Source organism: Halichoerus grypus, chromosome 6 (genome assembly GCF_964656455.1).
Source record: "Halichoerus grypus chromosome 6, mHalGry1.hap1.1, whole genome shotgun sequence".
Taxonomy (NCBI): domain Eukaryota; kingdom Metazoa; phylum Chordata; class Mammalia; order Carnivora; family Phocidae; genus Halichoerus; species Halichoerus grypus.
Window position 1 is genome coordinate 110615860 of NC_135717.1, and position 916437 is coordinate 111532296.

Genomic DNA, 916437 nt, shown 5'->3' on the forward strand with positions numbered 1-916437 from the left:
GTACTGATCATAAATCAATAAGATATAAAAAGGTAATGGGGAAACTTAATTACATAGAACTATCTGGAAATTAAGAATTATCTTTCTAAAGAAACTTTAAATCACAAGCTAAAAACTAAAATTTCAAAGCTATATACTGTAAAAAGAGATAACATTATACCAAAATATAGGGTAGAGCTAAAGCGGGAATACATTCAAATTTAAAGAAGTTACACAGTGTAAAATTAGAAAAAGACCAGCAAAATTAACCAAAAGAAAATACATAAGCAAAGTTAATAACAAAAGTTGGAAAAGCAGAAATAGAAAATAAAATATTTAAGAAAGTATAGATATACCCAAATTGCATTATTTGAAAAGGCCAACAAGAAAACAATTCCTAGCAAGATTGATTAAGGGAAAAATACAGAAAGAAAAATGACACAAGTTTAGAAGTGAGAAGATATCATGCAGTTGGTAATATAAGAATTATAAAAGAATGCCATCTACAAATTATGATAAGCATTTTCAAGACCCAGAGGAAACTGATTTCTTTGCAAAATGTAAAAATTAACCCAAGGAGTAGGATGCTTATCTAAACTGATTACAAGAGAAGGGATTTACAACACGTGGTAGATTCCTCACAGTACATACATCCACACCCTAGTCATTGTGCATTTTTTTACCTCTTGACTTTAGGCTTGGCAGTGAGATTTTCTTTAACCATGAATATGTGGGTGAAGGGAAAACGTGGCACCCTGAGCCTAGCCCTTCAGAGGCTTCAGGTGTTTCTGCTCTCTCTCTTTGCCTCTGACACAGCCCCACAAAGGATATGGCCTCGCTAGCCATGTCTCTAGGGAGGATGTGAGGGACACATGAGACAGAGGTGCCAGCCAAGCCCAGCAGAAACCAGTGATCCCCAGCACATGTGTAGATGAATAAGCAATATCTCTTACCCTGAGATAAGCAGAGCTGCCTCAGATGATGTGCAGAACTCTGAGAGCAAAACACCGTTGTTTAAATTTCTAAGTGTAGGGTTGGTGTGCTAGGCAAGCATTACTGAGTAAAAGGGAACACATACCAATGCTATTAAATTTCTTCCATCATAAAGGGCACAAATACAAGGTTTCACAGCTGATTTTCCCTAATCTTACATACAGATAATTTCAGGATAAATTGGATCTTTCCTAGACCATAGCAGAAGAATGTAAAGCTTCTTAGTTCATTTTATCAAACCAGACACCTTAATACCAAAAACTGCTATAACAACAAAGAAAGAGGGAAAAAGAAAGAGGCAGAGAGAGAGAAAGACAGAGAGACAGAGAAGAGGGGGAGGGAGGGAAGGACAGAGAGAGACAGAAAAAAGGGGGAGAGAGAAAAAACTATAGGTCAATCTCATTTTTTAATTCACAGCACAATTTATAAATACAATATTAGTTTAAAAAATCTGATTAGTAACTGAAAAAATTAACATATTATGACCAAGAGTGGTTAAGGAATGTAACATTAGTTCAATTTTTTCTCTCTCCTCCTTCTGACATAACAATTCTATCTTTATTAAGCTGACTGATGTTGTCCCACAGCTTTTGAATGCTCTGTTCTCATTTCAATCTTTTCTGTCTTTGTGTTTCAGTTTGGGCAATATCTTTTAACCTGTCTTCAAGTTCACTAATGCTTTCCTTAGCTTGTTGAGTGTACAAATGGGCCCAACAAAGCATTCTCCCTTTCTGTTACCATCCGTGTTACTCCTAGCATTTCCATTTGATTTTATTTTGATAAGTGTACCATGTATACTTGAGAAACCATGTGATTATGTTTTATACGTGTGCTAATTAGATCTTCTGTACTTTCTAGATCCAACTGAGAAAGGTGAATTAAAGTCTCCCCTAAGATTGCAAGTTTGTGTTATTCATATTTGGAAACTATGCTATTGGATTCATACAGATTTATGATGGTGATATCTTCCTGCTGGAAGCTATCATTATGAAATGTTCCTCTTAATCTCTAATAATGCTTTGTGCCTTAAAGTCTACATTTTCTCTGTAAGTATAGACACACCTGCTTTCTTTTGGTTATTATTTGTATGATACTGTTTCTTCCCATCATTTTCTTCTTGAGCTTTTTTGTGTACTTATATTTAAGAGGTCCCCTGTAAGTTGCCTGTAATTATCTTTTGGTTCTTTACTCAGTCTGACAGTCTTATTGTTTCTTTTCTTTTCTTTTCTTTTTTAAGTAATCTCTACACCCGTCGTGGGGCTTGAACTCATGATCCCGAGATCAAGTGTCTCATGCTCTACCAACTGAGCCAACCAGTCACCCCATGGCAATCTTATTCTTTTACTCAAACTATTTAGTCGCTTTGCTGGTGGACACATAGATCTTCGGGAAAGGTCTTGTTGCCCTGCTGCGGGGAGCATTATCAGCAGATAGCCTCCTGCTGTTAGCTCCTTCAGTGTCAGCCTCAGCTGCAGAGAAGCACTTCACCCAAGTCCTTCTGCTCTTTCTAGTGTCACATGCATCTGGGGATTGAGCAAGCTCTAAAGGCCCTGGCCGCCCCCTGCCAGTTGGCAGAGAATTTGTTGGGCCTGAATTTCAGTCATCCTCTCCCCGTGCCCTATTCACCTACCTCTGAGTCTCCCCTGTTCCTAAGCCATGCCCTGTGATGGAAACTTGACAGATCCCTGTCGCCTCAACCCTGTCTGTTGGAGATCCAGCTCTGTTCTTCAGAGTTTCTAACCCCTGTGCAAAGGAGCTCAAATCTGTCAAATTTCTTGAAAGGGGGCCTGTGGAATCCTTTGAGATGGGTCTGTGTTTCCTAAGTACTACAATACAGTTATTCTGCCTATAAAGCCTGCAGGCCTAACTCCTGGCTTCCTGCACATAGCAGAATTCTGCACATCTGTGGTGGCGGTGGGGGGGAACAGTGAATTTGAGTCATCACACCAGACCCCTAAACCAGTACAAGCTTTGCTGATTATCTATTCCCCGAGCAGAGATTCTTTCTGCTTAGGTAAGCCCAAAGTTGGCCTATGCCCACACTCAGAATCAGCAAAATCTCCAAGCAGGAAAAAAAGAAAACAATGAGGATCATCAGCTCACCTCAGGAAGCTTCTGTCTCTTTGGAATTTCAGTTGTTCTAATAATCTGTACTTACACAGCTGTTTGATGACTTTAAAAATAGGATTTTTAAAAATTATCCCGCTTCTCTAGTTGTTACAGCAGGAGTATCGGTTTGCTGTTACCTCCTACATCTTACTCAAAGTGGAAGTCCCAGTTACTGATAAATCTTAATATTATTATTTTCCTTCGTGATCCATTCCACTGCCAAGTCCCATTGATGCTGTTTCCCCAAGGTGGCTTGAATCTTGTCCTGTCTTTTCTTTCTGTGGCCACCACTTTAGTTTGGTCATTCCCAGATGATTACCAATGACACCAGTTTCTCCTGCATGCCTCCCTAGATTCTTCTGTAGACTAAGCATTGTTAAACACAGATCTAACGATTTTGACTTCCAGCTAGAATTTTGCCCCAAGATCTCTCTTTTTTTATGATTCCTATTGTCCATGCTTCACTCAAACCAGACTAGTTAGGGTTCCATTACCATGCTCTACAAACTGCACTCTTTGCCCTTTGTCCGTGTTACTCTCTCTACTCGACAAGTTACATTTAATCATTTTCCCTCTGAACATCTGCTTATAGAAATCCTCCCCATGATTCAAGCCACTGTTTAAATGTTGCCTCACCCATGAAATCTTTTATTTATGCGCCAACAAGTTCTCCTGATTTTGCCTTCCTTTAAATCTTCCTTTAATCTAGTTTTAACTTGTCTTCTGGTGCTTACTAAATCTATCTTACCTTATATTTGTGTACCTCCACTACTAAAATGTAAAATTTCAAGGTCAGGGATGTATTTGTACTATGTTGTATAAAATACACATTAATTAAACACATTTTGCACAACGAAGAATAACTAGCATTTGTAAAGGAAAAAGTCACATGGGTGATCAAAAATAAGCTGGTGTCTAATTGTATAATATATACATTGTATATTGTATAGAATAATCAGCATTTGTATAGAATTCTATAAAATTGTATAATTTTAATAAATTTAATTTATATATGGATAATTTATAAAAATTGTATAATTGTATAGAATTGTATAACATTGTATAGAATAATCAGCATTTGTAAACGAACAAGAGAGTCACATGGGTAATCAAAAATAAGCTCATGTCTAATTGTATAGAGAGATTTTCTGATGTGGGAGCCCATTCTCCCCCTTTTTCACTTTTTTTTTTTTACCGTATCTCTGTGATATTGGGTGTGGGACATATTCAGATTATCTGCAGTGGGTGCTTGGACCAAGGTAAACCTGCTTGACTTTTCTCTTTAGCTTGATCACCTTCAAGCCATTGTTAGAGAGAAGCATGCCTTGGAACAAGTACAAAATATTGCTCTAAGCAGCATAATATGTTTGTCTTAATTTAAAAGTCAAAGTTTAAAGATTCAGTATTTGTCCGCAAAGTGCTTTCAGCACCTCAGAGGAGTAACATAATCCAAATACAAAGCACCATTATGTTGTTATCTTCAGCTTCCCAGTTTATGAGGTCATGCCTATTACTCATGAAGTTGGATACTTCACATTTCTACAAATCCTTCCCAGAAATAGTCCCACCCTATATAAAACTGTTCAAAGTGAAGATCCTTAGTTTTAAAGTAAAAATAAATAAATGATGAAACTGGGTAAAATGATCTGTTAAACTCCACTAGGAACAAAGGAACATTGATGAGAAACTGTACAAATGAAGCAGAGAGACATTTACTTGTGCATCAGCTAAACTCCTTTGTCTATCGCCGCAGAGCATCAACTGTCATGTTCTCTAAAACCGTGAGTTATGAGTTGCCAACAAGCACTTATCATTGCCCGTCATCAGCCTATGTGGACTTGGACTTGGGGGAAATAAGCACAAGGGTCTCAAGTTTGAAATGATTAATAACATAGTCGAGAGAGATTACAAAAGGAGAGTTCTTTCCTATCGTTGCATATTCTGGTATAAGCTATTTTGGTTGTGTCTACATAAGAAAAAATAAAACTACGTAATTCAGTAACTTGGCTTAAAAATAGACAAATTAATAGATAATAGAAGCTGTGCAGCCTATATTTGATAATGTAAATCATGTAAATAAAACAAGATATATGTTCCGCAATTTGTATAATTCTAAACCAAGTACCTTTATCTCCAAATTTCAGGATTAAATTGAAAAGCAGCTGAGGGTGAGCAGAAGGGTCAAGAGTGTGGACTCTGAAACAGGACTGCCTAGATTCAAATTCCCAGATCAACAATTAGCTAAGCAGCCTTCAGCAAGTTAATTAGAATCAAGGTTCCTGTATACTGCTTGCCTTGATTGGGGTGTTGGTTACTGGGTGTTTACATTTATTAAAACCCATTTAACTGAACACTTAAGATCTGTAGATTTTATCTTATATAAATTTTATCTCAATAAAAAAAGAAAAAAGTTAAAATTCAGCATTCCTGTAGGAAGGGAAAAATCACAGCAGTTATTACATATGTTTGTTGTATAGATTAAATAAGATAATGCATATAAAATGCCCCAAAAATCATAACTAGTATCATTTGAATAAGTGATCAAAATTTTACAAGGTAAATATTCCTTTTTTTCCCCTTTAAACTAATGAGGAAACAGAGTCTCAGAAATGTGCCCTACCTTGTCAAAGATTTGAAGTTGAGCTTTAAATCCTGATCTGTTAAATGCCAAAGTTTTCTCCATTCTAAAAGAAAATTAATATGGACTTTTTAAAGGAGGTTCAGCTGGAATGAATAAACAGTTTAGTGAAGATCCTGTTCTTTCCTTGTAGCTTAACCCTGGGAAAAGAGCTCGAATGATTCAAATGTTTTAGTTATAAATATTCTGTTCACAGAAAATTCGAATTTGAAAGTTTGCAATTGAAAACCTTAGAATAGGGTACAATAGGGAGGGAGAGTAACATTATGGAAGATGGAAACTTCCATCTTGCTTTCTGTTAGCTGCTAAAGGAATATTTTGTTGTTTCAAATATGTTTAGACTGGTAATTTTCAGACTGACAGACTAATGGATGATACTACAAAACAGATAAAGACACTTTATGGCTGTCTTCCTTCAGCATGTGGTGAAATATACATAAACATGGAATTGGCTACAAACATGTTGCTTATATGGTTTGAATAAAAAGAAAACCACCATGCACTATTTGGTTTGCCTATGTGAACCTACTTCCAAATGATACTTTGCAGGTTATGAAATATTCACCTAAATTATTCCTGTATAAAATATTTCTGTAAAAAATGTTCCCACATTTCTGTTAAATCACAGTTGAATTTAGTTCCACTTTTTAGCTCATCACCTTTTGCCATATGAATGTGATCTTGAGAATTAAATAACATTTTAAATATATCATCAGCTTTGATTCTATATAAGTATTATAAACTCGTTCATATCTTACAATTCATTCCGATTTTTGAAATTCTGACATTTTAAAGAAATATGTAAACGGTTTGGCTATTCTTTTGGAACCTCATTTAAAATACTTAAGTATCAACATCTTCATATAAAAAAATCAATGTGTTTCTTCTATTCACTCATTAAAATAGGCTAGCAATCACATGCAGAAAGAAAAGAACCTGCACTAAGTGTGGTTGGTGTACAAAGGCATCCTTAAAGAACTTTCAATTTAGCAAAGGGAAATAGAATTTATGCTGAAGTCGCTATAATAGAAATCAGTATTTAAGGACATCATGTAAGCCACCCAGCAGCCCCTCAAATCTGCATTTTAACAAGATCCCTGGAAGATTAAAGCAAGAAAGATATTTCTGAAAATGGGAGCAGTGGGAGCAAAGCAAGAAAGATATTTCTGAAAATGCAATTTATTCTATACAGAAAAAGTACAAATTTGAAAATCTTATATTTAATAAAGTAAGGATATAGACCTGACAAAGGGTAATTCAGTGAGAGGAACTAAAATAAGAAGAGACAAAAGAACACAAGAGCAGAGACTCAAGAGTAGGAAAATAAACAGGAAGATTAATAGCAATTAGTCTACACAGTTCAGGTAGTAGAGAAATGGGAGATAAGTATTAGGATGCTTGCAACCAGATTGTGAAGGTCTGAGAATGCTACAGTACATAGGCTGGACTTTTGTTCCCCAGCCTGTGAAATCCTGGCATTATCTTTGTTCTATGTAGTGGTTCTTAAAGTGTGGTCTAGGGAACACTGGGGGCCTCCATGAGACTTTCAGAGAATCAACACTTCAAAATTATTGTAATTACAATACTAAGACTTTAGTAGTCATTGTCACTCCCATTGTCTCACAAGTTTACTGTGGAGTTTTCCACAATGTGTGACATCACAAAAGATTGAATGCAGAAGCAGATATAAAAATCTAGGTGTCTTTTCTTAAGCCAGACGTTAAGGAGATTTATAAAAACATAAACACATACCATACTTCTCAATAACCACATTTTTGGAGATTATAGTTATTTTTCATAAGAACATTATTTATATTAACATGTAATGGTTTATTATAGTTGACAATAAATATATTTTAAGTTGTCACTTTTACTCTTAATTATATATCTATATATATAATATACAGATATAAACCTCAGTAGATATAAACCCACCTAAACCAATGCTGTTTGGAGTCTTCACTAATTTTTAAGAGTTTAAAGAGATCAACCCAAAATGTATGAGAACTATTACTCTAATAGTAATTTGGCTTTGATGTAGACTCAATCGTGACCCCTAGTGGATACATCCAGCAATTGTGGGATAAACGGAATCTGATTCAATCACCAAAATAAAAGGACATCATTCGGAATTCCACAGTCAATTTTTCCTGAGACTTCACTCAAACTCTTCCACAGGGGTGCCAAATCCAGTTTCAACTAGATTGGTTAGGGCAAGGATCCCCCAAGATATCCCTGGACTGGACCTTCAGGATCACCTGTGAAGCTGGTTTCAGAGGAGGAATCTTGGGTCTGCCCCAGGCCTCCCAACCATCTCTTGTGGTAGATCCCCTCTGTGTTCTATCAAGAGTTCCATATTGTTCTTATGAACACTGCTGCTTAAGATTCTCATTTTCATATTTTGTGGTGTACTTAAGTTTACAAAGCGGCATCACAAAATGGTCATTAAAACTCATGTGATATCAGACATTTCCACTCAGAATCTCAGTTGCCATAGACTTAGGTGTTTTGCCACTAGTAGGTAACTTATCAGGCAAAAATTGAGAACCTTGAAATTTACAGGGCTTGTTCAGGGAAAAACGAAGTACCTGTGCTGAGACCTGAATTCATCAAACACCACTCTGCCCTCATGGAGCAGGGAAGTGTGGATTAAACCTGACCGTGTAAGATTTGCATGTGAAAGGGAATCGCCAGAGACTGCAAAACCTAAAATATTTACTATTGACCATTGACAGAAGAAGTTTACTGACTCCTGTTCTAGATCAGTGCTTTTTAAACTTCGACAAATTAATCTTCCAGGGATCTTGTTAAAATGCAGATTTGAGGGGCTGCTGGGTGGCTCAGTAGATTAAGCACCAGACTAACTCTTGGCTTCGGCTCAGGTCTTGATCTCAGGGTTGTGAGATGGAGCCCCAGCTGGTCAGGCTCTGAGCTCAGTTCAGCGGGGAGTTGGCTTGAAGATTCTCTCCTTCTGCCCCTCCCCCCACTCACATGTGCACATGTCTCGTCCCCACCCCCCCCCCCAAAAATAAATCTTTAAAAAAATACAGATTCAGATTCAGTGGACCTGGGGTCAAGATTCTTATTTCTAATTAGCTCCTAGGAGATGCTGCTGGCTTACTGGCCACCACAGAAAGGGTTTGAAATGCAGAACCTCAGGCCCCACTGCAGTCCCACTAAATTGGAAGCTGCATTTCACCAGGATCCACAGATGATTTTCATGCTCATCAATGATTACACCAGAAGTACTGGGGTAGATTTAAAAGAAAGAGAATGGCTTTTGACTTCAGACAAAGCTGAATTGGAATCTCAGTCTTACTTACTAGGTGTGGGAATATCAGCATGCAATTCAAGTGCTCCGAATCCCCTTTTCTTCATCTTTTAAAGTGGGGACAAAAATACTTTCTCCATATACTTTATAACTGTTAGGAAAATCAATGAGACCACAGAAACAATTTATAAATAATAGCTAACATGTATTGAGGGTTTACTCCATGTAAACCATAATGGTGAATAATTTACAAACAAATAGAGGTTCTGAGAGGCGAAACAACTTGTTCAAATTCACATAACAAGCTGGAGAAGGGCAGAACTGGTATTCAGTCCCAGCTAGTAGGTGCCTGCTCCTACACGCCTTATAATCGTAACTGTGCCACCTTGAGGGGCTTCCAGCCCTATTCAAATATCTGCATCAATGATGACTTTTCTTCCTTTTTTGCAAACATATTCCAAGACACATCTCCCTGCATAAGTGAAAGAAATATATAATCTGGGCCTCTAGGCAAAATGCTGCAAACTATAGTACACACATTGACCTTCCCCAAAAGTCAAAAAGCAGTGGAGTAAATCAAAAGTTGTCCTAACCCACGTTCAAACAGCTTTGTTTAATTAAGTTCAAGCTTTCAGAAAACCAGGAATGGTCAACTCTTGTGATGACTAAATCATATATTGAAGGAGATAGCAGTGTGCAAGTACCTCAATTATGTAGTTTCCTTGTCTTTAAAATCACCTTAGAGTATTATTCTCAGGACAGTTTTGGCACCAAAGCCTCCATCTGCTTATAATTTCCCTAGTGTTTTCATGGCTTTTTCAGTCCTTGCTGCTTTGCTCAGCAGGAAGTCAAATTGCATGAATCATTTTCACCAGGCAGTCCCCATCTCTGCAACTCACTTTCATTTTTCCTTCCTGCCCTTCCTAGAGGGTCACAGCCCTGGGAAGCTTTCTTTGAAAGAACTCTTTATAAAAGATGCAACAGCATCCTCTACTGACAGTGGCTCAAAGTGTCAACAAGGGGCACTAACTCACTTTAGTATTTGGGTGTAGCTTGTATCACTCCTTCTTTAGTGCGTTTATTAGATTTTATTTTCTTATTTTATGGGGGTTTTGACTGAAAATGAAATATTGGTATTTAATCTTTCAAACCACTTTACTGAGGTATGACTAACATATGAAAGCTGTATGTATTCAATGTATACAACTTGATTAGTTTGGAGATAAGTATACATCCAAGAGAACATCACCACAGTCCATACCATAAACATATCCATCACATCCAAAAGTTTCCTTCTGTCCTATTTATTATTATCATTGTTATTATTGATAGGAATACTTAATATCTGCCCTCCTAGCAAATTTTTAAGTGCACAATACAATATTGTTAACATGGGCTCAATGCTGTACAGTAGATCTCTTAAGATTTATTCATTTTGCATACCTAAAACTTTGTACCCTTTGACTATTGCCTCCCACTTCCCCCTCCCCCAGCTTTTGGTAATTGCCAGTTTACTTTCTGCTTCTAAGACTATTTTAGATTCCTCATATAAGTGGCATCATGTAGTATTTGTCTTGTGTCTGGCTTATATCACTTAAAATAATGCCCTCCAGGTTTATCCATATTGTTGCAAATGGCAGGATTTCCTTCTTTTTCAAGACTGAATAATATTCCATTGTATTATATACCACATTTTCTTTTTCCATTTATCTGTCAATGTACATTGAGGTTGCTTCTATATCTTAACTACTATGAATAATGTTGCAATGAACCATATGGCTTCACTGGTGAATTCTACTAAACATTTAAAGGATTAATGCCGATCCTTCTTACATTCTTCCAAAAAATAAGAGGAAACACTTCTTTTTTTTTTTTTAAAGATTTTATTTATTTATTTGAGAGAGAGAATGAGATAGAGAGAGAGAGCATGAGAGGGGGGAGGGTCAGAGGGAGAAGCAGACTCCCTGCTGAGCAGGGAGCCTGATGCGGAACTCGATCCCGGGACTCCAGGATCATGACCTGAGCTGAAGGCAGTTGCTTAACCAACTGAGCCACCCAGGTGCCCAAGAGGAAACACTTCTAAGCTCATTTTATGAAGCCAGTATCACCCTGATATTAAACCCAGAAAAAGACACCACAAAAAAACTACAGGTTAATATCCTTGATGAATATGGATGCAAAATTCCTTAAGAAAATATTAGCTAATCAAATTTAACAGCCCATTAAAAAAAACGCCATGATCAAGTGGGATTTATTCCTGGGATGCAAGAATAGTTCAATGTGCACAAATCAGTCTGGTACACCACATTAACAGAAAGGATAAAAATCACTTGATCATTTCAATAGATGCAGAAAAAGCATCTGGCAAAATTCAACACCCTTTCATGATACAAACTCTTAACATATTAGGTATAGAAGGAACTTCTATCCACACAATAAAATCCACATATGACAAACCCACAAATAACATCATACTCAAAGGTAAACACTGAAAACTTTTCTTCTAAGATCTGGAACAAGGCAAGGATGCCCACTTTCATCACTTCTATTCAGCATAGTACTAGAGGTCTTAGCAATTGTCAAGAAAATAAAAGATATCCAAATTGGAAAGGAAGAAATAAAATTAACTGTTTGAAGATGACATTTTATATATAGAAAACCCTAAAGACCCCACCAAGAAACTACTAGAACTAATAAATGAATTCAGGAAAGTTGCAGGATACAAAAATCAACATAGAAAAGTTGGTTGTATTGCTATACACTAAGAACAAACTATCTGAAGAGTGCTTTTGAACAGTGAAATATAATTGTTTTCAGCATACCAATGATTTTGAAAAGCATACAATTCTTCTCTCCAGATGGCATAGTCTTGCTCCAGAACCTCAGGGCCTTGCACTGTGATTCTTCCACTAAGTCTTGTTACAAAATTCACATATTTTCCCCCACCACTGATACCTCCGACACTATAGAGTCTGTTGGATCACATGGCCCAAGTGGCAGGGTTACTTTCCCAGCTCTCTCTGCTCTGGGATCCATTCAGAGATCTCAGAGTGTCACATAACCTAGTGTAAGGGCCAAAGTAAACTCACATAGCACCTACAGCATAATAAGTGTGTAAGCACTATTTCTTGAATGAGGGAATAGTTGAATAAATGACATGTTTTCAGTCTACTTCTGAAATTTAATTATAGTTTAGACATTTCCCAGACTTTCTTATTAAGGTGCTTAGAATAGAATCTCAATAAAATAGAGCTCTGCCATTGTCAGATATATGTTTAACTCAATAAAGAGAAACCATAACCGTCTTGATAACAGTAGTAACAGTATAACTAACATTGTAGCACTTCAAGAGGAACATTTATATTGTGTTTACATTTGATACTCATCCTCAAATGTAGCTGTAGAAAAGCTATCCTTGGAACAGACAAGATTGGCAGCAGATATGTCCCACTAAAAATCTTCAATTGGATATCAGGTTTTTATTTTTAAATAAGACTCGTGTATTTTTAACTTTAAAAATCTTTCAGAGACTCGGGCCTTTTATCTTGCCTAATTGTGAAACTCTTATCTCTATCCTCAAATTTTATTTAAGAAAAAATCTAAAAGACTCAAGAACACCATGATGCCCAAGAAAATAAATTTAACTATTTTGGTGGATTATGATTTGACATAAGCTTAGAATTAGAAAAAGAGCTCTCTCTCTCTCTCTCTCTCTCTCTACACTATTCAGAGAACTATCTCTAGCAACAGATTGATACTAAGTAGGCTGGCGTAGTAGTCATTTTGTGTTTTGTTCCTCCTTGCTTCAGAAACTGATGATTTATTCAAGACAAAAGAAAGTGTATCTGGTTGAAGCCAGGAAAAATGGCCAAAATCACTCCCATAGTTGGTGTATTGAAGATTCACTGACATGACAGCAATGCACGGGTCTCCTCAGCTTGCTCTACTGATATAGGATACTCCCACAAGAGCTCCCACTGCTGCCTCTGGGCCTTGATGGTAGCCATCACCAATATCACCACTTGTTACTGATCTGGATTCTGCACTGCATCTACTTCCTGGAGTCACTAACTTCTCACTAAAATCAGAGATGGTGCTTCTGATTGATAGAGTAAGAGTCATATGACTGAGTCTTAGCTGCAAGAAAGGTCAGGAAAGCAAATATCTGATATTTTCAGTCTCTACACAGGGAAACATGGTCCACCTGGTAAAGTGGGGCATTCATGGAACATAGAAAAGTTAGTTTAGAGGCTGTGCACCAAAATAAATGATGACTGTCCTCCAGAGTCTGTCTCCGGCAAGATTTTAAGGTAAACTATCCCTGTTCTAGATTCTGTGCAACTTTCCTTTTCAGTTTCTTCCTCTCATATCTCACCCAAAACCCCAAGTCTAGGATTTGCCCTCCTTATACTCCAAAGACACAATGATTCACATTTTTTTTATGGCCAGTCCTAACTAAAACAAAAGGGAAGCAGAAGAAAACACACATGCAAAAAATCTCTCTACTACTTACGTTATTAGAAGGTTCTGAAAATCTATGTACCAAATTACATACTGTGTGATGGCAGGGACCGGGTCTATTTGCGCAATCATTCTTAGCATAGTGTCTGGGCCAGAGTTGGTTTCTATAAATATATGCATAATGGCTTAGGGAAATTTTTCTCTCCCTAATTAGACCACAAGCTAGGCTCTGGAAAATTCAGTTCCTCCTGGCTAGCTACATCTTATTTAGAGAGAACAGAGAAGTATCCCATTATGTGGCAAATGTGATAAGTTGGTAGTGGTTACCCATGGAACTATACCAAGGAGAATTTTGAGGATACAGCTGACTGATTAGTAGAAATGTCTTGAATGATTAATGCTTACTGGGTGTACCAAATGGAAGAGTGTTGGCACATTTCCTGGTATCTGCCATCTCTGGCATAGATATAGAGAGATTATTATTATTTTATATTTTATTAGTGCAAAGCAAAATAGGGTTTCTTCAAAAGACCCCTTTTATAAAATGATGTAAAGACAGAACCAAAGGAAAAATGAATACTAACTTATGGGATAGATAAGTGTCTCCCTCTAAAGGTAGTCTTTATGCTAGTGTAAAAGAAGTTGACTATCTTCTGGCTTGGCTGGCACTTTAACAGACATCATACTGAGATCATCTTTTTCTGTCATCCAGGTTTGATGAAGCTGCTGAGAAATCACTCAGCATTACCTTCTAAGATGGTATTATAATAGGTCACACTGTTGCATTCATTATGTGGTATGTTGAAAAGGAATAGAAATCAGGCAAGGGAAAAGAGCAGATGAATAGGGGAAAGCGTAGAGTCAGAAGGGACAGAAATGGCAAGTGCTAAGTGAGACCAATATTGAGAAATCTAATCTACAAATTGGACTGTGGCAATTATTTCCAAAGTGAGGGGTGGTACCTAATTTAGAACAGATCAGGAATATAAGTAGTGGTGTTGAGTAGATGAAAGCATCAGGTTTAGGTCAGATTGCCCGTGGAGATCTAACTGGAAACAACATATGAAAAAGCAAAAAGCCTTTCCACTATCCTGAGGCTTGAGGTTACCAAAGAAGCACACCCACCACCTCCCTACACATGTTTGTATATGAGCTGCTGCTGATCACAGAGGTACAGAGAGAGAGGCAGCCAGCCATTGTTGCCCACACCCTTACATACACACCCATTGTTTCAAGCCCTTCATCCTCAGGCAAAGCAATTTCCAGGAGATTTAAAAAACCAGTTCCTTTCTCCTTTTGGGAACTAGATATTAAAGAGAAGGACAGTAAAAAAACAAAACAAAACAAAAAACACAACAACAACAACAACAACAAACAACTGCTTTTGAATTTACAAAGCTAACCTGCATGTTCAGGGAAAGGCACAGACTCAGAAAAGACCTGGGAGGACTTTAAATTTATACCCAGGCTGATTCTTGGCACAGAAACAGCCTATGTCAATCAAGATCAAAACAGAAAAAAATAAATAACAAACCCTGGGTAAAGAGGAGAATCTGATTACCAGAATTATCACATAATTTGAATGCCCAGTTTTCAACAAAAAAATCATAAGACATACAAAAAGACATACAAAAAACATAGGATGGTATGGACCATTCAAAGGAAAAAAATAAACCCATGAAACTGCCCCTGAAAAGACCAGATGATAGATCTACTAGATAAAGACTTTAGAATAGTTGTCTTAAAAATGTTCAAAGAGGGGTACCTGGGTGGCTCAGTGGGTTAAACATCTGCCTTTGGCATCAGGTTATGATCCTGGAGTCCTGGGATCGAGGCCCATGTCCCTGCTTAGCAGGGAGCCTGCTTCTCCCTCACCCTCTGCCACCTCGCCCTGCTTGTGCTCTCTCTTTCTCTGTCAAATAAATAAATAAAATCTTCAGAAAAAAAATGCTCAAAGAACTAAAAGATGACATAAAGTCAAGAAAACAATGTATAAACAAAGTGGAAATGTCATTGAAGAGAAAAACCTGAAAAGAAAAAAAGAAATTCTAGAACTTAAAAATATAATTTATGAAATACAAAATTCACTGGAGGGATTCAATGGCAGATTTGACTAGGCAGAAGAATCTATGAACTTGAAGATAGGACAATTAAAATTATTAAGTCTGAAAAACAAAGAAAAAAAGAATGAAAAAATATTAATAGAGCCTAAGGGACCTGTGGGATGCCATCAAGTGGACCAACATATAGATTGTGGAATCCTAGAAGGAGAAGAGAAAGTGGCAGAGAAATAAGGGCCAGAAAAATTCCCAAATTTGATGAAAGACATTAACAAAAACATCCAAGAAGCTCAATAAACTCCCAGATGAATTAAAAGAGATCCACACTGACACACATTATAATCAAACTTCTCAAAGCCAAAATCAAAGAGAAATATCAAAAGTAGAAGAGAGAAGCAATTCATAGTGTACAATAATCCTCAGTAAGATTATGAGCAGATTTTTCATCAGAAGCTTTGGAAGTCAGAGGCAATGGGCTGATGTATGCAAAGTGCTAAAAGGAAAAACAAAAACAAAAACAAAAAATTGTCAGCCAAGAATCTTACATCTGGGCAAAACTATCCTTCTAAAGTGAGGGAGATTAAGACATTCCCAGATAAATGAAAGCTGAGGGAGTCTGTTACCATTAGAACTGACCTGCAAAAAAATAAATAAATAAAATTTTTAAAAAATGCTAAAAGGACTCCTGAAAGTTGAAATAAAGAACACTAGCTAGTAATTCAAAGCCATAAGAAGAGATAAAGATTTCAGTAAAGGTAAATAAATGATATATTATAAAAGCTAGTATTATTGTAACAATGGTTTGTAACTCCACTTATTTTCTACATGATTCAAGAGCCTACTATATTATAAAAACTAATTATCAGGTTATGTTTCAAGATACACAATGTATAGATATAATTTTCTGACATCAGTATCTGAAAGTAGTGGGAAGGAGCTGTAAAAGAATAGGTTTTTGTATGTTATTTGAAGTTAAGCTGATATAAGTTCAAATTGATTGTTATAACTTTAGGATGTTAAATGTAATCCTCACAGTAACTTCAAAGAAAATAGTTATAAAATATTGCAAAAGAAAATGAGTAGAAAATTAAAATGCCCACTATAAAAAAAAAAAATCAACTGAATACAAAAGAAAACAGTAATACCGGAAATGAGGGACAAAAAAAGCTATGAGGTATATAGAAAAAATAGCAAATAGAAGAAGTCCTTATCAGTAATTACTCTAAATGTAAGTGGATTAAATTCTCCAGTCAAAAGACTGAGGTTGGAAGAATAGATAAAAAAAAACATGTTGTCCTGTTTTCATGTTGACTGCTATCTACAGGAGACTCACTTTAGCTCCAAAGACACCAATAGGTTGAAAGTGAAATGATGGAAAAAGATATTTCATGAAAACAGTAATCAAAAAAGAACAGGAGAGACTATACTGATATCAGACAAAATGAATTTTAAATCAAAAAAGTGTATGAGACAAAGAATGACATTATACATTAATAAGAGCTTCAACAGCAAGATATAATATTTAGAAACATTTATGCACCTAATAATTGACCATTGATATACATAAAGCATATATTGGCAAAACTGAAAGGAGAAATAAACATTTCTACAATAATAGCTGGAGATTTTAATACTCCACTCTCAATAATGGATAGAAAAACCAGACAAAAGATATTTGAGGACTTAACACAATAAACCAATTAGATATAACAGACATATATGGAACATGCTACATAACTACAGAATATACATTCTTCTCAAGTGCACATGGGACATTTTCCAGCAAGGACAATGTGTTAGGCCACAAACTAAGTCTTAATAGGTTTTAGAAGACAGATACCATACAGAGTATCTTCTCTGACTACAACGAGATGGAGTTAGAAATCAATGACAGAAATAAAACTGAAAACACACAAATTTGTGGAAATTAAACAATATACTCTTAAACAACCAATGGAACAAAGAAGAAATCACAAGAGAAATCAGAAAATAATTTGAGATACATGAAAATGAAAATAAAACATGCCAAAATTTACGGCATGTAGCAAAAGTAGTGCTAAGAGGGAAATTTACAGCTAAAATACTTACATTAAAAAAGAAGATCAACAATCTAACCTTACAACTTAAAAAACTAGAAAAAGTACAAACTAAAATCAAAGCTAACGGGAGGAATGAAATAAAGATCAAAGCAGCAGTACATGAAATAGGTAAGAGAAAAACGGAAAAATCAATAAAGCCAAAAGGTGGTTCTTCAAAAATATCAATGAAATTGAAAACCTTTAGCTAGATTAAGGGGAAAAAAAGAGAAAAGACTCAAATTACTAAAATCAGAAATGAAAATGGAGACATTGCTACCAATTCTATAGAAATAAAAAGGATTATAAGAGAAAAATATGAACAACTGTGTGCCAACAACTTGGATAACCTAGATGAAGTGAACAAATTCTTAGAAACACAAAACCTTATCAAGACGGAGTCACAAAGATATAGAAAACCTGATTAGACTTCAGAGAAAGACAAGCATCATATGATCTCACTGATATGAGGAATTTAAGAAACAAGACAGAAGAGCATAGGGGAAGGGAGGAAAAAATGAAACAAGATGAAACCAGAGAGGGAGACAAACCATAAGAGACTCTTAATCTCAGGAAACAAACTGAGGGTTGCTGGAGTGGTGGGGGGTGGGAGGGAAGGGGTGGCTGAGTGATGGACATTGGGGAGGGTATGTGCTATGGTGAGCGCTGTGAATTGTGTTAGACTGATGAATCAAAGACCTGTACCTCTGAAACAAATAATACATTATATGTTAAAAAAAAAAAAAAGTAGGCAGGGAAAAATGAAGGGGGGGACATCGGAGGGGGAGACGAACCATGAGAGACTATGGACTCTGAGAAACTGAGAGTTGTGGGGGTGGGGTGGGGTGATGGGTTAGCCTGGTGATGGGTATTAAAGAGGGCACGTATTGCATGGAGCACTGGGTGTCATATGCAAACAACGAATCATGGAACACTACATCAAAAACTAATGATGTAATGTATGGTGACTACCATAATAAAATCAAATTAATTAATTAATTAATTAAAAAGAAAACCTGATTAGACTTATAACTAGTAAATAGATTGAATCAGTAATCAAACACAACTCAACAAGGAAAAGTCCTGGACCTGAAGACTTCTTTTTTGGATTCCACCAAACATTTAGAGAAGAACTAACACCAATCCTTCTTAAACTTTCCCCAAAAAATTGAGGAGGAGAGAGCACTTCCTGACTCCTAATTCCTCCTTTGAAGCCAACACTGCTCTGATACTAAAGCCAAACAATAATGCTATAAGAAAACTGCAGACCAATAACCTTATGAACACTGACGCAGTCTATGCAGTGGGAGAAAATATTTGCAAATCATGTATTTGATAAGGGACTAATATCCAGAATATATAGAGAATTCCTACAATTCAACAACAACAAAAAGCAAACAACCTAATTGAAATATGGGCAAAGTATTTGAATAGACATTTCTCCAAAGAAGATATAAAAATGACCAATAATCACATAAAAATACTCAAAATTACTAATCATTAGGGAAATGCAAATCAAAACCACAATGAGAAACCACCTTATATTCATTACGATGGCTACTATCAAAAATAAATAAATGTTGGTGAAGAGAAATTGGATCCCTTTTGCACTGTTGGTGGGATTATGAAATGGTGCAACCACTATGGAAAAGAGTATGGTGGTTCCTCAAAAAATTAAACACAGAACCACCATATGATCCATCAATTCCATTTCTGGGTATACACTCAAAAGAAATGAAAGCTGGGTCTCAAAGAAATATTCGTACACCCATGTCCATAGCAGCATTACTCACAACAGCTAAAACATGGAAGTAACCTAAGTGCCCATTGAGAGATGAATGGATAAGCACAATGTGGTATATTCATGAAATGAAATATAATTAGCCTTAAAAAAGGGAAGGATATTCTGACATATGCTACAACATGGATGAAACTTGATTAGGGCATTATTACTTAACAGATAGTGTTTCGGTTTTACCAGATGGAGAGTTCTGAAGATGGATGGTAACAATGGTTGCACAAATATGAATATACTGAATACCACTAAACTGTGTATTTTTTAAAAAATGGTTAAGGTGGTAAATATTATGTGTATTTTACCAAACAAAAATCTAAAGGAAAAAAAAAACCCAACTTAAGTGCATGACCTAGTACCAATATTTTACAGATTAATATTTTCAGCAACAAAATGAGAAAGATACTATTAATATCTCAAATTTATAGCTGCTACCATGAAATTTGGAAAGACTGAGTGATTTTTTTCCAATGTCACAGAGCATACATAATCAGAGCTGGAGTTTAGACGCCCCCCCACCCAGAGCCTGCCTTCTAGTCACTACAGTACTTTCAGAGCTATCTTCTCTATTTAAAATGAGGCGGTGAAGCTAATTTAGTACTTTCTACTATTCAAAACACTTTCACAAACAGCTCATTTGACCTCATAATCTTTATGTTAGGAAGATAAGCAAGGCAATTTTTTTTCTATCCATTTTACATTTCACAATATTTAGGTTCGGATCTTGGGCTTTGTTATGAGACACCACCATTAGAAACGAGCAGAGCATGTCAAAAACTCAGGTCTTAACCATGAAACACTGGGTATTAAACTGCGAGAGGAGCTTATCTTTGCTTTGTTTGCTAATTTGAACACTTGCTGTATAGTAAAAGTGGGAGAATAGAGAGGTGATTACCCTCACACAGAACTGTGTTTTTTACTCATATTAAATACTAAATAGCTTTATCTATATAACAAAGAGTAACTGCCAATGAATATATCAGACACAAATTATATGTATAAACTTTTAGAGCTGAAAAGCACCTTAGCAGTTATTTATTTTAAACCCCTTATTTTACAGCTGACCAAACACACTTAAAGTTTAATGTTACACTATTTATTAATACTAGAGTATGGTCTAGAAAGCTGGGGTATCCCCCAACCCTTGATCCCATTTCAAGTTTCCTCTGTTTATATCATAAAGATTTGCCCCCCAAAAATTATTGCATTCAAAAACAATTTATTTATTTGCTCTTAGAAGCCATGGAAGATTTTATGTTGTTAAGAATGTTGTCAGATTGAAGGAGTAAAAAGAATACATGTGCATTTATAGGACAAGGATATAGATATAGATATGATATGGATAGAGGTATCATTGTTAAATTGTGTTAAGAATAACTCAAAGACATTGGGGAGGGTATGTGCTATGGTGAGTGCTGTGAATTGTGTAAGCCTGTTGAATCACAGACCTGTACCTCTGAAACAAATAATACATTATATGTTAAAAAAAAAAAAAAAGAAGATAGCAGGAAGGGAAAAATGAAGGGGGAGAGATCGGAGAGGGAGACGAACCATGAGAGACTATGGACTCTGAGAAACAAACTGAGGGTTCTAGAGGGGAGGGAGTGGGGGGATGGGTTAGCCTGGGGATGGGTATTAAAGAGGGCACGTTCTGCATGGAGCACTGGGTGTTATACGCAAACAATGAATCATGGAACACTACATCAAAAACTAATGATGTAATGTATGGTGATTAACATAACATAATAAAATTTTTTAAAAAAAGAATAACTCAAAGACAGTTTGCCCAGTGCATAGCAAGCAGTTGCTCCTCAATCTTTTCAGAAAACTGCAGAGGAAAATCCATTTGACATTTTTCTTTATTCCACTGAGAAATAGTTAAAAGTGGCCAGCAGATGCCACTGTTGTCAGTTGTAAATAATTTTTTACATTTCATTCCAATTTTAGTATACGTGCTGCCGAAGCGAGCACAATTTTTTACATTTCAAATAAAGGAGATGAGTCATTACAGAAAAAAAGAAATAGGTTAAGTAACAAAAATGATCATGTTATCTTAAAAAAACAAGTGACAAAAGTAATGCATAATTGGATCTTTTTGTTTACCTTTAGTTAGACACTTGGCAACTAAAAGACATGAACTAAATTATTATAAAAAATTAAGGAAAACAGTCTTCTTTGTTTGAAAAAAATGCTCATGCTTAAAAATTAGAAGTTGATGGGATGACCAATGTTGACTGATAGCTGTATCTGATAGCAAAGATAGACTGTATCCTGATGAGTGACAACAAAGAAACGTAAAATTAAAAAAAAAAAAAGAACTTCTGTTGTTATTTTGCATGGTAAAACAGTTTTGTATTTATCAAACCTATACTCAATTGAAAATGAGTTGTTACTGCAAATTTATTATTATGTTACTATCTTCTATTTCCATCAATGTTTGTAGGTATTAAATCTTTTTAAAATAATTTAAAACATATAAATTAAGGCAGACCTACATAGCTCATTCCTTGAGGAAAAAGTATTCTTGGTGGCTCTTGCTTACTTCTAGGATGATCTCACAAATTTCACAGTAGCACCTGATTAAACTCTCTAGGAATACCTGTATTTTCCTGAACATATTCTTGGGATGCCTCTTCATCATTTTTTAAAATATCAATCCCACCAAAATCTGTTAATTATAGTTCATATAGATTTTCTCATATATTTTCATATGGAATTGAATTCTTGAGTATTTTAATTTATTCACAATGAAATATCAAATCTATGCTGTAGAGTCAACACTCTAATAGTTGCTATGAGGGATTCAAAATAGAACAAACATAGGTTCTGTCCTTAAGCAAATAATAAGGTGGAGTGAAAGAAAGGCTTTGTGTTTGAACAGAGCTGCACTTTGCTAAAGTTTCTGTCATCACACGAAATGATCTGTAAGACGGTGATGTTGCATACCATTGTTATAAAGACTGAATTAGATAAGGATGTAAAGTGCCTCTCAATATCTGGCACAAAATAGTAGATAAATAAGTGCTAATTTTTGCTCAAATATCAGTGACCACATGAGTGGTCAAAACCCTAATCATATACAGAGTAGCAAAAAATAAGGGAGATAAGGGATAGAATATATGCAAAATTAAAATTAAAATATTCCAGGGAAACCTGGGTAGTACAGTCAGTTAAGCGTCCAACTCTTAGTTTCAGTTCAGGTTGTGATCTCAGGACCATGAGGCCAAGCCCTAAATTGGGCTCTGTGTTCAGCAGGGAGTCTGCTTAAGACTCCCTCTCCCTCTGCCCTTCCCCCGCCACTGTCTCACTCTCTCTCTCTCTTCTTCTCTCTCTCAAAATAAATAAATAAATAAATATTAACAAAATAAAATAAAATATTCCAGACAGAACAGTCCAGGAACTTTTATGGACGAGGTCACATTGAGCTCATACTTGAGAGAAAATCAAGCATTTAAAGTGCAGAATAATGTGAGATAATTTAATTTAAGATAAAGAGTAGAATATGAGAGAACAACCAATGAAGGATGGCACTCAACCCAATCATCATTCCTACTAGCAGATCCAAAATAGTGTATTTTAAAGTCTGTTTAGAAATTAAGTGGTGAAATTTCTGAATTTCATAACTATATTATGGTTATTTTAGAAATTACCTGTTTTCTTAACAAATACCTACTAAAGTATTATGTAATAAAAAGTCATGAGGTACTCACTCTACTCTCAACTTATTAAGAATAAATAATATGTGTATATGTATGTCAGTGTATATATATTAAAAGAGGAAGAATTATGGAGCAAATGTGGCAAAATGTTAAAAATTAGTGAATCCAGCTAAAGGACATATGGGAACTATTTGTGCTATTCTGGGAAGTATTTGTAAGTTTTAAATTATGTCAACATTTATAGATGAAGTTTAAAACTATGAAGGTGAATTAAAGACATTCAGGTAAATGAAAGCTAAATTTGTGCCAGCAGACTCAAACTGAAAGAAATTATGGACAAAGTTCTTCAAGCTGGAGAGAAATTATAATAGAAAGAAACTCACATCTATAGGAAAGAATAAAGATCAGGAAATAATAAATATGTGGATATATATAAAGAATAATTTTATGATATCTTATTTATTTTAAAAGACACTTGGCTAAGACAAAATTTTTATATAAAATGTATTTTGGATTTATAACATTCGAAGTAGACTGTGATATGTTAAGGATATATGTTGGAATCCCTAAAGCAAACACTAAAAAAAAGCAAAAGGGGGATACATAAAAAGAAAATATAAAGTTGAGTACAAAAATAATCAATTAATTCAAAAGAAGGCAGAAAAGGAGGAATAATAGAAGAATGTATGAGACAAATGGAATACAAATAACAAAATGGTAGACTTAAGTCCAACTATATTAATAGTTGTATTAAATGTAAATGGCCTTATATTCTTCAAGAAAAAAAACAAATTTCAAACTGGATTTAAAAATTTAAAAAGCATAGAACAATTATAAGCCATTTACAAAAGACATTTTAAATATATAAAGATATATATTGGTTAAAATTGAAGGATGGCAAGAGATGAATCATGCAAATGCTAATTAAAAGAAAGCTGATGTAGTTACTTCACTACCAATGTAAACTCTAAGGGAAGGAGTATTACTAGAGATATATAGGAACATTTCATAAGGAGAAGAGTGTCAAGGTATACGCAAACAATGAATCATGGAACACTACATAAAAAAATTAATTAATTAATTAAAAAAAAGAAGAGTGTCATTTCATCAAAAAGAAGTAACACTCATAAGCATATAGACACCTAATAACAGAGCTTCTAAATTCATGACAAAATTTGGCAGAACTAAAGGGAGAAATAGACAAATCCACAGTTATAGTTGAAGAATTTAACATTAATATAATAGAACATCAATATTAGCATTATATTAATAGAATAATTTATCAGTACTATAGTTAGAAAAGTAATCAATATTACAGTTAGAAAAAAACTCAATACTATAATTGACACTACAATTTTAAAAATTGTATCTCTCGATAATTGATACTGCAATTAGAAAAATAATAAAAATATAGAAAAGATTTGAATAATAGAATAAACTAACGACATTATTTGCTTACATAAATCTACACAAAATTACTGCAGAATATGCAGTATTTTCAAGTGCACATGGAACATGCACCGAGCTAGATCATACACTAGACCACTAAACAAATCACAGCATTTCATGGATCTCTCCCTCTCCCTTGCCAAATGCTATTCAGAAGTTAAAAGGGAAAAAAACCAACAACAACTCAGAATATGTAATTGGGGACAGCTGGGTGGCTCAGTTGGTTAAGCATCTGCCTTTGGCTCAGGTCATGGTCCCAGGGTCCTGGGATTGAGTCCAGCATCGGGCTCCCTGCTCAGCGCGGAGTCTGCTTCTCCCTCTCCCACTCCCCCTGCTTGTGTTCCCTTTCTCGCTGTGTCTCTCTCTGTCAAATAAATAAATAAAATCTTTAAAAAAAAAAAGAATATGTAATTGTGCTTGGCAATTAGGAGTTCATTATGATTTTAGTGAAAGCAGTATCAATAAAATATTGAGGGTTGGAAGTCATGTTATAATGGACCAATGCTTGAATGAAAGGTGAAGATGAAGAGACCATGAGAATAGCAGTTTCTCTCAGAAGTTTCTCTCAGAAAATAAGAGGAAGAACAGTGAGTAGTGATGGGTGAGGGGGGAGACATATTTTTGTTTTAAAATAGAAGAGGACCTAGCGTATCATGCTAAGTGACATAATTCAGACAGAGAAAGACAAATACTATATGATTTCACTTATATGTGGAATCTAAGAAACAGAACAAACAAACAGAAACAGACTCATAAATACAGAGAACAAACTGGTGGTCCACAGAAGGGAGGGAGATGGGGGGAATGAGTGAAATATACTTCATAACTCCTAGTTATAAAATAAACAAGTCACAGGGTGAAAAGTGTAGTTTAGGAAATACAGTCAATAATATTGTAATAAGATTATATGGTGACAGGTGGTGACTACATTTATCATGGCTAGCACTGTGTAATGTTTGGAATTGTGGGATCCCTATGGTATGCACCTAAAACTAATAAACATTGTAAGTCAACTGTACTTCAATAAAATTTTTAAAAAATAGTAAAAAATAAAATAAAATGGAGAGAATTGAACATGTTGTGTTTTGGATGAAGGAGCCAGTGGGGAGAGAAAGGAAAGGGAGGGAGAGAGAATAATCTCTGGGGAAAGGTTCTGGAGAATTCAGAGTGAGAAGAAATCAAGAGCAGAGGTTGGGGGACTGGACTTCAACATGAGCAGAGAAATCCTGCTCCTTAAAGAGTGGGAAAAGTAGATAAAATACATGTAGAGAATGCTTCATCTTAAATGATAAACAAATATAGAAAATTACTATGTACTGCATATTAATATTTGCAATTAATTTAAGGTAGAATCAAAAGTATGCTTTTTAATAAGAGATTCTCAAATGTTTTAAATCACATTCACATAAAATGCTTTACTCCCTCATGTTTGTTTCTTTTCTTTTCTTTTTTTTTTTAATGAAGTGAGGAGTGGGATGGGGAGTATAAGAAAGGGGGTATGGGAAAGATGGGGGAGAAGAGAGGCAAAGAGAATAAAAAATGATCAAGCAATTCTCAGAAAAAGAAACCTAATAGCAAAATATATATATAAGAATCCTCATCCAATCTAGTAATCAGATAAATATAAATATTCAAATAATGCAATACTATGCTATACCCCAGCAGATCAGATTTTTAAAAAATTCATGTACCATTGAGGATGTGGATACTCTAAAAATTTTTACACCTTACCAGCAGTGATTTAAATTGATTTAACTGCTTTGGATAGTACTTTGACAATTTCTAGGGAAGTTGAAGATGGATGGGTAAAACATATTATTGTTTACAAGAATATGCTCCCTCCCCTTAGGAGAGAATTCTAAGTCCTCACCCAGTTCCCCGTGCCTGGCAATCCTTCCCTGTAGGAAGAATATATTTCCCTGACCCAATGACTAGGATTTGGTTATATGATTTCATTTGGCCAATTGAATATGAGTATATATTCAATGACATGAGTATCCCTTGTATAAACAGAAGCTTTTAAAAGCATTGCAAGTTTTTGTCAGCCTCCTGCCCATATTCCCTCTGCCATGAGAAGGGTGTATAGCAGACATGAGCCATTTCCATTCCAACTGCAACAATTTGAATAAAAAGTTATTTGAGGGTGCCTGGGTAGCTCAGTCGTTAAGCGTCTGCCTTCCGCTCAGGTCATGATCCCAGGGTCTTGGGATCGAGCCCTGCATTGGGCTCCCTGCTCAGCGGGAAGCCTGCTTCTCCCTCTCCCACTCCCCCTGCTTGTGTTCCCTCTCTCTCTGTGCTTCTCTCTGTCAAATAAATAAAATCTTAAAAAAAAAAAAAGTTATTTGAATTTCTGGAGTGGTTTTAGGGTTATAGATTTTTTGGTAAAGGATTCTTTTTTTTTTTTAACATGTAAGGAAAATGAAAACAAAATGCTAATGTATCACACAAATATGTTTATTATTTAAATGTTTATAAGCTATAAGATTTTATGAATGAAAACTTTTCTAGAAAATGTTACACATTTTGTATTAATGGTTGTAACTGGTTTAAGGCACATAGTGCAAAATACTTCATTTCTGATACAGAGATCCCTAAATGTTTATTTAACCACATTGGCACAAAATTGCTTTAGTACCTTATATGGTACAATATATGTTTGGGGAAAAAATGTTTGGGGAAAAATAAATAATAATAAATCGGAAAAATACTTTGTGGATAAAACTAGTATACTACTATTTACTGGCAAAAATCTATTAGTAGATTCATTTTTTGGTTTACAAAGCAAGTTGCCTTAGAAAAATATTGTCTATGATTCTTTTAAAAATCATATTGTTATATAATACACAAATTATTCACCTGAAAAAAAATCTCTTACAACCTGAGAATTTGCCCACGAATAGTTAATTTTTATACTATCTTTTAGGTTTTGGCTTTGAGAAACCTCAGATATAAAATAACTTGAACATCTCTAATAAAAATTTTGCTTATGTAAACATAATTTTGTCTACCAAAATAAGAGTTTCAAAATTTCAATAATTCTAATTTCTTTACTTGATTAATAAAATACAGTACATAACTTTGAGAAAATAGATTTTTTAAGAGTTAATATATACATATATGAGTTATAGAGACAGAATATAAACATTATAAAAACAATGTATTGCTCTTATAAGTACAATCAAATTAGAGGTAGGTGTTTTAAGGAAAATTCTATTACATCATATCTTCTTCTGTTTTATATCCACAAATTTTCATATTTAGTATTTAACCCAAGCATATATTTTTAATATAAAAGTGTACTGCATTTTTAGGATGATTTTTTTTTATTTGAAGCACCATAACCCACAATTTAAAATTTAAGGAAATATAAAACAAGGTATCTAAGCTGTATCAGTAGAAAGTATAACGGCTATGTACTTTTTTGATGTGACTATGGATTTGCTATTTATCTGACAGATTCAATAATGTTTATAGGTATTTTAAATAAATTCATTTTCCTAATTTTTACTTGCTCCATTTTAACAAGTAGAATAAACATTCATTGTACAGTACAATATTGAGTAGAGATTTATATGTGTGTTTATAGGCATAATATAACTGTGATCCAGTCCAAGCTGTTTGTTAACAGCAACATTATCTTGGTATAATTCATTCAAATATCTCTGTACATTATACCATAAATTATTCTGTCCTTTTAAAAAGTTCCTAATTAGAGTCACATATCTGTTAAGTTTATTTTGAAGGCTTTGGAAATATTAAGCAGTGATTTGATTCCCTGATGAGCACCCTGAAAGAAAAAAAAAAAGCACAGACATTTTGGACATGGAAATCTCAGGAAGGGAAGAGTAAGGAAACGAGCACCGGTTATTTGCAGATATTCCAGAGAATATCTCCTCATACTTCCCACTTCTGAATGTTCATACTACTTGAATTGGGAGACCAGTAGTCATGTGAGGAACACACTTTCCACAGAACCCTCCACATCTGCCGTAGACTTTGATTCCATCCTGAAAATAGGAAGAGGCAGAAATATAGGAGAATCGGGCACAAGCTGGTATCACCGTACATAGGCAGAAAAAGCAAATGCTTTGAATCATGCGGCTGAAATCATTAGCCAAAGTTTCCTATATTACATTTGAGGTCAAAGATCATACCATTTCAGGATTAGTTGAAATTGGTGGTCATGGGAATCAGATAATCTGAGATTCAGATTAGCTACTTGATGATTATAAACCATATTATAATTTAGACAATTCATCTCAATCCACATATTTTTCATCAAGGTGTCTATTTGCTTCAGTGAGGTTCTTAAAACCTCTCCCAATCTGCTGTCCAATATTTACAAGATGTTATATAAGATTCTCACAGGCTAAATAAGAAATATACAAACTTATAATATAATTACTGCTTTCAGTCCAGTTTTCTCCCCCCATTTTATCACAAATTCTATACTTCAAGCTGTGTTTCTAAGGCTTCCATGAGATGTTTGAGGTTAATGGGAGAGAATATGACTTGTATACAGTTAAGGTCAAGTATTAAAGAGGGCACGTACTGAATGGAGCACTGGGTGTTATACGCAAACAATGAATCATGGAACACTACATCAAAAACTAATGATGTAATGTATGGTGATTAACATAACATAATTAAAAATTTTTTTAAATAAAAAAAAGAAAAGAACTAAGAAGGGAGATTTTTGTTTGTTTGTTTGTTTGAGAAAATCAGAGCCGTTCATTGAGGAATAGGTTGACAGAGGCTGGTGAGAGGGGTGGGACAGATGTTCTCTCTAGACTCCTTTCCATCCTTGGTCCAAAAGTCAAAGGACTGAGGACAATTTGATAGGATGAGGCAAAAACAGTTTGAGCTCCTGTATGAGTTTCTGGAGAAAGTGAGGTTTTTTTTGTTTTGGGGGTTTGTTTTGTTTTTGATCTAAAGAGGGAGGGCAGAGAAGGAAACTGAGTTCCTAGAACATTTTGGGATAAAGACTGTTCTGAGATCAGGGGCTTTTGAAGTGGCCTTTTCTTTCAGAAATTTTTCTTAGCTCTCAAGAATCTAAGTAAACAGAGAAGAAAGGAATGGCAGTAAAAATTCCCATTTATGTACATTCCTATTCCCAGATTGTTTAAGTAAAAACCTAATCTTGATTAAATGTCCTGGCAAATGAAAAGAAGTTTGCATTTCCATATGTAAATGTGGGTTCCACCAGTCTCCGCTTCATACCAGGCCACAGGTTTCAGGAAATATTTTCATGTGCAATATTTTTTGATCAAGCTAGAGATTCTCAGTAGATTAAATAATTACTTAATCTTTAGAATGGAACTTAAATAGAAGCAAAAGGAATGATTATACTGAATATTCATATCTACTGGTGACCACTTTGTAATTAACCAAAAGATATCTAAAAGCTGGATAAGTAAGGTCAAAGTATTTCATTGAGCTCTTTTACACTGAGACCTGCTCAGAATATACTTTAATTAATTTATTCCCATTCTTCTACCAAAAGGGATTAGACCTAAATATGCCAAATAAAAATTTAAAAATAGCTGTTTGTCCTAAAAGCTGACTTCTTACCCAAATGACAGAAATAATACAAAATTTAAATTCTTCGTTAATTAAAACTCAGTTTTGTAGTCTTCAGAAATAGAATGTTTTAGTCTATGAATATTAGAAAATTGAATTTCATTACAAATAATATTGATACAAGTGTAAAAAAAGTCACTTTTATCCAAAGAAAGAAAAACCATAAAACAGAATGGGCAGGGGCCGTTGATGGTGCTGATTGACTAGCAACATAGGTGAGAACACTTAGAAAATAGCTCCTGATTTATGCTAGATAGAGTCAAGCTATCTGAGGCACGATCACTGTCAGTAACAGGAGCCATCTTGTGAAGTGTATGTGCCAGGACACTATTCCAGCAAAATTAGATGTGTCCTACCTGTAAAAGCCAAGTACGATGTTATCCGCATAAAGGCAGAGGAAAATATGCACACAACCATAAAAATAGTCCTAATTCTTACAGAAACTATAAAGACTACATGCTAAATGAAAAATGGCCACCCCATCCCTAAATCCAAACAGTGAGGTAAATAAACCAAACACCTACTCCTCACTTTGAAATATTAAAACCAACAAATCTTTAATAATTAAAATATAGCTAACAGTACTACCTCTTTTTGAAGTACATGAATTTCAAGTCATTAGCCCCAAACTTGAGCTAGATAGAATCTATATGCCCTGGCATTTGATATTTCAGGTTCAGATATCGGTAGCCTATACATGAATTTATATGCATATAAGACCACCTATGTATATTATAAAAATTACCCCAGGTTCATTATTTCATAGATTAATATTATGCCCCATCATATGTAATATGCCTCATCTATGCAATAAGTCATTAGTCATTAACTTTATAACTCTAAAGTTAAGGTAAAGGACCTTTAATTCTAGTTCACAGCACAGAAGTATTTCAAACAAGCATTTTGGTCCAGCAGGACTTACTTGTGACCTGTGTATGATGACAGAGGCATAACTCCCCTGAGCAAGCCACTTTGCTGTGCTGGATATCTTCATTCCAGTTCCTGCCAAGTTAATGCTGAACTGTCCCTAGATTGTAAACAAAACAAAATAGATGAAATTCATAAAATATTTAAAAATACTCGAAAGAAACACCTGAATTTGAATTATATAAGAAAGGCCTCAAATTGCTTTTCAAGGGTCTTCCTTTAAAAAAATGAAAAAATATTTTTTTTGAGAGAGGGAAAGAGAGTGGGCACAGAGGAGGGGCAGAGGGAGAGGGTGAGAGAATCTTAAGCAGGCTCCACACCCAGTGCAGAGAGAGAGGAAGGGCTCAATCTCCTGACCCTGAGATCATGACCTGTGCCAAAATCAAGAGTCGGATGCTTAGGTGACTGAGCCACTCAGGTGCCCAAAATGAAAGAATACGGATACAACTTCACTCTAAAGGAAATGGACCAGCTAACATTTTTTTTAAAAAATTGATTACAAATAAAAAAAAATTTGATTACAAATAACATCTTCTCAATACGAGGTATCTGAATCAATACTGTATAATGTGATTTGTGCACAAGTAACTCTGTCCAACCCTAGGACTCTAAGACTTGACAGCTAGAGTTAGTGTTCTTGGAGCAATAGGCAAATCTTAAGAAGGGATGTTCGTAGGGACTAATACCAGACTTAACATTTCTCCAATTTCTATTTTTGACCCTTTCTTGCTAACTTCCCTGATAATAATTCCCCTGTTTAATGTATTTTCTAGAATCTCCTGTCAATGTGCCCTTCTCGGTTGCCATAAAAATATTACTTCTTAACCCCCCACACAAAACTACGGAATGTATTATCATTGTCCCAGCTATTACGTTCTTTTTAAAGTACCCAGAAGTGTATATGGGATGTGCGATGCCACATGATTTACACACAGTGTGTGAGCCCCCTAGTGGCTTTATGATCTAATTCTTTTCAAGACACAAGAACCTTTTTCATGTCAAAATACTTCAGACTATCTCTGTTAAAAATTAAACCTTAAATGTCTGTTAATTGAGAAAATGTGTTACTAAAATGGGTAAAATTCTGGCACATTTATATGATCTTGCAGTACAGAATTACACATTGAAAAATAGAATTAATTAATGCTAATTAAGCCTATTGCCAATGTTCAAATATACATAGATTCAGAGTGATAATCTTGGATCACATCACTATATCCCACAGCCTAAGCCTCATGAATCTTGAGCAAGACTGTGATAAAATATTAGGGGTTACATTACATTATATGAATGAAAATATTATCTTGTCATGAAAGCAAAAGTAAAATAGATTTCAAATATATATATTGTAAATTATTACTATTGCTAAAAGAATTATATATCAATTTAGTTTATTGCTAAGAAATCTAAGTTATTTCTTAATTAAAATAAAAATAAATTCAATACATTTATAATACAATTTTAATAAATGGAGAATTTTCCCTATAAGAGAAATAATGTTTAGACAAATTCCAAACAAAAATTTATTACATACATCATTTAATTATAAATTTAGAACATGACCTAGATATTTCATTGCTGTATTCTCAGAGTCCAGAATAGGGCTTGGGTACTTAGTGTTTTTGAATGAATTAAGTGCATTATAAATATTAAATTTTAGTATTACACATAAATACACAATTACACATCTAAACCTTTCATATGCCATGATAATGAATGACATTAACACTAGACACATTGGTATTTTATACTGGTAAATACTTAAAAAAGAACTAATTCTAACTACTCTAATACTTGAGAGTCAACCTGATACAAGTTTTGCATTGAATATCTTCATCCTACATTAACTCATAAGTAGGTTTCTCACCAAATAAAGTTCCCTTAAAATAGAAATATATTCTGTGATGTAGGTTTCCTATAACCAGGCACTTATTGAATGCCCCACTGGGGTCATAGAATGTTTTCACAACCTAACATTCTACACTTTCACTAATCCTTTACTGGCACCCCCCTTCCCCCCCGCCACCGCCCCGCCAAGGTTGCTAGGAAGCATTCAAATGTACATACACTGGAAGTGAAAGGAAAAAATCCCGACTGACTATTGAGAGACTTAGGTGGTGTTAACACAATTGGTTGGACTAGAAATATCTATTGCTCCGTTTCTCCAGACTAATTTTCATGAGCTTTACTTATGTCCTTAGTCTTCATTAAAAAGCAACATAATATAATCTCAAAGAAATGGTAAAACAATTCATCTGAAATTTGAGATAGTATTGATAGACATAAAAATACATTTCACTTACTCGTTCAAGATTACCTGAGTGACAGACATGGTGTCGAGTACTGTGGCAGTACAAAGACATATCTCACTCTAAATCTTTTAAGTGAAGAACAGATTGGTAGTTGCCAGGGAGGTTCAGGGTGAATAGGTCCTCACCCATGGTCAAAAGATACAAAGTTCCAGTTACAAGATAAATTCTGGGAATGTAATATGCAGCCTGGTGATTATAGTTAACAATACTGCACTGTATATTTGAAAGTTGCTAAGAAAGTAGATCTTAAAAGTTCTCATCCCAAGAAAAAGATTTTGTAACTAAGTGAGGGGATGGAAGTTAATTAAACTTCCTATGGTGATCATTTTGAAATATATACATAATTAAATCATTATCTTGTACACTTTACACTAATGCAATGTTATATGACAATTGTATTTCACTAAAACTGGGGAAAAATAAGTAAAGTAGCATATGTATATAAATAAATGTAATGAACTGTAGAGAATTACAGGACATATTTACTTATTTCCATATAACATAAAAAAGGTACTGGTATGTTCCTATGGAACTTCAGAAGTAATAAATGATTGAATAAATTAATTATTTCAGTTCCATATTTCATTTAAGATTAAAATGCAAACCTCCTTAAACCTAATCTTTAACTTAAAATTAGTTCAACGTAGCTACTAAAAATTTGTTTTTTAAAAAGTAGTATGAGGTTTACCACCTCTTCTACTCTCAACATTTTTTTAGATTAGGCAACCATAAGGAGTAAAATTCTAATAGCAAAATCATGAGTGAAAGGTGATCCAAAGATCCAATAATTCAACAAATTGGAATATCTGTCCTTGAGTTATTAACTGCATCAAAGAAAAAAGTACTTATGGGTATAAGAGAAGAACCATAGAGGTAGATACAAGTTTTAATGTTCTACTTCTCTTATTGACTGGTTGGTTCATGGGTGCTCTACACCATCATACTTTTATAATTTTAAAATGTGTTGTACGTATTTTATTATGAAAGGGATCTATAATCTAATGCAATTATAATAAAAATTCCACTGGGGGGATGCCTGAGTGGCTCAGTCGTTAAGCGTCTGCCTTCAGCTCAGGTCGTGATTGAGCCCTGCGTCGGGCTCCCTGCTCAGTGGGAAGCCTGCTTCTCCCTCTCCCATTCCCTCTGCTTGTGTTCCCTCTCTCACTGTCTCTCTCTCTGATAAATAAATAAAATCTTTGAAAAAAAATTTCATTGGGAATTTTTGTAGCTCTAGAGAACTGATTCTAAAATTTATATGAAAAGACAAAGAAATTAAAATAGTTAAAACAATTTTTAAAAAGAATAAACTTGAAGGACCCATACTACCTTATTTTAATGCTTATCAAAAAGCTACCATAACCAAGACACTGCTGTGAGAGGTAGGTAGATCAATGGAACAGAACAGTCCAGAAATAGACCCACATAAATATGTCCACTTGGTTTTTGACAAAGGTGGAAAGGCAATTAAGTGAAGAAAATACTGTCTTTTCAACAAATGGTTTTCGGACAATTGGATGTCTACATGTAAAAACCATCAGACTTCACACAAAATTAATTCAAAATCAATCATAGGTCTAAGTGTAAAACTATAAAACTATACAAATTTTTGAAGGAAACAGGAGAAAATCTTTGTAACTTGGAGTTAGTCAAAGAGTTCTTCAATATGAAACTACTTGCACAACCCATATAGGAAAAAAATAATAAATTTGATTTCATTAAAATTTAAGATTTTTGCTGTGTGAAAGACACTTAAAAGAAAGACCAGGAAAAAATATTTGCAAATGTCATATGTAACAAAAGACTTGTATCCAGAATATGTAAAGAACTCTCAAAATTAAACAGTAGGGAATGAACAATCCAATTTTTAAAATGAGCAAAAGACTCTAACACACATTTTACCAAAGTAGATATGCAGATGACCAATAAGCACATGAAAGATATTTAACATCTTTAACCATTAGTGAAATGCAAATTAAAACCACAATGAAAGTCCACAGAATATCGGGGGGGCAGAGGGACAGAAAACTTGACAATACTAAGTGCTGACAGGGAAGCAAAGCAACTACAATTTAAATCTTCACTAGTGGGAATACAAAATAATAAAGCTACTCTGTAAAACAGTTTGGTAGTTTCTTATAAGTTAAACATACACATACCATATGACCCTACAATCCCACTCATAGGGTACTTATCCCAGAGAAATGAAAATGTATGTTCACACAAATACCTGTACACAAATGTGCATATCAGCTCTATTCATAATCTCCCCAAACTGTAATCAACCCATATTCTTCCAGTGAATGAATGGACAAACAATAGGACAACTGTACAACATCTGTGTGATAGAATTATTTTCTCAGCAATAAAAAAGGAACAAATTACTGACACCTGCAACAACACAGATGAATCTCAAAGGCACTATGTTGAGTGAAGAAAGCCAATCTTAAAAGGTCATACACTGTATGATTCCATTTATATGACATTTGTATGACATTCCAGAAAAGGCAAAACTATAGCAAGAGAGAAGAGATCAGTGTTTACCAGGAGTTAGGTCCAAGGGAGAAATTGACTCCATGAAGGGAGTGCGAGGGAACTGTCCTATATGCTAATTATGATGATGGTAAAACAAATCTGTATATATGTTAAAACTGTATACTAAAAAGGATAATTTTTCTGTATGTTACAAAAATTTTTTTAAATGTGAATGGGTGTAACATTTTATTTAAAGAATAAATTTTTCAATTCACTTGCAAATGAAACCCAACAACATGTTATATGTAAGAGACACACTTAAAGTGATTCATAAAGGCTGAAATTAAAAGGATAAGCAGAAAATGTACAAGGAAAATGAACACGAACAAAGAAGAGGGGCAGCAATCCTAAGGGACAAAGTAGAATTCAAGCCTCAAATCAGGAAAACATGACAAGTAAGTATTAGAAACCATAATCTACAATGAAGAAATAACACGTAAATATTATGAATTGAATAACACAGCAAATTTTATGAAGCAAAACTACAGGAGATGAAAGTATACATAGATAGATAGAAACCCCCAATAGGAAATTTTAATATACCACTTTTAGTAACAAGACAGATCAAGCAGGCAAAGATAAGGAGAGAGATAATCTAAACAATGTAATAAAAAAGGTAGACCTTGCAGATATATATCAAATTCTATTTTCTTATAGTAAAAAAATACATGTTCAAAATATTTAACTGGCTCTGAATATTCAAAATAGATGCTGGCCATGATCTACTGACATTGGCTGAATGTGGTTATTTCTCTTGCTCTTATGTGATCAGTATTAATTACAAAACAGCTGAAGAAATACACATTAGGTTTTATTGTCAAAGTTTTGTGGCTCTTTGAAAAGTACCAAACATTTTACTTTACTTCACTTTTGATATATGTATTCTAAAGTCACATCACACTCCTTAACTTCATCTTATATTGCAATGTGGCAAAGTTTATTTTCCCTAAAGAGTGCCATATGTAACCATTCTCTTTTTAGCATTCATGTCCCAGAGTGCCCTGTCATATGCAAACACAGGGGATGTGGTTTTGATGAATCCCAAACAAAATAAGTTCTTTCTGTGACATCAAACATCTGGAGAGTATTCATGCAAATGTTGTATAACTTAACACAGAATCTGGTTTATATATTTGACAGAACATCTCTAAGAATACTAGATTTTTTTTAAAGATTTTATTTGTCAGAGAGAGGGAGAGAAATAGCACAAGCAGGGGGAGCAGCAGAGGCAGAGGGAGAAGCAGGCTCCCTGCTGAGCAGAGAGCCCAATGCGGGACTGGATCTCAGGACCCTGGGATCATGACCTGAGCCGAAGGCAGATGCTTCACTGACTGAGCCACCCAGACTTCCCAGAATATGAGACATTTTGTATTTTTGGTAACAGAAACCTCAGTCAGTTGAATAGAGAATGAATATAGATGGGCAAAATTCCTACTGACAGCACATACCTATCTATGCCCAATAACATCTAACGTGGGATATAAAACTTTGCATTCTAGAAATACTGGAGAGCTATGTGAGGGAGGCATCTCACTTTGATGAGTAGAGAGGAATATTTTATTACTGTACTGGTTCTGCCTCTGTCTTTCTCAAGGATCTTGGGTAGGTTATTAACATGGAATGCCTGTTTCTCCTAAGTATAAAGTGGGATTACCCAGTTTACATCTTTCTCAAGATATTACAGGGAGGAAAAAGGGGTTACATTGAAATTTAAGAAAAGGAGTTAGAAATTAATGGAAATAGCTATCTTACCATTTGAAAACCTGATTGTGCTAACATCTCTTATTCAGATTCCATGCTCATCAAGAAATATTCTATTTATAATAATTAACTTTTCTGTTATTTCCCATTAGGAAAGTTAAACGAGATAAGAGTTCTGATTCCACTTGACAGGTATATGATTTACTTGAATATCAGCTCTCTTGTGAATTTTGTTGATGTCTCAGTGACCAGACCTTACTCAATTCAACATGTAATAAAAAGGACTGGATTCCCAGAAATGGTAAACTTTCCAAAGTAATGGCATCTTTGAGCCCTTGTATCAGACTTTCCACAACTCTATGTGGCATTCTCAATTTACTTCTCCTAAAATCACATTTTTTTTAAAGATTTTATTTATTTATTTGTCAGAGAGAGACACAGCAAGAGAGGGAATACAAGCAGGGGGAGTGGGAGAGGGAGAAGCAGGCTTCCCATCGAGCAGGGAGCCCGATGCGGGGCTCGATCCCAGGACCTGGAATCATGACCTGAGCTGAAGGCAGACGCTTAACGACTGAGCCACCCAGGCGCCCCCTTAATCACATCTTTGATGAGAAGGCACAGCTTACAAGAAGGATGGGTTGCTGGACAAAGTTGATCAGTCTTGACATGGGTTGATCATTGGAGAATGAATAATCTGTACTTAATCTCTATTAAATCTCTACTTAAATGGAAATGTTATTAAAAATATCCAAACATGAGTAAAAATTTTGCTGAGAGGCACCTGGGTGGCTCAGTCAGTTAAACATCGGACTCCTGATTTCGGCTCAAGTCATGATCTTGGGTTGTAAGATCAAGCCCCAGCTTTGGCTCTCAACTTAGCAGGGAGTCTGCTTCTCTCCCCATCTCCCTCTCCCTCTTCTTGTGCACTCTCTCTCTCTAAAATAAATAAATAAGTCTTTTAAAAATTTGCTGAAAATGCTAAAAAGTTTAGATTACACATCCTTGACTTTAGAAGAGGTGTCTGAAAAGACACAGTATAAGACTTCAGAGTTCATCAAGGTAAGGACAGTCTTGGGAAGAGAACTGAATAGAAGATGTGGGTCAGAGAGTCATATTATGGGAAGTAGACCTATCATCTGGCAGACCAATATGAACGAAGTGGGAAAGGGGAAGAATGGACATGGATAGAGCTAACCAGCTTCAAAGAGCAAATAAGAACATGAGCCTCCCTTGCCAAGTTATTTACCTTTAAAAATATAGCCAAGAGAGGAAACATTCCTGGAATGGCAACTTGAGGAGCCCTGTGGCCTCACTCTCCAGTGAAACAACCATAACTGGTGAAAATTATAAAATATAACAACCATTTAAGGTCTCTGAAAACTATCCTAAGGTTCTACAACAAATGGAAAACACTAATTCACAAAAATTTATATCTAGGTAAAAACAGTGTCTGTGACATTTGAACCATGACCTGCCCCTCCTCCTACCTCAGCAAGATGACAGTTTTACTCTTGATGGGAACACAAGACTCTATTTCCCCAGCTCCCTCTTAGGGTTAGGTTTTCTCCCTGGGAGGGACAAACCACCAGCAATTCTCATCTCACCCAGTTCACAGAAGCTTTATTACAGGCAAGAGTGGATGAGGCTCTGCCACTCAGTCCCTACTCATAGAACAGAAGATCTACCCCAGGCATGGTAGGTTAAGAGCACAAGACTCAAATCAACCCTGTTCAAAATCACTGGTAGGGCAGAGGTTCTATGCTGAGAAGGGCAAGCCAAGAAGACCTGGGGCTACTGCTATGACTCAGCATTCTGCTTAAAAAGTGGGATTGTTACTCTGAGAAGTTGGTCCTATCCCTAGATCCACAGAATTGGTGCAATGTTTCTTCCTTAGGAGAGAGTCAAGATGTAAGGACAAAAAGTTCCATAGCTTTTTCTAAGGGATATGAGCTTATCTGAGAGAGGACATGGGAGAATTTCAAGCCTAAAGATGCTATTGAAAACAAGATTTTAATGGTGTGCAGCTAAGAGGAAAGGGGTGATAGTTCAATGAGAGCAACAAGCAAAATGGTAGATCAAATTGGATTTTAACAGAGAGAACCAAAGAAAGAGACAGCTAAGAAGGGCTCCTTTTGAGGTCTTACCTGACCTCAAAGACTGCCCTGTAATACTACCCTGGCCAAAGGGCTTAAATTTAGTTGAATCAGACCATGGAGTAATTTACTCCTCTAGGATGTTATTGAAAGAATAGAGCAATCATCTAGCAATTAGGGGAGACTAAGAGCTGAGTATGGTATCAGTAGATTCAGACCAGCTTAAAAACTTAATGGGGAGTTGGGAAAGAGACAGAGATCCCAGCTAAAAACACTATCATTCCAGGAGGATCAGAGTGACTGTGTACATGTCCAAGGCTGTGCCTTCCAAGGAGTGACATCAAAGACTGCACAGGGAAAATAGATGTCACTGAAATAGTCCCGCCAAGGAACTAAGCAAATAAATAAGCAAGCAAGCAACAAGTCCTAGAGGGGAGGGGGAGATTTAGTGTCCACAGTTACTAAAATATATGATCTAAAATGCCCAGTTTTCAACAAAAAATTGAGATATGCAAAGAAGCTGGAAAGGATGACTCATATTCAGGGGGAAAAGGCATTAGAAACTGCCTTCGAGAGGTTTCAGATGTCTGGCTGAGCAGATAAAGACTTCAAAGCAGCTATTATAAATATGTTCAAAGAGCTAAAGAAAACCATGTTTTAAAGAAAGGTATGATAATAACGTCTCATCAAATAGAGAATATCAATACAGAGATAGCAGTTACATTTAGAAAAAGAGGAAAAGGAAAATTCTGGAGTTGAAATGTACAATGACCAAAAAGAAAAACTTCACTAGAGGGGCTCAAACAGTAGATTGGAGCAGGCAGAAGAAAGAATTGAACAGATATCAATAGTGAAGATACAATCTGAAGAACAGAAAAAGAATTAAGAAAAATGAACAGAGACTCAAAGAAACAAGGGTACACCATTAAATGCACCAACATATGCATAATGGGAGTACCAGAAGGAAAGGAGAAAGGAGCAGAGAATATGTTTGAATAAATAATGCCTGAAAAATTTCCAAATTTGGTGAAATTCATTAATCTATACATTCAAGAAACTCAATAGATTCCAAGTTTGGCAGATACACAGAGATCCACATACAAATAGGTGATACTAAAGATGATGTAAGTCAAAGACAAAGAGAATCTGAAAGCATCAAGAGATAAATGACCACATATATAAGAACCCCAAAAGATAAATAGCTGACTTCCATGTTTTTATCTAGAAGCCAGAAGACAGTGCGGTGACATACTTAAAGTGCTGGAAAATAAAAACTATAAGTTGAGAATTTTATAACAAGCAAATCAATCTTTCAAGAATGAAGGCCAGGTGCCTGGGTGGCTCAGCTGTTAAGCGTCTGCCTTCAGCTCAGGTCATGATCCCAGGGTCCTGGGATTGAGCCCCAAATCAGGCTCCCTGCTTGGCGGGAAGCCTGCTTCTCCCTCTCCCACTCCCCTTGCTTGTGTTCCCTCTCTCACTGTCTCTCTCTCTCTGTCAAATAAATAAGTAAAATCTTAAAAAAAAAAAAAAGAATGAAGGCCAAATAAAGACATTTACAGATAAACCAAACAGAGAAGATTTGTTTATTAGTAGACCTGTTTTACAAGATATGCTAAAGGAAGTTCTTCAAGTTGAAATCAAGTAATACCACACATTAATACAAAACAACCAAAGAGTACTGATAAAGGTAATTCTGCAGGTAATTATAAAAGATGCTGTAATTGCACATTTCTTTTCCTTTCTACCCTTAACTTATTTTAAAACAATTATATAAGCCAATAAGTATACGATTATATTAGTGATCTATAATATAGAAATGTAATATATTTGATGATAATGACAAAAATGAGGCAGGTGGAAACAAAGCTGTTTGGGAATAAGGAAATGACACCAGCTAATAACTCAAATCCACAGGACGAAAAGAAGAAACCTAGAAATGCTAACTATAACAGTTCAAATAAAAATCTCTATAAATACGTAATTTCTCTCATTACTTCTCCCATATTCTCTAAGAAACATAAAATTATATAAAGTTATTATAAAAATGTATTGTGGGTTTGTTACATATGTAGATTGTATAACAAACATAACACCACAAAAGGAAGAGGAAATAGAGCACATAAAGGAGTAATGTTTCTATATTTCACTGGAATTAGGTAGTATAAATCTGAAGTCGATTCTGATAAGTTAAGATGTATTTTGTAAACTCTTAAGCAGCAATTAAGAAAGCAATTAAAAATATAGTGGAAAAGTTATTAAGGAAATTAAAATGCTATATTCAAAAACATTCAATTGATAAAAAAGAAAGCAGTAAAGAAGAAATGGAGGAAAAAAACAACAGGAGACATATAGAAAACAAAGTAAAATGGCAAATATAAATCAAGACATAATATCAATATCATTAAAGAATTCAAAGGCAGAGATCCAATAAAGTGCCTCTATAGAAGATACTCTTAAGATCCAAAGATGTAAATAGGCTAAAAGTAAATGGGATAAAATTATATATCATGTACTATCTGTGAGCTGAGTGGCCATTCTAATGTCAGATAAATTAGACTTTTAAAACAAACAAAAAATGCTACTTCAGGTAAAGAAGAACATTTTTTAAAATTTCTTTTAAAGATCTTTTTTAAGAAGAATACTTTATAATGATAAAAGTGTTGATATATCAGGAAATTATGAAAATTATAATCATATACAAAAAAATCCCAAAGTAAATGAATAAAATACAAAGTAAATGAAACAATAAGATTAAAGTGAGAAATAGACAATTGAATAATAATTGCAATGTTTCAGTGAATAGAACAGCTAGGCAGAAGATCAACAAGGAAATGGAAAAGTTGAACAATACTTCAAACCAACTAGACCTGACAAACATCTATAGAATATTTCACCAACAGAATACACATTCTTTCCAAGCACATATTGAACATTTTCCAGAATAGCCATATGCTATGCCATAAAACAAGACTCAGTGCATTTAAGAGCATGTATAAAGAATACAAAGTGTATTTTCCAATCACAATGGGAAGAACTCAATAACAGAAGGAAATTTGGGAAACTCACAAATATGTGGGAATCAAACACTATACTCTTAAAGAACCAATAAGTCAAAGAAGACCTCACAGGTGATCATGGAAAATACTTTACGATAAATGGAAATGAACACATGTACATTGTACACGTACAATGTACCAAAACTCAGAGGATGCAGCAAAATAAATACATAAGAGAAAATCTAAATCGGGAAATGCTTAAATTAAAAGAGAAAAAAAAAAGATATAGCAATAACCTAACCTTCCACCTTAAGATACTGGAAAAGAGCAAATTAAATCTAAAGCAAGAAGAAATAAAGAAATGATAAAGAATGGTCTGAAAATTGATTAAATAAATTAAAAAATAGAGAAAATAAACAAAATCAAGTATTGGTCTCTTTGTTCCTACATATAACCTAACAAAGTTAAAGCAGGAAGAATAGAATATTTGAACAGACCAATTAGCAGAAATAAAATTGAATCAATAATCAAAAACTCTCCCAAAACAAAAGTCCAGGACCAGATGGCTTCACAGGTGAATTCTACCAAATATTTAAAGAGTTAAATTCTACCGAATACTTAAAGAGTTAATACCAATTCTCCTCAAACTGTTCCAAAAAATACAAGAGGAAGGAGAACTTCTAAGTTCATTCTATGAGGCTAGTATCACCCTGATACCAAAAACCAGATAGACACCACAAAATAAAAGAGAACTAAAGGCCAATATCTCTGATGAACACAGATGCAAAAATCCTCAAGAAAATACTAGCAAACTGGATCCAACAATACATTAAAAATATTATTCACCACAATCAAGTGGGATTTGTTCCTGGGATGCAGTGGTAGTTCAATATTCATAAAACAATCAATGTGATACATCACATCAACAAGAGAAAGGATAAAAACCATATGATTATTTCAATAGATGCAGAAAAAGAATTTGACAAAGTACAACATCCACTCCTGATAAAAAAAAAAAAAACCTCTACAAAGTAAGTCTAGAGGGAACATACTTCAACATAATAAAGACCTTATGTGAAAAATCCACAACCAACATTATATTTAACAGTGAAAAACAGAATTTTTCCCCTAAGACCAGGAATAAAACAAGGATGTCCACTCTTCCCACTTTTATTCAACATAATACTGGAAGTCCTAGCCACAACAGTCAGACAACAAAAAGAAATAAAAGGCATCCAAATTGGTAAGGAAGAAGCAAAACTCTATTTGCAGATGACACGAGACTATAGAAAAGCCTAAATACTCTTCCAAAAAAATACTAGAACTGATAAATGAGTTCAGTAAAGCCATAGGATACAAAATCAATGTACAGAAACCTGTTGCATTCCCATATACTAATAATGAAACAGCAAAAAGTGAAATTAAGAAAACAATCCCAATTATAAGTATACAAAAAAACAATAAAATATCTAGGAATGAACTTAAACAAAGAGGTAAAAGACCTATACTCTGAAAATTATAAAACATTGATGAAAGAAATTGAAGACAATACAAAAAATGGAAAGACATTCCATGCTCAAGGGTTGGGAAAAGAAACATTGTTAAAATGTTTATACTACCCAAAGCAATCTACAGATCTAATGCAATCCCTATCAAAATACCAACAGTATTTTTCACAGAACTAGAACAAACAATCCTAAAATTTGTATGGAACCACAACAGATTTCAAATGGCCAATGTGATCTTGAAAAAGAGGAACAAAATTGGAGGTATCACAATTCCAGACTTCAAATTATATTACAAAGCTGTAGCAGTCAAAACAGTATGGTACTGACACAAAAATTCATAGATCATTGGAATAAAACAGAAAACCCAGAAATAAACCCAAGAATATACGTTCAATTAATCTTTGACAGAGGAGGAATGAATATTCAATGGGAAAAAGATGGTCTCTTCAACAAATGGTGTTGGGGAAATAGGACAGCTACATGCAAAAGAGTGAAGCTGGGCCACTTTCTTGTACCATACACAAAAATAAACTAAAAATGGATTAATTACCTAAATGTGAGGCCTGAAACCATAAAAATCCTTGAAGAGAGCCTAGGTAGTAGTTTCTCTGACACTGGCCATAGCAACATTTTTCTAGATATGTCTTCTAAGGCAAGAGAAAATAAAAGCAAAAATAAACTATTGGGACTACATCAAAAAAAAAAGCTTCTGCTAGCATAGGAAACAATCAAGAAAACTAAAAGGCACCTACTGAATTGGAGAAGTAATTGCAAATGACATATCCAATAAAGGTTTAGTATCCAAAGTATATAAAGAACTTGTATAGGGCACCTAGGCGGTTCAGTCAGTTAAGTGTCTGCCTTAGGCTCAGGTCATGATCCCTGGGTCCTGGGATCAAGTCCTGCATTGAGCTCCCTGCTCAGCAGGAAGTCTGCTTCTCTCTCCCCTTCTGGTCCTCCCCCCTGCTCATTCTCTCTCTCTCTTTCAAATAAATAAATTCTTAAAAAAAAAAAAAAAAGAACTTATATAACACAACACCAAAAAACCCCAAATAATCCAACTACAAAATGGGCAGAAGACATGCACAAATATTTCTCCAAAGAAGACATATAGATAGCCAACAGATACATGAAAAGATGCTCATCATCACTCATCATCAGGGAAATGCAAATCAAAACCACAATGACATATCACCTCATACCTGTCAGAATGGCAAAGATCAACAACACAAGAAACAACAGGCGTTGGTGAGGATGTGGAGAAAAAGGAACCCTCGTACACTTTTGGTGAAAAGGCAAACTGGTGCAACCACTGTGGAAAACAATATGAAGGTTCCTCAAAAAATTAAAAATAGAACTACCATATTATCCAGTGATCACCCTAGTGGGTATTTATCCCTAAAATACCAAAACACTAATTCAAAGGGATACATGCACCCCTATGTTTATTGCAGAATTATTTACAATAGCCAAATTATGGAAGCAGCCCAAGTGTTCATCAACAGATGAATGGATAAAGAGGAGATCATGTCAGCTATATACAGAAGAATGAAACTCCACCGTTCTCTAACACCATACACAAAGATAAACTCAAAATGACAAAAGACCTCAATGTGAGACAGGAATCCATCCAAATCCTAGAGGAGAACATAGGCAGTAACATCTTTGACATCGGCCACAGCAACTTCTTTCAAGATACATCTCCAAAGGCTAGTGAAACAAAAGCAAAAATGAACTTTTGGGACTTCATCAAGATAAAAAGCTTCTGCACAGGAAAGGAAATAGTCAACAAAACAAAGAGGCAACCCACAGAATGGGAGAAGATACTTGCAAATGACACTACAGATAAAGGGCTAGTATTCAAGATCTATAAAGAACTTCTCAAACTCAACACCCAAAAACCAAATAATCAAGTCAAAAAATGGGCAGAAGACATGAACAGACACTTCTCCAAAGAAGACATACAAATGGCTAACAGACACATGAAAATATGTTCATCATCATTAGCCATCAGGGAAATTCAAATCAAAACCACATTGAGATACCACCTTACACCAGTTAGAATGGCAAAAATGGACAAGGCAAGAAACAAATGTTGGAGATGTTGTGGAGAAAGGGGAACCCTCTTACACTGTTGGTGGGAATGCAAGTTGGTACAGCCACTTTGGAAAACAGTGTGGAGGTGCCTCAAAAAATTAAAAATAGAGCTACCCTCTGACCCAGCAATTGCACTACTGGGTATTTACCCCAAAGACACAGATGTAGTGAAAAGAAGGGCCATATGCACCCCAATGTTCATAGCAGCAATGTCCACATTAGCCAAACTGTGGAAAGAGCCGAGATGCCCTTCAACAGACAAATGGATAAAGAAGATGTGGTCCATATATACAATGGAATATTACTCAGCCATCAGAAAGGATCAATACCCAACTTTTACATCAACATGGATGGAACTGGAGGAGATTATGCTAAGTGAAATAAGTCAAGCAGAGAAAGTCAATTATCATATGGTTTCACTTCTTTGTGGAACATAAGGAATAGTATGGAGGACATTAGGAGAAGGAAGGGGAAAATGAAGGGGGCGGAAATCGGAAGGAGAGATGAACCATGAGAGACTATGGACTCTGAGAAACAAACTGAGGGTTCTAGAGGGGAGGGGGGTGGGGGGATGGGTTAGCCCAGTGATGGGTATTAAGGAGGGCACGTACTACATGGAGCACTGGGGGTTGTATGCAAACAATGAATCATGGATCACTGCATCAAAAACTGGTGATGTATTGTATGGTGACTAACAAAACATAATAAAATTAAATTAAAAAAAAAAAGAGGAGGTCGTGTATATAAATATATACACAATGGAATATTACCCAGCCATAAAAAAGAATGAAATCTTGTCATTTGCAATAACAGGGATAGATCCAGAGAGTATAATGCTGAGTGAAATAAGTCAGAAAGACAAATTCATATGATTTCACTCATATGTGAATTTAAGAAACAAAGGAAAAAAGAGACAAACAGAAAAAAAGGTTTTTGACTATAGAGAACAAACTGATGGTTACCAGAGGGGAGGTGGGTGGGGAGAATGGGTGAAATAGGTGATGGGGATTAAGAAAACATTTATCATGATGAGCATTGAGTTTGTATAGAATTGTTGAATCACTATATTGTACACCTGAAATATAACACTGTATGTTAACTATACTGGAATTAAAATTTAATAAAAAGAAAAAAAAAGAATTAATTATTCACAAACTCTTCCAAAAAAGTAGAAGAGGAGGGAATACTTCCCAATTCACTTTAGAAGACCAATATTTCCCTGATATCAAAACTGGATAAGGACCTCACAAGAAAATGACTAGGTCAGTATCTCTTATGAAAATAGTTGAGAAATTCCCAACAAATCAAATCAAATCTAGCAACATATAAAAAGAATGATATTACATGGCCAAATGGGATTTCTCCTAGGAAGGCAAGGTTTTAACATACTATAGTCAACCAGTATGCTATATTGGTATATCTGGTACAGTAATGGACAAGAGCCACAGGATCACCTCAGTACATGTGGAAGCATTTCAAAAACCAATACCCTTTCATGATAAAACCACTTAAATTAGGAATAGAAGGGCACTTCCTCAACTTGACTGGAGGCATCTACAACACATTCATAGCTAACACACTTAATGATGGACTGAATGCCTTTCCCCTAAAATCAGGAATAAGACAAGTATATCTACTCTCATCACTTTTATTTAGTGATGCTCTAGAAGTTTTAGACAGGGTAATGAGGCAAGATAAAAAATAAACAGCATCCATATTGCCAAGGAAGAAGTAAAACTATGTTTATTTGTAGATGACATCACTGTGTATATAGAAAATCCCAAAGAATCCAATTAAAAACTATTATAACTAATAAATGAGTTAAGCAGGGTTGCAGGATACAAGACCAATTTATTAAAAACTACAGGTAAAAATTAGTGAATTATTTGGGTCCCACATCTGGGGGGTCTTTTTACTGGACAACTCTCCCTTGTCAGAAACCTTCTTTATCTTGAGCTGGAATCTTCTGCTCTATTAATGCCTCCTGGAATAACACACTGACCTCATTCCTCTTTCATGGATATCTTTAAATATTTAAAGATAGTTACCATAACCTCCCATTATTTTCCTAGCTACCTTGATTTTCCTTATGTGACATGATTTAAATGTTCCTCTTTTTTTTTTCTCCTTTCCTCTTTTTTTTTTTCTTTCCTGGTTGTTGCCTCCTACTCCTAGATAGATTAAAAACTTACCTTTTTCAAACAGAAATTTAAAATCTTTTGGTGTCAATATTGTGTTTGGGTACTTTATGATTTTATGGGGTGGTTTAGAAATTACTCCATAATCTACATGAGTCATACTGAACTCATGATGGTTGAATAAAACACTTAGGTCTTTTTCATATGACATCACCAGGTTCTATTTGCATTTCTGGACCTAAAATTCATAAATTTATTCCAGATAATTTTTTTCTTATTCGTTTGAACCCATAGTTCTAATGTGTTTGGTCTCCTTTAAGTGTCTTTGTATAGTATAGAAACGTCCTCTCTTTTCAACATAAGTATACTTTCTCTGTCATATGATGAAACTAATGAATGGGAAATCCCAAGAAGAGAGGGCTCTGGCAAACCATTAGCTACTTCTCTTGAAAATATCAATATTATAATTATTACTTCTTGCACATGATTTTTTCAATTAGTGATGTATCTGCCTAACCATGCTACATTAATCTAGCTTACATTTCTCCATCTTATCATAACACTGTTGTTCACATAGACTTTATAAAATCTCTTGTTAAAGATGAGATAGTAAATTTCTTCTAGAAAGCATACTCTATACTAGAAATCACAGAGATGGCATAAAGGGTGTGTGAAGAGAACTCTGGAAATAAAAAATAAAACAAAAATAAAGTCATGGAAATACACTATTTCACAAATAAGAGTTACTCTGGGATTGGTACGGACCCAGACAGCTAATATAACCAATTTTAGCAGCAGTGTATGGAGAGGCCACATGGTTGTGATCCATTCCTTTACTTTGTTATGTATATCCATTCATTTCCATAGACTGGGTGGAAAGATTAAAAATGAAAATGCATGACAGAAGGAGACATAGGCTCTGAACAATTTGAAATCCTTGTAATTGCACCTTTCAAACAAACCTAAAATTGGCAGGGAGATGTTTTTCCTCCAAAATTTATCTATAACCTTTGAAATAAAATTCATATAGGAAATTTGCATTTTTCTATTTACTTATGTTTCTTGCAATATTCTGGTCAAGAAAATTCAGAGAAACAGTATCCGTTTTTTTTCATGGTGAGGGAAAAATAAACAAATATGAAATACCTGTGGGCATCTGGCAGCACTATAGCAATCTCCAGCTGTGGCAAATGGCACTGCTTTTCCAAATACTGTCTGGGCAAAAAGAAGATCTGTGGCTAAAAAAAATAATTGAAACTTTTTAGCACTGAAGCATTGCATATTTTCCAATCTTCATTGCAAAACATACAGTCTTCATATTATACTCTTAAATATATTTATATAATTAATTCAAAATTTTAAGCAAATACGCTATGCAATTATAGTACATGTGTCAGGTTTTCAATAAATAATGTTTAATACAAAAATGTTTATCTCAAAAACCGCCCTAAAAATGGCAGGCACATGTGTAAATTAATCCAGAAGTTTAAAAAAACTAAATACCTTGTTATATTTTACATTATACTGAATATCTAAAATAAAGTGGGTTCAGGAGCAAATTATAGAAGAAAAAAACATTAAAGGTTAATACATCATGACAAAGCCACACATAGGTGCTTATAGACCATATATATATATGATGTATATATATCAATTCATTTAGGCAACTCAAAAACAAAAACATCCAGCTAAAATATTTGTTATTTTGATTTCTAATATTACTGCATTATATTATTATTTTCTTTTGAATCTTACTTTTGCTAACGTCGTTAGCAAAATTTCCCGATTGGCAATAATGCTGGAGATTCTATATGAAGTATCAAAAATAGAGTCATAGGATTAAAGACAGGTTGGAAGGAACCCTAAAAGTCCATTGGTCCAATCAGTTATTCATGCTTGAATCAAATAATAGTCTAACCAACAGTCTTCCAGTCAGTGGCTCTCACCTCCACTAAGGTTGTTTCAAATCACTTCACTTTTCAACAAGACTGAACGATCACTGCATGCCCCCCTGATGACACCAGTTCTCTACAGGCAATCCCCAAAAGTAGCATTCCTACAGATACCGTATCACCAAGGGCAGTTTCCAAGGCTAGGAGGCTTTCAGTTATGTGCCAGAGTCAGCTTGTACCAAATCATGAGAACCAGCTGGGTGTGTCTCTTCCCAACATCATGTACAATGAGCTCGTGTTGGTAGCTTAAAGTTGGCATAGTGGGAATATATATAACCATGGACATTGGCAAATGCTATAAATCAGACTTTGTTAAATGCTGGTTGTTAAACTATTTATCCACACATCACTGCTTATGCTGGCACTTACGGGTTAGGCTGAGGCACAGCACACACAACTTTCAAATCAAGCATCCTTTGCTACTGTCTCCCCCGTCATTACCTGGATAACTCACAGTTAGCTCTAACTCAACACGCCCAAACTAAATACATTATCTTTTTCTCCAGACTTATTTCCTCTGCTATATTTCTCATTTCACTGAACTATGTCACCATCCACCCTGTTATTTTGGAAATCTTTCTAAATATTCTTTGTTGTTAATCCCCATATTCCTTGTCTAAAAATGCTACAGAGTGTACCTCTTTAATATTTCTCAAAGGCTCCCTATTCTGAACCATGCCCCTATTTTAAGCCCGTATCATTTTCATCTGGATTGTTATATTAGCTTCTTAACTATCTTCATGGATACAATTTGTTCTCCTTCCAATTCTGGTTCCTCTTCTGCTGAAACTTTTCCCCAGTGGCTCTCATAACTTATAAAATTCAATTGTGTAGTTAGTACACATTGTTCTTTATGATCTGCTCTCTGGGAACTTCTCTAACAAGCTGCAACCCCCCAATATCCATTTAATTTATGTTTACAGAAAAATGGACTTTTTTAATGGAACCAAGATGATTCACCTTTCCAGGCTTTTGTTCATGCTGTTCCCTCCTCCTGAAACTCCTTTTCTCCACTTCAGTTAACTCAAATTTGTCTTCAAGATTTCCTCAAGATAGCTTCTTGAGGAAAGTTAAAGACTTTTTACTCAACAAATATTTATTTAAAACCTATTGTGAGGGAGGGCAGAGCAAGATGGCAGAGGAGTAGGAGACCTGGATTTCGTCTGGTCTCAGGAATTCAGCTGGATAGGGATCAAACCATTCTGAACACCTACAAACTCAACAGGAGATCGAAGAAAAGAATAGCAACAACTCTCTGAACAGAAAAGCGACCACTTTCTGGAAGGTAGGACGTGCGGACAAGTGAATCCAGGTGATATTCGGGAGGATAGATGGCAGGGGAGGGGGCCTCCGTCCTCTGCTTCTGGCAAGTGATAGAGCCGCGGAGCACAAAATTGGAACTTTTAGAAGTCGGCTCCGCTGAGGGATGTCACTCCAGTGGCTAAGTGGGGGGGGGGGGGGGGGGGCGGGGGGAACCCTTGCTGGGACAGTGTGGTCTCAGGATCATTGGGGTCACAGAAAGACCGGGCGTGCCTGAGTGCAGCAGAGCTCCCAGGTATTGGAGTGGGGAAGCCAGCTGCAGAGATGGAGCTGAGGCACGGGCTCTCAGCTCGGGGTTGCCATAAACCGTGATCTGTGGCACAGTCGGGCCACTGCTCCTCCAGCAGGGACCCAACAAGCGGCAGATCCGGGGAGACCCCCATTCCTCCCCCAGGAGGAGCAGCGCAGGAGCTCACTGCAGGGATCTGCTGGGTTTGGAGACTCCAAATGGGGTCGTGTGCCAGAGATATAAATGCTCGGTGACAGGCCGGGTGAGCACAGACTGCAGCCGGAGACCGGGGAGACGGGAGTGACTGCTTTTCTCTGGGGGCGCACTGAGGAGTGAGGGCCCGAGTTCTTGGCTCCTCCAGGGATGGAGATTGGGAGGCTGCCATCTTCACTCTCGGCCTCCAAAGCTGTACGGAAAGCTTGCAGGGAACAAAAGCTCCCAAGAGCAAACCCGAGCAGATTACTTAGCCCGGACTGGGCAAGGGTGGGGCAATTCCGCCTCCGGCAAAGACATTTGGGAACCATGGCAACAGGCCCCTCCCCCAGAAGATCAGCAAGAACAGCCAGCCAAGACCAAGTTTACCGATCAATGAGAATGGCAGAACTCCAGCGCTAGGGGAATACTGCACATAGAATCAATGGCTTTTTTTTTTACCATGATTCTTTAGTCTTTCAAAGTTAATTTTTTTTAACCATCTTTTTTTTTTTTTGAATTTTTCTTTTTCCCTTTTTCAACCAACATCTTATCAATCCCTTTTTTAAAAAACATTTTTATTTTTCATTTTTAGAGTCATATTCTATCCCTTCATAGTAGTTACCCTTATTTCTGGCATATATATATAAGTTGTTCTCTCTTTAAAATTTTGAGACACAGTTTCTTCTAACAGATCAAAATATACCCTAAATCTCTAGTTTTATGTCTTTGTTCTAGTCTCCTGCCTGATCACATTCTCTCCCTTTTCTTTTCTTTTTTTTTTAAATCCTCTTCTTTCTTTTTTCAAACAACTTCTTATCAATTCCTTTTATAAAATTTTTTATAATTTTCATCTTTACAGTCATATTCCATCCCTCCATCATATCAACCCTTATTTTTGTACATATATAAGTTTTTCTTTCTTTAAAATTTTGGGAGGCACTTTCTTCTAACAGACCAAAATACGCCCAAAATCTAGTGTGTGGCACTGATCTATGCACCAGCCTGATCACATTTGATCATATTCTGGTTTTTTTTGTTTTGTTCTGTTTTTGTTTGTTTTTATCTTTATCTTTTTTTTTTCTTTTTCTTTTCTTTTTCTTTTTTCTTTTCTCTTTCTTTCCCCCTGGTTTCAGGTCTTTTCTGATTTGTTTAGAGTATATTTTCTGGGGACGTTGTTACCCTGTTAGCATTTTGTTCTCTCATTCATCTATTCTCCTCTGGACAAAATGACAAGATGGAAAAAATCACCTCAACAAAAAGAACAAGAGGTAGTACCGACTGCCAGGGATCTACTCAATACGGACATTTAGTACGATGTCGGACCTAGAGTTCAGATCATGATTTTAAAGATACTAGCTGGGCTTGAAAAAAGCATGGAAGTTATTAGAGGAACCCTTTCTGGAGAAATAAAAGAACTAAAATCTAACCAAGTCAAAATCAAAAAGGCTATTAATGAGGTGCAATAAAAAATGGGGGCGCTAACTGCTAGGATAAATGAGGCAGAAGAGAGAATCAGTGATATAGAAGATCAAATGATGGAAAATAAAGAAGCTGAGAAAAAGAGAGAGAAACAACTACTGGATCATGAGGGCAGAATTCGAGAGATAAGTGATACCATAAGACGAAACAACATTAGAATAATTGGGATCCCAGAAGAAGAAGGAGAGAGAGGGGCAGAAGGTATAATGGAGCAAATTATAGCAGAGAACTTCCTTAATTTGGGGAAGGAAACAGGCATCAAAATCCAGGAGGCACAGAGAAACTCTCTCAAAATCAATAAAAATAGGTCAACACCCTGACATGTAATAGTAAAACTTACGAGTCCCAAAGACAACGAGAAAATCCTGAAAGCAGCTCAGGAGAAGATAACTGTAACCTACAATGGTAGAAACACTAGATTGGCAACAGACCTATCCACAGAGACCTGGCAGGCCAGAAAGGACTGGCATGATACATTCAGAGCACTAAACGTGAAAAATATGAAGCCAAGAATACTATATCCAGCTAGGCTGTCATTGAGAATAGAAGGAGAGATCAAAAGCTTCCACAACAAACAAAAACTAAACCAGCCCTACAAGAAATATTGAAAAGGGTCCTCTAAGCAAAGAGAGAGCCTAAAAGCAACACAGACCAGAAAGGAACACAGACAATATACAGTAACAGTCACCTTACAGGCAATACAATGGCACTAAATTCATATCTTTCAATAGTTACCCTGAATGTAAATGGGCTAAATGCCCCAATCAAAAGACACAGGCTATCAGATTAGATAAAAAAAACAAGACCCATCGATATGCTGTCTGCAGGAGACTCATTTTAGACCCAAAGACACCCCCAGATTGAAAGTGAGGGGGTGGAAAACCATTTACCATGCTAATGGACACCAAAAGAAAGCTGGGGTGCCAATCCTTATATCAGACAAATTAGATTTTAAACCAAAGACTGTAATGAGAGATGAGGAAGGACACTATATCCTACTTAAAGGGTCTATCCAACAAGAAGATCTAACAATTGTAAATATCTATGCCCCTAACATGGGAGCAGCCAATTATATAAGCCAATTAATAACAAAAGCAAAGAAACACATTGACAACACTACAATAATAGTGGGGGACTTTAACACCCCCCTCACTGAAATGGACAGATCATCTAAGCAAAAGATCAACAAGGAAATAAAGACTTTACATGACACACTGGACCAAATGGACTTCACAGACATATTCAGAACATTTCATCCCAAAGCAACGGAATACACATTCTTCTCTAGTGCCCATGGAACATTCTCCAGAATAGATCTCAGCCTAGGTCACAAATCAGGTCTCAACCGGTACCAAAAGACTGGGATTATTCCCTGCCTATTTTCAGACCACAGTGCTTTGAAACTAGAACTCAATCACAAGAGGAGAGTCGGAAAGAACTCAAATACATGGAGGCTAAAGAGCATCCTACTAAAGAATGAATGGGTCAACCAGGAAATTAAAGAAGAATTAAAAAAATTTATGGAAACCAATGAAAATGAAAACACAACTGTTCAAAATCTTTGGCATGCAGCAAAGGCAGTCTTAAGAGGAAAGTATATAGCAATACAAGCCTTTCTCAAGAAACAAGAAAGGTCTCAAATACACAACCTAATCCTACACCTAAAGGAGCTGGAGAAAAAACAGCAAATAAAGCCTAAACGCAGCAGGAGAAGAGAAATAATAAAGATCAGAGCAGAAATCAATGAAATAGAAACCAAAAGAACAGTAGAACAGATCAATGAAACTAGGAGCTGGTTCTTTGAAAGAATTAACAAGATTGATAAACCCCTGGCCAGACTTATCAAAAAGAAAAGAGAAATGACCCAAATCAACAAAATCATGAATGAAAGAGGAGAGATCACAACCAACACCAAAGAAATACAAACAATTATAAGAACATATTATGAGCAACTCTATGCCAGCAAATTAGATAACCTGGAAGAAATGGATGCATTCCTAGAGATGTATCAACTACCAAAACTGAACCAGGAAGAAATAGAAAACCTGAACAGACCTAAAACCACTAAGAAAACTGAAGCAGTAATCAAACATCTCCCAACAAACAAGAGCCCAGGGCCAGATGGCTTCCCAGGGGAATTCTACCAAACATTTAAAGAAGAATTAATACCTATTCTTCTGAAACTGTTCCAAAAAATAGAAATGGAAAGAAACTTCCAAACTCGTTTTATGAGGCCACCATTACCTTGATCCCAAAACCAGACAAAGACCCCATCAAAAAGGAGAATTACAGACCAATATCCTTGATGAACATGGATGCAAAAATTCTCACCAAAATACTAGCCAATAGGATCCCACAGTACATTAAAAGGATTATTCACCATAACCAAGTGGGATTTATCCCTGGGCTTGCAAGGTTGGTTCAACATCCACAAATCAATCAACGTGATACAATACATTAACAAAAGAAAGAACAAGAATCATATGATCCTCTCAATAGATGCAGAAAAAGCATTTGACAAGCTACAGCATCCTTTCTTGATCAAAACTCTTCAGAGTATAGGGATAGAGGGTACATACCTCAATATCATAAAAGCCATCTATGAAAAACCTACAGCGAATATCATTCTCAATGGGGAAAAACTGAGAACTTTCCCCCTAAGGTCAGGAATGCGGCAGGGATGTCCACTATCACCACTGCTATTCAACATAGTATTAGAAGTCCTAGCCACGGCAATCAGACAACAAAAAGAAATCAAAGGCATCCAAATCGGCAAAGAAGAAGTCAAACTCTCACTCTTTGCAGATGATATGATACTTTATGTGGAAAACCCGAAAGACTCCACCACAAAACTGCTAGAACTCATACAGGAATTCAGTAAAGTGGCAGGATATAAATCAATGCACAGAAATCAGTGGCATTCCTATACACCAACAACAAGACAGAAGAAAGAGAAATTAAGGAGTCGATCCCATTTACAATTGCACCCAAAATCGTAAGATACCTAGGAATAAATCTAACCAAAGAGGCAAAGGATCTGTACTCAGAAAACTATAAAATACTCATGAAAGAAATTGAGGAAGACACAAAGAAATGGAAAAACGTTCCATGCTCATGGATTGGAAGAACAAATATTGTGAAGATGTCAATGCTACCTAGAGCAATCTACACATTCAATGCAATCCCCATCAAAATACCATCCACTTTTTTCACAGAAATGGAACAAATAATCCTAAAATTTGTATGGAACCAGAAAAGACCCCGAATAGCCAGAGGAATGTTGAAAAAGAAAAGCAAAGCTGGTGGCATCACAATTCCGGACTTCCAGCTCTATTACAAAGCTGTCATCATCAAGACAGTATGGTACTGGCACAAAAACAGACACATAGAACAATGGAACAGAATAGAGAGCCCAGAAATGGACCCTCAACTCTATGGTCAACTAATCTTTGACAAAGCAGGAAAGAATGTCCAATGGAAAAAAGACAGTCTCTTCAACAGATGGTGTTGGGAAAATTGGACAGCCACATGCAGAAGAATGAAACTGGACCATTTCCTTACACCACACACAAAAATAGACTCAAAATGGTTGAAAGACCTAAATGTGAGACAGGAGTCCATCAAAATCCTAAAGGAGAACACAGGCAGCAACCTCTTCGACCACAGCTGCAGCAACTTCTTCCTAGAAACATTGCCAAAGGCAAGGGAAGCAAGGGCAAAAATGAACTATTGGGACTTCATCAAGATAAAAAGCTTTTGCAAAGCAAAGGCAACAGTCAACAAAGCCAAAAGACAACCAACAGAATGGGAGAAAATATTTGCAAATGACATATCAGATAAAGGGCTAGTATCCAAAATCTATAAAGAACTTATCAAACTCAACACCCAAAGAACAAATGATCCAATCAAGAAATGGGCAGAAGACATGAACGACATTTTTCCAAAGAAGACATCCAAATGGCCAACAGACACATGAAAAAGTGCTCAGCATCGCTCGGCATCAGGGAAATCCAAATCAAAACCTCAATGAGATACCACCTCACACCAGTCAGAATGGCTAAAATTAACAAGTCAGGAAATGACAGATGTTGGCGGGGATACGGAGAAAGGGGAACCCTCCTACACTGTTGGTGGGAATGCAAGCTGGTGCAACCACTCTGGAAAACAGTATGGAGGTTCCTCAAAAAGTTGAAAATAGAGCTACCATATGATCCAGCAATTGCACTACTGGGTATTTACCCCAAAGATACAAATGTAGGGATCCGAAGGGGTACGTGCACCCTGATGTTTATAGCAGCAATGTCCACAATAGCCAAACTGTGGAAAGAGCCAAGATGTCCATCGACAGATGAATGGATAAAGAAGATGTGGTATATATATACAATGGAATATTATGCAGCCATCAAAAGGAATGAGATCTTGCCATTTGCAACGACGTGGATGGAACTGGAGGGTGTTATGCTGAGCAAAATAAGTCAATCAGAGAAAGACATGTATCATATGACCTCACTGATATGAGGAATTCTTAATCTCAGGAAACATACTGAGGGTTGCTGGAGTGGGGGGTGGGGTGGGAGGGATGGGGTGGCTGGGTGATAGACATTGGGGAGGGTATGTGCTATGGTGAGCACTGTGAATTGTGCAAGACTGTTGAATCACAGATCTGTACCTCTGAAACAAATAATGCAATATATGTTAAGAAAAAAAAAAGATAGCAGGAGGGGAAGAGTGAAGGGGGGGAAAATTGGAGGGGGAGATGAACCATGAGAGATGATGGACTCTGAAAAACAAACAGAGGGTTCTAGGGGAGGAGGGTGGGAGGATGGGTTAGCCTGGTGATGGGTATTAAAGAGGGCACGTTCTGCATGGAGCACTGGGTGTTATGCATGAACAATGAATCATGGAACACTACATCAAAAACTAATGATGTAATGTATGGTGATTAACATAACAATAAAAAATTTAAAAAAATAAAACCTATTGTGAATTGGATATTATTTTAAGTACTCTAAGAACGTATCAGTGGAGGAAAGAGACTGATGGAACCTGAGTCCTACCAGAGTGAGACAGGTAATAAAGTAAATATTACATTATATTAGGGGTGATAATTGCTATAGAAAAAAATAAATCAGTTAAAAGAAGGAGAGAAAGGGATTTTAGGAATGGAGAGTGGTCCAGGATGGCCTGATTGAGAAGGTGAAATTAAGCAGAAACCCAAAAGAAATGAAGGAGTAAACCATACAGGTAACTGTAGCACAATTGTTCCAGGCAAATAGAACAAAGTGCAAAGGCCTTAAGGTGAGAGCATGCTTGATGTGTTCAAGGAACAGCAAAGGGACAAGTATGTCTGGAGCAGAGTGTGCAAGGAGGGAGCAGAGAAGTGATGGAGGTGGGGAGGTCATGTTGAGCTTTGTTGACCGTTGAAAGGATTTTTTATTTTACTTTGAGTTAGATGGTAAATGTTCAGAGAGTTTTGATCAGAGTTCAGGTTGTTAAAAAGATGAAATATGGAAATGTATAAAATATGATGTGGCTTATGTTTTACAGGATTACTCTGGCTTCTCTGTTGAGAATGTAGGTCAGGAGGTAGGAGAGTGGTACAATACTGAAATAGGAATACTACAATTTTAGTTGGCTTAATAATCCAGGGGGAAATGGTGTGGACTCAGATGAAGGTGGTAGCAATGAGGTAGTGAGAAAGTGATATTTGATATGTGTCTTAGCTCAGGCTGCCGTAACAAACCACTGTGAACTGTGGCTTAATCAACATAAATATATTTCTCTAAGATCTGGAGGCTGGAAGGGGGAGATCAGTGGACCAGTATGGTCACATTCTGGTGAGGGCCCTTTTCCTGGCTTGCAGATGGTCATCCTTCTTGCTGTCTCCTCATATGGCAGAGAGCGCTCTGGTGTCTTTTCCCCTTTTGATAAGGGCATTAATCCCATCAGGAAGGCCCCACCTTCATGACCTTATCTAAACCTAATTATCTCCCCATAACCAAATATCATCACATTGGGGATTAGGGCTTTATCATATGAATGTTGGGAGACATGATTCAGTCCATAGTAGCATGTATGTTAGAGATTCACCTGACAGAATTTGATGATGGATTGCATGTAGGTGTGAGAGAAAGGGAGGAGCTAAGCTGTTGCTAGATTTTTAGCTGGAGTATCTAGGAGATTATATGTGCCATTTCCTGAAATGATAAAAATTTGAGATAGAAAGAGTGGATGTGAGAAGAAATACTGAAAGTACAGTTTTGGATACATTGAGTTTGATATGCCTATTAGACATTCATGTGGATTTGCTGAGTCAAGAGCTGAATATTGGAGTTTAGAGTAACAGTCCAAATTGAAGATATACATTTGGGACCATCCCTTGGAATCTATAAATAGAATGAGATTCCCAAAGGGATCTGTGTCCTAAAGCTCTTCAACATTCAGTGTTGTGGAAGATGAAGAATAACCAGTCAAGCTGAGAAACTGTGAAAAAGACAGGAGAAAGTGGCCAGGACAGGAATCAAGTAAGATGAAAACCAAGAACTTGTCACTGGATTTCGAGAAATGGAGGTAGAATTGGTCATTTAAGAGGGAAGGGAAAGTTTGCTGAGCAAATGTTCTCGAAACTTCCCCAATGCAGGAACAGTGGGTGTTCAGTTTGCAGAGCAAATGTTCTCGAATAGGTACAAAGTGATGAGACTAAAGAACAAGAGAGGGTTGCCTTAGGTGGGAGTGGGAATAGTTCACCCACAGTAAGCAGGAGAGAAGGAAAAGTCTGTAGGTGAAGATTTGGGTAGCTTATAGATGGGATGGTGGTAGGTTGTGGAAAAGCTCTTCTGGTAGTTTTATTTTCTTAGTGAGACAAGAAGCAAGATCATCAGCAACGAGTAGATAAAGTGGAAGTGTTGGAAATTTTAGAAATTTGAAGCTAGAGGAGAAGGTGTTAGTTAGGCATTTAGGGGTGTGGGGGTGGAAATGAACTAGGGAAGGGCAACAGGATTACCCAAGCAGCATGTAGCTTAGTAGTCATGCATTTAAGGGGAGATCAGTCAGAAGGGCAGTATATAAGGGGCTACACTCATGTTTCATGTTGCAAGTGCAGTACAGGGGAAATGTTTAATCAAGACTGGGTTTTTGCCACCCAAACTGGAGGAAAGAAAAGAGAGACCAGAGAGTTGAAAATGTATACATTGTATTCTCAGGGCCCAGCCTAATGCCTGGCAAATAGCAGAGTTGTTTGATAAAATAACAAAATATAACCGCTTAATAAACAGCAAATAAGTTACCAAGTTCCCCTTATGTACTTAGCAATGCTACAACATACATTATTAAATAACAACCAGCATTTATTGAGCATTTACTATATGCAAGGCACTTACTAGGTATGTTACAAGTATTATCTTTTAATCCTCAACCGAAAGGAAAAAAAGAAGAAAGAAAAAACACCTGAGAGGCAGCTTCTCACTTTACAGATTGGGGAATTTAGGCTTAAAGAGATGGTTCCGAGGTCATGTAACTGGTAAATGGATGCAAAGAATTTACTCCCAGACGGTCTAACTCCAGAGTCGTAAACATAACAGTATAATGCTTCCCCGATGCAGTAACAGTGGGTGTTCAGTAAATGGTAGCTATTATTACTAACAATAACAGTTCATCATCATGTGACTGTGATATAGAGATTATGTACTCATGCATTCCCTGTCTCAATAAATTTTTTGTTTCTTTCTATAGTTTATGGACCATGCTAGGTACTGGTGATTCAATTGCAATATAGAGTTTCTGCTTCTGAAATGAACTTCATTGCCTTTTCTTGTAGGTATGCAAGTTCCAGGATGAAAGGCTGCATCATGTTCAGTGTATATTAGCTTCCATAAATATGTTTTGATTTTATTATACTCTGAATTACTTCCTGGAAAGGCACCAGGTACAGAAGCAGGGATCTATGGGTGGGACTTTAACTCTCAATGCCAATTACTAACTGTATGAATTGGGACAAGTCACTTAATTTTATAAGGACATCTTAATTTCATCACTGGCAACAATGTGATGCAATTCTGCCTTAACTAACACAGAGCTATAAAAAAGATCAAATGAGGGCGCCTGGGTGGCTCAGTTGTTAAGCAACTGCCTTCGGCTCAGGTCATGGTCCCAGGGTCCTGGGATCATGTCCCATATCGGGCTCTCTACTCCTCGGGAAGCCTGCTTCTCCCTCTCCCACTCCCCCTTGCTTGTGTTCCCTCTCTCGCTGTGTCTCTCTCTGTCAAATAAATAAATAAAATCTTAAAAAAAAAAAAAAGAAAACAAAAAGATCAAATGAGACAATTTATGGGAAAATACTTGACAAATTGTGAACTGAAACTAATGTTAATTATTACTTTAAACCCTGCCAAAGGCTTAACAACTATATTGAGGATATTAACTTCCTTGTCCTTAATGTAATTGGGGATTTTAAGGTAGAGGCTTATATCTTAGAAGGGCAGCATCTTCTCACTGTCATTACCACTACATTTTTATTAAGGGTCCCCATTATTGCAAAGGAATTATGTACCCAATAAGTTCTTTTTAAAAAATTAAGTAATTATTGTACAATGCTAGGCCCTTCTCTCTACCCTGGTTACCACATATGCCAACTTATTGTTAGAATTTCATTAGCAAATAGAAACTTTTTATTTTAGAGATTCAGCACTTACTTTTAATTTGCATGGAATTGAGATCAATTCTTATTTTGCTGAAAACAGTGTGCCCAGCAGCCAGGTAGTCATTTTTACACGCACAGTCTTGCCTCCTACTTCCATTAAAAGGACATTCATATGGATTTTGTAGTCTGAAACAACATTAGAATATTTTTAGTATTAGATGTAGTAATTCCCCCATCACGTAGATAAATGGTAAACTCTGGAAGTGAGAAGATACACTCTTCAGTATGATAGTGTCAGTAAGTCAAATGAGAAAGAAGTAAAAATCACTCAAGATTAACATATAATTCTCAATGGGAAGTTCAAGAATGGTTTATGGAAAATAATTCAGCTATAATTCTCCTAGATTTTATTACTAGTATTAACTTCATTTCTATTAAAATACACCTAGCTCTTAAACTCTTCTCTGTTGTTTCACAGCTCACCCTCAGTATTCTTCTTAGTCAGTCTCTCTGTGAGCACATGTTAATACTCAAGTCCTTTGTATTCAACAGGCATGGGCAACATCTGGCTTAGGTCCTAATATGTCCACATGCTCCTAAATTACTAGTCCCACTTGTGAGATACCCAAGTGTCACTCTGAAAGCTGGAACTTCTAATTCTCTTGATGGACCATAAAAATCCACAGATAAGCCAAAAATCACATACCTAACACCATACACTTCAGAAAAGTTGTCTTCTTCACCTTTGACCAATGATATGTATTCCTTGGGGTTTTCCAAGTGCATGTCTGCACAATAGATCTAAAGGGAAAATGTGAACATTTAGAAAAGCTTTTTCCAGTCAACAGCCAATGTTAAAATCACATGCAAACTGTTTTCAAAATACCTTTATTATTCTTCCATTAATGTTAAGGTAATAGTCACCATCCTTGGTAATGTTGTTTTTCACTTGGATTTCTTTGCAGCTGGTAAATGTTTTACCTTCAAGGACAAGTGAATACAACTTATGGACAATGAACAAATTACAAGCAGAGCATGAATTTAGCTCAGCCACACAAATATTAATCTACTCTGAAAAAACAAACATCTTGTTTTGTGGAGCATATGACTGCTACAAATATTTACCTTCAAATTTTAATGAAAACTTCCTAGGAACACTTAGGTACTAGGTAGATTTTTAAAGTCTATTACTTACAGTCATTGACGTAACATTTCTTTTGAGCATCTGGTTTTAAACGCTTTAAACATAAATTACTGGACCAACCACTTTCAGCCATGCATTCTACTCTTCTCTCCATTGTCCCAGCTCCACAAGTCACTGAGCACTGTGAAAAGGGTACAGTTTGGCGGTGAAGTATATAATGGTTAAAAGGACGCTGGGATCATGACCTGAGCCAAAGGCAGAAGCTTAACTGAGTCACCCAGGCATCCCCTGATATGCATTAATTAATGATGATTATTAAGACTACAGAGTTTTTCTCATTGTTATATGCTAAGATTGCAATGCAATATTCATTGCTTTCTATCAAATTGGAAATGGAATATAGTGCCAACGACTTTCATTACTCATACGTTAGATCTATTTACTTCTTTACTTAACCAATAAATATTTCTTAAGTATCTACTCAAAATGCAAGCCACTGTGAAAGACTCTCAGAGGAACAGAAGTAAGTTATGAGCTATGGTCCCTGCTTATAAGCAGATTATAGGAAGCATAGAAAAAGAAATATTTATACAAGTAACTGATAGTGGTTTTTATAGACAGAAGGGGTAGGAGACAACTCTGAGATCTAGTTAGACATGCAGATTACCAGGCATTCTACACCTAGAAAATCTCATTCAAAAGGCTTTCAATTCATAATTATATACAGACCTTGCTCCATTTCCCTACTTTCCAAGTGGCCACATGCAAACAGCTCCTAAAATTGCATTTGTAAACCTGAGGGGAAGGCAGCACAGGACATTCTTGATAGTCTATAGGCCAAAGTTGATGAAGCTTATATTTCTCAGTAGGCCAGATTGCAATGCAATATGTAATCCTTTGTCGGTAACTAAATCCACAGTTACCTGCACACTGAAAAATACACAATTATAAGGGGAGAAAAAGATGCCCTTAAACTTAACTAGAGCCTACTATTTGCCTTTACACTAGGCTATATCATCCCCACAATAATCTTATTCTTTAGCGCAATTTATAGATGAGTAAACAAATATTCAGAGACATTAGGTAACATTTCCAGAGTTGAGCCAATAAATGGAAAGGATGCAGATTCATGCTAGACTGTCTATTTGTAGTGCCTATGTTTTTTGGTTTTGTTTTCCATTACACTGCTAAGAATAGTTTAATTGGATGAAGCTTTATCTCCTGGTAGACACAACTTCAGAGAAATGGAACATATTACGAGTTCTTACCTGAAATAAAGAATAGTTATTAGCCTTAACTTACTAGTAACTATATATAAGTTAGCATACATTTATCTTAAACCATATAATGTGATGTATAATACCATTTGACTAAAATAGGTAAGTGATGTAGACATCAATTAAAGATCAAAAAATGGGCAAACAGATTTTGGCTTCCAGCAATAATGGAGTGACAAGAAATAAGTTGTCTTCTAACCTGAAGCAATAAAAACATCTGGAAAAAATATATCAAACAATGGCTTTTCAGACACTGGACACTAGGCAATAAAATGATACCTGGGAGATGGAAATAAAACAAGTGATCCTATAACTGCTCCAGTCTGCTACCTTGAGAGAGCTTCCAGGTCTTGGAACAAGAAAAGGAAACACAAGCAGACAGCAGAGTTCTGACCAGTGCATACACACATGTGAGGACACCAAGTGAGGCTAAAGAATGAACCAATCAAAAGACAGAAATTACTGTATCTGGTACTCACATGGGACCAAATAGAATGCCAACTGCCTCCAGCCAGACTGGAAAACTTTATATACATGGGATAATAGGTAGACTACTCAAAGGGGTCTTGCCACAGTAGAGGGGAATAATTAACCTTAGACCAAATAATGCACTGGCCCGACCTAACAAGTCTTAAGAGCAAGGCAAGAAAGGATCAAACTGTTCCAGAAAGAATAACTTCATTCCAGAGTGAAGCTCATGATATATGCATAGGAATAAAAATATCCGATAGCCAAAAAGATAAAATTCATGTCTAACATGCAATCAAAAAATTAGCTGGCAAAAAAAAAAAAAAATTAGCTGGCATGCTAAGAAGCAGGAAAATATAACCCATAAAGAGGAGAAAAATCCATCTCTCAAAACAGACCAAGAAGGTGAGTGAAAAGAACTAAGTAAGGACCTCTGAAAATTCTTTCCTCCATAAAAGCAATGAAGAAACTGGCAAAATTTGTTGAATTAACTTTCCCAGAACATTGAAAATTAACTAAAGGCTTGCAGCAATCCAGGAGGTATTTATTTAAGAAACAAGGCTGTCCGGCGCATGGGTGGCTCAGTTGTTAAGTGTCTGCCTTCCGCTCAGGGCATGATCCCAGGGTCCTGGGATCGAGTCCCACATGAGGCTTCCTGCTCAGTGAGAAGCCTGCTTCTCCCTCTCCCACTCCCCCTGCTTGTGTTCCTTCTCTCGCTTGTGTCTCTCTCTGTCAAGTAAATAAATAAAATCTTAAAAAAACAAAACAAAACAAAACAAGGCTGTCTCCGAATGAAGAGGGAGATTTGTGGTCTTTTGACTCACGCTATACGCATGCTTCCCTCTCTAGCTCCATAGTAGCCCTCAAAATCAATAGTCCTTTTTTTTTTTATTATGTTATGTTAATCACCATACATTTACATCATTAATTTTTGATGTAGTGTTCCATGATTCATTGTTTGCGTATAACACCCAGTGCTCCATGCAGAACGTGCCCTCTTTAATACCCATCACCAGGCTAACCCATTCTCGCACCCCCCTCCCCTCTAGAACCCTCAGTTTGTTTTTCAGAGTCCATTGTCTCTCATGGTTCAATAGTCCTGCAAACATGGCAAAAACCAGCAGCCTGGCAGCCACAAGAGAGGCGGAACTGGGTTGAACATCCTTCAAAGTCTCTTTCCCATAGAATTGTCATAATTTGAACTGTTTGATGGTTTTCTAGAAAATCCTGCTTGTGAGACTATCTTTATTTGACTTGACTCAGAGCTTGCCCAGTGCTAAAAGCGTTTTCCCTAAGGGCATTTGTTGAACCCAATTAAAGGCCACTGTTTAATTTTGCAGCTTTCAGAGCAGGGACAACAGATGGAGCAAAAAATAAGCTAGTTGAAAAGGCTTAAAAGGAAAATCTGGGAAATGAAATGTCTGTAACAGCTTTGAAAAGCTCCAGTATATTCATAGGAATCTAGAAACATGTGAACATGCATAAGGTTGTGCGCCTGTCCAGGACTCCACACATGCCCAGGAAGCACCTGGGAAGGGCCTACACTCTCATCTCTGACTGACATCCAAGCTATGCACAAAAGCAGGACATTAAGCTTAAGGAAGAGTTGTCAACTCCCTGGCTGAGTGTTAAACATGCCTACACATACAGAGCTTCTTAGCAGAGGCTAGAGATTGGTTCTAGGTATGTAAGGAAATCACTATCCAGTTATTAGCTCACAATTAAATTAATCAAGCAAAAACTTCAGTGACTACATGTGACAAAGGATACAGTCTTTGCAGTGAGTTAAAAAAAAAATCACTAACCAAGCAAACAGCAACAACAATACACTCTAGGATGGAGAGAGAAAGAACAGAACTATAACAAAGAGATTGAATTAATAACCAAAAAACTTTACACAGAGGAAAGCCCAGGACCAGAATCTTTGCTGGTAAATTCCATCAAATGTTTGAAGGAGAATTAGCATTAATCTTTCCAAAACTCTTGCAAAAGAAGGAAGAGTAAGGGATACTTCCTAATTCATCATACAAGACCATTATAGCCCTCATACGAAAACCAGGTAAAGATACCACAAGGAAACTACAGACCCATATCTCTTATGAATGTAGATACAAAAATCCTCGACAAAACACTAGCAAGCAATTCCAGAAACAAATAAAAAGGATTATGCACCATGACCAAGTGAGATTTATTCCAAGAGTGTGTAAAATAGGTAGGATTGCAAAATGGTGCAGCGACTGTGGGAAACAGTTTCGAATTTCCTCAAAAAATTAAAGAGTTATCATAATACTCAGAAATTTTACTTCTATGTATTTACCCAAGAAAACTGAAAACATTCATAAAAAAACTCGTACGCAAATGTTCTTAGCAACATTATTCAGAATAGTCAAAAAGTGAATCAACCCAAATATCCATCAACCGATGAACAAACAAAATGTAGCATATCCCTAAAATGGAATATTATTCATCCTTAAAAAGGAATGAATGATGGCTATATACTACATCGTGGATGAACCTTAAAAAATACCATGCTAAGTGAAAGAAGCCATATACAAAAGACCACATATTGTATAATTCAATTTATAGGAAATGCCAAGAGCAGGAATATCCATAGATGCAGAATATAGGTAGGTGGTTGTCTGGGGCTCAGGGGAAGAAGGAAATGAGGAGTTACTACTAATATATATGGCGTTTCTTCTTGGGGTGATAAAATGTTCTAGCATTAGATCATGGTGATGGTTGCACAAACTTGAGAGTATACTAAAATTCTCTCAATTGTAAATGTACATACATAGATGTCAGAATTAGCAGAGAAAGACATTAAAAAGTTATTACTAATTGTAGCATATTCAAAAAGTAGAGACATGAAAGAACTAAAAAAGCTAAAATCAAACTTCTAAAGATAAATATTACACTGTCTGAGATTAAGAAAAATAGAGAGGATGGGAATTAATGGCAAATCAGACATCACAGATTAGTGCCCTGGAAGCTATCCATATACTGGAATATTATTTAATAATCAAAACGAATAAGCTATTGATACATGCTACAACCTGACTGAATCTCAAAATACATAAAATCATCAAAATAATTAGACAGGGGCGCCTGGGTGGCTCAGTTGGTTAAGCATCTGTCTTTGGCCCAGGTCATGATCCAAGAGGCCTGGGATCGAGTCCTGCATCAGGCTCCCTGCTCAGCAGGGAGTCTGCTTATCCCTCCACCCCTCACCCCACTCATGCTCTCTCTCTCTCAAATAAATAAAATCTTAAAAAAAAAAAATCAGACCAAAAATAGTACATACTGTGTGATTCCGTTTATGCAAAACTCTAGAAAATGCAAAATAATATAATGAGGGATCCCTAACATAAAAAAACAGATTAGATTCCCTATAGTTGGGAGGGAGAGGGGAAGGAAGTATAAAGTAGCACTAGGAAACTTTTGGGGGTGATGGAGATGCTCTTTATTTTGAATACAGTAATGGTTTTATGGGTGTGTACACCCATCAAAACTTAGCAAGTTATACACTTTGAATATGTGTGGTTTATTGTTTGTAAATTATGTGTCAAAAAAGCTGTTTTTAAAAAGCAGGCCAATTTGCCAAACTGTTCCTGGTAGTTGATTTCACAGTTGGTCCCAACTAACACTTCAGAACTGAACTAGAACAGAACTGAACTACAGTTTAACATACATGTTGCTATTACTCTCTCTGCACCATCCAACTGTCAGTGGTTCCATTCCCTAGACTGATATGCATACCATTATCTGCCCCTGTATTCAAATTTATTTTTTTAAGATTTTACTTATTTATTTGAGAGAGAGAGCACATGCGAGCAGTGGGGAGGGGCAGAGGGAGAAGCAGACTCACGGCTGAGCAGGGAACTCCATGTGGGGCTGATCCCAGGACCCCGGGATCATGAACTGAACTGAAGGCAGATGCTTAACTGACTGAGCCACCCAGACGTCCCCCTGCCAACCCCCAGATGCAAATTTAGACCCAGTTTCAACTGCAGCAAATTTGAGACTCAGTTTTTTTTTTTTTTTCCAGGAGCAAAATGTCTTAACTTTCTTTCTTTGCCTTACCTGTGATGAGTCTCCTGTTACCACAATATACCTGCAGGAAGGGTTCCTGCACTTTTTGATTGAAGGAGGTCTGGTTGAAGGATCACAGAAACTCTCGTTCACGTGAACATTTCGTGCATCGGTGCACTTCACTTGCCGATGTGTCTCTGTTTTGGTACATGATGTCGAACACTAGAAGTGCAATGACAAAATGAATAACACGTTCTTTCAGGCAGTGTCTTTGAAAGTTTGCCTGTCAGTACTCACGTTCAGCCACTCTCCTGCTACCCACTGGTACTGTTTGCAGTCCTGACGCCAACACTGCTGCTGAAAATAAGGCCGGGTGGATCGATCACACACTTCCTCAGCCACCCGACCAACGCCTCTGAGTCTACAGTACACATCCCTTTGCTGAACTCCCACGCCGCAGGTCACAGAGCACTACAGAGAAGCCCAAAGGGTTTGAACAATTAGCTAACAAATATCAAATTACGTAAAGATGGCAAAATAGTACCATGGCCTATTTTCTTGTTTCTTTTAAACATAACCTAACATTACATCAGGTACTAGATAGAAAATATTATGCAATTAGAATTTTTCTAAGACTGTCTAGTGTGAAGCCTCCTTACAAATGTGCAAATAATTTTTTTTTATTTTGCAATACCTACTTAAGCCTTATGGAAACTATGACAAGTTATATGACAAGTTGATCCCACAATAACTAAGAACTTGGTTCACCTTGTAGACTTGAATTCCTCATACAAACTGTTGTAGCATTTTACTCTAAATGCACTTGAAAATTTAGAATTACAAGCAGTATAAGCAGTGGGTATAAGCAATGGGTATAAGCAGTAATCGCTGACTTGAAAGAGAATTTATATATATATATTTTTAACCTATGAAGAAAAGTATTATCTACATAGCATACACTTACTTTCATTTTATGCTTAGGCAGTTGAATTTTGCCCCCACTGAGTGTTTTCACAAGAAAGAGCTCCATTGTATGGAGACAAAAATAACTTAGTATGTATTTTATGCAGGGCACAATATTAAGTAGACTAAAATGTCTGGAGGTAGTTTAGCTTATCTGAACCTCTTGTGAAAATGTTTAGTCTATAAAATAAGGCTCCTGCAAACATTTTCCAGGGATAATTTCAGAAATATAAGCTACATTTCGAAAACTTCCTGGCTCTAAACCTGAAAAAAAATTTTCCTGGAAAAACATAATTCACAAAACACAGCTTAGCAAGAAGTTCTAGCAGACAAATATAATTTTCTAAAATTCAAAAATCCCCATAGTTTATTGGTCATAGCACATGTTTAGAAAAATCTACTGTGACCATGGGTAACTACTATTGTGGATCTCTTCCATAAAAGGAAAAAAAGATGGTCTACAGCTTGGAAGAAAACAAGTAACTTTCTGTTTTTCAGTTTTTTTAAAAGAGTACAAAAAAGTAAACTGATGCAATTTTAGATTTGAACAGAAAAGAGAATATATGGCTTAAATGAAGTATTTCTTAACCCAATGTCATCAATAACCCTAACTGCCAGATCCAACAAAAATGTTTCAAATCTTTTCTTAATCTCAGTGGGTAGCAGGAGAGTGGCTGAATGGACACATTCAGCAGCATTGACCACTTTATGTGGAGCCATTCTGGCTTCTGTGATTGAAATCTCCTCAGGTTCCGGGTACTCTACTCTTCTTAGATTGCTCCTTCTCAGAGTCCTTAACTGACTTTTTTCTCAGTTAAGCCTTAAATGTTAGCATATCCTGGGATTCTGTTTATAACCTGCTTTTCTTTATACCCTGTGAGTACTCTGAGCAGTTTCTTCTATGCACCAGTTTTCTAAATCTGTTTTCTCCAGCCTTGATCCTAATTCTGACTTTGACATTTACATTTGCATGTGTTTATAAGACTGTTCTATGTATTTACAGAAATTTCATGTGTTTTCTCCATAGATATGTCTAAGGTATCTCAAATTCAATATTTCCAAAGCAGAATCTTTGCCCGGCCAGGTCCCCCTACAGTGGTGGATGCTGTGAAGATAGGATTGCTCACTCTTTAGTCGAGTGACTTACTAGCATGAATTCTCAAGGTACACCTCTAACTCTAAAACATGCACCCTTATTTAACAGCTTCATAGAACTACATACTTATAAGCATGTTCTATATTTTTAAAAAATCCAGATATCTAATGTGAAGGCAATGTGAGACTATAATTACAACACAAATGATTGAATACACTAACTCACCAACACTGCATAATTTAATTCAGACGGGAAAAATCAGCCAAATATCCTATTTACATGTAATATACTAGAACACTGCACAGACTGACACTTGAAAGACTGGACAGTGGAATTGGAGAAGGTGAATTCTAGCCAACCCACAGGTACTATAGACATTTTAGCTACTGGAGAGCAGGCTTAAAGAAATGTTAGAATGTGCATTGTCAAAATAGGTTCATCAAACTGCTATTTCATAAATCATTTAAAATGCAAATATGCAATGTTCTCTCTGGGTGCATTATTTCTTATTTCTTATTAAGATTTAGGTCTTGGGCGCCTGGGTGGCTCAGTTGGTTAAGCGACTGCCTTCGGCTCAGGTCACGATCCTGGAGTCCCAGGATCGAGTCCCACATCGGGCTCCCTGCTCGGCAGGGAGTCTGCTTCTCCCTCTGACCCTCTCATGCTCTCTCTATCTCATTCTCTCTCTCAAATAAATAAATAAAATCTTTAAAAAAAAAAAAGATTTAGGTCTTGATTTCCTCATAGTTATTTGTAACTGTGCCTTATTTCAAGTGAGTCAATAGTGAGGCAGTAATATTAGCAATAGTAGATAGAGCATTTGGAGTTAGGAGAGACTCTAGGAATATGTGACTTCAATTTCTCTTCAGTTTTGAAATTCTTTTTACAGCAATAGTAAACGAAGGGCCATCAAACCTACCCATACTTTCCTACCCTCAATCCGGGTACATTCACTACATCCTGAAAGCAGTCATTCCATTTTTGGTTGACTCTAAGGTTAGTGAATACTCAGCTATTTTGTGGTGAAATATTCTTCTTTAAACATTTACCATGGTCCAGAATCTGCCCTCCTTCCCAACACAGAACAAATCCATATTCACTTTCATGGGAGAAAGTATGAAGGTATAAGGCTTAAAAGAGTGAGAGCTATTTTCTGACCAATAGGAGTTGACCAATAAAATTGCAGAAATGCTGGTCCAGCATTCTGACATTATAAAGCGGCTGAATCAAACCCAAAACCAGTGATCTAGTTTTGTTAGGTAAAGAGGAAATGTCTTTGAGTTTAAGCCAATAATCATCAGGGCTTTTCCAACTTGCAATAGAACACAATGGACCTGACAAAATACTTGTAACCTTTTGATTGTACTTCTCTGGGGATTTGGTAAATTTGTCATTGCTTTTCTTAAAGCGTGGGTCCTCTGGGATAGGCACTGCTCCAAAAATGTGAGCAGGATCTGTGCCAAAGATTTGAATGCTATCCATCAATAATGTAGCCTAATATGTTGCTAGTAATTTCAGCAACTACATCATATTTAATATATGATCAGCTAAACTCTGTTATGCTCCATAAGCTGCAAAATCCATATATATCTTATACTTATGCAACATACGTTTTAAAAATATAAACAGCTTGCAATGAATTCAGTAAAACATAGAATTTACATTTCTATTGAATGCATTACTATGTGTGATGCAATGGCAATCTACAATTGTTGACTTTAGGTGCCCTCGTAAGAGTGACAGTATGTTGCTCAGGAAATATAAGGATGAGCTGATGTATAATGATAATAATGAAATGATTATGACAGCAACTATAGTAAGGAAAGCTCAAATAGACCTGTGTTCAAGTGCTTCCCCGCCACACACACACACACACACACACACACACACACACACACACACACTTTTGGTCTGTGACCTGTACAAGCTACGTAGCCTCTTTAAGCTGTTGTTTTCTCCTCTCCAAGCAATGTCAGGAAGTGACTGTCCCTTGTTCCTCCCTTCCTATTCCCATTTCTTCACTTTTCTTGCTGAGATAAAGTTATTTCTGCCTTGAAAATTTCTAGATACATGCCTTAAACCAGAGAGTGAGTCATCTCAGCCCACTCAAAGAAAGGCCATCTTAAGTATCAGGAAAGAGAAGAAAGGGAGAGAGAGAACAGGCAGCACAGAAAGGTAAGAACAGAGTGGCTGCACCAGCCAGAAGAGAGTGAGAAGCATAGTTTGCTCAGCCCCAGAGCCAAAAAGGACATCTTCCCCATCCTGGGGCTCCAGCCTATCTTCGATGGTAGGAACATCGCTTGGGAAGAGAGAAGAGGTTCTGGGTTCTTGCCCAGTGGCTATGGGGACTCAATTAAGATTTACTATCTTTTTAGGTTATAAGAGATATATGTGCATACATCAGAAATTTCTGAAAATAAATACAGGTTTATGTCTTTTGGAAATATAGAAAATATGGAATTATAGAAATACAAAATCACTTAAAATGTTAACATTTAGAATATAGTTTCAAAAATTTTCTTTTTTCAGGGGCTTTGGGAGAAGGGGGCACTAGCTAATAGATTGGTGAGATTTTGGAACTTCTATCACCTTTGGTTCCAGCTCTGATCTTAAACTAGTAGAAAGAAAATGATGGGTCTCAGAGAAGGGGAACCAGGCAAGTGGTTGGTATCAGGTGACTCTAGATTCAGCAGGGTTGAGTGAGATTCTTTAGGTCATCTTTCTAAGTTGTCCAGCAGATTTGTCATGATCAAGGGGAGGCAAGAATTTTGGACTTTTTTTTTTTTCCCCTGAGTATGAAAACTACATTTGGATGATAGAACTAAGTAGATGGAGCATGAGACAATGAGGACTCTAGCACCATGCTAGCCTTAAAAACTTGAATATACAAACAAAGCTAGTATTCCCAAATAGGTAAAATTAAGTTTAAAAACAAAACAAAACAAAAAAACCTTTCTGGTTTCAGAAAGTGGAGGGGGTTATTTTTTTCTTTTAAATGATTCTAGTATTTACTTTACCTCTGAAGGTGTACATCTGGAAGCAGAGGACAAATGGCCCTCTATACCAATGTTTGTTTCTGTTTAGCACCAGTCACTAAACTGCATTACTAAATCCTTTCATTGAAAAACGGTATCAAATACCAAATGAAGAGTGTTACTTCAAAACTCATTTGAGCACCTCTGTAGTCACAATTTGCTAAATGAGTCTTCCCTTTTGAGGTAGAATGTAAAATAGTAATAAAATGAAATTGTTTTATAGTGAGTGATTCTACTAAAGCAATGCTACAATTTATACAGTCGGAACAAAGTAGCAACCAGTGATTATCTCGTAACTACCTCTGAAATTACACTTCTGTTGAATATATTATTATATGTAGTGCAGGGACAGCCTGCAATTGTTAACTTCATGTGGGTACTTTTTATAGAATAAATCAAAAGCCAATGACTTCACAAATGGTCATTTGTTTCTGGCAGAGATTTGAGGACTGTGTGGGTGTATGAAGCTAATTTCTATGACAGGGAAAACCAATTCAAAGAGAAGAAAGCAGACTCTGTACAAAAGCATCTGTGTGTTTTTTTTATAGTCTTTGAATATTCATATCTGTATCTTAGAAACCCCTTAAACATGTTCATGTAAGTGAGTCTTATATAATTTCATACTTGGTGGTAAGCCAAGGCCAATTTGTTAGCACCGATGATTGATTCGCTGTTGTGGGGCTGGAGGTCAAGGGTCAGAAAGCGTCTCGTGAATACCGACCACAGCAGCTGGAGCAGCCGCAGAGCCGCAAGGGAATTCTGGGGGAGTCAACAGGCATGCTGGTGGCCAAGAAGCAAAAAGCCTCTCCCACTTCTACACCCATTCCCCACCGCCCCCCGCCCTGTAGTTCCTGGCTGATGTCAGAATTAGGAAGCCCCTGCCACATGCTGGGTTCAGTGACTTTACAGTGTTTCACCCTTTGGGAGAAAGCCACTTTGCCATAATTCTGGCACATCCTGGTCCAGATAAAATAAGGCAAACCCCGACCTTAAGCAAAAAACCGCAATACGACAAATACATAAATTAAGAGTTGGAAAGTGTTTTTTGCAACTAAATCACAATATTCAAGATAAGAAGTATTCGACTAGATACTAAGTTAAGTGCTTAATGAACAAGTTATCCTTTGTCCCTGAGATTCAGTGGCCTGAGACAATGCTGAAGAAGTAGGCATGGGTTAGGTTGTAGACTGACCATGTAAAGACAATGGCCAATCACAGAAGACAGGAAGAAATACAAGGATATTTGAGTTATTCTAGAGCTCACACTATATGCAAGTAAATAATGGCAAAAATACATATAGGGAGGCCATTGCACACTTGGGAACAGGTGATGAAATAGACTGGAGTGTTCGCAAGGAGATTCAAGAGTTACTTTGAAGGAGAATTGGAAGAACCTGTTGAGTGACTGACTGCAAGGTCAAGGGAGAAAGAATGATCTAGTGTTCCTTTCTTAAACAGCTTAGTAGGTAGTAGTGGCATTTATAAAATAAAATAGGTTAATGGGAAATCTTTTAAATCATAGCCTTTGCTAAAGCATGAAAAATAATTTTATTACTTTACCAAAATTCAATGAAGAAACAAATGCTTAAGATATATGGGTTTTTTTTGTGTGTGGGATAAGAAATAAACATGTTTGCTCCCAGTTCTCAGTCAAGTATTAAGCATTATTCTCAGCCTGTGAGCACTTGACAGAAGCTATCTCTTCTACAAAGAAACCTGAGATGCTCAATTTGGGAGCTTTTTATTCAGTAAAAATGACGCGCTGACACAGCACCCCGCCAAAGCTAGTGCCCTGCACCGAGGCTCTAACCTCACAGAGTAAACTGTGATGACTTAGGAACCCAGAGGAACCCCACTTCTTCTAGCTCCTCTCTGAACCCCTATCTTTAATGGACATCATTCCAATACCACACAGGAGCAAGGAAGCTGCATCAGCAGAAGAGAGGTTTTTCTTCCCTTCTCAGGACTATGACCTTTAAGAAATGGCGAAGCCCCCTGAGGTCCTGCTGAGAGCAGCCAGACAGCTATGCTGAAAGCCTATCCCCATTAAGATCAGGCCCCCAGAAATTATTCTAGTGAAAATTTCCAACTTCATTCATGGCTTTTACCTCTTCGCTACTTCCCAAGCTGGTCTTTGTTTGACAACCACGATCAAATGCATGCCACCCCCAATTTAGATTTTGGGCTTACTTCCCTGAGTATGCCAGGGCAGCTATCAATCACCCTTCCTTTATTAACCGAGTTCTCAGTCTGGATCTCATGTATATATCGGCTTCATTTTGGCTAAGTCTTTCCAAGTGTGTCCACTCTAGCCTTAGGCTAGCCCAGGCTCCCTAGTTCTGACATGTCCCTAACTCTTAAACAACTCCAATCATCATCCTGTTTAGAACATACCAGTCCTTTCTCCAAAATGTAAGCTTAGCTCAAATCCAAGACTTTGGTGTGGAAACAAGGCAGTCACTAAATATATCATCATCTATACTTTCCTTTTTTTTTTTCTTTTTTCTCTCTCTCTCTTTTTTTTTTTTGTTGTTGCTGTAGTGTTCAGCGATTTATTAGTTGCATAGAACACCCAGTGCTCATCCTAACACGTGCCATCCTTAATACCCATCACCTGGTCACCCCATCCCCTCACCCCCTCCCTCCTGTAATCCTCAGTTTGTTTCCTGGAGTAGACTACCTGGAATAATAATGTGATTATCAATAGCCCCCCACCCCTGGTATTCAGTAACAGAATTTCTTGTAAAGTTTACAGTCACAAAAAAATCAACTGACTAATTTGTTATTTAACTATAGACTTAGCAAAAGTGTTAACACTGTACATTAATTCAGAGCATAGTGCAAATAAATGTATAACAGAATAAAACACATTTTAGTGGAGTAAAAACTTCAAGGTTATCAAAATAGACTTGAGATTTTCTTTTTAAATGCAAAAATACATTTATAATTATAAAATACATCGCATACCTCCTTCCATCTATTGGCTTTCCATGAAGGGCATCTGACAGATCTACAGGCTTTGTGAGTTCGAGGTTTCTGTAGATGACTGCAATATTTGTCTTCTAATTTCCCTTGGAATTGGTCAATGCAAAGCACCTCACGGTACTTTAAACCTTTACCACAAGAAGCTGAGCACTAGAAAATAAACATGAATACATTTAATTTTATCTTGACTAATTTATCTTCAAAATGTATAAAATGAAGAACCAAAACATCATTGCTTTGATGTTTTCATTAAGATATACTTTGATATTTTTAATTAGAAAGAATTTATAATCTGTCCATCTGCCCTGGACCATCAATGGATATTGATACCATAAGGTATTCATTAATTCCATAAAAAGTACTGATTGTCTACAGTATACCAAGCATTCTTCTGGTATGTAAATGTTCTAGATCTTTTAAGGGTAAAGACTATCTGAAGCTAACTCCTGTTATCACACATGATGATTTAATTTTAATTTTGTATGGTCACCACCTATTCTATTTTTAACCCCATGTTTCCCACACTGCAAAGTATACTTTGGATGTTAAAAAAAAAATGCAATGATTTCTCAATGCAGGGATGGAGAAAGGAGAAAAGTCATTTTTTTAAGTGCTGAAATTCAGTTCAACTTTGTTTTTTGCATCAATCTCAGAAAATATCTCTCTGTACCATTAACCTTCCAATATATTCAGTTAAAAAAATAACTAAAATCTCTGTAAAGATGTAAGTGAAATAATAATTTGACTTCATTTTTCAGCCAGTTGCCATTTAAAGAATGAGGCCAGGACAATGTAGTGGGAAGAGCTTGGGCTCTGGTATTGAATACCAGGTTTGCCTCTTACTACTTGCACGACTCCAGACACATTTCATCACCTGTCCAAGACTCCATTTCCTCATTTATAAAATGGAGATAATAACCACCAGTATTACAGCTTATTATGCAGATGAGATTAAGAATATGAAAGGTCTAATCCAATCCTGTTACACGTGGTGCATCCTCAGTAAATATTAGCTTCCTCTTCTACTATTGTCCTTTATATAGTCTCAGAATGTTGGCAATTTTCAGCATGATATATGTACCAGGGAAAAGTTAAGCAAAGACATGGATTCCAGACAACTCCTCTCATACTTCTGAGACAGCTGTTCACATATGGTTTCATTTAGAAACATATACTGAGTTCAAAGAGCATTAGATAATATATTATACATTTTATCTATCAGTTCAAAGACTGTTAGACTATCTAATACAGATATTAGATGCTTAAAATATTTTAGATAAAAAAATAGTGAGGGTATAATTTATCTTTTTATGTTATCTGCAATACTATATCTCATTTGTGTAGGCAATTAATTTAATACAGTGCCTTGATTATTAAGACTTATTACCATATCCAAAATGTTCTCTTTAACACAGCCTTACATGTCACTTAGAATATATTTAATTCTGTGGAAATCTCTAAGGGATCTTCATAACCTGTATTAAGCATGCATTCTTCCTATTGACTTTCTCTTTTGGATCTACTTATATGCTCTACTCTTCCTGACTTGGGTTCTTCTCAGTTTTTTCTTGTTTTGTCTTCACTGTCTATTTTTCAAAGAGTATGGTATGATTTACACCAAAAACATCACATATTATTGAGTATCAAGCATATATCATCAAGAAGTATATGTACATGTTCACACATGGAAAAAATGTTTTTCTCCTTAGGTATATATTATTTTTTCTAATCTTTGGGATCTTTAGAACAGAAGAACATTCATTACTCTTCCTGTTAGCCTCTTTTAAAAAGTAAGCATTACTGTGAATATTTAAGATCAACACAGTTGTTCTATGGAAGATGTAAAAATATTTAGTATCTTATTCATTCTGTGAATATTATTGAGTTTCTACCATATACCAAGAGTTGCAGACACAGATTCATTAAACATCTCTTGCTTTTGCCCTTGATTTATTCTTAAAGTGCTTAGAATCTAAATGACACATATCATCGATTAAATGAATAATACCAAAATAGATCTTAGATAATATTAAACCCAATAAAGACCAGGAAAAAACACATTAAAATAATACAATAAAAATTATGGATTTAAGGAATTCTGAAAAGTAGCCATTCCTTTCTGGGATGTTTGATAAGTACTCAAGGAGAAGGTGGTATTTAAACTCAGTTTTGAAGAAGTAGGCTTGCTGATGGAAAAGATGGATGGTCATATATTTGTTTAATATCCTTAGCTGGACATTGCCCACATGTCTGGTTTTGTAAAATTCTCAGAGTTCTAACAGTGCCAAGAATCCAAGAATCACACAGTAAGTATGCAGTACATTATTGATATTTCTGATAAGAATGATCAATTCATTTACAAAACTATGTAATATAAGAGGGAATACTGAAGATTCTCCTTTAGAATTGAGCAATATATTTCCTCGATCAGCAATATCTAAGAATGGAATGTAAACTCACACATTGTAGTACACTATCAAAGATTATTCTTCACAAGACTGAATAGTGTCTCCTACTCTCACTCAAGATCATCTTTCTCTTCTTCATTATTCTAATCTTTAACCAAGACTATTATTAAACATAATTTTAAACATTTTTTTGCTCAAAAACTGACAATGGCTATTATCTTTAATAGTAAATCAAAACTTATATTTTTCTTTGTTTTCTTGATCCACTAAATTTCAGTCAACATACCTTTCTGACCTTATAGTCTGTTACTTTTCAACATGTAGAGTTGCTCTACTTAGGCATATTATATTCACTCAACAAGAGTGCCCAATTCATGTTACTTCCTTTTACCTCAACTAATCACTTCCCCTGGTGCTTTCTAAATGTGACTTATCCTTAAAGCTCTAAGTCAGTCCCATGTCTAGGGTAAATACATATCAATCTTTCACTTCTCTGAATTCTGAGTCTCACTCTGTTTTTTAGCACTTGATCATTTTCTACTTTTGTCACATACTTTATCTACCCAGACTTCTGGAGGTCAAGGACCTTTTACAGATTACCCACATCACCCACAAAATGGCAGGTACAATACATATTGGCTGATTAATTGATGTTGATCCTTGTGTAAGCAATTCTTATTTGTTTTTGTTAAACTCTAAAGTAATTTATTAAAACATTTTAAATTCCTTGAAATATATTTATTCGTTTATAAACACAAAGTTTCCCTAGGAAAGATAGACAAAACGTACAAAATCAAAGAGTTGCAAAATAAATTATGCTTGGTCACAATTTTAAAGTAGAGCTTTATTTCCTCAAGTTTTGAAGAGGAGTAAATACATAATTTTATCATGTCTGATGAATTCCATGTGAGTATTTAAGTGAAAGAGAACATGTTATACAAAGAATAATGTTTTAGTTGGAATGAGGTAGTCATAAAGTAAATAACTAGAGAAATGCTACCCTCTTTCTCTCAAACCAGAATACATTCTGAGTTGTAAAGATACCACAAAAGAGCTCACTTGATGGGATATTCAAACATGACAATTCTTTTCTCTGGCACCCCAGCAATTTTTTTTTCTCTATTTAATATTCCTGATACCATCCTACTCCCTTGAGATTTTATTAACACTGTATATTTTCCAGCATTCTTGTCAAAAGAGCTCTTAAAAATCACCCCTATTGTCCTTAGTTGACATAGTCTTAAATTCTGAGATATATTTTCATGAGTACCATGGAATGGTAGCTATAGGATACAATCTACTTCAGCAGTAGCAACATTATGGGGCGCCTGGGTGGCTTAGTTGTTAAGTGTCTGCCTTGGGCTCAGGTCATGATCCCAGGGTCCTGGGATTGAGCCTGAATTGGGCTCCTTTCTCAGTGGGAAGCCTGCTTCTCCCTCTCACACTCCCCCTGCTTGTGTTCCCTCTCTCGCTCTCTCTCTGTCAAATAAATAAATAAAATTAAAAAAAAAAGAAAGGAAAATGTTAAAAAAAAAAAAAGTAGCAACATTAAATACAAGTAACCTGAACTATTCCTGTAAATTAGGTAAAGACAGATGTGTCTGTAAGGAAAAGAAAACATTTGAAACAAATGTAGAATTTGCAAGCCCTAAAAATGCAATAGAATCTCCAGAATTGTGCAGGTTGGATGGCACTTTCAATTCCAAGATGGAATTTTGGAATTAAACATTCTAATATGATTAACTCTGGAACAAGTCTATTTTTGTTTTTAAAGTTGTACATAATTCCAGAATAAGATTACTTTTGATATTTGAGGTGTGGATTATAATTTTGTTTGTTAAGAATATTACAGAAGAGTGAATTGACAGTTTGTGAAAGATGTTGATTCTAAACACTTAAATTGTTAAACAAAATAGAACAATGAAGTTTATTTAGCTCCCATTCTAGGAAATGGAAAACATCACCATCGGGTGCATGAGAAGGTACTCAACATCACTCATCATCAGGGAAATGCAAATCAAAACCACAATGAGATATCACCTTACACCTCTTAGTATTACCATCATCAAAAAAATGAGATAATTAATGCTGGTGATGATGGGGAGAAAGGGAACCCTGTGTACTGCTGGTGAGATTGTAAACTGTTACAACCACTATGGAAAATAGTACAAAGGATCGTCAAAAAATTAAAAATAGAACTACCCTATGATCCAGTCATTTCTTCTGAGAATTTATCCAAAGGAAATGAAAACATAAACTTGAAAAGATATCTGTACCCCTACATTCATAGCAGCATTACTAACAAAAGCCAAAACATGGAAACAACCTAGGTCCATCACTGGATAAATGGATAAAGAAGCTGTGGTGTACATATATACCATGGAATATTATTCTGCCATAAAACTGGAGAAAATCCTGCTATTTGCAACAACATAGATGGACCCTCGGGGACATTATGCTAAGTGAAATAAGTCAGAGAATGATAAATACCATATGACTACACTTATATGTGGAGTCTTGAAAAAAAAAAATGACTCAGAGATCAGATTTGTGGTTACCAGAGGTAGGGGGAGGTGAGAGGTGACTAGGAGAAAGGCGATCAAAGGTATACACTTCATAAGTACTAGGGATGTAATGTATAGCATGATGATTACAGTTAACACTGCCATAATATATATAGGAAATTGTTGAGAGTAACATCTAAGAGATCACAAGGAATTTTTCTTTGCTTTTTTTTATCGTATCTATATGAGATGATAGATGCTAATCAAACTTATATCAATGATCATTTCATAATGTAAGTCAAACCGTTATGCTGTACACCTTAAATTACACAGTTATGTATGTCAATTATATCCAATAAAACTGGAAAAACTTAGATGAAGTGAGTTTTTTCTTTATTTCTAGATATAACATCATCTGTTAGTTATCTGCTGAAAATGTAAGAACTCACAACCGTATGGCTGGGTGTCACATCTATCCAATTGCTCATTGTATGGCAGGTATTTGCTAATTTCCTCAGACAAACAAGAAAAACCTACTACCAGGTGACAAAATTGTTCATACAATCTTTTTGTTTTAGATGAGCTAAACACACAGAAATGCAATCATTATACATTACAAATCTAAATCCAAATATGCTTTATTACAAACCAGAAATCATTTCCATCAAGTGCAACTGAAGAAGCATCAAATTATAATATATAAAATGGAGTGGTTTTGATTTAAACACAATTACAGCTAAAATATAATCAGGTATTGAAGTGTCTCTTGAAATAATTTGAGAGAATTAGTTGTGTTTTCCTTAGCCTTAAGTGGCAATTCCAAAACAATCAATGAATTTCTCAATATAGGGACATGTATTATTTATCTTTATTTTGATCTTTTCCAAAACTGAACTATGTTATGCTTCTGTAGTAAAGTTAAATATTTTAATGGAAAATTTTGACCATAGCTATTTTGCAAGAAAATTTTTTTTATGTTTTGGTGATTATATGTTAAATGTCTTTATAACACTATTACAAAACAAGATTTATCTATGAAATGATATAATAAGGAAATGATAGTTTCAGATCAAGACAGGCCATAAATTAGATATTTTGTGGAATAAAACACTTGTGTGTATGCATTCATGCATGTATGTTTTATCTATTTTTTTTTTTTACCTTTAAGAAGCCTGTAACATTCTCTAAATAAAATAAAGAGGCTGCATCTGAACCCCAGGAACAGCATGGTTTTTGAAATCTTCAGCAAGCTAGTAACACCTACATATCTACGAGAAGAGCCCAATTACAGTAAAATCTTAGGTATGAATTTTATACAATTACTCAGTAATTAGGGGCGTTCCCCACATTGGTTGAACACTATTTTAAATTGAGCTCTCCTCAGTTATTAAAGAAGTAAAACATTAACATAGTTAGAATAAATAGCCAGAATATACTAGAATAGGGTATTCCTGTGTTTAAACAAAAAAATGACAAAATATGGATATTAAGAGTAGGATGTCAACTCTGCAAAATAGTACTGCTACTGTTCCTTTAATTCAATGCATATGTGCACTAAAAAGTAAGATACTAAATCTATCAACAGAGACCCTATTCATAGTATTTCCTGAAAGATTATACTTAGAGTTTTAAAGTTAAATGGAGTTTGAAAATTCTTTTTAACCTGTTACAGACATTCTTGACCATGCAGCTTTAATAAACCAAGATAGCATTTGGTCCTAAAAATAATCACTACTGAAATAGTTCATATTCTATTGCATTGCCTCTAATTTAAAATTTGCACTTCAGATGTCTAACATTTTTTAAAGTCAGATTCATTTGCAAAAATGTTTTGAGTCCCAACTTAAAGGACATAGAAATATATTATTAACAAACATATCCAGAAAACTTTCTTTACATTCACATCATTGTGCTAATTATAACATTTTAATTTCTATTTCATGTTCTAAAATGTTATTTCTAAATATATATGTATATTGTACATATGTATATATTTAATGTACACAATGAATTTACAGTTCTAAACTAATATGATTATCTCATGTGTAATTAATTTGGCTAATTCAATTGGAAGTACTATTTAAAGATAATTTATTATAAGATAATTGTTCATATTTTCTAAATTATGGCTTTGGAAAATTTCTGTGATTATTTTCACTTTCAAATTTAAAACCTGAAATTGCAATAATTAATGCTAGTAAGCTACAGAAATTTTCACTTATCATATATTATTTTCTACACATAAAATATTAGAAAATCAGAATGAAAAATCACCTCAGTGAAAGATAACTAAAATACTCAATTATTGGATTAGTTTTCTTCAGTAATAAGATTTGATGAACAATCACTACAAACATGGCCAAAGTTTATTTTGCTGTATGAAATAGTAATTCTAATTCAAAATGTAAACACTATCTGTAGCAAAAGAAATAGGAAGAACTATCATTAGTTTAAGTCTTGTAATTTATTCTTTTAGCTTTCTAATAGTATAGCTTGTATGTACTAAGAAAGGGTAATGAACACTTCAGACTCTTCTATAAAATCTGTTTAGCAAGTGGAACTCATCTAAAGAGTTCCTAAACAGAGTTTTTATTGACTCATTGAGTAACATAAATCTTTGCAATCATATGGTAACAAAAAAAAATGTTATTGTCAATATGAGAATAATATAAATCTTGACTAATTTCAATAATTCTATTGGGGCCATTATTGTAAGTTTACTTTTTCTTAATGTCTTTATACAAATCACAACAACTGGGACATTATTTTGTAAGACCATATGGCACACTCTGTGATGAAAACCCCACTCTTATCCCCTGGGAGCCTACATCCAGAATCATGAGAATCTGCCTCCCTGGGTGGAACAAAGTAGAAAACTATTCAGTGTGGGTAGACCATAAAAAGATAAAGATCAGAAAAGTAACTAAAACATACCTTTAAAAAGATATTGACTTTTAAGGCATTACTATGGTAATATTTACAAAATGCTTAAAATCAAGCGCCAGCAGACTAGCAGGATTTACCATTTCAAGTTTCTACAAATGTTTTTGTGCTAGCTGTGGGAGTTAACAGAAATAAAGCCAAGAAGTTTGCTTTCAAGTAGGGTTATAAAGGTGAAAAGGAATATGCACAGAGAATTCTCAGATGAGAAGTAAAAAATGAGATCTATGAATGCTTTGATATGACAAAGTCAGAGTTGAAATTAAAAGAACAATATCCATTGAACATATTTATGTCTATTTATCATATGTAATAATAGTTGAGATGCAAGAATATTTTAGGGATTAATTTCAATGAATTTAAGCTAATTTCAAAATTATCTTAGATTAAAAATGAATTCTTTATATCAAGATTCAGGTGGGGTTTCATGGCTTTTACTATTGGAAGCAGAGGACAGAATAAAAGGGCATGGGATTTGGAATTGGACATGTACATTTGAATCTCCATTGTCAGTAGTTGAGCAACCTTGGGCTAGATGCTTAACCTTGCTGAGCTTCAGTTATCTCATCAGAGCGTGGCAATAATAATACCTACCTCAGGATAGTTGTGAGATTAAAGGATAACATATGAATAACCTAAAACAGTGCTTGACACAATTCTCTAAATGAATATTAATCTTCCATTCCCTTTTCTTTTCCTTCCTTTCCTAATCCTGAGGAGATATAAAGTGGCGAAAATACAATCAATGACATGGATTTCTCTATGAAACACTTGAACGGAACACAGGGATTGTTCAAGGCTCATACATTCAGATTTCATTCAATGGTAATCACCCCAATGGAATTCCAGTAAGAGTCTATCCTGCTTTCCCTGAAAAGAACTCTGCTTACCTAGATACTGAAAAACACATCAGATACACGTTAAATTATAGTCACAGTGGGCATAAGGAAGAGAAACTGGAAGGGAATGCAAATAGACATCTGGTTAAAGAAATTAACCAGTTTCAGGTAAAATTGGTGGAGTGACCATATGTATTCATCTCCCCTTCATCAGTTTTTTTCATCCCACAAAGTCAGAGTGAACCAAATAGATTTCAGTAACTATGGAAGATCTAAAGAGGATAAAAGGAATGAAGAAGACCAATATGAAGGAAGACAAACTTGTACCTGCAGAGACAAGAGGCTCAGCAATGGACGCAAGGAGCGGTGCTGCAACTCTTCCACTCCTCATTAGCCAGATCAGGGGCTTCTTCTCTGCAGAAACTAAATGTGTGCGTGGGGGAGCTTTTGCATTGGGAATGCTGAAGGAAAAATAGTGGAATTCCACACACCGAACTCTTGACCCTTACTAAGTCTCTCTGCCCATATTATTCTTGCTTGCAGACAGGGTATTAGAGGGTCCTTCTCTGAGAAACTGGGTCTCCAAAAGAACAGACCTTCAAGTATTGACTTATAGGGAAAATCAGTTACTAAACTCTACGCAAATGCAGAGTTTCCAATCAATTCTCTAGTGCCTTATTTTTAAATAATAATGAGCTGCAGAAAATCATCAACTTTTGAAGAAAATCTTTGGTAGGAAAAGCAGAAAACCATTCCCACCATCACCTTATGAAGATTAAAGAGATAATCAAGAATCACCCCTCCAAAAACTATAATTAATGTAAGAGAGCAAATATTGTATGATGAAATAAGAATAGGTTACTATGACCCCAAAATAATCAGAATGCAAGAAAAACCTCCTGGTAATTAAAAATATAACTAAAATAACTCAGGAGATGGTTAGATATTGACAGTTTCCCACTGAGTAAAACCAAATGACAAAGATAGGAGAATATAATGAGAATTAAAGGATCAATCCAAGAATCCTAATATCCAACTAGAATGAGTTCAATAAAGAAAAACATTGCATAGAAATTATATAAAAAAAAATTTCTGAACACAAGTCTCCTTAATGAAAGGGCCTAAAAAATGACTAGCAAACTGAATTTTAAACAAAGTTGCCTCATCATGAAATATTAGAATGACAGGGATGAAGATACCAAAAGCTTCAGCAGCATAGAGAGAGAGATAATGGTACATAGATCAGAATTCAGAATCACCAGATTTCTCAATAAATAGGTCAGAATGCTGGAAGATAATGTCTAAAAAATTCTAAGGGAAATTTTTTTATTTCACTCATGTAGAATTTAAGAAACAAAACAAAGAGAAAAGATAAAGAGAAAAAGGCAAAGAAAAAAAAACCCACACCAGACTTTTAAATATACAGACCAAAATGGTGGTCGCCAGAGGGGAAGTGAGTGGGAGATGGGTGAAAGAGACAAAGGGGGTTAAGAGGTATGAACTTCCAATTACAAAATAAATAAGTCACAGAGGAGTATAGCACACTAATTAGATGTATGCACCCCTATGTTTATTGCATTATTTACAATTGCCAAGACATGGAAGTAACCCAAGTGTATATCCATAGATGAATGGATAAAGATGTTGTGTTTATATACAATGGAATCTTACTTAGCTATAAAAATGAATGAGATCTTGCATTTGCAGCAACATGGATGTAACGCTAAGTGCAATAAGTCAGACAGAAAGACAAATACCATATGATTTCACTCATATGTGGAATTTACGAACAAAGAAAAAGCAGACAAAAAAACACTCAAATACAGAGACTTGGTGGTTGCCAGAGGGGCAGTGGGTGGGGAGATGAGTGAAATAGATAAAAAGAATTAAGAGTACACTTATTGTTATGAGCACTGAGTAATGTATGGAATTATTGAATTATATTGCACATCGGAAACTAATATAACACTGTATGCTAATTATACTTCAATAAAAATTATTGAAAAAAATTGAGGGAAATTATTCTCAAACTAGAATTCTATAACCATTCAAATTATTAATCAAATACAAGGATTGATTAAAGACCTTTTCAGGTTTGCAAGATGGAAAAATGTTACCTCCTGTTTTTCTTTTTTTAGGAAGATGTGTAAAAGTGTTTGAGAGAGGAAATTTTAAAAAGAAATATCTGATGCAAGAAAATGTCATCAAAATTGAAGATGAGTAAAATGACTTTCACTTTTTGAGAGAACGGGACAACAAGGTTAAGTTCATCCAGGCCAGATCAGAGAAGGAAGATTTTATCTTGGAGGGGGGTGTCTGTCTGCAAGGCATCTAGGAAAGAAGAAATATCTGGGTATTTAAGAAAAAATGTTCATGGAGATTTTACATACCTGTTCAGGCACTTGAAAGAAACACTAGTGGTTGGACATTTAAAAAACTAAGCAATTTTTTAAACAAAGGTATTATTAACTCCAGGAAAATTAAAGAGTTGTATAAGAAAGGAACAGAGCTCAACAGTATAGACGCTGGCATAAGGAGCACTATTAACTGAAATTTATTTGGAAGACAGGATTAGTGGCCTATATAAGAGAATTAAAATCTCAACCTCTATTAAATGAAACCAATAGGTAATGTTTTTTGACGCAACAAGAAACAGCAGAAAAAGCCTATTAATTTGAAATATGGAAGCAAATACCAGAAAACAGAAGGATTTAAAGATTATTTCTGGGGTAGGAAAGACTGCAACAGGAGATAGCTTTTTCTTTATCAACATTTTAGTACCATCTCTTAACTATGTACATGTGTCACATCAATAAGACTATTCAAAAATTATAAGCAATGATATTTGTTTCATTAATGAAGATTAAGGTCAAACTGGAGAGTTGTCTCTAGAGGTATGTTCTAGAGCCCTAGGCCCACCCTGTCATGGAGGATGTTATTAGCTATTTTATGAAGACAGAGTATGCTTCCTGATTTACTTGTGACATGAAGTTGAGAGAACTTATTTAAAAGTCACATATGAGATTTTAAATAAAAACTTGAAACTAACAGAAAAAAGTCAGGCATGAGAATTAAAAAGTAAATGAATTGAGGCTAGAATGAAAAGAAATAGAATAGAAATCAAACTTCTACACCCTGGCTTAAAAATATTATCTACTGCTAAGGATAAATAAAATGATTAATGACAGTATCACATATAGGTTTATACTGATGTAAGATCAGTATAAGAAAAACTGGGTGACTACTAAAAACAAATTTGATACAATATTGTATATATTGGGTGCACCATTCACACCAAGGATTGCAATATTCTTTATAGCTATACCATTTTGCTAATAAATGAGATGCTAAATGTCACATTTTAAGAGTAACAACAAAGGATTTGGGGATGGTTAAAGAGTTAAAATAGATATATTTAACCAGAAACACAGAAGAACAGCTGTCTTCAAATATTTGTCCTGTGGAGGAGGAATTTAATACATTCTTCAGTGTGCAGAATGAGAATTACAGGTGAATCTTTCATACATAACGGTTTCAGCTCAAAATGAAGAACAATCATATAGTTTTCCTGAAAAGAAGTAGGCTATATTGTGTTGTGGTATGGTCTCCAATTTTAGAAAGATTCACTAGACATGGAAACTGTGTATACTTCAGTTGAGAAAATTGAATTTATGCTTTGTGTAGAATATGAAAATTGAAATTCTCTCCCAATTTTAAAGATGGGATACCAAAAAAAAAAAAGAAAGAAAGAAAGAAAGAAAGAAAGAAACACCACAGTGTTTTTCAAGTATTTTAAGAATCACAATTTAACTCTTTAGATATGTATTTAATGGGCTGACTTAAAAAAATTCTATTGTTTGCTCAAATGAGAAAATGTAATTTTTTTTTTTAAAGAGCAAGCAAGCTTGGGGGTGGGGAGAAGGGCAGAGGGAGAGAGAGAGAGAGAGAATCTTAAGCAGGTTCCATGCTCAGCATGGAGCCTGATGTGGGGCTCAATCTCACAACACTGAGGTCATGACCTGAGTCGAAATCAAGAGTCAGATGCTCAACTGAGCCACCCATGCACACCGAGAAACTGCAAATTTCTGCATACCTGGATTATGGGGGCATCTTTGGTAGAAGGAGAATAGGTCATTCCTTAGTTCTTAAGAATTATCGAATAAATCTCACAGTTTTAAACCTCTTTTCTTATGACATCAGTTACCTGAATGAAATCCTGAAGTTATTACCAGATTTTAAAAACTTAGTTTCTGAGAAAATAGGCTTCCAGAAAGAATCTGCTTTTTATTATCTTAACCACAAGCTAAAATTTTTCCAACTAATTTCTCTTTTTAAAGATTTTTATTTATTTATTGAGAGAGATAGTGATAGAGAGAGAGCATGAGACGGGGGAGAGTCAGAGGGAGAAGCTGACTCCCCGCTGAGCAGGGAGCCTGATGCGGCCTGGGACTCCAGGATCATGACCTGAACCGAAGGCAGTCGCTTAAACAACTGAGCCACCCAGGCACCCAACTAATTTTTCTTTTAAAAAGTTCTGTAGAGTTTTCCTAAGCATTAAAAAATATATAAAAAAACATTTCCATATGTATAAGTGATATTTACTCATAAGTTTTCTCTATGTTTTGACTTACAAACTATAAAATATTCTCATAGCTCGAATGACAAATTTGAAGACAATATTGAATTTCATAAAATGCAAAAAAATATCCAAAGCTCTCAATATAAACCATAATCTTAAGTGACTTACTCTACAATATCTAAATAAAGGGAATATCTTAACATAACAAAATTGGATATTAGGATTATTTTCATATATAAATTGTGTGGCAGCAAAAGCAGCTAGACTTTCTACCAAAATATACTCACACACTAAAGATGTTGAAGAATTATGAGAATTCTAAACTTAAGAACAGAAACCACATCTATGTTTACTGAACAAGTATATGCCATGTAGAAAAAAAAAAACATGAGAAAATATATACAAAGATCTTTTAAATATGCAATCTGTTTTATATGAATGAGTTAGAGTTGAATTTTGTTGTACAAAAATAACACAGAAAGGAAAGCTTCATGTAATAGAGCTCTTTCTTCAAAATTTTTGTTGTTGTTCTGATACTATGGGGTGTCCTGTGGATCAACATAGATAAGGGCATCCTCCTGGTTTCATCTAAAATTGAGATCTTGCCAATTTCAGCAAAGAAATGCTGGCATGGAGACAGTAGCCCATATGAGCTACTGTTTTTAGCCTGGTCCCTAATACTGAAGAAATGCTCAGGAGTGAGGAAGGAGCCATGCCTGATTAACTTCCATACTACTAGATGTGAAAGTCCTCCAAAAGCCCAGGAATCACACTAAAGAACTTTCCCTTAGATGGAAGAATGGGGACTCTTTCTGGTGGCAGAATAGGGAGTCATTTTTTATTAATGTGGCAGTACAAATTGACTTTTATTCTTTCATTCTCCTAAAAATATAGCACATTACCATTTAGAGAGCATAATTCGCATTTTAATTCTTACACTATATTTAATGGTATCCCAAACAGAATATTAAACATAGAAAATGCTTTCTGGTTCTACCTATCAAATATTATATTTGGGTTTATGATAGATAAAATCTATAATGGAAAAAAGTTCCATAAATATATGTTTATACCTTGAAAAATATTACAAGCTAGTAACAGAAATGATTCTGCTGTGGGCAAGCCTTCTTCTGACGATTTTTTTTTTAAAAGATTTTATTTATTTATTTGACAGAGAGAGAGACAGAGAGAGGGAACACAAGCAGGGGGAGTGGGACAGGGAGAAGCAGGCTTTCTGCCAAGCAGGGAGCCCGATGCGGGACTTGATCCCAAGACCCTGGGATCATGACCTGAGCTAAAGACAGAGGCTTAACGACTGAGCCACCCAGGCTCCCCATTCTTCTGACAATTTTAATGACTGCACCAAAGTTATGTTCCACAGAAATCTAACTGCTTGATACAATAATTCAATTATTTATATTTTGGAACTAATTTATAGTATTTGCTACTAAATAAGATCCCATTAAAACGAACATTTGTCTCAAAAATAAATTATGACAATCATCTCTACTTCTTGTGATGAGTACTGGGTGTTATAAGTGATGAATCACTAAATTCTACACCTGAAACTAATATTACATTGTATATTAACTGGAATTTAAATAAAAATTTGGAAAGGAAAAATAAAAACATTTATAGCTAAAAAAAAGGCATTTATATATGGCCAACTTTTTTAGCCTTCGTAAAATTCTTACATGTGACTCAAAGATTTTTATCTGATAAAATGTTTTTAATTTATAATTCTCAAAGGCCTTTTTGTTTCATATTTAGTTTACATAATTACTAATTATTATTATGCATTTATATTTCAAATCTTCATATTAAGAGCCAATTAAAATCAATTATTTGTCCTAAAATAATCATTTCAACTTGCTTCAATATTAGTTTTTTCTTTGCTTTTACTTATACTTGGTTCTTTCATATTCAGTCATTAAAATCTTTTCCAGATAGTAAGCAATAGCAATCCATCTGTCAGTGTATTGAACAGCAAGTTGTAAGATATATAAAATGTATGCTTTAAAAACAATAAAACAGGGCGCCTGGGTGGCTCAGTAGGTTAAGCATCTGCCTTCAGCTCATGTCACGATCCCAGTGTCCTGGGATCAAGTCCCACATTGGGCTCCCCGCTCAGCGGGAAGTCTGTTTCTCTCTCCCTCTACCCCTCCCCCCTGCTGGTGTTCTCTCTCTCATGCCTTCTCTAATAAAATCTTTAAAAAAAAAATAAAATAAAAACAATAAAACAAAAATGAAACAAAATATCTACCTTCCAAGTCAAGACAGAGATATTATGTCCAAAACCTTCCATGTCCTTCACAATAGCACACTTCCCTCCTTTTTCAGGGACTACTGCAACCCCTAATTTTTATTAATTATATCCTTCCTTTTCTACATAGTTTTAAAATTATGTTGTATCTGTAAGGTTTCAAACTGGAAAGGAAAACCACTATGAATATTATGAAATATGAGTTGTATTATATGAATTAGTCCTTACACAACTATGGGAGGAGATGAGGAAGAAGTCAAAAAAGGATCAGAAAAAATAACTAACCATGGTATTATTAACAGGTCAGAGCTGGCAGGATGCTAGGCATGTCCAGCTCCTAGAGCGGAAGTACAAAGAGGCTTGGTGGAATATTCAAGGGAAGTTATCGGCTCTTGGGCTATTGCCTCACATGTAATATGCATGTAAGTTTCCTCCATATCTTCTGTAGTCTGATAACTCACTTCTTTTTAGTGCTGAATAAAAGTCCATTGCCTGGATGTACCACAATTTATCCATTCATCACTAAAGGACATTTTTGATGCTTCCAATTTTTGGCAATTGTAAATAAAGCTGCTATAAACAACAAAAATGTATTTTTTAGTCTCTACTAGCTGCGATATGTAATACCTAATACCTCTTATCTCCTGATCCATTCCTATTGTTCTCCCCCATACCAAGTGCTTTGTAAATATCACTAACACACAGTAACTGCTATGTAAATATCTACTGAATAAGTTTAATAGAAACTCAGGGAGATTAAAAATTTAAAAGTCTGATAATATCAAGTGTTGACAAGGATGTGAAACAATTGGAATTCTCATTCAACCACCCTCAGAAAACAGATATTTACTAAACCCAAACCTATGCATACACTAAGATTCAACTCCTGTCTACATATCCAAAAGATCTGCATACATATGCTCGCCAAAAAACAAACGTGAGACATGCTCTTAACAGCATTATTTGTAAGTCTCAAAGTTAAAACAATCCTAAATGCTTATCAACTGGAGAATAATCATATAAATCATATTTGCTTATTTATAAGTCATACAATTGTATATTCCTACTAGATTGCAATGACAAACTATAATTACATGAATTTCACAGATGTAATATTTTGACTCTCAAATTATCTAAGTTCTATGTATATAAAGTTCAAAGGCAGGCAAACGTATCTATGATATTTGATGGCTGAATAGGAGGGGTTACTCTTGTGGGGGGATCGTGACTACAATGCGGTACATGGGGGAATTTCTAGGGTGCTAATCTTGGTTTGGGTGCTGACTACACAAGCGTGTTCACTTTGGAAAATTCACTGAACTGTAACTTTGATTTGAAATTTTGTTGGATATAATATTTCCATAAAAGTTTACTTAAAAAAAGTCTCCAGTCCAAATTGATTTCTCTTATACTAGAGTATAACTTTCTTCAGTAGATCTTGTTTCAGATTGTTCAGTGTGTTATCAGCCTAATATGCTATTTGGGTTTTCAGCTCCTTGAAGAAAGAGAATTCTTGGATAAGTGATAATAAGCAAAACACATCGAGCCTCTATGTAATAGGCCGTAATGCTAACCACCTTACCTACTGTTCCATTTAACCCTAAAAAATGTTCTCTTTAGGTAGTCATTGTTTTTATTCCAAGAAAACAAAATCTTAGAAATATTAATTTGCCAAAGTTCCCTCCATGAACTCAAACCTAGGCATGCCACAATGCTTACTCCTAACCACAAGATCTAGGATAAACTTAATATGTATATTGCAGCAGGCTTAAGAATAATGATCTCTCTCCAAATTCTTCTGGTAAATTAAAGTTTACATTTCTCTTGGTAAAATCAAGATTACATTCCCTTATGTAAGACTAATGTAAAACCAGTTTATGCACCATCAAACTGCAGTTTGTAATGCTAGTACTCCAGATTAACTTTCTCATTGTCCAAACTTAACTGATCTCAGACGCTTCCATCATAACTTTTCTCAACTTTATTCTCTTGACAATAAAGCTCTTGATAGGATGTTCTCTTGTATATCTTTTCCTTCCATCTCCAAATGCCATCTCACCTCTTGACCAAAAATAGTCCCATCAATACCCCTCCTGGCTGCTTCTACCCTACAATTTAAGTGTTATAACTATAAATATGTGAATAACTGAATGGTCCCTAAATCATCGCCCTTAACTTTAAGAAGAGCCCCCTCTTGGACTCCCCATCTCCAGTCTGTCATTTTCAATGTGCTTATATCTTATGAGAATTGCCTAATAATCTTCCTAAAACTCAGCTTTAACACCCACTCCAAAAATTTAATGGTTTATATTCAGAATTTTTAAATTTTTAAAAATCTCTTAAGCATGATCCTTATTAATCCTCCTTGATATGACCCCAACTCACAACTTTTTCTTCAAGTTATTTAAATTTCAGTTAACATACAGTGAAATGTTAATTTCAGGTGTAGAATTTAGTGATTCAACACTTACAACACGCAGTGCTCATCAACACCCCTCCTTAATCCCCATCACCTATTTAACCCATCCCCCACCCACCTCCCCTTTGGTAACCATCAGTTTTCCCATAGTTAAGAGTCTGTTTCTTGGTTTTCCTCTTTCTATCCTGCACCGCCCATGTACATTTGTTTTCTTAAATTCCACACGTGGGGAAATCATATGGTATTTGTCTTTCTCTGACTGCCCAAGTCATATTTCTAAACTTATGCTCACCCCATGTATCTCACAAACCAAAACGTATTAATCAAGATGAACCACTTTTTTGGTCTCTGGTTTTGCTAGGGAATGGTCTTCCACCCCAACTCAAGTTCTATCCACCATGGCCAATGCATTCTCCTCCATAAATCCTTTCAAGTTCCTGCAACTGAAGGCATACTTTCTCTGACTTCCCATGACATGTTTCTGCCTTGTTATTTGTGTGTATATTTAATTTCCCCTGAACTGTGAGTACTTTGAGGAGAATATGTCATTCTTATCTTTAGTTTTCTACAAATCCTAGCCCAGTGCCTGATATGGATAGGCTCTTAATGATCTTGAGTGGATCGATGGATTTTTTTTTTTTTTTTTTTTGGCAGTTCAGTGACTACCATTGCCTTCATAGTTACTTCCAAAGTCTGAGTTTCTCTGGGTCACAACTGCAAAATATCAGAAGTCCAGGAAAATAAAAGTCATTCAGAATGGTCTTAGAGGATCACTTCAGAACTCAGTTAACTGGTAATGAATTTATGTGGTTTACCAAAAACTTTGCAATATTTCAGCTAATTCTCACAAATACATGTATATCATGATTATGAGACTTAATGCAAAGGTCATATTACAATGATGTGATAAAGTACCTTATCCTTAAACATATCCTGCTGGATTTAGGATTGAGACAAATTGGTGCAGGAATTTAAGAACAATCTTTTCTCAACTTTATTCTCTTGACAACCAGGAAGCAGATGGTATCTATGAAAATAAATTAGGTAATTCCAATCTTAACTGTAGTTTGAGGTTTTAGAGAGGATACTAAACTTTTATGCCTCATAGAAGCCTATGAGGTTCTAAATCACAGTTTTTCAAAAGTCTCTCTCAGAGGTGGCAAGGTGATTCAATGTAGTACCAACAGAATTTCTTAAAAGAATTTTATATTGGGGCGCCTGGGTGGCTCAGTTGGTTAAGTGACTGCCTTCGGCTCAGGTCATGATCCTGGAGTGCCTGGATCGAGTCCCACATCGGGCTCCCTGCTCGGCAGGGAGTCTGCTTCTCCCTCTGACCCTCCCCACTCTCATGTGCTCTCTCTCATTCTCTCTCTCTCAAATAAATAAATAAAATCTTTAAAAAAAAAAAAAAGAATTTTATATTTATGTTTATCTAAAATAAGCTTTACCATATGGGTTTTTATGCTAACCTGACACATACTTTAGGTATCCTGACCGAGATCATTACTCTGCCATTCCACTTTGTGTACCAACTGCAATCAATTAATATATGTCCACTTAGGAAGATAAATGGATTAAATGTATAGACTCAATACTCTAATGAGTGACACAACAAACTTTTTTTGTTTTAGGCTCAGAGTTTTGCTGGTTATGTTCAAATTATCAAATGGGCTCATAAAGATGAATTGCTAATTTTTCCATTACAAAAAGAGGCTTGTTCCAAATTTTTTTCTATAATGAGTGTAATACCTAATACTTTAAAAAATAGACCCATTACGTCTCCTTTAAAGGAGACACTTAAGAGTAGATGAGACAGCAATGGTTTTTGGAAAGTTTTTTTGTTTTTTTTTTTTTTGCATCAACATGGATGGAACTGGAGGAGATTATGCTAAGTGAAATAAGTCAAACAAAGAAAGACAATTATCATATAGTTTCACTTATTTGTGGACATAAGGAATAGCATGGAGGACATTAGGAGAAAGAAGGGAAAAATGAAGGGGGTCAGAATCAGAGGGGGAGATGAAACATGAGAGACTATGGACTCCGGGAAATAAACTGGAAACTACTTCTTAGAACATTTTTAAACACTTGGAAGTATTTCTAGTATTATGTGATTTTGTTACCATAAACAATGTATCAACTATCAAAACTTTCACATGTGTATTTTTAAAGCTTTGAAACAAAATTGTTTAAATGGCTTCCAAATCTTTCAAAGTTTCATTGAGTTTTAACACTATTTGTTAAAATATAAATATATAAAGTTACACAACACCAAAAAAAATAATCTGATTAAAAATGGCAGAGGACCTGAATAGACATTTTTCCAAAGATGACCAACAGGCATATGAAAAGATGTTCGCTATCACTAATCATCAGGGAAATGCAAATCAAAACCACAATAAGATTTCACCTTATACTTATCAAAATGACTAGCATCAAAAAGACAAGAAGTGTTGGTAAGGATATGGAGAAAAAGGAACTCTCATGCACTGCTGGTGGGAACGTAAACTGATGCAGCCACTGTGGAAAACAGCATAGAGGGTCCTCAAGAAATTAAAGAGAGAACTACCATATGATCTGGTTATTCAACTACTGATATTTATAACCCCCAAAATGAAAACACTAATTTGAAAGGCCATATGCACCCCATCTTTGTTGCAGAATTATTTACAATAACCAATATATAAAAGCAACTTAAGTGTCCATTGATAGATTAATGGAGAAAGAGGTGGTATATATACACATGGAATATTAATCATAAAAAGGATGAGATCTTGCCATTTGTGACAACATAGCATGATACCCTCTGGGTCCAAGTGAAATAAGTCAAAGACAAATATGATTTCACTGATATGTGGAATCTTAAAAGGAAAACTAACAGAAACAGACCTATAAATACACAGGATAAACTGGTGGTTGCCTGTGGAGGGAGGGGCAAAATGGGTGAAGGGAAGTGGGTATAGGCTTCCAGTTATGGAATTAATAAGTCGTGGGGGATGAAAGGGATAGCACAGTGATATATAGTCAATGGTATAATAGCATTGTATGGTGACTGATGGTAGCTACACTTGTGGGGAGCACAGCATAGTGTCTAGAGCTGTAGAATCACTATGCTGTACACCTGAAATTAATGTTAACATTGTGTCAACTATACAGCAACAAAGAAAAATTACAAACCTGAAAATATATCTCATTCTAGTAATTTTCAGTAACTGAGTGACATCATGGAGAATGGAAATTTGTCACACAAGTTTCGATGATTTTTTTTGCATAATTGGTAATTGGATTTAAAAATCAGTTACTAATCTACAACAGTAACACCCAGTGATTAACTTTTCTGTATGGAGGTATGTATTTTCATGTGGTAATTTTTTCAGCTATGGAAGCTACTGAAATGACAAATTGGGATAAATGAGATTTTTAAACTGCTAGGACAGTGTTGAACCAAGATTTTCAAAGCTAATGAAACACCATCCTTCTTTAAAAATTTTAATTCCAGTATAGTTAACTGTTCTATTAGTTTCAGGTGTACACTATAGTGATTCGTCACTTCCACACCTCACCCAGCATTCATCACAGCAAGTGCACTCCTTCGTCCCCATTATCCTACCACTTTTTAAAAATGGGATTGCTATCACAGTTCAGTAAGAAATTATTCATTAAAAAATATTCTAATTCATGTTTGTATGTTTCATAAATCATTTATATATTAGCTTGTAATGTCTAAATATAAAAAGGGGACATGTTCAAAACATGTTACTGAGAAATATTATCTATGATCAAAAGATTAGAAATCAACTATCTAGAAAATGTCAAAGAGACTTCACAAGATTAATGCCAAAGTCTTTGTTGTTCCTGTGATTATATAGGAACTAAAATGGTTTTCTCAAACTACTGAAAGGTGACAGAAAAATTATGGTATCTAAATGAATATTAACAATGCCTATATATCCTACATAAATAGGATCATCGTCGAGAACAGAGATATTGTAGAATACTGAGAATATGTGGTTATAAAACATCTAAAAATCTATTTCCAGAGATTCTTAAACATTCTCAAGCATTATGTCTGGGAAAAGAGAATTACCATAGAAACATGTCCATTTTAATATAGATGCATAAAGAAAAACATGGCATATTGCCATTTCACATTGAGTTTATTTTAGATTTAACATTCTAATTTCATTCAATATAACACACTCACAAGTCTCTTCTGATCTCATCAGTATATTATCTACTTAAATTTTTCCTAGGTTTTACATTTCAATCCTGCAAGTCCCATTTGTATCTCCAAAATTACTTTCATACCATCATATATCTTGGTCCATGTTCTTTTTGGTGAGACATGAAATCCACCTACATAAAGGAGGAAGATGCTGCAATTATGCAAAAAACTATTCTAGCACAGGGACTTAGGACACCACTCCTCTCTTGCCAGGTTATAATGGAATAGATTCTACTGGTTTAGGCTTTCTAGAAAGATCAACCGGCAGAATTATTGTGTTGTCAAGTACCATCCTCATTATCCAATTCTTGGATAATTACAACCTATTAAGGTCCCAGTATTATGAGTCCTCAATATTATAAATCATATGGTTACTGAAATCAGAGAGGACTCCCGTTTTGCATTCCGACCATCTATTTAGTACATTCATCACTTAACTGCAAACTTCTTGTACACAGGGATTGTGCCTGATTTATCCACTGCACAATGCCTAACATGTAGGGGATGCTCATCTTTGGGAGAGTCAATGAATGTACTATAGAAAGATAGAGTAACAAATAAATGGAAACATTAGTTCACTACTTACTAATAAGGTATGTGAAACTATGATAAATTAGGAATAAAATAGATTTCCAGCTTTTTACTATGGTTATGTATAACTTTTCCAAATTTAAGAAAACAACTTATTACTATAAATAGTTTTACTGAGTTCTACACTCCACAAAGAATTGACAGTTTCTTGAAACCATTTCCCCACACATTACCATCCTCCCTGGCTACTCCTGGCCTTATGAGCAACAGAGGCAGTAACAAGTTTCTTCCCGAATGCATTTCATCCTCAGTGAGAGCTACAGTGGAAGGAGCCTCCCAACCCAAGTTCAGACCTTCAATGTTTTTTTGTTACACAAAACTGTGAAGGTGACAAACTGCAGATTTACTGGGTGTATGCTGCTACCACATGCTCATTGCTAAAAGTGCTTCTGTTTGTTGCATTCCATCGTATCATATTAGAGATTTAGTATAGTGCCTATGTATATACATTTTAAAAAGAAACACTTTGGGGAAAGCACTAGAATCTAGAAGATTCAAGTATTAAGCTTTCATTTTTTTAAATGAATTTTCTCATTTTTGGAGGAAAAAAACAATCCTTAATGGAAAAAAATATGCTCTTTAATTCTCTGGGATCATCATTAACCCCAGAACACAATGGAATACACATTTTCATACCAAACATGATTGCATTCTAGGTAGAGAATAAAAGCATTTAGGAAAATGAATCAGCTAAATGAGACTTAATGGGAAAATAAAGAAATTATTATAAATTTACTTAAAGAGCATTTGCTAGAACTGTTTGATTACATATGTAATGTTCCTTAGTATATATGAGAGAGAAGAGAAAAATAAAACTTTTACTCACCTTTTAGTATATGTGCTGCCAAAGCAAGCACTCTACTCACCTTTTAAAGACTATCTTGGTCATGAGCTTTTACCTTACCAATAAATAAGTTTACATCATAGATTTTTATTGTTTATAAAATATAAATTTTTCTAGTATTTAAAATTGGTATCTAAACAATAGATCTTATGTTTTTAAACACGAATGTTAGTTTCTAATGGATTTAAAATATAACAATAGCTTAAATACTCAAATTATGAAAACATACACTATTCAGCAATTAAATGTTTAATAAGAAATTAATAGTTTGTTAATTTAAGAAAAACAGCACCAAGAGAAAAGAGGGATTCATTACAATACAGGATCTGTTCAGGGACTTAAAACATTTTAGGTATTGATCGAAGTAGTAAAAATACAACATGCATATGAATTATGCAAAGCACAAAGCCACAACACATGTCATTAATAAACAAGGGTTAAAATACAGTCATTTCACATTGACTAATCACAAAAATACAGTCATTAAATTAACAGACATAGGTTAAGGTTTATTTCCTTAATCATGCTTATAAATTATTACAATACAAGATTTTCCACAAGATGGAGAAAATTTAAATGCATATTTACAACTTTCTTCCTAGTTACATTTTAATGATTTAACACTTTATAATTCTGCTTTAAAATGAAATGTTTGAGATATCATGTTGTTCATATATGTATATGTATACATACACACACTGTAATTTTCTAACCTAGTGAGTAGGATCTGCTGAAATTAAAGTTACCCTTGAAAGAATATTAATCTGATATGTTAATAAGAGGTATTCTGAAGTTTGGCTAATATGTAGCAACACAAAGAGGTAAAAGGTTATATCTAGTTTTAACAACAACAACAAAAAACTTCAGATCCCTTAAACCCTTTTAATATAAAAGGCTAATTTAAGGAATAAAATTCTTCATATAATAAAAGAAATCCAGGCACTTTAATATATATGTACTTTATACCTATAAAATGTGAATAAATAAGTTTGCAAAAACTCTGATATAAACATTGTGATTTTTAAAATTTCACCTTCAATTTATGAAAAAAAAAAGACATTACAGTTTCTCACTAGTGCAAAGACTGAATTATTCAATGAGCTCCTTTCGGAACAGGAACGTAGTAAACAATGAAGACTTGTGTACTTCTGTGTTACTATTTTGTAACTGTGGTCATTTTCTTGGTTATTGGTTTTTGTGAGATTGAAAAAGTTATCTATACACAGAACTTTACTGAACATTCAGGTTCTTTTCACTTACAATATCATTTACATATAGAGAGCATGACACGAATATATTCAAATATAGTACTAGATACCTTCCAACACCATATATAAACATTGTGTGACACTGTACACCTCAAAGTTACACAATGTTACACACCAAGTATATCTCAAAACTGGAAAAAAAAAATTGTCTAAATACCCTAGTGAATATGTGGAGAAGGTTGATAAACCTTGTAAGATGTTTTAAAATATCAAAAACATCTAAAAATGACCCCAAATGAATATGTGTAATTCTAATAGTCTATAACTTTAGGTACATTTTATGCTAAATTTAAAAAGCATCATGTTTATTAAATAAGGGGTCAGCAAACTTTTCCCAAAAAGGGCGAAATAGTAAATATTTCAGACTTTAAGGGCCAGTCTCTATTGCAATAACTGTAGTATCAAAAGCAGCCATAGATAATACCTAAAATAAAAATGTGTTCCCATGAAACTTATTTACAAAAATAAGCAATAGGCCAGATTTGGTCCATGGGCCATAGTCTGCTGACCCCTGAAATAGAAAATATGATTGAAATAATTTTAGGTATTTTGATACCTAGCACAAATGTTTAATGCTTTGTGAATTAATGAATTGATGAATGAGTAAGAAAATAAAACTTTTGTGCTCAGAAACAAATGCCATTACAATTTAATCCTCTAATTAAGTGGTCAGGAGCTTGCTTTCCTAATTGGGACAAAACTCCAAGAAAGCAACCCATAGTCTTATTAAGAACTAGGCTTGCAAACTACAGCCAAAAAAATGAAAGACAATGTAACAGATCTAGTAAAGAAAAAGTGAATTTTCAGTGTAAGATGGCTAATAAAAAAGGGTATCTTTTTATAGTTGAGTTCCTACTCAAATCTCTCCAACTAGGCTATAAAACTCCACAGGAGTAAGAAATAGGTCTTTTTTTTTTTTTTTTTTTTTTAAATTTCTGTAGCTCAGTGCCTAGGATATAGATGGTCAATATTTTATTAATAAGTGAATGCTTTCTATGGCAAAATATGTTTTTTGTTAGTTCCAACAAAGTGATGTAGCAATTTAGGATCCTCCTATAAAGTTACAATTTCCTTTTGTTTTTTATCAGTCACACTGACTATAGAGATGCATTTCAGCCTGAACTAGAACTTGACTTACTCATCAAACAGCAGGAGTCTGAAACTTAGGTTTACATCACAATGTAAAGCTTTGACTTGGGAAAAGCAAACCAAGTGCAGGCATCAGGTTTGGTTATAAAGCCAGAGTTATAATTATTTTCCAAATAAAGAACTGTATAACTTTATAAATTATAAATAGACATCTGTTTTTCACCTGGAAAAAGTGTACTTGGTTGTTTAGGGTTTAAAATATCAAAAGTGACCAACATGCTAATGTCAACATATTTATATATTAATTATTCTTCAAAGCCTGGATATTTGAAATATACTAAATTAATCAGTCATGAACAATACTTAATGAATTTTGTCTGTGGCTCCAAAAAAATAAATTAAAACATCCCCAAAACAGAGTAACTCCACACAGTGAAGAAATATTCATATAAATTACTATACAAATATTTTTCCATGATGTATGTAACAAACTGTAAACAATTCACTTTAAATTTCTCTTTTAATATTTTCACACTTCCAAACAAGATACTAAGTTTAACAATGATAAAAAAAAAAAAGTTTTAAAGAATGTTATTTGCTTTTGGATCAGTTACTAGACATTGACAGACAAAAGCCATACAGTTATACACTTAAACAAGACACAGCCTTAATTTGCCATTGTAACAAGCACAATGTTAACATTATATACAAACGCATATAGTCAAACATTTACAATTAGAGGACAAGCCAAAGATGTACTGGACAAAATATATCCATTAGAATAGTGTTATGGTTCAATATTACTTATAAAAAATAAATACATATAAAACTATTATTTATAGTACAGTACTTGAAATTGAATGGATTCTTCTTCCAAACTACCAAATTTAATACCACGAGCCAAGATGGCCAGTAATCTGCTTAAAGTAAAAAAATCGGAAGATATAGTGTGTACCACAATTTACAAACAAGCGATTAAAGGGGGCACAGTAAAACAAAACAAAACAGGCAAAAATAATACTACTATCGTACCGATTTCCATGGTCCCCGATGCCATGTCACCTCATCAGGGCAAGCATGCACATGACATTGTACCACACTAGGTGGCTTGTTTAAGATTTCACAGTTTTGCTCTTGTGACATTTGGCCATTGGGAAATTGACATATTACGAATCTTGACTTTATTCCTCCTCCACATGTTTGTGTACACTAAAAATAAGAAAATTCAAAACTATGTGGTTTTAAAGACAGTATTATATTGCTTTATTCAATGTCTAATACATAAGTATTAATGCTAGAATTTTCTTCCTGGGTAAAAAAGTTTTAGTTCTATTATTAAAAAAAAAAAAAAAAAAACTACACAAAATTTTGAGAATTAGTACCATGTTTCAGTAAGATACCAAGGATCTGTAAGATAGACAAGTCAAATAAAATGGATTTACTTAAGTAATAAGTATTAACTCCCTAATTTATGATAACCTATCAATAGATTCCTGGGTATTCACGAAAGCTAGTAAGATAGACCTAAACTGATAAACAGGGAAAAATGTTCAGTATGTGTTACATGAAAGCGGTGGGTGGCAAAGCAGCCTATGTAATATGAATCTATTTGTGGAATCCACACAAGACCAAAATCTGGAAGGAAATGTATCAAATGTTAAAAGTTCTTATCTCTTCATAATTTTTCCTATCATTTCAATTTTTACAATGAGCTTGCCTAACCTCAGGAGTAAAAATGTCATTTCCATTTTGGAAACTGTAAAAGAACATTTTTTAAATGGACTTGGTATTTAATAGCACCTGGTCCAGAAGTGTATCTTTACACAAGGATTTCCAAATGCTCTATGAGAAAATATATACTAAAAATCATTAAACAAAAATATTTGACTAAATTAGTTGATTTTATTCATCCAAAGCCAGTATAACTCTTTCTTGTTCTTTCTCATGCATAATATAGGTGGAATTAGTATTCATGAGAACTACTTTAAAAATTATCTTCATATCCCCAGTGTCTAGAAGAATGCCAGGACATGAAGTGCTCGATAATTGACAACTATCTGCTTAGAAAATTCACCACATGAATGGCTCAGTAATAGGATATCAGCATGGCTATATATTAATCTAATTTTCTATCTTTATATCAACCAAATTTTCTAAGAAAACAATAATATACTAATTTTAGAGAGGCATTAGGGGTTCACAGATATATTGGCTAGCATATTAGATTCTGTTAAAAAATCTGGAGTACTTCCTATCACACAGGAGTGATTTATACCAAGACGGTCTATTAAAAGAACAAGATTTTCCTAAAAATAAACCTTTCTGTGTAGTATCATGAAGTAAGATTATTCCACAGTAACAGTGTGAAGTACTTAACTTTCAGTCTTCAGAGATTCATCATCTCCACAAGCTTAGAAAACATTGGGACTTACTTCTCCCCAGCTTCCGTAGCTCCACCGCGGACAAGGACCTGAGTCACAGTGCTTGGCCTCTGGGGGCCTGGAGGCTGCATCGCAGTAACTGGCACTCTGTCCGTTCTCATCCTGGCAGACCACAACCCTGTGCTGAACACCTCTAGCACAGCTCCTGGAGCACTGACGAGGATAAAACAGACTGTGGATGCCACATCATGCAATCACATAGTGTGTGGGGGGGGAATCAGTGTTTGGACTCAGATGCAAACTCCCCCTGCTAAAATTCCCCTCCCTGGAATAATCTGAGTTGAAAAATCTGCCAAAAACAGGAGTGTATTAGAATTTGTCAATGAAAGGTGAAATAGTAAAGTTTGCAAGAGCCAATTCAGCCCTGTCCTAAGTGTTAAGTAGAAAGGAAGCAAAAAAAAGATGAAGTCATTTAACTTTGATACTGTTTTTCTTTGTCTCAACTTTTACGTAAAATAAGAGCTACAATTGTACCTTTTGTAGTTTCGTGGTTTTACACCCGCCTACTGCACTATTACAGTAATTTCTAGGTTTGTTTCTTTTTTTAATAAACATTTGCAGTCTTAACCTCTTAAAAAATTCTTTTTTTATTATAATGGACTCTAATCAGATTGTTTTTAAGTGCATTCCTCTGTAATCACAATATCACATTAGTGTAGAGTTCAATAAGAACTCTGGGGACTTGTCATCTGCATCAAAAATCGCTTAATCCTTTTAAGATTTAAACTGTTGATCTTCAGATAAATTTAGCATTAAAAGTATTTGATGTCATTACATACATATCTGTTAAAAGGCTATAATATAACAAAATTACAGAATTAATATAACTCAATAAAGATGACTTACTGATCCCCATGGTCCTGTCCTCCATTGGTTTCCTCTGATAGACGGATGGACCCCCTGATTTTGATGATCTTCTGGTTTGTGAGTTAATGGAAAATTCCTGCCTGGAAAATGGCTCGGCTGCTCAGAGGAACTTGGAAAGTGACTGTACATGGGTGGGCAGGCTGCCAGGTTACATTCTTGTTCTATCAAAGGGCGAACTGCAGGGTCACAGTAATTCTCATTAATTGGCTGATGGTAGTTGATGCATAAAACTTGTCGCGTTGTTTTCCCATGGCCACAGGAAGCTGAACACTGATCACAAATTTAGCCAACATTTATAATGTAATAAGTTACATTATTATACTAAATATCAATTATATTTAAACTTTTTAATTTTATTTATTTTTTTTCTCATAAAAATACTTACAGGTGACCAATTCCCAGTTTGCCACTCCCCACAAGGGTTAAAACAGACAGATACTTCAGCAGGTCGGGGTAAATGGGCACAATAGGATTCATCTGCTATTCTATCGTAAGCATCACGACAACTTACATAGCGCGCTTGATTACCTCGTCCACAAGACACAGAGCACTTAAAAAAAAAAAAAAAAGGATTAAACCAAAGTGTTACACAGTACCTCTCTCAGGTAGCTTTTGCTCAAATTTCTAAAACATGAAGTTTCTTGAAAAAAGATTTTAAATGATATCACTTGGTTTCACTTTTGAGTCAAATAAAGACAGGGCAATGAATACCCCACTCAGTTCGGATCCTACATTTGCAATGAGAATAAGATAGGACTCAACTTCTTGGAATACTGATTATTATTTGCTATAAAGATTCAGGAAACATTTTATGAGACAATCTTATTTTAAATAACTTTAAACATCTAACAGGGTCGATATGATCCCATAATTAAAATATTCAGAGAATACCTGAAGCTTACTAATATAGCTTCTATATAAGATTAAAACAAAGCATATACTCCAAATAAAGGCTGATAAAAAGCCTAATTTCATGCCTGCTTTGCATAACTACCCGTGAGATAAATATTATCATCCCCATGTTGCAGATGAGAAAACAAACCTAGAAAACTTCAATTTCTTGCCCACAGACACACAGCTCTGGGTAAGAGCAGGAGAGAGCAGCATTTAGCCACTAAATTATCTATTTCTGAACCCTACACCACTTCTACTCCATTAAGTTACCTGAGAATGAATGCATAACATTAATTGGCTAAACTGAAGCAACCATTATTGATGTGTAAAAGCCTCCGTAATACAAAAACTGTACTTTTTTTTTTAAAGATATTTATTTATTTGGGAGAGAGAACACTAGTGGGGGGGATGTGTGGGCAGAGGGAGAGGAAGAGGGCCAAGCAGACTCCCCGTTGAGTTGGGGAGCCCGATGCGGGCTCCATCCCGGGATCCCGAGACCATGACCTCAGCCGAAGTCAGACACCTAACCAACTGAGCCACCCAGGCGCCCCCAGACACTGTACTTCTTAAAGGAATTCACTTACTGGGGTCCAAGAACCATGTCGCCATTGGGCTATCTTTCCTATGGGAACAGCTGACAATGAAGTGGCCCCAATTTTAGGGATAACTGGGCAAGGTATGACTATACAGTCCTGTTCAAAAGAAAAATGCATCTCAAAACATCAATGAATTCACTCTGATTTCTATTAAAATCTTCATTCTTCCACATGCCTAATTCAAGAATAGCTGCAGAATTACAAATTAATAATGTAAAAGTTTAAATTTTTCAGAAGTACAAAGTACTGTCAAGGGCTACAAGCGGATAGTACAAATCTGAATCCTAAGGTTTGGATCATTCTATCCGCTGGTTGAAAAGAAAAAGAGCAATAGTCCTTCAAAAATACCACTAAGCTGAAATATCCTGAGGTACACACAGAACACTACCCTCAGAAAGTACAACATGCCATATTCACAATAGATACTATCCTTCTGCAGTGTGAAGGATGAAAACATCTACGTTAAATGAGTGATTCAATGGCAGATAAAGACTAAAAAAGTTAATAAAGCTATAAAGCTGGAAACACTTTAAAAAAGATAAATTCTCTAACACACATGTGCACAAACATGTTTGCAAGGGATATTAGTAGGACAAATACATATGAAATAAGTTTAACACATTCATCCTCCTGTAACAAAACTTTTTGTTTATAATCCATGAAGAGGTGTCCTTTACCTGCCTGTCACTTGGGCGGCTGGCTCCATGGCAGACTCCGTCATCTAACACTGCACTGAGCAGCTCATTGACACATTTAACAGCACGTATCTGATACCCACGTCCACATGTGGCCGTGCACTGGAACAATACAAGCACGTATCCAACACTGTTACTCAAAAATTGTATAAGCCTAATTTTCTTAATACAGTTAACATACTTTCAGATCTTTTCATTAGTCCTTTACATCGGATCCCATACAAAATTAGCAAATGTAATCAATATACATTTATTCCAAGGTAGACAGATAATAGTAACGTTAAAATGGACAGGTGTTATTGTAGCTTTAAAAAGTTATGTAAAAATGTCAATAGAGCCTTGATATTTTGGGGGCAGAGTTAATGTAATTTAGGGGGACTAAATACTTTTTCAAAATCTACCTGGTGTATGTATGTCTTTTAACATGCTAAATAAATTTCAAAGAGATGAAGAAGGAAGAGCATAAAGTTAAATGGAAGATGAGACAAGGTTTCCCATCCACAGTGGCAACCTCCATGGGTTAACAGGCTGTCCATCTTCATCCAGCCTGACCACTGCTCATCCTGCAAATTCCTAGCTGCCTGTTTGGCAAAACTTCTAAAACAATGCCTACTCTAAATGCAGTAAAGCTCATTTAGACACAGAGCATGAAAATATTTATAGTTTAAACAAAGCTGAAGAATATATTTGCAGCATTTTGGTTAACAAGTGAGTTCAAAAGCAAAGCTGAACTATTTACCACAGCAAAATTAGCAGCACTGATAAAATTGTATAGATGAGAGGTTACATTTCAAAGATATTTTTCCAAAAAACCAACCCAAATTTAGCTGCCTCCATTAAGAGAGTGAACACACCGCAATTCTGGTGCTATTCTATAAAGATGAATTAAATCAGGAAAACCATTCTCATACTCACAGAACCCCACGGTCCTACTTGCCAGGAAGCACATGTATGAAGCTCACACGGTCTCAGAGATTCAGGTTTGGTACTTGGATTACAGAGACCATCACTCAAGTGATCTTCATTCAGCTGACACCACACTTGCCGCTGTTTTGTTCCTTTTCCACATGTAACAAGACACTGAAAGAACACAAATGATCATTATTTTTAATATTAGTCAATATAAATGCCTAAAAAAATGACACAATGATCAAGTCACACATTAAAATGCACATGAAAGACCATTCCTAATGACATTTTCCCTTCAGTCCTCCAGAGATATTCACCAGGTAAGATCAGCCACCCCAAATTTGCTGCTCAAATCCCAGTGCAGCATCCATTTGTCCTAGAAACAAAGGTACAAAACTAACCTTAAGTATATATCTCAGGCTACTGTGGACACTGGGACTTTATGAAAATGGTTAGTGATTAAACAGCAATCAATGTTATTGTTAGCCAGACAGTATAATTTAAGAACAAACCATTAATTTGTTATTGCCTTGATAATAGTTATTTACAAAGCAAGAACAAATTACTTTTGACTTCTTTAAAGCCTTAAATTGCAAAGCTTTCCTACAAAATATTGTAACAGTTCTTAGCCTCATCTGTTCAATGTTACCTCACTCCACTCACTAGTAGCCCAACTGGGACAGGAAAATTCATTGCAATTCTCGGTTGTCACTCGGGGAATATCTTGGCATTCTCTGTTAGCAAGATGGTGGCCAAAGTTATTTATACAGTAAGATTCTCGAGACCTTTCCCCTCCTCCACAACTCCTGGAACACTGATTAAAAGGACAAAAACAAAAACCAGTGGTGACAAATGAAAAAAATAACATTTTAACAGAAATATAGAGTAACAAATATTTAACAAAAGGGGGGGTGCAACTTTTCTTAAGCAATACTGGTTATTTGTACCTGGGACCATTCTGAATAATGCCACCTTGTTAAGACACAGTCACCATGGCAGGGTTCTCGTGTGGGAGGTTTAAGTTGGTCACCACAGTAGTGGTGATCTACTGGAACAGTTTGTCCTTTATGAATGGAATACTTCATGCAGTGGACATCCAAGGACCTATATCCTTGACCACAATGGGATGAACATTCACTTTTGCTGATGATGTGCCACCTAGAAAAAAGGATGTTATTACACTTAGGGATGCCAATTAATGCGATTTAAAAATATGGATTCAGAGAAATTCATGCATATGATTCAATTTTGAAAAGACTGACAAGCCACCTGAAAATACTTGATATATCATTAGATGAAAAATTCTGACATAAGCCCAAACTTTCATTTTTATAGATGAGAAAATGATGCTCAGAGATATGTGTTCACATAATATAAATGCTTGACTTATGTTAGAAATCATTCCCCCCACCGACAAAATAAAATTTAACTTGCTCTCCAAATATATAAAAATGCAGGTGGTCTGGTTAAAGCTGGAGATACGGAGGCAGCACTATACCTCGTGACTGCACTCTGGCATCTGGTGGTGCCTTTGGAGGTAGGTCCAAGGAACCCCAAGCTTTCCCAAAAGCCTTTGAAAACAACTGCGTAGATCAAGATTACCTAATTACTTAGTGGCAGATTCGGGACTGAATATATCTGACTCACAATCAGGTAGTATCTCTCTATGCAACCACACTAAAGTATTTCATTATCAGGAAATATCTGGGAATCTGTATCGATAAGACCAAGCCTTTAAAAGTTGGCAAAACTAGGTTTTTATAGAGCCTGTCACATTTTCTCATTCTTGTAACCCATTTTTTTCTGCAAGTAAAAATCTGCTAATTTTAGCCAAATTATCCCAATTATAGTCTAGCAATCTATCAAACAATATGAGTGCAACAGTATAACAGAGCATAGAATTCACAGAGTTTGTTTCAATTCCCAGTAGCATCTGGAGGATTTCATTGTGCTTCACTCCACGGCAATAATTGGATGAGATTTATTCAAGCAGCTCTTCCACTATGCCTTCAAACAACATAAATATATAAAAATGATCTTCCTTGCTGAATGAGAGGTTCTGGCCATCCCTGGATGCTAATGGTCACTCACTAGATGGGGTTGTTCTTAGCTTTGCTCTAAGACCCCCCACACGACCCCTACCAAAAGAGAGGAAATTTAGAAGTGGATACTTCCCTGCCCCATAATCTAGGATCATGTTTCTTAATGTTTAATGGACAAGATATTGATAAGATCAAGAAACCAATCTACTGATTCTTTAATCCTTAAACTTTTAAAAGTTTATTGGTTCATAAGTTCAAAGGGAATTATACAATCATTCCACAAAATTTGTTTCAGATCTTTAAACCATGGATTTTAAGATTAGAGTTTACCCATATATTTTACAAATTTCTTTCCATTTCTTACACAAAATTTTGAGGCCTATATACTGGTATTCATCAAATACTATGAACAAACATTCAAATCAGTTGCCAAGTCTCATAATAAATTAGTGAGCCTGAAATTTTATACCAGCAGGGACACAGGATAGACATTAATTACATAGCCATCTGAGCAGGCTCTGTACTAGATGCTTTATATCTTATCTCACTTATTAATTTTAACCTGGTTACATTATACATACACTGGTTACATTACACATTTTTCTTTTACCTTAGTTCACAGTCTGTATTGCACTTTTCAGTCACAAACAATGGAAGTGGTAAGTGGTCACATCTTTGATCAGACACTACCACGTGATCACTCTTCCGAATGCAGGTAATTCTTCTTCTGTGAAGACCTTGGCCAAAGTCAAATGAAAATTAAACGGAAAGTTCTTTTAAGTAGATGTTCTAGAATTATTTAATTCTGCTAATAGCCTAAAGGATTCAGCTAAGAAAGCAAAACAATTCCAACACAGGATACAGGATAGACTAGCATATTAATTTAGTCAGGAATGACTTTCTGGAGTAAACAAGCTGAATCCTGAAAGATTGAGGAGTTTACTTAGTAAAGAGATACAAGGAGGGTGGGCCAGATATGGAATAGAAAGAGATTCATTAGAGCTGGCTGGACTGGGTAGTGCAGAGCTGTGGTCAGGGTTGGCACTGATGCTCTGTAGTACATTATGGGTTCCCTATTATTTGCTTCCCTTTTCCTCATTAGAGAATTGCATGTCTCCACTTGCTACAATGTTACTATAACTTCCCGTGAGAGGAATATACTTCCCTGTTCATTGACTTTGGGCTTACACCAACCAACGGCAAAAGGATGTGACTCTTTCCACTTCTAAGCAGAAGCTTTAAAAGCTACTATATACTTCTGCCCAGCTCACTTTCCCTTTCCCCTGTCTCTAAAACAGCCTTTCCAGATGGGGTTGATCTTTCAGCCTGGAATCATGAACGGAAAAGACACAGATATTAAAAAGATCATTGGTTATTAGGTTCGAGGGGGCATGGAGGGAGGGATTTTTAGGGCAGTGAAAGTATTCTGCATGATACTGTAATAGTAGATATGTGCAATTAAATATTTGTCAAAACCCGTAGGATGTATAACACAAAGAGTGAACCCTAATGTAAACTATGGACTGTAGTTAATAATGCATCAAGTGTAACAAATGTGCCTCACTAATTCAAGATGTTAAAAGGGGAACGGGAGGGGGGAGGTAAAAAAGAGAATGTGTGTGTTTTCTGTACCTTCTCAATTTTTCTATAAGCCCAAAACTGCTCTAAAAAATAGTCTTAATTTTTTTAAATGACATGGATGCAGATACCAAACTGAGAAGAGTCATAGCCAATTAGCAGCTAAAACATAGTAGGACAAAGAATAAACGTTGGTCTTTCAAAGCCATTGAGATTTGCTGGTTGGTTGTATGCAGCATAAGCACAGCAAAAGCAAAAGTGATTATAAAGGGCCAGAGTAGACAGAGCTTTCCACTTTCTGCAATGAGGAGACAGGAAAAAATTTAAGCAGTCAGTGACATGATCAAGTTTCTGTTTCATCAAAGTTCCACGATATACTTTCAGTTAGCCAAACATGAACATGCATGTTTATCTTTGCTCCTTCCTAAATACCATCTGAAAAAACCATAAGGAATTTTGAAAAGGAATAAACCTAAAAGAGCAAAAAGAATAAAAAAGGAAACACAGTGAGTAAGAAAAGGAGATTTTGAATATGAAAAGTAGATGGAAATCACAGAGCCAAGAAAGCTGAAACAAGCCTGTGTAGGAAACAAGTGAATAATAAACCATTCATGCCAAGGAATCCAAGAAAATCCCAGGGTTGAAAACACCAGGTTCTGCTGAAGAGGTGAATGTGTGAAGGGTAGGCCTGAAAAAAAATGGATAATAGATTGAAAAGCATTTATGAAGAATAGACTCCTACCCTTCTAGTCAAGAGCAGCACTATCTAATAAAAATAGAATGTGAGCCACGTAGGTAATTTCACATTTACTAGTAGTCATGTTAATAAACATAGGTGAAATATTTAATGTTAATGTGTTTAACCTCAAGTATCTAAAATATCATTTTAACATATCAATATAAAAATTGGTATTTTTTTCATACTGAGCTCTCAAAATCCATGTGCATTTCACTTAGACCACATGTCAGTGGGCTAGCTCCATCTGCTAGTGGCTACCATACTTGACAGCAAAGCTCTAGAGAAGCTGAACTTGAAGGCACAGACAGCTCAGGGAAGCTGGGGAAGCACTGTTCCAAAAATAGGGGAATTAAGAAAATGTCTCCATACTGAATGATGAGAACCAGGCCTACTGGACTCTCTTTCCATTTCCCTCTGGCTCCAAGCTTTGACGGTTCCCAAGTCTCCCTGCTGACCGTTAGAAGATGAAAAGATTCCTCTCTTGAGAGGCTCCTTAACCCCCAAAAGATCAACTGACAATGACATCTGGGGCTTTTCCTCCAATGACACATGAAAGGGCTACCGAGTGATCCAATTCCTCTATAATGAGGTCCTACTTGACTTATCTGACCAACCCAGAACTTTCAATCAGCATTTTAGGCTTAAATATGAACAAATAGCCAAGGATCAACAGACATTTCGGGAAATCCACTAAGACACACAAGACCAAAATAAACAAAAATAAAATAAAACTAAAATGAAACAGATTATGTCAGAAGAAAATTTAAAGACTATGAATAATACTGCCAGAGACTACACATCTATGAAACAAAAGCAAGATGTTAGGGGTAAAAACATTAATGTAAATTCAGAAAAGAAATTAGAAAATAGTGATCAGTCTAGGAGGTTGAATGTCTAAAATATACAAATTTCAGAAACATGTAAGAGAAAATTCAATGTGAGGAAACTACCAAAGAAATCATACAGTAAAATTTCTCAAGTCAAAGAATCTGTCTCCAAATGTGAATGGCATCCTAATGACCTAGGAAAATAGATGAAAGACACACCAACATCAAGGCAAATTGCCCTAAAATTTCACACTAGAATTAAAGAGAGGAGCCACAAACTTCCACAAAGGAAAGTGTCATGTGGAAACACAGGAAACCAGAAAACAAGACTTTCAACCCTCTGAAGTATAATAATCTAACTTAGAATTTATTACAAACTACTGATCAAATGTGAGAGTAGAATAATGCCATTTTCAGATATGAAAGATCTCAAGAAACTACTTCTCTTTCTCAGGAATATCCTGAGGGATCTATTCCACCAGTGGGGGAAGTAAAAAGAGGAATTCATGGGATGTAGAAAACAGGGAATCCAACACAGAAGAAAATCCCCAGAACAATAATGAAGGGGAAAGTTCAAGATAACAGCCATGTAAAAGGACTAAAAGCAACAAAACCAAATTAGAGCAAGAGAAAAGAGGGCCATATTAACAGTAGACTGATTAAAAAGTAAAGGAAAATTGAAACCAATAGACAATGCACTTGAAAATATGATAAAATTTATAGCTCTCACAAAGTTGGGGAACTCATGGGGTGCCTGGGTGGCTCAGCCAGTTAAGCATCTGCCTTCAGCTCAGGTCATGATCTCAGGGTCCTGGGATTGAGCCCCACGTGGCTCTCAACTCCTGTTTCTCCCTCTCCCTCCCTGTGTTTGCTCTCTGTTGCTATCTCTTTCTCTCAAATAAATAAAATCTTAACAAAGTTTGGGAACTCATTATATTCAGTACACAGAATAACAAAACTGAGGGAATTTCATTTTTTAATTTTTAATTTTTTTAGAGAGAGAGTGCATGTGCTCGCACACACGGTGGGAGAGGGGCAGAGGGAAAGAGAATCTTAAGCAGGCTCCATGCCAAGAGGGGAGCCTGATGCAGGGCTTGATCTCATGACCCTGAGATTATGGCCTGCACTGAAATCAAGATTGGGATGCTTAACCAACTGAGCCACCCAGGTGTCCCTGAGGGAATTTCCTTCTAGAGACACTAAAAAGTTACACACAAAGAGGGAATATAATCATAGTATACTATGTGGCAACTGAACTAATAGTTTTTTTCCCCTCCAGCCCAGAATTGTTTAAGAGATCTCTTTCTGGTTCAGACTCCCAAACCGTTTCATCATGTCATGTCCAACCTTCTATTTGGAGCTTGCTATTCTTTACTTTGGGTGTTCCCCATATTTTTTGCATGTTCCTTCATTCACCTGATGTTTGGATTTGTTCCTAGCTCCCCATATCCACTGCCACAGACCAGTGTACCCACTTAGTGCTGGAACGCTGCTCCCTGCTCCCCAAATCTCCATTCCCTTTGTAAGGTAGATCTAGGATCCTTCTGTCAAATGAATTTCTCCTCCATTACCAAAGCTTTGTTCCTCCTTCCAGTGTTTATGCCAGTCAGTCTTGACCACCTATGGCAGCCTCCCTCCAGAGACACTGTCCCAGTGAAAACATCTGTTCCCATGCAATCATTCTGAGCACCACTATCCCAACATCACAGGACCAAGCCTGTGTTTTTTTTCTGAATGGGGCACCACAATTTCTTTGGCACCTTGAGGTCAGTTTGTTAGTCTGTCCCTCACATTCCCATAATCCATGGTCACTGCCTCTGGCTACCCACCTTATTTCAGCTCATTTCCATATGGTTCTAAGCACCCTCTCCTCTGGACCACCGCTCCCCTAATTCCCAAAACTTTTCTCCAGTCCCCATGAGAACTACTTTCCACTGCACCAAACCTCCCTGTACCTTCAGACTGAATCTCCTAACAAATGGCTCCATCTTCTCTGTGGTTCTCCGTGCATACCTGTAGCATTGCATTTGCTACCTTATGCCAAGAAAATCTACTCATGCTGGTTTTATCCACTAGAATTTAAAACTTGAATGCAGAATTGGGGTCTTAATTCAAAACTAAGTAGTCTCTCAAACTTACTGACTTGAAAAGTATTACACAATTAAGTATCCATAATTACAGATTTCCCAAAGACTCCAGTCTCTTCATTTTCTTGCTCCACGGTAAATGTCCCTGCTTTTCCATTTCCCGCTATGCTCCTTTCAGTTATTGATGCCAACAGTACAAGTGTATTTTCTCGTGGTCATGGAAGGAAAGTAAGAGAATGAAAAGATGTCAGATACCCCAACACTGAAAAGAGGAGATATGTTACTGGGAAAATATATGGAAAGGAGCGGGTGAGAGCACTTATTTCCCTGGAAAACAGTATATATTAGTACCCCCTCATCTGTGGTTTTGCTTTCTGTGGTCTCAGTTATCTGCATCAACCACGGTCCAGAAAATGACCCACTTTCTAATGTACCACCTGAAGGTCAACAGAACCTAATGCTGTCAAAAGCCTACTGAATTCAGCTCACTTCATCTCATCACGTGGGCATTGTATCACCTCACATCATCACAAGTACAATACATTCTGAGAGAGACCACATTCACAGAACTTTTACTAAGTACCGGTGACCCTTTAACAACATGAGTTTGAACTGTGCAGGTCCACTCACACATGGTTTTTTCAATAAATACACTTCAGTGCCATAGATGTATTTTGTCTTCTGATTTTCTTAGTATTTTTCCCTAGCTTGCTTTATTGTAAAACTGTAGTATCTAATACATATAGGAAATATGTGTTAACTGCTTGTTATTGGTAAGGTTTCCAGTCAACATTAGGCTACCAGTAGTTAAGTTCTTGGGAGGTCTAAAGTTTATGTGAACTTTTTTTTTAAAGATTTATTTGAGAGAGTGAGCGAGTGAGAGCGCATGAGCAGGGAGAGGAGCAGAGGGAGAGGGAGAAGCGGGCTCCCCGCTGAGCAAGGAGATGGACGGATGTGGGGCTCAATCTGGGACATGACCTGAGCGGGAAGCAGCTACTTAAACCACTGAGCCACTCAGGCGTCCCTATATGTGAAATTTGTAACTGCACGTGGGGGTTGATACTCCTAACCCCTGTATTGTTCAAGAGTCAACTGTATATTGTTACAATCGTTTGATTTTATTATCAGTTATTGTTAATCTCTTACTGTGCCTAACTTATAAATTTTATCATAATACATATGTGTAGGAAAAAACATAGTACATATGAGGTTCGATACTATCCACAGTTTCAGGCACCCACTGAGGGTCTTGGAATGTATCCCCCCCAATAACTGGGGGAGAGGGGTGGATTACAAGTTAGAGAAACTTCTTTCAACTGCAAGAAAGAATGAGAAAAAAAAGCAGTAATTGAGAATGTTGGAAAGGGGAGAGACTAATGAGGCTGTTAAGTATCAGAAAAAATGAATGGGGAAAAAAGTAGAAGAAAAAGGGTAGGAAAACTTTGTATGTTGGTGTGGTGATATGTGTGTGTGTGTGTGTGTAGACAGTTGGGGGACTCCATAGGCAGACTGCCTCCAAAGTACTCCAAGTTATACCAGCATGCACAGGCAAACTTCTCTTTTACTTAATACCAGTGTACCTTGACACATCTTGGTACAATCTTGCCATGGTCCATATGGATCCCATGTGAATAGGTCACTCCTCTCTTCCACAGGAATATTGAAGGAATATCGTACATCAGGGTTGTATAAATTACCCACACACAAAACCTCAATAGAAATACACAGGAACATATAATTAATTCATAAAAAGATATTCTTGAAAGACATCATTTTTATGTTTAATAAATGCAAAGTCCTTAACCATCAGTTTACTAATAGGATTAAAACTAAGTCTTATTAATGACTTCTGAGAATTTACCTGCAAAACAACTTCTTCTTCCAGCCGATCAGTACTATTAATTCTTTCAATTGAGCTGTTTGAACCACTGTATTCAAAAATAGCTCCTTGTATGTTGATTTCTTTTTTTGACATACTTACAACAAAATTCCCATTCAAAAGAAAATTCCCTTTAGTGTCAGATAATGCTGTAAAAGAACAGGACTCATGAAATAATAAAACAGTACAATCAACAATACAAAAAGTATTTTAACTTTTAAAATGCAAATCCGTTTCTGAAATTAATGTAAATGTAAATTATTCTTGAGGAAATAAATTGTATTTTACTATAATGTGTTATCTAATCCATACGAAGGGAAGCTACAGCATATCAGCTAAAGATATTAAATTTACCCTATACTTTTCTGAGAATGTCATCTTTCAAGAGGCCTGCAGCTTCAGGAGGGACATGTAGGAAGAGGAAAAACAGAACTCAGGGACGCTGGAGAAACATCAGCTAAACCAGTCCTGGTCATTGATGGTGAGGAAAAGAACACCACCCAGACTGCTGCAATAGTCCATTTATGCTTCTCTTGGAAAAAACGTACAAAGCTATAAAATTCTAGGGCCAATATCCTAAGGAGCCACGCAATGACCATACTATTCTCTATATAACTGTCTGGATCTTTTTCATGGAGGGGCACTCTATCACTATTGACATACACCGAACAACGGCTTTCCAGAATTTCCCAGACAGAAGGAAAGGTTTGGAAAGCATTCTTTTCATCTTTGGCCCTAGGTGAAATTCTTTAAGGCTAAAAGCTAATTTCTAAAAATAAACATAATGAAGCCTATACCCTAGAAGTAGCTAAAGGACAATATACTGTGGCATATTCATTAACATTTAAAAATCTGTAATCAATTCTTTTTCTGTCTTGCTTTAACATAAGCATTTTAAGTTTTTATTTCAATTCTCATTAGTTAACATAGAGTGTAATGTTGATTTCAGAATTCAACGACTCATCATTTACATACAACACCCAGTGCTCAACACAACAAGTGCCCTTCTTAATGCCCATCACCCAGTTACCCTATTGCTCCATCCCCCGCCCCTCCCAGCAACCCTCAGTTTGTTCTCTGTAGTTAAGTCTCTTATGGTTTGCTTCCCTTTTCCCCCCCTTCCCTATGTTTATCTGTTTTGTTTTTTTAATTCCACATGAGTGAAATCGTATAAGTGTTTTTTAAAGTCTATAGTTAAGTACTTTTGATACACAGTAAAAACACTTCAATTCTTTAAAGAACATTTAACCACAAAGAAGTCTATAATTAATTTTAGATAAAAAGAATTTTATTCTAAATATACATGCAACTTTAACTGAATATAACCTTCGGTTATTTAAAACACTTTCATGGGGAAAAAGCAAATTTTTCAGAATTTTGTTCACTGTTTTTAAAATAAGATATATTATATAACTCAAGAGGAGAACATGTATAGGAAGTCAGATGACTTAAGCTCAGTATGAACTGAAATGCATGTTTGTTAAAGGGGCTCTTCTTGCCTTCTAAGAATTTACATCAACCGCAGACCTCCATGAAATTGCACACAAATCACATATTGCTTGTTTACTAGAAATGTTTACCAAGGTAATTGTCATCTTCTGGTTTTCCAGAATAGCTGTGCTGAAGAATATCAATGTTTGTTGCTCCTGTGGGAATCTTGACAACAACATTATAACCTGCAATATAATTTTATACATGTTAACTTTCATAAGCTGATGGCCCAGAGGCTATTATGGCTGAATGACTGCAAACATTGAATAGCACAGACTTAATTTCATTTTATCTTTCAAAAATGATACAGTGTTTTTACTCTTTTTGAATCAACGCATTACACAATTACTAAGGATTGAGGAAAAAATGGTTGTCTAGAAATATACAGTTTGGGATCCTTAAGTATACTTATTTTTTCTTCTAAAATTCTAAATATAGAATGAGAATGGAGTTAATATTACAGTTCCTGAGATATTTAAGAATACATTCATTTTTAAATTTAACACTAATACTTTTAGATTTTATACTTCGCAGTGGGGAAAAAATAGAGGATTTCAAATGTTATTCACCAATCCAAAAGATATCAAAATAGTTAGTCATTGTGCTATGTTTACACAGAGATTCAGTGAACAGCAAAATAACAAAAGTTAATAACATTTTTTAAGCTTTTCATTTCTAGTGTAAGCAGGAATTCCTATAGCTACCCCCAAATTTTACATTATTTTCAAAAGTCTACTAACAAATTGTCATGAGAAAAGTAAAGCGTTTATGTGAAGGAAATGAAAATAGTATTTCTATTTTATGAGACCAAATTCAACAACACTGGCAGTGCTTGAAAGATGAGGAAATACTACATATTAAACAAAAAAGAATGTTTCCCCTACACTACACTCATTACATAGTTTTCCAAATACTATGATTTTAAACAGCAATTTTGCTCTAGTGATTATTCTAAGTTGTTCCTTTTCCTTAGTTTTTCCTTCTATTTAATACATGAGTAAAAGGAGTTGTATGAGTTTTTCTTGTACACTAACTTTGATAAATATGTAATGAAATTAAGAGAAGTTTTAAAAAAGGTTAAATTTTCAGCCCTGATGTGAGATTACTTTGTATGTTTTTAGAGTGCTTTATACCCCTTTAAGGCATCACATTTTAAATATAAAGTGATAAATGGTCTGCTAATTGTGATTACACTACATGCATATTGGTTGTAAGTCATCAGTCTACAAGAATTTTATGATTTTTTCACCATAAGATATTCCTACTACCTTCTATTTATGTCTTGCAGATACGGTTTTTGAAGAAAGCAATCCTTAGACATTACAAATGTGAAAGACAAAGGCTACCACCAGGGGGCAGAAATGTGCCAATGCTACTCTACAAACGAGGTTAGTATCTTTTTCCATTTGCAAACTGATTAATTCATAATACAATTTTGGCAAGGTTATATATTTGATCCTAACTTGGCACATGTGGTTTTAAATAGAAAAAAATGTTCTTCAGTGGATAGAGCCCAAGCTTCAATAAATGTGCCACTGTTTTTAACAAGGGATCAAATGTGCCATTGGTTTTAACAAGGGATCCCATGAAATAATGAATCCTAACTACAAAAATGTCATAGCTAGCAACTAAGATTCATAAGCGTCAGAGTATAAATGTAGTATACTTTTGATACAGATAAAAATATAAATTTTGTGTTTTAAATTATACTGCTTTAATTGAAGCAATTCATACTAACTTAACTGTGTTCAAACACATGTGAACATAATTTAAGGCTGACGAAACTGTAAAAAATACATTTTTCATTTTGCAAGGAAAGTTCTAAAGGACTACATTTGTTACCATACAAAGCAAAAGGTTTTCCTAGAAAAGTCTCAGAAGAGAAAATATCCGATACCTTCTCGTATCATTTTTAAAGGAAAATGAATTCATGGCCAAATATCAGTTATATATATAATCCAGATACTTCCTGAAAAACCAAATAATTCCAAATCAACACTGAAATGGTTTCATCCTTCACCTTCAATCATTTTTAATATATCAATAAGAAACACAACAGCTAAGACAGGTTATAGAAAAAAGTGGTACAAATGATGAAAAGTAATTGAAAGCAAGTTTCCTGAAAAAATTATAAGTATATACATTTCAGATTACAGGAACAGCAATAAAGACTCTATTAATTGGGGAACTATGCAAACATCATTGTCAAATAGCACCGGATTTACTCTAATAAATGCACCTACTGTATTTTCAAGAATCAGATTTGCCTTTAGCAGATGAATTCATTGATTCAAGGATACATCTGGTATAATTTTTTATATTTAGGGATATAAAATATATTTCATTTTTAAATACTAAGGGTACAGAGAGGGCAAAACAATAAACCATTATTATGCCTTCATTATATACTCCATTATTATATCAAATATAAGGGAAAATTAAAAACAAATACACAGCTTACCATAATGAGCACTGTTGAAGACACCTGCCATTGTCCTGCATGAAGAGTTATCCCCACCACATACTCCACATTTGTCTCTCTTGGCCTTGGAGTTTAACACGTGATCACAGCCAGCTTGCTTCAAAATAACAATGATTATAATCAGTATTATAAAAGTGACTAATTATAAGTACGATGCTTTTACAAACTTTTCACAAATATTCTTTCAATTAATGGGAGATTCGGTACAACAGGATTTTTCAGAATATCTACTGGTTTTGTTGTACATCAGTATTTTCACACACCTTTTCATCACATGGTTGAAAAAACTGTTTGCAAAGGGTTATCCACATACCCCCCTGCATTAAAACCACATGGGATGGCATTTTAAAAGGCAGATTCCCAGATTTTCTGAATTAAAAATTCTTGGAGGTAAAAAAATAGGAATCTGCATTGCAACAAACATGGACAATAATTCCTATGTCCACTGTCCGTTTAAGCCATTCTTTAAAAAAACGTAATTCAAAGAGACAAAAAGTATGATTAGGTAAGTAACACATTTAAAAAAAAACTTCAAAAAGAAGTCTTTAATGATTTTTTAATTCATGATCTTAGAACTCTGGGAATAAACTGAGTCTATTTGAAAATTTATTTCTCCAAAATTAATAACCAGCCTAGTAAGCTGTGTTTATGTCAAGAATGAATAACTGGATAAAGGTTGAAAGTGAATGGTTTGGTTCAGGGGTTTAAAAGAACAAGTGCAGTTCTCCATGCGGATACACTGCAAAAACTCTTAGTTCTTTAAAATAACTCCTCTAAAGTTTCATGATCAGAAGAGAAAATTTCATAAGTCTCATTCTTTTATACACAAGGCGAATATTTCCAAAATGAATTTCAATGAGATGTTTTCTGAAAGTAATGTGCACCTATAAACTCAGATCATCATTGTTTTTCATTGTGTAGGACCTTGTGCTGTTAATTTAGATAAAACTTAAGTTTTCAGGCCACTGAGTACCCTTTTTCTAGTCTCTTGTTTCCTTTTCTTTGAACATCTCATTAGACCTTTGAGTGCAAAGCATTTTATCACCAGGTAACTGATAATAGATGTTTGGCTAAGAGAAAATTGGTGTCTTAACCCACGGAATGAGTTCATAATATTACATTTGTATTCTTTAGACGGAATTCATTATCCTAGTTCTCAAACTCACCATTTTTAAGAACACCTTCTGCAATGTGTGTGCTTTAATTCTGGGTCTCATCTACTTCTCACCTAGAATCCGAAGTGGCTGACCTATCTCCGATTCTCTCCTAACCCAGCATATTCTGAAGATTCTAACACGCAGATCAAATCACATCTCTCACTCAACTCCAAATCCTTCTGGGGACCTCCAGGACTTCAGAAAAAAGGTGCATTTAACAGCTAACCCCTATGTCCCACCAGTCCTTTACTTCCTCACCTTTCTAAAACCTATTCATCCTCAATAACTAGCTCAAGCCTCACACCCTCCATGAGCATTCTCTGAACCATTTACACACTTCCCCACAAAACACTCCTTCCTCATTATCACTATGCCACCTTGCTGATGACTCCATAGCCCTACATTTGAGTTGTTCACGTGTCCATCTCCCCTACAAATCTGTGACCACCTTGGAGTTTATAGCTCTGTTGCAGTCTTTCATCCAGGTGACTAAAACAGTATCCAACATTTAGTAGGTAACTCAGCGAATGTCTGTTGAATATACCCAGGAAGTCAAAGACAAGGATGAAAAGAGGGAGGAAGGAGGGGTGCCTGGGTGGCGCAGTTAAGTGCCTGACTCTTGGTTTCAGCTCAGGTCATGATCTCAGGGTCATGAGATGGAGCCCCACATCAGGTTCCACATGGCATCTGCTTAGGTTTCTCTCTCCCTCTCCCTCTACCTGCCCTCCTCTCAAATAAATAGATGGTAAAAAAAAGGAAAAGAAAAGAGTGGGGGGAATATCATCACAAATCAATGGGGAGAGGTCACCAGGGAGGTCGCATTTGAAGTAGCCAAAGGACTTTACAACCCTGTGTCCCAATATTTTCTATCTTTTTAAGAATGATTAAATGATTAATGTTTCAAGAGTCACTCAGGATGACAGAAAGCTGCCTAGTAACAAGGTCTCCTGACCTTACTCCAAAAGAATGGGTGATAGCACTAAAGGGTGCTGCACTGGAATTCACAGGAATGTATTCTGAGGTAACAGAAGTAATATTTGGCGAGAGAAAAAGAATACTGTGACAGTCACGTTAAACCTGAGTTTACTTACCCGACAGAGGCCTTGAACACAGATGTCATTGGTTTCGGTTCCGCAAGGAGTACCATCAGCAACCCTGTCCTTCAACTGGTAGAAGTTAGTGGTTCCAGCAACCCGACAATAGAGTTTACAGCGATCTTTTATGGCAACTGTAAGAAAAAGTTAAAATTGGGGCATACCATAAGACAGCTGTATGTTCCTAGGTCTCAAGAAATTTTTCCATCAAAAAATATTCTAACTACTTACTCCCACTGTATTTTGGAAGCCACCTCACATTAGGGGAAAGACCATTGATGTTGAAATGTTTACCATCAAAATCAGAGCACTGCTTCTCTCGAAAGTCTTGCTTGCCTTTTGGACATGAATCGGTATTACATGATCGAAATTTCATCCTGCGGCCCACACAGTACTTTCCTCCGTTTCTTGGCCTAGTCAAATTCATTACATTTTAAAGCACATCAGTACAATATTCTTTCTGCCATTTACTTCTAAAACTGTTCCATTCTGTCCCAGGATCTGGAAAACCACCTCTGTCCCACTGACACTTTTTAACAGAAGTACGTTACATGGTTCTTAAGCAATTCAATGGCTAATGAATTGTAAAAATACTCATCTTCGGGTGGACGCTGTGGTCTGGAGGGCAGCAATGATAACTTATTCATGACTTGGTTAAGTCACAGGGAACTAATCATGGGAATTTGTTTTAAAACGTCAAAATAAAAAAAAATAAAATAAAATAAAACGTCAAAATAGGGTTTGCTCATTTTGGGGGGGTTAAAAAAAAAAAGACATAGTGAACCATAGATGATAAAGATGATACCATGTTAAAGAAATATATAGGCATCTTTGTTGTGTATATACTACTTATCACTCACTTCAAAGAGTTTAATGGTATTAATCTATATCCATCCATCTCTTTATTTCAACTTACGCTGGAAAATAAAAACTCTTTGTCAGCATTTTTTAAATATAAAGAGTTCTAGCATAATTTAGATATTCTGAAATTCAAATGAACTAAGTTATTTCAGAGTGTGTCCTATCTCTGAATTGAAAATTCTTTATTGCTTACCAATGTATATATCATAACAAAAGGGGAGTGGGGGGACATTTAAAAATCTTTATGGAATCTATACATGCTTTGAAATATTTTGATGAGGAGGAAAATATGCTTCGTACTTATTCAAGCTAAACACACTGATGCATCTATAACATGAGAAGCAGAGAAAGAAAATAGGACATGTCAAATTACATAAAACAGTAAAAAAAAAATGGGTAATGAAAATACATGTTTTATGCAGAAGAGCCAAGACATGTTTAAAGGAGCCAGGAATTTCAATGGAAACACAGTAAATGTAAAAATACCATTACAGTACTGTCATTTTTACAACTATTTCTCAAAGTTACACAATCAGAAAAAAAAAACGATCCTATCTTAATTCATATTCTAAAGATCAAGCTGGTTAATATTTTTTTCAAGATTTGAATCTACCAAGGTAAGGTAAGATGGCTTAATGTATTCCAGAAGTTTTCTAAATCTCAGAAACTTACAGACTGACCTCCAGTTTAGAAGTGAATGAAACTGGTGTTTACCTTCTGGTGCCTTGAGATAATCTTAATTTACAGTGACATAAAAAAGACATACTCGGGGCGATTACAGAGCCTGGTTGTGCTTTTGATGCCACCTCCACATGTTCTTGAACAAGAGCTGTATGGTCCCCACGGTCCCCATTCACCATCTACAGGACGTGCTTCCATTTCTTTGTTTACACACAGCCCATGGTGGCAATGCTTTAAAAACAAAAACACAGAAAATGATTCGTACGTACCCAATTAGAATATCGGTAATTATAACGGCATAAATATCAACAAAGAAAATGTATACAACTGAAAGCACAATATTAATCCAGAAATGTGATTCCATTTGACAGTCATAAATATTTTCTGAATATCTGCTAAGTAACTGTAAAAAGATCTGTGGAATGAAGAAAGAACAGGAAATTTCCCTTGCCTTTGAGATTTTGAGTCTCATTGGTGGAGGGAAGACCTGCTGTATGGGTAAAGTGTAGTAAAATGAAAATTTAAGTGAATGATATAGATCCGTGATTCTGGTTTTCTATGCAAAGATGTGTATCACTCTCCCACTCTTTTAGCTAACTTTCTGCTTCATCTCATCCAAAGTCTCAGTGATCACTTTCTTAGTTCCATTAAGAAAACAGAAATGTACAGAAGAATCTGCTCACAATCTCCTAGTACTCCTGTTACCCACCTAACGGCACCTGTGCTCAGTACTCAGCCTTCCCACCTGTTAGTGCACATGAAAAATCAAGGATCCTATGGCAAGTCAATCCCTCTACCTGTGTACTTAATCCCAACCCCTCACTGCTCAAAACAGCACTGCAACAATTCTCCCATCTCTCCTACATCATCACTGTTCCAGTCACCGCTAGCTCAAAGCTAACAAAAAAGGAGTCCATGCACTGTTGCCAGTCACTGTGAGTACAGAAATCGAAAGTTAGCATTTAGAAATGTTTATAGGATTTTGACAGTAATTTCATTGTTTGTCAAAGTTAATTTAAACGTTGGCTTATATTTGTTTTCATTGTGGCAAAATACACAAACATAAAATTTACCATCTTAACCATTTTTAAGTGTACAGTTCAGTGGCATTAAAACACATTCACATTGTTGTGCAACCATCACCACCATCAATCCACACAACTCTTCATCTTCCCAAACTGAAACTCTATACCTTTGAAACAATTAACTCCCCATTCTCTCCCTCCCCCTGCCCCCAGCCCCTGGGAACCACCATTCTACTGTCTGTATTTGGCTACTCTATATATCTCATATAATTAAAATCGTGCATCATTTGTCTTTTTGTGACTGGCTTATTTCACTTAGCATACTGTCCTCACAGTTCATCCATGCTGTAGCACGTGTCAGAATTCCCTTCCTTTTAAGGCTGAATAATATTCCACTGTATGTGTAGATCACATTTCATTTATCCATTCATCCACGGATGGCCCCTTGGGTTACTTCCACCTCCTGGCTATTGTGAATAATGCTGATATGAACAGGAGTGTGCAGAGATCTCTTCAAGACTCTGTTGTCAGTTCTTTGGGATACACACCCAGAAGTGGTGCTGCTGGATCAGATAATTCTAGTTTTAATTTGAAGATCTGCCACATTGTTTTCCATAGAAAAATTTGGCTTACATTTCAAATGTCTTTTTTCCTTTTGTTTTCCTAGTCATTTTTATCATTTTGTAAAAGTATCAGTTTAAATTATCAGAAATTTTTAAAAAGACTGGTCCTTTACTAGAGATAATTTGAGAAGTACTCCACTAGATCATTCTCAATATACAAACATACTTATTTCCCCTCTTTATTTTTTAAGCATTTATTTTAGAGAGAGAGAGAGAGAGAGAGAGAGAGAGAGTGAGTGTGTGTGTGTGTGTGTGTGTGTGTGTGTGTGCGTGCGCGCGCACAAACAGGGTGAGGGGCAGAGGGAGAGAAATCCTCATGCAGACTCCCCAGTAAGTGCAGAGCGTGATGCGGGCTCTATCCCTGAGATCATGACCTGACTCGAAATCAAGAGTCGTAGGCTCAACCAACTGAGCCACCCAAGTGCCCTATTTTCCCTCTTTAAACACAATACTCTTAGATCTCACTTTTCTCACTAGCTACTGTCCTGTTTCTCCTTGAACGAGCTGTCTGTGCTCACTGTCTAATGCTCAATGCCTGTGCTCTTACGGTCCCGCCCTCCATGTATCTGCTCATGTGTACATCACCAGTGGCCAGTTCTGTCTGTCTGCCTTGATTTAGCAGTATCATTCTTCCTCATCGCCCTTGGTTTCTAGGGCTCGACTTAATGCTGGAGTGTCCTGGGCTCAGATCTTGGTCCTTTATTCTTCCCTATCAACAATCACTCCCAGCCCAGATCCCTTTCCTGAGCTCTAGACTCACGTATACAGCTGCTTATGCATCTTCACTTTAATGTCTAATAAAAATTTCAGACATCATACCCAAAACTGAACTGCTGACCCCTCAAAATTCTGAGTTGATCTGAGTTGATTAGCTAAAAACAGTCATCTTACCTCTAACGGTTCACATTTAATATGTTAGTTAGTGATCTAATTCATTCAAAAACAAACAAACAAACAAAACTGACTTTCAATCATCACCCCAGTGACCCCAACTCTGGTGTAATCCATCATCTTCTCTCATCTCCATCACTGCCATGCCTCTCTAAGTAGATCTCCTGTTTCCAACCCTTGCCCCCTATAGTTTAGTTTCAACAGTGATCAGAATGGTCCTTTTCAACTTATATTTCAAAAACTGACTCACGTTAGGTGACTCCTCTGCTCAAATCCTTCAATTACTTCACTTTGAATAAATGCAAAGTTCTCACAATGGCTCGCAATGCCCTACGTAATAGTCCTCCAGTTACTTCCTATACTCTCTTCACCCCAGCCACAATGTCTTTCCTTGCTCTTCCTTGAACATTCCACCAATACTCCAGGATTTAGGAGCTTACCTGGTCCCTTTGCCTGGAGCTCACTTCCCCCATAATATCCTCCATAGCTAACTCCCTCACTTTCTTTGAGACAGCTCATTGGCAACTTCCCGTAAGATCTTTGACCACTACATTTTAAATTGTAATCGGCCCTATCCTACCACAAAACTTCCAGTCCTTTTCTTGTTCTATTTTTTCTTGTTCATGGCACTTATCAACTTTATGGTAGCATTATATTATTTGTAATACTGTAGTCTCCCCCTAGAATGTAAGCTCCATGAGGTCAGGGATCTTTTTTCTTTTGTTCACTGGTGTATCTTAATCACCTAGAATAGTGCCTGACATATAGTGGGCTCTTGATAAATCTTTGTCGAAAAAATGAATCCTATAACCAAGCTTATTAGCAGAAAAAATACTTTGTGCCCTCCATTAGAACAAATCATTCAAAATGAGAAAGCCATATTAGAAAATCTCAGAATAGAATGTACTATGTGCATGTAAATTTGGGGGGCATCTGCAGAAACATTTTAAATAATCCTTGAGCACTATTTCTGATAAATCCAAGAATGAAAAAAATAGAATATGACATTGTTCACCATGTACTAAATTAAGTCATTGTCAGGTGAGTTCCACCATATTTTCATGCAAATGGATTTACAACCACTTTTAAGTATTTAAAAGAGAGTGTTAAGGCAAAATATAGGACATTTATTTAAAATTTCTCTTGAATAAAAGGCCCCTCGAATATTGAAAATGGCTAATGCATAGAAGCTCACTATTTTCAATTAATAAAAAATAAGGAGTTTATATCTATCATGATCCAGATGTTTTTACCCCAAATGCCATTTCTGCTTTTAAACTACACAGGCTTTAAAGTAGGTCCCAGTATCTGAGCACATTTACCTTGAATTCCAACAAATCCAAGCCCTTCAAACCACCTCATTGGGGAATTATTCAAATGGCTAGTGAGCAAATGAAAAGATGCTCAAGACTGACAATAATCAGGAATACAAACTAAAACCACAATGATATTCCATTTTGCACCGAAAATGGCTATTATTCTGTTAAAAGATTAACTATATCAAAAATTGGCAAGAAATACTGAGCAACTGGAACTTTCATACATTGCCTGCGAGAGTTTAAAATGATACACATATTAAAGATCAAACTTTAAAATTCAGTTCTAGCTCCAAACTATGAACTGAAGAAGTCCACTAGAATTTTGGCCCTAAAATAATTTGGGTGCTCAACCATTTCAGAGTACTTCAGCTTCTGCAAAAATTGCTGAAGTCCCAGATACAACTTAAATATTCAATTCATTTGTGATGCAAGCTATATTCATGGAAAACACATGCCTTTTGATGGAAGGCATCAGAGACAAGGGTAGTAAGTACAAAACACTTCAAAAAGCAACAGCTGGTAAAGCACAAGGTCAGCTAGTGAACCCATCTCAAGTTTCTACTTGTGGAGTTAACAAAAGAGGCAGTACTCGCTAACCCATCACCAAGCAAGTTCTCCGTTTTTTCTGAGGTAGCTCAGAAAAGGCGTGGAACAGACTAAAACTTATTCAGTGCAGACAACACTGGCTACGAAGGCCAAAGGAAGTTGCCTTCATCCTGAAGCACCAAGTACAACCTGACTTCATCCTTACATATTTATCACGCCGATCCCTATCACTCAGCATCATGTTTGCAAATTTAGATTAGTTCACGCTGATGTTAGAATGGTAAAAATGTTGGTAAAAATGTTTTGGCAATTTTAAGGGATATATTTTAAGACATTTACAACCAATAAATATCTGAAGAAGCCACTTAAAACTTTCAATTATACTTAACTGAATTTTATGGGAAAAAATGTATACAATGGTAACATCCTTGAATTTGGGGAAATTGCTGAAATATTAGGACCTTTATGTCTATACTCACTCTTAACAAGTCTATAATATACTTAGATAACTATCCATGTAGTTACCTATATAACTGTAACTTTAACATTCATCTGCTAGATCTTGAAAAAAAAAAAAAGGGTGAAATTAAAAATTCAGGGCGCCTGGGTGGCTCAGTTGGTTAAGCAACTGCCTTCGGCTCGGGTCATGATCCTGGAGTCCCGGGATCGAGTCCCACATCGGGCTCCCTGCTCAGCAGGGGGTCTGCTTCTCCCTCTGCCCTCTTCCCTCTCGTGCTCTCTGTCTCTCATTCTCTCTCTCTCAAATAAATAAATAAAATCTTAAAAAAAAAAAAAGAAATTAAAAATTCAATTCACTTGACTGTGTACTACATCGAACCAACATGGCAACATTGATTCACTAGCACAGCAAGAGTTGACGAACAATGAAGAGCGTCGAAATGCAGAGCAATCACATCCTTGGATAATCTCTTGATACAAGACTCATCCTTCGAGAAAACCTACCATCTCAGGACCACAGTTTGTCCCATCTGCCAGGGGCATGTGCTGAGTGCGACAGCCCTTGTGCACTCCTTCTGCGCTCGTGCACCAGAGACGTCTGCATTGCTTCTGCAGGGAAACAAAAAGCAGGCAAGAGTAAAAGAACATGACAACCACCGGATCGATTTAGTGCAAGGCATTCGTTTATACATTGAAATTACAGGTTTCATGGTTTCATGGTCAGAGCTAGAAATAATCAGCAAAAGAATCTTTAAGTTCTAGTCATCGATTTACCTCTACACACACAAAATGGCAATGTTTACTTTCTAAGACCTTTTAGATTTTCATCATACATTGAACAATGGGAGAGAGAAATTAGGGTGGAAATATTCACAATTATGGGAGACATTTTTCTCTTGGCAAGACATTCTTCTAAAGAACTTTTTGTTGTTAAAATGTTATTCATAATGAGTTTCCAAAAGCCTCTTTTGATAAGATGATAGAATGTATGAATAATGTGCATAGAAATACTGTATAATGTACTGGTTTCCTACTTTGTGAATATAATGCATACTTTCAACTTTTGAACAAAGGGTTCTCAAGTTTTCACAAGAAACAAAATCCACAGAGGTTCACGGGAGCTATACCCAAGATAATTCTCTTCTTTTTCTGAATTTAAATCCAAAGTTTATTTAGTGTGTAAGTCAGGTAAAAAAGAAATGTATCTTTAAAAAAAAAATTTTTAAGTTAAATCTTCCCTCCTCCATAGTGGATATTTAAAAGCTTAGTAACATTTTTTATTATAAGTTTAAGATTTTAAAAACAATACTACTATGCGGAATATGCTTTGCCTATCTCTGCACTTACTGTTTTGTTACTATCATTCATTCATTCATTCATTCATTCAACGAGCATTTAGTTTGTGACACCTAGTTTGTGGCAGATCCTGAACACTGGGGATACATATTTCAATGAGTGAATGAGGCTGCATTCCTGGTCCAATGATCGTCATGACCTAGGAGTATATCTGACCTATGAAAAATCCTTTAAGTTGTAAAATAAGAGTTTAGTGATAACTAAACAACAGGCCCTAAATTCCGTTTCTATGGATTCAAATCTATGTAAATTAAAATGTAGTCTATTAAGTTCCCTGAGCCTTTAATATAACTCATTATCAAGACACTTAAATTTTCTCCCCCACCCCAAAAAATAGTATTTGAATATAAATATTTGAATGCTTCTAATTTTCAATAACCTCTCAGTGTCTATTTTTTAAATGGGAATACTTCACATAGGATTTTGTGAGGGTTAATGAAGATAATTTTTAAGTACTTAACACAGTACATGGCATATAATAAGTACTCAATTTTAGTTTCCTTTTTAACCCCTTTCTGGCAAACAGCAAATTTCTCAGACTTACAAACTTCTAAGATACATTTAGTTCACCTTCTGTTCAAGAGAATAAATGTACATTTTTGAAATATATTCTAACTATAACTTTGTAGTTTTCAAAAAAAAAAAAAAAAAAAAAAAGGACAGAATTTTTCTTACCAAGTAGGGACATACTTGTGATCCAGGACCAAACATAAGTTCACATTGCTTGTTTACATCATACATTAATCCAGGAAGTTGTGAAGACAGATCATACATTCTCCCATTTGGTTTGTCAAGAAGGCATTCCCCATGACCAGTACTGTACCAATGACCAAAAATATTGTGACTATATATGGATGTATAAGATTCTTTGTCACATTTACTGTGTTCTACACTTTCAAAAAGAGTATCAGTATTTTTTCATAATTTAAAAACCAATTCATATCAAAGTCAGGAAGAAAACCTCACAATTCACAAAGGACTTTTAAGGTGTTTGTTCTCATTTGAGCCCCACAACTGCTTTGAAGATACAATTTTTAAAAAGAACAAGGACAAATTCATCAGAATTTATGAAACCTATTCATATAACCACTCTACACTTTTGATCTATTTTGTTGCCCAATAGTAATGCCTTATATTTAATGCCCAAATTGTCAAGATGTTAAAAGTTTTCAAATCATTTGAGAAAGTACATTAATAGTTCTAAACAACAAAACAAAGGAATTTCAGTAAGTGTCATGTTGTCTCCACTTTAAAAAGGTAGAGTTTGCGTTTTGGTTCTACCACTTCCCAGGATGCACGGCTCTGGACAAATTAACTTCCCTGAGCCTGAGTTTTTCTCATCTGTATTAACAGTGACACTATTCACCTTAACAGTTTCTATTAGAGTATATGTATAAAGGACTTAGAAAAGTGGTAAATAGCAGGGGAAATGTGTGTTTATTACTCCTCCTTTGTAATGCAGCATCTAGTGTCTAGGAAACTGAAAATGCTCAACCATTCCAATTGGGTTAAAAACAATTTGTTCCAAAAAGGTAGAAACAATTTGTTTCATTGCCATAATTTAAAAATTTAGAAATTTTTACTGTCTACAAAGACATTAAATTTTGTCTAAAAATGAACATATAAATTAAAAAATATATATATATTTTAAAATTCCCATTGTAGAGAATCCCATTAACCCCTTTCAAAAATAAGCACATCCACTGGTACTGTTAATCAATAACTCAATTAGCCGTTGAACAAAGCTATATGGAAGCACGTATAGATCAGCAACCATGTATTATGCTTTTGCTTATTCTTTTAAAGATTTTTATTTATTTGACAGAGAGAGAGCGAGAGCAGGAACACAAGCAGGGGGAGTGGGAGAGGGAGAAGGAGAAGCAGGCCTCTCGCCGAGCAGGGAGCCAGATGTGGGACTCAATCCCAGGACCCTGGGATCATGACCCGAGCTGAAGGCAGACGCTTAACGACTGAGCCACCCAGGTGCCCCCGTGTATTATACTTTTAAATTAACTCCCCATACAAGGATAAATAATCACTGATAATTTGGAGATGTATTTATGAACATATATTCCAAAGCATGGTTACATTCATTCCCACAGTTCTCATAAGTAGAGGTAAACAGAAACTGCATAGATCAGGGATTATAATATGTAGAAGAAATGAATATCATATTCATACCAAAAAAAATTCCCTGGAAAGAGCTTGGCCTTGCCTTTTGGCAACTTTCAGTAACTAGGATAGAAATACCATTTGAATAAAAGTGGGAAGTAAAGAAACCTGGTGGGAAATGGAGAGACGAGGCAAGAAAAATCTGGATCTGTTTCCTTTCTTCAGACCTAGGAAAATCCTCCAAAAGAATCTGTAAACATATAGACTCCACATCTCTCTGGCCGTACAGAGCTATTTGGAATGTGCATAGTTTGACTTCAGCTATCGTCTGTCCTTCAAAGACACCTCAAACATGAGCTACTCAAACTCCTCTCAAAATACTACCCAGTAGCTTCTGAAAAAATGCAAACATACACAAGGAAGCTGTGAATCTCAGTAGGGCTCCCCTCGAAAAGGGGTGATCCTAATAGAGCACCTAAACTGTTAAAAAAAAAAAAAAAGATAGCTAGGTCTGACCTGTCCCCCTCCTAAAATATTTTAGGAGTGAAATATGTATATACAGCTCTTTCCTTTTTTAAAAAACACATTTGTACAAAGTACACTTAAATTTAATCAGAAAAACTAAACAGAAATTGAACCACTTTAAAAGAACATATAAATTTCAAGTTCTATAGTCTAATAAAGGTTTCATTATTTAAATAAAGTAATATAATTTCAGACTTACTCTAGGAATTCAGTGATATATTTCTGACTACATTTTGACCATGTCCAAGGACTTGTGTGGTAATTTAAAGTTGGAGCCATTACATGATATTGATGTTTAATTCCAGTTTCCTTACATTTAAAACTATCATCATGTGGAACATTAAATCTAAAAATAAAAACAAACACTTAAAAAAAGAATATGAAAATATGAATACAACATTAATAACAGATCTCTTACCCTTATAAGGTAAAATACAGATAAATCCAATCACATCAAAATTTATACTCTTGATCTCTCCCATAAAGCATTATAAAACCAAGGTTATCTTCATGTTCAGAAGCACATGATCTGAGAAACAGCAGATTATAACTTTGATTGGTAGCACAGTCTGCTGATTTGGTATGTGAGTCCAAACAATCAAAATATGTGGACTCTGGCTCACCTCACCACGATATGGGTACAGCATTCACATAAACACTTGCAGGTTTCAGCATGCATATCCTAAGAGATGTGTGTAGGTAGATTACATAAAAGTGATACCACACTAGTTTGCAGATCACTATTACTACAGTATCAAAACTTCTTTAATCCCTAATTCCTTATCATTCTATAGTATCCATCTGTTTTATATGAAACAGCCTCAGTACTGTTTCTGGTCTATACTCAGTAAGTGATTATTGATTGAACTGGAATAACAAAAACGTTCCTAAATCAAATCTTCCTAAGAGCAGGATATTAAATAATCAGCTGGCCAGCAACAGAGCCTATGCATTCTTTTGAGGACCTAAGTATGAACTTACATTTAGAAGGAACACTGAAACCACCTAGCTCAGCTCTTTGCCTGCTGAGATTTGTACTTAAAAATCAGTCCTTTAATTAAACTACTTACCCATATTCTAAAGACACCTAAAGAGTTTTTCAGGAAGAAAATAAATGGCTAAGATGGTAGTCTCTGCAAGAACAGTTTTCCATTAGTTAGTAGCCTTGGAAACCAGCTAGTAGTGCTTCCCAGATGTTGCTGCTAGACAGCGACAGCCCCCAGGTAAGCTCCTGAGCCTAACCCACTTCAACAATTTGCGTGTGCACCTTGCTGACAATCATGAAACATAATCGTGCTAAAAGGGAACTGAAGACGCACTAGTTTAATAAAAATGATTTCCACTTGAAATGATTCCTGTTGAATACTCTAATGATGTAAGGCATGACCAGGAAAAGAAAATGTAGTCAAACTAAGAGAGGCAACTCTAGCCTCGATTCCTTATTAGCATATAAACAAGAAATCCCAGGAGTGCTGGGGGCACACATATGGAATCCCTTTCAGAGGATGAGTTTGTAGGGGTTTCTGACTTTCCATGGGAGCTCCGAGGCTATCACAGGGAATCATGGCCTCCATTCTTAGAGCATAGAACCCCAGTAGAATTTTTAATAATGCAGGAACAGATAGAACCCCTCATTTTTACAAAAACAAAAACAAAAACAAAAACAAAACCAAAGAACAACAACAACTATGAAGCTGGAGAAATAACTTTTAAAAAATCTTTTAATGATTAAGAAATTCCCACATGCCACATTCTCTGCTGGGGCTCTGAGCTATAAGAGCAACGAGTTGGTATTACAAATATTATCGGGAGTTCCCCAGAACCAGAAGCCCCTGCAGGCCCTCCCATAAGATGGAAGAGGACAGTACCTGGTCATGTATGGGATAACAAGGGATAGAGGCCAGAAGTGCTTGTCATGTAATCCAATACAGTAAATGAAATAAAAGAATTCCCAAGTTCTAGTTCTTTGCTTAGTCTGTTGATCTGTGCAGCCTGTCTGACCTAACATAGATCACAAAAGAGCCAGAGTTAGCATTTCAGGGATGAAAATTACACTAACAATATTTTTAAAGACATAAAGCTGCTAATTACTCAATTGAAGATGGAATTTTAGGCATTCTGTGCAACGATTAATAGAAAGCACATTACTGAGGTAGCAGAAGGTACTTACACATGCCCAAGCTCATGGGCTATGGTAAAGGCAGCACTGAGTCCATTTTCTTCACTAATAGAGCAGCTCCGTAAAGGATCACACAGGGTACCTAATTCTGCTAAACCTGAAAAATTTCATGTTTGTATTTCAAAATTGGAAACATCAAATCATAAAGAACTAATTATTTTTTTATTACATTCGTTAGCTACCATATAGTACATCATTAGTTTTGATGTAGTGTTCAACGGTTCATTAGTTGCGTATAACACCCAATGCTCATCACAACACTTACCCACCTTAATACCCATCACCCGGCTACCCCATCCCCCCACACCCCTCCCTTCTGAAACCCCTTTTGTTTCCCAGAGCCCATAGTCTCTCATGGTTTGTCTCCCTCTCTGATTTCTTCCCATTCAGTTTTCCCTCCCTTTCCCTATGGTCTTCTGTGCTATTCCTTATGTTCCCCATATGAGTGAAACCATATGATAATTGTCTTTCTCTGCTTGACTTATTTCACTTAGCATAATCCCCTCCAGTTCCATCCATGTCGATGCAAATGGTGGGCATTCATCCTTTCTGATGGCTGAGTAATATTCCATTGTATATAGGTACCACATCTATAAAGAACTAAATGTTAAAGCATTTACTATTGCCATTACTACTACTTAGAAAGGGATGCAGAGTTGGCTGTTAACATCACAAATATTTTATAAGGTGAAGGAAAAAAGAACAGAATGATTTATCTGCAGTTGAAATCTTTTTACCAATTCCTGGATTCTTTTACTGGAGAAAATAACCCAAAATATGGGGTGAATAATTGTTTAAAAAAAGGAAGAGGAAAAAAGTATTTGTTACAGGAAGGATGAAATTTTAGGCAACATTAGTGTGGATACTAGAAAAGGCAATGAATGTTTAAATTGGTAACAGAATATAGAAAATAGCACAGAACACTATAGATTAATGAATTTGCTTTAATATTTAAAGTTTTGAGGCAGTATACAATTATGTACTTATAATTAAATGAGTGATTATATGTTAAGTGCATAGAATAGCACCTGGCATCTGATATATGTTAAATAAAATGATTCACTTATTTAAGGCATCCAATAATTTTGAAAATATTTTAGAAAATGTATCCTCTTAAGATCTATTCACTCTTTAATATAAAGAATATCATGCAATGCCAATATGCTGCTGAAAGATACAGTATGAACGGACTGGACAGCAAAGACAAAAATTACAGCTGGTAGAGTCTTTAAAATAATCTAGAATAAGAAATTGAAAATAAATGTTCCTTACAACAATCCATAGTCCATCAACTCAGTTGGCATTTATTTACCTTAATAGCATAGTTTCTGCTACTATTTTTCTTCAGTATTTTCTTGTAAATTATCTGCTCTCCTAGGACAATTCCTTTCATTAAAAAGAATTTTTCATATATAGCCAGTTGCTTACTGGAAAGTTTTTGCATTTAGAAATTTCTTAATATAGAGTAGACCTGTATCAACTATTGTGCTTTAGCTCTATACTCCTCTGTATTCTTTCATTCATAAAACTTAAAAGCATGGACATTTTCCTAGCATTAAGGTAAATTTCCTAACAATGAGAATGTTTTTGTTGTGCTTTAAAAAACTTTGAACTGAGGATCTAAAAATGCTGGAAAAGTTCAGACTAACAAGTTCAATCACCAATACTTTTTTAATTTTAATAAACAAAACAAAAAGTATTTGCTCTCTTTCTGAACGCACAGCCAAAGGGATGGCTTGGGCAAAGGTCCCCCCCAAAAGCATTTTCTTAGAATCAAGGCCAAAAATGAGCAAGGAAAAAAATATTATTTAACAGTGTGCTATCCCAAGAATGAGAGAATTATTGTTTTCCTAAAGTATGACTTTCTACTTGTATGTGCACTTAGTCAATTTTAGTCAATTTTATATTTCTCCTTTAGTAGAAGTTAAAACTAAACACATTTTTATTGAATACCTTGCTATTTCTGTGTCACCTTTAGTATTTTCAATCTGTTAAAAATGGCTCAATTTCCATCTATTCATTTTCAGGACTATGTAGATATTTCAAACAAAATATTGACTCTATTATCACCCAAGTTTTGTTTCATGCTTTAAGGGACTATATTCCAAGCTAAATGTTTTAATCACATAACAGATCTATGGAAGTATGTATTGTATATGATTAAAGACCCAACTCAAATATGCCCATAAACAGACAAGAACAACAACAAATCAAAGTGAATATATAACATGGCACCAGGTAGCTAATTGATGGTTTGTGCCTAAATTCATTCAAGCTGATATTGGGTTCTATAAAAGTGGTCAGTCAGAGACAGAATAAAGTAGGATGGGCCCAAATCTGATACAGGTTCCCTGTGTTTGGAAGTTCAAGAAACTGCACAATCACCCAATCTAGCCATTTTAAAGAATGAAAATCATTTTCAACATACTTTGCAAAAAGGGCTCAGAGACTGGGACAATGATATCTACAGAAGATAACATATAGCAAGATACCTAGTAATTTTTCCACCTATTTTAGAAGAGAAAATAAAATACTAATACTTGTGTTAATATGAGTTGTGCAGTCTTAGGCAAATTATTTATTCTTATCTATGAAACTGAAAGTTGTTCTTACTTCATAGGTTTGCTGTGAAGATTAAATGAGTTAAATCACATAAAACCTTACAATAGTGTAAGATACACAGTAAGCACTCCAGATAGGTCAGCTATTATTATCATTACCCTAATGAATGATTTCAGGGGTGCCTGAGTGCTTCAGTGAGTTAAGCGTCCAACTTCAAAAAGTTAAATTATTCATAAGCATTACATATTATTAACAGACATGTCAATATTATTAAGGATCAAATCTCAAAAGACATACAAATTGTCAACAAATATATGAAAAAATGCTCAATATCACTAATCATCAAGGAAATGCAAATCAAAACCACACTCCACACCGGTTAGAATAACTGTCATCAAAAAGACCAGAGATATGGGGCATCTAGGTGGCTCAGTTGGTTAAGAGCCCAACTTTGATTTTGGCTCAGCTCATGATCTCAGGGTTGTGAAATCAAGCCTCATATTGGGCTCCGCTCTGGGCATGGAGCTTGCCTAAGATTTTCTCTCTCCCTCTGTCCCTCCCCCTCTCTCTCTCCCTTAAAAAAAAATGCTTTCAGGGAAGGAAGAACAAAGCTGGAGGTTTCATAATCCCAGATTTCAAACTATATTACAAAACTACGGTAATCAAAAGAGTATGGCACTGGCACGTACACACACACACACACACACACACACACACACACACACACACACAGATCAACAGAATAGGATAGAGCCCAGAAATAAACCCACACTCTTATGGGCAATCTATGAGGAGGCAAGAATATGAAATGGAGAAAAGATAGTCTCTTCAGTTTTCCAAAGAAGACATCCAAATGGCCAACAGACACATGAAAAAGTGTTCAATATCGCTCGGCAACAGGGAAATCCAAATCAAAACCTCAATGAGATACCACCTCACACCAGTCAGAATGGCTAAAATTAACAAGTCAGGAAATGACAGATGTTGGCGGGGATGCGGAGAAAGGGGAACCCTCCTACACTGTTGGTGGGAATGCAAGCTGGTGCAGCCACTCTGGAAAACAGTATGGAGGTTCCTCAAAAAGTTGAAAATAGAGCTACCATATGATCCAGCAATTGCACTACTGGGTATTTACCCCAAAGATACAAAAGTAGGGACCCGAAAGGCTATGTGCACCCCAATGTTTATAGCAGCAATGTCCACAATAGCCAAACTGTGGAAAGAGCCAAGATGTCCATCAACAGATGAATGGATAAAGAAGATGTGGTATATATATACAATGGAATATTATGCAGCCATCAAAAGGAATGAGATCTTGCCATTTGCAACGACGTGGATGGAACTGGAGGGTATTATGCTGAGCGAAATAAGTCAAACAGAGAAAGACATGTATCATATGACCTCACTGATATGAGGAATTCTTAATCTCAGGAAACAAACTGAGGGTTGTTGGAGTGGGGGGTGGGGTGGGAGGGATGGGGTGACTGGGTGATGGACACTGGGGAGGGTATGTGCTCTGGTAAGCACTGTGAATTGTGCAAGACTGTTGAATCTCAGATCTGTACCTCTGAAACAAATAATGCAATATATGTTAAGAAAGAAAAAAAGAAGAAGAAGAATGTAGCAGGAGGGGAAGAACGAAGGGGGGGATATCGGAGGGGGAGAAGAACCATGAGAGACGATGGACTCTGAAAAACAAACTGAGGTTCTAGAGGGGAGGGGGGTGGGAGGATGGGTTAGCCTGGTGATGGGTATTGAGGAGGGCACGTTCTGCATGGAGCACTGGGTGTTATGCACAAACAATGAATCATGGAACACTATATCTAAAACTAATGATGTAATGTATGGGGATTAACATAACAATAAAAAAAATTAAAAAAAAAAAAAAGATAGTCTCTTCAGTAATGGTGCTAAGAAAACTGGAAAGCTAGGGTGCCTGGGTGGCTCAGATGGTTAAGCGTCTGCCTTCGGCTCAGGGATCGAGTCCCACATTGGGCTCCCTGCTCCTTGGTAGCCTGCTTCTCACTCTCTCTCTGTCTCTCATGAATAAATAAATAAAATCTTAAAAAAAAAAAAACTGGAAAGCTACATGCAAAAGAATGAAACTGACCACGTCCTTACATCATACACAAAAATAAGTTCAAAATGGATTAAGGACCTAAATGTGAGATTTGAAACCATAAAACTCCTAAATGAAAACACAGGCAATAATCTCTTAGATATCAGCCTTAGCAACATGTTTATGGACATGTCTCCTGAGGCATGGGAAACAAAAGCAAAAGTAACTATTGGGATTACACCAAAATAAAAAGCTTTTGCACAGCAAAGGACTCCATTAGCAAAATGAAAAGGCAACCTACTGAATAAGAATATTTGCAAATGATATATCCAACAGGAATTAACATCAAAAATATATAAAGAACTCAAAAAACAATCCAATTAAAAAATGGGCAGAGGACCTGAATAGACATTTTTCCAAAGAAGACGTACAGATGGCCAACAGACACATGAAAACATGCTCAACATCACTAATCGTCAGAGAAATGCAAATCAAAACCATAATGAAGTATCACCTCACACCTCAGTCAAAATGGCTGGTATCAAAAATACAAGAAATAATAGGAGTTAGCAAGAATGTGAAGAAAAGGGAACATTCATGCACTGTTAGTGGAAAGGTAAACTGGTACAACCACTGTGGAAAACAATATGGAGGGTGCTCCAAAAATTAATAGAAATACCGCATGACCTAGTGATTTCCATTACTGGGTATTTACCCAAAGAAAACAAAAACACTAATCCAAAAAGATATACATACCCTTATGTTTACTGCAGCATTATTTACAAAATAGCCAAGATATGGAAGCAACTCGTATCTGTTGAAAGGTGAGTGGATAAAGAAGCTGTGGTGTATATATACAATGGAATATTACTCGGCCATAAAAAATAAAATCTTGCCATTTGCAACAATATGGATAAACCTAGAGTGTATTATGCTAAGTAAAATAAGTCAGAGAAAGAGAAATATGATAGGATTTCACTAATATGTGGAATCTGAAAAACAAAATACTCTTCAGTACAGAGAACAAACTGGAAGTTGCCAGAAGGGAGGTAGATGAGGGGATGGGTGAAACAGATGAAGGGGGATCGAGAGGTACAAACTCTCAGTTATAAAATAAGTCACAGAGATGGTAAGTACACAGCATAGGGAATACAGTCAATCATATTGTAATAACATCTTAAGGTGACAGTGACTACACTTATTGTGATGAGCATTGAGTAATGTATAGAATTGTCAAATCAGTATGTTATACACCTGAAACTAATGTAACATTGTCAGTTATATTTCAGTAAAAAATAAAAATGTTATGAAAATTTAAGCTAATAAATTTTACTAATAACAGTGAAATATCTAGTAAGTAGTGCTTTTTAAATACATTCAAGAAGATAAAAAATATAGTCTGATTACCACTGGAGAAATTAGTTAAAAATTTTTCCCCAAAAACCCCATAAAACAAAACAAAACCCATGAAACAGATGGTTCACTAGGTGGGATCACCTAAACTTCAAGATATAGATCATTAAAATATTCTATAAAATCTTCCAGAGAATAAAAAAAATAGTATACCCTGACCAGTTCTAAAAGGTGAATAAAACCTGGTATCAAAATTAGACAAATATGATAAAAGGTCACTTCATTCCTGAAAATACATCCATGGAATGGAATCTAACAGTTAAAAAAAAATTCCTCATCGAGATTGGTATAACATTAGAAAATCTATAAAAGGAATTTGTTATTTTAAGTAAATACTCGTATCAATGTCTGCAAAAATAAAACCATTTAAGAAAAGAAAGCACATGCCTGGGCAAGGGGGAACTGAAGGAGTAGGAGGAACCTGAGCTCATTTCCTCCCACAGACACATCAAGCCTGCAGCTACATACAGAGGAACTCCCTAAGAACAAACTGAAGACTATTGGAACAGCAATTCCAAAGCTAAAGATATTAAGAAAAAGCCACATTGAGAAGAGTAGAAGGGGCACTGATAACAGGCTTACTGGGAACCAAATTCCTAGGAAGGCAACCCACAAGCAGGAGGAATATCACAGGTACAGGGTTCCTTCCGGAGGAGTTAGGGTTGGTTTCAAGCACCACATCAGGCACTCCCTCCCACCTGGAAGATAGGCACCAGGAAGATGAGCCTCCTTGTCTGGCTGTGAAAATCAGCAGGACTCCAGGAGAGCTAGAGGGTAATAGAAAATGGAGACTCTGCTCTGAAAGGACCCACACACAATCTCACTCACTCTAAGACCCAACACAGAGGCAGCAGTTTGAAAAGCACCTGGGCCATACATGAAGGAGATTTTGTTTACTAACTTTAGGGCATGTGCCAAAGGGGCAGGAATCTGTAGGAACTTTCTCCAGGAACACAAGCTTTGGGGGGCAATATTTCCTAGCTGTCCTTCAGCCTAGTGTAGGATGCTAGCCCTGTCCAACAGCACAACTACAACAGTTGGAACCAATCACACTGGGTTCTAACCATACTGACCAGCACACAACAGCAACCAGTCCTATCAGTCAGCCATATCAGGGGCCAGCCCACCCACTAGTGTGCCCATGGCATGGAGAGCCAGGCATTATAACCATCAGACTACAGGCCAGCCTCACCCACTGGTGCACCCACAGCAGTTGTAGACTAAACAGTAGAGTGCATGCACTTCACACAAAGGACACCACCAGGGCACCTAGTTCTAGTGACCAGAGGGACTATACTTCTGGGACACACAGGATGCCTTCTACAAAAGGACAATACCTTTAACACCAGCAGATGCAGCTGACCTACCTAATACACAAACACAGAAAGTCAGACAAAATGAAGAGACAGAAATATTTTCTAAGCAAGAGAACAAGACAAAACCTCAGAAAAAGAACCAAATGAAATGGAGATAAGCAACCTACCAGATAAAGAGTTCAAAGTAATGGTCACCAGACTTCAGAGTAGATGAACTCAGAACTTCAACAGATAAAAAAATATACCAAGGCACCTGTCAAAACTGAAGAATAACTGAAATGAAAAATACAGTAAAGGGAATCAACATATTAGAGGATGAAGAATTAATCAGAAATCTGGAAGACACAGTAGTGAAAATCATCCAAGCTGAACAGCAAAAGAAAACAGAACTTAAAAACTGAGGATAGGTTAAGGGGCCTCTAAGACAACATCAAGTGTACTAACATATGCATTTTGGGGTCCTAGAAAGAGAAAAGGCAGAAAACTTATTTGAAGAAATAGCAGAAAACTTCCCTAACCTGAGGAAGGAAACACATCCAGGTCCATGAAGCATATAGGCTCAAACAAGATGAGCCCAAAGAAGTCTACACCCAAACACATAATAATTAAAATGTGTAAAGTTAAAGAATCTTAAGAACAGCAAAAGACAAACTACTTAACATACAAGGGGACATCCATTAAATTAACAGCTGACTTTTCAGCAAAAACTTTGCAGTCCAGAAAGGAATAGCATGATATAGTCAAAGTGCTGAAAGGGAAAAAAAAAACTTACAACAAAGAACACCCTATACCAAACAAGGTTATCATTTAGAATTGAAGGAGAAAGAAAGTTTCCCAGAACAAAAAAGTTCATCACCACTAAACTGGCCTTACAAAGTAGTAGAGCAATCACTTATAAAGCTGCTCTGAGGATTAAAAGACAAAAGTAGTAAAATCAACTTTATCTTTAGTTAAGGGATACACAAAATGAAAGATTAAAAAAATGACATCAAATACATAAACATGGAGTATGTGGGAGTAAAATGTAGTGAGTTTAGAATGTCCTTGAATTTAAGAAACAAACTTAAAATACTGCTATATATGTAGGGTGTTATATACAAAACTCATAGTAACCACAAACCAAAAACCTATAATAGATATACATACAAAAAAGAGAAAGGAATCCAAGTATAACATTGAAAGTCATCAAATCACAAGTGAAGAGAGCAAGAAAGGAACAGAGAACTACAAAACAACTAAAAAAAGTTAACAAAATGGCAATAAGTACATACCTATCGATAATTACCTTAAATGTAAATAGATTAAGTGCTCCAAAGGCATCAGGTGACTGACTGGATAACAAATAAAACCTATCTATTTGCTGCCTACAAAAGACACTTCAGACCTAAAGACACACAGACTGAAAGTGAAGAGATGTAAAAACATACTCCATGCAATTGGAAGTGGGGGGAAAAAAAGCTAGGGTAGCAATACTTATGAGACAAAATAGACTTTAAAACAAAGCCTAACTAATGGGAAGCCATCAGAGAGGGAGAAAAACCATGGGAGACTCTTAAGTATAGGAAACAAACTGAGGGTTACTGGAGGGGAGTTGGGTGGGGAATGGGGTAATTGGGTGATGGGCATTAAGGAGAGGGCACGTGATGTGATGAGCACTGGATGTGTATACGCAGCTGATAAATTATTGAGCACTACATCTGAAACTAATGATGAATTATAAGTTGGCTAATTGAATTTATTTTATTTTTTTTAAAGATTTTATTTATTTATTTGACAGAGAGAGACACAGTGAGAGAGGGAACACAAGCAGGGGGAGTGGGAGAGAGAGAAGCAGGCTTCCCGCTGAGCAGGGAGCCCAATGCGGGGCTCGATACCAGGACCCTGGGATCATGACCTGAGCCAAAGGCAGACGCCCAGGCGACTGAGCCACCCAGGCACCCCTGGAAAAAAATTTTTAATTCAAAAAAAAAAAAAAAAAGTAAGAAAATGACAAACACCACAGTGGAAAAATAGGTCATATTTCTTTCATTCCTCAGAGTAAAGGAAATATAAATGGCCAGTAGATATGAAAAGATGTTCAAACTCAATAATCATAGAACTGAAAATTACTACTATAATGAAATATATTACATTTAGATTGGCAAAAATGATAAATCTGAAGGTACATTGTGTTGAGGACATAATCAAAAGGAATGTTTATACATTATTGATAAAGATGTAAATTGGTACAACCACTTTAAGATATACCAAAGTTGAACATCAGCAAATTTAATAACAATTTCAATTGTAGGAATATACCCTAGATTTTAAAGTGAAGTTCATTATGAAAACCTGGAATTGGTCCAAATATCCACTAATAGTGTGTAAATATGTAAACTGAGGATGAATTATACAGGAGTGAAAATCCATGAACTACAACTACAATGCTCAAAAAGAAGCAAAACCAGTTTCTTTTATGAACATATAGATATATAGGATTATTTTTCAATATGGATGAAAGGAACTGGAACATATAAAATTCATGGTATTGGCTACCTCTTGGGATAGAATAAGGACTTAGCAAAGGCCATATGAATGTATTAAGTTTTGGCTCTTAAATCTGGTGGTGGATTTATGGCTATTCATTTTATTATTTTTTATTATTTTGCTTTAAATTTGCGTATATTTTATATGTATATAGTAATTGGCACAATATCAGTTCTTATTCTTTAAAATGTATTGAGGCAGAAGCTAATAATGACAATCATTAATCAAGACAATCAAAATGATTATGATGTAAAAGGAAAATAAACATTTTAAACAATTCAGTAAATTATATATTTATTAAAGATTTTTTTATTTGAGAGAGAGAGAGAACACACAAGCTGGGGGGAGGGGCAGAGAAAGTTTTGAGAGACTCCATGCTGACCGCGGAGCTGGTTGCAAGGCTCTATCTCACGACCCTGAGATCACAACCTGAGCCGAAACCAAGAGTCAGATGCTTAACCAACTTGTGCCACCCAGGCATCTCTATAAGTTATATTTAATTTGCAAAGTAACTTACCCAATGTGTCACATTTCTCTCTAGCTCCACAAATGTCTTCCCTTAAAACAAAAAAGTTTGAAGCATTTCAGAAAATATTTTTACAAGTCAAAACAAAAATAAAGAAGCTTGAACTATGATGTGACTATTACCACAAACTCACTTCCAAATCCAGATCTTATTAAGCTCTCAATAATTTGAACCTAGGATAATACACCATTTGTATATACCAATAAGCAATGCGTGCTATATAAAAGTGACTGCTGAAAAGAGCTGAAGCTTTAACCACGTTCAATGATAAACTTTCTAAGTGTATTTTTCACTTCTGCCTTTATTTATGCTCTATGTGTAATATAGTTTATGCTTTTCTAGATGTTCCAACATCATTATGAGCTTCAGCTATTATTCTTCACCACAGATAATGTTCTCAGATATTACCAAATTGCTTACTTTTTTCTTCTGCATTACTTAGTCTCTACGCATTCAATTTGACAGTTCTCTTGTCATTTCTTATGGTCTCCCTCTTCTAGCCTCCTTTGTCTACCTCCCATTTTATAATTCATTATCTCCAATCTTTGTTGCTTGGCCTCTAATTACAATCCAGGGAAGAACCATGGACTGATGATATAATATGGTGTATAAAATTAAGTCAATTTTGCTTTAGTTCTAAAATTTTACAGCTATTTTATATGGACTAAGTGTTTCATTTCAGAGTTCTAGAAAGCAGAGATTTTGGAGTCTGTCCCTTAAGTGGAAGAATTATTTCCTTTTGTCAACCAACCAATCCTAAAATCTAAATATCCTGGTAGCCATCAGTGTTGCTGAAGCAAAGGCATGAATTAACAATATATAGTGGTGCTTGTAAAATGGACAATCATTTTATAATAGCAGAAGTTGTTTTCCTTAAGCAGGTTGAGAAACACCCTCATAAATGTAGTCTAGTAATTAAGACATGTATTGAACATCAAAACACAGATTTTTTTTTTAAAGTACAAGAAGTCCAAAAAGTAGACAACCAATTAAATTCAAAAGCTCTTCTTTCCAAGCAATTAAAATATCAAGTGGGGAATGAACATAACCTATATTCAGTTCCACAACTATGTTTATTTGCAATTATTTTTCATAATTCTGTCCCTAAATAAGGAAATTATTTTGTTTTGGTCAATCCATTACTCAACAACCTAACATTGCTAATTTCCTAAGGAATCAACTAGCATTCTGGTCTGCAAGAATAATGTTTTCATACAATAGTATCTTTTGCAATACAAGTTCTCATAGAACACTTCTGTGTATTATTGATAAAGAATTAAGGTAACAAGAAGTATCAGTGATCATGCAGGAGAGAAAGAGTAAACAACTGCAGTTGGAAGGGTTATTTCTAAAACTGTACCTAGTGATAAGAACAGCAGTGTCATGGTGAGAAGGGTGAGCATCATCAAGAACATTCTGAGTTTGTTGCCATAGACAGAAGTTACGCAATGTGGTAGCTGCATTGTAACTGATGACTGGTCCTTCCTACGCAAAAAAATGAGCAATTCAATATTACATTAAAACATCCCTCGCCCCTTTTCTCTCCAAGCTTGTCAGCATCCTTGCAATTTATTAAATAGCATTTTCAGAGGCAAGTGAAGTGGCATTTCTCCCTCGTATTTATTCAGGAATATTTTAGCAATACTTAAGACATGGTCAAAAGGGAATCTAGTGAGAACTTTTCAATGTAACCATCCAATACTGAGGATCAAAAAACTTCTAAAAAACTGTATTTTAAATCCTTCAATGACAGGATTATAAAAGGAATACCTCATTGTTTTTAAGCCTTAAGTTTTTAAGTTGTTTTTATTACTTCCTTTCTTTTTGTTTCCATCACAATATAAAAAGTTAATCTCACTCCTTTTCAAATCAAGTTTTTAAATGTAAATTTTAGGAATATCTCATTTCCAATAACAATTTTGTGATCTATGTATATTGTTACTAGAAGCCTACTACAATTAAGATTACTAACTTCAGGCCTGTTTCTTACCTGTTCATTATGAATTACAACTAATTTTACAATTACTATGTTGATAAGATTTCCAATACTTGAGTCCTTGTAGATTGCTGCAACCTGCAAGGAAAAAAATGTAGGATTATCTGCATTGTAGAATGTTAAGCAGCACCGGAGTTTACTTCTAGTTCTTAATAGAATTGTACTTAATTAATATTGTGCTGTGCTATAATGAGAATATGTTCTATCTTCTTAGTGTTAAAGTCTTATTACATATGCTCTTCTAAGACAGTCCTTTAGATGTTGTAAATGTAAATTTTGATGTAATAACTGCTAATAAAATTATACTGAAAGTGTTTTATTTAAAAAGTGTAGGACTAGATGCCTAAATGAATTATTTCTTCTCAAACATAAATTGAAACCAGTCCTAGAACATCAATTCTCTGATTCAGCCGCATGCTGGAATCTCCTATGGGCCTTTTCACAAATCCAGACGCGCAGGCCACATCCCTTACAAATTAGATCAGAATCTCTAGGGTTGAGATGCAGGCATCAGTATCTTTTAAATTTCCCCGGTATTTTTTAATGATTCCAACGTGAACCTGAGCTTGAGAACCAGTATCCTTTAAACCTACTACTGAGATCAGCAGCATACCCTAGAGCTGATTAGAAACGCAGAATTGCAGGCCCCACCCTGGACCAGTGAATCAATCTGCATTTTAACAAAGTTCTCAAGAAACCTGAACACTGAGAGCTTGGAAAATAGATGCTTCAGCAGGAATTTCACTTCATTCTGTGTCACAATCCATAATTTACACAACCATTATTCTCCATAAAAATATATAAGTTTTACCTATTTTTCGGTAGTTTTACCTAATATTTTCCACAATGGCTACATATTTCCAATTCTGAGTATGCTTATAATTTTTAATGGTTAGCACTACTGGAATCCATGGAAACAGATTCATCCAAAAATCACATAAGGAACCCTAGAAGAGGTCACAGGTCACAACCTGGTCTTTAATTCTCCAAGACTGAAAAAAGCAATTCTATGAGGCCCTCTCCATGGGCTCAGTTTGTGATTCCTCGTTAAGGTGCTAATTCACTAGATTCATCTCCTCTACTTGTAGCCATCATAAAGGTTCCTCTGCAGTAGTGGTTTCTTCCACATCCAATGCCTCAGGGTCTTGCACTCCTTCAGAGATATAATCCCCTCAGGACCCGGGCCACCCATGCAATGAAAATTTTTTCCAAAGATAGGCAGTAGTCTCTTTGACAATGACCTCAGTAACATCTTTCTTGGTAAGTCCCCTCAGGCAAGGGGAAAAAAGCAAAACTAAACTACGAGGAATACACCAAAATAAAAAGCTTTTGCACAACCAAGGATACCATCATCAAAATTAAAAGGCAACCTACTAAATAAGACGTTTGCAAATGATATATTCAATGGGGATCAGTATCAAAAATATATAAAGAACTTAAAAACAATATGATTAAAATAAGGCAGAGGACCTGAATAGACATCTTTCCAAAGATGACATACACATTGCCAACAGACACATGAAAATTTGCTCAACATCACTGACCAGGGAAATGCAAACCAAAACCATAAGATATCAAAAAGACAAGAAATAAGTGTTGGTGAGGATGTGGAGAAAAAGGAACCTCTGTGCACCATGGATGGGAATGTAAAGTGGCTGCAATCACTGTGGAAAACAGTATAAAGGTTCCTCAAACAATAAAAATAGGAATACCATATGATCCAGTAATTCCACTACTGGGTATTTACCCAAAGAAAACCCTAATTCAAAAAGATATATGCACCCTTATGTTTATTACAACAGCATTATTTACACTAGCCAAGATATGGAAGTAATCTAAGTGTCCACTGATAGATGAATGGTTAAGACACGGTATATACGTAACAGAATATTACTCAGCCATAAGAACAATATCTTGCCATTTGTGACAACATGGAGGAACCTAGACTATAATGCTAAGTGAAATAAGTCAGACCAAAAAAGACAAATACCATATGACTTCACTTATACATGTAATCTAAAAGGCAAAACAAAGCATTAATAGACTCGTAAATACAGAGCACAAACTGGTGGTTGCCAGAGGGGAGGGGGTGGGGAATGGGCAAAATGGGTGAAAGAGAGTGGGAGATACAAGTTCCCAGTTATGGAATAAGTCATGGGGATGAAGGGTACTGCATAGGGAATACAGTGAACGGTGTTGTAAGAGCATTGTATGGTGACAAATGGTAGCTAAGCTTGTAGTGAGCATAGCATAACATGTAGAGTTGTCAAATCACTCGAATCACTGTTGTACACTTTGTCAACTATACGTCAGCTTAAAGTTTCTGAAACCTGAATCACCATCTCCCGGACCACTACCCAAACCAAGATAGCAATTGCTTGAGGAGTTACTACTTGTCTCATCTTTTTATAAATGTTCAGCATCTACACCCTGCTTTGTTGGCTAGCAACCCAGAGAGCTAAGGAAGACATGGACCCTGACCTTCTGAAGCTTAGAATTTGCTGGAAGTACTAGCAGCCAAGGCGGTTTCAATATAACTGAATAATATACATGGTTGCTGCTGTTTTGCTACGTGGAGTACAACCACAACCAGAGCCCAAAGCATCTCTGGAAATGCGGACACTGTAGGGTCAGCATGGACTTCAATACACATTCCAGCACCTTTTCTGTTGCTTTAGCTGCACGGCCACAAATGTTTACAACAGTCTACCAACGGTGGTGCCTTCAGCTCTGGCAGTAGCCCTTTTTGGCAAAAGTGGGCATCTTGTGGGGTTGAGAGTACGTTAAAACAGGGACAATCAAATGGTTGGCAATTTCAACAGGTCTGTTAACACTGCAGTATTGCTCACTTGAAAATGGGAGCTGTGGAAATTTGTAGCTGAACTGATATTTTCCATGTAACTTAAAAAAAAATACTTATCTCCCAGGGAAAATAAAGTATACCCATACTTGTAACTACAGAGTTATCCTCTGATTCAGTGAGTTTAAAAGTGGATGTTTTTCTAAGTCAAATTACAAAGTAAATAATACACCTCAAAGGTATGCACAAAGGCTCTCCCCCCGCCTTGAAAATGAACAGTTGTGAGCTTTGCACAGTGGCAGTATCGTAGCCAATGAAGTTTATCTGAGGCGCGATTATTGCTGATTGAAAAATGAACAGTTGTGAAGACTTCTATGTCACAGGAAACCATGCATTCCCAGTTACACCACAGAGAAAAAAGCTTAAGTACTATGAAGTATCTACATAGCTAATTTCTCTACTCATTGCCCCAAAGATGTTGACTATCAATGACAATCCGGATATTTTAGTATCAGCTACGAAATATATAGTCTTAAAAATATTGAGTTTCAGAAGGAACCAGATACTGCACCTATAACGTTTCTATAAGATGTGGCATATATATCTACAACGGAATATAACTCAGCCACACAAAAGAATGAAATCTTGCCATTTACAATGACATGGATGGAGCTAGAGTATTAGGCTAAGTGAAATAAATCAATCAGATACAAATACCGTATGATTTCACTCAAATGTGAAATTTAAGAAACAAAGTGGGGGGTAGGGGGAGAGGCAAACCAAGAAACAAACTCTTAACTATAGAGAATAAACTGATGGTTACCAGAGGGGAGGTGAGTGGGGGGGATTAACGAGCACACTTGCTATAATGAGCACCGGGTGTTGTATGGAAGTGTTGAATCACTATATTGTACACCTGAAACTAATATTACACTGTATGTTAACTGGAATTTAAATGAAAACTTAAAAATAATAAAACCTTATTCTTTTAGAGGCAAAAATTACAAAAACAGAGGGTTCAGCTTAATTCTTCACACACACCTCTCCCCCAAAAACTCAGATTGATATTTTGCTTTTATACTAAAATGGTATCATGAAGTAATTAAAGGTATCCTATTTAATTGTATGCATTTCCTACTGTATGTGCTGACCATCATCTATGTGCTCATATTCAATATATATACCTTCTACTATATTTGGATATTTAAAGGTTTATGGTATAACTATTCAATTAAATGGAATCGTGAAGCAGGCAGATGACAAGGCCCATTTCATTACTCAGAGGCTTTTCTAATTGGCATGTACAATGTGCTTCTCTCATCCCCAAACTACCACCCCATATTAGATTTCCATGATGGTAGGGTACCATGTTTGCTACTTCTTCATGAATACATTTATAAGTTTATTGGCTTTAGCTCTAACCATTGTATCTACCTTAGGGAATTTCAGCATTCCACTCTAAGCCCTTCTAATTAGCTCTTGGTACAAAAATTTCTTTCAGAACCCTAATGTGTTTCATGACATTGCCCTGCTCTGGTCACTTGACCATGGCCTCAGAGAACTGTTATGTAGTCAAGAGACCCTGGTTTTAGTTCTAGCTCTATTACTAGTTACAAGGAAGTTTCTCAACTCTAGAAATGGGTCTATCTACTTTTTGTCTCAATACCTGCAACCATGTTGAGGCACGGAGCACCCTTGGTCACAATGCCCTAGCGTATTTAATTAGTATTTACCAGGTGCTGTTGGGGGAGGAGTGTAGAGGGCATTTGCTCTAAAGAACAAAATCATTCCACAGTTAGAGAAATGTTGAGTAAAAAAGTTAAGTAGCTATCTTCAGGGTCTTGAATAGGCTAACACATATACACATAATCTAGTGAGAGGTGTTATTTCACACAAATGCTTGAACATTATCTTCCCCTTCTTGCTATGGAGAGTGCTGCATTTTAGAATTTTTATTGATCTAATTAAAATGTATTGAATCTTTTATTCTTTAAGTGTTTGTTCTTCTGGCATATCAGGTTTATGTTTCTTTACAGGTCTCACAAAACAGTAATTCACAGACATATATCAAAAAAAGGTAGAGAAGAAATGATATACATTCTATTGTTTAAATATTAAGAAAATTCTAGGCAAAATACACTTCATGCAAATCATGAAGTTACTGTCATCATTAACTGACCAACTATTTTGAAATAATTTGTATATAGAGCTTCAGCAAATGTACATATATGATATGCTTAGAGGCTATCTTCATTTTTATCATTTTTGCCATTTTTGAGATAACGGACATATTAGTTTTAGATATACAATGATTTGATATATGTAGATATTGTGAAATGATCACATTAAGTTAACATCCATCACCACAGTTATAATTTTTTCTTGTGATGAGAACTTTTCAGATCTACTCTAAACAATTTTCAAACATAAAATAATCACCATGTCAACTATTCACCATGCTGTGTGTTACACCCCTAGGACTTATAACATCAGTGAAAGCAATGATATTACGTCAGTGTAATGCAAGTGAGGGTTTTAGTTGATAAATGCCCCTATTTTAATAAACAGGGCTAATTCCTGATGATCACATGGTGCTCCTTAAATTTACCCTATTAAATCTGTAAGAAGGTGAATATTATAAAGTCAAACCTTTGTGAACCCAATGGAGTATAGAAGACTCTGACCTAGTAAATATTTTCAAGGTTTATTAAATATGTCACTGAATATCAAAGTAAGTCTGTTGAAGAAAGTAACTCCTCTAGATGACAATTACTTTGGTAGTTTAATTATACGTAAATGCCATTTTAGTCAAATACTGTCACCCAAATTCTTTAAAGATAAAAGCTCTGGTATAGAAAATAGTTGAACATCTCTGATCATTTAACACAAACTCATTTCATTAGATACGTTATACACAATTCTGTTCTTTCCGGTTTTAATGTTGAAATCACTTTTTTTTTAAGATTTTGTTTATTTATTTGAGAGAGAGAGCATGAGCAGGGGAAGGGGGAGGGGGAAGGGCAGAGGGAGCAGACTCCACGCTGAGCAGGGAGCCTGATGCAGGGCTCGATCCCAGGACCCTGGGATCATGACCTGAGCTGAAGGCAAACAATTGACTGAGCCACCTAGGTGCCCCTTGAAATCACTTTGAATAAGAGATCACTACACTATTTGTACAGCACTCTAGTGAATTAAATCACACATTTCTCTATCACTGTACGTAGACATTTTGTTAAATTGTTGAAAGTAAAGAAAAAGTTTAAGACACTACAAAGGTTTACTTTGTGCAAGATGGTTAAATGGTAGATAATCCTCTCTCTAAATGATGTATATAATCCATTTGCTCAGTGTTGAAGCATTCAGCTATTTCCCCTATCTGGAGCCAACACACAAAAACTTTTTTGTGACTTTGAACTCTTAAGTGGTTCACAATTATACTTCAAGTCTAAATCACATTTTCTTGTCTTTTTCCTAAATCACTATCACCAAGAACATTACCAATATCCTGTGTGTGTTTGAATAAATGCAGTTAATACCTTCTTAAAAATGAGGACAGAATGTGCAAAATCTCAACGGCTCCTTCCTCAGTTGGAAACATCCGTGGACACTTACTTGGAGACAGCATTCCTCTTACCTCTTCAGAGCAATTTTGGGAAATAGAATTCAGTTGTGGAGATAAAACAAGTTGAACTAAATTTGACCAGCTCTATAAGGTGTGCCCAACTGTCCCAATTTGCCTAGGACTACAGGGTTTCCAGGGACATGAGTCTTAACATCACAACTAAGAAAGTCCCAGGCAAAAAAAGGAGAGCCTGTCATTCTTGCTCAGTTTCCTTTCGCGTGGCTTATATCTGCAGGTTTATATCTGCAAATATGGTTGTGATCACGGCTTTTCACTAATATATATATATGCAGAAAGTCTGCTGACTTTCCTGTATCCTTATCTGAACATTCTTTAACTTTTTATTTAAAATTCCAGTTAGTTAATATACAGTGTACTATGCTCACCACAAGTGCTCTCCTTAATCCCCATCACCGGTTTCACTCATCCCCCCAACCCACCTCCCCTCTAGTAATCATCAGTTTTTTCTCTATAGTTAAGAGTGTTTCTTGGTCTGCCTCTTTATCCCCATCCTCGTTTTTGTTTCTTAAATTACACACATTCTTTTAATGAAAAAGGTAATTTATAAATCACCTGAAATTTGACCTCTGAAGAGGAAAGAAAATATATACAAAACCCAAACCACCTCAAAAGAGAGACTCTAAATTTTTCCTCCTATCCATCTACATTTGGAATGCTTCCCTCTTTCCTAACCCCACTGTGGTCCATCTCCTTGTGAATGAGAGCTCAACACAACCAGCTGACTAGATCTATAAACTAATCTTCAATTGAAATTGGCTGTCCTAGTGGGACTAAGAACCTAGAAAGGGATACATGCATACATTGGGCTACTGTTTCAAGCAGTCTGAGAAGCCGATTTACTTTCTATGAAGTCAAAAGATCTGTTTTGCCCTTGATGAACTGTGGCTTTAAAACTCCCACGGACAACTTCAGTAATCTCCAGGTTATGTCACAGTATCTTCCAAACAGTGATTATATTGATTTTTATGTGAAATACAGGTAACAAAAACTCTTCTGAGGATGCCATTATCACTAAAACTGCGTGTAGCTATTCCAAAATTTTTTCAATAAACATTCCTCTTGTTCTCCTTTCCTCCTCCTACTCCATATTTCCATAGCACAGGTATCAAAGTTGCCCATCATTAAGCAGTCTTCACAATCTGATGCATTTACAAAATTTAGTATTTTCCTTCAGTATCCATACCCTCTTACCCACAATTTTCTTAATGAATATCTCCTTTAACCATTTAAAATTACAAAGTTTATCCTATGCTGTTCCATATAATTGATTCAATACCCTATATTATCAACAAACATCCTCTGTGTCCGTGCTCTTATTAGAATCCCCTCATAATGAGCATGCCACACCCACATGTAGATAATTATACATCTAGATAATTACACATCTAATGACTTCAGATTCAGAGGTAAAAGCATGTTATCAGGACAAATTTCTTTGTATAGCTCTGTTTTGATTTTAAATTTCAAGGCCACAAGTGTCCATTTTGTACAATTTCAGAAATCATTTTGAATCATCTATTTTTTGGGTCTATTACGATGTCATGCATTCTGAAAAAAAAGTATTACTTTAATCACTATTCATTCTATCTTTCATTAACTATTGGATGCCCACTTTGTACCAGATACTGTGCTTAGGCAACAGGGGCCATGTATTCTTAAGCACATATAATCATAAGAATTTAAGGTGAAAAGTTATATATAAGGAAAATAACAGGGTCTTAGTTTCTTCAAGTCAAAACGTACTTAACTGGGCATTTCTAGCTAAGAAAAATTTACAATGGCCAATAGATGTATCCTGGCCAAGTCTGTTCAATCAAGTGGGCCTGAATTCCCTACATGTGAATAGAGGTACGTCTAGCCATTAGGTAAGTTCCAATACCCTAAATCTGTATAAATAAGTGACTAATTCATTAACTAAACCAGGAGACTTCTGAGCAAAAGGGGGGTGGCTTTTAGTAATTACTTCAAAACAGGCCTAAATCCAGAAATGTCCCAGACAACAGATTTAAGTAGGTGTATGTATAGAATATTGTATAGGTCCTTCACTAGGACTATAATTCTGTTCCATGGATACGCCACCACCCCTGCTCAACAGAGATGTTAATATCAGATCAAGAGCTCTCACAGCTACTGTGATCTTATGTTCCAAATTTGCTAAAGCAGCTCTCAGTAATAACCTATCCTTTTATCCCCATAAATACATTTACAATTTAAAATATCATTTCTCCCAATGAAAATGAAAACAATGGTCCAAAATCTTTGGGATGCAGCAAAAGTGGTTCTAATAAGGAAGTCTATAGCAATACAGGCCTACTGTAAGAAGAAAAATGTCAAATGAACAACCTAAGCTTACACGTAAAGGAGCTAGAAAAAGAAACAAAACCCAAAACCAGCAGAAGGAAGGAAATAAAGATTAGAGCACAAATATAGAAATTAAAAAAAAAATAGATCAATAAAACCAGGAGCTAGTTCTTTGAAAAAACAAAATGGATAAGCCTCTAGTCAGACTCATCACAAAAGAGGATCCAAATAAAGTCACAAATGTCACAAATGAAACACCAACACCACAGAAATACAGTTTTAAGAGATTATAAAAAGTTATATGCCAACAAATTGGACAACCTTAAAGAAATGAATTCCTAAAAAACATATAACCTATCAAAACTGAAGCAGGAAGAAATAGAAACTGAATAGACTGATTACCAGGAATGAAATTGAATCAGTAATCAAAAAACTCCCAACAAACAGAAGTCCAGGACCAGATGGCTTCACGGGTGAATTACAAATATTTAAAGAGTTAATATCTATTCTCCTCAAACTATCCCAAAAAATAGAAGCAGAAGGAAAATTTCCAAATTCATTCTATGAGGCCAGTATCATCCTGATATCAATACCAGATAGAGATACCACACAAAAATAGAACCACAGGCCTGTATCTCTGATGAACATAGATGCAAAAATCCTCAACAAAATACTAGCAATCTGAATCCAACAATACATTAAAAAAAAAAAAAATCATTCACCATGATTAAGCAGGATTTTTTCCTGTGATGCAAGGATGGTTCAATATTCGCAAATCAATCAATGTGATACATCACATCAGTAAGGATAAAAACCATATGATCATTTGAATAGATGCAGAAAAAAAGCATTTGACAAAGGAAAACATCCATTCATGATAAAAACACTTAACAAAGTAGGTTTAGAGAAAACATACCTCAACATAATAAAGGCCTTATATGAAAAACCCACAGCTGGGGTATCTGGGTGGCTCAGTTGGTCAAGCATCTGACTTCAGCTCAGGTCATGATTTCAGGGTCCTGGGATCGAGCCTCATCTTGGGCTCCCCATTCAGTGGGGAGTCTGCTTGTCTCTCTCCCTCTGCCCCTCCCCCGTTTGTGTGCTCGCTCAAATAAATAAATAAAATCTTAAAAAAAAGAAAGAGGAAAGGAAAACCCACAGCCAAAATCATACTCAATGGGGAAAAACAGAGGTTTTCCTCTAAAATCAGGAACATGACAAGGGTGTCTACTCTTACTACTTTTATTCAACATAGTACTGGAAATTCTAGCCACAGAATTAGACAACAAAATAATAGGCATCCAAATTGTTAAGAAGTAAAACATTCACTATTTGCAGATGGGGTGATACTATATATAGAAAACCCTAAAGACTCCAAAATACTACTAGAACTGATAAATGAATTCAGTAAAGTCACAGGATACAAAAATCAATGTACAGAAATTTGTTCCATTTTTATACACCAATAATGAAGCAGCAGAAAAAGCAAGAAAATAATCCCATTTACAGGTGTTCTAAAAAAACAAGTATCTAGGAAGCTTAACCAAAGAGGTGAGAGGTCTATACTCTAAAAACTATAAAACACTGTTGAAAAAAGTTCAAGAAGATCCAAAGAAATGGCAAGGCATTCCATGCTCATGGACTGGAAGAACAAATATTGTTAAAATTCCTATACTATCCAAAGTAATCTACACATTTAATGCAATCCCTATCAAAATACCAATGGCATTTTTCACAGAGCTAGAACAAAAAGTCCTAAAATTTGTATGGAACCACAAAAGACCCTGAATAACCAAAGCATCTTAAAAAGAAAACCAAAGCTGAAGACATCACAATTCCAGATTTCAGGTTATATTACAAAGCTGTAGTAATTAAAATAATACAGTACTGGCATAAAAATAAACATGTAGATCAACAGAACAGAAAACCCAGAAATACATCCACAACCATATGGTCAATTAATCTTCAGCAAAGCAGGAAAGAATATCCAATGGGAAAAAAATCTCTTCAACAAATGGTGCTGGTTAAACTGGACAACTACATGCAAAAGAATGAAACCAGATCACTTTCTCACAACGTGCACAAAAATAAACTCAAAATGGATTAAAGACCTAAATGTGAGACCTGAAACCATAAAAATCCTAGAAGAGAACACAGGCAGCATTTCTCTGGCATCAGCCATAGTAACAGTTTTTTTAGAGATGTCTTCTAAAGCAAGGGAAATAAAACTATTGGGACTACATCAAAATACAAAGCTTCTAAAAAAAAATTACAAAGCTTCTGCATAGCAAAGGAAACAATCAACAAAACTAAAAAGCAACCTATGGAATGGGAGAAGATATTTGCAAATGGCATATCCAATAAAGAGTAGTATCCAAAATATATAAAGATCTGATACAACTCAATACCTTAAAAACAAATAATCCAATTAAAAAATGGGCAGAGGACATGAACAGACATTTCTCCAAAGACATCCAGATAGCCAACACATGAAAAAATGCTCAACATTACTCATCATCAGGGAAATGCAAATCAAAACTACAATGAGAGACCACCTCACACCGGTCAGAATGGCTAAAATCAAAAGCACAAAAAATAACAAGTGTTGGTGAGGATGTGGAGAAAAAGGAACCCTCTTTCACCATTCCTGGGAAGACAAACTGGTATAGCCACTATAGAAAACAGTGTGGAGGTTCCTTGAAAAGTTAATAGAAATACCCTACAATCCAGTAATCACACTACTGGGTATTTACCCAAAAATACAAAAACACTAATTCAAAGAGATACACACACCCCTATGTTTAAGGCAGCATTATTTACAACAGCCAAATTATGGAAATAGCCCAAGTGTCCACTGATACATGAATGGATAAAGAAGAGGTGGTGTGTGTATACACACACACACACACACACACACACACACACACACACACAATGGAATATTACTCAGCCATAAGAAATGAAACCTTGCCATTTGCAACAACATGGATGGAGCTAGAGAGTATAATGCTAAGCAAATTAAGTCAGAGAAAGACAAATATCATATGATCTCACTCACATGTGGAATTTAACAAACGAGCAAAGGAAAAAAAAAAAAAAAGAAAGAAACCAAGAAATAGACTCTTAACAATAGAGAACTGATAGTTACCAGAGAGGGAGGTGGATGAAATAGGTGATGCGGATTAAAGAGTACATTTATCACAATGAGCACTAAGTAATGTATAGAATGGTTGAATCACTATACTTATTCACCTGAAGCTGATATAACACTATGTTAACTATGCTGGAATTAAAAACTTAAAAAACAAAATATCATTTGCTCTAATTTCTGATTTGGCAAGTGTAGCAACAGCAAAATAGTATCCCCTTCCTTCTGTTCAGAAATAAGAGGGTTTAAAAATCAGATTCAAGGGGCAAAAGATCAGTGCTACCCTTCACTAAGGGGTAGAAAGTATTCACATGATAAAGAATAATTCAAGTATTTTTAATAAGTGTTTTCAGAGATTTTCAAGTGTTAAAAAGTTGCTCAAGTAACTCAGTTAACTGTGAAGAAAACATTAAACATCTTAGAAAGCTTAAAGGATGAGTTTACTTACAATTGACATTAGAGTTAGTACATAGTGCTGCAGATTCTGTCCATGATGATGAACCATTTTAGCATCAGCTGTAACCATGACTTCCACGTATCTTGGATAGGATAAGAAACGTTTTTTCCTGGAATGTAATTGACTTCTTTCATCTTCCAAGGATTTATTTTTTGAAGGATACCCTAAAACCATTTCCTTCTTTACATTAAGATCTTCGTTCATGTTGCTGTGGTTGTGAAGGGGTAAAGTGGTTTGCTTTATTTGACTTTCTGGGGGGAAAAAAAGAATATAATGCAGAGCCATTAAGTCAGATGGGACTAAAAATATTGCACAAAATAGATAGCCAAAAATTTAATACATACACATCTGCTTCCAATGTGAAATACAAGGATAAAAAGAAGTTAAACAGTGTTATTATACAGCAGTATCATGAGGATTACTATTACTAGTAATAAAATATTCAATTTCATAGATTGCCCTAAGAAAAATCAAAATCCAAGTCTTTTTTTTTTAAACAGCATGACTGTTCAAGAGGCTGCATATGGGTTGCTCTCCAAGTCCTGCATTTCATACTGATTCATATATTCATGGTATTTTTTATTAAATTCTTAAATAGTAACATACCAAACTAATAGGTATTAAAATATGACCTCTCTCACTACTACCATGTAGTATTGTTTTGGTAATGCTACCTAAAGCAGTAAGACAATAAAATGAAATATACAGTATGAATATTAGGAAGAAAGTTTTCATTGTTTTTCTTTTGCATATAAATGGCTTTTATAACTAAAGTCCCAAGAGACTCAATTTATGACTTTTCAGATTAACAACCTCAACACAGGAAAAACTGAATAATGAAATATTATCCAGCTATTAAAAAATGAATTAGGTCTGTGGGTCTGATACGGATGTCCATGTGTTTTTTTTTTTAAGTAAAAATTTAAGTGTCAGTAATATGTATAGTATGATCTTATTTTTGTAGCACTTCCAAAGAATACACAAGTTTTTAGCCATAAAAATTTATATAATGAGCCAAAAAGGTATATAAGTATACACCTCAAACTTTTAACATTGCAGTATTGGAGGGGGACTATAAGGTGGGTAGAACTATTTAATTCTTTAACATCTCTGTGTCCATTAAGCCATTACAATAAATTTGTTTTATTATTGTAATTTTTTAGTTACCCATGTTTTTAAAAACAGCATCTATAACTTTTATGGGCTAAACATTTAATCTCATTATGTTTTGATATTCATAATTAAGCAGTGTAACAAATGATAAAATGACCTTTCCGAATACCCAACCGGGCATTATTCAAAGCTCATTTGTCAATTACGTCATCTTTATGAAATACTTGTCTTTATTTATGTTCCAAGTCAAATGCTAAAATGATGTGCCATCTTTTATTAATAGCAAGTGTGTTATGACCCAAAAATAATTTAGAGCAAACCATACCCATCAAATCAAGAACATCATACAATGGATAATCTGCCCACTAGAACATAAAATATTTAATTACAGGGGGACGCCTGGGTGGCTCAGTCGTTAAGCGTCTGCCTTCGGCTCAGGTCATGATCCCAGGATCCTGGGATCGAGCCCCACATCGGGCTCCCTGCTCTGCGGGAAGCCTGCTTCTCTCTCTCCCACTCCCCCTGCTTGTGTTCCCTCTCTCGCTGTGTCTCTCTCTGTCAAATAAATAAATAAATTCTTTAAAAAAAAAAAATTTAATTACATCTTTAAATATAACACTTTTAATAGTGTATCATAGAATGCAAGGAGATTGTTGAAAATAATCCCTAATATAAACAACTAAAAAATTTTCTGTTAAACAATGTAATTAGAAACCCACAATTCTACATAAATGCCCTACTGGCACTTCATATTCAAATTATACATTATTTAATTTTTTTTTTTTTTAAAGATTTTATCCATTCATTTGAGACACAGAGATACAGAGAGAGAGAGAGAGAACATGAGCAGGGAGAGAGGCAGAGGGAGAGGGAGAAGCAGGCTCCTCGCCGAGCCAGGAGCCCGATGTGGGGCTCGATCCCAGGACCCTGGAACCATGACCTGAGCCGAAGGCAGACGCTTAACCATCTGAGCCACCCAGGCGCCCTAATTTTCTTTTCTTATTCCCAGATTTGCTCTATTATTATGAGTAGTAACTTCCTAATATGCTTAACTCACGCTAAACCATGCACTACCATTGAGTTCTTCCTGTCCTTTTACCCTTTGTATCTGGTCACCTTGTTTTGCCATTTCGCTTTTAAATTTTTTCCTTGTTGTGCTCGCTTCGGCAGCACATATACTAAATTTTTTCCTTGTTTTGTTCCTATTGTCAACAGTATCCAGGTCTCTAAACTCTTTTAGGTCCTTCTCACCTTAGAATATTAGAATAATTAATGCAAAATTAAACAAAGTCTCCAAAATGGCTTCACCAACTTCAATCCCTGTCCCACCCCCCTTCATTCACATCCAAAAAATTCACTTTCAGGAGCATCCCTTTTATCTCAAGAAATTACCACTGATCCACACTGACCATAAGTCCAAGTCCTTCCCCACAGCCCACCACTAAACAAGGTTGTCATACCAGCACTACCAGCAAGTTATAAACTCTTTAAACACTAAGAACACTGTTGGGCAATGGTTATGCCTTTTGTAAGTGCTCAACAAATGTTCATGGAGAGAAAAAAAATTAGGAAAAAGGACGGATAGAAAATTGGGAGAGAAAGGGAAGAAAGGAACACACTGAGGGACAAAAGGTTTGTAAGACCAGAAATTCAGGGTATGAATACTTCTAATTGTGATGTACAATAGCAGCAATTCAAAGATGGAGAGATTGCTTTTGATTTTCCTGATAGCAAGTAAAATACTCTGGTCTCTACATAGGTTAGAACTGATGCTTAATGCTCTGTATTTGACCGCATGAACAAATTTTATACTTCTCCAATAGCATGTAACTATTTTGAAAACGAGCATAAAATCAAATGAAGCTTATTCTGGATCGTCAGCATTTAAACCACTTGTTAAATGGCCAACAGGGCTCCCGGTTCAAAGAACTGTGTGTGCCCTAAAATAGTGATCATATCAGATATTATGAAATCTAACTTATTTCCTCAAGATTTAAACTTTTCTGGATTATATGTCCTATTATGCCATGCTATGGAGTTGTATTATTAATACTACTATGAACAATAATAAACCTAATAAGCACTTAAGGAGTAATTTACCATGTACCAGATACTGGTATACTTCATATAAGTTATCTCCTTTATTATTAATTCCGTAAGGTAGGTACTATTAGTATCCACATTTTATATGTGAAGAAAGTGGGGAACAGGAAAGTTAAAGTCAACTATCCAGGTAACAGGTAATAAAATAACTCTGGAATATTTTTTAAAATATTAGTATTCAATACAAAGACTTATGAAAATCTATAGTCTCCATGATTTGTCAATTTTAGAAATCACCACCACCCTTATAGAATTATAGCACATAGCTTATAAAGTATTTTATAAAGCTTTATTTCAAAGAGGTTCCCCAGTTAATTAGAACCCCACCTACTAGCAATAAATGTACAGAATATGGACTTGCCCGTGACCAGCCAAAACTTGAAACATAAAAGAATCATTACATCACTAGTCCTCATTGCATCCCTGAATCAGTTTCTATTATAGTGCACATTTTAAAACAGACATGTGACACAGGTTACACGCAATTTCAGTAGCCACCAAATAAATGGCATAACAAAGAAATGAATTCAGATTTCCTCAATATTACATGAGAATTCCAGATCACATGACTCTTCTAAAGGTCATATGTGGTAATACGTGTAGAATGTTAAGAATTTAGTAACCAGGGTCATAACGGAAAATGCTGTCTCCTACAGAACTAAAAGAGGAACTAGCTAGTCATATTCATAAATATATGGGGTCTAGTCCTTCTTGAATTACAGAATCAGAGCTGAGCCAAGATTTGAATATAAAGTCATTCAGCTCTACTGTGCATAGACTTGGGACAGATCCAGTACTGTCCTTTCACTCTAGAGGCCCTGAAAGAAAAAAAGAACACTGGAAACCCCCAAATTATTCCCGTTAATCCTACACCCAGCAAGAAATCCTAGTTCCATCTGCTATGTGGGCTGACATGACAAAGAGCACACAAGTCAAGCATTAGAGTAAATACCCTTTCTTCACCTACATTCTCAAGAAGCCACCCCATCAGTTCACTCCAAAGATGCAGAAGACAGGTTTCCCTAACAAGCTGAATCAAGAATCCTTACACAGATCAGGAGTTGAAAACAGGTACACATTCATTCATAAATTCAAAATCTTTAGGATTATCTTTCTTGGAAAGGAACATGCACTGGCGGTCTCTTTCGAGCTTTTGGCATCCCAACCTTTACACTCGAAGGGTATAGAAAAACTGTGTAATCTTTTGTATTTTATGAAGTGCTTTTTCCACAACTTCAAATCCTGTCCCTTATCAGAAATTCTAAGCAAAGTGAGACTAAGATAAATTAGACAACTGACACAAGTGTAAGAATTTAAAGGGACAACTATACACATGCCAATTATGATATTCCAAACTCCTAATCTATGGCTTCTTGAAGGGGTTTGAAAATCTCAGGAGTTAAATTTATCTGAAAATAGTATCTGAAAATGCAAATAAATGTAACATTTCATTCTTTAAAGAAAAATCACTTATTCAGAATTCATGTTGAACACTGATCTCTAGTGTGTTTTTTTTGCAAGTGTGGCTGAAGTTAGAATATAGCATAACACTAATAAAACTGACAATAGTACAGAATTCTACCTTATTAATCTTATCTTTCTACCTTCAGATGAGCCTTCATGGCAATCCAATTCTAACCCATATCCACTTACCATGATTTTTTTTTTTTTTTTTAAGGGAGAGAGAGGGTGCGCAGGTTGGGGCAGGAAGGGGTAGAGGAAGAAGGGGAGAGAGAATCCCAAGCAGGCTCCACACTCAACATGGAGCTCAATGCGGGGCTCAACTTCACGACCATGAGATCATGACCTGAACTGAAATCCAAGAGTCAGACCCTTAACGGACTGAGCTGCCCAGCCAATCCACCACTTCTCATGATTTAACACATAACCTTTTAACTGTTGTCCAAACTTTAGAGGAGTTGCTCCAGAACTACAAGATTTCCCACATTATTGGACAGTCTGCCTCGTGCTATGGAATCATTCCAAAAATGCACTGAGGTCATTTTAAGTATTAACTATTCTAATACCTCCCAAAATGCAGTTAGATTAAAGTGGGCATTTGTAATTTATTAAAACCTCTCTTTGCTCTATCACCATTCAAGTATTGGTGTAATACTATTTTTCCACACTAGTACTAACTTGTTAAAAATATCAGTATGAGTATTTCCTATTAGTTTGTCTTGAATGTTTTTTGGGATAATAAAGTTATAACTCCCAAAAATCAAAAAGGTAATCTAACCTTCTACCTTAACTCATTCTTGTCAAATGCTAGTCTGGCCATTATAATTTATTCCTCCTAGATCTGTCATTCCTGAAATAACTTTTGACTGAAAGTAGAATTCTCATGTGAAATATTCTTCTAATCTTTGATATTTGCTTAAGATTTTTTAAGAAGAAAACACTAATGGTATTTTTCAAAGTAATTTTAACATTAAAAAACTTAGGTCTAATGAAAGCCAGTCACTGACTATAAAATGTTAAAAATTAAAACTCTGAAATCATAATAGTACTTAATATCTATATTATGGAATTAACTTATTCATATTGCTTTTGTCAGCTTTTATTAAGTCCACTAATTTTGGTTTGAGATACATGGGAAAAAAAAACTTAAGTCATTGATAAACTGAATTCTTATTTTCAAATAGGTATTTTATGGTACATCTCAGAATTTAATCAATCACTGCATTTTAAAAAGAATGTTTTTGTCAATCTTGACATCAGGATGTTAACCTAACATCTAGGTACATTTATGTATATGCAAAGAAAGTTGTAGACTGCAGACTAACAGGTCACAATGAGGGAGTTTTATCCCTTCAGTTTTCTGGCTCTCTTCCAAGAAAGAAAAGCCCAAGAAAGCAGCCTTCTTGGGGGTAGGTCCAAAGGTCTGGATATTCTCCACATGAAACAGTGTATCTGTCGCCTGACCTGGCAATGGGCCCAACTCTTACTCCAGCAGTAATGATCTTCACAAACAGTAGAACACAGGCAGGTACCAGCCAAGAGCATGGACCATGCTTGTGCAGTTTCCCCTGGATTTGTACTCATTGTGAGAGCAGCCCAATCTCCCGTCTCCAGGTCTTTAAATAGGGCAGCAATACTAAATCAGATTCTAATTGCAAATAATTAAAGTCTTACTTCCTTTTCATGAGGAATTATCACATGGGTAAGCAGTAGAGAGCCAAAGATTAAAATGTACTTCACTAAGCATTTGCAATTAAACTGTGTTTGGTAGACCAAAGGAAAACTGTAAAATGAGCTATATGGTTGATTAGTAATCTAAAACTATAGATAGAAAAATTTACAGTTCTTGCTCTCCACAAGTCTACTGAGTTATTTTCGCTTGTTTAGTCAGTAGATCTATAATATTAAGTGAGCAAAACAAAAATGAGGACATCCTTATACGGCTCACATACCCATCATTTTAATCATTCCCTTCAATAGGCCATCTTCTTGCTTTCAACACAAGGGAAAAATTGCAAACCAAATTGACACATGAACACACATACAAAAATTCTAAAGAAATTACCAAACCCAGTCTGGTAAAAACAAAGTGGACTTGCCATTTGAAAATCAATTATCTGGGGGCACCTGGGTGGCTGAGTCAGTTAAGTGTCTGACTCTTGGTTTCAGCTCAGGTCATGATCTCAGGGTCATGGGATTGAGCGTGTGTGGGACTCCACGCTCAGCATGGAGTCTGAGTTTCTCTCCCTCTCCATCTGCCTCTGCCCCTCCCCCTGCTCACGCACAATCTAAAAAATAAAAATCTTTAAAAAAAAATCAATTATCTGAACAAAAGGAGAAAAATACATGATCATCGTGGTATATGTAGAGGAAAATAGTTTTGATAAAATTCAACATCCATTCATAATAAAAATTCTTAAGCTAGAAATGTAGGGGAACTTCCACAGACATTGCACAGATTAGAAAATGTTGAAAGCTTTCCTTCTAAAGTTGGCGATGAGGCAAGGATTTTCATTGTTGCCATGTCTAGTCAACTTCATTCTAGAAATCCTAGCCAGTGCAATAAAAGAAAAGAAATAAAAGGTAGGGAGATTGGAAAGAAATAGCTGTCTACATGATTGTTCATGTACAAATCCAAAAGCATCAACAGATAAGCTATCAGAATATATGATCAAGGTTGAATATTAAAAACAAAAATTGCCTGCATTTTTATGTAGAAAAAAATGAAATTTTAAAAATCATACCACTTAAAAAAATCTCACCCAATACTCAGTAACAAAAAGATACACAACACCTCTATAAAGATGTATAAACTATTATGTGGGAAATAGAGGATATACCATATTGATGGGTTACAAGACACACTATAAAGATATCACTTCACCAAACTGATCTCTTGATCAATAAAATCTAAAATTTTTTTCCTTTTGCAGAAACCAACAACCTGATTCTAAAATTTATATGTAAATGCAAAGGGTAAATAACCAAGACAATCTTGACCAAGTCAAGGGCTTCTACCACATTTCAGAACTTAGAGTTTGTTTGTTTTAAATATAGTACGGTAGTAGCACATTGAATAGACCAACAGAAGTCCAAAATGAATCTACATATAGGGACACATTTCTGAATAAAAGTGATACATTTTTAAAGTTCCTATGAAGTATCTGTTAACTTTAACAAAATGAAGTTTTATTTACTATTGCTTTTCATAGTTTTTTTTTAAGTGCACTATTTTGGGATTTTTGACAAAAATAATTTAAAATTGACAGATTGAGCTCTTATTTTCAGATAGGTTATTTATTGCTATATCCCAAAGTTTAAACATAGGACTTTTTTAAAGAAGGTTTTCACAACAGGATTAGTTCCCAACAAAAGCAGTCTAAAAATAATTCATCTAAGTCTCTTCACAATACTTAAGTTTAATTCATGCCAAGAATATTGAACCCATTTCAATTAGCACATTTGAGGTCACCAATCATCCTACTTTGCAAAATTCAATAATAGGTTTCAAATCTTCATATTCTTTGAATTCCTACCATTTAGCCAATTAATCTGTCCTACCTTTTTTGAGAAGTCTTCACATGGCTTTGGGGCACACATTCCTGTCTTCTTACTATCTTCCTGGCCTCTTCTCTTAAATTTTCCTAGTTTAATCCTCGCCTCCCCCAGTGCTAAACATTGGCATGCCCCACAGTTCAGTTCTTAGACTTTCTCTTCTGTATTCTAGTCTATTCCCTATGCGAATTCATACAGCCTTAGAATATAGGAGGATACTCTAATTCCTCTTATTTCAAGTCCAGACCCCCTTACCAAACTTCCAACTTATCTATTGCCTACTCGACTTACCTCCCTCTGGACATCTAACTAGCAGCTCAAACCCAAAATATAAAACAAAAACAAAAAAACAAAAAAACTCCTGATATTCCTTCTAAACCTGTAGTTCCCACAGCCTTCCCCATTCTCAGCAAAACTCTATCCTTCCATTTGCTCAGGCAAAAATTAAAAAACTACTTAGAATAATCTGACCACTCTTAAGTCTCAACACTCACCTTCACCCCCAGTTGTCAGCTTGACCATCAAAACATATACTGCATGTGGCTACTTCTAACTTTATGGCTACATCTAAATCCAAGACCTCATCTTTGCTCGGCATGATTACCGCAGTATCCTCCTAACCCTCCTTGCTCTTCCCTTGTTCTGCTGGTCTTTTCTCCATTTAACAATTTGTGTGATCCCTTTAAAATGTAGGCTGATCAATGTCCTTCTTCTGTTCAAAATCCTTCCAATATCAGAGCCAAAATCCTTACTGTGATTTACAATGTCCTATGTGTTGGGGTGGATTCACCATGAACCAAAAGCAGCTTAAACTTCTGGCCTCTCACTTACAAAATCCCTTTCCAAGGCCTTGAAAAGAATCCTAGAGATTTTACATTCATAATTTTTCTTAAAGCGCCCCCCATCTGTTTAGTCTTCAGGCCCCACAACCTGGATCCACCCATTAACTACTCAATCTAGCCTCCCACTACCTCTGTGACTTCATCTCCTACACCCTCCCTCCCTCCCTCCCCATACTTGTACAGGCTGGTTATGGGACATGTTAAACAGGCCCCAGCACCTTTGTAGCTTCAGTGAAAGAGGTACTCAATAAATATTTTACAAATGAAGGAACAAATGAATAAACAAATCCATGTTGGGGCAAGGTTGAGGCCTCAGCCTCCAGAGTTATTAATGCAGAACAAGAAGAATCTCCCCTTAGCAGCCTTTTTTTCACTTACACACGTGGAACAGGAAAACCTGAACATGTCTGACCACTGCGCTCCTCCTGCTTTCCTTCTCCCTCTCCCAGCCCACCAGGAGGTGGGAGAAAAAGGGCAGACTATTGACCCTACACCATCGATCTTCTTCCCAGCTGAATGCTATGAACTGAGGCTTCCAGGACTAGTAGAGGATATACTAAGGAGAATTCAGAAATTTCTATTTGCTGTTGCAAGATCAGATTTTGAAAATCATAACCTGAATATTACCCTTGGCCTTCCAATTGAGGAATGTGTGTCCCAAAAAGCCAAGTGGATAATCCCAATTTGCTAAAATATATACAGAATTACTGGATACAGCAGTAGAAAAGTGAGTTAACCTAAAACCCGAGAAACAGTTTCACACTAAGAATGTTACTGGTCCTGTATGTTAGTTACTAATAGCTCAGTCCTGTATCCATTCCACCTCTCAGCACAAGTAAAGTTTAGCTATTAATCTATTGATGTCAAGAATATCCTTCATTCTGTACTTCCATGTTTTGGGCATCTCCTTTTGTAGTGCTCAAAGTACCTCAGTTTTCCCAATACTAATCACAATTCTTCACCTGTTGGTGCACATTCTCGTTTTCTCTACCCAGCATCTATTCGTCTAACAGTCCCCAGTTTCAATTTGGATACCTGCACCCCCACTCAGCCTATGATTCCAGTTGCATCGTCTTGACCCCACAAGCAGGGTCGGTTGGGCTGATTACAGCTCTGCTACCAATAACAGCAAATGATCCAGGCCAAGTCAGGTCAGGGGAGAAAACAAAACAAAACAAAAAAACAATCAGACCCTATACCAGGACCTTAGTTTGAACTACTGGGGTAAAGAACTCCCAATACTCACTGGATTAGTGTTGGTTAAAGCCCAAATCCCTTAACAAAGCTTACAGATACCTTCATTGGCTTGCCCCTCCTTACGTCTCCAGCATCACATCATCTTGCCATCTCCTGGTATCCCACAATTTACTACTTTTAGTTCCCTAAGTGGTTCAAGCACCGTCTCCTCTCCAGGCATTTGCAATGCTGTTGCTTCCATCTAGAATACTTTTTGCCCTCCCTTTCTTCTGACCAATTCCTGCTCAGCTTTTGGGCCTCAGGTAAGGAGTAATTCTTTCAAGTTAGCCTTCTCTGACTTCCCCATCTGATCTACATCTTCGTATGAGGCCCCAAATCATCTTCTGAATGAACCTTGTCTTACATACCTGACTGAGCAGAAAGGTTACTTTGATACTAACCAGTCCTCATCTGTTTGTGCAGCAGTTATTATATACATAATGCAGTATTAGTTGCTGCGAAGAATGTAAAAAAAAAAAAAAATGGAATAAAATTCCACCTTTTACCTTCAGGAACAAACAAAATCTTCAAATAGGTGGGACAGCAGAGGTATATAACAAATTTAAGAACAATGCAAGACAGTGTTAATTACATGCAGAACAATATAGCCCCTAAATTGTGAGCTAGTCCATAGCTCGGGATTCCAGAGACCACATTCTTAATCTTACAAAATTGTAAGCAGGTACATTAGCCACAAAAAAATAATTAAGATGCTAATTATAAAACAATTTAATAGCAATTTTCAACAAAGCAAGAGTCTAAGAATGTACAATTAGTGAAAGACCTAAAAATGAATGACTAATCATATTTTTAATCATATTTTTATTTGCATAAATGAAGAACATCTTAAGTATTTAAATCAACTCCTATTTAGAGTAAAGCAGGGTTTTTTTTTTTCTCCTTTATATTCTATTTTATTTCTTTTTTTTTTTAATTTTTTTATTGTTATGTTAATCCCCATACATTACAGCATTAGTTTTAGATATAGTGTTCCATGATTCATTGTTTGTGCATAACACCCAGTGCTCCATGCAGAACGTGCCCTCCTCAATACCCATCACCAGGCTAACCCATCCTCCCAACCCCCTCCCCTCTAGAACCCTCAGTTTGTTTTTCAGAGTCCATCGTCTCTCATGGTTCTTCTCCCCCTCCGATTTCCCCCCCTTCATTCTTTCCCCTCCTGCTACATTCTTCTTCTTCTTTTTTTCTTTCTTAACATATATTGCATTATTTGTTTCAGAGGTACAGATCTGAGATTCAACAGTCTTGCACAATTCACAGCGTAAAGCAGGGTTTTTTTGTTTTTTGTTTTTTTTATAAATTTGAGATGGTATGGAAGGAAAAAATTAAGGAAAATTGCATAAAGACTAACTGACGAAATATGAAACAAGCCAAAGGACATACAAGGTGGTAGATCATTGAAGAATAAGCACTGCTAGGAGGGTAAATGGAAATGTATCCAATCCCAGCAGTGGAGGCTTACATTGCTGTCAAGTGAAAACTCACAGGAACTTTACCAAGTTGCAAAGGGACTAGAAACCTTACCTAGGAATTTCAAAAACAGGAAGTGCACCAACTTAAAGCAAAGATGGAAAAATTCTTAATGGAGGTAGAACAGAATAAATGCAGAGTATATTTCAAAGGGTTCATCGTCTCAGTCCCTCCTCAGCAGATTTGATAATTACATGAACCAGAATAAGGTTTACATGAACCAGAATAGTCTCATAGTCTCATAGTCTCAGTCCCTCCTCAGCAGATTCGATAATTACATGAACCAGAATAAGGTTTACATGAACCAGAATAAGGAGTAAAAAAACTAAAAACTAAAAACTAAAACTAGCAGCAAATGAGAAGCTCTTATTTTACAAACCATGGAAGGAAATAAAATTGTAACTGATTTAAAGTACTAGGACACAATTATATTCAAGACACTGGCAGATCTTACTCTCCAATTAAGGGTTATGATTAGGATAGCTTCTCTTATACCTTAAGATTCAGAATCCTCTCCTATTCATTTCCAAGCTAGCACAGAGAAATCACCAAGGGGAAAAAAACCTTGCTTTCAAAACTGACAATGAATTTCTACCCAATTTTTCCAGTTTAATGATATAGTATAAATAATCCTTGTATAAAGAAAAGATTTAGAAAAACTTTCTTAAGAGCGGACAGGTAGTTCTTCCTAGAAAGAACTGTTGTTACTGCACCTAAAATGTAAGGGATTGAAGTTACTTTCTGACTCTGGTTCCTAGCATATTGATTCCCTTCCTCATTTACCCATTTCACATAATTCACCTGATGTGGGAATTAACCACGTCATTAGAAATACTAGATAATATAAGATTTCAGGCAAAATAGAATTTCAAAGCTCTGGGACACTGTCACAGATTTAACACAAAATAAGCATCACATATGGCAGATCAGTTCTTCTCTTTGGAATACACTCCTACATGTAAATTTCGTTATAAGGCAAAGCAGGCGACTGGCAAAGTCCACTAGTAAGAGCCCTGTGTGTGTGGAACAACAGTCACACCACTACTAGGCTTTCCCCCTCAGAGAGCACATCTGTAAGAACGATCGTAGCTCAGAGTTACTTTGAGGATCAGTAAGAGGACCAAGAAGAGCACTTTTCTAATCCACATTAGGCAGCCGTACTGCAGGGGATTCACAATCTCAAAACCTTAATGTGTCAAATTTCACAATTTAGGATTTTTCTTTGGGGACAAAACTTAACTTGAGAACCTTACTAGTAAGACTGAAGAATAACTACTTAAGAAAATATTCTGGGGGCGCCTGGGTGGCTCAGTCGTTAAGCGTCTGCCTTCGGCTCGGGTCGTGATCCCAGGGTCCTGGGATCGAGCCCCACATCGGGCTCCCTGCACCGCGGGGAGGCCTGCTTCTCCCTCTCCCACTCCCCTGCTTGTGTTCCCTCTCTCGCTGTCTCTCTCTGTCAAATAAATAAATAAAATCTTTAAAAAAAAAAAAAAAAAAAAAAGAAAATATTCTGAAGTGTACAAAAGTTAACAAAGCAAAAGGGAGATCTGAATGCCTGAGGCAGATAATTTGTTATCCAAATACACTTCTCTAGATAATAGCACTTTTTCAAAAAGTAACACTTACTAAGTTTCCATTATAGCAGGTGTTTGGATTTAGATAAATTTGGACCTCCCCACCACCAAAAAAAAAAAAAAAAAAGGCTTCTTTGGTGGGGATGGGTACAGATGGAGAAGGAGGTGGAGGAGAGTGGTGGCTTCAAGATTTAGATGTCCTGGATCCAAGTGCCACTGAGACACCCAACAAAACATGAGCAGCAGACAACTGTAGGCCTGAGATTTAATCTTAACAAGGTGGAGTTAACATTTAAAGGGTGTATCCTTTAATTAGGGAAGTAGAAAAAAAAAATCATGCAGACTATTAAAAATGGTCTAAAACAGTGGCCACAAAAAGCACTTATTAAAGAGGGCACGTATTGAATGGAGCATTGGGTGTTATACGCAAACAATGAATCATGGAACACTACATCAAAAACTAATGATGTAATGTATGGTGACTAACATAACATAATAAAATTAAATTTAAAAAAAATACTTAACTTAGAAGATGGGAGAGCAGTAACCAGCAGGGACAGAAATGGGAAGAATGCTAAGAAAGAAGCCAAGGTGGAAGCAAATTAGGTCACAGAAGCCAAAGGTACAGGACAATTACATTAAGAGTTGATCAATAGGGGCGCCTGGATGGCTGAGTCAGTTGAGCGTCCGACTCCTGATTTCGGCACAGGTCATGATCTCAGGGTTGTGAGACTGAGTCCCGCATCAGGCTCCATGATCAGCGGGAAATCTGCTTTGAGAGTCTCTCCCTCCCCCCACTCGGGTACTCTCTCAAATAAATCTTAATAAAAAAAAAAAAAAAAAAGTCAATCAATAGTGAGAAATATTCCCTAAAAATGGTGAGATTATTACTTTTGGCAAGTAGGTCGTAAGTGATCTTCGAGAGTAGTTTTAGTAAAGGGTGGGCAGAAGAGTGAGTTCTCTGTAGTTATTTATGTATTTAAAAGCTTGAGCTGACTCTTAAAAACACCATTAACAAATTTATTAGCTCAAAATATTGGCCATGGTCAGAGACCTTGGAAAGTTAAGATTTTGTAAACAGGTGGCTAACCAGCCAAATGCAGCTCTTGTGTTTTTTCCCCACCCCCCACACAAGATCTAGATTTTCAAATTATAAAATACAAAAGATCTGGTAATACTGGTCTCACATTCCCTGTGCACCTTTTGCCGGAAACATGCCCCTATGTCCTGGTGGATACCTCAGTGTCCTGATGACACCTCGCTTTACTCTTGTCCTATAACTACCTGGTCCCTATAGCTGTGAGATACTGAAGTTGGAAACCTGGAAACCTGACCTTCACTGAAACATTAGCCATTTACTACCTACTCTAGGTTAGGACCCAGAAAGGTAAGGTCTCAAAGCCAGAAGAACTCTTTCCCGGACTCCCAGCTTCCTACATCAACTATGGCCCCTGCTGACACTAAAGACATCCATATTCCCCCAAACTGATACAGATTATTTCCCATTTAAAGATTTAATCGGCATGTAAATGAAATTTACAAGAATTCTCACATGTTCACAGGAATATTATCCATACGGATTACACACAGAACAAGCTTTACCATCTCAAAGCTGAGGAAAAAAGCTTTAAGGAAATTATCTTCAATTTACCCTTTTATGTGCACTGTACTTGACATTCGAATCCTTTGTCGACAATATAGCTGTTTTGATTCAGTCCCTTGGCCTTCAGTCTCTTCTCGTTCAAATCCAAAATCATCTTTAAAAAGTAAAGCTGCCAATTGAGTGATACCTTAAAAGATCATAGGATGTCTCGGCTTTAAAACTGTCTCCTTGATGCTTATGGGATAGCCTACAAAATCCTACAGTCCTTCCAGATGTGCATCTGTGGGCCCTCGGAGCCCGATGTCCCCTACTTCCCATGCTCTTCTCCACACACGTCAGGACTCCGAGCATACCGATACTATTCCCCTCTACTCTATAGACCCGTTCTAACGTTTACAGATTAAATAATTTCTGATTTGACCTTTAACCACGGGACCAGACCGTGCAATGCTTATGTCTACCAGCACACTCATCTTCACAGGCACACTAAAATCATTAAAAATCCTCCAACTACAAACCCCAATATTGGTTTTACTTTCTGCCAAACGGAGGCCCTCCCCACCGAACAACTTCCCACCACTGGAGTAAAAAAACCTTTTGCCTAATGCTTTGCCCACACTCCTTTCTGCCTCCTGACCAACCCACATGCTTCCTCACGTGGCTTGTCATGGGGCATGTCCCCTTCGCTTGCAAATTTTAAGTAAATGCTTTCAAAGGCAGTTATCTCCATGTCTGTCACTTTACCATACTTGATCAAAACAAATCCTGGGTACTTTTTAATGCAAGTCCCCCTCTACGACCACCCTTTTTATTTTGCTTAGAAAATGCTTAGAAAGCCTTCACGATGGAGATTAAGTGGTTTAAATATCACCTCCTTGGTAAAAACCCAGAGCAGTTGTTCTCAGCCCCTTGAGCTGCATACAATATTGCTCCTAACACAGGGCTGCCTTGGTTGTTTTGTGATTTCTGTTGTGTTCTTTTATGCCCACTGGGCTTTGAGAACCTGAATGAAGAGAATCACTCAAGTCTTACCCAGTACAATCCTTTGCACATATTAGGGACTCAAAGACTAAGAAAGAATAAATTTAGAAAAAACTAGGAAAAGCACAGAAACTTTAAAGCTGGCCAACATCATCTAAAACCCATTGAAGGACATTTCATTTTCACTCATGTCAAGTCCTGTTTAATAGAACAAATGTTTTAAGCTCCTAACTCCATGACACGGAGATGAGAGGGACAGAGTGGCAGTGGAAGAAAGGGAGCAGGGCTTACTGGGTCTGAGAAACACAGTTTCTCTGTGTTTCTCTCTGCTCTGCCTTGGAGGACATGCAATAGAACTACACTTAAAATCCATAAGATTTTTCATTCCTGTCAACCTTTTCAGAGCTCCCGCATTCTGAGGTCTTAGTTTTGTTAGGGTAGATGGTGGTAGTGTTGTGGGGGGTGCAGCAGTTGTTTGCTCACCTTACGGGTTTTCTGTGTGTTTTGCCATTTCTACTCAATTTTACTTAGACTATGTCTGAGGTCTACCTGGGAGCCTGGTATCCACAATAACTAGGTTTGGCTACCAAATATAATTTGTATGGCCTCAAGGCACACGGTGAAATCTGATGCTGAAAACAACCTAATTCACCAAGGCTGAAACTGCTATGAATTGCAACATTTTAGGGTCATAATGAATTAAGACGATCAACAGACGTATGGAAAAAATGACTTTTCCTTTTCCACTTAACCTTTTTGGTTCATATGCTAAATCTTTAAGCCAACCTATTTGAAGAGGTTCTCATGAATGTTCAGCTATAGAATATAAGATCCTGCAAGTATTTCTGAATAGTGTGTGAATTGGGGAAGAAAAAGCCTTTGACAACATTTTACTAATTACATTCACAACTCTCCATTTTCACGAACAAAATGATGATTAGCAGCTAATTATTTAGGCCATTAATTGATTGCTTTGTGATTAAAGATATGTATGTTAATTATACTTTAAAATGGAGGTACTTTAAGAATTGAAAAGAATGGATACTGCCTTCAGTGTTTTAGTAATTAAATGTTGTGGAAAAGTACATTGTGGTTAAAAAACAATTCCATAGCTTTCTATTTTTTTGTGTTTTTTATAATAAATCTTTAGTATAAAAAATGTTTTAAACAAGACTCTGGCTTTTCTTGTTACCATTCTCTTTCTGATAATGAACACTAAGTGTGAATGCAAAACCCTGCATATCATTATGTGAAACATTTATGCATTCAGAGTGTCTACTTGGTGGTTTTCTTAAGAAGCTAAACAATTCATTAAACAAGCTGCTCCTGAATGGTAGATCAGAACAAGCATAAGCTGCCTTCTGTAGAATTCTATTGTGAAGCTGTACCCATTTGTGTTTTCTTTGAAGCCATAAAAATGAAACCCTTATGCTCATATTAAAAGCATAAGAAAGGCATCTATTATGTCAATAGATTTAAAACACGGCCTTAGACACAGTGAGAACCACTCCAAAATGGCACTCTTATAATAGCAAAGGTTAAGAAGTGCATTCCCAGAGAAAACCTTCAAAGGCCTACATATCATTATATCCCAAAACAGACGGCATTGCAGTGTTTGGAACTATAGTTTATGGACACCTACAATCTCAAATAAATCCTTTCTAATCCCACTCCTTTGTCTAGATTTTGTACTTTGATGATAACTGCAGGTGCCTTTCTCCATTCTTCAGAGAATGACAAGGATATGAAGATTCATGTACATATATGGACACAACTCTTACTAGGACTTCAATGCACAAATATTTTACTACCAACAGATTTATACTTTATAGATACCTAGGATTCCTACCTTCTAATCCATTATAAATCTTTAGTCTGAATTTTGTAGGAAAAAAATCAAAAATATACATCATGCTGGTGGAAGTATAAAGTCAAAAACCATTTTACATAACAATGTGGAATTCTCTATCTATGTGTATACTTGGGAGAACCTCAAACACAGCAGATGGGGACAAGAAAATTCACAGCAGCATTGTTTATAATAATGACAAACTGCAAGTAGCCCAAAAGTTGGTCAATAGGAAAATGGATAGATGAACTGTAATGTACTCAATACTGCATAGCAATGAAGAATGAACTTCCGCACACACCAACATAAACCTCAAAAACCATGCTGAGCAAGAGTGAGACAACTATAAAAGGGTTTCTTTTACATATAAAGTTGAAAGGGTACAAAACTGAGCAATGGGTTATTGTTACTTAGCTTGCTCAATTATCTAAACTTTTGCTAAGAAAAAGCATACTAGTGTGACTAACTGATTGAAGTAAGAAGTTTATGATTATTTGCTACAAATCCCATACTGAATACTTTTTTGGATTTGGATTTAGTTTACAAAATTGCCCACAGCCACTAATTTCTAATGGGTCCTCATGGGCCAAGAAAATTTGTTTAAAATATCATACTTCCATATTTAAGGAAGATATGTCAATTATAACCTAGAGAAATACTTAAATAGTATAATTTTACCAAAAAAGTTTTACTTCATAGTTTACCTGAAACTTCACAAGGCTTGTGAGATTGCAGAAAATAGTTGCTCTTTAATTCCTGTCTGTATATAAGATGTGGCTTGTTATGATCATCTTCATGTTCGCTCCCATCTGCCTTCATTATAGGTTCTAAGAAATATTCACCATCATGCGCTTTAAATGTTCCCATCTGAAAACAAAGAAAATAATTAACTTGGTCACTAAGGGAAAGCATGCAGTGCCACAGGTTAAAGTGAGCACACACAGAAGCAGGACCTCCAGAAGTCTGTTCACTAAGTGTCATCCACTGACTAGAACATTTCCTTTCCGTGGTTCCCTTCATGCTCTTATGTACGGAGTCATGAAGACTGGGCAGTGTTCTAATAGGCAGAGTTGAGATGACCAGCATTCCAGGTATAAACAATGGCATAGGTCACAAGATCAAACATTCTAATAATAAGAAAGCCTGTTTGGCTTGGTCTATAAAGGCAGTGAGTGAGAGACAAGACTTAAGGTTGTCTGGGGTCCGATAAGAGCTCTTAAAGGTGATGCTAGCAATTTAGGATTTGTAAGCAATGCGGAGTTTTCACGAAGACCTACCTTCTGAATTCCAGAATCCACTATCTAACTTGCCTTTCAACATCTCCACTTACATAAATAGTAGCATTCTCAACCTGAACATGTCCAAAGCCAAACTCTTGATTTTCAGCCCAAACCTGCCCTTTCTCCAATGGTCCCTATGTCACTAAATGGCAACAGTATTATTCCAATGGTTCAGGCCAGAAGTTCTTAGAGAAATCAAGGATAGGCTCTTGTGCCCATACTAACATCCCACATTCAATTCATCTGCAAATCCTGATGGTTCAACCTTTAAGGCATAACTGAAATCCAACCACTTCTGAAAATTTTTACTACCACATCCATGATCTAACCTCACATTCTGTTTCCTCTATAAACCAACAACCCCTAGTCTAGTCTCTATGGAGGAATCACAGTAATTTCTCAAGTCTAGATCATGTGACTCAAACAAACATGACTAAGTCATTCAGTAAAATCCAAAGTCCTTACCATAGTCTACAATGTCCTGATGTGCCCACCCTTCCCCCAATGTCCCTCCAAACACACAGGTGACCAACAATTGTGACTTCTCCCACTTCCACCTTAGCTCATTCTAGAGCTCCTGGTGCCTCTGATATTCCTCACATATGACAAGAAAATGCTTACCTCAGGACCTTTGCACTTAAACTTCTGCCTCAAGCACTCCCCCCCACTGGTTTCTGCTCGACATTCATCACCCCACCTCCTAGATCTATCCTTTTTACCCAGTTTCATTATTCTTCAAAGCAATTATCACTACCTCATTTTTGTCTGATACTACTCACTAAAATCAGGTTCCATAAGAGTAGAGCTTTTGCCTATACATATTGTGTGTTATAGATGGTGGCCAAAAAAAAAAAAAAAAAAAACTAGCAGTTCTAAGATAAAGGCTGGAACCTTGAATAGAGGTAAAAGAACTGGATTTATAGTGATAGCAATGGTATGACAGTTGGAAGAGAAAGATTACAAGATGCCAATGCCTGAGGAAAGCAAAAAAATAGACAGTGAGGGAGAATTTATGATAGAGATAATTTTCTGGTAAAATAGGATTCATCAAAATGACTCCAGAAATGTTAAAACTGCAAACAGACCCAATTCAAAGACCACTGACCATGTCTATTTACATAAAGTATGGTATAGCCATACAGTGGAATATTCTGTGGTTACAAAGAATAAACATTCCATGTAGTGTACAAAAAGACCTCCAATTATTTCTTGGATACTCTTCTAGCGGCCTATGCTCTAGCATATCTAATTCTACCAGTTCCTGTTTTCCAACTATAACTACAAATCACTTATTTTCAATATATAACAAAATTCCACCTCCCTGTAGCTTCCCAGAAAAAATAATTTCAAGTATGCTTATAAGTAACAAAGACACTATTTTTGACACCTGAGTAAATGAACCCATGGAAAAATTGCTTTCAGCCTTTTTAAAAAAGCATGCTGAAGAAGGGAAATGTGATTGTATCTTGGTAAAAGATACCAATAGACATGAGGTGGCTTATTACATATCTAAATGCATCTACAAAACTACTTTGAATACAAAACTACTTTTCCCAAGCTATACTGAAGATCTACCTTGGAAATTTTTATACTCTTTTTGGATTAAGATCTAATTTCTATATTTCTATCCTAATGTTCCAATAAGGCTGCACAGGGGTCAAACTTGAATTCCCACATGGACTGAGAACAGCTCTATCCAGAGTCTATCAGAACCTCCTTTTACGTTGTGCTAGAATATGGCCTTTATAAGTCAAAGGCTTTTCTTCAACAAGAACCTTATGTTTTAGAATACTTCAAGAATAATCGGTCTTCAAAGTGACTGCTCTGTGTTTATCCATGAAGAACTTATGTTACTTCTACCATCTTTTCTATAATCCACCCTGTTGCAGAGGACTTTCTGTTCAAGTAAAAGTATTAGAGCTTTGCCTAAAGGCTCTTAAGGATGCATTTTTTTTTCAACTTGGAAAGGAACCTGGTAAGAAATTGGAGGACTTAAAACAGGTGGTTCATAGAATTATATTTAGATCATGCCATATTTTTAGCAACCTGCCTATCTGCAGAGGGCCACTGCAATTTGATTCGTGAGAAATGCCAATCAAATTCCAGACACTTTCTTTTAAGGACTATTAAAAGCAGCAAAACTAGTTTTCACTTGGGCAAGGGTTTCCCAGTTATTGGAGCAATGATCTATTTGCCAAGCTGTACTGAAAGGCAGTAAGTGATTATATATACAACTGGTTCCAATTTATTTTCATGGGTCAAAATTTTTATGTTTAGAGTATTTTTATATATGTAATTGTTTTTCCAAAATGTTACTTCATATTGTGGCATTTATACATACTTTTTTCCAAATACATGGCAAACACATGTACTATAGCCACAACCAATAATGTACTCAGATTTCATTAAAGAGTAAAAACAAGTAGAATATATAAATCGTTTGGACGCTTTTCCCAAATTGTTTACAGTTATCACATTAGTATTGGCAACTACAGAACATTCAAAAATAATGTCTGATTGAGTATGGCAATTAGAGCCTCCACTGAGAATTTTAGTAACAAATTGCTCTCAATTAATAAAATTAGATTTTAATTTCAGGGTTGGATCACCAGTAATTAAGTTTTTCAGTCTTCATGGTGGTAGTTATTCATAAGTCATATAATGAGAATCAGTTTAATGCTATTTATAATAGGAGCCTGAATAGGAGTCCTGTGTTTGCACTTACAGAAACTTGGGCAAGTCACTTCATATCGGACTCTCAATTCCATGACTTATAGAGCAAAATAGAAATAAATCTACCTAATTTCCCGAGAAAGGCAAGGTGTTAAAACGTCAATGATTTTGAAATGGAATGAAAAATTCTCCACTAAAAACACAGATGTTACTGCCACCCTTTTTCCCCTAGGCAGACTGTAACTGTTATGTAATGAAAGATCGTGAAGATGAACTCAGATTCATTTTTACTTTGGGATCCTCCATTCGATGCGTAAGGTTTTTTCTCCCAAACAGTTCATTATAACACCACTGATGAAACCTAGGAAATAGCGTATTATACATAAGCACGCATTGAATGAATCAACAATATGAAGAAAATCTAGTTGGTTCCACAACGCTGAAGTAGAAAATTCTAAGGTTTTCAAGAAGAGGAGGCTTTCTTTCCTCTAGCAGCATTCCTTATTCCCCTTTCCATGGGAGAACTCCAGATCTCCAGTATAGAAGTGAGAAGGGGCAATAAAGAAAAAATGCACTACCTATACTTCCCCCAAAAAGAGAACACTCTCACCAATCCTTGCTCGTAAGTGTCAAGAAAAGGACTCTGAACTCATCCACCTAAGCCTTAGGTAGCCAAGGGAGTGTGATGCAAGTAGTGTCCCAGCAACATCAATAACAAGGAATAAATTCTGTAATAGTTCTCTTTCTTGTAGGCACAGAGGTGTTTTTGAAGTTATAGGAACTCACTAAAAGTGGAAAGAATGGTCAACATTCTTGGGGATCTAGGGAGTGGTTCTCAGGACAGTCTCTCCTGACTTCTTACTGAAATATCTGGATACATAAAACCTAAAATTATAACAATTAAGAACTTGTAAGAAATCATTCAGAACTGTTTTGTAGGTGTATAATGGAAATATCTTTTTTTTTTTTAAGATTTTGTTTATTTATTTCACAGAGAGAGACACAGCGAGAGAGGGAATATAAGTAGGGGGAGTGGGAGAGGGAGAAGCAGGCTTCCCACTGAGCAGGGAGCCCGATGTGGGGCTCGATCCCAGGACCCTGGGATCATGACCTGAGCGGAAGGCAGACGCTTAACGACTGAGCCACCCAGGCGCCCCAATGAAAATATCTTCATGATCGATTGTTGAAATATTATGTCAAGTTTACTTGAAAATATGTAAAATCTAGAAGGACACATATCATACACCTGCCAGACCATGTCATATTTATAGCCTGTTTTTTTCTAGTTTCTTATGATTTACAATTAACATATGTACTTTTCAATTATTTAGGCAAATATTCTTCATTTTCTTATCTCCCACTGTATTTTCCCCTGAAGTTTACCATATACTGTGGTTTTGTTCTACTTTAGTACAGCTGGACTTCTACCGAGCTTATTGGTGAGGTGAGAATACGATACTTTGCTTTTCAGTAGGAGATATGCTTAACATTCAGATTTAACATAAATGCCTTTTAGACTTTGGCAACTGTCACAGAAAACTAACTTGAAGCAATTACCAAAACTTGATCTGCCATCAAAAGTCAACTAAGTTTTTGAGGTATTAAGTTGTCAAAGAAACCATGGGCCTAGACTAAAGAAGCCTTGACTGCTTTAGTTGTAACATAATCCATAGACCCTCAATTACCTCAGCATTCCTGAAAACTGTCCCCACTCCCACCGCCTGACAGCATCCTCCCGGAAGCTTAGATGTGGCCATGGAGACCCTCGCAGAGAGCAGAACCAGAGGCCTTGGTGACTGGACTTCCCAGAAAGAGGAATCAAGGAAGGGAATCAAAGGACTCTCTTGCCATAGTAGATCTCCACAGCCCCTCTGCAGAAGAAGTCCAAGATTGCTATAAATCAGTTACTAATAGGTGCCTCTTCTTTCCACAGGAAGTTTAAGATTAGGGTTGCAGTCATGCTGTATATAGGGCTGGGGATAAAGACAGTGCCTCTGTGAGGTTGTCTCCTTGTAGACAAGATGACTGTGATGTGTAGGAAGAGAACAAATGGACATTTGATGAATAAAAGGACAGCCTGTGGTAAAGACTGGTGGTGATCAACAGTATCTCTTCTCTCTTGCTCCTGGTCCTATTACTTGCCCCTCATTTTCTAGCCCTTTGCATCTGAGTAGAGCCAGGCATCAGTAGAATGTAAACAGAAGTAGTGTGTCACTTTTGGACTAAGGTAGACAAGAGCCCATATGGCTTCATGCTATTACTGTGCTAATAAAGCACTCATGTAGCTCATGAATATTTGAATGTTCTTATAATGACATTATCATACCACCGGTATCTAACAGTGGTTAGTATATAATAAATGCTTTCTAAGTATTTGTTGAAAAAAGAATCTTTCTTCCCCTGAATAGTAGTATGAATTGAATAGCTTAAGTATATTTTATAGAAAACAGGAAGTATGAGCAAAACAATAAAGACTCAGGTAACAAGGTACGATATAACCCCATATGAATGATACCACTTAGATACCTAAGACTTAACCTATGCACAATTTTTTAATGTATGTCCAAGTATTTCAACTAAAATTCCTAAAATAATTTTCTTGCATTGCATGACTGATGTAAAGAACTAGCCTAATTACCTAGCACATTAAAAGCTGCTTTAGCTCATTCATCCATCTATGTTATCGAGCATTTTTATGTTCTGTATTGGGTGTTACAATCATCTCTGCAGTTAAAATCTAAAGTAGAAGTGTGAACAACCACAATTCAATATATGGTGTATAAGGAGTCGTCCAGTAGTGGAACAAAGGCAGTTCTGGTCAGCTCTGTCTAGAGAAGATCAGGGAAAAGGAAAGGCTTAAAATTGATCTGAAGGATTAAGAGTTTAAGAGAAAGGATATTCTAGACAAAGTAAATATAAACTCAAAGTATCGTGAATAATATATAAACCTATTCTGGAACCAAACACATGTTTCTAGAACTAGCTCTTACTTGCCACCTGTTCTGTCATTATCTTTCTTGGTTAATGGTCACAGGATCATGCTACCATTTAAGTAAGCCAAAAATCATTTTGATCTCCTTTTAGGGTCCAAAATTCTAATGTGTCTTCTGCAAGGCTGTTCAACTCCAGCACTGACATTTAGAGTTATTTGTGTAGGAGACTGTTCTATGCAGTGGGGGAAGTTTAGCAACATCCCTGTCCTCTAGCCAGTAGATGCTAGGAGCATCCACTATACACACCCCCAATTTTAACTGCCCAAATGGTCTCCAAAGCATCACCAAGAATCCCAAGGGACAAAACTGCCCCCAGTTGAGAACCTCTGGTCTACAGTAGCATACCTTCCATAGGCACCCACTCTTCCCCTTCGCTGATACAACCATTTTATTTCAAGGGGCTCCTCTTCCCTACCCATGGTACACTAAAAGAGTGGTGCTTTCAGTGACTCTCTGCCTCCCCCATACCCCTCACAGTACTGCATTAGGGGAGGCCCCTCCTACCACATGAAACCAACCCACCATCCCAGCTCCAGCCTCACTCTTTCACAGTGAGTCCAAGCCTTAATGTGAGGTCTGCCTTACCCTCCCCTCCCAATCCACCCGCTTTTCCAGCTGCACAGGGCCATAAGCAAACCTTGACTTTCCATATCCACATGGAGTCATCCCTGAAAGTCCAGTTGAGAGTCCTATTTCCAGCACAGGTCTCAATGCCCTTACTCCTTCCTCAAAGTTCACACAGCACTTTCCATATTCCTCTCAACAGCATCAAACAGACTCCAAATGTTTGTGTGCCTGGTGTCAGTATATGGTGGCCCTGAGAACGCTAAGCATAATTGGCCAGGAGTCCCAGCTATTGGGGTTTAAAACCCATCATTGTTTGCAGCCCAGCCATCTCTCTCTCAAGTGCTACTCCCATTTAGTAATGGAGTGTGACAATACTAAAGGTATACTCATCCTTAGGCAGGAGATTCTTCTCCCAGCCCAATCTGGCTTGGGGCAAGCTCTGCTGAACCTCGCTTAGACTCCCCAGCAGGCCTGGATGCCTCTACCCAGCATTCTCGTCCTCCCTGTTTCAAATTTCACCACTCTGTTTTCTCTGACATGGGCACTTCTCCTAAATAAAATGCTTGCACACACAATCCCATCTTGTCATTTGCTTCTTGGAGACCTAGACGAAGACTAGAATTTTAAGAGGCATAAGAAATTCTCCCTTGTATTGGAGTACTTGATGGAGTATGTGAATAACTAAGAGGTCCTTGTGAATTTTTTCCACAAAAAATTATGAATACAGAATGGCATATGTAATGATCTGGGGCTGTGTTAGTTGTGGGCAAATAGGAAGTTCAGAAAATTTTCCCAGAATAGACCAAAACCAGTAAAGACACAGATAGGAAATAACCGTATGGAAACTGAACCAGAAATCACTAAAGCAACTGAATAATCAGAGCATTAGTGCCTGATATGCTGCAGAATGGTTAGGAGAAACTTCAAAAAAGTACACAGCACCACTGCAAGTTACTGCAGAAGAGAGAACACTGTAGAAGCCAGACGCAATGTCTGGTTTTATGACATCTGGAAACGGTTTCTTTCAACCAAAAAGACTGCATTGCCTCAAATCCCACCAAAAAATAGTGAAGTTAACAGTCTAGGCAGTCGTGTTAGTCCCTGAGGGCCTTTGGAAGAAGGGAACCCAATGGGTAATATGAGAAGAGGCTTAGTAGGCACAGAGGTTGTTGGGAAAAGCCTCTGTATAATTTATACGTGCCATCCTGACAATATACACCCAAAATTCAGCTCATTAAAATACTGACCTCTACTTTGGCAATAGTGCTAACATTATGAGAAGATTGAGAATAGGACCATGAAAACAAGCTTAAAGTTGAATATAGAGGTATTAAGACCTGATAACTATACGTTCTGTGACAGTTTATCAATGGACTAAAAAAGTCTGATGAGCCATTATGACTTGCGGGTAACTTTGGGATTCAGTTCCATTTTCATATCTACTGTAGATTTTACAAATGAAAAAATCTGTTCAGACATGTTTGAATTATGTTATACTTACGAGAAATTAAACAGAAAAGCAGAAGTTATACACACATGAAACAAGACTTCTGGCAGACCCTTCTGGTTCTTGGCCCAAAACACTTAAAAGTACTAGTCAGGGTTCAGTGATTTAGTGAAATATGTAAATACCAAGACTTCTAAGAATGGGAAAAAAAAAATAACTATATAGAAATTAAAGTCTGCATGTTGAGGGTTAAAGCAACACTAGCATTCCACTAAATGGAATTCATGTGTCAATTTTTTTTTAAATGATTGCACATAGATATTTTGAAAGCATTTTGGTTTTCATTCCCTTCCTCTAAAATACATTCCTCAGGAACCACCAGAGAGAGGGTAGATGCTACCTGAAGTGGGAAGATGGGAGGGGAACTGATCAACTAAACAAGATTCGAAAGGGGAACTTCATGGATTCCCGGAAGAAAAGGGGGACGGGAGACATAAGAAACACGACAAGATGTACAATGTGCCAACTTCTCCACCAAGGATTAAGATCCTAGAGACAGAAGACATGTTAGTTTAAGGGAACTGCCAAAAGAAATGCTTCAGCATGCTAAGTGGGATTCAGGGAAGGGACCCTCTGAAAGGGATACCCCCCCACATACACCCCCACAAAGTTAGAGGTGTGGCAGAATTTGGTAAAGGGAAGAACTAAGTCCCCCTTGACTTTCAAATGCCAGGGAGGGTTTCAGACCCGTAGAGGGTTCTGGAAGGTTACCAACGCATCACTAAGCCACCTTGTGTGGTGACGGTACAGCAGCAGAAGCAAAGTGACTGATAAGGGCTGCACAAGTGCAGCTGCCAGACAGATCAGGTAAGTGCTGCAGCCAGACCTCGCAGGGAGAGGCAGCACCAGTGAGAGCCCAGGAGGGACGTCCAGGAGCCTCAACTGAGCGAAGGAGGCCACGAGTTCTCAGGCCTAGAATTCAGCTAGAGGAATTGAAGGATCATCTCTCTACCTTCCTCCCAAACAATGACCTCAGGACAAACACTATGGCCTGCTATGGGGTCAGTTTTCATCAGTAGTCAATGTATGCTTGAATCTAGCAATGTAGGGGACAATACACAACAGAAAAAAAAAAAAGGAAATCACATGCTCATTTCAATATATTCAGGAAAATACAACATTCATTTATAATTAAAAGCAAACTTAGAGCAAAAAAAGGAACTAGAAAAGAACTCTAAATTTTAAGTCTGGCTCTAACAATCCTTCAGTAAACTTCAATCTTAATGTTTAATGGACTGACAGAGGTCAAAGCTAGATCACAGTCACATACACAAAGTCAAATATCAGTCCGGAAGCAAGAAGGAGCAGGGCCAGAAGATTAACAGTAGTAACTTCATAGGCATTGTATCAAGCTTGATCTGCAAACAATCCAGCTGGTCCAGGTTGTCAGTACAACAACTTTATCCAAATCTAAAGACTAAGAAGAATTGCATATAATGACAAATGGACTATAGGACCTACCAGAGGTTCAGCTATTTGAGGACACCATTATTCTAAAGGAAGTTAATGATTGATTCGGTAGAAAGAAGGACACAGTCATAAATACATGGCTAGTATCTATTATGTATCTATAGCTAATTCTATCTCTACCATGACTGATGTCCTCAATGCAGCCTTACAAAGAAATTAAAACACATAGGTATAAAATAAAGTTTTTAAAATGTTAAGTGTGATAAGGGCAATAAATCTTTCAAAAGCAAAGTGTATACATGAGTCAGATTAATAATGTATAACTTAGACAACTATATCCAAACTGGCACAGTAATGGGTGAGGATGAACTCCAGTCAAGACCTAAAAACATTTCCAACTGTTTCTTGATTTCAAAAAGGGGATACTGAGTAGTAATTTGAACTACACCAGCATTATGAATCAACATGAGCAGAAACATGACTAATAATGCTTCCCATCTGGAATGTTTTTCCATGCCGTGAAATACTAAATCAAGAAAATATTAACCATGACAAATTGTGGTAGTAAATCTAGAATTTTCCAGACGAGCTAACCATTCTGAAAGGTTCTAGAAAAGAATATTTTTCTTTCCTTTGATATATAGGTGGCTGTGTAAATAGTGTTTCTGCCATTCTGGTGTTGCAAGCTTTCTACATTTAACATGGCAGAAAAGAAGGAAATTGTTCAAGGCATTCCATGTAACTGTAGCTCAAAGTAGCATGAAAAAAGAGCAAGGAGACCTTCCAAATTTACTTAGTAATGACCAAAACTCACACCAAGGCATCCTACATCAATTAACCTGAGAGGAAGCATTGCATTTGAATGCTAGAATCCAGTAACCAAATTCCTAGTTGTTTCTTCTTGAACAGGTCTTTAATCAGGAGTTAATGAAGTATCTATTTTAACGAAACTATTAAAACCTGGGGTTTCATAAACTTAGATGGGAAAGTGTTAGACCTATTTTCACTAACTTCTGATACTTAACATTTCCTTTAATTATTATTGTAGGTAAAACCACAGACATTGTAACTTTGTTATCAATAAGATACCTTTGTATCAGAGTTGATGTAGCTATCTGGAGAGTTTATACTCATTATCACTACCACAGTAAATAGACCCCTCCCCAATAGATCACTTAATGCATTAATGAAGAGTATTGTGAAACCATAAGTTGTAGTATTTGTAGCATTTTGATTACTGTTAGTACTAAAAAGGAAGCCAATTAACATTTTACGCATTTAAAATACGTTGAGAAAATGTCCTAAGTTTCCCCAGACTGAAGAAGTTTATGGCTAAGGAGAGAAAAAAAGGTTAGAACCTCTGCCTTCAAGGGAGAGGAACAAAACACAAAGAACCCACTATTTTATTTCATTTCCTCTCTCCACAATAAAGTTTTTTTCTTCCCCTACACAAAATCTCCATTTTTTACTCCTGTCACTCTAATGATCATTTCTTACTTGCTAGCACCAGGGCTTTGTAGATGCTGTCATATGTTGTGCATTTTGAACACGGGCAGATTCAGCCTCTATGGCCATCCCCATACGATCAAGAAAACCAACTTTTCCTTTTGAGATTTTCATTTTATATATATTCATTTCCTTCTAAATTCAAGGAGATTTAATTCATGGGAGTGCTTAAGTGGTCAGGAGTTTGTGTGTCAGTGAAGTCAACTGCCCTCCTGAATGAAAAGACATTTCACGTGTGGCACAGGCTCCAAAGGGCCACTCCCTGACTCACTCCCTCAAGATCTGACATTTTCAGGAGTCTCCCCAGCTTTGCACAGAGGGGTCAATTTTGCAGCAGGTAGAGACTACGGATCCTCCAACCCCCCACCCCCACCCCCATTGCAAGAAAGAGTGGCCTCCGGCCTGGGTTCATCTAGGTGCTAATCCCTCTGATAACCTCCTCTGACCTCTGGGGTCACCAACCACCAACTTGGAAAAACCCAACTGACCAACTCCATTAACACAGCCCTTAACTGGATCCCAAGAAAAACGCCGGAGGGGCCCGAGGGCACTTACCAGTCCTCCACAGAGGCTGAAGACCGCTGTGTGATCCTCGCGAGCATTGACCTGGCCTCGATAGAAGCAGTGGCGGAGATCTGGAGGCACCACGCTGCGCTCCTCCGCCCCGCGCGCCGCGGCTCCCAGGTGCACCTCGGTGTAGCCGGCGGCCAGGAAGGCCGCGTCCGCGCTCAGGTTCAGCTGGAAGAGGTGCCCGTAGGCGCTGATTCGGTAGTGGGTCCTGAATGGCGTGGGCTCCAGCGCCTCCGAGCTGCGCTTCCTCCGGCTGAAGTGGTGGCTCTGAGGGAACACTTCGCCAAACTCATTGACCCGCGCGGGGGTCACCACTTCGTAGGAGACCAGCGTCCTTACCAGGGCTTCTACAACCACAGAAATATGGCCACTGAGCCCCCCCGTCCACACGCGTTTCCAACTCCACGACCCCAAACTTCAACCAAACGCCCCAGGTCCCAATACACCCGGGGGCACGACAAATGCACACAAGCTGGCGAGAGCGCGCGCACGCACACACACACACACACACACACACACACGTGCTCTGCTTTCCCACAGCCCCGACTTGCTCCAACCTTCCCAAGCAAAGCCCCTGACACTCTTGGCCCCGAACAACCCATCCCTCTTTGCTTCCCAGCCGCCAACTGGTGCCGTCCTGGCGCACGCGCCTCTCTGCCCCCACGCGCCCCCACCGCGTGGTCCCAGGAGCGAGACCGGTCCCAGCGCGCGCGATTCCTCGAAACCCGGCGCAGCCGCAACCTCTCGGGATGCTTGGGGCTGGCTGATCCCGGAGTCCCGCGAGCCCCTGCAGGACCAGGATCCTCACAACGGGGCTGAGTCACCCACCCCGCACCGTCCGCCTGTCCCACTCGGGGCCCTCGCCCCCACCTCGCTGCTGGAGGCATCCCGCAGTGACCTTACCTTGCCTGGGGTGGAAGTGAATTTCCCAAGACCTGGTGATGAAGAGCGAGAGCTGGTAGAGCAGCCCCGTCAGCCACTTGGCCACCCGCATGGTTCCACCCGGGGGATCCCAACCCCGGAGGCCAACCCGAGCCGCCGGCCGCCCAGCCCGGCTTCCCCGCGCTCCGCAGCCTCTCCTCCCTCTCGCCCGCCGTGCTCTGCGCCGACCGCCGCGGCGCCTCAGCAGCCTCCGGAGCAGCAGTCCCGGCCCCGGGCCGGACCGTCTCGCCACACCGCCAGCCTCCGCTCCCTGAGCCGCTGCTTCATCGCACTGCAGCCCCACAGCTCCCGGCTCGCTCTCGGCAGCCTCGCTCCGCTTCCTGCGCCCGCACTGCCCTCAAACGCCTTCTCCCTAAGTCCAGATCAACGCGAGGAAGCAACTCAACCTAGCAGGAACGGTGCCAATATAGCCACCCCAGGCCGGGGGACCGCGGGGGAGAGCCCGCCTCTAGGGGCCGGGCCCGGCCAATCAGCAGGAGGCGCGGTCCGGGCTCGCCCTCCCGCGTGCAGCCCGCCCCCAACTCCCAGCCGCACGCGGAGTGCGGTCCCCAGCGGGCTCCAGCTCTGGGAGAGCAACGTGGTGTGCCTAGTCCGAGGGCTAGCTGGACATCATCCAGCAGTGTGAGGTCGAGGTCCAGATAGGTGATAGGTGTGTGAGGTTTTTTTAGTTCTTACAATGAAATGAAAAGCATCGGTTGGAAAGTTTCTGTTATTTATGTTTCACGGTAATTTTAGACTTCTTGAGCAAGATAAAATAAGCTACAGCGGGAAGTTTCTGTAGGCAAGAGGTAACTCCAATGAAGCTTAATGACCAGGTCTCAATGAAGGGCCCCTGTGTGTTTTAGGAGTTGTTGGGAGTTTAAGAGCATCATAGGTGCAGAGGGGAATGTGAGGTTGCAGTCCGCAAGCACTTCTGGGGGTGAATTTCTGGCAGTTGTCTAAAGAAATTTGAGATGAAAAGGATCTCAGTCTCCACAGTTCCAGCACTTGTGATTTTTTTCCCTTTTAATATTCATCTTCGTACTTAATTTTGTATAAAGAGCCCCCCCCCAAAATTATAGAAACGTCAAGCCCCACAAAACTTGTATCTGCCCCTGCCATTGTATCTGCGTGTCATTTTACGAGACTTCCTGCTGGTAGTTTCACAGTATTAATATGTCCACTCTTTATGATATCCAAACGACCGCACGTTTCCACAATTATCTTCATCATTCTCAACAATTATTGTAGCGCTGGATCCCGTTGTGTCACCTGGTGTCTGTTAAATTAAATAAACCTCAGTAGCAGCAGAAAGCAGTGTCATTTCAGAACGACGTTCTCATTTCTCAAATCCACCTGTTTGATTTGCAGGTTCCATATTGCTTCTCTCTGTCGCCTGTGTGGGGAAAAAAAAGAGGAGGAAGGGGTCCGATGGTCTTGAAATCCAACCAAGGAGGAGAAAGAATGTGAAAAAAAAAGTAAAGGAATATATGGGTAAATCTTCACAAACACAAAGGAATATACTCTCAATTTAGTTCCTGGCTGCCCTTTCTCCCCTGAACTCTCAACAATAAATATTCTGTTCACTTTGAGTTGACCTCTCATGGCATGCCTCCAGCTTTATTATGGTATGCTTGGTCCATCTGTTGTTCACCACCGATGTGAACAAATCTCGTTTGAGGAAGGAGAGTTTAATTTTACTTTTACCAAGGAAATTACCCAGCTCAGTGATGGTCATTCTTCCACAATCAGTTCTCTTTTTTTGTACCCCTTCCTCACAAGTGTCATTTCATCCATCACAGAATTACAGACATCTAATTTTTCTTCCCCTAAGTTAACCATACTGTTACTCTAAACAAAACAAAAACAGACTTTACCCACACCTGTCTATTTAGTGGTTACCTTCAGTACATTGTAATTTAGAGTCATTTTAATTACATTGCAGCTCTAAATGTATCTTTACATCAGGAGCCATGCCTTTTCCCTCATACAAATAACAGAAAATAGAACTGCTATCTACTTAATGAAGGCAAAATAAATACTTCATTTCTGTTACTGAATATTTGTCACTCAAAGTAGTTTTTGCAATGGAATATTTGATTTTCAGCCTGTTCTAGTTTTTTGGAAATTCTGTTTTAAAAATAGGAGTGTTTTAGGGGTGCCTGGGTGGCTCAGTCATTGAGCGTCTGCCTTCAGCTCAGGTCATGATCCCAGGGTCCTGGGATCGAGCCCCGCATCGGTCTCCCTGCTCAGTGGGAGGCCTGCTTCTTCCCCTCCCACTCCCCCTGCTTGTGTTCCCTCTCTCGCTGTGTCTCTCTCTGTCAAATAAATAAATAAAATCTTTATTAAAAAAATAGGACTGCTTTACCTTTATTAAAGAAATGGGAAGCTGTATGAGATGCAAATTCTATGGTATAATCTTTATGATGTTCAGTCAAGAGCATTATTTCCCTCATTTTATAGAAGATAAATGTTACATTTTCATACAGTATCCAAGTAACTAAGCTGGGTTTCCACAAACCCCTTCTGGCTTCAATGTCTTTTCATTATATTAGGCTTAACTGTTATGATATTCATATCGTCTGTCTCTCTTCCTTTCTCCCAATGAAAATGCCCTGAGTAAACTAATCTATGCCATTTGAATCAAGCAATTTCCTCACATTGATAATTATAGCTACCACTTACGGAATTTCTTTGACATATAGGTACTATACAAGGGACTTTAGAAAGATTGCCTCATTTCATTTACACATTCCCCCACAGAACTCAGAAATTAAGTAATTTACCCAGATCATATATCAAGTTAGACTCAAATCTCTTTGGTTTCAAATTCCATACTTTTTATAAGAAAATTATACTCTTCATACCAGCTCAAATCTGATGTAGTGCAGCTGTAACCAGCAACAACTCAGAAAATGAAAGCCATAGTTATATTAAATGTAATTTTGTTTGATTTGTAATTGTGACAATCATCATTATAAATACAAGTTATGCTGTGAGGTTGGCACAGTGTAGAGAAAATATTTTCAATCTTGCAAAGCAGGAATATGCTCACTATATGCAAGATAGATCTTGTTTTTTAACTAATTCTACCACAACCAGCTGTGTAAAGTTCAACAATTTACCTAAACTCTGTAAACCAATTGTAAAATGGAGGTAATAATAGTAATCTCATGCAATTGTTAAGGTGATTAAAAGAGATAATACAGGTAACACACTTGGCATAATATTGGACAAAATGTATTCAACTCATGTTCATGCTGATTATGATTTTTATTACATTATAGTATGGGACTGATGTTCATACCAAAAGGAACAGCTATTTGAATAGAAACTGCTTTTCTAATATTAGTAGGTTGGAAGTAGGGTAATCAATCTTCACTGGGTACCTGAGACTGGGGAGTTTCTTGAGATGCAAGTCTTTCAGTGCTAAAACTTGGGAAGTCCTGGGCAAACTGGGACGAATTGGTCACACAAGTTTAGGGTTTTTCAACTGAGGCAGTACTGAGTTTTGGGGCTCAGTGAGTCTTTGTTATGGGGGGAGGGGAGCTGCCCTATTCGATAGAGAATGTTTAGCGGCATCCCTAGCCTCTACTCACTCAATGCCAATAGTCTCCCACCCCTGTTGTGACAACCCCAAATATTTCCAGACATTGTCAGATGTCCCCTGGGAGCAAAATTGGCCCCACTTGAGAACCACTGACCTAATGGGGGATAGAACTGGGGAAATGATAAATGCACAGAAGTGGGTTTGGCAGGAAATCCCAGAGATGCTGCTCCATTCTTAATTACAAATGGCCAATTGCTAAGTAGAAACGTTATATATTGTAGCAAGTATGGGAAGTTATCCATCATTATAATTAAAACAGTACAAGCTATGGTCATTATGTCAATTTTTAAAGCCTTGTTATTTCCAGGTATGCAAAAAAGAATCAAGCTCCTCTGCCCAAGCAATTATTACACTCTGTTCTAATTTTTTATTTACTTGTCTGCATTCTACACCAGATTGTAAGGGTCATGTGAGGAGAGATTACAAACAGGCTGTTTGAGGCAGTATCCCCAGCACTAAATGTGTCCTCTTGGAATAGAAAAAAAGTAATTATTCATTGTATAAATAAATACCAGTATTAAAATTTATATAACCTAAAAGAATAGACAAATTACCAGCCAATCTTACCATCTGCTTTTAATTAGGTATTTATACCATTTAAATTTAATATAATAATTAACATATTTATATTCAAGTCTATCATCTTGCTATTTGTTTTCTAATTGTCCTATTCTTTTTTTTTTTCTGCCTTCTTTTGGATTAACTAAATGTGTTCTATCATCTCACTTAATCTGCGTTAGCTATAACTCTTTCATTATTTAGGTGGTTACCCTAGGATTTATAACATTCATCTTTAACTTATCTCTGACTACCTTCTAGGATGCAAATTCAATTCCATCCCTCCCAACTTTGGTGCTGTTGTTGTCATCATACATTCAACTTTTGCATATGTTACAAATCCCACTTTGCATTGATGTTATTGTTATTTAAATAGCTATTTCCATCTGGTATCATTTTTGTTCTGCCTGAAAGGCTTTCTTAAACATTTCTTGTAGTGCAGGTTCTACTGGAGATGAGTTCTTTCTTTCTTTCTTTTTTCTTTTTTTGACCATGCTTCTTTCCTTTTTAATTTTGTCTTGTATTTTTCTAATTTAAATTCAATTAATTAACATATAGTATATTATTAGTTTCAGAGGTAGAGTTCAGTCTTATATAACACCAAGTGCTCATGATATCACATGCCCTCCTTAATGTCCATCACCCAGTTACCCCATCCCCCCACCTCCCTATTTCAAGTTTATTTTTGAAAACTATTTTTTTTCCAGGTATAGAATTCTGGGTTGAAAGGATTATTTTCCTTTTATAATTTGAAAGCTGTTGATCTACTGTCTTTTGCATTTTTTATAACAAGAAATCAGTCCTCATCTTCTGTACATAAGGTATCTTTTTGTTGTAGCTGTTTTTAACATTTTCTATCACTAGTTTTGTTCAATTTATTTATGGTATACCTTAATGTGATTTTTTTTAATGTTTCTTATGCTTGGAGTCCATTGAGTTTTGGGAGACTATGAGTTTATTATTCTCATCAAATTTGTAAAATTTGGGGTCATTGTTTTTTCTTTTTTTCAGATTTTATTTAAATATGTTAGGTAACATACAGTGCATTATTTTTTGTAACAAATATGTATGTTTTTTATTTTTCAAATATAAGTTTTTGTTCCCTCTCTTCTTCAAGCCTCCAGTTATCCATACATGAGACAGCACACAGTTGTCCCACAACTCTCTGAAGCTCTGTTATTGCTTTAAATTCTCCTTTCTTTGTCTCAAATGGGTAATTTTTATTGCTGTCTTCAAATTCACTGTTCTTTTCAACTACAATGTCTAATTTGTAATTAATTGTATTCACTGTATCTTTCATGTCACACACTGTCATTTTTATTTCTAAAACTTTAGTTTCGGCCTTTTTTTGTATCTTACATGCCTCTACTGAACTTTTTGAACATATGGAATGCAGTTATAATCATTCTTTTGATGTCTATTCTAAAATATAGGTCAGTTCTTGGTCAGTTTTGATTAATTGATTTCCCCCCTCAGTATTGGTCATACTTTCCTGCTTCTTTAAAGCCTGATAATTTTAGATTGGATGAATTTTACCTTTGTGGGTGCTGGATAGATTTGTGTTCCTATAAATCTTCTTGAGTTTTGTGCTGAGATGCAGTTAGGTTTCCTGGAAATAGATCTTTTCCTGGTCTTTCTTTTAAAATTTATTGAGCAAGACAGTCGTTAAGCGTCTGCCTTCGGCTCAGGTCATGATCTCAGGGTCCTGGGATCGAGCCCTGCATCGGGCTCCCTGCTCCGCGGGAAGCTTGCTCCTCCCTCTCCCTCTGCTTGTGTTCCCTCTCTCGCTGTGTCTCTCTCTCTCTGTCAAATAAATAAAAAAATCTTAAAAAAAAAATTTATTGAGCAAGAATGAAGCAATAGTCAGCCGAAGCATAATTATTCCCCACTACCAAAGCAAGGCCATTCCATGTACCTTACCCAATGCTCATTATTGGAGAGATTTTCCAGTCTGGTTAGTGGGAATGCGCACTACCCCCATCCCTGTAAGAGCCAGGGGCAGGGTTACTTCTAATTCTGTTGGGTGATTCTTTCCCTATTCTTCTGGAATTTTTTCACATGTATGTGCACTAATTTCAAGACTGTACTATTTGATATTGTTTGAGTATAGTGAGAAAATCAACTTAAAAGGTGAATATTGCTGCACACATCAGGATGGTTCACCATCTCCTCCTGGAAATTTCTTTTAAGAAAACAGAATGATAACTCCCAGATCATATGCCAATTACAATAACCAAGTAAGGTAGAAGCCACATGAAGGAAGTAAAGAAAATATTCAGAAAGGAGCAAGACAGCTCAGCAGGGACACATATCAAGTAACACAGGAAAAGAAAAAAAACTAACCCTCTGATGGTGAGTGGTCACCCTGTTTTGTAAAAGCTGCAGTCCTTGTGTGGAACATCGAAGATTGTGTACATGAGCAGGTCCATTAGCAGAAGTCCTCCTGGACCATGTTTGGTCCAGAGAAGCAGAGGAAGTAGGCTATGCAAATAATAGCAAAGAGGAGCCAGACCTACAGAAAGCACCCTGTCTCTGTGACAGCAGAGAAAGAGAGTAGCTAGAAGGCTATTCTGTACATCTCAGCCCAACAAATAGCTGGTCCAGGAAAATAAAGTTAATTCAAGGATGAGGTGTGGTTTTTGTTTTGTTTTGTTTTTCTGAAAAGGATTACACACAACCAATGCAGTGTATTATAAGAAAGAAATTGGGAAAGAGCACCAAAATTTATTTACAGGTGAAGAAAACACACCAGAAAAATCTTGCTATGGAGTGTATAAAAAGTGTGACCATTGTGTTATGGATTATTTAAAAAATGAAGAGATTACTTTTGAAGTCAGACCTAAATCAGAAGTATAGGAACCCAGGGAAGATATAGGAAGACAACAGGAAGAAATAAAATATGATTTAGCAGAATTCAAAAAAGAAGTAGAGAAGGAAAAGCATCTTAACCAAATTGAAAACAGCGTTAGAGAGAATAGAAAGTGTGTGTGTAGGGGGAGAAAATATGGGGGAAAAAATGGGAAAAGTGACATTGAAATGGAAATGGAAATAAAGAGAGGAAAGAGGGAAAGAAGGAAGGAAGGATGGAGGAAGGACAGAAGGAAGCAAGGAAGGAAGGAAGGAAAGGACGGAGGGGGAATTTGGGAGAAAAAAAGTAGAAAAGATATGCATTAGGGATCCACATACACATATTTGGAGTAGCCTCTGAAGAAAAAAAAAAATCAAACAAATAAACAAAACATGTTTTAAAGTTATAATTCAAAAGTGCCTTTGTTGAAATAAAAGACCTGAATCTGTGTATTGGAAAGACACAATGGGTACAAAGAATTGACCAAGAATGGTCAACATCAAGACACAGTAAAGCTATCAATAGTAAAGCTATTGTGCTTTAAAATGAAGTTTTCGTTTTGGTTTGGTTTTTGTTTTTTTCCTAGTGAGGCAAAATAAATGTTATTTATGGGCATAAAATAAATAGGTTATATTCATGTTTCTCCACTGCAACATTCAACAACAGAAGATAAAGGAAGGAAATTCTTGATAGATATACTCAAGGAAAGAAAATGTGAGACAAGGAGTGTATCCAGCTAAGCTGTCCTTTAAATACATACTACAGACAAACAGTTTTGAATATGCAAGAACTCAGAGAATATTTTTCTGGTGGCCAAAATGCAGCCAACCAAAGAATGGGTGAATTATGGCAAAATGATGGAAAATGATCTTTGAATAATTTTAACTTAGAACTAAGACTGATATAAATGTTGAATAACATAATGGAATGCAAATATTTAGAGTAAAATGAAAAAGAAAGATAAAAATAAATGGCAGTTATAAATATATAACTATATATCTTAGTAACCGCCTCATGTAGCACAAACTGAGTATTATAAGAAGACAGGAAAGAACAGTTTAGTAGTAAGAGTTTTTAATTCACATCTATCAGTTCACAACAGAGTAAAAGGGCAAGAATGTAAGTGTGAATATGGAAGACCTATATAATATAATTAATAAAATAGTTCTGTCTTAAAAATATACTTTTTGTATAAGTGTGTAACATTCATAAATTCCAAAAAATAAAAGTAGTTCAGACAACATTCTCTGATCACAGTTTAATAAAACTAAAGAATAACAAAAGCAGAAAAATCAAAGTTTGTTACAGAGGAAGTTTTAAAAGTCTTGGGTCAAGTAGAAAACGCAAACATATGTTGAAAAATTGGTTTAGAAAATCAGCAATAATAAAAAGCTATATATCTGAACATATGGGATAGAGATACAACAAATTTTAGATCACTTTAAAAAAGGAATGAAAAACTAATTCCGCAAATAATTCAAATATTGGTAAAAGATGAAAAGAAAGCAGAATAAAGGAATTGATGAAGATACTGGCAGAAATGAAAGAGTTAGAAAAAACCTATAGGCCTTCAAGTTATACTAAAAATAATGTGTTTTACTGACTTTGGTGGGAAAATTTGTCACAGGAGAAGAAAGATTCAAAGTCCACTTGAGAAGTTAGCCTGTAATATGTGAAGCTGAAAATAAAAATGGTACTCATGCTATCCTAGGGACAAACTTTTGTGATTTGTTTTGTTTTTTTGTCATGGGTGATGAGTGAATTTCCAATAAAAAGAACTAGACTTCTTATTCTCAGTTTACATAACTGAGAGGAATAAAAACATGAATAGTAAGTTTTATAATAGTACCATAAAGTAATGAAATTAATAAATAATGACAAAAGCTGTGTGTGAAAAGATGCACCACAGTAACAGTGATTTTATTCTTGGATGGTAGATCACAGCCAATGTCTATTTTCCATGTTTTTCTACAATGAGCACATATGCCTTAAGTAATAATAATTAAAATGTGATTTCCTACCTTACAACATACCTAAAAATCAATTCCAGATAGATTGCAAATCTAAATGTGAAAGATAAAGCAATTGAACTTTTAAAGAAAACAGGATAGCATATTTATGACCTTGGAGTAGGAAAACTTTCTTTAGAAGAATACATGTCAACCAAAAATGATAAACTGGATTGTAGTAAGATTAGGAACGTCTGTTCATCAAAAGATATTAATATTATTTATTATTTATTAGAAGAATAAAAAATGTAGACGAAATTATTTGCAAGTCATATGTATGACAAAGGACTAGTTTCTAAATATATACAGGTAGGAATCAGCTTGGAATTATGGTAAAGTTAAGAACTTTTTAAGACACAATTAGGAGAGTAGAAAGTGTGAGGAAAATTATTTGTCATACATTTATCTGGAAAAAAATTTGTATCCAGAACACATTAGAAAAACCTCCATCAAATCAGAAAAAGACAGATGACCAAACAGAAAAATAGTCAAAAGACTTAAAAATATATTTGATAAAGGAAAATATCAAAATAGCCAACATAGGAAAATGCGCTCAACATGATTAGTCAAGAAGGAAATGCAAATAAAAAACACAATGAGATGCTACCACACACTGGCAAAATGAATAAATTTAAAGATAGAAAAAAAATGAAAAGAAAACATCAAATGGTGACAAGGACTTGGTGTAAGTGGAGCTCTCAGACACTGCTGGTGGGGGTACCAATCGCTACAATCACTTTGGAAACTGCTGCATACATAAATACTGTATAACTCCTGAGCATATCCCCACAAGAAATGCATCCATAAATATGGAGAAAGAGATGTACAAGAATGTTCACAGAAGCACTATTTCTGCAATAGTCAAAATCTAGAAATTACCCAAAAGCCAATCAATAGAACAATAGAGCAATGAATTGTGCTATATGTACACGATGGAATTCTAACAAGAATGAGAATATACAATCTTACAACGACATGCAACAACACAAATGAATCTCATAAAAATATTGTTTATAGAAAGATCCAGATCCCCTACCGCACCCCGCAAAAGAATACAGACTGCATGATTCAATCTCTATGCAATATACAAGAGCAGGCAAAACTATTCAATGCCATTAGAAGTCAACATAGTGCCTAACCCTAGGGGCAGAGAGAATAGAGATTGGAATAAAGATGAATGGACTTCTAAGATGCCAGTAAAATTCTCTTTTTTGATCTGGGTTCTAGTTGCACAGGTAGATTTGGTTTGTGAAAGTTCATATATCTGACTCTTATGATGTATATTTTCATATCATAATGCTATGTATCATTTTTCTGGTATATGTGTATGTACAGTACTATATTAAACATTTTTAATTGAAATATTTTACTATAGAGAAAACCTATGTAGAAAAACTTTTTTTAAATGATTTTATTTATTTGTCAGAGAGAGAGGGAGAGAGAGCACAAGCAGGGGGAGCAGCAGGGCAGAGGGAGAAGCTGACTCCCCCCTGAGCAAGGAGCCCAATGGGGGGCTCCATCCCAGGACCCCGAGATCGTGACCTGAGCCAAAAGCAGACGCTTAGCTGACTGAGATACCCAGGCATCCCCCTATGTAGAAAAACTTTAAAAGAATTTCAGGTGATTAAATATTTTTTTTTATTTTTTTAAAGATTTTATTTATTTATTTGACAGAGAGAGAGAGAGAGAGCACAAGCAGGGGGAGCGGCAGGCAGAGGGAGAAGCAGGCTCCCTGCTGAGCAAGGAGCTCGTCACAAGACTCGATCCCAGGACCCCAGGATCATGACCCGAGTCGAAGGCAGAGGCCTAACTTACTGAGCCACACAGGCACCCCTCAGGTAATTAAATATTTAATTCCCCCCAGACCCACATTAATCCAATAACCAGAGCCTATAACTAGAATCTAATGAGCCAAAAATATCAGGAAAATTTTGACAACAATAAATACCTTCCATGGCTATTTTCTGTCACTTAACCACATATTGAATTTTTCTTTTAAAAATAAAAAAGGAAAGGGGCGCCTGGGTGACTCAGTCAGATAAGTGACTGACTCCTGATTTCGGCTCAGGTCATGATCTCAGGGTGGCGAGGTCAAGCCCCATGTTGGGCTCCATGCTTGTGGGGGGCTGTCAGCTTGAGATTCTCTCCCTCTCTCTCTGCCCCGCCCCCCACTGGCATTCAGCACTCTCTCAAATAAATAAGTAAATCTTCAAAAAATGATAAAAATGAAAATTAAAAAGGAAAGAAAGAGGTATATATTTTCCTCCAAAGAACATATTTGTATTTAATTAAAACACATTGCTAACTATATGATATTTCACTCATAAGTTAGAAAAAGAAGGAAGGAAAGAAGGAAGGAAGGAAGGAAGGAAGGAAGGAAGGAAGGAAGGAAGGAAGGAAGGAAGGAAAAGGAAAGGAAAGGAAAATTTAATAAATTTTTCTCGATTTTAAGGGATTCATGAATAATTCATTGGTTTTCTTTTAAACTATGTAGTGCTAAGTTTTCTCAGGAGAATGTAGAATTCTTATGAATTTAATCATCATTTTACATCTTATTTATAATTTCTTTACCTTTTATATTATAGTGCATGTTAAGGTCCATAACCTGTTGGTTGTTACAAATATTTTAGGATTTCTTAGGGCGCCTGGGTGGCTCAGTCGTTAAGTGTCAGCCTTCGGCTCAGGTCATGATCCCAGGGCCCTGGGATTGAGCCCCATATCGGGCTCCCTGCTCCGCAGGAAGCCTGCTTCTCCCTCTCCCATTCCCCCTGCTGCTTGTGTTCCCTCTCTAGCTGTGTCTCTTTCTCTGTCAAATAAACAAATAAAATCTTAAAAAATATATATTATAGGATTTCTTGATAAAAGTATTTTTTTGACAGTGGATTCTCACTGAATACATCAATTGACTTTCTATTCAGATGTTAGTATTTCATGAAAATGAAATACAATTGAAGAGTCAACTACTTTAAAAGGAAATAATTTTTTCTAAACACTGACAATTTTATCTGCTTAAGAGGTCTTTATATTGGAATAAACTGATGTGTCTTGATTCTGAAATTCAGTCTTTTGGCCAAATACTCTTGAAAACAAGTTCTTGATAGTTTATGGTCTAAAATCAATTTTAACAAGATGTTTCCTTCTAGACAAGTATTTAATAAGAAATATATTTTGCTTTTCATTTTGTTAATGAGACAACATTCTAGAAATCTACTAGGGGATAAAAGGTCAAAAGAATTATTACCACTATTTTTTTTTTTAATTCTATGCTAAGGCAAAGATATACTATATTTAGGAAAATCAAAAGTAACTTTCTTTTAAGAAGGTGTTAAGTTGAAATAGACAGTGTGGCATTTAACCAGTAGAATTTTTTGCCAGGAAATAACAAATGGTAGATCAGAAAACACAGGAGCCAGTCTTGAAGCTGACCCCCATGACATGATTGACTGCCAAATAAAATGGAATACCACCAATATGAGGTGAAAATAAGGCAAGGAGCCTTTAGCAATCCAGTGGAAGGAAGGATGGCATCACTCCAAGGGCTAAAGAAGAAAGGAGTGCTCTCTCCAAGGTCCAGCTCGAATTACAAAACTCTGGAAGCAAGGGGAGGAGCTAATAATACAGCAATGTTCTAGCTGGGGAGGTGCCTGGAAACCCATCAGACTAACATGATGATGATTGAGTGGTTTAAATATAAGACTAGTGGTGTCTGCAAAGAGTCAAGTAAATGTCTGCACTCAGGAGAATATGACACCAAGCAAAAATTCATGCAGACTTTGTCATATATATTACCACATTTTTAAAAATATAGAATCATTTATTTTCTAAAACTACAGACTGCTTAGAGTGATGCTCAAGGACATTGTCACATCAAAGAACAAATATGTCAAATATCTTAGTCTTGAGGTCTCAATGTGTTTTCTTACCTATGAACTGCAAAGACTGAAGTGGAAAACTTTGTAACCATTTACAAGTCTAAAGTTTTATTTGTCTGTAATTTTATAATTTGAGATAAAGTATAAAATACCCAAGATACACCAGAGAACAGGAAGAAGTGGTGGGGCTGAAGAAAGTCAATATGAATATTGGCTCTTTGTTATGGCAGGAAGATGGCAAAAACGGATGTTGCACTTTGGGATATAATATAGGAACTTGAAGACAATTCTTCATCCCTTAATGAAACAGATAGGATGGGAGTCAAAAGCTGAAATAAATATTCTGGCATCCAAAGGAGGTCAGTGAAGCTCAGATGAATTACATGAGGTCAACCAGGTTCCATAAACAGGGTTGAGAGAAAAGTATGCATTGCACGGTTTATTTTGAGATGTTCTATAGAAACAAAATTTATGCACACTGACTTCTTCAGTTCTATCCTTTTACACAAATATAGAAATAATTCCTTAAGTATTAAGGTGATAAAAACTGAAATGAACTCTTAACAGAAACACAATGTCTTCGTGACTTCATACATGCACACAAGCAAACTGAGAACAAAATATATTTCATGCCAAGGTGTGGACTTTTTACAGAAAACTAAAGTAAGAAAAACACCTTATGAAACAAGTATAATTCTATACAGTTTTCCAATTGTTCGCTTTTCCTAATTTTATTTAAAAGTGCCAGAATAATGGTTGGAAAAGTGTACATTTCAGAGCCCAATTATGAGCCATGTAAGTAATCAAATGAATTTCTCTTCATTTTATTTTATTACCTATTTTATTACCTATTTACCTATTTTATTACCACATATTTTTTAACCCATTGCCCAATTTGCATACTTACTTCCAACTGAGTAGTGAATATATTCAAAACTTAAAATACCTCAAGGCCTCCACTGAGGATCTTAAAATTTTTTGCCAATGACTGTAAGAGAAATTCTAAAAGAAAATTTCAATCTGTCTTCAGAAAAAGCAATGGTCCCTGTCACATAGCATAGTAAAAACAAAATGTAGTTTTGTTGAATTAATATTACACATTTTCTTGAAACTATGAGCATAATCTATTATCTATATATCTATCACATAATCTGCTTGACCAAAACTATTCAAAAGATAAAATGATTTTCAGCCTGAAATAGCTAATTAAGCAAACTCTCAGGAATTAAGGAATGCCTAACACAATCTTTCTTCACTCACATGGTTTTAGAGAAATACACATAAGTGCTATCATAAGTTTCTCTTCTCTATGAGATGATGCTGAGAATACACAAAGGTTGTGGTATCCAAATTAGAAACATTGCTGAAATGCAAATAATATATTATCATCTCTTAACATCATCCTTTCTCCATTGTGCTAGAAGGAAACAAAAATTCTAATAAGCACACTAAGCTGTGCCATATGGACTTGGAACTTTGAAATATCTGGATACTCATTTCCTTGAATAAATATAAAATAAGAAATAGTAGGCTAATTATCTTTTTTCTTTTTTTTAAAGACAGAGAGAGAGAGAGAGAGCATGAATGAGAGTCTGGGAGGGGCATTAGGAGAGGGAGAGAGAATCTTAAGCAGGCTCCATGCCTAGTGCCAAGCCTGATGCAGGGCTCAATCTCACGACCCTGAGATCATGACCTGAGCTAAAATCAAGAGTTGGACACAACTGACCGAGCCACCCAGGTGCCCCTAATTATCTATTTTTGATAATGGTTTTCTAGGATCTGTATCAGAATTTATAGCATTGAAATATTTATTAATAATTCTTATTAGCTCCTTGTCTCATTTAATGTAAGCTACAATGAAGGTAGGAGGAGCAGGGTGGGGAGCCTGAGCTATGTGTGAAATCACCATGGAAACCACATCTATGGCCAATCAGTGAGAACTGGTAGGCATGATTCTGCAATTATTATTACAAAGCCCCACATGTGAACTTATTTAAATCCTCCATCTCTCATTGTGTATCTATTTTGACTTAATACAATACTGAGACTTCTTCCAGAGTCATCCCTAAGTTCCATGTAACCACAGATCTCTACCAGCCACTTTTCTTAAAACTTGGCCCCAGAATCATCTCTTGATGCATATTAGGGACACTTATTCTCTCTTTCTTTCTCTCTCCCCCTCCCCCCACAGCCTGCTCCCATGTCCCTTTTTCAAATATAGGAACAAGAATAGAGATATGTCCACTTCTGGGGGATTTGTTTATTACAACTGGGATTGGAAACAAGCTTTAGGGTAGTTCGTTTTAAGACAGTGTCTTAAAGAATCGGGACAGAATATTGAAATATGAGCCAAAGTATTTCCAGAAGAATAGGAGTAGTCAACTAAGAGGGGGGGTCAAATAAAATGAGGAGTGATAAATATCTATTTGCTTTCACGAAAAGGAAATCATTGATGACCTTGCTGGAGCCATTGGTATGAAACTGGAGTAGATGAAAGTGGAACAGAGGCTGAGGAGGTGCAGACAGTGAGTTCAGATGCTCTTTCAAGTCACTTCATTATGAAGAGAGAGTGATCTCTGAGAGATATATGGTTGAAAAAGGGCTTGTGTCTTCTAAACTTTTTTAAAGAGTGTCATGAGTCTATTTAAAACCCAGTGGGATGAAGCCAGTAGAAAGCAAGTAGTTAGGATTGAAAGGAGAAAGGGGAGCAAGGATGGGACCCTGGGAAGTGGTGGATGGTTTGATCTAGGGAAGGAAGAGATAACCAGCTGGTAAAAGGGTAGGTTATGATTTGATAAATATATCAGTGTGCAGGCAGGAAATTGAGGGAATTCCACTCTTAGACTCCAAGTTTCCCTGTGATGTATGTCACTAAGTTACCTTCTAAAAAGGAAAGGCAGGACAGGGGGTAAGAGGTTTTGGATAAGTTGAGAAGGTTTGAAAGGTCTTTTGGTCCTGCTAAGGCCACAGAGGGAGATAGGGAGGGAAATGTTAAATGATGGCCTGGAAGCACGGAGAAGCCACCTAAGGTTGGAGAAGTTTGCAGTGGTACTAGACTGCTGTTTAGGCCATTTTCTTCAACAGAACCCCACCTCCCCATAGAAAAGATATTGAGAAAAATAAAATGGTACTTCTAAGGATTCTCGAGATTGTGCCACTTAATGGAAATTACATAGCTTTTGCCAGGCTTTAAGATCAATTTAAATACACGAATACTGAAACTTCCAAGGGGACCTAAGATTTCTCATATTTCTAGTTAATATCACATATGCCTCCTGAAGGCAGTGATCATGTCTTTTAACATTATGTTCCAAGGACCTAACAGGGCCAAGCATGTAGCAAATGTAATACATTTTGATATATATGTATTGAAATCAGTGCTAAACACATGGATTTCTTCATCCACTGTGAAAATAAAGCATGGTCCACTTATCTTCAGGACCAAAAGAAATCAGTATAAAGTGTAAGTATAAAGGAAATGGAAGGTAGACAACTTACTGGCAAATGGCATGTGGAAAGACATACACGTACTTCCAATTTGTTACTTTCTCACAGGAATATGTACTTAAAATTTGAGACCCAAATACAGCTACCAAAAGGAGATCATTGTAGTTAATTAATGTATCAGGTAAGCAGTAGAAGGAGTTAGTAGCCAAATAACAGAGGGCTGAACTCAAGAAAGGTAGTGAGCACAACTACAAATTTCACAGTATTCAGTGATGTCCATGGACTTCATCATAAAACAAGACATGAGAGTCGTTATTTATCATGAACAATAACATTCTGGGATGCTTATTATGTGCCATGTTCTGGGATCAGCACTTAGATGAATTTTCTAATCCTCACAACAACCTTAGAGGCAAGTACTACTAGCATCCTCTGCTTGCACCTAAGGGAAGGATTCTTGGAGCGGTGGAATACCTTGCTGGTGATTACAGATCGCTAACTGGCAGAGCTAATATAGATCCAGCTCTCTCTGTCACCAGGATCCACACTCTTTTCCACGCTGTCTGCCCATCTAGGGCAACACCTTCATTTGTCAAATATGGAAACCAAGGCCCAGGGAATAAAGTGAGAATTCATATCCATTAATTGTCAAACCATAAATTGAACTCGGATGTCTTCATCCCCAGCCCAACAATCTCTTATCTATTCTTGAAAACCATAAGCCCTGATACATAAATTGCTAGTAATTGAAACTTAACTCCAATCCACTGACTTCATGAATGAAATTCACCCTTAGTAAAGCGACTGGATCCATTTTCCATCTCAGTGCTTCTGACCAAACTGAAATGAATCTATTTTAATTCATTGATCACATAGAGGATATATTTTCAACTCAGATACTTGAGAAAAATTTTGTCTTAATACCCCTCACTACTCCCCCCACCCTGTAGCGTGAGAGGAGCAAGAAGCAAAGGCCACTATAAGAAGCCTTTGAAAGAAAAATAGATAAAAAAAAAAGAAAGAAAGAAAAAGAAGCCTTTGGGAGAATACTCAAAAGAGAAAAAATGATAGTAGCCAAATATTCGAGAGTAAATATGAGAATTAGAGAGCCAAATATGAGAAAGCATTAACCTAAGCCCTTCAAATTTATTGATTCATTTAACACTCACAGAATTGTACTACAGAAAATGGGTACAATTAGCATCTGCATTTCCAGTTGGGGAATGTGAAGGATAGAGAGTTCCTCTCATAGTTAAGAAGTGGTAGACTCTGTATTTGGATCTTGACTCTCTAGCTCCACAGCCCACACTCCTACTGAGAACCTTTTCTTTATTCACATTTACAAATATAAAACAATGTTGAATAGGACTTCTCCAGGTTTTTGGAACTTCAGCTGAGGCCCCAGATCTGAGGTCAATGGATAAAAAGTGCCATGTCTACGATCTCAAGGATACATCATCACAGGACTTACTGTTAGGTTTTCCAACTGTTCCAGAAGCCGTCCCCTTGAACAATCTATAGAAGATAAGGCTAGATTTATTAGAGAGGCATTCCTTCCTAGGGCAATTTGGAGGATGATTCCCTAGTGATAGAAGGCAAAGAGAAATCTTTAGATAGACTGGTGGGGTGGCATATTCATGGGGAACGTCAACTGGCATCTCATCCCCAACCAGATGCTTCCTTAGCTGCATAAATTCCTTAGCTCATCCTAGGCGAGTACAAGAGTGAGGTATGAGAGTCCCTGAGGGAATCTAATGAATTCCTGGGGACTGGAGTGCCGAATCTATGAATCTGACTCCGGCCTGGAGCAGTCTGGGGGTGGTGCATGGCTGTAGTTGCCTTTGTCTGCTAAGTGAGGAGAGAAAACAGGGCAGTCGTGGAAGTGGCCGGCTTGCATTTCCAGAATTTTGCAGAACCTGGATGCACGAGTCCTGGTGGACCAAGCAAATGTCATTGAAGTAAGTCAGATTTCAGCCTAAAAGAGTTGTCTACCTAACCCCTGCCTAAGAAAGTTGTCTGATGGAGGAAGAAGACCCAGCAGAAAAAGACTGTTTGGGGGAACGCCTGGGTGGCTCAGCCGGTTCAGTGTCCAAGTCTTGATTTTGGCTCAGGTCATGATCTCAGGGTCATGAGATGGAGCCCTGTGTCAGGCTCAGCACTGGGAACGGAGCCTGCTTAAGATTCTCTCTCTTCCTCTCCCTCTGCCCCTCCCCCCCACCACTCTCTCTCCCTCTCTAAAATAAAAGAAAAAGAAAAAGACTGCTTGGGGTCCACCTGCAGTTCAGAAGTGAGGTGAGAGGCCAAACAATGAAGTGTGCGGGATCAGTGTGTGCGCAGGCACAGAGGAAGTGAAATCAAGGCAGCTGGGTCCATGATGTCCAGCCCGAGCAGTGGCCTTGGATGAATCACAGAGGCATAATTAGGAACTATAGAAACAACCTTTTGTGGCTGCCGGAGAACACTTTAAAAGTCACAAGAAGCATATGTAAGTCACTTCACCAGGGACAGGGGTTTGGATTTTACTTTTGGCTACTTATCGCTCCTATATCTCAGCTCGGGAGAAACTGCATGTCAAGGGTTAGGGACACTTAATAAATGCCTGTTGAATAAATAATAAACACACTGTCATCTGCAGAGTGTCTCATTACCAGTTCTTGCAAAACAGCATTTCCATATTTGACAAATGAAGGCAATTCTCACCATCTTCCTAATTATTTTTTCAATTTTTTTCAAATAATAGACATCTATATCTTCCTCAGCTAAACATGCCTCTTTCCCCTTCTTCTAGTAAATGCAACATCTTCTTTTGTGAAGCTGGTCCTCCCCTGCTTAAACTTTTTGACATCAGCGAGGCTGCCAGTCCCGGGCACATGAACCAGGCTCACCATTCAAAGGGTCCCATTGTTTTAGCAACAGGGATTGTGTAAAGGATTGGCACAAAACTCAAACCTGGTTAATCAGCATTATTCCACAGAAGTGTTACATACAGAAGCAGAAGAGAGAAAGCCAGTCTTTGGAGTTATGAAGCTATCATGTTTACAACATGAGCTGCTGCTACCGGCCATGTTCACTGTCACGTGGAGAAAACCAGTTTGAAGGAGAGAATGAAAGCCAGCAAAGACAAGCTTAGGGTTATGTGTGCCTGTGTGTGCGTGTGTGTGTGCGTGCGTGTGTGTGTGTGTGTGTGTGTGTGTGTATGAGAGAGAGAGAGTAATAGAGAGAAGCAGAGGAAAAAGCAAGTTTTATAAGGAAGGTAGTAATTACATTTTTCAGTTTAAATTTTCTTTATTAACATTTTCACGCTGTTTAAACAAAAATTATTTTCATAAATCAAAAGAAAACACAAACATACATAATAGAATACATATTGGGAAGACACATGTGAATGTTTATCATTTAGCTGATCCAGCCTTACCAGGAGCTAGGAGCTGCATTGTTTTCTGTAACACTCCAGAGTCCCCCATAAATATTTAAAGCATGCCAAGCTTGTTATCTACAAAGGAGATTCTGGGCAAGAAGTGAGCTCTAAAGCTCCCCTAGAACGTTAGAATGGGGTAAGAGAGTCATTATAAAATCATAAAGCTTTGTAAAATTCAGGCTGACTTCTCCTTATTTTAGAAGTTGTTTTTTATTTTTCTCATATATCTTTCTCTGTACATCCTGTTTCTGACTAGATGGTCTTGTTTAGTATTTCTAAAGGAGATCACCACACTGATTCTTAAACTCAAAGAACTTAAGGCAGAGGGGGGAAAAACTGTGGTTGAAAACTAAGCAAAGTCTAAAATGTTAAAGAAAAGCAAATCAAAATTGTCATGAAACACCAACAGATTTGAAAGTTGAATTATTCAAGGCGGCAAATTTTCTGGATTCCAGCTCTATGCTGCAAGAATTGGAAACAGATAACAGAGGCATTGTTATATATTTTTCACTTCCAGCCTTCTGCTGCCACCACAAAGCACCCCAGTCTCTGTCCCCGTTGCCAGTCGGCAAGAATCTTGCATGGAAAATAACAAGCAGAGTCGTTGGTTTTATTTTTCAGCGACAGACACACCTTTAGGTTTCTAAAAAGAAGATACTCCATCTAAAGTTGCACCTAATCCATTTGTGTAATAATGTACCAGGTAAGACTTGCTTTTATCATTTTTTTTCCACAGTTAGGCACAATTGCAAATATAAAGACTGGATATAATAAGGCAGATAGTTTTGGAAAATGCATAAAACTCCCATCATTTCTCTCCAACTTATAATCTTTAAATTGACATTGCTCACAGTTATGCTAAGATCACATAAATGATAGATTCTCTCCAACTTCAACTTCATTACAAAGTTGGATACCCCCTAACTCCATACATTTTTTAAATAATTGAGACATCAACAAAAAAATTGAATTAAATCCTCTTTTTCAGAGACACTCTTCCTTTGTCTTGTTTTTGTTTTTAATTTTCTACCCCTCACTTTAACAGTACTTATGCATAGGATTTCCTTCTTACGTGAAGGCAGTCCTAGTCTCTGTGTGATGTGAAGAGTTCTGAGGAGGAGCCCTGCCCACATACTTATTTTTATTCTCTTCAGACTAGTTTGTATGAAATCCCACATCTCTAGAAAGCCACATTCATGCTGCAGGGAAATTCCTGAAAGAGAGAGGAGGAGAATAGCTGGAGCTGGCCAGTCACTGCCTAGGAAAGGAAATATCATGGCAACACCCAGCAAAGGAATAACTAAAAGGATGTAGCGTCAAAGGAGAGGGGAGTTTTTCTTCAGACTCAAGTGATATAACATGAGAAAGCACTACTACAGAGCCCGGCATACCAAGGTTTTGTACATTTCCTTTCTTCCTCTCTTCTTTGCCAGTTCTCCATGTAACAGAGAACAAGACTGACGTGGGATGCCACTAAGACCCCCAAAGACACATAAATGTCCACATTTCCAACAACAGATTGGAGTTCAGCCAACTTGGTAGGTGCCAAGCGTGCAGCAGACTTGTTCTAGACAATGCATGTCTAATAAAATAAGTTTGGAAGGACTAAAAGTTCCCACTATATCTCTCAGCTAAAATTACATACAGATGCTGTTCAGTGCCTGTATTAACTTGTAACTGGGAACAAATTATAAGGTTTTAAGACCACAGAAAGGTTTTTGAAGTTGAAAATAACCACCATTACAGACAAAATAACCTGTCACTTCTTTTAGAGTTCAGGAAAATAAAATGTTGGTAAGAAAATAAAACATTCTGGCTTCGTGCCAGAACATAACATTACACTCTCTCGTATACTTCTAAAGTGCTTATCTGAAGTGTCAGCAAATGGCTGTTTGTTTAAATCCATCTCCCTTAAAATATTTAAGGTCTTTTCAATTGACAATACAGAGTGTCTGTTATATATAAGATTATATGTTAACTTCGTTCTAAAAGTATAGCATCTAAACTTTTATTTCATCTGAATCTAACTCACATTAATTGTAAAACTCACCCACATATCAAGGAAAAAAAATATCTGATATATTTAATGAAAAAGGTGACAACTATCTACATTTTAATTTTGCAATGTGATTGTCTTTTTCCTGGTTTTCATTATTTGAAACAAACAACACACCAAATTTAGAATCTATGTATGATAAGTTAAAATTTCTGTCTACAGAGAGTATATCCTCTAATAAAATTTTAAGAAATATATAAGTTCAGGAAAAAAGGCCTAACTATCATTTTATTCCGCAGTTTTGAAAATAATCATTTAGGGGCGCCTGGGTGGCTCAGTCGTTAAGCATCTGCCTTCCACTGGGGTCATGATCCCAGGGTCCTGGGATCGAGCCCCGCATCGGGCTCCCTGCTCAGCGGGAAGCCTGCTTCTCCCTCTCCCACTCCCCCTGCTTGTGTTCCCTCTCTCTCTCTGTCTCTCTCTGTCAAATAAAAAAAAAAAAAAAAAGAAAGAAAGTAATCATTTAATCACAAACAATAAGTAACTGAAAGGAAATTTAAAGGAGGTTGCTTTCACCCACACTCTGATTCATCAGAAAATATGTGGTATTAGCTCTCAAAGGGGAAAAAAACTAGTTCTCTTGAGATTTCTCATCTGCCGCTGTATTCTATAGAGGTCTAAAAATCATTGAAATGAATTGCCCCAAGGTTCAACCCAAATTTTGTCTTTGAAGGGCACAGTGAGGGTAAATGTTTGAGCCTAATTATTATGCCACTTCAAATACACTCTTTCAGCTGGATGGGTGGAACAGAGCCATCCACGCATAGGTTCAACATCGCAAACCTCTACCCTTCTGACCCTTCCTTAGTTCCTCTTCCTGCATGACACACTTTTCTGGCTTTTATTTGCCTTCTTGCATCTTTCCGACTCTCAGAGGAAAAAAAAAAGCAAACACTAATGTGAAAGAAACTGAACCATGGTACTGAGTGTGTGGGCGTGTGGGTTCGCAAAGAGAATCTAGCATACACAGACTCTAAGCTCTCTGTATTGTTTGCCTCAAATAATGACTATAAGGAAAATGATTCTTAACTGTCAGCAGCAATATAAGGCCTCCTAGGATATGCGAAAATGCCAGAAAGTTCCAAGTGTGAGAGAACCTTCTGAAGCATAGCACTGATACATCACCCCATTTAGCATGAGGATTATCATTTAATTTTGCGTTAGCAGGTCTAATGTTTTTGGCTATTTGGGGATTGTATTAATTGGTCTAAAGGTCAGAAGATCTAGGCTCTATCCTTAGAACTCTGTGACCTTGAGCAATTCATGTAAATGACCTGTTCCAAATCCCTTGTTCCCCCATTTGTAAAATAAGGAAGTTGGGCCAAATCAGTTTCTAACTTATCGGTCAAAAACCCCTTCAGTGCCATGAAGTTGCTACAAAGGGTCTGATAAATCAAATGTATAACAGAATAAATACTACTATCACACAAACACATGTAATACTAATGTCTTCAAATGTGTGCAGGTACTATCGCTGTTAGTAAAACGTAAGTTCAGGGGCGCCTGGGTGGCTCAGTCGTTAAGCGTCTGCCTTCGGCTCAGGTCGTGATCCCGGGGTCCTGGGATCCAGCCCCGCATCGGGCTCCCTGCTCCGTGGGAAGCCTGCTTCTTCCTCTCCCACTCCCCCTGCTTGTGTTCCCTCTCTCACTGTGTCTCTCTGTCAAATAAATAAATAAAATCTTTAAAAAAAAAATGTAAGTTCATTTAAAGGGCTTATTAAATTCAGAAAAGCATTTTGTTACTTTGCATTTTTATTAATTGTCCAACAGTAAAATCACAACTGCTATTATGGGAGCAGTCCCCCTAAAAGGTTTGGTGAAATCTGAGATTACCGCCACCTCTAAATTTCTAAAACTCCTTGGAAAACAAATTCCATACAAAATTCTAGAAGGGCTATAGAAATTTTAAAATAGAGCTAATGGGCATCTCTCTGTCCCGTGGCCTGTTTTCTGCCTCATAGCCAAGGGTGACCATTACTGCGTATAGGAATATGGATTCTAATCAGAATGCCTTCAGACTCCAACTTAAGCTAGGCACACCAAAGACCTTGAAACATGTCTCTTTCTCTTTCTCAGAATTACCCATGGAGATAGTCTAGCCTGTAACAACCTCAATGTTCTTCTTTGAATGCAAAACTTCGGCTATGAAATTCCATGCTAGAAAATAATTTTGAGATGCCACATGAGAAATTTCTAATAATTCTTTTAGAATAAAAAAAGTAGTATTAGGGAAATAAAATACTTCTACAAAGTTAGTCCCAAAAAGACAGGAAAAGCTATTTTCTATATCTATTTTGATGCTTTAGACATGATAGATTTTCTCTTCTTTTCTCTTTTTTATCCTTTCATTAGTCTTAATTTTAAAATATATGTGTCCCAAACTGCCAAGTGGGCTAAAGTCTTTATCAGGAATAGCAACTGATTAATTATTAAGATAATTGGTAATTCTTTCTTTGGTCTATTTATCCACTGTCTTTATCTCTATTGTCTACATATCCCCACCACCCCTTCAGTGGACTTTTCTCAGGCTTCCATACCTCCCAAATCTCAGAGCGCTGGATCACTCTCAGCAGTGTTCAGAATGCTAATGCTTACCTTCTCTCTACATTCTGATTTCTTCCAGATAGAGTTCATGTTATCCTAGTCAAACCACCCCTTTCCCATCCCTGCTTGATTCCAGTCTACTTCCTACTCAAATCCATTCTGTTCTGCCATCAGAATTATTTCTCTAGAATAGATTTACTTACATTAACAACAGCACCCAAGTTTTTAAAAAATCTTCAATTACCAGCCTACAAAGTTTTACAAGCTGGATGTGAACCTAACTTTTTAGCCTCATCTCCAGCCAGCTGAATCTTACTATTATTTGAATGCACCATGATGATTTTGTGGTGCTACTTATTATGTCTAGAATATTCTGTCTCCAAAGCCTCCTCACCTCTGTATCCTCTCCTGTCAAGGTTTTATTCATTCTTCAAGATCCAGATTAAACACCCCTCCTATATTTAGCTTTCTCTTACTCCTTTTCCCATAGTGGAATTGATTGAATCCTCTGTGAGATATTAAATAAACATGGGTGTGTGGTATCATACCAGATACTGAGAGTACAAACATTTATAATGAGACAAGTTCTTACCCTCAGTAGGCAGACTAGTAAAGAATACAATATGTAAAGAAATAAATGCGACTTTTGTCAGTTCTAAGAAGAAATCTGTACCCAGTGCAGTTGAGCACAAACAAGAGAGTGGTCAGTTCTATCAGAGAGAGGAGGGGAAACAGATCAATAAAGGCATCATAGAGGAGATAATATTTGAGCTGAATCTTGAAAGAACACTAGATCCACAACAGGGGATAAACAACGATCAAGAGAGGTGGGAGAGTCTATTCACTCGTTCAGTTACACATTCGACCAACATTTATTGAACCATATGTCAGGCACCGCACTAGGTACTGAAAACATAAAAATAAAATAACTCTTTATCTTATAAAAGACAAACTAGTAAATAAGCAATTATATTACAAAGGATTTGGTAGACAGCCTCTAAAATAGCCCCCTGTGATAAGGAGAATGACTCCAACTTCATTTGATATTTGACTTCTGACAGCTTTCATGCCCTGACTTCCTCCTTTCCCTTTTGCTCCATATCAGGGCAAGAATATAAGAAGCCTTGGCTTTATCATTAGTGCTCATGGAAAAGTTCAAACTGTCCTAAATCCATTCCTGTGGGAATCCTCACTAAGGTCCCACTCTCCACCACAAGAAAAACCAAAGCCACTGTCCTCTTTTCTCTTCTCTCAAGACATTCCAGACTGGCTTTTGTCCCTACTTTCTTCAGAAAGACCTATTATGTGAGCAATAAATATTTATAAACCATCTTGGTGCATGTGTGGTATCATCTGTCTTAACATGTGAATCAATTCTGAGGAGGGGTTTATTGCCCTCCACAGGGAAACCACAAAACACTCCCAAGGATCCCAGCCTCCTGGTGTTTATGTTCTTGTGTAATCCCGTCCATTTGAATGTGGGCTGAACATAACAAATAGATTATGCCAAAAGTGATGTATCATATCACTTTTAAGTAATAGGAGTAAAGTAGTCCTGTGCATTTAGATTGCAAAGACTCTGGTTTCTCCCTTGCTCATGCTGTATTGCTGTCTTCCTCACTCTGATGGAAACCAGCTACCATGTTGTGAGGTACCCTATGAAGTCCACATATCAAGCAACTGAGGGATGCCTATGGTCAACAGTCAAGGAGGAACGGAGGCCCTCAGGATATCAGCCTGTATGAAACTGAACCTGCCAACCGCAATGTTGGTGAGGTCTGAAGTGGACCTTCTCACAGTTGAACCTTCAGATGAGACCACTGCTTTGACCAGCACCTTGATTGTAACCATGTAAAAGACCCTGAGATAAAGAACCCAGTTAAGCTATGCCTGAATTTCTGATGATTTAATAAATGTTTATCATTTTAAGGCACTGGGTTTCAGGGTAATTTGTTAAATATCAATAAATAACTCATATAATGGAGTATGGCAGTGATAAAAATATGTAAAGATAGCATGATACTTCGGGGTGGTGGTGAGGCATCGGTGGCTAACCCAATCTGAATGCCTCGGTGAAGCATGGAGACTTGAGAAGTTTGATGAATTCATGAAATGCAGGTGCTTAAAATAACTCAATGTGGCTGAACTAGAAAGTTGGAGGAGGGTTTGTCTCTGGTTGGGCCTGGAAAGATGCACTAAAGCAGGATATGAGAATGCCTTGTAAGGCCATGTTAAAGGGCAAAAAGAAGTCATTAAAGAATTCTAAACAGCACAACAACATGATCATATTTATGTAACATGAGCCTGTGCTGTTTGCACCCTCAGATTCAGCCTGTCTGGGCAGGTTTTAAGGGCTAGTGGCCCAGGTCCTCAGTAATTGGCTTGCATGAGTCGTCAAGAAATATCCTGGGAAATAAGTCAATCTGCAAGAAGCAAGAGTTCCTAGGACTCTTAGAGTCAGTGAGAGAAGAGAAGTAGTTCTAAATGTAGCAGTGCAGGATCCGCCACTCTGATTAGCCTTCACTCCAGCCTCTATGGATTGATGCCTGAGCCCCAAGAAGAAAGAACTGCAGTCATAAGCAGGAAATCTAAAAGGACTATTTCACAAGGTTCCCATGGGACTCAGATCCTAAGACAATACCATCAAATCAACAGCAGTGTAGTCAGTAGATTTGGCAGGAAGAAAGGTACTGGCTGCTTTGCAAGGACATTGGCATCTTAAATATTGGACACCAGCATTGGCATCAGTGCCCTGGTAAGGACTCCAGATCTTTCAGAAGGCATCATTTTTTTTTAGGAGCTAGAACAAGAGAGAAGAAAAATAGTGGACAACAACAACAACAACAGAACAACCCTAAAAACAAAACAAAACAAAACAAAGAAACTACTTAGAGCACACATGAAGCATCACTGGCCCCCAGCTTCCCATATCTGGAGAAGAATTTGAGGAAACTAGAGTTTCTTTGATTGCGGTGGGAGGGGGAGTAAAAAAAAAAAAAAAGAGGAATACTACTTTTTATTAAACTTTATTCTTTAGGATAGTTTAGATTTACAGAAAAATTGAGCAGATAGTATAGAGTTAACAGATGCCCACTCCCTGCAGTTTCCAAGATAAGTTATATCTTACATTAATGTGGTACATCTGTTTACAATTAATGAAACAATACTGATACATGATTATTAACTAACAGCTATAGTTTATTCAGATATCCTTAGTATTTATCTAGTGTCCTTTTTCTGCTCTAGGATTCCATTCAGGAGACCACATGACATTTAGTTGTCATGTGTCCTTAGGCTCCTCTTGGCTGTGACATTTCTTCAGACTTCCCTTATTTCCAATGACCTTGACAGTTTTAAGGAGGACTGGCCAAGTATATTGTAGGATTCCCCTCTATTGGAATTCTCTGGGGTTTTTCTTTTCTTTTTTTACTTGTTTTTTAAATTTTTTTCTTGTTTTTTAAAAATATTTTTTAAATTTAAATTCAATTAATTAACATATAATGTATTATTGGTTTCAGAGGTAGAGGTCAGTGATTCATCAGTCTTATATAGTACCCAGTGCTCATTACATCATATACCCTCCTTTTTTTTTTTTTTAAAGATTTTATTTATTTATTTGACAGAGAGAGAAAGCGAGAGCAGGAACACAAACAGGGGGAGTGGGAGAGGGAGAAGCAGGCTTTCTGCGGAGCAGGGAGCCCGATGCGGGGCTCGATCCCAGGACCCTGGGATCATGACCTGAGCCAAAGGCAGACGCTTAACGACTGAGCCACCCAGGCGCCCCATCATATGCCCTCCTTAATGTCCATCATCCAATGGCTTCATCCCCCCCCACCTTCCTCCCCTCCAGCAACCCTCAGTTTGTTCCCTATAGTTAAGAGTCTCTTATACTTTATCTCTCTCTCTGGTTTCCTCTTGATTTATTTTTTCCTCTCTTCCCCTATGATCCACTGTTTTGTTTCTTAAATTCCACATATCAGTGAGATCATATGATAATTGTCTTTCTCTGATTAACTTATCTCATTTAGCATAATACCCTCAGGTTCCATCCATGTTATTGCAAATGGCAAGATTTCATTTTTTTGATGGCTGAGTAGTATTCCATATATATATATATATCACATCTTCTTTATCCATTCATCTGTCGATGGACATCTGTGTTCTTTCCATAGTTTGGCTATTGTGGACATTGCTGCTATAAACATTGGGGTGCATGTGCCCCTTCAGATCACTACATTTGTATCTTTGGGGTAAATACCCAGTAGTGCAATTGCTGGGTCATAGGGTAGCTCTATTTTCAACTTTTTTGAGGAACCTTCCTACTGCTTTCCAGAGTGGCTGCACCAGCTTCCATTCCCACCAACAGTGTAGGCAGATTCTCTCTGGGGTTTTTCTTATGATGAGATTACATTGTAAGTTTGGGGGAGGAGAAATACTATTTTGATATTGAAGTTATGCCCATTTTTATCTCCTCACTGCTTTGGCCTGGGAAATGTACAATGTATTACATTTGTATTTTGGAAAGATCATTACAGTAAAGGAAATAGGGACTGGGGCCAATAAACCAAGCAGCATGACCAACTTGAAGACGACTGCGATGATTCAGATAAGATATAATAAAGATCTGAGCTAAGGCAACTGTGGTCTGAAGACTGGACGGGAAAGATACAAGATATGTTAAGAACTTAGAAATAACAGAACTCTAAAACCAGTTGTATATGGGTGGGAAGAATCTGCAAAAGCGACTAAGAAGAAATGTGGAAGAATAACCAGAAAGAGCAGGTTGCCAAAGCCAAAGGGGGGGCGGGGGAATCTCAGGAATGCTGTAGTCCAATAAATGAGGGCCAACATGATCTTTGGACTTGGAAATTAATAGGGCTCTTAGTCAGAACCAGCAGCATGATTAGAAGGTCTGGAAAGTGAATTGAATAAAAGGAAATAAAAAATACTGAATGTCAATATTTCTGATTCTAATTATAAAGAAAAGAATCATCAGGGTAGAAGTCAGGAGATATTGAGAATTAGGATGTTTAATGATATATAGGACGTGAGCATATTTTTGTAGGCCATATGATGTGGAAAAAACCAGTAAAAAAAAAAAAGATTAAAAATATGGAAAAATGAAAAACTATTCTGAGAGCAGATGAAAAGATGAGATCACTAATAATAATAAGCTACACACAGTCAGTATTTACCTCTCCGTTCCGGGCACTGGGGTCGGGCTTTGATGCATTATTTGCATTAACCTTAACAACACTCCTAGGTGGTTGAGTGTTGCGATTGTCCTCATCGATGGCTGAAGAAACTAAAGCATACAGCAGTGTGAGTCAAGATCTGAACCCAGGCAGATCACCTCCACTTGCTTAATCACTGCTGTATATTGCTTCTCCAAAGTGTGGGTGGTAGCCTGAAACAGCAGAAGAGGTACCTGTAATATGGAGGGAAAGCTACAAGCGTGGGTGGCTCAGGGTGGTTGCATAATAAATATTTGTAGGATGAATGGAAGAGTAACAGCGTGCAGATGTAGATATGTAGCTATAGGGGCAGGAAGTTGATGGAGGGCACACTTTACAGTACTGCTTACATCACCATCTATGAATGTGTAACACTTCGTGCATGAATGGTAGAACACTTGTTTCATTCCATTACAATTCTGCATTTCACCTCTGTCTCCTCACTTACCTAAATCTCACTTCCTCAGCAAGGAGAGAGGTTGGGGCTGACCTGTTCCTTGGATTCCTTAGGCCAGAACTGCGAAAGGCTTCAGAAGGTGTCGGGGGCAAGGAAGGAGCAAATCTCAATGAAAAGTTGAAATCCAAAAAGCTGAAAATCAAAGTTCCCCAAATAGATGGAAACCGCAGAAGCAGTTTTGGAATCCAAGAGAGTAGAGGCAAGGATTTGAAATCCTGGGAGTCAAGAACCAGAGAGAGTCCTGGGAAAATGAGCTCAACATGTGTCATGTTCTAAGTTTGACATTCAGTTGCCGGTCACAGTGATGGATGGCCAAACTGGCAAGTGTAAAGGGTTATGAGGAGTCAATACCTCCAGGGAGTGAACATCTTAGGGGCAAGGGATTTGTCTTTTTTACCTACAATTAAGTTCTTAGTATCTGACACAGTGCCTCTCTATACTAGATAGAGATAGAGATTAAAAATACTGAATAGGCGAGAACCCTCATCATCTGTGGGATTGAACTAAAATCTTTAGAGTGATTAGTGACTATCTAAATTATAACATCTGAATTTGAACTTGAAAATTATGCTATAATGTCATTTGAATATGCAGTATGTCCCTAGTTTATCATTGGACATGACTCACACATATACTATATAGTCCTATTTAAGATGATAAATGATTACCCTTCAAAGGGAACAATAATAGAAACACAATTCATAAATTGATTAATCATTCTTTATAATTACAGACAGTCATAGCCTCCCCAAACATTTTTACTGGATACATGTGCAACCCAGCTGCCTCTCTCTAGTCTTCAGGTTTCCCCAAGTTTATCAGTTAAATTTGATCAGGGAAATAGAAACACTATTAATAATTGTAATGAGTAAATTATCACAGGGATTAGGCCTTATAAAAGTTTGGGAGTTAATGAAAAAGTTTATAGAAGACCATTGTTTCTGCCTCTGGTGGTGGGCCCAAAGTCACTTATAGGTCAAGGTTCTGGTGAACTGAACACGAAGAGGGGATGTCTGAGGACAAACTGGTACCTGAAAGCCATGAATACAAACTAGCCCCCACATCTGCCTCTCAGCATCTCCAAATTTGAGATGCAGATGACCTGAAGAAGGGAGTCATCCCTTTCTTCACTGGGCTGCTAACCTGCCTGGCCCAGGACTCTAAAGAAGCTGAAGGAAGACATGGGAGAACTGGAGATCCCAACAAACTGGGCCAGCAGATCAGCTGCAATGCATACAAGCTTCAAAGGTGCCTGGCACTCTTCAACCTTCGGATCATAGTTGCTGCTGCTTTATTTATGTCTCCTGAATCGCACATAAATTTGTCCTTTGTCAGTTGTAACCTAGAACAGTACATAAAGGGGAATTCTGGGAAATGTAGTTTTCGATTAGCTGAGCAGATGCAATATAAACAACCATACTAAGTAACACTTATATGCTATGCAAATTTGTGTTGGCCCCTCACTCGGGAACTCCCCTGCTGCAAAGCTGTGCAGAATGTTTCCAGGTTGTTGGCAAAGTACTCACATCATCTTGTTTCCACTTGAGGGTAGGCATGGCTAAGTCTCTGCTAAAACTGTGGATACCTGGGAGCAGTGGAAGTAGGGCACAGCACTAGAAGTGGCCAGACCAACACACCTCTTTTTACTTCCATGCACCAGTAGGAAACGCCAGATGTCAATGTCACCTTCAGTTCCTACAACAGCCACCCACAGTACTAGAGAAAGGAGGAAGATTTCAAATTCTTAACTCCATGTAGCTCCACATCCAGCTTCCATATCTGCCTATACTTGCTCTTCCCTCAAAGCCACCAAGGGAAAATGACAGGGGGAACACACATTCCTTCAGGGAGAAAACATCCCCCTGCACCTGTCAAGTGTGGTTTGGGCCCCACGGTCCAGACAACAAAATAAATAACAATGGTCAACCTAACACATTTCCTAAACCAGCTAAATGAGTCTTAAATAACATCATTTGTGAGATGCCAAAATGAAGTCGAGTTAAAGTGTTGTGCAATGTGTAGCCCGGTTATTTTGTTAGCTTTTCCTAGAGTAAGATGAAGCAATCAGGTCTGACTTTTTTCTGCTGCTATCTAGTCTCATGACTGTCTAACACCAATGTTTAGACAAAAAGAAAATATTCTCTCTCACTCTCTCTCTCTCTCTCTCTCACACACACACACACACACACACACACACACACACGGACCTCCCAAGAATAATCAATGCTTTTAGACATTTGGCAGCTTGAAATCAGACTTGGTTGGGAGAAGAGAGAGTCTGTGTCTTCAGTGTTGAATGATCCTGCTAAAAATTACCAAATATATATTATAAAATAGAAGCTCTAACATCTCATCTGAAGCAGTTGCTTTCAAATTCATGGCTGTTTCATAGTTTTCTCCAAAAACAATAGGTCAGTATTTGTGAAACTTAAACTCCACTTCTGGTGATTCTCACAACCTCCACCACCAAATCAAAGTTTCTTCCACCAGTGAATTGACCATCCCATCTCTAGATAGAGAAAACTGTGAGTAACTTTTAAGGAAACCTTCTTTAATTGAAAAAGTTAAAAAGTTCAACCACACATTTCATTGAGTATACAATGCACCTCCCCACAGAGGTTTATTAGCATCTTTGAACTTCAGTTTGTGAAACTGGGGTAATACCTTTCTTAAAAGGTTATTTCAAAAACTGAATGACATTTAATATAATATTCCCACGACACACACTTAGCATATATTAAGTATTCAGTAAACAGAAGCTATATTATATATTATTCATAATAATCAATTCACACATATGTGTACATGTATGTGTACAAACATATATGTGTGTGCATGAATACATAAGCTTATATATTATCTGTTACTTATATCAGGAGAAAATAATTACTCTTTCCATATTGAGTACATATGTAAAAGAAAAAAAATTCATCTATATAGAAATGGGAAACGGAGTGAAAGAGGCAGAGAGGTATTGAGTGAGGAAATGAAGTAAAACAGACACTCTCATTAAATTAACCGTTGCAAAATCTCATCCATATTTCATTTTGAATCTACCGACAGATATGCTTGAAAAGTCTATATGACGTCAAGTAAGCTGAAATCAACTGCCCTTGACCTTTATTTTTACTATAAAAACAATACTAAAGCTTTTAAGGATAGTGAGTTCTAACAATTTTCCAGGGTTTCTTGTAAGAACAGATGCTTATGTACTGTCTAATTTTTCACCTTATTTTAAGCTGCTAAATCATAACATGTGTTTATTATGCTTAAATGAACAAAGTTGAAACGATGTTAATTTTTTCCTGGCATTTCATATGCTTCAAATGTTTTTTATTGTTTTCCTAAATAAGGTTATTTCAGTCATATGGGGGTGAATCTCTGTATTTACCATGTTTTTCTAATTTAGCAAATTAATACAAATAATAAATCATTTGGCTCATATTGCTAATGAATTCCCTAATGTGCCCATTACTCACTGAATAATTCCTGAGATCCTACTGTGTGCCAAGTATTGTTCTAGACCCTGGCAAAAGAGAAACAAGTCTCTAGGGGTCCCTGCGTGGCTCGGTCGGTTAAGCATCCACCTTCGGCTCAGGTCATAATCTCAGGGTTCTCAGATGGAGGCCCGCATTGGGCTCCCCGCTCAGCAGGGAATCTGCTTCTCTCTCTGCCCCTTCCCACTGCTTGTTCTCTCTCTCTCTCTCTCTCAAATAAATAAATAAAATCATAAAAAAAAAAGGGAGAGAAAAACAAGTCTCAGTTTCTGATTCTAATAGATTTATTAAATCTACTGCTGGGGTAGATATATATTTTTTTCAATCACTATACAATGTGATCAGAAGTAAATACAAAATAGTGTATGGTAAGAAAGGAAGTAATAAATATTCTGTGGGGAACAGAAAGAAAGAAATTAGAAAATAATGGTATTGTGGAGTTGATATTTTCATTGGGTATTAAAAGAATGGCTCAGACAGAAATAGTCAAAGAGGATTTTAAGCAGAGAAAATACGCTGAGCAGTGTCAGGGAGACCTGAAAGACCATGAGACATGCTGGTATAAGACAAATGATGCCCCAGGGTGGAAACATTAGCAACAGAAGCAAACAAACACACCAGGTAAATTTGGAAAGGCATTTGGAAGAAACTGGAGTTTGTCCTGTCAGAACAGAACCCTTTAAGGATTTATTTTCAAAATACTGACTTGGCTCAAATATTCAAAAAGTGAAAATCAAATGAAATAGTATAGAATGGATGTTTTCCTGTGTATATCTCTTCTTGAATTTTAGCTTGGGCAACACAATATTATATTAGGTTTCCAAACAATTTGGAGCCTATTAAAAAGATATGCTAATGAACTACGTATTGAAGGTACAAAGTAAAGAAATTTTAGCTGATAGAAGTCTGGGAGTAAGCTCAGAATAGAATACAGCTTCCGGATGAAGGTTCTCTCTCTCTCTGTCATTATACTGTGGAAAGATTTATACCTAAAGGATTCAGGAGTCTTCTCCTTCCAGCTTACCCATCGTAAGTAATTATAAGCTATCTATAAAACAATAAAACATCAATCTTTTTAATGATTCAGTCCTATAGAAATATAAATAAATATTTTAAAATGTATAAGAGCAATATATTTCTTTGGCATGAGGGGGAGCATCTGCATAGAAAAGATGGAAGAAACAAGTACTCACACAATTTCAAAGAGGCCAGGGACTGATTCATTAGAACACGGCAGAAGAAAATTTGTATGTGGAGGTTTATGTTGTGATGCAACATCTTTGAATAAATAACAAATAATCTCAAATAATATTTAAAACAGCCCCAGAAGCTAACATTCTCAAAAAAGAAGCACGAGCATTGATAGAAGGAATACAAGTCTCAAGTAGATTGATTTTCAGAATGTCACCAAGTCAGGGAGGAAAAGGAGCAGAAGAGATCATGAATTTTTGAAATTCCAATGTCAGAATTTCTAAGAGTTAAAATAATAAAATTTTATTAATTTCAGTTTTATAGAAAAAATAAAATCTATTTCAACTTGTAACTATTTACGTCCATTGGCTCCTACTGACTGACATAAATACGTTGCATGTAGTTATTAGGCTGTACATTCAAACTTGTATTTTTATTCACTATTTCTCCATGTACTTATATTCATGCACAGTCATTACTAATGACTGTAATGTATTCTCATTACAATCGCTGGTCAGACCAGTGAGGTGAGAAGGAATTTCTACCATCTCCAAACCAAAAATCACTACCATTCATAATCTAATTGAATAATATCTGAAAGTACACTAGACCAGGAATTAGGAGACCGTGTTTTAGTCCCAGCTGTACTGTTAATATCCCAAGTAGCTTGTTTTACTATTTTACCTCCTTCAGAATTCGCTTCCCCAATTGTAAAATGAAATGGTTGTAAGGAAGATCTAGATATCTAGATATCGTTCACTCTTTGATTCATTTATTTACTTGTTTATGTATCTATCCAACTGATCTTTACTATTATTTATATTTATTTTTATGATATTTATATTTATTTATCCTATCTGTATCAGGTGCTAGAGATACAGCCCCTTGGGATATAGCAGTGGACAAGACCATCAGAAGTCCCGACTCTTCTAGAATTCACATATTCATGATAGGAGACAAACAATGAACCAAAAAGTAAGTGAGATAATTTCAGATAGTTATAAATGCTGGGAATATGATTAAGAATATCTGATGAGAAACAGGGATTTGGTTTTTGCACATGTGTACAAATGGATGCAAAATGCAGAATGTGCTTGGACCCATCATGCTTCATATTTGAGGGATGTTTCTTGCAGTTAAATTACCCACTGGTACAAACAGCAAAAATAAGATGCTTATAGACATTTTACATATCATTCTTTGTAGATTAGCTGCCCAATTTAGGCAAAATCCTTTTTAAAATATAATTATTATCTGGAACATATAAACAGAATATTAACATAAAAGTAAAAAGATATTAAAGTGAAAAGGAAATGAGAAAGGGGTCATTTAGTTGTCCCCTCTTGGGACACCATGACAGATCAGAAGGAGGGTAATATCTGTCATGTCCAGAAGAGCAACACAAAGGTAGAATCAAGAAGACTGTGAATCCCACTTTTCCTTATATGATCTCCCCTGGAGTGTGAACATCTATGTTTCAATTGTTTTCTTTCATTAAATGACAAAAGCTTGGATACACATCTCATAGCTGAGGAAGGCTCCACCTCACACCTGGTCTTGTATAGATGCTGGAGACCTCTGAATCAAAGTGATGAGGAAGAGAAGAAATAGCCAACATGAACTATAAACAATAAACTGCTTCCTCCCAAGACCATGAATTAAGACTTCATACTTTAACTAAACATGAAACCCTTTCTCTTTCATTTCTTTTATTCTGAAATTGGCCTGGAAAGATAACACCCTCATCTACATCTCTTGGACCATCGCTAAGGTGGGGTTGGAAGGAGCCTCTGGAAATTAGCCTTTTGTTTTCAGGCTAAGAGAAAATCTCACTGTGCCTCTAACTTTTCACAAGCAAACTAAGAGATCTCATTGGTTGACTCCCTTGAATTTACACTGTCGAGTTAGAAAAAACCAACCAAGGAGGCTTTCATGATTCAGGATGCAGGCCTTTTGGCAGGTCCCGGCCACCCTGGTTAGGGATAAATGTAAACGAGGCTAAGATCAGAAACTTCTTAATTCCTGAAATTGCAGAATCCACTGCTAAAGCAATAGCTGCCCATAAAAATCCTTAGACTCTGGCCAAAGTTCTCGATAATAGAATAGCCTTTGATTATCTTTTAGCAGAGAAGGGGGAGTCTGTTGTGTTCCGTCTGCTGTATCTGGATTAACACCCCTGGAGAAGCTGAAACTCAGTTATGCAAAATCACTAAGCAAGCTACGTGGCTTGAAAGGGTGACTCCTTCAGTGGGGTCTTTCTTTCATAGGTTTGGGTCTTGGGGACTATGGCTCCAAAGAGCATTAAAAACATTGGGAATTATCCTGCTTATAGTTATAATAATATCCCTGGTGTGTTGTATCCTCTCAAAAGGGGGGAATTGTTAAAAAGAAAACCACAGGCCCAAAATGGCATTGCTTAGCCCAAGCCACCAAACCAACACCCAACCTAATTGCAGTTTCAGCCTCCCCCAGAAATTAAATCTTAACTGGTCAGCCAGAAATGTTCTGATCAGCACCAGTCAGATAATCTGTCATATGGGCGCCCTCCATCCCTCAAAGGAATAGGAGGTAATCCACCTGATAAAACCCTCTGCCCTTCCACCTAAGGGAAGGTGACCTTGCTGGAACAATCCTATCTTTTCTTTTGCTAATAACTTTCTTACCCCACCCTGTTTCCTCTAAAAATCTTCCATTTTATACAACTCTGCTGAGCTCCCTTCTACTTGCTAGATGGGATGCTGCCCTATTCATGAATCACTTAAAAAGGCAATTAGATTGTAAAAGAAGAAAAAGAAGGAGGAGAAAGAGAAGGGGGAGGAGGGGGAGGAGGAGAAGAAGATGATGACTAGGAATCCCAGTTTTCCTTATATGATTTCTTCTGGATTATGGACATCTATATTTTCATTTTTTCATTAAATGTAAAACCATTTCTCCCTTTGTATTTCATATAAAGGACGTAAAGACAAATTTATAATTTCCTCAAATTTGAGACACTATGCGCTGCAATGTGCATATAGAGTTTACAGAAGGTGTATTTATCACTAAAACAATCTGCATATGCAAGAACAGTCAAGCAGAGCGTCGTTAGAATTAATTTTGAAAGCATGCATAATGTCACCATAGAGTGATTGCCAATTTTTAAAGTAAACATCCAGTCTCTGTTTCAAATCATAAAGTCAAGATATCCCTAAAGTCATTTTTATCTCCGTTGATTTGCTGAACAAGTCCTATATCTTCCAAACACCTCATCTATAAAGTAGTTCAAAAAACAGTACACCAAGTGGAGTGGAATTTAAAATAATAGACAAATAGCTCAAATTATGGGTGATGGAGGATATCTACTTCATTTGTTCACAAAGGAGATTTGGAAAATAATGTTAAATGTGGAGTCAATGAGGATCTTCCCTTTACAAAGACAACATATCAAGTATAAAAAGCTTTTTTTTTAATAGGCCAAATTGAATCTCCTTTAAAACACGGCTTGGCCCCAGAAAGCTACTCACACCAGCTCATAGCAGAACAGCTGCTGCCTCATCAGGGAGCTCTGGACAGTGTAGTAAAATGAATGGAATCAGTTGGCCTTAGCCAGACTATAACAATGTAACTGCAGAAAAAAATCCACCCAACTTAAAAAAGTAACAAATACTCTGAGAAAGTACTTCAAGTTCAGAACTAAAGATACTACCAGTATTTATTTAGATCTACAATTTCTCTTTCACAATTCAGAATTAAAGTATACATACTTAAACCATTTTAGATAAGACTGGCTTATTTGTGCAGAAAAATTTTTATTTCAAGACAATATCAATTTTTCAATCTTTCAAAGTAGTAAACATTTTTCAATGTTTCAAAGTAGTCAACAATGACCCACTTGACAATGAAGAAACAACTAAGTAATTTTTAAAACAATTATTTGATAATTATAAATCCTCTGAAAAGAAAATTTCTTTTAAGATAAAAGTTTCTGGTCATACTAGGTATCCTGAGATATAAAAGGAAAAACTTATTCCAACTTTAAAAAAATATGAGTCAGAAGTGTCACCCTGGCGATGTCATAAGGAGTACAGAGCATTGTCCTGTTTGCCACTGTCCATATGGTCCCATGACAAGTTTGGTGCAACTGTGTCCTAACCCCCAAGCTTTAAAACAGGACATTTGTGAGCAAGTCGCTTCTCTTTTCTTTCAGTCTTTTGCTCTTTGCTTGAGGTACCCAGGTGCAGCTGTCATGCCATGAACAGGAGGAAAAGGCCTGGATAACTTTCAAACTGGCTGTGCTATTACCAAAGATGGTGAAGGGCTGTCCAGGCACAGAAATTTTATGAATCGACTATGATTTGCTTACCCTATGGATCCAGAATTAACTTGTACCTTAGTTTTTAGGTTAAATATGAGGCATGGATTTATTGAGCGGACACTATTCACTTTTGCTTCCAATTTGAAAGAGTGCATTTTGCTCTAGTTGTCCTAAGATCTGCCAGATTTATGTGAATGGTTATAATTCTGTGTATGGCAATGATCCTCAATCTGTGGGAGTAAGAGGCTACAGGGTATTCTTCCCAATTTGGAAGTAAAATAAGTTAATAAGATGTCTTTCTAATCTTAAAATAACATCCTGTTTTGTTGGCGTGCTTCCAGGACAATAGCAGAGACCTGCCTTCTACCACTGCACTAAATCTACAGAGCAAACACACATTTAAAGTATTTCTACAATATGAGAAAAATAAAATTTATTTTAACTCTCAGGGTATAACCACATATTAGCTGATGGTTGACACAGTACACCTTTACTTCCTCCTATCTCTTTTAAACTACTTTCACTATCATTTCCCCACTTCTCCATTATCTTCTTCTGAATTATTCTAAACAAACTGCCCACAAGGATTTAATACTAGCTCGGTTTATCTCAGTCATTAACACTTCCTAAAACAGCATTGTTGCTTTTCACTCATTAAGTATCCTCATTACTTTTAACTTTGATTGTTGCTGTTGGTCAATAAATACAAGCTGTAACATCTTACAAATGTTTTATGTCCTTATATTTTTGTTAAGTTTTTGAAAACACAGAAACACCAGTGGAGAATGAAAGAATGAGTAAGCCCACGTGCTTGAGTAAAGAATGTCAGCTTGCCTGATCGCTGCTTTGACACCTGCTACAGAAATGTTGTGAAGGCTAATGGGCTAGCAGCCCACACACGTCACCAGTCTGGGGAGGGAGACAGACCAGGTTCACCCTGTCTTGCCGTTACAACTTTGATTCTGTTGTTTGTGATGCTGCTGCTGTGTATACTTACAGAAATGGAGCCATTTGGTGCCAATTTAAGAGCATATTAGTTTTAAAAGAATCAAAGTATGGGGGAGCAAGGAGTGTATGTACAATATATAATCACAATATTTTGTGATTCAACAAGGGAAACACGTAAAATAAATCACTATAGAAATAAAATGCTCATTTTTCTCTGAATATCCCATTAATGTAAGTATTCTGGATTTCGGCCTTCAGTCCTCATTAATTCTCAACCTCACACTCTCCATGGGGGGTAGCTTCTCTTTTCATGATTCCAATTGTATCAATAGATGTATGATCTCCAAATCTATATTTTCAACCTGGTCTTCTCACTTGAGCTTCAGACCCATATATGTGCTAAATCTCTCACATCTGTCCTACTTAACATCTCCAAATCTGAATGAATCCTTCTCCCCATATGCTTTTCCTTCAGTGTACTCTGTCTAGTGAATGTCATCACCATCCACCCAGTTATCAAGAGCAAAACTGGAGATCCTGGCTTCCTCCTCCTCCTTCACCATTCCTGATATCATCAATTCTGGTCCTCTAATTCTTTTCCTATCGATCTCGAGACTGACTATCTCACTAGTTATCTTCTTGAATACATACACTATGGGAGCCCTAGATCCCAGGATAGTACTAGGTAGAGGCTCATAGTACACTTTCAGAAGTATTTCTTCCCTGCTTGATCGCCCGATTCATCAATGTACTTAATAGCTCTAACATGGGTTTTTAACATTTCATATGTCATTTCTTTAGCAAACTTTCTCTCACACCCATGAGTCCATATTTTTGATAAGATACTTGTTGTGTCACAGAATGACAGAATGACTAATCTACAGTAAATACTTCTGCTCTATTTACTATAAGCCAGAGATGTATTTTATCAGACTGATCCTTTGGCCATGGATTTCAGCTTCTTCTGGTTTCTCTGGCTGAGCAAAAATTACTACAGAGTGCAAGAAATAAAGGGTGATGGACAGAAGAGGGTGTTTGGGCATGTGTACTTTATTTTTCCAGCTTCCTAAAGTCAGATTTATCTACTACATTCAGTGGAGTTTCAGATCTGCCAGTTGGCACACAATCTAGAGAAAACAGAAAAAAGCAGTTAATGCCAACAAACTTGGTTCTTTTTTTTTATTTTTTAAGATTTTATTTACTTATTTGACAAAGAGAGAGAGCACAAGCAGGGGAAGCAACAGAAGGAGAGGGAGAAGCAGACTCCCTGTTAAGCAGGGAGCCCAACGCGGGGTGGGATCATGACCTAAGCTGAAGGCAGCCGCTTAACTGACTGAGCCATGCGGGTGCCCCAACAAACTTGGTTCTATATCTACTAAGTTTACGTTGTTAGAGTGGGCTCTTCGTGTGTTATCTACTTCTTCAACACTCAAAATGTAAGTAGTGTGCCCTTCATGTTAGCACTGATGTAATTCTAGAGTTGTTAATCCTATATTTTTAATCAAACTTCCATTGTTCACAATAGATACGTCCAAAACTAGTCCCAGATATTGAGCCTATCTCCAGTCATAGCCAATGACCTTTTTCTCTGACCATCTTTGACCTTTAACTTTGGTGGTGATGGAGGAGCATCAGGGGAGAATTATGTGGGTGGAAGTAGATCAACCTCACATTCTTCATATTTAGTCCCAAAAGAAAGTGATATTTACACATACTTCAAATAAATAAACTGGCTCCTAGGCCTGTTAAGAGATAAGGATAACCTGATTAAATGTCAAATTTATTGTTAATCAAAGAATGGTCTATGAACCAGCTGTACTGACATAACTGGAAGCTTGTTAGAAATGCAGAATCTAGGGCTCCAACACAGACATGATGCATTGCAATTTGTATTTTAACAAGATCCCTTAGTGATTCTATGCATTTTGAAGTTCAGGAAGCACTACATTAAATTATATTGAGCAAAAAAAATTTATCAAACTGAAGGAAGATTGATCAATCATGACATATTTTAAAGATGAAAGTCTCAGGAGAAAATGAGCAGAATCTATCTCTGTATAGTTTAGGGGAAAGGAAGTCAGTCTTAAAGTATTTGCATTAACAAAGACATCCTTCCTGGACTCGATCCTATGTAAGTACTTCTCTAAAAGGAATCTATGCCTGTCATTCAACTTGTCCTAAAGAGGTGGAATAATGAGGAATCATAAACCCATCTATGCCCAAAAGACACTTATGGACCAGATAAACATACCCTCTAGCAATCATTAAGGCTCATAAATTCTCTGCTCACTCTATATGATTATTCTTATTTTAGAAAAACTCTTATTTCAGTCCTTTTATCCTTATGGATTCAGGAGAGTCACATTTGATAAACTAATGAAACTCCATCCCAATTCTGAGCTCCATTATTAGTTTGGATAAATCTTACATGACTCTATCTGCCCATAGAACTTGTCATCTTGGCTATATAATAGGTTAGGAAAAACTCAAGCCTATAACATTTTATAGTATTCAGACTTTCAGTGGCTTGGTTTCTCACTCTTTTGTTCGTCCTTCCTATGAAGTGTCTGTCCTTCTTTCTTCCTTCCTTTTTCATCTTTCCTATCACTTCCTTCCTTCCTTCCTTTATTCCTTCCTTCCTCCCTCCCTTCCTTCCTTTCTTCCTTCCTTCCTTCCTTCCTTCCTTCCTTCCTTCCTCCCTCCCTCCCTCCCTTCCTTCCTCCCTTCCTTCCTCCTAATTATTTCTAAACCATAAATACAGTATCCCATAAATATCTCTTTGTTGGAACCATTGTGCAATCTACATACTTAGGAAGTATAATATAAGAAATTCCCTTGCGCATTCTTCAAAATTGGCAACTAGTATTCTCAGAAAGAGTGAATGCAATTTCCCTTGTATCTGATGAGATGAGTTGGGATTAAGGAATGCCAAAGGGTTAGTATCAAGGGGTGGAATATCCATGGGCCAAAATCATTGTAGGAGTTTCAAATAGGGCAAATCTTTGTGTTGGACCCAGTGTCCATTCATAAGTAACAGTAGACCTTCTCTTTTGATGATCTAATGGTGGAAATTCCCTGCATCCTGGCCAGCAGTGAAGAAATGTTGCTTCAAGCAAGATTACTGATGCTTTTCAATTATACCACATAAGACTGCCTATGTAAAGAACTAGCTCAAATAACAAAAAAAAAGAGAGAGAGAGAGAGAGAGGTCATGTGTCTTGAGAGCAAGGAGTGTATGAAAGAAAGAGCATTAAACTACAAGTTGGGGACTGAGAGAACTAGTCCTGGTTTCTGCCACTATGTAGTAATAATAGATGAGTTACCTCATGTCTTGGACCCTCATTCCTTCAACTATGAAATGAGAATATTGGATTAGATGATCTTTAATATCCCTTCCAACTCGAACATCCTTTGTTCTATAATTCATCATGAAAATGACTTCAAAGAAAATAAATAAAAGTGGGGTTTAAATGAAATAAATGAACAGAAAAAGGAGGAACATAAAGGAGAATGAGGTGAGGAGTGGGATGAAATGGTTTCGAACTGCCTGATTTGAATAAATATGGCTACTTCTTTATGAACAAATGAGATCGATTTAAGGGACAAATTTCTGCCAGGCTTGTAGTCTATGAGTATTCTAAGTGAGGCAGTATTTTCCCACTGGCAGTTAAGAAGCTCTTCTAGTAACTAAGCTGAATTTCAGCAGTGAGCTTGGGACTCCACAGAATATAAAGTGTATACTTTCAGGAGGCGATGTGGACACCTAGGAGACCTCGCTAGAGAGGCAAGAGTTCTCTGTTCTGTTTCACAGAAGCTGCTTGGCAGCAAATCCACAAGCATACTACTTGTCTTTTCTCATACTTGCTACATGAATGAGGGGAGCCAAGAAAATAGAAAGTATCAGCAAGAGCTCTGTTAATAACTCCGAACTAGATGCTTATAGTTTGATAGAAAATTAAGTTTTTAATTTTATAATCACATTCTTTGAGTCTCAAAAGAATGAGAATTGAATGGGAAGGATGTCCCTCCTCCCTTTTTTCTCTTTCAGTGTAATTATTTTAGAAAAATTATTTCACAATGCTGATTTTAAAACTTTCTCATTTAGCTGCTCTTTCATTTCTGCAGAGCCTGAGCAACTCCCAAAGTTCAAAGATCACAGTTCTTTACAAGGCAGCTCAGTATAACATGATTGTGTTCACACAGAGCAATGAACTACAGTATTTCATGCTCTTTCAGAGTGGTAACTGTTGGCAGGGAAAACTCTTGATAATCCTTTCCACAGCTGCAAAAAAGCCTCTGTGTATCATATCACTAGATCTAATGGCAACCAAAATGCACAGTACCTTAACAAATCAACAAATCTACTCAAAAATTCAAGATGACCAAAGCTTCACATGCTAACATTAAATGATCTTATTTACAGAAAGTGCATATTAAAGTTGTTCGCAACCTTGCATGAAATATGCACTAAATTTAACCAATTTCATCTGACAGTAGTTTATTTGGCTAGGATGCACAGTACTATGTATTGCCAGGAAGATTGCTGTTTAATAAGCGGAAAAAAATGGAGCTCATAAATGTTTGTGGAGGACTGGAATGTTCTACACTACGACTAAATTTCAGTAATGTATTATTTAAAAATTATAACAACACTTTGGAATCTGAAGTGTCTGATGTACTATGTACCATAAAACTGTATACAAATACCCTCTGTTTTGAGACAAATCCAGTAGCTTCAGTCTGTCCACTGCCATCCAGAGGAGTTAAAAAACAACAAACAGGGAAAATTTCTCCAGAGTCAGCATTAAAAGGAAATTATTCTGCCACAGGGTTTCTTCAGGATTAGATGTATTTCCAAATGCAAGCCATCAGCCAAAAAATAACAACAAAAATTGTAGGGGAAAATTTCAAGTGACTCAGAGATCCTCAACTGGAATTCAAACTCAGTAAATATGCTGAGGGTGGGGGTAGGGTTTCAGGTAACAGCGTAACCAGGTTTTCTTGGTGTACGGCAGGAAATAGAGCATCTCTAAGCATGTCCCATTACTTAAATGCAGGAAAGTACTGACTGGAACAGCTGAGTTTTTTCAAAGCTTTTATCCTTCAGTTAGTCTGGATAAAGTAACTTGTTCTAAAGTTAATTGTAGGCTTCTTTTAAATACAGTGTGAGGGGTCTCCAATTTATGATTCTCTTTTTCGTTTATTGCAAAGATAAAAGTGGTGTGTGTGCCTGTGTGTGTGTGTGTGTGTGTTTCAGTTGAAGGCTTTTATAGGTTCATGTTCTGAGAATACACTCTTGGTCATCTTAGCAGAGATCTATTTTTGTTTTATTGATATGTTTCTGGGTAATTCTTCATTAAATGCTTAAAACTACATTATCTTAGTATGTGTTTTAAGCATTTTCACTCTTTGAAGCAACCTTCAACAGACCTTAAACAGAAAAGATGGGTAATCTGCCCAACATTTTTATAGTCTAATAAAAAATGTTTTTATAAAAAAGCACTAAGAGCCTATTACTGTCACTGCAAGGCCAGTGGAAGATAGGGATGCAAATCATATGGTTCTTTTTCATTCATTGCAAAGATAAAAGTGTGTGTGTGTGTGGTGGGACTCTGGGATCATGACCTGAGCCAAAGGCAGACGCTTAACTAACTGAGCCACCCAGGTGCCCCCCCTCCTTTTTTAAAAGATTTTATTTATTTATTTATTTATTTGAGAGAGAGAGTGAGCGAGAGAGAGAATGATCCATTCTTGTGATGAGCATTTAGGTTGTTTCCAGTTTGGGGCATTTACAGATAAAGTTGCTATGAACAGTCATGGAAAAGTTTTTATATGGATGTATACTTCCTTTTTTATTGAGTGTAGTCTTAGGAATTAAAAGATCAGGTCATATGGCATGTTTATGTTCATTTAAGGAAAGTGCCAAAGTGTTCCAGTGGTTGTATCATTTTACATCCCCCGCAGCAGTAGAGAATTTCAGTTGATCTGTATCTTCACCAACACTTAATATGGCCAGCTTTTAAAATATTAGACATTCTAATATGTGGGTTGTGGTATCTCATTGTGGTTTTAATTTGCATTTCTGTAATGACTAATAACTTTGAGCATTCTTTCAATTAGGCTGTTTCTCTCATTATTTACTTGTGAAAGTTCTTTGTATATCCTGATTACAATTCCTGTCTGATATGTGTTGCAATAATTTCTAGTATTTCTAATTTAGTTTGTAGTGTCCCTTTTGATTTTCTTAATTGTGTGTTTTGAAGAGCAAAGTTTTGAATTTTGATTAAATCCAATTTATCAATGTTTTTCTTTTATGACTCATGTTCTTGTGCTCTAATTAAGAAAGATTTGCCTGGGGGCGCCTCGGGGCGCCTGGGTGGCTCAGTTAGTTAAGCGTCTGCCCTTGGCTCAGGTGATGATCCCAGGGTCCTGGGATGGAGCCCCACATCGGGCTCCCTGATCAGCAGGGAGTCTGCTTCTCCCTCTCCCTCTGCTGATCCCCCTACTTGTGCTCTCTCTCTCAGTCTGTCAAATAAATAAAATCTTAAAAAAAAAAAAAAAAAGATTTGCCTCATCCACATTTTCTCCTATGTTTTCTTCTAGAAATTTTATCATTTTAGATTTTGTATTTAGATTGTATGTGCTATGGTGAGCACTGTGAATTGTGTAAGACTGTTGAATCACAGACCTGTACCTCTGAAACAAATAATACATTATACGTTAAAAAAAAAAAAAAAAAGACAGTAGGAAGGGAGAAATGAAGGGGGGGAATTGGTGGGGGAGATGAACCATGAGAGATTATGGACTCTGAGAAACAAACTGAGGGTTCTAGAGGGGAGGGGGGTGGGGGGATGGGTTAGCCTGGTGATGGGTATTAAAGAGGGCACGTACTACATGGAGCACTGGGTATTAGACGCAAACAATGAATCATGGAACACTACATCAAAAACTAATGATGTAATGTATGGTGATTAACATAACATAATAAAATTTAAAAAAAAGATTTTGTATTTAGATTGTTTTTGAGCTAATGTTTATGTATGATGTATAGCAAGGTTGATTATTTTTTCCCATTCAGACAATCCAGCACCATTAGTTGAAAAGACTTTCCCATCGAATTGCCTTCCACCTTTGCCATAAATCCACTGTTGTGTGCGTATAGCTGTGTTTCTAAACACCTTGTTTAGTTCTACTGATCTGTCCATTTTATCACCAATAGCAAACTATAACTTAATAGTAAGTCTTAAAATTTAGTAGGGTAAATCTTCCAACTTTGTTGTTTTATTTATTATTATTGCTTTGTTTATACTAGATCCTTTGCATTTCCATGGAAGCTTTAAGAAAAGTTTGTCAATTTCTACTAAATAGAATTTTGATGGGGATTGCATTGATTCTACTGATCAATTTGGGGATCTTAAGGATATTGGCCATATTAAGAATGTTGAGTCTTCATTATATCTCTCCATTTGTGCAGCATTTCTTCAATTCTCCTCAGAAATGTTTGTAGTTTTCAATGTAGATATCTTGGATATTTTCTCTTACATTTATTCCCAGATATTTTATGGGGTTTTTGGGGTTGTGGGTGGGTGCTACTCAGAACAGATTTTTAGATTTTTAAAATTTTGATTTTCAATTTTTGCTGCAAGTATATAAGAATACAATTAACTTTTGTATATGAACCTCGTATTCTGTGACATTTGCTAAAAAATGTGTTACTTCTAGTAAACATTTTGTATATTTTATACATAAATAATCAAAGCATCTGTAAATAGGGACAGTTTTACATTTTCTTTTCTGCTTTTTATGCCTTTCTTTTTTTTTTTCTGCCTTTTTTCAATGGCTAGCTCCTTAGTTCAATGTTGAATAGAGTGATAAAGGCAAGCAATATTGGTTTGCCCACAGTGCCAGGAAAAACAACTCAATTTTTCACCATTAAATACAACATTAGCTGTAGGGTTTTTTTGTTGATATCCTTTATTCATTTGAGAAAGCTCCCTACCATTCCTAGTTTGTAAGACTATCATGAATGTATGTTGAATATTGTCAAAGGCCTCTTTTGCATGTATTAAAAGGATTTTCCCCCTTTTTTCCATTAATATGGTGAATTTTATTGATTTATTTTTTAATGCCAGTCAATCTTGCATTCATGGGAAAAGTTCTACTTGATCATGATGTCTTATCCTTTTTATGTATTGTTGGATTTAATTTACTAACATTTTGTTAAGGATTTTTGTGTGTCTATTCTTGAAAGACAGTGTTTCCACAGTTTTATCTTTTCCGGAATGTCATGTAGCTAGAATCATACAGTATGTAATCTTTTCAGATTGGGTTCTTTAACTTAGTAATATGCATTTATGTTTACTCCATGTTTTTCATGGCTTGATAAGTCATTTCTTTTTAGCATTAAATAAAATTCCATTGTTTTGATGTAGCACAGTTTATCCATTCACCTATTGAAGAACATCTCAATTGCTTCCAAGTTTTGGCAATTATGAGTAAAACTGTTACAAACATCTACATGCATATTTTGTGTGCATAAGTTTCAACTCCCTTAAGTAAATACCAAAAAGCACAATTGCTGGATTGTATGGTAAGAATGTTCAGTATTATAAGAAACTGCCAAACTATCTTCCAAACTAGGGTCGTTTTGCATTCCCAACAGAAGTGAGTGTTCCGGTTGTTCCACATTCTTGTCAGCATTTGGTGGTGTCAGTGTGTTGGATGTTGACCATTCTAATAGATGTATAGCGGTATCTCATTCTTGTTTTAATTTGCAATTCCCAAATGACATATGATGCTGAAGATCCTTTCATATGCTTACTTGCCATCTATATATCTTCTTTGGTAATATCTATTCAGGTCTCTTGCCCATTTTTAAATTCGGTTATTTTCTCATTGTTGAGTTTTAAGAGTTCTTTGTATATTTTGGATAACAGTCCTTTACCAAGTGTATCTTTTGTAAATATATTCTCTTAGTCTGTGGCCTGTCCTATAATTCTCCTGATCTTGCCTTTTGAAGAGCTGAATTTTTTAATTTTAATGAAGTCCAAATTATCAGTTATTTCTTTCACGAATCATGTCTTTGGTGTTGTATCTAAAAAGACATCACCATAACTAAGGTCATCTATATTTTTCTCCTATGTTATGTTCTACAAGATTTATAGCTTTGTATTTTATATTTAGATTTATGATCTGAGTTAGTTTTTATGGAGGGTACAAGGTCTGTGTCTAGATTCATTTTTTCCATGTGGATACCCAGTTGTTCCAGCATCATTTGTTGAAAAGACTATCTTTGCTCCATTTCACTGCCTTTTCTCCTCTGCTGAATATCAATTGACTATATTGATGTGGATCTATGTCTATGCTATCTATTCTATTCCATTTAACTATTTGTTTATCCTTTCACCATTACTATGCTGTCTTGATTATTATAGCTTTACAGTAAGTGTTGAAGTTGGACAGTATCAGTCTTCCAGCTTTGTTCTTCACCTTCGATACTGAATTGGATATTTTGATTTTTTTTGCCTTTCCATATAAATTTTAGAATGAATCTGTATATATCCACAAAATAACTTGCTGGTATTTTGATGGGGTATATGTTGAATGTCAAGATCAAATTGGTAAGAACTGACATCTTGACAATGTTTGGTCTTCCTATCCATGAACATGGAATATCTCTCCACTTATTTAATTGTCTGATATCTTTCATCACAGTTTTGTAGTTTTTCTTATATAGATCTTATACATATTTTGTTGGATTTATATTTAAATATTTCATTTGGGGGGATGTTAATGTAAATGTAATGTGTTTTTAATCTCAAATTCCATTTGTTAATTGCTGGTATATAGGAAAGTAATTGACTTTGTACATCAACCTTGTATCTTACAATTTTGTTATAATTACTCACTAGTTCCAAAAGTTTTTTTTTTTAAAGATTTTATTTATTTATTTGACAGAGAGATAGAGAGAGAGCACAAATAGGCAGAGCAGTAGGCAAAGGGAGAGGGAGAAGCAGGCTCTCCACTGAGCAGGGAGCCAGATGCGGGGCTCAATCCCAGGACGTTGGGATCATGACTTGAGCCAAAGGCAGACGCTTAACCAACTGAGCCAGCCACCCAGGCACCCCAGTTCCAAAAGTTTTTTGTCTGTTTGTTTATCAATTCTTTTGGATTCTCTATATAGATGATCATGTCATCTGCAAACAAAGACAATTGTATTTATTCCTTCCCAATGTGAATAGTTTTTATTTCTTTTTTGTATCTTATTGTATTAGTTAGGACTTCCAGTATGATATAGAAACATGATATGGCATTAGAGGAAATTCTTGCTTTGTTCCTGATCTTAGCAGGAAAATTTTGAGTTTCTCACTATTAAGTACGGTGTTAGCTATAGGTTTTGTTTTGGGTTTGTTCTTTTTTTTTTTTTTTTTTTTGAGAGAGAGAGAGACAGTGCAAATGGAGGGGGGTAGGGGCAGAGGGAGAGAGAGAGAGAGAGAATCTTAAGCAGACTCTGAGCTCAGTGTGAAGCCTGACATGGGGCTCAATCCCACAACCCTCAGATCACCACCTAAGCCTAAATCAAGAGTTGATGCTTAACTGACTGAGCCACTCAGGCACCCCAGCTGTAGGGGTTTTTTTTTATAGATATTCTTTTTCAAGTAGAGGAAGTTCCCCTCTATTTCTATTTTGCTAACAATGTATCATGATCCATTGTTGGATTTTGCTAAATCTTTTTCTACATCTATTTATATAACCATGTGATTTTTACCTTATTAATCTGTTAATATGACAGATTCAATTAATGTATTTTCAAACGTTGAATCAGACTTTCAAACCTGGGATAAATCCCACTTGCTTGTAGTATATAATCTTTTTACATATTATTGGATTCAATTTGCTAATATGTTGTTGAGGATTTTTGCGCCTACATTTGTGAGAGATATTGGTCTGTAGTTTTCTTCTCTTGTAATGTCCTTGTCTGTTTTGGTATTAGGGTAAATCTGGCCTCATAGAATGAGTTAGGAAGTACTCCTTCTACTTCCATCCTCTGAAAGAGATTATAGAGACCTAGCATAATTTCTTCCTTAAATGTTTGATAGAATTCACCGGTGAACCTATCTGGGCCTGTGCTTTCTCTTTTGGAAGGCTATTAATTATTGATTTGATTTATTTAACGGATATAGGCCCTATTCAGTTTGTCTATTTCTTCTTGTGTGAATTTTGGCAGATTGTGTCTTTCAAAAAATTGGGTCTGTTTCAAGTAGGTTATTGAATCTGTGGGCATAGAGCTATTCTTACCCTTTTAATGTCCATGAGCACTGTAGTGATGTCCCTTCTTTGACTTCTGATATTAGTAATTTGTCCCTTCTCTTTTTTTTCTTAGTCTAGCAAGAGGTTTATCAATCTTATCAATCTTTTTTAAAGAACCAGCTTTTGGTTTCATTGATTTTTTTCTATTGATTTCCTGTCTTCAGTTTCACTGATTTCTTCTCTAATTCTTATTATTTCTTCTCTTCTGCTTACTCTGGATTTACTTTGCTCTTCTTTTTCTAGTTTTCTAAGGTAGAAAATTAGATTATTGATTTTAGATCTTTCTTTTTTTCTAGCATATGCATTTGATGCTATAAATTTCCTCTGAGCACTGCTTTCATTGTACCCCACAAATTTGACAGGTTGTGTTTTCATTTTCATTTAGTTCAACATATTTTTTTGATTTCTCTTGAGATTTCTTCTTTGGCCCATGTGTTATTTAGAAGTGTGGTACTCAGGCGCCTGGGTGGCTCAGCTGGTTAAGTGACTGCCTTCGGCTCAGGTCATGATCCTGGAGTCCTGGGATCGAGTCCCACATTGGGCTCCCTGCTCAGCAGGGAGTCTGCTTCTCCCTCTCCCGCTCCCCCCTCTTGTGCTCTCTCTCTCTCTCACTCTCTCTCTCAAATAAATAAAATCTTTAAAAAAAAAAAAAAAAGAAGTGTGGTGCTTAATTTCCAAGTATTTGGGGATTTTCCTATCTTTCTGTTTTTGATTTCTTTATTAACTTCATTGAGGTCTAAGAGCAGAAACTGCATGATTTTTATTCTTTTAAATTTGTTAAGTGTTTTTAATGGCCCAGAATATGGTCTGTCTTGGTGAATATTTCATGTGAGCCTGTAAAGAATGTATATTCTGCTGTTGTTGGATTAAGTAGTCTATAGATGTTGGTAATATTCAGTTGATTGACTGTATTGTTGAGTTCAACTATGTCCTTACTGATTTTCTGCCTGGTGGGCATGTCCATGTCTGATAGAGAGGTGTTAAAGTCTCCAACTATAAGAAAGAAAAATACTGTATGATTTCTCTCATATGTGAAATTTAGGAAACAAAACAGATGAATATGTGGGAAGGGGAAAAAAAAGAGAGAGAGAGGGAAGCAAACCATGTAAAAGACTCTTAAGAATAGAGAACAAGCTGAGGATTGATGGAGGGAGATGGCTGTCGGATGAGCTAAATGGCTGGTGGGTATTAAAGAGGGCACTTGTTATGATTAGCACTGGGTGTTATATGTAAGTGATGAACCACTAAATTCTGCTGCAACCAATATTGCACTGTATATGAACTAACTAGAATTTATTTATTTATTTATTAAAGATTTTATTTATTTATTTGAGAGAGAGTATACAAGTGAAGGGGGCAGAGGGACAGGGACACACAGACTCCCTGTTGAGCAACGAGCTGATGCAGGGCTCAGTCCCAGGACCCTGTTATCATGACCTGAGTTGAAGGGAGATGCTTAACCGACTGAGCCACCCAGATGCTCCATTAACTAACTAGAATTTAAGTAAAAATTTGGAAAGAAAAAAATTCAATTCAGTGGATTGTTGCCTCACATTTTAAAAATTAAGTGTATTAGGGACTAGACTGGAATATATCAGATCGAATCACATGTAATAAAAGTAACTTATTTTATAACATTTTTACTTGATTTTAATCTAACAAATATTTATTGAACATCTACTATGTATCAAAGATTGTTTTACATTATGGGAAATATAGTAGTGAACATAACATACAAACATGCATACCATTTTTAAACGGTGGATTGGAGAAGAAAAATATTTTTAATTTAGTAGTATATATTGTACTAAAATATGCAATTTAGTACTATATCATATATTAGACAAATAAGAGGGGAAAAAGTCTGTCATTCCTGTTTAGTCTTGTGTGGATGGATTCTGTGGGGACTCTTGGGAAAGTGTGACCTCCTCTAATTTACCAGTGCACTGCCATCCATGTGATGATAGCTGTACCATACCAGAAATCTAAGAAACAGAAATCTAAGTTTTCTAGGCAGTGATCAGTGGCAACATGAATGAGAGGCCAAATTAGAGCTAAGAGCAAACAAAAAAGTGACTATAGTATGGTTTTTTCCAGAGCTTATATAAATAAACCTCCCCCCAAAATGTACAGGTGGTTTTATACTGATTGTTTGTAAAGATGAAGATGAAGAGAGTTTACATCACATCATAGAATGGAAAGCTAGAATCACTGTTGTTAAAAATTCTTCCACCACTCCACAATGGAGAATTGTCTGCTGACCACACTTATCTTTAAGCTGCAGGGCCCTGACATGGTGCCTCTCTCTTTCCACGATCCCATATTCTCTTTTCTGGTAACCCCATCATCACATTCCTATTTATTTCTTATACAGGACAGTGTTGATTTTCCTGTCTTCAACTTCTTATTTTCAACTTCTTACCCCAGAGATGATAGTACATAAACATTAAGACCCATTCCATCTATCACTCTACTTCCCTTAGCTAGAAAGGGTTTTTTCCTTCACATTTAGGGTCAGGTCAAATTTGGGGTCTTGATAAGCTATTGGGAGTCCTATTTTGACCCCTGAACTTGGGAAAGGAGTAGAACAAGGCCTTATTTTCCTCATGTCCAAGTGTCCCCCAGGAGTGGAGGCAGGAGAGATGAGGGTGTTTTTCTCACTTCAAATGCCTCTGGCAACTTATTGGATAGGCAATATCTAAGTGGAACAGAGAATTAAATATAATCATATATGCTTTTTTCCTATTCTAAATTTTGTTGCAAATATGCTTATTATGAGTAGAAATTTTACTCACCTATTTCTGATACAGCACTAATATTGAGATGGAAATATACAGCAGTTTCCCATTCCATGCACATAGCAGAGATCCTTAACTGAATTGCTCCCTGTAACCCACTTCCTCCACTCTCAAAATTTTTCTCAACCCAGCCCTAAGGCAGCTACTGCCAATCAATCCATACTGAAACAGGAGATGAATTCTATTTGTGCTCTCTATTATTGGTCACAGCAAAAACTTTCCCAGAAAGTTGTGTTTTTGCCAGTTTTTACAAATAAATTTGCATTCCTATATAGATAATTGTTGACTGAAAAAGCAATGTCCAGTCCAATTCTTTCAAGTCACTTCAGGCATCATTTTCAGCCATAGAAATAATTAACTAAACATATGTAGTTAGAGAAAACATACATTTAGACAAACACAAAGATTCTTTTTAAAGCACAAATATTTCTTTCTAATCTACTTCTTTAAAAAAAAAAAGGTACAGATCTGGAAGCAATTTAGTAAATTTACTGCATGTAAATTATAATTAACTTTAGACAGAAATCATTTGTTTTCTCGAAATGAGGTAGATAAACTCAAGGGTAAGGAGATCAGGTTCAAATCTTAATCCCTGAGTTAAGTGAGGCAGAAGGAGACCCAATATGCAATGTCAACTATATATGCTAGGCTGCTTGGATTGTTGTCACTGTCCACATGCTACAGTACTATTCTGCAGCATTAAATCTTACACATTTATGGCTTTGACTACACAGAGATTTTATGAATGTGATTATTTTAATTCAATCTGTTCAGCATATTTTTATGAGAGGAATTAGAATTTATATAGAATTTATTATAAAATGTAATATCAAATTCAATTAAAGTTTGTTAATATGAGTATTAGTGAAATTCCTTAATTAAAAATAACACTGATCATGGAGTAAAATGGATGAACTGAAGCAGGAATTAAAATTCTGCTTTAAAAACAAAACAAAACAGTGCTTTAGAAAGTCCACTCTATTTAGACTCCTTTCTGGGAGGATCTTCTGCTCACAGCTTTTGCTGAGTAAACAGTAGACCTTATGCTTCCCCTCTCTACCCCATAGATGGCTAGACAGGGGTCGACAATTAATTCTAAGGTAACACATAATTAAGTCCACCAGAAGTCTAGATCATGACTTGGTATAAAGACTCTACACAAAGAGAGGATAGCCAAGCCAATCCTGTTTATCTTGGAAAGCTAAAAATAATAGATATGGCAGGGGTGCCTGGGTGGCTCAGTCGTTAAGCGCCTGCCTTTGGCTCAGGTCATGATCCCAGGGTCCTGGGATCAAGCCCCTGTCGGGCTTCCTGCTCAGCGGGAAGCCTGTTTCTCCTTCTCCCACTCCCCCTGCTTGTGTTCCCTCTCTCACTGTCTCTCTCTCTCTCTGTCAAATAAATAAACAAATAAAAATAAAAATAATAGATATGGCAGAAAATGCCAGTTGGTGGTGAGCTGTGCAGCTGGAAAGTCAGGTGGACCCAAGGGTTAGAACAGCCATTTGGGACCATGAGTAAGATAAGTAACCAGAGGTAAATGTTGGGAGAGAGAGAAAACACACAAAAGCATAGAGAAAAGCAGGTAACTGAGCAGCATCTAAAATTTAAAGAGTAATTGCATCTCTCTGCCTATCAAGGAGTCTGAGATCATTGACTTTTCTGGGGATATCTCTCAAGGATGAGGTTTTGAAAATTATGTCTGTGCAAAAACAGACCTGTGTTGGGCAGTAGATCAGGTTCAAGGTATTTGTCACCACTGGGGACTACAATGGCCATGTCAGTCTGGGTGCTCAACATCCCGTGCTCCAAGGAGATAGCTGCAGCCATCCATGGAGACATCATTCTGGCTACGCTTTTCATTGTCCCCTCTTCTATCATATTTTTATAATTATCCATCTCATAAATACAGAACTTGGCCAGGAGGAGGTCAAAAAGTAAAGTTCTTTTTCCTATTCGGGGCCCCAATTTCCTCACGTCCCCTTAAGACATTGCCTTATCAGGGGTGCCTGGGTGGCTCAGTCGTTAAGCGTCTGCCTTCAGCTCAGGTCATGATCCCAGGGTCCTGGGATCGAGCCCCGCATCGGGCTCCCTGCTCTGTGGGAAGCCTGCTTCTCCCTCTCCCTGCCGCTCCCCCTGCTTGTGTTCCCTCTCTCGCTGTGTCTCTCTCTGTCAAAAAATAAATAAAATCTTAAAAAAAAAAAAGACATTGCCTTATCAGATACCCATCTCCACACTCACTCTTTTCACTCAGCCCAAATACATCATTAAATCATTCCCATCTTAACCCTTACAGCAATGCATCTTCCTAGTTAAGACTTTTTTCCTTCCCTTCTCAGCTAAAGCATTTTGAAAGCCTATAGATGTGTCTATATATCACATCTTTCATATAAGTGAATGAATATGTAAGCTGATGTCTGCCAAATCTTAACCTCTAGTCCATATCTCTCTCTCATCTACTTAACATATATTTCTTACTCTCTACTAAACAGCTCCATTTGGAGGTCCCACAAGCATCTCAACTCTACATGTTCAAAACTGTTATCACTTATCTTTATCTCCAAATCTTTGTTCTCATATCCCCTATCTTATTTAATACCAACCTATCTACCCAGTAACTCAGTTTGGAAATCTAGGAGTCATCCTAAACAACCACCTAATTCCACATGTTGCCTGCTAAATCTTGTCAACTCCACCATATTAATTAAACTCCACCAACTCTTTCCATACCTTGTTTTCTACCTTCTACAATCTTCATTAATGCCCTCTGGCCTCTGATCTGACTAGTACAATGTTTTCTAACCTGGATCTCTCTGGTTCCTGCTTTATTCCTTTCCAAGCCATCCTTGAAACAACCTTCAGGGTGATCCTTGTTTGTCAGCCTTTTTTTTTTTTAAAGATTTTATTTATTTATTTATTTGAGAGAAAGAGAGAGAGACAGAGAAACAGCATGAGAGGGGAGAGGGTCAGAGGGAGAAGCAGGCTCCCCGCTGAGCCAGGAGCCCGATGTGGGACTCGATCCCAGGACTCCGGGATCATGACCTGAGCCGAAGGCAGTTGCTTAACCAACTGAGCCACCCAGGTGCCCGTTTGTCAGCTTTTTACTAAAAATGATTCAGTGGTTCTCATTTGCATGACCTTCTGGATAGGCTCCCTTCCTAAATCTCAAGATTTTCATCTTTTATTTCCAACATGCAGTTTATGCTAAACAGCTTAACATTACTCAAAATAACGCTTACTATTCCCTGTGCTAGAATTTGCTTCCCAATTTTATGTTCTATACATCAACCAAGACTTAACCTGAAAGTTTTCTCACTGAAGCTTTTCCTCATTCTTTTTACCTCCCTCTCATTTCTTGTCTTAGTTAACACTTTATAAATTACAATTAGGACTATAACCTGAACACATTGTGTTATAATCAGTTACTATTTATCTGTCTTATGCAAGAGACTGTCAGAACCTTAAAAATATATCTTTACTTAGTTTGATGCCTGGTATATATGTGGACTTCAATAAATAAGTGTGAAATTAATTGATCTTTCAATTTGTACTATTCTTATCCAAGGTTGACATTGATATTGTGTTATGGATTGAATTATGTCCCCCTAAAATTCATACATTGAAGTTCTAATCCCCAGTAGTTCTGAATGTGACCTCTTTGGAGACTTTGTCTTTACAAAGGCAATCAAGTTAAAAAGAAGTCATTGGGGTGGGCCCTAATCCAAAAAACTGGTGTCCTCATAAAAAGAGGAAATTTGGCCATAGAGACACAAATAGAGGGAAGATGATTTACAGAGATTAGGGAGAAGACGGCCATCTACAAGCCAAGGAGAGGGGCCTGGAACAGCTCCTTCCCTCACAGCTCTCTTAAACAACCAACCCTGCCAACACATAGATTTTGGACTTCTAGCCTCCAGAACTGTGACACAATAAATTTCTGTTGTTGAAGCCACTTAGTTTGTGGTACTTGGTTTTGGCTGCCCTAGAAAATTAATACACATTGCAGTTCAGCAATTAATTTTTATACAAGTTTGTTTGCATGTTTTTAAGTTGCCATTTTCATTAAATCTTTACTTAAATCTCTTACCTGAATCTGGGCAACTTTCAATGGGCCTGGTGTTGCAATATTTTATATTAAATATCTTTCTCTATCTTTCCAATTCAGTGAAATATCTGTGTACTCTTGTTATACTTGTCCTATAAAACTTCCAGTGGATCTTGGAAATACTTCATTAAATTTAAATTCATAACTATGTCACCTGAGGCTTACTTTGCATATTCTCTGGCTCTACTACTCTTTTCACCATATATTACTTTCCTCTTAGGTATTTCCTCTCCACTTAAGTTAATCAATCAATATACCCTATATAACTTCTTCTTTCTGGATTTACAAACTTTATAATTCATTCATTTTTCAGACACTGAAAACCTATAGGATTCAACAAATTCATCCCAAGTGCTGAGGGCAGTAAAAGTATAGAACGTCAAATATAGTCCTTGACCACAAGAAGCATGAAATCTAGCATAAAAGACAAAATAAGTATAGTAGATCTTGAAATTAGGACACATATGTCCAAAGATGTTTGTAATCCTCAAATACCAGCATATAATCTCATCAGTGATCTCATAGCTAAAATGGCTAATATAATAATACAAGCATTACAGGGTTGTTTTGACAATTAAATGAAATAAGGTATCTCAGAAAGCAGCATTGTTGCACAAAGGTGTGTGGGTTCTGCATTTTTGGCTAGAGTGTCTTACCCGTCTATGACTCACATCCACACACTATCCTTGAAGCACTCACCATTAAAAATGGTATCTTAGCAAATATTATGTGTCATGGAGTTTTAAGTCTCCTTGAAAATCCTCAGATACCAAGAGTTTACCCTATTCAAATGGATACCATTTAAGTAGGAAGGAGGGGTTCAGAGGAAGAAGGCACATTTACTTGAGTTAGAAGATACTGATTAAACAAATTAAATAGCTATTTTTACAGGAATTTCAGAACTTTTAATATGTGAATATGAATTGTGAATATTTAAGAAAGCTTATAGTATTATAGGGATTTTCTCAATTTATATGATCACAAAGACCTTTTTTCACTGATTGATGGATGGGAACACTATTGCTCATTTAATTAAGCTTGGGAATTCTGGTTAGCAAAATAAATTCTAAACTACTGAGCACAAAAACCTTCACATATTCCCTTTTACCTCCTTTTTTTTTTAAAGTAGGCTACATGCCTAGCATGGAGCCCAACGCAGGGCTTGAACTCACAACCCTGATATCAAGACCTGAGCTGAGATCAAGAATCAAATGCTTAACCAACTGAGCCACCCAGGTGCCCCTTAATTATCATCACCCTAGCTTATAACCTGCCCTGCATTTCCACAACTTCACATTTCTTGTCCATGACGTTCAACTTGCTTGGTATACCCTTTCCTCTTCTCCCCACCTCCTCAACCATTCCCAGCTCACAACAAACTGTATCTCATCACTTCATCACTCAATACACTGGAAAACACATACTTCTTTTTTCTCTGAAGACTTCCTCTAATGTCCAGATTTATTTCTTATTTCATCCTGTATACCTAATTGAACTTTGAACCTATCTACATTCTAGTACATTTCATGGGTAGAAAACTATTGTGACTTTACTGAATTCCCTTATCAGCTCTAGGGTTTTTTAAAATATTTTATTATTATTTATTTATTTGAGAGAGAGAGAACACAAGCAGAGGGGAGGAGCAGAGGGAGAAGGAGAAGCAGGCTCCCTGTTGAGCAGGGAACCCAATGCAGGGCTTGATCCCGAGACTCTAAGATCATGACCTGAGCCCAAAACAGACACTTACCAGGAGCCCCTTGGTGGAGTCTTTAGGGTTTTCTGTAGATAGTATCATGTCATCTGCAAATAGTCAAAGTTTTACTTCTTCCTTACCAACTTGGATGCCTTTTATTTCTTTTTGTTGTCTGATTGCTGTCACTATGTTGAATAAAAGGGGTGTATTTATTGATGGTGACAAGGAGAATGCTGCTTTCTTTTTTGGACCTGATGAATTTGATGGAAAGAGAAAATAATTAAATTTGAAGACTTTCTCACTCAAGGAGAAAAAAGCTCAATTAGTGAAGTTTCTTTGATGAGGTGAGAAGAGAGGCAATGGAAAGAACATGTGCAAAGATACCCAGTAAAATTCTAGCAGGTTTGTATGAGGGACAATGGCAGATTTACCTAGAAGAAGTTGAAAATAATTCATTATTCTGTATCAGAACAAAAGATTCATAGGTTAATATTTTGTGCCTATAAAAGTATGGTGCAGAATATCAGAGAAAGTATTCACTGGTTAATAATATTTGTTTATAGGGGCACCTGGGTGGCTCAGTCAGTTAAGCATTTGACTTCAGCTCAAGTCATGATCTCAGGGTCCTGGGATGGAGCCCCACATCAGGCTCTGCACTCTCTCTCTGCTTCTGCCCCTCCCTCTGTTTCTGCTCTCTCTCAAATAAATAAAAAAATTTTTAAAAAGTAGTAATAAGGGACACCTGGGTGGCTCAGTTGGTTAAGCGACTGCCTTCGGCTCAGGTCATGATCCTGGAGTCCCGGGATCGAGTCCCGCATCGGGCTCCCTGCTCGGCAGGGAGTCTGCTTCTCCCTCTGACCCTCCTCCCTCTCATGCTCTCTGTCTCTCATTCTCTCTCTCTCAAATAAATAAATAAAATCTTTAAAAAAAAAAAAAAGTAGTAATAATATTTGTTTATAAGTTACTTAAATTTTTATAATGTTTTAAAGCTGAAGTACTTGGATCCCTTAAAATATCTGATCTTACCAAAAAATCAGCTATAAAAAGCATTGATCATTAAAAAGAGAAATATCATATGATCTAATAATTCCACTACTGGATATTTGCCCAAAGAAAACAAAAACACTTATTCAAAAAGATATATATGCACCCCTATGTTTATGGCAACATTATTTATAATAGCCAAGATACAGAAGCAACCCAAGTGTTCATCCATAGATGAATGGATAAGGAAGATGTGGTACACACACACACACACACACACACACACACAGGAATATTACACAGCTATGGTAAAGGATGAGATGTGGGCCATTTGTGATAACATGAACTGACCTGGAGAGTATTATGCTAAGGGAAGTAAGTCAGACTGAGAAAGACAAATACCATATGATTTCACTCACATGTGGAATCTAAAAAACAAGACAAATGAATGCACAAATAAAAAGTAGAATTAAAAAAAGTAGACTCAGACCTACTAATACAGAGAACAAACTGATGGTTGCCAAAGGGCAGAGAAGTCAGAGGTTGGGCAAAGTGGATGAAGGGGAGTGGGAGATACAGGCTTTAAGTTATGGAATGAATAAGTCATGGGAATAGACTCACAGCATAAGTAATATAGTCAATGATATTGTAATAGGACTGTATGGTGACAGATGGCAGCTACACTTGTGGTGAGCACAACATAATGTATAGAGAAGTTGAATCACTATGTTGTACACCTGAAATTAATGTAATATTGTCTTGCAACTCTACTCAAATAAAAATTTTTTTAAAGGGCATTTATCATAAATTTAGGAGGGACATTGAAAAATTAGGAAATATTCCTGGTAAATGTGACTAGAGTTGAGAAGATCCAGGAATCCATATAATATGAAAAGTGGTTTTGAAGTATATATGTTTAATATAGAAAAGAAAAGTCTTAAGAGGGGCATTTTATATATATATATATATATATATAATAATTTTTCTGGGAGAAAAATTAGAATTCTGCAGACTCCCAGAAGGTAGAACAAGAATTGATCTGTGGTAGCCTCACTCCTGTGGGCAAATCGCGGCTTGATATAAAGAAAACCTTTTCACAAGTAGCACTGAATAACAAGTTGGCTGCCTTGTAAAGTAGCTGGCTCCCTGAAGAGAGAATTTCTAACAGAAGTGCCAAAATATGAGTACATTATTATTTATGATTCCTGCACTGGAAGATATTTGGATTAGATGACTGCTAAGGTCCTTTCTTTTTTTTTTTTTAAAGATTTTATTTATTTATTTGAGAGAGAGAGAATGAGATAGAGCATGAGAGGGGGGAGGGTCAGAGAGAGAAGCAGACTCCCCGCTGAGCAGGGAGCCCAATGCGGGACTGGATCCCGGGACTCCAGGATCATGATCTGAGCCGAAAGCAGTCGCTTAACCAACTGAGCCACCCAGGCGCCCTGCTAAGATCCTTTCAAACTCAAGTTCTAGGCTCAATAGTAGTGCATATTCAGAAATCTGTTTCACATTTTAAACAAAATTAAATTAAGTCAAGGACTTTAAGGAGTAAAGTCCATATTTTATAAGCTCCATTTTATTTTAGTGAAATGTTTAAGAGGGTTGAAATATCAATACATTTTTTTAAAAAGATACCTGGTTTGTAAAACAAGTGTGTTTTTCTTTTTACCATTCCTGGTTCCTAAAAGGAAAAAAATATCATCAACTGAGGTTTGGTAAGTAGATTTGGAGGGAATTAACTTATGATTCATTTAAATGAATTTGGAGGAGGTTGACTAATGTTTTCATACTTTCGGTCTAGACTAGAAGCTTAAAAAGCACACCTGTGACTCCCCAAGCCTCTGAGAAATCATGTCTGGTAAGACAGTTTTGTATGAAGACTAAAAAAAACAACAACAACTCATCACTCACAATACCCACAACTATGAATCTGGAGACCGGCGATGCTGAAAGCCATCACTGTGTTGGCAACCCAAGTGCTATTTACATATGAGGCCAGCAGATCTCCCAAAGAACTTCAGCCTGTGTGCTGGTGCAGAATGTATATTCCAGAGTAGCTCAGGGAGGGGTCATTGTGGGAAGAAATAAAAAACAAAACAAAACAAAAAACAAAAAATCAAAACTGTGAACCATCTGTTAGTTTCCACTCCATAAAATCTCACCACCCTTCCTCATAAATCAATTCCAGGGCCTGATTCTCTTCTCCCCAGCCACTCCTCAGCATTTCAGGTCCTGTCACTCTCCCCTTTTAACATTTGAGAAGGACAGATATTCCAGCAATAATACTGAGTGCATTCATTGTGTTTTAAGCTAAAATGCATAAAGTTCTCTTAATTTATCTCATTGGGTACATCCTGATTTATTCGTTTCCTGGAAAACTGTTCATTACAAGCTTGCCACAATATAGAAATGAATGAAATAATCCCTTCAGTAATTAAAAATGTCAGTAGTAATCTTTCAACTTTGATTTTTAGCAGTTTAATGGTTTCTCTTAATATCAAAGAAATTGCATTGGTTCTCCTCAGTATATAACACAAAAGCTGAGCACTCTGGTTAAAACAGCAGCAAGGGGTCTGAGCTCCATCTCCTCCACCTTCCCAGAGCCCTGAATTTGAATGGCCCATTAGTTCCAGAGGCAGCTCTGTGACTTAATAGATGAGAAAGACATGCAAATAATTAAATCAGCACACGGCAGAAATTGGGAATATAGACAAAGGAAAGATGAAAACCTATTAGGAGTGTTTGGAGGGACACTGTAGAAGAATTGGCATTTGTACTGTATATGGAAAAGCAAGCGGAGTTTCGACTGAAAATATGAAAAGAAAAAGGTGGGAAGAATGTAAGTGAAGGAAGAATTGGATTTTAGAAGCAGAAGTGTGTTTTAAGAACAAGTCACAAAAGGCAGATTGTTGGTTTTGGTGTCCTGACAGGTCTTTCTCTCTCCCTCACTCTAGAATGATCCTTTGGCTGGGAACATTGTAGTACTGCACAGAGTAGGCTCATGGGCCTTACCTCCACGCTAAATAAGCTTGCTATTGAGAGAGTAAGATGAGACAAGTATATTAAATGCAGGCAATGTTAATACAAATATACAAGGATGTATTACTGAATTGCAAGGGTCATTCAGAGGTAATTATTTTAGGCTCACCAGTTTGCTTTGCTCATTCTTCTTTTCCCATTTCTACTCTCATAGTGGCTGAAATTTCCCCAAAATTGATGAATCCAAGAGAATAAAAGATATAACTAGATCAGGTCACAAATGTCCTCTCAAGTTATAACACTGGCCTATACGTATAAATGCAGTCAGCATGTATTCTCTCTCTCTCATCCTTTCTCCTTCCCCCTTCCTTTTTGTTCTCTCTCCCTCATACATGCACAATAAAAATGACATACATTTTTAACAATAACTTTAAAACAATAATAATTTTAAAAACTACTTAATCCTTAGGCTAGTCTGACATTTTTATCCAGAGGTATTTTGTCTCTAAGAGAATATTCTTATAGAATGTGTGCATAGTCTACTGATTAACATAAAAATATGTCATGTATGTATCATTGTACACATATGATGTGGCTATAAAGAGTTGATAATATAAAATGATTAATGTCAAATATAGGTCAACATAACTATTAAACCTGGAAAGAATATCAGAGATTGCCCTGAGAAAAGTAAAGTCCAATAGGTTCGTTATTTCAGTGGCCTTTCTAAGGCTCATCAGAACTCTCATTGCCTGTCCACAAGAGCCAAACTATGGAAAGAGCCAAGATGTCCATCAACAGATGAATGGATAAAGAAGATGTGGTGTATATATATATATATATATATATATACAATGGAATATTATGCAGCCATCAAAAAAACATGAAATCTTGCCATTTGCAATGACGTGGATAGAACTAGAGGGTATTATACTAAGCGAAATAAGTCAATCAGAGAAATACAAGTATCATATGATCTCACTGATAGGACGAATTTGAGAAACAAGACAGAGGATCATAGGGGAAGGGAGGAAAAAATGAAACAAGATGAAACCAGAGAGGGAGACAAACCATAAGAGACTCTTAATCTCAGGAAACAAACTGAGGGTTGCTGGAGTGGTGGGGGGTGGGAGGGATGGTGTGGCTGGGTGATGGACATTGGGGAGGGTATGCGCTATGGTGAGTGCTGTGAACTGTGTAAGACTGATGAATCACAGACCTGTACCCTTGAAACAAAAATATATGTTAAAAAAAAAAAAGAAGACAGTAGGAAGGGAAAAATGAAGGGGGGAGATCAGAGGGGGAGACAAACCATGAGAGACTATGGACTCTGAGAAACAAACTGAGGGTTCTAGAGGGGAAGGGGTGGGGGGAATGGGTTAGCCCAGTGATGGGTATTGCATGGAGCACTGGGTGTTATACGCAAACAATGAATCTTGGAACACTGCATCACAAACTAATGATGTATGGTAACTAACATAACATAATAAAATAAAATTTAAAAAGAAAAGAACTCTCATTGCCTCCAGGGTTCAGATTCAGAGCAATGGTTAGGTCAAGTCTAGGGACTTCATTCTACTGGACACTGACTACCATCATACTTCCTCATTCTTCACAAAAAAAAATGAATTCTCACCTCCCTTGAAGAAGTTCACCTGTGGTGATCCTCAAAGTCCATGAGGGACTTGGAAGGTTTTGGGACTAATTTTTTTTTTTTAAAGATTTTATTTATTTATTCATGGGAGACAGAGAGAGAGAGGCAGAGGGAGAAGCAGGCTCCAGGGAGCCTGACTCAGGACTCGATTCCAGGACCCCGGGATCATGACCTGAGCTGAACGCAGACGCTTAACTGACTGAGCCACCCAGGCCCCCTCAGGACTAGTATTAACCCAGGCCCCAGACAGACCACTTCCACTCAGAACTATACCAGTCCAAGTACTCATTCTCCTGGTAGACTAGACCCCAGGCACTCACAAAAATTTGTTACATGCTGCTTCTTAATGCTGAATGTTTGGAAGGAAGGTGAGAGCTGAACTATGCAGAAGTGTGTGGACATGCTGATCTAGATGATTCATCTAATTCTAACTGAATTAGAAAAGTCCTGGAAGGTTGGCAAAGCACAGGGAATAATCAGGCAAACAATCCGTACAAACAGAATTCCAAACAATTTTGTATTTCACACATGTAAGGACATTCATGTTCTCTCAAACATGTTAAGTGTTATTAATGTATTAAAATTATTTGGATAATATCATAACGGAAATAATAAATAAATCAACTGATCTAATTAATAGCAGTTAACCAGACTGTTATGTGATGACAAGAAGACATAAGATAATCTGTTTATAGAAAATTTCATGAACTTCAGAAAAGCCTTATTTAGTAATGTCTGTACCACTGTAGAAAAGAAGAGATCAGATGAAAATCTTCATTCAGCAAATCTCAGTAGTCAAAATACTTGTGGATTTCTTAAGTTTTCTGACTCTGGGGGTTTTAACAAACTCTGCGATACGTTCTGACATTTTGTACATTGGTAATAATATATATTCCTGGGAGAGAGATTTAAAGTGCACTCGAGCAAAACAAAGAGAGCCTTTCTAATCAAACAAACCACACTATAAACACACTCTTGAAATTAAGCTAAGTGAATTTTATAGAATTGTTGGATTACACTAGCCTCTAATTATACCAGAACCAATAGTTCTGCAATGATTATATTATGGGTTTGTCAACATTTCCTTTTAACTCCTTACATTTAGTCATTAATAATTTGATCAGGAAATTTTACTTTCAACTAAGGCTTGATATGAAATGGCCATAATTTATTATGAAAGCAATAACAACCACCTCAACTAAAACACAGAAAGCCAAATAGACTTTTCTAGGGATTCAGCTTTTACATCTTTTTCAACGGTATTCATTTCAGATTTGTATTGGATAATTGTAGGTTGGTAGCACCTGATACATGTTGTGCTCATGTGTTATTCCTATAAAATTAAGTTGAAAATAACTTTAGAAATAAGATTTTTCTAAGTTGCCTTTAACGGTTTGTATATAGAAATGGTAAGTTAGCCACAGAGTGAAAATGTATTACATACACAGTGATTATAAAGAAAAACAGATGATCAGCTTCTTATTTCAAAGTCACAACTGATGCACTGTTTATTTGATGAAGAAATTAACTTTGAAGCTTTTGTTGAAACAACAACACAATCATTTGAAGAAGTCAATGCGATATTTGAAACAGATTACTCTAATTTTTAAAGCAGAACCAATTTTAGACTGTAAATGACAGAATTCTTTCAAACTGTTCTGGCTTTCTAGGAAATAGATTTTTTAACTGCCTGTGAATATATGAATAAATAGATTTTTTAATTGCCTGTGAATATATGAATAAATTACATATTCTCCCAGGGAACAATTAGAGTGAAGTATTAACTACATGTTTTAAACTGGCTTTAATAAGGATTAGATTAAATATTGAATAATAAAAGAATGGAACTATGTCCAAAGGCAAGGGAAATTATTTTCAGCTTCTCTCCTTTAATGCCACCATGACAGAGAACATCCTACAGTACACTATTACATACCGCCTTACAGAAATATTAACTCTTACAATCATATTTATACTGTCCTACAGTAACATTAAGATAGTGACTTAAATATCTCGATCTTATAAATTTTGTGGTTAAATTTTAAACATGGCTGCCCTACAGTCTGAAACTATATAGTTAATTCAGACAATTGAGTGAACTTCCATAAATCATTCACTGAATGTCCCTGGTATATGGAAATGAGATACAGAGTTTGTGCTCTCTTCCCAAAGTTTGTCCAGTGTTTCTTGATCATGTAGTTCAATTACTTTGCAATTTGGGGGATTAATTAAAGATGGTAAAGAGAAAGTCCCAGGAAGATATTGTAAAATATCCCATGCTAAAAAGATTATGTGGTTTAGGCTTGACAAATGTGAAGTGACATCTGCTGGGCTCTTTTGTAGAAACAGATGAAGGAACTGGCTTATCAAGAAAAGAAAGAATCCTTACCAGGAACCAGTGAGAGGAACATCGTCTACAAAGAAGCAGGGCTAAGCAAAGGATTCACACATATTGCTCTCAGGAGATGAAAGGGAGTGGTTTTTAATTCATTTTATGTAGACCATAGATAAGAAATCTTCTAGATCAAAGCCTAGCTACATAATGGAAACTAGTTGAATACAACTAGGTCTAAAAACATCTGTCAAGGATTTAACGTGCAAAAATGAAATACTGTGGTTGTACTAGATGATCTTTAGAGATTCTTTCAGCTTTATTGTATAATACTATATTATGAAACAAGAACTAAAAGGACCCTTGATGTGTCCCTTGATGCTGGTACTTTATGATGGTGGACAAAAGTGTGACTTACCTAAACATGAGAAACTGGGAAATGGCAAATGGTTGGAATACAAATTCTTTAAATTACATGAGAATTTCCAATGCTATATTATTTTCAGGTAATATTTCCTAAGCTTTAATGTTTAAATATCTTATTGAATAAATATTGACTATTTTAATATTAATTGAGTCATTGAGTATATTAAAGTTCGTTAACTAAATTTCGACTACTAGGCTCCTATCTTTGTAATATGTTCCTTACTGCATTGCAATTGCCTTTTCACACATGTAGCAAGGAATCCTATCAGTGGCATTACCCACAAGACAATAAGCTGGTAACTTTGTTTTGTGAAGACTCATTTGAGTGGTCTCCCATAGTGATGAAAGTGTTGGGTCCATGGGCCCCATTATTCTAGTCAAAAGATAAATAATCTTAAAGAGATAGATCTTCCTTATTCTGTGGAGAATCACTTACAATATCTCCCTTAGGTATATAAATGTTCACCTAGCAGTGTCATGGTCCCATCTGAAGCATATAATTAAAAGCCTTTGGTTTTGAGGGATTTTTTTAAAAGCTGTCCTACTCAAGTGTGGAACAGTTAGTTACCTGCAAAGAAGCGCCCCAGGATAGCTGAACAACTAAAGGACCCTGGAACTCTACTAGGGAGGAACTGGAGACTTGGTGAGGGATAATTTAGACCTTTGGACTTGCTGCTTAAAAGGGCTTAAATGCTGCAATGTGGGGAGCTTGGAGAATAGCATTTATGGCACATGAAGGGCAGAGTAAGTGTTATGAGCTCAGAAGCGTCTAGACGCTAGACGAGTATATTACTTGAGTAATGGGCACTTGAGGGCTTCTCACATAACAGGGGCAGCTGATTATTTTTGCCATGAGGAAGTGCTTCCACCTAGAATTGCCAGGCTTTCTGATTTTTTTTTCAGGGACACCCAGAAATTTTAATGTGAAAACTCTGTTTTTAAATGAAGTCAATGAGGGCACCTGGGTGGCTCAGACAGCTGGGCATCTGCCTTCAGCTCAGGTCATGATCCCAGGCTCCTGGGATCAAGCCCCACATCAGGCTCCCTGCTCTGCGGGGAGTCTGCTTCTCCCTCTGCCCCTCACACCACTCGTGCTCTCTCTCCCGCTCTCTGTCTCTCTCTCAAATAAATAAATAAAATCTTTAAAAAAAATAAAATAAATGAAGCCAATGAATTTAAGATTTTTTAAAAGATTATTTATTTATTTATTGGACAGAGAGAGAGAGCACAAGCAGGTGGAATACCAGGTAGAGGGAGAAGCAGGCTCCCCGCTGAGCAGGAGCCTGATGTGGGGCTCGATCCCACGACCCTGGGATCATGACCTGAGCCGAAGGCAGATGCTTAACCAACTGAGCCACCCAGGCACCCCTGAATTTAAGATTTTTTAAAACACTATGAAGGCCATAAAAAGCAAATCTACAGGAGTGGATTCAGCTCAGAGTGTTTTGTATGCAATCTCTAGTGTAAAGCACATTTTGGTTACACATGGACTGTCTCCACAACTAGATTGTGGGCTCCTGGAGAGAAGGACCTTGTCTTCAATATCCAAAAAGAAAAAAAAAATGCCCAGTACCATAGCAGGAGCTTAACATGGAGTTTAAATCCACACAGAAGTATTTTCATACATAATATGTTGACACCACTAAACAGTTCACTTGTAGGGAAATTGCAAAAGAGTTTTTTGGCAGAAAGAACCCTCTGCTTTCCTGATTTTCGGAGCCCACGGGGGCCTATGTTGTGTTTGCTTATTTGGAGTCTTAGACCTAGGTTCAAGTCTGTTCCCCCAGCCAAAGTTTCTTTCTCACCCCATCTCTGTCCTTACCTTATCTTCATTCACACTCTCCGGTTTGGGGAGGTGATGGGTTGTGGACTAGAGAGACAACAGAGTCTCAATGGTGGGGGTGGAGTGGAGGAGAATGTCACCTGCATTGGGTGAGCCCTTCCTTAGCTTCTGTTGGATTAGAAATTGAAATAAAAATTCTTTTTCCATAGCTATTCCAGCAAACCTATATAGTGTATGCTTATAAGTCTGATATGAGTTGTTAATGATCACCTCGTCTAGGGTCAGGCAGAGAAAGGAGGGAAAATGCCTAGAGATCTTGCCTGGCTCCAAAGGAGGTAAAGCCTAAACAAACCATTATTAGAAATCTTTCGTCTTCTGGCTCCCTGGAAATGGACTCCACCTTTTAATATATAAATCTATTGATCAAATTTTCTAACATATTTTCATATTAAATAAGTAAGAATATCTGTAAAGTCTGCTGCTCATTAAAAGTTTTGGCTGCACTGAGAGTTTCCTGTTACAATAGGCTACATTAAAATAAAAAGAAGAAATCCATTAACTTGAGGTACCATGATATTTCTTATCATCTCGGAAGTCTGTCCTTGGTGTTTTGGGTTCTTTTTTTTACCTATCACACTATGCACTCTCCCTAAGTAATATTCCTTACTGCTGTGGCTTCAGTTACTACCTATATGCTCATGCCAAATATTTGAACCTCTGTCCCATAGATCAAACCAACTACTAGATCACTCTTGAGCCACACGTATTCACATGGCTCACTTTTGTTCATTCGTCAGAATGCAGTTTAGTAGCACTTTCTCTGATGAACCTTCCCTGACCTTCTAAGACTAGTTTTGATATCTTCCCTATGTAATTCTGTTTTATCCTTTATTCATTCCTATTGCAGAACTTCCCCCATTCATGTGTTCAATCAATCAATAATTATTAAATGCTAGGTTCTTAGAAATATAAAGGTAAGCAAATACAGACATGTGCTGTGCAAAGAAGTGCTCTGGTGTAGAAGAAAAATAAATAAGCACTACAAAAAGGAAAAATTACAGTAAGAATAACCACTACAAAAGAGAAGCACATTGTGCTATGAGAGAATAAAATATGGGTATCTGAACTAGTCAGGGAAGTCAGGGATTAGAATTTGATAAGTACAAGTTAACTGGACAAAAAGGAAAGAAATGGTATTATTACTAGGTGGACCAATGTGTTGTGTTCTTAGTAAGTGCCATTTTACCTGCTAGCTTCTCCCATTACACTGGAAACTACTTGGGAGTAGGGACAGTACCTCATTCAAAATTATATTGCCAATGTTTATAGAAGTGCCTGGCATATAGTAGATACTCAATAAATATTTGTTAATTCTAGGTCAACACCAATATCCAAGTGGGTGCTGGATGATGAGTGAGTCCCCCAACAGAATTCTACAATAGTACTCGAGGCTAGAATTTATGGAAGTGTATCCACAAGTGACCTTTTGAGCTCCACCCCAGGTCTACTGAAACAGAATTTCTGTGGGTAAAGTATGAAGACATGCATTTGTAGAAGCAGTGTTAAGTACTCTGTTTTTTGATACTCATTAGCCTAAGCCAAGAAAATGGCCATACCAGGCATCTAATTTAAACCAGGACCTTCTTCAATAGCTGAGAATCCAGACAAAAGGCTGAATTTCCTTGCAAAGGTTGGGCAGGGTGTCAACAGAGTCCCAACTGTGTGGGCTGCAGATTCACAAAAGAGTTCACTATCAAATAATGAAATGAGAAGCCATGACCCCATTCATTAATAATGCATTTATTGAGGACATGCAATATAATACCCAGGCTCTATGCTGAATGATTTGTATGAACTATGTGCTCTTAAACTTCACAGCAACCCTATAACATAGCATTTTATTATTCCCAAACAACGAATAAGGAAATGGGCACAGAAATATTCACTAACTTGCCCAAGATCACACAGTAAGGCAGAGTGTTATATAAAGTCAGGCAATCTGCTGCAATCCAGTAGCTGCAAACATAGAGAACCTTCCAACTATAAATTCAGCTTTGCTTGGGAAAGCAGGAACCAACAAAATAGGAGACCACCCTGAATCAGTAGAATCTCCTGGTTATACTTGCATTACCGGAGCGGAACCCACGCTAGCTCAGCTTGCAGAATCGAGGAGGGTGGAACACTGTCTAAAGTGCCTGGTTTCTTGAACCCTTACATGACAGCCCATAGCAGTCCTCTTTTTCGAGATGTGACTCTCTAACGGCCTTACACTGACTGTCAATGATCTCCATGTGGCAGGCGTCCAAATGCTGGCCCCTCCAGGCTCCTTACTATTGAACAGTTCCCTGAAGCAGGAAATCAGCTCCATTTGTCCTCTTCCTTCACTCCCCATCCCCCCACCAAAGGAAGCCTGTCTGTAGCCTCTTGCAGCTGAGGCCCTTGATCCAGGAGAGAGATCAACACAGGCCAAGCCCAGATCTTTTCTGTGAGCAATTTGTATACGCTTGCCAGATCAACAACTGAGAGTAAGGGTTTCATGCCCCTGGAAGCCCTAGGTCTCTTCAATTGTCCCTTTCCCTGCTCGGGTATTCCAGAGGCAAATCAGCAAAACTGCTGATAAGCCAATTTACAACTGGGGGGAAAAGGTTCCAGTCTCCTGTTCTTGCTACAATCTTAACCTTTTGTAGTGATTATCTCACAACACTCCTTGATACTGAGGATTGGAAATAGCCCCTTTCTCTCAACCTCCCTTCATGGACACCACTTTCCCCAAAAGACTAATGATTCCTGTTCTTTCTTTGGCCTATTTTTTATGATCTCCTAGAAGAGGAGGTTAAAGTGGTTATTAGTGATAGGGTCAGCTTTCTAATTTAGTAAGACCTGCAGGAAAGTGGCTAACCCCAACTTCTGGAGGCTCTCTGAATATAGGATATAGGGATTTTAGGATTCTTTCTTCTTAGCTTTTGACCTTAGTAAAAAATCAAGAGAAACAGGAAAAATCTCACTTGACATCCCATTAGAAGGGTTTATCTTGTGAAAAGTGCCTCTCCATCTTATTATATTCCATTCTTTATCATTGCATGGAGTCTAGAATTTTATGGTGATAAAGCAAACTGTATAAATTGATATTTTATATTCCCATCTTTATTTTCCCTTTATTTCCTAAATGCCAACCCAACTATGATGATAGCTATGTATTATTGGAGAAAAGTTGTACCAAATCTGTTATTGCCAGCAAAGAGCTCTAATTCACACCTGCCATGAGTTTTAAATAATAGGCCACTTGCTTGGATTATTTTCACTCTCAATGAACATCAAGGGGGGAAATAGCTCTAATGAAATCAAGTTCAAATAAATAAGAACAAAGCAACTGAGAGTATGGCCTGACACAGCATTCTATAGGTAGACTGCGTTGGCTTAAAAAAATTGCCTCCCCCGAACTCACTTCTCCTTCAAAGTCAGTCCTTATCCAGTGATTAATCTATGTGGGGTACAAAGTCTTTGCTTGAACTCAGGACCACCCTAGATCCAAACCCTCCCAAGGGTTGGCTGAGGTCTTCCTTTGGACCACATCACAGCTCAACTTTTTTCTCTGTTCAAATCCTGCTTTTGTCACATCCCTTCTTCAGTGCTGATCCCAATAATACTTTCTAATAAGTATACTACATATTCATCTCTTTTGAGTTCCTGGCAAATCCAACCTGAGATACGGGTAGAGGTCAGAATTATAAAATTTTGTAAGTTTCATAGGTTCTTTTGTTTAAATTCTTGAGAAAATATTATCTAAGGAAATATTTTAGAATACAAATTAAGATGACAATTTTAGACATTAGTTTTAGGGTCTGAAAAGTATTTGGCTTAGATTTAAATAATCTCAAAAGGAATTATGGGAAATGGAACAATTAGATTATTTTTAATGATAAGTGTTCTATATGATTTATATAATCTGTTGGGTTTTTTTTTTAATATTATATGTATGATTTTTAAAAAGAAGACATTGTATGGATGTATTCCATAAAATAAATTAGCGGATTATTTATTGATGGAAAGACCGGAAGAACATCTAATGCTGGCTCAGAAATAAGAGCAGACCTGGTAAACAGTTGCAGCTTTATGTGGAGGCCAAAACAAAAAACCATTGAAATCACTATCTTTCTCGTCATTTGATCAAACACAGTTAGGAAAAAAGGCAAATACTTTGGAAAGACTTCTTTTTCTAGCAACATTTTTTTTTTTAAGATTTTATTTATTTATTTGACAGAGAGAGAGACAGCGAGAGAGGGAAAACAAGCAGGGGGAGTGGGAGAGGGAGAAACAGTCTTCCCGCCAAGCAGGGAGCCCGATGCGGGGTTCGATGCAGGCTCGATGTGGGGCTAGATGTGGGGCTTGATCCCAGGACCCTGGGATTATGACCTGAGCCGAAGGCAGACGCTTAACGACTGAGCCACCCAGGCGCCCCTTGTAGCAACATTTTGCAGAAGATACGTAGGAAGTAAAATATGCTGTATTTAAACACGTTTCTACTTATCCATCATAAGCTTTTATTAACTCTGGCCAAGTAGATGGAATAAAGCTATTTCAATGGCGCAATGAAAACAAATATTTCTAAGTAAAGGTATTGGTATAACAACTTATATAGGTTGAATTTTCAGAAGATACATTATAAATTTGCCATTATATCGTAGAGCAATAATTTTGTCCAATATCCCAAGAGAAGGGAAAAATTTACCTAGCCTATTTGTTTACTTTCAATCTTCTGTAATTTTACATATAGACATAATTGCATAAACTTATAATTGTACATAATTCGTGGATTTATGTTTAATTGGAATTATAAGAAAAGCTGATAATTAAACAACTTAAATATAATTTCCTGAAATAGTTTAGGTTTATTCTTACATCCTGGCAGTTTGAATGACCTTTGGTCAGATGGCATTTCTTCAGGCACTGCCTAGAAATACTTTCTTTGCAAGGAATTGAATCTACCTATTAATTGCGTCATTTAAATTTATTTCTCAATTTTTGGAAACAGTTTTCCAAATGTTTTTAAATGATTGTCACCTTCGTGGCTCCTAGAAATAATTTCTTATAAAATGTGAAATTCTGACTGCAATCCACATTTTAAAATGCAAAAAAAACCCTAAAATTATGACTTCATTATCAATTTAATATTAATTTTAATGCCCAATTGTGCATTCATTCTTCTAATTAAAATAATTTGATTAAAATATGTTATAAAAAATATCATCTTACACTTTGGTTTAGAGCAGTAAAGCCATGGTTTTATTAAAATATGATGAGCAGATTGAACTCTACTTGCACTGTTTACACATTTGTAATATTTATAAATTTTTTTTATTAACATATAATGTATTATTTGTTTCAAGGGTACAGGTCTGTGATTCATCAGTCTTACACAACACCCAGCACTCACCACAACACTTACCCTCCCCAATGTCCATCACCCAGCCACCCCATCGCTCCCACCCCCCTCCACTCCAGCAACCCTCAGTTTGTTTCCTGAGATTAAAAGTCTCTTATGGTTTGTCTCCCTCTCTTGTTTCATCTTGTTTCATTTTTTCCTCTCTTCCCCTATGATCCTCTGCCTTGTTTCTCAAATTCAATATTTATAAATGTTTAATTTCATTTTTTTAAGATTTTATTTATTCATGAGAGAGAGAGAGAAGGAGCACAATCAGGGGGAGGGGTGGAGGGAAAGGGAGAAGCAGGCTCCCAGCAAGGAGGGAGCCCAGACACAGGGCTTGATCCCAGGACCCATCTCCATCCCAGGACGCTGGGATCACGACCTGAGCTGAAGGCAGACGCTTAACTGACTGAGCCACCCAGGCAGGCAACCCAGTAAATGTTTAATTTCAAATGAGACTGAAGGATTGGTTCTTTAGCTTAAAGGTTAGAGAATACCAAAACAGTAACAAAAAAGAACTCCAACTGGAGTTTATTATAACATCTGATATGTTACAATAAAAGAGAAGAAAACTAGTGTGTCATGGAAAAAATATGGGTTTCACTAAACAGCTCTGTGAATGTAGGCAATTGGCCTAAGTTCTAAACCTCAGATCCTTTAAATAGGGGTAGTAACTCACAATGTGATGGTGAGATTAATCGAGGTAATGTAAGTAAAACATTCAGCACGTATAAAATCCCTGGTACATAGTTAAGATTTAAAAAAAATTAACTATCATCAATATCTGCATTCAAGACACCTGAATTCCTGTTTCTCTTGTGAGCTATAAGTCCTCGGGAAGTCTTCAAACTCTCTGACTTGCGTTTTCTTCATGAGTAATACGGGGCATTTACAATACCTGAGCCTTCTGTTCAGGTTTGGTTTGAAGATTAAATGAGATAGAATACGTGAAAGTGCAGTGTTAATCACAATGATCCTAAGTGTTCACATGTGGAAACTGAAAGCTCACAGCTGGAAGCAAACTGTCCAAGGCGCGTTGCTAACAGGTGGTAGGGCCAGGATTTGAAACCACACCTTCAGTTCCTGAACCCAAGATTCAGTTCATTTTATCACACAGCTGTGCCTCATAAAGTTTTTAAGAACTTACTTAGCAGAGGCCAGGGTTAGTCCCAGAGCCCGGGATAGGATTAAGCCAAAAAAAGAAGTGAAGGATCCTCAGCTGCTAGGGTGAAAGGGCACCGGAGTGTAGGGTTAGGACAGATAATATGCCAACCATTCCTTTTCTAATAATAGTCCTCCCAGTCTACTGAATTCAAGGCTGTGAAATCAATCTTTGGCTTTCCCTTCATCACCCACACTTGTGTTTCCAAATCCCACCATTGCTTTCTTTAAAATAATTCCATTATCCTCACTGCTTCCCATTCCCATTGCCACCGCGCCTACATACCCTTGCTTGTGCTCTCTATCTGGATCCAGGAAACAGCTTGGGGCTGGTATCTCCTCCCGCGGCCAAGTCATCCTCAGCACTTCGTGAGCTGAATCTTACAGAAACATCACTTCTAAAGTTCAAGAGAGCTGGGATTATCCAGTGGTGGGCACGAGCTGGCTCGCACCAGCTAGCAAGAGCAGACCGTGAGCCTGTGTCTTCTCAACTCTGAATCCCCTGATGTCATGATGATAACTTGAAATTGGCTCTGGCAGGTGTATTTATATTACAGATTTATATTATGAATCAGGACTTATTTTTCCCCCAGAGAGCCAGTTGTCCAGGATTTAGCAGCATTGATGATATCTGACATAGTCACTCTGTAGGCACTATGGATGGTGTCTGGCATATAGTAGTGCCCAGTATATATCTCCTAAGAAATTAAAGTCACTCTCCTCCTCAAAAACCTATACTTGTTGTTCACCACAATTCATAGTCTAACTCTGCTGCCTAACTTTCTAGACCTCCCTAATTTGGTCCTTCCCTAGGAAATCAAAATTGTTTTCACTCTGCCGTTCTCTAAGACCCTTTCCACTTGAGCTGGTAAAGCCACCACCAGCACTAGAAGGATCTATGATAGTCTGTGCCTCAGCTCAGGCTCTTCCTCCCACCTAGAAAGCCTCTCTCTCTCCTACTACTAGTTCTTTATGGCCCAGATCAAATTTCACATCTTCCCTCAGACTTCCCATCATTCTAAAATCTTCTGATCTCCATATAGTTAGTCCATTCATTTGGCATTTAATTCCTTGGTATTCTTTCATTCCTGTTAGTTTTGTTTCTGAAGCTATATCACAAACCTCTTAAAAGCAATGTCTATTTTTTTAAAAATTGTATTCCCCCCAAATCAGGTAATTTGCAGTAGAACTCAAAAAGCTCATCTAGCCCAGTGGTTTCCAAATATTTTTCTGTGGTCTAGTATTGTTTTGATCCAAAACATTTTTCTCAGAGAAATTCTGGACTGCTTCTTTTGAAACAGCTGCTGCACGCCCCTCTCCCCCACTGCCAAGTTCACAGTTCTCAGTGTGAGAACCCTTGAGCTTCCTTCATGAAGCCCTCATTGACCAGTCACCCCAACTGTAGCCAAAACCATGGGGCAATCATTGCTCAGACTTTCTCAGTTTTCCCAGAACCTTTCAAATAAAATATATGTTTTCTATTTTGCTCGACATTCCTATGTGAAATAGTATTTTTTTTACATTAATCTGTGAAAAAATAACACAATATAGGAAAAAGCTGTGTGGGGCGCCTGGGTGGCTCAGTCATTAAGTGTCTGCCTTAGGCTCAGGTCATGATCCCTGGGTCCTGGGATCGAGCCCTGCATCGGGCTCCCTGCTTCTCCCTCTCCTACTCCTCCTGCTTGTGTTCCTGCTCTTGTTACCTCTCTCTGTCAAATAAATAAATAACATCTTAAAAAAAAAAAAAAAGGAAAAAGGTGTGAGTAGAAAGCTATGGATGAATAAGATCTACTTTGTGGTATATAATAAAATATAGATTCCGAAACTGACAGTTGTTCTTTAAATATTTATATATAGGAATCCTGTAAGGTTTTATGTTATAAATGTGTACATCTTAATAATATTTCCATTCTCTGTGTGTACATGCATGTGTATAAATGTTTTTTCATGGTAAGAACATTCTTCTTTTACAATTAAGTCCTTCCTCCCTTTTTTGCTGTTAAAATGATCGTTTTTTATGAAATCATGAGGGTAGTAGAATATAGTTGTTAATGGCTTAACTTGTAAATTTAAAAGTTGATAATTTAATAATTTTTCTCCTATACTCACCCTCACCAAAACCTTAAATATGTGTATGTGTATATATATACGTATATACACACATATATATTTGCATATGTATATGTGTATATGTATGTGCAGTGAAGGTTAACTCAGGCCCGGTTTGTCCAAACCCTATACATTCCTCCTTTGGCCCCTGGGAAATAACCTGTAAGCCCTGGGAATATCCTGCCTAACCAAGTGTTCTTGTATACTTGGGCCTTGGGTCATGCCAGATACTTTCTGATAAAAATGTGATTTATGGTAAATGCCTATTTTCATTCACCTAGGACCCTCAGCCATGCCGTATGTATTTGACTTCCGGAACGGACTGGAGACTGAGTACCTAGGGTCAGTCACAGGAACACTCCATGACTATTTGACTGACTCCCAGTACCAACCCTAGACGTCAAGGATCCCGTGTACTTCCTGGTTGGCACACGTGTTGTCACGTGTGATTGCTGGGAGCATTAAGCACTGCCTGCCGTGTGTGTAACCCCAATGGGAGAGCACAGTGGAAAGCTTGAATCTTGTCTCTCCCAGTCTCCACCCTCTGCACCTTTTTCTGCTGCTGATTTTAATCTGAGTCCTGTGAGTACTTCTAGCAAATCAATCCCCAATAAAACATATATGTGTATGTATGTATGTGTATACACACATTTCACTGGTTGTGAAATTCAAAACCTTGATAAACAATGATCTCAATTCATCCTCCTTCATCCCCACCTTCACACCCTCTTTACTCTACCCTACTTCACCCACCTCATCTTCTACTTCCTTGTCTCCATTTATAAATGAGAAAACATAGGACCAGGGAGATTAAGTCATTGTCAATATAATATATTTAACTTTATGTCATATAATTATTATATTTATAATAATTTTAAATATAGTTAACATTTGTTATAGCCATTCTAAGAGTTAGGCACTAGTCTAAACACTTTTCTTACTTTAACTCATTTAGTCTCCACAAAAATCCAAGGAGGTAGGAACCAAAATTTCCATTTATAAGTGAGAACTCTCTGAAGTGTTGGATGTTGGATTTGCCAGAGGTCACCAGGAGGTGAAGAGTAGGGTCAGGATTTGAGTTGGTTATTCTGCACCTAGACCTCAGTCCTTAACCAGTATGTTACAGTGTCTCAGTGAATGAGTGAATTACTCACTGCAATTAGCTCTATCACATGTTCTGTTCACTTCCTTGGGGATACTAGCATATATTGGCTTCATCAAGGCAGTCAGGCAGTCATTCATAATTAATGACCCAGACCAAAGAATGTTGGCTTGTACAGCAGGGCCAATGCATTTGGCCACATGGGCTGTGCGATCTGCCACGTGTGCTATGTGAGTGGCACCTCCTGGAAATGTTCAATATAGTGGCCTTATACTGAACCTAATTGCTGGGTAATTAGGCAATCTGAGAAGTTAAAGGCCTAATTCAGGGCAATACAAGGTTTGTGACAGGGACTATTCATCTGCAAATAAGACTCCATTTAGAGTATAACTGTTAAATGCTTATAGTGTGTTTGGCTAAGAAACTCAGAGGATGCAAAGAACAGATAATGTTTCTGCCCTTAATACCATCTAATAAGGAAAATGCACCAGTGAGTTACACACTAATTGTAAAGCAAAGAACTCACTATAAACACAGATTCCCCAGGCCATCATTTTTTACTTACAATAATGCAATAAACTCATCATCATTTACTGGGATGCCACACAACAAAGCAGTTAATAACGCAGGTTGGAAAGTTTGAATCCGAGCTCCATTCTAGAGGCTTTGTGACCTTGGCCATGTTTCTCACCTCTCAGTATCCTCATATGTACAATGTGAATAATAACAGTATCTATCTTCTATGGGTGTTAGAAGGCTCAAAAGGAGTTAACATTTGGAAATGTTTGGCACAAGTTCTGATACGTGGCAAGTGCAAGATAAGGGTCTATTAAGTAAGTATTGTGGTGCTTAGAGATTGTTTTTTATTCTGAATGGTATGTCTTTTTTTTTTTTAAGATTTTATTTATTTATTTGACAGAGAGAGCACAAGCAGGGGGAGTGGCAGGCAGAGGGAGAGGGAGAAGCAGGCCCCCCCCCAGAGCAGGGGGAGCCTGATGTGGGACTTGATCCTAGGACCCCAGGATCATGACCTGAGCCGAAGGAAGACGCTTAACAAACTGAGCCACCCAGGTGCCCTGGTATGTCTTTCTTAACATATTTCATACATTAGGAGACTTTAGACAGTTTGTTGTTTGAGCTCATTTGTGGATAGGATGAAGGAATAATAGAGAAGGGGAAGTAATCTTTCCTTATGTCATTTCTGTTCCTCACCATCAGTAAAATGAAAATTTCCTCAGGATGGGGAGTGTCTGCTTCCAAGGAAACTAAACACACTGGACATGCCTCAGTTCACAGAAGCAGCCACATGCAAACATTTCATAGACTCTTAACCAACAGGTGAGGAAATTAAAGCCAAATTTAAGGGTTAGTGGGAAAAGTCCTCAATTACAATTCAAATTCAAATTGCCTCAACTGAATTAATGATTTAAGACAAAAAAATGGAAATTTCAAGGACTCACAAAATTCAGTTTCAATTTACTTCATAATTATCTTCTGCATTCCAACCAGATGGACAGAAGTAATCAAAATTCTAATATGCAGTGACATTTAGATACCCTGCTTAGACAGGTACAAATATTTTTAGAAATTTGCCTAGAGGCTGGTAGGAAAAAAACATTGGAACAAAAGAAAGACTTCTATATTCGTGGCATTGCCCTTAACACCAATTATTTAACAGAGGAAAATAAGAACCAAGATACAAAAAAAAAAAAAAAAAAGAACCAAGATACACAAAAATTACCTATTCACCTCTGAATTATTTAAAGGAGCAACTGACCTTTAAATTATTGAGGTAGTTATATGCATGTTATTCCATAATTATTTACTTTGAAAATAATACAGTAGCTATTTTAGCTTTTTTTTTATCTTTTACCCCATTGACTTACCCTTTTCCTGTAATAGGAACCCAGATCTTAATGATTCATTGACAAAGCAAATTTAATCATAATCTCCTCTCACCTTCAATATAAATCAAAGGTTAAATATGTATATTTTACTTCTGTCATGACCCTCTACCTGTTTTGAAATGATCTTTCTGAAACGTGATCCAAATAGGAACCTGATCTCACCTGAAAGCAATAGAAAATTCTGTGATAAATTGTCCAAGTAATTTTTCAGAAACTGAGCAAAATAGATAGCTTTATTTTTTACAGTATCTATTAAAAAACATAAGTCAAGAAAAAGTGGTTCCATGAGAGTACTCAAAGTATAAAATGAGTAAAATGTCTCATCCTTTTGCTTCTTACACACTTCGGGTAAAAAAAAAAGGAATGATAGAAATCTCTCGATTAACCCTAAAGAAAGAAGGAAAGGAGAGAAAAAGGGAAAATAAAACACAGGAAAATTTTTTAAAGATTTAAGCTAAATATAACAATAATTACCTTACTGTAGAAGAACTAAATACTTCAACTAAAACTCAAAGATTATAGAATAGATCAAATAACAACTATATGTTTACAAGACACACATTAAAACATAAAGGCCCAAAATGTTTTTTTTTAATTAGACAGAAATATACCAGGCAAACATTAATGATAAAAATACAATATACTTATCTATCTATACTTCTAAGGCTGTATCAGACAGAATAAACTTTAAGGCAGAAGCATTACTAAAGATAAAGAGAGACATCTCATTATGTATCAGTGTCAGTTCACCAGAAAGATGTAAAATTCAAATCTGTATGCACATAGTAATAGAGTCTCAAATGTATAAAGTGAAATTTGAAAAAAACTAAAATTTGATAAACATTCAAATATGTAATTAGGATGGAAGATTTTGGAGCACCTGGTGGCTCAGTTGGTTAAGGGTGGAGGATTTTAACACACTTCTCTCAGCAATTGACAGAACAAGAACACACACACACACACACACACACACACACAGTGAGGACATAGACAATTTGAATAACACAATTATCAACACTGACCTAACTGACACATGTAAAACACTGAACCCTAAGCTTCAGAATACACATTGTTTTTAAGTGTACATAAAATATTTACCAAAATTGACAATATGCTAAGTAACAAAGCCAATCTCAACAAATTTTAAAATACTGAGTTCATAGAAGTTCTATACTACAGTAGGATTAAGCCAAAAATCATTACCAAAAATATCGTCTTTAAAAACCTCAAATATTTTGAACTCAGGAAAACACTTTTATTGTATGGTGACTAACATAACATAATAAAATAAAATAAAATAAAATAAAATAAAATAAATAAATAAAGGAAAACACTTTTTAAATAGCTCATGGGTTAAAAAAATATATAAATTTAAAAATATTTTAAGCTAACTAATAATGAAAATATGGTATTTCAAAACTTGTGGGATGCATGTAGAACTGTGTTTAAAGAAAAATTTATGTCTTTAAATGTTTATTATATCAAAAAAAGACTGAAAATAGATTATCTAAGTATAAATCTTAAGAAATTAGAATAAACAATAACAAATTAAATCCAAAGAAAACTGAAGAATGGAAATACTAAAGAATAAAAAGCAATGAAATATAAATAAACCTATAATAGAAAAAAAAATCAACAAAGGCAAAAGTTTGTTCTTTGAAAAGACTAATAAAATTTATAAATCTCTGAAAAGACTGACCAAGAAAAAAGTAAAAAATATACAAGTTACCAATATCAGGAATGATTTATACTTCCTACTAATAGTTGAAGATAATAAAAATTACTGAAAAATTTATTCCAATTAATTTGAAACGTTAAGGGAAATTGACACATTTTTAGAAAAACACAACTTATCAACACAGAAAAAAAAGAAACTTTGAATAGTCCTATGTTTGTTAAATACATATTTCTATATCTATTAAATGAATTGAATAATAATAATCCTCCCACAAAGAAAAATCTAGTCACTGGTGGCTATTGGTGAATTTTAGCAAACATTTAAGAATCAATATTATTCTTACCCAAACTCATCCTCAGAATAGGAAATAGGAAATACATCCCAATTATATGAAATTTGATAAGGAAAAACAATAATGGAAGTAGGTTTTTTATTTTTTTTATTATTTTTTTATTTTTAATATTTTATTTATTTATTTGACAGAGAGAGAGAGAGATAGCGAGAGCAGGAACACAAGCAGGGGGAGTGGGAGAGGGAGGAGCAGGCTTCCTGCAGAGGAGAGAGCCCGATGCGGGGCTCGATCCCAGGACGCTGGGATCATGCCCTGAGCCGAAGGCAGATGCTTAACGACTGAGCCACCCAGGCGCCCTGGAAGTAGGGTTTTTAAATGGTTTGATTGCATCATCAATAAACTTCAGACACAAATACATCTTTGTAACTCCTATTCTTTTTATCTTGTCCTGATTTTGAACTTTAAACAGAGTTCAAAGAAGAAGCTGCTTCTTTAACTTCATTTGTACTAACAAGATAAAGGAATTCAGGTATTCAATTAGTATTTATTGATCAACTCAGTTCTCCCTTCTTTTTACCTTCTCTCCTGACAATGGGCTTTTCCCCATTACATACAAACATGATCAATTGCCTCTTTTCCTCAAAACTTCCTCCTTAACCATGTAATTTCCTCTTACCCTACTGTCTTCCTTTACCATCCAGACTTGAAAAAATTAACCCTGATGTGTCTAATTTTTCACTTCCCCTTTTGTCTATCAGCCTCAACAATATGATTTTCAACCATACCATTCCACTCAAACTACTTTTAGAAAGGTCATCAGTGAACTCCAAATTGCCAAGTGCAATGTAATCTTTCCAGCCTTTATTTTACCAGACCTTTCTGCTGCATTATTAACACTGTTAACATGTACTGTTTCTCAAAACTACTCTCTTGACAACCTTGACAATAATCTCTTCTGGCTTTCTAATCATTATGTTTCTGCCTCTTTGGATCCTTCCTCCTCTGATCATTTCACATCTTTCCTTCATGGACCCAAGGGGTGTCCAGACTGTTTGAAGTACAGTTTCAACATCATTTCAGAAAAATTTAAAGGAATGCAAATTTACTGCTTATGTATATGAGGTAGAACTGCTTGAATATATTCCTAAATAGATACTATTCAACTTTTTAACACAGGCAATATTTTTATTTAGCAAAATAATTTGCATATCCATAATTGCTGTGCTAAACCTTTGAAGAAACATTTTACTTTATAAGTTGGTTGAATATCATCTTCTATTTTACTGCAAATTTGCTTATTGCCAAAAATTTAAAGTCTAAATATAAAATTTAATATATGCTAGTATGTTATCAGAAATTCTGATTTAATTAATTTGTTTTAATCTGAGTTAATTAAAATTGCTTCCAACTCCACCTTCCAATGCAACATTTTGAATGATTTGAAATGCATAATGAGTTGTATTACTATCCTGAAAATGAATAACAGTATTCAAAAGAGGAAATATCTACAAGTTAAATTTCTGTCTTGCTCATCTTTTGAAAATTTAGGATCACCTTTTGCTTTCAAGATAAATCAGAATTTTCAGAGTTTAGAAGATAAGTGTCAAGTTAATAAGATATATATTATTCTCCCTCAAACCCTTCTGAGTTAAACCAGCTAATCACCAGGGCTTCAATCTCATACACAACACAGAACGTGGGATAGGTTCCTTCTGGAAGCACTCCACAATTAGCCCTTTCAACAAGTGAAATAAGAATGTGATTATCATCCCTACCTAATAGGCCAGGGCCTTTCCCTGGTAGTCACTTTCCCCTAAATTAAACTACACATGAATATGCAAGTCAGTAATTATAGAGAAAGTACAGAATATTAACCACAAGAGTTCTGACTGAGATGTTAGAAAATTATGACTTTTCTAAGTACCAGGAAAGTATTTAAATTAGCGTGCCTTTTGAGAAAAAAAAAGTTGAGGAACAGTTTTTGCATTTGTCAAACACTTGTGTCTTGGATCAGGAGAGCAGGTGCTCTTCACCTCACTGTAAACTGCTACTATATTTTAAAGTCCAAATATGTCCTCAGATTAGGAAGCAAATGTTATATGAAAATAACCATCTGTAAACTTAATATATAGATTCTGGTCAATTCTCTGAAAGCAGTATTTATAATCAAGCTGGGTAATTTTATAAAATGGTAAAATATATGTTAAATTCATACAAACAAATCATTTCAGCTATTTGTCCGCAGATTACAATCTTACATGGGCAGTCATTGGCTCATCTCATAATTTATAGCCTACTGATTAATAATCTAGTCCATCACAAAATTAGAGAAAACCTGCCATGAAAATTTAGGATATTTATTTTAAATTTCCAAAACTTTCTAAAAATATTTTCTTTTATTTTATTTAAAGATTTTATTTATTTATTTATTTGAGAGAGAGAGAGAGAAAGCACGAGTCAGGAGAGCAACAGAGAGAAAGGGAGAAGCAGACTCCCCACTGAGCAGGGAGCCCGATGTGGGGCTCAATCCCAGGACCCTGGGATCATGACCTGAGCCGAAGGCAGACGCTTAACCGACTGAGCCACCCAGGCATCCCTCTAAAAATATTTATTTTTAAAAATATTTTAAAGACATTGTCTGATAACAGACTATATTCTTTATTCTCTAGTTTATCTCTAGTGCTTATGTAATCCTCTCATCAAATAAATATGAGTCATTAAGCAATGAAATTTTCTAAGTGGGAAAAAATAACTTGGTGAATGAGGAAGAACTTGTGTGGAAAGGTTATTCCACTTGGAAAGGGATAACTCGGGCTTTTAAGTAAATGTTCATGTTTAAAGGATATGAAGTTATTAAATTGAAATAGACTCTGTAACTCCATTGTATTTAAATTCATTCACCAAACATGTGGCCATTCTTATAAGTTCTCTCTTCCTATATAAAATGCCCAGCTGCCCTTTGGGTCCCTCTGAAGGGATCTGTGAAAGGCAAATATGTGCCCTGGCATGTAACCTGATCCTAAGAAGGAGCTCACTAATTTCTATTTAGATAACTCTTCAGAGAATGAAACATGTAAAAATGCTGGTGCCTTCTTGAAAGGGCCTGCATACTCATAGTTCCAAGACAGAATAAAGGAGGCCGTAATAGTGCCTACAATGTCTGATTGAGGTACATCTGAGCATTTACAAGAGGTGTTTGGACTGTCTGTTTCCCATTAATGATAGAACAAAGCACGAGTGGCTGCTACTGCCTCGGCCTCCCCACCCACCTCAGTTCACCCCTGTCAATCTTAACCGCAACAGATTGTTCTCTTAACTGACGTGAACAGAAGTGCCCCGCCATGAAACCCTATCTTTTGACAATGACTTTCTTAGCAGAACCAGGGTAAGATGAATGAGACAGGAAAGAAAACTGAATCAGAGTATCATCTTACTAAGCCTCGTCTTGCCTAACTTTCATCCCAGGTTTCTTCTCTGGTCCTCAGTGCAGAAGAGAATGGGCTAAATTTGTCCAGGGTTCCTTTTCATACCCTTTCAACTCCCACAGCCTTCTCCTTCCCCATCTTCCCAGTCACAGCTCCAGACCCTCTTCTAGGGAAATCTCTGTTTCCTATTAAAATGGACTTTCTCAGTTCTTAACCGCCAAAAACTCCAGTTCTTCTAAAATGGCTACACTGAAGTAAAAACTGTAATAAATTAACCCATTCTAATGGAGATAGATAGAAAAGCCTGAAACCACCCTTCACCCCATCCCTAAAATGAATACACTCTGGCAATATTTTAGAATAGTAAAAGATATTTTCTGGCCAAATAAAAAAGGAAAAAAAATGGGGGGGTAGGTGAAACCTGTCTTCTCCTCCCTTTTTCTCCTCTTATAATACAACTTATATCTTATCTGTTAATTCCTAAGGTAGGCATACTGTCATTGAAAAAGTCAAGGACCAGAGTTTGAGACCCTCTCTGCAACTTGGTAGGTGTGTTTCCTAGAACAAGTTATTAAACTCTAAGCCTTAGGCCCATCGATTGTAAAATTTATAAAAATATCTAACTCAAAGAATTGTTGTATGGATCAGAATTTGCTTTTATATAAACTTGAAAAGCATAAAAATGAAAAGTTTGCTTTTGCTATGTCATAGTCCTGTCACAAATCCCACCAATTCCATTGTGTGACTTTACGTTACCAGTCATGATGATATTTTTTTCTAGTTTTAATCAATACACAAATCAGATTCTTCACAATTTACTACCACTTTAGCTCATTACAATTGATAACATTTTTCTAATGAACTATATGTGGTACATTCTTTGTGATAAATAACCAGGCAAGAATAACTAAAAGTAAGACCTTGGTGTGTGGCCAACCTGTCATCACTGAAGTTGGACTTGGCTTGTGTGAAGAGGAGATGGTTGAATTACCAGACAGTCCGGGAGCAGAAATATATTGTCCATGTGCCAGGGAGGCAGCAAAGAAATTAAAGCTCAGTGGTATAACTAAGCATAGCTGTGGGAAACAAGGAAGATGTAGAACAGATCCACCAATTTCCAGGAAAGCTATTACAAAAGAGGAGATTAACATTAAAGAAAGGGTTAGAGAGTCATGAGTGAGAAGGAAATCACAAACTGTGATCAAATCTCTAAGTAGTGAAAATAGTGTTATGGTTAAGATCATGGTTAAGATCTTGACCTGTAGCTGTTAGGAAAAGACAGATGGTCACAAGTTGACCTATACTGCATCACTTACCAACAAAGTATAATTATACATTTTATTCTAAACCTTCCAAGAATCTTTTTCTCCCTGAATATTAATCTGAATTTATTTGACAATAAGGAAGTACGATGACTGGCTAGCTCAAGGTCATGCAGTCCTAGGAAAACCTAAGAAACAGATTTCTTACAACCATTTTTGATGTTTCTAAAAGAGATGAAGATAACTTTTTCTCTTTCAAACATCTCTCTTCTTTGGAACACATTCTTCACATTAATTTGAACATCTGTAATCATGCTATATGTTGGCTTTTATCTTTAAAAAAATCTATTATCAGAAAAATATTGTTCCATTTAAATGTCAAAATAAATGAAAATTTATTTTTGAAATAGGATCTCCTGTACTATTCCTTATTTCCATGATAAAATCACTTATCTTGAAGGGTCATGAACTCTTTTTATAAGAAAATAGTTCTTGAGGATTCATGTCATCATCTGTGACCCATTATCTTTCTGAAAACATGCTATAAATGGAATAGTACACTGACAACATTGCTTTGGCTATAAGGGATCATTTAAACTATTTTAAAAGGACATAAGGTATAGTGTTAGATTAATGAAAAATGTATGTGTGAATGAGCTTCTTATAGCCTTTTTAAATAAAAATTAACTCATTGTTTAAACAAAATAAATTTTATTTTTATGATATTTTCTCCCCAACAACTTCAATGTTAAAAATTATTGGTTTGATTTTCTTTTTATTTCAGACTTCAGGTAGATCTGTCTTTTAACTGAGACCCAAGGATCTCGTCTGCGTTTACTTTCGCTCTTTGAGCTGTGAATACTGTCATACTTACCATGGGAAATGGTCATGTTCTTTAACTGCAGAAGTTTAGATTAATGGTTCAAGATCCACTAACAAACTAATGATTTACCAGAAATAGTAATTTTCTCCCATAAGTAAAAAATGCATCTCTTCAGATCTTGAAAATACATAATAAATTTGCAGATGTTTCAGGGAGAATAGAGCTGACCCAGGGGATGAAAATGTAGAACATCTGTGAGATATGGATGTGATGAATACGATGACACAGTTTTTTTTAAAAAATGGATTAAGAACCAAGAAAATCAGTCATGATTCCAAATAGAGTAAATATGTATCATTTAAGAATTTCCAGGATATTAGAACAGTGGAAATGTGGCCAAATAAAAAGAATGTTAGGACGTAGTAAACTTCTTGTCCTACAGATCTAAAAATATATCTAAGGCCAAAGAGAAAAGAAAAAGCACAAACTGCAATTATACTATACATTGTTAAAGTCTAGCCTATTTGAGATATGACCTTTCCTTTGTGATGCTGATATAGAAAATTGTCAATAAAATGTGGCAGAGTAGATCAGATGTAGAAATTCCTAAAGACATTTTAATAGTAGTTATTTCACAATGATGATATTATATGTTACGTGTGTCTTTTTATTTTCCCAAGTTTTTTTTCTAAAGTTCCTATGTGATTTTTCATAATATATATACCTTTTTAAGTGTAATAGTAGAGTTGTCTGGGGGCAAAAGGTTGGTAGTATATGACTTATTTTTTACTAATCAGTGCCTTCTCTAAACTTGTTTGATAGCTAAATTTGAGAGCTAATATAACATTTTTTCTGTGACTATTAGATATAGCATAGAAAATGACTGTATAAGCTGGCCAATTTAAACATTTATTAATACAGTTTATTCAGTAAATGTTTATTGAGCATTTACTATGTGCCAAGTATTATTCTATGTGCTGGGATGCAAAAGCGAACAAATCAATAGAGATTCTATAATGGTGGCAGGAAAGAGCTTCTGAAGAAATGAGCAGGTCAAGGATAGACGAGTACTATGGAGAAAAGTAAACAGAATGACAATATAAAAAATATTTCGCAGTAAAGAATAAAGACACAATGAACAAATGTATGCATATAAACTACCCTCCTACATGAAGCAGATGAAACAAATGGGGAAAGTATGCAAGAGGTAATAATGTTTGAAAATTTGCTAACAAAATGGAAAAAATACTTCGCCTCACATAATACACACAAATAGTCTCTAACAGAGTCCAGATATATTAATAATCTGAAATAATATATAGATCAGTTGTGGGGAAAGATCTTCTTTCATGTACTTTTTCAATAGCAACCCTGTACCAGGGTATGGTTTATAATAGCAAAAAATTAGAAATAACTTAAATATCCATAGATAGGGAGATGGATAAAAAGTGGTACACATTTAAGATGAATGCTGTAATAAAAAATATATGTCTTCAACTGCATCAATACATTTTATCTCAAAAAACATTTTGAGTAAAAAGGAGCCAAGCGGGGCGCCTGGGTGGCTCAGTCAGTTAAGCATCTGCCTTTGGCTCAGGTCATGATCCCAGGGTCCTGGGATCGAGCCCTGCATCGGGCTCCCTGCTTGGCGGGGAGCCTGCTTCTCCCTCTCCCTCTGCCTGCCTCTCTGCCTACTTGTGCTCTCTCTCTCTTTCTGTCAAATAAATAAAATCTTAAAATAAATAAATAAATAAAAAATAAAAATAAAAAGGAGCCAACTGCAAAATGACCAGAATAGCTTGTTAACATTTTGTGGTTTTTACACACACACACACACACACACACACACAAAACAAATGAACAAATGCCATACATTTTCTATAGATATATATATCTAGACAGAGGTAAAAGTTTCTTGCAAGTACTAGAAGAATAACAAACTAAACATGGTGGTGACCTTTGGGGAATGTAAGGTGGGCTAGAATTGGGAACAGAGGTCAAATGGGATTTTAACTTTATCTGTAACATCCTACATTCCAGTTTAAACAGACTATATATTCACATGTGTGGTAGGCCCAAAATGTCCCCCAAAGATATCAGAACCCATAAACGCCACCCTATAAGACAAAGACTTTGCAGATGTGATTAAGGATTTTGAGATGAGAAGATTATCCTGGATTATCTGGATGAGTACCAAAAGTAATCACAAGTTTGCTTACGAGAGAGGTTGAGGGAGATATGATACAGACATACAGAGGAAGCAATGTGAAGATGGAGCAGAGAGATTTGGAGAAGCTCCCCGTGAAGACTGGAGTGATGAGCCACAAGCCAAGGAAGGCTAGCAGCCACCAGAAACTGGAAGTCAGGGGCACCTGGGTGGCTCAGTGGTGAAGCATCTGCCTTTTGCTCAGGTCATGATCCCAGGGTCCTGGGATCGAGCCCCAGGTCGGGCTCCCTGCTCGGCGGGAAGCCTGCTTCTCCCTCTCCCACTCCCCCTGCTTGTGTTCCCTCTCTCACTGTGTCTCTCTCTGTCAAATAAATAAATAAAATCTTAAACAAAAAGAAAAAAAAAAAGAAACTGGAAGTCAAGAAATGGATCCTTCCTAAGAGTGTCCCTGGCAGGGTCATGGCCAGATGAAATAGATTTCTGACTTAGACCCTCTTGAATCATGAGAAGATAGATTTCTGTTGTTTTAAGTCACCCAGTTTGTGGCAATTGGTTACAGGAGCCATAGGAAACTAATACTATCTGCTACATATATAACCTTTTTCAAGAGGATACACATAGGGAGAAGATTGTTAACAACTATTAGTTCTGCGTCATGGGTTGTGGGCAATTATTAATTTCTTCCTTTCCTGAATTTTTCAAATTTAAAAGAAAGGAAGAGGACCACAATAAATATCAGGACAAGGAGAATGAAAAGGAGAGACATCCTAAGAAATTGAGAATTGGAGCATTCATGCAGTTTTACTTTTAGAGCTAAAATTTCTCAATTAGGATATTAACTACAGCATATTAGTTTAAAGATTATATACTTCTCTACACTAATGTAAATGGCCATTCCCTTTAATTTGGTTCATACACAATTTCAAAGCCTTTGGTATACCTTGAAGAAAATCTGGGTTCTCCGGAATACTCTTGGATCTCTTGGTTGTTTCTAACACCTTAGAATTAACATTCCACCATTAACTCAGCTTGGCCTAGGGGCTTCCATATCACAGCAAGTCCTTAGCCTCTAATATAGAACCTAGGGCTTGGGTTAGGTGAATAACCACAAAGAAATGACCAGCGACTGTCCATATTTCGTCCATATTAGTAGTCTTGAACCTGGCTTATGCTTATCTGTGAGTAGACGCTGCCTACACCAGCAGCTGCCGCCACCCCTTGGTTTGCAGCTGCATCGCTCTACTATTCATTGATGTTTTGAAAGTAATCAATTTCATAATGATTCAAAAATGTCCCAAGACTACCTGCTAAAGAGGCAAGCTTTGCTTTCCCACATCTCTGTTCATAATAGCCATTTACCCCCTAACCAGAAAAGCCGTAATTCTCATCTCCTCCTGCACCCTGCTATGGTATATTGCCTCAGGAAATACCCTAGCATAAATAATCACCTAAGGACACATAAACTAATTAGGGGAAGTAGCCCTATATCCATCTCACTAAGAAATATATTACCAGTAAAGTTTATTTTTCTATTTACCACTCATTTATCATTTGCATATTCATAATAATCATGATGGGAATTTAATTCAGAAATGTTTTATAATTAAAGCTGTATGATCACAGGACATAAAGAGCTGAATCCCAATTTATATACATATTTTTATGGCAAATAGGTGTGAGAGGAGGCTTGTCTTAGTTTAGGTCGGTAAGCAAGGAGTCTGGAGTAAAAGCTCTGATTTTAATGAGGAATGCAAACCCAGGTCATCCGAACTAGGGAAAAGGACAGAAAGGCAGGGAAGGGAGGAGACAAATATAAAGGAGGGACAAATTTGTTATGCCCAGTACCAAGGAGACACAAGACTTGGAAAGGAAGTTATTTGATCCAACAAACTTGGTCATATCAAAGCAAAGGTTTATGTGTACTGGTAAGTATATGTGTTAAGTCTTCCCAACGCCAAGAGGCTTTAGACCTGAGACTTTTTAGTCATTCACCCTGACTTTTTGTTACTTAAAAATACAAATCTCTGCCTTGTCTTTCTTATCTTATGCGTTTTGCTATTCTAAAAAGCAACTGTAGTTTTAGTTTTACTCTTGCAAAACAATTCAGCCTCTTGACTTTAGATTTTGATACCATAACCAAACTCCTCTGCCTTTAAAAGAACAAACAAACCAAATTTTTAGCCTTTTAGATGTTTAAGGATTTTGGAATACCAACTGTTTCATTAATCCTAAATTCTCCATTCAAGTATCCATACATCTTGAATTATGAAGGGCATTTTCAACAGGAAGACAAATAATTATATTACCTTTAGTCTGGGCATCTGATCAAGGAGTTTCCTGTCCCATTTGGGCAGGAATTTCTATTTAGATTACCAGTCAGATAGATGACCTGTTATCTTTTTAATCAAGCTAACAACTCTTCAATCACGGTTACAATGAAATCAAAAGAAATACAGAAACATATATTTTATAGGTGGGAAAGATGCAGGTCACAGCATAGTAGAGTGAACCGCTCTTAGCAAAAACATTCTCTTTGTTTCTTTAACAAAATAACAAAGTAAATTAAAAACCACACTAAAATTCATTTCAAATGTAACTTTCAGACCTACAGCGGTGTGGTGCCAGTCTATAATTTAATGCACAACCTATATTAGATATAAAGATCCTTAAATACTCTCATATGTTATTAAATGATACCCCCCTACCTTTCTTTGGCTGCACTGATTCTTTTTTTTTTTTCCGGAGGCACTACATCTAGGAAATCTTATACTCAATATCAGATTAAATAAGTCACATCTCTCTGGCAGTCCTAGTTAGAATACAAGTACCCTTTTAGTCGCTGCATGGCTAGACCAAGACAATAACTGTAAGAAAGTTCTTCCCTTCTTGAAGATTGTCCCCAGCCCCACAGAAGCTGAACTGGGAATTTGATAGAGGAGCCTGCAGGTAGATGGGGTGGTAGAATGAGGCTAGTTCGGGTGCTTCTCTAAAGGCTTCAACACTCTCGTGTCAAGAGATAAGCCAAGAGTCTGTTTCCCTATCTCTTAGCCCTTAACTAATTCTTCGTGCCAAGGATCCTGTGTCCTGGTTTTTGTTGAAAGGTTGTTTAAAAATCCAGAGATGAAGTGTTTTCTTTTCTAGATGAAATGCTTTAAATTGTTATTTAAATAAACATTGTTATTATACACGTAAAATAGTCATTCAGGTAATTCTTAGCTTTGAAAAAGAACTTAATTATCAAGGACAAAAAGCTCCTTCTTTTTTGTTGAAAAGCTGAACAATTTTCTACTGTGCTTCCTTTTAAGTGGAGGCCTCTCAATAATGTCCAACCCTCAGTAATAAAACTCTGGGGTGGACCCATCAACTCTGGGTACATCATTATTTTTCAGGATGATTGGTGATTAACAAATGCATTATATCATCAACTTGCATTTAGTAAGTGCTCAAATGAACATAATGTTATGCTGCATGCTGTATGAGGCAAGTTAAATAGACACAATCCCTACCCTCTAGGACGGAATTATTCATATTTATCAGATAGCAGCATGATGTAATCCATGGAGCATTGAATGAGAGCACATTTATTCATGAGAGTATCACTAGCTGGTACATATCCTTTAGGTATCCCCTAGAAAAGCAAAATCAAGAACTGGAGGAATTTTTACTCTTATCTTTTGCCTATGTATTCAGATAATGACTCTAAATCTCTGCTTCGTGTCACTAAGGAATAATCTAGCCACCATAAAATAAATTTTAGGGAAATTTCTATTTCATCCAGTTAATTATTAAGCTGGTTATTGCAGAAATTCCCAAAGAGTAACAAACTTATAATTACCTAAAAATAATTTTAGGTGGTACAGGAAAGAACATTTTAATAGTAATGTATTTATAGGAATGTATATTAGAAGTGATTTATATATCACTCCCTAAATTTTTATAAAAATTTTTGATATAAAATTTCCTTTTGGATATATTTATTTAATTTTATATTTTTAAAAAATATATTAAATAGCATGCAGATATGGAAACAGTCATTAAGGTAGAAAGGAAGAAAATGAACTTTGGGAAACATTAAGTTAGAATATGAGCTTAGCATGCAAATACAAAGATACATTTATATTTTTATAAATACAAAATACCAAAATAGTCTGGTTGGGTTTTCACATAAAGTTCTTGTTTTAAGTTGTGACGTCCGGGTTTTTCTGTAGAATCGTGACAATTAAAATCCTATGTAAGAGACTATAAACACACCAACAAAACCTATCAAAACTATTCATCAGTTAATTCAAAGCTTACAAACTAATAAAACAGAAACTATTCCAGTTACAGTAAATAAAATATAAAATACTTAGGAATAAATTTAGTAAAAGAAGTGGAAGACTTGTGTACTAAAAACTAAAACTAGAAAACATCATTGAGACAAATTAAAGACCTAAAACATAGAAAGATGCTTTTGTTCATGGATTTGAAGACTTAATATTGTTAAGATGTTAGTACTCCCCAAATTGATCTACAGATTCAATGCAATTCTTACGAAAATCCCAGCTGATTCTATTGAATAAGCGGATGAGGTGATTCTAAAATTCATATGGAAATGTAAGAGACCCAGGATAGTCAAAACAATCTTGGAAAAGAAGAACCAACTTGGAGAACTCACACTTTCTGATTTTAAAACATATACAAATCTATAATAATCAAGACAGTGTGGTACTGACATGAGGATACATATATAGATCACTGGAAAAAAACTGAAAGTACAGAAATAAACACTTACATTGACAGATTTTTGGCAAAGATGCCAAGAAAACTCAATGGGGAAAGAACAGTCATTTCAAAAAATCATGCTAGGACAATTGGATATTCATATGCAAAAGAATTAAACTTGGACCCCTACCTCATACCATATTAAAAAATTAACTAAAAAATCATGAAAGAACCAAATGTAAGCACTAAAACCATAAAACTCTTAAAACAAAACACCATCATAAATCTTAATGACCTTGGATTAGGCACTGGTTTCCTAGATATGACACCAAAAGCCCAAGCAATAGAAGGAAAAGTAGAAAAAAAAAAAAGAAAAAGTAAGAAAAAATAAGATGGACTTCAACAAAGTTATAAACTTTTGTGCTCTAAGAACACTATCAAGAAAGTGAAATGACAACCCATGCAATGGAAGGAAATATTTAGAAATCATATATTTGATGAGGGACTTGTATTTAATATAAAGAAACTTCACAACTCAATAATAAAAAGACAAATCATCCAATAAAAAATGGGCAAATGACTTGAATAGACATTTTACCAAAGAAGATATATAAATGGTTAACAAGCACATGTGAAGATGATCAACATCATCAGTCATGAGAGAAATACAAATCAAAACTACAATGAGATGGCACTGCATACCTGCTAGAATGGCTATCAAAAAAAAAAAATTGGCTATAACGAGTGGTTGTCAAAGATGTAGAGAAATTGAACCTTCATATATTGCTGATGGGACTATAAAAAGGTGCAGCCGCTTTAGAAAATAATTTGGCAGTTCCTCAAAAAGTTAAATATAGAGTTACCATATAACCCAGCAATTCCACTCCTAGGTATACACCCAAGAAAACTGAAAGCATATGTTCACACAAAAACTTGTAGATGAATATTTACAGCAGTATTATTCACAATAACCAAAAAGAGGAAAATGCCCAAGTGTCCATCAACTAAGGAACAGATAAACAAAATATGGTATATCAATACAATGGAATATTATCCATCCATAAAAAGAAATAAAGTACTGAAACATGTCACAACATGGAAACATGCTGAAATGTTAAAAACATTATGCTAAATCAAAGAAGCCAGGCAGAAAGGTCAATATATCAAATATTCAGAAAAGGCAAATCCATAGAGACAGAAAGTAGGTTAATTATTGCCAGGGGCTGGAGTGAGGGAGAAATTGGGAATGATGGCAAATGGATATAGGGTTTCTTTTGGGGATGACAATGACAATATTCTGGAATTTGACAGTGGCAATGATTGTATAAATTTGTGAATATACTTAAACCCCCTGAATTGTATATTTCAAAAGGGTGAACTTTATCTCAATTTAAAAAGTATATTCTACTACATATTTTTTTAAAAGATTTATTTATTTATTTGAGAGAGAGAGAGTGTGTGCACACATGAGCGGTAGGAAGGGCAGAGGAAGAGGGAGAGAGAGAGAGGGAGAGAATCTCAAGCAGACTTCCCACTGAGCAGGGAGCCTGATGTGGGGTTCGATCTCCACAACCCTGAGATCATGACCTAAGCTGAAATCAAGAGTCAGTTGCTTAACCGACTGAACCACCCAGGCACCGCACTACTATATACTTTTTGAAAAGTGCCTGGAGTACACATAAAGGAGATTTATTTACTAATCCCAGAATCTGTGCTGGAAGGGCAGGGATCTTTAGAAGACACCATTTCTCTCGCCACCGCCCTAGCCTAAATAGCCCAACACCTGCAGGAAACAGCACAAACACCCTCCAACTACCATGCTAACACTGGGTGCCACCTTCTCCCCTACATTCTCCTACAAATCCAACCCACCCATTCGACAGGAGTCCCTCCGAGCAGCTCCTGCTGTGTCTCAACCTACAAGCAGCCCCTGAAAAGGACTGGCTCCACTCCAAAGTGACTCCTGCCCTGGGGAGAGGGGAAGATAACCACACACACAAGTACACTCTCAGTCCCAGCAGCTGAACCTTATATGTGGCAGTGTGAGAGAGACCCTGCCAATCAGTGTGACTGTAGCCCTGGCAGGCATCTGACCTGACTACTGGCTCTGCCCACTAACAAAAGCCTCTCAGGGGACAAGACGGAGAAAGCACCCTGCAGGTTGGTACCACTGCAGCCCCAGCAAATGGGCTGAAGGTTGGCATCTGGTCTGACTGCTGACCTTGCCCAACTACAAGCCCATCACAGCCCCAGACTACTGACTGGAGCAGCACCTGGTGTATAGTAAGTGTCCAGTAAATGCTATTATTATTTCCTGACCCCGCCCAATGATTTTATATGCCACTGTATTGATCTACTAAATCATAATAAATACTTGGGCTTATTTCCCATTGCCTGTGTACACCAGTATAATACATACTTAATTGCATAATACACATTAATACAATACATGTTAGTTGCTGAAGTCTTATATTAACATAAAAAATAAGATAAATTCTCTGGTCATTATTCTTCTTTTGAAAATTTTCCTGACTAGGGGCACCTGGGTGGCTCAGTCATTAAGCGTCTGCCTTCAGCTCAGGTCATGATCCGGGGGTCCTGGGATCGAGCCCTGCATTGGGCTCCATGATCAGCGGGAAGCCTGCTTCTCCCTCTCCCACTCCCCCTGCTGTGTTCCCTCTTTCGCTATCTCTCTCTGTCAAATAAATAAATAAAATCTTTAAAAAAAAAAAAAGAAAAGAAAATTTTCCTATTTTTGCATGATTTTTTTTCCTAAATGTACTTTAAAATCCCTTTTTTATCTTCAAATTCCAAAGCACAATGCTCTGAAAATAAGGCTTAGAATTGTACTTAACTATAGATGAGTATGGACAGAAATGACATCCTGACAACACTAAGTCTTCCTATCCATGCATCTGCTATTTCCTTTTATTTATTTTACACTTTTATCCTCCCACATAAATAAATATAACCACAATAGTAAAATTTGGTAATTTTACTCATACAGGCCATGGAAGAGATAAAACCTTATATGTGTATGCACATGTATGTTTGTGCATATATATGTATATATTGACATGTATGTATTCACATGTATGTATTCACATGTATTCACATATATACAGAAAAACAATGAATTTATAAAATAAATTCTATAGGAAATTCTAAAAACACATATTTCAATAATATAGGAATAAACCTATCACTTCCAAAAATGACTCCATTAAAGGGGGAAAAGATTTATTTAAGATATAATTATGAGGGGCGCCTGGGTGGCTCAGTCGTTAAGTGTCTGCCTTTGGCTTAGGTCATGATCCCAGGGTACTGGGATGGAGCCCCGCATCGGGCTCCTTGCTCAGTGGGGAGTCTGCTTCTCCCCTGCCTGCCGCTCCCCCTGCTTGTGCTTGCTCCCTCCCTCTCTCTCTGTGTCAAATAAATAAATAAAATCTTAAAAAAAAAAAAAAATGAAAGAGGAAAGAATAGTTTGGGAAGAAGGCTAATTTTATTGCACAGAATGCTAATGGCCAACAGATAATACTTGCGCACTACAAAACACATACCGACATTATAAACTCCTGGTTATGGAGGAAGAGACCAAGAAAGGCTTCTTTGTATCATCATCCCGCCTTGTGCTAAAACACAGCTGCTTCCAGAAGCAAAGAAAGGAAAGGAGTGGGCAGTAGATGACTTAGATGGTCCCCAATGTTTTATTTTGGTTACATTTTCATAGCAGGACTGACGAGGAAATGCTAAGATTAATGAGGAAGCATAACTACTTATTAAATGACATCTGCTTGAAAGTCACCTTAGAGAATTCAATCTTTTCCAGTATAAAAGCACTAAAAAAGCCTCTAAGCTTCCCTTCATAAAGTATAAATTGAGCAGAGTGTTTCCGGGTGGGGGGGAAGAGAGCATAGCACATTTCTCGTATCTTGAAAATGCAGGTGTAAAAAGGGTAGAAAATTGTAGAAAACAAGTGATACAAATAATGAAGCAAAAGATCACCAAACTTGAAACATTCTTGAATTGATTCTCTTTAAACTTACATAGAACATAAGTTTCTGAACATTTCTTCTTCATTTTAAATTTACTTATGCACAACGTGTACATACCAAAGAAATCCAATATCTAATATTGTTACATTCAGTAATTATTGCAAAGATTTATTCTGCCACATGTCTATGCATTTCTATTCTCTTTGATGCTAGCACAACTAGCCCCAACTGTCTGTTATATGACGCTCATCAGGATTTCTGGTTCATCTAGTTTGTTTCAATCAAGTGCCATGTTCTCATCTGTATTTTAGCAACATTCAAGCCAAGAATGTAGAAATAGTGAAATTCCACTTTATTAAGGAGCTTTATTTTAATTTCAGATAATTTTGAGCAATTCATGTGCTTTACACTTGACCTGGTTTGGTTAATAGAAAATTAGAAGTTATGACTGTTATACTCTTACTATTTATTTATTGTTTCTTGCCTTATTCCAAGTGTATTTCAGTTGTAAAGCTGACGAGATGCATAGTAGGTTATAATATGTAAACACATTGGGATTTTTATATTAAAAATTTACAATGACTGTATTCTCCAATGACTAATGAAAGCAATTAAATATTTCAATCTTTGTTTTCAGAGCTTCCTTAACCTAAAATAAATCACATATGGTGGTAGAGAATCCTTACTGCTCTCCAACAGTCCTCCCCTTCTTCCATAATTAAGGACCTTCTGATATTTTAGTCAGACTCATGGGTGTGCAGAAAATGAACTACATTTCCTAGCCTCCCTTGTAGCTTGAAGTGGCATATGACTGAACTCTAGCTAATAATATGTAAACAAAACCTTTCTTTAAAAATAGCTGTTTCCACCACCCCACCCCCCCAAAATAGCTGGCTCACACCATTTAGTCCTTTCTAGGTCCATTTTTCCCTTCCTGACTTTTAGAATGTGGATGGAGCAGCCAATTTGTACCATGAGTAGACCCTGGGAATAGAAATCTATGTGTTACAGAACAAGATAGAAGGAATATGGTTCCTGAGGGCTTTGTGGAACAAATCTCCCCTGCAGCATTGCACTGTCCATTTTGGAATTTTACTTGAGATGTAAATAAATTGTTCTCTTATTGGAACCATTGTTGTTTTGGGTTTCTGTTACCAGCAACTGAATATTACCACGTCTAATACACGATACTGCACCAGCTAACTTCCCTGGACTTTAGTGTTAAATACTAAGATACTTCTCTAGCACATATGTCCTATTAAAAAGTCACAGTATAGAAAAACATTTTTGGGGCGCCTGGGTGGCTCAGTTGTTAAGCAACTGCCTTCGGCTCAGGTCATGGTCCCAGGGTCCTGGGATCGAGTCCCATATCGGGCTCTCTGCTCCGCGGGAAGCCTGCTTCTCCCTCTCCCACTCCCCCTTGCTTGTGTTGCCTCTCTCACTGTGTCTCTCTCTGTCAAATAAATAAATAAAATCTTTAAAAAAAAATAAAAAAAAATAAAAATAAATAAAAAAAAAAAGAAAAACATTTTTGTACACCATTTACAAGCTTTATAATGGCAATGAATTGCTATTTATGTCTGATATAAAATAACGCATACCTGAATTTACTACAGCTAGCTACAGAAAAAGCGGTAAACATACTTAATGGGAAAATTCCTTGGACCTCTTCTGGGAAGATAAACTCTTCACATGACATTCTAATCAAGTATAAGTTTTTAAAATCTCTTTGTTATCAATTGGCCAATAATTTATCTCCATCATAACTTTTCAGGAAAGGAACCAGACAGGAGCCTGGTGTGAAACTTCAGATACCCTTGGCTGAATGATACCTTGAGAAAATAAAGAAAAATAGGGCAATTTTTCATATATGGATCCAAACTCTGGATATGTTAGACTTCCTCGAGCTAATTTATGACCATGATAGAGTTTTATCAGTATGAATAAATGAAATAATTAGGTCCCAAATATGTCATGAAAAATAAATAGTATGGTTAGTTGAACCATTCATTCATTTATTCAATGAACATTTATTAAACTTCTTCTTTGTATTATTTCCCATGTTGATTTCTTAATACACATAAATAACTCTCTGCCAGAACATTGCATTTTTAAATGTAAAGAGAAGCACTTGCTTCATCATTATAGTGGAAATTATTATAACTTGCACTTTCTAATTGATAACTAAAAATAAATCAGCTTTACCAAGAGCTGTTAAGCCTAAGGTAATAGTATAGTGAGACTATTTACACCATTCTGATTCATTTATTGAATGAAAATTTTAATAGTTGCAATACCATTTCATAATTGTAGATAATTTAATGTATTAATTCATTTAGCAAGTATGTTGACATGTGGGCACATACTTATGATTGATTACTCAGTGTTATATTTTATTAAATTACAAATGTTGTGCAATTGAGTAAGACAATATTGCTTCCCTCACACATGATGTGCAAGTTGTAGAATGACTGACCAGGGTATTTCACCAGAACTTAGATTGAAACAAAAAAGGAGGGCGGCTGCAGGGACAGAATGAAGAATTCAACTATAAGAGAGTAAATGTTAAGGCTGTGACTAAAGAAGATCTAACTAGGCAAAGATCCAATTTAAGAAAATTAACAAAGGCAGGCTGGAGTTGGCAAGTACGTTGGACCCTGATTAAAAGTCGGGTAGATCAGGCATCTAGGAGGACTTGAAACTTTGCTAGAAGATTGAGACCAAAGATAAAAGATTCTGAGCAACGCAGTAGCAGAAACTCCAGCCAAAGAGCTTAGCAGCAAGGGCTCAGGTTCCCACTAGAAGGCTTAGTTAGAGCAATAGGCATAAGTAATCAACAGTAAAAATGAGGTTTATTATTGCGTTGAGGAATCTGTGAGCCTAGAGCTCCCTAGATGTTCAGCTCAGGGCGAGAATTTGTCTCATAGCAAGAGTCTGGTGTGAAACTTCAGAAACACTTGGCTGAATGATACCTTGAAAGAATAAAGAATAATAAGGTACTTCTTGATATAGGGATCCAAACTCCCGATATGTTAGACTTCCTTGAACTAATTTATGAGCATGATAGTGTTCTATCAATACAAGACCATAAAAGTTGTCAAATTGGAATCCCTTAAAATCAAGAGGTGGGACAATCTAGTGGAGACCCTGATACGACATTCTTACTTCGGTAGAATTAAGTATTACTGACTAGTCTTGCATCTTCTCAAGGAAAATGCAGAATTTTCATTATTATTGGGAACCTGAAATAAGACATTTGGTTTCAAATGTGAGAATATGGAGGTGTGCCCTTTAGATCCTAGGTCTGATAGCCAAACCCTTAGAGGGAAAGCCCAAGAGGTTGAGTCACCTTGAATCAAAACAGCCACTGTGAATGTTGCTATGAGAAAAAATTGGGATACAGAAATAGGCAGTGTCTTGAGCTTCCTACATCAACACAGAGAGAGAGAGAGGCTCAGGTCTTTTATGGACACCAACCCACATATTTATGCCACAATCTGTTTATTTATCTTGATATATGATTGTAGTCTACCTGAGTTTTCATAGAAATTTCTATCTTACCCAAATGTTACCTTCTGAAATTCCATCATCTTTAAAACAAAACAGAACCCTAGTTTTTTATTTAGATTGATAAAGAGAGGTAGAGGTAGGGTTGTTTTTCAATATAGTTAAATAAGTGAACTTTCATTAATGATATGTGTGTGATTATCAACAGATAAATTTCAACTCGTTCTGTGATCGTGAGCACGGAAGAATAGTAAAATTTGAACAAACAATAGATAAAGAGATAATACTATGAGAAAATCAAAGAACGAGATTTCTAAAAGAAAAAAAAGAAAGAAGAAATCTAAAGTAAAGGGGTAAAATTACAAATGGGCTTTCAGACAAGCTGTAAGTACTCCAGGCAATGAAGGATGATTGAAGACTTGAATTAAAAACAGATTCAACCAACAAGAAACATATTTTGTAAGGAAGGACAGATGTAATGACTTGAGGGGAAGAAAGGAAGTAAGCAATGGAGCAGGGAACATGAGAGAGTGACTCAGCTATGCAGTCACAGAAAGGTGATCAAGAGAAGATGAGGTTGGAAAGTACAAAATGAGCGGAGACTGACTTTGCAAGTCAAGCAGGAAATTTCAAATTAATTTCAGGGTTCACTTAGACATTTTGAAATGGTAGCTGATAGGTAATTAACCCTCTCCTCTTAAAATTCTTGAGGTGGAAAGAGGGAAAGTTTGCAGGGAAAGGAACAGGGAGAAACTCAAAGAAATTAACAGCTGTCTACACATAAGAAAGCCCCAGTAGGAAAAGATTTCAAGCAGGAGACAACTCATCAATCACTTAACTTAGTAGTACCGTCAGTATGCAAAGTACTGTGCTTGGAAGAATGGCCTTAGTTCCACCTCTTGCAATATCATCTCATGCAAGCTCTTGGCTTCTTTGAGCAAAAGGATCTTTATCTATAAATTGAGGTTAATAACATATATTTAACAGAATATTAGCAGGATTAAATCTAATAAATTGTGGTAAATTGCTATGCAAATGATATTCATCACTGTTGAAAAAATAGGAGCAGACATTTATTTTGGAGTATTTTTAATCAGAAGAGGAAACTACTTAGAGCAGTAGTCTTATGTCCCAAGGAAGATAGTGAGGGAGCAGGGAGTCACCCAAGGCAATCCAGCTAGAGAGTCCATGATTCTAAAATACTTGGCTATATTGCCTTAGTCCCTGATTTCAGGGAATTTGCAATCTAGTTTAGGGGAATACATGTGGAATGTTGAATAATAAGACAACAAAAAGACATTATCATAAAGGAACCCGTGACCCCATATTAGATGAGTTTTAGAGACAGGGAGGTTTGTGCTGGAATGTTCTTAGAACACCTCCTAGAAGAGAAAAGACTTGAGTTAAGCTTATGAGGATTATTTGAATTGGATAATCAGAATGAGGAATATGAATAGAAGAAAACAGCAAAATAATGAGGCTAAAAATTTAAAGCACAGATATTCAGAGTACTGTGTCCATTTATATTAAAGAAATAACAAAAAAATAATAGAAATTTTAAATGCTGCTTACATTTCATTGAAATGAAAGAAATTGGCTGCAAATGATAATGCTGTTCCAACACAGAGGCTATAACTCTGAAAACAATTATTATTTGAGGGATGGCTAAAATAAATAACTATGTGATATACTTACCAGAGACCAAAAATCAATGAAAGAAAATAGAAGTCAAAATAAACACAATAACAATTTTGTTAAAGGAAGTATTTTCTATTGAGACAAAATAATACTATCAGGAAATAACCTACTTTAAAAATATTACTCCCTGACTTTTACGCTTATTTCAGATTTAAGGTTTAATAAAATTATATTGTTTCAAAAATATAATTGTTTTCATTGGTCTTGAAAGAAGTTAGGAAAAGAAAATTTTAATCTGAAGAATATTTAATGCTATTTGAAAAACTGTTAGACCTTATCACAACCTGGTCTCATGAAGTATAAAAACTGCATTGTATCATCTGTACTTATTTTGTGGCAACTTTGAAAGCACTGAATGGAAACTCAAAGTGGAAACACAAATATAAATATGTAAGAGAAGAGGAATCTGTGCTTAAATTAAAATTAAGCTGACAAAAGGTGCTTTTAGGGAACGCAGATCTGGAACACATTCTTGCTCTCCTCATCTCTCTGTATTCCTCTTCTTTGGTCTTTTGGCTCCTGCCAGAAGTGTCCAAACGTGAATGCTATGTCTGTTGTGCTAGAAGTGTGAGAATATTGTTCAGGTGGTCCTTGGGCAACTTTTGGATAAGACCCTACCACATTATTACCAAAACATTTCTTCCATTAAAGCATTTCTTATGAAAATGCAAATAGTATCTGGCAGGAATAATGCATTCCACTATTAAAACCATGATTAACATTTCATTATCAGCTTAGCTAACTATTTTCCTAGTAGGATTTATCTCACTGGAGGATTCATTTGAGGGAATGGGAAGTTAGGGAAGACTTTGGCATGGTTTATATATTATTTAGGATTCTTTAGCAACAAGCAACAGAAACCAAACCTACCTGGCATAAGTCAAAAGAAAATATAAAGACATGAGCAGCTTACATGCCCTAAAGGAGAGCTGAAGAACAAGGTTGGAAAAAGTGGAACCAGACAATCCCAGAAGGTCTTCCCAACCCCATGTGTCCACAAGTGCTCAGATATAAACAATTGTCAGTATTTCACTCAAGAATCAATTCCAACAAAAGCAATTGATTTGCCATATTTAAGTAGCTTACCTTACTCTTGACAACACTGGAGAAAGTCAGAGGAAGCATTTGGCAGGAAGAATTTCTTTGGTTTCTCTAGGAGAAAACCAAACACTTGGATTTCCATCATGTCAGTACTGCACAACGCAAAAGAGTTAATTTGAAAAGAACAAATCAGAGAACCATTAGGAAAGGGATTAGAATCTGGGCAGCCAAAAAAATCAAATAACAAATGGCTACACTACAGTCTTTCTGAACATTTCCCAAGTGAAGCAGCTCTGGACACCAAAAGGCGGTGTCCCAGGAAGAAATAACAGCTTTAAATGCATTTATTCAACATATAAAACCTAAGTTATTAAAACAACTCATCAGTTACTGTTTGAGCAATAGCAAAAATGACTGAATATAGAACATATTAACCAGACACCGAAACCCAATAAGAATGTTATGTCAAATAAAAATAACAGCATTAAAAAGAAATTTAATGGATAGACTAAAAAATACAACTGGATAAGAGCACAGGTCCTGGAGTGACCCTGAATGAGCTACTCAGTCTCAAATAATTCATGTAACTATGTGTACGACAAATACTGTTTTCATCCCACAGACAAGCCAGAATTCTTGACAGTGGCATATGTAACATTTACAAGTTACTGCATAAACTTGAGGTACACATGAGGTCACTCCTCTTTTATTTTTCTAATTAATTGCTTAATCCCATACTGTCTTTTTAGTAGGAAGTTCAGGATCTCCCTTTGGGCTCCTCCCTTCCCCTTTCCAAAATCCCTCCCTACCCAATGGAAAAGAGGTTCACTCTGTCTTCTACACTGAAGCAGAGAGAAAACTGGTTCTGCCATTGCTTCTTTCGGGGACAGAGTATTCCTGCTGAAAGCTAGTTCAAGAGACTGTCAGACTGAGCGTGTCCACTGGTGATATACATCCCTGTTCAGGCAGCCTCAGGGCATGAAGAGAGGATGAGCTCACTCATCCAGGGATAAACCCCACAGAGATTGCTCCACACTTGGTTCCCAAGATTACACAGGGCTGTTTCCATTCTTTACCACATTAAAGACTAAAGACCCAGAATTACGCTCCATTTTTCCTCAAGATCTGGGAGTGTTTAGCTTTTAAATCCTACAAACTCAAAAGCACAGATTACATCCTTTTCCCCCTGACAAGAAGCCTTCTCAAAAATTGTCCTAAGGAATGAAACCCTCAGTGTCTCCTAAGCGTGACCACCCCTTTTCCTCACACACACTTCTGGAGGAGTCTACTTTTAGTGTCTCTCCAACATGATTCATTGGGCTATGGGAAATTCCCCAGCTGGTTGTTAGATAATCACTTTTGACTTCTCTATTCTTTGAAATCAAGTTAAAGCACAATTTGCTTTTTCCAACTACAATGCCAAGGAATCCTCTTCTGGGAGTACAACATGCTAAGTTATATGTATGAATTCTCTATTCACTTCTCAATGTGTACAGAAGAAAGTCCATGGCCTGTAAGGCCCCACATGATCTGGCTCACACTGTTCTGAAGCTTATCTCATACCATGCAATCCATTTCCCCAGTGACACTAGCTTTCACTTTCTTCCTTGAATATGCCACACTCAGTCCTGCTCATTGCCTTGGACTTGGCACTCTCTTTGAAGGCTTTCCAGGACTCTTCAAATGCTTGGTCTAACTTTACTTCTCAGTTTCAGTGTTAGCACCTCAGAGTCTTCCCCTGAATTCCTTCACTATAGTCTAATTGAATCACTCAATTTATTTCTTCTGTAATATTTGCCCTTCTTATGATTTATCTTTTTTATTGTTTATTGTTTGCCACCTTCCACTAGAAGTGTCCTTCTTCTTCTTGTTCATTGCTGTTTGCAACTCCTTAAGTTCCTGAAACTAGTAGGTAATCAATAAGTATTTCTTAAATAAAATGAACTAATCTATACAAAGCATAGCTTTTTTTTTAGATCTGTCTCTTTATTTGTAAAGATGGAGATAACATCTGTGCTGTAAGGATCAAATAAGAGCTTATGAAAGCCCTCTGATATGGTACTATTACAAATGTATAATTATAGCTGTACATAATATATTAGATATAGAGAATTGATAAATCTTTAAGCAGTTACCTGCTAGGCTGTGAGGTCCTCCAGGGCAGGAACTATATCTATTCCTCTTATCACCATGTAGTCCATGCTTAGCACAGTGTTGTCTGCCGTGTAAATGAATATTTGTTGAATGGATGGATGAAGCAATAAATGAGCATAGCAACTCTTTTCCTCCAGAAAGACTTCCAACTACAAAGAATAAATTTAGTTGTAGACCTTAGTAAAGAATTACATCAATATTATTGTGTTCTATTCTTCACTTACTCATTCAGAAGAATTACTGAGTGTCTACTACGTGCCAGACGCTATGCCAGAGGCTGAGGATACAATGATAAAAACAAGCAAACCAACCAACCAACAAATAATGTCCTTGCCCTCATGGATCTCAAAGTATGGTGAGAGAGGTATTAGTCAAATAATCAGAGAAATAAATTTATATAGTTACAACTAAGATAAATACAAAGGAATGCATTTGAATTACTTATAAAATTAATATGCATAACTATTTAAACCAGATGTTATGAAGTTTCTCAGACAGAACATAGATTTTGGTTATTAAAGAAATAACTTTTTGAAGAGAGAGCTGGATCCAAGAATATACTAAATAAATTCATATTTTTGGCTCATCCACACAGGCTTATTAAATTAAATTAACTACAGAATGATTCCCATGTTCAATAATTTGTTTTCAGGGGAAATTTCCTCTAACTCTCTTCATCCTTCATGTTTCACCCATTTCTTTTCACCTCACCACCCCCTGCCTCTGGCAACCACCAATTTGTTTTCTGTATCTATAAGAGTGATTTTTTTTTTATTCCACATATAAAAGAGATCAAGTAGTTTCTTTCTCTGTCTGACTTAATTCCGCTTAGCATAATGCCCTCAAGGTCCATCTATGTTGTTGCAAGTGGCAAGATTTCATTATATTTTATTGCTGAATATTCTATTGTATGTATATAGCACCGTGTCTTTATCTACTCATCTATTGGTGGACACTTAGATTGTTTCCACTTCTTGGTTATTGTAAATAATGTTGCAATAAACACCAGGGTGCGTATATCTTTTCAAATTAGTGTCTTCATTTTCCTCAGAAAAATACCCAGAAATTGGATTGTGAGATCATATGGTAGAGTGTCTGCACCAATGTACATTCCCACAAAGAATGTACAAGGGTTCCCTTTTCTCCATATCTTAGGCAACATTTGTTATTTCTCGTCTTTTTTATAATAGCCATTCTAACACATGAAAAGTGGTATTTCATTGTGGTTTTGATTTGCATTTCCCTGAATGAATGATGTTGAGTATCTTTGCATGTACCTCTTGGTAATCTGTATGTCTTCTTTGGAAAAAGTGTCTATTCAAATCTTCTGCTCACTTCTAAAATCAGATTTTTTTTTTTTGCTATTGAGTTTATGAGTTCTTTATATATTTTAGATATTAGCCTCTTATCAGATACATTATTTGCAAATATTTTCTCCCATTTAGTAGGTTGCCTTTTCATTTTGTTGATGGTTTTTATTGCTGTTCAGAAGCTTCTATGTATGACGTAGTTCCACTTATTTATTTTTGCTTTTTGGTGTCAGATTCAAAATATCATCACCAAGACAGTTGTCAAGGAGCTTACCACCTGTCTTCTTTTGGTTTTATGGAGGTTTTTAATCCACTTTGAGTTAACTTTTGTGTATAGTGTAAGATAGTGGTTGAATTTCATTCTTTTTCATGTGGCAGTCAAGCTTTCCCAACATCATTTGATGTTGGGACTTTCTTTTCTCCATTGTATATTCTTGGCTCTTTTGTCATAAACTGAGTATGTATGCATGGGTTTATTTCTGGGCTCTCTATTCTGTTCCATCAATCTGTATGTCTGTTTTTATGTCAATACCATACTGTCTTAATTACTATAGCTTTGTAATATAGTTTGAAATCAGGAAGTATGATGCTTCCAGCTTTCTTCTCTCTCAAGATCTCTTTGGCTGTTCAGTTTTTTGTGGTTCCATTCAAATTTTAGGATTATTTGTTCAATTTCTTTGAAAAATGACATTAGAATTTTGATAGTGACTGCATGGAATCTGTAGATTGGTTTGGTTTGTATGGACGTAACAACGTTGATTCTTCCAATCCATGAGCATGATACATCTTTCCATTTATCTGTGTCTTCTTCCATTTCTTTCACTAACATTTTGTAGTCTCAATATACAGGTCTTTCCCATCCTTAGTTAAATTTATTCCTAGGTATTTCATTCTTTTTTTTTAAAGATTTTTATTTATTAGAGAGATGGAGAGAAAGAAAGAGCATGAGAAGGGGGAGGGGCAGAGGGAGACGCAGACTCCTCGCTGAGCAGGGAGCCCGATGTAGGGCTCTATCCTGGGACTCTTGGGATCATGACCTGAGCTGAAGGCAGACACCTAACCGACTGGAGCCACCCAGGCGCCCCAGTATTCATTCTTTTTGATGCAACTGTAAATGAGATTGTTTATTCTCTTTGTGATAGTTTATTAGTGTATAGAAACACATATTTTTGCATATTAATTTTGTATCCTGTAATTTTACTGAGTTCATTTATTAGTTCTAATGGTTTTTTGACAGACTCTGTAGAGTTTTCTATGTATAATATCATGTCATCTGCAAATAGTGAAAGTTTTACTTCTTCCTCACCAATTTGGATGGCTTTTCTTTCTTTCTGTTGTCTTCATAGCTAGGACTTCCAGTACTATGTTGAATCAAAGTGGTGAGAGTAGACATTGTTGTCTTATTCCTGATCTTAGAGAAGTTTTCAGCTTTTCACCATTGAGTATGGTTAGCTGTGGGTTTGTAATATATGACCTTTATTACTTTGAGGCACATTATCTCTATACCCACTTTTCTGAGAGTGGTATATGTGTTAGGTACCATTAATTAATGTGGTATATCACATTAACTGACTTGTGGCGGTTTAACTATCCTTACATCCCTGGAATACATCCCACTTGGTCATGGTATATAATCTTTTTCATGTACTGTTGAATTTGGTTTGCTAATATTTTGTTGATGATTTTTACATCTATGTTCATCACGTATACTGGCCTATAATGTTTTTTCCTTGTGGCAATCCTTGCCTGGTTTTGGTATTAAGAATACAAAATTTCCTTTCTTCAATGTGTTTTGGCTTCAGTTCCACCCAATCTGATCATGACTTCTGCTTTCTGTTTACATTTGCCTTTGTTGACAATTCTATATTCAACCATTAAATATATGTGTTTTAGGTGAGCCTGCTGCATCCAGCATAAAGGCATAAATGTGATTTACTTTGTGAAAAAAAAAACTTTTCTGGGATTATGTCAATACAATTATGATATGACATATATTTAGTCTCATATCTATCACAGATTTTTTTAAATTGACAGTTTGTGTCAAAAGCCAAGATGGAGTTAGACATGGAAGAGATTTACTAAGCATAATGCCTGTGAAAGAAAAAGGTGAGAGGGAACAGAAGGTCAAAAAAAACCTTCAGACCGTGAAACAAGTCTGAAACTTGAGAAAGAGGGGAAAGCAAGGACAGTTGGGTAGGAAGAGCCTCAGACTATAATGCAGCTCTGAAAACATTGTGGCTAGTCCTAAGGGGGGGCTCTAGACAAAACTGCCCATTAAGAGAGTATCTCACTGGACAGGCTCTAATACTCATGCCATGCTAAGTCACTGGCTGGAGTTGCAGAAGAGAACATGTCCTTAGTCCCAAAGCTGTAGCACATCCTAAAGGTGAGGCTATAGGTTAACTGCATACCTCAAGGCAGGGTCACTCTTGAATGAGTATCTGAATGAAAGAGCTCCATGGCTGCCACAAAGATTCTATATTTTATTCAAGTGTAATCCATATGCAATGAAATGTATAGATCTTAAGTGTACACAGTCTAACAAGTTTTGACAAATTTACAAATCCATTTACCCCATCCCAAACAAGATACAGAATATTTCCTTCACATAGAAAATTTCCCTCAAGCCCTTGGATCCAACTCCCCTTACTTCTGACCCCTGCTACCCACTTTCCCCACACACACACTGAGGCAACCGCTGTCCTGATGTTTATTACTATAGTTTATTTTGCCTGCTTTGAACTTCATATAAATGGAATCACAGCACATTCTCTTTTGTTTCTGGCTTCTCTCACGCAATACAATGTTTTTGATATGTACACATGTTGTTGCATGTATCTTAAAATTTTTATTCCATTGTAAGAATATACCACCATTTCTTTATCCATTTTTCTTTTATAGACATTTGGGTTGTTTCCAATTGTTGGCTATTATAAACAAAGTCACTGTGAATGTTTGTGTGTAACATTTTGTAATTTTTTGTTGACATATTTTCATCAATCTTTGATATATACTTAGAAGTGGGATTGCTGAGTCATACAGTAGGGTATGTTTAAATTTATGAGAAACTGTCAGTTTTCCAAAGTATTTGTACTATTTTTCACACAAACAGCTGGCTGTGTTTTGATTGGCATTTAACTTAATCTACATACTAATTTGAGGTGAGCTGATATCTTAACAATATTGTCTTCCAGCCAATGAACATCATGTCTCTCTCCATCTTCTTATGTTTTCTTTTTTTTTTCTTTCAGAAATGTTTCATTGTTAATGGCATAGAAGACATGTAAGGCTTTGTTAAATATGTTTGTAAATATTTCATGTTTTTATGGTATTGTAAATAGTATTGTTTAAGAATTTTCATTGCTATTGCATAGAAACAAATTTAATTTTTATACATTGACCATGTAGTCTGCGAACCAGATAAAACCACCAGTAAGTTCTAGCTGTTTGTTTTGGTCTCTTGGTAGATCACTTTGTATTTTCTACTTACACTATCAGATTGTCTTCCAAAGGTAAAAAATAATTTTTTTCCTTTCCAAACTTGATGCATTTAATTTCTTTTCTTTGCTTTATTGCTGGACCTGGTGAGGACCTCTAGTACATAAAAAAAGTGGTGAGTGCAGATATCATTTCCTTTTTTCTGATCCTCGGAGCAACTGTTTAATATTTCACCATTTTCTCTTCAGTATGGATCACACTTTCTTGCTTCATTGAATGTCTTATTTTAAAAATTCCATTTCCAACATTAAGTATAAAGGACCAGTGTTGTTTTATTTATTTCCCAAACAGTGTAAGTTCTTTCCTTTTTTGGCTATTGGGAAAAAAAAAAAAAAAGACTGTTTATTTGGATTCTTCCTAGGTTTTGGGTTGATCTGAAGCTGGCCTACAGCTTTAGTTAGGTTGAGTTTATCCACCCTCCACTATGGAAGCTCATATGGCTCTCTGCTTAGCTAGGAAGAATTCATTCATCCTAGTACTCAGTCCGTCAAGCCTTCCAGGCATCCAAGACTCTTTTGTAATTCCACAGAAAAGTATAATTTTTATTTTGTCTCAGATTTTCTTGTACCACAAACATGAAGGTCTTTTGTTATCTTTTTACATCTTAACCATTAACATTGTGTTTTATTATTTTCCTTACATGCAGCCATGTGTGCATGTAGGTGCTTAAATCTTCATATATTTGGAAGATTTCAATTTTATTCTTCCTATCTTTCCTGTCCCTTATTGTATTTTTCTCACCATCTACTTTTTTTTTTGGTGCTTGTTTCAATTTCATCTTTATTTCTCTGACAGTATTGCTTTTGTCTTCTGCATCTTTCTTGAAATCTGCTATCTCAGATTTCCTCTCCTCTTTTTGTCTACTGTTTTCTTTCTCCTTCCATTTCTTTTTTTGTAGACTTCCTTCATAGAAATGATTGCTTCTCCAAAGAAAAGTGTGTGTCACAACTTTTTTTCTTTTTTTTTTAAGTAGGCTCCATGCCCAGCATAGAGCCCAATGCAGGGCTTGAACTCATGACCCTGAGATCAAGACCTAGGCTGAAATCAGGGGTTGGACGCTTAATAAACTCAGCCATCCAGGCGTCCCATAATTTTTATCTTCTATATGGCCACCTTTTGGTGATCTGTTGCTAAATTTTGTGCCTCTCTTCCATGTTTATCTTACAGTATCTTTGTATTGAGGTTGTGCCCAGTTTCTTTATTACTCACTATTGAAAGAGCTGAATTTTCTTGGACCAGTTATTTGATGGAGATTCTCCCTTCTGCTTTCTATAAATACATCATTGTTTGCAATGCTTTGTTTAGCCCCAAACCAGGTTCGGCATTTTTTGCTACCACTTTGCTTACTCAATTTCTCAGACCCTTCCAAACAAGAGATATAGCTTTTTCTCTTTAGGGCAGGACCTTTATCCTCAGAGAGAGATTTTTTTCTTTAATGCGTGTGCTTTTGAGATCTGCTATTATTGGACCCATCTGCTACTTTTTCACTTCTTGCCGTGCAACTTTTGTCCAGATCTCAGCTGCCCTTGGTAGCGTTAACATACTTTAAGTTTGCTTATTATAGTCTTTGCAGGATTTTTTTTTTAAATGTTAATTTCCCTATTGCTTTTATATGATTTCCAGGACAAGGAGGAAAAAGCCCACTTGCACAACTGCATTCATATTATAAGTGACCTGAAGGTATTTTGGCAGAGACCTAAGTTTAGCTCCTATCTTATAAAGACTTATTGTTCTGTCTACTCTTTTGGATGACATTAAACCCAACTGTAAAACCAGTAACTAATGACTTAAAATGTTAAGTTCTCTAATTTGTCTAATTAAATACATGTAGAACATTTCCCAGTAGCTCCTATAAAGAGAAATTTTATTCAACTGCAATTACTAGAGCAGTTCAGCTAATGATAATACTTTGATTTCTCATCTAGAAAGTGAATGCATGATAAAACAAGCATTCTAACACTCCAGAAACAGAAAATTGTAGGATAGCCCCCAGCTTTTCTTAGAGCATCAGGACATGAAGAAGAATACCTAGTAGAGTTGGATAAGCTGTGAGGGGATTGTAAGTACAAAGATGTATTTCACTGTGAAATTAGAGTAGGCACTGAAGTTGAAGGCTGGCTCCTTCTGAGTTTTCTTTTGGGAACACTAAGCAATCATCAGTACAAAGGTCACAGAAGTATCTTATGAAACCAACGACTTATGACTTTTTGTGGCTATGGAACTGATCAAGTCAGTTGTCAAATACAGACTGAGAGCACAGGGGCATGAACCAAAAGGAGAGAAAAGGAAAGGTAAAGGAAAAGGAAATAAATAAGACTATTCATATTTATAGATATTAATATTTTCTAATATTTTTTCTTTTTTTAATGTAGCCTTAAAATACAGGATGATTAAAGATAATGAGGAATTTTCTCTTCGTCCTCTTCCCCAACTCCATCTGGCTCTATATAATGTAGTGTTCCCCCAACTTTTCCCCTCATATGTAGAAAATGATCTGTATCACACTGAAGTAGATTTGAGAGAATTTAGGAGTATGAGTTAGTGAAAAAAAAACTACCTTTCTTTATATAAATATAAATATGATCAGAAAATGAAAGAAATACAACTACTGGAGAAGATACTAACTATTGAGTTAATATACAGTTTCAAAATAAAGTATTTTCAAAATTTTAATGAGAAATTTGAGCTTGTTTCTCTGACTATAGTGTTTCAGTAATGGATTTTGTGTGTGAAACGGCTATACACACTTCCTGGTCAAAATTTATGATTAAAAAAATAGTGTTTGTGACAGTGTCTAAAAAATAGTACATTTTGAATTTTTTTACAATTATTCAAAGTTTACAACACTTGAAATTATCTTGAAGCTCTTCCTTTCTTTAAAAAATCAATGTTAAATCTTTTTCATGATAATGTAAATGAGTCTTGTATTTTCATCAAATTTCTCTTATCAAGTATATCAAACTAATCATGAAGCTCTAATTTGTAGGACACACACTAGAGCAACATCCTGTACTTAGTTTGGATGTTACAGCTGTTTTTATTATTTTAGTGACTATTATAGATACTATACCACACAATTCTAATTTACAGAAGACTAAAGTTGATCAATATATTTACCCTTTTTTACAGATAACACAACCATCTTAGATCATTAACTCCTTTTAGTTCCCTCCCAGGCTCTGTTTTATTATTCTTTTGTAACCCAGAAGATATTAGAGACATTATCAATTTACAAAGTCAATCATTTGTTTACATTTTAACCACATATTTACCACTTTTCTTGTTCATCATTCATTCCTCCATTTTAGGCTTTTGATTTTGGATCCTTTACCCTCTCTCTGAAGTGTTTTTTGTTGGTTTTTTGGTTTATTTGGGGGGGGGGTTGGAATCTCTTCTAGTGAGTCAGTACTCAGTTGCAAACTTTCTCATTATTTTAATATATTTCATCATTGCTCTGGAAAGTCAGCAATCACTTTATTCACTCCTTGAGAATAATCTTTCCCTGGCTGCTTTTAAGATTCTTTTTATTATTGATGGTTTTCTCTTTACTTAGACTGCTTGGGATTCACTGGACTTCTTAAACCCATATTTTGGTATCCTACTAGTTTCAGAAAATTCTCAGCCATTACCTATTCAAATGTTGCCTCTACCTTATTCTTTCTCCTTTCTTTCAGATTCCAATTAAATGTATTTTAAAGTTTCTCTCTGTCCTCCATATCTCTGTATTTTTTTAAATCTCATTTTTGCTCCATTCTGGGTTTCTTCTGAACTACTTTTTAGTTTACCAGTTTGCTTTTCAATTTTGTGTAATGTTACTGAACTCATACAATGAGTTTTAAGTTTTGATTATTATAGTTTTCACTTCTAGAAAGTCTGTTGGTTCTTTTTCAAATATGCTAAATTGTGTTTTGCTTCTAGTTCCCTGCACATTTTCAAGCTTGTCTCTTACTTCTTCAAAAAGGATAAATATGAGATCCATGTCTAGAATTCTGAAGTCCTGCATGTCTATTTATACTGTCTTTTGTTTCTGTAACAAAATAGCATAAAAACATGAAATATTTACAAACATATTTAACAAAGGCTTACATGTCTTCTATGCCCTCATTCATGATGCCTTGCTTTCTTCTGTGATGTTCACTGTCTTTGAACATTTACTCAAAACCTGGGATAAGGTGACTTCAAAAGAACACTTGTTTTGGCTTCTATGACATGACTGGAGTCACCGTCATTTAATTTCAAACCAAGTTCATGGCTTAAGGGTCTCTGGATTCTGTAAGAAAAAAGATCTGGTTTCCAGCTCTGGCTCCATGTTTTACCTTTCTCAAGTTTCTTAATTGCACGCAATCTCCATGTCTTCATCCATAAAACAAAAATAATAACAATACTTATTCTATAGGTATGTACTAATAAGTTGTAAAATGCTTAGCACATAGTACTCATGACAATTTACATTATCATGAAAAAGATTTAACATCATTATGTCACTTAAAGTGAGTCTTCCCCCAATTTGCCCTAATGTCATAAAGAATTAGAAATATACAGGTCAATTCAGAGATAGGCAGGAATTAAATATCTACTAGTTAAGCAGAGAACTGAGACATTTTACATTAGGAATCAGCAGAGCAAAGTAGTTAACATCATGGGCCTTGAAACTAAGGAGCTAGGTTAAACTCTCTTTGCAACTTAGAGTTAAGCTACTTAACCTCTTTAAGCCCTAGAAACTTCATTTGTAAAATGAGAATAGTTATACTGCTTGAGAGCTTGTTCTGAGCAATGAAATTCTACAGTGCATTTAGTACTTAAATAAAAGGTAGACATTTTCTAGGTAGTAATGACAAAGATGAAACTATTCAAATTATTTTGGCAATTCTGTAAAAGTGGAAAAGCAATCTAATGAGACCCAATTCTCCTAAACTTTCTGTGAGGGTAAAGAACTATTTCAGAACTTTCCTGAGATTATATGTAATATATATATTCACCAAATAAATTTACTAAGGTATGTTTGTGGTATTCATTCAGCATTTTTAACCTATTACACTGATGGGTCCCTGAGGTATAAAGATTAATGCCTTTGAACAGTTACTAGTAGATGAGCCAGATATTTAGTCAAATAAGTATAATGCAATGTGACTAAGGAGATAGTACAGACATAGACAAGTGTTATAAGAACACAGATTTCACAGACAAGATATTTAACCTAAGCAGAAAAGACATTCTGCCAACAGGAATGGGAGGTTGAGATGTATAACACAGGAACACTTAATATATTTGGGAAAAAGCAGACGGAGCTAAAACAAAAAGTACGTTTTATGGAGTAAGTGGAAGATGACACTTGAAAGATAATCTGAAGTCATACTGTGCAGATATATATGTGCTATGTTTAGGGATTTGGACTTTTATTCCTTAGACCCTGGGAAGCCACTGAAATGCTTAATGGCCAAAACACAATGACAGGATCAGATTTCTACTTTTACAAGGTTAAATGACATTAGTACACAGGATGGACTGGTTAGAATGAAGAATAGAGGCAGTCAGTTAGAAAGTTATCACAATAATCAAAACTAGAGAGAATATGTACATAAAAAACACAATCATCAAATGCTTCACTATGATATTAAAATTTTCTCTTTCAATGCCTTGGGAGAATGCTCTTTGTATTCAGAATAACTGCTTCTCAAATTTTCTAAAATCATTTCTAAATAGAAAAAGTGCTTTGTTATTACTCACATACCATAAAAATTTATTAGATTTACCTTAAGATTAATTTATTGAAAAAATGAACCTAAATTAGTTTCCTTTTGAAAATCAGATGTGAAAAAATCCATCGTACTATAACCTATTTTTTTAATAGAAATAGTCTTCATCTTCTCTTTTTAGAAAAGAACACTAGTCCTTTATGACTAGGGGTGGGGGGGAACAATAATGAGTAAGATTAAAACCCTATTGTAGTGAAAAGTTCAGAACCCTGACCTAACTAGTCTAAGAGAATGCCAGTAGGGCTTATCAGAAAAGGGTGACTTGGAATAAAAGCATAAAGAATTGAATCCCTAACCCTCTCCACTCCCCACCCCAATCCTGCTGCTCGAACACCCTCAGTTAAGGAGTGACCAGTTCTTTGATCTCTTCCCTTTAAAAACAACTAAATTGCACTTGTTTTGACTCCATAATTAAATTTCTTCCTTGTAACAGGGATTTCATTTCTACATTGGTAACTGAGTTGGGTATCTATTAAGAAAACTGATCATGAAAAAGACAATTTCACATATCTTATATTTTATAATATTTTCCAAGATACCTAAATTTAAATAATTTCATGGATGTCCTGACTTCTTTCCATTAGTAAAATTTCTCTTTAGTAAGACAGGGTCTATGTACACAAGCAGAGTAAATTAGCTCCTGTCTCACAGCAGCTGAGAAAACGAATTGCCTAAGAAGATTAGAGTCATTTTCTTTACTTAAAGATATTCCTGACAACCCACACTGAAATTACACAAGATTAACTCCATTAACACCATTTTCCATTCTTTAAAGTAGTAGCTTTCCAGAAAGCAGCATTTAGACTGAATAGTTCAAAGCATATTTTAAGAGGAGATCTCAAAATGCTCAGAAATGCTAATGTAAGTATCACTGAAGGATTCAGGATGAGGTGCTGAGAGGTCAAGTAACATATTACCGGCCATACAGTGAGCCATACGCAAAATGGAAAGATGCTGCTTGTTCTTCTCTGAGCCATTTAGCCTGCATATCCTCTTTGCAGATAACAAACATTTCAAATCAAATGTTATCTAAAAGGATATAACACTGTTAATCCCTCAAAGGCAGTGATATTATCTGATTCACTTTTTTCTTTCCCCATAGTATCTTCTAGAGTGCCTTTAATTGAGGGGTACTGAAATATTTGTTGATTATTATGTCAGACATCTGGCATTGCTTGGTGGCCTATCAAAAATAGGTAAAGCAGAAGGGCTCAAGAAAAATAGACTAAAACAATACCATAAGACTTTAAGCTATCTCTAAGAAAGAACCTCAAATCTGAAAGCAAAATCCATAGCACAGGCACTAAAACTTTAAACTATCTGTATTAACTGCCATTAGTGCCATTAAAGCATATAATACATAAATTTCCTTCTGACGATATACTGGCATGAGCCACCAGAATATTCTGAAAATAATGCCATCATAATCCACCAATTCCCTTACCTTACCTTCTCTGAGCCTTAAGTATTCTCCAGGGTGTTTTTTATTTTATTTTATTTTATTTATTTATTTATTAAGATTTTATTTATTTATTTGAGAGAGAGACAGAGAGAGTGAGAGAGAGAGAGAACACGAGGGGGGTGAGGGGCAGAGAGAGAGAAGCAGACTCTCCGAGGAGCAGGGAGTCCAATGTGAGGCTCAATTTTGCAATCAGGGATCATGACCTGAGCCGAAGGCGGATGCTTAACCAACTGAGCCACGCAGATGCTCCTTCTTCAACGTTTTTAAGTGAAAAATTAATGCACAAATATATTCTTACTTAAAAAGCCAAACACTTCAGAGGTAAAGTGAGAAAAAAAAAATGAGAAGTCCTATTTTCCTCACTTCCATATCTTCCTCCAACCTTTTTTTCTATCCTTACATTAATGCAAGAAAAGTTCACTGTTAACCTGGGGCTTCATTTTCTTTTTGGTCTCCTAAAGGTAGTTCCCAGGTGGAAAATATTGAAAACACTGACCCAGATAGTTCTTAAAGATCTTAATTTGAATGAATTGCTCAACTTCCAGATTTAGAAATAGTTATTTCCACTTACAAAAGAAATAAATAAATCTAAAAGTGTCCTGAATTATAATTACGCTAAGACAGAGTCAGATCAGATCTCAAGGGGAAGTCATTAACCAGTCCATTGTAAAACTTTCATCATATAGCATAGTAGCTGACACTGAGAATTTAGGTGCTGGACACTGTTGTTAGTGTTTCATGAGATTTTCTAAAAAAGGAGCAACTCTCTCACCCTTCTTTTTCAATATTAATATTGTGCCAGGTACCATCTAAAATAACCTCCTGTGATTTGCAATACTTTTGCCCAACAATGTGATACAAGTCCCAAAGTATTCTGGAAAATATTCCAAAATGATTTGGGAATTTCCTGAAGGATCTCCTTTACTTTTATTTTGGTCTCAGAATCTCAAAAGGGAACCTTGTTTCTCTCAAGACATGCTCCAATATGCCTATTAATCAGTGGCAAGTAATACTGAGTAAGTGGAAATGAAAGTCATTAACAAAAAAACTTGTTTTCAGAAGGCAAATATTAGGTAGATGAAAACAGTACTGATCTATGAAGCATAATCAAGTTCAGCCACATACTATCTTAATTGACCTTGGATAGGTCAGTAAACCACCCAGATATTTTCCCATCTGCAAAATCAGGGAAAATATTACCTACCTATAGGTTGGGTATATGGATTAAAATGAGAGAAGCAGAAGTGCTGGCACAACAAATAATAAATGTTACTTGAATTGAAACTCGCATATGACTTTCAGTTTAGCCTAAGTCACAAACATCGAAGTGTTTTTAGCTTAATAAAAAGACCTCAATTTGTTTTACCTTAGTAATCCTGAGGCTCAGTTTCAAAAACAACCTTGAAAATTAAAACTAATCCAAAGATTATCCTTCTGAAGGCCTGGAATGCCCAGGAAAACTGCAAAAACCTAGGTGACTGGTCATCATTTGGTCCAAAGTATATTCAAGACCTTACACTGAAAAAAGATTAACATGTCAAATATTATTGGCATATAAAATAATTTTCCACATCAACAGTATCTGAATACATCTTATGGTGACTTGAAACAAGGTTAGTGATTCTTTCCTTACATATGGCCGAAGTATTAAATAAATAAATACGGTATCTAAAATAATAGTGCCATCTACAGGCAAAGAAAATATCAATGACAGCACATTTTAACGCTTTCATATTTTCTAATTGCTACTCAACATTTAAGAGACATCTAGAATTGAATAATTTACATAATTCACTTTCTGATTATATTTGCAGGATATAATTTATTATATGAAATGGCACTTTTTCTAAATTTTTTACTTAATATAGCATTTTATTTTCAATAAATATTAAGATGATAAAGGTAATTTTAAAAATACAATGGTACTACAAAGTCCAATTTTTGTGTTCTGAGATTTATTTATTATTAAAATATATAATGACAAAAAAGAAAGTTATTTTCATGTTTTTTCTCTTCCTTCCAAACTTGCATCTGCGGATACTTATTTAACAATAACTAAGTAGCAGGTACTTTTCTAAGCAGCTGTACATCTGTGAACTTGGTAAATCCTCACAATAATCCTATGAGGTAGGTACATTACCATTCTTATTTCATAGATGTTGAAACCAAAGCACACAAAGCTTAAATAACTTGTCTAAGGCCACATGCTATGTGGCACAGCCAAGGTTCAAACTTGGGAAGTTTTTCCACAGTAACTATGCTTTTAATTACTATGCTAAAGCGCCTCTCTTTGTAAAAGCTGCATTCAGTGTGTATACTGCATTTGTAATATCTATGTTCTGGTTTGAAGGGCAACATTTTCTCACATACCTAAACTTTTATCATCATTTTTAATAACTACATATTTTGCCATCAAGTTGATATATCTCACTTTACTTACTTTAGTTGTCTAATGCTGGACTTTCAAACAATTATAATTTCTTTCATTTTATATAAAAATGTTACAATGAGCAAAATTTGCATTGCATATAATTCTTTTCCTTCTTTTGAATTTTATTTCCTTATGCTACTATACCCAAAGTAGTTTCACTGACTTGAGTATATAAAAGTGCCACATTACTGACATGTAATTCTCCATACCACTTTTTAAATTTCATCATCATGTTATACTACCAGCAATGAAAGAATGTTAGATCTTCCTGATCAATATATACCATCCCTCCCAAATTTAACTGATATAAAGTGGTTAAGGATGATTTATGATGTGGGACAGTTAAACAAATATTTCAATTTTCAAATGGGCAAAATGTTTTCTTCCTCCAGCAACATAAAAGGTGGAGACAATCCTATTACTTGTTGCTTATGAGGTTGGTGCTGTCTTAATTCTTTAAGCCTCAAAAACAATCAATAACATACCCAAAGTCACTAGTAAGTGTCAGAGCTGGAGTCTTAGCCCAGGTCTGTCTGACTCTAAAATCTATGTTTTAGATAATAGGAAAAAATATCACAAAAAGTCAAGAGGCTCAATGTATGTTGAGATAAAGAAGCTGTATGAAAAATTTTCTTTCAATCTTCACTGAAGATAATTTATCTCATTAAGGGGTAAGCAACCCTGGGGTAGCTATCATAAATATAGGGATTATATTTCCCTAATGTATTATTCTGATCAGTAATTGCAAAAACAGAAAAGAATGACAATAATTAACAAAATGCTTCATTTCTGTTTCTCTCCAACCATCTTACAATCTAGTCTCATCTACATTCTAAGCAAGGAGCTAGAGGATGTAAACATTACTCCAAACATGTTTTTTTCTTACATGTTATCTTGCAGTATTATTTGTTTTGAATAGTCAAGAAAGATTATAAATTTTATAACACAGAATAAAGATCACTGAAACATTAGATAATAGAAAGAACATAGGCTTTGGGGTCTTAAATTCAGATGCTGCGCTTACTTAGCTCTATGTCCTCTAGAACATCAGCATCAAACTCCTACTTTACCAGGATGTTTAGTAATTACAGGAGATAACAATTATAAGGCTCCTAGTACATGGCAGGTGCTCAAGAAATTTTAGCTCCCTTCCTTTTAAAGAGTGACATACATATATATGATTATATCAAGGGTAGTGGTTCTAAAAATCATGCTTCATTATCTCCCTCAGACAGACTGTCGCATAACACGAAGCATCAAGATCGAAAGAGATCAAAAGAGATAAAGTTGCTTCATCAATGTGGGAACCTTCAGTTTTGACATCAATTTCATGTTCTTCCATTAGTTGGTATGAGACATTACGGGGATGTTTCAATATCTGTCTATAGCATCCTGGAACATTGAGTTTCAGAGTTGGTACTTTAAACCTACATGTCTGTAGTCCATCTCTGCTAAGTATTTCCCGGTACCACTGCCCAACTTTGTTCTTTGGGTGCTGAATATTGTATCCAAGCACTGGAAGAACCACCTGTGCAGAAGAAGGGGGACAAAATTACATGAAACAGCCTTCAGAAAAATATATGATCATTATATCACTAAGATTTGGTATATAAGAAAATCACTGAGATATGATCATTATGTCTCAAGATATAAACATTACAATCAGCCTAAAACATGCTATTGAACGCTACACTACTTTGATTATTTTAAATGCTGCCAGGCAAAGAAAAGAACTAACTACAATCAAGAAGGACTCACAATAACCAAGGTAACAAACTCAAGTCAGATATTATTAGACAAACTATTGTTAATGTAGAGGAGAGGAAACAAGAGGTTTGGGTACATTTAATTAGCCAACAAAGACTTAATCTCAATGTAGTCATACAATCTTAAAAGCATATTGTTTCTACAACAGAACAACCCCTATTGCTCAATGATATAACTGGTATTTTGGTTGATAACTTCACATTCTTCTTACTTATATAAAAACATGAGCATGAACCAGTAGCAGCAAATACAGTGTTTTGCTCAGCTGCTTATGAGAAGACACTACAGTTTGTAGGGCTTTCCTCCTTTGCTGATGATTTCTAGTCATTTTTCTTAAACACTACCAAAAGGTAGTCAGAAAAAGGAACAAGGTAAAAAATTCAAATACATACAACATGAATGGATTTCAAATTCATTATGCTAACTGAAAGAAGCCAGACATAAAAGACCACAAACTATATGATTCCATTTATTTGACATTCTTTCAAAGGCAAAACGGGGCAGAAAATGGATGAGCTCCTCAGGAGCTGGGGCTGGGGGTGGGGGTTGAATAAAAAGGGGCACAGGGAGATTTTAGGGAGAGATGAAAATGTTCTTTATCTTGATTTTTGTGGTGGTCACAAGACTATGTTTATCAAAATTCTTAGAACTGCAAACTAAGAAGAGAGATATTTATTGCATATAAATTATACCTGAATTAAAAAGTGAAAAAAAAAAAAGTGGTTAAGAGAAAAAGGTGGGGAAGAGAACTGATCAACATTTTGTCTTTTGGACACAGTATCTACATTTAGATCTAAGTGATGCCAATTTTTAAACAAATTTACCTGATGTATAGCATATGTGTTAGCTGATTCCTCTTCTTCAGTTACTAGATGAACCTACATTTTAAAAACATGACGAAAATATGGATGATTCATTTCCTCAATTTTCCCTGTTATGTATAATTTGACTCCTGTGCTGAATATACATATACCCAAACAAGATTATTTTCACAATTTGCTTCTAGACTACATAAAAATTTGAACGATACTTCCTGCTTTAACCACTGATAACTGAAATTGAAACACAAAGAGAATGGTGGTAGCTTAATACCCCGAGGCAATACTTTCACCTCATCACAGCAGCTTTTCCTAACTTACAAAGTTCTTATGCTGAATCAAAAATCTGCCTCTGGGAAACCACCCCCCCACCCACCCCACCTGTCGCCAACAAGTATCATAATACTCTCTGAGAAGTGGTGTTTCTCAAAACGTGTTTCATAGAACAGTAACAGGAGACAGGGGGAAAAAGAGATGTATGTTAAGTGTGAGAAATGTTGCTACAGGACACTATAGAATAAATAAGTCTAATTTCTCCAGCACATGAAAGTTCAGGTATGAAGGCAGCTGTTACCATTAAACAAAGATGAACAGCATCCCCACCTTCCTAAGCCTTTCACCATATAATGCAGTGTCCAGATCCCCTCCAACTCTGCTGGCTTTGCCCTCAAGGATGCACAGTCTAATCAATAATTATTGCCCCTCCTTTTTTGTTTTTCATTTTGGGTTTGTATGTTTGTTTATTGGTAAGTACGCCTTTTAGTTGCTGGACTCAGAAATGGATATAAAACTCTAGATGTGATCTGACCAAAAGCCATGGGATGAGGATCTCTCCTGCATCATCATTTCTAGCTTTCTTTCACAAACTCTTAAGCCTACTTACAATGATGCAATTTAAATAATTTATGAAAATACTGAAAAACATGGTCAAGTACATTAGACCATGTTTTGTGGTTAGAGAGCTTCCTCCAGGCTGATATCAATTGATTTTTTTAATTAACAAACATGCTTTTGGCATATGGCTATTCCTCAACTATGAATTCACCTAACCTTTTAATTGTCTGCCACATTTCTCTATCTTGTTCACCAAGAAATTGTAAGAAAATCTACCCCAAGCGACTTCAAATAAAGGTATATCTGTTAGTCTAGTAATCCTATCAAGAATCGATTAGTTTCCTACAATTTTTAACTGTAGATGCACAACATTACATGCCCCATATACCATTTAATAGAAACTTTACTGTCTTTTTCATTTTCATATCTTAACATCTTGGGCCTGTAAGTCCTGCCTTTTCTATTCTTAGTGCTTACTAGTAAAGTATAAATGATTGGTCTTAAAATATATAAAGACTTTTTTTTCCTAATAGAAGAAAACTTAGCAGGATATGAAGGAGAAAATGTTCTCCTTTCTCCTACAGCTCCAAACGAAAAACAGATACAGTTCTGATCACAAAACTGTTATTGCAAATGTTACTTTGAACAAAGAAGTCTTATAAGACATGTATTTCAGAGATTATTACCATGTCTTGTCAAAGTAACCTTTAACTTCTGAAAATCTGAATTAGGAATGGCTAACTTACTAAATAATGTACAGCCCAGGTAATATTTAAATGAACATATTTTCTGGAATGTGTGAAAAAAAAACCATGATTTTTCACTATTTATCAAAAGGGAATCACCGACATCTCTTCCATTCATGAAGAAAAATAAGACGTATAATGCTAAAAAAAAAAAAAAAAAAAGACCTATAATGCTGCTAGATTTCTTTTTACAGTTTCAGATTTTGTCTCAGTTAAATAACTGTTCTTAGTGATTTATGCTCCTCGTGATCACTTTCTTATCTAAATATTCATAAGGCACCCATTCAATGAAACAGCAAAGCAGAAACCTGTTGCTCTGACTTGCTCGGCCTTTAATCTCTTTTCTGATAGGCGCACCCTCATTTTCAGGGAGCTCCCTGAAACCTCCCGGTTCTCAAACATAATTTGGGTGAGATGGTTCCAGGAAGGATCCTTTGGAACATAGGCTTAGCCAATCACATACTCCAGTCCACAATAATTGCTTTGGGCCCGGACACGGGCCCAAAAGCCAGGCCACTCCTAGCCAGAGAGACTTAATTCCATGGCCTTTATTCCATTGGGAAGAAAAGTTCTCTTCTCTACAAGTTGTAAGAAATAATGCTCATAACCATCTTGCCACCGAAAGAACAAGCCAGACTGAGAATGGCTCTAACAGAGGAAAACATAGTCGAAAGATGAAGAAAATAAGAGACAGACTATTTAGGAGACTGGATATAGCTGTGCCCAAATCAGTCAGAGTCTCGGTTATCAGAGCCAATGAATTCCTGTCCGCTTTTCCTTCAGTTGGTTTGAGGTAGATCTCCATTACTTAAAACCAAAACCAACCAAACAAACAAACAAAAATCTTAATTTATACATCCAGACTTCTGCTATTAATTTAGATAAAGCTCCCTTTACGCAGAGTTCAGAATTTGTTTCTTCATTTTTGAAAAACTGGAGTTTTCTCTCTCTAGATGCTGACACCTTTTCTGTATTCCATGATTTCTCTGGTAGAGATCAATTCGGGCTAGGGCCTTTTAATTCTGCTACCTGTGTCACTTAATCTGGGTCTTGATTTTCATTTCTATAAAATGGGAGTTAAAAAAGAGGGTCTCTAAAATCCTTTTCTCATCTAAAGTTCAATGATGTTATGATATTATATATGAAAGCACTACTCAAATCCCTCCACTTTTATAATATCTTTGTAAGACTAACTTGAGATAATGTTCTTTTTGCATTGTTATAATTTGTTCTTTTTGCATTATATTATAATTTGTTCTTTTTGCATTATATTACAAAATAAATTTCTTTACTTGACTTATGGTATTCAGTTTCATTATTTAAACTGTTCAAACCCACAAAGATAAAAATACTAGTTGGATAGAGAAGAAATGGAAGAATCAACTTTTATAATATAAATTGTTAAGAGGAAAAAAGCAAGCTGTGAAATCGCAATCATAAAATCACATTTATATAAAAGAAATACACACAACATTACACACCTCATATACAATTACTATAAAAATTGTATTCTTTTTCATATTTTAAGTTCTGAGCCTGTAAGCCCTTCCTTTTCTTTTCTCAGTGTTCGCTAATAGAATAAAAATACACTCTCCTATGGATATTTTTGTGAAAGCATAGAAAAAGGTCTAGAAGGATACAGGCCAAAAGACAGAGGTTGATTTCCTGGACACAGGGGAGGGAAAGACAGTAAGAGTGGTGACAAGATGACAGCTTCATATGTAAACTTTTGATTTTTCACTTTTAATGATACTACTTTGTGCATTACTTCTGTAATTCTTTAAAACATATTATTTAAAGGAAAGTTTACTGTCTTTGTACCTTTCCCTTAATGCCACTGACTATTTTTATTTTACCATTTATAGACTTGTGTTAAGCCTTAGCTAGCAGCATAGAAGCAGAAGATAAGCAAATACAAATAAAAAAATAAAACGTATGTTTAGTTCTAAATTGTTTCTCAAATAAAGGCTTCTGAAAATTAATGTTCCCAGTGTGGTTACTACTCTTTGACAACGCTGATGAAATGATACTTACTTTACTATTTGTGAAATGTTCATCATCAACATCTTCATCCAAACAGACCAGATCACCCTCTACTACTCTTGATCCATAGGTTGCAAGTCTGTAAGATACTGCCTCATTCCAAATTTTGCTGCTATATGCATGAACGTAGAATATGCGCATTGAATGGGGAAAAGAAAACCATGCCTGGATACACCCCTCCTCCGTCATGCCAAAGCGGTGCAACGACTCCAGCAGAGCTCTCTCGCGAACTTTGAATTCAGGCATCAGTGAAAGTGTGCCTTTAGCATCCTCTGAAGTAAAGAGGAAATCAGTGAGTCAACCACTTTATTTATAGGCCAGTCATAAAGACCTTCATTATGCCTTCTAAATGAGAGGCAATGAACTGTGCTCTTATGAACTTGAATATGAAGATGATGCTTAGCACCAACTATAAACTTAGCTACACCTGAAGGGTTTGTTTGTTTAGTAAAGATCATTAATCATATGGTCCATTCTCCATTCACTTTCCCTGCTTTATTTATTTTTATTTTTTTTTAAGATTTTGTTTACTTATTTGACAGACAGAGAAAGAGAGCACAAGCAGGGGGAGCAGTAGAAGGAAAGGGAGAAGCAGGCTCCCCGCTGAGCAAGGAGCCCGATGCAGGACTCGATCCCAGGACCCTGGGATCATGACCTGAGCCAAAGGCAGACGCTTAACCAGCTGAGCCACCCAGGCACCCCTCACTTTCCCTGCTTAAAAAAAAATAGCAAAAAGCACATTAGTAATACCTACTTCAGAATGGAGATAAACTAATTTGCAATTATTCAGAGGATTTCTTAAAAAAAAAAAAAAACACAATATAAACCTCTGAGCCTACATATTTTTGAAGAGCTATTACAAACATTTACACAGACTCTTCTGAGTAAGAAAGGGTTGGATCCATCAAGCGCTAACAGGTCTTGCTAATGGGATGCTTTTTAAAATTAAATTAATGAACTCTACTGCAAAGATGCTTATTCAGGTAGGAATCCTCATTTTAATAAATGTACCAGGTGTTTCTTATGCATACTCAAGTTTAGGAATCATTGCCATAAGGAAATTATATTCTCGGAACTCTAGATACAAACACATAAGTCATTTTGAGAGTCAAACCCATGTGGATTGACTCTAGAACCCACACTCATAACCACTTTTCTTTGGTGCTTCCCAGGACGCATTCTGCATATAAACCATGATATTGAGCTAAAGTGTCAAAACCGACTGGGCTGAATGGGCAACTAAACCAAAAATAATGCACGAAGTATTGGATACAGCAAATAAACTTTTATGTAATTTGTTTTTAAGTCTCCCCTAGTTGTAGTGTATACTTCCAGTGGTACCAGTGTAGAATTTGAAATTCTTATCTACTCTGAGGATTTAGACCAAGAAAAACTAAGAAGCTATTTCTCCCCTCACTCCTACCCCCAAGAAGAGTTAAAACAGACAAGTCCTGGATATCTGGCCAAAACTGAGTGTCTTAGACAGGTAATAAAATTATTAAATGTATAATATATTATACATTTATGTAGCAATAAATGCCCTCCTGCTGACATAACATCTGTATTATGTATTTGTATGACTATGTATAGGGTAAAGAAATTTTTAAATACCAGTTTGAAGAAAATATTTCTTTGCTCTATTTACAGGATCATCCAAATCTTCTGGTGTAAGAAATAATTTTACAGCCTCCACCTTTAAAAATCAAGCAAGCAAACATATGTTAAATGAAAATGACAAATTACTTACTTTTTTATATACAATGGAATATTATGCAGCCATCAAAAGGAATGAAATCTTGCCATTTGCAATGACGTGGATGGAACTGGAGGGTGTTATGCTGAGCGAAATAAGTCAATCAGAGAAAGACATGTATCATATGACCTCACTGATATGAGGAATTCTTAATCTCAGGAAACAAACTGAGGGTTGCTGGAGTGGTGGGGGGTGGGAAGGATGGGGTGGCTGGGTGATAGACATTGGGGAGGGTATGTGCTATGGTGAGCACTGTGAATTGTGTAAGACTGTTGAATCTCAGACCTTTACCTCTGAAACAAATAATATATTATATGTTAAAAAAAAAAAAAAAGAAGAAGAAGAAGATAGCAGGAAGGGAAGAATGAAGGGGGGGAAATTGGAGGGGGAGACAAACCATGAGAGACTATGGACTCTGAGAAACAAACTGAGGGTTCTAGAGGGGTGGGGGGGTGGGGGGATGGGTTAGCCTGGTGATGGGTATTAAAGAGGGCATGTTCTGCATGGAGCACTGGGTGTTATACGCAAACAGTGAATCATGGAACACTACATCAAAAACTAATGATGTAATATATGGTGATTAACATAACATAATAATAAAAAAAAAAGATGTCCAAAAAAAAAAGAAGCAACCAGTAATAACCAGTTATATTCTACTGTATTTAGTGTCAAGGTATTTTTTCTATAAATCCACACCCATGTATACATTATTAAAATACTCTTTTTTGTTTATATTGTTTGGGGTCTGCTTGTGTTATTAATATGATCTGAACACTTTCCAATAAGATCAACCATTCTTCTACAACATTGTTTTTAATGGCTGCTGTACATCCCAATACAGAGACACCCATCAATTATTGAAACCATTACCTACTGATAGTTATCAAAATTTTGCTATTAGATACAATGCTGAAGTGAGTATCTTGATGTATAAAATCTTTGTGTACATGCATAAATATTTCCTAAAAATAAATTCCTGGAATAAAATTGGAAAAAAAAAAAAGATACAAATTCTCTGGCATCATGAAAGAATAGGCACTTAACAAATGATATCTGACACTGCAATTTTATCTTCAAGCTTTCAAAAATTAAACAGTGTTATATTTGGAAATAGATGTGTACAAAACAACCTCATACATAGGTTTAAAATACTATGGACTGGAAAAAGTGCCCATCATTTCCATAGTTCTACTTCTGTCATTCTTTACCTCTATCATCCAGCTTAGAATCCAAGTGTGAAGTAATGACATAAAACTCAGACTTGACCAACATATATAACAAAAGCAAGCATAGGGGAATCATGAACCACTAATTTCATTCTTGTTCTCAAGTCTTGGAATTGTCAAGATCAAATTGCCAAAATCTTTTTTTTTTTTTTAATTGCCAATTGGGGCACCTAGGTGGCTCAGTCAGTTAAGCATCTGCCTTCAGCTCAGGTCATGATCTCAGGGTTATGGGATGGAGCCCCGCATTGGGCTCTCTGCTCAGTGGGGAGTCCGTTTCTCTCTCTGTGCTCTCCCTCTCTTTCTCTCTCTGTCTCAAATAAATAAATAAAATCTTAAAAAAAAAAACAGTCATGGTTGTTGGAATTTTTATTTGGCACCTGGGTGGCTCAGTCGGTTAAGTGTCTGCCTTCGGCTTAGGTCATAATCTTGGGGTCCTGGGATCAAGCCCCACATCAGGCTCTCTGCTCAGCAGGGAGTCTGCTTCTCTCTCTCCCTCTGCCCCTCTGCCCTGCTCATGCTCTCTCTCTCTCTCAAATAAAAAAAAAAGTTGCCAACTTTAATATTTTCTTTTAAAAACTAAATAGATTAAAAGATATTCCTTTTTTTAATGGTATCTATGAGGTCCTGTATTTTTATTATTATTATTATTATTATTATTATTATTATACTGTCTCCAGCACTGTGATTTCTAAGTATATGTTTTAGAGTAGGAAAGGATCTTAAGATAGATCATTCAACCTAAAATCACACTCAATCTTATTTTTATAGTATTCATTCATTCATTCAAACAAATATATGTTCAGAAGCTAATTCATTCAAATAAATATTACTAAGTATCTGCTATGTGCTAGGCACTGTGCACAGTACTAGGGATAGAGTGTTGAGCAAGAGAGACATGATGTTTGTTTACTGGTAAAGATCAAATAAGCAATAACAATAAAATATAATAAAACCTAAGATGGGAAGTCCAAGAGGCTTTGAGGTAACAAGATAAGAAGAATTCAATTTTTCTTGGGAGTGGGATGAGAATTTAAATTGAGATGTAGAGAATATAAAAGTTGGGGAAGGGATGTTTCAAAGGAAAGAAAATATGGCTTTCTAGCTGTGGGTCCAGCCTCTAAGTTGACCCCCAATGATCTCCACTGGCTGGTACTCATGCCTACTGCAGTCCTCCCCGACACTAATCAGGGTGAGTCTGTGCACCCAGTAAGTAGAATAGAGCAGAAGTAAAGATGTCACTTCCCAGATTACATTATAAAAGACACTGAGATTTATGATACGGTCTCTCTCTCACTCTTCTGTGCTCCTGGACTCTTCTCTCTTGGGGAAGTCACGCCATGAGTAGCCCTATGGTGAGAAACTAAAGCTTCCTGCCAACAACCATGGAGTGTGCTTGCAAGCAGGTCCTCTGTGCCCATTCAAGTCTCCAAAGACTGCAGTCCTGGATGATAGTGTGACTGCACACCATGTGAGACCCTGATGCACTAACATCCAGCAAGGCTGTTCCCAGATGCCTGACCCTCGGGAACAGTGAGACAAGAAAATCTTGTTGTTCTAGGCCACTCAGTTTTGGAGTAGTCTGTTACACAGCAACAATTGATAATTAATGCTCTAGCAAACTTTAAAAAAAATGAGAACCATGGAATATGAAGTTTAAAAGAGGGGAGAGCTTTTGTTTAAATGCTATGAGAAACAGGAATTTTATATAATTTGATGTCCTATTTCTGGAATTATAGGGTGTTAAGTTTCTTCTAAATCCTCTATTCAGTTCATTAAGAATTTGGTGAGTGCTGGCCAATTCTCTGTTAGGTCTCAAACAAGTATTAAACGCAGGGACATCGCATACAGTTTGCTTTACTATAATATGATACTAAAAATATAGTATCTGCTCAATAAGTGTTCAATAATGTAGTATATGGTATATGTATGTGTGTGTGTATATATATATATGCATTTATATGCTCGGTTAAGAAAGCAAAGGGCTGGCTTATGTAGTAAGTACAACTGACAAAACAAATCAGATCATAGTTTTTTTAAATCCATACCATTTCACTCTTCAGCAAAGCCAATCCAATCTGGTCGGTGTGAACTTTCCTTCCCATCCCAAATCTCTGCGGTCCGTAGTAATTTACAAACCCTTTATTCTATGAATACAAGAAAATCAATTAATTAGAAGTATATTGTGAGGCACCTGGGTGGCTCAGTTGGTTAAGTGTCTGCCTTTGGCTCAGGTCATGATCCCAGGGTCCTGGGATCGAGTCCCGCATCTGGCTCCCTGCTCAGCAGGGAGTCTGCTTCTCCCTCTCCCACTCCCCCTGCTTGTGCTCTCTCTCATGCTTTCTATCTCAAATAAATAAATAAAATCTTTCTTAAAAAAGTATATTGTTATGGACTGCATGCCTGTGTTCCCACCAAAATTCATATGTTGAAATCTTAACCTCCAATGTGATGGTATTTGGAGGTGAGGACATTGGGAGGTAATTAGGTTATGAGGGTAGAGCTCTCAAGGATGGAATTAGTTTCCTTATAAGAAAAGATCATGGAGGGGCGCCTGGGTTGCTCAGTCGGTTGAGCAGCTGCCTTCAGCTCAGGTCATAATCCCAGGGTCCTGGGATCGAGTGCCGCGTCGGGCTCCCTGCTCAGCGGGGAGCCTGCTTCTCCCTCTCCCTCTGCCTGCCTCTCTGCCTACTTGTGCTCTCTATCTCTCTGGCAAATAAATAAATAAATCTAAAGAAAAGAAAAGAAAAGAAAAGATCATGGAGCTAGCTCACTCTCTTTCCACCATGTGAGAATACAACAAGAAGATAAGGCTGGCACCCTGATCTCAGGCTTCCAGCCTCCAGCACTCTAAGAAATAAATTTCTGTTATTTAGAAGTCACCGAGCCTATGGTTTTTTGTCATAGGCCCACAGTGACTACAATAAATAAATCTAATTACTGTGTCAGAATATGTAATCAAGTCTTTCTCTTTGTATTTATTTTAAGAAAAGAATACTGTAATCTGCAATACACACATAAGGGCCAAATGGTCTGGGAAATTCTATACAGTTAAAGAACAGAAAGGAGAAAAACAAACAATTAAAAGAAAATAAGACCAACGAAAAAGCTTTAAGATTATGTCAGCTTTCCATTCACATTACTCAAGAGTATGGTGAGAGGCAGGACTTGCAGTGCTAAACCAGTGCTGGGATGAACTGTTTACCTAGGACTGGATCTGATCTTTGCCCTGAAGCTCTTTCTGACTTTGAGATGCTTCCGCTGTCTGGAGATGCTGAGAGTAAGAAATAAATTTACTTCAAACCCAGCAAGTCTTGGTTCCTTTATGTATAACAATTCATTTTTTAGTTACCTTAGTTTCTGAGGGCCTGGGCCAAGACAATGACATGGCACCATTTCCCCAGGAATAGAAAATTGTAAATTACTCTGCAACCTTAAAGACATCGGTCAGTGGATAAACATGCTCTCACAAAGAAAACACCAGGTCCAGATGGTTTCTTGAAAGATAAGAGTCTTTCATGCTCACTTTATGAGTATTTCTCATAACAATTATTATTTCAAATTTGGAAAAATAATATCAAATAATATCCTAGAATAACCAGAAGAACTTTAAGTACCCCTTCAAATTACTTAGGGTTGGATATAACAGAAGGTTTCTAGAAGTCAAAGTTAGAACCCTCTAAAATAAAACTTCAAAGACTTCTTATTTTCAGAATTAAAGGAAAGTTGGCTAAAGTTAGAATCATTCCTAATGGGGATTTTATAATGGGCAGTTGTACATTCATAAATTCCGAATGAAAGATAGGCAATAAATGCTATGAGAGTTCAGAGAAACTCTCTCCCTTTTTTAAAGGATATCATTTTCATAACAATTTTTTGAGGGGGGAAAAAAGAATTTTAGATAGGTCTAGGAAAAAAGGGGAAAAACCACCATATAAAAAATATACAATCAGGGGCGCCTGGGTGGCTCAGTCGTTAAGCATCTGCCTTCGGCTCAGGTCGTGATCCCAGGGTCCTGGGATCGAGCCCCACATTGGGCTGCCTGCTCAGCGGGGGGCCTGCTTCTCCCTCTCTCACTCCCCCTGCTTGTGTTCCCTCTCTTGCTGTGTCTCTCTCTGTCAAATAAATAAAATCTTAAAAAAAAAAAAAAAGAATATACAATCAAAGAGTGTCTATACACAGACAAATGTGAATTTAGAAAATCTTTAGTTGGAAGTCATTTTCCTGACTATAAGGCATAATAGTGATTAAAAACCAGTTTTGCTTGTTTATTTTCCTTTGGAGAGGAATAAAATTGTGTAAAAAGGTCTTTGTGGTCAGAATCTTAGATCACTGTTTCTCAGTGTTAGCTGTAGAGTAAAATCACTTAGGGAGTTTTTAAAAAAATACTAATAACAAAAGCTGCATTCCCAAATGTTCTTATTTAATTGGTTCGGGGTAGGGATTGACTACTGAGATTGCCTAGAAGCATCCCAGGTTGAGGATTACTGGTCTAGATCAGGGGTTGTCAAACTACTAATGGCCTACAAGTCAAATGTGGCCAATGCTTATTTTTGTAAATAAAGTTTTACTGGAACACAATCATGCTCATTCATTTATGTATGGTCTATGGCTGCTTCCACACAAGGGCAGTAGAGTGGCTTCAACAGAAACCATATGCCTACAAAGCCAAAAATATTTATTATCTGGCTCTTTACAGAAAAAGCTTGCTAACCCACAGTCTAGATGATCAGACTGAAGGCTATGGCATATTTAGATGCCTGGAAAATGTCACTTATATATTTATGTTAAATAGTATTTATTGTAAGACAGAATAAAATGTGTATGATTTACCATTTGTATACATTGAAAAAAATTCACAATTAGATTGAAAAGAAAAAAAAGATTGTGTATAATTCTGAAAAGTAATGTAACTATTTACCAAAGATTTCCTGAAAAAATTACTGAACAAAATTTCCAAAATTAATCCCTTTGCCTAAAATACTATTCTATATGGCATGTGCTAAAAAAACAAACATACAAACAACAACAAAAAACACCTCTCTTCTGATGCAGATAGCCCCCCCCCCCCCGGGTAACTCTATATATTTTTAAAATTACATTAAAGTTTTTTTTTTTAATACAAAAAAATGTACTAAGAAAATTAAAAATAAAACAAATTGTCCTAATTATCATTTTTTTAAATAATGACATATGCACATAAAAAGAAAAGGTACAAAAGAAAAAGAAGTTTCCCTTCTTGCCTCAGCGTAAAGAGAAGGCCTATAAAGATTTTCCTGTAACACTATTTTAAAATTAAGTTTTCTTACCTTAACATTTTCTATTGCCTCCAAAATTCTCTCTCTCAGGTTTGAAGAATCATTTATTTGGTTTCTTAAATTTCTGATGGTAATATCAAAGTGATTTCCCTTGAGCTGACCGAGTCTAAGGGAATCATCTACAGATCGAATATTAAACACATTCATTCTTTTCTTTTCGATTTCTTTTTCAATATTTTTCAACCTATAAATGATAAATCATATAGACTCATTAAATCTTACATTTAAAAATTAATATAAGGTTTAAATGACAGTTGCCAGACAACCACTTATATGAGAACACTAAAAATTTTTTTGGAATTCAAAAGGTAATGCTATTTCAACAAATGTGCACTAAAAAACCCATTACTATAGGATTATATTAACAGTCATTTTATGACCTGAAATAATTCAATCATTTAAAATCTGCCACTTCTCAAAGTTTGTCTTAAAACTACCTACATTTTCAGTGTAAATTTAAGACATAACACTATTTAGAAGATAATCATATTATTAAGGCAGGATGTGCTGCTCAATAAGCTTTTAATCAATTAATTACTATTGATAGGGAGGTTAATATGCTCCTAGTGTTCTAAGTTTTTAATCTCACATTTATTTATTTGATGCAATAAGAAAGTAAAGTTCTTTCTTATAAAGTAATGTTTTATTACCTCTCTGGAGTCACTTTTCTAACAACCATTGCTTGATAGGTGATGGCTTTCTTGTCTTTTAGGCCTGCATAACTAAAATCTGAAGGAATCACACCAAGTTTGATAGCTAAAAAACCAAGTGCTTCAAACATCTCCAGATTTTCTTTTCGTAGGGTAAAGGCTGAAACAAACAAACAAAAATCCCAGATTACACACACACACACACACACACACACACACACACACACACACACACACACAGCTATGATACATCAACTACATTCTTAGTAGACTAATAGATTAATATAATGAATCAAATTTTTAATGTAAGTATTTTTTAACAAGATATAAAATCAGTGTCTTAGATTTCAGCAGTCATTTGAAAAATGCTAATTGGCTCAGGAAAGGCTTATAGAAAAAACATCTAAATCTCTTACTTTGGCATTTATATCTGACCCCAGTCTCCCTTTTCAGTCTCCGCACGTATATCCTGTATGACACAGAGAATGCCTCAGAATCCGTGGATGGACTAGAGCCTTCCACAGCTTTGTAGTTTCTCACATTTGAATCCTCTGTTTAAAATGTGTTCCTTCCATTTTACTTGCCACACTTGTATTTATTCTTCATGATCCAACAGTAGCAGCAGTTCTCCCTTAAGTTCTTCCCAGGTTCCCAAGACTGAATGCTCCTAAAGCAGGGATCATGTTTGTTTTCTCAACTGTTATACCCACAGTCTAACACACACTAACTATTCAAATAATTGTTGAATGAATACATAAACTCCACAAGGTGCTGATTACACAAAATTGCATGTCTCCACAAGTTGTCATTATCAATATCATGACACTTGCCACTATGCATTATAATTTCTCTCTTTACGTTTGCCCACCCCATAAACTGGGAGTTCCAAGCCAGCAAACCAATAGATAAAACGGCACTTGGTTTGTGGTAGATGCTTAAAATGTCTACTAGATGACAGGGTGGGAGTGAGATTGGGAAGGTAGGCAGAAGGAACAAGCCCAGTACCAACTACCACCAAAGAAGTTCCCCAATATGCTGGCCTATAAACCAGCCAGCACTGATAATAACAAAATACCGCAACCCACAGTTCACAATGTTTACATATAAGATACATCAAACTACTGCCCTTTTCCCTCTAATCATGAAAAGGAAATTCAGGGTTTTTTGCAGAATAATTTATATTTTGTTCAACTGCTATAATTGTCATCCGCAGCTACAAGGGTCTCCCCAAATAGTGAATACTCTAAGAAAAATGAATGTTAAACATAAACGTTGATTCAGGAAGTAGAAGGATGTGAAATGTATATATGTATCTATCTATCCATCTATGAATATATAAAATAGCTAAACAAGTGCTTATAATAACCACATTTTAGAATATCATACAGTTGTTTAAAAGAATGGGGAAGATCTATATATTTATATCTTCATATGAATAACCTCTAGAAACATGATAACAGCAGGTTTCAAAAATATACACAGTGCATATAATTTATGTGAAAAGTGTTAAAATCTATAATGCAATGTTGTATATTTTCAATGTTTGAATTTTTACAAGAAAAATATTTTTTACTTGGTATGTTTAAGAATTGTTAAAGTATAAACAAACAGCTATAATTTCTGAAGAACATTCAAGCACTATCCATTACTTTCTAGATTTATTTTTACCACTAAGGCTGTTATTTTTGTACTATCATACAGCTCCCCAGATTTCTCGAAATTTTCTATTGCAGCAGTGATAAATTAAATGTACTATGACCTCTGTTATTCTTAAAGAACTGATAAAAGAGGTACAAGAAAGAAGAGAATCATACAAGCTAATTCTGTGTGCTAAATCACAATTTGTTCTTTACACTTTCAGGGTATCTTAACCAAATAGATTCTAATATAAAACTCTGATTCTAGGACAGCTGTTTATATCACTTGTTTCAAATAAAATGAAATTAAAAGCCCATATTTAAAATGTAGAGAAATTACAACCTCAAAATATCAGCTTTTGTCATGATAGGATTTAATTACAAAGTTTAAATAAAATGATTTCAGAAGATGTGCTAGGCTAAGGATATAATGGTCAATAAAACAAAAATGATCCCTGCCTTGGAAGCATTCAGTCTTAGGAGGCTGAAAAGAATCAGAGGAAATGTTGCTGTTCTGGGGGTTTAAAGAATGAAAAGAAGTATGGCAAACAGCCAAAGCAATAAGATCAAAATATCAAATATTTCAATATTTGTAGGATTTGTGGGACTCTATTATTTTATGGGGCCTATAATGTTCTCCCTTTTCCAACTATATACCTGTGTGAAGCTGAGTTTTGTTCTTTTGATTCGATCAAAACAAGAAATTCCAAAAGATTGAATGCAAGAACAGATATGAGAATCAAGCTGACTTTTATTAAGTCAGATATTAGAAAGATTTGCAGAACTATAAAACAATGCCTGTTGTTACTAATTTTTAGTTGAAAAATATGGTTATTTTTCATTAAAAATTGTTTTCATGTTAATAGTAATAGGTTACTTTAAACAAATTCATGTTTTTGGATTTTCTGGGGTTTTTTTAATTGAAGTATAGCTGACACACAATATTACCTTAGTTTCACATATACAACATGGTGGTTCAACAATTTCTCTGTTTTAATAGGTTAGATATCAATAGGTAATAACCACACAAATAAAAGTTGTTTGGGGTCTACAATAACTTATAAGAGCTATACTCTTCAGGTGTCCTACAACCAAAACTTTTGAGAGTCAATTAAGAATAACGTGAAAAAATATAGGTAGTCCCTCAAATATATCAAATCTGTGGAACTAGACAGAAGTCGCTAAGATATCTTAAGAGTAAAAGAAATGCAAAATTTGGTCAACTGTTGCAGTGGGCTGGCTAGGTGTTACAAACTTTTCAAAGTAGACCAGGAAACTGTTCTACACAGAAGAAGGCCAAGAAACCAATCCATAAAAGTTTTAAAGTTCATGTGTTTGATAAGTGGAGTTTGATATGTCAAATCTGTCCCCGACAATCTGGGCATGTCACTCACTAGTTGTTAAGCAAGCTCAGCCATGTAGGAAGGAACCTCCAGATTGTCTGAAATTATATCATTTGTTGCTGGTTAGCCTTAGTGCATAAGCATTTTTTTTTTCATTTGTGATGATTTAGAACTTAAATACGAGTATTTAGGAGAATCAAATCCATGATTTCACTATTTTTGTTAATGAATCTGTATCTTATATACTCGGAATGTTTAAGAGAATGAGACGTACCTAATTCTAATTATAAATGTCTAACTGATTTATATTTGTCTTTTTACATTGAAATCTCACTAAGTTAGTAAATAATATGGGAACACACAGGAAAACTTAAAGGCCACCAAATTTATACTTTTAATTTATAAGATTTATAACATTTTCTTGATTACTTGGAAAAAGTGAAGTACTTAAAAAGAAAATCAACTATGCTAAATTTTAAAATTCAATTTCCACTTCTAGCCATGTTGGAATAATTGGTACTAGATATGATCTTCCATGATAAACAGATAGAAAGCTAGACAAAACATAGGAAATACCTGTTTTCAGACACTGGAGAAACAGGCAGCACAGAACTGTGATTCAAAAAGAAAAGGAAAACAAAAGAAGTGAGCCTAAAATACTGTGTTTTTTTTGCCTAGAGATAGATACTTCTAGAGGAATCCAGGTAGAACAAAGCAGTTATGCTGAATTAAAAGGGTTAGAGGTTAGAGTTCAGGAAGGCTGAGTAGGCTGGAACTCACAAGGCAGAGTTCTAGATAAGAGGAAGCTGTGTATGCACAGAGAGTTCCAGAAATCTACATAGGTGATCTCTTGAGGTATTTGCTTATTAGTGATCTGCACATGCCTAAGATTAATTACTATATACTACTTATATAATATTGCATAACAAGTCACCCCAAACCTTAGTGGCTTACAATGTTCACTTATCTCTCATAGTGCCTGTGGGTCAGGAATTCAAGAGTACCGTGGTTTGGTGGTTTGAGCTCAGGCTCTCCCTTGAGGTTGCAGTTAGATGTGGCTGGGGCTATAGTTATTAAAAAGCCTGACAGGAGCTGGAGGATCTATTTCCAAGGGGACTCCCTCCCATGGCTGACAAATTGGTGCTGGTTACTGGCTAGAGGCCTCAATTCTCCAGTGTGATGCCTGGATACGCTCACAGTGAGCAATCCAAGAAACAGGCAAAAAGTAGAACACTTTTTATGATCTAGCCTTAGAACTCATACACCATCACTTCTGCCATATTCTACTGGCCACAAAAGGCATTTGTGTGAACACCAGGAGAAGAGCACCGAGAATCTTCTTGGGGTTGAGAACAAGTATCCATCTTCTGGCTCTAAGACTATTAGTCCCACTACATACACCCCAAATTCAAAATACACTCATTCCTTCCTGAGGCCCCCAAAACTCACACCATAAAAACAGCTCAAATTCTAACATTTTTCATCTAAATCAGGTCTAGATATAGACAAGGCTGCTTGAGTACATATCAAATTAGAATCCTCAAATACAATTTCTCTTAATATGAAGGCTAAGAAGGACTGCAACATGAAGAGACAAATCTGCTTTTCACACACCTTACAATGTTCAAACACACATAGGACAAGTGCTATACACTCTTTATTTAAACTGGGAGAAAACTGGAGGAGAGATCTAATTAAATATCAAGGGCATGCAGGAGAAACCACAGAAGAATCATACTATAATAGTAGAACTATATGACACCTCTAGAGTAAAGCCTACTCTGGCCCTCCCTTAATAAAATTCAAAATGAAGCCTCAAATAGATCTACAAATTACTTCCTTCCTGTTAAAACAAAGTTCAACACTCTTTAAATGGAGACAATATAATCCAAACTCTCAACAAGGTAACATTCACAAAGTTTGACCCCCCCCCAAAATATTACTAAACACGCAAAGAAGCAGGAAAATATGACCAATAACCCAAATAAAAGTCATTCACTAGAAACACATCCGGGAATGAGTGATAGAATTAGCAGACAAACATTTCTTAAATATCTATTAAAAACAGGCTCAAAGATTATAGGAAAAAATGAATATAAGTTGAAGACCTAAGAAAGAACTAAATGAAACTTCTAGAGCTGGAAAATGGAATTCTTAAAATAAAAATTTCATTGGATGCTTAAATCTTTCATATAATTTCTCCTGCAAAAAAGTATTCTAGGAAAATGGTTATGGTGCTGTCTCAAAAAATTAAATATATGTTACCATATGACCCAGCAATTTCACTTCTGGGTATATACCCACAGAACTGAAAACAGGGAGTTGAACAGGTATTTTTACAGCCACGTTCATGGCAGCATTATTCACAACAGCCAAAAGTTAGAAACAACCCATGTCCATTGGTAGATGAGTGAATAAAAAAAAGAGGTATATATACATACAATATTATTCAGCCTTTAAAGGAAGGAAATTCTAAGACATGTACAACATAGATGAATCTTAAAGATTTTCAGTTAAGTGATAGGTGCCAATCACAAATTGGCAAATATTTTATGATTCCACTTACATGAGATACCTAGAGAAGTCAAATTTATAGAGACAGAAAGCAGGATGGTGGTTGCCATGGCTGGGGGGAGAGGGGAAAGGCGAGAGTTATTATTTAATGGGTATACAGTTTCAGTTTGGGAAGATAAAAAAATTCTGGAGATGGATGATGGTAATAGATGTACAACAATGTGAACATACTTAATGCCACTGAGCTTTACATTTAAGAGTGGTCAAAATGGTAAATTCTGTTATGTATATTTTATAACAATAAAAAGAAAAAGTTTTTTTAAGTGTTCTTTTTATTTTTTTTATTTTTTATTTTATTTTATTTTCTATGTGACCACTTAAGGGTTTTTATTTGCATTTAACATTTAAAACACTGAAACAGTACAAACTGAGAGGTATAATAGTTTTGTTTACACTAGGATATTCATTTTTATTTTTTTACTACCAAGATAATGTATAACAAATTTAATTTAAAAAATTTTCATTGTCTGCATGTCTGTTCTCATCATCATTATTACACGTTTTGTTTCATATCTCTTGCTGTATTAAAATAATCTTGACACCTTGGGGCAATGGCTACTTTTTAGATAGGCCTATTTTTTTTTTTTTTTAAAGATTTTATTTATTTATTTGACAGAGAGAGAGACAGCGAGAGCAGGAACACAAACAGGGGGAGTGGGAGAGGGAGAAGCAGGCTTCCTGCCGAGCAGGGAGCCCGATGTGGGGCTTGATCCCAGGACCCCGGGATCATGACCTGAGCCGAAGGCAGACACTTAACGACTGAGCCACCCAGGCGCCCTAGATAGGCCTATTTATTAAGAATTTTTTTTTATATGAGTTATTTTTGTTCTTACAAAAGGTTGGCCTGTGCAAAATCTGGGCTAGGCATACTTTACCTTGGACTTTTTCTTTGTTCTTGGACTTGTAGATATCCCAATATCTCCATACGATTCTCTGGTGAACCATCAATTCCTCCCCTTAATAAATCCCTCCAATTACTCATAGCTTTTGTAAAACTAATTTAAACTAATACATAAAAAGTTTCCACAATTTTTAGTTCATTAATTCAAATTAATACTGTTAGAATTTCAAGTAGTATAAAACCTGTAACTGCTTAAATAACTTACCAGCAATTCTCCCTTCCACATTTAAAGCTACTTTTGTTTTTCCTTCACAATAGATTTATCTGTTACCATTTACTGCAGGCCTCATGTGTCAAGAGCTGTACTAGCAGCTCTCTCATATAAGGCAAGTCACATACCAGACAGAAATTTTCAGGAGAGAAGACACCAACATTTGAATAACTATTATATATTAAAATTTTCATTAATTATTTCCTTTAATCATTAGAATATCATTGTGAATTCGGCTTTACTATTACCCCATTTTTTAAAGTACAACCAAAAGTTACAAATTGCTAAGTAATTTGCCCGTGGTATTATTTTTTTCCAGCTTTACATTTGTGGAAACTAAGTCTTTTATTTTTTTAAAGATTTTATTTATTTATTTGACAGAGAGACAAAGAGCACACGTAGGCAGAGCAGCAGGCAGAGGGGGACGGAGAAGCAGGCTCCCTGCTGAGCAGGGATCCCAGGATCCCAGGATCCCAGGATCACAACCTGAGCCCAAGGCAGCTGTTCAACCGATTGAGCCACCGAGGCGCCCCAGAAACTAAGTCTTAAAGAGATTTAAAAGTTCATAAATCTTTATATGAACTGAAGTCATAATATAAACGAAACCCACATAGATTCAAGGTCTAATCTCTTCATTTATACTACAGAGTCCCTACACAGTACAATCCTGTTTCTATGCCACATGCAATCTGTGCAAATTTGGGCTGCTGCTTTCATCCTAAAAGCTTTCCTATATAAGGCCAATATTTCTGATGAACATAGGTGCCAAAATCCTCAACAATATCCTAGCAAACCAAATCCAAAAACATTCATTAAAAAAAAATCATTCACCACAATCAAGTGGGATTTATTCGTGAGTTGCAAGCGTGGTTCAATATTCACAAACCAATCAAAGTAATACATCACATCAATAAGAAAATGGAGGGCGCCTGGGTGGCTCAGTTGGTTAAGCGACTGCCTTCGGCTCAGGTCATGATCCTGGAGTCCCTGGATCGAGTCCCGCATCGGGCTCCCTGCTCAGCAAGGAGCCTGTTTCTCCCTCTGACCCTCCCCCCTCTCATGTGCTCTCTCTCTCTCTCATTCTCTCTGTCTCAAATAAATAAATAAAATCTTAAAAAAAAAAAAAAAAAAGAAAATGGATATGAACCATATGATCATTTCAAGAGACACAGAAAAAGCATTTGACAAAGTACAACATCCATTCATGATAAAAATCCTCAACAAAGTCAGTTTAGAGGGAACATACTTCAACATAAAAAAGGCCATATATGAAAAATCCACAGCTAACATCATTCTTAATGGGAAAGAACTGACAGCCTTTCCCCTAAGGTCAGGAATGAGACAAGGATGTCCACTCTCACCACTTTTACTCAACATAGTACTGGAAGTCCTAGCAACAGCAATCAAATAACAAAAAGAAAAAAAAGGCATCCAAACTGGTAAGGAAGAAGTAAAACTTTCATTCTTTGCAGATGACATGATAATATATATAGAAAACCTGAAAGACTCCACCAAAAACTTGCTAGAACTCATAAACAGATTCATTAAAGTCACAGGATACAAAATCAATGCACAGAAATCTGCGGCATCCCTATGCACCAATAATGAAGCAGTAGAAAGAGAAATTAAGAAAACAATCCCATTTACAATTGCACTAAAAATAAAAAGATACCTATGAATAAACCTAACCAAAGAGGTGAAAGACCTGTATTCTGAAAACTATAAAACACTGATGAAAGAAATTGAAGATGACATGAAATGGAAAGACAATCTGTGCTCATGGATTATAAGAACAAACATTGTTAAAATGTCTATTCTACCCAAAGCAATCTGTACATTTAATGAAATCCCTATCAAAATATCAACAGCATTTTTCACAGAACTAATCCTAAAATTTGTATGGAACCACAAAAGACCCTGAATAGCCAAAGCAATCTTAAAAAAAAAAAAAAAAAAAAAAACTGGAGGCATCACAATTCCAGACTTCAAGTTATATTACAAAGCTGTAGGAATCAAAACAGTGTGGAACTGACACAAAAATAGAAACATAGGTCAATGGAATGGAATAGAAAACCCAGAAATGAACCCACAATTATATGGTCAATTAATTTTCAAAAAAGCAGGAAAGAATACCCAATGGGGAAAAGACAGTCTCTTCAACAAGTAGTGTTGGGAAAACTGGAGAGCTACATGCAAAAGAATGAAACTGGACCACTTTCTTACACCATATACAAAAATAAACTCAAAATGGATGGAAAACCTAAATGTGAGACCTGAAACCATAAAAATCCTAGGAAAGAGCATAGGCGATAATTTCTCTGACATCAACTGTAGCAACTTTTTTTCTAGATAGGTCCCCTGAGGTAAGGGAAACAAAAGCAAAAATAAACTACTGGCACCACATTAGAATAAAAAGCTTCTGCACAGCAAAGAAAACAATCAACAAAACTAAAAGGCAACCCATGGAATGCGAGAAGATATTTGCAAATGCCGTATCAGATAAAGGTTTAGTATCCAAAATATATAAAGAACTGATATAACTCAACACCCAGAAAACAAATAATCCAATTTATCAATGTGCAGAAGACACACAAACAGACATTTCTCCAAAGAAGACAAACAGATGTGTGCCTGGGTTGCTCAGTCAGTTAAGCATCCAACTCTTGATCTCAGCTCCCAGTCTTGGTCTCAGGGTCATGAGTTCAAGCTCTGTGGAGTCTATCAAACAAAAAGAAAAGAAAAGAAGACGAAGACGACGATGATGATGACAACAGCCAGCTGGCCAACAGACACATGAAAAGATGAAAAATGTTCACCATCACTTATCATCAGGGAAATGCAAATCAAAACTACAATGAGATATCACCTCATACCTGTCAGATTAGCTAAAGTCAACAACACAAGAAACAACAGGTGTTGGCAAGGATGTGGAGAAAAAGCAACCCTCTTGCACTGTTGGAGTAGCCACTATGGAAAACAGTATGGAGTTTCCTCAAAGAGTTAAGAATAAAACTACCCTATGATCCAGCAATCTCACTACTGGGTATTTACCCAAAGAATAGGAAAATAATTCAAAGGGATACATGAACCCCCACATTTATAGCTGCATTATTTACAATAGCCAAGATATGGAAGCAACACAAGTGTCCATTGATGGACTGATGAATGGATAAAGAAGAGGTTGCATAGACATACGATGGAATATTACTCAGCCATAAAAAAGAATGAAATCTTGCCATTTACAGTGACATGGATGGTGTTAGAGTAATGCTAAGTGAAATAAGCCAGTCAGAGAAAGTCACATACCATATGATTTCACTCATATGTATAATTTAAGAAATAAATGAGCAAAGGGGGGGGGAAGAGAGAGACAAATGAAGAAACACTCTTAACTATAGAGAACAAACTGCTGGTTACCAGAGGGGAGGTTGGTGGGGGATGGGTGAAATAGATGATGGGGATTAAGGAGAGCACTTGTCATGATGAGCAGTGGGTGATTAAAATAAAAACTTAAAAATAAATAAAATAATGTGTTTAACCAGGAAAAAAAAACAAACTTTGCTGTATCTATAAAACAAGACCATCGGAAATACTTCCCGTCCTTCATGTAGGATATAGGCCAATTAAACCTGGTCAGCCAAACTTGTAGAATAAGATTTCATAAGTTCCATCCAGGCCTAGGAATTGAATATATCTGCTAAAACAGTGATTTTCAAAATGTGGTCCCCAGACCGAGTAGAAAAAGCATCACCTGGGAATTTCTGAAAGCCCTGCCCCAAACCTTCTAAATCAGAAACTCTGAGAATAGGGCTCAGAAATCTGTTTAACAAGCCCTTTTGGTGACTTTTAATGCATGTTAAAGTTTGAGAACCTCCTCTCTAAAAGAGTAACTGAACAAAGAGGGAGCTCCTTGTAAGGAGGCTCTTTACCTCGGGTACTGAAGTTCAATTGTTTAGAAAACAAGGTGTTCTCTTCACTTTCCCAAGCAAAGCAGACATATTATACTTGTCTGAGTACTTAATTTTAATTAAAATAACTTCAAAAATATGAAATCTAGATTTATCTCCAATAAAACTTATTAAACACAAAATAACTCCTTCAACTTTATACATTTGTGACTATGTTAACTATAAGCCCTGTGTTAACCATACTTTGATTAATAAGGTTAATTCGTAAAATTAGTGTAATTTGAAAGGCCTTAGCTTCCACTAAAAACTAGACCCAAATATTTTTTCCAACATCCCTCTGGTTAAGTCTACTTAATTCATTTGAAATTATTCATCTTTCACACAATTTTAACTAACTTTATCAACGAAAATGGTAACGATGTATTACATTACCTGTGTATATAACTTTTTGATCCCGGCATTCAAAAAGAGACCTTTTCCTGTGTTTGTGTGTTTTTTCCCGAAATCTTACTGTTATCGCTACATTTGGATTACCAGCATTGTAACTGAGTTCAGGGAAAGATTTGGTTTCCACAAGGTTTCCAAACTTTTTGTTGACAAAATGGTGGACAGCTTTTCTGTGGTCTTTGTTTGTGTCAGGTTTAAAGGTAAATTTTGAATTTTCTTTCTTTGCATCCAAATATTTAAAAAAGTCAAATGCTTCTTCTTCAGATACCAAGTGACAGAGTTCCTTATACTCAAGATTTGGTTTTACAACAATCTCACTGTTTTTACCAACGGTTATTAAAAAGGGGAATTTCTGCCTAACAGCACTATGCAAAATAGCCCTCTTGTTTTTGTCAAGGATTCTGCCTAATGAGAATTCAGGAGATGATCCAATTAGCTCAGTTTTAGAATTCCACTTCTCTTTTATATCACAGGCAAAGTGATTCAGTAATTCGTTAGTTTTTTCATCTAACAAGTTGCTTAAAACATCAACTTTTTCTTCACCTTTGGAAGTTCCATCATTGATAGCATCTTCCTTTTCTGAAGCAGACTGATGATTTTGGTCATCATCAGAGCACCCAGTGACACTATTGACTTCTTGGTTGCTTCCCTCTTTAAAGGATAAATTCTGAAAATCAAGTTTTGTTTTTTTGGCAAAATTATTTGGCTCAGGTAGTACTTTACTAATCCGTTCATTGGTGGCCTTATTAACTAACTGTCCCTGTTCATCAATCTCTATAACAACAAAGTCACTTGGTGAGCTTTTTATAGTGCCATGAAATCCAACATGATCAGTAATGAAACACAAAGAACTAAACCTGACTCTAAAATCTGTATCCTCTTCCATTCTTAAATAACAATGCCTACAAAAGAAAGAAAGAGGCAGTTACCAGAAAGAAAAGTTATGGGTAACAAAAAAGAAATGTATTTGCAGGACTTATTTTTCTTTCTCCCTTTCAATCCTGAGTTCCCTTAAGAGACGTTAGCAATTTATATCTATATATCATGTGTATTTTGACCCTTCTATACCAAGATGAATTAACAGGCAATCTTTTCTGGTGTAACTGATGATTTGCAACTTCACTCTTCACCCACTCCAAGCTTCCATCCATTATCCAGGATTAAAATGGATCAGTTTCAAGTTTACTTTAAAAATACCACTTGTAGGCCCACAAAGAAAAGACCAGAACATAGGACTTAATGATTTGTCTAAATCCCATCCCTGAAAATTTCCAGCTAATTCCGGAGAATTTGTGGCTAGATTTTTATATATTAGGGGTTGGAGATGAGAGAAGGGACCAGAAGACAGGAAGAAATAGTCCAAATTGATAGATAAATGAAGTTCTAAAAACCAACCTGCAATTTATTAATTAATTAATTTAATTAATTAATTTAACTTAAATTAATCCTGAACCTTAAACCTTCTTGAAAACCCAGTTATAAACTTTTACAGATACAAACTTTTGATGTTGACCCACAGGAAAATTCCAACCATGCTACTGGCATCAGAGAGAAAAAAACTTTTCAGATCTTCTTGAAGCAGTAGATAAGAGAATAATCCTCTGAAGAAGCCTTTATTCATTCTTCACACAGCCTATGGCTACCATACCAAACAGAGCTACATGAAAGACAAAATGCCCAGGGACCACATACTACTCACATATAACCACACTCTCTAGGTAATTCATCATCATCTGAACCTTCATCCCATTTCTATAATGTATTCTACTAATCTGAACCAATCTAGTAAACTTCCCCCGGATCATGCCACATAGAAATCACAGCAAAGTCTCTATAACCTAATTTCCTAGACTACATAAGGATATGTTTATTTCCTCCATTCCTTAATTTCCTGCACAGTCTCCTCAGTTTCTTGTCATAACTGAAACCTGGTTATTTCCCTTCGCTGCTGCTTCTCTAGTCCTCTCAAGTGAAGGCTATTTTTCCTTTCACACCCACCTAACTTAGGACCTGGAGGATGTAAATATGTTCTATTTGCCACTGCTCCAAACCATTTCTCCCTCCTCTACCTGCCCCAAATCCCAACTCCTTTGAAGTTCATGCAATCAGGCTTTACCATCTGCTGGCATCCTCTCTTTGGTCCCCAGAAGACTCCTCTTCATTCACTGATGATTTTAACATCTCCCTCAATGTCTTCCTACCCAACATGACTTCCATGTCCATCTATATGCATCATCTACTTAAGACCACAGTCCCTCGATTCCTTGATCTCAACCTCAACCCATTTCCACGCCATCTTGGCCATAACCTTGACTTTCTTATCACCAAAAATTACATCAACTTTAAGCATCTGGCTCTCTGATTACTCTTGCTGTCCTTCCATCATTTAGTACTCCCATCTTAGAAATTCTTATACATTGTGAAGGCCTCTAATCTGCTTCTACTTAACTAGTCCACTATTGTCCATTCTCCACATGGCCAGAATGATGATTTGAAAGGTAAATTAAATCATATCACAATCCTCTTTAAAACTTCTAATCACATTGATAATGAAATCCAAATTACTTACCCTGGCTTCCAAAGACTTCTAAGATTCTGGACTCTATCTATTCTCTAAATTTATCTTGTACCCTTTCCCCATTACCCACTACACTCCAACTACACTGGCCTTCTTCAATTCCTTTGTGTTAACCCTTCCTGATTAAATTAGTCATTCCTCAATCACATTCTCATAGAGGTCGTCCCTGACTAATAATGTAAAGGAACCAGCAAGACACTCTCTTCCCCCAAACCCTACTCAACTTTCTGCACAGTATTTCTATCTAATAATTTTATTATTTACGGTATATCTCTCCCAACTAGAATCTTAGCTCTATGGGAGCAAGTGCCTTGTCTGCCCAATTCACTGATTATCTCACATTTAAAACAGTGTCAAGCACAGAGTAAGCATGCAATCAATACTGACTGAATAAATGAATAAATGAAACAACTACTACAAAATAAGAGCTGTAAGAGTAAAAAGGAAGAAAAAAGGGATCACTTTTGCCTATGATAATCAGAGAAAGCGTAATACAAGAAGTGGCCATTTAAGTCCTCAAAACGATTCAAGACATAGAATAAGGTAGAGACATATCGTAAGTACATACAAAAAAAATATACAATGTGTTAGGGTAAATTGAACAGCCCAGATACAAGAGCAGTAGGAGAAAAAGTTTTGTAGTACAGTTCTGGAAAATACAGCTCGGATTAGAGCCAAACTGCCAGAGAGTGAATACCCTACCAAGAACTTAGAATCCGTTGAGTGGTCCACATATAGCTACTGGAGGTGTTTGAGTAGAAAAATGACACAATCCAAAAAAATGTTTTAGTAAGATGAATGATGGCACCGAGCAGATGAATGTGATGAAGAATTCCAAAAGTTGGAAAGCAATGTGATCAAGAGCAGTTTTAGGATTGTCCTTGTAAAGAATAATAATGTACTCTTTCCCCAGTAGAAGGAAAAAAATATGAAGACATTCTACTACTGGGTTAGCTAGAACACCTTGGGAAGAACGTCATGTTCAGGGAATTACAACGAGCATCTTAGTAAAAGAGTGGAACTGAGCTGGACGGAGCCAAGGAGCCCACGTGGAGTTAAACACAAATAGGCAGTATTCCTACACAGCAGGTTTCTTGACAAGGGTACGGGGCGGAGAGGAGTGGGTAGTTTGGCTGACCCAAGGTTGGGGAATTGGTGGTTGAGGGCAGATCTGGGGAGATGTTAGAAATGCAGCAGGTAGCGTTTTTCCCTCATGCTCTTCCTTCAAACGCCAACGCTCAGCTGCAGTCACTCCTATTTGCTTTCTGTCACCAATTCTCAGAACTAAAGTCTCTGGCGGGGTTGCCTTCTGGTGCATCAGAAGTACCCCTAGCACAGCCAGTGGCTCCACCTGCTTCTTCTCCCTCCACTACCCCCGCCTGTCCCAACGCCGATAGTAGCCCATGTCCCCTTCCTCTTGCGGGCAAAAAGCCGGGGTCCCAAAGCTAATCTCATCATTGCCCCCCACAGAAGCCCCGCATCTTGCAAGAAGTTCGACCCGGTCTACCTCATGTCCAGGTTAAGGAATTCCTGGGCACAATGCTGTGCGCATGTCCGGAAGTCCTAAAATACTTAGCCTCCGACAGCGGCGTACTTAAAGGGGCAGGCTCTCGCTTAAAGAAGAATCTTAGGCGAGACCTGGGATTTCTCACGCTGCAGAGCCGCCTGGAAGCTCAAAGAGGAGGGGCGGGGCGGGGCCTAATAGGTTGGGCCCACCCCGCTCTGGTGCTCTTCCGAACCTGGGTTCCTCCGCAGCCGGCTCAGCTGGGCGGTGCCCGGGCAGTCCTGGCGCCCGGCTACTGGGCAGGTAAGGAATTCCCGCGGTGCGCGTCTTCTTCCCAGGTCGTCCAAGGTCTGCGCTCCGGTCTCCATCCCTGTGCCCCAGGGTTGTTGAAGGACGATTTCGGAAGGAAAATCGCCTTCTATCTTCAAAGTGAGAAAAGTTACAGAGGAAGTAGGTTGTGTGGGCATAGCTTGCTGCAGCGTAAAGACTTGGGTGGGTTCCCGAGGATCAAAAAGTTAATAGGACCTGAGGAGGAAGCTGGGGCTTGGAGAGGCGTCACCAAGTCCTTCTGTGGCTCAGTCCGACCTCGCGTCAGGTTTCTCAACTCCCAGGCGATGTGTTGCGGGACCCGGTTTACGAAATGAATCTCTTTTCCTGAGAACCAGGAAGTAAGGCCAGCTCTGGGCAGAGATGCTCGTCGCGTGGAAGGCATTCTGGGCCTCCGCAAGATTCTAATTAGCTTGTCACTCTGGCTTCCAAGCTTCCAGGAAATTAGAAAGTGGAGAGGGGTGGAAGGATCAGGTAAGTACCTTATCAGATGGGAAAAGTATACCTGTATACTTTTATACAGTATAAAGTATAAAGTAAAAAGGTAAAAAGTATACCTTTTTATACTTTATACTTCCATCATTCATCTTGCCTGGAGCAAGAGAGAAAACAGAGGGATAAAAAGCAGACCCTGAGAAAGCGAGAAAGCATTTTAGCTATTTGGAATGGGAACCAGGAGCTCTATTACTGCCTGAAAAATCTATCTGCCCAAGGAGCCCTAAGAGTAGAGAATATTAAAGTCTGCATTTTCCCTGTCTAGGGGTAATCCTTGAAGACATCTGTCAGAAAGTTCGTATTTCTTTTATGCTGTCGTGTTGAACATTCATTTGAAGTTTGCTTTCTACCTCTCCAGTCCAAGCGCCTGATCTTGCGGGCCAAACCTGCTCCATCCGCAGTCTTCTCCATCTAAGTAAATGTCGAGAAACGTTCAGGCCAAAAACCTTGGTGCAATCTCCTCACCCTTCATATCAGCACATGGGATTCTGTTTGCTCTACTTCGGAAAATATCCAGCATCCTAAAACTGCACCTTCCCTGCTACCACTCTGGTCCAAGCCACCAGCACCTCCCCTCTGGATTGTTGGTGTACTCCGCCAATTGGTCTCTCCTGTTTCTCTGCTCTTACTCTGATATCCTTTACTCTCAGCAGCAGCCCCAGTGTCCTTTTAAGACATGAATATAGAGCATATCTCTCCCATTCTCAAAGCCTCCACTGTCTTCTCACTCAGAGGATAAACAAAATCAATACAAAAGCTATAAAGCTTTAGGAGACCTGGTGCCTTACTGCTCTCCTAATCTGCTACTTTCCTGCTCCTTCCTCTCCAGACTTACTATCTCCCTGCTGTTCTCAGTGAGCCCACTTCAGACCTTTATATTTTCAGTATTCCTTTTACCCCAAAACTTCTCCCACAGATATCCCAGTGTCTGACTTCCCCAATTCTTGAGACCTTTAATCACATGGCACTTTCTTATTGAGGCCTACTCTGACTACCCTGTTTTAAAGTGAAACTCCTTCTCTGTTGATTTTTGTCCACTCCACTTGGCACCATCTAGCCTAGTATAGAGTTTATTTGCTTATTGCCTGTCTTCCCCTATTAGAATATAAGGTCTATGAGTTCAGTTATGTTTTTCTTATTTTCCTAATGCTCTATCTCCAGGAACTTGGATCAATATCCAGCACAAAGTATACACTTAGTAAATATTTGCTTTATTTCAGTATTCAATATTTTAGAATATTGAAAAACAATGTTTTTTATGTTTTTTAATACATCCAAATATTATATATATTTTTAATATAGCCAAAGCATTTTAAATTACTTCCCATTGAATTAAATCCATGCTTGAGAATTATGTTATGTTTAATATATGGCATACCAGCACATATCCCAGTTTGAGAAGGGCAACCCTATATAATTTAATAGGTCCAGAGGGTATCACCAGCTTTTGCTCCTAATGCAGGTGTTGAGTTGTCCAAAAATAAAGACTAATGGATATCTAGCATATTTTGCTTAAGAAAGCATGGGAGTGAATAATGTATTTTAGGGAGTATTAATGTATTTATTATTATTATTTATAATAATAAATATATTAAATATACTATGCTTAATAAAATAAGACTGCCACTACCTGAAAAGCTTAGCTATATTCTCAGACCTCTTATTTCTACTCTGTCAGTAGCCCCTTACCACTTTTCTGAAAACTGAGCTTAAATACAACTCTGCACATTTCTTTTCTTTAAAAAAAAAAAGTTATATAAAAATAACTTCTGCCATAAAATAATTATTGCAACATTTTTAAAAATCACCTAATTATTGATAGGCCCTTTGCATTTGTTGGTTTAAAATCTTACAGCAAGTCTTAGGTATTACCATCTCTGTTTTTCAGATGAAGAAACCAAGGTCCGTAGAAATTCAATTATTAAGTCTGGTCACAAGTGGTTTGTGGAAGAGGTACATTAGAACCCAGGCCCATGCAACCTCAAAGTCCATCTTCTTCCTCCCCTCTATCCTCTCTTTCACTGATAAGAGTGCTGATGAAGCACCGTCTTAAAACTTCATTAATTCATTTGACAAAAAATTTTTATTTCCTATTTGGGGCACAATACTTTGTTTGAGAACATCCATATAAGTGAGAAGTATTCCATAAGGAAACATTCATTTTAGTATATTTCTCAATTGTCATCTTACCTCGTGTTCTTGTCCGAGTTGTCTTGTTTGAAAATATGAATGGTTACCATGAGAATTAATGGCATGAGAAAAGTTATGAAGATATGTATTTATTTACTTGTAAGCAATATATCTTTTTCTACTTCTCTTAATCCTAAGCACAGTGAATTCTTGAACACTTTGAAAGAAGTGATAGTTTTTTTTTTTTTTTTTTACAGATTGGTTGAGGAAATGTTTATTAAATTTGTTTAAAAATATTGAAAAATAACATTAAATTAAAAGTGTTCAATAACAGAGCATCTTTCTATTCCTTATTATACCATTTTTATTAATTAAAAAACCTTTCCAAGTTATTTCTTCATAAAGCAGTGAAGTATTAGTAGACAATGAAGATGACTGGTTATCTTAGAAGTACAAAATTTTTTTTTTAATTTTTTTTATTGTTATGTTAATCCCCATACATTACATCATTAGTTTTAGATATAGTGTTCCATGATTCATTGTTTGTGCATAACACCCAGTGCTCCATGCAGAACGTGCCCTCCTCAATACCCATCACCAGGCTAACCCATCCTCCCACCCCCCTCCCCTCTAGAACCCTCAGTTTGTTTTTCAGAGTCCATCGTCTCTCATGGTTCTTCGAAAGAAGTGATACTTTTTAATTTTTTCTGTACAATAATTTATTTTTATTATTGAAAATGCAGAAAAGCAAGTGAAAACAAAACCAACATAAAAATCACCATCAAGAGGTATTCACAGTTAATGTTTTAGTATATGTTCTTCCAAATGTGTGTGTGGTGTGATATGAACGTATGTTTAAAGTAAAATTTTAAATTCTGAGATTTATTACTTATAGGCATACATAGAGAGAGGAGTTGTCAGAAGGCTTTCCTAGTTTTGGTATCCCTATGCCATCACCTCTCCTAGAAATCTGGTTATAGGAGAGCTACAGAATTTATCCCTGGTCCTAAGATAGACTTTTTATTCTCAATTTCTTGTATTTTAGCTCTAGCCTTTAGGATTACCAAGCAGTCCTACTTTTACTAGTTTTGTCAATCACATTGTACTTCTTACAATGGAGGGAAATCTAAGTAAATAAAGGAAAATAATGTGAATGGAGCAATTGCAAAATCTACAGGCAGATATAATTTCTTAATTAAAAAAAAAAAATCAGTCTTTCTCACACTCAACAGAAATATTTTGAGTAGCTGCTAAAGCCCAGTTTGGTTGGGTCTCTGCTTAGGAGAGCACACCATCTAGAAGAGAAGGCAGACACACAAACAATAAAATATGATAATTGTTATACTAGAAGAATGGTGACAGGTTGGAGCAAAAGGTATGACTATCAGGGAGAGCCAATAGTGCATTTTGCACTGAGCTTGAAGAAATCATAGGCATTTGCCCTGACCCTCAAAGTGATTGGGCAATTCTTTTACCTAGCCCTAGATGACCTCACCTCCTGCTTCACCAAGAAAATAACATTGTGTGGGAATTCTCCCTCTCCCTTCAAATATGTCTGTATCCAAACCCCTTTCTAGATTTGGAAGAAAAAGTTTCCTTCTTTTCAAGGCTGACGTCTTTACCTATGCTCTGTTCACTATCCCTTTTGTATCTTCAGCCAAGCTTAACTCTTAAATCTTAAGCCAGCAGTTTTCACGGTGTGGTTGGGGTTCCCAAGTCTCTTTCAAGAGGTTCATAGAGTCCAAATCACTTATGGGTAAAAGATTCAGTCAGAGTACAGTGGATTTTAATGAAACAAAGTTCACTGATACGGTTTCAGATTCCACATTGCACCTGTTAGGAAATTATCTTTTATCAAGTTTCACTATCGTGTCAAAGAGAAATGTCTACTACTTTGTGAAAAGGCTATTAAAATTCTGTTTCCAACTCTATGTATTTTCTTCATATATGTCAACCAAATCAATATATTGCAGCAGAGTAAATGCAAAAGCAGATATGAGAATCCAGCTGTCTTCTATTAAGTTGAATATTAAAGTGATTAACAAAACTGTAAAATAATGTCACTCTTCTTTTTATTTTGGAAAATGTAGTTATTTTTATCAAAATATATTATGTATGCTAACATGTAGTACATTTGTTATTTTTGATCAGTTAATAAATAAGTAATTTTTAAATTTTTCAGTGTCAATTTCTAATAAGGTAATTGTTGGTAGATACAACTAACATAAACAAACTTTTTTGGATTCCACAGAAATTTTTAACAGTGTAAAGGGTATTGAGACCAAATTTGAGAACTGATGCCTTCTCCCTCTCTCCCTCTCTCCCTCTCTCTCTGTTTCTCTCTCCTTCCCTTCAAAGCCAGATTTCTTGGAAAATACATTTTTACCATTCATTCACTGCTGCATTAAAACTCTTCTTAAGTCACCCAGTTTCCAAATCTAACACACCCATGAGTATTTATTGGACCTCTCTGGGTCTTTTATACCAACCTATCCCCTGCTCTAGAAATCTCTGATATGCTATTGTCCTAGTTTTCTCCTTACCTCCATGGCTTATCAATACTTTTTAAAGGTTCTTCTTTCCCTTCATTTCTTCACAATCTATATGTTCCTAATAGGCAACCTCATATTTACTTGTTGCTTCAACCAACGATTCACTTATGAATATGTAAGAATGCTCACATAGTAAGTATTCTTTACCTAAACCTTTCTCCCATGCTTCAGACCATATATCCAGCTACTTAGTGCCAACTCCCCTACATGGTGCCAGAGGTAGATATTTACCATTTAACATGACCACGAACACTTCATTTCCTCTATCATCTAACTGCCTAAGCCAAAAAGCCAAGAATCAACTTCTTGGTTTTCCTCACTCTCCTTTCCCTTTAATATCTGATTTTTCATTAAATGATTTTTATTTGACCTCTAAATCCTTGAATCTTTATTTTTCTCTATTCCTCGACTTTTTTCAGGCTTTCATTTCTGCTCACATAGATTATTGGAAAGTTTTCAAATGGATCTCCTTGTCTCAATATACATCCCTTCAATTTTTTTATCCAGAGGAATCCACTTAAGCAAATAAGATGACATAACACCTTTCTTTAAAATCCTGAAATTGGGGCACCTGGGTGGCTCAGTCAGTTAAGCATCCGATTCTTGATTTCAGCTCAGGTCATAATCTCAGGATCATGAGATTGAGCCCCACGTTAGGCTTCAAGCTCAGCGTGGAGTCTGCTTGAGGTTCTTTCCCTCTGCCCCTCTCCTTGCTCAAGTACATTCTCTCTCTCAAATTAATAAATAAAATCTTTAAAGTCCTGAAATGGCTTCCCTACAACTTTTAGTATAAAGCTTAAAGTCCTTGTCTTAGCATATGAGGCGCGTGATGATTAGGCCCTGTCTACCTCTCCAGCCTCATCTCTTACTACTTAAGAACATGTCTCCTATGCTCCAGCCATAGCAAACTCCTTGCCTGAGCCTCATCCATGTTCTCCCTGCTATTCCTACTGCCTGGAATTTCCTTTTAGGTTGATCTTCATTCCTTTTCACTCATCCTTCTAATCTCCCTCCCCACCCAGATCTGTCTTGATGTATTTCCTTCAGGCTGCCTTGGCTCCATGCTTCTCTGGGCCTCCACACCCTACACACACCTCTTGGAACATTTATCACTCACTGTAATTGTTTGTATCCCTTGCTGGACTGAGGAGGTTGAAAACAAAGATTTTTTTCTCCTTTCTGTAGCTCCCATCACTTAGTACAAAGCCTGACATACATGTTTTTTGAATATATGAATAAATGAAAAGAAATGTCTTGTTTTTATAGAAAAGAGAGTGACTTGAACAATGCATTGAGTTATACAAGCAGGGACATATGGAATGAATTTTGGAGTCAGATATGAGTTCAAGTCCAACTCTCTCATGTACTACCTTTGTGAAGTAAAGATGTTAAAATTGCCTTCATCACTTTAAGGACTAAGTGGAATATATGACTCACCAAGCATGGTACTCGACAACAAATTCATTCATTCCTAACTCTTACCAGCAATATATACAACTTGCTAGTCAGTAGTTATCTATTAGCAAATGAATTGGACTCATGGAGCTTACAGTCTAATGGGGGGAGGCAGATAGTAAACAAGAAAATAAATACATGATTACAATTACATTGTGCAGTGATGAAAGATAATTAGGTTGAGGGCAGATAAACCTACTTAGATGTGGTGGTCAAAGAAGGCCAAAGAGAAGAGAATACAGATATGGAGGCCTACGATATAGGGAGATGTTTTGTTTTTTACTCTTTTATAGCTTCTGAATTTTGTACCACATGAATATATTCTTTACTCCAAAAATTAATTATATTACATTTTAAAGATAAAAATATAGAGTGAAGAAGGAGAATAATTGACATAAGAATATCTGAATCTCTTTGTCTTGATTAATTAGAAGGAAAGGTTGCCACTTGCTGAAAATGAGAGGCATGGAGTTTAAATAAAACCACACGGAGAGAGGTCGAGGCATGAAATAGTCACTGAGGACAATGAGTGAAGACAAGTAACAGGACTCACAGCAGTGTTGAAGGCCCCATGGAAAGGGGATCCCCATAAATTTTTGTTCATACCAGTCTTCTCAGCTAATTCTCTATAGCTATATTCAGCAGTGCTGGTGTACAAGTAAAATTGAAATGTATCCCTGGCTGTCGCTCTCCAGGGTGGAGTGGCAAAAGAAAGAGGGGACTGAGGAAATAAAGGTTTTCTCTAGAGTGTAGTTAAAGTGGTGAACCACAGAGTTTGGCTTAGTAGGGAATGAATTACGATCAGACAGGTCTGTTGGACTCAAATAACATGAAGCACGTTATAGGAAAAGTTGGTTATTTACCATATCTTTTAATGCCACTCAAACTTTTTTTTTTTTACTTCTACCAAAGAGTGTTTGCCAATGTTTAGTAGTACATAAATACTGATTGAGAAAAATATTTTAAATTGAAAAACAAATCTTTTATGAATAGAATTGATTCCTGAATATTTTCTGAATTTTCAGGAATTTTTCTGAAAAAGTGAATTTTTCGCTTCTTTGTGTAAATTACACTTAAGAAATGTCAGAAAAATAATTCAATTTGTTGTTGATAATTATAGGTGGAGAAAGAAAGTAAGACCAAAGGACAATTAGGCAAATAAACCACAATTTTAATTTCTTCTTAGGATATCAATGAGTTGACTTTGGAGTGTTCCTTTATTATGGTGTAATCAGTTAACAACATTTCATATATTGTAGCAAAATGTGATTTATAAGCTTACAGATGTCATCGCTAAAACTACCATGAAATTTTAGTGAGAATTTTCCATATTTTAGGAATAGAAGATGAACAAACCCATAACATCTTCAACATATGTGCGCTGCCTCAGTGTTGGACTAATTAGGAAGCTGTCAGATTTTATTGATCCTCAAGAAGGATGGAAGAAGTTAGCAGTAGCTATTAAAAAACCATCTGGTGATGATAGATACAATCAATTTCACATAAGGTAATGTATAAAAATCTTTTTCTCTTTAAATTCTTACATCACAATTAGAATGATAAATAGATATAAATACCATCTAATGTTGCAATTCAGAAAATAAAACTCCAAGGGAAATAATGGTAATAAGTAACCTCTTTTTTTCTGTTTTTGCAGTTTTTGCTTCATTCTCCATTATGTCAGCTAGGCTAGTGTTGTGATTTTGCAAACAAGTTTTTGGATTAGAATCAAGATTCCCACTTTTACTCTAGTTTTCTGTTTAGCAAACTGAGAAAGTTCCCTCTGACTCACACTTGTCACATCCAGATTGAACATAAGGGTATTATAAGAATCTCTAGTAAAATTCTAAGTGTGTGAATCTCTACTTCACCTTAACAGTGTACTTTGAGAATTCTTCAAAATGACATTTTAAAGTTGCCTGTAAATGTACACATATATGAACTGAATTCTTAGTTCTTAGCCAGGATTTTACAACACTATCTTCAGATAATCTCATTCTTTGTCTCTATTTATCTCTGCTTGATTTACTATAAAATGTGAGTACAATTTTATTTTTGTCAGTGATTTCAGCCCAAAATCTGTTTTGGAAGCAAGAGGAAAAGACATTAATTTGTGATTTTTAGCATTAACCTGATAAAGATCCCAAAGCCTTAACTCCCATATTAGTCCTTCCAGGAAATGTTTCCTCATATGAAGGATAAACATCTTAAATTACTTGAGAGAAGCTAAAGTTTAGGAATGCCTGGGTGGCTCAGTCTGTTAGGCATCTGCCTTCAGCTTGGGTCATGATCCGAGTCCTGCACTGGGCTCCTCGCTTAGCAGGGAGCCTGCTTCTCCCTCTGCCTGCCGCTCCCCCTGCTTGTTCTCTCTCTCTCTCTGACAAATAAATAAATAAAATCTTTTAAAAAAATAAAAGAAGCAGCTTAAGTTTAAACCTTGAAAAACGGCCTTTAAAAATAGTTTATTGGTGTTACTATTAAAAACTTTAGGAGGATAGTTGAGGCAGTGGTGAGGAGAAAAAGCTCTTCTCTACAGAATAATGGCAGCAAATAATTATTGAAAGATTTATAAAAAGTTACCAATTTACAATCACCAATGAGTAATTGATGCATGTAAGACTCATCAATGTTGCTAAAACCACAAGATAAAAAGTTGTCGATGAACAAGATATGCACAAGATTTCGAAGTATTATCCACAGGTTACTTATGAATTATGAAGGGTAAAGGTACTTTTATAAAGAAAAAATCTGAAGTACACCTCCATAACCAAGTAATCAAACTTGGGGTCACCGATAATGGCACAGACTGCATTATGTGGCTCTGGATGTGATACAATGGGAAGAACACGTTGTCACCCAGGTAGTGTTCTTAACAAACATTTTTAACCTGAATTTAATCATGAGAAGGTAGCCAGACAAATCTAGACTGTGAGACATTCTACAGAGTGTTTGGCTTATACTCTAAAATGTGTGCACACACGCACGCACATACACACAGGGAGAGGTAGAGGGAGAGGGCAAGAACACAAGCATGGCGAAGTGTTATCCACTGGCCAGTTGGTGTATCTAGGTGAAGGGGAAACAGTTGTTCATGGTATTATTCTTACAACTTTCCTGTAAGTTTGAAATTTTTCAACATAAAAAATTTGGGGGCAAACCAGAAAAAATTGTTAAGTTTTTAAATGTTATTTTTCAAACTAATTTTCAAAGAAATGAAAAACTGATCTGTTTTTCCTTTAATGTAATTGAAATATAATTAAGATCAAAGGAATAATTCCCCAGGTTTATATATGGTATTCTGTTTCATTAAGCAGAATGATTTATTAAAAATCATATGGCTAGCAGAGTTACTAAGTCAGGTAGGGAAGTAATATAGCTTAGTAGGTTGAGAGCACACCCTTATGTCAAGTGAGATCTGAATTTGGATCTCAATTTAAATACAGTGTTTTGGCTGTGTGGCTATGGGCTGGTTACTTTACCTCTCCACACCTGGTTTTCTCATTAATAAATCAGTATTATATTCATAGTATCTTTGAAAATTAAATGAATTCATGTGGGTGCATCCTGTGGCCCCCAAGCAGATACTCAGTAAGTATTCAGTTTATGTTAACTGACAGTATCATCGCCTTCAGCATCTTTTTCCCTTCTGCCTATCTTCCCGGTTCTCAGTAATTCTTGCTGGTTCTCCTGCTGCCCCTTTCCTTTAATACATAGGAGGTGCTGTGGGCGAGGCAGGGGCATGGGGGAATAATTCCTATTTTCATGTGAAGTCTATTACATTACTAATTTTGGTTTTTTTGTCACTTGCTTTTAAGGAGATTTGAAGCATTACTTCAAACTGGAAAAAGTCCCACTTGTGAATTACTGTTTGACTGGGGCACCACAAATTGCACAGTTGGTGATCTTGTGGATCTTTTGATTCAAAATGAGTTTTTTGCCCCAGCAAGTCTTTTGCTACCAGGTAAACAGAGTGTGATTAGGGCATCAGCGATTAGGGTGGATAGGCAAGTGGCAGAAATAGGAACATGTCTCCTTACTCTTACTTTTTTCTCCTGGTAGATGAGCCTTACATTTGAGACTGCTTTTCATTCTTTCCACCCTCCCCGACTCATACAAGCACCCCAGACATAAGGCATTGCGGACTTGCTGCTAAGGACGTGGAGGCTTCGTGATCGGGTCTGAGCCCACCATTCAAGTCAGGTAGTTTTGTGCCAATAGGAAGTTTAGAAGGACGGAAGTTAGTTTTGGCGGGTTTGGGGTTTTTTTTTGAACTCTTGCTTTTTTTTCACCTTCAACTCCCACCCCGATGGGATCTGTGATCGTGATTTCCTTACATTGTATTCTGTTGGGTCACTGTTAGATGCCTTCCTCATAACCTTATTTTTTCCCTTTGATGCCACTTACACCAGCAGTTCTCACTATTCTGTGTGCAGATTTCCTGGCTCTATTCCAGACCTTGTTATCAGAATTCTTGACTTGGGTTAAGGCCGATGTTTTTAAACAAACACTTCAGTGCTTCCGATGTAGTGGCTCATAGACTTTTTGAAAACACCGCCTTACCCTCTCTACTCATCTTACTTAAAAATTCTTACTAGGTAGCTTCTTGTGTGTGCTGTGAGAAAAGGAGGTTAAACCTGTGGAAACGGGGATGATATCAAATGAACTGAGTTCCTAGTTTAACTTTTTCATAAACACTTTTTCTTATGGAAGGACAACTTATATCTTACTTCATTTGGCAGATGCTGTTCCCAAAACAGTTAATATGCTACCTTCTAAAGAAGCTGTAACGGTTCAGCAGAAACAGATGCCTCTATATGGTAAAGACAGGACATTTGTGTTACCTGTGCAGAATCTTGAACAAAACTATATGCCACCTGACTCCTCAAGTCCAGAAAATACAAGTTTAGAAGATAGCGATACACGTAAGTAATATTTGCAGTGCTTTCTGCTAGTGGATTTGTCATTAAGACCATCGCCGCTTTGAAATAAATCTCCCCTTTTTCTTGTGAACACTGGCCATAGCTCTTTTTTTTTTTTTAAAGATGTTATTTATTTGAGAGAGAGAGCGTGCACACGCACAAGCTGGGGAGGGACAGAAAGAGAGTGAGAAGTAGGCTCCCCGCTGAGCAGGGAGCCCAATGTGGGACTCAGTCCCAGGACCCTGGGATCATGACTTGAGCCGAAGGCAGACACTTAACCAACTGAGCCACCCAGGCACTCTGGCCATAGCTCTTCTGTGGGTTTTCTTTTTTCTCTCCTGACTTATTAAGCACCATCTCCATTGTATTAGTCAGTGTGTTATCAGTGAGTACAAGCAATAGGATGTACAAACAACCACAGAAGTATGACATAATGTGTAACTATTTACATAACTTGAAAAGGTCATTTTTTAAAGAAAATAAGTGACTAGAGTTTTGGGTGGAGGATCACCAGGCAGAATTCTCAAGATGAAGCTTAAATTTTCATTTTAAAAGATAGCTGTACTCTCTCCTATCATGCCTAATCCAAAGTTGTAAACATTTGTGTATATATGAAATAATCAAGTTGAGAAAATATTAAGGTTATTAAAGCCAATATATTTTTTATCAAAGTACTTTTTTCCTTATTTTATTGACATTATAGGTTTTCACAGTTTTTCATTTTATGAATTGAAGAATGTCACCAATAACTTTGATGAAAGACCCATTTCTCTCGGTGGCAACAAGATGGGAGAGGGAGGATTTGGAGTTGTATATAAAGGCTATGTGAACAACAAAACTGTAGCAGTGAAGAAACTTGCAGCGGTAAGTTATATGTTTAGGAGTAAAAAGAATTAAAGGAAAAGTTGCTTCCTCGTGTGCTGTATCATAAGTTTTAAATTAATCTTTAGGAAATACATTATTTCAGTGTATGTTTTCTTTAAACATCATTCTAAGCTGGTAGCTTTTAACACTTAAAAATTTGTTGAAAGCTATGGATCCTATCCCTACAAAAATGTAGTTATGGACATACACATATGAGTATACATATAATTTCAGAAGATTCACAAAATGAAGTTGAAAAGCCCTGTTCTACATACTGCTTCATGCATAATCAAGATGAAAATGGGAAGATACTAAGAAAATTTTGTAAAAATAACTTTCTTATGTTACTTTTCTCATTTAAAAAATATATAATAAGAAAAAAGATTGAAAAAAATTCTTGTCTAAGTCCTTCATTCCCATTCTTCTAGAGTGTTCACCATGTACTCAATTTGTTATAACTGTTATTATATTCTAGAAACATCCATGTATTACATATTTATATGATAAAGATAGTCGCCTGTTGTCATATATGTTACAAATACTTTTGTAGATTTTGTTTGTCTTTTTCCCTTCAAATTTGCTTATGTTTTTTGTTACAGCAAATTTTTTCTTCAGAATGCTTATGCAGTAAATTCTCATATTATTTCATTTTGTTCCTACAATAACTCAGTGAGGTTCATATGGTTATATGGTTTATAAGGTTTTTTTCCCTTCCACTAACTAGCCAGGGGACTTTAAACAAATCATTAAAATTTCTAGTTCTCAGTTATTCTATAAAATGGAGAGAATAATACCTTTACTGTTTCAAAGAAAGCAAGATCAGCCAGGCCATCTTTTGCACCTCCTTCTAGCTTTAGGATCTTTGAGGTTATTGTATTGTATTATATTATATATTATTTTATTTTTTCAGATGGTTGACATTAGTACTGAAGAACTGAAACAGCAGTTTGATCAAGAAATAAAAGTTATGGCAAAGTAAGTTAATTTGGCAATGTGGTAGAGCAGAAAAGAGCAGCTCCAGGAGTAGAGGACCTGGTTTCTCACTCAGAGTGTGCCATGAACTAGTGATATTTCCAAACATGTAGAATTAAACTAAAGGGTTTAGATGAGAGGAATTGAAAGAATTTTGACTCTCCAAGTCTGTGACTACAAATACTCACATGCCTGGAGCTTAAACAGCACTCTAAGAAGTGCTATATCATAGCAAAGTTCCAAAGGATTTCAGCTATCTTCCGTTATCATGTTTACTGCTCCCATATTCATGAGAGATAAGTTATAGAGATACAAAAAAAATTACAGAATAATAGGCCCTTAGATATGTTAACAACCCTAAATCAGGAAAAAAGTTATATGCCAGAATCCTTAGAAGACATTGACCCGGTACGCTTGACAATTGCTGGGCGTTGTCAAGAAGGATAAGCGAAACAAATCAGGATCTATTCTGATAATTGTAGTGCAGTGTATTTTATGTGTCTAGTCTCATTTAACCCTCATAACGGTTCTTATAACCTCCCCTACCTTTTTTTTTTTTTTCAAAGAGATTTAGAAACATTATGTAACTTGCCTGAGGCCACATAGCTGGTAAAAATCAGATTTCCTTTTCATATCCAGACCTATCTGATTCCAGAGCTTAAGCTTTTTTCGTTTTCCTTTTTTAAAATTTATTTATTTTTTAGTACCGAAATGTAATTGACATACAATGTGATATTAGTTTCAGGTATACAACGTGCCGATTCGACAATTCTATGCATTACTCAGTGCTCACCACAACATCTGTCACCTTAGAACATTATTGATATGAATCCTAATGAGATGTACCAATTTACCTCAATTACACCCATTGCTATAAATTACCAATTGTAATTGCTTAACCCCAAGAAAGAAATAATAGACTGGAATTAATTCAGTCATAGTAAAAATAATGCACGCTGATAAAAAAACAAAAACCAAAACAAAACAAAAACCTCTTTCTTTCGGGATTTTGTTCCCCCCCACCCTTATACCCACTCTGCAATCCTAAAAGTAACTTGTTCAAAGCAGATATTCTAGGAAATACAGGAATATATATTTAAAATAATAAAAACCATCTCTTAAATATATCACTCAGAGAGAGCCATAGCTAATATTTCGATGTACTTGCTTCATGATGTGTGTGTAGCATTTTTCCCATGTCATTAAAAATAATTTTAAAACATTTTGTTATTGTATATTAGTTTTAATTTTAAAGTATTGTATATCAATTATTTAGCATACATGATGATTCTATTTTATTTAACCAGTACCCTACTAGGTTTGTTTCTAATTTTCAACATTACAAATTAAAGTTCCTTTAAATCTCATTGTATATAAATCTTTAAATGCAACTCTGCTTATTTTATCAGGTAGAATCCTAGAAGAATCACTGGTTCAGATTGCATGAACTTCTTAAAAACTTTCCAAGTACATGTCCAAATGGCTTTATAAATAAATTATGGTAATTTACACTCCTATCAGCAATGTATTATAATTTTAAATTTCACTACCTCACCACCATTGACTATTATTTCTGTTTCTTAATAAGTACCAATTTCTGGACCTTACTAGCAGAATGACCCTGGCCAAGTTTCTTAACTGTCTGTTAGTTTTCTCATCTATAAAATGGGATAATCATAGTGTTCACTTCATTAAGTTATTGTGAAGATTAAATAAAACAAAGCAGGTAAATCATTTACCGCAGTGCCTTCTACATCGTACAAACTCAGCAAATGTTACCTACTTGTTTTTAAAATGTGCCAGTTTGATGGACAATAGAGTACTTATTGTTTTAATTTGCACTTCTTAAAATATTTATGAGGATAGACTGTTTTCAAATTAAAGTCTGATTTGAAATCATGAAATCCCAGAATTTTAGATGATTTTGAATCAACAAGGTGAGTAAGCACTTGGGTGGAATACATATCATGTTCTAAGTATATTTCTAGGCCCTCATGTATTTGCTCATTCAATTCTCACAGCATCCATGTTACGTAGTAGGGGTTATTATCCACATTGGGTGAATTTGCTGAGGCTCAGTTGAGGTTGTTAACTTGTTAAGTGTTAATTTGGCCTATAGGTTGAATATCCAGGGGCTGGCAGAGCTGAATTTTAAACTTAGGACTTTGCCCAGTTTTCTTTCTACTGTACCATAGATACCTAAGGTTTTGTTATAGTTCAGCTCTCTTTAATTTTATTCCTTTCAAGTAGATAAAGAAATTCAAATTAGGTTATAAATAATAAGATATCATTAAAGATCAACTATGTGTAAATTAGGTGTGGTTAGAGATCAGATGTCTATAAATCAGGGCTTTGGATGTGTTAGAAAATTCTTGAAAGGGTTGGCATACAAGTTTCAACAGACTTCTTGAAATCTTGCCTGTAAAACTATCATTGAAAATTGTGCTACACAAAGGTACTTATCAGCCCAAACTGATAACCAAACTATCACAAGTTCCAAAGTTCTAAGTTATTAAGCTTTTACTATAAAATAGAAACAGGAGGCGCCTAGCTCAGTTAGAAGAGCATTTGATTCTTGACCTCAGGGTTGTGAGTTCAAGCCCCACACTGGGTGTAGAGATTACTTAAATAAATAAAATAGAAAAAGGATTTGCTTCTAATGTTGATCAATATTGACTGAAAGAACTGTTTGCAGAAAATTGTAAATGGTTACAATAAACATAAATAAATATGTTATAAACATATGTATCATAATGATAGACAGCATATCATTATTTTCTTGCTCTTTTTTTCTGTTAAAGCTCTAAATTGAATAACCTCCAACCTATAGCTGAATATATGTGTGTGTCATAATAATTTTGAGTGGAAAATTATTTGTCGTAGGTGTCAACATGAGAACTTAGTAGAACTGCTTGGTTTCTCAAGTGATGGAGATGACCTCTGCTTAGTATATGTTTATATGCCCAATGGCTCATTGCTAGACAGGCTGTCTTGCTTGGTAAGATATTTGTTCATCAGATTGTTCGGCTTTCTATTTATGTGTTGGAATACTAATATTCACTTTGTGACAAGATTATTTAAACCATATTAATCTTACTATTTTTCCTGCTCTTTGAAAATTATACAGTTGATAGGTATACAACTGGGATTGCTATTCTATTAGGTGATAATCTTAAATACAAAATTACCAGTCAAGACCAGTCTTTGAAGGTGCTCTTATATATTTTTGTTGTCAAATAAGAAATGCTGACTCTGACTTGATCTTATTTAGAGATTATTTTTGAACAATTTTTAAAAATTGCAATCCTAAATTCTTGGTGATATAATATCATTTTCAGTAGTTGCTTAGAAAAATGTTCTGTTATATATTTTCTATAAATTTTTTTATCCTCTTTTTTTTTAATGGGTTGGTTTCTTACTTCATAAGGATGATACTCCACCACTTCCTTGGCACATGAGATGCAAGATTGCTCAAGGTGCAGCTAATGGCATCAGTTTTTTACATGAAAACCATCATATTCATAGAGACATTAAAAGGTAAATGCTACTCTTAAAAAAGTTTTGGGAAAACCATCTTTAGAGAATGACTTGCTCTCACTCTTTCTATTCAATATTCATATGCATGTTTTAACTTACAGCACTGCATGAAAGCTCTTCTCATTAAGACATCTAATAATCTCCTTTATTCCAAACCCACTGACCTATTTTTAGTACTCATCCTACATGATCTTTTTTTGAATAGCATGGCATTTTGTTTTTCTTGACTACTTTTGCCTTGTCAAAATTATTTTCTTGGGGCGCCTGGGTGGCTCAGTCACTAAGCGTCTGCCTTCGGCTCGGGTCATGATCCCAGGGTCCTGGGTTCAAGCCCCACATCAGGCTCCCTGCTCAGCGGGAAGACTGCTTCTCCCTCTCCCATTCCCCCTGCTTGTGTTCCCTCTCTCGCTGTGTCTCTCTCTGTCAAATAAATAAATAAAATCTTAAAAAAAAAAAATTGTTTTCTGGATCACCACTATTTTCTGAATCACTCTCATCCTCCATGGGTGCATTTCAATTCTCTTTCTTCTTGCATAAATAACAAGTATTAATTGAGCACCTACTATATGCTAGGCACAGTAGAAAATAGCAAAACTAGCACTTGTAGTGTTTGACATCAATCAAATGATCACTAATAATAGAACTTTAGTAAGTAGTATATAGTATTTAATGTACAGTATTAGTATAAATAAGAGTTCTCTGAGGAAGTAATATTTTAGCAGAGATCCAAAGAATGAGTAGGAAATAAGTGGGCACAATTAGAGGGTAGCTAAAGAAGGTAGGGAGAAGAACATTCTAGAAAGAAGGGACTACATTTGTAAGACCAGTGTTGAGAGGGAACATGAGAGCATGATGAATTACAGGAAGTGAAATGAATACAGTATAACTGAAATGTAGAAATTGAAGGAATGATTGATATAAGATAGAATTATAGAAGTCAGCCTGGAGCTAACCCCTGTAGGATCTAGTAGACTAAGGTAAGGACTTTAGTTTTATCATAAATGTAATCAGATACCATTGAAAAATTATAAGTAGAGATGTGGCATCATGTTTAAGTTTGGAGAAGATCACTTTGACTTGAGTGTAGAGAACAGTTTCTAAGAAGGGATAGTTAGGAGGCTATCACAGAAGTCTTGGTGGTAGCAGTTCATATCAAAAGAAGTGAGCAGATTTGAGAGATTAAGATGGCAGGACTGGGTGTCTCAGTCGGTTAAGCACCTGCCTTCGGCTCAAGTCATGATCCCAGGGTCCTGAGATAGAGCCCCAAATTGGGCTCCCTGCTCCGCTGGGAGCCTGCTTCTCCCTCTCCCTCTGCCCCTCGCCCACTCATGTTCTCTCTCGCTCTCACTCTTTCTCTCAAATAAATTTTTAAAAATCTTGAAAAAAAATAAGATGGGAGGACTTGCTGATATCTTGGCTGTAGAGGGGTCAGGGAGAGGGACATGTCAGGAATGACTCCTGGATTTCTAGCTTCCTGAATTGCATTCTGGGATGATTGTGGCATGATTTACTTATATAGAAAGCACTGGAAGAGGACAAGGTTGAGGGATGAAGATGTGAATTCTCTTTTGTACATGTTGTGTTTAAGATTCTTTTAAGATATAGAAGTGGAGGGGCGCCTGGGTGGCTCAGTCGTTAAGCGTCTGCCTTCGGCTCAGGTCATGATCCCGGGGTCCTGGGATCGAGCCCCACATCGGGCTCCCTGCTCGGCGAGAAGCCTGCTTCTCCCTCTCCCGCTCCCCCTGTTTGTGTTCCTGCTCTCGCTTTCTCTCTCTGTGTCAAATAAATAAATAAAATCTTAAAAAAAAAAAAAGATATAGAAGTGGAGATGTTAAACAGGCAGTGTGATATACAGATATGGAGCTGAAAAAAGTCTGAGCTGAAGATATAAACTTGTGTATTACTTACATATAGATGATAATTTAAGACCTATTATATGATTGTATTCTCTTAAGGAGAGATAGAAATTAGGAAAAGATCCCAAGATTTAGTCCTGAGGAACTTTAAGACTTAATGGCCAAATAGAAGAGAATGATCTCAAAAAGGAATCTAAGAAAGTAGGCACAGAAAGGTCAGATGAGAACCTAGAGAGTATGATATCTGTGAAAACAAGGAAAGAGAGTATTTCCCAAGAGGAACTAGTCACAAATGCCAGTTGCTTTTTAGAGGTCAGGATGAGGACTGAAAATCACCATTTGATTAGTGCCCTGAAGATCATTGGTATCTTTACAAAGCCCTACTTCCCCGTAGTAATTGGGCACAATTCAGGATGTAGTTGAAGAGAGATTGGGAGCTAGAGAACTGAAATGTGAGTGTAGACAAGTCTTTTATGACATTTAGATAGTGAAGGGTGATTGCTGGAAATGATGTGTCATTCAGGAAACTTTTTTTAAGATGGCAGAGACTAAAGCATGTTTTTATGCCTAGGGGAAAAGGGAGATGATAAAATAGAGAAGTGAGATAATTAATGGAGTAGGGTTCCTGAGAACATAGGAAGGAGTCCAAGTAAGAGATCAGCCTATAGATGAGAGGAGGCACAATCTCTCATCCCTTATGTATTGGTGTATTTCCCCCTATTCTCACCTCCTGTTTCTTCTCTTCCCACAACGTGTTCTTGCTGACATTATATTGACTTCACCTGCTATCTGTGTGTGGGTGACACTCAAATCTGTATCATCAGCCTCTGATCCTATATTTTCAGTATCTCCAGACCAAAAACACCTTGCCTGGCTGTCCCACAGCAGCCTCTAAGTTAACAAGTCAGAAATCAAATTCATTTTCTCTTCCAAACCAAAGTCTTCTTCCTGTATTCCCTTTCTGATCAAATGAAGTCACTATTTATCCTGTCTCCCAAGCTAAAGACTTTCTCATTCCTCATTATCATACTCATTACAAAGTTCACTGAATGTGCCTCAGATTCTCAGCTCCTTTTTTTTTCCTCCACTGTTCTTTCTTTATCCAGACTCTCACCATCTCTCATTTGCTTTATTACAAGCTTTCCTGGTCAGCCTTTAACTAGTCTGTTCTAGTTCTCATCTATTCACTACTACACTGCCAGGTTATGTTCTTAAAAATCAAGGCTAGGGGTGCCTGGGCGGCTCAGTGGGTTAAGCATCTGCCTTTGGCTCAGGTCATGATCCCAGAGTCCTGGGATTGAGCCCCATGTCAGGCTCCTTGCTCAGTGGGGAGTCTTCTTCTCCCTCTTCCTCTGCCCCTTCCCCTGCTTGTACGCTCTCTCTCAAAGAAGTAAGTAAAAATCTTTTAAAAAATCAAGTCTAATAGCACCAATTCCTTACTATGAAAACTTTTGCTGGCGTCCTGCTCTCACAGAAACAAATTCATATTCTCTCCATGTTTCATTGGCACCAGTTTCTTGAAATTGATCATATGTTTTTATGTTTTCATCACTATGTACATGTTGCTCCATTTGCCTGAAATGCCTTTTTTCCCCCTCATTTATCCCTCACCTTCTAACAATCCTTCAAGACTAAGCACACTGTTCACCCTCTCCTTAGAATTTCTTCCAGCCATGTGGTTGTTCTCTCAGGATTTTGTATCTGCTATCACCATTATGGAGTATTTATTGGATTTTTAAAAATTATTTATGTACCTTTGTCACAGACAAGATTTGAAAATCCCCCCTCCATGCAGGACTGAGCTTAAATACTATTATACATAATGATTCTTGATAAAATTTTTTATTGAATGCAACTATGCGTGTATGAGTGAATGCATGTAATGAATGAATAAAGACCTTTTAACCATGTTCTTTCCTCTTTGAAAGATTTCAGATAGTAAAAAAAAAAAAATAACACGTGAAACTAACATAACTGCATGTGAACTATACTGGAATTAAAATAAAAAAAACTTAGAAAGAAGAATAAAGAAATGAATAATTAAAATACTTTGGTTGGAAATTTGTTTTTAAATGAGTTGAGAAATATTAGGAAAGGAATAAGAATGGTGCTTTAGGAGACTGAGGGAAATTTCCCCTATGATAAATTACTTATGAAATAATGAAAGTATCTCTCACTAATGTGGACAGTTTTATTTCATTTTTATTCTCTTAAAATTTTTCCTAAAATCTCCTAAAAAAATCTGAAATCTAGATTTATTTATACAAATTTCAGGCTTTTCTGATGTGTATTATAAAATGGTATACTCTGTAAATACGTACATATGTTCTGTATGTATGTAAATATTAACTGTTTGACTTGCTTGAAAAGAAAAATATTTTTTTCTTTTCAGTGCAAATATCTTACTAGATGAAGACTTTACAGCCAAAATATCTGACTTTGGGCTTGCACGGGCTTCTGAGAAGTTGGCCCAGACAGTCATGACTAGCAGAATTGTGGGAACAACAGCTTATATGGCACCTGAGGCTTTACGAGGAGAAATAACACCCAAATCTGACATCTACAGCTTTGGTGTGGTAAGTTTCACATATATAATTAGTAAAAATAATCATTCTGGCTATAACTGTGAAATTTAAGTAGAATATTCTGAAATACCTGTCTTGCTTAGCTCTATTATGTAAATGTGCATATTGTTTACTTTAACCCTTAGTTAAATGATAAAGTTATAAAAGCTTCTCCAAGTTTGTAGAACTTTTTAAAATGGATTTCTGAAGTTCCTGCAAGAAATGACTTTTTTACCACACTATCCTCATGAATTAGTATGAAGGTTACATTAAATTAGTGCATAAAACAAAGATGCCTGGGTAGCTCAGTCAGTTAAGCGTCTGTCTTTGGCTCAGGTCAAGATCCCAGAGTCCTGGGATTGAGTTCCGCATTGGGCTCCCTGCTCAGCGGGGAGCCTGCTTCTCCCTCTGTTCTCCCCCTGCTTGTGTGCACGCTCTCTCTCTCTCTGACAAATAAATAAAATCTTAAAAAAAAAAAAATTAGTGCATAAAACAAATCATGTCATACAGCACACATTTAATGTCATATTTTTTAAAAGACATACACATTGGGGCACTTGGGTGGCTCAGTTGTTAGGCATCTGCCTTTGGCTCAGGTCATGATCCCAGGGTCCTGGGATCGAGCCCTGCATCGGGCTCCCTGCTTGGCGGGAAGCCTGCTTCTCCCTGTCCCACTCCCCCTGCTTATGTTCCTGCTCTCGCTGTGTCTGTCTCTGTCAAATAAATAAATATTAAAAAAAAAAAAAGACATACACTTTGGCATTTTCTGATCTACTGGTCTGTTCAGAATAACTTTTACGATGGAGTGAGTGGGAGTGGTTGGAGAAATCAGGTTCTTCTTCATCTTATTTTTGCATATATGTTTCCTGTATGGAAATTTAACTTCACAGCACTGTTAAGTTAAGGCACAGAGTTGTAGGATATGCCTAAAGTTTAGAAAATAATATTCTAAAAGCCAGAGAAAATTATTCTTGTGAAGAATGCCCTGCAAGACAGGAGAAGGACTATCCAGAACACATATTGAGTGGAACTGATTGTTTTAGTAAGTTGCTAATAGAAAAGTACTACTTGTGGGGATTGGTGGAACCCAAGATTTCTGTGAAGGAGTGGTGGTGAGAAATGACCACAACTCATGTCTTTTCTGCTTTTTTTTTTTTTAAAGATTTTATTTATTCATTTTAGAGAGAGAGAGCACACAAGCGGGGGGAGTGGCAGAGGGAAAGAGAGAGAATCTCAAGCAGACTCCCTGCTGAGTGAGGAGCCCGTCGCAGGGCTCTATCCCAGGACCCCGAGATCATGACCTGAGCTGAAACCAAGAGTCGGATGCCCCTGTCCTTTCTGCTTTAATGCCTAAAAGGCATAATGCAATATGTGGAAATGATTAATCAGATTTCATAATCAAGATCCATATTTTTTCCATGTGTTGTCTTGTGTGTTAGATGAAGTAATGGACTTCTTTTTTTTGTCTTCATAGGTTTTATTAGAAATAATAACTGGACTTCCAGCTGTAGATGAACACCGTGAGCCTCAGTTATTGGTAATTGAAAGATCTATTATTTTTTCCAGTCCTTTTCTCTTTGCATTTATAATCTAAATTTATATGGGTAAATTTGGCATCTAGCAATGTCTTTTTCTATTGGCAATCTTTTCATTGGCAGTTACAAAGTGGCATATGGAAAGAGCATCACATATTTCTAATCTCAGCTCTGCCACAAATTATTTGTGAAGCTTGGAAAAGTCACTTATATATTCTATGTTCTGGATAAAACCAGAATAGAATTATATGACTTTTTAGGTCTTCTACAGTTTATTTTTATTTTCTTACTTTCAGGGTAATTACTAACAGCTTTTTCAGCTCAGAGAGGAAAAACAATATGGCTTCCATTCAGATTTGTATCAGAATGGAATTGCTAGTAAAATTTTCTATCCATTTCCCTTATGTAGTATTTTATTTATAAAATTATGATAGAAAACATTTCCTGTGTATTTTATTAGGCATTCAATGGCAATTATATAAATAGACTAACTGAGTACTAAAACCACAAGAAAATTATGCCTTGCCCTTTTTTTCCTGTATAGTAAATTTTAGGAACTTGGAGGGTCTTTCTGTAAAAATAAAGATTTACAGAAATCTTTTGTAATCTAAAGATTTCAGAAATACCTACTATCATGAATAAGTTTTTCTTAAAACTAGTTAAATAACTATGCTGACTTTATTCTAATCTATGTGTTCTAATGAGGCAAACCAGTGAGACAAATTCAGATAATATATGTATAATAGATTATTCCCGTAGAATGGAGATGAGAAAGTCAAAGGGTATGATATATTTGCTCAAGGATTGGTGCCATTTTTCGCCTTAAGAAAAACAATAAGGGGCACCTGGGTGGCTCAGTCGTTAAGCATCTGCCTTCGGCTCAGGTCATGATCCCAGTGTCCTGGGATCGAGTCCCATGTCAGGCTCTCTGCTCAGCAGGGAGCCTGCTTTTCCCTCTGCCTCTTCCTGCCGCTCCCCCTGCTTGTGCTCTGTTGCTCTCTCTCTTTCTGACAAATAAATAAAATAAAATCTTTAAAAAAAAAAACATTTGTTTTAAAGCTAGATATTAAAGAAGAAATTGAAGATGAAGAGAAGACGATTGAAGACTATGTTGATACGAAGATGAATGACACTGATCCCACTTCCATTGAAACTATGTACTCTGTTGCTAGTGAATGCTTGCATGAAAAGAAAAATAAGAGACCGGACATTAAGAAGGTACTAACTAATTTTTTATATTTATTTAAAAAGTGAAGAAGGTGGGGTTCATCTTTTTTTTCTAAGTTTACATTTCAAAACAACTGCTTAATACAGTTTTTTTGTGTTTTTCTTTTTCTGTCTTTTTGAAAGGTTCAACAGCTGCTGCAAGACATGACAGCTTCTTAAAATTTTACTGGAATAGACTCTTGATTTTTTTTGTATACACCTATCTAAACCATTTTTTAAACTAAATTTTTTTTGTAAACATTCTTTTTTACCTTTAACAAGGCAGCATGGAGCAGTGCAGTGGCTGTATTAAAGCTTGTATAGAACTACCAACAAATATAGAACAAACAAAAGTAGAGCCACGATATCGACCCTAAGCCCTAGCTTGTTAGAACCCTCAGTTGTTGAGTAATCCCTTAGACCTTTCCTTGGAACCTCACCAAACACGGTTTGAAAACTATAGAATTAGCAACAAAGAGGACTGGACCATAGGGTGAAAAGACCCTCGGCCAAAGCCCAGTTCTACTACTAATTTGCTGTAGAGCTTTGGGCAAGCCCTATACAGCTTTAAGCCTTGGTTTTTTTCCACTGGTAACATTGGGCTAATATCTATTGTGCTTCTCTGACAGGTAGTCATGAAAATCAGATGAGGCAGCATAGGTACATGCACTTTGTAATATGTAAAGTGATATAAAATTTAAAATTTATATACAATCCAATTACAGTCATTTGTTTATAGGATCATGTTCGCAGTATGCTATTTTAAGCAATCATTCACCACTAACCAAATATGCCCTGATGTTACTTCCATGATGATATGGTCAATATTAGATTATGTTACATGGCAAAATTGAAGGAATTTTGCAGATGTTGTTAAAGTCCCTAATCTGCTGACTTTGAGTATCAACTGAGAGACTGTGCTAGGTGGGCCTGCCCTAATAAGATGAGTTCTTACAAGAAGCCTGAGAGATGATCCCGTGGGCCTTGAAGAAGTAAGCTACCATGTTGTAAGAAGGCCACATTGGCTAAGACTTAAGGGTGGCCTTCTAGGTTGAGAGCCACCTTCCAGCTGTTAGCCATCAATAAAAAAACTGGGACCTGGGTTGTATAACCACAAGAAACAGAATTCTTCTAGAAAGAACAACTGTTTTTCTTCCCATATTTCTGACCCACTGCTTTGCTCGCTAGCCAATGAAAAATTTTTTATTTTAAATTTCTCTCAATATGTTCTATGGGAACCAAGCAGGTAATAGGAACATTTAATAAATGATTTGCCTTACTTTTCTAACATATAATTAAGAGAAATTTAAGACATTCTGAAGCATTTATTGCTCTATCCACTTTCTGGTTCTGTAACCATATAAAATGGCCATAGATCTCAGCTATCTGTAGTCCTTTTTATTCACTTTCAGAACACAAGCATACCTGAGATATGTACAGTTCAGTTCCAGACCACCACAATAAAATGAGTATCACAATAAAGTGAGTCAAATAAATTTTTTGGTTTGCCAATGCATATAAAAGTTATGTTTACACTATACTATAGTCTATTAACTGTGCAATAACATATGTCTAAAAAATAATGTACATACCTTAATTTAAAGATACTTTGTTACTAGAAAATGCTGACTATGGTCTGAGCTCGCAGGGAGCTTTTTGCTGGTGAAGGGTCTCGCCTCCACGTTGATGGCTGCTGAGTGATCAGGGAAGGTGGTGGTTGCTGAAGGCTGGGGTGGCTGTGGCAATTTCTTAAGTGAAGTTTTTCCCATCAATTGACTCTTCCTTTCACAATTTCTCTGTAGCGTGCAATGCTGCTTCATAGCATTTTACCTACAGTAGAACTTTTTTTCAAAATTGGAATCAATCCTCTCATACCCTGCCACTGCTTTATCAATTATGCAGTATTCTAAATGTTTTGTTGTCATTTCAGCAATCTTCACAGCATCTTCACCAGGAGTAGATTCCATTCTCAAGAAACCACTTTCTCCACTCTTCCCAACTCCTCATTTGTTGAAGTTTTATCATGAGATTGCAGAAATTTAGTCACAACTTAAGACTCTACTTCTACTTCTAGTTCTCTTGCTCTTTCCACCACTGAAGTCTTTCCTTCCACTTCCTCCACTGAAGTCTTAAACCCCCCAAAGTCATCTGTGAGGGTTGGAATCAACTTTCTTCATATCAGAAATAAGACTGTTTCCCTTTCTTATCAGTCATGTGTTCACTAGAGTAGAACTTTTAATTTACATTCACAACCTAGCTAATTATTTGGTGCAAGAGTCCTAGCTTTTGGTTTATATCGGCTTTTGACATGCCTTCCTCACTAAACTTAATCATTTCTAGCCTTTGATTTAAAGTGAGAGAGGTGTGACTCTTCCTTTCACCTGAATAGAGGCCATTGTAGGGTTGTTAATGTGCCTAACTTCAATATTGTTGGGTCTCAGAGATTAGGGAGGTGTGAGAAGGAGAGAGATGGGGGGAACAGTAGGTCAGGAGAGCTGTCAGAGCACACACATTTATCGGTAAGTTCCTGTCTTATATGGGCACTGTTCTTGGTGCCCCAAAACAATGACAGTCATTTAACATCAAAGGCCACTGACCATGGATCACCATAACAAATATACTAATAATTAAAAGTTTGAAATATTGCAAGAATTACCAAAATGTGGCACAGAGACACAAAGTGATCAAATGCTGTTGGAAAAATGGTGCTGATAGACCTGCTCAACCCAGGGATGCCATAAATCTTCAATTTACAAAAGCTACAGTATCTGCAAAGTGAAATCCAATGATTTATGCCTGTATGTATGTATTTTATTTTTTTCCAGCTTTATTGTGGTATAATTGACAATTAAAATTATATTTACTTCAGGTGTTCAGTGTGTTTTGCTGTATGTATACATTGTGAAATGATTTGATAATCAAGCTAATTAACACAACCATCACCTCACATAGTTACCTTTTTTGATTTTTTGGTGTGGTGAGCACATTTAAGATTACTGTCTTAACAAATTTCAGTATACAATACAGTATTATTAACTATAGTCATCAACTTGTACATTAGATCCCCAGAACTTAGTCATTTTATAACTAAAAGTTTTTATTCTTTGACTAACCTCTCCCCATACTCCTTTGAAGTTTGTATGATTCCACTGTAAGAATGGACACAGATAGGAATGGCTTTTTAATCATTCAAATTCTTTTTTTTAATCATTCAAATTCTAATGTCAAAAGTGGTCAATATAGAGACCATAGCAATGAATCTCCAAAATTAATGCTACGATTTCATTCCTCTGATGAAATTAGGATAAAAATCATCTCATGAAATACTCTGTCCTAAAACAATAATTAAAATTAATTCAACAAATATTCATTGATTGTTTGCAATGGTCCAAACACTTATAAAAGCAATGAACATATAATAATGAGCATTACAAAATCCTTGTTTTCTAAGAGCTTGCTTGCAGGATAAAGTCTCTGTTCAAAGGAGATGAGACACTGAGATGATAATATACAAGTAAATAAAACAAGATCAGGTAGTGAGAAGTATAAAGGAAATACTAAAACTATGTATTGTAATAGATTCCCTTGGCTAAAAAGCTTTAACAACACCCAAGCTCAAACAAACAAAACCTACTAGTGTATGGTCTCAGAAATGATAGGCATGTATTGTAACTTAGAAAAAAGAAAATAAAAAATCTAAACTGAATCAAGTTTTGTGTGTTTATGTTAGCAGAGGCCCTTAGGTGAGAAATGATCCAAGAATAAGACTTTGTCACAAAATTTCTACTATTCTGGGGCAAGGAGTATTGTCTTTCAGATTATATCAGGTGTTTTCCTCTATTAGACTATTTATGCATCAGGGTAGTTTGTTGAAGATAGTTATTAAGTTTATCTAACTATCTGTTTGCTTGTATTAACTCCATACTTACCTAGCAGCCTTTCCTTTTCATTTTGATTTCTTGCCTGGATTTGCCTTTTGGAAAATAATGCACAATGACAAAGACTATTACAATCTACATATCAGTTTCTGTTGCAGAATGTCTTTTTATGATTAGTAAAATCACGTTCTAGTTTATACCTAAGTCTTTTGAAAGTTTAGGCGGCATGAATTAAATCATGATTGATCATCTCTGGCTGACCTGCAATTCTAAAATTTAAACCTTAGACTTTGAGTGACCCTTTCTCCTACTACAGCCATTCTAATAGCCAGATGGTGTCTCAACCTCTTTTTAGAATTATAAAGTAGCAACAATCCAGCAGTTACACTATTAGGTACACAAAGAGTACAAAAATACTAATTCAAAGGAATACATGCTCCCCAATGTTTATAGCAGCATTACTTACAATAACCAAATTATGGAAACAGCCCAAATGTCCATCGACTGATGAATATATAAAGAAGAGGTGATATATGTACATATATACATAATGGAATATTACTTAGCCATCAAAAAGAATGAAATCTTGCCATGTACAATGATGTAGATGGAACTAGAGTATATTCACTAAGCAAAATAAATCAGAGAAAAACAAATACCATATGATTTCACTCGTGTGGAAGTTAAGAAACAAACATGGGGGGAAAAGGAGAGAGGCAAACCAAGAAACAGACTTAACTGTAGAGTGTGTTGGTTACAAGAGGGGAAGTGGGTGGGGGGATGGGTTAAATAGGTGATGGGGATTAAGGAGTGCACTTGTGATGAGCACCAAGTGTTGAATGTAAGTGATGAATCACTCTTGTACACCTGAAACTAATATTACACTGTGTTAACTAACTGGAATTTAAAGTTTGTTTTTTTTTTTTTAATTTATTTGACAGAGACACAGCGAGAGAAGGAACACAAGCAGGGAGAGTGGGAGAGGGAGAAGCAGGCTACCCGCGAAGCGGGGAGCCCGATGCGGGGCTCGATCCCAGGACCCTGGGACCATGACCTGAGCCGAAGGCAGACGCTTAACGACTGAGCCACCCAGGCGCCCCTAACTAACTGGAATTTAAATAAAAACTTTGAAAATGTAGCTAACATTATGGTAGTAACTATATTGCAACATACAAGTATATTAAATCACCACGTTGTACATCTTAAAATTACACAATGTTAAATGTCAATTACACCTCAATAAAGCTGAAAAAGAAAGAACTTAAAGGTTAAGCAAGGGACTGCATACGTAGTTCCTCTGCCCTTTTGTAAAATGTCTAAATAATGACAGAACTTTTATTGTAAAGTGAGGTATATCCCCATCACATATTTTAGAAAAAGACTAACACTATTCTTCATAGTGACAACACAATTTGACTATTATTAGTGAGTGGCCTTAAAAATATGTTGAAATGTTGACCAATAGCTTAAAACAAAAAGAAGTCAGTATTACTTCCATTAATGTCATTCTTTGGTCAAATATTTTTAAATGAATTCATAAGTTGGTAGAGGAAACATGCAATAGCTTACTCTGTTAACCATACTAGGAAAACCTGCTGTACCAAGATTTTATTTATTTATTTATTTATTTGGCCAAGAAAGGTCAATAGTAACATCTGCTGTTAAATATTCAGGGCTAGAAAATGACAAAAGGCTCCAAAAATTTGCCTCTCCATAAAAACAATGAAAAAGATGGCAAAAATTGTCAGAATTGACTTTTTTTCAGAACTAGAAAACAGCAACCCAAGGAAAATTTACTCAAGAAAAAGGGCTGAATCTCAATAGGAATGACAAGTTTTGTGGCATTTTAACTTGTCCTATTATTATCTCTTATGTCCCAGCCCAGTGGCAGCCTTGAAAAAAAAGCAGCCCACATTCTTGGTACCAGAGGGAGCAGAACAGAGCTGGAGCTCTTTCAAAGCCTCATTCTGAAGAATTGTAATTGTTTGACCTCTCTGGTGGTTCCTTGGAAGATGCCATTCTAAGCCTTATCTTTATTTCACCTGACTAAAGTTCACCTAGTGCTAAAAGCCTCTCTGTGGAGTCATTTGTCAAAAACATTTATTGGCAAATGTTTTAATCACAGCTGCCTGAGGTGATGAATAACAGGATAAACAATTGGGGCGCCTGGGTGGCTCAGTTGGTTAAGCGTCTTCCTTCGGCTTAGGTCATGATCCCAGGGTCCTGGGATCCAGCCCTGCATGGGGCTCCCTGCTCAGCGGAGAGCCTGCTTCTCCCTCTCCCTCTGCCTGCTGCTCTGCATATTTGTGCTCTCTATCTCTCTGTCAAATAAATAAATAAAATCTTAAATAAGTTCAAAGAGTTAAAGGAAATCATGTCTAAAGAACCAAAGTATAAGAATGTCTTACCAAATAGAGAATATCAATAAAAAAAAATTAAAAGTATAAGAAAGAGCGAAATAAAAATCCCAATGTTGAAAAGAACAATAACTAAAATAAAAATTCACTACAAGTGTTCACTAGCATATTTGAGCAGCCCCCCCCTCAAAAAAATCAATAAACATGAAGATAATTCAATTGAGGGACAGAAAGAAAAGAGAATAAAGAAAAATGAGCAGATCTTTAGAGACCTATGGGACATCGTAAAGTTTACCAAGATACATTGTAATGGGAGTCCTAAAAGGAGAGGTGAGAAAATGCTAGAAAGAATATTTGAAGAAATAGTGAACAAAAATTTTCCAAATTTGATGAAAAATATTAATCCAGACATCCAAGAAATTAACAACTGCAAGTAGAATAAACTCAAAGAGATCCACACCTTGACACATCATAATCAAGGTCAGGGAATCTTGAAAGCATCAAAAAAGAAGTGACTCAGCAGGCATAAAGGATCCTCAATAAGATTAATAGATATATATTTATTATGGGTTAGGAAACCAGCTAATAAATCTTGTTAGAAAGGAATATAAAATAAAATTAAGGACTTTTTATTCATGGATTTGATGTTACCAGTTTTGGTTACTTGGGTTTTTTTTTTTTTAATTGTTAGTTTTTTATTTCATTTTTTCTTTTTACCTTTGGATTCCCTTTACCCATTTTTTCTACCTGTCCCATTTCGGGAAACCACAGATCTGTTCTCTGTATCTCTGAGCTTGTTGAGGTATTTTTGTTTGTTTCTTTTTTTAGAATACACATATGAGAGATTATATAGTATTTGACTTTCTTTATCTGACTTATTTCACTTGGCACAATGCCCTCAAGGTCCATCTATGTTGTTGCAAATAGCAGGATTTCATTATTTTTATGGCTGAATAATATTCCATTGTCTATATATACCACAGCTTATTTATCTATTCATCCACTGATGGTTGCTTAAGTTGTTTCCATATTTTGGCTATTATAAATAATGCCACAGTGATCATGGAGATGCATTTTTGGTTTTTTGTTGTTCATTTTTTATTAGTATTTTTGTTTTCTTCAGATAAATACCCAGAAGTGGAATTGCTGGATTATATGGTAGTTCTATTTTTAATTTTTTGAGGTATCTCTGTACTGTTCTCCCTAGTTTCACCAATACTTATCTATCTTCTCTTTTTGATTCTTGCCATTCTTACCAGTTGAAGTGACATTTCATTGTGATTTTGATTTGCATTTCTCTGATGATTAATGATGCTCAGCATTTTTCATGTACCTGTTGGCAATCTATATGTCATTTTTGGACAAATTTCTATTCATATCTTCTACCCATTTTTAAAAATTTTAATTCCAGTGTAGTTAACATAGAGTGTTACATTAGTTCCAGGTATATAATATAGTGGTTCAAAACTTCTATATATAACTCAGTGCTTATCAAGATAAGTGTCCTTTTAATCCCCTTCACCAGGTGCTCCCACCCCCCACCCCCCCCACCTCCCTTCTGGTAACCATATGTTTGTTCTCTGTACAGAATCTATTTCTTGGTTTTCTGTATTCCCCCTTTGTTCATTGTTTTGTTTTTTAAATTTCACATATGAACGAAATCATATGGTATTTGTCTAACTGACATTTGGCTTAACGTTCTACTTTCTAGATCCATGTTGTTGCAGATGGCAAGATTTCATTACTTTTTATGGCTGAATAATATTCCTGTGTGTGTGTGTGTGTGACACTATCTTTATCCATTCATGTCTATTCATATCTTCTGCCCATTTTTTAATTGGGTTTTTTTTTTTTTTGGTTTTTTGTTTTTTTTGCTATTGAGTTGTGTGAGTTCTTTATACATTTTGGATATTAACCCCTTATCAGAAACATGATTTGCAACTATTTTCTCCCAATTAGTAGGTTGCCTTTTCATTTTGTTGATGATTTCCTTTGCTGTACAAAAGCTTTTTAGTATGATGTAGTTCTAATAGTTTGTTTTTGCTTTTGTTGCTTTTTTTTAATGTCAGATTCAAAATATCATCACCAATACCTATGTCAAGGAACTTACCACCTATGTTTTCTTCTAGTAGTTTTATAGTTTCAGGTCTTACTTTGAAGTCTTTATTTTGAGTTAATTTTTGTATGTGGTGTAAAGTAGTAGTTCAGTTTTATTCTTTCGCATGTGACTGTCCAGTTTTCTCAACACCACTTTTTGAAGAGACCTTTCTTTCTCCCATTGTACATTCTTGGCTCCTATGTCATAAATTAATTGACCATACATGCATGGATTTGTTTCTGAGCTCTCTATTCTGTTCTAGTGATCTGTATGCCAATACCATACTGTTTTGATGACTATAGCTTTGTAATGTAGTTTGAAATCAGGGAGAATGATGCCTCCAGCTTTGTTCTTTTCTCAAGATTGCTTTGGCTATGTGGGTTTTTGTGGTTCCATACAAGTTTTAGGATTATTTGTTCTATTTCTTTGAAAAATGCCATCATAATTTTAATAGTGATTGCATTAAATCTGTAGATTGCTTTGGGTAGTTTGGACATTATAACAATATTGATTCTTCCAGTCCATGAGCATGATATATCTTTCCACTTATTTGTGTCTTCAATTTCTTTCATTATCATCTTGTAGTTTTCAATATATAGGTTTCCCCATCCTTGGTTGAATTTATTTCTGGGTATTTTATTCTTTTTGACACAATTGTAAATGGGATTGTTTTCTTTACTCTCTTTCTGAGAGTTCATATCAGTGTATAGAAACACAAGAGATTTTTATGTATTGATTTTGTATTTTCCTGCAATTTACTTATTTTACTTATTGGTTCTCACAGTTTTTTGCTGGAGTCTTTAGGGTTTTATATATATAATAGGTCATCTGCAAATAGTGACAGTTTTACTTCTGTTTTTCCAATTTGGATGCCTTTTATTTCTTTTTCCTGTATAATTGCTCTAGCTAGAATTTCCAATACTGTGTTGAATAAAAGTGGCGAAAGTGGCCATCTTTCTCATTTCTCTGATCTTAGAAGAAAGGCTTTCAGCTTTCCACCATGGAGTTGATGCTAGCTGTGGGCCTCTCACATAGGGCCTTTATACCCACTTTGATGAGAGTTTTTATCATAAGTGGATGTTGGGAGTTTCCATCATGAGCAGATGTTGAACTTTGTCATATGCTTTTTCTGCATCTATCAAGATTACCATATGATTTTTATCCTTACTTTTGTTAATATGGTGTGTCACATTCTCTGGTTTGCAGATGTTGAAGCATCTTTGCATGCCTGGAATAAATCCTACTTGATCAGTGTATGATCATTTTGATGCATTATTGAATTCAGTTTGCTAATATTTGTGGATGATTTTTGTATCTTGTTCATCAGGGTTATTGACCTGTAATGTACTCTTCCTGTGGCATCCTTGTCTGGTTTGGTATCAGGGTAATGCTGACATAAAATGAGTTTGGAAGAGTTCCTTCCCTCTATTTTTGGAAGAGTATGAGAAGGATTGGTATTAATTCTTTTTTCAATGTTTGGTAGAATTCATTAGTGAAACCATCTGGTCCTGGACTTCTGTTTGTTGGAAGGTTTTCGATTACTGATTCAATCTCCTTATTAGTAATTTATCTGTTCAAATTTTCTATGTCATCATGATTGGTCTTGGTAGGTTGTATGTTTCCAGAAATGTATCCATTTCTTTTATATTGTCCAATTTGTATGTGTATAAATTTCATAGTAGTCTCATGATTCTTTGTATTTCTGTGGTATCAGTTGTAACATCTCCTCTCATATCTGATATTATTTATTTGCGTTCTCTCTCCTTTTTCTCCTGGTGTGTCAAGCTAAAGGATTGCCAATTTTATTTATCTTTTCAGAGAACAAGCTCTTAGTTTCATTGGTCTTTTAATCTTTATTTCATTTATTTTTGCTCTTATCTTTGTTATTTCCTTTCTTCTACTAACTTTGGGCATCCATTGTTCTTCTTTTTCTAGTTCCTTAAGGTATAAAGTTAAGTTGTTTATTTGAGACTTTTCTTATTTCTTGAGATAGGCATTTATCACTATGAACTTCTCTCTTAGAACTGCTTTTGCTGCATCTCACAAATTTTTGTGTTATATTTCCATTTTCATTTGTCTCAAGGTATTTTTTATCTTTTTATTTCTTCTTTGACCCATTCATTTTTCAGTGGCATGTTGCTTAATTTCTACATATTTGTGAATTTTTCAGTTTTCTTCATGTCATTAATTTCTAGTTTCATACTGTTGTGGTTGGAAAAGATACTTTATATTATTTCAATCCTCTTAAATTTGTTAAAACTTATTTTATGGCCTAACATATGACCTATCCCAGAATGGTTCTACATGCACTTGATAAGGATGTGTATTATGATGCTTTGGGATAGGATGTTCTATATCTGTTAAGTTCATCTGATGTAATGTGTCATGTAAGGCTGATGTTTTCTTACTGATTTTCTCTCTGGATAATCTATCCATTGATGTAAGTGGGGTATTAAAATTCCTTACTATTATTACGTTGCTGTCTATTTCTCCCTTTAGGTCTTTAGGTGCTTCTATATTGGATGCATAAATATTTACAATGTTATATCCTCTTGTTAGATTGTTGCTTTTATCATTAGCTAGCATCCATCTTTATCTCTTATTACAGTCTTTGTTTTCAAGTGTATTTTATCTGATATAAGTAGATCTACCCCAGCTTTCTTTTGGCTTCCATTGGCATGCAATAACTTTTTCCATCCCTTCACTTTCATTCTGTATGTATCCTTACATCTAAAGTGAGTTTCTTGTAAGCAGTATATAGATGGGTCTTGTTTTTTTGGTTTTGTTCTGTTTTGTTTTTATCTATTCAACCACTCTGTCTCTTATGATTGGAGAATTTAGTTCATTTACTTTTAAATTAATTACTGATAAGTGTGTACTTATTGCCACTTTATTAATTGCTTATTGTCTGCTTTTGTAGTTCCTCTCTGTTCCTTTCTTCTTCCATTGCTCTCTTGTTTTTCTTTTGTGGTTTGATGACTTTCTTTAAGGTTTTTTTTATTTTCCTTTCTCTTTATCTTTTGTGTATTTACTATAGGTTTTTGCTTTGTGGTTACAGTGAGGCTTCCATATAACAACTTATAACAGTCTATTTTAAATTGATAAAAACTTAAGTTGGATCCTATTCTAAAGCTCAGCATTTTGTGGTCTCCCTATCCTCCAATGTTTTCTGGGTTGTTGTTGTTGTTGTTTTCTGTTTTTGATGTTACATTTTACATATTTTTATCTTGTGTATCTCTTAAATAATTATTGCAATCATAGTTATTTTTACTACTTTTATGTTTTAAACTTCATACTAGGTTTATAAGTGGTGATTAATCCACTACCTTTATTATATATATACACCTTTCCAGTGAGATTTATTTTTTCATATGTTTTCTTGTTACTAATTAGTGCCCTTTCTTTCAGCTTAAAGTTCCTTTAACATTTCTTGTAATTCCAGTTTAGTGGTAATGAACTCCTTTAGCTTTTGCTCATCTGAAAAACTCTATCTCTCCTTCAGTTCTGAATGATAACTTTGCCAGGTAGAGTATTCTTGGTTGGAAGTTTGTGGTTTTTCTCTTCCAGCGTTTTGAATATACCGTGCTACTCTCTTCTGGCCTGCAAAGTTTCTGCTGGAAAACCTGCCTAAAATCTTAGAGGTGTTCCCTTGTATGCAACAAGTTGTTTTTCTCTTGTTGCTTTTAATAACTTTTGATATTTTAATTATAATGTGTCTTGGTGTCAGTCTCTTTGGGTTCCTCTTATTTAGAACTTTCTGGGCTTCCTGGATCTGGATGTTTGTTTCCTTTCCCAGGTTAGGGAAGTTTTCAGCCATTATTTCTTCAAACAAGATTTCTGCCCCTTTCTCTTTCTTCTCTTTCTAGGACCCCTAAAATGCAAATTATAGTATGCTTGATGTCCTATAAGCCCCTTTTTTTTTATTCTTTTTTCTTTTTGCTGCTCTGATTGGGTGAGTTCCACTGCCTTCTTTTTGAGTTGACTGATCTTTTCTTCTGCTTCATCTATTCTACTATTGAACCCTTCTAGTGTATTTTTCAGTTTAGTAATTGTATTATTCTGCTCTGTGATTTCTGTTTTGTACTTTCTTATATTTTCCATCTCTTTGTTGAAATTCTCACTGTGTTCATCCATTCCTCTCCCCAGTTTGATGAGCATCTTTATGACCATTACTTTGAACTCTTTATGAGGCAAATTACTTATCTCTATTTCTTTAAGGTTTTGTTTTGTTTTATTTTTTTCAGATTTTATATTGTTCTTTTTTTTGGAACATATTCATCTGTTTCTTCATTTTGCTTAACTCTCTGTTGATTTCTTACAGTAGATGAAACAACCATCTCTCCCAGTCATGAAGGAGTGTCCTTGTATAGAAGCCAAACCTTGTCATTCAAACCTGACCAACTCTTTGTCATCACTCAAAATTTTGTGCTCATCCAAGCAACCTACTATATTTTTAAAAGCTCCCAGTAGTTGATGATATGCCTGCCAGCACTTGTCAGTTTCCCTAAGAGGAACATCTCAACATGTAGATTCAGGCTATTTGGAGGCCAGGCCCTCAGGCAGCAGCTTTTTTTTTTTTTTTTTTTAAAGATTTTTTATTTATTTATTTATTTGAGAGAGAGAGAATGAGAGACACAGAGCATGAGAGGGAGGAGGGTCAGAGGGAGAAGCAGACTCCCTGCTGAGCAGGGAGCCCGATGCGGGACTCGATCCCGGGACTCCAGGATCATGACCTGAGCCGAAGGCAGTCGCTTAACCAACTGAGCCACCCAGGCGCCCCTGGGCAGCAGCTTTTAAAAGTATGCAAATATATATAGTGTTGTGGGACTACAGGTGTAAGTTCCACTGGTTAGGCAATCTGGCAGTATCCCCTGGGCAGCAGTCACAAAAATTGGGGCTCCAGATGAGGGAATAAGTTCTTTTCTGGGAGATACTAGTGAGCTGGAGCAAGGCAAAAGGAGAGTACCAAGATTGTGTCTACAGCCTATGTTCCTTAAGAGCAGCTTCATGGTCTACTAGGTGTGTGATAAACCTAAATCCTGATCATTAGGTTAAAGTTCCAGGACAACCAGAGGCCTCCTTCACAGAAAGACTGGGGAGTGTGCCTCAGTCTGCTTTCTGTGCAATGCTCTGGGAATGGCAACCTGCTAAGAACTATCTCTCCAATTGCCACAGTTCCATGGGACCCAGGAATGCAAGACCCCATGGCCAATCAGAGCTAGGCAATTAAGAGGCATCCCCTGGGTGCCAACTGCAAAAACGAAGGTACCAAACATGAAAACCAGATTCAAGATGGCAACATAGGACCCTCCCACGGACACACTGAGTCTATAGCTACATATGGAACAATTTCCTCTTTAAAAAACCTAAAGGGGGGGTGCCTGGGTGGCTCAGTCATTAAGCGTCTGCCTTCGGCTCAGGTCATGATTCCAGGTCCTGGGATCGAGCCCCACATTGGGCTCCCTGCTTGGCGAGAAGCCTGCTTCTCCCTCTCCCTCTCCCACTCCCCCTGCTTGTATTCCCTCTCTCGCTGTGTCTCTCTCTGTCAAATAAATAAATAAAATCTTTAAAAAAAAAAAAAAAAAGGGATGCCTGGGTGGCTCAGTTGGTTAAGCGTCTGCCTTTGGCTCAGGTCATGATCCCAGGGTCCTAGGATCGAGTCCCACATCGGGCTCCCTGCCACGCGGGGAGCCTGCTTCTCCCTCTGCCTCTGCCCCTCTCTCTCTCTGTCTCTCATGAATAAATAAATAAGATCTTAAAAAAAAAAAACAAACCTAAGGGCTGTCTGAATGACAACTGCACATCAGGCAAATGTGAAGAAAGCCACATCAAAACAGGTGGGAGAGGTGGGGACACATCTCACCAAAAACCCCACCCCCAGCACAGAGACCCACAACTGGGAGAAAGCTCAAAACCCAGAGCTTCTCCCCAGGGAGCAAAGGGTGTGAACCCCCATCATGCACCCCAACTTTTAGGGCTTGCATCTTAGAGATGAGCCCCCAAAACATCTAGCTCTGGGAAAAAGGGGGGGGGGCTTGTCCCTAGACTCATAGATTGTAGCAATCAGGAAGATAGCTCTTATAGTTCTGTGCACCTGGACTCACCTACCCCAGGTCTCAGCTCAGAGGCAACCAATTGTACCCACCCAGACTTAAAGTGAAGGAAGCTCACCTACTTATATTAAAGCTCTGGCCTGAGGAGCAAGTATCTAATTTAATACATCTTGGAGCCAGCTGGAACATTCTTCAGGGACAGAGACTGGTGGGCACCATCTTCATGCTCTCCCTTTTCTGTGCTCCAGAGCACCAGTAGCCCCAAAAGGGAGCTTTTACATGTGTGGTGCCCTGATCTTTGTGGCTGTTGCCCAGGATACATCTGTGGAACTGACTGGCTCTGGAGGCAGGGGAGCTTGTGTTCCTGGTCCCATGGTATTGTAATAATTGCTGTCATCCAGAAAAGAGCTCAAGTCCTATCTGCTGCCCTAATCTTTGTGGCTGCTACCAGGGGACACTAAAGAGTAACTCAAATCCATAGGAAGAAATAAAAAAGTTCCAGTAAAGGCAATAGGTAAATATAAAAGACATTATAAATATATATTTTGTTTGTGGCTCTTTTTCTCCTCTCTTATTTAGAAGATAAGTAAATAAAGCAATAATTATAAATCTGTGTTGGTGGGCATCTCATGTGTTTAAAGATGTAATTTGTATGACAATAATGGCACAAAGAAGTGGACAGGGCATAGACTTATACAGAAACTATTGAAATTAAGTTGATATTACTCCAAACTAGATTTTTATAAGATGTCAATTGTAATTCGTAGAGCATCAGTAAGAAAATAATTTTTAAAATATGGTAAAAGAAATGATAAGGAAATTAAAATAGAACATGAAAATATATCTATTGGCAGTAATAGGTGAAATGAGTATCAAAAATAACATAACATATAGAAAAATAAATAGCAAAATAACAGATGTAATTCCTACCTCCTCAGTAACTACATTAAATGTGAATGGATTAAACACTCCAACTAAATGGAAACATTGGAAAATGGACAAAAATACATGATCCAAGTGTATTCTGTCTAAAAAAGACTCACTTTATATTTAAAGATGGGAATAGGTTGAAAGTAAATGGATTGAAAAAGATATACCATGCAAATAGTAACCAAAAGAGAGTTGGAGTAGCTCTACCAATACTAGACAATATAGATTTTGAGGCTAAAGTTCTTACTATAAACAAAGAACCTTTTTGTAATGCTAAAAGAGTCAACCTATCAAGAAAATACAACAATTACAAACAGATACTCACCTAACAACAGAATCTTAAAATACATGAAGCAAAACAGACACAACTGAGAAAGAAAATAGACAATTCAACAAGAATTGCTGCAGATTTTAATGCCACACTTAATGGATAGAACAACTAGGTGGAAGATGACAAGGAAATAGAATACTTGAATAGCACTATAAATCAAATAGACCTCACAGAATCTATAGAACACTCCACCCAACAAAAGCAGAACACACATTCTTCTAAGCTGCACATGAATAATTCTCTAGGATAGACCATATGTTAGTCCATAAAAGAAGGGTATTAGTTTCCTGTGGCTGGTGTAACAAATTGACACAACCTTGATGACTTAAAACAATAGAAATTAATTCCCTCAAAATTTTAGAGGTTAGAAGTCCAAAATCAATACTGTTGACCAAACTCAAGGTGTGGACATGGCTGCAAACCCTCCAAAAGCTCTAGAGGAGAATCCATTTCTTGCTCCAGCATTGATTGGTTGCCAGCATTTTTAGCTGGTGGCCACATCACTTCAATCTCTGTCTCCATCTTAACATTAGCTTCTGTTCTTAATTTTGTAGTCAAATTTTTTCTGCCTCTCCTTATAAGGATACATGTTATTATATTTAGGGCCCACCTAGATAATCCAGGATAGTTTCCTGGTCTCAAAATCCCTAGCTTAGTCACATTTGCAAAGACCCATGTACCAAATAAAGTAACATTTACCAGTTCCAGTAAATAGGACAAGTCTCAATAAATTTCAAGGGATTGAAATCATACAAAACTTGTACTCCAGCCACAGAAGAATTAAATTAGAAATTAATAACAGAAGGAAATTTGGGAAATTCACAAATATGTATAAATTAAATAACACATTCCTAAAAATATGATGCACCAATAAGAAATCACAAGGCAAATTATAAAATGCTTTGAGATGAATGAAAAACACACAACAGGGGCACCTGGCTGGCTCAGTTGGTTGGGCATCCAACTCTTGATTTCAGCTCAGGTCATGATATCAGGGTTGTGAGATCAAGCCCTGTGTTGGGCTCCACTCTGGGCATGGAGCCTGCTTAAGATTCTCTCTGCCCACTCCCCACAGCGCTCTCTCTGTCTCTGTCTAAAAAACATGCACACACAACAAAACTTATGGGATGCAGCAAAAGCAGTGCCCAATGTAAACACAAAAATCCATATAAAAAGGATTACACACCAAAGCCAAGTAGCATTTATCCTGGGAATGAAAGGTTGGTTCAACATACAAAAATCAGTAACTGTACTACATCATTTAAATAGAATAAGACAAAAACCACATGATTGATCGTATCAATAGATGCAGAGAAAGCATTTCACAACATTCAATATTCTTTCATGATAAATTCACTCAGAAATAAAGAATAGAAGGTAACATCCTCAATCTGATAAAGCACATCCATAAAAAAACAAACAAAAACAGAACATCATATTTAATGGTGAAAGACTGAAAGCTTTTTCTCTAAGATCAGGAACACAACAAGGATGTCCTCTCTTCCCTTTCTGTCCAATGTTGTACTGGAGATTTTAGCTGGGCTATCACCAAAACAAAAGAAGAAGCAGGAGAAGGAAGAGGAGGAGGGCAGAAAGGGGAAGAGAGAAGAAAGGAGGGAGTAACAGACAGGAAGGGGAGGAAGGGAAAGGAAGAGAAGGAAGGAAAGGAATCCAGGCTGGAAAAAAAGTAAAACTATCTATTTGCTGATGACATGTCTCATTAATGGAAAACTCGAAAGGATCCACATGCACAGAGGGGAAAAAAAAACCTATTAGAGTTAATAAATAAATTTAGCACAGTTGCAGTATACAAGATCAACACATGAAAATGAGTTGTATTTCTATACATTAGCAATGAGCAATCCGAAAAGGAAACTAAGACAATTTCACTTACAACATCAAAAAGAATAAAATACTTAGGAATAAATTAGTCAAAGAATTACAAGATTGTACACTAAACTCCACAAATCATTGTTGAAAGAAATTAAAGACAAATATATGGAAAGACCATCTATGTTTATGGATTGTAAGCCTTAGGGTTAAGATGGCAATATTTTCTAAATGATCTACAGATTCAGTAAAATCCTTAGCAAAATCTCAGCTGGCTTCTTTGCGGCAATGGACAAGTTGATCCTAAAATTCACTTGGAAATGTAAGGGAACCAGAAAGCCAATATAATCTTTAAAAAAGATCGAAGTTGGAGGACTCACACTTCCTGAATTCAAAACTTACTACAAAACTACAGTGATCAAGACATTTAGCCAGTAATCAGGACAATGTGGTACTGGCATAAAGATAATAATTGAGAAATTAACTCTCACATATATGGTCAATTGACTTGCCAAGACCATTCAAAGGGAGAAAGAATAGTCATTTTAATGGATAGTGCTGGGACACCTGAACACCTACAAGCAAAAGAGTGAAGATGGACCCCTACCTCACATTATATACTAAAATAAACTCAAAATGGATGGAATACCTAAAGATAAGAGCAAAATTATGAAACTCTTAAAAGAACACAGAGTTTCTTCTTGAATGAGGCAACAGTTTCTTAGATATGACACCCAAAGCACAAGCAACCAAAAAATATATATATATAAATTAGACTTAATGAAAATTAAAAACTTTTATGTCTCAAAGACCATTATTAAGAAAATGAAAAGACAATCCATAGAATGGTGTATTTGAAAATCATATATGTGATAAGAATCTGCTATCCAGAATGTAGAAAGCACTCCTACCACTCAATAAGAAAATAAATTGAAAAATGAGTAAAGGATCTGGATAGAAATTTCTTCAATATGTACAAGTGGTCAATAAGCATATGAAAAGATGCTCAATACATATACAGGCCTATTTATAGCTCCTTCCAGAAATGGCAAGTCCCCCCAGAGAAATAGCAGTCCCCAGATGCTGGATTCATCTTTTTAGAGTTCTATCTTTTCCTAGATCTTGGTCTGTATTTCTTGACTACCTTGTGAGTGTTCTGATGCCTTCGAGCAGATTTTTTCCCCTAGTTTTCCTCAGGAGGAGGTTTGATCTGAATTACCTGCTCTGCTCTTGGTGAAAGCAGAGTCACCTGGTTTCATTTTCAATTTGGATAGAATTCCATCCCTTCTTTCTCGAAACTTTTTTCTTGGCTTCCTGGTTTTCCTCCTGCCTCTGTTCCTCAGTTTCTTTTGAATACTTCTCTGCCCCCCTCATACCCTGTTAATATTGATGATCCTGTCCTAGATAACTCTTTCTTCTTACTGGACATACTTATCTTGTCCAATTATGGAGTTTCAAATATCATCCACATGCAGACGACTAGATTTTTCTGGTTCTCATTAGCCACCCAGTCTGAAATATGCTTTTCTCCCAACCAAACTGCACTTCTTGGAATTTCTTAAACATGACATGGCTATCTGTGTATTTATGCATACTACCCATTTTCTTCTGCTTGAAATGCTCTGACCTGCTTTGTCCACCTGGCAAACACATATCAGTTCTTTAAGATTCAGTGCAAGTACCCACTCCACAGTCTTCTCTGATTCCCCAGATAGAAAAAGGTAGCCTCTCCTCTGGGTTCTCATAGTACCCCATTAACAATTAAAAATAATGTTAATTTATAAACTTGTAATTTTTAAAAAGTTGTATAGTACACTGGTTTTATTAAATGATTATGAACACTGCTCAAAGTGCTTATAACAAGCCTGTGAATTTGGTAATATCATTATCCATATTTTACCGATGAGGAACTTGAAGTGAAGTAACTTGCCCAAGGTTATGCAGCTAAGAAATTGCAGAGCTTGGATTTTTACCTCAGGCGTCTGACATCAGCCTATAACCTTTACCACTATACTCTATGTCATCATCTAATCATCATCTTCTCTATTATTGTCGAGAGCTGACTGCTGTGCCAAGCATTGTGTTATGAGCATGATCTCATTTAATAACTCTATAAGGTAGACTCTATCTTTTCCTTATTGAGGAAATTGAGGCCCCCAAAGGTTAAGTAACTTCTTCCTAATGTTCATTGTATTAAGTTGCAATTGTCCACTCTTCCCTACATATATGCCCTTCGCAATATTTCTCATCAGGAGGTACAGTCTATTTCCCAAGCTCTTAGATCTAGGATGGCCTTGTTACTTGCTTTACTCAGTAGAATGCACCAAAAGTGGTGTTGTAGCTCCTAGCCTGGGTCTCAAGAGTCCTTGGGTACTACTCTCTCTCACAACACTGCCACTGCCATGAGAAAAGCCTGGGCTAACGTGCTGCTGCTGAGAGACCATGCAGAGCAGAGAGACAAGTCATCTCAGGTAACATCATCCTAGACCAGCCAACCCGTCAGCTATGACTATATGAGAGGTCAACCAACTGTAGACTTGCGGAACATGACTGCTGTTGTTTTAAACCACTAAATACTGGGGGTAGTTTATGGTATGGTAGAGTACATAACCAATTCCGTCATTTAGCCAGTAAGTGGCAGCATCACACACACATACACACAAATGACCCATGCTGTTTCATCCAGCTTGGTAATTGGAAACTAAGAAATACAATTTAACCTGCATAGCTTGCCTCTTCCCGGTACGCATCCAGGAATTCCCACAGCCTGGCCGAATCCTAGCAAATGCTGATGGTGGTAGAGCTGCACTGGCAGTTGAATGGAGGCTGGTCTTGGCCTTTCCAGAGCAGTCTGCTGAATAAAGATCCCCGCCGGAAGACACTTGCTGCTCTGGAATGAGTTGATACTCGTCTTTTGTGGTAGAAACCACGGTCCAGAGGACAAGAGGCTCTGTCTGCACTAGTGATGTTTGCTCTGGCCAGGATGTTTGCTCTGGCCAGGATGCTCTGGCCAGGATGCAGTGTGTAGCCTCTGTGCTACACCGACCACTGCTGGGATGTGCTCTTTTCCCCACTGTTCAAGGAAAGGTAAAATCTCTCATTCTTTTATTCATTCTATAAATAAAGTATCCACTGTCCTAGACACTGCTGTAGGTGCTGAGGATGCCGCAGTGAATAAAACCAAGTCCCTGCCCCTTGAGCTTGTATTTTAGTGGAAGAGACTAACAATATGCATAGATCGATAATTCCTGAGTGCTTTGAGGAAAAGTAAGACAGGATTAAGGTGAGGACAGGGCGTACAATCAGATTTGGATGTCAGGGAAGACTTCTCTAAGGAGACGACGCTTGAGTAGAGACCTGAGTTAAGTGAAGGAGGAACCACATGTAGATACTGGATTAGTGATCCAGTGTGGGGAACAGTGCATTCAGTCCTCCTGAGGCAGCAGCATTCTTGGTCTATCGAGGTACAGCAAGCAGCTAATGAACTGGAGCCAACTGACCGAGGTGGAAGAGAGCCATGAACCAAGTCACGCAGAAGCTGATGGGCAACAAACAGTAAGAACTAGATTTTATTCTGTATGAGATGTTACCTCTATTGATAACTACTATATACCAGTACACAGTACTAAAGAAGTTTGTTGACTGAATGGGAGAAAAAAAATTTATATCATAAGGCAAACTGTACCCAGTCATGGCAACACATGACTCATTTATGAAACTATGTAATTCCTGGGTCCACCTATTTTATCAAAACCTCTGTATATAAAGCCCCAGAACCCGTACTTTTTAAAAAAGAACCTCTCATCCTTATAATGTATGGCTGTGTATGCAAAGGATATATATCAAACTACAATATGTGTCTCAGGCACATTATAGTTCTGAGTAGAAATACCTTAAAGAGTTTTTTTTTAACTCTTAAGTTTCTAAAATCAGCCCCTTTAAAGACAACTCTCCATCTTTTGTAATTTGGCCTTAGAAAAAGATCAGTCTGGTTGTGAACTGTGCATGGGAATGCATTCAGTATTTGTTGGATGGGTGGCAAGTATCTGAAGAGTTTAGCGTCAAGTATGTTGGTCATTCTATTATACAGGGGAGCTTTTATCACAGGACTGTATAACTCATGGCATTTTCATTATTGCTGCGGCAGTAGGAAAGTTCTAATCTAAATTAAGCACAATTTGCCTAGGTTACAAAATATTTAAAATCCTTGATTTAGATGGGTGAATTAAATGCATAGATCAATGGGATTTCTAGCCTATTACCAGACATTGCATTATGCAGAATTATCCAAACGTTTTTAAAAAAACCTTATGCTAGAAAACAATTTAGTACACAATTTAAAGAGAAAAAGATTTATTGCAATATAAAATGCACTTATAAAATGTCCACAGAAGGCATGTAATTCTTCACTGCTATATAAATTTACCTGGAATACTTTGATCACCTTCTATTGTTATGATGATATCACCTAAAACGTACTGTAAACAATGAGTTATACTCTATAACAAATGCATCACTGATTTTTCAGCAATCTTGGTTTAATAATAATTAGTTTAAGACTATATAATCACATCTATATTCTGGAATGTCCATTTACTTTCATGTAGTGTAGCAGAATTTAGACTATAATTGCACATGAATGGTACAGAAAAACATTCACCACCAAATTATTTTATACCTTCATGACAGGTTTTACATTCTTTCTGATTGAAAATACAGCTTGAGCTATGGTCTGCAACACAGCTCTAGGATTCTCAATGCAGTAATTTGTGTATACGTGTGTCTATGTGGGCACCCATGGAACAACTTAAAGTGTATCTTTAGTAAACAAGTGCAACATTACTGCCAATTACTTTGCATATTTAAATATTATAGTCTGATTATTTGTAAACAAACAAAACCCCACACACATACTCTTACCTCTAGAAAAAAAATCCTGTCAACCCATAATTATTCTAATATGCTTTACTTGAACACACATTGAATTTTTGAAAGGTGCATATAGTACCTTAGATAATAAGGTATAAAAATGTGTTTCATATTTTATACTATGAAATGTGCATTTCTAATGTTATATGCAGCATAAAGTTTAGATCAAGAAATTCTAAATCCTGGATCCCCACAGTTCATTTAGAAAACTCCTCAAAGTTATGGCTCTTGCAGCAGGTTTATCAGATTTAACATGACAAAGTGTTCTATCTCCTTCCCTATTTCAAGTATCCAAAAAAAAAAAAAAGGCTCAAAATTTCTGTAGGTTGTAACTGAAAATGCAAAGCTTTAAATAGTTAAATGTGCTTTGAAATAAGATATGAATTGAAACAAGTTTCTTAAGTATTTAATTTGTATTAGGCTGGTAAGTACTAGGACTTTCAGTTTTATTAAATGAGTATTTCCTCAAAAATAAAGAACACAATTTGCCTATTAATATATGGTTCTGGGATTCTGGAGAAAAATCAATCTTGATGTTTAAGATTTTTTCAACACTGTTGACTTTAGTTTTGTTTTCTTTTTAATGATGTTAATTTAATATTCAATCTGAACATAGATATTTAGCCTCAAACTACTTAGAATGAAATGAGTTACTTCTGAAAAGGAAACTTTAAAGCACTAGAAAGAGAATTTACTAAAGCTGTTTAATATGTCTTTCAACGTCATCAGAAATCCTGCAGTATAGAAAATATCTGGTACCTTTAAGGTTTCAGAATGAACTGATCTTCTGAAATTTTAATGCCATTTAAAAAACCAAAAAAGTCAACTAGAAAAGACTGCTGCAATAAAGCACTGTTTCTAAAAGTTGCAGACATGATCCCATCATCTGAGAGCTAAGCACTGCTTCTCAGAGTCAGCAACTTTTCACCTTTACCTAGGCACACTAAGTTCTCAGCTGAGAAAATAATCTAACCTGGTCCTTAACATATTCATTGAGTAGTATGAATATTTTAAGGTCTTTCTCCCTTCAAGAAAAAAACTTGATGTCTCATTAAAGAGTAGTAAGGAGTGTATCTTACTTTGAGACATTAGACTTTCTGGAATTGGCCCAACTGTATAAAATTTTAAGAAGTGTGTGAAAGTATGGAATCATTATTACTCTGTGAAAACAGTGTGACAAAATTAAACATCACTATGTCGAACCCTTTTCTAGCATTAACTTAAAAATAGAGATCATGAGTCTTCTATAACCTTAATTTTAAAAACACACAGAAGTGAAAAGTGCTGTTTTTCAAAAAGTACAATTTTTTTCCCTACTATGTATCAACATGGAATGATTTCAGTTCTCCTGTACTAAAAGCTGGACTTTTAAAAAAACTAGTATTGTAATGCTTAATATATGATTTTAATCAGCAGTGGCTTCACTTTCAGCTGGACCCCTAATAAGTCTTCGAATTCCTCTTTTTCCTGCAGGACCTTTTGGTTTTGCAAAACTTTGCTTATGTGCATGCTGCTTTGGGTGTACTTCTTCATAAAGGAAGTCTGCTGTCAACTCATCCCCGTTGTCTATCTCAATCTGTAAGAGATGGAATTAAGTGTGATCCTGTATGAAAAAGACAACATTCAAAACCTAATACAAGCAAGGAGCCAGTTTTCAGGTGTGAATGCTCACAAATAAATACATAATACCCATTCCAGCAGGAGAGTATCAAGGACCATATGTAAATAGTTTCATTTTCACCGTTTTTTTTTTTGGAGCGGGGCGGTGGTGCATTGCCTGAATACATAATCAGCAATAATCATTTTCTATTTGGTTCCCTCTTTCTTCTCCTATTTAACTAATGCATAAGAAGCCACCACTATATTCTCAAGTTGTTCTGCTTTGGTACAATATACATATTCAAGAAACATTACTCACTGGCCCCTCTGTTACCTGAGTCACTTGAAATCACTCTAGAACAGGGCCAACTTTAGCCCGAATTAAGAGTGTGTTTTACATTTTTAAAGGGTTATAAACATAAAATAATAAAACAAACAAGAATATGTAACAAAGACCATATGTGGCCTGGTGAAGCCTAGAATATTTACTATCAGCTCTTCTAATAAAAAAGTCAGCCAGTCCCTGCTATACCTTACAAACTTAAAAAGCTTGAAGGGTTCAGCACCTAGAACACTGGTAGTTTTAGGGACCTGTGTTTTAATGAGTTGAAGGGCTCAAGAATAAACCACATCTTTCCCCGTGCCTCATTTGCATGTAAGAAAATAAATTTAATAAAATTGGTAGCTTAGCTCCCCAAATTCAAATGTTTATGCCCATTCCCTCCTTTCTCAACAACTAGATTCTCAACCATCCCATGATTCAGTTATAAATGGAGACTGTAGTTCCTTATTAATAGCAAGTGTTGAGACAATCACAAGTATGTAGCTCTAGCAGCACTGTCCAACAGAACTTTCTGCAATATGGAAATGTTTTCTAAATTCCGCACTGTCGAATACAGACAGTAGCCACTAGCCACGAGTACCTAATGAACACCTGAAATGTGTCTAGTATGATTAAGAAACTGAATTTTAAATTTTACTTAATTTTAATTTATAGTGAAATTTAAATAGCCATATGTAGTTTATGGCTACATATTAAAGAGTACAGATCTATAAGGAGACTGGAGTAATGATAGATCATCCTCAAGCACTTAGAGTAGAGGAGACCCTAAGGATTTATGTGAGAACAAGAAAAAAATACCTTCATTAATAAATCATAATACATCACAAACTACCTGGAAAAGACAATAAAGATCTAACAAAAACTGAAATTTTAAAATAAATAGATAGGTAATTTTACCTTTCTAATGACATCCATTTGTAGTTGTCTTTCTACAATTTCTAGCAGAGGGCTCTTGCAGCTAGAATACAGCATCCGTTCTCTTATACTGCATGTGTATCCAGGCATTGAATAAATAAAAACTGTAAGTTAAAATAATAAATACAATTAGCAATACATCAATTAAAGCAAATACTAAGCCTCACAGAACTATAACTAAGTCCTCTGGGCAAGAAGTAAGAATACAGTGCTAAAAAAAATCAATAAGCCAAATGAAAATAACATGTTAAAACAATATATTATCTACCTATGGACTCCAAATAGTCTCCTTCATGGGAATGTTTATACAAGAAGAAATGGTAACGTGCTGAATCCTTGGGAATCCTCTTTGGCAAATCTTTTAGTTCTGTATTTGTTGTGTTGGCCAAAATTATAATTTCATTTTTTATATCTATTTCCTGTCAATAAGAAATACTCATTAAAATAGATACACAGCAATTTAAAATTTATAGTAAAAAAACACTAGGAGACAAGGGGAAACTTACACAGGTTTGACTTTTCACAATCAACATATATTGTCTCGTAATTTTAAGAAAATGAATAAAAAAATCAGGAAACAAAACAATTTTAAATCCATTAAAAATAAACCTTGTACGCGCCATGAGCCACCAAAAACAGCAGCCAGTTCATAATTATCATATGTCTCTTACCAATTGCACATAGTTGAGCTGTCTGTTACTTAACTGTTCCAAAGCCTGAAAAGCTTCTCGAGAAATAGGAAATGCTACTCCTTGTAGTGTTTGATGCTTAGTGTCCACACCCACGTCAGTTTGTACCTAAGTATGACAGATTTAATTTACTGATGAAGTTTTAGCATTTAGCAGTGTCATACGGCAAAGATAAGAAAACCCAATCTCTATCAAGTGTCATTCCACCCTTGCCCATTTTAATATAAGTAAAATTAACATTTAAAATACTACGAACTTAAAAAGCAAGTAATTTTTCACATTTGTTCATGTTCTGCTAGCATTCTGTCGACATGCAGAGTGCATGACACATCTTTATGAAATGTTGGGAGTGAACATTTGAGTGAGTATGCAGTGTTAGTGGGGCTTTGGGGGGGAGGTTGTTTATATGTTTGGTTTGGCACATTTGCAATGAACTTCGTAAGTTCTTTCAAGTGTCCTCAGTTTACACCTTTAATTATAAAATTTTACTTGATAAAATTTATGAACAGTGTGATATATATACAATATGTATCAAACTTTACTTTGTTCTGTTAGACATAAAATGCAACACAAACACCATGCATTGAATTGAAAGGAGTACGAACAGTATACAAAGACACAACACAGCTCAACAAATTATACTACTGCAGAAGTTCCAGACTTTGAGCTTTCATTACTAAGAACATGGGTGTGCAAATACTAGAAGAGTACTTTAAGAAAGCTTTCAATGTACATGTTTTAAGACTTTTATACTCAAATGATAGCTAGTATAGGGTCTCATTTGCAGTGTTGCAACAGAAAGTCAAATAGAAATTTTACTTTTAAAAAAACGAATGGAGATTCTACAGCATAAATGATACTGGATAATGAAAACATCATAGAACATATGCAAATGCATACCCCAATACGATCCTCTGGGTTCTGATTGCAAGGAATAAAACAAACTATCAAACTTGTAAAAAAAAAAAAAAATCACATAAAAATCTTTACTCAAATAACTTGAGTTAAAATAATATAAAGATAGATCCTTGCTCTCAGGTTAATATTAAATAATATTAAATCACTTTCCAGACTGACTCCTATTAGTTGGTTACTCAGACTAGTGAATAGTGGTTTCTGCTACTTGTTCTTTCCTATAAAATCCCAGTAGAAATATAGTAACTATTCTAACTTGTAATTAGAACAGCTGCAGTAAACACATCAGAAATATGATAAACTATAATATGGACGAAATTTATTGACTCTAATATAACTGAGCTAAACAAGTACTCAAAACACCATCTCCCATATATACATATGCATCCAAGTAGTATTCAGAGAAGTTAATTTATAGAGCTTCTAGAAATACTAAATATCTTATAGCATTTACATTTTACTCTCTTTAGTCACCAAACAAAATAATGTAATAAAACAATAGAATGTAACAAAACAAACCTGCTTCAGCAACCTCATTAGATAGAATTCTTTGCCCAAAATGGGTAACACACATTTTTCCCATTTATCTAGTATTCAAAGTACAAAGTTAAAAAAAGTTGTACTTCCAACAGGAAGATTTACTATTCCGTCACATACATTACAAATATAGGAGGAAGTTATTTATGAAATTAATACAAATTTTAATATTTACTGTTAACTTTTTTCCTGAAAATACAATGAGCACAGTCTTGTCTCTAAACTATACAGAATAAATGCAAGCTACCTAACTTACTTATTCTCTAGTTACCTCTACATCTATTAATTAAAAATATTTTTTCAAACTCTTAAAATTTTGCAAGAGTATCAAAACTGTAATTTACCTCATTAATTTTAATCTGCCGTAATTCTTCCTCAGCTGCAGTCAATGGGGCAGGAGAAGATTGTGACACCAAGTATTTTTTATAACCATGTAATGATACATCTTCCTGTAAACACAGAAATGGATTGTTACTAGTTATTCCCTAGAAAACCTCCATGAAGTCACTTTAGGAAAAACAAAATTATTAATTTAACATAAAACATTTTGATTGAAAAATAGTATCAAGAATTTTACTATTTCTTATTTTTCAAAAATCCTCTTTCAAAAAAATTTAAGGGGGAGTACTTACTCTTCATTTCCTTAAGCTTCCCTAAAGTTTTCTAATTACTAAATGGGTATGAGTGTGGTGGTGGTGATGTCAGTCACATGATGAACTTGGTCATGTTCAAGTCTACAGGACGATTATAATTAACTTACTGGGGAAGTCTGCCCCCTAACTATTCAATAATCAACACATTCAGATTCTGAATTCTCTATTATATTGATTTATACAATTTCTCTATAGTTTTTCATAGAAAATGATTGTAGCTCTTATTTAAAAGAATAAAATATTCCAAAGAGGTCTACTTTTTCATCAAAATTTTGTGATTTGAAAGAATGAGAATAGAAAGAACTGAGAAAACAGGACACCTCACAATTAATGGTGAACAAGCAAAATATTCCCATCCAGTCTTGTGGTCTATCCACTAGATAATATTACTGTTCAAAAAATATTTCATTTTTCTTAATTTGTGTATATATGTATAAATATATCTCCTTACCATATAATTTTTATTACAAAGTAAATTCTTAATCATAATTTAACTAATTAAATGTATTAATCAACTATCCCAATTAATTATCAATTTACCTGCCTCAATGTTCCTGGTTTAAATAATATGCATAGTTACTGCTTCTACATGGATATAAATGCCCAAAATATCTAAAAATTAACATCTCTTTCAAGTAGTCTCTCATTTTTCTGAGCCTGTTTCCCTATCCTTAAAGTGAAAAGGCTGAACTAAATGAGGGGTTAAACTAGATGATCTCTAAGGTATCGTGTAGTTTCTAAAGACTAACAAAGGATATTCCAACATATTTTAAAAGGGTAAGTACATGTTTTAGTTAACTTATCATATGAAATATAGTAATATTTTCTCTTATTCTTATGTTTACAGATTCGTTAGTCTGATTTCATATCAATTATCCATTACCTAGGAGTCCTTATATTGGTTTAATTCCAACACGTGGAATCCACATATATATAAATATAAGTTTTGTACCTTTACTGTTCCAAATACTTCATCCTTAATGTGGCCACCTCCAAATTCCTTTTTCAGAGTTGCTCTTGTTGCCGCATACAACATTTTTTGACGAACCTAGTAAGTTGTGTAAGTTTACTTAGCAGTTTATAGATGAAAACTATCATTACAAAAGAAAGTATTTTCTGAATGTATTAAAATCTTCAAGCACATTAAACATAAACTGTGATAAAGCTGAAGTCCAGGGGCTGTAATATGCTAAAGTATATGTGTACAAGTAGCCATCATAACATTTCATCTATTAAGGTAGATTTCAATTTATAATACATCATATTTTACAAAAATTGGGAAACTAAATTTTAAAAACTTACTCACTTTTCAAAGTATACAAGGAGTTCAAGAATTTAAAAAAAAAACTACTTAAAATACTACTTTAAGGGCAACGCTGCAGCCTCGGGTCAAAATGGCGAGTAGGCCTGCAGTTGCACCATCAAGCCGGTGGCTGGAGGGTATTCGAAAATGGTACTACAATGCTGCAGGGTTCAATAAACTGGGGTTAATGAGAGATGATACAATATATAACAATGATGATGTGAAAGAGGCCATAAGAAGGCTTTCTGAGAACCTTTATAACGACAGGATGTATGAGGAGGATAAATTCTACCTTGAACCATATCTGAAAGAAGTTATTCGGGAAAGAAGAGAGAGAAGAATGGGCAAAGAAATAATGATGGAGTTGAAATCTGTGGTTGCAGCTGCCCTCAAATATTTTTAAGAAGTTGAATAAACCTGAAATGTACAATTTAGAACTATCTGAGCTGCAAATGTATTACTTTAAATAAATGTCTATGGTGATTAAAAAAAAATACTACTTTAAGATATGAGGAAGAAAACATCACTTGAAATAAAGTAACCTGGATACTGACATTTTACTCAAAACAAATCAAGATCAGATGTTACTAATTAAGCTGTTTAAGAACCAAATGTTTATGGCATACCTATGGCATATACCATTCTATGAGGAATACAAAGATGAAAACAACTACAATAAAAACTATTATTAAAGAATCTAATAGCAACTGTTGAAAACTACTAAAGGTAACTGCCAACCAATAGAAATAGTTTTATAATACTGCATCATCAAATCCAGTAATCTGAATCATTCTGCTAACTTTCCTAAAAGAAATACTTGTGTGTATGCCTATCATTTGAATGGTAGCTATTAAGAATATTTACTATAACATTCAATTAGGTCTCAGAATTATTCCAAGTATTATTTTCAGAGCATAGTCATTTATATATAATTGACAAAGATATTTAAATTTAAAATCAGTAATAATTCTGTTGATTTCAAGGGCAAGACTTCTGAATCTAAGTATATTACTCCCGACTCTACATTACCAATATGAGGATTTTCTTCATGATCACTCCCTTCAATGGGAAATAACTATTGCTTCTTAACTTTCTCTTGGCCTAGGACTATTTCAGAAAAAAAAAAATTTCTAGCATTTAATGTTAAACAAGTTACAAAAAAATTACTTACATGAGAATGATCTGGAGACCAGGCAATGAATATCCATTCATATCCCTGGGCATTCTGAGAATCTAACCTGAATAATATATAGCATGGTTGTTTGTCCTCCAGCAGGGGTAAAACAAAGGAATCATAATCCTTATCCCAGGAATCTGAAGGCTGACTACATGATCCAATCACAAGTTTTTCTATGAAGAACAATTTTTAAAAGACACATGAATTATTTTAAATACCAAATGGTAATGAAGAAAAGAATAAACTAATAAATACAGTCATCTCCTATTACTATTATTCATATCAAGAAGTTACACCTGGGTGGCTCAGTCAGTTAAGCATCTGCCTTGGGTTCAAGTCATGATCCCAGGGTCCTGGGCATGGCATCAGGCTCCCTGCTCAGAGGGGAGTCTGCTTCTCCCTCTGCCCCTCCCCCACACTTGTGTTTTCTCTCAAATAAACAAAATCTTAAAAAAAAAAAACAGATGAAGATTTTATGACTAGCATGGTTAAAATGTTATATTTAATAAACACAAGAAAAGGGCGCCAGGGTGGCTCAGTCGTTAAGCGTCTGCCTTCGGCTCAGGTCATGATCCCAGGGTCCTGGGATCGAGCCCCGCATCGGGCTCCCTGCTTCGCGGGGTGTCTGCTTCTCCCCCTCCTTCCTGCTCGAGCTCTCTCTCACTATCTCTGTCTCTCTCAAATAAATAAAGAAAAGTTTAGTGCTTACTTGGCCATAATGCTACAAATAAAAAACTTTTGTCCAGAAGCATAAATTGGTGCAGCCATTTGGCAGAATCAAGTAAAACTGTGAATGTTCTCTGCATAGAAAATCTCTTACATTAAAAAAAAAAAAAAAACCTAGAAGACAAATTAAAAAAAAAAAAAAGAAAATCTCTTAAACATATGTTCACTACACTATATAAGAACAGTGGAAGCTGCAAGTACCCTAAGTGTTCATCAGTAAGAGAATGATCACATACTATGTGGCATAGTTATATGATGAATTCATATTTAAAAATAGTGAGCTCTTTGTCAACACTAATTACAAAAATAATGTTTACAGAAAAAAGATGCAGAGTAAGATATCAGTTTACATAAACTTAAAAACTCAAAACAGCACTATAAGCTATCTAGGGATACATATAAAAACTGCAGAAATATAAAAACTCCTAATATAGTTGCTTCAGGAAGAGGAGGTCAGGAAGTGAAACTGTTTAAAGGGGATGCCCTTATATCACAAAAATATTAAGTTTAAAAAAAGCTGGAGCAAATATGATAAAATATTAGCAGTCATTAAGGGGAGATCACAGTATTTGTTATTTTTTTTATTCCTTTTCATTTCCTTAAAAATTTTCCTCAAAACAAAAAGATCAGAAAATGATGATTTAGGAAAGAGTGTCATTTTCCTTCCGTAGTGATCCTAGTTAGACAAACTTTTCCATTTTAGTCACTTAGTCAGTTAGGAAGTGATGGCCTTTAAAATTTAGCTCAATATTCCTAAAATATGCTGCTTTACAGTATATGTTTATTCCTATCAAGTGTGGCAATATATATTTACAACAACTGCATATTTTTCAAACTACTCTGGTATTCTTAATATATAAGTAGAAAATGGAAAGCAAATTAAGTTTACTTCCAGTTTATAAAAGAACAAGTTATTTTTCCAAAGCAAAGTATTTCCAGGTATTTAAGAAATTAGACCAATGGAATATTTTAAGACATTCATTTGCAAGAATATTAATTGTCCAAATTCAAATATAGCCACATTAAAAGATTCTCCCACCCAGTCAATTTCCCTGCTACAGAATTATTTTGAAAGGATCAATTTACAATTTATTACATTCTTAGAACTTTGTCCCAAAACAAGAAAGGGGGAATCATTTCTTCAGCACAAATTACAATCAAGTGGAGAAAATGGGAGTTTGAAATCCTTTGTTTCTACTTCAAAACTAACTTTACTGAGTAACAATTCTCAAGTAATTTTTGGGGGGTGTTGGGAGAGACACCTGTTTACTGATTTCCATTCCAGAGATAGAAGCACTAACATTAGAAATGGGTTATGGTACAAAAACTGAGACAAAAAGTAAGAGGAAGATGTCACACCAAAAAAATATCTTTCTGTTTCCCTGATAGTCAACTACAGAATTCAGAGGGTAGGCAGCAGCCAATGGGACATGACCAAATGTACAGGATCCACCTTACCTAAAGGCAAGCTTTGAACTTGCTTCACATTAATTAACAGTTCCAATCACTGACCATGACTTAGAAATTTAAAAATATAACACTCAATAATCTAAGGACAAACAATATTTAAAAATGTATAACTAACCATTTTCAATAGATATTTTTAGAAGTCTGTATTTTCCATTTCTTGCTCTGGCAAAGATATCTTTAACATCTTCACTTGCTGTGGAAAAAGACAGACAAGTAAACCCATTTTTTATACTTATGTGTTAATACTTTCAAATGCTATTTAAATAAGGAGAAATGAATTGTAATAGAAGAAAAAATCTTGAGTATGTAGCATCCCCTTACTATCAGTAATTTAAACTATAAAACTTAAAGGTATAACATAGCGGACACTGTACAGAGCTAAGAAATATTAATATAGCTTAAAAGTATATTACTACTAATTCTAATCTGTTTTAACTAGATAATTCCAAAACAGAAATAACACTGGGAGTGAAAATATTAAAATTATTCAAATCCAATAATGAATAAATTACGATTTTAAAAAACACCTCTTGCTTGGTTGAAAATTGTTGAAAACCTTTCATTCTCTTCTAGTCCAATTTCAAAATTATAATATTCAATTCATTTCTATATTTTCACATTAAAAATAACAGTAAATATCAGATATCCTATCCCGATTAAACAAAAAGTCAATAAAATGCATTCAAGCTTGTACTTCCGGTAATATTTTTCTAACTGGTCTTTCTCAAAAAGCTAGAGTTAAGTTCACTAAGCAAATATATATTTAATAACCCTTCTGTTCCCATTAAAGCTTCAATTTCATTCTGATTTCATCCTTGGGTTGTATACTGAAAGCAAAGAACCACTATTTAAGGAGTGATTGCTATAAGGCTCAAACATGAAAATCAATAATTACATATTTAAGTGTCTAACTCGGACAAACAAAACTGCTTTTAGGTTTGAGAGTATTTTGCTTGTGTTTGTGTGCGCAGGGAGAGGTGTGGGGTGGTCAAAGACTCATACGAACAAAACACAAGTAAATGTTCATCTGGGAAAGATTCGTTGTCTATTAACAGGAAGAGCGTGGGTTTATATTAGCACTCGTTAAGTAATCGCGAGTAACCCCGGGATATATTATTTGATTCTGATGAGGTGAGCGCTTCCAGACTGCCCATTTTCAAACCAAGAAATAATGGAGGTCAGATATAATTGCACACTGAACTGCCTTCACGGTATGATCGAATACAGCCACGAAGACCAGAATTTTCAGTTCCCTGGGGAAGTACCTAAGAAAAAATCAAAACACCCCATACTCAGGATTTCTCAGAACGTAAATTCATGTTTCCATTTTGGAAAAAAGTGCTGAAGAGTTTGGGAAGCACCTTTACTGGGAATGAAAAAGATCCCAGTATCTTTCGTTTTATAATCAAAATCCTGTAACAATCTCCTTCGCACTGTGAAAGGAAAATTCGCCCGTCTCTCTACAGGAAGAGGAGCCCCGGTCGCCTCCACTGTTTCAGGTCTCCCCTACCGGATAAAAAGGGGGAAAGTTGGGCTATCGTCAGGGGCGGTGGAAGGCACGCCCCCTTCACCCAGGCCTCCTCGGAAACGAATTTCCCCCGCTTCTGCGAATTTCGGGTCAGTCTGTAACGTGTCGGCGGCCGGGCCGGGCTGGGAGGGACGCAGGCCGGGAGCGCCCGGGACCAGAACGCTCGGAGAGGCGCAGAGGCCCGGCGTGCCCCGCGAGACCGGCTCCCTTCCTCCGGGCCCGACTCCAGCCCTGCCAGTCCCGTAGCCCGCCCGGCTCGGCCGGAGCCTCCCGGGAGCCCCTTTCCCGCGCGCCGCTTCGGGCGCCGTTACCTTGGATGCCGGTCTGATGGGACATGGCGGCGGCCGCGGGCTCCCGGCTCCGGCGCTAAGTGCTGAGAGCGGCCCCGGCCGGCGCCTCCAGGAAGTGGCGGCTCCTCCGCCTGCCGCGGCGCGTCATCGGCCTGCGACCCGCGGCCGCCCCGCCCAGCTAGGCCGACAGCGTCCTCGCGCGCCCCTGTCGCCTCCGCCCCCTCACCCGGTTCCCCCCACCCTCCACGCGCTCTTAGGAGCGCGGCAAGTCCGCTCTCCCCCGGCGCTCTCCTCCAGCTCTCGCCGGGGGTCACTGCCCTGGCACTGGCCGCCGCTGCTCCGGCCCCACCACCGTGAAACCCCGCAGAGCCAGCTGGATGGCTTTGCCCTTTGGTGTCTGCCCCCCAGCGACCCTGCCGACACCGCCATTCGCAGGTTCAGCAAAAAGATGCTCAAAAATGTAAATGACCATTTTACTGAACATGTATTTTCAATTTTAAAAAGATGTGCACAGTGTTTTTCTTAGTTCACTCTTCCGGTAATCTATACAATGTGAAGGGTCACTCCCTGCCCTGTTTTTTTAAAATGAGGATTAAAGTATAGGTGGTCTCCCATCAAAATCTCCCACACTTTTTTTAAATTGAATTAATCTCACACTGTTAACTTTTCTTTTTTCAGTTGGGTACATTTAGAGACCAAGTTTTCCTTTCTCTTCATTCCAAAAGGAGACAGCCTTTAAAAGTGAGATTAGCTGACTTGAATACTCCTTTGTGGTCAATTTTATCATTGCAAACTATGATTGCCGCTCTGCTTTAGATTGCTCGTTAATTCTTGAATTAAGTAATTATTCAGGATTCATTTGGATAAATGTAAAATAACAGCAGATATTATTAAAAATTCTTTTCCATTTTCTGCTGTTAAGAACATGTATTTTCCTTCTCAAAGGTAATTTTAATACTTTTTGCTTTTCTATCACTCCTAGATTATAGTTCCCTAGGTAGAAAACTGGGTCTTTTGTTTTTAGGGCCTTGAACTGACAAATATACAAAATGACAATCTTCTTATCAACAAATACTTTCTTCAGCCAATAATATAAATGCAAATTAACAAAATCACTCTTCAAATACAATGTATTTTTAACTGGTCATTAACTATCAGGCTTGCAATTATGTTTCTCTGCCAGGATCACAGCAAAGAAGGTTGCTATGTTTTGTTCCTTGTTATCTAAACTTTTTTTCTCAAACAGATCCTCATATTATGGAATAAGCTAAATTTAGTCTGAGTTTTGTAACTTGTTTGGATTTAAGAAATGTAGGGAGAGTTTCATTCTAACCAAGTTCTTCCTGACACAACAGTTCTTTCTGATTTTCCAGTTTTGATTGCTTTGTTGAGCAGAGAGGAAATTGCAGAGTTCATCTTCAATTTTTTGACTGATTCACATCTTGGTGACTAGGGAAAATTGCCTAAGAAGTTGGCATTGCTCAAAAGTACTGATAAGAAAAAAATAATTGTCCCATGTTCATGCTTAGAAAAGACCATGGTATGATCAGCTCTAAAGAATACGAAAGTCCAGTTAAGTTGGATAGGACCACCCTGGAATGCACCAGAAAGTGCTTATTTTCTGTCAGTACAGTAGTTTGACTACTGCAAGGGCCTCGGTGCATTGTTTTCAAAGCTACAAAGACCTTGGGTGCATTGTTTTCAAAACAGCAGAGTTCCTCTGAGCAAAACAGAGAATCTGAGAAGGGAAAACATTTGCGAAGCTATAAAAAGCATGGCCAAAATGATCATTTTTACTGCCCCATCAGTGTTTCCACATATAGTTAAATAATTTCCTATATTTGATTATTTTTGTGTATGTGCAAAGAAAATGGATTTTTAATGCTTTCATAAGATGTTCTATGAAAATATTTCTGGGCCATATTGACTCTACACTTAAATGTCACTAATTTATTATGTATGATGTTTATTTCAGATTGAGTTAAAGTTTGGCATTGTACTAACTTTGGAGAAATAGTATATTGAATATATACAGTGCTACTACTGCATATATTTTACCTACCTAGGCAAACAGATTGTAGTAGAAATCTTGTTCCTTTGGTTAATCTCTCTTGCTTACATCTTTAATTTGATCGCAGTCATGACTTCTTGCCTTAACTTTTTTAAAAATTGTGATCAAATACATATAACATAAACTTATCATCTTAACCATTTTTAAATGTGCAGTTCAGTAGTGTTAAATACATTCACCTTGTGCAACCAATCACCAGGACTCTTTATTTTACAAAATTGACTCTGTGTCCATTAAAAAACTCCCTCTTCCAGCACAGTCCCCAGGCACTGACAAGCAACATTCTGCTTTTGTCTTTATGATTTTGACTACTCTTACTACCACATGTAAGTAGAATCATACAGTATTTTTCTTTTTGTGACTGGCTTATTTCACTTAGCGTAATGTTCTCAAGATCTGTCCACGTTGTAGCATGTGCAATTTCCTTTTTAAGGATGGATAATATTTCATTGTATGTATATACATACCATATTTTGTTTATCCATTCATCTATCAGTGGGCATCTGCGTTGCTTCTACTTTCTGGCTATAATGACTAATATTGCTATGAATGTGGGTGTACAAAAATCTATTTGAGTCCCTGGTTTCACTTCTTTGGGGCATATACAGAAGTCGAATTGCTAGATTATGTGGTAATCCTGTTTTAGTATTTTTGAGGAAATTCCATACCATTTCCCCTAATGGTTGCACCACTTTACTTTCCCACCAATACTGCACGAGGGTTCCAGTTTCTCCACATCCTTGGCAACAATTGTTATTTTCTGTTTTTGCTTGTTTTCATGGAGGTCTTCTTAATGGATATGAGGTGGTATCTCATTGTGGGTTTGATTTACATTTCCATGATTAGTGATATTGAGCATCTTTTCATATATTTGTTGGCCATTTGTGTATCTTCTTTGGAGAAATGTCTAGTCAAGTCCTTTGCTCATTTTAAAATTAGGTTGTTTGTTGTGGAGTTGTAGGAGTACTTTATATATTCTAGATATTGACCCCTTATCAGATATATGATCTGAAAACATTTTCTCCCATTCTGTAGGTTTCTCTTTTTTTATAAGATTTTATTTATTTATTCATGAGAGACAGAGAGAGAGAGAGGCAGAGGGAGAAGCAGGCTCCCTGTGGAGCAGGGAGCCCAACAATGTGGGACTCAATCCCAAGACCCTGAGATCACGACCTGAACTGAAGGCAGGCGCTTAACAGACTGAGCCATCCGGGTGCCCCCCATTCTGTAGGTTTCTCCTTCTCTGTTGACTGTGTCCTTTGATGCACAGAAGTATTAAATTTTGATGTAGTCTATTACATCTTTTTAAAAATTTTTGTTGTTTCTCCCTTTAACTTTAGAATATCTTTGCTAATCTTCTAGCTTTTCTTCCCTAAGCTTTTACTGTCATATATCATCTGCACTTTCTATATACACTTTCTCACCTCTCACTCCTTAAATCCATGGTTTCAGTGACAGTGCCTGGGGGATACTGTAAATTTTTTAGGGAAACACAATAGTGTTTGATGTCTTTCTGACAACACACAAAATATTAGCTTGAGATAGTTCAGTTTTAACATTAGATAGCTCTACATTCCCTTCCATAATGTCGTATCTTTGAAAAGCTGGATTTTCAGTAGTTGCTGTGATAAAAGGCAACTAGGGGTTGAAAATCACTGAGGAACAGGAAATGACAGTGGCTGGTGTCAATCTAATTCCAAAGTTTAGGAAGTTGTGTAATGTGTATTAGGTGCATGCATCCCATTAGCAACTGTGATTATTTAAAACTAAAATCAGGGGCACCTGGGTGGCTCAGTTAGTTAAGTGTCTGCCTTTGGCTCAGGTGATGATCCTGAGGTCCTGGAATCGAGCCCCATGTAGGGCTCCCCACTCAGTGGGGAGTCTGCTTCTCCCTCTCCCTCTGCCCTTCCCCCTCACTCTCTCTCTTTCTCTCTCCCTCAAATAAATAAATAAAATCTTTAAGAAAAGAAACTAAAATCAAGTATTTTTTTCTTTTAATTTTTATGTATTATTTTCTCAAATAGCTACTAAGTTGCTAGTATGTAAATACTGAATAAGTTGTTTGGAATTAACTACTTAATAAACTGTTCAGTGTTTCTTTTGACCTAGGAACACTAGAAAAAAATTAGTGAGATACAAAAGGCCCCATAAACTAGGAAAGTTTGGGAACTTCTGCCTTACAACCTTTGCATGTGGCTTTACTCATATCACTTTATTGAAACTATTTTCTTGAATGTGACCAGTGTTGTCCTTCTTAATAGCAAAATCAATTATATTTATTCTCAGATGTTTTATTAGCTTCCTGTGGTTGTTGTAACAAATTAGCACAAACTGGATAGCTTCAAACAACAGAAATGTATTCCTTCATCGTTCTGGAACCCAGAATCCAAAACCGCGGTATCGGCATAGCTGCCAGCCCTCTGGAGGCTTTAGAGAAGTATCTTTCCTTATCTCTTCCAGCTTCTGGTAGCCGTCGGAACGCCTTGACTTGTGGCCGTGTCATTCCAATCTCTGCCTCTTATGGACTCACCAAGTCTCCGTAACTGCCCAAGCTAATTCCTTAAAATCAGTCTCTCTCTCTCTCTCTCTTTCTCCACACACATTCCATTGGTTCTGTTTCTCTGGAGAATCCTGATTAACGCCCTTTAACTGCTTCTCTGTGTTCTTTACCTCACTTCATTAACATATGTAAAAAATGAAGTCCTTTTTTCTTTAGCAAACTAGCCTTCCTCTAGAAGTCAGTGTCTCTCTATATGATATCACCACTTAAAAACAGGCCCTTCTCATCTGCCACACAACTGCCTCCAGACCTGGGAGGACTTGCTTATATTAACCACATTTCTAGTGTCAGATGTAAAAGTAATATAGATGATGATTAAAATGCTTGATTTTAGAACCATGAGGCTCAACTCTTCTATATTCAATCTATACTCAGTAAATAACTCTTCCCAATTACTTAGCAGAATTCAATGAAGCATTAAAAAGAGTAGGCAGCTAATGTTCCATAAAACAAATTATTTCATGTACCCAGTTCTCTCACTTATGCCTATTTCAAATCTCCCTATTCAATTCCTTCTTTCTTTCTTTTTTTTTCTTTCTTTCTTTTCTTTCTTTCTTTCTTTCTTTCTTTCTTTCTTTCTTTCTCTTTCTCTTTCTTTCTTTCTTTCTTTCTTTCTTTCTTTCTTTCTTTCTTTCTTTCCTTCCTTCCTTCCTTCCTTCCTTCCTTCCTTCCTTCCTTCCTTCCTTCTCTTTCTTTCTTTCTTTCTTTCTTTCTTTCTTTCTTTCTTTCTTCTTTCTTTTCTTTCTTTCTTTCTTTCTAAATCTTATAGATTCAACTGGTTTTGCTTCTGAAAGCAAACCCCTCCTTTAGGTTTCCTTCTTTGTGTCTTGTTGCTCTACTCTTCTTACCTTACCTTGTATTATTTTCTCTTTCGGCCCCACATTGAGAAATCCATACTCAATTGTCAAGTTCATTTCTTGAAATCTTTTTCTAACTGGCCAGTCCCCTGCATGCTGACTCTTAAAGCCTCCCCAGCACCTACAGAAATATGGTCCAAGTGATGTGGAGAACAAAGACAAAAGAAAAAAAAAAAACTTCCTTACAACTTATAGCCCATTGACAAGTACTTAAGAGAGGCAGAGTGACCTTCCTCAAGGAGCTTTAGCTACCTCGATGTTAATACTTTGCTAGAGGCAAAGGGCAACCTTAGCTTGACATTAGCTGGAGCCCCACGATCCTGTAAGAAATCCCTTTGGAAAATTCCTGTATCTCTACCCCTCCAAAATATATGTTAGCAATCATCCTCCAGGCATATGGCCCACCAATATACATCTGAAGGATATCATTACTAAGGTTTTACTAGACAGTAGTAAATGACCTTTTCCCAACAACAGCTAGCTCCTCAAGGTTCTGGAAATCTACCTCCCAACTTGAAAGTATATAATCAGCCACTTCTTATAACCCCGGTGTACCTTTTTCTCCCTACAGGTCCTATGCCTGTGCTTTAATAAAGCCACCCTTTTTGTACTGAAGACATCTTAAGAATTCTTTCTTGACTGTGTTTGTTCCTGAACCCCAACATTTCACATCATAAACTCCTCAACTTGGCACCCAAGACTCTCTGCAATGTCTTTTCCAATTGTGCCCCATGCTTCAATCAAACTGACACAATCACTCCTAAAAATGACAGTAATATTGTCTTTATCATATTGTTTTCCTAATGTGGAAGACAAATCCTCACTCTCCTAGCTATATCCCCAGGTCTTTTTCTGCTATCTCTGCTTTTCAATATTGAGGCCATCCTTTGGAGCCATAGCAACTTCCATGAAGTCTTTCCTCACTGTCAATTATATATGAAATCTTGTTTCTTCAAATGCCTTTAGCATTTTGTGTGTCTATGTTAGCACCCCTCTTACTCTTTCCTGTGGTCACAGATGTACATAAACTTACCCCAGTCTTCATATCAGACTGTGTAGTCCTTGATATCAGGGCCTTTTTCTTGCTTCTTTTTGCATCTCATATGCATGTAGTAGTCATTCATTCATTTGTTCATTCCATATATTAAGTGTTCTGGAATTGGGGGTATAATCATGATCACAGTGCTCCAAAAATATTTCTGGAATTTAAAAAGGCTTGATGAATTTTGTTTTGCACATGGGAATTGATGTTGCAAAGTCACTCATCCTCTGTGAAACTAGGAAATGAGAGTGCTGAATGGTTTTTCAAGAATGCTTTTTTAAGGTATCAAGTTGTATGATTCTTTGGTCATTAAAATGGTTATATATTCACTCAGTAAAGCTACTGTTTGGGAATATTTCTGATTTGTTTATGCAATTAAACTGAGTTTCTTTTGAAAAATCTGCATTGTAAGATTTTTCTTAAAAAAACTTTATGGTAATTATGTTTTTAGAAGTGACTGCTCAAACAGTTATTAAAATTACATCCTCTAACCCTTACCTCTTTCTTTAAGAATAAGCTGATTTAACAGTGACATCTTACTGTTGGCCCTACCAACTTAGGTATTATTATTTCCTATTATTTATATGTGTGAATCCGTTGCTGAATGAAATATTACCAGGTTTTATTTTTTAACTCTCAGAGATTTGGAAATTGAGGCATAGAGAGGGGAAGTCGGCAAGTTTCAAGGCTAGGACAAGTGTTTGTAAGAGACAGAAACCATTTGAAGACAATGTATGCAAATAACAGGATTTATTATAAGGGTACAGGAGAAACTCACAAATCCCAAGGGCCTGACTTCATCTGTGCTTCCTTCTTTCTCTCTCCCTCTCCAAATGGGATCTTTCTACTTGTACAGTGTCATGGCAGAATGTGCCCACCCTACACTTCCCAAATTGACAGTCACGATTCTAGCCATGTGCAGAGATTCAATAATTGTAAGTCCAAGTTCCAAATTCCTAGGAGAGCATGTGATTTACCCGGCTGGCTCATGTGTCAAATCATCCTTGATGGAACTGGCTGGCTTACCCAGTACACACACTGCCCCATCAATGAAAGGCAATTACCACTGGAGGGGAGATGGATCTTAGGGTTGGAAAACAGGCTTAGAATTCCTACTTTTTTACAATTTGGTGGAACTGGTTCTTAGAACCCAAGTTGTAAGTCACTAACTCTAACATATAAAAAGGGCAGTTAAATAACATAAATGAATGAAGCTGACAGATGGGGATGGTGGCACCCAGAAAGAGCACAGGCTCCATCTAAAGGGAGCTGCTACTACTCAACTCTAGCTTATAGATGCTCCTTGGGATTTTGGGCTCAGGGTAAACCTTCTGATTTTCAAATGAACTCAGAATTGGGATTTTATGAAAATCTCTATATAAATTGATGAAAGTGAACCATTTCATTTTACTTTGTGAGAGCTATACTATTTGCTTTAGGCTTTCCTAAAGAAGAAACCCTATTATAGGAGAAAAAAACCACTTAGAAGCTATATGACCATGAACTAAATTTTTTAACCTTTCTGGGCCTTGATATTTTTCTCTCTCTCTTTTTAAAGATTTTATTTATTTATTTGTCAGAGAGAGAGAGCACAAGCAGGGGGAGCTGTAGGCAGAGGGAGAAGCAGGCTCCCTGTCAAGCAAGGAGCACGACAGGGGCTCGATCTCAGGACCCTGGGATCATGACCTGAGCCAAGGCAGACGCTTAACTGATGAGCCACCCAGGCATCCCTGGGCCTTAATTTTCTCTTATGCCAATACCAGTGTCTCATTTTTGTCATGGAAATCAGGTGAGATATGATTTTATAAAGCTTTTAACATGTATTAGGTGTTCAGTGTATGTTAGGCTTCATATCTGCTAGTTAGAATTAAGTCCAAAATAATACAGTGTGTTCAAAATAGTATGTCATTAAAAACAGAGCAAAGAAAGTTAGACTGACTTTCCAAACATCAATAGCAATGATCTAAGGTTGATTTCCTTTTTTTTTTTTAAGATTTTATTTATTTATTTGACAGAGAGACACACAACAAGAGAGCGAACACAAGCAGGGGGAGTGGGAGAGGGAGAAGCAGACTTCCCGCTGAGCAGAGAACCCGATGTGGGGCTCGATCCCAAGACCCTGGGATCATGACCTGAGCCAAAGGCAGACGCTTAACGACTGAGCTACCCAGGCTCCCCTAAGGTTGGTTTCTTGTATAGGTTATAAAACCGCAGTGTCACTGTTAATGGCTATGTCTTATTTAACATTTTCTTCGAGTTGTAAAGCATCAAATAAGGAAAATAACTCTTGGTCATAAAAAAATAAATATCAAGCATTAAGCAATTTTTATATGAATGTAATTACAATCCCCAGCAATCTGTAATAAATACCTGGCAAGGTTGCTAAGATCTTTAAAACAATACAATGTATCACAGAAGATTCTTTCATTTCAGGCTCTGTGGTGTTTGAATGAGTCACTGAAGAAAGAGAACAAAGAGTTTGGGTTAAAGATCAGTTCAAGCAAATAATATCTCTTTATTACTCTCTCCTGAGTGAAATCTGGGCTGAAGTCATCTTAATAAGTGATGTGCATTTTTGCCCTTGCTTCAGCTTTTGCACAGCAAAGAAACAGTCAACAAAACCAAAAGACAACCAACAGAATGGGAGAAGATATTTGCAAATGACATATCAGATAAAGGGCTAGTATCCAAAATCTATAAAGAACTTATTAAACTCAACACCCAAAGAACAAATGATCCAACCAAGAAATGGGCAGAAGACATGAACAGACACTTTTCCAAAGAAGACATCCAAATGGCCAACAGACACATGAAAAAGTGCTCAACATCGCTCGGCATCAGGGAAATCCAAATCAAAACCTCAGTGAGATACCACCTCACACCAGTCAGAATGGCTAAAATTAACAAGTCAGGAAACAACAGATGTTGGCAGGGATGTGGAGAAAGGGGAACTCTCCCACACTGCTGGTGGGAATGCAAGCTGGTGCAGCCACTCTGGAAAACAGTATGGAGGTTCCTCAAAAAGTTGAAAATAGAGCTACCATACGACCCAGCAATTGTACTTCTGGTATTTACCCCAAAGATACAAATGTAGGGATCCAAAGGAGTACATGTACCCCAATGTTTATAGCAGCAATGTCCACAATTGCCAAACTATGGATAGAGCCAAGATGTCCATCGACAGATGAATGGATAAAGAAGATGTGGTATATATATACAATGGAATATTATGCAGCCATCAAAAGGAATGAAATCTTGCCATTTGCAATGACATGGATGGAACTGGAGGGTATTATGCTGAGCGAAATAAGTCATCAGAGAAAGACATGTACCATATGACCTCATCATATGACCTCACTGATACGAGGAATTTTTAATCTCAGGAAACAAACTGAGGGTTGCTGGAATGTTGGGGGGTGGGTGGGATGGGGTGGCTGGGTGATAGACATTGGGGAGGGTATGTGCTATGGTGAGCACTGTGAATTGTGTAAGACTGTTGAATCACAGACCTATACCTCTGAAACAAATAATATATGTTAAAAAAAGAAGATAGTAGGAAGGGAAAAATGAAGGGGGGGAATCGGAGGGGGAGATGAACCATGAGAGACTATGGACACTGAGAAACAAACTGAGGGTTTTAGAGGGGAGGGGGGTGGGGGGATGGTTTAGCCTGGTGATGGGTATTAAAGAGGGCACGTACTGCATGGAGCACTGGGTGTTAGACACAAACAATGAATCATGGAACACTACATCAAAAACTAATGATGTAATGTATGGTGATTAACATAACAATAAAAAATAAGTGATGTGCACTTTCTAATGAAAGAAAGAGGGAACACTGTGGTTCAAAAGAGCTGTTGATAATGATAAAGATGCATATCGGAATAAAAGTGCAGGAAAGCACAAAGCAACCGGCTTTTTAATGTACTATTTATAATGGGATTTTCACCCTGGTTTGAAGAAGGGCCTTAGCAACAGAATCTTGAACCTCATTGTCATGATCTCTAAGGTCTTCATGTGGGTAGGATGGTTAAATGGCTAATGAGGATATTTGCAAGCCACTTTGAAAATAGAGTATTCTCTCTCTTTCCTTGTTTCTCTGTCTTTTCTAGTGATGCTAATTAACACTTACTTTCTCCTCTGACGTTTAAATAGCATGTACAGAAAAGCCTCCCTAATACTGAGTCTATGATGGGGTGCAACCTTCTTTGTCTTTTAAGTATCTTTGTAGTCACAAGAGAGACAACTCTAGCGTTTCTATATTAGAGGAATTTAGGACTAGAATCTGCATCTGATTGGAAAGCAGTGTGAAGGGGACTATGAAGCTGAGCTTACAGAGCAGGGGGTTTTGTGCTTGTGTGCATGTGTGTATGTGTGTGTGTGTGATAAATTTGAGAAATCATTCATATCAAATAATTTGGAGGGTGCAGCTGGAGCTAAGCAAGATTATGGAAGAGTTAAAATCCCTTCATCCTCATCCTAAACTACCCTTTGGAGATGCCTGTAAACCTTAGTCACATGGTTGAAATCCAAAATAGATTAACCTTTTGCTAAGTACTAACAAAGGCTTCAGATGACAGCTTCAGGGACGCTTGGGTGGCTCAGTCGGTTAAGCATCTGCCTTCGGCTCAGGTCATGATTCCAGGGTCCTGGGATCGAGTCCCACATTGGGCTCCCTGCTCGGCGGGCAGCCTGCTTCTCCCTTTCCCTCTGCCTGCTGCTCCCCCCTGCTAGTGTTCTCTATCTCTCTGTGTGTCAAAAAAAAAAAAAGATGACAGCTTCAATGTATGTTTTTTAGGGGTAGGCTAGATTAGTGTGGTGACCTTTATTTAGGGATTGCCAATAAAGGAGTTAACTCATATATTTTAGATGTTAAAGATGGGAAAAGTAGTACAATAAATCCCAGAAAAGGGATTGTTCAAAAGTCATTAAAATAATTATATTGGATCATATATATTTATAATATTTTAATAAAGCTTCTGGTGAGATGGACAGACACCATACAATATTCTTATTTCTTAACCAGAAAACAGACTTTATTTGCTGTGACAAGTTGCCCAGATAAAAGTTTGCATTTCTACCTCCCTTTCAGCTAGATGTGGCCATGTGATTAAGTTCTAGCCAATGAGCTGGAAAAGCTGTTGGGTGAGTCTTCTGAAAGGCTCCTTAAACCAGGCTAGAGAATGGCTGAGGACCCTCCTGTTTCCTGATAGGATGAAGATACGATGGCTGGAGTTCCAGCTGCTGTCCTGGACTTCACACAGCCTTGATAATAAAAGTCACCGGATAGTGGAAAAGAGAGATGAAAGGAACCTTCGTCCATGTTGACTGTGACATGACATACCTACCTCCAGACTTTCTTTGCATTCAAGAAAAATAACTTCCATCCTATTTAAGCCACTATTATTTCCAGTCTCTGCTACTAACAGCCAAATATATTTCATAAGAGAGACATTTCACTCACCAAAACCATTATGTATAAATACTTCATATTACACAGCTCTTTAGTTTATAGAGAGAGAGCTTGGATAGCAGGCTTGTAAACTGAGAGATGTTGTGTCCTCCAAATTCATTTGTTTCTTGAATTTTGGATAGCAATTATGGAGAATTTGGACACAGGTAGGTTTAAAGGTGAAATGGCAGCTAGTTGATATTGTACATTCCCTGTGTGTAACAAGATAGACAGTGGCAAGTTCACATTTTAATACCAATAATGTGCACCCTGGATTTATTACTGTAAGTGGAAAGTGAAGATACACCAATGAAAGAAATGGCAAATTCTTGCTTTTGTGCTACTCAATTATTAGGTTGGCAAAGGTTTCACGAGTTACTCAGATCCTTCCATGTACTTTTCATTCCTACCTCCCAGTCTATCACTCACCCTTGCCCTTGGCACTTCTGATCAATCTTATTAAACCAGTTGACTTTGATCCTATGACTACACTGGGGTCTCTCATTAAGAAAAAGTTGAGTCTGTCACTACGGATCCCAGATCCAATTCCATTTGGCTTCACTATAGAATTCCTCTGCTTGGACCTGACTCACAGACTCAGAGGGTCCATCCCAGTTGCCCTGATAGTAATACCCTTACCAGCCTTCCGATGATGGCAGGGACTGTTTCATTCAGGTTTTCTGAACTGGTTTCCCTTCTTAACATTCATATCCTGATCCTTTTCTCTCTCTCTCTTTTTTTTTTCTTTTCTCTGAAATAGCATCACAGCTTATGTCTTCACACTCTAGCCCTGCGGTGTGGCCAGCTCATGTGGGTCTCATCGTCCCATTTCCCTTGTCAGGGTTAATTTCACTTCTGATCAAAGAAGCTCATTCCAAGGCCCTTACTCGTTGGCTGTTGTTTCTTCCTGAACCATTATTTCACGGAAGGATAGCACAAGCCCAGTTAAATCACAGCTCACTTTCCCTGGCTGTAGACTTGGTAAACTCCCGTCGACTTTAACTTTGATTCTGTTTGTTTTTAAAGATTGTCTTTCCTCCCTCCCTCTCTCTTTCCCTTCCTTTCTTTCTTCCTCCCTTCCCTTCCTTCCTCCCACCACCATGGTCAGTGCCCTGATATTTTCCTTGTAACTATGGCTCATTAACAGTAAAGTGGAGCAGAGGGGAGAGATCCCCAGTGGATTCTCAGGTATATTCTTTTTGTTGCAGCACATCTCAGATGTTTATAATGGAGCTGGAGTGAGTGTTGGAAAGGATATAGATCTTTCTGTTCTACAGCTCAAGTCTGGGGTCAAAATACATTTGAGGTAATGGGTAATGAGAAAAATACAGCTCAAAGTAAGGCAAATTACACTTTTAAGAATTTAAAGTCTGCCTGTGTGTATGGGAGGCTGTATTTCCCAGAGGGAAAAGCTCCAGGTTTTAATCTCCCTCTCATGACTGCCTCCCTGTGTGATGCTGAATGCAAGACCGTAAAAGGGGAAAGAAAAATGGTAGCAGGGGGGTCATCTCGGAGTAACCCTATTAGCCCACTACTTCCTTATCTCCACTGGGTTGTCTCTTTCTATTCTCCTCACTGCCGTCCTTCTAACATTAGAGTCGTTCTGTGATTTTTCTCTGGTGTCTCCGGATGGTGTGTCGCTCCAGCCTGCTGGTGTTTGGACCCTTGGCTCTGGGCGGCACCTTTTCTGCCTCCTACCACAGCTCACTTGTCTTGAGCATGGACTCATCAAATATTTATCGAGTCCCTCAGCTCCCGGGCTTGGTGTGAATGGCAGACCAAGGCCGTTTGGCTGCATTATCACCTTGCGCTTTGGGCTCAAAACAGTTCTGGGTTTGAATCTTGCCCTGTCACTTGCTGGATATCATCCTGGAAACATTTACTTCACCCTCCTGGAAATCTCAGTTTCCTCATCTGTGAAATGGGGACAATAATAATGCAGGAGTTTGGGGGTTTTAACGATAATGATATACAGTGGCTAGCTCCTAGAAGATGTTAAATTAGTAGTGACTATCATATTATTGGTCACCCTTTCCATAGATCATTTGTGGTCACCTTTAATGCTTCAGCTTTGTGAATTGCCAGTGCCTTACTGAGGAATCATTTTAAGTCTAACGACTGGGGGTGTGGGACGTTTAGGGAGTCAGGGAAGTCCTTGTCGTTTCTGACACTAGAATACCCAAGTATTGGCTGTCTGAGAAAGACAAGCAGAGCGAGTTGCTGAAGACACGAGAGAGGTGTTCTGAGGATACACAGAGGTACGTTTTCAAATCAGGCAGCCTGGTTATAAAACGCCAGGGAATAGCAACAGCAGACCATGAAGCAAAAAGTAGGTCACTTGTTTGGAGTCAAGGTGTCAGGTAGCATACTAGGTGAAGAGCCCAGAGCCATAACAGTAACAGGCTGTGAAAATGGCAGCAGCAGCCGTAAAGCAAAGGGCTGCCTTCCCGCACACGCCGGCCGGCTAGCACTGCTGGTCGGGCACCTATCTGTCTGCCACCCTGGCACACAGGCAGAACGACACCGTCAGCCTTCGGCGGCAGCATCTTGAACATAGAAGACAATGATAAATCAAGAGACGAGTAACCGGTTATGTCCAAGGGCAGGAGGGCCACTCAAGAGAAAGTGGGAATACAGCTGTCCATTGATTTTGTCTGTCACCGGAATGTGTGCTGTGCTTTTCAAATGTTTATAGCTCTGGATTTTAATGTGTCAAATTTCAGCAAGCCTACATGAAACATCTGCTTGTTTGCAGAGTCTTGTGCATGGAAGAGACATTCTGCTATTATAGGATGTTTGGGTGTCATAAGAATTTTTTGAAATACTGATTTTGTGTGCAAGTCATAAAGGATTGTGAGCTCAAAGGCTGGGGCTCCCACTTCACATGCATTTGAGCAGTTGTCTGGGCTGGTCAGCTTGGGAGGAAGGAGAGGTAGACAGAACGCTGTCGGCCTGGGAGGGACAGGAGCCCATAGTGTTGGCTCTGCTCCATTATGCTCCATGTCACCCCCTCCTCTCCACTCCACACTTCCTTCCCCTTATTGATACTCACCTCCTGCCCACTATCCTTACCAGCCTAAAACTCGGGAGAGATGGTTGAGATAAAAAAGCAGCAGAGAGCAGGGGTTTTGATAAACCCTGGATTTGGAAATAGGTGCAAAGAAAGAAAAGACTTAGCCATCAGATGCCAGTGTTTCACTTCAGTATCTGATTTAAGCAGAATCTACCAAATTTCTTAGGCCTCTGAAATTAACTGCACTATGATTATCACCTTTTAAAAAATAACTTCTCCATCATGGACTAAATATTCTTTAAAGTGCTATATTAATATTATCAAAGTTACTGAAAATAAACTACCTGAGACCCAAACTATGATGTGATGCTAGCATTATTTCCTCCAACATCTGATACAGATTAAGTTTTATGCAAAATGGTATAATTAAATTTTATATAAATTAAATTAAATATATATATAATATATATTTATATACATAATATATATATTAATATATATATAATATATATATACATATAAATTAAAATTTTATGCAAAATGGTATAATTAAAATTTCCATGATGAGCTTAGAACAAATCAAAGTTATTTGGAAAGCAGGAGCTATGAAAGAACACAGAAATATCCTAGCTGCCCTAGCGCTTTCAGCCGTCAAGGAACATACTGGATTCTGCAGCATTTGAGTAGATAAACGGCCTTTCAAAAGCCCACATTCAAATGAAGATAAATACTGGTTCTAATGTGCTCCTTTTTAATAAGAATAAATGATGGGTTTGAAGAAAAATTCATATGGTTTTCAACTGTAAGGAAAAATAATTTGGTCAGAAAATGTGCCTTTTCATCTACTCTTAGAAAAGTAATCTTCCCGGATCTCCATCAAAGGTATTGACCTCATCTGAAAAGATAACAAATGGGTTAGGGAATATATTCCTGTTAGTAAGAGTTATGTGTTTAAGATGTAATGACTGAATACAAAAACTCCCCTTGGGAGAAGAATGAGGGTATCAGGAAATACTCCCCTTGTATGACTGCGAAGAATGCGTACATTTATTTATTTCCATTTGGTGTCTTGACTTGACAAAAGAAAAATTTGAATTTATGGCTTTAAATGGCTGGAATACTGGAATGAGCTTAGGATTTTTATAAATTTAGACAACATCTAAGAAGTGCTTCTACTACTACTGAAAGCAGGGAAAACTATTTAAATATTTTAGAGTCTACTGACAAGGAACTACATCATTTTTTTGACTTTTTTTTAAAAAAGCACCTTTTATTTTTCAGACTATAAATTATGTTAACATGTGAGCACAATTATCATAGAGTATTTCCAAAGGGACACTCTTCTTTGAAGGGACACAATTGTTCACATTGGTTGATTCCACTCGGTGGCAATGCAGAATAAATAAAAATATACTTTTTTCCCCCCTAAGCTCAGGCTCAGACTGTGAATTATTTTTTTTATTCTCCACTAGCATAAAATTTACTTATATCAGCTACATTAATGCAAGCATAAGAACTTTATTCTTCAGAGAGATTAGTTTCATGAACTAAATTTGGAGCCACATAGTTTATCTCATGAGTGATGGTGCTATTTTGAAAAACAGGGATGCAAGGAAACTTTTGTCCACTTTTGACTTATCTTACTTGAAAATGTGTATTTAGTGATAGAATAGGTAGATGCTTGCACTTAGTTAGTAGCCTGAAAATATAGGGATGAAGGTTTCTCTTTTCAAGGATGCTCTCAGATGAGTTTATAGAATCTTAAGTGCACCTTCACAGCGTTACTGGGGAAAAAAAATAGGACGTGGTGTTTTTCTCCCTACATACACTCTAAAACTTGAAGATAAAGCTCTACAAATAGATTCTCACTTCTATCCATGTATGTATGATTGGTCCTAAGTGTTTGAGTGAATCAAATTTCCTGTGGGGGACAGAAAGTACGTAAAAGTAAGTGCTGACATATTTTTTCATTTTATTTACTGGAAAATAAAATGAACTTTTACATGAATGTTTGTTTTCTAATTTACAAGTGATCTGCACTTCTACCCCCTCACCCACCTGCTCTAGCCTTCTCTTATTTTTTAATTTTGTGCCTCCTCCCTAAATCTTAACATTTTGATATCGCTCTTATGGTCTCAGTTCAGATTTTGATATCTTTTTTAATGGAGTGAGAAATAGAGATTAGAAAAGGTTTGTATGTCTATAACGTTTTAAAGGAGCTGCATACCTTCATAACACCTCTTCACCTATTATTTATTTCCATCACTTTCTTTTTCCTTCCTTGTCATTTGTGCTCTCAACTGGAAATAACTCTCAGCATCATATCACTCTAGCGAAGCTGACGAGGTTTCCATAATTCTCTGTGCTGTGCTACATAAATTGAGAACACAGGGTTAACTTCAGAAGCCAAAGACCTGGAATTGTAGAGAGAGAAGCAACATGAGGTCACAGCGTACTGATTGAGTCACTAACTGCATGGGGGGAGGAGAGCTTGTTGAACCCGTTGTTTGATTGTTCACCTGATAATTCACTTTCTATGGAATGATGTAGACATAGTCTGTGCCAAGCTTTTACTTGCTTTCTTGTTCCTTAGTTTTGCTAAAGGAAAAAAATGAGTAGGGGGACTTTGCCTGTCTCTGAGTCTATTTATTGCAGGTTTTTCTGATTTTCAATTCTAAAGCTTGATCGGTGGTAGGCTCCACCGTAAGATGAACTTCCCTATCTTGTTTCTCAGAATAGTATTGCATTTCCCCTTATGATATTTTAGAAGGGGTGTCTGACCCAACAGCATTGATTTTCTCAATTCCCATAGTCATGAATGGGTGGTTAAATTGAAATATGCATCATTACAGCACGTATGCATCATTACAGCACGTAACTCTGTAGGCTGATGCTGAATTCAAGAAAGAGTTGTAATGCCATCCTAATAATTTTGTGGTCCTTTTCTCTATGGAAATGATCTAAGCTTACATATCCCAGATAAAGGCAGTTGAGTAAATACGGTAAAACAAAATTAGAAGAAGAAAAAAAAGACAGAAAAAGAAAACCTATGATTATCCACTGTGTAATTTTCAGATGTTCTAGCTCTATAGTTCTTACCAGCATGTAATTAAAGGTGTATTTTCCAAATGGAATCAAGGTATTGCTGTAGGAAAATATGAAGCAAGCATTCTTTATTCTGCAGACATGCAATTTCATACATCTCGCCCACTGTATTGTCCTCGTCATCATAAGGGAGCAGGAAGAAGAGCCCTGCTCACTCCAAAATATAAGACAAATTTGTCTCGAACACACAGAGACAAATAAATGAGTTAAATCTTCACCAAACTTGTCTCTCTATAAAAAGTATAAAGACACAAAATGAATAAAATTTGCATTCATTACCACTTGATATAAATTATTTAGAACCATAAAATTTTAGAGATTAAATAGACTTAATTTTGTGTATGTCCAATACTGTTATTTTTCACATGAAGAAATTTTGTGCCTTAAGTAAAATGACACAGAGGTACATGCAGTGAAACTTAGGTACCCAAAGAGAAGTCATGAAATCTTGAATATCAGTTTTATACCCACAAATGCCTGGAGTTCCTAAAGTTTACAAAAATGCATTGGGACCCTGAAGGTACAGAGATTAATGAACTCCTCAAAGATGATACAGATGGGCAGTGGCAGAGCTGACTAAAACCTACCTTTCCTGATCCCCATTTTCATTCTTTTTTTATACTTCAAAAGAGATTATTTTCAAAGCTCCTGAATTATTAAATCATTGTGTTTCTTTAGTGGGGAAGTGGAGGGATTTGGACCCCTTCTAGAAAGATACATTTTTACGGTATTTTATTTTATTCTGCACATTTCTAGAGTGTCAGCCATGAGGGCAGAGAGCACCACACTGGGTGAGCTAGGTGTGGGTGTGGCCATATGGATGTGGGCCTATGACCTTGATTATCTTTTTCATGGGAACGACGATAAAGAAGTCCAAGATGATGGACCTCAATGCATTTTTATAAACTTTGGGAGATCCAGCCATTTCTGGGCATGAAATTGATATTCAAGATTTCAGACTTCTCTATGGGCACCCAAAATTCAGTCCCTGTGCTTATGTGTATTTACTAAGGCACAAATGTGAGTTGGCTTCTATGAAACACCAGTTTCAAGAAAATAATTGGCTCTTGTGTGAGCCCAGATAATCACCCAGCATCTGTATCAAAATAAGATTTTTCTTTTCTTTCTTTCTTTCTTTCTTTCTTTCTTTTTCTTTTTTTAAGATTTGCTTTTAAGTAATCTCTGCACCCAATGTGGGGCTCAAACTCACAACCCTGAGATCAAGAGTCACATGCTCTACTGACTGAGCCAGCCAGGCACCCCAAGATTTTTCTTTTCTTGCTGTTAAATCTTGAAAAGAAATTCTCAGGAAATAATAAAAACTTCTGTTTTGTAGATTCAAATAAATTCATAATTAATGCTTTTTCAGTAATGATGTATTATAACATGGATCAGTTATGTGACAAAATTAATGTTAATAATTTTATAAGTGGCTATAGCTTAGTATTTATGACATTCTAAGAAGCCCCTTAACTTTTTCTATTATGTTTCACAAATATTGTAGGAAAAAATTATATGCTATCATGATAGTTTGGAATTAAAGAAATCTTTTTTTTTTTTTTAAGATTTTATTTATTTATTTGACAGAGAGAGAGAGAGAGCATGCTCACACAAGCAGGGGGAGCAGCAGAGGGAGAGGGAAAAGCAGACTCCCCTCTGAGCAGGGACCCCGACAAGGGGCTCAATCCCAGGACCCTGGGATCATTGACATGAGCTGAAGGCAGCCACTTAACAGACTGAGCCACCCAGGGGCCCCTACAGAAATCTTTTTTAAGTTCTCTGGATGTATCTCACTTAAAGGTAGTTATACTTATTTTGGAACAAGGTGTTCATACACAAAGAAACCTGTGGGTTCATAGAGTAGAACACAAATCAATATAAAGCAATACACAAGTAAAATGCCATTAAAACAAACACTATTTGTGATGGGAAAAGTTATTTTCATAGTAATCATGTTTATTACCTGTTACTCTTGTGAATCCGTCCATGTGTTTAAGCAAAACTAGTGGTTCAGTACTCTGTTCTCATAGGATACTTATTCCTTAGTTTCTATACAGTAGTATAATGATGGTATGTTTTTACCTGTCTTTTTCTCTACAGGATGAGCAGGGATGATGTTCTCTTAGCTGTTCCTATGGTAGATGGCAAGTGATTGTTGAAAGGATGAATTAGATATTGCTTCAAGTAAGTGCCAATTTGTTGAAATTCGAAAATATTTTTCTCAGAGAATTCTACTTAATAACAGTAATTCTAACAATATTAGACCTATTGTACAAACTGAATCCACATAATATGTTTAAAAGATCCTGAGTAAAAGTCATGGACCCAGAGGGTGTGATGATATTTTTCTATTAAAATTGTGGTGAAGTATAGGAATTTTATTGTAAAAATGTGAGGCCTTGGGACACCTGTGTGGCTCAGTCGGTTAAGCCTCTGCCTTTGGCTCAGGTCATGATCCTGGGGTCCTGGGATCGAGGCCACAAAGGGCTCCCTGCTTAGTGCGGAGTCTGCTTCTCCTCTCCCTTTGCCCCTCCTCCCACTTCTGCTCTCTCTCCCTCTCTCTGTCTCTCAAATAAATAAAATCTTTGAAAAAAAAAAAAAAGTGAGGCCTTTCGCTAGAACAGTTATCCACTAGAATGAAACTTAAAGTTCTATTAAGAAGGAAATAAATGTGTCAGGATATATCAGGTGTGATACTTCTACTATTACATTTCATCCTCACTGTGGTCCAGAAGGTATGTATCATCAGCCAAATATTTCAGGCGAGGTTACCTGCCTCAGAGTTCATAGCAAATCAGGATTTGTACCCAGGCATGTCTAACTCCAAAATATCTACCTTCTTTCCAGGACACTACACATCTACTCAAGGTAAAAGATAAGATGATCAAGAAAAGGATAGCCACATTCTTTTAGGTAAGGCTTAAAACCATATCAAAAAATTATGTGAGTTGGGGCGCCTGGGTGGCTCAGTCGTTAAGCATCTGCCTTCAGCTCAGGGCATGATCTCAGGGTCCTGGGATCAAGCCCCGCATCAGGCTCCCTGCTCGGCGGGAAGCCTGCTTCTCCCTCTCCCACTCCCCTGCTTGTGTTCCCTCTATCGCTGTGTCTTTCTCTGTCAAATAAATAAATAAAATCTTAAAAAAAAAAATTATGTGTGTTAAAAAAAAATGTTTGTATGCTGATAGTGAATTAATTGGAGTACCTTCCAAATCAGTTCAAGTGCTAATTCCAGTTGTTTTCCTATTACTGCCGATAAGAAACATTCTGCGCCAGCTTTGCAGTTTTAAGTGACAAATTACTTACATTCATATATACATTCTCAGAGCACTAAAACACTGTGAAATAGATGCAAATGTCTGGCATTGATTTTTCAAAAATAGTGATCAACCCATTAGCTAAGGTTTGTGGATGTAAGGGAAACGGAACAGACATGAGGAAGTTCGTTATTACAGGGAGGGGCACACTACTCAAATTCTTCTCCTCAAATAAGTCCATCGAATTCACATTTAGAATCCTGCCTTCCACAGACCTAGGGAAGCATTCTGGTCAAACAAGCCTGTGCTGCTCCCTCCCAAAAAGGGTGATTTCACTGAGGTGAGGAGCTTGCTGGAGCTCGTTCTGGGGAACCCTGGTGTCCAGCTGAGATGTGGTTGGAGAAGGACCTAGCCCTGTAGGTAGAATGCAGCAGTATCTGTGTTAGCACCAGAGGGCACCTTGGCAGGGGTGTGTGCTGCTGCAGGGGGGAGTGCTGCTCCCGGCAGCTGCACTGGTTCTCTCCATGTGCCCTGAGACATGGGCAACCATGGCTCCAAGAAATGGGCTCTGGAACCACAGGATAAATCCAGCAGACAAACTGGGGCCTGTCTCACATGGTTTCCCCGAACTATGTGCCATGCTGAGGGGGACTTTCGGATTACAAAGAAAACCACAGACCCATGATGGAGTTACTTATGCCAGGCTGAGCTACCACACTGGGGCTTAATATTTAACCTACTTGCTGTTTTCAACCTCCTTCAGAAATGTGGTCTTCGCTGGTCCGTCAGGAATTTTCTGGTCAGCACCAATGGGGTAATCTGTCACATGGGCCCTCTCCTTCCTCCTCCCCCAAAGGAAGAGGAGGTAATCCACCAAGGAAGACCCCCCTGGCCTTCCCACTAAGGGGAGGTGACCTTGCCTGGAACAATCCTTTTCTTTTGTTAATAACTTCCTTGCCCCACTTTCCTTCCTTTAAAAACCTTCCATTTTGTATAATTCCTCAGAACTCCCTTCTACTTGCTGGATGGGATGCTACCTAATTCATGAATTGCTTAATAAAGCCAATTGGATCTTCAGATTTACTCAGTTGGATTTTTGTTCTTCAACAGGATCTGTGACAAGAGAGGCTGGTGTGGAGACTGGGACGCAGGGAGGGTGTGAGGGCAGCTGAGACAATAAAGCCCCCTGGTAGTGTGCATCAGAGGCCTCAAATGCTTTCAGAGGCCCTGCCCCGGTGGGTAACCTAGAAATCTGCAAAGGGCCTGGTTGGAGCAGCCATTTTGCAATTCAAGAATGTAGGCCCAGCAAGGCCCGTTCTTCAAATTTTCATGAGAAGCTAGACATTAAAATTGTTTTAAATTTACAACTGGTTTTTAAATATTTACAACTAAATTAAAATTTTAAAGTCGTGAGAAAGTCAAAGAAAATAATCCACAGGCCAAACTGCCCCTCCCTCCCCCCCACCCCCCCATTTGCAAGCTTTGGTGTAGGGCAGCTCTTTGGGACTCTGGAGGGAAAGGGCTACCTCATTCCCCCTAAGAGATGCCAATTTCATTGGCCTGGGTTGGGCCGCAAGTGTCAGATTATCTTAATGTGAAGTCTAGGTTGAACCCTACTGAGTAAGTGGTATGAAGTGACTGGATACCAGGTACCACTGGGCCATATCATCAAGGCTTCCCTGGCTGCCTTTTCTCCTTACACAACGTTATCTGTAGAGTCCACAACATCAAAAATTCCCTCTACCTGCATTTCTCCAACTTAAATGTGCATAAGAATCACTCAGGAGCCTATTAAAATGGAGGTTACTAAACCCTACTGCGGGAGATTTTGATTCAGTAAGTGGATTCTGAAATTTGCTCTTAACGCCCACCTTAGTTTACTGTAACACAGATGGTCTGGAGACCACACTTTGGAAACACTGACTCATCATGGATGCTGTGACTGACACATCTGTTATTCCAGCTCTAGCTTCTCGCCTAAGTTCTAGATCTGTAGTTATGACTACCTACTGTAGGGAAATGTCTACCATCTTTCCCTGGATAGCTCAGACCTACCATTGTCTGAATCCAAAGTGTTGTTGTCCTTCAAAGCCTGCAAAGACTTACATTTTTTATTTCACTGAAACTCATCATCATCCACTTAATTGCCCAAGCCAGAAATCGGCGTTTGCACCTATGGTGGGTGGGGACTAGCTTGGAGTATGTAGCAGGTACCAGCATGCCTTACCAAGTAGCTGCTTTCCTAGCCAGGTCTTGCCATGTCTGTCTAGTTATTTTACCCTGGCTTTCTAAGTGGAATCCAGTTCTTCTGGGACAAACCAATAATAACAACGGCCTTATTTATTGAGTTTGACTGTGTCAGGCACTCTTCTAAGTGTTTCACATGCCTTAATTCAATTTTTGTGAAGCCCTTGAATTCCCTGTTGTGTTTTGGCAGCTCAGTATCCCCTGAAGCTAGATCTCGCCCCCATATTTCCATTTGCCACTGGGGCCTCTGCTTCAGAATTGATAACTTCATCTTCCAGCCGTGAAACCACCCCTCTCACTGCAGACCCCAGCATCTAGGATCCCTGCTGTTGTTTTCTGCTCATGATTCCAGGGATACTGATGGTTGCCCGACTTAGAATCGCATTCAACATGTCTCCTTAGCTATGGTAAGTCAGGTTGCTGCCTACACTCAAACAGTAGAGTGCTTCCGTCAGAAGGGCATTTGGCGATTATCTAGTCCAATTTCCTTACTTTATAGACTTGGAAACTGAGGCCTAGAACTGTAAAGTGATTGGTTAAAGGTAAGGAAGGAGTGAGAGTTAGAACTGAGGATCAAGCCTGAGTTTTCTGTTTTCAGGTCTAATGCTGGAATGCAAGCCCCATCCTAGTAGAGTGACATGACCCTGGGATTTTGGTCTGTGTATTTCCTGTATGTGCCTGGGGTGCAGTAACTGTGAATGGCTTCACGACGGATGCGTCAGGCTGTGGCTGGTTGGCAACGCAATGACTGGAATACCCTTTGACATAAAGAACTGTGGTTATATTATAGGATGGTAATGTTGAATGCAATACGTGTCCTATTTAGCACCTCTAGCAAAAATACAGGAGAGGCAATAGATACAAGGTTGTGACAGCTAGAGCTAACTTAATTATTCTGCCCAAATGTCCCATGAAAGAAGCTCACCTTGGCCACCCTTTCTAAAATTTTGACCCATTTCTTTTTTTGATGCTGTAATTCTACTTACTTTTCTTAATCAAACATCTCACCGTCTGAAATCCTATCATTATGCATTTTTGTGTTTACCATCTGTATTCTCACTTAGAATAATCTATGTGGGAGCAGAGGCTTTGTGGCTTTCACCACAGTAAGGCCAGCACTTGAAAGTGTCTGACCCAGAAGAGCTTCCTGAAAATGATGGTTTTGCATTTTGGAATGGAAGCTTCAATAACAGGCAATACCCTGGCATTTAGAGGCTTGATGTACCTCCACAAAGGAAAGCAAAATAAGTACCCTGTGTTGTGCAAGGCTGGAGTCTGGATGTGAGAGATTTGGGTAATACCATTTGAAGGGATATTTACCAAAAATAATCTTTGTCATTAAGTAAACGACTTCTCCAGTGTATTTTGATCCTATGTGGAAGGAATAACCAACTGCCGTAAGTAAAATTATAACATTTAGACAGGGGATACTTGCTTATTTACAAATATAAATAGAGTAGCTTGAACAGTGTCCCCCCTCCCCGCCCAAATTCATGTCCACCCAGAACTTCAGAATTTGATTTCATTTGGAAATAGGGTCTTTGTAGATATAACTAGTTAAGGACCTTGAGATGAAATCATCCTGGATATGGGGTGGGTCCTAACTCCGATGACTGGTGTCTTTATAAGAGAAGGGTGATGGAAATGTGGACACTCAGAGACATGGAAGAGAAGATGATGTGAAGGTGGAGGTAGAGATTGGAGTGAGGCATCTTTAAGCTGAGGAACAGCAGGAGCCACCAGAAGCTGAAAGAGGCAAGGAAGGCTTCTCTCCCAGAGCCCTCAGAACATAGCCCTGCTGGCCCAGAGATTTCAGACTTCTGACGCCCAGAACTGTGAGAAAAAACATTTCTGTTGTTGTAAGCTACTGTTTGTGGCAATTTGTTCTGGTAGCCTAAGAAACGAATACAGTGAGTACAGGAGATATTTGCTTCCTTGTGGGTAGGAGGATGGTCCATTAGTCCACAATATTATGAAGTTAAGGATTGTAACACCTAACAGCTATGAGTGCTAATTTGGAGCAGATGATCCTGTCTGTGAAACTAAATGACATCTTAAAACTCAGAGGAGTGGGCCAGGCAGGCCTCCAAGCTGAGCAGCTATGGTGGAGGAGGGGACCCAGACACTGAAAGAAAGCAGTCCAAGCCCCTTCCTTATTTCTTCCTATGAACCAGGGAGGTGGAAGTTCGGGAGACTTGCTCCCTCTAATCCATGAGGGAGGCCGGGAGAGCAGCCTTTCCAGTCTGCTGGAGTGGAGGGTGAGGCTTACTGCTTCTCATTTCATGGCTACATGAAAATACTACCGTTCTCTTCAAATACAACAGGAAATAATTTTCATTTCTTATAATTTAAAATTCCTGGTGTCAAGTATTTCTCTGACCTTCCCTTTACTCCTGCTTAGCCTGTCTACCTGCCCCCACCCCCTTTACTGCTAAAAGGGCTGGAACTTAGAAGTCCCTTCCCAACAACCTGGCTTTCCCTACTTCCCCAAATGACATATTTCACTGTCCCCTACCCCCTGATCCTATGAAGGGACCTTAGCAGTCCTTCTCCTCCTCCTCCCCCCTCCAGCTCCTTCTCTTCAGCCCCTCTCCCTGCTTTCTCTGCTACCCTCTTCCCTGTCTTTCTCTCCTGCTTCAACATTTAGTTGTTGCAAACCTTCCAGGTAATGAGCACTGTTCTGGGCTGTCCCATTTGCCTGGAATTTCTTTCTCTCTTTGCCACTTGTCTAAATTCTCCTTATCCTTCATTGTTTGCCTCAAGCTTCTTCTTCCATCTGGTATTCTCCAGCAACTCCTAAGGACAGTTTTATTTCTCCTTTACAAATTTCTATAGCCCTTATGGTCAGTAAAATGCATTTGGCCCCAGTCATATGTCCCTTGTATTACTATTTATGGTGATTAGAAGCCATTTCTTGTCTGCTCATTTAGATCATGAGTTTCCTGAGGAAGCAGACACACTGTATTTATCTTTGAAACCTCAGCACCTTGCAGTGCTTTGATGGTCTAGTTGCTTTGGATATGTTTATTGATTGGGTGGCGTATTTGGTACTTTTAAATGAAATCAGGAGCTCTGGAAGGCCAATATATTTTTGTGTTCCCTCGAATCAAGCCCCCTCCCCTTGGGCTGGGTCTATCAAACCAGTCTAAGTGGGTCTGTTGGAAACAGCTTGGAGGAGGAAAAAGACCATTTGTTTTAGGAGAAACCAAGCAGGCAGAAAGGAAAAGGTCAGCTCAAAACTGTCCAAAGGCAGATTTGCCATTTAAAACCAACAGTCACATTCCTGTGGATGAAATCATCACTAGTCTCAAGCAATCACTACCCCCTGGGAGTGAGGCACTGGCCAGTCTTTAGGGTCTCGGTGTGTGTAAGAGAGGGTTGGGGGGCAGAGGAGAAAACAAGAAGGAACTGAAGGGAGTGGGCAGTGAAACAGTTGCCCCTCTCTATCATCATAAGAGGAAGAGCTCTTTGAAGGAACTATTGCATTTATGTGGATTCTTCAGGACTGTATATGAATCAGGGGTGATCTTGGCCACCAAGCAGGTGACGGCTCAACTTCTGCTACGACTCTCATCCTCTCTTTGCTTGACTCCTTTGCTTTAGAAACTGTACAGAAAAAGCTCTTTGTCCAGCCACTTACAGGGTAAAGAGAAGGCCAGGTGAATTGATCCTTTGGTGAAAGAAATTGTGGGACATGTAGAATATTAGAAGGCAGAGATGAGATGAAGAGCAATGATAGTAAAAAGAACCTTTATGGAGAACTTAACATGGACAGACCAAATGTTAAAAGGGTAACACACATTATTTAATCCCTCTAACACCCTGTGAGGCGTGTGTCGCTAATTTACAGAGACATTCGGTAATTTGCTTACTGTCACATTGCCACAAGGTGTGTGGCTGAACCAGGATTCTGGGGCTCAGGATCTAATATTCCAAGCAGCAGACATGCGATGAGCATCTCTTCCCAAGAAAAATTCAGGACATATGGACTGAAATATATTAGTCCACATTGGGTACAATGGAACCGGACATTTGCAGTTAGGACTGTTGAGGCAAATGCTGAGAGTAAGTCACTGGCCTTCAAATACCAGAAGGTAATTATGTTCAAATTTCTATTCATGCATCCTCGGCAATAAGGAAATTATGCTGTTTATATTTGGAGTGTGCAATTAGCATCATCCCGATTGACCTATTGGAAGTTAAAAATAGTTTTGCTTAGAGTCCACCAAATCACTGATGAAAGTTTTCCTGATAGACTTGGTAGAGATGACTGATACTTCTGGCTATCGCTTCCTTTTGCCATTTAGAGAAGGATACAGTTTGGTCATAATCATCATTTTCACCTATTTTTGAAATGTATATTGAACTTGTCTTTTTCTTTTTAAAAAACACAGAGTATAACTGTATTACTAACCTACTGGGATATGTGAGGTGAACATACATCAGCTCATGTGGTTACTTCTGATTTCTGCACTTTGGGGTCAGATTTTACAAAGGAATTCTATTTAAACAAGACCCATTTTTAAGCCTGTCCGCAGGGTTGACTTTGTACGTGGAGGTGGAGTAGGGCAGATGATTGGATAGTGTGATTTGAGAGTTTCCTATCATTGTCCTGACACTGTCTGAAGCTGTGGCAAATTTGCTGATCTCCTCTATGGAACATAAATGGAAAAAAAAGATTGTTTGGATTACAGTATGGATAGGTTGAGTGGGAGATCTGAAGCTCTGCCATCTCGGTTTCTTCCTGAGGCTTCTATCCATACCGTTTCTAACACTGCTGGTCAACACTAGAGAAATGGCTAATTTCTGTGAGTAAGCAATCACCATCTGTGTACCAGACCAATAGATTTTGGCCCTGAGAAAAGTTTTCTTAGAACATCAATGGGAAGGAAGAATGATCTTTATGGACCACCTATTATGTACTTGACACTGTATAGGTATCTTACACACGTTAGGACATTTAAATCTCCCAACAGGCCTGTGTGGTTGTGACTGTGATGGGAAGAGATTGCAGAATGGGAAGCACAATAGCCTAATCCTGAGTCGATCTGTCCTTGAACAGACCAAATGACCTGTGTTGGGCCCCTACGTCCATATCTAGATCTAATATCTCACCACTTCAATGGTGAAGAAAGGGAGATCTAGGGATTCTTATTGAAATGTTATAGGAGTTGTAGTTAGGGTTGTGATGGAACAGAATTCACACCAATAATCCCTATTCTGGGTCTTCTAACTGTAAAACCCACCTCCCTTTGCTGGTACATGGGGAGGAAATATAAGATAGAGCTAAAAGTGGATTAGCAAGTCTCACTGCCAACCTCCTGGTCCTTACTCCACCACTCCGGCTGGTCATGAGGTCTTGCATGAACTACTCAGTCTTCATGTGTCTCTTTCCTCAAAGGTAAACACGCAAGTGATACTCATAACAGTTATCTCATAGATCTATTGCAGAGATTCAACATTTGGATACATGGAGTGGACCGGTAGAGGACAAGCCTTCAAAAAGGTGAGCTTTTATCACTACATGTTATTGTGACAAAGATTAAGTGCAGAGGCCATTCCCTTGCCTGGTCTGTAAATAGGGCTGGACTGGAGATCCTGGCTGGCTCACAAAACAAAAGGCACAAGCTTCTCGGTCAGTGGTAAAAAGGGAGCATGGATAGTTGAAGAAAATCTTGGTCATTTCAGTATTTCGCCCTGAAGTGGTCCTGGAGAGTTATATTCTTTAAACCTTGAGATCTCTCAACTAAGAGCAAAGAGTAAGCATTGGTTGAGCTTATTCTTGAAATTATTATTAAAGAAAGCGAGATCATATGTTAAGAAGACAGGGATCCAAAGGTAAGGTAAACACCATGTAACTGAGGGCAGACATTTCAGTTCTGATGAACTTAAGTTCATTCTAGTAGACACCACATAAGTCAACTGATTGTGGAGGGAGTGCTCTCTCTCAACTAGACAGAAGAGAAGCTGCTTATGGATTTGTACCCCACTATCCTCTGAAATACACTATGTTTTACAGACTTTCAATGATGGAAAAGGGCCTTCTGTTTTGTTTTCTTCTGGGTTTTTTTTTGGGGGGGGAGGGATGCTGTTTAACAAGCCATACACATCAGTATTATGCTGCATAATTTGTGAAACTTTAATATTTTCCAGTTTCAACAGACTGAAGACTCCTTGCTTTAAATGAGGATACAAGGAAAATATAGCACATGGAATGCATGTTAGAAAAGCTACACAGTTTAATAATCCTTTGGAAAATAATCCCGATGATAATTATAAAAACACAGTAGACTCTAATAGCCTGTGGAATTAATCTACTATTTATTGAGCCATTTTTATGATTCACTACATTAGGGGTTGAGGATGCACTGGTGAGTAAGATTTTGTCTCTGCCTTCAAAGAGTTCATAGCTTGGTGGGGGAGAAAAAGACATTGCAAAAAGGTACAGCCAGTGTAAGGAGTGTCATTGTAAAATGTGCAAAGGGCTAGTATAGGAAACAGCTCTGTCTGGGAAAGCCTGTGAAAGCTTCACTAAGGAGAATCTTACCACGTTAAGAGTTCCGTAAGATGATCACAAACTATGACTGTACTGTAGATACATGTGGTCATTCTTAGAAGCTAGAACAGATGTCAAAGCTATTGAGAAGCCTGGCAGTGGACTCCCAGTTACGCATGTGTAGATTAGCTACATAGCGGCCTTGGGAGTGGCCCTCTCTGCCCCATCTCAAAATCTGCTGACACCTCAGCTCTTCCTCTCGCTACTCAGTGCATTCCTGAATCATGCTGCCACCCAGGAGAGAGGCTATTTTTCTCCTCATAAGTTTGCTACTGTAGGCATATAGGAAGGATCCCATTTTCCATCTGACGATACCAACTAGGGATCACTCCCATTTAGCACAGAGTATCAGTATGCTGGACAGCAGACTTTAATACATTATAAGCAGCTGGTAAACTAAGGTAGCAGTTGTTCTTAGGGGTGGAAGAAAACAAAGGCCACACACCTACATGACAGAAAAGAGGTTACATCAGGAAGACAGGAATTGGTCAAATGTGGTCAAAGGTCTTCCTCCACCATGATGCAAATAAACCATTTGAGAGCTACAGAATGATAGGCTCCTGAGAGCTTCTAGCTTCGAAAATGCTAAAGATTGCACACAGTGTGTGTGCTTCTGGTATATGTATGCATAAACGTGTGTATGTATGAGTGTATGTGTGGGCTCATATATGCGGGTATGGATATGTATGCATGTGTACATATATTTGTCCATTTCTAAGAGTGTATGAATGTGTGCGTGCTTACAGATATGTGTGCAAATGTGACTATATTTGCGTGGGTATGTGTGAGGCAGACCGGGCAGGCTGGAAAGTAAGTGTAAGACTTCTGTCCTCGCCGGCGGTCCCTTCCCACCCCACCTCCACACCACCGACTGATAAAAGCAGAAAGGATGCTCTATGACCTGAGACTGCATTAGAAAGTTTGCGGTTCTTTTGAGGCTATTCTACCGGGGAACCTCATTGGTCTCCTGCAGGATGGTGGATTTTACAAGAAGTCTGCGGATTCCCCCAGGACGGAGGGACTGCTGCTGACAGGCTAGCCTGTAGCCGGACCGCGCCCTCCCCCCTCCGGCCTCCACCCCACCTCCCCCGCCCCCACCTCCGCCGCTTCCCAAGTGGTCCCCAGCCTGCAGCCGCCGGCTCTGCAGAGGCGGGCCCGGCCGGGGCTGGCTCGGCGCGGCGCGGCGCGGCGCGCGCGGCCCGCGGGCTGGAGTCGGCCCGCCGCGCAGGAGGGCGGGGAGGGAGCGGGAGGGCGGGGGCGGCGGGAGGCCATGCCTCCAGCTGCGGAGGCTGCCGAACAGCTGGAGCCATCGCGGTCACCTGCGCGGCGCCGTCGCCCTTGCGCTCCGGCTGCCGGGTCCGCGGCCGGCGGACTTTGCGGAGGGCGCCCGGCGTAGGCGGCGGCGAGTGTGGGCCGAGCCGGTATTTATAGCTCGGTGACAGCAGCGGCGGCAGCGACGTCGCCGGCCCGTCTCGCCGCGCTTCCCAGCGAGGCCGCCGGCGCGGCGGAGGGCTGTGCTCGCCCGGGTCTCCGGTGTTGAAGACACCCCACGCCCGCGCGGCCCCAACCGGTGAGTACGCGGGCCCGGGCGCTGGGCGCGCCTCCCCCGCCGCCTGGAGCCCTGCGAGCCCGGCTGCCTCCTCGTCCCTGCCCGCGAGTGCGGCCGCGGCCCCCGGCCCCCAGTTCCCCCCGCGCCTCGCCTCGGTTCCCGAGGGTGGCATGCAGCGAGCGAGGCAGGGTAAAGTGTCAGGGAGGGGGACCGTTCTGCGAAAGGCCGTTGAGACTCCTAGGTGGAAGGCTCGCGGTGAGGAACCCTCCAACTCCGGGGCTCCGAGGGTGGTGAGGGACGTCGCCAGGACAGACCTTGAACTTTCCTCGCTTGACTGATTCCTGGGATGGGAACGCTGTAAGAAGCCCCACGTATTGTTTGTTAATTAAATTAACAGGTTGCCGTTCAGGGGTGCTCTCCTTAAAAACAAAAAAACCCAAAAAGAAAACTTAAGTGTTTACTAACTTTATCGTGACTAAACAAAGCTATTTGTCGATTCCTGTTTTTGAAAATGCCATAGGCCCACAAGTGTGTTAGACCCATGTGATAACATTGGGCTGCCATTATTCATTCTACCCTCTGTGGAACAATGAACTGTGTGTGTGTGTGTGTGTGTGTGTGTGTGTGTGTAAGATGGTAGTAAACATCACATGCTTATTTTAGTATTTATGTGTCTAATGAACCAAAAGAAAGTATGTTGAATAAATGCATTTACCCCTAGTTATAAATGATATATTGTTTGAAATCCATAGAAGGACTTCTAGGAAGAAAAAAGTTCTTCCAATTTATTGAATATAAAGAGTAGTAGAAGCTCTGTAAAAACTATTTTTGTTGTATTGAATTTTTTGCCATGCCATACTTTCTAACACCCCTTGCCCCCTCAATGTGAGTAGTTTTAAAGTAATTATGGATTTTGAAATTTTGGCTCAGGTATTTATCCCTACCCCCATTCCACCTCCATTGGATCCTTGTGCTCAGAAACCAATACTTGTCTGTTTTATTTAATTTGCCCCTTTAAACTGCCAACCACTTAAAAAAATAATTTCAGATATGAATGAATTTTATTTTATTCATTCACTGTTACTTTCTTTGGTGTGTGTTGAGATTCTTTATCATAAACAGATATCACTGAAAATGAGGTCTAAACATTTGTAAAGAATTCATTGGTGAATATTTTTCAACTTTATAACATGAAAGGACTCGTAAATACTTTGCCATTTTAATGAAAAGTTAACTAATGTCTTTGTTAGGAGAGAACCCCAGACCTAACTTTGCTTCAGCTTCTCTGTTTTAAAAACTTGCATGGTTTAGTATTTTGTTATCCCAAAGACTGCAGGTTAAGAACGAGGGAAGAAAAAAAAAAAAAAAAAAAAAGAACGAGGGAAGAAAATCACTTAAAGGTTGAAACAATGTGAAGAGAAAGTCTGGGAAGTGATTTATGGATGCAATCCTCTAATTTAGCAAGGGTACCACAAATACTATCCTGGTATCTATGCAAAGCCACTTATGGTGGTTTCATTGATTGACTTAAAAGGTTGCTTTTTATTTAAAAGGCTGTGTGGTCTCTTGTATTGGACTAAAAGCAAAAAGTTCCTACTTTATTTCTGTTATTATTGTTATTTGTATTTTTAAAACCTGTATTAACCATTCACATTATGTAAAATGCTCTATGTCACCTCCTCATGCCTGCCTTTTCACCTAACATTTCAAAATAATATACCAAGACTAATCCTTACCTCAGGGCTGGTCCAGGCAAATATGTATTTCGTTTCTCCATCTTTCTGCCATTTCTCCTTTTACAGACTTGAATATCCCATTATCCAGAGTCTGTTCTCCCTGGAATGGAATCTTCAGTGTTTTTTTTTTCTTATCCAGAGCTGGTCTGTTATCCAACCATGATCCATACTTTTTTTTTTTTACATTTATTAATTCATCAGCAAATATTTGTTGAGTGCCTACCAGGTGCAAGTCATCACCTAGTACTTAACTGCTTCCTCATGCTCCTTCTTCCTTCCCATTGGAACTTTATTCTGTATTTTATACTTCTCAGTGTAGGGAACATAGTAGTTATTAAGAGTATTGACTTTGGGGTCATACAGAGATACTTCTGCTGTTTCTGCCAGTTGGCAGCTGTATGACTTTGGGCAGATTATAACCTTTCTGAGTCTCTATTTCTTCATTGGTAAGTCCAAAGGGTTGGTATAAGGACTAATTGAGGTACTGAATGAAAAGCGCTTGCCTGACCCATAAAAAGCACTAAAAAAATGTTAATTTTTATTCTGTTGTCCATGTCTACTTCAATGGTGTTCATCTCAGGAAATGGCAGGTCCATTCTGGCTTTTGCCAGGCCATGTCCACATCCACTCCATCACGTAACTCTTGTCAGCTCTTCCTTTATTTATGTATTTAAAAGATTTTATTTATTTATTTGTCAGAGAGAGAGTGCACAAGCAGGGGGAGAGGCACAGGGAGAGGGAGAAGCAGGCTCCCTGCTCAAAGACATGGGGCTCCATCCCAGGACCCTGGGATCATGACCTGAGCCAAAGGCAGACGCTTAACCAACTGAGCCACCCAGGCACCCCTCAGCTCTTCCTTTTAAATCTTTCTAGAAGTTCATACATTTCCAACCATTAGACAGAGTGGCCCCTCTGACCTGTAAGCCACAAGGGCCACTCTCCGGCTTCCAATCTCACACAGGGTGAAAGCCCACATGCACACGATGGCCTTAATGCCAGATCCTGACAGGCCACATCACAATGGGATGCTCCCTTGCAGACCTGATGAGGTCTGCACCCACCCCTATCCAGTCATAATAGTTTCTTTGCTGTTCCTTAAATTCACTAATCATGCACTCAGCACAGGTCTTTGCAAGGTTTTGTTCTCTGTATCTGGATCACTGTTTCCCAGATACCTGCTTGCCTCCCTCCCTTCTTTCAGGTCTCTTTTCAAATGTCCCCTTATAGTGGGGCCTCTTCCAACTTACCTCCCTCCTGACATTCCCTATTAACTTTCTCCATCAACTTATACTTTTCTAAAATATTATCGATCCTGGTTTTTTTTCTGCTTAATGTCTCTTTCCCTCAATGAGATGGTAAGATGCAAACAACAAGGGTGTTGTCTGTTAGTAACCCTCATGCATAAGCCGGTGCCTGGCACAAATAAGCAATTGGTAAATATTGAACAAATGAATGATGAATGTTATCATGGAATTAACAAATCTGGACTTCATCACTTTCTAAATATGAATTTGGATAGGTAGCTTAAGCTTTCTGAGCCTTATTTTCAATATTTGTAAAATAAGGACAACATTCATCCTTTACCTTGTACAGTTGTATTAAAAATCCTTTAACTCTGAGAATAACATATAAAATCTTCCAGTCAATGTAATGTATAGTTGATATTACTTTCATGCTCATTTTTAATGGGAATGACCAATGACCATGACTCACTTGTATTTTAAATGGCCTTCGCGGTAGGAAGTACCTGGAAGTGAGCAGGCACTTTACAATGAAATCTCCTCCAGTCTTCACTACAGTGCTCTGAGGGAGGTACTTTTATTGGGATTTTACCGGTGAAGAAATGGAATCTCAGAGAGGTTAGGGCTTTGTCCAAGATCACAGAGCTGGTAGGTCACAGTCAGGTAGAACTGGACCATATTCCTCCCACTACACTAGGCTGCCTTCTGAAAAACAGATGTTCCTGATTCCTTTGAATCATTCTAATATCGTTCTAATGGTGTGATTTTGCCCACTAAAAACACTAAGAGGTAAAATGTGATATAAATATAGGCGGCTATCTTTATTTATCTTTTAAGGAAATAATATTAAACAGTTTAAAACTGTGTCTGCCCTTTTGACCTTCAATTTTAAAAGCAGGTATCCCAAGTGCCTGGGTGGCTCAGTTGGTTAAGTGTCTGCATTTGGCTCAGGTCATGATCTCTGGGTCCTGGGATCAAGCCCCACATCAGGCTTCCTGCTCAGTAGGGAGTCTGCTTCTCTCTTTCTCTCTCTCCCTCTGCCCCTCCCCACTGCTGATTCCCTTTCTCTCTCTCAAATAAAATCTTTTAAAAAAATTAAAAGCGATTATCCTTGAGATTAAATGAAATGATTGTAAGAAGTGTTCTGTGAACTGCAAAGAACTTTACATATAGTGTATAATACTATAGTAGAACTAGGTAATTGACGAAAATAGACTTTAACTTTGTCTTGTGCAAATACAGCCCCAAACTGCCCAAGTACAGCTGTATGTGTCACTAAGTGCATCCCACAAAAAGTGAAGTACAGGAAGAATTTTAAAAATTCTTTTTCAAGAAATTGGATTCAAGATGCTTGAAATAAAGTCCATACACTTGGCATAGTCATCTTTAAAAAACACTTTAAATAAGAGCTAAGAGAGATTACAGGTGAATTTTCAGACATAAATACTAAGGAGCTTCAAAAAATTTAGAGAGATTATTTTTTTATCTTAGGATAGTGCTCCACAATGGAAATGATCTGTTGTGGTAACTGGTTAGGTCTTCCTAGATGTTGAGACCTCCATTAGCAGAACTGTGCATTCAGCATGCTCTGCTTGGCTGGTGATAGTGTCTTTTGCATAGCGTATTAGTTCATCAAGGACTTTTCCATATGCATCCATAAATTTTTAAAAATGTAGGTGATATACTCCATCTTGATCATATTTGCCATTATGTGAGAACTGTTGCCTGAGCCAGGGTCCCTGCTGAGAAAAATGGAATTCACCCTCCTGAAAGCCTTCAGTGTTTTCCTTTATTTGTAAAGGCCCTCATAAGTAATGAAGGCAGGGAGGGTCCTCTGCTTCAGTCAAATTTTTACAACATTTATTAGGGCATCTATGTTGCCGGAGTCTAGGACCTGATTATCTTTTACTTAAACTGTTGAAGTTGCCTATAAACTTAGTTTCCCCACGTTCATTATGCCTCATACCAATTTTTCATTTTCTAAGCTGACAGAGAAATCTTTCCCAAACTCTGTTCCAATCGGTTGTATCACTCTTCAGTTCTGAAACTTTTCATTCTCTATTCTCTATTCAGTAAAATACAGAACAACACTTTTGCATGATCTTTCTTGAATTGGCCCCAAATTATTGTGACCTCTCTCAAGATACCTCAAAGGCTCTGTGTGCCAGCCACCCAGAACTACAGATGCACCTCTCTACCAGAAGGTCTCTCCTTTGTCTTTGCTCAGTGTCCTCCTGACTGGAGTATCCTTACCTCTTTCTCCTTCTTCCTTTGCATTCCTGTCCATTCTGAGCCTTTTGTATCAGCTGACATGCAAGACTTGTAGTAAAATGTGTGGGATCCCTAATATCTACTATAAATATTAGTCCTTCTAGAGTTAGAAACCATGACTGATGACCTGTGGATTTGTGTAAAATTCCAGCCTGTCATTACCACCTTCTTCAATCATTGCTATAATGTGGAAAAGCAGAGGCTTCCAAGATATTGGTAGCAACATCTACATAATGATGTCATTACTTACAAGAGCGAAGTGGATGGGTGGATTAATCTAGGTCTCAGATGCAGTGCTGTTTGAGGGCATAGTTGGAAAATCACAGAGTGAGCATCAGTAATGCATTGCATAAGAACAATCAGATCAACTCAACTACTTACGCTGATGCTCAGAGAAGAAGAACAAAACTCAAGCAATCCTGTCATCAGTCACATGACCAGTTCTTTCTGATCATGCTTGCAAGGTCCACTGGAATAGTATTAGTAGCCTCGTTCATCCTCAAGCACTGTGAATCTTTTATATCAGACAGCTTTATTCTCAGGAACTTTCTAACCGACATGTAACGGGCCAGATTTTGGAATTTGTCTATGTATGGGAAGGTGTGGTGTAGAGTGTTAAAGCTTCATGGCTTGGATTTGAATCCTGGCCCTGGCATAAACAACTTTTGTTATTCGGTACAAGTTACCAAGCCCCAGGTCTCAGTTTCAAAATTGGTAAAATAAGAGTATTTTCTTCATTGGACCGCTATGCAATTTAATACAATTTGAAAAGCTCCTGAGCATAGTGTCTGGTATGTGGTAAATACTCAGTAGATGTTAGCTCTAGCGATAATGGTGATAACGCAGAAGGTATGCCGAAATGAGATGTCGGGTGGGAGCACATTGCGGCTGCTGGCGGAGTCAGTGTGGTCGTTTTGGGGTCCCAGTGCTTTTCTCCTTTCCTCTGTTAGTGGAAGCTAATGGCAGGTTGCTCTGCCTTCTCATCTCGCCTGAACAACAAGGAGGCTTTTCTTTCTAAGTGTAGCACTCACCGCATCCAGTAGATGTTCATTGATTGCCCACTTTGAGCCTGGCCCTGTGCTGTGGCCCGGAAGTGAACAGCCCTTCCCTGAGCACCTTATGACGTAGTGAAGGAGACATACACATAAGCCCATAATTTTACTGTCATACACTAAGCGCAAAGAGAAATCACATTTATTTAAGATAAAAACTCAGCTATGGTGGCAGAATTGAATTTAAAAAAATTAAAAGGAAAAAAAAATTAAAAGGGTTTGCAGATTATATCCACTGTGCATAGTCCATTTGAACAAGCTCAATCCTGGATTATTAACATGAGAGTCACTGAATGATCATATTGCTTCATGTGAACTACAGAGGTGAAAACAGTTTTGGTGCTCTGGATACATGGTACCAAAGGCCGAGATGACTAGGCAGGCTTTGGGTGACTTTGTGGGTGAGATCAGGAAATGGGGATATGTAGAAGTTTTATTCAAGTTATTATGTGGGCTTGAAATTTGGGACCCCCTGGAAGATAACCCTGCAGCTTTGGCATACGAAACAAGAATAAATATCAGCCACGTGTGGCATAAAATAGAAAGACCAATAATTCAGCGAGTATCTAAGTCACTGAATCTGTTAGGAGAAATAAAGAATAAGCTATAAACCCGATGGGAAAGGTTTTATTGGAAGAAACATTTCTAGCTTTGTGATATATTAGAGAGATCAAGGGCTAGGAATGAATTTGGATTCAAATGCTGGTTCTTCCACTTACCGGATACGTGAATTAAATAAGCAGCAACTTTGTTTACTTCCATGTAACATGGGGGTGATGGTAGCATTCATAGATTCCTGTGGGAATTCAGATCTATACAAGGGCAGGATTGTTGCTCAACACTGTAGTTGTCTCTCTTGAAAAATATGAATACCGAAGACGAACAGCTGTCTCCAAAATTTTTTGAATGTTCTAAATCAGTTTGACGTGTGGACATTACATAGCCCACAAAACAAGATTCTAAAGTTAAAAATAACAATAGTAAAATAAGTATATGCTAACCCTCCACAAAGCGTTTATTAAAAAAACAATCAAGGCCTTATATATTCAATGTTCTAAATCCTGCCGCCTTGCTTGAGTGTGGGTGGGGGGAAGGGAGGCGGTGGGGCAGTCAAGCCAGAATTGCCCACTTGTAAGAGAAGCAACATAGAAACCTGTTAACTTTTTCTTTTTCTTTTCTTTTTTTTTAGGGAGAGAGAGAGAGAATGCACTTGGGGAAGGGGGCAGAGGGAGAGAGAATCTTAAGCAGACTCTGGGCTGACCGCACATCTCAACCGGAGCTGGGGGGGGGGGGGCGGTGGGAGAGCTGGGAGGGGGCTCGATCTCACCACTCTGAGATCTTGACCTGAGCCGAAATCAAGAGTCAGGCACTTAACCACCCAGGCACCCTGAAATCTGTTAACTTCTTAAATGATACTCCTATCCTATTCTGATAGGCATCTAGAAATGATTCCTTGCTTCGACTCATTGCCCTTGAGGTGATTTCTATGTATTCTGTTGTGGCAGTGGTCTTTAGACATTTCTAAAAATGTTGCATGAAACCAAATTGACAACCCATTCTGGCATCCTTGTATACTGAATATCATGAAAATGCATGATGCTCATTTTTGTTCTTCACCACTTTGCTGTCTTTGGTTTGAGAACGAACTACTGCTGTATTAGGTGATGAACCTCACATTAGAAAAAAAAAAAATCTTTCTAAAGTCACCATTCCTGAGCTATCTGAGCTACAGCCCCTGGGGACAGATATTTCAGAGTATTCACAAAGATCACAAGGGACTTGAAATTGCTTAGAAGGTTTATGAATCCAAGGCACAGCGACTCTTCATTTTGCTGAGTTACACTGCCCGTCCTTTTGTGTGTTTACATTGCTTTTCTAAAATAGTGACAGCAAGTCTTCATTAACTTAGATTGTGGGTTTAATTGATATTCATCACCCTAGACTATTGGACAAGGACTTGGGAGCCTTGGAGCCCATTCTCAGGTCTTCCATTGACTTAGAGTTACTTCAGGCTTGTGGCTTGATCTTTGTGCTTTTAGCCATGTGTAAAATGAGAATATTTATCAATGGGAAATTTATCAGTTTTTCAAAGTGCTTGGGATTAGTGAAGGGTTCTTTCACTTACATATTTCTTCCCTGGGTTATAGAAGTATACACTGTAGAGTTACTATAATCATCTCTAGAGAAGAATATGTCTGCAGAAAGCAGTCAAAGGATGACATCCCTGGGGCTGGGCCCTGGGTCTGCCTTCTAAGGCGAGGAAATTCCTGGAGTTGACTGGGCTGACTGACTTCAGAAGCTCAGATCAGAGCTCTCCTGGTGGCCGACTTTGGGCAAGTTACATAATCTGCGTGAGCCTCAGTTCCCTCCCTGTGAAATAAAATGATGGGAATGATAATGATAGTATTTCAGAGGGTTGTTATGGTGAAAATGCGATAATGATTCACGTAGACATCCAACACAGAACCTGCATGTCACATGCTGTAGGCTATGTAAGGGTCCTTTTTTCCCCTCCCAGTTCTAAACAAATTGAGAAAGAAGAAAAAAGAATTGGCAGATTTCAATGCAATTACCACCCTTATTGTTATTTTTTAAATCTCAGCTTTTATTCAGCTTTGTGGCTGCAAACAAAGAAATATAGCTTCGTCTGAGTACCAAATGGGTTCACCAAAACTGAGTGTCAGAATTGGATAGACTTAATAACAACCAGTCACAGGCTTGGTGGACTTCACGCAGGCTTGTGTTCTTGGTAGGAAGGCTGGCTTCCAAAGAGGAAAGAGGAGCTGAGCAAGACTTTGGAGGTGGGTCTGGACATCAGCATTTTAAAAAAGCTCTGTACTCTGAATGCACATCCGGGTTAGGACCCACAGCTGGAGGCATATTATGTATTTTGCAATGCCTCTGTGCCTTTCCAAATGCCAAGACTGAGCATTCTTCCCTTCTTCACTGGGGAAAAAAAATTCCTACTAATCCTTCAACCCTGAACTTGAGTATGTCCTTCTCTGTGAAATCTTCCTCTTTTCCTCACTTCACACAAGCAGAATTGTCCAATTGCTCCTGCATGTAAGCAACTACTGTACCATAGACTTAGCTATTTCCTAAAACTTAGTCTATGTTGAGGCTACTTGACGATTGGACTATGAACATTTTTATAAAAGTCCATTCACAATGTACAGAAGATGGTCTGAGAGTATACCCACCAAATTATTAGGGGATCCTAACTGTGAGGAGAAGGATATGGGCAGAGGAGGATGTTTATATTTTGTTAATATGTGCTCAGTTTACTCCTACATTGCTTTCATTTTTAAGTGACTCTCTATTATGATTGTAACCTAAAAATAGTTATTTAAAAGAGGAAAAGTATTGTGTTGCTTTTTTGCTCTGCATTTCCTCCGGAGGTGACCTCTACAGGTCATCTCAGTCATCACCCCGATTTTGGACAGTGTTTGCATTTCCCTTCTGCCCCTGCTCTTTTGTTCTCCTTCTACCCCACATCTCCATGTGGTCAGAGGTATGACTGGATGGCGTTGAAAGACAATATTTACTTTCCTCGATCTCAGACTTGTCTTGGTGCCATAAGTAGGTGCAGGTAGCATCTTTTCTAAATACCTCTTTCTTGAGCTGTTATAAATCTGAACAGGTAAAGGTGGAGGAAGACTATTTGGTTTTCTGCTCTCACCCTATGTATCTTTTCTTCTACAGGTCAACAACGGAATTGAAGTTTTGAAGGATGGGTAAAGACTTTCGTTATTATTTCCAGCATCCCTGGTCTCGCATGATTGTGGCTTACTTGGTGATCTTCTTTAACTTCTTAATATTTGCGGAGGACCCAGTTTCTCATAGCCAAACAGAAGCCAATGTTATTGTTGTTGGAAACTGTTTTTCATTTGTAACAAATAAATACCCTAGAGGAATTGGCTGGAGGATTCTGAAGGTGCTTCTATGGCTACTGGCCATTCTCATAGGACTAATAGCTGGCAAATTTCTGTTCCATCAACGTTTGTTTGGTAAGTACCCATGAAATGTAATGTTGATAATTATTGAACTCTGTTCTTTAAGATAGAGCTCTGTTATTTCTAAATGCCAATTTAGGATGCATTTTAGTTTGCCCTCTAGCCTTAATTTGCATCGCACTGTTGGAGCTAGGTTCTTCCGCTAGCCTCTGTTCAATGGTGTACTTTTCTATGGCCTAAGGAAAATTATGAGGTAAAATTAGTACTAAACTTATTTTCAAAAAGTGGCTTTAGACCTAAAATTAATGTGTGTGTAATCTTATTTAGAGAAGACATGAAAATAGCTCTTTTCCCTATATTATCATAAAGAGTTTGCCTTCATGTCACACCATATTTTCATTAAAGTAACTTAACCACGGTTCATATATTTACATATGTTGTTCATTCTGGGAATTAGAGTGGTAACTCTAACTTTTTACCCTCTTTTTTTTTGAACATTGGCTTTAGGATGTTTATTTTGAGCCTATTCAACCACAGAACGATTAGTGCAGAATCCGTTGGTAGTATGCAATAGAGAAAGACACTATTAGTTTAAGCTAAAAAAGGTAATTTACTAGGATACTGGGATATTTCATAGAGACCAAGGATAGAATTCATTCTGATAATTGGGATAAATGGAACCTGGGACTTGAATTCTATCAGGATCTTCTTTGTCCCAGTTTCTCTAACGTATCTGTTTTATTCTCTGTTCACACTGAAGATCAGTTTACATCTGCTCAGAGAGACTGGCTTGACTCTCTTGGTCCCAAAGTTTAGACTCTCGGAAAAGAGACTGATGTTGACCCAGGTTGAGTGTGTTTTCCACCTTTTGCCTAATTGATTTTGTCAGGACATTGGTGATATTTACCCAACAAATATTCATTGATCACTTATTATATGCCAGGAACTATTCTAGAGAGTGAATCAAAAACCAGGGTCTAGGGATGCCTGGGTGATTCAGTTGGTTAAGTGTCTGCCTTCGGCTCAGGTCATGATCCCGGGGTCCTAGGATCCAGTCCGCATCAGGCTCCTAGCTCAGTGGGGAGCCTGCTTCTCCCTCTGCCTGCCGCTCCCCGTGCTTGTGCTCTCTTTCTCTCTCTCTGACAGATAAATAAATCTTTAAAAAAAAGTCCTTTAGGCCACTGCGACCAAGATGGCCGGGAGACTCGCCACCCTCCTCAAGGATGCCTGGGCCAAGGAGCCGGTGCTGGTCGCGTCCTTCACCATAGGGGGCCTCACTCTAATTCTGCCCACCCTCAGCCCCTTCACCAAATATGCCACCATGATCAACCAGGCCACGCCCTACAACTATCCAGTGCCCCTCCAAGATGATGGGAACATGCCTGACGTGTCCAGCCACCCCCAGGACCCCCAGGGCCCAAGCTTGGAGTGGCTGAAGAACTTGTGAGCACCCCCGGTGACATGGAGGAGGCCCCTCCCCTGAGCCAATAAAATGTGAAAAGCAACCCCCCCCAAAAAAAGTCCTTTAGGGGCGCCTGGGTGGCTCAGTCAGTTAAGTGTCTGCCTTCGGCTCAGGTCATGATCCCAGGGTCCTGGGATTGAGTCCTGCGTCGGGCTCCCCACTCAGCGGGGAGTCTGCTTCTCCCTCTGCCTCTGCCTGCCACTCTGCCTACTTGTTCTCTCTATTTCTCTGTCAAATAAATAAATAAAATCTTTAAAAAAAAAAAAGTCCTTTAAAAAAAAAAGCAGGGTCTACGCCCTCATAACAACTTACATCCTGCAGGAGGGAGAAAGACACTAAACAAATTAATGTATAATATGCAAAGAGATGGTAAATGCTGGGGGGGAGGCGGGAAAGAAAGTTTTAAATGCTGCTGGGCCAATTAGAAAGAGAACTTAGTAATAAAACATTGAATTTAGTAATTATAAGATCATAGGTGACACAGTGTGGGTATTTTCAATCTAGAAGCTTGGTTAGAAACAGATAGCAATGGCTTAAGGAAAAAACAAATTAAAAACATAGATATACACACATAGTATTACTTATATATTCTTCTCAATATCAAACTATGGTCATCTGTTTCTATTACATAAATTTATAAAATGTACATATTTTATATTTTTTATATATATACATAGTTTCAAGAAGTTTGGTGAGGAAATGAAAGGAGATGGGAAGTAGCTAAAAATGTAAGAAGGACCAAGGAAAGATTTTGTTGTTGATGGTGGTGGTGCTGGTGTTGAGGAGTGAGATTAATTTATCTGCTTGACATTTGGGGGAAAGAGCTAGACTGAAATGAAGATAAATACATGGAGAGATCTCTGAAGGCTTCTCTGCTTTATTTATTTTATTTTATTTTTTTAAAAGATTTTATTTATTTGAGAGAGAGAGAGAAAGCAGAGAGAGAGCGTGCACACGAGTGGTGGGAAGGGGGCAGAGGGAGAGGGAGAAGCAGACTCCCTGCTGAGCAGGGAGCCTGACACGACAAGGGGCTCCATCCTAGGACCCTAAGATCATGACCTGAGGAGCCAAAGGCAGATGCTTAACCGACTGAGCCACCCAGGTGCCCCCTCTCTGCTTTATTTATGACTTAGGATTCAGATAGAAATGATGGCCTTAGCGAGGACAGGTGGAGACACCCCGGTTCCTCAGAAATTGTCATGAAAGAGTTAAAGGTTTGTATTCTAATAGGTACCTTGGGGTGGAGGAGTAGAGAGGTAAATGGTGATCTGATGATCTGTATTTCACTATGAAGAAAGAAGAGCCAAAGATAAAGGTGGAAGGATTGGAGGATGCAAGGGGTTTAAGAAAGTGGCTAAGGTTTGGAAGAGCAACCCTCTGGAGTGTAGATGCTAGCTGACTAGGGACAAACAGAAGGGTTACTGACAATCACGGAGGGCTGTTGGGGTTAGCCACTGTAAATTGAATGATATCAGTCTGAACTGCTGAGCAGTTTTCTTTATGAGAGCTCAGTCACCTGGAACAGAATTCGAGAGAGATTCATCTGCGTGGGGACTGCCCAGGCTTGCTGTATTGGAAACAAAGGATGGAAAATAAATGGAGGGTTCTAATAAAAAAGTTATTCTTTTGATTAAAATGGGGCCTGGCTGGGCATGGAAAGGAGGTAAGGAAGATTGATGGTCTGGGAGGAGCGGGCATGGACTGGAAGATCGGGTGAAACTGCACAGGTGAAATGGAATTAAGAAAAGGGAAAGGATTTATGGATGTGGTGAGATGCCATGTTGTAATGAAGGACAGCCATTCTTCAGTGGTGATTCCCAACTACAATGTGGCCTTTATTAGTGCCCAAGTAAAGTGCAGAGACAGGTCTTGACAGAGGGTATCTAGGAACTGGGTGTTAGTCGGGCCATCCACCAGACACTGAACAAGCATGGTGTTGTGCATGACGTTCATAAAGATGGGAGAGGTTAAGGGTGGGGGCTGAGTGGGAGAGGGTCAGTTTCCAAAAATGGTTCAGGAGTGCTGTTAGACAAAATGCTAGGTGTCTATTATAAGCAATGACTGGTTGTGTTTGTGATCCATTCAGGAAATTTGCTCAGTGTAGAAAGGTAAGGCAAACTTTAGACAAAATATCCAGTTTGGAGAAAAGTTATCCCTTATATTGAGATTGAGAATCATATGGTCAAAGTCATGGTATTATTAATAATAAGGGCAGATCATTTGGTTTCTACACTTAATGTTAAGTTATTTTATTATAAAATCTTATGTTTTATACTAAAATCACATTTCATTGATGGCTTACTTTTTAATTCTCCTGTTGGTATAAATAATTCAGCCCTGAAAAAATCACTCTGGATTTCAAGTAGTATGTTGAGTACAAATTATTTTGAGATAGTGCCAAAGTATGTCTTATTTATTTATTTATTTATTTTTACTTACTATAGGAAAGATTCTATAACATAGTTAGCTTTATCACTTCTATTTGGCAATTTTCTTTTTTTTCTTACTAAAAATCTATGAAATTATATGGGGTATTAGAGAAGGAATGATAACCTTTTGCAAATCTTGGTGATAAGTGGAAAGATAACTGGATTCTGGATTGAATTTTCTAATGAACTCCAAACTTGTCGTCTTCTCTCTCTCTTTATCTCCCTTCATGGCCATTGTGTCTTCCTTCATTCACAAAATGGTAATCATTTAGTTCTGTCCTTCTTCAGTTAATTCTGGATTTTTGCTACTGGAATAATTTTTCTACATGGCTAGATGGCTCCTATTACCTACAAAATAAAATCTATACTCCTTTGATTGATATCCAAAGCTCTTGATGATCTACTCCTGCCTGACTTCAAACCTGGTCTCTTGACATGCCACACTTTTAGAATTATTTGCAGGTCCTCACACCTGCTGGGTTCTCTCATGCCTCTGTGTCTTTGCATATGCACCCCTCCTCGTGCATCATGCTCAAGCCCCTTCTTGTTAACTTGGTTGATTTCTCTTTTTTCCTTTACCTCCAAGTTCAAGCATTACCTCCCCTTTGACACTCTTCCTGACTCCCTCCTGTCAGATGTTGTCTTCCCTCCAGCTCCCACTGTGTCTACTTGCAACAAAGAATGTACAGCCAGGTGCTTGGGAACTGACAGCCATACAGCATTATGGAAAAGAATCCAAAATTTAGTGCCAGCACAAACATTGTTCTTATTGGCCTGGAATGTGATAAATGTTTCCATCCTTGTTCCTAAATAACCAGCATTAATACATAATTAAATTTTTTAAGGGGCCATATTTAAACCTTTAACAGTTTGCAGGTGCAAGCTTGTCGTGGGTGGTGGTGATGGTGGTGGTGGTGTGTATGTGGGGAGGGGGCGGATTGTTAATTGCAAGCACAGAAATTCTTGTTACAGAAATTGAAATGGTTTACAAAATAATCAGAATCATTTTGTGGGATCAGTTAAACAGCTTCCTTTTTGTTAATTCTCCAATGAAATGCCAAGTAAAAATATTGAACAGAATGCCACTATTCCTTCATTGCCCCTTTCATTTCATTAACTTGTGAGTCTTCCCTCACTTATTTTATTATGGAAAATCTCTTCCCTAGTAGACTCCGGAAGGACAGTACCTTATTGCCCAATTAAAGCATGAATGAGGAAGAGTGATCAATCTATGAGCACATAATTTAATCTACTTTGTTGGTTAATTTTATTTTTATGAGGCATAAATATTACAATTTTGTGGCTTTTGAATTAACTGCATGAAACCGCCTCATGATTTATGATTTGTAAAGGGAATTGTCCCAAACAAAAATGGTGACTCTTGCAAATTGGAAATTGCATGTTATCAGGAACACAAATGATTAAATACATTTTTAAAAAGATTTATTTGAGAGAGAGAGAGAATGAGAGAAAGAGAGCGTGGGAGGGGAGTGGGTCAGAGGGAGAAGCAGACTCCCCACTGAGCAGGGAGCCCAATGCTGCAGGACTCGATCCTGGGACTCCAGGATCTTGATCTGAGCCGAAGACAGTCGCTTAACCAATTGAGCCACTGAGGTGCCCTGATTAAATGCATTATAAATTACCCCATCTCACCTTTGCTGTATGATTGGAATAACATGAGAGAGTTGGTTTTCCTACATTAGCACTAAACTTTTATGGTTTCAGACTGATCACAAATCCCAAATTTCTCAAATGTAGAGAATAATTTAGGAACACATGGGAAATCACAATTGATACATTTCATAAAAATTTCTGTAGGTGTAACACTGAATCTTGTTGAGGTGAATATTACATTTGGATTTTTGAAAATCTAATTCCATTTGAATACTTTCCCAATGCCTCTCGCTTCCAATTGTGTGGATGATTTCATTGTTTAAAAAAATAAGTATAATGCATCCTAGGGTTTTGGAGAATTATACATTATACACTGGAGAAACCCATGAATAGAAAAATCGAAAGATTTCTAATGACAAGACTTATATTTCTGATGATAAGACTTATATAAAGAAATAAGCTTGCTCAAGAAATCATTTTTATTCCAAAATGGAATTGAAATGATTTACAAAAACATATATGCTTAATGCAATAGGAATAGAGAATGAGCACCTGGCTGTACATTCTTTGTTGCAAGTAGACACAGTGGGAGCTGGAGGGAAAACAACATCTGACAGGAGGGAGTCAGGAAGAGTGTCAAAGGGGAGGTAATGCTTGAACCAGAAAAGAGAGAGAGTTAAATATGTTTTGATTTCATGAGGTGTTACCTGGTTGGTTTCGAGCTTCCTTGGAGCCTGGGCAAAAAGGGAAATGTGATCTATTATAAGCCTTTGGATACTAGAAACGATGGAAATTTCATGTTTCACAAGGGAATCTTTCTTTGCACTAAATTTTGGAATTTCCTTGCCCTAAATTCTGGTAAAGAATTTCTTTTTTCTTTGGTTTGTATGGGAGACACTGAGTGGCAAAGGCAGAAATAGATTTCACATTCTTGTATCTTAAAGTAAACTTTCATAAAAGTTTAGAGTGTAACTTTTAAGCAGAAAAGCAATTCTCTGATTTTTTTTTTTTTTTTATTCCCTGAAAGTAATTCTGTGAAGTGCAGAGTGATCAGGGTCTAAGAAGTGCCTTCTGATTGGATAACTTTATCCAAGCATGAATCTTAGGCCATTAAGATTGTGACAAATGTATTTCTTAAACAAACTGCTCTTGCTATTTGTCTTCCCTATTTTCTTCTTGTTTCCTAACTTGTGCAGAGAGCCTCTATTAGTTGCAATTTTCTTAACACGGATGGAGGGCAGGGGGCAGGCTGACTTAGGATGAGTTGTCAAGTATAGGATATGAAAATGATTCAGAACCTGTTGGTATTGCACAGTTCCTTTTTTTAAAACAGACATATTTGTGTATATAGTTATTTGTATAATTGTTTCACTAATGTCTGGTTTCCTAGCTATACCAGAAGCCTCACGAGGGCAGGCTTACGTTGTGTTGCTTATTGTTTAATCCTTGGTGCTGAAACAATGCCTGGAACACAGCAATATTTGCTAAATTTGAATGAATAAATTAATGCTCCTTTGTCTTTTACATGTTGTATTTGCCAATTTTGCCTTCTTATCGTAAGCTATAAAAGGGTATTCATTTGTTCATTCATAAAATATGAGACATGGTCTCCTCTCTCAAGGAGTTTAAAATCTGGTTAAAGAGACAGGATACATATGCATGAAAAATTAATTACTCTGATAATACAAGGAAGTGCATATCAAGTATCAAATGAATAGTCCAGACTGTGAGAGTTATGGGAATTCAAGAAAGCGATCATGATGGGCCGGGAAGGTGCAAGAAAGCTTTGCTGCCAGTGTGGGATCTAAGCTGAGGCTGAAGCGTGAGGGGGATGAAAATAGTCAGATATGATGCAAAGAATTCATTACAAATTTCAGGTCATGGGGTAGATGGTGTGAGCCAAAGAGATGAAAACAACTTAGCTTTTTTTGGAGTCGGGAAAAACGGGGAGGAAGTCATGCTCATTTTGAAGGGAGTGAAAAGTCTGCATTAGGAAGGAGAAGGAGATGTAGCAGAAGGGTGGGTTAATTCTAACTGCTTTCTTTGGTCTTGAAGTGCCAGTCTCACACTTTGCACTTTATCTCTTCCAGTGGGGGATGATGACAAGATTCTCATGAAGCAGAATGAAGCAGGATCTAGTGGGAATTGGAGAGGGGCAGGGTAGGGGAGTAGAAAGGGAAGGAGGAAGGTATTTTTGGAGCCTCTTGCAGCCATTCAGGCCACTCTGGCCTGGGGGTGGGACAGTGGGCCACAGGATGGGCACATGTGGAACCTTGTGAAGCTTCAACAATTGATGGGATTGAGGTGGTGAGACTAGCGTGAAGTTACGGGTAACTAGGAGATTGGGTGAGTGACTAAGGGAGTAGTTATTTTATTTAAAAAAAAAAAGAGGAATTCATTAGGACAATGCAGTTTGAGAAGATGATGCATTTAGGAAATGGTGGGTTGAGGTAATGAAAACACTGGCAGTGGACCATTTACCTTGAATAGTGCTCAGAACAGCACAGGACAGGTTAGCTGAACTGAATCCAGGCACACCATTTCTTATCCAAACCTTGAGACCAGCCATGTTTCAGAATTCAATGCTTGTGCCTGTGTTTGGTAGCTGGCCCTAGGGGGCTGAGGAAATACTTCATTATCAAACACATTGGCATAACTGTAGCTGGATATATACGTATTCAAATGAAGTGGTGTAAATAAATAAAGACTATAAACAGCCTCAAACCAGTTCAGGTTAGGTTTTGCTGCTAAGTGAATTCAGGTTTGGTCAGGTCTTGCAAAGGGATCAGTTACAAAGATGAGAGTCTTTGGATTTCAGCATTACAGAAACTGGATAATGGACCTACACTTGATTATAAGCCACATTTCATATACATGTTTGGTGCCCCCAAGATATTCAGCTGCAGAGAAATCATGATGTTTTCAGAAGCCTGTGATTAACAAAAGAAAAAGAAAAAGAATGGTTTGACTGATAACTAGACATCTATAAAAGAAGAATGAATGTTGAAAGGGGATTTTCCTTGTGTTGATATTATGAGAAATATTAACGAGTTTGCTATTTTCTGTATACCTAGGTCTGTTTTAGTTGTAAATAGGAAGTTCTGAATAAAACATTCTCAATACATCCAGAAATTTGAGAAGACAAATTCTATGATTTTTTTCTTTTGTTTTATTTTAACAAAAAGGCCGTTTTCCATAAAATACCAAGTAACTCAACAATGTTCTGCCATTTAATGAATTGAATAAAGCTAAATGCTTGTTTGTTTCTTGTTGTCTTAGCTTTAAGTCTAGTCCGAAATTCTTTGTGTTTGAGCTACGCATATGATTTTATCATTTCAAAATAGAAAAGATTCAGACGTCCCGGAAAGTGTGGGCAAGATAGTCATGGTGATATAGGAGTATCAGAACATGAAGAAACAGATTTAATCATACATTTAGGAAGGAAAAGCATTACTTTAATGGTATGAATGCCATTACATGGTATTCCATTAATGGTATGATACAACCTCTTTTGTGTTAATTTGGGATCTGAATAGCTGAATGGTATAAATGACCCTCAAATTTATCCTGATAGTTGATAGTACATTAAGAAAATGTGTATTTAGGGCGCCTGGGTGGCTCAGTTGGTTAGGCGACTGCCTTCAGCTCAGGTCATGATCCTGGAGTCCCGGGATCGAGTCCCACATCGGGCTCCCTGCTCAGCAGGGAGTCTGCTTCTCCCTCTGACCCTCCTCCCTCTCATGTTCTCTGTCTCTCATTCTCTCTCTCACAAATAAATAAAATCTTAAAAAAAAAAAATTAAAAAAAAAAGAAAATGTGTATTTATTATACACATTATATTGTCAACAGTTGATTATTTTAAGTATTGTACTCTCAAATAAGGACTTCCTCTTAGAGGAATTACTTGAACAAATGCCTTTTATGTAGCTAAATGCTACTTAGAATATCTGTAATTTTAAGCTTTGTCTTCTCAAAAGACTGTATTTGGTACTCATGAGGGTCGTTATTCAAATGTTTATTACCATCTTCATTCTCAACTAATGAATACCGAGTGCCAGAACATTCCTTTCTCTTCCACTTGAGTTGTCAACACACAATTCCTTTCTGAAAAGTAAAATAATTTTAGTCAGAAATAACTGCAGAATTCAAGGGAGAGAAACATGTTATTCCAATGCTTGAGAAAAATAATGAGAGAGAGCAAAAAGCAAAGCTTTTGAAATGAGAGGTTCAGAAAGGTAAGCTGGGAAATGGTTGATATTTAGCATTAAAATAATCCCCAAGGAACACCCTCTTCACAGGAAGATTTGAGGTCTAAGAGTTGGTGAACTCGGTAGCCCTTTACAAAAAAACTTGTGCCGCGTTGCCGCTCTCTCTTCCGGAGCAGGAAAGGAAGCTGGGGCTGGAAATGCCAGGCACGCGGCCATTTCCTCCCGCACCTCCTTATTAGGTGCCTTCATTAGTTTGCTGTGCAGGAAGTTGTGCTTCCATGAGCTCGAAAGGGCAATCAGCGGCAGCTTTCCGTGTGATAGGATCGTCTGGCTGCTCCAGTTCCCGTAGGACAGAGGATGCAAACACTGCAAAAGTATACCTCAAGGACTTCACAAAACTAACTCAGGTTAGAGAATTGTAATTAAGCCATTATTAACCAGGTAGCTTTCTGGATACTTTTTACTGTGCTTGATATAAATGGATCATCAGAGACGAAGGCACCCTTTCCTCACCAGGTCCAGTCATTGCCTCCATTTCCTCTTCTCCTTTCCCACCTATTGGAGGTAAAGTAGAAATTTCTTATGAAAGTGACTATCCGGGACGCCTGGGTGGCTCAGTCGGTTAAGCGTCTGCCTTTAGCTCAGGTCATGATCCCAGGGTCCTGAGATCGAGCCCCGCATCGGGCTCTCTGCTCGGCGGGGAGCCTGCTTCTCCTTCTACCTGCTCTGTCTGCCGCTCCCCCTGCTTGTGCACGCTCTCTCTCTCTGACAAATAAATAAAATCTTAAAAAAAAAAAAAACTTAAAAAAAAAAGAAAGTGACTATCCAGTGGAATTGTAGCAGGCAGATTCCAGCATGTGGTGCCGAGAGAAACCACTTCACTGATGAATGAAATACAAGTAGCCAGCGTGGAACTTGACAGCTGGTTAAACAATATATAGTCGCAATGGAAGTGAAGAGTGCTTGATCCCTTGATTCATTTAAAATCACATTGATAGAGATGGCTTATTGTTCAAATAAAGGGTCAACAGGCCTAAGTGGGAGAGGAGTGTGATTTGAGAGGACACTGACAAATGAAAGTTTTCCCTGGTTTGGATTTCTTTTCTCCTTTATTAATTCCTAAAACTAGATTATTTCTTGAAGATAGTTTCACTGGGTTAAAGTATTACACTACTTGGTAGGTAGGATGAACTAACAAGGATATTAATAATTGCCTTCCTTGGGAGATCTAGGTCCGAAGGGTACATGTTGGGAGGTGGGAGAACGTAGGAGAATGTTCTGATGTGGTTAACTGTGCAGGATCACCGTTGCTGTGCTGGATTCCGGATAGAAGGAGGGAAAGCCAGGCCATTAGAAGACCTAGGGGTCCACGGAGGGGGGGTGGCGTCAGGCTGGAATAAGGACACGTAGCCGCTCCAAAGACAAACTAGCAGTTTCCAGGGGTGGCCTTCAAGCTGTGTATTGGATTTTGAGGCTCGGTGGTGGTCAGAGCAATTCTGTTGTTTTGATATATGTTTCTATCATGGCTGTGGCCCTGACTTATTGTTGACGGTTAAACAGAAATGTGCAGGATTGATTTGGCCGGCTCCAAGGTCATAGCAATAGCCAGCAGTAAAACTGGAACATAAACTGAAGCCTCCTGATTCCCAGACAGGTGCCTTTTCAGGCCTCCCAGATGGCGAGCCCCCAGCAGTCGAGCCTGGTCCGCCTCGGGACCGGGTTGTGCTAGACCACTCCCTACAGCTTCGCTCCACTTTGTGATGGGGATTTTTTTCTGGCACCACCTCCCGCCTGCCCGGCCTTCTCTTTCGGGTAAAGAAAGTCATTTTGTGGACCCTGCAAGCAGTTGTCCAGTTCCAGGACAAAGCCTGTCATTGCCGCTGACCCACAAGACGTCAGCCCAGTGCTTCCTGCTCTCGCAGCCATCGGCGAGGTCACATTCTGTGTTGGGCTTTACTTCTTCCCCCTGATTCAAGAGGAATGTGCTTACACATCAAGGTTTCCCTGGACTAGTCCACGCTCGTTAAGATACTTTGCATATCCTTGAGGACATGCCCATTGAAATGGATAGACCGGCTGAGAGTTGACAAGTAAATACACACAGAAACCTGATGGAGCAAGTCTCAGGAGCCCAGGGAAGTTTGTATTTGCATGGTAAAGTTTTAAACTTCGCATTTCCTGCTGCCTCAGCATTCCTACAAACAGCCTGGGAGCGCCCCGCCCAGGTGACCAGGTGCACCAGCGTGATAAGGCTGGCCTCTGCCGCACGAGTCCCCCGTCTTGCCCTCCTCCCCTGTGACCTAGTGACGTTCAGACACACCGGTGACATCCTCTCGCACCTTTTGTTTGTGTACTCCTGACCCCCAATAAAGACACTTGCCCACTGTTCTTACTCTCTTGGCTCCCCACCTGCTTGGTTGAGCCTGCTCCCTTGGCCCTCCACATCTCCTACCCACCCCCCACCCCCAGCATGGCCCCCTAGTGGCCTGCAGTGGCTCTCTCTCTAGGACTAGTGAGGATAAGAAATGCCGTTCTCCTGCCCCTCTCCTGTGTACCCTCTGTGGCCACACCTGACTGACCATCTCATGAAACAGCGCAGAGCAGTGTTTCTTGCTGCTTCGTGACTAGCCCCTCTCTCTTTTATGTTCTTCCCGGTGTTTTCCTGTTTGAACTGTGCCATCACTGACAAATACAGAGTACCCATCATTTGCAAGGGACAGTGTTAGGTGCCCTGAGACTCTTGGCTTTCAGGAGCTTGTGGTGAGCTAAGGAGATTAGACACAGACATACGAAAATACAGCTGTAATAGGACTCTGATGTCAGCATATGGTAATTGCCATGTAAGCAGGATGGGCAGTCTATTCTGAAGGAGGCAAGAAGTCATTCCCAACAGAAATGGTCAAATAAAACCTTCTAGTAGGAGTTCATGGGAACTCTCACAGTGAGTGGGTTTGGTGAGAGCGTCCTTGTTACGTTTTCAGCCTGTCTCTGAGTACCTCTAATAGTGGTGAACTCACCATCTCCTAAGAAGTCTGGGTCTGACCACTGTTTCTGCAAGAGTTCTTGGGTCTGAACCTGAGCCGTGACTTGCAGCTCCAGGAGAATTCCATTGGAGGGAGGAGGGCATTCCAAGCTGGAGAAATGTCAAGCACACAGTTGTAGGGAAGGAAAGGGTGGCTGGTTTTGCGGTAGAGTGGGAGTGGGGTAGCTTTCCTGCATCGGCACATTTGGGTCTTCTGGAGGCTGGAAAGGGAAGCTTCAAGGAAAATTGTGGAGGGTCTTGCATTTCAGGTTCAGGAGCTTAAAATTCATTCTGACGACAAGAGGGGGCCATGGACCATGTCCTTGTTTTTTTAAATTTAGATTCTGAAAGTGGTACATGCTTGTTGTGAACAAAACAAAACAACAACTAAACAAACCACGCCCAAATTATATGAATGAAGTCAGAGAACATAAAAGTTTTGGATCATAAGAGTGACAAGATCAAAAAAAATATCATAGGATGATGGATGCAGGATGACTGGCTTTGAGGTGGGGAGGGTGCCTCAGCCACTCGGGTACACCTGACCTCAAGGGATCGGGGCTAGATTTAGAAGTGGCGATGAGGATGGAGTGGAGGGGAGGGAGGAAGCAGGGGTGTGAAGGGAGACCTGATAGTGCAAGCACACTCTTCTCTTTTTAAAATTAACATCTTCATTTTAAGAACTCTGTTCCCTGAGTCCATTCCCATCATTTACTAAACATAAGGCATAGAAACTTGAATTACCAGTAAATCATCTTACCTTCTTTTCCAAGTTTTCTGAAAGTAATGAATGTATTATTCTGGTTATTTGTAACACTAAGAGACTTTAAGAAAAAGCAGATTTATGTTCACAATTCTATATCTCAAGTTGCGAAGATATTGATGCCACTGAATTTCCTTTCTGAAGCTTCGTGTTTGCCTGAACTTGTTCACTGTTTTGGATCATGCTCATTGATTTGTCTCAATTCACTTACGAAGTAGAGGGGCCTCAGCAATATAGGACTTGATTTTGGTCACTCAGTGAATACATATTGAACATTTTCTAGGCTCTGTGGCTCCAGCATTGAAGAAAACAAAGTCCCTGCCCTGACCGAGCTTACACTCTAGTGGGAATAGATGGACAATAAGGAAATAAGTGATTACATATTATGTCAGAGGGCAGTAAAGGCTGTGACAATGAATGAAGCCGGAGGACTCTGGGGAGGCATCTGGGAAGTTGTGGGAATTTCCTCTGATAAGATGGACGTTTGAGCAAAGACCTGAAGGAGATGAAGGAGCAGACAGACAGCAGCTTTCTGGGGGGATGATGACCCAGGAAAAGGGAGAGGCGAGTATAAAATCCCCAAGACAATAGTAAATTTACGGTGTTTGATGAACAGCAAAGAGGCCCATGGCTGCAGCAGAGCAAACAGAAAAGAGTAGAAGTGGGGATGGGACAGGGTTAGCAAGATTATAGGCATTTTGTTGTAAAAAGTCCTTTTCCCTTAAGTAAAGGGAAGCAGCGATAAATTCTTCTGTGTAACTTTAAGAATTTAGTTTCTAGTGCAGACATACTGCATTTCAGGTGTTTTAGTGAAACCCTTGAGCCCTGCTTCCTAGTTCACTCTGAGATAATGCACAGTTGGTGGCTTTCTTTCTGGCAGCTCTTTTGCTTTTCAGAACTCCCATTATGGCTCCTTTATGGGGGTGCTCACCACAACCTCCCTCCCTCCAGTGGGCTCTGGAAGTGAAGAAAGCTGCTTTTTATGGTGGGTGAGTTATTCGATCATTTTAAAGAGTCTCCCAGCCGTGCCTGTCCCCCATCCCTGACAGCAGCGCTAATTCTGTGATGGTATTTTTAGCAGTGGGGGCGGGGAGCTGGCCCTGGCGGCAGCAGTTGTGGAGGCGGGCCCAATTGTTTGTTGCTCAAGTTCTGACTCTCAAATCACCCCCAGAGGGTAAGGAAAGCATCTTTCTCTAGGGATAAGTGAACGATCTGTCCATTGGAGGGCAGGGGGGTAGAGAGGGGGCTTATGGCCCTTCCTGTGTTTTTTCCTCATTACTCCTGCCATGAGTCTGTTAATTTAGCCACATGAAAAATGACCCTATCCATTTATTTCTAGGTTGTTTTCCTGCTTCTATTTAGAGCCTAAACAGATTACTGGATTCTATCCCCTCCACTGAATTTTGTGAACACAAGCGTTTACCAATCCAAGCATTTAAATCAGGACAGAGAATTTACTTAACAGCTGAATTCTTGATGATAGATCCAATTGAATATGAAAGAAGAATATTTTTACTCTTCCTCAGAAAACTCTCAGCAGGGGGTGGAAGAAGAGCTTGAGATACAATACCCAAGCAAGTCTGGATATTCCACCCTTAGATATACAAGACAGGTTGATAAAATGGATGTTATGCATCCGTTTAAGAGGTATTTCTGGAGCACCTGTTCTGTGGGAGGCCCAGTTCTAAGCCTCGGGGATGCAACAGTGAATAATAATAACAGCAGCAATAACAAAACACTCAAGGTTCTTGCTCTCATAGGTTGTACATTATGGTGGGGGAAATATAGACAATGTGGTCATTCACTCAATCCATCAAATATTTGTCTCACACATCTCTGGAACATAGTGGGATGGTACTTCCCGGTCTTGTGATTAGTTCTGGCTAGTTAGGTGTGAGCAGGGTTGATGTGTGGCATTTCTGAGTTGGAGTATTTAATTTGCACATGTAAGATCCTCTGGCTTTTTGTTCTCTTTTCCTCAGCCATCAGCAGTATTCTCTGTCGTTACTGCTTCACCCAGAGTGAAGGTGATGCAGAGTAGGTTCCTTACCGGCCCTTAATGAATATGTAGTTTGAGAAAGAAAGTAGACCTTTGTCGTTTAAAGCCATTGAGATTTTGGAGTTGTTTGTCATTGTGGCATAACCTAGCCTAGACTGAGAAAGAAATGAAAAAAACAAAACCCCACTCTTTAAAAGACATAATTTCAGGGGCACCTGGATGGCTCAGTTGGTTAAGCATCTGCCTTCGGCTCAGGTCATGATCCCAGGGTCCTGGGATGGAGTCCCACGTGGGGCTCCTTGCTCAGCGGGAAGCCTGCTTCTCCCTCTGCCTCTGCTCCCCCTGCTTGTGCTCTCTCTCTCTCTCTCACTCACTTTTTCTCTCTCCTTCTCTCTCTCTCTGACAAATAAATAAATAAAATCTAAAAAACAAAACAAAACAAAACTCTTCAGACTTCAAGCCCAGCATTCTTTAAAAAAAAAAAAATGAAAGGCATAATTTCAGATAATGATATATTCTATAAAGAAACTGAGACGGGGACCTGTGACAGAATAGGATTGTGACAGAAAATGCCGGGTGCTAGTGTGGAGGCTCCTCTAAACTGGGTAACCAGATTAGCTCCCTTTGAGGAGCTTATATTGGAACAAAGACCTGAACGATGAGAAGGAACTAGTCACGTGAAAATCTGGAAGATGTGCACTATAAACTGAAGGAATAGGAAATGAAAAACCCATGAGTGGTGCAAACATTCGGTACACTTGAGAAACATCAAGGGTGTTTGTGGAGCTTCTAAACAGGGAGGACGAAGAAAGAGGATGAAATAGGAGTTACTGATGTAGGGCTTGGTAGGTCCTGGTAAAGAAATTTTATTTTAAGAATAAGACACCCTAGCATTTTGAGCAGAGAAATTATATATGATTTAGGTTTTTATAGTGACTATTTGGGTCGCTCTGAAAAAGAAATGGCTGTATGGGGAAAAGAGTGAAAGCAGGGAGACTTAACTCCTGACTGGCAGTTGGGAGAGTCCTTGGGAGAGGGTGTGGAGATTTGATTCAAGATGGCATCAGTGGAGATGGAGAGAAATGGATGGAATCAGTATGCATTGTGAAGGTTGATCCCACAGAATTGGATGATGATTTGGATATGTGTGATAAACAGAAGATTTAAGGACGTGTGTGTGTGCCTGAGTGCAACTGGGTGGATTATGTTGCTAGTAATAAAGCACAGAGATTGGGGGAAGAAAAGATTTGGGGACAAAAAAATCAGGTTTTTATTTTGGACACATGGAGGTTGAAATGCCTGTCTGTATACCCATGCTTATTCAATATAAGTTAGGTATGTATGGGGTTCCAGTCCTAGAAATATGAAGTAACTTGTATCAAACTAATCTTTTTGTAGATAAAAATTATAACCTCTTAGCCCCCTCCCCCCAAATGAGACAACCGTTTGAAGGCATTGGAGAATGACCTAAAGAAAAAAGAAACAGGTGGGGGGTGGGAGGTAATTCAGCCCTGATAAAAGGGAGCCATTCTGGTGACAGCTTTAACCCTGAAGCCAGTCCTCAGCCCATGAAGCATGAGAGCAGCCATAACTCCAGTAAAAAGCCACAGTTCTCTTGATTTGTGGACTCAGAATATGGAGTGGGGCTGGTAGAGCAGCTGGAATGTAATGAGGGAAGTCCTGGAAAGGACAGGGTCCCCACAGAGTGGGGAGATCAAAATTAAGCCAAGTATAAACTTGGTTTAAGTCCTTGACTAACTCTCAGCTGCGCACTCTTGGCGGAAACTTCAAGAAGCCCAGAAGAAGCACTAGATGGGAAGTTGTAAAAGCTGAACAGAAATTTCAGTGGCTTTCTATTGAAATCCCAGACTGGCTACCCTTTAGAAATAAAGATTATATCCTAGGGCTGTGTAATTTGCTTCAGGCCTAAGGACAAAACCAACATAGACCCATCCTAACCAAGTGTAAATTCAAGCCTACACAAGTTCAGGGCGATTAGCAAATAATTTCAGTGCTTGGTAGAACAACGACAACAAAATAACACTTTTCGAGGAAGGTAACAGAATACAGTCTCTACGGTGTATCATCCATAATGGCCAGTATAAAAACTACATATGCAAAAAGCCCACAGCAACAACAACAAAAAAAGCAAACAAAAACTCAGGACAATGTGACCCATAATCCAGAAAAATGTAGTTAATAGAAATGAACACCTAGATGATCCAGAAGTCAATTAGCAAACAAGGAATATTTATTTTAGAGAGAGAGAGAGAGAGACAGCGTGAGCACCCGTGCGAGCAGGAGTAGGGGCAGAGGGAGAGGGAGAGAATCCTCAAGCAGACTCCCCGCTGAGCACGGAGCCCAATGTGGGACTCTATCCCAGGACCCTGTGAGATCATCACCTGAGCCAAAATTAAGAGTCAGATGCTTAACCAGCTGAGCCACCCAGGCACCCTAACAACAGACAAGGACTATAAAGCAATGTTGGTATATTGCTAATGGGCAAATAAGGTAATACAAAGCAAACCAAAAGTAGTTTCGTAGTCAAACTACTGAAAAATCAAAATAAAGAGATGATCTTGAAAGCAGCTAGAGACTAAAAGTCACATTTCAGACAGGTGGAATGATGATTTGGATGATGGCCAACAACTTACACAAACAATGGGGGTCAAAAAGTATCTTTAAAGTACTGAAATAAAAATTTCAATCCAGAATTCTATATCCAGAAAACATGTTTTCAAAATGAAGGCAAACTGAAGAAATTTTTCAGACAAATAAACAACACATTTATCTCCAGTAGATCTGTACCAAAGGAAATGCTAAAAAAAAGTTTCTTCATCTGGAGAGCAGTGAAACCATGGAGACATTGAAATCTATAGGAATGAATGAAGAGCACTAGGTCATAAATGTGGGGATACATTAAAAGACTACTTCTTCTTTCTTTTAATTTCTTTAAAAGACAACTGAATGTTTAAAGGAAAAATTATAGTATTATATTGTGGGGCTGTATAACATAATGATATATATGACAATAATAACACAAAGGATGGAGATATGTGGAATTTTACTGTTGCAAGATCTATGTTATACTAAATGGCACAATACTAACCTTAAACTGTGATTAGTTAAGGAGACATGTTGCAATCTTTGGGACAATCACTGAAAAATAATACAAAGAAGATAGATGAGAAATCTAAATAGGAAGTAAGTTAGAATACTAAAAAATATTCTGTTATGCCAAAAGAAGGCAGGAAAGCAGGAACAGAGTAATAGTATACAGATGGGACAAGGGTAAAGCAAACAGCGGAGTGGTGGATCTAAACCCAAATATACCTATAATTAAATTGTACGCAAGAAGCCTAAACATTCCAATTAGAAGGCAGAGATTGTCAAACTGAATTAAAAGAGCTTGATCCAACATACACAGTTCATAAGCGATGTACTTTAAAGACATAGAACAATTGAAATGAACCAGATGGAAAATGAATAGATCTTATAAGCAGTTAGTATAACAAAACTGATGTGAATATGTTAATCTCAGACAAAATAACCAAGGTGGACATTTCAAAATGATGAAAGGTGTCAATTCATCTGGAAGACCTAACAACTGTAAATACATTTGTACCTAACTATAGGGGTTCAAAGCATCAGAAGCTAAAACTGACAAAATTAAAGAGAGGAAAAAACAAAGCCACAATCATCGTTGTGTAATTCATTGTTCATCTCTTAATAATTAATAGAACTAAATTAGAAAGAAAAATTAATAAGGATATATAGATGATTTTGAAATTATCAACCACCTTGATTTGACATTAATAGGATATTAAACCAAAAAACATCAGAATATACATTCTTTTCAAGTGGAACAGCGCATTCACTAAGATAGACCAAGGTTTATCCTTCTCTAAGCAAAAGGAAGAATCAAGAATTCCTTTATACCTGGACCATACTTGGAACATAAAAAAGTGAATTTCAAAAGATAAAGTCATACCGAGTATGTTCTTTTACCATAAGGGATTAAATTAGAAATAAAAAACAAATACACAATACACACACACACAAACGAAATGCATAGTATTTGGAAATTTAAAAACACACTTTTAAATACCTATTGGTCAAAGAAGAATTTACAAGAAAAATTAGAAAATATTTCTAGCTGAATGATGATGAAGACATAACATGTCAAAATATATGGGATGTAGCAAAAGCAGTGCTTAGAGGTAGATTTATATTTTAAAAGCTTATGTTAGAAAAGAAGAAATCATTTAAATCATTGCTTTAAGTTCCCATCTTCAAGAGTTAGAAAAAATAAGGCAAATTGAACCAAAAGTAAGTAGAAAGAAGGAAATAATAAAGAGCAGGAAGAAAAAAGAAAAAAATAGAGAAAATTAACAATTCCAAAGACTGATTTTTTAAAAAGATCGGTAAGACTACAAATTGCGACTAAGATTGATCAAGAAGCAAAGAGAGAAAACACAAATCAAGAATGTTAAGAATTCAAGTGGGAATATTGCTACAGCTCCTAAACAGGTAAAAAGTCTAGGGAATGTCCATTTATTTATGCCAGTAAATCCCCAAAATCCCAAAAAGAAATAGACAAATTTCCTGATAGACCATGTGTTGAGTGAAACTGACACAAGAAGAAATCATCTGAATATCTATCTATCTATATAAATAGAAGTTGAAGTTATTACCTAAAACTTTTCTACAAAAAAATTTCCTGGCTTAACTAGGTTCCATTTCTTGCACGGTTGAGGACTTGTAGTTGTTCTCTTCAAAGCAACAAGAGGGAAGCAAGGACTGATTGATTGATTGATTTAACACTTGTGTAAGTAGTTGTACTTATTATATGCCTGGCAGTGGCCCAGGCACTTTACAGATAACTTATTTGTCCAACATGTGTGGTGTTAAGGACATGGAAAGATGAAGGAAAATTTCAGGAATGACCATTTCCTACAGTATAGGCAATACATTCATCAGAACTGCATGCTTCTGGCTGTTTTCTGCCCACTGGTGACAAACATTTGTGGTCAACCCAGAGCAAATGTGTACTGTGACGGCACAAACCATCAGTGTTTGATTCTCATTTTCTCTTTGCATGCAGAATAGAGAACGATTGTTAAAAACCTGAAATAGGAAGCCCAACTGGACTTTCTCTTCCCTGTTCTTGCCTCATTTTCTGCCTTTCTGCCTCCTTCTGTCAGTTCTCTTGCATCTCTCCATGTTAAATCTTACCGGTTCTTCAAATTTTACTTCAGGTGTTATCCCTGATAACATGCCTTTGTATAAACTCTCATCACCTTGCATATCGAAGGGGTTTAGTAAACATTTCTTGAGTGGATGCCATGAATAGATGAATGAATCAAGGCAGGTGTCTGTTGTGTTAGTTGAAATGAAGAAGCAGCTTCCTTGTTCAGCTTCCTCCTCACTGGTATGATGGTTTTGTGCCTGGAAATTCACTCTGAATAAAATGTCTAGTTTGGCCATCTGCACAATGGTGGCTCGTGTTTAATACGATGATGTTAGCTATTACAGAGCAATTTGGGGACATTTGAGAGTAGATTGACTTGATTTGATTTGATAATTGAGGTATGCCAACATGAAGTTAATGTTTCATTAAAGATTAATTGGAGATACTTTTTCCAAGCATGTATGAGGGATTTTTTTGTGTGTGTTCAGAGTACAGTACTAGGCCCTGTTGGGTCTTTGACAATTCATTCAGGTATTGTTCTGATAGAAAAAAAACCCCAAACCTGTCAGTTGAGAGCTTTCTGGGTCTTATCTTAATTCCTTCATTCCTTAGTCAACATACTTATTAATTATGAAATATGTAATTGTACTTAATCTTAAATGATAATTGCTTAAAGTTACCAATGTGAATGAGTGTGGCAGTCCCTGCTATTTCAGGGGGTGAGTTGTGACTAAGGCATTTCAAAGCTCCCTATCTTCAGAACCACCAGCTACCTATCTCAGCCACAGGCTCATCATTTTCCATTTTTGGCTTATATCCTGTGGTAATCAAGGATTGGCTTGGAAGCAGTATTGGCATAGACCCTCATTGTAAGCACAAATACTATTCTAAAAATAAATGAAAAAAGTGTCTCTGCCGCTGATGGTAGAAAACCTATGACTAAGACACTGTGTCTCTTTGGCCTGTGTGGAACTCAGTGACACAGCAGATATTAAGAAGTACAGAAATTATTTTTCAAACATACTTTCCTTTAGGCGTCTAATTTGCTAACTTTAGTTGAGAATTCCAAATACTCTTAATCACAGAGCTTTTGTGTGTGTGTTTTAATATTACCAGAGAATTAGCTTACTCAAGAATGCAAAATCATAAATCATTACATGACATACCATATTGGAAGAGTTTGAGCATGATTCGTTGACAATACCCCAGTTGTAAAGGTAATTTTGAGTCTTCCCATATTCTAGATATGACATTTAAGATAGTAATGTGCTGGGCGCCTGGGTGGCTCAGTTGGTTAAGATAGTAATGTGCTTCCCCACTATGCTATCAAGTAGTATGTCTTGCTCCATGATGCAAAGAAATTGTGTCATGAAATAAAATTTAGTAAGTCTTTGAATTCTCAGTATCCCTAAATGCATAATGCATTTCTATAATATCCACAGATTGTAGCCTACTTTTCTTCTCTTGATTCATTTTTGGCAAAGAGAAGAAAAGAAATGATGATACAAATGAGATGTTTTACTACATTGGAAAATATCTTGAAATAGAAGGTTATAAAGTCAGAGTCTAAAATATAGAGGCCATAGTCAATGAGGATGTAGGAAGACCGGTATCAAAGATGTCATGGGAAAGAAACTTTGAGAAGTGGATACTCCCTAGAGATGAATGTCTTAAGAAAGAAAGATGTTGCAAATAGTGAAAGAGTCATTAAATGTGGTGATAGTTACAAGAGAGACAACAGTTTGTAATCAAAACTGGCTTCCATTTTATCCTTTCTATGGAAGGATAATCCTTTATAGATTTGATTTCTCAAAATGTTATCCCACAGTTTAAAACTGAAAGAAAATCTTATTTTTCTTTTTAATAAGATTAATACAGTATAAGCTGGCACATTTAACAAGTGCTATGCAGCATAGGGATTATTTAAAAAATTAATTATTTGAGAATCTACTTAAAACCATTTAGCATATGAGAATATGTTTACATTTTACAATGTATCTGAAATTCTTTTAACTCTAATGTATGATATAAAGGCATCAAGCTCATCCAACATATTTGCATGTTCATGGCTCTAATGGAGCTCTTAATTCATAATCATTTTTGATATTAAAATGTAATTAAATACTGAATCTGCTATTGTTTTTGCTTGCTATGGGTATTAGGTAAGCTCTGAGGCTTATGCTGAGGCAGCAAAACATTTTTGTTAATTTTATGTCATTAAAAAAGAAAAAAAATCTTGCTCCCTTTTAAAATTTTTTAAAGTTTTTTTCTTTCTTTACTGTTTTTACGTATTTTTAGTGTATCCTTTTTTTCCAGTTAGTTTTTATTTCTTTCCTTTTATTATCATCTCCTGAGTTTCATTCTGAGAGCTTATTTCTTGCCTTTTACAACATTGATACTTAAGTTTTTGCTATTTCATTTTTGTTTCTTGCGTTCTTTTCATTCCACCCTAAAGTTATCTGCATATAGATGTTTTCACTCTGATTTCTTTGTATGTGTCCAACCATCTTTTACTCATTTATCATTACAGACAGTGAGTTATAACTGGTTTTGCTATTGCTTGCTTTTAATCTGAGCTGAAGAACCCATCTGTCTTTTCACTCACTATCCTCTGGTCTTCTCTTTGGACTTCCTTATTTCTTGTCTTTGACTCTTATTTTCCTATCCTAGTTTTTCCCACTTTGGTAATTGTTAGTATTTTTCTCTTTTGACTAGTAGAACTGAACTTTCTTACTTCATGACATTGGAGGAGGGAATGAAAATGGTGAGGACAGGGGAACATTCTGCTTTTCCATCATAATAAATAGGAAGGAATTATGGAACTTTAATTTGTCTCTTTTTTCATGGGTGAGAGGTCAAAAAGATTTAAAAACCATATTGAATCCTGGGAGATCGTCTCATCTAGTCTGTTTTCCTCAATATTTTACTCTCTTTTTTGTTTTTAATCTGTACAGGTTCTTGGATTCTGCATTCATAGTGTTCTTTTTAATTTGACTTGTTCTTCAGTTCTTTTGTTAGCACTTGGCATGCGGTAAATGCTCTGTTCACATCAGTTGAGTTGATTCAGATTACTATTTAATGTACTAGCTTCTTCACCATCTAAATATACACCCAACTCTTGTTTCTGGAAAAGTAATGGTGGTATCAAGTTGGACCCCGTGGGATAGAGTGAATCCAGGCTGACCAAAATCCCTCTTGGGATCCAGGTAGGAATTACATTTTCTCACTAGTAAATAACATTTGAAATTTGATAAATTTTTTCTAGTTTCTCAAGTAATAGGAGAGCCCCAAGGGAACTGAATTGGTTAATACAAACTGTTATTCTTTTCAGTAAATAACAAGTTAGCTTCAACCATTTAGTAGATATAAGTTGCCCCATATTATTTTATAAATGATGTCTTTTTAAAAAATGAAATACAAATAGTTTCTTTCTTAAAGAAATTAAAGGAAAAAAATGAGCTTTTTCTTCTTCTTCTTCTTTTTTTTTTTTTTTTGCTAAAACCCAGGACAAGGGATTGGAAAGAATGGTGGGGATGTGTGTATGTGCATGCCTGTGTGTGTGTGTGTGTGTGTGTGTGCGTGCGCGCGCGCGCGCGCATGCATGTCTGGTGTGTGGGTGTGTGTATGTGGTATGTGAGTGTGTAAAAGGAGTCAGAGTCTGGCAGGGCAAGAGGATCAGTGAAAGGGGGGGTGCCTGAGCTATGCTGGGAACTGGCTGCATTCTCCAGACCCAGAAGCTGTGTGTCTCTTACTATTCTGGGTGCTCAGAACTCTGGACCAAATTTGCAAGTTCTTCTGGGAACTTGGAGATCCATGTCTGAGCTTTTGAGATATATTACCGTTTTATGTTTTCAGTAGTTCAAGCAATTCAACTTGGCTTGTATGTTTCTCATTTCCATTCTAAAAGTCATGCAGGATCATGTCCAGTAAAGTTTCTTTCATAAATTCATTTCTCAATCTCTTGATTATTTTCTTTGCCCTTTTTCCTGTCTGTGACTTTGGCTGGATTGATCATCTAGCTGCTTAAAATTCAAAGAATCTAATTTGGGACAGAGCCTAGAACAAAAACATGTTGGGCTTGCTTTATTTATTGTTGAAATGAAGAATGACAAATTATCACCCTGTTACTGGGTTTGGCTAACAATGAGCAAGGGAAAAAAACCTGAGGACTTTTTGCCTTGCCTTTATGTTCTGCTCTTTTCTCTTTCGCATTATCTATTACTTATTTTTTTTCAGAATGGTCTGGGTCCACAAGCCCCATCTACTGCATAACTGAAAAGCCCTGGATTTAGTGCCATATGGAATAATTTGAACAGCTGAAGCTTTTAGTCTGTTCAGACTTGAATATCTTGTGAGAGTAGTTTTGATTGACTTATTCCCTTTGAGTAAAGTACTCATTATGTCAGATTTCCTCTCCCTCTCCAAGATGTCACAGGGAGGGGGTACAGTAGAAGAGTGTGCCTTTTATGATCTGCAAGGTATCCAGTGGCTCATCCTGTCTCTGTGGCTTTGTCTTTTTCATTCTGGTTATTTGTCTTGTTGGCATTTATGGTAAAGATTAGCAGCTGGTATCACTTGTGACTTGGTTTCTCTTATTTTGTTAGGCATGGTGGTATTTCCTGGCTGATCTGGCTCTTGGGGTCTCTGACAGGGTCATCTGTTGTTGCCTCCTACCCGAGGTGTCCCACCTCTTCTCTCCTATGGCCGGCTTCTGCCAGGCCTTAAGCTCTCAACTCGGTTTCCTTTGGCATTCATTGTCCTGCCATCTCTAGGATCGTTCAGGAATTTAGGCTGATCTTCAGGATGTGCTTTTCAAGGACTGCCAGATGAACAAGGGGATGGAGGAGGCATACTTGTTTCTTACCACCTCTGCCTGGAAGTAGCATATATTCTTCTTATATTCTGTGGGTGAGAATATTGGAAACTTAATTAAGATCTGAATCTGAATCTTTTACATTTATTTTACTCAGTAACCTTAGGCAATTTATAGAACTTTTGCAATATACTGGACATGATACTATCTCGGAGGCTTGTTAGGAAGATTAAGTTATATAATTTCAAATGTTTTTTTAGCCACTGACCTGCCCTCTTCACCTCTTAAAGCCCCTCTTACTTTTCCTGTGTCCCCTGTTCTCCTGTCCACGTAGACACCTAGAACAATTTTTATTAAGGTACTGTTTTTTTTAAACAATATGCTTGGCATAGTGCCTGATATATGGATATACAATAAATACATATATTTATTTTGTTTGCCAAATAAACATTGGACAAACAAAAATAAAAGTGAAGAAAATTATAATTAATCTTATTATAGAGAAATAACTATTATTAGCATTTTCGCATATTCTTTCTCTCATTATCCTCCTCTTTGAAATTATTTTACAAAATTATTTAACAAACCCAATCAGGTATTTTCTTTCTTTCTTATTTGGCAGTAGTTTATAAGCATCTTTCCTTGTCAATAAATATATATTTTCATAATTTTAATGCTTAGAAATGCTCAATTTTAGTGTATGCTTAGTGTTCTGCTGTGTTGAAAATAATTTAATCATTTTCTTGAATTTTTGGATGATTCTTACTTATTTTCCTCTTTTATAATAAGTTTCAAATAATATCAATGTACATACATTAAAAAAAAGTTTGCTCCATCATTTTGTTAGGAAAAATTGCTAGAATTGGGATTTCTGAGTCAAAGGATATGCAAATTTTTGACTGGCTATTTATTGCCAATTTGTTTATGAACTTTGATTTTCAACTTGAAGAAATACTCATTTCTTTAAAAGCAGCCATAATCTTTGACCCATTAATTGGGAGAAGCTATCCTATAGAAATGAAAGCGGTTTTATATAAACATATATGTAAATATTTATGGGACTTTACTTGGGGTTCCAAATCCAATTCCAGTGTGTGTGGGGAAGGTTTCCTCACACCAGTAAACAATTCTCTGGACACCAGGTGGGTGTCCTACCATTCAGCTCCATTCTGACATGTCTAGCCAAATGTAGAGTTAGATTCCACACATTAAGGGTTCAGTCCTACGAGACTGCCCTCCACCCACATATACTTGAGATGCCAGCCTCAAACCCAAGTCATTACCTGTGATTCTAACCAACTGGCAATAAATCAGAGGTTCCCACGTTACCCCCCTTGGGTTCAATTAATTTGCTGGAGCAGCTCACAGAACTCACAGAAACATTTTACTTACTAGATTACTGGTTATAAAAGGATGCAACTCAGGAATAGCCAGAAGGAAGAGATTCATAGCAAGGCATGGGGAGAGGGTGTTCCCCAATGTGGAAGCTCTTTGACCCAGTCCTTTTGGATTCTTATAGAGGCTTCATTACATAGAGACGATTGATTAAATCATTGGTGGAGGGTGATTGAACTCCACCCAGAGGTGGGGGAGGGAGGCCAGTGAAGTGGGACTGAAAGTTCCAGTCCTGTAATCACTTGGTTGGCTCCTCCTCAACCAGATCCTGTTCTTAGGTGGGATCCAAAAGTTACCTTATTAACATAACAAAAAACACCTTTATTGATCTCAACACTTAGGAAATTCCAAAGGTTGTAGGGGCTCCGTGCCATTAACAGGGACAAAGACCAAGTGTATATGTCTTATTTAAATTACAGTATCATAGGCTTGTAGCCCCAAATAGCTGAAGTCAATGTGAATAATCAAAAATAATAAAAAGTTTGGATAAATGTGGATCATCCATACTACATAATATTTGTCACCATTAAAAATATATCTTTTGACTGTGGTGATGTTCATGATGCTATGTTGAAAGTACAAATTGCAGAGTAATGTGCACGGTATGATTCTGTTCCTGGAAAACGAAAAAGCAAAAAAACACACACACGTATATATAATCACACTTTATGTTTTGTGTGTATTTTTTTTGTTTGAATATATAAATAGTTGTGAAAGGATATATTCATGTTTTTGAAACTGTATCTTAGACATTGAATGTGAACAGATCTTTGTATTGTTTCACATGCTACAATGGAAAAGTTTTACTTCTGAATTAAAAAGTTAATAATAAAACTAAAGAAAAAAAACCCCACAGCACTTACAAACTGCTCTAACTTTTCTGCAAACTGTTTTCTTAAACTAGAAGGCTTCCTGTAGTCCCCAGAGGAATTTCAGGGCTTTGAAGAGTGTGCCCCCAAGTCAGGATGACTTTTATAGTTAACTTAATTGGTATATTATTTTACACAAGGTAACAGCTAAGCTATTGGGATTTCCTCAGTTATTGATGTTCTTCTCAGAGGTAATCATTCTCAGAAAGGCTGCTGAAAATATAGTCAACTCACATCCTGGCCTGGTTCGTGTCAAACAACTGATTTTTTAGAAGAAGGAATAGAGGTTGAAATAGTAAAAGTGTATCAATTTAGGAAATTGTTTTCAGAAATAATCTATGATTTTCAATACATTAAAGGAAGGAACAAACTTTGTTGGTAGCTAAAAATATAGAATCAACTAGGGTGGAAATAATAGGGTATAGCTAAATGTGTGCTCTTGGTAACTCACTAGATTTATGGAGATTTTGATCAAAATTTTTGGCTTCTTAATGGAGAGCAGTGAATATTAAAAGAGAAAAAAAAACTTCGTATGTCTTAGACATTTCAAAGCCTGGTAGCACTGGACAAAAATCATTTTTAAAATGAGAAATTTTAGTAATTTAGAAAACTAAAGTAACTACTTTATTTAGAAAAGTAAAATCTGTTACTGCTCATGGATAAGATGTTGATGGTTGAAAGCCCCTGAACAGAGATGATGACACAGTAACTTAAATATAGTAGGTGATCAGTTTATAAATGTGAACCAGTGATATTTTGAAAATATTGAAAAGACTTCCTGGGAACTGTGCTTATACTTGATTAGCCAATAAAATATATTTGAGTTAAATTATATGTGCTAATCATAAAACCAACTTGTAAATAAGTTTGTCAAACATTACCAGATCAGGGATCTGAACACTATAATGTTAATATTATTTTAAAATGGGTATATTTTAGATGCAGGTATAGTTTTATCCAAAGCATCTACTGAAATTATTCTATTTCTGTAAGAGTCTCAGAATTGAAACTTTAGTATAGTATCAGCATGTCAGGAATAAGTGTTAATGCTCATATGTGGAATATAAGAAACTAAAAAGATGAACACAGGGGAAGGGAAGGGAAAATAAAATAAGATGAAAATAGAGAGGGAAGCAAACCATAAGAGACTCAACTATAGGGAACAAACTGAGGGTTCCTGGAGGGGAGGTGGGTGAGGGGATGGGGTAACTGGGTGATGGGCATTAAGGAGGGCACTTGATGTAATGAGCACTGGGTGTTATATAAGACCGATGAATCACTAAATTCTACTCCTTAAACTAATAATACAATCTATGTGAACTCAATTGAATTTAAATAAAAAATTAAAAAAATAAACACTCCATATTTGGCATCATGTAAAAAAAAGAATAAGTATTAATGAATAAGGCGGACTTTATTTTGTATATTCTAAAACTTTACAGGCAAATTTTTTTTAACATTTTATTTAATGTCAACGATATTGAATGTTGAAATATAAATGAAAAATTTCCACGGTGGTTATTGGTGACCACCCTATATTTCAGTATATAATTCCCTTGCTTCCCATTGGTGAGGTCAGTGGGAGTGCCATATCACTCTGAAGCAGACTTTTCCAAGCTGTCCTAGTGCAGGTCCCGAAGTGTAAATAAATGTGGTTTCGTTATAGAGCGCGGTGAGCACATCAGTGCGTATTAGCTGAGAAAGGTGCCTCCTTCTCATTTGGGGTCTGATATGGGCTGTGGCTTCTCTACAGAGTTTGAATTCTAAGTCTTCATGTTGTACTCACTTGCTTTGAGAGCCCTGACTCCTATCTGCAGCTTTCATCAAGTGTGTATTTTATGAGTCTGCACAGTTTAAGGCATTCATTTATTCGAGTTTATGTAACTCAGCAAACTGAATTTGTTTTTGCTGCCTTTGGGGTAATCTATCCCCAGGCCTTTCTGTGTTATCTTGAATAATTGAGAGCCTGCACACAGAACCACATCGCTACAGAAGCTGCTGCTAAGCTTCCAAGAGGCTGCCTTCACTTGAGCAAGATGGAACGTGATTCCAGCTGGCCAGGAAAAAAAAAATACATGAAGGCTGTAATAGACCCTTAGGAAGGAAATCTGTTTCCACCAAGACAGAAGAATGATTCATATGTAGGAAATATAAATGAAAGCTTCCTTCGAGTCATTGAGGGTGTCTGTAATATTTTTCTAGTAGAATTTTCCCCCCTTATTTCATCAGCTTTGACTAGGAGACTTTCTGAGTCTTAGTCTTCTCATTTATAACATAACCTGACTTGAATTCTGCAATTTTTTGAGGATCGAACAGTTAGGGGCATGTGAAGTTTCCTATAAATCATAAGTGTATATGATACTCTAAGACATTGTTTTCTTTCTTCATGTTTTTTTTTTTTTTTTACTTTTTTATTACTTTTTATAACTTGAACTACATACTATTACTGAAACAGAACAACATCTAACCAACCATGTTACATGGTTAGAGGACTTTTTTTGAATTTAATTTCTCACTAACTTGAATTTTTATCCCTCTTATTTTTCCTGTGCAGAAAAAAAAAATCAACCTCTCAGTTATTCATGTCCAGTTTCAGTTGTCTTGCAGAATTAGGTAGGTGAGGCTTTGCAGAAGCGTGGGAAACACTAGGAATTACAGATAAATGCTAGCTCTTTCTGGGTGTGCAATTCCTAAAGAAAAAGTGATGTTGCCCAGTTTCAGTTAGTGGTGCCAGGTAGTGGAACTGGGTGCAGGGTTCCCCGCAGCCTGGTCCACAGACCCAGGGACAATGCTTTTCTCCAGCCATTTTCCACCAAGCCGGAGTGGTGTGACCTCTGGCCGCCGCAGTTTCTCAAAGGGATTGCATTTCATGGCTCTCATAAACACATCTTGTAAAAGAAATAAGGGCGTCTTTTAAACTTGTGCTCCTGCTTGACAAGAAAAATAAAACCCAGCCTCCTTTCAGGATCTTCTGGGTAAGTGAGAAGTCAAGCCTTTTCATTTTTGTGAAGAATGCTTTTGTATCAATTTCCCATTTTTCATGTAGAAATTCAATATATTATGAAGAGAGTCAGGAGTGATAAATAGGCCATTTATAATTTTGCTATCTGTGATTCTGAAAGTTCTGACTCTCAGAACTGGTTAAATAGAGAATTCCAAGACCCATGATGATGAGATACTGATTAAATCCATTTTTTAAATGCTTTTTGAGAAAATCATATGGGAGACATGTACCATCCATCTCATGTACGTGACAGTTGCAACTTTTGGTCTAATGATACTTTCCTATATATTTCATGCTGGGCTGTGTCAGTAACAGGTATTATTTAATATGGCTAGGATTTATTTTATTTTATATCAGTAGGTAATTCTTCAGTTCGAAGATTATTGAGATGAAGATAATTTAAACCAATTTTTTTCATCTGACTTATAGCAAAAAACATTTGTGCATTTCTTTGTGTCATTGTTAAGCAGAAGAAAAAAAAATCTACTCTCATTTTTGTTTGTAAATGTTATGTGACCTAAGACATGTAGGCTGAATGTTTAGTTTTTTTAATCAGAAATTAAGTTTGGTGCTAGGTGAAATAGGCTAGCCATGTGTGGCTCTTAAACACTTGAAGTGAAGCTAGTGTGATTGAGATGTGTTAGAAGTGGAAAGTGCACACCAGAATGAATACAAAGAAAAAATGTAAAATATTTTACTAATTTAATATTTTGCTAATAATATATATAGTGACTACATCTGGAGATATTTTAGATATATTGATTAAGATATTAAAATCCATTTCACTTTTTCTTTAACTTTTTTAAAATTATTTTTTATTTTTTTTAAAGATTTTATTTATTTATTTGACAGAGAGAGACACAGCAAGAGAGGGAACACAAGCAGGGGGAGTGGGAGAGAGAGAAGCAGGCTTCCTGCTGAGCAGGGAGCCAGATGCGGGGCTCGAAGCAGGGCTCGATACGGGGCTCCATCCCAGCACCCTGGGATCATGACCTGAGCTGAAAGCAGACGCTTAGAGACTGAGCCACCCGGGTGCCCCTTTCTTTTGCTTTTTAATGTGACTGCTGGAATGTTTGAAATTGCATATCCTTATGTTTCTATTGATCAGGTTACCTTAACCCTGATTTTGAGAGCAGTTTAAAGACGTTTCCACTTTACGGAAGCATTAATTTTCATTGTCTCACAAATTTTATTAGAATTACTTCAAGAGCTTTCTCATTTCTTAGAAGTTTCATTTGTAAAAAGTTGATCTTAAATTCACTTTGGGTCAGTGAGCATAAACACTGTGTAGTTTAGCTGTATAGAGCAAGGAAGCTCTTCTTCCTAGGGATAGAGCACCGTCTTGTGGAATGTGCTGAATATAGCAGTTTATTCAAAATCAATGATCAGTTGGAGATTTTAAGATCTTGGAACAGGCAAATTATTTGTTTCAGATATTTGGAGAAGAAAACAAAGACTCACGATAAAGATGTTCACTTCTCTGCAGCATCTGCTCTCATAACCAGAGCTCGTATCAGTTCTGGAACCTATTTTTTTCTTAGTTAGGCGTTGCTGAGGTTGAAACAGTGTAATAAGACCATTTTGATTTGGTGTGCTTTTTTAAAAATACAAAGGTCTCATTCAAGTTTTTGGACTATTTTCCTTTGTCCTCAAATTTCTAACTGAGGTTTTTGTATTTCATTATAAAAAGAAGCAGAGTTCTATATTTTTGCCCCTTTTCTATGTAAAACTTGAGTGTGTTTAAATTATTGAATCCATACAAATAAGCTTCATTAGATAAATGAGGGAAAAAATAGGTCAACAGTCATATTACATTTTCTCAAGAATTGATTTTAGTTATTCTGGAGACATGTATTTAACAAGGGAAACATTGTTGAAATGGCCTGGTTCACATATTTCTTGTTTTTTTTTTATGTGTCTTCTTGAGGTGTTATATGTACATATAAAGATTAAGTATACAATTCGTATCTCTTTACCACCATATTTCATTTCAAAGCCTGCCAAAAATAACTCCCAAATCACTGAGATCTTAATACTGAGGACAGAATAGACTTCTCATGATTTGGAATTTTATTAATCAAGTCCAGCAAAAACGATTAAGATATGAGCCAACATCTAGCCAATCAGCTAAACAAAATTCTCCAAAGCAATTACTGCCTTTTTCAGGCTGACTTAAGAAAGAGTAGCTATGAGAATGGTTATAAGGGAATGGATTATTTGGATTTCCATTTCATGTGGAGACCCTGGCAGCCCATTTCTAAAATTGTGTGGCTTTATACATATCACCTTCCTTGGAATCTAACAATAATATGAAAGAGAATTCTGATTATGAAAATGTAACACAGATCCCAGGACAAAACAAACAAAACCAAGGAGCTAGTCAACCAAATCTGTCCTAAGGAAGGAAACATGGTAGGATTGGCCTATTCCATTAGTAAAGGAGCTAGAATGTACCCATATTGACAGCAAAGAGCCAAAATAATTGTTTCATTCTTACAAAACATGATTAGTCTATTGCTTATTAGTTAAAAGGCTTTCATGAGTTTCTGTGGGGAGTTTCAGGTAACTATTTAATATTCCATTGTATTACTGCTAATTATTTATTAGATAAACAGATTCTGAATAGGATTAAAAAATCCATTCAAACCCACTTTCCCAAAAAGTCAATTTTTTTTTTTTTTTTGAAATTTACAATCTTAGTTTTAGTGATAACTATTGTTCAGTTCTCTCTAGCATTTCCAGAAATCCATGCTAGTTTCACGGCCTCTAGTAAAGGCTTCTGTTGATGAGAGGATGAGCGATCTTGGCCCAGTGTCCTCCCTGAGAGACAACCATTCTATGGTAGGGAAGTATCCATTCAAGTGGAATCTTCCAAACAGCTGTCTCAGCCATCTCCCATATTCTTGCTCTACTCCTACTGTTTTAATTTTCCTGTCCCATCCCATTTGTAAAAGCAAGGCAGTGAGCCAAAAAACACCTCACGGAGTGGCAGCAAACACAGTCACTTGAGAGCAGGGTGGCCACATGGCCTGTTTTGGTGGGAACAATTCAGCTTTGTGTGTAATGGTCCTAGTCAAGCCTGGCTCTGTAAGCACATTGTCTGAGATCAAGGTGCCCCACACCCGGGTAGGCTTGTTGTCAACACATGAGCTTCAAAAAGAATAGGATGCGACTTCCCTCCCTACTGTTCGTTTGCTCTTAATAGAGATTTAAGGGCCTCACCTATTTTCAATGAGGGGTTGAACGGCTGCTTCTGTGGTCACTCTCTCCCAAAGCAGGAATCGGCACTACTCCTTGGGACAAAGCTAGAATCCATTACTCAAGAGGAGTATTTGTTCTGTGTTATTTCATGTCTTATAAATAGCCATTCCTCAGGGAGGGTGATGATTAATGCAGGCTAAGCACAAAGAATATACTTTTCTTCCTGCTATTGCCTGCAGTGCACACAAACCTGATTAAAACAAATGATGGCAGGTTGTGATAATGGCATCATGAAAGATTAAACAGTAGGAAGGCAGACTTTGGTGGCAAATATGGGGGCTTTTATAGGAAACTAAACCAAATATGATCTTTAAGAAGGTGCAACCAGAGTCTTGGGGTTTGATCTGCTTTGTGGCCATGCCTTTCGGCCAGTGCATGTGTGGGATCCCGGAACAGGGGCCCCTTCTGTAGGAGAGACATGCACTCCGACGCCAGCAGCTCTGATGGGCTGCTTCTCACCACCAGGCCTGGAGGGCAGGAAGGGGCAGCAGAAGTTACACTCACTGGGGGTCAGAGTGAGGGCGGTGGTAACTCCAATACCCGGGAAAAGACCAATCTACTCAAAGACAACAGTGATGAGAAGACCGCTTCCATGGACTAAATATGGAAGCAAAGGGGGTGTGGAATTACAGATTAGTTTGTACTCCTGGAGGTGAGATCATGTGTTTCTTTTGCAGCAGAGGTCATGTCAGGTGTTATGGGTTCCTTCTCTCTGCTCTGCCCTGCAGGCTAGGGTCCCTAAGATGGTTCTGTGTGTCTTTGGATAGCTGGGATGCCAGAGTTAGCCTCTATTTGGAGCCAGCCTGTGGAAAAAGGGTAAAGCAAAAGTGATCCTATAGTATAATATGAGAGCCTAGATCTAGCAGAAACACTAAGTTCCAATATTGGTTCTGCCACTTAATAGATGTGTAGCTTTGAACGGTTTACTTACTTTCTCAGCATCACCAGTTTCATATGTGCAAAAGAGACATGATACCTATCTCATAGTTTTGTTTTGAGGATTCAATAAAATATAAAACTCTTCGTACCTGGCATGTTGTAAATGCTCCGTAAGTGCTAAGTTTCTATTATGTATGAGATTCTATATGGTACGCATAATACTTTCTCATACCTTACTGATCAGATATGTCATCCATTAGCCATACAGCCATTTTATAATTGCATGGTATTAATTATTAGGAGTTTGCATCATCAATGCAAATTTATGGCTGCTATGGGAAGGCAAGTCTAAACTCATGTCCCATTGAGAATGAATGGAGAGAAAGGAAGTGATGTTTGTTGAGCTCTTACCATGTACTTTTTTGCATATCGCCTTAGTTTATTATCACAAGAACTTAATAAGATAGGTACTGTTATCTTTTCTTTAATAATGAAGAAACTGAGGATTAAAGAATTTAAGTTGCCCAAGCTCATGTAATAATTAATTGTGGAACTGGAATAGTTTTGTTTGAAAGCGGATTTATGCTTTCTCTCATTTCATTTTTTTAATAAAAAAATTGAGGGGGATATCCTATAATAATTACTTAGCTGAAATTGTGAAAATAGCAATACATAGATTCATTTACATTTCAATATCAGAACAACGGGTAAATCTTTCACCTCCCAAGCAACCATTGGTCTATGGCTGCTTTGGGAAGGGAGCATGACCTTGGGTGAGGCAGCTCTCTTCAGAAAAGGGCCATTCTTGAAGGGACTGAAAGCTGTCAGCTGACGACCTTCGCAGCAGCTTGGGAAGTAAGTCCACCTGCCTTGAAGGGGAAGATCCGGGATATGTAGCCCAGCATCTGTGACACCTTCTGTGATGCTCAGAAAAAGGAGGAACATAACATTTAATGTAGGACTATAGACTGATTTTTAGTGTTCTATTTTCAAATCAGTTATAAAATAAACTGAAGCTTAATTTTTGGTGTTTTCCTTTCAAATACTAACAGTTCTCTTTGCAGCTTCTACACAAAGTTGACTATTTCCACACTTTGGTCTGGACTCTAAGACTACTATTGACAACCTGTCAATAAATCTCACCCTACGTGGTGAAAAATACCTTTTCTCTCACAGCGCAAGTGAAGATCTGTTTGTATGTCCTGCCATTGTAGATGGGTTTAAGATAAAAGTGTGTCTTGTTTTTTGTTTTTATCAGATTTTAGGCTTAGAGATAAGGAATTTATCTAATGGTTATTTTCTTATGAATACTATTAAAGAAGGCATTGAATCAGTTCAGTTCAACTAAGTATCATGTTATATATATTCTAAAGGTATTTTAAAATTTTGACTTTTTTTTTTTAATATAAAGGGGAAATCTGGGTGGGAAGACAGTGCTTTATTTTTGCTACTCTTTTATCGATTCCTTTATGCTTTCCCCAGAGAGATGATCATGGACATTACCTATTCTTTTCAAGGACCATCCTCTTCTACATCTAGTACCCTTGTACTGTACTGAAAGGTATGAAATAATCAATCATATTTGGTGTCTCTCTATTCTATCTTCCATACTTCAAAGATTTGTCTGTTTTTCATATGATCTTTCTTCTTTCCTTACCATTTGTTGAGTGTTTACCATGTATTAGGTACTCTTCTCTGTGCTTGGATGCTTCACTAGCATATTCCAAGCACAGAGAAGAGTACCTAATACATGGTAAACACTCAACAAATGGTAAGGAAAGAAGAAAGATCATATGAAAAACAGACAAATCTTTGAAGTATGGAAGATAGAAGCTAGTGAATGAAACACACAAATGTCCCTGCTCTCATTCAGTTTACAGAATAACTTGCATTTATATTCTTTATCTTATTTCTCTTCTTAAGCCTATCTCCTAGTGTTTCCTTTGGAAAATACCTCTTGAATCTTGAAACTTTCCACCTGATTTTTCAAGTATACTCATAACCACTTATTCTAATATAATTTTCTTATAACCAGACTATCCATACTGTCTTATTGTTTTCCACCATTATTTAAGAGTAGGTTACATTTAGGGGTGCCTGGGTGGCTCAGTCATTAAGCATCTGCCTTCGGCTCAGGTCATGATCCCAGGGTCCTGGGATCGAGCCCCACATCAGGCTCCCTGCTCAGCGGGAAGCCTGCTTCTCCCTCTCCCACTCCCCCTGCTTGTGTTCCCTCTCTTGCTGTCTCTCTCTCTGTCAAATAAATAAATAAAATCCTAAAAAAAAAAAAAAAAGTAGGCTACATTTAGTGTTTCATCTTCCTTAGTTCTCCTTCATTCTTTAACCTTTTGTAATCTAGTGTCTTACCTTAAAAGTTTGTAAAAGTTTCCCTTGGGACAATATACTCACATAATTATCTCTTTTTGCTTCAACTGCTGCCATCCTATGTCTCTCTTGGACATTGCAATAGCCTCTTTCCTAATTGGTCTCTTTGCCAATAATTACCTCAGCCTTTAAATCCATCTCATAAGCTATTGGTAAAATATTCCTTGTGTTGGGAGGTCCCCAAGACCAACCCCAGTTTTGATGATTCACCAGGAGGACTCACAGGCTTGTATGTTAGTACTCAATGGATGTGATTATGTTGAAAGGATACAAAGGAAAATCAATAAAGGGAAAAGATACATGGAGCAGAATCTTGGGGAAACCAGGCACAGCCTTCCAGAGTTTTTTCCCAGTGCTAAGGCACAAAAGGACACAATTCCTCCAGCAAGGAGTTGCAACAGCATGTCTGACATGTTGCCGACCAAGGAGGCACATTAGAGACTCAGTGCTCACAGTTTTTATTGGGAGCTGGTCACATAAGCATTCTCTGCCTGATATGCAGCCAAATTCCAGACTCCCAAAGGGAAAGCAGGTGTTCAACGTAAGCCATACTATTTATACAAAAACTTTAGATACAGTGAGATAGCCTTATTAGTTATAGAATGGTGGGAACCTTTTCAAAATCTAAATTCCCACATGCCAGCCAAGGGCCAGCTTTGCAAACAGGGCTTTTGAAGGATAGATGTTCAGGCCTGCTATGATAACTCTTTTTGTGTGTGTGTGCACTTCTCCTAAAGTGTAGCTCTGATACTCATTCATTCATAAAATATTCATTGAATATCTACAATGCTTTGGGCACTGTTAGGTACTAGAGATACAGTGGTGAATAAAATAAATAAAATCTCTGTCTTGTGTCGCTTTTGTACTAGAAAGGGAGATAATTAAAAAAAAATGTGAAATACAATGTTAGATGTTGATCAAGGCCATGAAAGAAAATAAAACAGTTTAATGAGATGAAGAGCAATGGGATGGGGAAACACTTTATTAGATGGGAAGGCCTGTCTAAAGAGATGAGATTTTAGTAGAGACCAAAAAAAGCATCCGGGCAAAGGGAGTAGCAAGTGAAAGGCATAGAGGTGAAATGAACTTGGTATGTTCCAGAAACAGGAAGAAGGTGAATATAGATGGGGTGGAATGTGGAAGGTAGAGAGTAGAAGAGCAGTTTGGAGAAACAGGCAGAAACCAGATTACATGGGCACTCTTCAGAGGCTGTGGTAAGGAGTTTGAATTTCATTCTGAATATGATAGCAATTTCTAAAGCATTTTGAGTAGGGAGTGACATAACCCAGTTTATATTTGAAGATGACCGTATTAGTTGCTGTGTCAAAAACGAGGGCAGAAGGGTAACAGGGCAAGAATGGAAGGACAGAGACAAATCCAATGCTATCCTAGAAGTCTTAACATATGGAGGCCTGGGCTTGGGTGGGAGCTAGGGAGAGATGAGAAGATATTATGACACTTTACTGCTTAAAAGTCTAATCACCCAGTTAGCTGCAGGATGTAGTTCTGATACCTTACTCTGACCTTGAACACATTTTTGATCTTGAACACATCTTATTCCCACTAAAAATTTCTCAAAAATTTCTCTTATATATTTCATATTTAAATCAACCTAACTCTTTGGCTATTACTTAAATATGATAGATTTTCTCACCTCCATAACTTGTTTTATGCTCATGTCTCTATGAAAAATGATAATCTCCTTTAGCTATTTTTTTGCATCCAAATGTTATTTGTTTTTCAAAACTCCCTTTCCATGAATTCTTCCCTATTTTTTACTTTGGAATTAATTTCTCTTTTGTGGCTCCATATATTTCACTTCTCTATTGCTACATAAAAATCTAACCCAAACTTTGTGGCTTCAAATACCAATTTACTTTGCTCATGATTTTGTGGGTCAGAAATTCTGGAAGGGCTCAGCCACATTGTTCACCGGACATGCCATCAACTAGAGTAGCTGAGACTGGAGGGTCCATTTCCAAGATGACTTCTTCACTCAAAATTTTGGCACCTCAGTGCTTCTTGGCCTTTTCCATCTCCACATGGTACCTTGTCCTTCAGGGCTTTGGTTTCTCACAGAATGACAGCCTCTAATATGAAGGCTGAGGCCTCCAAGAGAACAAGATGGAGGCTGCCAGTCCTCTTAGAGGTTGGGTCTGGAACTGGCATACTGTCGCTTTCATTGTACTCTGTTGGTTACTGAATTCAAAGGCCAGCCCAGATTCAAGGAAATGAGGGAAGAGGCTTTATTCCTTGCCAAGAGAACGACAGGGGCACACAAGGAGAAAAGGAATTAATGGAAGCCATCTTGGAAACAGCTATCACACCAAGTACTTTACTCAAATTTCTATTTTCATAGTGTTCCTTGATATTACATGTATCTGTATAGATGCCTCATATCCCTTATTAGATGATAAGTTCTTTGAGGGAGGGAATGGTGGCTGGTTCATCTTTGTACCCCTAGTTTCTAATTGGTTCTCTTATATATCACAGATTTTCAATGCCCAGTTCTTGAGTAGAATTTAAATGGCAATATTTGTAGGAAATATATGCCAAGATGAAAAAAATCACTCAGTGCAACAAATCATTATTGACTATCTACTAAATTCAATAGATTGATTAATTGTAAGGATTTGAACATTTCTTACATTTGAATCGTTTCACAGTTTACAGAGAAATTAAAGTCATTAAACATTCACTGGGCAAAGTTCCTGGATGCGTGCTGTGGAGGATACAAAAATTAATAACACCATCTTTTTTTTTTTTTTTAAAGATTTTATTTATTTATTTGACAGAGACAGAGATAGCGAGAGCAGGAACACAAGCAGCGGGAGTGGGAGAGGGAGAAGCAGGCTTCCCACCGAGCAGGGAGCCCGATGTGGGACTCGATCCCAGGACCCCGGGATCATGACCTGAGCCGAAGGCAGACGCTTAACAACTGAGCCACCCAGGCACCCCAATAACACCATCTTTAACATACATTTTAAAATTTGGTTCTCACAGCAGCTGTCCGAGATGCTTAGAGAGAATTTGCCAGCTTCATATTACAGATGAGGAGTAGTTGAGGGAACTTTTGACAGATCTGCACCTATAATTTAGTCTCTTTATTTCCCAGGCAGTAATACTGCCTACACCATGTTGAGGTCCAGTGCTTAGTTTATGACCAGTGCCTTCTGTAATATGGCCATAAACTTACCCTTCCATTTATACCTCTTACTACTCTTCAAGTACTAGATACACTTGTCTTATGAACAGACCCCAAACTTTCTCATAATTTTGCTGATATTTCCCCTTATTCATACTTATTAATATTTAATGTTAAAATATTAATATTGATTGAGGTGCTGCTTTGTGGCTGATACCATACTAGGCCCTAGTGAGACAGGTGAGTGGAGAATATTTCTTACCCTCAGAGGCTCTCAGCCTAGCAGCAGAGGCAGTGTCTTCTAAGTGGGGTCTTATCTCTGTCACTCTTTTTTCCCCATTTCTGTTTGAAATCCTACTCATTTTCAGAGGTCAGCAAAAATGTCCCCTCCTCTACAAATGCATTTTTATTCCCTCTAGTCATCTTATCACTTTTATATGGTAGTTGTCATATTGTTCATAGTTAGTAATTATATGTTTGTCCTCAACTTCTTTGGTCTCCTATGCTGCTGACATTTAGGAAAAAACTAAATTTAGGTTCAGTTTATAGTGCCTAGTATGGTGTAGGTGCCTCCATGTTTTGAAATGCTGATTAAATTATAACAGACACTTTTAGGTTGCTTGAAACAAACTCTTTTTTTTTTTTGCAGTCCATTCCTCTTACACACCCTTTCGGAATTCTGTCTCAGTCTGTTGCCTCTGCTCAAGGCCTTGGCGGCCATGATCATACCCTGTCCTGACTCCTACTGCAGTTGATTAGACTTGGACTATGCGCATGACGCATGGCTTGTCAACTCATTAGCTGAACTGCAGCTGATCAGCTTGTCAGATTCTCGAATGAGTTTGTATTAAGATAGGGACGTTTCAGTTTGTGGTGGGTTTTTTGTTTTGTCCTGTAATTTGTTTTTGAGTCAGGCAACCATATTGTTCTGTGTACAAGGAGATGAAGCTACTCAGGGGAAAAATTCAAAATGAGATTCATCACATAGACTCTGAGAGGGTGGCTTTGGTCCAAGTTGCTTCCCAGTTCAACGTCCTGTAAGACTGAACCTCACCTTCGTTTTTTTCTTCATGAGATTGCCTTTCAGATTATTACATAAATCCTCCTTCCCTTTTGTAACTTAAAGTACTTTGACCAAAGCATTGCCAGATTCAATCTTTTCTCAGTCCACATCTTCCTCAATCTCTCACTGCATTTTTAAATGACTGCCCAGAACTGCACTGTAGAAATGTTTGCTTTCCTTAGCTTTTAAGGCACAAATTATTCCATTTCCCCTCTTACTTGACAGCTCCTTGTGTGCTTGCCTTTCTTTTCAGCCTGCTAAATACGGGCATTTCCTGAGGTTTTGCTCTTAGCCTCTTACCTTTGTCCACACTTCCTCTCTTGTTGTTCTTGTCTATTCTCAATGTATCAGCTGTCATCTCTATGAAGGCAACTGTTAAATATATACTTCACACAGACACATACTTCATAGCTTTGAATTTTCTCCTAAATTCTACTGTTTGCTTAATTGGTATCTGAAGCTTAACAAGTGAAAACAGAATCTTTATCTTTCCCTCCAGATGAGTTAATATTTGAAGTACTTCCTCACTCTTCACCTTATGAATCTGAGTTCTCATGACTTTTTAATATTCTTTTAATGGTGTTATTTTTCTCTTAGTACTACAGCTGTAATTTTTAAAATACCCTTCTGGGTATTTTAACATCAAGCTGGACTTTCAGGATATATTATGATTAATAATAGATTCTACCTTAGTAATAATTGATAATAATAGACCCTACTTGAACCCCACATTTCTAGACCTGGCCTAGATCTGGCTGTGGGATGGGAAGCTATTTTCATCTCATCTGTAATCCACTTTAGACACCTTGGAGGGAGGAAAATAGTGACTCCAGAGTCCTAGGAGTGAGTTGATCTTGTTGGCCTAATGCAGTGTCCCCCTTAAACGGTTTTCTGTGGGCGAGAGCGCCATGTGATGTTGGTGTTGGATGACTTACTTCACAATGTCCAGCACAGTGGTTAGTTGTATTCTAAGAGACTGCTCCTCTTACATGATATTTTTCTTGAAATTCAACTCCTGAACTGATTTGTTAGCATTTGCAATAGAACCAGAGAGTCTGACGAGATCTACAGAAGTAGGATTGGCTTTAAGACGAAAGTGGCCTTAAAAGTAGTTGGAAAAGTAACCTATCTTACTGATTTCAGAACATCCAGATTCTTACTCCAGCCAAAGAAGAGAGCAATCAGCTGCCGCTTGGCATGGGGTACTATCGGCCAGTGGGTGTTTGTCAAATATATGTGATATGCAGATAACAAGCATTGTGGCTACGTAAAAAAGATCTTGAGAACAAAGCCCCTGCCCTCACACAAGAGTTTTTTAGACTGTTGAGAATTCCATACAAGTTCTAATTCAACCACATAGAGCAGCTGATTATTATACTGTTTTATTTAGACTCCTGTTGCTTCAGGTCTGGTCCTGAATATGTTTCATTAGGAAATCTAAAATACTTCCCTTGGCTCGAACTGAAGGCATCCAATAGCAATGAGCCTTGTAAGGCATGAAGTAAAAGTTCGGTTATCTAGAGCATGGTTTACTGAATATCTTTACTGATGGGTTCTCAGTCTAGACCACAGTGGAAATTTATGATCCTAATTTATGAAAACTGTCTTCTGGACTATCAAAGAAATAAACTTATTTTCAGTAGATGTTAGGGGATTTTATTGTGTGCAGTGTAAAACACTGGTAGTCCACATATGCATTCTAAAGTAGCAATGCTAAGCAGCCTTATTTCTTTTTTTTTTTTTTTTTTATTATTTTTTTTTTGAAGATTTTATTTATTTATTTGAGAGAGAGAGAATGAGAGACAGAGAGCATGAGAGGGAGGAGGGTCAGAAGGAGAAGCAGACTCCCTGCTGAGCAGGGAGCCCGATGCGGGACTCGATCCCAGGACTCCAGGATCATGACCTGAGCCGAAGGCAGTCGCTTAACCAACTGAGCCACCCAGGCGCCCTAAGCAGCCTTATTTCTTGATCATTCTGAATCAACAGGAACTTACCAACATCATGAATTCAGCATGTTGGAATCATATGGGAAATAGTGTTTTGTATTTCTTAATAAGTTAATTCAATTAACAGTAGATGTTTGAAATTCATTTTAGATGTATTTGCCCCACATTTAATTCTTTTTGAAGTGAAAATGTATAAAAAAAACTTTCAGCAACTGTAAAAAGAACTACTATTTATTGACCACTTGCTAAATGCCCAGCCCAGTGCAAGGTACTTTACATAATTCTCTTTAATTGTCCTGTCTTGAATTAGCATAATTCTTAGTCCTAAGGAGTGTTTTAGAAAGAAAATAAACTTCAGAGGCAGTCGCAGCTGGATTTGCCATTACGTAGGTATGTCACCTTATACAAACTGCTTTCATAAGGATTCATATATATTCATTTTATCCTTATAGGTATATTAATATAAAGCTGGTCAAAATTGGTAAGCATTCAGGGCGCCTGGGTGGCTCAGTCGTTAAGTGTCTGCCTTTGGCTCAGGTCATGATCCCAGGGTCCTGGGATCGAGCCCCGCATCGAGCCCCGCATCGGGCTCCCTGCTCGGTGGAGAGCCTGCTTCTCCCCTCTCCCACTCCCCCTGCTTGTGTTCCTTCTCTCTCTGTGTCTCTCTTTGTCAAATAAATAAAATCTTTAAAAAAAAATTGGTAAGCATTCATTAAGTGTTTATACTAATCCTTTCTTGTTGAACTGTTTGGGTAGAGTTGAAGATGAGTTTGTATTATGCAATTTGGAGCCCACCTACAGTTTTCTCAATCTATTCTCAAAGTGTCTGATTCTTCTAACTGCAATAAAAATCTTCTGGTGGAGATGACCGCAGCATACTGCATTTGAATAGGGTAATTAGATACAGTGTTTTTGGGTTTTGGTGTATTTGTTTGTTTACTTGCTTGTTTTTTCCTTAAGATTCAGTTTAGAGACCTGCTGGGGCAGTGTTCTGAGGAGAGGAGCAGGCACCATGCAGAGGTAGATTAAGAGATTGTAGCATTAAGCACATCTCTTTTGAGAAATCATTGCTGTTGATTAATTAAGACATTAAAAGAGTAATCAGCCAGATCCCTTATTATACTTGAAGGTACCCTCATGCTTTAAAATTATTTTACATCCTAATTCTTTTTTTTAAGGTTATTTTAAAAGCAATTGATGCTTAGTATAGAACATTTAGAAAGCATAGAACCAAATGAAAAACATAGAGCTAGAGATGGAGATAGAGATAGTGGTAGAGAGAAAGATACGAAAAGGAAAATTAGAATTGTCTGCCATTCCACCACTCTTGACTAATCAGAATACAATTTTGTTTCTGTATTCTTCCCATTTTGTTAAGTATTATAAGATAACACAATTTGTTATATGGTTTCCCATCATATAGATATCCTATAATTTATTGAATCCAATCTGAGGTTGGAACTAGACATGCCCTTGAGTAGAAGAGGTTGAGGATGGGATGGGCTGTGGGGCCAGGGCCAACTACAGATATTGGGAGGGAAAACCATTCAGGAAGGTACTCTGTGGTATACAGAGAACAAATGTAATGGTTTCATCAGGACAGAGACCCAGGCACAGAGGAAAGTGAGAAGGGACCCAGTTAGCCACATCTAGAGGATCAACTGAAACTTGATTTCAGGAACAAGGCAGAAGCCTGGTTGTTAAAACTTTGCCAAAGAGTCAGTTATCAGAGTTGGACTAATAACAAGGTTGGCTTGCTATCTGGGTGCTCCAGAAGTTCCCTTCTCATGACAACGCAATTGGTCTGAAGCCCGCGATAAGACTGGATATCCAGGATATCCAGTGGCTTCCACTGTGGAGAAAGAAGGCATGGGGGTATGAGGGTATTGGAATCAGAGAGATCACAGTAGTGTCACCCAAAGGTGAATATCAATGTTTCAGAAGTTAGAGGGATATATGGTGACGCAGAGGAGCCAGGTCTAGATTTAGTGCTATTTAACACTTCCATTAAATCGATAAATTAGAGAACAAACCTTAATTACTCAAATGACATTAAATAAAAATAGTAGCTTGCACTTTGGGAAATAAGGTTTTGACATTATCGTGAAAAACTGGATAAATGATGAAAAGCCAGCAGTAGCTTAGCAAAGACAAATGCACAGAAGTACTTTTAAATAGAAAAACAAATGCTACAAATAAATTATTTCTACTAAATTGCAGACCAAAGGATTGAAAATCTTTATTCTCTGGTTGACCTTTTCTGGAAAACTGATGAGGCATTGATGGAATTTTAAAACTGTGACATCAGTAACTTTATTCTTGCCAGTTTTCAAGTCTCCTGAAATTTACTTGATTTTGTGGACTCCAGTTACATTTAGAACAAGAATAAAATATTTATCAGACCTCTCTTGGTGCTACTTAGCAGGTCCTTTTCAGAATAAGTATTGTATTTTTTTGGCTACAAGTCAAGGAAAGTGGATACCATGAAATTATGAAAAACAAAATTTGGTTTCTCTAGTGTTGGATGGGAAAAGGTCACCCAAGCATTACTAATTACTGCTTTTGCTGATGTTTTAATAAGAACTTTTCTAAGAAATTGAGTTTTGAGGACATGAGGTCAATTGAGTACAAGAGAGAATTATTGACTATAGAATAGAGAAAAATACAAATTAGCTGAGAAGACATCAGAATGAGTCATCCCACTTTTCTGAAATGGGAATAACAGTGCAGCAGAAAATTTTATTAGAATGATTTTCATGTGTTAATAATCTGTATTCAATCTCATTTAAAATTGTTATCTTATTTGGAAACTATAATCCATTGAAGTTGGCTAGTTCTTTTTTTAGATAAAGACAAGATGAAGAGGTTGTGATAAGGGAACATTTATAGCCTGAAATGTGGGCTTTTTGGGACCCTGGACATTAGAGAAAGATGTAAAAATGTCTGATATAACTACACTTAAAAAAAAGTTTCTGCCAGTGGCTCTTTTTCTTGGAGATTACTCAATGCGAGCAACGCTATTTATCTGGCAGGTCACCTCAGCCTGGGCCATTTATATGCCTAGCCATGGTTATCTAGTTATCTGACCGCCTGGAACAGGAATCCTGTCCTTTCTAATCTTCCTTACCACCAAGGGTGTTTAATGCTGCCTCAATGACTCCTTTATGTACTCAAATACCATCATTCTGATGTCTTAACTTTTTCTTCCACAAAATGAAACAAAGCCCAATTCTTTAACTTTGGTCACTATCATATTTAATGATTGTGCATTCAGAGTATTGTGTTCTATCTAAATGAATAAGCGGTCATTTTGCCAGATGGTATAATTTAAGAAAAAAAGCACTTTAGTTTTGCTAAGATCAGTTTGCCTTAGAAACTTGGCATCTTCAGAGATTAAAAAGAATGTTTTTTTAATCTTTTCAAAGTCATAAGGTATACCAGATTCTTTAAGAAGTTCACCTAAAGAAATTTTATTTCTTGGGGAGCCTGGGTGGCTCAGTCATTAGGTGTCTGCCTTCGGCTCAGGTCATGATCCCAGGGTCCTGGGATCGAGCCCCACATCGGGCTCCCTGCTCAGCGGGAAGCCTGCTTCTCCCTCTCCCACTCCCCCTGCTGTGTTCCCTCTCTCGTTGTGTCTCTCTCTGTCAAATAAATAAATAAAATCTTTAAAAAAGAAAAGAAATTTTATTTAACTTTTTACTTATAAAATCCTTCCTGATATTAGTGATTTAAATTATATCTTCATCTTTCAAATGGGAATTTCTTCATACTTGCAACCATGTTGAATGTGAACAGTTGTTTCTTAAAAGATTTGGAAACTGTTCCTTTCCTTTGTGAATGGAATGAGCATTGAAATTAGGGAAAAATTCATGACAAGACAGTAAGGTATTAGTTTTTCCTAATCCGAACAGCAGAGCCAACTGGGTTTGACAATAGTGTTCTGTTGACATGGATCTGATTTTGGATTGTTACTGAGTCTCTAAGAACCTGAAGAAAAATCTTTATCCAGTCCAAAGAACTGTTTGCATTTCAGTTCAGTCTGCATATGTTCAACTACGCTCATCTTCAGACCTGAAGATCACATGAAGGCATTAGATGGCCTCTAGCATAAATGTTAAAATCTAGGAAGGGAAAAATGAAGGGGGGGAATCGAAGGGGGAGACGAACCATGAGAGACTATGGACTCTGAGAAACAAACTGAGGGTTCTAGAGGGGAGGGGGGTGGGGGGATAGGTTAGCCTGGTGATGCATATTAAAGAGGGCACGTACTGCATGGAGCACTGGGTGTTATATGCAAACGATGAATCATGGAACACTACATCAAAAAAAAAAAAAACTAATGATGTAATGTATGATGATTAACATAACATAATAAAATTTAAAAAAACAAAAAACAAGCAAAATCTATTTTGATATCACCAATTCTAGAGTCCTCACCATCCCTTTTATAGGTGACTCTCCTGTGGTCTCTGCCAGCTCTTTTGTATCAACTGACCATTTATCACCCCAGGTGAGTGCCTTGGCTTCCATCTCAAGGACCCTCTACCTATCTGAAAGAGGAAGAAAAAACAGTTCTACAACTAATATTCTCTGTACCCAACAAAAATTACTTCTTCATATCATTATACTGAGCGGACTAGTCCCTTACTGTTCCAGTGTCTTCATTCCAAAATAACATTCGCTCCAAAATTTGCGTATTAAAAGGTCTTTTTGAGTGTGTTTTGTCCTTGAGATTTCTGGTCTCCTAAGTTTTGCAGAGAAAGCTTTGAAATGTCATCTTGGGTTGAAAGGCATCAGGTGATTTTCTTAGTGCTCAAGCTAGAATACTTGAAGATTCCTCGTTCATTCTTTTATCCCCAGTATTCAGCCATTTGAGTTTTTGAAGCACATGATGGAAGGTTGGTGGGCCATCTTGAGGGGGAATGGAGAGCAGAAGATACCTCCTTTCTCTTCCTGGGAAACCCCATGGATCAAGACTTTCTTCCACTGTAGTTTCCCCATTACATTACATTAACTGTTAATTTGCATATGCTTTATAAACCACATGTAATTTTAAATTCTGTTTTATTTGTGTGTGTGTAAAGGATAATGTCAGAAAATTGTATCTCTGGGCTCTTCAATTTGTACCATACATGTGTTAGAAATAACCTGAAGTGTTCAGATTAGAGAATGAAGACTGATCTGCTCATTTAACTTAGGAACAGGACAATATTGACCTGGGGCAAGAACTTCTTTTTCCATGAACTCCTGATCTAGCTCTGGCAAATACTTATACTTTATAGAGAAGGAAGTAAACTCAGTGCCCAGCCTATTGACAACATTATTTTTCATGGCCTCCTCTTATGATCTTGTGCTCCCAAATTCCCAAAACTTTTGTTTTGCTTTTGCTTAGATCAGTGAATCAACGTATATTTCTTAGTATTGTCAAATACCCAATATCATTACTGTCTACTTTATGTTTTGGTTACGATGAGTCTGTTCATTTTTACCAAATATTTTTACCAGCATGCTAAACATGACATTCTGTTTTGCTATTAATAGTTTTCTCCCTGTACATTATTTTCTCTATGACATACTTTTTATTTCTATTTTATTTTTTCTATTTTATTTCTATTAATGGTATTCATAATTAAGTAATACATGTTAGATGAATTGAATTGTTAAAAAATGATGTTAGAATGGAAACTCCATGAGGGCAGGGATTTTTGTCTATTCTCAGCACTTAACAAGTGTACTGGGTACATGGTAGGCACTCAATAAATATTTGTTTAATGAATGAGGAAAATAAACTGTGATTTTTTTTTTCCCACCTAGGTTAATATTATCCTTAAGGTACTGTTTTTTTTTTTTAGATTTTTTTTATTTATTCATTTGAGACACAGAGATAGAGAGAGAGAGAGAGAACATGAGCAGGGGGAGAAGCAGAGGGAGGGGGAGAAGCAGGCTCCCCGCTGAGCAGGGAGCCCGATGCGGGACTCGATCCCAGGACCCTGGGATCATGACCTGAGCCGAAGGCAGACGCTTAACCATCTGAGCCACCCAGGTGCCCCCGTACTGGTGTTTTTATTGTGCTTTTCCATGTGATTTTCAATTAATGAATAGCTTTTAATCTATTTTAGGTCCTCCAAGAAAATTAGTCTCATTATTTTATATATATGTTTATTTCAACCAAAATAAACTTCACAGTTTAAGCATCTATCTATCGTATTTTTCTACTATGTTTTTGGATGACATTAAAATTGAGGGCTCTCCTCCAAGGAAAACTTGTCATCATTGAGATTGTTCACAGAAAGTGTCCTAGGCTTTGAAACATTCCAAAGGAAAAGCTCAAAAAATGTTTTGAGCAACTAGAAATGTTTTGAAAAATGAAATACTTTATATAAGCTCCAACTCAATGGTTCTTAACCTCAATGGTTCTTAACTCAACAGTCCTTCTGAGAATTTGATATCTGTCAAACAACTGACCCTGCCAAATGCAAATAGCAACATATAACCCATCACATTCACTTTAAGAGATTTATAAGTCCCTGAAAGCTCATTCGTGAACTGTCTGTGGTTCTTGGGCTCCAGTTTGGAAACCTGACTTTAAAGGATACCCACTACATTTTCAATCCTCGATCGAGCTCAGGGTCCAGATCTGATTTATCCTCTGCCACAAGAAAGTGCTTTATATTTAATAAATATTGATCAAGTGAAATGATGTGTAGTAATAAAAAAGTCATATTGTTTAATGGTCCTATTTTGAACTTCTTACTGTCCACAAATTCACATAGGTTAATAAAATTTGTGTTAGGTATCTATCCTGTCACATTGTGATGTGAAGAACCTAACTGTGCCCAAATGGAAGGAAGCTAACAGAGTATTTTGATAGAAGGTTGGGGCTATCTGAATGACATTTCCTGGGGAGCTGGACACAAGGGGAAAGGAGCTGCAGCAAGTAGAGGTAAATCTGATCCTGTGCAATGTCACTCTGTTTAAACCTGATATGTGGTTCTCTGGGTTTATGAGTCATTCCAATTATTGCCACTGTGTGACATGTTGCCATTATAGCTCTCACTATATTCTTTCTAGAAAATCAATACAAATTGGATTTATGCAAGGCACAGAATCACACAATACACTTTGATAAAAGAATAAAGGAAAATGTTGGCATCTCCTTTTAATTAAGCACTTCGTTCACTTCCATCATGATACAAGAAAAATAATTATTTGCTTAGAGAAATACAATTGAGAGCAGTAATATTACAAGTGACTGAATATTAAATATATCTTGTCAAGTAGGACAAAAGGTATCATGGGCTTTTCCATTTATATTAATGCAATTCAGGAGACTTAATTCTCCTGTATGCTTTTGGATGTTAGATATAAATAATCCGAGATGTGAAAGGCAGAATGCTTTATCCTTTCCTTATTTTCTCTGGTGTAGTCTAGCATAGACAAAGGATCACCGGAGAAGGCTTTGGCCAAATTCAGTCAATTAAGTGCAAACCCTGATCTACAGCCTGATGTGTAACCAGTGTGTGAGGGGGTGGGGGACGTGGAAGGGGGTTGGGGAGAGGATGAGTTTGGAGGACTTGCTGCTAGGAATATTTTATCCATGGAGAACAAATTGAGTTAGTAAACTTGCTCTTCTTCTGCTTTGGTTTTGCTCCTCTCCATCATACTTTCTCTCCCTCTCAGACCTGCAGGTCTCTGAAGAATCGTAGTGCCATTGACCACTCCTCATTCTCCCTCTGGGTTGTAATCACATTTTATTATTCCTTATCTGTGCTCCAAGTCTAATGAGGTGATTGGATGAACTAATTCCTTCATTTCACACATAATTGTAGAGCTCCTAGTGTGTGCCAAGCACTGTGCTAGGAATTCAGTGGAGAACAAAACAGACACAGTTCTGTCCAGTAGGGTTTATTGAGTATATAGTGTCTTTATATCAAGGAGGAGGTGAGGGTAAGGAAAGATTTTTCTTTGAGATGGGAGATGACCACACTTCACTGTTGCTACTGCCGACATTGCCTCTTTCTTTCCCCCGACTCTATGCTAACTAAACACTCCTGTTTGATCCAGAAAAGACTGCTATGGCCATTATGGTAAAAAATGGTGGGAAGAGGGTGAGGACTGGGTAAGAAAGAAGGGGAGGATAAATTCATAACCACTGCTAACTCATTTCCTCTCCCCAGGTGTATTTTGGGCAACCTGATAATGCCCGTCTCTATGGCCATCAGAAGAGGGGGAGCTTGGAGGGAGGAAAGTGCAAGGGAGAGCAGGGAGGAATTCGCTGTTCCAACCTTTTGCTCTTCACTGCCAAATGTTTTCAGTGACTTCATGCCAACACATGAAGCTAACAACTATGCCCGTATGTTTATGATACGCATCTTTGTTTTCTTAAAAAAATATTGCTTAATTATTAAGCTAAGACAAGAATGCTGTGTAGAGTTTAGAAAATATGGTAAGGTTCAAAAAAGAAAAAATTCTCTTGTAAGCCCGCCATCTTGAGACCACCACTGTTAATATTTTGATGTTTTCATATAAACATATATTTATAAAACATGAACTTATACTCTCTGTTCAATATTTACTATGATTCTGCACCCTCCAGGTCATTAAGTATCGTTTATAGATACATCTTAATGGCTGCATGATTTTATCATTTTATTGTACCAGGATATTTGGTTGAACATTTAGGATGTTCATAGGACGCTGCCTTTATTTTGCTGTCTACATCTCTCTAATATGAACATCTTAGTCTGTAAATCTTTCTACAGTGTCAGAAAGACAAATACAGTCAACTATCATTGAGTTACTACTGCCAGAATATGCAACTGCTGGGTTTAGATGGTGCTTGAGCTCTCTCTAACTCCTGGGGCTAAAAAAAGTAAACAATTATCTCTTGCAACTTTTCTACTGCATTACTGGACTCATCTATTCCCTAGCATTGAAGGGGCTAGCCCATGAGCCAGGTAAATTTACTGACAGAGCCTCTGGCTCTTTCTGATTTCTTGCTGGCCTGAAGTAGATCTAAGCTGCTTCTCCGACGTTACAATCTCAATGTTAGAGCCTGCCCCCCACTGCTGCTCCTTCCTCGGGTCCATCCTTCTCTCCTGTGACAATTAGATCCATATCAAGGTCTCAGCTTCCTAGAGCATGTTCAGATTATCTGAAATCCTTTAGTTAAGAACTTCTGTGCCCAGTTGTAGATGTGATGAGTTGCATGCAGAGATCAAATCTGATTTATTGATAGGGAGATAAAATAATAATAACTCACCTTGAGTGCATATCATGTGTCAGGCACTTGAGTAAGTGATTTATATAAATCACAATGTAATCCTAGCAATAATCCTATGACGTGGTAATGTTATTACCCTCATTTGGCAGATAGAGAACCCAGGCAGGGAAGGGCTACATAGCTGGCTCTATGTCACCCCAATGGGCAGTGGTTAAACCAGGATACAGCCTTAGTGGTCTGTCTCCTGAACCCTCACCCTTACTCATGATGCGTATCATAAACATACGGGCATAGTTGTTAGCTTAATTTCTTTTTCTTTTTAAGTTCCTGGGCTAACATAAAACCAGAAAGGTTTATAATTCTTACCTGAATTTTCAAACCAATTTTTAAATTTATTTCTAATGTTAGGTTTCTTTTGATTTTTATCAGGCAAAAAGCAAAGATGAGGATTTATAAACCTATAGAATCTTGGAGCTGGAGTAATCTCAGTGATGCCCTTGTCCTATCATTTAGCTGTATAGACTTAGGTTGTAATTTTAGACCTTGCCTGGTTGAGGTTGATTTAGATTTCAGTTCTGATCTCTATTCCAGTTGCCTGGTCTGTGGCAATGAGTCATCCACACCCAGTTTGTGAGATTGATATCTTCGTGTGCTTCTCTGGTGAATAGGGGGATCCTTCAGTTTCTATTTCTGCCCCTCCGGAATACTCTTATCATCAAGGACAGAACCTGTGATAGAACATAACTGTGAGACACACATTATTTGACAAAAATATTGCCTACATGCTGCCGTAGGACTCTTAGCACAGTGCTGTGATTATGGCTGTTATGAGAGACATCATTCTGCCTGAACATTTCTTTCTTTCTTTCTTTCTTTCTTTCTTTCTTTCTTTCTTTCTTTCTTTCTTTCTTTCTTTCTTTCTTTCTTTCTTTTTTAGTAATTAGCGACAGTGCTCTTTTTTGTGTATGCCTGCTCCGTCTGGTCTAGTCCGATTAAAGTTGATGGTGATTTTTGTGTCATCAGCCATCATATTTTTTGTTCCCTTTGTAGAACATCTCTTGCAGGGATGTTGAATACTTTTTTTTTTTACTTCTTTTTTAACTTGTCACCAAATTGTTACAGAGGTTAACAGCAAAGTTTTTCAGTGCCAACCTCACCTGAAAATTAATCACTGCCTAAACAAAAGGTTATTTTACCATGTTAATCTTTTTGGGCAGCTTTGTGTAACTTAGTTCATTAGTTAATTGGAAGCTACTTCTGATTTTATTTTTCAAGATAAATGCTTTATGGGCTCTAGACCTTTTCTTTGACATTTTTTCCTTTCTTTCCTTCTTTTTTTTTTTAAAGATCTTATGTATTTATTTGTTTGCTTGTTGAGCAGGGGGAGGGGCAGAGGAAGAGGGAGAGAGAATCTCAAGCATGGAGCCCATCTTGGGGCTTGATCCCACCACCCCGAGACCATGACCTGCGCCGAAACTAAGAATACAACACTCAACTGACTGAGCCACACAGGCGCCCCGTCTCTAGCCCTCTTTATTCTTTTCTTCTCTTGCTTTATGCTCTCTTTTGTTGACTTTACTAACTCTCAAGATTTCACTGATCAGCTCTGGGCTGGTGCAGGTGAGTTTATATCTCCAGGTTCATTATATCACTCATAATATTTCCATGTCTTCTAGGACCTCTCCTTTCCGATATTTCACTGAAACTCTAGATTCATTCTCAGAGTCCTTCCTCCATAGCATCCCTCCACCCCAGCAGTCAATCTCTGCCTCTTCCTCTTTTCTGTTGCTGCCATTACTATTGACCAGTTTCCTGAACATGAAACTGAAGCTATTCTCGACCTCTCCCTCCCTTATACTCAACAGGCTATCAGTTACCAAATTTTATAGATTTTTTTTTTTTTTTAAGATTTTATTTATTTATATGACAGAGAGAGAGACACAGCGAGAGAGGGAACACAAGCAGGGGGAGTAGGAGAGGGAGAAGCAGGCTTCCTGCGGAGCAGGGAGCCCGATGCGGGGCTCGATCCCAGGACCTGGAATCATGACCTGAGCCGAAGACAGACGCTTAATGACTGAGCCACCCAGGCGCCCCCAAATTTTATAGATTTTATCCTTTAAATGTCTTTGTGCCCCTTCCCCCCCTTTTTTTCATCATGTCAGTTTAAACCTAGACCATTTAAACCATTGTGCTATTTGAGCAGCATTTAAAGGTTCATTCTTTACAATGTAGATAACTTTGTGTAAGTTTCTTTTCTTTTGTTTTAAGATTTATTTATTTTAGAGAGAGAGACAGTGTGTGCGAGTGCATGAGTGGAGGGAGGGGCAGAGAGAAAGAGTCTTCAAGCAGACTCCCTCACTGAACATGGAGCTCCACACGGGACTGGATCCCACAACCCATGAGATCATGATCAAGAGTCAGACGCTCAACTGACTGAGCCACCCAGGTGCTCCCGTGTAAGTTTATTTTCTAAAGCATGATTCAGAGAGTGCCTCTTCTCTCTGCTAGGAAACCCAATTATTCACTGTGTTCAAAATTAAGTATAATACTTAGCCAGATATTTGAAATCTTCTATAGTCTGATTCCCTACTTTTCTGCTTTTTGTTCCTATACTCTGCTACCCATATCTTACACTTCAGTTACACTATTGATTTTTGTTAATTCTTGATCTATATTGTGTTTTCCACATCTACACTATTACTCATGTTGTCCTTCGTAACTGGAGTCTTTGGCTCCATTTATAATAAAACTGCCCATATTTTCATCTTTTAATAATAACTTTTTTGATTCTCTTAGAATGCTGTAATCTTTCCTTATTTGAACCCTATAGCATTTCCTGTTTTTTCTGTAGCATTTTTCTTATTGAGCTCTGTATTATTTACATTTGTTGGCTGGTCCATCTGTCTGTCTGTCTGTCTATCTATCTACCCATCCTTATCTACCTACCTCTAGCCTAGAAGCTTCAAAAATGTAGACACATGATTTCCTTTCTGATCGTTTTCCACCAGCACATACATGTACTCAGACAGAGAAGGTAATCAATAAAAATTTTAAATGAATGTGCTTTGCTCATTTTCCAGTGCTTGTTTTCCTTTACATATTGTTTCTTATATTAAAAAAATACCGTTTGGTGGAAAGAAAAAAAGATTTGGAATCTGACAGAGCTAAATTTATTTATTTATTATTATTTTTAAAGATTTTATTTATTTATTTGACAGAGAGATTCACAGTGAGAGAGGGAACACAAGCAGGGAGACTGGGAGAGGGAGAAGCAGGCTTCCCGCGGAGCAGGGAGCCTGATGCGGGGCTCGATCCCAGGACCCCAGGATCATGACCTGAGCCGAAGAGAGACGCTTAATGACTGAGCCACCCAGGCGCCCCTGACAGAGCTAAATTTAGATCCTTGATATCTGACTTAGTAGTTATGTGACTTTGGACAAACTATGTAACTCTCTGAGCTTCTACTTTCTCATCTACAAAATGAGGACAATCATACCTAGTGCTTACTGTGACATGTGAATGAGATTTTATGTGAAGGACTTTGGCAAAGATGAGGAGTCAGGAAAAGTTTTATTTTTTTTTTCCTTAGTTCTTTTTTCCATTCATTCTTCCTTTCTTCCCGCTGTTCTCATGTATTAAATTTCCTCTACGACTCGGGCGTTAATCATATTTTGTTTGAATGTTATTTACTTTTTGCTTCTGTGTATCTCATTTCCCCAACTAAATATCAAATTCTTTGAGAGGAGCAGTTCTTATGTTCACAACAGCAGTTAAAGTTAGGCTGTACCTAGAGAGTCACTTAACAAATACTCATTGAATGAATGAGTCCCACCTTTGTGCTTGGTTGCCGTTCTTTCCATTCACTGGCTTCCATATTGGCTGCATCTCCACCTCTACCTCTGTTTGGCTGCTTTCCTCTTGTTGTTACCAGTCCCCCAGATGCCTACTCTCATGCTCACCGTCACCTTTCTTCCTCAACTCTACTGTAGATAGTTCTAAATCTTTCTTTCTCCAGATTTCCAACACTAGAGCACCTCTTGTCAGCAGGACCAGAAAAAAGTGCAATAGAGTCTTTCTGTTGGATTTAACCAGTAAGCCAAATATGTCTCATAAACTTTGGTTTCTTTCAGCACATTTGCCTAGTCTCTCCTTTTCTTTGGTATTAGAGAGTAGTGTGCATGCAATGGATGCTCTTGATAAGAAGGGACATAAAGTTAGAGATTGGAACAGTAACTTAATTGTCTGTAAAAGTTAAATATGAATTCCAATGATTTCTAATTCTTTCTTGGAACTTAAGGATATTAGTATGTCCCTGATGCCTAATGCCTTCCTGATAGTGATAGAAAATAGTCCTACTGGATGTGAAATTAACATGCAGGCAAATCTAGTCCTTATTTGTGCTTTTGGTTTAATTATACTAAACGACATAAATGTGTGGTTTTGTAAGGCAAAGGCGTTACAACAGAGTGATAAATGTGGTGAATTTATGTTAGCTTGACATTCTCTTATTATTGTGTTCTACTTGGTCTAGAAATCACCTTTGTATTGATGTTTTCTTGGTCAGGCCATGCTAGTTTGTTAACTTTACCTTTGCCTCATTTCTTTGAATCTTTTTATTGTAACTTCAAACAATCTATGTAATTTGCGTGAGTATAAAAGTTGGGACACATGAAAGTGTCTGGATGGTCGTATTTTGTCTTTTTGTGGAATGTTCGGTTATTCTCATCACTGAGTCTTGGGAGGACCTATAAGAAGCACCTCTCTTCTCTGCACAAGCTCTACATAAATAAAGAAATGAGACAGAAATGATGTTTATGGAGACCAAAATATTATCTCTATTCTGAAAGACTATGTACTGGAGAATGTGGCTTGTATCTGCAGGCAAGGGAACTCCTTAGTACTAAAATCCACAATTAAGTGGCCTTCCTTAGACTCAGGCAAGACTGCTCTGACATATATACCTCCCCTGGAGGAGAAGAACAGAATTTGGGGTGCTCTCCAGGGGAGACTCGATCTCTAGTGAAAAAGTGCTAAACTACACATACCAATTTTCTTCTTCCATAATGATCAATCAAATAAGTCACTTTTCCCCTGCAAGTGGAGACAGGTTACGAATGACATAACTGATGGAGCATTCCCTACCTTCTGAAAGGAAACAACCTGGACTAGGGAATAGACATTTCCCCCAACAGTGTTAATCCTCTTGTGATAATCTGATGATTAGAAATATTGTATGATCAGTTATAATGGATTTATCCCAACATATTTAATACAAGGAATAGTTGAGATTTCAGTTAATGCTTTGTATTTAACAGCTATCTAAAAATTTTTTTTTCATGTATTTGTTGTGCAAGCTAGGGTGGCACCTGATCACACATTGGCAATCTTATAAATATGACACTGATCCCCAATGTGCCCCTGCAGTAGGTATCACTGTTTTTTCTTATGTGTTAATGATAAACCATAGTAGCATCTAGCCTGTTACAGTAATATTCTTCACCACCAACACTTCGTAAGTTATGACTTCCCTCCAGGCACTGGCAAATAACTATTTCTAAAACTGTACAAGAGACTAATTCAAATGGGATTATAATTGGAATGATTTTCCTACTAATCTCTCTGAAGTTGCTGGTTTGCCTACTTGATTAAATAAAAACATAATTTTTCTGTCATAATTTCAAGTTAGTATACTGTAAAAATAGTCAATTTCATTTTGCATAGTCATGTAACTGCATTGAGGACAGCCAGTTCTTTAAAAGTATTGAGGAATATACCAATATTCTAACCATAGATTTTTTGCGCTTTCATCACAGAAAAGTAAATGTCAGTAATATTCAACAGTGGTTAAGTCAGAGAGATACAGTTGTGATGTTTAGGATGGGAAAACAATTTACACTGTGTAAATATTAAATATTAAATTATAGCAATCGAGGGGCACCTGGGTGGCTCAGTTGGTTAAGTGTCTGTTGATTTCGGCTCAGGTCATGATCTCAGGGTTGTGAGATGGAGCCTCACCTCAGGCTCTGCGCTGGGCTAGGAGCTTGCTTAAGACTGTCTCTCTCCCTTTGCCCCTCCCCCACCTTTCTCTCTCTCTTTCTTCCTCTCAAATAAATAAATAAATGCCATTGAAGTTTAGGATAATGGCTATGTTATGTTATTCTTTAATGAAACACTTATAATACAGCCTATAAGACCATAACACTATATAAGTGTATTGCATTTATTTAATTTTTTTTTTTTTAAAGATTTTATTTATTTATTTGAGAGAGGGAGAGAGAGCGAGAGAGCGCACGCATGAGCAGGGGGAGGGGCAGAGGGAGAGGTAGAAGCAGACTCCTGCTGAGGGCTCCTGCTTAGGGCTCGATCCTAGGACCCCAGGATCACAACCTGAGCCGAAGGCAGATGCTTAACTGACTGAGTCACCCAGGCACCCTATAAGTGCTTTTAAATAACAACTAAATAAAATAGTGGAATTGGTAAGAGCAGGAATTCAAGCAAAAATGGTACTGTGGATTCTAATGGGTTGTATATTTTTATCTCTTTTCTGTAACTGCAGTTTGTTGGCTATCCGGAGTGTGGTGTGGTTCCTTATTTCTTTTGCTTGTTTATTCTTTCTATATCTGAGATAAGTTACAAATTTTAGTGGATTAAAACTCAGAAGCAATATTGTCTGCATGCTTACAGATGAAAGAACTCAAACATCTAAATTATGATGCACTGTTATTCATTTAGTTTGCATAGACACCAATCATCTAAAATAACTCCTGTATCTATTGTTTTATCAGTAATATGGGCGTCAAAACTCTGACTAAAATGATATAAAATATGGTGAAAAATATGACGCATTATGTGAATTATAGTAGAGATCAAAAGAAAATATCATTAGTAACATTTACTACACAAAGGTTGCCCTTTGAAATTATTCAACTATTTCAAGGCTTTCATGCTATGAAAGGTAATTTTCACAAAGGTTCTTTTGCTCTGTCATCATAATGTCAAATATTTATTAAAGTAAAGTAAGTATTTATACTGTGAATATTTTACTTTTATCTCTATTTTGTGGTCTCTGATCTTTTCTCATAAAATCATATATCATGTTAGATTTTGTTATTTCCATGACTCAAATTTTGAAGTGGCTCCTATTGGCTTTCAGAATAATTATAGAGCCTAGAGTTATTTATTGCTATTTAACAAATTATCCCAAAATTCAGAGGCTTAAAACAAGAATAAGTATTTGTGATCTCACAGTTGTTCTGGGTGAGAAATTTAGAAGCAGCTTAGGTAGTTCTGATTTGGGATCTCTCATGAGGTTAATGTCAATATATCAGGTAGGGCTACAGTCATGTGAAGACTTGATTAGAAGGTTCTCTTTCAAGATGGCTCTCTCAAATGGGATGGCAAGTTGGTGTTAGCTGTTCGCTGGAGCCCTCGATTCCTCACCATGTAGATTTTTCCATAGGGCAACTTAATTGCCCCGACATGACAGCTGATTTCCCCCAGAATGAGCAATTCAAGAGAGAGACCAAAGTGGAAACTGCAATGCCTTTCACAACCTGGCCCTTGGAAGTCACTCATTGTCACTTCAACCATATTTTATTGGTCATATAGACCAGTTGTAATTCATTGTGGGAGGATACTACACGTGGGATGACTAACAAAAGGTGAGACTCAGTGGGGACCATCTTGGAGATTGGCTACCATATTTTGTAAATGCTTGTTTTGGTTAAAAGTATTGAATTGAGTTAGAGGGCCACATTTATCTGCATAACCCAATGTCAGTGTTTCTTGGCATACCTATAATTTCTAGCCCTCTTTAAAATCTCAAACACTTGTTTCTTGTGGTCCCCAGAGGAATATCATACAGACTGATGAAGTAATCTGTTATATTCTATTGTAGCACCCTCTTTTTAAGTCCACTGCCACCGTTGGTGGGGGAGGGTGCTATTTAAGGCTGGTGTCTCAACACTGCTACAGCTTCAGGATTTCATCTACTCAAGGTTGAGATCCATGCCAATGGTAAGGTTTCCCAGTGCTTCCAAATTTGTAAGTTCTTAATCTGCTAAAAAAAAATAATGAATTCTATGAAATCATTCTTATTTCAGATTTGTTCTTATTTTCTTTTTCTTTTTTTTTTTTTTAAGATTTTATTTATTTATTTGACAGAGAGAGACAGAGAAAGAGGGAACACAAGCAAGGGGAGTAGGAGAGGGAGAAGCAGGCTTCCCGCTGAGCAGGGAGCCCGATGCGGGGCTCGATCCCAGGATCCTGAGATCATGACCTGAGCCGAAGGCAGACGCTTAACGACTGAGCCACCCAGGCGCCCCTGTTCTTATTTTCACCTAAAAGTGGAAAAAAGTCTTTTTTACACCTCTGAATGATGTATTTTATTCCTAAATACCCTAAGGGTATGTCCCTATGTCTCGTAAGGCTTAAGACCTGGATCCATGGGCTGAACTTCACCATAATATGTATCATCATGTACTTTAGATACAATACTGTTTTGCCTATTTTATTTTATACCCAGCCAGAATACCTCAAGAAAATAAATTATTGAAAATATTGGAAACTTTTTCTTTCAGTTCTTCAGACCTGTCTGAATCCCAGCTTTAGGCTCAAACCAGCCACCTGCCACGTATGCATAACACAGCACAGGTTAAACACATGTATCCCCAGTATTTTTATCAGCTATGTAAATAATAGGTGTTGAAAAGATAATGAAGTTAGAAAATTGTCAATCTATAGACTCATTAAATGTATGTTTATAAAGATATAGTATATCTAGAACTTGGTTTCATATATGTTAGATTTATTCAATGAAGCATGTCAAGGAACCTTTGTTACTTCAGTGGAGTAATTCAGTTCAAAATTGGCAGTGTGAATTTCTTTCTAAAACTCAGTAGAACCACCCAGGAAGCTTTAGTCTTTAAACACTTACTGGCATATCTCTCTCATTTATGGATAATTGTTTTTTTTCCAACATTTTACGTAAAGTGCTATATAACTTGATTCAATTCTCTTTTTCCCCACTTCCAATTAGATTGTTTCTTCTAAACTCTTCTTGTATAGAAATTCAGAAACTGCAGTGCTTAAGTTGTTCTGAGAAATATTTTCATAAGCTATGAAATTCAGGGTGAGAAAAAAATGAATCACATCTGAATTTCAGGTTCAAATTAACATAATTCTAGTACTTTTTAGTGTCTTCCTTTTTCTTCATTAGTCTAGTCAAAGATTTGTCTGCTTTATAAAAACAATTTTTCTACTTTGTTTATGGTCTGTATTTTATTTTTTGCCTTCAATTCATTTTTTTGCTCTTATCATCTTTGTTTTGCATTCTGTGAGTTTACTCTCTTTGTTCTTTTTCTTCTTAAGTTTGATATTTCCTTATATTCAGACTTTCTTTTGTAGTAGCAATGGAAGTAGCAAGCAATTTTTTTTTTTTTAGGTGGGGGAGGCTGATTGAATTTTGTTCATTTGTTTGTTCTTTCCTCTTTCTATCCCTCTTATACATCTCTATTTAATGTATAAGTCATGCATTCAATGGCCACTCTTTTAGTGGCTACGCTTGCAATTTCATTATGCATATTTAAAAATCTAGCAAGTCTCCAGCTAATCAGTGTCTTAATCACCTCCCAAATGATGAAAGTTCTTTAGAACATTTTAATTAGATCAACCTCTTCTTATATGGACTTGTTGTTCAGTATTCTAGTTCTTTTTTTTAACCCACAAAGTAGACATTGGCATTTTTATTATTTTATACAAATGATATTTGTTTAGATTTGATAATGCTGATCAGTTTCTTTTCTCACCATTCCTTTTTGTCTCAGGTATTTCTACAGAGGTAATTTCCGGAGTCAGTTTCATTTTCCTTGAAGTGCAACCTTTAGAAGATTTTTAAATAAAGATATATAGGGAATATACTCTCAATTTTTATGCTTTAAATTTTTTAAAAATCTTTCTGACAGTTGTCTTTTAAGTGGAATATTTAGTCCATTTTCACTTATTAATTATCAATATATTTGTGTTTAAATCTAGCAGTTTGTTATGTGATAGCTTTTGGTTTGCCTTATCTTTCCTAAGTTATTTTCTCCTCCTTTTTGCTTTCCTTTGGATAAATTAAATATTTTTTATATTTTATTTTTTCTCATTCTATTACTTTGTTAGTTATACTATTTTTATTCTTTCAGTGATTATCCTGGAAGGTAAAACACACATAATTGACTTACTAGAGTTTATCTTTAATTAATATTGACAACACTTTACAAGAACTTTACAGCTTTTAGGGTGCGTGGGTGGCTCAGATGGTTGAGCGTCTGCCTTCGGCTTGGGTCATGATCCCGGGGTCCTGGGATCGAGTCCTGCATCAGGCTCCTTGCTCAGCGGGGAGCCTGCTTCTCCCTCTGCCTCTCTTCTCTCTCTCTGTCTCTTATGAATGAATAAATAAAATCTTAAAAAAAAAAAAACTTTACAGCTTTTAACTCTATTTACCTCTTTCTATCTTTTGACCTACTTTTGTCATAAACTTAAATTCCACATGTGTTTTAAATCCTAAAAGATAGTCTTATTGTTATTTTAATATTAAGTAACTTTATGGGGGTATAATTGACATACTGCACATATTTAACTGTATAGTTTTATAAACTTTGACATATGTATCCATCCGTTGCCACAATCAAGATAAAAGTTTCTTTATGAGCTTTGGTAATCCCTTTCTCCCATCCCTTCACACCTTTAGGCAATTACTGTTCTATTTAATTTGCATTTTCTAGAAATTCATATAAATGGGATCACATAGTATGTACATATGTAACTGCTAGTAAATCTACGGTTATTAATTTCAGTTATTATTTTCAGACCTAGATATTCCAGTTGATTTTCAAGAATAGTTTCCAGTTCTTTGGTAAAATTCATAGTCTTCTCATCTATTTTCTGGACCATATTGATTATAGTTATTTTGACTTCCATGTCTTAGAACTCCAGTATGTACATCATCAATGAGTCTGTTTATATTGTCTTTTTTTTCTCTTGAATTTCACTGATTTTTCTTGTCTTGTTTCCTTAGCTTATTAGTCATTGCTTTAAATTCCTGGTCTGATAATTCTAATATCATTGCCATGTCAGGTTCCAGTGCTTACTTTGTCTCTTCAAATGGTGTTTTTTGTTTTCCTTTTAATATGCTTTGTGTTTTTTGATAACTGAACATGATGTACCAGGTAAAAGGAATGCTTTAGCAATGTGGTGGTGAGGTATGGGGGGAGAAGGAGTGTTCTATAGTCCTATGATTAGGTCTCAGTCTTTTAGTGAGACTCTACTTCTGGACTGTGAACTTCAAAAGTACTTACTCACCTCTCTGCCACTTTAATTGGAAGAGGATGGCTAGAGTAGGCTGACCTTTCATCCAGGTCAGAAGGCTCTGACAGATAACCTCAGCAGGTTGGGTTTGGTTTCTCCAGTGTTTACTATGGGATCCTGGTTGAGCTTTTAGAGGTAAAAATTACAAAAGCATGAGGCCTCTGCTATGGCTGTGTCTTCCTAGAGTTTTTAGCTTCTACACTGAGCCTCTAGCAATTTGTTTATTACAGTTCAAGTTTTCCTACCCCAGCACTGATTCTCAAGGCAGTTTTCATTTGTGAGTTTCTGCTCTGGTAAGCTCCTTCTATTTGCTGTCTGTCTATCCAATCTTGAGGGGCAGTAGTTTGCCCTGTGTCTTCACTTCTCTTACAGGTCCTAGGAGACTTGTTCATTTTAAAATCTGTTCAGCTTGGTACTTGTTGTTAGGATGAAGTAGTGATTTCCAAGCATCTTATATATGGAAGTGGAAACCTGTTATGAATTTTTAATATCTTTCTTTAGTAAGTTTAAAAATGGAATCTGAAGAGAAAATAGCCAGTTTGCGAGTACAAGAGACCAGTCTGCAAGAGTCAGAGAACTTATGGGAAACTATGAATGAAAACCAAGTTCATAGGAAGGAAGAGTCAAAGAGACCTGGATACATGAATGCAGATAATAGAAATACAAAAATTTTCACCTCTGGCCTGGTTTTGCTTTCCTAGCATTTATGGTTGTGGGAGGACCAGACCCACTTGTCCCCTCTACTCCATATATGATCAGGAGCTAGTGTTCAAGCCTTGTGGACAATCACCTTGTGATTGATTACAATTGCTTCAAACCATGGATCAGCCTACAGGGGATTAGTCTTGCCAATTCAATGTTTCCTTTTTAGATGGATTAATAGAATGCCTGAAATCAAATGAAAACTTACTTTATTTTAAGATTTTATTTTTATTTGACAGAGAGAGAGCGAGAAAGCACAAGTAGGGGGAGTAGCAGAGGGAGAGGGAGAAGCAGGCTCCCCGCAGAGCAGGAAGCCCGATGCGGGGTTCAGTCCCAAGACCTTGAGATCATAACCTGAGCCAAAGGCAGTCGCTTAACCAACTGAGCCACCCAGGCACCCCAAAAACTTATTTTAAAAGTATATTATTGTTTTTCAAAACTGATATCAATATAATAATGAAGACATAAAAATTTATTAATAGTGGTAATTACATTAATTTTTTAAAAATAGGGAGCTATATTTTCTATCCTGTTGCCCATTTTGAAATACAAAATTGTGATAACTACAACCTCTAACATTTCTGAACATATTTTATAAATTTTTACTTTTTTGATGGGTTTGGATCTTAAAAATGCTATTTAGGTTGATTTCACCCGTACAAGTCTAGAAGATATAGAACAAATTGATTTCATTAAAATTACAGGATATTATAATACTCAATATGTATATATATCATATATATCATATATGTATAATTTATATGTTTAAATTAAGTGTGCTGCTAAATCTTAGGCTACAAGCTAAGATGTAATGTTAATTTAGTAATTCTTTTTATTCAGTGGCTATTTTTTCCTTAACAGGAAAAGCAGTAGATAATAATAAATGAATACTTTGATTTCCTTTTGGGATCATACTTTTTCACATTGAGCAAATATAAGCAATTTAGGTCAGTTAATCCTAAGAATAGTCTAATGAAAAAGCCATATTATTACAGTAAAATATTTCAACTCTCTCAATAAAATGGAAGGTTTATTACTGTTTTTTCTGTGGAGAATTATTTATGTCAACATGTGTTTATTTAGTGGATATATACTTTACTTAAAGTTTGTAATATGTACACTTTTGAAGTTGACATTACACTCTAGGTCTGAAAACACCATCATTTATGCTGGGTATCTAACCAAAGTCTTCTTCTTATTATTATTATTTTAGAATCTCTTTTGAATTACACATTGTAATACGTATTTGTAGTATTTTATGGGATTATATTTCAATTCTCAATATTTGGTTTTCTGTCAAATTCAGTGACTAACAAACATTTTGTGTGTAAGCTCCTACTCCTAATGTGAAGAAAAACCATCTATTCAATGTTTTTTAAATTCTCTTTGTACACTGAAATAGCAAGACTTGATCTGAATATTAATAGAATGGCGCTCTTAGGGTACAAAATTTTATGATCTTGTACTTTATGTAATGCTACATTTGTCTTAACTAGAACATCCTTTCTCCCTAATGATATTCTGCTGTGTTTTCTTAGATAATTTTCTTTGTTAATGTCCCATCCATGGACTGTTTCATTTTAGTTATTTTTATTCTGTTGCCATTTTTCAATTAGTAAATCTTAAAAAAAATCATATCATGTCATGTTCCTATAAACTAGAAATTAACACAAATCACCTGTGAATACTTTGTATACTTATTTTAGTCTGATTGGAAGTGAAGTTCAATTAATATTGAAATGCTCTGATCCAATTTTATTCTCTTATTCTAGACATAAGAAATAGGATTTACATTATTGTCAAATGTTCCCATATAAAGTGTTAAATATTAAGTTGGCCTTTAAGGAATTTTATCAGTGTGTTACTTTAGCTTCATTTTATACATGAGAGGGGCATACAATGACAGATAAAACATAAGGAGGAACATTTCCTCTTTTTCTCTCAGTAGGTAAGGATTTCTCTTTTTAATTTGAAGTATTTTGAGTTAGCAGACTACAGTAATCTCTCACTGACTAAACAAATCCTACAACCCTAGAGTTGTACGGGATCTTAAAAATCATGTAATCCAACCCTTTAAACTATACCTGGCTAGTGGCCATTCCTTCTTATCTGCACTGAAGGGAACTTATTATTTCCTGAAAGAGTACGTCCTATAAACTCTTTCTGACTATGACTCTAATATATGAAATATTTAACAATGAAGATAACTACCTGGAAGAGATCATCTCTGACCTGCATGTTAAGGCCCACAGGAAATGCAGGAGGAGAGTGAGCAGGTGACTCAGTCTGAAGCTTGGGAGGAAAAGTTTATGCTGGAGATATTGGATATTAAACCCATAACAGTGGATGAGATCATGTAGTGATACGAGAAAGGTGAAAACTGAGGACAGACCATGGGGAACATCATCATTTATGGGACAAGTAGAGGAGATGCCCAAAAAGGTGACTGAGAATAATCAGGAAAGTAGAAAAAGAATGAGGAGTATTTGGTGTTTGAGAAGCCAGGGAAGTTACTGTCAAAAAGGACAAGCGTGAACAACTACTCTGTCAGATGCAAAAGAGATGTCCTGTAAATTAAAGGGCAGTATATTTCTACAGGATTTGGCATTGTGGGAGTCTTTAACATTTGCCAGAACGATTTCAGTAGAATGTTTGCATTGCAAGTAAGATCTCAGGGAGTGGGCATGATGCATATCACTTTTTCTCAAAATCTGGACAAGGGAAGAAGAATGGATGACAGTTCAAGGACATGGGGTCAAGAAAGCATTGCTTTTAGGATGGACTTAAGAGTCTTTAGAGGCAGAGGGAAGAGAACCAGGAAAGAGAGAGAGAAATTTGAAATACAAAGGAGAGAAAAGAAGGCTGATGGGCCAAGGACCCAAGAGAGGGGAGGGTATGGTTTTAAGAAGGTACATGTGGGTCCTTTGGTGGGATGAGCACTGCATTCTCTGAGAAACAAGGGAAGGAAGTGGGGATAGATAAGCGGATGCATGTGAGTGGGCAGGAAGTTGAAGGAAATCATGTTTGGTGGCAGCGATATTTCCTTGTGGTTGGGCCAAGGTCATAGTCTGAGAGTGAAAGAGGCTTAGTAGGAGCTTTGAGGTAAAATGTGAAATGGATGCTGAGGAGAATGGGAAAGAGATTGACGAGTACAAGGAAAACTATTAATATGCAGGACTGCAGTAGCTGCTGAAATTGGGGATCATGATTATGTAGTGGCTTATTAATCTACTCGTGTAACTTTTTTTCACAGCAGTTTACCGAAATCAGAGAAAGCAAACTGTAGTGTTGAATCAGAGTTGGGGTTTTGCAGGGCAAACATAAGGCAGGTATGGGGTGCACAGTAAATAAGGGTGTTGAGGAAAAGAATTTTGATAAGGAAACAAGTTTCATGCTATATAGAGCTCAGGAGGTGGCTAATAGATGGGGAGAAAACATGGAGGAGGTGAAGGTCAAAGAACCTGGTGGGTTCCATACGGCAAAGAGGGTGGGTGTAATTGCCAGATCTGCAAAGATGCGGGATTTTAGCCATACGGTGGAATATCTTTTTTGTTCATTTGTACACTGCTGCTCTATATTGTATTGCGTCCCTTCATTGTTGGCAGTTGGACAACTATGTATCTAAGACATGCTATGTGCCAGGGCCATGGTGATACCAGTGGGGAGAAGACAGCAATGGTCCTCACTGTGTTGCAGTTTATGGATGGATGTGGCACACACAAGTAGACAATAAATTATACAAAGTCTTGGGCCTTAGGTGTTCTGAGGTGGAGCTGTGTGAGCTGTGTGAGCTTGCCAACAAGATATATTTCCCCCCATATTTTACTTATAGAATTTTTGTTTTGGAAAATGTGTGCCCTTTCTTGTGAGCAGGTCTTAATTCTCCTTCTAGAATCTGTCCATCAGAATTTAATGCAGTTATTTTACCATATATTCTGCTGAGTACTTGGGATATAAAGACTAAGAAATAGATTCCATGTGGGTCATTTTAAGCCCCCCTACCCTTTTTTTTTCCTTCTCTGGGCCTTTGATCCATTGGTCATCTTCTGTCTGGTAAGGTAATGTTAGCTTCAGTAATAAAAATCTCCAAAATATATAATGAGTGCATCTCAATTGAATTTCTCACTCATATAAAGCCAAAACTTGGCAGGTACCTTTGATCTAAGCAGTGATTCAAGGACCAGGGATCTTCCATCCCATGGTTCTGCTGTTTTCAACAATGTTTGCCATACTTGATTTACATTTGTGGATCAATGTAGTACTAGGTAATTAACTTAATCTGGCTCTAGGAGTGTAACATGTGACATAGGCTTAGCTAATCATTGCTACTGGTGATTGGTTCAGTACCCAAACAAGCTCAATGAGAGTGAGTCACCTAACTTTCTTTAGAAATAGTGGGGCAGAAGCATTATGTTTTCCTCCCTGGACAAAAATGAAGGCACATTACTCAGGATTTCTACAGTCATCTTGGGACTACAAAGGGTATGTATGAACATGTTGGAGGAGCTGGCTACGGTGGAAAACTATTAATGTACAGGACTGCAGTAGCTGCTGAAATTGGGGATCATGATTATGTAGTGGCTTATTAATCTACTCGTGTAACTTTTTTTCACAGCAGTTTACTGAAATCAGAGAAAGCAAACTGTAGTGTTGAATCAGAGTTGGGGTTTTACAGGGCAAGCATAAGGCAGGTATAGGATGCACAGGAAATAAGGGTGTTGGGGAAAAGAAGTTTGATAAGGAAACAAGTTTCATGAAACAAGTTTCATTTCTTCACCTTGAAGAAATCAAGCTGGGAAATGGAGATAAATCAAGCCTTGTTTGAGTGCTGGATCAAGCCTTGCTTGAAGTCATTTCATTTCTTTAGTTAAACTAAATCTATACTATTTTCTGAACATATATGTTAAGGAGAAAATTATGTTTTTTTTTAGGGAATAAACATGTTTGTTAGAAAATATGAGAAGCCAATAAATAAAAGACTCCTTATAATTTAAGCTGGTTTTTAGTTTTTTCTTTTCTTTTCCCTTCCCCTCCTCCCTCCGCACCCCACCCTTCCCCTCCCCTCCCCTCCGCTCCTTCCTTCCTTTTTTCCTTCCTTCCTTCCTTGCTTCCTTCCTTCCTTCCTTCCTTCCTTCCTTTTCTGTTACTGGCAACAGAGAACATTCTTACTGCTATGTGGAATGCCTGCTATTCCAACTTTGACTACAACCAGCTTTTGACCTCAACAAATTAAAAAATTTTAATTTGCTGTAGATTACATGTTTGTCTTACATATATATCCATTATGTACATGGAAATATACATTGTGTATATGGCTGGCTACATCATATATAGGAGAGTTTGGAGCAGGAGGCTTAATGGATAGTGGTATGTATTCAGTTTGAAGTCCTCTTGAGGAAAGTGCCACCTTCATTTGTCCTTTTATATTTCCTGGTCAGGGTCTTATGTGTAATGCCACAGTTTTTCCTCTATATTATATAAATCTTGCTCTGATTCCTGCTCACCAAGGCGAGCAGAGAGTACAATACTGGTAATTTTTCACCTTATCTTTTTTATCACTAAAATTTAAAATAGTCCTAAGGCTACAGGGGTCCTGGAAACAAATCCCTCAATCTGTATTTACCTGTTCCCTGATTCTTCTAATGCTGCTTGGGTGATGGTCTTCGGCCCCCTCTTTGGCGCTATGGTACTGTTTAAGACGATGTTGGTTTGCAACCTTGGGAATTTCTCAGGTAAAATCTGACACTGGCCCCCACCCATAGAGGGCAAGGAGAGACCGAAGAAAGAGTCAGGCACCTCCCGGTTGGGAGGTGGTGGTTTTAATAAGCAAGAGAACATATATGAGGCTTGCCTTCGGTGGCCATAAGACAAGTAGATCTTTGCACTTGCCCACTACAATCTTAAAATTCGTATAGAGGTCTCAACGGAGTTCAGTCACTTATACCATCTGGACAGTTGCAACAACTCATTGCTCTCTCAATACTGCATTGTTAAAAACAGCTCCCATGGTGGGAGTGGTGGGTAGAACGAGCATTCCAATAACAGGGGAAGGGGTCAGGAGCCTCCGATTGCCTAGGTCTGGCTTGAGGGCCACCTGATCATCATGTCCTCTCGATGATATCCTCCAACAGTTGTCTGGGTCCTGCCCAGGTTGTGTTCCTAATGGAGGTTGGTGGCTGCCCTACTGGCCTTATGCCCTAGGGGCTAACTCAGTCTCCTTACCTGACTTTCAGTGCCATGACCCTTGATATTGGCTTTCGCCACCATCCATTAAATCAAATCCAAATGATGTTCTGCCACCTTGGAGGCCTAAATCTTCGTATCCTCCATGAACCTAGAAGCCCTTGCTCTATCGAATCCCTTGCTTTAACAAATTCCCAGGAGTAGGGCTACCCCCGTCTCTTGCGTGGAAGTACAGACTCTTCTTCTTTGCCTCTGAGATTGCTTAGTTTATTTCTTTGTTCAAGGCTTCCTTGTGAGAACCGCACTTGAACAAAAGGTACCCAGAACACAGGATAAAAGTCTGGTTGTGAGGTAGAAAGGAAATATTCCTTTTTATTTTGCCGATGAGAACACAGCAGCAAAAATCCCCCCAAGAAACCAAGCAGTTTCTCCATACTTCTCCCTATTACACTTGCCTCTTTTTATTTTCCACTACATATGCGGGGTCATCATATATTTTTAAATATGCTTTTAGATCATTAATCTTGCTAGAATTTTATAACATCTTACTGGCCTTAAACCCACTGTATTTCCAGGAAAGATTCTGAGGTTTTAGGGTATTTCAGTTGACTTTAACCAGCATTTGTAACAGCCAGTCCTTGTGTCTTCCAACACCTCTATAGGCTTGTGTACCATCTTAATGCTTCTGCTTGTTCTAAGATTCATTTTCCAATTACCTTGACCTTATCAAAGGTGATGGTCCATACAGTCCAAGACAAATTTTATTAATATAAATATACACTCATATTCATAAATATATCTATGGTTAAAATAAAAGTCACTTATGACCTTGTCGGGAATGTACCCACCTTCTCAGTGATGCCCTTTTACTCTTGTTGACCTATAGGACTGTCTTCACTCAGTTTTTTACTGAAACTCCTCTAAAGGAAAGTGTGATAAAATTTTGAATTCTGTGATCTACAGAGAAGGTGGCATATAATTTATTACCCAAACCAGTACACTTAAGAAATGAAGGGGGCATTCTGAATAATTATGTCAGGACAACAGTTATAAGCCACTGTTGTCCCAGGCAGACCAAATATATGGTCATATTATAGGGCAGAGACAACACATTTTCGTGTGAACATCCTCAGGTAACACTGAGGTTCCTGATCTGATTAGCTTGATGAGAAGTCGCTTACGCCAGCAGCCAACTGATGGCAATCTATGCATATGTGTTTCTAGCAATAGGATGGACACCCAGTGAGTTAACCTTGAAGTAACTTATGGGGAATTTTTTAATGTGATTTGACTGAACATTGGAGCCACACCAGTGGTGTCCTTCATATATTGCAACACTTTTATTATGCGTCACAAGTGAATTTCAGGCCATGTTAACCTGCCATTTTGTTCTAATGACTCTAATGACTGAAATTAGTGCCAGACAATGAGCTTGGCAATGACAGCATAAATGGTACTGTCACATTTCCCTTTTTACTAACTTTGTGTTATTTCAGCCAGTGCACAGTTAATCTACTATGTTTTATTTGCAAAGCACTCTTCAATCGCCAGCATTATGATTTGACTTTTAAAGTGCATCCATTAGTAATTTTTTTGACATATGCATATGTTAAGAAGGAAATTCACATTTAAATTTTCAAGGAACTCTAATTGCTGGTCTTTGCTGTTCTTCAGTCTACACTGCTGAACTAAATAATCTTAGTTTGAAGCTGAAAGGACTTGAAGCTAAGGGAACCTTGAACAAAGAGAGCCCATGAGCCTGAGATAAGATCACATTTTCATTAATCACCCAAATAATGATGGACTTCAAACACCTTTCTACCTTGCTCTCAGCTGTATCTCTAGTACCTAGAACCATGGCTGACATGTCATCAGAACACATTCAATATTTTGCTCAACAAATGAATAATATTCTTTACAGTTTGCTTTATGATATTTATGGCATGAGTGTTTTACTTTCAAGCATTCTGTGCTTAATATCTATTTATCATATTCCTGACAACGTATTGTGTGGAGACTTGCAGATCTCTGGTTTTCCATAACTATTGATTCAGTTAATCAGCAAGTTCTGTGAAGTTGTAATTTGCTCTGCTAGTATTGTTTGCTTCAGTAGAGAGTTTTCCATGTTCTTCTTCCCTTGACTTTCAGATTTGCCCTTTGCGTCTCTTGCACAGGCCAAGAAACCAGATGATGTAACCAAATCTTCTTTTTTTTGCTCTATTTAAAGTTTTGGCTAGCGTAATGTTTCTGGTTTCCAAATGAAACCTAAAGTGCTATTTTAATAAAAGTGAGGTACAAGAAAATCTTAGTAATTAAATCTTAAAAGATTTTTTCCTATCCTCAGTAACCTACATGAGAGCTACTGTCTATCCCTAGAGAGACAATTTCCAGATGGAAATATGTATATCTTTTTCATAGCCTTGACATATCACGAATAAAAAGGGAATATTTTCTCTGGTGAGAAATTCTATTATAGGATTTAAGGCCTACTTTATTTTAATTGTAGTTTATATGTATGTATCATCTCCCTTATCATTATTTAGATAACTTTCTCAGGAATGGAAATAAGCCTAGTAGACAAAGTTGATCTTAGGAGAAGCCAGGGTGACCTACGTTCATTTGTTTCTTACTCCCATGGTTTGTCATCTCTCTCAATTTTCAGGATAGTAATGCTCTCATTTCTCTTCTCTACTGAAATGTTTCTGTATTAATTCTGATATTAGTAATGTTTTTTTAGTATTCATCTATACATGTTTTCCCTCCTTGAAATATTTGCATTTTAAATTCTTTCTTATCTTACCATTTATCTATGTAAATGGAATTTTAGGCATCAGGGTGGAAATATCCTTTTGCTGGGAGCCACACCAAGCTCCGTAACACATGTACATCCTGCCCCCTCCCACCCCCCCCATCTGACCCCTTCAACCCACACACACTTATGCACAGGCCTGTATGCAAGTGTGGATGTTTTAGCTGAGAGTGAGGGTATGTCGTCTGGATCTTATGGCAGACACCATATTTTTCCTTTTAAGTTTTCATATACCTTCAACAATTGGATCTGCCTCAGTTTTGTTGTCTGGTCAGTACTGGGGGTGGGCTTATGGAAGCAAAAGGGAATTATGTGGAACTTACACAATGTCTCTACCATTTGCCCGAAGTAGCTTCAGTATACAGGAAACCAAAGACACATTAGTGAAATAGAAAAGAGGTGTCAGCGCTCTAATTCCTCTTGTTTTCAGGGCAGCATCATGAACGATCTCTGAACTATCCTCGAGTCTCATGTTAGTATTATTTGCTCCAGGATGATACGGGGACTGTCTTGAACTTCATCTGTGATCATTTATTGACCAAAGACAGAAAGGACATTAGTAGAGTGGTTTGACCCATAAGGCAATTCTATGGCAAAGATCTCAGAAAATAGTGAGATAAGAGATTCAGTAAAAGAAAGCAAAGCTGTGTGAATTGTGAGTCATGATGGACACTGATTTCTCATAATATCTTATATTGCAGGTCAGTTGCTCCGGTTAAAAATGTTTCGAGAGGATCATGGGTCATGGATGACAATGTTCTTCAGCACAATTCTGTTTCTCTTCATATTTTCTCACATATACAACACGATTCTTCTAATGGATGGGAACATGGGGTAGGTTATCTTTCCCCTTTCTACTGTGGTGAGTGTTATGTTTGAAACTCTTAAAAATTCAAAGGGAATTTTTTAGTTCATAGTAGCCTAACTCTTCACAAATATTCTACTGTAAATAAAGATAATCTGTGCATTTTTCGTACTTAAAGCATTTAGACTCTTTTCTCCAAGGAGCTTATAGCGTTCTGCGATACTTGTGTTCTTTCTACTTGAGGACTTCTCTGCGGGGTAGTTTGAGGGCAGGTAATAATTGCAGTAAAACCACAGAGAGTATGAGAATCCGGAAATCTTACTGACTTGTTTATCTCACAGTTAGTAAAGCTGGGATAAGATGAAGGTCTCCAGATTTGCAGTTTCATTGCTCTGCAATGCCTGGTTAAATAAAAGTATCTGATACTGGTGGCATTTTTTTTTTTTTAACTCTCTTGATAGTTCCAACAGAGAGACCTTTGTTATAAATGGGCCATTTTAAAAGTGGGCCACCCTGTATTAAATGCAGGGTTGTGATCTATACTTATCAAATCACTGATCAAATCACTGTGGCATAAAGAGGTGCTAACTAGGAGATTGTAGGGGTTTTTTTGTTATTATTATTATTTTTTTTTTTGGTAACTTTCTTCAATTCTTGATTTGCTCTTGGTAAGTTTTAAGAACAGAATACAAGGAGAATGGCTTAGCTTATAGCACTAAGAATTAGATTCCTGACAAGAATAAACCACTTTAGATATTGTTGTATACTGACATAGTTCCTAAGGAATGCTTCCATCTATTCTGCCCAGTAGATTGGAAAGCTAGGTGATATCGTTTTCTTCTAAATGTAGGCTAGGCAAGATTGTCGACCAGTTCTGGAAAGCAATTGTTTTGATGTTATGTATAGATTCTAGCCAGCACTGTTCACTGCTAAGAGGGATAGCTCAATTAAAATTTTATTGTTTTTCCCTCACCATTAAAGAAAATGAATAGTAAAGGGATAAATTCAGGCATGTGATATTTAGATCAAATGTTCAGGCTTTAAGAAGTTACTGACAAGCTTGGGGTGCCTGGGTGGCTCAGTCATTAAGCATCTGCCTTCGGCTCAGGTCATGATCTCAGGGTCCTGGGATCGAGCCCCACGTCGGGTTCCCTGCTCAGCGGAGAGCCTGCTTCTCTCTCTCCCTCTGCCTGCCACTCTGCCTACTTGTACTCTCTATCTCTCTGTCAAATAAATAAAAAAATCTTAAAAAAAAAAAAAAGAAGTTACTGACAAGCTTTGTTTGTGATTATTTCTTGGGTTTCAAATAATGCCCTTTCCTGGGTCTCTTTTTAAATGGTGGCGTTCCAGACTCTAACTCGGGCCCGTCAGGAGAAGCCTCAGCCTTAGCGCATGCCTGTATTAATGCAATGGCTAACGGTCCTCTTGGAATTACCCAACACAACCAGAAGTCTGTCAGAGAGGTGTTGTGCACACAGCACTGGGGCCAGAAGAGGAAGGGAGCCATAAAAAACTTACATTTTTTTAAGCACTTGCTGAAGATAATATGTCAAAATAGTATATATAGCTTCTGTTTGGAAGTTGATTTCCTCTCTAATTCTTTTTTTATTCTTTTTATTTTATGGAGCTACTGAGGTCTTTGCTAACCGGAAGTTATTTATTCTGAGGAAAGAAGCAGATTTAAAAGTAATAAACTAAATGCAATAATAGGTCATCCCTGGCACACTGTAGAGCACTCAATAGCTAATAATAAAACCAATCTTACAGAGGGTTAACAGTTCTTAAGCACTCAGTACCAGTACTCAGTTAAACCTCACAATGACCCTGTGCAATAGGTGTTTTTATTATCTCCATTTTACAGATCAGGAAACTGAGGACCAGGGATGTCCTGTCACTTGTCTAAAGTTACATTATAATTCAGTCTCTACTTTAGACGTTAAACAAGGAGTTGAGCGATTAAGTAGTGAATTCTGGTAATACCTCCTGCTGTCAGGCTGGTACAGAGTTGATTGCTGATTGATTCTGATGCTCAATCACTGTAAGTCTATTAGTCTTTCTTTGTATTTTTATCTTTCAAGCTGTGTTTGAAAATTGAAAGAAGTAGGCGGTATATGCAGGAAATAAGAATTTATGGGTGTCTGTCTTAACTAAAATTGAAAGTGATTCTTTTTTATTTTCAGACTAAATACAGTATTCCATATTCTGACTAACTCTTGAACTCTTCACCAATATGCCTCATCCTTGTTCAGAAGGACATTTTCATGGGGTCACTTTTTAATTTTTTTTTTTTAATCCAAAGCAAGGGACAAGTGGTTTAGTTTTGCTAATAAAAAATTAAATTACTATTTATAAAAGACATATTACCAACTTTAATTACACATGCCATTTGAACTAGTGAGTACTTTAAGGTTGGAATGTAAATTGGAGGAAAATCAGGTGGTAGGGAAAATGAATACAACTGTGCTTTTGGGGTTCTCTAGGAGACACCATGTTATCTGAAGCATTGCCTCATCCTTTGTAAGGCAGGGAATGATGGAGCCAGAGGCTGTGGAAAGAATAGGCATGTGGATATCATGATTGACTAGTTTCGTGACTGTGGATTGCTGGTGGTAGAGGGGAATCCTGGATTATTTACAATGAATTTGATTGGCATTGAGGATTCCAATGTGTCCTGGTTTGTGGCTCTTTTAGGATTTCAAAGAGAATTCCCTAGAATGATTTGCTTTTTTCCCCAATTTTAGGATTGGTTGTAAATTTAGGTTCAGCTAGAGTCCTTTGATCCCTCCTTATAGAGAACAAAAACCCTAGGTTTGTCTGAATGAACCTTAAGAGTTTTAGCCAGAACTGACTTGATAAGAGTCAAGTTGGCTGCTCCTGGTGTTCTCACTGGAGTGAGAAACATGAAACCATTTTCTTCCACAGTGATGGGACTTGCCTTGGTTAAAAATGATTCTAAATGACTCCCTCCACCCCCAGGTTTTTCTTTTTCTTTCTTTTTTTTTTTTCTCCCTGTTCAACTAGGTATCTTAAGGCCAATCTATTTAGAAATCTGTTTGGCAGAAATAAAGAGAGATGTGCTTCAGAGTCCATGGTGAGGTCTTTACTGACCCGAAACTGAGCAAGTCTAGGGCTGGGAAGAGTTTTTACCCTTTGTGACATCATCTTTCCGAAGAACTTCTTAGTCATGGAATTTTCACAGCATTCAGAGTGTAAAGCTCTAGTTTAGGAAGAGTTTGCCTGGCCTTCTCAAATATCTAAATTCCCCAAAGAATAATATGTATAATGTGTAAGGAATGAAATGGTAGGAAAGCAAAGCGTGCAGTCTCGTTATATTCGTAAAACGATTCTGAAAATAGCCACTTGATGGCAGCAGAGGGCATGTTTTCAGTGCGGATTGCCTGGACCTGTCAAAGGCAGGTTTTCTCTGAAGAGAATCTTGCTCCTTTTGAATTTCTGAAACTTGGGTTGAAATATTTGCCTTCCTAATTGTTAATGGACTTTTTGAATAAATCCACCTAGTGATCTTTATAATAAGCACTTATGATGTGCTTGGCCCCTTTTTATGTTCTTAAACAAGTTTAAATAATAGTATATATAAACACATATATGCACACATATATATCTATATGCTTATAGACTTATTCTGATATTACAAGGATAAATATTGTATTTAGCATGGAGGAGATCAGACACTTGACAAACATAAAATTTCTTCTGTGAACTGGAATAAGTTTCCAAAGAGTACATCTTACTTAGGGCAGAATATGAAGAAGCTGATGTTTTCTAGGGTTAATGATAAAGAACGTTTTATTTTTTCTAATATACAGCCTTTTCCAGAGAAGTGTTACAAATATTAATTAATACATCGATATGTGTTAGGTGTTGCAGAGACAAAAATTGAGAAATGAGACAAAGTGATTCAGGCAATTTTGAAAATAAGTATTAATATTCATATTCAGAACCTGGGAAAAAATGATGGTACAAATTAGGTGATGGGTGTAATGAAAATGGAATAGATTGTCTCTCTCTTCTGTTTTGTTTTAGTAAGTAAGAACTTATGTGGAGCACTCATTAAATGTCTGGGTGTGATGAACACACTCTGAGTATGCTATAAGGGTGATTGGCTTAGGGGAGGTGACAGGAGGGAATATTTAAAATAGACACTTTCCAGGGATGCCTGGGTGGCTCAGTCCATTAAGTATGTGCCTTCAGCTCACGTCATGATCCCAGGGTCCTGAGATCAAGTTCCGCATCAGGCTCCCTGCTCAGCGGGGAGTCTGCTTCTCCCTCTGCCTGCCGCTCTCCCTGCTTGTGCTCTCTCTCTCTGACAAATGAGTAAAATCTTTAAAAATAATAATAAAATAAAATAGACACTTTCTATGGGGCACCTGGATGGCTCCGTCAGTTAAGAGTCTGCCTTCCGCTCAGGTCATGATCCCAGGGTCCTGGGATCAACCCCTCCTTGGACTCCCTGCTTAGCTGAGAGTCTGCTTCTCTCTCTCTCTCTCCCCCCCCATCCCTCCCCCTGCTTGTGCTTTCTCCTTCTCTCTCTCAAATAAATAAAATCTTAAAAAAATAAAATATTCCCTACAATCTAAAATGCATGGCTTTTATGTACAGAGAGGGCAGCAATAGCAAGCAAGGACGAATAGGAAATATCAACAAGCAAGAGACTGGCATAGACTTGTCCATAGGCTGGAAGAAATTGTCCAGGCTCTAATGGTTCCTCAGGTGTGTGTGCACAGCTGCCCTAGATCTTACCCCCCATACTCTTACCTCATTTTGTAATGAATGACTGTTAATCTGGTCCATCCGTGCGTCCACGTGTTGTATCAGAAAAGACTCTGATTTATAGTTTCAGTTTCTGTTGCCAGAGGTATAGGTTCCAGCCCATTATTTCTCCCAAAGCTGAGTTACACTTTAATTGAAAAATTCAGGGTGGAATTTCACTCCAGGCAGTACTTTTTTCTTTCCTAAGTTCATTATTTTTAAAACCTGCACTAATGCTTTCAGATTCCTTACTCAAACTTTTTTTTTTTCTCTTTTTAGTCACTACTGATCTAGAAGTAGCAGCCCTGGTTCATCGTGTGTTTTTTTTGTTTTTTTGTTTTTTTCCCGTTAAGAGACATGGTTTTCACTTGCTACTGCTCTTCAAGTACAAAGTTGACCTGCTACCGTTGTTTACACTGGTAGCTACATGCTGAGGAAGGAATGTTTCTGTGTGTGTTTCTTTGATTTTAAAGGCGATTTAGAGGTGGGAAATGGCAAGAAAAAAAATCCAAATAGTCTTTAGTAATGTTAAACTATACAGTTTTTGTATGACCGAAACTAACCAAATTACAGGAAGCCTGCAAGTACTTGAGTCAATAGCTGAAAAGCTTGATTGGCTGCTAATACAAGGCTGAATGCAATTCTGCTGGAGTGGTGCTTTAAATAATTTGTTGGCTTCATTCTTAATTAGGCTAAACATTGACTTGCTTGTACGATTAATTCACAATAATAATACAATTAATTACTAAGGCTGGGAGTAAGGGGCCAGGCTGGTTGCTGAGAATGGGCTGGTGAGAAGAAAAGCTGGAAATGAATGGCTGAGTCTGGTCAAGGGCGCCGACTCAGTGGGGTGCTGGAGGGGGGGAGGCAGGTTTGGTGAGAGAGGGGGAGGGAGAGAAAGGGAAGGAGAATAGGAGGGGGAGGGTCAGGGCAGAGGAGACGGAGACTTATTCAGCCTGAAGCCCTATAGCTGTAGGGCCTAGTTGCTGCTTTTATTTTTTTATTTTTTAAAATTATTTTAATTCAATTAATTGACATATAATGTATTATTAGTTTCAGAGGTAGAGGTCTGTGATTCATCAGTCTTATATAATACCCAGTGCTCCTTACAACACATACCCTCCCCAGTGCCATCACCCAGTTACCCCATCCCTCTACCCCCATCCCCTCCAGCAACCCTTAGTTTATTTCCTATGATTAAGAGTCTCTTATGGTTTGTTTCCCTCTCTGGTTTCATCGTGTTTTAGTTTGCTGCTTTTAATACTATTGGTTTCACATTACTTGGTTTTGATAGTATAAACGTAAAATAGCACAGCCTACTCAAGTTATCACAAGTTTACTGTTAGTGTAGTCTGAATTGATGAAGTTTTAAAACATTAATGAAAAACGCAATCAATGTTGCATTATTATATGTCCAGAATTGACATTGTTTTGACACATTTAAGATGAGTGTGTTCCGTGAGCACTGTTTTTAGTTATTTATTCCAACTCCCTCATTACATAGCTTGATGTAGGAAGACGATGTTAGGGTTCGAAGCCGATGGCCAAGAAAGAATTTTTGAGACGTCTTTGGTGCAAAAAGGTGATTTTATTAAACCACGGGGACGGGACCCGTGGGCAGGAAGAGCTGCACTGGGGTCATGAGGAGTGGCCTGTTATATGCTTTCAACTTGTGAGGGGGTTAGGGATAGCGTAAGTCTCTAAGGAATTTTGGAAGCAAGGTTTCCAGGACCTTGAGCGGGCTAGCTATTGTTGGGAAAAGGTCATTTATTACTGTCTAATAAAACTTTAGTCATGAGACCCTGCAGATGTATATCGGTGGGCCATCTGCTTGGGGGATGATTGCCAACACGTATCTTGGGGGGTTTAGAGATAAAGGAAGTTTCCAAAGGAATTTTTATACGTTAAAGTAGATTTACAGGATTCTGGGGAGCGGGGGAGGTCAGGCTAGGATTGCCTTTTGCCCTTAGCAAAGTATTAACATCGAAGCAGTTGAGTCCCTAGAGGAATGCCACTCTGCCTATTTCAAGGACTTGTCGGTGGGCTCTAGGTAGTAAGGAAATTTAATAATTCTTCTCCTGCCTTTGTTTCCCACATCATAGCTTATCAGCTTGTTACAGGAGGAACCAATTCTGATCCAGGAATCAGAATACCTGGATTTTAGCCCCATCTTAGCCACTCACTGGCAAAAATAACTTGGAGAAGTTAGACTGTTTCTCATTTTTAAGATATGAGTTGTTGTTATAAGGTTGTTAGTAGATTTACTATTATCAGCCTCATCATCATTATTATTACTCTTAGGGAAATGCATGCTTCTAAGGTAGAGACACAAACTAACCTTAATCTTGGTTGCCATCGGCTTTGTTTTGTATGAAAGGCGAAATGATGTAATAGAAATAGCATGGACTTTCATCCTGACACTCTTTTGCGATGTGACCCTAGGTGAACTTCACTTTCTGAACCTCACTTCCACTGATGTAAAATGGGGATGTTAGTACTACTTTAGGGTTGCTGTGGCAATCACAGAAAAACAATGTGTGCTTAGCAGTTGGCATGGTGCCACCATATAATGAGCCCCCAGTAAGTGTTAGTTGCTTTTATAATAATAGAATATATATTTTAGTTTCTCAAGGACTTTAGCTCTCAATAAATATTAATTGTTGTAATAATAACAATAAGTACTTTGGTCAATATAATGAAATGAAATAATTTATGTTAATGATTATGATTCAACTATGATGATAATTATCAATTTTATGCAAAATGCCCCAATAAATGCCTAGCACCAGTAGGCCTTCAATAAATGTTAATTTCTTATGCCATAATATATCATAATCTTAAATATACTTGAATTACAGAGTCAAATTAATATATGGAATACACAGCACCCAGTTCAAAGTCTATGAATGCATCTTTATGAATATACATAAACTGTTCCTGATTTTATTTTTCATCAACGAAAAGCAAATATAGAGAGCAAATATATTTCATTAGGATTCAGAGGAGGAAATCAAACATAATATTAAGTTACCAAATGATTATCTGCTAAGTTTGACTTTTTTTGAAAAGAGGGAACATTTGGTGGAATTAGGGATAATATCATGGGAATTAATGATGTGGTGGTCATGCCTGTGTCCTTGTGTGTGAGTATCCATTACTAGAGACTATGTAATAATGAACATTTTAAATTTCTATCTCGATTCCTTTCTCCCAGTGGTGAATGTGTAGGAAATAATTACTTTCCAGGCATGAAAATGTGTATTGATAGCCTGAGGCTTAAGGTTTATCATAAGTTATATAGTTTAATGTAATAAATTAATAAGAGAGACCCAGCGTGAGCAGAGAAAGCAACCTTTCTGTGATAAGTCATCCTCTTTGCAACCCATATTAAGCCCATCGTTATTCTTGAGGGATTGTTGAAAACCAGTAAATAGACTTCTGTGAATGAAATCCTTCATCATTCAAATGGTTCCCTGTCAAGCGAGCATCACTTGCAGCACAGTTGTGAACCTTACTCCAGCTGCTCAGTCAGGAATGTCCACAACTTCTTCTACTCTTGCGTTAAAGGCAGGAGGATAATGCCTTTTTGGGGGGTAGAGATAAGGGACTTGCTTGTGTTTTCGTCAAGGAGAGAATCACATTGGAAGGTTAACTTTCTTTCTTTTTTTTTTTTTAAGATTATTTATTTATTTATTTGAGAGAGAGTGAGAGCGAGAGAGATCACAGAGGGAAAGGGAGAAGCAGGCTCCCTGCTGAGCAGGGAGCATGATGTGGGGCTTGATCCCAGGACCCTGAGATCCCAGGGCCCTTTTTCCCAGCCTCCTAAATCTTGTGTACAATGTGAGGGAATTTATGGACTCCATGTTAAAAGCTACTGAAGTTGGTATCTCAGAATTAGAATACAAAACAGGAGGCTCCAATGGTAAGATCTTTTTTTTTCTTTTTTTTTTTCAAGATTTTATTTATTTATTTGAGAGAGAGAGAATGAGAGACAGCGAGCACGAGACGGAAGAGGGTCAGAGGGAGAAGCAGACCCCCAGCCGAGCAGGGAGCCCAATGTGGGACTCGATCCCGGGACTCCAGGATCATGACCCGAGCCGAAGGCAGTTGCTTAAGCACTGAGCCACCCAGGCGCCCCTCCAACAGTAAGATCTTAAAACTAAGATACGTCAGTCAGGATAGGTTAGAGTCTGCTTTGTAACAAATCCAAAAATTTCAATGGCTTAAGACAACAAAAGTTATTTTTTGGTCACACTACATTTCATTGTGAGTCAGCTGGAGGGCTTTGCTTCATCCTCCTCCTTCTGAGACCATGATTGAAATAGTAGCTACGTTATAATGTTGCTAGTTGCTCCCTAGGTCTCAGGGAAGTAATTCAACATTCTGCCTGGAAGTGATGTAACTTCTGCTCACAACTTTGATGAGAACTACTTATTTGGCCCCAACCAAGCACAAGAGGGCTGGGAACAGCAGTCATCCCATGTACCTGGAATAACACCACTGACTACCACATGTGACCACTCCTACCTCAACTAGGAAGTGTCTTTCTTCCTACGAATGGGATATATAAAATGATTTTTACAAAATCACTGTAACTATGATCTGACAGAAAAGGAATGCATGAATCTCACATGAAAATCTAATTCATATTCAGTTGTATATTGTGATGATATCAGATGGCCAATCAGGTCATTAAATGTGCAATAATTGATCAGAGGAGAAATCTATTTGCTAGTAGGAAGGAACGGTTTCAAGGTATCATTGGGTCAATTGGTAGCTAGCATGCACTGGTTCAGTTCTTGTGTACCTCTAGTATACATTTGGATTTGGTGAATACATCCATGCTGATTGGTGTTTCTCATGCCATGTCTGTTTGCAACACTTTGAATGTCATCCCTGATTATTGGAAATAAATGAGTTGAGTTAGTGAATTTAGGAGAAAAGACATAGGACAGTGGGGCCTTATGAAGATAGGGGTAAATGTATAATAAGCCAGAGGAATTATGAAATGTTTTGCCTTCTTCTGTCTACAGAATTAAGGTAAGTCAAGAACACATTTGGAATTTGATCAATTAGAATAGAGGATCCAACTGAGGCTGAACTTATGCACGCCTCCTGGTTGCCCTGGCAACAGGCCCCCTTTCCATGTTAGTAATATTATAGTGTGAGTGAAGAAATAATTGGAGGTAGGGAAATATGTGTTCAAGTCAACTCGTACTTCTGGGAAAGTTAGGGAGGAGTTTGCTGAAGGCAAAGGATGAGGTCATGAGAGGGGAAGAATTTGAATTAAAAAAAATATAATAATAATTAAATTAAGCCTGAGCCTGAAAGCTTCTGGGCATAGCACTGCACCTAGTAGCAATGTTTCTTCCCTGACATTGGTTGAAGGCAGAGTAGATAGTAAATCACATGGTTGCATATCTACGTTATCTCTTCCATTGTAGTCCAGGAAAAGCACTGTACTGGGAGATTGTGACCTGTATAATTGGCTTGGGATTGGAGCCATCTGCTATGCGGATTGCTCTGCCGGCTCTTACAGCTAGCCGGGAAGTTCTCATTTGCCCAGAAGGGTCAAGAGGGAGTCAAAACAGGCTTGCCCATATTTTTCCTGTGAATTTAGCTTATTTGTTTTTAATGTCCTTAGGTGTATTTTATCCTTGCCAAATATATCTTTCAAATTCTGCTCAATAGTCTGAGCCTTTTCTGCTTTTATTAAATACATGTCACATTTGCACCAATGCTTAGAGAATGGAGAGATTGGGAAGAGTTAGCAATGAGCGCTTCCTCATTCAGTGCTGCTTTGTCCTTCTCTGAACCCTTTCCACTAGCAAAAGAACGTGCTCTCTTGATTCCACTCCCTTTAGCTTCCAGAACAAATCCCAAAAAAGCCAGAGTAGAAATAAAGAAGAAAACCACAAAGTATTACCTAAAAGTAATTCATTATCCAAACCAGGACCCTTTTGAAAATGAAAAGGAGTGCTATTAATAATAGGAGACAAGGCATAAACTGTGATGTCCTGTGCTATTTGAAACATGTAGTTGACCCACCTAAAATAAGTAGGAGAGAATAGAGAGACTGTGAGGGAAAGAGGATCATCTGGGAATCTGGAAGAAAGATTTGGCCTTGATGCACACAGACTATTCCTGGACAGTTGTAACTAACTTGTAGCCAGGTTCAGTGTCTGATAGGACCATGAGATTGTTTTAAGATAAAGGATCTCATTGTCCTTTTTCCAGGAATAACTTGTATCAGGTTAGAATGTAGTAAGAATGAGTTCCTAGGCAAAAAAATAAAGTTTTAGAAATCCATATTCAGGAAAGGGCTTCATGATTGACCAAAGAGTGGTTAAGGACTGACTGACCAAGTGAATCCCATTTTCTGCTCCCATGACTATTTTAAGAAAATAAGTTCCATTGTGCTTAAGGCAAACCTATCAAGCTCCATTGTTTTCCACTCAGATCCCAATTGGAATAAAGAGGAATCCCTGTTATAGGAGAAAATGACTATAACTGTGTGTAGTGGGCAGCCTCTGATGTGGTCCCGATGTTCCCTGCTTCTGGGTTTCAGGCCCTTGTGCTCCTTTCTCCTTGAGTGTGGGTTGAACCAAGTGGTTAGCTGTTAGTGAATAAAATATAGTAAAGTGATGGGATATTATTTCTTTTCTTCCTTCCTTTGTTTTTTTCTTTTTTTTTTTTTGAGAGAGAGCGAGAGCGAGAGTGAGAGAGAGCATGTGCAAGTGGGGGGGGGAGGGGAAGACGGAGAGCGAGAATCTTAAGCAGGCTCCATGCCCAGTGCAGAGCCCAATGCGGGGCTCTATCTCATGACCCTGAGATCATGACCTGAACTGAAATCAACAGCCGACACTCAACTGACTGAGCCACCCAGGCGCCTCAATGGATTATTATTTCTAAGATTAGGCTTCTGTCTTGCTTCCCTTTTTCCTCTGTCTCTGTCTCTGTCTCTCTCTGTCTGTATCTCTCTCTCTCAGAGTCCTTACTCTGGGGAAGCAAAATTACCACACTGAGAGTAGTCTTATGGAGAGCTCCATGTGGCAAGGAACTGTGTCCAGACAATAGCCCGCAAGGACCTGAGACCTGCCAGCAGTCATGTGAGTGAGTTTGCAAGCCAGTCCTCCCCAAATCAAGCCTTGAGAAGACCATAGCTTCTGCCCATATGGTGACTGTAGCCTGTGACCTGGTCTCTGAGCCAGAGGACACAGTTAAACTGTGTTCAGATTCCTGACCTACAGAAACTGTGAGATATAAATGTTTGCTGTTATAAACTGCTACATTTGGGGACAATTTATTCCTCAGCAGTAAATAATTAATGCACTGTATTTAAATAGTGGGTTCTATGTGATGAAAAGCTCAGAAAGAAAAATACACACACACACACATCCAGAATGGCCACAAAACAAATTCCCTTTGTATGCTGTGTAGTAGGAGTTTTTCCTATGCTCTTCTCCATTCTCTGCACGAATTTTATTTTCTGCTCCATGTTTTTTCTGGAAATCTTCCATGTTGATGGTGGGGAAAATTTAAAGCTGTCCCCTAGAATATTAGCACGTAATCAACAGAGAACTCAGTCTCAGGCTGAGAGACCATATATTGCATTATACAATGGATATTTGGGGGAAGCACTCCTGGTCTTTCTTATGAAAACCAGAAGGAAAATTTTCCTGGGAGTTTTCATAAAGAGGACCCTCTAAAATGTAGAGAAGAACATCCTTAAAGACGTTCCTAACAAATCCTAACAGTAAATGTAAAAATGAATTTTAATGAGCCATTTCTTTTCAAGTCTGTCAATATGGTTTTTACTTCTAGTCCTAATGACTAATCTAATTGTAGGTAGGACACCCAAGTAAAACTTACTAGTTTTCAAGGAGAATGTCTTGTATGTTTGACCTTTTCAACAACAGCAAGCATCACACCAAAGGCATTTGTCAAATTTCTTCTGCAGATTGTTGGTTGTCTTTTAAGGATGGTTTAAAGTTCTACCTTGTGACCAAGGAAAACGTAGTTGGCAGGTAATGTCTTAATTTTTTTCTAGGTATAGAATTCTATGATTTTTTTCCTTAAATCTTTTTTTTTTTTTTTTTTTTAGTATTTGTTACAGGAAAGGTAAATATTTAGCTTGAAAAACCTGCTGAAGGAAGATTATGTTCAGGCGACTTCTCATACTATTCTGACTATAGGGGTAGCTAAAACGCTGCCAGATTTTTCAGTTTCTTTCTTTAGCACGGTACAGATTCTTAGAGTCATCAGATTATAGGTGCCATATACCACTTCAATTTAGGAATAATGGCGTAATGCTCTTTTAGTTAGGCATGAGAAAGTACCTGTATTTAAAATTATTTCCAGACTTGGCAGTTTTTACTGCAGCCTGCACATGGGCAAATAATTCTTACTAAAATCACTTAACACTTCCTCATGAGCTGTGTGTGATACACTGATTTATGTGTATATCTTTTTAGTAGGAAATGAGTTTAAATTTTACTTCAGGAAGTAAGAATTACATTGAAAGCAGAAATATAAAAAGATAGGATAAAATCCTTTCAGCTTGTAATGTCACAACATCCCTAATCACAGAAAGCACAGCAGAGCCATAGGAATGTCCTTTTAGTTTGTAGAATGAAACAAAAAATTCCCTTTAATGTTTCAAAAGAAGGTAGAGCAAGCAAAATATTCCTTGTGATAGACATCTGTTAGAGTGCAGTGCAGATTTATTATTATCTCTTGAAAAATTAATTTCAAACTGCACCCCCGCCCTCATATCAAATCCTTGGAGGTGTCTGGTGTTCACCTTGTACTTTTTCCATTCTGTCATCTAGCAACGTGGCGATTATCTCTCTCTCACTCACTAAGAGGCTTTAGCACCTGTCTCTGTCTTGCTCTTTGCCACGAGTCTTGACATGATCCTGTGCGGGTCCCAAATCCACTTGGTCACCTCTGATCTCCTTGTCAAACAACCAGTGGATACCTCTCAGTCTTTATGAGTGACTTGACCTCTCCCTCCAGCACTTGACACTTACTACCATTCCTGCCTTCTTGAAATGCTCCTGTGTTCTTGGTTTCTAATTCCATACACTCCTCACCTCTCTTTATTCTCTTCTCTCACCGTCCTGCTCTTCAGTGTTCTTTGGGCTCTCATCACTCAGGTTTCTTTTTTTTTTTTTTAATTTTCTTTTCTTTTTTTTTTTTTTTTAAGATTTTTTTATTTATTCATTTATTTGAGAGAGTGAGAGAGAGAGAGGGCACATGAGAGGGGGGAAGGTCAGAGGGAGAAGCAGACTCCCTGCCGAGCAGGGAGCCCGATGCGGGACTCGATCCCGGGACTCCAGGATCATGACCTGAGCCGAAGGCAGTCGCTTAACCAACTGAGCCACCCAGGCGCCCATCACTCAGGTTTCTAATCGAATTTTCTTATTCTATGCAGGACCTTGTATGAGACCCACCTTCCTCTGTTCCCTACCAGTGAATGGCACCGTTACCAACCGGCAGCTAAGGCCAGACACTTTGATATTGTTCATTCTTTCCTGCCCTCCCTTATCTCATACACACAGCAAATCACAAAGGCTCTTTGATTCTACCTGCTAAGGATTTCTCAAATCCATCTACTTAGACCTATCCTTACTGCTCCTCTCCTGTTGTTTCTTCCCTGGATTTCTACAGCAGCTGCCCCTTCTCATTCATTCTCCGTACGGTGGTTTTTCCTCTAACACACAGATAGCCCTGCTTACAAGTCTGCGCTGGATTTTCATGGTCTTCATGATAAAGTCCAGGTTCTTCTTATAAGGCTCTACATAATGTGGCCCCAGCTTACCTCATTATTCTGCTCTTTTGTTCCTTTTGCCAAAAAACTAAGTTCCATCCAAAGTGACCTTCTTTTACTTCTATGAACAGAACCTTTACTTTCTCACCCCTGGGTCTTCAAATAAATTCCTCTACCCAACACACACCCCCTCATCCCATTGGTTGGTTATCCCCTGGCTAACTCAATCTATTCAGGTCTCTGCTTAGCTACCACTTCCTCTGGGGAAAATTTCCTCATACTTAAAGGTCAGGAAAAATGCTCCTTCTATACATACTTGTAATATCATGCATCATCCACATCATAACATTCACCCCATTGCGTTGGAATTGCCTTTTTACCTGTATATATATACAATATATATATACCTGTATAATATATATACCTGTATAATATATATATACCTGTATAATATATTTTATAATGTATTAATATAATATATTTTAAGATTTTATTTGAGAGAGGGAGAGCATGAGAGAGCCCAAGCGGTGGAGAGGGAGAAGCAGGATGAGCGTGGAGCGCGGAGCCCGGCGTGGGGGCCCGATCCCAGGCCCCGGGGATCATGACCTGAGCCAAAGTCAGACACTTAATCCACTGAGCCACCCAGGCGCCGCTAATGGTGACATTTTAAACGATACTACAGGGAACCGACAGAATTAACATAATTTTTTTTTTTTAAAGATTTTATTTATTTATTTGAGAGAATGAGATAGAGAGAGCATGAGACGGGGGAGGGTCAGAGGGAGAAGCAGACTCCCTGCTGAGCAAGGAGCCCGATGTGGGACTCGATCCCGGGACTCCAGGATCATGACCTGAGCCGAAGGCAGTCTCTTAACCAACTGAGCCACCCAGGCGCCCAGAATTAACATAATTTTAATTGCCTAAATTGCGACCAGAGAATGAGTAACAACGACACACGGGGAGACCTCGCGATGCTTCAGTAGTGCGGTGCCACCGCGCGACATTACCGCTCAAAAAGTAACAGTCCTGCCACACCTTCGGTAGATGTGTATTTTGAGTTATTTTTCCAGGAGTGATGTATCTATAGAGCTGCCGTGTTTACTGCCCATGTTTTATTTATTTGTTCTTTAGCTTGGGTCTGCCTTTCAGAACTTTTCAGCTCACTCATCATCCCTTGTCAGCATTTCTCCGCAGCAGGGAGTTTACGGAGAGGACGAAACTCTAAAGCGGCTTTACAACCGAAGTTGTTACTCTGAAGTGGTGGATGCATGCTCTTTTGACAACATGAAGGTATTTTTCATTTCCCATCAGTGCCTTAATATCTACAGTCCGAAGGTGCCAGGTGCAGCCTTGGCTGGGCGGAATAAGGTTTCCATTTTGGTTCCTGTGTGGGCTTGAGCTCCCTTGATGGGTGAGCGTTCAGCAGCCGCAGCCGAGGCGCAAACCCGGTGTGCATCAGCAGCCCCTGCCGGCTCTCCGCACTCCAGCCCTGCGAAGGATGTCTGACGGCGGCTGGAGGGTGATGCAACCCTTCCAGTCACGATGTGTTGTTGTTGTTGTTGTTAATTTGTTTTTCTCCATAGACGTGCTGCTTAGCACATTAAAAAGTGGTTACTACTTCGGAGTGTATTTACGACTCTGGAGTGAAACGAGACTGGCTGCCCTTTGCAGGGCACGTACGTTAGAGCAGTGACCTGCGCTTCCTGCTGCGGGGCTCGGCGTTCAGAGCTGCTCAGGCAACCCTGGGTCCTTGGTTCGAGATTAGTTTCCAAGATGGTATCGGTCTTACTGAGATACGTCTTTAGGTGCCCACTCTTTTAAAGGAACCCGCAGGTGAACTTCCTTCACTATTCCTAAATCAAGTTTATGACCCATTTTTATATGCCCAATTTTAGTGACTTTCTTATATTTTATGTAGTGAAGTTTGCTTGAGTGGTGAGACGTCCGAGAGGCTACACAGACAGTTTTGCGTATTTTTTTGGTCAGTTTAGGTATATTAAAAAATTTCTTATGGATTTTACCAGAACTGTACATGACCTAGTCTTTTCCATAGAACCATCCTAGTTGTCAGGCAAAAGAAAGAAGGCCTGGATTAAACTGAATGAAGTGACTTTTACTGTATCCTTCAATCATTTGACTTTAAGCCACAATTGGAAGAGAAGAGTTTCCTTCCTTTGTCATGCGCTGGAGAGATTTGTCTGTGTTGTTCTGTCGGGTTTTTCACAGAGCTGTGACATCTCACTGTCTTTTGATCTCAGCATCTAGAGAAGCCCTGATCGTGCATCGTTAATTGAGCCCCAATATTAGAAACTTTAAGTAAACTTAAGCATTTTAAAATTTGGTTTTATTTAGAAGACTTTGCATTCTATAGGAGAATATCGATATTACTGTTTACTTGAGAGAATAGGTAGCCGGGAATTATTCTTTGGAAAGTAAGTTTTGTGGGGGACTTGCTCTACTTCTGAGTTCTTGATTCTTTATCAGATTTTTAAAAGAGTGCTTAATGATTAAATGCACGTTAGTCTGATATCTGATGATGGAAGAATGCTCCTTTCTGTTCTGTTTGAAGAACAGAATTTCCGTTCTTATTTTTCATTGTCTTCATAATTTACTAATCAAGATGAGCAAAGTTTATGATCTATCCCTTTATCTTACCTTACCTTGTTCTACAAGTACATTTTTGTTGTCTTTCTTCCAGTGATCATGTATTTAATATAACCTCCTCAACTTTGCTACAACATGGAAATAGATTTTTTATTAAAACCATAAAGTTGATAATTACATCTTCATCTTCATATCCTTACCCCCAGCTTGATTGAGTTATAATTGACAAAAATTGTATATATTTAAGGTGTACAATGTGATGATTTGATAAATGTAAACATTGTGAAATGATTACCACAATCAGGCTAGTTAGCATATCCATTATCTCACATAGCTACCTTTTGTGCATGTGCGCGCCCCCCGTGTCTGGTGAGAACATTTAAAATCTATTCAGCAAATTTTAAGTATACAATACTACTTATTGTTAACTATAATCACGTGGCTGTAGGTTAGATCGCTGGACCTTATTCCTCTTGCATAACTGAAACTCTGTACTTTTTGATCAATATCTCACCATTTCTCCCTCCCCTAGCCCCTGACTACCACCGATCTACTCTCTGCTTCTATGAGTTCAACTTTTTCGATTCCTCATATAAGTAAGATCATGCAGTATTTGTCTTACTGTGCCTGACTTATTTCACTTACCATTATGTCCTCAAAATTAATCAGTGTTGTCACATATGACAAGACTTTCTTCTTTTTAAAGGCTGAGTGATACTCTGTTATGTACATATCTATATCTATCTGTTTCTTTATCTACTCACCACATTTTCTTTATCCATTCATCCATTGATAGACACTTAGTTTGTTTCCATATATCTTGGCTACTGTGAATAATGTTGCAGTGAACATGAGAGTACAGATGTCTCTTTGAGATGATGATTTCCTTCCCTTTGGGTATATACCTGGACAGACACAGGATTACTGGATCATATGGTAGTTCTATTTTTAATCTTTTGAGGAACCTCCATACTGTTTTCCATGATGGCTGTACCAATTTACATTCCCACTGAGAGTGTACAAGGGTTCCCTTTTTTCCACATCCTTGCCAGTACTTGTTATCTCCTGTCTTTTTGATGACAGCTATTCTAACAGGTGTGGAGTGATTTCACATTGTGGTTTTGAGTTACATTTCCCTGATGATTAGTGATGTTGAACATTTTTTCGTATATTTGTTGACCATTTGTATGTCTTCTTTTGAGATTTGTATCCTTAATAATATTGACGTGTCTTTTAATAATATGTAATGCTAAAGAATAATTTAACTTTTTGAGGGTTAGTCTTACGAAAATGTAGGTGGCAGTCTAGGTCAAGGATGTATTAAGAACCAGGACAATGCATATAACCCATCAAAATCAAAATGTCATTTAGCCTTTGCCCTCAAATACTGGACAGCAAATGAATTTGTTGCTGCCTCACAAATGCCCTGCCTTGAGCTACCGCTTGTCTGCTTTGTAACTCATCTTTCCTGTGACCTAGTTCTTAGACTGGTTTTTGTCTTTAAGTTGTCACTATAAAATCTCTAACTAGGCTATGTCCATGGTTGCATTGTTCCTTTTATTCCTCTCAAAATTCTGTCTTTATTTTTTACTGTATCAAAGGATATGGTCAGGAAGACAAATTGTATTTGCCAGGGGAAAAATAAAATTAGTTCTGTGTGTCCTTGACTGTACAAATTTGTAGTTGTTTTGGGGTCAAACTCTGCTTTAGGTCCTGCCCCTGCCACTTTTCTAAACTCTCTTGTCTGAGGCTGTAAGAATTATAGATAATACTTATCAAGACCATATTATTTGCCTAGTACTGTGTTACATGATTTATATATATCATTTTATTTATTTCTCATGAAAATCTTAGGAGGAGAGACCACTGACAGTGGTTAAGTTGTTTGCTGATGGTCCTGTAGCTGATAGATTAGGCAGTCAGAATTTAGATGCAGGCTTTATGACTCCAGAAAACCTGCACTTTTAGCTACGTTGAGTTTTTCCAGGTATAAAGTGAAAATGGTGATATCTACTTTATAGAATGAGTTTGGTACCTAAGTAATATAGTGTGTGAAAAATGCATTTTTTAAATCAACCTTTAGGGGCACATGGGTGGCTCAGTTGGTTAAGTGTCCAACTCTTGATTTCAGCTCAGATCTGATCTCAGGGTTGTGAGTTCAAGCCTGGTGTTGGGCTCCACTTAAAAAAAAAAAAAAAAATCAACGTTTATACACCAGATGTTAGCAGACTCTCAGGGTACATTGCATTCTCCATTAAAAAAGGAAGTTTTTTGCCAGAAACCCAATGCCTTTGGGATAGTGATTCATTATTTTATACTGAAGAAAAGCAGAGAGTGTTATGGTTTTAAGATACCATGAAGAAGCACATGTTAAAAAGGCCAATAGCCAGATGACCCTCAGCAGTCTCTAATGGTGTGGCACTGGGTTCTAGATCTGCCCCTGGCTTATCAGCCTGTCAGTAATTTAGATGACGGTAAAGAAACTGAGGAAATTACCTAAAGGAATCAGCATTAAGAAGCAGCTCCATGGGCACCTGGGTGACTCAGTTGGTTAATCGTCTGACTTCAGCTTCAGGTCATGATCCTAGGGTCCTGGGGTTGAGTCCCACATTGGGCTCCTTGCTCAGCGGGAAGCCTGCTTCTCCCTCTGCCCCTCCCCCTGCTCATGCTCTCTCTCTCAAATAAATAAAATAAAAAAAAAAGAAGCAGCAGCTCCATATGCTAGAGTGGTGGAATGAAAATAACAAGAGTAAAGTTAGAGATAATTCTAAATCGTACTCTTAGATTTTACCAGAAAAATATAGGTTGTATTCTTACCAGAAGTTTGTTTAGTAAGGCTCTTAAAGTTTTAGCTGACTGAAGGCTAAATGGGAATCTCTAATGTGTCCTGAGTGTTAAGAGAGCTAATGCCATTATAGGAAGTGTTTTCTAAAATAAGGAAGGGAACAGTACTACTTCGTAATTTCAGACAAGGTCTAACACATTTCGATCACGTCCCAGTCCACATGCTAAAAGCTTCACTGGCCGTCTGCTTGCATTTGGCGGCCAGACCATACTAATAAAGGGTTTTCTGACTCTTTTATGGGAGGAACTGTTAAATCTGGGTTTTAGGCTGGGGAATGTTATCACTGTCTTCAAATACTTGAAGAGCTGTCATGTACTATTGGGAGTAGCCTTAATCTGTGTAGTGCCAGAGGACAGAAAAGAGAAAAGATGAATGGATCACAGTTTTAGAGAATCAGTTTGGGCTTAACACAAGCAAGAGCTGTTTAACTACTGAAACCATCTGAAATTAAAGTAACTGTTTTGTCAGTATAGCATGAGTCCGTTCCCTGCCAGTAGACATGTTCAAGGAGCTACTAGGGAAAACACTTGTTAGGGAAAATATAGGAGAGACTTCTGCTTTGGGTGACTGCTTTATTAGAAGTCATCTAATGTCTCTTCCAAGCCCAAAATTCTTTAATATTACAAAAAAAGAGAGACATAAAATGTTTGTAATAAAGCAAAATACTGCCTCATAAAATGAAATCGAAATGAAGAGAAAAATGGGTTCTACTACAGAAATTACCTTTTCAGGAGATATTAACTTTTTTTATTGTACAAGCAAATAAAATATACTTTTCATCTATAAATAGGAAGGTGAATTTATTATTTTAGGAGAAGGCAAACCATGTCAGGAAAACTGGATGTTTGGGTCAGCCTAAGCGGTTTCCCTTAGGAAAACAGTAGTGGAAGTGAGATTATCAGAGGGGCCCAGGGTCAGTGTGAATGTGAATGAAGGCGACTAGGCGCACGGTTGAATGTTCAGTCACATCAGGTTCTAATGTCTCCATCTCCACAGAAAGGAGGTGTCAGCTAGGCAAACTCATCTTACGCATTGACTCGACAGGTGTTCTCTTTACCAGGTCCAGGAAAAGATGGGTCCAATCAAGAACCCACACTCTTGTTTTCTGGCCTTTTGCCCTCTAATTAAACACATTGAAAAGCACCTTGGATCAAGTTATAGTTAAATCCAGTAGTCTTGTAGTTAGTTATTTTAAGACGCTTTTATTTTTCGCGTAGACCCTATATGTGTATGTTATTACCCAAGTTTCTCATGAAGTACCTTATAACCCATATTTTAAAAATCACCTCTTTGGATCATGTTTATATAAATTAAGGTATCCAGGAAGATCAGTGATAGTCTCTTTAAATCAAAAGTGAACTTATTATGACTTAATTTTTCTATGTTACCGTAATTATTTTATCTACTTCCCTACATATGCTTGACAAGTTTTTGAGATGGCATCTTAATATTTTCCCTTTGCTCACACTGGGGATAGGTCTCCACTTCCTTTTAAAAATCGTTTGCCTCTTTTCTTCAAGAAAAATCACACCCCCCAGTTGCTCAGTCACAATCTGTTTCGGGAGTAACCTGAGAATAAAATATTCTTTCTTTTACTTCTTTGGTAATACTGTCAGAAAAGAAAGAGTATTTATGTATTATACATATATAATATATTGCTTAAGAGCTCAGTCATCAAGGACTTGAGCTACATGAATTTCCTGGAAAAAGTCCTTTGACCCCCATTTCCCCTGGTTAAGGATTTCCCTAATCTGTGTCTTCACAAACAGATTAACAAATTGTATTAATGTTTTAATACAAAGTTGAAGATAACCATGCAGTTGAAAGCGCTACATAGTAAATCACCCCAAAATTTAGTGGCTTAAAGCCAACCTATTTAGTGGCTCAAAAAGGGTGTAGAACAGCTCTTTCATTTGCTCACGGATCTGTGGGTCAGCAATTGAGGCTGGCTTGGCTGGGTGTTCTTTAGCCCGTTTTATGGGGCCGTAGTCTGACATGCCTGACGATGGCCTTGCTCACATGTATGTCTGTTGGTTCCTGCTGTCAGCTGGACCGCAAGTGCCCAGTAGGCTCGTACAGATTTGTTGACATGGTGGCAGCGTTCCAAAAGTCACAAGAGGGAGTTCCCAGCAGGAGGAAGGCAAGCCCAATGCACAAGCAGTTTTTAAGCCGCTGCATGTGTCACATTTGTTTATATCCCATCGGGCAAAGCGTGTCACATGGTGGTGAGGAGCATGACCTGACCGGGCCCTAGATGCAGGCACCTATGATAAATTAAGAGTCATTACTATGGCCATCTGTCATATATGTGTCTATGTTTACTTTAAATTTTGGATATACTTAATTTTGTTTTTGGTCGATGTAATATGAGCATAGACTCTAAATAAAGGAAAAAGAGTGGTGTGGACAGAAAGGAATTACATATATGGAGATCTGGGTGCCAAGAACTTCACAAATGTCATCCCATTTAACTTTGTGAACTTGGAGTGAAAAGACTGAGATGCAGGGAGGGTAAACAACTTGTCCAAGGTCACAGTTAGCAGGTCACACTGCAGGCTAATAACGATCTTAAAAGCATAAAAAAAAAAGTGGAGTAGATAATATCAGTCATGGTACATACACATTAAGGATAGGCACTGTGTTTATTTTTATGTGTTGTTTCACAATGCATAAATAAGATTCTTGCAATGGATGTTTTTTTAAAAAAAAAAGCCTGCAAGTCACTCCATTACCCATATGACCTCCCACAAGCTTGTGAAATCGGAATGCTCATAACCAGAGGATATTGAAAACATACCACTATTTTCCTGCTTCTGATTTATCTGAAAGGTGTACCTTTACTACTGTATTACATTGACATAGTGTTTTAATCAGGTGCTGAGCACCTGACCTTTTCCACCGCAGTTAATCTCACCTACTAACATTTCTTTGGGACTTAAAGAAAATCATGACCTTAGGAAAGATTTGATATTCTGGGGTGGAAGAGATTAGAACATAAATTTCCCTTATTGATAGACCCTTTTAGAAACTAATAAAGAGCAAAAGAGGCACCAGAACAGTTTGGATGCAATGCCATGGGTTTGAATGGAAGCATTTGTTACTCAGATTTTGTGTTTTGTTTTGTTTTTTTAAACTCTTTGTTACTCAGATTTTGTGTCTGAAAGAGGTAAGGGGAAAGCATTTTGGTCACAATCTGTTACTATTTCTTTGTTATTCTCATTTTTCGTCAGTCATGCAAAATGGAATGTTCGTTTAAAAATCAGCCCACATACTGAAATGTCTTCTTTTATTTGCAAAGTGGAACCTTTCCATGAAATGGTGGAGGAGACAGACTTTTAAGGAAGTATCAACAAAGTTGGAGCATTTCCAATCGAAGTTTCTTTGAATTGAAATAAATTCCTACCTGACGACTTTATGTGAAGCTTCTCCCTTTGAGATTATTTTTTTTCATACTTACCCAACATGAATAAAGACTGCAAATGAATAAACTGGGAATCATTTGATAGAAAACAATAGGAAGAAAACGTCCATAAATTCCTACAAATCTCGGCATGCAAAGAATTCACACAGTAGGGGCGCCTGGGTGGCTCAGTCGTTAAGCGTCTGCCTTCGGCTCAGGTCATGATCCTAGGGTCCTGGGATCGAGCCCCACATCGGGCTCCCGGCTCAGCGGGAAGCCTGCTTCTCCCTCTCCCTCTCCCCCTGCTTGTTTTCCCACTCTCACTGTGTCTCTCTCTGTCAAATAAATAAATAAAATCTTAAAAAAAAAAAAAAGAATTCACACAGTAACTTGAAATTCTCAAGAGTGCTTTATAGATTGATTAGAGAATTTTTAAAGCAGTCATCTTCTGTGCTCACCAAGTAAAGTGTGAGCTGAAAAGTTATTTTAAAGTCATTTTACTGCAAGGAAAACAGCAGGATTCTGCCAGAACCCAGATGCTGGTAAAATTGCAATGAAACACTGAAAATTATGAGGTCAAAGCTTTTTATTTATATGAAAATAATTTTTGGATGAAGAAAAGGTGATATGATTTTTCTAAAATATGGCATATTCCAAAGAAACACCAAAAGGCAAATTGGCCAAGTTATTTGTCATGATATATTTTGATAATTGCCCCAAACTTAAGAAATGGTAATGAAGACTGTAACTTTTTAGATGTTAATCATGACAGTTTGTTATTTTAAAAGTGCTCATGGGGGCACTGGGGTGGCAGTGGGTTAAGTGTCCGACTCTTGGTTTTGGCTCAGGTAAAGATCTCGGGGTTCTGTCTGGCTCCCGGCTCAGCGGGGAGTCTGCTTAGGCTTCTTTCTCTCTCTCCCGTTGCCCCTCCCCCCTCAAATAAACAAATAAATCTTTTTTGACAAAAATATTTCATTTATTTATTTTGACACAGAGAGAGAGACAGCGAGGGAGAGACAGCGAGAGTGGGAACACAAGCAGGGGGAGTGGGAGAGGGAGAAGCAGGCTTCCTGCTAAGCAGGGAGCCTGATGTGGGGCTCAATCCCAGGACGCTGGGATCATGACCCGAGCTGAAGGCAGACGCCCAACGACTGAGCCACCCAGGCGCCCCATAAACAAATAAATCTTAAAAAAATAAAAGTGCTTGTGAAATGTTAATTGTGGTGTGATTATTTTTTACTGATTTTATTTTCAAATATTGTTTTGTATATTGAGTATTATTTTGGAAGGAAAGCTGTAGCAACAGCAATCAGTCTGTAATTAGTGCCAGATACATTGATAAAAAAATCAAGATGTTAGTAAACAAATGATAGAAACTGAAAATGAAGGTAATTAAAAGAAGGTAACTTCCAAAACAAATCAAGATGAACTGAGTCTGAAATCCAAACGAGCTTCCTACTTTGGCTCACTGGGGCCACACTGACTGCTGACGTAAGAGGCCCATGCTGGAAGATACACCCCATCAGTGAGAGATCCGGAGTGGACACCTCAAACTCAAAATTCTGTACTTTATCAGTTCAGTAGCATTTTGTCAACGAAACATTATAATTCCATTATACCTGAATTCCAAGTCACTGTCCCACTTGTTTTAAGTTGTCATTTTGGGGTCACACATTTTATTGGAAAAGAATAGAAGCCATTGAATAAATATTTATTTTAATGGGATCTGAGATGTAATACACCAAGAAAAATGACATTTGATTAAAATGGAGAGAATGACTATAAAATTATTCTTTTTTTCACTTGTTTTAACAACTTCATATATAACATACATATTATATATTAATTGTATATATTGTTTAAATGTTATTTTGTTTAATGTTCATTGCTAATGTTAAAATGTTAGATGTTAAAAGCAACTTTGGTTCATTATAGAAATTTTTGAAATACAAAAACTTACAAAGAAGAAATAAAAATAATCTATAATAGTTAGATGTAATCATGATTAACTTTTTGGTATAAATATGCTGAGGATTATTTTCTCTTTATTTGCCTTTTTTTGAATGATGGTGGAGCTGAATAAATAACTAGAGGTAACTATTATTTTCCTTTGGCACTTTGAAGATATTATTCTGTTGTCCTATTGAATCTATTGCTACTGATGTCTTCATAATTTTATAATTTTTATTCTTTTCTAGACAATGATGTTTTCCCCTTCATTACTGTTTTTAAGATCTCTTTGTGTTTGAAGATCCACCTTTCACTACAGCATGCCTAAATGTGGATTTCTTTTCATTTATCTTGCTTAGAATTTTTGGGGATTCCCAAATTCTAAAATTAACATCTTTTGTGAATTTTGGAAAATTCTTAATCATTATTTTTTTAGAAATTGCCTTTTCCTTAGGTCCATAATATAATTTTTGGAATTTCAGTAAGATAAAAATTTTACCAATTCATCTCATTCTCTTTCCCTCTTAACTTCTCATTCTACATCTTTGTATTTTTCTGTGTCATATTACATATTATCCACAGATGTTTCCCAGGTAACTAATTCTCTCTCAAAACTCTGAACTGAACTCCTGCTATTTAACGTATTAATTCGATTTTAACTTTCAGATTATATTCATCGTTTCCTTAAGTTTTGCTTTATTTCTTTTTATTGTCAAATCAGCCTTTTTCCTCCTTCTATACTGTTTGTGGGCTTAATTATGTTCCCCCTAAATTCATGTGTTTAAGTCTTAACCCCCAGTAGCTCAGAATGTGACTGTATGTGGGGACTGGGCTTTTATTTTTATTATTTATTTATTTATTTTAAGATTTTATTTATTTTTGCGAGAGAGAGAGAGCGAGCGAGCGCACGCACACCTGTGTGAGCAGGGGGGCAGAGGGGCACAGGGAGAAGCAGACTCCCCTCTGAGCAGGGAGCCCGATGCGGGACTCAATCCCAGGACCCCGAGATCATGACCTGAGCCGAAGGCAGACGCTCAACTGAGTGAGCCACCCAGGTGCCCAGGACTGGGCTTTTAAAGAGGTAATTAAGGTAAAATGAGGTCATATGGCTTGGTCCTAATCCAGTATGACTGGGGTCTTTATAAGAAGAGATTAGGACACCAGATGCAACCACAGGAATTGACTATGTGGATACACCACAAGAAGATGGCCACCTGTCCTCAAGGAGAGAGGTCTTAGAAGAAACCAAACCTTGGACTTCAAGCCTCCAGAACTGCTAAAAAAATAAATGTGGTTTAAGCCACCCATTCTGTGGTATTTGTTATGGCAGTCCTAGAAAATGAATACACATACTAGGATATTTTGGTTTTGGTGTGGTTTCTATTTATTTTTAAATCTTGTTTATTATTTTGAACATATTTTGATCTGCCCTCTAGTTCTTTGTTTCCATTGTCTTGTGTGGCCCATACATTTTATTGTGAACTGATCTCTCAGTGAGGCTTTTAGTTAGTGTCTCTCTTCCCCCTTAAAGCGTTCCTGTTTTTATCTTTAGGGTTCTGAATAGAATATTTAAAAAGGATTTTTAATAACTGACTATATTTGAGTGGTCTTTTTCTAGGAGACTCAGTGGCTAAATTTTCTCTCTCTCTTTTTTTTAATCTTTATTGTGGTAAGAACATTGACATGAAATCTAATCTCATATTGTTTTTAAGCATACAGTACATTATTGTTGGCTGCAGATACCATGTTGCACAGCAGATTTCTAGAGCTTATTCATCTTGCTTAACTGAAACTTGTTGCTCATTGATTATCCACTCCCCATAGCCCCTGGCAACCACTGTTCCACTCTTTGATTCTATGAATTTGGCTATTTTAAATACCTCATAGAGTGGAATTATCAATATTTGTCTTTCTGTGCCTGACTTATTTTACTTACCATATTCCTTAAGGTTCATCTGTATTGTTACATATTGCAGAATTTCCTTCTTTTTAAAGGTTGAATGGAGTTTCATTGCATGCATATACCACACTTCTTTATCTCTTCATCCACTGATGAACATTTAGGATGTTTCCACATCGTGGTGATTGTGAACAGTACTGCAGTGCACATCAAAGGCTAATATCTCTTCAAGATGCTGATTTCTTTCTTTCTTTTTTTTTTTTAAGATTTTATTTATTTGACAGAGAGTGACACAGCAAGAGAGGGAACACAAGCAGGGGGAGTGGGGAGAGGGAGAAGCAGGCTTCCCGCAGAGCAGGGAGCCCGATGCGGGGCTCGATCCCAGGACCTGAGCCGAAGGCAGACGCTTAACGACTGAGCCACCCAGGCGCCCCCAAGATGCTGATCTCAATCCTTTTGGATAAATACCCAGAAGTGGGATTGCTGGATCATATGGTAGTTTTATTTTTAATATTTTTGAGGAACCTCTGTACTTTTGCATAGTGGCTGCACCATTTTGCATTACCACCAACAATGTGCAAGGGTTCCGATTTCTCCACATCTTTGTCCACAACTGGTTTGTTTGTTTTTTTGCCATCCCGACACCTGACAGATGATCTCTCATTGTGGATTTGATTTTCATTTCCTTGATAATTAGTGATGTTGAGCATTTCTTCATATATCTGTTGGCCATTATATGTCTTTTTTGGAGAAATGTCTGTTCAAGTCCTTCACCCATTTTTAAAAACTGAGTTATTAGTTGCTTTACTATTGAGTTGTAAGAGTTCCTCATATTTTTTTGGAGATTAACTCTTTATCAGATATATGGTTTGCAAATATTTTCTCCCACTCCATAGTCTGCCTTTTCACTCTGCTGATTGTTTCCTGTGCTGTGCAGAAGCTTTTTAATTTGATGTAGTCCCATTTGTTTATTTTTGTTTCTGTTTCCTGTATTCTGCTGTCATGTTCATGAAATCATTGCCAAGACCAATGTAATGATTTTTTTCCTATGTTTTCATCCAGGAGTTTTACAGTTTCAGGTATAATGTTTAATCCATCTGATTTGATTTTTGTGTGTGGTATAAGTGTCCAATTTCATTCTTTTGCATGTGGATGTCTAGTTTCCCCAGCGCCATTTCTTGAAGACACTATCCTTTCCTCATTGTGTAATCATAGCACCCTTGTCAAAGATCATTTGACTATATATGCATGGATTTATTTTGGGGCTCTCTATTCTGTTACATTGGTCTATGTGTCTGTCTTTACACCAGTATCATACTTTTTTTTATATTATTTTATTTTTTTAAATATTTATTTGGGAGAGAGAGAGCATGAGCGAGGACTGTTTTAATTACTATAGCTTTGTAATAGATTTTGAAATCAGGAAGTTTGATGCCTCTACCTTTACTTTTTTCCCTTAAGATGGATTTGGCTCTTTATGGTCTTTTGTGGTTTCTTATGAATTTTAGAATTTTTTTTCTATTTTTCTAAAAAAATGCCATTGGCATTTTGATAGGGGTTACATTAAATCTGTAGATTATTTTGGGTACTGTGGACATTTTAATAGTGTTAAGTCTTCCAATCCATGAACAGGGGATATCTTTCCATTTGTTTGTATCTTGTTTAATTTCTTTCATCAGTATTTTGTGGTTTTCACTATATAAGTCTTTCACTACCTTAGTTAAGTTTATTTCTTAAGTATTTTATTCTTCTTGATGCTATCGTAAATGAGATTCTTTTCCTAATTTCCTTTTCAGATAGTCCATTGTTACTGTATAACAATGCAACTGATTTTTATATGTTGATTTTGTATCCTGCTGCTTTACTGAATTCATTTATTCTGACAATATTTTTAATCTACATACAAGATTATGTTATATAGAAATGGGAACAATTTTACTTCTTTTACAATTTAGATGCCTATTATTTATTTTTCTTACATAATTGTTCTGTCTAGGACTTCCAGTACTAGGTGAAATAGAAGTGGTGAGAGTGGGCATTTTTGCTTTTTTCCTAATGTTAAAGGAAAAGCTTTTGAGTATGATGGTATTTGTGGGCTTTTTGTATATGACTCTTGTTATATTTAGGTAATTTCCTCTATTCCTAGTTTGTTCAGAGTTTTTATCATGAAAGGGTGTTGAGTTTTGTCAAATGCTCTTTATTTTGCATCTGTTGAGATAATCGTGTGATTTTTTTATCCCTTATTGTGTTAATGTGGTGTATCACATTCTTGGCTGGCAGGTTTTTTTGTTTGTTTCCTTTAGCACTTTTTTTTAAAAAATTTTATTATATTATGTTAGTCACCATACTCCTTTAGCACTTTGAATATGAATATATTAGCCCACTACCTTCTGTTCTGCAGGGTTTCTATTGAAAAATTCACTGATAGTGTTATTGTGGTTCCCTTGTATGTGACAAGTCACTTTCCTTTTGCTTCTTTCAAAATTCTCTCTTTGTGTTTGACTTTTGAAAATTTGATTATTATATGTCTTGGTGTGAATTTATTTGGGTTTATCTTTTTTTGGGTTTCATTGAGCTTCCTGGATCTATATGACTCTTTTCTTCTCTAGACTTGAGATGTTTTCAGTCATTATTGCTTTGAATAAATTCTCTTGTCCTTTTTCTTTCCTCACTTTCTGGGACTCCGTAATGTGTAAAACAGTCTACTTGTTGATATCCTATATGTCCCTTAAACTTTCTTCATTCTTTTTTCATTTCTTTTTCTCCTTTGAATTATTTCTAATGACATGTCTTTGAGTTTGCTAATTCTTTCTTCTATTTCTTCTAGTTTGTTGTTGAATTTTTCTGCTGAATTTTACGGTTCAGTGATTGTGTTCTCAGCTCCATGATTTCTGCTTGATACTTAAAAAAATTCTATCTCTTTGTTGAGATTGTCACTTTGTTAATTTTTTTATTTTATCTTGACCTATCTTGAGTGATTATTACAATTATTTTGAATTCTCTGTCAGGTAAATCATATAACTCCTTTTTCTTTAAAGTCAGTTTCTGGAGATGTATCTTGTTCCTTTGTAACATCTTTGCCTGTTCCTCATTCTTCTTGATGTCTTTGTTGGGTTTCTGTACACTAGACAAAGTAGGTACCCCTCCCAGTCTTCATAGAGCAGACTTGTACAGAAGAAGATCCCCACCAATCAGCCTGGCCGGAGATTCTGGGGGCCTGTGTCCTTGACCTGTCAGAACTGTGAAAACTGATAAGACAGATGCTAATTCTTTAGGCATCCCTGGAGAAGTTGGGGTACTGGACACATAGACCAACTCTTTCTTTCTCCAAGAGAGATCAAAGAGCTGGGATTTTTCATCCACTAATTGTGTTGAGCAAAGGGAGGATTTATGGTTTCTGTCAGCCCAAAGTGTCACCTTCGTTCTCCCCGAGAGGCTACTAGACTGTGTCAGACCTAGTCAGAGCTACAAGATTGGCAAGACAGATGATAATTCTTTGTGTGGTTCTAGAGAAGTTGGGTCACTGGGCATACAGATCAACTCTTTTCCTCGCCAGGGGGAAACTGAGCTGGGATTTTTCACCCACCTATTCTATGCTAAGCAGCAGGGAGGATCTATGGTGTCTACCAGCCCAAGTCAACATCTCCGTTTTCCCCTGGGTGGCTAGTTTGTGCTGGACTGGTCAGAGCTCCAATTCAAGACAGAAACCATTTCTCTGGGGAACCCCTGCTGGACATGTGAACCAATTCCTACCCTCCTGAGTGAAACTTGGGGTTAGAGAGTCTCTTCCTGATCATATGGACAGGGACTCTGGCAAGAGGGTGTTCCAATTCTCCCTACTGGCTTCAGTGAGTCTGGTTTCTCATTCTCCCATGGTGCCGAAGCCTTTCAGTTCATTTCTGGATTTCTCACAAAGGGAATTTTTTCCGTGAATTATTGCTGAATTGGTGTGTTTGTGGGGGGAAGGAGGGTTCAGGGCTTCCTACTGTGCCATTTACTGGTGTTACTCTCCTATTTTCTAGTTGTTTTGTGTCTTGGGAGACTTGTATGCCATAGATGAGTTTAAAAAATAATAATCCAATGGATAAAAATTGAATCTCATTTTAATTTGTATTATTTTGTGTACCAATGAATTAGAACTTTTTATATGCATATCAACAATATGCAGTTCTTCTGTTGTAAAGTTAGGGTGAGGGTTCATATTCATCTCCTGGAAAAAAAAAATGAGTGCATTTATCAGCCTACATTCTGTTCTGATGATTCAGTGTTATCTATTTCTGAGCTCTGTTATATCTGCAAGTTATAAGTCTTTCTTGGCCTCCTCTGGAAAGTTGAAAATTAATATTCATTTCTATATTTGGCAGGAAAACACGTAAGTGTTTGAAGATGGAGTGGAATCTTGTTTTCAACTCTATTTAATACCTACAGTTAATCATAGAAAACCACCAAGTTTAGTTTGTCAGGATAGTGTTACCATATACTCATTTTGTAACAAGTAAAATAGTATACTCCTTTTTTGTTGAAACTCCTTTAGAATCTTAGACTAAGCCTTAGGAAAGAAACTGGTGGTATGGAAATCACAGACACTTGAATACATTGTGATATTTGAGAAGTTTCAGTTAAATATCTTCTTATAAAAGAGTAAAATAAAATACTTGTGACAGGAGGTCTTCCCAGAAAGGGCACATGAGATTTATCTGTAGATTTAAAAAAATATATGAGATGCTTGGCAGCATCTGCAAAAGAGGGGTTTAGACATGTATATTTGTGTTATTTAACCCTTGTTTTAGAACTCCTCACAACATGTAGAAGATTGTGATTTACAAAGTTTAGCATATATAAAATGCATATATATAATACACAATTTTCAAATTTTAATGACTAAAATTTGGCAATGTCATAATTATTACATTAACATTGTAGTGTTTCATTTGTTGTGGTGGTTTTTCTTTAGGAAACCAGTTATTAAATTGCTTCAAATTCGAATGAAGGCATTTAGACTTGAGAAATATGATCTATTATATACTGCATTAGAAAGTTCTAGAAATGATTGCACCAAATATTTAACAATGGTTACCCATGGGAATTGCATGAGGGTTAGGTTAATTGGGAGTTGCTCTAAATGATAACTGGTATTTTTCAAAGCTATTACAAGTATGTGTTTTAGTGTTTGCTAAATATAACACATAAATGAAAAGCCACTGCTTTGTAATTACAAGCAACCTTTTTTTTTTTCAAATGAAATTTCTAAGCTGGAGATGGGAAATAGATGTCACCTTAGGACCCAACTCCATTTGATAGGTAATGACTACTTGGGGGCAGTATTTTAAATAGGATTCAAAGACCCTCTCCGTGCTCAGTGGGGAATATAATTTTTCAAAAAGTGATGTTTACAATAGGCAAGGTGTACAGGAGGGGTAGCACCAGGGGTGTTTATTGGCCCTTCTGCAGGTGCTAATAAGATAGCACATGCTACATCCACTCTGTTATTATTCGGTCCTCATAAAATGTTTAGAAAATAGATACAGATGGGCACAACCTTATTCCTTCCAGCTCTCTTTTCATGTTTCTGGGACAGGTTTTTAGAACTTGTTACTCTTGGGCATATATTTCTATTATTCATTGTTTTTTAGGCACTGCTCTTGTGCAGACCTTACTGGAATGGGAATCAGGCCAACCAGCAGTTTTGCACTTATGGCTTCCCGATAACTCACTTGTATTTGAAATTTAGTTTTGTTTTCACAGATGTGAGACCTAGAATCTCTCTACTGCTACATTTTCTTTAACTGCAGTATCAGTTTACATTCTACAGGTTATTTTACCCAGGGCTGGTTTCTCCTTTTTTAACAACCGGAGTAACTTAACATTTGGGTATCAGAGATTACAGCTCTGATTTATAAGATTCCAATCACATAGGTGACCTCTTTTAATTTGAAAATATTTATTTTTCTGGACAATTCTCCTCTCTGTTAGGGGATTCTGTACTTAGCTTCTTAAGCCTTCTTAAGCCTTAAGCAAAGCTCTTTTTAGTGAATTCCAGCTCCATAGAACCTGTCCCTCTATTCCCCAAATTCTTATTCATATTTATTATTATTTCAGTTTCTGCCTAAGATTTCAAACAACAACATGGAATATTTTACCCTCCTTTAGAGGCCTAGATCTTAAAATCTCTCTTATTTTCAGGATCAGTGGCCTTTTCTGATTCCTAAAGTAGTAGATTTTTTAATTTCCGTGTTATTTCTACATACTTTAAATGCAGTGCATTTGAATCAGACAATGACTATATTATATACTTGTTCTCAGATAGCATTTCAGGCTATATCTCCAAAATGGGAAACATGCCTTTTGGTAAGATTTAAACTAGTACGTAAATCAGAGCCAACGTTTCCTAATGTGGATGCTGATCTGCCTTAGGAAATACTTATTATAAGAAAATTGATTAAAAAAATTCTTAAAGGCAGTTCTTGGAGTGGAAGGTGTTACAGCAGTGGATCGTCATCCCTCAGTCTAGACCACTGGCGTTCCTGGCAGCTCTTAGCCTGCTGCCTGCTTTAAGCCCACATGAGAAATGTGGACGAACATAGGTATTGAGGGTCAAGTGAATCTGACATCTTTTTTCTTGCAGTTTCAGAAATTAGACTTTAAACCATTTTATTATCCAAAAATGACTTCAAGGTAACTCCACATTTCCTTTTAAAATGCTGTCATGAGATATTTCATTATCCTCTGGAGTTTTAGAAGATGAATTTTAGCCCTACTGGCTTTTAATCTAAAAGGCGAGAACATTTAGAAAATGATCCTGTATTTAAACGTTTTTATACCTCACACTCTAAAAGTTTTTGTATAGTTTATGATATCACAGTCCATTCCTCTGAAATGTACACATTAACAGGATTTTCATGCATCTTTAATTCATTAAAATTTAGTATTTAATGTGCTGGATCTTTGATCCAAGGATCTCAAAACATCTTGCCTGTCTCTATTAGCTCATTATTTTTTCAGTATATCCCTGTGAGGTAGTTGTTAAGTATTATTCCATATTTTACAAATGAGGTACAAATGGAACTGAGAGAGGCTTAAGGGACTTGCTTCAAGTCCCAGAGCAAGTTAATGGCAGAAAAGCAATAAAGGCATAGTTCCCTGGCTCCAGAGATTTTCAACCTTTTCTCAGAATATATCCCTAATTCTGCTCTAAAATGCTACATTGTCCATGAAAATTAGCATATTATTACATGCTCAGTGCTTTCAGAAATTAAAATGGACCTAAGAGGAATTTAATGAAATATCTCTTTCTGTTACACTTCGATTAGGTTTCTGGGGAAATACATGTGATCAAAGTGTCCTTACTGCTCATAGGTAGGTATTTCTTTTTGTCCAGTCATATAAGGAATGTTGAAAGAGGGGATCAGAAATAGTAGCCAAAGGAGAATATGGTGATTGTAAGTGTGGTTGAGATTAATGGTGATTTCCTTTCTGATGGAGAATTTTGCAAGCTCGGAGATTTTTCCATTAATTAGCAGGTTGTTCATCCTTCAAAGTCACTGAATCATAAAGTCATCAGTTGTTAGTGTTATTAGGGACCTTAGGATTTTCTGGGAGTGTCCACAAAATGTACGACTTTGCTCCAAAGTATGCTTGCCAAGTCATCACATGGTCTGTGCTTGAGCGCTTTGGGAGATGGAAAGTTATCTGTAAGAATCTTTATTCCCCTGGTGAATAATTATAATAAATCCACAAGTATTTATTAATCCCTGTATTTATACTTAATATACATTTCAAGAAATATAAGATAATGAAAGAAATATAAGATAATGTCTCTGACCTTGAGAACCTTGGCCAAGTTAATTTCTATGCCTCAGTTTCCTCATCTATATAATGAGGAATTGACTTGTTTTGAGGATTACATGAGTCAAATAAAAGCATTTAGGAGAGAGCCCACTATATAGTAAGTGCTCAGTGAACGTCAGTTCTTATTATCTATGGACAAGATGAGAGAGAGAGAGAGAGAGGAAGGGAGAGGGAGAGGGAGAGAGTACTTGCCATTCTGCCTTCTTATTTTGTTCTTCATCCCATTGCCTTAGATCAGCCCATCATCATTTCTCATTTGAATTACTGCTGTAGCCTCCAATATGGTCTCCTTGTTTCTAGTCTTAGCCTTTGCAATCCGTTTTTCCACATTGAAACAAAAGAGAACTTAATAAAATGCAAGTCTGAGCATGTTAATCACCATCTTAAAATTTATTGCTCTTCATTTACTTCAGTATGAACCAGTTTGTATGACTGACACCACCCTTGGTGATCTATCCCCTGACTGCTTCTTCAGGCTTATTTATAGTATGCCCGTCCTTTGACTTATATTGCAAATTCTGAAATGTAGACAAATGTGCTGGCTCCCCATGGTCTCTCAGGCCTGCAGATCTCTAGGTCTGGCCTGAGCTCCATTCCACTTTCCATCATCTGACCCTGTTCCACTTCCTTTCCTCAGCCTTTCTTCTACTCATCTGTCATGGTTCAGTTTATATACCTCCTCCAAGAAGTCACTTTTGATCCCTAAGGTGCTCTCAATGACTTTAATTCCTACCTTCCTACCTACCTACCACATTCAATTACAATAACACTTTTGACTCCCTCCACCTCTAAACGCGAGAGCCTTGAGATCAGGGACTGTATCTTATTCATTGGTCTTTCCCTAGAGTCTAATTCTTAACACATGATAGGTAATAAATATGTGTTGAAAGAATAACAACAGACAACAACGTGGAATAACTGTTCAATAATTGCTTCAGACAAAGAGTACAATAAAAGAGAAAGCAGAGAAAGAATCAGAGATGGTGGCATTTGAGCTAGACAGAGTCTTTTTCTTGATCTTCCTGAAATAAAAGTATTCAAATAAAACTCTAGGGCATCAGTCAGTCCAACTGTAGCCTTTGTGCCAGAATGTAATCCCAACTTAGCCACTTCCTCGCTGTAAGATATTATACATCTGTAAAATGGATTATTATAATAGCATCTGTCACTGTACTATATACCTCAGCTAATTGAACTAATCTTCAACTCTTTCAAGGGATAGATGAAGCAGATGTAAACTGTTTTTATCAACCCGATGACTGGGAACACATATATTCTTTTTTTTTTTTTTTAAGATTTTATTTATTTGAGAGAAAGAGAGAGAATGAGAGACAGAGAGCACGAGAGGGAAGAGGGTCAGAGGGAGAAGCAGACCCCCTGCTGAGCAGGGAGCCCGATGTGGGACTCAATCCCGGGACTCCAGGATCATGACCTGAGCTAAAGGCAGTTGCTTAACCAACTGAGCCACTCAGGTGCCCGGGAACACGTATATTCTTGGCATATACCCTAGACCCTTGTGTTTAGGGTTCAGGATTGAGTGGAAAGCCCTTGAGAAGATGGAAGGGTGAAAGGTGTGAGGAGAAAATGGAAGGGAAATGAAAACTTTATCACTATATTATCTGTCTTAGGGAGCAGATATAGAATTCTGTTGAGTGTCCAACTCTTGGTTTCAGCTCAGGTCGTCTTCTCAGGGTTGTGATCTCAGGGTTGTGAGATCAGATCCTGTTACAGGCTTTGTGCTCAGTGTGGAGTCTGCTTGGGATTCTTTCTCCCTCTGCCCCTCCTGCTTGTGCGTGAATGCTCTCTCTCTCTCTCAAATAAATAAATAAGTCTTTAAAAAATAAATAAAATGCCTGTAGTTAAGATGTTTTTTTCTTTTAAAACTCTAGTTTGATCACGAGAATGTTGGTTTTATTGTGAGAATGTTTTTATGACAATGAAGATGTCAATGTGGAATATTTAGATATTCTTAATCCTGCTATACTTGGGACCAACCTGGGTCTACTGGGTGGCCTGTGAATATCTTCTGGATGGAGTTAAGATCTTGAAATTTAAAAATGCAAAATTTAGTAAATGTGTGTTCTTTCTTTTAGGAGAGAGACCATTGCAGTCTCAAAAGGTCCCATGGCTTAACAACGGTCAAGAACCATTGGTATTTTTGTACTTTCTTCAAAGAGAGTTAGTTAATGAGCTGCAACTCTGAGAAATAGAAGTATGTTTATTAATGACAGACTCCTAAAAATATTTAGTTACAGTAGAATGTCATGATTCAACAAGACTTGATATATCTTTATTTTCTTATATTTGTATTCCTCATTACAACAAAGGAAAGCTTACTGGGTCAGTTTCAACTTAGCATTTAATGATGTGCAAAAAACTATTCCTATAGAATAGCTTTTGTATAATCATTAATCTTTGTTATTTTGGAGAACCAGAGATTGGAAAGCAAAATAAACAAACCTACAAATAAACAACAACAAAACAAGGGTAAAGTTCAGGATTTGGGTCATTAACAATGGCTACATAATTCACACATTTTGTATTTTTCTTTATTTTTCCTCTAGTAGTGCATTTTATTTATTTATTTTTTTAAAAGATTATTTATTTATTTATTTGACAGAGACAAACCGAGAGAGGGAACACAAGCAGGGGCAGTGGGAGAGGGAGGAGCAGGCTTCCCACTGAGCAGGAGCCCGATGCGGGGCTCGATCCCAGGATCCTGGGATCATGACCTGAGCTGAAGGCAGACGCTTAACGACTGAGCCACCCAGACGCCCCTAGTAGTGCATTTTAAAGCTGCTTTTCCTTTTCAGTGAATTGAAAGGCTTCTAATTATTCCTTCTTCATAGTGAATATATATGCTCGAGGGAAATCACATTGTTTTTATTTGTCTGACACATTATGATTGATAGAAAATGGCCTGTGTTGGGATGGGGAGAGGAGTTGGGATAGGGTTTGATGCATGCCTACTGTGTGCTAGGCTCATCACGGATATACCACACATTATCTCATTTAACCCATATAGCAGTCCTGTTGTATGTTAGAAGCATACAAGTCACTTTACTACAGGTGAAAAAAGTAAGGCTTCAGAAATTAAGGAATCTGCTGAAGGTCACACAACTTGCAAAATTGGCCTTTAAACTCAACTTTGAAGTCTGTGAGGTTTTTTCCCCCTGATTAGATACCTTTTGTAAAAACTGGTACCTTTTAAAGGCTTTTTTAGATGCCTTAGTATTTACACAGGAACTGACATTACTGTTACCAGATGAATTGGAACTATTTACCCATGCACTCTGAACTGCTAATAACCTTCAAGGAAGAAAACATCACTGGTAGGTAGATAGTGGTCTTCTCAGTAGCTAGTACTAGCTAGTGATCTGGACTTTGTGTGATCTGCAGAATACTGAATGATCTGTTAACAACTCGAACATCACTGACACAATAATGGTAATATAACAAGTAGCCAGATAATAAAATTAACAGCCTATGTGATTTTAACGGGTCATCTCTGAAAACTTTCTCTTGTAGCTCTGTCTTTAAATAAGCCCGTATGTTCTCTAGACAACTTTCACAGATCCTATTTAAGTCACAAGAAAGCTTATAAAATTTTTGTCTGAGTCTCTAGGGTTGTTATTAGGGTTATAAACTGAGCTAGGCATGAGCCTGAATTCTAGGTATCTAGGATTTAATCTGAAACAAATATGAGTGATATTAAAACAACAACAGTGAAGTGCCTGGCTGGCTCAGTCAGTAAAGTATGTGACCCTTGATTTCAGGGATGTGGGTTCAAGCCCCACATTGGGCGTAGAGATTACTTAAATAAACTTTAAAAAACTTCAACAATGACAGAGATCTTTTATTGTTTTCCCTCTGATTATCAAAGTAATACAAGCCTATTTTAGAAACAAATTTAGTACAATAAAACATTTTTAAGAAAATGAGAATTATCTATGGTTCTGTTACCCATGATAAATGCTATAAATATTTTAATGCATTTTCTTACAATGATTTTAGTCTATAGTATACTCTCTAAAGTTGAGATTGTACTCTACATACAATTTTTATCCATTTTCACTTAAATTTTTATAAACGTTATTTTAAATGGTTTAAAAAAATGTCAATTTAGTGGATATCTGTGGGATTTTCTGCCCTGCATCATCCTTTCCACTGTCCTATCCTCCACTGTCTACATGGTTACTATAGGAGCAGTCATGTTCTTATTTAACCATATCCCATGCTTGCAGCAGAAGTGAGCAGTTGGCCAAACTTAGCTAATTGAACTGCTTCCCCAGAAACATTTTGAACTTGGGACCTCTCTGGTAGCTGAAGCCCTGGGAGCTTTCTTTGGCCCTATTTGTTGATCTTAGTGAGAACAAATGAAATTGAAAGTGCTGAGAGCAGATATAAGAGTCAGAAAAAAGCCCCCTGCCAGTGTCTGTAATTCCAATTGTTCTTGAAACTCAGCTTCGTCTCTAGCTCCTCATGACTCATTTGTTTCACCTTTCTTTGGATGCCTTGAGTCAGTAAATTCTCTTTCTGTTGAAGCTCATTTGAGTTGGGTTTCTGTTGCTTTCTGCAAAATAATCTGCCTTGTACATTAATCTTGGGAGATTATAGATGAGAGAACTGGGGCCCAGAGAGATTAAATAAGCTGGAAAATGGTAGAACTGTGATGGAACCCAGAAATATTTGACTCCGAAGCCTGCACACTCACCATTAGAATTCACATTCCCAGAGCAGAAGTTTTCTGGGACTTCTCTCTTCATGTGCTTCTCTCCAACAAAAATGGCAGCAAGAACAGGAGAAATGTGCAGAGCCACCTGATTCTTTTAGTTTTAATTTAGTTTAACTTTTTTCTTTCTTTGCTATAGGGACAGAGAACTGAATGTGAAACAGTAAAGAGATCCTCTTTCTGCCTTTGAGTTTCTGTGTTTCTGCTTGAATAGTCCCACTTCTTATTCTCCGTGTATACCCTGCCCATACAACCCAGACTAGTTCTCCTTTGATTGGGACTAGTTATCAACTCCTTTGTTAAAGATGCCTGGATTCTTGCTTCTTTCTTTGCATTCTCCATTGCTCTCATTGCCCTCAGGTTTTCCAGAGAATGCTTACTCGGAAACTGTGCTGTCTCATTATGATCGTCATCATTACCATCATCACTGACAATATTGATGAGTGACTGTCATGGACCTGGCATGAGTTAGGCATTTGATACTTACTATCTCATTTAATTTTTACTAGAAGGCTTTGTAGGTACTTCTGCTACTACTTGTCCTATTGATGTCACTATTTTCCCCATTTTCCATAGGAAGAAACTGAGCCTTAGAGAGATTACTTTTCTAAGGTCACATACCTAATATATGGTGGAGCCCAGATTGGCATCCAGTTCTACTCCCATGGTCCACGCTCATACCCACTCTAAAGTTACTGCTTACAATGGATTCTGTGATAGCCCTGGGGTAAGAGAGGAAGACCAGGAGGCTTTACTCTTATTAGTGCCAGGCTGACTGGCCAGAAGGTTCAGCATTCAGGTCTGTGTTTAAAGGGTTGTGAATTCCAGTAGATAAGATACAATCTACGGCAAAAATCCAGCTCATCTGGTGCAACATACAGATCATTTTGCTGGTAGGATGGTCTAGCATATGACTTATATTATCGCTTGGGAATTACAGAGACAAGGTCACCCAGACATTAGCAGAGGGAAAAGCAAGGACTGCAAAGGTTGTCGTGGCTCCATCCAAGAGGATAGCTGTCAGTTACAGATCCTTAGAGTCAGCCAAGGAAATAAAGAGATAAATAAAAATGATTTATTATAAGGAATTGGCTCATGTGATTATGAGGCTGAGGAGTTCCATGATCTGCCATCTGTGAGCTAAAGACCTAAGAAAGCCAATGGCATAAATTTCAGTCCTAGTCCAAAGGCCTGAGAACAAGGAGAACCGATGGTATAAGTCCCAGGCCAAGGGCAGGAGAAGACTGATGTCCTGTTCCAGTCAGTTTGGAGACTAGTTCCCCCTTTCTCTGCCTTTTTGTTCTAGTCAGGCCCTCAACTATTTGAATGATGTCCACTCTCACTGGGCAGGACCATCTGCTTTACTCAGTCCATGAATCCAAATGCTAATCTTGTCTGGAAACAACCTCACAGACATATCCAGAAATGATGTTGAATGTAAGCATCCTATGATCCAGTCAAGTTGACACATAAAATTAACCATCACATAGGCCAAGCACCAGGCATTACAAAGACGAATTTCAGAGTGTATCAGCTAATGAGCAAGACCAAAAATTTGGAGATTAGTTCATTTCTTCTTAACCTCTTGCTTGCTGAATGACTTCTAGCAAATTCTTTTACCTTGCTAAGCCTGCATTCTCTTATCTGCAAAACAAGGACAACATCTATCGTACAAATGTTTATTAGAGCTGAAATCAACTAATAATTTATATCTAATGGGATATTATTTTGAAACATTAAGATAAAAATTCTTTGGCTTGAAGAAGGAAGGAGAGTAGGGGGGAATATATCAATCAGGTTCTCTACAGAAACAGAATCGGTAGGGAGCGGAATATTGGTATCAATATCAATATCTCTATCCGTGATCTATCAATCAAGAATTGGCTCATGTGATTGTGGGGGTGGTGAGTTTGAAATCTGTAAAGTAGGCTGGCGGACTGAAAGCTCATGGGCAAGGGACTGATTTGTTGTCATGAAATAGAATTTATTCTTCCTGGGGAAAACCTCAGTTTTGCTTTACTTTTAATGGCTTTCAGTGGGTTACATGAGGCCCCCACACATTATTGAGACTAATTTCCTTTACGTAAAGTCAACCGGTTGTAGATGTTAATGGAATCTACAAAATCCCTTCAGAGCAGTACCTAGGTGAGTGTTCGAATAACTAAGCACCACAGCACAGCCAAGTTGATGTGTAAAACTAACCATCACTGAAGGTAAGATGTGAGACACCTGCTGAAGAGAACCTCTGCTGACATCTTGATTTCACGCTAGAATTGTGGGACAATCCATTTCTGTTGTTGAAGCCACCCAGTTTGTGGTACTTTGTTGTGGCGGCCCTAGGAAAACAATCCAGTCTGTTTATTATTTAAGGTGTGTGTTTTGTTCCACTCTAATGACAAGCTCCAGGAAAGCAGGGGTTCCCTGTTTTGTTCCCAGGCACCTTAGAATAGCTCTTGGCATGTGGTAGGCGCTCAGTATTTGCTTAGAGCATGAATGAATGAATAGTTACGCACCAGTGGCATCCTTGCTCCCTGTATCAGGTGGGTATTATGATCTTCTTGCCAAAGATGAGGAAACTGATACCTAAGATCAGGCTGCTCAGAATCATTGCAGAATTTGAACCCAGGTTTTCTGAATTCTGCCTCTGATTAAGATCAGTGTCTGATCTATAACAGTGGCTCTCTAACATTAGTGGGTGTCAGAATCACCTGGAAGACATGATTTCACTCGTGGAATTTAAGAAATGAAACAGATGAACATGGGGGAGAAAAAGAGGCAAACCAGAACTATAGAGAACAAACCAAGGGTTGCTGGAGGGGAGGTGGGTGGGGGAGGGGATGGGTTAAATGGATCATGGCCATTAAGGAGTGTACTTGTGATGAGCACTGGGTATTGTATGTAAGCGATGTATCACAAAATTCTACTACTGAAACTAATACTATGTTAACTAACTGGAATTTAAATAAAAACTTAAAAAAGAAAAAAAAGAAGCAATCACCTACTCTTTAAAAAAAAAAAATGACCTGGAGGACTTGTGAAGACCCAGATACTCTGATCCAAAAGGTCTGGAGTGCAGCCTGAGAATGCCTAACGAATTTCCAGGTGATGCTTCTGCTGCTGTTTCTGGAATAGCACTTTGAAAACCACTGTGCTCTGTATAATACAGCCACCTGCCTAAGCTTATATTACTCGGTAAGTCTAAGTAGTTCTCTGCATGATCAAACGCTGTGTGACACCACCCAATTCCTTGGGTTGTGTATCTTTCAAAACCTCATGGTTAATCACCTAGTATAGCAAGAAAAATGGACACTTGTATTTCCATTTCTTGCTTACTATTTTTTTTCCTTTAATGTTGTGCTTTTATGTTGGTCCTCTTTTTTCTTTCCTTATTTTCTTTGTTCTCCCTCCTCTGAACTTTCTTTATAAACTCTATTTGTTGTATTGCGGTTTTTCCCCCATGTTCTGTGATATACTGTGAAAAGTATGTGAAAATAACATAATTTAATTAAGCTTAAGGTAAATTACCTTGCATCTAGCCTGAGAGCAGCACAAAGCCTGCCATAATTCCTATTATTAACTTCACTTTGGAGGTTTTGTTTGTTGAGGGGCATCTGAAAAACCTTAGAAACTCAGTCCAGCAAAAAAATTGGGTGACTGCTGTAATAATGTATAAATCAGAGATTTGAGATCTCAGACACAGATGATGAAGTTACCATGGAAGGAATTTTTTTTCCCTCTGGTTGTTATTACGAGTATTACTGGCCATGAAATCTGTCCAGGATAATGCATCATCTAGCACAGGGGAGGCTGGACTTCAAAAAAAGGTAGAAAATTCAAATCAGAAAAAGCTGCCTTAAATCACTCATTGTTGTATCCATACTGATGTCCTTAATGAAGAAAGAACAAAAACCAAAGAAAGACTTGATTGATTCCTCAAAGAACATACTTTTTCGTCATGATCAAGTGGACAGTGATTAAATTTTGATTTTAAGTTTTCTTAGTATTTCTCAAATATAAAATTCTTGGACTGTATGGTTCCAACACTTTCAAATACACACATTCATCTCATAATACGGAAAAGCTTTTGCTCAGAGGAATTTTTTGGTCTGTGTTGAAATGACAATTAAAACCGCTAGAGGGCACTGTGGATAAACATTTGCACCAAAGATCTCTATAGGCGCTCTAACTTGCTTGAATTTAGTTGTACAGGAAGTCTCCAATTACACCTATATAGTGATCCAAAATTTTGTTTTCAAATTACTTCTTTGGAATTCAAAATGCATTTTTCTCAGAGAAATAAAATGAATAGCGGTATGTTCCTAAGTTAACCCTGTTATTTGCTATGTAGAAGTAAACAACGACAAAAACAAAAAACCCTAGTAAAATTGTGCAACTCATTTAGATATAATGGGGTTTAAAAATCTGAATGTAGAGGCTATTTTGGGGGGCTGGAGGGGAACAGCTTTAATTCACAGAAGCCTACTAGCTTGAAAATACTGCAAAGTTACAATCTCCATTTCAGAAACAATGGTAAAAGGAAAACACTCAGTGATGAACTGTTAATCTTCCAGTCATCCCCACTAACTAGATTGATAGCTTTAGCCCCTCCCTCCCAGCTCCCTTGTGTTGTGAATGGGGTAGAGTTGACTGGGTTCTGCCTCCCCCTAGAGCCCGCCTGGCTGCTTTGCTTTCTGATGACCACTCCCTCTGGCCACTTCTGCTTCCCCACCTGCTTGCTGCTCAGCAGCATTCCTTGCTTCTTTCCTTTATCTTTTTTTTTTCTTCTTTCCTTTATCTTAAAAGGCAGCCAGCTGTCCAGCCAGCTGTGTCATGGGAAGGCATTTCCTCCTGGTCCCAAGCTAGCAAGGGTAATTTCTTCTCGCATCAATCTCCCCAGATCTAGTTTTGGGAATTCACTAAGCTCACTTCCCAGTTGGGAACAGGACCACCCCTGTGGCTGCTGCAGGGTCTCCCTGCTTTCCCTCTGTCCCCCTGCCCTAGGAATGGTTTGCCTTTTCTGCTTTCCTTCTCAACTTTCTTCCTCCTAACTTAATGACTGTTTTGGGAATATCCAATTTTTTTTTTTTCCCTCTGGGGCTTTCAACTACATTAGTCTACATTTCAATCAGTGGGCACTTTAAACAGGAAACAAAACATGATTTGACAGTGAATTTCTCATCCTGATGTCTCACCACCCTGCTCCTTTTCTCTTTAGCCAGAGTTGAAATCAGTTTTCTTTCTTCTCCTCAGAGCTAATGGGGAGGCAGGTGGAGGTGGATGGTGACCAAAATGTCTGAAGGTGTGTGCATGAGAGGACTGTTGACCAGAGGGGCTCTTTCTCTCTGGATGATGAAAAGTAGTGGGTGAACACCCTGAATACCACAGATCACCCTTGTAATTTAGGTGTATACATATCACCTCAGAGTGCTTGTCAAAAATGCAGATTCCTAGACATGTGGAGTGAGACCCAGGGAAGAGCATTTTATTTATTTATTTTATTTTATTTATTTATTTATTTATTTATCAGAGAGAGAGAATGAAAACATGAGCAGGGGGAGGGGCAGGGGGAGAAGCAGGCTCCCCGCTGAGAAGGAACCCAATGCAGGACTCATCCCAGGACCCTGGAACCATGACCTCAGCCGAAGGCAGACACTCAACCCACTGAGCCACCCAGGTGCCCCCCCAAGGGAAGAGCATTTTAAATGAGCATCCAGTGTATAGAGATATGGAATTACTATGCTGTACACCTGAAATTAATGTAACATTGTGTGTCAACTATACTTAAATTTCAAACAAACAAACAAATAAGCATGTTTGATGATTCTCATGAGGCCACACATTGGCAAATGACCCAACAGGTCCTCCATCCTCAATCCTCCTTCTGGGCGAATATGTTGTGATTTTAGAGTGTATCTTTTGTTTATGGGTTATTGTTTAAGGCAGCAAATGTGTCACTATCACCAAGGAGACAGGAAAGGTATTTAGTTGGTTTGTTTGGTGAGGTTATAAAAAAATAATGTTTAGTAAAGATGGACATTGATTTGATCTGCCTGTTTAGAAGTACATGCATAGTATTTCCACCCACACTTTTCACAAAAGAGGAAAGCATTATTCATGAAACCTTCTGTGTGTTTTTTTTTTTTTTTAGGTGATAAATAATTGAAAGTAAAGGTTGGCATCAATATGCTATGTCAAGCTTTTCTTCTTCTTTCTTTCTTTTTTTTTTAAGGGTAATGAGGAGACAGATGGCATTTTTTTTCGATTGATGCCAAAAAAAAGCTCCCAAATCTCACAGTTGTGGAAGCAAATCTTATATAATTTCCAAAAGCAGAGCTTGGATCCTACTGCCCGTCCTCTCTAGCCCTTTAGGACAGTCACTCACAGGGAGAGTAGGTGTGCATATTCTGATTGTCTTTGGATTGGTTAAATAGAGGGCTTTTTGGTTAAAATCAGAGCTTTCTAAGTATGCAGAAAATAAACGTGTGAGAAATGAAAACCACCTGTGCCCAGCTGATTAGCTGTGGATACATTTCAAATATGCGGGGGTTTAAATGGATAATAGGGACTACACTAACCCCCACCCTGTTACACACTTCAAAATATTTTATCATTTTAGGGTTTCTAGCCTTTTATGACAGCAAAAGGAACATTATTACTTAAACAGAATGACATTAATTTTGGAAAGATCAAACAAGTTCTTCAATATGTGTTTTGGCTAGACAAATGATGGCAAAAAAAATCTCTGATGCATCATTTTTGAGTAGATTATTGAAATGATAGAGCTTTGATTTTTTCAATGTTCTTTTTAACATCTGACAAGTGGAAGTGCTTCAGTCTACATAAGTCATATACTAATTAGTAATTAACCACCGTTATTTAATTAGACTATCTAGTTGGTGGATCATGCATTAATCACTCCCAATTTGGTGTGTGCCGGCTGCTTGTAGTGACTGGGCCACTCTGCTGGGGTTCATTTCATGCTGTGTGATGCAGCTGTGCCCAGACAAAATCTTTTTCTGCCTTTGTCTTCAGTTTAGAGAAGAAACATTAAAATGTGTGGAATTTGACTAGTCAACTAGACTTCCAAAATGGTTTCAAAAGGCAAAAATGAATCTTTGCCAAGTGAATAAAGAACTCTTTTATTCAAGAGATTCATTATATTTTCTTCTTTCCTAGGCTTTGGATTTTCTCTTAGATCATTTGAAAATGATACATATGCCTTTAAGGAAAAGTCAAAGTTGTATCTGAGACCTACTGAATTTGCAGAAACTATGAGCATGTATGCAATAAAAGCTCAAACTCTCAACACTTTCCTAAAGCTTTTGGTGAATAGGGTATGTAAGATGAAATATATTTGAAAGCATTTTAACCAGAAATGACCACAAGTAATTTAGAGATAGTTATTTTATAAAAAGTTAACATGTCTTAGATTATGAAACTAACCCTTTGTGGTTTTTATTCTATCAATTGTTACATAAATGGGGAATTCTGCTATTAAGAATTCGTCAAACTGCATAATGTGTCTTGAACAGCAACTCCTTAGGATCTTTTTCAAAATTTAATTGCAGTGTAATTGACATATAATATCCTATTAGTTTCAGGTGTGCATTATAGTGATTTGATAATTTAAATTTTTTTATTAACATATAATGTATTATTTGTTTCAGGGGTACAGGTCTGTGATTCATCAGTCTTACACAATTCATAGCGCTCACCATAGTACCTACCCTCCCCAATGTCCATTACCCAGCCACCCCATCCCTCCCACCCCTCTCCACTCCAGCAACCCTCAGTTTGTTTCCTGAGATTAAGAGTCTCTTATGGTTTGTCTCCCTCTCTGGTTTCATCTTGTTTCATTTTTCTCTCCCTTCCCCTATGATCCTCTGTCTTATTTCTCAAATTCCTCATATCAGTGAGATCAAATGATACTTGTCTTTCTCTGATTGACTTATTTTGCTTAGCATAATACCCTTTAGTTCCATCCTTGTCATTGCAAATGGCAAGATTTCGTGTGTGTTTTTTTTTTTTTGATGGCTGCATAATATTCCATTGTATATATATATACCACATCTTCTTTATCCATTCATCTGTTGATGGACATCTAGACTCTTTCCATAGTTTGGCTATTATGGACATTGCTGCTATAAACATTGGGGTGCAGGTGCCCCTTCGGATCACTACATTTGTATCTTTGGGGTAAATACCCAGTAGTGCAATTGCTGGGTCGTATGGTAGATCTATTTTCAACTTTTTGAGGAACCTCCATACTGTTTTCCAGAGTGGCTGCACCAGTTTGCATTCCCACCAACAGTGTAGGAGGGTTCCCCTTTCTCCACGTCCCCGCCAACATCTGTCGTTTCCTGACTTGTTAATTTTAGCCATTCTGACTGGTGTGAGTGGTATCTCCTTGAGGTTTTGATTTGTATTTCCCTGGTGCCAAATGATGTTGAGCACTTTTTCATGTGTGTGTTGGCCATTTGGATGTCTTCTTTGGAGAAATGTCTGTTCATGTCTTCTGCCCATTTCTTGATTGGATTATTTGTTCTTTGGGTGTTGAGTTTGATAAGGTCTTTATAGATTTTGGATACTAGCCCTTTATCTGATATGTCATTTGCATATATCTTTTCCCATTCTGTTGGTTGTCTTTTGGTTTTGTTGACTGTTTGCTTTGCTTTGCAAAAGCTTTTTATCTTGATGAAGTCCTAGTAGTTCATTTTTGCCCTTGCTTCCCTTGTCTTTGGTGATGTTTCTAGGAAGAAGTTGCTGCAGCTGAGATCAAAGAGGTTGCTGCCTGTGTTCTCCTCAAGGATTTTGATGGATTCCTGTCTCACATTCAGGTTTTTCATCCATTTTGAGTCTGTTTTTGTGTGTGGTGTAAGGAAATGATCCAGTTTCATTCTTCTGCATGTGACTGTCCAATTTTTCCAACACCATTTGTTGAAGAGACTGTCTTTTTTCCATTGGACATTCTTTACTGCTTTGTCGAAGATTAGTTGACCATAGAGTTGAGGGTCCATTTCTGGGCTCTCTATTCTGTTCCATTGATCTATGTGTCTGTTTTTCTGCCAGTACCACACTGTCCTGATGATTACAGCTTTGTAATAGAGCTTGAAGTCTGGAATTGTGATGTCACTAGCTTTGCTTTTCTTTTTCAACATTCCTCTGTCTATTCAGGGTCTTTTCTGGTTCCATACAAATTTTAGGATTATTTGTTCCATTTCTTTGAAAAAAGTTGATGGTATTTTGATAGGGATTGCATTGAATGTGTAGATTGCTCCAGGTAGGGTAGACATTTTCACAGTATTTTTCTTCCAATCCATGAGCATGGAACATTTTTCCATTTCTTTGTGTCTTCCTCAATTTCTTTCATGAGTGTTCTATAGTTTTCTGAGTACAGATCCTTTGCCTCTTTGGTTAGATTTATTCCTAGGTATCGTATGGTTTTGGGTGCAATTGTAAATGGGATCGACTCCTTAATTTCTCTTTCTTCTGTCTTGTTTTTGAGTGTATAGAAATGCAGCTGATTTCTGTGCATTGATTTTATATCCTGCCACTTTAATGAATTCCTGTATGAGTTCTAGCAGTTTTGGGGTGGAGTCTTTTGGGTTGTGTGATTTGATATTTTTGTGTATTATGAAATGATCATCGCAATAAGTTTAGTTCCCATCTGCTACCATAGAATGTTAGTACAATATTATTGGCTATATTCCCTACAATGTACATTAAATCCTCATGACTTACTTGTTTCATAACTGGAAGTTTGTATTTCTTAAGCCCCTTCACCTATTCTGCCTGCCCCCCAAATCCTCCTGCTCTAGTAACCAACAGTTTGTTTTCTATCCAGAAGGTACTCTTGATAATTAAGTCTCCATTCTTAAAGTTGCCTTTAACTGTAAGTAGACTTCATCTAAGTCAGTGGTTCTTAGCTCTGGGCAGAGCTCAGGGAAGAAGATGATTTATATAATCCAAATTGTCTATGGACTTTTTTTGCTTGTTTAATTGTGTTTCTGTATGAAAGACTATTGTTTGTGGTAGGGCTTTATGATGAAGGGCGGCCATATTTTGAACACAAAATTGGAGGCAAGCTCATTTGGTGTGACCAGATTCATCTTTTCCTCAGAAAGTGAAACAGGCAAAAACCTGAGGCAAAGATCATCTCAGGCAAATCTGGAGGGCAATCACACTTTCCTGAATGCCTGGACAAAAGCAGTTCCCTCTGTGGGAAGTCGTTCTATTTCCCAAGTCCATTCTGTTTCCCTCTGAAAGAGAGGTAGCTTAGAAACAGGCTTCTGAGAGGGGATTGGCTCATTCAAATTTGTACAGTAAATAAATGCTGGAATTAGGACCAGGACTCAGATCTTCTGCTACCTGGTCCCAGGTTCTCTTCACCATACATTTCTCCTCCTCCTCTTCATCTTCCTCTTTTTATTTTTTTTTCTTCTGGATAAAGGTGTTTAGACAAAGAAGTTGAAATTTAATGTGGCCATTATTTCAAATTTTATATAATGTTTTATTTCATAAACATACTTTTTGATTAATTTTCATTTCTTTAAAATGGCAGGTTAATCATTCAGCACAAATTTGATTATAAACTAGTCATAGTTTAAACATAGTTTATGCCTAGATTATGCATACATGTGTGGAAAGTCTTTCCTTTACATTTCTAACTATCAAAAGATGGAATTATCTCTCTGGAATGATTGGAAGTGTTTTAATAAAGGCTCTATGAACATGAATAATGAATCTCCCCAAAACTGTTTTGACCCTTCTCATTCCATGTATGATAATCCCCAACTTCAGAAGAAAAAAAGCTGCTTTGAACAGAATAAGTGTCCTGATTGTTGACACATTGTGATAGAATCTGATTGGGGATAATTCTTCCCTTACCACTCTGTAGCAGTAATGGCATTTCCTTAGAAATTTCCAGTTATTAAATATGCATATTAAAAATAAATTAAGAATTAAGAACAGACTGGGATTAAAGAATTCTAGATCTTTGGTCAAATCCAATGATCAGCTCTATGATATCTCTGATAAGAGAAACAGCTTAAATCTTTCATTGAAAATAGTAAGGTTCTGTGTTAGTGGTATCCAGATATCATGATCACTGAGCCACTATTCACTCAGTTTTTCATGTCTGTTATATCACATCAATCCCAATCTGACAAGAATCAACATTCTCAAAGAACATGTGGTATTATACTTTCTACTGTCTACCTTCTGTATGTTCTTCTCCTGGTCAAAAACCAATGTGAAGGATTTATAAAGTGGTAGGACAGTATAGTAGAACTCAGGAACTCATTCTGAACTCAAGACTCCAGATATCTAATCTGTCATTGGCTGCCATCTAGCACTGTGACTTTGGGACATCATTTTGCCCATCTGTAAAATCAATGGAACTGGCCTAGCATTGCCATTATGCTTTTCGACCCTAAAGTTTTGTGTAAATATTTAAGCAAATATGCTGAAAACTCTGGACTTACACCAAGGCTATGGATGTTTATTTAAACCCAGGACTAGGGAGTTTTCATTTAAATTCCAGCCATTTTACAAACATTTTTATGTTCTCAATAATCAGGGTATTTTATGGATATGTTAAGGACTTGACAGTTGGCCAAAATTATGTAGCAGCCAAAACTCGGCCCACAGTCTCTGCTCCATTTGGGAGAATGCTGAAAACAGAATGGAGGCTACAATAGATAGAAATGACAAAATCCAAAATTGTTCTTCCGTTTACCCACCAGTTTGTTAAACAAAGAATGTCCGCTCTGATTTCTATTGCCCGCTGAGTTTGGTAATAGAAGTCATAAACTGCAAAAGCCAGCCATTTATTTCTTTCTCCTCTGCTACTGGTAGTCAGAAATCAGGGTAGAACTTATCAGCTTGTTTGTTAAAAACACAAACAGGAGAAAAACTCATGTATTTATTATTCTTTTCCACTGCACGAGTTAACTGATGTTGTCTTTAGATTGGAGATTTGTACATTGTTATGTAAATGGAACAAACAGCTGCGTATTAGCTTACATGGCTCCCATGATGTTCACTTCTTCCTAGCAGGCTGGGTAGTTAGCTGGCACCAAACTGAAATTCTCACGCATCCAGTTTCTCTAAGTATAGTTCATATAAGCCTATTTTTAGCCATTTAGTGCCTGCCTACTTTACATATCCATGAAACTACTAACCATAGATAAGACAGACTCTGGGTATGAAATTCCCCCAAGCTCTCCTGCCCTTGGAGCCCTCTGGCCCGGAGACTCTGCACCTTGCTGCTGAGCAACGTTGCCGAGACCCATAAGCCCCCTTTCCAGTTTCTCCTTCTGCCTTGGGAGGTATCTCCATATTCCCCTTCTGAGTGGCGGTGTGTGCCACAGGCTCAGGAAGGTCTACTGTTTGGGAGGAATTTCCCCCCTTATGTAATTCTCAGTGCCATCCAGTGAAGCTTGTTGTGTGTTACTGCCTCGTAGCCCTGCTTCTTCCTTGATCAACCCCCAGGCGTAGAACTTACACATATGCCTGATACATACCTGTGAGTGTATGTTTTTAAAATAATAAACCTAATAGGTTTGCTTTAGACTGGACATGAAAATAAATCTATAAATGATGTGTTCGTAATTATTGTTCCTTCATGATGTGAAATAGTAATTTGGTTGCTTTTTTTTTTTTTTTTTATGTGAACAACAAAGGCAGCATGATATGGTGAAATAGCAAAGGAGTTAAAGTCAGAGGCCTTGAGTTTGGGCCTTGGCTATTTATTACCATGTGACCTTGTACAAGTCACTTAGCCACCCTGAAGTTCACTTTCAGAGCTACAAAATAATGATACTACTACTTACAATTCTTTTTATTGACCTCACTACAATGTGGAGGTGACAGGACATAAAACAAGTTGGTAAATTCTTTTTTTTTTTTTTTAAAGATTTTATTTATTTATTTTAGAGAGAGAGATTGATAGAGTGCAGTGGGGAGGGGCAGTAGGAGAAGGAGAGAGAAACTCAGGTAGACTCTGCACTGAGCACGAAGCCCAACACAGGGCTCGATCTCACAACCATGAGATCACCACCTGAGCTGAAAGTAAGAATTGGATGCTCAGCCAACTCTGCCAGCCAGCTGCCCCAAATAAATTGGTGAATTCTAAAGCACAGTATTCAAGCCCTGCTCTTACTACTTAGGTAACCAAAGGGAACCTCTCTGAACCTCATTTTCTTTAGCATCAAAAGAGGATAACAGTACTACTTGTTTCATAGGGTTGCTCTGAGGATCAAAATAATTCTCCTTCAAATGTTTCTAGTGCACATAGACACACATATTATATATGTGCTTCAGTGAAAAAATGAAGTACAAGAATCAGATAAGTCATATACAGGCGTCATGAGGCATGTGAGCATATTACAGAAGCAAGGTGTTTAGAAGTGGGTGATATTCATTTCTAAAAATCCATTAGAACTGTGGGCAATAATTCTGCATTTATGTGAAAAACAACTCTGAAATGTGAATAGTGTGAAATATTGGAAAGGAATAGTGGAGAATAAAAAATGCTCTCAAATGATCAAAATAATTCTCATATGTTCCATTCTCATGGTTCATACCTATATATATATTTTTGCATATATTATACTCAAACCACAAAGATATTACTCAAGTATGGAGATCGGTTAAAAAAAAAATGAGACTCCTTGTTTTAATTTAATTTCCAGACAATGAATTACATCAATGAGGTCTGGCATCTAATAAAAAACTGCAAATAGAGGAAGCAGATTAATTAGCAGCCTACAGTTCAGTGGCTCCAGCGTGATGCTGAATGCTTTTTCTCATGTCGGACTGACGAACTCAATCCCCTTAATAGAAAAAAAGCAACAACTGTGCTTGAAGAACAATAAGGTGACTTAGTCTTCCTGAAACTGTTCACAGGAGGACAGGAAGCCCTTTTCAGAAGACCAGCATGGTAATGTGGGATCTGCATACACAAAATGAACTGTTGACTTTGGCTCTTTGTGAGCCAGTACATAATATTGCTAAGTACAGCTATAAGGAGATGTATGGGATTGGTCTGGTGCACTTCATTAAGAGGGTTACAGCAAAGACAGTGCAGCTGAAATGAACAAGTCAATTGGTACATCTACTTTACACTCTGTGCTGAGCAACAGAAATGTCTTTGATAGAAAATGCAGTCGAATAAAAATAAGGTGACCTGGACAATATAGGGGATAAAAATATATATTTTTAAAGATTTTATTTATTTGTTTGACAGAGAGAGACACAGCGAGAGCGGGAACACAAGCAGGGGGAGTGGGAGAGGGAGAAGCAGGCTTCCCGCTGAGCAGGGAGCCCGATGTGGGGCTTGATCCTGGGATTCCGGGATCATGACCTGAGCTGAAGGCAGACGCTTAACGACTGAGCCACCCAGGCGCCCCAGGGGATAAAAATATTATCGCTGGATAGGCAGATGTGAAAGGGAGCACTCTTCAACCTTACAGTGTTTATTCTGGTGATGGATGGTATAGAGAGCACGGATTGGCTGCATGTACTGATGAGAAGAAATTACTAGGGAACAAGAACAAGGAGATTATTTAATGTCTCCTTCTATGACACAGATAGCTATGCTATAAGTCTTTTGGAGAAGAAAGAAAGATACAGCTGAATACATGAAAAGTAGGAAGGAAAAGAGGGATGGAGGAAGGAAAGAAGGAAAGGAAGGAGGAAAATAAATAACAAATGAGAACAAGTTAAAGGATTATGATGTATGAGAGATAAATTTATTGTCTTTATCCATTCCTAAATATAGACAGGATCTCTTAGATTAGGGACTAGATTGCCAATTACAGCCAAAAGGTGATCAAGTGGCTCCACCACTTAGGTAATAGGGCTCACTACACAGTACCTAAATGAGTGAATGACCTCAAGCAAATAACTTGACTTTGCTAGGCTTTAGTTTCCTTTTGTATAAAATAGAGATTATAATGCTTGAATGGTTGTCGTAAGGAGTAGATGCAGCAATACCTGTGAAATACTGACATACAGTAAAGACTCAGTTTTTACCATTCTGCTCCTCCTCCTCATCAAACAATGAAGCAGAAGGCAAGGTGAACAGGTACAGTCCAGGAGTGTTGGGCTGCTGTAAGCAAGGGGTATGCAACTCTTTGAATTCATGCAATACTGACTTTCATTTAAGAAGGAATTAGCTAAAATCTAGATTTGCTTAACTTTTCATACACATTTATACTAGTCAGGCTTCTCCTTCTGCTAGTACAGAAATAGGCAGGGTTTAAACTTTAACTCGTGGATATTTAGGAAAATATATGGGTAAATGAAAGATTTGGAGAAATGAGTAAATGTTAAGATTGAATTCATCCCATTTAAAGGTAGAAAACAAGAATGCAGAGAGAAATTCCTCTTTTTCCTTTGCTCCATTGATTGGTGTTGAAAGGACTTTTCATGAGTTTAGGAACATGTAGTAATAAAATGCTGGGACAATTTGTGAATTCAGATGTTGTATTTTAGGAGAAAATGTTGCTGGCAGCCTGTTGGAACATCTCATTTTTTATTTCACTAAGCTTGTATTAAAGAGTCTTCTTTCCTTGAGAAAAGGAGGATTTCTAGAGAAGATTTCTGAAGTTTCAATGTGATAACAGATGGTATTTCAAATCTTCCATCAGTTACATATGTGATAGAAGTCCAAATTTAGATTCATTACACAGCTACAATTCTTGACAAAGAGTTTATGGAATTTAGGTCCAGTCAAAGGAATATCCATTCCCTCCTGGAACCATGTATATATATCCCTTGGAGGAAATTTCAGATGGCCCAGGTCACTTTTCCTTCCCTTTCAAGGATGACTCCGAGAGTGGTTACTTTAGTTATACACACAAATCAGTGTGGAACCCATAAGCTTTTTACTATGCATTAATATGCATAGTAAAGCATATTGACTAATTTAAGGTGACCCTACTGTTCTATGGCTTATCACTTCTTGGTCTTGTGATTATTCTCTTTCACTCAAATGAGAGTGGCTTTCTCTTCACTGTGGCTGTTTTCTAGATGTCTACAGTGATATTATTTTGTTTGAATCATGTCTCTATGTCCAAAATAATGCCATAGGCTGTTCTGATTTTTTACCCCTGCTGCTTTGATACCTACTGCTATATTCTGCCTTCTCCCCACCCCCTGCCATCTCGTCTTTCCTTGTAAATGTAGACTGTGATTAAAACCTGGGCACCCACTTCATGACTTAGCACACGCTGTCCCATATGCCTTTGTTGCTTTCCGTGAGGTCCCCACATGTCTCTGCTGATGTGTCACCTTCTCAGAGAGACATCCCCTGATGTGGTTACATCCGAAAACATTCCACCTGCTACTATTATTTCTTATTTAAACGCTGTGGGGTTTTTTTTTGTTGCATTTATCACAATTTATACTTATTTATTATATATTTTACTTGTTTTCCTATCTGTTTCTCATCTGTACTCAGGAGGGGAGACACCATGTCTGCCTGGAACATCTTTGTATCCCTAGATCCTTGATTGGCAAATGCAAGGACATTTTTTTGTTTATAAACGCAAGACAGTTATAAAGATCAAAACATTTAACATTGATGTGATACTAACGGTTAATCTACAGTCCACATTCAAATTTTTACAACAGCTCCATCCATTACTGTCTATCATAGCAAGGGTTTTACCATTCCAACATGCAGTGAAGGATCACACATTGCATTTAGTTGTCACATTGCTGTAGTCTTCCTTTAACATCAGACCTATTCCTTAGCCTTTTGTAACCTTGACATTTTTAAAGAGGATAGGTCAGTAATAAAATAGAGGATCCTTCAATTTGGATTTATCTGATGTTTCCTCATGATTGGATTCAGACAGGACGTTTTTGTCAGGAATACTTTCTGAGAGATGTTTCCTGCTCACTGCATCACATGGAGAGGCACATTATGTCAAATTGTCACATTTTAGTTAAATCTCTTCTTTCTTTTGAGAACATTTAAGTTCTACTTTCTTAGCAAATTTCAATTATATGGTATGTGTTTTCAATAATGGTCACCATATATTTTTACATTAAATCCTCAGACCGTATTCATCTCCTAGCTGAAAGTTTGTACCCTTTTACCAGCCCACCCTCAGCCCCTGGGGCAACCACTTCTCTCTTTTCTGTTTCTGTGAGTTTGAGATGTTTTTGTTTGTTTGTTTTTTTAAGATTCCATATATGTAATGATACCACGCAGTATTTGTTTTCCTCTCTCTGGCCTATCACACTTTAATCAAATTTCTTTACAGTGACTGAATGGATAGTAGAGGGTTATGTTCTAGGACTTTAACCTATTGTTTGATCATGATGACGTCTGCCTTACAGGTGGCATTAATGAAACTGTTTACATATAGAGGTGACTTATGCGTGAATCCAGACCTCCAGAGCCCTTCTGTTAGGTTTAGAATTAGATGTTATACATGCTTAGGTTTTCTGTATACATTTGAAAAGTAAACTTGTTATTTACTATCAATAAGCAGTTTGACAAGATATAGATTGTTGTTTTTTTAAAGATACTATAATATTTCTATCATTCAGTATCTGGAACACAAGCATGAGGTGAATGAATAAGTGAATGAATGAATGAATGAATCAATCAATCCGTGTTCAAGTTTAGTGTTAGACTCTATAGCATGCCAGTTCTGAAAACCGATCCTTTGATTATCTCCATGATATGTTCTTAATAGGACCATAATATATCATAGTGGTAAAGCCATCTCCCTCAGCTAACAGATGAAATAACTGAGATCCAGGATTGTGGAGTTGTTTGCCAAACCTCACACACAGTGTGATTGGGATCCACATTTTTTTTTTTAAATAATGGTCTTAGATTTTTGGGTTACTCTCTTAAGTTTTTCAACAGAAAGAATTTTCTAAGTGTAGAGCATATTTTGACATTAACTTCTGGGTTTCTTGTTTCTCCTTCAAGGATGACTGAGTAGAATCTAATAAAAATGCTTTTAATGTAATTCTCCTTGATTGGCGATGTGTCATGGACGAGACGGGGCTCTGCCAAATGATGTTACTCATCTCACCTCCAGCTTAAAGATGTTGGTGATTTTTCAGGAAGGAATCAAAGACCATTAATAGAGTTTGATGTTTTCTTCAGTTCAGTTGGAGGTAGGGTGTGCTCTGTTTTTTGTGATTCTTGCCCACCTTGTCAGCAACAAAGATCAGGTGTCATTATTATATTATCTGTTCATTTCCTGATGCTGTTAATTTCTTAGAGTACTGTGTGCATTTCTGAGAACCCCAACAAAAGAAAGATGAAAAAGGTGTGGAAATAGAGCATTCTTTCTTTCTTCGGAAATAGGTTATACTTCAGAGAGACAGATTTTACATCTGAAAAATCCTGCTACAAACATCTAGAAATGCTGGATAAAATACAATAGACCTCCTTCACATTAGTAGCTGAGACCATAAGAAAGTAAAGGAAATTCATAGAGGCCAAACAATGAGGAGGGAGTATTGAAAACAGAGTAGTAAGGGGCTCTGTCCTTGGTTTTAGTGGCCTGACAGGTAAATCAGTAACATTTAGCCTTGCATGTTTTAGCATTGGTATTAGACATAAGTAACAGACATATTCTGTATGAAGGTAATGATATATTATGTCCTTTTTAAAAGTAAGGATGCACACCAAACAACTCTCTGGGCATTTGGAAAATTCTGCATGGTCTCAGTTTTCTCACCTGTAAAAACAAAGGAGTTGAGTAGATGAATGCTCATATATTTTGTGATTACGACTTCTTTCATTTTTTTAATTTAGTATTTATTGAATGTTTATGCCCAGTGCATGGGCGTTTGAAGATGAATAAGATACTGTTCCTGCACTCAAGAAACATACGGTCTTGTGAGGGAAACAAGCAAATAATTCAGGCAGTGTTATATTTAACTAGAAATATACATAGAATGGACTGATTAAAGAACCTTGGAGCAGGAAGAGCAGTTCAGAGACTACTAACTGGAGGCTAGAATTAGCATCAAGTACTGATTCTTCCCATTTGTTGCCGTTACCTTCATCTAGCATGCTAAATTAAAATATACGCTTTCCTTAAAGTCCATAATCTTTATCATTATACTCAGCCTGGCTTGGATTTTAGGTGGGTTTTTACTTGCTGATACGCTACAGTGTTGAGGCTTTGCGATTAGCTAAATAGGCTATGTATGCTTGATAACAAATTCTGAGGTGACGCCAGGGTGAGAGTAGGACCACACATTCCCTCTGTGTCATTGTCATTTGATAACAGAGTAAAACAACCGGAATCACACCAGAAGGGGAAGGAGGGCAGCTAGGGGATCTATTTCTTTATGTGTTTTACCAAATGAAAGATATAGCAGGTGTTTATGACACCATAGGAGGACGTGTCCCATTCTCTCACACTGTTTTCTAGCTCTTTGCTCTCTGTAGTTTAGCTCTGTGCTGTTCTACATGGGTTTTTGGGTGCTAATAATGCAGTAGAAAGTTTCTAGATCACAGGGATCATTACAGTTCCCAAGGGTGATTATCTCACTGCAGCAAAAATACCCTCACCCAAATTGTTATATACATTACCCTTTTTAAAATCTCTCTCTATATATTATGAAATCTGTCATGTAGAAAGAAGTATATAAAATATTTGTTAAGTTCAAAGGATGGTTATGAAAGGAACAACCCTCTATCCACCAGTCACCTTAAGCAAAGGGACCTTAGCAATATCTTGAGGCCCTCCCTGGCCATCTCTCTGATTTCCTCCTTCAGCCTCCCTCCAGTTGAAACTCCTATAATGAATTTTGTGTTTATAATCTTTGTTTTTCTTCATATTTTATCACATACCCATGCATCTTAATGAATACATTATTTAGTTTTGCATTTCTGGGACTTAATATAAATAGAACCATACTCACATAATGTATATTTCCGAGACTTGCTTTTTTTTGTTCAACTTTATTTTTCTGAGATGTATCAATGTTGTTTGTGACTAAGGTTTATTCACTTTCACGGCTGTGTTATATTGAAGGAAAATACCACAAATAATCTGTCCTTTCTGTTCTTAGTGGAAATTTTGGTTATTTGCAGTTTTTTGCCATTTCAAACATCGTTGCTAAGACTATTCTTGTACATGTCTCTTTGTCTACATATGTGCAGATAGCAAATATCACTAGGAGTTCAATTGTAGGTTTATAGGTTATATGCATCTTCACTTTGTTAGCTAATGTCAAATTATTCTCCTATAACTGCAGATCAGTTGTTATTTATTCACATTCTTTCCAAAATTTTTAAAATTGTTGCCAGTCTGGTAGGTGTAAGTAATATGGTATCTCATTGTAGTTTTGATTTTAATTTCCTTGATTATAGATCAGGTTGAATATCTTTTCATATACTTATTGATTTTTCATATTCCTCTTCTGTGGAAGGCATATTTATGTCTTTTCTCCCCCCTTGAGTTCTTTTTAGTTTTTATTTATTTTTATTTTTATTTTTTTAAAGATTTTATTTATTTATTTGACAGGGAGAGATAGCGAGAGAAGGAACACAAGCAGGGGGAGAGGGAGGGGGAGAAGCAGGCTTCCTGCCGAACAGGGAGCCCGATGTGGGGCTCGATCCCAGGACCCTGGGATCATGACCTGAGCCGAAGGCAGTCGCTTCACGACTGAGCCACCCAGGCGCCCCGAGTTCTTTTTATTTTCTTATTAAATTTTTATGAGTTCTTCAAATGCTTTGGATATTAATCTTTTTTTCTAAGTATATGTGTCATGAATGATTTTTCTAAATTTGTGTCTTCTTAGACCTTTCATTATGAAACATTTCAGACATATAAAGTAGAGAGAATAGCACCTTGATCCCCAGGTACCCGTTGCCTGGCTTACAACAGCATCACTCTCATGAATATATGGTTCCTCTGTTTCTGCTGCACCTCTACTCATCTGCACCACTGCACCAAGCCCCAAGCAAATCCCAGACACCATAGAATTTCACTGTGGCCTGTTTTTCACTTTGTTGGAGGTTTTTTAAATGAACACAAATTCTTAATTTTAACATAATTGAATTTTATCAACTTTTTCCCCCCATGGAGTGTGTGTTTATGTTTCTTGTTTAAGAAATCCTTCTATAGGGGCGCCTGGGTGGCTCAGATGGTTAAGCGTCTGCCTTCAGCTCAGGTCATGATCCCAGGGTCCTGGGTTCGAGTCCCACATCGGGCTCCCTGCTCAGCGGGGAGACTGCGTCTCCCTTTCCCTCTGCCTGCTGCTACCCCTGCTTGTGCTCTCTCTCTCCTGTCAAATAAATAAAAAAATCTTAAAAATAAAAAAAAAAAAAAAGAAATCCTTCTATAGGGACATGTGGATGGCTCAGTCAGTTAAGCGTCTGCCTTCGGCTCAGGTCATGATCCCAGGGTCCTGGAACTGAGTCCCACATCGGGCTCCTTGCTCAGCAGGGAGCCTGCTTTTCCCTCTGCCTGCCGCTCTCCCTGCTTGTGCTCTCTCTCTCTCTGACAAATAAATAAATAAAATCTTTAAAAAAAAAAAAAAAAGAAATCCTTCTGTAAACCGAGATCATGAAGATACTGTCCTTTTTCTTCTAAATCCTTTAAAGCTTTGTTTTTCACATTGAAATTCTTATTCCATTTGAAATTAGTTTTCATGCATGATGTGATTTATAGATCCAATTTTGTCTGTTTTTGTTGCTGTTGTTTTTCAGTAGGGATAACCTTTGTCTAGGTACTAGTAAGACTAGGCTCCATCTTTAGGGGGCCAATCTTTAATACTATCTTTGGCATATATCAATTTTCCAAATTTGTGAGAATTTTTTCTGGACTCTGTTCTATCCCTGTGCTAATGCCATATTATCTGAATTACTATAACTTTATAATAAATTAATATTAATAAGGTAGGAGCTCTCAACTTTGCTTTTCTTCAGGAGTCTTGACAATTCTTGGACCTTTGCTCTTTCTTGTAAATTTTAGAATTAGATTATCAAGTTCTATCAAAAATGTTTGAGATTTTGATTGGCACTATAACCCATGTATAGATAAACTTGTGGTTAAATTATGTCTTTCAAATTTTGAGGTTGTAACACATGAATGTGTTATACTTTTCCAATCATTTTGTTTTTTCCTCTCTTTAATCTGGTCTTTAATCAAGTTTCTTCTTCTCAGTGAGGTCTTTCCTGTCCACCCTACTTAAAATTACAACCCAACATTCTCCTGGAACACTTTTATTTTCATCCCATATTACATATTGTTTCTCCTTGATATAATGTAAGTGACAGCATATTTTTATCTCTTTGGTTACTTCCTGGAATAGTGCCTGGCACATAGTAGGTTCTTAGTAAATTAATTTTTTATAATTGTTTTCATAAAGATCTTTTACATCCTTTGATAGATTTATTCCCTGGCTCAGTGATATGCTGGTAAATGTTTAACAATAGGCTCTCTGGGGAAGAGGAGTAGGGGAATGATTTATAGAATTTCTTAATTTCCATGATATAAATTCTGCTATGGCCAACTCTAAGCTACAGTGTGAATGCAGAGTTGGAAGGGATGTGGAATGGCACACCATTATATGGTATTCCCACCAAACAGAAATAATAGATGTAAATAAACTCAAGAACATAAATAATTATAAGACGTAATAACATAATTAGGTATTTGTTAGTTCATATAATTTAATTTTTAATGATGGTTATATTTAACAATTGGCTTGCACAATTCCTGAAAATTTAACAATGAACTCTTGCAAGCTGTACTAGCTGGCTCTAGCATACCACTGTCTAAGGTTCTTTATATTTTCTGTGATTGTTCTCAGCATCTTTTCTTGCTTTTTAAAATTAAGTTTTCCAACAATTTCTTGCTGGTTATAGGAATGCAATTAAATTTTATGTAATATCCTTATATCTGGCGAACTGGCTAAAATCTGTTCACAATTTGAATAATTTATATGTACACTCTTCCAGGTTTCTTTGTAGACAAATCCTATCATCTGTAAATAATGACAGTTTTATTTCCTCATTTCCAATCCTTCTATATCTTATATCTTAGTGTTGTGTTATTGCATTGATATGAACCTCCAATATGATATTGAATTTTAGTGGTAATGGAAGGCATTCTTGCCTTACTTCTGATTTTCAATGAATGCTTTAAGATTTTTTTATATATTCTTTGTTGGACAAAAGTGTTCTTTTATTCATAGTTAGATAAGAATTAGTTTCTTTTTTCATGAGGAGGTGTTAAATTTTATGATATGATTATTCTGTATCTACTGAGATGATCATAATATGATATAACAAAAAATGTTCAACTTGTCAGGAAATATTTTGTGACATACCTAATAACATAGTATCAAAATACAGAAAGCAATGATTAACAGAAGAAAAAGGAGAAATGGAAAAATAAGTACACAGAAAAAATAAATGTATGTGAACAAAATAATTAGCTATTTGATCTACTGGAAGAATACAGAGTGCTCTGTTTAATATTGTAAGAACAATACTTTTGGGCACTGGTAGGTGGGGAGGGGCAGAGGGAGAGAAAATCTTAAGCAGGCTCCACACCCAGCATGGAGCCCGACTCTGGGCTCAGTCTCGACACTGAGATCATGCCTCTAAGATCATGACCTGAGCTGAAATCAAGAGTTGGAAGCCTAGCCAACTGAACCATCCAAGCACCTCAGAATACATAGTATCCTTGAGCCACATGGAACATTTACAAAAATTGGCCATTTAATAGGTCAGCTCTAAAGCAAGTCTCAGAAAATTTCACAGAGTCTATATTATGCAGCAATGTTCTCTGACCATAAATACTACCCCTGAGTAATGTCTTCATATTTTCATTTCATTTCACTAATTCTCCTTTCAGGTATGTATAATTTGTCCTTTATCCTAGTCATTTTTTTTTCACATTTAATAACTATAGTTTTCAGTTCCTAAAATTTTATTAGGTTTTTTTTTGGGGGGGTGGGATGGAATCTGCCAGGATTTAATTATTTATTTAATAATCTCTTAAAACCTTTTTAAAAATTTTCTTCAAATATTATTAAGCATAGTTATTTAAATCAGATTATATGCTAAATACAATGTTGGCAGTCTTTGATTTTGTTGTTCTGTTATTTCTGTATTTTGGTTGTGTATTTCTTCATGTCATTGTAATATATACATTTGAACTTAGAGTTCATGGAACTTTATTTGCACAATTCTTTGGCATTTGCATTTAAAATTCTTTACTGTAGAGAGAATATGACTTTGCTTCATCTGTAACTGTAGCCTCGAGCAAGCTTGAATTACTTGATATTAATATCTTAGCTTGGGTTTTTTTGACCACACAAACAATGTGAATTCAGTCCCTAAAACCTTCACTTCCATCTGTATTCAAGATAAATAGGTGTATTTTCTCTCATTTCCTTCTGCAGGATGTGTTTTATTTTCCAATTCACTATTTTGTAGAGGGCACTGCATTTTCAAAATTCTTGCTTTATTCAGGAGTCTATAGTTTTACTAGCTGATTTTCGTAGTCCACAGGCTTTGTCTCTAGTCCCTTACATGACTGTAGACTATAAAACCCAACATGGTAGGTCTCAGGGAAAAATCCTAAATTGATCTAGGTATACCATTCATTTTGTATATTACTGGATATCGTTGGCTGATGTTTTGTTTAGGATTTTTGCATTTATGTCTGCAGGTGACACTGACCTCTAGTATTTTTTTTGCATCAATTTCTTGTCGGAATTTAGTATCAAGGTTATGCTGACCTAAAGTACATTGAGAAAAGTTCCTCTTTATCTGTTCTCTGGAAGTGTTTATATAAAGTTAGCTTTATTTTTTTCCTTTGAATGTTTGGTAGTATTTCTCAATGAAACTATATGGGCTTGAACTGCTGTTGGGAAATTTTTTTAAATTACAGATTTAATTTCTTTAGTAGTTATAAGACTATTGAATTTTTTCCTTGTGTTAGTTTTGTTGTATTATTCTCAAAATGTATTAATTTTATTATAATTTCAAATTCATTATCATAAATGTTATAATACTCTTCTATAGTTTTAATATGTGCAGATTTTAGGATGATGTCCCTTTTCATTCCTAGCATTATTACTTTTGCTCTCCCTCTTTTATTCTTGATTGTTTTTTCCAAGGGATTGTCAATTCTATGGCCATTCCAAAGACCTAACTTTTGGTACTCTTAATTTTTCCTTGTTTTCTATTTCTTTGATTTCTACTGTTCATTACTTCTCTCTTGCCACTTTCTTTGCATTTATTTCACTGTTTTATAATTTTTTGAGATGGATATTTAACTCATTAATTTTCAGCTTTTTTCTTTTCTATTATTACATTAAAGATTATATATATTATACATTTCTATAACAGCTTTAGCTGAATCTGACAAATTTTGGTATGTATATCACTTGCAAATCTTTTTTTTTTTTAGCTATTATGGATCAACACTGTTTTTATTGCACAAAATCCAGGGCAAAAATAGAGGCCATAGCTAAATAAACTGTAAATATTTCAGAGCATGTCCAACTCGTAGCAAAGTGGTGTGCTCATTGGCTGAGAAAAGTTTTAGCATGGTAGAGTGACACCGATTGGCCAACAGTGTGAAGTGTATTTGTCATACTAGCTGTCAATGGCTGTGAACATATTAACATTTAGAGCAGAGGAAACATAAACACACACCATTCAGGGTATTTCTTTCAGGAAAAAGAAAACTTTCAGAAACAGATAGCATTATAACAAATCAGTACTTAATAAGAGTGGTGTTTAATGCTGTAATGTAATTTATATTCTGTACAGCTCTTAGCACATTTTGGATATTTGCATGGCCAGTATTAGAAAATATGAATTAGACAATGGGCAATTGCATCTTAGTTTTTTTTATTAAGTTTTTCATTTTAATTCCAGTATAGTTAACATACAGTATTGTATTAGTTTCAGGTGTATAATATGGTGATTCTACAATTCTTTTTTTTTTTCCAACAAGAACATTTTTTACTTGAAGCATACTTCAGAATACATGGTTCTAAAAGATATATATATAAAAATTCCATCTGAGAAAAATAGAATACACATTTTCCTCAAGTAAACACGAGGAATTCCCCTGGTTAAATCACATAAAAAGAGACATAACAAATATTGCAAATTTAAGAAGACTGAAATCAGACCCAGTATATTTTCCAACCGCAATGGTACAAAACTAAAGATCAACAATAAAACAAAGCTGAAAAATCTACAATGTAAATATTAAATATTTAATATGTAAACATGAAACAACACACTGCTGCATAAGCAGTGGACCAAATAAGAAACCAAACAACAAATCAAAATATGTCTCAAAACAAAAGAAAAAGGCAGCATAATATTCCAAAACCTTTGAGATGCAGAAAAAGCAGATGTTAGAGTGAAATTTATGCTATAAGTGTTTGTATTAAGAAAAAAAGTTCGAATAAGCAACTTAACATTACACCACAAGAAACTAGAAAAAGGGACGCCTGGGTGGCTCAGTTGGTTAAGCATCTGCCTTCGGCCTGGGTCATGATCCCAGGGTCCTGGGACCGAGTCCCACATTGGGCTCCTTGCTCAGCAGGGAGCCTGCTTCTCTCTCTCTCTCCCTCTGCTTGTGCTCTCTCTGTCAAATAAATAAAATCTTTAAAAAAAAAAAAAGAAACTAGAAAAAGAAGAAACAGCTGAAATTTAGTAGAGGTAGGAAATAACAAAGAAAAATCAGAAATAAATAAAATAGAGAATAAACAATAGCATAACATTAAAAGTAATGACCAGTTTTCCAAAAAAATAAACAGAATTGGCAATGCTTTAACTATATTAACTAAGAAAAAAAAGAGAGAAGACCCAAAACCAAAATGAGAAATGGAAGAGAAAACAATACAACAGTTAACCACAGAAGTACATAGTATGATAAGGATTACTATAAGCAATTATATTCTAACAAATCAGATAACTTAGGGGGGAAAAAACCCAGATAATTCCTAAAAACACACAAGTTACCAAGATTGAATCAAGAATCTTGCATCCAAAAAATAGGAAATCTTCTTAGACTAGTAATAGGAACAAAAGTTGAAATAGGAATCAAAAATGTCCCAGCACAGAAAAGCCCAATTCATTGGCAAATTCTACCAAACATTTTTAAAAATAATTAGTGATGATTTTTATCAAAATCTTACAAATAATGGAATAGAGGAAACACGTTCAAAATCGTTCTATGAGACCAGTATTACCCTGATACCAAAACAGAATAAAAATGCAATAGCAAAAAAGTCTAGTTTGTCCAATATAAATATTGCTACTCCAACTTTCTTTTGACATCCATTTGTGTGATAAGTGTTTCTCTGCCCCCTCACTTTCAATCTGCGGGTGTCTTCAGGTCTAAAGGGTATCTCTGGTAGGCAGCATATAGAAGGGTCTTGTTTTTTTATCCACTCTGACACCTATTTCCTTATTTATGTCCTTACAGGTGGTAAGTTACGTGTGAGTACCAGTAGACAAATTTATGTGTATTCACGGATAAGATAATGACAATTTTTCATGAATTAAATATGAATATTTTGATGAATATTTTTATATTTTAAATTATTCATCAAAACATTGTGTTCAAAAATTGAATGAAATATAACAAAATATTATTTAGACAGTGGAAAACATAAACTGAAACAAAATTTATTTTAAAGAATTCAAACCATTAAAAAAACGTAGTATCAAATGTTTGATCATTAGTGCCCTTCAAATAAAAGGCTGAGTTAATGGCTTTTCAACTGTGGAAAGAAAGGCCAGAAGAATTAACTTTAGATTTTGCCACCTTGCAAACAACAACTTTCCCAGAGCAAATAATGATTGATGCTCAGTGAGTAATAGAGTTTTATTTTATTTGACAAATTTTATAGAAAAGTTAACTATATAGTCAATACTTGATCAACCAGAGGGATGGAGGGACTGATAAGGTAAAAATCAATCAGTAATTCACAGTTCTATCGCAGAATGAAAGGGAGTGAGGTGTGGGATTAGAGGGGAAAGTGGTGGGGTTACTGGAAAGCTAGGAGCCCAGCAGAGGGACAAAGCTTCTGGGTAGTGGGGATTCCAGACCACAGTCTTTGTTTGCTAGGTGGAACTTTCCGAATGGCAGAGTATCCAGAGCAGGTCAGAACTTTTAGTGTGATTAGCAGCTTTTAGGCACTGAGAGGTTGAAATGTACGCACATCTCTCTCCTGGTCATCTCTCTGAGCTCTTTGTATGTGTTTGTGTCTCTCTGAATCTGATTCTGTCTCTCCTTTTAAAGTCTTTTAAAAATCAAATATTGATGAAACAAGTATATTGGAGGCATTGTGCTTGTTAGGTAGATCTCAAGGAACTTTCAATGTGGTAAGAACCATTCAGAGATCTATTGCTAATATAGTTCTAAAGAGTGATTTTTTAAGCCATTTTTATCTGTCACCGTTTGTTTCACAAAGAATGTCTTATATTCCCTTGAGTTAAGAATTTACATCAGTAAAGACCGAAGATTTAATCTTACTGACAGCCCTGAGGACATTCAAGGGCAATATCACCCATGTCCTAGGAAGTTTAGGACTGAGAGTGATGGCATGTATTAAGGATATTCAGATTGCAACTTCTTCTAAATGAAAATTTATTATTTCATTATTCCTGAGGCTTCATTTATTACGATCCTTGGGATTTGAGATAATTGAAGACAACAATAATAATCCTTTTATGTGTTGTATACTGTGGAGTCATTCATTTTGAAGGATTCCCATGTGTGTCTCAGACTGCATATAAAGTTCAGGGTGGGGAGTTCAGGAATGGCGAAGGAAATGTACATAGACACACAGATGCCCTTGATGTTCTGAGGAGACCTTGCAGTCTCAAAATAAGATAAATCTTGTGGAATGTCAGCGGTATTGCAGACCCTCTCCCCAACTCACAGTAGCTACCGTAATTTGGTGCTGAAGGGAGGATAATGATAATAATGATGATGATGACAATAATAATAGATAACATCCACATCTGTTCTAATGAACAACAGTAACAAAGTCTATGCTATGTATATATGCAAGAATCCTTTCATTTCTCAAGAATAAATGAATCATAAAATATGCTTAAAGCCTGGAGGTATATAATTAAAAATTTTTGTAAAACTAGGATCTGGCAGAACTGATGTTGTAAGAGTGAAATTGTACATTGTGTATTCTTTCACTAAATATTTCCCTTCCTGTCAAGTGGTAAATCAGGTCATCATTTAGGGTACCTATTTAGATTTGCTGTGATCAAGCTGTTTGACAATGGAAATCATAACATCGACAAAGGAGTTGAGGTGCATAAAATGGTAACCTGAATGGGGGTAATGGTGAGACAGGTGGGAACAGTGTGGCGGCATCAGTCCCCAAATGGCCATGTTCCACATGCACCCTACTTATTATTCAAGGTTACTGGAGAAGCCAATGAACCTGACCATATAGTAGCAACTTTAAAAGGAATCATATGGGGCACCTGGGTGGCTCAGTCGGTTAAGCGACTGCCTTCGGCTCAGGTCATGATCCCAGAGTCCTGGGATCGAGTCCCACATCGGGCTCCCTGCTCCGGGGGGAGCCTGCTTCTCCCTCTCCCACTCCCCCTGTTTGTGTTCCCTCTCTCGCTGTGTCTCTCTCTGTCAAATAAATAAATAAAAAATTTTAAAAAAAATCTTAAAAAAAAAAAGGAATCATATGTACTTAATCAACATTATACATTTTGGCAATATGTATTTATTTATTTGTCTATTATTATTTTTAGAGAGAGAGTGAGCATGGGGGAGGAAGGGGCAGAGAGAGAGAGAGAGAGAGAATCTTAGAGCAGGCTCCACGCCCAGTGAAGAGCCTGACGTGGGGTTTGATCTCACAACCCTGAGATCATGACCTGAGCCGAAATCAAGAGTTGGATGCCCAACCAACAGAGCCACCCATGCACCCCATGTCAATATGTTTTTAAAAATCTACATTCAGTTGGCAAGTCAACATGGTGCATTCATTAAGGGCACCATCTCTGCTGTCCAAAAGATCTGGATTCAGATTGCCAGCTATACTCCTAATAGATGTGCAATGTTGTAAGTTACTTCACTTACCTGAGTTTCACTTTTCTTATCAAATACAAAGGTGATAATGATAGTATCTAGAATTCATAGTTATCATGTAGATTAAATGTGTGTGGCACATAATAAAAATAAATATTAACAATGCTGGTAAAGGTCTGGGAAGATACTTACTAATGATTAGTTTTCTTTGAAATACCGTAGGTATTTTTTGCAACAGTTCTATGGGACTGGTTCACCCCTTCCCACCCTTTTTGGTAAAAGAGAGACCATGGCTCATGACATTTCTGGCATCTTTTAGGTGAAAAATAAATTCATTTGATTACTTCTAGTCCTCCCTGAAGCAGCCTCAGTCCAGTGCAGGGCGACAGTCAACCTCCCAATGTGCTGAAAGGCCCCTTTCCTCCTGACTCAGGCTGCTTCAGGCAAGCCTTAGTAAAGAGCCATGGATGGGCTCGTGTTTCTCCACCTAGCACTCTGACTTCTTTTCCTAATTTTCTAGGCTGTCTCTGGCTCCTCCAGGGAGGTAGGAGCAGGAAAAGTCCTAATTGACTATAACTGCCATGATCAGCCCCATGGGGTCTCTTCAGGCAGCTGTGGGTGCTTGTGTGAGTTCTTTGGAGTCCCTCATGCAGCATTGCTGGGAATGTCTCCCCTGTAGCTCCCTTGATGTGGGCAAATGAAATCTCTTCTGGCTGGTTACTGTTCCACCATCATTCCTCCGGATGCTTCTCATGTCCCCACCCTGTCCCAAGCGTGCTCTTGGCCAGAGACTAAGACAGTTCCTGTTTGTCTCTCAAACGTGGCGCATGTCTGACCCAGGGGAAGAAGTCACATACCCTTTAGCTCAATACTTTCTGCTACTGTGGCCTGTCCCCAGTGCAGGGGCCTCTCTTGGCAAGGCTGTCAGATCAGGTAGGCTGACTGTCTCTGCCTCTTTAAATTTCTCAGATGTAGGACACATCCCTGCCCTAGTAAATCACCTTAGGAGACAATATGAATCTCTCGGATACCACTTTCCCTGTTCCCAAGAACATCATTCTCTGACCCTGTGGAACACCAAGAGTTCTTATAATTTTCAGCCTCTTCTCTCAGTCTCTCCACCCTTATAGATGCAGGTGTCCAGGTCAGGGTTGCAACAGAGGTTTTTTAGGAGGTCTCTGGAGCGGTCTCTGATACCACGTGGGTTTTTTATAATTCAGTTCTGACACTAACTGTCCGAGTTAGCACAGGCTCCACAGGCTAAGGGTCTCTGTTCCCATGACCGTTCTCATTTCAGATGCCAGCTGCAAGCCCTGGCTTCCGGTGCTGCCGTCACTTCTGTCCCACCTGGCTACAAATTCAGGAGTTTTTATAGTCCTTCAGGTTTGAAAATTCAGGAGAATGACAGAAAACTCAGGAAAGTGCTACAATTACAATGACTGTTTTATTAGGATGCAAATAAACAGTCAAACAGATTGCTAGGGTGGCAGAGTCTGGACGAGTCCTGAGCCCAGAGCTGCCATGCCCTCCCCAGGCACGCCACTTACCAGTGCATCAATACGTTCCCCAACCAGGAAGATCTCCAAGCCTCCTTGTGGAGAGTTACTATCTAAGGTTTTTGTTTTTCCATAGGCATGCTTGAGCAGCTCATTGCCCACATTATTGAAAGTCATCTCTAGTCCCCTTCCCCTCCCTGGAAGTTGTGGATTGTGGGGCTGAAAATTCTAACCCTCTAATCACATGGTTGGTTTCTCTGGCAACCAGCCTTCCCATCATGAAGCCATCCAGCTGCACTGCCCAGCCCCCCTCCCGTCCCCAGGACCCAGGAGTACCTTTGCTAGTATAAACTGATATGGTCCAAAGGGACATGTATGAAAAACAGGGACTTGGGAAATCCAAGGGCTCTTGAAGCTCTGTATCAGGAACCCAGGACAAAACCAAAGATATATATTTTTTTATTATACCACCACCTTGGACCTTAGGAGTGTTTGGTACCTATTGTGTAGGGACCCCAGCCAAAAGTGAGACAGGAAGACTCTCATTTCACATCCTGTTACACGGATGTTATTTATTTCAAAGTCAATGTTACTTTATTTATTTATTTTTTAAAGATATTATTTATTTATTAGAGAGATTGAGAGAGCACAAATGGGGAGTGGCGGGCAGAGGGAGAAGCAGGCTCCCCGCTGAGCAAGGATCATGACCTTAGCCGTAGGCAGCCCCTTAATCGCTTAATCGCTTAATCAGTGGAGCCACCCAGGCGTCCCTCAGTGTTAGTTTAGATAGGACAAATACGGCCTTTAAATTTGGGTGGGATATCTTCTTCTTCTTTTTTTTTTTCTTAACATATATTGCATTATTTGCTTCAGAGGTACAGATCTGTGATTCAACAGTCTTGCACAATTCACAGCACTCACCATAGCACATACCCTCTCCAGTGTCTATCACCCAGCCACCCCATCCCTCCCACCCCCCACCACTCCAGCAACCCTCAGTTTATTTCCTGAGATTAAGAATTCCTCACATCAGTGAGGTCATATGATACATGTCTTTCTCTGATTGACTTATTTTGCTCAGCATAACACCCTCCAGTTCTATCCACGTCATTGCAAATGGCAAGATCTCATTCCTTTTGATGGCTGCATGATATTCCATTGTATATATATATACCACATCTTCTTTATCCATTCATCTGTCGATGGACATCTTGGCTCTTTCCACAGTTTGGCTATTGTGGACATTGCTGCTATAAACATCGGGGTGCACGTACCCCTTTGGATCCCTACATTTGTATCTTTGGGGTAAATACCCAGTAGTGCAATTGCTGGATCGTATGGTAGCTCTATTTTCAACTTTTTGAGGAACCTCCATACTGTTTTCCAGAGTGGTTGCAGCAGCTTGCATTCCCACCAACAGTGTAGGAGGGTTCCCCTTTCTCCGCATCCCCGCCAACATCTGTCGTTTCAAAAAAAAAAAAAAAAAAAAGAAAAGAAAAAAAAAATTGGGGTGGGATAACTTTAAATGTTCTTGGAATTTTTTTCACCAAGTTAGGTAATTAGAAGTGAAAGGAAATGATGCAGATCAAAGAACTTGTGGAAAAATTACATCCCTGATAACTAGTGACATATTTTTAATATTTGCTGTAAACAACATGAAAGTCTTGCTTTTGGTTAATTGATTTGAATGGAGGTCCCCTGGATACCAAAGCCTTGATAGTAATGACATATATTGAGAAAGAGATATTCCTACTTTGAAAGGTTTGTATTTAGAAAGAATATGTGCCTATAAATTTTAATCGAGGATTGGAAAGGAATAATTTATCTGGTAATTTGTAAATTTTCAAAGATGTCTGAGGGAATTAAAATGCTTTGAATTTGAAGAACATCTTGGGGTCATATTGAGACTTCTGGGAAGTCTGTTCTTTTCTATAATCTGAAAATCGATTTTCTTGCAAATCTCCCTGAATATACGAACAATCAGTTCTGAAGTTCAACTGAACTGTGTCAAAGGGTTGGTTATGATAACTGCAAAAGCTGCATGGAGAGGTTATCTTAAAAACCATATGGCATATTTCAAAAAAGTTGTCTAAAAATAAAATTTGAAAACTTTGAAATTCTTTACAAAGTATGTTTTAAATATCAGAAGTACCTTGTTGTCACTTGGAGCATAATTTTCCCTTAGCTTTTAGGATTACAAGTTAGGTTGTGCAATGATTGATACTTTCTTTATAAACAGCAGTAAAGGTTGTTGTTGTAGACTATACCTCTTGCCCCCAAAATGTCCATGCCCCCAAATACCAGCATAGTATGCAGCCTAGCCACAGCCATAAGCTAACTGTAAGATCTTTATCAGAGAGCTCTTTGCTTATATTAGGTGGACAATTAGATGATTTAAATTCAAACTGTTAACATAGGAAACAACCTGGAACAAAGAAAGTATAAATCTGCCATATAAACTCTATTGAAAAAAGTTATTAGGGAGCTTTTTTATCCTGTAAAAGTTAAGTAGAGATAGGAAAATTTGCATTAGACAAAACTTGCAATAAATAAAAATTTTGTATATCTCTACTCATTATTTACATTGATAACATTTTCATGAAAATAAATACACACTTTGGTGAAGAATAAATATTTAGCTGTTGGGAACAGCAATCCAGTCTCAGTGATGCTGTTATCCTTTATGATTACCTTCTACCACATGCCTAAAGTCATTTTGATTGTAACAAAAATCATATAAATTCACTGTAGAAAATTAAAAAGTATATATATGGGCAGTCAAAAATCAACCTTAGGGGAAAAAATTGTGAATAAATCATGGACTCTGGAACCAGAAGGCTTGAGTTCAAATCCTGGGATGTTCACCTACTAGCTGTGTGACGTCAGGTGGGTTTGCTTCCCTCCCTGTGCCTTGATTTTCCTCATTTTGTAAAGTGATAATAATAATGCCTTTATTATAGGGTTAGTATGAAGATTAAATTAGTTAGTATTTTCAAAGTGCTTAGAATAGTGTCTGAAACATATTGTGTGCTCTATAAATGTATTTTATTTTTTAAAGATTTTATTTATTTATTTCGGGGGGGAGAGTGAGCAGGAGGAGGGGCAGAGAGAGAGAGAGGGGGAGAGAGAAAATCTCAAGCAGACTCCTCTCTCAGCATGGAGCCTGATGCAGGGCTTGATCCCGTGACCCTGAGATCAGAACCTGAGCTGAAATCAAGAGTCGATGCTTAACTGACTGAGCCACTCAGGTACCCCTTTATTTTATTTTATTTTTAAAATATATTTTAAATAAGATATAAACATATCCTCTCTTTTTAAAAGATTTTATTTATTTGAGAGAGAGGGAGAGAGAGCACATGAGCAGGGTGGAGGGGCGAGGGAGAGGGAGAAGCAGACTCCCCGCTTAGCAGGGAGCCCCATGCGGGACTCAATCCCAGGCCCCTAGGATCATGACCTGAGCTGAAGGCGGATGCTTAACTGACTGAGCCACCCAGGCGCCCTAAGCACATCCTCTGTAAGTAAAAAGTTTGTCCTACTGTACATTGTTCCTATTTTTTCATATATGTTATAATCATTTTTTATGTCCATAATATACAATTTTTTTCAAAAGCTTAGGACCATTTATTGTTTTTAATCCAAAAATTGTATAAATTATTACACTTTTAGCTTGTTTCTAGCTTTTTATTTTTTAAAAGAAAGTCATAATATGATTCATATATATAAACTCGCAGAAGTCATGATTTTAGGATAAGTTGTGAGAAGTGGAATTATAAGATCCATACATGAATACACATTTGTAAACATTTATTTTTATAATATAAGAAATTGCTTTTTCTACCATCCTACTAATTTTCTTCCCAGGATCAGGGAACGAGGATATTGCCACCTTTTTTCAAACCTCTGTTCTCAAACCACTTATTTATACTATGTTGGGAAATGTGGTCCTAACAGAAACTTTCTCATCTTTCGAGTTAACATTTTAGCTTATGTTTTAATCTCTTTTCTAGGGATTAAGTGTTTTGAGGGCTTCATTACACTTCCTGAACAGAGTTGGAAAGAATTTTGTAATGTTAATAACAGCTAACAGGGGTTAGGATACAGCCTTGAAATGTGTGTGGCAACTTCAGCACATAGCAGGAACTTGAGCTTGACTGTCTCTTTTGTATTTTAACATAAATTATACTTAAAGAACAACTGTGGAAAAGTGGGTGACACACTAGCAAAAATGAATAATATGTTGTCCATTCAACCTGATAACAACAACTAACACTATGTGTCAGGCACTGTGCTAAGTGATATGTTGTATTTATTTTTTAATGCATGTGTGTGTGTGTGTGTGTGTGTATCTCACGTATGTATTTTATTATGGGACAAGCTATATTATTATCCCAGTTTTACAGACAAAGAAACTGAGGCACAGAGAGGTTTTATAACTTGCTCAGGTTTCCAAATTCCAAGTGGTGGACCCTCGGTTTAAACCCAGGCAGTCTGGCTTCAGACTCTGTGCTCAGCACACTGCCTTTTCAAATTCCTTAATCCAGGAATCAAAGAGAAGGAAGCCACATATTTTGGGTGGGGGGAGAATTTCCTTCAGAAAGTGGAGCTATAAATGGAACCTGTGGCATTGTTTTAAGGATTCTGAAAGAGCTGGCACATTTAGGTCAGGCTTAATGAGCCGAGTGTGAAGTAAGGACGGTTTGGGTTCCACTTAAGGCTGGCACAAGCCGTTCTGCAGAGCAGATGTGAGCAGGCACCTACATGCAGAGTGCAGAAATGGATGCAAAAGCTCCGATCAAAGCCAGTCTCATGCCTATGGGCTATTGCTGACTCTGTGGAAGAAAGCCAAACAGCTCGACCCTACTTTTGCCTAGGACTTTCTGAAGGACATTATTTTAAATAATGGCCGTCTTCCATTTATGTAGCTTAAAGGGTTGTATGTTGCGACTCTTCAATCTAAGATGGTGGCTGTGTTTCGTGAATCCCTGCCCCCATTAGAAAGGCGAGTTGTGTATCTAAATTACCAAGTTGGTTGGGGCGCCTGGGTGGCTTGGTCTGTTAAGCGTCTGTCTTTGGCTTAGGTCATGATCCCAGGGTCTTGGGATCGAGTCCCGCATCGGGCTCCTTGCTCAGTGGGGAGTCGGCTTCTCCCTCTGCCCCCGCCGCCCCCGCCACTCGTTCTCTCTCTCTTGCAAAAATAAATAAAATTAAAAAAAAATAAAAATGAATAAATTACCAAGTTGCTTAAGAGCGTTTTCTGAATGAATCATTTGTTCAACAAAAATGTCCTGTTCTTAAGGAATTTCTAGTGGGAGGCAAATAATACACAAACACACAAGACAGACTGGGAATAAGTGCTGTGAGGAGATAATGGGGATGTGATCAAATAACTTTTGTGAACCTCCCCAAAACTGCAAGTATACACCACTTATGTCCCTTAAAGAGAGTAAAAGGATCCCCCCCAAGTTATCATATCCTGGTATATAAAGTCACCGATGTTCTGAGAGAAGATTTGCCATAAAAAGTTAAGCTATGACTAAGTGTTTTGGATAAAAATATAGAAGGTATAGGGCCAGCTAATAGATTAAAAAACTAAGGATTTGTCCAAAAAAATCAACATAAATTATATTGCAGCATATTTTTACTGCAATATAAATTATTGAAGACAGCCTAAAGAGCACAGTTCAAAGTGTGTAGAGATCTAGATTCTGGCCTTAATTCTGCCACTGATGAACCGGGTGGCTGTGGGCGAACCCGTGTACTTCTCTGTTCCTTGATTTACTTATCTAGAAGCAGAAATACAAAGTATATGTCAGGATAAAATCAGATAACAAAGCTTGAATGCAACTGATTTGTTTTGCATTAAATGGTGTCTGTATTTTAAGCAGTGGTGCCTGAATCTGGTCTATCTCCTGCCCATATAAGCTTCGATTCACAATATCAGAATTTCACCAGTTTTTCCAATTTTATTTAACTGAGGTTATTCTATATAAAAATCAATCATTGCTGAAACATTTCTTTTATTCCAATTGGGTTGATAAGAAGCCATTTGAGAGCAGCTGTGTTTCATTATTTATTTTTATTCAATATTTAATTTGGAGAGAACCAACACTATAGAGATGTAGGAAATAGAGATGCTCTTTTCTGAAACAATCATCATACTTGTTATTGACATCAGATACTGGGCAATTTAACTTGCTCAAAATAATACATTTGCCAGGAATCTCAGCACCCTCCATTCAAAAATGAAAGCTCACTTATACAATAAGAGATAGTCAAGTCATTATGACAAAATCTGAAACCTATATTTTCTCTCTGAACATGATCTTCTGTAATCACGATAGAAAGCTATTTCACCAGGTACTACCCAGGAAGGCGTTGGTAGGTGATATTACCTGGATCAGTTTTTCTTTGCCGTGAATGCCAATGAAATCATTTTCTCGGGTTTCTGTATTTTTCTGCAGTATCAATTTAAAGATGAACTGAACACTGCTTCTTATTTTTAGGATACTTCTTCCTTAACATAGTCTCAAGCAGTTAACAAATTCATATACTGAAGAAGTAAAAGTTGTCATGGTGATTTAAAAAAAAACCACATAGATACATTCATTCTGAATAGTGTTTCTTTTTTGGCAGGCAAGTGGTTTCTGTAATGTACATATAATTATTGCAGTAAACCAAGCAGTGGATTTGAAGCAAGTGTAATCTGAGCTCTGTAAGCTCATGTGGATTCTGCTGTTAAACCCTGTCTTCCGCTCTTTTGTTCACTGTACTGTCAACATATTTTGTACGTTCTCCCCTGTAAACTTTGCAGATCAGACAAACCAACTGTATGAATCAAAGGAGGAAAGAATACATCTTAGTGTACTCAAAGTAGCTATAATTTAGAACGAAATTAGAATAACAGAGACATTTATAAGAAAATGGATTTATGGCACCCACCTTCTTGTCACTTTATCGAAATCTCTTTAAGAGAAAATGTGTAAATGAATAACTGTGAAATAATTATGTATGTGTATTTATTTATTTAGCAAATTCCCCACTGTTATAAGGAGAGAAGCTCAGTTTTTGAGACGATTTTGCCAACAGTTGTGCTGGCAAATGTATTGCTGTGGTTTAAGAACGTGTGATAACCTCACTGTTTCTTTTTGGGGAGGTCCTTACTTTAAAAAAAAGTGTAGATGGGTTATGGCATCCATTTTGTAAGTAATTTACAAAAGTTTGCACTATTTTACCTCTTGTCACATTGAAGAAATAAGGCATAATTTTCATTTTGTCAGCAAATCACTCGATGACAGGCAAGTGCCTGCATAGTGTATATAGCAACATTCTCTAATGGATTGTGGGTCCCACATGAGAACTTGCAGTGTGCTCATTAAAATTACAGCAACAGAAAAAGCAGAATAAATTGCCACCAAGTATTTGACTATGGCATTTATATGTATTTCTTCTTGACATGCCTATGGGCATGTCACTGTAAATTGTCCATGAGGATCGTAGTGACAGCTTTATGGACTAAAATTAGAGACCTAGCCTCTCACTTGGCTAAATGGTGACAGCCTAAATAAGAAGAACATCGTGAAAATAGCTTATGTGTAGCTGCATAATTCTGTTATGACACATTTTACACATAGACTATCCCAAGTACCTTGGGAACTTGAAACAAAAAATGGGAAAGTGAGTGTCATCAGAAGATTTCCAAATATGATAAATGTGAAGGCTCCTGGCCCTGGGATGATTACACATGCAACACAGCATCTCCCTCTTAGGAATAATGTGAGGATTAGTGAAAACTCCTAGCCCAGACACTAGGGTACGCGAGAGGCTTCATAGATACTGAATTTTTCCTTCTCTTCTAGGATTGCCCCTCTTTTTCCTTTGGCAAACCATGTAAGGAAACCCATGTGAAGTACAAAGGGGTGATATCAACAGTAAGTGCTGCAAACATTCAGAAGGAAAGTTTGCAGCAACTGAAGAACTCAGGGAGAGCTGGAACTTGACCAAGTTTTTGAAGAAACTTGGAACTTAGATGAAGTTGGGGAAAGGCAGAGTATTCTAGGCAAGAGGGCCTGCAAGAAGAGCAAAGACTGAGCCGCAGGAGTTTACTAAGTGTTTCTGAGCTACGACGGAGGAACAGCTGAGGTTGGAGGCCGATCATAGAGGGCTTCAACATGATGTGCCCAGAAGATTGTGGACTTCATTTTCCAGGCACTGGGGAAGTTGTTGAATAATTCTGCTTGCTAAAATAATGGCAACATTGATAGAGAAAAGTTTGTCAGAAGAGGATCAGTTTCCAGAGATAAGATGATGATTTATTTTTAGACATAATGGAGATTTTAAGACAAGAGGGAGGCACAGAAGCATGGGAGAAAGTTAGGGCTGTATGTGTCAAAGCTATAGAGTTGTGAGTTTTCTGAGAGAGAGACAGAGCAACATACACAGACACAGAGAGAGAGAGGGAGAGAGAGCAAGACAGAAGAGGAGGAGGGTGACACTGAAGCAGAGAAAGTGCAAGTTTTTAACTAACTTTGACATATGCTCACATTTAGCAGATTGGAAGAGGCAAAACCCATAAAAGATAAAGGAATGGCCACTGAGGAAAAAGGAGAGAATAGCAGAGAAGATTGTCACATGTGCTGGGGGAGGAGGAACTCTTACTCATCTATGAGTTTCCGTCACTGTACGGTGGGTTTAACTTACTTTATTTTCATAACAACCAAATGAAATACTATCACCAATTTCTAGCACAGAGAAGGAGGCTTTGGTTATTAAATTGGGTTGTGCAATTTTCAAGTGGCGCAGTTGGATTTGAAGCAAGGATTATCTGACTTCAAGCTCTGCTTGTCCCCAAGACAAGAGTTCAAAGAGGAAGGTTTAAAATGGCTCCAAGAACACACACACACAGAAAATTAGGCAAACCCATTGGCTTTGGTAATGAAATCTTTGGTGAAGTTCAAGAAAGTCATTTCAGTTAAGAATTGAAAAAATTCATTGCAGGGGATTAAGGAAGAGTTTGTGGTTAGAAATCAGAGGCAGAGGAGATGTATTTGGGCAATCCAACAGAGAAATATGATGGTAGACCTTTGGTGTCTGGGGGCAGAGGAGGTTTTGGGCAATGGTATGGAGGGCATTTTAGAACTTTTCTGAGAAAGTGGTTAAGAGGAAGCTACTGGAGCTTGGCTAGGCTATGTTTTATATTGAAGCAAAAACATTTACTTTGCAAGATAAATGAGGGAGAAGGAGGAAAGGCTGATCTCAGCACTTTCCAGTGGGAGGATTTCCAGGTAAGATATAGTGGCTGAGGTCGAGGAGAGAGACTGAGGAAAAGATGTGTTTAATGCAGATTCTTCTGAGTGAAAACCTATGCTTTGTGTGACATAACACATCCTGTTATCCTCACGCATTTCAGCAAAATTACAGAATCCAAGATGTACTTGGTATGGTTAGTTTTTTTCTTCTTGCAAGGTTTATATCAATGTTGGTGAGGTACTGAAACAGTCACCTCATAAGGAGAAGAGCCCATATTCATGAGCATTTCATTTGTGATGCTTGTTTTATATTGCTTTAAGATTAGAATACTTGAGTTAATAAATTTATGGGGTAGAGAAGGGAAGCAGTAGAGAGCTAGAGAGAGTGAGAGAGATTGAAGGTACAGTGTGAGATTAGATGGACTTGAAAAATAGGTTTTTAGGTCGTGAATAAGAGGTTGTCCCTTTTTTCTCAGAGGACAGGGAGGAAAAGGGAGAAGCTTGGGAAACATAGAGCAATATGTTAAAGTGAAGTGGTGATTGTGCCTAGGAGAATGTGGGGAGAGACACTCAAGATGAGAAGTTCTGCCAAGATGACCCCCATCATATCCTCTGTGTCAGTGGGGAAGAGTGCCATTTGCTGGGATGAGGAAGTTGGGTTGAATGTACGCCTTGAGGAAGGAAAATGTTTTGGCCGATCCAAATAACAAATGATTAAAATAATTGCCAAGCAGCAGAGAAAGATAGTTTTGAATGCCATTGCATTACTTTTACAAACTTTACTATCAGTGTTGCCCTTTGGAGTAGAAGTGAATAAAGTCTAGGGATATATTTAGGTAGGAAGGACTACATGCTATGCCTCAAATTATATCAGGAGTGTTGTTGCCACCTTTGTGTAAAAGAAGTGGTTAGATATATGCAGTTTTCTTTAAAAAGAAAGACCCACTGGGATGCCTGGGTGGCACAGTCGGTTGAGCAACCAACTCTTGGTTTCAGCTCGGGTTATGATCTCGGGGTCCTGAGATCAAACCCCGTGTTGGGCTCCATGCTCAGTGTGGAGCCTGCTTGAGGTTCTCTCTCCTCCCTCTGCTCTTCCCATTCATGCTCTCTCTCTCTGAAATAAATAATCTTAAAAAAAAAAAAAAAAGGAAGGCCCACTAACTAAATTTATATGTCTTAGGACATCTAGTTAAAGTATCTGTATAGGTGTCCATATCATCTCACGACATCTCTGTGTTTTTGCCTCACAGATTCTACCTTTGGTGGAATTATCCAAATGTGAGTAATCCCCATTAATGAGTTCAGTGTTTTGCACATGATGGGCTGTATTTGATGTGTTTCATGGCATTTCTTTACCTTTCGTCCCTTGTAAGAGGAACTTCCATGTTTCAGGTTCTCCCACTGCAGGAATAGGTCTGGGAGCCATGGTTTTAACCAGTTGGTCCTAGTCTGCCCTAAACCACAGCTGATTGGATAGAGGAGTCCCCTGACACAGGACAGCTAAGCTGTACTGAGTGACTTAGGATCCACGGCCTGGCAAGAGAAGATGAGCTAAGCCAGTAGGATTCTCCCTTTGGGGAATCTTATTTGATAAATGTGAAGACAAGAAACTGCAAGTGGTTACTCAAATGGAAAGGATGTCTTGAAGTCTACTTGTGGCCATAATGGTGGGATAGTTATGATTCCAGGTCTAGTTTTTTTTTTTTTTTTTAAAGATTTTATTTATTTATTTGACAGAGAGAGACATAGCGAGAGAGGGAAGACAAACAGGGGGAGTGGGAGAGGGAGAAGCAGGCTTCCCGCGGAGCAGGAAGCCCGACGTGGGGCTCGATCCCAGGATCCTGGGACCACGACCTGAGCCGAAGGCAGACGCTTAATGACTGAGCCATGCAGGCACCCCTCCAGGTCCAGTTTCTAAAAGGACCTGAAGATATAATCCTAAAAATAGAATCTTAACAGTTTGTTCTTTTTTTTTTTTTTAAGATTTTATTTATTTATTTGACACAGAGAGAGCTGGAGAGGGAACACAAGCAGGAAGAGTTGGGGAGGGAGAAGCAGGCTTCCCACGAGCAGGGAGCCTGATGTGGGGCTCAGTCCCAGGACCCTGGGATCATGACCTGAGCTGAAGGCAGACGCTTAACGACTGAGCCACCCAGGCACCCCTTAACAGTTTGTTCTTAAAGCACATTGACTCTGGACAGTGCTATGGGAGCCTCACGAGGTCTCCCGGGAACAGTTTTAACAGTTAGCTGGAACTGAAACAGTACCATCCATCACTCCTCCTGCAGAAAGTGCTCAGAAAACTCATAAAGAGACAGTAAGACTGAAAACCCTGTCTTCAAGAATCTTTTGTCCTCTTCTTTACTAAAACACAAGCAGTGTCTATTAGTATTTCGTCAATACAGAATTCTTTGCGTTACGAAGCAAGAAGAAACTTTTAGGAGTATGAAAGAATGCTGCAGAACAATTAAATCCCTCATTGACAGTTTGTATTCTCTGCATAACCTTGAATATTTTATTAGCAATGCCAGTTTACTTTTCAAAGTGCAATCTTACTGCTAAAAGTAACCTCCAGTGTATTTGCCAGTTGAAAAAGTTTCTTTGTGGTTAAGTAGGACACAGATTTGTCAATCCTGGTATTGTTTCTTTACATTGTTCTTACTCCCATTTTATCCTTGGAAGATGTAATAAAACCAATTAAAATTATATGCGATTTTCTGACGTTATAAAAGATGTATGACTCCAAGGGAGAAGAGTGGCTAAAGGTGGTTGCTAGGGACAACCAATGAAGAGGCTATAAATTAATGGGTTTGCTCCTTTTATATATGTCATTAATCAGGTGGAAGGAGGTAAATTTAAAATATTTCTTAGAAGAAAAATTCTCGTTGTAGGGAGATTCTAAACATATTTGTATGCCAAGATGAACTTACGGGTCTCTTGCGGGGGATCTTCTTGAAGGGATTACTGAGAAGCAATTCTAGAAAGAGACCTATGTCTTGCTGGATCAGAAAAGAAAATCACAGAGCATGATATGGTTCTCTAAAATGAGAGATGATGACAAACTCCTGGAGTTGAGCCAAAATTAAGTAGGTCATGCAGGAGAAGTTTTCTCCTGAAAGCCATCAGAATAGTGTGAATCCGTTGACATTGTTTCTGTTTTATTTTCAAAATGTTTAAAGAGTGGCTGCTTAAATATAGATGCTTATTTTAAGTTAAACCTTAGCTCTTTGCATAATAGATATGTTTTTAACTGGAAAAGGGTTTGGGAGCCTCATGCTAATTTAATATTTCAATATGGTTTAGGGCTTGCAATTTAGACTAAAAACCAATTCATGATTCTGCAACTTACTGATGATAAAGTTACTTAGATTGCAGGCATATTTTGTCAAGTGGGTCTTGGAAGAAATGTGCATGTTCTGTCAGTCTGCTAGTGAGGATTTCTCCCCCATGTTTTGTAGTCTCATTTGTATAATGACTCAGGTGATAAGTTCCTTTATGATTGCTTTTTTTTTTTAAACAGAGTTTTTCTCCTGAATAATATGATTACCAATGTGATATGATAAGCTACTATTTCTCTCGTTGGTTTTAAGCAGTAAGAAGCTTATGCTTAATTTAGTGCTCACTTACAATAGCCCTTTTCATTTACTTTTAGTAAGATGACCTGAAAAAGTAAAGATGAAATTAATATATCAGAGTAAACTATAAACTCCATGAAGAGACTTTGCCTATAGTCACCACTCTCCTCAGTGTCAAGGACAATTCCTGGAACATATTTAGAGTTCAATGAATATTTCTTGAAAAATTGGATAAATAGACCATTGAGAAATGTATATGTGATTATAGGATTATATTTTTAATTTGGAAAAAATAAAACCCCACCAGTCACAGATTTTATTTGATAAAAATCTATGTAAAGCGGTCAGGGTAAAGGGCTTTATAAAAAGTGCTGAACGAAAGTGCCCTGATAGGCAAGAAGGGGCGATTTCATGTGATAAGCAACAGAAATGAGATATTGAAGATACCTCACTTGTGTGCAGATCAACAAAGGCACTTGAAACCCAGCCAAGTGGGGCAGGGGTTTACATTAATGTCACCCTTAGAATGTGGTTCCTGTTTCCATGTTAATGATGTTAGGAACATCCCATGCAAATGAAGTAAACATTAGATAAGCTTTGAGATCCGATTAGGATCATGGGGGAGGGTCAGGTGAGGAGTCTGGCAGAGGTTCAGGGGATAACTAAATGAGATCGTGGGGACTGGCCTTAGCTTTATTTTTTTAATTTTTTTCTCATTCTTTAAAATTTAAATTCAATTAGCCAACATATAGTGCATACCTAGTTTCAGATGTAGTGTTCAATAATTATCAGTTCAAGAATTTATCAGTAAGCCTTAGCTTTAGCAGCGCAAATGTACCAAGCATTCTCTGGACCTGTTTGTAGAGTTGCTGAATTTCCTGCTGACTTGGTGAGCCAGGGGAAACAAGCTAAATGATTTGAGTTACCCGTGTCACCTGTTCTATTTTGAAGCCATTGCTTAATTGGAGGAAACCCCAGGCCTTGAAGAATATAGACTTTATTTACTTGGTAGGGACTTTTGTAAATGGCATAGGTGTCTAGCTGTGGTGGCAGCCAGTTGTTACAGTTAATTATTTTTCTGGACTCTTACCAAGGAGTCTGAGCCCACCCAAAGAGCTTAGGATAAAGTAGAAAGAGGAATAACCATTAAAGTGTTTACTCTTCATGACTTTTAATTATATTTATTAATGTAACAGTTTACTATGCATGTGGCTTATTTAAAAAGTCCCTCAAATCCCTTTTGAAAGTTGTCATGGCATTAATAATTTTTTTTAAATGTTGATCTTTTTACAGTTCAGAAAAGTATAAAGGCTCAAGTGTTAAGTCAGCTTTTTGAGTGAAACCTATAGTTTGCAGGAAATATAGGGGATCCATAATAATTTTAAGATTTTTAAAAAAATTTTATTTGAGAGGGAGAGCACACACTCGAGCATGAGTTGGGAGAGGGAGAAGGCGGAGAGAGAGAGTCTCAAGCAGTCTCCCCACTGAGCTCAGAACCTACACTGGCTCCATCCCATGACCCTGAGATCTGGACCTGAGCCGAAACCAAGAGTTAGTCCTAGTTTTAAAAGTTACAGGTAAGGGGGCGCCTCGGTGGCTCAGTCGTTAAGTGTCTGCCTTCGGCTCAGGTCATGATCTCGGGGTCCTGGGATCGAGCCCCGCATCGGGCTCCCTGCTCAGCAGGGAGCCTGCTTCTCCCTCTCCTACTCCCTGTGCTTGTGTTCCCTCTCTCGCTGTGTTTCTCTCTGGCAAATAAATAAATAAAATCTTTAAAAAAAAAAAAGTTACAGGTAAGTAAAGCAGTGTTGGGGAGGTGGAATTTTTGTAATTCGATATGTGTTAGAAGAAAGGTCTCACCAAAAGTTAACATTTCAGCAAAGACCTGGCAGAAGAAAAGCAGATATCTAGAAGGAGGACCCTTCCAAGCTGAGGAAAGAGTAAAGGAAAAAAAAGCTTGAGACAGGAATGTATGTGGTGTGTTAAGTCAAGACCAAAGAGTGGGCCAGATCAGGGGAAGATGGCAGGAAATGAGGTCAGGGAGTTCACAAGGGGCAGATTGTGTTGGGCTTTTTTGGTCCCCAGAAGACAGCCTTTACCCTGAGTGAGGTAGATGTCATTGCGAGTGTTTTAAAGTGAAGGAGTGACATGATCTGACTTAAGTTGTAAAAAGGATTATTCCTGCTTCTGTCATGATTTCAGTTAGGAATACAAGGGTGACAGATGAACTGACTAATAGTAGTTTACACGAATAGGAATTGTTTTTTCTTATGTCTCTTTTTGATGGAGGCCGTTTCTGGAATTGGGTCAATGTTATTACGATGTTACCGTCATAGACCTAAGCTCTTTCTGTCTCTCTTTCCCACCATCCTCCCCATGTTGGCTTTTCTCCGTGTGCTCTTTGCCTCATGGTTATAGGGTGGCTGGTGCTGTAGCTCCAGGTGTCACGTCTTCATTCAAGGCAGAAAGAAAGAAAGGCAACACTTCACCATATCTACTTGGAAAGCTTTACCACCAGGTAACAGGCCATTTGTGCTTGTAAGAGAAAAGGAGGAGTTAAAATATTTGCTTTCTTAGTTCTCACTGGAAAGTTAGGAAAAGGAGTTGGGGATGGGTGCTGGGTCTGTCAAACTAAATATTCCGGAGTTATGATTCCCTGTATCTGTGCTGCTTTATCAGTTTACTAGGCTCTCATGTACATTTGCTCATTTGGGCCCTCTAGTGGTCCTCTGGGAGAAAGCAAGGAAGGGATAGCTCCGTTTTCGAGGTAAGAGCGTCAAAGCCCGGAGAAGTGACTTCCTCATAGGTATTTTAATGGCAGGGCAGAGACTAGAACACCTGGCACAGACTCTCATTCATTCATTATTTCCTGGCACCTAACTTGAAAATCAGGAACAGTCTGGATTCTCTCCCCAGCAGATACATTACCATTTGCATCCAGTCTCCTTTAGCAATTGAGAGGCTACTGGAAGGCCTCTGCTTTCTCTAAGGGCTTGGAGACTGTGCTTATGTTGTGATTTTTTTTTTTTTCCTGGTTCTCCTGAGTTCTGAACTGCTGGAGGCAATGCAGGAAGCCCGAGTAAAGAAAACATTCTTCTCAGGAGGGAAAGAGAGAGTCATCCTACTGGCCTTCGACCTAGTGGGGAGAGTTGTTGAAAATCCATGGATAGAATGTTGCTTGCAGAAACATTTAAAATGCACCCGAAGAGCTCTCTGTGTAAAGAAAGTATATTTTCATTAGTTTTGTGAATTGCATAATTATTTTATAAAGATGAGAGTTGCCCTTTGCTTTTGACTAAATCTGTGGTTTTCTACCTAAGATTTGCTTAAAGCTGGGTTTCCAAGTAGCTCTGAGAAGCAGAACAGCTGTGCTCCATGCCAGACAGGCATTTTTCCCCTCCTGTCTCCGAGTGGATGCAGCTGGGAGAGGTTTGTGTTGCTCTTCAGATCCATCTTCTGTCCAGGTGTGCATTCACCCTTCCCTTTCACAAGACTGATGTTGTTTTATCTGGGAGACCTTGGGACCAAAATAATTAATGACCCAAGGCTCTGACTGGGCTATGAAAGAACACAGCGAGGCCCTAAGTTGAGGCAAAAAAGAATAACAATGTAAAAAATTATGAGGAATGGGAACTTTAATTTACTTAGGATGCTGGGAACATAAACTACATTTAATCCTTTCAACAATGTGTGTGAGATGTTATTACGGTTTTATTACTGTTTCTGTATTTCAGATACATAAACGGAAATTTAGAGATAATTAAATTACTTAACGTTGTAACTACAAAGCAACAAAGTCCAGGATTTGGATCCAAGCACATTCTAGTTATCCAGGTACTGACAGCTTTCTGTCGTGTCCTGCACACGCTAGTAAAACTAGGGAAAAATCGGGAAAGGTGATGAAATGCTAGGGGCTCTCACGAACTGAATTCAAAAATATATCAGATGTGTCCTACACATGGGATTTCTTTTGGTCTGGTGCAAGGTCAGTGTGGTTCGTTCTCAAATGTCTGTGTGCTTAAAAAAATCATTTAAGGATTTTCTTTTAAAATGTAGGTTCCTGGCCTCCAACCTAGAGGTCCCGATTACATAGGGTTGAGGCAGAGTCTGGGAATCCGCATTTTAGTAAGTATCTAGATAACTTTGATGCAGATTTTCTGGAAGTGACATTTCGGGAAATATTGCTCAAAATTGAAATTCAATAGCCAGTACTGCACCAGGCATTCAGGAAGCTTCTGGCTTCACGTCCAGGGGTTGGTAGAAAACGGATTGATGCACTGTTCATGAATGAAGATGAACAGGTGTTCTCCAATGGAGACTTTTGCCATTTATTCCAATTTGGCATTTAGAACTTAGAGATGACATAGAATATGACCAGCCCCCTTTCTAGGTGAGAATACAGAAATTAAAAAAAAAAAAAAAATACAAAGAGGGAGTTGTACAGCATGCTTTATTTACTTTTTTCCCTTACTTTGATTCTGTAATTTTTTATTTCCCTCACACAGCCAGACACTCTAGAAGAGATTCTCAGAGGATGCTAAAAATATTGCTCTTGTCACTACAGACTTCCCATCCCCATTGCTTGCTTGCTTGCTGAATTCTTAGTAGAGAGGATGTCTTTTGTCTTTTGCCTCTTGTCTCTTTCTGACAAGAATTAGGTTCTGAGCGACTTTTGTGATCAGGTCTTGCCTCTCAGGCCAAACCCACCAAATCCACATCGAGGCTAAGTATTCCGGTCTCTTGGTTGTCATGCTGTTGGGCTCAGGCTGAGCAGGAATTTGTTTTAACTAGGGAGCTCAACCTGGCAATGAAAAGAACAAAACAAAGGACCCAAGGCTAAAATCCTGAATATAAGTTTGTTCCTTTGTTCAACTAATGTTTGAGTGGCTGTTGTTTGTAGGATATGGGCCAGGTGCTGAGATGATAAATAATTTGTGATTAAAATAATTGATTTAGAAAATCACATTGCTTTGGTTTTCTGTTGAAAACCTTTAAAATGTGCTTGCCTATTCTATATTATAAGCTTATTCAAACATAGGAATAAATAAATCTTTTTGAGCATTTACTATGCCTAGTGCCCGGAGAACTATAATTTTCAGGCTTGGTAAAGAAAGTGACAGCATCCGGGAGCATGGTCAGACTTCAGTCAGACTGACCATGGGCCACATCTTGCTCCTGCTTCCTGTCAGCTGGGCAAATAAACTCAGGCAAGTTACTTCCCTCCTCTGAGCCTCATCTATTCATTCATTCATTCGTTTGTTTATTTATTTATTTATTAAGATTTTATTTATTTATTTGACAGGGACACAGCGATAGAGGGAACACAAACAGGGGGAGTGGGAGAGGGAGAAGCAGGCTTCTCGTGGAGCAGGGAGCCCGATGCGGGGCTGGATCCCAGGACCCTGGGACCATGATCTGAGCCGAAGGCAGACGCTTAACGACTGAGCCACCCAGGCGCCCCTAAGCCTCATTTTTTAAAAAAAAATCTGTAAAGTACAATTTAAAGGATCTTTTTAAAGCTTAAATAACTAAAGAATTTCAAGCATTTGGCACACGTATTTAATAAATTTCAATTAATATTATTACTGAGGTTTCTCAACTACCCTCAAGGAGCCTGTAGTACAGCTGGGGACCCAGGTCCATCCTTATTTAAAAGCACACTGAAAGGGAGCATGGTGACTGCCAGGTCAGTCAGAGCAGCAGAAGCGCCGTTGGACAGCAAAGCCGGGAGAGGGGTCGGAAGGAATCCCTCGGAAGAGCCGCAGCTGAAGATACGGTATAGACACAGTATGAAGTCGCCCTCTGGCTATGTTTGCAAACTGATCTTCAGTGTTCCGTACTCTATGTTGAAATCATAAGTGGCAGAAGAAAAAGGACAGTTATTTCTGTAAGGAAAAGTTAAAGGATGTGTGATTCTTTAATCTAGGAACATGATTCTTTTTTTTTCTTTTAAGATTTTATTTATTTGACAGAGAGAGACAGTACAAGCAGGGGGAGCGGCAGGGAGAGGGAGAAGCAGGCTCCTGTTGAGCAGGGAGCCCGACGACGTGAGGCTCCATCCCAGCACCCTGGGATCGTGACCTGAGCTGAAGGCAGATGCTTAATCAACTGAGCCACCCAGGCATCCCTAGGAACATGGTTCTTAATGTTTCTAGTCCTTGAGCCATTTCAGAAAGGTAGAATAAGTGAATAAATAAATAAAGATATATAGAAACACATACACACAAGATAATGAAACTAATGAGAGGGGTTTTATGTTTTTAATTTTTATTGTCCTTACATGCCTAACAGAGGGGTTACAGGAAGTTAAGTGCTGAGTATACATGAATGATTGAATTATATGTGAATGAATGTCATTTCCCTGTTTTCTAACTGGTTTTGCAAAGTCACACACAAAAGCAATTTTTGTAAAAAACAACTTACCTGAATGGGAGGTAACTTTTGAAGTTTTTACTAGTTGCGTTATAGTCAGGGTGGTTATAAAATCTATCATTCAGAATCGGGCACTTTTGAGAATAAAAGGGGATTCTTTATTAATAAGCTGAGACAACAGATGTTTACCTGCATTGTCCTGGGTAAATAGGGACATATATGGGGCAGCCTGATTATAGTTTTTATTTATCAAATACCTATCACTAGTCATTTCTTCATTAATATCAAAAATAAATTCATAGCTCCTATAAAAAATAAGCTTACAAAGGCTCAGTCATGCAAATACTACAATAAAAGTTAAGTGTTTAAAATAAAGGGAAGAAATGAAAATAAATATTTATTGAATGCTTATTTGCTAGGCATAATCTCTTAATTGGATATAAAGCTCAGAGAGATATGTAAATTAATCATTTTCCTTGCTTGTAAGTAATAGATATAAATGAGGCTTTAATTCTAGATCTGTCTGACTTGGGACTTTATTAGAACATATATTGACAGTTCTGGTCTAAAGCAGAAAGATATTTCATAACCATGTTTAAGTAAAAATTGTTATTCTTAGAAAAATTCATAGTGCCTCAGAAACAGCAGGAGAATTTCAGAGGAAGAGGCAAGATTGGACCTTTCCAAGGTCGGAGTCTCTCTTCCTGGAATCCTTAAGAATATGGGAACATTCCTTACTTTGAGGTAATTTAGAAAAAAAAATTGGAAGGGATAATAACTGTTATTCATGTGTACTAATGCATTATTTTTCGTAGTCTGTTTCTTCTTCACTCCAAAGATCTATTCAATTTTCTCAGAAATTGAGTGTCTTCAACCTACTCTTGTCTTGTGCTTTTCCACAGTGTTAAATGCTGACTTCTTAAACTGGTTCAGTGGTAACCTGTCTATCTGTAAGACACTAGACCAGCGTTACTTTGTGATTGCCATCTTGAACCTGAGCTATGCTCTTCTCTTAGGTTTGGCCAAGACCAGGTACATCTAAAGGACATTGGAGATATTGCATGGGGAATAGAAGAGCTGGTGACCTTGAATGTAGGAGCATAGTGCTGGCTGGAGTCAGACCTTTGTTTTCAAATCATGATTCAGGTATGCAATAGCTGTGTGGCCTCAGCTACTTCACTTCTCTGTGCAGGTCTGGCTTCCTGGACATGTGACCTGTTCAGTTACACAAGGATCCTGCCCTTGGTTTAATACTCTGCGGTGACTATCTTGAAATTTGTAATATTTTTTGAACAAGGAGCCCCACATTTTCATTTTGTACTAGGTCTAGAAAATTACATAACTGGTCTTGTTCTAAGCCTTCTTCATTTGGAAAACAGGGATAGTAACATTTTTTTCATCTTTGGGCACACAGGATTCTCCTAGGAAAGGATATGCCAATGGGAAGGTACAGTCAGGCAGTGAGCTTAATCCCGACTGGCTCACTCATTAAAAAGGAAGGTTGAATTTGGCTGTCCCATGGTGCCCACCTCTCACGTTGTTGTTGGCTCAGCTAGCTGTGGACATGTGCCATGGCGTGGGAAGAGGGAAAATCAAAATGCTCTTTTAAATGAGAATATCTAGGAGACATTAGAAGGATAAGGCAACCTTGTATGGAACCATGGTCATGCACTGTGGCATGAAGATTAGGGAGAGGGTTCCTCTACTTCAGCAAAGCTGAGCTTTGCTACCATTGTTGGTTCTGACATTAGCACCATACCTTGGTAGATTCACATTCGTCAAGTGCAGGTGGTAGTGCCAAGTGGTGGTCAAGTTCCCTTCTCGGTTGTGAGGGACCCAGAGAATCAAGCAGCAGATACAACCACCACCACTACCGTCATGAAAATGAACTCACATCATTGTGGGCGGAAAAGGAGGCAAATGACGAATGCCAGCTGGTTCCTCAGGCACTGTATTAAAAACTCATGTGCGAATTTTCCTGCAGTCTCTGAAAAATAGTTGGAATGGAATTTGTAAGGGGCTGGATGTCCTTTAAAAGCTAGTGAAGGAATAATATCAGAGAAAGGTGGGTTGTTGATAAAATAAGACCTGTCTTATATTCTGAGTTAGTGTAGTTTGTCACATATAGGTTACCTCAACGTATTAGCTTCTTTTACTTCTGTTAATCAGGAGAAGAAATGGATTTCAATAATATATAAAGCAACATAACATTCAAACAAATCATACATCAAAGGCACGGAAAAAACAACACTTAATAAAAATGTTACTAATTCATCCTTTCTTTATAAAAACTGATAATGGATTCTTACTGCGATGTTGACAAAGTTTTTTATTTCTTGCTTACACCTCTCAATTCATGAAGTTGAAGGCTCTTTGGTATGCAACTGAGGTATCCTGTTCATGATCCTACATTTATACTGTAGATTTAAATATGGATAGCCAATCAGCACATACCTTCAATTAGCCAGTGCTGTTATATATTTGAGTAATCAGTGTCCACAGAAAATATGTTAATTTTTGATTATTCATGGATAGAAGTAGTTGTCCCTTTGGTAGTTGCACTTTGGTGTCATAGATAAAGCCCTCTGAGAGCAGGGATGGATAAAGAACTGATGGTAGATTTACTGTAGCAAGTAGCAAAATAGCCCAGTGGGAGAGACAACAACAATGAAAACAAAATCAAACCTACCACCCATTTCGGGGAGCCGTGGAGGTAAGGATAGGACTTAAACCATTCATTTGACAGTTTGGGCAATGTATTAAAAAAAAAAAGAAAGAAACTCGGAAGATTTCTTAGTCTGTCGTGCCTGCCACAGAGAAGAAATATGCCATTTAACAAATACTTTGCCCAGGTGTTTTTGCTCCTACCAGCTGGCAACTACAGAATGTAGTACTGTCTTATCATCACCAGGAGACATTGCAACACGTTCCTGGGGAGTTAACAAATAGAAAATATCCAGGCCTGCTCAGCAGGAATGAAGCTTTAATATTCTTAACCTGCTGAAGGCAGTGGAAAGTTTTCATTAGAACAGTTGCTCAAATGAGTCACATTTATATTGCCTTGCTACCCTATGTTTCTTTTTTTTTTTTTTAAGATTTTATTTATTTATTTGACAGAGAGACACAGCGAGAGAGGGAACACAAGAAGGGGGAGTGGGAGAGGGAGAAGCAGGCTTCCCTTGGAGCAGGGAGCCCGGTGCGGGGCCTGATCCCAGGACCCTGGGATCATGACCTGAGCCGAAGGCAGATGCCGAATGGCTGAGCCACCCAGGCGCCCCTACCCTATGTTTCTTTCCTGGATCCTGCGCTGAAGCTGACATTTCCACAGGTGCAACTTGCTGCAAACAGGTCAAGAACTCTGCTCTGAAGTTTTGCAGAATTTAGAGAGCTCTATTTTCATTTAATGTTTGAGCCATCTTAGTTTATAGTCTATGTGAGAATATTTACCAAAAAGTCCGTGGGTTTTTTGCTTACTTTTGAACGATCTGAGCTAAATTTATTTCTTAGAAACATAAACAATGCCTTGAATTATACATTTTCTGGTCCTTTAAGTGACCAAACAGATATAATGGCATACTTCAGCCCTGAGCGTGGTTAATTCATTGAATTTTTATGTTGATCTGAAAAGAATGACTCCTGGAAGATTTCATTTTGAAATACTATCTGCTAAATTGCTAAATTATGTTTTAAGCTTTTCCTTTTAAATGAAGGGTTACTTTCTAAGAACAACTTAGAAGCATTATGATAATTTCTCTTGCAGTTGTGACCTTGAGAAAGATGCAGAATGTTCCTGCTTCGTGATTTTGGCAGAATCCTTTAAACTAAACAAATGATTTCAACAGCGTAATTTTATTATTCCATTTGCTGACAGTTCCAGGTTCCTGGTACATACCTTCTATTTTCTTATTCATAGAAAATCTTTTCAAAGACATAGCTTTAGAAATTCTCTGATACTGAAATATGTTGTTGTACTTATATTACACAAACTCAAAGAAACTTGAGGGAGAAAAACTCACTATTTCCTTGACATTTCCTAGAACCAGGTGACTCAAAAGAAATGTAAAACCAGGAGACAGAATTCAGAAAGGAAAATTACAGGAATTAAATAATCGTTAACTTCTGTGTTGATAAAAACTCAGAAAAAGGAAATGTAATGATCCAAAATATTTAATTTTAATAAATGGAACACCATTTATTTAAAAGACATTTTCATATTATTGGCACTTTATTTTCAACGAATGTTTTGCAGGAACATGCCTTTGGAGCAGAGAGTATGCCAACTATCCATAAATATTTAAGATCTCAAAGAATTATTTGATTTCTTGTAGTAGTTAGTAAAACCATATCAAATAATTTAAATTGGAGCTAGCTGAGAATAGATGTCATGCAACACACATGAAATAACTCTTTAACATTCTAGGCAAAGTGACTCTCCTCAGCTGGTTATTCCATTTCAACACTGCTTATGACACACAGCTTGTTCACCCATGATGGATCGTTTGCAGCAGAGGATGTACTCTGTGGGCAACTCAGGGCATATGCACGATTGCATGAACCACAGGGAAGGCACTTTGGACTCAACTTGCAATATATTTGCTTTTACTTGTTTAAATTCCAGTGTTTAAAGATATATCAAGATATTTTGGATAAGGCAGATCCGATGAACTCAACATAAGAATTTATGAGAGCAAGGGGAAACATACTACAAAAGTCTTCATCCTCAGAGAGGTTCTTTTTAAAATGAATTCAAATTAAATGTAATAAATGAGTTTTTCTCTAAGTATATTGAGGTTTGATAATTCTGTCCAAAACACCATCTTAGAACCTTTAAAACCGTATGAGAAACACAGTTTTTTTTTAATGTCATGCATAAAAATGATACTTTTTAGAAAGAGACCTTTCTAAAAGAGAACATATTCTAAGCCAGGCTCGGTAAACTGTGGCTCATGGGCCAAATCCTGTTTATTTGGTATGGCCCATGAACTACAAATGATTTTCACTTTTTTTTTTTTAAGGTTAACATTTATTGACTACTTATCCAGACCAGGTGCTACATGTCTTAACTCATTTCATCTTCACTGTACTCTAATGAGGTTGGGACTATTACACTCCCCATTTATTAGCGAGGAAACTGAAACAGAGAGATCCAGAGTCACTCAACTAATAAGTTGCAGAGCCAGGATATGCACAGTTTGGCTCCATAATCCATGCTTTCAACCAGCATACTCTCTATTACCTCTGAAACATAAATTCCCCAATGGGCCGTTTATGTCCTTCTACTACTTGCTTTATTCTCATTCCCTAACAGCGCTCTCCAGCTATCTTCGGCTTCAAACAAATGAAACTCTTTTCCATTCTTCTAATCTTTGCAGGCTGTGGGTTGTCCTTAAGGTTTGTCCCTCTGACCAGACAGCTCTTCTTTCATCTCTACCTTTCCAAAACCTGTCCATGCTTCAAGAACCAGTCTTTACTAGTAATAACCAACTAGAAGATATGATGCTAATTATAATAACACCCAAACTTCTAGCTACCAGTTAAACAAAGGAGACTTTACAGAATCATAGGAGAAAAGTTGAGCGAATAGACAAATACATTTAAATATGTTTTTAAATGGTTGGGAAAACACAAAAGAAAAATATTTTGTGACATGTGAAGATTATATGAAATGGAGATTTCATTGTGCATAAATAGTTATTGGAACATAGCCATGCTCCTTCATTTATGTATCATCTGTTATGTGTGGGTGTGTTTAGGCTGCAATGACAGGGTAGCATTGTTGCAACAGAGACCATCCCGCCTGCAAAGCTTCAAGTATTTGCTATCTGGCCCTTTGCAGAAAATGTTTGCCAATTTCTGTTCCAAATTACTTAATTTCTGATTTTGATCTATGATTGCATAGATCTATGATTGCATAGTAAGTTTTTGTAGGTAAACTAGACTTTATGGCCATAATTATTTATGCACTAACATTATGAACACATAACCATAACAGGTATGGTATTATTTTGCGTTTGCATTTGCATGGCATGTAGTAGGTTCCCAATAAATATTTTTTGAAGAAATAGATGAATAAATGGACACTTGAAGCTGAAAAATATCAGTATTAAAAGAATAATCCATTTTAGTCATGTACTTTTTCTTCTGATTTAGTTTAAACTAGTTTTGAAGACTTATTTAGTTTAGTAATATTTGTCATGTCCCTGAAGTAATTCATTGCCATAAATTTGAAAACAATATATTTGTGGAATCACAAATTTGTGTCTGATTTAACTCAGCTAAATGTAATCCTAATTAGATGTGTGGTGTTCTAGTATTTCATGTTCCCAATTCATTTTTTATGGTTCCTCTGTGCCATGCAGTATTAAAAATATATGCAAATCTCTATGATTATTCACACAGAGAGACAGAAGCTTCTGTGATCGGTAATCATCCATTTACACATAAAGAAATTGATTTGTAGAGAATCAATAATTAGATGGCCTTGGAATATAAATCTGAGATTTCTGCTGTAGAATGGCTTTCTTCTGATTGACTCTTCTTTAAGTTCTGAGTCTAAGACTTCCATGATTATTGATTATAATTATTTTTAAAGTTAATGACTGCCTTGGGACTTCTTTTGAGACTGGAATAAGTCCAAAATGCAAAACTTCTGACTGAGTTAGTAAACAAATAAATCTCTAATCTCATCAAGCAGGTTCTTTCCTGGAAGCTGTGTAGATTAGAAACACAGTGTCTCACAATTCCGTTAATAAAATCACATCAGCATAATTTAATAAGTCACATATACAACATTAAGGTTTCAGAGCCAGGGCTAGCATTACTGTGAGAGGGGGTCAGTTATAGAAGTCTTAATGTGAGAAACTTAGAAACTGTTTGGAGTGAATAGGGATAGCAGAAAAACTTTTCTAGATAAAGATTATTAAAATATCATTTAACTTCTTTTTATGAAATTTTAAACTGTATATTTGAGATACAAGATCATTTGAACAAAAATGACCATAACTACTTGTGCATATGTAAAATAAATAGGACAGTTTTCTTAGATTAGACATTGGGACCATATTAATCTTTCTTTATACCGTTGGAGATAAAATCAAAATTGTAATCATGCTGTTTACAAGCATGGGTTCTGTGGTAATGTAGAAAATTTGAGTAAGAGAGAAGGATTTAACAATTAAAACTTTTTAGGGGTATCTTAGTCCAAATTCAACATTGTTTCACTAGGAATATGTGCAACTTAAACTGACACTACTGATCACTGTATGTGATCTTGTGTGTGAAGGATCTGCCTTGTGTGCGAAGGAAGTATTTTCTATAGGTTCTATAGTTACTGTTTCCTATAGGTTATCCTGTTCCAACTCAAATCTGTCTATGGAGATATAGATATAGATACAGATATTATACAACATTTCTCTTATACACAAAATAGTAAATATCATGTCACCTTTCCTTCCAGTGGCTTTTCACAGCACATATAAATATTTGATCAATACAGTGAAATTAGGGAAAATGAGTTACATAAAAAAAGGTACTTCTAGGAAGTAAAGGAGAAAAACTGGAAATAATTAAATTATGAAGCAATAATTATGTAGCATGTTTTACATGCAAATCTTTAAAGACATTTAAATATAGAAATTTACAATTACAAAATTATGCAGGCAACATGCAGTTGTGTTATATAGTACAACAATATAGTGAGTGTTACCTCCCAAATTAAGAATGAGAACACTATTAATATCATCTTGGATCCTTTCAGAGATAGCAATTATTTTGAATTCTGTTTTCATTATCCCCATGCCTTTATTTTAAAATAGTTTTATGTATCATAACCCCTCCCCCATATTTCTTAATATTGCTTATCTTTGAAATTTTGTAATTTGTTTTATTCATTTCTGATACTCCGTCTGGCTGTACTTCATTTATTTTTCCCTGTGGTAAATATCCCATTGTGTGAACATACCACAAGTTATTTATCCATTATCCTATCATTAGACACTTGGGCAATTTCCAGTTTTTCCCCCTATTTTATACTGTGCTGCTATGAATATTAGTGTAAATATCTCTGATACACATTTGCAAATGTTTTTTAGGGCATATAATGAAGAGTAGAATTGCAAGATCATAGTTTATCCGAATGTTCAACTTTACCATATAATGATATATGGTTTTTAAAAAATGTTTGGACTAATATACACCATAACTAGCAACATTCCATTTGATCCATATCCTTACTAGCATTTGGTGTTGTCAGAGTTCTTCATCTGTGCCAGTCTGTTGGGGCAAATGCATTTCACTGTAGTCTTAATTTTCATTTCCCTGATTACTAATGAGGGTGAACGTCTTTTTTCAATTGAAGTATAGTTGACATACAATGTTACATTAGTTTCAGATGTAAAACATAGTGATTCAACAACTCTACATGTTATGCTGTGCTCCCCACAAGTGTAGCTGCATCTGTCACCATACAGCCCTATTAACTCACCATTGACTGTGTACTCTGTGCTTTCATCTCCATGACTTATTCATTCCATAAGTGGAAGTCTGTAGCTCCCACTTTTCTTCACCCATTTTGCCCATTCCCCACCCCCTGCACTCTGGCAATCCCTAGTATTCATGGGTCTGTTTCTGCTATTTTTGTTTGTTCATTTGTTTCATTTTTAGATGCCACATATTCATGAAATTATGATATTTGCCTTTCTCAGACTTATTTCACTTAGCATAATACCTTCTAGGTCCATCCATGTTGTCTCAAATGGCAAGATCTCATTTTTTTTTTTTTTAGATTGTATTTATTTGAGAGAGAGAAAGAGAGAGAGGGAGAGAGAACGTACACAAGCCTGGGGAGGGGCAGAGAAGCAGACCCCCACTGAACAGGGAGCCTGACGCAGGACTCGATCCCAGGACTCTGGTATCATGACCTGAGCTGAAGGCAGATGCTCAACCGACTGAGCCACCAACGTGCCCCACAAGATCTCATTCTTTTTTATGGTTGAGTAATATTCCATTACATATTTTATATATATACACACACACACACACACACACACATATACCATGTATTCTTTGTCCATTCATCTATCGATAGACACTTAGGTTGCTTTCATATCTTGGCTATTGTAAATAATGCTACAGTAAACACAGGGGTACATATTTCTTTTTAAATTAGTGTATTATTAAAAAAAGTTTTTATTTAAATTCCAGTTAGTTAATACACAGTGTGATATTAGTTTCAGGTGTTCAATATAGTGATTCAACACTTCCATACATTACCCTATGCTCATCACAAGTGTACTCCTTAATCCTCGTTACCTATTTAACCCATCCCCCACCCACCTCCCTGCTGGTAACCATCAATTTGTTCTCTATAGTTAAGAGTCTGTTTCTTGGTTTGCCTCTTTCTCTTTTTTTTTCCCTTTTCTCATTTGTTTTGTTTCTTAAATTCCACATATAAGTGAAATCATATGGTATTTGTCTCTCTCTGACTGACTTACTTCACTTAGTATAATACTCTCTAGTTCCATCCATGTTGTTGCAAATGGCCAGATTTCATTCTTTTTTATGGCTGAGTAATATTCCATTATATGTATTCATTAATATATAAATATATGTTGTATATTAGTATATATCATATATATATTTATGTGGTGAAAGGGAAACCCTCTTGCACTGTTGGTAGGAATGCAAACTAAATTAGTGTTTTTGTTCTCCAGTAGTGGAATTACTGGGTCATATAGTACTTCTATTTTTAATTTTTTGAGGAACCTCCATACTGTTTTCCACAGTGGTTGCACCAGCTTACATTCCTGCCAACAGTTCCTTTTTCTTTGCATCCTCACCAACACTTGTTATTTTTTGTCTTTTTGCTACTAACCATTCTGACAATTATAAGGGGGCATCTGACTGTGTTTTGATTTGCATTTCCCTGATGATTGCTGATGTTGGGCATTTTTTCATGTGTCTGTTGGCCATCTGTATGTCTTCTTTGGAAAAATGTCTCTCAGGTGCTCTGCCCATTTTTCAGTCAGATTATTAAAATTTTTTGTGTTCAGTTGAACACAAAAGGGTGAGGATGAACATCTTTTTATATTTTTATTACTATTGTATATTTCTTCTTTTTAAAAAAATTTTATTATGTTATGTTAATCAGCATACATTACATCATTAGTTTTTGATGTAGTGTTCCATGATTCATTGTTTGCGTATAACAGCCAGTGCTTGTATATTTCTTCTTTTGTAAAACACCTTTCATCTTGTTATCTTTGATCCATTTTCCCCCTCCCTTTGGGTTGTCTTTTTTGTATTTATTTGTATTAAAATTCATTTTATGAAATTACCCTTAAATATAAGAAAAAACACCAGCAAAATATTTTGGAACCCACTACGGTTTCAAAAAATTATGTGGATTCTGTAAAGCAGTGATAATTTTTATTAAAATAGTCCCAACAAGAGAATGTCCATTTCTGGTTAAATATTGAGTTCAAAGGTAGATGACAGACTAAACCATATATAGATATGGTAGCTAGAAATATGTTTGTTTTTTATTTTTTTATTTTTTATTTTTATTTTTTATTTATTTATTTTTTAAAGATTTTATTTATTTATTTGACAGAGAGAGACACAGCAAGAGAGGGAACACAAGCAGGGCGAGTGGGAGAGGGAGAAGCAGACTCTCTGCCGAGCAGGGAGCCCGATGCGGGGCTCGATCCCAGGACTCCGGGATCATGACCTGAGCCAAAGGCAGACGCTTAACGACTGAGCCACCCAGGCGCCCCTATGTTTGTTTTTTAAACCTAGAAGTAAGACTGGTCTTTTATCCTGAAGCCTTTCAGTTCTAATATATCTATTATTGGAATAAGTTGAGTGCTAAACTTGTCCTGACACTCTCATTTTATATTAATTAATTATCATATATATTGTACTTTGACAAGTTTTCCAATATTTATGGAATTTAAAAGTTTGGCATGATAACTACTTAAACCATTGCTACCATACCTGCAGGTTTTTTTTTTTTTTTAAAGCCCTTGTCAGTAGTATATAATTAGGCCATTGTCAGTGGTAACATAATATCAATATAAAAGCTACTTAAACATCATTATTCTAATTATTGTAATTACTTAAAATACAACTTTAAAATCCAATTATGCCCTAAAGTGATATTTCAGCTGTAAGAAGAGAGTGTATTATTTGAAACATGAGCTTTCCCTGTTAGGTGTCTTTCATTCTTTCATCCATGCAGAAAAGGTCACTATCTGGGTATATTCACTTCACCTTTCCTACCTGGTGAGGCAGCCTGATTCTCAAGACCTGTCCTTTTCCATGCTCCTCACAGGATTTCAGGCCCCCATGCTAAGCCTAATTTAGGCAGCGACTTCATATGTTTACAGGGGCAGAACAATGACCATGTTGGATTCTGTGCTGAATATATTCTTGTGCTGCTGCTTCCTTTATAAGAGAGGACTTAAATCAGACATTTAAACCAACACTCCCTAGGCAGAGTGAAAGTTCTTCCTAAGTCCAATAAGGAAACTTCATATGGGAGAACTTCTCTGCTTCTCTGTACCACCTAGTCTTAGCAGAATTTCTGAAACTTACCTTCAGCTAGGACGCTCTGAGGATTAAATGATACCAATCTGACATCTAGTAGGTGGTCATTAAACATTACCAATGAAGAAAATGATTTTGATTCTATTTTGTTATAGATCTTTACAAATTTGGCATATATCATGTTTTGCTATTAATTCATAGGCTGCCTAACTAAACTAAATGTAAGGGAAGCTCTCATTTTATAGTTTTTTTGGTGCCTATTGTTGTACTTGTTTTATTTCCCATAATTAGCTGAAAACTAATTTGATAGGGACTTTGTCTCATTTATCTACATAGTACCTAGGAAAGTGCTTAACATATAATAAGTGCTCAATAAATATTGTTTTGGTTGAATTAGTAAGTGATCTAGGGCATATTTATGTTGAAATCACAGATTTAAGAAATATAGTTGGCCAGTAAAACATAATATGTATTCATTTGGACTTATATATGAAACCCATGAAGCCATTATCATTTCAAGGTGACTCGTGGTTCTGGGGGCTCTGTTATAACCACTTTATCTGGTTCACTGGCACCAAGTTATCAGTGGAGAGCTTTGTTGTGAGTACACATTCAAAAGTAGATCACCTTCAGCTCTCCCCTACAGGGTTCAGAAGTCATTCTCAACAATGCAGAGAATAGATTGAGAAAAATATATTTAGGGGAAAGCGGAATGGTACTTTCTTACCTGTGAATGATAGTTGCTAATAGTAAATCTTAGCCTTTGTATATTACCTCATTAAATCTGTACTACTTTGAGATTATATAATTCCCTTCTTCCTGAAAGAAAGAAGTGATCTTTATTCCCATGTCTAGCCATTCCTGAATATAAAAATTATAAAATATGTAAAAATACTGTCCTATTTGTCCCATTCTTATGGCTAGCTTGTCCAGAGAGGAGAAAGAGAAGAAATAAAGTAGAGCTCCTTTTAAAATTGTAAATTCTTCTGGAGAGACAGTGAAAGGGGGGTTGGGGGAGAAAGAAATATCAAAATTTCACAAAAGGCATTACAGCATGTCCTAATTCTTAGCCTTTTTCTTGATTCAATCTTTGTCAGGACTAATTTTACTAAAAGTGATTTTATTCTAGTCTTTTCTATGGATCCTAAAATGATCTCTCAACTTATTCTGTAGTATGGAGTTTTAAGTTGCATAAATTTTTTGCCTTTACTAAGGTTTTCTACTATAAGTCATATAAGAACAATTTATTACCAGCTATCAGTTTTAACAAAGCGTGACCTGGAAAACTAACAATGGAAAATGGAGCTATTCTCTGCCATAGCTTCTATTTCAGTAGGATATTAAATGTTGAAAATGCTTTGGCTCGGGAGTCCTGGGTATTGCTTCCAGCTTTTGATTCCTGCCTACCTGCTACGTTGGTCCTGTTTTCCATTCCAGAGCTAGGTTTATTTTCCAGGATGGCTTTATACTCAGATTCCATTTAGATCCAGACCTGCTTGACTTTCTCTGCTTCTGGCTCAAATCCCAAACAAAAATCTGTCTGGATAGATCAGAGATTCAGATGGTTAAGGGCACTTATAAGCGGTGGTCCTGTATATTTGAGATTTTGGTGAGTTCTCGCAATATCAAACAAAACAGTGAAGCCCAGTTCAAAAAAATAGTTTTTGCTTTTGTTGCTATAATGCATGAACATAGTATATGAGGCCAAACAATACTTATGGGTTATTATTACAACAACCAGGGTCAGCTCCTAAGTCTTGTCTCCCAAGGCCAACAAACTTTTATTTCATTTTTATTAAATTAATATTCATTATTATTATGGCTTTATAAATAATACTGATTTCTGACATAAATGTATTCCTATCCTAATTCTTTTTACTTTTTGTCTGTGCTACACAGAACATTTAAGTTCCAAATTATGTCTAATTGTATTACTAATTTTACCCCAAAAAGCTCAGTGAGAATCTTAATCAACATATCATATTTCTCTATAAAATACTCTTATGTTCACTAATTGTTTCAAGATATTTTGAGCAAGAAATGTGTTGGACTTTTCTTGTGTGTGCCGTAGAGCAGTATGCTCAACAAAAGTACCCAATAACCACCTTAGTTGATAGAACAGAAGTTGCAATGTTTTTCTTTTCCATTTGTATTATTTTTAAACTCACAAGTGTATAACATTAAAAGATAAGCTCCCAAGTGTGTACCATTTAAAGATATTGCTCTCTGCTTCTATAATCTACACATATACTTACCAAAGGAGCAAATGATGTGTGCTTTATTTGCTTATAATAAGTGCATTTAAGGAGATCTACACTTACATGATAAAATAGTAGTTCTCAAATGTTTTGCTATAAGGACCACTTTACACTCTTAACAATTATCGAGGACCCCAAAGATTTACTTTGGAAAATTCAGGAAAACATGGATGAGCACAAGCACACCATTCCACCAGCTGATACAGTGATGACATCATCATACATCACTTAGCCTCTGAAAAAACTCCTCTGTACACTTGAGTTAAGCAGAGTGAAAAGTCAAACAACAGGTGATTTTTGTTATAAAAATAATTTTGTTGTTGCAGAACTAAAAAGGTCTCAGTACCTCCAGGGCACCCAGACAACACTTCAGTAACTGTTGTATAAAACATGAAGTGGCAATAAAGAGAAATATGTGTAGAGTAGCTCGAAGTTTGCAATATGGTTTCACATATGTTTTCTATTTGATGGCCCTGATAACTCTGTGAGTTTATGATTATGTCATTTTACAGGTAGGAAAAAATTATGTTCAGGGAAATTAAGTGATTGGCTCAAGGGAACTCCACTAGTAAAATTAAACTCAAACCTTCTGATGGCAGAGCCTGTGATTTTTCTATTATAACCTATTCCTCCAAACCTGCCCAATCTAAAAGTTCTCCATGAAACCAGGTTAGTCAAGCAAAGTCTAGTTTCATCTCAGCCTCCAGAGCGCACGATTGGTTTGAATGAGAACGGAGGTCTCCATGTACCTTTTGCGTGGTGCTGTGGAGTCCGTTTGGGTCCTGAAAGGTGCATGTGGTACCAGGGGAACCTTCAGCTTTGGAGGTCACTCTTAGTTGGATCCTCGGTGGTTGGGATCACACCTATCATTAACCCTCTAATTCTGCCTTGGAATGTGGCTGTACTCTTTAGCGAAGCACGGTAGACCCACATGGTTTGCAGCTGGGTGGACCACTCAGGGTACTGAATACCTGGGCAGACTTGCCACACCTCTGCTAGGCAGAACTGGAGCCCCCAGCACTAGACTAAAATGGCCAACAGCCAGGAGCACAAATATCAAATATCATTTGCCTGGGAGCTGGCCCTAGTGTATTTATCTCTTTGGAGGACTGTACTTTCTGTACTGTCTTTAAGCTTTAACCTTTGGGCAAATCAAAATGACAGCCCTGTATACCCTGGAAATCAAAAAGGACAGGGTCAAAGACCATTCTTTATGTCTGCTGCTACTCAGGGCTTTGATTCTTCAAGTATTAAACATGAAGAAAATGTGGATCACAGGTGTAAGGGACACAAGTATGTGCTGTGTTAAGAAACTATAAATAACAATGTTAAATTTTCTTTGAAATGAATGAAAAGGGAGGATGAATGTATACAGATGTATAAAAAGCTCTTTGACTATTTTCTTTGCTCTGCAGTAAACTGATCTAAGTTAGATGCAGTAGAATGCTGGGCATAAAATGGTAATTTTACGAAATAAATAAAAAATGGTAATATTTGGAAACTGTATCTTTCATTGTTTTAATTATCTACTAAAAACGAAGCAAAGCAAACAAAATAATAGTCATCACAACAGAGCTCTCTTCTGCTGTGAAGAGAAAGTCTTCATTTCTTCACTTAGCGTTTAGGTGCTTTTTCATTCTCTGTCCAAATCAAAACTACCATTTCCATGGGGTATGGAAAACCGTCGCGCCCCTCCCCCCCCCACCTTATGCCAGGTTGGCCCCAACAGATTCCCACCTCTGCACTTCTGCTCATATGGTTCCCTCAGCTTAGACCACTCTTCCCTCATTTCCTTCCTTTGCTGACTTCTACTCATTCTTTGAACCTTTCTTTAGCAGTTCGGGGCATGGCAGTCTCTCCTTTAGTTTTCTAGAGTGGGGGTTAGTGAAACTTTTCGGAAAAGATAGTAAATATTTTAGGCTTGGTGGCCCAGCAGGTCTCCATTGCAGCTGCTAAGTTCTGCCATTGTAACACGGAAACAGTCCTGGACAAGACCTAAACAAATGAGTGTGGCTGTGTTTTAACAAAGTTTCCTACAAATAGTTTGTAATTATTTATAAAGGAGCTGTGGTTTGCCAACTCTTATTCTAGAGCATCTGTTGTGATTAGCAGTCACTTGTCATGTACTCTCTTCTTTTCTTACTGTTTCATGTGTGTATCTAATACTTACCCAACTAGCTCCATGAAGATAACCTTATCATTCTTGGTATTCCATGTATCTATCCTGGTACTTTAAACAGTATCTATTCAGACATTCTGATATTTGTAATTGACTTAAATGTTTTTTAAGGACCAGAAAAACACTGACCCCTTTTTACTTCCATTCTGTTGCTGTTTTGTTTCTATATAATTCTTGATGTTGTGTTTTTGTGTTGGCTCTTCGCTAAGTGCAGGCATCAGACCATGCTGAGATGCAGCGTATTACCTCTCCATGTTAAGATATATTAAAGATCAGGATAAATGCTTTAATGTATATCCTAAGAAAAGGTTTTATGAGTTATTTGTTGATAGAATGGTTATGATGAGACGTTTCGCTTAGCCTGCCAATGTAGAACTCATTTCTTAGGAGAACAAAGTACTGTAGGTTGGCCTCCTGATAGAAAGCTTGCTGAGTTTTACCATTTAATAAAATAGAGTACACAGTGTAATTTGTACAATGTCAAACTTCAGAGAACAATTTATAACAATAATGTTTCTATTTACAGCATGCCACTAAGGAAGGGACAATAAAATGTCAGGTTTGACAATGTCCACTGGTTGATATTAAGGTCAGAAGGGGAAACATTTCTGTTTCCAGCATTGCAGTCAGTAGGCACGATAGAGGGCAGAATACAATCAACTTTGCATTCTTTTCAAAATTCAAGGCTTTGGAAAGGACAGCAGTCTAGATGTTATATTTACTCGAGAGAAGCTGGAGTAGAAAAACAGAAACAACTGAAAATTCCATGTTGCCAGTTGTTGTCGTTGTTGTTGTTTTTTCCTCTTTCTCTTTCTGTTAGCCTGGAAAAAATTCTGATAAATATAGTCCAGTCACCAGATTTTATTCATGCTGTGTTGTAACCATCTATTTGGATATGTTAGCTGTTCTTACAAACACTACACCCACATTTTCTGGTGACATAGATGGGGTCTGAGAAGATTAATTATAAGCCATGAGATTTGTAGAACCGACAAGGGAGAGTAGAGCAGTCCCAGGTGACACAGGGAGATACTCCGCTCAGATGCCTCCTCTTGGAATATGAATTAGTATGATTCACAGGTAGCAAAGAGTGGTTATGCTATCACAGTGAAGAATCTGATATGTGTCAGCTGCTTCTCTTTATAATAAAATAATGCAGAGCTAAGTATAGAAATAAGTCATTCTCGCACCAGTGCGTGGGATTAAATGCTCAACTTTGTGTAGGCATTTATTACATTCTAGATCCTTCCCATGTTGATAAAGTCATAGGGTTTCTGAAAGTATATTTCTCACTCTCACCTTCTGTCAGGATGTTGCTGTCTCAAAGCAAACTGGTGAGCAGCTAAGCTCTGCACCATGGACCAGGTACTAAGCAGGGCGTGAAACCTAGATCTAGGGGTTTTCCTGGAACTCGTGATGTGTGATGAGAGCAACTCGCCTAGGAGGTGGAGGGTGATGTGCTTTAATGCTGGCTTATGCCGATACCATTACTTTATTACTTTATCGTTATCTAGGAAACACCCAGGAGCATTGAACTAGCATCACTCTCGCCCCACACATAGGAGTGTGATGCTGCCAATGGAATAGGAGTGGGGTTTGGGGCAGAAAATTTCCCTTGAAGCAGTGACATTTTAATGGCAATCTGAAGGACAATGAGAAATTAGACTGAGATGGTGGTCAGAAGAGAGGGCAAGTGTTTTGGGGAGAGGGAGACCATCTATGAGATTTCCAGATGAGTGTAACTAAGTTCTGGATCTGCAAGAACACTGGTAGGACTTGCAGCTGGATTAGGCTAAATAGTGTTTTTTTTTTTTTTTCCTAAAGAAAAATAACACAACAGAATTTCTCACATTATTCAAGTTAAATTACATATCCCCAGCTCTCTACAGTATAAAGCCAAAGACTCTTGTCTTTCTCACTTCGACATTTCTAATTATTATCACTTTTATCTATCCCATTTTTATTTTATTTATTTATTTATTTATTTATTTATTTTTTTAAAGATTTTATTTATTTATTTGACATAGAAAGAGACAGCGAGAGAGGGAACACAAGCAGGGGGAGTGGGAGAGGGAGAAGCAGGCTTCCCGCTGAGCAGGGAGCCCGATGCGGGGCTCGATCCCAGGACCCTGGGATCATGACCTGAGCCGAAGGCAGTCGCTTAACCAACTGAGCCACCCAGGCGCCCTATCTATCCCATTTTTAAAATTAATACCATAATTGTATAGCATTTTTAAGTTCATAAAATGTTTTTATTTTTTTTACATATGTTCTCTCATTCAATTCTCACAATTAATATGAGTAAGAATCACAGAAGCCAGGATGCTTCTCAAGGGGGATGGAGGGTGTCAGCATAAATCTCACAGTTTTGTTTTAGGTTCATTCTAATGTTTGCAGTGAAAATCAGGCGTTAACAGGAATCATTTTTGATTTCCAAACCAACCATAGGAAGTTCCTTTTTTTTTCTGGGAAGTTATAAATCAACATGTCACTGGGAATCGTCTTTTATCATTGAGTATGATCTTTTCAGAAATGCCATTTCTTTGGTGATTGATTATACCTGTTGGTTATTTGTATATCTTCTTTGGAGAAAAGTATATTCAAGTCCTTTGTCCATTTTCCCTGAGTTTTACTGAGATATAATAGATATGTAACATTGTGTAAGTTTAAGGCATACAACATATTGTTTTGATACACTTATATATTGAAAAATGATTACCACTATAGCATTAGAGTTGGCCCATTTTTTATCAGGTTATTTTGCTATTGAATTGTAGGAGTTCCTTTTATATTTTGAATGGTAGCCCCTTCTGAGCTATGCAATTTGTGAATATTTTTTCCCATTCTGCCGGTTGCCTTTTTAGTTTATTGACTGCTCACTTTTCAGAAACTTCTTAGTTTGATGTAGTTTCCATTTTCTATTTTTGCTTTTGTTGCTAGTGCTTTTAAATGTCACATTCAGGAAATCATTGCCAAAACCAATGTTACGAAGATTTTCCCCCTATGTTTTCTTCTAAGAACTTAACAGTTTCAGGTCTTACATTTGAGTTAACCCATTTTGGAGCATAGGGTGTTATACGCAAACAATGAATCATGGAACCCTACATCAAAAACTAATGATGTAATGTATGGTGATTAACATAACATAATAAAAAAAAAAGAGTTAGCCCATTTTGAGTTGATGTTTATGTATAGTGTTAAGAGTCCAGTTTTTTCCTCTCTTTCTTCCTCCCTCCTCCCTCCCTCCTTCAAACTTACTTTCTCTTTCTTTTCTTTCTTTCTTTCTTTCTTCTTTCTTTCTTCCTCTTTCTCTTTCTTTTCATGCAGATATCCAGTTTTCCTAACAGCATTTGTTGAAGAGACTACTACCCTTTGCCTCTTGTGTATTCTTGGTACCCTTGTTGAAGATCAGTTGACTGTATATATGGATTTATTTCTGGGTTCTCTGTTCTGTTCCATTTGTCCATATATCTGCATATGCCAGCGCCATACTATAAAATCACAGTGAGATATCACCTCATACCAGTTAGGATGGCCATTATCAAAAAACAAAAAATCTTAAGTGTTGATCAGTATGTGAAAAAATTGGAACCCTTGTGCACTATTGATGGGAATGTAAAATGGTGCAGCCACTGTGGAAAACAGTATGGAGGTTTCTCAAAAGATTAAAACTAGAACTACCACATGATCCAGCAATCACACTTCTGGATATATGTCTTAAAAAATTGAAATCAGGATCACAAAGAGATTACATGTACTCTCATAGTCATTGCAGTATTAGCCACAATAGCCAAGATGTGGAAGTAAAGTAAATGTCCATAGATGGATGAAATTGATAAAGAAAGTGTGGTATATACATACAATGGCATATTATTCAGCCTTAAAAAACAGGAAATCCTATCATATGCACAACATGGATGGACCTTGAGGGCATTATGCTAAGTGAAATAAGCTAGCCACAGAAGGATAAATACTGCATGGTTCCAATTATATGAGGCAAATAATAAAACCCATAGAAGCAGAAAATAAAATGGTGATTGCCAGAGACTGGGGGAGGGGAAAATGGGAGTTGGTGTGCAGTAGGTACAAAGTTTCAGTTATGCAGGAAGAAAAGATATTAGAGATCTGCTGTGTAACATGTGCTTCCAGTTAATGATAATGTATTGCACACTGAAAAATTCGGTAAGTGAGCAGAGCTTCTGTTAGGTTATATAATATGCTATATAATAACAAAGAAGAAATGTCACTTACTCATTACTTTATCTTGAGACAGAACCATCCAAGGGACAAAAAGGTGGAACACATGTGAGAAAATTGATTCTTCTTGAAAGAAGGCATAGAGACTGGATGACCACTTAAGATTCCTCCAGTTATGGGTTTCTGTGATATAATAATAGCTCTGTTTGAAGAAATAGTAACTGGTTTGCATACCACTGTGCATGATTTAGGAATGCTGTTGTTAGTATAAGGATGATTTGGTAATGTTAATTTACTAACAGTATATTAAAATACGAATGGTGGTATTTAAAAAGCTTGTGGCTAAAAAATCAAGGAGAAAGAAAAGCAAAGCATAAAAGGATCTACTTTAGCTGTGTCACTTATGATATATTGTGGTCCTTGTTTGATACATGACTATAATAAAGCATTGCCATTCAATTAGAGTAAGTTAACTTTAAAATTAATATTGTGCCTATGCTTGATTCCATTTAAAGAGCTGGAGAAAGGAAAGAGGATTTTGAACCATTCACTATGCATTAGCTTCAATGACAGAATATAAATCATAGTAAGTCATGGGCCTCTGTCCAGTTCTGATCTCTGTGTGGTATAGGTCAATGTCAAACTTTAAAACTGTGTGCCTCAGTTAGAATGGCATGCATTTTGTAATTAGATAGAAGTGACTAGAATGGATTGGAGGTTATAATCTGGACCTTTGGGAATGTTTTGACAGTTTACCCAGGAGCCTGCATTTATTAATAGTAATTGTTCCTAAATTTTTATTTTGGCTGGCTTGCTAAGTATATAGAAAGCCCTAGAAGGAGTGATGAAGGAAATGCATTAGTGAAAAGTATTAAAAAATTGTCTTTGACATTTCTAGCACAAGGAGCAAGTCCAGATGGTTGACAAAAGAGCATAAATCCATTGATAAGAACATCCATTTTAATTTTTTCTTTCATGTTCGATATTTAAGTCTTTCCTGTTATGAAGATACATCAAGAATTCTGTTACTACTAAGAAAACCTATTTTGTGGGCATCCATGTCGATCTTCCTCAAAATTCACTCATTATCAATTAATGAACAGAACAAATGAGGGAAATAACATGCACCTGTTTGTAAGTGCCTGGGTCGAGGGGGGATACTCCAGTAAAGAGAGAAGGAAGAAAAGGAATTAAAATTTCAGAAGTTTCTACTGTGTGCCAGGAACTCTGTTAGACGTTTTTACCTAATTTATAAGCAAGTAATAAATGTTTGTTTGAAAGTATGTGACATTGTTTCATAGTTACATACCCCTGCAGTTTTAGATCAGCCTTGTGATCTTACAGGCCAGTTAATTAATTGGTTACAGTATTGCCATGCTGATCAACTTTTTTTTGTGGAGGCTGGGGTCAAGGCAAAAAATACATTGTTCTGGCATTAAGGGATTCAGTACATTACTACAGCTTATTCTTTCTGCTTCTGCAATGTGATAAGCAGTATAAAGAAAAGAGTGTTTGTCTGTGTTATATACAAACATGTCCCCTATACAACAAATTTTGCACAAACATATACCAGCATTTTAATGAGAATCTGATCCTGAAGCATTAGCATTTTTATTTGCCTTATTTGGTTTAATATTCTTACATTTTTTGGCTTTTTGTGTGTGAAATCTTCAAAACAGACAATTCCTTTGCAATAACATTGAGAAAAATAAATTCATTCAGTGTCGAGGATTGGGAAGTCATCTTGCATGAAGTTCACGTTGAAGATGGTTTTGAATGAGGGGGTAGGTGATTTGTAGATAGAAATGTGTTGGGGCTATGTGGAAATACATTGGAAAGTGAAAGGAGAAAAATAGATTATTTCTTCTAAGTAGCATGGAATGGAGGTTGCACAGTGAGTATGTTATTACAGGAGTGGAAAGGAGAAATGGAAGTGGGCCTTTAGATTCAAAAGAAAGTTGAGGAGAAAAAGCCTTGGAGATGAAGAAAGAGAGAAGAAAAGGTTCAATTCACAGTTGTCACTTACTTTCACTTACTTTTTAGGGATTAATTTCCATGACTCAAAGATGGCTTCTAGATCCTCACCAGTGGCTAAATTGGAATTATATCAACTAGAAATAAAATAATCTGGACTAGGTCAAAATAATTGTTGCTGGTGGTTGGGGATAGTTCAAATGTGCATCCATAATGAATTTTGAAATAAGGAGTAGAAGAGGTCCCTCCATAGCAGAGATGAGTAAAGTCAGCTTTAGTATAAAATGGCCCCTGGGCCAGCAGGTTCTATAATGACCTGATTGAATATTCATGCATTTGAAAACAGAATATGCATTGGTCAGCCTTGCAAACATACAAGAAGATCAGTTGAGCTCATTCAGCCAACAGATATATATTGAATATCTACCAGGTACCAAACATGGGATATAGTAATGAACAAGATAGACAATGTCCCTGACCCCCTCAGAGGATTTACAATCACAGAGGTAAATGTTGGCATGATGTGACTGAACAATGCCTAGGAGAGAGAATATCAGTGAAACCATTTTTCATTGCCCAGAGCATCTCTCCTTTGAAGATAGAGGCAGCAAGCATTTTTGTCTGTTAATATTAAAGAATTGAATCAACTAGCTAATATCTCTTTTTCTAAGTCCGTGCTAACCGTACAAGTTTCTGATCATAATTTGTATTCCCAGATGTGTCTGCCTATTGGGGAATAATACTCTAGTCAAGCAAGTATGAGGACTTTGGTCCCTGTGATGTTTATATTTCTCTTTTTAAATATGGCCACTAGCATTCTGTGTTTTAAATCAGTCTACTATGAGTCCACCATTGAGGGATGGATTCCTTCTCAGAATGCTGTCAAAATCAGGTTTTTGAGTCTTGAAGGGTGGAGGCCAGATCCTATACTATTATCACTCTCTGAGTCTCTTGCGAAGCAGCTAGCTCAGCTTGTTGATGACACCCAGTGTTTCTGGTTAGCTATTCTTGTTCTGTCTTAAAATTTCTGGAAGGAATGGATCTTATTCAGTTCCTTCAAAGAATATTGAGCATGGATCTGAGAGATATTGCTTTTAAGGCAGTGGTGGAATAGACAAGCTGTTCTTCTCTTGGTTCCTCATGACCATTCCCTGTGTCATTCCTTGATCTCATCCTATCCCAGACACCTTCTGCCTCAGGCATGGCTGGCAAAGGGCCAGCCCATCATCTTCTGGATGGCTTTCTACTGTTGAGGGGAGGGAACGGTCTTATGATGTGTTAATTTGCTTTTGACATCTGGTTCTAGTCCATCTGTTCAGAAGTCTGCTCTTAATAGTTGGTTACTGGCAAGGCTGTTGTTCTCAGGCCTTAAAACATTAACAAGAAGTCAACCTAAAGTGACTTCACTTTTCTAAAGAGACCTTAAGGAGAGCAGTAGCTACTGAGTCTCTAACAAAATCAGTCTTCTCTTGGTATCAGCATTTTTCTTTTCTTATTTTTAAAAATGCTTCAGCACAAACTACTTAAATAGGTTTCTGACTAATGATTAGTAATCTATTTTTACCATTGTCCTATGCAGATCCCAGTGAAATTTTGCTTCTCATGCCCCAAATGGAATTATAGTTCACAGTGGATTTGAAGAGATTAGTATTAGTGCTATAGGCTTTTTTCATCCAGATTAGAAATGGCAAAGTCATAGAGTGAACATTTTTCCTTAGGATGCTGTAAGTACTTGGGTACATGGTTGCTTAATTGTTTTGCCATCACTTAGGTTTGTAAAAAACAAACAAAAAAACAATGACAAAACAGGATGCCTAAAACTTGAAAACAGTGTTTTTGTTTTGTTTTCAAATTAACAGAACAACCCTGTTTCCAGATAAAATATGGTGAACCTGATAAAATTAGAGATACTCTACCTAAAGGCTGGATGGGCAGGAGAGTTGGGGAGGATCCTAGCTTAGAACTTCATAAAACGCAGTTTTGAAACCTTGAGGTTAGGATTCCAATGTCAAATGTTATTGCTGAAGAGGAGAATGAGGAAGAAACAATGACTATTTTGCCATATGTATGTGGAAGAACACTTTATGCCTGTGGAAAAAGTCAACCAAGACAAACTGGAAATTAGTAAAAGGCTAAACTGGGCCTAGAAGGCCCAGGAAATTGGGAGCCACACGGCAGTGGGGACATTAAGAACAATGACCTAATACCGTGTTGATGGGAGCACTAGTCACAGATTGCAGAACATCAAAATCAGCCTGAAAAAGCTTTTATGAGGTGTTTAAAATTGTGTTAAAATTTGAACTATTCTTCTTGGGTGAAGGAATCAGGCGTATCAGGACTCCGAATATGGTGACAAAGTTTAATTCAATTCATTGATTGTCTACAGTGAGCCAAACACAGTGCCAGATACTTTTTCTAATATGTGGTGTTCTGAAAATAGTGCTGAAGCTCAAAAAGAAAACCATGGGTTATTTCATGCCCCATAAACATGCCTGATAGGAATCACTAGCATTCCATTACCCACTAATATGGGAGACAACGATATATAGTGACCGATACTGTTAGAATTGAGATTTATTCTTCCTATGGGTAGTGCTGATTAGTTTCCTTTCCATGGGTTGTACTCATCGAGAGTTTGAAATATATATACATATCTATGCATGCAGAGACCAACAAATTCCATTTAAATATTCTAATTGTCTCTTAGATACTGCACGTATTAATGTTTAGAGACTTCACATCATGGGAATATTTAATGCCAGATTCACTCTCTTTTCAGCTAAGGCTCACTCATTGCCAAGAGCCCATGTGTTTTCACCCATAAAAGTGTAATGCTTGATGATACTTTGCTCACATTCTGCTTATTCTCTTCAGTGTATAACATCATCCAAAGCAAAACTCCTCTGCCTCTTCAGTTTCCTTCAAATTTATCTCATTCTTCACCATCACCATAAAACTTCTAGATGGAGGAGTTTTTGTCTCTGAATATTTACTTCTCACTGCACTGCAGTTTGTCTTCTGCTGCCACTGCTTAGGAACAGTGGCTCCGTTAGGGTCATCCGTGGTGAGCGACCAAGCACTGATTCTGGGGCCTCCTTGCAGCCCTGTGTTGCTGCCTGTGCACTCTTGAGGGCTGGGTGCTGTTTGCTGTGGGGGCCACTCTGCCCATCCACCCTTCTAGCTTCTTTCCATCTCTTTCACAGGCTCCCATTCCTCTGTTCCTTAATGGACCCAGAATGTAGACCCAAATCTTCCATTTCCATAGCTTTGGCCTTAGTTTTGAACTCATCACCTCTTATCTGGTCCATTCGAAGGAACTCCCAATATTCTCACATATTCTTGAGCATAAACCTCTCCCACCCACCACAGATCACACTACATACTATGGCCAGAGCAGTCACCCATGAAAACAAGCCTGATCCTGCTCTTGATTGCTTAAAACCTCCATTGCCCAATAGATAAAATTTAAAAATTCTGTCACGGCGCATGAGCACCCTCGGAGTCTGGCTTTCCATTTCCCATGTCCCTTCTGTGTCCTCCCCGCGCCAAGCAGGACCGGCTGCCTCTCAACAGTTGCTGCTGTCCCCTCCACGTGTTCTTTCCCTCCCGTTTAGCGGTCCCCAACAGGTTTAATCTCTTTCCGTCCTCCGCCCACCATGCTACAACAAGGGTAGCTGCAATGTCTGTATTAAGGGGAGCCTGTGATGTTCGAAGCAAATAAGGCCAGTGTCACTGCTGAACTCCCTACAAGCATAAGATGATCTATATACGTGCATCGTGGTTCTTGTTATTGGATCACTCTGAGGCGGGCTCGGGGGGATTTGCAGAGGATGCTCAGGAAACCAATAAAGATAATTAAAAGTTTAGAAAATTAGAACCATGAAAAACAGGTAAAGGAATGATTATTCAGCCAAGAGAAGAAAAAGCCTGAGGGGAGATATAAGAAAGAGAAATGATTTCCTAGAGGATAGACTCAGACCATCCTCCATCAATATTGAGAAGAAAACACAGCAAAGCATGTAGGATTTATATTTGCCATAAGGAACATTTCCCAGATAAGGGACTGGCTATCTAGAATAGTTTATTCATGAAACTCTCAAAATTTATCTATAGATCTAAAAAGATATATTTTCTTCTGTCTAGCCAATTTAGGTATGAAGCGGCCTGAATGCAGAGAAGTGAATTAGGTGATTTCTTGCCATCCTATTTTTCTCAGTGTGTCAGTCTATCTTTCAATGGCTCTTTTTGTCTGAATGTCGTTCTCTGGCTTTCTGTCTCTTTGTCTCTCTATCCCTGTTTCTCTCTCTGTTTTTCTTTCTCCTTGCTCTCTCTTCTTTCTCCCACCATCCTCCTGCACTTCTGCCCCATCCTCCTAGCCCCAATATGCCATGTAAATGAAAGCTTTGCAGAAACAGTCCAAATTACTGCCATTCAACTTTTCTTTTCTCAAGTTCATTGTATCTTTTGGTTGGCATTACAACTATTTGGGATTAGAGGAAGGTGTCTATTTCTATAAGGAGTTGAGGACAGAAAGGTTTTTGTGATCACTTCCTTTAATATTATTTTCTGAGATCATCTTCCTCCTGCAGTATACTTTCCTCAGCATAGCGCCATATCTTTTTCCTTTTGAGGAGAATTTTTCCTATAACTTGTGGACAACATGTTTTCCTAGAGAAATATGAAGTTCCTTCATTACCGGACATGAGAAGTACAAGCGAAGGGACGTTCATCAGTAGCACGGCTCTGAGGAGCGAGGAGTGCTGCAGAGTGCCCTGCTCACCTTCGAGGGATACCTTTGCAGTTTCCATTTCTGACCATTGGGTTTAGTACATTATAGTTGTTTGTATAGTATCTTTCTATTTACCTGTGCACTTCCCCACTTTCTTCTGTTGCTGGTGGCAGCCATGTTTGTCTTTCATTACCATTGCTTCAGATTTCTCCTTTACGTTTTTTTTGTTCTTTTCATTCCTTTTTAATTTTCAGCCTTTTGGGCAGATTTCCTCTTCTCTTTTGCGGAGATTGGGTCTTCATGCATGCAGCCTACTCTAGCATCCTATCACTTGGCAGGCAGATGGATTCCAGCACCTGCAACTGGAATCAACACAGCAATGAGGTGATGGATGTTAGAGTTTTTATTATTTGTAAGAAAGTAATTCGGTTGAATCAATACCACCATATTTTTCCCCTCCTGAGCAGGTATAGTCTCATCCTTAACTTTTTTTTTTTTAAGATTTTATTTATTGGAGAGAGAGAGAGAGAGAGAGAGCATATAAGCAGGGAGAGGAGCAGAGGGAGAGGGAGAAGCAGGCTGCCTGCTGAGCGTGGAGCCCGATGCAGGATTTGATCCCAGGACCCCGAGATCATGACCTGAGCCAAAGGCAGATGCTCAACCGACTGAGCCACCCAGGCACCCTCATCCTTAACTTTTTATCTGGTGTTTACTAGATTTTCCCCTGAAGCATTTTAGAAGATAACAGGTAATTCAATTTTGTTTCTTATTTTTTTTCACTAACTCGCGTGTCATAGTTGAAGAGAACAATCTAGGGTCCATTAACATGAGTTCATTGTGACCCACCAAACCCCAGAACTTAAACTTTGCTCTATAAATTCTAGTGAGAAGTGTGAAATTGGCATTTCTTTTGGGGGCCGCAGGAGAGAAAATCAAGGTAAGAGAAAGGAGCAGTGGTCACTATAAGGAAGATATAGAGTCGTCAACTTATAAATGACCACTCTTTGCTACCATTCCAACAGGTGCTACTAAATGGAAGCCTTGGAAAGCTTATTTGGAACCGAGTATAAGTAATGTTTCTGTAAAGTAGAATCATTACTTAGTATATTACCTGTGACAGCAAAATAGTCACTTAAGGAGCGCCTGGGTGACTCAGTTGGTTGAACAGCCTACTCTTGATTTTGGCTCAGGTCATGACCTTAGGGTCGTGAGGTTGGGCTCCACATCGGGCTCTGCCCTCAGTGTGGAGTCTGCTTGAGATTCTCTCCCTCTGCTCCTCTCCCTGCTCTCGCGCTCTCTAAATACATACATACATACATACATACATACATACATACATAAATAAAGTCACTTAAATCATAGCTTTGGGTTCCCTCCCTCTCTCATTTTCTTCCTTTATTATTATTTTCTTCAGTTATTTTGAACACAATCAATTCAATCACAGTTATATTGTTTAAATGTTTTTAATTAAGTGGCACGTAGGGGTTTTTTTGTTGTTGTTCTGTCACAAGTATTTATTAAGCCCATGCCATTTGCGAGGCACTACTTAATTACCTGATCTGTTAATTCATTTAAGCCCCACAAAGACGCTGTGATTTGGTATTATTATCTCCATTTTAAATACATGAAAGCAGACAAGGTTTTCAAAGAAGTTTCCAAGAATGCTTGCCTGAGGTCAAACAGGCCTATAAGTGACAGAGCCTAAGATTTTTTTCAAAAATTGAACTCCAGTTTTCTTTCTGTTATACGTTAGCTGTGCCAGTTGTTCTGCTTTGAATGACAATGATGTATTATCATTACTTTGAATAACGATTATATCTCTGGGAAAATACATTTGAAGCATGGAAAATTTCTTCTATAGGTTATATAATCCAAATAATGGACAACAAACTAATAATCGAAAAATGAATATATGCTGAGCATTTTGCATGTGGAATAAAAGCTGAGTTCTAATTGTCGTGTACATTGAATATTTATTGCCTCGGCTTTTGAGATTGCTTAGTCTCTTCCATAGAAATGTAGTCTTTCCTTCATCAAACAGTTTATACAGTACTTGTTATTCTTAAATCTCTTTTCTCTTTTTGTGCTATTTTACTACTAACGTTGAATTCATAATCTAAGGGATCTTCCTTCAGATGGCAATCAGGATGAATGATTGCTTGGCTGTCTGTCAGTGAAGTTAATGATGGTATAATAAAACAGCAACAATAGCAGCAATAGACATTTGTTGAGTATTTATTAGGGGTCAGGAAAGAAAAGTTGAGTAAACTTTCCCCTATCCCCCAGGGCTGGCTGGGAAACTGCTGGGCAAGGATTTGAACCTGGGTTTGCATGACTCGGTGCTCAGCTACAAAAAATTAATAAAATAAATTCAAGAAATACAAGAGGTTAGAAATTGTTATAATTCAGAAAATACGAGAAATTAAAAAACTCTTTGGACATCTGCCAATTTGTAGTCCCTTTAAGAAAAATTAATATTAAAATTAAAGTTAACTTTTATAAAAACGGTCTTCTTTCCTTTGCAGACAGATGACTAGCTGTGAAACATTTCCCCCCCATGTTTTGGAGAAGTAGTATACAATCACTGTAGGATGGGGCTTCCAAAATTTGTTCAAGCCCTACCCTGGACCAATCTAATAACATGGCAAAAGAACCATTAAGGGTCTGACCTCGCTTCTAGGATCAAATAGTCCCTTTTGATATTTGTTTATTTGGATTTACGGCTTTGGTTTTTTGTTTATTTTTCATTCTGACACTTTATAGTAAAATAAATAAAATCTTCTCAACAGTTTAGAATAGACTAACCCTTCTTTAACAGGTATGTTGAACTATGATCAACGTACCCACCGAATAGAATTGAAAAGGGATAGTTAACTTATTCCATAAATCACTTGTGCCAGAGGAAACATACTATTTACTCAAGTCAAGTTTCCATCTTAAAGGAAAATGCCAACTTTCACTTCTGTGTATCTTTCTTGTACCTATGCATAACGGCAGGCAGGAATGAGGTCATTGCTGGTGCTGCAAGTAAGTGGCCATGGAAATTATACTGCTTTGTAGCAAAATATAAACTAAAATTAAGTGGCTCACCTCTGCATTGAGGACTGTATTTTAGCATAGTAATGGGTGAATGGTCAAACTCAGGGGTGCTGAACCCAGACCTCAAGAGAACTTTCTCTGTACAGCCCGGTGTGGTTGCACACAGGCCTAAATCAGGCCTTGCGACCTGCTTGACCAAAGAAACCATTCCCACGTCCACTTCGGGTTTGCAAAGTAGCCTCTGGAAAGTAACTTATTCTCTCTTTGTTTGCCTCATCTGGTCAGTGAGGCTAATTGTACATAGCACTAACCCCCGTTACAGCAGGCTTCTAAGAGTAACAAGTTGATATTCACTGAGCATCATGGATTTTGAAAAGTCACTGCCTGAGTTTAATAGAAGTGTAAGGGGTAGAGGTGGGGAACACATTATTCTTCTGTATACTTAGGTAATCAACACTACTACTTCCTATAAAAATGCTACTACTCCCAGATTTCCTACATATGGACTCTGTATTCTAGACGTGCCAGTTTAGTTTTTATAAGAAAGAATCTGAATCTAGCCATGGATAAAACATGTATCTAGTCTTCAATTCACTGTAGAATTTTCTTTTTAAAACTTTATTCTGAATGAATTTTCAGAACAAGACCATAAATCACATATTTTCTTGCCTTAAAGAGCTGTATACATAAGCTATTTCAGGGTTGGCAAATATCTAGCATACGCATTACCCACTCCTTGTTCTGCACACATAGCAAACATTGCCGCTTCATTAAAATCCTCTACTCTCTCAAGTAAAGACAGAACCTCAGACTTCTCCATAACACAGTGTCCCAAGAAGCTGTGACCAATCAGTCAGAGGTGGGGGTGAATTAAAGCCTCTGTCATCCCTGAGCAACTCGGACTTTCTAATTTATAGGTAAAGAATCCAAAGTCCAGATATTGTGTATGTATATATATATGCACACACATTTTTTTTTAACTGAAGTCATACAACTTGTTATTTTGGGTGTCGTATGAACTAAAACCCAGATGGACACGTTCCCATTCCAGTTTTATTCTGTGACACCAGGCTGTTCCTATAATTTTCAAGTCTGGCTGCATTCATCTTATTCTTTATATTCTTCATATTTCTCATTGATTGTCTCGTTCATTTTGTCATTGATTAAGTAATATTTATTAAGCTACTACTGTGCCTGAGTTACTGTCTCTGCAGCCAAGCAACTTAGAGTTAAATAGAAAAAACAAGTCATATATAGAAATAACCATGCACTCTAGTATTTGCCTCTATTCAACCACTAAATGTTCTGGCTGAGGTCAAGAGTGATCTAAATGTCAAATTTTACAGATATATTTCAGTTCTTAATTTTTCACTTCACTTCACCATTTCATACTATCAATCATATCCTTTCTTGAATTTCGTATTATATTCCATTTTCTTGAATTTCTTGTTGTATTTCATTATAAAACTCTCCTGATTCTTTTTTTTCCTATCTCTGGAGCTGCTCTCTTTTTAAACAGTGTGGTGTGATTTTTTTCCCCCTTTTTCCAGTTCCTTTGTGGTCAGTGTTCTTGGGATTCTGACCTCAGTTCCCTTTTTTCCCTCTTTGTGGAATTTTACCCACTTTTATAACTGCAAACTTCACCTCGAGCCCAATTCATCCGAACCCTGGAACAGACTGGTATATTCACCTACTTGCTGGACATGTCTCTGCTGTGCCACAGGCACATAAATCTTAACTTTTCTAAAACTGAACGTATTTTCTTCAATTCTGCTCCTCTTCATGTTTTTCCTAGTTCAGTGAATGGCGTCACGACCCGCTCAGTTGCTGAAGCAGAAGTATATGAGTTTCTCTTAACTCCCCATCCTTTTTCTTCCTGCCCTCATCTTACGAGTGAGAAAATTCTGTCAGTCCTTATCTTTTCATAACTTTGACTGTGTCTCCACCTCCTCCCCTCTGCAGCTGGTTCCTTAGTCAGGGCCTTGTCTTTCACCTGACTCATCACGTAGCATCCTAACTGGTCTAATTTCATCTCCTGTGGCCCTATCAATCAGGTCTCCATGTGGCTGTCAGCTTCGTTTTAATAAAACGCAAACTGCACGTCTGACACACAAGCCTGGGATCACTGAAAGCTCCCCTTGACACTCAGGATTACACATGAACCCTTTCCCCCTCCAGGATCTGCTTCCCGCCTGCACTTCCAGCTTTGTCCCTCGTCAGTCTGATCCTGTCCAAAAAATTAATCCCTTGGTTTGGGCTTCAGTTTCAGAGGATTTTGAGCTCCTTGAATGCATCGTGGTCTCTCTTGCTTCATTATTTTTGCATATATTGTTTCTTCTACCTGAAATTCCCACTACTCCTCTTGGCCTTTGCTAAAATAACTCATCCATTAAATTTCAATTCTGATGCCATTTCCACAATGAAGCCTTCCTTGCTCCATAGTATACTTTTAAAATGAAGTTGTCACATTTTCTGTATGGCATTGCAATTGTCTTCTTTTATCATTAGCTCTCTATCTCCATGCCTTTCACTACTCATAGCACACATTGATTGAATCAATTGTACCGTGATTGGCCCTGTCCCCAGAGTCTACCCATTCTGCCCTAGAGCTTCTGGATATACCCTTGTTACAGTTCCTCTGCTAGAGTTTGTAAGTGCTTTGGCAAGTGGTGAATAAAATGCAGTACTTTGATCCTGAAATCATCAGGAATTTTGAGATGAAACTAGGATATGCCTTGTTTTTGCCTAGTGAAGGAGAAAGAAGAGAATTATAGAATGACCTCATACTTATTTTAGAGAATCATTTTAATATCATCTATGCTAGGCATGTAAATTGTCTGTGTTTTTATCTTTGTGGTCAGCCATTACTGTTCACTTTACCATGATATATGTCAGAATGATAGTATTTGACTCTTCAAGTTAAGAGCTCTTATCAGCAAAACTCCTTACTGTATCTTTGTGTTCTAGATTTATTGGAATGTACCAATTATCAGTTCTCTTATTTGCAAATCATTTTAAAGTTCATTTTTATAAACCATGATCTATCTAGTTATCTGTCATCCCTGTAATCTTCTGCCACATTTTATCCTTACACACATCTTAATTGCTTTATTTAGAAAATATGTATAGAAAATATATAGGGAGGAAATTGTAGCACTTTTTCCTGAGTGATGGAATGGTCAGATGACATTGTTCCTACAATTTTTTTTAAAATTTCATTTTAATGCTTTTCATATTTTATTTTATTTTTTAAATTTTATTTTATTTAAATTCAATTAATTAACGTATAGTGTATTATTAGTTTCAGAGGTAGAGTTCAGTGATTCATCAGTTACATATAACACCCAGTGCTCATTATATCACGTGCCCTCCTTAATGCCCATCACCCAGTTACCCCACCCCTCCCATTCTACCTCTCCTCCAGCAACCCTCAATTTGTTTCCTGTAGTTAAGAGTGTCTTATGGTTTGTCTCCCTCTCTGATTTTGTCTTATTTTATTTTTCCCTCCCTTCCCCTATGATGCTCTGTTTTGTTTCTTAAATTCCACATATAAGTGAAATCATATGATAATTGTCTTTCTCTGATTGACTTATTTCGCTTAATGCTTTTCATATTTTAACCTTTATGGTTTAAAAACTTTTTAAAGGGGGGAAAAAGCAGTGAAATAAAGGGAACACACGATCATAGAAAACAAAAGAATTTTATATTCAGGCCAGTCCCTTTCTCATTGACTAATGACCCAAATTTCTATTTAAGAGAATGCCGTTCATTTATTTAACCAGCAGAAGTTTATGAAGTTCCCAGTTTCACTAGGAGGGAAAGTACTGAGATTGATGAGACAGAAAACCCAACTCAGCTTTAGGAGGGTGGGGAAGTGGAAAAGAAAGAGGACGTGATATTGGAGCTTTATTTCAAAAGAAAAGCAAGCACTGACTGCTGAAGAAGCTAAAGGAAAGTATTCAGGCATTGGAAGCAGGATTGGACATAACCGCACAGATATGAGAAGCTGGGGGTGCTCGGGATGGCTGGCGATTGCTACGTGTGTGACATGGAGAAGAGAAGGAAGATCATATGCCACCTTGTTTGTTGATCCATAAACTTTAGGAGGAATTGGTAAAAGGAAATAAAATGTTATTTTTCTTAGTTAGCTCTTCAAATCTATGTAATATCTGATTTTGTTGTAATTAGTACACGTGGCAGTTTTTCCTTGGTCTCTATTTCCCAGGTATCAGGATTGTTTAGTTTCTCTGAACTTGTCACAGTTTATTTGTATAACACCCATTGGGCAAATCTTGTTATATTTTTGTGTTGTTGTAAGTAGTTTTATTTCCATGTGTGGTTTTATTTTTTTATTATTTTTTAAATATTTTATTTATTTATTTGGCATAGAGAGCACAAGCAGGGGAAGTAGCAGACAGGGAGAGGGAGAAGCAGGCTCCCCGCTGAGCGGGGAGCCCAGTGCGGGACTCGATCCCAAGACCTTGGGATCATGACCTGAGCCAAAGGCAGACGCCCAACCGGCTGAGCCACCCAGGCGTCCCCTCCATCTGTGATTTTAAAACACAGTCCTGTCTTTTTGATTCTTTTGATTTGAGTCTTCCTGTCTCATTTGATTCTTCCTGTCTCGGGCACCATTTGGGAATATGATGCAGCTGTTCACGAAGAGACTTTCCTAAATAACCTAAAGTAATAGTAAACTGCTCATTATTACTTATAATTCATGTTCCACGGTGCAATATTTGGGGAGCACTGACTCCGCAGTGCACAAGAGCAGTTTGGGGAGGGTGACGTTGACTTATTATGCTCTACTTTGAATGCAGCGTTTGCCAGGCACATCACCTTCTGAGTACAGCTCATTTCAACCAGAAGGCCTCTAAATAAATTCTGGTTTTGTTAATCAACAAAGGTATAATTATGTCATCATATGCTGTAGGCTTTTAAATCAATGATTCTGAAGCAGATTGTTCTTTGAAATTTCCATCACCTTTTCATGAGCTTGCATAGGGAATTTGGGTAGTTAAAAGTTGAGCACCCTGGGCAGACTTTTGATGCCTCCTGATGGCAGGATGTTTATGGTTTTCTGAATGAGATTGACTATTAATCTGGTGAGCACCCAATCTAGTGAATAAATGAGGGCCCTCTGTTGAAGTCTGGAGGCTGTAAATGTTTCTTTTTCACGAGCCCCAGCTTTGACCGGTCATCTATTCAAATGTACTTATTTGTGTCATTTTGATGTGTGTAATTAATTCTCAGAGTGCTTATGATTCTTTGAGTACATTCTGCTTCCCATAGCATATTCTGCTTTTCAGAGGTCCTTTGTAGTGACCTCTGAGACCCTTTGTGTCTCATTGTGGCAACTCTTGCCCCTAATTGCCTTCCAGACACCAGGGGCGGTGTGCGTCAGCTTTCGCTGCCACAGTGATTCCTAAGTTTGGCTGTGTGTTAGCATCACCAGGGGGTTTAAAAGAATACTACTGATGCCTATGCCCCACACCAGCTTAAGTAAGTCAGAATCTGTTGGGAATGAGACCATGCAATGGTGTGTCCTAAAAGTTCCCCTGGTGAATCTACTATATAAACAAAATTGAGAATGAGCAGATTGTGGATCAGGCCTGAGGATAGGCAGGGTGTGCTCACCTTTGGGTAATGGGGAACGGGGCTGAGGAGTCTGGGAAGCCGTGTCTTGGGGAAGGAGGGAATGGAAATCCTGATAGACGCTTCTAAGGGAGTAGCAGTCTAGACAGAGAGAGTTGGGCATCAAGTCAACAGAATGGGGACTGGAGGGCTTGAAGAGAGGAAACTCAGAGCAGGGGCTAGGACATGAGGCTGGGAACGGCTGCTGCATCATTCCCTGTGCCCTTGAAGGTGTGTGCCTGGAGCAGATAGAGCTGCACTGTGAGGAGATTAGGACGGGGGAAAGAAGGGACAACTCAGTTAAATAAACAACAAAAACTTCAAATCAGTAGAAATTTAGTTTTCCTGTTTGCTATCTTCTGTTCTCATGTTGAATGCTGCTGATTTGCATGTGGATTGTTGGACAAACCAAGGCCACTGAAAACCTTACTAAAGCAATGCTAAGTAAAAGGTTCTGTCTACCTGGTTTTCCTTGCACTGTGCATTCAGACCTTGACTATAACAATCAGGTATGTTTTAGTAGGCTCAGACACTGTTGTGTATCCAGAGGCATCCCTTAGGCCTGCTCTTGTGTCCATTTTCAAAACTACCAGCACTCCCCTGCTCCAGCTCCAGGACCTGGATGAAAAGCTAACTATGCATGTAACCCGGGGGTCTGCTTTTCAGCTCAGGAGCTGCTGCCCGCTTCCCTTGTGCCTGCCTCTGGACATTGTCTGATTTTGTACCCTGGTCCCCATGTTTCTATTTAATCACCTCCCTGGATTTGGTGATTGGATTTTTTTCAATTGGCTGAGCAGCTCTAAATAGGCCTCAGTTATTGGCTGAGCCTCAGATTTAGGATCCCAGTTCACACTCTGATTGCTTAGGCCCGCCTCCTGGCTTCTGGTTGTTGGAACGTGTACAGGCAACCATCGCTAAGAAGTCCAGGGCTGTGTCCCTATCCCCTTCTCCTGCCCTGTAAACCACCTGCTCACAAGTAATGAGTCCCTTCAATTAAGGATCCTATCAAAGTGTCTAAAAGTATATTTTTGAGTTTGAGTGAACCTAAACTTTGTAATGAATATATGCATTTCTATCTATAAACTGAGCATTAATATGCACAATACTCAGTTTGGTTTGCTATCCAGTTCTTCCTCACACATCTGTTTAAGAGGGTTGTGTCCCTCCAGAATGTGGAATTTCTCTCCTTCTCAGATTCAGCAAGTATTCACTGAACACCTGCATCATCAAGTGCTACCTTAAATCCCTCCACTTGTGTTTATGTAATTTCTTGAGGCTATCAGGATTTCAGAAATGGTTTCTGATCTTCAAGGTTCTGGCTGCTGGTGATTTCATATGTTATCAGACATTCTACAGTGTTTCCCACAAGCTGATTACTGCTTAGGACAGTGTGCTAGTTCCAGTATATGCAAGGGATGGTCTCTTCAAGGGAGAGTCTACTTTTAATGAAAAAAAATAGGTCATTTGATAAAAATACCCAGTCGAACCATGACCTCTTCATTTAAGAGGAGTTAAAAGTGAATACCTTTGGGTTTCAAAGGAGTGCTTCTTTGGTTGGATGTGGATGTAAGTAATTTACCTGTTAACACTTGGCTGTTTAAAATAATGGCAGGACGTTGATGTTTGACAGCAAAAATAATTCTAGTGTAAGTAAGAACTTCAGAAAGGAGCCAGAAGATAAAGAGAGCTTATAGACCCTTGTGTTGAATCAATAAAACAGATCTCATTACAGAGATTAAGGTATAGGTATGGATTCATGGAAATGGAATTAAAATTTCAGAAGTCCTGTGAATTCCCACAGTTTGCATTATAGAATATTAAGGTATGGCTAAATCAGTGTTGACTTCTGAATTAGAATATTGATGAGAAGCGTCATCTCCATTTGATGAGGAACTATTTTGCATGTTGTGTGTGTGTGAACGTGTGCGTGTGAGTGTGTGTGAGCATGTGTGTGAGTGTGTGTGTGTATGTGAGTATTTGGGAAAGTGGAGCAATGTTACAGGAATTCTGTGTAAATTCTAAAATTAGAACCATAGGGATTTTTAAATGTTGTATTAGATTCTGATGAGAGTTGCATGTTTTGATGTAAAAGCAAGTCTATCTCTAAATGTCAATCAGGAGTTTGGCTTCTGTGATGGTTTGTTTTACATGTCAACCCACCTGGCTATAGGTGTTTAATCAAACACCAATCTAGATGTTGCTGTGAAGGTCTTTTGAGATGTGGTTAACATCTAAAATCAGTTGACTTTAAGTAAAGGAGCTTGCTGTTGTTCATGTGGGTGAACCCCATCTTGAAAGACTTGAAGAGCAGAAACAGGTTTACTGCAGAAAGAAAAAAAAATTCTTCCTAAGGACTGCAACGTCAGCTCCTTCCCGGGGAATTCCGGCCTGCTAGCCTGCCCTGCAGACTGCAGACTTGCAGCCCCCGCAATTGCATCAACCAATTTCTTGAAAGAAATCTCTTTATTTATGTGTATATGTATACGTGTGTGTGTGTGTATCTATCTATCTATCTATCTATCTATCTATCTATCTATCTATCATCTCCTACTGGTTCTGTTTCTCTGGAGAACCCTGACTGATACAGCTTCCTAAATGGAAAGCATTTTGAAGACGTCATATGGATAATATCCAGGAAGATGCTGGGATAGGAGAGTGGGGTCTGTCGTTCTGATGCTCCCATTTGCCTGATGTTTTACAAAGCCGACCTCGCTGAGGCTGTGCAGAGCCTTCCCAGAGGCAGCTCTGCTCTCGCCGGACCTCCCTTGCTGTCTCTGCCCTTGCTGCTCCCTTCCACTCACGTGCTGCCTTCCACCCTCTTTGCCTTTGTGCATCTGTTGCCTTCTACTTCAAACACGTGTTCTCGCCTCTGTCCCTCCTCTATGAAGCCTGCTGTTCTTCTTGCCCCCCTCTTCACACCAGAAAACCTGGGGGCCTCTCATCTCTGCCTGTCCTCTCCCTTAGAGCATTTTCCACATCGGGCTCTGTTGATTGGTTTGTGTGTCTTTTTTCATTTGCTAAATGGTAATCACCGCGTCTTACTCATCTTTGTATTCCCGGCACCTAGCACAGTTCCTGGCATAGAGGAGGTGTTCAATCAATATTGTTGAAAGACTGAATAAATAGCTCCCCCTCTCCTGCAAGTTAAGGTGCAGATGACTGGGAGGTGTCTTAAGTGGCTATTCTTTCAGGGATAGGTATGTTCCTTGGACCTGAGGCTCTTAAAGAGAAATCCCAGACAAACAGACCTTTAATTCCCACCCAGGGCCTTTGCTCTCAGTATTTGGTGGTGGTGGTGGGGGAATGATATATACGCCAAGCAGATTTAAGCTGATTCTGCAGAAACCTCTGGCATCATATGTTGGCGGCACGAATGCTTCACAAACTCAGAGTTTCGACTTTGGGCTGATTTATTTTAACCTTTCTAATTAATAGCTTGAGACTCTCCCTGTATTCATTAGCAAGGAGTCCAATCTCCCTTTTGAAGTTTTATCCACCCAGTTGGTCTTAAACTTGGTGCCTTACCTAGGACCATGTGGGGTCACTGGGATCCGTTAAAAGTACCGGCCATAAGGAAAGCTCCGCTACCTGGTTCTTCTACCTTACTGTGTCTTGCTGCCACACGGTGTCGCTGTTGAAGCTTGTACCTGCGTAGTTGCCTGTCCGTCCAGCACGGTGCCCTCCCTGGCCGACACCAGGCATAGGCCGTGAGGGTGTCCCTTTCTCCCGGATGGCTGGGTTCAGAAGAGCTCCCATCAGTCATACGGAAACCAGCTCTCCTACCCGTGCTGCTGAATGGGTAGGCCCAAGTTGGCCGCTTGGCCACCCACTTTCCTCACGGTTCTGTTTGGAGGGGCCTCGTCATTTTTCCTTACCACTGGGTCTGACATCAGCTCTTGCTGACAAGCCCCTGCACTCCCCCGCCCTGGGGACCAGCTCTGCATGTCAGGAGGCTTGGAGAGCTTTGCTGGAGTCACAGAAGTTTATTACACTTTTCCCACTCCCCTTCCCCAGGAATGTTCTTATCTTAACCCAGGGAGCTACTGGGAAATTACCCAAGTGATTCTCAGGCAACCGAGGGACCAACTGCTGTGAGGTGACTTTCTGCTTCACTCCTTGAAATAAATGAAGCAGATATAATTTTTATGGGTCTTTCAAATGGCACTTGATTTAGTCTCTACCCTATCAGGCATTATGTATATAAGAATGGTAATCCTTCTATTTGGTAAGGCTGTATCTTCACTTTTCCATTAAGAGATACCAAGAAGCATGATTAGGTAAGAAGCAGAAAGATGTTTAAAGATGTTAAAGATTCAACACCTTATGGAAGCAACTCAAGCCATCTAAATTCCAAATGCGAATTGTCCACAGGCTTTAAAACTGGGCTAAATTACATTGTAGGCACTCTATGCCCTTCACTACATCATTAATTTTCAGTTTCCTCTTTTATTATTCCTTTACATTGTCCCTGTTCGAACCAGGCTGTTTCTATAATTGCACTACTCTAACACACATGGGATTGATCACACTTCGGGCTTCTTCTGTTGTTCCTCTGCTCACCTTTGCGGCAACCTCTGATTCACATTATGGATGCTGTGTTGATTTTTTGCTATCCCAGTGTTTCTCCTAAAAAATGACAGCAATGGTGGGGCACCTGGGTGGCTCAGTTGACTAAGCGTCTGACTCTTGATTTCGGCTCAAGTCATGGTCTCAGGGTCGTGAGATCGAGCCCCACGTCAGGCTCCCCGCTGGACACGGAGTCTGCTTAAGATTCTCTCTTTTCTTCTCCCTCTCTAAATAAATAAATAAATAAATAAATAAATAAATAAATAAGTTACATTTTTTAAAAAATGAAGTAATAGCTACCATTTCTTTTTTTTTTTAAGATTTTATTTTTTTGAGAGATAGAGAAATAGTGAGAGAGAGCATGGGGGGGAAGGAGCAACGGGGGAGGAGAAGCAGACTTCCCGCTGAGCAGGGAGCCCTAGCCCTGAGCAGGCTCAGTTTCAGGACCCTGGGATCATGACCTGAGCCAAAGGCAGATGCTTAACCAACTGAGCCACCCAGGCGTCCCAATAGCAACCATTTCTTAAGCCTCTTCTATAATAATGATTGTTTTTGTCATTTAAAAATTATGGAAATAACATACCTACACAAAAGTACATAGAACACATATGTACAGCTTAATCATTGCATAGCAAATTGTTATAAAATATTTTTAAGTGAACACCCATGTGATCCATGTTATCACCATTCACGTTAAGCACAAGCACATTGCCAGCATCCCAGACGCCCTGTGGCTGTCTTTCCTGGTAATAAACCCCTCTATCCTGCCCTCTCTCCAAAGTAAGCACTATCTCACTTTTATGCTCTTCACTCTTGCTTATAATACTTCCCCAATTACTACAGTTTAGCTTTGCTGTTTCTGAGCTTCATATACTTGTAATTATACAGTAAGCTCTCTTTTTTGTCTGGCCTCATTTATGTCATGGTTTCTGAGACCCATCCAGGCTTTGTATCAGAGTGGTTTGTTTTCATTGTTGAATAGTCTCTGTTGTATGACAAATCCATGATATATTTATCTTTTCTTCTGTTGATAGATATTCAGGCTGTTTCCAGTTTGAGGCTATTATAAATAACGTGCTATAAACATCTCTGCACATCTCTCTTGGTGCCCATGTATACATCTGGGCCTAGAATTTTCTTGTGGGAAGGTTTCTAATTATAAATTCAATTTTGTGAATACTTATAAATCCATTTTTAGTGCTTTTTATTCCTACGTACCTTTTGATAATTCATAAAAGTTTTTCTAGAAATTTGTTTTTATCTAAATTTATTAAAATGCACTCTATCTGTTTAATCTCTGCAGGATCTGTAGCAATGTCCCTTTTTCATTTCTGACATTGGCTGTTGGTGCCTTCTTTCTTGGTATTTTGATCAGTCTTGCTAGAGAGTAATCAATTTTAGGTCTTTTCACAGGATCAACTTTGTCTATCCACTGTATTGTTTCTGTTTTCTTACTACTTGTTTAATTAAATTCTATTTAAATTTTGAACGATTTTTGTCTTTTGGGCTTCTTTTGTTTTTTTCCTCTAATTTCTTGAGGAAGATTCTGAATTCATTAGTTTATTTAGCATTTCTTCTTTTCTAATATGTTAAAATTAAAAGTTTAAGCATTGTTTTAGTCTCACAATATTTTCATTACTATCCAGTTCAAAATATTTTCCCTTTCCCACCAAGATTTCTGTTTTAACTCACATGTGATTTGGGCACGTGTCTCTTGGTTTCCAAAGATCTGGGGATTGTCCAGTTATCTTTTTATTATTGATTTGTAATGTAGTTACATTATGGTCAAAGACTATCCTCTGTAAGATTCAGTCATTTAAAAGTTTTTGAAACTTGCTTCGTGGCATTGTTTACGGTCTATATTTCTAAATGTTCCTATTGCATTAAAAGAATGTATATTCTGTAGTTGTGGTGTTAGTCATTTATGTATATCCATTAGATAGAGTTGGCTAATTCTCTCATTCAAATCCTTTATGTCCTTACTGATTTTTTTGTCTGCTGGTTTCATTGGTTATTGAGAGAAATATGTTGATATCTTCTATTACCTGTGTGAACTTATCTACTTTCTTACCCTTTGTCAATTTATTTTAAGTTTCTATATTGTAAGGGCACATTGTATCTTCCTGATGAGCTGAACCTTTTGTCATTAGTAAGATTCCCTCTTAATCTATAATAGTATGTTTTGCCTTTAAAATTTGATATAGTCATAGTTATACCAGCTATATATTTTACATACATAATAGCTATATATTTTTTTGTCATTGTTTGCATGCTATCTTTTTCAGCTTAATTTTTTTTTTACTCTCTTCCTTTCAACCTTTAAGTACCCTTAGTTTTAGATGTGTTTTTTTAATGACAGCATATATTTGAATTTTGACTTTGGAGGTGTGAAAAATATCTTTATTCTGTCCTCACACTTTTCCTCTGCTTTCTGCATTGTCTGTTTCTCTGGGTGCCTCATTTTTGTTTAGTTTTGAGCTTTTTTTTCTTGTTAGAGATTTTTCTCAAATATATGGTAATGTCCAATCTCTGCTCATTTTTAAGAGGGGACAATGAGAAGATGAGTAGAAAGCCTCTGTGCACAGACAAGCTTATGACAGGAAGTTCTTGAGGAAGGGGGCTGTGGTTGATGAGCATTTAGCTGTTTCACTGGGAGACCTCAATTGTTAATAAGCTTTTTGGGGAGGGCAAGGCTGGTCTTTGAGATGTTTTCAACCCAGACAAACAGCATTGTGGGTAATGGGACTCACAGATATATAATATTATATAACTTATAATATTATATACAATATTATAGATATTATATATCATATACAGTATTATATATATTATTATATATAGTACAATATACATATATTAATTATAATATTATATACAAACTTGTATTTCTATAGTTCCTATTTGAACTAAAATGTCTAACTCTTTGCCTGAACTTCTCCAGATAGCATATGTCCATCTTCATTAGGTGGGGTGAAAGTCATTTCCCAGTTTTATTGGCTGAGGGAGTGTGCCTGGTAGTCTAACTACTCATCATGCAGGATTTCCAACTTCTGTTTTCAGTTCTGTCCTTCCCCTCTATCCCCTTCTGAAGTTCTGAGCCTTCTGTTCTTGAGTATTGTTGAGGTTCAGAGGCAGAATTTAGCTCCCTCCTTAATGTACATCCCAGAAAGATTTAATCATACAGAAAAAGCTAAAACCATGTTCATTGCCATCCCTTAATTTTCTTTCCAAAATTTTATTAAAATTTCTCATTTTCTGTCATCTCTTTTTCTACTCTGCAGATTTGATTCTTTTATTCCTAGACTGTACCTTCTGGAGAGGGGAAACCTATCTTCACACATGTAACCCTGCCTCTGAACTACTGTGACATGGGGCACCAAAAGAAGCTCCTGAGAAATAAGGTCTAAGTTAGGTGTCCCTGCTGAAGCAGGGACATTTAGTTCAAGGACAATGGTCAGGTGTTGGAAGGAAGTATTATGAATAAAGCACAACATATTTTATTCCTAGCCCCATCTGAATCCAGAGGTATGAGGCTATTGTACATGAGCAAGTAAAAGTTAAAAGAGGCATTTCTCCATCATCTCTGTGGGTAATTGGGGTTGTAAGGAATCAGCAGCACTGTGGATATTGGCGTCTGGTGAAAGTGACATAGGTCGCCATAATAGAACCTGCAACAATATCTTCCTTGTCATTGGCACAGACATCAGTATCTTTGGGCCTTGGTACACACTGACGTCATGAGTAGCAGTAACAGAGACTTTGGTGGGCATCACTAGAAGAGAGGATATATTTGGAGCCATCTTTGGCAGTATTAACTGGAAAATAGCACCATGGTAGCTGAAAGTACTTGTTTCAACAGCACAACTTCCTGAAAACTCATTGAATTATTTGGGAGGAACTTGATGGGCCTGAAATGCTCACAAGGTGGGTGGAAATTTGGCTTTATTTCCTTTTTTTTTTTTCCATACCATAGGCTGGTGTGATATAGCTTGTAAAGCACGCATTGCAAAGCAGAGCATGAAATCCTTTATTGTTAAATCAAATGAAGCTATATAATTAGGAAAATTGCAGAGCCAATTTATGGAGCAATAAGAATCATGTCATTTCTAATTTGAAGGGCATTTGATAATACTTAGGCATTGTTAGGATAAAGAAATGCCCCGTGGGCTTGGCTCTTACACAAAGGGTCTAAGTGCAGAGCTGGCTGTGGGTGAAAGGTGTGTGCTCTTTAGCATCCCAAGAGAATTGGACACCTGGAAAGTTTTTGAGTCCTAAATCTGCTACCCCAAGTCACTCATATCATTCATTGGCAAACTCAATTCCAGGGCTCCCCTCCCAAGCTACTGTGAAACTCTCTCCAGCTCTTTATTTTACACTAAGTGATGTCGGCTTCATCTGATCTTTTTGTTACCTTCTGCTGACACTTTGTAGCAGCCCAATAAAAATCTTTGATATGTCAAAAGTGCAACCTCCACTCTCTCTAAGCTACACTTTATCTATCTTTATTTTGTCTTTTGTCAACACTTTTTATTTCAAAATCAGGTTCCTTTTAGACCAGCAAGCTAAGAGATGTAACCTTTTTATCTAGCTTTTTATCTATTAAACCCACAGCTACTCCACCATTTATTGTCACTTGTTTGACACTCTCCTAGTGTGCCCCACATCTCATGAAATGGAGACACATTCTAACAGATTGGTTTTATCTAGAGCTTGTATGCCCATTTTTTAACTGGTGCTGTTCGGAACTTCAGCACACTTACGAATTTTGTTCATGTGAATAATACACTGAGATTTAAAAGTCTCCCTGTTGTCTTAGGCAGTGGGGTAAAGAGTGGGCGCAATGCATTTATTCTTGTTCTTAGGAGTCCCCATTTGAAAATGAACATCAGTTTATCAGCCACACTGGTGACTCTTCTTTTAGCCAATTTAATGGCATCCCTTTCTCAAAGGATTTACAAGATTCTCGTATTGTTAAAATTGAACTAAATATTCAAAAGCACATTTTTAGACTAACATTTTTTTCTTGGCAAATGGTTACAACTCTTTTCATTGCACTGAGTGGAAGCTCAGTCCAGTGAGCTTAGGAACAAAGATGGGAGGCAGTAATTATTAGAAATTAACAGGAGGTGTCTCATGGAATCCCAAGTACAGGAAGCTGGTCTGTGGAAAATGGTGGAATTAGACCCACCTATGTTCTGTTATCTTTCTTCTTTCCTCCTTTGAGTGAGTCAGTGTACCTCTGTCTTCTGCTCAATAACCCCCTTCTCTGTTGCTGCAGACTTGAGTTCCCCAGTGCACAGGACAAAATGTGGACACTTTCCTTTTTTTTTTTTTCATCCAACCTTGTGGATAAAGATTTCCTTCTTTTTCTCTTTGAATCTTGGTTCTTAATTACCAGAAAAGGAAAAAAAAAAAAAAAATAGGCCAGTGGCAGAGTTGGATATTGTTGTATACATGTGTCCTTAAGCTTACCCTTAGAACCCTGATTGGGGAAGGGTGGTTGTAGGACAGAGGAAATTATTAGACAAGAAATACTGGATGGTAACGTAGGAAGTGACCACTTAGCTCTGAGGTGCTGTTTCCTTTCCCTCGGAAAACTGAGTTTATAAGTTTCAGGCTTATAAACCACGGTCTAGCATATAGTGAGACATCAGTAATTATTTGTTTAGTGAAAAGAAATAAGGTAGGTGCTTATCTAATATAAATTCACATGCTGCAAGAAGGGTTTTTGGTTGAGAATATAGCCCCCTTCCCCCTTCCTATAACTAGAGCCTAAAATGTCTTCAACAAGAATAGAGAATAAGTGACTGGGAAATAGTGTTGGGTAGCCAGCCATGGGGAAGAGAATGAGAGGTGATTGAATTCACAGCCAAAAGAAGGAGGAGGAGTAGAAAGAGAAGGAGAAGGGGAGGGAGAGGGGAAGGAGAAGAGAAGGAAAAGAATAATTATCATACTATCACAAAGCAATTATGCTTTGAATTTGAAAATTTTGTAAGGAGTAGAAAGTCTCATTTTTCATGTTTCTTTATTTTATTAGACACAGTGGAAAAATTATAGTTTCTGCCCAAAGTTAATTATTGTATTTATGTCCCAGCGTTTTTGTTCCATTATTTCTTATCTATTTTGACCTTTTAACAGCCCTGAACACTTACCTTCATTGAAAAACATCCATTAAAAGTGAACTTGCTTTTTGTTCTTCTTTGAGCAGCATCAGAATCTTAGCAGAATTTATAAGTTATTTTATGCCTCCCTAATTAATTTGGAAGGAAGCATCATTATGTAAGATAAATTAATTAATGCCATTCTGGCTCAGCTCGCAATTCACTTTACAATTCAGATATATTTTATCTGAATAGTTATAAACACATTGAATGTTATTTAACATTAAAATGTGATCAAGTTAGATATGAAATTAATTTTAAGTAATATGTGGCTCTCTGGATTCCTGTGGGGATTTATTGGAGCTCTCTTAGCAAAAAGTTCAGGATTTTACATTTTTATTGTTTCTATTGTTTTTCCAGTGACTTTAGAAAAGATACGTTGTCTTGGCTGTGTTTAATTCATTAGAAGTAGAAGATAGGTCCATTTTGGGCATCCAATTCGATTGCATATTCCTGGAGTATTTGTGAAGGTGAGGAAAAAAAAGTGAAGTAAGATAGAAACTTGGGGTATAACACAAAAATTCTGTAACTTTAAAATTAGTTTTGAGGCTGTATTATTTTATAGCCTGGTAAACTTCTAAATTTTGCCTTCAAAGAACAAACAACAAATGTAGGTTGGCAGTATCCATTTGAAAGGCAGTGAAATAAATTTGCTTTCTTTTTTCACATGAATAAAAGAAATGTATTTTACTGTATACCTCTTGTATTGTTGGTGCCAGCAAATTGGTGCACAAAGCTACATATTGATATCTGGTCTCATTTAAAAGGATTCTTTTATTTTTTTACTTACTATTTTTTTGCCATCTTTCTGTTAATTTTTTATTGAGGTATAATTGATATATAACATTATATTAGTTTCAGGTGTACAACATAATGATTTGATATTTGTATATACTGCAAAATGATGACCACAATAACCTTAGTTAACATCTATTGCCATACATAGTTATAATTGTTTTTCTTGTGTTGAGAATTTTTAAGATCTACAGTCTTGGGGTGTCTGGGTGGCTCAGTTGGTTAAGCATCTGCCTTTGGGTCAGGTCACGATCCCTGGCTCCTGTGTTGGGGTTGGGGTCCCTGCTCAGTGGAGAGTCTGCTTCTCCCTCTCCCTCTACTAACTCTCCCTCTATCCCCACTCCCCCTGCCACTTGTGCTCTCTTGCCCTCTCAAAGAAATAAATACAATCTTTTTTAAAAAAAGATCTACACTCTTAGCAACTTTCAAATATCCAATACAGTATTATTAAGTATAGTTACTATACTGTACATTACAACCCCATAACTTATTTATTTTTTATTATTATTTTTAATTTTAATTCTGGTATAAATAACATAGAGTGTTATATTAGTTTCAGGGGTACAATATAGTGATTCAGGAATTATATACATTACTCAGTGCTCATCATGGTAAGTGTACTCTTTAATCCCCATCACCTATTTCACCCTTCCCCTCCACCCACCTCCCCTCTGGTAACTATCAGTCTGTTCTCTGTATTTAAGAGTCTTTTATCTGGTTTGTCTCTTTTTTCTTTGCTCATTTGTTTTGTTTTTAAATTCCACATATGAGTGAAATCATACGATGTTTGTCTTTCTCTGATTTATTTATTTTCTATTTATTATACTCTCTAGATCCATCAATGTCGCAAATAGCAAGATTTCATTCTTTGTCATGGCTGAGTAATATTCCACATCTTCTTTGTCCATTCATCTATGGATGGACACTTGGGCTGCTTCCTCAATTTGGCCATTGTAAATAATGTTGCATTAAATATAGGAGTTCATATATTTTTTTGAACTAGTGTTTTCATGTTCTATGGGTAAATGCCCAGTAGTGGAATTACTGGATCATATATATGGTAGTTCTATTTTTAATTTAAAAAGATTCTTTTAAATAATAAGATTCTGTAGATACCATGCAGAGATTTTACAATATTTTACTTTTTTTCATTATTAGTCAACTAAATTACATTCAAATTAATTTACAACATGTAATTGCAGAAAGTCAAGGATGTATTCTTCATTTTGATTTGCTTAAATCCTTGCCTCTAGCTTTTTATTCTAGAAGAGATAATAAAAATGATACAATGATATTCTGTTCTTTGTTAGAACATAATAATTACATGGCCTACTCGTCTTTGATGTTTATTTTTAATTTATCTTATATTGCAGATTCTTTTTTTATCTTTTATCCTTTTGTCCTCTTCCTAGTTTCCCCCTGATGTCAGATAATCTAAGTAATTTTAAATTAATCAATTGACTACTTAATTCATTTAAATATTTATTACATCCGTAAGTCATACTATAAGCTGGGAAAAAAATTTACCTGCTTGGCCAAATGAAACATGTTCTTTATCCTTGATCAGCTAAGTCTTGTGGGAGAGAGGGGCAATGTGAGAAAATCATTAAAATACTTGAGGAAGATGATTTAATACTGAAGTATATTCAAAGAGTTATGGTAATACCAGGGAAGGGATGACTTTCAGGGGTAATGGCAGGAAATTTCTCAGTGGCTAGGTTGAGTTAGTGATCTCAGGCCAGAGGAAAGTGGATGGCATTCCAAACAAAGAACATTGCACACAAAGATACTAAGGTAAAAAAAAAAAAAAAAAAGGATACTAAGGCACATTATAGAATAGTGGGGTGTTTGGTGAGATTGATTTCGTGGTGAGGTGGAGGGTCTAATGAAAGGAGGTTGTGACATGAAAAGAGAGGTGTCTGAATGAAAGCATGGCTTGGCAGGGAGTGGACAGTCTTCTTATCCGTGCTCTACTCTGTGACAGTGGGAGCCCCTGTATTATTTTAGAAAGTGGGAGTCAGTAGGCTAGAGGTCTGCCGTGTTTTACATGCCTATTATGAAATTGTGTGAGAAACTTTACATTCTTATTTCAAAAATGTAATAATGTTAATCCTCAGGAAACCTGTGTGAGAAATAGATGTTTTTATCCCCACTCTACAGATAAGGGAATAAGTTGATCATTTTTCCCAGGTCATAAAGTGGGAGGTAGTTTGCAAACCCATGACTTTCTGGTTCTAGGACTCCTGCTCTTTGTTATAATGTATTCCTTCCCCAGGGGTCACTACAGTGGCAATGCAGAGTCTGAAATAAGAGGAAGATAGTCACAGAGAAATAGGAGGCCATTGCTTTAATTTAGGTTAGAGGAGTTTATGAACAGGATTAAGACATTGGTAGTAGTGATGACAGAAAAACAGCACAGATTTGAGAGCCTTTCAGAAGTAATCTTAGTGATTAATCAAATGTTGGGAGTAAACGAGGGGGAGGAATTGCTGATATACTAAGGTGTCTATATCTAGTACAGATGAGTTTCACTGAATGGGCTGAAGCAAAGCAAGGGATGAAAGGAATGGGTTAGGTATGGTGAATGTATTCACAGACAGGGTGAGTTTGTTCAATGAAAACTCCATCTGCAGTCTTTTTATATATGTCTTCCTTATAAAAATTAGAAGGTATATATGGCTGAAGTTGAGAAATTTGAGGTGGCATTTTATCTGTAAGCATTTTAGGTCCAGATGCAATTTTAATTATTCCAGGCTACTTCTAATAATTGTCTGCAGGATTTTGACATTCCAATGCATCTTGTTTCATAGGTTCATACCGTAGCTCTTGCCTGGGAGGTTCATACACGTGTATTGAGTTCCATCAAAGCCTTTCAATAGGGGCGCCTGGGTGGCTCAGTTGTCAAGCATCTGCCTTTGGCTTAGGTCATGATCCCAGGGTCCTGGGATTGAGCCACACATCGGGCTCCTGCTCAGCGGGAAGCCTGCTTCTCCCTCTCCCACTCCCCCTGCTTGTGTTCCCTCTCTCACTGTCTCTCTCTCTCTCTCTCTGTCAAATAAATAAATAAATAAATAAAATCTTTTAAAAATAAGCCTTTCAATAAGCAAAAAGTAAGAATTTTGAGCAAAAATACTAAAATGTGGTTATTTGGTTTTTTTTTTTTTAAGATTTTATTTATTTATTGACAGAGAGACACAGGAAAAGAGGGAACACAAGCAGGGAGAGTGGGAGAGGGAGAAGCAGGCTTCCCGCGGAGCAGGGAGCCCGATGCGGGGCTCGATCCCAGGACCCTGGGATCATGATCTGAGCCGAAGGCGGACGCTTAATGACTGAGCCACCCAGGCACCCCTAAAATGTGGTTATTTGGATAATAGTTCACTAAGTGACTAGATTGAAGGCTGTTAATCATTTCCTCACAAACACAAGAAGAGTGAGAGAGAGTTAATATAATAAATCTAGGTTTAATTCTTGGTGCTTTGTAGTGACAGATTTTTTTTCCTCAATGTCACAAGAATGCTTAGAATTTTTGCTTTAGTTTCATTGTGTTTAATGCAAGACTGTACTCATGTTACGTCAACTCCTTATCCATGATTTACTTGTGTATGAAGCCCCCAATCTTGTTTATGTTGCCCAAACATGGCTGGGAGAGACAGCTGTGACATTATGAATCCAGCTGGGCACAGATGGATCTTCAGTGAAGCATGAATCCATATTGGTTTGGTGATCTATGTTTACTGCCTCCTGTTAAACTTTCAGAGACTCAACTCCTAAATCACCTGGCACTGACTCCATCCATGTACATATAAGTAATAGACTGAAGTGAACTGGAACTTTTGTTGCTAGTGAGCAAGACTGTTACCTGTAAGGGCAATATACTAGATTATGGTTTTATTGACTATTTAGCCCACGTTAGAATCTGATTAGTTTATGCCCATTTAGCACATGGTTTTCACTAGGTGCGATAGTCTTGATAGCTTCTCAGGCTGCTTTGATAATTATGAACATTTCCACAATCCTGTATATTGAAGTTTCCACACATCTGTTATGGATTTGACAGTTAAACTTGAGATCTCAAAAAATAAAAACTGAAGTTACAGCCTGTAAAGAAATTCATTTAGAATTTTTAAAGAAAATATCAGTGATTGATATTTACCTGGAAGGCTGATAGAACTGCAAGATTTTCTAGATCTACACACAGTGGGAATAACAAGCTAAAGTATAAAACAAACAAAAGATGTATGAATAGTTGAAATAATTAGCTAAAACTCCAAACAAAACTAAAACGTTAATGGTGCCTCCTAGCAAATAACACTTAATTCTCAATCACTCCCCGAAACATTGGGTATGAAGCTTCACAACTTCACTTTTGTAGAGAGCAATGTGATATTCAAACTGATAAATGTATGCACACTCTGTCCTTTATAACCAGAACAGGAAATGTTGTTACTGTTAATGGGTATGCAAATCAATGAACTAGTATTTCCAAATTTTTGTGACAGGTTGCATATTTGTAATTCTGTATGTTTGTCTAAAGCAGCAAAAATTAGAATACTTACTACCTTTTATATATCACCCTTCACTTTTATATATACTAGTTATTTCATAAATTGTGCTATCTCATCTTCATTGTTACCATAGCATTCAGTACTCACCACATGCCCACAGTTCAGATCTTACTTTACTACGGTTTTTATGGTTTAATATACGTAGATCTACCCATACCATATAGAAAAAAATATGAATAACTTGGTTTGCTTCCTTAATTCACACAGTAAGCGAATGTTTATTGATAACATACTATATGCAGGCGGTGCTCTAAGTGCTGGGGAATCAACAGTGAAAAGAATGGCCACAGTAACTCTCTGTCCTCTTGGAGCTTATTATCTAGTTTTAGACATTGTTTTTTCTCTTGATTTTCGATGGTATAGCCCTGTTTCTTCACATCCTAGTAGTTTTTAAATGAATGATGGTTGTTATGTATAAAAGTGTGTAGGGGACCTAGATGATATTTTATTCATCCCGAAAATGTTCACTCTTTCCTCTGTTAGATGGGAGGAATAGAAGTTCATCACCTTAATCCAGTCATGGAATGGAGTAGGTAAGGACTGATTCAGTTTCAGTAAGGACCCATCCATCTCTGGTATTCTCTAGCCTCCCATTGCTCTGTGTATTCTCTTGGGCCATTCCTTCTGGCAGGTTCTGAAATACAATAGTCTCCTCAATGTGGTGAAATTGCCAAACCTCTGCTGTGCTTTTCAGAGACTTTCTGCTTAGTCTCTTAGCCTACCCCCTGAACATAATTCATAATTTGGTAAATGTCTTGAAAGTAAACCCAGCTGTGTATCATGCTTCCTTCTGGGCCCCTCCAAGATGAGGATCTTGGTTCCTTAAGTTCCTAATGTTCGTCTCTCCAGCTCACTGAGACTCCTCCCTGCCCAGGCAAAGCCTAGATTCTCATCCTTTTGCCTTGCGTGCAGAATCAGCAAATGTCCCCAGAGAAAATATAGCTAACGTTTCCACAATTCCCTCCAATCTGATAAATTGGTTTTTCTAGTTCTCATTGCTTAATCAGCTCTCAGGTTGTTTTAAGCAGATTTTATGTTTTATATATATTTTTTAGTTGTTCTTGGCTGGATCATTAATCTCTTGCAAGCTTATCCATCTCATCCCTATTTTTAGATACTGAAATTAGAGAATGATGTCTTCTCTTAGACATACCTATGTTATCACAAGGAAGGTACCCTGAAATTTCCACCCTAGCTCAATGTATTCTAGAACTAATTGGCAAAGTAGGCATGTAGGGATGTGTCATTGAACACATCCTTCAAAATAAGTGTTATTGAAAGAGCTGGACAGTTATGAGAGCTGATACTCTAAAGTACGCTGGGTTCACTGCCCAAGAACTGTTCACCAGTAGTGATACTGAAGGGACTAAGACTGAGCTGTCCAAGTTAACTTGTGGACTTTCACATGGAGGCTGCTTAGATTGGTGAACTCAGTGGGAGTCCAAGACTTGAGGGTGACTCTGACGAGCTGCAGCTTCTGCATACTGCTCTTGACTTCTGTTATGAATTATCCTCAAAGGAAATAAGTCTGGATCTTCATTGTCTGCTAAAATACTGGGGAATAGAGTAGATAGTCTTTGTGGTTTTTTTATATCTCACTAACCCTTGTAGGAAGAAGATATAGCATAGTGGTTAAGTGTCTGGATTTGGGAGTCAATCAAATTTAGATTCAAACCTTGTCCATTTCCTAGATGCTTGACCTTGAGAAAGTTGTAAAAACTCTCCAAAGCTTCAGTTCCATATCTGTGAAACAGGAATAATAACACATTTCATTGTGCTGGCATGGAAGCTATTGGAGACACTGTATTTAAAGTGCTTATAATGGTCTCTGGAATATCGTAAGCCAGCAGCTTAGTTATTTTGGTTATTATGGAAACCTATGGAATAGAGACTCAGAATTTTGAGGTGAGATCTTAAGATTTTTATAAAGATTTTCTAAGGTAGGTGAATGAAGGATGTGGAAAAAAAGTGCTTTTAAGAATTCATATGTTTATTTTTCTTAAGTAAAACTATTTAAATATTTGTTTATTTTATGGATAACAAAACTATAAGAAAGAACTCCAGAAAAAAAAAACAACTGAATTGGAGATGATTTACCTCTCAATGACTTAAAAAAATTATTTCTTTGTAGTTTCACTAAATAACAAACGTATCATTTTCTACTGTGTTTTGTTTTAAAGTTAATCTAAGGAGAATCAAGGTTAACTAATATTCTAAATTGTTCAGGTGTTATCATGTTTAAGAAAAGGAACAAAATTTAAAGTAAAAAAAAAAATCTGAGTAAAAAAAAAAGCTTGAGAGGGAGAGAGAGAAAGAGAGAGAGAGAGAGAGAAATTTGATTCCTAATTACCATTCATTAGTTGTGTGGTATTGATTGGGCAAGTTAAATGATCTCCCTGTGTCCCAGTTTTCCTGGAAAAATTGTACAATGGGAAAATAATTCTTAGATTTTCTTGAATATCAAATGAGGAAAAAAATAAAAATTACATGTAATAAGCATAGTCTTGTTACTTGTATTTAATGATCAGTTGTGCCTCTGAATCTCTCTTTGGACCATGAAGAACATGAATTGGTGTTATAGGAAGCAGAAGAATTTGTGACACAAAAAGAGATGAAATTAAATCTGGTTATTGTTATTTAAGTAATAATTTAAACCACATGTATTTGAATCAAATTTTATGTTTCTTTATTCTGTGGAAATTTTCTGAAATGGACATTTTTTGACCATTATTCAGGTATGATATTGTATCCAAAGCCTAGACCCAGTACCTCTTCAATAGTTCTGAGTTAACAGAACTGAAGGAAAAGCGAGCTTTTCTCTTCCCTTGCAAGTTACTCTAATTCAGGAATTGTTTCCACACTCTGCATACCTGAGTGAGCATGAAATGATGCCTTTACTGAGTATTTCTGTTTGATTTTTCAAAAACTGTTGTCAGTCTTACAGCTTGAAAATGAAATGCACATGGTAATTGGTAGAGCCACAGTCAGTCTTCAAATCTAATTGGAACTGACCCAGACACCCTCAGAAGTCTTCCTAGCCTTTCAGATCTGTAAGCATATGTGATGAGACAAAGGCAGGAGAGCTTGTTGAAAGGGAGGGAAGACCCTTTGCGTGTTGCTGAACCAGAACGCTTTGATATGGCTCTCTCAGTATGGACAATGTCTTGTGTGTTTGTTTCCACAGAGCATATATCATTACAGACTATATGGGCATCCGAAATGAAAGTTTCATGAAATTAGCTGCGGTAGGGACCTGGATGGGGGACTTTGTCACAGCCTGGATGGTAAGAAATTTTAACTTCACCCATTTCAAACATTAGATGGAGGAAAACTTTCATAATGTTGGATAGACACTACTTTTGAAGGGTTTAGAGCAAGAGAGTTACTTCTCTCTTGAGTGGAACAAATTCATGAATACAGATAAATTTAGAGATTGTATGCAATATCTGTTTACCTTAGGGGAAAAATTAATGCAACTATAATATGAATGATGGCTGTCCACCAGGAAATATTTATTTATAACATATATACCTATCTATCTGTATATGTATGAGTATACAAACATACATTCATAACATTAATAGAAACTTCCTTGTGAAGTTCTAAATAATTTTGTGAAGATTATTGTTTTTGACATGTGCAGTTTTCAGGTAAGGAATGTTGTCTGGCCTGTCTCAGAAGACCACATGAAATATTTTTAACAACTGTTTTTTATTTAAAAATTTTTTTACACAACACATCTTATAATATTTTATTAATATTAATTTAATTTAATTTAATTTTTTATTTCAGTATAGTTGACACCCAATTTACGTTAGTTTCAGGTGTACAACATAATGAATCAACATCTCTGTACGTTATGCTATGCTCACCACAAGTGTAGTTAGGGCTCTTAAAATAGTTTTCTACATTTATTTTCCTCATTGAACCTATAAAATTAATGTTGCATTATTAGTATTTATTATTATTATAAGCCTGCAACAAACAGACAAACCATATTTCATGCTGAGTTCATCTGTCAAGAGAGTAACTTCTTTTTTCATTTTTTGTTTTCATTAAAATTTTTTTGGGGGGCGCCTGGGTGGGCTCAGTCAGTTAAGCATCTGCCTTCAGCTCAGGTCATGATCCCAGGGTCCTGGGATTGAGTCCCACATCGGACTCCCTGCTCGGCGGGGAGCCTGCTTCTCCCTCTCCTACTCCCCCTGCTTGTGCTCTCTCTCTCTGTGTTAAATAAATAAAATCTTTAATTTTTTTTTTATTCAGGTATAGTTAACATACAGTGTTATATTAGTTTCAGGCATACAATATAGTGATTCCACAATTTCATACATTTCTCAGTGCTCATCAGGATAAATGTACTCTTAATCTCTTTTGTCTGTTTCACCCATCCCCCACCCACCTCCCCTCTGGCAACCACCGTTTTGTTCTCTGTATTTAAGAGTCTGTTTTTTTGTTTGTCTCTTTTGTTTGCTTTTGTTTGTTTATTTGTTTTGTTTCAAGTTTTTATTTAAATTCTAGTTAGTTAACATATAGTGTAATATTAGTTTCAGGAGTAGAATTTAGTGGTTCATCACTTACATATAATACCCAGTGCTCATCACAAGTGCCATCCTTAATACTCATCACCCATTTAGCCCATCCCCCCACCTATGTCCCCTCCATCAACCTTCAGTTTGTTCTCTGTATTTAAGAGTCTGGGTTTTTGTTTGTCTCTTTTTGTTTGTTTTGTTTGTTAAATTACACATATGAGTGAAATCATATGACATTTGTCTTTTTCTGTCTCACTTATTTTGCTTAGCATATACCCTCTAGGTCCATCCATGTTTTTGCAAATGACAAGATTTCATTCTTTTTTATGGCTGAGTAATATCCCATTATATATATATACCACATCTTCTTTACCCCCCAAAAAACCAAAACAGTAATTCAAAAAGACTTTTGCTCCTCTTTGTTTATTGCAAGATTATTTACAATAGCCAAGATATGGGAGCAACCCAATTGTCCATTGTTAGATGAGTACCTCTGTTTTAACCATTGGATTAATTAAGTACAGTATGTAGCTGGAAAGCTCTAGGTCCTATAAGTTTATAAGAGAATCTCAAAGTACAAAGAGCATAACTCTCATAAAAATGAAACCTGTTAATCTTTGTTGATACCTCTCATAAGTGCAGTTAATCGTAATTGGCTTTATTCATCCATTCACTTGTAAACAAGAAGACATACCAAAGGAAAGGATGCCCTACCTAAACAAGACTAGGCAGGGACGTGCCCCTACAAACGTGTTCCAAATACTGCAGGTAGATTGTCACAACAGTTACTGCCCTTTCTATGGAGAGCTTTGTGTCTTACCTAGAACAAGTATTTTCGGGGGACAGGAAACAGTTATATCTTAACTGGTACTACTGTGATCATCCTGCAAGAGTATTAAGTAACTACCAAAGGGTTTGTGTAGCCCATTTTTAGCCTCGTCCTACCCCTGTTCAATTTTAGAATGTTAATAGAACAAAGTACCAAATGCATCCCATTTCATTAACTTTAAAATCTAGATTTGAAAAGTGATTTTATTTGTAATCACTAGATATGACAATTAGAATAAGCCAAACATCAGGCTGCATGGCTGACTCAGTTGGTTATGCATGCGACTTTTGATCTCAGGGTTGTGAGTTCAAGCCCCATGCTGGGTACAGAGCTTACTTAAAAAATAAGAAAATTCTAAAAAAATAATAAAATAAAATAAGCCAGACATTAAGACCAGGCTGCCTCATGTCAAAAATTTCTATTTCCATTGGGAAAAACTATTTAGAAGGAGAACCAAACAGAAAATAATTTCTCTTCTAAAACTATTTCCCTTTTAGGAGGAAAAGTAGAAGGAAAACTTTAAACATGTAATTTCCATGAAATATGAGGTGATACCTTTTGAAAAATTTCTGCATTAACTATGGATTGTGATTTTTTTTTTTTTACTCCATTTTATGGTGAATCTGCTTAATAAAATGGAAAAAGGAATTCAGAAATTTGGATTCTCTGACCTTGCTGTGTCTGGCATGATCTTCCACGAATAATATGCAATCCTCTGAGCCTCGGTTTGCACATTTCTTTAAAGGGGCTAATAGTTGCTATTCGTGTTATAGGTTTTCTATGAAGATGAAGTGTGTGGTCCTGTGATGGGACTTCAAATGCTGCAGTGCGAGGGAGACATAAGTGCTTTATTGCAGCTGTTTATGTTCTTCCCAGCTTATCCCAGGCTTGTGGTCTGGGGTGCCTGAAGTTTCCTTCTGGTTGGCAGTGCTAGAATACACTCTAAGGCAGTGTGGTCCATTACTTCCTGAATCACATGCGACACTGCCCCTGATCAAAGTCAGGGGAGAAGCACCAGAGCACATCAGCAGAACAGCAAGCCCGAGGACCTTACTCTGCAGTTTTCAGGCTCAAGTCCACCATTTGATACAGAAATCATTTTCTTTCCCATGATGACATCATTATTTTTTGTGGCCCAATTCTAAGCCCTCCCCAGAGTTTCCCTCAAGACAGTGTTTCCGAGACCATATGTGACTCTGCCCCTATTTACTGGTTCTATTTTTTTAATTAAGATTTTTTTTCTTTTGAATCATAACGTGGGGTCCAATTTCTAGGGCAGCCCTGAGAGGCGAATGCATGGGGCAGCTTTGACCGAAGACCTTTACCTTTTCTAGCTAGGTTTCTACTGTGCACTCATCTGCCCTACTCCTGTGGTTTAGCAGAATACACATAATGCCACGGTGCAGCTGTGGTCTTTCTGTCTCTCTGAGGTCTGGCTGACCTTCATAGTTTCTCCTGAATTTGCTACTGTAAGGCCTTCTATTTTTACTAGCTAACCTGATAACTTTTTACCTTTGTCAATGCTGCTGATTACTACTCTGATCAATACTTCCAATACCACCGAGGTAGGACTGGATTGAGAATCAAGAAAACTGTGTTTTAGGTTTAACCCAGCAGTGTGATCTTAAGTCACTTCGCCTTCTGGGGCCTCACATGTTTTCCTTTGTGTAAACGGAGAGAGAATCCAAAGTCCTTTTTTGCTTATGTTACATGAAATGTTGACCTTTCCCTGTTAGACACAGAGACAGAAATGGCAAAAGAAACAGAGTGCCCTCCTGATTTAAAAGTACAGTCACACAGGGAGGCTTCCCAGAGCACATCATTTCTTTTCCCATTTTTATTCACTGACTAGGTGGTAACTTTCCATATAAATATTTATATGTCTACATATGTGTGCAATGATAACATTTTAAAAAATAATAGTTTTCCTCATGAGAGGAGTCTAAGGAGCTTTGACCTTCATTTGTCTATAGAATTCTCATCATGAAGTGAATATCAATGATGAAGGTGACTGTCATGGAAAAGTAAGTGACTATTTACATTTCCAATAAAAGTGTGCCTTTTAATGTATTTCTGAAATGGAGAATTTTTCTTTTATGGAAATAATTCAAAACTTCCCCATGGTTTTAAAAGGCACACTGGGACTGATGCAATCCCCAGGCATGGCTGATTTCAACCGATCGGACAACTGTCTTTGCTCCTCACACTACAGAGCATCAAGCTCTACTAGGTTCAATTTCCGAGGCAATCCTGACTATTCTTAGCTCTGTGGGATGCTTCACGCAGAGGACAAAAAAATATATTAAGTCAGGGTTAAAGTTACTATTTTTTTGTCAAATAGATTTTTAAAAAATTTAATATAAAAGAAATACCTAAAGTGATGGGTGTTGTCATTCAGCACTGAGCTGGCTGTTCATGTTGATAGGAGCAGAGAAGAGCTCTGTCATGAAATTTGCCCACACTCTGCCATTGAGCGAGGAGCGGAGGGGTGTTGGCCCATCCTATAGCACATGTCTCTAGTTTCACTGACCTTCCTTCAGAAGACAAAGATCACAGGCTCTCCTTGGGTCTAAGGTGGCAGGGGATGCTGAGGACAAAGATGGCATTTGCTTCTGCCCCTCATTTAATACCAGAAGGAAAAATCACTTCCTGTCTCTCTATACCTAACCATCTGTTTTCCCCAGCCCCTACTTCGTCCTGCTCTAGTGGCTTTTCTAGCAGTAAATGGTAATCTGGCTTATGATAGTGATAGGGACATCAGAGTCCAGGTTTGAAGTTCGTGGTTGCGGGAAGGGGAGAGAAGGATGCACATGAAGTGAAGTCAAGGCCTGACCTAAAGAAGATAATGACATGGTAAAGACTGAAGGCATAAAGCATTTTTCATCATAACACCATATATGGTGTGTATCAAATCCTAATACTCATAGGACCTTGGTTGGCCTTGATATATTTTTCCCGGGATTGTCTGTGGACTTTTGTGTATATATGTGCTGCTACTAGCAAACCATATGGATTGTGATTAAAGAGATGTCATACATACAAAAAAACAATTTCGTTGTTTGCCATTTGGCTTTACCTTTATTTCATGTTTTTATAGTGACCATTTGTTGTTTTTTTTTTAACTGTGTGTGATTTTAAGAGACTTTATTTTTTCTTCTTGAAATTCAGAGTTCCGTTAGAGCTAGACAAACATAGTCAATATGTTCACGTGGAAATGCCTTTAGATTGATAAAAAATATAGCCTCAGTAGTTTTAAAATTTAAAATTTGCTTAATTATCTCTATTGAATCTAGCAAGAATATGATTTTTAGAAAAAGAAAGTGTTTTTATATATTTCACCCTTCTATTTTAATTGTGCCTGTTTCATATGTAAATACTGCATTATCCCTCTAAATATTTGAGTGACAGATTTTGCCTTCTAATTTTTCACATATTTTCTTTGTCTTCAGATTGTGTAATTCATATTTATATTGCTATTATCTTTGTTCCAAAAGACTGTTTAAGAGGTAAAGCTGAAAACTCTTCTTTACCTCATTAGAAACTTCTTGAGGGGAGTTCCAGCGTCACTTGTGGTACTCAACACAGTACCAAGCATGAAATAGATGCTTCAGAAATCTTTATTGAAGAATAAAGAGATCCTAAGAGTACATATGCATTAAGTTCCATTTCTTTTTCCATTGTTCCCTTTTGTGACCCAGTGTCGTAAAATGGACATTCTAGAATGCTGAAAAGGTGGGGGGAGAACTAGATTGTTCAGAGTCTTCCCATCCCCCTGCCTCCCTAAGCCTGATAAGCCTGTTTCCATAGCCAGGAGGACACGTGCTTGTGAACACCCTTGGATGGAAGTAATAGATTGTTGATGTAATTCTCCCAGAATTGTGATGTATTCTTTGGGTCTAAAAGGCATTCTTAGATAAAACAAAGATGGAGCTCCAGAGATCCTGCCAGAGGGTTCCTTGAGTGGTCATAACTGCTATCAGTGGCGTAGTTTTGCTCCTGGCTCTGGGGATGGAAGGAAGGAAGCTAGGTTGAGATATATCCCTTCAGCCACTTAAGCAGAGAGCTATTACCACATAAGACAGAAATTGGTTACACTTCAGTGGACAGAGGCAGAGAGAATTAAAGAATGGTGTATGCTTGAGAATAATTTCTATTCCCGAATTAGTATTTATTTATTTATAAATCTGGAACAGAATAAAGGGAGGGAATATTTCTGCAGCTTTGAGAGTCAACTATTCCTTCTGACCTAAAGGTAGAAAATGTGAAATAAAATTTATAATTACATATACACACTAACTTAAAATTTGGCAAGAGTTTTTATTGTTGTTCTATGCTTATTGCTTATTTTCTTTTATTGTCTCATGTTCCTAAGGGAGGGCTGTGATTATCTCTGTTATTTTCATATCACCAAATTAATAATAGTTTATTTAGTTCAACATTTTCTATTATACACCTGCCCTTATTTTGTGGACTGTTTTGCAAATGCTAAGTTTGTCAGTGAACAATAGCTTATAATATAACCGACATCGTATCTAGCTTGTTATTCTGCCTGGAATTAAGCTTGACAATTCATATTATAATCAATGTCAGTTTTCTAATTATTTCTCTTCCATTTAATATCAAAATGGAAGAATAAAAAGCATAATTGAATTGATTTAGTATCTGAAATAAGGTATCAGTAAGAGCTTTGCTGAATTTAAATAATGAAAAGGAATTTACACTGTGATAGATGGCATAGAAGGATCAGAGTTAGCAAACTCATTGAGCAAGTGTATATGGCAAACAGAAGGACACTAATGAGATATTTAACAACTGGAGCTGGACTCAAGAACCTGACATTCCTCTGAGTTTTTATCTTTTGCTCTTTTTCTCTGCCTGTTCATTGGAGCTAGTTCATGACTTCAGTTATCTCTATGATTGGTTAACCCCATATTTGTTAAATCTGTAGGTTTCATTTCATTATTTTATACAGTGCAAGTAGAAACTGGATCAAGAATTTAATGAGGTAATAATATATTCTAGCTATAAAGATTCTGTGTTAAGTGAGATTCCCAATAAAAGAGCATGCATCACAGATTTGGGGGCACATGATTTGTTGAGGAAGTGCTGTTCAGAGAAACCGGTAGGGAGATGAGAGAAGCAGGTGAGAAGTGGGGAAGGAGGCAAGGGAAGATGTGGTCAATATGGTTGCAGGGAAAATCTCCCCTTGGCCTGATTCACTGGGTGGGTGTTATGTTCTTGGGGAATAGAGTGTACCAGAAGGTGCAGAGGATCTGGGCAGGCACCAACACTGACTGCCACACAGACAAAACCCAAGGACAGTAGATTTAATAGTACATGTAATTGTCAAAAATTATTGCCAGTTCATTTGGCCATTTGATCGAAACAAAGAACATAAGAGAAGAATTATTTTTTACATTTCCTTTTTATTCATTAGAAAATTTAGAGCCAAATGTGGTCATTTTACTTTTGCACATATAAACATTTTAATGTCTCTATAAATATTTTAGCATTGTGTTTCAAGTTCCTTCAAAATAATAAGTTCTCACTAAAAAATTAATAAGACAGGAGAGTCTAACCTATTTTCAGAGAGCATCACAAATGGTGATCAAGAGTCTTAATTTTCAGGACTCTTGGATTTTTAAAGTATTAACAATCTGGCAAGAAATAAAGGATTTCTGAGTGAAATAGGTTGTAGCACAGAGATGTTTAAGAATAGAAGCACAAATTCTGGCTCTGCTCCAACTCTTCTAAATTCAATGTCTGTAGGAAATCCCATAATATGTTATAGGTATATTATATGTAATTTATATTCGTTTATTAAAAATTTATGGACTATATTATTCTAAGTATGAAGGGCATCTGCGGAAGTGTACTGAATTGAACCGTAGTGAGATATGAAGACACGACGGCCATCGCTCACAGAGAGACAGTCCCACTAGGGGCAGGAGATGTTTCCTGTTCATCTTTCCCATTCCCAATTCAATTTCAGCATCTTTCTGTTCCATTATGCTTTATTTCTATTACTTGGTTTATACTTCCTCAAGGCAGGTGAGGAAAAAAAGGGTTGTCCACACATTCTTTATGATTTTCCTAACATAATGCTCCACAGCTTAAAGCACCATTGATCAGTCATTTTCCTGAAGTTTAAATAAAACCCAGGAAACACTGATATTTCAAAAACTCATAATACAGTGAAATGAATACTGTTTGCTAATATCAGCATAGATGAGAACCTCAGAAAAGAAGCTAGGTGCTTTTCTTTTGATGAAAGTAATTTTATAAGTAGTTGGATTATTCCCCTTATAATTTTTTTTTTAAACTTTTATGTAGCGCCTCTTCTTGTGGGCCTACTGCTATTTGTGTGTGTTCGTGTGTGTGTAAGTTTTCAATTAGTTTCCAAAATCTTCAATGCTTCTAACTACTGTACTATCCTGCCAAGCTGAATAATTTTCTTAGGAATATTTAATCACAGATCTTAATAAGATGTGGAACATAGACATAGAAGTTGGTTTGATACTTTTTTTCCCAGTGTGTCAATAAAATTTGTTGAATTTTGTCATTAGTTGGGGCAAGGGGAGTGCATATCTTTTTAGGTGCTAAGTGATAGTACATCACATCCCAGCCAAACTGTTACTTTTAAATTTTAGAAAACTCAGCCATTTATTCCTATTCCCTTTTGATAAATATTTCTGGGACTGGAAGAAAGCAAAAGAATAATTTTATATTATGCTATCATTAAGAGAAATACTGCAGGGGTGCCTGGGTGGCTCAGTCGGTTAAGTGTCTGCATTTGGCTCAGGTCATGATCTCAAGGTCCTGGGATCAAGCCCTGCATCAGGCTCCCTGCTCAGTGGGGAGTCTGCTTCTCCCTTTTACTCTCCCTCTGCTCTCTCTTAAACAAACAAACAAACAAACAAACAAACAGATACTGCAATTCTTGGTTATTTAAGTGCAAAGTTTTGTTTATATGAAATTGCTATCCTTTAGCAGTTGTTTGCCCCAAGGATTTTTAGAGCACTAAAGATTTTTATATTCACAGTGTATGTTGCATTTGTAGTTAAATGTTCTATAAACATCAAAAAGAAATTTATAGCAATGAAGTGCCTAGTACTTACTTTTCATTGCTTTAAGAAAGCTATTACATCGTGTTTCAAGAAATTGAAGTATTTAAGTGAGCGGGGGAATATTTTGATAATGAATGGTTAAGTAAAATCATGTTTGGCATATATTCTTATCTGTTCTTACATATCTGAAGGCTGATTGGGAAATAAAAAACTTCCTTTTGCCCTGGCTGGCAAAATATGTTAAGGTTTATCCCAGACCTGGGCCTGACTCCCTCCAGTATCCTTCACTAGTCTATGTAGTTGCTCACTGAACATCTTAAGTAGCTTTGTGAACATGATATTGCACAAGGTAAGGAGTCAATCAAGCATACGATAGTAATGGCACTGACAAGCTAAGTATAATATCAAATAAATGCCTTTGACGTTTCCAGATATCAAATAAAACATAAATAGGTCCACATCGGTAGTTTCTTTAATACTCTAGACCAGGGCTCATTGAAAGAAAGTTAGGACACCGCATGTGCCAACTTAAAACTTCCAAATTGTTCTTGACTTCTAAGCAGAGAATATATGAGAAATAATGCCTAGATGAGTCAGGCGCTTGAGATGAAACAGGAAACCTGGAGAGAAGCCATCTGTTTTCACTGAAAAGAATAGCACCTCTCATAAAGGTTTTAAAATACATCATAAAAGATACTGTGAAACTGTAGCTATTGAAGAAAAATGAAACCTAATAATTTTCAAGTTCTGACTACTTTTTCTTTGACTTGTGTTATAATTATCCTAATTTCTATTTGGCATTTTCAGTTTCAACTAGAGGTGATAGAATCAATAGAGGATTTTTGGCAAATCTAAGTGTAGATTTAAAAAAATGCATTTTATTTTGCTTCAGCAAAAAATTAGCAAAATGAACCAATTTTCTGCCTAACTAGGTGCTAGATATCTAAACTCATTCATTCATTCATTGAATGAATATTTGTTTACATAGTGACCTTATAGTTTATTATAAAAGCTTATTATTCTTCTGAGTATTAAAAAGGGATGAAATATAATTAAAATTATATAATTGTTGCAATATTTATTTACTAATGAACAGATTGATTTTACTATATTGATATAGATATAAAATGTCTTTTTCAAGACCATTTAAAATTCATTTTTTTCTAAAATATAAAAATAACATATCCATGTATATTAAAACAAATTTCTTTTACAAATTATTTTGATTTTATGAACACTTAAAAAACAAGCATACTAATTATTCTTGATACCTATTAATATATTTTTTTAGCCCTATAAGGTAGTGTCATTGGTATCTGTCTGAAATTGTTGACACTTCTAATTGACTATCTCTGTAGATCATAATATTTTTGAGAAAATACTTTCTTTAGTGTCAAAGGACCTGTGAAGCTCATAGCATATTCTATTAAAATGGAAGATTGTACAAATTCATTTTGAATATTTTAACCAATTTTGGCTACAAAGCTATGGACCTTCAGTGGTCTAAGATCCTTCTGAGGGTCTCACTCACATACCCATGAAATCTATTCACTTAATAAATATACAGCAAGCTCCTACAGAATAAGAACAGGTGTATGACAGGTAAACATTACGACACATTAAATATGGTAAAGATGGTTATAATATCATTGCATTTAAAGTGACCTTCCTCTTCCTGAGGGACCCTCCTTCAGGCCTTGCCTCAACCAGCCCCTCACAAGAGTCACTGGGCTGGCAGGGGCTTGTGCCCTGTGGAGTTGTTGTCCTATATCCTTTGGTCTACTAACATCTTCCCAAACTTCTTTCAGCATCTTAAGTCATCAGTCTGTGGTGAGGTTTTAATGAGTGACAGTAGCTTTCTGTGTTCAACTTGCATAAATAATAAATACTGGAGTTGCAAATTCAAATGCCCTGAGGGCCAGACCCATCTAGTGAAAGTGTGAAACATCTGGCCTAAAGGTGTGTATGGGGTGGAGGGGGGAGCTATGTTGAATCAGAGAGCATATTCCCTATGAAGAGGTATCCAGAGTCATTTGGTTAAAAAAAAACAACAAAAAAACAAAACCAGGAACGTGAAGTAGGATGTCCCTTCAGCGCTAACTCTGCCCATTGTTCCTCTGTTTTATGCTTTATAAACAGGGAGCATTGAGCTGGAAACTGACACATGCCAGGAACGTTGAAAGGTCAGCGTGAGGAGTGAATCTGGGGCAAGTGCCATTCTGGAACATCTCTATCACACCTCATAAACCTGCGTGTCCTCTGCAGGGTTGGCCCTCCCTCTTTGTTATAACCTCTGTCACACAGAGGAGGCAAGAACTCCCTGCATTCTAATCACAGCTGTTAAGAACAACCAGAGCCCTTGTTCCACTTAGCACTCATTCCACCCAAACAGTTAAGGCACAAGTGGGCAAAGAACCCCAAAAAACCAAAACCAAACAAACAAACAAAAACCCACCCTGTTTTCATAACACTTTCTGAAGTGTTGACGAAATGCTTGTTATTGCGGTCAGATTAGCCACTACCAGCATGGGTGCCAAGAGCCCGAAAACTCATGCTGTATTTGTTGACTGACTGACTAGCTGTGCCTTTCTGAGGGAAATGATGTGCAGATGGATACTTAATGAATATGCGTTGTGGAAATCTTAAACGAATATAAATATCATTAAGGTGTCAGTATGTATCAAGCTCTTAGGCAGTTTCTTCATAGGCACAATGAACCAAGCTTATTATTTAGTGGATTGTCCCACTTGCTTTTTTACCTGAATTTCATAAGGCATTTTTTCCCCCAAATTTGTCTTTACATTGGAATTACCCAGGGAGGTTCAAAAGCAATATGCCCGAGTCCTACTCCCCGAGGTGGCTGTTTTGTTTGTCTGATTTGGAGCCTGGGTGTTGGAATTTTTGAAAGGTTCACAGAGCTTCTAATACCTGGGCAAGTTTGGGACCATTTCTCTCAGATGGTTTTAGGAAGTTTAGCATGGGAATATTTTGACTTATGTTATGGGGTCATAACCATCCAGTATCAAAGCTGAAGGGAAATCCGGGGGAGGAATCTTTTGGTGTCAGGAGACTACACAAAAAAGAAGCAGGAATGAAGGCAATGAAGGATGAGAAGGGGGCTGGCTTCCGCAGGACCCGCACATTGCCACGAGGCCATGCAAGTGTTCAGTAAAGTTTACCTTGTCCCCAGTGCTGACTCCAGAACTTAACTTGAGTTCCTTACAGAGCTTTGACTGTGGGTTTCTTCTTCTTCTTTCTTTTTTTAAAAGATTTTATTTATTTGACAGAGAGAGAGAGAGGGCACAAGCAGGGGGGAGCAGCAGAGGGAGAGGGAGAAGCGGACTCCCCGCTGAGCAGGGAGCCCGATGTGGGACTCAATCCCAGGACCCTGAGACCATGACCTGAGCCAAAGGTAGACGTGTAACTGACTGAGCCACCCAGGCGCCCCTGACTGTGGGTTTCTTCTAATACTCACAATAGAGTCCCCTGGAAGAATGCCAGCCTTGCTGTAAAGTTGACCAGTATCCCTGTGCCTGGGCTTGGGCTCTAATTATTCAATTATTTGCCTCTCCAGTTATCAGGACAGCTATGCCCTCACCTCTTTCCAGCTCATAATACTGAGAACAGCTTATAATTTTGCCTATTTGAATATAGTGTCATTTCCATAAACTTCCTTCCAACCAACCATCCCTCCCACCAGCAAACGACCCTCTGACCCCCAATTCTCCATGTGCTTTAATTTGATTCTTTACCTCTCATTGGATGTTAGTAAGTATTGCCATTCGCCCAGGAGGTGGCTTACTTTTCATAATTATTACTTAGTACAGCTATGAACTGCTGTGAGATAAAAGAGTGCGTGGAATTAGGACAATTAATATTGTTAGTGTTACTTAATTTAAAAAATTACAGTGTTGCATAAATGAGAACACCTTAAAATACAGTTTGCAATTTGCATTTTCTGAATGAAGAATTTTCACTAATTTTAACATCTTTTTATTTTCACTGTGCTGTCATTCCCACATGAATATGAACTAACACCAAGATTGTATATTCACTATTTTTCATAGCAAACAATTTAGGTGAGGGTTTTTGTTTTTCTTTTTTTAATGAGGTCAGTTTTAAGTAGGTCACTCTAAATTATAAATATACCTGATGTTAATGTTATGTTGTTTGCCAGAATTTTCACTGCTTATATGCTAAGTGAGGAAAATTATGTTAAGTGAGGAAAATTCACAATGAAAAGTTATACTATTTAAGGAAAACTTACACATCAACTATGCTTTCCAAAAGATGACTAGCCCATCTTGAGTGTATAAATAATAGTCCCTATTTACTAAAATAAGTCTAAAAAGTAGTGTTCAAAAATGCTGACTCTTAAAATATAATCTTGACACAAAGTAGGTAAATTTGAATTTTTAAATGCCGTTCAACTTTGTCTCATAATTTTTCCCTTCTGATGGGCCCTGAGTTCCAAATATTATTAAAGTTTCTCTACCACTGGGCGCCTGGGTGGCTCAGTCGTTAAGTGTCTGCCTTTGGCTCAGGTCATGATCCCAGAGTCCTGGGATCAAGCCCCGCATCAGGCTCCCTGCTCAGAGGGAAGCCTGCTTCTCCCTCTCCCACTCCCCCTGCTTGTGTTCCTGCTCTCACTGTCTCTCTCTTTGTCAAATAAATAAATAAAATCTTTATAAAAAAAAGTTTCTCTACCACTATTTGAGGCAAAAATAAGACATGAATTTCAATAGTTTTCTGACCAGACGCTTTTAGTCCTGTTTGTTTTAGTAAAGTCCAAGTGGCGGATGTGGTTAAAAGACTAATTTTTTATTCTCTAAAATAGATTATATGCAGGAAAACATGAAGGGGGTAGAGTTTGGGCCAAATACAGCATTCAAGATGCCGACTTGGGAGCAGATGAGTGAAGATGACATTTTCCTAGTCAATGACAATTATCAGGAGTCTCTCATCTGCTGTGTTTTCACAACAGTTCATTGACTTGTCTATAAAAGTAAAGCTTGGAGTCAATTAAGGTATGACAACAAAGGAATTCAATAGCAAACCCAGGGTAATCATAAGATAAGGTAAATGTAGATTTTAATTCCGAAGTTGGAGAAAGCAGCTGTACAAGAACAACAACTTTTGATGCGAAGTGGATCTTGACAGAAGCTCAGATTCCTGATATTTCAGTCCTGTTCATTTGTCAACATAAAGGCAAGATAGAGTCTTATGGGATTAAGCAAACTCCGTGGCTAAAAATATAGTTTGACATTTCTTGAATGCACTTGACAAGACTCTACATAAAATTATATTAGTATTCTTTCCAGCTAAGAGAAGATTTTTAAGGGAGGCTGAGTTCTTTTATTCAAATTCAAATTTAATCCTTGGTTGCCATGGCATCCTAAAAAAATTAATCATATATTGTTGAGTTTTAAATGTTGGGTATAGGGTGTTTTAGTACAGATGGAAAACAATAAACTTCAGAAATGTTCTTATAAAAATTAAGTTGCATTTGGGAACTTAAAAAAAAAAAGTAACCAAGGCCTACGAAGAGCCAATTACAGAGATTCTACACAATAGGAGAAGTGACTATTGACCATGCTGTCAATAGCTGTCCGCGTCTGCCTTGCTCTTTGGCGTCCTTGCTGTGGCGCAGCTGACTGACAGATTGTAGCTAATGTGCAAGTGGAGAAGGAAGGTGGTGAAGAGGATCAAGGGTCGCATAATACAAGATGCCAGCAGTCTGCGAGACTGGAGTGTTGCCCATGGGACAGAGGGCGCTGGTCAGAGGAAGGGATCTGCAGAGAAATCCTGTGGTCACCGGGATGATTGGGATCGGGGGTGGGGAGCAAATGGAAAACACTAAATGGAGAAAGGATTGGATGGAATTGTGTAGGTCCTGGGATGACACTTGAGCATGAGGGCGGCGAGTGTTGGCAATCATTGTTAATCACCAAATACTGGAGCTCGAGTAATGGAAGGCTGGTACCTGTGGAGCTCCAGAATGTTAAGTGCTTCTCTTGAGATGCAATGTCTGTTACTGCCTTCACATCCCTGCCTTCACTTTTCCTTCCCTTTGAGAAACGTCATTTGCCAGCTTGTTGGACTCTAGCTCTTGCTCTGTTTACTTGCAGGAACAACAGACTGCAGTGTCCAATCATATTATTTACTCTTTAAACCTTTTTTTTAAAAAAAAACAAAAACAACTGCAAATGGTTTAGTTCTCTAAAACAAATGCAAAGGTGTGAATGGTTAATCAGGCTGAAACAATCACAGAGCTGTGTTTTTGAAAGCTTACCAAATGCCAGCCTTACTTTTGATGTGAGCATTTTTTTTTCCTAAAGAGTGGGTCCATAATTTTTAATGAAGGCTTTGCCCATTCATGCTTGAAATTCATGAGTATAATGTGCAGCCAGATAATAACAAGATTTGGTGTCAAACTGTGAGGCATATAATTTCTGCATGCCTATGAATTAGCACTCGATACCCTAAAATATATTTCCTGTTCTCCCTGAACATAGTGGTCAAAGTAAAAATGCTGACAAAATTGTTATTAATTGCTTTGTAGCGTCATTGGAATCATCAACATAATGAACTTAATTGGGCTGGTTCTTGAGGTACTAAAAGTAACTTGAAAAAGGAATTGAAGTTATCACATGCCTGGTGAGAAACAAAGTGCTGATGTGGAAATGACAGAGCGGGCTCAGAAACAAATGGAGGCAATTTAGGATAATGCTCATCTCCACCCAGGTTCCTAGTTGCAGATCAGAGAGCAGATGAAAGCACCAAAGCCCTGGCCAAAGGAAGACAGAGAAAAGTGGCAGATTGTAAATTAGCAGGACCCTGCCACTAACCTGGAAACAACATGGCGTTTCCTGAAGGTGTTCCAAGGATAAAAATAAGTACTGAGAATGTGTCAATGTCCAAACCACTCCCTGGAGTAAGGCTCATGCATTTGTAAGCAGCATTAACTCTTTTGAATCACCAAATCAATGAAGTGTCACTTTACTGAGCATCTAAATTACTTTGCTTGTGTATTAAGTAAATTATATATGTGTTTATTTATAAATATATATGCACATAAATTTATACATATTTATATAATTCATATATAGAAGAGTATATATAAAAATCCAGGTTTTTCCACTTTTCCCTCTCCTTTCAAAAATTTTATTTTTTTAAAGATTTTATTTATTTATTTATTTATTTATTTGACAGAGAGAGACACAGCGAGAGAGGGAACACAAGCAGGGGGAGTGGGAGAGGGAGAAGCAGGCTTCCCGCTGAGCAGGGAGCCTGATGTGGGGCTCGATCCCAGGACCCTGGGACCACAACCCGAGACGAAGGCAGACGCTTAACGACTGAGCCACCCAGGTGCCCCCCAAAATTTTATTTTTAAAGACTTTATTTATTTCTTAGAGAGAGAGAGAGAGAGCGCATGAGCTGGGGGGGGAGGGCCAGAGGGAGAAGCAGACTCTCCACTGAGCAGGGAGTCCGAGGATAGGGGGGACTCCATCCCAGGCCCCTGGGATCATGACCTGAGCTGAAGGCAGACGCTTAATTGACTTAGCCACCCAGGCGCCCCTCAAAAATTTTGTTTTAAAAAACAAATGATAAGAGGAAACGATTGGTTACAGTGCAAAATAATCCATCTATGAAGCTTATTTAAGAAAGAATGCTATTTATTTTATTAAAAATTTGAATTGTACAGAACTTTACAGGAAAACAACTATTGAATAATGTAAAAATTGAGTAATATTGGTAATTTAAAGAAATTATTGTGGCTGACATATTAACAATAATAACATAAAATTTATTGACCTCCTGTGCCAGAACCTCTTCTAAATGTTTTAAAGCTATTCATTTATTTAGACCCAGTGCTGTTAGATGTATTTATTATTATTCCATTTTACAGTTGAAGAAACAGAGGCATTGTGTGCAAAGAGTTACCTAGGTACTAAGGGATTGTAACCAAGAGTTTTCATGAGCCTTGGGTAATGGGATTATTATGGATATTGGGTAACACTTCATTTATTTGACACCAAAAATAGATTTTTCCCTACTTAATATTTAATATAAATGCACCTTAATCCCTGGAAGTTTGTGGCTATAACTGTGTTTTGATAAAAACGTTTCTGAAGTTTGTTGCATGTGTCCCTACCTTATTAAACAAAAAAGGTAAGTTAACCTTTTACTTATTGTGAAAATTACTGTGAAAATGTTACCGAATTTGCCTAGAGCTGGGTTCAAATCTAAATCCCGTTACTTAAGAATTATATGACCTGAACCTTAGTTTCTGTATTAGTAAGTGAATTCATACCTACATTCTTGTAAATTACTTAGCATGAAACATGGATCATGGTAGGCTATCATAAATGCTAGCTATCATTATTATTTTTATGGCTCCCATTTCCTTAAAAAGAAAGTTAGGATAATGGGATAATGTCTACTTTATAGGGGCTTTGTGACTTAAATCAATAGAGTTGTGTAAGCTGACATTCTAAATGTGTATGTATGCATGACATGTCCTACACAATGCTTAGTAGTTAACATTCAATAAGCGTATAGATTAAATGAGTTAAAATGCAGGCAGAGCACTTAGAAGAATGCCTGGCACATAGGAAGCGCTTGTTACATGATACAGCTATTGTGATTACTAAGTATCATTTAGTTTCCATTCTTTACTTTGTTGTGCTGTTATAGTTATTCCCTATTCTTGTTGATTTATGGCTATGGTAGATTTATTCATTTATTAATTTGTATTGAATGCCTCCTTGTGCCAGGTGATGTGTTAGGTCCTGATCACCAAGATCCATAATTTGGGAAGTGAGAATTATGTGGTGAGGGAAATGGTGAGATCTGCTATACATGTTGGTCTGAGGCATCTGTGTAACATCGGGATAGAGGAATACATCAGGGTAGTCAGCAATTGGATATGGAAATTAAATTGGGCTCTATACAGTGATTTGGGAATCATCAGGATTTATTATTTGAAACCACTAAAGAGAGTTTAAAGAATAAGAGTATGCTGTATGGGCATTCCAGAAAATTTAGACATTCTGGAGAACTACATATAAAATTAACTAAAAAATGAAATTGACAATGAGTAGTCAAAGTCATTAGAAGGGAACCACAACAACTTTGGGTACTGCCTGTCGATAGAGCATTTGTGGTCCACTCTGGCCTTCAAATGCCCACTTACTTCTTCTACAACAATTGACATAGTGTTTCTTTTTTAGGCCCTCATACAAACTTTGGGGTGGGTGCTGCTTCCTGGTCCTACTTTCCCCACTTCCTAGGATTCCTCTGAATGAAGCAATCTGAGTTCTTTCCAGGAGTGGCAGTTGGCATCCTGCCCTCAGGGTACATGTTTTTCCTCCTTCCCCAGAGCTGAATGGTGTTGGACAAAAGAACTCATCTCTGATCTTTTCCATTACAGCTCCTCCCTCATCTGTCACTCTACCTGTCTCTTAGCTCTTCAGGATCTGACCAAACGCATATCCATGAACTGGCTGCTTGGGCTTGCCTTGTTCCAAAAGCTTATGTTGCCAAAACTTTACTGCTTTCACAAGTCGCTACTATATCTTTTTTTTTTTTTTTTTCCTTTCTTCCTTCCAAATGTATCTGTTTACGATAGCATTAAGTTTCAATGAATGAATACCTGAATGAGGTTATGATAGTTCTCGAACTGAATAAAGACGGATCATGCAGTGGCCCTTGCACTTGTCCCACTGAAAATATTTCTGCTATCATCTTGTTTCCATTTCATAAAGGTAGGCTAATGTGCATTGAGTTGTGTGGCCTTCTGCATGGGTGTTACATACTTGCCTTTCTCAAAATTAATTATCAACTCAAAGATAAGGATCCAAATAGCCTCTTCCAAGTGATTTTGTACCCTAGAAAAAATCTTCACTGAAAAATCTACACTGATCAGTGTATTTTGACTGGTCAACAGCATTGGGTAAATGCCTGTGGGTAAATCCTGCAACCCCAGCCTGTGGAGCAAAGACACCTCCTAGCCAAACTCAGCCCTCTTTTTTTGGTTCACTTGAATGTCTTTTGAATAAGGCATTTGCCATTTGAAGAAATGGTACTGGAAAACTTTAGCGATGGCTTGCTGTAAAGCTTACATATTTATTCTTTAGAAGAAAGAGAACAATTTAGCAAATTTATAATGTTTGCATTTTAACAGAAGTCTAGATACCAGCCACATTTAAGAAATAAGATTAAAATTCTTCAGCAGTGAGTGTTCATTTTTAAATTGCTCACAAAACTTTTCATATACTCTTAATACCTTCTGCCCACAAGATGATTTCATGACATAACATTTAGGGACATAGCTTAAAAATGCTCTAAAATCAATTTTTTTTTCAAGATGACCTCTACATTTATCTAGCAGTAGTACAGAATTTCTATCTTTAGCTAAAACTGCATTTCTGAAATGATCTTTTACTGAAGTTACAAAAAGATAATAGAATCAGTCAGTAAATAAATTCTTATCTTTGCATGCTTTGCCTTAGAAGCAATAGGTAAATGTGTGACACTTTGAAAGCACTAAAGATTCTTGATACTCATCAGTTTTATTTGTGAGAAATTATAGCTTTGAACATGAAATGAGAAAAATTGGCCATATTTTACTTAAGCCAGAATGATAGTTGAAAAAACTATTTCACAGACTCCTCCTGGAATGAAATAGGAAACTGTGAGCATCATCCAAATGTACTAATTTCAAGCATTGTTGGATTGTCATTGATTAGCCCGTATTCGGAAATGGGATCTCTAAAATGTAACATTCTAGGTAGCATCCTGATTACTTTTTATGTTTGAAGACAAATATATCTAATCTTCTAATAGCATTTTGAATTATTGAAGCCACTCATCATAATACTCCAAGTCAACTGGATTTTTTCTTAAATATTCTCTTGTCATTTGGCATCGAGCCCTAAATTGGAACAACCTCTTGTTTTCCCCCTTCTCAGATGAGAGGGATCCCAAGTTAATTCAACTGGTTCCCCTTGACACTGGGGGCATGGGGTAGGAGCTAGGGGGGGATTGGGCATAATGCCTTCTCTATCCCCAGTGATCCTTGAATGAGTGGAATACACACAGTGGAATGAGAAAGACCTGAGAGATAGGACCAAGGGGCCAAAACATAAACCAGAGCCATGGAACCATACCACTGTGAGGGACTGGACAAAAATCCTGGTCAAAGACCACAGGATGGAAATACAGAACAAGAGTTTTGAAATGGAGAGAATAACCTAGGAACATGCCTTAATCTCTAGAGCATAATGGGGAGATTTCTGAATTAGGGAGCTAGCAATCTTAGCCTTGGTAGGGTGGGCAGTTGAAGCAGAAGATATGAACACAGTCACCCTGTCAATATTCTGAGAATCGCTTAAACCATGGTCTGGATGGTATATTTTAACCATATTCATGGTTAGTAGCACTAACACCTTTAGTTGAAAGAAAAGAAAAAAGTGAATCTATAGAAATAAATGTCTTTGGGAAGAATAATTTTGGGAAAGTAATTTTTGTGGAAGAGATGAAGTTTCACATTGTGCTCGGACCAGTTAAGCCAAAATCAACTTGAATCTCTTTACAATGAAGTCTTTGGGGTAGAGCCAGCCTGAGCATTAAAAATGCTTGCAGTTCAGCAAGTTCAGTTTTTATGGGGTGAATTATAGAAGACTGCTCTGTTTCTAAATGGATAAATCAAATTTTCTAAAATAAACATGTTTTACTACTAAAGTGGTCATGCTGCTATAAGCCTTACAGTTAAAAGATTATATTTATTAGCCCTCTAGTCAGACTCTTACGTTAACACAAATTTAAACATTCTGCAAAATCTTTCTTATTGGATGAATAAGAGAATTTTCAGCACAGAATTCTCTAAGTACTCTGTCTTTGAAATTAGCCTCCCTACCTGAATTTACAAGGCTTCTTATCAAATATGAAAATAGCTTAAAATATAACCAGAGCCTGTCAAGATTTAAAGCCTGTAATTTTTTGTTCCACGCTAGTATTGTATGTAGCCCACTGTCGCTCCTACTATATGTTTGTTGAATGCATGCTTTCTTTATAAAGATTGCCGTCTCTCTCATAGGCTTTTTATATCTTTCTTCTACTTTACTTTCCCAGAAGTTTGCGATCCATACAATAGAGTAGCTCCTGCAGTATTTTTTTTCTGCATGTATTTTTGTCTAAAATTATATACAGTCGAATGTACTTTATTATGCTAGATATTAATTTGTTGCATATCATAGTGAATATCTCCATAGATAGTTCTCTGGTCAAATTCTTGAGCATAACAATACTGAATGCATTGTAGCCCTTTTGGATGTATAGAATTTGTCTTTTATTAAATGCCCCTCCTGCCAGAGACAAATTCAGTTTTTCAGATGCCTAGGCACACCCCTTTTGTCCCAATGATATTTGAGATTTGAAGTGTAGAAAAAATATAAACTAAGGAATTGAATTATTGGGGTTCTAGTTTTCAGCTCTGCCACTTCTGATCTGTGGGGCACTGAGTAAGTTAAACAGCCTTGTTGAGTCTTAGTTTCTTCCCCAGAAGAGTAATGAAAATGCTATGTACATGTACACATTTCTGAGGTTGCATTACATAATACAGGTCATAGTCTGTAGAGTACAGGTGTGTAGTAGCTCAGACCCTTGCACAGTCAGAACTAAAATTATTTACTTTTGAAAGTTCCAAACAGTTCTTTTATTTCCTAACTTCCTATATTAAGTTAGCCCAGGTTAAAAAAAACAAAAACAAAAAGTCTTGGACCCTGCAGGGTTACTCCTTATGACTATTTCCACCCCAAAACATTTTATTTGTATAAGAGATATATGGGTGTTATTGAATCAATGGAAAAGAAAAAAGAAAAATTCACTCCTATTGTCACCACCCTGAGAAAACCATAGTTAACATCTTATTTATTTTCTTTTAAGAATTTCATGCATTTGTACATTATTATAATTACATTTCAACATTATATTCTAAATTCCATCCATTAGCTTAATAACATGAGCACTTACTCATTGTTATTAAAATCCTTTCAATGGCTGCATCATAACTCTGTGTGATCATAACCTAGTTCAATTAACCATTCTTTCATTATTAAGCACTTAGGCTCTTCCTACTGTTGTATTATTCTAAATAAGAATGCCTATTGTGTGTGAAGGTTTTTCACTTTTTTTCATGTTATTTTCTTGGTAAAAATTCCTCAAATTAGAACTTTGGAACCAAAAACTATGTACTTAATTTTTTTTATTGTGATGATAACACAACATAAAATTTACCATTTTAACCATTGTTAAGTGTACAGTTCAGTGACATTAATGATTCACAGTCTTGTGGAATGACCACTCATCTCAACAGCTTTTTCATCTTTCCAAAATGAAACTCTGTATCCATTAAATAATAACTTCCCATTCTCTCCTCCACCCAGCACCTGGCAAGCACCATTCTGATTTCTGTCTCTATGAATTTGAGAACTCTAGATATTTCATATAAGTGGAATCATACAGTATCTGTTTTTTTATTACTAGCTTATTTCACTTAGCACAATGTCCTCAGGGTTCATTCCTGTGGTAGCGTGTGCCAGAATTCTCTTCCTTTTCAAGGCCGAATAATATTCCATGGTGTGTATGTACCGCGTGTTGTGGAGACATTCATCCACTAATGGATATTTGGATTGTTTCCACCTTTTGACTATTATGAATACGCATCTATGAGTATTGGTATACAAATCTTTCTTCCAGTTTCTGCTTTCAGTTCTTTCCCCAGAAGTGGAATTACTGGATCATATGGTAATTTTTCTTTGTTTTTTGATTCACAGCTGTACTGTTTTCCACAGCAGCCATGCCATTTTACTTCCCACCAGCAATTCACAAAGGTTCCATTCTTGCCAGCAGTTTTTATTTTCATTTGTTGTTGTTAGTGGATGTCATCCTATTGCATGTGAAGCGATATTTCTTGTGGTTTTTATTTTCTTTTCCCTAATGATTAGTGATGTTGAGCATCTTTTCCTGTGCTTATTGGCCATCTGTAGATCTTCTTTGGAGAAATGTCTATTTAAGTCCTTTGACCATTTTTAATCAGATCATTTGTTTTTTGTTGTTGAGTTGTAGGAGGTCTTTATATAGTCTGGATATTAACCCCTTATCAAATATATGATTTGAAAATATTTGCTGCCATTCATGGGTGGCCTTTTCACTGTTGACAGTGTCCTTTGATACACAAAAGCTTTCATTTCGATGAAGTCTAGTTTATCTGTTTTTTATTTTTGTTGCCTGTACCTCAGATGTCATATCCAAGAAATCATTGCCAAAGCCAATGTCACGAAGTTTTCCCTATGTTTTCCTCTAAAAGTTTTATGATTTCAGTTCTTCTATTTTAGTCTTTGATCCATCATGAGTTCACTTTTTTTAATGAGTGAACTTTGAAAAAAAATTTTATTGTTATGTTAATCACCATACATTACATCATTAGTTTTTGATGTAGTGTTCTATGATTCATTGTTTGTGCATAACACTCAGTGCTCCATGCAGAACGTGCCCTCTTTAATACCCATCACCAGGCTAACCCATCCTCCCACTCCCCTCCCCTCTAGAACCCTCAGTTTATTTTTCAGGGTCCATCGTCTCTCATGGTTCATCTTCCCCTCCTGCTATCTTCTTCTTTTTTTTTTTTTCTTAACATATAATGTATTATTTGTTTCAGAGGTACAGATCTGTGATTCAGCAGTCTTGCAATTCACAGCACTCAGCATAGCACATACCCTCCCCAATGTCTATCACCCAGCCACCCCATCCCTCCCACCCCCCCACCACTCCAGCAACCCTCAGTTTGTTTCCTGAGATTAAGAATTCCTCATATCAGTGAGGTCATATGATACATGTCTTTCTCTGATTGACTTATTTCGCTCAGCATAACACCCTCCAGTTCCATCCACGTCGTTGCAAATGGCAAGATCTCATTCCTTTTGATGGCTGCATAATATTCCATTGTATATATATTACCATATATTCTTTATCCATTCATCTGTCAATGGACATCTTGGCTCTCTCCACAGTTTGGCTGTTGTGGACATTGCTCTATAAACATCAGGGTGCACGTACCCCTTCGGATCCCTACATTTGTATCTTTGGAGTAAATACCCAGTAGTGCAATTGCTGGATCGTATGGTAGCCCTATTTTCAACTTTTTGAGGGACCTCCATACTGTTTTCCAGAGTGGCTGCACCAGCTTGCATTCCCACCAACAGCGTAGGAGGGTTCCGCTTTCTCCGCATCCCCGCCAACATCTGTCATTTCCTGACTTGTTAATTTTAGCCATTCTGACTGGTGTGAGGTGGTATCTCATTGAGGTTTTGACTTGGATTTCCCTGATGCCGAGCGATGTTGAGCACTTTTTCATGTGTCTGTTGGCCATTTGGATGTCTTCTTTGGAAAAATGGCTGTTCATGTCTTCTGCCCATTTCTTGATTGGATCATTTGTTCTTTGGGTGTTGAGTTTAATAAGGTCTTTATAGATTTTGGATACTAAACCTTTATCTGATATGTCATTTGCAAATATCTTCTCCCATTCTGTTGGTTGTCTTTTGGTTTTGTTGACTGTTTCTTTTGCTGTGCAAAAGCTTTTTATCTTGATGAAGTCCCAATAGTTCATTTTTGTCCTTGCTTCCCTTGCCTTTGGCGATGTTTCTAGGAAGAAGTTGCTGCGGCTGAGGTCCAAGAGGTTGCTGCCTGTGTTCTCCTTTAGGATTTTGATGGACTCCTGTCTCACATTTAGGTCTTTCAACCATTTTCAGTCTATTTTTGTGTGTGGTGTAAGGAAATGGTCCAGTTTCATTCTTCTGCATGTGACTGTCCAATTTTCCCAACACCATTTGTTGAAGAGACTGTCTTTTTTTCCATTGGACATTCTTTCCTGCTTTGTTGACGATGAGTTGACCATAGAGTTGAGGGTCCATTTCTGGGCTCTCTATTCTGTTCCTTTGATCTATGCATCTGTTCTTGTGCCAGTACCATACTCTCTTGATGATGACAGCTTTGTAATAGAGCTGGAAGTCCGGAATTGTGATGCCGGCAGCTTTGCTTTTCTTTTTCAACATTCCTCTGGCTATTCAGGGTCTTTTCTGGTTCCATACAAATTTTAGGATTATTTGTTCCATTTCTTTGAAAAAAGTGGATGGTATTTTGATGGGGATTGCATTGAATGTGTAGATTGCTCTAGGTAGCATTGACATCTTCACAGTATTTGTTCTTCCAATCCATGACCATGGAACGTTTTTCCATTTCTTTGTGTCTTCCTCAATTTCTTTCATGCATATTCTATAGTTTTCTGAGTACAGATCCTTTGCCTCTTTGGTTAGATTTATTCCTAGGTATCTTATGGTTTTGGGTGCAATTGTAAATGGGATCGACTCCTTAATTTCTCTTTCTTCTGTCTTGTTGTTGATGTATAGGAATGCCACTGATTTCTGTGCATTGATTTTATATCCTGCCACTTGACTGAATTCCTGTATGAGTTCTAGCAGTTTTGGGGGGGAGTCTTTTGGGTTTTCCACATAAAGTATCATATCATCTGCAAACAGTGAGAGTTTGACTTCTTTTTTGTCGATTTGGATGCCTTTTATTTCTTTTTGTTGTCTGATTGCTGTGGCTAGGACTTCTAGTACTATGTTGAATAGCAGTGGTGATAGTGGACATCCCTGCCATGTTCCTGACCTTAGAGGGTAAGCTCTCAGTTTTTCCCCATTGAGAATGATATTCGCTGTGGATTTTTCATAGATGGCTTTTATGTTATTGAGGTATGTACCCTCTATCCCTATACTCTGAAGAGTTTTGATCAAGAAAAGATGCTGTACTTTGTCAAATGCTTTTTCTGCATCTATTGAGAGGATCATATGATTCTTGTTCTTTCTTTTGTTAATGTATTGTATCACGTTGATTGATTTGCAGATGTTGAACCAACCTTGCAGCCCAGGGATAAATCCCACTTGGTCATGGTGAATAATCCTTTTAATGTACTGTTGGATCCTATTGGCTAGTATTTTGGTGAGAATTTTTGCATCCATGTTCATCAAGGATATTGGTCTTTAATTCTCCTTTTTGATGGGGTCTTTGTCTTGTTTGGGGATCAAGGTAATGGTGGCCTCATAAAATGAGTTTGGAAGTTTCCCTTCCATTTCTATTTTTTGGAACAGTTTCAGAAGAATAGGTATTAATTCTTCTTTAAATGTTTGGTAGAATTCCCCTGGGAAGCCATCTGGCCCTGGGCTCTTGTTTGTTGGGAGATTTTTGATGACTGCTTCAATTTCCTTAGTGGTTATAGGTCTGTTCAGGTTTTCTATTTCTTCCTGGTTCAGTTTTGGTAGTTGATACATCTCTAGGAATGCCTCGATTTCTTCCAGATTATCTAATTTGCTGGCATATAGTTGCTCATAATATGTTCTTATAATTGTTTGTATTTCTTTGGTGTTGGTTGTGATCTCTCCTCTTTCGTTCATGATTTTATTTATTTGGGTCATTTCTCTTTTCTTTTTGATAAGTCTGGCCAGGGGTTTATCAATCTTGTTAATTCTTTCAAAGAACCAGCTCCTAGTTTTGTTGATCTGTTCCACTGTTCTTTTGGTTTCTATTTCATTGATTTCTGCTCTGATCTTTAGTATTTCTCTTCTCCTGCAGGGTTTTGGCTTTATTTGCTGTTCTTTCTCCAGCTCCTTTAGGTGTAGGGTTAGGTTGGGTATTTGAAACTTTTCTTGTTTCTTGAGAAAGGCTTGTATAGCAATAAAAGCAATATACTTTCCTCTTAGGACTGCCTTTGCTGCATCCCAAAGATTTTGAACAGTTGTGTTTTCATTTTCATTGGTTTCCATGAATTTTTAAAATTCTTCTTTAATTTCCCAGTTGACCTATTCATTCTTTAGTAGGATGCTCTTTAGCCTCCATGTATGTGAGTTCTTTCTGACTTTCCTGTTGTGATTGAGTTCTAGTTTCAAAGCATTGTGGTCTGAAAATATGCAGGGAATAAACCCAGTCTTTTGGTACCGGTTGAGACCTGATTTGTGACCTAGGATGTGATGTATTCTGGAGAATGTTCCATGGGCACTAGAGAAGAATGTGTATTCCATTGCTTTGGGATGGAATGTTCTGAATATGTCTGTGAAGTCCATTTGGTCCAGTGTGTCATTTAAAGTCTTTATTTCTTTGTTGATCTTTTGCTTAGATGATCTGTCCATTTCAGTGAGGGGGGTGTTAAAGTCCCCCACTATTATTGTATTGTTGTCAATGTGTTTCTTTGCTTTTGTTATTAATTGGCTTATATAATTGGCTGCTCCCATGTTAAGGGCATAGATATTTACAGTTGTTAGATCTTCTTGTTGGATAGACCCTTTAAGTAGGATATAGTGTCCTTCCTCATCTCTTATTACAGTCTTTGGTTTAAAATCTAATTTGTCTGATATAAGGATTGCCACCCCAGCTTTCTTTTCGTGTCCATTAGCATGGTAAATAGTTTTCCACCCCCTCACTTTCAATCTGGGGGTGTCTTTGGGTCTAAAATGAGTCTCCTGCAGACAGCATATCGATGGGTCTTGTTTTTTTATCCAATCTGATAGCCTGTGTCTTTTGATTGGGGCATTTAGCCCATTTACATTCAGGGTAACTATTGAATTTAGTGCCATTGTATTGCCTATAAGGTGACTGTTACTGTATATTGTCTGTGTTCCTTTCTGGTCTGTGTTGCTTTTAGGCTCTCTCTTTGCTTAGAGGACCCCTTTCAATATTTCTTGTAGGGCTGGTTTCGTGTTTGCAAATTCCTTTAGTTTTTGTTTGTCCTGGAAGCTTTTGATCTCTCCTTCTATTTTCAATGACAGCCTAGCTGGATATAGTATTCTTGGCTGCATATTTTTCTCATTTAGTACTCTGAATATATCATGCCAGTCCTTTCTGGCCTGCCAGGTCTCTGTGGATAGGTCTGTTGCCAATCTAATGTTTCTACCATAGTAGGTTACAGATCTCTTCTCCCGAGCTGCTTTCAGGATTTTCTCTTTGTCTCTGAGACTTGGAAGTTTTACTATTAGATGTCGGGGTGTTGACCTATTTTTTTGATTTTGAGAGGGGTTCTCTGTGCCTTCTGGATTTTGATGCCTGTTTCCTTCCCCAATTTAGGGAAGTTCTCTGCTATAATTTGCTCCAATATACCTTCTGCCTCTCTCTCTCTTTCTTCTTCTTCTGGGATCCCATTATTCTAATATTGTTTCATCTTATGGTATCACTTATCTCTCGAATTCTGCCCTTGTGATCCAGTAGTTGTTTATCTCTCTTTTTCTCAGCTTCTTTATTTTCCATCATTTGGTCTTCTATATCGCTGATTCTCTCTTCTGCCTCATTTATCCTAGCAGTTAGCGCCCCAATTTTGGTTGCACCTCATTAATAGCCTTTTTGATTTCGACTTGGTTAGATTTTAGTTTTTTTATTTCTCCAGAAGGGGTTTCTCTAATAACTTCCATGCTTTTTTCAAGCCCAGCTAGTATCTTTAAAATCATGATTCTGAACTCTATGTCCGACATCGTACTAATGTCCGTATTGAGTAGGTCCCTGGCAGTCGGTACTACCTCTTGTTCTTTTTGTTGAGGTGATTTTTTCCGTCTTGTCATTTTGTCTTCCAGAAAGTGGTCGCTTTTCTGTTCAGAGAGTTGTTGCTATTCTTTTCTTCGATCTCCTGTTGAGTTCGTAGGTGTTCAGAATGGTTTGATCCCTATCCAGCTGAATTCCTGAGACCAGACGAAATCCAGGTCTCCTACTCCTCTGCCATCTTGCTCCACCCCAAAAACAACTATTTGTAACATGTGCTCTATGCTTTTGACAATGACATCAAAGTCTCCTCAGCTGGGCTGAATGAGAATGTGCCTTGGCTGTGGATTATTGTGGTGTTGTTGGTGGATGATGGAGATGGTGGTGGTGGGGAGGAGGAGGAGGAGGAGAGGAGTAGTTGTTGTTGATGGGTAACAGTCACCAGGACTACGGTGACTATGGCGCTTGATTCACAAGGCAACGGTTGCTATAACTCACAAAAGAGAGAGAGGGAGAGAGAGAGGGAGCGAGAGGGAGAGGGAGACACTCGCACGGGGAGCTTAATGAGTGAACTTTTATATATGGTATAGCTAAAGGGTCCAACTTCATTATTTTGTATATGGATATAAAGTTTTACCAGTACTATTTGTTGAAAACACTATTTTCTCTGCAGAGTGGTCTTGGCACCCTTGCTGAATGAAAATCATTTGACCATATATGTGAGGGTTTATTTCTAGACTGTTCTGTTCTGTCAGTCTCTGTTTCTCCATGCCAGTACCAACTGTTTTAATTATTGCAGCTTTGTACTAATTTTTGAAATCAGGAAATGTGAGAGTTCCAACTTTATTTTTCTTTTTAAAGTAAACTTTTTTTAACCTGAATTTTCTATATAGATATATGCACATTCATTTCCAACTAAGTCTAAAGAACCAAATAAGGTTTTTTCTACTTTCTGAAGGGAGAATAAGTGAATTTTACATCCTGGTGGATCAATGCTCTTTTCCCTGTGACTTAATTTTTTTTTTTTATTTTAAACCTTTTCTTTTGAAGTAATTTTGGACTGATAAAATAGTTGCAAAAATAATACAGAGTTTTTTTTGTACCCTCCAACCTGGTTCTCCTAATGTTAATGTCTTATATAACCATAATTCAATTAAGTGAACCAGAAAATTGATACTGGCATAACATTATTAGCTAAATATAGAACTTACTCAAATTTCATTAGTTTTTCTGCCAATGCAAGATCTAATCTGAAATCCCACGTTTTCTCTTCATAATTGGTAAAAACCTTGGGGGGGAAGACAACTCTGAGACCACACAAATATACTATTTTTCTTCCAGCTATTGCCCACTAATTTTAACATTCATTAGTGGATCTTGCCTAAAACAATTGTTACCGTGGTTTTGCCCATTGATGATATTTGCATTTCTCTCATTCCCCTATGTTTGTTGATCAAACTTCTTTCAAAAGGAAGAACTATCCTTCTTCCTCATTTATTTAGACATATTTTTAATCCTTTTAATTACAGTTAGTCAAATGATTCCTATTTTATTTCTTCCAGGTTTTTGCAGTAGTATTCAATATTATAATGAAAATGTTTTGTTTCTTTAGTGGGCCAACATGTCACCTTCTCAGGAGACTGTCTCTGACTACCCTTTCTAAGTTAGAATCCCCCCAACTCTTCTGTATTTTACAAACTGAGAACTATGATAGAGATTATCAAGGGATGGTAACTTAGAGGGGATAGTCACAGACAGCCTTCTGAGACAGTAGCATTTTGCTGAGACCAGGAGTAAGGAGCCAGGCAGAGAAAAAGTGGAGGGAAGAGTGTCCCTGCAGAGGGAATAGTATACTCAAAGTCCTGAGACAGCTAAGAGATTGGTATAGTCAGGAAACTCAAGGAAGGCCAGTATGGCTGGTGCACAGGGGACAAGGCAGAGATGCTTGGGGATTGAAATTGGGTGGGTAAGCAGTGGCCACATCAGAGTCTTGGATACTTTGTTAAGAAGGATGGATTTCATGCTAGAGATGGCAGAACACCACTGGACACTTTTCAGAGGACAATTTTGTTTGGGCATTATCCATTATATTATTCACTTCCTGTAATACTTTCCTAGGGCTGCCGTAACAAAGTACCACAAAATCAGAGGCTTAAAAGAACAGAAACTTACTCTTCCACAGTTCTGGAGGCTAGAAGTCCAAAATCATGGTGTCGGCAGCACTGTGCTCCCTTCAAAGCCTCTAATCCTCTAGGGGAGGAAGCTTCTTTGCCTCTTCTTAGCTTCTGATGGCTGTGGGCATTCTTTGGCTTGTAGTAACATAATTCCCATCTCTGTCTCCATTTTCACTTGGCTGACTTTTCTCTGTGTGTCTCGATATCTTTTTTTTTTTTTTTAAAGATTTTATTTATCTGACAGAGAGAGACACAGTGAGAGAGGGAACACAAGCAGGGGGAGTGGGAGAGGGAGAAGCAGGCTTCCCGCGGAGCAGGGAGCCCGATGTGGGGCTGGATCCCAGGACCCTGGGATCATGACCTGAGCCGAAGGCAGACGCTTAACGACTGAGCCACCCAGGCGCCCCTGTGTGTCTCGATATCTTTATATGATAGTCCTCCCACTGTGTTTCCCTGTGTCTCTCTCCTCTTCTTATAAGGACACCAGTCATATTGGATTAAGGGCCCACTCTATTCTAGTAGGACATCTTAACCAATTACATCTGCAAAGATCCTGTTTCCCAATTAAGGTCACGTTCTAAGTTACTTAGATTTCAGCATATCTTTTGAGAGAACGTAATTTAACCCATAACACTCTCTCTATATATGTATTGTTTTACTTTTGCACATCAACCTATATGGTAGGCTTTTGGGTAATTTTCAAAACCTTTCTTATTGTTAAATGTCCCCTTTTTAAGTAGCTTGTTCTTATTTTATCAATGTGATAATTTCATATATTTTGCTTAGGAGATAAATTAGAATTGTTTTCATAATGGATTTTTATAGTTGGGACCATTTGCCCTATGTCTAGTTTTGCCTTGTTTTGAGTTAGAATGTGTATTTTTTCATACATTTGTGAAATGTGTATAATTTCATGATTTTTTATTTAACATTTATTCTTTGATCTGTCAAAACACTAGTATTTTTCTTGTAATTATCAATAACTTTTTATTTATTTATTTAATATTTTTAGGTTTTTATTTAAATTCCAGTTAGTTAAGATACAATGTAATATTAGTTTCAGGTGTACAATATAGTGATTCACATTTCCTTATAATACCAAGTGCTCATCACAACAAGTGTACTCCTTAATCCCCATCACCTATTTAACCTATTTAACCTATTAAAGCTATTTAACCCACCTGCCCCCACCCACCTTCCCTCTGGTAACCATCAGTTTGTTCTCTATAGTTAAGAGTATATTTCTTGGTTTGCCTCTCTTTTTTTCTCCTTTGGTCATTTGTTTTGTTTCTTAAATTCTGCATGTAAGTGAAATCATACAGTATTTGTATTTCTCTGACTGACTTATGTGGCTTAGGATAATACTGTCTAGCTCCATTCATGTCATTGCAAATGGCAAGATTTCATTCCTTTTAAGTCTGAGTAATATTCCATTGTGTGTGTGTGTGTGTGTGTGTGTGTGTGTGTGTATCACATCTTCTTTACCCACTTAGTTGATGGACACTTGGGCTGTTGCCATAATTTGGCTATTGTAGATAATGCTACTGTAAACATCAGGGTGCAAGAGTGGTTCAATATTTGCAAATCAATTGACATTTATTTATAAATGTAAAAGAAATGTTTAATGTTCAAGAAAATTCAGGAAGACTCAAAGAGAAAACAATTTTCCATACATCTATGACTCACTGGTGACTGCTTCTAACATTTGGTTTATTTGCTTTCAGGCTTTTTTCCCTCCAAATATTTTGACCATATTAATTGGATCTCTGTGTACAATTTACAGAATCTCATTTTTCTGGACATTATGATCTCAGCATGTTATTGAACACACTTTGTAAATATTTTTAGACTGCCAAATGTATTATCATGTAGATATACTTTAATAAAGGAGTCAAAGAATGATGGCCCACAGGCTAAATCCAGCCTACTTTTGGTTTTTGTAAATAAAGTTTTATGGGAACACAGCTACACTCATTTGTTTGCATATTGTGTGTGGCTACTTTTATGCTACACTGGCAGAGTTGAGAAGTTGTGATAGACACTGTGTAGACCAAAAATCCTGAAATATTTATTATCCAGCACTTTACAGGACAAGTTTGCCAACCTCTGCTCTAATATACTTCACTATTCCTTGAGTTTGAACTTTAGGTAGTTTACTTTTTTTGCTTTAATATATAAGATGGCAATAAAATTTTGTCTATTGTAGTTTTTCTTTATCTTGAGCTTTCTTAGACCAAAGTTTTGGATACCCTTAGGATAGTCATTCATTAATTCATGTATTCCTTCCTTCCTTCAACAAAAATATTCAACTAGTGCTGTGTTAGTTTCTGAGAACACATTTATGAACAAGATACAGGTGGCTCTTACTTTCATGGGGTTTACAATTAGGTAAGGACAACAAATATATTAAAATGTGCTAAACATTTTGATAAACATTTGATAAGCATTTTGATAAGCATTGTATTTAATGAGATTATCACATTAAATAAAGAATGAATGAAGAATGGAAATCAGTCAGCAGGCTGAGGAGTGGCATTGGCCGCAGGAACAGAGAGTCTCAGGGAGAAGGAACAGAATATTTGAAGATTCAAAGAGGAAAAGACTCAGAGAAGTATAAGGACCATGAAGTCACAGAATTCTGGCTAAAGCAGCAGAAGTAAGGGGGAGATAGAGCTAGAGAAGTTGAAGGACTGGGTTTTAAAGATTTTTTTTTTAAACCATGGTAACTATTTTTAATTCTAAGGGTATAAGAAACTACTGAAGCAGATTTGCTCACTACTTGGGCGGAAAATGGAGAATGTTTTGGAGAAGATGAAGAGTTGATGCAGAAATACCCGTTAAGAGTTCAGGCCAGAGAAGATGGAGCTTATACTAAGCTTGATTGTGGTGGGTCTGGTGGACACAGAAAGAAGGGAAGATTATCCGAGAGATATTTTGGAGGTTGGATTGCCAAGATTTTCTGCTAACTAGTAGGTGGGCTTGTGAAACTGGGTGGACTTCAGTGTCATTCACTGAGACGGAAAGCATTGGAGAATTTGGGAGTGGGGATGCTGAGTTTGAGATGGCTGAAAGGTGAACAAAAATAAATGTCAAATGAGAGGTGGACCAGCCCAGGCCTGATGACCCATAACTGAGGCAAGAGTGCAGTGTTGATACATATTCTGACATCTGTGGCTGACAGGTGACCAGAGACCTTGTGGGAGTCCGTGAGTTCACTTGAACATAGAGTGTAGTGTGAAGTCAAAATGATGGCCTGGGATAAAGGCCCAAGGAATGCCACCACTTTTGTCAGACAGAGGAAGTAGAGCTATAAACGATAGATTATTAAAAGACTGACAACACCAATGGGAGTAATTCAGAAGAATAATATCATACATCAAAGGGCAGGGAATTTTAGAAAGGAAGGAGTGGCCAACAGTGACAAATGCTGCTGAGACTCATGGAAGCAAAATAGTGAAAATGTGATTATTGGTTTGATTGAAATGAATGGTCTTTAGTGACATGTACGAAATTAGTTCAGTAGAGTTACAATATAGAAATGATTTGGAGGTAGTTGGGTTAAGTCAGAGGTTGAAGATAAAGAATAGCAAGTGTAGATGATTTAAGAGGCTTGTGAAAGATAGATAAGGTAGAAGCTCAAGGGAGAGATGTGGCTAAGGAAGAGTTTTTTTTTTGTTTTTTTTTTTTTTTTTTGGTCTGTTTGTTTGATCTTTAAGAAAGAAAAAGCTTAATCTTTTACATGTTTCAAATTTTCTTCTCAAACATTGTTACTAATTTATGCTCCTACCAATGGCATATGAAAGTGCTTGCCTACTCAGGGCTAACTAGAATAGAACATTACCATTTGTCGTAGAATTTAAGCTCTCCTGGAGCAGAGAGTTTTTTTAATCTCTTTTGTTTTTTGCTATATACCCAGTGAACGGAGCTTGGCACATAGCAGGTGCTCAACGTATCTGTGGAATGAATGAATGAACGAATGAGTGAATGAATGAATGACACATCTTTGTTAAATTGTGATGTGTAAATGATATCTCATTATTCCTGAAGTGTGGAAGTCTTTGTTAACTAGTAATCTCAAAAAACAAACAAACAAACAAAAACAAAAACAAAAAACCCTAGTAATTTCATGCATAGAGATCCCTTTTAAGCCAAGAACTCCTCAATGGAAAGAGCTATGATTTGTTAATCCATGGATCTCCATCATCTTGTACAGTTTAGCACTTCATAGACTCCCAAACATATTTGTATGGAATTTTTTTTGCCTTACTTATGGGGGGAAGGAAGAGAACTCCAGTAACTTAAGCTAGAGTCCTAGAAACATTGAGCAGCAAATTTGGATTTACTAAACCAAAAGGAATTATTTTTTCCTTTAAAAATAATCCTGGGGGTGCCTGGGTGGCTCAGTCAGTTAAATGTCTGACTCTTGGTTTCTGCTCAGGTCATGATCTCGGGGATCCTGGCAGTGAGATCCAGCCCCACGTGGGGCTCCATACTCAGTGCAGGGTCTTCTTAAGATTCTCTTCCTCTCCCTCTGCCCCTCCCCTCTCTCGCACTCTCTAAAATAAATAAATAAATCTTTAATAAATAAATACATAATCGTGCATGGAGATTAGAATCTGATCGTCTTCACTTGGCTATGGCCATTTCATTTTCTGCATTATGAGGTTACCCCATCACTGGAATTCCAGCTGGTAATGGAGAGAATGCTATATAATGATCTCAAAATAATTAACATGCTGCTCTCAGAATTTTATAGAACAACACAGGAAGAGAATGACAAAGTTAGGAATATAGAAAAATAGCAACTGAGTACTAGTACAGTATAATAGAGGACTGGCTCAGAAAGAAAAGGGGCAAAGTTATGTGTGACTTGTAAAATGCTTAATGTAGTCCTGTTACTCATGCTGACAAACTGCTATCCCAGCTTCAGATTACCTCAGATTAACAAACACTGGGCTACAAACTATTAAAGAGATACAAGTGACATTTTCAGCAAAAAGCTCAGGACCATCGCTTACTAGTTTCTGGTAGGGGCATTCTATTTACAGTGCAATGCAGACCATTTTAGGAGAGAAATGCTGCTTTAGAACAGAAAGATGCACAACTATTGGAGGCTAAATGGTCAAGTATCTCAATCTGCAGAGTTTGCTAGATGAAAAAAATATGCTGGGCAAAATATTATTGAATATCCATCTTCTTTTTCTTCTTTACACAAAAGATATACTGTTATAGCTTATTTAAGGCTCAATGCAAAATGAAAAATCTCTTTGCAGTCCTATCACCTAAATTCTAAGAACAGTCTACTGTTTCCACACACATAATCACAAACCTGGACTGTAATTGAGATATTTATTTATTTATAGTGTATTTGTGTTCTGCATCTGCTGTGGCTGTGCTGCTGCGGGCAGAGTGAAACAGAGTGTTGCAGATTTAATTACGGTGGTGAGGTGGGTATAATCAGGCTGCAGTCCCTCACATTTCATCTTTTTCTTAGATCTCTGCCTCACCTGATTCGCCATGCCTCAGGAAAGTGATTAATAATTCAGTCTTCACCACTTATAAAGTGGGGATTGATTAGGGTATGAATTGATTAAAATTTATAGCTACAAATCATCCATTTAATTAGTTTCTCAGTTTTGAAAAATAATGTAATGATCATCTTATTAATTTCAACGATCACTGGATTGTTCTCTATACCAGCTTTGTCAATGAATTGTCTAGACTAGGCTCAGATGTCTGCAATGATGGAGATCTCATTAGCTCATGGGAAAGTCCATTCTAGCTCTTGAGAAGTCTATTTGAAAGTTTTTCCTGGTAGTGACCCGAAATCACTTCTCTTGAGCATACATTTTGTGATTGTTATTCCAACCATTGCAGCCATACAAGGTATTAATATATTTGTGAAGATACATAACATAATTCATGTAAGTCTTTTCTTCTTGGGGCATGCCTCTATAACTTAAGTCATTTCTCAATTGATTTGACTTCAAGATGCCTCAATATCCCAGTCACTATTTTATCAGTATTTCTCTTAAAATGTAGATTCCACAGGAGAATTCATTGCTCTGGCTATGGCCTGATCAACACAGAAAAGAGCTCTGCTATCATTTCTTATGTTTTAGATACACTATTAATTTAGCCCAAGATTACATGTGTTTTTGATAATCACATCAATTTATTGATCCAAGTGGAATGTACTGACAACTGTCCTTTTTCAGATAAGCTAAGCCATGTCTCTCCCATTCTGTATCTAATTTATTTATTGGCTATGATGGTAGAAATTACATTTAACCTTATTTAATTTTAACTTCTAAGATCCAGCCTATTTCTGCATTCTTTTAACATATGCTTTGATCTTTTTCTCTCATCTAGTCTACTTATCTCTGCCGGTTTCCTGCCACCTGCAGGTTTGAAGCATAGAACTCTATATCACCCAATTCATTGATTCATATATTAAATCTCAGCATTCCCTCTAGGTGGGCACCATTTCATTAATCAAACTCTTTAGATAAGGTCATTCAACCAATTTCAAATCTGTAAATATCACACTGCAGATAAGAGCAGGGTGCAGGGGTTGAAAAGTCAGAGATAGTAGACGTGATTCCTAAACCTACCACATAAAAGATTTAATATTGTAATTACCCTTGCTAAATTATGCAATCATGGTTTTCTTACCTTTAAAAGGATATAACATCTGCTTCTTTTAGATGGAATGGATTGTGTAAGTTGCTTAACATAATGCCTGGCACATAATAAGTACTCAGTTAATACTGGCTATCTTCCCCATTGTGTTATTTAGGTAAACACTAGATGAAATAACAACCTCAAGATTTTTGTGCTGTACAACCGTCTGATGTGGGCTGTTCTGGTTGGCAGGTGGCTTTCTTCCATGTTGTGATTCAGGGACCCAGGCTCTTTTCATCTGGGAGCTCAACTGTGTCTTAAAATCTCAGTGTCTTCTTTATCTATGTGGAAGAACATGAAAGAAGGGCGGAGAAGGCATACCCACTTCATAACTACCATCTCTTAGAAGTGAAGTGGCATCAACTCACATTCCATTGAGGAGAACTAATCACATAGCCTCACCAAGCTGCAAGGAGGGCTCAGGAAATGTGGTCCCTGGCTGGGTGGCCACTTCCTAGTGTTAGCTCAGTACTTGGGAAATGAGAGCACACACGCTGTTCACCACCTCTGCCACAATTGCCATAGTCACTGTCATCAATATTCCCTCATTAAACCACATGTGGCTCATGTCCTTCTATCTTGTCAGCAACAATGACAAAAGAACTATCTGACATTTCACTGTGTCCTCTCTACATACTAAAAGGTTTTGAAGCATCATAAAAGTATAATAAAAACCCAGAAAATGGGGCGCCTGGGTGGCTCAGTCATTGGGCATCTGCCTTCAGCTCAGGTCATGATCCCAGAGTCCTGGGATCGAGCCCCACATCGGGCTCCCTGCTCAGTGGGAAGCCTGCTTCTCCCTCTCCCACTTCCCCTGCTTGTGTCCCCTCTCTTGCTCTGTCTCTCTCTGTCCAGTAAATAAAAAAAAAAAAAAAAAAAAAACAACCAGAAAAGAGCCTGATAGATAATTCAGGCATATACTCCCTGACAGGCTTGGAGTTGTCCTGAATTTCAGCAACTGGCTGAAGGTCTCATAGCCTGGTTGTAGTGATAGGCAAAAGGATGATGATTTGGCCAGTGGCACCTCAGTCTTATGCACAGAGAGAACTTCATTTGATGTATAGTTGAACAAAAACCCCAAATCCTTTTAATCTAAATTGTTAATTTAAAATAACTTTCTAGGGGCGCCTGGGTGGCTCAGTCAGTTGAGCATCCAACTCTTGGTTTCAGCTCAGGTCATGATCTCATAGGTCATGGGATAGAGCCCCTCATAGGGCTCCATGCTCAGCCAGGAGTCTGCTTGAGATTCTCTCTCTCCCTCTGCCTCTCCCCCTGCTCTCTCTCTCTCAGGTAAGTAAATCTTTAAAAAAACAAAATAAAATAACTTTCTAGATCTATTAGTTGCCTTCCCTATCTTAGCATATACCTTTAATTCTTTTCCACATTTTAGGATATTAAAATTCTTCCACAGGCATCATGGTAATCATTTATAACCATCAACTGTTTTCTTATGTTTTTTCATATATATATATCCATGTAGGATTTAGAATACACAGAAATGTACAAAGAAAAAAGCAAATCACTGCCAATAATCCTCAGATAAAGATAATAATAGTTTACATTTTGGTGCATTTCTAATATTTTTCCCATTAATTATTATTAATGGCTACATTACATTACATTATTTGGTAAGTATATAAATATATCTTGGTTCATTCAGGCATTCCTATTATTGGATGCATGTCCATATGATTGTTGTTGCAAGTGCCCCAGTACACTATGGTGCAATCTTAATGAGCTAACTGATCTTTCAATCTTGCATACTTATTTACTTTGCATAATTGTTAATTGAGGGTACTTATATTAGGTGATGTGAACTGAGCGTGATTAATTATAAAGCACTGAACTATACTAAAGGCATGTGCTTAACATGTTTTTGCCTGGTGCCTGCTGCCCCAAACATTGTCTCTATAATTGTTTTGATGTAAACATTAGCTGAGTGGCCCTAGGGAGTGCTGTGCTGTAAACTACTAAGGGTTAAAAATAGGATCAAAGGCAGGCCAGATAAGGAATAAAGTCACAAAGAATTAACATGTAACTGAGTAGTGTGCTCAGAAAAGGGAGAAGGAAGGTGGTGGTGGGGTGGCTGGCCCATATGTTTGGACTTGGTCTTGGTACATAAGAAGTGAGCCTCATTTGACAGAATCCCCTCCTTCTCAATGTATTCACTGCCTAGCTACTTCCTTCACACTCAGCAAAATCCTCCTAAGCCCAAGACCTAAAACATGCATCTCTGTGATGGGTGGAATTCTAAAAGTGCCCCCCGTCACAGTTCCTGCCCTCTGGTTTCTCAGTCAAACACTAATGGAGGTACTGCTTAAAAGAACTTTCCCAGTGGAATTAAAATTACTAATCATCTGACCTTAAAATAGGAAGTTGATGTTGGATTATATGGGTGACCCCAGTGTAATCATATGAATCTCTAAAAGCAACATAAAAAAGGCAGAAGAGTTATTCAGGAAGATGTAGTGGGAGAGACGAGGCAGAAGGGGAGCTCAGAGAAATTTAAAGCTTGAGGAGGGCATGACCCATCAATTGCTTGCTTTGAAGATGGAGGAAGGGAGTCAAGGAAAGCAGGTAGCCTCTAGAAGCTGAGAATAACCCCCAGATTATACCCTTCATGGAAACAGGGACTTCAGTCCTGCAACTCCAGGGAACTGAGCTCTGTCAATAACCAGAAGGAAGGAGCTTGGAAACAGATTCTTCCCTAGAACCCCAAGGAGGAAACAGAGCTCTGCGCAACAGATACCTTGCTTTTGACTTTGTGAATCCTGGAATAGAAAACCAGCAGATCCAGACTGTGCTTCATTTTCTGATTAAACAACTGTGAGCCAGTCACAGGATATGTTTTAAGCCATTTACATTTGTGTTAATTTTTTATAGCAACGATAGAAAACCAATACAGTTCCAATCACATTTAAGCATAAGTCCCATGCCAAGTACTCATACCTTTGCCTATACTCCCTCCTGTGTCTAAAATGCTCTTCTTCCCATTCCTCTAGGTAGTCCCTACTTAACCTTCAAAATGACTGGGCCACCTCCTTCAGGACGCTTTCCTTGATTTGGTTTGTTATGATGTAGATGCTCCTGCTCTGTGCTGCCGTAACCATACCTCTAGCATTGAATTCATACACTGTTCATTATTGGTTTACTTGTCTGTGTTCCTCTTCAAAAACCTTAAATAAGTCTTTTGATAAGGGTTCATATCTTGTCTGACTTTGCATCTTCAGTGACTGTTACAGTGCCTGGCACATATTGTCATGCAAAACAGATTGCCAACACAGTGATTGAAGGAATGGTGGTTCTCAGGCTAAGGCCGTTAACTGGACCAAAATGTTTCATCACAAAAATTGGATAACTATTTCCTTTTTGCCAATTTATAGAAAAGGTACAGTGATTAAAAATTTCCAATTTTAAGTTGGATCCTAATAAACTATTTTTCAGACTTTTACCACTTGCTTTTGCTTGCCCTCTGGGAAGAGCTAATTCAGAAAACAATAAGAGAGGGGTAAATGATCAACAATTCAAAAACTTAGGAAAGAAAAGGCGATCAATATTGCTTTTAAAAAAGTATTTTTTTCATGAACTCATGTTTATAGTTGTGAATTCATATTATATACATATAACTTAGTCCTGCATTACCAGTTGGTAAAATTATTTCTACGTCACATGACACAAATATTGCACTGGATTTTATTTTGGATTTCATCATGTGCTATAAATAGCATACTGACTTCTTTGCACTCTATTTCCTGAATCAGGTAAAGGGTTTGTGTTCTATGAATTCATAAATTTGGGGTATTTTTTTAATGGTTTGCTCACTTTTGTTTAACATTATGCACAGCACAAAAGAATCTGGCTAATGTTTGAGATAAAGAGGTTCATTAGATCTCATGTTTGTTCCCAGACCTACCTAATATATGCATATGAGCTCCTACTTTCTTATAGTGTTATTATTAGTGAATTTTCTCACATGCCACCTACCACTTGTTCTAAGACAAAGCAGCACTTTTAAAACAGTTCATTAGAATGTTCTGCAGTAGTCTGAGACTAGAAGTGATACATATCCAATAGGAACTCCTAAGGGCATTTCAGCAGGCGGAATGCAGAATGATCAGCAGATGATTTGACTAGAATCTCTGCCAAAACCTCCACTTTTGTGAAAAGGGCCTTTGGGAGTCATGATAATGAGGTATGGTTAGAATTTTGACATCTGCTTTTGTAGATATCTTGGGAAGCCGTAGCCCTTCCCGTACCAATCCTGATAACTGAGTCAAGGAACCCCTGTCGACTCGCCTTCCCACTGAACCTTATGCCTCGGTGAAAGTAATCAGAGCATTTTATCCTTCAGAGACATAGAGTTGGCAAACCAAGAAAGATTAGTCTAGAGAAAATGGTATCCTTCACTCTCCAACTTGTTTGTTTAATTGATAGCCAACTTTGCAAATTCTCTTTGAGCTGTGAGATGCACGTGGAAAGACACAGAGAGGGAGGCATGCATGTGTGAATTGCTCACCACCAAACATCCCCATATGTTGTGTCATTTTCCTATGGAATGGGGAAGGTAAAAATGAGAATGATTTACTATCATAATAGCCTATTTTAGTAAGGAACATATGTTTAAAAAAATCCAGTGGTATTCAGAACTCTGCTCAGTTTAACATAATTTTGAGTAGCCATGTTGTATGTCTAAGAAAACTCATTTTCTAGAAGGGCTACCTTAGCATTCTTTACTTTATAATGATTTTGTGGAAGAAAACCAAAAAGGAATGAAAGTCATAAATTTGTTTAAAAATTAGATAATAATGGCACTAGGAAAGCAAAATTCGTTTCATGTCTAATCTCCCAAAGCATCGTTACTCTGTGCATATGCACTCGGTGTTTTGGAAGCACATTAAAATTTCAGTTCATGAGAGTGTATTTGGTACTGGTTCTCTGTTGAAATGAAGGAGTCACCTTGTTTTTAAGCATGCCTAACTTACTCCTTAGGAATGATTTGAACAGTGAGAGAACCTGGGAGGGTGTATAAAATAATCTTATACTAAACCAGCAGTGATTTTATATTTAGGCATCTTCCTTATTTAATTCTCAAGGCAGTCAAATTTTCTAGTACATATTAGTTTCTTGCACAGATGGACTCTCACTAGGGAGGCTTCTTAGAACTATTTAATGTATATGTGCTTTGTCATTGTATCCAGAATTTTATATTTGCATATTTATTTCCCCTATATCAGTCTATTCCAGATGCACAGAGGTAAATAGGGAAAAAACCAAGGTCATCATGATCTTTAATATTTTCTTCTGTACTTCTGATCTATGTGTGTCAAAGCAGAATTCTTAGTTTTCTATTTTTTAAAAAGTATACTATTTTATGTTATATTCTATAAGACTAATTTTGACTGTGTAGTTTTTATATTATGCCCTTTATAATGAATGCTGTTAGTTTAATATTCATTTGTTCATTTAATCATTTATAAAATATTTGAAAGTCTCTGGAGGGCAACGGCAATATATTTTTAATGCTTGGCATTTAGTAATGTTTTTTTGAATTAATATTATAGGCCAAAGAAAGTGTCTGGGAGGTAGAATTCAGATTGAATACAATGGGAGCTGTAACCTGGAGGAACTCGTGGTCTAATGGCGGGGCGGGGCGGGGGGGGGGAGTGGACATATTGTATTTGTGCTGGGTCCGGAGTTGTAAATAGAATGGAATCAAGCAGAGAAGTGGGCAGCTTCTCAAGCAAAGTACTGTGTACTAATATTTGGGGATCAATCATCTGCTGCCTTTAAATAACCCCATTTGACCACTGGTATTTGTTTTCTGAGACAGTTGCTTCATGTAAGGGGTATAATATACAAGTATTGAACAGAGATACCCTGTGTAAGATCCTAACTGACTCATATGGAGCTCTAACCAATGATTTACTTAGCACTGATCTGTCTATCCACAAGGTCTAGGGAAGAATCAATATAGCTAACTTTCTATTTCAAGAGGCAACTGATGAAATTAAATCCTTTTTTTAGGTGGATCTGAGAATGGCTTAAGAGTTGAAGTGAAAGAATCCAGCCTGGTATCTGGGGGCAGAAGATGTACATAGAACCTCCTCCAGGACATATTCAAAAGGGGGCTATAAAATCCAGTAAAATAGTTCGGGAAACCTTATGAGGAAGGAAGGCATCTAGCCAGGCTTTAAGGTTTATGTTAAATTACCTGACCAATGTGAGCTCCTTACATCTCCCTATTGGATTTTACTTATTCTTGATTTGGGTTTCTCTTATAGGACTGCAGTTCTGTTTCCTCTTTCAATGACTTTGACCATCTTCCATTTGAACATCCAGTAAATGACTTTGGCTTTCCTTTTCTGCTTACCCTTTGCTGCTAATCCTGATTCATTTTTCCTTATTGTTTTTCGTACCATTTCAGTCTTACTACATCTTACTGCTTAACGGATTCAAAGGCCCCTTAACTCGGTAAAGAGAATCTGAGAGTACTGGCAGATGACAGTGGTTTCTAGAGCAACTCAGCCCTAACTGTGCCATTTCTGGGGGCCAGAAGGCTAAGGAACTCCTCATCAGGCTTGGCCAATTACCTCTTGACTCTTGTCTTCAGAGGTCAGTGGTTAAATAGAGGGGACCAGTAGACTTTAGTGACAAGCCTCCTTCCTCCTGCTGCTCTCTGTTCTGTCCATAGCATCTCCTACCTGCTGTCCATTTTGCTCAAATGTCACCTTCTCAATGAAGCCTATCGTTAACACCCCAGGTACAATTGTAGCCATCCCTGTGTTTTGCTACTACCTCCCCCTGGCAGTCCCATCTGTCTTATCATGCTCATTTTTTCTCTTTTTTCCATGCCATTTATTATCTTATAACATACCATGTAACTTATTTATTATGTTTACTATTTAGATTTTGCTTCTTCCACTAACATGTAGATACAATAATTTTTATTTGTTTTCATTGATGTAGCCCAAGAATCTTTAGCACATCGATCATTCTTTTTTTTTAAATTTTTTAAAGATTTTATTTATTTATTTGAGAGAGAGAGAATGAGAGACAGAGAGCATGATAGGGAAGAAGGTCAGAGGGAGAAGCAGACTCCCTGCTGAGCTGGGAGCCCGATGCGGGACTCGATTCGGGGACTCCAGGATCATGACCCTGAGCTGAAGGCAGTCACTTAACCAACTGAGCCACCCAGGCGCCCCAGCACATCGATCGTTCTTAATAGATGTTTATTGACGACATAAGTGAAAGACTCCCATGTCCACTTCATTGCCATGATTAGGAAAGGACTTACTTTATTCTTAATATTTATTTCAGATATCTATTTGCTGGGAATCTTTCTTTCAATCAAATGTTATTGCAGAAAATGGTATTTCTCTGCACAGTATGAAAGGATTAGTTATCACTGTGGAAAAAAAATGAAGATTTGTGAGAATGGCTTTGATGGAATAGAGATGCTAAGAGAATGTTAGACTTGCTTGTGTATAATAATATAGTCTGGGAAATAAAAGTATTTATCTCAGGCTCATGTTATCATGAGCATGAATTTTATTAACCTGTTTGTAATGTACAAAAGGATGTGACCGCATGGGATAACTGAAAGGAAAAAACAAAACAAAACATCGCCTTGCTGTTCTTCCAGACCAACAAAATTCTCAGTAACGTGCAATGCTTAAAGGTCTTTTGTGCAAAGGGAAAGGAAAAAAGATTCAAAACCTTAAATAGGCGAAGAGAAGAGGTGATATACTGCTATTCTTCAACACTTAGGAAAGAACTTAAAAGTGCTGTCAAAACTAACTTGTCTGCATCACTATGAGGGGATATAGAAGTGATTTTAGAAAAATTAGATTTATTTTATAAATAAAAATCCAGAGTTTAAATTATTCCTTCTGAATTCTTGGAAACTATGTGCTAGATGAGTTGGCTCCAAATGTGTGGAGCCAATTCTGGAGTTGCCTGTTTTTAAGAGAATAGCAACCAAGCATGATTTTTTGACAGAAGGTTCACAGGCCTATTCCAAAAGCTGATTAAATCGCTCAATTAAATGAGAGATGACAAACAGGACCAGTTGTAGACTGAGGGCTGGTCCACATCAGCTGTGCACACAGTGTGAACTATAGAAGTGTCCATCTAGGGAAAGTAATAATAACAAAAATGGCCAGTCAAAATAAAAAATTTAATAAAATGGGCTCTCCACTTTTATGATGACCTAACACTTTAAAAATGTAGCATTGAAAACTCTAAGATTTTGGAAAAAGCAACTTTGGATGTGAGGAGTGGTTAATTTTACATGAAATGTTCTTGTTGATTTTCTGATGCTAATAAGCCACATGAATATCAAGTGAAAATATTGGCTCTTCAAATCATGATTCTCAGTGAAGGGCGTGTAGTAAATCATTTGTAAGACTTTGGAAAAAATACCAAGTCCTGGGCTCTCCTTCAAACAAATGGGATCCCAGTGCCCTGGGGTGAGGCTCAGCAGCTGTGTGAGAGGAGTGTTACTCAGGTGGTTCTGATGCCTGTTGCTAGCTTCTAATTACTAAAGAAAGGAAGATATGGAGTAGGAAACAGATGACAGGTAATTGTTTCAATTAAACACTCCTGAGATTTACAACTCTTTAGCTACAATTCTAAAATCTCAAAAGCTTTGAAAGACCAAAAAAAAGAAAAGAAAAGAAAAGAAAAAAGCAGCAGAAGATTTTATAATCCACTTTGTGGCAAAACCTGCCCTGCCCTTATTCAGTTTTTGGCAAAACCCTATCTGAACTGACCCGAGGTTATTTGTGGTCTTTATTTATCCCAACAAGTGTGATGAGTGATGTATTTGTTACAGAAACATGGATATGTTTTATTATGGAGGTGTTACCTGATAAACTGTAAATGTTTATATATATATATATAAATATAAATATATATAAATATATATTATATTCCCCTCCTAGAATCTGAAGAATTCTAAATCCTACATCTGGCCCCAGTAAATTTTGGATAAGAGATGGTAGACTTGTAGTAATGGCTTCAATTGACCTTTTTGTTCTGTTCTGCATCAAATTGATTTGAGTACATCCTACTGCCTGTTTCTACACTCCTTGAGGGCAGGATCTTGATATACTCATTTTATACAATAATAACCTTACATCTTGAATCATTTAAAATAGTATCTCCCCCAGGTCTGTGTTAGGATATATCAGAGAAACAGAACCAATAGGATGTATAGATATATATAGATAGATAAGAGGAGATTTATTAATGGGAATTGGCTTGCACTATTATGGAAGCTGAGAAAGCCAGAGAGCCAGGAAAGCTGGTGGTGTAATTCAGTCCATATCTGAAGGCCTAAGAATTAGAGAGGGTGTCAAGCTCAAGTCCAAGAGCCTAAGAATGGAGTGGGAGTGGTCCATGTCCAAATACCTGAGAACCAGAAGCACCAATGTCCAAGGACAAGAGATTCCAGATCAAGCAAAAAAAGCAAATCTGCCCTTCCTCTGCCTTTTTATTCTATTTGGGGCCTCCAACAGATTGGATGATGCCCAAAAATCCAAGGGAAATTTTCTTAATTCAGTCTACCAGTTCTTTTTTTTTCTTTTTTTTTATTATGTTATGTTAATCACCATACATTACATCATTAGTTTTTGATGTAGTGTTCCATGATTCATTGTTTACATATAACACCCAGTGCTCCATTCAGTACGTGCCCTCTTTAATACCCATCACCAGGCTAACCCATCCCCCCTCCCCCCTCCCCTCTAGAACCCTCAGTTTGTTTCTCAGAGTCTATAGTCTCTCATGGTTCGTCCGCCACTCCGATTTCCCCCCCTTCATTTTTCCCTTCCTGCTATCTTCTTCTTCTTCTTCTTTTTTTTTTTTTTTAACATATAATGTATTATTTGTTTCAGAGGTACAGGTCTGTGATTCAGCAGTCTTACACAATTCACAGCGCTCACCATAGCCAATTCTAATGATAATCTCTTCTGAAAACACCCTACAGACTTACTCATAAATAATGCCCAGCTGTCTGGATATCCCTTAGCCCAGCTAAGTTGACACATAAAATTAACCATCAGAAGTCCCACAACAATCTTGTGAGGAACGCAGGACTTACCATCCCAAATATAAGGTGAACAACCTGAGGCAAGTCAATGAACAGAGCCTAATGGAAGGCCACAGAGTGAATTCTCAGTATTTAGTAAATTGAACATTGTTTTCAATTGAGTTAAACTAGCAACTTAATTTTTTTCTATAAGTGAAGGAATATATCAGTGTGTCATGGTTAAAAAAGCTTTAAAAAGGAAAATATTTAAATAAATACATATAAACTATATAAACAACTTTGAAATCCATGACCAAACATGAAAGAGTCAAGGAATGCACATTTTATTTATGGATTTATAATTAGAGTCAGATTTAAGCATAAAGATAAATGTATAAGGTAAGATTGATACTGAGTTGTGATTCTAAAGTGTTTCTTCCTAATTTTCCAGATTGAACACAGCAATCACCCCATTTTTATAAACATTGCTCAAATAGCAAATAATCTTAAAGGAGTAGACCAGTAAAGGGAGCAGATTGGGAGAGAAGGGTGAAGGATGAGCACATGTCAACTTCATTTCCTCTCCAGCTGTGGGGGCTTCAATAGCAGAGCCAGGGGACCACACATAGCACCCAAGTTCCCCTGCACCGAAAGCTTGGCCTCCAGCTTACTGCTCTGACTGCGTAGTCTTTCAGGACATATTGGATGCCCAGTGTTTCCAGTCTTTTTATAAGGGAATTGCCATTTTCCAAGTGCAAGTGTAACTGAGGAAGAGGATTAAGAATACAATGACCTGGGGCACCTGACGCAGCTGGTTAAGCATCTGACTCTTGGTTTGGGCTCAGGTCATGATCTCAGGGTCTTGAGATCATGCCCCATGTCAGGATCCGGGCTCAGCACTGAGTCTGCTTAAGTTTCTTTCTCCCTTTCCCTCTGCTCTCCCCACCACCCCACTCTCTCTCTCTCTCTAAGATAAATAAATATATCTTTAAAAAAAATAGAATACAATGACCTAGTTTGGCCACAGTACTACATTGCTCTGTATAAGACATGAAACTTCTCTGTGTCTGCTTCCTTCACCATTTGTTAAATGAAGATTGTCAATCTTGTCCAACACAGAATGACTATGGGTATACAGGAACTGATGTTTCTAAGAGTGCTTTGGAAAATTATTGTATATTCAATGTAGTGAAGTATTGGTTGAATGCATTGAGTGAATGAAATATGTTTTCACAAAAAAATTCTGAAAATAGATTATGAATTACAAGTTGGAGTAAAACGTTGTGCATATTAATGAAGTAGACACACAGTACATTGGCCAAGAGTGTGGACTTTGGATTTGAGCAAGCCTGCATTTAGTCTGCATCCTGGCTCTACCATAAGGTGACCTCAGATCAGTGATCAAGGCTCTCCAAGCTGCATGTTCCTGTTCTATAAAACCAGGAGCATGGTAATGCCTAGATTGTGGAGAAAACGCATGTCAATTTGTTGTCAATAAGTATGTGTTAAGCTCCCAAAGATACAACGTGAAAAGTTGATTATCCTTTCTCTGATTCTGGTTAATTAAAAGTAGAAACGAGGTATGCGTGGGGAGGGGAGGCATTTCTCAAGTGCAACCAGCTTCTATACGTGCAGATTTAAAAACACACCAGAGAATCTATGGGGTTTACTTGGCTGTGCACCTTTGAAAATTATCAAGTATCTTTATTCTTTCTAGAATTAATTACTTCTAGACATTAATCATGCCTTCCTAGGGACAATGGTGAAAACTTGAATTCTTTGTTAATGCATTGTGTTCTCTACAATGCTAGAGTGGGGTTATAGAAAGGGTGTGGAAACATTGATCTGTTACTGGGAATATTGTAAACTGGGAAAAAGCAACAGCAACCAGCATACCACCTCCCAGTACAAAATACCTTGGCTATACAATAAAAAAAAAAATCAAACAGATAATAAAAACAGCAATCTTTTCAAAACCATGATCTTTTTAGGGAAGTAAAGAATATCCTGAGATCAGGGCGCCTGGGTGGCTCAGTTGGTTAAGCGACTGCCTTCGGCTCAGGTCATGATCCTGGAGTCCCTGGATCGAGTCCCGCATCGGGCTCCCTGCTCGGCAGGGAGTCTGCTTCTCCCTCTGACCCTCCCCCCTCTCATGTGCTTGCTCTCTCTCATTCTCTCTCTCTCAAATAAATAAATAAATAAATCTTTAAAAAAAAAAAAAAAAAAAAAAAGAATATCCTGAGATCAAAAATTGAATGTGACTCAAACCCATAGTAAGGAGTGGGGCATTGATTGATAGGCTTCGGGGCATCTGCCAGTCATTAGTCACTGAAAATTCTTGCTTTATTCTTGTGTGAGAGAAAGGAGACAAAATTGAGGGCCCAGATAAGATATGTGGTCAAATCATAAATAGTAAACATAAAGCCAGGAACCCTGAAAAGCTATATTCTCAGTGAGACTGTTGACTGGAAAAAAAAAATTGCCCCAAATAGGGAAGCATCTTAGAAACTTGGTTGTCTTGTCATAGGTTCTGGAGACAGGAGGAAATGAAGTCCCCCCCCCCCCAAGAATTTTAACCATAAGGTGTGTCTCAAGTGGATGGATGGCCCAAATGCTCACTACCTGCAGGTTTTTTAAAACCCCACATTAAGAATTTATTTTAAAGTGATTCCAGGTTAGATGTTTCTTTAGACCCTTCACAGGAGCATAAATTCTCTCTGGAGAAGCACATTAACAAATCAATCCTTAAAACATCTCCACAAATCAAATGCCAGTAAACATAATTGCATAACAAAAAATTACAAAACATACAAGAAACAAGTATCATGAGTAACAGCAGTAAATATAACTGGCAGAATTAGACTACTACCCAGATTTCAGTTTTTAGAATTATCTATATAGAAGATAAAATATTTTCAGATAATATATTCAAATAAATAAAGAGAGAATTGAAAATGTAGGTAAGGAATGAAAGAATGGGTCATTTGAAAATGATCCCCCAAGAAACTTTCAGAAATAAAACTATATAATGATTAAAATGAGGAGTTTAGCTGTTGAGTTGAAGAGCATATTAAAGAGAATTAGTAAAGTCTAAAATACACCAGAAATACATTTTTCTAGAGTGATGTACAAGGAAATAGAAAATAACTAAAAGAAGGTAAGAGACATGAAATGAGAGGTTCTACTGTTCATCTCATCAAAGTTCCAGAAGGTGAAAATAGGATAGGAGAGAAGCAATATTTGATGGAAAAAAAAAAAAAAAAAGAATTTTCCCTCACTGTTGAAATGCATGAATCTTCATCTTCCAAAATCATAATAAATTCAGAACAGGAAAAAAAATCATACCTAGACAAATGAGGTGAAACTACATATTATCAAAGGAAAGATAAATTTAAAGGTAAGAAGAGAACAAAACAAGAGATGACAGTTCATTTCTAACTAGTAACAGTGGAGGCTGGGAGAATATCTTCCATGCTCTAAAAGAAAATTATCTTGTAAGAGTATACCCCATGAAAACTCTTTTGCAATGATAAGAGCCAAGTAGCAATTTTATGAAAAGTGAAAGAAACTTTATCCTTAACAGACCCTCACTGAAGAAATTTCTCATAGCAACATTACAAAAAAAAAAAAAAAAAGTGATCCTAAAAAGGCAATCTGAGATTTAAGGAGGGATTTGTGAACCAAAAATGTTTCGTATGTTATTAAATATAAGCAAAAATTAACATATATGAAACAGTAACCATCATGATTTCTTTGTTAAATATAAGCAAGTGTTAATAAAAGCCAGATAGAACTAAAATTCTGGGAAAATGTGCATAAGTTGGGAAGGGTTGATCAGAGTTAAATCACTCTGAGTTCTTTGAATTGTTTGGGAGTAGAGTGGCAGTATTAAATCAGTAGATTTTACTAATTTATATATGCAGAGAAAAATTCCTAGGGAATAAAAATGAAGATTTTAGTATCTAAAACAATAGAGAAGAGAGGAATGAAATGCAAATAAAAAGTCAATCAATATGAAAGGAGACAAAATTGAAAGAAAAAAGAAAAGTTTCAGCAACAGAAGATATAAAATGAAGTGAGAGAAGAAATAGATTATTTTGGTAAGCACAATAACTGTAACCTTTCTGTCAAAGGACAAAGATGGAGAGGTTAGCTTTAAAGCAATTCCAGCTCTATGCTTTGCATTAGTTTTCTACTGCTGTGTAACAAGTTACCACAAACTTAGCTTAAAACAAGTCCCACTGAAGTTAGAAATCACTGTGGGCTACACTGGGTTCTCTGTAAGATCTCTTAAGTCTGAAATCAAAGTATTGGCCATATTGGCTCTTATGTGGAGGGTTTGGGGAAGAACACACTTCCAAGCTCATTCAGCTTTTTGGCAGAATTCAGTTCCTTTTGTTTGAAAGGCGGAGGTCCCTATTCCCTTGCCCCCGCCACTCCCAGGTCCCCCCAAATGGCCCTTTCCAATCCCAGAAGAGGAGACCACTCTTTGCAATAAATCTCCTTCAAGCTTCAAATCTGATTTCTTCCATTACTTTTATTTTTTTTATTATGTTAATCGCCATACATTACATCATTAGTTTTTGATGTATTGTTCCATGATTCATTGTTTGCATATAACACCCAGTGCTCCATTCAGTATGTGCCCTCTTTAATACCCATCCCCAGGCTAACCCATCCCCCCACCCCCTTCCCCTCTAGAATCCTCAGTTTGTTTCTCAGAGTCCATAGTCTCTCATGGTTCGTCTCCCCCTCTGATTTCCCCCCCTTCATTTTTCCCTTCCTACTATCTTCTTTTTTTAAACATATAATGTATTATTTGTTTCAGAGGTACAGGTCTGTGATTCAACAGTCTTACACAATTCACAGCGCTCACCATAGCACATACCCTCCCCAATGTCTATCACCCAGCCACCCCATCCATCCCACCCCCGACCACTCCAACAACCCTCAGTTTGTTTCCTGAGATTAAGAATTCCTCATATCAGTGAGGTCATATGATACATGTCTTTCTCTGATTGACTTATTTCGCTCAGCATAATACCCTCCAGTTGCATTCACGTCATTGCAAATGGCAAGATTTCATTCCTTTGGATGGCTGCATAATATTCCATTGTATATATATACCACATCTTCTTTATCCATTCATCTGTCAATGGACATCTTGGCTCTTTCCATAGTTTGGCTATTTGTGGACATTGCTGCTATAAACATTGGGGTGCACATACCCCTTCGGATCCCTACATTTGTATCTTTGGGGTAAATACCCAGTAGTACAATTGCTGGGTCATATGGTAGCTCTATTTTCAACTTTTTGAGGAACCTCCGTACTGTTTTCCAGAGTGGCTGCACCAGCTTGCATTCCCACCAACAGTGTAGGAGGGTTCGCCTTTCTCCACATCCCTGCCAACATCTGTCGTTTCCTGACTTGTTAATTTTAGCCATTCTGACTGGTGTGAGGTGGTATCTCCTTGAGGTTTTGATTTGGATTTCCCTGATGCTGAGTGATGTTGAACACTTTTTCATGTGTCTGTTGGCCATTTGGATGTCTTCTTTGGAAAAATGTCTGTTCATGTCTTCTGCCCATTTCTTGATTGGATCATTTGTTCTTTGGGTGTTGAGTTTGATAAGTTCTTTATAGATTTTGGATACTAGCCCTTTATCTGATATGTCATTTGCAAATATCTTCTCCCATTCTGTCAGTTGTCTTTTGGTTTTGTTGACTGTTTCTTTTACTGTGCAAAAGCTTTTTATCTTGATGAAGTCCCAATAGTTCATTTTTGCCCTTGCTTCCCTTGCCTTTGGCAATGTTTCTAGGAAGAAGTTGCTGCAGCTGAGGTTGAAGAGGTTGCTGCCTGTGTTCTCCTTTAGGATTTTGATGGACTCCTGTCTCACATTGAGGTCTTTCAACCATTTGGAATCTATTTTTGTGTGTGGTGTAAGGAAATGGTCGTTTCATTCTTCTGCATGTGACTGTCCAATTTTCCCAACACCATTTGTTGAAGAGACTATCTTTTTTCCATTGGACATTCTTTCCTGCTTTGTCAAAGATTAGTTGACCATAGAGTTGAGGGTCCATTTCTGGGCTCTCTATTCTGTTCCATTGATCTATGTGTCTGTTTTTGTGCCAGTACCATACTGTCTTGATGATGACAGCTTTGTAATAGAGCTGGAAGTCTGGAATTGTGATGCCACCAGCTTTGCTTTTCTTTTTCAACATTCCTCTGGCTGTTCGGGGTCTTTTCTGGTTCCATACAAATTTTAGGATTATTTGTTCCATTTCCTTGAAAAAAGTTGATGGTATTTTGATAGGGATTGCATTAAATGTGTAGATTGCTCCAGGTAGCATTGACATCTTCACAATATTTTTTCTTCCAATCCGTGAGTATGGAACATTTTTCCATTTCTTTGTGTCTTCCTCAATCTCTTTCATGAGTATTTTATAGTTTTCTGAGTACAGATTCTTTGCCTCTTTGGTTAGATTTATTCCTAGGTATCTTATGGTTTTGGGTGCAATTGTAAATGGGATCAACTCCTTAATTTCTCTTTCTTCTGTCTTGTTGTTGGTGTATAGGAATGCCACTGATTTCTGTGCATTGATTTTATATCCTGCCACTTTACTGAGTTCTAGCAGTTTTGGGGTGTAGTCTTTTGGGTTTTCCACATAAAGTATCATATCATCTGCAAAGAGTGAGAGTTTGACTTCTTCTTTGCTGATTCGGATGCCTTTTATTTCTTTTTGTTGTCTGATTGCTGAGGCTAGGACTTCTAGTACTATGTTGAATAGCAGTGGTAATAGTGGACATCCCTACTGTGTTCCTGACCTTAGGGGAAAAGCTCTCAGTTTTTCCCCATTGAGAATGATATTTGCTGTGGGTTTTTCATAGATGGCTTTTATGATATTGAGGTATGTACCCTCTATCCCTATACTCTGAAGAGTTTTGATCAAGAAAGGATGCTGTACTTTATTAAATGCTTTTTCTGCATCTATTGAGAGGATCATATGGTTCTTGTTCTTTCTTTTATTAATGTATTGTATCACATTGATTGATTTGCGGATGTTGAACTAACCTTGCAGCCCATGGATAAATCCCACTTGGTCGTGGTGAATAATCCTTTTAATGTACTGTTGGATCCTATTGGCTAGTATTTTGGTGAGAATTTTTGCATCCATATTCATCAAGGATATTGGTCTGTAATTCTCCTTTTTAATGGAGTCTTTGTCTGGTTTGGGGATCAAGGTAATGGTGGCCTCATAAAACGAGTTTGGAAGTTTTCCTTCCATTTCTATTTTTTGGAACAGTCTTCCGTTACTTTTAAACAGCTCACTTGATTAAATTTGGTCCATAATACTCTTTTTGTGGGCACCTGGGTGGCTTAGTCAGTTAAGCATCTGCCTTCGGCTCAGGTTGTGATCCCAGGGGCAGAGTGGGGAGCCTGCTTTTCCCTCTGCCCCCCTCTCTTTCTCTGTCTCTCATGAATAAATAAATAAAATCTTTTTTAAAAAATAATATTCTTTTTGCCATATAACATAATCATGGGAGTGTAGCTCATAATAATCACTCGTTCCACCCAGATTTAAAAGGGAGGCAGTTACACAAGGGCAAGGAACATTGGTGATCATTCTTTGAATTCTACCTATCACATGCTATTTTCAGGAGTCATGTCCAAAACATAAAGAAAGAGAAATTTTAAAAGTAAAAGAATGGGAAACGTATACTAGGGAAACAGTGTCCAAAACAAAATTGATCTAGTTACGTTGTTGTGAAGCAAAATGGATTTTGGGGGGAGGAGGATAAAACATTTTTAGGGTTAAAGAGAGTTAATACAGTATGTTGAAAAAAATCAGTTCACCAGGAAGGTGTATAAGAATTTGAAACTTATATGTACCCTATAATAAACCTTAAAAATTTATAAAGGATAAATTGACAGAATTTGATATTTGATAAATCCACCACCATAGTGTTTATGTTAAAAAAGAAGAAATACTGAAAATGAATGAGGTAAGCATTCAGCATTAAGAATTTAGAAGAAAAAAACCCCAGGAAAATCTGTCAGAGTATAGAATGAAGAAAGTAAAGATAGCAGAAATTGCTATAGAGAGGATTAAAATATTTTAAAAATTTGGAAAGGCTAATGAAATTGACAAAACTTTATAAGATTAACCAAGATTAAAAGATAAAAGTTACAAGTAAATCATAAGAAAAATGAAAAAAATTATCAATAGAAATGCAATGGAGATCAAAGATTTAACTATATGCTTCACTCTAGATAAAGCTCAGAAAAATAATGAGCAAAATGTATTATTTTGAGCATACTATATTATTATGTTTAACTATAAATACACTAGCTAATCAACATTTTATTGTACTTATGGTTACATACAGATGTAACCAGAAGAAAAACAAGGGAATGGGAATTCTAAATACAAGATTTAGAATTGTGGTTACCACTCATAGGGATAGATGGGGTAATTTGACTGCAGACAAGTTACAGAGGGCTTAAAAGCCTTTGCTTTGTTCTACTTTTTTTCCAAGGTAGGTAGTGGGAACCTGCTGTTCAATTTATTTTTCTTTATTGCTTACATATATATTATGTGCTCTTTGATATATATAACATCTTAAATAATTTTAGTGAATATGTAGCTACATCTGATATATTAACAAACAACAGAAAAGTTTGATTAAAATGCACTAGGTTTAATTTTTAAAGCACATGTATGCCCTAAAATCAATATTTTACTTGTATTTGAGATGAAAATATGAAGTTTTATTTTTATTTTTTTATTTTTTTTTAAAGATTTCATTTATTTATTTGACAGAGAGAGACACAACGAGAGAGGGAACACAAGCAAGGGGAGTGAGAGAGGGAGAAGCAGGCTTCCTGCAGAGCAGGGAGCCCAATGCGGGGCTCAATCTCAGGACCCTGGGATCATGACCTAAGCCTAAGGCAGATGCTTAACGCCTGAGCCACCCAGGTGCCCCATGAAGTTTTATTTTTAGACACTGAATGCTGATAAGTAGGATTTCTTATTGCAAAGATACACATTCAGGTTATTGCTTTCAAATTTCTAAGCTTGTTATTATGTCACCCAAATATTCAGTGCATAACATTATAATTATATGTCTTCAGGCAACAGTAGAACATAGAGTAACACTTGCTTAAACTTAAAAGCCATGTTACTTGAGGGTTGCCTTACTTTATAATCTCTCAAATTCTGAAAACGGAACACAGTTGTTTATGTCAGATGGATGACTCTTAGCCTTTTCTTGGACTTTCTAACAGTAGGAATGGCAACCCAGTTGAACTTCTTTTCATTCCACTGGCCTATATAGCTTTGTCTTTGTTACCCTGTAGAGTCGTCTGAAACATTTTGAGAAATGGTATTATACAAGCAGTTTGGTGGGCTACATAGTGATGCAGAGTCTGGGAGACTGAGACAACTCTTTTGACTATCATTAAGACAAGCATGTAGTAGGCATTTCATTCAGAAAACTGGAATGCTGGGATCCTTAAAATGAGATTGAGTTTCATTTTGAGGAGATATTTGCTCTTTCTGTGTTCCAAGGGCTCCTTGATGGATAATGTTCTTTTAATCACTTTTCTAAAGACATCCTTTATATATCTCCCTATTGGTTCTCCATTCATATGTACTGTCACAAAACCTTCATATTATGGTACATTTTTATGATTGATTTCTCTAGTACCAACCACTTATTTATGTTAACAAGACAGAGAAGGTATGCATGCTGAAGACTACTCATTCTTTCAAGCCACAAGCCAAAAATAAATGCTCAGCAGTGTAATACTGGGCTACTGTCATTTGGTAATTTGGCCACCCATAAAGAATAACATGTCAGAAGATGGTGTAAATATTTTTCTGCTGGCTTTTTGCTCAGCAAAAAGTAATCTCATTCTTTCTATTTATTCTAAATTATAATTCAATGTGGTGGAAAGCAAATTGTACTGGGGTATGTTGTAGTTATTTTGCATTTGTTAACACACTATTTGAAGCTCTGCAGACCTTGCCTGGGAAGGTACTTTTTGATTGTGTATATTTCTGTATTCAGGTGATTCAGGTATCTTTTTCTAAATGCTTCTGTATCTGAGACATGCCCAATTTCCTTACTTAATAATAAAACAGTTCATGACTCATTGTAAATCAGTAGGGATCCAGCAATAAGGTGCAATACATCACAAAGGCAGTGCAGGCTATCATTGGAGATAATAAGCAGGTGCATTAATATTCATGCTTTATGAAACCCTGGTTGTGCTTCTGAAAAGCTGTAGAATACATTCCAGATTTAATGTTCACCAGTAGATGTTTGCCAGTGATTTTCAGATACTTCTTGTAGCAATTCATTCAAGGCATATCTAGGTAATTTAGAAAACGTTCCTCCATGGTTTCCATTTACTTAATTGTATACTCAGCTAATGTTCCTCACTGAGTATACATAATCCTTTCTGGTTGGACCTTGGGTCTTTCTGTGTCTCAGTGGGAAGTGCTGTTGTGTAAAACTGATTGTATATGCATGCCTGCATATGTGGTGGAGTGTGTGTTGGGGGTTGGGGGTCAACAAAAGGGAACAAACTATATGCATTGCCCTCTAGAGTACAGTATCTCCCTAGTGGGAAAGAAATGCAATTTAGATTTGTTTTTGCATAGAATGACCTAAGATGGAGGATAAGAAAATAATGCTATGCTCCAAGGGATGCAAAGATACTGATGCATAAGGGTTCACAGGCTGGGCACTGTCCAATTCCTGAGGCTGCCGTACACCATCCTCCTCCAGAGTTGTTCAACACCAACAATAAGGCATATGGAAGTGTACTACTTTCTATTCTTTTTTTTTTTTTTTTTTTTTTTTTTTTGCAAAAAGATGATTTTATTAAAGCACAAGGACAGGACCCTTGGGCAGAAAGCTGCCTCTATTCTTTAAAATATGTGATTCATATGTATCCTTATTTGGTTCATCTCTAAATACATTTACAATAAAGCAGATATATTGTACACACAGACAATGTGAGTAACTATGCATCTTAGGCTTAATATCCCTCTTGTTTGAAATCATATTTGACTTCTTTATTCTTCCAGGAGTTGACAAAGACCATCTCTGCCTCTTTAGAATCTTAACTACACATGTCCTGTGTCTTCCTACCTTTCCAGGCAATGAAGGGATGGGGTTGGGAGGAACAGGAATACTCTACCATTCATGTATTCCTCCTCTACCTCCTCCTCATCCTATCACCACTACCACCACCATATCTGTTAGCATCATCATCACCACTAATTGCTAGAGAAGCTTTAAATGCAGAATGAGGAAAAAGCTACTTGGAGTGTGCTATTTATCCTAGCCTTCCCCACTGGTCTGTTCTGTATTCTGTGCTCCTCTTAATTCTCTTTTGTTCATTCATTCATTCATTTATCCTTTTAGTCATCCACCCATTCAGTAAATGTTTACCAAGAACTTGCAGTATATTAGATATAATGCTAAATGATGGGGACAGCGTGTGAACAAAATGGATAAGGTGCCTACCATCATGGAGCTTATACGCTGGGAGTAAGTGAATTAGCAGGGCTATTTTAGCTAGATCTTTTGCATTTTATAGAATCTCACTTTATGTTCAGGGTATAGTTGCTAAACATGGGATCTTTAATTTTTCCTATTCTATATGAAGAATTTATATAGTATCAGCCTCTGTCCTTACATAATATCAGCCTTTGATGCATGGAGCTAGAGTTTCAGGAATATAGTGAAGTTTCCTTGACACAGTCTCTTAGGAATCTCTCAATTCCTCAATCCCAGCAGACCTTTTGCACTGCTGTTTGGCAGTTGAACATATTTGCATTAGAATATGCCAAGATTCTATAAGAAAAAGTAGGATCCCAAATAAGATATGAGTAAAAAAAATCACAAGAAGCTTTGCTTATTATGACCATATGTTGGGTTTGTTACTGTGTGACCGTTCCGAAAAAATAGGATGGATCATCCATCCCAAATTTGTTTAGATATTGAGAATGAAGATGTCCCATTTGCACCAAGAAGATATGGAAAGGTTTATTCCTCACATAGGGAAGGTTCTGGGGAGAGCATGGTGGCTCTCAAGAAGATCCAGAAATGTTTGAAAGGGTCAGGTAAAGAGACTGGCTTGGGGTTTTTATGGTGGATATGGGGTAGGACCAGGGTGAGGGTTCCTGCACAGGGTTTGAACTTCCTGCTGGTGCAAAGGAAGGAGCACCAGGATTTTATCAGTTTTCTCAGGTGTGGGGTAAGAGGGGAAGAGGGGGCAGTGAGGCTTAAAAGTTGTCAGCAGTTAAAAATTTTTAAAAAAAAATGGAGCCTCATAAATAGAGAACAAACTAGTGGTTGCCAGAGGGGAGAGAGGAGGGGGGGATAGGCAAAATAAGTGAAGAGATTAATAAGTACAAACTTCTAGTTATAAAAAGGTCATGGGAATGAAAAGTACAGCTTAGGGAATATAGTCAATATTGTAATAACTTTGCATGGTGACACATGGTAACTACACTTTTTGTTGAGAGTATTTTGTAATGATATGCTTGTCAAATCACTATATTGTATACCTGGAACTAATATAATATTATATGTCAACTATACTTCATTTAAGAAGAAAACAAATTTAAAAAGGAAAAAAGAAAAGAACTCTAAAACCAAAAGAGAATGAAGTCAGACTTACTACAGTTATGATAATGTTGGGAGGAATTTGGGATATAGAGCTGCAGTGTGGATAAGGACTTTTTATTAATCTGCTTAGAAGCAAAGAAGTAAAATGAGCAATTGGAAGAAATATTGGAGCCCTGCTCACCGTCTTCTCCTCCTCCCCTGTTTAAGTGTTGACATTTTCTTGTGTCATTGGTTTGTGACCAGGGGCTCATAACTCTGTCAGTGCTCATATTCTTCATAATGATAAACAGTCTCTCCTCTTGGACTGGGTATGTAAAGATGCACTCATTTTGATGTTGGCTTTTCCTATTGGTAAATGAATATATTCTGAACCATAATTTTGGGGGGAAGCAAAAGTCTTCAAACATAAATCCTGCTTTTACAAATTAAAAGAACTTTGTAATTTTCTACCCTGTCCCTGAATGAACTCTCCCTAGGGAATTTCAAAGCACATGTCAGAATATGGGTTTGGTTGGTATTGAAAACTTGGTGTTAACTGCCTGTTCGTACTTTGTAAGTGCCCAGTACTGGCTAATAATTCTATCTAAGTAATTTTCTGGCATGTACCTATATATGTCTCAATGAAATTCAAATAAAAGTGGCATCAACAAAGTGAGGGAAAGAATACTGCAGTGAGGGGCAATGTGTCACTAATAGTCTCAATTAACTTTCTTTTCTTTTTCTTTTTTAAAAAATATTTATTTATTTGAAAGAGAGAACAAGAGAGAGAGCACAAGCAGGGGGAGCAGCAGAGGAGAAGCAGACTCCCCGCTCAGCAGGGAGCCCGACACGGGGCTTGATCCCAGGACCCTGGGATCATGACCTGAGCCGAAGGCAGATGCTTAATCAAATGAGCCACCCAGGTGCCCCTCAATTAACTTTCTTAAGTGGACAAGGAACTAAAAAAGAAACAAAAATATCTTGGTCATGATAACAATTATACAAGGACCTTTATCCAAGTGTTTAAAAAGTAATTATAGAAATGCATGAAAATCATCTGTTGCTGATGGCATATTTTGCTATAATTTTCATGAGATAGGAGACATTATCAAATTGGAAAACCATTATGCCTATTATCTTTAAGAGATGAAAATTCTACCTACTAAATACCCGTATAGAATGCTTAGCATTCCATTGGCTAAATACCTTTCGCATCTCACTTATATACTAAATATGGGTAGCCAGATACCCTAATTAAATTTTATATTATGACATATGCTGAATATAAAGCAAAGCTTTTCTTCAAATCCTCTCTCATAAAATCTGAAACTGCCTTATGTTCAAATTCCTGCAAATTTCATACTATGTTTAATTATTTTATTTTTAACAAAGTTGTATTTGGGAAAGACGATCTAAAACAAGGTTAATTACAAACTGATTTTGAATGTTATTTAGGTCATCTGATAGGTACTATTTAAAAAAAGAGACAATATCACAGATGTAGTAATTATTTTTGATGATATAGCCTCAAAATTGCCAAAAATATGTGTCATATAAATAAGCCATTTAATAACCACTTCAAATAGCAATATAGAATTTTCATTTTAAAGTAGGAAGATTTTGGCAACCAACCAAAACAACATGGAGTACAAGAATCAGAGATGCTAACTTTATCTTAAATAAGAGTAAATCATATCTTTAACTCTGAAGCACAGTCTGAGATTAAGGATTGCCAAATGTAGGGTCAGTCCACTAAGTTTCAAGACAATGCTAAGAGGAGATTCGGTGACTACTGATCTCAGGCAAAGATGGCAAAGGACAGTTCTCCAAGGCAGACACCTGGAGCAATAGGGTTGGGGAGTGATGACTGAGATGGACCCTGCCCCTACCCCCAACATGAACCTCTTGCAGAATGCTAGTTCAAAAAAAAATTCATATCATTCACATGGCAATCAATTCCAAAGGAAACAGCATCAGAATTTTGTCTCTAAGAATAATAGAGGAAGAAAATAACAAGTAAGTCCAGTAGCAGGTGAAGAACCCTTCACCAGAAAAATGATACTATGAACCAGAGGAAAATTATGATTTAAAAAAAACCCAATGAATTAAAAAAAATTAGTGAAGTCATTGTCTTTATAAGTTTTCAAAGCAATACAAGATTTCAGAGAAGATGCTGTGAGACAATAGAAGATGAAATGAGATGGTAGGCTCAGGAAAGAAATGCAGAAGAAAGAAAATTAGAGAAATAAAGGTCAAATTGGACTTCCTGCAAACATTAATCGACACACCCAAATTCACAGTAGGGGACATGACTGAGTAAGTGAAATTAAAAGTTAGAAAGGGAAGACAGAGAAAACCAGTATCTGCAGAATTGTTTCTCTAAAGAATAGAACTAAAATAATGGAAAGGAAAAATAATAGTTAATGATTCTTAAAAGACTTAACAGAGTAAAGAAAGACTTGAATCTTTAGACTGAAAGAAGCAATTGTGCCTAGAAAAGTGACAGACAACAATCAATAAACAGCAAAATAATTATACCCAAGATAGAAAAAGGAAAACTGGGCATCTAAGCAAGGAAAACCAATTCACCTGTAAAGATGGAAAAAAAAATTCAGTTTTTAGTTGTTTTTTTTTTTTTCCAGATTTCTTCATGGCATCCCTCAGCAGTATTAAAGTGAAGCCAGGCCTTTAATTCTAAGGTTAAAAAATAGTGATTCAGTAATTTTACACTCAGCCTAATTATTAGTCAAATATAAGAAATTAAACAATTGGTTGGAACCTACATTGTTCTCATGACCCCTTCCCAAAGAGTATGTTGTAGAACAAAGTACAATCATTGGAAGTAGTGGAAAAACTCCAGCAGAAGTACTGGAAAAGATCATTGAGTCAGTATTATTGTAGGACCAGCGTTAAAAGAAATGCGTAGTTTCTGATTGTAAACCAGAATATAGGAGTATTCCCAGACCCTAACAATGCAGAAATGATGTATAGTGTGAGAAAGTATAGTATTCTGATTTTCTCATCTTTTTTAGGTGAGGGAAGAAGATACCATTTAAAGATGATGAATAAAATAGGGATATGAGATATTCAAAGAGTCAAAAAGTTAATGGGTAAAATAACGTAAGTATAATAAGGTGAGGAGGGAAAGAAGGCAGAGGGAGAAGAAGTAGAAATTAAATAATTTGGTCAACGCTCATTTGTGACTAAAAATCTAAATAAGTAATACATACATTAAGTGAAGTTTAATTATAAAGGAATTAGAACAATATAGAAACATTTTATATTTCAGTGGAATGCACATAATAAATGTATGGTGAGAGAAGAAAAAAGAAATGATTTACTTATTTTAAATTAAAATTTATTTTTTTATTAATGATAGTCTAGGAAGGTTTCTTTCACCTTTAAAACTTATTTGCAATTTTATGAAAAATTTCAGGGTTGTCTTAAAATTTAAGAAAACTTCTGTCAAGCTTCTTGCATATGTGACCTGAAGGATTTAGAAGAATTTTCCAGAGATTAACTCTGGCTCTGTACACTTGAAACCTTGCTTAAGAGGAAACTATTTAAATAGCTGTATCTGTACTGATATATGATGATGTTCAAGATATATTGTTAAATAGAAAGAAGTTGCAAAATAACATACAAAATTATATGTATGTGTTTGCTCATCAATATTCTTAAGAGAATAGCGTTTATTTCTCTTAAATGCTGCTCTGCTACATAACAGCAATCTCAAGAGTGGCACCATGTAGCCATAGTCATTGTTTTTATATTATGATGTTTTCTATTAAATCAATATTTTTCATTAACATCACATGCTTAACATAAAACTATATCAAATAAGACTATAGATACAGTATGTAGTACCCGTATGTGAGTAGTTTATAATCAGGCTAAGAATATAAAACGGGCAAAACTGGAGAATGATACAGGGTGCAAATCAGTGCTCAGTTACGTTACATGCATCCTCTATGAAACCTTCTCAGATTATTGCAACCTTTGGCAAGAGGTTTGACTTTTCACAGCCATTTTAGGCTGTGACATATTTTAACATTATGCTATTTCTTTATCATTTTCTAATAGTTCAATATATGATAGTCTTGTCTTTATGTAAAAGATGAGACTGATCGCCCTCTTGACTCTAAATCCAATTATTTAACACAGTCACATGAAGCGAAATGATTAGGTAGTCCTAGATGATAACAAAGCACCACTAATTCTTAGAACACCTGCTCATATCTATTGTGTGTCCATACATGATGAATAAGAAACTGAGGTACAGAGAGGTTAATTATTTTGTGCCAAATGGAAAACTAGTAAGAGACAAAACTCGGAAGTCAGCCAGGCAGCCTGACTCCAGAGCTGGTGCATGGAACAGTCCGTTAGGGTGTGACCCTGATGGGTTATTTCATCTCGCTGATTTCTCTTTCTGCGTTGGTGGACGGTGGAAAACAATGACTCACTTTATAAAGTTGCTATGACAATTGTTAAAAAAAGTACCTCCGGGAGCTTTGTAATCCATGAAGTTCTCCAACAAATATGTTTGTGCTGCCTTTTTTGCCCCCAGGTCACATCAGCTCAGCTCACAGGGGAGCAAAGTTTCCACTTAGATTCTTGTAGAGATAAATTGCTTTTACAATCACTTACTGACTTTTAAATCTCAACATTCATGTTCTCGCTCAGATTGCACAATACCCATGCCCTAGAATAGCTTATATTTTACTGAGAAAGACTACCTGACAAGGCATAATGTGATAAGGCTGTAATGAAGTTCGGAGTTTTGTGCAAAGACCTCCTAGGGAGGAAAGGGAAAGGCAAGGACTGTGACACTCAAAGAGTTAAACAAATTTCTCCCAGCTTAGAAGGAAAGATCTGCGATTTTGAATTCTAATTATCTCCCTGTGGGAGAAGCATCAACAAGTTTTGTATTGTATTTATGCTACACAGCAACCTTTGTGCATGGTCTTTAGTCCTGCCTTTCCTGCATCTTTTCCCACAAAGACTGTCCTTGACCAACACCAGAAATGAATTTGATTTCTCTAATGCAGAAGGTAATTGGATTTTTCTTTATTGAATGCATCCCTTTAATGACTGTCTCTGCTCCTGCCAATTTAGCTGCAAGTGACCTGACGTTGATCTGATGATATGACTTAAAATAAAGAGTTGGAGCTGGGGGTGAAAAGGATCAGCTGTCTGGCATCAGGAAAAAAAAAGTGTGCATTTTTTTTGCCTCATCTTGCCATTTTCCTGAGAAAATCCTATATCCTTGTATGTCATTTTTACAAAACATGCTGCTTTAATAATTGGTCATACAGCAGCAGATTGCCTTCTTCTAGAAAATATAATAAGTATTTCCCAGAAAATGCCCTGGAGAACACATTGAAAATTGAATAAAATCCACCCCATAATCATTCTATTCCTTGGAAATATTTATTACCATGTAGACTCTTTCTGGAACAGGGTAAATATTGCTGAACAGAATTAATTAAATCTTTTAGGAAACTGGTAAAACATGAAATATTTATTTAAGTATTTATTTACTTAACCTTGAGGTTTTATAAAAAAATTTGACACAAGAGTTGCTATTCAAGAAAGTTACAAAGGAGTAGTGGATGAAATTGTTGTTTGGAAGAATAACAATTCCTTCCTCAAGGGAAGGTGTGATATAAAACACTTTTTATGCCCAAGAATATATGGAATTTAAATTTTTCTACTTTTGCCTTTATTCACTTTTTAGTAACAATGTAACTCACTTGATTCATGCTTATATTTTATTGTATCATCTTCCCTTTGTTAATTCTGACAAATAGGAGCTTCAGTGGCGCAATCGGTTAGCGCGCAGTACTTATAATTCTGACAAATATCATGAATTTTCTTTGATCAAAGATACAATGCATGGGCATTAGAGTGAGAAAATAAATACTTGTAATTTTAAATTGTGAAGTAGAAAATAGATGAGAAAATCATAAATGAATTTCTTCCTAAAGATCAGTGAAATCAATGTTTTTCTTTTATGAATTTTTAATGTTAGTTGCACTCACAATGTAACTAACATTTCAATGTAATTAACATTTCAAGAAATTAACTGAGAGTTTGTATTAAAACCATTTATGACATTTGTTGAATTTGAAGATTCAAAGCCACATCACACAAAATCATTGTAAGCCCTATGTTATAGAGCTGGTATAAATCCGCAGTGTTACTCAGTGAAGAGCAATGAACTTCCTTCGGTTCTCATCAACCAAGAGAAACTTGGGAGTTCTAGTCTAAGACATTATGTTGAGAAAGAATATAAAGAAGAATTAAGAGTGAGTATTTCCTGGAGACTGGGCTCCTTAACCGCTGCTCAGACTGCATTTTAAATGAGCATGTGAAGCCCTGGCATGTTTCCAGAGACAATTTCTGGGCTGCTGTGTAACACAACAGGATGGGCTTGCTTGAGAGTTGATGTGCCTCCCACAGAAAGTCCAGTACAATTGAAGGGGTCATTGATCCAGAAAGACTCCCCACTGAATAAAAATCTTTCATCATAAATGATTAAATCTCACCCATTCCAAATCAGGCCATTGTTGGAAGTTATACTTAAGTGCAATATTAACACCTTAAGAGCAAGAGAGAAGTATATTTTAATGGATGATGAAAATTCTTCCTTAGTCAATTCAGTATATCTCATTCTGTATAAATTTTCTTAATTTTGAATTGGCCTTGTTTGTTTGAATGTGAACATTATTAAATGCAAAACCAATTAATGAAATAATATTTTCTTCTCTTGAAGAGAAGGTAGATTTTCTGGAAAAAGGAAAAAGTGTGTGTGTGAGTGTGTATACACATATACAAATACATTTTCCTTTATTAGAAGAAAGAAGGAAATTCATTCCCCATCCCATCAGACTGTTAAAAATGCTTTTATAATAGGTTACCTATTTATGATACTTTGGACATTTTCTGAAACCATTAATATGGGATGTGGCCAATGAGCAATTTATTTTGTTTATGCATTTTTAAAAACAATCATTTATATGATTTATATAAAATCATTTTGTCATTTCTTCTTCAAGCAAATATTTTGAAGTCTTTTATATAAAAGAACCTTAGGCACTGAAAGGGATATAGAGACAAATCTTCACCTTCAAGGATTTTAAAGCCTTGTGGAGAGAGAACAGATGTACCCAGTAGGTAAAATAGAAAGTGGAAAGCAGTGAGCCACCTAAGAAGGATGGATCCAGAGCTACGGTTGGAGGGGACAGCAAAGACGTCACAGTATGTGATGGTGATGTGACTTTGCCTAGACCTCAGAAGGCGGGCAGAATCTGTGCATGTGAGAAAGAGAGGTAGAATATTTTTGGAAGAAGACATAGAACTGCAAATGGCATGGAAGTGGGAGAATGCTAGGCTATTAAAATAAATATTCTATAAAACTGGGTCAAGTCCCATACCTCACACATCATAGAAAGAAAAAATGGAGAGAAGGGAAGGTAATATTTTGACTAGTGATTTAGGTAAAAATCTAGACAGAGAAAGAAATATTTGGATTTTGGAGTTTCTGATTTAGACAATAAATGCCAATAACCATGGTATTTTATTTATTATATATGTTTTATTTCTATGCAGAGGTTAATGGTACCTTAAAGAGGCCTTCTTATATAAGGTAATCTTGATTGATGTTTAAAAAAAAAAAAAATCTCAGTAGTTGACATGTTGGACGACCTTAAATAAGCTCATTCATTATGTAAAGTCAAATTAACTACTAAAATTTTTAATTGAAAGAAGTATATTCTTCTTAATTTTATCTCTGCATATATTCTAGCATTAATATGTACATATTTTATTCTCGATAAAGTGCAAATTATATAAATATTTAAACCTAAATGTAAGATTTCTGAAAGTCTAAATAAGTTCCTTTTGTTGCTTCAGGTCACTGATATGATGCTTCAGGACAAACCTTATCCTGATTGGGGAAAATCCGCAAGAGCTTTCTGGAAGAAAGGAAATGTTAGGATCATTTTATTCTGGTAAGAGATTGTTTCATTTATTGATTTTTGCCTTGCATCATTCACAAAGGACTTGAGTTGGATGTAGTTTTGTTTTTTTTAAGATACATAGAATTCTATGTAGAGAGGCATTTCCAGTGGATACTGTGTTCCATTAAGATGATTAAAATCATTATCCTAATTATTTTATGAATTACTTTCTGCTTACACATTGTTGCATATACACATTTACAAGAGATATATTTGCTAATATAGTAATACATATTTTACCAGAGGTAAGAAGGTTTTTGATTCAGCAAAAACAAGCTATAATTTTCATCAATGAAATCTGCTATAAAAATGTCTCCAATAAATTCTAAATTTCCAGTATATTTGACAGGATATAATTTTGCTTTGAAGAAGTTATACAGAGAGGAAACCTCTTTACAAATTGCATCTGGCTCATTGGCATTTCTTCTTTATGTAATTTCCCTTAGCTCTCCAGCGCAATCATTGCAATTAAAAAATAATCCATGCCTTATAAAGAACTTTGTTGATCGAGTCATCAATATTTTTGTGTATTTGAACAAGTGTAGACAGAAAAGATAGGAATAAAAGGCCAGCAAGAAGGGCACTTCTGCCTGGCTGTGTGACATTGCCCAACTGCAGAGTCAACCAGATATCTGAAAATGTGCGTGCACTAACACCCAGAGGTGCTGGGTTGATGATAGCTTGTGCTGGGTACATCCCATCCTGCTCCCCTGCCTTTTGAAATGATAGAAAAAAAAAAAATTTTGTGTGTTCTTGGATTTAATTCTGGAGGTTGGTTTCTTTTTTCCTGTACAAGCTACAAAAATCAGGGGGCAAAATATACACTCTAAGCTATCTTTGTGCTTTAACACTGTAATTAAATGTTGGTAGAGATATATAGCATTTTGAACTCAATTCTTAGAAGATAAACAAAAGTAGATTTCAAATAGTGTTGTAAAAATGAATATGATTTTGTGGATGTTTATTTTTATCTTGTCTCTATGAGTCAAGTGTGGCCTATTTTTATGGTGCATTTAACCTTCATATTTTTTTTTCCTGCATGTCAGCTCCCCATGTAGTTTGTCTGAATAATATACAATATAATAATTATAGAAAATATTTATTGAAGATGTTTTGCTCCAGGCTATGCTAAGTATTTAACATTCTATTTATTTACTCATTTAATCCTGACAACCCTATAAGGAAGGCACTATTATTGTGAGCATAGGTCTCTGACTCTAGAGACCCAGTGTTTAATCATTATACTAGACTACTTCTAGGAGAACAAAGGATACATCAGTGTGCAAATTTCCAAATGAGTATCCTTAATCCCTTTTTAGGTAATGGTGCTATATTAAGAATACAAGATTCTGGGGAGTCATTCCACCCAAATATTCTTTACAGAGGTTTTAGGAATCATAATTTAAAAAAAGGTAGATGCTAATATTAAAAGCATTTATGGACTATCTTAAAACAATATTAATTTACTATGATTACACAAATTTTATATTATTTAATGCATCTTCAAAGGCAGCCTGCTGATTATTGTTCAATGTGGCCAGTTACTCAGGTCACATGTATACTATTTGTGAAAATGAGCCATGAATATAGTAATCTGAAGGCCCCTCTGATTTTTGTCATTAGCTACTCTTAATTGCAATTGCTATTTCAGAGGAAGGGGATCCATACTGGATTTTTCCTTACGCATCTTAGTATGTTTTCCTTGAACATTATTACTCAGGTCTATATGTTACCATCCCTTTTATACAAATGGGTTTATTTTTGATCTACATGATAACATAGCTCCAATCAATAACCTAAAGCATATTTTAAATATTATAAAAATAATTTAATTAGTCACTGTCAAATAGATAATACTCTTGAATGTAGAGCAATTCAATTCAATAAATTCACACTTACTCTTGTAGTCTTGTAGATAATTTTGTAAAATTATCGATTATTAATAATATATTTGGGAGATGGCTTTTCATTGTATATTTCAAAAGTAGTATTTCAAATCATGGAGAACATAAAATAACTAGAGGAAAATTCAAATGCTACTCTAAAAATATTTTTCCTATTTTATCCATTTCTATACAGTTAGATTATCTTGTCAACAGTTTTCATGGTTTTTAAAAAAGGAAAATCTGATGCAAAAAGTTGAATATGGAAATTATGTGGGAAGCAACGCAATCTTCTGTTTTGTTCATACTTTTTGGATAAAAGAGATTTAGCAAGTATGAAGGGCATTTGTTTTCTTAGCTCTAGGAGATAACATACAGAAATCATTGGCAAGGTTTCAAATGAAACAAAAGATAGTATTTACACATTCTTGTGTTACCCACTCAAAAAAGAGGTGTTTTCTTTTGGTTTTGCCCCAGTTAAGGAAAGAGAGATTAGTGTGAAAAACCTCTGCTGGAGAAGAAATTTTGCAAAGGAAAGCTTTCTTAAGTTGTAGCCCTTTTATCTTAAGGGCTGGACAGTGTGATTATGTGCAGCAGTTTCAACAGTACAACATGCAATTTTGTTCTAGTAAACTCACATTTTACCTACATGCAGCTGCTTTAACTCACAAATGTCTGTCAGAAACGATTTCCTTTGCAATTGTGTAGCTTAGTTCTTCCTTGATTCCTGGTGATAGATGTCTCTACATTGAAGAAAATGGTTCCTATTTCTTTCTGTAATTGTGCAAAGATGAAGCTGCTGTAACACATGGGCTTTTTATGCTGGGGGTGAGACTAAATTGTCTTTGTATATGAAAATACTAAATGGGGGCACCTGGGTGGCTCAGTCAGTTAAGCAGCTGCCTTCGGCTCAGGTCATGATCCCAGAGTCCTGGGGTCAGGCTCCCTGCTTAGCGGAAAGCCTGCTTCTCCCTCTCCTCCCTGCTCCTGCTCTCTGTCGCTATCTCTGTCTCTTTTCTCTCAAATAAATAAATAAACAAAATCTTTAAAAAAATGAAAATACTAAATGGGAGAGGGAAGAATATTTATAGAACTTCCCTTCCAAAATCACTTTCCCAGCCCTTTTGATAATTAAAAAGAACAAAGATCTAAGAATTTAAATCCTAGGTTAATTCCATATACTGTTTCTGTTTTCCAGAGGGGCTATGAAAAACATTTCCCCTCACTTGTATCTGAAGCAAATATATACATAAACAAAGAAATAAAAAACGAGTAATATGCACCTGAAACCAATGTAACATTGTGTATGAACTATACTCAATAAAAAAATTTTTAAATATTAATATCAAGTAATATGATGTTTATATTAGTTTCTATTTCCCCATTTTATTTATTCTCTAGTGACACAGTTTGTGTGCTTTTGATGGGAAGCATCTTGAGATAATATTTCCCAAAGGCTTTGCTTTTAAAAAAAAAATAAGGGAGACACTCTTCTGTGATTAGTAGAGGAATTGTCAGAAGGAGGGATTGGGAAATCTGGTGTTCATTAGGGCTTCACAAATTCTCCAGTTCTTTGCCTTCCAGACACAGGAGAGGATTTCATTTTTCAGCCCCCTCTGACCACATGACTTGCTTTGGCCAATTAATATATGAGTGAAAGTGGCATTTGTGGCATTTGTCACATCTAGGTAGAAGCTTTCCTCCTCCTACTCCTCCTCCTCCTCCTTCTTCTTCTCCTCCTCCTCCTCCTCCTCCTCCTCCTCTTCCTCCTCCTCCTCCTTCTTCTCCTTCTTCTTCTTTCTTTCTTTCTTATTTAGGAGCCCAATGCAAGGCTTGAACTCATGACCCTGAGGTGAAGAGTCAGATGCTTAACTAACTGAGCCACCCAGGCACCCCTAGGTAGCATTTAACTGCCGAAGAGGTGCACTGAAGGGAGCTCTTTTCTCAGGAGCAACTGTTGTTTACAACTAGCTGGAGCCCGCGTCCTTTATTTTATTTTATTTTTTTTTAAAGATTTTATTTATTTATTTGAGAGAGAGAATGAGATAGAGAGCATGAGAAGGGGGAGGGTCAGAGGGAGAAGCAGACTCCCCGCTGAGCAGGGAGTCCGATGCGGGACTCGATCCAGGGACTCCAGGATCATGACCTGAGCCGAAGGCAGTGGCTTAACCAACTGAGCCACCCAGGCGCCCCTGAGCCCGCGTCCTTTAGAGAACCAAGCATAAACCAAGCATTCTTAACAACACAGTGGTCATACAGTGTGAGTGAGAAATAATCCTTTGCAAATGTTAAGCCCCTGAGATGTGGGGATTGTTTGAAACTGCAATCCTGCTGTATATGGAAATTGATCCTAGGAGCAAAGTGTTGCTATAACAGAATGCTGGAATTTTTATCTTAAGGGCTGGACAGCAAATGGCAAAAAAAAAAAAAAAAAGAAAAAAGAAAACCTGATAATAGAAGCTAGAAAAATGGTAATACAGGTGTTATAGTGGCAAAACATTTGGCCAACACTGTGGTCTGTGATTACTTAGATGCTCTAGGAGAACTTGGAAAAACGGAATGTTAGTAATGTGTTGCTGTGTGCTTCGGTGAACAGCGGTCCACTTCCATTCCATTCTGATGCCTCGGGAGGATTATCTTTTATTTTTTATTTTTGGGGTAATTAGTATCTTTATATTTTAAAGGCTACTTTATCTAGTGCTATAATGGTTTGGGTGGACATCTCTTGATTATGATTATCTTAATCTTTAACTGGGGTTGCTGCTGTTTGTCCTGTTTTGAAGATCATGGTCATTAGCAAAGTCTAACAAAATTGTTTAGCTTTCGCCAGACAAGGGCTAATCAAGAAATGATTATTATCTTAATATACATGGCCTGGGAAAGTAACATGATAATCATCAAATAACAATCAAATATAATAAAGTAATAAGAAAGACCTAAGAATCAGGAGAAAGTTCAGTCAAAAGGGGTTTAGCAGCAGCTCTCCAGTTTGCAACCATATGGATGACCTGTATGAATGCGAGTTTCCTTTCTTTATTCTTCAAAAGGGATGTGTTTGTTATTCTGTGTGATCCTTTTCAGCTGTGCAATGCTATTTTCTATTGTAAGATTAAAATATTGAAGAGAGAGTAATTCTGTTTGCTTTGCTCCAGAGGGCAGAGTATGGACTGCTGTAAGTCTGAATGTTTGTGTCCTTCCAGAATTCATATTTTGAAATCTTAATGCCCAAATGATGGTACTAGAAGGTGAGGCCTTTGGAAGGTGCTTGGGTCATGAGGGTAGATTCCTCATGAATGGGATTAGTGTCTCTATAATAAAGGTTCCAGAGAGATCCCTAGCCCTCTCCATCATGTAAAGACACAGTGAGAGAGTGTAGGCTATGAACCAGGAAGAGGACCCTCACCAAATGCAACCATGCTGCTGCCTTGATCTTAAACTTCCCAGCCTCCAGACCTGTGAAAAATACATTTCTGTTGTTTATAAGCCAGCCAGTGTGTGTTATTCTGTTACAGCAGCCCAAGCAGACTAAGATATGGGCTAATGAATGTAAGTCCCATGGAAGGAGATTTAGATTCATGTCTGAAAGAATTCCCTAATCATGTGAGCCTCTCAATGCTGAGTGAACTTGCCTGATGCAATGCTGGATTTCCTGTCAGTAGAAGTATTCTAGCAAAGGCTACCTCATCTATCAAGGATGCAGCAGAAGGATTTTCACATTCAATGAGAAAGAAAGTAAATCACTTCTAAATTTTCATCAAGCTTAAGGATTCTATGACTCTACATGTTTAACTAGAAAAGTATTAGTCTTTTTTGGCTTTATGATGAGAGGGTATTAATTTTAATTTAATGTGCTCTGTATAATTCCATCATAATTATGAGGAAAATTTTTACATCAGACAATAATTCATGAGAGGTTCTGGGGCAACTATAGTATGCAAAACTTTTTGCCTCACTTCCCAAATAATAAATTAGCCTGTATCTGTTCTCTGGATGAATTTTGTCTTCTAGCCTTCAGCTTTCCTTCCATCTCAACATGTTTTGTGAAGCAGTTGTCTATCTTTAATTAAAAGCTTCCTATGGGGCGCCTGGGTGGCTCAGTCGTTAAGCATCTGCCTTCGGCTCAGGTCATGATCCCAGGGTCCTGGGATCGAGCCCCACATGGGACTCTCCCCTCAGCGGGAGGCCTGCTTCTCCCTCTCCCACTCCCCCTGCTTGTGTTCCCTCTCTCGCTGTCTCTCTGTCAAATAAATAAAATCTTAAAAAAAAAAAAAAGCTTCCGCTGTAACTGAGGAAAAGCAGAACATTTCTAGCCCAACTCAGGTAACTATACCTATTGGATCAGTCACCTTAATTTTAAAAACTGCACAAAGTTAACAGGCTCCATTTAAGTCTGGCTTCTTCTAAGCAGAGAGATCAAAGGATATACTTCAGCTGGTTTTCTTGTTAGATGTAAGTTTTCTACTTCTGGATAAAAAGGTGATTGATGTTGCATTACTGTCTTGTCACATTATTGTCATATTTCTTGGGGATTTTCATTTAACTCTCAGGCATCTATTTATACCTGGGCATTAACACAATCCCATGCCCCTCCAGACTTAATTTTGCTGAATTAAGAGCAAGTCTGTTTTTATTAACTTACTTAAATCAATACTTATTAAGTGCTGAATGCAATGTGAAATAGTGGTTAAAAGCACATACTCTGGAGCCAGCTGCCTGGCTTTCAATCCTGGCTTTCCTACTTACTACTGTGTATTAGTTATTATTTTGTTTTAACTGGTATTGTGATTACTGTTACGCAACACCAGGTGCTCTCCGTGGCGCTGAGAACACAACTCTGAAAGAAAATAAGGACTCTTGACAGCATAATTTTCTGTCTGATGAGAAATACAGGGTTTGAGAGGGCAGGCAATGCCAGCCTTGGGTGTGGGTGCTGTGAAGTGGGGCTTAGAGAGCTCCAGGGATGGTTTTGTAAAGGAACTAGAACCTAAGTGTAATCAGCAGGTGTTAGATGGGAGGAAAACATGGTGATTGGTTATGGGAGTGAAGCAGAAGGAAAATTCAAGGGTAGCTTTGAGTATTTAGGTTTGAGCAACTGAACAGATGGTGATACTATTCACTGAGAGAGGACAGTGTGGTGGGGGAGTAAGTCTTGCATGTGGGCATAATAAGCCCAGACCTGCATGTTGAGCTTGATAAACTAATTGAGATATCTTATATAGTCAATGGTATTGTAATAGTATTGTATGGTAACAGATGGTAGCTACACTTGTGGTGAGCATAGAATAATGTTATGCACTTGCTGAATCACTATGTTGTACACCTGAAACCAATGTAACATTGTGTGTCATCTATACCTCAATTAGAGAAAGAGAGAGAGAGGGAGAGAGATACTTAATAAGGAGTTCTTTATAGGATCTGAAGCTGCACAGTGAGGGAATGAGACCAATACAGAAATATTACTAAAATTTGTATTTCAGTTTATATTTTTACTCTCACCTAGATGTTGTTATCTACATGTATATAGTTTTTGAAGGAATGTGAGTGAATGTTGAGTGAGGATAAAAGATCTGTGATAAAAGCTGTAGAGCTCTTTTATCTGGGAACAGGCAGAAGGATCTATAAAGAAGACAGAGAAAGAGAGGACAGAAAGAATGAAAAATAGGAAAAGTGTGTGTTATAGAGGGCAGGAGAAGAGAGAATATCCAAGAGATACCACAGCATCAACAGTCAAATGCTAGACATATAACAAATAAGATCAAAATGCAGAGTGTCTATGGGATTTTGCTGTTGACCTCAGCAAGAATGGTTTTCTGGAATGTTGGACTAGAAGCCAGACCTGTACTGGGTCAAGCTGTGATTAGAAGAGGAAGAAAAGTAGGAACAGGGAATATTGTCAGAAGATGAGAGAGAAGATTGGAGAGATGTCTATATGTTTAGAGATGAATATATTCCTTATGAAAAAATTAAATATTTACTGGTTTGCTATTTATTGATTTGTTTTGTTCAGAGCATATTTGTTTTTAAAAAAGCTAATTTCAAATTATTTGCTGCACAGATATTGAACTAAAGCCTCTTAAATTAAATTCTGTGGCAAAAATTTACTATGTATGTAATTCTCATTCTTTAGTAGAATAAATAGTTCATAAGGCTTTAAATTAGAATACCTTTAGGGGCGCGCCTGGGTGGCTCAGTTGATTAAAGCATCTGCCTTTGGCTCAGGTCATGATCTCGGAGTCCTGGGATTGAGCCCCACATCTGGCTCCCTGCTCAGTGGGGAGTCTGCTTCTCCCTCTTCCTCTGCTTCTCCCCCTGCTTGTGCTCTCTCTCACTCTGTCTCTCAAATAAATAAATAAAATCTTTTTTAAAAAATTTAAAAAATAAAGAATAAAATACCTTTATTTTTTCTTTTTTTTAATTTTATTTTATTATATTATGTTAGTCACCATACAATACATCATCAGTTTTTGATGTAGTGATCCATGATTCATTGTTTTCGTATAACACCCAGTGCTCCATGCAGTACGTGCCTTTAAAATTTTTAAAGGAAATGTACTAAAGTAAGAATGGTGATTAAGTTCTCTACATATTTCTGCCTATATCACAGTTCTTTTTTATTTTGTATTTAAATTCAATTTAGTCAAAATATAGTGTATTATTGGTTTCAGGGGTAGAATTTAGTGATTCATCAGTTGCATATAACACCCAGTGCTCATTACATCAAGTGCCCTCCTTAATGCCCATCAACCAATTAACCTATCACCTCACCCACCTCCCCTCCAGTAACCCTGTTTGTACCCTATAGTTAAGAGTCTCTTATGGTTTGCCTCCCTCTCTGTTTTTATCTTATTTTATTTTTCCTTCCCTTCCCCTATGTTCATCTGTTTTGTTTCTTAAATTCCACATATGAGTCAAATCACATGGTATTTGTCTTTCTCTGACTTATTTCACTTAGCATAATACCCTCTAGTTCTATCCACATCATTGCAAATGTCAAGATTTCATTCTTTTTGATGGCTGAGTAATATTCCATTATATGTATACCACTTTTTCTTTATTCATTCATCAGTTGATGGACATGTGTGCTCTCTCCATAGTTTGCCTATTGTAGATAATGCCACTATAAATATTGGGGTGCATGTATCCCTTCGAATCAGTATTTTTGTATCCTTTGGGTAAATACCTAGTAGTGCATTTGCTGGATCTCAGGGTAGTTCTAACTTTTGGGGGAAACTCCATACTATTTTCCAGAGTGGCTACACCAGTTTTCATTCCCACCAACAGTGTTAAGAGGGTTCCCCTTTCTCTGCATCCTCACCAACATCTGTTGTTTCCTGTGTTTTTGTTCATTTTAGCAATTCTGATAGATGTGAGGTGGTATCTCATTGTGGTCTTGATTTGTATTTCCCTGATGCTGAGTGATGTTGAACATTTTTTCATGTGTCTGTTGGCCATTTGCATGTCTTCTTTGGAGAAATGTCTTTTCATGTCTTTTGCCCATTTCTTGACTGGATTTTTTGTGTTTTGGGGTGTTGAGTTTGATAAGCTCTTTGTAGATGTCACAGTTCTTGAGAACAGGAATAACATCCATCTTACTTTTCCTTAGGACTTAGCACAGTACGTGACACACAGTAAGCATTAAGTACATTCTTATTGAATTAATTATTTTGGTGAGGACCTTCAAATCTAGCATACTCTACAGTATTTCTGAAAAATTTTTCAGATAAGAACTTCATTAAAATGATAAAATGATAATTGAAAGTATTTTGACTTTGTGATCAATTGATGCTTTACAAGAAAATGTATAATACTTATGAGTTATTTTTTCTGAAAAAAATGTTAGAAATATTTATTTTCAGTACTTTAAAAAATCATTTTGGTTCCAAATTACATGCTTTCCCTCCAACTAGAAAGTCCACTAAAATACTGTGAGCTGTATAACTGCAGTGATGCAATATCAGCCCCAACTGACCATGAAAGTTTTTATCTTAGGATCTTCTCCTTATTTCTTAAAGGTAAGTGAGGTTTAAGGAAAAAAGAATTAAATAAGCTGGTCTTAAATTGCTTAATAGTGCCTCTCTTTCATAGGGCTTTATTCCAGTTGCTAAGACCTGAAATAGCAACATTGAGCCCAAAAGTAATCCTTGGATTTATGAATTTTTGAAAGAAAAATGCCCTTCAATAAAGGCTTAGAAAGACTGTATAGTTTTTCTGTATAATAAGAATTGGTAGGACAGTTATTCGTCTTTAGTCTTAAATCTGCTGGTTGAATGGAGTACTCCCATGAGCCATAGGCCTAAGTCTTACTTATTAAGTTTCTAAAGTGTAGGTCATGATTTCAAAAAACTCCCTTGAGTTTGCATATAATAGTATAAATGCACAAAATTAAACTGGAAACAATGAATTCTAGAGGAAAGAAGGCAGCATTTAACCAAGTACAGTGACTTGACCCATTTCAGCAGTGTGAGAATCTCTGCCTGTCTTCATTTTTCTCTCATGATGCATGGACCCCCCCCCATCTCTAGTAGACTAGAAATGCAAGTCTTTTATAGTAACAAAACTCCAGATATCCTACAACTTGATCTGTTAGAAAGCCCAGACATTGGGTGCCTAGGTGGCTCAGTCGGTTAAGCATCTGCCTTCGGGTCAGATCATGATCCCCAGGTCCTAAGATTGAGTCCTGCTTTGGGTTCCCTGCTCAGGAGGGAGTCTGCTTCTCCCTCTACCCCTCCCCCCTGCTTGTGATCTCTCTCTCTCTCTCACTCGCGCTCTCTATCTCTCTCAAATAAATAAATAAAATCTTAAAAAAAAAGAAAAAGGAAGCCCAGACATTTTCATTCTTGCTGTTTCCCCTCATCTTCCGGGAACCATTGGTGGAATACTTTGAAGTATTTGTCTTCATCCTGCAAGTATTTATAAAGTGGTCACAATGCAAATGTCTCAGAATAAAAAGCTGCTACAATAATGTCTTTTGCTGGCATAGAAATCCTCCTTTTAAAAAAGTGTTTTTGTGTGTGTGCTTTCATCAAAACCTGCCTATTGGAATTAGGATATTTTTATTCAGTTGATAATTATATCAGAATAGCTGTCAGTCTTCACTTAAATCACTCCAGTTATAATTGGCTATCAGCTTTTTGCAGGGTGAGGAGCAACAAAGTCTCAGTGTCACCAAGGTACAGCTGGTTGTTAGTACCCATGATTCACTGTGGTTCACATCTGGTTCTGAGATCGGCGACCTACAAACTTAATTTTGTGGTACATTAGTCACTGTTGGAAACTCACAACTGATTGGTTTTCAAACCAGAATTGCTGATGACTAATACTCCGACGTTCTCTGCGGGGCAACTCTGTCACCATTATCAAGTGGAAGTGAATCGTTGTTTGTTTTGTGAGCCATTGATCAAAATTAAGGGAGGTGAAGACTCCAGGAGAGGGTTCATCCAAGACAAGTTGAGGCTTGTGACAGTTCTCATTAATGTGTGGTTTCTTTCAGGGACCAGACTGCTAATGCTGTTGGTACCCCAATCCATTGTAAATTCTACCAGCAGTGGTGGTTGCGTAATGCCAGCTCTTATTTTCAGAATATCCTGTTCCTACATTCCTCGCTCCCTCCCCCCGCCACTGACCAGAGTCCCTTGTGCTTTCTCTCTTTCTAGAAGAAGGGATGGATGCATTAACTGTACTGAAGATTGAAATGCTTTGATGTTTGTTGTTGTGCCCAAAATATGTAAAGAAGTTATAAAACTCAACCCTAAGAAACAAATAATCCAATTAAAAAATGGGCAGAAGACATGAATAGACATTTTTCCAAAGAAGACATCCAGATGGCCAATAGACACATGAAAAGATGCTCAACATCACTCATCATCAGGGAAATACAAATCAAAACTGCATAGCAAACTGAATCCAACAATACATTAAAAAATCATTCACCACGATCAAGTGGGATTTATTCCTGGGATGCAGGGGTGGTTCAGTATTTTCAAAGCCATCAATGTGATATATCACATCAACAAAAAAAGGGATAAAAAACATATGATCATTTCAATAGATGCAGAAAAAGCATTTGGCAAAGTACAATATCCAGTCAGGATAAAAACACTCAACAAAGTAGGTTTAGAGAGAAAATACATCAACATAATAAAGGTCACTGCGTGTGTGTGTGTGTGTCTGTGTGTGTGTCTGTGTGTGTGTCTGTGTCTGTGTGTGTGTCTGTGTGTCTGTGTCTGCGCGCGCGCGTGTGTGTGTGTGTGTCTGTGTGTGTGTCTGTGTGTCTGTCTGCATGTGTGTGTGTGTGTGTGTGTCTGTGTCTGCGCGCGCGCGCGCGTGTGTGTGTGTGTGTGTCTGTGTGTCTGTGTCTGCGTGTGTGTGTGTGTGTCTGTGTGTGTGTCTGTGTGTCTGTGTCTGCGCGCGCGCGCGTGTGTGTGTGTGTGTCTGTGTGTGTGTCTGTGTGTCTGTGTCTGTGTGTGTGTCTGTGTGTGTGTCTGTGTGTCTGTGTGTGTGTCTGTGTGTCTGTGTCTGCGTGTGTGTGTGTGTGTGTCTGTGTGTCTGTGTCTGTGTGTGTGTCTGTGTGTCTGTGTCTGCGCGTGTGTGTGTGTGTGTGTGTGTGTGTGTGTGTGTCTGTGTGGCTAACATCATACTCAGTGGTGAAAAACTGAGAACTTTTCCCCTAAGGTCAGGAACAGAACAAAACAAAGATGTTCGCTCTCACCACTTTTATTCAACGTAGTACTGGGACAAAATTTTCAATTAAAACTAATATATGGACAGTGTTTATTTAGAATCAGATTGACTCTTGTCTTTCTTAAGCCACATGTCAAAAAGTGGAACACAGGCCTCAAGACGTAAAATAGGAATTTATAGGTAGGAGACATGTTTTACATAAAATACATACTATTGACTGACTGTGTCTGTCCAAAATTCTTATGTTAAAACTTAATCCCCACTGTGATGGTATTTGGAGGGGGTGCATTTGAGGGGTGATTAGGTCATGAGAGTGGAGCTCCCATTTTGGTGCTCTTCTAGAAGAAGCACCGAAGAGCTCCTTCACCCCTTCCACTCTGTGAGGACACCGTGAGCTGGCAGTGAACCAGAAAGCAGGCTCTCACCAGATACTGAATCCTCTGGTGCCTTGATCTTGGATTTCCCGGACTCTGGAACTGAGAGAAATAAAATCTGTGGTATTTTATTATGGCAGCCCAAACAGCCTAAAACAGCACATCCAGCAAAAATAATACTTTACATATTTTACTGATTTGATCTATAAATCTAATGTTTTATTTTGAAATGTTTCTAACTTACAAAGAGTTGTAAGAATAGTACAAAGAGGGCGTGGCTCAGTCGTTGAGCGTCTGCCTTTGGCTCAGGTCATGATCCCAGGGTCCTGGGATCCAGCCCCGCATCAGGCTCCCTGCTCAGCGGGAAGCCTGCTTCTCCCTCTCCCACTCCCCCTGCTTGTGTTCCCTCTGTCGCTGCGTCTCTCTCTGTCAAATAAATAAATAAAATCTTAAAAAAAAAAAAGAAGAGTACAAAGAATTCCTGTATGCCTTTTATCTATGTTCCCCAACTGACAAATTTTTAAGACATTTGCTTTAGTCATTCTTTCTCTTTCATTCACTCTATAGTTAGATAAGTATAGTATATCAATATTAATTTCCTGATTTTGATCATTGGACTGCAGTCATGTGAGCCAGTGCCCTTCTTTTAGGAAAGAATAACTATTTCATTGTATTCCCTAAATAAAGCTCTTTTCTTTTAGGAAAGAGTAAGTACTTTGTTGTATTTTCTAAAACAAGGGCATTTTCTCCCATAAACACAGTCTAATTGTCACAATCAGGAGATTAATATTGCTGCAATACTTTAATTTACAGCCTTATTCAAAGCTTGTCAGTTGTCTCAAAATGTTCTTTATAGGACAAATAACAAAAAAGACAAATAATAAAAATAATTGTTTTTTGTTTTCATCTGATTCAGTACTCAGTACAGAAACATGCATATGTTTAGTTGTGAGACTTCTTTAATCTAGAACAGAAAACTTACCTTTCATGAAGGTATTTTTTTAGATGTGTAGTCTTTTGCAGGTACTGAAATAAAGTATTTTCATTCAATGATGAGGATTTATTAAAACTCTTCCAAAATTTGATGAGCCTTAGACAACACATCATATAGTATGAATATTTTCTTATAATACAGGCATTTAGGAACTGAAGATATTCTTAGCATAACACATTTTCAATTTGGCTCAGTGAACTTTTGAAAAGTAAATGTTGCTGTCTGCCAATCTTCTTTAAACCTGTCCTTCTATTTGTTTTATGTAGTTCAGAATCAGAAATACTTTAAACCAGCATTCAATAAGCTCCAAAAATAGACTCCATTGGGCTAGAATTGCAGAGGATGGAGTAAACATGCATCATGGTCCCAGCTCCCAAGATCCATGCAGGTGATTTGGGCAAGTCAAACTCACATAAATACAATGAATGGCAGATAACATCGGATGGTTTATGAATAAAGATTAAATTGTCTCCTACTGACCATGAGTTCCATATGGAAATGGAGCATTACCAAAGAGGGTTAGGGTAGTCATGGAAGTATTCATGGAGGAAGTTGGATTTAATTAGGCCCTTGAAGGAAGAAGAAAGAGGTCAAGAAGAAGCACAGAGAAGCAGAACCAGAACCTTCAGATGATGGAAGGTCCAGCAAGAAGCAACAAGAGTACTCTTACAGGAAGATGCAAACAGTTTGTATTCTCAGGCCCAATGGGTACCTGGCCACAAGAAAACCTTTTTCCTGATATTAAGAACCTTGTCACAGGGCTGGGTTTCAGAGCAGGAATTGCCCACAGTTCTTAGAGGCACTGGGGTTCTGAGCAGGTGGGTTACACACAAGGACTTACCTGCAAAGGTAACACTGCTTTTCAGGAACTGCTGAAAGCCTGCTGATCATAACTAGTCTCCAGACTCAGAACTAAACAAGCGATAGTGTGGGCCCAATGGGATTCACCTAGAAATGAGTCAAAGATACTTAAAGTCCTCTAATGTCCAGTGAGAAACAAAGATTGACAGGTTAGGCTTTTCTTCCCAGCCGTGCTATGAAAGTCTGCATTTTTGTGGTTTTCTTACCCTTTTCTATGGTGAGTTGAAGGAAGAGATGATGTTTTGTTTTGCTTAGTATTCCCAGGGCTTACTAGCTATTTAATAAATATTTGTTCAATTGCTGATATCAGAATAAATGAGTACAATCTTTCTTGGTAAATAAAACTAGAACCCTAGAAACTTTTTTTTTTTAGTAGAAAGTTACTGTGGAATGAGGACATCTTGATGGGGAGGGTTTGTCTGTATGAGTAGCCCCCATTTTGTCCTTTTAAGGTTCACCCTCCTGGTGGGGTTGTCTTACTTGCATTACTGCTGCTATCACCACAACTTGGGCCAGGCATGATAGGAAACATGTTCTTTGTTTCTCTTTATCATAATTAACAGAATACAAACCTTTCCAGAAAACCAGCACTAACCATTAAAAAAGAACAAAAAGAAACATTTTAAGAATGTATAAATATCGTAAACACACACAGATATTCTATATACAGGTCTGTGATCTTCTATTATCTCCTGACATCAGGCATCTGAACAATTTGGTGGACTTTTTATCTTTTTCTATTTGTTGCTCTGCCTGTACCTATTACTCTACCCAAAGTATTAGATAGGAACAATATGGGAGCCTAAACCTGCATGTAAGGATTAGCACTAGCTTTGAATCATTTCTCTATGACACTCAGCCATATTGCTTTTTCAGTCATTTCCTCACTATTGAAATAGCCTTATAATTCTATTCCAGAATGGCTACTGTTTATTGAGTACTCTCTTTTTGCCAGGACTGGGCCTTTCACAGTCATTGTTTTATTTAATCCATACTGCCAAGGTAATCATTATTATCTGCATTTTAAAGATGAAAGCCTGTGACTGAAAGCAATTGCATAGCTGGTGAACAACAAAGCTGGAATTTGAGGGCGGGCAGGCTGATTTCAGAGCCTGTACCATACTGCACAGAGTGACCTCATTTATTCCAAGATTTTTAAGACTCTTAATACATTTAACAATGATTAGTTTTAGTTTTCATGTATATATATTTGCTATAATCCTTTTTTCTCCTTGCAAATAGATTTGGGTTGACTAAAGAAAGATATAAAACGCAAGAATCCTTTGACCATATCTACTTATGTTCTAATATCCTTATATTATTGACGAAGAAATTGAAACAAAATCAGTTCAGTGACCTACATAAGGTCACAAAATTAATTAATGTCTCTATGGCAATAAATACTCAGGGATGTTGGCTCCTGGTTTAATATTCTTTCTACTGTATCACATTGCCTCTCTGTATTCTCTGAAAAAATCAATATAATTCAAACTAAAAGAATTTGCTGATGATTGGATATATTGAGATAACAGCTCTTGTAAGCCAATAGTAATAATCAGAACATTCTGTGTAGTTTAAATTGATGTAATTGTATATCATTTTCTCTCAATTACAGGAATTAGGCAAGAAAAAGATGTACAGTATATAGTTTAATATGCCAATAAAGTGTGATATATTAACAGAACCTTCACTTAAGTTCTCATATGAAAAGCCAGTTGTTGTTTTTCTTGTTTTATCTTCAGAAATTTCAAGGACTTGATTTCTTTAAAACATATTTGCAAGGTTGAAAATAAAGATTACAGTTGATGTCCTAAATGCTGGCACTAACAACCACAACAAAAACCCAGCATTTTACCTGGGGACACTAGAACTGAAAAAATATTAAATATTACAGTTAGTCAAAGAAGGACTCTACTCCTGGGAAAACAGTGAGTTCAACGTTCCTGCAGAAAATATCTGTCAGAGAGAGAATAGTCCAACATTGATTGTAAGAAGAGACCAGGTGATACCTATAAAGTTTTTTGCATTCTAAAATTCTGTGATTCTGGATAGACTATTTTCTTGTCTAAGGTTATCTATGTGTTTGGACAAGGCATGAATTGCTTAGAATAATGAATAAAGCAACTCAAATTAACATCCTAAGGAAATGTAAGTTTGAGCATGCTGATTTTATGGAACACTATCCAGGCATTAGGAGCTATTCTTTGGCAGGATATTTAATGACATGAGAGATGGAGAAAAAAAATACATTGACCTAAGTAACTTTGGAAAACAGTGTATTGACTGGGAACTGAAAGACTAAAAACAAAGGGAACGAGACATAAACAACTGTATTGTAGTTGGTAAAATTATTTCTCATGAGGCTATGGGTTAGCAGTTCTGAGTCTGCTTTACATATATATATATACTGGGGTTTATCAATGAATAAATGAATGGTGGGGGGTGGAAGCCAGATTTCTCACTGTGGAAAGGGAGGATACAGATAACCAGGGAGGTGGGACTAGCTCCAATGAACAATGTGGTACTAGATTAGAGTCAGAAATATCAACATGAACTCATGTTTAGCTTAATATAAAGACAAATGGATACTAAGAGAAATAATTTTAGATATTGCATAGATAGGTTAGAATACATACACATATTTCTTAGTTTTGTGTGCTGAGAAGGCTTAGACAGAATGACAGTGTGGTAGTAGGGGCCCATATCTTGGTTTCTAATGTCATTCTTCAATAAAAGGAACCAGGGTACTTGGGACAAATAACTGATTCTAGGTCTGGGGCAGATAATAGATAAAATGATCCTGGGATATGTTGTTATACCAGAAAGTAAAGAAGTGTTCAAAAACCAAATGATGGTGGCATGTTACTCGAAAGTCAACTTGAAAGAGCTCCCAGTGGTCAAAGTTAGGACAATTTGATCAGCAACAAAATAAATGAAATAGTACTAGAGTATAATTCATAGTATCAAATAAATATCCATGAGTCCACACTGATATAATGAAATGACTGAATAGAGAAGAAGAGAGAAATCTCCTGTATAGAAGAATTCTAAATAATTTATATAAATACTTCTCCCTTCAAGATAATGAAGCTCAACTCCTTAACTCCTCATTCCTTGAGGAGGGATATGGACTAAATTTTGTGACTTGCTTCCAAAGAATAAGAAGTACTACAATAGTATGGAAAGGAGGTAAAAAAAAAAAAAAAAAGTAAGCTTATAGTGGAAAAATTTGGCAAATGTCCTCCCAGCTGTGTGTTCAAGCTTGACATCATCAGTGATAAGTCATGTTGATAGCATGTAGATTAAGACCCCATACATCTATAAAATGCTATCATTATATAAACATTTTGTATCTACTTGGGCTCAATTTATGAAATACTGTATTCTTATTACACTGGAAACAGAGAAGAGAAAGCCATCTATTCGAATCCTTTTCTAACAACTTGAGGGTCTTTCTCCCAAATTGTTCAGTAAACTGAAGTTACTTATAGGAGGATATTTTGTTGTTGCTTACTCCCAGATAGACCTCAAAGCTACAGCAACACATCCTTTGTATGGCCAGTATTCTAGCCTTGTAATAAGATTCTAACTATGGACTTTCCTGTTTTATTTACTGACAGTGTAGTGGTATCTGAAATATTTTTATATATAGTTACATAATATATTTATATGTTATATATGTATTATATACATTTAAACACACACACACACATATATATGTATAGCAGACATGCAAACAAGTTAGAACATATTGTGATCTATCACTGATCATGTCTTCCTTATGAACCAACTTTTAGCTATCAGGATTTGGAGGTGTGGGAGATCATCACCAAATTTTAAACGAGACCTGTGAGGCTTTGGGTCTAAATGGTCACTTTTGGAGGACTTAATCTTTCTAAGTTGTCTATTTTGGGTTCATGTTGGGTTTTTCAGATCTCCCTCCCCCACCCATCCTCTTGACTTTCTTGATAATGATGGAAGAAAGGAAACTCTGTCATTACTGATATCCATGTGGAGTGGTTGGTTCAGCCTTATCTGTGGACAGTGTTGGCTGAGGTGCAGTTGACCCTCTCTGACCTTTTAAGTCCTATTCTGATTATGAATTCATTCGCCTCCCCCTCTTTCCCCTGCTTGAGCCTCAACAGGCCGTTTTTGATGATTCCAGGCCTGTGCTGTCCTCTCCAGGAGGTATCTGGAGCTGGTTTAATCTCTTTTTTTTTTTTTTTTTTAAAGATTTTATTTATTTATTTGACAGAGAGACAGCGAGAGAGGGAACACAAGCAGGCGGAGTGGGAGAGGGAGAAGCAGACTCCCTGCTGAGCAGGGAGCCCGATGTAGGGCTCGATCCCAGGACCCTGGGATCATGACCTGAGCCAAAGGCAGACGCTTAACGACTGAGCCACCCAGGCGCCCCTGGTTTAATCTCTTGAATCTAGCCGCAATCCTCTACAACTGCCCTAAAGCTGTGATATCATTCTTTTGTAAAAAGACCTGCCACCTCCCTTGTGCTACAGCCAGAGAAGTTCTGGTGTGCTTGAATGACTTCATATTTATCTGGTCATTTCTACACATTACCACTGTCCCCTTACATTGATTGTCTGCTTCATCTTGCCAGTTGGCTGGGTCCTTTCAGAAGATGAGGACTTCCTGAGATGTGATCCCATCACTCTAGCTGTCAGCACAACTCCCCCAAATCTTACTTTGTACTATTTATAAATCTTGGTGTTCACTCATCTTTTTTGGTAAATGTTCCTTCCCCCATCCCCTAATCCTTATAGCTTCCCTTCTTACTTAAGGGAAACTTCATTATTATTCCATGGTTACCTGCTTCTGCCTTGACTTTTTTACACACACATGCACACACACATACAACACCCATGTATGTGCACACACACATGCACACTCAGTAGCGTGTAAGTCCCCACACACATATGCTCACATATGCATGCACATACGAGCATATTGAATGGATCGTAATCCTTAGTTCATGACACTTTGATTATTGATCTATGTAAGACCATCTTTTATCTATACATCTCTGTCAGTCTTGGACTTTATAGATGTCAGTCATTGTCAGTCTGCCTGAGAATCCACAAAGCACAAATATTTTAAATTCATTTCTTTTGTTCCATCTACCTCAAATCTACATATGCATTGATATCCCTTCTCTACCCGCTTCATCTGCACTAAGTCCAGTACAAAGGGGAGCCAGGAATGAATCATGAGTTGTTAACTATATATTGTTTATCAAAGTCTTAATCTGAAAGGAAATTACCTTTGGCACAATTTCAAGTGTCTGAAAGCATGGGAAGTAGGATTTGGAAGTTACTAGGAGCTTCAGTTTTGCTGATGAAACCCTGGGCAAATAACCCAATTCTTTTTTCTGTGAAGCCAATCTTGCCTCTATTCTTTTAGTAACCAAACCATGCCAGAGGCAATACAGTTTGCTATGATAAATCAATGAGTGCAAGTGTCATTGTAAGGCAAATGGGGAATTTCAAAAAGCAGGATAGCTTTGTTCTCCCCAGGCGCACTTCATTTCTGTCTTTCTCAGTCCTCCTCCTACCACATCTCCCCAAAGCTGTCTTCTGGAAGCTTGAGGCAGAGCAGCCACCTATACTACCAAGCTTACAAATTCTCCTACGTTCGTAAGGATGGGAATGCTGAGCTCCATGCTCCAAGATACGCATGATTTATTCATATTTGTAGCTTTGGTAAGGTAGAGGTACTACATGCTGTCTTTTGTTCGTGTAGGATTTCTTGTGTCTTTTTGTGGAGTGACAAATTTGGGGTAGGGCAGGGAACAAAGACTATATGTCAAAGAAAATACTATGTATGTTTAATCCAGTTGAGAAAGAACAAACCACTTTAGGTTTCCCCTCACACTTCAAAAATACAGCTGGCTGGGATTTTCTTGTAATACACAATGAAGTAACTTAGTACTTAATGAAATGAAATTGGAGTATCACGGAGAGGAAATAAACGACAGGCCAAAAAACTGCCATGAAACTACATTAAAATGTATTTGGCGTACATTGAATTACCCCAGTTGCATTGCAAAAATAGTGCAGTGATAAGAGTTGCTGGAATTAAAAGGACAGAATGTTGCCAAGGTTGAAACTATCAAAGACAATTTAATGTGTGTTTTTTTATCCCCTGTGAATAAATGAGCTGATTTTTTCCCTTTTGGCATAAGATGCTAAGATGATATAAATGTAGATATAGATATATAATTTTGAAACAGATCCTAATTTTACATCTATGTTATATGCACACTTCATTATTTGTTTCCATTAAAGCAATTTTAGTATATACATACCTTCTTTGCTGACTTTACCATGGTATAATTTTTCTATGCAAAATATCATAGTACTAACCACAGGTCTCTGAGGTTAATAAATCGGACACTGAGCATCATTGCTTGTTGTAAATCTGTCCTAGCTGTAGAAGACTCCAGTTAAGCTGTCCTTGATTATCTGAATTATGGGTATGTTCTTTAACAAAATTGTACCCACAGTGAGTTAAAGTTACTAGACTGGTTTGGGGGAAAGAGGAAGGATACTAACATCTCTGAGACTCTCTACTAAAATTGCTGCTTTAAATATATTATCACACCTAACTTTGATAAAACCCGATGAGCTATTATATACAGGAAGAAACCCAGATTTACCTAACTAATGTTATAAAAGCAGTTTTAAACACCCATACACATGTCTATTTTACCTCATCATACTGCTTAAAGATTCTACATTTACCTAGCGCTCTAAATGTTTAATGAAAGAAAAAGAAAGAAACAAACAAACCAATGTGGCCTCCCACAAGAAATACCCACCAGCAGTTCACAAGGGTTTTTATCCTTTGGGGGAACTACCCCAGTTACCTAAAGTTGTATATATTGATCTTTCTCTATATATCTCTATATATGTATAAATTAATATACATATTGATAGAGCAATATTTATAATGCATATTACTTATAAATGTATAAATATAATACAAATATCATATACATATTATTAGGAGCTGAATATGTTCTCCCAAACTTCATATATTCAATTCTTGACTCCCCAGTACCTCAAAATGTGAATATATTTGGAGATGGGGTCATTAATGAGGTAATTAAATCAAATTGAGGTCATTAGTATGGGGCATAATCCAATGGCTATTATCAAAAAGATGAGAAATAACAAGTGTTATTGGGAGAAGAGGGAACCCTTGTGCACTGGTGGTGGGCATGTAAATTGGTGGAGCCATTATAGAAAATAGCATGGGAATTCCTCAAAAAATTAAAAATAGAAATACCATATAATCCAGCAATTCCATGTCTGGGAATTTATCTGAAGAAAACAAAAACACTAATTTGAAAAGATATATATACCCCTATTTTAATTGAAGCATTATTTATAATAGCCAAGATATGGAAGCAACCTAAGTGTCTACTGATACATGAATGGATAAAGAAAATGTGGGGTGTGTGTGTGTGTAATGGAATATTACTCAGCCGTAAAAAAGAATGAAATTTTGCCATTTGCAACAACATGGATGGTGGTTGAGGTCATTATGTTAAGTGAAATAAGTCAGACAGAAAAAGACAAATGTCATGTCATTTCACTTATATGTAGAATCTAAAAAAACAAACACAAATGAACAATCAAACAAAATAGAAACAGATTCATAGATACAGAGAAGTCTGGTGGTTGCCAGAGGGGCGCGGAGTGGAAGGATGGGCAAATAGATAAAGGGGATTAGGAAGTACAAACTTCTAGTTATAGGATAAACAAGTCTTGGGGATGTAATGCACAGCATAAGGAATATAGTCAATAATGTTGTAATAGCTTTGTATGGTGACAGATGGTAACTAGACCTATTGTGATGATCATTTCACAATGTATGAAAGTATCAAATCACTATGTTGTACACCTGAAACTAATATTATATGTCAGTTATAATTCAATAAAAAAGAAAAATAACAATAGTTAAATAATACAAAGAGAATCTGATACGGTGGATTTTACAAAGGCAATTTCCAGGACCTGGATACCTTTGGTTCTTTACATGTTATATCCAACTCCCACATATTCAATATTTGCGTTACAGAGTCACAGCACTAGTTGATTTAAAAAGCATGACTCTGGGGCACTTTATTATTTGCAGTCATGAAAGAAAAGATTCAATCATGTTTAGTCTATTGCACTTACATGAAAACAAGAACCGTATTATTAGATTTTAGAAATATTTGCAAGTCAGAACAAAATGGGTTTTCAAGTTAACTAGAAATTCAGTTTACTCAAACAGCTTTTACTGTCTAATCATATGTTAAGGCGGAGCAGACTTTCCTGAAAACAAACCTCATACTTCTGTATTTAGACAATAATACTAATTTATATACTCTGCGTTTCCAATGTGCTTTATAATCTATAAAGGATGTTTTCGAGCACTGTCTCCTCTTCTGTGAAGCCTTCCGGGGCTCTGCCAGTAGATTCAGTACCATTTGACCTCACGTCACTCAGCTCTCCTTCTGTTATAGCTTGCACTGCAGTGTAATGTAGTTTGTTTACTTACATGTTGATCTTCCCAAAGGCAGCAATTAAGCCTGTTCAGATTTCCATTCCCGGGACCCAGCAGCTCCTGGCACCCAGCAGGTGTCCAGTCAATGTTTATGTATCTTCTTATGCTCTGCCTTCCCAGAATACTGACTATTCTTACAGCTGAAGAACCCGAGATCCAGAAAGGTTAATTGACAAGTAGGGCTAGGTAGAGATACAAAACCCAGAAGTTGATGTGAGGGAGGAGGTGATATGGCGGTGTCGGTGGGAAGTCAGAGGCTGGAGCATCTTGGGTGTTGACATTTTGTTTTCATGGAGATGGAAAGCCATGAACAGTTTTAAGCAGATACATGATATGATTTCATTTGCGTTTTTTAAAGATTGCTCTGGCTGCTGAAGGAAGCATGGAGACCAATTAGGAGGACATTGGAGGCTCCCTTGAGAGAGAGGTTTGTGGCATGGACTATGGAGGAAACAGATGAGATGAAAATATGTAGATTGATTCTACATATGTTTTAGGAGGAAAACTTATAGAATTTGCTGATGTTTTGGACATGATGGGGTTATTGACTAATTTGACAAGTAGTTATTTATTACCTCTAATGTGTTAGTCACTGCTTTAGAAACTGAACATATATGAGAAATATAGGACCTGCAGTTACATTCTGGTGGGGTTCTACAGATGAAGGCAAACAAACGAATAAAAAGCCCATGATGATTTTTACCGTAAAGAAGATAAAGCACGGTGGTGATCCAAAGGGGACAGTTTAAATTGTGTGGCCAGGGAAATTCCCATGGGTACTTAATTAGAGAGCTGAATGACAAGGATCCGGCCATATGAAGTTGTAGGAGAAAGGGTGACATGCAGAGGAAGTGGTTAATGCAAAAACCGTGAGGTGGAAACAAGCTTGACATGTTCCAAGAACAGGAGTAAGACCAGTGTAGCTTGCAGCAAGTGAAAAAATTGGAGGGTCACTTGAGATTAAGTAGATCCAAGAAGCATTGGGGGCAAGCTGTGATGTGGAGCCTTGTGGATCACTGGAAGGACTGTAGTAGGAAGCCGTTGTGAAATTGTAGTCCGTTTTTTAAAAGTCATTGCTCTAGTGAGTGTGTAGAGGGATTGCAGAAAGGCAAGGTGAAAACCCATGATCTGGGAAAGACATGGTGTTGTCTTGGGCCAAAATGGTAGTCGTAGAGATGGAGAGGTGTACATAAATTCAGAATATGTCTTGAAGGGAAAACAGGGAAGAATAAGAGAAAGAGATGATTCAAAGATGACTTGTAACTTGGAGCCTTGAGCACCTGGAAGGATGATGATATCATTTAGAAATGGAAAATTGGCAGAGAAACAGATATGGAGATGAGAATCAAGGTTTCTCTTTGGATAGGTGTCTATTAAACACCCAAATTATTATGTCACATAGGCTGATTATCAGAGAAAGAAACGGGAAAAAGAGGTGTGACTTTCAAAGGTTCTAGTTTAAGCTGTGAAATATTAAATGTTAAGTTGAGATGCCTATTAAGCATCATATTAAAGATACTAATAAAATATCCTCACTTATTTAAGATTGTTTTTCCATTAGACAAATCAATACCAAACCAAACTAAAAACCCAACTGTATTTATGAGGAAGTAGAGTCATATACTGCCATGACCTCCCATTGGTTGAAAGATGATCACAGTTCCTAGTACATGGTTGCCAGAGAGGGACATGTGCTCATTGAGCCCAGATGGATGTACAAGCTAGAGGAAAGAACACAGACCATAGCTCATGCACAACGTACAGGGATTCCGGAGTAACTCACTTCTAAACCTCCACTTTTCACTTTTCTAAAAACCATTTCTTGACTGCCTCTAATCCCTGAGAGCTTTCCCCCTCAAATTTCCCTCTTTGCTTTGTAAAGCTGGTGGAAACAATAGATACGCTCACATTTCCACTGATTCCACTGTTTAAGATACCCTTTGGGAGCCATAATTAAAGCTGTTAACACTTAACAAGTGTTAGCTGTAACTACATCGGAAGAAAATTTCTTGTAGATTACATGTGTAGACTTTGGGGAAAAAGGTTACTCTTTATTCCAACACTTTTAATATAGAACAATGTTCAACACACAAATCAAAGGCAATATTTACTTATTAAAATAACATAAACCAAGCTAATTTTACACTTAAAAAATCCTTTGTTCAATTTTGTAAGCTACTTAACTCTGCAGCCACATTCTTGATGTATTTGCTAATGGTGTGCATTCCCATACGTTATCTAAAGCATTCTATTATCCTCATTTCAGATTCAGATTCAGTTTCAAAGCCCCTGTTATGACCTGAGCAAGGTATTTTTATACAACTTCATTTGATCAGCACATGGGCTCTGTGAAGTAGTATTGTCACCCAGTTTTGTGCACGAGGAAACCGGCTGGGAGTGGTGCATGACTTGCTCAATATCATGTAGCTCATGAATGAAGGATATGATGCCCATTCCCTTCTCTTTTATTTTTTTTTAAAGATTTTATTTATTTATTTGACAGAGAGAGACACAGCGAGAGAGGGAACACAAGCAGGGGGAGTGGGAGAGGGAGAAGCAGGCTCTCTCTGCTGAGCAGGGAGCCCGATGCGGGGCTTGATCCTAGGCTTAACGACTGAGCCACCCAGGCACCCTCCATTCCCTTCTCTTAAATCATGATCAAGTTAGCTTGCTTTAAAAGTTAATTTTGCTTCAGAGGTACAGATCTGAGATTCAACAGTCTTGCACAATTCACAGCGCTTACCAGAGCACATCCCCAGTGTCCATCACCCAGTCACCCCATCCCTCCCACCCCACCCCCCACTCCAGCAACCCTCAGTTTGTTTCCTGAGATTAAGAATTCCTCATATCAGTGAGGTCATATGATACATGTCTTTCTCTGTTTGACTTATTTCGCTCAGCATAATACCCTCCAGTTCCATCCACGTCGTTGCAAATGGCGATATGTTAAGAAAGAAAAAAAGAAGAAGAATGTAGCAGGAGGGGAAGAATGAAGGGGGGGAAATCGGAGGGGGAGAAGAACCATGAGAGACGATGGACTCTGAAAAACAAACTGAGGGTTCTAGAGGGGAGGGGGGTGGGAGGATGGGTTAGCCTGGTGATGGGTATTGAGGAGGGCACGTTCTGCATGGAGCACTGGGTGTTATGCACAAACAATGAATCATGGAACACTATATCTAAAACTAATGATGTATGGGGATTAACATAACAATCAAAAATTAAAAAAAAAAAAGTTAATTTTGCCACCTTGTCCTACTATAGTAGCTACTTCTTCAGCTTGCTCGTTATGCAATTGACTGAATCACATGCTATGACTCTTCAGAAGTGGTTCCTTTTATTCACTAAAAATTTTTGTATCCCCAGAATATGAAGTGTAAAGCAAATGATGGCTCCGAATTCTCTGTCTCCACCGTGGCTTTGACCTGAGCTTCCGATTTATGGAAGTTTCATTAACAGCAGGGTCCCTGTTTCACCCATATATTCTCAGTGCCCAGAACAGCAGACGCTCAATAAATATGTACCAAATGGATGATAAGCCTATATTGTTTACTGGATATCTCATCTTGACTATCCCAGAAACTCATTATTTTCCCCGCAATTTTGCTCTTTCCTCCAAGTCCAGAAAACTCTTCCTTTTCATAACTGTGGAATCTCTTATTTGCTATCCTCTCTGCCATTCCCCCAATTCAGATTATCATCCTCTTTCTGCTGAAATACCACAACAGCTACCTAACTTACCTTCCTGCCTGCATCCTTGTCCCATCTTAATCCATTCTTCTCAAAAGCCAAAATAAAATGCCTGCCTCGTTTAAAAGGTCTTTCAATGTCTCCCCCTTGAGATGGTTCTTATGGTAACTTCCAAAAATTTTAATAGGATTTCCGAGTCAATATTATGAAACTTCTGCTTGGCTCTTTAGCTTCATCCCTCATGACCTCCCGCCTATAACTCCCTTGACACTCTTTGCTCTAGCCTTAATGAATGTCTTTGACTCCTGCGTGGCCTGACGCTATCACTTCCCTGTGGATCTTCACACATTTTACCCCCTCTACCTGGAGCACTTAAAACTTTTTTTTTAGGGGTGCCTGGGTGGCTCAGTCGGTTAAGTGTCCAACTCTTGATTTCAGCCCAGGTCATGAGGTTGAGCCCCTCCCCCAACCCCCACCCCCGTCCCCTCCCCAGCCTGTGAGCTCAGCATGGAGTCTGCTTGAGATTCTCACTCTCTCTCTCTCTCTACCCTTCCCCCTTCACACACTTTCTCTACAATAAATAAATATTAAAAATAAATAAAAAAATCTTTAAAAAATCAACTTTTTAAAAAAATTGTGAAATAAGGCACAGAAGAGAAAAAGACTTAAATATCATGTGTTATATAATGAGTAATTATAAAGTGAACACCTGCGTATCTTCCACTAGGTCAAGAAAGAAAATCCCACCAACATCCCAGAGGCCCTCCAATGTCTCCTTTATATTATACCTTCCTCATCTCCTTTCCTCCACACCCAAGCTCACCACTTTGTGGTGATCATTTCCTTGCTTTTCTGGATAGTCTTAACAGTTTCACATGGATTCCTAAACAGTATGGTTTAGTTCTTCCTCTTTTTAAAATTTATATAATTATGCTCTATATTTCCTTCTTCCCCTCATAATTGTGTTTGTAAGGTTTACACATGCTGTAATGAGTATCTCTAATCATATCAGCATATCAACTTCCCCAATGAAATTGGAATTTTGACTTAATTTTACTGAAACTATAGATCAATTTGTGAATAATTCACGTTTTAACAATTTGAATTTGCCAATTTTTGAAGATGGCTATGTTTCCCTTTATTTAAATCTTCTTTAATGTATCTCAATAAATTTTATGATTTTCCCAATAGATGTGCTGTTTGATATATTACTAGGCACTTGGCATTTGGGGATACTATTGTAAATTACAGTCTTTTTTTGTCATTTCATTTTCTAACTTTTGCCAGTACATAAAAATAAAATGAGATTTTATATATTGATCTTATATCAGCAAGCTTAGTAAAAATCTCTTACTAATTTTTCTGATTTATATGCAATCTATTTGAGTTTTATTACTAATCATATTTCCTGTGAATAATTGCAGTTTTCTTTTTACATTTTCAGTTCTTATGCCTTTTATGTCCTTTTTTTTTTTAACCTTACTGTGATGGCTGAAACCATCAATCAACACTTAAGCAGAAGTGAGGAGAGTTAAGTTGTTTCTGATTTCATAATATCTTTCTTAAGTGTGATATTTGCAGTGGGTTTATTTGTAGTTTGCCTTTATTAGCTTAGTAATTTTCTTTCCATCCTTAGTTTGCTTAGAGAGTTGTATTGTGTATGGATGTTGAATTTTATAAAATGATTCTCTGCCTCTGTGGAGATAATCATATGATCATATATTCAGTTAATGCAGTGATGACATTGATCTTTTTCTTTCTTTTTTTTTGTTTTTTTGTTTTTTGTTTTTTTTTCAAACCTCAGGTACACAGAATTAGATTAATTATAATTCTTGATTCAGGACACTATCCTAGTTCATGCATGCTCACATTATGTATCACTTAATTATTTTAGTTAGCTATTTTAAATACCATATTAAGTATGTGTAGCACTGTCATGCAAAGCTATAGCTTTATCACTCATAATAACTGGCATTTACTCACATGACCAGCTTCCATTTCATTCCTGCCTACCCTAGCAAAAGTAATTCTGACATCTTTCATTTTCTTTTTAAAACATTTTATTATATTTTTCTTTTTTATTTGTGTTTGTGAAAAGGATATCATGGTGGCACTTACCTTTTCATAATATTATATTGCTGAAATTTACCCATGTTACTGCATGTACTTATAATTCATTTGTTTTGACTACTAGCTAAAATTCTATTGTGTGAATGTTAACACAATTTACTTGTTTATTGTCACTTTGAAGAACATTTGGGGTGCTTCCAAGTTTTTGTCATTATTAACAATGCTTTCACGAACATTCTTGTATGTTGATTAATTTGTTAATATTAAAATAACCTGCATGATCTGGTATCAACAACTTAGTAATGCATTTACTTTTCCTATGGTGCCAAATTCAATTGCTAATATTTCTTTAGATTTTTCTAAAGATTTCTAAAGGCATCTAGGTTAATATGCAATATTAGCCTGTATTTTTCTTTTCTTACACTACCCTTGTATATATATTCAGATTATGATGGCAACATAGAATACACTGGGAATTGTATACTCCTTTTCTGTTCTCAGGAAACATTTGTATAAAACTGGAATTATTTATTTACTGAATGTTTGGGAGAACTCAATGAAGACATTTGAATCTAGAGCTTTTCTGTGAGAATATTTTCTTTTAATAAATGATTCATTTTCTTTAATTGTAATAGGATGTTTATAGTCACATTTTAATTTTTATCTTAAGTTGTTTTGGTAAATTATAGCTTTCTCAGCTATAATTTTAATTAAACTTAAATTTAAGTTTTGTCTGTGTTTTCAAAGAAAAAATTTTTTTAAGATTTTATTTATATACAATGGAATATTATGCAGCCATCAAAAGGAATGAAATCTTGCCATTTGCAACGACGTGAATGCAACTGGAGGGTATTATGCTGAGCGAAATAAGTCAATCAGAGAAAGACATGTATCATATGACCTCACTGATGTGAGGAATTCTTAATCTCAGGAAATAAACTGAGGGTTGCTGGAGTGTTGGGGGGTGGGAGGGATGGGGTGGCTGGGTGTTAGACATTGGGGAGGGTATGTGCAATGGTGAGTGCTGTGAATTGCGTAAGACTGTTGAATCACAGACCTGTACCTCTGAAACAAATAATACATTATATGTTACAAAAAAAAAAAGAAGAAGAAGATAGCAGGAGGGGAAGAATGAAGGGGGGGAAATTGGAGGGGGAGGTGAACCATGAGAGACTATGGACTCAGAGAAACAAACTGAGGGTTCTAGAGGGGAGGGGTGTGGGGGATGGGTTAGCCTGGTGGTGGGTATTAAGTAGGGCACGTACAGCATGGAGCACTGGGTTTTATACGCAAACAATGAATAATGGAACACTACATCAAAAACTAATGATGTAATGTATGGTGATTAACATAACATAATAATAAAAAAAACTAAAGATAAAAAGATTTTATTTATTTATTTGAGAGAAAGACAGAGAGAGTGAGAGAGAGAGAGCACGAGTAGGGTGAGGGGCAGAGGGAGAAGCAGACTCCCCACGGAGCAGGGAGCCTGATATGGGACTCGATCCCAGGACCCCGGGATCATGACTTGAGCTGAAGGCCACCCAGGCGCCCTGTGTTTTCAGACTTATTGCCATAAATTCGTTCTCAGTCTTCTCTTGGTATCTTTAAGGTCTGCAGGGTTTGTAGCCCTGTTTCATTTTTCATTCCTGAGATTAGTTAGGTGTGCCTCTTTTTTCTTTATCATGCTTTATAGTTTTTCAATTTTATTTAGTCTTTTCAAAGAACTGTCTGTGTTGACCCTCTCAATTGTAATTTCTTTCATTAATTTCTGTTCTTATTTTTTCCTTATTTTCTACATATTGCTGTTTCTTTTTCTAACATCTTGAAATTGACACCCAGTTCATTACAGATAAACTTCTTTTCTGTTATATGACTTAAGGTTCTAAGTATTCCTTTAGTTATATATGAGTGTTTTTTAGTTATTTATTTGTTATTGATTTCTAGCATAATTGAATTTTGGTCAGAGTGTATACTTTGTGTAATTTCAACATTTTGAAATTCATCAAGACATATTTTACTACTTTGTAAATGGTCACATTTTGAAAAGCTGATGTGTTTTAAAATGTGTTTTTGGTATTTTGCAAATATATGTTCTTTAGGTCAAGTTTATTCATTGCTCAGTTCTTCTATACTTTTACTGATATTTTTGTCTCCTTATTTCAGTTACCAAGAGCCAATATGTAGTTACATTAAAAAAATGATTATAGAATCTATTTCCTTGTATTGTGCTAACAATTCATTTTAATATTTTGAGGAAATCTTAATGGTGCATATAATTTTTAAATTGTTATATGTGTGTGTTACATATGTCTGTGTATTATATACATATATATGTGGTATTATATAGTGATTTTCTATTTCTGGAAATGCTTTTTGCTTTTAAAGTCTTCTTTCTCTGATAATAATATAGAACAACTGGTATCTTTTGTTGTCATAGGTACATTTTTTTCCATTTATTTCCTTTCAATAATTTAGGATCTTTATGTTTTAGATGTCTCTTGTAAGTGCACATAAATTTTTAAAAATACATCTAAAAATCTTTTCCTTTTGACTAGAGCAGTCAGCCCATGAACATTTAATGTAAATGCTGATAAATTTATATCAGCTGATAAATGCTGATATAAATGGTTTAGTTGACTATCTAAATTTGTGCTTTAATTTTTACCCTTATTGCCTTTTTTGTTTAGATCAATATTTTTCACCATTTTACTTATTTTCCCCTGTATGTATGAAAGTTATAAACTTGGCTTTAATTACAGTTAGTGTTACTGTAAGAATTTTAAGAAATACATCCTTATCAAAATCTAATAATAATACCTTCACTCTTCCCAATTTGCTTTATTTTTCTTTATTCTTCTAGTCATCAATTAGTGATTTTATTATGTTAAGTTCTTAATAGGTTCTTCTGGCTTATTTCCAGTAATTTAGTTCTCTTTTTTTATTAAGTTTTTAAAAAAAATTTTAATTCCAGTATAGTTAGCATACAGTGTTATATCAGTTTCAGGTGTACAATGTAGTGATTCAACCGTTCTATACATTACCCAGTGCTCATCAGGATAAGTGCACTCTTTAATCCCCATCACCTGTTTCACCTGTCTCCCCATCCACTTCCCCTCTGGTAACCATTAGTTTGTTCTCTATAGTTAAGAGTCTCTTTCTTGGTTTGTCTCTGTCACTGTTTTTTTTTTTTTTTCCCTTTGCTCATTTGTTTTGTTTCTTAAATTCTACCTTTGAGTGAAATCACGTAGACTTGTATTTCTCTGACTGATTTCACTTAGCTCCCTTTAATCTGTTAGTACTGTTTTTATTTTCAGTCATTATTTTTATTTATAGAATATCTATTTGATTTTCTTTCCCAAATGTGCCATGTCATTTAAAAAATTTTTTTGCTCCCTCTTGAAATTTTAAAGCTTGAGGTTTGTTTTTTTTTACTTTTATTTCTTAGAACATAATAAACATAGTTGTTTAATGGTTTATGTCTGATAATTCTAATATTTTGAGTGAATGTTTATGTTGTTTCTGCTGATTCTCACTCTTAATATCTTGTTTCCTTGCATACCCTGGGCATCATTGGCTCTATAATAAGCATTTTGTATCTGAAAAATTCTTTATAGGAAGAATTTCAGGCTTAAGATGATGGTTTCATTCTTCAGAGTGATTTTGTTTGTTTCTTCTGCTATGTGCTTCAGATCTTTCTCAGTACACTTCAAGGCTTGACGGATCATAAACTACCCAGAATGAAGTAATAAAGCTGGGATGAGTGTTCATGCAAAGGCTATTTTTTTGACAGTTTACCCTGTCTTAAGGGTGTAGCCTTTCATGTGCCCAACTTAATGCCAAGGCTGATCTATCAGAGTCCCCCCCATTTGTGGGTGACTAGACTTTCATTTTGAATCACCAGCTGCTCAAGGTTTTCAAGTCAGAGTTGATTGGCAGACCTCTTCTAAGCAAAACCAGCTTTGATTGGAAGGCTTACCTCTCTGGAATATCTTTCCACTATATTTTATGCCATTAATTCCTCATTACCTTTGTTAGCGCTTTGATTCTTTTAAAGAATATTGTTTTTATATGTTACCCCGCCTTTTTAGTTTTTGAGCCAATGTTCATTCTAAATTTCCTAGTTCCCTATTACCTAATGCTGAAACCTAAAATTACATCTGCCTAGAATAGTCACTCTTCATCTGCTTAATTTTTCTTACTCCTTAGGACTCAGTTTAGTTTTTCTAGTAAAACCTTCCTAGGACTTCAAATATTGTTTAAATGGCTTTCTTTGCTTTCATAGAACATTTCCCTCATCTATTACAGCATATACTCTACATTGCAATTTATACTTGTTTATATACACCCATTGGTTGACAAGCTCCTTGAAGACAGGAACTATAACTATTTTTTATCATTTCATCATCATCATTCAGTACAATTCATGGCATACAATAGACATTAAATAGATATCTGTTGAATAAATAAATGAACGTTCTGTTACCTCAGGGAACAGATGAAACAATACAAGTTGAAAATAAGTTCATGCATTTTAAATATACATATACAGAAATATTATTTCTGTATACATTGAAACTCTTCCAAACAAAACAGTAATGTCTGCAGATATTTATTGAGCACTGCTATATGCAGAATGCTGTACTGTAAATAGGGCACTGAAACTTATCTACAGGCTGGTGAGAATAAAACAGACATGAAAATAATTCTTTATATATGGCCATGGGTTTTACTTAGTGAAACATGCTTAAACTTTCACATTGCTTTAAAAATAATGAAGAAATTACAGAAAAGAAGCAATGTGCATGTTCTGTAGCATAGTATTTATAAGAGAGGTTGAAAGAAGTGAAGCACAGGCAAGAGGGTTGAGGAGTATATCTGCAAAGAATGTAAGTACATAAGGAGAGGGACTCTTAAATAGATTTTTGTATCTCAAATTGCCAATATAGTTGTACATAATAGTAACACTCAGTAAGCATTTATAAAAGAGAGGACAGGAAGGAAGGAGAGAAGGAGGAAGCAGGCAAGCCGTGGGTTTCATTTTTCCTAGATCTAGGCTTTTAATACATATATAGCTATTGAAAACTCAACCCGATTGCAACTCTGTTCTCAATAGTTAGTCTTGTAATAGCTAAAGACAGAAGTATGATTTCCTACTCATTTCTAAAGTTCGATCCTGGAGCCTACTGACATACTCAACAGGTTTCAATTTGATTAGACTATCTTTTAAGACAGGTGCACTCAACTGATCATCATACACCACATGCAATCTTATTTCTGAATCATTCTTTTATCCTAGATACTGTATTTCTTTTAATTCTGTCTGAAGTTACTTTAGATTATTTTGATAGTCGAAATTGAGCTGAATATCCAAAACATCTATTAATATAGGCCTTCCCATTTTGTAATACTCATGTAGGATTTTAAATTTGCCCCTGTTAAATGTATTTCCTTATTTATTTCTAGTTTTAGGCTATTTTTTCCAGCTTGCTACGATCTTCTTGAGTCATAATTTTTATCATTCAAATTTTATATTTCTCAATTTTTTATTAGTCACAAATTTTATAAGCAAATTTTCTTAATGTTTTTTTTTCTTTAAATAGTCAATAAAAATGATGATCAGAGTAAGGTTGAACACAGACCTGGCAACTTGACACTTGCTCTCCCCCACACCCCCAGGCAGGCATCATGGCTCTTGCTATTTATCACTTTTGGGGAATGGTAATTCAACAAGCTACAACTCTACCACTAGCATAAGGATTGTCTCAGCAGAAGATTTTATCAAATACACTGAAATTAAGATGCTCCCTGAAGCAACATTACTCTCACTTATCAAAATTAAACCACTCATCAGAACAGGAATTGTTAATTTGTATGACTTATTCTTCTTGAACCCGTTTTGGCTCTTAGTGATTTCCATTTTTACCCTAATAGTCCTAATCTGTTCAGTAATCCACTATAGAAGTTTTCCAATGGGTGGCATGACATTTATCAGCATATTGTTTTCAAAGGTATAAAATGTAACTTTGGAAATTGGAACATTTGATATCTTCACAACTTTAGTTTTGTTCTGTTTTTTCCCTCCGTAAGTTTATCAAAGCAAGTCAACAATATCAGTATAGCTTATCTGCCAGATGCTTAGTATCTTAGGTTATAGCCATATACAGACACACACACACACACACACACACACGCATGTACGTATATACACTTGGAACTGAAGATGAATATAAGAGATAGTTGCTCTTTTATACTTTGACTCTACAAGTGTCTGAGATAGTACTTCATATGTGTCTTTGTCAAAATTTTAGTTTTAAAGATCACTATTGATTCACAAAGGACATAAGCCAAGTATACACTGATAATTTCTGCTTTCCATCTGATAAAACAACATTCTATTATTTTATTTAAAATAATATATTGAATATTATTTTATTCAACAATATTATATTGAAATTATTTTGAGGAGGAAATGCATCCACATGAAGGAAATTCAAGTTAAGTGAAAATATATACTGGGGCAAAAATGAATCTTCCTCTGTATTAGTTAGGATCATGTTTAACTGAGAGTGATAGAAACCTAAGAATAGAAGAAGCTTGAAAAGACTCCCGGTGTGGACAGTCACAGGCCATATCATGGCTGTATGATTTGCAGAATCCCACCTTTCTTACATAATTTGCTGCACTGCTGTCTTTGGCATTCTAACTAATAGGCCAAGATAGATGTTGGAAATCCAGTCTGAATTTTCCAGCCTATGGAGGAAAGGAGTAATTAAGAGCATACGTCTCTCTTCTTTTGAGGGCACTTCCCAAAAGTTGTACATATGACTTACCTTTATTGGCCCACATCTAGTTGTATGGCTACCATGCTTTGGCTGCCAAGTGTTTGTATCTATATGGAAGAAGGAGGGACAGACTGCAACAATGATGGCCTTTGCTATCCTCTCCTACCTTCATCTCCCACTCAGTTCTTCTCCCCAGAAACTAGCGCTATGTTTTGTATGATTTCAGAAATGATGCATGTGTGTACATTTATATATTCATGTATATATTTCATTGCTTTTTATTTATTGTATACAAATGTTATGGAACCATATTATAGATACTGTTTTGCACAGTTTCTTTTTATTTAATAATGTATTTTGGAGATGTTTCCTCATTGCGCAGGTAAACTATAATTTATGTAGCCACTCTCTTACTGATACACATTTACATGTTTTCAACTGTTTACAGTGAACATTTTTTACATGTATTATTTCACATTTGTATGAAGCTGAGTGTATGTTGCTATAAATGTAGTTATTGGGCTAAAGGGAATGTGCATTTTTAATGTTGATAGGTGTTAACAAATTGCTTTTCTTAGAAGTTGTACCAAATTGCACTATCACCAGTAATGCATGGGATTATTTCATAATTTATGTTTTATCAGACACATTTACAAACAGTATATTATCAACATTTTCAATCCTTGCTTTTGATAGATTAAAAAAGTGGCGATCCTTTGTAGTCTTGATTGTATTTCTCTTTTTTCGAGTAAGATTGATAATTTTTTTATTTGGCAATGGTTGGGCTTTTTTTTCTTTTTTGCCATGCAGAATATTTTATTTTTATGTAGTTGAACTTATCAATCTTTCTGTTTGTGGCTTCCAGGATTTGTGTTATAATTAGAAACTCTCTCCTGCTCTGAGATCATGGAAAACAAAAACAAAAACAAAAACGGTTTGTTTAGTGTTGTTGTCTTTCTCTGGTAGTTTTATGACTTCATTTCTTTGTGTTTAAGCCTTTGATTTATCTTGAATTTCTTTTGCTTTAGAGTGTGAGGTAAGAAATCTACCACTTTTTTTTTTAAGCTGGCAATCTAGTAGTCTTATCATCATTTGCTGAATGAGCCACTTTTCTCCCACAAACTTGAAATGCCACAATCATTATATACTAATCTCTGGACTTTGTGATGCATATTTTTCATCCTCTACCAGTACTAAATTGTTTTAATTAGTGAAGTCTTGTAATATATTTTAATATCTGGAAAACTGGTACCCATTCTTTTTTTTTCTTTCATTTTCAGAATTTTTGAGGCTATCCTTCTATTATCTATTCAAGTTGTATTTTTGGCGGGAGAGACTAAATTGTCCTGTGCTCATTTCTCTGTATTTGCACTATTTATTTATTTATTTACTTACTTACTTACTTACTTATTTTCTTTTCAAATTTTTGTTTAAATTCTAGTTAGTTAACATATATGGTAAAATTGGTTTCAGGAGTAGAATTTAGTGATTCATCACTTACATATAACAGTCAGTGCTCATCAAAGTGCCCTCCTTTTAGAGTGAATTTATGTTACTTAAAAATTCTGTTGACATTTTTGCTAAATTCAAATTCTCTTCTTACCAGCAGTTCTCTCTTCCTTGATGTCTTGCTCCACATACAGTACAGAAATCCCCTGCCTTCTGTATTTCTTTAACATTTTTCTCAAGTCTCATCTAATCATGTTTTTCCAATTGATTCTAGGTAATTTCAGAAATCAAAAGTCTTTAATATTCTTCTGTCAATCTTTGATTTTGAATCCATCTTGTATCTTTTTGTACATTATCTTTTCAGTGATGGCATTATCAGGTTTAGTTCGGATTAGAACTAATGTCTTCACAAAAGTGTACAGAATATACAGAAATGGGCTTCTAGGTCATTGTCTTGTATGACTTAAGGCCAGGCTCAGTTGATCATAAAGCTATACCTGAGAAACCCTGGAGGGGACTGAAAGCATTATTACAATCTAAGAGTTTACATATTTCTCAGATTTAAGAAAAGTATGTTAAATACTAATTATGAATGAATCCAAGCCATTTATTCTTTAAATTTAATTATTTAAGGAAAACAGTTTTGGGGGAAACTAAGGAAGTATTGCTGAGAACTCTGGATGTTATAGTAAGAGGACTAAAGATGGTTCAGTAAAGAACATTGTTAGTGGACATTAGAATGACTGATAAGGAAAAAAAGGTGGTAGAATCAGGAAAACAGGACTCTCTATAATCCAGAATTAGCTTACATTCTTAAATGGGTAGTGACCAGTACGGTGGCATTCATATAATTCCATATGTGCAGAGTCTAAACAAGTATTAATGCATACTTTTGTAGAGACTGCTTTTACTCATTCTATATTAGGCTGGAGGGTTAAGAATTTTAATTTGAGAGGTGCCTGGGTGGCTCAGTCGGTTAAGCATCTGCCTTCGGCTCAGGTCATGATCTCCCTGCTCAGTGGGGAGCCTGCTTCTGCTTCTCCCTATCCCTCTGTCCGTCCCCTACCCCCCTCTCTCTGTCAAGTAAATAAATAAAATCTTTAAAAAAAAAATCATAATTTGATCACAGTCAATAGAGTAACAAAGAAGTAAAGAAATGTGAGAATTATAAGGTCAATTTCCTAAGCCGAATCACATTAAGTTAGCATTAATTAGTTATGTTTTATCTTAATGACCTATGTATGAAGGTAGAAGTTTTACTTTGCTAGTAAGGTAATGTATACTTCACAATTTTAAGTCTGTTTGTAAAAGATCTTAAGAAATATTTAGCTTCCCCCGCCCTTGAGTAGAACTAAATAATAAGATATTCTAAGTTTTAGCCTTCTGTAATAGAATGTGAGGAATTTATGTTTTCTCATGATAAATACATTTACTATATGAAGAAGACCTGGAAGCTGCCAGAATAAGATATTAATATATCCATAATGTTTATTCTCTTTTTTTAAAAAATGCTGGCTGTTGCGTTGAAAAATCTATTTTGCTGCTTTTTTCCAGCTTCTGTAACTTAGTTTGCTGCACACTGTGTTTTAAAAAGCCAATTCAGATAAGACATTTAGTGTCATCATTTAGACGGGCCATTTTCTCCTGCTACAAGAAATTTAAGTGACAGCAATATAGTTTGAACAATTTCTGAAAACACACTTTTTCTTTTAATCTATACACAAACTCAATTAGCGTTCAGGTCACTAAGTGGGAAGGCATTTATAGAATCAATCATTTTGGGTTAAGGAGTAGACACCCTGCAAGCTTACTAATGGAATGGAAATAATGGCTGGAACCTCTCCAAACAGTAACAGTCTCAATGGAGCAATTAAATATGTATGAAGAATGTTTGCTGAGAGGTTCAAACACATCAACCTGGGGTTTGTGTTTTTGGTTTAATTTATTCATCACCTTCCAGTGAGCTGATGCTTGATGGTCTAAACACATTTCTGGGTCTTGCGTACACTACACGCTGCACAGAACGTTCACTGACAGTTACTCAGAAACAGTGGTTGCTTTTAATCATCTCAAGAATTACAGGGAAAGGAGGGAGAATGGGAGTTTGGGATTAGCATTCAGGTAGCCAACACTGCCTCATTAATAAATTGGGCACTATTAAAGTCTGTCAGACAATCTTCAGCCCATTTAATGGAAAGTATCAGCATTAGCAAAAGTCCCATGTCTCCTCACAGTGGTATTTAGGGTCTTCAAATTACAATTCACTTATGTTATTTCTATAATCTGTATCTTTAGATCATTACTTTTTTCTAACAAAGAGAAGTCTGTGTGGTAGCGACTAGCTGCATTTTATGCGATTAGTGAAAAATGGATCTATTATAATATTACTGATTAAATCAACTATAAAAAAGTGCTTTGGTAAAAAAGAGAGTGGTTTTGGGGGGGATGGGGTTGAAGGGTGGGCGATTTCTTTTGTAAGTGTAAAATAAATGAACACACGTTGGATGCCAAATTTTAAAAAAAGTTTTTTGGGGAAAAAAAGCACAACAGAGTGAGAAGGTAATATTTTCTTCTATGCTCTAATCTCCTATTAATGACAAAGAATGTAAAGACATTTAATAGAGGTGGTTTTTTTCGTTTGTTTTTCTGGGGGGTCTGTGTTTAAGCGTTTGTGGGACACTCCTCATAATCTCTCATAGGATATACTTGCTCATGTATTATTTTAGGCTGAAGTTCTCAGGAGATGGAATTCTCAAACAGCTAGAATCTCTATAATGTACAAAATATCCGAAGAGGGTCAAGATTTTGAGAGGGCTCTCAGTGACATGATTGCACTGGTAGATGTCCCAACACTTTCCCCATTACATCTAATCTCATCCTAGGAAGCAGTGGCGTTCTGGGGATGAGAGCCAGTACTCCAGAGTGAATGACAACTCTGATGGATGCACTACAAAGCCCAGGCATTCATCTTTGAAATAGATTTACAACATTATTAAAGGAAAAGGCTGAAGCATCACCATAATTTAACTGGATATAAAATGAAAACAGGCCTTCTAAAATGGAAACCTGAAATCCCAGAGAGGCATTTAAAAGGTGGTTACTGACAGATCTGTCATGGCCAGTTTATGAGCTGTGAAAGCTCTGTGCTGTCAAAGCTTCCTTCAGGACACCAGCATTTAAGGCTCATAAGGCCATTGGTTGGATGCTCTTCTTATACTGCGGAAATCCTAAGGGTGATTGTAAGATGATAGATTTAGCTCCCCTGACACCTGGCATTTAATCGTCTGTGATAGCAACATGAAGCCAAGTGCAGTTTGACCAGTGTCCCAGATCACTGAGGAAATGTTTTACAGCTCATTCTTCCAGATGGAAGGTAGATTTTAAAAACTATATATTACTTTATAACCTCGGTCGCAGAATAATCAGAAATAATGAATAATCTCATTAGCTGACACTGAATGTACCAGGAGTCCTAACGGATCTTCTAGGTGGCCAAAGGAAATGGTATTCAAGTCAAGCACAGATTTCTGAGGTTACAAACAAGTAGGTAACAAAGTAAAGCACCCAGCATTATTAGGTCTTAAAATGCTGATTGGGTTAGATCACTCTCAGAAACATTTACTCTCCGAGTGGTAATACACTAACTGGAGATCATCCCCACTTTACCTTCATTGTCCCCTGCTTCTAGCTTCATCACTTATAGAAAAAAAAAAAGTAATAACCTGCAGGCTTCTTGGCATAGTGTTCAAAGCTTTAGAGCATCTGGTCCACCCCATTTCCTATTTTCCATCTCTCAGCATACCTAAACTCCAGTTGACCCTCCATCTGCTCCTAAGTCCGCAAGCTCACTTTGTGCTCCTTTCTGGTGACGTTAGCCATATTCCACCCTTGCCGAGAAGGCCTTCCTCCCTTTTCCACCTACTAAACTTCATCCATATCCAAAGATTCAGCTTAAATGCCATTTTTTTATGAAGTCCTCCCCCATCCCTATTATATATTCAGGATTCCTTCTCTTTGTTTTCACAACCTATGGTTTATTCTTACATTATAGAATTATTCCTAGTATTGGAGTTTGAGGTTTACATGGGCTTGTTTTATATCGGGATGGAATCCCTTTCCCAGCCAAATGACCTGGAGCACTTTATCTAACCCTCTGAGCCTCAGGATTTTTTCCCCCACTGGGTTGTGGAAAGCACCTAACAGTGTTTGATACAGAGTAGGCAATTAAAATGCATTAAAGAAACATCAGGCTCACCCCATCCATGAAAAAAAGTCATTGTTCCTCAGCAAAATGAGAACAAAAAAGATTATGAAGTAAGATTTTGTTGTTTTTGATAGTAATTACTTAGCAAAAAGAAGAAGGAGGAGGAGAGGGAGAAAGAGAAAAAAAAAAGCAATTTTCTCTAATAACCCTCTAAAAACATTACTGATGTTTGAAATATAAATGTCTAAGAACCAATGCATTTTTTGAACTATGATTTAAAATGGTATGTGTTTAACATTACTTTCCTACTTTTTATGCAACTACCTGTCAAAACACAGGAAAGGAATAAACAAGTGAGAATTTTTTTGTTGTTTTTATTGAGATATGATTGACATATAACATTGTGTAAATTTGAGGTAGACAATACATTGGTTTGATGCACTTGTATATTTTGTATATTGCAATATGATTACTTTTTCAAATGGTTAATCCATCATTAATGAATAGGATGGGTGTGGGTTGGGGGGAGGATATATTTGACCTGATTTATTTTTTCTAATTATGCAATTAAAATTAAAACATTCTGGTATTGGCCTGAGAATCAAAAGGCAGGTCAAATTAGCAAGTAGATAGTGCTGAAATTTTAACCATATTTGGAGAGGATGTTCAGGATAATCAACTTAAAATGTGGGCTCCTATGATTTATGCAAAGCTCACTCTGCCCTAAGGAGACATTTCAAGGTGGGAAGTGGCCATCCACTTAACACACTGAAACCAGAAACATAAGCATGTCGAGAGGTGGGGAAAAAGCTGGAAATGCAAGATGAGCCAGATGCTCTGTTAAACACTATGCTAAAGAGGCCTGCAGGTTTTTTTTCCTGGAATTAATGAGGCAGGAGCTGGTGATGGTGGGGAGGAGATAGATTTACACAGCCCCCACAAATTGAAAGCTAAAAAGAGTTGATTTTCAGATGTTAGTTGTAAGGAGCTGCTATTCCCACAGGCAAATCTAAGTGGTGGGCTCCAGGAGATTTAAGACTGGGAATGCTTGATTGGGTTGATTGATTCAGCAGGCAAATTGGTATTCTCTAGGTGTTTTGTATGTTTACTTCATGCCATTCTCATGGCATCTCTCTGAGACTGATGTTACTTACACTGTACACTTAGAAATTTTGGGCATAGACAGATTAAGTAATTTGTTTAAGGCCACCCACTTAGTAAGTAGGAGATCCACAGATATCCGGTGTGACTTCAGTGCACGAAAGCCACTATGCTATATTACACCTCCTACATGCACACTTCCAACACACACAACCTCCTACACGCACACTTCCAACACACACACAACCTCCTACGCGCACGCTTCCAACACACACAACCTCCTACACGCACGCTTCCAACACACACAACCTCCTCCGTGCACGCTTCCAACACACACAACCTCCTACGCGCACGCTTCCAACACACACAACCTCCTACGCGCACACTTCCAACACACACAACCTCCTACGCGCACGCTTCCAACACACACAACTTCCTACGCGCACGCTTCCAACACACACAACCTCCTACACGCACACTTCCAACACACACAAACACACAGACACATCAAAGAAACATCACAAAAGCATGGAGAAAGATCTTGTCATCAACAGAGGAGCTAGGAAAGATACGTTTTTGGAAAAAAATAAAGTTTGACCCTCATTTCTTTCCATTTTCCCCATTAAACAAAGAAACAAACAAAAAAACAAAACAAAACAAGGCAGGTTAAAAAACTCAATGAAAGCAGTAATAACCTCAGTGAAACAAACCAAAGAAAAATATGGATTAAAATGGCATATGAGTAGGGGGATCTGGGTGGCTCAGTTGGTTGCCGTTGAGCAGCTGACTCTTGGTTGCAGCTCAGGTCATGATCCCAGGGTCCTGGGATGGAGCCCACACATTGTCTGTCAGGCTCCACACTGAGCATGGAGTCTGTTTGAGATATTCTCTCTCTTTCTCCCTCTACCTCTCTTGCCTCTCACGTGCACTCTATCTTTCTCTCTCTCAAATAAATAAATACATCTTTAAAATAAAATAAAATGGCATATGACTGAATAGTTAAATATACTCAGAACTGTAACAGGTTTCTAATCACAAAAAGGAAAAGAATCACAAGTGAAAAGATTGCTATATTGACTACATAATATATATACACATATATTATTGATAGAAAATAGTTACAAACAAAAATTTAATGAATGGCAGACTAGGAAAATATTTATTATCAATTAGTACGAAAAAGAGAGGATTACTATTCTCAGTAAAGATTTAGCTAGAAAAACACTTTGAAAATAGACAAAGATTATAGAAGAGTGCATATAAATGACTACTAGACTAATAAAATGAACAAGTTCATTAGTGATCATAGAGATTCAAATGAAAACTACAAAATACCATTTTCACCTATCAAACTGGCTTGGATTTTAAGCGTTTCTATTGGCTAAAATGAGAATAGACGTTCTCATACACCACTATGACTATAATTCGAGTCAATATTCAAATAAATAAATTTCACTATATACAAAGTACCCATAAAGGAGTCATACCCTTTCATTCAGTAATTATTCTGCTTCAAGGAGTATATCTTAAGAAGGTACTAGATGTTGTATAAGATCTAGAATGTACTAAGATATTAGAAACAACTACACGTCTAATAATAAATCCAAATAAGTTAAATAAATTCGTGTTGTGGAATATTACAGAGCTATTTGAGATAGTGTTTTTGAAGGATGTTAAAGTTTTCTGATAACTAGTCACAATTTTACAAATTAAGTGAAAAAGCAGTAGACAAACTTGGACATGGCAGGATCACAGCTTCATAACACACACAAGCACACGTGCACACACACACACACACACACACTTGCACATATATATGTAAGCATGCCTAGCTATGGAGGAAATACTGCAATACAAAAAATACCACCAAAGAATAAAAAATGCTGACAGGAAAATAATCAAATTACTATAGGAGTAATTTTATTTTCTATATACTTTTCTGTAATTTTCTATGAGCATTTAAAAAATAATTTTGAAATAGGGGCACCTAGGTGGTTCAGTCAGTTAAGCGTCTGCCTTCAGCTCAGGTCATGATCCCAGGGTCCTGGGATTGAGCCCCACATTGGGCTCCCTGCTCAGTGGGGAGTCTGCTTCTCCCTCTCCCTCTGCCTCTGCTGGTGTGCTCTCTCTCGCTCACTCTCTCTCTCAAATAAATAAATAAAATCTTTAAAAAAATAATTTTGAAATGGAAAACAAGTTTTGAAAAACAACCCTCTCCTATTTCAGATTAAGGATACATCACTGTACACTGATCATAGCCATGGATTGTTGGTCAGTGAAGTGAGCTGCTAATCACCTGATTTAGAGAGCCAATCCAGACAAGCCCTTAGATCCCTAAGGGTATTTTACATTAAATTATTTATATCAGTAATTTATAACTCCAGTTACATTACCAGAACATCATTTGTGGTCAGCAGTTTTGGAAAAACTTTTTATTTTTAAATACACACTCATTCACACACATTATATGTACACATATATACACATATACACTTATAAAGATGTATATATAATTTATATATACCTAAACTTATATATGAATTTTATATGTACAGGTATGTACATTTATAACAAATGGCATATATTATTTTGAAAGGAATAGAACATTTTTTTCTGAATGTTTTATTGCATTTCTGCCTTTTTTGAAATTGCAGCCATATCTAGTCCATAGTACTTAAAGCTCTCTGGTCAGATACATGAAATCTCATTATTATACTTAAACTACTTAGTATTGAATGTGGACCTAAAATGTCATGTTTTAACCTTTTAAATATGAAAACGTGAAGAAATATGCAATCACATATTTCAATAAAGCTAAATTTCATTTTCAGCCTCAACTCATTATGATTTGATCAGGATCACAGATGAAATTACTCTTATAAATAATACATGGGTATTTCATCTGGATTTTGATGTAGATTTCTACAGTGTGGAATTTTACTGCCTTATATTACTATGCATTCTTGGATTTTATACCAAAAGTTATGGCCAGTAATAATATAATGCATTAGAATTTAGTATGATGTCACAAACCCCCAAAAGAATTTACAGATACAATTAAAAGTATAAAATAACATGGGCTTTTATTTTACTTGATTTCTGCTTCTGAAAATAGCAATTTTTGTGATAATAAAAGAAATGTTTCTATTAAAAAATCAATGCCTCAAAGCATTTTCATTATCTTAAAAAATTCACAATTGTTTCTACATGCTATTGATTGTACCAGTCCCAGTATGTGATAATAATTTGTTTGGTTTTTAGTCTTTCTCAAAAGGGTTTATAGCTTGGACATTATTTAGATAAATAGCCCATTCTACTCCTAGTCTCTTCCCTTCTCCAGGCCTATAAATGGTTCCCCGCTGCCCTGAGCAAATGACCTCTATCCAAAACCTTTCCTCGCATAAAGGAAAAAGGATGTATGAAATATCTATTATACACCAGATGCTTATGCATATGCTACTTCACTGAATCCTCAAATAGCCCATATAGTAGGCCACATCACTTGGGCAAAGAAAAGAGAAGCAAGTAGAGGATATTGCACACCAATGAGAATTTTTGTCTTTCCCAAATCAGCTACTCCAGCCCAGATACCACATGACCCACAGGTCTCTGTTTCTACTGGATGAGATAAAACACATCATGCAGGAGAAATTTTCTATTTCCCCAGAACAGAGAGATAATAGGAAATAAGGAGGAAATCCATAGGAAAATATGGTGTTTCTATTTTAAATAGAGTATATACTGTGCACATATGTTTTGGGATTGAGCCAGAATTATTTCTGCTGTGATAATTCGCATCTCATTGCTGTTCAGTCATAACTGTTAGTTTTCATAGTCTTTTTTAGAAGAATTTCAACCCCGTATTTTTATAATAAGCAGATTCAGAAAACCTGGAGATTATTTAGATTTGTTACTTTTATGGAAAGATAAAACATAATTGGAAATGGGGAAATGTTGGTCAAAGGGAACAAAGTTACAGTTATGCAGAATGAATAAATTCTGGGGGTCTAATGTACAGCATGATGACTAGAGTTAATTATATTGTATCCTATACCTGAAATTTTCTAAGAGAACGGGATCTTTTAAAATTTTTTTTAAAGTTTTTAATTCCAGTTACTTAATATACAGTGTTATATTAGTTTCAGGTGTACATTATAGTGATTCAACACTTCCATACATCACCCGGTGTTCATCACAAGTGCCCTCCTTCATCCCCATCCCCCATTTCACCCATCCCCCCACCCACCTCCCCTCTGGTAACCATGTTTGTTCTCTATACTTAAGAGGCTGTTTCTTGGTCTCTCTCTCTCTCTCTCACTCTTTTTCCCTTTGCTCTTTGTGTTTTTTTCCCCTTAAATTCCACATATGAGTGAAATCATTATGGTATTTGTCTTCCTCTGACTTATTTCGCTTAGCATTATACTTTCTAGCTCATTGCAAATGGCAAGATTTCATTCTTTTTATAGCTGAATAATATTCCACTGTGTATATATATATATAGATATATATATATATAGTATGTGTGTATATATATATATACACCACATCTTCTTTATCCATTCATTACTTGATGGACACTTGAGCTGCTTCCATATCTTGGCTTTTGTAAATAATGCTGCTATAAACATAGGGGTGCATGTGTCCCTTTGAATTAGTGTTATTGTATTCTTTTGGTAAATACTCAGTAGTGCAATTGCTGGATTGTAAGGTAGTTCTATTTTTAACTTTTTGAGGAAACTCCATACTGTTTTGCACATTTTCTGTACCAGTTTGCATTCCCAAAAAGAGTGCATGAAGGTTCCTTTTTCTCCACATTCTCACCAACACCTGTTGTTTCTTGAGTTTTTGATTTTAGCCACTCTGACAGGTGTGAAGTGTTATTTCATTGTGGTTTTGAATTGCGTTTCCCTGATGGTGAGTGATGTTGAGAATCTCTTCATGTGTCTGTTGGCCATCTGGATGTCTTCTTTGGAGAAATGTCTGTTTGTGTCATCTGCCCATGTTTAAATTGGATTATTTGTTTTTTTGGTGTTGAGTTTGATAAGTTCTTTATATATTTGGGATACTAACTCTTTATCAGATATGTCATTTGTAAATATCGTCTCCCATTCTGTAAGTTGCCATTTCGTTTTGTTAATTGTTTCCTTTGCTGTGCGGAAGCTTTTTATTTTGATGTAGTCCCAATAGTTTATTTTTGCTTTTGTTTCCCTTGCTTCAGGAGACCTATCTAGAAAAAAGTTGCTGTGGCTGATGTCAGAGAAGTTGCTGCTGGTGTTCTAGAGAGCAGATCTTATATGTTCTCACCAAATACACATAAAAAGATAACTATGTGAAGTAATGGATTTGTTAATTAGTTTGATTGTGGTAATCATTTCGCAATGTGTATGTATATCAAAACATCACATTGTGCACTGTAAATAAAAACAATTTCTCAGGTATACCTCAATAAAATTGGAAACAATTTAAAAAGAAAATTAATAAATTACACTATATATAAAAATAATTTGAATATTACTTTTTTCATGATGGAAACTTAATTACCTTTTTCCTAGAATTGTCTTATCTTGTCTTAGTTTCAAATTCAACTCCGTAGGTATAAAACATTAGGGAGGCATTTATGAACAAAATGCATCTGTGGCATACTATTTGATGCTAGACAATACAAACCTTTCCAAAGCATAAAAGAATCCCCCTATTCATTTCATTAGGTTTTAAAAGCATGTGCTTATATTCTTGCTTTGACTTAGTTCTTGTTACCTTTGGCAACAACTGTCTGTAATATATGAACACACATGGCCTCCTTGAATAATGGCTGTTCTATTTCTTTCAGTAGTTTGAAAGACTTGTAGCTCATATGGCTGATTATGAAGCTTCATTCACTTCTGAAAAAAATCTTCCTTCTTTCCTGATGACATATGGTGTGTATTTTAGGGAAATATTTTTAACATTAAAACATCACCAGGGAAAAAAAAGATTAGGGTGTTTTGACATTTCTTTTATTTAATCTCTTACAGGAGAAAAATCAACCTTGTTAGATGAAAGAATCTATATTTATTCAAACTCTTTTGAAGAAACATTAAAGATGGGTTCAAAACATTTGTAATTACGTTTTACCTTGGAAAGCTTTTCATAATTCAACAGTCAATGTTTCTTTTAAGGCTTCTCAACGGAGAAGATAGATTTCCTTGGGACTCACATATAAAACTAAGAGCATTAGCAAATGTGTAAGAGTGGCTGTGCCACAGGCTCCCGGAGCGCGGAGATGGAGAGTGAACAATTAGCCCACTCATCCAGATGTCCCTTCAGTCTGCATTTTCCAGTGGGAGCCACCAGCTTCATCTGGCTACTGAGCAGGTGTACTGTGACTAGTCTGAACCGAGATGTTCAGTAAGTGTAAAGCACACAGTGGATTTCAAGGATTTAGTAAGAGAAAAAGAGAATATAAAATATCATCATTTCATATTGATCATATGTTGTAATGATAACATTTTAGATATATTGGGCTAAGTATATTATTAAAATGAAATAATTTTCACTTTTTAAAAATGTGACTACTAGAAAGTCAAATTTTACATACGTGGCTCACATTTATGGTTTGTGTTATATTTCCGTCTTTGTGTACAAAACATTTGAATAAAAATGTGCTTCACTTTTCTTTTTTTTCTTTTTTTTCTTTTATTATATTATGTTAGTCACCATACATTACATCATTAGTTTCTGATGTGGTGTTCCACAATTCATTGTTTGCATATAACACCCAGTGCTCCATTCAGTACGTGCCCTCTTTTATACCCACCACCAGGCTAACCCATCCCCCCACCCCCTCCCCTCTAGAACCTTCAGTTTGTTTCTCAGAGTCCATAGTCTCTCATGGTTCGTCCCCCCTCTGATTTCTCCCCCTTCATTTCTCCCTTCCTACTATCTTCTTTTTTTTTTTTTAGCATATAATGTATTATTTGTTTCAGAGGTACAGGTCTGTGATTCAACAGTCTTCACAATTCACAGCACTCACCATAACACATACCCTCTCCAATGTCTATCACTTTTCATATTGGTGTTCCATGTTCCCTATAATGTTTCCAAGTTATCATTTTTTACTAAATTACATGTCAGGTGGAGCTGCTTTCTTAATCAACTGAGCTAGCTCTCACTATGAGGTGGTAAGCCTGGTCTTAAATGTTCTAGTTAGGTAATACAGCAACTGCAGTATGAGTCCCTACAATGTGCTGAGTGAGTTAGGTACATTATCTCATGTACTCTTTACAACATGCCATGATGGAGTTATTGGAATGCAGTAACTTCATCACATTGTTATATTTATAGTTATGTGGTTATAGATTTAAGATAATGAAACTGAATCTCAGATGCTTAGAGTGACTATATGGCTAAGTCAGAATTCAAAACAGAGTTTGCCCATGGTTTTTTCACTGTGCAATTTCCTTTCTTTCTTCTATCTCAAGGCCTTCCAAGAAATCTATCAAGATACCAACTTCTATCAAGGAGTGATGTCAAAGTATACTGATCTTTGGGGGTGATATGATTCATGAATTAGGATGATGAATCATGATGAGGATGATTGTGGGTAACAGTTATACAAGATTTCTTCAATCTCAGATGCTCTACAATCATTATGCAATTAAATAGGTATCTCAAGGACCTATACATCATGGCATTTACTGAAATGGGCCCTTTAGATATTTCTGTGCACACTTATCATGACGAAGATCAAATAACAACACTGGCAATATTAAAAAAATAACATCGCCCTCTTCAAACTAAAATTATTTTCTTTGAATTAGAGAAAACTAATTTGAAACTAAATATATACTAAAACCTCATTGTTAAATTGTTTATACCCTGACCCATATTTAGTACTAGTAATATTTGATGAGTTGAACAATGAAATCCATTAAAACATTATGTTGAAACCTTCGTTGATTAGGTTATGCTGATTTGTTTCCCTGGCCAACGTTGGCTGTGGACATCTTTCCCTTTTGTTCCCAGGCCAAGGTGGGAACTAATTGTAGTCATAGTTCCTTCCATGACACATAGCCGTTCTGTCCAGAAGCCACCAAAATAATCCCACAAATATCCGCGGGTTAGAGAAAGGTAAGAAAGCTTGCCTTTAAACAATTTGTAGTTACCACTGCTTTCACAGTGGTAATTCCCGTGAGATTGTGCCTTATAGATTCATTTCTGATCTTCTGACCTGTCTCCTGGCTAAGAGGGGTATAAACCTTTTCTCAGATCCTGCCTCTGCCATCAGATGCACATGTATACAGAGTCCTTTAATGTTAGTTGAGAAACCATGTGATTTCAAAAGAAATTGTACCTAAAGGATGCTGTAATTCATACTTACCAAAAAGAAATTCTTGGTAATAAAGAACTTCCCACTTTTTAGGCATTTTCTGATATCCTCTATCTTTAAGCCACTGGCCATATCATCTATTATTATCTCCTATAGTAAATATAAAAACAAAAAACATGTATAGTATCCGTTACTTAGTATTGAAGGGAAATACTATTCAGAGTGAAGTTATTTTAAAGCTGGCTTCTTCAGTGATCATGATTTGCCATGACAACATGTACTCCAGGCTATGCAAGTTTAGAAGAAAAAAGATCTCTTCATGGATAGAGATTAATTTGATTTAATTTTGTTTTTTTAAACTATCTTCCATCCCTCCCAACCCCCCACTAGTTTTGCAGTGAGAATCCATATGTAAATCACGGATCCTGGCAGTTGGAGGAGAGGCAGATGGGCTTAAATCTTGAGGTTAAGCATCTTAATCAGACTCCACAAGTAAAAAGAGGGAGAAAAAAATTTTTAACAAGCTGCTTTAAAAATATTCTAGTTTGTAATTATGAGCTGCACATTAGACTTTATATAGCATATTCATTCTTCTACTAGTATCTTCATTAATTAAATAGGATCCACAATTTGTCTTAGAATTTTATATATTTTTTAACAATAAGTATATACAGGTCACAAAAATGTACCAGTCCATCTTAAAATATAATTTAAAAATATCAATTAAAAAAGCAAAACTAGTAATGATGATTTATGGAGCACCTCTTATGTTATAGGCACTTTGTATGATAGAGGGGGTAGATATTATCTCTGTCTCACAGATGAAGACGCTAAGGCTCAGAAGGTTAATTACTTACTTATTATTATGTAATTAGTAAATGGCAGAGTTGCCTAAATGGCATAGGTCTGCCTAACTCAAAAACTAATCTTCCATGATGTTTGATCTAAAATATCAAGCTATAATGTGGAAAGTACAAAAAATCTGAAATTTTTATCTATATATTAGCACCAAAATTCTGGATTTTTGGCATAAAAGCCTTTTGGTATCATCCAGGATTTGGCCTCTTTGGTACTGCATTTACTAAAAGGTTTATGTTTTTTAAAAAAAACTTGATGTCACAGATGCTTATAAGTAGTAGTACTGTTACGGGGAGAAGTAATATTTTAAGAATAAAGCTTAAGGAATTTAGGTAGTTGAATTTAATAGCAGAAAGATAGATGGAAGGTACTGCGGTGTTCAGTAAATCCTGTCATTGATATTGTGACATTTAGCTGCTATAGAAAACCATTGTGTTTTTTCAGTTGAGTGGTAAATTGAGAAGTAGGAGTCTCTGAGAAACCTTGACATGTGCTAGCATTTTGAATGGAGTTTGGAACAAAGCATTAGAACAAAACTCAATTAAAAGCAAGTCAGGAAGCCTCTGCAGATGAAGTTCTGGAGTAGTAGCTTTTTCTTTACTTTGTACGCTGTAAAATTCATCTTACTTTAATTCTCTGTTGGTTTTGGTACAAATGACAAGATAATGGCCTTTGTTCAAATTTGGAAAATTACCTTTTTAATGAAATGGAATGTAAACAGCCAATGTTTTTGCTATTAAAAGAAAATCCATGTGGGCTTTATGTAAAAGAAAAACCTGTAAGGATTACCATAGGTGTGAGCCAACTTCTCCAGTGTTTTTCTTGAACATTTTTATGCAAAAAATAAGCTCTTAACTGTTAAAAGGAGAAAAAAGTGTTATACTGATTATATTCAACATTCTAAAATTTGAATAGTACCACAATTTTTTAGTATAAACACACACACACACACACACACACACACACTATGCAATATGTGTGTGTATGTATCTATATTATAGTTTCTATAAATTTGTGAAAATACGTATATATATGTTCATACACATATATTCATTTGTTGTAGGAAACTATAATATAGAAATAAAAAGGAAACTTGCTTTTCCTTTGGGAGGGAGTAGAAAACTGGAGGGGGGAGTTATAATGTGACCAAGAATCTTTTGTTCAGTCAGTGTAGAACCAGAAGAACAGAGAAATCTGTTCCTGTTGATCCCACAAATGCACATGTTTGAGGGAAATAAAGGAGGTATCTTGTTTGAGGTACAAAAGTAATTGTTCAATGTGAGTACCTTCATAGGAGGCCACCAGAGTAAAATTTTCACGTGGTTTGTGTTCCATATTATATAATTTTATAGCAGTTAAATTAATATGATATACCACTATTTTCATGGCATGAGATCCATTTTTAATATTGCTGTCTTACTAAATGAAGCCATTACCTTTAAGAATGGAAGCTAGGTAGAAAAAGTCTCTTGACCAGAATTGTGTTAATCCCTGGTCTGTTTTTTATGTAACAATTCTTTAAAAGGCTTTGCTTTGTCATGGACAGGTAGTAGCATTTATAACTTAACACTTTAATTTAAATAAGCTGGTGTTTGAAATAGATGACACATTCATTTGGGGAAGTTAATGATATGGTAAAATAAATTCAGAGTTGCTTTTACCTATAACATGAAACTTTTTTTTAAAAGATTGTTTTTAAGTTTTTATTTAAATTCCAGTTAACATACAGTATAATATTAGTTTCAGGTATACAATATAGTGATTAAACACTTCCATACAACACCCCGTGCTCATCACAAGTGCACTCCTTAATTCCATCACCTATTTCACCCATCCCCCCACCCACCTCCCCTCTAGTAACCATTAGTTTGTTCTCTTTAGTTAAGAGTCTGTTTCTTGGGGTGCTGGGTGGTTCAGTGGGTTAAGCGTCTGCCTTCAGCTCAGGTCATGGTCCCAGAGTCCTGGGCTCTAGCCCAACATCGGGCTCCCTGCTCAGTGGGGAGCCTGCTTCTCCCCCTTCCTCTCCCTCTGCCTCTCCCTCTGCTTGTTCTCTCTCTCTCTCTCTCTGTCAAATAAATAAATAAAATCTTAAAAAAAAAAAAGTCTGTTTCTTGGTTTGCCTACTTCTCTCTTTTTTTCCCCTTTGTTTCTTTGTTTTGTTTCTAAAATTCCACATATAAGTGAAATCATATAGTATTTGTCTTTCTCTGCCTTATTTCACTTAACATAGTACTCTCCAGCTCCATCTATGCCATTGCAAATGGCAAGATTTCATTCTTTTTTATGACTGAGCAATACTCCATTATATATATTATATACCTCTTCTTTCGATGGACATCTGGGCTGTTTCCATAATTTGGCTATTGTAAATAATGCTACTATAATTCTTGGGGTGCATGTACCCCATCCAATTGGTATTTTTGTATTCCTTGGGTATATACCTAGTAGTACAATTCCTGGGATCATAGGGTAGTTCTATTTTTAATGTTTTGAGGAACCTCCATACTGTCTTCCACATTGGCTCCACCAGTTTGCATTCCCACCAACAGTGCAAGAGAGTTCCCCTTTCTTCACATCCTCAGCAACACCTGTTGTTTATTGTGTTGTTGATTTTAGCCATTCTGACCAGTGTGAGGTGATATCTCATTGCAGTTTTGATTTGCATTTCCCTGATGATGAGTGATGTTGAGCATCTTTTCATGTGTCTGTTGGCCATCTGTATGTCTTCTTTGGGAAAGTGTCTATTCATGTCCTCTGCCCATTTTTTAATTGGATTATTCCTTTTAAAAACCTAATGTTTCCTGTATGTTTGTTTAATCTGATTCCTTATGCCACTTAGAAAAACATGGATTCTGTTCTGCATTTGTTATTTTAACCATTTCTTGCATGATATAGCACCTTTAAACCATCTAGATAAGAGGGCTGTCCTTAGAGATAATTAACCATCTGATTGACCTGCCATCAATGATGCTATACTTTCCTTAGAAATATTTGTCATTATACCTCTCATAAGGAAAAATAATGGAAAAACATTACTGTACATGAAAAGTATAAATAGAAAATGCACATATTCCTACACCCACTAGAACAAAATAGAGTAATCAAGCCATATTCTTTTAGTCCATAATTTATTTCAGTGAAGGTGCATTTATATCCTGGAGGATCACATTAACATTTTCAAAGTAATGGAATTGTTTAATGTTTTACAACAATTCAACTCAATAATTAGAATCCCTGTTTTAGGCTGTAAAATGTTGCTTACTCAATTTCATGGCTTTCCAAAGAATTTAAAGAGTCCTCAGTATACTTACAAATAGGCTCAGATTACCTATATAACATTGTCTCTCTCTCGCGCTCTCTCTCTCTCTCTCTCTCTATATATATATATAGGAGATTAAGTTAATATGGTAAAACTGTCAGTTTAACAGGTAAATAGGAGATTACCTTTTTTTTCTGAATAGGTTGTTTTTCGTGTGTTTATTTGTTCATTGTTTTCATCTCTGTTGTCTACCTAAAAAATCTCCCACTAGCTAGAAATTCAGAATCCATTCTCAGTGTGCTCTTTTACCTCCTTGATTTTTAAAAAAAAATTTATTTACTTATTTGAGAAAGAGAGAGCGCATGCGCACACACATGCATGCTAGGAGGGGGAGGGGCAGAGGGGGAGAGAGGGAGAGAATCTCAGACAGACTCCCCGCTGAGCATGGAACCCAACATGGGGCTCCATCTCATGACCCTAAGATCATGACCTGAGCTGAAATCAAGAGTTGGTCATTTGACCAACTGAGCCACACAGGCACCCCACCTTCTTGATTTTATAACTATTCATGATTCACCCTATGGAATTTGTTTTCCTCATCAAGCACAAATGTGAACATTGTGCTGTTATTTTCAGAATGATCTATCAGCAGTGCTATCCCTCTGAATATCTGTTCATCTTAACTCTATGGCTCTCAGGACATGTGGGGGACAGTGTTTCTGAGAGGAGAGTGCATGTTGGGACAGGTCATTTAGAAGGCTACTGGGAGATCCCTCAAACAAGAATGACATGATTGGGAAATGTCAAAGGAGGCATAAGGAGAGCAGAGATGTCCCACCTAATTGCTTCAAGGGAAGAAAATGACAGCATGGGCAATTTTTGTTATTTAAATAGAGTGTGTGTTTATGTGTGTCAGAAGGACCAAACTACTCAGAGAACCAAAGAAATCTTACCAGATGCTTTTCTAGATACCATAAAACCAACAAAAAGGAGAAAAATATGAAGATGTGGTTTGACTTCACAAAAATAATGTTGAATTTCATCATGTATATGGATGTTTGCTAAGAAAACCAAAATAAATAATAATAATAACTAGCATACACTGAAGCTAGTCACATTTTTAAACATTCTATAAACATTGCCACATTTAATCCTCACAACAACCCTATGAGTTATGGTCAGATAATGTAAGTTGTCCTCAAAGTGACAGAGCTGAAATTAGAAACCAAGTAGTATGATTCCAGAATAGTAGATGATAAACAAATGAAAAACAAAGAAGCAAAAGAAAAAATCAGCTGTGTAAAGATTGCTTGTTGAGAAGTAAAATAGAATGCTAGGAAAAAGAGTGCATAGGTGGCTATTTTTGACTAGGAGTTCAGAGAACCCTTCCCTGAGGTTTCAGCTGAACACTGTATGACAAGAAGCCTGCAAAGCACAGATGAGACAGCTAATGCAATAATTCCTTTATTCCCTATCCTTATTCCCTATTATTGAGTTGAATTGTTGCAAAACATTAAACAGAAATAGCAGGAAGGGGCTTGGTGTGAACCAGAAACAAAGAAAAGGCCAGATCGAAAATGGTACCAGATTGGAGAGGGGGACTCTCAGTTTTATTCCATTGATCTATATGTCTGTCCTTATGCCATCAGTCCTTTGCATTTCCATATGAAATTTAGGATCAGCTTGTCAATTCTGCCAATCACAGCTGGAGTTTTGATAGGGATTGCACTGAATCTGCATATTAATTTGAGGAGTATTTCCATTTTGACAATATTAAGTCTTTCAGTCTATGAGCATGAAATGCCTTATATTTATTTAGGTCTTCTTTAATTTCTTCCAACAATGTTTTGTAGTTTTCAGAGCACAAATCTTGAACTTGAAAATTTTATTCCTAAATATTTTATTCTTTTTGATGCTATAATAAGTGACACTTTTCTTAATTTCATTTTCAAATTATTTATTGCTAGTGTATGGAAAAACAATTGAGTTTTGTATAGTGATTTTATATCCTACAACCTTGCTGAACTCCTTCATTAGTTCTAATAATCGTGTATCTCTGTGTGTTTGTATGTGTATGTCTGTATTCCTTAGAATTTCTATATAAAAGATAATATCATTTGTTAATAAACAGGGCTTTATTTCTTCCTTTCCAGTTTGGATTCCTTTTGTTCATTTTTCCTGCCTAATTACCTAGTTAGAATCTAGTACGGTGTTGAATAATACGTTTTAAGAGTGGTAATCCTTGTCTTTTTTTCTGATATTAATAGGAAAGGTTTCAGTTTTCATCATTAAGTGTGATTTTAGGTGTGGGGTTTTTCATAGATAGCTTTTATCAGTTAAGGAAGTTTCCTTCTGTTGTTTAAGTGATTTTATCATGAAATGATGTTGAGTTTTGGAGTTGGTTTTGCCAAATGATTTTTCTCTATTAAGATAATAATGTGATTTCTTGGGGTTCATTCTTCTGTTAACATAGTACATTATATGGACATTTTCACATGTTAAACAAATTTTACATTCTTGGGATAAGTTCTAATTGATCATTGTGTATGATCTTCTTTTCTATGTTGCTGGATTCTGTTAGCTAATATTTCTTTGAGGCTTTTTTCATCTATATTCTTAAGAAATATGGTCTTGTAATTTTCTATGGTCTTGATATTTTTGTTTGGTTTTGATATCAGAGCAAGCCAGCTTCATGGAATGAGTTGTGAGGTATTCCCTTCTCTTATATTTTGGGATTAGAGTGTAAAGGATTGATACTAATTTTTCCTTTCCTCTATTGGGTAGAATTTACTAGTAAAGTCATCTGGACATGAGCTTTTCTTTATGGAGAATTTTAAATTATTAATTCCATCTCTTTACTTGTTATAGGTCTATTTAGATTTTCTATATACTCTTGATTTAGTTTCATAGTTTGTATTTTTCTAGGAAGATGTCCATTTCTTCTAGGTTATCTAGTTTGTTGGTATTTAGTTGTTTAGAGCATTCCTTTATAATCTTTTTTATTTCTGCAAGGTCAGTACTAATGTCTCCCTTTTCATTATTAATTTTAGTAATTTGAGTCTTCATTTTTTTAAATCTTGGTCAATCTAGCTAAAGATTTGTAAATTTTGTTGATCCTTTCAAAAAAAACCAGTTTATTTTGTTGGTTGTCTGTATTGTTTTTCTATTCTCAGTTTATTTCTGTACTGATCTTTATTATTTCTGTTGAGCAAATTGGCATCTGTTGCTTATCACCAGCAACTGCCTATTACCATAGAAGTCTGTCTAATTGTCTACTGCTTCTTGGTATCAGAGTTGCTAAGGAAAATACGTTGTAGTGAAGTACTAGATGGAACAATGCTTTACTCACATAGGGGAGACAGAGTGAGATCAGCTTCAGCAGTGGGCATAGGTCTTCTCTTCATGTCTCTATCACCAGTGGGTTCCTCCCAGCAGCAGTTGGCTTCCATGCACCCATCCTGTGCTCCAAAAAGACTCTGTCCCCTCCCTTCAGGGAACAGATATAATAGTGGGGTTGGCCAGATGCCATATTATGCACATGCTTGAGCAGTACAAAGGGTCTGAAACAGGGAAAGATATTCCCATACAGGAGTTATAGTCCAGCACAGGCTGTAAGGACTTACTATCTCCTGGTAAGGAAGTGTTCCAGGCCCAAGGCCCATTTTTATGCAGTTGTGTGGGGGTCTGTGGGATTGAAGAGACTGCATGCATAGGAAAGTCATTCCCAACAATTTCCTTTGTTATGTGCTTGGGTTCCAGCTTGCTCTTCTTTTTCTTATTTCTTAAGGTGTAAGGTTAAGGTACTTATTTGAGATCTTTCTTCTTTTTCATTGTAAGCATTTACAGCTCTTTCTCTCTAAACAGTGCATCCCATAAGTTTTGATTTGTTGTACTTTTGTTTCATTCATTTAAAAATATTTTCTAATCCCCTTGCAATTTATTCTTTGACAGATTGGCTGTTTAGGAGTGTATTGTTTAATTTCCACATATTTGTGATTTTCCCAAATTTTCTTTTCCATTGTGGTCAGACAACACACTTTGTATTATTTTAACTCTTAAATTTATTGAGGCTTGGGGACACCTGGGTGGCTCAGTTGGTTAAGCGTGTGCCTTTGGCTCAGGTCATGATCTGAGGCTCCTGGGATTGAATCCCACGTCCCGACGGGGGATTGCTCAGCGAGGAGCCTGATTCTCCCTCTGTCTGCTGCTTCCCCTGCTTGTGCTCTCTCTCTCTGACAAATAAATAAATAAATAAAAATCTTTAAAAAAATCTTTAAATTTATTGAGGCTTGGTTTATGGCCTAACATATGGTCTATCCTGAAGAATGTTTTATGTGTACTTGAAAATAATGCATATTCTGTTTTGTTAGGTGGAGTATTCTAAACATGTCTGTTAAGTCCAGTTAATTTATAGTATTGTTCAAGTCTTCTATTTATTGGCTGATATTCAGTCTATTGTTCAATCCATTATTGAAAGTGGGGTATTGAAGCTTCCAACTATTGTTGAATTGTCTATTTCTCCTTTTAGTTCTGTCAGTTTATTTGCTGTATTTTGGGGCTCTGTTGTTAGATTTATATGCATTTATAATTGTATATGTTCTTGATGGTTTGGCCTTTTTATCATTATACAATCTATTTCTCTTAAGATCTATTTGTCTGATATTAGTGTAGTCACTCCAACTCTCTTTGGGTTATGTTTTGCCTGATGTATCTTTTTTCATACTATTACTTTCAAACTATTCGTGTCTTAGAATCTAAAGTGTTTCTCTTATAGATAATATATACTATATGTATATGTAAAATAATATATATATATATTTTAAAATCCACTCTGTCATCCTCTGCCTTTGATTTTTAGTGTTTAAACTTTTTGTGTTTAATGTAATCAGAAATATGGTAGGAATTATGTCTGCTATTTTGCTAATTGCTTTCTATATGTATTACGTGTTTTTGTACCTGTATTTTTCCATTATTACCTTCTTTTATGTTATATATATTTTTTTCTAGTGTACCATTTAAATTATCTTATTGTTTCTCTTACTATATATTTTAGAAGTCATTTTAATAGTCATTTTCTTGGCAGTTACAACTGATATTCTAACTTAAAGCAATCTAGCTTGGATTAATACCAACTTAATTATCTTTCATGTAGAGGAGTTTTTAATTTTAATGAAGTGAAACTTACTCTTTTTTTCATGGATTGTGCCTTTGGTCTTTCACCTAAAACCTCATTGCCAGACCTAAAGTCACCTAGATTTTCTCTTATGTTCTAGAGGTTTTTTTGTTTGTTTGGTTTTTGTGGGGTTTTTTTAGCAAGGTTTATGATACATTTTGAGTTCATTTTTTGTTTTCACAAAAATGCCGTCACAGCCTGTGTTTTCAGCATAAGACCATTGTCTAGATTTTTTGTTTTTGTTGTATGTGAATGCCCATTTATTCTAACATCATGTTGAAAAGACTATATTTTCTCCATTGGATTGTCTTTGTTCCTTTGTTAAGGATCTACTGACTATATTTGTGTGGGTCTATTTCTGGGCTATCTGTTTTGTTCCATTAATCTATTTGTCTAAGTCTTTCACCAATACCACACTGTCTTGATTACTGTAACTTTATAGAAGACTTGAATTTAGGTAGTATCAGTTATCTAATTTTATTCCTTTTTACCTTGTTGGCTGTTCTGGATCTTTTCACTTTCATAATAAACTCTAGAATCAGTTTGTTGATATCCACAAAGTACCTTGCTGGAATTTTGATTAGGATTTTGTTGAACCTATAAATCAATGTGGATAAAACTGCCACTTTAACAATATTGATTCTTCCTACTCATGAACATGGAATCATGAACATGGAATATTTTTCCATTTATTAGATATCTTTTATTTCTTTCATCAGAATTCTATAGTTTTCCTCATATAGATCTTGTACATATTGTGTACATTTTGATAGAATTATACCTAAATAGGAGTGTTCACTTTTCACTCACTTCTATTATCCATTTAAATGTTTGTGGTGTCTGGGGCACCTGTGTGGCCCAGTTAGTTGAGCTCCGACTCTTGGTTTCAGCTCAGGTTGTGATCTCAGGGTAGTGATCTCAGGGTCCTAGGATCGAGCCCCACATTGGGCTCTGTGCCCAGGGCAGAGTCTGCTTAAGACTTTCTCTCCCTCTCCCTCTGCCCCATGCTCTCTCTCTCAAATAAATAAATCTTAAAAAAAGTAAATGCTTATGATGTTTTATCATTAAGAAAGATTATGTAGAATGGTGCCTGGGTGGCTCAGTTGGTTCGGCGACTGCCTTCGGCTCAGGTCATGATCCCAGGGTCCTGGGATCAAGCCCCGCATTGGGCTCCCTGCTCCGCGGGAAGCCTGCTTCTCCCTCTCCCACTCCGCCTGCTTGTGTTCCCTCTCTCACTGTCTCTCTCTCTGTCAAATAAATAAATAAAATCTTCTAAAAAAAAAGATTATGTAGATATTTTATCTATTTGTGTTTGATACTTCCATTTGATATTTAATATATTGAATATTGATATTTAATATATAAAATGTTTATATTTAGTATATCTAATAACAGTTTGTTAGAGGAAGATGTTAAGTTGCATTCAAATGCCTTTTTGCTGTGCATGAAGATGTTCTTTATCCTTTGACCTAGTCATCAATGAAGGTCCAGGGAAAAAAGTCTACTTGATCATGGTGTCTTCTTTTGGGGAAAAAATCAGGCCCCATTTTTTTTCTTAATTGTGAGAAATATCATATATATGGAAGAGTGCATTATATATATAGCTATATATATATAGCTGTTACATATACAGTGTAATAACCACTCCTCAGGTCAAGAAATAGACATACATAGGGACCCAAAAAAATCCTAAATCACAGTTCTTTGCTTCCTTAAGGTAATCAGAATTTGTGTTTTATATTAATAATTTACTTGGATTTCTTTGTAGTTTTGCCAACCATACATGCATCCCTAAATAATATATTATGGATTACCCATTTTTGAATTTTACATAAATGTACACATTCTTTTATATCTTGCTTTTTTTTCAGTCAACATTACATTTGTGAATTTCTTCCATGTTGTTGGTTTACCTGTGGTTTATTCATTTTCATTATTGTAAATATTTCTTTGGATTAGTATAAGGCAATTTATATATCCATTGTATTAGTATTGTTTCCAGCATTTTTGTTATCATGGTCAGTAATGCTGGAAATATTCTCATGCGCATTATTAAAGCTTCTCTAGAGCATATATTCAAAAGTGGCTTGTAGTGTGTGTGCACCATCAATTTTGTTACATAATACTAAACAGTTTTCCAAAGTGGTTGTAACAGTTTAAACACCCATCATTCAGTGGGTGATGATCTTCCTCATCAATACTTGGTATTGTCAGACACTTTTGTCAAATTAATAGGTGTGTGGAGCTATTTTTTTGTGGCTTAAATTTTAATTTTCTTGAACTCCAATGAATATGAGCATCATTTCATATTGAAATCGGCCCATAGTTGTTTTTTTTTTTTTTTTACTATCTTTATCAGATTCATTAAATACATTAGGAAACATTATCTTATGTCCTATAATAATAATTTTATGGAAGTCTGATATCTAAGACAAGTTTTCTTATGTCTCTAATTGTATGACTTTTAAAGGAGGGGGGCTTGTAAGTTTGTTATGTGATTTTTAAGATTACCATATAAGTAATATATGAACATGGCAAAAACAAAAACAAAACTCAAGTAGCAATGAAAGACATAAAATGGAAAGCAAATTATTACTACTCCTAGTCCCACTCTCCAGAGTGACCACTTAAAACTCTTCCTGCATTTAGTTCTTCTGGTTTTTATTATCCTAAATAATTTCACTACTCTATTTTTTTTATTTATAAGTTTAAACAGTAACTCTTAACCACAAACTATCAAAGATGGGAAATTTACTCTCTTAAACTACCTCTGATGCCTCTCCCAGACTGCTCTTTGCAAACTTAGTTTTGTTTCTTCTAATTCTTACTTTAAATAATAACCCTGTATTCCTCTTACCTCTTCACCCTCACCCTCCAAACTATCAACTATATTATTTTTACATTGTTGAGGTTATTACTAAGTACACATTCTATTCTTAGAATTGTAATTGCCTTCCATGTTTGTCTATTGATATAGCACAACAACATTTGTAAACTCATTAATGGTTTTTAAATCATGTTATATTTTTTTAATTGAATTCAGTGAGGAATCACAAAAAAAAATGATTTGCAATGCAATTAAGGTGATGACATTAAATTTGGTCTAGTGGAAAAGCATGTAACTGGTGCCAAGGTCAGATAGACTTTTTCTGTTTTTACACTCAATCAGTTGTCCAAAGTCAAGGATAGCAAGAGAAGAGAACAAAGTGAAACCTGCTAACCTATTTCCACTGAATTTCCCTTCCTCCTTTTATGGGCCCAGCACGCTTCCGCTGCGCCACTCTGCTCTGCTCCCTTCCTCCTTTTAAACATGCCATCTCCTTCCTTGAAGCATCTCTAGAATGTCACTGTTAGGACGGCCTCTCTACTGAACATTTGTGCGTACCTATGCTTCTACTGCCTTCACTCTGTGTCACATATGCAAATCTTCTTTTTCATGAAATTCATCAAAATCTCTATCTCAGGGGTGCCTGGGTGGCTCAGTCGTTAAGCGTCTGCCTTCGGCTCAGGTCATGATCCCAGGGTCCTGGGATCAAGTCCCGCATCGGGCTCCCTGCTCCGCGGGAGGTCTGCCTCTCCCTCTCCCTGCCACTCCCCCTGCTGTGCTCGTGCACTCTCTGTCTCTGACAAATAAAGAAATAAATAAAATCTTAAAAAAAAACTCTATCTCATCTTCTCATTGCTATTATAGATTTATTTCCTTTTATAGCTCTTCATTAAAACATCAATAGTATTTGGAGTGGTTAACGAAAGTATTCATCATCCTAAAGTAAAAGATTTTTATCTTTGAACATTCAGAAAGTTGCCTAAAAACTTAATTTGGCTTCTTAGTTTTCAGCCGGTCGAGATTCAATACTTGCTGAAAGTCCTTTAATGCATCCCTACAAACAAGGCTATCACTAGACAAGTAAAAATCATATGCTTCCCTAACAAGTATAAGAATTTGAGATCTGGCATAAACATGAATAGGGTTCTAGACATAGCTTATTTTGTAAAGCAGAAATGGATAAAGGCTATTGTAAAAGATAGATTCAGAAACCTCTCAGGATCAAGAGTAATACATCTAAGTACCAAGAAGTAGGAATTTAAAAAAAAATAATAATAATTTTCTTTGGTTTACTTTTCACATTATTTTTTTCTCTCTGTCACACTGTTTTGCAGGGAAGCTTCAATTCTAGGGCAGACTTCCCCAGTTCCTCCTCTTACACACATCTCACTTCCCCTTGGTAGTAGCCCTGCTGCAGTCTGGTAGTAGCCCTGCTGCAGTCTGGTAGGGGGATTATATAGGAAGAAAGAGTCTCTACCAACCAGTATGGACATTATAGCTTCCCATATCCCATAATGAGCAGTTTGAACTACTATCACAAATGTGAGAAATATGGACGTTTTGACATTTCTTTTGAGGGTTCCCTTCCAGTAAGCTGTACTAATGCTTACTGGACTCTTAGTCCCAATACCTTGTTATCAAACATGCACTTAAATTCATGTGGCATCACCAATGTCAAAGGATCCATGTACCAGAAAAGGGTATAAAAATCTTACAATGAAAATGAGGAAAAAGAGGATGCAGTCTTTGACCTTCTAAAATCCCTAAACTGGAAATGAAGGCAAATGTGACTCAGACCTCCCTCTTCTCAGATAAGGAAGTGGAGGATGTTAGTGAGCTAAGTGACTAAACTCTGGGAATGAGGCAACAACTACGTTAATTTACAACTTTGAACTGAGTTTGACTCATCCAAACTTTATATAAAAAAAAAAACAAAACCCTCTGTTGGAAACTACCTGAGACTGACAACACCCAGATCTATAAAATGTTCTCAAAATTAATTTTAATGTGATAATTTTTGAAAACCACTTCATTTCACCAAGTTGATGGGTGATATTCTCCAAGTCCCCATTGTCACCAGCTCCCCAAATCAGATATTTCTGTGCCTGCACCAGCTCACACCCAGTGTCAGAGTGGGCAGCCTTTTATCACTTAATGCTACCAAACAAAACAGAGAAAATGATAACCAATGATAAGTCAGTTTGTGTGTATTTAACACATCATCCCTAATTAAAAAGACATTAGTCTTATAATTTGAAAGAAAATGCCCCCAACTACTTATGAGTCATATAATTTGTAGTAGCTTTATCATTGAATACTTGTTGAATAATTTGGAGAAAGAAGACTAAAGGATGACTGAATTATTGTCTTTTAAATGTAATAACATCGGGCACCTGAGAGGCTCAGTCGGTTAAGCATCTTAAGCATCTGCCTTCGGCTCAGGTCATGATCCCAGGGTCCTGGGATTGAGCCCAGATTTGGGCTCCCTGCTAAGCGGAGAACCTGTTTCTCCCTCTGCCCCTCCCTCCTGCTCGTTATCTCTCTCTCTCTCTCCTCTCAAATAAATAAAATCTTTAAAAAAATAAATGTAATATCATCATTTGAAATGTTCAGCATTATTTCACATACATTATTTTATTCAATCCTCACAACATCATAAATAGGTAAGTCATAATAACATACTGGCTAAGAGCTTGGCATGGGAGTCAGAGAGACTTGGGCTTATATCTAAGTCCTGTATTTAATAGCTTTGTGATCTTGGATAGGTTACTTAATCTTTCAAAGTCTATATTTCTTACGCAAAATGAAGTGATTAATGATATTTACCTCATAGGATTGGTTTGAGAATTGAGTATATGAACATAATACTGCAATTATAACACCTAATATATTTTAACTGTCACGATCACCTATTTCTTTTTCATTGTATCATAATCATTATCATTATTTCAGAGATCAAGAAATTGAGCCTGAGAAGGTAACTGTCTTTTCTAAATAGACATAAATAAGTAGTACGAGCCATGACTAGAGACCAGTTCCTTTCTTTCTTTTGACAAGGTTTTCTTTTTAAATATATGAAGAGTTTTTCTCAGAGAATAGATCCTGACTAATAATCTTCTAGGGCTATGGTAGTTAAATTTAACTAAGAGAAATTGCATTTAGGGTATTAGGTGGCATTTAAATATGCTTGGATGCACTTTGAAAGTGTTGTTCTTTCTTGTTGAATTTTAAGAAAAGACATAGGTACAGCCTTCCCTGTATAATTATTTATGCACTTGGAGACAAGTAGCTGGACAAAATTTTCTTTTAAGGCTAATTTTGGTTTTCTAATTCAATGAGCATTTTCCTGTGAATAGACATTCCACAGAAGCCTAGGTTTATTTTCTAGTTTGGATGGTAATGATTTTAGTTGATCTTACTTATCTTAGATATCAAGAGCTAAACATCTCTTTTTTTATAGCTGGAAATATTTTATTTTATAGCTTGGAAATATTTCCAATAAGCAATTATTTTAGGGTCCCAAGAATCCTTAGTTTCTAGACCTATATTATTTTTCTGTTGCTGCATAACAAATTACCACAAACTTAGTATCTACCACCCATTTGTTACCTTATAGTTCTATAAGTCAGACATCTGCCAAGATGTGGCTGGATTCTCTGCTTAGGCTTAAATCAAGTTGTCAGCTGGCTGCATTCTCATCTGGAGCATAGGGCCCTTTCCTAAACTCATTCTGTTGTTGACAGAATTCAGTTCCTTATAGCTATAGGACTGAGGTTCCCATTTTCTTGCTGTGTCTGCCAGGACTGCTCTCAGCTCATAGAGGCACCTCATATTCTTGTCCCCTAACCCCCTCCATCTCAGCAACAGAGAACCTCCCTCTCACATTTCAAATCTCTTCAACTGTTTCTACTGCTCCCAGCCAAAGAAAACTCTGCTTTTAAAGCATTTCCATGATAGGTTAGGTCCACCCAGATAATATCCCTTTTGAGTAACCCAAGGTCAACTAATTAGTAATCTTAATTAAATCTTCAAAAATTTTTCTTGAAATATAAGATAACATAATCACAAGAGAGGTATTTTTTTTTTTTTTAGATTTTATTTATTTATTTGACAGAGAGAGAGCACAAGCAGAGGGAGGGGCAGAAGGAGAAGCAGGATCCCCACTGAGCAAGGAGCCCGATGCTGGACTCGATCCCAGGACCTTGGGATCATGACCTGGGCTGAAGGCAGATGCTTAACCAACTGAGCCACCCAGGCATCCCACAAGAGAGGTATTTTAACATATTCATAGGTTCTGCCCATTCCTATGGGGAGAAGATTATACAGGGCAAGGATCATTGGCCACCATTTTAGAAGTTTGCCTAGTATAAGAGCCTGAGGATCCGGGACAAACAAATGTAGGCTTCTGAAGCTGAGTATCTTTTTTTTTTTTTTTATGTTATGTTAATCACCATACATTACATCATTAGTTTTTGATGTAGTGTTCCATGATTCATTGTTTGCGTGTAACACCCAGTGCTCCATTCAGTACATGCCCTCTTTAATACCCATCACCAGGCTAAGCTGAGTATCTGTTTCATCAACTTCTGTTCTCAAACCAACTCTCTTCCCAACTTCCTCTTTCCATAATTGTCATCCAGGTTTAGCATAAGTTCCATTAACTTTACTTTCAAATATATTTTATATGTTTTCTCTGTAGAGTTATAATGTAGTTATAGACATATCATCCATGCACTACTGCAATCTACTTTCTACTCTTTCTCAATCTTAGCTCTCACCTCTCTCCAGGACTGAAACCATCCTACAAAACAATGTCTGTGAAGGGTATTATACTAATTTAAAAACAATCAATAGGTTCTCTTTTCTATAGCATCAAATCAAACCTTCATTGGAGACTTTTAAGGCCATTAGCAATATGGTCTCACCTATAAATAACCAGCCTTATTTGTACTTCCTACCCAATCCATATTCCCTATATTTGCCCTATCTAGACTGGTTTGTGCATTGCCTCACAACACAATATTATGATTCCTGTCAATTTTATTCCTCTATATGAGATGATCCTTTGTCTTATTTTTTTTCTCTTCCCTCAAGGCAAGAAGTAAGTCTAGTGCCTCCTTAAGACTTTCCTTTATTCCTGATATTTTGATATATGATAGTCTTCTCTCCTTAATTAGATTAGAACTTATTTCCCTAATTATGTTATAAAGTACTCACAAGTAGATATATCTGTGTCTTAGAATTTTGTGCTGATATATACTTGTCCCTCAAAATATGCATGCTAATTACTTTCTCTTAATAAGAAAATGATCAAGTCAAAGTCAAAATCTATTACTGGGAAATACATGTCTACAAAAAAAACTGACTTAAAATGGCTGTTCTCTGCACATAAAACATACCAGAAGATTGAAGCATTAAATACCTTTGCTTGAGATATTTAGGTAAACCCTAATGAAACTGCTGATTACTTGGCTAATTGCCACCAAGTGGTTTTAAACTGAATTATATAAATAATGCCTCAATTTTCTATTCCTTTGCTAGTAGAGATCCTAGGAACAGAACATTAGACCCATATCTCAGTTTACAAAGAAGAGTATCTGAAACTATATTTACATCCAATTTTGCAATTTTCAAAGGACTCTTGTGTTGAAGGAAGGAATGTCTTTAACAGTAGTCCATCTTTAATCATTATCTCGTAAAACCTCTATTTGGTATTTGGAATTTTTGGCCATCGATTCAATATTGAAATTATCTTTCTCTATAATGGCTTCTATAATATTGTTTTCTTCTGGATCTCTTTATATTTCATTTCATATATCTCTGGCCTTACCAGTCTCCATCCTTCTTTGGATACACCATAAAAATAGGTGATCTTCAAGATTCTGTTCTTGATATTCCTATTATCTTTTTCATTTTTATTTTTTACCTGAAAATCATCTCTGTTAAAATCATCTCTATGATTTTAATAACTACTTGTATTTTAACATTTACTTGTAATTCCGGACTTGACTTTTCTTTGGCTCAGATTTCTATCTCCAACTATTGTTCATTCCTGTACAGATACCCTGTAGCCTCTTCAACTCAACAGTGTGTCTGAAACAGAATTCATAATACTTGATTTCTGCTTTCTTCCATATTTCTCACTTCAGTTAATGGCATCACAATCCTCTTAGTCACACAATTTAGAAACTGTAAACATCTGCCACTTTTCCCCCATGCTTCACTACCCACCCACCGCCATTTCCACACTGTTTTCAAATTTGTCTTTTGCCTACAATATTCTTTCCACTGTAGAAACCTATTCATCTTTTAGGTCTAATTTCATTAAACCTCCCAGCTACTCTGCACACCTGAATAAATGATTCAATATTCCTGCAAACTTCCATAGCATCATGGTTCTTACTTAACTTTGGATATAATTGTTTCATATATATTAGCATCCTTCAACTTACAACAAATTCCTTAAAAGGCACATCATTCCTGTGTCCCTTCAACTTAGCTCTGTGCCTTTGGCACAATAAATGCTCAACAGTTGTTTCTTGAATTCTCTGTGTCCCTGAATGCATTACAATATAACTTTCTTATTCAAAAAACAGTAACTCTTTCTCAATCTTATACCTGAAGTAGCATTTTCTATCAAGGGACTTTCTAAATTCTTGATGAAACTACACTTTTTTATATAGCTTCAAAATTCTTCACTGGGTTGACCAGACAAGGTTGATGATCTGCTTTGTAATGCCAGCAGTTAATTATTAATTAAATTAAACTTATGAGTCAGTCCTTTGATCATTAGTGCCGGCATGTTCTTCCCGTTTTTGAGAGAGGCAGTGTTTTTTTTTTTTTTTTTCCAGTTTGTCCTGAATTATTCTTAAATAAATCAAAGATTTCACAAGTTCCCAAGAGAAACTAACTATATATCTGCAGTAATAAAGCTTTAGATAATTTTTAAAATCCCTTCCCTTAGAATTCAAGGCTGAAGTGTGTCTCTTATGAATCCTAATACTAATATTTTGATCTTCCATTGTGACATGACATTATTTCCTTTAAATATTTTTGTACAACTTTAGGGAATTTTTCGGTTCCTATTATCTATTTTCATCTTCTTTCATAAAGGAAAGTATTTTATGTTCATAATATCTACTTTCCTAGCCATTATATGGTGTGCCCATGGTAATTGGAAAGATTCTTTCTTCCAGGGGTACTTGTGGAGAGTTCTGAAAGCATTCCTCCTAATGGACAGTCTCCTGATGATATATCCTTTTCAAGAGATGTTTGAGATGATACTCAAAATATATTCTTCGCCTTGGTTTTGACTTATATATAACATCTTAGCTTCAACAATGTCACAAAATTTTATTCAAACCTTTATTTTTAACCTAGTATGTAAATCCATCCTATTTTTAAAACCAAATAAAGCATACTTTCATCCTATTCATCTCTACTTGACAAGACCCTAGTCTTACTCATTTTTTAAAGCAAATTTAACAACAGGAAAAGATACAACTTGGTACGTTTAGTTTAAAATTTCTGATTTGTATTTGTAAAAGTCAAAATATGCTTTGAGTATCATAGCTATCATTTTATTTTCATTAAACTAGTGAGTATAGTTCTTGCTGGCATTACCTGTAGTTGATGTGTCTATATATATAGTCTTATTTTTATTATCACTTTCATTACTGAACTTGTGGTAATATTTTATACCCAGGGCAACAATTATTAAAGTATGTTTCATATTGTTGTCCTCTATTAAACTGGTGAATGATTTCATATGTATAAGATAATTGACTAGGAAGAAAAAATTGGGCTGGTGAGTTTGCTAAGAGACACACAAGATCAACATGCCCATTTGGTTTATCCAACCTAATTTTTGTTTGTTTGTTTTTTGGGGTTATTTTGGTATTGCATTGGCTTCTTTCTTTGGAAGCTCCATAAACACTGGAGGAAATGCTATCAATTGCAGTAACATCTGAGCTTGGTGAAGGGTGAGGAACAAGCATTATCTTTTCCAGGTTAAATAAATTCACTTATGCATTCAGTTGTTTTTTAAGTGCCAATAATGTGCCAGTCATTGGTAATAAGTAATAAACAACACACCCTCGACTTTGCAGTCTGCTCAATATTATTTTTCCTAAAACATATGTTCTACTCCACACCTAAAAGTATGAGACACAAATGCTTTCTCCTGACCAAGACTAACTATGCTTTACATCAATAAGCTACTTTTGAGTACCTCTGGGTAAACTAACATCACTCAGACATAAGTAGAAGAATTCAAGCCACTAAAAAAATATGGTCATTTCAATTGCCACCTCTTATATCAAGATCACTAATGCCCAGGAACCTGCATAAGCTGCACTGGTTGAACATTGCAGAACTCCAAGGGGTATTGTTTATATTATTAGGATATCAGGACACTGCTCACACAAATTACAATCTGCATGGCCAAATTCTCCAACCCAAATGCATCTTTTTCAGACACTTCTTTCATGGCCTTTCAGGATCAAGAGTTACTAGGTTATTGCTCATTTCAATTTGTTGGTGCTTTTTGAGCTCCTGTTGTGGTCAGAATCAGGGCACTTCTCTTCATGGAGTAATAGAGAGATATAAAGATAAATAACACATAAATGTATGGTTTAATGGGCAACGTTAGAGTCTAATGATTTCCTTTGCGGACTCCAGATCCCAATGAAGCCACAAACAAGTTGAGTTAATAACTGCATCTCCTTTCTCAGGGATTCTATCTTAACAAATGTGTTCAGTTTGGCCAAGAACTGGCAGTGACATTTACTTAATACAAGCCCTTTGGAGAATCTGTGCTCTTTCACTAGTCACTTAGCAAACATTACCTTTGTATTCCCTTGGTGCTTCCTGATCTCAAGAATAGGAGACCAGAAGGACACTAAACAATTGCCTTACCAACTTCCTAAAGAGAAAACTTCACTTCATTGCTAGGCTACAGTGCTAAGTAAACTTACATATTTCAGGATGGGAACTGGCCTGAGGATCCAAGTGGTGATTGTCTCATAGAATTGCAATGGTGGCGTGCCTGGGTGGCACAGTGGGTTAAGCGTCTGACTCTTGGTTTCGGCTCAGGTTACGTGATCTCAGGGTGGTGATACAGAGCCCCACATCGAGCTCCATCCTCAGAGTGGAGTCTGCTTCAGATTCTCCTTCCTTCTCCTTCTGTCCCTCCTACTCATGCGCTCTCTCTCTTTCTCTCTCTCTGTCTAAAATAAATAAATCTGTAAAAAACAACAAAAAAAAGAATTGCAGTGGCAACATTGATAATTAAAACAAGCAAAATGAAAGGTGTTGACATTCTCTCATGGCCATCTGTGACTTCTTTGTGCTGGTACTTAGTGTTCAGAGGGGAACTGGATATTTGAATTGGCTCTCAGTTTTGCAGTGAAAAGTGAAGGAAAGCATTCTTCTGCTAATGCCTGCTTGTTGTATTTTTTGTCTCTAAACAACATGGTTAGAAATTATGATATTAGGGGTGCCTGGGTGGCTCAGTCGTTAAGCGTCTGCCTTCGGCTCAGGTCATGGTCCCAGGGTCCTGGGATCGAGCCCCACATGGGGCTCCCTGCTCAGCGGGAAGCCTGCTTCTCCCTCTCCCGCTCCCCCTGCTTGTGTTCCCTCTCTCGCTGTGTCTCTCTCTGGCAAATAAATAAATAAAATTAAAAAAAAAAAAGAAATTATGATATTAAATCATTTTAAATTCCATTGCCATACCACATTTCATTTCATATGTTTAGCACTTTGAAATATCATACCTTAATTGTAAAATTACATTTGCTATCTTGAGCCAAGCATTCTTTTATTATAGTGGTAACCTTAAACCTTTAATTTTTAATAGGATTCTCAGATTTTTATTTTGCTATGAGAAATTATGAAACATGATCTGACTTGTTTTAGTTGAGTTTCAACATTTTGTAAAAAGAAATAAAAGTGATTTTTATTTCCTTTTAGATGTTACAATAATTGTGCAGCATGATCAGAAAGGAATGTGATATTCATGACTAGAATAAAAGATTATAGACATTTTAGGGCATGAATAATAACAAATATATTAAAACACATAAAAGCATAATTATGTTGAATCACATGGAATGCTATTTTTAGTAGTATAAAACATGGTCAAATTTTGGCAAGTTTATTTGGCTCAACTTATATTAGGAGATTCTTTACATTCCTGCTACCTAGTTTTATTCAGATAAAATTGTGTAATCGTAATAAAAAGTGCATAATAGTAATAGTAACTCCAAGTTACTCTAAGACCTTAGAACCTAATGTAAGTTCTTCTGTGTCTTCACTTAATGCCTGCTTTCAGGCTATTTGACTATGCAGTAAGTGTATCTTAAAATGGTTATGAATGGAAGAAGGAAAACAATATTAACTAATTTAGTTACTTAAAATGAAAGTTCAGTATTTTTTTTAATTTTTTATTGTTATGTTAATCACCATACATTACATCATTAGTTTTTGATGTAGTGTTCCATGATTCATTGTTTGTGCATAACACCCAGTGCTCCATGCAGAACGTGCCCTCTTTAATACCCATCACCAGGCTAACCCATTCTCCCACCGCCCTCCCCTCTAGAACCCTCAGTGTGTTTTTCAGAGTCCATCGTCTCTCATGGTTCGTCTCCCCCTCCGATTCCCCCCCCCTTCATTCTTCCCCTCCTGCTATCTTCTTCTTTTTTTTTTTTCTTAAGATATAATGTATTATTTGTTTCAGAGGTACAGATCTGTGATTCAACAGTCTTGCACAATTCACAGCGCTCACCATAGCACATACCCTCCCCAGTGTCTATCACCCAGCCCACCCATCCCATCCCTCCCACCCCAACCCTGAAAGTTCAGTATTTTTAAAAATCCAGAAGTTAGGGCACCTGGGTGGCTCAGTTGGTTAAGCGTCTGCCTTTGGCTCAGGTCATGATCCCAGGGTCCTGGGATCAAGTCCTGCATCAGGCTCCCAGCTCCATGGGGAGTCTGCTTCTCCCTCTGCCCCTCTCCCACCATGCTCTTGCTCTCTCTCTCTCAAATAAATAAATAAAATCTTTAAAAAAAAATCTAGAAGTTATGGTGAAGAAGTGGTTAGGACTATGAATTAAACCAGGTTTTGGGGATTATCTGGATTTACTTACGTGTTCTACTCTGTCCCTGATCACCAAATATAATAGATATTTGAGTAGGATGTAAAATGAGTATGTTTCCAGATAAGATCAAGATGATATTAAGTTTTTTTAGAATATCTGTAGATTTTTAGCTGAAGAAAGAAAGTGCTTTGCTATAGGCTGAGTCCTTCTCAGAATCAATAATTTCTCATTGCAGTTGTCACCGGCAGTCTTTGTGACATGAACAAGTCCCTTAACCTCTGTAGAAGCATTTTATTTGTGTACTGTACCAATGACTCTTAGTGCACACACAAAATTTACACCTCCTTACCAATAATTCTGTGGTTCCTAGGAACCCACCCAGTGGTTGGGAACCACTGGATTAGAAAAGCTCTGTTAACCCTTTTTGGTCTCACATTCTCTCTCTCTTTTTTTTAAGATTTGTTTATTTATTTATTTTTAGAGAGAGAGAAAGAGAGAGCACAAGTGGGAGGGGCAGAGGGAGAGGGAGACAGAATCTCAAGCAGACTCCTCGCTGAGCATGGAGCCTGACGCCAGGCTTGATATCATGACCTTGAGATGACCATCTGATCTGAAACCAAGAAGAGTCAGATGCTTCACTGACTGCATCACCCAGGTCCCCCCAACACACCTTTTTTTTTTTAAAGACTCTTATTAATCGAAGAGGAATCAACAACAATTGAGGAAAAGCAAACAAACTAGAAATCTGAAAACATGAAATTGAGACTAACCACTCAAGCTGATAATTATGTAGGAATTTTTTTTGTTCATTTGACTGGTAGCCAGAAACCAGAGACAGTGAAATTGATGAGCCAGAGTGTCCTGCTGGTGTTGGCTGCAGTGTGAAAGGAAATAATCCAGATAATTGTTTAATTGGATGCTACTTGAAAAAGAAGCTGGAACTCCCCAAGGATCATGGTCCAGAGTAAACATCTTTTCAATCATATTGGTTAAATAAGAACCCAAGGATGTTGCATTGATGGCCAGCATTTATGAGGTTCCATTTTCACTGCCATGAAAATATTCCTTTTAACTGTTCCCTGCCAGTTCTTGTCAGTCTCTGTCAGTTTTACTTTTCAATGTCAAGTATTTTTGGATGATAATTTTCCAATATTATACTTGTAATGAAAAAGGAAAATAAATGAAATCCTTAGCTACACAGTTACAGGAGGATAATATTCAAGAGCTTCCTATGAGAGGCAATCTATACAAAGGTTATGACACAGATCATCATAAGTCAGCCTGGATGCGAACCATTTTATATCACTTATATCTTATTATATTTTATTTAACTTATAAAGTCTGTAACCCAGATGAACTTTCTGTGACTCAGTTTCTGCATTTGTAAATTGGGGGTGGTGATAATGGGGTTTTAGTAAGGATTATACAAGTTAATTTGTGTAAAGTGTTTATACCAATGCCTGGCATGTTATAAGTGGCACATAACTGTAATAATAATTTACTACCATTGCTGTTTCCTTTGTAGCTGTTTCACATAAGAGTGACTGTTTTTGTATAATCTGAGTCATGGTTCTTTTAAATTGGTGTTCTGACTGAATTATCATAGCATGGTAAAGTCTATCAATTTTACAAGTAGTGGCTGAGAAAAACAAACCACATGCAATACATTTCCTTTTGTAGCTCTATCTAGAGAGGGGGCTAAGTATCATTTTAGAAATGGAACAACCAATTAATGTATTTTGGTCTCTCTTTTTCCTTTCCTTATTCCATTTGCTTGATACTTTATTTTTAGGGCTCTTTCTCTGAGCTGTATACCCTCATATTTAATGATTGTCATTTTTATTCTTTTTATAGTAGTAAATATTAAATACCAGGCAGAATACTTCCTTTAATTTCCCTTTGGAGTAATAAGAAATTACCAATAACTTTTTCTTGATATCTGCAGCAATACTCTCTGTCAAATCAGAAGTACTTAAGAAAGCCAGGAAAACGTCTATGAAAAGCTCTTAGAGTATTATATATTGGATAATTGAAAATATATCAAATAAAACAAATATCCAAGAGATGAACTTAGGAAGCTTTCACACAACAGGCATTATGATAAATTCCAAGTACCAAAAAGTTTTAAGATTAATTTTAATGATTGTATTCACTATGAGATTATTAGCATGAATAAGAATAATTCCTTTGTAAATCTTGAAAGAGATGAGGTTTCTGATGGCTCAGCAAACACTTATTCCAAACTTCCAGATTTTGACACTTAAAAATGTGCCTCTGAATATTTAATTTTACATTACCAGTTTACATATTTAGACCAATGAAGTAACATTAGAGTATGAACTCCTGTGTAATCAACTGTCTTCACAAAATGAGATCCAGGTATCTCTCAGAAAAAGTACAGGGGTGATATTAAAAATACTAACCTGTAGACTTCTGGAGAAGATGGTGGAGTAGAAGGATCCTAAGCTTACCTCATCCCATGGATACAACTAGATAACACCCACATCAGTGTAAATAACCCAGAAAATGACCTAAAGACTGGCAGAACAGACTCCACAGCTAAATGTAGAGAAGAGGCCACATCAAAGAGGGTAGGAAGGGTAGAGATGTGGTCTGGGGCCAAAGGGACCTGCATGACTTTCCCTAAGAGGGAGAGACATAGGGGGCATGGAGAGGGGAGAGAAGCAGACACTCACACCAAGCACCCTAGGCACCAGGGACCCAAATGGGGAAGACAAATTTCTATAATATTTGGCTTTGAAAATCAGAGGGGCCTAACAATCAGTCAGACTTAAAATATGGAACATTAAAAATCAGTAGGCTAGGCTCTGGGAGAGCCAGGAGGGCAGAGCCCCCACCTGTAAAGAGACAGCACAACAAATAGTCCTGCTGAGATACAGCATAGAAGCAGCAGTTTGAAAAAGGCCTGGGGTACACAGAAAGGATATTTATTTACTAATCTCAGAGCATGTTCTGGAGGGACAGGGATCTTTGGGAGATCCCTCTAAGAACAAAAGAACTGGTGGGCACCTTTTCCCTCCATGGCCCCACAGCCTAGATACAAGGACACCTTCAGGAACCAGCACCGAGCAACACTCTCCACCTAGCGTGCTAATAGTGCGTACCACCCATGCTCACATCTGTGGATCTGTCCCCTCCAACCCAGCTGGCCTAGCAGGAGTTTACCCTGGTGGCTGCAGGTCCTCTCGCTCAGTGGATGAGAATGGACTTTGCTGGCACCACATGTCATGCCCCCTCCAATATGCCCTTGTTCACAGCCCATTCAAACTGGTGCCACAAGCCTGGCAATATGCAAACAGCTCCACCAAAGGCCATCACCACTCCAAAGTGACTCCTGCCCCAAGGAGAGGAGAAGATAACCACACACACACCAGTCTAACTGAAGGCACTACCACCAGCGAAAGTTTCTCAAGGGACAACACAGAGAAAGCACCCTGCAGTTCAGTGCTACTGTGTCTCTGGCAAATGCCTGGTCTGAGTCAACTTAAGCGCAAGGCAGCCCCAGACTGGCCAACTAACAACACAGGGACCAAACCCTGCCTACAGTAGACAAAGAGAGCCATTGCAGATGAATGGATGGAAGGCAAATGTGGCTCAGCCAAAACAGTAGGGCTCATGCAACACACACAGAGGATACCCCTGAAGTGCCAGGTTCTGGTGAACAGGGGACATTGCGCTGCAGGGCAGGACCTCTTCCTCATAAGGGCACTAAACTCAAAGCAGGAGATGTAGCTGACTTTGCTAACACATAGAAGCAGACACAGAATTAGACAATATGAGGAGACAGAGGAATATTTCTCAAATGAAAGAACAGGAAAGAATCACAGTAAAAAAAGCTAAACAAAATGGAGATAAATAATAATAAAGTAATGGTCATAAAGATATTCACTGGATTTGAGAAAAGAATGCAGAACCTCATTGAAATCCTCAACAAAGAGATAGAAAACATCAAAAAAGAACCAATCGCAGATGAAAGACTCAGTAATTGAAATTGAAAATATCCTACATGGAATAAATAGTAAACTAGAGGAAGCAAAAGAATGGATCAGTGACTTTGAGGACAGAGTAATGAAAAGCAATCAAGTTGAACAAGGAAAGACAAAAAATAATAATAAAAAATGAAAATAGACTTAGAGAACTCAACAACACCACCAAGCATAATTACATTTGCATTATAAGGAACCCAGACGAGAAAGAGAGAAAAGGAAGCAGAAAATTTATTTGAAGATATAATAGCTAAAAACTTCAGAAATTTGGGGACAGAAATAGATATCTAAATCCAGGAGGCACAGAGAGCCCTCAAAAGAATCAACCCAAGAAGGTCCAATACCAATAGTCATTAAAATGACAAAAAGTAGTGATAAAGAGAGAATTTTAAAAGCATCAGGAGAAAAGAAAATAGTTACATACAAAAGAAACCCCATAAGGCTATCAGCTGACTCTTCAGCAGAAACTTTGCAGAACAGATGGGAGTGGTGTGATATATTCAAAGTATTGAAAGAGAAAAACCTGCAACCAAGAACAGTCTATCCAGCAAGGCTATCATTCAGAATAGAAGGAGAAATAAAGAATTTCCCAGACAAACAAAAGGTAAAGGAATTCATGAGCACCAAATCTGACCTACAAGAAATATTAAAGGGAACTCTTTGAGTTGAAAGGAAAGGCCACAATTTGGAGTAAGAAAAGTAGGAAGCACAAAAGCATTAAAATTAAGTATATCTATAAAAATCAGTCAAGGGACTCAAAAATAAAAGGATGTAAAGTATGACACCATATACCTAAACATGGAGGGGTGAGGAGTAAAGAATGAGTTCAAATTTAAGTGACCCTCAACTTAATATAGGCTGCTATATGCATAAGATGTTGTATATAAACCTAATGGTAACCACAAATTTTAAAAAACAATAGTAATAGACATGCAAAAAATGAAGAGAAAGGAATCTATCACTAAAAAGAGCCAGCAAACTGTGAGAGAAGAAAAGAAGAGAAGAAAGGAACAGAGGAGAAGTACAAAGAAACCCCATAAAACAAGTAATAAAATGGCAATAAGTACATACCCATCAATAGTTACTTTGAATGTAAATGGCCTAAATGTTCTAAACAAAAGACATAGGTAATGGAATGGATAAAAAAGCAAGAACTATCCATAAGCTGCCTACAAAAGACACTTCAGACCTAAAGGCACATGCAGATTGAAAATGAGGGGAGGAAAAGGATTTATCATGCAAATGAAAGTAAAACTTTCACTATTTGCAGATGACATGATACTATATGTAGAAAACCCTAATAACTCCACCAAAACACTACCAGAACAGATAAATGAATTCAGTAAGCTCACAGGATACAAAATCAATATACAGAAATCTTTTCCATTTTTTATACTAATAGTGAAGAGGCAAAAAGGAAATTAAGAAAATCTTATTTACAATTGCACCAAAAAAATAAAATACCTAGGAATAAACTTAACCAAGGAAGTCAAAGACCTATACTCTGAAAACTATAAAACACTGAAAAAAAGAAATTGAAGAGAACACAAAAAATAGAAAGATAGTCCATGCTCATGGATTATAAAAACAAATATTGTTAAAATGGCCACACTACCCAAAGCAATCTACAGATTTAATGCAATCCCTATCAAAATAGTAACAGAATTTTTCACAGAACTAGAACAAAGAATCCTAAAATTAGTATGGAACTACAAAAGACCCCAAATAGCCAAAACAATCTTGTAGAAGAAGAACAAAATGGAGGTATCACAATCCCAGATATCAAGATACACTACAACACTATAGTAATCAAAATAGTATGGTACTGGCACAAAAATGACACATAAATCAATGGAAAAGAATGGAAAGCCCAGAAATAAACACAAGATTATGTGGTCAATTAATTTTGGACAAAGGAGGCAAGAATATGCAATGGGAAAAAGACAGTCTCTTCAACAAATGGTGTTGGGAAAACTGGACAGCTACATGCAAAAGAATGAAACTGGACCACTTTCTTACACTATATACAAAAATAAACTCAAAATGGATTAAAGACCTACATGTGAGACCTGAAACCATAAAAATTCCAGAAGAGAGCACAGGCAGTAACTTCTCTGACATTGACTATAGCAACATTTTTCTAGATGTCTCCTGAGGCAAGGAAAACAAAAGCAAAAATATACTATTGGGACTACATCAAAATAAAAAGCTTCTGCACAACAAAGGAAACAATCAACAAAACTAAAAGACAACCTATTGAATGGGAGAAGATATTTGCAAATGACATATCTGATAAAGGGTTAGTATCCAGAACATATAAAGAACTGATACAATTCAACACCAAAAAACCCCAAATAATCTAATTAAAAAATGGGCAGAAGAAATGAATAGACATTTCTCCAAAGAAGACATCCAGATGGCCAACAGACACATGGAGAGATGCTCAACGTCACTCATCATCAGGGAAATGCAAATCAAAACCACAGTGGGATATCACCTCATTCCTGTCAGAATGGCTAAAATCAAAAATTCAAGAAACAACAAATGTTGGTGAGGATATGGAGACAAAGGAACCCTGGTTCACTGTTGGTGGGAATGAAAACTGGTACAGTGAACATGGAAAACAGGATGGACCTTCCTCAAAAAATTAAAAATAGAATTACCATACGATCCAGTTAATTACATTACTGGGTATTTACCCTAAGAATACAAAAACACTAATTCCAAAAGATATGTGCATCTCTATGTTTATTGTAGCATTATTTATAATAGCCAAATTGAGGAAGCAACCTAAGTGTCCACTGATTGATGAATGGATAAAGCAGAGGTGATACACACACACACACACACACACACACACACACACACACACACAATGGAACATACTCAGTCATAAAAAAAATGAAACCTTGCCTTTAGAAACAGCATGTATGGATATAGAGAGTATAATGCTAAGTGAAATAAGTCAGTCAGAATAAGAAAAATACCATATGATTTCACTCATGTGGAATTTTAAAAACAAAACAAATAAATAAAATAAAAAAGAGACAAACCAAAAAATAGACTCTAAACTATAGAGAACAAACTGATAGTTACCAGAGGGGAGATGGGTGGGGGATGGATGAAATAGGTGAAGGGGATTAAGAAGACATTTATCATGATGAGCACTGCATAATGTATAGAATTGTTGAATCACTATAATGTACACCTGAAACTAATATAACCCTGTATAGTAGCTATACTGGAATTAAAAAAAAAAAAAAAAAGGCAGATCCAACTAGAATGTCTTTTTGGCACTTATTCCTGTCATAATGCCTGGCCCTTGGATGAAATTCTGGTGATAGAGAAGGCATCTCATCCTGATAAGGGTGAAAGTCATATTAAATATAGAGGAGAAGGAAGATAAAAGGAGTATTGTTCTGACTGATAACTATTGGGCCAATATGATATCCAAGGATATCTTATTTCATGAAATATATAAACTTTGTACTTGCTTAAGAGAAAAAAACAAAAAATACGAACAAATTGACTTAACCTGGAGAGAGATGCGTTTAAAATCCCATTATTCTTATGCTTGACCATATAATATTTGCTATTTCTTTCTACTGAATTATAATAGTTATTTAAGATTTCTCCCATGCTTAATTAACCCATTTAAATTTCTGGAAATGATCAAAGGTATTCTAAATGGTAATAGAGACAATCTGTAATTTATATTTTGGAGATCATGAGTGAAATTCTTTTGATAGTTTGCGTAAGTCAATTTTATTAGAAATTTTTATTTTTCTTTCTTTTTTTTTTAAGATTTTTTATTTATTTGCGAGAGAGAGAATGAGAGACAGAGAGCATGAGAGGAAGGAGGGTCAGAGGGAGAAGCAGACTCCCTGCTGAGCAGGGAACCTGATGTGGGACTCGATCCCGGGACTCCAGAATCATGACCTGAGCCGAAGGCAGTCGCTTAACCAACTGAGCCACCCAGGTGCCCAGAAATTTTTATTTTTCAAAAAAATTTTAAATATATCTTTACTATTTATGGGGGTGGGAAATCTAAGGGGAGGGTTCATTATATTCATTCTATCAAAGTATAACTTGTTACAAATAAGAAGTTGTGAAAAGCAAACCCAGTGTTTAGGTTTAGAAATCTGTGCTTTGTTCAACTGAAAAGAGGTGGTCTAGGATGGTCCATATTATTCTTTTTTTGTATCAATTATTATCAGACATCAGAGGGCAAAAACAGTTTGTTAATTGCCAAAACGGGTATGTGTTCTTCTAAGGTATTATTTCACCTCCATATATTTTCTTCCATTTTTCTTTTCTTTTCTCTTTTTTGTTCTTTATTTCCCTTTTTCTTCCTTTTCTTTCTTTTGATTAAGATTATTTTCAAAATAATTACTCTTTTTTATTTTCCTTTTTACAATTCAAAGGAGATCAGGTGCATTCAGGGTGGTATAGCTGTAGACTCCTTTTTACAATTCAAAATGATATCCAGATACCAATATAGCTCTGAAAGCAGAGGCTTAGTTACATTATAGACAATTCTCTGGCAGATTAAATTTTTGCCGCCCACATTTCAGATTTACTTTGAATGTCAATATTAAAGACTAATTTAAGGGGTGCCTGGGTAGCTCAGTTGGTTAAGCATCTGCCTTCGGCTCAGGTTGGCTCAGGTCATGATCCCAGGGTCCTGGGATTGAGCCCCACGTCAGGCTCTCTGCTCAGCAGGGAGCCTGCTTCTCCCTCTCCCTCTGCCTGCTGTTCCCCCTGCTTGTGCTCTCTCTATCAAATAAATAAATAAAATCTTAAAAAAAATAAAAAAGAAAGACTAAGGACTCTTGATTTTTATAAAAAGCTTAATTGTTACAACTTCTACAAACATTCATTGAATTCCATCTGATACAATTATGTAAGATTTTATGGGGGTTATAAAGATAAGAGATAAGGTTAGGCCCCTAGTATCTTACAACAAGGAATGGGTAGTCAAATATGGTGTGGCCTAGACAGGTCACTAGGCCACAAGCCATCTATGACACAAGTCCTATGAGGAGAAATGGCTACACAGTTGGTGTGTAGAGGTGGTTCTTCCATGGAGCTCCTCAGGCTATGAGGATGATGATGGGATTGGTCTAACTATCCCTCTCTTTTATAGGACAATAATAGAATCCAAAGACTTGTTCATCACTCACCATCTGCCTTATGCTCTTACATATGCATGTCTACTACCCTCAGTAAATGATGCACATGTAATGAGAGCTACACACCAGTGTTCTCTTTGGGACACGTATTGCACTAGCCAAGGCCATTTGTAATATTTTTGTTGTTAATTATTTGTTCTATAATCATTATCTTAATGTTCTTAAGGGGAAATCTTGGGATGGATGCTATTATACCTTTTTAAAATTGCTTTTGGAAGAAAGCACTTCATTTACTTCTTTGTTCGTCTTCATTTTGGTGAATATGCCTTGGGTAGGCATTGAAGACAGCACAGGTAACAGGCAGTCTTCGCTGTCTATATTATTACATCTAATGTTCTTTAATGAACATCTTGTTCCTTGCAGGACGGTTCTCTTTACTCTGACTTCCGTGGTTGTACTTGTCATTACAACTGACTGGATCAGCTGGGACAAGCTGAATCGGGGTTTTTTGCCCAGTGATGAAGTTTCCAGAGCATTCCTGGCTTCTTTTATCTTGGTCTTTGACCTCCTTATTGTAATGCAGGTAAGTGTTTTTGTATCTCCCTTCTGTCACTAAAGCCGCTCTATGCTTTGTTACCAGTATAACAAACAGTGTATGGACAGTGAAAAGCTCCATAAAGCAAGAGAAGTGCGTAGTTTACGGTTACTATTGATGGGGTCTTCTCTGATCACAGTTTCAGCAGTTTTACTGGGAGGATATGCCAACTGGGCTTTTATAAAAGGAGCACCAAAAATTCATTGTGTGAACATTGCAAGGTGGGTGCTGAGAAAGCGTACAGAATGGTGGTGTTTTCTGCCAGGGCTTCAAAACAAGGCAAAACAACAACAAAAAACCCTGTTATTTAGTAAATGAAAAGCTGCAGAGATGAGGATGATATAAAGCCAGCAAAGCAGGGATAAGCAATTGCCAAAGCAACTCAGGGTTTTATAGCAGTTGAAATGGAATGATGTAAAACGCTTTTTCTGGTTATGGAAATTATCACTTTCTTTCAGGACTCACTAAAGATCATTCCATTTTCATGTAAACATATTTCTGCCCTGCTCAGCAACAGACTGTTTGCACAATAGCATTCCACTAATCAGTGCTACTTGTGTAATCTGCTGTGAATGCTTTGAGGTCCTAGGACCCCAAAATGGAGGAATGTTCCTTTGTATGAGGCTGAAAGAAACATTAACTATTTCTTGGCACTTTATCTTGCTCATTAAATGTACATTCATTGGCTAGACATTTTCTTATTGGTTTTAGAAGGCAGTTTGGGGTTTTCCCCTTTGAGGCATTATAAGTTACCAGAACAAAGGCCACAGTTGCTGAAGGGAAGGTAAACACCATTGTGTTCCAAATTTATGTGAGATTTCACAAGATAGCAGATTGTTTTTCTCATTTCTAGAGGAAAGAAAGGCCTTTATAAGTGATACTCTGTAGTATCTTAAAAGAGAATAACAGTTTGGTTTTTGTTTTGTTTTGTTTTGATTTAGTTTTTTGCTATATAATATAGCCCAGGCATTAGGTTCAAGATGGTTCCTAGAGTATATTGCTATTTCAGTGGATAACAATTTAAAATATGTTATCATTTTAAAAAATTATATAAAATTGAATGTTTGTGTCATCTAAAAATTGATGTATTTCTTTTTTATTTTCTGTGGGCTAGTTTAGCATAGTGGAGAAAGTAAGAAAGCACGGTGGGTTCCATATCTGTCTCTTACTTGATATAGGACCTCTTCTGGATATTCATAAAATCAAATATGTAACACTAATGCAATAATGCATGATGCATTACTTGTTTAGAGGCTGTTTTTATTTTTTTTCATCTAATACTCCTAAATGATATACTTCCTTATGTAAAATATCTGCTTTGGCCAAATGGCCTACTGTACCTCTTTGAACCCATCGTAGAGTCAAAGGTTTTAGTAGCCAAGTAGACCATCGTCTTTTGGATTTTTTTTTTTTTTAATTTGTATATGTGAGAGCATAAATTTCCTGATTTTGTGCTACTATCCATCACCTTCTACCCTCTTTTACATCATTTTAATTGTTCCAATAAGGTCACTAAAATCAGGGACCCGGAGGGGGAAAATGTAACATTACAATTTATGGTATTATGGACTCACTCAAAAAGTACTTAGTAAAGAGGGCTAGAAGAAAGGAAGGATAGTTGGGATTTATATAGGCAGAGTCAGCAGGATTGGGAAGGGGAAGGCATTCTAGATGAAGGAAGTGGCATGAACATGTGGAGTTAGCAAAGTGTTCAAGTGTTCAGAGAGTAGCCAGAGCACCAAGTGACTGAAAACGGAGAGTTCGTGCTGAGGAATATATCAGTTTGGACCATTTTGGCTGCAAGTAACAATAACCCTGCCAAGCTAGCTTAATCAAAGGAGGGAATGTATTACTGCAATATAAGGATGTCCTACAGAATTAAAGAGGAGGGATGCAGTTATATTTTAGGGACACATGAAAGCACAGACTAAAGTGCACCAGGGAACCCAGACCTAGCTTTTATTCTCCATCTCTCATCTTTTTTTTTTTTAACTTCTGTTTCCTTTTCTTCTCTTACTGTAAAGTAGCATTTTGAGCTTCCCAGTTCACATGGAAGAAAATGGACACAGCCAACACCTCAGAGAGAGACCACTCTCTAGTTGTCAGGCCTAATTCCAGATTCCTGAGGGAAGGGATTGCAAGGACTGGATTGCACCCATCAGTGAAGTGACTGGGGGTGAGTCCACAGGAAAGCAAGGAGATGTTAGTCCTCAAAAGCCAAATTAATTGATGTCTAATAGGAGGAAGAGTCCAAAAGAGGCTTGAGAAGTAGGGCCCTTAACTCTTTTTCTCTCTCCCCCAATACTGAGTCAGTCAGCTAGGCCAGTGGATTTCTCTTTTGCTATGTCTCTTGTAGCCTACTCCTTCCTTCTCATTTCTCTACTTCTATTCAGTTCTGACTCTCTATACTATTGCAAAATAATCTCCTGTGGAACCTTCTGCTTCCAAATGTCCCCTTGTCCCATACACTGTATGCGGCTCAGCCCCATAAACTTCCAATCTGAAATGCCATGTTGTACGTGCCTCTTCTCAGCCAAAGTGACTCCTCATTGTCCAAGAATAAAGTCCAGACTCCAAGAGTGTGTGCTTAATGCCTCCACGATCTGGCCCTGGCTGTGTTTTTCTCACCTGTCTCCTATGCTCTAGCTTTACCCCAAACCAAAGGGCTTGTTGTTTAGCTCTTGACTGCAGCACACTTATTCCAGGATGTCTGTAAGCTTATTTTTCTCCCCAGATGTGTCTCCTCCCGCTCTGCTCATCTAGACCCTACCACTGAGCACCATTCCAATTCCCCCTCATAAAAACCATGTAATCACTTCCTCCATGGAACTCCTGCAGCACTTTTTACTGGACTACAAATCACCGTTTCACTTTTTCCCTGCTCTATGGAGCAGGAACCATAGCTTATAACTATATATCCCTGGAGTCTCCCTAACACAGAGTCTTACATGGGCAGCAGTATGCCCAGAGTAATAACTGCTTGATGAGGATAAAGAAGTGACATTTGAGCACTGAGTCTCAAGCAAACTCTGCCCCTCTTTGGTAGCATCATGTTGAAATTTTGGGAACTAGTGCATGTGAGTCTAAGGAAGAGAGTGAAATTTTGGGAACTAGTGCATGTGAGTCTAAGGAAGAGAGTGAATTTTTGGAAACAGAGCCTTGGAAGGCATATATATTCAAGACATTTAAAAATATATAATACAAATGTCCTAACAAGTCCAAAACCAACTAAACTGTGATCTAGTTCATTCCAGATTCACATATTTCAGACAAAAGGAAAATAGAAAAGTAACAAAATTAGTGGAAATGGAGGGAATAGTTTTATTAAAAGATTTTCTCTCATTGGACTTATATAAGTGATTTAAAAGCAATTGAACCTAGACTTTTCTAATACTAGAAAAATTCAACTTACACTATCAAAAGATATTTTAATGTTTGGTAAAAAAAAGAAAAGAAACCTTTAGAAAATGGCACTACTTCTGTAAAGATTTTATCTTAACAAAATTAGGTCAATTCTGAAAACTTTTAGAGAAAGTATAATTACTTTTATGAATATTAAATAGGATTTTTTTCTACATTTATCATAGGAATCATTTGTGTATCACATTTTTCTGTAGTTTTAGTAAAGTCACTGGAACTAAAACATAAACAGATGCTAGTAAAATATAACATGTGAGTCATATAAATCACCCATTTCTACAGCACATGAGAGGTACATTGTAAAAACTCTTCTCTCTGAGGAAATCTTATCTCAAATTCTGTTTAATATTTGTAATTTTGCCATTTGATTTTTGTATTCCTTTAGTTCATTGCATAACTACTTAATTTGCAGTAATGTCCCATCCATTCATCTCTTGTTAGATTGAAGTAAAGATATATCTAAATTATGTAAGATTAAAAATATAAAGTATTATAGAGTAATTAAAGAAAAAAAAGTGTCCTAGGAGTCCACCTGCTCAAAATAAAGAGAGAGAGAGAGAGAGATCAGTGTAGACAGAATAGTAGGACAAAACTTCAAAGAGATGAGAGTAGAAGAGCAAGCAGCTAGAATTTGAAAAGGCAAAACAATAAACAAGACAATTTTCTCCAGCCGAGGGTAGTATCATAATAATCATAGCAAGAATTCAGTTTTGATCCATTAAGCTCAGAAAACATTTATGAATTCTATTTTTGATTTTTTGAGAAACCTCCATACTGTTTTCCAGAGTGGTTGTACCAGTTTGCATTCCCACCAACAGTGCATGAGGATTCCTTTTTCTCTACATCCTTGCCAACATTTTTTATTTCTTGTCTTACACCATTCTTTTTTTTTTTTTTTTAAGATTTTTATTTATTTATTTGAGAGAGAGAGAGAGCATGAGAAGGGGTAGGGTCAGAGGGAGAAGCAGACTCCCCGCTGAGCAGGGAGCCTGATGTGGGACTCGATCCCAGGACTCTAGGATCATGACCTGAGCTGATGGCAGTCGCCTACCCAACTGAGCCACCCAGTTGCCCCGTCTTACACCATTCTGACAGGTGTAAGGTGATATCTTATTGTGGTTTTGATTTGCATTTCCCTGATGATTATTGAGATTAAAAATAGAAATACCGTATGATCCAATAATTCCACTATAGGTATTTACCCCAAGAAAATGAAAACACTAATTTGGAAAGATATATGTACCTCTATGTTTATTGCAGCATTATTTACAATATCCAAGATATGGAAGCACCCCAAGTGTCTATCCATAGATGAATGGATAAAGAAGGTGTGGTGTATATACGGACTATTACTCAGCCATGAAAACGGATGAGATCTTGCCATTTGCAACATCATGAATAGACCTAGAGGGTATTATGCTAAGTGAAGTAAGTCAGACAGAGAAAGACAAATACCGTATGATTTCATTTTATATGTGGAATCTAAGAAACAAAACAAAGGGAAACAAAACAAAAAGTAGAATTAGACCTATAAATACAGAGAACAAACTGATGGTTGTCAGCAAGGAGGAGGTGGGAGATGGGCAAAATGGGTGAAGGGGAGTGGGAGATGCAGCCTTCTAGTTATAGAATAAATAAGTAACAGGAATAAAAAGTACAGCATAGGTAAATATAGTCAATAATATTATAATAACATTGTATGATGACAGGTGGTAGCTACACTTGTGATGAGCATAGTATAATGTAGTTCAGTTATAAGATGAGTAAGTTCAGAGGATGTAATGTACAACATGGTGACTATAGTTAAAAATACTGTCTTGTATACTTGCAATTTGCTAAGAGAATAAATTTTAAGCATTCTCATAAAAAAGTGAGAGGTAATGGAAATGTTGATTAACTTGAGGTTAACCATGAGGTAATGGAAATGTTGATTAACTTGATTGTGAAACTAATTTCAGAATGTATATATATAAAAACATCCTGTTGTACACTTTAAGTATATTACAATTTTGTCAGTCTCACCTCAATAAAGTTGGAAAAAATACTAAGTGGTAAAGAATGTGACATAAAAATTAAAACAAAACAGTTACGATTTCATTCTAGTATACATCACAACAGGTGCTGGAGACACAGGACAGTGGGAAAGGAAACGAAAGATCAATGGTATAGTCCACAGGAGTTTGTAATCACAAAGGAATTCATAATTTAATAGAATAAATATGAGTAGAAAAGTAAAGACATTTTAGGAAAACTGTCTTTAGAAGAATTTTTTATTCAGCTAAAAAGCAAATATTCCTACCTTTGCCACTTTTAAAATTCATCTCCCCTACCATCCTAAGATCTAGTTGCTGTTATGAAGGCTTTAAAATAAAGGAACTTTCTCTTCATAAGATAAAGAACATTCTGTGCTTTTTAACTAGATAGGAAGAAAGAGAATGAGAGAAGACAGAGAGGAAGAGAAGGACTAGTTGGGGGATATTGGGAAGGGGAGATGGGGAGGAGGAAGAGAGGTGTAGAGCCAGAAAGATGGGTATAGGTGGGGATGACTTGAGGAGCCAGTAAAATTCTCCAGTGTGGATCAATGGGTGGAGAGGGGTGGGATTAATCAGTGGTAATGACCATGGAGACTGATGAAGTGTTATATCTGTTGTTAAGTTTCCATGCATTCTTTGTCTCTCCTAAATGCTAAACTCTAGGGGATTAGTGTAGGGAATATTAAAAGCTGTTGAGTTTTACAACTGGATCAATGTAGTCTAGCATCAAGTGCCCAGGAGGCAGAGGATCTGCTGAATAAAGTGCCCAGGAGGCAGAGGAAGCTGTAAGAAGATAAGTTTCTGGGAATTTATAGGTAAGTTCAGAAAGGTATTGCCTTGAACCTCTTCTCTTTAGTATCCTCTCCTCCAGAAGGCCTCTCCTCATCACCTACTGTGTGTATCTTAGATTTATGTATATAAATAGATACATAATATAAAATATATATGTAATATCAGCTTTATGTGCTTCAAGGAGATGGAAGAAGTTTTCTAGAAGAGAGGCTTTTAAGAAGAAGAAGGAAGATTCAAGGATTATATTTTGGTGAATCCTCACATTGTTGATACATCTTTTTAGCACTTCTTTTTCTTGTAATACTGCATACCTGCCTAGTACCTTCATACCTATGTACCTACATATTTGCTGTAACATGTGAGCTCCTCAAGGAGAGGAAGCACGTTTTTTCAATTTTTTCATTCCCACAGCTAACTCATGTTGAATGCATTACAGTTTTACCATAAATATTTGTTGAATGAAAGAATAAATAAGTGAATGATCACAGCATTATTTCAGAAAAGCCAAATAACATGAGATTTTTCAAGAAGCAAAATGCTTACCAACAGCAGGAGAATGAGCCATCAATAATATTAGATTAGGTCATTCTCATTGAATTATGATTTTACTATAATTAAATATCCAAATAAAAATCTGAATGAATTGCTCAGTTAAGTGTTAAAAAGGCCTCTTTGGTCTAGTTGAAAAGCACTTAGAGAAAAGTGATATTTCCTGAAAAGTAATTCCTAATGCACTGAAAAAGTATGAAAATTGCATCCTACAAACATTTTGGTTTGAAATATCCAAAATGGTTTTTTTTTTTTTCATGCATGGGTCTCAGAAGTAGGTTGACTAGTTTTAAAAAAAGACATGATGACTTTGGTAGACTTTATTTTAAAACTCCAATCACCTGACTTCAGTAGAACACTTCTTTTGAGGTCATAGCTGTTGAAAGTGGAATCAATCACTTTAGAACATAGGGCAGAGCAACAAGCATGAACCTATTTTAATTAAATAGCTATGGTGTTTTGACAAGTTGGCATATATTTTCTGGATAAGTTGTTCTGACTGATTTTGTTTATAGGCTACTTAGAATGAAATGGCTATTTAAATGTCTGGTCACCAGTTTTAACATGTCCTTCAGCTTTGGGAATACTTCATATTTTTCGAAGTATTTTAAACCCTTCTTCACAGTTATTTTACATCTTGATTTTTCCTACTCAAGGGTTACACTCCTCCTTGAAAACACAGTAATGGCAATTTCTGTTGTAGGTCCCAAGTGATGGCCTGGAATAAGGGCTTAGATATTAAGCAATACCTGGATTAACCATAAATGCCTACTGTCTTCATAATATGTGCCTAAGAGGTTGAATCTTTGTTTTATTTACTGTCACCATTTTGTACTTTTGACATCACCTGATCTAATGGGAAGATAAACTATTCAAGGAGAATCATAGAGGGGAATCCTAATATATTGTTTATTAGGAGTCCCAGTGACGAGCCTCCAAAGAGTGGACAGACTTCTTATTGTAAGTCATGCCCATGCAGCATGGGGGAGTCCAGCCAAGTGGGCAGTCTACAGGACAGACCAGAGAACACGTCTTGGCAGGTGACCAATGGTATCAAGAAAATTTGGCAGAAGGTAACAGATAAGCTGGAAGCACGGGGATTACCAGGCAGACAAATTTTAGGATCCATTCATGGGTACTGGAGTAACAAACCCATTCACTTGAAAATGAAACTAATAGTCTAACATATCAGGTTAACATATCATATAGATCACAGTTTTGAAACAGGCGGTAAGTTCTATGAGGGATTATTGTAAGTAGGAGAGATCACTCAAGTCTTTAAGGATAATGTGGGAAGAATGTAGCTTGAAGGAATTATAAGATTTGGTTAAGCAAGTGGAAAATAGAGACATTCAAGTTTCATCCCAATTTAAATGCTTCAGTCCCTGAGGTATTTTTTTTTAAAGAGAGATAGAACATGATTAAAAAACTGGCAAAAGATAAATTCTGTGCTGTAGCACATGAGCAGTAATTTTTTCAAAGCCACATGGAGGCAGCAAGATATAACTCCTTCAGGTTCATATTTTTCTAATGGCTGCATCATTGTTGTCAGGTGCCATGGAATTATTAGTACCTGATCATCACCCTGAAAGAATGTTCCAGCCCTCGCCCTCACCCCCATCTTTGTGTGTGTATCATGGTTGGCCCTGGAAGTCATGTGTAGCAGTTACCACTTGTCATTGCACCCCATTTGTATATGATTAAAAAGTACAATGTTGAAGACACACATTCCACCATTTTATCAGGCTCCCAGCTCCTCTGGGGTAATTTTCAAACTCAGAGTGTGGTTATACCTCACTCAGGTCAGAGCTGTATAGGTGATGCTAAATGTGAGACCTACTGACAGACATTCATGTCAAATATCCTGTCCCCAGATGTGCTAATACTCTGTAGCTATTCTTTTTTTTTTTTTTTTAAGATTTATTTACTTATTTGGGGGGTGCAGAGGGAGAGGGAGAGAGAAACTTTTAATGGCAGTGGGACCATGGTTAAGTTACTTCATATCTAGGAATCCATACTCTCATCTACAGCATGACAATTTTTCATAACCCACATTTCAGGATGTTTATGACTAGTCCAATTAAAAATGCAGTTGAAGTGTCATATTTTCGTATATCTAAATTACATTATTTGGATAGAAGAAAACAAATTAATTTAGTTGGAAAAAGTTTCAGAGTTACACTTTGAATTACAGTCAATCATTCAGGATTGTTTTGATTTTAGCTAAGGAAAACTAATAATGTGGTAATGGAGTCCGAGTAACAATGCGCTGCAGCCATAATCTGCTAATAGAGAAATACATTAAGGGGGTGATTCCCATCCTTATCTGATCAGAAGGATCACCAATATTCTTACAAAGATGTGAATTCTGTGGCTATAGGAACATTGTCAGAAGTTTCTGGTTTAGTGAGTGTTCAGTGGTGCCTTGGAATTACTAGGCATAACAGATGATTCTTGTGACCATGCATTAGAGTCAACTGTGTGCTGGTTAAAAATGCAGATTCTTGGGTCTTCCTTTTAGATCTAGTGGTATTAGAATCATTAGGGAATTTGATTTGTGAGTATTAGTCTTTATTTAGCCCAAAAGCAATTTCTCTGTTACTCACTATTCTAAGGTAGTACACTGGTAATAAGTGAATGTTTGTTATTCCTTTGATTCAGATGGCTATACATAAAAGAACCCCAAGAAAATTACAAATTGCCAGATGGTACTTGGAATTTATTACATTTGATGAAGGTTGGGGTGTTGTTCAGAATTATGCATTCTTCTGTAAAACTACATCATTCCCATGGTGCATATTGTGAAAGCTTAACAATTAAAACCAAATATGTACCTGGTGCATTTTTCTCTAATTTTCGATGAAAATATATTTTATAAATATCCCTTTGCAGAAAAATGTATTTATGTCTGAGATGCTTATCATTGATTCAATCTTTATTAGATTTCAGTAGGTGAGTACTGAACATTTATTTGCAAGTTGAGTAAAATCTAAAATATAAGAATAGCATGAAACCAAATAGGTCTCTGTTTTATAACAAAATGATTTTATACATAAAAATATGTGTCTGGGAAAAAATTAAAATCAGTTATTTATAATCCTTGTCATTTCTTCCTGGGCCTTCTGAAGGTGGCGCCAAGAAATGACCTTTTTTTTTTTTTTTTTAAAGATTTTATTTATTTGAGAGAGAGAGCACAAGCAGGGGGAGTGGCAGGCAGAGGAAGAGGGAGAAGCAGACTCCCTGCTGAGCAAGGAGCTCGATGCAGGACTCGATCCCAGGACCTTGAGATCATGACCTGAGCCAAAGGCAGACACTTAACCGACTGAGCCACCCAGATGCCCCATCCTTTTTTTGTCGTTGTTGTTAATGAATAGAATAGTAGATCTGTATACAAAATGAAAAAACTCAGAGACTTAGGAGAGATGCCTGCCCATGAAGTAGGACAGTAGGAGCTGGTGGTCAGAAGGAGTTGTTATGGTGGAGAAAAAAAGAAAGAAGACATAGAGTTGACAGCTGCTACAGCTAATAGAACTTGAGAGAGAGAGGGTTTTTTTGTTTGTTTGTTTTGTTTTTGGAGAAGTTTTGCTCTATCATATGCAATGTTATATTCTACATTCACTTCCTAAGAAAATTTCAATTAAAAAAAATTCTCCAATCCTTTTGGCATTATTGTCCTTCAGTCCTAGCCTCCTCTTTTGATTCAAGATGTGTTTCTGGGCAAGAGTCAGGGGAAGGACAAGGTCATGGGGGCCAATGTACGTTCTGATTTCACAGATATGAAAATTAGCGGGTCCCTACATGTAATGATTGTGTGTAGAATGAAGTCTCGTGGATGCATTCACTTGATCTTATGACTGCCTCTTAATTCAACATTTTAGCTCTTTACTAGCTCAAAACCAAACTATGTATCTCTTTCTTTTCAATACAGTTTGTCAAACCCCCTTCCTCTAACTCCCCTTTAAACATCAGTATCCCCTAAGGGTCTTCCCTATCCTCCCTTATCTTTTCATGGCTTCAAGTCCTCCTTGTGGACTGGTCTTTCTCAAGTCCAAATGCCTCTGCTTAATTTCACACCTGGATATCTAACTGCCAAGTGGCTGTTTCCACGTAGACGTTCCACGGGCTTCTCTGGTTCATCACGTTTAAAACCAACCTATCGTGACTTTTATCCACTCAGTCACTCAAGCCAAAAACCTGGGACATATCCCAGATTCCTCTCTCTTGTCTGTCTTGCAGTCAATCGCCAGGCTTATACATTCTCCTTGCTAAGTATCTCTTGAACCTGTTCCTCCTTTAGACCCTAATACATTCTACTTAGTTCAGGTTACCATCAGCTTTTACTAATATGAGTATAATACCTTTTCTCTTCTTCTAGTCTTACCTGATTTGTCCAGAGTAATCTTTTTAACATAAAAATCTAATCCTCAAAATTCTTCAGATAGAAATTCCTTTGCATGCCATACTAGCCATGCTGTTATCTAGCCCATGGCTAGCTTCTGGCTTCTTCCTGGCCATCATTCTCCCTTCCCTCCCCCTACCCACCTCTTACATCTTATACTCCATTAAAATTCTGAAATATCTGTTGGTTACTCAAGTCATAATGCCTTTCTTCATGGTGTAGGCCTTTGCACTGGCAATAAATGGGTTTCTTGTCAATGTGTATGCTTGGCTCTCCTCAGCCATCCTTCAGCCTCCAGCTTAAATGCTGCCCTTTCTGTGAGGCCTCATCTGCCTCTCTCAATCAAACTTAAGTGCTTCTTTTCTTACATGTTCATAACAATGTTTATAAATGTCAATTATGGTTATTCCCACACTGCATTGCATTTGTTCGTTTGCAGGTATATACCCATCTCGCTGAAAAGTTGTAAGACTTGGAATAGTTCAGGTCAAATACAGAGAATATTCAAGAGATGTTGGCTAAACCTAGACCAGCACCTAGACCAGGTCATTGGGACCAGACCTAACAGGTCATTGGGACTCCATAATTGTATTTCACATGAAAGATTTTATAAGATTCCCAAAAAGGAACAATTTTATTTTTTTACGCTGAGGGATCCGTGTACTTATATGAGCTACTTATTAAAAATTTTCTATGTGAGAATCATATTTATATTGATCAGACATTGGCAAGTTTGTTTTTAGAGGCCTTATTTGAGGTCCTGTTGACATTAGACAATTTATGAATTGAATTTGGGATAGGCTCTCAAAACGTTTATCATCGAATTCAATTTTCTTTGTATTTTGCAAAGTACAACCATCATAAACCCAGAGTAGAGTCTTTGTTCTGAGACTTCCATGTATTTCCCTGAGCCTAGTTTTTGCTGAAGTAAATTCTTCTCATTGAAACCGGTGTCCTCCAAAGAGTGGTAAAATTTGGGGCTAGGATTGCTCCTCCCTGTACTATGAAATGGGATGAGAAAATTCTGATTGCAGAGTCATGAGGAAGAGATTCTGAGCATGCAGACCCTGTTGTATTTTTCTTAATACCTGGAAGAAGGAAAAAAGTAAGAATATTACAACAGAGCTTTGACTTACCTTGTCACCACCTGCTAAGAGAGATGATGACTCTCCTCCAGAGGTGCTTTCTTGTTAAAGAGAGACAGAGGACTGTAATCACTGACTTCACATTAGAATGAAAAATTCTTTTATGGGTAAGACTGAATGAATAAAACTTTAAAAGCCAATAATCTTAAGTTCAGTCATATAGAGTTTGCAATGCTTTATTAATTTATAAAAATAACAACCATCTATTTTCAACTGCAAACTACTCAATATTAATAATAACACTAGTGTGTTACATGTCTTGATAGAGAATCAAAGATCTGAGCTTAGTAGCGAATGTACCTTTAAGTATATATTTACTATATTTTTATAATAAAATAATAAAAAGTTATAGTTTATTTTGATGAAGAGAGGAAGAATATTTGTAGGGCTTAATGAGATAAATGGAAAGAACTTAAAACAGGGACTATCACAAAATGAGATTTTCTACCTGGAAAAATCTCTAGCTATATGACCTGGGGAGATAATGAACTATAACAAGGGCATAATGTGATTAGAATAAAATGACTGATTTATATCAGAGAAGCCTTGTCATAGAGAAGACACAGAAGTTATCACTCTTCAGCATGGTCTAGGCGTTAGTTCTATCTGCGTTTGCATAGTGAGTAGCTCCGAAACATTTTCTATTTGACCTCTAGGATTCTCAATTCAATGTGTATTTTGTGAGATTGACCCAATGAGGCAAATATTTAAATGAATAATGGAACATTTTTTTAAATTATTGATTCCCAGGGATCTGGCATGTTTAGGCACGCTCACTATTTCTGTTCAAATTCATGGGAGGTTTTATCTCACTGTGAAAATGGTTTTCTGATCCCTCATCTCTCAGAATAAATCTGATATGTTTTTGAGTGTCTTAGAAAATTATTCCCAAATCTGAATAGACTGTAACTTGCTTATGAGGTCGGAAAGAGTAGATCATCACCACCAAACTTGAGGGGGGAGGGCCAGTGTAAGTATTTTTCTTTTGAAATATGTTTTCAAGCTATGCTCTATAAAAGGAACTTGCAAATCTAACTGGTGTACAACTACACTCTCATGATGCACAGTAACCTCCAGGGACATTTTAGTGTCAACCTGCCAGAAAGTTGTAACAATATATACATCCCAACAGTAACTGAAAACACCTGCTGTGGTCTGGAGAATAATGCCTCCCCCACAAAATATCCACATCCGAATCCCTGGAACCTGCAAATATGTGAAAGTTACATGGCAAAGGGAAACTAAGGTTGCTAGTCAGCTGACCTTAAAATATAGAAATTACCCTGGGTTATCCAGGAGGACCCAATGTAATTACAAGAGTCTTTAAAAGAGGAAAAGAGAGGCAGAGGCGGACAAGAGGTGGCAGCATGAGAAGGCTGGCTTTGGAAGGTAGACCAAGAGGGCTGTAAGTCAAGAGGTGCAGGTTACATCTAGAATCACAAAAAAGGAAGAGAAACAAATTCTGTCTTTGCACCTCCAGAAGGAATGCTGGCCACCCTGCCAACACCTTGATTTTAGCTCAGTGAGACCCATTTTGAACATCTGTCTTCTAGAACTAAGATAAGTTTGTATCGTGTAAGGCTCTAAGTGGTGGTAATTTGTTACAGCAGTAATAGGAAACGAATACATCCAAGTTTCTTCTCATCTTTGCTGACATGGGATATTATTGATCTTTTATGTCTTTTCTAGCCCAACAGTCAAAAATATGTTATTAGTTTGGGAGCCTGGGGGCTCAGTCGGTTAAGTCTCTGCTTTTGGCTTGGTCATGATCTCAGGGTCCTGGGATCGAGCCCTGCCCCAGCCTCTGCACTCAGCAGAGCGTCTGTTTGTCCCTCTGCCCCTCCCCCACCAATAAATAAATAAAATCTTTAAAAATATATCCTATTGGTCTTTAATTTTTCATTATTAGTTAAGTTGAGCTTATTTCCTTCTTCTAGATCCTTGATGAATATTAAAATTTCTTTATGAACATCCAGCTTATGGAATGAACCTATTTCATTATTGAAGTTTTAATTTTTTTGTTTTTGTTTTTGTTTTTCCTTATTCTTTTGTTTGACCATTAAGCATCATTTTTGCTTTTGGTGTCTAACACATTAAGAATAGAACCTACTAAGTTTTTACCAGGAATTTATGATGACTTCTTATAGAAATAAAACAGCTTTTCAATGTTGCTAGAAATAATTACATGCTTTCTTTTAGTATGTTTTCTACTTTAAACTATTAATGTAATAAGCTATGAGAATAGGCTTCTTACCTTGACCCATTCATAGATCACTAGAGTATATCGCACTTTGTGGTAGTTTATTATTATTTAATAAGCTGCTGAATTCAGTTTTGCATGTATATTTATGAAAGAGATGCACGTATCCTTTTCTTTCCTGCTAATTTCCATCATGGTTATGTTAGTCCTAGAAATGAATGGAAAGCCTCCGTCTTTGTTGTGTTTTGTCATCATTTCAATATATGGGAGCTATTTGTGGAACACTCTGCATGCTATGCCTTGTTACACATCCTCTTTCCCTACCCCATTTCATATTACATCAGTAAATTCAAAGGTATTTAGAAAGAAAAGGAAAATAAATATATTACCTCAAACTGCTATTTTGAGGTTGCAACTCCCCTCATCTTTTAAAATCAGAGAGGTTTTTTGCATCTGTAAGCCATTCCTGTAATTGTAGAGGAAGGAGGAGAGACATAAGAAAGGCTCTCCTTGGAGAGTTGTTGGCCACATAGCTGCCTATAATTTCATTAGATTTCCTTTTCTATGATGTTTTATTTTTATTACTATTACCATCATTATCATGATTATGCCTTATATGAAACCCATTTACACTATACCAAATTATAAATATATTGTTAATTCATCTTTTATGATGTCAACGTGGACTGTGTTAACACAAGTGTCCAGGATAAAAGAAGTCATAGCCCCATGTCACTTTATCATGATCAGAACATTTAAGCAGAATTGTGTTGAGTTTAGGATATCACATTAAAAATGTATTGGCTTTCTAAATTACAAAAGCATTACAAATTCTTCCAAAAACAAGTTGGAAAGCACAGAAGAAAGAAGAAAGAAAATTATTTACAGTGTGATCTTCCAGATAAATTCATCAGTACACGTGAACTTTATGCACATAATTACATATATATTTTTCCAAAACCAGAATCATCCTCTACATCATTTTTGTTTTGTAACCTGCTTTTTCACCTCACAATATATTATTAAAATTTTTCATGTCATGAAATACTCTTTCACAACGTTATTTTAGTGAATGTGTTATAATTTAATCTGTGATGTGATCATGATATAGCAGATTACCTATTGTGAGACATTTGTTTCCATTTTATTACTGTTTATGGTACTATAATGAACACGATACAATGATTATTTTCTTGAGATGAATTCCCAGAAGTTGAATTGATAACTTAAAAGGGTTGCGCATTATAATGACCTCTCATATGCTTAGCCAAATTTCCCTCTAGAGGTTATTTTATATATCATTCCACAATAAGTATAGGAAAGTGACCATTTCCCTCACGAAAGAAGAATCTTGGATTTGTCTTAATAGTTTCCAATTTGAGTAGCAAAAAACTATTTCATTTTGATATATATTTCTTTAACTAGACATATCTGTGATCACTAGCTCAACAACTTTTTCAAAATTTGCATTTCTTTTTGACTTTTAGCAAGATAATTCAGAACAGTACATTATACAAGCATCTCAGGGGGCCTGGGGTAACATAGTAGCATAGCAAACTGTAAGCAAAAAATCTCATCCTTCAGTGAGTCATATGACTATCCACACTAACTGGTACACATAGAAACCATCAATATCCTTTCTCTCATCAGGTTTTTGTCACCAAATGAGCTCATGTCAGATTAGGTTTTGCTGCTCTATGAATGCTAGAAAAGCTTTATTTTCAGAGCTTTCCTACTTCAAAATTGAAGACAAGGGATGGTGGACAGGTAGTGAGGTTGGTAATTGTTTTTCTTAAGTCTGTTGGGTATTTATGAATTGGTTTTTCATATCCTTCACTCAGTTTTTTATGAGGATGCTTGATATTTTCCTCATTGGCTTGTAATAGTTCTTTGCATATTAAAGATATTACCTCTTTACCTGTTACAGATGTTATAAATATTTGTTCTGAGTTTTATTTGTTATTAAGATTGTTTATAATAGCTGTTGTCAAACCTGAGTCTTCCCAAGAATAACCTGGTGTGTATGTGTGTGTTTCTGTGTGTGGTATGGAGTGGATGTGCATGTGTCCATGCTTGGGTGTCCACATGCATGTTTCATGCAAAGTCCTGAACGCTATCCATAGAACATTTGATATAAAAGGTCAAGGTAGCTATCATTGGTCATCATGCTGATGGTAGCTAACACTTGTGAGCATAGCATAACATATAGATTTGTCTAATCACTATATTATACACATGATATTATATATTATATTGTATATTAAAACTAATATAATGTGCATCAACTGTACTTCAAAAAAATAAATACAGGTTCTAATATATATAGCGGTAATGGTTGCACCACTTTGGAGTGAATTAAAAACCATGAAGTTTACAATTTAAATGTATGAATTGTATGCTATGTGAATTATATCTCAATAAAGCTGCTAACAGAAAACAAAAAGGTCTAAGTAGAATCATGAAATCTGAATCTTAGAAAGCCCAAATATGATTCTAATACAGGTCATCAGAGATTCACATTTTGGCTTGTGGTAGTTTTTGCTTAACTTGTAGTTGTTTTCAATTTATCTGATAAAGGCTATCTGTCTTGTCCTTTGTGATTTCTGTCCTTTATGTCAAGCTGGGGATACTGTGTTTCAGAGAGGCATTGACAAACTAGAGAGCGTGTACAAACGCCAACACTGGAATGTCGAGAGACCCAGAAAGAATGACAAAGGAATGATGGAGGGAATGGGGATGTTTAGCATAAAGCCTAGACTTTGAGGAGGAATGTGCTAGCTATCGTCCTCTGTCAAGTGGAAAGACAATGCAGCTATTCTCTGTTGCACCAGAACGCTGTACTAAGAACACTGTGTTGAAATGCAGAACATCAAATGCATCTTCCATGTGAATTTTCCTTTATAAAACATATCTGATCATGACATTTCTCAGTTTGGAATCCTTTGTGGCTTTTGTTGTCTTTAGGAGAACACTCTGTGTCCTGTGAGGTCCCTCACAATCCAAGCCTCATTTGGCAGCTTCCCCTCCCTCCACACTTCTCACCTGATGTGCTACCCAAGTGAATGGCTTGATGTCTCTAAAAATGGAACAGGTTTACACGTCTTTCCTCCTCCTCATATTTGAGTTTCATAAGCTATGTGATCTACTAACGTCCCCTATTCTCTAGGCTGAGCCATATGTTGAGCTCTAGTCAGGGCGGAGTCCTTGTGAGTCTGTTTCTGTCATGATCCTCTCTCTCGAATGTCACCAATGGGACCTTATCCAGAAAATAAGTCACTGAAAAACCCAATGATGTATTTATATGCATTTACATATAGTAATATGTAGTTAATATTTATTAGTCATAGGCTATGTCCTAGGGCAACAAAGATGAGTAAAATGTACATCTACTCTTCTAAGAGCCTCAACATCTCAGAAAAGAAGAATTAATGAAAATTAAATGAGAAAGTTTAGTGAATATTTAAAAATTGGAGACGGGATCAGAACTACATAATTCACATTTCAGTAGTTATGGAAATTCGAGTGAATTTATAATGCATTCAGACATAAAACTATATTTAAGAGGATAAATAAAAGGAAAAGAATTAAACTTGCTTGAGTTATATAGAGGAGTAGCAGCACTGTGTTCTGAACCAAATGCATAATTTTTGCCAAGATGATTAAGTGGAAGATGTTTATGCTTCCGTTGAAAATTTGATTGGTGTTATACAGCATGTTAACTGAAAGACATGCTCATTTTTACTTGCTTAGGAATCCTTAAAATGTTCAATAACGTGGCTGCATGTTTTTGCATAACAAAAGGGAACGTGCGTTACTGAATGTCTCAGGATAATGAGCATGTTACGTAGTTTAGCATCTGCTATATTTATATTATACTGCGGTCATTAATGGATACTTTTCCCTTCCACTGTCTAGAAAAAAGACATTTTTTTCCTTATCGTTACACACCAATTTGAAGTAGGAGTTGGAGTTTTTCTAGTAGCACATGACTCCAGTGTATTGCATTTGGAGTCATTCCTTTCAGCCTAATGTGCCATGCCGCTGGAGTTCTGGGTCGGTCAGAGGCCCCCAGTATTTTAATCTCATATCTCCACCAGTCCCGGGGCTGGCTAGAGAGCTCTCTCGGAATGCCCATTAAGGAAAATGCATTCCTCGACATCACACAAACAGCAAGTGAAACGGCCAGACCTAGGCCCGAACTTGTGTGACAGATTACAAATGTGTTTTTCTCTGTGGAGCAGTGAGGCAGCTCAGTAATTTCTAAATAGTAGACTTGTCTCCAAATGTAGTTTGACGTTATCTCTAGGTGATTAGAACCCTGCGCTTTTTTTCGTGGTGATTAATAACCCTTTTATTCTTTCACTGTAGAACATCAACAGAGTTGATACTAATTGTATTAGCTAAGGCTGATTTCCTTTGCAAGATCCAAAACAGTGCATAATCCACTAGGATGAGCTCCTTGAAGGCACGAGCCATCATATTTATCTTAGTATCACCACCGTTAGGCCAGCGTGTTGCAGTAAGAGTTTCCATAAATGTGCACTGAGTTGAATTAACTTCATTTGCTGTGGATGAATTTCAGCACTAATAACATTCTCAGTTCTCTTTAGGGTTTGAAGCTTGAAGAAGCAGTGCATTTCATTCTGCCAGTAAGTAAACAACTTCATGAGAGAAATATTAGCTCTTATAGTCCATTCATTCAGCTACTTTTGGAAAACTGTTGTCACTGACTAGACACAGCAACAAATTCTAGCCAGGCAGAGCAAATGTTATAATTTATAACTAAAAGATGTCTTTGGTTGGGATTTGGGCCAGTTTTCCTCAATGTTCATCTTAAATATTTGCTACTATTTTAACACATTTGCTTCTAAAGAATTCTAGAATCTTCCTGTAGCAGAAAGGTCTCATTTCCAGGTAAGTCAGAGACCATTAAAACTCCCAGTGAATGAGGTAAAGGGAAGGTCAGAAATACTTGTCAAAAGATAGAGTATACAAATAAAAATGTCAACTGCTTTATAAATGACATCTCGTCTCAGTGACTCTTTTTTATTTTATTTTATTTTATTTTATTATGTTATGCTAGTCACCATACATCATTAGTTTTTGATGTAGAATTCCATGATTCATTGTTTGCATATAACACCCAGTGCTCCATGCAGTACATGCCCTCTTTAATACACATCACTGGGCTAACCCATCCCCCACCCCCCTCCCCTCTAGAACTCTCAGTTTGTTTCTCAGAGTCCATAGTCTCTCATGGTTCGTCTCCCCCTCCGATTTCCCCCCCCTTCATTTTTCCCTTTCTACTATCCTTCTTTTTTTTAACATATATTGTAGTATTTGTTTCAGAGGTACAGGTCTGTGATTCATCAGTCTTACACAATTCACAGCACTCACCATAACACATACCCTCCCCAATGTCCATCACCCAGCCACCCAACCCTCCCATCCGCCACCACTCCAGCAAGCCTCAGTTTGTTTCCTGAGATTAAGAGTCTCTTATGGTTTGTCTCCCTCTCTGGTTTCATCTTGTTTCATTTTTTTTCCTCCCTTCCCCTATGATCCTCTGTCTTGTTTCTCAAGTTCCTCATATCAGTGAGATCATATGATACTTGTCTTTCTCTGATTGACTTATTTTGCTTAGCATAATACCTTCTAGTTCCATCCATGTTGTGGCAAATGGCAATATTTTGTTGTTTTTTTTATGGCTGCATAATATTCCATTGTGTATATATACCACATCTTCTTTATCCATTCATCTGTTGATGGACATCTTGGCTCTTTCCATAGTTTGGCTATTGTGGACATTGCTGCTATAAACATCAGGGTGCACGTACCCCTTCGGATCCCTACATTTGTATCTTTGGGGTAAATACCCAGTAGTGCAGTTGCTGGATTGTATGGTAGCTCTATTTTCAACTTTTTGAGGAACCTCCATACTGTTTTCCAGAGTGGCTGAACCAGTTTGCATTCCCACCAACAGTGTAGGAGGGTTCCCCTTTCTCCGCATCCCCACCAACATCTGTCGTTTCCTGACTTGTTAATTTTAGCCATTCTGACTGGTGTGAGGTGGTATCTCATTGAGGTTTTGACTTGGATTTCCCCGATGCCGAGCGATGTTGAGCACTTTTTCATGTGTCTGTTGGTCATTTGGATGTCTTCTTTGGAAAAATGTCTGTTCATGTCTTCTGCCCATTTTTTGATTGGATTATTTGTTCTTTGGGTATTGAGTATGATAAGGTCTTTATAGATTTTGGATACTAGCCCTTTATCTGATATATCATTTGCAAATATCTTCTCCCATTCTGTCGGTTGTCTCTTGTTTTTGTTGACTCTTCCCTTTGCTGTGCAAAAGCTTTTTATCTTGATGAAGTCCCAATAGTTTATTTTTGCCCTTGCTTCCCTTGCCTTTGGCGATGTTTCTAGGAAGAAGTTGCTGCGGCTGAGGTCAAAGAGTTTGCTGCCTGTGTTCTCCTCAAGGATTTTGATGGATTCTTGTCCCACATTTAGGTCTTTCATCCATTTTGAGTCTATTTTTGTGTGTGGTGTAAGGAAATGGTCCAGTTTCATTCTTCTGCATGTGGCTGTCTAATTTTCCCAACACCATTTGTTGAAAAGACTGTCTTTTTTCCATTGGACATTCTTTCCTGCTTTGTTAAAGATTAGTTGACCATAGAGTTGAGGGTCCATTTCTGGGCTCTCTCTTCCATTCCATTGATCTATGTGTCTGTTTTTGTACCAGTACCATACTATCTTGATGATTACAGCTTTGTAGTAGAGCTTGAAGTCCGGAATTGTGATGCCGCCAGCTTTGCTTTTCTTTTTCAACAGTCCTCTGGCTATTCAGGGTCTTTCCTGGTTCCGTACAAATTTTAGGATTATTTGTTCCATTTCTTTGAAAAAAGTGGATGGTATTTTGATAGGGATTGTACTACATGTGTAGATTGCTCTAGGTGGCATAGACATTTTCACAATATTTGTGAAATATCTTCCAATCCATGAGCGTGGAACGTTTTTCCATTTCTTTGTGTCTTTCTCAATTTCTTTCATGAGTATTCTATAGTTTTCTGAGTACAGATTCTTTGCCTCTTTGGTTAGATTTATTCCTAGGTATCTTATGGTCTTGGGTGCAATTATAAATGGGATCAACTCCTTAATTTCTCTTTCTTCTGTCTTGTTGTTGGTGTATAGGAATGCCACTGATTTCTGTGCATTGATTTTATATCCTGCCACTTTAGTGAATTCCTATATGAGTTCTAGCAGTTTTGGGGTGGAGTCTTTTGGGTTTTCCACATAAAGTATCATATTATCTGCAAAGAGTGAGGGTTTGGCTTCTTCTTTGCCGATTCAGTTGCCTTTTATTTATTTATTTATTTTTTTGGTGTCTGATTGCTGAGGCTAGGACTTCTAGGACTATGTTGAATAGCAGTGGTGATAGTGGATAACCCTGCCATATTCCTGACCTTAGGGGAAAAGCTCTCAGTTTTTCCCCATTGAGAATGATATTCGCTGTAGGTTTTTCATAGATGGCTTTTATGATATTGAGGTATGTACCCTCTATCCCTACACTCTGAAGAGTTTTAATCAAGAAAGGATGCTGTACTTTGTCAAATGCTTTTTCTGCATGTACTGAGAGGATCATATGGTTCTTGTTCTTTCTTCTATTAATGTGTTGTATCATATTGATTGATTTGTGGATGTTGAACCCACCTTGCAGCCCAGGAATAAATCCCACTTGGTCGTGGTGAATAATCCTTTTAATGTACTGTTGGATCCTATTGGCTAGTATTTTGGTGAGAATTTTTGCATCTGTGTTCATTAGGGATATTGGTCTGTAATTCTCCTTTTTAGTGGAGTCTTTGGTTTTGGGATCAAGGTAATGCTGGCTTCATAAAATGAGTTTCAAAGTTTTCCTTCCATTTCTATTTTTTGGAACAGTTTCAGAAGGATAGGTATTAAATCTTCTTTAAATGTTTGGTAGAATTCCCCTGGGAAGCCATCTGGCCCTGGGCTTTTGTTTGTTGGGAGATTTTTGATGACTGCTTCAATTTCCTTAGTGGTTATAGGTCTGTTCAGGTTTCCTGTTTCTTCCTGGTTCAGTTTTGGTAGTTGATACATCTCTAGGAATGCATCCATTTCTTCCAGATTATCTAATTTGCTGGCATAGAGTTGCTCATAATATGTTCTTATAATTGTTTGTATTTCTTTGGTGTTGGTTGTGATCTCTCCTCTTTCATTCATGATTTTATTTATTTGGGTCATTTCTCTTTTCTTTTTGATAAGTCTGGCCAGGGGTTTATCAATCTTGTTAATTCTTTCAAAGAACCAGCTCCTAGTTTCGTTGATCTATTCTACTGTTCTTTTGGTTTCTATTTCATTGATTTCTGCTCTGATCTTTAGTATTTCTCTTCTCCTGCAGGGTTTTGGCTTTATTTGCTGTTCTTTCTCCAGCTCCTTTAGGTGTAGGGTTAGGTTGAGTATTTGAAACTTTTCTTGTTTCTTGAGAAAGGCTTGTATAGCAATAAAAGCAATATACTTTCCTCTTAGGACTGCCTTTGCTGCACCTCAAAGATTTTGAACAGTTGTGTTTTCATTTTCATTGGTTTCCATGAATTTTTAAAATTCTTCTTTAATTTCCCAGTTGACCTATTCATTCTTTAGTAGGATGCTCTTTAGCCTCCATGTATGTGAGTTCTTTCTGACTTTCCTGTTGTGATTGAATTCTAGTTTCAAAGCACTGTGGTCCAAAAATATGCAGGGAATAATCCCAGTCTTTTGGTACCGGTTGAGACCTGATTTGTGACCCAGGATGTGATCTATTCTGGAGAGTGTTCCATGGGCACTAGAGGAGAATGTGTATATCGTTGCTTTGGGATGGAATGTTCTGAATATATCTGTGAAGTCCATTTGTTCCAGTGTGTCATTTAAAGTCTTTATTTCCTTGTTGATCTTTTGCTTAGATGATCTGTCCATTTCCATGAGAGGAGTGTTAAAGTCCCTACTATTAGTGTATTGTTTTCGATGTGTTTCTTTGATTTTGTTATTAATTGGCTTATATAATTGGCTGCTCCCACGTTAGGGGCATAGATATTTACAATTGTTAGATCTTCTTGTTGGATAGACCCTTTAAGTAGGATATAGTGTCCTTCCTCATCTCTTATTACAGTCTTTGGTTTAAAATCGAATTTGTCTGATATAAGGATTGCCACCCCAGCTTTCTTTTAGTGTCCATTAGCATGGTAAATGGTTTTCCATCCCCTCACTTTCAATCTGGGGGTGTCTTTGGGTCTAAAATGAGTCTCTTGCAGACAGCATATTGATAGGTCTTGTTTTTTTATCCAATCTGATAGCCTGTGTCTTTTGATTGGGGCATTTAGCCCATTTACATTCAAGGTAACTATTGAAAGATACGAATTTAATGCCATTGTATTGCCTGTAAGGTGACTGTTACTGTATATTGTCTGTGTTCCTTTCTGGTCTGTGTTGCTTTTAGGCTCTCTCTTTGCTTAGAGGACCCCTTTCAGTATTTCTTGTAGGGCTGGTTTGGTGTTCGCAAATTCTTTTGGTTTTTGTTTGTCCTGGAAGCTTTTGATCTCTCCTTCTATTTTCAATGACAGCCTAGCTGGATATAGTATCCTTGGCTGCATATTTTTCTCGTTTAGTGCTCTGAATAGATCCTGCCAGTCCTTTCTGGCCTGCCGGGTCTCTGTGGATAGGTCTTCTGCCAATCTAATGTTTCTACTGTTGTAGGTTACAGACCTCTTGTCCCGAGCTGCTTTCAGGATTTTCTCTTTGTCTCTGAGACTTGTGAGTTTTAGTATTAGATGTTGGGGTGTTGACCTATTTTTATTGATTTTGAAGGCGGTTCTCTGTGCCTCCTGGATTTTGATGCCTGTTGCCTTCCCCAAATTGGGGAGGTTCTCTGCTATAATTTGCTCTAATATACCTTCTCCCCTTCTCTCTTTCTTCTTCTTCTGGGATCCCAATTATTCTAATATTGGTTCGTCTTATGGTATCACTTATCTCTCGATTCTGCCCTCGTGATCCAGTAGTTGTTTACCTCTCTTTTTCTCAGCTTCTGTATTCTCCATAATTTGGTCTTCTATATCACTAATTCTTTCTTCTGCTCATTTATCCTAGCAGTTAGAGCCTCCATTTTTTATTGAACCTTATTAATAGCCTTCTTGATTTCAAAAGAACTAGATTTTAGTTTTTTTCTTTCTCCAGAAAGGGATTCTCTAGTATCTTCCATGCTTTTTTCAAGCCCAGCTAGTATGTTTATAATCGTCATTCTGAACTCTAGTTCCGACATCTTACTAATGTCCATATTGATTAGGTCCCTGGCAGCCGGTACTGCCTCTTGTTTTTTTTTTTTTTGAGGTGATTTTTTCCGTCTTGTCATTTTGTCCAGAGAAGAATAGATGAATGAGAAAACAAAATGCAAAAAGGGTAACAACGACCCCAGAAAAATATACACTAAACAAATCAGAGGAGACCCGAAACCGGGGGGAAAAGAAAGGGAAAGAGAAAAAAAAAGAATATGATCAGGCTGGTGAATAGATCAGAGCCACACACTGCATTTTGAGCATAGTTTGGTCTGTTAGAAGAAACTGCTTCCCAAAATTTTAAAGAAAGAAAAACTTATATATGTACAAAAATAAGAGTAAATACGATGAAGGGATAGAATATGACTGTAAGGATGAAAATTATAAAAGATTTTATAAAAGGAATTGATAAGATAAGAAGTTGGTTGAAAAAAGAAAGAAGAAAAATTAAAAAACAAAAAAGGGGAGAGAATGTGATCAGGCAGGAGACTAGAACAATGCCATACACTAGAGATTTAGGATATATTTTGGTCTGTTAGAAGAAACTGTATCTCAAAATTTTAGAGAGAGAAAAACTTATATATATATATATATATATATATATATATATATATATGTATGTATATATATACACAAAAAATAAGGTTAACTACAATGAAGGGATAGAATATGACTCTGAAAATGAAAAATAAAAAAGATTTTTAAAAAGGGATTGATAAGATGTTGGTTGAAAAAGAGAAAAAGAAAAATTCAAAAAAAAAAAACAGAAAAAGAAAAAAAGAAAGAAAATTTAAAAAATTAACTTTGAAAGACTAAAGAATCAGGGGGAAAAAAAGCCATGAATTGTATGTGCAGTATTCCCCTAGTGCTGGAGTTCTGCAGTTCTCATTGATCGGTAAACTTGGTCTTGGCTGGCTGTTCTTGCTGACCTTCTGGGAGAGGGGGCCTGTTGCAGAGATTCTCAAATATCTTTGCCCAAGACGGAATTGCACCACCCTTGCCAGGGGCCAGGCTAGGTAATCTGCTCGGGTTTGCTCTCGGTAGTTTTTGTTCCCTGAAAGCTTTCCGTACAGCTTTGGAGGACGAGAATGAAAATGGCAGCCTCCCAATCTCTGGTCCTGGAGGAGCTGAGAACTCAGGGCCCCACTCCTCAGTGAGCCCCCAGAGAAAAGCAGTCAATCATTCCTGTCTCCCTGGTCTCCGGTGGCACTCTGTGCTCACCCAGCCTGAGACCAAGTATTTCTATCTCTGGCAGAGGGCTGCTGGAGGGGATGGGGTGGGGGGATGGGGTAACTGGGTGATGGACATTAAGGAGGTTACATGATGTAATGAGCACTGGGTATTATATAAGACTGATGAATCACTGACCTCTACCTCTGAAACTAATAATACACTATGTTAATTAATTGAATTTTAAAAAATGATGATAAAATTTGTAGCTACCTATTATTGCTACATGTATACTCATTCCCTCCTCCCCCCCACCCCCTGGAAACCACCACTTTCCATCTGTCTCTGTGAATTTGACCACTCTGTCTACCTTATGTAAGTGGAATCCTGTGGTATGATATTTTTTGTGGCTGGCTTATTCCACCTAGCATAATCTCTTCATGTTTCATCCATGTTGTAGCAGGAAATTCCTTCCTTTTTAAGCCTGAACAATATACAAACCATGTGGATATACCCATTTTGTTCATCTACTCATCTATCAATGGCCACTTGGGTTGCTTGCACCTTTCCGCTTTTGTAAATAACGCCGCTAGGAACATGGGGCTCCAAGTACGTGTCTGAGTCTGTGCTTTCAAGTCTTTTGTGTATATACTCAAAAGTAGAATTGCCAGATCATATGGTAATTGTACTTTTAACTTTTTGAGGAACTATCATATTATTTTTCTTAGTGACTATACCATTTTACAATCCTAGTAGTGCACAAGGGTTGCAATTTCCCACATTCTCCCAACACTTGTTATTTTCTGAGATTTTTAGATCATACCCATCCTAATGGATGTGAAGTGGTACCTCATTACTGTTTTGCTTTGATTGTCCTAATGATGAGCCATACTTGTTTTTTTTTTAATTATGAACTTTTTATATTAGTTAAAAGAAGGCTTTTATTTCTGACTGAGTTATTTGGAGCTCTGCCTCCTAAGAACCCCAGGGGCCCTATAACCTCCTAAATTCCCATGCTGTAAGGTAGCTTTTCCAATAGAAATACAATGTGAACCACATAGATAATTTTAAGTTTTCTCGTAGCCACATTTAAAAGAAAAAGAAATATGTAAAGTTAGTTTTAATATTTTATTTAATACAGTATATCCAAAATACTATCATTTTAACCTGTAATCAATATAAAAGTTTTTAAGGAGGTATTTACATTCTTTTTTCATACTAAATTGTTACTGTGCATTTTCTGCTTATAGCACATCTCAATTCTGACTATCCACATTTCAAGGGCTCAATAGTTACTACTGTGTTAGATGGGTCTAAGATCTTGATTGTAATTAAACACTGAATAATGCTGTGAGAAATCTTAAGGCAATAACAGCCAATTATCATTACATGATTTACAGAAATCCTGTATACCTGGCAGCTTGTGAGTGGATGAGGACATTTTGCTGCCCTGCCACCATCCACCCATTGGCCACACACACTCATAAATGGAAGGACACCTCCTTTTGGATAGCAACATCAAGAGGGTCCCACCATTTTGTTATATTTTACTATAAGGTGACAGTATTGTTTTATACTATTTCACATTTTTTAAAAACTTACAGTATTTCAGCTAACCTAGAACTGATAAAACATTGTTTGGCTAGTGTGGGAACCTCACCACAAATGCTTTGATTGCCCAGCAGTCAATGTATGAACAAAGTTTGGAATCACACCATTCATGAATTGGTTGGTTTCTATATGGGTGACCACTTGAATATTTGATAATGGCCTTTAAATCAGCTCTATTAGTTCTCCTATCTCCTATTATATCTCCTATTATATCTCCTATTATATTTCCTATCTCCTGATAGGAGTATCAGGATGCTTTTAAAAATTTTTTCTTCTCTCTCTCTTTTTTTTTCCAGCAGCTGGGGAGTCACACATACCATTCTAACTCTTTGATCATCTAAGTGATTTTTTAATCTCCTCACAAGCCAAGGCACTATAATGTAAATAAAGCCTGATTGGTGCCAAATCTGAAATTGTCACATGAGATACTAGATCCTCTGAGATCCTTGTCTGCTTTAATAACAGTGATGTTTCATAAGCCAAGAGTCATCTTCAGGGCCAGCCTATCACTAATAACCATAAGTTCAAGCCCATTTCAGTGCTCCTCAGAGTTTCCTATTTGTTCATCTCTGTACAGCTGCATGCCAGATAGTTAAAGAACTTACAAAAAATTAAGAGGGAACCCCTTGTCAGGTTAAGCTTAAATGTTGACAGCTTGAATCACAAGGTAATTGTTCATGAATTAGTGATGCTGTGAGCTTCATTGAAATTTAATGGACAGTATTGATCTTTCTAAGCTTCCTATAGAATTTAACCATTTTTAATTGCTCAGAGTGTCAGATACCCCTGCTTGCACTGGATTTCCCCTTCGAACTAGGAAGTAGCTACCAGGGAACTAAATCCTTGCCTGTCGCCACTCTAGTCCCTCAGGGCACTGAGCTTCCCGGCAACGCTCAGTGACACTTGCTAACCCACTGACTGGTGGGAAAAGTTGTATTCTTATCACCATGAGCCCATGGATTCTACCTATGATGCCAAAAATAAATTTAGCTAATTAAAATAATAAATATTTATTCAATAATTATGTGAGTGTGTGCCAAATACCAACTCTGAGCTAGAGGCATCACACTTACTATCAATTTATCACATAAATCAGGTGCATTTAGATGGAACGGCCATTTTTCCATTTTATGTGTGTAAACAGAGGCCCAGAGAAGACACATCTCGACAGTGTCACTTAACAGCTCTAGCACACTGGACACGTTAGGTAGCAGAGCTCCAGTTGTCCCTATTTATAGGGTGGGAGCAATAACACTGCCACTAAGTGTTGCTGTAGGAAATGAATTACATAGTGTTTTATTTTAATCTTACTTTATTCTTTTCACTTTGCAGGAATGGAATGAGTTTGTGCAAAGCATTTCACTTTTGATTAGAAGGTGAAAAAATATCTCCTCACTTAGATTCATGAAACCAGTCTTCACTGAGTTAGACCAGATTGCTCTGTATCAGACAAAGAACTGGGCCAAGTGGAAAAAACAAAACAAAACAAAAAAAACCCTGAATAGGCTTAGGCTTATTTAAGGTTACCTTTCAGTATTTTACAGTATGACCACGATCAAAGTGTTCTATAGATCCCTGTTGTAATCTAAATTAAAATTTATAACATAATTAATGTAGAAGTTTTCAAGCACTAACATAATCCTATGACATTTTTTAGGCAGATCCAGCTTCCAGCTAAGGGCTTATAAAAACAAAATTAAATGAACTGCACACACACATACAAATATTGAATCATATCTGCTATGGAAGTACTAGTATTCAGTTTAGAAGATTTTATTTATGGTCAACCGTGTGTGTGTGTGTGTGTGTGTGTGTGTGTGTACCCAGTTTTAACTTGCATCAGAAGATTTAAAATATCTAAAATATCTATAACTTTGAAATATTTTTAGCTTTAAAATAATTTTATATAAAAGCTATACCTATTCAGTTGCAACTGATACCAAAAGATTTAAAATTTCTTTTATTTATTTATTAATTTATTTGAGAGACAGAGAGCAGAGCGAGAGAGAGAGAGCGCGCACACCAGCAGGGAGAGGGAGAAGCAGACTCCCTGCTGAGCAGGGAGCCCGATGTGGGGCTCAGTCCCAGGATCCTGGGATCATGACCTGAGCCAAAGGCAGATGCTTAACCAACTGAGCCACCTAGGTGCCCCGAGCTTGAAAATTTCTTTGTCCATCGACAGTTTCTTATCACATTACATATTTTTATTACAATTGATAAAAGTGAAAGACTACTTAGGGAGTGTTTCTTAATATTCAAAACTGATAAACCACAACTGTGTTGTCCAAACTGCCGAGACAATTGGTACATCTCTCACTTCTCTGACACTGTGTTGTTCTTCCCAGAAGTGTCTTGAATCAGCCATTTCATGTTTCTTGCTTCAGACTGTATGGTATAAATGTCATTGTTTCCATAAGTACTTCTTAAATACCAACAATATGCCAGACCCTAGGCATGCAATATGGTGGATAAAAATGACATTACCCTTTTGGAACCTAGAATCTGGTGGCAGAAGCAGATATTAATCAATGAATCATAGAAAGAAATACACAAGTACAAGATGCTTTGTCTTATGGAGAAGTACAGGGACATATGAGAACATTGAAAGGGGGCCCTGGCATAGTCTAAGGAGCTTGGTTAGAGATCCCATCTCTGACCAATCAGCCAGAGGGGGATGGAGGGAAAGAACTTGGGCTTTGAATAGATACAAGCTTTAGTTTCAAATCTACCTTCTGGGTCCTGAGGTAAGTTGTTGAAGTTCTCTGAAATCTAAGTTTCCTCACTTATAAAAGAACTTTATTGTATTTACTTCGATAGAGTTCTGAAAGACTATAAAATAGATTTATTAGTGGCTGGCACGTGGTGAGCATTTAGTAAATAATAGTGTCCTTTCTTTTCATTGCTCCTTTGATGACAAACTTTGACTTAATGCTTATAACATTGTATTTTTCTTCTTAAGTATTATTCCAAATCCTATCCAGGTCAAAGAAAAGTAATTATAATATAGAATTGTATCTGCTGTACAAATACTGATACTCAATTTAGGGCATTTTATCTCTAGTCAAGTGTTAGACCAGTAATGTAATTAAGTGAATGGATTCATTGACTTTAGGAAAAGAGCATGCATTATGCTTATCATTAGCTTGGCTGAGTAAAGCCATGTGACTTAAAGGAAAACCTACAGAACTAAGAGTTGAGAGAACATGATGTAACTGAGGTGCTTGAAAAGTCGTGGTGCAGCTCTGGGCCTCACAGGAATCCTAAATCCCCTTTAGCTCAGTCATTTGGGGAAGCTGGAAAGTGATGTTAGTGCCCGTTACACATGGTTGACTCTTATTCTTTCTGGTACTCATAGCTTAAGGGTCATCTCCTTTGAGAAACCTGCCCTGACTCCCTAAAAGTGGGGTTATGTGTCAGTCCCCTGGGCTCCATTAAAAAACAACCCTGCAACTCTTTACTGAATGTCTGTGCATAGGACTGATTATTCACCATACTGTGGTCTCCATGAGGAGTGGCACAGTGCCAACCTCCCACCTCAGCCCTTGGCACAGTGCCTGGCACTTAATAATACTATTTAGGGAATATCTGGTTCATCATCTAAGACAGAAAAAGACCAGTTATGTGCTCACCACTGTTCTGAAAAAGCATATAGACTGGACTTCCACCTGAAGGACATTATAATTAAGGAAGGAGAGCAATACTAAAACACAAACAAAAAACCCAAACCATATCAGAAGGGCATCATAAAATGATGTATTCTCTATATGCTCTTCAGGGCACCAGAGCTGGTCATGCGAGATTTTGAGGTTTTGAAGACTGGAAGATAATTCACTAAGTAAGAAGGGAACAGACACAACACATGGGGAACATCATGAGTTAAATATGGAACAGTGTTTGGATCAGGACTTGGAAAGAGCCGCAGAGTCCATGTGGTTAGCCATGGGAACTCGCACTGGGTAGGCAGCCTGAAGTCAGACTATGCAGGTCCTTGAAAAGCAAGAGGAAGGTAGGCTTGATGTGGTTGAAAATGTGAAGAAATTGGTGGTGTTGAACATGAAACCCACATGCTCAGAATACAGTTCCTAGAAATTTAGGAGAGATTGTAGCAAATGAACAGAGTCTGAAAGAAATAAGGCTCTGAACAAAATCATTTTATATTTAATGTTTTAAATTTCTAACCCATGCCCATTTCTTCTATCTCGTTGATCACCAGGATCGGTTCAACCAGGTAGGTTAGTATTCACAGAGGAAGAAGAAGATGCTCCAAGAACTTAAATGGTGTGTTCAGTGTCATCTAGTTCATTAATGGCAGAGCCAGAATTAAGGGGATCAATTCCTGAATTTCAAATCTCTATCATTAAAGTTAAAACTAAAATTTATCAAATGGTAGCAATAGTTCAGTTTTTTTTTGGTATATTGTTTAAAAACAACATACCATAATCCTTTTGGAAAGGTATAGGTTTTTGTTAGTGAGGGTGTTTTGCTTTTGCGTTAAAAATATATGCGTGTTTGTAAACCTACACAATAGCATTAATGAAGAGCATTAGTCAGATTTTTCTGGATAAATCGAAGTTCATAATACCCATGTGTCATAATACTCAAACAGTAATATGTGTTCACTTAGCTTTTGTGTCAAAAACCAGAAACAACACTTTCCATTCAAACTGCATAAACTATATACTATAAAGGGAAAATATTCGAAGAGATAGAACAAGAAATTGGGATTTATTACACAAGCTGATTTTTCTATAGAAGAGACATGATATGTACTCTATAAATAGAGCAAAGTTAGAATATGACAGTCAACATGTTTCATTTAATTTTTTAAGTGCTGTTGGCTGATTCATACTCTTTGGCCACAGAATAATATATGTGATCGTTTATTGCTGAATGCTTTAGGGGACGCTGCGTAGCATTGTGCTCAAGAGGACAGATTCTAGGGTCAGATTTGCTGGAGTAAAACCTTGGTTCCTCCATTAACTGATTTGTTATCTTATGCATGTTTCTTAACCTCTGTAAGTCTTATTGTTTTTGTCTGTAAAATGTGGATAATAATATCTAAGTGAATTTTATCTATGATTCTTTTAAAGTAGGGAAGGTTAAAGAAGTAAATTGATGGCAAAGAATAAAAAGTTTGCATGTTAGCAAAACCACCATTATGCATATATCTTATGCACAGATACAGACATACATTTATTTCCTCTTTGCCATGAACTACTAATTTGTATTCTAGAACATGTCTAATCCTTTAAGGTTTCTACCTCTTCACTATAGAAGTGTCACCATTAGGTTTACAGGAAAATGGAATGCAAGCTTTTATGACATTTTACTGATTTTTTAGTGGCCTATGGTGATTAATGAAGCTTTATTGGAAACCAGAAACAAATAATTCCTGGATTCCTGGTTTTATATTTTAAAGCAATTCATTAGGCATTGGGAAAATGCCTGAAAGTTGCATTTTAAAAGCTTTTATTTTTAAACCAAAGATTTTTTTTCCCAAATAAGCCTTATAACTAAAACATGTTATCAGTCAGAGTACTTTCTAAATGTTTAAATTTTGAGTTTTCTTCTTTGCCCTTCCTCTCCTCTCATGCTATAGTGTGCATCTGTTACAAAATTATAGTTCCAAACAATGTGAGTAAACCACCAATAGGACACATTGTTGGCTAGAGCAGTTACTGCAAAAAAAAAAAAAAAAAAATGAAGTTAGACATGGAAGAAGTGAAACTGACCTTTTAAAATATTATTCAAACCTCAGTGCCTTCAGTAACTTCTATTCCATTCTGTTGTGCATAATATTTCTTTGCAGTTGGGGAAACTTACAGAAAAAACCTGGTGACATCTAGTGGGGCAAGAATGTGGCAGAGCTGCTGTAAGGGTATAAAGAGAGCCAAGAAGATGAAGGGGTGACTCCAGTGAGTCACACCCTACATCCTTCAGAGATATCCTCTGCTGTCGACTGAAAACCTTTCTAAATAGAGGACCAATCATACAGATGTCTGAGAAGAAAAATAAAGAATGTATCTTCTGACTGAGCTGAGGACAACTAGCCTTGCAAAAGATCCTTCGGAGTCAGGGTTAGAGCTCGCAATACGTTCTGACCTGCACGCTTCAGCTTCAAACACATCTCCTAGTCAGTGAATACATTTAATGCATTAGTTCTATTTCCCTTTGGTCCTAAAAATGATTGTTAAATTAATTGTTAGTCTGTCTTATAATTGTGTTTTAGACTTGACAAAATATGGCACTTTTCTTACCAAGAGGGATTGAGATTGGATTGACTCCATGGCAACTCTCTCAATCTCTCTCTCTCGATAGATAGATTATATGTAGATATAATATTATATATTATATTATGTATATTATATTCAATATTATATATTCAATATTACCAGTATTTTAATTTTCCTTAAATTAATCATGTATATGAATATATATGTATATACATACCCAAATTAACATGACTTTTTTGAACCTGAAAATTCTACATTTAAATGCATATGCAAAATTAGTCATGTATATCTGAGCCAGATATTAATTTTTGAGAGAGTATACTATATGTATATATATATACACACACACTAGAGTATATTATATATATGTGTGTGTGTATATATATATATATACATACACATACATATTTTATACACACATATGCATTCAAAGTATTTTGGCATTAATTGAATTAAGGGATGCAGAATACTTTGGGCAAAAATGTATAAATCAAATATTGATAAAAGTAAGTGTAGCCCTAACAGTGTTTATATTCTTTGCAAACCATAGAACAGAGAAAGCAGCAGTGAATGATTCAGAACCATTGACCTATGGTAGGGAAATGCTGACTGAATATTTAAAGTGGAAGGAAAAGCACTATTTCTGATTTTAAAGGATATTGTAGGCTTTATATCAGAACTGAAGTTTACATAATTTGTCTCTAAAATATTTTTATAAGAGGTATTTTTTCTAAGTTCATTAAAACAAAATTATTTTTGAAAACAGATCTTGACTTTCTAGGCAATTGATGAATTATTTGAGAAGTTTAACACAATGTCCTGACCTAAATTAAGGTAAAGATATTTGGGATAAGTGTGAGTATAATTTGGTGATTCAGAACTGATTGAAGATTGTACCTAAAAAAGTGCTCTCAAAAAAATCAATGTCAGTCTATAAAGTGATTTCTAAAGCTTTTATTTTCAGTCCTGTCCTGTTTAACTTTTTCATTTTAAATAAATTACATAAATTGTATTGCGGTAAAACTTACAGTAAAGATGGAACGTATATACAGACATTGAATAACAAAAACTCTAGGTTTATCTAAGAAGATGCAGTTTGACAGAAATAAAGTGTGGGTCCTAGTCTCTAAACACACACACACGCAGCACACACACAGATGGTGAGAAATCAGCTTAAAAGTAACACATACGAAACATTTTTAAAAATAGTGGATGAATGGTGGATGTCCATTGACTGTAAATTTGTTATTAGAGCAGGAAGTTAAGGAAACCAAAGGAAAAAAAAACAAACCCACATAAAATTAGAAGTGAGAAGAGTAAACAACCATGGCTATGGAGGAAATTAAAGGAAAATTTCAAAAGCATTTTAAAAACATTATACAAATATATTTGTATACACAAACACATTTCAAAAGCTAACATCATTGTTAATGCTGAAATATTAGAATCCTCAATACATTCTCTTTCAACTTAGAAACAAGGTAAGGGTGTTCTATCAGAGTTGATTGCAGATCCCAGAAACCATTCTAGCTAGTTTAACTAGAAAGGGCCATATGGCAGAATTGCTTATGAGATTGTTGAAAGAGTTGCTGGAGCAAAGTCTAGGCTAAGCTTCCAGGTATGTTTCCTAAACACCAGCCTCCAGCAGGCCTGCCAGGATGGCTGCCGCCACTGTTGTGATCATGAAACCAGGAAATCTGCCCCAGCTGCTGGCTCCCACAACCACACCGTCTCAGCTCTGACCTGAGCAGCAGAATGAATGCCCTTCCTCCTGCTTCTCTTTAAAACTAGGAATTATGCAGCTCTGGCTGCATCACAACTTCTATGATGATGCTCCCCAGTGCTCTGGAAGTAGCAGCCAATGGAATTAAACAAAAGAAAGAAATGAGAAATCTAAAGTAGGAAGCAAAATTACCATGTTTGCAGCCAATATGGCCATATGCTTAGAAAACCAAGAGAATCAGCACAAACACTATTATAAACAATTAGGTTTCAGAAAGATATTTGGTTTTAAAATTCATATATATAACCAGTAACTAATTAGAAAATACAATGAAAGAAGTCATCCTGTTTATGAGAGCAACAATAAAAAAGATGTACCAGTGACATAAAGTAACAAAAATATGTAGGTTTTATGTAAAAAACAAACAAAAAAAAAACCCTTGAAATTTCCTGCTAGAGTATATAAGAAAGAACAGAGGTAAAGACATACTTTGCTTTAAGTAGGAAGATTCAGTATTTACAATATTTTAATTTTCCCTAATTAATCATGTATATGAATATATATGTGTATATATATATGTGTGTGTATATATACCCAAATCACCATAACTTTTTTGAACCCGACAATTCTACACTTAAATGCATATGCAAAATTAGTCATGACTATTGGAGCCAGATATTAAAATATGTCATGAAGCCACAACTAAAATAGTTTCTGCATTAAGAAGAAATAGAAATTCACTGGATTAGGGTCGAGATCCAAAACACATCTGAAATACATATAGAAATAATTTAATGTAAAATGAGGGTGATATTTCACATCAGTGGGGAAAAGATTATTCAATAACTTTTGAGAGAACTGGCTAGGTATTTGGAAAAAAAATGAAGTTGGATCACAACCTAATTCCTTACACCAAAATCACTTCTAGATGAAGCAAATGTAAGAAGGTGAAAAATGAGTAAAGAAATGAAGAGACTGTTGATAAATATAAATGAGTAATAGACTTATCAAAGGAGGTTCATCCTTACTTATAATTTAAGAAAAACCCAATCAAAGTAAAAATGTATCTTTTTTTTTTTTTTTACCTCTCAAATCCAAAGGCTGCAAGACTGTCTTTTGTAAACACTGATCTGGCTGTGCTCTCTGCTTTTCTGGAAAGGTTAGGCAGCCGTACCACAGTTCAGTTTTCAGTAGCATCTGGGGAGCCTACCTGCTCACTTTTTAGCCAGTTTCTAGCTATAGACATCATTTCCTGTTAAAAATGTATGAGACTTGAGAAAGAAACATCTCAGCCTTTCATCCCTAACCATCTAACTACTTAGCTATACATGTAAAGATTTTGTTTTCTGAAAAGATACCTAGTCATCGCCTTTGCAAGAGGCGGGTGGCTGGTGGTGATGGAGAAGGGGAAAGAATTGACTCTGGCATTATAGGCATCTATCTGCCTAGAGGCATGTTTGAATTTCTAATCATGTGGACATTTTCATATTTTAAAAGAGGTATAGCATCTAGAACAGGGGTGGTGTTAGTCAGGCTCTGCCCTGAGGTAGTGAACTGGTCCTGGGATTGGGTTCACATGTAGGTACTATCCTCTGAGAGAGCTCCGTGAACCGGCTAGAGCATGTTAGGACAAATAGCTGTGGCACGAGCGTATTTGCGATCACATCAGAACAAGCACCTGAATGGGTTATATTGGTGGATAAAGAACTGGGATCAAAATTATAGCAGTGTTCACAGTAAGAATCCGGAAAAGGCATTAAAACATATTGGCTATGAGCTCAAGGGATACGACTGCACCAAGGAGGACATTGAAGGAAATCACTTGGAAAAAAAAAAAAAAGGAAATCATTTGCAAATGAGGAAAGAAGGGAATGCTAAGCAGCAGGTCTCCAGGGAATGTGCCGTGGGCTAGTATTGAGTTCTTTCGTGGAGAGAGCTGCTCCAAACTCAGCCTGTTGTCAGGTTGCATAAGGGAAATGAAGAGAGATCAAGCTCTGGGCTTCGTAGAAGCTATCGTCATCCTTACTTGTACTTACTGTTCTTAAGAGGCCCCAGATATTTGAAAAGACAAAAAAGGAATAGTTCTATATAATAAGACAAACTTAAAATAGGTTGGAAAGGTACAAGTCAGCCACCTACTTCCTTAAGAACTATTCCGGGTTACCAGCGGTTTAAAGCAGAACCAAAGCAAATCATTTGTCACTTCCAAAGGCCACAGGACCACTTTTTTTACCTTTTCAAGTTGGCTTTGCTCTCTGCTTTTTTCTAAAGTTTAGCCAGATTTACCACATCTCAGCTTCCAGGAAAACCTAGGGAATCAGCCCCGTCTTCGCAGCTAGCTGATGGATTCTAGGCAACTGTTTATAGATAGCAAGAATAGAAGTGACCTTGAGATGAAGGTGGTAAAGCACCTTTATCTGACCTTTCCTTTCTACAGACCACCAAGTCCTGAAAGTGAATGTTTAATACCCCTGGGAAGATTTCTGGCCTCCGTTCCAAACAATTACTGAACTAATCTAAATTACACTAACACAGACCATTTATCAAGGTCAGCCTGCAACGATTTGCATATCTAGGCAAAGTGTTCCCAGTACAGAGGGTGAACCAAGGATAAATAAAGCAGAAATGAGGTGCTGATTAGTCAAAAAAAAAAAAAAAAAAAAGACTCATTAACTATCTAACGATGGGAGAGTTTGCAGATTGGTTAACTGAACAGTTATTGTTTTAGTAATACAAGACAAAAAGGCATTTTTCTTCTTTTTGACCTAAGAACAGGCCCCTTTGCAAGTGACATCTGACTTCAAAGGATTTTAGCATTCCTGTTGACAAATAAGGTTAGAAGTGGAGGAAAAGAGACTTCGCCATCTTGGTGGAAGGGATGATAGAATGCTTCCAACCCCGCGACCAGATCCAACTCTCCCTTTCAGGCCTTATTTCCTATGGCAGTAAGCGAATTCTCTAAAACTTAGGGGCCCCAAAGGGATTGTCCCCCTGTTCCACACACTCAACTGAAAGGTTTCTGTCAAAAGTGAGTATCAAATAAGCCTGTCCCCCGAAGGCAAATAATGTATGATTCCACTCCTATGAGGTACCTGGAGTAATCAAATTCATAGAGACAGACAGTAGAATGGTGGTTGCCAGGGGCTGGGGGAGGGGAGTGTGGAGGTGTTGTCCTATGGGGACAGAGTTTTAGTTCTGGCAGATGAACAATGTTCTGGAGATGGGTGGTGATGAGGTTGCACGACAATGTAAATGTACTTACTGCCACTGAACTGCACACTTAACAACGGTTAAGATGGTACATTTTTTTGTTTTACCCCAACTTAAAATAAGCAAAAAAGTTAAAATCGATAACATATTTATAGACAAGCGACTATTATAGTGATCAGCTTAAAAAATCCAGAATTTTCAGGTGCCTGAGTGGCTCAGTCAGTTAAGTGTCTGCCTTCGGCTCAGATCATGATCCCAGGGTCCTGGGATCGAGCCCCGCATCAGGCTCTCTGCTCGGCGGAGGGCCTGCTTCTCCCTCTCTTCCCTGTCCTTGCTCTCTCTCGCTCTCTCTCTCAAATAAATAAATAAAATCTTTTAAAAAAATCCCCATTTTGTATCTGCCATGTCACAATCTCCTCTAGAATATTATTTTTGGTCAAAAAGCTTGGCACTAGGTTTATCATCCTTGAGTGTGTTTGACTGATGCTAAAGTCATCCAGGAAATCAGGGCCGTGCCCACGGTCATGAGTTCAGAAGACTGGATGGGGTCGGGCAGGGGAGGGCAGCTCATAGGGGTAGGGTGCCTGGCTTGGTCCATGCTGAACACAAGAGTGATGGGGGGAGTAAATATTAAAGTAGATCTTATAATAGCAGGTCTTATAAAGTGGTCTAATAATAGAAGTAAGTAGGAAGAAGCAGGCTGGTATTAAAAACCACACTACTATGTTGCAGAACTATTAATGCTACCTGAGAGCCATAAATTATGATGAAAAGCAAATGTCTACTGCTTTGCATATTTTTAATAAGAGAAGCATTGCACAGTTTTGACATCCTCAAAGGAAAGCCAATCAGGAGTATGTTCTTTACCGAGTAAAGAGTAAAAGAGCTGCTACCAGCTTCATAGGCAAGGAACCAGTCCTGTCACACAGGCTTCCACACTCAGAAGGGCCCTGCACTTGGTTTCAGGCTGCACTGCGTTCTCTTGAAATCTCTAATGCTTTTGGAACAACGTCTCACTTTGTGCTGGGTCCCACCAATTATGTAGCCAGACCTACTGGCATCAGTCAGAACATCAAACTGCAGCCTAGGTTAAACTATCATGGCAAAGCAAGGAGGTGGGTTCACTAGCCTAACTTGGGCAGATAAGGAATATTTTAAAAAGGACCCAGGGTTGATACAGACCACCCAGAGGGTGGGAGCCTGGTGGAACCTAGATAAGGCAGCGTGTGGTATGATATGAATACGGGACTCCAAGCATGCCTGTCGGTAAACTGCTAGGGACGGAGTTCTGTGGTCAGCTGGTGTCACTACACCATCTTGAAATTGCATATCCACGTTGTTTCTACCTTCCTACTCATGCCGTTCTTGCTGCATGGGGGAGATCCTGGTTAGGAAGAGGCCAAGGTTCTGTCTCCTGTTCCCAAGTGAGTTGGCTTAGGATTTCAGGGTCTCCCATACCTCCCACCTGGATGTCTTATTGCTTAGGGTAAACCCAGAGAGGGGTGCATTAAACCAGAGAGTTCAGCTAACTGGGAACTGGGAAGGGGAATGGGATTTCTGAGCTGCAGACTAGGACTTAGGGGCAGAAGGGAGAGAGTAGGGCTCCTTGGGTGGAATGGCATGATACAAAGGAAGATCAATCCACTGTGTAGGAAGGACTGTTGTCTCCGCAGAGTTGTCTGAGCTGAGGTGTCTGGAGGGAATCTCGAGGGAGTTACGTTAGTTCTGAATTTTGGTTCACTTCGCCGGCTCCCATTTGCTCAATGAATATTCCTGTCGGTCCCTTTTAGGGGAAAGAGCAGCACCCTGATGGCAGTCTGAGCTGAATTCAGTGCCTGGAATTGTCATGTAGTAGATGGGATCCCTTGAGTAGGTTACTTCACCTCTCTGAGCTGAGCTTACATTTCCTTGTTTTGTAAAACAGATAAAACATACATTCATAATGTTACTGCGAAGATTAAATATGTCAAGTATAGAGCACAAAATAGATCCTAACTGACTTGTATCCATTATTAATACCATCAGTTTTATGATTATTATTCAGATAGTGAGGACTAAAGACCTATCAAACAAAGGAGCACAGATGTCTGTAGGGATTAAGGTGAATAGAAAGATAATTGCTCTTCATTTACACAGTCAACATATCATTATTTATTTATTTTTGGATTGTTATTATTTTCTGTGTACAGATGTAGTTAATTATGCATTTTAAAACTGAAAATATATCTAAATAACGAGGCTTGCTACTGTTAGATTCTCTTTTATATGGCTATGCAAATAAGATCACAATTAGGACAGTGTAACTTCTCCTCCACTAAGATTATTAGTTTCTTTTCTAGAGAAACAGAATATTTTAGAGCTAAAAGGGACCATACAGATCATCTACTAAAGTTTCCCCTTTAACAAATCAAGAAGTCGAGATTTGTGAAACTGTGTCTTCTACGGTATTGGACTGCTGTTCCCTAAAATTTTATCAGTTCAATGAAAATAAAATTATTTTATTTTTCATTTGGTTATCTTTAAATAAGTTAACTGAAATCATTTCTATCTAAGTCTTAGGAAACAAGACTTCTGTTATTTGTTCCCACTGCTCTCCTCTTATTATGCTCCTAAATGATTATTTTGGACAAATGCTTGGTAACACGTTTCATTTATCAATGGCATGCTGCTGTAGTAATGGTGTGTATCACTTGCAGTATTCTACAAATGTGGATCTAAATTAATTTACCTGCACAACTTTTCATTCCTGCATAATAATGCCTATTCTATGTCTGTTATTCATAAAACAGGTAAGTGGGGTTGTCTGTCATCTTCCTTCAAAATAGAGTGTAGTCATTCAGAATCTCTGCTCCAAAGTACACAGACAACATGGAGTACACAAAGTGCACATAGGTCTGTCTCCCTTTCTCTCTCTCTCTTTGCCCATCTCTCCCTTTGTCCATCTCTCTCTCCATCCATCTCTCTCTCTCTCTGTCCATCTCTCTGTCCATCTCTCACTTTCTGTGCATATCTCTCTCTCGGTCCATCTCTCTCTCTCTGTCCCTCTCTCTCTCTCTCTCTGTCCATCTCTCTCTGTGTGTCCATCTCTCTCTCTGCCCATCTCTCTCTGTGTCCATCTCTCTGTCCATTTCTCTCTCTGCCCATCTCTCTCTGTGTCCATCTCTCTCTCTCTGTCCCTCTCTCTCTCTGTGTCCATCTCTCTCTCTCTGTCCATCTCTCTGTCCATCTCTCTCTGTGTCCATCTCTCTGCCCATCTCTGTGTCCATCTCTCTGTCCATTTCTCTCTCTGCCCATCTCTCTCTCTGTCCCTCTCTCTCTCTGTGTCCATCTCTCTCTCTCTCTCTGCCCATCTCTCTCTCTGCCCATCTCTCTCTCGGTGTCCATCTCTCTCTCTGTCCATCTCTCTCTCTCTGTCCCTCTCTCTCTGTCCATCTCTCCCTCTGTCCATCTCTCTCTCTCTGTCTTGCACTCGCTCTCTTCTTCCTCTTCGTAATAGTAAAAGTACTCGGTCAGTCTCTCTGTCTCCTATACTTTTGCACACACTGCGCTCGCTCGGTCAGAGGCAGCAGGACATGCTCGGTTCCTTGTTTCACAGACCGTGTCACTTCAGCATATGTTGCTGAGTTGTTCCTCGTTGTGTCAAATGCAGCCTGACCAATTCCCTTCAGAGCAAAATTTGAATCAGCAGAGTGATTTCAGAGTCGAGTGCTTACTCTGTAGTTGACAATCTCTATGGATTTTAACAACTGATGAGTTTTCCAACACAGGGGAAAAGACGCCATAGGCCAAATATAAGTAAAATCTTCAGCTCACTGAAGAGGCATAATGGTGGTCCCTTTGCAAATGGTTGTATGAAGTAAGCATATCATTGAAAATAATGCCCCTCTGAGGTATGCCATGTGAGATCATTTTTCAATGCCACTGAATTAATGCTTTTTTTTCTGATAAGGACATTGATTTGCTATTTGTTTAGATAATTCAATATAATTTATTTGTAAATCTTCTCCATCTTGATTTTATTCAAGCTGTCTTTACACACACACACACACATCAAAAAGGGACTTTTCTTTCATTGTGTAATCTTTTTTTTAGTATATGTGATGCCGAAGCGAGCACTCATTGTGTAATCTTGCAATTAAATCATTACTACCTATTTCATGATCTTTAATTCTATGGCAAATAGTCTTCTAAATTAAAAGTTTGAAATTTTTCCCACAGGTAACAGATTCTGGAAGGATTTCAAAAGCCATGCATTTTAAACCTCTACTTAAGCTACAAAGATGTAGAAATAAATTTCAGCTCCAGAAAATTCACAGTCTGTGATAGAACCATAAAAAATCTCAGGTGTGTTCCCAAAAATACTCTTGGGTTACTTAAGGACACTTAAGTTTTAAGTATTTACAAAACAAAAAACTATTAGTTTCTGTGAATTATTTCTACCTTTCAACATAACCTCATAGTTTTTTTTTTTTTAAAGATTTTATTTATTTATTTGAGAGAGAGAGAATGAGAGAGAGAGAACACATGAGAGGGGATAGGGTCAGAGGACGAAGCAGACTCCCTGCCGAGCAGGGAGCCCGATGTGGGACTCGATCCAGCAACTCCAGGATCATGACCTGAGCCGAAGGCAGTCGCTCAACCAACTGAGCCACCCAGGCGCCCATAACCTCATAGTTTTGATGGTATTTATGTGTTCTGTTATGTAGGAAATTCTTTCACATCATAAATCCCAAATCTTCCATATATGAGCGCAACAGAGCTGTGGAGACACAATCATCAAGATAATTAGCTAATTTTCTTATATCTAGCTCTGTTCCCAAAAGAATTTAGGGTGATAGTAATCTTCAAGTAAGAGATTTACTTCTCTCTTAGGGAACTTGCATTTTGCTTAATAATAAAGGTGATTTTCTTTCCTTTTTTTTTTTGTATTTTTAAAAATTTTAATTCCACTGTAGTTAACATACAGTGTTATATATGTTTCAGGTGTACAATATAGTGACTCAACAGTTCCATATATTACTAAGTGCTCATCAAGATAAGCATACTTTTAATTTCACCCATTTGCCACCTACTTTCCCTCTGGTAACCATCTGTTTGTTCTCTGTAGTTAAGATTCTGTTTTTCTGTTTCTCTCTCTTTTTTTCCTTTTTCTTTTTTTCATTGATTTGATTTCTTAAATTCCACATATGAGTGAAATCATATGGTATTTGTCTCTCTCTGACTATTTTGTTTAGTATTATATTCTCTAGACTGATGCATGTTGTTGCAAATGGCAAGATTTCATTCTTTTTTATGGCCAAATAATATTTCATTATATGTGTACATACACACACACACACACACACACACACACACACACCACCTCTTCTTTATTCATCTATTGATGGACATTTGGTCTGCTTCTATAGTATGGCTATTGTAAATAATGCTGCAATAAACATAGGGGTGCATATATCCCTTCAAATTAGTGTTTTCCTATTCTTTGGGTAAATACCCAGTAGTATGATTCCTGGATCATAAGGTAGTTAACTTTTTAATTTTTTGAGGAACCTCTATACTGTTTTCCAGAGTGGCTGCACCAGCTTGTATTCCCACCAACAGGGAATGAGGATTCGCCTTTCTTCACATCCTCACCAACACTTGTTGTTTCTTAAGTTTTTGATTTTAGCCATTCTGACAGGTGTGAGATGATATCTCATTGTGGCTTTGATTTGCGTTTCCCTGATGCCGAGTGACGTTGAGCATCTTTTCATGTGTCTGTTGGCCACCTGGATGTCTTCTTTGGAGAAATGTCTGTTCATGTCTTCTGCCCATTCCTTGATTGGATGATTTGTTCTTTGGGTGTTGAGTTTAATAAGTTCTTTATAGATTTTGGATACTAGCCCTTTATCAGATATGTCATTTGCAAATATCTTCTCCCATTCAGTAGGTTGTCTTTTTGTTTCGTTGATAGTTTCCTTTTATTTTGATATGGTCCCCATAATTTATTTTTGCTTTTGTTTTCTTTGTCTCAGGAGACATCTAGAAAAATATTGCTAGGGCCAATGTCAGAGAAATTATTGCCTATGCTCTTTTCTACAATTTTTGTGGTTTCAGGTCTCACATTTAGGTCTTTAATCCATTTTGAGTTTATTTTTGTGTATGGTGTAAGAAAGTGGTCCAGTTTCATTCTTTTGCATGTAGCTGTCAAACAGAGGTGATTTTCTTACAAGAGTTAGCAACCATGGGATCAAACTGAGAAGGCGTTTTTAAAAAACTCAGAGAAACAGCCAAAGACCATTAACTGTCCTCCATCATCAGAATTTTTCCTGTAAATTTTTCTTTACTCAGCTCTTACAGCAATAGTTTCAAATTGGGCTACACATTAGAATTTCCTGAGCTTTTAAAAAACACCTATATCTGAGTCTCACTATAGAGCCATTGAAATAACTCTGCAAGGGTGGAACCTAGTAAGTCAGGACCCAGCACCGTGGCTTAGAGGGGTTTGTTTATGCTTTAGTAAGAGTGTCGTACACAAATAATGACCCATAGAGTCACAGAAAGTATTTGACTTAGCTTCCAGGTGGAATCCTACCTGGGCATTGTGATTGAAAAAAGAGGAAACTTTGGGAGTAGATTGTGTTTCACTTCAAGAGGCTATAGAAAATGTTTTTACTGAGATTATCTTAAAACAGAAACACTATTTAACACCAAGAACATTAGTCAGGCCACTTTAAAACAGAACACATGAGATAATGAGTTCTTAGTGCCTAGTAGGTGATGGCATTAATTACTGTAGTTTCAGTATTGTACACCTGAAACTAATATCATACTGTATGTTAACTATACTGGAATTAAAATACGATAAAATAAAAATATTACTGTAGTTTTAGAAACTTAAAAAAATTTTGTGCTTCTATCTCAAATATTTTCTTAAATTTTCTTTGGAGTTAATGCTAAATCTTGTTATATTGAAAAGAACATAGGGAAAGGCATTTTGTTTTACTAGTTTTTTTGTTTTTGTTTTTGTTTGTCTTTGGATTAGGAACAGGGGCATTTGTACCTTTGGGGTAAAGTATGCTGATAGCCAGAGGATCAATTCAGGACCAAGAAAACCCCAAGGCATAGATGGCAGGTTGAGGGTAAAGACTTGGAGCCAATGGAACGGAGTTCTTCTCCCACCAGCATTTGTTTTTTTCTACAAAGCAGACTCTTTTCTTATCCTTGAAAATGATTGCTTTTGTTAGAGAGCTGATTCCTTTATACCCTAGCCTGTATCTCCAGGTTTCAAGTCCTGTTCCAGTGAGATAATTAAAGCAATGTTCTTTGGTTGAAAGTCTTTCCCAATCACAGTGAGTACTGAAATGATATTATTATTATTATCATTATCATTATCATTAATTAAGCATAGATTTTTAACAGAGATCCACTGGTACAGGAGTTCAAACAAACTGCATTTTTGCTCCTCTTAAAATATTACAGACTGATATCAATGATACAGCTTACCATTTTCAAAGGCTTAGATCATAAAGTATGATGGAATATGTAGTGTAGCTTTAAACTTTTGCAAATCTATGTTTAATTTTTTCTTCTGTGAAGTTAATAGATAATAGATCAATTTAACACATTCTCTGGGGCATCTGTTACACAAATTATTTCCTGTTGTTTAAACAAACAATAAGGAAATTTCTTCATTACAGCCACATTATTAAAAGAAAGCCACCCGTTCAGTAAAAGATGAATGAGGTAGTTATTTTAACATCTATGAAAACTTGAATCAAGTTGTTTGAGTGTTCTAGCAGAATTCGTAATGGAGGAAATTAGGCTTCTCTCGTGCCTGGGGGTTTAAGCAGTGCTAGCTGCTTCTTTCCAGAGTGCTGGTGCTCTCCCTCCATTATGAATCACCACGTGGCAATTGACATTCCTGTCAGATCAACTTCAGAGCGCTGCTTGCTGGTCTGTGTCACTTCATGTGAGAACACATTCTGGAATCTGCATGTTTGGTTCCTGGAGAAATGCTGAACACTCCTCTGGAAGTAGCATCTTTCTCTCCCCAAGGGCTTAATCTGTCAATTTTTCCTAATTTAGAAAAATGCAGCTGCCTCATGGAATAGATTCACTCACTTTCTCACTCAGTCACCCATTCTTTCAACAGTTTCTGTATTCTCTTACTATTTTCTCAACACTGTATCAGATGCTAAAAAACATAAAAGATGAATAAGACAAAGTGTCTGCCTTCAAGTTATTACAATCTAGCAGAGGAGAAAGACAAAATCAGGCTTGCCATGTGCAGAGTACACCTCATTCAGCCAGGAAGAGAAAAGATGGCATCCCAAGAAGGTCACAAGGATCTCTTCAACTATCTATTTAAGGAAATGAAATACGGGATGGGTAGAAAAAGCCAGTCAATGGGTTGTGTTTTCCCCTGACCCAGTCCTTATCCAAAGTATATGCCCATATCACTGATATTTTTGTTAAAATTCTCAAAATTATTTTCTATCTCCTGTAAAAATAGTTTATTGCTGGGAATAGCCTATCTTCATTAGGAAAGACTTGCCTGGCATTGCTTTTTTATTGATTCAAGTCCTACAAATAAATTCTGATTCTGATACAAAAATTGGATTTGAGTTGCACAGGAAAAAAATTAATTACGTTTTGCTTGTGGCTTTTTAATAAAATTTATTTTTAAATTAACATCGAACTCTGGCACTTGTCAAAATCCAAGTGAGTTATAGCAATTAGAGTGCAGCTTAGAGCATTTTTGACAACTTATCCCAAGTGATGTCTGAAAACTGAACTGCTTTTAAGATGACGATCCTGTTCTCTACACAGCATTGGCATTGGTAGATATATCGCCGTGGCATAAAGAAGCTGAAATTGCATTTCCCAGCAATTGCCCTCAGTAAAGCCTTTTCTGCATTGGGGTCAGATAGGAGTCTGGTGAACAGATTTATCTTCCTTTCATTTTTATTCACTTTTCTTGCCTTTTTCCCTTTTGTTTCTTCTTTAAGGCAGACATATATGCATGGTAACTACAAGTTGTAAAAAAAAATTCACTGAAAAGAAAATAAAGTGCTTTTAATTTGGGAAACAATTTTTAGTAGTATTAAGCTATAAAGAGAATTAGTCATAGGAAGAAATTTTACGTTTTCTCAATTCTTTTGAAAATTCCATGCAGGACCATAATCATTGGGAAAATAATGCAATTAGAATTAATCTGGCCAGCGTACTTATGTAACTTTTTATTAGTATTAAAAATAATAAAATCAGCAGACCCAAAGAAAATGGATATATGGTGCTGTTTTTATTATTATTTCCAAAGGCTGAGGTAACTAAAATTTCATGCATGATGTTGCAAAAATTAAATGATGCACAATAATTTGAAAAATGAGTTTTTCTTATACAAGTTGGCCTTTTCAGCTCCATGTACTTGTTTAGAAATCTCTCTCTCTTCTGGTTGATATTGCTTTAGAATGATCAAATTCCTGTTTGAATTTAATAGTGAGACAGTGTTTTGAGTTTCTCAAAATGAAAGTCTGAGACATAAAGAGATTTAGTTCTGTTTGATTTGACAATTCCTTTTCATTGGCTTTTGGAAGTTATGTAGGCTCTGTTCTGGTTATTCCACTCGAGATGTAGGGCATTACCCATAATCACCCAATCTGTATTTACCTTGAGGCAGATATGATCAAGTATGTATGGAGAGCCCTAGGAGACTGGCCTGTCAAGGTTCCATTTGCATGATGGACTGAGGAGTATTTTGGGAAATAATCCATTCTACAGGAATAGAACGTTGACATAGAGAAGCTTGAGAGAAGTAGCCTATATCTAGCACTGGAAGACCGGGGTGCCTACAACAGAAAGTATGAGGATGGATCAGCCTAGTACTGGACCCAGAGGAGAAGCATAACGGGAAACCTCTTTGGCAAGTTAGCTGGAGGCAAAACCAGCAGTTCTAACAGTGGAGGGAGAGGCTAATGAGAATCCTCGGTGGCTTTCCAGTATGTTCCCAGCAGGTTCATGGACATTGTCCTCTGAAGTCAATATCTGTTGTGAGTCAGAGAAGAAAAAAAATAAAGGAAAAGGCAGGTGCTACTTGGTAAAGAGAGAACCGAGTTTATGTGCATTTGTGATACCCACTGGTTGACTTCCCAGTGTACGGGTGCGGTGTATGGGTGGGGTGGTGAGGCAATTTTTTAAGACTAAGAGGTCTTGAAATGCCTTAAGTTTTACTCTTCCTTTAGAGGGTATCTTAGGGAAGATAAATTCGTGTGCTAGGATAAGAAAAGAATGACAGATTATAAGATTACATATAAAACAGCTAAACAAGAAGAATGGCATTTATCAAACCATAACTGAACTATACATGAATGGAAAATTATAAAGGAGCATAATGTAGTTAAATTAAGTTCCTTGCATTCATTTAACATTTATGTTATTATCTTTTGAATGAATTCATGGTGTCAATAGCATCTTAGGAAGAAATAACAGAATTAAAAAAAAAATAGGAGGGTGGGGCGCCTGGGTGGCTCAGTCGGTTAAGTGTCTGACTCTTGATTATGGCTCAGGTCGTGATTTCAGGGTTGTGGGATCAAGCCCTGTGTTGGGATCCACGGGAGTCTTTCCCTCTCCCTCTGCTCCTACTCCTGCTCTCTCTCTCTCTCTAATAAATAAACAAATCTTAAAAAAGAAAAAGAAAAAAGAATAAGAGGGATCACAGTAGTGCCTCACTAGGTATCCCACTGAGTTCCTCTAAACTATTTTGTTCTATTTATTTTATTTGGAAAAATTTTTTCCAGTATATTTCCAGCTCTGACTTCTTTTCCAAGCTGCAGATCCACTTCCAGTTGTCTTCTGGACATTGCCTCTTCAGTATCCTATAGAAACCTCATACTTAACAGTCAGAACTTATTTTATTGCCTTATCATTCTCCCCAAAATTGCTCTCCCTCCTGTATTTTGTGGTTGTGGTTGTGATTAGTTAATGATGTCACCATCCATTCAGCTCTCCAGTGAGGAAAATAGATTTCACCTTTGCTTCTCCCACACCTGTGGCTCTCATATCCAATATATTGACATCAATGCCGTTATCAGTTTCTCAAATCTCACTCCTGTCTTCCTACCACTGGACTGTAGGCTCTCATTATGTTTGCCTAGACTTTTGCAATAGCTTTTTTTTTTTTTTAAAGATTTATTTATTTATTTATTTATTTGACAGAGAGAGAGATAGCTAGAGCAGGAACACAAGCAGGGGGAGTGGGAGAGGGAGAAGCAGGCTTCCTGCCAAGCAGGGAGCCCGATGTGGGACTCGATCCCAGGACACTGGGATCATGACCTGAGCCGAAGGCAGACGCTTAACGACTGAGCCACCCAGGCACCCATGCAATAGCTTCTTAACATGTTCTTTCGCAGTTTCTCCATTTGGCAAAATCTCAGCCAATCTTAGTCATCTTTTCAACAGAGAACAAAATCACCTTCTCTGGGAAGCCTTCTTGAATGTTCTCAGACAGGATTACTCTTTTCCTGCTTTCTGTCCCTTGGCACTTTACTCCCTGCTTGCAACATAGTATTTACCATATTTATGAAATAATTTATCTCTCTTGATGTCTGTGTCTCTATTATACTGTGAGATGCTCTAGGACAGAGAAGTGTCACAATCTTCTTTGTGTCCCCAGAACCTTGCAGAGCACTTGAAATCGTGGCTACGGAGTAAGTGTGACTGACTAACAGACTGACTGACTGACTGAAGGAAAAAGCATAGCAGAATGACTGAGAAGGACATTTAGTGTCAGAAAGCAGAAGAACAGGAGGACAGAGTTTGGCTAAATGTAGAACAGAACATTCTAAGTGTCAGAGCTTTTTTAGGAAGTAGCAAATAACTCTTCTCTAGAAATGCTCACAGAGTGGTTGACTGCTTGTCAGAAGCTGGACAGAGGATTCGTGTAGAAGGTAATTCAGTCAGAAATTGAAGTATGCTTATGGGTATGAAACCCCTTAGGTCATCTTAGGATTTCTAGTAATCAGTAATATCTGCCTTTTAACACTGGCTTTGTAAGTTTATTTCCCATAAATAATTGGGAATGTTTTCAGATGGAACTAAACAGAGAGAGGAGGAGTGATATATCAAGTAAATATAAATGACTACCACAAGTTTTAGAATATTGCACATTAAACCCCAAGTGCCCTGTTTTTCAGATTGAGAACCACTGGGGATTTGTGTAGTGGTACTCTCTCGAGTGCAGGGAGCAAATTCCTCCCGCTCCGGGAATCCTGCCTTCTAGTTTGGCATTAAGGGACATTGCCCAGCCTGCACTTGGAGTTAGTCCAACCCTGTCTGCTTCTGCTAAAATGTAACTCTAATATCCTCTGGGTTTTATATTAACATAAATAATTATAATGCATTGTTTTATATAGCACCCTCCTCTAAGGAGCAGAAAGTATCTCACGGACATTAAATCTCACAGCACACTGGGGACATTGAGAGAACACAGGTGATATTATATCCCTTTTGAACTCAGAGCTGAAATGGAATTACTTCAACCAAAAGTAAATAAAAGTAAGATTGAATAAAAGCAAGATTTATAAGAGGCTATAGGGTTAGAATTTAAAGGAAGAAATTGACTATGTTGGAATTACAGAGAGATTTAAAGCCCTCTCCCCCCAAAAAGAAAAAAGAAATTGCTCTGAGAAATGGGAAAGTGACTGGAGTGTGCATATAAATATTTGTATTTGTATGTACAAAAATAAAATAATATATAAACACTTCAAATATTTGGAAAGCAAGGGATTTTTAAACCATCTGTAATTTTACTACAATAACAGAACAAATTTGGTGTATTAGCTCCATGTCTTTTGCTAGTTTTTATTTTGTTTTGTTTACTGTGTGTCTGCTCTTCCACTTGAATTATAGTATATATTCAATTTTGTATTATGTATTTTTTTGATTAACAATGTATCATAAAGGTTGCATAATTATAATTCTGAGGAGCTACATAATTTTCTATGGAATGATGTACCATAATTTGCTTCCTTCTTTTATCACAGCATTGTTTCCACTTTTTCACCTTAATAAATAACAATACAGTGAAATCTATCTTTATGCATAGGATTTTTCATTTTGTAAATTATTTCCTTAGCACAGAAGATTTCCAGATTAGAATTATCAGATTGATATGGATGTGTAAGTACATTAAAACATGGCTGCATAAACATGCTCCCAAATTAACATGTAAATGAGAAAAAGAAATAATAAGAAAATAACTTTATCTAAAGACAAACTATATTTAGAGGTTGACAGAGCAGCTCTTTAAAAGTGAAAAAGCAAGCAATTTTTTTGTTTATGCACAAACAAGTGGCTTGCTTTTATTTTCCATTACATTTTCATTTAATTCAATTACTTAGACAGTGTGAAGCCAGATAAAAAAGAAAAAGTTGAATCTTAGAGAAAACACAAATTCATACCAGATGTAGAAAAGTAGATTTGCTTAAAGAGCATATGATTTCTCTGCCCTCTTAATTTTACTGTACACGGGTTGAATGTTCTTATAAATAATTAAGAAAGTGCGTGTGTGTGTGTGTGTGCATGTGTGTGTGTGTGTACCAGTACTTGAAGTCCTGTTTCAAGAAGGTAAATGAGACTGGGAAGTTTTCTTATTGCTTATAGAGGCATTGGGAGAAGTGATACGTGCATAACTGTTTTCTGTGGTGAGTTGTTGTATGGTTATCTGATTTATGCCATAGTCACTTACCAAAGTAATTATCTCAAAAGTCAAGGATAAAAAATACTGGCTTTGGTTAAAGTAAACATTAAAAAATATTGATGTGTGATGTAAATACTGACCAAGGAAACTGGCTGGCTAATGTTACTCCAAATGGCAATCAATCTAAATGATGACTAGAGTCTGAAGTCAATACTAGCTTAAATATGAATAAGGCATGCAGCCTTAACCATGGACTTGGGAATCTCGAGGATTTAATCACTTTTCTCAATAATATTCTTGCTGATGTTAAGTCGTATGCCCATTTGTATCTGTTTTATGGTTGAAAGCAATGTTGCAAATTGCCTCAGGTTAAAGTGGGACACCAAAAACATTTCTGCTAGCTCCCAGAAATTTTGCAAACCATTGCCACTTTTATTGTTTAGCAGTTGTATTCAGATGATATCCATGGAGTGTTGTGGCAGTTCTCTGGGTTGCATTTTCTATTTTACTACATATTCTAGTAAGCAGGGTCTATCTTGGGGAAAATCGGACCGAAGTCAAAATGTTATAACAAAAGTGGATCTGTGAAAGATGATCTTTAGATAACCTAAGCCTAGATAAACCAGAATTACTGGGAGAAGTTCATTTGTTCTGTGTTTAAAACCAACTTCGCAAATGATAGCAAAGACAAGCAACGTATACGGCAGCCTCCAGTCCTACAGCGTGGTGATGATCTGCATGCTCTCAACAGCCTGTGGTCACCGTGAAAATGGAAGGTGGAGAATGAGTGGCTAGTTTACTCTCACTCACAGTCTGAATGAGGGACTCCTTTTCCAACAGGTCCGTGGGGAAACTGCCATTTGCCTACGTTACAGTGCTTCCACATTACCCTATACGTACTATTTAGCTTGTTTGCCTCTTCTGTTAAAGGATAAGTTTCTTGGAGGCAGGAAGGTTTGATTCACATCTTTGGTATCCAGGGCCTTATACAATCTCTGGCACATAGTAAGCACTTAGTAAATATTGGTGAAGAATCAAACAATTGAGTTTTTTGTTTTTGTTTTTGTTTTTTTACTTCCTACTATGTATTCAGCATTGTGCTAAGGACTGGGTATACCTTCAAGGAGCATATAATCAAGATGTAAATATGAAAAGTTGATGAACACCACGCAGTAGTTTATCATGGAGCTGTAACAGAAGGTTCTTTGGTGCTAGCACTAAGGAAAAAAGCCAAAAAGAGTTACATATACCAAAACTGTGACATTGTGATGGTTAAGTGAATGAAAGGTGGGCATGATCATACAAGTTAATCCAGAAGTACCAAGGTCTGTTTCCACCATTATTTGATTCTTATCCAATTTAACTACTGAACTATAAGCTCCAAGAAGTCAGGGTGTGCTTGAGTTTTTGTTTACCATGGTATTCCTAGGGCCTAGAAGAGTACCTGGCATAAAGTAGATAATCGAGCACTTGCTTTGCTCAGTATTCTCTGTTGGTTGTGTGATTGAATCATTCCCATCCTCAGTTGTCAGCTCAGATGTCACCTCTACCAAGATACCTCCTCAAAGGCCCTCTTTGTTATTCTTTTTCTCAGTCCCTAATTTACTTCCTTAAAGGCAAAGAAAAGAAATAAGCTATTAGCCACGAAAGCAAAACAAGTATTAGCTTAGGAATGTTGGTGGTAGAAGCAAGATATAGTTTCAGTGGAAAATCCTAACTATGGAGATCAGGGTAGCTGAGGGTATGGAAAAGAAACAAATGAACAATTGTGGGCAAACATGTCTTTACAATTCAGTAGTTTCTTCTGAGGCTTGATGAGAGAGACAAAAGAAACTGTGGTTAAACCAAAACGGTAAAAGGTCATCTCGAGCCAGGACAAGCTAAATTCCTACTCACCTTCATGAGGACAGCAGAAAGAACACTGGGTATATATGGGGCTGGATGGAGCCTATATGTGGCTCCTACTCTTTCACTTATTAGCTGTATTGTAGTAGGCAAATTCAGGCCTTCTCTGCACCCCAGTTTCCACAATTGCAAAATGGGGGGAAAAAAACCTCTCTAATAGAATCCTTTTAAAAATAAAATAAGGAAAGGTATGTAAACAGCTATGCTTGCTGAAGAGATTATTTCATTTAGCTCATTGAATGGTGGCTGTTGTCATAACTGTTCATCAGTTATAGCACCTGGCTAGAGATGGGGCAAGCAGAATAGTCAGTAATATTAATAAACAGAAAATGTATTTCCTTTAGAGGACATCTATTTTGGATCATTGCCTGAGTAACCTTACTGACCATGCTATCAGGAGAAGCATGCTATATAACTGTCAATGAGGGCAGGCTAAATGATAAACCATTGACTTGAAAAAGAAAAATTTTTAAAAATTGTTAATTATAATATTTATTCTTTCACATTGTATGTGATCAAGCTCAGGAAGTATAAATGAAGAAATCTCTCAATGATTCTGAGTTAATCAGCATAACTTGCAGGTGCTTTTCATGAAAACACCTCAACATTGTTCATTTGTACTGTTCCCAAAAAAGAGATGTAAAGAAGTACCCATTTCTGGCTAAGACAATCAGGTATCTGTATTAAAAGGCAAATGATATGTGATTAGTTGAAATTTTTAGTCTGTGGTATCACTGCTAAAGAGTGGATTTACTATTTGAAAGAGAAATGCAGTATTAAAAGTTTAGGTATCTGAGTTAGAATTGGGATGGAATTCAGTCAGCAAATCACATCTTTGTAAAACAATTTGGAAACTTTATTCAGAAAATTAATTTCTGAACATAATCTATCACCTGAATGGTTTCATAATGATGTTGATTTGCCAACTTCTTCTCTAGTGAGAGGTAATGAATCAAGTGTACTTGGGTTTATGTAAGAAAAATAACATATTAATTGATTTATGTATATATGTTGCACATATCCAAAAAGCAAACCCTTTGGCAACTAGCAAATGTAATAATTTCACATTTACCTATGACTCACCAAGTATCATCCAATGCTCGAAGGCAAAATTTTGTGTTTTTATGTTTAGTTTTTACGATTACTTTCAGATAGCTTTTCTGTGCATTAAAAGTCAATTTTCAGAACCATAGGCTTACCAATTTTTATGAATAAAAATTTTATGAGATATTATCCTGAGGTAGCATAAAATTATTTTCTGATAAGTTTTAACACCTTCCCCAAGTCTACTATTACTTTGTTCCCACATATGCTTGAGGATATTGCTTGGAACATTTCTAAATATGACACATTTCATTAGAAATCTGATATATTGCACAGAGATATGAAGCTTCAACCTCATAACATTACAATGTACTTGCCAATGTTGATTACACTGGCATTCTATTTAAGATCAAATATCAAGAAGGACTTTGAATAAAATTATTAATAATGTTATATTTATGGAAATTGTGTCATCTTCTACTGATCATAAATTGTGAACAAGAAGAATTAATCCTTGAAGTAAGGGGTTCCCAGTAACACAGTAACTTGAAACAGTTCATTGACACATAGAATAAGGAAAACTTGTTATAAAATAAAATAGTTTGTTAGATTGCTATGCAAAAATAGATATATTATTATCCTTATAGTTCTCATTCTTGTGTTTCCGCTGTGCATCGTCACCTACATAGTATGAAGCTTTATCCCTTAATGACATGTGCAGGCACAGTGTGTGAGGAGCACAAATCTTACCTCCATACAAGTTCCACAGAAACAGAAAAGTTGTCTTTTTAGGAAGTTGCAAAGTTTGATAGCCATCACCAGTGGGCACTAAATCATCCCCAAATCCATCCTGTTTTCCCATGCAATGATATAGGAGTCTGCCATCAGAGTGCCTGAGCATGATGAAAAGTAGCCTCAGGTGGGAAAACCGAAGTGCAGAGAAGTTGGGGAGATAGCATTCATTACTAGAAATATTCTAAGTTTAGAGCCACATCTATGCATTGGCGATAAAAATTCTAAGATGGTCATAAACCATCTAGAGTTAAATGCACATCTCAGCCTGCATACTTTGCAGGCTTTGTCAATGACTTGCAGGATAAACATAGACCCACTACCATGCCTTTACTTTGCAATGGAAGCTGGGTAGCATATATTCTGAGAAAATATTATTTCAAGATAAGCTGCAACATACCATTAAAAGGAAACTTTTCATTAAAATATAAGTTAGCATCAAACAGAAACACATATTGGCATGACAGTTGGCTTTTAGGTGGGAAGATAATTGTGACATTAGAGCCTGATGGGGGAAAAAAAAGTCAGGAAAAGTTTGATATGCTGTACAAAAATGTCTTGGAGTCAGACTGACCTAGGTACAAATCCTTTTGGTATCAACCAACTGTGCAGCATTGGGCAAGCTACTTGACTGCTCTCTGAGCCTCACTTTACTTCCATCTAAAATGAAAAAAAGCCTACCTACCATATATATTTGCAGGTGGTTCACAGTGGATCAGATACTTGGCATAAAGTAAGTTCATGACCAATGTTGGTTTGCTTAGTCTGAATAGAATATGAAAATATAGTTGATCTCCTCAATAGCTGTTTTCTTTCTCCTAAATAGAGTTCTCAGTGAGGGGGATGTAATGAAATATAGTTCACAGGTTACTGATTAAATTTCATCTGGTCTCTCTCTACCGTTAATCCGTTGGGTAACATGGGTGGAGTCTTGTAACCTCACTGACTCTCATTGCCTATAACTGTAAAAGGGAGAGGTTAGCCTACTTATTACTGCCATTTGATATATTTTGAGAATAGATGTTTTGCATATAGTGGGCATCGAATAACTGCTGAATTAGTTGAAGAATAGTGTGATGCCATCCTATGGGGGACTTGAATGGGCTATTGAGAACTTCTGCAAGAAATGTAGACTTACCATTCTCTCTATTAGTGCTATGTGGAATCTATAAGCCAAGCCCACCCCTGGGTTCTCTGGATGCATTATGTCAATATAGAGACGGGCAAGTACTAACTTGCATGCAAGTCTTCTTTACCCTAACATATAAACTTGTTCTCCAAAAGGACCCCGAGTGGGAGAATATCTCTCCCATAGGTGGCTAACAAGGAAAACACGGTATTTTAGGTTTTTCTTGGCCATTGACCTTTGGACTAACAATAGTTTAAAAAATTTTTCAATTCGCTGAGGGTATAATTCTCCAACAACAAAATGCATTTTATTCTTTCCATCCCTCTACCCTGCCACTACATATCTCATTTTCCTAGACTTTGCTCTTTTACTTAAAGGTTGATAATTTGTCTCTAGAGCTCAGAGGATGAACATTCTTGACCTAAAACTCATCGAAGAAAGGCCTGGAAAGTCTGACAGTTCAAATCCATTGCTCTAAAGGTTTTACTTTCTGCTCCTTTTATCACTGGGTGGTCCACGGGGGTCAGAGGCAGAGACTCTGTGATTGCTCCAGAATCTGAAGTCTTTACCGAAAGGTAAAATAGAAGGAAACCACACTGGGTACAGAGCAGCAAGGATCCAGCTTATTGTCTCTAAAAGCCTGCTTCATTAAAGGCACAATGAACTTTGCCCAGTGTTGCTTTGTTTTGTTCTGTTCTTCAGGAAAACATCTATTTCGACTTTACAGACAGTGATGGTCATAATAGTTATCAACTGGCACAGCAGAGGTACTGACCAATGAGAGTAGACAGCTGTAAGCGGCCAGGATATCCATACTGGTGGATACCAGATTTTAGCATTCATCTTAAAACATAAAAAGAGAATCTTAGGTCTCAGATTCCCTTATTCTACCAAAGTTCAATTTATTTTACACTAACAAAATTTATTTGAAATTGGTGTAATCATAGTTTCTCAGTAGTTACTGATTCTTTTTTCTGTTCCCACTAATAAAAACTCATAAGAGTTCTGTATTATTGCCTCTACTTCTCACTTCCTGTTTTCTTTTGAACAGACTCCAGTCAGGCTTTTGTCCACAATATCCTCTTCCTCTGGAGCTCAGAGGTCCTATCATGATCAGCAACCCTCATATTGCCAAGTTCTGTAGTTACTTTCAGTCTTCCTACTCGATATTTTAGGTGCATTCAACAGAGTTAATCACTACTTCCTTCTTGAAACATTTTCCACCTGGCTTCTAGGATGCCACTTTCTCCTGCTTTTCTTGTCATGTATGCCATTCCTTTTCAGTTTTCTTTACTGGCCTCTCGTCTTCCAACTTCTAAATGTTGGAGTGCCTCAGTGCTCAGTCCCTGGCAAGTCTCCTCCTCTCCTGGCTTTGTATACTCCCTTTCCAGGTGATTTGAATCAGTTCTGTGGCTTTAGGTCGATGCACATGCTGAGTCCCACATCTATATCTCCAGCTTTTGCCTCTCCCATAAGCTTCCCAACTGCCTACACAATACCTTCATTTGGATTTCTAATAGTAGCATGTTCTGAATAAATCTCTGGATTTCTTACCCACTTCCCTATCTTCTACAGGTGTATTGGTTGCTCAATCTTTCTTTACCCAGTGAATGCTACTGGTTGTTCTAGTAACTGGTAAATTCAGAAGTTCAGTTGATAATACCTTTAAAATACATGTTGATCTGAATACCTGACCACCCATACCTGAATACCTTTACCCACCATCAACTCACAGCTAAACTATTGCTCTGGTCTCCTAACTGGTCTTTATTCCTCTGATAGCCAGCCTACCACACTCCACACCACTCAAACGCCTACAACCACTCTAAGCTTGCTGGTTTTTTTTTTTTTTTAATGTTATGTTAATCACCATACATTACATCATTAGTTTTTGATGTAGTGTTCCATGATTCTTTGTTTGCCTATAAGACCCAGTGCTCCATTCAGTACATGCCCTCTTTAATACCCATCACCAGGCTAACCCATCCCCCCGCCCCCTCCCCCTCTAGAACCCTCAGTTTGTTTCTCAAAGCTTGCTGTTTCTTGAGCACACCCATCTCATTTCCTCCTTAGGGTCTTTGCATTTGCTACTCTTTCTAGCTGATCTGCTTCTCCTCCAGAACTTTGCAGGGCTTCCTCTTTCATATCAGTCAGTACTCCATACAAACGTCACCCCTGACAGAGAACACACTGAGGCTTGATGGAGGGAGGCAGGTCGGGGATGGGCTAGATGGGTGATGGGTATTAAGAGGGCACTTGTTGTGGTGAGTATTGGGTGTTGTATGTAAGTGATGAATCACTGAATTCTCCTGAAACCAATATTGCATTATATGTTAATTAACAAAATTAGAACCAAAACCAAAACAGAAAAACAAGGTCACCCTTGAAGAAGTTTTCTTTTGACTAACTAAACTAGCATCCACCCCTAACTCTTCATCCCCCAACCCTGCTGGTTTTCCTTCAGAGTACTTACTACTATTTGACATCATAGTATAATGCTACTTGCTGATTTACTGGTCTCCCAATTAGAATATATGCTCCATTAGACATTCCTGAAAAAAAATAATCATAGAAATGAACCCATTGCAAGAAATCCTACAGGTAATTTACCTTAACAACCCACCTGATAGTTAGATCAACTTCACACTCTGTTATTTGTGAAGTGAACATTTTTATGTTGAATTACATTTACCCATTGATCTCCACTATTACTATTTTTTTCACAGAGAAAAATGACCTCAATATTAAATAAAAATTTTACCAAGGACAATAATATCTATTCTTTTGACAGCATGCAATTAATTTTTCTCTATAGCCCACAGAAGAAATCAGTCATTCAGACAATTGTATGTGACCGTTGCTGGCAGCTTGTGTAGAGTCAGAACAGATACTGGAGCAGTGACATTTTGTACCAAATGTGCAAATACAAGAAAGCGCAGAGTAAGCAAAGGGCTATGTGCTATTGAACTGCAGCCAGTGTGTGAAAAATGACATAGAAGTGTGTTGTCTAAGAACTTCCTTCCACTAGATTTCCCTCTTTCCTTACAAGGAGAAAGGAGTTATTAGGAGCTCTCCTTTAAGTAAAAAATAGGTCAATTTATTACATAGTTAATATTCATTGTTCTTAAGAAGTGCAAAGTAAGTCAAGTTGTTTGATAACTGATGGAAGATTTCATCCAAAAGGACTTATTACCGAGTTCTAACAATGTGCTTCCTTAGATCTTGCACTAACTTTGGTTATCAGCACCTTGTCACAGACAGGGGTTTGGTTCCTCCCATCCCCCCACAGAGGAGTCTCCGAGATGTCAAGTACTCTGTCTTGTGTACTAGGGAACTGTATTGCCCTAGTGAGGGATATTGATTTCCCATTATTCCTAGATGCCACATGACACATTTCTAGTAGTTGTAAACACTTACAAGACTGACTTTTATTTTGTCCTTCATCACATCAGTCTGCCAAAGCAGGACATCTATTAATGAGTCCCTGTGCATTTTATCAGACACCCTTCCATCTTGGTGCTTAAGGCATGATGCTCTCAAGGGATCTAGATAGAATAAAGCTTGTTTTAGAAAACCAACTGCTGCTTTGCCAGAACCTCATAGTCGGATCTTTTAAAAGTAACAAAAACTATACTTACTTTTCAAATCTACTCTGGGCTTGACTTACTTGCCTTTTCTACAGGCACGAAACCATTACTTCTATCTCATTGATATGTGTTGGCTTTAAAATTAGCCTGGAAAATTCTTACTGGCCTTCGGAAGTAAGGAAGATCATTGCGGAAGAAAATACATTAAATAACGTTACAAAATGGGCCCTTAGGATAAATTAGATTGTTTGGGCAACAACTTGAGAGTTAATTGGTATCTTTGAATATACAAAAACACATGAAAGAGTCAAGTTCTTTAAACATTGTAAGTAAGGGTCTACAGCCTGACTTGGGATTTGTTCTAGTGATGAATGAAATCGGCCATCTCTACTACTTGTTGACAAAAGCCTACTTCCACCAGAAAGCGAAGATTTTTCCTTAAAGATTTTAAATTTTTTAAAAGCATATATGCCCCCAGAATTCATTTGCCCTTCGGGGGAAAATAGTGAATATTAAGAGAAAATGAAAGAACAACATATGAGAAAAAGGTGTTTGTCAAAGGGCATCTGAGTAACCTCCTGCTATTTCTTTTTTGTTCATCACTCACATTTACTGCAGGGCATCGCCTCGAGGATCTTCCTGCCATCAGCCACTGTGGGAAATGACCCCCCACCCCACTCTGTTTAATCACATGTTGGTTTACATTCTCTTTTTTGTTCTTGGACTAGATTGAACATGTCTCATGAGTTTCTTTAATTTACTAAATATAAGTATGATAACTTAAAAGGGTGTCTTGGATCATCCCAACAACCATTTCTGGTAACTCCCCAAACATTAACTCACCTCACAATATTTACATTTGACAACTTTCTTTCTGTAATTATCCACTGTCTCCTTTCCTCTGTGATTTTTGGCAAATGGTTTAATCTTTGGTTACTGTCCATATATTTGCAGTATGTCTAGTTTATTGGGGGAAAAAAACAACCAATTTTTTTTTCATAATAATGAGTCTCAGATTGATGTGTAATATTATTCACAAAAACAAGTACTTGTTGTGTTGCCTCTGTTTACCTAAATCCATTCTGTGTTGCCATTTACATGAAGTCAAAAAGGGATTGTTGTACATGTTTAACTTTCAGAGAGTTACATTCATCAATTCAACAAATTTTTGAGTTCTTCCTATATGCTAAGCACTCTTTCAGGTGTGGGGAATAGACAAGTGAACAAAGAGGGAAAAACTTCTGTAAGCTCCCTGGAGCTTACATTCCAATGGGAGAGGCAGGGGAAGAACAAACAAATAAGCAAAATCTACTATATGTCAAGGTTTTCAAGGATTTACTCAGCCACTCAGCCAAGTGATACTACAGCAATTTTGCCATTTAGAAGAATGATAGAGTTGCCAAAAGAAATGTTATTAAGAAACAATAATATCACCTAAAGCATGAGTACAATTCTTCAGGCCACCATGGCTCACTGTTACCTAAAATCCTGTTGCTAGGACACTTGCTAACATAGAGAAGCTAAGGACATTTACAAGCTGGGGAAATTTTTGGTGAACTGATGTTCTCATATTCATGGGACTAAATTTGTTTTTGAAATATGAGGAGAAATAGAGATTAACAAACAGAAAACAGAGCATATCTGTCAAATTCACTTTTGAAATCATTTTAAGCTTAATAATCTAATGCGTCTAAAGAGGAGATATAGAACTTACTCCATTGAAAAATGTTGCTACTTTTTATTAACATTTAAGAATCTATTGTCGGTTCTATTCTAAGTGGTTATCAGTACTTCTCAGTAAAATCTAACCTAATCTCTCTCTTAATTTCCTAAAAAAAAACAGATGGCCAATATTTGGCCCACCAAAAATACAACTTTTGTTCTGATACCATGGCTTTCGTTTTGTAGGGTAATCAGTGTTATTACATTTTTATCCTCTAACACTTCTCTAAATAGAAATGAGGTCTCTTCATTTGATTTGGGAAATTGAATGCTAGTGGGAGAATTCAAAACAGTGTTGGTTTCAAGCTTGAGTTCCTCTGCATAGTACCAACTTCTTTTTCTTGGCCCCAAGGCATGCGTCTCAATGAGAAAACATGAGGGAATGATGAATCCAGCATATCCTGAGACCATTTTGCCTATATACTTAATGCTGCCTTGAAATTCTGTCCAAATGTGGTCCATGAATGATAGGGCCACATTTGGACAGAATCAGATTTGGACGCATCAGTCCAAATTACACGTCCAAATGTAATTTGGACATCAGTGTCCAAATGTGATTTTTATTGTGATAGGCAGAGTAAGCCATAGTATATAAGAAATAAGATTAGATATATACCATGGCACTGCTCATTTATATTGATATGGGAAATATGCCCATCTGAATGAAAATTAACTATTTCTTATATGAAGCAAGGTATAAAGTTGGAAGTCTGTTCATCACCATGAACTGATGAGAACTGGAGCAGCATGTATGATCTGATATGCCTAAATAATTCTCACCTCACTGAACCGCAAATGTGATAGACTTCTATAGTGATTGTTAGATTTAATAACAGAAAGGAGTAAGGAAGCTTTGAATTACTAAATATTGATAACATTTCTTAAAGAACAAAATAAATGAGCATTTCATAATATGCACAGTATTAACCTATCTCTACTGTGGTCTTAGTAGCTAAACACATCTTGCCTTGTCATTCTCTTAACATTCTCATCTTGTGTTCAAATATATATTTTACATTTATGCGGCAGGAAAGAAAGCTATGATTCTCATAACATTTACATCCAAGCTGTGTATGAAAATTGCTATACATCCAGTTATGGTGTCAAGAGAATCTCAATATTTTATAGCAATCACCTGTTAGTCAAATGTCCCTGCTTCCCCAGGCTGATTAGAAGCCAGTGTCCCTGGGACAGTTGCTTAGTGGAGAAAGAGTCACAGTTGGTCTTGTTCAAATCCAGGTCAGATTAAAAAAAAAAATGAAAGCCCTTTGGGGTGGGTGGGAAAAGCAGTTTAAATCTCTTCATGGAACTGGCTTTTGGTGGGAGACAAGCAGGAAAGGATGATCATCGTGATTCTCCATTAGAACAGATGCAGCAGGTCAAAATAATCCCAGTTTGGAGTAAAACACAGTAAGTGCTGTTCACAGAGATGGCATGGCCTGACAGAGAGAATTTATTCTTTGGGCTGTGTTCTGCCACATCACAACTGCATTTTGTGACAGCCTTTCTGAGACAGATTTCCTCATCTGTAAAATGGGTTAATAATAGGAAGCTTTCAGGATCATTTGGTACATAGATATAAATATATAGCCTAGGACGATGCTAGAACATTGTGAGTGTTTGATAATTGATGCCCAATGTCCACAGATTTCCTCAGCTCTTAATTACTCATGTTGCTAGCTTACCAGCTCCCGTCTGCAGGGTAGCAATGCCTCCCTTCCCCACCAGTAAAGTCCCCCACAGGTATTTCTGGAGGTTTCAACAGTGTCACCACATTGCATAAGAGACCAAGTTGCTCTTGTTCTTCCATCCTCCTCATGAGGTCACCTTACATGTCTCTTGAGAGAGGCTCCTTCCTTACGGTCCTGCTCCCAGTGCCCTCTGGGAGAACACCACTGTGACCAAAGTCCCAGTCAGAGACCCCAGGAGGCCAGCACTGTGCAGTGGATGAGAGCAGAAAGGAGAAGAGGCCCTTCGACCTTTTTCACCCAGACCTGCAAGCAGCCTTATGTGTGATTCTGAAAACAGACGCATCTGCTTCCTCTGCTTCACTCTCAGGATAACCTTGATCTTGGGATCATGTGGGGAAACCAGCCATGCTTGTTGGCCATTTCCCTGTCTCTTCCCTCTGTCTCCAGCACCTGCTCATTGCTGTCCAGGCATTATCTCACCCTCCCAAGGAGCCTGTGAGGTTGCTATATTTAGCCCCAATTTATAGATGAAGAGGCTGATACCTAGGGAGATTCAGAACACCACTCCTCCTCCCCTTTTACCTCCTTTAAGTAAATACCTGGGGTATCATCAGCCTCAGATACCCCTGCCCGTGAAGAGAAGCCCCACACTTCCTGCAAATGATAGCAATTATTATTAGCATCCCAGTCTAAGTCAAGTGAGGCCAGAGTTTACACTGACCCAGTAATGAGTCCGGAGAAGTATGCAGAGTAGGAACTGAAGTACAAACATTGGAGTAACAGGGAGAGAAGGAGGGGGGTGGGGAGTTCCAAGACTAAGGAAAAGAGTTTTGAAAACCAAAATATGGTGATTATAAAAAATAATGTAGAACAGATGACTCTAAGAGAATATATCATCTTTTTTATTAATCTTCTTTTCAAAAACTTTTCTTACAAGGCACCAGCTACTTTTATCATACATTCCCCCAAACTCCCTAAGCTGATCCCATCTTTAAAAAAAAAGGAAAAAAGTAATGCCATCATCCAGACAAGGAGCAAGACTTTCTCTTCTCTTTCATCTGCACTCCCATTTCCTTAATTCATCTTTCATTCTCCAACTATAGGTGGGAAATCTTTGAGGAACTATTTTTTGGTGAATGAAGTTTTGATCTCATTCTACAAGAAATCTCTAGAGATTACTTTCAAACTAAAACCAATTTCATACCCAGTAGAAAACTTTCATCTCATGGAATAAAAAGCTAAATGAGAATAGTCCAAGAACATCTTTCCAAAAAGAAGGTACTATACTTGCTCAATTACGACCAAGAAATATTCTCTTTCTTAAACCAAGAAATAAAAAAGAGAACTGCTCTGTTGATAATGCTTTGTGTTGTTTATCTAGGGCAAGTGAAAGATACTGTGGTTATCAGTCCCTTTATGTGTCAAGCATAATTTTTCATGGGATTATATTTTAGCAAAAGACCAAATTCAATTCCAATTCTCTTAGCAATAGTATTTCAAGTAATATAAGAAGAGCAAGGTGTTGATGAAAAATAAAGGAAAATACATTTAAATAAAATGTAATAATTCACAAGTATTACCAACCCATTTTCTTCTAATATTTTAGATCAAATGTTCTAAATTATCCAGCTTATGCTTTGGGTTTTCTGAATTTTCCAAATTACATGTCTATTTACTGCTGATGTATGAAAAGCAAGGAGAGGTGAGACCAACAAGATATTTGCATACACAACAATAGAAAAAGATGATGTGGTATCATTTCATTTTTCTTTTTGTGTCTTTATTTCTTATTAGCAGTTTGGAGTGATCCATAGATCATGAAATTAATAGACATTGAAAACTTTCCTGGTTACTACCACCCACCTAGGTTCCTTTTCTCTGAAGCCTATTCTCCTTTGACCAGAATTCTCAGCAGAAAGGGGATGGTGGGGTGCCAGGGTGGCTCAATGGATTAAGTGTCTGACTCTTGATTTCCGCTCAGGTCATGATCTCAGTGTCGTGATATCGAGCCCCGTGTCAGGCTCCGTGCTGGGCAAGGAGCCTGCTTGAGATTCTCTCTCTCCCTCTGCTCCCCCCCACCCCACACACCTGCTTTCTCTCTCTCAAAATAAATAAATAAATAAATAAATAAGGGGAGTGGAATGGACATGGAAACTCTATGATGTTCAGGCACTCTATTATTGGCACATCTGTATCAGCTGAATATATAGAAGTCTTGGAAAAATTTACTTTTTAAATTGAAATAATGGGGGCGCCTGGGTGGCTCAGTCATTAAGCGTCTGCCATGGGCTCAGGTCATGATCCCAGTGTCCTGGGATCGAGCCCCGCATCGGGCTCCCTGCTCCGCGGGAAGCCTGCTTCTCCCTCTCCCACTCCCCCTGCTTGTGTTCCCTCTCTCGCTGTGTCTCTCTCTGTCAAACAAATAAATAAAATCTTTAAAAAAAAATAAATTAAATAAGTGGAAATAATGTACTGAAATCTGAAATTCATATTTTGTTCATTACTTTTTTCAGTAATATTTTTAAAGATGTTCACTAAACACAGGACTGATAATTTAGGGATTATTTAGTTATTAAAAGTGAAAATATGTGTATTAATGCCTATGGATCCACCTCAAATGTTTCTTCATATTTAGTCTCTTTTTTCTTCACATGCTAGCTGTGAACTTTAGTTTGGTGCTATATCCAAAAACCAAGAGCAGATGAAACACCTAAAAATATCCTCATTTGCATCTGTTTCCCTTCCTTATGAGAGGGAGGGTCATCCCTCCTGATTTTGCCTTACAACAAGAAAATAACTAAGACAATTTGGGAATTAATTCATTGTTCATCTCTCATGCTAGCACGTCAGGCCCTCCATCATTTGGTTCAAATTGATGCTAAGTTGCAAGAGAACAGAACAAGAGTCTTTGGCATTTTTCCACTCCATGTAGTTACTAGCAGAGGTGATTAATAAAAGGCTCTTGGATGTGACTTGAAAAACTTGATTAAGTGAATTAGATCCTTATTTATTTATTTATTTATTTGAGAGAGACAGAATGAGAGAGAGAGCACATGAGAGGGGGTAGGGTCAGAGGGAGAAGCAGACTCCCTGCTGAGCAGGGAGCCCAATGCGGGACTCGATCTAGGGACTCCAGGATCATGACCTGAGCCGAAGGCAGTCGCTTAACCAACTGAGCCACCCAGGTGCCCAAATTAGATCCTCTTTACTTTGTCTTCTTACACAAAACATAGTATTATGGGGTTCATATTTTTTAAAGGTAGTGAAACAAAATATAACAAAATTACCACATATTTATAAAATATGGATCTCTTCCTTCCTATAAAAATTTAAGATCAGTTCTCCAGAATGAAAGAGTGAAACATGTATAGATGCAAATCAATTCTATATTGGTTTCTTATTACCACATTAAAGACAAAATCTGAGGATGTAAGTTATGACTTAATTTTGATTTTGAATGCATACAACTACCTAATGTACATAAAATAACCATCACGGAATGAAACAGATACATCCAACAGCTTGCTGCATTTAAATGATTTTAAAATAAGTGCTTGTAAAAAGTCAATTTTTGGTGTTTTGCTGCTTAGGAACGAAACAAATCACAAATACATTTTTATGTTGATTTTCTTTGACAGGACTGGGAATTCCCACATTTTATGGGAAATGTTGATGTAAATCTTCCTGGGTTGCACACTCCTCACATGCAGTTCAAGATTCCTTTCTTCCAAAAGATCTTCAAGGAGGAATATCGTATTCATATAACAGGTATGCTGTAACTTTAAACACGATCTGATTGTCTCCTAGAGTAATACCAGCTGCTATAAAAAAGCAAGTGGTAACATTTTAGAGGCATGCATACATCTAGTTTTATTTCTCACTCACTTAATAGTGCAAGGTGGTTCTGGGTCAGTTGGGGGTTCCAAACTATCATTCTGGGACTAAGGCTACGAGCGGCTTTAGTCATTTGGATTTCAACATCCAGCAGGCAAATGGGAACGGTGAGAATGGAGAAGAGGATGAAGAAGGCTTACCTTTTTCTTAATCACCTTGACATGGGGAAAAAACATATACCCTCTAGTCACATTTCACTGGCAGTAGCTCATCAGATAGCCCTACTTAGAGTCAAGGAGGAAATGTGGTCCGTGCTTGGGCAGCCACTTCGGTGTCACATCTACTGTTCTCGCATCTGCTGTTCTTGCGGGAGGCCACAGTTTTGGTGTGGATAGTTAGCTATCTCTGCCATGCTCCAGATACCCCTCCACCTTGGTTTTCTTCATGAGGTTAGTTGCTTTCTCACAACATACAGCTCAGTATGTTTTTTCACCATTAACACCCTTTACACTGCGTTCCTCAGTTACTGCTGAGATTGGAACGGTGGTATCCGAGAGCACCAGTCAGACCCTATGCCTTTAGGGAGTTAGGCCACTTCTCATTTGATCAAAACCTCCTTCTGTGGCAGAGCTCATGTTTCTCTTAGGTGAGTCTCTTGCAGATCCTCAGATTCTTTCATTTGCAGAGATGCCCTCCTTTTGAAACGGCTCCGTTACGATTTATTATAATATTCCTTCATGAATCTCAGTCATTCTCATCTGAAAAAGGTCTTCCTGAAGTTCTGTTTTATACCTTTTTTTTTTTCTCTCCTAACCAGAGGCAGACAGCTAAATGATCACATAAAGGGTGGCGTTAGCTCCCAAGCTGTTCAAATGTATGTAGTGAATGTGTGTGTGTTTTAAGGACAATGGCTTAGGATCCCACACCTGCTATAATAAAAACTGCTGAAGAAATCCGTGCTTACACTACTGTCTGTGCTGCTGCGTAAAAATAGCCCGAGCACAGAAAACGTGAACATCTGAGTCTTGCAAAAACCCTTTGCTTCCCAACTTGAAGGCTGGTTTTTGCTTTGAGCATGAGGCGACCTTCCTAAACTGGAGAATGAGCTCATGAATAGGGAAGATGCAGCAGGTTTCTTTTCCTATTTAAAATGAATGAGGCCCATCTATTAAATTCACTGGGTAAATCAATCACTTTGAGTTCAGGTCACATAGTGTGGTTTCAGAGTCCCCACTTAATCTGCAGCATGCTCCCCTCTCGGACTTCTCAAACAGCTATCACACACACGGCATCATCATGTCGCTTTGGGTGGGCTTTTGCGTGGACCATCTGTTCTTGCTATCAGCTCTTGTCCCAGGCCACCATGGCACTCATATTATCTCTGAATATCAGAATCCCCGTCAAAAATGTACCGCTGCAGTGCATACTATCAGGTTAAAAGGGGGGTGGAATATTCAGAGGAACCCGTTGGTAAGAAAAAAATCAAGTTGTTAAAAATCTTTAATTTGGGGGTCGCCTGGGTGGCAGTCGGTTAAGCGTCTGCCTTCGGCTCAGGTCATGATCTCCAGGTCCAGGGATCCAGCCCCATGTCAGCCTCCTGGCTCAGCAGAGAGCCCGCTTCTCCCTCTCCCTCTACTTCTCACCCTGCTTGTGCTCTCTCTGTCTCTCTCCCTCTCAAATGTATAAATAAAATATTTTTTAAAAATACTTAATTTGGGGCTATTTGGCAGGGCTTTGTCATATATGCTATCATTTATGGACAGGGACAGGTTCAGGTTCTGTGGTGCCCAAAGCTTACCCAATCTGGAATGCTCTAGTTAAGAATATAACAGCAAAATTACGACTAAAAATTACTTTCAGTGCCTTGGAAGAAGGACACGCATACAGGAGTCCTTGAAGCTTCCGTGTAATTAGCTTCGAGATAAAGCCTCCTATGCAGTTGAGCTAAAACCTTTATTCCACCATGTATTATTTTCTAGAAACTTAAAAGGAAGAAAGACTGGCTAAGCTCTTGGAATGGAAACTGCACATTAATAACAGTTGTGAGAAGGTGGAAATATATTGTAGTTAAGGTTCTGATGCAGTCTTTGCCAAATGATGCTGAAAATCATATCATTCGAGATACATATTTATAAACACATTGTTGGGCCCCATTCCTGATAGTTCCAACTCAAGAACTCTGGGCCAAGGCCGGGGAATGGGACGTTAGAAAAGCACCCAGGTGATGGCCACTGGGAACTGCTCCTTGGTGCTGGAGAAGGCGCAGGTGAAGCGGGCTGTCTCCCTGCGATGGGCCGTGCCAATGATTGGGTTCCTGGATCTGCCTGGAAGACCTCTGAGGGTTCTGGAGTTCTAATCCAAAATAAAATAGGGTACAGGTGGGCTTTGGGGTGAAAAGTTCCACTATAAACAATTTAAACCCAATTTATGGTAGGATGATCATGCGCCGCCCCAGATCCATGATAAAAAATTCTAGGAAAATGATGGCAGGTTTGGAGCCTGAAGAAAGTCTAAACTGTTCCCCTCTTGTGTTATTCTGTGACTCTCTTTGTTCTGTTAATTGCTGAAGATGTGGCTGAGGACACTCTGAAGTGGCAGCGAGTCTCCTGTGAAAGGGCCTTTTTTTTTTTATCTGACTTTGTAAGATAATTGTTTCTGGGGAAACCTAGATAAAATTTCCAAAAACATGGTACATGTCGTATTTTAATATGCTCAGTTGTCAGTAGCCTGCAAATTCCCAAGTCAACTACAAATGCTAACTTGATCAGCTCCTCCAAGTTCTGCTTCTTTTTGTAGGGAAACTCAGTGCTTTTCTTGATGAGTAAATATAGTATTATCACTGGGTTATTAAGCATGAAACTCTCTATATCCATCGCCAGTGGTTCTCAGATTTCAGTGTGTATGAGAATCACCTGGAGAATTTGTTAAAAAGATCCATCAGCCTCATGTGCAGAGCCAGATGCCTGAGGTAGGAGGTGGAGCCTGGGAGCCAGCCTTCTCTTAAGCATCGCCAGTGATGCCTATGCATGCTGCCAGAGGCCCTCTCTTTGACCAACATTGCTGCTGAGAAACACTTTCTACCATCAAAATTTCTCTCATCCCAGCTTTAATTTATTTCCATATGCAACTCTTAAGATCAAAAGCCAAGGGGCAGAATGAAAATTCAAATAGAAATGGGGTACTAGTGAGAAGGGCACATGCTAGAGAGTCCTGCTGGGAGCTGGAAAGTTCAGAGCTGGGGCCAAGAAAAGAGGTCCCAAAGCAGAGTATGATGGGAAACATCTGGGTGACCACAGAGGAAACTGGAGTCAGGGGTGGGAAGGGATCCTGTGGACCCCCAGACAGCTCCATCTATTGCTTTCTCTGCCTGTGTTTGTTCTGTACTAGAAGCGTCTGTGCAGAGACTGCTAGAGTTCTCATGGGTTCAAAGATGGCTCCACCACGGCCTCAACTATCATTTCTCTGTGCTCTGGAAATGACGTTCAGTGCATGCTTAGAAAATGGAATGTAATGGTTTGGTGCCTGGACTCTGGCTCAGCCACTGACTGTTGGTGTGGCCCTTGTCAAGCTCCTTAACCTCTTAGAGGCTCAGTTTTCTCATCTGTTAAATGGGGACAGTAAGGTTCTTGTCCCATAGGGTTGTTGTGAGATTTAAATTAATATGTACAAGGCACTTAAAACACTGCCATTTGGTAAGCACTCAGTAAACTCTCACTACTTTTACCTGCAGCTTTTGCTTTCAGAGTCCTGCCAGAGTTTGTTTTCCTATTTAATTAAAAAATATTAGGTAGCCTGACAGGGGGCTCTTATTATTTATCCACTATTCTGAATTCTCTACTGTTATCTACTGTTCTGAGTCAAGAAGGAGAAGGCTAAGAATGGAAAAAAAAAAAAAATCTCTCTTCCAATGAAGAGCTGTGTATGTAGAGGGTTATCTGACACTGATGAGTTCCCATTGACATTTTAAAAGCATTTAGGATTTGGGTATTTTCTAATCCTGATTCCATGCTAGTTTTGTTTATGCATTTCAGAAATGACTTGAATTGTTGCATCTGTTTAGCTCATCTGGATCCCCCTTGACAGATGGTTTGCTGCCATGTGTATGAGCTTTCATTTTATAAGCTGGGCTGCTGCTTATAAAAATAAATCATCTCTATCCAAGGGTGTGTTAAAATATTTTTTTCTGGGAATTTTGACTTCAGTAACAAAGGGGATAAATAGTGATTAGGTCACATCAGTGCTTTTAGCTCAAGCCCATTGTTCTTCTCTTAAACATAAATGCTAAATGTAACCGTGTAATTATTTCCTCTGGCCTCTTCCCTTTTACCTATGAGGTGAGTGCAAAGATGGATTCGAAATGTGATGTACTAAGTCTCTGGAGGCGAGAGAGGAATGGCCTCTCAATTCACTCTCGGAAGCTCCTCTGAGTCCTATTAATGCCAATCCCGGCGGAAGCTCTGCCATCTGTCATCCCAGCCAGACAAAGGAAGTGTCCCATTGGTGGCCATCATCTGAGTAAATTAGGAGGGGGTTGGGGGAAAGGCCAGAAGGAAGGCCTGTGCATCTGTGAGGAGAGAATTCACTCTTTTGGCACGATGATGCCCATGGGAACCCTTTCGGCAAAAAAGGAAAATGTAGAAGTAAACAAACCTCCATAGTGTCTGTGTTCTGTTTCAGCTTCCTGAGCCGTGTGAGGGCACAGGTGCTTTACAATGGCGAGAGTGTGGAAAATAATGAATAAAACTCCTCTGTTTTATTTCCATAGGTGCATGATTTCTGGCAAATGAGTTCCCAGAGATTGTTTTTTAAAGAGCCCTCCTATGCCAGTCGGATTGTGGGAAGTGCTGGGGAGGGCAGGCCAGTGGTTCATCCAGAATATTCTGTCCGACAAAATTAACAAGGGGCTTGTTATAGGGAAATATGATGCATCCTGTTCACCGTGACAGTCTCCAAAGATCATGAATTTACCCAGGGTGCACAAGGACATCTTGCTAGTCTCTCAGTTGTGAATTTTTCTAAACCTTTCCTGAAGCAGTTTCTATTTTCAACACATTTATACAGCTCTAAGAGTTAACTATGTTTATTTCTACATAAAGTAGCGATTCCTCATATTTGTCCAAAACTCATCTTCTTCAAGGCCATGGATGCTTTGCCCAAAGCCTGTCAGCCCTGGCTGCCCCTGAGCTGGCCTGCTGTGTTCAAACTGAGGTGTCCTGTCTTCATTTGTGCATATATGAGCATTTTTGTGATAAAACTCACACACTCTTCGGAATTGTCTTTACTGCCAGAAGAGAGACTTGAAATATATAATGAATTCTAATCTCCGAAATATGAATATTTTGCTTTTCCCAGTTTTCCAGATTATATCTGATTTTAGCAGTATCCTAAAATTCACCAGATCACTGTGACACATGTATTTGATTTGAAAGACTATAACTTTACTCCTTGGATTTGTCTGGACACATTATCTCAGGGTTTACCTATTGGTTAACGGACATTTTCTGAATTAATATGTGTCTAAAACTAAGCTAGGATCTGGGGAATACAGAAACAAACATGACACAATTCCTAATCTCAAGAAAGTCAGAGTCTAGTGGTCACCTAATTCAGTATAACCCCATGGCTTTCCCTTCTCCTTGTATCATTGCAAGTTTCTACCTCTCTCTACTCATCATGTTGGATTATGTCCCACTTAGGAAATGACAATGACAAGAGAGGCACTTAGAGAAGCTATATTCATTTGCTTTTAAGTCTTAAGATGATGCTTTACTAACTCAAATAGCTCTTATTAATTCATAAATTTTTTAGTAAATATCTTCAGTTTACTAAATGTTCTCCTTATGACCCAAGCACTGAATGTGGTTTCCAGATAGCCCTAAATTACATAGGAGTTACTTAAAGAGATGCTAACTTAGTGAGCCCTGTTTTCACGGCTCGTGTCTGGAATGAAAGGACATTGAATATGGCCAAGAAGCCTGTTACAGCAAACTGTTATTTCTTTAATTATCCAACATTTATCTTTTTCAAGGCCATGGTTGCTTGCTATCCCATAATGGGTATTAAAAGGCTTTGTGGAGCATGACTATTTCATGTATCTGCACCGGATGCCAGATTCTGGCCAAGTGGTGGCACTCATTTGGTATGAAGGTGCCCACAGCACAGCTCAGTCTCAATGCTAACTGGCAACTCCACTGAGTAAAAAAATTTTTTAATATTATAATTGCATATCTGAATAACGAAAGCCTTCTTATATGATGGAAATATCAGCACTTTATACTCTTTTATCCTTAGTTGAAAAAATTACATTTTCCCCCAAATTGTTGTCGTTTCCTATGCCAAGTGATGGTGATATTTAATGGAGAATCCTTTTAAAACCAACTAGCCCAGGATTCTATAATCTCCCACAATGTAAAAAGATAAAATTACCATTATAATATCATTTTTGACAGTAGGATTCATTAAAGGCACAAAATACAAGAGAGAGGTAATCCCACCAACACCATGCAGTGATTTCTCATTAAAGGAGACAGTGAGCTATTTCAACAAGGAGATTAATAGAAATAATGTATGGATTCTTACCCTCCCTTCTTGCTGATTTACATTATGCTATGTAGTTGAAACAACAGGGGAAAATGCAAAATCTCTCCTATGATTAATGCTGAAATACTAAACCTCTTGTTATGGTTGATTGTACATTCACAACAACACACTTGGGAAATGGCAAGAGAGCATTTCTATTCTTTCCCTTTTTGTGTTTGATATCCTTTCCATGTGGGTCATTTCCGGGACTCAAATTTATTTTTTATGGTAAATAGTGTTTCTCAGAATATACAATTTTTAAAGGAAAGCTTTCTCTGCATGAAAATCATGTATTCCATCTTTTTTGCTCCAATGGTGAGATTTCCTGGCCCATTATTAAACGTTAAGGTTTAGGTGATGTTTATTTCACAGACTCATCAAAGAGATTTTTAGGGCTGGGGAGAAACCTGAAGGATCAATAGCTCAACCCCCTCACTTGATAGACAAGAACAGTGATGTTGAGTTGTCTCGTGTGATTTTGCTTTCTGGTTTGCCACATCTCATAGGGCAAAAGTAATTTTTTAAAGAGGAGAAGGCATTACAAAAGTAACAAAGCACTGTGGGAAAATAGAAGGAAGGATGTTAGCCAAAGATGAACATCCTTCCTCTGTGCAAATGCATAAATGGACCAGCAGTTTATGTCAGGTGGGCTGGAAACAAACAAAAAGTTAAGAAGAGCCATTGCTTCTGCATTTTTACCAGCTTCAAGGTTCAGCTGACTGACTTTGACAGGGGGGTAGGAGGGGTAGAGACAGGGCTACATCCACAGAAGGAAAGAAATGGGATGTCAATAGGGAACCTGCCTCTGTTCTCTCCCCTCTGCACTTTTCCACCCTGACATGGCCTGTCTGCCGGGGGGGGGGGGGGGAATGCTACTTCCTGTTCTTTAGCTTCAAAATTTGTGTATATAAATGACCTAGTCCCAGGACCATTCTCCTGCAAGTTGTAGACAAATTACCAATTGCTAAGAATTTTCAACATGTTAAATATGCTGATTCACAAAGCATGTTTACATATAACTACACACTGAGTCCTCTTAGATAACTGGTCCAGTTATATCTACCCAATGATGTCAGTGCTCAGTGATTCCTGCTGTTTTATCCAAAGTGAGACATTTGATCACCTTTAGAATATATCTTTTTTGCAAACCCTTACATGCTCTTCTGTCCTTCTATCACCAAGATCCTACACTAACTGGATTGAAGACATAGAAGAAAGAAATTACAGAAATAATATTCCTCTACATTTTTGGCAAATTTAATATATTTCAGAGACCCTTCAAATATAACTTCTCATTTCTTCCTCACAATCATCCTTTGAGTTAGTTACGTTGATATTATTCTCTATTTCACCGAATAAAAAATTGAATTCACATAGCTAATAAGTAGAAGGATTTGGGGGAAGAGGACAGAATCATAGAACAAGAAGTCATCGGTTCAGTTTCCTCAATTTGAAAATAAAACTGTTGAGGTCTGGAGAGATTAAACAGGTAACCCAAGGTTGTATTATTTAAGTTAAGTGTCTGGATGAGCTTCATCTGCTGATTTCTAGCCTGCAGTTTTTTGTGACTGTGGTTCTCCCTCTCACAGATCGGTAAAGATGTGTTCGAGAGGGGTGATGATAACCCATTAACTGATGTCCTCTAATACCTTTTTAATTTGCTCCTCCTCCCTCTCATCTAAATATTGACTCCAGGTCACATGGGAAATAACATAAAGTGATTCTTTAGTGTCAAAGTGTAGTGGTCAAACTCACCCACCACCATTCAACTTAGGTGAGAGGAAAATAATGTAGGAAGTTTGGGGAAGAGCTCCTCCTATCCTCAGGGTTCCTTTTTAATTTGATCAGTGTATATTCACTTCAATTTTTATACTGATTTTATCTTTTTCCCTTGTCTATTAACATTCTCTGAGCATCTGTTCTCACCAGAATAGCACCTTACTCCAAGCTCACTGAGAGTTCCTTTCTTCTCCCTGATTCTGTGATGCTGCTTAGCAGTGGTTTCTGATATCCTGTTACCCTAGATACAGGGACCACTTTATGAGGGACTGCCCTATTCATGAGTTAATAAAAATGACCTAGAGAGAGTACAGGTTTCTCCAAGGGACCTTTGTGAGTCAAGAAGGTGATGGTCAGTCATGCAAATTCAAGGACCTGTCTTCCTCACCATCCAGTCTGGCTTCATAGCACATGTAGTTTGTAGCAAGAGAGTATATATCTCCTGCAACAGAGAAGCACTGGAAGCCACTCTCTCAGCTTGCTTTCCATCGTGGAAGCTACTAGCTATTGCCTCCTTAATATTGGATGAGAACCTCAGAACTTTTTCAATTCACTTGTCTCTCGTTCCTCTCCTGCATTCTCTTCCTACAATATTCTCCATTATTTTCTTTCTCTCTCCTCTCACCCCCTCTTTCATCTCACCTCATCTTTTCCTGTATGCTATTTTATCTGCAGCATAATAAAAACATACACTAAAAGAAATGCACCATTTTCCAGACTATTCTCTGTCCTTCTTTCAAGGACCACACGAATTGCTACTTCCTCCAAAATCCTTTCTGCAGATAATTCTACAGCCCTCAGTTTTTATTCCATTTTCCCCAGCATCTTCAGCGTTTATATTAGATAACATGTCTCTAAGCAATGTCTTACTTGTATGAAAATTTTAACTACTACAAAGAAATTGTAGTAGTTAACAACCTCTTCAAATTGTGTCTTCTAAAGCAGTTTGTCAGCTTTGGTTGTATTTATATGTCTGATAAATGGATTCTGTTCAATGAGAATTTGATGCAATTATTTTTAAAGTCTTGAATGCTCGAAAATTATTGATTGAATCAACAGGTCACCTACAAACAACAATGTGAATTCAATTGATATACTGCTGTGTTTGCATTGCAAAATGATTTATTTCTTGCCTACACATAATTATAAAACTGTAAGAGATGTTCAATCATATGTTAGACTTTTCTAAGAACTTCATTAGAACTTTGTTTTTAAACATTAACTGAAATGTTCTAGAGAATAACCTACATGGAACCAAATTTGAGTACAGCTGCAGTGTCCATAAAACAAGGAGGCTTAATCTGGTTAGTGTAAGTAGCATAAATTATTGACTCTGGGACCCACAGTCATATTTTCATGTGTCTAGAATACAATTAGGAAATATCCTTTGTCAATTCACTTAATGGCAGCATAGCCATCTCAAAAAATTGCTAACAGGCCTAAAACATAAACACTTTATACTTGTACGCCATTATCTCCATTTTATTGGAGAAAGCCCTATTGCAATTTCATAGGTCTTTGACTAATATGCGTATTTCTTTTTTTTTTATGCAGGTAAATGGTTTAACTATGGAATTATCTTTCTCGTCTTAATTTTGGATCTTAATATGTGGAAGAACCAAATATTTTATAAGCCTCATGAATATGGACAGTACATTGGCCCAGGGCAGAAGATATACACAGTGAAAGACTCAGAAAGTTTAAAGGATTTGAACAGAACCAAACTTTCCTGGGAATGGAGGTCCAATCACACTAACCCTCAGACTAACAAAACCTATGTTGAAGGAGATATGTTCTTACACAGCAGATTCATAGGGGCTAGCCTTGATGTCAAGTGTCTGGCTTTTGTTCCAAGTTTAATAGCTTTTGTGTGGTTTGGATTCTTCATTTGGTTCTTTGGACGGTTTTTGAAAAATGAGCAAGGCATGGAGAATCAAGACAAAACTTACACTCGCATGAAAAGAAAATCACCGTCAGAACATAGCAAGGACATGGGAATCACTCGAGAAAACACGCAGGCCTCAGTGGAAGACCCACTGAGCGACCCTCCCTTGGTCTGCATCAGGTCCGACTTCAACGAGATTGTCTATAAGTCTTCCCACCTCACATCAGAAAACTTGAGCTCGCACTTGAACGAATCTACCAGCACGACAGAAGCTGATCCAGACCCAACGACTTCTAAAAGTACGCCTACGAACTAGATTCCCTTAATTGGAGATAGCGCAAAAAGCAAACTTGAGTGTAACTTTAAAAAGGTTAGTCTTTCCTTTTGTAAATGTAAGGTTTACGTAGTGTTAGGTAGAGAAACACAAACAATGCCACAACGGTGCTCAACATGCTTTTTCTAGGACTCATTGTTTTCTATTTGTATTATAATACACGTGCCTACTGTATATCTAACGTCCTCTAGAGATTGCTTTTCACAATTGCACAAGATATTTACTGACTTTACAGCATAGTAGACGATTAGCTGATTACCCGTGTATCTGATGTTCAACCATAGTGGTGCCTTGAGACATTAAACTGTTTTTAACTGTACTAGAACTGAAGTGTGGAACAGTCCTCGAACCTACTTCACATGGGTTTTTTTGTATACAATTATTTTGATCTACATTTGATGTCTTAGCAGGAAACAGATATAGCCGTGATGTGGCTTAGGAAGTATCTCTTATTTCCTATTCAGCAGTGGAGTTGTGACTTTGACAGCAGGATTGCACAGAGGCCTGGTGATAACCTTTGAATTTGTTTTGGCTATCTGCCAAATACAAATACAGATTCGAAATTCAGTATGAGGAGAACGATAATCCAGCATGGGTCACTACTTGTGAAATGTGGCTTTCTCCAACCAGTAATTGCAATTAGATGATAATACCTAATTATGTTTTCCTAATTAAAGATAAATTGCTACTTGATTAAATATCCTGCCCTTCACCTATGGGAACAAAGGTTAAGAGGCACAGTTGGGTGAACTCTCAAATTTATTGGCATTTACACAAAGCGCTAGAAAACCAAGGAACTGAAGTGAGAGTTGTACAGCCTACTATCTGCAATATTTGTACATCTTTCTGTAAATATGGCTCTGGACAATGAAAATTGAAAAACATATGCCAACCCTGAATAAGGGAACTCCTCTAAAAATCATGCAGCAGAACCTTGTGAGGTAGAAAAAGATGTGCATGAAAGAATCTATTCAAGTAGCTTGTTTTGTGTGTGCATTTTTTTTTGTTTTTTGTTTTGTTTTTTTAAGAATTAAACATCATACATTAATAAATATAAATTATATATCAGTAATTATGTGATGTAGTTTTTTGTTTGTAATAAAGGGATTCACTTGTATCTTAGTTTAACAACAGCCCGTTTAATTTTTTTAACTTGGTGCCAGATGAGTTAAAAAATGGAATACACCCAATGTGCTTTTAATTTTGTTCCATAAATTGTGGTTACATGTTCTTGAGGGGGTTAGGGGAGATCACTTTTAAGGCAAAATTATTTTCCTGTCATATACTGACATAGCTGTATTTTGTCTTTATGATTTTTAAAATCTCTCTTGTTTTGATCTATCTGCTTTTAAGCTTGCAGCATGCTGAATTTAGCATGCATAATAGAACTATGCATTTATCTGTCACTCGAGAGCCAGCTTTAATAAACATCTTCCTACAATTGTTTACTAAGCAACTGGAACCATGCCCTTGCTGTTTCTTTTACCTTAAATAGCCATGCCTGGTGCTACTTAGAATCATAAATATCTCTGACACTAAAAATCCAGAGATCAAGCTTACTATAGTAACCCATTGACCATAGTGTCCAAAGACACTTACCATGTTATTGCTTATATGTGGTAACATTGGCCATTACCAAATTTGCATAGTATAAACATTCAACTTTTGACTCTAGGACAAGTAAATAATACCACCTAGGACACTCTCTATATATATTTTATTCTGAAAGTCACTGTCTTGTAGAATGAAGAAGGAAGTTGATTTAGAAAGCGGGTGTTCATGATCAGTATACAGTCCTTACGAAAATATTAAGAATTTTTATGTGGGTGTTAAGGAAAAAGTGGTCCAATGATGTAATCTAATTAAAAGAAGATGGAAAAAAAATAACCCTAGAGCACTATGCTTATGTGTTTCTAGGGATTGACTAGAGAAGCTGGCTATCAGCTGATATGAAAATATATCTTTAAAGTTTTCCCTAAGTTTTGATAACAAACAGAATAATTTCCAGTAATGGCATTTTTTTCCAGCAATGGAATTTTAATGGCATTTAATGGCATTTAAACAAGATCCAAGTCTTTGAAGGTTTCCAATAGTTATGTATATCAATGTTGACATATTTATCTACCTATGGGTCTCCTTCCTTCTTTTGCTACCTCTTTTAGATAGCACATCACATCTGCACTTATACCAGTTAAGGACTAGCAAATAAAATAAAATAAAATAAAATAAAATAAAATAAAATAGTAAAGGTCAAAATCACATGTACTATGTTTAATCTTGAATCCTGAGTCATATACCAATAGACTATGACTCTACAGAGCTTTTTGAATACCAAACCTTTTGGACTATCAAGGGCATTACAAATAAAAAAAATGTGTAGTAAACCGGGAAAATGAAGAGTTAAAAAAAGGATTTAAAAAATCATTAACCACAGATTCTAAAGAAAGCATAACAAATGTGACGCCTTAATTGCAGTGATGCTTAAGGACTATAAACAATTATATTTCTACTGTTCAGTAATTACAGCATTTTCTTTCATGCAGTGCAGAATTTGTACTAATTTGACACAATTTTAGTATCCTACATTATAGAGTACTTCATTAGTAGTTTAAATGGAAAATTAAATAAACACTATGAATTTATGCCTGATAATATATGCCTAGACATAAATCTCATCACCACATGCCCATCTATATTATATAACCATACTTAGTTATCTCATACTCTCCCCATGCTGGCCACTTATCATGCTCACTTATCTTTTAGCACAGCTAAGATCACCTGTGAATCCTATTAGAAGTGTTAAGAATTATTTGTTCTCCATTTGCCCGGAGAGTCAGCCAGGCATAAAATCTCCTTTTACTTTTATAGCATCAGATTTCACAACAAGTAATTCCCACAGGCACTACTGGCTGACAGGCCACGTCAAAGACGTTGTGCAACACAGACGCTCGGAGTTGAGGGGGGAAGTCTATACCGCTGTCATATCTCACAACTGGGCCCCATAAGCAGTTCTGGTACATTATGTGCCTACCCTGTGGATGACCAACACAACCCAATATGAAACTCGGGAAAGGTAATGCTAATAAATCACTCTTAGCTGTCCCTGTAACTGATGACTCATGGTGCCAACTGAATTCTCTGACTTTCACCTAAGACCTTAGCACCCCATTATTGCTTATCCTCTGTCCTCACTCTGAACTGATCCCTATTTTAAATTAAAACTCCTGGCTATGCAGCCACAATCTGGGTATTGTGCTTTTATTGGTTTCTTCCTGCTCAGACTGTGATGGCTCACTACTCTATCTGGTCTGATGTCCTCCAGCTTTGCCCCTCAGAATTCAACTCTAACCTATATTAGCTAGTCCTGCCATTAAGAGGGGGAGAGCAAGTCCATTAGTTTTGTGACAGGCAAACTGGCACTTTTCTCATTTATCCGAATTTTTATTTTTAAACATATTGATGTGCATAGGCTTGTGATTAATGGGAACTGATATAGATAAGAGAATCAAGGTCATAAATATTTGGCTTACTAGCATTTAGACTGGACTAGAACTGAATTATAATCTGAACAACTAGAGAAGTTTAGATGTGGTATTTATAGCTCACAAGTCACTCTTGTTGAAGCTAACTGGAAAAAGAGGTGGATATTTATAATGGAAAGAGAAGGTTAGGTAGATGGTGGAACATGAATGCAAGTTGCTGCCATGAAATCTTGGAAATAGAAGATGGCAGTTTGACTGTGAATGGGCTTTAAAACTCTGGGCAGGGGAAGGAGGCCTTTGTAGAAGGAACTTCAGCATAAAGTTACCATGAGTCCAATACTCCTACCTAATAGGAGTCCTAACAGGACTCAAGAACAGATGTTCAACATAGCTGAGGGGGTTACACAAAAGGTTAGTTGGTTGGTTAGTTTCTTAAACATTCTAGCACTCACATTACTCTGTGCCCCAAGGAGCATGGTGAGACCTGGGCGAGGGGACACGGGGCCCATGAAACAAACAACAGAGGTGGGTATGGGTGGAGTGGGCAACATGAGAAGAGAAAAGCAAAAACCAACACGTAACAATTCAGAGAGACCGGAACATCCTTGAGGGAAGAACAAAGATGGAGGCAAAGCCTGTTTGTAAACATTTTATCAGTGTATAAAAGTTGACATCTTGTAAACAAAAATGTCTTACAGATGCTTTATGATAGACATTCTGAGCATTTTTAATGAGAAACAAAATTAGTATTATTACTAATTTAATATGTGTAATATACCACAGTATTATTTTAATTTAGTGTAAGGAATCAGTTATTTTACTTCAGAGAGTATAAAACACATATAAGGTATTTCACAGGCTTATTTCTTACCTCTATCCTCCAACACAATTTTTCATAAGGGTCTTAAGTTCCTTTATACCAAATAATTGTACTACTGAGCTTTTTGAGGACTTACCTGCATGATTGAGAAGGACGATTACAACTTATAATTGAGAAATATAGTAACAAAACAAATGTATAGATGCTCCAAACCCTAATAATTTTTTTCATTCTATCCAGATCATTGCTCAATTCTCATATGAATAAGACTACCATTTTGAGTATTTACTACATGCATATAAATTATCCCATTTAATCCTCACATTAACCACTGAAGGTAAATATCGTTAATTTTACTTAACAGATGATAAAAACTAAGGTGCAGAGAGGTTTATTAATTTGCTCAAGGTTACAAGGCTGGCAAATACAGAGTTAAGATTTGAATGCAGATTTGTCTGACTCCAAAGCCCCATTATTTCCCATTATAATCCTTCATTAAGATCCATTCAAACTATAGACTCCATTTCAAACAGGATCTTTTGGTGAGGATGACCTGAGGAACACTGTAAAACTGTTCAGATGCTTGATTTCTAGCAACTCTTATCTCTCAAGAATCTGAGCTAAATAATTACTAACAGGTATCTGGATGCAATCTACAGGTTATATCTCATGATTGAAACAGATAAGGTTGAATTAAATGACAGAAGCATTCAGTTCATTGCCAGGTGTTCTGATTTAAACTACATTTATAAACCCACAACACAGATTTGTCCTGACACAATTTCCAGCGTTGGAATTGGTTTATTTCATGATTTCACTTTTCTTGGGGGTGGGGAAAGAATTGACCTCTTTTGAACACACCCCCGGGCAAACGTCAGGGTGGGGATTAGGTATGAATATTCAAACAAGGAAAAAAGAATGATTCGCTAATGGACAGATTTAGAAAGCTTAATTTGAATAGGGGCTCTAGAAATAACTATATTTTGAAGAAACCATCCAAAATGTATTATTTTTAAAAATCGTCATCAAGGTAAGCAAACTGTGTTGTGATAGGACAAGCACTGGCTTCACAAACATGTCCCTTGAACACTATAACCCTTAGTTTCTTATCCCCCCAATGGGAATACCTCACAGAGTTCTGAAGAGGGTGAACTAAAGCTCTATGTGGAAGAATTCTGTGAACTGCAGGGAGTTGTGCAGATGTGAGGTTATATCGCAGGTGTGGGCACCTGCCCACCCCCCCCCACCCCCCGCCGCAGTGTCCACCTTTCAGTGGAACCCACTCGGTTTGCCTTCACCAGCAGCTCTGGGCCGATGCTGCCACTGAACATGGTTAGGCTGTTTGCTCCCAGATTTCTGTCTCTCTGTAATTGTTTTGAACTCTACAAACTCCAATGTTAACACATTTCACTGTTAACAGAAGTTCAGATTCCTTAGTTTTAAAGCAAGTGGCTAAGTTGTCTGAAATCAATGGCGGTAATCCCTTGGAGCTGCTGGGCCAAACTTATTCCTCAAGGTTTTCTCTGTTCTAGCGTTCTTAAATTATTTCTTTCCTTTTATGATTGCTTTAGCAGCTTCTCTTATCAGGACTTTCTCATCGTGCCAGTAATCCACCACCTTTCATAAATCCTGAAGTGTCTTCAGCATTTCACCGAGAGCCGACACACACACCTGAGCCCTGCACTTCAGGATCTCCCCAGCTGTATTTGGATGCACTAAATCAGGGAGTCACTCCAGCTTGCCTTTTAGGAAGAACGTACCTTCCTGTACCATGGAATCCAGGCAACACCTCAGCCACACCATGGTCGTTTAAAGAATGACATTTTAAAACAGTATTGTGGTTTTCCGTTCCGCTTATAGACTTACTTGCTTTGAATACCTTATTTTACCTGGATAGTCCAGTTGACGTCAACCTAACCACACAGGAAAAGGTCTGCACTTAAAACGAGTCACTCTTGACTGAAACAAAATGTGTAAAGTGAGACAAAGAGCAATAACCAATTCAGGAAAGACAACTCTAACAATTACTATTCAGATTTGATAATGATTAAATTACTATAAAATTGCCTTTGAACATATTAAAATGCTCTTGAATTTGAAGAGCAATATTTAGAGTTTCCAATATACCAGAAAACTGGGAGGCTCTGTCATTTGCATATCCAATGGTCTCTTTCTGGTGGAAATAGATTGTAGCACCTCTGTGTCTCACCGGTCTGCTCTCCTCTCTGTCATTATTACTTACTGCCATGCAGAGATCTCATCATCTCTTCTGAGGAAAACTGCAGGGTGGTCTTAACTGGTCTTCCTGACTATCACCTTGTCCAGTGCAATCCATTTTCTATACTTTTATCAGAACAATCTTTCTAGGGTCTAAATCTGAACGTGTTACTTCACTCTTTCAGTGACCACTTATTGCTCACCAGTGGGGTTTTGTTTGTTTGTTTAAAGATTTTATTTATTTACTTGAGAGAGAGAGAGAAAGCACGAGTAGGGTGAGGGGCGGAGGGAGAAGCAGGCTCCCCACTGAGCAGGGAGCCCAGGGGACGTGGGGCTCGATCCTGGGACTCTGGGATGATGACCTTAGCCAAAGGCAGACACTTAACCAACTGAGCCACCCAGGCGTCCCTCTCCAGTGGTTTGTAATAATACTGTCTACAACACCAAATTCCCAGTACCTTAACAATAAAATTTCCTTTCTTGCTCATGTTGCAATTAAATTGGGTTTCCACTTGGTGGCTTTCCATTTAGCGACTTGAGGTTTCAGACATATTCCAATAAGTGGTTCCTTGACTCTCTGGGATCTTGGTCTTCTGTGTAGCTGGCTGATGAAGAAGGCGAGAAGGTGAGGAAGACTCTATAGGAAGTTTTAGGAACATATCTGGAAATCACATACATCACTTTTTGCATTCCACTGGCCAGAATTTTGTTGCAGGGCCTGCCTAACTGCAAAGGATGACAGAAAATGCCATTCAGCTCTGTGCCCATAAAGGACAGGGAACAACTTGGGGAATTTCTAGTCAGAGAAGTATTTACAAAATATGCACCCAGTCAGGTCTCACACCTGGAAGTTCCAGCTTAGTGGGTTTGGGATGGAACTAAAGTTGAGCTGAGTTTTGAGTTCCATGGGTGATTTTCTAACAAACATCAATTCTGATAAAAGGCAGAATCCTATCTGGTACTCAAGACCCTCTGACTTCTTTTGTGTTTTTTTTTTTTTCCCCATGCACAGTGGGTCTAATCATCCAGCCACTGGCTGTTAGACTACTTATTGCTCTTCTAATGAGCCACTGTACAATTTCACTCTGCTTTTGCTCAGCATCTTTCCCCAGTATAAACTCAAGTATCATCTCTTTTATTAAGTCTTTCTTCACGTTCCAAAGGAGAACTGACTGCTCTATTGTGTTCCTATATGACCTACATTTTATCTCTTCTAGTATCTTTAACATTCTCTTCCTCTAGATGTTTACACGTCTGTATCTTTTATTAGATTACAATGTCCTTGATTCTGCCTATAAGGACAACCTGAGGTGGGGAGAGGAATTAAATATTAATTGTATCATACTTTCTAGCTCAATAAAATTTGCATGAGTAAGTATATAAAGAGTGAGGCAATGTACTTAGAATTGTCTCATTTATGTAGCATGATATGCTCAAATTCTCTGATCTCCTCCCTGATAAATGTTGTAGGGGAATGGACTGTGCCAATCAAATACTTTAAGTTAGGTAGGAGGCGGGATCATTACTTACATTCGAAATGGGGAGTGAGGGGTATATTAATCAGGGTTCTCCACACAGTCAGAACCAATAGGATGTGCAGATACAGAAGGAGATGCAGATAGACAGAGATAGAGATGAAGATTTATTATGAGGAAGTGTCTCATCCAGAAACAACCCCCCCCCCACAAGACACACACAGATACAGTGTTTAATCTGGATATCCATGCCCACTCAAGTTGAAATAAAAAATTAACCACTGACAAGGCATAAGGATAGCAAATTTTTAAAAATCTCTTTAGTTTCTTCCAGATTATCTAATTTGCTGGCATATAGTTGCTCATAATATGTTCTTATAATTGTCTGTATTTCTTTGGTGTTGGTTGTGTTCTCTCCTTTCATTCATGATTTTATTTATTTGGGTCATTTCTCTTTTCTTTTTGATAAGTCTGGCCAGGGGTTTATCAATCTTATTAATTCTTTCAAAGAACCAGCTCCTACTTTTGTTGATCTGTTCTACTGTTCTTTTGGTTTCTATTTCATTGATTTCTGCTCTGATCTTTAGTATTTCTCTTCTCCTGCTGGATTTAGGCTTTATTTGCTGTTCTTTCTCCAGCTCCTTTAGGTATAGGGTTAGGTTGTGTACTTGAGACCTTTCTTGTTTCTTGAGAAAGGCTTGCATTGCTATATACTTTCCTCTTAGGACCGCCTTTGCTGCATCCCAAAGATTTTGAACAGTTGTGTTTTCATTTTCATTGGTTTCCATGAATTTTTAAAATTCTTCTTTAATTTCCCAGTTGACCTATTCATTCTTTAGTAGGATGCTCTTTAGCCTCCATGTATTTGAGTTCTTTCCAACTTTCCTCTTGTGACTGAGTTCTAGTTTCAAAGCATTGTGGTCCGAAAATAAGCAGGGAATGATCCCAATCTTTTGGTACCAGTTGAGACCTGATTTGTGACCTAGGATGTGATCTATTCTGGAGAATGGTCCACGGGCACTAGAGAAGAATGTGTATTCTGTTGCTTTGGGATGGAATGTTCTGAATATATCTGTGAAGTCCATTTGGTCCAGCGTGACATTTAAAGTCTTTATTTCCTTGTTGATCTTTGCTTAGATGATCTGTTCATTTCAGTGAGGGGGTTGTTAAATCCCCCACTATTATTGTATTGTTGTCGATGTGTTTCTTTGCTTTTGTTATTAATTGCCTTATACAATTGGCTGCTCCCATGTTAGGGGCATAGATATTTACAATTGTTAGATCTTCTTGTTGGATAGACCCTTTAAGGATGATATAGTGTCCTTCCTCATCTCTTATTATAGTCTTTAGTTTAAAATCTAACTTGTCTGATATAAGGATTGCCACCCCAACTTACTTTTGGTGTCCATTAGCATGGTAAATGGTTTTCCATCCCCTCACTTTCAATCTGGGGGTGTCTTTGGGTCTAAAATGAGTCTCTTGCAGACAGCATATCGATGGGTCTTGTTTTTTTATCCAATCTCATAGCCTATGTCTTTTGATTGGGGCATTTAGCCCATTTACATTCAGGGTAACTATTGAAAGATATGAATTTAGTGCCATTGTATTGCTTGTAAAGTGACTGTTTCTGTATATTGTCTGTGTTCCTTTCTGGTCTATGTTACTTTTGGGCTCTCTCTTTGCTTAGAGGACCCCTTTCAATATTTCTTGTAGGGCTGGTTTCGTGTTTGCAAATTCCTTTAGTTTTTGTTTGTCCTGGAAGCTTTTTATCTCTCCTTCTATTTTCAATGACAGCCTAGCTGGATATAGTATTCTTGGCTGCATATTTTTCTCGTTTAGTGCTCTGAATATATCATGCCAGTCCTTTCTGGCCTGCCAGGTCTCTGTGGAAGAAATGGATGCATTCCTAGAGATGTATCAACTACCAAAACTGAACCAGGAAGAAATAGAAAACCTGAACAGACCTATAACCACTAAGGAAATTGAAGCTGTCATCAAAAATCTCCCAACAAACAAGAGCCCAGGGCCAGATGGCTTCCCAGGGGAATTCTACCAGACATTTAAAGAAGAATTAATACCTATTCTTCTGAAACTATTCCAAAAAAATAGAAATGGAAGGAAAACTTCCAAACTCATTTTATGAGGCCACCATTACCTTGATCCCCAAACCAGACAGAGACCCCATCAAAAAGGAGAATTACAGACCAATATCCCTGATGAATATGGTTGCAAAAATTCTCACCAAAATACTAGCCAATAGGATCCAACGGTACATTAAAAGGATTATTCACCACGACCAAGTGGGATTTATCCCTGGGCTGCAAGATGGGTTCAACATCTGCAAATCAATCAATGTGATATAATACATTAATAAACGAAAGGACAAGAACCATATGATCCTCTTAATAGATGCAGAAAAAGCATCTGACAAAGTACAGCATCCTTTCTTGATTAAAACTCTTCAGAGTATAGGAATAGAGGGTACATACCTCAATATCATAAAAGCCATCTATGAAAAACCCACAGCGAATATCATTCTCAATGGGGAAAAACTGAGAGCTTTCCCCCTAAGGTCAGGAACACGGCAGGGATGTCCACTATCACCATTGCTGTTCAACATAGTATCAGAAGTCCTAGCCACAGCAATCAGACAACAAAAAGAAATAAAAGGCATCTGAATTGGCAAGGAAGAAGTCAAACTCTTACTCTTTGCTGATGATATGATACTTTATGTGGAAAACCCAAAAGACTACACCCCAAAACTGCTAGAACTCATACAGGAATTCAGTAAAGTGGCAGGATATAAAATCAATGCACAGATATCAGTGGCATTCCTATACACCAAAAACAAGACAGAAGAAGGAGAAATTAAGGAGTCGATCCCATTTACAATTGCACCCAAAACCATAAGATACCTAGGAATAAATCTAACCAAAGAGGCAAAGGATCTGTACTCAGAAAACTATAAAATATTCATGAAAGAAATTGAGGAAGAGGGGCGCCTGGGTGGCTCAGTTGGTTAAGCGACTGCCTTCAGCTCAGGTCATGATCCTGGAGTCCCGGGATCGAGTCCCACATTGGGCTCCCTGCTCAGCAGGGAGTCTGCTTCTCCCTCTGACCCTCCCCCTCTCATGCTCTCTCTCTATCTCATTCTCTCTCTCAAATAAATAAAATCTTTAAAAAAAAAAAAAAAGAAATTGAGGAAGACACAAAGAAATGGAAAAATGTTCCATGCTCATGGATTGGAAGAACAAATATTGTGAAGATGTCAATGCTACTTAGGGCAATCTACACATTTAATGCAATCCCCATCAAAATACCATCCACTTTTTTCAAAGAAATGGAACAAATAATTCTAAAATTTGTATGGAACCAGAAAAGACCCTGAATAGCCAGAGGAATGTTGAAAAAGAAAAGCAAAGCTGGTGGCATCACAATTCCGGACTTCAAGCTCTATTACAAAGCTGTCATCATCAACACAGTATGGTACTGGCACAAAAACAGGCACATAGGGCACCTGGGTGGCTCAGTTGGTTAAGCAACTGCCTTCGGCTCAGGTCATGATCCTGGAGTCCCGGGATCGAGTCCCACATCGGGCTCCCTGCTCGGCAGGGAGTCAGCTTCTCCCTCTGACCCTCCTCCCTCTCATGCTCTCTGTCTCTCATTCTCGCTCTCTCAAATAAATAAATAAAATCTTTAAAAAAAAAAAAAAACAGGCACATAGATCAATGGAACAGAATAGAGAGCCCAGAAATGGACCCTCAACTCTATGGTCAACTAATCTTCAACAAAGCAGGAAAGAATGTCCAATGGAAAAAAGACAGTCTCTTCAACAAATGGTGTTGGGAAAATTGGACAGCCACATGCAGAAGAATGAAACTGGACCATTTCCTTACACCACACACAAAAATAGACTCAAAATGGCTGAAAGACCTAAATGTGAGACAGGAGTCCATCAAAATCCTTGAGGAGGACACAGGCAGCAACCTCTTGGACCTCAGCTGCAGCAACTTCTTCCTAGAAACATCGCCAAAGGCAAGGGAAGCAAGGGCAAAAATGAACTATTGGGACTTCAGCAAGATAAAAAGCTTTTGCACAGCAAAAGAAACAGTCAACAAAACCAAAAGACAACCAACAGAATGGGAGAAGATATTTGCAAATGACTTATCAGATAAAGGGCTAGTATCCAAAATCTATAGGGAACTTGTTAAACTCAACACCCAAAGAACAAATGATCCAATCAAGAAATGGGCAGAAGACATGAACAGACATTTCTGCAAAGAAGACATCCAAATGGCCAACAGACACATGAAAAAGTGCTCAACATTGCTCGGCATCAGGGAAATCCAAGTCAAAACCTCAATGAGATATGACCTCACACCAGTCAGAATGGCTAAAATTAACAAGACAGGGAACTACAGATGTTGGCGAGGATGCGGAGAAAGGGGAACCCTCCTACACTGTTGGTGGGAATGCAAGCTGGTGCAGCTACTCTGGAAAACAGTATGGAGGTTCCTCAGAAAGTTGAAAACAGATCTACCGTACAACCCAGCAATTGCATTACTGGTTATTTACCCCAAAGATACAAATGTAGTGATCCGAAGGGGTATGTGCACCCCAATGTTTATAGCAGCAATGTCCACAATAGCCAAACTATGGAAAGAGCCAAGATGTCCATCGACAGATGAATGGATAAAGAAGATACACACACACACACACACACACACACACACACACACACACACACACGCACTGGAATATTATGCAGCCATCAAAAGGAATGAAATCTTGCCATTTGCAACGATGTGGATGGAACTGGAGGGTATTATGCTGAGTGAAATGAGTCAATCAGAGAAAGACATGTATCATATGATCTCACTGATATGAAGAATTCTTAATCTTAGGAAACAAACTGAGGATTGCTGGAGTGGTGGGGGGCAGGAGGGATGTGGTGGCTGGGTGATAGACATTGGGGAGGGTATGTGCTATGGTGAGTGCTGTGAATTGTGTAAGACTGTTGAATCACAGACCTGTACCTCTGAAACAAATAATACATTACATGTTAAAAAAAAAAAAAAAAAAAAGAAGATAGTAGGAAGGGAAAAATGAAGGGGGGGAGATCGGAGGGGGAGACAAACCATGAGAGACTATGGACTCTGAGAAACAAACGGAGGGTTCTAGAGGGGAGGGAGGTGGGGGGATGGGTTAGCCTGGTGATGATATTAAAGAGGGCACGTATTGAATGGAGCACTGGGTGTTATACGTAAACAATGAATAATGGAACATTACATCAAAAACTAATGATGTAATGTATGGCGACTAACATAACATAATAAAATAAAATAAAAATAAAAAAAATAAAAATCTCATTAAAAAGGAGGGCCACAATCGAGCCAGAAAAATGTATCTAAGTTTTTCCTCAAGTATGGGAATCTCAAGATAGGTACTAAGAGCCAAACCAGCACAAAGCATGAGAGATAATTAAGACAAAGAGCCACGAATCAGAGTGGTGGCTGGACATCCACGGGTCTCATTCCTGAGACGGGATGCTATATCCTCGGCCGATTGTTCAGCTTCTTCTACTAGAGACTTGCATGGGTGAGTTGACTGTGACTGACTGGGTAGACAGTTACGTAATCACTGATTATGTATCCTGAGATACCAGACTTTTAGAAATAAAAATATACTACCCCATTCTACATAATTTTGTGAGGTTGCAGCTCTGTGAGGGAAGACCCCAAGCACTCAGGGAATCCATAGGAAGGACTGAGAGAGCGAAGAGAGAGAACCAGTTTGCAGGATTTTACGTGTTTTTTGAAAGCCAAAATTGGAAAATAAACACAAGTCGGGAGCTCTAGAACTCGAATACTGTGATTATTGCTGTACTTCTATAACTTGTATCTCCGAATTTCTTAGAAGCCTATTTACATGTTGAAAACATCAATTATTCCTCCCATTTGAACTACGTAGTTCTTGTAATCAATTGCTTTGAGTCAATGTTTAGAATTATTCATGAAAGAGTTATATTTTAATGGCATTTGATGAGAACCAGCAGCAGCAGCCATTAATTTGATTAGTTTTGTATGGGCTGAAAGAGAAAGCTGGCGCACAGTCCTAAGTGAATCAATAGTGTGGGATCTAAGTGTGAGTATCCAAGCCAGCTTCACCAGCCTGGAATCCAGCACAGAATGGTGACTGGGGGGAGGACAAAAATGAGGGGGCACATGTCTCCTGTCCTCTCTTTCTACCTCTCTGCCTTTTGTCGTCAGTCACCTCTTACGTCAAGACAATGTATGGAAGCTGTTTGCCCACTCCATCCCACCCTCGGCCCACCCCCTGCTGTCCCTTTCTCAAGGACAGAAGAGAGAAGATTTTTTTTTTTTTTTAAACCTAAGTTCTTAAATATGTGTCACAGCCCAGGCCCAAAAACAGAGTAATAAATCTGGACATTGAGGAAAACAGGAGCCAGGGCCAAAGGTTTAATTTCTCTGTATGGTTCATCCATCTGAAAAGGTCAAGGAGTAGCTGTCTAAGAAGGCAGAAAATGCTCTTCATCCAAGTGATCCAATGGGGGGTTTGGGGGGGGGGTAGCAGACACTGCTGAAGCTGTCAAGGTACTATCATAGTTCCAGACCAATTTGAAGCATAAACCATTCCTGGGAGAGGCCCAAGGAGGGGCACAGTGACAGCCAGAGCTGAGGGATTGACCAATTTGTATTTTGTGGGCTACTGGGCCTCCATTTAAGTGGTGTGAGGTTCAGGGCAGGATACCAGTAGAGTTGACTGCAGACAAGAGACCAAGCTGTATTGTAGCCCTGCCCACCAGACACACCACAGGGGGCTAAGCAACAGCTAAATACCCACCAAACTCCAAACAGGAACTGGCTTATAAGAACAAACCTCACTACTAAGGATGGGGCTCTAGAGACATTGCTGGATTTTGGTAGGAGTCACTGGTGACTAAACAAAGCTGAACCCGCAGATATAATAAGGTTCTTGTGCCCCCTCTACCCAAAAAAAAAAAAAAAAAGAAAAGAATTGAAATAATGACAGAAAACAATGCTTTGCTAAGGCAGGAAAGATTGCATTTGTTTTTACGATAGGCTACCTTCAAAAAACAAAAACAAACACACAGAAATCATTTCAGTACTTCTCATAACATAATTAAGTGGTTATTTGTGTAATCATGTGCTTAAAGTATATTTCTTTCTCTAGTTCTGTAGGCTCACTCCTATCTCTCTGCTGCTTCTCTCAGATGTGAGGGGTGACCAGAGGTCAGATCATGCTTGGGCCTTGTTGACCACATTGAAGGCTTTGTACCTTCTTCTGAAGATAATGAGAAACCTCTGAAGAATTTTAAGTAGGAAATGGTACCATTAGATATAGCATATTTTTAAAAAATCACTCTGACAAAAAATAGATGGCAAGACCACATCAATACAATAAGATAATTAAATCAATTAAATCAATTTAGCTTTGACTTTGGTGTCTTTAGGTTCCCTCTCCACGACTGGACAAAATTACTCACCACCTGCTTGTGTGAGGATGACATACAATACAGGCCCTGTTTTAACTGGGTTTCTTATTTGTGTGCTCACTGTAGGCAACAGGGAAATGGTGGCAAATGTGTGTGGGGACATCCAATTTAAGGACCTCAGAAGAGGCTCTTGGAACTCAGATCTTTGTAGGGACTGAAAGATTACTTGCAAAGACTTCAACTCATATAATGAAGTGAAATAGGTATTGTTCTTCAAAAAGTTAACCTAGGGGTGCCTGGGTGGCTCAGATGGTTAAGCGTCTGCCTTCAGCTCAGGTCATGATCCCAGGGCTTGCTGCCCAGCTGCAGGGGATGTAGTCAGAGGTCACCACTGGCTCTCAGCACCTCAGAGTTGACCTCAGCTGCAGAAAGTTAACTTGCCCAGGGATACACCCTTCCTGGAGCAACACAAATACATTATGTTCTATCTTAATCAGGAAAGAGTATCAGAAGCCATTTGTATTCACATCGATCAGACAAAAATATTTATTCATAGTGTTAGCCAGGAGTAACTCTACTGCTCTTTGTCAAAACATAGTCCAAAGAAATCTGGATCATCTGGACATCCTACAACATGTCACATTGATTCATTTTATCAATGATACTATGTTTACAGGGGCCAATGGGCAAGAGATGGCTAGCATACAGAAGATCTTGGTAAGAGATATGTGTCCTATAGGGTAGGATATGGGCCCTGAAAAAATTCAAAGGCTTGACATAGTCATAAAGTTTTTAGGGATCCAGTGGTTAAGAACATACTGAAACATCGCCTCCAAATTAATGTATCTTGCACAACCTACCACAGAAAAAGGAAACATAATTACAAATGGGCTACAGGATCTAAGCCTAGAGCAGTAGAGGACTCATAGCAGGTCCAAGATGAGGGGCAAGCCATTCTGCCACCATGTGGGCCATAAGATCTGCAGACCTACAGTGTTGGAGGTATCAGTGGTGAGAAAAGAGACTGAGTGGAGTTCATGCCATGTTCCACTGAGAGAATATTAACACAGGTCCCTGGGTTTCTGGAGCAAGGCTATGCCATCTGCAGCAGAGAATTATATGCTTTTTGAAAAACACCCCCTGACATGGTACTAGCCCCTGGTAGAGGTGGGTCACCTCACTGTGGTGTGCCACATGACCATACAGCTCAATTGCTCATTATGGGCTGGGTCCTGTCAATCCGTCATAAGGTTGGGCAGGTCCAGGAATAGTTCATTGTAAGATGAAAGTGGTACATCTGGTATCAAGCATAAGTAGGACCAGAGAGGACCAGAGAGCACACATAAGCTACATGAGCAGGTAGACCAGAACTCCCCATGGCATCTACTATGGACTGAATGGACTAAGACTCCTATGTTGAAGCCTAACCCCCATCATGATGGTACTTGGAGGTAGGGATTTTGGGAAGTGATTAAAATGAGGTTTGGATGGGGTTTGGGGAACAGAGCCCCCCATATGTGCCTGTATAAGGAGATAAAAAATCCAGAGCTCAATTTCTCTGCCACGTGAGGATCTAAAGAGAAAATGGCTGTCTATGAACCTGGAAACTAACCCTCACCAGATACCAGATATGCTGGCACTTGTTCTTGGACCTCTTAGCCTCCAGAAATGTGAGAAATAAATGTTTGTTGTTGAAGCTACCCAGTCTATGTTTATTCATTATAGCAGCCTGTACTAAGACAGTATCCATCTCTATTATAATAATATACTTCCTCCTCCTCACACCTTTGAACATATAGGAGATCCCAAATTAATGACTAATAGAGAAGGGGAAAAAACAACAGAAAAAAAACAAGCTTGGTTAATGGTGGCTTGGCTTGGTATATTGGTGTCAGCTGAAAGTGGACAGCAACTCTACTATGGCTCATTCAGGGATGGCCTTACAAAACCCTGGAAAGAGAAATTCTTCCTAATGGTTAGTGCTTTGGTTGGTTTACCTGGTCATATACTTTGTGTGGAAAGAAAAGTCACCCAAGGTTGGAATATATATGGACTTATAGATTGTGGTAAGTGGACTGGAAGGCTAGCCAGAGATTGTAGAGCATATGAATGTACGTAAGGGGAATGATCACAAAGTGTGAAGGTGTTTATATGTTCATGCTCATTACACAAGAGGAATTAACTAGGTAGACAAAATGGCTCAGCAGTTGACGTCAGTCTCTACCATTGGACACCCTAGGCAAAAAAACAACAACAAAAAATATGACGTATTCTGCTTTTGCTTTCTACGTTCTTGTGCTTCTATTTTCAGGGAATTGCTGAGGCTGATGAGTCATCATGGCAAAAAAAATTAACTAGGAATATACTAGAACAGGCAGGCTGGATTGGCAGCCTCTACATGAAGAAACCA

The 916437-nt window shown here is 37.1% G+C and overlaps 5 protein-coding genes and 3 pseudogenes across 19 annotated transcripts; 5 read left to right on the top strand and 3 right to left on the bottom strand.

Annotated features, from left to right (window-relative positions):
• Positions 1 to 26968: 26968 nt before the first annotated feature.
• Positions 26969 to 193912, bottom strand: ADAMTS20 (ADAM metallopeptidase with thrombospondin type 1 motif 20). Its single transcript, XM_036065623.2, has 39 exons — positions 193472 to 193912; positions 192554 to 192915; positions 180767 to 180929; positions 162246 to 162505; positions 149900 to 149983; positions 149270 to 149394; positions 147901 to 147941; positions 137499 to 137604; positions 135528 to 135674; positions 133367 to 133508; positions 131840 to 131944; positions 126558 to 126703; positions 125162 to 125343; positions 124928 to 125064; positions 122659 to 122776; positions 120287 to 120382; positions 118689 to 118855; positions 118408 to 118537; positions 112207 to 112333; positions 110502 to 110712; positions 110204 to 110368; positions 109561 to 109725; positions 108628 to 108747; positions 107939 to 108046; positions 106846 to 107010; positions 106440 to 106730; positions 105585 to 105746; positions 104185 to 104361; positions 77166 to 77333; positions 69402 to 69575; positions 69156 to 69326; positions 64060 to 64260; positions 63382 to 63511; positions 63073 to 63167; positions 62893 to 62987; positions 62239 to 62372; positions 49520 to 49611; positions 30992 to 31096; positions 26969 to 28496 (listed from the first exon to the last, which is right to left on the bottom strand). Exons 1-39 carry the CDS (start codon positions 193560 to 193562, stop codon positions 28407 to 28409), a joined length of 5748 nt encoding a protein of 1915 aa, XP_035921516.2. The 5' UTR covers positions 193563 to 193912; the 3' UTR covers positions 26969 to 28406.
• LOC118518677 (U4 spliceosomal RNA) lies at positions 152990 to 153064 on the top strand (annotated as a pseudogene).
• Positions 193913 to 315915: 122003 nt separating the features above from the next.
• On the bottom strand, positions 315916 to 346763 carry PUS7L (pseudouridine synthase 7 like). Of its 3 annotated transcripts, none has more exons than XM_078075900.1 (9): positions 342601 to 342726; positions 340809 to 340978; positions 331595 to 331754; positions 330936 to 331128; positions 327675 to 327773; positions 324262 to 324343; positions 322642 to 322922; positions 319034 to 319087; positions 315916 to 317970 (listed from the first exon to the last, which is right to left on the bottom strand). In XM_078075900.1, exons 3-9 carry the CDS (start codon positions 331723 to 331725, stop codon positions 317644 to 317646), a joined length of 1167 nt encoding a protein of 388 aa, XP_077932026.1. In that variant the 5' UTR covers positions 331726 to 331754; positions 340809 to 340978; positions 342601 to 342726; the 3' UTR covers positions 315916 to 317643. The 3 variants fall into 3 exon arrangements, with proteins under 3 accessions (XP_077932026.1, XP_077932027.1, XP_077932025.1); XM_078075899.1 differs by lacking the exon at positions 340809 to 340978 and adding an exon at positions 346701 to 346763 and having other exon boundaries at positions 315917 to 317970; positions 342601 to 343517; XM_078075901.1 differs by lacking the exons at positions 340809 to 340978; positions 342601 to 342726 and adding an exon at positions 346701 to 346746.
• A 93-nt stretch (positions 346764 to 346856) lies between these two features.
• On the top strand, positions 346857 to 373977 carry IRAK4 (interleukin 1 receptor associated kinase 4). 5 transcript variants are annotated; one of them, XM_078075903.1, is made up of 12 exons: positions 346857 to 347000; positions 354994 to 355163; positions 357472 to 357617; positions 358396 to 358578; positions 359279 to 359439; positions 360350 to 360414; positions 363295 to 363409; positions 363839 to 363948; positions 368197 to 368380; positions 369843 to 369905; positions 370963 to 371121; positions 373040 to 373977. In XM_078075903.1, the coding sequence occupies exons 2-12, from the start codon at positions 355003 to 355005 to the stop codon at positions 373067 to 373069; spliced, it is 1377 nt and encodes a 458-aa protein (XP_077932029.1). In that variant the 5' UTR covers positions 346857 to 347000; positions 354994 to 355002; the 3' UTR covers positions 373070 to 373977. The 5 variants fall into 5 exon arrangements, with proteins under 5 accessions (XP_077932029.1, XP_035921522.1, XP_035921526.1 ...); XM_036065629.2 differs by having other exon boundaries at positions 346859 to 347000; positions 371254 to 373977; XM_036065632.2 differs by lacking the exons at positions 346857 to 347000; positions 354994 to 355163 and adding an exon at positions 357716 to 357856 and having other exon boundaries at positions 357497 to 357617; positions 371254 to 373977.
• An 18945-nt stretch (positions 373978 to 392922) lies between these two features.
• Positions 392923 to 405807, bottom strand: TWF1 (twinfilin actin binding protein 1). 3 transcript variants are annotated; one of them, XM_036065635.2, is made up of 10 exons: positions 405682 to 405807; positions 403958 to 404035; positions 401641 to 401819; positions 400119 to 400214; positions 398858 to 398962; positions 397962 to 397982; positions 397044 to 397169; positions 396641 to 396791; positions 396355 to 396476; positions 392923 to 395091 (listed from the first exon to the last, which is right to left on the bottom strand). In XM_036065635.2, exons 1-10 carry the CDS (start codon positions 405704 to 405706, stop codon positions 394921 to 394923), a joined length of 1074 nt encoding a protein of 357 aa, XP_035921528.1. In that variant the 5' UTR covers positions 405707 to 405807; the 3' UTR covers positions 392923 to 394920. The 3 variants fall into 3 exon arrangements, with proteins under 3 accessions (XP_035921528.1, XP_035921527.1, XP_077932030.1); XM_036065634.2 differs by lacking the exon at positions 397962 to 397982; XM_078075904.1 differs by lacking the exon at positions 397044 to 397169.
• On the top strand, positions 400542 to 400954 carry LOC118518674 (cytochrome b-c1 complex subunit 7 pseudogene; annotated as a pseudogene).
• A 57-nt stretch (positions 405808 to 405864) lies between the features above and the next one.
• Positions 405865 to 900009, top strand: TMEM117 (transmembrane protein 117). Of its 7 annotated transcripts, XM_078075906.1 has the most exons (10): positions 405865 to 406120; positions 426608 to 426673; positions 434702 to 434767; positions 447369 to 447673; positions 522035 to 522167; positions 667517 to 667616; positions 735764 to 735861; positions 819613 to 819772; positions 887781 to 887910; positions 897889 to 900009. In XM_078075906.1, the coding sequence occupies exons 4-10, from the start codon at positions 447397 to 447399 to the stop codon at positions 898533 to 898535; spliced, it is 1545 nt and encodes a 514-aa protein (XP_077932032.1). In that variant the 5' UTR covers positions 405865 to 406120; positions 426608 to 426673; positions 434702 to 434767; positions 447369 to 447396; the 3' UTR covers positions 898536 to 900009. The 7 variants fall into 7 exon arrangements, with proteins under 7 accessions (XP_077932032.1, XP_077932031.1, XP_077932038.1 ...); XM_078075905.1 differs by lacking the exons at positions 405865 to 406120; positions 426608 to 426673; positions 434702 to 434767 and adding an exon at positions 437075 to 437387; XM_078075912.1 differs by lacking the exons at positions 405865 to 406120; positions 426608 to 426673; positions 434702 to 434767; positions 887781 to 887910; positions 897889 to 900009 and adding exons at positions 437075 to 437387; positions 853238 to 853562.
• Positions 448804 to 449123, top strand: LOC118518675 (NADH dehydrogenase [ubiquinone] 1 alpha subcomplex subunit 3 pseudogene; annotated as a pseudogene).
• Positions 900010 to 916437: the final 16428 nt, after the last annotated feature.

What these genes read in the sequence shown, in the direction of transcription:
- PUS7L (XM_078075899.1), bottom strand. An exon ending in AGAAAAGTGACTCCAGAGAG is followed by an intron (nt 331,129 to 331,594) that starts GTAATAAAACAT and finishes TATCATTTATAG; the next exon opens with GTTGAAAAATATTGAAAAAG. An exon ending in AACATTTCACAAATAGTAAA is followed by an intron (nt 319,088 to 322,641) that starts GTAAGTATCATT and finishes TTTAAAATGTAG; the next exon opens with GTTCATCTAGTAACTGAAGA.
- TWF1 (XM_036065635.2), bottom strand. Translation starts at nt 405,706, where the DNA reads ATGTCCCATCAGACCGGCATCCAAG. An exon ending in AAAAATATCTATTGAAAATG is followed by an intron (nt 401,820 to 403,957) that starts GTTAGTTATACA and finishes TGTTCTTCATAG; the next exon opens with AAAAACTTGTGATTGGATCA. An exon ending in AGCTCAACTATGTGCAATTG is followed by an intron (nt 396,792 to 397,043) that starts GTAAGAGACATA and finishes TCTTATTGACAG; the next exon opens with GAAATAGATATAAAAAATGA.
- TMEM117 (XM_078075906.1), top strand. Translation starts at nt 447,397, where the DNA reads ATGGGTAAAGACTTTCGTTATTATTTCCAGCATCCCTGGTCTCGCATG. An exon ending in GTTCCATCAACGTTTGTTTG is followed by an intron (nt 447,674 to 522,034) that starts GTAAGTACCCAT and finishes CTTATATTGCAG; the next exon opens with GTCAGTTGCTCCGGTTAAAA. An exon ending in GTTAGGATCATTTTATTCTG is followed by an intron (nt 735,862 to 819,612) that starts GTAAGAGATTGT and finishes TGTTCCTTGCAG; the next exon opens with GACGGTTCTCTTTACTCTGA.
- ADAMTS20 (XM_036065623.2), bottom strand. Translation starts at nt 193,562, where the DNA reads ATGCGGGTGGCCAAGTGGCTGACGGGGCTGCTCTACCAGCTCTCGCTC. An exon ending in AAGAAGAAGTTGTTTTGCAG is followed by an intron (nt 118,538 to 118,688) that starts GTAAATTCTCAG and finishes ATTTCTATTGAG; the next exon opens with GTTTTGTGTGTGGGTAATTT. An exon ending in GTGCTGCCAGATGCCCACAG is followed by an intron (nt 31,097 to 49,519) that starts GTATTTCATATT and finishes TTTACAATCTAG; the next exon opens with GGACAGTTCAGCATTAACTT.
- IRAK4 (XM_036065629.2), top strand. Translation starts at nt 355,003, where the DNA reads ATGAACAAACCCATAACATCTTCAACATATGTGCGCTGCCTCAGTGTT. An exon ending in TTTAGAAGATAGCGATACAC is followed by an intron (nt 358,579 to 359,278) that starts GTAAGTAATATT and finishes TTGACATTATAG; the next exon opens with GTTTTCACAGTTTTTCATTT. An exon ending in GAAATAAAAGTTATGGCAAA is followed by an intron (nt 360,415 to 363,294) that starts GTAAGTTAATTT and finishes TATTTGTCGTAG; the next exon opens with GTGTCAACATGAGAACTTAG.